This window comes from Globicephala melas, chromosome 7 (assembly GCF_963455315.2).
Source record: "Globicephala melas chromosome 7, mGloMel1.2, whole genome shotgun sequence".
Lineage (NCBI taxonomy): Eukaryota > Metazoa > Chordata > Mammalia > Artiodactyla > Delphinidae > Globicephala > Globicephala melas.
The window spans coordinates 85,917,121-87,070,553 of record NC_083320.1 but is presented as its reverse complement, the minus strand read 5'-3'; the positions used below and the strand labels follow the sequence as shown (position 1 = coordinate 87,070,553).

Sequence of the window (1,153,433 nt, the reverse complement as noted above, 5' to 3'; positions counted from 1 at the left end):
ATTAACCTTTTCAGAATTAGCAGAAAGATAACAGTGATGAAAATTGTGGGAAAGGGTACACATTTTCAAAAGAACAACTCTAAGGAGAGAAGTCTAAGAAGAAATCCTCAAATAATTTTTATACTTAAAAAGTCAAGTAAAAGAAAATAGTGGTCCCTATATACAATGAGGTTGCCAGATATGAGAAAAATATGAGGATATACTCAAAGAGAATGGAAGGTAAAGAAACAAGGATAGACACAGTTTCCACCAACAGGAGGAATTTAAAGAATACACAATAGAAGAGACATTAGTAGCCTAAAAAGATAGGATGAAAGTGGAAAGGCATAAATTACCTGCATTTTTCTTTACATAATCTCTATATTTTTTCATTTTATGTTTTCAGAAATCTGCTTCATAGCTCAACATACTTATTGGATTGAATAGTATGCTCAATATATCCACTTTTTCATACAAACACCTGGAGATGTTTTTTGTGGTAACTGGCAACTGTGAAGTTACCATCCATTACAAGAAGACAATATGGGAAAAAAGACTTGGAAGATTTAACTGCTCATTTGTATTATCAGGTAGACAAGTCCACAATCGTGGTTGTATTAAAACATGTATAAGAGAAAGTGGAAAATGAGTTTGATTTAATGTTTAGAAGATATTTTAAAGTGTTCCTACAACCATGCTTTCTTCATTGACTCTGAGAATTCATTAGAAGAGCAAGTAGCTGTATCTTGCTGGACACTTCTCAGTCTCTGCTGGTAAGAAATCATGAGTCTCAACTGTTGAGAAGCTTTATGTTTTCCTTGAAAAGAAACAGTTCCTTGAACAGATGGTTGACTGCAAGATTTTGCCACATTTCTCAAATATTCTTTGTAAACCACCAGCAGCCACATTTAATTTTGTCTACGAGGAAGGAGCAGTGAGTGGATGATGAATCAGGCATCATTAACTGTAATTTAAGAAAAATCAAATGCAACAATGTCTTGAATAGCAATAATAAGATATTAGAAAAGCTTCTTTTGAAAAGATTTTCCAAATGTGCAAAGGATTGTCAAGGAAGTATTAGAATATGACAATGAAGAATATTAAGGTGGGTGACAAAAACTGATATATATATATGTGAGTGTGGGGGGGGAGGGGGTAATTTGTATTTGGAACACACTAGGCACTCAATAATTACTTGCTGTTGCATAACTTTTCTACTCTTGCTGGTCACAGAAATTCAGATCCTGAATTTCTTCTGAGAGTCATCTATAGATCCCAAGACACCTTACCAGCAACTTTTTTTTCTTCCCTGTTTTTCCCACCTTTCTGGTAGACTCTAGAACCATGCTGTTTTCCTTTTCTGGTCTATTATTAATTCATTTTTTATAACTATGTTTTTTTCTCCTTGGCTTATAAAAAAGCTCAATTTTCCTTCATGATTTAATAAGCTTTTTCTTCTAGTTATCTGCTGCTACTTATTAAACAATATCACTCCCAAATTAGTGGTCTAAACAACAATCATATCATTTTGTTCTGGACTTCATAAGTCAGGAATTCAGACAGGGCATAGCAGGCAGACTTGTCTCTGCTCAAGTCTGTCTGGGACCTCAGCAAGGAAGTCCTGATACCTGAGGGTAACTGGAAACTCTGGAGGCTGGAATCGTTTGGGAGGCATTTTTGCTCACCTTACTGATACCCGTCATAACTCAAAGCCAGGGCTCAGCTGAAACTTTTGACTGGAATGCCTACTCTTATCACCTCCACATGGACTAGGGTTTCTCATAACATAGTGGATGGGACCTGAGAGTGACTGTCTAGAGAATGACAGTTCAAGAGATGCAGGAAAAGGCTGCATGACTTTTTAGGACCTAGCCTTAGGAGTCACAGGCTACAACTTCCACTGTCTTCCATAGGTTGTAGAAGTCACAACCTAGATTCAAAGGCGGAGACACAGATTGCATCTCCTAATGGGTGCATGTATCAAACTTTTTGTGATCTTTTTTTCTAACTTACCATTTTAAATTACCAAATTTTCTAGAGAAGTCATGAAAAATGTCATGGGAGGGTTTGTGAGTCAATAATGTTAGTAAAACAGCATTTGAAGAGGAGAAAACTAGGTGTGCAAGAGATGTACGTGAGCATTCCATGTTTGTGAATCTGTAAGTCAATTACTGTTGGATCATATTGTACAAAACATGTGCAAGCAGTAGATTTTAAAGGGCCATTTTTGCCATGTTAAGAAGTTGCTACAATATACATTAAGTAATAGCAATCACTGAAGAACATTAAGCATGGGAAAAACCTCCTCACTACATATTAGCCCTATTTCTCTTGCAAGACTCTGAAGAAGGAATTTATTATGGGATGAGAATACAGATAAAGTGACTAGCTAGAAAGCTACTGCAGCAGTTCAGAGGAACATGAAGACAGCCTGACCTTCTTTTAGAAAGGGGAGAATCAGAACAAGAGAAATTGAGGAAGTTGAATTAAGGCAGTTTAAAAATTGATTAATCGTTCAGATAAAGTTGGTCAAAGTGAAGGAACACTTTTCAGATCACTATCCGTGGGTGGTTGGTTGATGATTATTATGCTATTTAGCCAAAGTACTGATGATGGACAATTATTTTCATAATATATTAGCTTTAAAACATTTCTGAACTCATTATAGACATATCAGCCTCTTTCTGATAAGTCAGTAATACTGATCTACTCAACCACATGAGGCTTTCTTTATTTAACTGATTATGTAGAAACTGATGGCCATGCAGAGATTAGTTAATAATGACGAAGAGAAGTGATGGCTATAAAAGTACTTAAAATGATCCATAGGTAGTTTTTATATCCATCAATGCCAGCAAATGTCCAGTATCATTGAGGTCTTGAACTTAAACCTACTGAAAAGGTAATAAATAAAATAGTCTAACCTATGGTATCTATTAAGTTTTATTAGCTATTTTGTCAGGCTGGTCTGTGTGCAGGCATATTGAGAGGTGAGAAAATCATTTTTTGTTTCTGCATTTTTTTAGAAACCTGTTCTTGAATACGGCTGGAATAAGTGCAACTTTAAAAATGGAAAGGTTGAGGACTTGGATAGGAAAGGAGGGTAACATTTAGAATGATAAAGTGAAGCTGAAACATAAGGTTTACTTTAATGTCAAAGAATTGTGACAAATCGGAAGTCTATGTGTTGTTTTCACATATATTAATTAATTTTTACAGTAACAATGCTGAATTAAAGCATCCTTATATATAAACCAGTGCTTACAGCTCCTGTACCTATCAGTAATTTTTCCTTATGGGTGAAAGTAAAAGAACCTTTAATTCTTAAGGTAATACCTTGAAAAGGGGGCTTATCATGGAATGTTCAGGTAGTATTTTCATCACGTTGCCTCTAGCCAAGTGCAGCATGAGCTGCTGCTGCACACGTGAATGAACTGTATTGGCAGCAGGACCTCTAGCTGTTTGATGGTTTTATACAAAGCATGAAACTATTAAAAACATTTACTTAAAGTAACATTTTTTACTCTACTATTAGGTATGTCTACAAAGTCAGATTATGCCTAGAAGTGGGAAGCAATATCTGTTTTCTTAATAGTACAAGTGTTTTATATTCATTGTTTTAACTCTAGATTTTACTACTATTCAGTTATGGTGAGGCCGACAGATATGGAGACTGAAAAGATAGTTTTTTGCTCACAGTTTCCAAGAGGGGGAGGCATGCCACATGATGCAGGGGACATCTGGGGAAGCAAAAAGTTCAGTAAGGAGGCAGAGGGAGCAGGGGGTAGGAAGAAAGCATGGGCAAAGCTTTCTCTGTGGTTTCCCTAAGAAGGAATGGACAAAGCAGGGTAAGCAGGTTTAGGATTGGCTAGTTTGGATAATTTCAGTGGGTTCCAGGTTGCAGCAGCTCTCTAGCTGTCTGGTACCTGGCCATGGGTGATTAGAGGCAGGGAATAATGGCCCAGACTGTAAGAGCCCTGTGAGAGGCTGATACAAGAGGTGGATGGAATATGGGTTCTGGGTTGGTTGGTTTGTATATGAAAGGCGTACTTACAGGCAAGTCCTTTCCTGTCTCTAGGAACTGGCTAACCCTGGGAGAAGCAGTCTCTCTAGAGTCAGCAAGGCCCCAGATGTCAAAGTTTCAGAAATACCAAAAATAAAAAGCCATGATTAATATACTCATCAATGACAGAGCCTCCATCTTTATTCACCCCACAAAGAAAAAAACAAGAAAATTAAATCTGTTCTTACTTAAAACAAGCCTCAAATCACTGACAGCCTGAGACTCCTGGTCTGGTGCTATTCTTGTTGCTAAAGCTGAGAGAAACTAGACACTAGAAAATTCATAATTGTCTTTTGCTTGTGTTTTCCAAAGACTTTAAAACATGTCATGAATTCAAAAAACTATATTTAAGGTAAAGGAGTATTTCTTTTCCTGATTATCTAGTGGGCTAATAATATAAGCTAGTATTAAAATCATCTGGGAGAAAGGGAATTTAGAAGGAAATTCAGTTTGCCCATTTTGCCTTCAAACAAAGTAACATATAATCTATAAACAGAGGAAAATCCATTTAACTCTGAAGCATTATTATATTTTTATTGGGAAGACTATGTGAAGTTGTTTTTTTCTATCTTTGATGGTGTGTGTCCAAAAATACAGAAGGACCATCTATTGGTCGACAGGTTCAGGGTGAAACAGGCCATCTATAGGCTGAATGTTTGCAACCCCCCACAAATTCATATGTTGAAATCTAACCTCCATTGTGATGTTGCTTGGAGGTGTTGCTTTTGGAAAGCGATTAGGTCATAAGGGCAGAGTTCTCAGCAAGATCCTTCATCCCTTCTACCAGGTGAGGTTACAGCAAAAGGAAGAAAGTATGGTTAGGAAGGAGCTTTCATGAGACACTGAATCTGCCAGTGACTTGATCTTGGACTTCTCAGCCTTCAGAACTGTGAGAAATAAATGTTTATTGTTTCTAAATCACCCAATCTATGGTATTTCTTTTAGAAGCCTGAAAAGAATAAGACAAGGCCCTATATTCAATGTTCAGATTGGAATTTATAGGATCGTTCTATGTATTTTGAAAATGCCTTTGGGTTTTTTAATACAATTATCTTTAAAAATCTTCAAGATTAATTTTATTTGTATCTAACTAATAATTTTCTCTTTTTTTGTATTCCTGCCAAGAATGCAGTACTTCATTTCTTTTATTTTTTAAGCTCTATTATGGTATTTTTAATACCCAAAATACACAAAACTGTATACAATGTGATGAGTTTGTATATATGAATATACCTATGATACCAAAACCACAATCCATCACTTTCAGAAGTTTCCTTGTGTCCCTTCATTATTTTTTTTTCTGGTAAGAAAAATTAACATGAAATTTTCCCTCTTAACACATTTTGAAATGCACAATACTGTGTTGTTAATTATAAGCACTCTGTTCCACAATAGGCCATCTCCTGTAACTCTTGTCTGAACTAAATTTCACATCAAGAACATGGCTTTCGTCTTTAGATGAATCAAAATATCTATAAGCATCTGGCCACTCAACAAGTGTCTGCTGAATTTCAAATTATATTATTTTGTAGGCTTAGCTACTACAGGCATAAAATGATCAATGCTCATTACAAGATCTACAATTATCCCTGTAAACATAGAAGACCACTTTTAAATGCACATTTCAATTTGGTTGTCCCTGAGATAAGATTAGTAAGATATTGTCATAGGGTTTTCAGGTCACAAACATACATCTTAACAGTGCACATTACAGCCTAACACTGGAGCCAATTAATAAATTGGTTGAAATAGCAGTTTGATTAAAATCTCAGATGTGCTAATTCACTTTCCTAGTGCCCTTTAATTAAGGCTTTAAGAGAGTCTGCAATTACCTGAAAAGTTTTTTCTTTGTCTTAAATATTTGCGCTTCTTTCCTTAACTTTCAAAGCTCCTTCAACTCACCAAAGCACAAGAACAATCACTCTAAGAAATTAAGTTAAAGCATAAAGAAAAAACAGCTTTTCCTTTAATTGGGTGAACAAGTACTGTATGCCTTTAAAATGTTTGTGGAAATTTAAGTTGCAAATGGGTATTTTACTATAAGTTATGATATGTTTTCTGTTGTTTTTGCTATTGTTGTTGTAAAAAACATTAGTTTTGGTGAATGAAGCACCACTCTGTGGACTTTTTCTACGTAAACTATCTTGACCTTAATTGAATTTTAATATAGAATACTTAACACTCAAATTTATGTCTTCTGTGTTAAATTTTGATTTTATTAAAAAATACAACTTTATCTCAGCTCGTTTATAACTACTATATTTTGAGCTTTTTTTCCTGTATCAGGCACTGTTCAAAGTGCTTTACATAAACTTTGTCATTTATTACTCCAATAACTGAACTCAGTAGATGCAGTTGTTGTCCACATTTTGAAGATAAGAGAATTAAGAATTACTGCTTTGGGGTAACTGGTCAAAGTTACACACATGTAAACGGCAGAATTGCAACTGAGCCAGGTGTGTTTGACTCTGAAATTTGTGGTCTTAACTGCACTAAGCTTATCTCAGTTGTTTGAATTTATTGGCTTATTATTAACTATACCAACATTTGTGTAAAGTAAAAGGGCTCATGTTTAAAATCTCTGGTGTGTGATATGACAAATGTTTCTAACAAACTTCCAAATACGAATTTGTATGATTTGTAATGATTACTTATTTTAAATGGAAATATAGATAATATCTTGATATTGTTTTGTGGTGAATCATGCCTCCACTTTGAAAAACTTCACTTTGAAAAAAACCCCAAATCTCTCTTCAGAAACAAACAAATGAGCAAGTACACCACAGACCTCAGTCTCAGGCTTTTTTTCTGTAACTAAATATCTACGCATTGAAAACATTGCAGCAAAAAACCCACCCTGGATTTGACTGCCATCCAAAAACAACTCCCCTCCCACCTACCTTCAAAAGTGTTCTTTCAGAGAAGGACTGAGTCTGTTGCTAGTAAACATGTCTAAGATTGATTCAGAAAACCTGAAGAATGCTGTAAAAATATATGCTATGACACATACTGAAAAGTACCAAAGAAATGTAAAAAATGTAGTTTCCAGCTTAGTTTAGAAGTTGTGTAAACTACCAAAGATTCCAAGTTTGGGGAGCCACCACTTGAGAGCCATTCTAGCATATTCATTGATTCAGAATAGAAAATGTTTATCTCATAAAATATACAGACAGTAGAATTATAATTGATAACTGATTGAAAATTTTAAAAAATATGCTTGTGTATTTTGAAGTCACTTATATAATGTAGAAAATTAGGTTTAAAAATGCACTAATAGTTACTCTTGCATATACTCTTGAAGTAAACTCACTGCAACACTATTACTATAGGAAATAAAAAGAAGATGAAGAACAACTTAAAAATCACTTTGTATAAGAAAATATATTTAAAACTCACTTGTACCACAAATTTTTTCACATATGTTAATATGTTTTGAAATTGCAAAATTATATATCCCATAAAAATTGTAGGCCAATTCAAATCCCAGCAGCATTTGAGGGTCACGGGTTGGTGAAAAGAACTTTGAAAAATGATACCAATGCTCAATATGGAGAATAAATATTGACAATAACAAGAATCTTTCCAACAAATACTTAATAAGAAGTGGCTTGTCTGTCTAGGTATTCAACTCATACAATAATTTAAGCAATATGGAAATGTTACAAAGACTGAAAAATAAAACAGTGGAACAAAATATATATTTCAGAAAAGATCTAGTTTATATAAAAATTAAAATTTTTATAAATATCTGCAAAAAAAGAAATTACATGCCTCTTAGCTTAAGTTACTTAGGCCATATTTAAATAACCAGGAAAATAAATAAAATGATAATTCCTAATTTGATCTCTTAATACACAGATAGTAGATATTTGGATTACTATATTAAAAATATTTATAAGTGAAGCAATTAATTTTCAAAATATTTATTTTAGATTTATATGGTAATACCTGACCCTAACCAATGAAAATACCTATCATTTAAACATTTTCAAATGCTTTTCTAAAGAAGAAATAAAGTTTTCCAGAAAACCTTTTCTATGATGATTAAACTAGCTTATAAAATATTAGTAAAATCCTGGTGCTAGAGCCTCAGAGAATATACATTACCTGATAATTTTCCTATCTCTGTCGTCTCTCTCTATTTGCACACTTGTTCTCTTTCCATTTGTCCTACTATATCCCATTTTGATTGTGCAATTCATTGTGTTATATCATTTTACTTCTTTATAATTTCAGGGTCTTTAAGAAAAAATAGATGCTCTCTTCTCTTGAAGTGCTTTCCATGCAGCTGATCCATCAGCATATTTATATTAAATAATGAGAAAGTAATAAAAAGATGACATCATATATTTGAAACCACATTTTCATACTGAGGGGTGTAGAGTCAGTGTGATTAGAGAAGTGAATATTTAGGTAAGAAAGAATTCTTAGAAAATGTAAAATTTGGGGGAATTTGTAGACCATCTCTGTGGAGCCTTTAAAAGAATTTATAAATGCCCGTCATCTACCACGGGCATTTGTTAGAATGTACTGACTTTTTCACAGTCGGCTACGTGTTAACTAATATATTTTGATATACTTTTATAATCCTCAGCTCATTTGATGTAAAAATCAGGCATTTCTACACATTCTCTTATAATTAGGATATCTTGAACCTCCATAAATAGAATTATGTGTAAAAAACTTATAAAATAAAGAAATGCGTAATTTGGTAACACTGAATCTAGTAGTTGGAACTAAATTTCATTGATAGCAATTTTAAAGTAAGAACAGGTGATAAATTCAGAGACTCTCCTCTTCCTGATAAGTTTTATGAGTTTATAAATGCCAAATATCAAAAATGATATTTTACCAGGAATAGGGGCAGCACAAATACTAGTTGACTGAGCCAAGGAAACACATTCTTAGATTAAAAACTTTTATTGTGCTTTGTAAAGTCAGATCTGTGCAAAGGAAGAAACAGCCTGAATTATTGAAAATTATGAAAACTAGAATATTTGGTAGGTGGATAGGGAAGATTACAAGTTACAAAAACTTTAAAGAAGGAAGTTCAGAAACTTTGGGTACACTTTAAGAAAAAGAGCAATCATGAGCAACATGGAATGAGCACCTCGAATTGGCAGAAACAAAAAAACCCAAACTAGTGAGAAAAAAGATGATAAGGAACAAAGAGATGTTATTACCTTGTCAAGGTGCTGACTGAAGAAACTGTATATGTTTTGATTAATGTAATTAGGTTCCCCATCCCCCATAATAAAATCATTGGGCACATCACCTTTAGAAAAGTTAAACTGATGCTGCTCATCTTCTGTAAAATAGAGATATATCTAGAACTCAATATCCCATGTTTAGCTACCAGACATGCTAGAAGAATCTGGCTTCCACATGATCACATTTAAAATGAAAGACTATATACCAATTATTCTTCAGTGTGAATGCCAATTTCCCTATTTAGAAGGGAAACAGTACAAAAGTTTTCATATCTTCCCTAACTTCTCTTTCTATTGAGAACAGCAGTAGCAACTGCAATTAACATGTCTAGCCTGCCTTGATTCAGCCCTCACCATCCCTCATCTGGACTGTTGTAAGAGCTTGCTAACAAGATTCTCTGCCTTCTTGTGATCTAGACAGTACTCTTCTGCTGTGTAGTCCTTCTGAAACAGAAATCTGACCATGTCACTCTGATGAATAAAATCATTCATTGCACAAAGTAAAACTCCTGAGCACAACATCCAAAGCCTTTCACAATCTGTTCATTTAGCTCCTAGTACATTTGCACAATCTTGTTTTCATCTCCTCCATTTGCTTTGTGTTCTAGAAAAGCCAAAGTTCTTATCCGTTGCCAGGTGTCATGCCATTTCCACCACACTGAAAGGGCAATTACTGCTCATCCCAGCTCCTGGCAGGACTTCCCATTCTCCAGTTGTCCATCTGGGGAACACCAGCTTCTTGTGGTCAAGGACTTAGTTTAAATGTTAAAGACTCTCCTCTGCAGAGTCTTTGCTCACCTGTCCTAGCAAACTTTGGTGCATCCTCCTTAGGTTACCCCCATCTCAAATTTTATACTAGCAAGTATCAGTTCCTATAATTAGTTACATGACTGATTTAAATTAAATGTTAGTACCTGGAGGACAGAATAGTTCTTTTTACTGTATTTTATATGAATAGAGCCTAGTATATGGTAGGTTTATAAGAATTTTGTTGACTAGGTAAATAAATGAATAAGACAACATTTATGAAAATTCTGGTGACATCTTTTTCACATATTATGAAGCTGATTCAGACTTCAGAAAATTTTGTAACTTTAATTCTTTATGTAAATTTCAGCAACAGAATTTTTTTCTTCTGAAACAAAACTAGACAACTCTACTGCCCTGCAAATTATTTTAGCTATAGTTATAATTCTGTCTAGAATTAAATGACCACAGTTGTTTACCCATCAAGAAATAGTTGAGAAGCAGCCTTAAAAACTTTTCCAGTTAGCTAAAATTTGTTCACAAATTAAAGTTTCTACCCTTCACAGGTAGAGAACAGTTCTTCAGTACTTAGTTTTCACTTAGAATCCATTTGCTCTAAACACATACTTCTATCCATCTGTCCAGTGATTATTAAGCTGCTGATATTTAAATTTAGTGAGGGATAGCAATGTTAAAATTAATACTAACTTTGCTGTCTAGGAAATGATGGCTTAGACTATTAGGTATCTTTTCCATTTCATAATTAAACAGAAACAATAGTGGCTCTACCTTTCATCTCCTCTCCTCACAACAGGCTCTATAATCCTTCAAACGTACCCTTGTATAAAAAGATACTGAAGACCCACATTGTCATGACCTTTCCAGTTTTCAAGTCCTCAAATTTTAAAAGCCCCTTCTTAAAACGAAGCAGCTATAAACCAATGCAAAGCACTGATACTTTGACTTCTCCACTTGAAAATATAATTTATTTATTTATTTATTTTTACTATTTATAAAATGTGCTTCAGACAGCCCTAAGATTTACTTTATTCTTAATCCTTATCCCTCTCCTGGAGTGAGACTCAGAAAGGGTAGATTTTGCCTAAGATGTCTGTTGCAAATATTACCTGCTATTTTATGTAATATTTCAATAGGAATTTTTCCCTTTTTTTATTGCCTGTATTTTTTTCTATTTTTAACACTAGCTAGAAAACTCTTACGATAATCAAGTTTTAGTGCTTGTATTGTATACCCCTTTACATATTATCTGATTGATACAGGAAGAAAAGGAATTATCTCCTCCTCTCCTAGGTTACATTATGCTTCTATTAATTCATCCTAAGACTGAAATAGCCTTTTACTGGCAACCATAATTCTTATTGGTTCATACTTAATTTGCAGTAAAATAAGACACAGTTTTTAAAATGAATAATAATTGTTTTGAAATATAGAGACTTTGGTTAATCAAGGAAAGCATGCATTCTCTTCAGTATGCTCTGAAAGTATAACAAAGTAAGTGTTTCCTTTTCAAAATGCATTTCTTCAGCCACTGATTTATTCATTAGCCACTTTGGAGGCATCTATTCCATGTGTCTTGCAGAAGAATTTCTTTACAAAGTGGTTAGACAGCTAAGTCAGATAACTGAATAAAAACATTTACTTATTCAAGGGAAAGCTTTTATTTTGTTGTGTATTATCTAGATCATTCTCTATAAGCAAATAGAATTCTAGGTAATATTTAGTATTCTGAATAAGAATAGAGTTGCTTGTGTTTAACATGGTACACTCCATGTAAATTACTTCTCACAGTCTTTACATTATAGAGTCTTTACATTATAGAGAAAGGTAATAAAGAAGTTATGGTTAAGAGGAGAGGCAAAAGAGCAGTTCAGGGATGATAAGCTATTGAAAAAGGAATCCAGTAGCATTAGAGATACACATTAAAGATAATCTTACCAGACAAGAAGGCAAGGATTGCTTTCCTTCCTTTCTTCCTTCCCTCCTTCCTTCTTTAGAAGATAACAAACCTTCTGTTCAACTGTAAAAACATTAAAATCCACAAATAAGACTGTTTAAGTCTTCCTTTCTGATTCCCACCTTCCACCTTTCTCTCATTCTAATATTTATTAACCTGACCTAGTCTATCTGTTCCATCACTATTTATTCACCACAAACTTAACCTGGTTCTGCAGCAATGGCAAAAGTATGACCATATACCTATGAGCAGGAAGTATTGTAGATTAAATAAAAAGATTTTGAGATAGGTCTGAATTATTTGATTTATTAGCGCTACAATTTTAGACATGTGGCTTTACCACACACACGCACACACAAATATATATATATATATATATATATACATTTCTTAATCTATAAAATTGAGGGATAACACCAACTCATCAAGTTATTGTGACGTTTAAATAAGTGCTTAATATATAGTAGCCGTTTTAATTATTACTATTATTATCATTCTTAATATCCAGTGTAGGGAGGGCATTTATTTCGTTGTCTCCTTGGCTTTTTATGATGCCTATCTCGTCAATAAGCTTCACTATGTGCACATCTATTGATGTGTTGTCTCCCTTGCTCCCATACTTCTCAGGCTAGCATGGTTCTTCTCAGATCTGCCATTCCTGTCATTTTCATCACAACTTTTCTCTGGGAGGTGCCATGTTCTTACGTGTCCATGGCCACATGGTCACACTTAGTTTAACAATAGTAATCTGAATTATGTTTAGCAACTCATCTTAAACCATTGCAAATTACTTCGAATCTTTCAGCTTTTTTCTTTTTTGGTTTGGGTTTATGAATCTAGAAGAGTACCATACCTAGTGTGCCCAATAAGCATTTTATATTTGTTAAATATTTGTTAAATAAATGATTGAACATATTATTAAGTATAGCTTAAAAGAATATGAAATAAGTCTTAGGATCAGGCAATTGGCTGTGCCTTGTTACTTTTTATTCTTCTATACATTCTGTGAATTTGTGGTAGACTTCTTTAGCTAAAACAATTTTCTCCTTTATCACAGAAATGAGTGAATCACATATTACACTAAAATACAATACTTAGAATTTTACTTGTACTATATAAACTACATGGTAAACAGTAAAGAGCTCAGCTTTTTTCAAATTATAAATATTTGACTTACTTTCATATTAGGCAAGAATCATATGAATTGTATGGACAAGAGATTGAAGACACAAGGAAATACTGGGATAAAGATGAATTTCTAAATTTTTGTCTTGCAGTCTGTTTTACTCAAAATGTTGCCTTTTGTGTACTTAATTTACAAAAATAAGAAAGGGACCGAGGTCCATGAGGAATCTGAATAAGGTTGAGGTTTGACAGTCTTTTGATTATGACTTATTGGTGACTTTATTGTACGCAATTTGATCACTGTTTTCCAGTTCCCACAATCTGCATGGCCAGCTGTGCAAGGAATGCTGCTGAAGTAGGCTGTCTCTCTCCCACCTGCTGTTTTTATTTTTACTCACTAATTATGAAATTAGGTCTAGGAAAATGAAAAAAATTTAATATGCTACAGCTACAGTAAGTTTTTCATCATTACATGAGTGGTTGGTCATACAGTATAAGAGCACTGGGCAAGATTTCATATGACCATGGTTCTTATTCCTGTTTTATTACCAGTTAGCTGAGTAGCACTGGTCAAGTAACATGTAATTCCCCTACTCTGTGATTACATTACTTAAAAGGGCTAACTTGGTGCAGATTATGGATAAAGCAAAATATTAATACCAGATTTTAAGAAATTACTCTCATACAGGTCTTATGTTACAAAACTTGTTTTTTAAAAAACAATCTGCCTAAATTTGGTACAGGCATAAAGACAGACATATAAGCCAATGGAACAGAATAGAGAGCCTAGAAATAAATCCACACATATACAGTCAACTGATCAGTGACAAGGGAGCCAAGAATATACAATGGGGTAAAGACTGTCTCTTCAACAAATGGTCTTGAGAAAACTGGATATGAAAATGCAAAATAATGAAATTGGACCCATATTATACATGATACAAAAAAATAAATAAATCAACTCAAAATGAATAAAAAAGTAAACATAAGAACTGAAATTATAAAACTCCTAGAAGAAAACTAGGGAAAATCTTCATAACATGGTTCTTGGTAGTGATTTCTTGGATATGACATCAAAAGTACAAGGAACAAAAGCAAAAATAAACAAGTGAAACTACATCAAACTAAAAAACTCTGCACAGCAAAAGAAACAGTCCACAGTATGAAAATGCAACGTAGAGAGAGGGAGAAGATATCTGCAACCCATATATCTAATAAAGTTTTAATATCCAAAATATATAAAGTAATCCTAAACTCAGCAGCAAAAAACAAAAGTAAACAAAACAAAAAACAAAACAAAAAAACCCCAAAACAAACTAGATGAACAAATAAAAACAACAAATAACCATTAAAAATGAGCAAAGGGCTTGAATAGATATTTCTTCAAAGAAGACATACAAATGGCCAACAGGTATATGAAAAGATGCTCAACATCATTAATCATCAAGGAAATGCAAATTAAAATCACTGTGAGATATCACCTCACATCTGTTAGGATAACTATTCTCAAAAAAAATTAAAACAAAACAAAAAAAGTCTTGGTTAGGATAGAGAAAAATTGGAACCCTTGTACACTGCTGGTGGAAATGTAAAATTTTGCAGCAGCTGCTGTAGAAAATAATGTGAAGGTTCCTCAAAAAATTAAAAATAGAACTATCAGATGATCCAGCAATCCCTCTTCTGGGGATATATCCAAAGAAAATGAAAACAGAGTATCGAAGAGCTATCTGCATCCTCAAGTGCATTGCAGCATTCTTCACAATAGCCAAGATGTGGAAAAAATCTAAATGTCCATCAACAGATGAATAGATAAAGAAAATGTGGTACATATATATGATTGAATATATTTTTTAAACATCTTTATTGGGGTATAATTGGTGATTGAATATTATTTAGTCTTAAAAAAGAAGGAAATACTGACATACCTGACACCATGAATGAACTTTGAGAACATCATGCTAAGTCATACAAGCCAGTCACAGAAGAACAAATACTGTATGGTTCTACTTGTATGAGGTATTTTAAATAATCAAACTCATAGAAACAGAGAGTAGAATGGTGGTTGCCAGGGTCTGGAGGGGAGGGGAATGGGAAGATGCTATTCAATGGGTATAAAATTTGCAATATGCAAGATGAATAAGTTCTAGAAATTTGCTGTGTAACAATACTGTACTGTACACTTGAAAAGTTGTTAAATAAATAAATACTAGGGATGTAATGTACAATAGGATGACTATAATTGCCACTGTTCTATGATGTATATGAAAGTTGTTAAAAGAATCAATCTTGGGCTTCCCTGGTGGCGCAGTGGTTGAGAGTCCGCCTGCCGATGCAGAGGACACGGGTTTGTGCCCCGGTCCGGGAAGATCCCACATGCCGCGGAGCGGCTGGGCCCGTGAGCCATGGCCACTGAGCCTGCGCGTCCGGAGCCTGTGTTCCGCAACGGGAGAGGCCACAACAGTGGGAGGCCCGTGAACCGCAAAAAAAAAAAAAAGAATCAATCTTAAGTGTTCTCATTACAAGGAGAATTTTTTTTTCCTTTTTTCCCCCACTTTTATCTATATATCTATATAAGATAATGGTTATTAACTAAACTTACAGTGGTAATCATTTCACAAGAAATGCAAGTCAAATCTTTATGCTGTACACCTGAAACTCATACAGTGATATATGTCAATTACATCTCAATGAAAATGAATAAAAGAAAAAATATAAAAACATTCTTAAGAAGTAAATCTTGGGACTTCTCTGGTGGCACAGTGGTTAAGAATCTGCCTGCCAATGCGGGGAACACAGGTTTGATCTCTGGTCCAGAAAGATCCCACATGCCGCAAAACAACTAAGCCCATGTGCCACAACTACTGAGCCTGTGCTCTACGGCCTGCAAGCCACAACTCCTGAGCCCACGTGCCGCAACTACTGAAGTCCCCGCGCCTAGAGCCCGTGCTCCAAAACAAGAGAAGCCACCACAATGAGAAGCCCATGCACCGCAACGAAGAGTAGTCCCCACTCTCTGCAACTAGAGGAAGCCTGTGCGTAGCAACAAAGACCCAACGCAGCCAAAATAATAATAATGATAATAAATTTTTAAAAAAGAGGTAAATCTCAAGTTGTGTCCTTACAACTACTTAAAATAAGAAAATGGAGAGTAAACCTAATGACACTAGAAAGTGCTCAGGTTCAAAATTAAAATTCTGCCTATATAAACAACTAGATTAAGGTCACGTTAATTAATTTCATTAAAAAAATTTAAAGTGCTATCTCATATGCTAACAATTTACCACCACGCCTTCTCTAAGTTATTTTGAAGTCACAAAAGAAGTGAAAAACAGACTAGAGCTTATCAGAATTACACAACGTCTTCCTGTCCTAATTAACACCCCTCCCAAATACAACAGACGATAGAAAACATGGTGTACTCAGCCACTTGCCAATAGATTCAATTAGGACATGGTGTTCACAGCACAAATAGAGCAGTGACTGTCGGGGGACCAGATAGTGAAGGGCTTTGGGTGCACTAGTGAGAAATCAGAATTTATCTTGAAGGTAGTCTGGAATCATTAACTAGTTTTTAAAGTAGGGGGATAACAGAACTAGTTTACATTTCAGAACCACTGTTTCACTTGAAAAAACTAGAAAATATGTTGCAGAAAAGACAACAATAAAATTGGAAAATTAGATAGCAAGAAGTTCTTATTAACCCTTGCCTTATAAATCCAGGCAAGATGTGATGATGTTCTGAACTGAGACACTGAGATACCGGGATATGTAGAAAAATAAGGAAAAAAGAGAGAGTCATAGGAAACACAATGAACAAAACCTGATGATTTATCATTCTTAGGTTCGATTTCAGAATATTCCCTGTTCTCTCATTCTTCCTTTGAACTTTAGTTATTGATATACACTTAAAATCACCTTGATAATTATTATCATGTAAATTATTCCAAAATATAAATATTTTAAATTGATGCTTATTCTGTCAAAAAACTGAATTATTACTGACACAAAGAAATTTTGCACTAAGGTGCTATTACAGGAAATGTGTTCTTCACAAAGTAAAGACAAGATGGACTTCCCTGGTGCCCCCAGGGAAGAGCAGCCCCTGCTCGCCGCAACTAGAGAAAAGCCCGAGCACAGCAACGAAGACTCAACGCAGCCATAAATGAATAAATAAATTGAAAAAAAAAAAAGTAAAAACATGATATTAAACATTAGGATGCAAAAATGAAGAAGAACATGACTGACAAAAAATTGTGATGAGTAGTTCTGGCAAAATTTAATCAAAGCAAAACCAAAAGAGAGTTCTATGGTTATACTATGGTGATAATGAGTGGGATTTTTTAAAGCTGTAAATGGTGAATTCATATTTAGTATGTGACTAGGAACCATTGAAGGTCCTTGAAATATGTTGAAAGTGATGTTTTTGGAAGAACATTTTCAGTACTTGCAAATAAGGTTTGCCAAGTAAGAGTCGACTGTATATTAAAGACTTACCCAGTTTTACCATAAATTTTATTAGAAGATATAAGCTGTATATAAGAAATTGAAATTGAATTTATTTTCCAAAATGGAATTGTTTAAAATATTGCCTAGTGAATTAATCTCTGACTATCATTATCATAATAATATCTATGTTTTCCGGGCCAGGGAATGTAAATAGCTATGCTTCCTGCCTTTTGGAATCATTGGGCCTAAAACGGATGACGAAAACAATAAACATAACCAGAAAAGCAGCCAAATGAATCTCCACCATACAGAAATCCTGAGAGGCAATGCCTTGAAAGAAGATGTTGAAAGAAAATAAATTCAATAAGGAAGGGCTTTTAATTTTATATGTGACCCTATGCCAGAAATTAAATACATATAAGCAGAAATGAGACAAGAATTGGAAATGTTCTTTGGGTATTCCTTTCAACATTCCCAGTGTCTATAATGATATTCATTGTAGAGCACTTTCATATGTATCATCCCTCTTTTTAAATCCTTCAAGTGTATTAAAGTTATTTACATATTATACATATTTACAATCCAACTCCCATGAGCCAATCCAACAAAGTTTCTACAGAAATTGAATATCAATTACTTAAACCTGAAAAGTGGATGGCAAAAGTTTGTTTCTCTTTACTTTTTTTATCCTCCCATTCTGTTTTGCTAGTTATTTAATTAATTTATTTCTGGAAAGTTTGTCTCTAGGCATTTTATTGCATGTATATGCTACTCAGAGTGTTTATTCTCAAATTCTAATTAGCATATCCTTCTTTTGCCCCTTAAATATTTTCTTTGTAATGTAGTTTACTCTTCTATTCTGTTAAAGTAAATAGGCCCAAAGTCGTATACTCTACCATGTTCAGAGGTTGAATTGTTTTATCCCCTCTCCCACACAGTCCCTGCAATCTTTCTCTCAAGCTCATACATTTTCTTTAAACCCAAACTTTAGGAAGGGTTTAAGAAGCCATATACCATCTGCTGGTCTTAGTTGGATTTCCTTCCTCCTCTTAGATAGGTTTTAAAGTTCAACTTCTTAACATCATTCTTTTCTAACTGCCATCAATATACAAATTGTGTCCACTTCCTCCCTCCTTTTATCTTCTGCTTTCTCAAGACCTCTCTCAAACGTTGTGCTTCTTTGCATTCTAAACTTTCCCTTTGGTGGAATACTTTCTTCACCATAGAATTAACACGAGAAGAAAGAATTATGAACTTACCCTTTAGCCATTGTCATCTTCTTTTTAAATGTTGACACATGAAAGTTAATCAACTGCAACAGAAGCTTGTATTAAATCTGCCTAACACTGTACCTGCAGTGTCAGGCACATAGCCCTGGACCTGCAGTGTCAAGCATGTTAGCTAAAGCTTGCTTGAGTTTGCCTTGCCATTCTAGAAGGAAGAGTCTGCAGGACTCTGCATGGGGTGATACTCAACACCCACCACTAATATTCAAGACAATTAATACTTCCCTGCGTCTGAACTAGTAATACTCTGCTTTAAAAAGCTCAGCATGCTTTTTTCTTTTCCAAATTTACCTGGTTTCCCTTTCCTATCAACATGCATAAGGAGTATGTTTACTGCTCTATCTTGAACTTCAATAAATCATGTGACTTTTGGGTATCAAATTTCTGACCTTCCATTTTCTTCTGTTGACTCTCACTCAAACTTCTCTGGCATGATTGTTTATATATTTTAAATATTCTCCCCTTTCTTTTTCTCAATTAGAGAAATGTCAGCACAAAGTTATATCATGAATATAACCTGCTTATTACTTTCCCTTTTTCATCTTTGCACTGTACTACTTTCAAATGTGGAATCCATTTCCCTGAGAGGGTGTGTTCAATCCATAATCAGAGTGGAAGCTAAATGGGCTGCTTGACCTCACTCGCTCCACTTGTCACTTTCATTTCTCTCCCCACCTACCCATTCAGATGCAGGATGCCTGTTACACTGGCAAGTAGAGCATTTTAGCATCCAAGACATCATGCAGCACATCTTTGTATTTCCTTAAAGAGAACATAATTATTTGTTTGTCCAAATGTAATAAATAGTCATTCTATGTTCTCCTTTAGAAAAAATTGAGATTTCTCATCAATTGAACATCTACGTTTTTATTCTTGAAAATTGACTGCTTCTACTCTAAAAGTCCTTCAGTGGAACAGACTAACAGTATGGGCATATAATCAAGATTTAATGATGCTAAATGAAGCCTTCTGATTCCAAATCTTCCCTTTCTGGCCCCTTGAATTTTGACAATATTTCAAGCGTATATCCATCCAATAGGCTTCAGAAAAATCTTATCAGAGACTTTGATGTTTCCCAAATGGGCATCTGGAGCTGTAACACCTAGTACCAAGTGTCTTCACCTGCCATCAAAAGTTGCACATACAGCCAGCCTCAGCTCAAGCACAGTTCTGATGTTTTCACACCCGAGAGTACACTTCCCACTTTCAAGTTTTTCTCCTCCTAAATTTCTTTACATAGCAATATTAATGTAGCATTTCTAAAAACAATGTTCCAAGCCCTTTAGAATGTCTTGTGAGGTAGATCCTATTATTATTTTTACATCACAAATAAACCACATCACAAGAGAAGTATTTTAACTTGCCTATTGTAAGCATCCAGTGACAAAAGACATTTGAACACTGAGTTGTGAGCTTCTTGTTAAATCCTCTACTTTGTGTATGTAGCAAAAAGTCCTTAAATTTTAGTAAATACAAATAACCTCAAATCCCAGGAATCTGCATCAGAATGAGTTTGAATTTTATTTGCTGACAAAAAAGAGAATCTTTTCTTTCATTACAGAAATTTCATTACAGTATATTTTCATTATCAAATTGATATACTTAATCTTGTAATATTGTTTTAAGAGTTTGTTATTATTTTTTCTCTTTAGATATGTAGGATATATTTTTCTGTTTTCTTTCTTATTTGATAGCTATAAAAACAACTCTTTGTAATTCTACTGGAGATTACTTTAGCATTTTGAAATAAAAAATGAGCCTACACTTCTCTTATTATCACAGTGAAACTGATATGCTATATATTGATTCTTTTCAAAGAAGAAGGATTTAGCACACATTTATTTACCTTTTACCCATAATTATTTTCCATTTTTACTATAATGTCATATTTTTACTTCAGATTTACTTTATTTTTAAATCATGTATCTCTTTGTCCAAAAATTATTGTGACATTTGTGTTCAGTCTGTTTAACCATTAATTATCTTAACTCGACGTTCTATATGTTATATGGAAGAATCTCAAAAGCATTACATGGAACAAAGGTAGCTAGATACAAAAGAGTACATCCTTTATGATCCCATTTATATAAATGTTTAGAAAAATATAACTCACTCATAGCGAGAGAAAACAAAGAGGAATGAGGGAGCTTTTGGTGTGATGAAAATTTTCTAACTCTAGATGGTGATGGTGGTTACTGAAGTGAACACATTTTACCATATTTTTCTGACAATGTCAGGAAATTTGTTCATACAAATTTCAGGACAGGCTGCTCACTTTCTGTGGAACAAAGGTACATACCTGCATTTTAAGGGACTGATAGGCTGAATATATGTTAATCTTGTACAATTTTTCCTTGATTAACTTTCCTTACCTCTTTTGAAGTTTAATAGTTTAATAGCTCTTACCTATTCCTAGTTTTCAAGATTATTGCAATTTGGCATATTCTTTTACTCTCATAATACACTTTAAGAGAAAACTAACATTGCTAACTAGCTGTCGTCTGCACCTGAGTGTAGCCTTCTCTCAAACCCAAGGGGATTTTTTTGCATTCACAGGGACAAAGGCTCTCAATTCCATTGCTTCATTCATCTGGAATCTGGAGAAGAGCCAGGCGCTCATGCCTTACCTTCATCATTGCTTCCCCTCTGTGAAGTTTGCATAGCTCTGACTTTTCCGTCAAATATCGGTACATATTTCTCGTTACCTGAAAACTTGCTGTTTTTTTGTTTTTCACAATTTTGAGTTTTTCATCTGCCTCTACAGCTTCTCTATGGCTGAATAAATCTAATTGTTATCTTGTATTTTGCCTAAACAGAAAGGTTCTGGAGCCTTTTAAAATCAAACATAAAACTACAAACACCCCAATAGAAAAACTGGCAGAAGAGGCAAGTTACAATAAACATGAAAGGACATAACCTCATAAGTAATCAAAGGAATGCAAATTAAACAGTGAGATATCATATTTGCCTTTTGTCAGAAAAAAAAAAGTATTCATTGTTTTAAAGGCTACAGGGAAAAGAGGCTGCTGGTAGGAATATAAATTGTTTTCTGAAAGAGAATTTTGAATAGATATTTTTAAAACCTTAAATGTATATTATCTTCTGCTAGAAATTCTACATCTAGTAGCTTTTTCAGACAACAGCACAAATATGGAGGCACAAACACATTCATCACAATGCTTTTGAAATGATTGAAATCCCTATGTTTCCAATAATGAGAGTAACTGATGGTACATTATATAAACAATGTCCACCTAATGTTTGATGGCTAAGAAAAAAATGTTCATCTATAGAATATTCCACATTGGTGTCATGATTTTTGTTTTAAAATGTACATGTACAGGGACTTCCCTTGTGGTACAGTGGTTAAGAATCCGCCTGACAATTCAGGGGACACAAGTTCGAGCCCTGGTCGGGGAAGACCCCACGTGCCGTGGAGCAACTAACCCATGCACCACAACTACTGAATCTGCGCTCTACAGCCTGTGAGCCACAACTACGGAGACTGAGTGCCACAACTATTGAAGCTCGCACACCTAGAGCCTGTGCTCCAAAATAAAGAGAAGCCACTGCAATGAGAAGACTGTGCTCCTCAATGAAGAGCAGCCCCGGCTCTCCACAGCTAGATAAAGTCCGTGCACAGCAACAAAACCCAACACACCCACAATTTAAATAAATAAATAAATAATAAATAAATAAATGAAATGTATATGTATATATTGAAAACTATCAAAACAAATATATTGAAATCTGAATCACCAATATCTATGTTGTAAGATTAGGATAGTTTTTTTTCTTCCTTTCTTGTGGTTCGTTTTTTTGTACTTCCAAAATGTCTGAAAGCCATATATAACATTACTTTTGTATTCAGATTTCAGGCATATGATTAACTCTGTGTTCCATGGGCCCATGTCATACCTTCTAGTTTTCTGAAATCTGTTTGTATTTGGTCTCATTTGCATTCATCCATACAATATTCCTTAAGAGGAAAAAAATCTTCACATCACTTTTCCATTGGATTTCTAGCAACTCAATTATCTCCAAGATATGTTCAAACTACTAGTATAGTGCATAAGATCCTTCATATTCTAATAGTTCTAACTCTAATCTACCTATTGAATTTCATCTTCAGCTACTGCCTCAATCCTCATTCAGTCCATAGTTTGGTCTCAGCAAATACCCGTCATCACCTGTCTCAACCTTATGCTTTTGTGCATATGCTGGAACATTTTCTTTCAAACTGTTATGCGTGGCATACTACCCACCCTTCATATCCAGGTGAATTGCACATTCCTGTTGAAAACTTCCCTGACTGTGCCAGACCTTTCCTTTCTCTGGTCACCCACAGTATCTTGATCATACTTCTTTGAAAATCATTATTTGGGGTATTTTAACATGATCAATTAAAAGAGCTGTCACAGAGATAAGAATCAGAGAGTAGAGAAATATACCTCTATTTTCGAATTCCCAGAACCTAGCACTTAGAATCTAGAAACTTCATTACATCTCTGTCGAAGAGAAAAGGAGAAGGAAGGCCAAAGTTCATATAATGATGAGGAAACTGAAATGCACAGAAACAAAATTATTAATCACAAAGAGTTCTAATCCAAGATGGTGACATAGGAGGCTCCTGAACTTACCTCCTCCCACAGACATACCAATTCTACAGCTACAAATGGAGCAGTTCCCTCTGAAACATCCAGAAACGATATGAGCAAATGTGAATCAGGCCAATGAGAAAATATCCACATCAAAATAGATCTTGGCTAATCCTCAACTACTAGGAGTCACTAAAAACAAAGAAGGTGACTTGGAAACCCACAAAGATTTGAGAGACAATGAAGAGGTAAGACAGGGCTGAATGTTAAGTCTCATCTCTTACACAAGATCATGTTATCAAGACTCAGAGAGGTGACTGTTTTATCTAATGTATAGAAACCAACATAGAGAGTCAAAGAATACAAAGAAACAGAGAAATACGTTCCAAATAACGATAGAACACCAGAAACAAACATTAATGAAATAGAGATAAGTTATTTTCCTCATCAAGAATGCAAAATGTTTATGAAGTTATTCACCAAGGTCAGGATAATAACGCATGAAGGAAATGAGACTTTCAGCAAAGAGAAAATATATGAAAGTAGGAACAGGAGTCAAGATGGAAGCGTGGGAGATGCGGAGTTTGCATCTCCCCTCAACTAGGGCACCTGCCAGATGCTGGTGGGGGATCTTGACACCCAAGGAGATGGGAGGAGCCCCCGGGAAACTGGGTAGGATGTGGTAGGGAGTGAGGGGAGAGGAGAAGTGAAAGCCGGACAGGACTGGCGCCCCTGAGGGGTGGCTGGGAGGGGGGAGGGGTTCCCACGCCTGGAGAGAGCCTTGGGGTCTCAGAGGATTGGGGGAGCATGCCTAGAGTTTCCCCTGCCCAACTGGGTCCCGGGAAGCCTGCTGGTCTCCCAGGTGAGTCCTCCACCCTCTGAGGCCCCATCCCAGCCGCGTTGGTCCTAGGGGTGTAGGAGGGAGGGGGGGAAAGGGGAGAGGTGGGAAGGAGGAGCCCTCCAGGACCGGAGGCTGAGGGGAGGTGCAGCAGGCGTTTCCCCCACCCACTTGGGCCTCAGGAAGCCTGCTCGGCTCCCAGGCCAGGTCCCCCACCCTCCGAGGCCTCCTCCAGGCCTCATTGGTCCTAGGAGTGTAGGAGGGAGGCGGGGAGAGAAGACGAGAGTTGGATGGGGAGGGCCCTTCAGGATTGGAGGATCAGGGGAGGCACAGAGGGTATTTCCCCCACCCACTTGGGCCCCGGGTAGCCTGCCGGGATCCAGGGCCTGGTCCTCCGTTCTCTGGGGCCCCCCTCCAGCCTTGTGGCTCCTAGGGGCATGGGGGGAAAAGGAGGAGGGGGAAGAGGAGGAGAGGCGGAGGGTCGGGGGGTACCCTCCAGGACCAGAGGATCAGGGGTGGTGCACCAGGCATTTCCTCCACCCACACGGCCCCGGGAACCCTGTTGGGCTTCTGGGTCTGGTCTCCCGCCTTCTGGGGCCCCCTCTGGCTGCCTGGGTTCTAGGGGCATGGGGGATACGAAGAGAGGCCAACGGGGAGGGACCCTATGGGATTGGAGGATTGAGGGGAATGGGCCTAGCATTTCCCCCACCCACTCAGGCCCAGTGAGACTACTGGAGTCCCAGACCTGGTCCTCAGCCCTTCAAGGCCAGAGGCACTCCTGGGTACCTCTTGCTGTGTTGAGCCTAAGCCCCATCTCTCACCCCCCAGGGCCTTTACCAGTCCTGTGGGTCCTAAGCATAGGCCCTGCCCACCACCTAAACCCTGCTTTGACTAAGCCCCGCCCCCCACAGCCAAGGCCTTTTCTGGCTTTTTTTTTTTCCGTCCTCTTTTTTACTATTGTGGTTCTGTTTTACATTCCAGTTGTTGTTTCATATATATATGTATTTTAAAAAATTATATATATATTTAGTTTTCTTTTTAATTCTTTCTAACATATCTGTTAGCTTTCTAATATTATACTTTTTACTCTTTGCTCTTGTTCTGCTCCTTTTTTTCTTTCTTTTTTTTTTGCCACCTGCGCAGCTTGTGGGATCTAGGTTCACAAGCAGGGTGACTGGCCTGCGCTCCTGCAGTGGGAGCTCTGAGTCCAAACCACTGGACAAAGAGAGAACCTGAGACCCAGGGAATATTCATCAGAGTGAGGTCTCCTGGAGGTCCTCAACTTGGCACCAAGATCTAGCACTACCAACAGCCAATAAACTCCAGTGCTGGAAGCCTCAGGCCAAACAACCAGTAAGACAGTAACACAGTCCCACCCATCAAAAAAAAAAAAAATTAGATGACAAAAAGATATGTCACAGATGAAGGAGCAAGGTAAAAACCTACACAATGAAATAAATGAAGAGGAAATACGCAACTTACCTGAAAAAGAATCTGGAGTAATGACAGTAAAGACGATCCAGAATCTTGGAAATAGAAAGGAGGCACAGATCGAGAAAATACAAGAAATGTTTAATAAAGATCTAGAAGAACTAAAGAACAAATAAAGAGAGATGAAAAACACAATAACTGAAATGAAAAATACACTAGAAAGAATAAATAACAGAATAACTGAGGCAGAAGAACGAATAAGTGAGCTGGAAGACAGAATGGTGGAAACTGCTGAGGAGTAAAATAAAGAAAAAAGGCTGAAAAGAATTGACAATCACAGAGACCACTGGAACAATACTAAACACACCAACATTCGAATTATAGGGGTCCCAGAAGAAGAAGAGAAAAAGAAAGGGTCTGAGAAAATATTCGAAGGGATTATAGTGGAAAACTTCCATAATATGGGAAAGGAAATAGTCACCAAAGTCCAGGAAGCACAGAGAGTCCCATACAGGATAAACACTAGGAGAAACACACCAAGACACATATTAATCAAACTAACAAAAATTAAATTCAAAGAAAAAATATTAAAAGCAGCAAGGGAGGGGACTTCCCTAGTGGCAAAGAATCTGCCTTACAATATGGCGGACGTGGGTTCGATCCCTGGTCAGGTAACTGGGATCCCACAGGCCGTGGGGCAACTGGGCCCACGCGCCACAACTACTGAGCTCACGCACCTCAACTAGAGAGCCCGTGTGCTGCACACTACAGAGCCCATGCACTCTGGAACCTGTGTGGCACAACTATAGAGCCCATGCATCCTGCAGCCTACATGCCACAGAGAGAGAAAAAACCCACATGCTGCAACTAGAGAGAACACTGCACACCACAATGAAAGATCACACATGCCTCAAAGAAGATACCACATGCCGCAACTAAGACCCAATGCAGCCAAAAAAAAAAAAAAAAAAAGCAAGGGAAAAGCAAAAAATAACATATAAAATAATCCCTATAGGGTTATCAGCTGAATTTTCAGCAGAAACTCTGCAGGCCAAAAGGGAGTGGCAAGATATACATAAAGTGATGAAAGAGAAAAACTTACAACCAAGATTACTCTACCCAGCAAGGATCTCATTCAGATTCAACATTGAAATCAAAAGCTTTACAAACAAGCAAAAGCTAACAGAATTCAGCACCACCAAATGAGCTTTACAAAAAATGCTGAAGGAACTACTCTAGGGAGGAAACACGAGAGAAGAAAAAGTCCCACAAAAACAAACCTGAAACAATTAAGAAAATGGTGATAGGAACATACATATCGATAATCACCTTCAACGTAGATAGATTAAATGCTCCAACCAAAAGACACAGACTGGTTGAATGGATACAAAAACAAGACCTGTATATATGTTGTCTATAAGAGACCCACGTCAGACCTAAGGACACATAAAGACTCAAAGTGAAGGGATGGAAAAAGATATTCCATGCAGATGGAAAAAAGATATTCCATGCAAATGGAAATCAAAAGAAAGCTGGAGTAGCAATACTTGTATCAGATAAAATAGACTTTAAAATAAAGACTGTTACAAGAGATAAGGAAGGACACTATATAATGATCAAGGGATCAATCCAAGAAGAAGATATAACAATTATAAATATTTATGCACCCAACACAGAAGCACCTCAATACATAAGGAAAATGCTAACAACCATAAAAGGGGAAATTGACAGGAACACAATAATAGTAGGGGACTTTAACACCCCACTTACACCAATGGACAGATCATCCAAACAGAAAATAAAGAAGGAAACACAACCTTTAAATGACACAATAACCAAACAGATTTAATTGATATTTATAGAACATTACACCCGAAAGTGGAAGAATACACTTTCTCCTCAAGTGCACACAAACATTCTCCAGGATAGATCATATCTTGGGTCACAAATCAAGCCTCAGAAAATTTAAGAAAACTGAAATAATATGAAGCATTTTTTCTGACCATAGTGCTATTAGATGAGAAATCAATTACAGGAAAAAAACTGTAAAAAACACATACATGGAGGCTAAACAGTGTGCAACTAAATAACCAAGAGATCACTGAAGAAATCAAAGAAGAAACATAAAATATATAGAAACAAATGACAATGAACACAATGACCAAAAACCTATGGGACACAGCAAAAGCAGTTGTAAGAGGGAACTTTATGGCAATTCAATCTCACCTCAAGAAACAAGAAAAATCTCAAATAAACAATCTAACTTTACACCTAAAGCATCTAGAGAAAGAAGAACAAAGAAAACCCAAAGTCAGTAGAAGGAAAGAAATCATAAAGATCAGAGCAGAAATAAATGAAATAGAAATGAAGAAAACAATAGCAAAGATCAATAAAACTAAAAGTTGGTTCTTTGAGAAGATAAACAAAATTGATAAACCTTTAACCAGGCTCATCAAGAAAAAAAGGGAGAGGAAGTAAATCAATAAAATTAGAAATGAAAAAGGAGAAATCACAACTGACACTGCAGAAATACAAAGGATTATAAGAGACTACGACAAACAACTTCATGCCAATAAAATGGACAACCATGAAAAATGGACAAATTCTTGGAAACGTACAATTTTCCAAGACCGAACCAGGAAGAATTACAAAATATAAACAGACGTATCACATGTAATGGAATTGAAACTGTAATTTAAAATTTCCAACAAACAAAAGCCCAGGACCAGATGGCTTCACAGACAAATTCTATCAAACATTTAGAGAAGAGCTAACACTGATCCTTCTCAAACTCTTCCAAAAACTGCAGAGGGTAAAACATTTCCAAATTGTTCTATGAGGCCACCATCACCTTGATACCACAAACAGACAAATATATTATGAAAAAATAAAATTACAGACCAATATCACTGATGAACATAGATGTAAAAATCCTCAACAAAATACTAGCAAACAGAATCCAATAACACATTAAAAGGATCATATACCATGATCAAGTGGGATTTATCCCAGAAATGCAAGGATTCTTCAATATACACAAATCAATCGATGTGATACACCATATTAACAATTTAAGGAATAAAAACCATATGATCATCTCAAAAGATGCAGAAAAAGCTTTTGACAAAATTAAACGCCCATTTATGATAAAAACTCTTCAGAAAATGGGCATAGAGGGAACCTACCTCAACCTCATAAAGGACATATATGACAAACACATAGCAAGCATCATTTTCAGTGGTGGAAAACTGAAAGCATTTCCACTAAGATCAGGAACAAGAAAAGGATGCTCACTCTCGCCACTCTTATTCAACATAGTTTTGCAAGTTTTAGCCACGGCAATCAGAGAAGAAAAAGAAATAAAAGGAATACAAATTAGAAAAGAAGTAGGGGCTTCCCTGGTGACACAGTGGTTAAGAACATGCATACCAATGGGGGGGACACGGGTTCGAGACCTGGTCTGGGAAGATCCCACATGCCACAGAGCAACTAAGCCCATGCACCACAACAACAGAGTCCGCGCTCCAGAGCCAGCAAGCCACAACTACTGAGCCCATGCACCACAACTACTGAAGTCCACATGTCTAGAGCCCATGCTCCACAACAAGAGAAGCCACCTCAATGAGAAGCCTGTGCACTGCAATGAAGAGTAGCCCTGGTTCGCTGCAATTAGAGAAAGCCCGCATGCAGCAATGAAGACACAATACAGACAAAAATAAATAAATGAAATAAATAAATTTTTTAAAAAAGAAGTAAAACTGTCACTGTTTGCAGATGACATGATACTATACATAGAAAATCCTAAAGATGCCAACAGAAAACTACTAGAAATAATCAATGAATTTGGTAAGGTTGCAGGAAACAAAATTAATGCATGGAAATCTCTTGCATTCCTATACGCTAACAACGAAAACCCAGAAAGAGAAATTAAGGAAAAAATCCCATTTACCATCGCAACAAAAAGAATAAGATACCTAGGAATAAACCTACCTAAGAAGACAAAAGACCTGTATGCAGAAAACTATAAAATACTGATGAAAGAAATCAAACATGACATAAACATATGGAGAAATATACTATGATTTGGATTGGAAGAATCAATATTGTGAAAATCACTATAATACCCAAAGCAATCTACATATTCAAAGCCATCCCTATCAAACTACCCATGGCATTCTTCAAAGATTTAGAACAAAACATTTTAAAATTTGTATGGAAACACAAAAGACCCCGCATAGTGAGAAAGGAAAATGGAGCAGAAGGAATCAGCCTCCCTGACTCCACACTATACTACAAAGCTACAGTAATCAAGACAGTATGGTACTGGCACAAAAACAGAAATATAGATCAATGGTACTTGATACAAAGCCCAGAGATAAACCTACGCACATATGGCCACCTAATTTATGACAAAGGAGGCACAACATACAATGGAGAAAAGACAGCCTCTTCAATAAGTTGTGCTGGGAAAACTGGACAGCTACATGTAAAACAATGAAAGTAGAATACTACCTAACACCAAACAGAAAAATAAACTCAAAATGGATTATTGTAAGATGTAATAAAACTCTTAGAGGAAAACAGGAAAAACACTCTTTGACATAAACCACAGCAAGATATTTTTTGATCCACTTCCTAGAGTCATGGAAATAAAAACAAAAATAAACAAATGGGACCTAATGAAACTTAAAAACTTTTGCACAGCAAAGGAAGCCATAAACAAGACAAAAAGACAATCCTCATAATGGGAGAAAATATTTGCAAATGAAGCAATGGACAGAGGATTAATCTCCAAAATATACAAACAGCTCATGAAGCTCAATATCAGAAAAGAAAACAACCCAATTAAAAAATGGGTGGAAGACCTAAATAGACATTTCACCAAAGAAGACATGCAGATGGCCAAGAAGCACATGAAAAGGTGCTCAACATCACTAATTATTAGAGAAATGCAAATCAAAACTACAATGAGGTATCACCTCACACCAGTCAGAATGGACATCATCAAAAAAATCTACAAACAATAAATGCTGGAGAGGGTTTGGAGAAGAGCGAACCCTTTTGCACTGTTGGTGGGAATGTACATTGATACAGCCACTATGGAGACCAGTATGGAGGTTCCTTAGAAAACTAAAAATAGAACTATCATATGACCCAGCAATCCCACTACTGGGCATATACCCTGAGAAAACCATAATTCAAAAGGACCCATGTACCCCAATGTTCACTGCAGCACTCTTTACAAGAGCCAGGACATGGAAACAACCTAAATGTCCAATGATAGATGAATGAAAAAGAAGATGTGGTACATATATACAATGGAACATTAATCATAAAAAGGAATGAAATTAAGTTACTTGTAGTGAGGTAGATGGACCAAGAGTGTGTCATACAGAGTGAAGTAAGTCAGAAAGAGAAAAACAAATATTGTATATTAACACATATGTGGAATCTAGAAAAATGGTACAGATGAACCTATTTGTAGGGGAGGAACAGAGACATAGTTGTAGAGAACAGACATGTGGATATAGGGAGTGAAGGGCAGGGTGGGACAAACTGGGAGATTAGGTTTGATATAAATGCACTAAAGTGTGTAAAATAGATAGCTAGTGGGAACATGCTGAATAGCTAGTGGGAGCTCAGCTTGCTGCCCTGTGATGACCTAGATGGCTGGGATAGGGGGGTGGATGGGAGGTCCAAGAGGGAGGAGATGTAGGTATATGTATAGATGATTCACTTCTTTGTACAGAGGAAACTAACACAACATTGCAAAGCAATTATACTCCATTAAAAAAAAATGCTGAACAACTTCTGTTCCACTATGAACATAGATAATAGGTGCTTCCCCACACCCTCACCAACACTGGCTATGAGAATCTTTTTAACAATTCCTCAGATTAATAAGCAACAGTAGCAGGAACCAAGATGGCAGAGTAGAAGGACGTGCTCTAACTCCCTATTGTGAGAACACCAGAATCACAACTAGCTGCTGGACAATCATCGACAGGAAGACACTGGAACTCACCAAAAAAGATACCCCACATCCTAAGACAAAGGAGAAGCCACAATGAGACGGTAGGAGGGGTGCAATCACCGTAAAATCAAATCCCATAACCGCTGGGTGGGTGACTCACAGACTGGAGAACACTTATACCACAGAACTCCACCCACTGGAGTGAAGGTTCTGAGCCCCACATCAGGCTTCCCAATCTGGGGGTCTGGCAGCAGGAGGAGGAATTCCTAGAGAATCAGACTTTGAAGGCTAGTGGGATTTGATTGCAGGACTTTGACAGGACTGGGGGAAACAGAGACTCCACTCTTGAAGGGCAAAAACAAAGTAGTGTGTGCATCGGGACACAGGGGAAGGAGCAGTGACCCCAGAGGAGACTGAACCAGACCTATCTGCTAGTGTTGGAGGGTCTCCTGCAGAGGTTGGGGGTGGATGTGGCTCACCATGGGGACAAGGACACTGGCAGCAGAAGTTCTGGGAAGTATTCCTTGGCGTGAGACCTCCCAGAGACTGTCATTAGCCCCAACAAAGAGCCCAGGTAGACTCCAGTGTTGGGTTGCCTCAGACCAAACAACCAACAGGTAGGGAACCCAGCCCCACCCATCAGCAGCCAAGTGGATTAAAGTTTTACTGAGCTCTGCCCACTAGAGCAACAGTCAGCTCTACCCACCACCAGTCCCTCCCATCAGAAAACTTGCACAAGCCTCTTAGATAGCCTCATCCACCAGAGGGCAGACAGCAGAAGCAAGAACTACAATCTTGTAGCCAGTGGAACAAAAACCACATTCACAGAAAGATAGACAAGATGAAAAGGCAGAGGGCTATGTCCAGATGAAGGAACAAGATAAAACCACAGAAAAGAAACTAAATGAAGTGGAGATAGGCAACCTTCCAGAAAAAGAATTCAGAATAAGAGTAGTGAAGATGATCCAGAACCTCGGAAAAAGAATGGAGGCAAAGATCGAGAAGATGCAAGAAATGTCTAACAAAGACCTAGAAGAATTAAAGAACAAAGAAACAGAGATTAACAATACAATAACTGAAATGAAAACTACACTAGAAGGACTCAATAGCAGAATAACTGAGGCAGAAGAATGGATAAGTGACCTGGAAGACAGAATGGCGGAATTTACTGCTGAGGAACAGACTAAAGAAGAAAGAATGAAAAGAAATGAAGACAGCCTAAGAGAACTCTGGGACAAAATTAAACGCAGCAACATTTGCATTATAGGGGTCCCAGAAGTAGAAGAGAGACAGAAAGGACCCAAGAAAATATTTAAAGAGATTATAGTCGAAATCTTCCCTAACATGGGAAAGGAAATAGCCACCCAAGTCCAGGAAGCACAGAGAGTCCCATACAGGATAAACCCAAGGAGAAACATGCTGAGACACACAGTAATCAAATTGGCAAAAATTAAAGACAAAAAAAAATTATTGAAAGCAGCAAGGAAAGAACGATACAAGGGAACTCACATAAGATTAACAGCTGATTTCTCAGCAGAAACTCTACAAGCCAGAAGGGACTGGCATGATATACTTAAAGTGATGAAAGGGAAGAACCTACAACCAAGATTACGCTACCCGGCAAGGATCTCATTCAGATTCCATGGAGAAATCAAAAGTTTTACAGGCAAGCAAAAACTAAGAGAATTCATCACCACCAAACCAGCTCTACAACAAATGCTAAAGGAACTTCTCTAGTGGAAAACACAAGAGAAGGAAAAGAACCTACAAAAACAAACCCAAAACAATTAAGAAAATGGTCATAGGAACATACATATCGATAATTACCTTAACGTGAATGGATTAAATGCTCCAACTAAAAGACACAGCCTTGCTGAATGGATAAAAAAACAAGACCCATCTATATGCTGCCTACAAGAGACCCACTTCAGATCTAGGGACACATACAGACTGAAAGTGGGGGGATGGAAAAAGATATTCCATGCAAATGGAAATCACAAGAAAGCTGGAGTAGCAATACTCACGAGATAAAACTGAGTTTAAAATAAAGAATATTACAAGAGACAAGGAAGGACACTACATAATGATCTAGGGATCAATCCAAGAAGAAGATATAACAATTATAAATATATATGCACCCAACATAGGAGCACCTCAATACATAAGGGAACTGCTAACAGCTATGAAAGAGGAAATCAACAGTAACACAATAATAGTGGGGGACTTTAAACCTCACTTACACCAATGGACAGATCATCCAAAATGAAAATAAATATGGAAACAGAGCTTTAAAGACACAATAGACCAGATAGATTTAATTGATATTTATAGGACATTTCATCCAAAAACAGCAGATTACAATTTCTTCTCATGTGCGCATGGAATGTTCTCCAGGATACATCACATCTTGGGTCACAAATCAAGCCTCAGTAAATTTAAGAAAATTGAAATCATACCAAGCATCTTTTCTGACCACAACAATATGAGATTAGAAATGAATTACAGGGGAAAAAAACGTAAAAAACACAAACACATGGAGGCTAAACAATACGTTACTAAATAACTAAGAGATCACTGAAGAAATCAAAAGGAAATCAAAAAATACCTAGAGACAAATGACAAGGAAAACACGATGATCCAAAACCTATGGGATACAGCAAATCAGTTCTAAGAGGGAAGTTTATAGCTATACAAGTCTACCACAAGAAACAAGAAAAATCTGAAATAAACAATCTAAACTTACACCTGAAGGAACGAGAGAAAGAAGAACAAACAAAACCGAAAGTTAGCAGAAGGAAAGAAATCATAGAGATCAGGGCAGAAGTAAATGAAATAGAAACAAAGAAAACAATAGCAAAGATCAATAAAACTAAAAGCTGGTTATTTGAGAAGATAAACAAAATTGGTAAACCATTAGCCAGACTCATCAAGAAAAAGAGAGAGAGGACTCAAATCAATAAAATTAGAAATGAAAAAGGAGAAGTTACAACAGACACCACAGAAATATAAAGCATCCTAAGAGACTACTACAAGCAACTCTATGCCAATAAAATGGACAACCTGGAAGAAATGGAAAAATTCTTAGAAAGGTATAACCTTCCAAGACTGAACCAGGAAGAAACAGAAAATATTAAACAGACCAATCACAAGCAGTGAATTTGAGACTGTGATTTAAAATCTTCCAACAAACAAAAGCCCAGGACCAGATGGCTTCACAGGTGAATTCTAACAAACACTTAGGGAATAGCTAACACCCATCCTTCTCAAACTCTTCCAAAAAATTGCAGAGGAAGGAACACTCCCAAACTCATTCTATGAGGCCATCATCACTCTGATACCAAAACCAGACAAAGATACGACAAAAAATAAAATTACAGACCAATATCACTGATGAATATAGATTCAAAAATCCTAAACAAAATACTAGCAAACAGAATCCAACAACACATTAAAAGGATCATACACCATGATCAAGTGGGGTTTACCCCAGGGATGCAAGGATTCTTCAATATACGCAAATCAATCAATGTGATACACCATATTAACAAATTGAAGAATAAAAACCATATGATCATCTCAATAGATGCAGAAAAAGCTTTTGACAAAATTCAACACCCATTTATGATAAAAAACTCTCCAGAATGTGGGCATAGAGGGAACCTACCTCAACATAATAAAGGCCATATATGACAAACCCACAGCAAACATCATTCTCAATGGTGAAAAACTGAAAGCATTTCCCCTAAGATCAGGGACAAGAGAAGGATGTCCACTCTCACCACTATTATTCAACATAGTTTTGGAAGTCCTAGCCACGTCAATCAGAGAAGAAAAAGCAATAAAAAGAATAAAATTGGAAAAGAAGAAGTAAAACTGTCACTGTTTGCAGATGACATGATACTGTACATAGAGAATCCTAAAAATGCCACCAGAAAACTACTAGAGCTAATCAATGAATTTGGTAAAGTTGCAGGATACAAAATTAATGCACAGAAATCTCTTGCATTCCTATACACTAATGATGAAAAATCTGAAAGAGAAATTAAGGAAACACTTCCATTTATTATTGCAACAAAAAGAATAAAATACCTAGGAATAAACCTACCTAGGGAGACAAAAGACCTGTATGCAGAAAACTATAAGACACTGATGAAAGAAATTAAAGATGATACCAACAGATGGAGGGATATACCATGTTCTTGGATTAGAAGAATCAATATTGTGAAAATGACTGTACTACCCAAAGCAATCTACAGATTCAATGCAATCCCTATCAAATTACCAATGCCATTTTTTATGGAACTAGAACAAAAAAATCTTAAAATCTGTATGGAGACACAAAAGACCCTGAATAGCCAAAGCTGGCTTGAGGGAAAAAAATGGAGCAGGAGGAATCAGACTCCCTGATTTCAGACTATACTACAAAGCTACAGTAATGAACACAATGTGGTACTGGCACAAATACAGAAACATAGATCAATGGAACAAGATAGAAAGCCCAGAGATAAACCCACGCACCTATGGTCAACTAATCTATGACAAAGGAGGCAAGTATATACAATGGAGAAAAGACAGTCTCTTCAATAAGTAGTGCTGGGGAAACTGGACAGCCACATGTAAAAGAATGAAATTAGAACACTCTGTAACACCATACACAAAAATAAACTCAAAATGGATTTGAGACCTAAATGTAAGATCAGACACTATAAAACTCTTAGAGGAAAACATAGGAAGAACACTCTTTGATATAAGTCACAGCAAGGGCTTTTTTGTTCCACTTCCTAGAGTAATGGAAATAAAAACAAAAATAAACAAATGGGACTTCATAAAACTTCAAAGCTTTTGCGCAGCAAAGGAAACCATAAAGAAGACGAAAAGACAACCCTCAGAATGGAAGAAAATATTTGCAAATGCATCATGGACAAAGCATTAATCTCCAAAATATATAAACAGCTCATGCAGCTTAATATTAAGAAACAAACAATCCAATCCAAAAATGGGCAGAAGACCTAAATAGAGATTTCTCCAAAGAAGACATACAGATGGCCAAGAAGCACATGAAAAGCTGCTCAACATCACTAATTATTAGAGAAATGCAAATCAAAACTACAATGAGGTATCACCTCACACCAGTTAGAATGGGCATCATCTGAAAATCTACAAACAACAAATGCTGGAGAGGGTGTGGAGAAAAGGGAACCCTCTTGCACTGTTGGTGGGAATGTAAATTGATACAGCCACTATGGAGAAAAGTATGGAGGTTCCCTAAAAAACTATAAATAGAATTATCATATGATCTAGTAATCCCACTACTGGGCATATACCCAGAGAAAACCATAATTCAAAAAGACACATGCACCCCAATGTTCATTGCAGCACTATTTACAATAGCCAGGTCATGGAAGCAACCTAAATGCCCATCGACAGACGAATGGATAAAGAAGTTGGGGTACATATATACAATGGAATATTACTCAGCCATAAAAAGGAACGAAATTGGGTCATTTGTTGAGATGTGGATGGATCTAGAGGCTGTCATACAGAGTGAAATAAGTCAGAAAGAGAAAAACAAATATTGTATATTAATGCATGTGTGTGGAACCTAGAAAAAATGGTACAGATGAACCGGTTTGCAGGGCAGAAGTTGAGACACAGACATAGAGAACAAATGTATGGACACCAAGTGCGGAAAGCTACGGTGGGGTGGGGATGGTGGTGTGATGAATTGGGCGATTGGGACTGACATGTATACACTGATGTTCATAAAATTGATGACTAATAAGAACCTGCTGTATAAAAAAATAAATTAAATTAAAAAATTAAAAATATAAGCAAAATATAAGCAAAAATATAAGCAAAAATATAAGCAAAATATAAAAAAATAAGCAAAATATAAGCAAAAATATAAGCAAAATATAAGCCAAAAAAAGTAGTATATATGAAAATACCAAAATAAAACCAAAAAGTTGAAGAATATAATTACTTAACTAAAGAAAGTGCAATAGAGGGATTCAACAGCAGCTACATAAGTAGAAGAAAAGATCAGTAAATTGAAGACAGCATAGTGAAATCCATCCAGTAAGAGGAGCAAAAAGAATAAAAAGAGTGAAAATAGCTTATGGGACTTGCATTATAGTATTCTCAGAAGAAGGAGAGATAGAAAAGGAAAAAAACCTTATTTGAATAAATCATGGCTGAGCACTTCCCTAATCTATGAAAAGAAACAGATATTCAGATCTAGGAAGCCCTGAGAATTCAAAATAAGAACTCAAAGAGATCCATACCATGACATTATAATTAAATTAAGAGAAAAAAAATTGTTACACAAAAAAGGAACATCCATAACTATCAGCAGATTTTTCAGCAGAAGCTTTGCAGGCTTGAATGGAGACATAATATATTCAAAAAGCTGAAAGAAAAAAACAAAACTGACATCCAGGAATACTCTACTCAGCAAAATTGTCATTCAGAATTGAAGGAGAGATGAAGAGCTTTCCAGACAAGCAAAAGCTGATTGAATACATCACCACTAGACTGGCCTTACAAGATATGTTAAAGGGATTTCTTCAAGCTGCAACAAAAGGACTCTAGTTAGTAATAGAAAAATATATGAAAGTATAAATTTCACTGGTAAAGATTAATATACATGTAAGTTTAGAATATTCTAATGTTGTAATGATGACTTAAATTGCAGAAAGATCTGTTTTGATCCACCTCCTAGAGTAATGAAAATAAAAACAAAAATAAACAAATGGGACCTGATTAAACTTAAAAGCTTTTGCACAGCAAAGGAAACTGTAAACAAAATGAAAAGACAACCCACAGAATGTGAGAAAATATTTGCAAATGAAGCAACCATCGGGGATTAATTTCCAAAATATACAAATAGCTCATGCAGCTCAATATCAAAAAAACAAACAACCTAATCCAAAAATGGGCAGACCTAAATAGACTTTTCTCCAAAGAAGACATACAGATGGCCAACAAACACATGAAAAGATGCTCAATGTCACTATTAGAGAAATGTAAATCAAATCTACAATGAGGTATCACTTCACACTGGTCAGAATGGCCATCATCAAAAAATCTACAAACAATAAATGCTGGAAAGAATGTGTATAAAATGGAACTCACCTACACTGTTGGTGGGAATGTAAATTGGTACAACCATTATGAAGAACAATATGGAGGGTCCTTAAAAATCTAAAAATAGAACTACCATAAGATCCTACAATCTCACACTTGGGCATATATCCAGAGGAAACCATAATTCAAAAAGATACATACACCCCAATGTTCACTGCAGCACTATTTCCAATAGCTAAGACATGGAAGCAACCTAAATGTCCATTGACATAGGAGTGGATAAAGACGATGTGATACACATATACAATAGAATATTACTCAGCCATAAAAAAGAATGAAATAATGTCATTTGTAGAAATATGGATGGACCTTGAGATTGTCATACTGAGTGAAATAAGTCAGACAGAGAAAGATAAATACCATATGATATCATTTATATGTGGAATCTAAAAAAAATGGTACAAATGAACTTATTTACAAAACAGAAATAGAGTCACAGATGTAAAAAACAAACTTATGGTTACCGGGGGGGGGGGGGGGAAGGGGGGAGGGATAAAGTGGCAGATTGGGATTGATGTATACACACTACTATGTATAGAACAGATAACTAATAAGGACCTACTGTATAGCACAGGGAACTCTGCTCAATACTCTGTAATGACTAATATGGGAAAAGAATCTAAAAAAGGGTATATATATGTATATGCATAACTGATTCACTTTACTGTACACCTGAAAATAACACAACATTGTAAATCAACTATACTCCAATAAAAAATTTTTAATAAATAAATAATTATTAAAAAAAAAGAATTAATACAAAACTTTCTCAAACTCTTCCAAAAAACAGAAGTGGAAGGAACATTATCAAGCTCGCTTTACAAGACTGCATTATCCTGAGACCAAAACCTGATAAGAACACTAAAGGAAAAGAAAAATACAAGCCAATATTCCTGATGAACCTAGATGCAAAAGTCCTAAAAAAATACAAACAAAATGAGTTCAACAATAGATTAAGAGGATAATACACCACATCAAGTGAGATTTATTGCAGGGGTGCAAGGAAGGTTCAACATTCACAAATCAATGAAATACAGCACATTAACAAAATAAAGGATAAAAATCATATGATGCAGGAAAAGCTCTTGACAAAATTCATCCTGCTTGTGATAAAAACTCTCAACAACCTGGGTATAGAGAGAAGTTACCTCAATATTATAAAGACTATATATGACATGCCCATAGCCAACTTCATATTCAATGGTGAAAAGCTGAAAGCTTTACCTCTAAGGTCAGAAACAAGGCAAGGATGCCCACTCTTGCCAATTTTATTAAGTATATCACTGGAAATCCTATTCAGAACAATTAAGTAAGAAAAAGAAATAAAGGCATCCAATTGGAAAGGAAGAAATAAAACTATCTCTATTTGGAGATGACATGATACGATAAATATAAAGCCCTAAAAACTCCACCCCAAACTGTTAGAACTAATAAATGAATTATTAGCAAATTGCAGGAGACAAAATCAATATTAAAAAAATATGTTGTGTTTTTACACACTAATAGTGAAATACCAGAAAGAAAAATTTAAGAAATAAATCCCATTTATAATTGCATCACAAAGGTCAAAATACCTAGGAATAAATTTAACCAAGGAGGTGAAAGATCTGTACACTAAAACTATAAGACAAAAATTGAAGAAGGCACAAATGAACAAAAACATATTCTGTGTTCATGGATTGGAAGAATTAATATTGTTAATCTCCATAATACCCAAAGCAAACTACACATTCAATGCAATCCCTATCAAAATCTCAATGGTGTTTTTCACAGAAATAGTACAAATAATTCTAAAATTTGTATAGAACCACAAAAGACCTCAAGTAGTCAAAGCAATCTTGAGAAAGAAGACCAAAGCTGAAGGCATCAAACTTCCTGATTTCAAACTATATTACAATGCTACAGTAATCAAAACAGTATGATATTGACATAAACACAGACATATAGCCCAGTGGAACAGAATAGAGAGCCCAGAAATAAACCCATGTATGTATGGTCAGTTAATTTATGACAAAGGAGCCAAGAATATATAATGGGGAAATATAGTCTCTTCAATAAATGGTGTCCGGAAAATTGGACAGCCACATGCAAACAAATGAAACTAGACCAATATCTTACACCATGCACAAAAAATCAACTCAAAATCGATTAAATACTTGAAAATAAGACCTAAACCATAAAACTCCTAGAAAAAAAATTTTTTAAACGCTCCATGACATAGGTTTTTTTCAATGAGTTATTTGGATTTGACACCAAAAGCAAAGGCAACAAAAGCAAAAGTAAACAAGTGGGACTATAACAAACTGAAAACTTTTGTACAGCATAGGAAACCATTAACAAAATGATAAGGAAACCTACAGAATAGGAGAAAACATTTGCAAATCATGTATCTTATAAGGGATTAACATCCAAAATATATAAAAAGCTCACACAACTCAATAACAAAAAATATCTGATTTAAATATAGGCAGAAAATCTGGATAGACATTTTTCCAAAGAAAACATACAAATGGGGAACAAGTACGTGAATAGGTGTTCAATATTATTAATCATCAGGGAAATGCAAATTAAAACCACAATGAGCTATCACCTCACACTTGTCACAATGGCTATTATCAAAAAGACAAGAGACAGCAAGTGCTGGTGAGGATGTGAAGAAAAGCAAACACTTGTGCACTGTTAGTGGGAATGTAAATTGGTACAGCCACTGTGGAAAAAAGTATGGAGATTCCTAAAAAATTAAAAATAGAACTACCATATGATTCAGGAACCCCACTTCTGGGTATGTGTATAAAGCAAATAAAATCACCATCTTGAAGAGATATCTAAACCCCCATGTTCATTGCAGCATTATTTACAATAGCCAAGATATGGAAACAACCTAAGTGTCCATCTATGGACACATGGATTAAAAATTGTGATATATCTCTATCATGTATCTATATCTATAGATACATAATAGACTTTTATTCATCTATGAAAAGAAGGAAATCCTGCCATTTGTAACAATATAGATGAACCTCTAGGGCATTATGCTAGTGAAGTAAGCCATACAGAGAGACAAATACTGTATGATCACACTTATATGTAGAATCTGAACTCACAGAAAACAGATTGGTTGTTGTCAGAGTTGGGGGTGGAGGGTGGAAGAAATGCATGTAGTAGGTCAAAATGTACAAATTTCTAGTTATAAAATAAGTAAGTCTTGGAAATGTAATGCACAGCATGGTGATTATAGTTAACAATACTGTATCGTATATTTGAAAGTTGCTGAGAGAGTATAGATCTTAACAGTTTTCATCAAAAAAAAAAAAAAAAAAAAAAAAGCCCTAGTGAGGTTACGGGATGTTAACTGAACTTATTGTGCTTCATTTCAAAATATGTACATATATCAGATCATTATGTTGTACACCTTAAACTAATATAATCTTTATATCATATAATGTATATATTATGTTATATATTATATATATAATATATATATATTAGATCTCAGTAAAGCAGGAAAAATTATTAATCACATGTTAGAGCTAGTGATTAGTAGAATTTAATATTGTACTCTATGTTTCCTGATCAGTATTTTTCCTTTAAACCCATCTGTCTTTTAAAATGTGTTTCAATGGTATTACCTGTATTAGAAAATCAAATACAGTTCTGAATAAGATCTATAAACTCCAAAGCAAGAAGTCATCATTTTTAAAAACAAAAGTTTTTAAAACAGAAGTTATTAACTGCCTTTGAGCATAGTTGTTATCCATAATATCTTGTTGTTATCCATAATATCTTGTTGGACTATATTTGATTGATACTTATAAACATTGTATAGGAGAGAGCTCTGTTTTAATCTTTAAAGCTTAATGATTAAAATTTCTTTCTTCCATGTTCTGAATAAAGACCAGAAAAATTATGCCGCTTGGTTTTATTAAGGAAAATATTTCCTTCTGTGCCAGTGCAAAATATCCTATGACTTCTAGAAATGTACTCATGAAAGCAAAACGGATCAATTTGCCAAAAATTAAATGAAGCAACACGCAATCTAACCATCCAGGCAGAATGATATTTTGCCTACCTAAACGCCTCCTGACATTTTCATTGGTTAAGGAATTACTCCTCACTTCATGACACAAATTTGCTTAGTGCTTCAGTAAAAACAGCTGCTGAGTATCTTTCCTGAAGTGACTATTTGAAAATTACAAATAAAGAAGTATTTGAAAGTATTCTGTATGTCCATTTGTAAATTATTTGGGTGTTTTAGATGAAAAAGGTAGGCATTTTATAAACATTTTAAGGTTCTACATATTAGATGTACTATTTCTCATTCCCCCAATGTTCAAAAAAATTCAATGAAAACATGTACTTTGTAAGAAAAATCACTCAATTAATACATATATACGATCAGTTGGGAAAAAAAATATACAATCCCTTTCAGTAATCTTCAATTCCATCCATTCCTTTCCCCCAGAAATGAACACTGTTTTGGGTTTGATGAGATCCTTAAAGAACATTTTCATATATTGACTGAATATAAAATATATACCTATAGTGTATTTTTACTTAAATACTCACATGATACGTTCTGTGTCACAATTCGCTTTTCTTCTATTAACTTTCTTTTCAACTGTACACTGTATGAATGAATTGTAGGTTCTTTAATTATTCTTCTGTTGATAGAGATTTAGGACATTTACATACTGTTGTTTATATCTGACACGTTTTGAAGCCTCACACTGTGCCCTTATCCTAATTGGTTTAAACAAACTGACTAATTTACTTTTCACAAGAATTCAATATATCAATTCAACCAGGAAATCTGACCTTTTGATACTGCTATTTCAAACTTTGACTTTCAACTCTCAAAGGACCACCAAGAAAATCTGTAACCAAGCAATGGTAAGTTGATTAGATTGACTGTAGTAAGAGAGAATGTCAAGCTGACAGAGTTTAGGAATGTCCCAGAGAGGGGGATCAGGGTTTTAAGACCTGGGCAGGGTGATTTTTTAAAGAAAGTCTTATATGGTAAGGAACTGGGTGGGACTGGGCAGAATTCATATGTATCGTATACCTTTGGACTGATGGCAGAGAGAGATGAGGAAGCAAATTTTGTTAACAAATCTGTTATTATTGATAAGTAAGCTGTTATGGTTTCTTCTTAGTCTTATCTTCCTAGAACAAGTACCTAAGTTATTTTGCCAATTTTCAATATTGTTTAACAAAGGAACAGGAAGGTATGTTTAAGTTCTCACCAATACCACTACAGTAAATATAGTTTTGCATGACTCCATGTATGTGAATGATATTTTTCTAAGATAGATCCCTAGAAGTGGAAATTCTGGGGCTTTAGGTTTGCACATTCTTTTAAGAGATACTGCCAAATTGTGTTCCAAAAACCCTAATGTTAACTATTTTCAGCAAAGGCATATGGTACTCGATTTCCATACCCACACTAACACTATATCTGATCAAGCTATCAATTTTACCAACCTGATAAGAGAAAAATGCTGGTTTGCTCGACATTTTAATTACAATTTCCTTGATTTTTTTCCTGCATTTTCCTAGCAAAGTTGAGCAGCATATTTCTTATGCTGCTCATTTATTTGTTGTCTCCTGTGATATATTTGTTCATTTCCTTTGTCATTTTTTCCCTATTGATTTGTAGGACCATTATATAAAAATGCATTTCTTGCTCATGTATTTAAGAGATGGCTTCATCAGCTCTACTAAAGGCTGCTGTTAAGTTTAGGTCTATTCCACCTATACCAATTTTGGGCTTTGGTTGAGTGGCAGCAGTTACTTGGAACATTTACTTTTCATGGAAGAAATGGAAGCTTTCTCCAGAGAGGTGAGTGGAAATATGGGGTTTCTCTTAGGGGTTAATATACTTTAACTTCCATCCATATTATACTGTCCAAAACAAATCACATTGCCCAGCCCCAAATCAATAGGAGGGCTAAATTTACTCTTTTCATGGATGTAAGGGGAGAAGAGATTAAATAACTGTGAACAGAAATCTCATCTCCTCAATTCTAGGTAAAGCTCACTCTAGCTTGAACCCTCCCAGAAGAGAGTCATGATGCAGAATTTGGTGACTACCATTGCTATATATGTATTTGTACCTACTCAACAAATATAATGTATGTTCCACTAACCATAGTGTATATACTGTTGTATTTTAGATTTAGCCATGTTTATAAAAGTAATTACTAATAATCACATGAACAGATAATCTGGTAATTAGGAAAATATAAAGTAAAATAATAGGATATGGGGCTTCCCTGGTGGTGCAGTGGTTGAGAGTCCGCCTGCCGATGCAGGGGACATGGGTTCGTGCCCCGGTCTGGGAAGATCCCACATGCCGCGGAGTGGCTGGGCCCGTAAGCCATGGCCGCTGAGCCTGCGTGTCCGGAGCCTGTGCTCTGCAACAGGAGAGGCCCCAACAGTGAGAGGCCCGCCTACCACAAAAAAAATAAATAAATAAAAATAATAGGATATGACATTTTCATCTTTTATAAAAATAAGTACGTATGATAACACCAAGTGTTGGTGGGTAAGTATGAAATGAGAATTCTTATTGATGGTGAAAGTATATATAGAGTGATAGTGACTGGGTTTTGACTCATAAAGCTGAAGCTGCACATGTCCTACAATAAAGCAGCTTCCCTTATTTTTATGGAAGAGACTATATAAGAAGGGAATTTTCTATTCCTTTAAAGTTTTGGAAAACTCAGCCACATAACCTTTGGGGACTAATGTATGTTTTGGTACAAAATCTGAATCACATTTTCAATTTTCTTTCTATAGTTATTATGCTATCCAGATATTTTAAATTGATTCTTATCAATTTAGATAGTTTTTATTTTTCCAGTAAATAGCATTAATTTTATTTAGGGACTCTGTTGATATTTATAGTTCCTCTGTGGATCCCTCCTTGTTTTCCAGCACTGCTATGATGTATTGCTACTTTTTTAGATCTCTTAATTTCAAAGCTTGGTGTTGGGATGTGAGATAACCTGTCTGCCAAGTTATCAACCTGATTTCCTGTGTGCATTACAACAATGAGCCTGGTTAGACAGCATATTAAATATAGGCTCTCTCTGACATGCCATACCTTCAAAATTTCACATTAAGTATGCATACATTAAATTTCTGATAACTCAGAGGGCAAATACAAGAAAATTGTTTCCAAGAAAATGTAGTAACCTCCAATAAGCCTTGTTATAGCTATTGACCATGGTTATATCATAGACAATCTCTTTGATCTAGCATCTTAGCACAGAAAATCTCTTTGATTTGTCATCTTTTTAAAAATATTCTTTCAGTTAGTATTTGGCAAGAAATTGAAGAAGGTGGTGATGCCATCATTTCTTACTCAGTTTTCTCTCTAGTATATATTCTGTGTTTCATTGTTTTTAGTTTAATGAAAATTCTTCATGTTCACACAACTCAAGGAATGTGGTCACTTTTCCAAGTGAAATGGGATATAAAAATCCAATGTTACCTGGTCAATTCAGAAAATACTCTTAATTTTGAGATTCCTATTTGGACAAACTAAAGCTACCACATTCTGTATAACTAAAGCTTATTTGAAAATTGTCTTTACATACACTTTTTTTTAACATAGGTTTTAGTAAATGTTCTCATGGATTATTGCAATGTGCTATAGAGATTTTATAAATGGTCTATTTTATTCTATTTATATCATATTATCTGGAGCTTGGAGTGTCACTTTCTTTTTTCTAGAACAGATAATTTGAGTTTTATTTTATGACCTTGACCGGAGTTAGAAAGCTAAAGATATTATATGAGAAAGTTAGAAGGTTGAGCAATCCTAAATTAGAAATAACTGAGGTATTGAACAATTTATAGAGTTAGCTCTTCCAATGAGTTTGCTCTTGCCCACAAGATCTAGTAGAAATCTGCCTAATTAAAAAACTTTAAGTTGGAATTAGTGGCAAAACAATGATCACAACAAACCTGCAACACCCAAAACATACTCATTAACACTCAACAATTCATCCAAAAATCTTTCCAAATTCCTTAGTATTAAAATTTTACCAAAATATCTCTATATATAAATATGTATTAAGACTGCTGTAAATACCTTAGCCCAAAGTCATTTGGTGAGAAGGTAAGTAAAGAGTCAGAACTTTAATTTAGTGAAATATCTTTCAGAATACTCACTGAGTAGCCCTACCAATGCCAACCAACTGGCCCATAATAATGTAGCTTGCTGTCTAATACATTTCAAAAATGAGATACATATTTTAATGTAACCCCACATGTTCTTTTTTATAAATAGGCAAAAATCTCAGTTTCAAATTCACAGTTTGTATATATCAAAATTAAAAGGACATAAGTGAGATTTTAACATATCTGAACAAATTTGGAGGTTTCAAGCTGTAATCCTGTTTTAAAACTTCTTTGTATGAACAAAATTGCTATTGAAAATAATTGCATTTCTCAAATAGAAATATAATTCCAAACATTAAAAAAATTCAACACATTTCTCACTCATTATGTGTGCTTCAGGCATAGTGCTGTTCGTATTCTAATTAGTCATTATCATGTACTTTCTAATTATCTCAATTCTAAATCATTAAAAATTACAAGATCAAAGTTTTAAATGATAGCAGCAATGGATTAGTCACCAAGAGTAGTGAGAGAACTGAATTCAGTATAAGAAAAAATCTATTATTTTTAAATGTCATTTTTTACTTTATAGTACCTTGAAAATACCACTTCCAGTAATTTTAGAAGTAAATTGAAAGATCTAATTATTGAGAGGAAAGATCAACTGATTAACAAAATAATATTTCAAAAGGCTCTATTTCCTCTAATGACATAAAACTATAAAATGTTAATATATTTTTGCTGCCTAAACATCCTAGAACAATTTGCAATTTTCTAAATGAGCTAGGACTGGTAAATAACCTGAGAGGTTTTACAGAACAGACTTCAACAAAGTGCATCATCTCTTTCTTTGCCACAGAGGTGATCACAGGAGATCAAACTGAATTAAAAATTTATGTAAATATCAATTAAAAGACCAGAATGAATCCCATTTTAACAAGTAATCAAAGCAATCAAATCAATGACAGTGCTGTTAGGTAGCTGAGGAGGGTAACATTAAAAGTTCTTTAGATACATATAGTCTTGAAAGGTAACATAGCAGGTTCTTTTGAAGATTCACCATTTGAGAATGGAAAGTATATATTTAAGTTCATCTAAATAAATAGTTTTTTGAATAATTGCTGAAGGTCAATTTTAAATTCAGAGAATGCAAACTCAGAGAGGATTTATGTTAGAGCAGTGGAAACAGCTAATTTCCATGCTGATATAGACAAATGTGTATATTTTTGTAAGAAAAAGAATATACACAGTAATAATATGTGAGGCAATTTAAAACTGGGACAGACAAAAAGAAGTCATGGTTCACTGTGAAATTTTAACTGGATTAATAGGAAGCACTGGCACTTTAAAACAACAAACCAATATGTAGGAATAAAAGTTAACTCTCCATCACACTCAAATGGGTTTAAGGGATGTTTTGCCATCAAAAGCACTGGTGTTAAGAGCAAGGTTCAATTAATGAGAGGTTCCCAGCAAAAGACTGAGCTCTGCTGAAGATAATCAGGGAGGAGTCTTATTTACATAAACAACAGAGTCTTAAATTGTTATGAGGGCTGTTGGTGTTATTTTGTTGTACATGAGGTAGAGAATATAAAGGATGAGTTGGAGGGAAAAACAATTCTCAGAGAAAGAAACAAACAAAGAAACAAACAAAAAGATCCTGGAGGAAAAGAGGTGTGCCATATGAAGAAAAAAAAAAGGAGCATTGCAAAATAATTACACTTTATTCTTCAGGGTGCAGCCCCAGGCCAGAGAATTGGAAAACAAAATTAAGATTATAGATTTCCATGTATACAAGTATGAAATGTATTGATACCTAAGGGACTAGATCTCAGATCTAAAACATAAAAATGCTTTTTTTTTTTAAAAAAAAAAAGCACTATGTTACCCAAAGAAATATAATTGAGTTCGAAGTTGAGTTAAATGAGGAATTTTAGGAAATGGATAGGCCATATTTGGATGAGACCAGGAAGAAAAGAGAAATAATAATATTGTGGTAGTGTAGAGAAAGAAGGTGTTGGAGAAGGAAGGTATCGGTGCCTTCCATGGAGAAAGAAGGTATTGGTGAATTTTTTTCTAGTAGAATTTATAGACATAATTCAGTGGGAAAATGTAATAGTGGTGGTAATACAGAGATGTAAGGAATGTTTCACTTTTCTAAGTTCAAATTTCTATGAAGCCTTAATTTGCCTTGCTGATCCCTAAAACAATAGAGGAATGCTGAGGCAATGCTTTTTGAGACTTCTTCCATATCAACAAGGGGAAAGAGGTTCATAAATCTAAAGTAGTAAAAATTGTGGTAGGAAACGATCATACTGCTCCAAGTTATAATACTGAAAGACAGAAATAAAAGACATAGACACATGCAAACTAAAGACTGAGTTGTTTCCTCCTTCCTGACTGTCTAGTTATAAGAGCACAATTACACTGAGCTGTCATTATCTGTTGATATCCCATCTTCCCAGGTAGACTTCAAAACTTTCAAAATCAGCAGTAATTGTTACTCATCTCCATATCTTTAATGCATAACACAGTGTTTTTGTTTGGGAATTTAATACATTTAATCCTCATTATTCATGGATTTTGTATTTGCAAATTTGCCTACTGACTAAAATGCATTTATAACTCCAAAATCAATACTCATGCTACTTTCACAATAGTTTAAAGGCATGAATATGTACAGAGAGGTAAGAAATAGGAGTTCCTCAACACACACTTTCCCAGCTTAGGTGGAACAAGGAGAAGGTTGTTTTGGCTATTGTACCATAAACAAGTATATGTTTTGTGGGCTATTTAATGCCATTTTTGTTGGCTTTTTGTTGGTGATGTCTCTGTTTAAAATGGCCCCCAAGCAATGTTGAAGTACTGCCTGTGTTCTGAATTAAAAAAGGCTGTGATGTGCTTTACTGAGAGCACGTTTTACATAAACTTTGTTGAGGCATGTGTTATAGTGCTGTTGATAGTGAGTTCAATGTTAATGAATCAACAGTATGTATTAAATAAGGTGTCAAACAAAACACACATAAAATAAGGTTATGTGTGCAAAAATGCTGTGGCCAAGGCTTGCAGGAATCTAACCCTATATTTCTTCTAGGAACACTGATTCAGTATTTGTTAATTCAGTGTTTGCAGCAACTTTGTAGAACATAACTATAGTGAATAACGAGAATCAAATTTGTATGTTTGTTTTGAATGAGTTATTTAAAAGATGCATCTATTATTCATAACACTAGTTAGACTAGCTTTTTTATAAATGCAATTTTATATATTTTCAAAAAATACAGCTAATCTGCAAATTAAATGGATTCAGGTTTTTAGATATTTAACAGCTAAAATTCCCGGATTTAATTTATACATCTACCAGTCGCATTCCAAGTGACAGGCTGTAACTTTACGTTGTCGCTAACTTCTTGGAGTCTCTGCCCTCAACTAAAAATAATTGCCTCGGGAGCCTGATATGAGACCCAAAGAAGTAATGTGAAAGAAAATATTTTTCTAAACTCTAAAATGCTGAACATTTTTATCCTTTGATTATATCAGTTGTATCTATTGAAACAAATTAAACTTACTTAAATAATTATTACTAGTTTACACATTTTACTCACCTTTAAAAAACTGACTCCGCAACTGTAATGGCGGCGCGGCGAGCGCAGCGTTAGCCCGTGGTTCTCAGCCCGCGGCCGTTAGTGCACAGCTGTTAGTGCGTGGTCCTTAATGGTCCCCCTCCACCAGCGGTCAGCATCGCAGTGCGCCAGGCGGCGGTCACCCTGGGTCGCTGTGCTGTGTGACCTGTCGCCTGTTGGGGGGTGCGGAGCAGCCTGAGGGCCGGCTGGATCCTGGACGTCCTGCTCCCTCAGTGATGATGGCTGGCCGCAATTTGACCCAGAGGGCACTGCCAGCTGAGATCTGCCTCTTCAGTTGCACCTGGGCACTGGTGGGAGCACCCAAACTGGGTGCTGGATGAGTGCTCCTGGGCAAGGGTGACCGGCCTGCGCAAGGACCCCCTCTCAGCCAGGGCCTAAACCTCGGAGGGGGAAAGTCGATCCTTGGGACCCTGGACAAGTAAAATGAGGGGTAATGATGTCACTTTGCTCACAGGATTTGTTAAGTGTTATAAGTCGTGTAATTGTATAATACAAGCCGAATTGTATAATTCTCAAGGCTATTACCTTTAAGAGTATGACACCTTTAGGGCTTCCCTGGTGGCGCAGTGGTGGGGAATCTGCCTGCCAATGCAGGGGACACGGGTTTGAGCCTTGGTTTAGGAGGATCCCACATGCCGCGGAGCGGCTAGGCCCGGGAGCCTGCGGGTCTGGAGCCTGCGCGTCTGGAGCCTGCGCTCCGCAGCGGGAGAGGCCGCGACAGTGAGAGGTCCGCGCACCGCGCTGAAGAGTAGCCCCCGCTCCCGGCAACTGGAGAAAAGCCCTCGCACAGAAACGAAGACCCAACACAGGCAAAAATAAATAAATAGATTAATAAATTTATAAAAAAAGGAGTATTACTACACCTTTAGATAAAAAATTGCCTTTGTTTTTAAGGTTTACAGGAATATCGTGGCCTGTGACCTGACCTACATGGACAGCTGCAAGAACAAAGGGTCCCTCACCAAGAGCTTTGCAACAACTAACCACGCCCCTCTCTCACATTTTCTATAAACAGGCTTTGCTGAAAGCCTTCCAGGAGTTCAGGGTTTTTAAGGCATGAGTAAACCCTCTCCTGCGTGGCCCTGCAATAAACCTTTCTCTGCTCCAGACTCCAACGTTTCGACATTGTTTGGCCTTACTGTGCATTAGGCACACGGAACTGTGCTGGGTAACACAACTACTAGATATTTGAAGTCATCATATTTGGGGCTGTGAGACTGACGAATGTAAAAAGTACAAGTCTCCTATACTCAAAAGAGCTTGTTGTAGATGTAAAAATTTGGCATTCGTATTTTTAATAGCAACATAAGCAGTGTAGAATAAACATATAAAAAATCAATTTCTATTAGGACACTAAAAAGGGTGAAACCGAAAATAAAACTTCCCTCAAAGAGACAATGTAAGTGAATCACAGTTCCCTCATGTGGGAATAGGAGGAAAAGAAGTGAAAAAGTTTATGTTATTGGCATTTTATTTTCCTTGATTTAAATAAAATTATTTAAAATACATACAAAAAAAAGTTCCTAAGAAACATTCTTGTGCTGTAACAATTTTTACCTAAATATGAAGTACAATATGCTTGATGTCAAGTTTGTTCCAAGATATGACTTTGGAATTCATCTAATGAACTTTTTTTCTTGCAAAAAATATACGTTTTTCTAGACTTGTTATGTGCTTTAATTATGTTTGCTAGTTATGACATGATCTCTGTTTACACTAATTACTAACTGCTTGTAATTATACAAATCATGCCTATACACCCTAATTTACTTAAGATGATATGTAAACAAAAATTTATCTTTTTCCTGCCTGCAACAGGGGAAGATGAGGTGCTGAGATTTTTTTTAAATAAAGAGGATCAAAAACCACAGAGGCATCATCAGCCGTACAAGCAAGTTGGGGCAGAGGTGGGGGGAGTGAGGCAGGTATTCTTTATTTGTGCTGAGTGGCTCTCCTTGTCTCTAAAGCACTTTCTTATCCCTCAATCAGAAGTGTGAAACCCACAAAAGCCTGGGATCAGTTAAGAAGGAATTATCAGTACCTTAATGGATGATGTAGCAATCCCGCCCAGATACTATTTCTTTGTAACCAGACTCTATGTACCTATTAGATCCTTGCTTCTCTAACATAAGGTTTTGCATTTTGCTCAGCACATCTATAAATCAGCAGCTACTGGCTGTAGAAGGAGACGCCTGAAAAACCTAGTCCTCGTTCTATATGTTATTTGTCAGAAGAGAAGGGAAAGATTACATACTTTACTTTCAATATTCCACTGGATCGTCGTAACAATCTGATGAGATTATAGTTAGTTAGAAAAAGTAAGCCGATTCAATGAATAGTTTTCTAAATCTACACAGTTAATAAGTGGTAAAATCGCTGTTAGAACCCTGACTCTAATCTGTTCTATTTTATGTTATATCAATGGCAACTATAGAACCCGTTAGAATTCTCTTGAACCATAGACACACAGGCCTCGCACTCAGACACAGCCTGATTAACAAACAAGTATAAAAGAAAAGTTCCTTTTTTCCATGATGACAGCTGCTTAATTGATTGTTTGCTCCATTGTTTTTTTTCTTTTTTTTTCCCCTTTGTTCTGGATCATGTTTGCCTGAGCCTGTAATTCCCCTAGGGCTGTGGGTCCCTGGCTCTTAGTGCTCTGCTGTTCACTTCCCCATTGCTATTGATATCCCCATATCCTGGTTAGCACTGGACAGAGATCAGTTCTTCATTAGTCCTCTTGATAAAACCTCACCCTTGAGTTGGAGGCAAAACATTTAAATTTAAAACAAACTCCCAAATATTAAAATGGACTTTATCTAGAAGCCAAGCAGAATTCAACAGGTTGTTTGGTTTGGTGGTTGATGTCAAGAAGACAGAAGAGTGTTTTTAAAAGAATTGAGTTAGAAATTGAAGAGTGAATAGGAAGACATGGATAATTGTGGAATATGGGTTAAGTGACCCATGAGGAATTTTGAAAAAATCAGGTTCTCCTATAAAATCTCATTTTATATAGATCCCATACACATATTTTAAGAATCAATTCAAGTTTTCTTTCCCTCCAAAGCTTTTTGTGACTTTCCCAGTTTTAATTGCTATTCCTCCCAAATGTTTCCATGGTATCTTTACATCATAAATCACAGGAGTTATACAGTTAACATATTAAGAACTCTTCCTTTTAAATTTTGTATCCCCATCACAAAAGGTGTATTTTGTTTGTTTGCTTAGTAAAAATGTTCCTGGAACAAGAATACACTTAGTATGTTAACAGTCAATCTGGTTGCATATAGTTCCCATTTTAAGTGGTATAATGTATTTTAAACTTTGGTTTGTAACTTTTCACTTGTGAAGATATATGGTATGCATGGGTGTTACTGTGCTACCTGTATACAAATCGAGACTTAGTGAAGTGTGGCATTCTTGCAGCTATCAGTCAAGGCAATGCTAAATATAGCTTTTTGCATAAAGGTATGTCTGTTCTTTGTTTACAATGGTTATTGAACAGTGACTGTAAGATCATAATGGTGGTTTTCTTCTCATATTTGAAGCTTTATATTGACCTCTATAAAAATATAAGAAATATGTGATATTTTTCTGAGCATAGACGAAAGATGAAAATCCATTTCTAAAGGAAATAGACTTAATGATAAAAACATAAGCAGAAATAAGGGAGCAAAATAGCTGAATTTCTTGTTTTAAACTGCATGGATTCTATATGAGTGTAGGTCAAGCTCATTTTCAGGAATAGTTTTTTTTTTAATATTACTGAGTTTTAAGTCACAACTTAAGCATTATAGATATTTTTAAAAATGAAGTATTCAAGGAATTATCTGACATAGAAATGGAACTCAAAACAACATAGGAAGGTAATTTAATCTGCAGTTGTTAGCATAAAATAACACAAAACCTAAAGATAATAGTGTTTTTTTTCCTTACCATTAAGCCTCATGTTTATTTTAATTGTACCAAACATTTAAAAATGTGTACCCTCTTGGGCTTCCCTGGTAGCGCAGTGGTTGAGAGTCCGCCTGCCGATGCAGGGGACACAGGCTCGTGCCCCGGTCCGGGAAGATCCCACATGCCGCGGAGCGGCTAGGCCCGTGAGCCATGGCCGCTGAGCCTGCGCGTCCGGAGCCTGTGCTCCACAACGGGAGAGGCCACAACAGTGAGAGGCCCACGTACCGCAAAAAAACAAACAAACAAAAAGTGTACTCTCTTTTCTTTCATATAATAACTCTGTGGAATAGAAAAGTTTCGTATTGTTACCACCACTTTATGGAAGCCCAGAGCAAGCGTTTCAAGGTGATATAAACAGACATCACAAATACAACCTAATCACACGACCAAGAATTCTGAACCCTTTGAGGAAAACCAACAATATAAAAGAGACACAAAAGAATAGAAAAACTAACATCTGAGGAAACAGACCTAACAGGACAAACAGAGTAATACTTTAAATCATGATTATTGCCAAAGCTCTGTCAGCAGCAGTGATTGTACAAATTTAAACTGCTATCAACAAACAAAACTCTGAAAATCTATGCTTAACATCATAATTGACTATAGTAGTGAGCTAAATTTTTGAATAGGGAAAGATGCCCATGCATTCAAACAAACAAAAAGAAAGAAAGAAAGAAAGAAAATACCAAAGAGAGACTCAGCAGTCCTAAGATTTGTTTTTTAAAAATGTTACAGAAGATCTGAGGAGATAAAAGGAGGGGCTAAATGTTCTTTAAAAATGGGGAAAAAAATTTAAGTAGGACTGAAGAATAATGAGATTACTAAATTGAAAAGGCTTGCCATGTACTGAGTGGCAGGAATTTTAAACACACAGATACACAATTATATATCACTAGACACATCATTGTGGTAAAATTTCTGAACTCCCAAAATTAAAAAAAGAAATCACTTTAAGATGTAGACACACTACAAGAATTAAATGACATTGAAAACAGACTTGTTTTGGGCAGTATTTCCTGCAAGACTGTAAACATATTTCTTCATAATTTTGAAGAACTGATCTTGAACATAAAACCTTAATTTATCATTTAAGGGAGAGAATATGCAAGAACTCATATTTTATTTTTAAAAAAGTACCCAAACTGTAAGAATTATAAGAGAACATGCTCAAAAGAAACAATGCAAAAAAAAAAAATTCAACCCAAAGGAATAAATAAAGCACATTAAATATGAGTAAGTTTGATCTGCTTAAAAATATATACAATCCTATAACTCAAATCCCAGAGTAATTTATTAAATAGAAGATAATGGTTTGGGGGATGGAAAGGGATAGTGGAAAAAGAAGATTGATTTTTTTTCATTTTGCTTATTTTAGCTTTATTATGTAGATTAAAATATCTAAAGCTAATAATTAAAAAATATATATCTATATATCTATATCTATCTTACAAACCATTATAATACCAAGAATGAAACAAAGAGAACTGAAAAATTTGAACAAAGGCAGAAAAGGAGAGAATAATGAGAAAACATGGAAAACTGAAAAACAATATATATAGTAGAAGTAATTGCAAATATTTTATTAATGAAAATATGTCTAAAGTCATATTGAAAAGACAGAGACAGCCTCTTCAATAAGTGGTGCTGGGAAAACTGGACAGGTAGATGTAAAAGTACAAAATTAGAACACTCTCTAACACCATGCACAAAAGTAAACTCAAAATGGATTAAAGACCTAAATATAAGGCCAGACACTATCAAACTCTTAGAGGAAAACATAGGCAGAACACTCTATGACATACATCACAGCAAGATCCTTTTTGACCCACCTCCTAGAGAAATGGAAATAAATACAAAAATAAACAAATGGGACCTAATGAAACTTAAAAGCTTTTGCACAGCAAAGGAAACCATAAACAAGACCAAAAGACAACCCTCAGAATGGGAGAAAATATTTGCAAATGAAGCAACTGACAAAGGATTAATCTCCAAAATGTACAAGCAGCTCATGCAGCTCAATATCAAAAAACAAACAACCCAATCCAAAAATGGGCAGAAGGCCTAAATAGACATTTCTCCAAAGAAGATATACAGATTGCCAACAAACACATGAAAGAATGCTCAACATCATTAATCATTAGAGAAATGCAAATCAAAACTACGAGATATCATCTTATACCGGTCAGAATGGCCATCATCAAAAAATCTAGAAACAATAAATGCTGGAGAGGGTGTGGAGAAAAGGGAACACTCTTGCACTGTTGGTGGGAATGTAAATTGATACAGCCACTATGGAGAACAGTATGGAGATTCCTTAAAAAACTACAAATAGAACTACCATATGACCCAGCAATCCCACTACTGGGCATATACCCTGAGAAAACTAGAATTCAAAAAGAGTCATGTACCAAAATGTTCATTGCAGCTCTATTTACAATAGCCAGGACATGGAAGCAACCTAAGTGTCCAACAACAGATGAATGGATAAAGAAGATGTGGCACATATATACAATGGAATATTACTCAGCCATAAAAAGAAACGAAATTGAGTTATTTGTAGTGAGGTGGAAGGACCTAGAGTCTGTCATACAGAGTGAAGTAAGTCAGAAAAGAAAAACAAATACCGTATGCTAACACATATATATGGAATCTAAGAAAAAAAAAAAAGGTCATGAAGAACCTAGGGGCAAGATGGGAATAAAGGCGCAGACCTACTAGAGAATGGACTTGGAGATGTGGGGAGGGGGAAGGGTGGGCTGTGACGGGGTGAGGGAGTGGCATGGACATATGTACACTATCAGGCGTGGAATGGATAGCTGGTGGGAAGCAGCCGCGTGGCACGGGGAGATCAGCTCGGTGCTTTGTGACCACCTAGAGGGGTTGGATGGGAGGGTGGGAGGGAGGGAGACGCAGGAGGGAAGAGATGTGGGAGCATGTGTGTGTGTATGACTGATTCATGCTGTTATAAAGCAGAAAGTAACACACCTTTGTAAAGCAATTATACTCCAATAAAGATGTTAAAAAAGAAAAAGAAAAGATAGAGCCTCACAGATTCATAAAAAACAAAAATCTGTTTATAAGAATAACTAAAAGTTACAGAACTACTATCAATAAAGACATATAAATATTAGAAAAAACTTAAAGGGATATTAACTATGGAAATCTTAATGAGCCTTAATGTAATTACTGATGCAAAACATTAGAAGGGGAAAGCATTTATATTGATTAAGATATGAAAAGATTGTATTTGTTAGGCTAGGTATTATGCAACAAATGTTTATTTTTCACTCAAGTCACAATCTGATATTTAATGGTAGGTTTCCACATTGTAATTCAGTTATCCCTGATCTTTCCATTTTTGCTCCTTCCATCTTCACCATTTCCCTGAAGAGCCCTCTTCCTCCTCTACATTTTGATGAATGAAGAGAAAGAGCAAAAATAAAAGCATACCTATATACACATAGTTAAGTATGAGTATATATTGTGCATACACACATAAACACATATGTGTATATATAAACATAGCTTATATTACATTGTCTCAAAATGCAAAAACCACTATTATCTATGTTCTGTCACTACTGATATAATTGTTATTACAATCTTAAAGGTCAGTGAAAGCACCATAAAAACTGTTTATAGAATCCTATTCGAGTCAAAGTTACAACTCCAGTCAAGTGTTTTGTTGCTGTTGGGTGGATGGTTTTGCCTTAGAAAAAAAAAAAAAAGAAGTTTGAACAGCATGAAAAGAACCTGTTACAGTAGGTGAGATTTAGGTAAGTATTTCTAATTAAAAGTATTTATAGTCTTTAAAATAAATAGCTTAGTAAGTTGTCACATTTTCCCCCAATATTCTTAGAAATAAACAACACTAGTATTTTAGGCTTCATTTTACTGCATTTGTATTCAGGTTAGAGGGCTTGAATGGATGAAATTCTCTAGCATTCTGATTATTCAGACAAGTATTCTAGCTCATGGAGAAGGAAATGAGATGTTATTACCTCATATTTCACCTTTTCATTGCTGGCAGAAAAACCTAAGACATGCACTGAGCTTATCAAACACAACCCGCACTGTTTGTTTTTCTGTTTCCTCATTTATGAACTTTTTGAGGAAAAGACCAACTTTTTAATATCTTCGTACTTCAAGTGCCTAGCACAGTACCTGAACATAATGGATTTTGGAATTGTTTATTTGGGGAGCTTCATATAAGAAGATTAGACCAAGAACAGGGGACATTTTTTAAAAAGAAGAAAAATGGTCTCTTGACTTCACCTTTCCTCCTTACCACATTTATCCCTACTAGAACTCCTAGCCCTTGGCTCTTTAAATACATTGGTCCTATTTCATCTAACATTAGCTAAATCTTTATTTCAACAAGCAGGAATATCGGCGTCAATATCAACTGTGAAAGTGAGTCACTATGTATGTTAATTGCCAACGCAGAGGCCGAGGACTGCTAATTTTTAAAAAATGCATTTTTGAAAAAATTTCTTCCTGTTTTATTCCAAATCTGTGTGCAGATATTTCTTACTGTGATGCTGAACCTCCTGACAGAGATGGCATTTTCTTTCTAGTCAACAGCTAGCCTTCTCCTACATATGGTAAAATACTAAAGAATTTAAGTATTCACACTGATAATTCGTTAACCTGACCTTTAGCAAAATGTGGATTTCTGGAGTTTATCTGCCTCTCCATGCACAAGCTTCCCCATGATTTATATGTTCTGCAATGAATCCTACTTTCCAATCTTCTTGTCACCAATTTTATTCTCTGATCAGTCTTTTCTGTCGTTCTCTCTGGAGTCTCATTTCAGTCTGCCTCATAAAAAATATATTAGTTATCAACCTAAAAGACTCTCAGCTTCTGTTTCTGTGCCCATCTACATGCAGACTGCTCTAAAAGGCGTCACTGGCTCTGCTAGCTAGAGTTTACTGGGGTCCAAGATTATTATTCAAGGTAGCGTCTCTGGGCCCCAGTGATCCCCTGGCCTTGTGCTAATGGATTTTCTCCTAAAGATGCAAATAACGGCTGCCTGAATTCCTGTCTTAATTGCCTCAAAATGAGGCAATCTGGCATCCTTGCAGAGCCATAAATAATCCTCTGAAACTACTTGCAGAAATGCTCTATCAAGATGTTTTTTTGGGACTTGATGATAAAAAGTGTTCAGTGCCAAGTTGCCACCATAAACCAGATCACATCTGTAGAAGGGGGTTTGCTGAAGGAACCTTCTCCCGAGTCTACCCTTTTACTCTGGGTGTAAAAATCACCTTCATTTATTAATATTACTCTTGTAGTGATGTGAGGATTCAAACACTATCCAAAGAGCCAATGTAAAGTTAGGACTTTATGAAAATGAAAGTGGGGCTTCATTTCTGCTGCAGTCAGATCAACTGTGCTAATTTTTTTTTAAACCATACTGAGAAAACTACAATCTAACACTATTTAAACTTACTTTTCAAAACTGTCCAAGACCACACCACAAGCGCTTTGATGATTTATACTTGGAATTAGGGGAGTAAATAGGGTTAAATCAGAGTGATAAAGAGTTCCTGACTAAATATTCAATTTGACTACTACCTATTAAATATTATAAAATGTAGCTGACCCATTATAGAAAATTAAATGCAAGGAAAAAGGGTGTTAATGTTAACTAAGCCTAAATATTTGTAATTAACATTTACATTTATCATTATGTACTCAGATGTACAGTCTCTGAAACACAGTAGTAAGAACTCAATAAATATTTAACACATGAATTAATGAATATGACTTTTAATATCATCTTTAGTTCCCCTGATAGTTTCACAGGCATTCACCTAGACAGTAACTTGACATTCATCCAGAAACCAAATTTCTGCAATCTTAGCCACGTGGAATGGAATCAAGAACCCCAAATACTGCTTGTGAGACTATTATACGATTTTTGGTATTCAAAAATGGGTAACTCTGATATCACAAATTTCAAATATTAACCTGTTTAAGAAGAAAGTGTTTAAGATGAAAAAGATGCAAAACAGAACTTCTTAACATTATTGAGTGTGGGTAAACAGAGAAGCAAGTTTCAATAATGTAAAATATTCATTTTCACTGAAATTTTATATCATGTTAAACCTAGATATCTAAGTTATCTTTTTCATTCAAAAGACCATGATGAACAGGGAATCCTGGAGAAGAAGAAGAATGTGTCATTATTTGTCATTCTTAAAGTGTAGATGGTGACTGGATTATTTAGTGAGCCAGGCACAGTGAGGGCTCATCAGTGAAAACAGAAATTAGCTGATTAAACATTCTTTGATGAGTGAGAGAGAAGCACATTACAAAAATACAGAACTTCGGGGCTTCCCTGGTGGCGCAGTGGTTGAGAGTCCGCCTGCCGATGCAGGGGACACGGGTTCGTGCCCCGGTCTGGGAGGATCCCACATGCTGCGGAGCAGCTGGGCCCCTGAACCATGGCCACTGAGCCTGCGCATCCGGAGCCTGTGCTCCGCAACGGGAGAGGCCACAACAGTGAGAGGCCCGTGTACCGCAAAAAAAAAAAAAAAAAACAGAACTTCGAAAAATTCAGCTATCCTGTTTCAGCCCTGTTATTCCAGAAAACTTTATTCAAAGCATTTATGGAAGAAAGTTTCTTCCTTAGTTAATGATTTCTAGGGTAAAAATAACATTAGAATAACTTACCTTAGTAACTTAAATTCTTTCTTAATAATCTCTACTCTCAAAAAGCACTTCTTAATATCGAATCCAAAATTTTGCCAAGTGACAAGCTGATAAATTATCCGTGCAAATATTTAAATATTTACTAACTTATTTTTCAACTTTTTATTTATTTCATGGTTCTCTACTCAATGTGTACAAAGTTTTCTGGGGCACATTTTTTTTCTGCATTCTCTGTATCAATAAGAATTTCTGAACCTCTTCAAAATAGTATCTGAATACTACTTGTATCACTATACTATTAGTCTGCTGAATACAGAGACAAATCAAATGATAATTATTAATTTTCATTTAAGGTCTGAATGAAATAAAAGGATTTATGTCCATGCCTCAAACAACAGATAAACCAGATAAAATATTAGAAACAACATTGTTCAGATATCAGGCAACAGATAGCACAGGATGGTCTCTTCACCTGAGTGAAGAGAAACAGATGAAGTGAACCCTCTGATTGCCTCAGCTTCCTGCCTAGAGGCAGTTTCAGGGCTGTAGTGCAAGGAGAGAAAACTTACAAAGAACATGGTGGTCACTAACATGAGAAGACAGTTCAAAGTTTACGGAGGTCACAGTGGCTATAATTTGTGGCACAATAATGGAGAGAGGTTGTTGAACAGAGGGAAATGTGACAAGATCTGAACAGGAACCCCTCAATTCTCCGGCTGAGCACTAATCAATGTATGTTAAAAGAAATCACACAAGGTTGGGGGAAAACCTACCAGAAAAGAGGAGGCTGAAAAATTTCCAAAGCTCACACATGGCTGGGAATAATAGTTCAGACTACCACTAGCGAAAATGGAAAAATCTCCAAAAATAAGGCATCTGATAGAGGTCTCCGAAAATATCATCCCAGTAGTAAAGCTCAGTTAGGCCTAGATCAAAGACTGCTTTGCACCTGCCTAACAAAGCTTAAAAGCAAACCTCAAGAATATTAAACAAAGTGCAAGTAACTTAACTTTACTGCAAAAAATGTTCAACACAATTTAAATAAATGCAATTTATTACCAAGAATCCAAATAAGATTGATACTGTCCAGCATACAAATTTCCAGACAAGCTAGAAAAATGAAATAGGAAAATATGACCCATAACTAGGATAAGATTCAATCACTGCAAGCCAACTCAAAAATTATATGGGTGAAGTAATTTTTAAATTGTAAGTTCTAATTAAAATTTTATTGTTAAAACAGAGATCCAGAAAAAAAAAAAGTGTCCTATATAATAATGGGAAAAGAAGAGAAGAGAAAACACAAACCTGGTAAGAGAGATGAGCAATTAAAAAAAAAAAAGACACAAGTAGAAATTCTATAAAAAATAATAGCAATATTATTATATTGTAGTGTTTATAACATATGTAGAAGTAAAATAGACATCAATGCAGATAATGGGAGAAGGAAGACAGTAGTGGACTAAAATAAACATATCCATAATACCATTAAATGTTTTTATCAAACATAGTTTTTTAGAACTATAATGCCAGCTACATATGGAATTTTAAATTTTGTAGTAGCCACACTAAAATTTAAAAAAAAAGATGAATGATGATATTGAGCACCTTTTCAGTCTTCATCATTTTCTTGCAACTCAATATTCATATTGTTCAAGACGGGTTGCCTGAGAAACACTTTCTTATGGTGATTACTTTTATCCTATGCTTTTCTCAGCACCAAGATTCTCCTGGTGACAATAAGTTATGATGGACAGAGAGGAACACACAGATGGTAACACAGACAGAATACAACCCTCCCTTTCCCTCCACAACTCTAATTTTCATTTTTTAAATTAGTAAAGCTATTTATTTATTTTATTTATTTTTATACAGGTTTAGTAAAGCTATTTAATATCATCACTTCTGATGTTCTTTAAAATTCCAAAATAATAATGCAAATCCATACATAATTAATTATCCCAAAATAATCAAAAACAACAGCTAACAAAAAATTCTGCTCTGTGAAGTGAATATTGTTCTACTTTAAAAATCACTCACAATGTCTTAATATGTGTATAAAATGAACTTTGTTAAAGATGTGTAAGCAAAATAGGGAAAACATAAATCTTTCCATCTCAGAACATTTGTACAAGTGAGAGAGTGGCATGGACATATATACACTATCAAACAAAAATAGCTAGAGGGAAGCAGCTGCATAGCACAGGGAGATCAGCTCGGTGTGTTGTGACCACCTAGAGCGGTGGGATAAGGAGGGTCAGAGGGAGGGAGACGCAAGAGGGAAGAGATATGGGGACACATGTATATGTATAGCTGATTCACTTTGTTATAAAGCAGAAACTAACACACCATTGTAAAGCAATTATACTCCAATGAAGATGTTAAAAAAAAAAAAGAACTGTCCTGAGATCTCAGAACCATGCAATTCTCATCACTTTCTTTCTTTTTTGTAAAGACATGAAGGGAAGAGCAAAACCAAAATAATTCCAGACATATTCCAGTTGGGGTGTATGGGGTGGGGAGAGATGGAATTCATTCAACCACTCAATAGAATCCACCCTATCTTAAGGAACACTATGATGTTCTCTAAGGTGAGAAGTTTTATAAGCTTCAAATACCTTTAACTTCAAGTAGATGCTTATATATATTCAAGATGTGACTTCCTCGACAGTTATGAAAGTTTTTCCATAAAACATTTAGGATTCTGTCTGATGATATGCCTGCTAAATGTGACTCTTTCATAATACATAAAGGGCCTACTAATACCGTAGACCAGCCTTAACAAACTTTTCCTGTAAAGAGCCTGATAAAATAGTTTAAGCTTTGTAGGTCATACAGTCCCTGTCACAACCTCAGAAGTCCTTGCTTGGCACAATAGGTAGAAAAAGACCAGAAAAGGGACCATGCAAGCTGAAACGATGCAAAGAAATCTTAGTAATTAATGGGTAAAATTGAGATTGTTTTGCAACCTTTAAAGTTTTTGTCAAAACATTAAATAGTCAATTGTAAGTGTATAAGAAAATGAAAAAAATAGTAAAACTAATATTTATTTAGTACACTGTGACTTCAAACATTGAAATCATTGAGAAAATGTTCTACTTCTTCTTAAAAAACTTACCCTGGTTGTGATAGTGTACTGTAGTTTGGGAAGATGTTACCATTGGGTGAAGAGCACTGTGGATCTCTCTGCATTATTTCTTAACACTGCATTTGAATTTATAGTTATCTGAAAATTAAACAAAGATTGATAAAAAAAAACTTGGGAATAGTTTGAACAATGCTTGCTTTCTTCTTGTTATCGTATAACTAATTATATGGAATGGGCATCTTTTTTGTTTTGTTTTGTTTTTTTAAAGATTTAGGGACTTCCCTAGTGGTCCAGTGGTAAAGAATCCACCTTCCAGTTCAGGGGATGCAGGTTCGATCCCTGGTCAGGGAACTAAGATTCCACATGCTGTGGGGCAATGAAGCCCATGAGCCACAACTACTGAGCTTGCACACCTCAACTAGAGAGCCCACGTGCTCAGTAGTTGTGGCATGTGGACTTAGTTGCCCTACGGCATGTGGGATCTTAGTTCCCTGACCAGGGATCGAACCCGCATCCCCTGCATTGGAAGGCAGATTCTTTACCACTGGACCACCAGGGAAGTCCCAGAATGGGCATCTTTTCTGTGCCTTGGTGGACTGCCATGCTTCTTTCTAAGTTTGTATCAGCTTCCAACAATTCATCCTTTACTCTTTCAAAGTCATAAAATGTCTCCAAGAGTTTGCCTATTGTAAAGATTTTGCCAGCATCTGAGACATCTTCCAATCATCCATTTTTAAAAAATTTTTACTGGAGTATATTTGCTTTACATTTTTTAAACTATCACATGAATTCATCACCAGGAAACAGGGAAGCAGCACGACATACTTTTTGTCTCTGTGTGTACTGAACAGTTGATGCTGACTGGTTACTGGTTATGATATATGTTTGTTATTTACATATTGATGTGGGGACCAAAGAGCTAGCAGCAAAGTCTGTGATTTATGTAATTACAGTTAATGTACCGTGGTAACTAAAACTTGAATCATGTTCTTGAGAGATTTGTGTTATCTAACTAAATTGGTTTAGTTAAAATTTGTGCACATCAGAACCATGCAAAGCAAGAACCACCTATACTCAACCCTGCCACACAGTGTGAAAGCAGCTGAAGACAATATGTAAAAATATGGGCACCGCTGTGTTCCAGCAAAACTTTATTTACAAAAATAGAGAGCTGGCATGATTTGGCCTGAGGGCCATAGTTTGAGTCTGCTGAGTTATATGGCCCAAGCAGCAAGTCTTCTTGCACTGTTGTTATATTATAGAGTGGGCCTGCTACAACCCCCTTTCTTGCATAGCCCCTTATCCAAAGATGGCTTCTGTGTCACCAACTCAATGAGTAAAAGCAGTATTCCCAAGTGTGAAATATGCTGTCTTCATAATCTTAGAAGCCAAACAAGGGCCATGTTTCTTCCTCAGTGATGGGATGTACTAGCTACAATAACGTGTTCTTTTTTTTTTTAAACATCTTTATTGGAGTGTAATTGCTTAACAATGTTGTGTTATTTTCTGCTGTATAACAAAGTGAATCACCTATACAAATATATATATATATATATATATATACATATATATATATAGCCTCATATCCCCTCCTTCTTTCGCCTCCCTCCCACTCTCCATATCCCACCCCTCTAGGTAGTCACAGAGCACCGGGCTGATCTCCTTGTGCTATGCAGCTGCTTCCCACCAGCTGTTTTACATTTGGTAGTGTATATATGTCAATGCTACTCTCTCATTTCATCCGAGCTTACCCTTCCCCCCCCCCGTGTCCTCAAGGTACCACATCTTCTTTATCCATTCATCTATCAATGGACATTTAGGTTGTTTCCATGTATTGGCTATTGTGAATAGTGCTGCTATGAACATAGGGGTGCGTGTATCTTTTTGAATTATAGTTTTGTCTGGATATATGCCCAGGAGTGGGATTGCTGCATCATATAGTAATTCTATTTTTAGTTTTCTGAGACACCTCCATACTGTTCTCCATAGAGGCACCCACCAATAGTGTATGAGGGTTCTCTTTTCTCCACATCCTCTCCATCATTTGTTATTTGTAAGATATTTTAATGATGTCCATTTTCACCGATGTGAGGTGGTACCTCACTGAAGTTTTGAATTGCATTTCTCTAATAATTAGCGATATTGAACATCTTTTCATGTGCCTATTGGCCATCTGTATGTCTTCTTCGGAGAAATGTCTATTTAGGTCTTCTGCCCAGTTTCTGATTGGGTTTTTGTTGTTGTTGTTGTTGAGTTGTATGAGCTGTTTGTATACTTTAGAAATTAAGCCCTTGATGGTTGCATAATTTGCAAATATTTCCCCCCGTTCTGTAGGTTGTCTTTTCATTTTGTTTATTGTTTCCTTGCTGTGCAAAAGCTTATAAGTTTGATTAGGTCCCATTTAAAGACACAGACATACAGAATGGACTTGAGGACACAGGGAGGGGGAAGGGTAAGCTGGGACGAAGTAAGAGAGAAGCAATGACATATATACACTACCAAACATAAAATAGATAGCTAGTGGGAAGCAGCCGCATAGCACAGGGAGATCAGCTCGGTGCTTTGTGACCACCTAGAGAGGTGGGATAGGGAGGGTGGGAGGGAAACGCAAGAGGGAGGAGATATGGGGATATATGTATATCTGATTCACTTTGTTATACAGCAGAAACTAACACAACACTGTAAAGCAATTATACTCCAATAAAGATGTTAAAAAAATAAATAAACGTGGGTGCAGAGAGAGGAGGCAGCTGAGGGGTAGAGAACTCTGGAGAGCAACAACACACAGGCAGCAACACCAAGTAGGTGCTGGGTTCGGGGGTGGCCAAGAGTTGAGGACATAGTAGGAGTCAGCCATGACCTGGGGGGCTTCAAAGCAGTCTTTGTCCGATAGTACTGAGAAACCAAGGGGCTGAGCAGATTTAATAGAAGAAAATGCTAACTCTTGTCGGGATGCTCCATTCAAGACCAGGAGGCTGAAAGCTGACAAGTTCTTGCAGGTGACCTACGGTGCATCCAAATAAACTTCCCATTCGCTTGGCAATATGAAACAAGCCTCTGTGTCTCTGCTCCCAGGAAACAGGAGTTTCAAGAAGATAACTTCTTCACCAACAGTGAAATATCAGAAAGGGAATGTAAAAAACAATACCTTTTAAACTCACACACCCCAAAATAAAATATTTAGCAATAAATCTGACCAAGGAGGTGAAAGACTTATACACTGAGAACTATAAAACATTAATAAAGGAAATTGAAGAGGATTCAAAGAAATGGAAAGATATTCCATGCTCTTGGGTTGGAAGAATTAATAGTGTTAAAATGGCCATACTACCCAAAGCAATCTACAGATTTAATGTAAGCCCTACCAAATTACCATGACCTTTTTCACAGAACTAGAACAAATAATCCTAAAATTCAAGTGGAACCATAAAAGACCCTGAACTGCCAAAGCAATCCTTAAGAAAAAAGAACAAAGCAGGAGGCATAACCCTCCTAGACTTCAGACAATACTACAAAGCTACAGGAATCAAAATAGCGTGGTATCGGCACAAACACAGACATATAGATCAATGGAACAGAACAGACAGCCCAGAAATAAACCCACATAGCTATGGTCAATTAATCTTTGACAAAGGAGGCAAGAATATACAATGGGAAAAAGACAGTCTCTTCAGCAATTGGTGCTGGTAAATTTGGACAGCCGCATGTAAATCAATGAAGTTAGAACACACCCTCACACTACACACAAAAATAAACTCAAAATGGCTTAGAGACTTAAACATAAGACATGACACCATTAAACTCCTAGAAGAGATCATAGGCAAAATATTCTCTGACATAAATCGTACCAATGTTTTCTTAGGTCAGTCTCTCAAAGCAATAGAAATAAAAACAAAAATAACTTGTTCTTTCTTAATCATGGTTATATTTTGGCACACTCTAGTCCACTTCACTCATATGGGTAGCTCCTAAATCTTCAGAGGTTTTAAACTCCTACCTTCTTGACTACATGATGTTTGCCAAAGTTGCTAACATGCTACTTCTCACTCATCACGTCCAACTAACACAATGCCAAGCATGCAGTAATATTCTACAGAATACCTATCGAATTCTGGCCCCTTTGGACTATAGTATAATAGACATAAGGAGAGTTAACATACCCTAGGGCAAGATCATTAATATATACTCTTGTTCATTCCATGTGAATGTCAACTGCCTCTGACTCACCTTCCTGATAGGAATGAAAAAGAATATTTTTTTCAGATAATGACTACATATCATATACCTAAAGTTATGCTAATGTGTTCTAACCACTTAAACAACAGAAAAAGCAATTGGAGTTACCCTTTAGGTAAATTTCTGATAGCCCATTCTCAAATTTCAGGATCAATCTGGCTTTTATAGGGGCTACACTAGTAAATTAAATGAGAACATGAAAGAGACTATAACTCCTGCATTCTTTAAGACTCTAAGGGTGACACTGATCTCTGCCATTTCCCACCAGGACGTGACTCTAGGTTTTGATTTACTACTGTGACCAAGTTGTGAAAGGACAGTTCCAGGAACTTCCTTTGACCTTTCCATTATAACTCTTACCTCATAGAAATCAATGGGAGCGTATAGCAATTTTAATACATGGCTTCAAAATTCTGGGCTTCCCTGGTGGCGCAGTGGTTGAGAGTCCGCCTGCCAATGCAGGGTACATGGGTTCGTGCCCCGGTCCAGGAAGATCCCACGTGCCACGGAGCGGCTGGGCCCGTGAGCCATGGCCGCTGAGCCTGCGCGTCCAGAGCCTGTGCTCCGCATCAGGAGAGGCCACAACAGTGAGAGGTCCACGTACCGCAAAAAAAAAAAAAAAAAAAAAAAAATTCTTTCACCCTCTTCCCATTCTCTCACTTTTAAATCTCAGTAGTTTGTGACTAATTTGACCAAGAGAAGACAGTGGAAGTGATCTTATATGTCTTTAAGGGCTAGCTCAGAAAAAGACAGGCATTGTCTAACCTGCTCCCTATGGGATGCTTGCTCTGGTAGAAGCCATCTACCACGTAAGAAGTCCAAATACCCTGAGAATACCAGGCTAGGAAGTCAGAGTGCACTACTCTAGATGATAGCCTCAGCTGAGCTCTTAGCCAAGAGCTAGCATCACCTGCTATCCAGGCAAGTGAGCCAGCTTGGATATCTAATCCAGCTGAGCCTTTGGAAGACTGCAGCATCAACCAACAACTAACTGCACCAGCATAAGAAGTCCTAAGAAAGAACTGCCCAGCTGAGCTCTTCCTGAATTCCTGACCCATGAAACATGCGAAAAATAAAATGTTTACTTTAATCACTAAATTTTGGGATAATTTGTTACATGCAACAATAACATGCCAACTAACAAGGATGTACATTTTAATTATATTTTGGGGGACTTGGGAAATTACTAACAGGTGCATCTGTGGAACAAGTGGAACCAGAGTAAAATAAACCATGTTTATTTATTATCTATTATCTCACCACCATATACTCCCACGGTACGGTTACTGAGTAACCACGGAGCAAAAATGGGGGAATCATTACATCCTTATGATGTTACCGGGTGTTAGAGACCCAGCCTCGTATTCAGTTTGTGGGTTTGGGGTCTGTAAACCAATTCAAGTTGAACTACCATGGATACTGTTTATTTTGTTTCCTTTTATAAATCAAGCAACATCATTGTTGACTGCCCATATAGCTTATTCCCAGGATCATTGTGTTCTATTTTTAAAAAAAATATTTATTTATATGTTTATATTTTATTTGGCTGTGCTGGGTCTTAGCTGTGGCATGTGGGACCTTTAGTTGCGGCATGTGAACTCTTAGTTGCAGCATGTGAACTCTTAGTTGCGGCATGTGGGATCTAGTTCCCTGACCAGGGATCGAACCTGGGCCCCCTGCACTGGGGCATGGAGTATTAGCCACTGGACCACCAGGGAAGTCCCAGCATTGTGTTCTATTAAAAATCACTGTAGAGATGGTTGGTCTGGTCCCTGACTTCTACTCTGACTTTGAAATTATTGAAATATGTATTTCAATAATTTCACTCATCTTTCTCCTTACAACTAAACCCTGCCACCTGGTCTCTATTCATCTGGCATTCCATCACCTTCCTTTCAGTCAGATAACATCATATTTTAAAATCATTCCTAGCCTACAGAGTATAGCCATCACAGATATTTATACTGCTGGTGCACTCCTCACTCCCATATTTCTTAGCACTTTGCTAAGCGAATTGTACTCAGGGTTCCCATAAGGTTTTGCAGATTTATGTATTATACACACTCTAATTGCCTGTGTTGGTGAGCATTTTACCTTTTCCTGCTGTTTGCCAGGGAATCTCTTCATTTGTCTTTATTTAGTGAGGGCAAGCACTTTTTCCAAACTTTCACAGGCCAACCTGTAGTATATCAGCATCATCTCTCAATGTCCCTGAAAAAGTGTTAAATTCTATGTTACAGGGGTGTGTTCCCATATGAAGAAACTCTGTTTTAAATCAGTTTTGTAGGCTGCCCTTCTGGATTCAGCACCCTCAGATCCAACTTCACATATACTTTCCAGGTTCCTGACTGTAAGCTTGGCTAGGTCCTGCAGTTTCTTGGCACTTACATTTTGTCTCCTTTAGCAGAAACCTCCCCAGCCAATTTATCCTGTAATCTGACCCTAGTTAAAAGTCTTCTGGCAAGCAGCAGAAGTGGGAGTATAGCCTGAGGAAGGCATGTGTTGTCTTGCAAGCAAAGGTGTCTGCATCATCGTTATGCATAGATAAAATGCTAGTCTTGACAAAGAGGAGTGGAGCATTTCTGAATGCCCAAAGAGTTTGAGGTGATCTCCCGTGTCAAGGTTCTAGAAACCATTGACCCAGACATTAACATCCTTAATCTCAGCGTTCTACTCTTTCCTCATCAGAGCCCAGATCATAGCATGGTTGACTTGTTGGGATTCCTCTAGCTTTCTAATTCAATCCTGAGCCTGTTCTTCACCTTTTTCTGCTCTCTAGTATTAGAAAGTGAGTCTTTTTATATATTTCCAAGGAGGCACTGTGACTTTCATACATGGCCTTAAAACAATGATCAAGCACATCTACCATTGTCTTTTTTCAATACATTGATTCAACCCAGCAAGAGTCATCTAATCCCATACATTATAATATCTACTTCCTGTTTACTTTTTAAATGCCTGAGACATTGTATTGTCCAGTGGAAAGTAAACACATACTTTCCACTTGTTTACCACTGGTAAAAAGTTCAATAATTGCACTGCTATAGCATACCAGGGCTTATTAGTACTCCCCCGACTACCAGTAATAGGAGTCACGGTGCTGGCCAACCAGCAGGTACTCCAGTCCTAATATCCCATTTTACAGTTCACTCTTTAGGATCACTCTTGGTACCCATTGACTTAGGTCAGCATCCTCAGAAACAATATCGAAGACAGGACTTTGCATTCAGGAGCTGTACTAGGGAGGATATATTGGGACAACACCTGTAAGGAAGTGAAGGGGGCAGGACTGAAGAGAGAGAGAATTGGAATGTGATGCAGATGTGAAGAGGTCTCAACCAGCGCTGAGCCCATCTATGGAATGGGTTGGCCCTTCAGAATTGTCCCAGATTAAGTAATAGTTCCAGGCCCTCCAGACTGCATGCACCAATCACTGAATGCAAATTGACTGTAGCAATGTGCATGACCTTGGGAGAGTCAGCTTCCCCAGGCTGAAGGTAATTTCCAAAGTGATCGAATAAGGAACCATCTGCAGCCAATATTCATGACTACTGGATGAATGAATGTCTCCAGACTGAAAAAGTGATCCAAGAGGCATATGCAAAGAAGGCAATGCACATATTCACTGGGAATCTGTTTTCAGCAAGGAACTCTAGTTGCAAATGACTCTGTGTCAAAGAGCCCTTATGATGATTGTGGCAGGACAAAAGTATGTAACAATAGAATACAGAGAGCATGTGTAACTAAATTAGAGAGAGGCAGTGCCTGCAGCCGTTCCCAGTAAAAGTAAAGCAATCAACTAAGATTTTGAAGTTTGCTGTACAATGCAAAACTTTGTACTTAAAGGATGTTATTTTGAATAAATGCAAAGGTAAGAATCAAAAGTTGTCTTCAAGTAGTAATAAGGCTCCTACATGCCAGAATAGAACAGTGTGGAAATCAGAAGAGAAATAATACAATGGGCATTTCCAGAGAGAAAAGGTAACCTAACCAAAGCTTTACAGAAATGCAACCCTTATACTTCCTCCCTGATTAGAGCACTCATCACGTACTTTGTGGAACAGAAATCAGAACCTCACTGAAGGGTGTATCCAAAGGGACATAGTTACTATTCTCTTCCACTCCTAGAGTCTGGACAGATGTAATTATCAATTTATAGTCCATATTGAACAATCCTCAAGTTAATGAATGCCTTTGGAATGCTTAAATTTCTCAACCTTGGCCAGACCAACTCTGCCCGATTGCGGCAGTCAGTTTTCTATGATCCAGAATAGACAAAATCAGGTAGCCTCCGCATACAGCTCTAGTTTTCTAAGTGAGTCTTAGCCTTGACTCTGTCTAGATTGGCTACCTGTAAAAACCATTGCTGCAATGACAAGGATTTTGATATATTTAACTCTTAAAAAGATGAAAAAAGCAAGTTGGAATGAAATTGTTTAAAATAAACTACATTGAGAGAATCAGAAATACTTTAGTAATATATGTTTATAAAATACTTTTATTGGCAAGAATTTGGAGAGAGGGAACATCAGAATCTTTCTTTCTCTAGGTTATAAGCAACGCAAGGGCAGGATTTTACCGTATCATGTTCACTTTTATAGTCACGTTAATTAGCGAGTTTGACACTCATTGATATTTGTTCAGTGAAGTTAACACATGCCTCAGAAATATTTCAATATAATTGTCTTATGGGTCTCCAAAGCCTTGTGTCTCTGATATTCTTGATTCTAAAACTTGTTCTGCTTTGACATTTGGCTTTAGGCTTGTCATACCCCTCTCTTCCCTGTTTGTGACCTGACTTATACAGCTCTGGCCATTTAATGTCATTTCCTACCTCCTATTGCCTGAGACAGGTCTTCTTTCAGTGTTCTCCTTCTGTCCTAAGTTCAGCTAAGGCTTTTTACCATACAACATTGACCTTCAAATCTGTGTGGTGGAGCCCTTTTTCTTCTCTACTGATTGAAGGCAGAAGGAAAAATTTCTACCCTGTCAGCTCTTTGCTATCCTAATGGATTTCCATTGCTTATAACTTTGGCTGTCTAAATTTAAAGTCATGCTTTCAACTCTGAAATTCAAAAAGTGTAAGTGAATGTCCAGGGTCATTTAACTAGTATAGAGAGTTTATGAAGAAATATCAACTTTTGATAATATCGACGTGTAACAACTTCATTTATGCAAATACTATGTAGTGAGTCTCTTAATATTTTGAAATTGTCATTAAATTTATAGTCGTTTCTCAGTAATTAGAAGAGATTTGTTTTGTTTTCTTTTGCGCTACGTAGGCCTCTCACTGTTGTGGCCTCTCCCGTTGCGGAGCAACAGGCTCCGGACACGCAGGCTCAGCGGCCATGGCTTACGGGCCTAGCCGCTCCGCGGCATGTGGGATCCTCCCAGACCAGGGCACGAACCTGTGTCCCCTGCATCAGCAGGCGGACTCTCAACCACTGCACCACCAGGGAAGCCCAGAAGAGTTTTATTTCCATATTTAATATGCTGTTGCATTATTTTGAAAAATTTTCACATTAAACTAGTTTCAAACTTTCTGCCTCCCACTATGCCAGGTAAAATCTCTTGTGGCTTTAGTGCTTTGAAGGAGGAGCAGGGAGAGGGACGATATGACATTATCACTATTTACACACTCCCTTCCTCCCTTTTCTAGTGCTAGTTATTTGAGTTGGAAGGAGGAATAGAGAGGGAAAATGAGAGTGTTCCTTGACTTAACTGGGAGCGGTGGCAATCTGGTTGAGTTGATTATTGTTGTTTCCCTGGATAACTGAAACTGGCTACACTTATTTGCTATGTCGCAGTTACCTAAATATTGGCTCTCTTGGGAACCACACCTATCAGGTATTAAGAATCCCTTCCAAGGTGGTGTTCAATGGCCCAATTTCCTAATGTCAGAGACAAGGCTCTGGTTAGACCTGTTCCAAGACAACTCTTCCCCCACCAGCATCAGTCTATCCCAAAGTCTCTTCCTAATGAACTCCCTTCTTTCTCTTCAGCAGACATTGCCAAATGGCCAGGGACAAGCAGCCCCACTCAGCTCCCGCCTTCTTAGCTCTGCCATTTCTTTCTAATTCTCTCTGTCTGCCTGTGTAGTAAAGGAGCACAAAGGCAAGTGAGGGGTCTAAGCAGACAGCCATTGGAGAACAAAATTCTCTCTCCCTTTCTTTTGGAGACTTTTTTTAAACATCTTTATTGGAGTATAATTGTTTTACAATGTTGTGTTAGTTTCTGCTGTATAACAAAGTGAATCAGCTATACATATACATATATCCCCATATCTCCTCCCTCTTGCATCTCCCTCCCAAGCTCCCTATCCCACCTTCTAGGTGGTCACAATGCACCGAGCTGATCTCCCTGTGCTATGCGGCTGCTTCCCACTTGCTAGCTATTTTACCTTTGGTAGTGTATATATGTCCATGCCACTCTCTTACTTCGTCACAGCTTACCCTTCCCCCTCCCCATATCCTCAAGTCCATGCTCTAGTAGGTCTGTTTCTTTATTCCCGTCTTACCCCTAGGTTCTTCATGACCTTTTTTTTTTCTTAGATTCCATATATATGTGTTAGCGTACGGTATTTGTTTTTCTCTTTCTGACTTACTTCACTCTGTATGACAGACTCTAGGTCCACCCACCTCATTCTTAAAAAGCCATTCCCTTAGCTTTGGAAAGGGAAATAATCTTCTCCAATAACATTCACAGTATTCCCACGATCCCTCATGAGAGCTCACACTTGGGTCCTCTACTTGGGTCACACTTTGGGGAAGACAGGAAGAATCCTACTCAGCCTCACTTGACAATGAGAAGTAAAATCAGCATCATAAGTTTCTAATCCTTTGTCCCTTAAGGGAAGCATGGTGAAGATGACCCACCAGGCATGGGCCAGGAGGGATGGACATGTGCTAGAGCTGACAGATCTTTTTAAATAGATCAAAGTCAAGAGGATTGGCTGAGATCTAGAGAAGTCTGGTCAGATGGCAGTCAAAGCAAGAAAAGATAGTGGGAGATAACTAATATTAAAGTTAGGATCAGAGTAAGCTGATTCCTACGAAATGTCAGAAGGAAGTTCATCACCTAGGAAAACAATATTTTAAAATAAATAAAAACCCATAAATTTATGTTTTGAGTACATCTGGATGTTCATATATGAAATGTATTTCTTACGCCACTACAAATTAGGTCAGATAAAATCGGGGCACAAGTGACAAGTATACAATAAGAGCATAAATTAAGTGGAAACTTTCTGGCATGTCACTAACTAACTGGAATCTTCACATCCAAGCCTTTCTAAATCTTTCACAGATGGAGATGAAGGGTTCTGGGGATTCCTGTGTGAGGTTTGAACAGCAGGACTGGGTTTATACCACTTTCAGTTCTGTTTAGGTGCCACCTGAGCTGCAAACGTTTCCTACCATATGCAGTGGCATGGCTGCTGCACTGCTCTGGCCCAATGTCTAGGCACATTTTCTGCCACTGTGGATGTGAATATTTAGCATTTCCCTTACAACCGTCACTGCCAATGTAACTTTCTGTGTTTGGTCTTAAAAACATTAGATCTTTGTGCCCTTTCTCATATTCAGAAGCCTTAGCTATACAACACTTCAACTGCTATAGAGCTAAGGCCTCCCTCCTTCCAAACTTCTTTGTCCTGATCCAAAGGTGCAGGTGTGGGAGAAAGAACAGAATCTGTGGAGCAGTGACAGTGAGATTGTCTTCATGCCCATCATACTTTAGAACTTTTCCTTTCTAGTACACTGTCTGGAGAACTGGGAGTAACTTGATTATAAGGCAGATTAGGTGCATTAATCCTGGTGACTTAGTAATAGGGGATCTGCTTAGTTGCCATGGATCATCCTAAAACTGATCCCAAGTGATCTTGTCCTGCAAACCATACAGATAAATTAGATTCTGCAACCTGTGAGACTTTAGGTCTTCACTCTGAGATTTGTGTCTCACATATTTTCAGTTTCCTTAAACTACATACACACATGTGCACTTATACACACAATATAATAAATTTCAGAGGCCAAGTGCATACTCAGTAAGGAAGAAGTCTAAAAATAAAAGTGCTATAAGGCATTGAAAAAGAACAACTAGGCCAGCATATTTCAAACATACTTTTCCCTATAAAGCCTGCTGTCAAAATAATTTCCTACTGATGCTACAACTAAAAATCCTTTTTCCTATTGTTCTTCACTTTTTTGAAAGAGCTAAAAGCCAATTGTCTCTGTTCATTTATAAAGACAATTCTGTCCAATTAACACAAAACTGCTCTAATGAATTACTGTCAATGGGAAATTATTCTATCAAATGAATTAACATCATAGAAAATGGCTTCTAATCATTCGGTGTCATAGAAAGTATTCTTTCAAAGGTATCTTTTAAGATATATTTCTCTACATGTGCGTATACTGTTGATGTATTATGGAATATAGTTTCTGCATTTAGTTTATTTATGTCATTTACTGGGTGTGACTAGTAAACAATCTGAGACCATCATGTCTGATCAGGATGAAAGAACATGCAGATCAGTTTTGTGAATAAAAATGTCTATTGAAAAACAAATTGGGCAATGATGAAGGAAAGTAATCCTATTTATGTTTAAAGACAATTTTTACTTTTCTTTCCCTTCCATTTCCTGTTCTCTTCATGAAAAATTTAGTCTACACGCATGAGGTGTGGCTGAGGACAGTAAGCGTCCATGCCAGGGGCAGTGGCACCATGCTCAGAATGGAATGTTGGAATCAGTGTGGGTAGAAGGGTATTCCCAGGTAATGTGGCCCAGTGAAGGGGATGAAAACCACGCCTGCTGAGGAATGCCCACTGAAGGGGCAGTTTGATGTGGGGTGTCAGAACCAAAGCATGGTAAGGAGGGTATGCACATGGGATTACAGCTAGTTGTAGGATTTATTATATAAGAAGGGTGAGAAGGTCGTTCACGTGGTGCATAGAGAGTGGCCTGTGTGGGACGGTGGACTCCAGGAGGGATGGGAAGGGTATCCACTGGGAGAGTGGGAGTCTTCAGGCCTCAAGCAAAGTGAGGAAGGCATGTACAAGGCAGGGGGCTGCAAGGCGGTGTGACATGGGGTACTGGAGCCCACGGCAGGTAAGGAGGTGGCTAACCCAACGCAGTGTCAGTGTTTGAGTGGCCTAAGGGTGGCATTCCAGTGTGTGTAGAGGAGGAACTTGGCATAGAGTATCAGATCGTGAACAGTGTGAGGAAGATGTGTCTAGAAGGGTTATCTCTTCACTGGCTGTACGAGCCCAAGTGGCTTGAGGAGAGCATCTACATGAGATGACGGTCTAACAAGGGTGTTATGACTCTAGCCAGGTGAGAGTATCACCATCTGGGAGACCATTTCACCAGGAGGTAATGGCCCCTAAGTGGGCTGAGGAGGCTGGAGTGAGGAGAATTTCCACATTGTGGGCAATCCCACTCAGGGAATTGGAACAAAGGTGGGGAGAGAAGGGTATTCACATGTTGGAGGGAGCAGTGCAGCAAGGTATCAGAGCCCAAGTGCGACAAGAAAGTCATCTGTGCGTGAAGAGGATGGTAGCAGTATTGTAAGTGCAGTTACACTGAGGGAGATTGATCACATAAATAAATGTTAGGTAGGGATAATGGGAACTGGGTCTCTTACCATCAGAAAAGAAAATTACAATACAGAAAGGGAGGAAATTAGTGTTAATGCTATGGCATTATATTGAAACTAAAGATGTCTGTGTGAACTCCTGGTTTTCAATATAGAAAGAAACATAAAAATAAATAGAGGTGCAAATATGGGGTTATACATGTGTTTTCTAAATTTTCTATTGAGAAAGCCTGGAAGCAGGGACATCCCAATAGTAATAAGTACACCTTAAACCCAGACTTGGTTTCTTAATTCTAGTCTCCCCTAGAAGAGCTAGGACTCCTTGGAGAAAGGTCTGATCTAGAGGTAGAGCAGGAAGGGACATGCGACTAGAACATCATCTTGTACCAGAAAACAATAAAAGGCTCAAATGATGAAGGGGCATGCCAAAAGGATACTTGGAGGGTTTCCACTGGCCATATCTGGGACAACTGAGCCTCACAATAAATAATGATGTTAATGGATGACAGCCCACTAAATAAAACAGAAAGCCATGGTTCATAGTGATATACAAAAATAAATGAATAAATTGAATATTCGGATGGTGGAGAAGCATGGTAGACATCACTTTCATCAACTGATCAAAGTTAACATAGGACAAATTGAAATCTTGGGCAAACTAACAAGATGCAATAAGAAGAACACAATATTACTTCTGTGATATTCCTGAAATGTACAACCTGAATCTAATTGTGAGTAAACATCAGAGAAACTCAAGTTGAGGGACATTTTATGAACTATCTGGCCTGTATCTATGAAGATGCAGTGTTACAAAAGCCAAGGGAAGACTGAAAATGGTTTCATAATGAAGGGGACTAAAAGATTCAATGCACTACAGGATTCCAAACTGAATTTTTTTGCCACTAAGAACATTTCTCAAACAGTTGGTAAAATGTAGATGACAGTTTGAATTCAACTTTGTTGAGTAAATTGTTGTAATATGTCAATGTTAATTTCTCAATTTCAATGGTTGTATTGTGCTCTGTAGAAAAAATATTCTTGTTTTAGAAAACTACACACTAAAGTACTGAGGGGAGTGCTATGTGGCATCATGTAAAAAACTCTTTCAAATGAAAACAATTTACCTGTGCTATACTTGCAATTTTTCTATAACTTGGAGATTGTTTCAAATAATAAAGAATAAAAGTTAAAAAAAAATAAATGCAAGGCTTTACCAACATATACTGATTTAACTGAGAAAAGGAAATAGTAATTGGATATTCTTTCCACTCTGCATATGATAGTGTGATGGAAAGAAGGCTATACAATAGAAAAATTACTGAATTGTGGGCCAGATAGCTTCAAGAACTTCCTCCAATTTTTACTCACTATGTGAACCTGGACAAGTCTACTTCAGGTCTCAGTTTTCTTCAAGTAGCATGTGACATCAATGCTTACATTCTTTACATCAGTTCTTATATTTGAGCTAAGAGGCTCAAAGGGGTTGTCTGTGAAAACATTTTGTAGACTATAAGGTGGCATAGAAAACTCAGCATTAGGTACTAACATGGTCAAGCTGGGCTTAACCTGTGCTATTTGAGTCTACTGCAAAATTCCTGGTGTGTTTGTTCAAAATCAATCAATTCAATTCTGATTCGATTAGTTCTTCTATTGGTCTGACCTATATCACACTCTACAGCTGTGCCATATGGCTCAAAGCGGGTGTGTAAGAATCTACCGTACTCCTACCTCTGGTCAGCACACTGCACTGAGGTTTCCTAACTCTGACTGTCAGACATTTTTGCACACACTCAGCACAGCTGAGATGTATTTCTGCAAGTATTTGCTTCAAGATCGGTGAGCTAGCTAAAGTCAGAACATTTTTTTCTGGCAAATCCAGCTTAATTTTGAAATTAAGAACACTTATATTTGATGTTAATAAAAGTCAAGCAACACGGGCTTCCCTGGTGGCACAGTGGTTGAGAGTCCGCCTGCCGATGCGGGGGACACCGTTTTGTGCCCCGGTCCGGGAAGATCCCACATGCCGCGGAGCAGCTGGGCCCGTGAGCCACGGCCGCTGAGCCTGCGCGTCTGGAGCCTGTGCTCCGCAGCGGGAGAGGCCACAGCAGTGAGAGGCCCCCGTATCGGAAAAAAAAAAAAAAAAAAAAAGTCAAGCAACAAAATTTTTTCTCTTTATTTTGCAGTAAGCTTCTTTAGTAAATACAGAGTTTGGGTGTGTGTGGTTTTCGTTATCGTTGTTGTTTTTGCAGAGTACTATATTTAACCATTTAAAAGATTAGAATATTAAGACCCAGAGAGAGAACTGGTTACCTTAAGGAAATATCCTCTGATGTTTGCATAGACTATACAATTACGATCTTTCTGTGAACATTGACTCTGATGTGGAATTTCTATCTTGATGCTACAAGGAGGGTCTATCAAAGGATGTGGTAATTTCTTCCCCCCAAATAACAAATATACACTTTTAATGGGCTTTCATGGGAGAAACTATTTGCAAATGAAGCAACTGACAAAGGATTAATCTCCGAAATTTACAAGCAGCTCATGCAGCTCAATATCAAAAAAAACCAAACAACCCAATCCAAAAATGGGCAGAAGACCTAAATAGACATTTCTCCAAAGAAGATATACAGATTGCCAACAAACACATGAAAGGATGCTCAACATCACTAATCATTAGAGAAATGCAAATCAAAACTACAATGAGGTATCACCTCACACCAGTCAGAATGGCCATCATCAAAAAATCTACAAACAATAAATGCTGCAGAGGGTGTGGAGAAAAGGGAACACTCTTGCACTGTTGGTGGGAATGTTAACTGATAGAGCCCTACTATGGAGAACAGTATGGAGGTTCCTTAAAAAACTAAAAATAGAAATACCATACGACCCAGCAATCTCACTACTGGGCATACCCTGAGAAAACCATAATTCAAAAAGTCATGTACCACAATGTTCATTGCAGCTCTATTTACAATAGCCAGGACATGGAAGCAACCTAAGCGTCCATCGACAGATGAATGGATAAAGATGTGGCACGTATATACAATGGAATATTACTCAGCCATAAAAAGAAACGAAATTGAGTTATTTGTAGTGAGGTGGAAGGACCTAGAGTCTGTCATACAGAGTGAAGTAAGTCAGAAAAGAAAAACAAATACCGTATGCTAACACATATATATGGAATTTGGAAAAAAAAATAAGAATGGCTCTGAAGAACATAGGAGCAGGACAGGAATAAAGATGCAGGTGTAGAGAATGGACTTGAGGACATGGGGAGGCGGAAGGGTAAGCTGGGACGAAGTGAGAGAGTGGCATGGACATATATACACTACCAAATGTAAAATAGATAGCTAGTGGGAGGCAGTGACATAGCACAGGGAGATCAGCTTGGTGCTTTGTGATCACCTAGAGGGGTGGGATAAGGAGGGTGGGAGGGAGACACCAGAGGGAGGAGATATGGGGATATATATATATATATATATATATATATATATATATGTATAGCTGATTCACTTCGTTATAAAGCAGAAACTAACACATCATTGTAAAGCAATTATACTCAAATAGAGATGTTAAAAAAAAAGGGCTTTCAACTGATGTCTATTGGCACAATTTTTTTGTTGTTGTTAAACCATAGCTCTTAACCAGAACAAGTAAAAGCATCATTCTGAAACATATTGGGAATTGAGGGAAAAAGAAAACTTCAATTATAGTTTCTTTTTTTATTTAAAATTTTGAAATTTGGCTTATCATAGATTTTTGCATTAATTTTTATTTTGTAAAAAATAATGCATTAAGGCTTCAGGGAAGATGGCGGAAGAGTAAGACGCGGAGATCACCTTCCTCCCCACAGATACACCAGAAATACATCTACACGTGGAACAACTCCTACAGAGCACCTACTGAATGCTGGCAGAAGACCTCAGACCTCCCAAAAGGCAAGAAACCCCCCACGTACCTGGGTAGGGCAAAAGAATAAACAGAGACAAAAGGATAGGGACGGGACCTGCACCAGTGGGAGGGAGCTGTGAAGAAGGAAAGGTTTCCACACACTAGGAAGCCCCTTCGCGGGCGGAGACTGTGGGTGGCGGAGGGGGAAAGCTTCGGGGCCCCGGAGGAGAGCGCAGCCACAGGGGTGCAGAGGGCAAAGCGGAGAGATTCCCACACAGAGGATCGGTGCTGACCAGCACTCACTGGCCCAAGAGGCTTCTCTGCTCACCCGCCGGGGCGGGCAGGGCTGGGAGCTGAGGCTCAGGCTTCGGTCAGAGCTTCGGGAGAGGACTGGGGTTGGTGACGTGAACACAGCCTGCAGGGGGTTGGTGCGCCACGGCCGGCCGGGAGGGAGTTGGGGAAAAAGTCTGGAGCTGCAGAAGAGGCAAGAGACTTTTTCTTACCTCTTTGTTTCCTGGTGCCAGAGGAGAGGGGATTAAGAGCGCTGCTTAAAGGAGCTCCAGAGACGGGCGCGAGCTGTGGCTAAAAGCGCGGACCCCAGAGACGGGCACAAGACGCTAAGGCTGCTGCTGCCGCCACCAAGAAGCCTGTGTGTGAGCACAGGTCACTATCCACACCCCGGTTCCGGGGAGCCTGTGCAGTGCGCCACTGCCAGGGTCCCGGGATCCAGGGACAACACCCCCAGGAGAACGCATGGCGTGCCTCAGGCTGGTGCAACGCCACGCCGGCCTCTGCCGCCGCAGCCCCTCCCCCCGCACTCCGTGCTCCTCCCTCCCCCAGGCCTGAGTGAGCAAGAGCCCCCAAATCAGCGGCCCCTTTAACCCCGTCCTGTCTGAGCGAAGAAAAGACGCCCTCCGCGACCTACACGCAGAGGCGGGGCCAAATCCAAAGCTGAGCCCCAGGAGCTGTGAGAACAAAGAAGAGAAAGGGAAATCTCTCCCAGCAGCCTCAGAAGCAGCGGATTAAAGCTCCGCAATCAACTTGATGTACCCTGCATCTCTGGAATACATGAATAGACAAAGAATCATCCCAAATTAAGGAGGTGGACATTGAGAGCAAGATTTATGATTTTTTCCCCTTTTCCTCTTTTTGTGTGTATGTGTATGATTCTGTGTGAGACTTTGTCTGTATAGCTTTGCTTCCACCATTTGTCCTAGGGTTCTATCCGTCCATTTTTTTTTTCTTTTTTTAATTTTTTTTCTCTTAACAATTATTTTTTTATTTTAATAACTTTATTATATTTTATCTTACTTCATTTTATTTTACTTTATCTTTCTTTCTTTTTTCCTTCCTTCCCTCCTTCCTTCCTCCCTCCCTCCCTCCCTCCTTTCTTTTTCTTTCTTTCTTTTCTTTCTTTCTACTTCTACTAATTCTTTCTTTCTACTTTTTCTCCCTTTTATTCTGAGCTGTGTGGATGAAAGGCTCTTGGTGCTGCAGCCAGGAGTCAGTGCTGTGCCTCTGAGGTGGGAGAGCCAACTTCAGGACACTGGTCCACAAGAGACCTCCCAGCTCCACATAACATCAAACGGCGAAAATCTCCCAGAGATCTCCATCTCAACACCAGCACCCAGCTTCACTCAACGACCAGCAAGCTACAGTGCTGGACATCCTATGCCAAACAACTAGCAAGACAGGAACACAACCTCACCCATTAGCAGAGAGGCTGCCTAAAATCATAATAAGTCCACAGAAACCCCAAAACACACCACCAGACGTGGACCTGCCCACCAGAAAGACAAGATCCAGCCTCATCCACCACAACACAGGCACTAGTCCCCTCCACCAGGAAGCCTACAAAACCCACTGAACCAACCTTAGCCACTGGGGACAGACACCAAAAACAACGGGAACTACGAACCTGCAGCCTGCAAAAAGGAGACCCCAAACACAGTAAGATAAGCAAAATGAGAAGACAGAAAAACACACAGCAGATGAAGGAGCAAGATAAAAACCCACCAGACCTAACAAACGAAGAGGAAATAGGCAGTCTACCTGAAAAAGAATTCAGAATAATGATAGTAAAGATGACCCAAAATCTTGGAAATAGAATAGACAAAATGCAAGAAACATTTAACAAGGACCTAGAAGAACTAAAGATGAAACAAACAATGATGAACAACACAATAAATGAAATTAAAAAATACTCTAGATGGGATCAATAGCAGAATAACTGAGGCAGAAGAACGGATAAGTGACCTGGAAGATAAAATAGTGGAAATAACTACAGCAGAGCAGAATAAAGAAAAAAAGAATGAAAAGAATCGAGGACAGTCTCAGAGACCTCTGGGACAACATTAAATGCACAACATTCGAATTATAGGGGTTCCAGAAGAAGAAGAGAAAAAGAAAGGGACTGAGAAAATATTTGAAGAGATTATAGTTGAAAACTTCCCTAATGTGGGAAAGGAAATAGTTAATCAAGTCCAGGAAGCACAGAGAGTCCCATACAGGATAAATCCAAGGAGAAATATGCCAAGACACATATTAATCAAACTGTCAAAAATTAAAAACAAAGAAAACATATTAAAAGCAGCAAGGGAAAAACAACAAATAACACACAAGGGAATCCCCATAAGGTTAACAGCTGATCTTTCAGCAGAAACTCTGCAAGCCAGAAGGGACTGGCAGGACATATTTAAAGTGATGAAGGAGAAAAACCTGCAACCAAGATTACTCAACCCAGCAAGGATCTCATTCAGATTTGATGGAGAAATTAAAACCTTTACAGAAAAGCAAAAGTTGACAGAGTTCAGCACCACCAAACCAGCTTTACAACAACTGTTAAAGGAACTTCTCTAGGCAAGAAACACAAGAGAAGGAAAAAACCTACAATAACAAACCCAAAACAAGAAAATGGGAATAGGAACATACATATCAATAATTACCTTAAATGTAAATGGACTAAATGCTCCCACCAAAAGACACAGATTGGCTGAATGGATACAAAAACAAGACCCATATATTTGCTGTCTACAAGAGACCCACTTCAGACCTAAAGACACATACAGACTGAAAATAAGGGGATGGAAAAAGATATTCCATGCAAATGGAAACCAAAAGAAAGCTGGAGTAGCAATTCTCATATCAGACAAAATAGACTTTAAAATAAGGACTATTAAAAGAGACAAAGAAGGACACTACATAATGATCAAGGGATCGATCCAAGAAGAAGATATAACAATTGTAAATATTTATGCACCCAACATAGGAGCACCTCAATACATAAGGCAAATACTAACAGCCATAAAAGGGGAAATCGACAGTAACACATTCATAGTAGGGGACTTTAACACCCCACTTTCACCAATGGACAGATAATCCAAAATGAACATAAATAAGGACACACAGGCTTTAAATGATACATTAAACAAGATGGACTTAATTGATATTTATAGGACATTCCATCCAAAAACAACAGAATACACATTTTTCTCAAGTAATCATGGAACATTCTCCAGGATAGATCATATCTTGGGTCACAAATCAAGCCTTGGTAAATTTAAGAAAATTGAAATTGTATCAAGTATCTTTGCTGACCACAACACTATGAGACTAGATATCAATTACAGGAAAAGATCTGTAAAAAATACAAACACATGGAGGCTAAACAATACACTACTTAATAATGAAGAGATCACTGAAGAAATCAAAGAGGAAATTAAAAAAAACCTAGAAACAAATGACAATGCAGACACGACGACCCAAAGTTTGGTTTATAAATGGTCATTGAATGATAAATTTGGTAGGTGGTTATATTTTTTTTAGCAAAAATAAGCCTAATATTGCCATCTAATTTCATTGACTAAATTCTATGGCAGCTTCCATTTTGTCAGGAATAATAAGGATGCATTCCTCTTGGTCTCAAAATGTTTATATCAGCCAAAAGGTGAGAAAAAAGATATTCCAAGGAAGCTGGCCTTGTAAACCTTAATGGATTATTAATTAGTCTGTCAAGTTTAATTTTTGATTAAGAAAGAAAGGTAACACTTGAGCACATTTTAAGCAGCTCATTTTAAATTCTTCCATCACTGCCACTGAAGATCTGCAAGAAGAAGAGTTTTGACAAGTGATACCATTTTTTCACACCTCTCCATAGACATGATCATTGAGATGACTGTGGTGGACAGCACAATATATCCAGAAAGCATTAGGCAATGGGAGGCTCTCCTCCCCCCATCTTTGATATGCTTGAATCCATATTAAGAACTGCATACTGCATCTCACTTACCCTAAAACCTGTGCTGTCACTTGAAATATCTCAAAATATTTCCTTCTTCTGTTATGCCATCCAGAAAAGTTTTACAGAACAGCATGCTCTCATTCATAGTATTTTCCAAAGTATAACTTACAAATGCCAACAACTGAGCACAACCTGAAACATCTGTGGATTGGTCCATTTATGGGACAAAGTAATCACTTTCAACACTCTTTAAAACCAGCTGTTCACAGACATTAATTGCCATGTCACTTATACACTTTAGAACAGCACCACTTGACAACGGCACGTGTTAATTTGTTTACCACATCTGGTTCTTTTTCAGTGAATACTGTCTTTATGGCAGATGGTAATAGAAGAGTAGTTGCAATTATGCAGTTTAAAAGGGATCTGGGTTGTGATGGATACAGTACGCATTTAAGTAACTAAATTTTTATATTAAAACGCATATGTAAATTTCTTCAAATTTCTGGCTTACAAGTTCCATAATCTAGGTTTTGTTTTATTTTTAGAAATATACATGTTGATTCTACAATGACAAAATAGTTTTAAAGACTACCTTCACATGTCAGATCTTCAAAATATATACCATGCCTGTCTTGAAAGAGATGAGCATGTTGGTGTCTTCTCTTCCTGAAGTGATCCAAGAGAATCAAAGCTCACTCTTAGAGAGAGTGATTAAACATTACCAGTTTCCAGCACCCAGCACCCTTGGAACAGTATTAAAGGCTGTGGCTTCCATGAGATTGATTTAGGAACAGTGGAAGGACATTGTAGTCTGAGAGGGAAAAAGCCACTGGTTCTTTTTTGTTTCTTGCATGCTTCCTCTCCAGTTTGCTTACACACACACACACACACACACACACACACACACACCCCTACCATGAAGATCCAACCAACCTGAAAGAAAAGATTTGCAGAAGAATTCTATCATTTATTTAGTATCATGAAATCCCTCTGGAAATAATATAAATCTCCAGTGGCTTCTACCCCCGGTTCTACTTTGACTTTGCAAGCTATTCTACGTTCTTGATGCTTGGTTTTGGCAGTCTTTATCTCACTCTATATAGCAGATGATGAATTCTCAAAGTTTGTTTAATTCCTATTCTGATTCTACCCTTTAAATGCTAGTGCTTCTACCAACAATGGCAAAAGACAAAGGCTGACATAATATTTGCAAATTTATGATAAAGAACTAAGTTTTTTAGTATATCTTTTCTATCACCCACACAAAATGCTGTAACATTTGTCGTGTCAAAAAAAAAAAAAATCCCTTCCATGATCTAAGCTGCTGTCCTACCATTTCTCTACCTCTCTTTAGAGCTAATATGTAGTTGCCTATTTTGCAGTCTCCAGTTCTTTTCCTATAATTTCTCTTGTGCCCCTTTAATCACGGTTTCGCCCATAGCACTCTACCAGTCAGCTCTCATCAAAGTGGCCGATGACATTTATGTTGCTAAATCTAATGGTGGATTTTAAGTCCTTATTTAACAACACCTATAGATAACATTTGCAATAGTTATTCACTCTTTCTTCAAAGACTTATCTCACTTCGGTTCTAAGATACCACCTCCTATAGATTCTCCTCTTTCCTCATGACCCTCTTCATTTCCTTTTCAGGTTTGCCTTCTGCTCTAGGATTTCTCATCTCTGGTGTGTCTCACAGCTCGGCCCTCAGACTTCTCTACTTTTCTGTGGACTCTCACTTCCTAGATCATCTCATCATGGTTCATGTGATAGCATACTATCTATATGCTGAAGACTTTACAAGCTATATCTATGGTCAATAATTCTCAATTTCACATTCGTATATAAAACTGTCCATTGGAAATGTTCACCTGAAGTCTAATTGGCATCCCTAACTTAAATGGATGTTTCAATAAAGAGGGAAATTAAATGGTGTGACCAACAAGGGATTCATTTCCAAAATATACAGACAGCTCATACAACTCAATAACAAAAAAACCCAACAAACAGCCCAATCAAAAAATGGGCAGAAGATTTAAACATATTTCTCCAAAGAAGACATACAGATAGCCAACAGGCACATGAAAAATGCTCACCATCACTAAGTATTAGAGAAATCAAAACTACAATGAGGTATCACCTCACACCTGTCTGAATGGCCATCATCAAAGAGTCTACAAATAATAAATGCTGGAGAGGGTGGGGAGAAAAGGAAACCCTCCTACACCATTGGTGGGAATGTAAATGGGTGCAGCCACTAAGAAAAACAGTATGGAGGTTCCTTAAAAAAACTAAAAATAGAGTTACCATATGATTCATCAATCCCACTCCTGTGCATATGTCCAGAGAAAACTATAATTCGAAAAGATACACGCACCTCACTGTTCACAGCAGCATTATTTACAATAGCCAAAGCATGGAAGCAACCTAGATATCCATCAATGGAGGAATGGATAAAGAAGATGTGGTGTATATATATATATATATATATAATGGAATATTACTCAGCCACAAAAAAGAATGAAATAATGCCATTTGCAGCAACATGGATGGACTAGAGATTATTATACTAAGTGAAGTAAGTCAGAAAGAGAAAGACAAATACCATATAATATTGCTTATATGTGGAATCTAAAAAATGATACAAATGAACTTATTTACAGAAGAGAAACAGACTCACAGACATAGAAAACAAACTTGTGGTAACCAAAGAGGGGGAGGGGGGGATAAATTAGGAGTTTGGGATTAGCAGATACATACTGTATATAAAATAGATAAACAACAGGGTCCTACTGTATAGCACAGGGAACTATATTCAATATTTTATAATAAACTATAATGGAAAAGAATCTGAAAAAGAATACAGACACACACACACACATATATGTGTGTATATGTATATATATATATAATTGAATCACTTTGCTGTACACCAGAAACTGACACAACACTGTAAATCAACTATACTTCAATAAAAAATGAGGTAAATTATAAAACCCCAAAAGATGTATTAAATTGAACATAAAACCCCACAGTATCCTCAAACTTCTAGACAACACTGCAGCTTCTACAGTGCACCTCATTTCAGTAAATTTCAAGAATTTTTTTAATCTATTTGCTTTGGTCAAAAACCTTGCAGATACTCTTGTCTCCTCCCTTTATCAGCAGAAGTTGTTTTGAGAAGGATGGCAGATCCATATATTGAATATATCTTATATTATGAGGACAAAGTATAGTATCCTTCATGACAGGTGGGATCTAATATAATTAGTTTCCCATCAGCAGGCAGGCTGATCCCCACCACCCACCTACAGTATCAGGAGATGAAGGCATATTGAGGCTCAGGCTCAGCTGAAACCAAATGGGAGCCAGGGCTAACTGATGTAATCTGTCCACACTAGAATAGGGAGAACAGAATAGAGAAGAGATCAGATTGATTTGGGAAGCAAACAGAAGATATCCAACACAGCAGTCAAATAAAAATAAAAATAATAAACAAAATATGATCAACTTAACTCATAATTAAAGTACTGCTATTAAAAAACAATGGCAGGGGGCTTCCCTGGTGGCACAGCGGTTGAGAGTCCGCCTGCCGATGCAGGGGACACGGGTTCATGCCCTGGTCCGGGAAGATCCCACATGCCACGGAACGGCTGGGCCCGTGAGCCATGGCCGCTGAGCCTGCGCGTCCGGAGCCTGTGCTCCGCAACGGGAGAGGCCACAACAGTGAGAGGCCCGCGTACCGCAAAAAAAAAAAAACAATGGCAGGATATATTTCATTGATCAGATTGACAAAGTTTGTTTTAACAGAATTAAAAATAGACAGTACTGATAGCTAGAGGATGTGGTGAAAAAGGAACTCCCAAATGCTGCTGGTGAAAGCAAAAATTAGCATGCTTCTGGAAAGCAAATTCTTACCAAAATCAAAATGTATTGAACCAGATCCTACTTCAAGGAATCTAGGAATAAAATACTTAGAAAAAGCACAGAAATACTGTTCAATTTGTTTATTGCTTAACTGTGCAATAAACAAAATATGGAAACAATCTCCATGTCCATAAATATGGGATAAGAAATAAATGATAGGGCTTCCCTGGTGGCATAGTGGTTGAGAGTCCGCCTGCCGATGCGGGGGACACGGGCTCGTGCCCTGGTCCGGGAAGATCCCACATGCCGCGGAGCGGCTGGGCCCGTGAGCCATGGCTGCTGGTCCTGTGCGTCCAGAGTCTGTGCTCTGCAACGGAGGAGGCCACAACAGTGAGAGGCCTGCGTACCAAAAAAAAAAAAAAAAAGAAATAAATAAATGATAAAACAATGATGTTCAATGGGTTTGAGTCAGCTGTTTAAAGAAAGGATTTAAAAATCTATATGTACTAATACAGAATGAATGTTGTGATAAAATGGTAAAAGGAAGTTGCTGAACAATTTTTAGAGAATGCTTCCATGAGAGTTTTAAAAAGTATACATAAATTATCCAGATATTACTAGGAAATTTTATAAAATTCATCCATTACCCATTTCCAGTGACTGGGACAGTAAACACCCTCTCCACAATTTTTATTTCTGATACATTCTCCTCTATGTCTGCCCAGGAAGATGGATTTGGAGCACATATTCACATGCACATACCCCATGAAGTTTTTTTTTTTTTTCTTTTGGAACTTTACTAAAATTTGGGGGGAAGTAGAGGAGAAATCTAAGTCCAGGGTCCAAAAAGTTTCAGCCATCTCCCTTTTTTCCATCTAATTTTTATTATCGCTTCAGAGATAAAGACAAATTATTCCCCTTTTAATAAAGATTTTTCCTTATTTTGCACATTCTTCAGCTTTTTCAGTCCCTTAGGGGGTCTTACCTTCTACCTTAAGTTGTCTAGTAAAATTTTTTCCTAGACCAAAGAGCATAATCTACTTGGGAGCAATTCTGCTGAATACTATTTTCTCTATTTATTTATTTAACCTATATGTCCATATGTTCTGAAAATATGTATTCAGAGGTATTCACCAAATGGTTAACAGTGGCTCCCTATAGGACTAGTTGGGGTAGCCTATACTAGAACTTTTATTAATTTATTTTTCCAACAAACATATATCACTTCTTTTTTTTTTTTTTTTGCGGTACGCGGGCTTCTCACTGCTGTGGCCTCTCCCGTTGCGGAGCACAGGCTCCGGACGCGCAGGCTCAGCTGCCATGGCTCACGGGCCCAGCTGCTCCACGGCATGTGGGATCTTCCCGGACCGGGGCACGAACCCGTGTCCCCTGCATCGGCAGGCGGACTCTCAACAACTGCGCCACCAGGGAAGCCCCATGTATCACTTTTATAATTTAAAAAAATTTAAGTATTTGCGTGCCTCAGGATTTTATCCTAGTCCACATCTCCTTCTATTTGCTCTCCTTTACTCATCACATTCACTCCAAATGTTTTAATTACCCTGTGAGTAGCATGTTTACAAATCCACATTTCCATTTTGGATAGTTTTCAAGCCATGGATATCTGTATTTCCTATTGCAGATTCATTCTTTCCCAGACATATATGTACTACCTACCTACTACATGCCATGGTGAGTGATGTCCACACTGTTGCTAAAGCAAAATGACATGACTCCTGTGTTGACAGTTGACAATCTTTGGACAATCTTTGGAAGTGGTGTACAGTAAACAATTAAACAAATAAATGTATTATAACATGTTGTAAGAGGTGTCCTCCAGAAAAATAAATGCAATGCTGTCATAAAAAAAACTGGAGGTCTATATTAGACTGGGGGGCGAGAGAAGTGCTTTCTAAGGGGATGATGTTGAAGGAGAGGCCAGATGGAGAACTGTGAAGAGTAGCTTCCAGACAGAGGGACAGGAGGTGGGGAAGTCTGAGTTTCCAAAGTGCTTGCTGTGCTTTAGAAATGGAAAGACAGTTTTTGTGGTTTAGGCTTAAAAATTGAAAAAAAAATGTGGCATAACAATCTCAGAGACATGAGCACAGGAGTTTAGTAATGGCAATCTTAGACCATATGAAGATTTTGGACTATCTTAAAAGCAATGGGACGCCCTAAAGAGATTTAAGTAGGTTAAGGATGTGTTTTGGTTTATATATTTTTAAAATTTTCTTGTTATATCATTTATACTGTAAAATAGGTCAAAGAGTTCGGGAAGAAGCAGATTATTAAGAATCTGCAGGGTATTTAGATTTCCCTGTTACCATTATCCATTTGATATTCCAGAAATCTAGATATATCTTTGACTTCTCTGTTCCCTTCACTTGCTCTACCATTCTGTGATCAAGTTTGACAATTTTAGATTCTTAATATCTCTCATAGGTATAATTTCTTCTTCTCTACCTTTATTAATTTACTGCCCTACATTAGGCTTTCATAATCTTTTATCTGGGCTCCTATAAGACTATAGTCTTCCTACCACATTTCTATGGCTACTATCATGCATATCAACCCTGATCATGCAAACTGATGCCTTAGTTATCTTAATAAAATAAACATTTAAACATGATACTCCCCTACTTACATCATCACTGGGTGTCCACAATAAAATACATATATTTATTTATACAGGAAAGAATGCCATTTATTGAACACTCCTATGAACAAGCTTCATATATGAAAATTTTTATTGGAATATAGTTGACTTACAATGTTGTGTTAGTGTCAGATGTACAGCAAAGTGAATCACTTATACTTATACATATATCCACTTTGAAATTTTCATAACAGCCCTGTATGTTAGGTTTTGCCATTGTTCTCGCTTTACACATGAAGAAACTGAGGCCTGGGGTAAGTAAATGAGAGAGAAAGAGTGTTATTTGGCCCACTGCTGAGTAAATCTGCTCTCAGAAACTACTTGACTGATAAACTGCAAATCACCTTGAGATTATTTTTAGAGGAGCTCACCAGCTCAAATTTATAGGCAGAATGTATCTTATTAAGGAGCCTTTAAACTGTTTGATTCTTTGGAGTGAATTATCTTGCCAACAACTTGGCATGCTGTCATTGGGAACTTGAAAACCATTTTAGAAAGTTGTAGCAGTTTCGGATTGACTAGTAAAAGAATGCTTATGGTGGTTTATCACAGTGTTTTATATTGTTTCTTTTTTTCATTAAATATTTTTTTAATAAATTAATTTATTTTTGGCTGTGTTGGGTCTTCGTTGCTGCGTGCAGGCTTTCTCTAGTTGCACCGAGCTGGGGCTACTCTTCGTTGCAGTGCACAGGCTTCTCATTGCGGTGGCTTCTCTTGCTGTGGAGCTCAGGCTCTAGGCCCGGGCTCAGCAGCTGTGGCTCATGTGCTCTAGAGCACAGGCTCAATAGTTATGGCGCACGGGTTTGGTTGCTCCGCGGCATGTGGGATCTTCCCAGACCAGGGCTCAAATCCATGTCCTCTGCATTAGCAGGCGGATTCTTAACCACTGTGCCACCAGGGAAGCCCTATATTGTTTCTTCTATTGGCATTAACATTTTGGACGTGTGTGGGAAATTTTCCAAATTTTACCTTTTAATGATACATTTCCTCTTAATAAATAATTAAGTACACAATTTCAAATGACTGACCTTAAAGATAAGCAGAACTATATCCCATTTTTCAACATGGGAATAATCTATATAATAAGGAGTACAGATTTCTGTCAAGTTGTGAGTCATTAGAAATGATTGAAGCTCACTCTCTCTTCCAGCCTAGGACCTAAACCTGGTAAATTCAATATCTGTACCTAGTGTTCTCACTCCTTTCCCCACTATACCATTAGCCCTCTAGAATCAGCTTCATTTCCTGGAGAATGTCACCAGCCAGCCCAACCTATATTGGTCCCAGCAGGCCTTATAAAGCAAGCTTTAATAAAGGAAGATAACATACAGTGACAACTATAGAATTCCACAGAGAGCTGTTATCAAAGTCTGTTTTCAGAGTCTGTTTTCAAAACACACATCAGATTCCCTTCCCTTACTGCTTTCCTTCTCTCATAGATAAGAAGAGGAAGAACTGAAGGTGATTTGTAACTTGAGGGTGTGGGTTTTCTTTTTTAGCATGAGGATTTGTTTTCCATATAGCTGAAGTAACAATCTTTCTGAAGACTTTGGTTGTTCTGAGATTCCATCCAAGCCTGAGCACTGTTTATTAATATAATTAATATTAATAGATGTTAGGCACAAACATAGGCACTGAGCAAAATATTTTTTAAATCTCATGACTACACCTAGGATGAGAGCTTACTTTTCTGCAGTCAACATATAGAACCTGACTTAACCAGCTGCAGCATATTCTTTCTCTCTCTCCAGATAAATTAACGTTTTCAAAAAAAGAAAAACCATATGATATCATGCAAATATAAATGAGACCCTCTCAGAGATTTTCTTCAATTCATTAGATAATATGGTGTTGAGGGCTAAATTGTGTACCCTTAAACTGTTTTTTTGTTTTTTTTTTTTTTGCGGTACGCGGGCCTCTCACTGTTGTGGCCTGTCCCTTTGCGGAGCCCAGGCTCCGGACGCGCAGGCTCAGCGGCCATGGCTCACGGGCCCAGCCGCTCCGTGGCATGTGGGATCTTCCCGGACCGAGGCACGAATCCGTGTCCCCTGCATCGGCAGGCGGACTCTCAACCACTGCGCCACCAGGGAAGCCCCCCCCCGCCTTAAACTTTTATACAGTGAATTCCTAATGCCTCGTACCTGAGAATGTGACTGTATTTGGCGACAGGGTTTTTAAAGAGGCAATTTAAGTTAAAATAAGGTCATTAGGGTAGGTCCTAATCTGACTAGTTTCTTTATAAGAAGAGGAGATTAGGACTCAGGCAGACACAGAGGGAAGACCATGTTAAGACATACGAAGAAGATGGCCATCTATAAGCCAAGGAGGGCTCTCGAAGAAACTAACCCTGGCAACACCTTGATTTAAAAATTCTAGATTCCAGAACTGTAAGAAAATAAATTTCTGTTTAAATAACTCAGTCTGTGATTCTTTATGTCAGCCCTAGCAAATAATACATTTACATTAGAGCCCATATATATTATAGGCAATGGAGATTTGCATTGCTATTATTTTCCCATAAGTTAACCTCTAGCCCTAGAGAGTTGTGAAATAGTCTAGTTATATAAAATTAATAAAAAGTGCACACCTCCATGAAATCAGATATTCCTCCAAGGGTTCACTAGGTAAAACTTATCACTCCACTGAAAAGATGCCCAGTGATCTCTTTTGTCCATTCCAAGTATTGGGCTTTCTTTTCTTTTTCTTTTTTTTTTCTTTTTTGATATACCACAACCCCATACCTTGCACACATTTTCTATCTCATGTATGTAACCATTGACCAGATATATGTCATAATATGTTAACCAAGTATGCTTTCCATGCATTTAGTCTGGGATGAATCTCTTCTTCTGTTATCCTGGCTAGGATGCAGGTTTTCTTCCACTGACTAATATTCAGAAGCTTTGTCATGCCAGGATGCAACATATGATTATCAGATTTTCATAAAATTATACACAAGTATCAGATTTTCATAAAAATGATCAGGCTCATAACACCTCAATAAAGCGGATGAAGCCCCCATTTCCACACATACAAATCTGTTTTGAATTTATTATTATTTGAAAGAATCCGATTCAGATTTTTCTGTTGATTATTAATTCTTTAAGTAAGAATAAGTGCCTTGACAATTGGAGAGTAGGTGGTGAGGGAGTATTATTGGAGAAATATAGACAGGATTTAGAAAAGGGAGGTATGAATGAAGGTTCACCTGCTATACAGGATTAACAGACCACTCTGCTCTTAAGCCATATACTCCCTGGATTTATTCATTCATGACCTGATTTATTTTTAACATCACATGGTAATACGTTAGCGTTTTTTTTTTTCAAGACCCCTCTGATAATCAGCCTAAGGCTGAAATATCTGGCAACAAAACATTTGAAGAGATAATTCAACCTAGGTAAACTTTAATATATCTTTAGATTTTCTGCTTCCTCCTCTCTGAGTCTGATTTCAGCATTTTGGCCTAAGGTCTAATGTTAAGGACACATAAGAAATGCTAAATGCCATAATCCCTCTTTCCTAAAGGTTATGCTTATTTATTTTTCCTATTTTAAATCAAATTTTTTCAACAAATTGAAACATTATTTAAGTAACTCTACTGCCCAGCTTAAAAATCGAAAGGAACTGAAAAGTTGACTTGGCGCTGATCTGTGAATGACAGTAATGAGTGTGGGGGAGATGAAGAACATGAACTTTTCAGAGTGTCTAAAAAATGACATTGTTATTTAAAGTGCTTATCACTTAGTGATTTTTTTTAAAATACGATTTTTTGCTTCACCAAGAGAACATTAAGCTGTGCTTTTTATCACACTCTTTCTTCCAAAGCACTGGAATTATCGTCTTTCTTTAGTCCATGCCCAGCTGCTGCCCTAGTAAGCCCCATAAACTTGGCTTCACAGCTGTGCTGCCTGTTCCAGATTTTGGAGTCGGAATTTTCTTCTCAGTTGTTTCAGTGATTTTGGCCCAGATTTCAGGTGAACATTCTCCTAATGCTCAGTTGAAAAGCATCACTTTTTGTGAAAATCATATGCAAAGTGTTTTTTTTTTTAATTTTTTGTTTTGTTTTGTTTTCTGTTTTGGTGGTGCTTTTCTGAATATCATTGGAAGCATTTAAAACAACTTACCAACTTCTCAAAGAAAGCTCAGAGTATATGATAAGGTACTCAACATCACTAATCACCAGGGTAATGCAAATCAAAACCACAGTGAGATATCACCTCACAACTGTTAGGATGGCAATTATCAAAACAAAACAAAAAATCAAAAGATAAGTGTTGGTGAGGATGTGAAGAAATTAGAACCCCTGAACACTGTTGGTGAGAATGTAAGATTGTGCAGCCACTATGGAAAACAGTATGGAGATAAAAAATTAAAAGTTGAACTACCATACAATCCAGCAATCCTATATCTGGTTATTTATCCAAAAGAATTCAAACTAAGATCTCAAAGAGATATATGCACTCCCATGTTCATTGCACAATTATTCACAATAGCCAAGATATGGAAACAATCAAAATGTCCATTGACAGATGAATAAAGTGTGGTATATACAAACAATGAAGTAGTATTCAGCCTCAAAAAAGAAGGCAATCCTGCCACATACAACAACATGGATGAACCTGAAGGACGTTATGCTAAGTAAAATACGCCAGCCACAACATGACAAATACTGCATGATTCCAATTATATGAGGTATCTAAAATAATCAAACTCATGGAAACAGAAAGTAGAATGGTGGTTGCTGGGGACTGAGGGGAGGGAGAAATGAGGACTTGTTTTTCAATAGGCATAAAATTTCAGTTACGTAAGATGAATAAGTTCTAGGGATCTGTTGTATAACATAGTTCCTATAGTTAACACCACTCAACTGCATACTTAAAAATCTTGTTAAAAGTGTAGAAATTATATTAAGTGTTCTTACCACACACACATACAAACAATAGGTCATGAGGACACTTTTGGAGGTGATGTTTATGTTTATTACCTTGATTGAGGTGATGATTTCACAAGTGTGTACGTATATCCAAATTCATCAAATCGTATGCATTTTATATGTGCAGTTTTCGGTGTATCGATTATCCTTTGACAAGCTGTTTAAAAAAGGGGAAAAAAGCTCAGGAGATGTGAAGCTAAACAGCCTAATTTTCAGTGACCAAGTGAGCCTAGATATCTGAGTGTTTTAAAATAATTCTATTCCAGTCCCCAGTACCGGTCCACAGTCTGTTAGGAACCTGGCCACAAAGCAGTAGGTGAGTGGTGGGCAAGTGAGCGAAGCTTCATCTGCCACCCGCCATGGCTCCCCATCACTCGCATTGCCGCCTGAACCATCTCCCCACACCCTCCCCCTGCCCCCGTCCATGGAAAAATTGTCTTCAACGAAACTGGTCCCTGGTGCCAAAAAGGCTGGGGACTGCTGCTATAAGTGGTCTATTTAGTATGAGGTCAAATAATCTTATAAATATATCTCATAAACTAGGAAATTGATGTACAATATCAGCTTCTGATATAAATTCTCTGTATTACAGTTATGTTTGTACTGTTTTATCATTTACTAGATTGTTGAGTTCCTTGAGGGCAAAACTATGTCATTCATTTTTCTGACACTCAAATTAAGCTATTATTTGCTTGGTAAATGTAAATTTTAATCTGAACTGAGCACTGAAGTTCACTGGTCTTGTGCTGTCCTGAACCAAACTTGGGTATTAAAATAACAATTTAAAAGAAATTAAAAAAAAAAAGAATTATTAATAGTCACATCTTTAACCCCTTTCTCTGCCTTTTAATAAGGAAAAATATTTTGTTGCTTGGGACCCAAGATTTTATTTTCTTGATTGGGTTGTCCAGATTGAGTAAAGCCATAACTGAAAAGACCTGAAATGGGCTAGATTGATTTTCACTGGCAAGATCTTATCACAGACAGATAAAAGTTAATTACAGGAGCTGGAGTAGAGACTTTCTTGAAGAAAGTTAGCAAATTCTGTATTTTAAAGAGATTTTATCTGGATTTTAGAAAATTTAAAAATATAACAACAGCAAAACACCTGAATGGAATCCTTGTTTGGCATTTGTAAAGTTTAAGTCAAGAATTTCACTGCTTTTCATAATTTGCCTTTTCAAAAAATTTTGTGTTCCAATAAAATTTTATTTATAGAAACAGGAAATGGGTCAGATTTGGGCCCAGGACAATAGTTTGCCAACCTATATGGTCTAGAGGGAATCCAACACTCCTCAGAAAGTACTTGATGATCTATCAGGTTGCTTCTAATTCAAAAGTTCAGTGAATCTGTGCTGTTGTAGACTCAGCCAAAAGAAATATTGGGACAATGTGATGGACCTGAAGGGAATTATGCTAAGTGAGATAAGTCACACAGAAAGACAAATCCTACATGATATCACTAATGTGGAATCTTAAAAAGCTGAACAGTAGCAACAGAGAATATAAAGGTGTTTACCAGGTGCTGAGGGGGTGGGGGGAATTGGGAAGATTATATTAAAGGGTAAAAACTTGTAACTAGAAAATGAATAATTTTGAGGGTTTATTTTCAATACTGGTATTTCTTTTGCATGCTGTCTCATAAAGAAAACAAAGAAAATTCATGTTATGTGGTAATTCAACTTCTGTGGCAAGAACAGTGGTGATGGTGAGAGTGAGAAGGTAGTGGTTTTGCGGCCTTCAAATCATACCACATAGGTGACCATGTAAATCTAGTTCAACTCCCCCTAAAGGTCTTTTGATATATTTTAAACATTCTCAAGAAATAATTTGGTTCACAGATATTCATTGCAGGAATCAAATACTTGTACACTTTTCATTTACTATACAGATATTTTATATAAAGGTTACACTTTGTTAAATAGCAAATCTTACAATTTTGTGCATACTATAATTAAAAAAAAAACAATATATAGAGTGTGGTATCATAGAGAAATATTTGGTCTTTGTTCCCTATTCCTGGCATAGAGCTCCTAAAGCCTTTAGAATTTCTCGAGAAATGAGAGTGATAGGACTGTCCCTTGTTCTAATGAGGCACTCTTGATTAGCCCCTAGGTAGCTTTAGGATGGTGGCTGGTCACCAGAAAGAAGACCAAGCCTTGATTACAAGTTTGAAACTTTCATCCCCACCCCCAACAACCAGAAAGAAGAGAGAGGCTGGAGATTGAGTTAGTCACCAATGGTCAAGGATTTAATGCATTACACCTACGTAAGAAACCTCCATAAATACCCCTAAAGATGGGGTTCGGAGAGTTTCCGATTTGTCCAACATGTCAGGAGGATGGCACACCCCAGCTCCATAGTGACAGAAGCTCCTGTGATTGGGACTCTTTAAGACCCCTGCCCAGGATACCTCTTCATTTGGCTGTTCATTTGTAACTTTATAATAATCCAGTAAATGTAAGTAAAGGCTTCTTGAGTGAGTTCTGTGAGTCATGCTACCAAATCATTGAACCTGAGGAGGTAGTTATGGGAATCTCCAAATTATAGCCAGTCCATCAGAAGTATGGTGGATCAGGACTTTTGACTGGCATCTGAGGTGGGGGCAGTGTTGTGGGACTGAGCCCCTAAATGTGTGGAGTCTGACACTAACACCTGGTATTTCAGTCAGAACTGAATAGAATTATAGGACACTTAGTGAGTGTCAGCATTAATGTCAGATGTCAGGAGGAGAAAAATCTGAGACAGTCAAAAAATAAGAAAATTAAAACACTCACAACTCCTCTTATTCCCCGGGTAAGCAGTTAGGATACATTGATACATAGATACATACACATACACGTACTCTCTCTTCTTAAACACACATTTACACACACAAATAGTTTTATAATAAATTAAGACCATAGCATACAGATCTTTTCACTGTCAATACAAAGTTGTTAAAATATTTTCTTTAATGGAATAGGATGCCATTATATTGATACACATAATTTAATTCATACAGCTAATGTCAAGCATTACATTTCAAGATATGAGTAGTGATTTTTGTATCTTTTAAGTGTAACATCTTAGGACAAACTATACTAAGAAAACAATCTCATAAATTTATAGCAAAAGTCGGTAAGCTGTGACTGTCCATAACACTCTCTACCTCTTTTCCACCTAAAATGGGAATTGATGTACTGTAACTCAACCATACTTCAATTAAAAAATAAAGAAAAGAAAAGCTGAGGGAATTAAAGCTTCAACAGCCAAATATTTTAATTTTCTTTTTAAAATGGGAATTGAGATAATTTTTGTGAAATATATCTAATAATACTAAAACATATTTATTATCTAAAGTCTGGAGGTAATATGTCCCAAATTAAGTTTTAGGAATTATTTTATTTATTAAACCAAGCTTCGATGGAACAAAACTTTCAATTTATTTGAAAGAGAATACACAGGAACATTTTGGTTGTCTGAATCTTTGGATAAGCTGAGATATTCTGTTAATCAAGAGAGACAAAAGAAGCATAAATCATATTCCTCATATAAACTAAAATCAATAGAATTCTATCAGGCTGAATTAAGCAATATTGTATTATTAACTTCAAATATTATCCAGTGTGGTTAAATGATTTTATTTATATATATTTGAGTTTTTTCTTGAACATAAGAATCTATAGTCATGTAATTTTTAAGCATAGAGGGATCTTAGATATTAATCAAATAATATGTAGGTTGGAGTACAAATTCCTTTGGGGTAGATACTGAATTTTCTCCATCTTTACATCAATACAGTGACTTGCAAAAGTGTACCTAATTTTTAAACTCAATTTAACTGAAAATGAGGAAAGTGTGTTCCAAGAAGTTAAGTGATTTATCAAATGATTATTAGAGACTTAGATGTACCTAGACTTTAGAATTTATTTATTTTTTAATCCTAGACAATTAGTAGTACTATTATGCCAGACTTCCTCTCTCAACATATATATCTTTAATAATAGTAATATATTAGATATGGCAGCTCTTATCTAATGGAATTCTATAGTGGTACGTATTTAACTATATTTGGGGTTCCACACTGAAATGTCCAGGCAGGATAGGACAGGTAAAGTAAGTGAGAGAATATGGCCAGTGTTGAGTGCCTAAGTACATATTAGGTAAATGGAGTGAGTTGTGATAAATTGAATAAACTCAGGTCCTGTCTAAATACGGCTTCTTCTCCTCAGCTTTAGGAAATCTTAGAGGTTTATTACTTAGAGATGGGAAAGAAACTGCCTCTTGCTCAATACTCAAAACAGACACAAGACAGAGTTTTGCTGCCATTTAAGGAAAAAGTAAGGGATGCAGACAGACAAATCACCCCCTAGGGCCAGGACCCAAGGTCCTGTCTAAAACTGAGGCTGGGGGACTTCGCTGGTGATCCAGTGGTTAAGAATCCGCCTTCCAATGCAGGGGACGTGGGTTCGATCCCTGGTCAGGGACCTAAGATCCCACCTGCCGCAGGGCAACTGAGCCGATGCGCCTCAACTAGAGAGCACACCTGCCGCAAACTACAGAGCCCACACACTCTGGAGCCCATGTGCCACAGCTAGAGAGAAGCCCACGTGCCTCAACTAAGACCCGATGCAGCCAAAAAAAAACCCCCAAGCAAAACAAAATACTCAGATGTCAACAAAAAAATAAATAAATTAAATAAATTAAAAATAAAACTGAGGGTAGGCCAAGAAAGTAGGAAAGCCCTCCCTTATACACAGATGTTTATAGCAGCTTTATTCATAATTGTGACAGTAAAAAGATCAGTGGTTTCCAGGGGTTGTGTTGGGGTGGCAGTGGGGATGAACAGGCAGAGCACAGAGGATTTTTAGGGCAGTGAAAAGACTCTGTATGATATTATAATGATGGATACATGTTGTTATAAATGTGTCCAAATCCATACCACATATAATACCAAAAGTGAACAGTAATATAGCTATTACTTATGACTTTGGTTAATGATGTGCCAAAATAGGTCAGAGAAAGACAAATATCATACGATATTGCTTACATGTGGAATCTAAAAAACATGGTACAAATAATTTATTTGCAAAACAGAAATAGAATCACAGAAGTAGAAAACATACTTTACAGTTACCAAGGGGAAAAGGGGGGAAGGGATAAATTGGGAGATTGGGACTGATATATACACACTACTGTATATAAAATAGGTAACTAATAAGAACCTACTGTATAGCACAGGGAACTCTACTCAGTACTCTGTAATGACCTATATAAGAAAAGAATCTAAAAAAGAGTGCATATATGTATATGTATAACTGATTCACTTTCCTGTACATCAGAAAGTAACACAACATTGTAAATTAACTCTAGTCCAAAGTAACTTAATTTAAAAAAAGAAAAGAAAAACTATGGCAACATACAAAAAAAAAAAAAAGAAGAAGAAGAAAAGAAAAAGATCTCAAGCCAGTAATCTAGCTTTAAATCCAAAGTATGTGGAAGGAATAAAACAATAAAGACAGGGACAAAAAACAATGAGATTAAAAATGGGAAATCAGTAGAAAAAATCGGAAGCAAAAAACTGTTTCTTTGTAAAACAATCAATAAAATTGATAAGCCTCTAGACTGATTAGGAAAAAAGATTATTAATATTATCAATATCAGGGAAAAAAGAGGGAATGTCAGTACAGATTATACAGACGTTAAAACACAATAGGGGGCTTCCCTGGTGGCGCAGTGGTTGAGAGTCCACCTGCCGATGCAGGGGACACGGGTTTGTGCCCTGGTCCGGGAAGATCCCACGTGTCGCGGAGCAGCTGGGCCCGTGAGCCATGGCCGCTGAGCCTGCGCGTCCGGAGCCTGTGCTCCGCAACGGGAGAGGCCACAGCAGTGAGAGGCCCGCATACCGCAAAAAAAAAAAAAAAAAAAAAAAAAAAAACACAATAGGGAAATATGAAAAACTTTGTCAATAAATGTGATGACTTAGATGAAATATACAAACTACTAAAACTATCAAAACCACAGGAAAGTCACAAACTACCAAAACCACATGAGAAGAAATAGATAACCTTAATTACCCATATCCATTAAGTAAATAAATTGCATTTATCATTAAAAATCTTTTCCTCCAAAACAATAACAACAGTTCCATGTCAAATGGCTTCACTGATTAATTCAACACAAGTATCTTTACACTATATACTTATTAATCACAAAGGAAAAAATAAAAACTTTACAGTGGAGTAACCTGACTGACACTACTTTATCAAGTGATTAATTAAGAGTTAACATTACCAGTAATAGGACAAATCAATATCATGTGCATCTTGATGTGATGCACCAAGAACAAAATATCTCTTCAGTAGTATTCCTGCAAAAAATCCAGAGCAGAATTGAGCAGTATTCTACAGAAAACTGGCCTGTTCTCTACAATATTGTCAATGTCATGAATGACCAAGAAAAACTTAAGAGATCAACACCTCAATTCAACATGCCTAAAGTGAAATTTAATTTTTTCTCCCCAAACATGTTCTTCTATCAGATTTTCTTTTTCATTATAGATAGCGGCAATGCCCACAATCTCAAAGAAGATCAGAGTATGGCATTTTATTGACAGCCTTATTCATCAACACTCTAAGTTTCTGAATTACTAAATTCTGCCTGTTTTACCTCTGAAATATAACTCAAATTCACCCACTCCTTTTAAAACAATTTTATTGAGATATAACTCAATTCATGTATCACACAATTCATCCATTTAAAGTGTAAGATTCACTGTTTTCCAGTATTTTTACAGAGTTGTACGACCCATCATCACAATTTTAGAACACTTTGTCACTCCACCAAAAAACAGCATCCATTAGTAGTCATTCCTCACTCTCCTCTCAATCCTTCCTCTCTTGGGAAACCATGAATCTAATTGTTTCTATAGATTTACTCTTCTGGAGAGTTCATATAAATGGAATCATACAATATGTAGTCTTTCTTGTTTTGACTTGCATCTTTCATGTAACATGTTTTCGATGTTACATCATGTTGTCATACATATTAGTACTTCCTTTTATTTCCAAATAATATTCTCCTGTATAGATAGACCACATTTTGTTTATCCATTCATTTTGATTATTATACTTTTGGGCTATTATGAATGAAGCTGCTATAAATATTCATGTATACATGTTTACATGGATGTATGTTTTTATTTTTCTTGGGTATATACCAAGAATACATTTTCCTTTCTCTTGGGTATATACCTAGAATTGGAATTGCCGAGTCTTATGGTAACTCTACGCTTAATGTTTGAAGAACTGCCAAACTTTTTTCCAAAATGGCTGCAACATTCTACATGCCCACTAGCGATGATTCTAGGGTCTTTACATCTTTACCAACATTTGCCATTATCTGTCTCACTGATTATAACTATCCTAGTAGAAATGAAGCCATGTCTCATTGTGTTTGATTTGCACTTCTGCAGTGGCTAATGTGTTCACTGGTTATTTATATATCTTCTTCAAAGAAATGTTTACTCAAATAATTTTCTGATATTTTAACTTGGTTATCATTTATTATTGCATTTTAAATGTTCTTTATATATGCTTATCAAGTCCTTTATCAGATGTATAATTTGGAAATATTCACTCCCATTCTGTAGGTTATCTTTTTACTTTCTGGATGGTATCATTTGTCACCCATTCATTTTTTTCCCACAGTAAACATTTGAATTCAGGTCCTTACGATTTCTGGATCATTTCTGAATTGTTTTGTAGACTTCCAAATGGACACTTGTCTTCAATTTCTACCCTCTCCTATCAATTCACTGGGTAGTTGTCAGCTGTCCCCTAAAACCAATAATCAGACTGCCATCTCTTCTTCACAAACTATTTGTGGATTCTCTTTGTCCTTAGAATAAATCCCATCTCTTAAAAATGGCGTCAAGGGCTTCCCTGGTGGCACAGTGGTTGAGAGTCCGACTGCCGATGCAGGGACACGGGTTCGTGCCCCGGTCCGGGAAGATCCCACATGTTGTGGAGCGGCTGGGCCCGTGAGCCATGGCCGCTGAGCCTGTGCGTCCAGAGCCTGTGCTCCGCAATGGGAGAGGCCACAACAGTGAGAAGGCCACGTACCGCAAAAAAGAAAAAAAAAAAAAAAAAAAAATGGCGTCAAATTGTTTTAAATACTGGCTCCAACCTAGAATTTTGGCATTATTTCAGATATCAATGACCTCTACTCCCATGACATTTGAACTCCCATCACCCCAGCCCAATTTTTAGATTATTTAAATTACTTCTATATCCCCGTGCTTCTGCTCATGTCTGAAGCACCTTTCTCTCCTTCCATCTCCACCATCGAATCTGTATGTATCCTTTATGCCATACTTGGAAATCAACTTCTTTGGAAAGCCTTTTTCTATCACTATGTCTCCAGCACAAGCTTAGCATTTGTTTCATTCTCTTTTATGGAAATGGAATGGAAATGTATGAGTAAACATTATATAGTTATGATGCATCTTTTAGTAGTTGTTAAGCTACTTTCTTATGTAATAGGGCCATATACCATTATGTATGTTCCATGTCCAAAATGTATTGCATATATCAGGTGCATGTTTGTTTAATGAATAAATACGAAGATTAAAATTTTGTAAGAGATCACTTAGAATTTGTCACATTAAGAAATAATCATTTACTTTATGAAGAAGTCAATTGCAAAGTGTTTTTCATTTGTTAACTTGTTCGTTTTCACCTTGAAATACCCTAAGGAAAATTTCATTATATATTGGAACATAGTTTGTTTACAGTCTACTTTCAGGATATCTGTATCAGCATGATTGGTACCTCAATATTGTCACTTTTACAAAAGGACTTCTGTAATTCATGTTATCAGTGAACTTGATTACAGAAATCGGGTACTTTACTTTGTTTTATTTCTCTTTTCCTTCAGCAATTTGCACCAATGGGAAATGCCACATTTTTTATCTTGCTCATTTTTAGCCTTAGTTCCCTTATCAGTAAAATAATTCTATTAGATCAGATGATTTCCAATGTTCCATTTAAATCCTAATATGTGTCAGTGATGGGCATTTGCATAAGATCTCTGTAAGCAATCACAGATTTTGGATATTATTTTCCCCATTTACATTTGCCAACTGCATTTAAATTTCAGTTCTTCATTTAATGGAAATACTGTTAAATTGTTTCAGCTCTTCCAAGATAGTGGTGCCTTTCACTTTTGGAGACTTAACTTAGGATATGCATGAAATTTCCACAGTTGTAAAGCTGAGCCAGTGATCCATTCTTTGCCTCTAACTAGTTCTTGATAAGAATTTGTGAATTCAAATTCACAAATTTGTGAATAAGAATTTGTGGTCAATTCATACTTTTCCTTTCCCTTGAATTCCCAATATGATTTTCCATTTTCTGCCTTTACATGGAAAGTGACTGTTGATAAAAATGGGATTTGACTCTAGAACATTATTTTTATTTTCCCCTATACCTTTTCTCATTATATATTCCAATTTTCTCTCATATCTCATCTACACTCACATAATTAGTTCTAGTTGATTTGCTAGGCTAGAACATTTCCCTTCTATGTCTCAGGATTTTTGAAGAACCTTTCCTCTCTTCCTCCTATTCTTCTTCATCATTATTATTATCACCATTATATCAATAGTAATAATAAAATCAATAGCAATATATCATTATTGAGTGTTATTAGTCAATGCCCCTTATGTGTCAGGAATCATTCTAGGTGTTTTTGCAATGTTTACTGGCTAATTACTACAATGACATGATGAGGTATATATTATTAAATCCAATTTATGCATAAGAAAACTGAGAATCAGAAAGATTAAGTGACTTATCCAAGATTTTCTTGACAGGAAGTAGAAAAATCTGAATGTGACTTCAAACCACATTTTACAGTTTCATACTCCCACCGAACAGATCTGGTTAAAAAAAAAAAACAAACTCATGCATATTGAGGCTTTCCAGGTGAATATTTTCCTATAAGTCTACATGGGCTTTTAAGTCTGAGTCTAAAATCATGAAATTGGGATATAAGGAAAGAAACAATTTATTAAGCTTTATGGATCTAAATTTGAGTCTCAGTCCACGACAGCACTATCTAGCCTCATACTCCTCGCAATTCAGTGAATCTCTCTGGGTTCAGTGTTTTTTCTTCTTTCAAAGAGGAAAACATTGCTTACCTTGCATGGGTTTTGTAAAGACGATAGCTGTTACTGTTATTTCAGTATAAAATTTTAATCTAAGAAAGCACTAGAAGAAGCTAGAAAACAATGTGGACTTAAAAAAAAGTATATAGGTTTTAAAACAGATCAAATTTAATTACTTCCCCCCCAAAATAGTTCAACTACTCTTTTAAGTAATGATTTTTTTGAATTATTATATAATTTCAATACATGCTAAAAAGTCAATTAAGAGACTTCTAATCTGGACAAGATGGTATAAAATCCTTTTACCCTGCATCTCTCCTCTAAAGACAACTATATACCCCAGAAAGGGTACAAGACAAAAAGCAAACAACTATGAAAGATTGTAAGAAGAAGGTCAGCTGGTTTAGGACACCAGGACTGGAGAAACAAGCACAACTGTGGCAGTGTGTTTTGTTTTGTGACCCTCACCCGATAGAAGAAGGCTACCCAGATCCAGCATTTCCCAAATCCTAACCTAGCAACAGAAAGCAGGTCATTCTTCCCCAAAGAGAAGTCCCTCTGACAACATCAGGGGAGCCTGAAACCACCAGAAAGGGGGATCGTTTTGGGAGCACTGCCACAAACAAAAAGCCAGAGGATGCTCTCTCATTCCCCACCAGGCCTGACACTCCACTCATCCTCCAAAGAGATACCAAAATAGGCAGGCAGAGCCGGCAGAAGAGACAAGATAGGGCAAGTGGCCTGGTCCAGGAAGCCTCTTAGTCCCTACACGACTAAGTCTCTCCTACCCTGCCCAGAGTTACCAGAAGGTCAGGCAGAACCCACACAAGGAACAAAGTCAGAGCAAGCAGCCTGGTCCAGGCAGGCTTTTCATCTCAGTAGTATACAGATTGTCCCTCCCTGCCAAAAGACACTGGTTTAAGCAGGTGGGGCAAGGGACTCAGCTACAACAAGAAGCTCAGTCTGAGAAACACCTATGTCCCTGTAAGCAGAAGACTCTTCTCTCCCACCCAGAAACACCATGGAAGAAAGGCACTGGTAGGGGAATCTCATTACACCCTCACCCACTGAGAGATACCTGGCAGTCAGGCCTAGGGAAATCCCTTATACATCCTGAGGCAGCACCAGCAGGGAACAGTTGGAGCCACAATAACAACAGCTAAACCAGGCAGGTCAAGATAATACCAAAAGACCCTGATAATTAAACTGGCGTTGGTATTACAGCTACAAATGTAGGTCAAGACCTGCGTGCTAAATCTGACTGCTAAAAATTTTTTTAAAGTTAAATAGGACCCAGATTCTCCTAACATAATACAAAATGTCCAGGATACAAAACAAAAACAAAAACAAAAACAAAAAAACCATCATAGCAAGAACCAAGAAAAGACAACTTAAATTTTAAAAAAGCAATGAACTGATGCCAATATCAAAATGAATCATATGCTGGAAATAGATGACAAGACTTTTAAAGCTGCTGTCATAAAAATATTTTGATAAATAATTACAAAATCTCTTGAAACAAATTAAAAATATAGAAAATCTCAGCAAAGAAACATAAGTTATAAAAATGAACCAAACTAAAATTATAAAAATGAAAATTACCATAACAGGAAAAAAAAGGTCTTGGATGGGCTCAACTGTAGTGTAGAGATGACAGAAGAATGCATTGGTGAACAATATAATTGATGCAATCTGAAAAATAACGAGAAAATAGGCAGAAAACAACAACAACAACAAAAATGAGCAAAGACTCAATATTTGTATTATTCAAGTCCCAGAAGAAGAGAAGAAAGAAATTGGGACTAAAAGAGGATTTAAAAAAATAATGATTGAAAACTTCATAAATTTGGTAAAAGACAAACCCACAAAGAAGTTGAGCAAATTCCATACAAAGAAATCCATGTTAAGACACATCACAATTAAACTTTTGAAAACTAAAGAGAGAGAAAAAATTATATTGAAAGCAGCCAAAATAAATAACACCCTACCTAAAGGGACAGTTTGCATTGTAATGAATTTCTCATTTTAAACTGTGGAGGCCAGAGGCAAGGTCACACTATTTTCCAAGTGATGAAAGAAAAGAACAAAGGAAAAATCTTCAGCGTCTAGGACTAAAACAGAACTTTTAAACTTGACACAAAAAGTATAATCCATAATGGGGAAAATTGATATAGATATATTGAACCTCATCAAAATTAAAATATTTTGCTTGGTGAAATCTCATATAAAGAGAATAAAAAGACTACCTACAGTCTGGGAGAAAATATTTGAAAACCATATACCAGACAAAGGACTAGTGCCTCAGATATATAAATAACTCTCAAAACTGAACATTAAAAAAATTCCAATTAGAAAACTGGCTAAATATATGACCAGATATTTTACTCAAGAGGATATATAGATGGCAAATACGCATATGAAACGATGTTTAGCATCATTAGTCATTAAAGAAATGTAAATTAAAACTACAATGACATATCACTAAATTCTTATAAGAATGGCTAAAATTAAAAAAAAAAATAGTGACAACAACAAATGCTGATAAGGACGTAGAGAAACTGGACCATACATTGCTGACAGGAATGTAAAATGGTACAGAAACTCTGGAAAACAATTTGGTGGCAGTTTTTAGAAAACTAAATAACCAACTACCATACATGTCAGAAATCAGACTTCTGGGCTTTTATCCCATCAAAATAAAAATTATGTTCACACAAAGACCTGTACACAGTCGTTTTTGGCAGCTTTATTTTCAATAGTCAAAAAATTGGTTAAGCAAAGTGTGGTACATCTGTAACAGACTACTACTCAACAATAAAAAGGAATAAACTATCCATACACACAACTTGGAACAATCTTCAAAGAATTATGCTGAGTAAAAAAAACCCCAAACTTATATACTGTATGATTCCATTTATATAACATTTTCAAAATTACAACATTTAGAAGTGGAGGAGAGATTAATGGTTGCTAGGGATTAGAGATGGGCATGGGAGTGAACACAATAGAGGGTTTAGTCATAAAGGGAAACCTGAGGGATCCTTGTGGTATTGCAATTCTTTAATATCTTAACTGCAGTGGTAGATACATGAACCAATAAAGTGACAAAACTGTGTAGGAGTTAATGCACGTGCACACACACACACACACACACACACACACAAATGAAAGTAAGTAAAACAACGGGAGAACTATAAATAAAATTTTTGGATTCTGTCAGTGTCAATATCCTGTTTGGGATATTGTACTATAGTTTGCAAAGTCCTACTATGGGAAGAAATTGGGCAAAGTGTTCAAGGGTTCTCTCTGTATTCTTTCTCATCTCAATTTTTAAAAATGATTAAAACTACAAAATAGAAGTCCATTAGTCCAAAATTCTTATAGTGAAAAGCACTCAGGGTTGAAAATCATTGTTCACATAGTGCCGTGGAAACACAACTCCATTTATTGTCTTATATGAGCAATGATGCCGGGGCTCACCTACAGTGTTGTGTGTGTGTGTGTTTTTGGAGGGTCTTTTTGGAAAATTTTAAGATAGCCTCAGTATTTCTAAGCATTGAAAATTTTTCCTTCATTATGTTTATGATTCTGTCCTCTCTAATGTCAAAGCATTTAACTCAGAGAAGATTTACTGTATTAATATTATTGTTATTCTTGATATCCTTCTCTGAAATTTCCAACATTCGATCCTTTCTTATCTCATATATTTTCTCCCATACTTTTACCTCTATGTATTTTTATCTTTTATATTCAGGGAAATTTCTTCAAATTTATCTTTCAATCTTACTAAATTTTGGTTTTAGTTTCCAAGAAACCCTGCTTATTTTGTGATTACTTATTTTTCACTGTATGTTTTTTAATGGATGCAATACATTTTTTTACTCTCTCACTGAAGTTTTTTTTTATTGAAATATAGTTGATGTCTCTGAAGACTTTAATTAGAATTTTGGTTTTCTGTTTCTTAGCTCCATTTATTTATTTGTTTTTTCTGTTTCCTATCTTCTGGGTAAGGGTTTGGCACATGATCATTTTGTTGGAGAACCTTTAAGTGCAAGAATGGGAATGGGGGCACTAATGTCCATTATTTCTGCCTAAGTCATCCATAAAATGTTGTTTTATTTAAAACAATGAAGCGATCTTCAGTCACCCCATTTACATGGTAGAGCCCCGGATAGGCATGGGCAATCACCCCTGTGATTTCACATTTGACCCGACTTCTCACTCCTGCCTTCTGGAACCTGGTAGGCAGTTCAGCCAGCTCACTGGTTACAACACTTTTTGCTTGTCAACTAGACTGTGGCTTCTCATGTCATCAGTCAACACTGTTTCTACTGTTTTCTGTCTTCTAGAAATTTACTAACATTTCTCATTTTTTCATGGCCTCCATTTGATATTCTTTATTGTTGTGGTCTGTGCTATTTGTTTTGTTTTGCTATTATTTCAATGTACCAAGAGAAAAAAGAAATATGTATTTGTGTTGTCTGAAATTTTCAAACGTAAGTCACCATTAAAATATTCTCAACATAAAAATATAACTGTTGTACATTTTACTAGTAGTAATTTAAAAATCAATAAATATTTTTCTTTTCCTCCAGAAATATAATTGAAAACTAAAGCCATAATTATATTTGACAAGCTAACAAAGAATGAAATCATGGATTTCTTTCATCTTACAACTCATGCTGCACGTGACTTTAGCTACTAGCCTTTCACAATTAAAATAAGCCTTTGTAAAACAAGCCTTTCACAATTAAAACTAAGTAAATTCAGTGTCTTCCAAAGTATTTTGAAATTCTTATTATAGTTTTGTTTATCTATAGGGAAGGATTTCCCCATATTATTTGTTACTGAGTCAATGCTAGGCATAGAGTACTCAATCAATTAATATTTGTTATGATCCCAGGTATAATTTTAATGTCTAGTGACATGCAGCTTTGTGTTCTGTGAATCTTGGTTTTCTTTTTTTTTTTGCCAACTGTGAATCTCGGTTTTCTAACATCATCCTTCCCACCCCAAAATAATCAGTCTCTCTTCTAACCTTGTCATAAGTTTCACTGACAGTAAAGTCACTCATCTCAGTGGAGCAGAAATAAAAGCAGAATCATTGTTTGGAACTACTGAATCATTGTTTGGAACTACTGACACATTGTACATTTATTTTACTTAGTTCAAGAACCAAAACATCCAAGTCATCTTAACCATGCCAATAATAGTAAAATATCTTCTGAGTCCTTCAATCTCTTAACAGCTACAAAACTTCAATTATGCACCTATTTCTTCCTGCCTGACATCCTATTTCTCAGTGAGGCCATTTTGTGTAACTCTGTGCTCCTTATTAGAAGACTGGAACAAAGGCAATGATGAAAATAATCACCATGGAAAACACTTAAAACACAGGAAAAAAAGCAATCATGAATACTCTTAAGTTATCCACTTTCTGTGAAGATTTCTGTGAAGATAAAATAGTATTTATCATTTGGAGGCCACTGTTAAAGATTCAATTAATAGTGAAGGAAGAGAGGAACAGAAAGTTTGTGTTAAGCCAGCTTGACTTGGAATAAGTAAACATTGACCCTGTGGCTTTCTCTTGTTTATCTGTATAGCTGCAAAAAAAAGAGATAAGGTTCTCAGAATTTAAAAAAAGGCCTAAGTCAGAGCAGTAAACTAATGTAATTGTGTAGTTATAAAACAATCATGAAAGTTTAACTTTCTCACAGTCAGGCTTGGACCAGGCAATGGTTTACTTCCCATGGTATAAACAATAGAAACATAAAATTCAAATTTAATTTTTGTTTATCTTACCTGTAGACCTTGAAGATTGAAGGAGGAAGCACGGTAGGGTAGGGAAACTGTCTAGATTGTTCTAACATTTTTCAAAATTATTCTCCTTTATCAACTAGAACAACTGAATAAGCAATGGTTACTCTCCGTGTTACTCCCATTGTTCTATCTAGAAATATTCTTGCTCAGATAATAATTAGGGTTGAGCTCCTTGTTTTAGTACAAATGAAGTTTTACTCAAAGAGGCCAACTACTATAATAAACAATCCTAAAGTATCAGGGGCTGAACAAAAATGAACGTTTATTTCTGGCTAATATCACAGTCCAAATCAAGGACCTTTGCTCTAGTGTCATTCACTGGATCCATTTTCCTTCCTTCCTTCCTTCCTTCCTTCCTTCCTTCCTTCCTTCCTTCCTCCCACCCACCCTCTCTCCCTTCCTTCTTTCCTTTCCTTCTCAAATAGACCTTTGAAACTGGTCTGGGAAAGTAGCTGTTTTGATCACTGACAAATATTAAGCTTTATTTGCTTAATATTGCTATCTGATAATCAGGCTAGTCAAAATTCTGGCCCTGTAACAAAATGCCTATGCTTCTAAAAAATCTTTTTCTAGGCTGTATTTTCATTGTTCCTTATCTTAAAGAAGCCATGATCATGCACGATCATTAAGATATCCTGTTTTCTAAGATTAAGAGCTTTCCCACTTCACTAAAAAAAAAAAAAAAAGGGAGGGAGGGAAGGAGGGGAACCAGTCCTGAGCTGGCTTCGTGGGCTTGTGACCTTTGTGGTTGCAGAAGTTTCCTTACTCACAAGGGTACCATGTTTGGTTCTGATATCAGCAACCTGAAATACTTAAAAACTGTATTTTTAAAAATTATGTTTTGTAAGTTAAGTCTAAGGGACAGTGGAGCATGCGCATGAAGAGAAGTTTTATGGGCGTTAAGTGTGTCCACCTCCTTTCCCTGCAGTTCAAGGCTGTTCAAGCAGTGTTCACAGTGCTTGGTGAGCACAAAATTCCCATTAGCTTTTCTGATTTATTGGGCTCTGCACTTCTTAGGACTTCTGCATCCTTACTGGATCCTCTAATTCTTGCTAGCAAATGAAGAAGGAAGGACATGGTGGAGAATTGGGAATTTTTAAATTTAATTGTATTCAATTTAATTTAAATTAATTTAATTTTATTATTTTATTTAAGGGTCCATCTCTCAAAGTGGCATATATCACCTCTGTCACTGTCATGTGGCACTACGACTTGCTTTATCATGAGATTTAGTATAAAATATTTCTTTGATGACTTCTACCCAAAGCAGTTTAGCTTTTCAAAGTAATTGGTCCTAATTAAGAGTGTCACACCATGGAAATCATAGGCTCCAGTGATGGCTCTGGTGCTGCCTTCCCTTTATACATTCTCCCTAAAGTGTTTTCCTTCTCAATAGCATATTACTGCTATTTTTAAAGAATGTCTATTATATCACCCCGTCCTAAATCTCTTTTTTTACCTTTGTTGTGACTAATCTTACTTCTAAAAGGAACACAGTTATTTGAATTACATGAGAATTGAATTACTATAGTTGAATCAGGGTTAGGAGAAAAAAGGAACAAATATAAATGTAAGTGTATATGTACCAACTCAGAGTTAAATCTAGTATCCATAACATATTTTTCTCAAAATCATCTCTTTTCTTTATGTTAAAAGCAGTTGTTTTGAATTCTGTTATAATGTAGCCTGCCAATCCAATGCAGAGATTTTTCTTAAAGCGATTTCACTTGGTACCCCGCCAAAACAAAAAATCTACATTTTTCTCATTTTTTAATTAGTAGCAGCACAATTGTTTCTTAGATTTTGAGAGGCATGTTCAGAAAATACAGTGTGGTTCAATGAGAGAAAATCACATTTTTATTCTTCCTCAGACAACTTTGATTTAGTTCAACTATTTCTGAAAGAATGAAAGTTCTGCTTGAATGCCCAATGCTGATTTCCACCATGCTTCATTTTTTTGTTCCTTATTAATAGGAGAATCTGGAGAAAGGAAGAGGGTTCACATTTGAAAAAGGAAGGAGAAAATAGGAGAAGCAATTCTATTTTTATTTTCCCTCACCTCACCTGTGTGGGGAATAATGATGGGAACTCTGTAAGATAAACTCACCAAGCACAGTTTCTGGTAATGCTTAAAACATACCTGTAGGAGAAGGAAGAAAGAAATCCCTCAGGTGCAGGTGACTTTGATGTTTGTTTATCAAGAAATTTTAATAACATAAAACAACAAAAAAAAGAATTTTTATTTGTATTAGAATAAGTCAATTATGTACTTGAGTATTAGTCAACTTTCCCTAATTTATACAATGATAGTTAAGTAACCCTAACATCTTAGTAGCGTATATGACATTGTGTTTTATGTCTGTGGCTGTCATGTGCTTTGCCTCTACTCTACATGCCATCACCTTCCAGAACACAGGCTGAAGGAAGAGCCCCATTTGGGATGTGCTATTCTCATGGCAATGGTAAAAGAGCAACATAGTTGATGGGGACAGACAACAGCTCGTAAAGCTTCATTTAAGATAGGCTTGTACGACTTCTGGTTTTATTGGCTGAAATAAGTCACATGGTCACACTTGACATTGGAGAGAGGAAGTATATTTCACCTACAGGGAGGTAATGTAAGTCACATAGCAATGTGCCAAAGTATGTAAACCTCCAATACAAAAGAAGAGAGAAGAGCAAGTGATTTGAAATCATAATGCAATCTGCCATACATGTTGACACACTTTCTAGTAGGAAGAAAGCTATTATTTTTCTTTCTTAAAAAACTGAGCTCTTCAAATTACATCTTCTATGTTGTAAAAGTTATAGAAATCAGAGTAGAAACATTTTAATACTGTAATGTTTTGGGTAATTGCAAAGTTAAGGAGATAATATAAAAATTCAGAGGAAGCTAAAGGATTCATTAATACCATATTTCTTTTTTCTACTAAGAGAGGAAAACACTTTAATCAGAGAATACTAGTTTTTTACTTCAAGTATATTCTGTTTTTCTTTAGGAATCAACTACTATTTTATTGCATGTGGCTATGTGCCCGATTAGGCAACAATATTTCTCAGGTCCCCTTGAGGCCAAGATGGTCAATTAGACTTAAGTGAGAGTTGACGGATGGCACTTCTGAGAAAACTTCTTTGGAACAGAGAGTTAATGTGCACCGTTTTACCACCACTTTCTTCCATTTCCTTCTTCCTGTCTAGATCTTAAACCCAATGGTTGATGAGCTATAGTTATTTGCACGTTGGCCTTGAAGATGGAAGCTGAGTGCTGAGAATGTTGGAGCCAAACATTAAAGGTGTTTGCATCCTTGGTGGCAATATGCAGCCTTCCCATCAGTCCTGGACTGCTTAACTCTCTACTTCTTTTGTGAGACGGTGATATAAACTTCAATTTTGTTTGCATCACTATGATTTTCTATTTCTCTTACTAGCAGTTGGGCACAATTATTGTACAGTGCAACGCTTACATAGGAATATTAACTAAAAATTGAGGAAATCCCATTGCAACTTTTCTAACAGAGATCTGTGTGGATGTTTAGCTGGGAATATGATGATGCAGAATAAGATGCCAAAGAGAACAAAGCAAGATTATGATGCCCAAGACCAGGAAGAAGACTGAACAGTGCTAGTATTCAGCCAAATGAGTAAAGCCAAAGAAATGGTATTGTATCAAATAAGATTATGACTTCACAAAGCTTAAACATTTAGTTATAATAATAGATATGGATATATGTCTTTGAGTATATATTGATACACACACATTCACAAATTAAAAAATTGCATATTTTTGTGTATAGGTAGTGTCAAATCAAGTAGGCTCCTCAGTGATACTTAAACTGGGACACCATAGAACTATGAGCTCTTAGTTAAGTAGATTGATGTGTTCCCTCTTATAGGCCACTTGGCACCAATGCTGGCCACTTGCTTTGCTTCTATAGACTTCGCAACAACAGCTATTCCCACACAATGAAAACTTTTCAAATGTTTCTATTGGCAATTGGATTGTGGCTTGTGAACAACTAGTGCCCCAGTTGTCATTTTTTAAAATTTATCATTTCAACATTTTTTTCCTCTGTTAGTTCCTATTAGATGTAGGACCAGAAAAAAAAATAATAGAACTTATCACTCAATTCTGCAGAATCTCTTTTCCAAGTAACATGGATCCTTTCCAAACGGTGGGCTAAGTAGGCACACCTAAGTATTTCTTAATGCCTATGATGTGCTGTCTTTGTCTACACCCTGATTTTGTCCTCCCTCATTTATTCACTGTCACTTGAAGACAGCAAATCTAAGAGCTCTCTTGGCTCCTGAAAGTTTTAACTTTTGCAATCTGCCAGAGCAGGTATCTATAATTTAATACGGATTAAGAAAAAGAGTAAGAAAGAAATGTTCTCAAATGGTTATGTGAGGAAATATCATTCATACACAGGGATGATTTATAATCTAAAGCAGGTGCAATCAGCACACATTAACCAACAGGTCTACATAGGATGTAGACAACCAATTATACAATTTAAAAATATTTTTGATTAATTATTATTACAGTTAGAGAGGATTTGTGGTAAATTCCTGCTTTAGTTTCCAAAGTCAGAGAAAGACTTCAGGTTCCAGTGAGGAACTCAAAATATGTGGTTGAAGTAAAGAGAGTATCATTAGTGTATGTGGGTTGGAACATGAAGAAAGAGGAGGAGGAGAAAGAAGAGTGTGTGTAAAGTTGCATTTCAAGCAGAGAGGATGAACTGAACAAATGTTGGAGATAAGCAAGGGAAAGCTGGCTAAAGACCACAGAATAATAAAGCAGCTAGACATTATCAGCTGGCTAGTAGCCTACAGACTAGCATGTTTCAGCTACTTGAATATTTGCATCAGTTTCTATTGACTGGAATCAGAAATCCACACTTAGATATTTCTAAGTGAAAATGAACTAACACTACCTTAATGTCCTAATTATGTGGAGATGTTTAGGGAACACCTTGCTTTTGTAGTGCATTTTGCTGCTTTTATTCTAATAACTAAATATGTACTATTTTTGTATAATTGCCAAACAGTGGTAGATTAAAATTATTAAATAATTCTTCAAATGAATAGCTTGTCAATTAGTCAATAAAATGTTTTAACTCTTTTTTAATATAAAGGAGCTAATGCTTTCTTACCACTTATATTCCTTTTTCTCCTGGGAAAACAGAGTAATTATGATTTTTTTCTACTTCAGAATCTGTCTCTTAGAAGTGTATCAATTGCATTCAAGTTCTTACTGTTTAATGTGTCCATTTTAAGTTATTTTCTGTATTTACCTTGCTGATGCTACCTAGTACAGAATAGGTAGCTATCTTGTTGAAACAGAAATGTCCACACATTTCTAAAAATTTCTAAAAATGTAGACACATTTTTCCTTTCAGAAATGATTTCAAGCCTGATTAAGAAAGAAAAAGGTAAAGCCAGCAAAGCACTTGTCATTTTTCTGTAAGTACTGCACTTGTTTCTTTCAGGCATTTGGGAAAGAACTGAATATATATTATTTGATTTACTTTACTGTCTGTTGGAGTAAATTTGGTTTTGTGTATTTTAAACAGAGAGACTGAAATGACTTGATAAATAATATCCATCAAAACAACTTGGAAACCACTTAAGATGTTGGTCTTTATATGAAGTCAAGATAGCTTTTCCATCCAAGTTGCTTGAGTGCTTCTGTTAAAAGTATGTAGAAGGAAGGAGCAAAGCAAAAGCAAAGCAAAGAAGTAGAAAGGTTTAAGTTGGAAATATGACTTTAAATATTGTTAGTGCCTTTCAAAACAGATACCTCAACCAGTAAGTTTCTATTTGATAGTAACAGATGTCAACCTTTGGTCTGAAGTTAAAGCACTGTTGAAAAGCTCCATTGGCTAAATATGAAATTCCATTTGAAATAAACTTGTACATGTTATAATTGATTCAAACTGTTTGCTCAGAGGAGATGCTCAATTTATGTACATTGGATTTCTTTATTACCATTCAAAAGAGTAATTAGGACTGTTACTCTTATTATTCAGCTTTAGAATATCAGTGAATCAGCTTTGAAATATACCATGGCAAATCTTTAACAGCGAGCAACACTGATTAATAAGGAAGGAAAGGAATGGATATTGCCCCAGTAAAAGAAAAGGAAAATTTAGGAAGTTGGCAGAGAATTATCCAACTTGAAATTTGTTCAGGAAACAGCACCTGACACCCACATCCTCCTTTGGCAATATGTTCTCTGCTCTTTTATCAATAATGGCCACGAACAGCTGTAACGTTAGTTTTGTAGGTAAGTGATGAGAAGAGGATCGTTGAGACAGTGCACTGAATTCTACTCCCAAACTCCCTAATTATTTTTTTATGAAAATATCTCATTTCTCAACATTAGCCTATTTCGTGGAGGTCTGTGGGACTTAACTCATGTAATTGTTAAATTTTCTGCCCAGGCCCAGTAAATTAGACTGACTTGACTAATCCATACGTCTCAATAGTAATGATCATGTCTGATAAGAAGAACATGTATGATCAGGATTAGAGGGGACAAGGAAGTGAAAAGAAACTCAATCCTTTAGATTGAATCAGAGTAGAGCTTAAAGACAAACCACCACTGTCTCTACAATCATCATCACAGCCACATCTCCCTTCAGAACAATTCTATTTTCAGTAGTGGCAGTTTATCTCAGTGTGTTCTCTCGCCTAAATAAGCTCCCCTCCTGGGCACAGTAATTCTCTAAATTTCCATCTTAAATCTTCGCTGAACTTTTGACCATGAGCAGAATGCTAGATGGTACACTAGATGATGGCCACTAGATGATGACCACTCGAACACCAACTTGATGGACAGCATGCTTTTCTTTGCAAGAGTAAGTGTGGTTAATTTTTGCACACTGAGAAAATCACATTTTAAACGTCTTGTCTGTAGGCCATTTATAGATAATTTGAGAATAAGCACATTTCTCTAAGGCTGAAGACTTAAATAAATGTTAAGAGTGTACAGACAACTCACATAACTGATAGATACTGCCCTGTGCAAGTAGAAATAGTCTCTACCCTTGATTATATCCCTTTCCACCCTACCTCCACTTTACCTCTCTTAACAAACAAAATATATAACTTATGAAAAAAGGAGGAAGAGTCAGTGAAGAAGTAAAAAAAATAATGAAGTTATTCCAGTAGCTTACCCAAAATAGATACTTGTTATCTCTAGGTTGATATTATCAATGGACATTTTTAAGTCTTTGTCCTATTTGAACTCACAGTAGCATTAGGTAGTATTAATTGTTCTCTTTCTTTTGAAATTCTCTTTTCCCTTGGCTTTCATGAACAATATAGTCTTCTGCTGTACCACAACACCTATCTTTTCGACCCATTTATGTTAGTATTTACTAATTTCTCCTACTATTTTTAGATTTTAGATACTGGAAGTCCCCAAGATTTGGTCTTATTTCTCATTTTTCACTATACAATCTCTTCTTTGGCAATCACATTCACATCTGTGGTTTCATTTACTTTTAATCTCTTTATCCAGAGCTCACTTCTGAGTTATAGACTCTTATCATCCTCTTCCTACATGGCAATTGCATTTGGATGTTTCAAAGGCAACTCAATCTCATCATGTCCAAAATCAAGCTTAGTGTTTTCCTTAAATATCATGCCCTCTCCTAGCATTCTCTGTTTTCATGAATGGGACCACCATCCATCAAGTTAAGCAAACTAGAAATTCAAAGGTTTCAATTTGTCCTTCTTTACTTTCATACCAAATAAATTTCCATGTTCTTCATTTATATTTTCTAAATATCTCTCCATCCCAAACACCACCACTGTGGTTAAAGTCTACCTCACCTGGACTGTTACAACAGATTTCATCTCATTTTCCCCTTCCCATCTTGATCACTTTGAATTTGTTCTCACACTGGGGTCAGGGTGATAGATTTGAAATACTGGGTTGGCCAAAAAGTTCGTTCAGGTTCTTCCATAACATCTTATGGAAAAACCCGAACGAACTTTTTGGCCAACCCAATATAAAGATATTTGTGTTATTCCTGAGCTAAAAATCTTCCAAAGATTGCCCATTGTTCTTGAAATAAATATGCATTCAAGGTTCAACCCATGACTCTCTCTCTAAGTAATTTTATACCATTCTTCACCTTTCATTCTATATTTCATCTATATTGGCTTCTTTAAGTCTAAAAATTCCACTTTGATCTTCCTACTCATGCCATTGCACCAGATCCACCCTGGAAAAATACCACTTTAAGCAAGTTACTGCCTTCTCATTCATGGTCTCAGCCCCATCTTCTCTCCTTGAGGTGAGCCTCGTCAATCACACAGCCTAGAAATAGACACACTATAATGTCCATAACTCAGTTATTTCCCTTTTATCACAATTATTATAATTTTTAATGTGTCCCCAATTAGATGATGAGCTCCACAGAATAATATCCACATCTATTTGTATTCACTTCACTGATAATCCAGTGCCTGAAATATACATATTAGACACTCAAGAAGTGTTTTTAAATGTCTAAAGAAAAGACCTGGTTTTATTCTGTATATCATCAAGCTGAATTGCATCACTATACTTGCTCCATTTCACCTCTGTTCTCCCACTTTTCCATGTCATAACTGTAATAGCATCTTTCTTCCAATGTTGCCTCAGTACCATTTATGATCTATGAGGGAACACAACACAAGGTTAAGGATATGGTTTCTAAAGAAGTCTGCATGTTTCAAATGACTTGTCTACTTTCCTAGCTTTGAGATATTTGGTAAGCTACTTAATTGCTCTGTGTTTTAGTTCCCTCATCTGAAAAAATGGGGATTAATAATATTGATTTATGAGATTATGTGAGGAGTAAAAAAACTGCCTATTTAAAGCCCTTAATGCATGCACAATACATATCAGCAAATGTTCTCAATCAGATTTTTCATGTATTGAAAAATCTGAGGGAACATACAAGGTGATGCTGGTTATAGATGCTTTATTTTTGAGGGATCAGTCAGTGCAGAGAGTTCTGTAGTAGAAATTTGGAATCTGTCCAAAAACCTGATTTATAAAACTGACTTTTCTCAGTAATGGTGCATCTTTCATAAAATCTAAGGGGAATACAGGAAAAAGACACTATCCCAGATCTTCAGACACTTCTAAAGGGAAAAATGGCAAAATACTGGTCAGCAATTCGTCTTTGGCATAAATGCTTAAAGTCTAAGCAGATGTTTTTAGTTCTACCCTTGCCTTGGTATTGACTTACGGTAAAAACTGCTTAATCGGTTTCTATAAAGAACATAATTATTCCGGAGTTGATTTTTAAAGAGGATATTCATTTTGATAAGGATTATTACAGTTGCAGAATTTTCTACTTCAAGTCAATATGTTTCTGGAAATTATCACAAAGTTTAGAGATAACCAGAATAAAAAGCAATTTATATAACAGTTGAATTATAATAAAAGATGATAAGTATTTTACATTTTTATCTGGTAGTTCTGAAAATTATTTGCTCTTCACAATTATCTTGATTTTTTGGGTATATTTTGAATTGGTTATCATATTTAGTTTGCTCTTGCACAGCATTATACACTGCAAACTGAACATAGAGATATATAGGAAAATACTTAATTTTTTTGTTCTAAATTTAAATGGAACATAAATCTACTGCAGTCATCAGTTGATTATACAATCTTCCTTTATGTTTTATAGCAGAATTATAGCTGGAAGGCAGCTTTAAGTGTCTTTCCCAGAGGTAGAGATGATACGAAAAATAAAATAATATGTGAACACTCTGACTGACTCCATTCAGTAAATTTGTCTCATCCCAAATACACTTCTAGGCACCGAAAAGTTATAGTTTTAAACAAGGGTATATAGACAAGAATGAAAATAATCTCAAACTGGGGAAATATTTTGAATGAATGTTAAAATATTCCTGTTGATTTACATCTATGCATATATAATAATTCCTAATAAACTGTATGAATGGCCAAGTAACGTGAACACTCAACTTCATTTTTAAGTGTGTATGCAAATTTAAAAACTGATATAATTTTAATTGAGCATATTGAAAACATTTGAAAAGATTATATTATTCCGAGTAGAGGATGGTGTTGGTAAAAATGTACATCATACAACTACTAAGGAAGAATTGAAAGTATATATTCAAGCATTTCAAATGTGAGCATGTTCTGAGCCAAACTTTTCCATTCTTAGAAATTTATATCGGGTATTTTTGTTAGTAGGAAAAATTTGTATAAGAAGGCTTATTTATTTTATTAATAACATTTTTATTACATAACACTTTTAGATTTTGTTTGAAAAGTTACAAAGATAGGGTTCCCATATACCCTACTTCCAGGTCTACTATTAACATCTTCCTTGGCCTGGAACATTTGTTGCCATTAATGAACCAATACTGGTGCACTGTGATTAACTAAAGTCTATACTTTATTCAGATATCCTTATTTTTTACATAATGTCTCTCTTCTGTTCCAAAATTCCTTCCAAGTTACCACATTACATTTAGTCATCATGTCTCCTTAGGCTGTATCTCTTGGCTATGTGTTTCTCAGTCTTTCCTTATTTTTAATGGCTTTGGCAGTTTTGAGGTCCTGTGAAGGTATTTAGTAGAAAGATGTGAATTAAGATTTGTCTGATTTTTTTTTCATGATCAGACTAGAGTTATGTGTTTTTGAGAGGAAGACCACAGAGATAAAGTGCCATTTTCATTACAAGGGTATATGCTATCAGTGTAACTTATGACTATCAATGTTAAACGTGATCACCAAGATGAGGAACTGTCAGTCAGGTTTCTCTACTTTTCATACTGTACTTTTTGGAAGGAAGTCACCATGTGCAACTCACCTCCTCTAGGGCAGAGTACCTACATAAATTATTTGGAATCCTTCTGTATAAAAGATTTGTCTATTCTCTCCCATTCATTTATTTTTCTATAATTTACTTACATCAATATGGTCTCATGGAAGTTCTATTTTAATATTGTTTATAATGACACAATTTTGAAAGTACTTTAAATGTTCATCGTTAATTATTAGTTACAGTATGAAATTATATGCAATGAAGTAATATGTAGCATATCATATGTCAATATCAACATATATATTGACATGAAATATATCCATATCCAAAAATGGCAAGATACTTATTTTTAGTATAGTTGAATTTTTATCGAATTAATTAATTAAATGAAAGTGTGTGAATGAATATGTGTGTATATATTTTTAAAAGTCTGAGATAAGAGAAAACCATAGGTTGAAAGGGATTATATCTAGATGTCTGGATTATGAAAGTGCTTTTTAATTTTCTATGTTATATAGTTCCAAATATTTTTGTTTGGATATTTTTCATACTGAATACTAATTCATTGTTTTTTTGTCTTTAAATATGGAATTCTGTTTTTAAGTGTGCATGAATATCCACCTCTGACTGCGTAGTTTTATTTTCTCTTCGTATAATAGATAGTGACAAGCAATCAGCTCATTCCATATCTCTTTAAATGGATCTACGCACCCACGGAATAGAAAGAGCTACCATTTGTTACATGTAATGAGTGCTATGTCCTTTGCGTGCATCCTCTGACTTCATGATGTAAAAAGCTATAAGAGATGTATCATCATCACCATCTCCATTACTGAGAAGTTCCTGAGACTTCTAGAACTTGTGAAGAGTCCCACAGTTAGTAAAGAGGAGTCGTGTTTTAAACAAAGACATGTTTAAATCCAAAGTTCATTTTCTTAATCATTATGTGATACGTAGGAACTTGCTCCTGTAAGTGTTATACAAACTACCTTCCACTCACCAATTTAATACCACCTGCTTTCTCTTACTTCTATCCTCCCTGGATCTTTCTTCAATTTCTTGGCTTTAAGCCTTATGTCAAAATATTCTCCTTCAGTCTTCCCTTATTTGATAACTCATCCAAATGACTCATCATTGTTTTTTCCCTTAAATTTTATATGTATTTATGATGATGTACTGACTTTTGAATCCACAAACTTGTAGTTATGAATTGCACAATATCTCTAACAAGTTTGGGCAATACTAGGCCCATATCTTTATATGTCATGTTCATACAAGCAGTGTCTGTTGCATTGGTTAGCTGTATTTGTGATACATGTAGAGTTTTGCAATAGTTTTTAAGATTGATTCCATGGAAAGAGAAAATATCAGCCCCTGCTCTCAGAAAGACAAACATAGTTTTTAAAAAATGAGTTGCCCTTCAAGAAGAAATTCTGTTTTAATTAAAGGCTAATATGAGTTTGTCTGTGCATCTGAATATTTTAAAAAGTACATTAGAATCACAGACCTTGACACCTGGTACAGTTGGGGCAAGAGCAAAAGTATCAACTGGAGCTGCATTTTATAGTACTCTTTTATTTCAGTGCGTTTTTGCATTCATTTATTTTTCTATAATTTCATATCCTGAGGCCCTAGGAGATGTGTACCTCACTAATATTTAAGGATCCTATATTTACCTTATTTTTTTAAATATGTTTAAAATTTTAGTGTTCTTCAGTGGTTGTGATATAAGTTTTAGGTAATTACAGGAAGTGATAAAACATGGCTATTATAGGAGATAGTTAAATTTCAAAAATAAAAATGGCAATCAATTAATTAAAATCATAGCAAAATAGATATTTTTTAAAAAGATTTCTGCTCCTTTTGGCCCTCTTTTTTTACTTTCCCCATTACAATAATCCAATTTTATATAACTCACAAATTGTATAACACAAAACAATATTATATCTAATTTTGAGATATTTATTCATCTTCCTAGCTAAAGAGGTTATAAGAATCTTTTATTACTGAAAATGCTACCTATTATGGGTTTGCTAACATTTTTATTCTGAACCCCATTCTTCAGGCCGTCAATGTTTTAAGGAGAGTAGGGGTATCTTAGGGTAATCTTTTATATTATTGATTTATTATTTATAATAAATGCGGCTATCAATCAATCATATTCCTCTAATTATGCTTTTTGTGTAGACATTTTGATAGTTTTCAATACTTTGTGGAGAGGTTCTTTGAAAAGTGTTAAACTGTTGTGAACAATAAAGAGTAACAATTAGGCAAAGTTCCTATTGATCCCATTTAAAATTCAATCAGTTAAAGAAATTTAAATGTGTATTAAATTTGGTAATGGGATGTTTATAAATGATACTCAACTTAGTAAAGAAATTTAACAACACAAAAACAAATAACGCAAAACATGAAGTCCTTTAGGACAAATGCATAATGACACTGAAATTATAACAATTATCCCTTCAAATTGTGCCAAGAAAATGGCAGAATCCAACCTTCCACGTGGCAGCAAGAAGCAGGTTAGTTGCACATTTAACATTATATAGAAAGCATGTTAATAAGTTAGTTGCAAAATGGTATGAGTAGCACATCAGAAGGCATTTAGTCAATCACTGTCAAACAATAAACTACTGTTGTTCAGAACTAAGCTAAGAATGTTGACATTCATCTCATTTAATCCTCACGACAACCAAGGGAGGTAAACAGTGCTATCTTCACTTTACAAATGGAAAAAAAAAAAAACTATGTAAAAAATGGATAAAAGTATTAAGGAAATAGATGTAGGCAGATAACTTAAAGATAAAGACCCTCTTAGGCAAAGATTTCTAAACTAGTATAAAAGGCAGTATCTCTTTTTTTCAAATGTAGGAGACTTTATCATCAGAAATTTATATAGGTAAAAACCAGCAATTACTATTCAAGAGCAAGTCTTCCAAGAGGTAAAGATCACAAGCCTCTATGAAGTCTCCCGAAAAGTTATGTATTTCTACCTCCAGGCTAAGACTGTATGTGGTCACAAGATGTTTAAAAACAAATGAGTCACATCACTGAGTAAGAAGTTTCATTGATTACAAAATTTTTAATGCTCCAAAGCATGTCACTTTGGGCCCCTTCCTCAGCACCCACTGTCACATAATTGCTCTACTGAAGTTTTTCTGTGTGTGCTGTTACTTCAGGGAATGAAAACAAATGAAGTGGAAATGCACTGATGGCTCTGGTTAGTGAAGAGGTCAAATGAACTTCTGGCTCTGCACTTTGCAGCTACAGAAGGCAGTGGCTTCCACATCAAATAGTTCTGCTAAAGAGATCTACATCACAGGAAGTGAAAATACTTGACTCTTTGGGGATTCTAGGGCCAGAAGGAAATACAAATATTGTTTTCACCAATTATGTACAAATAACCTTACTGGTTTTAATAATCAGTCAGGAGAGTTAAGGAGGGAGTGATAGGTTTGGTGATGATAAGCATACCCTTTAAAAGTGTATATGATTTTTCTAAGAATTACCATGTTTAGGATTGCCATATTTAGCAAATAAAACTACAAGATACCCAGCTAAATTAGAATTGCAGATAAACAATGATTTTTTTTTTTTTTTTTTAGTATAAGTATGCCCAAAATATTGCATGGTATATACTGATATTTTTCAATTGTTTTTCATCTGAAATTCAAATCATCTGGGGATTCTATATTTTATTTGTCAACCCTACTAGAAAAAGTATCGACTAGAAGATATTTGGGAATATGGAAGATAAGACAGTCGTTCAACAACTTTTCAGAAAGAAGAATGGATATATCAAAATACAGGTCTAATACATTAGCCCATGGGTTAACATTTTTCTGGGCCAAAGCACATTACGCATGAAAGAAATGACAGTTCCCTGAACTAAGGATGAGGTAGCTGTTCTCTTCCCAGTTCTCTGGAGGTAAATGCAGTGCTTTCTATAAATTATGTTGCCTTACTTGCTGGAGATACAAAGACCCACATATCACATCCATTTCATCTCCTGGGTTTTATAACCTTTATTACTGAGAGCCATTGGCCTGATCTTTATTTGGTTTTGACTACAGACTTCATTTTGATCAGTGTTTTTATGTATGCATAAGCTTTGTTTTGAAGGACTTCTAAGACTTACAAACTAAATAGGATTCCTGATTTTCTCTGTGTAGCTGTGTCATTTACATTTTATAATGTTGACAGATAAGAAAATGAACAAAAAGGGCAAGTTTTCAAAAAATTCAATGAACCTAGTAGCTTTAGACATTTAAGTTAATAAGAATGGGGCTCAAAATGTCACCCCAGCTAGAAATGAAATGACAAGGGCTATTCAGCCTCATGCTTACAAACTTATACCTATTTTCTAAATTTAAGAGCAAGACCCCGCCTCTCACCTCCACGTTCTCATTGGTAAACTGGTATACAGTAGAGAAAGAATGTCAAAGCTCTGTACAGTCCATGGCATGTATGGGTTTCTCTGAAATACCTGCAATCACATGAGTTAGTGAGGCAGGACCCTAAGGTGGCTTGTTGCAACAATCTATATAGAGAACTCAAGTTTCATGCCTCAGAGACTGACAAAGCAATCCACCAATGGTCTGAAGAATGAGGTGCCGAACTGGAACTAAATTTCCCTGAATCCCTAGCAGCATGGATGAGTCAACTGTGTCCCCTCTAGTAAAGACCTCGGAAGATCTCTATCCTTGAGGGTTTTTTTTTTAACTGTATGATTCCATTTATGTAACATTTCAAAATGACAAAATTACAGAAATAAGAGGACACATGAATGGTTGCCAGGGGTTAGGATGGTGAGGGGGAGGAAAGTTATCCTTCAGTTTTTGATTTTCACAATTGAATCATCATCTGCCCTGTTTTGAAGAGGCACTTTTACTTATAAATGGTATTAACGCTTGGGTTTTGTGTTCAAAGCCACAAAAATACCCTGTCAATTTTCTTTCATTTATCATAGCCAAAGGTCGAAAATATTTTACCTTATGAATATTTTTGGCTTCCCCCCCAACCCATGGACCTCATATTTACATATGGATAGAGATAGATAGATAGATACACACACACACGCATATGTGTTTATATATATATATATATATATATAAAAACTCTGAACTATATATCCAAAATCTATTTTAAATCGACTTTAAATCCGGTAAAGAAAATCTCTGTCCCAAATTATCCCTGATTTGTGGTGATGTCACACTGCTACACTAATCATTTTCAAATGATTTTGCTAAAATTTCTAAAATGATGCAGACCCTAATCTCATTTTGGGAATACCCTCCCTCTTCAAGGATCCAGAACTCACAGGAGAAGAGTAAATTTGTCACATTTTTGTTTGCCTCATTTGGTCGTTGTTTGCCTAGTAAGCTGCAAGTTGCTAGCAAGACTGCAAGGCTTTCCCTGGGCACCGTAGGTGCTCAATGAATAATTAATCATCAAATGAAGCTGCATCAGTTACCAGGAGGTTAGCCACCAGGCATCAACTGCTATCCTATGCTGGTCTGAGAGGAAAATAACAGACTGACATGAAATCGGGTGACTCCTAATGAAATTAGGAGCTTCCTTTAAAGAAAACAGGTCTGCTGTTGGAAGCATTCAATAACAATAATAATAATAGGAGAAAAAACATAATATCAGCATTTTTTTCAACTTTTCTAAAACTGAGTTGATAAAACCCACATACTTGTCATTCATGAATGCATTTTCAGACTTTATCACTTTCTCAACTTCCTTGATGCTCTTTTGGCCGTTTTATCCTTTCTTCCCCAACTGTAGAACCTTACAGCGCTGTAGCAGTTTTGAGTTACTGGGTCTTCCTGAGACATTGATAATTTCCACCTAATATACTGAAGTGCTTTTGACTAGAAAAGGAAAATTGTGATGTGTCATCATCTTGTCTTTAAGCGATTTCATTTGCAAAATTCTCTTGGTGTACAACTTACTCTGATATTAAGTCCGACAACTTGAATACCACATTACAACCTGGAAAATCCTAAGATATTCTATATTACAGCAGGGAGATCAAATAAAGGATACACATTTTTGCTAGTCTGTGAATAGGTCTGGAAGGAGGGAGAGGGAGGCAAATATAGAGAAATAATATAAGTGAGAAATTGTGTTCCTTGAATAAAATTGACATATTGGGCTTACTGTTGAAACTTAAAACGGACTGGAGATAAGAAAAGGCCAGGCAAAGGAAGACTGAAATCAGATAAGTCTCTTTATCACATAACCAGAAAATGTGGAAAGACAGAGGTAGAGATATTATTAAAAGAATATCGAAGAGTTGTCTGAAACATTTTATTACCCCAAAACTTTTGATTCTTTTGAGTACTTGGGTAGTCAATTGTATGAGTCACATCATGTCACCTGATATTCAGTGTCACAATCAGGCAGATTTTAATTTCCATTCAGGAAAAAAGAAGAATAAAATCCATATGAGCCATTCAAAATTGTCTTCTCCTTTGATATATTTTTCTCCACCTCCCACTTGCAATACCCTCTCCCCATCTTTCTTCTTTTTCATGTTTACTTTTCTGAGGTGTCTTTTCTGTGGAAAGTCTGAAGGCAGGACCCTGGCTTTGGGATCCTTGACCTCTGAGTACGCTGCTCCACTCTCTGTAACTCCTGGATTTCAACTGAAATCTTTTTCATCTTCTACTCCTTTTGTTCACAGTCCAGGCTAATATGCAGAGAAATGCTTGAATATGAGATTTCTCGTTCAGTTTTTACATTAAACTCAAAACTTTGTAGAAGTCATTTGAAACTTGCTCTTCATTGTCCCCATGACCCACAGTATTAACCAAACCAAAGGCAGATGAGGAACTGGTGAGATAAGCAGAGATTTTTCCTTAGAAATAATTTGTAAGAGCATTTGTCTCTCTCTTCCTCTTACCAAATATCTATCTTTAGAGAGTCTTAGAATTCACACATTATTTTCTTTAAGTAAGTGATAACAATATTATTATAAATTTAGGGCATATTGATATCTTTAAGTATAAAATAAACATTATCTTACTGAAGCAAGGGTTTAGAAGAGATGACCCCAACTTCTCTTTCTTTTTTCTTTTTTTTTGATTACCTGCTTGCAAGCTAGATTTTAATCCAAAGGTAACAGGAGTGCATTGACAGTTTTTGTTTTTTGTTTTTTTTTTTTTGTGGTATGCGGGCCTCTCACTGTTGTGGCCTCTCCCGTTGCAGAGCGCTCCGGACGCGCAGGCTCAGCGGCTATGGCTCACGGGCCAAGCCGTTCCGCAGCATGTGGGATCTTCCCGGACCGGGGCACGAACCCGCGTCCCCTGAATTGGCAGGCGGACTCTCAACCACTGCGCCACCAGGGAAGCCCCTGTTATTTTTTTTTTTTTTTACAACTTTATCGAGATGAAATTGATATACAACCCACTGACCTATTTAAAATGTACAATTTGCTGAGTGTTTACATATGAATACACCCACGAAAGCATCACCACAATCAAGATAATGAATATTTCCATTATCCCTAAACTTTTCTCATGCTCCTTCTTAATCCATCTCCTTCCACCCCTGCCTCCCGGCAATCACCGATCAGCTTTCTGTCACTATAGGTGAGTTTGCATCTACTAGAGTTTTTGAGAGTCATCCATATTGCTGCAGGAATCAATAGTTTGTTGTTTATTTTTATCACAGGGTATTATTGTTTATCCTTTCACCTGTTTCTGGACATTTGGATTGATTCCAGTTTCTATTACAAATAAATTTCTGTGAACATTCATATGCAAACCTTTGGGTAGACATATACCTTCATGGGTGTGTAGTGGTTTCTTATTGTGGTTTTAAATGGAAACGCCCTGGTAACTAATGATGCGGAGCATCTTTTCATGTGCTCATTGGCCATTCTTCTGTTTTCTTTCATGACCAACTTCTCTCTTTTTTATGAGCTTTATTGAGGTTCAGTTTACTGTAACATTCACACATTTAAAGTATACAACGCAAGGATTTTTGGTATAGTCACAGTTGTGTGACCATCACCACAGTCAACCTTAGAATATTTTCATCAACCCCCAAATAAGTGAAATATTCTTCAGCTATAACATTCCAACCTTCCCCACCTCCAGCCCCACCACAAGGCAACCACTTATCTACTTTCTAACTATATTTGCCTATTCTGGACATTTCATGGAGATCGGATCCTATAATACATGGTCTTTTGTGACTGATTTCTTTCACTCAGCTGATGTTTTTATGGTTCATCCATGTTGAAGCACTCATCAGTCTTTCACTGTTTTTCATTTGTTAAACTGAGATAAAAATCCACATAACATAAAATTAACCATATTAAAGTGTTCAATTCAGTGTCCCTTAGTATATTCACAATGTTGTACAACCATCAATACTCTCTAATTCCAGAACATTTCCATCACTCTAAAAAGAAACTCCTTGCCCTTTAGCAGTCACTCCCCAATCCCCTCAACCCCCAGTTTCTGATAACCACTAGCCTGCTTTCTGTCTGCATGCATTTGCCTATTTTGGATATTTCATATAAATGGAACAAGCATATATGGATTTTTCTATCTCTCCCTTCTTTTACTCAGCCTAATGTTTTCCAGGTTCATGCATGTGGCAGCATGTACCAGTACTTCCCGTCTTTTTATAGCCAAATAATATTCCACTGTAGATAAATCACATTTGTTTATCCATTCAGCCAATAATGGACATTTGGGTAGTTTGCACTTTTTGGTTATTATGAATACTGCTGCTATGGACATTCATGTACAAGGTTTTGTTTGGACACCTTATTTTCAGCTTTACTGAAGTATAACTGACAAATAGAATTGTAAGATATTTAAAGTGCACATCATGATTATTTGATACACATACGAATTGCGAAAGGATTCCTCCTATCTAGTTAATTAATATATCCATCACTTCACATACTTATCTTTTTGTGTGTGTGAGAACATCTAAGTTTTAGTCTCTTAAATTACTGTTCAACAATTTCACAATACAGTGTTGACTATCAACTACAGTCATCATGTAATTCATTAGCTCCTCATACCTTGTTCATCTTATGTTTGAAAGTTTGTACCCCTTTACCAAATTCCCTCTATTTCTCCCACAAACTAGTCCCTGTGAACTGCTTTGCTACCCTCTGTTTCTGTGATTTTTAATATTTATTTAGATTCCACAAAAGTGAGACCATGGACTACTTGTCTTTCTCTGTCTGGCTTATTTATTTGGCATAATGCCCTCCAGGTCCACTGACACTATCTCAAACAAAATGATTTACTTTTCTCTCATGGTTGAATAATATTCCATTATATATATATATATATATGTTCATTCATCCATTGTTGAACAGTTAGGTTGCTTCTATTGTGAATAATGCCACAATGAATATGGGGGTGCAGGTATTTCTTCAATATCCTGATATCCTGTTTTCATTTCCTTTGGATATATACCCAGAAGTGGGGTTGCTAGATAATATGGTAGTTCTATTTTAAATTTTTTGAGAAACTGCCATACTGTTTTCCATAGTGGTTGCACCAATTTGCATCCCTACCAACAGTGCACAAGTGTTCCCTTTTCTCCAAATCCTTGCCAGCTCTGCTTATCAGCTGTCTATTTGATGACAGGCCTTCTAACAGGTGTGAGGTGATATCTCATTATGGTTTTGATTTGCATTATTAGTGATGTTGAGCATTTTTCATGAAGCTGTCGCCCATTTGTATGTCTTCTTTAGAAAAATGTCTATTCACTTCTTTTACTCATCTTTTAATTGGATTGATTTTTGGTTGCTATTGAGTTGTGTGAGTTCTTAATATATTTTGGATATTACCCACCTATCAGATAAATGATTTGCAAATATTTTCTCCCTTTCTGTAGGTTGTCTTTTCATTTTGTTGATGGTATATACTTTGCTGTACAGAAGTTTTTAGTTTGATGTAATACCACATGTTGATTTTTGCTTTTGTTGCCTTTGCTTTAGGTGTAAAAAGAAAAAAAAAAAATCATTGCCAACACCAAAGCCAAGGTGCTTATCCCCTATTTTTTTCTAGAAGTTTTATAGTTTCAGGTCTTAAATTTAAGTCGTTAATCCAGTTTGAGTTGAGTTTTCAGTATAGTGTAATAAAGGGGTACAGTTGCATTCTTTTGTACTTGTCTATCCAGCTTTCCCAACACCATTTATTTAAGGACTATCCTTTCCTCACTGTATATTCTCGCTTCCTTTGTTGTAAATTAATTGACAATATATGTGTATTTCTGAGGCCTTGATTCTGTTCCATTGATCTATGGGTCTGTATTTATGCAATATCATACTGTCTTGATTACTATAGTGTTGAAATTTAATTTAAAAATAGAGTGATGTCTCCAGCTTTGTTCTTCTTTCTTAGGATTGCTTTGGCTCTTTGGGGTCTTTTGTGGTTGCATACAAATTTTAGAATTGTTTTTTTTTTCTTTTTCTGTGAAAAATAGCTTTGGAATTTTTATAGAGATTACATTCAATCTGTAGATTGTTTTAGTTAATATGGACATTTTAACATTAATTCTTCCAACCTGTTAGCATGGAATATGCTCCCATTTGTTTGTGTCTCCTTCAATTTCTTTCCCCAATGTCTTATAGTTTTCAACGTACAGGTCTTTCACCTATTCGGTTACATTTATTGCTAAGCATTTTGTTTTTGATGCAATTGCAAATGGGGTTATTTTTTAATACTTCTTTCTGATAGTTCATTCTTACTGTGTATAAACAACTGATTTTTGTGTATTTATTTTGTATCCTATAACTTTAGCGAATTCATTTATTAATTGTTTTTGGTGGAGTTTTAGGGATATATATATATATATATATATATATATATATATATATATATATAACATTATGTCATCTGCAAATAGAGACAGTTTTACGTCTTTCTGATTTGGATGAATCTTATTTATATTTCTTGCCTAATTGCTCTATCTAGGACTTCTAATACTATGTTGATTAAAAGTGCTGAGAGTGGGTATCCTTGTCTTCTTCCTGATCTTAGAGGAAAAACGCTCAGTTTTTTACCACTGAATATGTTAGCTGTGGATTGAATGAATATGGGGGTGCAGGGATAAAAATATGGCTTTTATTAAATTGAGGTTAATTTCTTCTATACCCAGTTTGTTAAGAGTTTTTATCATAAATGGATGTTGAAATTTGTCAAATTAACTTTCTGCATCTATTGAGATTGATCAATGATTTTTTCCTTCACTTTGTAAATCTGATGACTGATTGATTTGCAGACTTTGAACTATCCTTGCATCCCTGGAATAAATCCCACTGGATCGTAGTAAATGATCCTTTTAATGTACTGTTGAATTCAGTCTGCTGATATTTTGTTGAGGATATTTGCATCTATGTTCATCAGGGATATTGACCTATAATATTCTTTCTTTGTAGCCTTCTTGGCTGATTTTAGTATCAGGGTAATGCTGGCCTCATAAAAGAAGTTTGGAAGTTTCCCTCCTCTTCCATTTTGGAAGAGTTTGAAAATAATTGGTATTAATTTTTCTTAAAATGTTTCATAGAATTCACCAGTGACTCCATCTTGTCTTGGCTTTTGTTTATTGAGACTTTTTTTGATTACTGTCTACATCTCTTTACTAGTAATCAGTCTGTTTGGATTTTATGTTTCTTCATTATTTAGTCCTGATAGGTTGCATGTTTCTAGGAATTTATCCATTTCTTCTACGTAGTCCAATTTGTGGGCATATAATTGTTCATAGTAGTCTCTTATGACCCTTTGTGTTTATGTGCTCTCAGTTGTAATATATCCTCTTTCATTTCTGACTTTATTTGAGTCCTTTCTCTTTTTTTCTTGGTAACTCTAGCAAAAGGTTGGTTTATTTTGTTCATCTTAAAAAATGCCTCCTAGTTTTACTGATCTTTTTATTGTCTATTTAATTTATATTTCATGTATTTCCACAATGACCTTTGTTATTTCCATCCTTCTACTAAATTGGGCATTATTATTATTTTTGCCTAGATCCTTGATGTATAGAGTTAGGTTGTTTATTTGAGCTCTTATTTTTTTTCTTAATGTTGGCATTTATCATGTAAATATACTTCTTAGATTTGTTTTTGCTGCATATCATAAATTTTATTTTATTTCCATTTTTATTTACTTCAAGTTTTTTTTTAGTTTCTCTTTTCATATTCTTTGACCTATTGGTTGTTTAGTAGCATGTCGCTTAATCTCCACATATTAATTCATATTGTGAATTTTCCAGTTTTCTGTGTTTTTTTTTTCCTCCAGTTTTCTTATAACTGATTTCTAGTTTCATATCATGGTGGTTAGAAAAGTTGCTTAAATTCCAATCTTCTTAAATTTATCAAGATTTGTTTTGTGGCTTAACATATGATCTATTCTGGAGAAAGTTTTATGTGCACTTTAGAAGAATAGGTATTCTGCTGCAGTTGGATGGAATGTTCTGTAAATAAATATCTGTTAAACCCATCTGATCTAACATATAGTTTAAAACCAATGTTTCCTTATTGATTTTCTGTTTCTACGATCTAACCATTGTTAACCACTTTGTCTCTATTATATAACAATTGAGGTATCAAAGTCTTCCTCACTATTATTGCATTCTTGTCAATTTCTCTCTTAACTCACAACTCTCACATTGTGCATTTTTTTCAGTCAACAGCCTGTTGTACAGTAAACTTTTTAAGGTTTAAAATTAGTTCATATCACTATTTAGAAAATTGGATTATTGAGTTTTGTCATCTCAATAAATTTAATTGTATGCATGTTAGCAGAGAAGTAACAAAAGTAAGGACGGAAAAGAAATAAAATCTTTATTGCTTTGGGAAACTGCTGCTAATGACTAATTTCATGTTTACAATTGCAAATCTCTGCAACACTCCACCAGACATGGACTGCATTGAAATAAGGATGCTCCACTGAAATAAGGATCAATTTTGAATTGTTTTCCGTGAAAGTCTGGTATTTAGCTCTGGAAATGAGTTTGGTGAGATCAAGGGCTAAGCCTAGGTGAACTGTTTCTGTTTAATGCCATGTCAGACACTCATGTTCAGAGTGCTGGCCACCTTCTTTCTCTTCTCTTTCTCTCTCTCTTTCATCTTTCCTGTTTCTGCTCTTTTTCTGTCTTTCTCTCACTCTGACTTTCTCTGCCTTTCAGTCTCTGTTTCAGCCCCTTACCTTCTTGTGTTTCCTCTTTCTATGTCTCATTCTCCCAGTCTCTTTGCTTCCTCTCTCTCTCCATCCCTCTATTTTTTGTCCTCCTCTTCTTGACTCCTGAATCCACAGAAGCCACACAAATTCCATAGCTGTAGCTCTGCCTCTACATTGTAACTTTCAATATTTTATTAGGAAACCAAACTGAGAGCTGCCTAACGATCCCAGGAGAAGATTCTCCCAATTTAACATAACCTCTAAACAACATCTGAGAGGCAATTTCATAGGACCACAGTGGAGTGGGTACTGCAAAGCCATCAGTGCAGGGGCAGTTTAAAGGTAACATGCATTTTGGTTCCTCCTCTTTGCTTTTAGCACAGCCATGGGGTCCTGCAGGCATTTGGTACTGCTGGCTTCTCACTTTCATTTTTATTAAAAAACTAACAAGGAGCATTAAGCAGCTCCCTGCTTAATTTCCCATAGAAAAGCAATAGTTTCAAGCAGCCCACTGCTGGAGGGATATTGAAATGCAAAATGCACAGCTGTGCCAGATGTATGCAGCAGAGAAAAAAGGGTTTCATAATATGACAGGTTAATACCATGGGTTTTTATTTCATTTGCCACTGAAACAGCTAATCAGAGAGAACTGGACTGGCAGAAGGAGAGGTGAAACTGGGTAGTTCTTAAGAGACAAAGGATATTGCTTGTCAACGTTCTATGGTTTTAATATTATGCTAGTGAAAAGCTGAAGAATCCACCAAAAGTTACCCCCCTGGAGAGACTTTCCCTGACCTGCCATCACTTATCTGAGCCATCTAGAAGTTCCTACACAGAGACCCCTAGTGAGCCATAGTTCCACCCAGCCACGTGCACAGGCCCTACCTCTCTCCCAACCCATGAAAACAAAATTATATTAAGGCAAAACTAGAACAGATCACACAAAGGAAATCTGTAAAGCTTTATATTAGTCTGAACACTTGACCTCTCTTTAGCTTTGGGTAAATGGACACATAGTAATGTGAATGATTACAGAAAAGAGAATGCCCTAAGCACAGATTTCATGAAATCCCTGTACAAGCCAAGCAACATGTCAGATGACCAGCTTAGCCTAGCCCAGCATTATAGGAAAACACTCTCTTAATTATATTTGTAACAGATGTAGCTCTTAAACCAATCCTACTTCCTTAGGCCAGGTTGCCATAATAACCCTTCCTTCTCTTTAGTTCATAATATGTACACCCTAGTGAAAAGCCATATAATGAATAATGATGCTTTCAGATAGGAAACCTGGCAAAACCTCTCAAAGATATTTGAGATCTTAGGTAAAGGTGCAATTATGATGTTCATACCAGTCAGGTCTTTTTTTTCCTCCTAAAGAGCAAGGCTTTGTCAAGAGACAGGTCAAAAAATAACTATCAATGTCAGAACAAATATTGACAAATATGCTCTGAACTGTCTCTTTTGGAATTTTTCCCTTCACTTTAAATGAATTTTTGCTTGGCCCCTGGCCACATTCTAACATCACTATTCAAATCCTAGCATTCAATTTCTGAAGTCCAGATCCACTGTTGCCTAGTTGTCTTTAGAATAGAACTATGAAGCTTTGACAGACGTATTCTAGTTTTCACACAGTAGAAGAAGGGTCAAAAGATTAAGGTGTGAAAGAGACCACAATCCATGTATCTGAAGAAAGCAAGGTACTAGAAGGATCCAAAGCAGTAGAAAGTTTGTCACAGAGTAAAGGAAGGAGACATCTTCCGTTCATTTGTTTACTTATAGCTCAGGGAACAATTTCCTTGCTTTCAAATTAAATCATTTTTACTCTGCTTCCCTAGACAAGCATCATGAAGGAATCATCTGAGGATCTGAATGATGTTTTCAACAATAAATTGAAGATGGCCACTTACCAATGACTACTTTCATACAGGTTCTTCCTCTGTTAGCTAAGGCAACGGAGGCTAGCTTTCCAAGATAGTAACAAAAATAAAATAAAGAAGAAGGAAAAGAAAGGTAAAAGGAAAATATATCAGTAGAAAAAACCATTAAAAGACTGATCTAAGGGGAAAGGCTATTATATTTCCAGAGGAGGGAGTAAATAGATCACTTGTAGCTTTGTTAAGGAGAAACATGATATATGAATGACTCTGAAGTGATGCTTCCATTTATTCTGTTGAAATGGAGGTATGTGTGTATCATGCAGCACCTGAACACTGAACCCAGAACACACATGGATATTTGCTGTCATTTGGTGAGTGTCTACTGCATGTCAGGTATCATATTAAGTGTTTTGTAAAAAAAAAAAAAAAAAAAAAATGAAATTCAAAGTCTTGTTCAATGTTTGAGATGACTTAGGTCAATAAGGATAGCTGGGGAATATTTGAATGTTAAGCCTTATATCTAAAATATGGTTACTGCAAAGTTACAGCTCTTCCTACTTCAATTTTCTTCTCTCCTAGTCCTTGCTATTGTCCCTTTGTTACTGACTGTTCCTCCATCCCTTCATTTGTAACAACACATAATCCACATGCTGTTGAAAGTCCTCAGTCCAACTCCAGACAGCACAGTTAAGTTTTTTTCCCCAGCTTTATTGGGGGTATAATTGATGAATAAAATTGAGAATTTATTTTAAGTTCGGAGTATAAAAAATAAAGGTTTACAAAGAAATGTATTCCCATGTCTCCTTTCATCTTCTACTTCCCCCTTTCTCCTTTTTGTCAATAAATGTTAACAGGCTGACGGTGCCGATTCACATGCCTAAAGTATTCATTTATTTCTGCTGAAGAGCTACAACAATGAATACTTCCAAAGCTCAGCTTGTGTCTTTAATTTAAATAATAAATGCTACGAAATAAATAAATCACATTCTGATTCATTTCAGGTTAAAATGGCTCCAGCAACACAGAGGCATATCTGGACACTCTCAAAGTTCCTCTCCATTTCTAAATACACTAAGACTGAAAATAGCTTTATCTCCTTGAACACAGGTAAAAGAATGTTCATGATTAAACCCTACAATTTATTTACTTTTAATTATGTTTGTCTCTGCAGATTGCCTTTTCCTTACCTTTTCAATGCCTGACTCTGAAGGCATCCTGTGTTTTACAGGCCAAAGTGTCTTTATAAACTTACGTCAAGTGGGTTTTAGTTGTTCTCCTGACGAGAACGTTTTCATCCAGAGAAAGCCAATAGGACAAGAGTAACTGAACTAGCAGCATTATAAATGATTCCAGTTTGACAAAGTCAAAATAGAGAGCTTCTGTCACTTTACAGTCTGTCTTTTAGTTTTATTTCTTCTGGCTTACCCTTATATATAAAAATGTAACATACAGGAAATAAGAGTCAGCATTTGGAAAAATCTAAATTGATTGGCTTATTCTCTAGAGAAAAAAATATTGCCCTGTATTGTTGGAAATGACACCAATAATGATAGGGGAGCATATAGTATGCATTTTGTTATAACAGAGAAGACTAAAGTAAACACTTTGAAAACTAAACAGAAGCAGAAAGCTTTATTATACTTTTCTTCCTAATATACTTTATTTTTTTTTGCTATATTCTCCCAAATCTAAATCTGAGCTCAAAAGTACAGTTTGGGGGCTTCCCTGGTGGCGCAGTGGTTGAGAGTCTGCCTGTCGATGCAGGGGACACGGGTTCGTGCCCCAGTCTGGGAAGATCCCACATGCCGCAGAGCGGCTGGGCCCATGAGCCATGGCCGCTGAGCCTGCACGTCCGGAGCCTGTGCTCCGCAACGGGAGACGCCACAACAGTGAGAGGCCTGCATACCGCAAAAAAAAAAAAAAAAAAGTACAGTTTGATTTTTGATACACCCATGCTTCATTTTGTCCACTGGACACTTTCTCCTGCTTGTACACTTTATTTTCTCCTTCCCCCTCTTTCCCTTTCTTTTCTTCTTCTTTTTTTTTTTTTTTTTTGTAATTCTTTCAAGGTTGAGAGTTTTTCTAAGGGTGAATATCTGGGTACTCAGGTATAAGTTGGAGAGCATGCCTTTTCGTACATCAGCCTTTGGAGATTTCAGGATTGAGGTTCAGGTCAGAACCTGGAATTAATTGGAAAAGACAAAAGAAGCTCTTTGGCAGATAAACAATACTTGGAACACCCTGGAATGCACAATTTGGCCAAGCATCAAAGAAGTTATCAGTAGACTTGATGGACAGCTGTTGCTCAGTTCACTGTGGAAAAGAATCAAAGTGTGTAGTTTCACTGGTGAAGCTTATAAAAGGCCAGACTTCTCAACCAGGAGCTGATTGTTGAGGACCAACAGAACAGAGAGCAAGCCAACATGGTCTGAGTAGTTACACAGCTCCACTTCCTTTACATCAGAAAGTGTGTCCACCTTGAGGACCCTGGGAAAGCATTTAAACTGACCATAGGTAGTTTGAAAGGAACTGTCTATGACCTCCACAAATAGCAACCCCCGTGTGCTTGTTTCTATTTATGTTTTTATAGTAGTTTGCTGTTGTTGCCTTCTCTTTTAGAAATGTAAGAATTCTTCTCCAGATAACGTCTTCATTTATAATGTCTAACATTTTTGCTTTTTTTCCACTATGAAAGTACTGTGCATTCCTCATAAAAACATAGTAAATACCAATGAAAAACACAAAAAGATAAAAGAAAATAGATACAATGGGCTAACACATGAACACAGCCACTGTTAAAAATATTAGTTGATGTTTTGGCTCACTCTTTGATATGTTTTGGATAATTCTTCCCCAAAACATTGAGCTCTTTAAGTATTAGTTTACTTCATCTCAGGTAGAGAGTTCCTTTTACTTGCATTTCAGAAAAAGGAGGGAGATGCACAAGGCAGGAATTTCTATAAACTATCCATAGCCTCCATTAACCCCCACATAATATAGAAAATAACTAAAGAGGAGCTATGGTGAGAGACAATGAAGGATTGCAGGTTTATTCAGCAGTGAAGAATAAGAGAATTAAAAGCAATGAAGATATATTGATTCAGAAGAAATATGGCTACCCATCCCACATTTCATGTTGCCTGCAGCTGTACTCAGCTTAGTTCACATGAAAGAGGTAGAAGCTAATAGTCATTTGTACCTCAAAAGCGTAAGTCTTTATAGTTCCAGAGGCATAAAACATCTCAATCACATATATGAAGAAGATGAGAAAGACGACTGCACTTCAATAGCTCTACAGAGTATTTGTGCAACATCTTCTGTCCCGGCAAACAAACAATAAAAGAGTTGCTGGTCCTAGGCTTTTGGGAGATTGGCAGGGAAGAGGGCACAGTTAAGACGGTATGAGGGATACATTCGAGCAACATATAATTATATTCATAAAATGTGTTCATTTGAGGCTTCAAAAATTTATTCATTGATACTTAGTGTACTCTGTTTAAATATGTCTACTTCTTTCTCCACATTCACAAGATCTCTGCTCACATGTTATCTCCTTAGAGAATTGTTTCTTGAAATTCACAGCTTGCCACCACTAGGTACCCATCTACTATCATGTCACTTGATTTTAATGTCTTCATAGCACTTATCATTTGAAATTATCTCATTCAATTGTTTACTTTTCTCTCACCTTTCCATAATAGATTATAAACCTAATGAGATCAAGGTAGTTGTCATTGATCATTGTATTACTAAATATAGAGCTTGAAATATTGCCTAGAACACAGTAGGTGTTTGATAAATACTTTTATAATATAACTTTAAATAAATTTAAAAAAGAAACAAATTTGGCACATGTCAGATCTATAGTTTCACTGATTATTTTGTCTTCTTTATCTCTGTACTGAAAGCCATGTGTTTCCTCACTGTGATAATGGATTTGACTTTTAGTTCTATTCATCTCTTTTCTGTTTAAATATTAAAGATATTTTATTATATGCATACAATTTAAGAATTGATATATCTTCTTTCTCTAACTTATGATGCTTCTTGCCCTAAAGTCTTTTTTTTTTTAAAATTTTATATAGGAATACTAGCTTTATTTTGTTTTGGGTTATGTGAATATCTTTTCCCAACTTTTTTCTTTCAGCATTTTTATTTCAGATATCTCTTGTAAGAAGTTTTATCTGTTATAGCATTTTTGTCATTTATTTGGAATTTTTAATCCATTACATTTAGTGTAATCAATGAAATATATGGTCTTAAGTCAACTGTCTCACTATATACTATTTGTCATACTTTCTCCATTTTCTTATCATCATTTTTGCTTTCTTCTGATTAATTATACATTCTTATTGTCTTATGTTTTTTCTATTAATGTGGTACTTTACATTCTCATTAGTTTTCATAGCTACATTATAAATTAAACATATTATTGATTTATTAATGGTTAATATAAATTAGTACATTTACCATTTATAGGATAATGCAATAACCTTCAATAGCAACCTTCAAAGTTGCTATTATTGTTGTGGTGTTTGCCAGTATTTTTAAAATAAGTGCAAATGGCTAATCTCTTGATTTGTTATTACTTGTTCCTGAATCTTTGCTTCTTTCTGGCTTTATTATCTTTCTCTTTAAAACATTTCTTTAATTCAAGCTTATGGCTGACAAATAGTATATTTTTTAGTGTCTTTGTTTTGCCATATTTTTTTAACATCTTTATTGGAGTATAATTGTTTTACAATGGTGTGTTAGTTTCTGCTTTATAACAAAGTGAAACAGCTATACATATACATCATATACATATATACCCATATCTCTTCCCTCTTGCGTCTCCCTCCCACCCACCCTATCCCACCCCTCTAGGTGGTCACAAAGCACCAAGCTGATCTCCCTGTGCTATGCAGCGTCTTCCCACTAGCTATCTATTTTATGTTTGGTAGTGTATATATGTCCATGCCACTCTCTCACTTCATCCCAGCTTACCCTTCCCCTCCCCGTGCCCTCAAGTCCATTCTCTACATCTGCGTCTTTATTCCTGTCCTGCCCCTAGGTTCTTCAGAACCTTTTTTTTTTTAGATTCCATATATATGTGTTAGCATACGGTATTTGTTTTTCTCTTTCTGACTTACTTCACTCTGTATGATAGACTCTGGGTCCATCCACCTCACTATATATAACTCACTTTCGTTTCTTTTTATGGCTGAGTAATATTCCACTGTATATATGTGCCACATCTTCTTTATTCATTCATCTGTCGATGGACACTTAGGTTGCTTCCATGTCCTGGCTATGGTAAACAGAGCTGCAATGAACATTGTGGTACATGGCTCTTTTTGAATTATGGTTTTCTCAGGGTATATGTCCAGTAGTGGGATTGCTGGGTTGTATGGTAGTTCTACTTTTAGTTTTTTAAGGAACCTCCATACTGTTCTCCATAGTGGCTCAATTTACATTCTCACCAACAGTGCAAGAGAGTTCTCTTTTCCCCACACCCTCTCCAGCATTTATTGTTTGTAGATTTTTTGATGATGGCCATTCTGACTGGTGTGAGGTGATATCTCATTGTAGTTTTGATTTGCATTTCTCTAATGATTAGTGATGTTGAGCACTCTTTCATGTGTTTGTTGGCAATCAGAATTCTAGCTTGGTAGTTGCTTTCTTTAGCACTTAAAAAATATTATTCAGTTTTCCTCTAGATTCCCTTGTTTCTGTTGAAAAATTAGTTCCCAGTTTTACTATAGTTTCAATGATAGTAGACAGTGTATGTGTTTATGTGCATGTTTTATTACCCATTCCAACTGTTTTTAGGGTTTTCTTGTTTCTTTGGTTTTTAGCAGCTTTATTATATGTCTAAATATGATCTTTTTACTTACCTTCCTTGGGGGTTGAATCATTTTTTGAATCTGATGATGTGTTTCACTATTTTGGGAAAATTCTGGGCCATTATATCTTCATATATTACTTCTAATTATTTCCATATTTTCCTCTTGGGTCTCCAATTATGCATATAATAGAACTTTCCTGTCTGTGATTCATAGTCTATATTTCTATTCTTTTCTTCTTTCCTTCAGTCTGGACAATTTCTTCTGAACTATTTTCCAGTTTACTAATTTTCTCTTCAACTGAATTTAATCCTCCTTAAAACTCATGCTTCCTTGATGATTTAATTCACATATAATAAATTTTAGTTCTAAATTTTCCATTTGGTTTTATTTTTATATTAAATTTCTACTTCTCTGCTGAAATTCTTCATCATGAATTCACTTTTTTAAACAAATTTCTCACAGTTATTTTAAAATATGTCTGCTAAAGTTAATATCTGCTTCTGTTATGTTCTTTTTCTTAACTTTTATTCAGTTCTTGTTTTTTGCAAAGTTAATTTTTTCTTATAGAATGCCAGACACTGTCCTTAATTTTTTAAAATTAAATTCATAGATAATCTGAGGCCCTAAATGCTGTTACCTTCCTTCAAAGATAATTTGCTTTTGCTGGTGGATCATGGGATGAGTTGATTCAAACTTGAGTTTCTATCTTTGTGATGGCTGGTTATTTTTAGTTTCTTACTCCCAGGGTCTGGGAACCTAGAAAATTACAAATCTGGACTGTAAGTGTGAGGTATTTACTGGGATAGCTCTTCCTTAGAAGACCTCAACTCTAATTCTCTTGGTTCCAAGAGACAGTTGAAAGCATAAATCAACCAAACAAAACTAACATTTTTTTCTGTATTTCTATTTGTTTTCAGTGGGACAGTCAGTTTGAATTGAGTTAGCCCATCATTTCTTAAACAGTTGTCTTACAAGAAATAAATTGTATAAGACTGAAACTAAAACTTTCTAAAAAAGAGCAAACATTAGCAATCTGGGTAATTTAGTTACCCAGAATGAAGCATACCTCTGTGTTTCAGAAGATCAAGTTCTTACTTCTTTCTGTGTGTGTATGGATTTGAAGAAAAATACACTCAATTCGTGTGAACTTAGTACATTACAAAATATTTTTCATAAGAAACTGTCTTATTACTTATAAAATTATGTGTGCCTATATGAAATGTGGAAAATATAATTAAGTACATTAGGTGCCTGCATTGTACCAGGACTTATTAGATTTTTCTGGGTTTTAACTTACCAATCAAGTACTGATTCTGCCTTTATCTTCAATAGGCAGCATTTATATCCTAAGCAGTCTACCCTTGTTTGCAGAATTCTGCTGATGGTGCTATTCAATGCATTAAGCATGTATAGTTTGTTAGAAGAAAAATCAATCCTGTCATCAAAGTATTACTGAGAATATATTTTTCTTAGTTGAAATGTACACAAGGGCATTTTGCAAAGGGGTTGCAAATGAGGTAGTTTGTCCATGGTAAAATTTGGGAAGTGGAATAGGGTGTGAGCAGGTAAACAGGCAAGAAGTATTTAGAAAACATCTGTCCCTAAACCATCTTATTATTTTAAAGTCCTCTTTCATGTTTATGTCTTCTTCCCACCTTTTCCTTTTCATACTATATGCAAAGACTAGGGGTTAAAATTATTCAAAAAGCACTTGTGTCAGACTTTCACAACACTCTTATATAGCTGGGAGATCAAAACAAAGACTTCATACACTTTTCAGATTCCAAATGTAGAGTAAAGCCTGGATAAAAAGGTTCTGTTTTTCTTTTTTTGGTTTCTTTTTTTTCCAACACCCACACAAAAATAATAATGGTGATGAAGCCATTGTTGAAACTTGTGTTCTGCATCTTTTAAATGAGCATTTTACTCAGAGGAAAGCAATGTGTTTCATTTTAACTAATTCATGACATAAAGTTTCCAGTTGAGTCATGGAAAGAGTGAAAGAGAGAAAGAGAAAAATGAGCCAGACAGTGAAACAGTGCTGAATGCACAGATAACAAGGAAATGGTTTCCTTGGCAACAACAGCACTTTGGAAGATTTCAGACAAAAGTACAACTGGATACAAAATATTTGATTAAAATTTATTGCAGGAGAAGGAAATTATGCAAATTTAAAGGTACCAGAACATGCACTGTAAATCTGAATATGATTGCTAAAAATTGATAACTATAATTTGTCCAACTGAGATTATTCTCTCTGTTTTGGTATAAAGTAGCATTTGGAAGGCCATGCCAATCTAGCAAAGAAAGGTTTAAAGTATCCAAAGGATACTTATGCTTGATTTGTGACCTAAGAATCAAAATGCATTGACAAAAGCAACAAAATACATATCTAAAATGGCAAATTCAGATCCTGTTGGGAGAGTCCTAATATCTCCTTTAAACCCTATTTCTTCAGAGAAGGATAATATTGTCTTATTCATTCTCAACCAACAAGAATAAGAATTATTATGAGTCATGTTCTGTACACTTGAAATTAATCTATATGTAGCATTTAGCTTTCAAAGCTAACATGGGACTATAGATAATCATGATGATAATCTATTATATACAATCTGGATAAACAGAGTCAACTGGTCACTCTGATGAAGATATTCTCCTACATATAAGGCTGACAACCTAGTAATCCACCTTCTTGAGCAACGTCCTGCATATTATATACCACAGGGAAACAGAGAATGGAGGGTTGTTGGATCTCTAAAATGTTGTCAATTCTGGGAGAAAAATTTCAAATTTCTTAGGCTAAAATGAATTATCACAACATTTAAAAACCCTGTTTCACATGCTTACTTGTGCACAAAATAATCTTTATTATCATAATATAGTTTTATAAAGATGATCCTCGTGTTCTAAGACACCTACAGGTAAGGAAACTGCACCACTCATTTCTCAGTTACTTCACCTTGCCTACTGGGGATAATCATAGGAAGTAGTGAATGATCTCTAATTCATTTTTATCTGTGATTACCACTTAAGTTTTCTGAGAACTCAGCATGCCTAAGATGTTAACTCTTTATACGAGGAACTTGAAAGTAAGGGAATTATTTTAGTTTTCTAATGTACAATGTACACTTAGAGATTTTTGCTGAAGAGATGTAGGAAAGCAGAAAGCATTTCTATTCACTAAGTTTGTCCTTAGCTACAGCTAATATTAAAGAATTTAAATTAAAAAAAATATATGCCTATACTTAATTTTTAATTTTGGCTATCCAGGAAAAAAATACACCAGGTCAAAATTTTAGCAAAAGGTCTGGTTCTGACTAAATTAAATGATTTATTCATACTTAATAATGATGGGTAATTTCTAATGAGTAGAAAGCCGGAAATAAAATTAAAATGTTCTACAGAACAGTATATGAGTATCCACATTTTTTTTCACTTACTTCTATTTCTGGTAAACTGTATTTAAAATACCACTGGTGAAAGGACAATGGAAAATCTAATTCCGTATATTTTATATTTGGCAAATAAAATGTCCTTCCCTTTGGCCCTGAACTTTCACCATTAATTTTTTGGTTTACACAAATTCCCACATTAAAAGACTACTATTTTAAGAGAGAAAAAGTCTATGCTTTTGTAGAATGCAAACCTTTTTTTAAAAAAAATTGATACAGTGCACAAATCATTATTACCAATGCTAACTGCCTTACCATTGAATATCTGTTGATTTTATGGAGATAATTACTAATGTGCATGCACATTTCCAGTAATTTTCAGCATGATGTCCTATTCATTTCATTAAAACTTTTTTTTTTTTTTTAAAAACCTCTTTCCTGAAGGCCTACTATGGCCTTAATATTTGAATGGATACTTAGAATCTGAAAAAATAAATCTAGAACAAGGACTTTGCTCTAAAAGCAATCATATACTCCCTAGAGGAAAAGTATATGAATGCCCAATTACTTCTACATATTCTATTCTGTCACATCTCTGGGACTAGGTATAAGTTAATAGTCTATCTAGCTATCAAGGTCTATTTGATATTCCACTAACTCTATACCTGCTCTGATTCCCCCAACTAGATATAGACTCTTGCACTACATTTTTCACCATAGGGTTATTCTTGAACTGAATATCAATTCTAAGATGTGCACTTTTTTCACATTTATCATGTAAGAGCAATCATAATTTTAAATGGTAATAACTAATATATAGCCCTTATTACATGCCAGATATTTTCTAATTGATTTACATATGTTAACTCCTTTTATCCGCACAACAGCCTTGTATGACAAACTTTCTTATTACACACGTTTTGCACATGAGGAAAGCTAAATGTAGAAAAGTTCAGTCTTTCCCGATAGCCCATCTCTAGGGGGTGGTGTATCCAAAAGGTTTGGTTCCAAAACTCTGTCCATAGCCATTATATTACACTGCTCATTCTAAAATGAGGATATTTCTGACCATGAGGTAATGAGTTTATTAGTTGGCTTATTAGTTTATTAGTTGCCTTATATCAATGACATATCATACAATCATTGGCTTATTAGCCATGTGGAAATATGGTATAATTTTTTTATAACTAGGTTTTACCAAGTTTACACTTCCCTACTGGAAAAAATTTTATTTGAGGATTATCTGAATTATTCTAGAATATCTTACAGAATCAAACACAGGGTCTTCTTAGGTTAGTGTTTAATGAATATTTACCATATAGTGTATAAGAAACAGTTTATGTGAACTATATACTAGCACATATATAAAGCGCCAAAAGGGAAGTTTAATAATACGTGAATTTTGAGAAGTGATAACGAATTAGGGCTGAAGAAAGTGATAACGAATTAGGGCTGATATTCTTTAGGGAAATGTTTAGAAGAAATCATACTGAACTGGACATTGGATAATTAATTTTTTTTTGAAGTATAGTTAACTTACAATGTTGTGTTAGTTTCAGCTGTACAGCAAAGTGAGGCAGTTATATATATATTTATTCTTCAGATTCTTTTCCATTATAGGTTATTATAAGATATTGAATATAGTATCCTGTGCTATACAGTAGGTCTTTGTTGTTTATCTATTTTATATATAGTAGTGTGTATCTGTTAATCCCAAACTCCTAATTTATCCCTCCCCTCCCCCCACTATCCCCTTTGGTAACCATAACTTTGTTTTCTACATCTCTGACTCTTTCTATTTGTAAGTAAAAGTTTACTTGTATCATATTTTTTTTAGATTCCACATATAAGTGATATCATATGGTATTTGTCTTCCTCTGTCTGACTTACTTCACTTAATATGATAATCTCTAGGTCCATCCATGTTGTTGCAAATAGCATTATTTCATTTTTTATGGCCATTGTGTGTATGTGTGTGTGTGTGTGTGTATATATATATATATATATATATATATATATACCACATCTTTTTTATCCATTCATCTGTTGATGGACATAGGTTGTTTTCATGTCTTGGCTATTGTAAATAGTGCTGCTATGACTATTGTGGTGCATGTATCTTTTTGAATTAGAGTTTTCTCCCAGGAGTGGAATTGCAGGGTCATATGGTAACTCTATTTTTAGTTTTTTAAGGAACCCCCATACTGTGCTCCATAGTGGTTGTACCAATTTATATCCCCAGCAATAGTGTAAGAGGGTTCCCTTTTCTCCACACCCTCTCCAGCATTTTTTATCTGTAGACTTTTTCATGATGGCCATTCTGACCAGTGTGACGTGATACTTCATTGTAGTTTTGACTTGCATTTCTCTAATAATTAGCGATATTTAGCATATTTTCATGTGCCTGTTTGCCATCTGTATGTCTTCTTTGAAGAAATGTCTATTGAGGTCTTCTTCCCTTTTTTTGATTGGGTTGTCTTTTTGATATTAGCTGTATGAGCTGTTTGTGTATTTTGGAAATTAATCCCTTGTCAGTAACATAATTTGCAAATATTTTCTCCCAGTCTAGGTTGTCTTTTCTTTTTGCTTATGTCTTCCTTTGCTGTGAAAAAAGCTTTTCAGTTTAATTAGGTCCCATTTGTTTATTTATTTATTTTTATTTCCATTACTCTTGGAGACAGATCCAAAAAAATATTGTTATGATTCATGTCAACGAGTATTCTGCCTATGCATTTCTCTAGGTGTTTTATAGTAAGTACCCAGTCTTACATTTAGGTCTTTAATCATTTTGAGTTTATTTTTGTATATGGTGTCAGAGAATGTTCTAATTTCATTCTTTTACATATAGTTGTTCAGTTTTCCCAGTACCACTTATCAAAGAGACTTTTCCCCATTGTATATTCTTGCCTTTTTTATTGTAGATTAATTGGCCATAAGTGCCTGGGTTTACTTCTGGTCTTTCTCTCTTGTTCCATTGATCTATATGCCTGTTTTTTTGCACCAGTACCATACTGTTTTGATTACTGTAGCTTTGTAGTTCATTTCTAGCCTCATAGCGTTGTGGTCAGAAAAGATGTTTGATATGATTTCAGTTTTCTTAAATTTACCGAGGCTTGCTTTGTGGCTCAGCATGTGATCTATCCTGGAGAATGTTCCACCTGAACTTGAAAAGAATGTACATTCTGCTGCTTTCAGATGGAATGCTCTATAAATATCAGTTAAGTCCATCTGATCTAATGTGTAGTGTCATTTTAGGCCTGTTTTTCCTTATTGATTATTTGTCTGGATGATCTGTCCATTGATGTAAGTGGGGTGTTAAAGTCCCCCACTATTATTGGGTTGCTGTCAATTTCTCCTTTTATGTCTGTTAACACTTGCCTTATATATTGAGGTGCTTCTATGTTGGGTGCATATATATTTACAATTGTTATATCTTCTTGGATTGATCTTTTGATCATTATATAGTGTTCTTCCTTGTCTCATATAACAGTCTTTTTTTTTTTAAGTCTATTTTGTCTGGCTTTCTTTTGATTTCCATTTGTGTGGAATACCTTCTTCCATCTGCTTACTTTCAATCTGTATGTGTCTCTAGATCTTAAGTGAGTCTCTTATAGGCAGAATATATATGGGTTTTGTTTTTGTATCCATTCAGCCAGTCTATGTCTTTTGGTTGGAGCATTTAGTTCATTTACATTAAGGTAATCATTGATATGTATGTTCCTACTGCCATTGTGTTAATTGTTTTGGAATTGTTTTTGTATGTTTTTCCCCCCTTTCTTCTTTTGTTTTCTTCTCTTGTGATTTGATGACTATCTTTAGTGCTATGTTTGGATTCCTTTTTTCTTTTTTGTGTGTATATCTATTATAGATGTTTGGCTTGTGGTTACCATGAGGGTTTTTGTATAGCAAACTATATATAATTTGTTTGGTTTGAATAAGCAATTAGGATAAAAGAAGGCATTTCCCAAAGGGAGATATGTGTATGAAAAGGCTCAAAGGCAGGACTACATATTCAGGATAAAGTAACATGACAACTTAAGTAAAGTAACAGGTTCCCATCATGGAGATAAACTAAAGTATTTAGGTGAGGGTGAAGCCAGAGGGGTCACTGAAAGCCAGTTAAAGAGTTGAGACTCTGATAAAGCAGACAGGAGAGACTGATACAGAGTGGGTTTAAGATGACTAATTGAGCAGCACTTTGAAGGATCAGTAAGTTACAGAGAGAAGTAAAATTAAATAAGTGGTGGGCTGATGGAAACCTGTGTGAAGATGGTGACTGTGATGGTGCAAAAGAAATGAAAGATTTAAAAAGTAATAATAAAAAATTAAAAAGCTGACTGGCCTTGATGATAAAGTGGATGTAAATGGAGAAAGAAGAACCAAGAGCCAAATATAGTCCAGTCAGGAAGCAAGAATGCAGAGTAATAAAAGGCTAGCAACTCCCTGGGTTCAAATCTGAATCATACTAACTGGTATATTTTTTAGTAATTTTCTCTACTTTCATTAGCCTCAGTGCTTCAATTCTAACAAAAATGATACTTATTTTATCTGGTGGTTATCAAGACTGAGATGATACATATGAATTCCTTAAAATGGTGTCTCGCAGGTAGGGAGAATTCAACAACTATTAATATATACCTTAATATTAATTTATTACTATATTAATAAGTTAATAAAATTATTATTATCATTCTGCTGATTTGAGCCTAGGTGACCCCCCAAAAAAATGACAGGTAAAGGGGTATCTAAATGAAAACTGGTTAAGGGGAAAGAAAATATTCTAAATATTTTTGTTAAATAATTATTAAAGATGTTGGAAACTAGGCCAGGAGTTAGGACTAAGGAATAATAAGGGATCTGTTCATAAACCTTTTAAGTTGAGCTTAAAGTGGTGCCTATTTATTTCTATAATGCCTCAGGAAGCAAAAGTTAAAAAAAAAATCTAAAATTCTATAAGACAAACTGGTTTCTGCATTTAGTATGTTATCTCAAATCTGGTTGGTTGTTGCTGAGACTAATAACTGATGATAATATAAAATCTGGAAAAAGAGTGTATGATCTTAGAAACCAAGGGCATTTCAGAATATTTACATCAGTAAAACACAGGAGACAAAAATTATAAGAAATATTCACTAGATTATAAACTCCATACAGGCTGAGACTATATCTTGTTCTATTCACAACTAGATACCCAACAAGTCTTGCATTCAACAAGCAGACTTTGAGTGAATAAAATATTTTTAGTTAATAAAAATTTAACTACGACTTATAAAGAGATTACTCATGTCTGCCATCTGTAAGAGGTGACACCAAGAATTGACTCTACATCTGTCTGATTCAAAAGCTTATTTTGTCTTCCATACATGTCAGTAACTGAGTCTAATGTTTGGTGAGATCCCAGTGCTTTTAATGGTGCACAGGAGAATATGATTAATTGATAAGGTTAATTTTCAGGTTTTATTCACTAACTAGAATGTGTTTTTGGGTTTTGAGAAGTAGTATCAAATTTTTTTATGAGAATTTAGTATTTCTATGGGCCTTAAATTATGCTATAGAAATGCTAATAGTATAGGTATTGAGATATATTTTGAAATCTGAATTCTCCAACTAGAGGAATTTTACCTATATCTGAACTATACTGTCCCCTAACCTCTTACTTTTATGTAATTAATTTTAAATATTTTTGGAAGATACAGGATACTGTTTGCCCTATATTAAATTCAGAGGTACTTCCTATTAGTTTTTAAGATAAATAAAACTGTCTGAAATTCAGTCCCAATGAAACCCTCTACTCAAGGGCTTCTTGAAAGTGACCCCATTTATAATATGCCCTTCTGGAAATCAAAGGCAACCTCTGAATGGCATAAAGCTTCAGAAATATTGTTAAAGGTTTCCTTGTCATTGTTAAATAAATATTGGTAGCCATCAGAATTTTCCAATGAATCTTTATACAATTAATATGAATAAAGTATAAGTAATTCAGTCCTAACTACACATTGGATTGAAGAATGTCTCAAAGATAGTATAGGTAAAATAAGTGGTTTTATTTATTTTTATATTTATTAGTTTTCCAAAACCAGTGTAAAAAAGTGGATTTGTATTAGTTTTCAGGATCAACAGTAATGTTATGGCTTCTCAGTTGGTTCCACAATTTCTTCCATGTCTAACCTGATGCTGAATAAACTACATGTTTTAAATACATCAATATATAAATCTCACTTTTCAAAAAAATGTTATACCTTTTATCTACAGTCTTTGGTATTAGCTTAATGACCCTTCTTTTTTTTTTTTTTTTTTTTTGGCGGTACGCGGGCCTCTCATTGTTGTGGCCTCTCCCGTTGTGGAGCACAGGCTCCGGATGCACAGGCTCAGCAGCCATGGCTCACGGGCCCAGCTGCTCCGCAGCATGTGGGATCTTCCCGGACGGGGGCAAGAACCCGTGTCCCCTGCATCAGTAGGTGGACTCTCAACCACTGTGTCACCAGGGAAGCCCGACCTTTCGTTTTATATAAGTTCATTTTCAGGATCATTCTACCGAGTAAAAGCCAAAATAGACATGACATGAAACCACCTTTTATGCTTTGACTATTAGCCAAGTGTTAAAGTTTAGTTTTGTTTTATTTGTTTTCTAAATTTTCCTTAATAACTCTGTTCTTTAAAGGAACACAGTGACAACTGACTGTGGACAGCACAATTCTTTTCTTAAAGGTATTCTTACTCATTGTTTCATTTCACATTATTTTATTGATAAATATACTAAGCATAAGGAACAACTTATCTTTGCAGTCTCATCAATTTAAAAGCTACATTTTATTTAATTAATAGGGAGAGTTTATGGGAAAAGCTTTTATCAATGGGCATTGGTTTAAGATATCTTGGCCTTTTGAGAGCTATGCAGTATAATAATTGGTCTAAGATCATGTTAGAGAGGCCAGGTCACTTTATATTCTCCCCCAACAAATAGAGAAGTCAGGTGAGGTTGTTTCCTGACACAGCTACTATTTCATTATTTTGGCTGATATTGCTGACCCCAAGAAGTTATTTCCTGTATTACGTGGACCCAGCATATACAGTCATTGAGAAGCACAGTATAAATATAGAAAACAAACTGGTCTATTCATATCAGGACCTCAATTTACCATTAATTTTCCACTCTTGATTACATGATAAATTATGTCTATCAAATCCATCATATTGTGATGTAAAAACAAGATAGGCAACTATGGTGTAGGGACCAGGGTAATTATTGTTCTGGGCTAGCGTTCTAGCCCAGGTTTTCACACAGTGAGCCTTTGGTTAAATAATTTTATGCAGTGATTCTCAATTTCCACTGCACACTGCAGTCACTGGAGAACCTTAAAACAAAACAAATCTGAATGCTGATGACTGGTCCCACTGCTAGAGTTTTATCCTTTTATGATTTTTTCAGGGTATTAAATAGTCCAGCTATAATCTTAATGCATTTGTTTTTGTTTTGCAAATAGATAGTAGCACATTTAATCTAAAATTGAAAAGTCAAGAATACTTATCTTAATCCATATAATTTTTAATAATAAAAACACACTTCCATTTTTAGGTGATTTTGAAGCCGTAGATATCATATATTTTCCTTATGAACATTTTTTCTCATTTTATTCTTTAATGAAGTCAATATTATCTAATCTAAAAAACAAATAGATAAAATCCAATCTTAAAGGTGATTCTTTTAGAGGATATAGATCCCTAATTCCTTAACCCTTTCATATAAAAATAAACTCCTAACTGAAGATATAAACACATTTTTCAAACATCACCCAAAAGTAAAAACAAAAAAGTTTTATTAGTTGTTTATTACATAATATACACCTTATTAATATCATTCTACTGAATTTCTTAGTCTTTAATATACAAGCTGCAATCAGGAGGAATTATCAATCTACAACCTCTTCCATTTGCAATCTAGTAGACAAGATATACCTTAATTGTCTTACATATATTATTACTGTGTTTGACAGCTGAAGAGAGGATGGTCTTGGACCCCATGGATCTTAAAAACTAACGATTTCCAGAAAATGAAATAAAAATCTTTGATTAATCAGGTGGTTACTTCAATTTTATAAACAAGGGGTCAAATCTAAAGATTTCTAGTCTCAGAAAATAGAAAAGATAGCAGAGGGAAACTGATGTATAAGGAATAGGAGAGAACAGCTCTCTAATTTAAATTCTCGTGCCTTTGAATCTCTGGCATGTAAAACTATGTATATCATCCTGACCTCATTATTTCTGTCTGTACTTTTTTCCCTCCCTATACCCAACTATAAGAATTTGCATAAAACATGCATCTCAATCTGCCTTTGATGATTCCAAGCTCTCTTAAATTCCTACTAAGTTTACATATAAATCAATAAAGTTGACCAAGGAAGACAGATCAAGGATCATATTTTCACAGTTTATGCCAAGGGAATTAAAGTTGAAAATCAAACATATAGGGTTGAATTAATGGGGCAGTCAGAAGCTGTGAAAATCTCCAATGTGGAAGAAGGAGCTGAATAGAGACATACATTCCATTTTCACCTCATGGAGACGTTTAAGACCCTCTGTAGAAGAAAATGTCTGCCTCTTTGCTACTTGTCCATAATTTTTGTCCTTTTTGTCTCCCAGGTTCATTGTGTCAGTTACTACCAGGTTCATTGTATCAGGCTTTTTTAAAAATTATATTTCATGCAATCATAATTTGAGACTGAGCAAGACCTCCAGAGTCTCAATCTTATTTCTCCTTCTTCTCCAGCAGGATTCTTTCCTCACAATCATAGGCTACAAAGAATGTTCAGAGTATTTCAGTGAAGTGACTCAAATATATCAGCATCAGATATTCTGTCTTCCCTTATTTCTATTGTCTTTAACAGAAAAATGTCATACTTTTTCTCTTCTTGAGAATCTACCTATGTTTTGATATTTATTTTGTGCCACATGAACTCACGGATTTATTCCTTGACTGCATTGGAATCCATTGTTTTATTATTTTATTATCTTTATTTCATCTTTTTGAATATATCTTTGCTTTCTACTTCATTTTTAATCAGTCTGCCTTTAGACTTTTCCTCCTTACATTGCCCACCAATAAAAATCTAGAAGGTTCTTTGTTTATTGCTATTTGAGGACCTAGAGATTACATTATTTTTTGTAATATAAAAGAATTTAATACAAAATATTAAATAATATAAAAGGATTTAAGCCGAAATTATCTATGTTATCTATTTCAAAATTCTATATCTTATATTTTGGTTGTGCTGTTTTCACTTCTTTTATCAGCTGAATTCAATTAGCACTTATTAACCCCTTAGTAATTGAAAACATTGTACTATAGGTTGAGAGCACAGAACAATTAACCCTCAGGAACTTTACAGTCATGGCCACAAATGTCAATATGCCGCAAGCATCCATCAATTTACTTTGATTTAAAATGGCTTTTGCTAGTTACTCAGATATACTAACGGTTAACAGTTCCCTTCGGTGAACTAAATGTGAATAGTTATTATCCTGTAAGCGTTGTTCCTGAGGTGAGAGAAAATGTGAGCTCTTATCACAGATACATTCACCACCCTTGCCCACAACCTTCTGAAGACCTGACCCCATGCATATTTGAAAGATATTTTACCATCCTTTCTAGTAGATAAGAACTTAAATTTAATTACAGTAAGTCCAAAATTATTGCTTATGGGAAAGGAGTCACATACTAAATCCAGGTTTATAGATAACCATAAAATTGAAAAAGTTGGTACTTATATCAAACTTAGAACTGACTTTTCATACCAAGTTATTGAGCAGTCCATTTAGATTAAGGGAAAAATCAAAACATTTCACTTATGGATTGCTATCACCTTTTGAAGCTTGATGGCTTATTTCTTGGCCTGTTTCTTCTTCAAAAGCTGTTATAGAATAGCTTTGTTATAAAATGTTTTAAATGTATAATTGGCCAATATAATAAAAATACTTAAATGCAATTCAGTTCTTTTTCAAATGTACCATTCCTAATCTAACAGGAGTAAATAACAGGAGTAAATAACATGAGTAAAATGTGGTCAGTCCAAATTTCTATTGTTTTCTATCATATTAATTGTGAACATTACAATAAAGATCTATTTTGTCCTTATTTATATTACTAAAACTTTGTTTTGAATGTACCTTGTTATTTCTGTGGCATGAATTTGTTCACTTTCCAATGGATAGTAATATTTTGATGGAAAAAAAGCAAATAAGCAAAACCTAATATACACAATAGTGAAATAAAATTCTGTAATAAAAATCATTTTCCAGAACAGAAAGTAGGAGAAATGTTGAATTTTCCATCAAATGGCTTATTTGTATTTTCTATCTGCCTTTCGAAAACTAAATCTTCTTTTTATTATTGTTTCTATCTTTCCTTCTATTGTCAGTTTCTTTCCTCTTCATCTCAATCATCTTCATAGCAAACACTAATTTCTCTAATCATGTGCCAGACACTGTTCCTAGTGCTTTCATGCATTTTCTAATTTATTATTCATACCTACACAACAAGGTAGGTATTTTTATTACCCCCCAACCATTGCACAGATTAGACAACTGAAATTTACAGTTTTTCTTCCCACATCTTTACTTCCTAGAAATCCTCGGGCATCTCAGATGAATTTTGCTGAAGCTTTTCTTAAACAAAACAATTTACTTAGGATTTTAAATGCAAAGTTGTTAATAAGATATAAACACAACTTATACATCGCTCTGTCCTTACTATTCACATATGAATTTGGTCCTCATCTGAAAAAATTTAAAAACTCAGTGTTTCAGCTCACTCAGAAAATGAGCAGACCAGACCCTCAACAGCATAAAAACTCATTGATGTTAATCAAATATATAAAAGTATCTCTGATACACCAAAATGTCAATGTATTAATTTGCAGTGAAAAATTCAATTTCCTGAGATACACTGATATTTGTACTGACCAGTGTAAAGATAAGGACCAATTAGTATCACTTAACAACACCAACTTCACTGTTCAGTCACCCTCTGAGTTTCATCCTAGGCACCCAGCTGCCCTCTTCCTGCTTCATATCTTATTAGCGTATTTCTTAAAATATCTCTATATCATCATCCCAATTTAGCTTTCATCCTGAAAGTAATTATTTATTTATTTATTTTCTCTCCTTTCTGAATCTCTTTTCCCATCAAGGTAAGACTTTGCTTCTATTTTTCTGTATTTGCTCTAACATCCCTTGTTTCTACTCTTAATGTTATCACTCTGCTAAAAAATGTCACTATATCCTGTCTAGAGTGAAACAATAGTCTCTGAATTGGAAAATCCAATAAATTCTCTCGATTACCAGAAGATTAATTTTCTTAAAGTATAGCTCAAATAATATCATTTTTCTTCACAGGCTACCCCATTGCCTACTGAATTAATGAATAAATATTTTTTAAACCCATAGTTAAAAAGTCAAGAACATTCTATACTTCACTAATCTTCTTCATATGTAGTTCAAGGCTCTCTAAATTAACTCTACACTTTATTAATTTACGCACTCAGTTCTTTTTCCTGGAATAATTTTCCTTCCCATTTCTTACCTACTAAAAATTTTATCAGTCTGTAAGGCCATTTAAAAGTCACCTCCTCCATGCAGTCTTCCAGAACTTCAGTAGATTGATATCATTTATCCCTCCTCAGAATTCTCAGAGGACTGCATTTTTACCTTTCTTACCACATAATTATTCTTTCTCATAATAGAGATACTATCACCTTATAGAGGTGATAATAGAGATACTTGTGTAATCACTTAGGTTTCTGGCATTCCACCAGATCTTAACTTCTAAAGATCAGGATTTTGGACAACTAGCTGCTGGACAATCATCGACAGGAAGAAACTGGAACTCACCAAAAAAGATACCCCACATCCAAAGACAAAGGAGAAGCCACAATGAGATGGTAGGAGGGGCGCAATCACAGTAAAATCAAATCCCATAACTGCTGGGTGGGTGACTCACGGACTGGAGAACACTTATACCGCAGAAGTCAACCCACTGGACTGAAGGTTCTGAGCCCCAAGGGGTCTGGCAACAGGAGGAGGAATTCCTAGAGAATTCCTAGAGAATTCCTAGAGAATCAGACTTTGAACTCTAGTGGGATCTGACTGCAGGACTTCGACAGGACTGGGGAAACAGAGACTCCATTCTTGGAGGGCACACACAAAGTACTGTGTGCATGGGTACCCAGGGGAAGGAGCAGTGACCGCAAGGGAGACTGAACCAGACCTACCTGCTAGTGCTGGAGGGTCTCCTGCAGAGGCAGGGGGTGGCTGTAGCTCACCCTGGGGATAAGGACACTGGCAGCAAAAGCTCTGTGAAGTAGTCCTTGGTGAGAGCCCTCACAGAGTCTACCATTAGCCCTACAAAAGAGCCAGGTAGGCTCCAGTGTTGGGTTGCCTCAGGCCAAACAAGAACAGGGGGGGAACCCAGCCTCACCCATCAGCAGTTAAGCAGATTAAAGTTTTACTGAGCTCTGCCCACCAGAGCAATAGTCAGCTCTAACCAACATCAGTCCCTCCCATCACAAAACTTACACAAGCCTCTTAGATAGCCACATCCATCAGAGGACAGACAGCAGAAGCAAGAAGAACTACAATCCTGCAGCCTGTGGAACAAAAACCACATTCACAGAAAGATAGAAAAGATGAAAAGGCAGAGGGCTATGTACCAGAACAGGATAAAACCCCAGAGAAACAACTAAATGAAGTGGAGATAGGCAAATTTCCAGAAAAAGAGTTCAGAATAATGATAGTGAAGATGATCCAGGACCTCGGAAAAAGAATGGAGGCAAAGATTGAGAAGATGCAAAATATGCTTAACAAAGACCTGGAAGAATTAAAGGACAAAAAACAGAGATGAACAATACAATAACTGAAATGAACACTACACTAGAAGGAATCAATAGCAGAATAACTGAGGCAGAAGAACGGATAAGTGACCTGGAAGACAGATGGGGAAGTTCACTGCTGCAGAACAGAATAAAGAAAAATGAATGAAAAGAAATGAAGACAGCCTAAGAGACCTCTGGGACAACATTAAACACAACAACATTTGCATGATAGGGGTCCCAGAAGAAGAAGAGAGAGAGAAAGGACCCAAGAAAATATTTGAAGAGATTATAGTCAAAAACTTCGCTAACATGGGAAAGGAAATAGCCACCCAAGTCCAAGAAGCGCAGAGAGTCCCATACAGGATAAACCCAAGGAGAAACACACCGAGACACACAGTAATCAAATTGGCAGAAATTAAAGCCAAAGAAAAATTATTGAAAGCAGCAAAGGAAAAATGACAAATAACATACAAGGGAACTCCCATAAGGTTAACAGCAGATTTCTCAGCAGAAACTCTACAAGCCAGAAGGGAGTGGCATGATATACTTAAAGTGACGAAAGGGAAGAACCTACAACCAAGATTACTCTACCCAGCAAGGATCTCATTCAGATTCCATGGAGAAATCAAAAGCTTTACAGACAAGCAAAAACTAAGAGAATTCATCACCACCAAACCAACCCTACAACAAACGCTAAAGGAACTTCTCTAAGTGGGAGACATAAGAGAAAAAAAGGACCTACAAAAAGAAACTCAAAACAATTAAGAAAATGGTCATAGGAACAAACATACCGATAATTACCTTAAATGTGAATGGATTAAATGCTCCAAGAAAAAGACACAGGCTTGCTGAATGATACAAAAACAAGACCCATCTATATGCTGCCTACAAGAGACCCACTTCAGATCTAGGGACACATACAGACTGAAAGTGAGGGGATGGAAAAAGACATTCCATGCAAATGGAAATCAAAAGAAAGCTGGAGTAGCAATACTCATATCAGATAAAACTGAATTTACAATAAAGAATATTACAGGAGACAAGGAAGCACACTACAAAATGATCAAGGGATCAATCCAAGCGGAAGATATAACAATTATAAATATATATGCACCCAACATAGGAGCACCTCAATACATAAGGCAACTGCTAACAGCTATGAAAGAGGAAATCGACAGTAACACAATAATAGTGGGGGACTTTAACACCTCACTTACACCAATGGACAGATCATCCAAAATGAAAATAAATAAGGAAGCAGAAGCTTTAAAGACACAACAGACCAGATAGATTTAATTCATATTTATAGGACATTCCATCCCAAAACAGCAGATTACACTTTCTTCTCAAGTGGGCATGGAACATTCACCAGGATAGATCACATCTTGGGTCACAAATCAAGACTCAGTAAATTTAAGAAAATTGAAATCATACCAAGCATCTTTTCTGACCACAACAATATGAGATTAGAAATGAATTACAGGGGAAAAAACGTAAAAAACACAAACACATGGAGGCTAAACAATACATTAGTAAATAACCAAGAGATCACTGAAGAAATCAAAGAGGAAATCAAAAAATACGTAGAGACAAATGACAATGAAAACACGATGATCCAAAACCTATGGGATGCAGCAAAAGCAGTTCTAAGAAGGAAATTTATAGCTATACAAGCCTACCTCAAGAAACAAGAAAAATCTCAAATAAAAAATCTAACCTTACACCTAAAGGAACTAGAGAAAGAAGAACAAACAAAACCAAAAGTTAGCAGAAGGAAAGAAATCATAGAGATCAGGGCAGAAGTAAATGAAATAGAAACAAACAAAACAATAGCAAAGATCAATAAAACTAAAAGCTGGTTATTTGAGAAGATAAACAAAACTGATAAACTATTAGCCAGACTCATCAAGAAAATAAGGGAGAGGACTCAAATCAATAAAATTAGAAATGAAAAAGGAGAAGTTACAACAGACACCACAGAAATACAAAGCATCCTAAGAGACTACTACAAGCAACTCTATGCCCATAAAATGGACAACCTGGAAGAAATGGACAAATTCCTAGAAAGGTATAAGCTTCCAAGACTGAACCAGGAAGAAATAGAAAATATGAACAGACCAATCACAAGTAATGAAATTGAAACTGTGATTAAAAATCTTCCAACAAACAAAAGTCCAGGACCAGATGGCTTCATAGGTGAATTCTATCAAACATTTAGGGAATAGCTAACACCCATCCGTCTCAAGCTCTTCCAAAAAATTGCAGAGGAAGGAATACTCCCAAACTCATTCTAGAGGCCACTATCACCCTGATACCAAACCCAGACAACGATACGACAAAAAAAGAAAATTACAGACCAATATCACTGATGAATATAGATGCAAAAATCCTCAACAAAATACTAGCAAACAGAATCCAACAACACATTAAAAGGATCATACACCATGATCAAGTGGGATTTACAACAGGGATGCAAGGATTCTTCAATATACGCAAATCAATAAATGTAATACACCATATTAACAAATTGAAGAATAAAAACCATATGATCATCTCAATAGATGCAGAAAAAGCTTTTGACAAAATTCAACACCCATTTATGATAAAAACTCTCCAGAAAGTGGGCACAGAGGGAACCTACCTCAACATAATAAAGGCCATATATGAAAAACCCACAGCATACGTCATTCTCAATGGTGAAAAACTGAAAGCATTTCCTCTAAGATCAGGAACAAGATAAGGATGTCCACTCTCACCACTATTATTCAACATAATTTTGGTAGTCCTACCAACATAGTTTTGGAAGTCCTAGCCACTAGGACTTCTTCTCTGATTGTCCTAGCAATCAGAGAAGAAAGAGAAATAAAAGGAATCCAATTACAAAAGAAGAAGTAAAACTGTCACTGTTTGCAGATGACAGGATACTATACATAGAGAATACTAAAAATGCCACCAGAAAACTACTAGAGCTAATCAATGAATTTGGTAAAGTTGCAGGATACAAAATTAATGCACAGAAATCTCTTGCATTCCTGTACTAATGATGAAATATCTGAAAGAGAAATTAAGGAAACACTCCCATTTACCACTGCAACAAAAAGAATAAAATACCTAGGAATAAACCTACCTAGGGAGACAAAAGACCTGTATGCAGAAAACTATAAGACACTGATGAAAGAAATTAGAGATGATACCAACAGATGGAGAGGTATACCATGTTCTTGGACTGGAAGAATCAATATCGTGAAAATGACTATACTACCCGAAGCAAACTGCAGATTCAATGCAATCCCTATTAAATTACTAAAGGCATTTTTTATGGAACTAGAACAAAAAATCTTAAAATTTGTATGGAAACACAAAAGATCCTGAATATCCAAAGCAGCCTTGAGGGAAAAAAACGGAGCTGGAGGAATCAGACTCCCTCACTTCAGACTATACTACAAAGCTACAGTAATCAAGACAACATGGTACTGGCACAAATACAGAAACATAGATCAATGGAACAAGATAGAAAGCCCAGAGATAAACCCACGCACCCATGGTCAACTAATCTATGACAAAGGAGGCAAGGATATACAATGGAGAAAAGACAGTCTCTTCAATAAGTGGTGCTGGGAAAACTGGACAGCTACATGTAAAAGAATGAAATTAGAACACTCCCTAATATCATACACAAAAATAAACTCAAAATGGATTAGAGACCAAAATGTAAGAACAGACACTATAAAACTCTTAGAGGAAAACACAGGAAGAACACTCTTTGACATAAATCACAACAGGATCTTTGTTGATCCACCTCCTAGAGTAATGGAAATAAAAACAGAAATAAACAAATGGGACCTAATGAAACTTAAAAGCTTTTGCACAGCAAAGGAAACCATAGAGAAGACGAAAAGACAACCCTCAGAATGGGAGAAAATATTTGCAAACGAATCAATGGACAAAGGATTAATCTCCAAAATATATAAACAGCTCATGCAGCTCAATATTAAAAAAACAAACAACCCAATCCAAAAATGGGCAGAAGACCTAAATAGACATTTCTCCAAGGAAGACATACAGATGGCCAAGAAGCACATGAAAAGCTGCTCAACATCACTAATTATTAGAGAAATGCAAATCAAAACTACAATGAGGTATCACCTCACACCAGTTAGAATGGGCATCAACAGAAAATGTAGAAAGAAGAAATGCTGGAGAGGGTGTGGAGAAAAGGGAACCCTCTTGCACTGTTGGTGGGAATGTAAATTGATACAGCCACTATGGAGAACAGTATGGAGGTTCCTTAAAACACTAAAAATAGAATTACCATATGATCCAGCAATCCAACTACTGGGCATATACCCTGAGAAAACCGTAATTCAGAAAGACACATGCACCCCAATGTTCATTGCAGCACTATTTACAATAGCCAGGTCACGGAAGCAACCTAAATGCCCATCGACAGACGAATGGATAAAGAAGTTGTGGTACATATATATGATGGAATATTACCCAGCCATAAAAAGGAATGAAATTGGGTCATTTGTTGAGATGTGGATAGATCTAGAGGCTGTCATACAGAGTGAAATAAGTCAGAAAGAGAAAAACAAATATCGTATATTAATGCATGTATGTGGAACCTAGAAAAATGGTACAGATGAACCAGTTTGCAGGGCAGAAATTGAGACACAGATGCAGAGAACAAACGTATGGACACCAAGGGGGGAAAGCCATGGGGGGGTGGGGATGGTGATGTGATGAACTGGGGGATTGGGATTGACATTATACACTGATGTGTATACAATTGATGACTAATAAGGACCTGCTCTATAAAAAAATAAATAAAATAAAGTACAAAAAAAAAATCAGGATTTTATTTTCTTTTTTCTTTTTTTTTTTGCAGTACATGGGCCTTTCACTGTTGTTGCCTCTCCCATTGCGGAGCACAGGCTCCGGACACGCAGGCTCAGTGGCCATGGCTCAGCGGCCTAGCCGCTCTGCGGCATGTGGGATCTTCCCAGACTGGGGCACGAACCCGAGTCCCCTGCATCGGCAGGCAGACTCTCAACCACTGCGCCACCAGGGAAGCCCTGTCTTATTCATTTTTGATTCCCTATCCCTATGTTATCTATTTACTAATCAAGTATTTAATGAAATCTTGTCCACTTAAATTAAATAGATCAAAATAGACCACTAAGAGCCCTTACTTTTAGTTTTATTTCATCTTGAAGTTTATGTCTCTGACATTTCCCCAGAAAGGTTTATACTCTTTGTTTCAGCATATTTACCCATTAAGTCAACAGTTTTATCTCATATATGAAAAGCTGAAAGGCAACAGTTCATGTCTAGACAATATTTTGTAGTCATCAGTAAGGTTTGAATCTAAGGTCTGTACTAGGTGGATGCTATTGAATATAAAGAAATGCAGTTTAAATGGAAAATTAGTCATTTACTTAATTTTATACAGTTGAAGAGTATTATCAGTAATGGTTACTCTCAGTTTACCCTTATAACACCTAAGGTCTTTCAGTGTTCAAATAATTTAAAAATTAAATTTAGTTACCCTTTCACTCAAGACACCATGAGACCTGTTGAATATTTTTTTTTGATGGGTTTATGTAGTGGATGTTCTTTGTAGTTCTCCAAGTAAATATTTGGGAAGAGAATATTGTTGAGGAGACCCACAGCACATGTGAGGAACTGAAATGTGCAAGCTCTGCACTGGGCATCTAAATGCTTACAGTTTATGCTCAGATACAGGGCAGTTTCACCAATGAGCTCAGGAAAGCAAAATGGGTATTTGGCATATTCCTTTCCAATCTGCTTCAGAGTATACTATTTATGGCATGGACAACCTTTGAATTTTTTGTTCAAGTGATACGATCTCACTGAACACAAACACAGGGATTTATAACATGCAGCTCAGTATAGAGTACCTTCTATTACAAGCACATATGGAGAAAAAGTCTTCTTAAAAATTTAATTTCTTTGCATTCTCTTAGCTTAAGATGTTTCTCTCCTTGAAGAATCTTGATTATCTGTGTTGAAAACCCTGTGGGATTCCTCCTATAATGATATTCCTTCTTAGGTTAAATATGTTTTCCCTCTATACCTACTAAAATAAAATTTAGGGCTTATATTATACTTTGCTCCTCCTTTTTGAAAAGACAGTTTAAGCAATAAACATATATCCAATTTTGCTGATTTTTTTCAGTTTGCTTTTTGATTTAATCAGATACAGAATTCATTGAAAGACTTTTTGTTTAAGTTTTAGGACTTCAAACTAAAATTTTAAAGTACTGAAGGTCAAGATAAGTTAGGAAATGGCAAAAGATCTCATGGTATACGGACACTTGCTTCCTTTTCTTGCTTCACTTGTGCTACAAGGTAAGCAGGGCTCACTTGTAGGAATTAAACTCAGAAGAACACAGATAGCACTATGAGATATATATATATATATAATTAATATATTATTAACATATACTATCATATATATGCATATGATATATATGATGTTATATAGTCCAGTGAAAAGGCATGGACTAGGAATCAGGAAACTGTCTCCACTCTTCTTTTTGGTATAACTAGTTGCATGAGTTAACTGACATCATTTCCTCCATGGTCAAATACATTGAAACATTTATTTGCTTCAAGTTTTTATGCTTTCAACTGAAATGTTGATTCTAAAAGCATTGTAAAAATAAGCCTATATACTGTGCAAATTCAGATGGAAGCAGCAATTTGAATTATAAAATAGAGGAGAAAAATTAAATAGTTGGGAGGGAGTAGGTAGATAGAAAATAGTTGAGAATATTATGATGGAGAAAGTCAAGGTAGTAAAACTTCTAGGCATTTTTCTTCAGAAATATGTTTGAGTGATTTTATAAAGTGATGTACCTACTTGTGATTGCCTTGCCAGTGCTGAGAAGAATTTTCAAGAACGTTCTCTAAACATTTTTCTGAGGCAAAATACACAACTTCTTGCTTTCTTGTAACATGCTTTTTGGCTTGTATGATCAAATATCATATTCAGGTAGTATTTTTATTTTGAATTTGAAAGTTACCATGTAGGGCTTCCCTGGTGGCGCAGTGGTTGAGAGTCCGCCTGCCGATGCAGGGGACACGGGTTCGTGCCCCAGTCTGGGAAGATCGTGCCCCAGTCCGGAAAGATTCCACATGCCGTGGAGCAGCTGGGCCCATGAGCCATGGCCGCTGAGCCTGCGCGTCCGGAGCCTGCGCTCCGCAACGGGAGAGGCCGCAGCAGTGAGAGGCCCGCGTACCGCAAAAAAAAAAAAAAAAAAGTTACCATGTAGTTGATGGGAGCTGAGATGAAGTCATCAAAAGCGGGATATTTCTGCTGAGTTCTAGATGCACTGCAATGGTGTGTGGAGTGACAGTATCACAGAGAACACTTGTGGTATTATAAAATATGAAAAATGATAAATACTTCATATAACATCCAAAAAATCATCTTGAAAAAAACGACTTGCTGAGTTGTATCTGTTCTGTGGTGCTTTACATCTTGTTGATGCTTCAAATGGATGACCTAGTCATCACCTTTGCATCCTTACATTGCTAAAGACTACTTTTTGATGCTTTCTCAGATATTGTGCTTACTTTTCAGCTTTAAATTTAGTTTTGAAAACACATGTTCCTAATTTATAGAATGTCAAAGGAGGCATTTAAATTCAAATTACTGTATTGGGATATTCAGAGTAAAACTATAATTATATTTTTTTACACTGTCTTTTGACATCTCAGAAAAACCCATGTCTCTGATTCAATCCACATACTGCAAGAATAAATAGTATGCCTTCTCAGTAATTTATCACTTTCTGTATGATGGAAAGCCTCATTTTCTAAAAGAAATACCAGACATGCGAAGGAAAGCACTTTGTACATTATTTTATCAAGAACAAAAAGAATGGTTTAATACTTCCTGTAATTCCACTTTCTCCCTCTGCATACGAAGTAACTTGCACAAGTTCAAGATTAACAGATCCTAATTGAAATGCTAAAAGACAAATACACAGTGTAATTATCGAGTTTAAAGTTTAACATCTTTGAAGATATTTCAATGTGAAAAAATCTGTTCAGAGACTCAACACATGTCATATTATAGAAGGAAATGAGCACTGATTTTTCTAGATATTTTCAGTGCCTAGCAAAATATGGTATTTTATCTTGACTTTGTAACCAAGCACCGTATTTTTTAACAGATGCTATTTCTCTTCTGATTACTGTATCCCACTATGAATTATCTCTCTTGGGAAGAGGAGAGGGGGAAGATTTTCATCAAAACATAAATCTATGCACCTAAAATACACTATGTTCTAAAGACAATAAAAAAATTATACACATACAGTAATCTACCTTTGCCAATTTGAAAAATCATCAAACCTTTAAAGCAGAAATACTGAGGCCTTGGGAGACACCATAGAACCATTAGAGATGTATATTTATACTTTAAAAGTTGGTATTATTCTACCTCAATAAAACCTTTCCATATATGCAAACAGTAATGACAGCAATGTAAATTGAATTATCTATAAAATATTATGTTTTTCTTACAGGATTGCTGAAAAGATGTTTTACACTACAATGCTGTTAGAAAGTGCTATCATGCTGCACATACCAAGGATTCTAATTAGACTTGTCAATCACTGATTGATTACTACCATAAGATGAAAGAGCAATTGCATCCCGGCAATTATATTATCTTAAGGGTACAAAATGCAATGTTCAACTTTCAGCTGTCAGCAAGATTTCACTGAATGAAGGCCTGTTTTATCACACGGGCTGTTCAAAAGCCCTTCTGAGAACCTAAATGGCACATTAAGCCCTGGAAATATTGCTACTCAAAAGAAAAAAAATGTAGTAGAGTGAAATTGACTAAGTTTTAATTGATGAATGAGAAATCACATGGCTCTGTAGCCTCACATTCTTTAATTTTAGGAAAATACGGTCCACAGTAACATGCAAAATTACCCTGTTTCCATATTTCATATACTTTCTTTCTCATCTGCCCCCACTTCTCTCTCTCTGTTGACTCCCTCTATGTACAAACACCTCCACTTCTATAAGTAGGTACATGTGTTTCATATATTGAACTTTGCTTTTTGGTTTATTAGACTTCAAAATATTCAGCAGATATTTATTTTTCTAAATGTATTCTAGGTAAATAAGTATTCTTTTTTTCCTAAGAATGAAATATTGTCAAGTCAATAATTATTTAATAATGACTTAAGATTAATTGTCAAATATTATTTTTCATTCCAAAATATACTAGTTTGGAAAGATTATAATCTTTTCAGTAGCACAACTTCAGGTGCCTCTTTCAAATTCCAAATTCAGGAGTATGGTATATCAAAAGGTTGTGATTTAGGAACTCTACAGCCATAATAGCTACTATAGTTTCAAATATTTGGGGGGAAAAAAAGTAAACTGTTAACTGATTTGGAACATAGAGGAGAGGATTTGAATTAGAGATTTATTTTAAATTTAAAATTTTCAGCCTTTCTAAAAAGGAATATTGGATGACATTCTAATTACTATTGCTATAAACAAACCATTCAAAACTTGGAGTGGCAAACACCACCATTTTATTTTGCTCAAGGATTCTGTAGGTCAGGAATTAGGATAGGACACACTGATGACAGCCTCTCTGCTTCATAGGGTTTGGGGCTTATCTGGGAAGATTTGAAAAGCAGGGGACTGGAATCATCTAGAGTTTTCTTCTCATGCCTTTCTGTATCAGAGATGAGATGATGCCAAGGACAGGCATAGCTGGACGTGTCAACTGGGGCACTTACATGAGGCCTTCCATGTGACTTGATATTCTCACCATGTATTGGCTGAGTTCTAAGAGAGAATGTCATGAGAGTGAGTATTCCAAGTGACTCAGGAAGAAGCTACATGGACTACTATACTAGCTTCAGTCACACAGGATCACTTCTCCTGGGCTCTACTAGTTGAAGCAAATGCAAACCTTACCCATTCTCTTGGCAAGAGGACACAGAACTACCTCTCATATGAGCAGAGTCAATTTCCTACTATTTTAAAAAAGGCACCAAAGTGTCATCTGGCCACAGTTATGTATATTTGTCATATCTGCACAATAGAAGGCTATCTTAAGACTCCTCAAATGTCTCAACCTTTATTTTTTTATCTTATTTTATTTTTTATTAGAGTTAATTTACAATGTTGTGTTATTTTCTGATATAGAGCAGTGATTCAATTATACACACACACACACATCCTTTTCCATATTTGTTTCCATTATGGTTTATTATAGGATATTGAATATAGTTCTCTGTGCTATACAGTAAGACCTTGTTTATCTATTTTATATACAGTAGTTTGCACCTGCTAATCCTCAACTCCTAATTTATCCCTCCCCATCCCCATTTCCCTTTGGTAAAGTTTGTTTTCTATGTCTGTGAGACTGTTTGTTTTGTAAATAGGTTCATTTATGTCATATTTTAGATTCCACATATAACTGATATCATATGGTATCTTTCTCTATCTGACTTACTTCACTTAGTATAATAATCTCTAGGTCCATCCATGATGCTTCAAATGGCATTATTTCATTCTTTTTATGGTTGAGTAGTATTCCATTGTGTGTATGTACCACATCTTCTTTACCCATTCATCTGTCAATGGACATCTAGGTTGCTTCAATGTTTTTGCTATTGTGAATAGTGCTGCTATGAACATTGGAATGCATGTATCTTTTTGAATTACAGTTTTGTCCAGATATATGCCCAGGAGTAGGATTGCTGGATCATATGGCAACTCTATTTTTAGTGTTTGTTTGTTTGATTTTTGTGGTGCGCGGGCCTCTCACTGTTGTGGCCTCTCCCGTTGCGGAGCACAGGCTCTGGACGCGCAGGCTCAGTGGCCATGGCTCACGGGCCCAGCCGCTCTGCGGCACGTGGGATCTTCCTGGACCGGGGCACGAACCCACGTCCCCTGCATCGGCAGGCGGACTCTCAACCACTGCGCCACCAGGGAAGCCCCCCTATTTTTAGTGTTTTGAGGAACCTCCATACTGTTTTCCATAGTGGCTGCACCAAGTTAACTTACATTCCCACCAACAGTGTAGAAGCGTTCCCTTTTCTCCACACCCTCTCCAGCATCAAATGTCTCAACTCTTTAAGGAATTATGTTCAAATTCAAAATCCAGGATACTGTTAACTAAATAAGGTCCAGATATGGATGAGGTTCCTCAGAGTGATCCCTCTAGTACAGTCCTTGAATATAGTTTCTATCAACCTGAAGACTTGTAAACTAAAGAGTCTCATTATCTTCCCCCACATACCCAAAGTACAATGATGGGATACTCCTGGATAACTGCAGTGGCACTCCTGCTCAAAAATGGATGTGGGACAGGGATAAGGAAAGTGACAGGAAGTACACAGCAGTCATTGGCTTACAGCATTTCTGAAATCCAGCCAGCATGAGCTGCCAGTTTCTAGATTAGAGTCCAGTCCTATTTTCTTTGCTCCTGGCTTTGGAATTCTCTGTGGCTGTTAGCTCCACCCTCCGGGGCCCTGTTTCTGTCCTCTGAGTCATCCTTCCTCTTCTGTAAGAGGTAGCCCATTTTTGCAGTTGAGCAGTTGTTTCAACCTGATCCCTGCTATTCCTGCTCAGAAAAGAGGAGTCACCATATTTCCAAGAATAATTGACCCTGATCAGCAGAAGGCAAAGCTGCTTTTACTCAATGAGAACACAGATATATATATATATATATATATATATATATATATGGAATGCAGATGATACACTTGGGCACCTCCTGGCATTTGTTTGTTCTATTGTAACCATAAGTGGGCAAATATAGCAGCCCGGATTTGAGAAGTGTACGACTACCAAGGATTCAGCCACTCAATAATGAAGGTTTGGTCACCTTGGTGACCAGCCAAGACCAGCCAAGGAAAAGCTGAGAGTGAGGGGAATTTAGAATGGATAATGGAGAAGGGAAGGAATGAGTACTGCTTATGGCTCCAAGATAAGCTACAGTAATGGGGGCTATAAAGTATCCCACTAACCTCCCCCTTCCAAGTTTACCCTCAGGAAAAAAGGTCTGTGGGAAACATGGAGGAGCTGCTCTTTGAACACGTGTAGACAAACATATCTGTTCAGTGCAAACAGTGAACTGTGGTGGCTAAATCCATGACTCAGATTTTCTGCTGCAGGAAATCTAATTGATAGATGACCCTAGCTGCTGCACTCTGAAGCTACCACCATTTTTGTATACACAGTCTTTTGTACAGTCTTGATTACCAGAAACTTTGATCTTGTTAAAATTTATCAGAACTGCACTATAGTCTAAGACTCTGCCTATCCAATTCTCCTTCCTTCTCTCTCTCTTCCACAGGTGTCATGACTGTAACATGGTCTACCAGCTCTCCCTCCCTCTTGGGCTCCCTCCTCTTTTTACCTCACAAGTATTTTCCCCTAAAAACCTATTACAATCTAATCCTGTCTTGACATCTGACTTTTGGAAGACCTGAACTAATGCACTGGGGATTGGTTGATTTGTTTTAAAGCCAGAAAGTCCTGGCTCTTATAGTTTCTTTAAGCTCTGCCTGAAAAATTAAATAAGTTCTTTTTTAGCTTATCTCTCTCTAGGCTCACCTTATGATGCATAAGAAAGCAACTGACACCTTAAACATGTTACCCAGTAATGTCCTTAGCCAGATCTATTCATTCATTAGGTACATAGTCTATTTTCCATGTTACTGCAGGTGCTAGCTGTGCTTAATTCTTCATCACTATGTAACAAGAAATCTATTCTCCTCCAGCTTCCAATAATAGCTTTATCACTTTCCTTTAAGCCTTCACAATAGCCTTCTGAAGACCCATTCAAGCATCCACCCATGACCCAGTCCTAAACCTAACAGCACATAAAGCTAAATACAATGTTTTAGATTTTCACTTTACGTTTTAGATTATTGTATCTTGTCTATTTTTTAATTTCACGTTTGTTTTATGACTTTGCCCTGCCTCAAAATACCAAATTCTATTCCAAGTACTACTGCTGCCTAGAAACCATTCTGAATTTGAGAGTATAAAACCACCATTGTACTGTATTCACACATTCATTTTTTTTTGACTTTTATTTATTTTTTAACATCTTTTTTTTTAACATCTTTATTGGAGTATAATTGCTTTACAATGGTGTGTTATTTTCTGCTTTATAACAAAGTGAATCAGCTATACATATACATATATCCCCATATCTCTTCCCTCTTGCGTCTCCCTCCCTCCCACCCTCCCTGTCCCAAACCCTAGGTGGTCACAAAGCACCGAGCTGATCTCCCTGTGCTATGCGGCTGCTTCCCACTAGCTATCGATTTCACATTTGGTAGTGTACACATGTCCATGCCACTCTCTCACTTTGTCCCAGCTTACCCCTTTCCCCTCCCCATGTCCTCAAGTCCATTCTCTAGTAGGTCTGGGTCTTTATTCCCATTCTGCCCCTAGGTTCTTCATAGAGTCTGTCATACAGAGTGAAGTAAGTCAGAAAGAGAAAAACAAATACTGTATGCTAACACATATATATGGAATCTAAAAAAAAAAAAAAACAACAAAAAACCACCACCATAAGAAATGGTCACACATTCACTTTTGTTCTACCTTCATGTTCACCATAGGTCCCAAACCCATCCAGTATCAAAAGAGAGAGTACATGGACCCTACTGCTCAACAGGAAAAGTGCCAACAAATTTGGAGCCATTTTTTAAAACTTCTACATATGATATTCATCAATTCATTACCATTTTGAAAATGTGTAAAATTTATGAGAGAAAATGTGTGAAGCTTAATAAGATTCTAACAGCCTGGGAAATTTTTTCAGAAGTCTTTAGGCCTATAGTATTCACTAACCCTGCCTATATTTAGGATTCTTCCTCCTATGACTTACTACTACTCTTTTCAGTACCAAAGAGCAATTGTCTTTAAAACTGGTTCTCTACTGTCCAGTGATAAATGTTTCTTCTCTGCTAAGGAACCTACTACTTTTCCCACAATCTGTTAAAGCAAATCCAAATTTCTACAACTTTCCTTATCTCTGCCTTGAATTTTAATTCTTATCTTTTCTTTAACATCAATTCTCTATTCCAAAAATTTTGTCCTCCCCATGTGTCATCATAATGTCTGAGTCCTCATCACCTTTCCATTTCCAATGAAATGGAATTTGTCTTTATTCTCCATCAATCCAAATCTTATGCTTTCTAAAACATATGGTTAAATACCTAACTTTTCCCAAAATAATCCACCATCTCATAGATCTTTTTCTTTGAATTTCTAAGTCTCCTAGGGCATCTCTCCGAATTTCTAAGTCTCCAAAATAAGAATGAGATGCACATTCCTATTTGTTTTGTGTTACTTAAATTCTACTTCTGGACTGATAAATTAATTCTATTGCTTTGAGAGTTTTTGTACATTTGTTTTTTTTTCTTCTTTTTCTCATTCATAATGTTGATCTTCTGATGTTTGTTGATTATTAGTTGTGTGCCTCAGTTTTGTGACAGAATTCTCACATTGTATTCTGGGCTGTCTGATCTCCCTTGAGGGCTGTGACATTCCATTTAGGTATTTTTTGCTGTTGTGGAAAATTTCAATTGGACGCACTATTTTTTTTTTTTCAAATATGTTACACAAATTCATTGTCTCTGAGAATTCCCCTTTGTTTTGGTCATGGCTGTATACTCATTAATTAGTTTTTACATTTTTTCCCTATACTTTGTAGACTTGAGATGTCAAGCAGTGATTTCAATGTGTGTTTGGTCTGCCACTTTGATAGTGGAATAATACACAGTACACTTTATGTTGTCTTTTACATAATTGACAGGTATCATATTTTCATCATTTTGGCTTACACAGTAGCTAAAAGAGTATCTTAAATGTGCTAAGTTTTCAATTAAAGTTTTTTGAATGACTTTAAATACTTTGGTTCTAATATAGGGTTGGAATTCTGACACTGTCTTGGGATTAAACTGGAGTGAAACCACAATATCCTCTAGAATGTAGACTGTGAGAAAATATGTGTAACAAGAGGTAAATTTGAGAATTAGGATTCACTTCGGAGAAAACTATAATTTTAGATTCTATCTAGGTTTATGTAGCCTTTCAGCTCAGACTGTGGTTTATTCCTTCATTCAGAAAAGATTTACAGAGTAAATAATGTTTTCAAGTATTGTGCTGGATACTAAGTTTGTAGAAATAAAGTGAAAAACTATCCAGCCATCAAGGAGTTTATATGTGTCAGGGCACTGAGGTATAGTGTATCTCTTGTTTTCAAGGAGGCAAGTATGGCTGGAACAGGAGTGATGGGAAAAGTATCAGATGATGCGGGCAAAGAAGTAATGAATGAAAAATTATGTAGAAAATCTTAGGCCATGGTAAAGATTTTGGTTTTTACTCTGAGCTATATGGAGGACTACCGGAAGGTTTTGGTAGGGGAGTGACATTATTTTACTTTTTTTTTTTTTAGCAGTATCACCCAGATTCCTATGTAGATGTCAGCCTGCTATGCAGATATCAGCCTGTAGGGGTAAGGGCAGAAGCCTAGAATCCAGTTAGGATATCATGTCATTACATAGGCAAGAAATGATGGTGACTTGGTTCATGAGTAATATTGATAAAGGTGATAAGAACTGGTCAGAGTCTGAGGTATACACTAAAATGCAAAGACTGAAGGAAAAATAGGTTTTGGGAGAAGATGAGTATGTATTTTTTAAATGTCCCAGGATAAATGCTAGTTTTATTAACTAAAACCATAAGGGTAAAAGGAGACTATTACAAAATTCTTTTACTTACTTTTACTACACCCTATAGCAGTCATTCTCAAACTTTTTGGTCCCAGGACACTTTTACCATCTTAGAAATTATTGAAGACCTTGGGTCTAACCAGGAGTCAGAAATCACAGAGTGATTTAAATAGGGGAAGTTTAATGTAAGTAATTATTATAAAGCTGATATTTTAGAGTAACTATAAAGGTGAGAAGATGATTCTGAAGTGTATCCAGGTACTGAGGGAGAGTTTCCAAAAAAGGACAAACTTGAAAGGGAAATGATGTCCCCAAGGTTGGGGCTCAGACATTTTGAAGGTCTGGTACAATCTACCAGATGGTAGAGAACTTTGCTGAGTTGCCTGAGCAGAGCTGGTCCAGACTCACCGGGCAAGTGGTAGAACCCTCTGAGGTGCCTGTGAGTACCACTGTGGGAACTGCTGAAAACTGGAGCTGAACAGGTTTCCCTCTTTATGAATCTTGGATGCTGTGCCTAGGTGGTGTGGGATAAAGGTTGGGTGGTCTGCTCAGCAGAAGTCAGCCTGATGGGACCTCTAGCATGTGCATTACATGATACAGGTCTGTCTTAAAACTGATCATTCAAATATTTCAAACAAACTACAAATAACCAAAGTAATAAAAGTCCTTTAGATTTTAGTCTTCAAAATGTTCTGAAGTAAGATATACACTGCCTCCACCTCAACACCCGATTTATATCAGTTGAAATGAATAGAGAAATGACATTTTCAATTCATATATTCATAGTTCATTAGGTTTAATAGTGTACAAACATTATATTTAGAACATCATGGGTAATACCTATACTCCCCTTCCTATGGGCAACCAAAATTTTGCGTTCAAATAATTCTAGTAAAAAATTTTAAATTTGAAATGTAGTTATGAATCCACTTACCTTCTCTTAGAAGATTTTGAAATCTCCTGTAATTTATCCATTCTATTTCAATGTAGTTCATTTCAAAGAACTTTTTACAAAATGGAATCCTTTTAGATTAAACTTTCCACAATTGCTACTTCCACAGTTTTAGCATATAACATAATTTTGCTTAACAAACAAAAAAAGGCTCTTGAACCTTCAACCCTGTCCTAATAGCTCAGTGAAAAGTTACCAGTAAGTCATTTCTACTCTTTTATATAAATTGGAAAGAAAGTAAAGACAGTGGATAGGTTTAGACTTTTCTAGGACAGTTGTTGGTTACCTTGGTGTGCTAGTGGATCTGCTTGACTTAAAGAACTGGGCTGGCCAAAAGGTTCATTCTTTTTTTTCTGTAAGATGGTTCTAGTAGTGCTTAGTTGTCTTTAACTTCATTTGAAACAATTTTGTTAGACTGCATTGTGACAGGTATCATATCAGTGTGCATTAAAAAATATCAAAATTGGTGAATTTTTGTTTAGCCATTTTAATACTGAAGATGGAAGAAAAAAAGCAACATTTTCAGCATATTATGCTTTATTATTTCAAGAAAGGGAAAAACGCAACTGATACATAAAAAAAGATTTGTGCAATGTATGGAGAAGGCTCTATGACTGATCGAACATGTCAGAAATGGTTTGCGAAGTTTCCTCCTGGAGATTTCTCGCTGGACGATGCGCCACGGTTGGGTAGACCAGTTGAAGTTGACAGCAATCAACTCAAGACGTTAATTGAGAACAGTCAACGTTAAGTCACGTGGGAGATAGCAACATACTCAAATTATCCAAATGAAGCATTGAAAATCATCTGCACCAGCTTGGTTATGTTCGTCACTTAGATGTTTGGGTTCCACATAAGTTAAGCGAAAAAAACCTTCTTGACCGTATTTCCGCATGTCTCTACTTAAACATACGTAAATGTTCCGTTTTTAAAACAAATTGTGATGGGTGATGAAAAGTGGATACTGTATAATAATGTGGAACAGAAGAGATTGTGGTGCAAGTGAAATGAACCACCACCAACCACACCAAAGGCCTGTCTTCATCCAAAGAAGGTGATGTTGTGTATATGGTGGGATTAGAAGGGAGTCCTCTATTATGAGCTCCTTCTGGAAAACGAAACAATTAATTCCAACAAGTACTGCTCCCAATTAGACCGACTGAAAGCAGCCCTCGATGAAAAGCGTCTGGAATTAGTCAACAGAAAACGCATAATCTTCCATCAGGATCATGCAAGACTGCATGTTTCTTTGATGACCAGGCAAAAACTGTTACAGCTGGGCTGGGAAGTTCTGATTCATCCGCTGTATTCACCAGACACTGCACCTTCAGACTGCCATTTATTTCAGTCTTTACAAAATTCTCTTAATGGAAAAAATTTCAATTCCCTGGAAGACTCTAAAAGGCACCTGGTACAGTTCTTTGCACAAAAAGGTAAAAAGTTTTGGGAAGATGGAATTATGAATTTGCCTGAAAAATGGCAGAAGGTAGTGGAACAAAGGGCGAATGCACTGTTCAATAAAGTTCTTGGTGAAAATGAAAAATGTGTCTTTTATTTTTACTTAAAAAACCGAAGGAACTTTTTGGCCAACCCAATATAAGGTAAGGGTATATGCTCTATAAAACTACCCAGCTTCTCTGCTCATATCTCTATTAATTTCATCCAGTATAATTATTTAATGATAACATAATTATTGAAGACTATTGATCCTCCAAAAGACTTAGTTCTCTTTCAGCAACTTATTCATATACATCTTCCTAATTTTGTAACTTATTTTAGTTTCTCAAGTGTACTTCAGTATATTTGCTGAATGGCTACATGGGCAAACTAAGTGTCAAGTGATGTGGTAAGAAGGCCATCATGCTGACATCTCAGAGAAGATTTAGTCAGTCCAGAGTAGGTTATGCTGTGGTAACAAACAACCCCGAGGTCTCTGTTTTAACAGAACAAAGATCTATTGCTCCCTCATACATAATCTATTATGGATTAGGGCTAATGTTCAGACAACTAGGGCCCCAGCAATTAAGACTGCACTGATCTTACAGCTCTACCACATCAACATGAGGTCTTGTCTGCTGTTGCCTTAGGGGAAGGAGAACTAGAAAGTTATATGCTTGCTTTTCTCAGTATTGGCTAGAAGTAACACACATCACTGCTACCCATAGTCCATAGGCCAGAACTCATCACATGGCCAAGAGGACCAGGAATGTGTGGTGCAGATGGAATGCAACTCTCAACTCCACCGTGTAAATCTGAAACTATCCACACTTTTGTAGTAACAGCACCAACAAGAAATTCTGCTAACATCCTAGGAAGAAGCAGGAATAGACAACATGAGACCATAATAGATGTAACTAGTTATTACTTGGTGAATTGGAACCTTTTTGATTTATTGATTTTCTAATTTTATACACTAGAAATAATTTGAGTTTTAGATTTGGAGAATCAAGAAATGTTAACAGACCACATATTAAATATATGTTAATCCTCTACTTGACCTCTCTTTCTTTTACCTTTCATTTACACTAAATTCACAGAACAAAAATTTTAAGAAAAAAATTTAAAAAGCATACCTTTGTATATTAAAAATATATACATTTTGTAGACAGGTTTAGTAAATTATGACTTTTAGATCTTCAATATAGCTTATGATTATAGGCCCCATTCCTACTCTGTATAGGTGAGAAAATCGAGGAAGCCCACAGAATTTAAATGACCACCATCACTCTTGAACTTAAGCACACAGCCAACTCTGTGCCTTCTGAATCCGAGCCCTGTGCTCATATCTTGCTCCTTTTATCTTATATTTTGAAAATATCTCTGTGTTGTGTTTATCTCACCCACTAGACAGAGATTTCCTTAAGGTCAAGAAACATGGCTGGATCTACATTGCAATGGATTACTTATTTGATACAGGTGATCTCACCAGGAATTCACTGACTTATATATACCAAAGATCAAGGGAGGCACCAGGGTGTATTCACTCTTATGTGTATACACTTATGGCATCAAGTCCAGTTTCAATATTTTGAGAGATATCTGATATTTATCACCATTTAAAATCCATACCACTATTATAAAACCCTAGATACGATAATTTTCCAGTATAAACCACTGATGACAAAAAGAAGAGAAATAGAAGAATGGGGGGGACCATGTTCTGCACATGATGATTGCATTACATTATTTAAAATTCAATAACCATATTGACAAATGAGTTACCTAGCTCAGAGAGGTAACTCTCCAAAGTTACTGTTAAAGCTGAGATTTGACCTCATAGCTTACCTGATTCTAAATGTTGTATGTTTCCTCAATCCCACAATGACCCTCTGACAATGAAACATTTAGTATTTTAGCAAATAAAAATATCAGCATGAAGGCGGAAGATGGCGGAAGAGTAAGACGCGGAGATCACCTTCCTCCCCACAGGTACACCAGAAATACATCTACACGTGGAACAACTCCTACAGAACACCTACTGAAGGCTGGCAGAAGACCTCAGACCTCTCAAAAGGCAAGAAACTCCCCACGTACCTGGCTAGGGCAAAAGAAAACAAGAAAAAACAGAGACAAAAGAATAGGGACGGCACCTGCACCAGTGGGAGGGAGCTGTGAAGGAGGAAAAGTTTCCACACACTAGGAAGCCCCTTCGCGGGTGGAGACTGCGGGAGGCGGAGGGGGGAGCTTTGAAGCCGCGGAGGAGTGCACAGCAACGGGTGCGGAGGGCAAAGCGGGGAGATTCCCGCACAGAGGATCGGTGCCGACCGGCACTCACCAGCCCGAGAGGCTTGTTTGCTCACCCGCCGGGGTGGGCGGGGCTGCGAGCTGAGGCTCTGAGGCTCGGGTTTCGGTTTCGGACGGAGCGCAGGGAGAGGACTGGGGTTGGCGGCTTGAACATAGCCTGAAGGGGTTAGTGCACCACAGCTAGCCGGGAGGGAGTCCGGGGAAAAGTCTGCACCTGCCGTAGAGGCAGGAGACTTTTCCTTCCCTCTTTGTTTCCTGGGGCGTGAGGAGAGGGGTTTAAGAACGCTGCTTAAAGGAACTCCAGAGACGGGCGCGAGCCGCGGCTAAAAGCGCGAACCCCAGAGACGGGCGCGAGCCGCGGCTGAAAGTGCGGAATCCAGAGACGGGCGCGAGCCGCGGCTGAAAGCGTGGAATCCAGAGACGGGCGCAAGCCGCGGCTGAAAGCGTGGAATCCAGAGATGGGCGCAAGCCGCGGCTAAAAGCGCGGACCCCAGAGGCGGGTGGGAGACGTTAAGGCTGCTGCTGCCGCCACCAAGGGGCCTGTGTGCGAGCACAGGTCACTCTCCACACCGCTCTTCCGCGGAGCCTGTGCAGCCCGCCACTGCCAGGTTCCCGGGATCCAGGGACAACTTCCCTGGGAGAACGCACAGCGCGCCTCAGGCTGGTGCAAAGTCACGCCGGCCTTTGCCACCGCAGGCCCGCCCCGCACTCCGTGCCCCTCCCTCCCCGCCGGCCTGAGTGCGCCAGAGCCCCCGAATCAGCGGCTCTTTTAACCCCATCCTGTCTGAGCAAAAAACAGACGCCCTCCAGCGACCTACACGCAGTGGCAGGGCCAAATCCAAAGCTGAGCCCTGGGAGCTGTGAGAACAAAGAAGAGAAAGGGAAATCTCTCCCAGCAGCCTCAGAAGCAGCTGATTAAAGCTCCACAATCAACTTGATATACCCTGCATCTGTGGAATACCTGAATAGACAACCAATCATCCCAAATTAAGGAAGTGGACTTTAGGAGCAAGATCTATGATTTTTTCCCTTTTCCTCTTTTTGCGAACGTGTATGTGTATGCTTCTGTGTGAGATCTTGTCTGTATAGTCTGGCTTCCACCATTTGTCCTAGGGTTCTATCCGACCATGTTTTATTTTAAATTTTTTTTCTTAATAATTAATTTTAATAACGTTATTATACTTTACCTTCGTTCCTTCTTTCATTCTTTCTTTCCTTCCTTCCTTCCCTCCTTTAGACAACGAATCATCCCAAATTGAGGAGGTGGTCTCTGACAGCAAGATTTATGATTTTTCCCCATTTACCTCTTTTAGTGAGGGTGTATGTGTATGCTTCTGTGTAAGATTTTGTCTGTATAGCTTTGCTTCCAACATTTGTCCTAAGGTTCTATCCGTCCCTTTTTTTTTTCTAAATAAGAATTTTTTAATTCAATAACTTTATTGTACTTTATTTTATTTTTACTGTATCTTCTTTCTTTCTGTCTTTTTTCCTTCTTTCCCCCCTTCCTTCCTTCCTCCCTCCCTCCCTCCCTCCTTTCTTTCCTTCTTGCCTTCTTTCCTTCTTTGCTTCTTTCTTTCTTCCTTCCTTCCTACCCTCCTTTCCTTCTTTCTTTCCTCATACTTCTACTAATTCCCTCTACTTTTTCTCCCTTTTATCCTGAGCCGTGTGGATGAAAAGCTCTTGGTGCTCCAGCCAGGAGGCAGGGCTCTGCCTCTGAGGTAGGAGAGCCAACTTCAGGACACTGATCAACAAGAGACCTCCCAGCTCCACATAATATCAAACGGCGAAAATCTCCCAGAGACCTCCATCTTAACACCAGCACCCAGCTTCACTCAACGACCAGCAAGCCACAGTGCTGGAAAACCTATGCCAAACAACTAGCAAAACAGGAACACAACCCCACCCATTAGCAGAGAGGCTGCCTAAAATCATAATAAGGCCACAGACACCCCAAAACACACCACCAGACATGAACCTGCCCACTAGAGAGACAAGATCCAGCCTCATCCACCACAACACAGGCACTAGTCCCCTCCACCAGGAAGCCTACACAACCCACTGAACCAACCTTAGCCACTGGAGACAGACATCAAAAACAGGAGGAACTACGAACCTGCAGCCTGCAAAAAGGAGACCCCAAACACAGTAAGATAAGAAAAATGAGAAGACAGAAAAACACACAGCAGATAAAGGAGCAAGATAAAAATGCACCAGACCTAACAAATGAAGAGGAAATAGGCAGTCTACCTGAAAAAGAATTCAGAATAATGATAGTAAGGTTGATCCGAAATCTTGGAGATAGAATGGACAATAGAATGGACAAAATGCAAGAATCAGTTAACAAGGACCTAGAAGAACTAAAGATGAAACAAGCAACGATGAACAACACAATAAATGAAATTAAAAGTACTCTAGATGGGATCAATAGCAGAATAACTGAGGCAGAAGAACGGATAAGTGACCTGGAAGATAAAATAGTGGAAATAACTACTGCAGAGCAGAATAAAGAAAAAAGAATGAAAAGAACTGAGGACAGTCTCAGAGACCTCTGGGACAACATTAAACGCACCAACATTCGAATTATAGGGGTACCAGAAGAAGAAGAGAAAAAGAAAGGGACTGAGAAAATATTTGAAGAGATTATAGTTGCAAACTTCCCTAATATGGGAAAGGAAATAGTTAATCAAGTCCAGGAAGCACAGAGAGTCCCATACAGGATAAATACAAGGAGAAATACGCCAAGACACATATTAATCAAACTGTCAAAAATTAAATACAAAGAAAGCATATTAAAAGCAGCAAGGGAAAAACAACAAATAACACATAAGGGAATCCCCATAAGGTTAACAGCTGATCTCTCAGCAGAAACCCTACAAGCCAGAAGGGAGTGGCAGGACATAGTGAAAGTGATGAAGGAGAAAAACCTGCAGCCAAGACTACTCTACCCAGCAAGGATCTCATTCAGCTTTGATGGAGAAATTAAAACCTTTACAGACAAGCAAAAGCTGAGAGAGTTCAGCACCACCAAACCAGCTTTACAACAAATGCTAAAGGATCTTCTCTAGCCAAGAAACACAAGAGAAGGAAAAGACCTATAATAACGAACCCAAAACAATTTAGAAAATGGGAATAGGAACATACATATCGATAATTACCTTAAATGTAAATGGACTAAATGCTCCCACCAAAAGACACAGATTAGCTGAATGGATACAAAAACAAGACCCTTATATATGCTGTCTACAAGAGACCCACTTCAGACCTAGAGACACATACAGACTGAAAGTAAGGGGATGGAAAAAGATATTCCATGCAAATGGAAACCAAAAGAAAGCTGGAGTAGCAATTCTCATATCAGACAAAATAGACTTTAAAATAAGGACTATTAAAAGAGACAAAGAAGGACACTACATAATGATCAAGGGATCGATCCAAGAAGAAGATATAACAATTGTAAATATTTATGCACCCAACATAGGAGCACCTCAATACATAAGGCAAATACTAACAGCCATAAAAGGGGAAATCGACAGTAACACATTCATAGTAGGGGACTTAAACACCCCACTTTCACCCATGGACAGATCATCCAGAATGAAAATAAATAAGGAAACACAAGCTTTAAATGATACATTAAACAAGATGGACTTAATTGATATTTATAGGACACTCCATCCAAAAACAACAGAATACACATTTTTCTCAAGTGCTCATGGAACATTCTCCAGGATAGATCATATCTTAGGTCACAAATCAAGCCTTGGTAAATTTAAGAAAATTGAAATTGTATCAAGTATCTTTTCTGACCACAACGCCATGAGACTAGATATCAATTACAGGAAAAGATCTGTAAAAACTACAAACACATGGAGGCTAAACAATACACTACTTAATAATGAAGTGATCACTGAAGAAATCAAAGAGGAAATCAAAAAATACCTAGAAACAAATGACAATGGAGACACAACGACCCAAAACCTGTGGGATGCAGCAAAAGCAGTTCTAAGGGGGAAGTTTATAGCAATACAAGCCCACCTTAAGAAGCAGGAAACATCTAGAATAAACAACCTAACCTTGCACCTCAAGCAATTAGAGAAAGAAGAACAAAAAAAAACCCAAAGCTAGCAGAAGGAAAGAAATCATAAAAATCAGATCAGAAATAAATGAAAAAGAAATGAAGGAAACGATAGCAAAGATCAATAAAACTAAAAGCTGGTTCTTTGAGAAGATAAACAGTATAGATAAACCACTAGCCAGACTCATCAAGAAAAAAAGGGAGAAGACTCAAATCAATAGAATTAGAAATGAAAAAGGAGAGGTAACAACTGACACTGCAGAAATAAAAGAGATCATGAGAGATTACTACAAGCAACGCTATGCCAATAAAATGGACAATCTGGAAGAAATGGACAAATTCTTAGAAATGCACAACCTGCCAAGACTGAATCAGGAAGAAATAGAAAATATGAACAGACCAATCACAAGCACTGAAATTGAAACTGTGATTAAAAATCTTCCAACAAAGAAAAAGCCCAGGACCAGATGGCTTCACAGGCGAATTCTATCAAACATTTAGAGAAGAGCTAACACCTATCCTTCTCAAACTCTTCCAAAATATAGCAGAGGGAGGAACACTCCCAAACTCCTTCTATGAGGCCACCATCACCTTGATACCAAAACCAGACAAGGATGTCACAAAGAAAGAAAACTACAGGCCAATATCACTGATGAACATAGATGCAAAAATCCTCAACAAAATACTAGCAAACAGAATCCAACAGCACATTAAAAGGATCATACACCATGATCAAGTGGGGTTTATTCCAGGAATGCAAGGATTCTTCAATATACGCAAATCTATCAATGTGATAAACCATATTAACAAATTGAAGGAGAAAAACCAGATGATCATCTCAATAGATGCAGAGAAAGCTTTTGACAAAATTCAACACCCATTTATGATAAAAACCCTGCAGAAAGTAGGCATAGAGGGAACTTTCCTCAACATAATAAAGGCCATATATGACAAGCCCACAGCAAACATCATCCTCAATGGTGAAAAACTGAAAGCATTTCCACTAAGATCAGGAACAAGACAAGGTTGCCCACTCTCACCACTCTTATTCAACATAGTTTTGGAATTTTTAGCCACAGCAATCAGAGAAGAAAAGGAAATAAAAGGAATCCAAATCGGAAAAGAAGAAGTAAAGCTGTCACTGTTTGCAGATGACAGGATACTATACATAGAGAACCCTAAAGATGCTACCAGAAAACTACTAGAGCTAATCAATGAATTTGGTAAAGTGGCAGGATACAAAATTAATGCACAGAAATCTCTGGCATTCCTATATACTAATGATGAAAAATCTGAAAGTGAAATCAAGAAAACACTCCCATTTACCATTGCAACAAAAAGATAAAATATCTAGGAATAAACCTACCTAAGGAGACAAAAGACCTGTATGCAGAAAATTATAAGACACTGATGAAAGAAATTAAAGATGATACAAATAGATGGAGAGATATACCATGTTCTTGGATTGGAAGAATCAACATTGTGAAAATGACTCTACTACCCAAAGCAATCTATAGATTCAATGCAATCCCTATCAAATTACCACTGGCATTTTTCACAGAACTAGAACAAAAAATTTTGCAATTTGTATGGAAACACAAAAGACCCCAAATAACCAAAGCAATCTTGAGAACGAAAGAAGGAACTGGAGGAATCAGGCTCCCTGACTTCAGACTATACTACAAAGCTACAGTTATCAAGACGGTATGGTACTGGCACAAAAACAGAAAGATAGATCAATGGAACAGGATAGAAAGCCCAGAGATAAACCCATGCACATATGGACACCTTATCTTTGATAAAGCTGGCAGTAATGTACAGTGGAGAAAGGACAGCCTCTTCAATAAGTGGTGCTGGGAAAACTGGACAGGTACATGTAAAAGTATGAGATTAGATCACTCCCTAACACCATACACAAAAATAAGCTCAAAATGGATTAAAGACCTAAATGTAAGGCCAGAAACTATCAAACTCTTAGAGGAAAACATAGGCAGAACACTCTATGACATAAATCACAGCAAGATCCTTTCTGACCCACCTCCTAGAGTAATGGAAATAAAAACAAAAATAAACAAATGGGACCTAATGAAACTTCAAAGTTTTGCACAGCAAAGGAAACCATAAACAAGACCAAAAGACAACCCTCAGAATGGGAGAAAACATTTGCAAATGAAGCAACCAACAAAGGATTAATCTCCAAAATTTACAAGCAGCTCATGCAGCTCAATAACAAGAAAACAAATAACCCAATCCAAAAATGGGTGGAAGACCTAAATAGACATTTCTCCAAAGAAGATATGCAGACTGCCAACAAACACATGAAAGAATGCTCAACATCATTAATCATTAGAGAAATGCAAATCAAAACTACAATGAGATATCATCTCACACCAGTCAGAATGGCCATCATCAAAAAATCTAGAAACAATAAATGCTGGAGAGGGTGTGGAGAAAAGGGAACACTCTTGCACTGCTGGTGGGAATGTGAATTGGTTCAGCCACTATGGAGAACAGTATGGAGGTTCCTTAAAAAACTACAAATAGAACTACCATATAACCCAGCAATCCCACTACTGGGCATATACCCTGAGAAAACCAAAATTCAAAAAGAGTCATGTACCAAAATGTTCATTGCAGCTCTATTTACAATAGCCCGGAGATGGAAACAACCTAAGTGCCCATCATCGGATGAATGGATAAAGAAGATGTGGCACATATATACAATGGAATATTACTCAGCCATAAAAAGAAACGAAATTGAGCTATTTGTAATGAGGTGGATAGACCTAGAGTCTGTCATACAGAGTGAAGTAAGTCAGAAAGAAAAAGACAAATACAGTATGCTAACACATATATATGGAATTTAAGAAAAAAAATGTCATGAAGAACCTAGGGGTAAAGCAGGAATAAAGACGCAGACCTCCTAGAGAATGGACTTGAGGTTATGGGGAGGGGGAAGGGTGAGCTGTGACAGGGCGAGAGAGAGTCATGGGCATATACACAGTAACAAACGTAGTAAGGTAGATAGCTAGTGGGAAGCAGCCGCATGGCACAGGGATATTGGCTCGGTGCTTTGTGACAGCCTGGAGGGGTGGGATAGGGAGGGTGGGAGGGAGGGAGACGCAAGAGGGAAGACATATGGGAACATATGTTTATGTATGACTGATTCACTTTGTTATAAAGCAGAAACTAACACACCATTGTAAAGCAATTATACCCCAATAAAGATGTTAAAAAAAAAAATTAAAAAAAATATATATATCAGCATGGAAAATTGCAGGTCCTACATCTCCTCCTTTCCTTTTTTCTTAACATACTCTTTACTTTCATATTGGGTAAGGTTTTCATCCACATATACCAGCAGTAAGCCCACCAGTTGATCTATTTTGTTAAATAAGGTAATAGTGCATAAGTATTACTGTTTAAGTATTTCCCGTAGAACAGGCTTCTGTATTTTTCTTCTTTGATTGGAAAAGGTCAGAGGGCATTGCTATCCTCTGGCTAGGTAAACATGTTTTGGGGATATCTTAAGTTTGTGAGAATGGTTGTATCTCTTACATGTGTATCAAAATATTCTAAAATGGAATATATTCAGGGATTGAAAGGGGAAGGGGCATACTCCTTTTTTTCTGTGATTTTTCCAGCCCTCCTTCTATTCCAAAAAATACTTTCTTGTAGAAATTATTTTACTGTTTTTTTCACTGGAGGTCAGAGACATATCTGACAGCAAAGAGAATCCAATATTTTTTAAAAGTTATTCATTCAGTAAATATATATTTATTGAATATTTATTGAAGTTTTCAATGCCAGATACTGTAGGCATTATGTACAACTGAAAGCATATTTACTGTTCTCTTTCAATTTACAGTCAAAAAAGATGGAGCAGACAGAGATAGGAGATGGGAAGAAGAAAGAGTAGTTATCTCCTCTCCATTGATTCAAACATAACAAGATGCACAATTTCAATGTTCTAATAGAATTTTCAATTCAAGGACATTAGGACAAAGAACACATTGAAAGTCTTTTAATGTAACAGAGTCTTGGCTCTTCTTCAGCTCTCCAAGTCTTGGATCATGCTCTGGGCCAGAGGAAGAAGCCAAGCACTCTTTCTATTCACCAACATAATTGGTGTCAAGTTTATATGTCAGTCTTTTACATTTGTTGTTCCATCTAAGCAGCATGTTTTTTCAGTAAACCCTGTTATTCATTTGGGGGGCTAGGGATGGGACAGAGACAAAAATATTTAAGTAGATCTTTGTGCTGAATGGGAAGTGGCTTTTTGGTATAAGCTTGATCTACATTGTAGGGGTTATTTATTTGATACAGGTGATCCCACCAGGAATTTACTACCTTATATAATCCAAAGGTCTAAGGAAGCACCAGGATGTGTACATATACACTGATATCATTAGGTCCAGGTTCAATATTTTTGAACCTGGGGTAATGAAGCAGCCAGAAGGTAGTTTAAATTAAGGAAGACATTTTCTGACTATTGTCTCTGGGTATAACTTGAACGGACTTCCCTGGGCAGTCAATTATTCCTGTGTGTATTTGAACATAAGTTGGAGTCTCACCCATCAGGGATGTTGTCAAGGTGTTCAAGCTTTACACAGATGATTGGACCATGTAACTTCTGATGAGTCCATCCTAAGATTTATAGGATCAGAAAATCCAGAAGTCATAGAACATTACAGATTAAGGAAATATTTCTTCACTATTATAGAAGAAACAGATTTTATTTTAAATTTGAAAAAAAAAGCACTGTCAATTTGTATGAACATATATACTTGGTTGAATTAAAAATCTCAAAGCACACAAAACACCAAACTGAATGTATTTATAATTAAAATATGCCCTCATACTTTGTGTTGATATTTTTAATTTGGATGTTTTAGAAATCTATTTCTGATTGGAAAACTTGATAGAAGAACTGCATTAAGAATTGTCATGGTTTTTTGACATTCCTGAAATAAAATCTGTGAAATCTGTTTCTTCTCCCCTGAAACTGAGTGGGTCTTTGTGACTGCCTTGACAAAAAGAATGTGGTGAAAGTGATGCTGTATGACTTCCAAGGATAGTTTAGAAAAGGCCATGCACATTCTGCTGTTTCTCTTGGGACAATGGCCTGGGGCCATTGAGCTGTCATGTATGGAGTCTCACTACCCTGAGCTGCCACATGAAGATAGATACCAGATTGAGAGAGACAGGCCTGCCCACAGGACCCAGCACCAGATGCTTGTAAAAAGCCTTCCCTATGTCCCAGCCCTACCCTGAGAAAGAGCTGGCCTAGCTGAGTCCTGTCAACCCCCTAACTCCACTGTTTCGGAGTAGTTTGTTACACAAAAACAAAATAGAACACACAGACATCTCACTATTATGCTCTCTTTATACAGTGCTTACCCATTAACTTGAAAAGGGGAAAATTCAATTATCACTACTTTTGACTTTCTCAGCTCTAAATATAATTTTCTATTAACTTACTGGAGAAAGTACATTTTTGGGACTATGTGAAACTGTAGTTAATGTATGAATTTAAATAAATAGACCTTTCCCTTTATTGTTAGCTTGTAATATGTGAGGTATTAACTGAAAACAAGAATATATATATATATATGTATATCTATCCATCTATCTATCATCTATCCAAATGTTAATCAAATTCATGTGTTAGGTAAAGAAAGTGTTTCGTTATGAATAGCACAAAGTAAACTTTGTAGTGCTGAGAAAAGTAAACGTCTTAGCTGGTCAGACCCTGGAGATAGATAACCATCCCAAGAAGCATTGAATGCTAAAAAAATGAATAGTGAATCAGTGCCAGAATTGTGTGTGGAAATGTAATCGATAAGTCAGGTTAGTGAAGAGAGCTTCTTCCCACCTGAAGCTATCCAAATGACACATCCTTTTCAATATGTCATAGGACTCACAAGAGTTTAAAGAATTAAAATTTCATTAAACTTTTCAAACTGTAGCTTGTTAATATACAGATGAAATCTAATTGTTACTATTTACTCATTTCATGTATAGGTAAATATACTATTTTAATCAGTATTATCTATTATCAATTGATTAAAATTTGATAAAAGTTAACATTTTAATTTTGTAGTTTGAATGTTACAATGACATCATTCCTAATAAAAACATTAAAATATCCTATGCAAAAGTAACAGTAAAAAGTGATTACTTTTATTGCATTGTTTTGTATATTCTAGGTTCAGAGTAAAATAGAAAAGAGGTAAAATACATATACTTTCTCATGTAATATTCAGCATCTTTCAAATATATTTGAAACAAAAAAGCATGAACTTTCAACAATACATGTTCTTTATATGTATAAAAAGAATTTTTATAGATATTTTAAAATAAACGTTATAAAAATGAGAAAATCTTGAAAAATACGACTTCATTTCTTTAAAAATTTCTTACCAAAAGTTAGTAGCTATGAACTTTAGTTTTCCTGTGAAAACCAATTTTAATGTATATCTTGTGCATGCTGTCGTATTGCATTAATGTTAATGTAATCCTGTTAATTGTCTATATTTTCCATTCAAAATTTTTAAATGATTGATGAGATTAGTTCTCATCAATATTTTCTCTGGGGCCTCATGATAATTCTGCTTTGCATAACAGCAAATTGAAATGAACGCTAATTTTTAAAAAATACTAAAAATTCCTAATTGAAAAATGGACATTAGTTTGTAAACCAAAATTTATGCTCAAGTTAATTCTTAGGTGTTGTCCTAAAACCTTTCTTTCATTCTTATAGGAATTAATGAAATCTGTTTTATTAGATGACCAGGAGATTATTTATAACAGCAAAACTTACAAGGTGATAAATATGAATAATGTCAAAGTTAAGACCACAACCAGTGTTAATTACCCATCCCCAAGTGATTATTAGAATTAAAAAAGGAAATAAAAACTGAAAGTTTCATTACACGACATTCTGATAGTATAAATTGTACAGTACAACAGTATAACAGTGCCTCCAAGTGGCATCTGCCAAAATTCCACATGAAAAATTAAAACACAAGATCTAAAAGTTAAGTTTTAATAACAACAGACCCTAAAGAAAGACTAACCCTCTTTTCTTTCTACATACTTACGCTCTACTCTTCCTATTTATGATTCTCTTTATTAGAAATCCCTGTGTCATTACTCTCCTTTAACCCCATTAATCCTCAGAATTATAGACTGTTTTTTAATACACTAATTATACTGTCTTGATATAGTGTTTTGATGGCTAATATGTAATTATTTCCATTAAATTTGTACAGTAAAATCTGGGTTTTTTTAAAATTATACTATGCCTCTTTTTTCAGTATTCTTAGAAATATCACCCATATTTACTAAATCTTAGAGGAGAAGAGGGACAAAAGACTTCTCTCCCATCCATAGAATCCTAGAGTTGTAGGATTATCTAATTCCTTCTCTCTACTCTACAATTAAACATAAGAGTTTAAGCAATTTACCCAAGGTCATCCCGTTTTGTGACTTAACTAACGGAATCTGTCTCCCCAGACTTGTAATTCAGGACTCTTTCAAATGTATTTGCTATGACACCACAAGTAGAGCTCTCACCCATGCCTTAAACAAATGCACATTTAGTACATGGTCTTCTTTTTTTAACTTAATTAATTAATTAATTAATTAATTTTTGGCTGCATTGGGTCTTCATTGTGGTACACAGGCTTCTTATTGCGGTGGCTTCTCTTGCTGTGAAGCTTAACTCTAGGTGCACGGGCTTCAGCAGTTGTGGCACATGGGCTCAGTAGTTGTGGCTCTTGAGCTCTAGAGGGCAGGCTCAGTAGTTGTGGTGCACGGGCTTAGTTGCTCTGTGGCATGTGGGATCTTCCTGGATCAGGGCTCAAACCCGTGTCCCCTGCATTGGCAGGCGGATTCTTAACCACTGCGCCACCAGGGAAGTCCCATGGTCTTTTTAAAACTCAAACAAACTCTAGAACACCAAATAAATTTTAGATGTTACCTAAAGCAAAAAAGTGCTCAAGAATTGACAAATAACTGATAGGTTCTAAATACACTTTCTAAAAAATTAATGAATGTGTAATGTCATGGAATTATCCCAGTTACATGCCACAGAAATGTTTAAATCAGTGCAGCAAAATAGATTCTAGAACCATAATAAATAGGGCAATTGAATTTATAACATAACTTAAAAATTAAAATTTGTTTGCTCTGGGGAGTTCCCTGGTGGTCCAGTGGTTAGGACTCCATGCTCCTACTGCAGGGGGCACGGGTTTGATCCTGGTCGGGAAACTAAGATCCCACATGCCATGTGGTGCAGCCAAAAAAAAAAGTTGTTTTTTTTTTGTTTGTTTGTTTGCTCTGAAAAGGTAGTCTTTATAGTGAAAGTTATTTTTAAACTGATTTTATTTGTAAATGCAACTATTTCCATTATTCCACCACTCTTTTAATATTTTTCTGAATATCATATTTTATTGCTTATTTTCCCTTCTTCTGTTCCATATAAATGATTGCAGTAGGGCATCTTTCTCTCTTTTCCCAGAGGTGTCATACCAATGCTATTCTTTACTAATTCTTATTCCTTTTCTACTACTTAATTGCTCCTTATGGCTCTTTCTCTTTTTCTCTTGCCACTTCATCTACAACTTTCTTGGAGTGAGTTAGCCAACATCGACAACAAGATTTAAAGTTCAATCTCTGAGGGGCTATAAGTAGATATACCTAGAGAATTAAATATAGAAAAAGTGCAAGTAGATTTTTAAATAGATACAGATATATATATATATATACACACATATATATATATAATATGAACTATATTGTTAAACTTTTACTGTAATGCTGTAATATTTATGGAACTATTTTGCTGTGAAATTGGAAGAAATTTGTTCTTATTTAATGTTTACTCTTACCTATCTCCAAACTTCCATTTAAAGATTGAGCTCACACTCTACTATCTATAGTTTCCATTAATTTCTTCAGCTATATCACATTTAAACAATTATATGTGTTTTAACTTTCTTACCAAGATTCCACCCGTTTAAGGTAGTTTCAAACTGTGCCTTTTTTTTTTTTTTTTTTTTTTAGTGGTGTTTTCACTATCTGCCAATCTGAGCTCATCTCAATTTCATTTGTACTCTATTTACTCCATCTGAGATCACTAATGAGGTTTCAAATAAGACCAGGCTGACATTCATCCCTATGGCACCCAGAGAACATGACACTGTTTACCTTCACTCTTTTTTTCAAGCCCATCAGCCAGATTTTAAACATTATGACAATGCTCAACGCAAAGCCTATTTAAATTAGCTTCTCTGAATTAAATCTGTGACTGAAATTTAATGAGACACATCAAAACTTGGTTATAATTAATACAAAAGTTCTTCTACATTACTATAGCTGTTAATCCTGCTTATTTCTCCCATGATTAACTATTCATATGTTTATTTTTCCCATAGTGAGTCCTTCAGATATTTTCCTTGATATTTGCTCTCATTTTGTTAGTGATAAAAGATACATGTCAACTTTCATGAATACTTCAGTACCTTTTAGTTTGGTAAAGATTATTTAACTTTTCATATTGCTTGCCAAATAAATCCAGATGGTATGAATATATCAGAACTAAACACATATAATTATAAAATCCAAGTTAATATTTTGCCACATTTTTGATGACTAACTCCCAGAATCAGAACAAGGGATAAACTGAAAATGAGTAAACCACACATTTTCTGGGCTTTATGCTAATTAAATATAGCAATAGATAGAATCATTTTTAAAAGACAAAAAAAAAAAGACAGATTAAACTGGGTTATAAGATATTTAATTAAATCTAATAAGAATAATTTGTTTATATTTATGGGCCACCTATCTTTCAACCAGATGGCAATATTTTATGTTACATGTAGGGAGAGATGTAAAATTACCTATATTTTTTATTCACTCTGAATGAGGATGATTAGGGAAAATAATGTTGAAATAAAGGTAATAAATAATATATATTTGAAAATTATGGTTATTAGAAACTACTAAACAACTACTATTTGGTGATTGTTCCACAAATGTCCTAAAATCTGTGCTTATATATTATCTCCTTAAATAAACTGAAAGATACTTAAAGACCAAAATATATGCTACTGAAAGTAATACAGCGTTTTTCACTAAATAAACATTATTTGTGTTTAAAAAACAAAAAGAAACAAGGCCAAAATTAAGTCAGTTGTGCTAAGTACCACATCATCCTACCAAGACTTAATTCCTCACTTAACTACAGTTTCAGCCTCTTCCAGAAATTTAACGTTTAACCAGTCAACACAGAATTACCTGGCCGGCAGAGGTAAGGTAATCTGCCTGACAGACCCAAGCCTTCCTCCAAAGGAAGGTTACTGCCCGAAATAATCTTTTATTTTGCTATGACTTCCTTGTCCCAGGCCCTTTCTGCCCCTAAAAACCTTTCCTTTTCTGCAGCTCCTGGGAGCCCCTTTCTATTTGCTAGATGCTGCCCAATTGGTGAATTGTTGAATAAAGACAATTAGATTTCAACTAGATTTTCAAATTTACTCAGCTGAATTTTGTTTTTTAACATTTGCAAGGTGACTGATGTTAATGAGCTGTATTCCCTATGACAGTGTGATCTCTGTATTAATCTGCTTAAAATTACTAGATTATGTTTGTCAATTACTGAATCAGAATCTCTAAAAATGGGGGAGGTTATAAACTCCCCAGATGAGTTGTGCACTCAACAATGTTTGAGGAACATTGTTCTGTAAGCAACATATGCAATAAATGAATGAATAAATGAATAGATGAAAGAATGAATCAAGAATATTTAGGTGCTGTCCAAAATACATGATGAAAAAACAGCAATAGCATTTCTATTAAACTAAGAGAGGAAAACTTCACAGAACATTTTTGAGTTGATTATCAGCATTAATAAAATTTGATGACCAGAGAATTACTCAACTTATCTGATTATTCTGTGTTGACTAAATATGACATATACTGTTGCTGCTTAATGACATAATCAAAATGTCAAATTATAAATGATATGCCTCAAATTAAAAAGACAGTGAAAGCTAAAAATGATCAAAAATGTATTTTATATTCATGCCAAAGATTTAGAGATATCTATATTGGTAAAATTGTTGTCAACTATCGATCTGGAAAAGTTAGTCAAAACACAGTTACAATGGATGTATCTAAATTATTTGGTTTATTGCCTCTGGATTCCAAAATTAATATTCAAGAACAGAAGTTACCCAATTTCTTCAATAGTCCCAATAAGTTAATGGAAAGAATAAATGTGTAAATATTTTAAAAATCTGTCATTATTTCAGTCAAGTATGTATATTTGAAGAAAGACAAATTTATGATTAAATTCTCATCATAGGATAGTTAGTGGAGTGACCCGAGCCAAGTTAAACGAATAATGAAAAGGGGGTGAGGTTGGGGGAATTCCTGTCATATAAAATGATTAGATGTGGGAATAACACAAGCTCTGAAACCTAGTAGAGGCTTTGTGAAGGTTTGTTATTATTTTAAAACTTTGTGACTTGGCAATCACGATGATAGGAACTTAAAGTTACTACAGTTAAAGAGCCTGGTAGCAGAGAGCAACTACGATTCTTCCCTAATGTAATTAAACACACTACTCTTTCTCTGTGTGGGCCAGATTCACAACTGGCCCACACAGAGTTCACAACTCTCATTCACAACTTCTCATTTGCTTCAAGAAAATTTTGTGATTCATGATTTTGTCTCAGCAGAAATGTTATACTGAGGAAGAAGCATATGTCAGGGAAACCTTTGTACATCCCATGAATTGCAGCCTCTGGAGTGAGTACTTGAACAAAAGAAAAGTGGCTTTGATTAGAGAGCCATGAGGAAAAAGGTCCATTTGCACTGATGCAGATAGCCTATCTAATGTTTTAATTAGTAGATGACCATAAATTTGTTGGTGGGTTGTTTTGACATATCTAAGAGTGCACTAAAACTAAATTACACAGCGTTGTTGTCAATCTTAAATATCTTTGTTAACATATAAATTGAATAAAAATAACTGATATTAAGAGATTGTAAATTACTTCTGCTCATGATGCCTCAAACATGGTTCATAGAAGTCAAATTAATGACATTTTATAGAAATTATTATTTCAACAATGTGCTAAGTACCTACAATATATAATCACACGATGATAGGCACTTTCAAATACTGAAAATACCAAGAACAGTCTTAACCATATCTTCAAGGACTGTACCATTTTATCCAAGTTTATATTAATACTTGCAAAAAATTAGAAGACAATATAAGAAAACATATACATACAAATACTATAGGAATTCCAAGGGTATAACTTGGGAAAGTTTCATAAGGGAATGAGACTTTTTAAAATTAGTTCTAAGTTTTTTTGTGAAAATGAGGGCCATGTAAAATATTTTTAAGTTTAATTCCTGAATTTGCAATTATATTCATATTTCTAGCATGATTTCAGCAATGTACAATTTGAAGAACCATTTGACTTTGAGGCTCTTAAATTAAGCATTACAATGCATAAGATTGTGAGTCAACAGATTTAATAAAGAAGAAATAATTATTCAAGTTCAGACCAAAAAAAAAAAAAAAAAAAGAGAGAGAAAAAAGTAAATTAACAAATTTAAGTGCAAGAACAGAAGGCAATGTAATAGAAGTGAAATCCATAATTCCAATACACAAGTAATAATACTTAATAACAAATTCCAATTACAGAAGAAATCAAACACTCTAAAGATATAAAGAAAAAAGGATGAATAAAATATAAATTTTAAATAGTAATAAAAAAGATTTTTAAAAGCAAATCTAAAAGACATGCTTTTCAGTATGAAGAGAAGTAAATATGTAGTAAGAGAACATCTCTGGCAATAAAATATTAAGGGAAGACTTCATTGTTGTTAATGTTATAATATATTCACAGATTAATTATCCAATAAAGATAAATAAAGCTATTTGTAACAAAAACTTTGTGACATGATTTTTTTTAATTTTAAGAGAATAACCCTATGTGTCTATGCAGAAAGAGCCATTTATGTTTGGTCAGCATATGTCCAAGACATAGTAAAATAATTTAGTTGCAAAAAAAAACCTATTTTGACATCACTAAATTTGGCAGAATTTGTTCTATTCACCCTTCATTTTCTTTTTAAGCTGTCATAACTTCTTCTCTGTTTAAAAAGCATTAAATAAATATAATGGATTCTTCACTGGAAAATGTAATGCCTATTTGTTACCTCCCTTTCAAAATATAAGGTTAAAATTCTTTTAGTGAGAAGATCTCAAAATAGAAAGGTCAGAGAAGAAATCCCTTTAAGATATATAGCATAACCAATGTTTTATAGTCCATAAAGTAAAAAATAAACAATGATGTTTGAAATTATCTGCTTTTATGATGGGATCAAAAAGCAAGAGATTTTAGACGGTATTAATTTAGTCATTAGGGAACTTGTATAATAACATATATATTGGTTGGTAGTAATCATGCTTGTGCTTTGCAAATAAAAACTGCCTCAAAATTCTGGTCAAGAAAGATTTAGAATCTTTCAGAGCAGAAGATGTAATTTCAATAGTTTTCAAGAGCTGTGACAATGGAGTTGCCACAGTTCAATTATTTATAGTCATTTTCAGGACTGGGAAACACAACAATATAATAAATTATTTTTTAGCAGACAATATCAACCATTTACATATACACAAAAGAGATGATTTTAGCAACAGTCCAGCTAATTGCCTGTCTTCTACAAATTAGCAACTAGGAAACTATTTTCACTCCTCATGACATCTATGTCTGTACAGTTTTCTGCTTCATTTCCCAGGTCATCTTGTTCTACCTCTCTCTAAATTGATTATCTCCTAAGCATACTAACCTCATATTAAAACATTTGAATAGCCTTACATATTTTAGTGCAAATTCAACACAACAAACATTTACTGAAAACATATTATCGTGAAGAAATATTTTGGATAATGTAGGATGGTCAAAGATTGACCAGAAAAGTTCTTTGCTTTCAAGGATATAGAAAGGGGAACATACATGTACGCCACAAAATTTAATTTGGTATTGACCATCAATGTGTTTTAATTTTGCATAACACAGAAGTAGCTATGGACCCTCAGAGGAGATTGTTTTGAATACACTGGGGGGAAAATGCATCAATGATGGTATCTATGGCATCTTAGATGGCACTTTACGAATGTGTAGAATTGGAGTTGGTTGATACAGAGAAGTCAGATGGGAGGTATGAATGAAAGAGGAAGAATTTTAGAACATAGTTTTTTAAAGGTGTGGAGACAGAAGATGGGATTTCTCTTTCAACGTAGAAAGGAGTCTGAATTATATTTTAAAGCAAGAAGTTCTACTAGCCATTGTGTACTGATCTGTCAGGCTTACAGGATTCAGTTACTTACTCCTTACTTTGAAATACTGCTGACATCCGTACTGCACTGCTTGGTGACTCTTTCATATATACAACTCTCATTCAGAAAGCTGATTTTCAAGTTGAGCAAATTAACTTAGGTTTCCTTTCATTATAAATATTTTTTACTTTAGCTAAGATTCAGAATTTTCTTTGGCTAGATTTGAATAAAGAGAAGATTGAAAACTTTGAGTCGATTTCATTTTAACTTAGCTTCAAAATACATCCATTTTTTTCCTTCCATTGAAACCTTTAAATTTTTTTTTTCTTTTAGCAAACAGCTTTCAGATTTACATAGGCTACCTAGATTAAATAATTTACATTTATCCAGGAAAAGTTGATGAAACTCTCATTCAAAAATTGAAGACACTTCACTTTTTAGAATCTGGTGTTTACCAAATCTTTAAAAAGTTCATCTGTAGGATTATAATGAAATTGCCTAAAATCACAAGACATTTGAATTCAAACTTTTCAATTCCTATTATATAAAATTTGTAATCCATAAATTTTTAATTTCACAGAGTTTAGCTGCATAATATTCAGCACCCCAAAAATATACTGGATAAAATTCTATTGTGCTCAGAAAAATGCAAAGAGTGAATGAATAGGAGGTTACATTGACAGTAAAGCCTCCCCTCTAAAAAGCAACTCTTTCATGGCCTATCTGCATCTGCAGGAATTACTTGGAACATGCAAGATGGACAATTTTGTTTATCATATACGGACACTTCCTTATATGTGTCTATTCCAGTCTCTAACTTCCGTGCAGAAAACTTAGTATTAACTGTACAACTAGCCAGCCTATGACTGTGAATAGATTATTTTATTTCTCTGACCCTCAGTTTTCTAATCTGTAAAGTGGGAGTCAATAACAAACATCACAGTCCATGCTTGAAAATATCAGCTCTCTCTCCAACCCACTCTACATTCTGCAATACCCATCAGAACAACAACTATGCATAGGCACTAAACACATATTTTCAAAAATAATATCCATATAATAAGGACATGCAGAACTTAGAAGAAAGGGTCCAAGAAGATATAATGAAAGAATGTCTATCTTTGAGATAATGAACAGCAAAGAGTAGTTCTCAAACTTTAATGTGAATGGGAACCATCTGAGAATATTGTTCTGACTCGGTAAGTCTCAGGGTCTTAAGAGTCTACATTTTTAACAAGCCATTGACAAAGATATGCCAGTGCTGCTGGTCGGCAGACCACACGCTGAGCAGAAAGTAATGAGAGGACGCTCAGAAAGCCCTCGGATCACCCAGTGAGTCGTGAAGACAGAGAAAAAAATTTAATATATGTGCCCAAGCAAATAGGTGACCCAGGATCTCACAAGGGCCTGCCGTGCTCCGTATGGCAATATTCATCACCAAAAGTTGTTACCAACATACAAACAGAGCCTTGATTCTAGACATGACCTTGCTGTTGATTCTGCAGCTAAAAAATTTCCATCTCTTTATAGGCAGTCTAGCTGAGTATCTGGAAAGATCCAGGTCCGAAGAAGAAATAGGGAATTGAAAACACTGAGAAGGAAGATAATTAAGAAATATGAACCACAAAAAGTGGATTTCTATTTTCTGGAGAAAATATGGTGCAAAAATAAAACTGGGAAAATAATCGCTTTGGTCATCTGAATATAACTTAAAAAGTAGTTGTTTCTTTGATCTCCAATATGGCTTTTTCTGTACTGCTCAGCTACATTTCTTTCAAAATTTTCCAAATATAGTTCATTTGTTTCAAATAATCTTTTTATTTTCCTTGATTTATAGTTACTATTCTCTTATAATATACCATGTGAGTACAAAGGCTTCAGTTTTCTTCTCCATGTAAATTCAGAAGTTCTTTTTTTTTTTTTTTTTTGCGGTACGCGGGCCTCTCACCGCTGCGGCCTCTCTCGACGCGGAGCACAGGCTCCGGACGCGCAGGGTCAGCGGCCATGGCTCACGGACCCAGCCGCTCTACGGCATGTGGGATCCTCCCGGACCGAGGCACGAACCCTCGTCCCCTGCATCGGCAGGTGGACTCCCAACCACTGCGCCACCAGGGAAGCCCTCAGAAGTTCTTATCTTAGTTCAACACTGAGTTAATGATAAAGACAGGATGATGGTAAATTCAGGGCTAAAAAGGTTAAAAGGTTTTTAATTCTCAATTTACTTCTCTCTCCACATTATAATAGCATTTCCTATTTACGGTGTTAAGGTGTAATGTAAAACTAAAGATTTGGAAGTAAAAAACCGGGTTCTAGTTTTGATTTAAGTAGCCTCGGAAAAGTAATTTAATTTTTCTGATCCTCAGTGACTTTATCTATGAAATGAGGATAACTGTAATATCAATTCAAAAAGATGGTTTGAAGATGATATGACAATGTTTGGTTAGCCATTAATTACTATACAGCCACCTCATAAGAGTTATAAAAATATGAATTATTATTAAGCAATTTTGCTGCTGTTATGCAAATAATCCATTGGGGATCATAAGTTACTGTTTTCTAATGCTATCCTAATAAATTTAATTATTCATATTTCAAAACTAACCTATCATTAATGAATTTCTATTCCAGATAAACAGTTTGCCCATAATTATTTTCTAAAACAAAAAGGTATATATTCATGACTAGTCAATAATTATAACCTTTTACGTCAAATACATTTTCTAAAAGGTTTAACATATTTTAAAAAACATGGCATCACCCCTTTTCTTCTTAGTTGCAAGGGTTCTACTGGCACACTGTTCTTGGGCAATCCTCTTCCTAAGGTTATGGTGCCTCAAACTATATTTTGTCTCAACAACCCACAGGCCTACAGTGAGGTTAACTGTTTTTGTCTGACACTTTAAAATATCAGCTTTTCTTCTTAAAGGATAGAAATGGATATGCTTTGACACATATAACATTTTAATTTTGGGATACCCATAGATTCAAAGTTCTGTTTCAAATAAATGATTTGGACAATTACATTCTATTTCCTAAACTTTAACAGCAATCCAGGTCAACAATCAAGCGATTCAATTCTGACATCTTTGAAGTATCTTGCCAATATCATATACAGGACAAAGTTTTTTCTCAGTGGGGGAAAAAAACACAACAATAACAGGATCCCAGGACCCTGTGAATGCAAGACTAAATAGAGAAGAGGCACTTATTTTCACTCTGTTTCATGGAAATGCAATGGAAAGAAGGAAAAAGTTGTGAAGAATCCTCCACTCAAGGAAATACAAAAGCTGAGATATTTCTAGCTTCAGTTTATTTCTAATTCAGTGAGACTGAAACCAACTTTCTCTACAGGAGCCTTACTGCTCCTCCTTCTGCCCAACCACCAAGAATGAAATGTTTTTTAAAATAACTCTTTAATTAAAAAGGATGATTTTAAATAAAATTTGCTAACCTATAATCATAAAGATAGTATTTCCAATAGACCATAATTAGAGTAATTTTTAAGATCTTATGGTGGGTTTCTCTAAAACAATAAAAGTAAAGGAAGGAAATTCAACAATTACTGTATATCTGTCATTTTCTTTCACACGAACCTACGAAGTAGTCATTTTCAACACAGAGCAAATGAAAAAATTGGGACCAGACAGGTTATAAAACTTGTCAGATATTAAACAGCCAGTAAGTTGAAGAAGCCTGGATTCTCCCAAAATCATGTTTTGAAGGTAAGGTCTCATTTCTTCTTATCCCCAGATATGTCATTATCTTTATGATGTCACAAAATCTTGATCTTTAATCTTTCTGGACTACAATATATGCCTCTATACAATAAGGTTGTGTAAGTAGAAGCTCTCATTCTGTTTTGTAACTCTATGATATCATGAGTCTGGCCATGGCATACATTAATAGAATAATTGGCCAAGAATATAGGGTCCTGCCATAATCTCTGAAGCTTGCCATAATAAAGAAAAGCCAAATATAATAACATCTCTATTATAATTCACTCAATAGTGTTGCTTTTGCCTGGAGAGTTAACATACCACCCTGAATGCCTTGTCTAATATCAGACAGTAAATGAGGCATTTGGGAGATGGAGATCAATGACATCCCTACATGCACATCAACTGCAGTATAATTAACTGAAACCTAAAACCAGGAAGTTCAAAAATTGAAATGCTCTCCAGTGCACTTTTATATCACTAATCATTGTTGTACATTAAAGTACAGGATGTACTTGTGATTGAGGATAGCAGCCTTGACAATTTAATGAAGAAAAGATAAAACACAGTAATCCTATAGAGAGCAAAGCTGGTCTCCTATTTATCAACAAATGCATTAGGAATCTTCCATCATGAAATTATACATCAATAATAGTATGAAATGAAAAGAAACAAGTGCCACATAGGTTCTTTGATATAACAAAGGTGTTGGAAATGTAAGCCCTTATACTCATGTAAAAAAAAAAAATCCTACTATTCTATGACCTAATTGTAGAGTGATATTAATAGGAATGGTTCTATAGTACTTAATCAAGCAAAAATTCCATTGAAATAAAGAATGTGTCTTAGAACTACAACATAAGTTCCAAGAGACTGTGTAAATAATATGCAACTTTTTTTAACTTATAAGGACACATAAATTAAAATAATAAGGCTGTTGAAATCACATAGTTCTGCAACATAGGAAGTAAAATAGCCTAACAAACAGAAAACAATCAAAACAAACAAAAATCCTATATATTTTAAATATAGCTTCTTCAATTAGACTTTTGGGAAAAAGACAGAGTGGAAAATTTTGGACTAAATTTCAGAGATTACAAGATAACTTTCAAAGAACATTCCAAAGATTCAACAGATCAGGAGAGAAGCTGGAGATTCCTTTAACTTCAAATTGTCTATGTTGTCATTCTTAAATAAAAAATAATTTATTATAAATCATTTTGCTTTGCTATATAAGTATTCAATTCCATGTTTGAAATCGTAGTCATGACAATGACCCATATGTAGAACTAGTTAGTAAAAATAATAAAAATATTAAGTTCAACTATAAGAAATTATAGAAAATGTAAGGTTTTAATTTTTTAAGAAAGACATTGTATTTCAGCATTAAAATGAGTAGTATCATTTTTCAAAGTAATTGTTCTGGTAAATTTTGCATCAACTCTTAGAAATGGAACAAATGTTCAAAAAATTTTGAACTTCTCCTTACAACTATAAACTCAGAACCACAGGGAGAAAAAAATGTCTGTTTTTCTTCATTTTGTTTTTAATAATTGCAATCACCATTCTGATACATTTCATTGAAAAAACTTGTACTCAACATTTGTAGAATTCTTGAGAGATCGTGTTTAATTTCACTGGAGATGCAATAGACAGAACAGCAGTGTAGTAAAAGCATCTTCCACTTTCTGGCTACATAATGCTGGGCAAGTTGTTTGAACTCTCAGAGACTCTATTCTTTTATCTTCTAGATGGAAATAAAATAACTACAGAAATAAAAGAGTTGTAAGGATTGTATAAATACATAGTTGGCAGTAATATTATGAGATCTGTAAAGATATATTAAATGATAGTAATCAATACTAAGGAAAAATATTTTTCCCATTTTATGGGTTGATAGAAGGAATATACTTCTTCACTGACTCTGTTCCTGTATTCACTCTTTTGAAAAGAGAAAGATTAACCAGTAGTTAAATTGGGGAAAACTAACTAGGCATGGCTGTCCTGGCACTACCTGCTTTTGTCCTCTTGCTAGCAGAGAGTGAATTCTCCCTGCTCCTCTGTGCTTTGAGATTTTAGGAGGGGTTTTTAGGAGGGCTGTTGTGCAGAGGGAGTTCTGCCTGGATCCAGCACCTCTGTACCTGGACTGGGAGAATCTGTATATTTCTGGAATTTATTTAAAAGACTGGTTTGGCTCATATATTATACCTCCTATAAATTAGACATTATCAGCTATAAGATGAAAATTTGGCATCCATATTTATAATTTAAAATACAAATCATCTTCCTCAAACACAGGTAGAACCTGTCAACATGGACATGGAAAAGAATATACCATAAACTCTGAGGGTAAATTGAAATAAAAATCACAAGGTGTATAAACGCAAGTTCCTGGAATTTGTTGCAGCATCTCTTAGTTACTATTGATAAGTTTAACACTTATATGTTGTATATGTCCTGGCAGGAATGTTACAAAATTAATTCAGAATTAAAGTGATCTTTCATTTTCCACATAGATCTAAATATTTATAGAGTCCTCTATTCAAAAAAATAAGAAAATACTGTCATGTGTTTTGAGTATTCTTGTAATTGTTACTTGTGTTCCAGAATAACAGAAATATAGTGTTTTCCATAAATGTGCATTTAAAGTTTAAAGCCATACAATTTAAATTTTCTAGAAGCCACTTTTTAAAAGTTAAAAGAAAAGATCAAATTAAATGTATTTAACCAAATATAGTCAAAATATTATCATTTAACATGTAATCAATATAAAAAATTTATGAGACTTTTTTACATATGAATTCATCTAAAGTCTAACATGTATTTTACATTCACCTCAATTTGGACTAATGACATTTCAAATGTTCAGTAGCCACATGTGTCTAGTGGATACTGCATTTAATAACAGTGCAGGTATAGACCATCAACAGAATACTACGTCAAAACATCACACACACACATACAAACTACATTAATGTATGTTAAAGTAAAACTTCATTAACCTTAACAAGTGAGGAATGGAAAATTCCAATTGAATATTTTTTTTTAAATATTTTATTTTTTTATTTATTTATTTTGGTGGTACGCGGGCCTCTCACTGTTGTGGCCTCTCCCGTTGCGGAGCACAGGCTCCGGACGCGCAGGCTCAGTGGCCATGGCTCAGGGGCCCAGCCGCTCCGCGGCATGTGGGATCTTCCCGGACTGGGGCACGAACCCGTGTCCCCTGCATCGGCAGGTGGACTCTCAACCACTGCGCCACCAGGGAAGCCCCCAATTAAATATTTTTGATTGTTTTATGTTTGGGGTAGTGTTTTGCTAATATGTATATCAGCCTTCTTTTTTTCTCGATTAGGTATCATTTAGCAAAAATAAAATTATATATATATTTAATTAATTTATTTATTTATGGCTGTGTTGGGTCTTCATTGCTGTGCATGGGCTTCCTCTAGTTGCAGCGAGAAGGGGTTACTCTTCGTTGCGGTGCGTGGGCTTCTCACTGCTGTGGCTTCTCTTGTTGCAGAGCACGGGCTCTAGGCGTGCAGGCTTCAGTAGTTGTGGCACACGGGCTCAGCAGTTGTGTCTCGCGGGCTCTAGAGTGCAGGCTCAGTGGTTGTGGCGCATAGGCTTAGTTGCTCCGCTGCATGTGGGATCTTCCCAGACCAGGGCTCGAACCCGTGTACCCTGCATTGGCAGGTGGATTCTTAACCACTGCGCCACCAGGGACGTCCCCAAAATTATATTTTTTAAGCAAGTGAGATGATGAACAAAGGTTTTTTGCATAGAAGCGAAAGAACAGATGCATGTGGACTGATTCATGTACCATGCAATCCTAGCCCATATAAATTAAATATGTATTTTTCCTAAAATTTTCTACAACTCAACTAGTCACTCACTGCCAGAGCACCTTAAAACAACTCACAGAGATTTAGCATAGTGGGGAATTGAGTGTTACGTTGTTTTTAATCAATATATTGAGGCTTATTATTGCATTGACTGATTCACTCGACTTTGTTCCACAAAATTTTTAATTTTCTTAAAGCAAACGTATGTAGAAAATAAAACTACAAACTTATCAGACTTAGGGATACTACAGATCAAATCGAGACTGGGAATCCTTAGAATATAGACGTCCTTGTCATAGTGTTCTACAATTACTCATGTAGAGTACGAAACTTCACTCTCCTTTTGGCAGCTTGTGCAAAATAGACACTTTCATCACTTACACAGTATTTGGCAAAGAAAAAATGTTCTGGTCTCTCAGGGTATACAAAATTTTCCTCCAAGTTAAATATGAAATTAAGCTTAAAAGTCAATTTCTGTGATATTTTCTTCCATTTTTTTAACCACTCTTATTCCTAAGCACCTCTTCCAAGAGAACTGAAAGGGCAGAGATGAACACCTACAAAAGCCTTCCCCTGCTTTGCCTAGGTCCAACCTGCTTTCATCACCCAGCCTTAAAATCAGAGAAAAACCCCAGCTTCAGTACTTCCTTAGTACACGCAAAAAAATTTCCGGAATCTCTAAGCATATATAAATAATCAGGCCATTTTCTAAATCAAACTTTTCTGTAGTTTTTACCACTGTGATCCAAATTCCCCCACAAAAAAGAAAAAAGAAAAAAAAACTCTTAAAACTAAGTTTAAGTGCTAAATTCTATCTTCTGGGAATAAATCTCAAAATAAATGTCAGAAGCGTGAAGAGTGATTTATATATGTTATGGTTGCAATTATGTTAAAAATAAAGGTATGCATATAAAAGTACTAAAAGAAGCCAAATGTTAATAATGGTTGTTTTGTGTGTTATGGAATATGGCTGTTGTTGTTTCTTTGTTTATTTTGGAGTTTGAAGTTTATTATGTAATAAGTGCTTAATACTTTTCAAAACATAAAATAACTTCATAAAATGAAATGAAACAGATGTGAATATATAGCATTAAATAAACAGAGAAAACAACGTTGAAACCTTTAAATGTACAAGGGCCTCCAAAGGATTAGGTAAATTTATAAACAATTGACTGAGTTTTATAAATACATTAGAGGTGAACAGTATAGTGAATCAGAAACTGTAAAAGCATACACACCACCAATACAGGCTGATGTTAAAATATAAAATCACAGTTTGAACATCTCCTAGAAATTATTTTGCTTCTCATTGCAAAGCTTTCAATATTAAGACTGTCATTGTTTGGGGTCAGAATACTTAATCCCTACTTCAAATAACCTTCCAAGCAGAACTTGTCTTGCTTATCCTCATTCTTTTGCTTCTAGGAAAATATTGTCTTTAAACTGTTGTATAATATTCTATTTTTCAGTGATTATAATTAAATTTTAAATGAACATGAGAACATGGCTCATGCTCAAAACTAATCACTCTATTATCTTGTAAGTGTAGTTGCTGAATAAAATTCTTAATATTTCTATATGCATTCATTTACTCAGATAGGCAGACAGTAAGGCGAAGTACTAATATTTTGCAGGGTTTTTTAATTTTATTTTTTATTTTTTTGTGATACGCGGGCCTCTCACTGTTGTGGCCTCTCCTGTTGTGGAGCACAGGCTCCAGACGCGCAGGCTCAGCGGCCATGGCTCACAGGCCCAGCCGCTCCGCGGCATGTGGGATCTTCCTGGACCGGGGCACGAATCCGTGTCCCCTGCATCGGCAGGCGGATTCTCAACCACTGCGCCACCAGGGAAGCCCTTTGCAGTTTTTTAAAATTTTAATATTGAAATGTTTTAAGCATATAGTCAGAAACAATATTGTGATAGATACCCATGTTCCCACCATCCAGATTTAACAACTGTTAACATTTTGCTGTAGTTGCTTCGAATCTTATTTTAAAGAAATAAAACATTTCATAAACAGTTAAAGCTTTCCACTCTACTGTATGCACCCATTTTCCTCTTTATCTAAAGGTAGTAAGTATCCTCAAATTGTAGTATATTTTTGCTGCATATGGTATCAAATGTCTACTATTTTGTATTCATAAATAATAAATAATATTGTTCAATATTTAAAATTTGCATACATGGCATCTATTCTTCTTAACTTATTTTACTGCACAGTAGGTTTTGAGTATTATTCCACTGGATCTAACTAATTTATTTTAATTGCTAGTTAATTTATTTATCCATTCTCATATTGATAAGCATTTAGAATTTTTTCCAAGATAAACAATACTGCAAAAGCATCATGCCATGAGCATCCTTATGTACATATAGAAGAGTTCCACTAAGGTAGACACATTTTTAAAAGAAATTCTGAATCATACAACATGACTGTCATCAATTTTACTAGATATAACTCAATAAAAATCCATAACAATTTTGTCAATACACTTTCCCTCCAGCCATGTATATCTTTTCATATCCTCATATCCTTGTTGAGATTTTGATCAGACTTGCAGTAAACTCATAAATTCATTTGGAGAGAATTAATATATTTCTATGATTTCTGTGTACCTTTATATATATAAAATCATATTTATACATACTAATTATGGAACATAGTACCTGTTGGGAGAGACAGTTCTTCTGAATTTGTGTTCCTCCTACAAATCTTGCTGAGGTGACTGCTCTCTAGCAGACTGGAACAGGACACATCTCAGTGTTGTTTATGTAGCTGGTAAGTTTGAGAAATGAGATAATCCTTCCACTCAACTGAAAAACAAAAACAAACAAAAACAGGCTTGCTTACTACTTGCTATGAAAGCAGTAGATTCCCCAAACTCACCTATAATCCAGCCCACTGCATGTGCAGGCATCAACATGGTCCCATCACATAACCCTGTAGTCTTGGGGGATCACAGACAAGAGGACTAAAGCAAATATGGCAATACGAATGCTGCTTCCTCAGTGGTGAGGACTAATGTTTCTTTTTTCTAGCTCAGAATCTATGAAACACTAACAGGTTAATTTCTCAGCTTTGAAGCATGGTAAAATTAAATCTCGGAGCTAACAGTGTATATTTTATTTATTGAAGGCTTTATTTGTAATCCATAATACAGATTTACAATTTTTGGTATAAAGGGCTTATGCATCTTCTGTCAGAAGAAAGGAAGGAAGCAAAGGAAGGAGGGACGGAGGGACGGAAGAAAAGTGTAACACTGCATTGGTTAAATAAAACACATTTTTCAATCAAATTTGGGATTACGGTCTGCTAAATTGCTACCACTGTGCTAAGCTGTCCAACCTATGTGTCACATGTGCTTTGTACAAGTATATATTACTCCCCACAGCCTATTTTACTGGTTATTTGGTTGTATTTGTTTGCCTTACTGTTCCTCAGGAGTAGATACTCTGTATTAATCTTGTCATAATTTATATGCTTGGTATTTGATGTGCATATGTTATCTTTCATTCACTCAAGATTATCATGTGCCCCCTTTAAATTGTGAAGTCTTCCAAAACACACAGATCATATATTTTCCTTCCTTTCTACCTCACCAGTTGGTATAATATAGAATGCTGTATGTGCACTCATAAAATAAATGCAACTGACAGAAGACTGATTATCCTAGTTGGAAGCATTTTTTAAGATGTTCACAGCAGTTACTCTCACTATTTAAGATAATTACAATCATAATAATCACTTTCATTTGTATAATGCTTTCTATTTTCCAAAAGCCTTTTCATATACATTATTTAATGTGAACTCATAATAAGCCTGGATCTACAATAATCAACAAAAATAGTATCCACTTGGCAAGATAAATTGATTTTATTTACTTATACAGATAAGATTAAAATAAGCTAACATTATGAAAAACTAAAAAAGCAAAGAACACATTTGCTTGTTATTTTATCTATGGTGAGCATTAATCCAAATCATTTATGTTGACTTTGATCAAGCTACATCTGTTTGTAAAAGTGCTTTGATCTGCTTTACAAAGCAAGTTGCCCCTGGGGTATTAATAGACTGAGAAGAGGGTAAATTATTTTTTCCTTTCATATTTTGAATTAGACAGCATTGCTTAGCCAAAATGTCTCAAGGCTGGGGATATTACCATTCTCAATTTAATTTATAAATGTGTTCATAAGTCTTTTTATCCTCCTTCCCAACCCATTTGTAATATTGCTTACTGCACTCCAGGTCTAAAATGTTTCTATGCTCAATCATGTTAAAGTGTAAAATTGTCTCTCAATTTGAAGATCACTAAGATGGACTGAGTTCTTTTTGTTCTAATGTTCAACAGAGATCCTCATTTCTCAATGTATGTTTCCCATGTGTCACATTACTATGTGGAAAGGAGGTCACAGAAAGAACAGTATTGACTTTTAAGGTCTAGTATTCAAAAATGCTGTTGCAGTGAAATAGCATGTTCTCCAAGCAATGATATCTAAAAGGTCATTGTAGGGACAACCACAACCACATAATAATGATGGCAAAAGTTCAAGAAATCTTTGAAGTGGTAGAAAAACTTTTCAACTGAATAATGTACTATTATAAAACCTGGAGAATATATTTATGTATGCATGGTAACCTTCAAATAGCCCAATCTGCTTAAAGATAATACAGTAATTGATACAACTATGATGACTATTAAGATTTTAATGTAGAGACTATGTTGACTATGTTTTCAGCAATATAAGTGAGGCTATTGAACAATACAGGCAGATCAATCATGAGGATCTGTCTAAATAGAAAGGTGTTGCAACCAGGGATAAACTTTGACATACACAATTTTAAATTACAGGTGAAAGAAATGTTTAAAGATATGAAGGAACAAGGGAAAAATGGGAAGGAAGGGAGGGAAGGAGGTAAAAGGAAGGAGTTGAAAACCCTAACTGGTATATATTTTATCAAAATACCAAAATACCAATCAAAGCAATATATGTTATCTAAAATATGTTTACTTTGGCGAAAAGTAAAATTTTCTAACTTTACTAGTTGTCTTCTACTTTTTTTAAACAAAAAATCAGCTTTATAGAGGTATAATTTACATACAATAAAATCTACCAGTTTAGTATATAATTCAATGAAATCATACATGTACATATTTGGGCATCCACCACCTTTACCAGGATGTAGAACACTTCCAGAAGGTTCTCCCGTGCTTCTTTGCAATCAATCATCCCTTGCCCATCTACAGATGACAACCAATCTGCTGCCTGTTGCAACAGTTTCGATTTTCAGGTTTTAGAAACCCACACCAGTGGAGCCACATGCCATATGAACATTTTTGGGTCTGCCTTCTTTTGCTCAGCATGGTAGTAATGAGTTTCAAGAGACAGTGCGTATCTATATTCTGTTCCTTTTACTGTAATCAGACACTAGATTGTTTATCATTCATGAGTTGATGAGCAGTGAGCTGTTCCAGTTCCTGCTGCTAAGAACTTTCTTTGAGTCTTTTTTGGGTATGGGTTACCCTTTCCCTTAGGTAAATAACGGGGAATGGAATGACTGCTTTGTATATTAACACTGTATTAAATTTATAACAAATCACCTAGTTATTCCAAAGTAGTTGTACAATTTTACATGGCCCCCATCAAAGTGTGAGAATGCCAGATCTGTATCCTTGCCAGTATTAGGTAATGCCCATCTTTATTTTTTATTAAGGTATATTTGATTTACAATATTATATTAGTTTCAGGTATACAACAAAGTGATTCAATTTTTTAAAGGTTATACTCTATTTATAGTTATTATAAAATATTGGCTATATTCCCTGTGCTGTACAATACATACAATAAATGTAGCTTGTTCCTTTTATACTTAGTAGTTTGTACCTCTTAGTGCACTACCCTTATCTTACCCCTCTCTGCTTTCCTCTCCCTTTTGGTAACCACTAGCTTGTTCTCTATACCTGTGACTCTGTATTTGCTTTGTTATATTCATTCATTTGTTTTATTTTTTAGATTCCCCATATAACTTATAACATCCATTCTCTTTCTGTCTTCCATTCCAGGTACAAGACAATTCATGGCTAGTGCTTTGGGTTGGAAGTTCTAGGATTTAGACTGCAGAGAAATACATGGTGTTAGCAAGTTCTTTTTACTGTAGATATAAAGATATGCTCTGCAATCAGCTTTATCAGTATTAAAGCTGACATGCTGAATTCTATTTGCCTCCTAGAAATTGCTACTTAAATAGTTCTAAATTCAGAACAGAAAAAAAAGAGTGTATTAGTGTTCTAAAACCATAGCAACTTGCTCTTTCTCTACGACCTTGAGAAATACACAGACTGGCACTTGGTAACCAAAATAACAAATAGACATCAAAGTTTAGGCGACAGTCAGCTCTACCACCACCAGTCCCTCCCATCAGGAAACCTACACAAGCCTCTTAGATAGCCTCATCCACCAGAGGGCAGACAGCAGAAGCAAGAAGAACTACAATCCTGCAGCCTGTGGAACAAAAACCACATTCACAGGAAAACAGACAAGATAAAAAGGCAGAGGGCTATGTACCACATGAAGGAACAAGATAAAACCACAGAAAAACAATTAAATGAGGGGAGATAGGCAACCTTCCAGAAAAAGAATTCAGAATAATGATAGTGAAGATGATCAAGGACCTCGGAAAAAGAATAGAGGCAAAGATCAAGAAGATGCAAGAAATGTTTAACAAAGGCCTAGAAGAATTAAAGGACAAACAAAAGAGATGAAAAATACGATAACTGAAATGAAAACTACACTAGAAGGAATCAATAGCAGAATAACTGAGGCAGAAGAACGGATAAGTGACCTGGAAGACAGAATGGGGGAGTTCACTGCTGCAGAACAGAATAAAGAAAAAAGAATGAAAAGAAATGAAGACAGCCTAAGAGATCTCTGGAAAAACATTAAACACACCAACATTCGCATTATAGGGGTCCCAGAAGGAGAAGAGAGAGAGAAAGGACCCGAGAAAATATTTGAAGAGATTATAGTCAAAAACTTCCCTAACATGGGAAAGGAAATAGCCACCCAAGCCCAGGAAGTGCAGTGAGTCCCATATAGGATAAACCCAAGGAGAAACACGCCAAGACACATAGTAATCACACTGGCAAAAATTAAAGACAAAGAAAAATTACTGAAAGCAGCAAGGGAAAAACGACAAATAACATACAAGGGAACTCCCATAAGGTTAACAGCTGATTTCTCAGCAGAAACTCTACAAGCCAGAAGGGAGTGGCATGATATACTTAAAGTGATGAAAGGGAAGAACCTACAACCAAGATACTCTACCCAGCAAGGATCTCATTCAGATTCCATGGAGAAATCAAAAGCTTTACAGACAAGCAAAAGCTAAGAGAATTCAGCACCACCAAACCAACTCTACAACAAATGTTAAAGGAACTTCTCTAAGTGGGAAACAGAAGAGAAGAAAGGACCTACAAAAAGAAACCCAAAACAATTAAGAAAATGGTCATAAGAACATACATATCGATAATTACCTTAAATGTGAATGGATTAAATGCTCCAACCAAAAGACACAGGCTTGCTGAATGGAACAAGACCCATATATATGCTGTCTACAAGAGACCCACTTCAGACCTAGGGACACATACAGACTGAAAGTGAGGGGATGGAAAAAGATATTCCATGCAAATGGAAATCAAAAGAAAGCTGGAGTAGCAATACTCATATCAGATAAAATAGACTTTAAAATAAAGAATGTTACAAGAGACAAGGATGGACACTACATAATGATCAAGGGATCAATCCAAGAAGAAGATATAACAATTATAAATATATATGCACCCAACATAGGAGCACCTCAATACATAAGGCAACTGCTAACAGCTATGAAAGAGGAAACTGACAGTAACACAATAATAGTGGGGGACTTCAACACCTCACTTACACCAGTTGACAGATCATCCAAAATGAAAATAAATAAGGAAACAGAAGCTTTAAATGACACAATAGACCAGATAGATTTAATTGATATTTTTAGGACATTCCATCCAAAAACAGCCGATTACACTTTCTTCTCAAGTGTGCACGGAACATTCTCCAGGATAGATCACATCTTGGGTCACAAATCAAGCCACAGAAAATTTAAGAAAATTGAAATCATATCAAGCATCTTTTCTGACCACAACGCTACGAGATTAGAAATGAATTAGAGGGGAAAAAAACGTAAAAAGCACAAACACATGGAGGCTAAACAATACGTTAGTAAATAACCAAGAGATCACTGAAGAAATCAAAGAGGAAATCAAAAAGTACCTAGAGACAAATGACAATGAACACACGATGATCCAAAACCTATGGGATGCAGCAAAAGCAGTTCTAAGAGGGAAGTTTATAGCTAAACAAGCCTACCTCAAGAAACAAAAAGAAACTCAAGTAAACAATCTAACCTTACTCCTAAAGGAACTAGAGAAAGAAGAACAAACAAAACCGAAAGTTAGCAGAAGGAAAGAAATCATAAAGATCAGAGCAGAAATAAATGAAACAGAAACAAGAAAAACAATAGCAAAGATCAATAAAACTAAACGCTGGTTCTTTGAGAAGATAAACAAAATTGATAAAGCATTAGCCAGACCCATCAAGAAAAAGAGGGAGAGGACTCAAATCAATAAAATTAGAAATGAAAAAGGAGAAGTTACAACAGACACTGCAGAAATACAAAGCATCCTAAGAGACTACTACAAGCAACTCTATGCCAATAAAATGGACAACCTGGAAGAAATGGACAAATTCTTAGAAAGGTATAACCTTCCAAGACTGAACCAGGAAGAAACAGAAAATATGAACGGACAAATCACAAGTAATGAAATTGAAACTGTGACTAAAAATCTTCCAACAAACAAAAGTCCAGGACCAGATGGCTTCACAGGTGAATTTTATCAAACATTTAAGGAATAGCTAACACCCATCCTTCTCAAACTCTTCCAAAAAATTGCAGAGGAAGGAACACTTCCAAACTCATTCTAGAGGCCACCATCACCCTGATACCAAATAAGTGATGCTGGGAAAACTGGACAGCTACATGTAAAAGAATGAAATTAGAACACTCCCTAACACCATATACAAAAATAAACTCAAAATGGATTAGAGACCAAAATGTAAGACTGGACACTATAAAACTCTTAGAGAAAAACATAGGAAGAACACTCTTTGACATAAATCACAGCAAGATCTGTTTTGATCCACCTCCTAGAGTAATGGAAATAAAAACAAAAATAAACAAATGGGACCTAATGAAACTTCAAAACTTTTGCATAGCAAAGGAAACCATAAACGAGACAAAAAGACAACCCTCAGAATGGGAGAAAATATTTGCAAACGAATCAATGGACAATGGATTAATCTACAAAATATATAAACAGCTCATGCAGCACAATATTAAAAAAACAAACACCCCAATCCAAAAATGGGCAGAAGACCTAAATAGACATTTCTCCAAAGAAGACATACAGATGGCCAAGAAGCTCAGGAAAAGCTGCTCAACATCACTAATTATTAGAGAAATGCAAATCAAAACTGAAATGAGGTATCACCTTACACCAGTTAGAATGGGCATCATCTGAAAATCTACAAACAACAAATGCTGGAGAGGGTGTGGAGAAAAGGGAACCCCCTTGCACTGTTGGTGGGAATGTAAATTGACACAGCCACTATGGAGAACAGTATGGAGCTTCCTTAAAAAACTATAAATAGAATTACCATATGATCTAGTAATCCCACTACTGGGCATATACCCAGAGAAAACCATAATTCAAAAAGACACATGCACCCCAATGTTCACTGCAGCACTATTTACAATAGCCAGGGCATGGAAGCAACGTAAATGCTCATCGACAGATGAATGGATAAAGAAGATGTGGTACATATATACAATGGAATATCACTCAGCCATGAAAAGGAACGAAATTGGGTCATTTGCAGAGACGTGGATGGATCTAGAGACAGTCATACAGAGTGAAGTAAGTCAGAAAGAGAAAAACAAATATTGTATATTAACGCACGTATGTGGAAACTAGAAAAGTGGTACAGATGAACCGGTTTGCAGGGCAGAAGTTGAGACACTGATGTAGAGAAGAAATGTCTGGACACCAAGGGGGGAAAGTGGCGGGGGGTGGTGGGGATAGTGGTGTGATGAATTGGGCAGTTGGGATTGACATGTATACACTGATGTATATATAATTGATGACTAATAAGAACCTGCTGTATAAAAAAATAAATAAAATAAAATTAAAACATTAAAAAAAATAACAAAACAAAACAAAAAACTAATACTAAACTTTCTTTGGGTTATTTGTATGGAAATATGTTAATATAAATGTTTCAGACATTACATGAAATTTCTAAAAATCTTATATATTCTGGTATAATGTTACAAGTCATAATTCTAGTTATTATTTTAAAAGGTATATCTCAGAAGTAACTAAATTTCCTTGTCAACTGTATTATTATGAACTTTCATCAAATCTTTCACCGTGGTCATTTTTAAGTCTTTTGTCATTTACAGACAGTTCTGGGCGTACTCTGATGCTTTTGCAAAAATGTTCCTGTACAAGGGTTTCATCTTCAAGGAATTCATGGAGAAGACTGACAAGTACTGGTTTCTGGTAACTCAGTATACTGCTGAACTGAATGAATAAGCATTTTCAGAACTCTAATGATAAACTGATGAATTCATAAAAGTGCTAACAAAAGATCAAGATGAAAAAAAATTAATTACATGGGACTGAGTGAACTGATGAGGATGATTATAATTTTTGTGACTTTGAATAAAAAAAAAACAAAAAACAAATTGTCTATGTTTTTCGAGAGAATTACTATCAGACCACATGAAAGAAAAGCATACATTTTTGTATGCATTTCTTTGAAGTGAAAGTATCTTTCCAAATTTCTATGAGTGAATTTCTTGCCTGACTCCACTAAACAAAGATGAAATTTAAAGGGTATTTAAATGTGTTGTATTTAAAACACTATTAAATACAGTTTGGCAAAAGTGATGGCTTAGTAAATGTCCTTCTCAATCCCTTTTGTTTAGAGAATTACTTATGAAACTAGTCATTAGGAAAAAAAAAAAGTTTACGGCAGGCATGTGGGTTGCTTTATTTAGGTTTTCACCTAAATTAGTTCAGTTAACACGGGATTGTCCACAGTGGGTTAATGCAGTTTATGGGCACTCAGAGTGGAGTTCACACACCCCATTATGAAGACCTGATATGGAGAATACAGTACTTGGTCTTCTTTGAGGAAGGAAATAGCTTAATGAAGTTATTGTACACTAAAACATGAATAAAGCAATTACATAGACCTGTTTTGGAAACCTCAGTTTCTATCAAACAGATTTGCTTAGGTATTCAAATGGTAACTGGATTGGTTTTAAACATATATATTGGAACAACTCTTAGGCCAGGAGTGATGTGAGAATAGTAAAAATACCAGAGGAAAGAAGATTAAGAAGAGATTTTTTTAAAAGAAAGGTCATAATCTTAAAGGACAAGGCTGAAATAAATAAGAAATACTAAAGATGTTCCTGGGTCTAAGTGCTCGTAAAGATGCGATAAAACAGGGGGTAGCTGTTTTAGTTATTACTATGAATGAAAAAAATGAATGGGGAGCAAAGTTATGAAACAGAAAGAAAAGGCAAGATCTCAACGAGGAGACTGAAATGACCAAGTACCAGACACAGAGCCAGTTTAACAACCAGTGTAGATTGGTCACCTACCAATTAGAACAGGACATTACTAATTAGAATGGATAATGGTCATCAAACAGTATATGTGAATATTCAGGTTTCTACTATCTATCTGTGTAGCACTAGGAATTACTATTAGAGACTTAGACTAGTGGTTCTTAAATTATATTCTCTTCAGCACCTTTTTGGGAACTAGTTGAAAATGGAAGTTCTCAGGCCCCACTTCTGATGAACTGAATTAGGAAACACTGAGGGTAGGACCCAGCAATCTGTATCTTAGCAAGTCCCCCTGGTGAATCCAATGCATGCTAAAGTTTGAAAATAATGCGTTTAGCCCAATCATCAACCCTAATCTGAAACACACAGTCAACACATAAATACCTGAATTAGATATTTATTATAGCCAAGTATTATAAAGCTAGAACTAATGTTCCAATAAAAAGGAAGAAACAGAGGAAGCAGATAACGGATAGGAAACCAACAGTGTTCCTGCCATATCTACTCTATCCTTTTAATCTTAAAAAAATTCTCTCTCTCTCTCTCTCCTCTTAACATACTATGATCTACATTGTATCATTCATTTAAAAATCCAGAAGAGTTGTAGACATTGGTCAGGTAAATTAAAGTATAAAATTGATGCTTCATTATAGTTAATTATATTTTATTTGCTTTAAAAAAAAACTTGTAGTGAAAACACTCATTATCATGGTTCTTTTTCTTGTGATTATTATGATAAGCTAGAACATGCTAGAGATAATTTCAAACAGAAGTGAGTTAATAAATTATCTAATTATATAAATTATCTAATTATACAAATAATTACTGAGCATCTATTACATTCCTGGCTCCATGGTGTATACTGATTATCTTGTATTTCTACTTAAACCAATTTAAAAGATGTTTTCACTGTATATTAGTAGGAGGGCAGTCTTATGGTGAGGGAGTCTCTTAGGTCCAAAATTATTTGATTCTTAGGTCTCAAGGCTTCTTCTTTGAAGAGAGTCATTGCCTCATCACTGATTTGTTATGGAATAAAACAACATTGATAGTCTAGGTATAGAATGATTCAATGTTGAACACATATACAGATAGCAAATAATATTTTACTAATCTATAATCCCTTCTGTGGTTTCTGTCCCCTTTTATGAACTCTGTGGAGGGAATCACTTATGACAAAATGCTTTATGGGTAAAAAAACATTTTCAGAAGTTCAGATTTGCACTTCACTGACACTTTCCCTACAGCGATAGGAGGATCACAGTTATTTTCTTTAAAAGAGATGTAAGTTAAAGAAAAAAGGCAAACTTTAAAGCTTTCAGGACATCAAATAGAATAATCAGATATTTTATAAAATATATATCTTGATATGTCAGCCAATATGTGTTTTCAACAGAAGAAAAAAGTTGTAAAAACCCTCAAACAACAATGATTTTTGTGCACATAAACATAAATGTTAGCTTTGGGCTTATTTTAATTCTACTGAAATATTTAAACTAGTTTTTTCATATTGCTTCTTATTTTCTAACCCTTCTGACAAATAGACTTTACACAAAAAGTGAGACATTTGCAAGCTGATGAATCATTATCAATTCATGAGGTATGAATATGCAGTGAAATTTTTCAAGTAAAAGATATTAATAACTTGCGATTTTGCAATGATTTATTATATTTCTTGCACCCAGCAGGTAACAGTGCTTTGAACATTTTAGATTCATTATATATTACAGAAACTTACCAGAATAAAACCAAAAATTCTGTATATTGGGTTAAAATATCATATTTACTTATACATTTCCCCCTCATGTAGTCTTATTCCCACAATCAATTTTTTTTAATAAATTTATTTATTTATTTTTGGCTGTGTTGGGTCTTCATTGCTGTGTGCAGGCTTTCTCTAGTTGCGGTGAGCGGGGGCTACTCTTTCATTGCAGTGCGCAGGCTTCTCATTGCAGTGGCTTCTCATGTTGTGGAGCACGGGCTCTAGGCGTGCGGGCTTCAGTAGTTGTGGCACGCGGGCTCAGCAGTTGTGGCTCACGGGCTCTAGAGCACAGGCTCAGTAGTGGTGGCGCACGGGCTTAGTTACTCTGCGGCATGTGGGATCTTCCCAGACCAGGGCTCGAACCCGTGTTCCCTGCATTGGCAGGCGGATTCTTAACCACTGCACCACCAGGGAAGCCCTCCACATTCAATTTTAAGAATTATGTTTTGATTCAATTTTATGTTTTTCTCTTAAATTTATCTAATATAAAAATGTAAGAGTCTTTCTGAATTTTTAGCTAGCATATGTGAATAATACACAATTATTCTGTTTGAAAAAATATAAGATATTAGACCTGTAGAGTTGTTAACAGTGGACTCTACACTATCCAACCAAATTTTAGAGACTACACTTGAGTGAAAACTTCGCTCCTAACTGTAGAGGCTAAATACATCAAGGCTGCTCACCAGATACAGCAACTCCGCTAAATCTGAGAGGATGCATTCTTATCTTATATAGTGCCGAAAAACGGGGGAAAAAAATCTGAGATTAAAGTTGTAAACTGATATTGATTGGAAGACACATCCTGATTTTGGAGACATTTCAATACGTAAATAAGTGGGTCTTAGACTGAAAAAATAAACTACATCATAGATGTTTTCCTTCCTCTTGGCATTATTTCCAGAAGTGAGAGAGGCTTATACAAATTAACAGTCCACAGCTACTAGAATGTGCACTATATCTTTTGACAACTTTTTATTAGAACAAATATCAAACTCTACAATTCAGATTTCTGAGTTTAATTCATTACTTTACTTTGGTTAAAACCAATACTAACTACTAAAAAGAGTGATCTTAATGTTCAGATCTGAAAATACCACAATAGTTTATCCACAATTGGAATCTGGGACTAAGACACAGGTCTAAATAAGGAAGAACTTGATTAATGCTTATCAATCGCTCTCCATTGCTTACAGAAGAAAGTGCAAACTTGCAGCGTGACCCACAGGCAGGCTGGAGCCAAGCCTCTACCTCCCCTATAGCATCTCACTTAGGTCTTCCCTTTTAACCCTATATCACCTCCGTACACAATGCAGTAAAGTTCAATGTCCTCAACCTGATTCCTACTTCTGTGGTTTCACAGATGCTCTTCCCATTGTAGACTCCAGGGAATATTCCTCCTCATCCTTCAAGCTCTTCTCAAAGTGGTTCTTCTTCTCTGAAGATTTTTCTAACCTACTTATTAAAAAGCTTGCATTTAGTCACCATTGTTTCTAGCACCTATTTTACAGGATTATAGTGTGTTAGTGTGCGTGTGTGTATGTGTGTATGTGTACATTTCTTAAGGAGAAGGATCATATCCTTTATCTCTGTTTCCGAAACAATCACAGTGCTATGCACATAACTGTCATTCAATAAAACTTTGTTGAATCAGTAATTATTTAATTAAATGGAATCTACGGAAACATTTATTCTTTGGTCAAACATATTAAAGTTCCTTATTAGAATTTTTTTTTTCATTGTCTTTATTGTGAAAATGATGAAACAAGAGCTTTCTTTTATTTCTATACAGGAAGGGACAATGGTGATCGTTTTCTATAGGAAGAGTGAGATCCTTGCTTAGGACTTCATTTTTGAAAGGAAAGTTACCATATTTTGTTCCTGAATTTTCTATTTTTATTTAGATAGTATATAGGGGATGGTAAAGAAATAATTTGATTTTAGCAGGATTTTTAAGAGAAGTAAGGGACAGAAAGCTCTAAGAAATGTCTTAACAAATATTCTTTCTTTAAGACCTCAATTAGAATAGCTTCCCAAGATTTCTGAGTGAATATGAATTAGAATTAGAATTTTATTTTCTCCCCCTTTTTTAATAGAAATGCAGATAACACAGGAAGTCAGGTAGGACCCTCCATTCAATACAAACTTCACCCATTCATACTTGCTATAACTACTAACAGATTTGGCTTGATTGCTTTCCAATGGTGATTATTTCTTTAACTAGCGCTCCTGACAAAATATACAACTTCAGCCACTGTATAAAAACCACCAATAATATATCCATACCAACTCTCTCCTTACACTCTTTTCTTCCCGTAGAAAAAAATAAGAAAATAAGACTTTGAAAATACTTCTACTTCCTCACATCCCTACAGAGAGAGGAAACTATGTGAAGTACTTTACTTCCTCTTCCACTCCATCCCCATTCAGCAGGTTTTGCTGTAATTGTTTAGTACTTTTACTTCCTTTACAGCAGTTTGTATCTTCTCCTTTAAGAAACTATAACTAGGACTGATTAAATATAATTAGTTACCACCCTTACCCACCACTCACTAGTAAATTGTTTCTCCTCTTCCTTGCACTGAGATCACTGATCTATTTGTTTGCTAGGAATTTTTGCTTGAATATTAAATATGAGGCTAATATAGTCTATGAAGTCTTATATATTCTCCAATATTTCATTGCCAAATGAAAGCTATCTTACCTGGGAAGAAGATCCTTGGATTTGTCTGTTTCTTTCAAGAATCAATACTATATTCTCTTGTAATATCTGGTGTCACTGATGAAAAATTATAGGTTTTTTTGTATATAACTTCAGCCTTCTGTATGGCAGACAAGAGGATTTTTCTTTAACCTTGAGAGGTCAGGATTTTTGCCAGGATATACCCAGGTCTGTGTTCCACCAATCCTGCCTGGAATTCATTGAACAATTTTAATTTGCAGACTCAAATGTTTCTTCACACCAGGGAAATTTTCTTCTTTATTTTTTATTACTGTCTCTCCTCCATCTTTTTTCTCCTTCTGAAACCTCTATTATCCATATGTTATGTCTTCTGTATCTATTCTTCTTGCTTCTTTTCTTCCACGTCATGATTTTTGTCTCTTTATATTTTTGCTCTGTTTTGAGACGTTCTTCTACTTGATTTCCTAGACTACTAATTCAAATCTCAACCAACAGTGATAATCTTTCCTTTTTATTCATTCTCTGAATTTTTGGTTGAAAGCATGCCCTTTTACTTCTAGTAAGTTATTATCTGTTCTGTGTTGACTTTTCAGTCATAGATAGGTAGATAAATAATACACAGATATAGATAGAAATATAAATATAGATATAAATGTATGACACTGGAAGCATAATGTGCATTTATTATCTGGATCTTGCCATAGTGCCGTATATGCTTTTAAAATATCCCTTTAATAGTTGCCTTGTAGTTTACTGTTTGGCTACATCAAATTTAACTACACATTTAGTAAACATTACTGAAATTTTGGGGTATTATAAGTGTTGTGGGGTTTTAAATATTGCTGTGGCATTCTTCCTAAGCATGCATATTTTAAAAGTCAATATACATATGTGTTAAGATTGATGGGTTGGGTGAGATTATGAGTGTTTTTTTTAATTTGCTTCATTGTCTACCTTATAAGAAATTTCTAAATTAAATGCATATTACTTTTACAATAGAAAAAAATGTATTTAAAAGTTAATTGAAAAACTTAAAGAAAACAAATCTGTTTACAGTGCAAATTTAACTATTTCAGTGTTTCCATATTTCTCAGCTCACTTTCTGACCATCCATTCCTTCCTCTTCTTTGATTACTTCAATTATAATTGTATTATTTGTATATAATTACATAATATCTTTAGAATAATGAAAATGTCTTCAAGGGAAGAAGTGTTTTATTCATTTACACTCATCTCACGGTTGAAACAAGCTGTTGAAAAATGCTGATAAACAAAATATGATAAATTAATAGATAAAAGGCATTTATTTAAGTTCCATTGCTAATATTGTGTTAAATTTCCGTGCAAACTTTTGTCACTGAACATAGATGAAATTCAATGCTTACACACTTCTTTTAGCTGAATGGACTAGGAAAATACATTCATATATTCATTCTTTTTTTTCCATTCCTCATTTATTCTTTCCTTCATCTAACGTTTATTTCATGTTTTGTTCCAGATCCTCAGCTTAGGGCTAAGTATTCTTCTCCGTTCTTTTAAAATGAGAAATGGCTTTCTTCCTCTCCCTTCTACACCTCACTTGCCTGGTTTAAAAGGCAATAATATTATTGATAGCTTCTGCATCCACATCCCATTCTTCTCATTTAATCCATCTTTCAGTTAGGAAATCTCCCACCTCTCTTGTTGAGATACCATTCTATCATCTATTGCATATGCTGATACAACTATTTTGTTTATCAAAGAAAGGATTCTTTAAACTGCTACATATGATGCCTGGTCTTTATTAAGTTAGGGGAAAAAAAAACAAACACAATCTTATTGTTTATTCATTCCTGCTTTCACCAAACCTCTAAAAAAAGATTGATGCTTTGGGGTAATATTAACTGTTAATGAAGTTAGCATGAAGTTTTGAAAAAAAATCTTTAGCATTAGAGTTAGAGATTCTATTCAATTTGGATGGACTGCACAGGTGTACAAAATGGAAAACAGCCTAATTCCTGCCATCAGTTGTGAGCTGCAATACTAGTCCTGTGTGCAGATGGGCTGTGAATAGCCTTAAGCATTATAACAGTAATGCCAACTAATGAGAAGCAAATGTTGCCATGAGATTATGAGTGAGCAAAACCGTACAGTGAGCAAAACCATATATTTTAATAATCAAAAGTGTTTTGCCATTTGCAAGAATATTGCTTTGCATTCTACTTTATATACAGACTTCTCCTGATTAAGAAACAATGAATCAGGCCTAGGGACAAAATTCTCCTCTAGGACTAGCAAGACATCAGTTTCAACTATTTGATTTTAGTACTCTCATGGATTCTTAAAATTGAAAGCAGAAAAGGTTTACATATGTAATATGAGACAACTAACTAGATAGGAATAAACTCTAATAAAGGCTGCTCTGTAAGAATACATTTTGGAATATCTGACTTTCTAGGATCGTTTAAAGGGAAACTATGTGTCATTTATCTTAGATGTATTTGAAAAGAACAAAAAAACCCCCAAAAAACCTCACACATAAAACACCAAAATAATTCTGTGAGAAAGACTATATTCTTACAATAGAATATCAACCATGCAGTTAACTTGAGGCAATTTCATGGAAATCTGCTAATTCTATGCAGTGTGATTATGTCTCACTAAGGAATAAGTGAAATTCTTAGCAAAACTATAGAATCATTTCTTTCTAATGACTCAGCTTAGATTATCTCCTTGATTAGCTCAACGTCTCATATTCTCCTAGAACCAGTGGGTTGTCTGTTGGAATGGTAGGTTGTACATTATATCAGTGCATTACACTAAGTGAAAATAATTTCCAGACTCTGGGTTTGCAGCCGTTCAGAATTCAGATTCTAAATAACTCCAGTTAGATATAATAACTCCAGTTAGATATAATAAAGTCCCTTGCTTTCTGTTCACTCTGCAGAATGTTAAACACCTTTAAAACTTTGGAACTGTCTCTTTGTGCATCATTTCAGTCCTCAGGTGTGTCTCTATGGGCAGGTACTGAATTACCTCTATGTTCCACTCATACCTGCAGAAGAGGAAAAGATCTGAAGCCCCTTGCTTTGTGATTCAGACTAAAAAGTTTTCCAAATTAAACAGAAGTTATTACAATATTAATATAAGCATAACTCTATTAAATTATCTTCCTTTAACTTTGAAATTTACTTCCCCCCCCGCCCCCCGCCCCCCACCCCCTATCTTGCATCCCTGGCTGCATGTCTGGGTTAAAGTTCTTTGGTTTGTAAGTAACAGAAAACTACTTAAGTTAGCTTTAAAAAAAAAAAAAAGTGTGATGAAACTAAAGCTGTAGCTCATGGACCTCAGGTGAAGGTCACCTTGGAGGGGAGAGAACTAAAAAGATATCAGAAATTAAGGCAATTCCTCTGCAGTCCCTCTGGTCCTTCTCATTCATTTTATCCCCCTCTTCCTCTCCTTCCTCCCTCACTGTTTAGGATCACAGAGTCTTTCAAATCTGATTCATTCTGAGTATCTTAAATTCCACTGTCTCTACCTGAAGTCTTTTCCTGCTCCTCTTTCATATGGGGAAAATGTTTACCCAGCACGTTTGTAATTTACAAGTTTCTGTTTAGAAAAGACCCCAAATTGACTAGTATCTTTGAATTCTTAATCCAAAATTTCTGTTCCATCCAGGTATCTAAACCAATTGCAGATAGCTACGTCCAGGAAAATGAAGTCACCCAGGACAGTCACAGCTGCCAGGACCCCCACTGGGAGTATGGCAGACAGTCTAAAAGATCTCTATTACACTATCTAAAAACAAATAAACAAAAAATTTTTTTTTCCACAATGTATCCAAAATAAACACTCCTAGGTCATGAAGAAAAAAAGAAGAAAAAGAAATAGCTTTTAGAACTACTATAGTCAAAAAGTATATCAATGCAAGTCATTTTTCACACATTGAATTTATACAAAGAAGATAGGTTTGTAGCTTCTTCAGAAAAATTCATAATTAAGCAGTCTAATGAAATAGAGGGCTAACATGTAAAGATTAAGGATCTCATTGCTCCCATAAAGAAATAGATGCAGAAACAGTGCAGGAAAAACAGACAATAGCTTCTTCCTTTTAAAAGTTCTTACAATCTATGCAGAGTGTGACACATTTGATATATGCAGAGAATCATATCAGTCAGTTTAAAGTCAAGTGTCAAGTAGCATGATATGAATTATTAGGGCTACTAGAAATCAGAGAAATCAGTTATTGATGGAGGTGGTAAGAGTGAAAAAAGTTTCATGGTGAAGACTAGACTTTATCTTGGCCTTTTGTTTAAGTGTAGGATTGGCAATACAAGAAGGGAGGAGGGGTGGGGATAAGGGTGGGAATGAGAATTGTTTGGAAAATGACTAAAAGATAGTGTCATTGTCAGAGAAAGTGTTGATAGAGCAAGGCTGTTGTCAGATATACTGATTACATAAGCAGATGTTTAACTTGTTTCCTCCCTAAAACGATCAGAAAAAAATACATTTTTCTTATCAGATTAATGTGACAACTAGTTTTTGACATCAAAGTGTCAAAACGTCATACATAAAATGTTACCAATATTATTTCAGTAATTACCGACAGAAGTCTGAGAATGGCTACATACTTTCACAATTTTCAGAATGGGAAAGTGATATATTAAAGTAATTAAAATAAATTTTGTTTGTTATTATAATTCCCAGAAAAACTGTAGATGAATTTACTTATCAAACACAGTAGGTAAGCACTTAGAAAAGAATGTAGTTCTCATGGAGCAAACCAAGTTAACCTCATGTTTAATAAGATTACTGGATAGAAAGACAAGAAAAGTACCATGATATAATACAACTTGATCACAGCATAATGTCCTTCAGATGAGTCTATTAGTCTTAGTTGTAAACAGAATCAAATTCTGGCTGATTAAGAAATAAAAGCAAAGACATACTATAAAGGTTATCCTAAAAATAGCTGATTAAAACGAAACCAATTTTTCCAAGAGGCTAAAGCATAAATCACAATTTGGGAGGAATGGAGAATCAGACTTGAAGATCTGGTGCCAGGCATCTAGCCCAAAGCTACAGCACAGATCTAGTCTTCCGAGGAAATCACTCTTGCCAGCAGTACCTATCTGAGACCACTGATCATGTGATAAAGTCCTCAGTATTTTAGTTTAGGAACTCAATATTGTCTAGTGGACATGAAAGAGTTCAGGCTTTCAATCAACCTCCTTTGTAGTTAAATAACCTTGGGAAGCACTGGTTTCCCTGTCTGTGTCACATGAATAAAAATAACTCAATTAACATGGTTGTTATATAAATATGTCAAACTGCTCTATGTAGTACCTGACACATAATAACTGACAAGGAGTAGCAGTATAGTTGTTAATTTACCCAACTTTGACCAGCAGAGGGGCTGGAAGACAATGACTTTAGCACTAATATGTATCCATAGTCCATAGAAAAGAGAATAGTGCTGTTACCCATTGCATTTGTTAGGTGATACAGAATACTGTGTTCAGTTCTGGGTGTTATTTTTTAGAAAAAAATTTTAAATCTGGAACTTTAATATTTGATATTTGGAGGAATATCATGTAGAAACAGAATACAACAATCTGTATAGTTCCATAGATGAAAGTGGGAACAAATGAGTTGGAATTACAGGGAGATGAAGTTCAGTTGAACATAAGAAAAAACTCCCTAATGATTATGGAAATAAGGCATTCTTTCATATTCAAAGAGGAATATAACGACTTTCTTTGAAGAACTGAGAACCACAGACATCTTCAAGCAAGAGTTAAATGAGCATTTTTGGATATATTATGGAAGTTCCTATATTTTATGGGATTTTAAAAGGCCCTAAGATCATTTCCCATGATGAGTGAATTGGTTTAAGATTATTCACCTACACCTGTGAAATATATTATACAAGTTAACTTTGAAAAAAATGAGATCAGTGCAGCAAATTACCAATACCCCATACAATATACTTACATTTTAAAAAGCACTTTGTAACACATCAAATACCCCTTCTCTTACTTAGAAATTTCTACTAATGCTTCAGGAAAAATAATGACAAAATAAAGTTACCCGAAAAATATTTTTGCTTAGGTGGCCAGTTTTGGAGTTTTTCTGTTAAGAGGAGTGAAAGACAAATGTTTACACAAAGACAATGATCAGTGATTCTTTCAAATGCTTCATAAAAACATGAAATGGTATCAGAAATTTAATGAAAATAATTGAGGCTTTCAAAAGTTTGGAACAATTTATAAAAGTTGATATTCATAGTAAATTTTACTATTTTCAAATAGCAGCATAGCTTAAGAAAAATAAATAAAGGAATTTTATTTCTTTTAAAAAAATTTTTTTCCTTATTTCTTTGATTTTAGTGATCTTTTAAAGTATGACTTTTTTTTCTGCCATATGAAAAATAATTCTGGTTTCAGAAAAGTGCTATAAAGACTGGTTTCTAATCAAATGCCAAGGCAAACTATGAGTAGTATAAAATTAGCATCCCACTGATTTTCAAACAAGGTCCCTTTCATGTGGAGAAAGCATACATGATGTTGTTTTAGTGTACAAGAAATAAACATGAAAGTATTATTCTACCAATCTAGTAATCCAGAGGATGTTACCGCTCTACCAAACAGAATCAAAGACTACAGAAGTCCAAGGAACAAGGAAGTTATGCAGTATAGGGGGAAAAAGCTTAATAAAGTATGGAGTTTGTCTTGAATTCTCTACTCAAAAACCCTGTGGGTTTGAATAATTTGCTTTTTTCTCCATTTTTTTTTCTCTGAAAACTGTAGATATATCTTCTGATTACATTATACCACTGTAAAGATGTTGGCATACTGTGAATCACTATGCAAGAATAAGAGTATTATTATTTTTTATTATAATTACAGAAATGAAGTCTCAGAGCTACATACTGGTTTAGTGGAGCAATTTTCTGAAACTGCTTTCCATGTAAGGAACTCAAATGTTCAGAATTTTAGACAAACGAAAAATTTAAAGTGAAAAAAAATTTACCAAACTTGCCAAGGTTAAATTCAAAACCTAGCATGAACACTTTTCTGATGTTATTTTAGTGCATCAAGTATATATTGAGAAAATGAAAAAATAAGCATAAGCATTAAAATAAGCATCTGGCCTTCATCGGAAATGTCACACTACTGTCATTTATCTCACCTCTTCTGATCAATAACTATCTATGGGAAATCATAAAAATAAACAGAAGAACAATTTCAATCTTACAACAGTCTTTATACGCATTGTTTCTAGCACATCAACAACGTTAAAGTACAGTACTATTGTGTTCATTTTGGGAAGGAGGAAACAGGGTCACAGTAGCTGCGACTTGCCTTAAGAGAATACAGTCAGTAAGGAAAAGAAATGAGTTTTATTTCAGGCCTCTGTTACTTTAAAATCTAGGTTTGCATTACTCCAAGTTTTTTTCAAGATTCTATTGTATGTCCGTATCTAGCATATGGATTCTCATCTCATGATTATATAAAAACTGGTATGGAAAAGATAATTTACTTCTCTGGTCCATTATGCTCCATGTCGTTCTATTCCTGAAGGCATCCTTGATCATATTCATCCTTGGACAGAGCTGCCTGTTTTTCACTTAGTCTTCTAATTGCCCATCAGAAAGTATAATAGAATGACTAATTCTTATTCTAAGACAACATCTACAGTTCCAAATGTTGAGACACAAAATGCTTTAGTTCCAAAGATATGTACTCAACATTAAAAATGTCTGTGGATGTGCCTGTCAAGACATAAGGAAAATAAATCTGAAAAGTAAAGGAAAATAATCATAGAACACAGTCACGAGAAGACAGACAGATATAAAGAGGATATAGACAGGCTGCCTAAGAGAAAGGCAGTCTTGGTATGTAGACAAAAAAACAGGTGGAGGAGAAAAAATAGGGGCATATAGCAGGAGAGTACTATTAAAGATTTGCTCTTGTGCTAAAAATGACAGCATAAATTGCCACTCTGCACTGGAGGACAATGATGATTATATGTAAGGATAACTGCTTTGGTGTATATTGTATTATATTCTCCAATCAGAAGAGGAAGTTCTTTCTGAACTTAAAATTGATTATTATTTCTAACATATAACAATTGAAATAGTTTTTGTACATGAGCTATACATCTATCTATTGATCAATCAGTCTATACCTATAACTGATAAGTTTAATTTGATCACAGAATCAAAACAATGTTTTAAATTATTAACTTTAAAAGTAAAAATATATATATATATTAGTTACAAAGGTCAGATGCGTGAGCAGGGTAACATTTTGTTTTGTTTTGTTTAAAAAATATGTATCTCTTTTCTATAATAAACAAATATCACTCAGCTCAAGTTAAGTCAGTTTTCTTTCAATCATCACATAAGTTACAAAGACAACCAGACGCATTTTTCTTTTCTATATTTGGTGTCATCAAGATGCTCCAATTGACTGAATATATTATGTTAGCACCACATCTTGTTGGCAAGAGCTTTATCTGACAACCTCTACATTCCTCACCCAACCGTCTGTTTTTCTTGGTCCTTAGTCATAAGGAAAAAAAACTCTAATTTTTTGCAACACCAATATCAAGCTAAACTAATAACTGATTCCCACTGACTTCAGAGAATACTCAGCACTTGGATTCTTACCCATGGGTGTGAAGAAAGATGTGAAAATGATTCAGAGAACTTTAAAAATGAAGTAGCATCATCTCTGGGAGCAGATACAGTTGCCTTCAGTTTTCTACACTCTGGATTACAGTAAACTGAGACCAAACAGTCTCAAGTACTGAAACACATTGCAAAATAAGGTATTTTTCAGAACAGATTAGATGTACAATGATGTCCTCTATTAAATATGTTTTCACATATCATGCAGTTGATTTGACAGTACACACACACTGCAAATCAAGTTTGCCCTTGTAAACCTATCAATTAAAATTATTACTGGCCTATATATCCATGATTTAATTACAATCAACACACTGGCCTTTATTCGCACCTAACAGCTTCTTTCTGCTAACTTTTTATAACATTTTCCTTCTCTAAAGATATCATCAATTTGCATATATTCAACATTTATGAGCACAAGCCATACAACAAAAAATAATAATTTCTCATATGGGATTTATAATTATTTTAGGTTCATTCAGTCACCAGCAAGTTAATTAAGACCTTCTATGTCCTCTAGCTGTGCTTAGGCTAAGATATAGTCTTGGTATGTAAGGAACTTCCACCTCCTTGAATAGGGATTACATAAGCCTGTATATTTTTCTCTTCAAACGAACTGTAAAGGCCTCAAACATTAGCAGTTGTTGTTTATTCTGTATCTCAATAGTTTGTTTAGAAACTCAGGCACAATCCCTATGCTGATAGTGAAAAGCATAAATGACCATGGGAATGGCTATATCTGGAAATACCTTCTTTCCGCCATGTTGTGCTCTTGCTGTGAGTTCTCTCCATATTTGAAGTCATTTGAGGATAGACACCAATTCCATTTATTTCCCTCCAGGATTCAGCACAGTGCTTGGCACAAGTAAGCCTCTAAATGGCTGCTCCTTAATCATCTATACTCTATATTAAATCAGTTTGTGATTCTGTCATATTTCTATGTGCATTACATTATTCTACATAGTAATAGCATTCCTTTTGTTGTTTTTGCTCTTGAGTAGAGGCATTTGATCAAAAGATCTACAATTACAAACAAATATTTATCTTCCTGACAAAAGAACATTACTATTCCATTCAGACAGCAGCCCTTATAACTGAGAGTTACAATAAAGTTCTGCAAAAATATTCCACATCAGTTCCAGTCAAGGCATTTGTGGATTTATCAGAAACACTTTCAAAATGGCTCCACTAGTATATGGGATAGTGACAATTGTTAGACTAAGCATTTATGGTTTTCTGCAGTCTCAACCACTTTAGAGAACTTAGTAATCATCCAAAGTTACTCCTTATGAATGATTGCAGCTTTCTTTCAGGCATTCAATGCAAGCCTCATTGATTCTCTTCATGATTTATTAAGCCAGGGCACTTTTTTGGTTAAGTGACAGAATTCAGATTTCACTGTAATATCTTTTGTAATGGTTTTTCAAAAGCTTTATGGAAGAATATGAAGATGTATATCGCCTAAATTAAGTGTGTACTTATTCAAACAAATGTGACGTGTTTTAAAACAATTTTAAAACTGCTCATAGCTGATGCTTGCATCAGAAATAGAATTATTTGACTTTAGAGTATGATTAAAACATTTGTACAAATGTATTGCCTATATGGTATGTGTTATTTTAACTAGGGCTTGGTTGGAAAGAGGATGGTCCTGTCAATAATGACCAAGACCTGGGAATCAGGTGGGTTAGAGTATTTGAGAAAGACCACAGAAGTTAGGCACTTGGACTTCAACAGGATACCATTTAAGGAGTTTGCTAGGCAACTAGCCTTAGAGGTGTCTGAAAGCCAGCAGTGAAGACTCTGCCATGAAGAAGAGGAACAAGAAAGGAAATATATCTCTGGAAGGATGGAGAAAAGGAGAACGAAGGATTTTGGCTCAGTAGAACTAGAATATTCCCTAAAGAACTAAGGAACAACCCAATTGTTTACTGATACAGCAGAGTAGCAATCATCAGAAATGTATAAAGTAAGCTCCTGGTCATAGCCAATGAAAAGCCCTGCTACTAGGCCTGGTGTATAACATCAATGTTAAGACCAAAATCCTGTCTGACTTGATCTTAAAGAAAATAAATAATAGCCCAGAGATTTCTTTTTAACCTACCCAAGGGTTTCAAATTCTGCGAAGAGCTCCATTTACACAGGAACTTAAATGACTCCAACATCAAGGGTCAGAGGGCTGCAGAAGCTGAAAGCCTGGCATAATCTGTAGTCACTGCCTTTACTGCTTCCATGAAGATTATGGAAACCTAAGGGCATTTAAAACAGAGGAGAAAGACTGTAGTGGCTGTCTAGAATTTTCTGTGTGAAAGTGTACAAAAGGAATACACCTTTACTTTGCTGATATGTTTTGCTTTTTTAGAAAAAAACAGTGGAATCAGGAATTTTTTGACCTTTCCAACAAGATAGAATGTTGGCTGGAGGAAAGATTTATATCTGAGGTAGAACAATGATGGAAAAGGTGGAAAATTTTGGCATTTTCTCTGTTCTTAAGTTATCAAGGGATTTAACTCACTGCCTAGAGAAAGGAGAGAAAGAGGGACAGAGAAGGAGAGAGAGAGACCCTTGTGGGCTTTTCCCTCTCCTTTAAATACACATCATTATTTATCTTGATTACTCTATCACGGTATGTCACTCTTTAATTTACTGTGACTTTTTTCTTTTAAAATGCCATTGTCTTTGGAATGGAGGAAAACATAAGAAAGCAGAAAATAATACTTTGAAAAGATCATCAATAGCTTTATTAGCAAAATTACTCCCCTTTTTTTCCTTCATTTTTCCACACCTCCATCAACAGTTTAAACCTGAAAAATCAATCCACAACTGCACACTGGTCCTTTTCCCCCTAGATATGAAGGAGTCAGTGTGTGGTATGAGCACATAATTCAGAAATAAGATTTCTGAATGAGATAACTGCTTCTATGAAAAGGTTAATGAAAGTAGGGCCTGCTGTGAGGAGAACATTATTTTATGAACAACAGACGTAGGGAGTCTTCATAATAAATTATAATTAGCCTTTTCATAATACATTTCACAGATACCATTGATTTAGATAACCACTTTCTTTGAGAAACTCGATATGCTTCACAACTCAAAATATCTAAAACATATAAACAAATCTGAATAAATCTGAACTGACCATTAGACCTAGGCTCTGCAAAAAACTGTATGTAGAATTAGTAGGGGCAGAACCAAAGACAGGGGACTTCTGAAATTTTTGTGAGTTTATAAACATTTTATAAGCTAATTAATTTGCTTGCCCTTCTTGCCAGCTCTCATGAGTTTTTTCTCTTCTCTCTTCTCTGTAGCCTCATTTTGGATGCAAAAAGATGAATCCAGGTCACTAAATAATTTACATCCTTCTGAACTCTGTGGGAAGAAACTCGATTCCTTGCTTAGGTTTCTGACGTCACTATACGATCCTTAAGCCAGTGTCTTAAATTGCCGGAGTCTATTTTATCATTTGTAAAAGTAGAAGCAACAAAACTATTTTACTGTTCTTATGGATGTCTCAGCAAACAACAGGAGTGTACACTAGGGCTTCCCTGGTGGCACAGTGGTTAAGAACCTGCCTGCCAACGCAGGGGACACGGATTCGAGCCCTGGTCCGGGAAGATCCCACATGCTGCAGAGCAACTAAGCCCGTGCACCACAACTACTGAGCCTCCGCTCTAGAGCCTGCGTGCCAGAACTACTGAAGCCCGCGCGCCTAGAGCCCGTGCTCCTAGAGCCCGTGCTCTGCAACAAGAGAAGCCACCACAATGAGAAGCCCGCTCACAGCAACATGCTGCAACTGGAGAAAAGCCCACATGCAGCTACCAAGACCCAACACAGCCAAAAATAAATAAATAAATTTATTTAAAAAAAAAAAAAAAAAGGAGTGTACACCATACAGTTAGATTAGATTAAAATTTTATTAAAATACAAGATATTGGGATTAATTCTGGCATTCTAAATCACTTACTTCTCTAATGCTAAGGCCACTTGAGTCTACTCTTGAAAATTATCAGAGCATTCTGAGGGTATGAATTGCCACTGCCAGCCTGGAAAAGGATATTAATTAAACCCTAAAAATGCATTCATTACTCATTCAATAAATATTTATTGAACACCTATTATTATGTACCAGGCATTGTATCAGTTGCTGTGTACAACAGTAGATGAAATAGACATAATCATTACCCTGATGGAGGTTACATCTAATGGTGAAGCAAACTATTTTACAAGAATTTTGCTTAAGTGACTCTTCTTGTAAGAAATAAGTTTTCCTATGAAAAGCCATTACATTTTAAATTTACACCTATTATAAACAATTTTATCATTCAATTATAAACAATTTTATCATTTTATCATTCAATTCTCTTCTTTGGATTAGATTTTTGATTCCTGGTATGTAGAAGAATAAAATAGGAGAAAGCACAATGTTAAAATATATATATATATATATATATATATATATATATATATACACACACACACAGACACATATACATCAACAATTTACTCTTTTTCTCTGCTTTCTTTAACTTATACTTGGAAAAAATTTCTCAGCTAACTTGTTTCTATACTCTACCAAGACAGATTAAGGGGAAAAAAGACATCAAGACTGATTTATAGCTTATCAAAATCACTCCACTAGTAGAGATTCATCAAGATCAACTGAGTAATGGTCAGACCAAGTTAGTGAAGTCAACATAGTGCTGACACAGCACATCTTAAACTCAAGAATGATAGCTTTGAACTGGTGGCTAAGAGAATGGATGCTACATTTGCCTCAGTAAAATCTCAGTTCACCAGAAGTTAAAAGAAAGAAGGCTATGTACATATTCATTTGTCTGATTGACAAAACACTAAACAGAAATTTTTTCTAGCAGGAATTTTTCCATCTTTCTTTCTTAGTAAATGTACAGATGATTGAACTTTTTGTGATTCAGGTTCTTGTGCTTCAAGTTCCTTAATTTGTCTATGAAGAGCCATTGAAGAAGCCATTTTACATTAAAGACAAAAATAATATTCAGAAGTATTTTATACCTTGTGAAAAATACGGTTGATAATTTTGAAATAAAAGATGTGAAAGGCAACATAATGTAGTAATTAAGCAGGTACTACAGAGCCAGACTTCCTGAGTTCAATCTAATTCCCTAAATCCTTAGGTGTGTAATATTGGACAACGCTTCAGTTTCTTTACCGACAAAATTAACATTATTGTGTTAACTACCTCATGAGGTTGTTACAGGAATTAAGTTAGTAAACACTTAGAAAGGACACTGCCTAGGACAATGTCTCCATCATATTTAGCATACATAAGTGTTTCTTAAAAAATAATATGCACAGAGACAAATAATTTTCTTATGTGACTCATAAATGGGTTTCTGAAGCTGCATGAAAACAAAACAAACAAAAAGCTTTAAAAATATTTTGAATAATAACAGTGTCATTAGGATAAATAAATGGCCCTTCCAAAGGTGACTAATTAGGAGAAAATATTAATTTGAATGTATAAGCAGAAACATGCTTTTTAAAAGCTATTTCATTTCTCTTGAATCACACCTTATATGATTGCCTAGATCTGTCTGCTAATCACATCAAAGATTTTTTTTTGTTGTTTACTTCATCTGGAACAAAAAGGAAGCGCTGAAGTCAGATGACAGAAGTGAGACCTAGTACATTAGACAAAATAAAAGATTCTTCTTTTTTCAAACTAATAAATTGTCATTAGCTTTGTAGGTAAAAATCAAAAATAAAAAAGATAAAGTACAATTATTAGGGATCAGAGCTGGAATTCATGAAAAATATACAAAAATATAGGAGGATTAGATTTACTTAGCTGTTGAGGGTATGTGTGTTAAAATTTCCCAGAGGGCTTTCCTTTTAAAAACAACATTTAAATCACAATTCATGTAAATTCAAAAATATTAGAACTTTTGGTGGCAACCCCAAAGAAAAAACATTTTAGAAGCTTAACGCTAACAATAAATTGTGAAAAACTGGCTAATTTAGAAATATTTTGTATTTAAATTTCTTGGAATCTATTTGCCCATGGCCAGAAAAGCAATGGGGAAAATGGAAATTTATTGAAATAATTGTGTTGTGGGGAGGACTTTTATTTTGTTTATTCACACAACGCCAACGCTAAGTAAACAATCAACTTTACTTTGCTTAATTTTAATTTTATTTGACATGTTAGTTTGTGGTTTTATCATTCTCAGAGCCAGATTTAATTGGTGAAGTTTTAAATGTAGAAATAATACATGCACTTTACCATATAAAAATATCAAGGCATGAAAACTATTCTAAAGGAAGAAACAATATAGAACTCAGGAAATGGAAACTGTAAGTGGATTTAATGGTTGTCAATTTGCCTAATGATCCACCCACCACCCTACAGATAAAAATCTCCTGACTACTAATCAAAGCTAACAATGATGACATCATACTCTATTGTTCTCTTCCCTCACTCCCTCTGCCCCAGTCACTCTTGCTTGCCTCATTGCTGTTTCTTGAATTCACCAAAAATCCTGCTGTTTTAGTCAGGGTTCTCCAGGAAAACAAACCATTATATATACTCTCAGATGTGTGTGTGTGTGTATACACACACACACACACACACACATATATACATATGTATTTACACATAAATATACATGGAGGTGGAGGAGAAAGAGAAAGAGAGATACTTTAAGGAACTGGCTCATACAGTTGTAGAGATGCAAGTCCAAAATCTTCAGGGTGGACCAGCAAGCAGATTGGAGCCCCAGGGAAGGGCGGCAGTTTAAGTCCAAAGGCAGTCTGCTGGCAGAATTTCTTCTTGCTGAAGGAGGTCACTCTTTGTTCTCTTAAGGCTTTCAACTGATTGGCTAAGGCCCATTCACATTATGGAGGGAATCTGCCCACTCATTTAAATGTTAATCTCATCCAAGAAAACAGATTCACAGATGTATCCAGAATAACATTTGAACAAATATCTGGGCACTATGACCTAGCTAAGTTGACACATACAATTAACCAACACATCTGTCATATCTCACTCAAGGCCTTTGCACCATCCCCTATAACAGGAATATTCCTTCCCCAGCCATCTATGCAATACCCTCCCTCCGTCCTCTTCTAGTCTTCTCTATCCCCATTATTTGCTCCACGGTACTTATAGCTACTTCACTAGTAATAGAGACACCTGTTTCTTGTTTCTTTGTATGTTGTTTTTTGTGCAGTGTCCCTCTTCCTCTACTAAAATGAAACCAGAGATACTGTCTGTTTTGTTCACTTCTGCGGACTCCCCACATATAAGCAGTCAAATAGTCATTTAAAAATAATAATGATAAACTAATGCATGGACCATATTATCTCAATCAACTCAGTTATTACAGGGAAACACATAATCTCTTCAACAAGTTGAACAGTTGTATTTCATATGAATGTTGAGGAATAAATCAGACAACTCTCTTCAATACACCACACTGTCACTCTGCCACTAGGTCCATAGTTTAAGCTATGCAAAGTGTCCCCCAAGGGGCACACTACTGGAAGATCTGTACTTTCCTGATAACTCTCTACTTTATCTCAAATACATCGTTATCAGAATTTATATATGTATATATATATATATATATATATATATATATATAACAACAAGTTACAGCTATTTAAAAATTACTGGATCCAGGAGCACAAACAACGTGGTTAAGAATTAACCTCACACTACAAAACTCAGCTCATGTTTTCATTTGGTCCTAAAACAGGTTTTGCTCTTGTGATGGCAAGATGTCTCTAGGCCTACATGCTCACAGCTCAAAGTCTGGTAGAAAAGAGGAAAAAATATCTTTTTTTAGTCCTACCAGAAAACACTTCAGGATTTGCTCTGATTGAAATGATATGGATTATATGTCCATCTGTGGCACAATCTCTGTTTCTTTGTGTAGGAGGCAATGCTCAACTGAGCCAGGCCTGCTTCACATTTCCACTACTGGGGCTGGGCACTGAGCCAGCTCTACCAAAGCAGCATCATCTTAGAATGAACAAGTGGATTTTTTAAAATAAACTTTTTATTTTAGAACACTTTTAGATTTACAGAAAAACTGCAAAGATAGTAAAGAGAGTTCCCATATACCCTGTACCCAGTTTCCCCTATTATTGCCATCTTATATTAGTTTGGTGATTTGTTACAGTTAATGAACTAATATTGATACATTATTATTAACTAGAGCCCATACTTTATTCAGATTCTTAAGTTTTATTTAATGTCCCTTGTTCATGCCAGGATCCCATTCAAGATACTGCATTATATTTAGTCATCATGTCTCCTTAGGTTACTCTTGACTGAGACAGTTTTTCAGATTTTTCTTGTTTTAAATTACCCTGACAGAGTACTGGTAGGCTATTTTGTAGAATATCTCTCAACTGGGGTTTATCTGATATTTTCTCATGATTAGAAGGGAGATATGAGTTATTGGGAGGAAGACCACAAGGTAAATTGCCGTTTCAATGCATCACATCAACAGTATATACTATCAATATAACATCACTATTGATGTTCTCCTTCATCACCTGGCTGAGGTACTGTTTGTCAGATTTCTCCACTGTAAAGTTGCTCTTTTCTCCCCCCAATTCCATTCTGTGTTCTTCAGAAGGAAGTCACTATATTCAATCCAGACTTAAGGAGTAGGTAGTTATGCTCTATCTCTTTGATGGCAGTATCTACATAAATTATTTGCTATTCTTCTGCATGAAATATTTGTTTATTCTCCCCCATTTGTTTATTTATTAAACCATTTATTTATATCATATAAATTCATGGATATTTATTTTATACTTTCGGTTATAATCCATTAGTAAATTATTTATTTTGTTGCTCAGATTGCTCCAGCTGTGGCCTTTGCGTGCTCTTTCAACTGACTCCTGTGTCCCTTTGTCATAACTCCAACATTGTGGGACTTATTTTTTTAGTATTTTCTTATCTTATGACACTACAAGATGTTCTAGAGGTGGAATTTTAAGGACAATACGGGAGGAATGATCAGAAGAATTACAAATGCATATATGCAAAAACAACTGAGCCCAACTACATGTATCAAATTCCTTATATAGTATTGTATCAAGAGAATTTCTGTGAGCTGAGCTCACATTCTGTTCTATGATGTATAATGTTTTGTTTTTATTTTTTCTACTAGAAAACTCTGAGATTTTGAGCTTACACATATCACTGTTACACAAAAATAATTTGTTTAAGAAACGTCTACATAATTAGGCATTGAGGGTAACATTCCAACTCAAATGCTAAGGTCTATATTGATTGGACTTCTTTTAGCTCACATATCCACATTCAGTATTTAACACAGAAGATGTTAAATAGAAGCTTGATTGTCTAAAGCAGTGGGAAAACAATTCTTTCTTATTCATCTCTAAGTTTTCATATAATTCAAAGCATTCATTTTCTAGAAAATATTTTATTTCATAACAGATCCAAAAATCATGGATTAGCATGGTTAGACAGTAAACCACTCATTTTTATTGCATCAATCCTGATAAAATAGTTTCAGTTCTGAATCCTGTTGTGTAAATGCTTATTATAACACACAAAGATAAGGCAGAAAAAGAAAAACTTACTGTGCTAAGACTATTTCTGTGAAAAATATGAACTTGGTCTTTATTATTCTCTAGAACCCAGTCTACTGTTGTGTTTCTCCACCCAGTCATGCTCTGATTCCTACAATGATTCAGGCTTTAATATGACTATTTATCCTACCTGCAATCCCTCAGTCTAAAGTCAGTTTCTCTCAAGAGCCTATATTTAGTCTCTTAGCCAAAGACTATTGTCTCTTAGAAAACTATCATCTACAAACAAAATGCTTTATGGCTTAGTGTTATTTGAATATATATTTTCTGTAGTAAAATTGTTATTGCTTGTTATAATTTCCTAGTGGTTTCAGAAAGGTCTTAACATTATTTATTACTTTGGAGCCAGTTGAAAGAGAAAAGAAGGTACGTCTCTGGATTCCTGGCCAGTGAGATTGTTTAGAAATCTATAAGCTTGTAGAAGGTTGTGAAGCTCTGTGCATGTAGTATTCTCAACTCCATGACTCTCCAAGATCATGTTTTCTCAGTATCAACAAGTACAGGCTTGTTACTGAGTCCAAGCTCGCTCTGCTCACCACACGACAGGCCAATGAATCAGAGACGAAGTGCTGAGGCAAGGAATACAACTTTATTTGCAAAGCCAGCAGATGTAGAAGATAGCAGACTATCGTCTCCGGTAAAATATCTTATTGGGGTTTGGATGCTGCTTTCTTTTATAGCACAGAGAGGGGGAGGAGATGAGGAAGTAAAGTAAAAAGGTCATAAATTTTGCAAGTATCCCCTGGAATGGCCAGCCTCAGTGAAGGGGATGTGTTAATTTCTCCTTTCTTGTAGCCATCCACAGATGGGCAGGGTCAGGCTGTCTCCCAGTGAGTTGAACAGAGACACTTTAGTTTTTAATATTCAGGCAGAGGGGCAGGGTTCCCTGAGGCAGGCCATTATGTATGATTATAATAACAAAAGCAACAAAAAGCAAAGGTTAAAGTCAAAGAAACAGATCGAACATGGAGTCCGATTTAGCTCTTCCCTGTTACAGGCTTATAGCCACATAAAAAAATTCACTCTGTGTCTTTCCTCTTTTCTATGTTTCTCTTTCTGAGTATCGTCACATAAATTCTTGGTTGAGGCCTTACAGCTCTCCATTTCCTCTGTGTGGTATCTGTTGACAATGTCCCCTGGATGACTGACCTTAGTGCTCTTATCATCTATAGCCAACAGGAAAGGGCAAAGCAGTTGAAAAAAAAGTGATCAAAGATTAGAGTGTGTGTGTGTGTGTGTGTGTAATTGATACTTTCAACATAACTATCAAAATATGGGATCAGAAAAAATTGTATTACTGTTTCACTTTAAAGTGGATCTAACAGCAATAATATTGGGGGTGGAGAGTGGGACGGTTACATTTCCTACACCTGTGAATAAAGAATCTGAACAGCCCATGATTTCTGCCATCACCTAAAAGTGTCCACAGACACGTAATATTACAAACACAATTTCAAATAAGTAATTTAAATTATAAAGCTCCATGTAACAATCAAATCTTCAAAATTTACTCCAGTGAATAGCTAGCTGTGGGGTGAGGGCAGTGGTCAGCAAACTCTTCATCCCTATTAGAAATATTCTCCCAAATTTTAGAGGCAACATAAAATACCACATAATATTAGAATGTACAAACCTGAAGGTTAGTAAACAATAGCTTTGATTTATAAAAAGTTAAAGCAAGTGATAAAATTTGAAACATCAATTAAATCATTTTATCATATCTCCCTCATCAAGCTTAAAACCCTTCAGCGACTCCTTAATGTCAAGAAAATTATGGTCAGTTTGCCTATTAAGTCATACAGGATATGGTATGATTTGTCTCTTGAATTCCTCCTTAGCTTCACTTCTCACCAAAACTTTCCTTGTATTCTCTTGCCTTGTACAACTGTTTGCACTTCTAAAAATTCACCATGTTATTTAAAAGCTGTCATTTTCTATCATGTTTACTTGGACTGTATCACTTCTAATAAAGCGATTAAAATCTCAACTTACTGCTGGATATTTAGAGGCCTGACTCTCCATCATGTTCTATTTTTTTTGTATATTATTGTAAGGCCAACTGGTCCGAGGCAGGGGAACACAATCAGATTCACAGGTTGCATCAGACCGAAATTCTCCAGACCACCCAGTTCCAGAAACTTCCCTGGAGACATTCCGGACCACCCAGTTCCAGGAACTGACCTGGGGACTTTGAACCCAGCCCAGCCTTCCTGTCTTTCCAGGGGTGGGACTAACCGTCCCCCAGGATACCCGAAAAGACCACCAAATAAGGAATACCCTGCGCCCTCCCAGATTCACCACACCCCTTTCCCTTCTTCCCCTATAAAATCTTGCCCAACCCTCACCTGAGCGCGACTTCTCTGGCCCCTTTCTCTCGGACCAGTGAACCTCGCCAGGGAGCGCTCCCTAATAAAGCTCACTTGAAGCTTTCCTGTTTCGTGGTGCCGTTTGTTAAGATCCAACCTTACAGTTATGTTTTATTCCTTGTTATATTCGAAGTGTCTAGCAAAGTGCATAGCACATATAGGCATATGAATATAGGACAGAGAATTACAATAAAATAAAATAACAAAGACACTATGGCACATGTAATAATATGCATACTTAGCTACTGATATAAATGGCGACAATTTATGTATACATATATATGTGTAATATATAGTGTATACAATACATATATAAAATAAATGTAGTAGGTTGAATAGTGTCCCCCCAAAATCTATACCCATTTGGAACCTCAGAATGTGATTATATTTGGAAATAGGGTCTTTGCAGATTGGATTATTTAAAATGAGGTTGTATTGCATTAGGATGGGCCCTAAATGCAATGTGTAGTGCCCTTATAATAGGACGGGAGATAGAGACACATTAGGAAGAAGGCCATGTGAAGAAGGGGGCAAATTCCTTATGAGCCATACATTCCAGATCCTCTTCCTAACAGCCACAATTCCTGAATCCAATGCCTAATCACACCCATTACTAATGCCTAGGGTAGAGATCCCTTATATTTCAATCAATTCCCTCTTGGGTGTGTCCATATGGAAAGTCTTTATATATATTTACATATATATATATATATATATAACTGAAACTAATACAACATTGTAAATCAACTTTATTTCAAAAAAATTAATAAAAATGTATATCAGCTGTAATTCTGTGAGATAGCCTACTATTCAAACATCTTTCTTTTTCCAAGGTTACTCATTCCTTTTCCTTCCTCCTGCAAATGGCCTAGTAGTAAAAACAATTGCATTACCTTTTAACCAGTAATACTGTGCTGTTCAACATGTGAAAGGCTGAAGGTAGCCAATGAAAGAAGTAGAAAATAACACAGGAGGAAGAAAAAGGCGACAGGGTTGGAAACTGAAGAGGACTGCTCTCTTTATCAACACTATATGACACAAACGACAAGAATAGATGTATTGAGGGTCTTGTTGGTGGTCAAATATCAAAGCTCAGAGCAAGTGAGCGTGGGGAGGCGTTTAAAGGAAGGCTCACTAATGGCAGAAGCGGACTTCAACTCTGCTAATGGGGAATTTGATATTTGGACCAACCCTTCTGCTTAGGAACTCTAAAATGGTAAGACAAAATATAAAGATGATCAGACAAACATTACATAGCTAATAAAGTAGTAAGGAATTAGACATCTGAAACTCAAGACAGGCAAAAATCACAGAAGTGAGCCCAACATTTAGGGCTGCTTACGGCTAATTTGCTGCTTTGTAAGAAACTGCAGAGGTTGGTCTTTATTATTATTAGTCCAAATCTTGGAGCTGCCACCTTTTCTTAGACAGTTTGCTTCCAATATACCCAAAAGACTACGGAAAACATAATGCTGAGCAGAGGTCTTTTCTATGAACTTAGATGTGGCAACAATTTAGCCTTAACTCTAAAAACTGTTTATGACCCCATGGAAGACGGAAACTTTTTTTTTTTTAATATATGAGGGTAGGAAAAACATCTGAAAATAAAATAAAAATTAATAACAGACTGTATTAAAATTTCCTGTCTCATTATTAACTCAATTTATAGAAAGGTTAAATTATACCCAGTGTCTCCAGTTACAGGAAAGTACAGGAATGTGAAATTTACTTCTATAAAACCACTCCTACCAAAATGTACTGAATAAATCAAGCAATACTGTACAGCACCTGCCTTTTTATATCCAAGCACAACAACAGCCTTATAACTCCTACCAAATAAATATTTATTGAGTAGAAAGAAACTGTGTGTTAATGTTTGTACTAATGATTTCATAAACTACCAAAAGATGGCATCAAAATCATCAATTGCGAAGTCCAAGGATCCTGGTCCTTTTCACAGAGCCACTAGAGGAACCCCAGTTGGAGCACTGTGATGACTTACTGACACTATTTTAAAAAAGAACATGGATTCATCAGGAATCCAATTTGTTGGAGGTTAATAACATTTAGCATTTGACTGCAGAGGTCTGTTAGCATAGAATTTAGAAAATGTATGGATAATTTAGACACTGATGAAAGGGAAGCTAAAGAATGCCAAATTCAGGTGTTGCTTTCTCAGTGAGCAATGTCTGTTAAGAAAAGACTATAAGGAGACTCTACTCTGAGTATAATTATTAGGTAAAGGATGAGGCCCTAGAAGTACCATACTTTCCAAAACTGAGAAATAGACTTGGCATGTTATTAACATTTTCACATTTTGAAATGGGATTTTTATTTATTTCCTGACATTCTGTTGAGACAAGGTTAGGTCTTCAATTTTCTCCCCTGTATTACAAACAAAAGAGTGCTCTTAAATGCAAAATAGGAGTTGAAACTGATAAGATTCAGGATTTGCATCTTTAACATGTTAAAAATTAGCTAGAGACATCAATAGTAATGAGGAAATCTGTAAAGAGAATCTATATCATTTTAAATTGTTTCTGAACAAAATGAACATTCGAAAGTAAAGAATTTATTTTAATATCAAGCTTGAAATCCACAAAAAAACTTAATTGCAATTATGCACTGATATTGAAAAAATAATACTAATGTTGTACTCTGTTATTAAAGCATATTGATGTTTACAAGTTAACACAGAAAGAGATACAGTTTGACACAGCAACTGATTTCAGTTATTATTCAACACACTGACCAAGCGCTACCAAAATTTTGCTAAGTAAATCTTATTGAATAGCTGTCTTAAAAATGTTTAAATCAATAAGAAAGAAAGTTTATTTGACTTGTAGTCAGATCTAATTCTACTTTCACTTTTTCTACAGGCTAAATAATTACAATTCACCACTGATGTTGTAGTTAGTGGGAAATTAAAGCATTCTTCAACTTTCTCCCCAAACTGAAAACAACATTTAGCTAAAATATATTTCATTGTTGACAGAGAAAACAGAATAGTGAGCAAATATTTTTTAAAGTTAAATGCTAATTTCAATCTGTTTTTCTTTTAATACCAAAATATATTTTAAGCCCTTAGTATTTTCTATGCAGAAGTACATTTTAATTTTTTTATTCTAAAAAGTAAGTGATTAGATGGCTTTTGAATCATTCAAGACACTATTTTTTTCAAATAAAAATCCATTATAATCAAAACAAAATCTTTGAAGAAGCTAATGTAATCTTTAAAATAATATTTACCTTCTATCCCATTTTCTTTCTTCAACAACTAATTTAATTGCATTGTTTTGCTTAACTACAATACCATTTTAGCTGGTATAAAGTTGAAAGAAAATGTGGGAGATTTCGAAGATCAAGTTCATCTACAAAAGCAACAATTTTAATTATCACAAGAAAATGTTTAGTGATGACTTAATTGGAGAAAGATCATGATCTTAAGGTAGTTTCTTCGTTGTAATCTTTATAAACTTTGACTGAGTTAACTGTTTGCCACGCAAATTAATTATCTAATTTCAGTGACAGGGTTAGATGAACGGATAGTTTACAAACAGCATTCTTTAGCACCAAGTTCTCTTGTCACTGTTAATTCCACTATACCACCTATCTTAACAAAGATCCAATTTAGTATGTGGGGTGGGAGAGTTAAAAACAACCTGAAAGATTAAACTGATCACTTATTCTTCGAGGTGAGCAAGGATGAGGAATGGTGTTATACTTTTAATCTTTCATACTCACATGTAGTTAGCAATTTCAGGAGCTTATCCAGTCCAATGCTGGGCAAGTTTTGACATGGGAACGACTGGAATTTGATGTCCTTTCACATTCTTATGCCATCTTTATTTTCTGTGGTTCATTCTTGTATCAAGTGTCTGAGACCTTCATTCTGCTCACTCATACCCAGAATTACCCATCATAACACCTAAGTAGCATTTCCTCTTAAAATAGAGCTATGCTTTTCCTGTGCTTTTTGAAAACTATCTACTTTACAATTATTCTTACAGAGGATAAAATTTGAGTCTCAGAGATATTAGATATCTTACCAGAGATCACCGTAGAGAGATACTTTTCATGGATTATAAGATCCTACACTCTATTTCTTATTGAAATAGATATATTCAGTAAGAGTATTTAAGGTAGTTTGAGTTTTATCAAAACCCAGAATTCAAAAATCTATTATAGCTAACAGTATGTAGTTCCATAATTGAAAAGGACCTGGACTTAACAATATGAGCTAAACAGAGAGAAGGAAGGAAAATAAACAGAGTTTTCTTTATTTACCTTGTTGCCCTTTCCTCTGTTACAGGGAAAGCTGAAAAGCAGATAATCAAAAGTGCTTTGTTTTTTCTAACATATCATTATATAAGATGCATAAAATGTATTTATCTTATTTATTGCCTGTCTCATACATTAAAATGTAAGCTTCATGAGGGTAGGGATTTTTGCCATTTTATGTTTTTAGCATCTTTAACTGTACCTGACACAAAGTAAATGCTAAATAAATCTTTGTTGAATGACGAATTCCTTGACTTTGAACTTCTAAGGGCCAACATCCTAGAGATTTAAAGGTGGTTTAAGGGATTTACAGTTTATGTGACCATGTGTTATTCTTTATTTTATTCTCTGTCTTTAGAATCTAATCCCTACATAAGCTGAGGCACCGTCATTTTGAATGAACGTTTTATATAAAATTTGTACATGTGCTCAAATTATACATTTATAGCATAACACACGGTAAGCATTCACAATACATAATCATTTGGCAGCATATGTGTGGAGTATAAAGGAAAAATACCAACAAACAGGAGCTACAGTCTAATAAATTAGAAATATCAAAAAAGAAAGACTAGTATTATATTTAAATTTTTTAAAACATTAACATCTAGACCCAATACTTTTGAATTCTAAATATTTTTGTGGCTTCACAAAGATTTTTAGTATTAGATGGATTCCATGAAGCCCAGAGGTATCTCATTATGGGCAATACTCTTAAAATCATATCCAAAATGTACAGATTTTCAAATAGAGATTGCTTATTTACATTTTGCCAGGGAACAAATCCATAGATTTTATCAAATTTCAAAAAAATAAAGTTAAGGACTATTGATGAATGAGATTTTTAAGTTTTTTTTTTTTAATGCATACTCAGTCATTTTCGTTTATTTGACAAACACATATATATGCTAGGAGAATATAAAAGGTACATGCTATGGGCTCCAGCTAGACTCTCAGGATACAACAGTAAGTAGAGGCTCCTTTAGTTAAAGTCTAGTGACTAACATCTGTAACTGTTAAAAATTATCCAGTTTTGGACCAAAAAGTCCTCATACTTTCTGATTTTACCTTACTAAAATTTAAATCAAATAATATTTCAATGAATTCAAAATTTATTACCAGAGAGATAAGAATCACTCTATTTCACATTTATGAAAATGTATTTAAAGAACATGAAATCATACATTTCTTGTTATGTGGTGTAGTATCATAAATTATTGACAGTCAGCTTTCCATTTACTTGTTAAAATATGCAGCATTTGGTTCTGATATTTTAAGTGTTTTACACATTTACAAAAATGAAAGTCAGCACTTTAGAGTTGTTATGATCCCAACCTTATCCTAATGCAAATGTATAAGTTTCTTTCTTGTAAATTAATAAGAAAAACACATTTTTAAAAAAGCTAATTTGAAGACTCTCTTATTCTCTTTAACTATTCCTAGTGCTTCTTTATACTTTCTTAAATTGTTCAGAAGTACTAGATCTCTTCATGTGGTACTTAATCTGTTAGGCTTCCTCTTCTGTTTACAGAATATTAGTCTTCTGACATAAGACAATATTACTCTTGTGGACACTTAAAATGTCATCACTGTTTTTCTGATGTATGAATAATCAGGTCAAAGATCTGTCTAAAGTCCTTGTGAGATAATTGCTGTTAGCTTCATTTTTTTCTCCTTTCCACATTTCTTAATTCCACACAACATGATGGGGATATGAGCAAATTGTGATTCCATTCCTTTTATTCCATTGTTTTTGGTAATCTCTCTATGTAGTTGGCATTTATGCCTCCTCTGGTAATAGTAAAAAACGAGGCTTTATTTTAATGGGGAGAGAGATCTTTTTTGGCTTTTTCCATGGACTCATGCAACTTTCTTTTTTTTTCATGATAGATAAACTAATATTCAAGTAAGTGCTGATTTAAGGCCACTTTTACCTATTGAAAAACACCATTATCTGTAGAACCCTGCATTGAATTTATCATCAAATTCCTACTGTTTTGTTCTCAGACTAAAGGATTTAATCAGCGGACCTCCAACTAAATGATTTCCATTAAATATGCACTTTGTTATTTTAGGTGCTGCCCGGAACCTACCTTTTCAGCACTGTTTATATTTTTCTGCACATTTACTCTCCTCCTGCACTACACATGCACTTTAGCATGTTTTAATTCCTTTAACTGGCTTAAAAAGTATTTTATACATCTTAACATTATATCCTGCAATAATGTTATAATTGCTACCAGCAATTTAAATTTATTCCCAGATTCAAACTTTTGCTTTTTTTTTCTTGTTTCATCTCCAAGATTCCACATGGAATTTTTTTTTTTTTTTTTTCTACCTGAGGTTCTTATATTTTCTACCTGAGGTTCTTATATTTGGGTTTGTCTGCTGGAGGCGAATTCTTACTCTTTGTATGCAAATGCATTTATGTTACCTTTATTCTTAAAAATATTATCTATGGTGGAAAATTAGGCTCAATAATTCTGCCCTTTAGCATCTTGAAGACACTTCATGCTTCTGTGGCCTCTAATGTTGTTCGGTAGTCAATCATTCCTTTGAGGTTTAATCTTTGGGTACTTTCAATACTTTTATGCTTTGTTTCCTTCATCAATTATGGGAAATTCTCAACCATTATCTCATGAAAAATTTCTCTGGGGCCCATTTTTGTTCTTTTTTTTTTTTTTTGCGGAACGCAGGCCTCTCCCGTTGCGGAGCACAGGCTCCGGACGCGCAGGTTCAGCGGCCATGGCTCACGGGCCCAGCCGCTCCATGGCATGTGGGATCTTCCCAGACCGGGGCACAAACACGTGTCCCCTGCATCGGCAGGCGGACTCCCAACCACTGCACCGCCAGGGAAGCCCTGCCCTTCTTTTATTTTCTAAAATTTTAGTTAAAAAGACATTAGACCTTTTTCACCGTATCCTCTCTTACCCCTTCATCTTTAATTCTGTATTTGTCTCTTCTTGTTCTTTCTAGCTGAGCTGTGTGTAACTGGCTATTAAAATCGTTATGTTGTCTACTTGGTTTTAGTCATACTTTTCAATTCCACAATTTTAGTTGATTTTTATTCATATATGCCATATTGCTTTTTATAGTTTCCAGTTCTTTACTCTAAATTTTAAATGTATTTAGGGACTTCCCTGGCAGTCCAGTGGTTATGCAAGAGGTGCTATTTCGATCCCTGGTCCCTGGTCGGGAAGTGAGATCCCACATTCCCACGTGCCACGTGGCACAGCCAAAAAAATCCCTGTATTTTTATTCTCCTGAACATGGTAAATCATTGTTTTACAATCTACATCTAATAATTCCCCTAACCAGACTTCCTCTCAACCAACTTCTGTTGAATATTGTTCTATTGATTTTAGCTTGTGCATTTTTATTCTGCTATTTGCGTTATTTATCTTAGATTGTTTCTTAGAACAATTAATTTCAGAAATAATTTGAGTCCTAAGATGTTTCTATACTCTTTTGAAGATGATTTTTGTTTCCTTCTGCCAAGCAGAAGTATGTGCTAGATGATCAAGACCAAAACTTAAGAACTGTTTGTGTTATCTACATGGCCTGCCAGAGTCTAGTCCATACCCCACCTCCTGAAGGCAGTTTCTTCAGGTTCCTGCTCTGAGCAAGGGATTTTCCACGAGGGTTTCTACTTTTAGTGATCACTTAAATTTAACTTTCATCTTTTGAACTCAGTGAGTCTCCTGACTGATAGGTTTTCTTTCAGATGTGTCCTGGGCATTGGCAGAAGTTCCCAGTACAAAGGTGGCAGTGTAGCCCTAGCAATCAGAGAAGGTCCCTGCTCCTGGAGGTCCAGGGCTCTGTCACCTGTTGTCTGCTGCCTCTCAGCTGTCTGGTATGATTGAAAATGCCCCTAATAAAGAAGTGGCTAATTCTCTCCCTTGTTATTTTATGAGGACCTCAGCATATGTACTGACATAATATGCTCAGCATACATAACAGCTTAGTGTATTAGTATATTTTTTAGGTCCAGCTTTTTAGGTGCCTTTGGCAGGAAGTGCTTTGAATCACCTAGGTGACCACTTATTGGAAATGGATTTCTCTCAAATGTTAGTTTTTCACAGACTTTATCCACAGTCACGTTATATTTGGGAGAAGTTAACATTTTGTAAATCTGTGTTGGAGATCTTAAAAATATTAGTAACTCCTGCCTTGATGATTTCACTCTGGCAGTGTATTTGAAGAAAAGAGACCAAAGGGAAAAAACACGAAAAACTATGGGAACACTTTATATAAAAAAATATTAATTATAACATTTTTTAAACTCCAATAAAAAAAGGAAAACAAATGACATATCAAATAAAATGGAAGAGATGTGCTATGATTTATCCATACAATGGATTAGTATTTAGTAATTAAAAATAATATTTTTCTATAAGCATGCTACCTAAAATCAGAATATAAAATTTCATAGACTATGTGATTTAAATTATATAAATAAAAGAAACAGGACTATAAATCAGAAACACATGGAGACAAATCACTAAAAATCTGTAGATTATTATTATGAATGCTGACTTATATATTTATTTATATTTTATATATTTTTCTAATTATAAAATAAAACCATACTAATTTTAAAATTAGAAAAATATTATTCTAATTGCACCTAAAAGTAAACATAGCAAAATATAATCAGTAATTTTATTTGGGTAGTGGGAATTTAAGTTTCCACCCTTCTTTCAATTTCTTTGTATTTCACAAATTCTCTAAGATTAGTATGCAGCCATTTTTTATGATCATAATAAAATACACTCTTTTTAAGCTAAATTTTAAAAAATCCACCTTTATTCCTGCCTGAAAATAATATTACATAGACTCTTGTTTATATATGTTACATAAAACTGTCCCTAAAAGTAAGGTTAAAATCATTCAATCATGTAAAGTTCTGCAAAGTATGTTCTAGGCAGCATGGCTACCTGTCAGTGTTTACAATAATAGTTCACAAAGATCATCATCAACATGAATTGGCAGGAATTTTTTTTTCAAATTCTTTTTTTTTTAAACAATTTGGCTTTTAAAAAAATGCACTGTTTAAATAAGGCCTGAATTAAAGGAGAATTTCATCTGGCATTAACTTTTCAGTCATGTCCTCAATGTAAAATATAGCTTAATAAGGGAAAGCAGTCTTTAAAGGCTTTATATTAGAAGTAAAATATCATATGCTATTAAAAAAGCAAACTTTCTAGAGTATATCTTTTGTGTAATAAAGACCATAACGTGAAAGGGTAATATAAAATAATTGCATAAATGTACAGCCTTCTGACCCATGTAATGTGTTCCTTTCTCTTTCAGCATTGAATGCTTTCTGCAAAGGATCCTTAAGTACTTTATCTCATTTTAAATGGTGAAAGAAAAAGGATTTCTAATTCTTCCCATTTTCGTCTTGGTGTCCAAATCTAATGTTCTCCTAATCAATCACCTCCCATTAATTCTAGCTTTGTTTCCTTAGTCACTCTTAGCAACACCCACAATTCTGTTTCTGATGCTGTGATAGCTGTTATGTAATATTCATCTAGCATAGTATTTATGAAGTATAATATTGTTCACAATAATCTTTAGTTTTAGAAATAAAACAAATTAAACAAAAATACATTATGCCCTTGAGTTGTTTCTTGCCTGCTCAATAGGTTAATTGTGACCTCAGCATAAGGAAAGAATAGCTAACTAGGTTGAAATTAGGTTACAAAGGTGGTCTGACTTGTTTAGAAAACAGAGTGTTGCTCTTTGCAAACTAATCCTGTAAAATTGTAATTTTTACTTTCTTCACAAATCAAGGACTTTCAAATACACATTTGGTTACTCCTGATATTTGGATAAGCGAATCAGGAAATGTTTTTATATTCCAAATTTGTCAAGATTTTTAATCTTGTTTTCCTCACCAAATTTGTTAACCAGATAGTCTTATGGCAAACTTAAATATGAAAGTTTTAAACTCAAATGCCTTTTTTTGGTGACTTAAGATACTTTATAAAATCAGTCTTTTTTTATATCCATTCATTCATTTGCACCTCACCTTGTCTGAAAGGTTTTAAGATATTAAGAGTGTGTGTGTGTGCATGTAATGAGATAAAATACTAATAAAATTAATGAGTGAGGAAAGTAGGACAAAGAGAAAATGACAAAATGAAAGGTAAGGTGAAACAAACATGAGATTAATACAGGAAAAGCTCACCAAGGGTTTTTACATATCTGTTGGCTGCAGAATACAAATTTGACCCCAAATTAATTAATGAATATGAAAGTCATTCGAGTAATTAGTATGAATTTAGAAATATGATAACATAATTCAGTAAGAAGAAACAAAGAGTTGTATAAGAGAAGTTTCACACTCCCTGATACTAAGGCCAGAGAGAAATTACTTCTGTGAATTCTCATGAAAAGGATGCTATATTATTCAAACAGTAATTTTTTTATAGTAAACAAATCAACTTATTCAGTGGTGCTGTTTCCTACCTAATAGGCTCATTCTGGGTGAACAGGAAAAGACCGTCATTCAACTCAGGAAAAACAGCTAGGTAAGGGGACATGAGATGAGGCCAAGTGTATAGTTCTCTTCGTCTATTTAAAGCTCCTTCAAAATTGTTTTCTATGAATAAAAATTCTCTTTACTGAGACTTTCATTTATATTAAACAACACTGATTCCAAGATTTTAACCCTTGACCAGTAGCTATGTTTCAAGTTAAGCAAAGAACCAAAAAGCAACATCAGTCAGTTGAGCTAGCATATGTGTGACCTCTTGGGGACGGAGCATCCTAGCAAGGAGCTACCAAAAGAGAAGGCAACTGTCCCCTCTTCCCAGAAATGAAGGAATACTCATGGGCTGGATGAAGTATCTCTTAGAAGTAGTTATAAGTATTGTCACAACAGATGCCACAACTTAGAGCTATGTAGGTGGTGCTCTGCATAATGTTCTCCTTATCAGTATGTCATCTAAAGGGTTACATCTATGGGGTTTGAGAGCACCTTTTTCTAATTCACATAAAGGCTCTCTAAAGCTTAGCTTTGGCCAGGTTAAGATGTATTAATAGATTAAGTACAAGCAGTCCCTGCTTTTGCATGATTCTGAATGCACAACTTTCAGTAACAATGATTTAGTTAAGTAACCCCAGTCCCCCAATGACACAGTTTAAATTTTGCTTATCATGGTATGAATTGTGAGGAATTACATACTGATACAAAGTTCACTACCAGCTCTTCAGTCCACAAATCACTAAGTAAATAACAGACCTGCATCACCATCAATGACCCAATTGTGTCACTTGTTTCAAAGTCTGTCAGTGATTGATTTCTGAGCATCTGTTAACAAGTCCACACACAGACATCAAGGTATGGAATTGTGTTGCCTTCTTGTCTCCCAGTGGTAAATCTATGTGACATTTTACAAAGATGGATAATTGAAAGACAAAGAGAGGTATGGTCAACAAAGATGAACGTGCAGGGGGAAAAAGGAGGAAGGCAAGGAAGAGGAAAAAGAAGAGAAGGAAGAAAAGGAGAAGGGGGAAAAAGAAAAGTGGTGATGCTAGAAGTGAAATTCAAATCAAATGTAAGTAGAGTTACAGTACAAATAGCTGAGTGTAGGAATGTTGACAATGGCACCATTCAAGAGACTCTAAACATGTGCCATAGTAAGTTAGTGAGGGTAAACTTGTTAACATAAATGAGTAAAGTAGTTGTGATGGAAAGGAAAGAGATGTCTCAGAGCAAGTGATGCCAGCAAAAACTTCACACTGAAGGAACTCTCAGAGATATTTCAAAACATTGAAAGCACAAAGGGTAAATGTTGGAACCTGCTCCAAGTGTTGAAAGGTGTAAGGAAATTCTCCAGAGCATAAGAAAAAAAATTCTCACTTCACATTTTAAATTATATCAAGAGAAGAAAAGGGAAATGCTATTCAAACTACTCTCTTGATAAGCTATTTTACAAATAAATAAAACACTTTAATTTTCAACATCTCCAATGTTTCAGTGCACTAAATAAATGTTTTACTAATTTTTCATATACATACCTCTATAACCAACAGAAAGAAAATTCTTAATGTTTTGACAACAAATTTTAAAAGTCACAGAACAATCATAATTTTCCTATTGATTATTAAAGTTGCTTTCATGTTTTTAGTTTGTATGATTATTTTTACAGTCCCACACTACTGTGCAAAGAGAGGACTTCTTGTACTAAACAATATGAGTAGGCAAATATGTAAGTAAGAGAGATTACAGTAGTGGTAAAACAAAAATAAATGCTATGTATGAAAAAGTCTTTTGATGTATTATAAGAAAGGAAGAAAACATAAAAGAAAATGTATTCATTTAATAATATTGATAACTTCTTCAAAACTGGCATAAGCAAAATTAAAAGACAACATATTAGAAATATATATTTATAATGTGTATGGAATAAAAAATAATTAAGATAAAGAGTTCAAACCAAAAAAATTAGCAAGTATCCCAAGAGATAATGGAATAGCTGGGAAGAAAATAAACTCTAGAGAAGATTTGGTTACAAGGAACTAAACTACACTTTAGCTTGCATGAAATAAAAGGAAATAAATGAAAAGCAAGAATTTCATTTAGTCTTCATAGGGATTGAAGCTTGGAGATAGAAAGTCAGGAATGGAAGCTGTTTTATTTTTCTCCTCATGGATTCTCTAACTTTCTCTCTGCTTTAAAGCCAGTCTAGATTTGCTCATGCAGCTTCTTCATAGCTGCAAAATGGCCACCTAAAGCAAAATCTCATCACCTTTTGGTTCAACAGCTACTGACTGTAGCTGACTTTATTTTCTGAGATTTGTTTGTCTAGTTCTCAATAAAGATTTGGTCTCAGGGCAGACTTCTTATCAGAAGATGATGCAATTTGTTGGCTATTTCCAGCAACTTTGGGCAGGTCAGATGCATTTACTGACATATGCAATTCACTTAATTAACAAAAGAAGAAATTAAAAAGTCTAATGAACATTTGAAGATATTTTAAATTGCAGTCAAATAATTGATCCATAAAATAGTGAAACATTATTTATAATAAAATATGAATAATCAAGAAAAAGCAGACAAGAAAGAAAATTGACACACCCATGAGCACTGCTTGAGAGATTACAAATTAGTACAATTGTTTTAGAGAGAAATTTGTCAGTGCACAACAAAAGCCTCAAAAATCTGGATTTCCAGTGATTTAATTTCACTTTTAGAAATTTATCTTCAAGAAATAATTATGGGGACTTCCCTGCTGGCACAGTGGTTAAGAACCTGCCTGCCAATGCAGGGGACATGGGTTCAACCCCTGGTCCAGGAAGATCCCACATGCTGTGGAGCAACTAAGCCCATGCTCCACAACTATTGAGGCTGCGCTCTAAAGCCCGTGAGCCACAACTACGGAGCCCGCACGCCTAGAGCCCGTGCTCTGCAACAAGAGAAGCCATGAAGCACATGCACCACAACAAAGAGTAGCCCCCGCTCGCCTCAACTAGAGAAAGCCCGCGTGCTGCAACAAAGACCCAATGCAGCCAAAAATAAAATAAATAAATTTTTAAAAAAGAAATAATTATGACTTCATAAAACAGTTTACGTACAGGGATGTTCATTTTTATATTATGTAAAATAGAGAATGAAATGAATAACTTCAATATTCAATAAGAAGAATGACTAGTTGGTCATGTTTTCAAATAATGAAATATTATTCACTCATTACAATTCATAGAAGTCCCCATATTCATTTTTGTAGACATCAATATTCACATGCAATAACATGGAGAAAAGTGTAGGTTCTGTACACTCTGAGAGAATATTTTAAAGTATTTGGAAGAATTTGATAAAAATCACTTAAAACAAAGAATAATTGTAGACCAGTGTTTCTCAAACTATATGTGGTAAAAGACCAGTGTTGTTGTTGTTATTATTCCTTCTAATCCTAATTCACTGGAGACTAATACGTTAAAAAAAAGCAATAATAAAATAAATCAATACAAAAATAAAATGATGACATTCAATATATATAAGTGTTTTTATTAGATTCAATAGACAAAATATGTCATTTTGTTATATATGTTTCTAAACACTTTCAGTTTCTATACTTATCACAGACTGGTAACCAATTTGCAGACCAACGAATTGTGAAACACAACTTCAATAGCACTGTAATCGATCTTCATTATACTGTCTCCTAAAGAGTGTTGGTTTTATTAACAGCAAAGCTTTTGATTCACTAAATGATATGCAGATTTATTATTAAAATTACTAATTATTTTAACTAACATATATGGAAAGCTTTCTATGCCTGTCACTGTTTTCTATACCCAAAAAAAAAAAAATTCAAACCTAAAAATAACCATGAAAGATAAGTAAAATTACTCCATTCATTTTAGAGACATACTGAAGAAATTTTCCCAGGGATACACAGCCAGTCAGTAGCAGACCTGGGATTTGAACTGGGGCAATGTGACTTTAAAGCCCGTGTTCTAATGCACTATGCTATAGCCTCTCATAGCACACTGCCTTGTGACCTGAAGCTGAACTGCTTAGAACCATGGAATAGAGGTTGAGCACTAAATCCAGACTCTGTAAAGATGGGGCTCTTCTGGTGACAGAAAAGAACTCACAGACATAATTTAAAAGGAGAATTAACAGAGTTTAATGCTAGATATGTTCCAGGAACTCCTTTGTCTATTCTAGGACATCTTTCGTAAATTTGGGTATTCCAATTCCCCCAAAATATTGAGTATAACTGGATATTTAACTAAAATATAAAACGGGCTGAGGTGTGTTTCAATGTCCTAGTTGTCACTACCCTCATCAATTGTGCCATAGATAACACACCAAAGTTAACTATGTTAAAAGGTTGCATTTTTTAGATTAGGAGCTTATTATTTTCTTTTATTTATTTCCTTTTTATTTGATTTTCTGGACCTCAGACGCAAAGTGTTGTATTAACCATATGCCTCAGTTAGTAACTCACATCGATCTAAGCAAAACTCCTCTTTTATTTTAATTTTGATTCTCTTTTGGCCCAGTTCCCTACTCTCATTTCTCTATCTACCAAAAAAAGGCACCCATTTTAATATGTTATAGATAGGTAGGTAGGTAAGCAGATTAGATAGATAGAGCTATAGTAGCAGCTGTTTTTTAAAAAAATTATCTTTTATTTGTATACATTCTTATAAAACATATTTTTGTACTATTTATTTTCTCTCAATACAACGTTTCTAAGATTTACCTACAGCGCTGGGGGCACATCTCCCTCATTTTCTCTGAGCGTACCACAGTGTGCCTTCAGTATGCATTTTTAAAAATTAATTTCTTTATTAATTTCTTTATTTTTGGCTGCATTGGGTCTTTGTTGCTGCGCGCAGGCTTTTCTCTAGTTGCAGAGAGCGGGGGCTGCTCCTCGTTGCGGCAGGCGGGCTTCTCATTGTGGTGGCCTCTCCCGTCGAGAAGCACAGATTCTAGGCGCGCGGGCCTTGGTAGTTGTGGCTCGCAGGCCCAGCGGTTGTGGCTCCCCGGCTCCAGAGCGTAGGCTCAGTAGCTGTGGAACACGGGCTTAGTTTCTCCGCAGCATGCAGGATCTTCCTGGAGCAGGGCTCGAACCTGTGTCTCCTGCATTGGCAGGCAGACTCCCAACCACTGTGCCACCAGGGAAGTCCCCCTCAGTATGCATTTTAGCTTCAAGGGCTCTTTTCTGGAAGCCCTGGGACAAAATAATTATAATCCACTCATCTAAAATAATTCAACATAACAAAAGGGATCTTGTTATGTAAAGTTAAGTAAACAAAGCTCTTTTTGTGGTTTTTAGCTTAACTATATGACATGCTAAAATAAAAACTGAAAGTTAAGGTTTTTTCGGTTCTGGTGAATTAAAATAACTTTTAAGTGGTTTTACTTTTTAGAACCCAGGTTTATAGGCCATTACTTTCCTATTTGCAAAGTTCTGGGAGCAAAAGGTCATTACATGTATAATTTTATGGATGTTCATGGCATTTCTAGAGTACTACTTTGAGAATTAAGCATCCTAGTTATGACCCAACTAAACCCCAAATATGCTTAGGATTCTGGATAAACAAGATGAAAAAAAAAAAAATAGATGCTTTAAATTCACCAAATTTTGACCATCAGGTCTGGCTGGAAAAAAAATCGGATGATTAAATCCACCCTGTACATGCGTAATATAGAAATGGAAGACCCATTAAATTAGTCAAAATTTAAAGCAATTTAAAAGAGATTCAGGACTTCCCTGGTGGGGCAGTGGTTAAGAATCCCCCTGGGGCTTCCCTGGTGGGGCAGTGGTTGAGAGTCCGCCTGCCGATGCAGGGGACACGGGTTCGTGCCCTGGTCCGGGAAGATCCCACATGCCGCGGCGCGGCTGGGCCCGTGAGCCATGGCGGCTGAGCCTGTGCTCTGCAATGGGAGAGGCCACAGCAGTGAGAGGCCCGCGTACCGCAAAAAAAAAAAAAAAAAAAAAAAGAATCCGCCTGCCAATGCAGGGTACATGGGTTCAAGCCCTGATCCGGGAAGATCCCCCATGCCACGGAGCAACTGCGTGCCACAACTACTGAAGCCCGCGCGCCACAATACTGAAGCCCAGACGCCTAGAGCTCGCGTTCCCCAACAAGAGAAGCCACCGCAATGATAAGCCCGCGCACCGCAATGAGGAGTAGCCCCCGCTCGCCGCAACTAGAGAAAGCCCGCGCACCGCAACAAAGACCTAACGCAGCCAAATATAAATTTAAAAATAAATTAATTAATAAAAAAATAAAAGGTATTCAAATTTCATTTGTATTTAGATGATTAGTGTTCAACATTCTTTTATGATTTTAATAATAATATCTCAAATAACATATGGCTAGGAATACATTTTTTGTTTCTTTTCTATTATAAAAAGAACTCTTTAATGACATTGAGAAACTGACCGTGGATAAATTAAAAATTAACAGTAGTGCCAGGATTAAATGTTATTGAGACCACTAGACCATGGGTTCCTAAGAGGATATTAGATACTTACCTTCGTTCACCCAGCATCTAGGATCCGGTGGGGTGCACTGCACACACAGTGAGGTTTGATAATTGGAAAGTAATTTAGCCTAGTTAGTAATATTGTCCATGGGACTTCCCAGATTTTAGGGAAGAGTAAAAAATGTACAGAACTTGAGGAAAGGAAGTAGGTAAGCTTTGGGGATGTAATGTTTAATGGCGGAGATAAACTAACATACAGTCAAAATAAGTCTTAGGAGGTGAAACTTAATTTAACATACACATGCACAGAGTGCTATATATGGTGCTTTAAGTTAAGAGTATAGTATTAAAGCTAGTACCAATTTAGAGGTGTGCAATTCATTACATATATGCTATCCCATCATGAATAAGATATAGCTATAATAAGCTTACAAGTGCTAATTTTGTATGTAAAGATGACACTCCAGACCTCACAATTTTCAGGTTTATTTTTTTTTCTACGAAGAGTGAGGTAATGTGAGCCTATCCACATACTTCTTTGTCTCTATTGTAAATTTATTTATTACGTTTTTCTGGTGAGATATAGTTGGAAAGAATTTTGAAACTAGTAGTTACATATAAGCATGTGAACACATGGGGATCAAACCCCATGAATTCATAACATTTGTTTCCTACTTTGGTGAAGTCTTTCCAGCTACTGACGTATGCTCAGAAATTAATTTTCTCATTCCACCAGTGTGTACTCTGTGCCTATCAGTTCCAGGCATTATGATCGGGGCCACAGAAAAAACATAGAGGTTGACTTTTATTACAGTACTTAAAATCTGAGAGAAAAAGCCAGTATATAAATATAATAAGATGAGAAAATATGAAATAAAGAGCAAAGGTAATTTAGGAAAGTGAGAGATCACATCTGGCTACACTGATAAAAGAGGATTTCTTGGAAGAGCTCATATTTAAGTCTGTATTGAGAGTTTTATGTCACGGAACATGTGTATAATAGAATATATTAATATCTCAGTCATCTCCATAAGAGAGAGAGGGTCCAAAGGTCTGCAGACTAGGAAATTTGAAGTATGTGGGTAGCAAGTTAACTTATGCAAATAAATCATCTTAATTGAGATTTCTCAACTAGGATTCCACAGCTGAACCACAGAACACAGAAAATGTCTAAGTGATTATTTTACTTGTCTCAATGAGTACCATTTGAATGCATAGGTGAAAAGATAATTCATAACCTTCAAAAATGCCTTAGTGGAATAGGACTTAATTCTCTCATGATGTTCCAGTTGAGAAAGACCTAGTGTCTGATATTTATGTTTATTGATGGATATATCTATATTTACCTATATATTCTATATCCATATCTATATATGTATTTATATATCTATATCCATCTATATACCTATATATTTGTATATAGCTATTCATCTATTCTTTTTTTCTTTCTAGAGAGAGAAGTTATCTATTAATAATGAGAAATATGACTACTAAATTTACCAGATACTGAGCAGCATTTTCAATCCCTGAAGGCGGACCTACATAGAAGACCAATTATCATTAGAAAGACTTTCCTTGGAGTATAAAATAATAGTACCATTGAGTCATAAGGACTTGATTTATTTCTCTCCTCAAAGAGATAGTCTCCATGTGAAGACTGGATGATTACTTGCGGCCCAGAGCACATTCCCTCTCCCCTGAGCCTTAAGCATGGTGCCACTGTTTGCTTCTCTCCCTCTTTTTACTCCTTTCCTGAAAACCTCTCTTCCAATTGAATCATTCTCTCTTTGATATCTCTCGTATATATTATGCTAAAAATGTGTTTGACTTAATAACTTTCGAAGTCATATGGCTTGCATGTTTTAAAGAAGGGGATGCTCTTCGCAGGAGCTTAAAATATTATAAAATCTCTAAGTGCATAGCACATTTTAGATGTGATCTCTGATGATATATTTCAAGCATTTCATACCTTTCCTACTTTGATCTTTCCCTTCATAACTGAACACACAGTTGACAGGATTAGGTCTAATGAGCATCCACTTGAGTCAAAATAGTCTCTACTGTCAACTTTCCTAATGAGTTTCAACTGTTACCTCAATTGTATCAAGGTTAGGAGACCTGAATTTCTCATCTTTAGAACTAGCACCTTCATTTTCTGTTTTTTTTTTACTCATTCAATATAATGAGTAAGAAAAAAATGCAATGCAATAAAACAGTGGTTTTAAATGTTCATAAGCAGAATGGTCCATTATTCAAATGACACGTAAAAGGAGAACGAGTATGCCTGAAGTGTAGTGAGTGTCAGGAGGCCCACTTGCTTGCTCCCTCCTTTCCTTCAGCCTTCGCTATTTCTAAGGTACATTTGTGGTGCCATGCCGCAAGGCTTTATAAACCACTGAAAAGACATGATAGATACAGATATTTAGATCAATAGATAAGTAGACATCCGGTCTGTAGTGTAGAACATTTGTTTCCTTTTGCTGCTGTTAACAAAATGCAACAAACTTAGAAGCTTAAACAATACAAATTTATTATTTTACTGTTCTGTAGGCTAGAAGTACAACACAAAACTCACTGAGCTAAAATCAAGGTGGTGGCAAGACTTCATTTCTTTCCAGAGGCTCTAGGGTTTTGAAAACCTTTCCTGGATCATTTGGGTCTTGGCACAATTCAATTCCTTGCAGCTGCAGGAGTAAGATCCCAATTTTCTTACTGACTGTCAGCTGAGAGCCGTTTCCAGCTTCTAGATGCCTTGGCTGATGGCCCCCTTTTTCCATCCTCAAAGGCATCAGCAGCGGTTCCACCTCTTTTATGCTTCAAATCTGTCCTTCTTTCCTCTTCATCTTTCTAACTCAGCCAGGATAGGTTCTCCACCTTTAAGGATTCGTGTGATGAGGTCGGGCCAACAATATAATACAGGATAATCTCCACATCTCAGGATAATCTCAAGGTCTGTACTCATGATCGTATCTTAAAGTAATGTCTGTCATATAACATCCACGGGTTCCAGGGATTAGAGTGTGGACAGCTTTGTAAGGGGAGAGGTCATTATTCCACTTATCACAAGCAGTGTTTGTGTAGTTATTTGCATTTTCTTCTAAAGAGGAAGTCTTGACCAACAGGCAAGGCTACTAAGAAATATTTTGAAAAGTTATTTTGTATTTAAATGACATTTAATCAGTTTTTAAGTCATGAATATCATTCTTAACTTCAAGGCTTTGCATACCACAGTTTGGTTAATTATACGTTGCTTTTCAGTTAATTTCTGGAGAAGAATCTCACATCTCTATTTCCAATATTTTAATTGAACATACGTGGGAGAAGCTCACAAAGAACCATTAACATAATAAAGGGGGTTTATTTTAGATTATGGGTTGTCAATCAATAATAATTTATGTTTATAATAATAATAATTTATGATTTCAATTTGCCAGCAATTTAGCTATAAAACACACACACACACACACACACACACAAAACATAGAGACTTATTGAAGTGGAAGAACTGACCCATAGCCAGGCTGACCACAGTTTTGAATACACTGAAGGACTAAATTTTGACATGCTTATTTGAATCTAATTGGAAATTCAGATCTCTATACAGCCATTTATCCTTGAGTTCTAAGTCATTGCATTTCATCTGTTATTTATGACCTCATTTAGATTTCAGAAAAAATCCAATACTTCACGACACATCTTAACTTATGCTTTACCTTTAAGATCTGGCTACTCTTTGAGCCAAGAGCACAATGCTTATTCATGTGCATGGGAGTTATGAACCACCACCAAAGGTCAATGAATGCAGTCATATAATGAAGATAGAGTTTTTGGTCCACCTTGGTGTCTGACTGGTGATTTGATTAGTGATAAAAATGATACTACTCTTTCTGATAGTTCCAAGGCAGAATCTTCCTGTGGGATCATGGTTTATGGCCAGCCACTTCCCAAAGCACCAAGAGTAGCAGAGGAAGGTGGGGATCCTTATAGCCATCCTGGTGTTGCTTTTGCTAGCTCTAGTCACTGGGGGCTGATGTGATTGCTAGCCAAGATAGAACTTCTATAAAACCCAGCAGCAAAATGCTACACATACCTAACGTGTTAATAAGAGAGAGAAAAACTTCAACTTTCTTTTCTCTCTCACTTGGGATTCTAAAGGGCAACTGGGCAGCTACCAGCAAAAAGTCCAGAGGCACAAACCTACCAACACAGAATTCAAAAGGTACATTTCACAAATGGTAGACACAAGATGTGTTTTCTTTGCATACTCTAGTGTCAGGCTATTTCTCAAATGCCAATTCCCATCACAACTGGCACCTTTGGCATTTATGAAATGGTTGGTGTTTTGCATTCAGCTAAGGAATTTGTGTTCAGGGAACAGACAGAACGCAAGTGTCCTGGTCAGCTAATGCCAATCACCGTTCCCCACTCCACAGGGATTTACTCAAAGAAGAATACAGCTTTCAGTCACCCTTTAGGGAAGTTTCTCTCTCATGCCAGAGTATGTCCAAGTAGATTCTTGACTGTGTTTCTAAATTCTTGACGAGCAATATGGGGAAAAAAAGAAGAGCACAATTCTGAAAATGGAAAATGTGTATAAATAGTAACTTTATATAACATTAAATCACAGAACTTACTGAATATAAAGCAATAACACTACATGTGTTTGGAAATACCGCAGTTCAAAGGCATTCTGTGCCTGATTTTAATGGATCTCACAAATACAATGAGTACATTAGTGAATGCATCATTATGTTCAAAGAGTTTGATCCATTTCCGAATAACAAGAATGGCAAACCACCTCCCAGTCCCAAAGGGTCAAATTCAGGGGCATGTTACAAAACCTTTTACAGATTCACCTCTTGACAAATGCATTTTAGGAATGATTAAATCAAAGTTTCACAATACAAAAAGGAAAAGAACAAGCTCCCTGGTAAACCTGCCACAGCTGAGGGAAGAATAGGCTATGGGATGATCTTAGAAACTACAACAATTTTAATGCGTTATGGAGTCTACCGTTAGCACAAGATGAGAATGAAGCAGTAATTATCAAAATCCAACCACCTATTATTTTCCATTCAATAGGCAAAAATATTTCTCATATTCTGATGTGAGAAAGCACAAGGATTTGTTTTTTAAAGATTAGGTTATGCTAGAGAATTATAAACAGCAGGCACTGTCAGCACTTAAGATTAGTGGACTTTTTTTCTTCAAGAAATGTAACTGAGCACTAGCTACACCACCATCAAGCAGGTACCTGGAGGTGAGTGTAGAAATATCAACCAACTTCATGAACAGTTGGAAGGTCTGAAATTACTATGCCCTTTGTATTTGCTAGCTGACATAATTGCTTACTTCAATGCACAGCTGTAGGAAAGAAATAAGACTCTTTTCACTTGTGCAAACTTACACTGACATATTTATGAAAGCCCAAACTATCCCATACTGAAAGTTTTGGAATACTCTTATATCTATGGAAAATCTATTTGGCTTGCAAAATTCATATGAGCCTCACATACAAATTCTGTATATTTTCATTGCTTCCATAACCTTTTCCTCTTCTCCCATTACATTATAGGTTAAGAGGACATAAGTATGTGCTGGCAGTAAATACTTTCAGCATAATATGTGTTAGCATTTCCTCACAAATAAATATTCCCCTGAAGAACCAAAGAGTAGAAAGGACAGGCAGAATGCATTATTACTTATGTAGCTTCACTGCGTCATTTTATTTAGGGCCCCAAGCTGATTCCCTTAGTGTAGCTATAATTTCTTTTGGTCTTACACAGTGTACATTGGGTTAATGAGGTCAACTTGATCTCTATATGGTACCCTAAACCCATGCCACCTCTTAATATAGCATAATTCTATGGTGACAAGAAGGAAATACAGAACAGATTTACATCAATCAAATTGAGATCTGGAAGCATTTTAGATTTTTACCTTTCCTCCTGCTCCATGTATATTTGATAATAAAAATTTATCTCAGGTTGTCTTCTTTTGCTGCATCTCCTACTGCCCCAGCTTTAATTCAGGCTATCCTTATTTCTAACCTGGATTATGGCAGTAATCCAGAAGATCCCTCTGCCTCCAGTCTGTCTCTGAATTTACTCTATCATCTACACTGATACCACTGTGTCTAAAGCACAGATTGGATTTTTTTTCTATCTTGTTTAAATCTTTCGACGGCCTGGCTAATTCACTGCATGTTCACAAAGACAGTATCGTCATTAATGGTATCAAATGTCCTTTGGGGAAGCAACATCTGAGCATCCAACAGGAAGGAGTCAAGCCACACACCCTGAGCTATGGGGATTTAGAACCCTCAAGAGAAAGAACTTGAAAATGGTCCACAGTAGGAGTCCAGATCTATACAGACATGTCTAATGAATAGGAAGACCATATAGTAATCTGATTTTAAGAAGTACCAACTGTGGCCCTGAGAAAAAAATCCCAAGGAAAAGAATGAATTTATAAAAGTGGACCATATCCAACAACAGGGACAAGATTTTGCTAACAACTACTGGCAATTTTTTGAGATGCATGCTGAAGCCAAACTTGAGTGCACTAAATTCAGCTGTGTGCCTCACCCTCAAAGCATCTATGCAGTCTATGAGGATGAGTGCCATGTAGTAAAACCCCATATAATTATGTCAATATGAATCTCAAAATATCTAAAGCTGGACATCTTCCTTTCTTACTTAAGCACTTAAAGAAAGAAGCTCTTTGTATACTGTAAGCCTGAGAGAATTATACAGTTGAGATGAGAAGAAGAGATGGGAAGGAAATCCGCAGATGGAAACTGAGAGAATACAGATATACGTGGTATTTTGAAGCCATATATGGGTTTCAAAGCATTCATAGATTCATTGAGAGATAGATGTATAGCATCATTGGCAGACACATTAAGTGCCCTGGGATCCAGAGATAAAGAAAGGTGAGACCAAAAGTCATAGATAGTCACTCTGGAAACATGTTTAAGTCACTCCTGGCCATTTCTGAAAATGTCTAAAGAGACATAATGAAAGGGATGAGATTCTGGTAGAAGTTTTTGAGTCAGCAATCCTATTTTACAACTTTCAGGGAGGGGGAAATTTCCCCCTCTACCCTTCTTGAGTTCTTGTGGCTTGACTAATAAAATTGACACAAGACAGATTAAAGAAACAAGCTTAATTGGTACCCACAGACGTCTCATAGAAATGAGACCTAACAAGTGATGAAAGGCGGCAGCTTTTATATATTTTAGAGAAATAAATTTGAGAGGAATTAATGGGGCAAAGAAACTGAAGTTTGGGTGCTTAAATAGTAAGAGAATTTAAGCAAAGTTAGAGCTTGAGTAGTAAATTAGTAAAGAAGTAACAAGGTTTGTTTGTACAAGTTTCTCAGCCCTGAATTCCTTATCTCTGGTAATGAGGATGTCTTTCTACCTCCCAGTACAGAGAAGGTACCTTTCACATGGGAGATTTATTTCCTGCTTTCAGGCAGACAGAGAGGAGTGTTCCTCTTGCATCTACTGTTTCTTAAGTAATTTTAATTCAAAATAATCAATATGCCATTAGGGCATATTTTGGAGCTTCCATGCCCACTCCGGGCACAACACTCTCTGGGAATCTCCACGTGTTCACCATCTTGGAAGTTCTCCCAACCCTGACCTTTTGGGGTTTTGATGGAAGCATGGTTGATTAAATCATCGGCATTTGGTGATTTTTTTTAAAATAAACATTTATGTACAGTTGTGTTTTTTTCTAAATGTATTTATTTGTTTATATTTTATTTTTGGCTGTGTTGGGTCTTCGTTGCTGCATGGGGCCTCTAGTTGCGGCGAGCAGGGGCTACTCTTTGTTGCGGTGTGCAGGCTCCTCAGTACGGTGGCTTCTCTTGTTGTGGAGCACAGGCTCTAGGACACAAGGGCTTCAGTAGTTGCAGCACACGGGGTCAACAGTTGTGGCTCTCAGGCTCCAGAATGCAGGCTCAGTAGTTGTGGTGCAAGGACTTAGTTGCTCCGCAGCATGTGGGATCTTCCCGGACCAGGGCTCAAACCCGTGTCCCCTGCATTGGCAGGCGGATTCTTAACCACTGTGCCACCAGGGAAATCTGGCATTTGGTGATTGATTCAACCTCCATCCCCTTTCCCCTCTCCAGAAGTCTGGGAGTGCGACTAAATTCTCCCCAATTTGCTTTCTTCACCTGGCTAAATAAATTAGTTTGGGCAGCCTTCTCTAATCTCAACTCTTCAAACCCCATCATGTGTTAGGTGCCCTTTTTGAGTCCAACAACTCTATAATTATAAATTACACTGCAATATAATTATTTCTGTACTTTTTTACCTCCTCCATTAAATAGTGAATTCTTAAATGACAAGGGTATTCTAAATATTACATGGTCGATAAAGTGTCTGATAAAGAGTAAATGCATAACAAAACTGTATTTAATAGATTAATTCCTTCACCCAATATTCTGTATTTTTCATGCAGGTCTATCCATCTATATAGAATGTGGCCCCCACCATCCAAATAATGTAAAAAGTGGAGTCCCATTCCCCCCGTTATATCGATTATCTGAAATTATCTGCTTTACACTTGCTTTTTACTCTACCTGTTTTTCTTTTTTTTTTTTGGTTTTTTTTTTTTTTTTTTTTTTTTTTTTGTGATACGCGGGCCTCTCACTGTTGTGGCCTCTCCCGTTGCGGAGCACAGGCTCCGGATGCGCAGGCTCAGCGGCCATGGCTCACGGGCCCAGCCACTCCGCGGCATGTGGGATCTTCCCGGACCGGGGCACGAACCCGTGTCCCCTGCATCGGCAGGCGGACTCTCAACCACTGCGCCACCAGGGAAGCCCTGTTTTTCTTTCTTAATCTTATTCTGTGCCTTTTGTTTTAAAATTCTGTTCTAGTGGTATCAGGAATATGTTAAGTAAAATTTTACATATTTTATATATATATTCTATAATATTTTGTAAAAATTAATAAATAAATCTTAACCTTAAAGGAGCTTAGAATCTACTAGGAGATGTAAGACACGTGCACCATAGAAATCTAACACATGATTGAAAGTGAGAAGTTCTATAACAGAGAAACATATAAAGTGGTATGACAGCTCAAAAGAAATTCCAGTAGGTTATCAATGAAGTTGTAGCAGACACTATTACTTGCTCACTTGGTGTTGGCAGGATTTGGCTCTTTGCTGGCTGGTGGACTGACAGTCTCAGTTCCTGGATGACTATTCCCTGCATGTCTCCCTCAGTCCCTTATTCTGTGACCCTCTGCCTATACCAGCTCAAAACATAGCAGCTAACTTCCATTAGAAGGAGCAATGGAGAGATGAAGAAAAGGCGAACAAGATGGAAACCATAGACTTTTGGTAAATCTAATATTGGAAGTGACATCCCATCATTTTCACTGTATTCTATTTGTTAGAAGAAAGACATTAGGTATGGCCTATATTCAAGGGGAGGGCATTTCACAAGTGAGTAAATACCAAGAGGCAGAGATCAATGGGGGTCATCTAGAGGCTGCCAATCACATATACACCTCATGAAACTTTCATTACAAATGACAAAACAACAAAAACAACAAAAAAAGTTAGCACAGACACTCCTTGAAGCAATTCAAATGTATGTTTCTTAGAAGACCCTCTGGAAGGAAAGACAAATACTTAAAAGGAATGGTGAGCAGGAAAATTGCAAATATGAGCAAATCTAAATGCACTGACACATATAAAACAATAATAGTAGTTTGATGACTAATATAGCATGTAATTAGAAAACGGGCAAACTTATTAAAAAAGAAAAACATCAATAGTATGTAGAAGAACAGAGGCAAGTGAAAACAGATGGTTCTAAGGTTCTTCTATTGTTTCAGAGCTTACTAAATCCAAGTATGCATATTATATTTTAAGGGTAACCACTAAAAATAGACATAGATTATGCTATTTCCAGACTAGTAGAATGAGTGTATGGGTATATGTTTGGGGGAAAAGGCAGTGGGAATATAAATAAAATTCAATCAGTACAAAAGAACACAGGAAATATGGATACTGGGAGGCATGGAAAAAGCAAGGTAAAAAGAAACCACAAAATAGTAGAAAGTAAAATGTTTGAAAATAATGAAATCACAAAATGGAAGATCTAACCAATGAACCAGAATACATAGATGATAGCAACTGGTATATGGGGCCCAAGGAAAGAGAAAATTAAAGATCTGCCATTTTTCACTAGAGTGATTAGAAAGTTGATTGTGATATAAACAAAATCAGGGAGTATAGGACAGGTTACTGTTCAGTGAAATAACATGACAAAGTCAATTTTGAAAATTTTATTTAGATTTCAGCAGCTTTTCCAGAATTTCTAAGTAACATGCCCTTATGGTTGGCAATCAGGATAGATGGAGTTACCAAAGCTGTGTTTTATAGCATTTTGCATAAGATTGGGAAAATATCACTTGTCTATATGAAAAAATATGTGTGTGAGTGTGCATGGGGAGGGGAACAGAATGGATCTAAAGTTCCTTCAGGAAGCCCTTTGCCCCTACCAGTTGAGTCTGAGTTGCCTATGAGACATCCAAATAGAGCTGTTCGTTCAAGTAGAGTATAGAGGCATGGATGTTTATTGTAATATCAGACAGACTGGATTAAATCACACCTTTTCCACTTACTAGCTATGTGATTTGGACAGTTACTTAGTGTTTGTAATCTTAGTTTCTTCAACTTCATAATGGTCACAAGAGCATCACTGTTGCAAGAATTCATTCAATTACATAAGATAATGAATATAAAATGTGTAGAACAGTGCCTGAAACCCAGTGTGTGATTATTGACAGCTTTATTTACAAGTCAATTTCTATTCCCTTTAATATCCATTATTTAAACATCTCATAAATAACATATCTTTTGTTCAAATCTTAGCATAAAATGAAATCACATCTTGAATTTCATTTTCCTTAAAACAAATCTACTAAAAGACTAACATGTCATATGGTTTCTACTGAAGTATCCCAACATGTGGGTCACATTTGTTAACATTTCTATTACAGTGTTGTCATTGAGTCGTACAATTCCTTGCCATCAATACCAAATTTCTCCTTGGAGTTCAGAAACATATTTTCAGATTTGATGGTAACAGATGAGCTTGCCATGAGATCAGCACTATAATAATTTACTGCAAATTCTTACCATTCATTTAAATAAATCATATAGAATACATAAAGCCAGAATATTTATACTATTCTTATCTTGTACATGAGGGAGTTTATAACATAAAAAACTTTAATTTGTATATAGATACATGTTCCTTCAGTGAAAATATAGGGAGAACATAGCCTGAGACAAAGTAAGTAATCTAATGTAAGAAAAGGAACCTAATTAAATTTAAATAAGGAAAAAAAAAGGAAAGGAAGGAGCTATTTCACAAGAATGCATTATTCTAGGAAGAATACTGGGTAGTCTCTGACATTCAATATCTATGACACCATGGAAAAATCACCAACACTAAGCCTCATGTATTTCTCTTTTTAAAATGTTTGGAAATAATTCTGAACTAGTAATGTATTAAAGAGACATCCTTACGTAATTATAGTACAATTATAAAACTCAGTGTGTTTTTCATCTCAAACATTTTTCTACAAACTTGATTTGGGTCATTTTTATATCTATCAGATTCCTATTTAACTTTTTAAACATATAAAATATGGTTAAAATACTTTTTAATGACCTTTGTTGCTGCTAATTCTAACATATATGTCAGTTATGGGTCAGATTTTTAAATTAACTTTTTACTTTGAAAGAATTTAAGATTCACAAGTTGCAAAAATAGTGCAGAGATTTCCCATGTCCTCTTCCCCTAACTTTCCCCAATGATAATATCTTACATAACCATAGTACATTGTCAACATAAGGAAATTGACATTGGGACAATATTATTAACTCAGTTACAGACCTTTACTGAAATTTCTCAAGTTTTGCATGTACTCTTGTGTGTGTGTGTGTGTGCGCGCGCATGCGCACACACATGTTGAGTGAGAAGTATGGTTATGTGAAAATTTGTCACATATATAGATTTGAGTACAAATACCACAATCAGGACACAGACCTTTCCATTAGACAAACACACACACACCCTCCTTACTATTACCATATTACTCCTTAATAACTATACCCTTCTTCCACCTCTAACCTCTGTTACTCTCTGATGTGTTTTCTTTGTCACTTCAAGGTTGTTACATAAATGAAATCATATAAGTCATAAGTCTTTGGGTTGGATACACACACACACACACACACACACACACACACACACAGTGATAGAAATAGTTTCTATATCTATCGATCATCTATATCTATATAAAACCTATTTTTTAAAAATCACTTAGCTGAAGAATGGCATTGCCTCTCCTAATAGATTTGGAAAATATCATTATATTACTGCCTATTTATTTTCTTATTTATTATTCTAGATGACTGTATATGCAGTGGCTATTTTTGTCTCTGTTTTGTACTAGGTGTTGGTTGGTTCGTTGGTTTTGAAGAAGATTGAGGTTTGAACTAAAGATAATTTGGTACCAGTCTCAAGAATTTCTCTTACTGGCCAAAGACAATCACTGAATTGCATTTCAATAAGATCTATCAACTCTGAAAGAGAAGACTGTATTATTTTCTGAAGTGACAGCAAAAAGCCAAAACAGTTTCTATCCAACAGGAAAAACCTGCTGCATATTATCAAATAATTGGCACAAGACTGGTAAATTCTTTCATAGATATTATTTATTATAATATTTTATAATTCACAAAATTTAAATAAAGTTAAACTATTATATTTGTAATAGTTTATATTTGTAGTAATCAAACCACTGTGAATACATTTGGGGGCATTAAGTAGTTAAAGTATTGCATTTGAAAGAGTGGTAATCAAACTGCTAAACTTTTTGAGACTTTTTTTACTTCTCATTAACTAGTAATAATTATAAGAAGAAGATCTGCAGCCAAGGTAGCAAGGAGCAGAAATGAATAGGGTAATCATAAGAAACTCTGCCCTATCTGACTGTTTACCACAACGCACTGTGTTCATTGTGCTCCTGTGGGCACCAGAATGTAAACATGCTCTGACCTTCTTTTCTTTACCTTGCTGGGAAAGGTAATTTTAATAGAATATTTAAATTCTCCAAAAGGAGTTTTCACAAATAGAGTTGTAACTTATGTTTCTATGACTATGGTCAGTCAAATAGTCTATAATTTCTGACATGTTTCTGGACATTCACTTTAAAGCAAAGTAAAACATAGACTTGATCTCAAGAGAGGAGAAACTATGAAAACATTATTTTTGTAGGGTTCCAAGTCTCTACTGAATCTATGTGTTAATAACATTTATGTGCTACAGGCATTGCTTTTAATGTTTGTACAGAAAATGTATGCAGATACTACTATTAATTCATTTTTAAATGTACAATACTGGTTTGTAAGTGAACCGATGATGTACTCAAATTGCTTCTATTATTACAGAATTATTTTCTAGCAAATTAGACATATAACTTTAAGTTCTTCTGGCACTATGGATTCTAATGTGTATACCATTCTGTATTTCTAAGGGTAAAACTTCCCAAAGTAAATCTCTTTGCTCAACTATATATGGCACAACAATACTGGGAAATAATAACATATTTGGTTTCCTTTCCATAGTTATTTTTCTTGCCATCTTGATCTCCTCTAATTAGCTTAGTGGCATCTTTTGCCTGGCAGGTGGGATTTGGGTAGTGGGAGTTACAAGTAAAAGCGAAGTAACTAGCTAGATTTCTTAAAGAGATTATTTTTAAAACTCATAGCTCATACTACAGTCTTAAACCAAGGCACCTTTGAACTTGAATAGCTGGACTGTTTGAAAGACATTTTAATGTTTTATCAAAGTTTTCTGTTTTTTTTAAAAAATCAAAGCATATAGTTTATATCATAAACAATAAGTGAAAAAAATAGATGATAGAAGGGTAACTTCTTGTTCCAAACTAGATAAAGATATATGGTTTGAAGTGAGAGAACTTTGAAAGAAAATTTAAAATTACATAACTAATTATCTAAGACCACAAAGGTCTTCAAACCCTTTCCCACTGGTCTTCACTCCCCAAGCTGTCTACTAGGGTTAGGAGTGAACAACAAGCAACCAATGGTTTAAAAGGAACCTAACTGCACAAAAATTGATGTCTCACTTTCTTATATTGGAGCTTATAAGGAGAGTTCCAAGAATGAATGTCATGGCATGAATTGGCAGAAAGAGACCTCAACTGCCTCTAAATTTTTCTTGCATTCAGAGAATCACAAGAGTTTTAATGTTCCTTCACTTTCATCCCAAGAGGAGCACAGAGACTGCTATAAGGGCTATATATTTGGGATGAAGAGGGAACAGAAAGTCCAAATTTTCACAGTGATAAAGGCCACAGAACCCAAAACTTGAATAAATCGAAGCCCATGACTGAAAATCAATGGGAATTACACACCACAGTAGAAGCCAGGAAGATGCTTGTTGACAGAAAGATGAGACATTTTCCCTCTATTTGAGAATAATGTTTGAGCCCTTGACTGATATTCCTTATTTATCTCTCCAGAGCTATTCATCTCTGCCCTGTTTTGGACCTAGAGGCTTACTTATATGGACTGCCTCACTTGGGCAGGTTCTGTTGCCATCTGGATCATGGTTTGGTTTGGACAATAAGAAGCATTGGAAAGAGATGAAAGAAGAGAAACAGGTCAAGATATTTACTTATATGCCCCACCTACTCTCTCCATACCTCACTCCACTCCATCTGTTTCCTGCCAAGACAAATTTTGGCAGTGGCTGCCTTCCTCTTTATAACCTGCGACTGTTTATTTTCAATGGGTTCCTTTGTTGCCTCTCCTGTTGCCTCTTTAGGTATAGGGGTAGTAACAATGTCCTCCTCTTTTGAATCCCTAAGTGACTCTCCATCCCTTATTGATATTTCTTAACCTTGCCTATACCTTTATAAATAATCTTGTCTTCATACTCTCTTCCTTTATTTCTTTGAGTGTTCCATTTGTCACCTGATCTTGAGTTTTACCTTCTAGCAAAAATAGAAGGAAAAGGTAGAGGTAGAAATTACTGAACTGATTAAATATTTAACCCAAAAACATTAGAAGCTATGAGTTTCCTTAGAACCAATAGATAATTTTTTCCATCAGTAGAGAAAATGCTATACAAAAACTAAGTAAAATTCTATTAGACACATAAAAAATTTCTGATTTTGTACACTTGAAATTGTGGTCTTTAAAATTCAACCAACTATATACAAAGACACTGTTCTTCAATTTTTTTCTGAAAGCAATTTCAAAAAATAAATTTCTATTCATTCCAAAAGATATCGTTTTTAAAGGAATTCTCTAGATTATTTTTAAAGTCTCATAATCGAAAACTAGTCTCAAATCAAATACTCGCAGGCTAATTTTCTTAACCTCTCTATAACTTACTTGTAAAATTGATATCAGAGTTTAACCATACATTTAAGGAGTCATTTTTAATCTAGAAGCATGACAGATGTAATTATTATTTTCAGCTTGAACAAGTTTACATTTATAAGCCATTAATTTACTAGGCTTTATTCAATTCTATGACTTACAGAGATTGAAAATTTAACCCTAATTGTCTTTAAACGCAATATCCTCCAGCTGTGTCCATTCTTTTAAAAGAGATCATGCATGTGTCTATGTGTTTATTTCTCTGTATGTAGCTGTGTTGGGCAAATCCCAAATAGGATAAACCCAAAGAAATCCATGACAAGATACATCATAATCTAACTTCTGAAAACTAAAAAACAAGAAAAAAATCTCAAAAGCAGCAGAGAGAAATAAGGCATTGCTTATATGAGAACAGCAATTCGAATGACAGAGGATTTCTCATCTGAAACCATAAAGGCCAGGAAAAAGTGGCACACCATGTTTCAAGTGCTGAACAAAAATAACCACAAATTCTACATCTGATGAAAATATCCTTCAGGACAAAGACATTCTAAGATGAAGGAAAACTGAGATAATTTGTCACTAGCAACTGTATCATTAAGAAATGATAAAGGAAATTCTATACACAGAAAGGAAATGATCACAGAAGAAGTTTTAGAACTTGAGGAAAAAAAAGAACATTGAAATGGGTGAAAAGAAGGGTAAATACAGTAGACTATCTTTTTTCTCATGAGTCTTAAGACATATTTGATGATTGAAGAACAAATTAGAACACCACGTGATGTGGTGCTCAGTGCATGCAGAAGAAATACCTAAGGCTGTTATATTTTAAAAGAAGAGAGGGTAGGGCTTCCCTGGTGGCACAGTGGTTGAGAGTCCGCCTGCCAATGCAGGGGATACGGGTTAGTGTCCTGTTCTGGGAAGATCCCACATGCCGCGGAGCGGCTGGGCCCGTGAGCCATGGTCACTGAGCTTGTGCGTCCGGAGCCTGTGCTCCGCAACGGGAGAGGCCACAACAGTGAGAGGCCCGCGTACCAAAAAAAAAAAAAAAAAAAAGTAGAGAGGGTAAAGGAATCTAAATGAAAGTAAAATTTCTACACTTCACTTGAAAGGTTAAAACATCAATACCAGCAGTTTCTAAGTTATATAAGTATACTATAACACTTTGAATGGCCACTGAGAAAACTATACACAGATTTTATATATATAATGTATATATATAAAACATATGTATATATTTTAAGCACGTTTTTAAAAATACATCAGGATGAGCCTTTTTTCTCTTTTAAGTGTTAAAATACACCAATCAAGTGTCGTAAGGGTAGAGGTATCTAAATGTTTCTTTCACAGACCATGGATACAGTGGCTGAGATGCCCTAATTAAGTAGCTGACCATGGGTTTAGGGTCATACTTGGCCTCCATAAGGCCAAATTCAAGATGGAAGGAGGTTCCCACCAGGGAGCACATTGGGTAACATGGAATCACAATTATGTTATTAAAATCAATTATGAAAATTCAGTAAATAAAAGACAGTCCGACAAAAAAACGTCAAAATGCCGAAGTCAGCAGAAAGTTCCAAGTCAAGCCAAATGAGACCAGAGTGAGAGGAGGTCTACCGGAGTTACAGAAATTAGGGAAGAAAAAGTTCGGTTCATGACTTGCTGCTATGGGCTGACAATTGTGTGATGTATTATGCTGAAGGTATCTGACTCATCTGAAGTACAGGGAACAGGAAGTACAATGTAGGGAACACATAATAGCAACTTGGTTTCTATATCTTCAAGCATCTTTTCCTATATCATCTCATTTAATCTGCTGTGTGACAAGATATTTTAGCCACACAAGCCTGTGTGACAAGATATTTTAGCCTCATTTTACAAAAGACATAATTGAGGCTTAGAGAATTTAACACCTTGGATAAAATTATTTAGCCAAATATGACTCAACCAAGATAGGCATCTGGTCTAACTTTTACAGATCTTTCTCATTAGAAGGATTCTAAGCTGGACTGAGCAAAGGATCTAGGTTGGTAAGAATGGAATAATCTCTCTACCACCTCCTCCAATATTATGTAGCATGGACTTGTTTAGTCCACAATTAAGAAACCTTTTTCTTACCTTTTATTTTTTAATTATAAGAGTGGAAAAATTCTTAAAATAAAGCAGGACTTGGTGACTGAGAGCATAAGGAGATTTTTTAAATGAAATAAATGCTAAAGGTTAAAAAAAAAGGATTATGCAATAGAACCAATTTTTGTTAAAATGTTAGTGTTTGTTGTTTGTCTTTATTACTTTTTTAAAAATAAATTTATGTTTTATTTATTTATTTTTGGCTGCGTTGGGTCTTTGTTGCTGCACGTGGGCTTTCTCTAGTTGTGGCGAGTGGGGGCTACTCTTCATTACGTTGCACGGGTTTCTCATTGCAGTGCCTTCTCTTGTTGCGGAATACGGGCTCTTAGGTGCACGGGCTTCAGTAGGGTTCAGCAGTTGTGGCTTGCGGGCTCTAGAGCGCAGGCTCAGTAGTTGTGGTGCACAGGCTTAATTGCTTCACTGCATGTGGGATCTTCCCGAACCAGGGCTCGAACATGTATCCCCTGAATTGGCAGACAGATTCTTAACCACTGCGCCACCAGGGAAGTCCCTGCCTTTATTACTTTTTAAATGATGAATCTTGTAAAAAAGTGATGCATGTCCACTATCCATATTTTTTCTGAGAAATCATTTTCCCCAGTGTTTAAGAATATAGGCTCAAAGTCAACTGACATGGATGAATCCATAATCTGCTACTTCTTAACTGTGCAACCTTGGGAATTATATTTAAGCTATCTAGAATTTAGTATCTTCATTTGTAAATTGGGGATAATCATTGGAGCGCTTGGAGATTAAATCAATGATACATATAAAATAGTCCGGTAACTTCTTGGCAAAGTATTTCTTGGAAAGAAATCAACTTTTTAAATGAATATCTGGCAAACAACATTTGTTTAAAAACATTGATAGAAGATAATATTGACAAGGTCATAGTCATGACCTCTCATTGGAAATTTACCTCTACTTCTATCTACTCTTTGAACCCTGAACAACAACAACAATTACAACAACAAAAAACTGCAAATAACTCATTATAGTCATTTGGGATCTGGGTGAAAGGGCATAGCAGGATCTAAGAAAATGCAGGCCTGCTTTGGAAAGAGTATTTCAAAGTCTATCCCCTACCCAACCTGAGTCAAGGCTATCATGTGAAACATAGAACTGCACATTGATAATGTGTATGTTTTCTAACCTTTAAAGAAAACCAATGTAGCAAGACATAAAAGAGTCTGAAAAAAATACAGTAGAAATATAATACTCAGTTTTAGAAAGATGAAGAAAAAGTCTTATTTGGAAGGAAATGATTGAAAAGACAAACAAGCTGCAGCTTTTCTTACAGCTAAAGACCATGGAATAAAAGATGAAAACTAAGCCTCTTAGGTGGAATGCTATGAATTCCAGCTCTGTATAGTGGAGGAGTTGATAGAAGACTAATTTCTCAAGAAGAAAATGCTTTAAAAATTAAGCACTCAAATCAATATATCATTCTGGTTTAAAAGAGAAGAAGTGACATCTGGGAAGTGCGTTTTATTTCTTAATCAAATGTAAATATAAAAACAAAGATCCTTGACAACTTTAAGAGATCAATGTTACCATGAGTAATTGCTATAATTTCATTTTTGTAAGGCACATAATTGATTAAAAAATTAACTCATTTCTGGTAGTCATTTATCAACAATATATTATTTTTATAAAGTATTCTAAAATGATAGAATCATATGTCATTGTAGAAAAATCCTATGCATTTCAAACAATTTACAAAGTATCAACTCCATAACAAGGGCCTAAATTTTTTAGAACTCATTTAAAAAATTAAAACTTCAGAATTAAGATTTCCACTTTATTACACAATATATGTCGGGTTAATTAATCATTCTTGTTGATTCTCCAATATTCAACTACTACTGAAGTGTGAATGGGTGAATCATATTCACTAATTCACGTCCTAGGGAAACTACTTTTGTCAAATAAGGTAATGTAATAAAAATTTTAAAAAGGTCTCCTCAAATTTGACTGCTACTTGGTCCTTTCCAAGACTTTTAGTGCAATATATTTTTCTTTTATTTAACATCAAGTTATTTCAAAATTGTGAGATGCATGTGATAATTCTTAAAGTCACTTGGATAAGTTTCTCCTTAACATTTTTCAATTTTTTTCTACTGGAAATCTTAGTATGTGCTCTCTTTCCTTGCATTAAATTTCATATATAAGAGAATGAATTTTCTATAAGAACTTCTGAAGCCAAATCTAAAATGAATTTTATCCTGAAGAACTGTCAGTTACTATTGTATTTGCTTAGAAACATAATGGCTATGTTTTAATGTTAGTGCTAAACAGAAGCATAAATAAAATTTAGACAACACTACTCTCTCTGTATCTCTTTTCATAGGACAGAGATTAATGTCATGCTCTGGATTTGATCTGGGATATTATTTTTCAATTTTAAGAAACCTTCAGTTGCATCTATAACCAGAGAAGCCCCAAGTTCTCTAGCTACTGAAATTACTATCTTCTTTAATGTCTAAATAAAATGACCCAAGATGGATCCTATGTGGTTGCAGAAATTAGAGTCCTGCTCTGAAAATTCAGAAAGATGGGCTAGGGGAGGGAAAGTGAACAGTTGCTTTCTTATACCTCTCACTGCCAACTTCTCTTTCCAATAATGCTTTGATCATCTCTCACAATGCTATATCAGCTTACTCCAGTTTTCGGTAAACACAAAACATGAAAAAAGTATGTCTCGTTCTCCAAGGCAGAGCAATGACAAGGCTAAAACCAAATTTATAAGTTAATAAAACTCTTTTTTTTTTTTAAAGGTTTGGGAGATGTGGTGGGAAGTTGGTGAGGGCAACCACAGTATGAAATAGAAACTAACCAAAAAGTAGATGGTACATAAAACGTAATGAACTCTGAACATATACAAACCACAGAGATGAACCTCAAGTGCCTTATATTAAGGAAAAGAAAGCCAGACTCGAACAGCATGATCCAATTTATATTATAGGCGAAGCTCTACAGGGACAGAGACTATAGGTACAGAAACAGATCAGTGGTTGCCAGGAGCAGAAGAAAGGAATAGACTACAAAGGGGCATGAAGAAAATTTACGGAGTGAAGGAACTGTCAAACACGGGTTGTGATGGTGTTTACCTAACCATATTCAATTATCAAAATTCATAGAAATATACATGTAAAAAGGAAAAATTTACTATATGTAAATTATACCTCATAAATTTCACTTCATAAAAATGGATGTTGTGCAATAATATTCTTCATATCCCTTATATAATCTTGAATGGATTTTCTTAGAAGCTCTCTTTCCACATGGCCCTCACCTCCTGATTTACTCTAAAAGCAGAAATTCTAGCTCCTCTTAATCCTGTTTCCCATTTGCAGGCTCCCCAAACTCCTGTTTTCCTAATCCCTCAAAAATAATTCACAAATCTCTTAAAACTGAATGAGTCAATTCACTAAGATAATAATTAGCAGGCAGAGAGATTTTTGCTACCTACTCATTGATTTAAACCAAATCATAAATTTTTCTTGACCATAATCAACATTTTTTTCTTTCCTATTTTCTTTCAACACAAATAGAAGAACCATCTCTCAAAGAGTGATTTGCTGTCCATCTTTGGCATCTCAATGGCCTGTGGTTACATGTAGAGTCGTCCTTCCACTTTCCCAGTTCCAGATGTACTTTTCAACAAAGACCCTGCTTCCAAGTAGCAGGGTTTTCCTTCCCTGCTCAGCAGTTACCAAAAAAGGAAAGGATTAAGTACTAGAAAATTCATCTCCTATTTGAAATTTCTTTTCAAATTGTAATTTTTGGTTACCTAATCTCTCTTCAGTCACCAGGCATATTAACTGTTCAAAGGATAAAAGAACATACTGTATTATCAATTTATTTGCTCACTTTCCTCATAGATTACTATTTAGACAATAATTATATTCAGAACTGATTCTATATTAAGAGAAGAAAAAATGGTGTTAATCCAAAAATGAAAAATTTAAAAACTGCTTTGCACAGCTGCCTTTATAAGTGTTATAGTAGTCTCAAGCTTATGGATACAAATGAGATCACACTAATATCCCCAGCCTCTCCCGCCCAATAAACCATAACTCAGCCAGTCCCCAGGAGTGTCATTCCTTTTGGGAGACAATTCTCCATGGTCTCTAATATTTCTGCATGCCTTTTGAGCAAAGGCATTGACAGCTGTGCTCCCAAATATCTTATCAAGGATGTTAGTACATAAAGGGCCTTGGAAGATAAAGATAGTGTCTCTCTCTAGGGCAGTACACAGATTTCTTTCCTTGGAAGATAAAAATAATGTCTCCCTCCAGGACAAAAAAAGTTGGGCAGATTGACTAATAGCCCCTTGAAAAGAGTAGGGTTTCTAAGCTAGGAGTACTCAGCTGTGATGCAAACCTACTGCCTAGACCTCATCATATGGGCCATCCTGCTTAACCCTGTGGGATTTAGGGTGTGAGCAGAATAGAAGTGATCATGAAGCTCATGACTGTTGTTCCATCAGTAATAAGGTCTTTTGTTTCTGACCCAGGAGTTTCATGTCTTCTGCCAGCACTCATGAAACTGTGGCAACCTAACTTATTAACTGACAAGCAATGTAAAAATCTCAGACCCTTCATGGTTCTTGACAACACCATATTCATGAATCAATCCAATTCACATCTATGTTCCTCTCAGTGGGCTGGTACCACCTGCAAGCTTCTGGGTTGGTGCCTACAGTGCTGCATCTAGATCACAGCCCTATAGATCTCACCAGAAAACTGCCCAAACCACCACCATGTTACTGCACCAGAACTGCTGGCAATAGCTACCCTCAAGAAGCTGCTCTTTTTGTTGTGCTTCCCTAGGGCATTCTCTTTTTGATTTTTGAAGACTGCTACACAAACCACTGACGTCATTACCAACAACTGCCCTATTCAGGCCTTTCTGAGATGTTCTATTGCAAAATGGTAGGGAGACAACTTCTCTTTCCCCGTTGTGGGCTCTTCTGTACATGCTTCACAGCAGGGTTGCTTGGCCCTATTACAGTTCCATTTGACTTTACAAATACATTGGCCTCTGTGTCCAGGATAAACACCCAGCGCTATCTGGTAGCTGGCTGAGGTGGGTTCAAGTAAAACCAACATAATGTAACCAGGATGATCTAGCCTCTCCAACTCTTAAATCCTATTGCTGAGTCAAGCCACATTTGATGCACACTCTCTTCTCTTATTAGCATATATTCTCTACAGAGAGCCTACAATAACTGCTAAATTAGAATAATTTGGATACTGTTATGAACTGAATCATGACTCCCCCCCATATTCATATTGAAACTCTAACCTTTACTGTGGTTGTATTTGGAGATGGGGCTTTTAATGAGGTAATTAAGGTTAAATCAAGTCATAAGGGTAGGACCATAATCCCATAGGACAGATGACCTTATAAGAAGAAGGGGCACAGAAATCTCTCTCTTTCCGCATGTATACAGAGGAAAGGCTGTATGAGGGCACTGAGAGTAGGCTTCTGTCTACAAACCAAGAAGAGGGCCCTCAAAAGACCAATTCTGATGGCACCTTTTTCTTGGAATTCTAGCCTCCAGAACTGTAAGAAAAAAAATTTCTTTTGTTTATACCATCCAGCTTGTGGTATTTTATCATGGCAACCTGAGCTGACTAACACAGAAACTCCTGTGTCATGGCTTCCCACCGCCTCCTCCACAGTTCTACTACCAGGGCAAACCTTGAGTTAAAATAATTACTCATCAAGTGACTCTGGTTTTGGGGAATGCTTCATGTCAAACCCTGGAATACTGTGGGCTTCTATTTGCCCCATGTGGGACATATAATGTTTACTGATTTTTATTCTCTTTTAATAAAGCCTTTTATGCCTTCAAGATGGAGACATTTGAGACAGTGAGCTGGGCTATTCAAGGCAAAGATTTCACAAGCTGCTAACAAGAGGCTGATATTAATATTATAAGAATCATGACACTTAGGATTCAGCTTTGACATACAGGTCAAAGACAGTCTGAAACAGTAGTTTAAATATTTGCAAAAAAAAAATCAATATGTCTTTCTATGAGTACACATGATCAGAGGAGCCCAGCACGCTCTTTTGCAAGAAATGGCATGAGCCACTGCCATGTTGCAAAACACCTGTGAGTTAACCGTATACTTCTCTTTCAAGGGCAGGCAGGCCTCATAAGAAGAATGGAGCAGCATGTTTATTGCTTGTTAGTCCTTTCTTTGGGGGCTAGAACTCACTCTCCCTGCTCCATCTCCTTGCAAAGAGGGGACATAAAGAAATATAATATCACCATTCTATTTTTATAACTAAAAATATTTTCCCCAAACCCACACTATTTCAAGTACTACAAAACCATATCAAATATTTGATCCCAATTAGGAAACATAAAATGCTATGATAGTAATCTTTATAATTATTATTCATTTTTATTCTGTCATATAATTTTTGTTTTTATATTTTACACCAAAATTGTATTATTTATACAGTCATAATATTTTATATATTTTTATAGAACTATGATATTAACAACACATATTTCATCTGGTTAGCTGTAAAATCATGGTCCAAAGTTCCCTAAGCAGAAATCTGTGTGACTCAATGGGCTATGTTATAACCTGTCACTAGGGCAAGAGGCTTGATGACCATTGCCTACAGACTAGCACTGACACATCCGAAGTTTAAGGATAACATTGGTGACAATTTCCCCAAATGTAAAAATGTCCTTAAATTTATTAGCTCCTCTTTAAGAACTAATTAGGATTAAACTTATAATCGTCTTTTAGTATGTTTTCCTAGCACTTTGTTCTGATGGTGAAAATTTTTTAAGCATTATATATTTCAGTGAATTGAGTCTTTACCCAACACTAAGCTTTGTCATTGAGAAAGAAAAACATTTTTGCAGTAAGTTATAAGAATGAAGCATAATGCATATGAGAAAATTTATGATTTCTTTTTCCTCAGTAAAGGCAGTCTATAGATACTAGGCTAAATGTGGAAATAAACTACAAAACTAATTTAGTATGTGGGTATTTAAAATCAGTTTATTTAACTGCAAAATATTGTAAAACGTAAGTGATTCAATATCCATAGGTGAGAAAACTGAGTTGTAGAGAAGTTAAATAACTTACCCAGTATATAAAACTAGGAGGTAACAAAGTTAAGATTTAAATCTAATGTTTGAATCTACATTTCAAGATTTTTACTACTATAATATCCTAAAACAAATCCATATGAGCAAAAATTCATAGTTTCTCAAAATGAAACTATGGTAAAACAATAAATAGAAAACTAGAGATAAAATGTGATGTCTAAGGGAAATAAAATATTTTAGATGCTTCAAATATGAAACATATAAGCATCCAGTTCCAGAAACTTTTGGCAGATACAAAATTAGAAACTGTATGACCTATTTAATGAATATAAGCATCGAGGTGCAATAGTTACATTGAATAACCCATGATCAGAAACTGTGTTGGTTATTTTTGCTATAAAGATAAATCTCCAGTAAAACGCCCAATAAGGTTACCATTTAAATGGTATGCTAATAATTACATTCTGTGTTCACATTTCATTGAATGCCATAATTTGTTTACTACACATTTCCCCTGTGGATAAAAGAAAATGCTTTTGTTCCTGTGAAAGTTCTTGATTATCATTTTTGAAACCTTGTTTAATAACCAGTTTGAATGGAACAACCCAAAACATTTTTATGGAGGGGGTTTCTGAAACAAAAAATATATTTTCTATTTATTATGCAGATATCTATCCTGGGAAACAAAGCATCTCCTAAGTAATACAATCAGCCAAAATCTTACAATTCTCAGGAAAAAAAAAAATGGCTGCCATGTGTAACTGTAAGGTATTCTTTCATATGTGGCTAGAATTCAGTACTACAATCTTTAACCTCTGAGGTAAATAACTAACTTTTATGTAAAATTGTATTTGTTTTAGTTTAACACGTTAAGTGTAGAGACCAGAATACATTTGTCTTTGGCAGATGTCAAGAGATTACACATTTTATATTTCATAACTGAGACATGCATATGTATTTTGTTCATCAGAAGAATGGAAAGATGCACAAACTCAACCTTTTATTTTATCTCTTAATATTCAAGATAAAGAAGATGACTTTGTACAGCTCCAGAAGAAATGCCTCAAAAGCAGAGAGGAACACCAGTTGCTTAGATAAGCATCGCCATTGGCATGTGCTAGTTTGGGATATTTTTGTTTTGTTTTCAAAACAAAATTTTTGTCAGTAATTTAACATTATTACAAAGAAGAGCTTGTGAACACTATGATCTATAAGTTTTTGATGTTTACTAGACTTTGATTTCCTTAACAACCCATTTCTTTCAACCTTCTTGTTAAGAAAGAAAGAAGAAGAGAGAGGAAGGAAGAAGGAAGGGAAGGAAGTAAATGATGGAGAAAGAAAGGAGAAAAAAAGGAGGAAAGAAACAACAAATAAAACAACAAAATAAAAAGACATTCTTCCCAAAAACCAATACTCTCTACCTTCAGCAATTTCTTCCCTACTTTCCCATTTAGTGTCATCATTTTCTTAAGCGGTTGCTAACAGAGTGAAGAACACGACTAAGAAAGGGTATGTTAGGCTTGGTTAGTTGTCCATGGTTCATAGAACATCACTGCCTTCTTTCAGTGTCAGAAGCAATTCTGGTTCAAATAAAAGTGTGGCCTCTCAGGGCTGTCAGCACTGACACTTACTCAGTCAAAGACACAGTATGCTTCCCTTTTACTTACTTTGAGTCTTGCTGAACTTACATGCATTGGGAACACACCAGAATTCTGTGTTCTCAGGGCATCACCTATCAATGGGGAGGCAAGGAATGGCAGTGAACATATTTCACGTATTTCCTCTACTATTGTGTATGTTCCATTCTCCTATGGGACTTCATTTACAAAACACAAGTTCAAAGATACAATTATGAAGAATTTCAAGATGGTGACAGCAGAACATTAAACTAAACATAGGTCCTTTTAAACCTGGGACCCTTTGAGACTACACAGGTTGCACATACAGGAAGCCAGCCCCGATTTCATAGGTAGATAAGTAGGTAGATAGATAGAGGGAGATCTTAGAGAAGGCTTCTTTAAAAGGTAAAAGAAACCTCAAGAGAATAAAAGTGATGAGAAGTGATCAAAATATGAATATTGATTTAAAAGAAAAAAGAAATCAGAAGAAATTGAAGGTCTGGGGCCTGAGAAACTAAAAAGATGGAGTTATTATTTAATCAAACAGGGACTACTCCAGGAGAAGGTGGTTTGAGAGATGGGAGATAACAGAAGTTCAATTTTGGATGAATTAAGTTTAAGTGCCTGCTATGCATCCAAGTGTAAAACTCAATTAGGCAGTTGGATATGTGAGTATGTGGAGTAGAGAAGATATCTGAGCTGGAGATTTAATTTGAGAGGAGTCAGCACAGTGGTGACATGATATTTAAAGCCATGAGTGGTGAGAAAAGCTGATGTAAGAAGTACAGATGGAGAAGAGAGAGGGTTAAAGACTCAGATTTGGCACACTCCAATATTTATATATCAGAGAAATGACATGTGACCTACAATGGAAACTTGAAAACTAGTTTTGGCAAATGACAATCTCTCCAAAGTTACTCATCTGTAAAATAAGGGTGCTAATACTTCTTAAGATTGCTAGGGAATGAAAGATAAAAAATAGTATCTTAACTGTCTAAAGTATCAACAACATTGCCTCCTTACTCCAACTACAGTGTCTCCCTCCTCTTGTTCATTTCCTATGCTCTCCCCATAGAACTCAATAAACAACCACAACAAAAAACCTAAATCTATTCATATATTCATTTGTATTACCACTGTTTGCTTTCCTAATACCTTCAATTACCGTTCAATTGTCCAGGACAGGAAACATGTCTTATTCATCTTTGTAACTCTACCATACTGCCTGGAACATACTGCCTGGAAATGAAAGACACTAATATTAAAAAAAAAAAAAAAAAAAAGAATGTATTCTCATCAAACAAGGTCATTCCATGGCCATAGAGAAGACTTTTACACTAATGATAACTTATATAATTGTCTCAAAGGACTAGATGCTGAATGTAGGAGAATATGGCATCTACTCTTGTTCAAAGTTGCAAAGATTTGAATTGTATATAGCTAAGTGAATATATATATATTCAATAAATATATATGGCGAAACTAAAAGTTAAAAATTGACCCTAATATTTCTTTCAAATGATCTTTGATTCAAGTACGTATCCTTTGATTAAGGGGAGATCAGAGGCCGATGACATCTAGGAATACTGGCCACCCTAGAGATAGGGCCAGGACACAACTGGGAGTAAAAAAGAAACCACTCTGAATATATAAACAACAGGGATTGAAATGCAAAGAACTGGCTAGACAAATAGTGAAAAAACAACAACAATCAGCAAACAGGAGATCAAAAGGGAATCCAGACACTCGCAACAAAAGGAACCCCTTACAGTCCCCACCATCAGACTGAAGGAACACAGGGAGGAGGTGGTTTTACTAGGGCCAAGGGACCAGCGTCATCTGGTAGAAGCCAAGGATTTGTTCATAGTAACTGGTCAGTACATTCTTTCTACATAAGACAGTGTTCCTCAAATTTTGTGTGCATAAAAGTTACATGGGCAGTTGCATAAAATGAAGACTCCTAGGAATCACCATCAAAGATTCTGATTCAGTAGAATCTGATTCAGTGGTATCAGGCCTAAGAATATGTATGTTTGACAAATATTATTGGTGATTTCAATGTAAGTGGTCCATGAGCCACATCTGTAAATGTACTGTTACGGAGACATTTCATGGAAGATCAAATTAGAACAAAACTGCTTGTTGAGAAAGAAATCAGTCCAATGTTGCATGGGGAGTGATGGGGTAGAGAATGTTTAGAATGGATTAATTTCATACTTCCTTTAAAGCCTGGTTCCTCCATTTCCTTTTCTTACACCCTGTGTTGATCACATTCCACTTATCTCAAATAAACCATTCGTACATAAAGGTATATATTAACTACACTAAATTTCAAGTGATAGAGACAGACACAGATCACCTCAGGATTTCGTATCAAGTGACTCAGGAGGGTAAGGAGCAAAGGAAACTATTTTAACAGCTGCACAACTGCTCCTGTAAAATTTAAAATTTAAATCATTATTTAGGACATCATGTCTAACATCAACCGTGGTGATCCAATTAAAGGTCTAGTGACCTAGTCTTTTTCATATTCTCAGATAGAGGGGTTTGCATCTCTATTTCCTTAGCCATTCTCATGACTCAACTGCTCTTATTACCTCCCTCTTTCCATGTCTGTTTTATCTTTTCTCCATGTCTGCATCTTCCTCAAATGATACATTCATTGCTAACTCTGATCTAAAGTTATCTATAGTTTCCAAGCTCCCCCAAAATGTTGCAATCAAGTAAATTAGGTAACATCCTTCATGGAGCCTATAATAAGTAGAGGTCTCAGATTTGTTTAGACTCTTCAGTAAGAATCACATTCCAGTCCTGCTTTTATTAAGATTGAACAGCCCCATGTTTCTTCATATAATATCAATGGACAGTCACTCTTGTAATTTCAGCAAATAACTAATTTTGTCAATTTCATTTTGATTTTTTTTTCAAATTCCCTCAGAATTATGGACACTCCACTGTTAAACCCATGTGTTAACCAACCATTCCCTACACACAATGAATTAGCTGCTACTCAAATGTTTCACATAAAGGTGTTCTCACTATGTAATCTGTCTGCCTTTTCTATCATTGCAGATCATTCATTATCTGAAGGATTTTCCTTATAAGTAGCAGCAACTGCTTCATTAAAGCTTTAATACATACAAGTGATGTCTGAAAGATTTATAGAATACATAGAATCTATTTTTTTCTCCAACAGAATAGCTACTCAAATATTTAAAAGCATCTACTGTGGCTCTCCTAAATCTTTTTATCTCCAGACTAAAATCCCCCACTTCCTTTCATCTTTCCTCATGTGTCAGAGTTTTCAGATTCCTCACTGTTCTGAACACTGTTCTGCCAATATTTCTTTTACATTGTGATGTATAGCGTTAGAGAAATTATTCCAAGTGTGAACTGCATAGTAGACGGAATGAATAGTTCTTATCTGGACATGAGACGTTGATAAACACAATGTAATACCATATCATGATAATATTTTCAGTGGTATGATCAGAGTGTTGATGCACGCTGAGCTTGTCATAATCAACAAAAACACAAGAATTTTCTATTCAAAGTTGCTATCGTATCAGTTTTTCCCAGTCTTTACCTACATCATTTATTGTTTTATTCTAACTAGTAAAGGTGGATACTGGCATTTGTTCCTTTTAAATTTAATAATATTGATTTAATTCTCTTATTTGTTTTTATAACAATGATTTGAAATGCTACAATCATTGAATCTTAGAACGGAAAAACAATTTAATTTTATCTGTATAATCAAAATAAAGCAAAATGGGGCTTCCCTGGTGGTGCAGTGGTTGAGAGTCCGCCTGCCTATGCAGGGGACACGGGTTCGTGCCCTGGTCCGGGAGGATCCCACATGCCGTGGTGCGGCTGAGCCTGTGCATCCAGAGCCTGTGCTCCGCAACGGGAGAGGCCACAACAGTGAGAGGCCCGCATACCACACACACAAAAAATAAAATTAAAAAAAAAATAAAAATTAAAGCAGAATGGACAAGATAATCTCTATAGTCCAGGGTTGACTGACCTTCCCTATACATCAATTCTGTGATTCCTTAATCCTATATTCTAGCCATGCATGTGCCATATGAATATTTGATAACTACAGTGAACCTAATTTGCTTCCCAGTTATTCAAAACTTGAAAAAAAATAATATTGCCTCTAATGTTTAGAGCATCTCTGAGGCAGACAGCTGAAATCATTATTCACGTTCTAAGAGTCACTGATGTCAAAGGTTTGCTTAAGAAATTAAAGGTAGTATAATACACAGCAAGAAACAGAACAGAACTAATCTAGACAGACAAAAAGTAGTCCTAGGAAGGGAGGAAAGGATTATAACAGCACATGAGGAACCTTTAGGATGACGGATATATTTATTATCTTGATTGTGGTTGTGGATTCACAGGTGTATTCTTATGTCAAATTTATCAAATTGAACTATATTAATATTTGCTGATTATTGTACACCAGTAATATTTTCAAAAGCAATTAAAATATATTACTGAGGGATCCAAAGGTCTTTGTTCATGTTAATTATATCTACCAATATTACTGAATAGGTGATTAAAATTGAGAAAGTTTAAAATATTTTTAGTTATTCATTTAAAAATTTTATAATAATTTCATTACATGCTAATATTTAAAATAAATAAACTATTTTCCAAAATAAAAAGTTAGTGAAAATAGGGATAATATTTTACATTTTTGCAAATCTCTTATTACATCTAACAATAGAAAGGAACTAGATTTCATACACTTTGACTTTCAATATATTGCTAAATGTTGTATCAATTGATGTGTCTCAAGAAGTTACAGCCTGACACAGATTCATAGCTGGACATGAGAGGAGCATTTTAATAGCCTTTTCAGATAATTCTGAATATTCTTTGATGCTGCACCAAAACTCAACAAGTGATCGCTTCTTAAAGGTGCACTGAAATGTGAAAATTCAAATTATATCAATAAACTTTTATATGCTCTGTTACTTTAAAATCCATTGGATTCATTGTACATTAAATAGATTTTACCCATGCATGAATGTGTGTCATGCACTGTAAATGTGAAAAAATACTGATTCTCTGAGACCTTCAGTTCTTTCCAAATTATGACCCATTTTATTTTACAATAGCAAAATGACAAATTCCAGTTCCATCTTGAGAACGGAGACTATTTCCTCTCTGTTTCACTATTGCTTTCTTGGTCCTGGAGGTGATATTCTGATTCAGTAAGGTAAAGTATGTAAGCAAATCTTTAACTTATGGTACGGTTATCTATCCTTTTATTGATAGAGACTGTTTCAATACAAAATGTACACTTATAACATCTTGCTATGGAATATGAGGCTTTCAACATCTGCTTCCTTATGTATATCTACAGCCTTTTTACCATCTTACTTACTACATTCAAAGATTCCTGACTTCAACTTGTTTGTGCACATTTCCTTGATTTTCCACATATGTAAGTATCTTATTCCTTTTGACCAGAGAACTCTAACTGTCTGAAAGGATGAGATTGTTAGCCATTATTTGAGATAAGCCTCTTTAACCACGCAGAATGAGGTAAGGGTTTATTTTATGTAGTGTATACCAGCTGATCCTACCACTTTCTTAGTCTTCCCATAAAGTTAAGGAAAGGCACTCCTTCCAGCAGGATGCAGGCAAGCACAGGGCTTGGCAAGCCGATAGTACCTTATGCAATAAGAAACAGGCATATCTTCCTCTCATTGGATACAACCTCCGAAAGGCACAGGGCTGAGAGGAAGAATTGGCTTGGATTTTAACCGCACAATTTGCAAAATATACAAAATTCTTTCTGGATGTCCTGATCCTTTCATAGCACTTTTCATTTGCACCCTACAAAGTCATGTCTCCAGATAAACTCTAAGCACCCTGAGTAAAGACTTTCTGCTTTATTTACATCCCCAAGATGCGGCACAACAACTGACACACTAGAAGCGCTCACCAAATGGGTACTGAATGAGTGAGCATTTGGTAAAACATGTCAAGATGGAAATCTACATACAAGAAGAAATGACACTCATCAGGAACTTCTTTTTGAAAGAAGTCTTTTTATGTCATGGTCTATACGTATTTTCCCTCCACTGCCAAATTCATCACACCATCAACCTTCATAGGATAGATTTGTGTGGAAAGATAATGCATTAAAATGAAACTATTCAAGGGAAAGCATTTTTTTCTTTTCAAAATGACCATGTAAAACATGAAAAAACAGATAAATAAATATATTTAAAATATTAATTTGGCTAGTGATGGAATGAGAGAAAAAGAGCAATTTTCAAATCTGCTCTGGATTAACAAGGTTCAGAGGAAGTGAGACACCATGAAAAGAACATAGACTGTCATCCTTGACAAGTGTGTTTACGAGTCCAGCCTCAGTTACTTTCTGACCACGTGAACTACAGCAGATTGCCTAACCAATCTGATCCCAGTTTGTCATTTGTAAAACAAATGTACATTTACCTCCATAGTAGGGTTGTAGCAGTGATTCAAAAAACAAATGATACATGTAAAATAACTAAAACCGTATTCAGCACATTATAGATACAAAATATTTGGTAGTTCTTCATAATTACTTATATTTTCCTCATACTATTAAAGGTAAAAACTCCATGGGAAGAGAAAATAAATTTTAGATATGAAATTCAAAAGCTGAAATTCTTGATTATGTTTATGTGTCATTTGTCTTGAACATTTCCTCAAATTACATTTTCATATCAGTGACAAACGCATGAAAAGGTGTACATTTTAAAAATACATCTAAATCAATATAGTGTTTAAAAATGCATATTATATTTTATTTGGTAGTGCATTTGCCTTCAAATGACCAAAAGCATAACAAATAGCAACTTGAAAAATTACAGTTTGTTTCATATAACATGAAGTTTTGAGAAGAGGCAGGCTAGAGCTGGTGAAGAAGCTCAATATGGAAAGAGGAACACAATACCTTTCTCTCTTTCTTCTCCACCCATAGCTTGCTTTGTGGCAATCATCAGTGAAAAGTGTGTTAGGAAGGTCTCTTGACTGAGACCAACTATAATGTATACTACAGCAAGTAATCAAACTACATTTACATGTTTTCATATAAATGTTTGAGACTAAATTTAAACACATTTACCAATATTCTATATTGTACTTCTTGCTCAACTTGCTTTTGTACTTTAACACTGAAAAATGTCAATTGCAAAAAAAAAAAAAAAAAATACCCATTATGTCAACAAATACGCAATTAGAATATCGTGGATTTAACAAGTATTGAAATGGATATCAGCTTTATTTTGGTAGATCTAGTCATTCAAAATTGATTTTAGTTTACATGAATTATTGTCATTTCAAACGGTTTACAGAACTTACAAAATATCTTAGATTTAAACACTAAATATTTTTAAAACAAATCACATAAATTTTTATTAACTGTTAACATGTGAGTAATATGTAGATAATCATCAATATTTTATAACAACACGATAGTCCTTAAAATAGTTGCAGATGAGAGTAGGGAATATATACAGTGAGAATAAATTAGGTTTACCGTAAAATCTGATGCCACTAGGGATGGAATAGATTTCTGACTAAATTTCTGAAAGAGTTATCAGTAGACCAGAGAGTTTTATAAGTGGGTGTACTTTTGTATTAACATCAAATCTTTTGACAACAATTTATAATATTTATAATTTGTTTACCATGTACTTACAAAAGTGATTTTTGATCATGTTGTTACCTGTCAAAAGCTAATATATTCTATGCATATTACAATAAAAGGAGACAGCCAGATTTGAAATACGACATAACTTTAAAAACTTTCAACAGTGTCATATCCTTTATTTAATCAGTCAGCCTTTTTTCTTCCTCTCTAATATTCCTAGTATTTTCCTCTTCATCACCCATTAATTTAATCCTTATTTAAGTAGGAGTCATTATGAAACTATCATAATAGCTTTACTTTCTTTGATTTTAGAAGAAAACCAAATATTTCAAATAGTTCAATTTACCCCATAATTTCTTAAAAGCATGTTACATTCACATTATTTCCCTTGTTATTTTTTTCTTTTTTCTTCTATGCTACATTTTGAGACTTTTTAAATCTTTCATTTGCTTTTATTAATTTATAAATTATTTATCCTGTTCCTGAGGATTTTTTGTATTCTGGGGGAAAAAGAAACATGAAATTGTATGTATAGAAAAGTAGTTTTAGAGGTAAAATTGTCATTATATGCAGATGATATGATACTATATATATAGAAAACCTTAAAGAAAATCCACACAAAAACTATCAGAACTGATATATGAACTCAGCAAGGTAGCAGGATACTAGATTAACATGCAGAAATTCGTTGCCTTTCTTTACACTAACAATGAAATATCAGAAAGGGAATATAAAAAAAACAATGCCTTTTAAAACTGCACCAAAAATAAAATAAAATACTTAGGAATAAACCTGATCAAGGAGGTAAAAGACTTATATGTTGAGAATTTTAAAACATTAATAAAGGACATTGAAAATGATTCAAAGAAATGGAAAGATAGCCCATGATCTTGGACTGGAAAAGTTAATACTGTTGAAATGGCCATACTACCCAAAGCAATCTACAGATTTAATGCAATTCCTATCAAATTACCCATGATATTTTTCACAGAACTAGAACATATAATCCTAAAATTTATATGGAACCATAAAATATCCAGAATTGCCAAAACAATCCTGAGGAAAAAGAACAAAAGAGGAGGCATAACCCTCCCAAACTTCAGACAATACTACAAAGCTACAGTAATCAAAACAGGGTGGTATTGGCACAAAAACAGACATATGGATCAATGAAACAGAATAGAGAGCCCCGAAATAAACCCACATACTTACAGTCAATTAATCTTCAACAAAGGAGGCAAGAATATACGATGGGGAAAAGATAGTCTGTTGAGCAAGTGGTGTAGGGAAAGTTGAACAGCTCATGTAAATCAATGAAGTTAGAACACACCTTCACACCACACATCAAAATAAACTCAAAACGGTTTAAGACCTAAATATAAGACATGACACCATAAAACTCCTAGAAGAGAACATAGGTAAATCATTCTCTGACATATTTCGTACCAATTTTCTTAGGTCAGTCTCCCAAGGCAATAGAAATAAAAGCAAAAATAAACAAATGGAACCTAATTAAACTTATAAGCTTTTGCACAGCAAAGGAAACTACAAACGAAATGAAAAGACAACCTACGTACTGGGAGAAAATATTTGTAAATGATGCAACCAACAACGGCTTAATTTCCAAAACATACAAACAGCTCATATAGCTCAATAACAAAAAAACAAACTAACCACTCAATCAAAAAACAGGCAAAAGACCTAAATAGACATTTCTCCAAAGAAGAGATACAGATGGTCAATAGGTACATGAAAAGATGCTCAACATCACTAAGTATCAGAGAAACGCAAATCAAAACTACAATGAGGTATCACCTCACACTTGTCAGAATGGCCATCATCAAAAAGTCTACAAATAATCAATACTGGAGAGGGTGTGGAGAAAAGGGAACCCTCTGCACTGTTGGTGGGAATATAAATAGGTGCAGCCACTATGGAAAACAGTATGGAGGTTTCCTCAAAAAACTGGAAATAGAGTTGCCATACGATCCACCAATCCCATTCCTGGGCCTATATCTGGACAAAACTACACTTTGAAAAGATACATGCACCCCTATATTCATTGCCGCACTATTCACAATAGCCCAGACATGGAAACAACCTAAATGTCCATCATCAGATGAATGGATAAAGAAGATGTTGTACATATGTACAAAGGAATACTGCTCAGCCATTAAAAAAAGAATGAAATAATGCCATTTGCAGCAACATGGATGGATCTACAGACTATCACACTAAGTGAAGTAAGTCAGAAAGAGAAAGATAAATACCATATGATATCCCTTATATATGGAATCTAAAATATGACACAAATAAACTTGTCTATGAAACAGAAACAGACTCACAGATATAGAGAACAGACGTGGTTGCCAAGGGATAGAGGGGTGGGGGAGGGATGGTTTGGGAGTTTGGGATTAATAGTGCAAACTATTATATATAGAGTGGATAAACAACAAGGTCCTACTGTATAACACAGGGAACTATATTCAATATCCTGTAATAAACGATAATGGAAAAGAATATGAAAAAGTATATAAATGTATATACATGAATAACTGAATCATTTGCTGTATAGCAGAAATTAACACAATATTGTAAATCAACTATAATAAAATACCATTTTTTTAAAGAAGTTGTTTTGTATAGATGCTAGGTGGTGGCATTGATGGGGGTCATGGAAGCTAAAGAGATGGTACAGAGAAGTAGAAGGACGTAAAAATACATTGGCTTATGAGGAAGTATCAAACCAGATAAGCTAATATGTAGAGATATAAGACTAAGTGATTTATATGTAATTTTTTTCAGCTTTATTGAGGTATAATTGACAAATAAGATATTTAAAGTGTACATGATGATGATTTGATATATGTCTACATTGTGAAAGGATTCTTCCCATTTAGTTAATTAAATATCCATCACTTCAAATATTTGTTTTATTTACGTGCTTTGTTCAGAATATTTAAGCTCTGCTCTCTTAGCAAATTTCAATTATACAGTACACAATACAAAATTGGTCAGTGATGAGAAAGAAGGAAATCCTGTTGTTTGTGACATGGATGGGCCTTGTGGTCATCATGTTAAGTTAAATAAGTCAAACAGAGAAAGACAATACTGCATGCTATGAATAGAGTAGGGTGGGGCCCAAGGACAGCCTCTTCATGCATAGGCATTAGGCAGAAGGCAAAGCCACCTCCTTGTTTTGCATTTAATGAGGGCATGACACATAGGGGAATCGCATTTAAAACAGAAACTTTGTAGCATCTTAACAAGAAACCCTGACCATGAGAATTGTGAAGCACGTGCAATAAAACTGCACAGGTTGCTGATGACCCGGTACCACCTTCCACATGTGGTGCCCCACTAGTAAGGGAAAATTTAAGGGAAACAGCTCTTAGAGCATATGTACGGTGGCTGTAGGAGAAAAAAGCTCAGGACCCGGAGCTGATGCAGCCTGGTGCAGTCCAGGTCACACCTCAACCTTCCCCTCAATGAATATTCCAACTGTAATCAAAAAGATCCCCACCCGGGCTTCCCTGGTGGCGCAGTGGTTGAGAGTTCGCCTGCCGATGCAGGGGACACGGGTTTGTGCCCCGGTCCGGGAAGATCCCACATGCCGCGGAGCGGCTGGGCCCGTGAGCCGTGGCCGCAGGGCCTGCGCGTCCGGAGCCTGTGCTCCGCAACAGGAGAGGCCACAGCGGTGAGAGGCCCGCGTACCGCAAAAAAAAAAAGACCCCCACCCATGCAAAAGGCTAAAAATAAGATAAAAGGGGGATCAAAAAACCCTCACTCTGACATGCCCGTACTCTTCTCCTCTGAGTGTGTAACTTTAGCTTCTGCCCTGAATAAACCACTTCGTTTGTACTCTTTGTTCCCCAGCCTCAGTCTTTATTTTTCCTTAGTGTTTTGTGTTCCTTGCTCAAATTTTTTTGAATGAGTTGAACAAGAGCCTCAACTTTTGATAAAGCTTTTCCAGTATCACTATCACTTATATAAGGAATCTAAAAAATATTTCAAACTCATATAATTTTTGAGAATAAAACCATACATGGTCATTCCAATGATGTCACCATTTTTTTTTAAACTATCATTCACATGGAAGGTGAAATTCTGAGACAGAGAAAATTAGAAATGAAATTTAATTATATTGAAGACTTCTTCAGGAAATCATTAACATATTACACTTCACAAATATGTAAGGCTTTACTAGTTATCATAAAAGAATATTTGTATGGCTTCCAATAAATATAACTCATTCAATTTATATGACTTCTGTTTTTTACTCCTCATATACAAGCCATTGAAAAATGAAGTGAAACATTATATATGCTTTTTTCAAAGCTTTTTCAAAGTTATAGCACATCACACTACATTTTTTTCTTCAAACTGTGCAATTTGAGTGAGCTTTTTAACCTCTGAAAAGTAATGGTCAGAAGTTTACTTGATTATTCAGAGCAAAATGTTTTTCCTAGTAATCGTTTCACTGAACGAATACACAATTAATTGTATCAAACTGAGACAGGTTCCAAACTCACAGACGGCAGAAAATATTAGCAAAAGAAGTCAGAAGAACAATTAATGAAATATTTTAAGAGATAAAATACTTTTTGAATGTCTTTAACAAAATTAATATTTTAAATAAATGTAACATTGTCATTATATCCATTATTTTGCTTTTTCTTTACCTTTTTAACAGCTTTATTGAGATAACTAATATATCAAAAAATATGACTCCTTCCAAGTGTACAAATAGTTTTTTGTATAGTCACAGTTGTGATCCTTTAGCACAACCTAATTTTAGAACATTTTCATTACCTGAAAAGAAAACTTGTACCCACCAGTTAGTAGCTTCCCATTCAACAACTCCTCCCAACCTCACTACCCCACAACACACATAGATAGCCCTACCTTCTGTCTCTATAGTTTTGTCTACTCTGGATATTTTAAATAAATGGAAATCATACAATTCCCCTGTATAGAACCATATAAACGAAAGCTAATGTTTTGAAGTTTCATCTGTATCATAGCATGTACCAGCACTTCATTTCTTCTAATAGCTGAATAATATTCCATTGTGTGGATACACCCCATCTTTTTTTTTTTTAACATCTTTATTGGAATATAATTGCTTTACATTGTTGTGTTAGTTGCTGCTGTATAACGAAGTGAATCAGCTATACGTATACGTATATCCCCATTATCCCCTCCCTCTTGTGTCTCCCTCCTACCCTCCCTATCCCACCCCTCTAGGTGGTCACACAGCACCAAGCTGATCTCCCCATGCGATGCAGCTGCTTCCCACTAGCTATCTATTTTACATTTGATAGTGTATATATGTTCATGCCACTCTCTCACTTCGTCTCAGCTTACCCTTCCCCCTCCCCATGTCCTCAAGTCCATTCTCTATGTCTGCATCTTTATTCCTGTCCTGGCCCTAGGTTCTTCAGAAATATTTTTTTTTTTACCACATCTTTTAAAATATATTCCTCAGTTGATGAACATGCAGCTTGCTTCTTGTTATTATGAATAATGCTGATATGGACATTTGTGTACAAGTTTTTTGTTTGAACACCTATTTTCAGTTCTCTTGGGTATATACCTAGGAGTGGAATTGCTGAGTCATATAGTAACTTTACATTTAACATCTCAATGAATAGCTAAACTGTTTTCCAAATTGGCTGTACCATTTTAAAATCCAACCAGCAATAGATGAGTATTCCAATTTCTCCACATCCTTTCCAACACTTGTCTTAATTAGCCATCTTAGTGGTTGTGAAGAGGTATCTCATCATAGTTTTGATTTTATTCTCCTAATGACTAATGGTGTTGAGCATCTTTCATTTGCTTATCTTTCATTTGTTTATATTCTTTGGAGAAATATCTACTCAATTATATTGCTTATTTTTAAAACTGGGACCTAGCACAGTATTACAAATAGTAGATGCTCAATAAATATATGTAGAATAAATGGGAATGGCTTTGCTATTTATAATTATTATGGCTAATTAATGGATGTTAAGTTACAAATATAATTCCTTTAAAAGTTTGATTAAACATCAGAATAAACATTTTGAATGATAGGACGCTTATTAATTTTGCAGCTCACGTTGTATATAAAAACAAGTCAATAAATAATGCCTCATAACATCCCAAATATGATGAAAAACTTAAATCCACAGAAGCTTAACAAACCATAAGCAGAGTAAAAAGAAATAAAATCACATCTAGGCAAATCATACTCAAACTGCTGACCAAAGATAAAGATAAAGTCTAAATCAGCAAGAATGATTAATCCAGATAAAATTAAGATGGGGAAAAAGAGAAAAACACACAGTAAGTTTATACATATAAACCCAAAATTTTCAGAATTGCATTGAATGTTAAGTGGTCCAAATACTCCAAAAACCGGGTATCAATCTGAATAGAAAACAAGCACAAAATATAACACTGTATGTCAAGTATACTTCAATGAAAAAACAAAATAAGCACACAAACCTAATTCTATGTTGCTTAAGAGAGATAAAGACACAAAGATTGAATATGAAAAAGTGTAAGTAGATATAACAGAAAACATTAGCCAAAAGTAAGCTGGTAGTTATATTAATATCATAGAAATTAGATTTTAAATCAAGAAGCATTACTAGAGAAAAAGAGAGATGCCATAACGAAAACAAATCAGGGGAAAATAGAACAGTTCTAAATCACTGCGTGTGTAATCACAAAGCCATAAAACAAGAGAAGAAAGAAAAAAATCCACAAGCATAGTAGCATAATTTATCAAGCTTCTCTGTCAATAATAGAACAAGACCAAAAATCTCTAAGTATATAGAACATTTAAAATCTATGATCAACAACTTGGTCTAATTTATATATATATGTATACATATATATGTAATATCCCCACAGTATCCTTAGATTTAAATGAAATCTCAAAGTCCCAGCAAGTTAAGATATAAACAAGTTGATTTGAAAATTCATATAGAATTAGGAAGAGCCATAAATAGCCAAAATAATCTTGAAAAAGAAAGAAACAAGATATTGGACTTATACCACCACAAATCAAAAAACATTATAAAGTTACAATAACTAAAAGAATGTAACAGGATCGGTAAATAGACCAATGGAATAGAATAGGGTCAAGAAAAACACCCACACGTACATACTTATAAAAGTATTACTGCAATTCACTTACAAAATGTGCACTTTCCAAAATACTGCTATATTATTAAAAAAAAAAAAAACCAGGGCTTCCCTGGTGGCGCAGTGGTTGAGAGTCCGCCTGCCATTGCAGGGGACATGGGTTCATGCCCCGGTCCAGGAAGATCCCACGTGCCGCGGAGTGGCTAGGCCCGTGAGCCATGGCTGCTGAGCCTGCGCGTCCAGAGCCTGTGCTCCACAACAGGAGAGGGCACAGCAGTGAGAGGCCCGCATACCGCAAAAAACCAAAAAAAACCCAGAAACTAAAAAACAGACAAAATACTCTAGATTATTGTTGATCTAACAGTGAAATTTTAAAATTAATAATAAACTGTGCTATGCAACACAGTAACCACTAGTCACGTGTGGCTATTTAACTTTGAATTAAAAATTCAGTTTATCAGTAGTAATAGCCACTTTTCAAGATATTGATATATACATGTGGTTAGTGACTGCTGTATTAACAGATTTAGAACATTTCCATCATCATGAAAATTTCTGCTGGTTAGCTTGGTTCTAGAAGAAAACAATGGAGACTACCTTTATGGCTTGGGATAGCAAAGATTTCTTAAATAGAAAAGAGAAATGCTAACTACAAAGGCAATTACAATGATAAATTAAAATGTCTTAAAATTAATAACTTTTGTTGATCAATAGATGTCGTTAAGAGAGTGAAAAGGCAACTCAGCAAGCATCAGAAGATATTTTAATTACATGTATCTGACAATTAAGTTGTATTTAAAGAGCATGTATTTTAAAGGATTCTTATAAATCAATAAGAAAAGGACAGTAAACCTAATAGAAAAATAAGGAAAAGACCTAATGGGCACTTCACAGAAAAGATACCAAATGTCCAACCAACAAAAAGTATGTTCAACATCATTAATCATCAGGGAAATTAAAAATTAGATCCATAGATCTACTACATGCACACACATATTCTCTCTCTCTCTCTGTCTCATACACACACACACACACACACACACACACAAACCGAAATAACTACAAATTGAAAGACTGACAGTATCAATCATTGAAGAGGACCTACAGTAATTATAACTCTAATAGTCGGCTAGTAGGAGATAAATTCATACAACCACTACAAAAAAACTAGCAGTATCTAATAAAACAGAATGTATATCTATTCTATGACCAAACAGTTCCATATGTACATATTTTTTTCAATAGAAATGTTTGCATGTGTGTTATGAAGGACATGTACTCAAATGTTCATGGCAGCATTATTCATAATAGCTCCTAACTTGAAACTGTTTAAATGTATGTTAATAGTAAAATAAACAAATACATTGTACTATATTCATATAATGAAATGTTAATTATTAATGAAAATTAATGAACCATGCTACATGTAAGTACACGGATAAATCTTACAAACTTACACTGAAGGAAATACATGAGAACAAAATGATACTATATAAATCTAGTTATATAAATTTTTAAAACAGGAAAAACTAATCTATGCTGTTAGAAGTCAGGGAAGGTAGTTTCCTTTCAACACTATAATGACTGGGAAGTAGCGCAAGGTGGCCTTCTTTAGTCTGGCCATATGGTTATGTCTTTTTTTTTTTTGGTGGTGGTGGTTAAATGAATTGGTAGCATTGTGGTATTTATTTATTTAGCTGTGTACTTAATGTTTGGGTAATTTTCTGTGTGTGTATTATACCACAATAAATTATTTGTAAAGCTACATCATGTAATTGGGTATTAGCTCCATGTAGAAAATATTTTGCTAAAGAAGTTTCACTTGAAGCAAATCTTCAGAGTAACACACAACTAATTTATAATGAACACCACCGAACTCCCTAACTACATAACCTGTAAGAAGCTAAGAAAGCTCTGTCGGTAGACGTTTGGAAGTATTATTTTAATGATAACTGGCAAAGTAAACGTTCCTACAGACCATGATGATTAGATGGATAGACAGAAAGACAGATAAAATATAGGTGGCTTACATGATATTAAATACATGACACTATAATGTATATATATAACATTATGATATATGTGGCATTATAGATATATATGGCATTATATATGTATAATACTAAATTTATTATAGTAGATATAACACATATATACATTAATACTAATGATTCTTAAGATCATCCAAGAGATTACTGAAAACCACTGAATGATTTTTTAAAAATCAATTTTGTTTTAATGAGCATTAAAGCACAAAGTTCAATTTCTAAACAAGCAAAACGTTTACAATGACCAGTAAGTCTCCCTTCTACATTTTCCTCCTAGATCCCTCCTGGGAAATAACTGCTATGAACACTTTCCTGTTTATCCTTCTACTCTTTCTATATACTTTCCCACACACACTATTCTACACTTTATTTCCCCCCAAATAAATAAATCTAGTGCATTTTTATACATACAGATCTGTTTCATTCATTTTAATGGCTATGTAAATTCTATCGTATTAATATACCACAATTCATTTAACTAGTTCTTTGCTGATAGATATTCAGCTTTCCCAAATCTCTTCTATCATTGATGTGCAATGTGTATTCTTACACATTCAACATTTTGCATGGGTGAATACAGCTATAAGATAAACTCCTAAAAGTGAAATTGCTCATTTAAGTGATATGTGGATTTTAAGTTTTGACTGATATTGCCACAAAGTTGCTCATTAAGGTGGAAGCAATTTACATTCTCATCAAGTACATATGATTTTAAGCATTTGTGTTTTAGAAAAATGATTCTGTGTGAAACTTGGAAGATGGACCATGGCAGAGAACAGTGATATGCGGGTTGCTAATTTGGAAGCTAATATAATAATAGTCTATGCAAGTATTCAGGCAAGGGCAATAAGAAGTGAGAGGGAACTAACGATTTCAAGAACTATTACAGTAGGAGAGTTGAGAGGATTGAGATAATGACACCTTTGAGTGCTCTATCCATAATGGCCTTATATATATCTTTTACTAAGTCATCCAAACTGAAGTCCCAATAATTCAAGAGACATCCAGTCCATTACCACCTCAACCTTTGACTTGTCAGCCTCTCAGTTTCTTTTGCCAAATTCTCACTTCATTAAAGTGCTACTAAAATGAATTACCTTTGTCAGATGTCTCCATTAAGCCATTAACATGGGCTCTTCTCTCTCAAAACCTTTGGTCTTAAAGGTTAGCAAACTGGAAGTTCAAGTATTTGGCCTTTATCATTAAAAGGTTAAGGAAAAGCTATTCTTAAATCTGCCTCCATGTTTAGCCTCTAAATTATATCCGGTCCAGCATTAACAACTATATTTCCCAGAGGAGAGTTGTCCTTGTCATTTACATGTGAGGAAACATTTGAATTTCTTTTAGAGAAACTAAAGTTTATCAGGAAATACAAGCAGGAACTCTTGACCATTTGCATAAATTCTTCACCATAGACAACCAGTTTCCAAAATCCTTTTTATATGCAAAAAATGGACTTTCTTCCTGATATGAGAAAATCATAATCCCTGTGTCACTCTTCCAAATGTCATCAGTCTATCAATTTGGAAGATGGTAACTAAAGCTAAAATTGTGAAGCAGTTTCTCCTATTGAAGAACAGTAAGACAAACACTGGTTTTTGTGAAAAATTTTACTTAACAGTTTTGCTTGGACCTGTATTCCACTTGAAAATCTCACTTTGGCATGAAAATCGCTGAATGGTCTTCCCCCATTCCCTCCCCAGGTGGTATAACTAGCTGATTGCAACGTAAGAACAAGTTGGGAGAAAGAAAAGGCAGTGATACCTAAAAAGGATTACTAAGGGCATAAATAGATCTTTTATTGGTAGAGATCTCTGTAGAGGATGGGCATGCCAGAAACTTTGATTCAGGCCTAGATGCAAACTTCATGCTAATATCTTTGAAATCTAAAGCTGGCATAAGCAAAGCTGAGAGCATGGTGGAACAAACAAATAAAAGCTAAACTAAACAAACCTGATCTTTTAAAGCAGTCAGGATGTTTTCTGCTTTCCAATTGTTAGAGACTTGTATTCTACTTTCATGGAGGCTGTTTTATTGTTCCAGGAAAACCATGCACTGAAAATGTGCTTTTTAATTTTGAAGATGTAAAGCAGAGATGTGACTCCAAGGGATGCAATTGCTCTGTCAGATAATACAAAGAGGTTGGCTATGATGCAAGTAGAGTTGAGTATCTGCAGATTGTGCTCCCCTTAGAGGAATTTTTTTTATTTCCAAGTATGGCTTTAGAATGTGCTGTCTCTGAAAATTATAGCAAGTCCTTGGGGGAAATTCTTGTGAAAACAATGCCCACAAGACATAAGCAATTAAGACCTCTTAAGACTTAAAGAAAGATGAGAAAGCCCAATTAACTTGAGCTAGAAGAGAAACTCTACATTGGAAATAAATTGGGCTTGGCTAAACATTGGACTATTGCATCAAACTGCTGATATCCCACATTATTATTATTTAAGACAAATAACTTGTCAGGTAAGGGGCTGATGCATGACTACTGTATTCCAAGAATATTGTTCTTTTGAAGACAATGGGCCAGACTGCACCTCTGTGGTTGCAGGTGGAATCTTCCTTAAAATAAGTAGAACTGCTCATGACAACCATCCCCGTGAAGAGGTCAAACTGGGGACAGGAAATGAATTCGGTAGGTCTCAGATTCGAAGAAAAGAAAGACATTGTCTGTCCTCCTGTGGGTAGTAGGATTGTGAAGCTCAAGAACACTCTTTTAAGCGTGTGGCAAGCAGAGGAATTAGGAGGGAAGAAAATTGGCCATTACCACACAGATACAGACAGGAAGCTAAACAGGAGCCATCCTGTTAGAAATGTCTTAACGGTAAGTTTAGTTTAGGTGGTACCTTTGAGCTGACCTGTCCAGTACCAATTATAAATTACACCCAGGGTTTTGTTTCTTTTCTATTATATTTTAATTTTCAGTGGGAGATTAGGGGAAAGTTCATGCCCATGCTTGAGAGACAGAGCAAGAGAGAAAAACACATTCAGAGACAACCTACTCATTTGTTCATTCTGTAAATGTTCCTCACACCTTCTCTATACCAGGCACTATTCTGTATGTGGGGAATAGATGGGTGAGCAAAACAGTCTTGATGAGTAAGACAATGTCTCTCATAAAGCTAATATTTTAATATGAAAAGATCAAAGAAACAGAATTAGCAATTTAAAAAGCAACAAAGAAAATAATGCGAAGAATATCAGATGCTTATTAGAATAATAAAAAAAATGTTAATAAATAATAAATTACTGCATGATGGGGATATCATTTAGATAGGCTGGTCAAGGACAGCCTCTCTTAGAAATGACTTTTAAACAGAGACCTGAAACGATGAGCAACCAGCCTCCTGAAGAGCTGGGTAAAACATATTCTGGGCAGAGGGACACCAAGTTCCACAGTCTTGAGGAAAAGCAGAGCAGTAATGTCCAACGGGTGGGCAGAGCAAGAATCATAGACCAGAACCAGATGTGGAGGTAAAATAAAAAATGAAAACCAGGAGTGCTCTCTAGAATATGTAAGTGTACTCTAAAACTTTTCTGATATTCTGCAGAAGAGGAATTCATTGAAAAATATATTTTTATTAATAAAATCAGACTTGCCATTATTGGAACGTAATTTTGAGGGAAAACATGAGCTAATTTGATACTCAGGGACTCATTGATACCCTGGCCATACCATTCACACTTGCATCTTTTAAAAAAATAAAAGAACTAACTTATTGTGAATAGATATTAATGTTTGAAGCTGATATATATATATAGGATATCTCTCTCTCTATAGAGAGAGAGATATATATATATAGATAGATATGTAGATATCCTTTTCTACTTCAAAAGTTGACCTCAACCTTCATAACAGGCCCTGATTTCTATTTGGGGATCTATGTTGTCCCAAACAACTCAACTATTCCCACAGTGCCAGGGGCAGAACACATGACCTAAGCTAAGGCAGTAAGTACCTTTTCACTACAGGGATTGGACTGGGGACAGGCACTTGCCCCAAGATGATCCAATCAAATTGAATCCCTAGAGTTTTTCAAGGATTTCTGAGGCTAAGATAAGATGAAGGAAGCATGCAGTCCTCTGAGCTGCTGGATACCATCTTCATATCATGAAGGGAGAAAGTCTTAGGATGACCCCAATAGCATTAAAGGCAAAGTGGAAAGCGAGAAAGAAACCTCATCCTTGAGAACATCACTGAGTCTCAAAATCAAGCATTACTGAGGACACTGCTCCATCAAATCTAGGTACGTAAGTCAGAAACTTCCTTTTACTATTTAAGCCAATTTTTGTCATGTTTACTTATTGTTACTCCCAACAACAAAAACAAAACACTGTACCCACAAATTTGCACATAAAATGGAGACTAGCTTGTAGTTCACTAGAGTGCAGTAACTGGAAATGTTTGTTAAATGTTGTGGAATTCTTATGAGAAACTGACAAAAATCGTCAGATCAGAAGTATACAGAGTTTAATATTACAGTACTTTAACAGCATCACATCTTTTATGCCACAATTAATGCTTAACTATTCTTATAGTACCAAAAGTGTATATTTGTGGAGTTTTGTTTTGTTATTTTTTTTCCCAAGAACCTTAGAAGTCCTTGTTAAGTAACTCATCAACCCTCCTCATAATCTCTCTCTAAGGTAGTCAGGTTATAAGCAGTATTATTCATATTTTACATAAGGCAAGAGCAATTTAAAATTCTCATAATCCCAGTTATCTTAAAAGATAAAACTATTTACCTTAAACCGAAGTAAATATAACTTGGCAGTGAGATATGTGGGTCCTGAGTTGCTTTAAAGTTTAATTCATAAGGCAACTAAATGCTTTGGATCTTTAGGTTTTTGGGGTTTTTTTTGTTTGTTTGTTTTAATTTGGAGCAGGAAAAGCTGGTAAGGAAGAAACCACCAATTTAACAAAATCTTTCTTATGTGGTAATGTATTTATATTTATGTATTCTAGTTACATTGTTTTGAAACAATAGTGTCATCATCTTAAGACTAAATTAATATCTCAGTTTATATGCAGAAAATGACAACTACTATGATGTCATCAAATAGAAAAAAGTTTTGAGACACTATTTTAATTATGATATTAATTATACTGAATAATAAATTTAATATTGATTAAGTTCATCCATCCTACCCTCAGTATGTCTTTGATTAATAATGCATATTTTGAAAGACCAATTGTCAGAATTAGAAACACAGTACGTGGCAAGAAATTATCTATGTTAACCAACTGAGACAATTCATTAATTAACAGACTGACAATCACTGCTTTGCTAATAGTAAGCAGATAATTATCATGATTTCCCACAGTAATCTGTGAGTTTTAGACTCATTTTATAACATTAAACATTGTTCATACTTTGGGATTACAGTTAGTAAACTAATTTGAGGCACATTATCATTATTGAATGAATATAACTTGCCTGCACAGACTGCCACAAAATCTGGTGCTATCAGTTAATGAGCTTAATTTTCAACTATTACATGATTGCTGCCCAAACAGTCAAGTGTTCTTTAAATATCTTTCTAACATAAATGAGAAACGGTGGATTTTCCATAGGCTATTTAAGAAACTAAATACATTTTTAATTTACTCTTCATAAAATCCCATTAAAATGAAGTAATCATGAATTTTTGTAAAAGTAAATTCTAACACAACGTTACTGGAAAATGAATCAACTTTAACTCTTAAATCCTTTCTAGATTAATATATGTTACTAGGAAATTCACTGTAGTGTGCACATCTGTCACTTTAAACTACTAATTGAAATGTCCTGGCCACAAAAACTCACCTTAGATTCTGCAGCGACATGACTCAAAAAGTTAAATACAAGTTCCAGAAAATTTTACTCCTGAAATTAATAAAGTCTCAGTAATTAGAAGTTTCTGTAATTCAGATAAAAATTATATTCAATTAAGAATGGTTTTAATAAAAAGTAAAAAATTGATATATCTGTTTTAAAAAAATTATAAGCTGGTTTTAAAATTGAAATTTTCCAATATACACCAGTTAAGGCGATGATTTACATAGTAGCTTTTCTGGCAAAAGAGATACGTTAAATGGTATAAAGATCTAATTTCAGAAATTAGGCAATGTAGAAAAATGAGCAAATATTGAAAAGAACAATATTTTCCTAATCTTGTTGACACTTGGTTAGTGAATTATCTAGAAACTACAATGCCTCTACATTTTAATTAATACCGTTAGTAGCATTCATCCTCAAGACAACAAAGGATTTTAAACTTGAACTTGTCAGTGCTGACAACACTCTGTAAGTAAACACACAAAGTAAATTGTTTAACATACAGTTCAATTGAAACATTCCTAAAGTTCATTTCATAAAGGAATTTTACTGTCATCTAGTTCCTGCCCCATATGTGATATGCAGGGGGGGCACACACACACGCACACAAATATAAATACAAACACAGCAATGTGATCTTCATGCTAGAGTTCCTCATCATGTTTTTTATCATGATGTATAGTGCTGAAATGAGATTCAGGTTTGGGTAAGGAACTAAGTAAATAGTTGAGTAAGGTAAGACTCAGGTATAGAGTGATTTCAAGATGAAGTGGGAGATGAGGCAGTTTCAATAAAATAATTAACAGTAAATTATGCTATTTAACAAAGTAAATTGATAAAAAAAATTTAAGCTCAAATAAAGTTACATATTTTAAACCCAGTCATCTCATTCTTGAGAATTGATTCTTAAAGAAAATACGTAAAATCCATAAGGAGTGGGAGATCAACTGTATAAATAAAGATGCTCCTTGTAGTGACAACATTTATAGTGGCAGATGTTGGAAACAATCTAAAATTCCAATAATATGCAAATAGCTTGCTTATTTTAGATACAACCACTTGATAATTTTTTTTTGCATCAATTTATTCATTTAGCAAGCATTTACTGAGTGCCTTTTCTGTTACAGGAAATGTCCTAAGTGTTGGAGATAGAGTGGCGAAAAGTTATTCATGGTTCCTGTCTTATTGGAATTAACTACAAATCAGTCATCATCAATTATGATACTCTTGAAGGCTGTACAAGTGCATGAAACAATGGCCATGAATTTTTCAACTACTGACTTAAAAAATCTATTTGCAAAGAAGTTGCAGGGCTTCCCTGGTGGCGCAGTGCTTGGGAATCCACCTGCCGATGAAGGGGACACGGGTTCGAGCCCTGGTCCGGGAGGATCCCACATGCCGTGGAGCAACTAGGCCCGTGTGCCACAACTGCTGAGCCTGTGCTCTGGAGCCCACGAGCCACAACTACTGAAGCCTGTGTGCCTGGGGCCTGTGCTCTGCAACGGGAGAGGCCACCGCAATAAGAAGCCTGCGTACCGCAACAGAGAGTGGCCCCCGCTCGCTGCAACTGGAGAGAGCCTGCACGCAGCAACAAGGACCCAACACAGCCACAAATAAATAAATAAAAAGAAGTTGCAAACGTGATGCAGAGCATTCTCATGCATCCTTCACCCAGCTGCCCCTAAAGATAAAATTTTACATAACCAAAGTACAATTGTCAAAGCCAGGAAACTGATTAAAATACCTAGGAATAAATTTAACCAAGGAGGTGAAAGACTTGCACACTGAAAACCATAAGACACTGAGGAAAGAAACTGTAGAACATACAAATAAGGCTATTATTAAAATGACAAGAAATAAGAAGAGTTTGGAAGGATATGAAGAAAAAGCAACCCTTGTGCACTGTTGGTGGGAATGTACATTGGTGCAGCCACTGTGGAAAACAGTATGGAGTTTCCTCAAAAAAGTTAAAAATAGAATTACCATATGATCCAGCAATTCCACTTCTGGGTATTTAACTGAAGAAAACACCAACTCAAAAATATATATGCATCCCTGTAATCATCACAGCATTGTTTACAATAGCCAAGATATGGAAACAACCTAAGTGTCCATCAGTGGATAAATGGATAAAGAAATTGTGGCATATATGCAATGGAATATTATTCTGCCATAAAAGTAATAATGAGATCTTGCTATTTGCAACAACATAGATGGACTTGAGGGCATTATGCTAAGTGAAACAAGTCAGACAGAGAAAGACAAATACCATATGATCTCTCTTACATGTGTAATATAAAAGAAAAAACAAAACAAAACAAAACAAGCTCATAGATACAGAGAACAGATGGGTGATTGTCAGAGGCAGATGGGGCAGGGGGCAAAATGGGTGAAAGGGGTCAAAAGGTACAAACTTCAGTTATAAAATAAATGTCATAGGGATATAATGTACAGCATGGTGAAGATAGTTAATGATAGTATATTATATATTTGAAAGTTGCTAAGAGAGTAGATTTTAAAAGTTCTCATTATAAGAAAAATAAATTTTTTACTATGTATGGTGATAGATGTTAACTAGACTTACTGTGGTGATCATTTTGCAATATATACAAATATCGAATCACTATGTAGAACATCTGGAACTAACACGATGTTATGTGACAATTATACCACAGTTTAAAAAAAATAGGAAAATGACATTGGCATGATATTATAAACTACACTACACACCTTATTTAGATTTCTCTAGGCTTTATAGTCATTCATTGTGTGGGTGTATAAATCTATACAATTTTATCACATGTATAGATCCATAATCAGGACACAGTAATATTCCCTCACTCCAAACAAAATTCCTCTCACTACACTTTGTCACATCTTCCCCACAACACTAACCCTTGACCACCACTGATCCGTTTCTCATCACTACAGTTTTATGATTTGCAGAATGAGCAGAATCATACAGTATGTGACCTTTTGAAATTGGCTTTTTTCATTCAGCACAATGCCCTCAAGATCTATCCAAGATGTTGCATGCTTTTTCTTATTGCTGAGTAGTATTCTCTTGCATAGGTGTATCACAATTTGTTTACACATTTACTCATAGAAGAATATTTAATAATAGATTTGTGATAATATTAAAGTGACATGAGTTATGTGTATGTATTTTAAAAGTATAAGAGTACATGTGTTCTCTTAAAGTCTCAGCTCCTAGGCAGATGACTAGACCCATGTGGAGATTAATAAATATTTATTGGTTGCATCAATTCCAGAAAAGAAATATGGAAAAATTATATCAATTTTTTGAAATGATATATATTAATGGTTGTTATAATTTGGTTTATAGAGGTCTATTTTGAAAAGAGCATGGGAGGTGGAACATAATTAAACTTACATCTCTCTCTCTTATTAGCTATAATACTTTGACATTCTATTAATAATTATCTCCACACTCTAGGTTATATTACCTCATTTAATCATCACAATAAAAAAGTTCATGAATTATTATTCTACTCATGTTCCAGATAAGAAAACTGAGGCTCAGCAAACAATGAAGAATGCATACAAATTAATTTTAAAAAGAGACAAATTCCCTGACAGAAAAATGAAGAAAGAACTTTAAAGTAATACCTAATAATTATTTTTAAATATTTAACTATCTTAGTTATCAAATACATACTTATTGAAAGATCAATATTATTTTTAACTACCAAATTACCAAGGAGTTTTTTAAAGGATAAATACCAAGAACTTGTATCTAACTACTTATGGGAGCAAAAGTTAGCACAAAGTTATACAGGGCAATTGACTGTAAATATTTTCACTAAGATTACTTAATGAATCCACTTCATGTATTTTATTAAAGAAATAATTATATGTATGTGTGTGCATACACATGTATATATGCATCCACAAACACACATATACACACATATACATATATATATATACTTGTTTACAAAGGTGTTTATGCTGATGACAAAAAAGTTACATGTAATTTATACATACAAGAAAAGTGATTACATAAAAAATGAATAGCAATATCTATAGAATTTATAGATTTTTTCATATAATTAGTGATCTCTCTAATTTTTATGTTTCCTAAAGTTTTACAGTATATTGCAATATTTATATATACTATGATTATATTTTAAAATAAAAAATATGTATGTAAAAATATATAATTTATTAAGCCACTTTCTATGTTTAAAAATCACATCTCACTTATGTCTCACATGACTTTCACAATAACCATTTAAGAATGTCATTATTGTTCCTATTTCGCTGACAGAAAACTGAGACCTAAATTGATGAAGAGATCTGCCAATATCTCACAGAATAGTGAATGTAAAATTTACTTCTAACAATAGTGTTTTCTTTCTAAAAGTGCAGTATTCTTTGTACTACATCTTGCTGACAGCATATGAAAAATTACAGTTCATTGGTAATAAAAACATTTCACCAAATTTATGAGCTTTAAAACTTACATTTGCATGAGTAGTAGTTTTAAGTACACAGGCCTAAAACGGTTACAGCAATTTTTACATCATTCAGTACTTGACAAATCTAAATGGTGACAAATACATTTCCTATCAAAAGAAAGATTTTCAAATAACTAAACATTGACGGGAACACTACCATTGAGATTTCCAATATTTGGTTGCTGTGAGAGACACTGAATTTCACTGTAATACAAGCATAGACCAGGGGTGCTATATTTAAAACTACATCGGCATTTCTATTAAAATTTAAGCTTTTCAAGGTTTATGACAAAGCCATAAAAATTCTATTTGATAGAAAGACAGAATTGAAAGCCTCTGTGGAGATTGTTTTCTTCCCTTTTCATATAAAACCAGCCTATTTGTTTTCTTCATGGAATCCAAACACTTTAGCAGAACATGAATCTTGGATAACTATTAAGCAGTTAAGGTATATCAGCACTCTACCAACCTGAGAAAATGTGAGCGGGCCATACTGTCTGAAGGCTTGCCTATTCCAAATTCTGTTCTTATAAACCTATAAAAATTTTTTTGGTAATACTAATGGACTTGAAACCCAGAATATTTTGAGTCATTGTGCCAACAGTTGATACTGAACAGAGAAATGATATGTTGGTTTTTCCATGTTGTTGAGAAAACCCTACGATTTCTATTTTATTTTTAGAAGGATGACACAATCCTGTCAGTTATCACTCAGAGGCATATGAATTTTAAAACTCTTTATAATTCTTTTTCTGTTATTCAATTAAATATACTTTTACTGAGCCCTAGAATTCTCTGCTTAGAATCATGTTATTACTGCAGGAGGTAAGGGGAATTACCAGAGATGGTTCTGTCCTTAAAGGGCTAACAAGTTCATTGGGGAGATAAGATAAACCTATGAAGCATCATGGTTCAAATACATAGTTGTAATCATTGTGAAACATTTACTAAGAACAGAAAAGAAAAATTTTGTGCTGTTGAATACAACTCAATTATTGCCTCACTTCTTAAGGACCTTACGACTGAAAACAATATGACACAACTATGTTCATAAGGAACATTAGGAAATTGGTAGAGTTATTTATCAAACTGAGTCTCAGTTTTCTTAACTATAAAGTGAGACTTCAGTGTTTTTTAAACTTAAAAGGGACTATTTCACCTCCTTTAGTGGGCATGAAATGAATTAAATGGGTCACAACCAGCATTCTTTATAAAATTAAGTAGTACAGAGTAGATGAAATAGAAAATATCAAAGTGCATCCCATAGTGTGGGTAAGTGTTGTTTCATGAAACTTCTTTTAACTTGCATGTGTGTGTCTGCATATGTAATCCATCATAACATATATTTCCTTTGGTGGGTCATAATATGTAAAGTTTAGATTAGATGGACTAGTATCATTCCATCTATTAAGGTCTATAGTTTTGTAAACTGTCTCAGATTTCATTAGGCTATAGAAACACTATATCACATTAAATATTAATCTCCATTGGCTTTAAATATTCATCAGTTTAAATAGAAATTTATCTCATAAAATCCCTGTTCTTCTGATCTGTTTTTGTAGAGAATATGAAAGTGGGTAGTATCTCATGTGTCATGACTTTTCTAGTATAATTTTTCTACCTTGACGTTCTTTTCTAGGCATTGGACACATCTGTCCTGAGACACATTGCCAGTCCTTGAAATATTTGCAAGTACTGTATTTCATGCAGAGTATCATGCTGACCTTGAAACACCAAGGATCATTCCTGGGATCTCATAGCACAGCTCATAAACTGAATTCTCTCAACTCTTTTTTTTTTTTTGGAATAAACAAAACAGAATTTATTGATTCACTCAACTCTTGAATCGGCTTTTTTTTTTTTTTTTTTTTTTTTTTTAACCAAAGCTCAGACCCTGTCCAACTGGCTGGTAGGGCAACAGATGCTATCATTTTCATACTTTGTCACTTCTCTTGCCTTGAGTACTCCTGAAAAATCCCTTAGTCTTCCTCTAGCCAAAAGAGAACAGTCCTTTGTGTAGATCATTTGTCTATTTGCTTTTTGCATTCCAAACTCCACCTTTCCTGGCTCTGCTATATAGTTCAGGAGTCTTGGAGCCAGAACATTTTATTTCCCAAAGCCCTTTTGACAGCTGAATTTTTGATGATTTCTTATCATTAGGAGGTCAAACAGGCAGTCAGAGAGTGGGAGGAAGAAAGAAGCTTCCAGCTTCTTGCTCCCACAATTCGGTAGTTGTTGAATATTGCTAGAGATGCAGCAAGCGGATATGATATTGGGCTTAAGCAACCTGAAAAAGGCAGTTACCTTTTCAGAGTCAGTCTTGGTTGAGCTGAACTTCTCTGGTGGATAAAGCAGCAACTACAATGGTTTCCAACAGCTTACCAGCAGCATAAGCTCATAGACTCCAGCACAAGGACTTCTGCAGCTTTTGATCTTTATATATCACATCTTTTTTTCTTTTTCTTTCTCTACATAACACTACCTTTTTTCCTTTTTACTCTTCATACCCTTCCAACACTTGCACAACCAATTCTCCAGATTAAATTTCCTTTAAATTACTAGAGTTGATCTGTATTTCCTAACTCAACCCTGACTGATACAGCCCTATATATGTTAAATCCTTCATTGCAGTTGGGAATGGGAGACGTACCACTGAACAACACTTCACAGAAGAATCTCAGTTACAGCTCTGGTTTAGTCTATGAACTAACCAAGGGGAACGTTTGCCTTGTGTTTATTAGTCATTTTAGTAACTCATTTTTTTGCCGAAAGTACTTGAAGTAGATCGGAGTATTTTTCAACAAAACTTCATTTCTCTCTAACCTCCTCATAGGGAGTATATTTCTCTGCTCCACAGAAGTTTTGTATGGCCATGTGATTTCTTCTGACCCACGGGATGTGACATGAGTAGCAGCAATAAAGTAATGAGCTTATTAGCCCTTATGGAGCAGCCACATATTTCTGCCAGTTCCCTTGGGGAACTTCTGACAGTTGCCAGAAGAAAATCACAACCACTTGGCTTCTGCCCCTCTAGCCTAGGAACTCAGCATAAACATGCATGGAACAGAACCAACCCAACACACATGTGGGACCTGCAGCATGAAACTGAGTGAGTTGCCAAACACAGTCCCATGAGCATGTCATTTGCCATTGAGATTTCTGCAATCGGTTGATTATGTGTACAAAGCTACTAATGCCATAGATTTGTACCATATTTTTTCCTATCTTGTTGATGTAATTGCTGACATAGATAATCTCTGCAATCAATATCTGTGTAACTCTGACCTGGCCATTCTGATCTGTTGTAACCTGCTACATAACATCTAGTTATTTCACTTAGAACCCTGAGAAAATGAAAATGTGATTAATATTTCAGGAACTGCATAACACTGAAAGCAATTAACAGGCATAGTCAACACTTTTAAGAAATAATATTTCTCAAAAAAAGATATTGTACCCTGCTTAAACTAAAATGTTATCCTTCATTCATTCATTCATTCATCACTGTTTCAGTTATGGGGAATACAGCAGCAAACCAAATGAAGTTCTCTGTTCTCATTCTAGAGGTGAAGACAGACTCCAAAATATAAACACATAAACACATAAATCTTTATACTGCCACTAGCTGTTTTAGGCAGGTTAATCAGAGAAGACCTCTGGTCTTCTGCCAGAGTTGCAGTAAACACTAGCAGAGCTTATGTTTATGTTATTGTACATATATAATAAATTAGTTTATAAGGTTAGTCCAAAAATATGAATGTTCTTCTGTTTCATTCAGCAATAATTTTGTTAAATGAGTTCCTAAGCCTTGCAGAATACCTGATGATTAAAAAAAGTTGGCCTTTGTTATAAAGTTACAAAGGGCATCTTTCAGAACCCAAAAGTAAAAACTGCAACCAGACAATCAAGTATTTAGAACTAAAAATTAGAAAATTTCTGAGCTGATTTTTCCATTCCTCTTTTTACTGATGCTATATTTTTTGTTTCTGCTTTGCTCTTTGCTTGCTGAATATCTGATTTATTCCTTTCTCTGCAAAATAACTTTCTCTAATTGCACATGACTCAACCTGGCCACTTCAGCCCCAAACTCACAGATTTTAAACAAAGATAACTGGTAACATTTCCCAATTCTAAATTCTAACTAAAGGGAATCTTATTATCCTTGCCCAAGCTTGGAACTTCTCTACATCAATGATTACCAGTGTGATCCCTGGACCAGTAACAGCAGCATCACCTGTGAATGTGTTAAAGACGCAAATTCTCAGACCCAGGCCCAGATTTATTAAATTAGAAGAAGCTCTGGGGTGAGGATTAGAAATCTGTGTCTTTACAAGCCTTTCATGTGATCTTGATGCATACTAAACTTTGAGGACCACTGTTCTATGCTGTTGTCTGTAGCACTGATGAAATTAGCTCTAGGTAGATTGCTTAGGTCATAAAATAAAACGTCTTCATTTTCACGACCCATTGCGTGGGGTGGGGAATGAGTGTTAAAGGAGAAATTTCTTTAAAATAGAAAAATAAAATATGGAATATAGAAGAAACGATTAACTTCCTTCATACATTTCCTAGGATCATTCTTATCTATTGTTCCATTTTTGGAAATTGATTATTCATAGGTTTCTCTCCACCTAAGAATTAGGCTGTTTCTATTAATAGAAGTTGCTTCTAGTAAATATAAAAATTTTGTTTCGGGTATTTAAGTAAGTCATAAGTTGGAACACACAAGAAACGTGCTTTTAATTTTTTTTCATATGGATGAAAAAGACACAGAAAATAACTTTATTTATATGGCTCCTCATAAAAAGTGTATTTGAATTTCTCCTATATTGACTTTGGGATTTTAAACTAGTATAAATATTCTTTTTAGGGCAGTTTGATGGCTAAATAACTCCATGGGAATCCTAACACAATACAGTTCATAAATACTGGATAAAGCTATTTGACATTCATGAAGTCTTTTCTCTGACATCCTTACATGCTATGTTAGTATTAAATTCATAAAGACAGCAATGAGATTTAAAAGCATGACTTGTTCAGAATTCAGAATATTTTCCAGTAGAAGTATGAATAGAGGTCTTGATATTTGAGTACATGACAGTAGAAGGAGAGGAGAAAATTCTGGTGACTTAATAACCACCATTTACCCTGACAAAGTAGAAATTAAAGAAAATCCTCACCACCATAATGCTGTCACAGGCACTGAACAAAGAAAACTACAAGACATACCCTTTTGTCCTTCAAGAGATTACTATCTGAGAACATTTATTTTGCTTTAAAGAAACAGACTTAAGTGACCCAAGGCAGAGCAGAAGTCATACATACAGTTCTCAGGCAGTTAATATGCTGATAAAACAGAAATGGGAGAGACAGGACTAATTTTATATTGATGGAAATGCAAGCATTCTAAGGGTAGGAAGAATTGATCTTTTCTCCTGTGTTAAATACTCATAAGGCACAAAATAACTTACTTGATTTCTGTTCAAAATCTTTTCACTGCAGTTCACTACCTTTGCTTCTGTTTTCTCTCTCAACTGTCAACTGCTAAATGAATCACAGGAAGTAAGACAAAAAAATATGTGTTCTGGGGGGGCTTCACTGGTGGTGCAGTGGCTGAGAGTCCGCCTGCCAATGCAGGGGACGCGGGTTCGTGCCCCGCTCCGTGAGCCATGGCCGCTGAGCCTGCGCGTCCGGAGCCTGTGCTCCACAACGGGAGAGGCCACAACAGTGAGAGGCCTGCGTACCGCAGCAAAAAAAAAAAAAAAAAAAAAAAAAAAATTTGTTCTGGGAATAATAGAGGTAAGTAAAACCGTACTGAGACCAGTTTCATGCAGAAGGCAACAGAGAGAGAAGAATGTTCTCATGGCAGAGACAGGGAGAAAAATAAAACAAGGCATGGACATTATCTTAATGATGGCATCAAGGTGCACAAAGAAAACAGTGAGAATTAAACGGTGCTTGAAAAACTGAAATGGAAAAAGAATGTGAAGACAGTGAGTTGTTTTCTTAAATACTATGTAATATTTAATACATACAAAAAACCACACACACATTAAAAAACCACCCCTGAGCCCGTCAATAATATAGTAACGGGAACATTTCACACCTGTGTGCTTCTACTTGGCTTTATCATTATTTTGATTTTTTTGTCATCACTTATTTCATTATAAAATGGATTTTATCACACATGCATGTGTCAAAAGAAAAGACTGATAAATATGACAGCAAAACTTATGCTTTGATAAAAAAGTAGGAAAAATAATCTTAAAAGATATACTGTAAGTGATGTAACTTATTACCTATATGAATAATTGATAAAATATGAGAATAAAAGTAAAATGAAAAATTAACAAAACATATGAATAAGCAGTATTTAAAAGCAGAAACTCAAATGACCTATACATATATGAAAATTGACTATCAGTAGTAATCATAGGCATTTAAATTTATAGAAGTCATGTATTACTTTATCATTCATCAGATCAGAAAATATGAAAAAATAATATTAATATGCTAACAATGCCTTGGCAGGTTGTGAGGAAATAGTGTTTTCTTTCATTCTTGATGGGAGAATAAAGCAGTAGAGCAAATTTGATGAAGAATTTGACAATATACGTTAACACTAAAAATGCACATATGCTGTTATTCAGCAATTCTCATATTAAGTACCTAAGATAGAAAAAGCAAATTCACATATGCAAATGGAGACATTCTAAGGTGCTTAATGAAGCCCTGCTTACCAAAATTAAAAACTAAAACAACCACAGTTTAAAAACAGTTAAATCTAGTTTGTTCTTTTGATGGAATAATATATAGCATCTATAAGGAATCAAGTACATGAGTTAGCATAGACAGACTGAAAACATATTTGAGTGAAAAAAAAGCAAGCTACAAAATATGTACACTATGGTATTATTTTTATAAAAATAAAAATCTGTATTAAATTTTTTATATACTTTCTATCCACGTATTTTGATATATAAACAGTATTTTTAGTTTCTACTAGAAAGATACATATTGCATTCTGACAAGGATGAGGAGAAAGGAGCATGGTGATCAGAAAGGACTTAAGCATTAAATGTAACACTCTTATTATTTTCTAAAACCAATGCAATAATACATTACTTGTGTTATTAATTTTTTAAAATAAATACAATATTAAATAAGATCAAGGTAATTTCCGGGAAGTGGAAGCTTGAATCACACACTCAATCTGAACTCTAAATGTCATATATATTGTATCTTCATGGAAATGGATGCCTCAGATAATCATAACATGGAACATACAAATAATTGTTATCCCTTTGAAGTGTATGTTCATCTAGCATCTTATAGTTTTGACATCTATCAAGGAAAGAATATGCTAAGCTTAACAAAATAAATTCATTTGTTCAGCAAGTACTGTATGCTTACCATGCAAAAGTCACTGTTCTGCATTGTGGGACTATAACTGAACAAAACTGGCCATGATTCTTGCCCTGTGGAGCTTATATTGTAGTGCAATATATAAAGATGTTAGGTAGGAGTAAATGATATGGAAAAAATAAAACAAAAAGGAGGACACAAAATTTGAGGAGGGAGTAGTTGGGAATGAAAGCTGGGCACAAGAATCATTAGATTGTTGTAAGTTATTCTGAAGATTTTGAATCTTACTCTGAGTTAGATGAGAAGAAGTTGGTGGGTTTTAAGCGGAGGAGATTTTATTAGGATCTCTTTGGGGGTTGTGCTGAGAATACACTAAAAAAGAGCAAGGTGGAAATAAGACTCTTCAATAAGTTACTACAGTAATCCAGGCAAGAGAACATGGTGGTTTGGACAAGTGTGATAACAAGGGGATGGTATGAAATGTTCTAATGTGTTTTTAATGTAGAGTCCACAGGATTTGCTGTAGGATGATTGTGAAGGTTTAGAGAAACACGGAAGTCAAAAATGAGTTCAAGGTTTTTGTTTTACGTTATAAGGATCCACTGACAACTGAAATGGATAACACTAAAGCAGGAAAAGATTTGGGTGTTTGATTGGGTGTTGAACATATTAAAACTGAGTTCAATATCCCTTAATATATGACTGCTCTAATTCTCACTGTAAATTAATAATAGAAATTCTGGTTAACATATCATTGTATTAAGTGTGATTTAAAAAATAACATAGTGCCGCTCTCAATGCACAGGTATGATCATGAATTTAAACTATAAAGAAGAGGAAATGACTGGATTTTTTGGAGAGTCTCAGCAGTCGGCCAGCCAGTCTGCCATGTGACATTTTCTAGGGACATCTAGGCTTCAGAATCTACCTGCTTTCAAACTTTAGACTATGGTGAAAGTAACATGTAACTGAGACTTGATAAACCTTATCTACCATCAACTTAGAAAAGGAAGGAGAACAAGGGTGTGGGCTCCATATCCCAAAGGTATTTATTCAGTAAGATGTACTGAGCAGGAAGGAACAAATAGCAAATGAGGAACTATGCTATGAACTTGGATTTGGCTGTGGTTGACTGCCTTTCACACACATCTTCCTGAGGGTTGAAGCACAAGGAAGCAGTCTTATCAAATTCAGTTGAATTTCCATATATCCTAGAACAATTCTTTATCTTCTTTGCTGCTTCAAAAGCTCTAGCACAGAAAAAGCTAAACAAAGCTTCTTTTGCCAACTAAGTTCATCCCATATTAAAATGTAGTTAAAACAGCTGCTACTGAGGATTTTGTTTACTAAAATTTTCAGATCTTTTAAAAAAAAAAAAAGGCAAAAAAAAAAAAAAAAGGAAGCTTGGGAAGAAGCAGATTTTACAGTAGATTTTTCTCCAGAGAATGCAAGGTATATTAGAATAAATTAGTAATTTTTATATTTTAGGAATGAGCATCAAGAAAGGTCTATGTTAATTTAACTTGTGGAACAACAACAAAATATGCTTACTATATTGCTCTGGTTCATAATCACAAGACACAGATTTTTTTTTTTTGCATTTTTGCTCTGCATTTAATCTTTACAATGGATGTATATTGAAATCAATAATGTTTCCAAACAGCAGTCAGCCAATTAGCAATTGTGGCATAATTGCCATTGCCTGTGTATGGGCAACCATCAAAATGCCAGATCAAAACTCACAGAAAGGATAGCAGTGGCCTGTAGAAAGGCCCAGGGATAATTCTGGAGTATTCTTTTAAACTCTTAGACACCATCAGTAAAGACATTGAATTAGATGGTACTTAGCAAAATTTCTGAAATGGTATTTAAAAGTAAGCTAGATCTTCATAACCTCAAAGTTGTCTTAGGGCCTATTACTAAAAGGTTTTAATTCTCTTGTGTAAGATTTTAAGAAATGCTGTATCACCAATGTTCTTGAGGATATTAATGACTGAATTAAAAAATTTCTAGAAAACTTTTGTCTGAATGTATAAAATTTTCAGGAACAACTCAACCAATTTACTCCGATTATACTTTGCTTATATGCATGTATAAGATTGATAAAAGATAAAACCCTATGTCTAATTAAGCCTAGAAGAATTCTTTCAATATAAAAGTATAGAATATGAATCTAAGTCACAATAAGCACTGAATTATAGTCTAATTGGAAGCATCTTTTTTAGAGGTAACAGTGCATCTTAGAAGCAATGGTAACTTAAAGTCAATGAAATACAGTATATGCTTTAAAGTGATGGCTTTTTATCAGAAGATCAAGTTATCTTTAGAAAATGTGATATCCCAGGAAAAGCACTGGGTGGTGATCAAGAGGTCTAGCTGTGACACTAATTTGCTGGGAGACATTAAGTAGCAATGAAATTTTGCTTTATTTTACTGGTCACTTATGCAAAAATGGAAACAATTCGTTAGGAAGTAAATTATCTGGCAGAAGTAATTGTGCAAATTCACTTAGTGTTCCAAACATTTTCATGGCTCCTTACATACAAAACAATAATCCACATGGCACATAATGTTACAGCAGTCCTTTTACCGAAGATATGACAGTGCATTTCAAAATAGCAACTTTAGAATTAAGTATCTATAAACGCTCAAATATAGCATCAACTCTTAAGTCAGTGAAGCTATCTCTTCAGGGACCAGAGATAATATGATCCTTTTGGAAAATCTACAGAAAAAAAATCTGTCCATTTGTTTCTGTGATGATAAGAAAAATAAAAATTATTAAAATCAAATAGAAATGTGAATCCTGCCATTTCCTTGTCTACCACACATGAAGTAGAATCCTAGACACTCTTTGTTACCTGCTTCTGCCTTACTGTAGTTATAGCATGTATTATATTTGCATTTTATATTATTTCTTTATTAATTATGGTCCTTCTCTCTCTCAAGAACATAATGAGAGCAAAAGATTGGTCAGGACCTTTGTCTCCTAGGGAGTGTCTGATATATAAGGCATTTTCAATAAAAAACTGTGTGTAATGGTTTGATAAATTAGGTATTTGGGAAAATCTTTAAGCAAAAATATTGCTTTAAGCACTATATAAATGCAATATGTTGTGAGAATGAGACAAAGGACAGCATGGACCTTACCCTATATTTTCAAAGGCACATATGTATAGGGTATATTTATTTGCTTGGGGGCAAGTCCACTTATCTGTGATGCCCAGCAGAGATGTTTTCAATCGAAAAGATAAGGCAAGGGTTAAGAAAATCAAACTTGATCTTTCTTCTATTCTCTGGCTTCTCTTGTTTTCCATTCCATTCTGACATAGTTTAAGAGAAATTTTAATGTCATATATTCTATGACATGGAACAATTTAGTGATGGCTTTAAGAAGAATTTTGAGAGTAATTTTTATATCATAGTTACTGAAACTTAAATTACTCTTTTCTTTTAAATTGCTATGGTTATGTATTTGTTATAAACTCTCAAAAAGAGCTTTTTACTGCTTTGTAGTTCTCTCTTGCTTAAATCTGGAATATATGTTTTAGCTATCAGTGAAATTACTAATCTATTTTCTAAACAATTTAATTTGAACAAGTTGCTGTTTCACCTTTTTCTTTAGATTTAGATCTTTGATCATCTATATATAAATAATTATTAATAATTTTATATATCTTTGTGTTTGTAGTACATGTTTGACCTTAAGCTAAACAATTTTGCAAAAAGCAGGTAATGAATAAATAATGTGTACATATGGACATTTAGAGAAAATTAATCTTTGAAGCTTTTTTTGTTTTTTCTTTTGTTTGCAATAAATGGTACTTCGCTTCTAGATATGTATCTAATCACAATTATATAATTGCTCAAATTTGTAAATTGTCAGACAACCATTTTTCATGTTTTCTCTCCTGATTATGCAAACTAATAAAGAGGGAACATTAAAGAAGGTCTCTGTCAGTTAATCTTCAGAATTTTTAAAATGTAACCTCATCTCCAGGTCTCAGATTACTTCCACTGAGGTAAACATTAATACACTAAGCATATTCTACAAGGATTTAACAAAAGTTGAATGCTCTCCTTCCTGTCTCTCATCAAAAGTCTAAACTATTCAGGCCATAAAAATAGTACTAACAACAACTAACATTGTTACGTCCTAACTACTTGTCACTAAGCACTAACACAACTGTGTATAACTAAAGCACGCAGTACTGTATACATATTCCTTCATTTAATCTGAAAACAACCCTATGAGGTAGATAATATCTTAGAGTCTAGGTAAAGCAGTATGAAGAGGTATATTGAAAAAAACCTACAGATTTCCTCCTGTGTGTTTCTCCTTTACTTTTTTTTCTTTCAGTTTTATTGAGATATAATTGACATACACTACTTTGCTTATACACAGAACACTATTACTGACACTTCTGGTCACCAAATGTGTGTGGTTTTTTTCCCCACACCAAAGCAATTCATGACACCAACTGGGTATCCTACAATTTAACTCAGTTCTGGAAATGGGTCAGACACCACAGGTTAAGAGCTCAGTCCCACAAGAATGTTCCCACGACACTTTAGATACCAACTGAAAGTAGTAGGTCCCCAGAATACCCACAACTTCTGTTGACTTGGCTACAAAACGGAGGTTTTCACAATTCCCTCCTCGGGTTCTATTAATTTGCTAGAGCAGCTCACAGAGCTCAGAGAAACACTTATTTACATTTACCAGTTTATTGAAGAATATGATAAAAGAATACAGATGAACAGCCAGATGAAGTAATACATAGGCTGGGAAGGTCCCAAGCCTGGGAGATTATGTCCCTGTGAAGTTGGGATGTGTCACCCTGCACATGAATGTGTTCATCAACCTGGAAGTTCCCAGAACCCCCTACTCTTGGAATTTTATGGAGGCTTCTTCACGTAAGCATAATCAACTATTAACTCCACTCCTTTCTTTGGAGGATGGGGGCAGAGCTGAAAGTACCAAGCATCTAATCATGTCTTTCTGGTGACTAATCCCCATCCAAGAACCAACCAGGAGCCCACTCAGAGTCGCCTCAATAGAACAAGATGTGTTCCTAGTGTTTTTATTACTTAAGAAATCACAAGGGTTTTAGGAACTCGGTGTCAAGAACTGGGAGCACAAACCCATATTCCATTACCTCATGAGAGGTAATGAGACTTACCTTAAAGAGTTTTCAACACAGGTCTTTCCAACTCTAGATCTCAGATCTTGACATCAGTGCTATAAGGAAATGCCATGAAATAATTAATTATCTTACAAAATACAACCTTGTCAATTACACAATTTTACTACAATGAAATATAGCTGGTTAAAACTACTACTATAGTTATTCCTAATAGTTCTATGTCTCAAACACCATACTTGAGAGGACTTAAACTGATGTATATTTGAGAAAATTCTAAGGTATACTAGTTAGTATGATGAGCAGATCTTTAATTTGAATAAGGAGACCTCCAATGTATCTTCTGTTATTCTTAAAAAAAAACACAAAAACCCACATTGTACCTTCAACACATTGTAATTTGGCTCAAAAATTTTACTACAGATGATTCCTTTGACCCATGTGTTTTTTAATTATTATTTACATGCTTTACAAATTGTCACATTATCTAGATATATTTCAATGTGAGTTCATTCAAAGTAAACTGCAGAACATACTCATATTCTTTTATAGATCATAACATTTGCCATGTTATAAATATTAATTTAATACTTTTAATTAAATAGGAATAATAAAAAAGGAATAATAACATAAGTATCAGAAAATAATTATTCAGAAAAAGTAGATATACGGTATATGGGCCTAAGAAATATCTACTTGTTAGCTCTGCAGTTGTCCTAAAATGAATTTGACATGTGGGGTAAACTGAATAACTGCCCTCAAAGATGTCCTTGTCTTAATCTCTGGAACCTGTAAATATGTTACCTTACATGATAAAAGGAACTCTGCAGACGTGATTAAGTTTAGGATCTTGTGATAGAGAGATTATGCTAAATTACCTGGGTGTGCCCAAAGTAATCACAAAAGTCCTGTAAGAGGGAGGCAGCAGGATCAAAGTCATGAAAAGGAGTTGTGAATATGGTAACTGAGGCTAGAGTGATGTACTTTGAAGACAGAGGAAGGGACCATGAGTCAAGGAAAGCAGGGAGCCTCTAGGAAAGGAAAATTAAAGGAAATGGATTCTCTTCTAAAGCCTCCAGAAGGTCCTGCCAACATCTTGATTTTAGACCTCTAGAACTATAAGAAAATAAATTCATGTTCTTTTAAGCTACTAAGTTTATAACAATTTGATAGAGCAGCATTTGAAAACTAATAAATTACGGTTGTTAAATAGAACTTCTCACACTTTTACCTCTGGCCAAGATTTACCAAAAGTTTGTTTTAAGCAAAAACAAGCAAACCAACATATTGAATACAAAAATAAAAACAAAACAAAACCCAAACTACCAAAAATAAAAAAAACTGTATGTGAAAAGTAGTTTTCAAAACAATGGATATCATGCAATGAATGTTAGTCATCCCTAACAGGCACGAAACAAATAAAAGCAGTCCAACAAGTTTTCTAGTTTAATGCTTTGAGAGAGAGACTCTTCAGGCCATGGCACAGGGAGGAGGAAACTAGGCGTAACCTGGAGAATGCACTGAGCTGAGGAGACAAGCAGAGTCTGAGGAGAACCTGGCAGCAAGATTCCACAGAACAGAGTCCCTGAAGAGAAGGGGCCGCTGAAGAGACCTAGAGCTCTGGGGATCTGCTAGTGAGGAAACCACCTGAGGCTGAAGGAATGCCAACCATAAGAATTAGAGTGAATGGGGCCTGGAACACAGACATGGCGTGAATCGTGTCTGACTCCTCCAGGCATCCTGTGTAAACTCCTAATTCACTTGACAGAGTGCTCAGAAAATGTTTACCTCAGTAGTGGGTTATAATTATCCATAAACTGAGCACTGTTCCAGGCACATATAACAAATTAAAAAAAACAAAACACCTGAAAGAACCAAACTTCTTTCCAAGTAACTTCTCTGAGTCCCCAAAGTTTAATATTTATATAAGTGCAACAAAATACGCACGAGGGGCTGCATGGCACATCCTGCAGGCGGTGGCGGGCAGGCGGCCGGGCGCAAGATGAGGAAATTTCGGTTCCTTAGGCAGAGCTTCCACCCGCCTCACGAAATGCTAAAGCAGGAGCTCTTCGCCTTCCCCAAGACCGAGGAGCGTGGCTTCCCCAATCAGCCCAGCCAGCACCCTGGCCTTCGACCCTGAGCTTCGCGTCATGGCCTGCAGCACCAGGTCTGGAGCCGTCAAGATCTATGGTGCCCCCTGGTGTGGAGTTCACGCGCCTGCACCGAGACATGGCCACCGACACCCAGATGCACCTCCAGCCCGGCCAGGGCCACCTCCTGACCCTGCTGGATGACAGCAACCTGCATCTTTGGGAGATCGTCCACCACAATGGCTGCGCCCACCGGGAGGGAGCCCTCAGCTTCCAGCTGCCTAGGCGCCTGGACTTTGACAGTGCCACTGGCCTGCTCAGCCTCTCGCATATCACAGTGGTCCATCTGGTGGCTTCTGGTGACAGGGCAGCCCTGGGCACTGAGGGTGGTAGCATCGTCTTCCTGGATGTTCCCACCGTGACGCTGCACGAGGAGGGCAGACCCTTGGTGCTGAAGAAGTTCCGTGAAGGTGAGGCCATCAGGCTTCCCAGCATCCTCTTTGCTGGGCAATCAGCTACCCGCTCACACCACCCCCGCACCCCGCTCCCGCCATGCTCCCTCTGGGGGGATATACTATACATATATATATAGTACGTACTATATATATATATATATAGAGAGAGAGAGAGAGAGTACATGCACATGCACATGCACATGTGGGCACCCACACACACAAGGGATAAATTTCAAAATGAATGGTATCTAATCAGATTGCCAGGCATGAAAGAAGTAGAAAAATAAAAACCCGCAATGAGAAGAGTAACTGTCAATTGAAACCAGATCAAAATTTACACTGATATTAGAAATATCAGAGAAGAATTTTAAAACCATTATAACTCTGCTGTATATGCTGAAAATGCTAAGTAAAGACCCGGAAAACATGTTTTAAAGACTCAAATCAAATTTCAAGAAATACAAACTACAATGCATATAATGAAAAATATACAACATGAGCTTAATGCAGATTAGAAATTACAAAAGAAAAGATAAGTGAACTTGAAAGATAGTCATAGAATTATCCAAATTATGTTATCTAATGGAATAATCCAAAGTGAAACACACAAAGAAAAAAAGGATTAAGAAAATGAAAAGAGCATAGGAGACCTGTGGAACAATTCAAATGATCTAATATGCATGTAACTGATATTTCTTAATGAGATGAGAGTGGGGAGACAAAATTTTTGAAGAAAAAGTTCTAAATTTGATTAAAACTATAAACCTACAATTCCAACAAACATAATGTATTGTAAATACAAGAAACTTGAAGAAAGCTACACCCATACAGAATATAATCAAATAGATCAAAACTAGACAAGGAAAAAACTTAAAAACAGCCAGAGGCAAATGATACATTACATACAGAGAAACAAAAATATTGATGGCGGCAGAGCTCTCATCAGACATAACACAAGGTGAGAAAACACTGCATCAATGTCTTTAAAATACTGAATTAAAAAGAAAATCAACCTGGAATTCTGTTCTGAGTAAAAATATATTTCATAAACAAGGTGAAATAAAGGTGCTTTCAGACATTCAAAGCTGAAATAATTCTTCACTAACAGACCTGTTCTATAAGAAATGGTTGGGACTTCCCTGATGGCTCAGTGGTTAAGAATCCACCTGCCAATGCAGGGGATAGGGGCACGAGCCCTGGTCCAGGAAGATCTCACATGCCGCGGAGCAACTAAACCCGTGTGCCACAGCTACTGAGCCTGCACTCTAAAGCCCGCGAGCCACAACTACTGAGCCCGTGTGCCACAACTACTGAAGCCTGTGCACCTGGAGCCCATGCTCCACAACAAGAGAAGCCACCATGATGAGAAGCCTGCGTACCTCAAAGAAGAGTGGCCCCTGCTCGCCACAACTAGAGAAAGCCCATGCAGCAAAGAAGACCCAACGCAGCCAAAAATAAATAATTTTTTTAAAAAAAGGATTACTATTGTTTAAAAAAAAAAAAAAAGAAATGGTAAAGGACATCCTCAAGCAGAAGAAAAATAATAACAGCTGGAACACTGAATCTATACAAAGGTAGGGGAAAAGAAATATAAATTACAACTAAATGGGTAAATATGATTTTTTCTTAATATTTAAATCTCAAAAAATCACCACAAACTTCCACATCTAGAAAGATGAAATAAATGTAAATTTTTCTATTCCTCCGTTAAATATAGTTATGCATTCTGTACATTATATATAAAACAAATATAAAAAGTTTCTGAAAGAGAGAAGGCAAAATAGCTAGAGAACTCAAGATTTAAGAAATGTGCTCAAAAAAAAAAAAAAATGAAGTTCTTAAGAAGTAAATCCAATAAAACATGTCCAGTTTTGTATGCTGAAAATCATAAAATGGTGATGAAAATAGTCAACAAAGATCTAAATAATTGGAGAGATATAGTGTGTTTATGGATTGGAGGACTCAACATAGCAAAAATATCAATTCTCCCCAAATTGATATATAAGTAATATATAATTTTTATCAAAATTCAAGAATTTGTAGAAATAGACTAAAACTATTATAAAATTTGCATAGGAAAAGGAAGAAACTTGAATAGCTTAAAAATGTTTTGAAAAAGAACGAAGTGGGAAGAATCAGTCTACCCAATTTCAGTTACTAGATAGCTACAGTAATCGAGACGATGTGATACTGCCAGATAGACAAACACAAATCATGGAATAGAACAGACAACCCAAAAACAGACCCAACAAATATGCCCAAACTGACATTTTTTTAAGGTGCAAAACTAATTCAATGGAGTAAAGATAGATTTTTCAACAAGTAGTGCTTGAAGAATTGGACATCCATAGATTAAAAAAAAAAAAAAAAAAAGAACACAACCAGTTTCACATCTCATAAAAATATTAACTCAAAATGGATTGTGGATTTAAATGTAAAACTATAAAATACTTAGGGGAACAAAAAAACTAAGGGAAAATTTTTGATATCTAGGGCTAGGCAAAATGTTCTTGGACTTGATGCCAAAAATACATTTTATAAAATAAAAATAGATAACTTATACCATATCAAAACTTAAAACTCTGGCTCTCCTAAATACCCTGATAAAAGAATGAAAATATATGCTGCAAAGTGGGAGAAAATATTTGCAAACCATTAGTCTGTCAAAGGACCAATACCTATAGTACATAAAGAACTTTCAAAACTCAACAGTAAAAAACAAATAATGCAATTAGAAAATGGGCAAAAAACATAAAGAGACATTTTATTGAAAAGAATATATAGCTGACAAATAAGCACTTGAAAAGATGTTAAACATCACTAAAGATTAGAGAAATGCAAATTAAAACCACAATGAGATATCATCTCACATCCATCAGAATATCTAAAATAAAAATAGTGTCAACATCAAATGCTGGTAAAGATACAGATGTGAAAGGGCCAGATGGGAAAGCCAGCCTCTCGCTCCTTCCAATTGCAAGTCTTTCAGCTGAAGCTGATCTCAGCCTGGGATGGTAGAAAAATCTTATGTTAAATAAACTCAAAATTTTGATTATTAAATAGAATTGGGCTATTTTCTAAACTGAGATGGTTTTAATTCAAAGTGCCCCACAAACTACTTATATTATACAGAAATGTATTGGAACTGAACAAAGTCTGAGACTGAAGATCTAGCCTCTATTGAATCTATATTGGGAAGAGTGGAAGACAGTTTCTTTATGATATATCATTAATTGTAACTTGTAAAATATTGTGATTCATGTAATAAGCAAGAGATTGCTGAGAAATCATTCAAAACAGTTAAAATACTTACTTTTGACAAAGAATTTCAGAAATAGGAACATGAATAAGGTCCAGTATTACACAATTAATGAATCCCATTTTTTTAAACAATCCCTGTAAAAGAGGTATCCAAATATTCTCTGGAACATGAAGTCACTGATGGTAGTGCTCCTGGTGATAATGGACCTGTTAATGCATTTTTGTATTTAACCAAGAACCATGTATTAGAATACCTTTAAATATTAAGAATATTTGTAATAGGAAATGTCATACCCTTTTGTAAGTATAATTGAAAGGACTTTATTCCTTTTCATCTGCAAATAAACACCACATCTCTATTGGCATCTTTATTAGTATTGCTTAAACTGATGTTTTCACAACTGCCCCTCGTGAGAACCCTGCACTGGGAGTCAGCAACTCTGGATTCTTTTTTCACCCTGTTGCTGGCTTAACACATTACTCTAGAAATACTACATAACCTCTCCCTCCTCTCTTTCCACATTTTTTAAAAGACATGTATTATAGCTACTCCAAATACGCCAGAAAATCATTTTCAATTGCCAAGCATGTATTTATGGTGTGGTTTCCCAATATCTGGAAGTATGCTTTACCTTGTGCTTAAAGGAAACTTATTGAAAGATTTAAAGTTGCCTAGAAACAAGCTGAAACTGAAGTTTAAAAAATGGGATTGGAAGGTGCTAGAATAACCAAGTATTCATATGGGGAAAAAACATTCCCTTCTATTTCACCCAATACATAAAAAAAAATATTTAATGGGCAAATTCATAGAGACAGAAAGTACAACTGTGTCTACCAGGAATTTAAGGGGAGAGGGGAATGGGGAGTTACTGTTTAATGGATACAGAGTTTCAGTTTGGGATGGTGAAAAAATTCTGGAGATGGATAGTAGTGATGGTCACTCAGCAGTTTGAATGTACATAATGTCAATAAGTTATACACTTAAAATGGTTAAAATCATCAATTTTATGTTATATATATTTTACCAAAAAATACAATTGAAAAGAGAAAAGGAATTGAGTCTTTGGAAAGCAGGGCGGCCCTCATAGCAACCTCTGGTCCTAACTAATGTGTGGCTTATCAAGCAGGATCGGATAAAACCACTGCCTCACTTAAAGGCTGGGGTTAAAAGACAATAAAATAATGCTTCAAGACTTTAAAGTATACATCAAACTGGTGGAATAAAAAATGCATAGCAAGTATATGTTACAAATGTGTGCTTAGAACTATTAAAAAAAGTGAAATAGCATAATTTCCATTAGACTGAGACATCAGACTCCCTTGAGATGCCATACATGGCGTCCTACGTGATATGTGCAGTTTAATGTATGTCAATTATACCTCAATAAAACTGTTAAGAATATTTTTCTTAATTCAAAGTGAATGATAGAAAGAAATTTAAAAGCTAAAAATATAAAACTTCTAGAATAAAAGAGAAAAATATCTTCATGATGTTAAGATAGACGAAGGTTTCTACAGAACACAAAGAGCCTTAACAATAAGAGAAAAAATTGGTAAATAAGACTTCAACAACAACAATATGTATGCTTATCAGAAGGAATAATTAAGAAAATAAAAACATAAACCACAGACCTGTATATTAATATCTGCAATGCCTATATGTGATAAAGAACTTGTATCTAGAATATATATGTATGCATATATATATATTTTTTTAATCCCTAAAACTCAATAATAAAAAGACAAACACAATACAAATGGGCAAACAACTTGACAGTCACTTCCCCAAGAACATACAACTGGCCAGTAAACACATAAAAGGTGTTCAATATTATTACTCATCATAGAAATGCAAGTAAAAACCACATCACTAGAATTGCTAAAATTAAAAAGAATCACAAAATCAATTGTTAGTAGTAGACATGTGGAGCCACTGGAACTCCCATATTTTGCTGGTGAAAGAGAAACTGGTACCATCACTTGGAAAGCCACTTGGCAGTTCACTATAAAGTTAAAACATACCTACCCTGTGATTGAGAAAATTCACCTCTAAATACTTTTCCGGAGGGAAATAAAAACTTCTGTCCCAAAAACCCTCGTATAAGAATGTTTATTACAGTTTTATTTATAATACTAAAAACCAGAAACAAATTAAAATGTGAATGAGTAAACAAATTGTAGATATTTATACAAGGGGATACTAGCTAGAAATATAAATAAAAGTACAATCAAGGCACACAACAGCATGGATGAATTCCACAGAAATCATTTTGGGCAAATGAAGCCAGGTATTTAAAATTCCATTTACATACAGCTGTTAAACAGGAAAAACTGGTAACAGAAATTAAATCAATTGTTGCCTTGTATTTCGGGAGAAACTGAATGTAAGAGATTGAATGTGAAGGTGCATGAGGAAATGTTCTGAGGTGATGGAAATGTTTTCGATTATAGTGTGGTCACATAGGAGTATATATTTGTCAAAACTCATTCCACTGAAAACTTAATACCTATGCATTTTATTCAAATTATACTTTGTGATGATTAATTTTATGTGTTAACTTGGAAGGTATTTGTGGATGAGATCAACAGTTAAATTGGCGGTTTGAGTAAAGCTCTCCATAATATGGGTAGGCCTCATTCAACCAGGTGAAGGCCTGAATAAAGCAAAAACGACTGGCCTCCCTAGCAAGAGGACTGCCTTCCTCCAGCTGACTACCTTTAGACTTCATCTGCACCGTTGGCTCTCTGGCCTGCCACCCTACCCTGCCAATTCTGGACTTGCTAGCCTCCATATTTGTGTGAGCTAATTTCTTATAGCAAATCTCTCTCTCTACCTCTCATATATACATATACACAAACACACAACCTATTTTTTCTCTGGCAAACAATGATTAATATGTACCTCAAATCCAGAAAATAGTATAAAGCAAATTCTCCAGAAACAATATGCTAATTCAAGGAAATCCTTCCAAGACAGTAGATTCCATTCCAAGCCAGATTCAGAGTCCACATCTCAGAGGTAGCCAAAAATACTGTTTATTTTTCTTTATGAATCTTGCATAATCCTACTACTGGGAAAATCAAGTTTGAGCTTTCATTCTATCAACTTTCTCCTTCCTGAAGGTTCTGAGTCACTATCCGCCATGTAATCTATTTCTTAGCAGCTATTTCAATTTGCCCCTACTCTAGGACCAGAGTCATTATGGCTATACTCCTACAACAGAATCTTACTGCTCTTCATGACCTTTCTGGGTCATGGCTGGAAGCACTTGGAATCAAACAAGGCCCCTCCAACCTGTCAGGGTCTGAATAAAGTGTCTGCCTTCCCTGCACTGTGTACCTGAAATTCCTGCTCACCTGTTTGGCTGTTAGCCACTGTTTTCTGCCAGGTTTCTTGAAATCTTGCTCTACACAGGCATAGCTGAAGAATCAGCCAACTACTTGAGAGAAAATTTGCATACAGATTATTGTAACCACTTTGCTGAAGTTCATCTCGCCAAGATGTTTCTCCCTCAAGTCCCATCCATTTTCTCAGTTCCAAGCTCACTTTTGTAAAATAGGCCATTTTCTGCCTTGGCTCTATTCCTAGGAACTGAAAGCCAAAAAATATCTTCAGACGAAACAGTCAAAATATTTGAGTAACATCATTTTCCTTCCTTTCTCTTAAAGACAGGCTGGAGCCCTATACCCAGCCTGTCTCAGTTGCTCTCCAGGGCTTTCCAAAAGTTGCTTTGTGTAGTTTGTCCATATTTAGTAATTATTTTCAGGGACATCACAGCTAGAACCAAGGTTAGCAGAGTGCATCTTTAAAAACATAAATTTTATCAAGTCACCCCCACTCTCCAACCTTAAAATCCTTCAATGGCTTCCAACTACACTTTGAACGAATTCAGATACTTAGCCTTGACCTAAAAGGACTGCATAATCTGACCCTGTCTATCTCTCCTGGTTCACCTAGAGCCACTGCTGCATTATGTTCAGAGTTAGCCACATGTCCCTTCTTGCAACTCTTGAAACATAACACTACCACATATAAAATAAACAACAAGGACATACTGTATAGCACAGGGAACTATGTCCAATATCTTGTAATAACCTATAATGGAAAAGAACTGAAAAAAATGAATGCAAACATAAGCATATATATATATATATATAATATATATAACCAAATCACTTTGCTGTACACCTGAAACTAACACAGTATTGTAAATCACCTATACTTCAATTAAAAACAAAAGACAGAACTAACATAACAAGCCTCTTGGTGGCTCAGGGGCCTTTATTTTGGCTACCCCCTCACCTCTGCTTGAAACACTCTTCTCTCTTTTATTAGCTTATTTCTTCTCATGATTGACGATGATTGACCCCAATGCAACTTTTTCAGAGAGGCCCTCCTTAATGACATTATGTAATCTCATACTCCCTTGTTATTCACTATTTCTGTACACTTTTTTTCACTTTAGTCTTTCAGTGTGCATCACAATATAAAAAATTACATAGCAAAATCATACCCAAAGAAATGGAGAAAGTGAAGAAGAAATAAGTAGGATTTAGCTAAGCAGAGAAAGAGAATACAATTACAACATCTGCAAAGTGACTTATATGCAGAGATTAGTAATAATATTCAAGTCCGAGGAAGGGAGATGATAAAAGGGAAGTGAATATGTAAGGCTTTTACTAAAAAGTCAAGTCACTTTTTGTATACTGTTGCAAGATTTGATTGACTTGTGAAATGAACAATTAACAACCATGAAATTATTTTATTTTTATCAATACTTAGGCCAAATTTGCTTTGTGTGTCCTCATCTCTTTCTATGCAAGTGAAAAAAATTAACATTAGTGGTGTCTTTTGTTCTCAACTCACTCATACAATTAATGGGATTTTTGTTTTCTACTAAAAACTGTCTTCAAAGTATTTTATGTATTCATCTTGCAGTAAGATTAGTAAATCTTTATTAAATCTGTTGCACATATTTTAAAAGTTCTTGACATTTATTATAATTTTTTTGCCATATCAAAGTTTGAATTTTTGCAGTTAAATCTGTCTTTTTCTTTATCACTCCTCTTGATGTGTCACACTTAGAAAGTACTTCCCTACCCTAAGATGCATTCAAGTTTTTAAGTCATCTTAAAATTTTATTGTTAGTATGTATTAAATACATTAGAATTTCTTTTGATTTATGTTGTAAATAGGGAATCTAAATTATCATTTCCTAAATGTCAATCATCACTATATACTATATGATAATATTTTCCCCATAGCTTTAAGATGTCAATAATAAAATACTTAATATTTACAATTATATGAATACGTGTGAATTCAGTACATACACACATACACCCCTGTATCTAGGTATTTTGCTCTGCTTAAGTGATACATCCATTAACCTTTATAATAGTGCTTCTTAATGACTATTTGTTAAATAAATAGAATTAAATTACATATTAGTCATTAAATTTTTACTTAATATTTATTTAGTAACCAAATTAAATATAGCATCTCAACTTTACATGTATATTTTAATATGTTCTAAAACAAAGCACTATTTTTTACTCTTGTTTTCAAAAGTTATTGAATATTTTACTTTGTTTATTCTTAAAGTAACAATATGAAATGATCATCTCAGACCACATTAGAAAAACATGTCACATTTGATGCAAAAAAGAGTCATCTAGAGACTGGTATAAATATACTGAGAGAAATGTTTTCTACAGAGCTGGGATAAAACTAGATTTCAAAGATTTGCTCAACCTTATTTTGATTCATCCAGTGCCTTACTGAGCACATAGAAACCTTTCAGTAAATATTTATTCATTGAAAAACATATTTGAAGGCGTTTCAAATGTGAGCTATTTGTCCAAGCTGTACAAATAAAATTACACAGATAAAAAAATTCCCCTTTATAATTTTATTAGACATGAGTTTTCAACCAGCTTGAATTAACAATTAATACATGTTTATTGGCTGCTTGTAGAAGTCTCAATTGTTTTTACGGTATATACAAAGAAGTAGAAGATGTAATGAGTCTCTTGTTTCAAATAGTTGGCAATAAAATGGGGAAACGTAATGTGTATTTAACCACTAGGACGAAATTAAGAATTTTTAGGGGAAGGAAGTTTGTAAGGTCTGGAATCGCATAGGTTCCCTTACAGAAGGCTAAAGAAGGATGGATGGCCTTTCACCTTAGATACATGACAATAGGCAGGGAAAATGTCAACACAGAAGAGATCCTCCCCTCTAGTACCAGGAATCTTGGTGTGAGAGCTTTGATGAACTATTCCCATGAAGCAAGTAGACTTCATGAGTCCTATGCCAATTATTTTAGATGGAATTCTTTTTGAAAATATACTTAACTGGAAAAAAGTAAAATATGATTTTTTTACTCTTTACACATAGTGTGCATTTTCCTTTCTTTTTTTTATTTTTTACTTTCATTTTTTAAATTCCATTTTCAGGCAAAAGGCTTGGGTTCTTGGCAGAGGGTATTAATGTAAGTATTCAGTTCTGTATTCTCCAGTTCCTAGTACTACACAGACATTTAGGTTATCTATTTTCTACATATTTATTTTTGTTAACTGCATATACAACAAACAAAGGAAATAAGGGAAAAAAGGATTAAATATATTTAAGCCCACTGTGTGTTGTGCCTGTAGACATGATGTTAGGAATCCACATGAAAATACAAAGATCAAGCCCTTCAACAGTTCTGATTTTTGGTGCATTGGGCCAAGACACATGCAAGAAAAAAGCAGAGCAGTTAATGAGCTAGTGAAAAAATTTATTAAGATTAGAACCTACATAATTAGATGATACTTGCTTATGTTTTTCTTAGTGTGTATGTATCATATATCCTTAAAATATCTGTAATATTTTGTTTGCTTGGAGAAATAAATTCAAAACAAAAAGCTTCACAACAGATATGTCAACGTAAGGATCACATTTCATATTTTATCCTGGAATGTTTATGAAATCTCTGCTCCATTAAGTCTTCACCCCAATAACCTTAGAAAGCCCATTGATATTAGAGTTTAGTTCTTGTTGGTTGATATTTATATCTTTCAGCAATAAATGCTTTTATTTTGAAATTGCTTATGAAAAGGTTAAACTAGTTCACCATATGCAGAAAATAAACACGTATTTTCCCTCGGATAAAATGCCAAGAATATGAAAATAAACAGGTGGATTTATGGATGTATACCAAAACATCACTAAAGCTTAGTTGATTCTGCTTACAAAGCCACCTTAATATTCAGTGGAGATCACTGCCAGATCCATTCGACAATAGTGATTGATGTAAATAAGTAAAGACAGAATCATTCCCCCAATTATATTGCGTCCTAGCTCAGCTGTTCAGGCTAGGCAGCCATGGTTCCAGATACTGAACTTTCTCTGTCACTCTCCCCTTTGTTAGTTCTCTTTTATCTTCAAACATTTTATAGAAAATAGCCCACTTTTGACCCTAGAGGGGTTTTTTGTTTGTTTGTTTGGTTTGGGGTTTGATTTTGGCCATACCACAGGGCATGCCGGATCTTAGTTCTCCAACCAGGGATCGAACCCATGTCGTCTCCAGTGGAAGTGTGGAGTCCCAACCACTGGACGGCCAGGGAAGTCCCAACACAAGAGTTTTAATATAAAAGTAAAAAGGTCTCTCTCTCTCTCACTCCTAGACCTAGGTCAAGATGGGAAGGGGCATAGGGAGACTCAAGTGTCCTCAGTAACTTTACTTTGGTTTTGATATGTAGTAATGACTAAAAATGGAGTAACCAAGGCATTTAGCTCCCAACTATCTCTTCTTATACTCAGGGTGAATTGATCAGCAAGGTTCATGCTCTGCAGGAAAGCCCTGTGAGCAAACAGATAACAATTTATGCTCCTGCAAATCCCTTCATAAACTGCACCCTTGCTGTTAGTGTTCTTCTTAGCAAAGAAGCTCCCGGGAGAATGGGAGATATAGAGTGTCCAATAAGTAAAACAAAGTCCTTTGGATTTCTCAACTTTTTGGAAAAATATTCTAATCCTAGTAGATAGTTCACAACACTTAGATTTTAATAGAAGTTTTTCCAGTTTTCTGTTCTAGTCTAACCTTGCCTATAAGCTGTTTCAAAGGGGCCCTCAATAAATAGGACTTCTACAACAAGTGTGATGGTTTTCATCAGTTAATGAGAATCAACTTGGATGTGTATATCAGTTACTGTCAACATTATGATGACTCTGAACCACAGTCAGAGTGGCAGTCTCTTGTTTAATGTTTTTTTCCTTCTCCGTTCAATGTGGTCATGACTCACATGTTAAGAATAGTACTACTTCATAGTGTAAAAAATTAATAAACAGAAGCCTCAATTAAACAGAGCTGCAAGATCAGAAAGGGGAATTCTCATGCCCTGTGACGGTAGCAGAGCCCGATGGTAGAAAAACTCCTCTTCTTTCCTGGCAAAGACTCAGTCAATAAAAAGCCATAGACTCTTTGTTTACTATAGAACTACCAACTTCCTTTTCCTCTTTATAAAAGCTTTCTCCTTCCCTTGTGGGGTGGGAACTTGCATGTGGCTGCCATTGTTGCAGACCCCAAATTGTAATTCTCTGCTGATTCCAAACAAACCTATCTTTGCTGGAGAAATACAGGGCAGTCTGCTTATTTCAGGTCAACAATAGTATTGGGAGAATTAAATGAATTGATACATTATAGCATTTAGAACAAAGTAAGCATTCAATGAGCATTAATAATTTGACCTTTTTGCTTCTTGCTGTGGCTGTTGTCTGTATAATTACCAGTACTGAATGCCAGCCTGCATGACTGCCTCACCCTCCCATTCCCTTTCCAGCCCCCATATCCTCTGGACCATTGCAGATATGAACCGGAAAGCAGATGGGAGTCAGGGCATGATGGAAGGGAAGGAACAGCCCTCCACTTTAACTTTTGACATAGGGACTTAAAATAGGTCCTCCCCTAAAACTCTCTCAGCAGGATTGTGACTAAATTGCAACTTTACAAAAGATTTAACTGAAAGTTCATGGTTAACAGAGGGGTACACAATCAGCAGTTATTTTCAAGTGCCAATCCATGTGGTTCATTTCAGAGCACTCTAGCCCAAGATTACCCACATGGATTTCCTAACAGTCTGGCACTCTAGATGACAACTTGCCTACAAGCAGTAAGGTCAGTTTAGTTTTCATTATCAAAAAGGCATTTAATAATTATGATACCCAGAGAAAAAATTCTCCCATTACCCCAAATGAAGACTTGTTTCTCAATTTTCTCATTTCTTCAGATTCTGGTTTATCCCAGAATCTGCTGTTTCTTCTGAATCATTTTCAACAAAAACTCTCATCTCTACAATATAACAATGCAGTTTAACGTAGTGTAATCCATTCTAAGTCTTCTAAAGAAAAGAAGCATTTCTACCATCTGTTTCCTCCAGCCTTCTCATCCAGGCAAATACAGCAACAAAGTCAACAGGGACAGAAACTCTCCCTCAGCCAAATGTACACAATTTTATATTGCAAAGTTGAATATTTAGCTTCTTCATCTAAATCATCTGCATTTCGGTAAAGGGACACGTCAGTTCTTCCCACAGAACAACAGTTGGGTACATTATGGGATGCCATGAACAATTACAGACGCACTCATTAATTTATTTCAAAAATTGCTTTAATTGCTAATGATATGCCTGGCACTGGAAAATAAAAACAATTAAGAAAAAAATTTTGAAACATGAGCCTGTCTTCTGAAGCTAAAAATCTAGTGTTAGAGAAATAATAAATAAGTTAAAAACCAAAATATTATTATAGAGTGCTGTAAGTTTCATGAAGGAAACAGGGATCTGTGCAAAACAATGGCAGATGGCATTAGTGATGATATGGCATCCTTTCAGTCACTGTGTGCCTTGTTCAGCAATAGTATGTTTTCTGGGTATGATCTTATTTTTGAAAATATCATTGTCTATGTTACGTCTAAAAAGTACAAAAGCTGGGTTAATAGTTGAAAATATTACAAAAAAGTGTTACAAAAAAGCGTTTCGCTATAGTGAAACTAAAAGTGGTAGCAATAAAAATAATTAAATATGTAAAGAAAATGGCAAATTTGGCATGTCAGGGATCAATCTTTTGAAAATAATATAGATTCTGAGGAAAAAGTAGCAAAGCATACATTATATGCAGAAGTCCATAACCAGCAAGAGTGGTCAGCTGTCTTCCCTCATCCCCCATCTGCTCTGTTATTCCAGAGTTTTAACAAGCATCCAATAATCCTATATATGTTTCTTATATACCAGGTTTATTGCTCATTTATTCCCATAAACTGTAAATTCCACAAGATCAGGGTTTTCTTGCGTGATGAATTTCAAGCACCGTGAATAGTACTTTATGCATAGCAGGGTTAAATAAATATTTGTTAAATCAAGAAATATGTAAGTAAATGAGTGTACAAATGAACCAACAAAGAATCTAATAATTTCAAAATGAATAATATTGGATGAATTCTAAAATTAACTTGCATTTTTGTCTTTTAAAGCTCTCTGAAGTAGACCCATTTAATCTTCCCTATTTTTCCTTTCTCCTATAGAAAGCTGGTATAATTTCTACATATGAGTAATTTTCATGACATTTTTTATTGAAGTATAGTTGAATTATAATGTTGTGTTAATTACTGCTGTACAGCAAAGTGACTCGGTTATGCATATATATACATTCTTTTTCATATTCTTTTCCATTATGGTTTATCACAGGATATTGAATATAGTTCCCTGTGCTATACAGTAGGACCTTGTTGTTTATCCATTCTATATATACCAGTTTGCATCTGCTAATCGCAAACTCCCAATCCAACCCTCTCCCTCACCCTTCTCTCTTGGCAACCACCAGTCTATTCTCTATGTCCCTGATTCTATTTCTGTTTCACAGATAGGTTCATTTCTGTCATATTTTAGAGTCCACATATTAAGTGATATCATGTGGTATTTGTCTTTCTCTTTCTGACTTACTTCACTTAGTATGATAATCTCTAGTTGCATCCATATTGCTGCAAATGGCATTTTATTTTTTATGGCTGAGTAGTATTTCTAATTTTGATTACTTATATGTTTTATTAAAATATAAGAAAATAATGTGAAAAACACTGGGGGAATAATTCATATGAGCAAATATAGGGATTTTAAAAATATTCTAATATGACGGTCAATATATTCATTCATTAGTTCAACAGATATGTTTTGAGCATCTGCTATGTGTCAGGGGTATAGCTTTGAAAAAGGAAGACAATATTACTGAACTCATGGAAACACATGCAAAGTAGTAAACACACTGAGTTATTTCAGACAGTGCTAAATGCAGTGAAAACTTAAAATGGAGAAGGGATGAGGATCTTGTTTTTGGTCAAGGTAATCAGGGAGAGTCTCCATCAGAGGTGACTTTTGAATTGAGACCAGAATGCAGAGACTGCACACCCTATGGGAACGTGGAAGAACAGAGTTTTCTAGGCAGAGAGAACAAGTATGTGAGATTAGAGGGAGGCAACATGAGCACAGGTACAGAAAGGAATGAAGTCCAGTACGGCTGGAGGCCACTGAGAAAAGAAGAATATGATGTGTGTTGAAGTCAGAAAGGTCTCAGGGACCTAAATCACTCTGGGCCTTGTTGACACGGACAGTGTTTGGCCTTTATTTCTTGTTCACTTGTACTTCGCTGGAAGGTTTCATCTTGCAAGTAACAAAATTTGATTTATTTCAGTTTTAAAAATATCCCTAGCTGTGTATAGAAAATGACCAGCACTGCTGGGGGAAAATATCTTCCTCATGTGTAACTTTCTTTTTCCTATGAAATCTCTCGGTAAGGAAAGATAGTATATTGAATTACTATTACAATTCTATGCGTCTTGCCTTTTATACTTTAAAAGTCACAGTTCTGAAATTTTATTCATGTGCACCACAAATACAATTTTTTTTAAATTGATCATTAATTTTTGTCTAAAAGGTGTCTACTTCTTTAGAACTAACTTAAGTTCTCCACAATGTGGGGGAAAAAAATTAATGACAGTTACTCCAGTCCAAGGATATTACTTTTGATAGAAGTATCCCTAAATCTTGGTTTACTTCAGTCCTTTTCAGTGAAATTGCACATTAACGTTGGCAGGTTGCAATGGGTAAAAATCATCAATATTCCACTTCTTATTCCTCCTAACAAACTAAAGCCTGATGGGCTAAAGTAAATTTAAAATCTAAACCACAATGTTGTATTAAATTCAGTTTTGGCAGTTAGTAGATATTTTTTATCCTACAACAACAGATGTGACTAAAAGAATTGATCTTGTTGACATCGCTACCCTTGTATGGATAGAAATCAATATTAACAATATAATTTACTATTGCATATTTTGGCAAGGAAATTTTAACCATTCATAAAGTCAGGCTGAGCTTGTTCTCCATTGCAGTGTCACAGCCCACTTCTGATAGAAAACATTTTTATCTGCAATTGGCTAAGTCATTTATCTTAGTGAGACATCACAGGCAGTAGATGGCATCAGCAAATAGATATAGGAAAACCGCCATCATTAATTATAATGAAGGCTGGAATTGGGGTCGCTGAGCTTCCAGTGACAGACTCACAAAGGAGGTAATACAACTTGTGATTCAAATACAATTAAGTGTAATATATTAATGTCTTTTTAGTCACCTCTTTAAGTGCAGGATTAACTCTAAGTCTTCATTATAATGACTAGTGTCCAACCAAATTTGGGAGTGTTTGATCTAGATTTAGTACTGTCTTTGCATTTGAGCTTCTTGACAAGATTCATGACAATCACCCATGTGTTATGGGTAACATTAGCCAGTATCTACAGACAAAAAATAAAGTGGAAGAATGAAACAATACTCCAGATAGTTTTTCCCACATTTTGATTGTCTGCATGATTACAATTTCAAGAGTAATTTGCAGAGAAACAACAAGTTTTCATTTTCTGAAAAGTTTTCTGTAAAGGTTATTTAACATACAGTTATGTAAGAGCATAATCATTTTGACAAATAGGACATACTTTCAGAACATAAAATGGAATAAATAAGATTATATGAAAAATGTGCAGTACATTTTGTCCCTGGCAAAAGGTATTCAAATCTGGCTGACCCTAATAACTATTAATCAATATTAATTTGGTTACTTATGCATTTAGCTATTGTGTTTTATATTTTCTGTCTTAAAATTTGCAGTTTTTAAATACATTTCTACCTTTGTTCTTCCATATTTATTGTAGTTTGTTTCTCTCTAGCCTCTGGTTCTTCTATTTGATGCCTTCTGTAGCATTTTTCTATGCTATTCCTTCCATTTATACTCATTCAACTCTTTAATATTTTGAGTGTATTTAACATTGAACTTTAATTTTGGTCTGACTGTCTACTTTTTCTTTAAAATTACTGCAGTATGTCTATTAAAGTTTATCAGAACTTTTATATACTGGTTCATCCATTTTTACCTTTCTTAAATTAGGGGAGAAAAACACCTTATACAGTAAAATTCACCACCCATTCAGAGAATTCCTTGATTACATAAATCAATGATAAAAAATGCACATACCTGTTACAAATGCTGTTTTTTAACTCGATTAAATTTAAAATATTTTGCTATATGTAAGGCTGGTTTTGTTAGAAATCCTAAGTTTACATTCAAAAAGACAAAATTTATAAATCACTCAGAGATGTGTATGGTTCTTAGAAACACTATTTACCTGTCACCTATCAGTATGCATATTTATAAGTTTGTGTGTGTGTGTGTGTGTGTGTGTGTGTGTGTTAAGTGATAGTGGATTTGGAGGAATCTGTTGGTTTGGCATGATCACGGGAAAGCCTGAAACACTGAGAAAAATAATGAAAAGTTGTACACGTATCTTTTGTTTCTATTTGTTCCCTCACTTTGCTATGGACTTATATAGACTAGTGTTGGGGTGGTAGCATAGCAGTTTCCTGTCTCAAGGTGGCTTCATACTATTAAAAGCAAAACAGCACACTCCCCTTGGTTCAAAGGAGACTACAGTAAATAATTACTCACATTGTGAAGGTGAGCTCTTTCCAGATACAACCCTTCTCCATCCAGACTGATGTTTCTAATCTTCCGTATCCATTAAGAGATGGATGGGATATGGGAGAAAAAAATAATCCCCGAGGAGGTTATTATGTGCATGCTGCTCCTGGGCCATGACTCATCTAGTGAGCCTCCTGTAGGAATATTCTTACATGAATATTATCTCATGGAATCCTCACAGCAGTTCTGTGAGGAAGGGAGACATGATATATTATTACAGATAAGGAACCTGAGACTCACAGAGGCTGCCTTTTGCAAAGGCTGCATACTAGAAAGGGGCAGTTTCTCACTAAGAATTCTGTGTGTTCTGACTTTAAAGTCCACATTCTGTCCACATCATGTAGCCCCTAAAGCAGATCTCAGCACAGCTGGCAATGCCTGCAAAGCACAATGAACTACTGGGTTCTGTTATTCTGCTCTCTAAGAATTTTTTGGCCCGGTTATACAGCACCAGTTCTTGCTTTGCAAGAAAAGAAAAAAAAAAAAGAAAGAAGAAAGGTAGAAAACAGTAAGAGTCAGTCTTGTGCCCATTACAGTAAATGGTAATGTATATAATTTTTCGATTAAAAAAATTTCAAAAGTTTCCATATATTCTCCAGTGGCCTGCCCCTGACAGCTTCGAATTCCACCAATCTTACTCTATTAATTCATGTTAGGCATTTTCTTCTCATGCTTCAAGTTGCAAATATCTCTGGAACAAGTGGGGCACTGAAATTAGTGTCACATATTTAATTTTCTTAAGTAATTGGAAAGGCAAGCAGTATGGGAGCACTGGAGAAACTGAAGTGGGAGAAAGAGGAGAATGAAGGAGGATACCTATAAAAAGCCCTCTCCATTTCACTATTTCTTTATATTTGATCTTGCTCATAAATGAAGTTGTATGAGTTAGAGACATAAATATCATCATAAATGTCTTTAAAAAGGCACTGATGACAGTTCCATACAGGCTTTCAAGGGAAACAGTGGTGTTTTGGGAGCTCTTTTTTAACATTCAAGTAAGAATCATGTACAACCACATCTCCTCATGGCAATTCTTTATTGCCCTAGTAAGTGGCAGGATTCTGATAGGGACAGTGCCCAACTGACTCAGAGTAACAAATATCATACTTTTGGCTCATATGCATGGCCCCTGATTTCTTGATGCCATCTTCAGAGAAATAAATCATCATAAAGTTGACTGAGTGTGTCCTATGTACATGTGCTTGACTGTATTTGATATAATTGACAACAATAAAAAGACATTAGAGAAGAGAGGCATCAGTGTTGTCAAGTGAGTGTCACCTGACCCACGACTTCCAAAGAATAGTCAGGATATGGATGGGCTGAGAGGAAAGAAGAAGCCATCCAACAAGAGTAGGGATAGATAGTACAGAAGTAGTGTAACCACATGACATCTGTGTCTGTGTCTGGAGGGGGCTGCATGTGGTGGAAGAAAAAGGAGAGGTATTTTGCAAAGTTAAAAGGTTAGTCTGATTAAAATAGTTCATGGTACTAACAGGAGATCATTTTAAAACTGTAGAATTCAGTGAAATTATTGAATACCATAATTTGGGTTTATTTTTATATCACATTTGACATCTCAGCACAGTAGCACTTATAGCACATGGAGAAAAAAATAATTATGTTTAAGTGAGCATTCTGTATAGGCTGTGGCTTTCGTACTTCTTCATCCTCTGTATACCAGAATATAACAGAAATATAGTATACCTAACAGAAAGTCAGTGTACAGCCAGACCAGGATGCTCCATCTATAGCAAAATTTTGAGGTGTTCTTGGAAGGATTGTATAAAGAGCAAGAAAGAATATGTAGAAAATAGGTGAACGCATATCTGTTATGAGAGTCAAGTATATGTTACTGTAAATACTTATATGCAATGAACTCTAACATCCACCCAGGGGTTTTTGTTTTAATGTTTAGTTGCTCATGTTAAAGAAATCATGTAAACAATTAGCCAGTTTTTCTGATGCTCTGTTTGGATTTACTGCCATCTCTCTCCTGCTTAAGGATTGTTGTTACTCATCAGATAAGCTGAGTTCTTAGTATTTTCTTGTTAATTCCTTCAATCACTTTTGAAGCTTTAGTTCTGCTTTTCTAACTTCAGTGACTTGTGTGTGTGGTCTTGCCCTTTGGGTAGCAGTGTTCTAAAATGAGAGAGAGAGGATTTTTTTTTTAACTTTTCCTGGAGGATCTTGTGACTAGAGTCAATCTAAAAAGAAAAAAAAGAAGTGTATATGCCACTTATACATGTTGAGCTCCTACCTTTGAATTATCCCAATCTTAGAAACTTGTTATACTTTAAACTCTGTCTTATAAGTAAATGGTCAGGGCAAAGTACTTAATCACTGTAGGGTAGCAGACTATGCCACCCCCAAAATATGCCACTTTAGCATAGGGGTTATTTTGAGCTGAAGTTAATTGAGAGGAATTAGATACAAAAAAGTTCTCTGCCCTCCTCCTATTTCTCTAAAAGTAGAACATAAATTTAGGAAGGTGTCTCTCCTCCCCTCTCCAACAGGAAGGACAAAAGTTAATCACTGAACATTAGTTTGTATCTCTGAATCCCATACCCCTAACTTGCACCTCCCCTTAATAGATAAGCAACGAGGATATATTGTACAGCACAGGGAATTAACCATTATCTTGTAATAATTTTTGATAGAGTATAATCTGTTAAAACTCTGAATCACTATGCTCTATACCTGAAATTAATATCATATTGTAAATCAACTGTACTTCAATTAAAAAAAAAGTTAATTACTGAAGAAAATTTTAGATCCTAACAGCCTGGAGACAGCATCAGAGGAATCTACATAATGAGATTTACTAATGAGGCTTTATCTACCATTAGTTTCTCATATGTTTACCTTTCCACATTTTCCTGCCCCTAGAGACTCAGGACCTTTCCACTTCTCTAAAAATGTATTATTTCTTTGTTAAGATGCTGTATAAGTCCAAGTTCTAACCAAATCTTTGAGTCACTCATCTACAGGTACTCCCATGTGCCATATGTATGATGTACATGTTAATAAACTTCTGTTTCGGTTTTCTCTTGTTGATTTGTTTTTGGCCTGTCTAATTTATAGGGCCCCAGCTGGAGAACCTAAGATGGGTAAAAGAGATTTTTCCTCCCTCACATCACTTAATTCCAAAATTCTGTGAGTTTCTCTGCAAATTTTTATGGCTATATAATTTCATTCCATGCCTAGGCATAATATTCAATATGAGAACCTTCAGTGCCAGCCGTACAGTGCTGGGCAAATCCTTTGCACACCCAGTCTCACCATATGGTATAGCTCTAAAGATAGATAAGAGCAATGAAACTAGCGAGCTCCTGGGCAGGGAGTGAAATGGGAATGACAGATAGCAGGACAAACAGAAGAAACAACCAATTTAATCAGTCAACATGGATATATGGTGTTCCTACTAGAGTCCATGCCTGGAATTAAAGGAAGAGATAACATGGGCCTTGCCTTACAAGATCTGATTCAGAGATCCCATATTCATTCAAATATTTATTCCAATGTTCCAAAATTCCAATATTTATTAAATAATTAAACTTGTAAGAGCCAATGGTGACATTAAAAATAGTTAAATATTAATGTTATATGGAACCATTAGGACTGAAGTGTTCAGGGAAAGATTTTTGGGGGGTAGGACTTTGTAGCAGGGTTTAAGATGAGGGAGTTTCAGAAACAAATATGTAAGTATCATAAGAAGTGGGAACAAATGAAGCAGAGAAAGTGAGGAAAGGCTAAAGGTGGAATATTCTGGAAATAGTGAGATTTCACTCAAGAGAAGCTTTCATAAAGACAGAGTCAGGAATAACAAGAAGACCAGCTCTTAAGCAGTTGGAAATGTCATGAATCACTCAGCATAGGCAAAAGGGCCACAATTCAAGGGACAAAGTGTAAAAGGTATTGAAAAAATGTTCAGCAATTAAAACAGCCTTAAAATCATGTTTCTTACTGATGGTCTGTTGACATTCTGCACATAAGAGGTGTCCAAATAATACCAGAGAATTATTGTCTAGGCAGAATGAAATATGTTGCTTTAAAAGTCAAATTGAGGCTTTTCGCCCCGGAATATGTTCTGACTTTGGAGATTTATAATGATCAATTTCTATCACTGGTAGAGAGCTATACACTGAATACTGAATTTAAGGTCTATCATTTGCTTGAGCTACATTATAATAGTTTAATTTTTAAAACAATACAGCTGAAATAGTTTTCATACAGGAACTAGATAATAGACTGTAATACAGATTAGAAGAAAGTACAGTACATTTCTTCAGGGTACAAAGCAGGTGCCTTCAATGTTTGTGTATTTTAAATGGAAATTGTTTTCTTTTAAGAGAAAGTATTATATAGAATATTGATACAAAGGGATTATATATTTTTGTTTTATCTTCCTGAGTTGTAAAACTAATTTTCTTCCTCTAATGAGAGTTCCGTGAAATATTCCATGAAGTCTGTAACAAATCTGGCCTATAAGGAAATGGATTTTTATAAACTATAGCTGGGATTTTTCTGTATCTCAATGCAATTTCTTTCTTTGTAACATTTTATGCAGGCTTATTATGATTTTATCTACAGAGGCATTTAGGTATGTTTTAAATGGTAAGGAAAAAAATCAAAATTTGAAATTGAAAAAAAGAATTCAAAGTGAGTTACCAGGACAAAGAGTTCTTGAATAATGAATTTTAGAAGTAAGATCAAATTCTTACTATATGGAGTGCACATCTGAACAATTTCCATTTGTGACCTAGTAATCAAGACTTCTCTATAACACTGCCTATGATTACCATCATTAAGAATGGTATGGATATTATATATAAAAAAACACTGGAGAGGCCCCCTTTGAAATTGATGGCCAATATAACTATAACTCAGAGGCATTTACACGAACAACTTTGTAATAAAGAATAAGCCCAACGGTGTAAGAACAAGTTGATTTCAATCACAGTTTTAAGTTAAAGCTTGTGGGGGCCACAGTGAGTGTCTGTAATTATAGGAATGTGCTGTAGGATGGTGTGGGGTTTTTTTCTGAAGCTATTCCTGAAGAAGATAAATGAGGCATGATGGTGGTACTTTTTCATTGGTTATGTTTTCAATAGATCTTTTGTAATGAATGTAAGGTGGCTTAGGAGAAGAAAAACTGATAAATCTGAAAATATAGATACTAGAATGATCTCTCTATGCAATGATGAGCAAAAGAAGTAGTTGAATTCATCAGTGTAACATATCCATTGAAAATGGACAGACCATGTATTGTTGTTGTTAGAAAAAGAGCTGGAGCTCCACAAACATCAAGTAAAAATGTAATAACCAAAAGAAATTCTGGAAAAATGATTCCTCAATAGATGTTCTGACCATCCAACCCTCTCAATTCCAATATCCTCAACTACTGCTCTTATATGAAGCACTACTGAATAGATTGTAAAAGTCTTAGGCTTTGTTGGGTATTGAGGCAATGAGGAAATAATTAAGCATACCACTATCTAAACTCTAAGTTCAGGATAGTTCTATTACTGTTCAAAACTGGTCTGAAGTGTAGAAGCAGTGGGCTCCTACCCCTCTGCACTGCATCAAATCCATTCTCCCAGTAAAAACATAGGCCTTTGCCCTTTTTGAGCTCAACACTGTCCTGATAAACTGACTACATGGGTGAGCCATACAAAATGCAACTTTTCCACAGATGATCAGTTCTAAAATACAGAAAACTCAGACGTGGTTGGAGCAAAACAGTAACTCAAGCTGAAGCTTCTCCACATGAAAGCTTGAGGCCAGAAAAACAGAACTCCTGCCTTCAAACCCAAACCCGAACTTGGATCTGGAAAGAAAGAGAAGCTATATGCAGAAAGTTTGTCTTCTTTTAGCCAGAAGGATGCCTGGAGACAGAGGGTAGACAGTCTCGGGATGAGAATTAAATTCTGAGGTTCTTAGAGAAAACTCAATCTGCAGAAATCCATAGATGTTGGTATTTGAACAAGTGTGTAGTGCTAAGAGCACTCAAGCCTTGGAAGAAATGCTGGAGCACCATACCACTGGACACACTTTAACCTAAATCTCATAAAATAGCAAAGTTTTCAGTGAAAGAGACTGTGAAGAATAAAGCGTTACTGATGGAGCCTCAACAGAGGGCAGATGGATTGAGGGTGGTACATCATCAATGCCCAGTTGTAAATACTGTAGAACCTCCCACCACTTGTATCCCTCATGATAGCTCAATAGCTTGATCTGAGTCATAAAGGCAAATAAAGCCAAGAGCAAATATATGCTTAAGGAAATTTAGCACATAACACAGAACACCCAACGAAAACAATCCAAACAAGTAGGTTCTTCCAGTGAATTTGAATCTGGAATTTGAATTTGAATCTCACCTTGAAATTGAATCTGGAGGAAACAGATGAAACTCTTAGAGAAATAAAAAGGAACACTGAGATTAATTCAATGATCATAATAAGGCTTTCAGGTATGGAAACATAATTTTTAAATTTAGAAAATATTAGAAATGCTGAAAAAGTAGATGGTGATTGTTAAAAATGAGGCAGTATCCTGAAATCTTGAAACGATAAAAATGCAAAGAGACTGACAAGGAACTTGTAAGACGTATCCAGGAAGTCTAACACCTGAAACATAGGAGTTAAAGAAAAAGGGAACAAAGAGGTTGGGGAGAGACAATTGCTAGAGAAATGATAGGGAAGAAATTTCCCATGCATATGCACATACGAGCATGCTCATGCGCACACCCACGAAGAAATTTTGGGGCCAAACTTCTGAATTCTAAAAATAGAAAAAAAATTCTAACAAGATTCCACACAAAAGAAACAAGTTGTTTTTTTGTATTTTTGTTTTTTATAAAGGAAAACCAATTAGACTGGTATTGAGCTTTTCCCTTATAATACCAAAGGAAGAAGTGTATGGAATAACATCTATAGGCTATTGAAAGAAAAGGATTGGAACCTAAGTATCTACACCCAGCTTAGAATCATTCACCTGCAAAAAAAAGAAACATATTTGTCGATAGGCAAATATTCAAAACCAGATTATTCTATATCCATCAAAGGAAATACTCGAGAATGGATTTAAAACCAAAAAACAAATAAGTGGAACAGTATCCTTATATATCATTATGGAGGATGATGGGCAAGAGAGTTCCTTCAAACAAGAAAAGTGAGTTTTGTTATCCCTGCCCTGTAGTATTTGTGTATGTTTTATATCAAGGGCCTATTGCTCTCATTTCACTGACGTTTCTTTATAATAGTTTTCCTCCACTGCTTTAAAGTGGGAATGGGTATCTGGGTTCATTTTTATTATTAGTCATGAATGCCAGAATAATGAGAAACCGTATTTATAAAGAACAAGAATATCCTAAGTTTCCTAACAACACGTATCCTAAAGTTCCTGTTTTTAGAGGGAAACTTTAATTTGGATGAAGTTTGGATTGTCTCTCTTTGGAAATAGGGTAACTGTGTTTCAGTTGCATACGGAATTGCTGAATTGGGTCCATGGGCACAGGTTTAGAATTATGTATCTGGGGGAAAAGATTGGGGTTGCCAGAAGCGAAATTGTAGTGGATTTCACTACAATATAGTAGGTATATAGTTTGGTCAGCTTACGTCAGGGAGCAGCTGAAGTCCTGCTCTATAATAATTCTCTATTCAACTGTGTTCAGCCTAGGGTTATTATAGCTATGGATTTTTGTGTGTCTATATTTTTATTACCAATATTTCAATTGATATTTCTTTTATATTCATATCTTCTTGTTTTGGTTTTCATGTTTTTTTAAATAATTGAAAACATACTTATTCCTATTATAATTGTATGCAGAGTGAGTTTATCATGAGTATTTAATCACTGAGTATGTCTTTCTTAGTACTATACTACTTAATATAATATGCAGACTTATATTGAAAAAGAGAATATCATGTGATTATTTACACTCTCTCTCCCCCACTTTAACTGCCTTATCAGAATCATGCCAGCCCACTCACCCCTCTCTCTTTTTCTAAGGCAGCAGTCATAGTTCTGTTAGCTCAACCTGTAATTGGCACTTTTGTTTCCTACAGCAGCCAAACATGTAGCCTTTCTTTTTTTCACCCAGATCCACAGCCTTGCAGGACCATAACTTCAGCCCTACTCACTGCTTTGGTTTTTTGTTTTGTTTTGTTTTTCTATTTCTTATCCACAGAAATATTTGCCTTTTTATTTATTTTTTGATCCCAGCTACAATTGTTTTGCTTTTCTCTTTTACTATAGTATCTACTAGTGTGGATTTGGGGGTCTATATTGCATGGAATATTCCCTTCTTCTCTCTCTCTCTCTCTCACGCACACACACACACACACACACGCATGCACACACACACACATTTTATTTTATTTCCTTTGACGCATTTCCTCCTCTGTAAAGTAAAACAGTAATAGTACTTATAACTCTTTTTTTCTTTCCTCTAAAGATTAAGGGAGATAATACAAATGAAACCCTAGTACAATACTTGACGCTTAGATAGGATTAAATATATACTAGTTATTTATTAATCTTGTTTCAAATTGAACTTACATTTTTGTGGGACTTAGATACACATATAAAATGAGATTTAAATTTAATTTTAGTCTAAATTGAAATTGAATAATTTGTTCTGTCCTATATGTACTCCCTCACCAAAGTCTCTGAGAATGTACAGTATGGTAATAAATGGAGGAGGATGTAGCTGGGAAATCAGCAGCCATAACTCTGCTCTTGAACTCACATTAGCCTGGCACTCCTGCCTGTGTGGGAAGCAGACCCTGCCCTTAAAGCTGACCTGCCTTTGTGCAGCAAGCATCTGACCTGCTAATGATGGAGGAACTCTCATCTTTTCATTTGGGCCAAATGTATCTATTGAATCCATATATTTATAGTCTCAAAATGCAACACTTTCATCACCATCACTCTTGCCTCTAGTGCACGATTTATCACACAACATGTCAAACCATTTTGAGGAAGGTATCAGGAAATACAAAGTCAAAGTTGTATCTGATTTCTTTACTGAAGAACAAACTTAGAAAGGAAAGAAAAAACAGCACTGCCAATGTCATGATAGAAAATGGAATCATTCTTAAATTCATGAGGCAAAATATGTTTTCCAAAATCTGTATTATAGATATTGGCAAACAGAGATAGGTAAGAAAAACAGTGGGGCAAGTAGAATGTTCTTATAAGTGCATGGAGTTTTCTCTTAGTAGAAACTTTTCCATTTAGTTACTAAACAAATTCTCTAAACATTGAAAATATTTTAGAACTTCTCAGGAAATGATCATTAAAGTAAATTGCTAGTGTTTGATAAATTCTCACTCCAGTGTCCATCCGTGGCTCCTTCAACCAATACCTCTGTTCTCGGCCAGATTCTTTACTAGCAAGGAGTTCTGGGAGCATTTTATATTCACTTGTCTATGTCAGGTTTGTCTAAGATGCTCAGCCTAGGTTGGTAAAAACATTCCATCTCTTTTAAAATTAGTTTCTGGAGTACTCTGTTAAGAAGATGAAAGACCGGACTTCCCTGCTGGTGCAGTGGTTAAGAATCCGCCTGCCAATTCAGGGGACACGGGTTCGATCCCTAGTCTGAGAAGACCCCACATGCCGTGGAGCAACTAACCTGTGCGTCACAACTACTGAGCCTGCGCTCTAGAGCCCGCGAGCCACAACTACTGAAGCCCACATGCCTAGAGCCCGTGCTCTGCAACAAAGAGAAGCCACTGCAATGAGAAGCCCGTGCACCGCAACGAAGAGTAGCCCCCGCTCGCCGCAACTAGAGAAAGCCTGTGCACAGTAATAAAAACCCAATGCAGCCAAAAATAAGTAAGTAAAATTAAAAAAAAAAAAAAAGAACATGAAAGACCACATCTAGGCACAGAGGAAAAGAGTACAGTGTGAGCTCCATTAACAGGGACTGCCACAGGCAAGGAAGAAAGGAGTAGCTTCAGGTAAGTATAGACACTTCTTTGGAATATTCTCTGACTTCCCCAAGCAGAAACATCATTGCTTCTTCCCAATTCCATGGGGATGTATTTTCAGGATACTTTGAATAATTAAATTCTAATTATGTTCTCTGGAGATTTAATAGATCAAATGTAGATATGAAATAACTACTATTCTTGGAAGTTTTTGGATCAGCTATTCACCTTTATTACATTAATCAATAAATTCAATTAATTAATCAAGTGGATTACCATGTACAAATCATGTATTTAAGGACTGTGCATATGCTAGGGCTATCTAAACTGAGTTAACCCTCTTATGTAATTCAACGAGCAATATATGTGTTTTCTTATGGTGTTTGGATTATTAAGAAGGTATCGTACACTGTTCTGTAAACTCTATGTTAATGGACCCAAGTTTCACAATCATAGTAAGAAGTGTTTTTTTTAATTCTGTAGTTATACTGTAATCAAGATGTAGAGCACAAGAAGCAATAGTAATAAACGCACTAGTCATATCTCATAAATCATGAATAGGACTCTTTTAATAAGCAAAGACCTTGGGTCAACTCAGGCTAAGAGGCAGAGCTGCAAAAAATAAGCTTTTCATAAAATCTCTTTAGCTGAAAATGTAAGCACAATCATTTTTGTGGTTAAACAAGGGAAAGGATTAATTCTAACTCTGTCGATATGTGTGTATATATTTCCCCAACCAAACTTAAAATTGCTCATAATAGAGGCAACTTCATTTTTGAAAGGGTTGGCTGTGAGGTTGTGATAATGAAGAAAGAAGCTCTGATAAAGCATATTTTTTCTAGTGCTTCCACAGCTAGTTTTAGTACGTTTTGGGTATTTTTATTAAGCTGATGGCTTCTCAAAGAATATGTGTGTTTTATTGGTGGGTCTTTCCTATATTTTAATTAAAATTGCATACCTCTTGGGCCTCCCTGGTGGCGCAGTGGTTGAGAGTCCACCTGCCGATGCAGGGGACACGGGTTCGTGTCCCGGTCTGGGAGGATCCCACATGCCGCGGAGTGGCTGGGCCCGTGAGCCATGGCCGCTGAGCCTGCGCATCCGGAGCCTGTGTTCCGCAACAGGAGAGGCCACAACAGTGAGAGGCCTGCGTACTGAAAAAAAAAAAAAAAAAAAATTGCATACCTCTACCATGTTTTATTTATAATTTTTATGACAATGATATATACATTAAAATAGTTTTTACAGAGCATTGACCAAAAATTGGTAGTATTTCAACATACTTTTCTATCTGAAGACTAAAAGTAGATCTCTGAATATCAGAAAAACCTTAAAAATTAACATTTTAAAAATAAATATAACTTTCACCTTTATCAACTTGATTTGTGCCTGCTTAAGACCTCATGTTCAATTCTGATAATGCTGGGTCTATGTGGTAAACAGGTCCTCAGACTTATGGTCCAGAGTTTTGTTTTTTTAGATTCATATTCCATTGCCATAATGCTTTTTCCTTTTGTTCTCGTCACTATTAATGATATTTTAATATATTTATCAGTTTAACTGGTTAATAATAGATCTTGGTGAATAAAAACAATGCAGAGGCAATCTAACTAATAAAATAATTTAACAACTTGAATTCAGGAAACATTTTATTATCTACTATGCAAAAGGAAGTACAGAAAGATAAAACTTCATGCTCAAGTAACAAGTACCCTAGAAAGGAAGAAAATTGTGCATACAGGTATATTAAGAACTCAGCCTATGCTAAGGGCTATTAACAGCAGTACAGAAAGTGCTACAGGTACAAAAATGAATGCATGTATTTTTATTAGCAACAGAGGGAAAAACTGTAGAATGAGACTGGAAAAGAAGAGACAAAGAAGAATGAGAAAAAAGATTAAACTGAGATTTGTACTCTAAAAGAACTGATAGGAACAAGAGCTTTCAATGTAGAGGCTGTCAGCAGAGAAACCAGCTTGAATTTGCCAATTAGCAAATCATTAGAACTGTACCAGAGAAGAGGTTCAGTAATACAGTAGAAGTGGAAGTAAGATTTAAGGGGAGTTTGCAGTTAAGGAGGCACTTTACAGGCATTTCTACTCCGTTCTTCTCTTTGAAGCCAAGAGAAAACTGAAAAGAAAACTTCTTAGAAAACGGAGAAGAAAACTCTCTCTTTACTAAAATGGGTAATGGCTATAATTGCAAATGACAAATTATGAAGAATAGCTGCTGAATACAATAAAGTCTCAGACCTAACATGTCTGGGTGCGAAGAGTGCATTCATATCTCACATGGTGAGCCCTGGAGTTCTTCCAAAGCAGGTGGCATGGTCCTATGGGAAACTGTAAAGAATATCTTATCCAGAAAAGTAATTCTGGAAAATAGGACAGGCTAGAGAACAATCTCTAAACTCCATTCCACTCTGAATATAGAAAAGAGACATAAGAGTGGAGGAAGTACACAGATCAGCCGCCATCATGAGAAACTGCAGTCATTATGGTAGTGGGAGGAAAGAGCAGGAGCAATTCACTTTACCCACAATGACAAGAGTTAGCTAAGTCATCTCACAACAGAAAAACCTGTGTCACCTGGGCCCAAATGCTAAGCCATGCTGATTTACTGCTGCAGCAACAACAAAAAAGAATTGGACCATACTGGGTAGATAAATCCCCTCACACCTCCTGGATACCTCAGTCATGCTTCTGACTTTAACTCTGTCAAAGCATAATCACTCAGTTAAATAAAATATCATACGAAGCATTATAAAACAGACAATAAACTCTGACTGGAATATAAAGAAAATCCTGAGCTAAGTGAAAACTTAAGTTCATTTTTGGAAGAGGGCAATCAAGAGAGAAAAGAACATTTCAACCAGAGGGAAATAACAACATAGGGAAAAACAGAAGTGGATGGAGAGTTTGGGCATCAAATTCTCATAGTGAGTTTAGCATGGCTGGATTATAGCATCCATGGGGAAGAAGGGCCCAAAATGAGGCTCCAAAGGTAGGCACAGTCCAAACCATAAAATACTTTCTATGTCATGTCAATAACTTCATCCTTCCTGGATACAATTTTAAAAGTCCTGTAAGTAGCATTTAACACATGACCTGAAAGATTAGTCTGTGAATGACATGGAATTTAGATTACAGGGGAAATATAGAGACAGGGAAGCAAGTTAAGAGACTGTCCAAAAGAAGTCAAAAGGAAGTCATAAAGTGATGACATGTTAGACTCGGACAAGCAGTGAGTGTAGAAAGGGGCGGAAGGAATGACTAAACAGTACTTGGGCAAATTGAGGACTCCATGCTTTCTGTGAAGTACCTATAGGATGATGATTCTGCGATCTCATAAAGAGTCACAGATAAAAGGAAATTAAGGACAATTCCTCTTGCACATCTTTTTCCTATTGATGATATTTTTGTTTTCTATTAGTTTTCTTTTATAAATTTAAATTTCAGATTGTCCTACTTGGCTACTAATTGCTGTTAGTAAAACATTAACCTCCTATTTCATCTGTACTGGATTAGGGCAGTGAGTCCAAAAGTCCACTCTTGTAGGCACAATAAAGTTACAGGAGCCTCTTGTGAGTGTAATAGTTACATGGAATTCCTTAGGAATAATTATAAAGAACAAGGAACAAAGATAACTGAAAAGTTAGAAGTCAGAGGATTTATAAACTGCCCTGTTGAAAGTAGGTCCTAAGTAAACTGCATAGGACATATAGCTAGTTACTGACTACTCTACAGCTACTTCCTGGCTTGGACACCACAACAAACATCCAGACCATAAATGCTCCTTGTCTCATAGAATAGCCTAGGGATGCTCTGATCCAACAGGGAAAGCTATGGAGATCTGACCCTGCATTCTGAAGGCTTCCTCAGAGGAAGGACCATGAGGGTGAATATTTTAAATGGATTCTCTAGAGCATATAATACTAAATCAACAGGTAAGGCGTAACTGGATTACTGAGCAGCAATTAGGGACCAGTCAAAGTGAGAGAGGGTAAATTTGTATGGGAGTAATAATCACCTTCTTATTTAATTACTTATTTGTCCATTATCATTTAACCAGGGTGGTGAATTTATATTATCAATTAAAAGGCCACATGTACGTTGAAAAATAAATAAACATACTGATCCCATAGAAAGATTATTGTACAGTAAATACAAGAGGAAATTAGAACTCAGTGATGTAAATGAAAAGTCTCACCAAAGGTAGTGCAAAAAGTTGATTTTAACCTCCCTAGCAGCCAAAGCAAAGAGTAGCACAATTCTTCATGGTTTTTCAAAAACTAAGACCTGAATGATATTTCTCCTATAATTTTTCAAAGCAAAATCATGTTTTGAGGTAAAATATATATAAAGTGAAATGCATGATTCTGCTGCTTTTACTCCTCTCAAGTCACACTGAAGCAGAAAGTCAAATTGGAGTTCTATAAGATCCAAATTCATTAAGAGCTAAAAGCAATAAGGTTCAACTGTGCAGCCTGAGGTAAAGTCTGAAGATCCTCAAAAGTCATCCAGTTGTCACGATTTCACCATGTTCCTTTAAATGCTAATGATACCTGAGGATATTCATCCTCAGAATGCCTTCCCTTGCTCCAAGGATATGTGTGGTGAGGGGGAGAATACACTTTTCATCACCTCTTTCCTGCATTCCTACTTGAACAAATTTATTTAATTTTGTAGACTATCTCAGTCCATTAAAGGTTGTCTCTTTACCAAATCATAATGTGTTGAACACCAACACTATTTTTTTATTTCCATCAAGAATAAGACACAAGGCTTTTGGCTGGAAATTTATGTAGAAAAAGGTTTACATTGCAGAACAGTAACATGAACAATCACTAAGGTTCTTTGTCTTTTTCTTATCTCCTTGTCCATCACAAACTCTTCCTGCTTGGGCCACCCAGATTAAATGGTTTTCTATATACCATAGAAAGATAACTTATTTTTTAATATTTTAATTTTATTGGAGTATAGTTGATTTACAATGTTGTGTTAGTTTCAGGTGTACAGCAAAGTGATCCAGTTATACATATACATATATTCATTCTTTTTTAGATTATTTTCTCATATAGGTTATCACAGGTAGAGTTCCCTGTGCTATACAGTAGGTCCCCATCGGTCATGTATATAATATATAGTAGTGTGCGTGTATTCATCCCAAGCTCCTGATTTATCCCTCCCACCATGTTTCCCCTTTGGAAACCATAAATTTGTTTTTGATATCTATAAGTCTGCTTCTGTTTTGTAAATAAGTTTGTTTGTATCGTTTTTAAATTAGATTCCACATATGAGTGATATCATATGATATTTGTCTTTCTCTGACTTTCTTCACTTAGTATGATAATCTCTAGGTCCATCCATGTTGCTGCAAATGGCATTATTTCATTCTTTTTATGGTTGAGTAATATTCCTTTGTATATGTGTATACCACAACTTCTTTATACATTTTTCTGTCAATGGACATTTAGTTGGCTTCCATGTCTTGGCTATTGTAAATAGTGCTGCAATGAACACTGGAGTGCATGTATCCTTTTGAATTATGGTTTTCTCTGGATATATGCCCAAGAGTGGGATTGCTGGATCATACGGTGGTTCTATTTTAAGTTTTTTAAGGAACCTCCATACTGTTCTCCATAGTGGCTGTACCAATTTACATTCCCACCAACACTGTAGGAGGGTTCCCTTTTCTCCACACCCTCTCTAGCTTTTATTGTTCATAGGAAAATAACTTATAAAATTAAAAGCAATTACAATTGTTAATAGTGAATATTTGAAATAAATGGGAAAGAATTAAAGAATTATGAAATAAAACCAATGAAATAAAATGAAAGAACAGAATACAAACAAACAAGTTGAGTAAAAATAAATAATAATAAACAATAAATAATAAAATAAATTAAAATGGCATAACAAGAAATAATAAAGGTCCATCTGTGTAAAGAAAATAATTTAAAATAACAGATTAAAATAAATAAAATAAAAATTGAAAATGTAAAAGTGAGTTATGAAATAAAGCAGGGAAAGAGATTTTAAAAAGTAAAAAAGAGTTAAAATTTTAAAAGAATCAATATTGGAGTAATAAGTAATAAGAAGGAAACACAAGGATCAGATTGGACAAAAGTGAAAAGTTAAGGCAAGAAATTTGATTGGAAAAATTAATATTAAAAATAAGTTGAGAAGGAAGTATTATATGGGAATTCTCTGTACTTTCTGCTCACTTTTGATGTGAATCTAAAGCTGCTCTAAAAAGCAAAGCTTATATAAGAAAATAAAAAAGAAAAACTAGATAAATAAGCTGAAGAAGAAAAAAAAACAGTTGAAAGCCATGTAACAAAGAACAAAATATGTTAAAACAATGCAGTGGAAAATAGCTATAATTTATTTTAAACGGAATTAATATATCATGAATAAAGATAAATGATTCTAATGAAAACAGTTAAGCAACATGATTCTTTATCAACACTTTTTTTTTTTTTTTAATGAAAACAGACTTTTGTACCTTAGACTCCTACGTTATCAAGTTTGGAATTGAGATTAGAAAAACTTCAGAAAATAAACAGGAAAGCTCATTTTTCCCCCAGTATTCTGGAATAGTTTGAATAATATGGGAATCTCCTATTCTTTTAAGATGAACTATAATTTAACAATAGTTGTACAAAAGTATTCAAACTTCATATTGCCTTCTGTATGACAGCTCTTTAAACTCATTTCTAACCTCTTCTGAAGGAATTGTTCTTTTCAAGTATTCCTCCAGTTCAGTCAATTTTGAAAATGTGTATCGTGTTAAAAAATAATCTCTTTTTTCCAGATTATAGAAATATTTCTATAAAGCAGGATACTATTCTCATATATAAATGCAAGTTAAATTTCAAGTTTAAAAAAAAAATTTCAAGTTTATGAATGTTATTTTCTACTTCTTACTAACTCTTCTCTAATACAATGTACTTTCCTTTTCTAAAGAAGAGCCCCTTAGAAGCATTTCCTGCTGGCCCTCAGGAACTTACTGTAACATTCTTTGGATTCTAACTAATAAAATCTCTCCCATGTTCAGTGTGGGATTTAGGAAATTGCTATATTTTGGTGGATGTGTACTATAAAAGCTGTGGGAAGTAAATGAGTAGGAACCAGCAAAGCTGGTGTTTAGATAATGGACACATGCACAATGAGAATTTTTACAGCATTTGTTAGTGGTGCTAGAAACCATTTTGCCAGAGAATCACAGGAAGAAAAGTCAAATGCTAGAGGAGGATCTTGAAGAGTCACCTATGAACATCCACCCTTCATTGCCTCTCTTGATAGTCACTTTTAATATTTTAAAAATGTTTTAAGGAGAAGTGAGTTATTAAAGTAAAAGGAGGGCACTTGTATTTGTACTTGTACTGTGAAAAAAATTCTAGTGTATAAAACTTTGCCTTTTAATGGAAATTTTGCACGAGTGACATCAGCATCATGGCAGAAGACACTTTCTTTGTCTCACCCCTTCAATCTACACACAAACTACAACCAAGGAAACATCCATAACTCAACAAAAGTGTTCTCTTAGCTTCATGGACTTGTATATCCAGTTCTTTCCTTAAGTTTGGAAATTTCTTAGCTATTATTTCTTTAAATAAACTCTCTACTCCCTTCTCCCTTTCTTCTTCTGGAATACCCATTATCTTTATACTGCCTTCTCTATTGGAGTCAGATAGTCCTCATAGAGTTTATTCATTTAAAAAACAAACAAAAAAACTTAGTTCTTGTTCCTCTTCTCCCCGAATCATTTCTAGCTTTCTGTCTTTGAGCTTAATAAATCTCTTCCTTATGGTCTGCTCTATTTCCAGTGCTCCACCTCATTTATTGAGTTTTTCAGCTCTAGAATTTCTGTTTGGTTCATTTTTAGAGTCTCAGTCTCTTTGGTAAAGTATTCCTTCTGATCATTAATTTTATTCCTGACCTCATTGAACTGCCTTTCTGAGTTTTCTTGTAGCTCATTGAGTTTCTTCATGACAGCTATTTTTAACTCTCTCTCAGTTAGATTCTGTGACTTTAAGTTTGTTTTCTGGAGAACTGTCAAGTCAATGAAAAAGAATTTTAAAGGAAGCCAGGAAAAAAAAAGGATAGTAAACTACAAAGGAACTCCCATCAGGCTATCAACAGATTCCTCAGTAGAAACTGCCATGATCAAGTGGGATTTATTCCAGGATGCATTGATGGTTCAACATCATAAATCAATAAACATAATTCAATACATTAACAACATGAAGGATAAAAATTACATGTTCATCTCAATACATGCAGAAAAACTATTTGACAAGACAAAAACTCTCAATAAAATGGGTATAGAAGAAATACACCTCATCATAAAAATAGCCATATATGATGAACTCACAGCTATCATACTCAATGGTAACAAACTGAAAGCTACCACTTAATATCAGGAACAAGACAAGGATGCCCACTCTCACCACTCTTATTCAATGTAATACTGGAAGTCCTAGACAGAGCAACTAGGCAAGGAAAAGAAATAAAACAACATTCAGACTGGAAGAGAAGAAGTAAAACTGGATGACATGATTTGTGGATGACATGATTATATATATTTGTGGATGACATGATTATATATAGAGAAAACTCTAAAGATACCACCAAAAAAATCTATTAGAAATAATAAACCAATACAGTAAGCTTGCAGAGCACAAAATCAATATAGAAAAATCTGTTGTGTTTTTGTACACTAACAACGAGCTAACAGAAAGAGAAATTAAGAAAACAATCTCATTTACAATCACAACAAAGAGAATAAAATACCTAGGAATAAATTTAACCAAACAGGTAAAAGACCTATATACTGAAAACTACAAGACATTGTTTAAAGAAATTGAAGAAGACATAAATAAATGGAAAGATATTTCATGCTCATGGATTGGAAAAATTAACATTGTTAAAGGTGTCCATATTACCTAAAGCAATCTACAGATTCAATGCAATCCCTATCATTATTCACAGAAATAGGACAAAAAACTCCTAAAATTTATATGGGACCACCAAAGACCCCAAAGAGCCAAAGCAATCCTGAGAAAAAAGAACAAAGCTGAAGATATCATACTCCTGATTTCAAACTATATTATAAAGCTATGTAATCAGAACAGCATGATATTGGCAGAAAAACAGACACATAGATCAATGGAACATAATTGAGAGCCCAGAAATAGAACCACACATATATGGACAATTAATTTATGACAAAGAAGCAAAGAACCATACAAGGGAGAAAGTATCGTCTCTTCAATAACTGGTGTAGGGAACACTGGACAGCCAGATGCACAAGAATGCAACTAGACCACTATCTCACACCATACACAAAAATCAAAATGGATTGAAATTGAATGTAAGACCCTACACCATAAAACTACTATTTAGACAGTATGGTCTTTGATGGCAGTCTTAGTAATGTCTTTCTGGATATGTCTCCTCAGGCAAGGAAAAAAACAAGAAAACAAAAATAAGTGGGATTACATCAAACTAAAAAGCTTCTGCACAGCAAAATCTACTGTCAATAAAATGAAAAGATAACCTACTGAATGGGGCATTTACAAGTCATACATCTGATAAGGGGTTATATCCAAATATATAAAAGATTCATTCAACTCAACAACAACTAAAAAACAAACAACCCAATTAAAAAATGGGTAGAGGACCTGAAGAGACATTTTTCCAAGGAAAACATACAGTTGGCCAATAGACACATGAAAAGTTGGTTAACATCACTAATTATTAGGGAAATGCAAATCAAACCCACAAATATCACCTTATGCCCATTAGAATGACTACGATCAAAAAGGCAAGAAATAACAAGTGTTGGAGAGAATGTGGAGAAATGGGAACCCTTGTGTAGTGCTGGTGGGAATGTAAACTGGTGCAGTCACTATGGAAAACAATATGGAGATTATAAAAAAAATTAAGAATAGAACTACCATACGATTCAGCTAATTCGCTTCCAGGTATTTATCTGAAGAAAACAAAAACACTAATTCAAAAAGATATATGCACCCCTATGTTCATCGCAGCATTGTTTACAATAGCCAAGATATGGAAACAACCTAAGTGCCCATTTATGGAATGAATGGGAAAGATGTGGTGTATATATATATATGTGTGTGTATATATACATATATATATATACACACACACACACACACACAAAGAAATACAACTCAGCCATAAAAAAAGTAATATTGCCATTTTCAACAACATGTGTGGATCTAAAAGGTATTATGCTAAGTGAAGTAAGTCAGATGGAGAAAGACAAATAACATATGATTTCACTCATATGTGGCATATAAAAAACAAAACCTCAGAAAACCTCTCCTTATCAAGAGGATAATAGCAGTAACATTATTTTGAGAAAGTCAGTTATTAAATAAACAAACAGTAAAAGCATAACTACTACTACAAAATGGTTTATTTGAAAGCAAGCCCTTGCTCTAGAGTGGGAGTTTTAAAATCCTTAATGGTCATTTTCTAATTCATTAAAGTTCCCTCTATTCAGATGTGATGACTCATTGAAATAGGGCCAGCAATATTAAAAGCATTTGCCTATTTCAAAACTGTTTTGAAACTCTTTGTAGCTCAGCTCTGATTCTTTTATCTGCTTACTATTTGAATACAGAGGAAAAAATAGATAATTTTGTTAATTCCAGTTCTTCATATACACAATCAGATATTTGGGCAAATCGATATGCAAACATATCTAATAGAGAATATTCAACTTCCCCTGCTAGAGCACAACATATAGATTGACTTGAATGCCTCTGAATTTAACACTGAGGGGGAAAATTTGATCTAGGAAAAAGTGCGTGGGTTATAGGAATTTTAGTCTACAAATGAATTCTTTTAATATTTAATTAATTAATTAATTTGGTTGTGCTGGGTCTTAGCTGCAGCAGCCAAGCTTCTTAATTGCCGCTCACCTGCTCCTTAGTTGAGGCTCTCTGGCTCCTTAGTTGTGGCATGCATGTAGGGTCTAGTTCCCTGACCAGGGATCGAGCCTGGGCCCCCTGCATTGGGAGCCTGGAGTCTTAATCACTGAGCCACCAGGGAAGTCCCTACAAATGAATTTTAAGTACCAACCGGCAAAATGTCATTTGCTTATAATAAACCCTTGTATTTTTTCTCAAAAAAAAAAAAAACTAAAAAAACTAAGATACTGCATATAGAGGATAGGAAAGCCCGTGCTCATTACTGGGGAATTTTTCTAATAACCAGAATATATATCTCATAGGAAAGACAGAACAGATTACCTATTTAGCCTAGTGATTTACTGTTATTTGCTTTCCCTGTTAGATGTGACGGAAAGGAGAAGAGGGAAGAGAGGAGGGGAAAAGAGTGGAGGAGAAGGAGAGGAGGGGCGCGAAGGGGTGAGGACAGGAGGGAGGTAATGGAGAAGAAGAAAGAAGAAAAGGGAGAGGGGCAAGAGAGAGAGAAAAGGCAGGGGAGGAGGATTAAGGAGAGTAGAGGAAGAGGGGGGAGGGGAGGGAGTAAGAAGGGGGAAGGATAAAAAGGGAAGGCAAGAGAAGAAGGCAGGGAAGGAGAGGAAAGGAGGGAGAAAAGGAAAGGGGAGGGGGAAGAACAGAGGAGAGAGAATTTGGGGAGGTGGTGTTCTGTTCTTGATATTGTTCCAATATTTTCCCCTACCCATGAAAGATTTGGCATTCCTTGGCTTCAGAATGAAATTGCTTGACAAGAACCCCCTGACCTGGGATTTGAGAGAACTTATGTTATGTTGGTTAACCCTAAGAGGAAGGGGAAAGAGTGTTGGCAGTGCAAAGTGATGAGGTTGGGAAAGGAGAGGCAGAAGGGAAGAGAGAGAAGGAAGCTACTAGGCTGGCCCCAGAGTATTTTGCTATGTGTAAAACGTCTGGGGTATTTCCAACATCCCCTTGGAAGAAGAAGGAAGGAACAACCTAATAATGACTCAGATTAAATTTCCCTGCACAGAAGTGAGAAGCGAGTTCCTACATGTTTTTATTTAATTAGAAAAAATAGATCTATGTGAAAGTTCCTATATACTGTAGGGGAGGAAAAATAATTTTCCCTCTACCCTTCTGAGTTCTTAGCTGAGATCCCTGTAATAAAAGACAGATTAACAAGAGAAAAAAAAAAAAAGTAAATTTATTAACATGAATACCTCATGTATACATAGGAAATATCCAGGAGAAAATGAATAACTCTCAGAGCTGGCTTAGAATTCAGGCTAAATTCCCATCTTAATAGGGAAGGGAAGAGGAATGTATGCCACTTCGTGGAGAATAAACGATTTTTAGGAAAGATCAATGGGCCCTTAGAAGAAAGGATGAGAGATAGAAATAGTTTGTGACAAGGTCTGTCTGTGTGTGGTGTGGACTTCTAGTCTCTTCTGTGATAAGACTCAATCTCCCCTGGTTAATGAAACTTCTGAGGAGGGCATTTATGAAAATTGGGTTCCTCTCGGATCTATCTTTAGGCAGATAAAGGGAGTTCAGAGACATCCTCTCCCTGCATTTGCTGTTTTTCAAGTGCCTACAGCTCATAATAGTCAATATGCCACAGTGGCATATTTTGTGGTGACATGTCCTGAACTACTACAGTTCTATTTGGGGGTGGCATATTATGCTACCCTTCAACACCCAAGTTTGAGACTGCAGCTTTTTATCAGTCCGTCCTCACTGCCCCCCGAGGTTCTCTTTTACTTCTACAGAACACTTTTAATAGTTGGACCTGAACTGGCCACCAACCAGCATCTTTGCCTTAGTCACATACTCGTTTTTACTTACTGAACATTTAGCATTAGAGCTTCTAGTTGGATCTGTAGCCTTGGATTCTTACAGAAACAGTTGCTACACTGAATTTAATTTGATTAATAATACTGTGAGCCCCGACTGAAGTCTACTACTTTATGCCACACACTGGTCCAGCCTTAGTGAATAAGCCTTGAAGAGTAAATATAAAATTCACTGTTTAAGAATCAGTTTTTGAGAACAGACTTTCCCTCATATCCCCAATCAGCAATTCTGATGGAAGGAAATGAATCATCTTCTGAAAAAAAACCAACCTAATTCAACAGATATTTTCTTAGCTCTATTCATGGGCAAACTCTGAAGAGGATAAAATCAAATTTTCCACCTTTCAGAGACATATCATGTTACAGGCCAGATGACATACATGGAAATTAAAAGACAACTCTGAATTGGTACATTTATCCTGGCAACATGTTTCCTCTTTCTGTTTCCAAAAAAGAAGAAATGGAAGCTCACTCTGTTCTTTCTTTTCCCGCCACAGCTGGCCTTGCAGTGGATCTTTCTTTCACCACTCCTGTCACGACTTATCTCACAATCCTTTATATTTTTAGGGGCTTATGTGAGTATTATAAAGATTTTATAATGGAAAACCATTATATCCCCAGGAACAAAGAATATTCTTAATACTTTTTAAAAAATGAATAAAGGTAACAGATTAAAAAAGACAGATATACAAAATATAAGAACTAGAATGACAGCTTAGACCTCCAAGCAAGTTCTTTAAAAGTGGCTATGTTAAACAATAGTTTTTAAGACAATACTTTTATGGCATGGTCTTTAACATTATCAAAAGACTTTAGAAGAAGTAGTGTGAAAGTAAGACACTTTATCTCTACTTCTATATGTACCTATATCTGTCTCCTGTAGATAAAGGAGTATAATTCTCCTACCAAAAATGACACAGACTTCACCCTCAGGCTCACTTCCTGGATATTAGAACTGGACAAATTGTCTAACACTCTTACAGCATAAGGAATAAGCAAAATAGAAAAAAACCCACAAAATTTGAGATACTCTGGATTCAAAGTTTTACTCTTCCAACTTAATAAAATTAAGACACTCTACTTACTCTATAGTATTATTGTAATGATAAGGTTCATGAGATGAAATACATTTTCTTTTCACTGTTCAATTACTTGTATGAAAGTGACTTCATGTCTTTTATCCCCATCTCTCATACACTGGAGGGTAATGCTTTTGGTCTGGTTAACTAAAAAAAAATAGGGACATGTTACTTATTAACTTATGTGTCTTGGTACACTGGCTCTCTAGGTACATTGTTTTATATCTCAGTAATCTTGATGGAAAGGTACTTTTATGTCTCCATCTGATAGATGACATATGAGACTCACCACAGGTGAGGTAAATTGTCAAGAGTTACAGCAAACATATGGTAGAGATGATTGAATCAAATAATGCTATACCTGGTATGGTGTGGGGCTCAACAAGGGGTAGATGTACAAGTGAGTTAATTATTCAGGCCCAGTCTCTATCTTTGGTCTTCATTCTGAAACATTTTGCTCTTCGTTTTTGATACCTAAAAGGATATTCACTAAAAGACCCAAGCTCAGGGTAAAGAGATAATGAAGGTAGAACAATAGATAGCCCACAGGCTTAAAGGAATAATTTCCATTTATGAAGTTTCCTAGGCTAGTTTCCACTTGATCTTCAAACTCTAACTCTTTCTTCCTTGTTTTGTTAACTGTTAATTTAGGACTTTCTAAAATCCACCTATTGGGCAATAAAGTATATTCTAGAATTGAGGGCCAATATTAAACTTTCGACTAAAATGTTAATTCATTAAATATCAAACTCTACCTTCAGACTAGAAACTTACAGTGCTTTTGACAGTGGGGTACTGCCTCAAACTCTAAGTTTTCCTTATCTCCTAGAGTTGGGAAATAACTTTTCTCCAGTCCTTAGTGTATTCCATAGCCCACAGCAAGGAAGGATTGCAAATTTGGGGATTTAGTTCCTGGACAAACTCATTGGTTCATTTCACAAAAAAATGAGGATAATCTATTTACTCTATAGGATTATTATAGGATATAGCTCACATTCTCAAAGGTCTTAGTTGGAGGACAAAGAAGTGTTTATCTAAGTGTAAAGGTCAGAGCCCCTTAGGGAGCTGCCCTAAGCAGAGCCCCTAGTGTTTGAAATAGAGAGCAGAAGCAGCATTTTGTTTAGATGTTTGTCAGTGATTGGAGATTTACAATCAGCATACACAGAGTGGGAAGAACTAAAGTTAGCTCACAGATTCCTCGGAGGGTGGAGTCTGAGCAGAGGTGCTTTCAATTTCTCACCCAGAAGTCTGGCCTATAAATTTGTAAGGAACTCTTGAGAGGTTTTTTTTTTTTGTTGAAGCAGAAACACTGGGAGCTGTGGACCCCATTGGAATCCTAGACGGTAAGCCCTGAGACACTGATATATATACTCTGTACACAAATATACATTCAGTGATTTTTCTAAAGGGATATTCTGCTAGAATTCTTGTCATAATGCTTTAGAGGTTTCTTCTGCCAGTTTCTTCTCTTTTTCTCCTCCAAATTATTTTCATAAAAACAGTGCAACACCCTAAAAGTGTTCTCACCTTTAAAACTGTGAGTTAAATGAAGAGATTTTTACCAATATAGTAAAAAAAGAATTGATGTCAATAGTATACTGCAATTCATCTACTAAAAGATAGTTATAGTTGAATAAGTTAATCTTGGTACTTGAGTTTAAATGGTAAGATTTGATCAAAATTCAAATTATTAAATAAGCTTTAGGTCTTTTGTTTTCTGGTAACTCTAGTTGTCTTTAGTGCTGTTAGTCATACTCAATTTTTGTTTAGAGAAGTGAAAATGTCTATTTCTTGAGTGAGGTTTCTTCCCCTTTCACTCTGTGAAATGTTTGCCTAAGAATGGAAAGTTGATACACATTTTTTCTATATAGCTAAAAGAGTTTCTTTTTTCTTTCCTGCTTTTACTTTGAGGACGGAGGGGTGTTTTTTAGGTAGTAATATTGGAGCAAATGCATTGAACTTATTAATGTGAAACTAAGCATATAATTCATATAAGCTTAGATATGAAGTATGCAGCTATGTCAGTGATGTCACTCATTCCTCAATGATATATTTAAAGAACACTGTTCTATGCACATATATTGAGTAATACTTTCTTTCTCAATGAAAAGCTACACACTTTCTTCATAATTTGCTTTACCAGGTTCTAATCTTTGGACTCAAGTGAATAATTTGCTCATTTCAGGCATGAAACCTGAAACTGTGTAAAGATTAACTACTGGGTATTCATTGTCATTTACTTAACTATTTAACCTTAGACCTGTGGGTAACTAGGAGATCCTGAATTCCATAATTCCATAAAAAAATCTTTATGATTATAAGAGTTTCAGCTTTAAAGTTTTAGCTGTCTAAATAAAATTGAAAACACAATTTACAAAATTTCAAAAGCTAAATTGACAGTAAAATGGCAATTTCCATCACAAGGTACTAATATGAAAATATATTATGAGACTATCTTTTATCTCTTTAGAAAGGAATTTACTTAAATAATTTTATTTGATCCTAACCATGATCTTCTGAAGTAGAATTTAAGATAGTTTCACATAACATTGCAGCAGAGAAATGTTAGGAGACTCGCCTAAGACCATATGTGTACATGTCCACTTTTAAAATAAAATTAACACTAAATACATGAAGTATAAAATTTGGACTTTTTTTTTTTTTTTTTTTGCGGTATGCGGCCCTCTCACTGCTGTGGCCTCTCCCGTTGCGGAGCACAGACTCCGGATGCACAGGCTCAGCGGGCATGGCTCACGGGCCCAGCCGCTCTGCGGCATGTGGGATCTTCCCGGACCGGGACACGAACTCGTGTCCCTTGCATCGGCAGGCGGACTCTCAACCACAGCGCCACCAGGGAAGCCCTACTTCTGTCGGAAGCTGTGCCTGTTGGCAGGGTGGCACCCAGTTTGCTCTTCTGGAAAGACTATTTCACCAGCAGGTATCTTACTGTCAGTGCAGGTGAGGTTTTGACACCTGGGCTACGACAGGCCCAGAAGTAGGACCAGCACTTTAACCTTTGCCTGGCTGGGACTGAAAGGATTAAAAAGAGTAATAGCCTGTGGTGCTTTGCAGACTGAGTACAGGGCTGAAAAAAGAAATAAAGGGAGAGAAAGGGAATGAACCAAAGAAACATCGAAAGGAAAATCAAGAAACAAGATTGAAAGAAAAAGAAGTGAGAGGTTCAAGTCTTGGGTCAGGAATTCTTTCTGCACATTCCACCCACATGCCCTGTCAAAGACAAGCACAATTTGACTCAGCTCCTCAGGCAAGTGCAGTCCCAAATTGTGAGCTCTATTATCCTTCTCTTTCATTTTTGTTTCTACTCTATTGATTCCAGAGTTTGGTCTCAAAATAGGGGAAAATTACTCTGATCCCTCAGAATTGTTACAGGGATTAAATAAGAAACAAATATAAAGAGGCTAATGAGTTAATACAAATATTTTTTTAAATGAAGTTGAATTTTATTGCTAATATGATGGTAGAAAATTAATTTGTGTATTGATTTAGATAACCCAGTCAGAGTTTAGAGTCAACCCTGATGAACTCTGAAAGTGCTGACTCTCCAAAGGAAGTCTCAAATACAAGGCAAGCTCTCTTGATTCTGAATCCCATTGAAAATGTTCCTTTAATTATTTCCTCTGTGGTTGGAATGAGGAGGGTATTCCTCTAGTAACAGTCATTAATCCTGTCAAATAATTCACCAAGCTATTTTGTGAATCTTATTCAATTGCCATTTCGGGCGGAACACTCTATCTGAAAGGCACTGCTCAGGAATGGGTTGACTACAAAGATAAATTAAACAAGATTCAGGCGCCCAGGTAGAATACAGTTCAATAGTAACTCAATCAAGCTACCAGAAGTAATGGGTTTATAGTAAAGACACACTTGATAGAAAAGCTCCAGGTTTTGATTCCCTCCAGACTGTGGGTCACCACACGGGCAAGAGGGTGTCAAGGCTAGATTGTGTCCTAGCCTCTTCTAATCACTTCAGTGTGGTTTTCCCCTCGTTCTCCTGATGTGTAGTTGATGCTCAGCCAGCCTTTAGGTTTTTTCAGAGGAAACTGCTTCATATGTAGTTGTAGACTCATTGTGTCTGTGCGGTCAAGTGAGTTCAGTATCTTCCTGCACTGCCATCTTAAACAGGAAGCCTCTCCTATTCTTGCTCAATTTCAAAAAACTAAAACTTTGGGAAATAAAATACAAATATAAAAACTAATTACAAAATAAATATAAATATAAAACTCCATTGTCATTTATCCCTTTCCAAAATTTAAGTTTTCTTTCCAAAAGGGTGGGAAGTGTTAGATGATGACTAAAGGAAGCAGGATGTGGTTTCAAGAAAGGGTCCTGCTTTGTTCAAAGATGCTCTGGGGGCTTCCCTTGTGGCACAGTGGTTGAGAGTCCACCTGCCGATGCAGGGGACACGGGTTCGTGCCCCGGTCCGGGAAGATCCCACATGCTGTGGAGCGGCTGGGCCCGTGAGCCATAGCCGCTGATCCTGCGTGTCTGGAGCCTGTGATCCGCAACAGGAGAGGCCACAACAGTGAGAGGCCTGCATACCGCAAAAAAAAAAAAAAAAAAAAAAAAAAAAGATGCTCTGTATGACTGTGAAAGAGAAGTTTCTCATTAGCAGCAGCAGGTAGATCTCTTTGGTCTTCATATGGCAAAAATTACTAACATTATTTAAGGTGTTTAAATACTTTTTCATCGATATTGTTTTTATTCACAATAAAGAATTTGTTAAGGTTCTATTGTATATATGTTCATATTTTTAAAACTATGATCCAAGAATCATTCGGGAGGGGAGAGTGGAGGTGGGCTAGGGAGAAGGAGGATAAGCTAGTTGGGGCACTGCTCTTCTATACTTTTCACAAAAGCATCTTTACTGTTACCTCCTAGTAAGACACCTAAAGGAAAAAGTGCTGACATTATATATGTTTGAACAACATTAATTTGGACCACTTCTCAGAAAATAAAAATGGAAAGAGCTAACACTGATTGAGAGCTTACTTTGTCTTGAGCACCATTACCTAATTCAGTCCTTTCAGCATCCCTAAGTCACTATTATTTTCATTATTATGTGCATGAGAAAAACTCAGGCATGGGGTTTAATGCTGATTGTTAATTATATTATTCGTGAGGTTGGGAAGATGAGAAGCTTAGTTAAAACAAAAGGTGTTTTACCTAAAAGCTAATTTTCTACCAAAAAAAATGATGGTGGCTAGATTATTTTTAATTTTTTTCAAATTAATTTTTAGAGGAGAACTTATAATGGAACCTTCACCTCTTGAGTTACCAGCTAACACAGTCCGACGCATCGCATCTGAACTTAGATGTCACCCAACAGATGAGAGGGTTGCCCTCCGCCTCGATGAGGAAGATAAGCTGAGGCACTTCAGGGAGTGTTTTTATATTCCCAAAATGCAGGATCTGCCTCCAAGTAAGAATACTGGAAAGGGTTTTACTTTTCTTAATTAATTTATTAACATATTTGCTACTGCATGTGTTCATCATAAATCTTTGAAAATCATTGTTCTGTTACATAATAGAGCCACTGCAATTGTGTCCACAAAACAGCAGGCTCCTGGTGGTATTAATTCAACCTGTCAGCCTACCTTAGTCTCAGATTCTATGTGTTTCCTCTCCTCTTCTGAAGAAAATACTTACAGGGTTCTTATACTGTCATCTAGTTCTCTGAACAATAGAATTACTGATTGAAAATTGCAGCAGATGCATTTACTTGTTCTCTTAAGCACTCAGAGCTCAAAACAATTCTTTTTCAATACAGTATTAGAATACCTCTTGTTTTGTGGCACCTAGTTCATGATAACATATTTGTCTAAGAGAGAATATTATTTTGGGACTTGGACATATTAGGAAGGATGTTACATAAGTAGCCATCTTTGTGTGTTGAGGCATGTAAGACTTACAAAAATAATTAAATAAATAAAATCGATGCCTAAGAAATGCATATTGCATTTCAAAAATTTAATACAGTAAACTGACTTTGTTCTTGTTTTGGAGGATGTTCTGTTTAAAAAAAACTAGGTAGCACAGGTAAAAAAAATGAAACAATTTTTCATATTGGCTTAGCTCCATTTTCCATCGATAAAAAAGTATACAAGTTGAATAGAATTGATCCACCAAAATGGGTTTCACATACTTAATAATTCAGTCTAATTTCCTTTTTTCTTCAGATTAACTGTGGCGGGTACAATTTTGGATAGTCATAATCCAAGAGCATTAGCTAATATGATTTTAAGATGAGATTGGGTCACATAACGGTCATATTTGGTTTATGTTTTATTATGTAACACAGGATGGCACTTTGTAAAATTATGGAAGTGTAAAATAAAAGGAAGCCTAGTATCCAATTTAAAGTTGCTTACTTTCTGCCCTGCAAACCGGTTCATCTGTACCATTTTTCTAGGTTCCACATATATGCGTTAATATACAATATCTGTTTTTCTCTTTCTGACTTGCTTCACTCTGTTTGACAGTCTCTAGATTCATCCACATCTCTACAAATGACCCAATTTTTCCCTTTTTATGGCTGAGTAATATTCCATTGCATATATGTACCACAACTTCTTTATCCATTCGTCTGTTGATGGGAATTTAGGTTGCTTCCATGACCTGGTTATTGTAAATAGCACAGCAATGAACATTGGGGTGCATGTGTCTTGTTGAATTATGGTTTTCTCTGGGTATATGACCAGTAGTGGGATTGCTGGGTCATATGGTAATTCTATTTTTAGTTTTGTTTGTTTTTTTTTACAGTACACGGGCCTCTCACTGCCGCGGCCTCTCCCGTTGCGGAGCACAGGCTCCGTACGCGCAGGTCCAGCAGCCATGGCTCACGGGCCCAGCCGCTCTGCGGCACATGGGATCCTCCCAGACTGGGGCACAAACCCGCGTCCCCTGCATCGGCAGGCGGACTCTCAACCACTGCGCCACCAGGGAAGCCCTATTTTTAGTTTTTTAAGGACCTCCATACTGTTCTCCATAGTGGCTGTATCAATTTACATTCCCACCAACAGTGCAAGAGGGTTCCCTTTTCTCCACACCCTCTCCAGCATTTGTTGTTTGTAGACTTTCTAATGATGCCCATTCTAACTGGTATGAGGTAATACCTCATTGTAGTTTTGATTTGCATTTCTCTAATAATTAGTGATGTTGAGCAGCTTTTCAAGTTCCTCTTGGACATCTGTATGTCCTCTTTGGAGAAATGTCTGTTTTGGTCTTCTGCCCATTTTTGGATTGGATTGTTTGTTTTCTTAATATTGAGCTGCATGAGCTGTTTATATATTTTGGAGATTAATCCTTTGTCCATTGATTCATTTGTAAATATTTTCTCCCATTCTGAGGGTTGTTTTTTCATCCTGTTTGTAGTTTCCTTTGCTTTGCAAAAGCTTTTAAGTTTCATCAGGTCCCATTTGTTTATTTTTGTTTTTATTTCCATTATTCTAGGAGGTAGACCAAAAAAGATCTTGCTGTGATTTATGTCAAAAAGTGTTCTTCCTATGTTTTCCACTAAGAGTTTTATAGTGTCCGGTCTTATATTTAGGTCTCTAATCCATTTTGACTTTATTTTTGTGTATGGTGTTAGGGAGTGTTCTAATTTCATTCTTTTACATGATGCTGTCCAGTTTTACCAGCACCACTTATTGAAGAGACTGTCTTTTCTCCATTGTACATCCTAGCCTCCTTTGTCATAGATTAGTTGACCATAGGGGCGTGGGTTTATCTCTGGGCTTTCTATCCTGTTCCATTGATCTATATTTCTGTCTTTCTGCCAGTACCATATTGTCTTGATTACTGTAGCTTTGTAGTATAGTCTGAAGTCAGGGAGTCTGATTCCTCCAGCTCCACTGTTTTCCCTCAAGACTGCTTTAGCTATTTGGGGTCTTTTGTGTCTCCATACAAATTTTACGATTTTTTTGTTCTAGTCCTGTAAAAAATGCTATTGGTAATTTGATAGGGATTGCACTGAATCTGTAGATTGTTTTGGGTAGTATGGTCATTTTAACAATATTGATTCTTCCAATCCAAGAACATGGTATATCTCTCCATCTGTTTGTATCATCTTTAATTTCCTTCATCAGTGTCTTATAGTTTTCTGCATACAGGTCTTTTGTCTCTCTAGGTAGGTTTATTCCTACATATTTTATTCTTTTTGTTGCAATGGTAAATGGGAGTGTTTCCTTAATTTCTCTATCAGATTTTTCATCATTAGTGTATAGGAATGCAAGAGATTTCTGTACATTAATTTTGTATCCTGCAACTTTACCAAATTCACTGATTAGCTCTAGTAGTTTTCTGGTGGCATTTTTAGGATTTTCTATGCATAGTATCATGTTATCTGCAAACTGACAGTTTTATTTCTTCTTTTCCAATTTGTATTCCTTTTATTTCTTTTTCTTCCCTGATTGCCATGGCTAGGACTTACAAAACTATGTTGAATAATAGTGGTAAGAGTGCACATCCTAGGCTCATTCCTGATCTTAGAGGAAATGCTTTCAGTTTTTCAGCATTGAGAATGATGTTTCCTGTGGGTTTGTTGTACATGGCCTTTATTATGTTGAGGTAGGTTCCCTCTATGCCCACTTTCTGGAGAGTTTTTATCATAAATCGGTGTTGAATTTTGTCAAAAGCGTTTTCTGCATCTATTGAGATGATCATATGGTTTTTATTCTTCAATTTGTTAATATGGTTTATCACATTGACTGATTTACGTATATTGAAGAATCCTTGCATCCCTGGGATAAATCCCACTTGATCATGGTGTATGATCCTTTTAATGTGTTGTTGGATTCTGTTTGCTAGTATTTTGTTTAGGATTTTTGCATCTATATTCATCAGTGATCTTGGTCTGCATTTTCCTTTTTTGTAGTATCTTTGTCTGGTTTTGGTATCAGGGTGTAGGTGGCCTCATAGAATGAGGTTGGGAGTGTTCCTTCCTCTGAAAATTTTTGGAAGAGTTTGAGAAGGATGGGTGTTAGCTTTTCTCTAAATGTTTGATAGAATTCACCTTTGAAGCCATCTGGTCCTGGACTTTTGTTTGTTGGAAGATTTTTAATCACAGTTTCAATTTCATTACTTGTGATTGGTCCATTCATATTTTCTGTTTCTTCCTGGTTCAGTCTTGGAAGGTTATACCTTTCTAAGAATTTGTCCATTTCTTCCAGGTTGTCCATTTTATTGGCATAGAGTTAGTTGTAGTAGTCTCTTAAAATGCTTTGTATTTCTGCAGTGTCAGTTGTGATTTCTCCTTTTTCAACTCTAATTTTATTGATTTGAGTCTTCTCCCTCTCTTTCTTGATGAGTCTGGCTACTAGTTTATAAATTTTGTTTATCTTCTCAAAGAACCAGCTTTTAGTTTTATTGATCTTTGCTATTGTTTTCTTTGTTTCTATTTCATTGATTTCTGCTCTGATCTTTATGATTTCTTTCCTTCTGCTAACTTTGGGTTTTGTCTGTTCTTTTTTCTCTAGTTCCTTTAGGTGTAATGTTAGATTGTTTATTTGAGATTTTTCTTGTTTCTTGAGGTAGGCTTGCATAGCTATAAACTTCCTTCTTAGAACTGCTTTTGCTGCATCCCATAGGTTTTGGATCATCGTGTTTTCATTGTCATTTGTCTCTACGTATTTTTTTGATTTCCTCTTTGATTTCTTCAGTGATCTCTTGGTTATTAAGTAACGTATTGTTGAGCCTCCATGTGTTTGTGCTTTTTACGTTTTTTTCCCCTCTAATTCATTTCTAATCTCATAGCGCTGTTGTCAGAAAAGATGCTTGGTATGATTTCAATTTTCTTAAATTTACTGTGGCTTGATTTGTGACCCAAGATGTGATCTATCCTGGAGAATGTTCTGTGTGCACTTGAAAAGAAAGTGTAATCTGTTGTTTTTGGATGGAATGTCCTATAAATATCAATTAAATCTATCTGGTCTATTGTGTCATTTAAAGCTTGTGTTTCCTTATTAATTTTCTGTCTGGATGATCTGTCCATTGCTGTAAGTGAGGTGTTGAAGTCCCCACTATTATTGTGTTACTGTCAATTTCCTGTTTTACAGATGTTAGCAGTTGCCTTATGTATTGAGGTGCTCCTATGTTGGGTGCATATATATTTATAATTGTTATATCTTCTTCTTGGATTGATCCCTTGACCATTATGTAGTGTCCTTCCTTGTCTCTTGTAACATTCTTTATTTTAAAGTCTATTTTATCTGATATGAGTATTGCTACTCCAGCTTTCTTTTGATTTCCATTTGCATGGAATATCTTTTTCCAACCCCTCACTTTCAGTCTGAATGTGTCCCTAGGTCTGAAGTGGGTCTCTTGTAGACAGCAATATATATGTGTCTTGTTTTTGTATCCATTCAGCAAGCCTGTGTCTTTTGGTTGGAACATTGAATCCATTCACTTTTAAGGTAGTTATCAATATGTATGTTCTTATTACCATTTTCTTAATTGTTTTGGGTTGCTTTTTGTAGGTCCTTTTCTTCTCTTGTGTTTCCCACTTAGAGAAGTTCCTTTAGCATTTGTTGTAGAGTTGGTTTGGTGGTGCTGAATTCTCTTAGCTTTTGCTTGTCTGTAAAGCTTTTGATTTCTTCATCGAATCTGAACGAGATCCTAATCTTGGTTGTAGGTTCTTCCCTTTCATCACTTTAAGTATATCATGCCACTCCCTTCTGGTTTGTAGAGTTTCTGCTGAGAAATCAGCTGTTAACCTTATGGGAGTACCCTTGTATGTTATTTGTCGGTTTTCCCTTGCTGCTTTCAATAATTTTTCTTTGTCTTTAATTTTTGCCAATTTGATTACTATGTGTCTTGACGTGTTTCTCCTTGGGTTTATCCTGTATGGGACTCTCTGCACTTCCTGGACTTGGGTGGCTATTTCCTTTCCCATGTAAGGGAAGTTTTCAACTATAATCTCTTCAAATAGTTTCTCGGTCCTTTCTCTCTCTCTTCTCCTTCTGGGACCCCTATAATGTGAATGCTGTTGTGCTTATTGTTGTTCCAGTGGTCTCTTAGGCCCTCTTCATTTCTTTTCATTCTTTTTTCTTTATTCTGTTCCACAGCAGTGAATTCCACCATTCTTTCTTCCAGGTCACTTATCCATTCTTCTGCCTCAGTTATTCTGCTATTGATTCCTTCTAGTGTAGTTTTCATTTCAGTTATTGTGTTGTTCATCTCTGTTTGTTTGTTCTTTAATTCTTCTAGGTCTTCGTTAAACATTTCTTGCATCTTCTCGATCTTTGCCTCCATTCTTTTTCCGAGGTCCTGGATCATCTTCACTCTCGTTATTCTGAATTCTTTTTCTTGAAGGTTGTTGCCTATCTCCACTTCATTTAGTTGTTTCTCTGGGTTTTTATCTTGTTCCTTCATCTGGTACATAGCCCTCTGCCTTTTCATCTTGTCTATCTTTCTGTGAATGTGGTTTTTGTTCCACAGGCTGCAGGATTGTAGTCCGTCTTGCTTCTGCTCTCTGCCCTCTGGTGGACGAGACTATCTAAGTGGCTTGTGCAAGTTTCTTGATGGGAGAGACTGATGCTGGGTAGAGCTGGCTGTTCCTTTGGTGGGCAGAGCTCAGTAAAACTTTAATCCACTTGTCTGCTGATGGGTGGGGCTGGGTTCCCTCCCTCTTGGTTGTTTGGCTTGAGGCGACCCAACACTGGAGCCTACCCAGGCTCTTTGGTGGGGGTAATGGAAGACTCTGGGGGGGCTCACGCCAAGGATTACTTCCCAGAACTTCTGCTGCCAGTGTCCTTGTCCTCACAGTGACACACAGCCACCCCCTGCCTCTGCAGGGGAGACTCCAACACTAGCAGGTAGGTCTAGTTCAGTCTCCTATGGCATCACTGCTCCTTCCCCTGGGTACTGATGAGCACACTACTTTGTGTGTGCCCTCCAAGAGTGGAGTCTCTGTTTCCCCCAGTCCTGTCAAAGTCCTGCAATCAAATCCCACTAGCCTTCAATGTCTGATTCTCTAGGAATTCCTCCTCCCGTTCCCAGGCCCCCAGATTGGGAAGCCTGACGTGGGGCTCAGAACGTTCACTCCAGTGGGTGGATGTCTGTGGTATAAGTGTTCTCCAGTTTGTGAGTCACCCACCCAGCAGTTAGGGGATTTGACTTTATCGTGATCGTGCCCCTCCTACCATCTCATTGTGGCTTCTCCTTTGTCTTTGGATGTGGGGTATCTTTTTTGGTGAGTTCCTGTGTCTTCCTGTCAATGATTGTTCAGCAGTTAGTTGTGATTCTGGTGTTCTTGTAAGAGGGAGTGAGAGCACGTCTTTCTACTCCACCATCTTGAACCAATCCCCATAATTTCTTCATTACATTTTTGATCCCCTTCTCTCTGTCTTCTAAAATCCCTATAATGTGAATACTGGCATGCTTAATGTTATCGTAGACATCTCTTAAATTGCTTTGTTTTTAAAAAATTTACTTTTCTATCTGCTGTTCCAACTGGGTGATTTCCATTATTGTATCTTTCAGATCACTTTTGCATTCTTCTGTATCACTTAGTCTGTTATTCATTCCTTCTAATGTGTTTATTTTAGCTACTGAATTATTTAGTTTTGATTGGGTCTTTTTTATATTTTCTAGTTCCTTGTTAAAATATTAGTGTTTAGATCAATTATTTTTTTCTAATTCAGTTAACATTTTTATTATCAATGTTTTGAATTCTTTGGTAAATTATTTATTTATGTTTTATTACTTTTTTCAATGGCTTCCTCTTGTTCTTTCAATTGTGGGTAGTTCTTCTGACTTTTCAGTTCACTTAACTTTGCCTCTATGAATTTACATGAAACAGTTACCTTCTGTGGTCTTGAAGGGATGTTCTTAGGTTGGAGCATCCCTGTGCAGACTGCGTGTGCCCAATGCTTTTGGTGGGAGAGCTGGATTTGATATGGATACTAGTCACATCTTCTTCCAGGGTGTGCTGGCAGCTATCTTATGATGTGAGTATCTCATGACTTGGTTAGGTGAAGGTCAGAAAGTTCTTCCTACACTAGCCATTTCTCAAATTCCTTCAGCTTAAAACATCCAATATGCCAAGGTGCCGTATTTTTTAAAATACTTTTTAAAAAATTAATTAGTTTATTTATTTTTGGCTGCTTTGGGTCTTTGTTGCTGTGTGCAGGCTTTCTCTAATTGCGGTGAGCAGGGGCTACTCTTCATTGCGGTGCACAGGCTTCTCATTGTGGTGGCTTCTCGTTTCAGAGCATGGGCTCTAGGTGCGAGGGCTTCAGTAATTGTGGCACACAGGCTCACTAGTTGTGGCTCGTGGGCTCTAGAGCACAAGCTCAGTAGTTGTGGCACACGGGCTTAATTACTCAGCGGCATGTGGGATCTTCCCGGACCAAGGTCCGTGTCCCCTGCATTGGCAGGAAGTTCTTAACCACTGTGCCACCAGAGAAGTCCAAGGTGCCACATTTTGAGGTAGCATGTCCTGAACCCCATGACTGCCAAGAGTACCAACTTTTAATAAGAAATTTTCTTATCATTCTTCAGAGAAGAGAAGCCTAGGCCCCCACAGCTTAAAGTCCTGTTTGTCTTGCATGTTGTAAAGATCTGATGGCATTAGGTTGGAGAGTGGTGTGTTATCTCTTCATTCTTGTGGATAATTACCAAAGCACTTTCTTGATACTCTATTCTACCTATTTACATAATGCCAACTGAATGCTCACATGGTGACATTTGATGTGCTTTGAGACAAAAAACGAACAAACAAAAAAACCCAAACCTCAACCAAGTAAAAGGAAAATAGTTTAGGATGGGGAACCACACTTTGGGGAGGCATGAGATGAGATAATTCAGTTTACAATTCCACTTTTTTTTCACACTGAACACATTTTAAAAATGACTTTCTAAGTAAAAGTAACCCAATACCTATTTATCTGTAAAAGCGTCACCAATGAAAGAACAAGACAAAAAAAAAAAAAAATGGGAGCAGAGATCTGGGTGATTGCCTCCTCTTCCTGGGTTGTTGATAAGGCTGACACACACAGAACATGTTTAGTCTTTAAACTACTTATTTGAATGCTTAGTTGAAATTTGAGCCATGGTACACCAATTAAAACCCCTGGATTCTAAAAAAAATCCTTCAGTATTTGTTCTCTAGATTGACAAAGAACTGTTAATTAATCAAATTTAAATGTGTGAACAGTATTTACACCTCTTTGATTGGGTCTGACTTAAGAAATGCCAATGAAAAAGTGACACAGGATCTATAAAAGTAGGTTGAATTAGATGGTATGCTTTTAAAAAGCCTGCAAAGATTTAAGTAATCTAAATAAAGACAAGTATACTACCAAATGATTCAAATTTCAGCAAGAAGCTTAATCTTTCTTCCCATAGAATTAAGATAAAACTTAGTAGAACACAATTATAAACTTGTGCATTTCTAGAAAATACTTGAAGCATATAGATTGGTTTGCTAATGAAATTGCATTTACTGCAATCAAGGAAAAATTATAAAACAAATCACTAAAGTTCTGATTTATTTGAATAAAAAGTAGATATAGAGAACAATCTTTGCCTACATATGTATTAATATTATATGCATACAAAGAACAAAAATCTATAAATTCAATATATCTACTTCAGATATATAAGTAATCATTTAGATTTTTTAAATTTGCCTGATCTACAACACCAGGATTATTACTTGTCTAAATTCTGGTAACCTTCTGCTATGACTAGATAGGCTGATATAATTTCTGTAAAAATTCTGGTTTTAACTCTTTTCTATTGGCTATTCATGATTGGGAGTAGCTGTTAATCTAGATTTCCTCGTGGAGCATAATAAATATGACAGACCTGAACAAAAGCATCTATCTGTTTAAACCGTATTTTAAAATATAAATGTAAAAGATTATTTTTCAGAGAACCTGATGTTATCCTTGGGAGGAATTTTAAGATATGTATCATCTTTCTTGGAGTTAATTACATTCATTGTTTGTAGTGGATTAACAATGCCAAATGGAAGAATGTTAATTAATTGAATAAGTATATTTTCCCTTTTCTTCTATTTCAGTTGATTTATCTTTAGTGAATAAGGATGAAGAAGCCATCTATTTCTTGGGAAATTCTCTTGGGCTTCAACCAAAAATGGTTAAAACATATCTGGAAGAAGAACTAGATAAGTGGGCCAAAATGTAAGTATTATTTCAAAAGCTATCATTCAACATCTCATATAAGAATTTTAAAAATCACGCCAGGTTGTCTCATATTTGGAAAGGTGTATAGTAGAATCTTAGAATTTTAGAGCAGAGGGAACCTGAGGGATTGTGTCATTCAACACTGGATGAAATAACTGAGGATCAGTAAATAAGGTATTATGACAAGTTAGTTGCAGAATCAATAGTAAAACTTTTGAAATATTTAAAAATTTAAGTTTCTCCCTTGAATTGACACACCTACATCGTATGCAATTATTTTATTTTCTAAATGATTAACAAAGCAGTTAATATTTAGGATTCAATTTAGTGTTTTCATGATTAGTTCTTGGCTAAACTCTACCACACTAATTTTTATAAATAAGAAAATAAAAATTGTTGAGGTGGGGAGAGGAGGTTGAGTGGAACAGAAGGTGCTTCCCTCCCCAAATTGAACATGATTATTGAGAAGATGCTCCATTTGGGCTTAGCTAACCATGCAGGAATCTTAAATTAGGATTCATCTTTTTCTCCTTCTTTTATGTTCTGCTTTTACTCTTCTGCTTATGAAAGTCTTCATACTCTCTGCTTACCTCAATGCTTACCCTCTTTAATATCAACCTTCTCAACCACTGATTAGCCCTCCCTGAATGTCTATTGCATTAATAATCAGTGCTCTACAATAGGCAGTTTAGAGGTGTCTACTTTCATTAGTTTCATATTCTTAGCTATATTGTAAATCCCTTAAGGAAAATAACCTAATCTTATGTACTTCTTATCCTTCCCCAGTGATTACTGATAAAGCTGGAACTGAAAATATTTTAAAATATTTTTAACTATTTAAACATTTTATATTTAAAATATTAAAAATAGTACAACTATTTTAAAAATTTTTTTGACTCTTAGAATCTGAAAAATAGATATGAAGGGGAAGCTAAACCTGAAGGACAGGAAAAAAAAAATTCAGGAAGGAAGATGAAACTAAACCAGATAAGAATTCTGAGCAAGATATTTGGTTCTTATAGAAACTCAGAATGTCTTTTCCAGCTTTCTATATTCTTCAGGTCAGTGGTCTTTTACATTGAGACCAAAACCTCTTCTATAAAGTTTAGTTTACACTGACTATGCCAATGATTACTACCATGGCTATTAGATAACATTGCAAAGTTTCTTAATTTAAGTGGTTAAGAATGTAAGTTCACAACTCAATGCAAGAATAATAGAGTTTTATATAGTTTATTAGGCATATTATAACTTTACCTGCATAACATTTATGCATAAATTGAAAAATAAATATCACCACATTTGGAAGCATTTTGCACTAGCAAGCTTTAGTATTTAAAAAATGAGGGTCATAGTTAATAAAAATGGTTAATATTCATTTTTGGCCTTAACGTAAAAGATAGCAAAGAATTAGATTGAATTTGAACTTTGGAGAGTGTCCTTGACTCTTGGATATTCATTCAGCAAGACTGTGCATTTTTATCCTTCAGGTATTTTAAAAAGATGCCACTCTTCTATCCTATTCATATTCTTATGATTATCCTACTTTATTAAAAGAATGGTTGATTATTCTCAAGACATGTATTCCAGTTATGTTCCAGGAAAGTGCCTCTCTGTCATAACGCCCTTCTATTGTTGTTACCTTTCAATTTTATATTTTACCTTGTGACAACAGAAAATTACATAATCTTAAACCCTTCTACCTATTTTTCATCAGACAGACGATTTAGCAAGGAGGTGCACTGTAATGCTTCAAGCAATGTAAAGTAAATTTTAAAAAGACTTCTTCTGAGAAAAAGATTAGGTAGCTAGTTTGTTTTATTTAGTCTTTTTGCTGTAAACTGTGGTGGCCCAGTCAACATCATAGCCCTGCCAGCTCAATGTCAGTGGTGTTTTAGGTGCATGATCGCAATCCTGTTTTCCCCTATCCCACCCTTGATCTTTCATCTCAAATGGGTTTGTTCATTACTTTTTGCTCCTAAATATTTAGCTTAAAATTCCACTCTGGCCTTTTCCAGCTAAGGTTGTGTTGGGAGGAAAACATTTCCTCTACCAACTTACATTCTAGTGGTTGCGCGCATGAGAATTAATTGACAACAGACAGATTAGCAGGAGAAAAGTTTATTTCACATGTGTGCAGAAGCACTCTACAAACAGTGATTCACTGATCAGCCAGAGTAAAGGTTTAAAACCAACTTAACAAAAGGGGCGAGTTTTAGGGCTTCAGTAGGAAAGTATGGAAGGTTCTGTTGGGCTTTTCCATCCTGATGATAATGGGCAGTATCTTTCCGGGCTGGAAGCCCCCCAAGAGGAAGATGGAGGAGAAGTAAATTTGTAACTCCTAGTGCTAAGCGTCATTTTTCTCTGACGGTGGGTCAATGGCAATGGCATTTTCAGGAGGCTTTCCTTAAGTCTAGATAATGTTTCTTTCTCAGGCTGCTGTTTGTCCACATGCTTTTAGTTTAAAGTAATCTTCATGCCACTCTGGTGGCCTGTTGGTTACTTCAATTCCCTTTCTGGCTATTGCTTTTGTTTTAAATCTCCCCTGCATATATTTGATTTGCCTCTAGATCCAGGGCCTCCCATTACTGTGGTGAGTTTTATCCGATTATCTGTTCCTCTTCATCTCCTCCAACCCCATTTCTGCCCTACTTCTTAGCTGATACCCAAGCCAGGCCAGTGCCTCCCCCTCTTCTAGATTACTGAGAGATTTTGAGAAGAACTGAGTCAAAGAGAGCTACACAGTCACTAAACACTCTAATGCACATTGAAATTAGTTGGAAAAAAAATAATATTAAAAATTTATAATCTTAAGAGTAACATAGAAATTTGAGTGCTCTAAGCAAGATATTATTCTGGGATATTGATGTCAAGTCTCTGGCCATGCATGACCTATAATGTAGGAAATGACATTTGGCTCATGGTTTTCATCTCTATGTCATCATCTTTTATGGCCTATTGTAGACATACTACCTACTTATCTACAAAATAAACCATCACTGGTCACAATGCCATCCAATCTTATAATTCATATGGCTACCATATTTGATTATTTATACTAAAGAAAAGTCAAGGATACAGGCACACTTAGAAATATTTTAGGACCCAAATGATTTCTTCTAAAACTTCAAGTTACTTAAGGCAAAACTATGAAAATAAAATACTTACCTCTGTGTTTTTTATAAATGATTATCATTATTTTCCAAAGTCATTTTCAACTGTATGTGATTTCTAAAGTAGGTTAATAACACTTTACTTTGGAGAATATATTATTTGTTTGGTGAAATGATAATATTTAGATAATTTTAATATTCTGAAATAGAAAACTTTTAGGGTAATTTCACTCTTTGATATATAATAATTAGTTATCAGCAAGAAGCTAACATAAACAATAAGAAGCAACAATATCATATGCTTGTTCATTGTGGGTCTGCTAGGATGGATAGGCAATAAACTTAAATAATTTTTGAGAACATTTAAAATTATATATTTTACCAATGGCCCAGATTATTTAAAGGAGAATAACATGGGTTAATATTCATAGAGGTAAAGTTCGGCTAGAAGGGAAAGATATGTCAGTCCTAAAGAGCACATTGTAAGTTGAGAAATGTATATTGTGTCCCTAAGATATAATCACTATATCTTAGGTCTTCTGGGTTGTCTTATCTGCTAGATAAATAAATTTCTTTCTTTTTCATAGGAGCAAAAACTTGCCACATTTGTGTTTTTATAGGCATTCTTCTAAGAACTGAGATATATTAGGTAGAATTATTTAAAGAGAAAAACAGCCCGCTGAATTACATAGTAGGAACAAAAGGCCTGGTTTGCAGACAGTGACTTAACTTACATGGCAATGTGTGTGCAGAAAAGGTACTGGTAAAGCACATGGGAGAGGTCTGCTCCTGCAGACCTGCAGTGGTTCAATTTATGGGTTTCTTTCTTTAAAAAAAAAAAAAAAGTGTATTGTAAGGGAGGAAAGACTGTCCCCCTACTCTCCTAGATCCATTAGCTGGGTCTATGAAATAAACATAACAGGCAGATTAACGAGAGAGAAGGCATAAAAGTACATTTTTAACATTACGTGCATGAGGGCATCACAGGAAAAAGAAAAAAGTGAATATCCAAAAAAGCAATGAGATTTGAGAGCTTAGGTACTGTCTTAATAGGGACAGAGGAGGGGTATATAGGCTACTCTGGGGAAAGTAAACGATTTTTAGGAAGGATGAATGGAACTTTAGAAGAATAGATGGGAAGTGTGATAGCTTGTGACAAAGTTTGTCTGGCTGTGGTGCTGACTTCTAGTTTCCTCTCTTGTGACAAGAGTAAATCTCCTCTGGATGATGAAACTCCTGAGGAGGGAATTTATGACAACTGAGTCCTTTTTGGAGGATCTGTCTTCAGGCAGATAAGGGGAGTTCAGAGATATCTTCCCCATGTATTTGCTGTTTTTCAAGTGCATTCCTTTTTATTAATTTATTTATTTAATTTATTTTTGGCTGTGTTGGGTCTTTGTTGCTGCGCGCGGGCTTTCTCTAGTTGCGGCGAGAGCGGGCTGCACTTTGTTGCGGTACGTGGGCTTCTCATGTGGTGGCTTCTCTTGTTGTGGAGCACGGGCTCTAGGCACGCAGTCTTCAGTAGCTGCAGCATCTGAGCTCAATAGTTGTGGCTTGTGGGCTCTAGAGCACAGGCTCAATAGTTGTGGCGCATGGGCTTAATTGCTCCACGGCATATGGGATCTTCCCAGACCAGGGCTTGAACCCATGTCCCCTGCATTGGCAGGCGGATTCTCAACCACTGCACCACTAGGGACCTCAAGTGCATTCTTTGTGCTTTGTGCAAAATAATCCTTATGCCAAAGAGGCCAGTTTTAGTGTGGCATATTCTGCCACCCTTCAGTATGAATAAGAAAATACATGGTATGACATGTGACAGAGCTTTTCCTGACATCTCTGTTGGCTAATCAACAATTGGATCACAGAAAAAAACTTGTGATATCATTAAGGAAGACTGTGAAGTCTTATTTATTCGCTTATTGGGGGGAGCTTTTAAAAGCAGGGCAACTTTTCATTTTGTAGGATGGTTAAAGCACAGTCATATTTCAAAGAGGATCCACATTTCTATTAACTTCCTAATTAGATTTTATATTCTGAAATTTAATTTTCTGAGCAAATACTGCTTTGTAGACTTCTCTGAGAACAGCCCACTCAGGCAATGATTGATGCTATGGTAGTGAGTGAATGCTTTCCTATGCTCTCTTTTCCTTTCCAGCACTTGTAAAAGAAGATTGCAGCTATACTGCAACTATTTTAAGCAGTTTTGAATGAGAACAACATAATCTTTCTCTTAACTTGAATATGTACGTTATGACTGCAGTGTGATCCACATCAGCTCTTTCTAATGACAGGCCACTTTACTTTGAGTTTATTTGGGTAACACTTTCTAAATACATTTCACTATCTCAGGCTAGGAGACTGACAAAATGAAGAAGCTGACTCTGCATGTGATATTTTAAAGGGAGGAAGATGACAAAAGCATTCCAAGAAGAAAGTATCCTTAAAGATTATTATCATGGTGCCTACCAGAGTGAGAAGTAGGTGGCATCATATTCTGAGATATAAATTCTCTGAGGCAGAACATAGACTTTTACTACCTAAATGTAATAAGATGTATTGTGCTATCAGCAAGGCCATGGAGCTCTATATGATTAAAATAAAAATGTATCCAAGTATCTGCCTTTAAATACTATTTAATGATAATGATTTTTGTCTTTAGTATTTATATTGGAAGTCAAGAGAGAGGCAAGCTGCAGGCTATCTAATAATAATATGAATAATATGCACTAACAGTTGCCCTTCTTTTCCTCCTTAGTTCTTATAGTCTGTTTATTCTCAAAGAAAGTCTTCTTCCTTCATCTCAGTTTATATGGTAATTGAAATATTAGCTTAAAAGTTGTGTTTTACACCTCATGCTGGTGAAGTGAGTTTTAACATTAGATTTTCATTAGGAAAGAAGACTCAGAAAAGGGGTACCATGTACCAATCTTTTTCACATGTTGCTTGTTTTTCATAGCTACCCTTCAAGTTATATATTGTAACCCATTTACTTTTATAAAAGTGGAAAATTAGGCCCTATAAACCTCTAATAAATGTAGCCTCGGGCCCAGTATTGCCCTGGACCTGTCTCATCCCAGGTGATGGAGCCAATTGCTAAATATTCAAGACTTTTGTTGATACCAAATTGGCCACGTGAATGGGGGTAGTCATACCGCAAAAAACAGCAAGGGCTAAAAAACAGGGCTCCTCCCTTCCAGTTCCCCACTGCTGTGTAGAGGAGAAAAAATATTTTCCTTTACCCTACTGAGTTTTTACCTGAGAGCTTGTAATAAAAAATTAACAAGAGAAGAACCAACGGAAGTGTATTAACATGAATACCTCATGTATACATAGGAAACACCCAGGGAAAAATGAGTAACTCCCAAAAGTGGCTTAGAATTCAAGCTTAAATCCCTTGTTAAAAGGGAAAGAGGAGGAGAGATGAAGGCCTCTTAGAGGAGAGTAAAGGATTTCTATGAAAGATGGTCCTTGAAGAATAGATAAGAGGTATAGTTTGTGACAAAGTTTATCTGGGGTGTCACTGAGTTCTAATCTCTTCTGTGCTAAGAATCAATTTTCCCTGGTTGATGAAACTCCTGAGGAGGGGATTTATGACAACTGAATTCCCTTTGAAGGATCTGTCTTTAGGCAGATAGGGAAGTTCAGAGAAAGCTTCTCCATACATTTTCTGTTTTTCAAGTGCCTACAGCTCAAGATGATCAATATACCACTATGCTACATTTTAGTGTGGTGTGTTCTGCTACCCTTCACCTCTGAGAGAAGGTTTACCAGCTCACCACTGCCAGCTTACTTAATTTCAGAGTATGTATTCATCACAATTAGCACTATACATAGAGCACATGCTCATTCTTTTCTTCCAAGTTTAAATAGTCTTTGGATTCCAAAAGAATTAAAAACAATCTAATTCAAAGCTTCCTAAGATATGTTTGTAACAGTACACAAAGTCACTCCCTTCTTAATCCTTTGTTTTAATTTCTTCTCCTATATTTTTTCAAATATTTTGCCTCCTCATTTGATAGAAACTACCAGAGAGTTGAAGTTCTCTTATGTATTTTGTGTTTTTTCCATTATGCCTACTGGCATATTTACTAGAATAATAAAATTGAGCTAGAACATGATAGATGAAATTGCTAGAAAATAGGTCAAGAAATAGTGTTGGCTTTGATTATTGCCAAGTTTTACTATCTACTTAAAATGTTACCATGAGTATGGTCACATTTTATACACTTCTATTTAATTTACAGATTGTAATTATATTTTAATGTTTAATTAATAATAATTTTAATCTCTAGCCTCAAAGAACAGTTAATATGTTTTAGTATAGGTACAACTATATGGTATGGTATACAAGTAAGGTATTCAAATAGTCTTGAAATTTTCAAAAGAAAAGAGAAAAAAATAACATCTTAGACTCCAAAATAGAGAAAAATAATGAAATATATGGGTAATCGCCCCTACGCTCCCCAACAGAAAGGAAATCAAAGAAATTTTTTTAAATGACAAGTTAAAAAGCAGAGTTCTCAAGTATTACTTTTGGTTTTCAAAAAAGCATGCTTTTTATTAAAACACTACAAAGACTCATTTAGAAATGTTCAGTTGCTAATGCTGATATCTGAAAACTCTCACACACACACTCACACAGATACACACAGACACACACATAAACTAAGATTGTTCATCTCCCTTTTCAATTTCAGGGGAGCCTATGGTCATGATGTAGGGAAACGTCCTTGGGTTATAGGAGATGAGACTATTTTGGGACTTATGACTGACATTGTAGGTAAGTATAAAATGAATTTTTTCCAGAAGAATCATAAAGATATGATCATTTAGTTATACACATAGGTTATACGGTAAAAATTTTATTGAAGAATGTCCTGATTTTCTATTTTAATCCATAACACTAAGGCGTAAGCATGCCTTTAATTAAGACTTATTGCTAATGTTATTTTTTATTATATATTCTAGGACTAGTATTTGCTCACCAATGAGAAACACACATATTTATAATTAAATAAGTTTCATAAAAATCAACTTAAAAGACTTTTATAAGGTTTTATTATATGGTAAAATAAACATTAACCTTAACATGCTAAAACACCAATACCTTTTGGTTCATTTCAACTTAATTCATGGTGATCTTTTAAAATTAGGCTGAGTGCTGTTGAAAATAATATAGTTGATGCTGTTTTTTGGTATATAGTGTATTCCTTAAAGTGAATTCTATCTACTCTTGGTAAAACTATTCAAGATAGTTTTAGATGGTAAATGTGTTAACATTTCAAAAAAAGTTATCTGTTTAATTGGGTTGATTGTTCAGCATTGCCTAAAATCTTATATGAAATTTAAGGTATTAAACAAACAAAAAATATAGCTCTGATGACCAGAGACGAGTGTGCTTCTGGGCCCCATAGTAAGTTTCCTACATAAAGCCTCTTCTTTAAGATCAGGAAATGTAACAAACTTCCCTAAAACATACAAATAAACATAGAGAACTAGGCAAAGTGAGGTGACAGAGGAATATGTTCCAAACAAATAACAACATGAAACTGAAGAACTAAGTGAAGTGTTGATAAGTAATCTACTCGATAAAAAAATCAAGGTAGTGATTATAAAAATGCTCAATGAATTAGGGAGAATGGATGAAAACAGTGAGGAGTTAAACAAAGAGTTAGAAAATATAAAGAAGAACCAAACAGACCTGAAGAATACAATAACTGAAATAAAAATACACTAGATGGAATCAACAGTAAATTAGATGATACAGAGGAACGTGTCAGTGAACTGGAAGACAGAGTAGTGTAAATCACTCCAGCTAAGCAGAGAAAAGAATAAGGAATTGAAAAATAAGGACAGTTTAAGAGACCCCTGGGACAATATCTAGTGTACTATCATTCACATTATAGGGGTCCCAGAAGGAGAAGACAGAAAGGGGCAGAGAAGTTATTTGAAGTGATAATAGCTGAAAACTTCCCTAACCTGGGAAAGGAAACAGACATCCAGGTCCAGAAATCACAGAGATAAGATCAAACCAAAGAGGTCCACACCAAGACACATTGTAATTAAAATGTCAAAAAATAAAGAGAAAGAGAAAATCTTAAAAGCAGCAAGGGAAAAGCAAGTAATTACATACAAGAGAACTCCCATAAAACAGTCAGCTGACTTTTCAGCAGGAACTCTGCAAGGCCAGAAGGGAGTGTCATCACATATTTAAAGTGGTGAAGAAAAAAAAAACCTATGAACAAGAATACTCTACCTGGCAAGACTATCATTCAAATTTGAAGGAGAGATGAAGAGTTTCACAAATAAGCAAAAGTTAGAAGAGTTCAGCACCACTAAATCTGCTTTACAAGAAATGTGAAAGAAAATTCTGTAAGTGGAAAAGAAAAGGCCACAACTAGAAATCTCTCTCTCTGTTTTAATGTTCTTACACAGTATTCATTTGCTCTGTAACAATTCACATTTTAAATAGTGCTTCCTGACAACATGCCAGCTGGCTCTTCTTGAATAGGGGCAATAAGGATAGCAATTCACATTCAAGGTGGTGATATTACCAGACCACACTAGAAGGGTAAGCAGAGATCCTGGGGAGGGGGGCGGTGTGTGTGTGGTGGGGAGGATGTTGTCTAGGGTAGAGGGTTTGTAAGGGAAGGAAAGAGGAGAGGTTGGGAGAAGGAACACCCTTGAATTTGCAGAAGTCATTACTCTATCTAAGTAGTGGTTGTATTGGCTTTGCTGGTAACCCCATGTAGGGAGAAGAGGAAGAAAGGAGCACTTCCTATCTTAGATGTTTGGTTGGGGGCTTGCCTGCGAGGAGAAGGAAGTTTAGGGACACATTTGACAAGAGACCAGCACCCACACCAATCAGGTGAAGCTTACTCAGTCTTCAGCCACCATTTACATCCTCTATACTGGCTGCAAGAGGGAGAGGAAACCTCAAGCTTTTGTACTATGTTTAACAAGAAGAAATTCAAACTTATTATAGTCAAAACAATCTAAGGCAGTTTGCAAACATACCACAAAGAATTTAGGGACATTGTTTTTCTAGCTTCTTCTTATGTATTTCTGGGAGTCACCCCAGCATAAATATAGTCTTCTGCCCCAATCAACCCCCACAAACCAGATCCTCAGTAAACAACTTTGCATTTTACTCCTGCCCAAAGTGGCTGGCTTCCCAGAAAGCCTCAACATGGTAGAGAACCAGGCCTAGATGGCCCAGCCCAGGTTGCAGGACTACTGCCCAAGTTTAGGTATTCAGTCAACTAAAAATTAGTCCTTAGAATTCTCTATTAGACTAAAATCTCACTGATAAGGCAAGGAGGACACAGTTCAATCCATAACATATTCCCTGTGAAAACAGAGTTAAATAAATGTTTATCCACCTCTACACTAACTTAGCTCCCAGTATCTAGGCAGGAGACTGGAAAAGTCTTCACTGCGATATTTGGGCAGCCTGAAGGTTCTGACATGGGTTTTCATAGCACGACAAACCCCACCACATGCACAGCGGGGAACACAGTGGGTGCTTAACACACCCCAAACTACCAGACTTTAAGGAAAACCTGTTTTTAGTTTATGAACTATATGAACGTGTAACCTGTTCCGTTCAGCAAGTTAAAAAAAAAAAAAAACAACACTCCATCGAAGAGTTGCAAGCAAAAGCAACAAGCTCGGTTTGCTGCTAGTTATTACTGAGTAATCATTACACTACACACATTTCTGTTTTATGTGGTTATATTATAGGATCAGAAGATTGGCTTCTAGTTTAAGATAACACATTAAGTACAAACTGAAAATGCTCCTTTCTATTCCAAAAACAGAGAAATGATAGAAAAAAAATTAGATTAACAAACATATAGCAACACTAAAAAAAATTAAATAGAAATCCCTACTGACCAGAAATATAGCAACTGCTGAGAAAGAAGCAGTTGAAAGCTGGAAGCACAATATCTGGGGGGGTAGTGCATGGAGCCAGGAGTGTGTAGGGCCTGAGTGCAGGACTCTCACAAGCCCCAGGGCGAATCTGCAGAGCCCTGGATGCTTGGGGCTCAAACTCAAGGCCAGAACCTTGTCAGCCAGGGTGGGTAAAGGTGAAAACATAGCATCTCCTGCCAAACCAGTCAGGATCTTGGGAGCACAGAGCATTTGATCAGACTGCCAGCATTATCCAGAGGAGTGTATATTCTCATGGAGGGAATTCCCACCTGAACAATCCTGGACTACATTTACGGGTGTATTAATTAGTTGTTTGACAATGCTTTCATTTATGTTCATTTTTTAGACGCCTATTATATTCATTCAAATGCCTAACATGTAAATTTAAAAAAAAACTGAAAAAAATCCTGCATTAATTTGACCTGAGCATGTATGTTTTCCTTAGATGTGGACTGTCTCTTTCTTTGCTAGATTTGCTTTCAGAACATAAATTACATGCTAATCCTATTATTTTGTGATTAGTATTTATTATCCTTTAAGAGGAGTTCAGATGTTTATATACAGGCCAGGGAAGTGGTAAGGCTATCATTTAGTGAGATTTATTTATGAAGCCCATAAAACCTGCAAAAAGATTTCCTTTGATCGTTTAAAAGTTTATAGCTCTATTGCAACTTATTAAATGTGCATGTGTTTTGTTGCCCAGCAAATACACATATGTCAGAATGATCAATGAAATTTAAACCAGCTCACCTCTCATGATGATTACTAAGGAAATTAAAAAACAACAACAACAACTAAATACTCAGATTTATTTAGATAAGTAAGAAGATTGAGCTTACTAAAAATGTTTAAAGAATATTTATCAGTTCTAGCTTTAGGGATTTTTGTGTGTCTTTGAAATACCATACAAAGCTGTAACGTATGGGACAAACTTCCTTATGTTTTCTGTGATTTTTGTCCTTGAATGTTGTATAAATTAAATTACATTTGATCTTAATTATACAGGATATAAAAATAACAATTATGTCTTGAAATGGGCAAAGTCACATTTGTACATATGAAACTCAATAAACAGTATATGTATTGTTTATTTTATATATATACAGTATATATATATTCTCAAAGTTTCAAGCCTTAATATGACAAATGAATTGTCATATTTTATTTGAAATATTGTCAGTGCATTAAACTAAATATTTAGTTTAATGATTAGTTTATTAAATGTTTATTTTGTTCTCTACAATTTATGTTGTATCAGGAGAAATATTTCTACATTTTTGTTGTTGACAGTATCTGCAAAAGTATATTATGAGCAGTATTTTAAAAGCTTGTTTTTCTTTTTAATTTCAGTAGCTATCATCTATCCCCAAATTTCTTTACTTTTAAAACTGTATATGTTAGTCCAAGAAACGGTTCTTAAGTTGAAAAATGAATGAGTTCACTTTGTTCGATTTAGTAGGAACTGATTCTTTTAGAAGGTATTGTGTGTCTGTTCATGTTTATTTTCTTTGCTGCAAATCCCATGCAGGTTCCCTTTTGCCTTGGTTGATAGTAAGTTCTGAGAAAATTTGGTAGAGTTCGAAGTAGCAAAAATATTTTGTTAAAAAAAAAAAAATTTAATAGCTCCTAATTTGTTTCTCATCCACATATATAGTACTCTGTTGCAATTTTTTAAAATCATTCTTTCTCACATGTAATACAAGAAACCTAAAATCCTCTTTGGAAGTAGATATTGTATAAATCACAAAATAAATGTTAAAATTATGTGGTAACTACAGAAGAGAGCAGCAGAAGTCAAATTGATTTTTGCTACTTGTGGGCTGTCTAAATGTGTCATGAACAGATAAGTTGTATATTTTGGACTATGACTGAATCTTCCAGGTTCTTAAAACCACAACCTGTATTTTGCCATAAAATTTCTCAAAAAGAAGTAACAGGAGTATAATAAAAATTATTATGTGTACAAATTGATAGAGTGGATAGAGAAGCGGAAGACACAGTGAGCAGCCCTGTATTTCTATGTCCACAGACATAGAAAAGAATTTCCATTTCAGATGAGAAGAAAAACCATTAATAAAACATTTTATATGGAGCTAACAATTCTGCAAAACATGGAATAACTTTCCCTTATAGTTAATGTCATATTATCAAGATGCTAGAAATAGAATTGCTGAAGAATATTATTAGTATTATTATTAAGCCTACTTCTCCCTGGGTACATAAACATCACAAAGGGCTAGATACATACATTTCGGCTTATAAGAATGTTGTAATGTGAACATAAATTTGCTTTATGAAACTTGTGGTTGACCCTCAGAGAAGCAATAATCCCTGGGAGCTCTCTCCAAAGTCATAAATCCTCAACCACACACTAGCCACCTCCAAGGCCATAGGAATTTGCTATTTGAAAAACAGAGTGGAAAGTTCTCGGACTTAGCCGAACTACAAACCTTACAACAAAATCCACAATTAACATTTGCATCTGCTTAATAAAATATACAGAACATGGTATGGCAGTTATGAGATCCATCATTAACCTTCTTATCAAACACTAAGCAGCCTGGAACCCTGCTGGCCTCACTTTGCAAAATATTTGAAATTAAATGAAGATTAGAAAGGTGCAGAGGGATGTTAGTAATGAACATGGGCTTCCTATATTTGACTTACAGGGAGTGGATAATGTAGACAACACTTCCAAATGTTACCTTGAACAAAGATTTTAATTAATATTTTTTTCTATAAGATTTTGTCTCCTACTTCCTATCTGTGAGAACTTAAGCGAGTTAGTTCATTTCTGTGCACATCAGTTTCCTCATTGATAAATATGGAAATCAAAGTAGATACCTTATCAAGTTACTGTGAAAATAATACAAGTTACATTAGAAGTGTTGGCGCATAATAAGGGCTCAATAAACGTTAGCATGCCAGGCATTGAGATAAGAAGGCAGTGCTTGTACATAACTTTCACCTTCTGGTAAACAAAAAGTTATGTTCAATAAATAAGCAAGCAAGAAAGCACTCTTCAAATGAGAACCCTGGCTCACACCCATCTCAGATGAAATAATTCAAATTTTTACATTTACTGCAGTGAGTTTTATATGATCTTCTAAAATAAAGACTCTTTCAAATCCTGATAAGTTTTCATGAAGTTTTTAAAAAAAACCTTGGCCTCTAGTAAATTTGCCCTCAATACTTGTGGTTCTTTCTTTTATTTTTATTGAATTTTAGTCAGATGAATGGATAAAGAAGATGTGGTGTATACATATATAATGGAATATTACTCAGCCATAAAGAAGAATGAAATAATGCCATTTGCAGGGGTGTGGATGGACCTAGAGCATATTATGCTTAGTGAAAGAAGCCATACAGAGAAAGACAAATACTGTATGATATCACCTATGTGGAATCTAAAAAATAATACAAAAGAAGGTATATGCAAAACAGAAGCAGAGTTATGGATGTAGGAAACAAACAAGTGGTTGCCAAAGGGAAGAGGGAAGAGGGAGGAGCCAAACAGGGGAGTTACAAACTACTATGTATAAAATAGATAAGCAACAAGGATATATTGTACAGCACAGGGAATTACAGCTCATACTTATAGTTATTGATGTTTCAACATTATTTCACAAAAAGTTCTTGGGAGAAAGAGAAGGTACAAAGAAAAGCAACTTGAAATAATTTCAGCTTGCTTAAAAAAAAATTTTTGTCTTATGGAATGCTGATAATATTGAAATATCTTAAAACAGCAAATGTTGATTTCAGAAATACATATTAGACCAAAAGAGATAGGTCAATTAGATATATTTCCTTTGGAAAATAGGCTAAAAATCAGTCTGACTGGTGGCCCTTTCATGTTAACAATGCTTGTTTCTTTAGTGCCTTTAGGTCATATTTGGAATAAACATTTCTGTTAATGTTCTGCAGCATTAATATTTGCACCATCCTTAGATATACATAGGTACGCACGTACATGTTAAGTACACCGAACCTCTCCTTGACAAAGTTCGTTAGCAGGTGAGGAGGGCATTTTGTGAAGAGCTTGATTGAATTTAAAGTGTGCCAAGGCGGGATAATTTTTGCGGGCAAATTATTCAAGTCAGTGAGGGATTATTTACAAAGAATTGATCCAATGTTAGCATGCCATTGAGAGTGAGGGGAGGAAAGGCCACGTGTATGTCTAGATTAATTCAGCCTAGCACTTGTGGTTCATCACATTCCATGCAAGAAAAATTTTAGGTGATCCAAAGTGAACACTATTATTTGAAGGACTAACATTCCTGAGGAATGAATAATTATTTTAATCAGAAGGTAATCACTAAGCAAAAATGGAATGCCTGACCTTGTATAGAAAGTCTCACTCCCTTCCTGCCTCTTCTATTTCTTTGTTTTCATTTTGTGATAAAATTTATGAACTTTCTCCTCTTTTGTTTTCTTCCCACCACATTCTTTAAAATGCTTTTCTTTCTACTAATTCTGCTTGCTCAGTATGTTTGGGGCGTGGCTCCCCCATGGATACCAAAATAGGAGGATGCTCAAGTCCCTAATATAAAGTGAGTCGTGCCATGAATAAAGTCCGTCCTCCATATCCGCAGGTTTCATATCCACAGATAAGGAGGGCCAAATGTATTATTTTTCCTTCCTTTTCTCCTTCCACGCTCCCTGCCAGAATATTTTTTATTAAAATGAATAGTGTTCAGAAAAGATGTGTGTAAAGAGCTAACAGGGAGTTAAGAGTTATATAAGATTAATATAATAGATAATGTTTTGTTTTAGAAATAACAGTAAAAATTCATACCATAATGCAAAGAAACGAATAAAATAAAGCTTGCAGCATTTCTTTCACCATATTTCTAAAAGACTTTTATACCGTAGGAGAAGACATATGCCCCTGTATACAAATTAAGCTTTCTAGTATGTTTGAGACATTTTATTTAGTGCTAGGAATGCAGAATGAGGTTGTCGTTATTGTCCCTTGACTTGAGACACTATTCACATTACAATGACCAGAGATACATCTCCTAACAGCCACCATTTATTTACCAACCTTGCATTCAAATGGGGAAATCCATCAATCAAATGCAACAAAAAGTTTTTCTTGACTAAATGAAGACACAGGCCTTTCCTTAAATGGCTATGTTGAAATATAAATTCCTAAGTTATACACTTATTTCCAGTGGCCTTCCCTCAAGTGAACTTAACCTAAAATCCATCTATTAATTAGATTAATTATTCTACTTACTGTCTATTCTTTTAGTAAAAATGGGACTCTATCAGAAGTATTTCATTGGATACAAAGTGCAAGACTTGTATGATGCATTTTCTCTAACACCTAGTACAGCCTTACAAACATTAAAGCTCACAGCCCATTTTTCTCAGTGATAGTAAAGAGAAATCATTCCTATTAAACAGGTCTAATTGCCTTTAAGAGACATCATAAGAACTAAAAATAGGGAAAGTATTATTATCTTTGTTATTGCGCTCTGAGTTCTTCAGTATTCAATGTATGCTTTGTCTCTGGGTCTGTTTCCAGTGGCAAAACCCTTGTTAACAGGAATTATATCAGATTATGATTGTGTAGTGGATATATTAATTTTGTGTGTTTTCTTCATCAGACAATACATATCTATATTAATTATCTTATATCAGTGTGTATAAATAAACCCCAGAGCTATTTAGCTCTTTGTACTTTGCTCCTAGCTCTTTTGTCTTATAAACTACAGTATTGTATATCTCACTGTAATAACAGTGAATTATGTTTAGCAACATTGCCTTCTTTTATTAAAGGTGCATTTTAATTTGATGTCACAAACAACCAGCTTTAAAAATGTGATGGGCTTTCATTTCTTTTTAGATTCCTTTTAGAGATACACTTACCACAAAAATGTCCTCTGTGGGAATTTGGCAACGTAGCTGATGATAGGATAAATCATTTTTAGTTTAGCAAATGCTTCACTATTATGTTATTATTATTTACTATGTCAAAAAGGAAATATAATTTTTAGCTAGCTATATGCATATGAGTCCAGCTATTGTTTGATAAAATGAGTCAAGTGGGAAAACTTCCATTTCTTTGTGATGACACATCAAATGTGTCCTTATCTCTAAAAACATTAAGGATGAAGGAGTGATAGTTTGTTTTTCCAGGTACTCTTAGAACTAATAGAACAATCTAAATTATGATATATTTATTTTGCAGGAGCCAATGAGAAAGAAATAGCCCTGATGAATGGTTTGACTGTTAATTTACATCTTCTATTGGTAAGTTTCCTATTCCACCAATGTTTAGTATACACTGTTTACAGAATCTGACATTTTTCAATCTTTAATCCATGAGCATTTGGAGGTTTACTTATTTAAAAATAAGTTTTGAGGTTGTTTTCATTTCTACCAGGAAATGCTGGACCATGACAGAATGGCTTCTTCGTAACCATGGGAGAGTTGACTCTTGCAAAGAGCTTTAGAATAATGAATAGCTCTTATATCAGAACATAAGGAATAAGAGTCACAGTGGGTAAAAAGCAAAACTGCTGCACACACACAAAACAATGATGTATGAATGGTAGCAAACAGTGAGCTTTTCAGAAAGACAGTTTTCCAATATGCTGGGCTTTAGTAGGGTGGGACTATGAATTAGTATGTCTTTGTAGGCTAATTTTGGGAGAGTAGATTAAAAAAGAATTAGAAAATAAAACTAAATTGGAGAAAAAGAACCTAGTACCTTAAATGAGTCACTGTGTTTAGGTGTTTCTTACATCCTAAGAACTTAATAATGTGTATGCCTTAGAATGTCAAATATATTATTGATTTGAAATATGGTACCTATAGTAATTGTTTGATGCTATGAAAAATTTGTATTTCATTTTTGTTTGTTTTTGTTTTTTGTTTTTGCGGTACGCGGGCCTCTCACTGCCGTGGCCTCTCCCGTTGCGGAGCACAGGCTCCGGACGCACAGGCTCAGCGTCCATGGCTCACGGGCCCAGCCGCTCCGCAGCATGTGGGATCTTCCCAGACCGGGGCACGAACCCGCGTCCCCTGCATCGGCAGGCGGACTCTCAACCACTGCGCCACCAGGGAAGCCCTGTATTTCATTTTTAAGTGAGATTTTGAAAACATGTCTACAAGACAAAGATGCACAATTAAGATATTGATATTTTATTTTGATAAAATATAGACATGATTATTAAATATGCCTGAAGGAAAGTACTTGCGGAGTATGTTAACTATGATGGTAAACAGCATAGTTTTCAGTTCAGACACCTCTGGTTTGGCTCCCAGCTAGGCTACTTAATACCTGTTTGACTTTGGACAAGGGTTTTGGCATCTCTAAATCTTAATTTTTTCCTCTGTAAAAATGAGGATAATACCTACCTCGTACATATGAAACAAGATAATATGTGAAAATTGCTTTAGCACCCTGGCCAGTGGTCAACATCTAATTATCAGTAGTAATCATCCTCATTGTTATTATTGTCAGTCAGTATTGCTTCTCCAGGAACTGTGTGGAGAAATGAAAAGGCCCCACTGAACACATGAGCTACTTCTCTCTGGTGTCTCTAGAAATGCCAAATGTTTCATTAGGGCAAAGGTACTTCTAGTTGAACCTAAAATTAGATTTCATAAAATCATAAAACTGTAGAAATCTTATGTACTAGAAACCAAATCTGCAGTGCTAGATAAACCAATATAAATAAAATATACACAGAACATGATATTTGTCTCATAATAGAGAAATTGCCATTAAACGCATTGGGAAGTTAATTTTTCAATTAACATTTAAGTAAAGTTTGAGAATGTGTTTTTATCTGATTCACATTTTCTCCCAAATTTGCTTTCCTATTGATAAATATAATGAGCAAGTATCTTCTTCCATTTTAGAATTTACTGGAAACAAGGCTAATCAGAGAAGGTACCTTTGACAGACATCTAGCTGTGTAATTAATTAATGCCTTTAAAATGCTGGAGATTATAAAATTAAAGTGTGGTATATATAAAATGAAGAAATGTCTAAGTTGTGCATTAACGCATTTCTCAATAAATCCATTTCATTGCAGTTATCGTTTTTCAAGCCTACACCCAAACGGTATAAAATTCTCCTAGAAGCTAAAGCCTTCCCTTCAGATCATGTAAGGATTCTTCAAATTATATTTATATTCTTTCTGCTCTTCCTAAAGGAGCATATCATTTGCCTGACTTGAATGTTTATTCACTAGTCTTTTCCAAGTAACCTTATAATAAAAAAGATCTGTCAAATGCTTTTGATTTATGCATTTTTTATAGATTGTAGCTTTATTTCTTTGGTTCAAGTAAAACGTGTTAAAGGAAGAAAGAATTGAATGGGAACATTGATTTATTAGTCTTTTTAAAGACATTGAGCAAACCGCTGGTCTAAATCAAGTGCAGTTATAAATGTTTTATTAATTCTTGTTGCTGTTTTATTTTATGAAATTAAATCAATACATATACCAGTACTTAACCTTTTAGGTACATAAAATAGGAATATAAACATTTATTTGTCCATTTGTTTTCATAGCACACTAACATAATTATTGATGCTTTATAATTAAAAAAATGTATTAAGGACTAAAAGAATTTTTTGTGGTTCAAGAAAAAAAATCATGCTACTTTTTCAGGAATCACAGTTGGTAAGAAATATGATTGTTCCAGACACAGACAGACACAGATTAAAGTATACTGCAGTTTCAGTGCTGTATTTCAGTTTTAGTGTTGGAGAAACTTGATTTCTGTCTTTTCTAAGTATTCTAGCCTACACCTTGTAATTTTAAGGCACTTAATTAATGCAAATTAATAACCATGATCTTACTAAAAAAGGATCAAACCTCTATTTTGAAAAACTTCAGGGTTTCAAAATTTCTTGTTCCCATTTATATCTTGGGCTCTCAATGAAGGGAACTTCTTGATGCCCTTTTCTTTTACTAGCTTACTCTTTCTAGGACAAGCCACTTCTGTACTCTCTGTTGGAGCCTAGCAAATCCCCACCTGCTCACTTTGGTTATTTTGTAAATTCTGTTTTGACTTGCATTAGATGATTTAATATCTTATTCTAAAAATCTTTTGTACTCCTAAAGTCTACATGACCCCTACATTTCCATCCATTTCTAATATTTTGTGTTTCAAAGAATGTTCAGACTGTTGCATGTAAATTATGTTAAGCAATTCTTCTCTGATATATTCTGTTTAGTCACTTTTAACCTTGACCTTGAATTTAATATAATAATATGCTTTTATTGGTATTTTATTATTTTTTTCTGAGTTATTTCAATATACTTCTGTACACTGGACTTGATTTAATAAATCATCTTTCTTTTCCAGTATGCTATTGAGTCACAGCTTCAACTTCATGGACTTAACATTGAGAAAAGTATGCGGCTTATAAAACCAAGAGAGGTATATGAGAAAGATAAATAAATATTAATCATTCTTCTATTTAGTATTGATTTTTTTTCTTCATTTTCTTCAAAAGTTTATTATCTTCATTACTTTAATGGAAGTTTCAAGAAAGTATAAAAGGCCTATACTCTGTTACTGTTAGGTCATTTTGCTTAAAATAGAGAATTAACTCAGAAGTGTATTTATTTTAATTTTTCAAGGGCTATTACAAGCAAACTATTTTCCTATTAATACCACTGGAGTCTGCCATTTTCTTCAATGGGATGGGAGGAGATGACAAATTGCATACATCATTTTCAATTTTAAATGCCATTGCCTGTGGGTGCCATTGAAATCATGTTAAAAATTAGTGATACTTGTTGAAATTGAATGATGCCTATCTTTTATGCCCCTCTTAATCTAAGGATCAAATATTTTCCTCTGAGCTTGGCCTGGGGAATAGAAAGGGATGTGGTGTAGCAGAAAAAAACTAGGCTTAGAACTTCGCTATTACTCCCCAGGGAAATCCCAGACCCACCAACATACTGGGTATGTGACTTTCTGATAGTTACTTTATATCTGAGATTCCTTTATATTTAAACAGACAACAAAGGAAATACCTAGTCAGGCTTGACCATATGTTCAAGGTCTAAAATACTGTGCACTTTACATTAGTAAAGATATAAGGCTAAGTTGTACAGGTTTTGACCTATAAACCCTGCATCTTGTGTAATTTTGGCACCAAGAGATCCACACAGAATAAATTTTAGGTTTCACATATGTACGATGCTCCCAGGCTGTTAAACCAGTGTTTGAACATTTATTTCTTTCCACCCAGAACTAATTTGAGAAATTAAAGGTCTACTCTATTCACTTGTATTTGCCAACATGCAATAAATTAATGGAATAGAAAGTTCTCACAGCTTTGGAACAACATCTGTTTCATATGTTGTATATAAATTGCTTATTTCCAGCAAAAATGAGCATAGCCACTAATATATCACAAGTTTTTACTTTAAAAGTGACAAGTGGGGACTTCCCTGGTGGTCCAGTGGTTCAGAATCTGCTTTCCAATGCAAGGGACACGGGCTCGCTCCCTGGTCAGGGAACTAGGATCCCATATGATGCAGGGCAACTAAGCCCGCCCGCCACTAACTAGAGAGAAGCCCGCGCTCCATAACGATAGATCCTTCATGCCACAACGAGGATCCCGCGTGCCGCAACCAGGACCCGATGCAGCCAAATAAATAAATAAATAAATAAAATGAAATAGGGAACAAACTTACAGTTACCAATGGGGAAAGGCGGGGGAACAGGGCGGAGGGGAGGGATAAATTAGGAGTTTGGGGTTAACACACACACTACTGTATATAAGGTAGATAACCAACAAGACCTGCTGTATAGCACAGGGAAATATAATCAATATTTAAAAAATAAAAAAGTAATAAAAGTGACAAGTGTTGTAGAGCTGTATGAGTTAATCATAATTTGGGGACCACTCTTTAGCATTACTGGATTAGGGCACATCAACAGGAGAGAGAACCATATCTATCATTGAAAAATATATTTCTTATTTGCTTAATACTGATTCTTTAAAGAAATAAAGTATTAGTAGATATAACACTTTCCTTACTTTTTTTTGAAATTATGGTGGACAAATTGTATTAGCTTCCTCTAAGGGAAAAAAAGAGTTTGGGGTTATGATATTATTAATTTTACTCTGAATTTTTTCTTAGAATCACTGAAATCCTTCTCTTTATGTATAAAGTATGCATCACTTAGTAATTCAAAGATTTCATTGTCAATCCTATTTTTATAGATTATCATTTTGTAAACAAGTCTCAGACTATTAGCAGAAATTAGAGTATTATTATATTTGTGATACATATTATATATGCCTAATATGGGATACAGTAACTGGCAAATAGTAAGTTACCAAAAATTAAAAATAATTGAAGGAAAATTCATTAATGCCTTAATGAGTTTTCCCCACATATTAATGTAGTTAATGATGCTTTGACTTCATAATCATGTCAGATTTAGCACTGTAGAAAATACATGAAGACTTCATAAATAGATGAGAATTATCAGGATACAAATAGACTATATGTATCTAGGTGAGTTATTTTTACTCAAGTTGTTTATAAGACCAAATCTAAATTCATTCACAATTTTCAGAAAGTCACTGATCACTAGTCTTAGGTGGGGAGTTGTAGGGGAAAAGTAACTTTGATAATATTGAGTTTTATTGATATTTTCTTCATGTTTGGATCTTGATCTTTAGATTGGTGTGGAGGAGATTTTACTCTTAAACTAATAGAAAATATTGGTTAAGTTACACTCAGATGAATGATGTATACGTGCCTCTTTTTTCTGGAAAAAAGTATTAGATTGATAAGTAAAATACTAATTTCCAAGAAATTTGCCTTGACATTTAAATTTTATGGACATCCTGTACTTTCTGGTATTTTATTTGATGGGAATAAGAAGGAAACAATCTATAAGTATGTAAATAGTAAAGATTAAGTGAAAAACTGAAGACTAAAATCAAGCAGTAGGGTTTTGCAAAGATACTTTATAAACCTCTTTTTTACTATTTTATTATCATTTCTTAATAACAAAAAGATATTCAAATACATGCTCTTGCCTGATTTTTGAAGATTATTAATTTGAAAAAAAATATCTTTGATTTTTCTTATGGTAGGAAAGATCTCAAGGTGAATTTTAGATTGGGAAATGTAAAGGGACAAATTTGTTATTGTGGATATAATGTAACTTGTGCCTAACGTGACTTTAGGGGGAAGAAACACTGAGATTAGAGGATATCCTTGAAGTAATTGAGAATGAAGGTGACTCTATTGCAGTGATCCTGTTCAGTGGTCTGCATTTTTATACTGGCCAGCTCTTTAATATGCCTGCCATCACAAAAGCCGGACAAGCAAAGGTATGTACGTCATTTCCTCCTTTGCCCCTTGTCCAGAACATCACTCTATAGGAGTATTCAACTGTATTTCTAGTAAAATACCTTTGTTTGTGACTGTGTAAAATTATTTAAAGAGTTTAAAAAAAGAGTAAGATATATATCATATATATGATATATGACATATATATGATATATGACATACAAATAATATATTAAATATATCTGAAAAAATATATATATTTTGCTTTAGGCATCTCTATTTAAACCTCTTTTTGTCACTTCTGTGGTCTTACCTCCTTATTAGCATCTGCTCTCCCAATGTCTACCTCTAATCAGCAGTATAGGTGAGCTTCCTGTAAGTGATGTCATTGGTACAGAGCTGCTCAGTCAGCAGGAAGCAGACAATACTTAGGATAGTAACTATATACTAGGACTGTTAGAAGCTCAACTCTGGTGCTTTGTCATATTATAACTCATTCTATATATAATTCATGCTCATTAACACTATGTACCTGAAAAAGGGGAGATGGAGAATAAAAGTTTATCAGTAGATGGAGTTTTACCCAGTTTACTTTAGGAAGCCATTATACTGCCTATAACGAGCAATTTTCCCTCAATACTACTGAATGACACTTACATAGTTTACTATTGTGAAAGAGTAGCTCTTTATATATAAGTGCTTGTAAGAAAGTGTTTTTAGTATTTGTTTGCCTGAAAAAAAAAAAATCAGAGGAACATTAAACAGTTACAATTTGTATTTAAAATCTTTAAATAACAGTTCTATTTGATTCAGCAATCAAATCATGTATTTAAAAAGGTAACAACTGAATTATACTCTGAACATTAATAAGTTATGCGATTAATATATGTGTGATATCTAGTTAATGTACTCAGTTATTGAAGCTAATGAATGGAACTAATGAAAAAAAATTTAGCACCGTTATCAGCAGTCTCTAGGAGTTTCCAACCAAGACTTCCAACTGGTTTGATGGATAACTGTGAAAGTGGTGCATTATGAAAGATATAAAGATAATGTCTTCTTAATTTAGATATTAAATGTTAAGCACCAAAATAAAGGGAGGCCAATAAAATACCATATTTTTAAATGTTATGCAAGTAATCAGAAGTCCCTGATTGCCTTAGTATACACGCATGTCTCATTAAACTTCATAGAAATGAGGCAGGATGGTAAAGAAGAAAGATCATGGGTTTTGGAATCACTCAGTCTGAAATTCATATTTTGGCTAGGTCATTTAATTCTTACATGATCTCAAGCAAGCTAGTTACTTGACTTTTCTGAATTTCTGTTTTCAAAACTGTTAATTTGGGATAACAGGACCCACTTCATAAATGCAGTGTTGATTATGAAGAGTATAAAATATCTCTTGGATTGTACACATTCTACAGTTAAATGGTGGTTCCCTCCCTCCTTCCACTGTCCTCAACAAATATGAAGTTATAGAAAGTGGCTTAAATATAAATTTTCTTTCATTTCCCATTAAAAGCAAAATAAACTTGTTTAGTAGATGTTATATGTAATTCTTATTCTTAACTACCTTGCTTACTAAAACCATTCTCTCAGTATTTTGCACGCTTTCTTTTATGTAAAAAATATGGTAAGTGCCTACCAGGTAAAACTCTCATTGAGTTTTCAGTCAAAGAAAGGTAGGTAGGAATGAGCAGTTCTATATAAATGTAACTGCACAGGAGTGATGGATACTATGTGAGTGAAATGGCGATCTAGCAGACTTCAATTTATCCATTATCAAAATTATTTTAACAGACATTTATACTCTTGCTAGACAATCCCCTCCATTGTCAATGGAGATTTAGAAAAATTCTTTATAATGTAGACTTGCATAGCTCTCTTGGGTGGTCTATGAAGATAAAGCTGAAGAGAGAGACAAGGAGAAAATTAAAGGTGTCAATCAAGAAAGAGTTGGGAAATTCGAGGGGAAAAAAAGCCATAAAAGAGCCACTGTTAGGAACGGCTAAGTGACATAAAAAAGACGAAAGTTTCCAGAAGTATGGTTGGAACCAAAAATGATGGATTAATAAAAGTCAACAAGAGTAGATTCTGAAGTAGAAACTTCATATGAAAGGGAAGTGGGGATAGGAATTTTGAAAAATATATTATTAAATAAATACATGTACACCAAAAAAAGCAGAAATCATAAGTGGCTTGATAAATTATTTTGAACCCTTATAGCCATCACCCACATCAAGAAACTTCTAGAACATTTATAACACTCAGAATCCTCCTTCCCCCAAATACTGCCTATTACCTCCTCTCCTGACTTCTAACCATATATAAATATATATGGATAAAATATATACATATATAAAATATATATAAGCTTTGCCCATCTTTGAACTGTATATGAATGGATTAACATATATTCTTTTGTGTCTTGCTTATTTGCTATTATATTTGTGGGGTTCATCCATATTGTATGTAGCAGTTTTGCCTGTTTTTCTTTCCACTTCACTATATTATTATAGTGTATGAAATAGATCACAATTTATTTTTTTCCATTCTAATCAGAATAGATATTTGAGTTTCATTTCCATTTGAGGGCCATTACAATAAATTCTACTGTGAACATTCTTATAAATTTCTTTGGGTATGCCTTCATACCCATTTCTATTAAATACATACCTAGAATTAGAATCCTTGGAACATAAAGTATGTATATGTTAAATCCTAATCAACAATGCCAACTTTCCAAAGGTTTGTATCAATTTGTCATATACTCCCACTAGCATGTATCAGTTTCTGTTGCTCTTCATTCTCACCAATAGCAAATCTGATTAGTTTGTAATAATAATTCATTAAAGTTTTAATGTGCACTTCTCTGACTATTGATGAGGTTGAGGATCTTTCAAATGTGTACTAGCTGTCTCAGAATCTTCTTTTATGAAATGCTTATTCAAGTATCTTTCCCAATTTTGTATTTGGTTATCTGACTTTTTGTTGTAAGTGGTATAGAAATCGACTCTGATGGAAAGAGAAAATATAAGATTTCTAGTGATCATCTAAAGGGAAAAATAAATAAATTAATAAAAGAACAGTTGGTGGGACGGCTCTGACTCACATAATGAATTTAGAGAATGCTGAGACTTTTTTTAACTGAGGAGAAGCCCTGGGATGGTGACAAGTGTGAGAGGCCAAGGAAAATTAAGCATAAGATCAGGCTAGAGAGCCATATTATAAGGGAAGGCCAGCATGTGAAAAGAGACATCAGTTTGAAGACACACTTTTCATATTTTGTCTTAAGAAGCCATCTACTTAATTTTATATTATTGGCCAACCTACCATCTTGGAGCTCTGCCTTACTTCTATATTTATATATTTTTCATATACTATTACTTATTTCTACTAATAATTTATTTTTGTCTACATTCACTGAATGCTCCCCATTGTCCTTTGAATTACTAACCCTAAAGATTTTTAACCACTGCCACGACTCAGCTCTCACTGTCAAGTAAAAGCTACAGGCTACTCACACACTTGAAAATTGTTATTTATGAGCATCTGCCTATTACACATGGAAGTCCTATATGCACCTTGAGATCAGTATATTCCAGACTTGTCTCCCTCCAGAATATCCCTACTGTTTGTTTCATGCCACCATCGTTATAGACCTTTAGACTCAACTCTGACATTTTCCTGTTCTTTACCTTTTCAACCAATCACTTCTTAATTCTACCCTCAGGGTTAGTCTTTCCTTTAATATTCCTGAATCACTTATGAAGGTGTTCAGCTGCAAGAAACAAAATCCCAGAGAAAAATTAGCCAAAGATTAGGGATTTATTTTTCTCACCACAGAAGACTTGAGGCAGGAGGCTGCTAGGATGCACTCAGCAACTGAGTAGTGTTTGTGTGACATCTCCAGGGCTTTCTTATATTTTCTTCAGTCTTTTCATGTCATGGTCACAGGGAGAGTTGTCCCAAATCCAGATATCACAATTCTATTTACAGCAGAGAGAAAGACGAAGGGAGAAGTAGCAGTACAGCTTTACCTGTCCCTTTCATCCAAAGTGCAAAGTCTTTCCCAGAAAAACTTAGCAGTTTCCTGTTTATGATTCATTGCCTTCTGAAGTAGTAGTTTCAAAGAAGCATGAGTAAAGGAGTTTTTAGCTTTTATGGCCCTATATTAAAGAGAGGCTGAGAAGAGGGGTTGGGGTTAATTTACCGACAGTACTTCTTGCATTTCCCAATTACACCCCCGTGGAGCATCATTGTTTCTAATCTGTTTCCCTCTTTCCTCTTCTAGCCCTCTTTAATTTTTTTCCTTTTTTTTTCCCTTTGTTCCTTCCTCCCTCCCTCCCTCCCTCCCTTCTTTTTTTCTTTCTTCTATTTTCTTCTTTGCCTCATTTCACAAAATATTTGAAAAAAATTCATGGAAAGTTGATTAGGCTCCATAATGAAATATAAAGAGAGCAAAATAAAGAGAAAATCTATATCATCTGGTGAAATGAATAGACTCCCCACAAATTATAATTTCTCAAGTTGAATTATGATAAGAAATAGGTAATTAGAAATTACTGTCAATGGAAACTCTTGGTGTATAAAGTAGACTAAGTCTTGGTAACAATTAAATAGAGCCATAAATGGCTTCACTGTGATAGATGTTTTGGTGTTGCTCATGCAGCAGTCAGGGATCAGCTTTCTCCAGTGCAATGATTCAGGTTACCAGTGGTTCAGGGTTGTATCCTATGGCTTTCATACCCTAGAGCTTCTGTCACTATTCAGCCAAAGAAATGGGATAAAGGGATTTAAAGGGGAATACTAACATCTTAAAAACATTAGCTTAACAATGAAAAAATTTATTTCCACTTATATTCCCTCGACTAACACATGGTCATTTTTGGGAAATTAAGTATATTTGTGTGCTTAAGAGGAACAGTTATTAGCCTTGCCACACCTGGAATTCAGGCGTTTTTGGTTGCTGATGGAGTAGGATACTTATTCTGAAATGCAGTATAGCATTTGCATTAATGAAATGTTTAGATAGTAGAGACAGAGACACACCTGGCCTTGAACCCACATCTTTCCATTAGTTTCTAGAATAGTGTAAATGGCTTAATTCATTTACCAATATGACTTCATTTCTCCACTTAACAAATGGGGAAGGTAATAGTGCCTACTTCATTGATTTGTTCTACTGAGAAACAAGGAACTATCCCTAAAACACTTAGTACTTAGTGCATTGTAAGTAATCAGTAAATGTTATCAATATATAAAAATATCACATTGGCATATCCAACCTACAAAAAAATAATGAATCCTTAGAAAGTGAAATATTAAGAACTTTAAACTAAAGACTCTCATTAGACACTCCTACTCTAGATTATAAAAGAAAACAATAATCTAAGCAGTATGGTTAGGACTCAATAGACTGGACTGAAAACTTTAAAGACTGGGTAATGGACTGATAAAAATTTTAATAATCTTATCCCTAAAAAAACTCAGTGCCAACTGCTTGCTTTCTACCTTCCCTCTCCAGTGCCACATAAAATGGCCTACAGCACTCTGGAATTCATGGTACCTGGCAGACAGTGGTGCCAAATAAATATTTTTGAGTGAATGAATGATTGATTCTCTTATTTATCACATGTTTTATACTATCTTACTCTACCTTATATGGATGCTGGCATGTTAGTTTTCTTTTAGCCTACTGAAAATTGAAATGCAAATGACAGCCAAAAAGAAGACTGAATTTTGCAAACCTGTGCTTTGCTTTATTAGCTTCTACCTTGTTATGGGTCACTCTCTACTGGGTATGAGTACAAACATCTCTTAGACCTAACTATAAGTTGCCTAAATTATTAATAAATAATAATCACAATTACAGCCCAAACAATTTTAAAAACAAAATGAATTAATTCTGGATCTAGAACATTAGACGAAAGCAGAAATATGAATAAAGACATCATTATAAAAAAGAAAGACATTTTAGCTTTAATATCATTTAATAAAAACTGAGGTATCTAAATAACACTCATATATAAATGGTCACCTCACTGATCCACCCATTTACCTTCAGGGAAAGTTTAAATTATTGTTAAAAATGTCTTCAGACTTTTGTAGGAGACAAATGATTGATCAAGCCTCAAAATTCAACATTATCTTGGCTGAGCTGCTTCCAGTACTGAAGATTGGGAGTCAAGTCTCATGGACTATTACAACAGAATAATATCAGTAATACTTGCATGAGATATCAGGATTTGAGCAATCAATCAGTTAGGAAAAATCAGTACCTGATGCTTTTGTATATAACTATAATATAAACTGGCATGTTGTATGAAATTTTTATGCATAATAAATTAACCTTTTCCAAAAAGGTTTAACATTGAGATGTTCAATATTAAGTAATCTTTACTAGAAATCATACTGATACGGCCATTCTTTCATTAAAGTCACTGCCAGTTCACCAAATAGGATCTTATCATTAGCGCATAAAAAGAATCTTATCTCTATATTCTCTATAGCAGAGCGATATGCATTTTAATTTTTTATACATTCTTTCTATCAGTAAATATTTGAGTAGTAAATTATAATAACGGAATTCTAAATAAGAATGCCTAATTTAGCCTGGAGTGTCAGCCTGACCTTCTTAGGGAAGATGAGACAAGAGCCAATTCTAACATTATGAGTAGGAGTTAACTAGGTAAAATCCCCTCCAGGGTGTGGACAGTATGGTGGGGCCATTCTAGATAGTGTTAAAAAATGACAGAATTACAAGGAAGCAAATATTTCAGTATAATTTGATTGTAGAAAAGATTGTATAATTTGATAGTTAGAAAAGATATGACAAGAAATGAGTTTATAAAACAGACAGAGGCTGAGTAAAGAAGGGCCCACTAAGCCATATTATACATCTTGAGCTTCTCTTTAGTGCCACAGGTAGCCACTAAAAGCTTTTAGACAATGGAAGAACTAGGTTTTGTTTTAATTTTAAAAAGATTTTCCCTGCCTACAGGAATGGGTAGGAATTAGATGAGTAGGCAAAAGTAAAGAGTCAGTTGCAGTCTCTATGCAAGAATTTTAAAACTCGCTATCATGATACAGTTCAAAAGATAGGGGTACCAGAGAGCAGATCCATTTCATACTACATGAAATATTTTTCTGATCTCCTAAGAGATTGTTCTTATTTAATCTTATCATCCTATTGTTATTAAAGACAGATTTTGTATAACCATCAGAAATGAAGGATCTATACTGAGCTCTTGCTATCCCACCCAGATTTAGTTCTAGCCACAGAATCCAAGGATTAAATATATATATATATATGTATATATATATATATATATAGAGAGAGAGAGAGAGAGAGAGAGAGAGAGAGAGAGAGAACACAGACAGATTGAAACAGAGACAAAGAGACAGAGAGAGAGAAGAGAAAAATGACCTAAAGTTTAGATGGAATGTCCCATTAACTATACATCATTTACTCTGGGAATAGTGAAGGATTATTCTGTTTAGAAATATAAAGTAAACTATCCTGGTTATCCAAGCAGAAGCCTGGAGTCTCTAAGTCAAAATATGTTGGTAAGGATCAGTGCCCAAGAATCTAAAAATTTTGAGCTGTCTCTAAGAAGTTTTCATCAGATGTTTTAATTTAAGCTTTTCATTAAATGGACCATGTGAGAAAGACTGAGTAGTTCTCAACAGAAGAGAAATTTGCACTCAAGATGTTTTAGAATTACAGATTTGAGAAAAGCAAGACTCTCAGTTGTCAATCAGGATTGTTGCTTTGGCAACCACTCTCATCAAAGCCATGGTGGACAATTATTTCTCCAGATCTAGCCTCATCTAAACCCAGGGTCCCCCAAGTGAAATATTATATTTATGGGTTTTTTTAGATGATATACATTTTATAAAATACTTAAGTTGTCTTAGACCCAGGCTAAAACCCATATTTTTCATGCCACTTGACCAACAAAAGGCTGATTTAAGTCTTTGTTAAGCTGAAAAATGAAAGTGTTACAACATGAAATGTACACACCTGTTTTAATTTATTCACTAATCACCATAAGAATGGAAAGGAAAAAGTGTGTCTCATGGCAATCAAGGTAGGTGGAATTTCAGAAGACCCCAGAAAAAAAAATCCCCAATAAAATGTGAGAGATTTCTCTTAATGTCCTTCTTCATGATCCCCTTCTTTAAGAAATGTTTTATTAAATTAATTAATTTATTTTTGGCTGCGTTGGGTCTTCGTTGCTGTGTGCAGGCTTTCTCTAGTTGCGGCGAGTGGGGGCTACTCTTCATTGTGGTGCACGGGCTTCTTACTGCGGCGGCTTCTCTTGTTGTGGAGCACGGGCTCTAGGTACACGGGCTTCAGTAGTTGTGGCTCGTGGGCTGTAGAGCGCAGGCTCAGTAGCCGTGGCGCACGGGCTTAGTTGCTCCGCGGCATGTGGGATCTTCCCAGACCAGGGCTCAAATCCGTGTCCCCTGCATTGACAGGCGGATTCTTAACCACTGTGCCACCAGGGACTTCCCCCCTTCTTTAATCAGTTAAATTGTTTATGCAAACAAGATTAGGGATATCAAAGTTTAGTTCAGTTGAAGAGACAATGTTCACTTTCCTAGCAAATTAAGTAAGGTGGTAAACAAAGAAGATAACTATCACATTGTCTATAAAAAGTAGCTTTAAGGGAAGAAATTTAAGAGTGACATCTTCAGAAACTATCCCATAAGCTTCTTTGCAAGATTATCAAGTTCAGTATGTAAGTAAAACTTAATAATATAAGCAAATTTGGTTGAGAAATTGACCATTTAGATTGGCATAGTAATCACTAGTAAAATATCTTATGGAAGAGTGTACTTTCATTTCCCATCTAAATGGGGCTCTCTTTGATATACAGTACCATTCTCATGTGATGGATAAATTAAATAGTTGCTTTAACGCCACTTTATAACAAGACAGGTAGATAAAAGTAGATATGTAAAGGTTAAAAGTCACCACCCATGCAAAAAGTAACTGCCCATTGTTGGGAAGGTTGTGATTAGGCCCATGTATCCCCTATTTGATCCCTTGCTTCATTTCTTTCCCAAATTATGACCATCATTCTTCTACCATTTGTAGAATAGAGTCAAAACCACTTCAGGGCTTCCCTGGTGGCGCAGTAGTTGAGAGTCCGCCTGCCGATGCAGGGGAAACGGGTTCGTGCTCCGGTCCGGGAAGATCCCACATGCCGCAGAGCGGCTGGGCCCGTGAGCCATGGCCACTGAGCCTGCGCGTCCGGAGCCTGTGCTCCGCAACGGGAGAGGCCACATCAGTGAGAGGCCCGCGTACCGCAAAAAAGAAACAAAAAACACTTCAGTCTTTTATGATTATGCATATACCTAAGTTATCAGTATCGTATTTTCCTCTGCTCTCCTTCACATACTAATAGTTAAACTAAACCAAATGTGTTGAATGTTTTCTGTCCGGATGTCATACTTTCAGTCTCCAGGCCTTTTTTCTTAGCTTTCCCTCTTCCTAGAATTCCCACATATGAAGATTCTGTTCCTCCAGCTTAGCTCAACCACTACCTGCTTCACAGGTTATGATCTGTACTAGAGAATTGCTTTGTTTAACCCTCTTTGTATATGCAAACATCATACATTAAACATTTTTTTAATCACATGCCAATAATGACAGATCAAGAGATTTCATATAAAAACTCCTAGTTTCAAATTACAGGTTTGGCAACACTAGACCATCTTTCTTGTACGATAACAAGTGGCAAGCCTGAATCATAGCTCTGCCCATTGGATGGGACTTCGGTTCTTCAACACAACTGCCATGTCTACCTACTGACCTCAGCACTGAAGCAGAATGACAGCTGGTGTATATATTTCTGCTTACATTGCAGCATTCTTACCAAAAACGGTAAAGTGGAGTATTTCTTATAGGCCCAACTCATATATTTCTTGACTAACTCCTGTAGAAACATGAGGGGGTGATCCTTCACCTTCATCATAAAATTTTTCTTGCTCCTCTGTGTCAGGCTAAATCTGTCTTCCTGCTGTATTTCCATAGCATGACAGAAAATGTATTATTGGTCCTCTTTTGCAGTATCTTGTAATTATTTCTATGCCTATCTTAACTATGAAATTTAGGAAGCTTTTGTCAATAGTGTGTTCAATGACTGATTGAGGGTGGACCCTACAAACTTCACAGGCTTATACTAGTGCTTTACACATACATAGTCATTTATCATTAAGTGCATACCTGTTTGGCCAGTGAATGGATAAATGTGTGTTATCAGCAAGAATGGATTAGGCTGATTTTATGGATCACACATTGCATAAAAGACATAACTATGCTCCCATTTAATTAGAATCAGAAAATTCTGAAGAATTACTTATAATGGTCAATTGCTCTAAAAATCAAAATACTTGTAAAATTTGAGTTCTTTTTCAAACTCCATTTCTACTCTTTGACACACTTAGGGCATGCAGACTGCTCCATTAAGTTATTAAATATTAAATGAACTAAATTAAGCTTGAAAAATTACCTTGAGCTATTTTTCCCATCTTGAGTATCTGAAATAAATCAAACAAACTATATTTTGTGTGAGATCCTTGCCAGCTGGAGAAAGACTCCAGAAGAGAACAGTGTTACTTGATTTGTTTTATTTTTCTTCTTTGGTTTTGTACTTACTTCTGACCATAAACAGAGGAGACAATTGCTGTTTTTTCCTGGTAAAAGAAACAGCTGAAATTTACTCTTGAAAGCACACTCTATTAGATAGTAAGACATTTCTACCTGTAAATTACACAACACTTTAGGGTCTCAAGGTTTTTTTTTTTTTTTTTTTTTTTTGCTTTTCCTCTCTCTCAAATCCTTTACTCTTTCTCCCCATGTAGCTCTTAGCTCTTAGCTCTGTCTCAAACCTTCTTAACTGATACCTCCCTCCTTAAATTTCATTAGCAAAATGCTCCTAACACTCCCCACTTTCTACTTCTCATCTCTGGATTTGCCAGTCCCATCAATATTTACTTTTAAAAAGCCAGGCTAAAAGGATGAATCTAGTTTCTGCAATAGTGCTTTGTACAAATGTGAATAATACTAGGTGCTGATGATGACCTACTGTGCTTCAGGCACTTGGCATGTAGTATTTACAATATTCTCAGCTACCCTAATAGGGAGCTTTTCCCATGGCTCAGTTGAGGAAACTGAGTCCAAGAGAAGTTAAGCAGTTGCTCAAGCTGACTTAGCCAGCCAGTAAAGGTTAGACTTGGAGTCTGGCGCCGATACCATACCTCTCTTTCCACTATATTTTCTCCTTTTATATTTGTAAACTGATTGTGTAAGGGCAAAGAGGTCTCAACATTTGGAAAGTCAAAGAAAATACATATAGCCCTCTTTCTTGGTTATTTTTCTCCATGGGAGCCTGAAACCTTTGTCTTCATGGTTGATATAACTGTCTCTTCAGTTTAGAGAATATTGAAAACCACAATTTTTACTTTGCCCCTAGATGTCAAGTATAAGGAACAGAATTATTGCTGAATAAGATTCTATTCAGTGCCAGCATTCAATAGTGGCCCAACTCGGAACCTCTAACCCACTCTTCCCAACCGCTCTTTTTCAGAGATGCCCCAAGACACTGGTGGGTCTCCTTCTGATGGTTCTCTTAGGTAGTTCTATTGGCAATAGCTCCCACCAATGATTGCCCCATTGTCATTCCTGTTAGCAGCTCTTCAGGGCCTTTAGATGTATTTGCAGGTGCCCTCCCTCTAATTAAGAGCTTACAAACTCCTATATGACTGGGAAGCTAATCTACATGACAATAGGGAGAATTTCAACAGGAAGTCCACTGAACCTTCTAATGGTAGCTGAGTTGCAGAGTATTCTCAAGAAATTTCATTGTTTCACAGGTATATTGACCCCTCACTTAATATCAGTTTCCAGGATTTAAGAGGGGGAGAGAGAGAGAGACAGAGAGAGCGAGGGAGACAGAGAGAGAATAGATTAAGAAAAACCCCACTGTGTCTGCCTTTAAAGAATCATATGGGACATAGAGACATATATATAGAAAACTGCTTTAGACTGTATTAATGCTCGACAAGGGTAAAAACAAATCCATGAAAATGTCTTAGAAAATCAATCCAGTCTAATACCACAAAAAACAGAGTTATATATGCTCCAATTCATTTTACCTTACGATTGGGTCAAAACCACATATTGCAAATTCAAGAGGAAGTCAGATAGTGTGGGGAAAATTTCCCACTCAAGTTCGGAAGCTATCATTTTCCTCCAGGCATCTGTTCACAGAACTAGGGGACATAGCTATTAGGACATAGCTAGTATTCCAGACTCTGGTTGCCAGTGTTCCCCATGGGCTACGTGGCCTGCTGTGTAAGTTCCACAGCTAAAACACTTCTGGAATTTAAACAAAGGGCACCTTGAGTTATACATTAATTTCAAAAAAAACATTCAGGTTCCATTTCCTGTGACATAAACAGAGCCCAGAAAGGCCTCCAAAAATTCACTAGGTTGGCCATCTTCAGCACCTGAGTAGAGTTCTACCACCCCATTCAGGACTCCAAGGTTTCCATCCAAAGACAAGCTCCTTAGTTTTCCTGTATCCATCATCTTCTTCCCAAATTTCCACCCTGTCACTTTACTTTTCCAACAGGATACTTCCTTCATATTTTCTTTTGGGTAACTATAAGTTACTATACTTTCTGAAAATATGGAAGTATGGCTTGATATAAGTGGGTAATAAAATCCTAATACTGTATTAGTCTAATTTGCACAGGTTGACAAATAAATGAATATTTCAGAATTGATTCTACTTTCACTTTTTAGCTTACCCTTGAATCCAAACCAGAGTTTTTAAGTCACTGAGTGAAAGCATTCATTCTGATTTCATTTTGATTTCAAGTTAAAGGTACTCGTTTTTAATTTAATTAATTCCCTGATATCTATGCACAACCTTTGTCATGAAAGACTCTTTCTTGATTCAAAACTCTCTCTTATTCGATATCTTATCTTTTTCCAAATTAAGCTCTCTGGAAACCGAGAAGTATAGTCATGGCTCCCCAAATCCCTAGCAATAGCCCACATGAGAGGCACAGAACAATGTTCACTTTACACGGCTTGTTGTCTCTGCTGTATATACATTTTGGCATAAATACCATCAATCAATAGCTCTAAGACAATGGGGGAGCTTTCTTACTCAAATTATCATGTAGACTAAGGGTTATTTGTGATACCATCCTTCTCTGTACACTTGCATTTTAAAATAATATTTTGATAGAAGATACATTTGAAATTATTAGACCTTAACCTTGGAGTAATTCATCATATGTCTCGGGTAGAATCTTGTCTACCCTCCCAATTTTTCCTCTTTCTGTTCGTGTTTGCTGCTGAACTTAATATGAACATTTAGAATTATCAAGTCACTAGCTTCCTGGATGGAATACTGTGTGTATTTTTTTTTCTCCTGCAGTACATATGCTGATTACTTATGTTTTTCTGGTATCATATATTATCTATAAGAGCCTCAGGACTAAAATAACTTTGAGTAGCATTCAGGTTCTGCCTTACAGAAAATTTTAAGTTTTGGTTCTGATTGCCAAGCTACTTGATTTCTAAAATATTCCCTGCAGTTCCACTTGGAAGATTGTGTTTTGTCCCTTTTAACTTGTGAAAGTTCATTCTCATTTTGTATTGCTTTATGTTTTAATAGTGAGGAACAGTTACTCCCATAAAACTATTGATATAAATAAGTGAAGGCTTAACATAGTATTTCAAAAAACAGTAGACAGCTGTATTAAATAATTTGGGGAAGGAAACTGTAATACAAATTACATATTGACGTTAAGTGCAGAGTAAACACAGTATTAAGAAATAATGCATAGTTCCTGCTTATAACCAGAGTTGGATGAAAAGAAAAAAAAAAAAGTGAGAAGGATATTTGAAGACCACAATAAATTTTAGGATGAAAGGAAAGACTTTCACAATAAAAATTCACTCTGAAATGATATACTATGTTTACAGAGATGGTAGAGAGATCTCTTACAGAGATCTTTACTAGATATTACTTTTTTTTCTTTTAACTTAGCATCTGTGGATTTTTTTGAATCATAGCACTTGAATGAATTTTACAAATTTTAGTGCTTCAAGACTATGGCAAGAAACCCTACCACCTTTCATGTGCTTCTTGTTCATTTTCACCCTCCCCAATACAAGTCAACAACACCTCCCTAACTGTGAGCTTCCTTGGGAAATCCCAGAATCAAAGCTAACTAGCCAACCTGTTGTTATTAATCCATCATTTTTCCATATCATCTATGTAGAGTTGAACAACCACACACACATACACACACACTCCTATCATTTTTAAAAATTTTTGTTCACTGTCCTCAAATTTTCCCATCAGTTTTTCTATTTAAGGTAATATTGTTCAAATTTATAGCAATGTACTTCTTCAGTTGTTTCCTGTGACTTTAGATCAAAACAGGAGTGATATTTAGAATACATAAAGATCTCTTTAGTATGGTGTGGAAACTGTAGTTCCCATAAACAGCCACGAGAGAAGTCACACTCCTATTACTAGTATCCAATTACTAGCCTTGAAGGGACTTGTAGGTCCCTGTAATTTACCCACCATGATGCTAATGCCACTGCCAAGGGCATCCACTGAAGTCTGGACATGCACCCAGCTGGTATGTATGAATGACCACAGGCTGTGTGACAGGCATCTCTTGCAGGTACCTCCTAAGTAACCTGGGCGCTTACTCAACTGGCTCAAAGACAAAGGCTACTTACCTATCTTAAGTATTTTATTATTTTAACAATTATTTGAACACACAAATGCATACAAGCTGACTTTCAGTTCTGTGTATAGCTACAAATATATAATTAACCCTTTTCCCACCAAATTTGCTACTTATTGATGGTCTTCATAATTTATAGGATTTTATTTTTTTGGTGAAGAAAGAACAAACTAATAATATCTGTCTAAAGCCAATCTGTTATAGAATAAATCAATAAAGTTATCAGGACTTTTATGCTACAAGGGATAAAATTAAACTGTACTATTCCATATTTCATTTTAATTAATAAACAAATAATAAACTAAATTTGAGAGACAGTGATCTAGCTCTTTACCTGGAAATCTCAGCACAGACCCTGTGTATTATTCCACTGGTTAGAAAAATTTTTAGTATTGTGCTAGTAAAGATGGCAAAGACAAAAAGTCATGATATTCCTTGTTTTATTGAAAGGGATTTTAAATATATTTTAAACTACTTTTGACTGTCCAAGAAACTTCATTTTAAAATATGCCAAGCCTGAATAAATGGTTTATGCAATAAAATTGAAACAGAAATAAAGGATATCAAATAATATTTTAACATTTAGCTTCAGTTTACAGAATATTTATTGACAATTGTATGACTTTGTTTTTTTACTTACTTATTCAACAATTGAATTATTTGAGTTCATATTATATAAAAATAGAAGACAGTTTAAGATTGGAAAATTGCTACAAGAGATTTATGCAACCAGGGCTGTAAGATGAGAGAAGCAAGAGGGTTTGGCAAAGGTATCTTCCTATGGAAGTTATCTTGTGATCAAAATTTGAGCTACCCAGGCAAATGAGGAGGGAAAGAATACCCCAGAGACAGAGAACAGTTTATGCGAATAAATGAAAGTACATGTAGGGCACCCGGGACAGGAACGCTGGAAAGAACCAGATCATAAAGGTCTTTAAAAGCCATACCAAGGAAAATGAGTTACATTCTCAAGTTAATGGGGAGATCTTTGAAGGGACACAGGAAGTCTTATAACCAAATGTATGATTTAGAAAGTTCATTGGAAGAAGGCAGGCTGGAAGTAGTCCGAATGGTTAGAAGACTACTGCCATAGTTTGGGGACTGACTGTAAAGCCAGGTGACACGGTGGCTGAACATCGCTGCTGTCCTTGTATCAATGAGAGTCTGAGCAATTGTGGGTAATTTTAATAAAAATCTGTTGAAAAATATTTGATTTCTATTTTTAAAATTACATAAAGTATGCACTCAAGAGTGAGGTCTGTTTTCACACATTCATATTGTTTTACCTACTCTTATTCGTAAAATAATGAAAATGTTAACTGTATGGCTATACAGAGGTTTTGGAGAACTATTAGTTTTTTCTTTATTTTTTAAGATGCTGCCATCTAGTGAAACTTTTGTAAAATTGCTTTGTGATGATCTCATGCAAGTTTGTATCTTACGGTCATTTCCTAAAAACAGTCACATTTTAATAATTTATGTTCTCTGCCACCCATGGGGAAAGAATTGTACATGCATTAAAACATACTGTAGGAGCCACAAGTGATGATTTTACATCGTGCCACAGATGTGACCACAGAGCTTTTAATAACAGGATACTGTAGGTGAAGTTTCATGGTTTCTTCATTGTGCCATTCTTTATAAATAATTGATAATAAAAGTGTTGCCTTTTTATTCCTTGAGTTTTCTAAGAAAAGCTGTGTTGTAAAAACTTGTCTAAGAGAAGTTAAGTTGTAAAAATTTCTTCATAAAAAAAGCACTTTAATTGGATGTGTTGGTGAGAAAAAAGAGAATTTTAAATTCAGAACTTTTTTCCCCCAAATTTAATTTCAATATTAAAAGTGTATCTTAAAATACAAACTAATTGCACATATGTATGTCTCTGTATATATATCTATTGAACCTAGTCTGCAAACCTCAGTTTTGATGACCTCTAAATCTTGATGGAGATTAACTGTATTTCTTTTCTATTGCTTCAAAAATTTGTGTTAGCATGAAGCATCTGTCATATTTTTATGACATGTATTGCTCATTTTTTGTGTTTTAGAAACAAAATACCTGTAAGAACTTTTTCTTTTATGATGTTCTAGTTCTGGCCACATTACAGTAAGGTTTCTAATTAACTGACTCCCCAATATATTGAGTTTCTCTATGGAAACCAATGCTATAGGGCAGGGGTCAGCAAATCTTTTCTGTAATGGGCAAAATAGCAAATGTTTCAGACTTTTTCGTTCATATGGTCTCTGTTGCAGTGATTCATTTGTGCTTGCAAAAGAAGCCATAGACAATATCTAAACAAATGAGACTGTTGTGCTCAAATACAACTTTATTCATTAAGAACCAGGTCATGAAAAAAAAAGAAGAAAAAAAAAAAAGAACAGGTCATGGTTTGCATCCCTCTGTTCTGGGGAAAGTACCTGTAATAGCAGTTTGGGGTTATTTATTCTTAAGAGGTGTTAGAACAATCTAAAATTGGTACCTCTGCAATTATTTACTTCAAAAACTTCAATCCATAGATGTGTTTCTTCGAAGTTGCAGGAAGTCTACAAGTTTTAAGAATGTAATTATTATGTTTGCTCTTAGTAAGCTAACAACAGAAGAACTCAGAGGTAAGACATGTTTGCAAAGCGAACTATCACCCCCATTTAACTATCAGCTTTTTAAAAAAATTCATGTAATTAATTGAGACAGAATAGAGTCAGACAGTAAGAGACTGTTAGGGTCTCAAGTCAATGTACAGGGAGAACACAGTATAGAGTCAAAAACAGCATCATTTTTATGGGTCACCTTTGTGTCAACTGATCTAGACAGGACTTAGTTGCAGGGATCCTGCTAATCTCAGCTGAGGTCACTCATGCATCTCTGGCCAACTAAGAGAATGTGGGAGAGTAGAATCCAGGCTGAGCCCAGGGGAGGATGACTCTGATCCACAATTTTTTCATCTTCCATCTGGGCCAGTAGGTTGGCCGAAGCAAGTCCTTCTCATATAGGTGGCAGAGGGCAAGAGAGAGCAAGCCTCATCACTCAAGTGATTAGGACATTCTCTTTGTATTATATGTGCTGATGTCCCTTTGCTCAAAACAAGTCACCTGACTGATCCCAGTGGCAGAGAATTGCACCCTGTTCTCAGTGAAGGAACTGAAAAGTTACGTGGCAAGGGACATGGATACAGGAGGGGACGTAGAATCGGAACCACTAAGGCAATTTACTACAGCATGCATAGACTTGATCAAATTAAATGACATGATGTGGGGTTAAGTGATAAACTGAAAATTTTATTAACTCCTTCAGGTTAACAGGATATACTAAAGCAGCAGTTCTCAAACTTTTTAGTAGTGCAAACCTTTTATATTCTTAAAAATCACTGATCACCTCAAAGAGGTTTTAATATTGTTTATATCTATCTATATTTACTGTATTTCTAATTAAAACAGAATTTTAAAATACATTTACTTATTTATTTTAGGACAAAAGTGGCAAACCCATTACATATTGACATAAATAATATATTGTTAGGGAAGCAAAACTGTAGTTTCTAAAAGAAACAATAAAAGGAATGTTTTATATTTGGCAGATATTTTATATAGATAGAGATCTTTACTGTTTGGCTTCATAGCAGGCAACTGGTTTTATATATCTTCTGCATTCAATCTCTTGATTTATTTTTTTCCTTTGTGAACCACAGGAATGAAATTGGACCTTGTACAGATATATATTTAGAAAAAGCAAAAGTAGTTTAATAGCTTTTTCAGTTAATTGTGAATAATCTTTGATACTACACCAGAATTTGACAAGTGAGAACTTCTTGGGAGTTGTGGTATGAAATGTGAAACCAAACCACTGATCTTTCTACGCTTTGTTACATTAAAATCCATTGGCTGATTTTTCATTTTGAATAGATCTTTTATCCATGCATGATATGTAACAATAAGCGTTGGTCATTTGGAAAATATTGGTTCATTATTATGCATATTTTACAAATATTGGTATTTACATATTTCAGTATATGTTCTTTTAAAAATTATATATTACTTCTAAACTCATCAGAAATATCTTTAAATACTGGGAAATGGTCATATTCATAAAAGTGGATACAAGTTTTCCAAAATTCTACTTTATCTTGGTAACTACTTTTTTTCCTTGGCAACAAATCCTGTGAGTTATTTTCCTTAAATTGACAGACTCATTTAATTTTCCAAAATATGTCTGTCAAATACCTAAGTATGACCTACTATTGTTTGTATATAAGTTGCTCTTTCATGCAAAAACGGTTTTCCAGTAAGCTAAAGTGGCTAATTCAGCTTGCAACTCAAATAATTGCATAAGTGCATTACTTTGAGACAACTATCCTACTTCAGGATATGGTCAAATGTCTTATGCATAATTCCCACATTAAATCTTAAAAACAGGAAAATTAAGATATTGAGATTTAATATAAATGTATTAGTTTTATACTTTTATCAAGGAGATATAGAAGTGAAATTAACTTTTTTATGCTGTAACTGAATGGCTTTGACACACAATGACAGTACAAACTTCCACTACCTTGATTTGTGCTGAGGTGCCAGCAATTTCACCCATCATTGCTTTTGCATTATCATTGCAAATGTCAACACAGTGAAGAAGGCAAAGAATGTCTTCTTCATGGTATGAAAATTGTTTTGACCTGAAAGGGTCTTGGGAATGCCCAGGACTTTGTGACTCATACTTTGTGGGTCACTGTACCAAAGGATGAACTATATTTATGGTACAGCAGTGTGTCAAAGATTTTCTTAAGTATACTGTCTTTACTATTTCAAATCATTAAGTGAATTCAAAGTTTATTATGTTCTTCCACAGGGTTGTTTGGTTGGCTTTGATCTGGCACATGCAGTTGGAAATGTTGAACTCCACTTACATGAGTGGGGAGTTGATTTTGCCTGCTGGTGCTCCTACAAGGTATCAACAAACTAGTTAATATATTTTTATTCTTTTATTCCATATTGACGTTAATCTAAATGTAAAACTGGATCAGTGGCCAATTTTAAGTATTTGAATTACTTACCTCCATTTCTTTCATTACTGTATTTTCTGACTCTAGTTAACTGTAGAGCACATGATAGAATAGTATAGGTTATTAAATTTTGCTATTTCCATCCTCTATAGAATACTATTCCTTCAATTCCCTGGCTGCTCTGTAAAAGTCAGGAGGTTCTGGAAAAAAAGCCCCACACTTAGAACTTAATTCAAATTGATCTGAGTTTTTTGTTGATATGTTGTGAAATTTCTACATAAGTAAAGATAATTCTTATGGAATCAACTTTGTACTGACATTTGAAGACAAGTTAATTGACAGGGAGCATGGATATAAAACCAATTTTATTTAAATTTAAGTGTTTTAAAAATATAATCTTTTATTATTATTTAAATAGTTTGTGACAAAATAATTGAAATGAATGAGCTCTGAAATGAGATAAATGTCACTGGAACTATTATCTACTAGTTGGGGCAAAATTTGGCTAAAAAAGTAATAGCTATTTATTCTCGATTAATAATGCTATGTTTCATTTTTTTTCTTTAAACAAGGTAACTCTAAATTCTGTTTTTTATAAAAGTTCAAATAGTCACACATTCTGATCTTGTCAAAAGTTGGTTTCATAACAAAAAAGTCAAATTATTACATTGTTTACTTTTGTCATACATATTTAGGTAAACCCATACAGTTTAATTTATTCTCAATCCGGTATTTTTTTTTTTAATCCAGTATTTAAATGCAGGAGCAGGAGGTCTTGCTGGTGCCTTTGTCCATGAAAAGCATGCCTATACAATTAAACCTGCGTGAGTACTATCTTTAGATTCTTCTTTGGTGATGAATAAATGAACTTGCATTAATAATATGCTAAATTTACATGAGCTCTTTAAGATGCTATCCAATAAGAATCTGGACTGATTATAATTATTTTACTACTCTATGGACAATGATATGCTTTATCGGAAATAAATGGTTTCCAAAGAGTTCTCTTGGTTGAACAAGAAATTTAATCACAAAAGAGAAGCTTCAAGGCTAAAAATGAGTCCCTGTAATCATGCAGAGCAGATGGTTTAATGCGAAGAGACTACTTAACTTTTTTTCAAAAATTAGACTTTAGAAAATTTCAGGTTTCTCACATTGATGAATAAATCAAAGGCAACTAGAGCTGTGCCTAATAGAGCTTCAAAGTGGTATGTGATTATTAAAATTACATCTACCTTTAAAGCTGGAAACTTATAAAATGGTCTTGTAAGGAGTATCTTCTGTCCTAAAAAATTTTATAATCCATGAAAACTGAAGAAGCTGAACACTGAACAACAGACTGACTACATAAAAAGAAATACTTTTCAATTTTTATATAGCACTCCATTTTTTTAGAGCAAGTATAAATGCAAATGTGATACACCAACAAATTTACACATTTTTATTTGACTGGAGAACTCTTAAGTGTTTCTATTTTTCTAATCTGGTATGGAGATAAAGAAATAATATCCTGTAAAAAAAATCCTTTCAAAGTTGTATCAGAGTGTAGGTGATGAGGAGACTGTCTAGACTCCTAATAGGTAATATAATGACATTTGATTAGTTTTCTGAATCTTCTCAGTCACTGGTTGAGTGGTATAATCGTTATAAGAATTGAAAGTGAATTAGTAATAAAGCTTGGAGCACCTCACATTTTTGAGATTCTGTGCATATAAATCTTACAAATTTAAGATGATTTTCTATAGCTCATTTAATTATGTCTAAAATTTCCACAAGATTTTAAAGTTTTAAAATTAAATAGAGCATTTTTAGGCAAGTATTTTGTTAGGCAGACATCTTCCTTGAGTATATTGTCAGTACATTAGATTTCTCCCCTTGTCCCAAATTCTCTGAAAAGAATATAAAGCGTATATTATATTATAGGAATACGATACATATTTTAAAAGGTCTCTTTTTCATTTTTAGCAAACCACATTGATAACACTTTACCTAGCATAAGTGTTTTCCATATAGACAGTATATAAGGTATTGCTTGCTTTGTGTGAAGACTCACTACCTTGAGCATCTCCAACTCTCCACTTATTTATTGCAATAGAGGAATCAGCAAAGGGAAGCGAGGGTAAGTAATCTACACAAATTCTAGAGAATGCAAGTGTTAGCAGTTTAACTGATTTTACAGCATCTCTATTGAACTTCAGATTTCTTTCACCATTATTTGCCTTTCATGGATGAGGAACTGGAGAGGGTGGAGGGGTTGTAGTGTGTTCGCATGTGCCTCATCTTGTAGAATCCCAACATCCTCTAGACCCAGTAAGCAATTGTTAAGTCTATGCTCCCAGGAGAAAGACCATGCAGACAGACCAGATTTACATTCCAGCTTGATCACTCACTTGCTGGTCCATAACCTGAAGAATGTCCTTGACTTCATAGTGTTCTAGCCTCTATATAAAGATAACATCAGCATTCACCTCATAGGCAATTACTGTGAGATTAAAATGGGATGATGCATGGAAAGCACTTAGCATAGCCACTGAAGCATGACAGGTGATCCATACATGTAGGCTAAGTATTTTGTTGCCTCAATGTGAAGCTGCATGTTAACTTGTAGAATTTTGCCTAGTAGAGACCATTTCTCTCAAGCAGGAAACATAGCCTTAAAGATTACAGCTTGTGACCTTTGGGACATTAAACCGTTTTGTACCTATTGCCAAGCTCAGACTGACCCTGTAAGTCTCTATTCCTTGAATTCTCTCTCGTACTGGCCTCACCATCTTAATTGGCTCCCTTGCTAATTAATGAGTTGATTGAGATCTTTATATGTGTTCATTTTATATTGGTATGAGAGCCATGCTTTTAACTTTTTTGAAAATTATACGTTATTAACTATTGTTGCATTTTAACTATCTGGCTTTGGAGACTGACGACTCAATTCAGTCTGACTCATGTAGCCCTTCTTACAGGAAAGCCTGTTTGTTGTTTCTTCGTTTGTCTGTTGTTAAAGCTTCTTTTTATGTGATATCAGAGGGACTAATTCCGATGGTAACAACTTCTACCCTATAGTGGAACGTAACTGCTGTTGATGTTGTAAACTTTGTCAAGTAAACTTTGTCGCTTAAAAAAGGGTGACATCTAGTGGCTAAACACATTATTTCATATAAAGAGTACATATAACTTTTCCTGGTCCATTCATCCTTTTATCAAGTATTTTTTAAGTATATATATTTAAATCATTTTTTATTTTATATCATTTGACCCCATATTTATAGTGCAATGATTGTGTAGTCAAAGCCTTCGATAAAGAGGCAGGACAGGACGAAGGTGGAAGTTAGTGAGGGGCATTCTAGGTGCATGGTTCAACATAACGCATACATGTCTATCAAGGCTGAGAAGAAGGGCATTATGGGAGTGGCTGGCGGTTGGCCTACCTGCTATAGTGAGTGGATCCCGGAACATGTAATCCTGCATTCTAAAAGTTTAATATTCATTATATAATTTCAAAGTATCTTTTATATGATGTTCCCATTAGCAACTGGTAAATTATATCTGTACCAAGAAACTTCACTTCCTTCTTTTGTTTAAATAGGCATTTTGGCCATTGTTCAAACCTGATGATGACCTAAGACTTTTTCCAAGAACCTTTGCCAATAAAAAGAATGAGTAGAGGCCAGAGTCAGTCCACTGCATTAAGCATTGTAACTCAAGCTATCATTCTCAACTAGAATTTGACCTTTTCCTAGTTTATCATCACTTTTTCTCATTCCAGTGTCATATTCTAAACCTTGTCTGTAGCTAAGAATTATACAAAGTTAGAACTGGTTGTGAGTAAATGTTATCTGTGTCTTCTTCCTTCAGGGCTGACTTCAATTTAGTCTACACAGTTAATTATTGCTCTGAAATATGAAGGAAAATATTTTAATTATAAGAATTTGACAATCAGAAATGTATCACTTTAAAAAATATACTTCAAAATCTTGAATTTTTCTTTTTAACTTTATAAGTGTTGACCTTTCTGATAGACTTCAGATCAATATTTAACCTTTTAGTTTTAGGGGATTCAAGCATATCTGAGGACCGTAAAAAGATTCTTCTGTGAGAACCTATAGACTGCAATTCAAGACACCACCACCCACCTCTTCTTTTTTTTTAGAGAGACTCTAGCATGAAAACAGGAGTGGATTATGTGAGCTATTAAGATTCCTTCCATGGCTTACTTTTTTACCCTGTCCAATGAAATAACACATACAAGAAAACTGCTGTTCCTCACTTTCCATGCTGGCATAAAAAACCTCCAAATGGTCTCATATATCTCTTGAAATGCTAGTTTCTCCTACAATTTTTTTTTTTAAGTTTTCTGAGTGGCCAAGAATGGGGCCAACTGATAATTTTTTTTAAATGCCGGAATTTCAAATCATGCCAACACATTTCCATAAACAGCTAGAAGTATTTGATTGAAGACTTTAAGTAGAGATAACATTTTCAAAGCTTTATTGAGAACTTGAGTCATCTCCTTTATTATAATAAGTCATTTGCAGGTTAAAAAGAACCAATAGAAGAGGCTGGCTGACATCAGTGCATGGTTAAGGCATATTTTAGAACTCAGAAATGTAGGTTATTATTATTATTAGGGAACTTAAAAAAAGAGGAACAATAAAAGAAAACAACATTGTTTCCTATAAAACAGTATAGGGAAGTCTAAGAAAGGATAATAATAAGCATCAAGAAAATTTAGAAAAAAAGACTTAAAAAATTATAAGCAGGTACCATGCGTGACCCAACTGTACAATTAATGTTATATGGAGAGAGCATCTAATGCACATTTGTTCTAGGGAGCGCTGACTTGAAATATTTGATTCTACATACTTCTCCAGGCGATACTGGAGAATACCATAGCCCAAAACTCATCTATAATTTAAACCTTGTTTTGGTTTCTGTGATTCTTTCTGACTTACTACTTATCACATCCTTGTCTACTACCTGCATAAGGTCTTGTTGTTAAACGCTGAGAGAACAAGGAAGTGTAGGTGTGTGAATTCACAAGACTCCAAATGCTTTCAAATGGAACAGGCCAGTATCAATAGATTTCTCAGTGAGAGTTTTCACAGAATTCCTAGTTGATCTATGACCTAGACCTCCCAGGGCATCTGTTCTACCCATTTAGCATGTTTCTGGAGTTAGATGTTCAGTATGAATTAACATGGATGACTTCTCAGCCACAACTTCCTGCCCTATCAGACAGCCATATTAAATGTACTTGGCCATCCCCTTTGTCCTTAATGTGTACCTCCCACAGCCCTAATCTTCTAGTGTACTACTTTCCCTTGCTTCTGCTCCAATGTATGTGATTATTCTTCTATATTTTATAAGGTTTTCTCTTTCACTTTTTCATTGATTCTCTCAATGCCTCAACCATTGGTCCTCTTGCCCAGGAGTTTCTCATCCACAGTCATTATGTCAACAACAGACATTTGTAGAAGACACCAATTTGCATTTCCAGCTTTACCACTTGCTTACTTTCTAGCCCTTACTTTCATCTGATTGCAAATTGCAAGAGTTCCTGATTACCAAAGCATTATTCCAGTCCCCAAGATATATGACAATGTAGGGAAGCAAAAACTGTCATAGTAGGAAATTTTCACTAATGAACTACCCATTTATAAAATTAGCCTTTTCTAAACACCCTTTCCCAATTAGTATTAGCATTTATCTCTATGTTATCATAAAAAAGTTTAGACTCTTGCTGATTATAGAATGTTATAAGCATAACACAATAAAAACTTAACGCAAATGAATTGTAAAGTAACATTTTGCAAGAGATTCAGGATTTCATGATGCAAGTGATACTGAAGAACTGCTGAATCACAAAATCATGGACAATGAGAATATGTCAGAGTCAGAACCATTAACAGATGAAGTAGACGAAATTAGACACGGTACTTCAAAAGCAAATGACTAGAATATCAGGGATTAAAAGGAAATGATGAATGCTTCAAAAATTTTGTGGAAATGATCATCTTTATGCTCATGCTAAAAAAGTTAAATGTAATACAAAAAAGATTGTAGTTTGCTATCACATTTGTTAAAATACACACAAAAACCCCACAATTTATTATTCTTTTTAATAATTAGCATATTATAATTTTAATGTAAGTTTTGTCAAATTATATTTATTTTACAATTTAAAATTTTATTTTCAAGAGCATCTCAATCAAATCTTTTATTCTTTTTTCCTCCATTATTTACTTCAAAAAGTATGGTTTACTGTTTTAAAATAGATGTATTTTAAATGGCCTTTTCCCAGTATTCCATTTGTAATCAAATAATGAGGACTTCCAATATATTCATACATCTTTCCAATCTTAGGAATTAAACATGATGAACCTTCCATTTTATCCTACTCCAAAACGAGTATCCTTTCTAAGGTGCTCACTGCTTTACCAAGTAAAGAGAATGTTCCTGAGTCAATTGAGGAGGCATGAGCAAATATAAACAACATAGATTTTTGTACAAGAAACTTTAATAGATAGAAATAAATATAGGATATTTCATATGATTTTTAAATCATACAATCTATTTGGAGAGATGCCATTTCAATAGCTGAATAAACAATTTAAATAACAGGTAACACAGGGATAGAATATGTGCCACAAGGCAATTTCTTAATAATTGCTGGGTGAATTTTCAGATATTGCCATAGAACAGTGAAGGAATAGATAACTTTAACTCAGAGCTGCTTTGGAAAAGCTTGAAGAAGTTGGTTCACCACCAACTTACAGATACAATTCCTCTGCAAAATGGAATGCTATGTTAACTGAGTAAATTTTCTCTCTGTTACTTTGAAAGTTGAAATTGTTGCCTATGAGGGAGATTTCACTTGATTAGTTTCATAAATTTAAGGAAGTATAAAGAAGAGTTACTTAAATGACATTTCTTTAAGGGATATGTCAGGTGATCTTTATCTTTTTATACTCTTTAGTAGAATTTTTATGGAATCTGAGTTATTGACTTAACATTTAAAAGTCTGCCGATTTTCATAAAATTGCTCTTTATCTCTATTCTACAATATTTTAGAAATTATAAACAGTGGTAAAATCAAGTATGCTTCATACACTTAGTTCCAGAGCCATGCTCACGAGTGGGTTACACCTATTGCAAATCCTAGTCCCCAAAGCCTCATTGTAAGGGATCCAAAAGAAGACAATTTGATTGAAGAAAACTCATTTATGGATTCATGGCATATAACCTATACCTGTCTTCATTCACAAACCATTTTAGATCAATAACTCTAAAAGGATCCCTCATCTTCTTGGCTTGACACTTTTTTACTGTGCATAATCATCTAGACAATTTTCCTGTGTGAATTTAAGCTGGGATCATAAAAATAACGTTTATGCACTGAGGCATGATCACAGTTAAAAATAATTTCAGTAAATAATCTGATTTTCTCAATTTAAGAGATAAAGGAATCCTGGCTCTTAAAAGAAAACCAAAATAGTAATCATCAGTATAAAAAGATACATTAAAGCCATTGTTGCTCGCAAATCACTATTCTCAGATAATGATGACATAAAGATTAATTTGAGAAAACTGAAGTCCTTTGAAACCTCAAAATTTATTTTCTCTTTGAAAATTGCAGACTTGTGTCCCTGGAGATATACGAGGTCAGTGAACCTTTTAAACACAAAAAGTAAAACTTGTCAAAGAACTTCTGCTCTTGTTTTAATTACTTCAAGTTTTGTCCCTAAAGTAACCTTCAGAATCTGCAAGGGTTTTTAATATAAACTATGGAGAGCTACTGCTAAACTTTTATTTGTTCTTGTTGAGAAAACACATGTATCCATCTGACTTTTTATGACTGTCAAAACAGCCACGGTGCAATGATACTGTTGTGCGGGGCAGCTTGGGAAACTGCTCATCACACACAGACCCACTGGGTCCTGGTGCTTCCAAGACTGAGCTGTGCCAACTTCACAGGTCACAGGAATACTTGGAATGCATTACTCAGAAGAGAGGTCTGAATTCCTATGATCCATTTTCTCTTTGGTCACTTGTTTTTAACTCTACCCCAGAGGAGAGGGTTTGATTGAGTGGGAGTTATCATTTTCTCTAGGATGGAGGTTTGTCCCCATCATGGTAACGTCCTGTAGAGATAGCTTGCCTTCATTCTCTTATAAATCCTTGCTCCAATCAGATGTGGTCAGAGTCTCAGAAGATTTGGCACAGGCATGGAAACCTAGGCAGAAAATGCCCATTTGATTCTTTTTTTTTTTTTTAAAGGGGGCCTGTGATCCTTGTGAGAATTCATCTTAGTATGTCCAATGTGATTGTTTGAAAAATTGACTAAATTAATTCTAAATGTTTAAGTACAAGGACATTGTCCTTTGAATTTTCCTTTACTTTCATAATCCACAACGCCCAAGAAAATATTTTTAAAATTTTGTTGTTGGATATATGGCTCTTTCTTTACTCTCAGCATAACAGACAAACCATCTTCTAGCATATGGAAGCATTTCTACTTTGCAAGGTATTCTGAAGTGGGTATGATTTGCAAAATACTGTCAAATTAAATATGCATTTCCATATGCTTCTACAAAGACCAAATATATCCATGAAAACCAGCTATATACAACTTCAAAAGTCCTTCATGAGTATTTTAATCAACATTGCAAATAGTTCTTTCTAAAGTCCTAAATTCAGACATCTTCTTGATGTGTTTTGTGCTTTTAGCATCAATGTTACCACAGATTATAAACCAATATTTTATAGTAATAATACATTTCAATGAATCATATGCAGAAATTTTTTCTTAATGAAGCTTTCACACCAAGAAAATATTGATTTAGCTCTTGTAAGGACAGCATATTATTCTGAATCTTCAGGAAACAATTTTCATTAACCAAAACTTACAATAACAGGAAGTACTTTCTTATAACTATGCTTATCATACTGTTAGCTCACTGAACATATTTTAACAAGCCTCCTTTTGAGTAAGATTTGAAGATGTAATTGAATATGTAACAGAACCAAGTAAAGCACTCTATCTTAATGATATTTACATTATGATTGGGCAAATGAGTGGAGGAAAAGGAATTGAACCCCCATACATCCACAACTCCTTTCCAAAGCAGTGTTAAATCAGCTGACTTAGAACAGAGCAGAGCAATTGTGAATAGATGAATTTTTTTAGAAAATAGGAACTGATAAAGATCTTTACTAAGAGTGAGTTGGTAATATTTTACCTGTCTAATGTCATGGCCATATTGAGCCTTATAATGGTCATGCTTAGGGACTAGTTGCTGACATCAAGGGATGAATGCACAATTCACGGGCTGAAACATCCTGTTTTGTCAAGATTTTTGTTGTCACTAGCACCTTTGAATCTGCTTCTATCACTTAGCCGTAAGTTTACTTTTCCTTCAAATATGCTGTTCCCCAACTGCCTGGATTTAGGTTTTCCTTGCTCCTTCTCTCATTTTTAGTTGAGCTTTTGTTTTTTTGCCTTTTGTTATAGTTTATATCTGTTTTCTCTGATCCTTATTCCTATGCTGTAGCTCCACCTTTCCTATATGTGCCTGAACTACTGTTATTTTTGAATTTCAATATCTACTTGAACTTTAGCAATTGTGTTCCTGTTTCCCAAGCCTTTCTTCTCACTCTGCATGGTAGTTTAGCAATATTAATGCCTCATTGTGAGAAATGGCCTAAAGACTTTCTGGGATACTTATGTATGCACGCAACCTGCCCATATTCCACCCAACTGATATTACTTCCCTGAAGGCAGTGTTTTAGTATGCTCAAAGTCACCCTTGTTTGCATTTGGTCATCCTATTGGATGGCTTGCTTAGAAAAGACTGTCAGTGGAGGCTTGAAGAAACACCTTGGCTGATTATAGATGAATAGAGCTTGGACTAACCAAAAAGAAAGAGGAAAAAAGTATACAATTGTTCATGAAAAGAAGTTAATATTGTCACTGAACATTGTGGAAGAATTTTGACTTATAATCTTTTAAGGCACAGCTGCATAATGTCCTTGTACCACATTTACATTCATTAAAGAAATATTTATGGAGCATCTACTATATTCCAGGCATTTTTTTTAAGTGTCTGGGATATATGGACAAATAAAGCAAAGATTCCTCCCCTTATAGAGCTTACATTCCAGTAAAGAAAGATAGATTATACACATAATAAAGAGCAAATTGTATGATATGTTTGAAGTTGATAAGTCCTATAGACAATTGGAAAAACAGGACATTAAAAGGAGGTATAAGAATACTCTGTGGGGCTTCTCTGGTGGCACAGTCATTAAGAATCTGCCTGCCAATGCAGGGGACACGGGTTTTTGCCTTGGTCCGGGAAGATCCCACATGCCGCACAGCAACTGAGTCCATGAGCCATAACTACTGAGCCTGCGCTCTAGAGCCCGCAAGCCACAACTACTGAGCCCACGTGCCACAACTACTGAAGCCCGCATGCCTAGAGCCCGTGCTCCACAACAGGAGAGGCCACCGCGAAGAGAAGTCCGTGTACCACAACAAAGAGTAGCCCCCGCTCAATGCAACTAGAGAAAGCCCATGCACGGAAATGAAGACCCAACGCAGACAAAAGAAAAAAAGAAAAAGAATACTCTGTGGAATCCTTGGCATTGCACAGTATTAAAAAGGCATTCAGGAAAGCTCACCATTGGGAAAACATAATATGGATGAAGAGGTGAATGAGGTGGAGACTGGACCAAATAATTATTTGGTGAAGAGGGCTCCAGGCAGTGGGAGTATTTTATCAAAAGCTCAAAGACAAGAGTGTGTTGAGAAAGCCAGCATGGCTGGAATAGAATGAATAAGCTTGAGATGAGTGAGACAAAGTGGTCCAGAAAATGCAGGCCCTTATAAGGCAATGTAAAGACTTGGGATACATTGCCCATTTTGCTGAAAAGTGACATGACAGCAAACTTAAAATGATAATTCTGGTGGCTTTCTTGGGAATAGGTTGTAGGAGGGTAAGGGAGACCTTACTTTGGGAGACTTTGGGAGACCTGCTGGGGAGCCATTAAGGAATGCAGACAAGAGGTGACAACAATTCAAAGCAGGGGAGCAGCAAAGGAGGTGATGAGAAGTTGTAGGCTTCTAGATTTATTACAAAAGATAGGTGGCAGCACTCTGAAGGAGGTCAGAAACAGAAATGTGGATGTCAGTTAAGTGATGTTTGCAATCACACAGAAGTGAGCCACTCACTATCTAAAATATAGTAATGGCAAGAGGGATAAAGAAAGCAGGACAGAGTTAAAAGTTATTAGGAAATTAGAGGACATAGAGAAAAGTTTGGCTAGAGGGACAAGAATGAGGGGAGAATCAGACTGATGTCTGTCCAAATGATACTAAAATACTCAAATGTCATACAGTTATTTCAACTATCAACTAAAAAAATATTTCTTGAGCATCTACTACAGGCAAAGCAGTATGCAAACCCTGGGGATACAGACAAGAATAAGCCTGTTTTCTTGGGATTTATCATTCTGTGTGACAGGGAAAAGGAAGAGAGACGTTGGAGAAAGTCTCCTAACTCTTAGTCAGACTGAAAGGGAACAGGCAGTGGTGGGGTGTTCCAGGCAGGATCATCGAGGTCCTTGTGTTTCAAGTTAAGGAGTTTTGATTTTTATCTTAAAAACAAAGGGGTGCCATTGACTGCTCATATGGAACAAGACTGCAAATTCAAGTCTCATCACCTCTCCAGGTATTGGTTTGATTATGGGAAAAATAAATAGTTAGGCCGGGGCATCTTTAAGATTCCCTTCCAGTTTTCAAACTCTCTGATTCTTCAGTAATAAACATGAAGCTTTCGAATAAGGTAAACTGCTGATAGGGATAACTCAGAAATTAAAACCAATTTAATGGAAATCTGTGCATCATCGGTTATATTGAGTTTGATGACCCTCTTCCCTTCTGTTTTTTTGTAATAGGTGGATACAGTAATGCCCAGTAAGTTCAGACAAATTTATAACAAACTTTACTGTAACTTTCTCATCTTTTTCATTTTCTCAAGTATGAAAGAGTACCATGTTCACATTTCCTAAGCTCAGCTACCAAATTTTTTATTATGAAAATTAAGACTATATAAAAGCTATTTGAATGAATAAATTTCTCATTACATCCTCAATAAAACAACCTTTGTGGAACTTTTGATTCTGTGAAACCTGATTATTTGATGAGGATTTTAAGTAATATACTTTCACTTGAGGTTCGGTTATAGAGGACATTAGGATATGAGATAACAGGCAAACTTATTCACAATTGCTATTACAGATTTTGTTTAAAAATAAACAATTATGCTGTACCCCAAATGTTCCTTTTTTTTTGTAATGCTATAACAGTTTTGTTGATTCAACACATTTTCTGAAACCATGAAAGCAGTAAGACAATTGTATTTAGTTCTAAGTTGTGCCCGAGAGAGAGAGAGAGAGAGAGAGAGAGAGAGAGAGAGAGAGAGAAATAAGAGAAGAGGGGTGGGGAGGGGAGGGAAGAAGAAAGGAAAGAGGAAGAAGGAAAAGAAGAGGAAAAGGAAAAGAAAAAAAAAAGAAACTTACTCCCAGTCAGGTTTATATTCCTAAGCACAGACTTAAATTATTAAATGTGTGGTGATAAATTGCCAAATTAAAGGACATCATGAAAGCAGTTTTTAATGCAAATGTACTTCCTTAGAAAAGATTGTGATCTATTTCTTTATATGTGGGATTTTGCTCCAATGAATAATTGCACTTTTAACATAAGCTAAGAAAACCGGGATAAGTTGTTTTGTTTAGTTTTGGTGAGGTATGGGGTGAGGAGAGGTAAGGGGTTTGCAGAATAAGTTAAATTAATTCAGTGCATGAAATATTTAGGGATTCATACTGGAGATTCTGCCATTAAAGTCTTGCTAAGGAGATCAAGGAGCATTTTGATATTTCATTTCATAACTCTTAGCATCCAAAATCATATTGATTGGATCCCTAGTGGCTTCCTCTTACTGAACCTGAATATCATGGCTCAAAGATGCCTTTATTGTAAGTGATGCTTTCCATTTGATAATACTTATTTGAAACTCCTTTTAGGAAATTTATGATGTTCAAGAACAAAAAGCATATTAAAATCTTTACTTTTTATTATTTATTGGATCTCTCCCAACACCTTCTCTCAAAATTCTGTTAACATCCTCATTTTAAGTAAATTTACTCACTGCTTGATTTTTAATTTTTGATGGCAAAAGATTCAAATTTCTATCCTAGTATGATGAGATTGCATCTTGATTGTTATTGTTCATATTCAATTTGTAGATATGATTTATGAGCTTGTGATAATAGCTACTTATAAGCTAATTTAATGGTTTTTAATTTTACTGCATTAGCTTTAGAATATTTGTCTTTAGAATTCATGCCACGATTTCATTTATATTACATTTCTTTTGTATTTTGATTTTCCCTTTCCTGCATTCCAAGTGGTGGAGTCTTAAAATGAATTTAATTTTCCCCTAGGTTCTTAGAAATGTATTTTGAGTTTGAATAAATATTCTTTGAAATAATCATTTCTTTATTTTACTTTAAACAGCCCCCATTCCATCTGTCAAGACTTCAAGGTGTAATATATGATCGATACACATACTCAGATTCATTAAATTAGATACCTAGGTCCATGCATTTTGAAGAAAAGAAACTGACTACAGTGATTATGAAAGGACAGAGTCAAAAAACTTTTTTTTTGAGGAAGGAAAAACATTGTGTATAAAAAAATGTGGCTGTCATCTAGCCTGGCATTTTGCCAGGTCAGAACCTTAAGCGTAGTATTTAAGTAATCTAAGGAATATTGGGGTTTTTTTAGACTCCTTGATGAATTAAAAAAAAAAAAAAAAAGACTGCCCAGGCGATTTTGCATGTGTTTGTGAATATACTTGGTCATGATGGTCTATACCTGTATTTGGGCTTCAAGGACTAATAACTGTATTATCTTCAACTAATTTTTTTTTTTTAATTAATTTTTTTGGCCACCAACGTGAGGCATGTGGGATCTTAGTTCCCCGACCAGGGATGGAACACACGCCCCTGACAGTCGAAGCAGAGTCTTAACCGCTGGACTGCCAGAGAATTCCCCTATCTTTGACTATTTATCCAGCATCTTGGAACCTCAATTTTCTCATCTGTTTAATGAGGATGATAATAATATCTACATCACAGGATTCTTTTGTAGATTGATTGTTTAGAACAATGTTTGATTCATAATGAAATCTCAATTAACATTTGTTTTTGTTGCTCTCAAAATTAATAAAACAACTACAAGAACCTAAATCAGGACGAACCCACAAAATCAAATCAAATTCTTTTGAGTATTTTTACAAGATCTTTGCTTGATGTTTGAGGAGTCAGTCACCTGGTTTCATGTTGTTCACTTTCCAGCATTGGAAAATAATATGGGGAAAAGACTTTATCTTTTTAACATACTATTTTAATAAACAGAATTCTTTTTCCTTTTCTTATTTAAATTAACAATGATTTTTAAAATTTTAACCTAGTTATGGTAAAAGTTATATTAGTATGGGCTCTTATATTAACATATATCATTGATGTTATTTATCATGAAAATATTCAGGATAACCTGAAAAATGTCAGGAGTTAAAGAAGAGATTCTAAGATCCTTTTACTTTACAAGGAATTATGGGTAAAAATAAATTTTAATAAGATAAAAATGTCATTCTCTTGTTGTAACACCCCATTTAAATTATTACTTTTTATCAAGTGAAAGTATAGAGCAATTAATTTTAGAAAGTTGTAATTATTTCCACAAGAAATAATATTTAGAATTTCATTAAGATTATAGACACCACAAATGATTAAAAGAATATGGTAATTATTAATCTTTTATATCAGAATAAAGACATAGAGGAAGAAAAGCATCACATGAAAATCAGTGACAGTTTGGGACAATTAACCACTACTGGCTTCAGGAATTTGAAGCACATACAACATGGAATAGCTCCTCTATCCTCTTTTTTCATAACTGTAAGAGTATTTGTACTATGATTTGTTGAGTTGTTTTGATGAAAATTTTCAAGTAATTGCTTTGGTAACAGAGTTCAGTGATGTCACTGTCACATCTAGATATCAGACTTTACTGCCATATATATTATCCTCCTGCTCTGGAGCACTCTCACCCAATTTACTACTACTTGTTAGGGAATTATGGTATAAATAGCCTCTATTGAAGAGCCGTGTTTTCTTTCTTCTGTTTCTCCTACTCTACTTTTCTTCTCTTAATGAGTTCAATATTCACGTTGATGAAACTGAAACTTCTTACCTTTTGAGTCTCTAATTTCATTTCTTTCAGGGTTTCAATCCACTCAATGTCTCACTCCTAACAGAATCTGTCAGCAACTCTGTCTTCCTTAGCTCTTGTTTAACATCAGACATTTAGGTTTGAGTCCATTTTCCCTCTCTCAATTCTTTCTACTTTGCTATGTCACCTGAATCCATTCTTCTTGAGGAAGAGACACAGGTCCCACCCACAATTCTTAATTGTGAGCCACATAAAGGCATGAACACCAGGAGTCAGAGATGGGGGGCTACCCACCCACCCTTTGTTGAATTAATATTTGTTTAATTAGTTTCTACCCCGAGTCACACCCACACCCAATAGACTTTAAGCTCTTTGTGGGCAGGAACCATTTCTAGTACAGCTCACTGTACTATTTCTATCTCTTGCTTCTATCAAGGTGTCTCAACTATTTTTGAAGAATTATAGAGTGAAATGTAGGAAAACTCTAATAAGCTTGATAAAAGAAAGGTAATTTAATTAGTCACATAAATGATAGAAATAGAGTCCCTTATAACAAGCATCAACTTTACTCTAACTTCACACTAATTTCCATTAAACTATTTTATTTTACCTGAGTCTACTTTTAGCATCTGCTCTTCTACTCAGCTTCCAGGGACTGACCATCTCAGCTTCTATTTGCTTATTGGTTTGTTAAGATACTTGCTTTGAACCCCCTCCTTCAACTTCCTTCTGATGATGTTTTATCAACCACAGCTTCTCACTGTGGGTCAGTGTTTCTGCTCACTTACTGGGCAGGATGTGGGCTTAACTAGCTACATTCCTTTAGATGATCACTCAAACTCTGTAAGCCTTACTTTTCTCAAATATAAAATGATGGAAACAATACCAACCTCAGAATGTTGTTGCAAAGATTAATAAGTAAGATGACATGAAACGATCTTGCCCATTTTCCAGCAAACATATCTTTGTTTCTGCCCTTTTTTTCCCTTAGCAGTTCAATATGCAAAAGCTTTGCCCAACCATGCCTTTTGAATAGGATTTCCTGTTGGCATAAGAACAAGCAATTTGATTTGATAGATAACTCCGAAATGTTCTATAGGATTATATAATTCCCATCCAGAAGTGACATAGATGTGGTGGCTAGGGGTGATGGATGGCAAACAATTAGAATCTCCAATGCGGCTGGCCCAGAGGTTAGTCTCCCAGTATCTTTTGTACTAAGCCATTGGATAGAAAAATATAATCTCTTTAGTGAATAAATTCAAAAGAAGCATATTATCATCAAATAATGAGGCAACTCAGAAAAAATTACAATATCATATTTGTACTTTTTCAGATAAAAAGTTAAAGTACTTTTATGGACTCAGTAAATAAAGCATAAAAAATGATGCCTTGACCTCAGTTATAGACTCAGGTCCAAGTACTTTTTCCCCTAAAGAAGAAAACTTTTTCCCTCCGTGTATTTACTTGTTCCTTTTATATTTGGGCTATGAACGTGCCATCAGTACTTTTAAGCATGAACTATAATTTCCTCCTATGATACCGCGTTCATATCTAGGTCTTTGATGGTATCTTTGGATACCATGTATCTAGGTCTTTGATGTTTCTGTCAGATATGCCCAGCAATCATAAATCATACTCCTGAATTTTTAATAGCACTCCACAAACAGAAATGATAAATACCTAGTCTTTTTAATGAATACACAAAAATGAAGGAAAAGTTGCTAAATAAGAAAAAAAGTATTGAAGTACTCTCCCAATTTTTATTTTAAACCTGTTGAAAAAAGATGGAAAAAAAAATTCCCAGTTTTCCATTACCCTGTCTCATAGCCACTGTATTTGCCTCAGATTTTTAAAAAAGAAAATGCCAAGAGGAAAATTTTGAATCCGTTTCCAAAGAAAGCATTACATGCAAAAGGGCTCATACATTATGTTTTTGATTTGTAACTACAGAAGAAATCATTCTCTTTAACAAACTGTAGTATTTTTCTTCTCTTTCAAAAGATAGAAATAACATAAAAAAATAGTAAATGCCTCTGTACTAAATGATAGTGAATGAATCTAATTCATTCAGGCTAGAACTCCTTTCTTTATTCCTCTTTTTTTATGCAAACATAATCTTAGCCTCAATAGAAAAGGTGATACTGAGTTCCCCTCAGTACCCAGCACAGTTTTATGCCTGCTGAAAGAATGGGTTTTCAATAAATATACACCATGATAAATATAAGCACCTCAAATAAACAATTACATTGTACACTGATTTGTTTTCCCACTCAATTTAACTCATCCATATAGCTCAGTTATGTGTTCAGATTAACTAAAGGAAGGTTCTGATTCTGGATATTTAATACAAAAACATATGAGAACTTTGATAAACATACTTTTCATTTTATAATTGATTTCAGTTGTCATCAGAAATTTAATAATTTTTTAGTAAGTTACATATGTAAATGTCACCAGACCATAAACTTAGGTGGACAAATAATTTTATTTTCTTTATTTTCATCTATCAACTCATTTGATTCAGGAAATTCAGTCTTATAACTTTGAGGTATACTTAGTGACTTTTCTCAGTGAATTCAGAATTTAAGCTCTGTCAGTTCAGAGTTCTTTTCTTGTCCTTCTCTCCTTAGGATGGCATCTAAGGTTGCACGATGGGTGACGTACAGAGTGCCCAGACATAGATAAAGGAGAGGCATCTTGTCTATAGCCATCTCCTGGAATCCATTAAAATGTACCTGGCACTCCCTTGGTCATCTGCTCCCATTACTGCTACATCCTCCAAGATGTCTGTGGAGCTACCATGACCCTATGCCCTTTATCTCAAGCTCCAATGGGGATGCTGACTTTCTCAGTCACTTCGATTTCCTTCTCTGGGGAAACAGGAATTTCAGGATACTCTCTTGGTCTCTTGGGTTAGTATGATCCTAGATTATAAATGGAGGTGCTATCACAGGCCCTTCTGCTAACCTTTTTTGTATGAAGATTATGGTACCAACCTGGCATAGAGGGATTCTTACAAACCCTTTGGATTGCCACGTAGGACTGAGGGAACATGGCTCAGGAATTTCCTATCATTAGATCCTCCCAAACATATCTGGAATTCCCACTGACCTCTCAAGCATCCCAACTCCCATCCCCTAGAACTTAACTGGGGGTAGGGAGTGCAGCCCAGCTCTGTATTAGGAATATGAATCCAGTCTTTCTATTTTCCTTTCTGAAGCTTCCCATTCCTCAGCACTCACAAAGGTCATTTGATTCATGGGTTAGATTTATTATTCTCTTTTCTTTTTGCTGCTTACAGCATAAACTTTATGCTAGGCTATTATATGAGACACTTGATAATTAGAATTCCAAAATGTCTATCTACTGCAAGTCAAAAGCCTTGGCTTTTAAAGACTACTGACTCTGCTATAAGTTTCAATAGCTTGTTTTGAACTCAAAGCTAAAAGGAGTATACATCTTTTGGTGCTCTCCACTTAACAAATGACCCTGAAGTAATAAAATTTATTGATTCATTGTGGAGAAGAAAGTTTTAGAAAATTATTTGCAAATGATGAGAAAATTTTTAATTAATACCTTCAAAGTTTTTTTTTACCACCCCAAACATTTTTTCCCAAACAATATTATGTCAGTAGTTGTCCCTGAAGCCATAGATTTTTCAAGTCAAGAGAAACTGGCAATCAATATGTGACTAAAAATATCATACATAGCAGGAGCAGAACCCAAACTGGATCATCAGTTTTCTAATAAGTTTTAGAGCTTTATTCTGGAAAAATCATTTGAAAACAATTCTGAAGTTGAATATTAAGTCTACACCTAGAAATTTAGTAAACTCAATAAAAACATCAGCAGAATTCATTTAAAGTCAAACAGTATAACACACACAAAAATATAAAAGTTGAAAAGGGAGGTGGTGTGAAATTTGCCCTCATAATCTTCATATGTGCTGGGCCTTTGAATATGCTATTTGACTATCTGGAACACTTTTTCCTTCCTCTTTTGCTGAAATATACTCATTCTTCTGCTTAGCTTCCTTGTCAAAGCCTCCCCTGACCATCACCACACTAGTCAGTTGCCCGAACTCATGCTTCTCCTAACAATCTTTTACCATTTGTCACATATCCACATTACAAACACTCTTCTACAAACACTAGGAGACAAGTCCCTGATCTCATGAGCTTACATTCTAGTTGGGGGAGAAAAATGAAGATAAGCAAGATAATTATCAAGTTCATAAAAGATACTACATGTTCTATTGTATATCTTTATTTTTTGGTTTCTTATCTCTTGCAATCATTCCCTTTCAGGACCCAGAACTCATTCTCATTCACTTTTGATATAATGACTATGTGATATTTTATAATATAAATTTAGCATAATTTATAAAACTAGTCTTTTATTGAAGGAAGTTTAGGTTATTTTCAATCTTGGACTATTACTAAAAGGGAGGCAATGGCTACACTTATACATAATTCACTTCATACTTGTACAAGTTCTACTGGAGAAAAAACTCCCAGAATTGAATTTGCCAGGTAAAAGAATACATGTATTTGTAAATTTTATAGCTGTTACTCATTTGTTTTCTAGAGGGGTGCATCAATAATACATATTCCCACAATAATACATGAGCATTACTTATAAAACATGTTAATACTAAAAGAGTCCTTAATAAAACTTTGGAATTTTTTTCTAATCTAAGAGGACAGCAAATGTATCTCAATGTAGCTTTCATTTGTATTTTTCTTATCATTAGTTAAGTGGAGAGTTTTTTGGGGTTTTTTTTTGCTGTACGCGGGCCTCTCACTGTTGTAGCCTCTCCCGTTGTGGAGCACAGGTTCCGGATGCGCAGGCTCAGCGGTCATGGCTCACAGGCCCAGCCGCTCTGCAGCATGTGGGATCTTCCCGGACCGGGGCACGAACCCGCGTCCCCTGCATCGGCAGGCGGACTCTCAACCACTGTGCCACCAGGGAAGCCCTATCTCTAGATATTTTTATACTACAAAGATTAACCTCTTGTGACATAAGTTGCAAATATCACTTGATAGAACTTTCTCTTATGACTCATTGGTCTATGGAGATGATTCTATAACTTTCTCTTCAGTTTTATTAATATGATGAATGGTATATTAATTGATTTGGTAACACAGTTCCACATTGTTTTCATTTTGAATTTTTATAATATAGTAATATTTTGTCATAGCTGTTATGTCATAGCTGTTATGTCGTAGCTGTTATGTCAATGTCATAGCTGTTATTTTTTAGGGATTTTTTAATATTATTTGTTTTTCCATATGGCATTAGAATCAGCTTGCAAGTACCAAATGAAAATAAAATCTGTTTGTATATTTTACTGGGGTTGTATAAATTTATACATCAATTTGAGGAGAACTGACTTTTCCTTTTTTAATAAATTTCTTTATTTGTTTATTTTTGGCTGTGTTGGGTCTTCTTTGCTGCGCACAAGGCTTTCTCTAGTTGGGGGGCGATGGGGGGCTACTCTCTTGCGGTGCATGGGCTTCTCATTGCAGTGGCTTATCTTGTTGTGGAGCACGGGTTCTAGGCACACAGGCTTCAGTGGTTGTGGCTCACAGGCTCAATAGTTGTAGCACATGGGCTTAGTTGCTCCGCAGCACGTGGGATCTTCCTGGACCAGGGCTCAAACCCATGTCCCTTGCATTGGCAGGCAGATTCTTAATGAATGCACCACCAGGGAAGTCCTATTGTTTTTCCTGATGTTGAAAATTATTCAAGTCTTTTTGCTCTTGTTGTTCAGATTCAGAAGTATTTAAACTTTTTTATGTAGGTCTGGAATATTTCTTATTATTATATCAGCTTGTTGAAATTGTAAACTTCAGATATTTAGTTCTCATATTAATTTTGTACCAGATTACCAGACTAAATTATCTTTTTGTTCATACCAGCTACAAAATTGTATAATTTGAAAGTAGTGACAATTTACTACCTCTTTTTTCAATTATTATAACTGTAAAATCTTAGTACTAATGAAAGTAACTTTGGTGTTTCTCCATTTCGTCTAAGTTTGACTTGGATGTGAATAAAGAAAAAATTAAAAATTTTAACATTTTGGCCATAATTACATATAAATGCATGCAATATATTTTATCCTAAAATTGGAAACATAGTTTAAATATTGTTATCTCCATTTTATTCTTTTTGAATATACATTCTTTCAAATATGATTTTTATAATGGCTACATAATATTCCATCATATAAAAGTTGTATAATTTATTTTATTGTTTCTCTGTTACAAGATATTGGGGTTGCTGTGACACTGTAAATAGTACTGTGTTCACTGTCCTAGCACACACATCTTAGCGTACTACAAATAGTGTAATCCGAACAGTCCTTTGGATAAACTGGAACAAGTAAAAGTACTGGGACAGAAAACTATACAATATTTAATTTATATTTTCAAACTGTACTCCATAAAGGCTTTATTACTTATATATTCATTATTAGACAAAGAGCTTATTTCCTTTTTACTAAATCCTTGATACAAATAGACATAAATTTTAAATGACTTTGCCAATTTGATATGTGAAGCATGGTCTGATCTTCTTGTTTTTTCATATTTTTAATTATTACTGAGATTGAGGGGTTTTTCCCCCCCAGAATTCATGGGGCATATGCATTTCTCCTTTTATAAATGCCTTGTCCATTCTTCGTGGCTGTGTGGTTTTGGGGGCACTGCCCTTTCTCTGATGAAAAAACTCTTGGTGAAAACTCTTTTAAATGTGGCAAACAGCTTCCTTCTCCCCATCATTGGTTTTTCTTTTGGTTTTTCATTTGTTTTTTCTTTGTAATACAGAATTTGAAATGTGTCTGAATATATAGATATGTTCCTTTATATTTTCTTTGGTTTTCATAGTTAGAAAATTTACTCTTAAGAATCATATAAATATAGGAACATATGTTCTTCATCTCTGCATTTTTTGGAATGTTACAATTATCACTTATTAAATTGTTGTATGATCTGAGGACTGTTTTTTATATTTTCTGCCATGTTCCATTTGTCTCCCTGATGCTTCTTTTAATAGTATTGTGCTCATTCATTTAACGAATTTCGTAATATGCTGTATAATAAAGAGCATATTCACCTTTATACTCTTCTATTTCAAAATTTATTATTTTCACTCATATATTCTATATAAACTTAACAACATTTTGCCAAATCCAAAAACAACATACTTGGAATTTTTAATTTTGGCAGTATTAAAACTAGCAATTTATTTAGGAAGAATTGATTATCAGGAATATTGTATTTCTCTTTCTCAAATTTTATATTTTTCTTTAGATATTTTGTATATTTTTTATCTAATAAGCATACACACATACATATGATTTTTCCTATATATACTGTATTTTATATCTGGCTAATTAACATTCTTATTAAAATCTGAAAGTAACAATTTCTTTAGAAAATTATTTAAAATTTTTCAAAAATTATATAGGTTATTTTTATGCCATTTCTCCTTAGAGAGCTTACTGCAAGAAAAATACATTATTGTATTAATCACATTTTTTTGGAGCTTTCTTTTCACCTTTGTTTTAAAATCTAAAATAACCAACATTTTTGCTCATTTTATTTAATTTTAAATAAGAACAAGGTCATTAAGTACAGGTCTCCAGATGATTTAACTTTGCAAAGGTAATACAACTAATAAGAATAAATTGATTTTATACTCAATCTCAAGAAGGTTATAAATATTAATTCCCTTATGATATCATATAGTATTTATATGCTTAAGTATCTGATGACTCGTATCACAAATGATTTTAAAATGCAGGCCCTAGAGTCCTATATTAATTGTGACTATTTTTATAGACCAAAATATCAAATGTTATTATTTATGTTTCAGGTTAGTGGGATGGTTTGGCCATGAATTAAGCACCAGATTTAAGATGGATAACAGTAAGTGTATTCAATTTTACTTCACAAGTCACTTTGTCTTAACTTTATTTCAATTTTCGTCTGTCTTTGTATGATATGTAATATACATGCCTCATGGAGAGTGCACTTTGAAAATGCCACTGAGAATTCTTAAAATAAGGAATGACATTTCTTCAGTGTAAGACTAAGTGTTCATAGATTTTAGCATGATTTTGAGCCTATCCTTTTGTAGGGAAATAAGTAGAAGTGAAATCTAAAGTACGCAGATCTCATCAATATGGAGTACCTAAAACATCAGGCAGGGAAAACAGGAAGGAATTGTTGGCTTGGAGTCAGACCCAGAGAGACTTAGGTATCAAACCCACTTTGCTGCTTAATAGTTTTGTGATGTTGCACATAATTATCATTTTGGATTTTGGGGGTTTTTTCCTCACATATCTAATGTGAATAATAATAACTATTTCAGGGTTTCGTTTGAGGGCAGGACACATTCTAAGCTATAAACCAAGTAGCATACTATTTAATACATGTTCATTTTTATCCCTCTATTTTCCCAAATATTCCTTCTTTTGTGTCTTTCATCACATACCAAATAGTAACCCCAATGGGTAGAAATGAAAGTACACCATGAACAGGGAGTTATCAAATTGCACTATTTCTTTTTCCTGAGTGACTTTATTCTTCCATCACATGGGATACAGAGAACTTCCTAAATGTGAGAATTAAACTTAAATTTGATCCTTCAGACTGCTTCCAACCCTGAGATAGGATTTTAAATATATTCACATTTGCACCAACCAAGATGCAAAGAATAAAGATGGGCTCTTCAGTCATATCAGGAAAGCTGTGTTTTATCTTGGCTGCTGAAATAATGAACTGTTATTATGCCAGTTATTTAAATTGTTTGTAGTGGGTTTTCTTATCTGTAAATGAGGGAGCTGGATTAGATCAGGGGTGGACAAAAATTTTCTGTGAAGGGTCAGATTGGAGATATGCTAAGTTTTTGGGGCTATGCTGTTTCTGTGGTAAATACATAACTCTGCCATTGTGGTGCTAAAGCAGCCACAAAAATACATAAATGAATGAATGTGGCTACGTTCCAATAAAACTTTATTTACAAAAACAAGTGGTGGGCCAGATTTGACCCACTGGATATAGTTTGACTAGCCTTAATTAGATGCATCTCTAAAGACCCAGAAAATTCTCTCACTCTTAGTATTAGTTTTTAACTTTATCTCTAACTAGCAGTTTTAACTCTTGGATTTAACTTGCAACTATTCAATCTAATTAATTATAATTAGGATAATGTCTGATATTAATTTACCTTTTTAATATATCATATTTAGGCAGATCATTTTTTTTAAAGCCTTTTTTTTTTCTTCTTTCCCAAGAGAAGTTACTTGACCTAGTAATCCTAATGTTAAAAGTCACCTTCCTAGGTCATTTCATTTATATTTCTGCCTTTGGGTGACATTACAATTACAAATCATTCGAATATTGATAACTTCCCCTTGCTGACCTGGTTTCATAATAGAAAGGCAAAGCATGGAGCAGAACAAGGAATGCTGGCTGGGGATGAGAGGGCAGAGGATGGGGTGCCGAAAATCTTCTAGATGACATTATGTTTGTCTTGTGTCTAAGGGCTCTAATTTTTGGTAGGCTGCTATGAAGGTGGGGGCAGAGGAGATGGAAGTTGTAGGTGAAGGAGAAATATGCCGGTATTTTAGGTCCATGGCGTTTCTCTTAAATATCTCAGAAATCTCAGGAAGAAAAGTTTTTAAGTCTTATATGTTTCCTCTCTACTTTACTGTCATAAAAAAATCCATAAAGGATACCTTTTTAGGCACATTCTATAAAAATGACACGATATTAATTTTTCAGAACTGCAGTTAATCCCTGGGGTCAATGGATTCCGAATTTCAAATCCTCCCATTCTATTGGTCTGTTCCTTACATGCTAGTTTAGAGGTAAGTGATCTATGCTTCAGCCTTCCCACATCTTTACCTTTCTCTTTACCTGAGACATGTTGTTTATCTGCTAATCAGCTAGATTAATATGCAATGTGCATAAACAATGGAGGAAGGGCAGGGTTCTCCATTAGGACAGTGACTGTGTGCTAATGTCACTTTTTATTTATATATTCAGCCCCCAACCCAAGGCTTGGCACACTTAATAAATGTTCAATGAAACTTACATGGGGTGACATATTTTTAGTTCCACTTAGAATTTGTGTGAACCTGAACAAGTTATTTAATCTTCTACTGGTCTCTCTCTATACAAAACAAACATGCAATATTTAAGTCTTGATTAATTCACTCATTCAAACACTTACTTATTAAGAAATTATTGTGTGCTGGACGATGTTGTGATTACTGGGGACTCTGTTTCTTCTAGTTCTGTGAGTCAATGAACTGACAAACTGCCATGTGACAAAACTATAGGAAGACTTCAGGGGGTTGGGGAGAGTATGAATACTCAGAGTAAACCAAAGATGAGTAAGGTTGTCCCATGAGGTAGGGCGGATTTTCTTTTTCCTCACTGGGGTTTCTATAACATTATATCCATGTTTAATTTCTACTATTATTGGCTCAATATTTTTCTTTAAGTCCATTCATGCTTCTACTTAAAATTAGTCTCACCCTAAATAATAGGGTACTTACCTATATCTATTCATTTTTACGCACATATAATGCATATATATGTCTCCTAACTAATTATTTGGATATTGGATATTCATTAATTTCAGATTAAGACTAAATTTATCTAAGTAAATATATATTGTTAATAATTATATCTATATAATAATAGTATTAATACATATATTAAGGCAATATATTTTATATACATACATTTAAGTAAAATATATTTTAAGTAAATACACATATGTTTCCAATAGAGATTTTAAATATATAGATATTCAAATAAAATTTTGATTTTCTGTTTTTTTTTAAATTGAAAGCCTCCTAAAATCATCTAGGTTTAGGAAATTCTACTGTGGCGTATTCTGGCATGAGTGACCGGATAAAGACTTCCAAAATCTCTTCCAAACTTAAAATTCTAGAATTATGTGAACATTCACAGCAGCTTCTCATTTTGGCCACTGGACAGCAGCGTCAAGTTCCGCTGTTTTTATACAGCTTCACCACTAGATAGTAGTAATCAACTCATTTCATTTCATCCCAATTTAAAGAGCACATACTCGGTATGACCACTAGATGGAGCTTGTGCTGTTTTCACTTTTGGGCAGGTGTTTTTTTTTTTTTTTTTTTTTTTTAAGTTGAAATAGACCCAGTAACAAGATTTCACAGGCAGTGATACATATTTTAAAAAATCTTTTTAAGGGGGGTGATGAAATCTACTCGGCAAATCAAATAATGATATTTGATTTGCTTTCAAAATATCCAACCTGAGGAACACTTCCGTTAAACATTTTTATTTTATTTTATTCTATTCTATTTTATTTTATTTTTTTGGCTGCATTGGGTGTTTGCTGCTGCGAACCGACTTTTCTCTAGTTGCGGCGAGCCAGGGCTACTCTTTGATGCAGCACGCGGGCTTCTCATTGCGGTGGCTTCCCTGGTTGCGGAGCACAGGCCCTAGGCATGCAGGCTTCAGTAGTCGCAGCATGCGGGCTCAGTTGTTGCAGTGCATGGGTTCAGTAGTTGTGGCGCAAGGGCTCAGTAGTTGTGGCTTGTGGGCTCTAGAGCGCAGGCTCAGTAGTTGTGGCACACAGGCTTAGCTGCTCTGCAGCATGTGGGATCTTCCCGGACCAGGGATCGAACCCGTTTCCCTTGCATTGGCGGGCGGATTCTTAACCACTGAGCACCAGGGATGTCCCCCGTTAAACATTTTAAAAGAAGATAACGTTTTGCTTATTTTGAAAGTTTATATCAGGGAGAAGATGAATTATAGTAAGAAAAAACAAGGCACCAAGGAATACCTTAGGAAAAACTAGTACTTAAAGTTTCCTCTGATTTTATCTTTGCAAATGACTTCCTAGCCGTATCTAGAAAATGTCTTTTAGACACTATCACTTTGGTATTCTCTGCAGTGGACTGACTGTTCTTCAGTATTCACCTCTTCTGCCACAGGAAGTCTTATTCCTATTTTCCCTACCAATAGTTTTCTTCCACACTGTATTATAGTCACCTAGACATGGTTTCTATTCTCAGCTGGAATCTGAAGACTGATTTATCTTCTCCTTTAATATCTAAACTTAAACCTGAGAAAAAGACTCTAAATGCCACAGAAGAGGTATGTACACTGCTCTGGAGCTTCTTATCACTTAAGTGTTTCTCTGCATCCTCTTGGAGATATCTTATTAAATCATTCACTGTCGAGGCTATGTTCTAACCAAAATTATCTTTAAGTAATCAAACCTTGTGTTAAAGAAGGTGTTTTCGAAATTCTTGCTTCCTATTATAAATTACAAAATTCTGAAATTACAAAATAATACGTTTCATTGTTTCCCATTCTCTACTTAACTGTTAAAACACTGTACCTTCTAGATGTTTCTGAGTTTGCCATGTGTCAGTGAATTAACCTATGCAGTACTTACCTAATTTATTTAAAAGTTACACATATAGGAGACACGTAGCTGAAGTTTGAGTAAATGAAAGAAATAAATACATGAATCAAGCTACCTTTCTTTGTTATCTCTACTTCCCTTTCAAAAAATATTCTTACACAGTCAAATGCCAACCGAAGAAGAGATTCTATACTTAAGAATCAATGTACATGGATATGATTTCGGATTTGCAATACACAGAATTTTTAAAAAAGATTAATTATAGCTTTGTTCACAATTAATGTGTATTTGATTGATTGATGGATACCATGAAAAATAGCACCTTATAATTAGTTTCAAACTGTTTCTTCATAGTGCTGCCTATTTAATCTTTTGTACAATAATTTAAAAAATATTGTGGATCAAGAGAAAGAGCAATAAGGTAGGAAGCAGGAGGCAAATACTCTATCCCTCACTGGGACACTAAGTGTGACCTTCAACAAGTGACAACTACTCTTGAATTCATTTGCCTCAATTTTTTAATGAAGATGTTTGGACCAGATTTGGACTTTGGAGGTCACCTCAACCTTCTAATTACTAACTTGAAATTAAACAATACTTATATTGTATTTTGAAGGGTCATATAGACAATTTTAGACTTTTTCAGTACATAAATATATAATTAAATAGCTTAAATATATAAAATTAGAGCATTCAATTAAAACACAGGGCAAGTCAGAAGAAATGTACTCTGTCTTTCCTCAGAGTTATTAGGGAGCCAATTTTAAGAATTGAAAACATCATGCTATACTTATTTTTCCTATTTAAACATAACTAACTTTTCTAGCTTTGCATTTATTTTAGTTAGCAAGAAAACTCACCCAAATAATGGAAACTCTGCCAAGAATTCTGTTATAAGCTGAATATTTTCAAACTACACTTTTCATTTTTCCTAATTTAAAAAAAAATTATTCCACAGCACTGAAAGCATGAAAATAATGAGAAGCAAAAAAAAAAAAAAAAAAGGACATTTATTCTACTTCACTGTTAACTCCTATTATCCCCTCTTGATATTTTTATCTGAGGCCTCAGTAGAGACTTTTACACTCTGAGAAGAATTTACGACCGCCTCAGAATGCAGCTTCTCTTGTTGTGGTTGTAATGTGGAAATTAGTTTTACATTTAAAAGTTATTTTATTATTAACAAAGAGTCATGATATGTTAAAATTGACACATTTGTCATGAAAAAAAATTGGTTGCTTGTTATCAAATCTGCAAGAGCAAAAAACTTCATTAAAAAAAACCCCCTATAAACTTAATATTCCCCAAAGTCTTACTAACCTATGAATACAAATGAAATACCATTAAAAGTACTACTTTACACATTGTCCCCATCTGCATCTTATGGGTCCCAAAGCAGATCCAGAAAGTGTACTAGAATTATTTAAATAATTAAAATATCCTCAAATTATTATTAATCTCCAAAGAGAAGCTTGTAAAGATTCCTGTCACATTTTTTTTTTTTTAATTCCAAACCTGACAGCCAAACCACTGGTGGGCTACACCTTACCTGTCCCTGCTCCTGCCCTCTGTACAAATGTTGATTCTTGGATCAGGCTCTCTTGATCCAAAACTTGGAGGTGTTCCCTTGAGTCTTTATTGTGCCAAATCTATGGACATTTTTTTTACACAGGAAATGAAGAGATGCCTCTTACCAAAGTCCATGTAACTGGCCTAAAGTAGCATTTTTTTGCACTGAATATGTCAGATGCCTTTTCACATGGACCTCAAAGACCTCAGCTTCTATTTGCAGCTGAACTCTTCCCAGGCTGCAGACACAGTCCATGAGGTCTGGTTGGGAAGAGAGGCAGATAGGTTTCTATCCTCTGATTTTCCTCTCTTCCTTCAAGACATTACCTTACGTACAACTCCCATCCTCTCCTTCAGCCACATCCATAGCTTCCATGCAATAGGTCAAGAAAATCTATGCCTGAATGGTTGAGTTCTAGTAGAATGCCTGCCCACACATGCCGTGTGTATATAGAGAAAAAACTATTTTCATAGACTTCATAAAGTATAGATATCACCAAATGACCCCATGTTTGCTCAGTGGCATAACATGATACAGAATAGGGACATTAAGTGGCTTGCCAGTGCATCATTCTCTGTTTGCAGTTATTTCAGTTCTTATATGTAGAATATATTTTTAAACTCTATTTGACCTTAAGAGATAAGCTAGAAAAGCATGTCTGTCTGACCCCTAATGTTCCAATACCAGTTATTTTGTGCCCTTTTGTCACTCATCTTAATATAAGACACCTCACGCAGCAACTGGCAGTATTTTCACACCAGTGTTAGAGTTTAGCAGGGGAGAAAATGATGAAAGAAGAAAAAAAGAAAGACCAAATGCTTCAGTAATAATACATGCATTATCTAACATTATTTGCTTTTCTGACCAAACTTAGCCATCACTATTTAACTACTTCTTTTCTTGCTGTTAAACTGAAGGAGATTTAGGAATTGGTAAAATGAATATAAATAATATTGGTAACATTGCCTTCCACATAAGCGTTTAGCTCTTATTGCACCGTTTTGTGGATTAAACAAACTTTATATGGGAATAGAAAAAAATCTTGATTATGATTGTATAAAATGTTTGGAGAAAAATTTTTGACATTTATAACAGTTAAATGCATTTATTAAGGTATGTTTTACTTGTACTAATTATATGAAGCTAATTTAAAATAACTCTGAAGGAACATTATGTTCACTTATATTTTTGTGCTTTTGCAAGTATTGTTTAAATGACATTTGTACAGTTTTTCTGTCATGGACACTTTGTGTTTAATTTTTAATGGCAAAGCACTTAAAAGAGGACATGTTTTCACAAAAAGATTATCTAAAATGGATGTTTTATTGGAAAGGTCAAAAGTGGGCATTTCCCTTGTTTTATGTGTGATTTACAGTTAAATTTTGCTTCTTTATAAATCAACAAGAAACCGTGAACCTGATTGCTTCTCATTCTGCAGATCTTTAGGCAAGCAACTATGAAAGCACTGAGGAGGAAATCTATTTTGCTAACTGGTTATCTGGAATACATGATCAAGCATCACTTCAGCCAGGATAAAGCAGAAACCAAGAAAACAGTTGTGAACATAATTACTCCATCCCGTATAGAGGATCGCGGCTGCCAGCTAACCCTAACATTTTCTATTCCAATTAAATATATTTTCCAAGAACTAGAAAAAAGAGGAGTGGTTGTACGTATATCTCTTGCTTTGCTACCAGGTTTTTCTCTATGGGTTGCATGTTGAGGACAAAATTTGGATTTTTTTGTTTATTCATTTTTCCATGTTATTTCACATCAGTCAGTGAGGATAAGTTAAATGCCAACTAAGTATTCAGCACTGTGCTAACTGAAGGGCACAGAGATCTGTCATTTCTGAAAAAAGGGAAGAAACCACAAATTTTGGTTGCAGGAAAGAGTTTTATGTAATTTATCCATTATTTTCATTATAGTTTGGGCAGAAAAAAATTTAGTGAAAACCCTAATATATTATATATTTATTGAATAAGTGGAATTAAAGAACATACAATATAGTAGAGGGAGAAAAAGGAAATCAGTCTTACTTAGTTGTTTGATTGAACTAAATTATTTTCAACATTTTCACTTCAGTCAAGAAAGATATGTAGACACATCTTAAGAGTGTTAATGTTGTATGGAATTTTTTTTTAACTGTTGGGCCTAAGTAGCCCTCTTAGTCTCTTGAAGAGAACTAATAAGTATTTAATGAGTAATTTCAGGAAAAATGGTGATAACATATCTATTTCCAGATTTAGAAACTGCTGCACTCAGTCTTCCAAACCTTTAGGAGAGGTATCCCCAGAGTCTGAAGACACAAATCAGAATATCAGCATTTCAAATCACACTCTACCATTTACAAGCCATGTGCTCCTGGGGAAGTTAGTAAACAACTACTGACTTCAGATCCTTCATCTGTATTTTTGCTGCAAAAATACTTACCTCAAAAGTTGTTATGGAATAAAATGTGCCAGCACACATAAACCATTTATTATATTGTCTAGCCCATAGGGCGTGTTTCTTAAAGATAGTCATAGTGATCTTCAGACTATGCTGAATTATCTGAGCCCAATTCATGAGATTAGGGATTACTGAATTTAATGGAAATATAACTAAAACTATCCAGATCTCAGTGAGGTTCTCAATCATTGAAATGTGTGCAAGGGTTCCAGTCTCTCCAGGGTCTCTCCACAGATAAACTGTATACTCGATCCATTGGTTGCTTAAAAAGGATCATTGCTGACTGGACTTCAGGAAAGTACTTAGGATATTCATGTACCAACCCATTAATATTTTAATTATTATTAAGAGGGGAGTTTCAAATAACATAGAAACACTATGCTTTATTTAAAGTGAAAAAAATTGCTTATATATTAAGTTTTAGGGAAATCAGTATGAATGTTTTATTTAAGTTTCTCTTGAATGTGGATTTCCATTATATGAATGATGCCAACATTATTGTGGTTTTACTTTTTGTTTCCTCTACAGTGTGACAAACGGGATCCAAATGGGATTCGAGTGGCTCCAGTTCCTCTCTACAATTCTTTCCATGATGTTTATAAATTTATCAATCTGTTCATTTCTGCACTTGACTCTGCAGAAACAAAAATAGCCGAGTTTTCCATAGCAACTTAAGCAAATAATATGGAAAGCCTGTGGTTATTTTATTACTATTATTCAAGTTTTAATTATTTCAAAACTGATTACACATAACTGGCAATGAATTGTATACTTTACAGAAAAACAAGACAATTTTTTAAGGGTCTGTGGCCTTGAGATATCTGCATGGCTGTCCAATTTCTTGGTGTTTGGTGGATCAAAGTCTTTACTGGTGCAAGTATTATGTACACAGTCTTGATTAGCTGTCATATTTCATTGTTAATGAAATGTGTTTTGTTGGTTTAATTTATAATTTGACTGACAACTTCACAATGTACGTGGAAATTTTTGTGTCAATTTTAGAAATATTACTTTAATTTTAATTTACCAAAGAGTTTCTTATAGGCACTGTAGTTGAACAGTCTGATATATGTATGCTTTTTACAATGTTCCATCTAACTCCAATCTGAGGAACAGAAAATGCATTTTCTAGGGCAGTGGCTTTCAAATATTTTGGTCACAATCCACACTAAGGAATACATTTAATATCAGAGTTTAATTTGTGTACAAGCCTTATTTCATTGATTCTAATACACAATTTTTTTAATCGTATGTTAACATCTGGTAAAGAAGAAATGTCTTTCAGTTTTCATTCCACAGCTTCTTACAATTGCCATTGGCCATTCTTTCATGTTATCTTCCCTGACATTACCATGATTTTCATAGTGAGTAGATATCATCCTAGATCTGGTTTTAAAAATGGTATATATAGCAACAACAAAAGTTGCATAAATTATTTGCTTGTGCTTTCATATTTATTATTTTATCTCATTACAACTAATGGTGGTTGAAGCTCATTAAATTGATTTCTTTACTCACTCTAGGGTCCTAATCCATTTTTCAAGGATGTCCCCTTATTTAATGTTATCATAATCTCTTGGTTTTGTTTAATGGGAATTTCTCCTGATAAAAGACTTCAGATGCTACTATGTTTCTAAAATAATGAAATAAATCACTCTAAGATACTTGTGATTGAGGATTAAGGTTAGGAAATAAGTGCTTCATCACTCAACCTCTATCCCAAATCTATGGACCTTTGTTAATCACTATGAAAACACAACAGTTACATTCAGCCCTGTAAAATTCCCCTAGTTCTCAGCTGTTGATGCCATAACCACTATTCATGAATTGGCAAAATACTCTACATTTGTATACATAAGCAGCAAGAAAGAGTGACTATGACGGTATTAGCTTAGCCAACCACTTTGAGTGGTAGAGTTAAATAAAAAGTTGCAGAGCTCTGACACCAACACCAGCAACTACTGATATTTATTGAGTACTTCCCATGTACCATGTATTGTGCTATTCTATTTACATGTTATCTCACTTAATTGAGTGGTTGCATAATTGCTTTAGAAAACTTTCCCACCTCCACTTTTGGCAAAACTCATCTTTCATAGATGGAAAAATTCTCAAAACCTTAAAATCTGACCATACATGACTTCATCTAGAAGAAATTGTTTTTGAACATCACAGTGGTAAACAAAAAAGACATAATTTCAGCTCTCAGGGAACAGGTAGCTTAGTGGGGAAACAGAGAGTAAACCTATAAACATCCAAGTAAATATATATTTACAAACTGTAAGTTCTTCTATTAAAGATAAACGGTGATACTATGAGAGAAAAATCTTAAGGGTATTAACTAGATAGTTGAGTAAGGAAAGGTATATGAAGGTGCCTATCAGTTAAAGTTCTAAAATATTTGATGTTAATCACATTAAAATTACATCAAATTATGTAAATAAACCATTCAAAGCATCATCAGCACTCTGTCCTCATCACCCAGGTGAAGAAAGAGCATTAAAAACTCGCTTTCTCACAGACTCTGGGAGGGCTCATGCCAAGGAGTACTTGCCAGAACTTCTGCTGCCAGTGTCCTTGTCCCACCGTGAGCCACAGCCACCCCCCGCCTTTACAGGAGACCCTCCAATACTAGCAGATTCACAGAAAGGTAGACAGGATGAAAAGGCAGAGGGCTATGTACCAGATGAAGGAACAAGATAAAATGCCAGAAAAACAACTAAATGAAGTGGAGATAGGCAACCTTCCAGAAAAAGAATTCAGAATAAGGATAGTGAAGATGACCCAGGACCTCAGAAAAAGAATAGAGGCAAAGATCGAGAAAATGCAAGAAATGTTTAACAAAGACCTAGAAGAATTAAAGAACAAACAAACAGAGATGAACAATACAATAACTGAAATGAAAACTACACTAGAAGGAATCAATAGCAGAATAACTGAGGCAGAAGAACGGATAAGTGACCTTGAAGACAGAATGGTGGAATTCACTGCTGCGGAACACAATAAAGAAAAAAGGATGAAAAGAAATGAAGAGGGCCTAAGAGACCACTGGGACAACATTGAACGAAACAACATTCACATCATAGGGGTCCCAGAAGAAGAGAGAGAGAAAGGACCTGAGAAAATATTTGAAGAGATTATAGTCAAAAACTTCCCTAACATGGGAAAGGAAATAGCCACACAGGTCCAGGAAAGGCAGAGTCCCATACAGGATAAATCCAAAGAGAAACACGCCGAGACACATAGTAAATCAAACTGGCAAAAATTAAAGACAAAGAAAAATTATTGAAAGCAGCAAGGGAAAAACGACAAATAACATACAAGGGAACTCCGATAAGGTTAACAGCTGATTTCTCAGCAGAAACTCTACAAGCCAGAAGGGAGAGGCATGATATACTGAGAGTGATGAAAGGGAAGAACCTACAACCAAGATTACTCTACCCAGCAAGGATCTCATTCAGAATCAATGGAGAAATCAAAACCTTTACAGACAAGCAAAAGCTAAGAGAATTCAGCACCACCAAACCAGCTCTACAACAAACGCTAAAGGAACTTCTCTAAGTGGGAAACACAAGAGAAGAAAAGGACCTACAAAAACAAACCCAAAACAATTAAGAAAATGGTAATAGGAACATACTTATCAATAATCACCTTAAATGTGAATGGATTAAATGCTCCTACTAAATGACACAGGCTCCTTGAATGGATATGAAAAAAAGACACATATATATGCTGTCTACAAGAGACCCACTTCAGACCTAGGGACACATACACACTGAAAGTGAGGGGATGGAAAAAGATATTCCATGCAAATGGAAATCAAAAGAAAGCTGGAGTAGCAATACTCATATCAGATAAAATAGATTTTAAAATAAAGAATGTTACAAGAGACAAGGAAGGACACTACATAATGATCAAGGGATCAATCCAAGAAGAAGATATAACAATTATAAATATATATGCACCCAACATAGGAGCACCTCAATACGTAAGGCAACTGCTAACAGCTATAAAAGAGGAAATCAACAGTAACACAATAATAGTGGGGGACTTTAACACCTCACTTACACCAATGGACAGATCATCCAGACAGAAAATTAATAAGGAAACACAAGCTTTAAATGACACAATAGACCTGATAGATTTAATTGATATTTATAGGACATTCCATCCAAAAACAGCAGATTACACTTTCTTCTCAAGTGTGCATGGAACATTCTCCAGGATAGATCACATCTTGGGTCACAAACCAAGCCACAGTAAATTTAAGAAAATTGAAATCATACCAAGCATCTTTTCTGACCACAACACTGTGAGATTAGAAATGAATTACAGGGAAAAAAAACATATAAAAAACAAACACATGGAGGTTAAATAACACGTAACTAAATAACCAAGAGATCACTGAAGAAATCAAAGAGGAAATCAAAAAATACCTAGAGACAAATGACAATGAAAACACGATGATCCAAAACCTATGGGATGTAGCAAAGGCAGTTCTAAGAGGGAAGTTTATAGCTATATAAGCCTACCTCAAGAAACAACTCAAACAATCTAAGCTTACACCTAACAGAACTAGAGAAAGAAGAACAAACAAAACCCAAAGTTAGCAGAAGGAAAGAAATCATAAAAATCAGAGCAGAAATAAATGAAATAGAAACAAACAAAACAATAGCAAAGATCAATAAAACTAAAAGCTGGTTCTTTGAGAAGATAAACAAAATTGGTAAACCATTAGCCAGATTCATCAAGAAAAAGAAGGAGAGGACTCAAGTCAGTAAAATTAGAAATGAAAAAGGAGAAGTTACAACAGACACCGCAGAAATACAAAGCATTCTAAGAGACTACTACAAGCAACTCTATGCCAATAAAATGGACAACCTGAAAGAAATGGACAAATTCTTAGAAAGGTATAACCTTCCAAGACTGAACCAGGAAGAAACAGAAAATATGAACAGACCAATCACAAGTAATGAAATTGAAACTGTGATTAAAAATCTTCCAACAAATAAAAGTCCAGAACCAGATGGCTTCACAGGTGAATTCTATCAAACATTTAGAGAAAAGCTAACACCCATCCTTCTCAAACTCTTCCAGAACATTTCAGAGGAAGGAACACTCCCAAACTCATTCTATGAGGCCACCATCACCATGCTAACAAAACCAGACAAAGATACTACAAAGAAAGAAAATTACAGACCAATATCACTAATGAATATAGATGCAAAAATCCTAAACAAAATACTAGCAAACAGAATCCAACAACATATTAAAAGGACCATACACCATGATCAAGTGGGATTTATCCCAGGGATGCAAGGATTCTTCAATATAGGTAAATCAGTCAATGTGATAAACCATATTAACAAATTGAAGAATAAAAACCATATGATCATCTCAATAGATGCAGAAAAAGCTTTTGACAAAATTCAACACCCATTTATGATAAAAATTCTCCAGAAAGGGGGCATAGAGGGAAACTACCTCAACATAATAAAGGCCATATATGACACACCCACAGCAAACATCATTCTCAATGGTGAAAAACTGAAAGCATTTCCTCTAAGATCAGGAACAAGACAAGGATGTCCACACTCACCACTGTTACTCAACATAGTTTTGGAAATCCCAGCCATGGCAATCAGAGAAGAAAAAGAAATAAAAGGAATATAAATTGGAAAAGAAGAAGTAAAACTGTCACTGTTTGCAGATGACATGATACTATATATAGAGAATCCTAAAGATGCCACCAGAAAACTACTAGAGTTAATTAATGAATTTGGTAAAGTTGCAGGATACAAAATTAATGCACAGAAATCTCTTGCATTCCTACACACTAATGATGAAATATCTGAAAGAGAAATAAAGGAAACACTCCCATTTACCATTGTAACAAAAAGAATAAAATACCTAGGAATAAATCTACCTAGGGAGACAAAAGACCTGTATGCAGAAAACTATAAGACACTGATGAAAGAAAATAAAGATGAAACCAACAGATGGAGAGATATACCATGTTCTTGGATTGGAAGAATCAATACTGTGAAAATGACTATACTACCCAAAGCAATCTACAGATTCAATGCAATCCCTATCAAATTATCAATGGCATTTTTTATGGAACTAGAACAAAATATCTTAAAATTTGTATGGAGACCCAAAAGACCCTGAATAGCCAAAGCAGTCTTGAGGGAAAAAAACGGAGTGGGAGGAATCAGACTCCCTGACTGCAGACTATACTACAGTAATCAAGACAATATGGTACTGGCACAAAAACAGAAACATAGAGCAATGGAACAAGATAGAAAGCCCCAAGATAAAACCACACACCTATGGTTAACTAATCTATGACAAAGGAGGCAAGGATATACAATGGAGAAAAGACAGTCTCTTCAATAAGTGGTGCTGGGAAAACTGGACAGCTACATGTAAAAGAATGAAATTAGAACACTCCCTAACACCATACAAAAAATAAACTCAAAATGGATTAGAGACCTAAATATAAGATCAGACAGTATAAAACTCTTAGAGGAAAACATAGGAAAAACACTTTGACATAAATCACAGCAAGATCATTTTTGATCCACCTCCTAGAGTAATGGAAATAAAAACAAAAAAATGGGACCTAATGAAACTTAAAACCTTTTGCACAGAAAAGGAAACCATAAAAAAGACCAAAAGACAACCCTCAGAATGGGAGAAAATATTTGCAAACGAATCAACAGACAAAGGATTCATCTCCAAAATTTATAAACAGCTCATGCAACTCAATATTAAAAAGACAAACAACCCAGTTCAAAAATGGGCAGAAGACCTAAATAGACATTTCTCCAAAGAAGACATACAGATGGCCAAGAAGCACATGAAAAGCTGCTCAACATCACTAATTATTAGAGAAATGCAAATCAAAACTACAATGAGGTATCACCTCACACCAGTTAGAATGGCATCATCAGAATATCTACAAACAACAAATGCTGTAGAGGGTGTGGAGAAAAGGGAACCCTCTTGCACTGTTGGTGGGAATGTAAATTGATACAGCCACTATGGAGAACAGTGTGGAGGTTCCTTAATAAACTAAAAATAGAATTACTATATGATCCAGCAATCCCACTACTGGGCATACACCCAGAGAAAACCATAATTCAAAAAGACACATGTACCCCAATTTTCATTGCAGCACTATTTACAATAGCCAGGTAATGGAAACAACCTAAATGCCCATCGCCAGATGAATGGATACAGAAGATGTGGTACATATATACAATGGAATATTACTCAGCCATAAAAAGGAACGAAATTGGGTCATTTGCAGAGATGTGGATGGATCTAGAGACTGTCATACAGAATGAAGCAAGTCAGAAAGAGAAAAACAGATATCGTATATTAACGCATATATGTGAAACCTAGAAAAATGGTACAGATGGACCAGTTTGCAGGGCAGAAATTGAGACACTGATGTAGAGAAGAAACATATGGACACCAAGGGGGGGAAGCGGCAGGGGGGTGGTGGTGGTGGTGTGATGAATTGGGCGATTGGGATTGACATGTATACACTTATGTGTATAAAATTGATGACTAATAAGGACCTGCTGTATAAAAAAATAAGTAAAATAAAAATTAAAAAAAAAAAGAAACTTGCTTTCTCCTACTTGCACCCCCTCCTCCCCCAAACCCAGAGATAATCATCGAACTAAATTTTGTGTTAAGCATTCCCTTACTTTCTTTAAAATTTTATAACTATGCATGTACCCATAAAAATATATTAGCTAAATTTGCCTGTGTGTGAACTTTATATAAATGTAATCATACTGTATATATTCTTCTACTTCTTTTGCTCAGCATCCTGCTTTTTGAGATTCATTCATGTGTTACACATAGCTTTCCATTCACTTTCATTGCTGCTCAGTATTCTATTGTATAATTAGAATTATAATTCATTCTACTACTGATGAAGATGTGAGTTGTTCCAAATATTTGTAATATTGCAACAATGCTGCTATTAACATTCTTAGTGCACACATTCAAAACTTTGTCCAGGACCTATAACTGTGGAAGTGCTTGGTCATAGGCCACAGACATGGTCGACTTCACTATGTACTGTCAAACTTTTCTAAAGTGGTTGTACCAGTTTCCACGCCAAACCAGTAGGACATGAGGGTTCCCTTGCTCCTTATCCTTGTCAGTAGTATACATATAAAAATAGACAAGGTGGGGCTTCCCTGGTGGCGCAGTGGTTGAGAGTCCGCCTGCCGATGCAGGGGACACGGGTTCGTGCCCCGGTCCGGGAGTATCCCACATGCCGCGGAGCGGCTGGGCCCGTGAGCCATGGCCACTGAGCCTGCGCGTCTGGAGCCTGTGCTCCGCAACGGGAGAGGCCACAGCAGTGAGAGGGCCCGCGTACCACAAAAAAAAAAAAATAGCCAAGGTGATTATTAAAATAACAGACTAAATGTTTAACTTCCACACAAGAAGAAAGGGAAAAAAGAATGAAGACACACACAACACACACACACACACACACATACACACACACACACACAAACACATCAGTTTATGCTTCGGACACCATCCTTAATTTGTGGATTAAGCCAAAACTAGATTTTTACTTGAATTTTATACTTGATCATCCTCTTTTCCTTTCTATCCTCTCCTTCACAGGCTTTTTGTATAATTCCTTCAGTAAAACATATTTATCCAAATTCCTGTCTCAAGTTCCTAGGGAACCAAATCTAAGACACCATTTCCTTACTAGTCTTAATAATCATAAGTATTTTATATTCTATATCTAATATATAATGGATTTACAGTTCTGTTTCTGTTGCTTTTCACATATAATGCTAGTTTCCTTGTATATATTGTAATTCTTAACTTTAAAGTGCTCGTTCTTTGAGAACTGGGTTAAAGTGTGTTATTTGAAAGGTATTCACATTTGCTTCTGCCAGTTGCTGAGGATCACTTCTGAGTTGTTTTCAGGTTTTTCAAATCACATGAACAGCATGTAACTAGATATATTAATCCATGTGAGGACCAATTAATAGTTACAAATCTTCACAAGTTATTAATTTTTCTTGCTGATCCTTTATATAGCCTTTGGTTGTCAACATTATGCCAGGCTCTCCTATCAGCTTACTTACCTTGGCCAATCCTAGGCTTGTCTCATGTCCTATTTAGTTATCAACACTGAAGCTCAGTGACTCTGGGATTCAGCAGAAACTCTGAGGATGAAAGCCATGCCTTGATCCTAAGCTTACTTTGATCTTTTCTTACTTCCCAGTTTCCTGTTTTTATTTCATTTTGGGGTTCTGAGAATTTCTCACTTCTGTGCCATCTCATTTTAAAAGGCTTTTTTGTTGTCGTTTTTCTTTTTTTTTTTTTGTTTCTGGTATCTAATCCCCTACAACATGCTAAACTGTCAAGAAATGGATTATGACTGAAAACAAAACAAAACAAAATATATATATATATACTTCCTGTTTTCTTAAGTAGAATGTGTGAAAAATGAATTGCACTTTCTCAATAACTCACGCACATCTATATAAATGTCAATTCTTTTATAGCGATGCCCTTGGGTGCTATTGTAATACATAGGTCTGTTTGTGTAACATGAAATTATTATACAAAGCTTACTGGAGAAAAAGCTGGATGTGAAGTCAATAACTTATTTTCAAATTAAAGAAATAAACTTTTTCTACAGCTATTTTCTGCGCAATAACTTTCTACTTATTCTTGAGTTCAAAACTATACGGGTTTACATTCAAATTTTTTTATGTCTTTGTTTCACAAGTTGAAGTTGCTAGAGCATTGGTTTTTAAGTAAATGGATTTTGGCATAATCTTAAGAAAGAAACTTGCAAACACCTTGAAAGCACACCATGAAGCACAACATGGTAATCACTGGATTAGGGCACCCTATTACTGAGATGATGGATTTGATGCTTGTGTGGGCCATTAGCATCTGCACTATGTGTTTGAGAAAGGTACAGGATATGTACCCAGCCCTCTAGTAGTAGTATTTTTAATCTCGGCAAGATGTACTCTCAAAGAACAAAATGATAAAGAGGATCATTATAATGGATTTAAACATTTCTGATGTGGTTTTGGCTTATTGCAATTATTCTTTTTATTAATGATCTAGTGTTCCGATTTTTGACTCTTTAAAGTGGCTCCTGAGTCCTTTTGACATTACCTCAGCTATTTTTTGATAGCTTTATTGCTTTTGGTCTGACAAGATGTAGGCTTACTTTGTATATTTCCTACCTCAAACTTGATATCACTCATTTCTTTAAGAATATTCAATTTCTTTTGGAGAAAAGTGGCATTTAGAAACTATAATCTTAACAGTACAAGTGCTCATTATAATTAGGTTGATAATTATATCCATGATTTTCAGTAAAAGCATTAGGAAATATATATTTTTATGAGAAATTATATCTTTATTTCATATTCATTCAATTTAATTTAGGATAACAGAGTATTTATTTAACTTAATCTATTTTATATCTCTTGTGCTGAAAATCTTTGTTCTAATAATATTATCATGTATAATATACACTATCATATATATGCATATATATTATATATATAGTTTCAGAATTAGTAATACTAAAGCTATCATAAACAATATGATGAAAACAGTTTAAGATCTTTTGGAAACTTCTTTTTGTCCTTAGAATACATCTGACTAGGAATAGTAAGTCAGATTACTGTGTTTTAAAGGCACTTGTAATAACTCTTCTCTGTATGGTTCCATCACCAATTGTATACATATTTAGGTTCAGTACTTTAGAATTATCTTTTCAATCTTTATAAACTTCATTTTAAATATAAAATTTATTTCAGAATTGTGTCATATAATTGGACAATTTCAACTTCAAATCTGCAAGCCAGGTATACTCAGAAAACTCTAGATTCTGTCCCTATTCCCTTCACCCTATTTCCTCCCAGTATTTATACATTTTTTTTTCATGCTTTGGTTTATCCTTTCTTTTACTTTACATATAGATATAAATATAGGTAAATATATATATAAATATATATCTCCTTCCTTATATAATATATAATAAATATAGTAGCATGTTACAAATGCTTCCACTTTGGAAAAGCATTCCTTTATAGAAAATTATAGTTAATACTTAAGGAATAATAGAATTAGAAAATAATTCATTTTCAATTCTTATTAGAATAATTGGTTCAGGCAAAGATCAAACATTATAGGAAAAGTTGATGAGAAAGTACATAGTGGGGGCATTGGATTGTTACCACCTAAACTCACTGATCATCACTAATACCAGTAAAAATGGAGCAACCTGTAACTATGTGCCTGTGATGCAGGCTATTTACTAAGGATATAATAAACCTGAATCCAATAAAACTTTAGGGCTATTTTCCAGTTTATAACAACATGAAGAATGGAGGAACAAGCTAAATGACCCCACAGACCCCACAGAGAAGCAAATATGAGCCATTCTACATGGCAACTGGCTGGGTTTCTTCAACAAGTCAATAGCATGAATAAGATAGGGAAGAGGTGAGGGAGAAGGAACTATTCTGGATTATGAGACTGAAGAGACGGCAAGCAAATGCAATGTGTAGACTTAGTTTGGATCTTGATTCAAAGACCAACTATAAAAATATATTGCTGAGAGAACTGAGGACATCTGAATGAGAAAAGAATTTTTATTCAATTTGTTAGCTGTGATAGCTACTGTGGATGTAAGAAGATGTTAGTATATCTAGGTATATATACCAAGTACATAGGAATAAAATGATGAAGTCTGGAATTTGCTTTAAAATTCCTTTGTTCCCTCCCTCTCCCCCCCCCCAAAAAATAGAAAGAGTTTCTTATTGTATCATGTATATAATATTTCCCACCACATATTCTTATGATGGAAACAATCCCTTCTGCCTCCACGTGTCAAAGAGTTGTTTCCATAATTTCCTTATGATGGATTTTGAAAGGAACAATATATCACACACTTATTTGCATATTTGTCTTTTCTTCCTACTTTAATATCCTCAATCAAATGAGAATAGTGTTTTAAAGCATGACTTCCCATGAAAAACAAAGAAACTAACTAACATTGGATTCCTGGGCCTCAGTTGCAATTTCAATCACATATACTCATAATATTATTTTAGGTGAAAAGAACTGCATTTGGGTGCCAATATTTACTAAACAGAGGTCTTAATTTACTCTTTCCCAGTATGTGGGAGCTTCATTTCATGCAGCTCTCCTTGCACTCTATTGTGCTAAAACAGCAAGCTTGTCAAGAATGGAGACATTGCAATGATATATGCAGAGTCTATGGGAGACATTTTCTCTATGGGTTAAAGTAAGTAGTTGGATCAAAGTCAGGACGTAGATGCTACAGCTGGTCTGGGAAAAAACGGCAATTAAGAGGAAAAAAAAGAACAGAAAGAGAGAATCACAGACAGTCTTTTTTTAGGTGGCAACAACAGAACCAGACTGTTTGAAACTGGTAACTGACTCCAAATGTCACATTTTTCACTGAATTCTAAGTAATATTGCTATTTCATAACTGTTATTTGGTTGTATTGATGGCCATATTAACTTACTTTGTAACAAACTTGTTACATATATTTTTACATACTATATTTGTTATCTTTCTCTTTCTTATGTATCTTTCTCTCAACAATACTTAGGAGGATTGAAGAAAAGCATATTAAAGCTTACAGAACACTTCCTTTGAATGACTTTCAATCCAGCCAGACCTGGTACGTTTATTGTGATCAACTCATGCACTTCTGTGCAGTTCAATATCCAGTACCTGTGTGATTACCTATCCATCAGAAAATTTCATCTTCCTTAAATATTTCAATGTGTATTTGTGTCAGAAACATAAGAATAAAATAAGACTAAAAGAAAACTAAATGTTTTAAATTAATTTCTCTGGGAAAGTTGACAATCATTTTAGGGGAGCAAATTTACTGTATAGTAATCTATACTTCCAGGTAATATTAGTCATCTGTCTCACAAAAAATGATAGTAAATGAATAAATGTGGCATAAACATAGAAATACCCCTAAAATGACAAGAGTCAAGAGTGCATGGAAGATGTCAATACACTTTCAAAACTGGAAAGTAAACTGACTTAGCAGGACAAAGAAAACTGAAATATAACTGCCAACATGAGAGGGGAAGCTATCAAAGAGTATTAATCTAATTCAGGTCAAAGCCATTGAAATGTTTAGGAATTGGAGGTACCTGTTATTTCTGAAGATCAGGATACACAGTGGGATGGGAAATAAATGGTTGAAAGTCTATATAATTCACAGCTGGACCACAGATTCTTTCCTCAGCCTGTGCAACTGGAATGTTACACCTTCCCCACAACCACAAAGACAAGAGTTCACTTTCTAGAAAGGATGAACTTGTGTAGTTCTAGACGTGGGGCCATGAGGACAGCTGAGGAGATAGATGAGCCATTTGACTAAATGATGAATGATTTAGCAAAATTTTGCATTTTAAGTGGTGAAAGCCCTTACTCCTTTCCCCTAACTTGTCTCCCAAGAAATTATGCATGTGCCTAGGGCCATGTCCACCTACCCTCCAGCCCACCCCAGGAATATGATTATAGAGTTCTCTCTGGGAAAACTGTCTAGTCCAATTGATACGAACTACAAATCTTTACATGGGTCTCATTGTGGTATAGTGTCACCCACCAATCAAAAAGTTCTACCCCTGCACAAAATACTCACACTTGATTTTTACAGTTCCAAGTTTAAAATGAATAGACATGGAGTATCACCATACGTTGAACAATAACATTTAAAGTGCAGGATATAATCCAAAAGAACAAACAGGAAATAAGTAATACAATGAAAAAGGAAGAAAAAGAGGAGAAAAAGGAAAAAAAAAAGCTACAGCTAAAAGTCTTCCAAGAGAAAAGAAAAATCTTGGAACAAGAATACTATACAATTAAACAGGGTTCAGAGAACAAGAAAAAGTTCTTGAAAATGAAAACAAATATGATATCAGAAATGATTCAAAGGAAAATTTGGAATATAAAATTGAAGAACTGTCTCAAAAGGAGAACAAATAGATTAGATAATTAGAAGGCTAATTCTAGAGGTCAACACCCATCTAACAGTGGCTGCAAAATAAAAGAGCAGAGAAAATATTGGGTTGGCCAAAAAGTTCGTTTGGGTTTTTCCATGTTACATTTTGGCCAACCCAATAGAAAAATTATCAAAAAAGAAAACTCCTCCCAAGAACTTTTCCCAAAACAAAGATGTGCTTTCAGAAGAAAGAGGCTTAGTAAGTACTAAACATGATCAACTTGTTTTGTTTTTTAAAATATAAATCACATTATGGGAAAAAATGTAAGACACTGGGGATATAAAGAAGATTCTAAAAACTTTTATAGAAATAATTGTTACATTAAAATCAGCAACTATAATGATGCAGAAATTCTTACTACAAAATCTGAAAGACAGAGAACAATGGAGGATACTTTTGTTATTCAGATGGGAAATTATCTCCATTTAAGACTTTGACTGCAAGTCAAACTATCAATTAAATGTGAAGATAAAGATGTTTTCAGGTGAGCAAGGTTTTAGAATGTTCACTTTCCATGTACTACTTCTCAGAAGCTACTGGAAAAGACTGAGGCAATAGGATTCCCAAAGAGGGCATGAAGAGAGGTCTCATGCCGACAGCCCTAGAGCAGAACCACTCCAGACTGGAATAAATCCTCAGAGGGCTGCAGGAGGTGGATATTTACTTCCTCTCTCTGTCCTTCCACCACACACACAAACTGATGAAATACCTAATGCCTCATATTTTTCATTATTCTGATAAGAGTTTTAAATTCTGTCAGAGCTAATTTGAGAATTCAAATTAGTAAACAGACAACAATACTGAGCAAATGTAAAAGAAGGCAATTATTAACTCTAAAACATAAGATTGTACAATAAAAGAAACATTATTAGAGTAAAACGTGCGGTGTAGAAGACATACCCTCTATTTCTCAGTTTAATATTACAAAAATGCTATGTTCTCAATATATTTTAACATATGTCCTGATTCTTTCATATGCACACAACACCAGCTGTAAATAATATTTATGTGGTTATAAACATGCAAACAATGACTATTGAGGCAATCTAAATAATAATTTCACTATATGTGGAGGATAGGGGAAGAGAATATGTATTTGTTTGTATGTATGTGTCTGTGGGCCATGGGGGAGAGGGAGATCTATGACAACTAAATCCTCAATTTTCACAGTAGGAAAAAATAATGTTGCGAATTTGAAGATGAAGAAATAGCTATAAATTCATATTATTTAAAAATTTGGGGCTAAATATAGATAGAAATAGCTAAAATAGTTGAGAGCTGTCGCCTTTTGGTTAGCAGGAATTAAAGGTAGGTGTTGGGTGGGTCAGAGGACTACTGTTTTGGGCGTAAAAGTTGAAACATGCAGAGAAGTATGCTGTATAAGAGTTACGTTCACAGACTCTGAAACCAAGATACAGGGCTCAAATACTGGGTCTACCACCTACTAGTTATATGATCTTGTGACATAGATGCTCAGTGCCTCCATTTCCCTTTTGTAAAATTAAATAATAATGGCGTTACCTCACAGGGTTGTCTTACAGATTAAGTAGTTTAATAAACAAAATCATTTAAATAGTATGTGGCACACATTACTAGTGCTGGCAGTTCTAGGTAACTCTTAAGTATTTACATGAGTTACTTTGGTTAAAAAAAAAATTAAAAAGAAAACACAACACATTGTGCAATACATAGAAATTAGTCAAGAAATAAGAATCATTATATTTAAAAACTAAAAATTGATGAATTGCCATCAATGGAATAAAGCTATCTTAAACTACTAAAGTATGTTTCTTACTGTTTAATATCTAAACAAGAGCATTTCATTAATTATGCTTCGTATGAAAGATTAATTTGTGTCTATTGTAACTATCAGTATATGAACATATTGCATAAGATATGAATTGAAATTGGCTTCTAAAAATCAGAAGCTCATTCACTGAAAGAAATGAAGACAGTAAAATTGATAATAACATTCATTGGACTTCCCTGGTGATGCAGTGGTTAAGAATCTGCCTGCCAATGCAGGGGACATGGGTTTGATCCCTGGTCAGGGAAGATCCCACATGTCACGGAGCAACTAAGCCCCCAAGCCGCAACTACTGAGCCCACACACCACAACTACTGAGCCCATGTGCCGCAACTACTGAAGCCTGTGCACCTAGAGCCTGTGCTCTTCAACAAGAGAAGCCCTCACTCCCTGCAACTAGAGAAAGCCCGTGAGTAGCAACGAAGACCCAATGCAGCCAAAAAATAAAATAAAGTAAATAAAATAAAATAAAAACTTGTCAGAAGACTAATTAATACTTATGCGAATATTTCTTCTTTTTGGCCGAACACTGGTCCTATATCTGCTTTGATATTTTCACATAATATCAGGTATGCCCTCTATGCTTCAACTTAATATTCAGAAAATCCTAAATTCTCAATATATCTTAAGATATGTCGCTACTCTTTCATATACACTTAGTGAGTCCAAAATTTCAACAAAACTGATACTGATTTTTCTTTTTCTCCCCAGTAGAGATTAAGGACATATTTTTTTTTTCCCAAAAACGAACTGTGTTTAAAAAGATGCTATTAAGTGGGGAAACAACAGGTAATGTGTTGAGTGCGGTGGTTTTATTAATTGTAACATATAGTAAACCATGTTTTTGTTTTTATTTATAGTTTCAACATGTGATGTAAATTAGAATACCTCCAGATATTCTTTTGGCAAACACAAAAGCTGTTTATCCCATAGATGATATAGACAATAATGTCTATATCATAATAATGTCTTCTCATAATTTGGAAGAAAGCTGTAACTTAAGAAGTTCCGATGACATTCAAACAGTTTGTGTGTAACTAAACTAAGGCTGTTAGTGAATGGCAGCTTTAAAACATTTTAAACATGTGGACAAAAAATTGAATTTTTATTATTGTAAACGAAAAAGGAAGGTTTCTGGAGAAGCTAGACAACATACTGTAATCCAAGCTTGAGCAAGTTGAGGAGGTATGGTGTCGTATAAATAGAAACCTACTCTTCCCTTTATGTGTTTAACATACATAGTCTGAAAAAGAGGAGAGATATGGAATGATAATGTACAATATCATACATCTGAGCACAGGAATAGAAATGTTTTTATTCTGAATATCAGAAACTCAAGGAAGAATCACAGTGAGACATATTTATCTCTGCAAATCTAGGTACATCCTGAAAATTTTGAATAATATACATTTTATGAAAAAGATTAAATTGAGTGAGTTTGTATATAAGTGTATGCGAAGACTGAAAGAGAGAAGTGACTGAAGGACAAAACTTAATCCAGTCATTGCTATCAAACATATGACAACATTTAATGACATTTCTACTATGGCAAGTTTGAGTACAGGAAAACTGTATGATAAAAAAAATCTTTATAGCCTTCTGTTCATTCAACTCATAGTGTATTTAGTTAGTTATAGCTTAGGGAATACTTTAAAATCATATTCATAGTTTTATTACATAGAGAAAATGAAGAAATAGAAGAATAATATAGGAAAAAAGAAAGGAAGATGGATTAAAAGGACTGAGAAAGTAAACTGCTTCTTTTCTTTTGAAACATTTGTCATAAAGAAAGTTGAATTCATTTTACTTAGAATTTTTAGGAATTTAGTAGAGAACCATTTCTTAATATAGAATCCTGCATACTGTAGGTATTTTTATCATATCCACTATATATTGAAAACCTAAGCTGTGTAACCTATGTTAATGCAAAAATATGTACAAAATGGCTAAAATTTAAAAAATAGAGATAATATCAACTTTTGGAGAGGCTGCAGAGAAACTTAATCACCTGTACATTGCTGGTTAAGATGTAAAATGATATATCTACTTCTGCAAAATAGTTTAGCAGTTTCTTCTAAAACTGAAAATGTGCTTACAATACAACCCAGGAATGGTACTTTGGGAAATTTATACCAGAGAAATTAAAACCTATGTTACTGCAAAGACATGTACAAAAATATTTATAACAACTTTATTTATAGTAGAGAAAAACTGAAAACAACTCAAATGTCTTTCAATGGATGAATGGTTAAACAAACTGTGGTATATCCATACCTTGGAATACTGCTCTTTTACCTTTCTCTCTTTAGTTAATTTCAATTCACTTTCACCAATCAATAGAGACTTTATTTTGCCTGGAAGATTCTCCTTCTAGGCCAAGTTGAGTATCTTCTACAATACAGTCATTCACTTGGGAATGATAACACAGAGCTTAAATACTGAATGAATGAATGAGTGAATCACAGTAGGACAAATGATCAATCTCTGAGATATGGAGACTATCTGAAAAAATGAGAATTCCATTAGTGAAAATAAACTCTTGTCCAACCAAGAATTACTTTTGTTTCTTTCTTATTCATTTCGGTTGAGTTCTTAGAAGTTAAAAACTTCCAGTTATTTTAGGTTTACCTATGATAATAGGTTTCATTATTTAGTCTAATAGGTATCTAATGGATATCATGATAAATAATAGTTCAATAAATGCTAGAGTTAATTGTTCTCTTAACGTATGCCAGATTTTTGTCTTAACACTTTATATTTAATCCCTATCCCAACCCTATGAGATAAATACTATTATTTTGTTCATATTCTAGATAAAGCAGGAAAGGATAAGTATTGTGTCAAGATCAAACAACTAGAAAGTGGTAGAGTTGGGACCCAAATCTGGCAGTCTGTATCTAGGGCTCACGTACTTAACCAACATGCAATATTTCCTCTCTTGAAGCACACTGATAATTTGGTTAATTTTAATTGCTCACAGCTTTCTCACCTTTCGTAACATGCATGGTAAACTCATAAAATACTAACTTTGTAAGCCCATTTCCTTAGATGTAAACCAAGATAAAATAACTACTTACTCCATTCACTTCTCAAAAAAATAAACAAGGAAGCATTCTGTAAACTTTGAAGTTCTATCATAAGGCTTTTGTCACAGGCAGTGATATCCACTGGTTTCTTTTCTGTATTAAAGTCATCTTGTCATGTCCCTGCCTTATACCTTTTCAACTGTCATCTTTTTATTTCTTAATGTAGTCCTAATTATATTAAGTTTCCAGACTTCACCTCCCTAAAAAGGTGCACTTCAATCAAAGACAATATGATTTGGACTGATTCACATACTCATCCTTCAGAGGTACAGGCATACCTTGTTAAATTGTGCTTTGCTTTATTGTGCTTTGCAAATATTGCAATTTTTTACAAATTGAAGTTTCGTGGCAACCCTGCATCGAGCAAGTCTATCAATGCCATTTTCCCAACAGTTTTTGCTCACTTTGTGTCTGATTACATGTTGTTAATCCTCACAATCTTTTGGACCTTTTCATTGTTATCATATTTATTATGGTGATCTGTGATCGGTGATCCTCGATGTTACTACTATGATTCACTGAAGGTTCAGATGATGGTTAGCATATTTTAGCAATAAAATATTTTAAAATTAAAATATGTACTTTTTTAAAGACATAATGCTATTGCACACTGAATAGGCTACACTATAGTGTAAACATAACTTTTATATACACTGGGAAACCAAAAAATTCATGTGACTCACTTTATTGCAACACTTACTTTATTGCACTGGTCTGGAACTGAATCCACAATATCTTCAAGGTATGCCTCTGTTAACTGAGCCCTGACTACAGACATTTTCTCATGCTAGGTTCAGAGATTAGAAAAAGGGCAATCATCCCAGCCAAGGGAGCTCAGAGTCTGGGGAGATAGCTACCATAATGTAGACATACTCCAGATAGTAAAGGAGTAGAGTTCTGGTAAGGGTTGTAAAGGAAAAGGACAGAGTGTACAATGGAAGACTGACCAAGGGAAAATTTTCACCTATAGGTTGGTCAGGGAAGGCTTCCATTGAGGAAGTGATTAAAATGAAACCTGGAAGATGAGAAACAGGGAACGCAGGGTGGAGAAAGAGTATTCTAAACAAAGTCCGTGAGGTTAGAAAGGACTTCATGTAGAAACGAGCTTCAGTCTTTTGAGAAACATATTTAATAGGCAAGATTTCCTACTTAAAAGTCCAAAAACTTTTTCTAAGTTTTTAAAGATTTTTTCCAGTTTTCTTATTATATAGTTTGATGAAACAACAATGAAAAAACACATTAATTTGTGAATGTATTTTTAAAAATGAGTTTGAGTGTTCCTGTGGCTAACCCAGTGACTATAAAATAACCTACAGGGCAACATCAATCTGAGGTGAGTAGTAATTATTTTGAACCAAAACATCTATTGGATCTTTGAATGTTCCTTTTATTTAATCAGTTCTCACCCCAAAGGCAGAGAAGTGTTTCTCTATTTTGTCCTACACTGACAATTCAACTACAAGTCATATACCAGGGTCAGCAAACTATGGTCCATGGGCCAAATCCCATCCAACATCTCTTTTTGTTCAGTGTGTGAGCTAAGAATGGTTTTTATATTTCCAAGTGGATAAAAAAATTTTAAAGAATAATATTTCAAAACATATGATAATTACATAAAATTCAAATTTCATTGCCAACTATTTTTTTTTGAGTGGGGGAGAACTCAGTCATGCACATTTGTTCATGTATTATCTATGGCTTCTAAGGTCAGAGTTGTGTAGTTGGGACAGAGACCTTATCCACAAAACCATTTAGACCATCCTCCACAAATATTTACTCACTGGTCCTTTAAAGAAAAAGTTTACTGACCTCTGCATTAAAACATTAGTTTGTTGAGGTGTTATTGGTAACACATTCATGCCACTAATCGTCAGTTCAGTTGTGTGCCCATGGCTTTATCGTAGGCTTTAAACGTATATGAGCTGCTTTTTCTACCTTTAATTTTCTGAACAGTATCTCGTTAACAAACTAGACAATCAAATGATTTTATTTTGAAAAACTATATGATTTTTTGTTTAATCTTAATTTTTGGTAGCTTTCTAAATTCTATTTTAGGATATGGAAATTTTTTCTGACATTATAATACATAAAGTTAACATTAGGTGTCAGTATTTTACATATTATTTAGTAAGTGTGTGTATATGAAAAAGTATTGGATTATTACAGACAGCATTTTCACTGGAAAACTTCAACTTTGTTATAATGCTTGCTCTATTGTTTTTGGGTTTTTTTGGTTTCTGTATTATGGAAATATTCTTTATGATATCTACTAAGAAATCTCTTTAAAATGTGGCCCATCTACACCAGTCCATTTGCCAGCTGAATATAACTGTACCCTCAATTGAAGCCACAAAGAATAGAAGCTCTACCAAATTCTGGACCAAAACATTCATGAGGTGTATTAATTTTAGCCTCTAAATTTTGAGGTGATTTGTTAAACACCAAGAGATAATTAGAACAATTGGGACAATCCTCAATGTTGTAGACAACAGATGTGGTAGAGTGAAAGAGTAAGAATTTAAACATTATTACTCAATCGAGCAAAAAAAATATAACACTCTTAGCCCCCACTCCCAAAAAGTCTATTGCTCGAAAGCCCTATGAAGCAACTGGGAGTAGGTTTGGGAGGGGACTCAAGCCTGCTATTTAAGGGTATTAACTTATTTTATGGCAAAACCTGATCTGGTCCAAACTCATTTGATCAGCATTTACATAAGACTATATATTGCTTTTATTTATTACACTTAATGTGAATATTCATATATTTGGTTACAGTTATATTAATGCCCTTAAGTGATACTGTCCTAGACCCCACTGGAAGTATTATGTATTATATGATGTATATATTATATTACTTTATAAACTCAGAAAAATTCTAAATTCTAAATCATAAGTGGACCCAAACGTTTCAAATAAAGTTTTGAGAGCCTGTATTATGTGGCAGTTGAACATGCCATTTTTAGGAGTCATAGTATTGGGTTCAATTTTCAACTCTGTATGCAATCATGGGAAAGTTACTTGGTCTCTCTGCACCTTAATTTCCCCACAATCAAATGCAGATGTGTTCACAAAACATATCTTCAGGAAAGCTTAACCAAATATTATTTATAAAGATAGAAAAACAGAGTCAACTTAAATGAAGAACTATAAGGGACTAATTTAATTAGGCCATCGTTAAAAATTCTGTTTTAGAATTTTTAAATATTTTAAAATGCAGTACATTCAACACTGTAAATAGATATTGAAATAGTGAAAACATTATTGCTATTCCACAAAAGTAAAAACCAGAAATAGATATTAATATGATTAAATCTAAGCCAGAAAGAGCTAAACAGAAGTGCATTTACTGTACCAAGTTTTATGAAAGTGAAGAGGAAGGAGAGTTTTAATCCCACCTAAGGGGAATAAATGAAGACTTCCTCTCTTTTATAGTAGCTTGAAATTCTCCAAAAGTCCCAACGTCATGGATTATCATTAATGGAAGGAGCAAGTAAGTCAGGGAGGAAACAGTGTCATGTAAGTACAGTGGCGCTGCATATACAAGGGTTCACTTTCAAAAACTCAACTAAATTATGCTCAATCAAAAAAGATTAAACATAAAAAACAGTCTAAATTGTTTGGGTGACTGATACAGCACTACAGAATGAGCTGAGGACCCAGATAGAATGTGACAAGGTTGACAGCAATTCCTCCTCACTTTCTAGATGCCTCTCAGGACATAAGCATGACCTACACCAGATGTGATTCTAGTGTTGAAGACTAGATGAAATCTATTTTTAATAAATATTTCCAAGTATTTATTTTTCCAAAACATAAGCCATAAACTTTATCTAGAAATCAACCAAAGCATCTCATTTTCCAATAATGGAGGAAAAACTATTGACACTGGACTTACTTAAAGAATATATGTCTCCAAGATGTTGCCTTCTTTGAAGATCTGCAGTTTGCTTAGGGGTCACTTACATCCATCCTACATACCCACATCTTACAGATGTAGAAACTCAGGACCAGCACAGTCAAGCACTAGAACCCTGAAGTTTTCACTCTATGCATGTTACTTTTTCCTCCTTTTTCTATACTATTTCTGTGAGGATTCCACAATTCGCAGTTGCTACACAACCCTCTCCGTGGGGATAACAAATGGGGCTTGCTGATGATTCTGTTTGCTGCTTAAGTGTCCCCATAAACCTGCTTCTCTACTGTTGCAAAACAGAATAGCACCTCAGAGGATTCTGTAGCTTCAGTTACTACACACATTTCAAATATGGGAGATTCAGCATGGACAGCAAGATCTATCCATTGATTTGTAGGCAGTGCATGAGCAACCCTTTCCATACACGAACCTCCATCTCAGCCAGGAAGGGGTGTACCACCAGCAGGAGTCCTTGTTTTTTCTCTCCCATACCTGTTTCCACTGCTCTCACACTAACTTGGAGGAGAAGTAAACAATAATTCTAACATTTTGCCATTGAAAATACTAGATACTAACTTAGTCCCACCTCCTGAAACCTATGGAGAAGGGGAGACATTCTCTGAGTACCAGTACCCCCTTGTACCTTAGTTCTCCAGGTCAAAACCCCTCAACCCTTAGGAAAACACTGGGCAGTTTTTTCTTGTAGCCCACCAAGTTTTGAATGAATGTAAAGAGAGGAAGTTAGGGGAAACAGAGTAATCACACTCTACCCACCAACTTTCATCTAATCTATAATAAATTATTAATCTAATTAATATTAGATGTTCAAAAAACAATGCCTTCTCCCATAACCATGACCTGACATTCTCACAGGAGTAACTTGTCTAATTTATCCCAAATAGTACTTCCTTCTCAATAGATACATACTTTCTAGATTTCATAATTAACAAAACTAAAAGTAACTTTTAAAAAGGGTCATCTGTATGGTAATAAGATAGTGGCCCAGTTTCATTCTTTCAAATGTGGCTGTCCAATTTTCCCAATACCGTTTATTGAAGAGACTCTTTTTCCATTGTATATCCTTGGCTCCTTTGTTGTAAATTAATTGATACATATGCATGGGTTTATGTCTGGGATCTCTATTCTGATCCACTAATTGATGTGTCTGTTTTTATGCCAATACCATTCTGATTACCATAGCTTTGTAATATAGTTTAAAATCAGGGAGCATGATGCTCACAGCTTTGTTCTTCTTTCTCAAGATTACTTTAGTTATCTGAGATCTTTTGTGGTTCCATACAAATTTTAGGATTGTTTGTTCTATTTCTGTGAAAAATGCCATTGTAATTTTGATAGGGATTAGGTTGAATCCATATATTGCTTTGAGTAGTATGGACATTTGAACAACATTAGTTCTTCCAAATATGAGCACAAAATATCTTTCCATTTACTTGTGTCTTCTTAAATTTCTTTCATATATTTCTTTCTTAAATTTATTATATTTTGTAGTTTTCAATATACAGGTCTTCCACATCCTTGGCTAAATTATTCCTAGGTATTTTATTTGTTTTGATGCAATTGCAAATGGGATTTTTTTTAAGCTTCTCTTTCTGACAGTTCATTATTAGTGTATAGAAAAGCAACAGATTTTTGTGTATTAATTTTGCATCCTGCACAGTCCCTTTGTCATGTAAGGCACCGTATTTATAGTTCATGGGGATTAGGGCATGATCTTTAAGGGTTATTATATTGCTCACCACCATTGGTTTCTGAGCATTTCTCTTTCTCTCCTACTTTGGCTTTGCTCCCATGTAGAATCCCTGAAGCCTTTTTACCCTAAAATGCTTTGCCTCCATCTTCTACAACCTTTCAGTAACCAAAGGCAGATATTTCCTTGGATGGTAGCCTTCTAGAGCATTCCTCTATGTTCTCTTTGAAGTTGTTAGTTGCAGGAAGCAAACTCAGATGGAGATTTATGTGCAGGAGTTTTACTGGAAATGCTCTTGGGATGAACATGTGTATGTGGGGATGGGCTTGGGGGACAGCGAAGGAAGCAGGACTGTGCTGATGGGAGAAAATGAACTTTAATACAGTTACAACAAAGTTCTCAACCAATCCCACAGGGAGTCTGGACCAAGATGACCCTTGAGAATTGCCCTCCAATTGAGGTCCCTTGTATGGGGCTCCAACATCATTGTCATAGATGCAAGAAACTAGGGCATGGAGAAGTGAAGGAGGGGCAGGCATGACCTCAGGCTAGGCACAGAAATTCACCGAGAGAGGTCTGTCCCCAACAATCCCAGTAATAATTGTTTTGAGGAATGAGTGTTTTGCAGCTAAAGAGTAAGAAATCTGCCTTGAAGTACGAGAACAAAGATGACACTTGGGTCAGGAAAATAAGATCAAAGATTTGGGATCAAATGGAGGTGGGATAGTCTAGTATTTCCTATACCAATCACTTCTACTTCTTGTAGCTTGTATGCACAGGTGTATGGGAGGTGTGGGGTTCAGCTATCAGGAAAAGAAAAGGGGTAATGATCTCATTCCTGCCACCTGCCACATTGATCCCCACTCTCCCTGAATGGTTCCTGATCTTTTATCTTTAAACTAATAAGCCTAGGTACATGTTTATATATGTGTATTTTGTGATAAGCCATCAAAACTTCACATTTAATGTAGAAATGTTATCAAATATAAATGAACCATTTTTATGTGTGTACATATTCATATATATGTATTTACACATATGTGTGAGTATATACATATATATACACAGGTATACACACACATGGAAACACACATATATTCAGAAATCTGTGTAAACAGCTAACCTTGCTTGATAAGTGTGTATGTTTTTTTTGGCGTGTGGAGTGTCCTTGAAGGTGGTTTTGGAGTAACTAAAAGTCAAATCTGAAGTTGCTTTTGTTTAAAAAAAAGAAAAAAAACCCCACTTCTTTTGTAACTACTAGAATCAGCTCACAAAGTTTATTTTTTATCTGTGTCCATAAAATTTAATAAATTTAATAATTTAAAAGATTTATAAAGGGAAAATTGTCCCTAACATGGTCTGGGACAGAGTTTTTAATTCACAACCTTCTTCTGGGAAGAAATTAGCATTCTTGATAAACTGCTAAAGCAATTTTCAGATAAACTTTTGATGGTATTAAGACCTCTTCTGGGAAGCCAGTTGTCATCCCACTCAGCCGAATGATAGTCAAAGAGTTCAATAATCTTTCACCAGACATCTTTTTCTCCCTTTTTGTGTATGACACCTTACCATTCTTTCATATATGTTTGTGTGTGTGTATGTGCGTGTGCGCGTGTGCACGTGTATGTGTGTGTATGAAGAGAGAAAACTTAAAGTTGTCCAATTTAGAATTTGTAATAATTTAAAAATAAAATTTGATTAGCACACATAACTAAATTTTCTGGGGAAAAAAGTTTCAAACAGGAAGTATTTCATTAATATTTGGTCCCATTTAGAAATGTAAGAGCCCCTAAACATTTTAAACTACAGTTGTGAATTTAATACTTGATTTCATTTTTTAAATATTTACATTTAAATACCTTTAAATATTTACATTGTCCAAAAAAAATTTTAAGTACTTACATAATTCTGTAAAATTTACTAAATTAAATTTCAAAATAGAATAAACCTGTGCCAACAGGCATTCTAATACTGTATATGAACTTACTGAGATCTTAAGTTAAGATCTCAAGTTGAAATTGATTTCACAATTGCATATTTTAAACTGGAGTCAAAAGTCTGACCCATTCTAATATACTAAATTCTCCACAACATTTCAGATATTTAAAATACCAAATGTGCACAATTTACTTAACAAAGATGGCTAAATAATAATAATATCATAGATGTGATTTTCTAAAACATTTTAATACTAATTTTAAACCTTCTCAAGTTTAAAAAAATGCTGCACATCATGAAACAATTATGTCACCCAACCCATTTTTGGTGGTTACCTTCCCATGAAATTTTTGGAATTGCTTTCATTTTCCTGGTTCTTAGAGACCAGAATATATTGACCAAAAAGCAATGGATCCTTATCTGGGATTCTGATGGATTTCCCATGAATATAAAGAGGATCCAACAGTCTTCCTAACTTAAAACGTGTAGACATTTGGACCATTTTCTTAGACTTAAGTCTCATCATTACCAAATTTTCAAATGAAACAAGGTCTGTAATCCACACCAAGGAATTAAATTTGACTTTGCATTTCTTTCTATGGAAACGTGTCTCCATTCAAGGTCTAAAGACCCATGAGCTTGAAGGATTTCACATTATCTTAGTACTCTATAACCTTAGGAGATATGAAAATTATATCAAACTAATTCCATATGTCTCTCCTGGCTGTGTGTTATTATTCAACCGTAATTTCCAAGGTCATTCTGTGAATGCTATCCTTTCCCCTAAGCTCTTCAACTTCTTGCTTCCCTTCTCTGAGAACAATTTCATCAAACCTTATTTTCCTCACTACAAAATAAGAATAATAATATACAACTCACAAGTTTTGCGAACACTAAATTAGATAATATATGCAAAATTTCTTTGTAATAAAATCAGTGTTGCTGTGAAAATTTTTTTTTTTTTTTTAACCACAACTACTAATACCTCGTATTGAGTTTTCACTATAGGGCAGATTCCCACAAGAGGGATTTAACATTATCTATTTAAACCTCTAAACAATGCTAGGTGATGACTAATAGTAATCTCCACTTCAGAACCAGGGCTTCAAGACCACAAGTCATTTCTTAGTTATATAACATATTGCTAAATTATGCCCATAGCTATGTTGCTAATGTTTGTGGAACTAGAATTTAAAGCCAGATATGATGGACTACAAGGGTGGTTTTTTTAACCTCTATTCTAAATACTCTAGGCAACCAAGAAAGAGGTGATCAGTGTAAAGTGTACGATCCAGATCTTGTTACACAGATGGTCCACTATTTCTTTCACCATCCTTTTTTTATCTCCACCAATGACCTTTTATTTCTGTTTTACTATTTCATCTTTGCAGAGTTTATATTACCAAGTATACAATAAGCTATTCCAAGCACCGTTTGGAGTTCCTTGGTGAATGCCAAATCACTCCTCATATATGGAAGGTGCTACAAAAATAGTTGTTGAATGAATGGGGCAAAGCGTTGAAGAAAAAAAAAGGAACACATTTGTTATTTAGTATAATACTTAGAAGAGATATTTTCTTGGCGGGGAGAAGAAAATGAACCCTTTAGAAATGTATACTTTTTAGTTCTTCTATGCACTAGGCATTAGTTCTCTAATACACTAGAAATAAAGTAACACATATTTTATTTCATTCAAGCTTTTCAATAACGTGCCAAGATTTGTTGCACTACCGCTATCTATGACTATTGTTGTGGAGACACTAAAGAAGTTAAGGAACTTGTCAAAGGATAAAGATCAAGTGTTAGGACCAGACTTTGGAGCCTAGTGGGTCTGATTTCAGTAATGAAAGGAAAGAGCCTTTCTTTTGATCATAAAGTGAGTACTGAAAGCTGCTTATTGTTGAAATTATTTCCTATCAAAAAGCTGAGCATTCTTAGTAGAACCTTTTAAACAAATGTCCTGTATTCTTCAACTAAATTGATTTAAAGGTAATACTCCTCATATTGGGCCAGTCATTTAAGAAAATGTAAACAAATGCCAAATTGATCTCCATGTCCTCCCACCCCACTTATTAAAATATTTTTAGTGAAGTGTAGTTGATTAACAATGTTGTGCCAATCTCTGCTGTACAGCAAAGTGACTCAGTTATACACATATAGACATTCATTTTTAAATATTCTTTTCCATGATGGTTTATCCCAGGAGACTGGATATAGTTCCCTGTGCTGTACAGTAGGACCTTGTTGTTTATCCATAGTAAATGTAATAGTTTGCATCTACTAACCCCAAACTCCTAGTCCATCCCTCTCCCTCCTTTCCTCCCCTTTGGCAACCACAAGTCTGTTCTCTGTGTCTGTGAGTCTGTTTCTGTTTTGTAGATAAGTTCATTTGTGCCATATTTTAGATTCCACATATAAGTGATATCATATGATATTTGTCTTTCTCTGTCTGACTTACTTCACTTAGTATGATAATCTCTGGTTGCATCCATGTTGTCGAAAATGGTATTATTTCATTCTTTTTTGTGGTTGATTAGTAGTTCATTGTGTATATGTACCATATCTTCTTTATCCATTCCTCTGTCAATGGACATTTAGGTTTCCACCCCACTTTTTTATACACCCCTTACCCTCCAAACACCTAAGGGCTTTTTATCACCCAGTGCATCCTCACAACTTTCCTGTGCTACCTCTCCTATCCTTACACAAGTCTACAGTGAAACTCTGACATCTCGTTCTCAACATGGTTGAAATTAAGTTTACTCTCTTTCCAACTGCCCCAAATAAACCTTGTCTCTGCTCTTTCTCTTTTGTCCTCTATGTCATATAATAGCATTACCAGCTATGCATTTGACTGTTCCTGAAGCCTCAAGTTCCCACATCTAATCAATCACCAAATTTTACTGATACTATCTCCTACTACCTCTAGAATTCTTTTTTCATTTTATTCCACTTCCATTGTCAGAATCATAGTTTAGTAGATATCTTTTTTTTTGCCTTGGATTCATGAAAATGAACCTCTTATATATTTCCCCATCTTGAGGCATATCCTACCTTTTTGAGTTCTCTACACTATAGACAAAAATATAACCGGCAGATAGGTTCTATTTAGATCCCTTTTTAAAACGTCACTATTTCCAGGAATTTGGGGACAGAATACATATCTGGTTCTGAAACCCTTTCAGGCCTCATATTTCTTTTTTTTTTTTTTTTTTTTGCAGTATGCGGGCCTCTCACTGTTGTGGGCTCTCCCGTTGCGGAGCACAGGCTCCGGACGCGCAGGCCCAGCGGCCATGGCTCACGGGCCCAGCCGCTCCGCGGCATGTGGGATCTTCCCGGACGGGGGCACGAACCCGTGTCCCCTACATCGGCAGGCGGACTCTCAACCACTGCGCTACCAGGGAAGCCCATGGCCTCATATTTCATCATTCATTTGTTCCTCCAAACTGCTCTTCCAGAATTAACTGTGCTTTCTCTTGATTTGTGCTATCTGCCATTCTCTGCTTAGAAGACATTCCTTATGCCTTGTCCCCTGATTACATTCTACTCTTCCTTCAAGTCTCGGCTGAGTCTTACTTAACTTGCTAGTGAAATTGTTGCCGATGGGTATCATCCTTACATCCCATTGCAGGGAAACATGAGCTATCTAAATAGTCTCATAGCAAAATTAAGTTCTTCTTTATCTGTGTTTCCATTGCAGTTTTGTACTTCCCTGTTTTCATCCCTATCTATTGTATTGGTCCTCATGTACTAAGTATTGGACAGAGATCTGGAACATAGTAGGCATTCACAGAACCCTTGTTCACTTGAAATATTAGATATACTCATAATATTTATTAATTTAATGTAGGAAACTTCATATAACTTAGCCGCAAATTTTTAATGGGTTCTTCCTATATTAGAAATTATATATGTAAAGCAAAAATAAGAAAATAAATCATGCTAAAAGTAGAATGTTGTACTTACATAAGATGAATGTGGAAATGTTTTAAATAGAAGTGTGCTAAATTAATGGAAGAATATTTACTAAAACATATTTATAACATTCTGATATGACATAATGCTATACATTTTAGTTTTCTTCTATTTTGAGCTCTTTTTAGAACACAGCTGAGCATTTTATTGGATGACTCTTTGGGTCAATTTTATTAATTTAACTAATTAAGTGGTACTGAAATTTAGATTAAAGAGGAAATATTAAAGTTAATGATAACAGAGACAGAGTTATAAAACAATGAAGTCTGTACAAGTGAGGGAACATAAAATGCTCAGTCAGATTAAAAAAATAAAAAGTTCAATTTTTTGATATTGTGGCATGTGTCTTTCACTGAATTTAACATCTTTTCTAAGAAAACAAAAGTCACATAAGTTCACTGAATTTGTATTGACTGGTTGGGATACATTTGATAAAAAACATACATATTCTGCAAGACTTCTGGTGGGTAACATAGGTTTAGGTACTGTTTTGACCAGTTAAGTAATAAGAGGGGTTTTGTTTTTTTGTTTTTGGGGTTTTTTGCTTTTGTTTTGTTTTTATCATGCACCAAATTTTCACTCAATATTGGTGACACATTTTACTTACATGCCCCACAATCTGCACAAATGACTCAGTTATAGATCAGTAATTCATGTTTTTTTATTCTTCAATTTTATTACCTAAACTTACTCTTCTAAGCATCGTTTTATGTTTCTAGTTAAATATAAGTGAAAATTGATTGGAGTATTTCTCAATGGAATTTTATCTTTATTTCATCATAATTGCTTCATATTTGAATAATGACAGATGAACTGCCTCATTCAATTGCAGCTTTAAGTCTTTGAAGTCACAATAACAGCATACGATTTAAATCCTCAAGCCATTATTATATCAGAAAAGACATTGTTGAAAATGAAAACTTATGATGCTATAATTTGATGGGAAAAAAGACTCTAATAGTTAAAACATATTATTTCCTGGACAATTTCTAACCTAAGACATTATGACACAAGAGTGAACTAGACAGTTACACGGTGGTACCACCTTCCTAAATTACTTCTAGAGCAATATTTTATAATTATTGAGCAAAAATTCACATAGCAAGTAAACGACACTAAAATTATTTTGCTTTAGGATGAAACATTATCTCAGTGGCATTTATAATTCTATTCAGCAACAATTCAGTATTTCACCAATAGAGAGTTCATCAGATCTTTTTCTTTTTTTCTCTGACATTTACATCAAGAGTTGAGTACTTGTTAATACTCCAAGGTATGCATTTCAAAGTTCTCTTTGGCTTTGTATTCAGTTTTAAGTAAAGAATCAAATACTATGCAAAGGCTAAAAGTAAAAAAAAAAAGAGATCCTGCACTTAAAATTTTATTAAATATGGCTAATATGTTTTGCAGCGGCTGATTTATACATGCAACACTTTCATTTTTTGACTAAGACACTATATTTCTACCAATGCATCAAAAGATTTTCAGGACCTCAGTAAGCAAAGTAAATAGAATAAAACTTATGTAACACATACTTAACATAATTCAGAGTACATAAAATTACACACATAAGAGGGAATATTTGTAAATGATTACAGTGAATAACATGAACATGAAAATGGCTCCCATTTGAAATTATAGAAAGACCCCTTTTTACTGGGGATTTTCTTCAGCCATTTATCAAAGCAAGTTGATACTCCTAGTAAGTCAATACCTTTCTTTAAGAATGAAATTACATAGAATAAAATTAATTATGTGTTATAAAAATTATATTTTGTACTAACACTAAATTTTGTGAAGTTACAAAACCCAGTAAATATCAACTTCTTGTCCAATAGCAAGAACATCATTAGATATTTCTTCTATAAAAGATCATAGAATACTATGAATGAAGCACCTCAGAGTCAAGCAAAACCCTGCTATTTCTCTAATTGCATAGATGTTTTCCGTGCTAGCAGAATCTGTTTAAATTCTAAAACTCTGCTTGTTTACATTTTAATACTGTTTAACTACTGGGATGTCCTATATCATTTGAGCTCTAGGGGAAAAGTGAGATTGAATGTTCTATCTATGCACCCAAATTCTCCTTATGTTGCAGACTATTAAATAGATCACCAAGGACTTTTGGATCTTGACGATGAGTCTACAATTTAAGAAAGATATTTTATAGCACACCATGACAAAACCTATATGCATAAAATCTTCACTGACTACTAGTTATTTTCAGAAAATACTTTTACAGTTCATTTCATCCTTTCCCTTCCTGTCCCTCTTCAATAGTTTTAGATTCCTGCCTGCCTTGAGGAGAGCTTATTTTGGTACATTATCTTTGAATTGAGTTTGATCTAGCTTCTTCAAATTGATCAATTAATTCTAATCAGCTATCTCGATTTACTGTGATTCAAATCTCCATGTGCCAACTTATCTGAGTTTCTTTCTTTAAAAAAGATCAGGCATTTAGGAGTAAATGTTGGCAGCAAATGTTGGGGTCTAGAGATGGCAAGAGGGAAGATGAAGAATTGTATGGAAACATACGGAAGCTCATTTGCCTCTCTGTGCCTTAATGCACACTAGAATCTGGTTTCACAGATCTAGGAAAATGTTATAAAGGAAACTATTCCCGGGACTTCCCTGGTGGCGCAGTGGTTAAGAATCTGCCTGCCAATGCAGGGGACATGGGTTCGAGCCCTGTTCCGAGAAGATCCCACATGTCGCAGAGCAACTAAGCCCGTGTGCCACAACTACTGAGCCTGCACTCTAGAGCCCGCGAGCCACAACTACTGAGCCTGCGTGCCACAACTAATGAATCCTACGTGCCTAGAGCCCGTGCTCCGCAAAAAGAGAAACCCCCTCTCTCTGTGACTGGAGGAAGCCTGAGTGCAGCAACAAAGACCCAAAGCAGCCATAAATAAATAAATACATTTATTTTTTAAAAAAAAAACAAAAAAACTATCCCCACAGCATATTCACAACTTACTTTCTGAACCCAAGTCAGATTCTGGACACTTTATCTCCTGTCTTTCAACACTGGTGCATATGCCTTTATATTTCTAAAACCCTTCACTGAAAAACCTCCTTGACCACAGCGCTCCAGAACTAAAATAATACTCCTTTTCCCCACTCCCTCCTAGATCTGCAGAACCCAGGGCAGGATGACAAATAGCAACTAAATATTTCAAAGTTGCAAAATATATTGTTAATAAGCTGTGAAATAAAACCAAGTTCTATATTTCTACCTTGACATATATTCCCTTATAATGTCCTGGAAAACCAGATTTGAAGTTAGAATTCTTGTGCTCCTTAGCGTTCCCCCTGAAATGAGGGTGCAAGGAAGCCAACCCCCTGCCGTTAGTCATCAGTTTGAGCCCTGTTCTCCCTTTCCACCCTGGGCTCCAGTCTGAAGCTGAAGGAACTTTACTCCCATGCATGTGTGGCTTCATCTAAACCCTCCCCCAAAACAGCTCTTCCTTAGCTAAGCCTGAGGGTTAGCGGTGCACACAACTGGCCGTGTGGCCTATTCTTGGATAAATGGAAGCAGGGAAGAGGCTTTCATAAGGTCTGGAAGCAGGCTCAGAGCTCTTTGGGCAGGAAATTCCCCAATTTTTGATATCTGTAGATATCTAGGGGTTCAGAGACACTGATTCAAACTGGGTACATGCCTCTGGTCTTATGGATTTCCTCACTCGTGGGGAGGAACTGCTGGAAGAGAACCAGAGTAGGGGCCTCTGAAATGTGGATCTCATCTCAAGGCAGGAGCTCTCTCGTCTCAGCCACATGTTAGAGAAGAAGCAAACTAAGGTCATTCATATTATTATGAGAATGGTCAATGATACTAATCTTTAAGTAAGGCTGAAATGGCCCCCTAATTCTGAAACCAATGAGGTCACCAACTTTGAATTTTAAAGATCCATTTGCAATGTGGTTGTTTGAAACTTGGAGTTCTGTTGTCAGATGGGTCAGCCAAAGCCTACTTAGATTACAATATAGTTAAATGCTATTGAAAAAAATGAGAGATAACACTATATCTTGCAACACTGGTCAATTAAATTACATAGAAAAACATAAAACAAAGGAAAATAAACCCCGAAGTCTTTGTTTCCTATAATTCTTCATACAATTTGAAATCTCTCAGTAGTAACTTTTTATCGTATCTGTAGTTGCCAATATCCTGGAACCATTTATATCAGAGTCTCCTAAACTCAACTAACATTGAGATTCAAGGAGAGAACTTAAAGAGCACAGTGTTGGCCTTACATTGTTCTGTCAGTTTGAACCTGGAGCACTGCCTTTGGTTATGGCTGGCATCCAACCAGTACGGATGTAAGGCTATATCTGGTATTTATGGCAATAATCATCTAGTCAGTGTCTATGCCTTACTACTGTTTAAATATTTTATATATTATCCTTGTTTTTTGGATCTGTTCCTTGTCTTTGGGGCAAATTAAGTAAATAAGTTACCTGAAATGTAATCTCAAACAAGTTGTATGTCAGAAATTAAGAAATGTATTTTAAACACAGTAAAACCTTGCAATAAATCAGAATCAGATATAATAAGAATGCTATTGGCCCTCCATTATTCAACGTTTCATTAGAAAGTGAGCTTTTTTTTCATCTTTTAAGGAGAGTAGGCAGAGAGCACACAGAGGCAGCCCTGACTCAGGAGACAAGATGTATTCTACATTTCCAGTAATTTTTCTGCCCAAATCTTACCAGATTTGTCTGACTGAATTAAAGCAGCCTCCAACTAACTATAGAACCATGTGACTGTGAGATTTCTCAATTTACTGTCTCCATACAAAAGTCCCAGGCAGCCAAAAAACTCAGAATGGTCCTCAGCTATATTTAAAGTAAACAGGTGCCACAAGGTGGCACCAAACCATGGATGAAACCAATACCAATCAGCTGGCTGGATGACAGGCTAGCCCCTGTCATTTAATTAACCTCATAATAATACAATCCTAGGTTTTACATGATTTATTATTCCTTGGATTTTTTTTATTATTGTTTGGATCCCATTTATCTTGACTTAAAGGGATTTTACTCTACAGGTAAATAAAACAAAGAGAGGAGATAGAGACATCAATCTGTAAAGACAAACAGGAAAGTCTTCCATAATAAGAGTTGCGAGAGACATAGGAACTTTGAGTTTGGATAGCAGAATGTCTACCAACTGTGAAGGATGCCTATGTGCAATTCTACAAACTGGAGAAGGACTCATTACATCTTCCCACATCGGCAGCATTTTCTTACTGTGTGACATTGTCCTGTATCAGCCAGTATCCCAAGAAGTATTTCCCTGAATTAAGTGGCATAATAAAAGTAGCTACTATCTATTCACCGGAATGTTTGTCAGTACAGTTTGTATAACAAACCTTTGATGGCTCCCCTCTTATTTAAGAATACAGGATGAGCAAACTGGACCCTGGCCTTCCTTTGATTCCTTGATATGTGTATGTGTGTGTCTACACACACATACACACACACACACACACACACATACACACTCTAGCTAGACCCACAGAACTATTTTTCATTAATTTTGTAGTATATACTTGTTTATAGCTGAAGATAGAGTATCTTGTTAGATTTTGTATCTTGCTAAATTTTGTGACCTGTATAGTAAAAAATAAAAGCAATCATATTAATCATTTAAAACACACCTTAGCTAAAACTCTGATTTTAAAGACTAGAAACAATTATTTATACAATGACCATTTTCCCTTTCTTCCTAATAAACAGAACACTAATTTTCTTTTAGGCTATCATGTGTCCAGCTAAAAGATTACATTTATAAACTTTTTTTTTTTTTTTCCAGCCAGTAGTGGCCAAAAAGCTATAAGCAAAATTGTCAGTGGAACATTCGGGAGAGTGCTTTCTTGCTCATGGAACTCAGACATGAAGGCAGGAGCTAATAAGACAGCCATCTTAAGACTATAAGGGCAAAGCTAAAAGTGTCACACGTTTCTAGACCTTGACCATCCGAAGCCACTGAATCAGGGCTAGCAACTGCCTATTTCTAGATTTCTCATTATGTGAGAAATTAACTGTTCTGTGTCAAAGCCACTGCCATCTTTTTTTAATATGTAACTGAATCTAATCCCAACTGATATAGCGGGTAAATAGCAATCATCTTCTACCTGTCTTGAACATACAGGTGCTCTAAAACTCAACGTGAAGCCCATACTCAATAATAATAATAAAGGTTTATTGAAATGTATCAAACTAACATTCTGCATAGCTTTTACTATTTATAAACTGAGTTTACAAGCACTATCTTATTTGACCATTGTAAAACTTAAAGTAATTCAGTCATTATTTATTAGGCATTTACCATATGACAGGCACTGAACCAGGTGCTGGAGGTACATATTGTAAGCAACACAAAACCTTATTTGAACAAATAGAGCTCATATTTTTGAAGAAGGTAAAATGAATAAATAGAAAAAAATTTTAAATTCAGTACAATAAAAAAGAAATAGGGGCCCAAGATAAAAATATGGAACAGAATGGGGTGCTTCATAGATAGGTCAACAGAGAGATGGCATTTTAAGCTGACATCTGTAGAAACTGGCTATGGGAACAATGGGAGGTGGGCATGAGGAGTGGGTGCAGAGCCTCTCAGGCAGAACAGGCAGATAGAATGAAGGTCATCAAAAAGAAAGAACTTGGCACATTCAAGGAACTGGAAGATTAGTGGGGATAGAGTAATGCACAAAAGAGAAGTGCCTAACATGTCATAAATTCTTAAGAAATAGTTGTTGAAAACTACAGTGAAGTAATTCTATGAATACATTAATTGTAACTAGGACTGAACTAAAATATAAAAAAACAACATGCTAAAATAGCTCAATTTTTAAACCTGAATCTGTAACTTATGGTTTACCAACAATACTCTCCTTATTATAAACTAAAACATAATAAATAGATAACAGTAGAAGAGCTCATTGATAACACTGATATATTCTTAAACTTGCAATGTTTTTTCGTAGTTCAATTAACTTTTCGAGTATTCTTAATATTAATTCATTTATTAGAGTGTCCATAAAACTTATTAGAATCAATAAATGAGATTGAAAGGCATTAGAGTAATGGAAGTAATCAAGTTAATTTTCAACATTTTCTTCACTTTGCACTATGCTCTATGTATGGTCATGCCCCATCAGATACTAAAAAGGTTTTAGTAAAGTTTGGTGAAGAGGGTAGGGGAACTTTCTTGAGAAATAAAGATGTCAACTGCCTTCATTCTGAAAGTATCTACTTCTATTTGATCAGGACATATAGAGAGTAAAATTTCTAAATACTTGATATTTGAGGTTAAAATGAACAAAATCTTTCATCTAAAACAGAGTTACTCCTTATATGTCATTTTGGTGATTACTTTAACTTACAGGTTTTAGATTATCCTAATATTTTTAATTTACCCAAGATATACATGAACTTGAAAACATAGTCACAACTACATCTTTACTTTGCCCAGTTTTTACAACTGTATGTTTATAACCAAATTTTAATGAGAAGGTTGTTAATTCTTCATCTTCTGAGTATTACTGAGCTATAGTTTATTTCATAATATCTGCAGATTTTTTTTTTTTTTTTTTTTTTGGCGGTACGCGGGCCTCTCACTGCTGTGGCCTCTCCCGTTGCGGAGCACAGGCTCCGGACGCGTAGGCTCAGCGGCCATGGCTCACGGGCCTAGCCACTCCACGGCATGTGGGATCTTCCCGGACCGGGGCCCGAACCCGCGTACCCTGCATCGGCAGGCGGACTCTCAACCACTGCGCCACCAGGGAAGCCCCTATTTTTGAATGTATAAGAAAGTTATTATAGCTCAAGCATGATAATGAGTATTACTATATTGAATGAATCTGAGTATGCTGAGATAAAATTGCATGTCCTAGGATTTTTTTTTAGTGAAGATTTTCTGTACCCCATGTCTAGAAACTATGATTAAGTAAGTCATTGGATAAACATTGAAATATTTATTTTAAAAAATTCTAATCATTATGGTGCAGAAGTTTTGACCAGCTTTGGGGGAAAATAAACAAGCAAGCAAGCATGCCCTCAATCTTCTAGTTAGCCAGTAAAGGTTTTCCAAAGAGTTAACCAGAGGAAGAAGACAGTATTGTTTCCCAAGAGCAATAGTACAGGTTTTGTCCATTGTGTTGACAAATAAATATATATTTTTATTTTAAATAACTGAGTATATCCTGAGAGTGAAAATGTAACCTAGCTGAAGAGTCATTTTAGGATTGCTTTTTAAACTGGAAACTTTTCCCCCCTAGCTGTCTGCGGAAATAAATTATTTCTCCTAATTTCCTGATTTAGTTATAGTCATAGTGTACATAAAAACAGATTTGATTTTCTTGGAATCAAACATAAAATGAAAGCCAAGGCCTTATCACTGAAACAAGACAGCAGTTTTGCAGAGCTGTGTACATCCTTTGAACTCAGATGACATTGTCTCAGAGGAAAAGATGTTTGATGAGTTTTTTATACTTTAAAGCTCTTTCTAAGGAAAATGAGCTGGGGATCTCTTTTGGTAGAATTGAAGGGGGTGGATCATTTTGTCTTCAAAAGATGAGGGAAAAAGTGTCATTTTCTATTTCCCTTAAGTATCATTCTTTCAAATGCTTGTGTGACAAGAGGTTCAACAGGCTTAGATTTGGGGTTTTAGTTTTCCAGAAATGCATGTAGGACTTAAATGGCCCTGCACATCAAAAGGAAGAGAGAGAGAGAAAAAAAAAAATCCCCTAGAAAAAAGAAAATAGTGCAGAAAACTCTTGAAAAATATAGTTCATAAAACTGCTACAATCTATGCAATATCCTACAATTTAAAGGGAAATTAACAGCTGAAACTCAAAACTGAATTAAGTAACATTTTGTACATCTAATTCAAGCTGTCAAATGATAAACCAAGTGAGAAATGGTGTTTAGAGATAGAAACTTATAAAAGCGTTGGTTCATTTAACAAATATATATCATGAGCCAAGTTCTGTGCTAGGTGCTATTTTCATATACAGAGGATGAGGTTAGGTTGAGTAAACAAAGAATAATGAGAAATAAGGTGATATAGAGTGGAATGAGGGATGAAAGTATGAAATGAATGGAGACTGAAATGATAAACAGTGCAAGGAAGAAAAGCCAAAACTGGAAATATTGATGTGTTGAGAATTGTGAAGGGTCTGAGATTTTGTACTACCTACAAGCTCACAAATCAGTCTGCTGCAGTTTCATAGATGGTAAAAGACAGAAGATTCCTGGGTCAAAGACAAAGAACTTTTACTCACTGCACAGCAAGCAGCCTGTGCTTCATGTCCACATCAGTTTCCCTTGCTCTGCAGATCCCCTGAAGACAATATGCAGAGAGGCTCAGATGGATAAAGTACACACAGTGGGTTTGCATCACAGCTAAGGGAACTTAAAATTTGAAACTCTGAGTAATATAAAGGCAAACCTACTAGTGAACCTTTGCCCCAAAGTGAGATATAATCTTCATTATCCTGAGCAATGAACAAAACTCCGCTACTCCAGAGGAAGATATTACACCTTCCAAATCTGTGTGCTATACAAAATTCTTGAACAGAGCCATTAGTGCCTCTAGTTTATAGATGGCCAGAAACACAAGAGATCCATAGAAAATTGTCTCCCAAGAGGATGCAGAAAGTACAGGAGTTTCAACTAGCATTCTGTAACATTGGGCCATCATTGTGCCATATGATCTTTTAAAACTCTGCTCAGCTGAGTCAGTCCTGAACAAAGCAACCGTAAATATCTTGCTCATTTATAACACATACAGATGTATACGGCCCATGACGAACTTATAAAGACATAGTTTTCAGCTATTTTTACCATACATGTTTTAAAAGTGATTTTAAAGGATCCTAATTAAATATTGTTATTTATTCTTATTTTTTTATTATTTGTATTTATTTATTTATGTATTTGGCTGTGTTGGGTCTTCAGTGCTGTGCACGGGCTTTCTCTAGTTGCAGTGAGCGGGGGCTACTCTTCATTACGGCATGCGGGCTTCTCTTGTCTCAGAGCATGGGCTCTAGGCACATAGGCTCAGTAGTTGTGGCGCATGGGCTTAGTTGCTCCGTGGCATGTGGGATCTTCCTGGACCAGGGACTGAACCTGTGTCCCCTGCATTAACAGGCAGATTCTTAACCACTGCACTACCAGGGATGTCCTGTTGTCACTGCTTTTAGAGTAAAATCTATCGTTGTGGTATTTGCCAAGTCTAGCAGCTTTAAGCTGTTTTGTTGTTGTTGTTGTTTTTTTTGCGGTACGTGGGCCTCTCACTGTTGTGGCCTCTCCTGTTGCAGAGCACAGGCTCCGGATGCGCAGGCTCAGTGGCCATGGCTCACGGGCCCAGCCGCTCCGCGGCACGTGGGACCTTCCTGGACCGGGGCACGAACCCGTGTCCCCTGCATCGGCAGGCGGACTCTCAACCACTGCGCCACCAGGGGAGCCCTAAGCTGTTTTTTTATAATTTTCTCCGTGTCCTAATCACGCTCATTTCTGGCCATGAACAAAAACAAGGCACTTCAGCCTCATTATTGTGTTCTTTCACAGAGGCAATAACAGTACATTTGAATCTAACAAGACAGAAATGCTTTTATTGTGTTTCAGCATGGATCACAGTAGTGCTTTATTGTAATCTAAAATCTTGAAATAGTAACCTAAACTCTGTCTCTGACAATTTATGTAACCTGGAGAGAGAGGTGACCAAGATGGCCAAGTGGGGAGAAACTGAACTCACTTCCTCCTGTTGACACACCAAAATTACAACTACTTACAGAGCAACTATCTATTAGAATGACCTGAAGGTTAGCAGAAAGAATTTTCCACAACTAAAGACATAAAGAAAGAACCACAGCAAGATGAGTATAAGGGGCAAAGATGTAGTATAGTCAGGACCCACACCCCTGGTTGGCAACCCACAAACAAAAGAAATATCACAATCATACAGGTCCTCCCCAAGGATTGAGGGGTCTGAGTCCCATATTGGATTACCCAGCCCAAAGGTGCTGCACCAGGAAGATGAGCCTCCAGAACATCTGGCTTTGAAAACCAGTGAGGCTATGTTCAGGAGAGCTGGAGGACTATATAGAACATAGACTCCATTCTTAAAGGGTGTATGAAAATCTCATAAGATCTGAGTCCCAGTGCATGGACAGCAGTTAGAAAGGGGTCTCCACCTGATGATCTCAGAGAGCCTCCTGGAGAGGCAGGAGGCAACTGGGACAACCTGTAAGGACAGAGACACTGGTAGCAGCCTTTTTTAGGAGATCATTCTACCATAATAACACCAGCACTGATAAGTGCCATTTTGGAATCCTCCCTCTAGCCTATTACACTGCCTGGGATACAGCCGTACCTTGCAGTAGGCTGGCACTAGGCCTGTGTCCCCCCACTGGCCACACAGACAGCCCTGCAGGGACCAGCTCCCATCCTCCAGTGGGCCAGCACCAGTCCTGCAACCTCCCTGGACCACACAGACAGCTGGCTGGTACTAGCCCCGAGCCACCCCAGGCTATGCAGTCAATTGCAAGGGAAACCTAGTCCACCTTCCAGCAGCCCAGAGCCACCACACAAGGCATGGCCTCACAGCCAACTGGACTGGGGGCCAGCCCACCTACTAGTATGCCCACAGTAGTCGACCCCGCCATAGCAAGAGCACATGCAGCCCACACAGGGCATAGCCCTAGAACATAGAGCTCTGGCAATCAGAGGGGTGTGTGCTGCTGAGCCCCATGATCTAGAAGACAAAGTAGTGGAAATCACCTAATCTGTGCAGAAAAAAGAAAAAAAAAAGAATTTTAAAATATGAGGATAATTTAAAAGACCACTGGACAACATCAAGCTTACTAACATTTGTATTGTAAGGGCCCCAGAAGGAGAAGAGGGAAAGAAAGGAGCAGAGAACTTATTTGAAGAAATAATAGATTAACACCTTCTTAAGCTGCAGAAAGAAACAGACATCCAAATCCAGGAAGCACAGCATCCCAAACAAGATGAACCCAAAGAGATCCACACAAAAACACTTTATAACTAAAATGTCAAAAATTAAAGATAAAGAGAAAACTTTAAAAGCAGAAAGAGAAAAGCAAAGAAGCTATATACAAAGGAACTCCCATAAGACTACCAGCTGACTTTTTAGCAGAAATCTTGCAGGCCAGAAGGGAGTGGTACAATATTTAAAGTGATAAAAGTAAAAAAAAAAAAAACAACCCTATAACCAATAATACTCCACCCAGCAAGGCTATCATCCAGATCTGAAGAAGAGATAAAGAGTTTCACAGACAAGCAAAAGTAAAAAGAGTTCAGCACTAGAAAACTGACTTTAGAAAAAATGTTTAGAAGACATACATGTAGGATCTGAAAACATACGCAGTCTGCTTTTTGACATCAGTGCTAGCAATATATATAATATATATATATATATATTTTTAAATCTGTTTCTTCAGGCAAGGGAAGCAAAAGCAAAAGCAAACAAACTGGGACTACTAAATCAAATTGAAAAGCTTCTGCACAGCAAAGGAAAGATCAACAAAATGAAAAGGCAACCTACTGAATGGCAGAAATATTTGCAAATGATATATCTGATAAAGAGTTAATAAGGCCAACAGACACAGGAAAAGAAGCTCAACATCACAAATCATCAGGGAAATGCAAATCAATACCACAGTGAGATACCATCTCATGCCTGTCAAAAGGGCTATCATCAAAAAGACAACACTACCAAACGTAAGGTAGATAGCTAGTGGGAAGCAGCCGCATAGCACAGGGAGATCAGCTCGGTGCTGTGTGACCGCCTGGAGGGGTGGGATAGGGAGGGTGGGAGGGAGGGTGACGCAAGCGGGAAGAGATATGGGAACATATGTATATATATAACTGATTCATTTTGTTGTGAAGCTGAAACTAACATACCATTGTAAAGCAATTATGCTCCAATAAAGATGTTTAAAAAAAAAAAAAAGACAACAAATACAAGTGTTGGTGAGGATGTGGAGATTGCACTTACCCTGTTGGTGGGATTGTAAATTGGTTTAGTCATTATGGAAAGCTGAGTGGAGTTTCTTCAAAAAAAAAAAAAAAAAAAAAAAGGCCTACCACATGATTCAGAAATTTCACTTCAGGTTATCTATCTGAAGAAAATGAAAACAATAATTAGGAAAGAGATGCGGCCCTATGTTCATTGCAGCATTATTTACAATAGCCAAGATATGGAAGCAACCTAAGTAGTCATCAATAGATGAATGGATAAAGAAGTGGTATACATACACAACAGAATATTACTCAGCCATAAAGAAAAATGAAACCTTGCCATTTGTGACAACATGATGGATCTAAAGCATATAATGTTAAGTGAAGTAAGTCAAACTGAGAAAGATAAATACTGTATGTTATCACATATGCGGAATCTAAAAAAACTAAACAAACAAGCAAAATGAAATGAAAACAGATTTATAGATGCAGAGAACAAAGGGGTGGCTACCAAAGGTGAGGGTATAGGGGTTTGAAAGAGATGAAGGGGATTAAGAGGTACAAACCTCCAGTTATAAAATAAATAAGCTATGGGAATGTAATATACAGCATAAAGAATATGGTCAATAATACTGTAATAACTTTGTATGGGGACAGATGTTTTCTAGATTTATTGTGACAATCATTTCATAATGTATGCAAATGTCAAATCATTATGTAGTACACCTTTAACATAATAGTGTATGTCTACTATATTTCAATTTTTTAAAAAAACAATAATTTGAGAAGATAGATGCAGCCCATGTTCATTGCAGGATAGCTTCAATCATATGTGATATATTATTTAATAACCAATTCTGAAAACTTTAGGCCCAAGTTATAGCAATTGCCAATTTCTGTGGTAAATACCTCTATTATGGCCAATTTCAAATTACCAACGTGATGTCACTGAACACAGGGTTGAGAAGATAGGTCATATTTGAATCTTGTAAGGTGGCTTAAGCCTGCTCCAGCACACTAGTGGATAGCTCCATCTATCACTTATACTTTCCATTTGTAATGTAGCTCACTGGAAAATTGGAAGGCTACCATTCAATTTGTAGTTGGCAAAATAAAATTTATACTCAGGTATGATAAGGGACAAGTCATCACAGAGAGATTAGAGTTCTCTCCTACTTGTGAATATGGAATTTATACATTACCTTATTTACCAAAATAGAGAACACAGCTTCATCAGCCAATAGCTTTCTCCATCTGCACACATGCTCATCTTGATAACTCACCAGCATGTTTCTTCAAAATTCAGCTCTGAAAAATCTCAGCTCATGCAAGTCATACCTGAACCTACCTCTCATCACAATCCACCATCCTCTATTCTGCATTTCCATTACATCCTCAAGTCTTTTTGTCAAGTCAAGGAAATTCTCAGGCTTTACCTCATTATATTTTGCTCTCCCCTATTTTCCGTATTCCCTTCCTCTGGTACTCCTTTGAGATGCATTCTGTCCTTATACCTTTTATTTATTCTTTCATATTTTACATCTTTTCAGTACACTTGCCACATGCTAGGATTTTCTTCAAGTCTATCTTCAAGTTTACTATTTTTTTTTGCACCTGTCATTTATTTTAATATGCCTTTTGAGTTTTTAATCTTACTTTTTTTGTCTTAGTACCAAATTTTTCTTGAGAAACAGAGAGTGGAAAACTACAGTTTTTGGCTGAGAGTTCAAGATAATTGGTATTTATTACAACACAATTGGCATAAAGTGATAAAGTGGAATTGTCAGACATTTTACATCTGCATTATTTTTAGAAATTAAAAGAAAAAGCTTACCACCTACAATGCTATCAAAGTTTCAGTATTTGCCATCTATCCATTAGAAAGTAGATATATATTTTAAGGTTATTTCAGTTTTAAAGATGTGAAATACAAGTTGCTGATATATTCCATGAGATACAATTTTTTTCCATATGCAGTTTTTACACAGAAGTCATTTTTAGTTTCTTGTTCAATTCTACAGAAAGGAAATAAAGAAAAACAATAAAAATTATAATCTCACTAATTCACAGAATTGCTTATTTTTCAGCTAGAAAAAACGAAGTACATTCTATCTATGATGATGTAAATGATCCTTCTATTATATTTTAAGACTGACAAATTTATTTGAAGTAAATTATTTTTAGGTTATATTGTTTCTTAACTCAAGAATATTGCTTGGTCAAATCTACTTTCCAAGAGTTACATCTGAAAAATAATTATGTAAATGATTCAATCCTTGATTTATAATGATACATATTTATCAAGGAAAATCATATAATGGTGGAATATTTCAGTTTGAAGGCATCATAATATAGAACTTCCATTCTCATTCATGATGCAATATGGGTATACTCACTATGACTATAACAGGGTCATCTTTCTACTGCTAGAAAAATTCTCTGGTAATCAAGAACATATTATGATTGTCCTTAATATGTATTTTTTAAAATTTATATTTGGTTCTTATGAAAACATGTCAGTCATTTTTTAATGGAGCTCTATTTTTTCTGGTGGAATCTATTTCATTTCTAATCTTTGTATTCAACTGAAATATACTCATTTCATAGATTTTTTTCAGATTGCCTATAATCTCAAATTCTGAGGAATCTCGTTTTTTGTGATGACTTTTGCAAATGGTTGATGACTTTTTGATATGCAGTGTCATTTTCATTGTGAAAGCACCTTACATGGATAGATGTGCATGTACTCTGGCTTGAGGAAGTATTTGCTACATAATAGTTTTGCATTTGCTCCTTCCATAGGCCACCTGGTTTCACTGGTCTAAAGGCAATTTTACATGAATTGTAGACTTAGAGTTTCCAGTATCTGAAAAGATATTATGCATCTGGATCCTCAACATGAGTCAGTTTTTAATTTCTCACAAAAGACTTTTCTTTGTTAAACCAAGGACCCAGTATTAACAGGCTTTCTAGTTTTTATCTACTTTAGTTCCTCTTTTATGGTGGTGATAGCCATTCTAGGGTCTTATCTTTAAGGCAGGAATCAGTTCTAACTGCTGGCTTTGTGCAAGCGCAGCGCCATCTTTTCATTTCCTTGGTGACCATGAAAATCTCTGACCCTAGGGACTACCTGCCTCCTCAACCTGCCATAGCAGCAGTCTGCAAGCTTACTCCTTTAGCTTCAGATTTCCTTTTTAATCCTGTCTTTCAGTGAGTTTCACTTGCTTTTCTGGGATGCTTAGCTATGTGTTTAATATTTTGTTAATCCATATTTTTTCTTGCATTTTTAAGCGTTTGCAGTGATATGGCAGATCCATATTAGCTCAATAGGCAATGTTGCTAGAATAGGAAGTCTCTCCATTTTGCACATACTCTTACGGCATGAGCTTCATGTTTTGAAACTAGCTTGTTTCCTTTCCTCTTTCTCTCACTGGAGTAATATACTCTGGGGCTTTCAAATAGGGCTGGAGGCCAGGACTTGGGACCTGGCTATGTACAGATACCCAGAATCTTAAGGCTCCAAAAGTACATTCCTGATCCAGGAGCCTTGAGACAGCTCCTTCTGGCTACTTAAGTCAATAAAAGGAAGATAGACCTTACCCCTGTTACAATATCCAAACATGTAACACGAAAAGAATGAGCCAAGATGTGATGACAGTGCCTTGATAGAGGTTAAGGGGATGGAAGGGAGGTGAAGAATTTTGTCTCTAAAGTCTCACTTCTTAGCAAAATGACTTTTGCACAATGTGTATAAAAACTATTGTTCTTATTTGGCATTCAGTGCCCTACAAAATCTTGCCCTCACTGCTTGCTTTCTAGGCACACATGTCTCATTGCTATTCTTCAAATTGCCAATCCTGCTCTAACTTGGCATTTACTCTTTCTTCTGCTTGGACCACTGTTCTCCATATATACCAGGTTCCTCCTTGACTATTTTCATGTCTTGTGCCAAAAGTCACGTCAGAAATGTCACTCCTGAAAACCCTATATCTAACCACCTTCATCTAGATGCTCTCCTTTTTCTCCTGTTTCTATGAATTACCTATGACTTGATGCCAAGGCCAATTTCTCCCTTTTCACTTACTCAGGGTCATTGTTTCAGGGAGCATCCTTTTTATGTTATATCAACAAATTTTCCCTTTCTACTACATCATTTCAAAATCAGCATAGAATCAAGCTATTATTATTCTCTGATCTGAAAAACAAAACAAAACATTTTGTCACCTGCCTCTCCCTCAAGGCACTGCATATCTAACACATATCTAACTTCCTTTTAGATTATGATTTCTTGGAAGAGTTGTGTATACTTGCTATTTGCTGATATTGCTTTACTTTCTCCATAGCTCTTACTACGCTTGAACATTATTAATTAATGTGATTTTATTCTTATTTATTGTCTCTGTTACCTCCACCAAATGACATTAAAAAATCTCCAAGAAATTGCATCCTTGGAGCTTGGTGTTGTGTCTAGAATAAAGTAAATACCCCAAATATATTTGCTGAATAAGTGAGTGATTGAGTGCACACATTTTTTTCCTACAACAGTATAACACTTGGTTGTAAGAAATGTCACATTTTTTTCTCTTTTTATAAATAATCTAAGTCAGGTCTTATTCTCACCTACTTTCTTTAGTTAGAATTAAATTTCCATCATGCTTGGCCCACCCTCCTCCATTCTACATCCAACTTTCAGCTCTTGAAACTATACGGGATTCCCCACTGCTTCCACAGTCCTCAGGGAAGCTCCTCCGGTCATTATGAATGTCACTGAAAGACGTCTTGTCTAAGTTCAGGGGCATAACGTGAAACAGGTGGTTCCGATGCTCCTGGCAAAATGTGGCGTATGGAGATGTGTCCACACTCCACCCCAGAAATCTCACAATGTTGGACTGTTTCACATTTTATTCTTCTTAAAAACTCTAACTCTTCACCCCATTTTCACCCATTCTAATTCTCATTCCCATCTTTCTCCTTAACTGACAGAATTGTTGTAATCAGAAGAGAACTTCCACTGACCTCAAATACTGTACCCAGCTGCAAATTTGTGCCTTGCCTATGTGCTCTGGCTTCATTTCTGGTACAATGAAAGAACTGCCCATGCTTTCAGCCAAGGCTTAGGCCATAAAGGTACTTGTGCCTGAGATTCTATTCCCACTCCTCTGCTTCAGGACTGCATCCCATAACACTTTCCTTTCTATCTGGTATAATCAGTTTTTCCTTCTATAGGATCATCTTCACTTCTTCTACTTCTATTCTTTCCTGTAGAGTAAAACTCCAAAAAGATATCTGTATTTGCTGTCTTCAATCTATTAAAATAAGATTTTCTCACTCATATGCTACTAAAACTTTTATCATGGTCACAACGACCTGTATGTTGCCATATCTAAAGGTAATTTTGCCCCTTTCATTTTACCTGAGTTTTCAGTGGCATTTGACAATTTATGAATCTCTCATCCCTGAAAAATATTTTCACTTGGTTTCCAGGACATCAAATTCATCTGTTCTTTCCTCCTTCCTTCCAGACTACCCTTTTTAACATCTCCTTTGTGAATTTTTCCTCTCTCCCAACTTAAATTAAGCATAGATCCTTTCCTTGAAACTTTTCTCTTTTCTATATACACTCTGTATCTATATTATCCAGTCTCATAGTATTAAATGCCATTTTTATGCTGATGAGTTCCAAATTTATATCTAACCTGGACTCCCTTCTTGACCTCCAGACCTTCATATCTAACTGCAAAATAGTCAACTCCACTGAGATGACAAATAAGCATCTCAAAGTTATCATGTACTACAAACCAACATGCCCCAATGTACCAGCTCTTCTGAAGTCTTTTTTGTCTCGGTTAATAGCAACTCCATTCTTCAGCTGTTCAGGTTGCTCAAAAGGAAATGGTTGTTGGATCCATTTTCAGAACACATACAGAATTTGATCATTTCTCCCTTACACTTGCTACCATCACTTTGGTCCAAGTCCCAATCATCTCTGCCATGGATTATTGCAGTAGCTTACTAATTGGTGTCCTGGGTTCTATTCCCATTCTTTTGGTCAATCCTTCATACAACAGACAGAATGCTCTTGTAAAATTGTGAGTCAAATTATTTTAATGTTTCCCCTTCTCACTCAGATTTTTCAAAAAGAGCAGGAGAGTCCACGTGGTCTAGGCCTTATTACTTCTCTGATACTATACCCTATACTCCTCTCTCTCACTCATCTATAGTCACACTGACCCCCATACAGCTTTTCAATGATCCCAGACACAATCTTCATCCAGAGTTCCTGCACTTCTATTTCCTGTCCATGGAATACCCACCTCCCACCTCTAAATCCACATGGCTAGATCCCTCACTTTCTTTAAATATTTACTTTCCTTGGTAAGACCTCTCTTCTCATCTGACCTCAAGTCTTATACCTTCTGAACATTTTATGTGCCACTTCACTGCTTTTGTATTTCTTTCCTTATCAATAAATTATTTTAATTTATCTTTTTTCTAACTAATATTCAGTATATCTAAAGCTTGCTATATTGCCTGGTACACAGTAAGTGTTCAAGAGATGAACAGACGTTGCCTCCAGATTAAAGTGTTTGCCAATAAGGGGCAGCTTCTTGGGAGTGGAGCAAGCTCTCCTCCAGTAAGGGAAACCCATCTCTCTCTCTCATTCCTATCACAGGAAATTGAAATCTTTCCCAATCTAAGTCAAGCCTTTCTTCTCTTTTCTACTCTCCTTTAGTGTCTAACTCATAACATCTGCTCAGAGGGCCTATAAACTTCTGTTTTTGTTTTCCCTAATCATACACAAACACACAGACACAATACTAGTTAATATTACCTGAGACACAAGAACCAAGACCTAAATCAGTTAACTAGTTGTGATAAAGGAGGGAAAACAAGGCTTTGTGAGGGATTTATCTGAACCTATATTTATAACAGAATTGGGTTGCTGGAACATAGTGCATGAATATATTTTATTTTGCTATATTTTTTTTTGCCAGATTGCTTGTCAGAATGGCTTCAGTTTATAGTTCCACCATCAATATATGACAGTTCCTCTCTATAAATTCTCATCCAGATTTTTGCCATTTCAATAGGAGCTAATTTAACTTGTTTTTACAGTGACTACTGGGGAGGTGTACATCTCTTTACTTACTGATGGATACTAGTTCAGTCCTTTTCATGAATTGTTTATTCAAATTACTTTCTTATTTCCCACTTAAGTTTCCTACTGACTTACACAAATCTTTTGTGAATCTATGTATGTTCTACTAGTCTGTTATTTTTCTGTAACTTTGTTTTATAATTAACAGAATTCTTTAATTATTGTATAGTTAAGTCCATATATTTTTGCTCTTGTTAAGTCCATATATTTTTGTTCTTTTCCTTTTAATTTAGGGATACTATTTATGAAAGTTGCATTTTGCAAAAATATATTTCTTTATATTTTGTATCAGCAAAAGGATTTACTTTTCAAATGTAGATTTACTCCATCTAGGGTCCATCTTTGCTTGTGGTCTAATGTAGGGGCCCAACTCTATTTTCTTTGATTTAGTGAGTGTGTCTTGCCAGAATCATCTACTAATCAATCTGTTCCTTTTTGTTTACCGTATGATGCCATCTTTGTCATATATCAAGTTCTCAAATAAATATGGTCTGCTATTGGACCAGTACTCTAATGTTTTTTTAATACTGTGGCCTGGACTATGTTAATATCTGACTAGTAAGTCATCAGTCTTTGCTGTTCTGTTTCAAAATAAACTTAGGTACTTTGGGACATTTGTTCTTCTATGGAAATTCCTGGAATAGCCTGTTGTGTTCCTTAAAAATTCATCTGCAATATATTGAGATTTTATTGAATCTATTTGTTGATTGACTTGGACAAACTGACACATTTTCACTGTTACTTTTCTTATCTATGCACATAGTGTATTTCCATTTATCAATTCTTTTAATCTCTTCAATATAAATTTAAACGTAGAGAACTTTGGGGAGATTTGATTTTAGTATGAGTCTAATGCTAAGTCTATCATTCCTGTCAGTGAAGAAGCAAAAAGAAACACCAGGGGTGAAACTTGTCCTCGGCATTACTTACTTTGAGTTATGCTGAATAGAACATGGTTAGGAGATAGCATAGTGATTTAGAACAATCACTGTGGGATCAGGGCCCTTGGCTGGACTCCTGGCTCTACTCCTTACTAAAATGGGCAATTATATAATCTCAGTTTCCTCAAAAGAAAGAAAAAAAGAAAGTATAATAACATTGGTTAGCTCATAAGGTTGTTGGAAGGATTAAACGAAAGAAAAAATGTAAAGGGATTGGTACAATTCTTGGCTTATAGCAAGTATTCAATAAATATTAGATACATATTGAGTGGCAAGTGTCAAAGCCTAAGCTAGATCCTTAATCGTAATCATGGTAAATACATTTCCTCTAGCCACCAAACCCAGGTATATCACTGCCTGAGTTGCTCCCCTCCCATCTTGTACAAAGAAAATGTGCTTTGTCTTTATTTAATGTCTACTTGTTCATGATCAAAAATAAACACTGAAAATTTATACCTTCAAGTAGGTGTTTGTGTTTATTTATTTCCCATAAGGGTACATTGGTGTTTTATATTTTTTCTATTCCAATATCTGTTATCAGTACCTATGTAAAAGGAAAAGCCTATTTCCCTTGTTCTAGATTTATGAGCCTGACTTGGACTTACAAAGGCTTAAATCGAGTAGGATGTACTAAATTTATCTGATGTTTCTTGGGAGGCATCATCATTTCCTAGCTCATGCTCATGTATAAGTCTGCAATTCTTCATTATTTACAACATATTTAAATCTATTTACTTACTTTTGTTGGAGGAGGTAATTGGGAGAATGTGACCTCCAGTTGAGCTGCAAACTGGACCCAGGCAATCGGAGGCTCCTCACCTCCTACCCTGACCCTGGAATGTATGTTCTGCCCACCATTCCCACAGCAGGAGCCATTTTCAAGGACGCAGCCTTGAGGGAGCAACGTGTTATTGAGATGGTCTGGACTGTATGCATGACTGAACCCAGTTAAGTCCTCTATCTAAACTTAAGATTCTGGTGGGCAGGCGCAAAGATTTACTTGTCTTGCGGCCACCCAAGACAATCTTTGTAGGTAAGTTCCTTTGCTTATTAAACCTGCCACCTACCAATCTGGAGTGGTCTGCCTCTTTCTTTGGTCTCTTCTTGCCCTCATCATATGGGGGCCAGTTTCAGATTTCACTGGGGGAGCTGCTGAGTGTACCAACCAACAATTTTATTCTGGTAGATGGATATTTTTTATATGTATGTTTCCATTATATAGATAAATAACCTTAATTTCAGAGAACCTAAGCGACTTGGCCAAGGTTAAATAAACAGTAGTGTCAGAACTGAAGCCTGAAATCTGGTTTCCTCACTTTCATTATCATGTCCTTTCTATTTTCTCTTCAATGTTAAGGAGGAACATTGAGTACAAACCTTCAGGGCTCTAAAAACTTAAAAAGGTGTATGCTGGAATGACAATTGACAGTGAGTTCTAGGGTGAATCTGAAATATGATTTTAGAAAGAAGAGTCCTAGAGAAATTAGATTAATTTGCAGGGACATGCCATGCATATCTTGGGCCATATACACCACATATATTTTTAAAGTTTTTCTTTATGCGTGCCAAAACATTCCACACCACTGAGAACTACTACATAGATTTCTAGTCTGATGGGTTTGTATGACAAGAGATTGTGATTTAACTTTCTCACATATTTGGAAGGGAAGATTTTCCTTTTGTGAATCTCCTGCAGTCTCACAAAACCAGCCAGGCTTGCACGCCCAGGAGCTCACTTCTTGGAGCCCATAGCTCAGTAGAGAGGCACACCCTACGGCTATTTTGAGTCCCCACCCCACCCCAAACGTGTCTTGGACGGGTGGAAGTTTGACACAGAAGGGCACAGCGCAGCATGACAAAAATGACACCCCTTGGAGCCTTTATTTTCCTTCTTAAGTCAGGCCACACAGAGAATCATTTAGCCACAGCAAAAGCTCTTCAGCACATATCAGAACTCCTTAGGCAACTGCGAGAGAGGACACACAAGTGTGAGAGCCACCTAGAGCAAATGTCACAGTATGTGCTGGATGAGCACATTCCATTCCCCCACGTGGCAGCAGGGCCCTGGGCTGTGTTCTCTGAAGTTCTAATGCAAGCTGTCCAAAGCCTCATGAACTTAGTAATGGAGCACCTCTTTGTGGGGCCCTCTGTGAGTTAAAAGCACCAGCTCTGTGAATGGAGATGGTCTCTTGGCTTCCCAAGCCAATAAGCAAAGCCTCCTGAAGGCATATGGACATGCTCTAGCTGACTGAGGAGAGCAGGCTTTAGGCTTAAAGCCCTTGCTAGAAGGCAGAGAAAGAGGAAGTGTCCCCGGTGCTTAGCAGGCTGCCCCTCTCCCTGCTAAATTTTTAACCATACATTTTGCCCCATTAAATCAGAATTGATGAAACCTTTACAAATGTGCAGTGTCTGAAAACTGAAAATCACACTGAAAAATAACAATCTCGTTGACTATAGAAGGCAAGTTTTTCAAATCGAGTAATGATGTGATGTGTGTGGTTAACTGTATCTACGCAGGAAGTGGTTTATTTAAAAGTTTTTGTGCTCACTCCACACCCACCCCACCCCACCCCACCCCGCCTTTTTTTTTCCTCCAGTACTGAAATTAAGCAGCATCCAACCTAGGCCTACTTTTACGACATGTGACTTGACTTTACTGTTTTCCGTTTTTGCTAAAAGAGTCATTAACAGAAGTTGATGGCAGTTTCAGTAACAAGTCAGCACTGAGGAAAGGTAAGTGAGCTCATACAGAACGTGCAATTTAACCTTGAAAATATTTGACAGAGTATCCTATGCTTCAGTGGGAATGTATAAACGTTTCCTACAAAATTGTGATGTTTTCATTTGTGATTGAAACATCAGTTTGTTTCCTTTGGTGTAGAGAAGAATATTGTTTTTAAATTTGCAACAGTTAAATTCTAAAGTACTTTAAAAGATCGTATACTAAGATTTTATATGAAAATATTAAAAACAGAATAAGGTATAGTTTTAGTTTGAAAGTGCTTTTAAAAATTGGGACTTTGTATCTTTAACTGACTGCTTTATAAAAATATGCACTCTTCATGATCCAGATAATAAAGAGAAAAAGGCATTTTGTAACAATTAGAAATAACATCTGAATTGCATGCAGTGTGAAAGATACCCACTGTAAAGTGTTGTAGTAAAGTTAGCATTAGAAACCCTTAAAAGGTGTAGTTTATTAAATTTACAGCTTATTAAATAGCTATTAAAAAGCAGGAAATTTTCAAAATGCCAAAGAAATTTCTCTATCATGACATCTGATTTTTTTCCTAAATTTTATTTAAGATATAGTGTGAAATGAGGGCAAGTTTCTATTTCATAAGCAAAACTGACGTTTAAAGGAGAAGTCACAGATGACTTCACAGGGGGTTACTTCTGGGAAAAGAGGCAAATTAGAAATATACTTCTGTTATTTAGGTAATTATATAATTTTCCTTCTTTGAGATTTCTAAAACAATAACCTCAGAAATTAAAAGGATTTGTTAATCATTAACTGACAAGAACTTTTCTTGTATAGTGACTTCTTGCTTTTATAGAATGTCTTTGTGTGCTGTAACATATGTACAAAAAATATAAAAGTATCGCTCATCTCAGAGACAAATACCTAAAATAAATCTGACTGTAGATTTTTCAAGGAATTTTAATAAAAGCTCCAGATACGATCCACCCTTCCATAATATTATTTTTATTGTGCTGTTGGATGGGGGACATGAGGGCCCCACAACACCTATTTTTTTGTATTATTAAAAAATGGTTACAGGATTGATAAGTGGCAACAATTTTCTTTTCTTTTATTGTCTTCTATTGAAACACTCATATAAATGTTTTTTGATGTGGTCAATTTGGTAGGAAATTATTAGTTATACTAGTACACTCCATTTTAAGACCTCTTCAATTGTCAATACTGAAGCTAGCTACTTGTTGACTATGCAAATGATCATGAAAAAACAGAGATTAGGACTTGATGTTCAATACATTTTTTATTGTTAGAGTGTAAGAGAACCTTGGTAATATGTATTTGCTTTGATATTCTGATTAGCTTTTCAATTTGCTGCATTTTCTCACAATGGAAAGCATTATTTAAATCTGTCTTCAATACTGTGGTTCTGAACCTCTGCATCTACAGAAGCTTAATAATTCAGATAGTTTTGGTTGATATGTTATTACTTTATTTCATTTTATTATAAAAGAACATCACATGAATAAACATATGTAGTACTTACATATTAGCAAGAATGAATATCCACATAAGCCTTTGGTACTGAAAAAAGTCCACTACAGTTTTTTAAATAATTTAATATTTTTATAAGCCAAATCTTTGTAAAATGATTGTTTCCTGCAGAAACTGTTAAATTAAAAGACAAATATTTTATGGAGTATGTATAAAATTAAGAAGTAATTAAACATACTTAATATGGATTTATAAAGAGAAATAAGTAGAGATGATATTCATGTAACCTAAGATGCTCTCAGAATTGTTTGTAAAAACTACTAATGCATTATCTCTGGGATGTAAAGACCAAATCTTAAGAGGGTAAATTACAAATGAGTTATTATAGGTAGGTTACTATATCTTTATGTATTTTAAGCGAATAAGAAACAAATTTTGATGAAATAAAAACAATGCAGAGAATCTCATTTGGAAAGTCTTTAAAAAAAAAAATAGGGGGCTTCCCTGGTGACGCAGTGGTTGAGAGTCCGCCTGCCGATGCAGGGGACACGGGTTCGTTCCCCTGGTCCGGGAAGATCCCACATGCCGCGGAGCGGCTGGGCCCGTGAGCCATGGCTGCTGAGCCTGCGCATCCAGAGCCTGTGCTCCGCAACGGGAGAGGCCACAACAGTGAGAGGCCCGCGTACCGCAAAAAAAAAAAAAAAAATGCTTTTCCACTTGGGGCCAGGATTCAGCAAAATTCAGAAAGGAGACATTCCCCCCCTTGATATTCCTTCTCTTGTTATTTTTAAGTGTTCTGTCCCAGAGTGGGCTACTCTGTCCCCGACTTAAGGTCTGCCAGCCTTGGTCCTAGAGAAATACACCCTACACTTTTCCTTCCATCACACTCCCATTGTTCTTAAAATGTACTCATCCTATTTTCCAGAAGTTAGGGCATCTGATAAAAATAATCCATGCTCACAAGAGAGGGCTCCAGAGCTTTGTTTCTTGTAACCTGTAATTCAGGCCTCCCTTCCTCCTCCCAGTAGAATTTTAATAACTTCTCTCAGCAGACAGGATCCAAGGGAACGGCTAACTGTTGAGGACCTCAGTCTCAAGTGAGGAGACTGATGCCATTACAAACAGTTTGGGGAAAATATTTTGGGGGAGAAAGAGTGTTTTGTTAACGATTCGTCTTGTCTATGGCATTTAAACAAAATTTCTGAGTATGTTTTATGTGAAGGGTCCATCACAGAGATGTGTCCATTTCTCTAAGATATTCCTTAAGAAATATACATCTTTCTTGTAGTGGATGAAAATTAACTGCACATCTTCAGACTATTTTGGTATTCCCATACACTTAGAAACTATCTAACATAATCAAAAGTTTTACATATGTATTTTAAAAATCATTTAATATCCTGAATTTAGCACTTTGGGTACCATATTTTTTGTACTGCAAGATAAATGTTATATAACTAAACTATAAAATATACTTATAAGTATTCTAAATTTTAGCTTACGGTAGACAAAACTCCTTTGCTTGCAAATGACAGAAAATAAGCTAAAGTTAGCCTAGGCAATAGAGAGAGGCACTGATTTGTATAACTGAAAATCCAAGGAAAGAAAAGTCAGGCTGGATCCAGCAGCTCACACAGATTTACCAAGATCATTTTCTTCATCCCTTAGCTCTTTTTTTTCACTCCACTATAAACAGTCTCTGGTAGAAGCTCACACTAAGTTGACCAGAAGGCTTCAGGTTTACCTCTGACCCTTTCAGCAAACTTTGTACAAAAGAATGCCTTTCCCCCATCACCACAGCAAAGGTACCTCAGATTGAGATCTGATTGGACTGAAGTGGGTCACGTAACCATACTGAACCAATCACTGCCTCACCCTGCGTGACCAGGCCTAAGGTCACTGGCCCACTCTTGCATTGATGAGCCACCTGCCCCTGCAACACCTGGACTCTCCGCTGAAAAGAGGGGTCCCTACACTGAGGAACTAAAATTCTTCCCCCAGAAGAAGAGCAACTTTATGTCTTAGAGGTAATACAGCCATAGAAAACTACCACACGGCCACATCGGGTCACATTTAAAACCAGTACTTAAATTTTCCAACCTCTGTAATCAGACAGAAAGACGGCGTCAGTTTAAGCATAGGTCTGAATGAAGCAAGTGTTTCAATTAAACTGAATTTTAAAGTATTTTTCAACAGCTACTCCATGTACAAACCCCTGCCCCACAATACTTGTCTTCTAAAAGCTTATAATCCAGTAAAAGTACAAGATTAATAATTATAATGCCAACAACTTTTTATCAAGTACCATAAAAAGATATAAGAAATATTCTACTAGGATTCAGAATTTCATCAAACATTTTTGTCTTCCTGTTATATGGCGGGCAATAAACTAGAGAATTTTGCAGGTGTTATATCATTTATCATATCCAGTCAGAGAAATCAGGGCAGTTTTGGAAGAAATATTTGTACAGTAGTTCCCCCTTCTCCAGGGTTTTGCTTTCCGCGGTTTCAGTTACCTGCAGTCAACCACCGTCCGAAAATGTTGAAGGGAAAATTCCAGAAATAATCCATGAGATTTAAATGACTCACCTTTCTGAGGTAGTGTGAGGAAGTCTCGCTGCCGTGCTCCGGGCCGGCATCTTCGCGTCCAGCGTTTCCCCCGTGAGGCACTGAGCTGCCTTCCCGCTTATCAGATCGTCGCTCTCGCGAGTTTGAGGTTTGAGGTATCGCGGTGCTGGTGTTTGCGTCCCCTTTAATTCGCTTAATAGTGGCTCCAACGCGCGAGTAGTGCTTCCGGCCAATCGGACATGCCAAGGCATATCCTTGCAGTGCTTCCTCTAAGCGATAGGGTGCCAGAAAAAAAATTCGTAGTCCGAGGTTGCCCAGATGTACTGTACGGACGAACCTGAGTTTTCCATCCGTGAAATTGTGAAGAAGGAAAAATAAATCTCTGTCCGTTTTGTTGTGGCACCTCGAACTGCAAAAGTTATGGCTGCAGTGTGTGGTAAGTGCTTAATTAAGATGAAAACGGCATTGAATTTGTACAATAAGATATTGTGTGTGTGTGAGAGACAACATTCACATAACTTTTATTTTTTTAATTTTTTATTGCTGTACGCGGGCCTTTCACTGTTGTGGCCTCTCCCGTTGCGGAGCACAGGCTCCGGACGCGCAGGCTCAGCAGCCATGGCTCACGGGCCCAGCCACTCCGCGGCATGTGGGATCTTCCCTGACCGGGGCACGGATCCGTGTCCCTTGCATCGGCAGGCGGACTCTTAACCACTGCGCCACCAGGGAAGACCCACATAACTTTTATTACGGTATATTGTTATAATTGTTGTATTTCTTTATTAGTTGTTAATCTTTTACTGTGCCTAATTTATAAATTAAACTTTACCATAGGTATGTATGTATAGGGAAAAACATAGTCTATATAGGAGTCGGTGCTATCTGCGGTTTCAAGATCCATCGTGGCATTTGGAATGTGTCCCCGTAGATAAGGAGTGGGGGGTGGACTACTGTGATAGTATCCAGAGAAAGCTAGAACTGGGGAGTTGAGAAACATTCCAAAAGACAGGAAGGGAATGTGTCAGGGGACAAAAATGGAGTATCAGAGAATTTCCCAGGCGGAGTGAGTTGTCTCCTGTTGTTAGCTGTAAGTATACTAGCAGGAGGTCAGGGCAGATGGTTTGAGATTCTAATAGGGTGAACCTGCTGAGCAGATCATGACTAAGGGCTGTAAGTACCAACAGGGTTGTTGAGCAGGGGAAATCCATCGCAGGATGGCCACGTTTTGCATCTGGGTGGGCTATCTAGCATCAGGATTTATTTACTTCTTGTATATATGTCACTATTGGTGACATACTCTTTAGGGTGATTTGGAGAAATGGTGGTCGTCTATGAAGGGAGGTATTCCTTTAAGACAAGTCACTGGCGCACCTCCCCAGGTGCCTCGAGGTTCTTATATAGGCTGTGGTTATAATGATTTTTTTTCATATTGCAGAGCTTTGTTGTGTTGTTTTTAATTTGAGAATAAGTGATACAGTGAAATGGTTTGAAAACAAACAAAACCTAAATAAAAATATTTTAGTGAAAGTCTTTCTAACATTCCTATTTCTATATACCTCTGTTTACTCCCACCTTAACCCAGCAGGCAACCACTTTTCAGTTTTTTTTTTTAAATCCTTCATTGTTTCTTTATGCAAAAGCATGTATGTATATACGCACGTGTGTGTATATATTTCTTTATTATATTAAAGGGAGTTCACTATATACACCTCTGCACTTTTTTTTCTTTCAGTAATATCTTAGAGATATTTTAATTATAAAAATAAGAAACTGTCTAATTCTCTCTCTCTCTCTCTTTGTTTATAGTTGTACAGTGTTCCACTGTGTGGATATAGCATACTTAATCTAACCAGTCTAAAAGAGTCATGGGTGTTTTCAATTTTTTGCTAATACAAAGAATGTTTTAATATAATTGTGTACATTTGAAAATATATCTATGGAATGAAATCCCAGAAATTTCATTTATTAAAACTATTTATTTATAAGCCAAGAGATAAAATAATTTTGATAGTTATTGCCAAACTATCCTTCACGTTAGTTGTAACTTTTTGAATTTCCATCAGCACTTAACGAGAGGGCTGGTGGAAGCTCCATAGCTTTTCTAACAGATTGTGTTACCAAACATTTCAGATTTTGCCAGTCTGTAGAAAAATGTATCCTGATATAGTTTTATGTAATATTTCTGTTATTATGATTGAGGTTGGGCTTGTTTTTAAAAGAGTAAAGGTCTATTTGTTTTTCCTAATAACAGAATGTATCCTTTCTCAACTGCATAATTAAGGACCAAAAGCATTAGTTAAGTTCAAGCCTAGAATGAGATGTTAAAGGAAATAAGGAATCGGGGCTAGCATATGTAAAATACTCTTTTAATAAAACTTGAAATAAGCAGTAGCTAAAAGAGGATGAAACATGAACACTGAAGTGAAGGAAAAGAGAAAAGGAATGAAAAATAAAAATAAAAAAAAAAGAAAATCTATCCAGACATCCAACAATGTCTCAGAGGATACGAGGACAGATGGGTGTAATCACTAGCTCAAGTAGATAAATTAACCTGAAACAGAAGGAAGAGCACTTTAATGAGTGTGCATGTAGATGAACTGGATACAGATAAGATGAAGTGAGGAGAGGAAGGTGAGGAATATTTGCTTCATGAATTCTATCTTCTTTGAAATGGTAGGAAAGTCCATTTGATAAGAGGTAGTATTTAGAGGATGCCAAAGAATATGCAGACTATCTTATTTTAAAAATTGGCCTCGTCAAAAACATATAGTACAACTGTGAATTTTAAAGTTGATTTTTCACTTTCAATGGGCATCAGCCCTATTCAATTCCATAAATCCCATATTTATTATTCCATAAATAATTTTGAGCTCTAACTAAGTACACTGTGTTATGCTAAGAATTATTGGGGCTACAGAGACTCAGTGTGCTAACTAGCCAGTGAAACCATCTTAGGTAGCTTAGTGCACAAATACAAGAATTTAAATATAAATTTATAAGTATAAATGCAAGGCCTTAGAAATATTAGAGAACATGCTATGTCAGAGTCTCAGTGGTTTCATTTTACCAAATCCAATGGCTATTTATGCATCTTCATATTATCCATATCTGAGTTGCATGTTCAGTTTTATGCAACTGAACATTCCTTCTCTCTTGAAACTCCCTCTTCACTAAACTTCTATATTTCATTCTCCCAGTTTTTCTCCAAACTATTTCAGTGCTCCTTCTCTGTCTCTTTGCTAACTCTTCCTCATTATCCAGCCCTCTAAATGTTAAAATGTCCTGTACTCAATCTTCAGATTTCTACTTTTCTGGTCCTAGCTATCGTCTTCTTGGTTTATTCCTAGGTGCTATTATTTAGTGCCATGATTTTAAATACTATCTATATTCTTTTTTTAAAAAAATTTTTCATTTATTTTTGTCTGTGCTGGGTCTTCGTTGTGGTGCGCGGGCTTCTCATTTCGGTGGCTTCTCTTGTTGTGGAGCACGGGTTCTAGGCGTGCGGGCTTCAGTAGCTGTGGCTCACAGGCTCTAGAGCACAGGCTCAGTAGTTGTGGAGCATGGGCTTAGTTGCTCCGCGGCATGTGGGATCTCCCCGGACCAGGGATCAAACCCGTGTCCCCTGCATTGGCAGGTGGATTCTTAACCACTATCTATATTCTATTTAGACCTCAAGACCAAAACTTTTTGTTTTTTAACACTAAAACTGTAAATGCAGTTGCCTACCTATCATCTCCAGTTGAATGTTTCAAGAGACATCAAAATGAGTATGTTCAAAACTAAGCTCTTATTTACTCCCCACTTACCCACCCCCACCTGCTTCTCTCCTATTTTCATTTATCTCATTTAATGGCACCATCATTCATATCTCTGTTCAAGATAATAAATTAAGAATTACCCCCAATTCCACTCCTTCTCTCATACTCCCTACCCCAAACCACATCCAATTAATCAGCAATAAGCAGAGCCTGCAAAATTGACTTACCTCCCATAATCCTGTTTACTTTTCTAAATGTTGGCTCTTGAAAAGTTATATCTTTTTTTTATACTAATGACTCTTTTTATTTTTTGTTTCTTGGTATAATGAATTTTCCTCAAAAAACCTGCTAAATGAATACACTACAATATATGACATTTAGATGACATCACAATTTTAGATAAACCATGCTTACTAATTCACTTTCTAGTTTCAAGTTAGAGAAGAATCATACAAAATATATGGAGCAATGTTGATTTGAAAATTTTTGAATGAACTCAAGAAGGTTGAAGAAGTAGCAACTTGTAGAACATTCCAGTTGGTTTGTTGGCCCTAAATTTTTTTTTTTGCTGTAATTTATCATTAAGTATGCTCTGACAGCAAGAAAACTGTAACTTTCATAAACATTGAAAATATTGGTGACGTAAAAGATACAGAAAAATAGGAAATATAATAAATATACTTTTTATATTTTATGTACTTTTTTTTCAAATTGTTGTTACTACTTACATAAACCCATTTTTAAAATCTATTCATGCATTTTTATATTTATAAATGTTGATTGGGTATCTTGAGCTTTTATTTAACTGATTTTATCTTAGCAAGAATGAATTAGACATTAAGCAAGGGGTAAATGTGTATCAGAATATCGCAAATTTAATCACTTTTTACCACCTCTACTGCTGTTACTGCAGAGTCCTCTAACTCATCTCCCTGATTCTAATTTTTACATGATAGTCATTCTCCAAAGAGTAGCCAGAGTGACTTTCTTAAGACTTAAATCATACAATTCTCCAACTAAAACATTCCAAATGATTTTCTATTATACTTTAAATTAATTCAGTCTTTTTCCATGATTTGTCAGACCCTCTATGTAATTACTCTGCTTTTGTTTGCTTAAATAGCATTTTGGATATGAGGAATCATTATTACATTTTTTAGTGGCTATCTTTACCCTGAACTGAATGGCCCATGAAAGTACTGACCTTGTTTGCCTTTTTACTACTGAATACCTAGAACCTAGAACAATGGTAGACATATAATAAACACTCAATAAATATTTGATTAGTGAAAGAACAAATAATATAAAAGCTGACTGGGGGCTGTAGAGTCAGGGAAGGCTTCTGGAGATTTGTGACTTCTCTTGGATCTAAAAAATAAGGTAAGTTTAGGGGAAGAGAAGCTAGAAACGTATTTCAAACAAATGACACTTTATAGGTTCATTCTGAGCAACCTGGCAGTGATGAAAGGTTGGAATGGAATGCTGGATCCGTTATATACTGGGGCACTTTTTTGAAACTCAAAACAAATAAGCATCTGAAAACGTATTGCATAAATTGGTAGAGAACACCAGCTACTTCTAAGCATTTAAATTTTAAGCTGTTCTTCTAAAACTAGGGTATTAAAATTGAATAATTTTGTTTACTTTAGATTCATTTCCTAAACACTTAGTGAACTTTTTGTTTTAGTCTCTGCTGATGTAATGACAAGCTTAGAGTCAAAACGAGATTTCTTTTTAAAATAGAATGCTCAGGAAATTAAGTGCTGAGTCGGGGGAAATTTTTTTTTTAATTTATCTTTCCACTTCAGTTAATTTCATATTAGAATTTTAAGGGATAGAAACTGAGCAATGAAGTCCATATTCATCTTATTTGGGAAATCAAGTAGTCTTAGCCTCTATTTATACCTTGATGGTTCTCCTAAAGGAAGTAGAATGTAGGAGGAAAAATGAGTGTTGATTACCCCAGTGGTGCCTCCAGCACTGTGGTAGATACCATGGTGTTACCCCAAGCAAACAATATCCCCTTCTTGTCTAGATGCTTACAGTAGCATGAGACATTCATTAATATAAATTATTAGAGTGGCATTATTAATAATAATCATCAGAGCTATGATTTATTCAATGTGTATTATGTATCAAGTGTTTTGCATACCTAATAGTATTTGAATCCCACAAAAATCATGTAAGAGAGTTAGTATCTCCATTTTAAAGATAAGGAAGCTTAGGTTGAGTGGGTAAGTGCCCAAATTTATAATGCTGTTTGGTTGGTGGGTTATGATTTGTAGGCAGATTTGGGTAATGCAAAATCTGTGTTATTTTCACTATGCCATGCTATAATTTCTAATCCTGTTAGGTGTCAGCAGTTAAGTGATACTGGACTTCATTCATGAGGCCCTGTAGTCTGAAAGGGTCTAGAAGGATCCTGCTTTGTTTGATATCTAAAACTATGCCATCTGTGGAAATCCTGTTGCTTTTTCACTATATACATATATCCTTATGTAGAGATGTTATAAAATATGTGAGGAAGAAAACATTTTTGCCTTAGTTTTTGTCATACTGTAGGTACTTTTTCTATTTCACTTCTTCTGTCTTCTCTGGACCCTGTGTCTCCTTTCTGCCCCTAGATTCCCGATTCCTTCTTAGAGTCATGCTGTCCATTATGGTAGAAACTAGCTACAGATGGTTATTTAGCACTTGAAATGTGGCTAGTTTAAACTGAGTGTAAAATAAACACCAGTTTTTGAAAACAGTACAAATAAAAAAGTTATAAAATATCTCCTTAATATTTTTACATTGATTATATGCTAAAATTTTGACATAGTGGGATAAATAACATACATTATTAAAATACATTATTTTAATATAATCACTTATTTCATTTTACTCATCTAGTATGGCTACCAGAAAATTTTAAATTATTTGTGTGGCAAATTATTTCTAGTGGATGGCACAGCTTTAGGCCATCTCCTCTTCTCACAAGACTACTTTGACATTCTTATCCACTCTTATATTTTAAATTTAATCAATATGGTCCTTAATTTTTTATCTTTGGATTTGGTCTCTCTCCCAATATTGTTCCTTCTTCCAATTGTCACTTGATAACCTATTCCGTGATGTCCCATCAGAAGTTCAAACTGAATATGTCTCATGTTAAACCTATAATCTCCCCACAGAATCCCCATTCTCTTTCCAACTTCAGTTAAGCTATCTCTGTTCTTCAAATCACTTAAGTAAGTGAGCTTGGTATCTCCAAGGACTCCTGTCCATACATCCAATCAACTGTCATTGTTAGGGGCATCCATTTCCTTCTTTCTGTGTTCACTTATTGTCATAGTTACTCATTTAGATATCCATTAAGTCTTGTCTAGACTATGGCAAAGGGGTCTTATTTACTTTCATACTCATTTCTCTTACCTCTTTAGTTTGCATATTTAATATTTATTTTATGTCTTCATGGTGATGGTTGGGTTCAAGTTAATTAATACAAGTAAGAATTTTTATGACCTAGTTATATTCTATTTAGAGTTTTAAAAGTGATTTTGCATAATTATTTTATGTGGTTATTCTAGCAAGCTAGTGGTAAAAGCAGAAGATTTAGTAGAAGACAAGGAAGCTTGGAGAAATAGAAGTGTTTGAGGACATGCTGAGAACATATTTCTCCCAAATTCTGGTCTAGAAGTTTTTTATTTCTTGTGGAGATAGTGAAGATTTTTTTTTTTAATTTGGAGTATAGTTGCTTTACAATGTTGTATTAGTTTCTGCTGTACAGCAAAGTGAATCAATTATACGTATACATATATCCACTCTTTTTTAGATTTCCTTCCCATTTAGGTCACCACAGATCACTGAGTAGAGTTCCCTGTGCTATACAGTATGTTCTCATTAGTTGTGTATTATACGTAGTAGTGTATATATTTCAATCCCAATCTCCCAATTTGTCCCACCCCTCCCTTTCTCCTTTGGAAACCATAAGTTTGTTCTCTACATCTGTGACTTATTTCTCCTTTGCAAATAAGTTCATCTGTACCATTTTTCTAGATTCCACATATAAGCAATATTATACGATATTTGTTTTTTCTCCTCCTGACTTACTTCACTCTATATGACAGTCTCTAAGTCATCCATGTCTCTGTAAATGTCACAATTTCGTTCCTTTTTATGGCTGAGTAATATTCCATTGTGTATATGTACCACATCTCCTTTATCCATTCGTCTTTGATGGACATTCAGGTTGCTTCCATGTCCTGGCTATTGTAAATAGTGCTGCAGTGAACATCAAAATGGGTGCATGCATCCTTCTGAATTATGGTTTTCTCTGGATATATGCCCAGGAGTGGGATTGCTGGGTCATATGGTAGCTCTATTTTTAGTTTTTTAAGGACCCTCCATACTGTTCTCCATAGTGGCTGTAGCAATTTATCCCCACCAACAGTGTAGAAGGGTTCCCTTTTCTCCACACCCTCTCCAGTATTTATTGTTTGTAGATTTTTTGATGGCCATTCTGACCCATGTGAGAAATAGTAAAGATATTAAGAGCACTGCCTGGGAAGTCAGAAAAAACAAAGTTCAATCTTGGGCTTCACCACTTGCTAGGTATTGTATATGTTATATTGTACAAGTTACTTAATCTCTCTGAGCCCAAGTTTCCTTATCTATAAAATGAGGAGTTTCCTCACAAGATAAAAAAAGAATGTATATAAAGAACTTTGCCTAGTTTGTGTCTCACAATATTGTTTTAGAAGGGTTAAATGTAGCGTGAATAGTAGTTATAGTAGTAATTGTTTTATCAGGTTGTCTTGAATCAAATGATGACCATTCTCCCCTTCATTATGATATAAAAATCATGCCAGGATAATTTTGATTTATTTCAATTCTAAGTATTATGATAGGATTTGGAACTCATCAAAAGCAATTTCTTGCTATTAGTTTCATTTCCTCAATACAGCTGTGTGGAGGAGAAGGAAGAAGACTCACTCTTTTCTTGTTTGTTTACCAATTTTTGGTTGATATGGAAATTTTCCTCTGAGCAGCTCAAGATGTGTCCTAACCAAAAATACCCTTTAATTTTGAAGAATTCATATTCATCACACAGAGCAGTTTAAAAAGTGAAAGGCAGCCATTGACTCTTGGACTTAAAATTAAAATGAAGCAAAGAAGAACTACAGAAACCAGGAGAGAGAAAAAAAAAGTAGAATTCTTTTCACCCACTTTTATATTATACCTAATTTTTGCCTACGGTTATAAAGTATTAATGCAGATTGTTCATGAGGCATGGGGGTCCTAGCAAAATGATTCTGAGGAAAAAAATAAGATGTTGGGATGTCCAAAGTGCTTATCCAGTTAGCAAAGTCTTTTTCTGTTTTTATTCTGTTTTGTTCTCCCCCTGAGGAAACCTGCTCAGGATTCCATGTATGGAGGTTGACTGAATACACCAATCTCGGTCCTAATCCTGAAAGCACTTGGTATTAGGATATCCATTAAATGACAGCAAGGTGTGGCAGTAGGAAGTGACTGACAGAATGCTAGGGAGATAAGTGGCTGTGGTGCTGTCCCTGGAGAATTAGCTGCATCCTACAGGCCAGAGGGCTTTAGGTTAGAAGTCTGGCTCTAAGAAAGTGGATTAACAAGTGGGCCATAGTTTCAGGGTGGGAAATCAGCTTGAAAGGAAAACCAGAGACTAGTCAGTATGGCAGATGGTTAGGGAGTATGTCTTGAGTCAGGGATGGGAGCAAGTTGAGATGCAGTGGATGTTCTGACTTCCCCTAACCATCATGCACTGTATCCCAGGTCCATTTGGCAGCTTTTGATGTGGAGAAGTAGGAAAGAAGCATGAGAATCCAGTAACACTTGGGACTGAGAATCAGGACCATTCTAATATGGTGGCAAACCTGAACTTGTTGGAAATGCTCATAGTACTGGCAGAATTAGAGGCAGAGGATTTCAGACATGCACCAAATATCCGTAATGTTCTTGGTACGATGCAGAGCAACAACACTGAAAAAATACAGCATCTGACTTTAAGGATCCTACAATTTGGCAGAAGGGACACTCAACTCAAATAGATAACAGAGAACAAAAGAAGTCAGGATATGATTATCTGCCAAAATATAATAGGAACAGTAAAGGAGGTCAGAGCAGAGAGGGGGAAATGGGAACTTGCTTAGCAATAGCAAAGAGCACAGCACAATATCCTACTCTTGGTAATGTCAGATCATGTTGAAAAAATTGTACAAATAAATGAAATAATGTTAATCTCCAGTGAACCTCTTGCTAAAGCAGAAGTACAAATTCAGTCTCAGGTTGTTCTCCATTTTCAATCCTACCAGCTTGGATTTTAAAATAATAAGATATTGAAAATGATATTAATTTAATATGCAGCAGAAACTCTGCTCAACCCTCAAATCAGAGGAGCAAAACTCCTAGAGGTGATTGACATCTGGGGTCACAGTCACGGATATTCCCAGATCAGTCAAGTTTTCTATGCAAATCAAGGGGGAAGGGAGAGAAAGTCTGAATCAGAGAGAACTTGTCCTATTTACAAGATGTTGAAGCTGCCCACCTCCACCTGACAGTTACCATGCATACCTTGAGCAGTTTTTCACATCTCATCATTTTTCGAGAGAAGACACACAGATATACATTTTTTTTAAAAAGTAAAAATTCTCATGTTTCAATTGGAAACTGATTCAAAACACTCCAAAACATTGTTCAGGCCCAACAACATATGTCTGTGGGTTGAATTTGGTTGGCAGTCTGCCGGTTTTCCACCTCTTCTTGAATTTATAGCTGTTCCGAAGAAAACAGGAGCAGGGTGTAATGATTAGAGAGAACTAGAATCCTCCAACTAACTTCTGTACACACAATAAATCGTAATAAGTGTTTAGAGACTGACTAGCACATTGCTTTATGAAAAACCTCCATTTATCTGCAACTTTTTCATTTAGGTCCTTGTTTTGTTTGTCTGCCTTTCACGACTAGGCTCAGTTTCCTTACTTGGAAGAACAAACTCTTCTGCTACCAACCCTCTTCAAAGCATTTTTTTAAACATTAAGATATGTCTCCAAAAGGTTAACTTTTCTAAATAATAGCAAGTATAGTAATCCTTAGTTTCCCTGATTTTCACAAAATCACAAGATATTGGATTCCGACCGGAACATCTACACTTTTAAAGGATGAATTATTGTAGGGGAAATAAAAGAGAGTTTAGTATGTCTTAAATGGTGATAATAATAGTAACAACAATTTAAACATATGTGCACACATGCATACACACACATACATGTGTGAAATTCACAGTGCATAGAATGAGGAAATGTAGCCCAAGTGTGGTTGTATAACCCATTTTATCATATGTGTTATCTATTAATAGATGATTATAAGTTCCAGAAGTGGTCATGACAATGGATATAAATGATGTGGGAGGACAGACAGAAAAAGAATTACTGTTCAATAATTTTTTAATTAAAAAGGTAATCCTGATAGACATTTAAAAACTCTAACATTTATGAATTCCTTTTTTACTTCAATGTGTCCAAGACAAAATCCTATAGTTTGCTTTATGAGGAGCCTAAATTAAGATAGAAATTTAGCTACATTACTTCTAATTACAGTAACACTCAATTAACTGGAACCTAGTTCGATAATGCATATAACCATCTCTACCTCCTACCTCCTGGGGAGAGGCCTCTGAACTCTACTTTGAGGAGAGAGAAGCAAAACAGGACTTATTTAAGTGGGAAAATATCCCCCAAACAAACCCTGGGTTGAGGTTCCTAATAATACAGCTGAAGCTCTTTAAGAGACTATAGCATCATAAGAGCCTTTAGTTAACCAGTCTAGAAAGGACACAATTTAAGATGTATAATATACAGAACATATTGAAGTATCTTCAAAGACTAGGATTGGAAAAACTCAGTCAAAAACTTTTAATTTAAATAATGTGGACTGCTAAATATTTTTTTTGCTATTTTGACATTCTTGGCTTCATGAAAGAAAGCCTCACTTCCACAAAATTTCAGATTAAATTTGAAAACAACAATATTTTGTGGAATCTGTTTTGTTCTCACACTAAACACCCTTTGATATTTAACAAGCAAGAGAACAGTTTTCCAAGTGTTCAAATTGACATTGTTTTACTCACACTTACTATGTTCATGATATAAACATTAAAAAAACAAACAAACCAAAAAAAACAACTTGCTGAAAGTTCTGCAATAGACCTAGATCGTTTGTGGTATGATACTACTGGGTTTTTCATTTATGTAAAATAATTCATTTTGCAGCAATAGTTAGGACTGGATGTATGTTCTGGATAGCTAAACATCATATTTTAATTAATCTCAAATAGGATACTCATAGTATTACTTTCACGTACCTATGTGTCTGTGTGTCAATTTTTATACTACCTACTTAGCTACCTGCTCACTTCTCTCCTCACTGTTCTCAACTGCGATCCACACCACTCCCCCAAACCACCAACATATTCCAAAGTGAGATTTACTTCCAGAAAACTTAATTAGAGCAAAAATATTAACAAATATGAACCTAGTATCAATGGGCTTTAAAAATAAGACACTGTAGTAATTGGTAACATTTTTAGGACAATGCAGATATGAAATAAAAAATAACTTTATATAATTCTATAGACTTGTTTCTCATCAAAGTTCAGTGTGCATTTGAATCACCAAGGGTGATGGCCAAACATGTCCTTTCTCAGGCTCCTCCTCAGTCTTGCTGAATGGAAATATCTTGGGAAGGTGCAGTTAAATCTGCATGTTTATGAAGCTGCTCACACTGACCCTTGAGAATCATTGCTCTATAGCTGTCTTCTTCCTCACTTCTAGAGATACCTTTTCATTTTCAACTGAAGTTGAGTTATTTGTGACCCTAACTCCCAGGAGAAATCTTAGCTTAATGCAGGTGATTTTTAACTAATTCCAGTGAAATGGAGTTCTGTGAGTTCAATAATAAATTATAACAAGTGATTATGGCTTTTAGTCTGCACTTGTGATACACAAATCAAGTGTGTTGCCCCCTTATTTACAAGTCCCAGTGCCTCAGCGAGTCCTTCCTCATTAGGCATTTGTTATGTCCCTGACCACAACTTCCTCTATTGGAAACCTGGTCATTCATTGCCTCATTCTCTTGCTAGGATGAAAGTCCTACCTCTCTACTGAGAGTCTCCCATGTGGGTAACTGAGCTAGCTCTGAACAAATACCCAGTGTTGAGAACTCTGACAGTAACAAACCTCCTGGTTGATAACAATCTGCAAATCTGAACTTCTGAGTATCGCTCCTCTCAGAATGGTTGTTTCTTCCCACCTGTTAGATAAATCTTTCTATTCAACTTGGATACCCAGTTGCCAGTATTTACCAAGACTGTAACCAGATATTTATGTAATTATTAGACAAAACCGCACCTACTGTCAATATTTGTGGATAGGAAAGCTCTCCAGTATCTGTTCACTCCAGATGGAGGGCCAGATCCTGGTCCTTTTTCACCCAGATAAATCACGAGAGATGACAAGTCCTTCTAATTAAAAAAAATACACACACACACACACATATATGAATTCTTTATATAGAAAGAACGTTTTCCTGCCTCACACCAAACACAATTATTTCCAGAAGGATCACAGTTCTAGAAAAAAGTTTAGGGACTTCCCTGATGGCGCAGTGGTTAAGAATCTGCCTGCCAATGCAGGGGACATGGGTTCGAGCCCTGGTCTGGGAAGATCCCACATGCCACGGAGTAACTAAGCCCGTGTACCACAACTACTGAGCCTGCTTTCTAGAGCCCGCGAGCCACATTGAGCCCACATGCTGCACCTACTGAATCCTGCGCACCTAGAGCCCGTGCTCCGCAACAAGAGAAGCCACCGCAATGAGAAGCCTGCGCACTGCAGCGAAGAGTAGCCCCCGCTTGCCACAACTAGAGAAAGCCCACGCACAGCAACAAAGACCCAATGCAGCCAAAAATAAATATAAAACAAATAAATCTTTTTTAAAAAAGTTTAAATAACAAAACTCTTTAGAGGAAAATATATGAATAGTCTTTGTAGCTTTGGATTAGGCAAGAATTTCTTAAGAGGACAAAAAAAGCACTAATTGTAAAAGGAGATAAATGATAAATTGGATATATTAAAGCTAAGAACCTCTACTAATGAACATATTACAGTAAGAGAGTAAAAAGCAACTTACAAATGAAAAAAAGGATCATTATTGCAACATATATATTAAAAGGAAACTTGTATCCAGAATATAAAAACAACTCCTACAAATCAGTAAGAAAAGCACAAACACCCTAATAGAAGAATTAGCAAAAGTTTTGCACAGGTGCTTCCAAAGAATATCACACAGCAATCAGCTACACAAATGAAAATTTGAGTAAAATAAGCCCAGCAATTAAAAAGTATATACTCTAAGTTTCCTTTTATATAAAGATCAAAAGTAGGCAAAAGTAAGAAGATAGAATGTTGATTATCCTTGGTGGGGTGAGGAGGGTAGTGACCGGAAGGGAGCTTCAGAGGGCTTCTGGAGTGCTGATGATGTTGAGTTTCTTGATTTGGGTGTGGTTACAGGAGCGTGCATTCAGTTTGTGACAATTCATTGAACTTATATGCAAACACAATCGTATACATACACATAAACACAAAAACTATTTAAAATGTATTTTATGCATATATAATTGAGCAAGAGAGAAACCAATTTTTAAATGCAATTTAAAAGATATGCTGAAATGTTTTATCTTAATGGTGCTGTCGTCGTCACAACAGTGGACTATATTACTGTCCCATTCTCAGACAGGTCCCTTTGGCACTGAAATACAATTCAGTCAATTCAGAGTTTGAAGACATGAGCATTAGGGAAAGACTAATTGGATACAATAACAAATTTGCTAAATAAAACAAATGTCATCCACATTTTCCTACTGTCAATTACTGACTCCCGTTAATTACTGTCAAACACTACGCAATATGCAGCTTCCTCATATTTTAACTTGGGCAGCCCAAGATGGAGATGGAGGGAACCTGGTGTATTGCAATCAATGTGTGATTAGATTTAATCTGCTTGGTAAAAGGGCTTTGCAACTGAGTCATGTACTTTAGGAAATAAATACTATAGAACATGAAATTGGAGGAAACAAGCAATCGCAAGTTGAAATGTATATTTGTGCACTTGATACTCTTCCAACAAAGATCAGAGAATGAGCCCTGTCCCAGAGGGTGAGACTGCTTGTTTTGCCAGTGTTTTTTAATTCTGTGGCTGCCGAACAACTTCTTCTACAGCTGATGTTTTCTCCTTAAGTGACATTTCATCATCCAGTGCCCTAAGATAGTCACCCTGTTTTCCCTTAATTGATACTTGTATGCAAGAGGCGGAAAATGGCTCAGCATTTCTTGCTATATTAGTTCAAAACTGACAGAGGAAACAGAGAAGAGATTGCACTACTTATGCCCCTTATGGTTTTCCTGTGTATCTAAGGAGATTGCCATTTTATAAAATTTCTTATGCTGCCTGAACATAATTACAATAATGCAGGCATTTTGTTCCTATTTGCTTTTCTATTTTTTACTGCTTACCTGATCACCAGAGGGAAATTCAGAAGCAGTTTCACTAATCTTAACTTTATTTTCTTTTATGCCCTTAATAAGATGTAATTGTACCCTTAGACCTCCCTTCCGTAAATGCTTCATTTTGTCATTCTGGTGAAGCCTTTACCTTTCTCTTCATTTGATTGGTAACAGGAAGCATTAAACATGTACCTGAAAGTTCAAAGTGAGGTTCCTGAAGTTTTTCCCCCAAGTCATGGGGTGCTCTTTTCATAAGATTAGTGTTTACAAATAGATGCTGTGATATTTATTCTAATTTAAAGTTAATTAAGAAGCATCCCATGAGAATGCTCCTGTTCATTGTGCAGCCTCAGTGGCTGGAGATCCATTCTGGGTCCTTTCCACCAAGTCTTTTGGAATGGGATTATGCCTTAAACAAAGGCATCAACATTTCCAGGGATCTATAAGAGCCCCTTTTTTTTTTTAAGATTTTATTTTAGAATTTATTTATTTTTTTATTTTTTGGCTGTGTTGGGTCTTTCTTGCTGCATGTGGGCTTTCTCTAGTTGCGGTGAGCAGGGGCTACTCTTCGTGTAGTGCGCGGGCTTCTCATTACGGTGGCTTGTTGAGGAGCGCAGGCTCTAGGCACGCGGGCTTCAGTAGTTGCAGCATGTGGGCTCAGTAGTTGCAGCACACGGGCCGTAGAGCACAGGCTCAGTAGTTGTTGCTCATGGGCTCTAGAGTGCAGGCTCAGTAGTTGTGGAGCACGGGCTTAGTTGCTCCACGGCATGTGGGATCTCCCCGGACCAGGGATCAAACCCATGTCCCCTGCACTGGCAGGCAGATTCTCAACCACTGTGCCACCCAAGAGCCCACTTTTTTTAATAGAGCTGCAAGTTTCTCCTAATCCGGCCCTAATCAACTATCTCTCCCTAGGTTTCCCAACTAGCCACCCCCACTCTGTCATTTGTTGTGGATGTTCACTTTGCTTTTCCTGAAATCTTGTGATCTCAGCTTGCACTGCCCTTGATATCCCTTCTCTGCCTTTTGGATCCTATTTATCATACAACATCAAGTTCAATGTCACCTTCACCTGGAAATTGCCCTCAGTCCCATTCTCCATTGCACTCTTATCAGACTTCATTGTAAGCAAGCATGCTTATGTCTAACTCTACCCCAGAATTCTTAACAATTTTTGTAGAAACTGGGGGACCTAGCAAGTCAGTTTCTCAGGGTAGAGGCTCAATAATTATTTGAAATATAAAACCAGTTGCTTTGCTCCCAGTAGGTTGGAGACTAATGGGCTAAGGTGCTCAGGGGATGAGAGGTAGCAACAAGATACCAAGGTGGCCTACCACACAGTTTTGGTCAGTACTTATTCTACTTAAAACATATTTTATATTTTACTTGTCATTTTTACCATTTAGGATACCCATATGCAATGACAATAACTGTATTACAATTTGTCCATGCAGATGATCTGCCAGACTTTGTCAGTAAATGCAGTCTATCACCCAGATTTCCTGATATATGTTAACTAAATGCAAAGCCTTATTATCACATTTCCTATATATAATACCTGCCAAAGTCAAAGACAGTGTTACCCAATGGGGTGGCTATGGTCACATTCCTTTACTGTGATCATCCTTTCTCATTATATTTGACATTTTTGAAACTGAATTTTATTGTACTCTCTCTGCTTCTGAAAGTGGTCTGGGAAATTAGACTTAATAGAGATGTAGAAGCCACAGGGAAAAAAGAAGAGGAGAGTGAACCGGGAAGAAAGTGAAATTAAAATGTTATTTTGGTAAATGGATGCTCTGGTGGAGACGGCAAACAATTGCAATGCAAGTTAATTACTGACCTGTCAGGCAAGTGTAGCACAGAGGTTGTGCCACACGTTACTGGAGCTACCACTGCCACAAGTCATTTCCACAGGGGAACAAACAGACCGTGCTCTACCACAGATGAGTAGAAGACCTTTCCAGGGGACAGAAATGAGTTTCTGATATCATATTCATCTGTGGAGTTTCCACACACTCTTACTAGACCTGGAGAAGCAACTCATCTTACACATTCCGGAAAGGGAATGGGGTCATATTGCCACAGAGGGTTCGTGTGTGTTAAGGCAGAGAGGACCTTGGTGGTGACCAGACAGCTCACTGCCACACAGTGAAAACCCAGGCTAAGACCCATGGAACGGGAAAACACTGGGGCACACTCAGTGCTTATCTCTGAGACAGTTCTCCTCACAAAGTCTTTAGTGAGAATCCATGTCAGGCAAGAGAGTCCTTCTATTCAGAGAAAAAAATGTTAAGCACCTGAAGAAAGCTGAAAATCCAGGGAGATGTTCTCTATTGTTAGAACACAGAGCCCTGCTAAGTTGCAAGGTGGTCAAAAATGCAGTCATTTTTTAAAAATAAGAAATAAAGAAAAAGGTTATCTGAAATGGAAATATGGTATTGTTCATATTTTTGGAAATTTTGTATGATTTTCCAAGTATACTTTAATGTTGTCCTCAAAAGGTATGAAAAGCATTGCTTCTTTGCAGCCTCTAACTTATGAAATATCCATCGTTCATTGGCCCTTAGAACCACTGGGCAGAGCAAGTTATACATATTCTTTTTAAAATAAGAACTAAATTAGGTCAAAGACATTCCTACTGATAATGCTTTCCTAAGCTATGTACTCTGGCATTACCTAGGTTCTATATTTGTTTTCCATTTCTATATTCTGCAAATATTTATTCAGTCTTTATTGTTTTGTCAGAAAGCACGGGGACATTTATAAATGATTAAATAGAAAGACTTACATGATCTATACTTAATATGGATGCACTTTGATCATTTTATCTACCTGATCTCTGTCAGATTTCCTTTGGAATTCTTGTTACCTTGTTTTTCCAGACACAGTTGCCACTTGACTTGGCGGTCTATGACTAAAGCAAGGATGTTTGGAGATGCAGGACTTGAGCTCTGTCCTGGGACTACTTTGAACAGGTTGTGGCACCTTGGGGAAGAGTCTGTATCCTTGAACTTCAATTTTCTCTGCTCTGTAGCGTGTAGATAATATCATAGTGCCTATTCAGTTTCTACTAACTCAAATAATTCTTAATATATTTTTATTTTAATGTTGCTGGTGGGAAAAAGATGTCAAAAATACACTTTCTACCTCAAAAGGGCAAGCTGCTGAGCCTTAGTGTAATTAACAGAGTGCAACAAATAATTGACAGAGCAGCTTTGAAATTTATGATTAGATGAAATATCACATTCATTCCTATTTGGGTATTTGCAGTGTGAGTGGGAGAATCAGGCCCAGAATATCACTGAGCCAAGTCTGTTGAGCAGAGCCAAAGTTTGTGTGGCTCTTATGAAGTGCATTCTCATCACTGTTTCCTGTTTTTAAAACAGTATTGAAAGTGGAACTAGTGTAACATCACAAGCTATTCTTGCTGTTCTCTTGGTACATACAAAATCAGGAAGTCTACAGAAATTGTGAAGCCAGTCTTAAGTGATTTACATTTCAACTTCTAACTCAGGGATATTTATTTGGAGAGTTTTGTAAAAATCAAATGGATATTTTAAACACATGCAAAATGAACGAATGTGTTGTCATTAGTCATTCACCATGCTTCTATGTGCCTCCTGTAAGAATATAAATGCATACGTCATCAATGTTTTTTCTAATAGAATTTGGTAACAATGATGATGATGATTAGATGATATGTTATGAAAGAACAAGAGAAATACGGAATAAGCATGTAGATCACATGAAACTTAATATGACTTATAGTTAACAAAACGTTTCATGTTACGAAGTTGCATAGAAATAAGCATACAAAAGTATTATTGATTTTACAAGTCCTCTACCAAATCTAGAAAGTTAAGGGTCAATGAGAAATGAAAATACAGGTGGAACAACAGAATATGATTTCAAAACCCTGTGTATATTTTTGGAATAATAACTCAGAAAGACTCACAGATTAGAGCTCTTCATTGCCTTTCTGAGTATATTCTGAAATTGATACTTATGTTCCTGGAATTATATTCACTCCCTGATGCTGGGAGCAAGTTATGATGGACCCTGGGGTTTGAGGGTTTCTCTCTTTTTTTAAAAAATATTTATTTATTTATTTAGCTGCCCGGGTCTTAGTTGCGGCATGGGAGATCTTTTAGTTGCAGCATGCAGGATCTTTAGTTGAGGAGTACAAACTCTTAGTTGCGGCATGTGGGATCCAGTTCCCTGACCAGGGATCGAACCCAGGCCCCCTGCGTTGGGCGCGCAGAAACCCTTGAGGGTTTCTTTTGACTCAGGGTTGGGAAGACTTTATATTGGAGTTTATTCCCCTAGAACCTTCTTTCATAAAGACTCAAAAACTAGAGCACCCTGGCAGGGCCATCACGTCCCACAACTCCAAGAGGCACCCTTTACTAGAATGCAATGCTAATATCCTATCCCTAGTCACAAATGCTACCTGCCTCTACTTTTACTTAAGATCACACACAAAGTAGAGTAATCAAAGGTTTTCTACTGTAAGATATTTTCCTACATAGCCGGAGGAGTTTCCAGTATGTGATTCAGGTAAATAATTCCCTGAGAGTTCATGGGAAGTCTGACTAATCATTTATGACAGTGTGTTAATTAGTTTAATCATTCCTCTCCCATATATACCTCTAAGTGATTCACTGAGCAGATGGATGTAAGTAAAAAGATGTAAGTAAGGAAGAATGGATGATGGAATTTCAGATATGTTGACCCTGTAGATGAGATGGGGCCTAAGTAGGTGCTGCAGTGGGGGGCTTTGGCAGCCAAAACGTGAAAAGGATCATAGTGTGCACTGTAGAGGAAAACATGAGTATTAGGATGCAGGTGAGGAGAAAATGGGAAAGTTGGAGTGTAAAGAGAATGAACTGTAAGTGGGGTCCAAATGCAACTTGCAAAATTGGCCTAAAACAGCCTTATCCACCAGCTATGAGAGGTTTCTAACAGGATGAATAAGAATAAATCATCTCTGAACCCACAAGTACGGCAGTTAGAAGTTTCACAGCCACCAACACAGCTGTCATTTCTGGCCATTAGATTTCCTTCCTCCTCTGTCCTCCCTCCTTCCTCAGTTCCTGCTTGGGGTGAGGGGGTCCTGCTTCCTTCTGTTTTGCATTCAACTCATCCATACAAGACATTTGTGTATTATGCCAAGAAAAGCCCTCTTCCCAAATTCTCTCCCTCAGAGTGTCTAGAATACCAGCCTCTTACAGCACTGGTGGGCTTAGAAGGGATTAGGCTCTCTGTTAACCCTTCAGCCCGATAAGAGGATAGAAAGATGATCAAACTCACCCACACTGAGGCTAAATGCCATTTTCTTCATGAAACCCAATGCTTACCTTTTCCTTGAATTTCCTTGGTACTATAGTTTTTCTTCATGACATATTTCAGTATCTACTCTATAATATCACAGTTATTTGCATACCTCTGCACTCCTGAGCCCTTTGCCCGAAATGCCCAACCTGCCCTGACTTAGCTCCAGCGTCAGCTGATCTTTTGTGGACTTTCTCTCTCCACACCTCCCAGTTCTACTGTGGTCTGATGTCATTGCTTCTCTCCCCACCTGGCACCACTCTATTCTCTTTTAATTATTGATTTGTTTCTTTATCACACTCACCAAACTACTGTAAAACAGTTGGTTGAAACAAACAAACAAAAACCAAAAACACAAGAAAGAGTTATCGCCAGCCTCTAATGTAGTGCCTTGCCACTCAGGAAAGTCTCAGTAAACGTTAAACAGATAATTTATTTTCTGTGGGTAGAAAGAGGTTTGTGTCATTTTCTGTATTCTTCTCAGAGCAACGTGGTGCTCTGCAAAATCAGAAACCACCAAATATTTGCAAACATGAGAATAACTATGAATAGTATCAAGTGAATGCCATTGATAGAACAAAATACAAAAAAAGCTAAATAAAGAGAAAAAATTGAGTGCAATAAATAGAGTATCAATAAAAAGTGAAGATGAGGTCAGTTGGGAAAAGAAGTGATGGCTAGAGGAGTGAGAAAAGAGAAATAACATTAACATTGGTAGGGGGAGAGATCAGCTTAAAAGAAAGATCTGAAGGAGGAAGATTTTGAAATTCTTTTCTGTAGACTGTCCTCGAGAAAACAGATGGGAAAGCCAGATAAGAGGCTTTTAAAATTAATCCAGCCTTTTGACAGTAACCCATCACCAGGCAAATTATGGGTTAATTGTCAAATCAATACAAGAATGCAAACGTTGATTTGACGCTGAAATTTGTTCAGAGTTTGAGAAACAACATGCCGTATAAACGGCACCTGGTGGGGCTATGTAAATACAGTGGCTTTATGCTCTTGGTCAGAAGAGAGTGGCGTTAGCCCGAGTATTTCTCTTACCAGTATTACAAACACACCACCTTAGAGTTTTTAATCTAATGAATAATTTGGAAGATCAAGCCTTCAATGTACTCCAAGGAGAACCCAAATTTTTTAGAAAAGATTTATATGTTTAATCATAGATCCCCTCAACCCTCACTCAAATCCTTGGGCATCAGATCATACCAAAGCATTTACATTGTTGCTAAAACTACCTAAAACTACTGAGCTCTGTAAATCTGCAGTAATACCTCTTGAGCTCCCAGACTTTTACACAACAGTATCAGAAGTGAAAAGGAGCCTACAGATCATAGCAATCCTTTTAGTTGCCCATGCCCCCTCACTATCAATTTTTTCCAGTGATGAAACAGAGGTCCACGGACTTGTTCAAGGTCACAAAGGTGGCCATTAGAAACAGTGCTGCACTAGAAGTCATCATAGGCTCTTTTTATGCAACCAGTCTGATTATAATGAATCCAAGACCTCCATTACAATCACGGTACCTAGATTCTCATTCTTTCATTCATCCTTACTTCATCCACTGAAATATACTCTGAAAAAAACTCATGCTTTTATTAGTAGCATCTTTATAAATATAAAAAATCCAGAGATTTGCTTTAGTTTGAAATAATGTCTCTTGGCTAAGAAAAATTGAAGGCCTCAATAATAAATAATACACAGAATAAAACCAAAAATGTTTATCCTGTACTGGGGTACGTGGAGAAATAACTATTTATATCATCTGCATGTGATTGCATTTACTTTTTTTTTTTTTTTGCGGTACGCGGGCCTCTCACTGTTGTGGCCTCTCCCGTTGTGGAGCACAGGCTCCAGACGCGCAGGCTCAGCGGCCATGGCTCACGGACCCAGCCGCTCCGCGGCATGTGGGATCTTCCCAGACCGGGGCACGAACCCGTGTCCCCTGCATCGGCAGGTGGACTCTCAACCACTGGGCCATCAGGGAAGCCCGATTGCATTTACTTTTCAAAACACATTTATATATAAAAAACCCTATCTTATTCTAGTTAGATATAGAGGTAAGATCCCTTATGCATACATTAGTGGTCAGATTTGATACATTTTAAAGTCCTTCTTATTAATGTAGCTGTCATCATATTGCTGTGGAATAGTGGGGATAATATTTCTTCTTTTATTCAAATTTTTATTTCAAATGTTGTCAAAAGAGCTCTTATTCTCAATTAGATAAGTTTTTAAAATATATCACTCATGTATGATTATGAAAATGAATATATTCAAAATAAATTAAAATAAAATAAGTAGCAAAATAAATTGGTTAAGGAATTCTTAATAAAACTGTCCTGTAAAAAGCTTTGTTAGATATAACTGAAGTACAATAAAGTGCAAGTGTTTAAAGTGTACAATTTGATCATTTTTAATATATGTATACTGCTATTAAACCATCACCACAATCAAGATAACAAACATATCCATCACCCCCAAAAGCTTCCTTGTATCCAGAGTCCACACTGTCCCTAGGCAATCACTAATCTGTTTTCTCTCATTTTATGTTAGTTTGCATTTTCAAAAATATTATGTAAGTGAAATCGTAAGTACTCAATGAGTACTTTTTTGGTGGGGGGCTTGATTTCTTTTACTCTGCACAATGAATTTACAATTCATCCATGTGGTTGCATGCGTTAGTAATCCATTCATTTTTATTGTTGAGCAATATTTCATTGTGTAGATAAACTAGAATTTGTCTATCTATTTATCTGTTGATGGACATCTGGGTCGGCAGTGGGGGGGGGCGGATAAAATAAATACTCCTTCACTTCTTGCTGCCCACTGTCCATAAGAAAATTGTTAGTCACTCTGATCCTCATTTTTCTCCACTATAAAAATATGAGTTTAATGTCAATATCATAGAAACTTTGTAAGGATTAAACCAGCTCATTGCCTGGCACATAGTAAATACTCAATAAATATTAACTTCTTTTCTCACTCAATATCACTCAATTGCCTAACTGGTTTCAATTATGAGGAAACACTTTTCCTCCCGTTAAAATGCTTTTATTCTTTTCTAATCCTTTTAGTGTCCACTCAACTTGAACATTACCGTGATTCTAGCCCCGTTGTCTGTCCAATCAGGTAGAGGTACCAAAACAGTTGGCTCCTTAAAATATAATCCTTCTTTTGGATTATATTGGCTTCTATAACTGACTGGTGACATTTTTTTCTAATGTTCTACCCACGTGCCTAGGCTAGCTATGAAATGTCTATATGGGTGAGACATAGAGAGGACACTCAGGCTAGAAGAGGGTCTGTTTCTAGAAGCTTTGAAGCTATATTTGCATTGCAAATATCCTATTTAAAAAGAGTAGATGTATTCATTTGAGGAACTCGTGGGGAGGAGCAACTGAAAAGGATTATGGATTTGGGAAGCAACTAAAAGCCCTCCTGGTCCACCCACCCAATTTATTTCCTTTGTTTTCTTTTTCTGAATTATTGTTTTCTCACAGCCGCTCCTTTAAAATTTGCCCACACTGGATTTTCCTACCTGAATCAGACTCCTTCCATTAAAATAAATATAAATAAATAAATAGTGTCGATGTGCTGATTTTCTGTTTCTTCATAGTCTTCATAAATATTATATCCAACTAAGCTACTAAATCTAGTTCAGTTGGCAGATGGCAGTGGACAAAGGAATTTTAATTTTTCCCTGTGGATATTGCAAGTGGGGGTGGTGACTGGGACTCTGCACCATGCTAATGAGGCCAAGCCAACATATTTGATAGTCAATGGGACCAGCTTGCTTTCCTCCAATTTTACACACTTAAATTTGACCTTATTCACAGGGGTTTTTTGTTCACCAAAAAAGGCTGCTGGTGGTAATGTCTGGAGGTGGGTTGGGATGGGGTGGGTGATAGATCAAAGACATTGTGAATGAAAAGAGCATATACCCGGAAGATGCTTAGTTGGCAATATCATTTCTATATAAGGGAGACCATATCATATTGCCATTAGGAGTTCCTTAATCGAATTAAGAAACTACACAGAATTTGAGTGTGCTATCTATGAACTGAAATCCTCTGGCACGTATACAGTACCGTCGGAATACAGAGGTCCAATTGATAAAAGCACTACAAAGTAACTACCTTCTTCTTCACCAAAGAGGCGGAGACTATTTCATTTTTGTACTTTAATGATATATAAGGATATGCACTCCACCAGGAGTTTTTCATGGAAAAGCATATACTTAGAATAATATAATGCTTTTATATTTCATCAGGATAACATTGTAATATGCAGAAGTCTACAAATTCTGATACCTCTGTGGAAACACTGAATCCCACCCGCCAAGGCACTGGAGCTGTGCAAATGAGAATCAAAAATGCCAATAGCCACCACAGCAGGCTGAGCCAAAGTAAATCCATGATCCTCACCGATGTTGGGAAGGTCACTGAACCTGTAAGTCAAATACCACAAGTTCCCTGATATATAGAATTTTGTAAAAGAAGGGGGGGAAAAAAAGCTAATTAGCCTTGTTTTATTTGTTTTCCTAATGTGCATGAGAAAACTGTTTTTGTAATGCATTTTATCTTGCCTACTTATAGTCGTAATTATATCCCCAGTTGCAAGAGAAGAGCTGGGCTTAATCCAGAGTGATAAAGTGGATTTGGAGCTAGACTGAAGAGCACCTTTGACTCATTTTAAGGGCCTCCACTATCATGCTTCAGTGTCATAAAAATAATGAGGTTATGCTAGCATGTGGTGTTTGTACTTCCAAATACAGTACATCACTTTGAAAAGCCAGAGGCTAAAATTAGCTAAGAATAAACTGAGAAAAAAATCTTTTAAAAAAGTGAAAATCTCTTCCTTAAAATCTCCCAACAATATATGATATTGGAAATTACAATCTGATTTGGAATGAGCTTGAACAGTTGAAATGGTGTGGAGATTTAAGGTTTGGAGAGGAAGCCATTTTGTCTCCATAATGTGTCATTAGGAAGATTTGAAATAAAATAGTTACAGATGAACTCTATTGCCAGTTGTGTCCCTGCCCCTGCACGCATCCTGAGCCACTAAACACACTGATTGCAATGAGTCTCCTCTGGTTAATTTTCTTCCATAATGGTGGTAACTTGCAGCTGAGGCCATAGGATGTTACAAAATTATTTATGCAATGTTAGCCACTCTTTTGGACCCCGGATCTATTTTGTTTCTCACAGTGAGAGCAAGAGCAAGAAATAGGTTAGCTGGGGACAGGCTGTGAGTCCCAGTCACCCTGCAGTAACATGTGAGCTATTAATTGAGTGTTCTGTTAATATCATAGGGGCCTATGAAATATTCAGCTCCCTAACTGAGTTATTAAATGAGATCAACTTGCTGAGTAGCATGTTACCGATTATATTTATTCGCTGTTTTTCACTCGAATTTCAAGTGCAAAATTAACCCACAACGATCTCAGGAGCCTGAGAAATGTATGGTTTTAATCATCCTTTCTTCAGGTATTATAGACAAATTTAGCATGAGGAAGCCAGTGATTATATTTTGAAAGTGAGAAACATATCCCTAGTTAAGGTACTGAGAGATGCATTTTTTTTTCTTTATTTTCTCATTTAAAAGTATTATCTGCTGGGAGGCACAACACGGCCAGCCTGACTTGGCGTTGAAACCTGCTAAAACGTTCCTCAACCATGAACTTGAGACAATGGTTAGAGTAAATTATTGGAATCTCTATAATGTATTATCAGTAAGAACTGTACCTTTGGAAAAGTTTAAAAGTTAAGTATATTTAATGATGCCTAACATATTTTATTGGCTGTGTTTAACAAAAGGCACTATGCCGCAGTTGTTTTTGACAAGCATGAAAACATCACAGCATGAGACTGCAAAAGGAATTATGGAGAGAAATTACAAGTGATCCATCTCTCAATGAATTATCCACCTCAATAGCCCGCAGAACTCAGCTACCAATTAACACCTACTTTATTACATGTTGGGATGTACTTAATAACTTTCATGTGTTTATGCACTATTACCTTGACTGATGCCTCTTGTACAATTAGGCATAATTGGCATATCAATATGCAAAAGTTAAAAGGATTAACCCTCTTAAAACTAATGAGCATTTCTGTATCCAGCTGCTAAATGAGACAAAATTAGCATTTTTCACTTTTGGGCAGGATTTTATCACGCAGTTTCTCATTGTTGATATTACCTTGTTACATAACTTTAGTTTGGGCGGTTATATGCTGGACTGCTGGAGAATCAGAGTTTTCCAAAGTTAAATTAGCTATAATTATCCCAGCTTTTGTTTCCGCATTCTTAGACTCGGCAATATGTATTCCTCGATAAGGAACAAAAATAAAAGTTACTTTTGGTTATGTGTGCTCGGTGCATAATTATATAAAAGGGGTATTTTAGTGAGGATATGTCATTTCACCGAGAAAACTTGGCTCAGAGATACTGTATTGAAAGCTTGCCATGGCACTAATTTTCTTTCTGTCTCAGTTCTTTTCATCTCTTTTTTTCCATGCACAATTTTCTGACTAGATACTGACAGAATGTAAAGTATTTTGGCATATTTATTCAAACAAGCCTGTTAAAGATATCTGCTCAAGCTAAACTAAGAACTTGATTTTTCAGAAGTTGGAGGTTGGGGTAAGGTCAAAGGGGGAGATTTTGAACTTAGGAGAAGTGGGAGGAAATGCACACTAAAAATGTGTGCACAAGTTCACATGTGGTATGGCTTGCTGTAACAGAGATACATTTAATCTGTACAGAAAAAAATTGAGTACTTAGAGACTATATATGTATTATGCATCCTATTTAATATATATGGCATATATATACTACTTGTCACTTGCATATCAATTCTACAAATCTAATATGGACTTATCAGAGTATATAATAACACAAAAATCTGGTATTACACATTTCCATGATTTCACTTATTCCAAAAACATGATACAAATATTCTAGGGTCAAATCAATTGTATAATTTTGTCATTAATTCATAAAGTCCTCTTAAAATTTTGCTTAATTAAAAATACGTTAATATGACTGTGAACTCAGAACACAATATAAAATTCTCCTATACATGAATAAGAGCCTGTATTCTTGGTATCTTAAATCGAGGAGTATTTTGAAATGCCAATATAAACATTTATTCTACCCTAAGCTGTGCAAACACAGGTGAATTTACTTGTTGAATTAAAAGTTTTGATTGCCTAAGTGCTGCAGGGAAGCATTCCAGTAAAACAGGTATCAATACTCCATTAGTATTTTATTGGTGGCATGCATCATTTTCTTTAAACACCAAACAATCATTTTTATGTGGTTCATAAGATCAATGCCTTTTCAAAATTCAGAGGCCACTTTGCTTTCTAAGAAATGTTGGAGAGGTGGGAAATTTGGACATCTAATGACATGGTTAGTAAGAAAATTGCGTATCTGTGAGAGCCATCTGGAGACCTTCATTTGGTGGGGAGGGAGCGCTCTTTGGTCTCAGTGATTTGTTGTCTCACCCGGAGCATTGGAGTGAGACCTCTTAAAGGTGGACTGCTGATTTACCTGAATGTGCTAAACACAGAAGCAGAAGGCTTAGTGAACGTAAATGGGGGCAAGTAAAGTGTGCCTCTTTAAGGGCTAAAAAGGCTAATGTGCAATCCAGCAAATAGCTAATGCAAAAGGTTTAATGTGGCTTTGATGTTATTTATAAGAGGGATGCCCAGCCTACTAGACAGTTTGAAAATAGGTATTAATGAAGAGTTTAAATAGCCCAAGTCAGGAAACTGCAGACATAGGATTTGCAGGCAGGAGTAGTTCCGGCATTTAATACTGGTGTCTTAAGCAGCAACATGTATGAATATTCACCATTTCCATCTTGTAAACCCTGCAGAAGTGCCTCACTCCATTCATAGCCATCATGGACAGGGAAATATTTCTTTTAATTAGTGTTCAGATAAAGACTTAGGTCAAGCCATTCCTAAACATTAACATACAAGACTCCTTGTGCTTCTCTTAACATACAGCGTTCCTTCATTTTTCTTTTTAATATATTATAAGGAAAAAGAGGAAACAATTTTCCTTTGTTTCTTACTTCTGTGATTTTAGGATACTTGCCAAAGTTGTGGCTAGCTAAAAAGGCAGACATAAAAATTGCTACTAAAAATATAAGCCTTCTGTTTAGCAGAGATTTTGAGAAATATTATGAGGCTGTAGGACTTGTCCATGTTTACTTCAAATCAAGCTTATAGATAGGTTTGAGGCTTTGTTTGTATAAATTGTCCTGAAGTGGATCCTGATATTTAATTAAAATGACACTAAATCACATTGAATTGATAAGACTTGGCATCTCAAACAAAGGTAATTGCCCGTATTGGTTTTATATAAAAATAGCGCTGCTTGGAAAATGTGCAGCCAACACAGACTGTCAACTCCATTTATAGATCAATATGTGAAAACCATTGATCAGGCAGGCATGTATAACAGTAACACTTTGCATTTATTTGTTGTTTTTATACCACATTAAGGCTTACAGGATTATAGGCTTCCTAAATATTTTGACTTCCTCATAAATATATGATCTGTTGAATGTTAATTAAATGAGAGTCTGCAGCCATCTCTAAAATTGTTTTTAGTTTGATGATTTCCTTTTATTGCTGTGGATCGTATGATCTGAAAATGGATTAGTTTCCTTCTGCATAAAGATTATTAAAGCCTTAATGTGTCCTATTTAGTGTAAGATGTGGCTGCCTTTTTGCTTTGAAAAATATAGATACAGACAATTATTTTTCTCTTAGCGAGTGGCTGATCTCTTTTTATTAACTGGGCATTCTCAGAGCTCAGGGTGGAATTATTTCCTGACATAGTTTGCACACTCTGTAGATAACGGGTCTTCTTGATTTTTCCTGATAGAATTTGTTTTCTTTCTTTTCTTTTTATCTAGCTCTGTAGTACAGGCATCTGATCAAACATTATGTAGAAAATAAACTCATCACCTCAATTAAATTCTAGACACACACATATAATTTGAATTCTATTTTTCTGATTCAAGAACAAGCCTTATGAACTGTTCTTATACACTGCATTCTACAGTTAAATCTTTCTTATCTCATCAGTGTAAGGACAGTGTTTTGTTCCTAATCTTTATTGGACTATTGTGGATGACATTTGTAAGCCATTTTGGTTTATAAGGAAAAGCTGGAGGACAGTGGAGTCAGACTCTCCATAGATCCAAACCTCAGATATGACTACTAAATAATGTGTCTTCCACTGCAATTTTCTCTGCCACTGAGAGGTCAATTTTGTTGAGAAATCTTTTTATATCCTCTATATACATTAGGAGTACTGCTTTCAAGACAATACTTGGTTTTATATATGATATTAAAACAATAATAAAAGAAACAAGATTTCAGAAATAGAAAAAAAAAGAAAAAAGAAATCATGAAATTCAAGGGTTAGCTAAGGTAACCAGTCTGCTGTAAAGCAGAAGAAAATGTTTATTTAGCTAGATTTTTGACTTTTAAATAAAATGCCCTGGGGTGGGAGGGAGGAAAGAAGAATAAAAGAACACTAGAGATTTCTTTCCTTGTCCTTGCAGTCCCATGTCATCTCATGCTGTGAAAATCTTTAACTCTGTTTACCAAGCACAAATTGGACTTGCCAAATGTTCAGGAAGTTTTCATTGACAGTGTAGAGTCTGTACTTCAAAGAATGAGCTGGGGCTCTTGAGTTCACGTTTGTGGTTGCATCGTTTCCATTTTAACTTGAGCATAGCTAAATTTGTTTATAATCTCCTACTGATTGAACATGGCGCTGAATGTACATGAGGTACATTTTTTTTTTACTTTAGTCCTCTGATTACTAATTTGAATCCAAAACTCTAACCTTGTTAGCATCTGGACTTATTTCCATAATAACAACCCCTTCAGAACCTACAAAGTAATGAATAATTGACAACAAATGAAATGTTTTGATAGTTGTCGGCACAAAGCATGTTTAATGTTTTGTGTTGCTTCCTAGCTAATTATGTAGATGACACATTTGTCAGACCTTGACTGCCATTAGAAACGTGTTTCCAGAGGGGAGAAAAACAGGCTATTCATAGAGTAATTAACTAGAATGCTCAATGACCTGTGAGAGATTCAAATCGCTGCCAGTTCAGACATTGTTTTGTTACAGAAGCAGAGGGGTAATTAAAATTCCAAATTACAGTCCTATGATGGAGCATTTGTTTGTTGACAGTATACTCTTACTCTAGTTTGTTAATTCTTTTTAAAATTGCTTCTAATCCATTTTATAGCTTTAGGAGTTCCGTCTTTGAATTTACTGACAACTAATATTATGGTAAATTGTACTTCAAAGGAGTACTGCCTTCCTCACAGTTTCAAGGGAGCACAAGGTGGGTGGGATAAAAATAGCTCCTTCCCTAAACTGACATATCAGGTGCTGTCAGTGGGAATGCCACTAAAGTGTAACGTCTTGTTAAATACTGTGTTTCCTTTTCTGTATTAGGGGAAAATGTCCTGGCAGAAAATACAGAGATTAAAAAGGAAAGCAACCATGAACATCTAAAAAGGAGGAAAAAAACTCATCTCCCAACAAGAAATGATTGATTAAGGTGTTCTGTTAAACAAGGAGGAAGGGAGAGGAGTTAGGGCTGAGGATGATTTGGGGAATGTGTTGAGTTCAATGCAGAAGATGCAGCAGTCTGTAGGAAGGCTCTCATGGATCAGTCAAAAAAGGGCGTTTTTGCAGCAGTACCTTCCATATCAGGTCAATAACTGTAGGATAATGGGTATCATGCATGAATTTTTTCAAGGCATTATTGGCATAGTTTACAAATCTGGAAGGCCAACATAGTCTAAAAAATTCAGCTCAAGAGAAATATGTATTCAGGTTGCTGAAAGTGAGAACATAGTTTTATTAAAAAGATCTGACAGAAGTCACACGGTATTTGATGCAGGCGAGCTGACAGAGGCATCCAGTGAGCGTTGATTATCCCGAAGTCACTGTCAGCTAGGATTGATTTTCACTTTCTCCGTTTATGTAACAGTTCCTGTAATACAGCTGACCCCGAATCATGTTACCTTGTCATTTCTCTGCATGGATCAAGAAGAGATGAGCTGAAAATAGCTAGACACTGACCTTGAACTTGCCAGAAAAGTGAGAAGTGACAGTGGGGTTTTTCTGTAGTAGTGTACAAAGATTAAGGCGAACTGTTCCTCTGTTGAGTTCACTGTAGCAGCACAAGGGGGCAGAGCAGTACTAGAGATTACAGGTAAAATAGATTCTGCACCAGCATGTAAAGGCTCTGAAATACCGAGTTGAGCCAGAGGTCTCATTTTTACGTCTTAGTGTAGACATAAAGGAGAATTACTGATGAATCAAAATCTTGGGTCCCCTGATGTTCATAATCAGTAATCTAAAAGTGTACATTCTAATTAAAAAGAGGTTACCTAATACTCTGTGTGGCAGCAGCTATGCTTTTCCACTAAGTTATTTGCAGCATCTCTTATTTAATTCATATAATACTCTTCACCCTTAAAATAAGTTAGTCACTTAGAACCATAGTCACTATTATTGTGAGGGTTTTATGGCAAATTCCTAAGGTAATATGTGTCATTTAAGGTACAATTGTATCAGAAGCTGGGAACAGTCTTTTTATACTATTAAGTATCAAAACCCCCAAATTAAAATTGGGCAGTGTTATATGTTGATGTACATGCACAGAAAGGTAAAATGCAAGCTGGTAAATAATATTTGCCATTTGATTTACGTTTTTCTATACCTTGTACATTTTCCCACCTTAATACTTGCCTCAGTTTTCAAACATTTCCTTTAATAGATCATCACTATAACCTTGATTAATCTAAAACACAGTATATTGAACATTGTCCTTTGATTGCTAGCACTTAGTTAAGCTAAGTCATTGTTTTAATGCTGCAGAATGTTTCTTATAAATGACACTCCAGGAACTTGCCAAGTGAAGCAGAAAACTGAAGCAGGTTGAGAAACAAGAAGAAACACTGACTTGATTATCCCCTAGGCTGTAAGTGCCTTATGAAATGGCAAAATAGCATCTTTGCATGCGTGATGGCACAATAACATTGCAAACCTCTACAGAAACAAGATCCTTTCTTGCATCTAGTGGATTCTTTCTGTGTGTGTGTGTGTGTAAATAAACACACGTATCTATTATACATATATAAAAATACAGTATATATATATATACACACAAATGCATATATACATCTTTCACTTCAGAGTGAGAGAGATATGTATATAATATTTATATATTTGAGATTATTTTTATATTCTATAAAAAATAGCCACCTACATATAGTTACGAGCTGAAATATCAAGATTGCTTCAATACTCTTCTTCCTATAGATTTAATTCAGGACAGACAATGTTAAGATCTGAGAAATAAGTCGAATTCCAGTATGTTTCAAGGATGGAATAAGTAGGAGATCATTTGGTTCCCAGAAATGAGGTTGAAAATATTCAGAATAACTATGTCATCACAGAAATCTATGGTACCTAGTTTTTGGCCTCACATGGAAGAGGATAGCTTGTGCTGTTGGAGCATAAGTCCCCCAGTGTAGGTTGTGATATGTGTGTGTGTGTGTGTGTGTGTGTGTGTAGGAGGGATGGGGATAGGGTGAATTTATAGTTACAAAATTGGTGTGTCTAAAGCTGGTGTCTTTGAAGGCAATCCTGAGGGACAGTTGCTTTCCTTTAGAGTCACACATCTACTTTGCATTCCTGCTCCTCAGGCTGTGCAGAAGACCTCTTGTGTGCCCTCTCCCAGGTGGTAGGAAACCCATCCCTAAATGGTTGATTAGCTTCTGCTTCTGAGGTCAAGGCAGACATAAAGGTGTTGGCTGCTAAAACACATCCCCAGAGTTGTCATTCCCCCTCCTTTCAGTGTGTAAGGCTTTTAATAAGGGACTTTAGTCCCTCATATGTTCAGATTCAGTTTATTGTTACCATCTGTTTAATTACCCTCTCAGGTTCGTGTTGGGAAGCATGAAACTATTTTATTCAGCCTTTGAATCTCTGTGTTCCTAAAGAGATGTGGGTAAAGTACATGTCAGTTTTCAAAGAGCATATTAAAAACTGATAAGCAGAACCATCTCTAAACAATACCATGTAACAAAAAGGCATTTTTTTATACGTTAATGCATGTTGCAAGTAATTAGCAAATGTACAGCGATGTGGCACTTTCTCCCAGAAATGATGCCATCTTCTTTATGCGCAAACTCACATGCTTCTCCGTTTAGGTGATGGATTTTTGATTCCCATTCACTTCCAATGCACTGGCAGTATGTTTATTGAGGAAGAGATACGGGATTTGAGTTGTAACAGAATGTATGGTTGTCATATGTCAAGCAAGTTTAAGGATATGCTAAAATGAGAGATAAATCATATGCTCCAAAAATGAGGATAGACTCTTTGGGGAAGGTGAGAAACCCAGAGGAAGTTCAGTTACTTTATTCTTTGTCCTCTTCCTCCTCTACCTCATTTTTATTATTTCATTCCATTCTTTTTTTTTTTTTTTTCCTGGAGAGGCACCAGCATGTTGTTTCTGGTGGCCACTGTAGTCACCATGATATGATGCGTTTTTCCACATGTAAATTCCTTTGATAAAATTAAACTGGCTGACACAGACCTCTCACTCATTTATATCCAAATTATTTTATATACCAGCATTTGAGTGACATAAAACATAACATAAAGTGAAACAAAGCCAAATTCTGGTGTTTAAGTATCAAAATGTTGTAGAGGTCTGGCTTTGAAAACCAGAAGGAAATAAATCAGGTGATTATACTTACTAAATAAAAAAGAAAATGACAGATGTTTACTAATGTTTCATATTTACTTATCCCTGAGGAGGTGATTTCAATAAGTGATTTTTTTCCTGAGATTCCAAGATATCCGATTAATAATGTGTTTGAAAATGTCCAGAAGTGGTAGTCTTGTTTTTATGTGAGTGCCCTTCCACAATACGATAAACACAAATGACCATGGTACTGTTGTTTTTTTTTTTAATCCCTTCATGAAGAAACCAGTGCTGTTCTTGCCTCATAATCTTATATTATTTCTATGGAGGAGGAGGAATAGTGATGACACTAACTTTCCTCCGCTACTTTTGGACACCTGACCTGCTTTCTTTCCCACAGGGTAAAAGGAAGCTGTAGTCTTCGTATTCCCAATGAGAAGGGACATGTGTCTCCTTGCATTGAATTGTCTTAGATCATATCATGTAGCACAAAGTGACCCAACATAGGAAGACAGGAAAACAAAGTGACAGTTTTGTTTGCTCAAATATAAACACCAACATCAAAACATGGGGGCAAATCCTAGAGTCCCACTGCCAGATCACAGGAATTAAATAGCAAGAGCTGATATTCTGTACTTAGATAAAATGAGTAGTCTATAATCAAGGAGTAGTCTATAATCAGCAGGGAAAGGATAATGAATAAATAAGCTTAGCTCAGGTTAGACAAAGTGAGTGTAACTACTACTCTTAAAATCCATGAGAAAGTTAATCTGGCTGATACTTGATAATATATCACCCACTGTGGTCTTACCTATTGATCATAGCCTGACAGTGGGTAACATTTCATGGCAACTTCCTCTTTTACCATGAATTATTGACAGTATTAATGCCAATAACACATGATCAAATAGACAGGAAAGAAGTTTACATTCCTGGATGTGCTATCTTTAACCTCCATGCTTTTAATATCATCGTTTAAGAAAAAAGAAAAAGAAAAGAAAGAGAGAAAGAAAGACATTTTCTTTCTTGTCTTGAAATTACCAATGAATAAGATTTTGCTGTCACACAGATTATTAATTTGATATCTTTATAATTCTCATCTACAACACATTTTGGATAATAAAGCCCTAAATATAAGGGAACATTATAATTGTTATTTTTATCCTGGCATCCTCAGTCTTATGTAACAAAAATCCTAGAGAATGTTACTCTAATAGTGTATCCTGAGGTCCCTGCATTAATAATTTCCAGCTCACGGAGTTGTCATCCTCCCAACCCATTAAGAGTCCCCAGACTGAAAAGTGGGTGAGCAGGTCAACTACTTTCATCCATTCATTCATTAGTCCATTCTTTTATTCATTTGGAAGACATTTACTAGCACCTACTGTATGTCAGAGACTGCGTTGAAACCTGGGTACGCAAAACAGAAAGGTTCTCTGTCCTCTTGGAGTTTACATTCTGGTGAGGTAGAATCATTATCATGGGATCGCCCAGGCTCAGCCTGTTTGCTTCCTAGATGTCATCACGGTCACCACCAGCTCCTTCTTATTCTCAGTACTGGTACTAGCATCATATACCTTACATTTTGTCAGAAACATTATACACAGTGTTTAAAATTGACCTGTGAAATAAGAGACCTTCACTGTCTCTTCCTGTAGACGCATTTCTGTGGGTTGTAAATCTCAAACAAGACTTTTTTTAAAATTTGAAATTGTGGAACTCCCACCTGATTTTAGCCTACTTTAAACTCTCTGTAGCACACTTTAGCAGACCTATTTCCTATGTCTTTTTTCCTTTGGCAAACACAAGTTATTAGAGTACTTTTTTTTGGTAATAAATCAAGGTGCAAGTATTCTCAACTGGTTAAATTTATAATGCCATTTTTATTCATTACCCATTCTTATTCCCTCTTCCTTAGTCTTCAAAAACTTATCATAAATGTTTAACTGGAGTAGTTGAAATAATAATTTTTATGAATACAAATTAAAATGTTAGTATGTATACTTGACATCTAGGGCTGTTTATGGTTTCAACAGGAAAATTGAATACAGACCCAATTTAGACTTCCACAGAGCATTCAGAATTTTCACCAAGTTCTTGACTTTTAAACATTTTTTTATTATGATCTTTGCTGATTATCTGGCTGAATGTTGTCCTCCAAGTACCCATGATTTGTGAAATTTTGGGGGGTTGATCATGGAAGGAATGATTTAATTTACACACCCACCTAAGTAGTCCCTATCATTAGTGTTATCCTCATCTATTTAAGAGGAGCATGCTATCATAGTCCTTAAGACACATTGCCGACTATGACACTAATACGCTCCTACACAGAAGCAAAGATCAGAGAGCATAGGCTCAGTTGGCAGTATGAACTATTTTCAGGTTTATTCTATTCAGGAAAAAAAAGAAAGGAAAAAAATGTTTTGAAGGATAATTTCTTCAAATTGCATAGACAAACTAGGGTCAAAATACAGTAATATCCAGGTTTTGAAATAAGCCAATCAGTTGACCAGTTTAAAGACTTAGCTCTACCTAAAGCAAGGCGATTCTTAGGTATTTCCAAATAGAGGCCTATCTCCCTTTATTGCGCTTCATTTTATTTCACTTCGCAGATATTGCGCTTTTTTTTTTTTTTTTTTTTTTTAACAAATTGAAAGTTTGTGGCAACATTGAGTTCAGCAAATTGGTGCAGTTTTACCAAGAGCATTCGCTCATTTCGTGTCTCTCTGTCACCTTTTGGTAATTCTCATGATATTTCAGAATTTTTCATTATAATTATATTTGTTATGGTGATCTTTGATCAGTGATCTTTGATGTTACTATCGTAATTATTTTGGCATTTTTTAGAAATAAAGTATTTTTTAATTAAGTTATGTACTTCTTTAGACATAATGCTATTGCACACATAATAGACTACAGTATAGTGTAAACATAACTTTTATATGCACTGGAAACCAAAACATTTGTGTGACTAGCTTTATTGTGATATTAGCTTTTTTGCAGTGGTCTGGAACCGTACCTGCAATGTCTCCAAAGTATACCTGCACTTGATCATGCACAAAATAGTTTCTATCGAGACTTCATAGTTTCTTATTTCTCTAATGTGTGCGTAATTGGACAGCAGTCTTGCTATGAGAATGGACAAGGAAACCCAGACTAGATCCTGGATGCATTAAAGAGAACTGTTTTACACCTTTTGACTGTCAATCTGAGCTTCTCTCCACTCATGTTGACCTTTACAATTCTGAGATCCCCACCTGCTGCCTGACTGCTTAGCTGAAACCAATCTTGAAAGATCTGTGCTTTCCAAGATCACAAACATGTACCTAGAACTCTGATAGCTTCCTTTTACCTATGCTTCAAGGATTTGTTTAGGGACAATATTGATTTCATATATACTAGTGACAAGAGGCTAATAGTCTAAAGCAGAGGTCACAAACAAGTGGATGACCCAATTTTGCCCATAGGTATTTTTTATTTGGGATGGTGTTTTTAAAATTTTGACTTTGAAAGCCTTTAGTTGGAGTAGCAGTGTCTTCATCAACTTATGCTACCTGCTTGGCCCTGAAGATATTTCAGCTTGTAATCTTAGAGTTATTTCAGTGACTGACTATTTAGAATTGAGAACATAATGTGGCAAGTCAGAAGATGACAACTGTTAGTTATCAATTTGAGAATTTAGAAGATGACAATTGTTAGTCATACATTTGGAAATGTAGTCTCTACCACATTTCACTGAGAGTGTGAAAACATTCTGTTATATAGCTAAATATGAATTTTCTTATTCAGATTTTTTTACTTGGGATTAATTTCAATTTTAGACTCTTACATTATTATAAATTAACAAACAACTTGCTACCTTTTAGACAACACTAAAAGATAACTGTGATTATCTATGCAGATAGTGTTTTCTTGTCACTAAGTTATAAATATTCTGTTTATTCTGATTTATCTATGATTTAACTTTTGTGGGTTTTGTTAAATATTTCTGAAAGCTTGATGATAAGCTGCCTTGTATTTAAGTGAAGCAGTGCACTTCTAAATATTATAAAAAAGAATCACACCAGGCCCTTAGAAATGAGAAATGATACTATCTGACAGTTCACAATATTATACAAAATTTAAATCAATTCAGATTTGACTAGTCATCTTATCTTTTACTTTATCTTATCTTTTACATCGTATCATTTACTTTACATTTTTACTAATTAAAGTTAATTTGAAGACTATTAAACTTCGTTAGAATTTTTATATCTTTTTCAATTGACATGTAACATCCCATAAAAAATGAAACACACAAAAAAATGAACTCCACAAACAGTCTCAACACAGCTCCTTATAGCCAAAATTTCTTTTTCTGGAGCATTGGCTTTACCAAGTCAGAAGCTGTGTGCCTTTGTGGAGAGAAGATAGGGTCATATAAGGAAGAGAAAAGCTCCTTTAAAACAAAGATCAAAGGGCTGTCAGAGATCTCTAGACTTGCATCTTGCATGCTGAATCCAACCTAAAGATGTGGTTTGCCTGGTCCAGTTTCCTTCTTGTTTTTTAATTGAGCTGACATTTTAACATTGTGACCTTTCACAAGAATTTGTATATGTGACACATCTCAAAATATCAGAAATTCTGGCATCAAAGGGCTGGCTCCCCAAAGAGCAGGCAATAACCAGCTAAAGGTAAATAGATGTTGCCCTGTCTAGATGGGGCAAGTGACCTCTAGTTCACAGCATTCAAACCAGTTCCCCTTCACTGGATCCTGTTACTTACCTGACATTTGAGTTGGCAATGTCAGCTTTAGCATATCTATTCCAACCTTCTTTAAATGCCCACTAAGTTTCAAAAAGAAGCTGTGTTATCATTCAAGTAACTGCAAAACTCATGTTTCCATTAAATGTAACTTTTCTCAGTTGCCTCTTCTAGGTGGGAATAAGGTTTGGAAATAGGAAGAAAGAGTTCATTTATGTACTGTGGTGGTTATTTACATAAATGAAACTTTGGAAAACTTGATCCTCTGCTGATTCCCAGAGACACTAATTAGTGCCCCTGTGGCATACAAATCTCCAATGACAAATCAAAGATTCAATCATGGGGAGATGTGGCAAGTCTCTGTCCCTGAAGTGGTCCCTCCAGGTTCAGTCAGAACTGTCAGGGCAAGTGTCATACAGAGGTTGTAATGTTCTCGTTTGTTTAGTTATGAGTTTGGTACATGTTCAGTATTTTGACCAGTAACATTTGACTCTAGCCAGGATTAGAATTATTTTAGGCAGTGTAAATCAAGTGTAAATCATCCCCTCAAGCACATCTGCATGATGGTTACCTTCAAAGTGCTTTGCCACTTCATGGAAGCAAATAGGAGTGTGGTGATTATAAACATGAGCTAGTGCTGAGCAGACCTGGGAGAAAACCCTGGCTCTGTCACTTACTTACTATGTTACTTTGGGCAAATTTCTTATATATATATATATATATATATATATATATATATATATATATATGTATATATATATATATGTATATATATATTTTTATTTATTTATTTTATTTATTTATCTTCTCCATTTTTTTGGCTGCGTCGGGTCTAAGTTGAGGCACACGGGATCTTCATTGAGGCATGTGGGATCTTTCATTGTGGCACGGGCTTCTCTCTGATTGTGGCGTGCAGGTTTTCTCTCTCTAGTTGTGGCACATGGGCTACAGGTTGCATGGGCTCAGCAGTTGTGGCATGCGGGCTTAGTTGCCCTGTGGCATGTGGGATTTTAGTTCCCCGACCAGGGATCGAACCCGTGTCCCCTGCATTGGAAGGCAGATTCTTTACCACTGGACCACCAGGGAAGTCCCCTGGGCAGATTTCTTGATGGTTTGGGGGCTTCCTATCCACAATTTTAAATGAATATAAAAATATCAGTTACCTATAGACTGATGAGAATTTAAGAAGATAATGTATATAAAGTGCTAAGTATGATACCTGGGTACATAAGAAGTATTCAAAAATTGTAGAAAATCACTGTTATAATCATGCCACTCATTTGAATAAGGTTCTACAGACCTGGCTCTGTAGCTTTGAACTTCCCTGTGGGCCCCTCTGCCATTTGACCAACACCTTTCAGCAAAGTTGTTCCAGTACTTACCTGTATTCTGAAACATTTTGATTCAACTACCTTGAACTCTTACTCAACCTATTCTTGATTTCTTTAAGCTTTTAATTCTTAGACAAATATTTTCTGATATCTGATACTGTTTTTACAATGCGTTAACGCCTGCCAGCTTCCATCCTCAGCTAAGACCAGAGTTAGCTCTTAAGTTACAGTAATACAAATGTTTGCCATTTGGGGGCTTCCACTATGTACATGGCACTGTGCTAAGTGCTGTAACAAAGAAGACTTGATTAAAGCCTCACACCAAAAAATAAGTGATGGAACTGAGACTTGACTCCAAGGATGACTGATACCAAAGCCCAAACTCTGGCTATTCTGAGCCACAGTCAGTATTATAGCTCCTAAGCCCTGAAACCCTGCCCTGCTATAGACTCCATGGTGACACTGTGCTATGTTCAACCTGGCCCACAGAAACAGTGGGAAGCAGTTATACATTCTCTTTTTATGCCAATTAAAATTCTATTCAACTTTAAAGAATGAATTAAAGCTCAATCTCCTACACAACAGTTTCTCAACTGGCTTTTCCCTCATCTGAACTCCAATAGCAATTATTCATTTGATGAATTACATAACTTTTTATTATGCACAGCTTCAGTGTATTTCTCTATGTTTTAATTTGAAAATTTATTACCCTTATTTATTATTGTTCAACTTTTTGTATTTTCCTATTATATATCTCCTACTAATGTGAAAACTCCTAAAAGTCAGATATCATGCCAAACCTCAACTGAACCTGACTGAAAGTGAGCATTTAGTATTTTTTAAAAATTTAAAGTACTTATAAGAAGTTTAAAATAGTATATGGCTAGTAGCATCTAACGATATCTCTTCTATTTTCTGAATAAAACATCCCTGTAACAAAAATGTATAATTTTTATCTGTACAACAAGAGTAAGAAAAAATTAGAATCTAGGGATATCTCATACTATAAAAATAAAGAAGCTGAATTGAGAGCAGGAAAACCCCAACAGTCCATCTATGTTTCTAATCATGGACAGTGAATTCATCATTCCATCCACTGAGTCTGAAATAGGTAGCTTATCTCTTTGACTGCCTGCCTTGTAATTCAGAAATGATGGCATGTGTGCCAACCACAAACTAGGCAAGAACCCCTGTACTGAGCAGGTGTTGTTTTATGAAACAACCAGAATTCTGTTGCTCTTTATCCTTTCCCCACCTTTTTATGTCCACTCAGAGATTAAAACTCCCAGAAAACACCATTGTAGAGATAGTAGGGGACTGACTGGCAATGGGATAAGGCGTCATTGGAATTATAGTAACCACAAGTATATTGCTAAAGGTAGAGCTAGAATTACCATGAGCACCAGTAGAAGGGTGGGCTGGGATTTAATTTTATATATACATATATATGTAAAATTATATTTAATTATGTATATATACATAATTATACACTACATATAATAATACATTATTAGTATATGGTATATAATTATATATAATTAGTATTTAATTATATACAAATATAATTAAATAATATATATAATTAGTCCAATACATCAGAGAACAAGGCAGGGAAAGCTAAAGATGTTCCCACCTGTATCTAGCAGCACTATACTAGGCAGTCTTGTTGACTAAAACTGTGATGGAGAGTGGTGGTTACCAAACTGCTCTCAAGCTGTATCTAACTCCAAGAAAGGAATTCAGCCACCCATCTGGATGATGAATTCAGTCCAGAAATAGTCACATGACCTTCATAGCCATTACAGATTGCATTTGGTCCCATGGGACAGAAAAATGGACATATTGGCTTAAATAACTAATGGGCTTATTTTTGTGTGTAACAACAATGCAGAGGTAGTAACTACCAGGCAGTTGTAGTGCTTGGCTAAGAAAAATGTCAAAGACTCAGGTTTCTTCCAGTCACCCTCTTTAGAATGCAGTTTATTTCCTATTGCTGATCTTCTCGTGGCCAGCAGATGGCTGCTTTACCTTTAGCATTTCAAGTGCATTCCAAGCAGGAAAGAAGACTAGCTAAGGGCAAAAGACCTGTGCAAGCTGAACCTACTGTCTTTTAAATAGCTTCCACAGAAGGTCCATTCAATGATTCTACTTATATCTTGTTCAAAACTGTATTACATTTTCACATTTACCTTCAAGGAAGACTGTGTTATGTAATTTTTGATCAGGAGCCTTCCCTGCTGCAAACAAAATAATATCAGATAGAGATAAGGCTAATAAAAGATCAGAGTTAAAGGACAGAGTGGATTAAGAGTGAGGTGGGGGCTTCCCTGGTGGCGCAGTGGTTGAGAGTCCGCCTGCCGATGCAGGGGACACGGGTTCGTGCCCCGGTCCGGGAAGATCCCACATGCCGCGGAGCGGCTGGGCCCGTGAGCCATGGCCGCTGGGCCTGCGCGTCCGGAGCGGAGAGGCCACAACAGTGATAGGCCCACGTACCGCAAAAAAAAAAAAAAAAAGAGTGAGGTGGGAGTGGGAACATTCCTTAGATCATGCAGGGCTTTGTAGTCTACTAAAATGAGTTTAGATTTTATTGTTTGATGCACAGAGGACACTGAAATATTTTAAGCAGATGAGTCTCCCTGCTTGGTGGAGAATAGGTTAAGAGAGGAAGAAAGAAAATGGGAGTGCTGTTGAGTTCAAACTATTCTTGACCCAATAAATCATGGTAACTTATATTAGATTGGTTGAGTGGAGATAGATGGAAGAAAACAATTAACATTTTAAGCATAGAATTGAAAAGACTTGCAGACAACTGAATGTAGGTGGAAAGGAAGTGGGGAGGTTTCCAGGTATTTAGATAGAGAAAGTGGATTGATAATAGTGCCAATCACTGGGATGGGAAGAACAGAGAATGGACAGATTTGACAATGTGAGTTGTCAAGTGGTCAGATTTGGTTACGGATAGTTTGAGATTTCCAATGACAAATCAAAGTCAAAGTGTCGAGGTGACAATGAATTATGTGGGTTTGGAGCTCAGAGAGTAGGCATGACCAGGAGATATAATTTTGATGCCAAGAACCAGCAGATGATATTTAATGCCACATATATAACCAAGAGTCCATCGGAATAAAGCGTAGACACAAAAGAGGGTTTAAACCTGCAGCGTAAGCCTGCAAAGAAGGTGAAGGAGTGGCCAGAAAAGTGGGCGTGAACCAAGAGATGTCCATGAGTTTCAAGAAATAAATGGTGCCTGAGAATATTCAAATAAAAAAAATATATATTTCACTTAAGTACCTGTAGATTCAGTTTCTTTGAGTGAAAAATTACTTCATATGAATTGGAAATGAGGCAAAACTAGTGACTCTAAGTGTTGGTATTATGATCTAAAGATACAATTAAAAACAGAGATGTTGTTTGTTTCATGTATAAGTATTTTAGACATCGTTTGTAGTCATATATGAATATGCATGCATATATAAGTACTATTTATCTATATACATTTGAATGTATGCTCTGATAAAATCTAAGCAATATTAGGTATCTTTATATGTTTCAAATATTATTTTTCTTTTCCTGGTAGAGGAAAACTCAAAATTTATTTTGCACTTTTAACTTTCCCATAAAAGAATATTATCTTGGTCCTTCCAGCATCACAAGGAATAGGAAAAAGTCAAAATGTCTGGAAAATAACTGGTTTCAACATGTAAAACAAATGTTCAAAGATAGAATCAAAGGGCAAACATCAAGGTAAAGATAAAGAAATAAACTACACAGAGATAATAAAGATAATCCACAAAACTAAAAAAAACCCCTGCAACTCTAATTTTATCTTGAGTAAATTGAATGGATATTTTTGAGCTTTGTTTTTCATTTACAGTTTGCCCTAGGATAAAATGATAAGCTCTATTAATCAGAAAAGGTTAATGGCATATTATTTCTCTGGTAGATTGATAACAGTTTCTGGACCAAGTTGTTTGTAACTTCTGTCCAAGTAGACTATTGTACCCTAGCAGCAAATCATATGAAAATGTCAACCATGTGTTTGATTTTACCCACTTACAGAAAAAAATCCCTCAAGGAACATTATAAGATAATAGAATGTGTAAAATTAATCGTTTTTCAAGTGGTCTTTTCCAATTTTATTCTCCTTGGTTGAATTCCCTTCCCAATTTGGCCCTCAGATATGCATTTTCTCATTGGAAGATGTGTTTGTGGCAAGGGTACTAGAGCCCACTTTGAGTCAACTTACATTTATCAAACAATTCCCTCTCACCCAAAAATTCCCAGAGTAGTCACTACTAGCAATTCTCCTTTATTTGTACTCTCCGTTTGTACCTGGTGGATTCTATATTATATTAATTCGTAAAACCAGCTCTGCCAGACTCCCTGTGGTTACAGTTATTAAGGCTGGAACTGAAATGATATCTCTCATATTGATCTTCAACCAGAAGTTCTTGTCCCGAAGCTTTTGTTTCCCATTAAGACGCTAATGATCACCTCCACCAAATGAGCAGCTTAATAGTCACAAAAAGCTGAATGAAAAGACTTTGATCACCACCTTTGAGAGCTCTATATTTCAATATCTCTCCTGTCCATAACTGGCAAACACTAACAGAGCTTTCAATTAAAAAACAAACAAACAAAATGCTTTAAAGAAACTTTTTTTTTTTAACAAAAATCATCTCCTTTTTTTGTTTGTTTTTGCCAAGTAGTTTTAGCTCTACAGGCTCTGTTTGCTTTCCAGGTCATACAAAGACTGTTTGCCTATGGATTATTTTTAATATTCTAATTTTTAACAATGTTTCATTTTCTTTCTGTAAGAACTGAGATGTTATAAATCCAGTTAAAACGATAGAAATTAGGAAGCACTTTAGAGTGTCTATTTGATTTATTTATTAAGAGAATTGGTACAGATTAGTCAGTGTAGTCTCCCCCATATCTGGAGGGACAGAGGAACTACTTGATGGTTCTTTCATATTCACATCTCCTGGAAAAAGTAGAATAATGACTCTGTAATGAAGCTCTTATACAAACATAGTGTATCCTGAAAAAATATTAATGATATTTTTGTAATTGATCAAATGGAAAAAAATCTCTTTAGGTATTAATTAGACATATTAACGTTATTCACTCCACTGCTAAAAAATAACAACACTATGGAGAGTTTTCATATCCAAGTTTTAAATCAATCTCATATTGTAGACTTTTAATTTTCCCTAGGAACCTGCAGATGCATAATTTAAAAATGTACACTCTGTAGTGGTGGACTTATGCATACATAGAAAGAAAACTAGAGAGGGTTAAAAAACATCAAGCCTGAAATTTTATGGGTCATTAGCTCTTCAGTGCATCTCATGGGCTCCTAAACCAATGAACCGAGAGCCTTGGGAAGCCTAGCCTGACCCCAGTGGAAGAAATGAGGAAGAACACAAGTATTAACAGTGCTCAATGCTATTAAAATATTCACAGAAGACTAATTTGAAAGTGTATTAACCACATAGTAAGTTAAGGCCCATCACAAATCAAAAGTTAAGTTTTGGGACAGGAAACAATTGTTGAAAGTAATTGGCTGATACTGGGAGGAAAGACTGGAGGAGAGAAGGCTGGGATGGAAAATGACCTGATAGCCTTTTAAGACCTGTGGATGGCAGAGGTCCCTGTGATAATGATCTGCTTCCCTTGGTATTTCTTCCTTTAGGAGACACATGCCTGAAATGTGGAAGCTCTGATGTCTCCATGGATATGGAGCAGGCTTGTGCATGGACAGAAGGAAAAAAATTATCCCCACCATTTTTATTGTCAACCACAGATCTTGGGGTGAATAATGATTTCTAAAGTCATCTTCAGAAGCCACTATAATTCTTTTATTCCTCAGCCTTCTTTTTTTTTTTAATATCTTTATTGGGGTATAGTTGCTTTACAATGGTATGTTAGTTTCTGCTTTATAACAAAGTGAATCAGTTATACATATACATATGTTCCCATATCTCTTCCCTCTTGCGTCTCCCTCAGCCTTCTTCCTTGAACTTAGAAATTAGTACAATATTTTCAGGGAGGCCTCTCTAACTACTGCAAACCTCCAGTATCTCCAGAGCTATGAAAAATGGTCATCTTGAAAACCCAACCTAATAGCAGATGTAGTTTCAATAAAAGAAGAAAAAGTCAAATTCAAGTCATAGAATCATATCTGTTTGAATAATAATAATATGTATACAATACCTTAATGAAATTATTATTTTATAATACATTAAAGATAAAATACATGTTACTATCTAGAGGGAACTTTTTTTATTGTTGGCAAATTTCAAGGGAATCACTACATTGTCAAGCTTGAGCACAGCTGAGTTCCTATATTTTGAAAGGTTCTTCTATATTACCAACCGATCATGCGAGAAAGTGAGATGACCTCACTCCTTAACCAAAATACTTCAGAATGCTTTTGTCACACAATTATAAAGATTCACAAAAATTATTTTATATTGATGGAAAATAAGCGAACAATGATGTAGGAAACTTTACTATTATTCATCTATACAATAATACATTTTCTCAAAGTTTTATTTGCAACTTTCAAAAACAATTATGGAAATTACTCAGTAAGAAAATAAATCTACTGCTTTGTTAATTTATCTGTTTCACATCATTCAAGAGTAGAGTGGAATAGATATTTATATGAAGAAGCCAAGCAATTAATAAATTATTATATATCCAAAACGACCGTGGGCTTTGGGCAGCTGGTTAAAATTATTAGATAATAGCTGAGGAAATCACAATATTAAATAGTGAAAAACAACTAACAAATCGGAGAATCTATGTAAAAATCATCTTGTACTGGTCAATTCTTTTGTTTCCAAATGTAGAAACCCAATTTAAATTAGTTTAACTAGAAAAAAATGTATTGGTTTTCATAGCATGTATTAGTTATCTATCATTGCGTTATTTACCATCCCCAAATGTTTATGTAACTTATAAATCTTCAATATGGGCAGGACTCACTAGGGACTGCTCATTGCATTGGCTGGGGCAGCTCAACTCAGGCCTGGAGGACTTACTTCCAAGATGGCTCACTCACATGGCTGGAAAATCAATGCTACTGTCTCCTAGAAGCCCAACTAGAGCTGAGGACTGGGGGGTAAGGGGACTCTATTTCCTACCACATGGGCCTTCCATGGCCTGTTTCAGCTTCTGCATGGCACATGACTAGTTTCTAAGTGTTAGTGTCTCAAGAGGACCAGATGGAAGTTGTATGACCTTTTATGTACTGATTTTAGAAGTCATTATAGTGTCACTTTTGTGGTAGTAACAGACCCCCTAATTTAAGAGAAACCAATATACAGATTCTTAATGGAAGGAGTGTCAATGTAATGTTGTAAGAAGAACATGTGGCATGGCAGATCTTGTGGACACCTTGGAAAACAAAATCTGCCACATAATCAAAATTTAGAAAGATTCTGTCCTCTACCTCTGCCCCTTGCCCCTCTAAATACTAGCTTCTTTTCCCCCTGTGACAGATAATCTTTTCTCAAGAAAGTGGGTAAGATGAGAGCTAGCAGTCCACATGCATAGGGAGGTCTCTTGCAGAAGAAAAAGTCCTTCCCCATCAGTTTGAGCAAGAAGAATCCCAGGCAAAGACTTGGCTTTGTTTTGGTTATGGAGCCATTTTTAGACCAATGACTGGTCACCTTGGATGGGAACTTAAAAGACAAGAACTGAAAGGCAAGCTTATAATTTGGACAGTACCCACCAGGATGATTTCATTGGATTAGGAAAGACTGTCCCCACTCTCACCAAAGAGGGAGTGCATTCAAGACAGATAACATAAAGAATATTCACTATAAGATTTGATAACAGGAAGAGACTTTGCATTTTTCTACCTTTTACTTTCAATTGTATATTCATTTGCTCATTCATTCATATATATGTGCATGTAGATCTGACAAGCAGTGTTCTACATCAGTGATTGTCAAAGGGTGATCTAGAGATTCCTGTGGGTTCCTTGCCTTTCAGGGGATCCCAGAGGTCACATCCATTTTCATAATAATTCTAAAATATTATTTATATTTACAAAAAATATAAATGAATTCCTCTCTCTCACTGCATTTTTCTTTGTTTTGGAAAACAGTTATTTTCATAAATATATGGGATTTATGTTAATAAGCAAAGGATTTATTATTCCTATGTATAAATTGATTACTACATAAATATTTTTAAAAATTACTCAGTTTAAGATCCTAATGTGATAAATATTGTTAGATATGTCCCACATTGACAAAGTCTTTAAAGAACTTAAAATTTTTTAAGAGTGTAAAGTCCTCTGAAAAATGTTTGAGAACCTCTATCTAAGTCGAGAATCTGGCATCCAAGAAAGCAGACTAAGCCTCTGCTCCAGAGCATGGTAGAGATACTAACCCACTTTGAGTAGGATTCCAAGATTTATCATGCTGCAATGTACCTGTCTATCTAATTGTCAGTCTCCTCCCTAAGACTAAAAGTTCTTAGGGGGTAAGGATTTTGTATTGTTTTCAGAAAAGAAATATAAAAAATGATAGCTATTGTTTTTACAAAGAGAACTACAAATCAGCCCTCAGTTTTATGCATTTATGACCCCCATTAAGGGATGAAATCTCTCTTTCATACTGATTTACTCTAAAGGTGGCAAAAAAATGAAATTGAGAAGTTACCAATTAGTTTGAAAGTTCTCATTAAAATTTTCAATTTATCACAAACAGATATTGCCTAAATATTGTCTAAAGTGACTAATAAGTGTTCATGATGACTGGACTGTAGAATTCATTACACTCAGAAAAATAGCATTATGTCAAGCACATTTTAGTAATTTGGAATCGTTATACACCTAAAAACAAAATGTTTTGGCTGTTATTTTTCTCTGACATTGTGTTGAGTTTTGTTGTTGTTGGGGGTATATTATATATCCTTCATAAATCTTAAGCTTTATTTTCTGAGATGAGATGCAGAATGTAACATAGAAACACAATTTAGAATTGCTTGAGCCCTTGGAGATCATTGGCTCCAATCTCCTCATTTCACAGATAGGTTAAGTCATTGAGCAGCTAACTAGCTTAAGTTGTGGCCAGCTGGTCTACGGCCAAGAAATTCCCCTGAAATTTCCACCAAATATCATTTGTTGGATTAAAAGTGTGGGCAGACAAACTAGGTTCAGATCCTGGTTTAACAACTCACTAACTGGGGGACATTTTACATGTTCCATAACCTCTTTGTGTCTCAGTTTCCTCACTAAAAATTGCAATGATAACAGTAATTTCTCCCAAAGAATTGTTTTGAGAATGAAATGATGACCTAATACACATAAAGCACAAAGCAACTGTCACATGTGAAACTCCAATAACCGTTACCTTCTCTTACTTGCAAGCCATTGCTCTCTGTTATTGTCATGGTTTATGATCACAAAAAATTTACGTGAGAGTTCTTTGGATTGCTAGAAGATTTAATAACGGTAACAATAACATGATTTAAATCTTGGAAGGACTCTTAGGCTGGTGTGCAGAACTTCTAACTTCTGGTATCAGTCCTGTACAGACTCTGGGTATCATTTTTCACAAGTTTAAAACTGGATATTTGGAGTAGATGATGTTATATTAGGTTCCAAATTTTGTATGGGTATATTAAAATGGGTTTGGACACTGGGCAAAGTAGATTTGACAGCCTTAAATTAGCTGGAAATTCACTGAGTCTGAGCAGACCAAGTTGAGCAGAAGCAACCCCCAAAACAGCATCAGTGCTTTAAACACATAGTCTCACTTAATCTCTATACCTACAAGGTAGGTGTTAGTAATATGGTAACTAACACACTTACAGAGCAAACATATGGCCCTAAAGAAGGATGCAAATCCCAGGGTGTAAATGGCACTGTCATTCAGGTGTTTTTCCTGCCTTTTTAGCAATTTGAGGTTTATCTTCACTTATAGCCAACTAAGTAGGTGCATTGGATTCATCAGCTTTAGTTTAATCTCACTGGTATAAGGAGTAGTCCCTTTATTTGGTTGGCATTACAAGTCACTTTTCTGGATATTCCAGGATTATCTTCATACCCTTTCATCTTTAACATTTTTATGGGCAAGCCAAGTCTAGACATCCATTTAGGACCTAGAACAGGATAGATCTCTTTTCCTGGCTTTTGTTCTTTCATTTTGGAAAATGCTTTCCAGTTATTCAGCACTGCCTTCATTCACAACCTGAGATTACTAGTTTATTTCTTTGACGATGGTTTTGAAGTCACCAGACACTAAAACCAAAATCCTAGAAGTAGGGTCTTAGGCTCACTTGGAATAGGAAATGCTCTTCTGCTACCACACTAGGATACATTCTGTTATGTAGGGTACTCAGGGAAATTATCACCTTTCTCTATTTCAGTGATTACAAAATGTGGCTGATCATAAGAATCACTGGCAGAGCTTTTTAAAAATACAGATTCCTGAACTTAACCTAGATCTTAGGAATTAGAATCCAGCTTGTACTATTCACTGGGTCCCAAACTTTTCAGTCTCCAAAGTTAAACAAACAAACAAAAACTAAGAGTACTCTCTATTGGCCAGCCTCTGCTTTGAAACTGAGCCTATGAAACCAATAGCACTACACTACAAAGTCAGCTAGCATTTAGAAGCCAGAAATGTTCACCCTCTACTCTGCATGTAAGGTTCCAGTTCCCTCTACGTTTTAGAAAATCTAGACATATTTCATCTATGTCTTAGATAATCTATATTTTTTATTCTTTCTCTACCAAACCTTTCCCTAAGGAGCGTGTGTGTGTGTGTGTGTGTGTGTGTGTGTGTGTGTGTGTTTTAGAGAGACAGAGAGGAACTTAGAGAAAGACAAGAGAATATTGAGTTAGTGCAGAGCCAACATAGCATTATCTATACGGCTTCATAAACCTTGTAGGGGCTTCTCTTCTCTCTTGCTGCCATTCACCAGAAAAACTCAACCTCTACTAGGGTGGGAATTAATACATTAGTAAGGACTGTCTCCGGTAAGGCAAATGTTTGATGCTGAAAGAAACTCAGAGATATTTTAGGCAATCATGTTTACCAGCTGGTTCAAGTGCTTGGCAGGAACAAGGTCACAAAGAATTTAAATGACATTATATTCTGTAATAAGGGATCTGCCTATATGTTGCAGGGCCCCCACTAGGCAGCAGGGATACTAAGCATATAATCTAGTCCCAGGAAATAGTATGAGCAGGATCTCAGGGGAGGCAGCCCTTCAGCAACCAACCATGGTTCAGGACAGGCCCTCTCTCTCACTGGAGAAGATCAGGGTACCAAAGGCTAGCTGTCAAGGATGGGAGATCAGTCTTATAGCTGAAGTCAATACTAGAGGCAGGCAAAGAAGATATGGAAGGGCCACCGGAGTTCTCAAATTTGGACCTAACATTCAGGCTTGACTGGCATTAGAAATTTAGGGTGGTTGTTCACCAACGTGGAGTCTTGAGAGGCTCACTGACTATTCATCTTCTTAAGGTAGTGGGTCAGAGAAGGCTGACATATTCTTGCTCCTGTTAGGACTGGTTCTGGAGCTATGCTAAGCCCCTTAGAAGAGCTAGTCTTCAGAATCTAGGACAAAGCAAAGGTAGGAGAAGGTCAGTAGGACTGTTGGGTGTTGTCAAATATTGTAATTTATTCATAACCAGTGATTAATTATTATCAGCTTCAAGGGGTCTATGTTATTGGAATTTTAGAGATTTAAATTCTCTTTCAAATTTAAGGCATGTTTCTTCTGTGTAAAGGAAACAATGATCAATGAGGAAAATGGAAATGACTTCAGGGGACACCATCAAAGACTACCATTTTTCTTTGTACTGATATAAACATATCTTTGAAAAAATAATCAAGTATATTAAAGTATCAAAAATAGGATCAGATAAGAAACAGGAGCACACAAAGGGGAAATAAAAGTATATAGCAACTGAAAGAGTCACACAGTTCCAATATGAGTATGAGAATAGGACCCTAGGTAAAACACTCTGTAGATTTCTCTGTATTGGATTGTCTTTTTCTAAAGCTAAAGATAAAATGCTGTCAGGTTATAAGTTTGTTTACTGTAAGCAAAATTGACCAAAAGAAATAGACACTGTCCTTAAATTGAAGTTTAAAGTTGGAACCACATAAAAAGGTAATCTTTATAAATCATCAAGTTGGCACAGCAGGATAAAAGACAGGCATGTAATATTAGGCAAGCCAAAAGTTTCTCCTTTGTGATTGCCCTTGCTCTTCAGAGCTCTTTCCTTTTCTTTGACTAGTAGCCCATGGCAGTCTAAGGAGGTCAGCATTCCAGCAGCCCAAGTCTCGTGAAGAAAGGACAGAAACATGTAACCTGAAATGACACAGCCGCTGATGCAGCTTGTTGCTCAGTTAGCTTATATTTTGAAGTATATCATGTGAGCTGAATTGCAAAGAATAGCATTCGACAGGGTGAAGGATTCCATATACTAAAGAGAAGGCAAGATTCCTGGGGAGGCAAAAGTCTGAAGGACAAGTGCCTTTAGCACCAGCTGAAAGTCTATCTGTATAAATGTGACCTCAAAAAATTGGACAGCGCTGATAGCAAACTGGACAAACTTACTTAGTTTTGTTGCTTACTTAGGAATACTCTTTGATGACTTTGATTTGACTAAAGCAGAACTACTTTCTTTATTCATATTTCCATCTATATTTGGGATGGCATGTTCCAATGGAAAGACAGCTGCAGATTCTATTTCATGTGGCCTCAAGGAAACATTGTGGATAGGTGTAGGATCTGATCTAATATCTAGCAACTTAATATCTCTGAACCTCAGTTTAGAAATCAGTGATACCAATTTAAGAGGCTGATTTTTGTAGATCAAATGACATTTGGGATGTAAGTAAAAAATAAATATTATTTATTATCATAGTAATCCTACCTGGTCTATGCTCATAGAATTAACCCAAGAAATACCCATTTGAACTGTAGCCTAATTTCCTTATCTTCCAAAAAGATGTAATAATTTCCTGTATATTGTACAATACCATTTTTTAATAAAATGGACTAATTATATGAAATAATTTTGAGAAATAAAGTGAAATATTTTTGTTGATATTTTAATATTCAACTTAACAACATTCATTCCATGCCTGCCATATACCAAGTACTGTGCCGATCTTTGGGATTACTAGCGTGAACTGCATATAGTCACTACCTTAAAATAAAAATATGTTTATTCTCTTTTTAATTTATCCTACTGAAACTTTCTTTACCCCATTGCTTTTAACTACTAACACAGATTTAAGCTCATATACTTTGAACATTTTCTATATTTTTCCTGACTTTAAACTTTTGTGTCTCTCATTGATTTTTTTTTTTTTTTCCCGGTACACGAGCCTCACTGTTGCGGCCTCTCCCATTGCGGAGCACAGGCTCCGGACGCGCAGGCTCAGCAGCTATGGCTCACGGGCCCAGCCGCTCCGCGGCATGTGGGATCCTCCCAGACCGGGGCACGAACCCATGTCCCCTGCATCGGCAGGCGGACTCTCAACCACTGCGCTACCAGGGAAGCCCTCTCATTGATTTTTAATCTAGGATCAGGGTAGGAGCAGGTTTTTTCAAATTGCAGTCTTCTCTAAGATTCTGTAATATGAGACTCTGCAATGTCTGCTAGGAGTGCTCCCCAATGCCTATAATCACTGCAATAGTAAGAGTTGCTACTTACAAGTGTGTTTCCTTCAGGTACGTTGGAGGTCCAAAAAGAGTTGAGATCCTTTCTCTAGAAATGTCTTTGTTTTTTGGTTAGGATGAATTTTACCTTCTTCACCAGGCACTGTCGATTCCCATATTAATTGCTATTGTAGGAAATCTATCCTTTGTCAGTATCATCGGAAGGGCTTCATAAATCATATGAAAGTGATTTCTCCTAAGCAGAAATTTTGTTATGTTTCATAAAATGAAAAGAAAAAGTATTCTATCTTAAGTTTACAAGAAAAGTATGAAATATATATTTTAAATAATTCCAACCCCAAATTCATTAGCTTTACCAAACCTTCTGACCCCCAATCTTATTCCTTTTCTTCTTTAAATGAGACCCCAAATTAACTTCCTGTAGCTGTGTGCAATGTCCTGTTCTCTGTGAAAAACCCCACCAAACTCTTGTAAAGGCTATTTAATAAATACACTTTACATTCCTTCAGGAAACTTTGCCATTAAGCTACTGTCGAACTTGTGGCCAAAATTTCAAAAATAATCATCAGCTCTTTCTTTTTTATTGCTGCTGATTTGGGTGTGTCTTTCACTGTGACTGGATGAGGAAAATCAAATCAGCAGTAAAGCCACAAATAACCAGGGAAATTTGAGCATATGAAATAGGAACAAAAACATTTTTCTTTGTTTATGATTAAAAGTTAACAATCTTTATTTAAATTATTTCTACTTACAAAGAGCAAGAATTTGACATTTGCACTATGAAAACATTTATTTTGAAAAGTTAATAAGTTAAAGTTTTCTGTTTTAAAATTTAGGTGTATATAGTTTTCATTTTAAGAGTTTATATGACAAAATTCATTTATTATAAAAATTTCCTTTTAGTATATGACCTAAAACATTGTTTCCTAGGTTTGTTTTGCACCTGTTTTCTATACCATGGTTTAAGGTTCTTCTCCCTCATTTTTGAACTGCCACTGATTTCAAATCCCTGTCCCCAAACCAATATAATGACCATTCTATGTCCCTTTATCTTCAAAACATTCCCACTTGGTCCTGTACTTTATTAGCCTTCACATTTCCCTTAAAATATCTCCTAAATGAACCACAGAGGATTCTCCCCTAAATGCTCAGGACCACAGTTTGGGAACAATTACTCCATGTGACTGATTTCTCCCCAAACAAACACTTTGATCAGTTAAAAATTATGGCCCTTGCCGAGAGCACTAATGAGCTGACTTGTGCCTTGTGGTGGGTACACAATGGAGGAGAAAAAATGGGCTCAGAATTAGACTCCCTCTTTATTTATCCAAGGGGAGCATTAGTGAGAGAGTTATTTTTAAAAAATTAATACAATTTTGGCAGCTTCCCTTGATTTGAAAATGAAAAGGTTTTAAGTAGGTGACTAGTGAAGAGGCTTTCTTTTTTCTTTGTAGATGTCTGTAAAAAACAGAAACTTGAAAATCTTTCTATGGGCATCACAGAACCAGGGATCTAATGGCACCTTACCCGCTAATAAAAAGCAAGGGGTTATTTCCCAGCCTCTCCCACTTAATGTCCAGAAAGATAAACATCTGGTTAAATAATAGCATGCATGCTTTTTGGGGATATGGCGCTAAATACAAATGTAACCATTTCACTCCTTGGCTATTTGTTTTGTGAAGGCTCATTTGTCTGTGTGAAATGCTTTCACTGGAGAAGAGAAAGTGAGGCCAGGGAGAATAGGAGAGGGGGCACTTCCCCTTGTCTTCTCCTTTGACCCTGCCTCTCCCTGCCCTTAGAACGTACATTTAGGGAGTGAGTCTTCAACTGGGAACTCTAGGAAGATGAAAGGGCTAAGGAAGCCACTATTTTAGGAGGACTCTCTTAGGGTTCAGAATTCAGGAGTTCTTTTGATAATAATAGCTAACGTGTATACAGCACTTATTACATACCAGGTGCTCTCATATGTACTTTGAAAGTATTAATCTGTTTAATCATCCCATAACTCTGTTGGTGTAAGCTGTTATATTCTCTATTTTGTAGATGAGGAAACTGAGATACTGAGAGGTTAAATAACTTGCCCCAAATCATGCAGATTAGTGGTGAATGCAGGGCTTGAATCCACTAGTTGCTCTGTGGGTGTGATTTTGTTAAGTTATTCCAGTTGTTCTCTGCTGACTCAGACTTAAAATTCTTTTTGTATTAAACTCTGATAGGCAATTGGAACTTTTTCATGATAGAGATTGATTACCAAGACTCCTGGTGTGAGAATTGCCTGCTCTCTTTCTCTCTCTTTCAAGACTATTTAGAAAAAATTTTAATTTTTTTATGATAAGTTACACTTAACTCGTAGTCAGTTTTATTATTTTTTTATCAAAGTTATACATGAAGTTAAGACATTAGTCTAGAAAGCTTTTAATTAAACATAGCATTCCTCTGGCTTCTCCATCTGTCTACTCATCAATCTCACTTGCTAGCGGCTACCACCTTCAACAGCTTTAGTTTTTTGGTATTGTTGTTTCTTATTTCCATTAACCTTCATGTTTTTCAACACTATGTGCCATCGGACTTTTCCTGATTTATCTATTTTAGGCATTATATATTAACTTTCTGTTATGATACTTTAATATTAGCACTCTTAACTCACACCTTCCCTTCCCTCATTCTTTTCATTATAGTTCTGTCACAATTTTTGTTTCAATCACTAGTTGACATTATTGTGATTTTCTAAATATTTCCAGTTGAGCCAAGAATTATTATATAATTATCATTCCTTTTGTATTCAACCTTTTTTCATGGACTTAATAATTGCCTTAGTTTAATTTACTTATATTTTGTCATATCTATAGCTAATTTACCCATAGATGCCAGCAAATCTCTCAAACTCCTACCAATCTTTTCCTCAAACACAGAAACATTAAATATTGTCTATCCGCATTTAAAATTTTGTTTTCTTTCTATTGATTTCCATCACCTTACTTCAATTTGGACTGAAGACTGTTGGCCTGACACACATCGGTGAACATGGGCTCCTCTTTGCCATATTTTTTTATGTCTCCAGGCCTTATTTACAGTGCCTTCTTATCCTTGGTCAAATCCTTCATTTTGCTAATTTTCCTCAGGAGTTTCCCAATACGAATGTAGTGGAGACAAATGCTTTGAGTCCTTTTATATCTGGAGATGTCTTTATTCAATTCTGTCTTTTGATTGATAGTTTAACAAGCTACATAATTCTAGGTTGACAGTATTTTCTCCTTAAATTGTGGAAGTATTTTTCTAGCCTCCAGTCAGTTTTAGAAAAGCCTAACACCATTCTGATTCCCATCCTTTTGTATGTGATCTTTCTCTCTCTCTATTTCCAGTGTTCTATAATTGCATGACCTACCTATTAATTTATTACGCCAGACACTTGATAGTCTCTTTCAACCAGAAGGCTCATATTATAAACTTCTGGGATATTTGCTTGTACTTTATTTTAAAATTTCTTCACATGCATTTAAAAATTAATTTTTGTCCTTTGGGGTTTTCCTATAAGGCAGATGTTGAACTTCTCAGATTATTTTTTTTATTTATTCTTTTTAATAATCCAGCTCTTTTTCTATTTCCTGACATATTTATTATTCTTATCCTCCAAGAATTATGTTGAATTAATATATTTATTTACATTTTTAATTTACAAATGCCTCTCTTTATTATTATTGTTCCTGTTTTTATGAATCCTATATATTTTCTTATCTCTTGATAATATTAACAATAGTTGTTTTTTAAATTTTCTTTTTTGTGTATAATTTCTGCTTATTTTGGGTTCTTTTTTAGATTTGCTTGTTTTGATATTCCTCTTCCATTTTGGGACTTTCCCCAAAGACTTTAACTTCATTAAAGCAGAGGTTATTTTACTCATCACTTTGAACATGTTGTACGTATTTGACGCTCAATAAATAAATATATAATATAGTGATTATAATTTATTATACATATAATGTAGTAATTATACTCATATATAAGTGTTATATAATATATGACCTATAAGTATAATATATAAATATTATATAGTATTATATATCATATATTAATTAATTTCTTTTAACTCATTCCTGCATGCTCATATTTTAAAAAGAGGCACTAAAATGCCTCTTTTGGAGTTGGCATGTTGGGCTTGTTGACTGCCAGGCTTTTTTGTAGAACATGTTGATGCAAGCTTTTCATTGAGGATATCTGAGTTTCCGTATCTGAAGGACTTTAGAACCATTCATCCTTCTAGAGTAGACTCCTTAAGTCTTCTGGGAGAAGGGATACATTTTTTGCCCCTGGCATTTCTGGGAGAAAAGTTGAGAATGGGTGCTGAGGGTTCCATTGCTTGGTACATAGGATTTAATCCCCTAGTTCACAGTACTGCACTCCTCTCTTCCCTTTGCAATGCCGGGTGATCCTAAGTCAAGACTCTGGAAACTGCCTGATTTAATGTCTGTCTCATCATGTCTGGGAGTGGTCTCCTGGCTATGAGTAAATGAGTGCAATGAATGACTGAGCCTGGGAGTCCAGCTTTTCCGATAATGGCTGTTGCAGGCAGTTTTGACCTTATCTCTTATCGTACCTTGTGCTTCCAAGTGATGAGCCTCTTGAACATTCTGTGGGGAGGGAGAGACTTATTAACTTTTTTGTCATTAATATCCTCATCTTCCACTGCTGCAAACACTGAGATTGTAGATTTTTCATTTTACGAAGTAATATACAATGCTTTCATAACTTTTTATCTTCCAAAAGTTCTTTGAGATGTATTATCCACTTTTGCGCACATTTTCATTCTCTATGAATATGTTTTTATCCTTTTACCCTGATTTTAGTACACAGGGGGGATTAAGGTATATGTTCAATCCACAAGTTTCAACTAAAGTCCACTTTGGCAACTTTACCTCAGCTGGTATAATATCTAGAACAGATAGATAGTCATTTTCCAATTCCAGGATATGCCAAATACAAATCTGTAGCACTATTTTTGAGTGAATACTATAGTAAAGTATATGCACCATTAGTTTATTTGTCTTCCTGATTTCCAAAACATTGCTATCATTATTTCATTTAGATAATGTTCAAGATGATTATAAAAATTTCTTATTTGAAATATGATGAAACTAGAATAGGCACTTAGGTGTAAGAAAATAGTTCAGTACAAGTTGATAAACACTAGTCTATATTTTGATCTACAAACAGTGTGATATGATGGACAGGCAACAAGCATTTGTTGAATATTCACTTTTTTTTTTTTTTTTTGCGGTACACGGGCCTCTCACTGTTGTGGCCTCTTCCGTTGCGGAGCACAGGCTCCGGACGTGCAGGCTCAGCGGCCATGGCTCACGGGTCCACCCACTCCGTGGCATGTGGGATCTTCCCAGACCGGGGCACGAACCCGTGTCCCCTGCATCGGCAGGCGGACTCTCAACCACTGTGCCACTAGGGAAGCCCTGAATATTCACTTTGAGAGGCAGTAGATTCAGCATTTAAAAGCTTTGGAGTCAGCATACATGCGGTTTTGAATTGAATGAATCTGGGTTAACCAACAGCCTCTGACACTCGCTAACTTTCAGTCTTATTTCACTTGCCTTAGATTTATCATCTATGCAATGAGGGCAGTAATCATAACTACTTCATGGATAGTACACATTATTAAAGTTGTTAAACACCACTGGCTATAGAATCAAATTACTTGTGTTTGAATCCTGCCTCTGTTACTTAATAGTTGATCTCAGTCAAGCTCAACTTCTTTCAAAACTGAGTTTAGGTGACTAGATTTTGGTCTTTGAGCTGGTGAGATAATGAGATTTAGATTTGTATGATGCGATTTTGGTCTTTGAGTGGATGCTATAATAAAACAAGACTCTTTGGAATTGTGGGAGAGGATGATGTATTTTGCTTGTGGGAGGGACATGATTTGTTGAGGGCCAGAGGTGGGATTGTGGTAGGCAAAATTCTAAAACCCCAGGATACCCACCTCCTTCTGTGCATATCCAGTATAACTCCACTTCTTGAGTATTTAAAGATTTTTCTATTAAAATGCTTTCAGAGTATCCTAGAAGAAATAGTTGGAGTTTCTTAAAGAAATAAATCATTTTAAAAGAGTTTTTAAAAGCATCAAACACTTTAAAAGAACATTGACTGAATGTTAATTATCCATGCACTAAAATATATTTACTCATTTACTAGAAGGACTGTTGAAAGAAGAATTATATAATTGGTATAGTAGAGATTATACTAATGAGTACTTACCATGTGGTTGAAGCTGTATATGTTTTAATTTACTTATTTCTAATGGAATCCTATGAGGAATGACAACTATACCTTGCATATTTCACAACTGAGGAAATAGAGGCACCAAGAGGTAAAACAATTTTCCCAGTGGGTAAGTGATAATAGAAAATAGAACTGTTCAAAATAATAATCTACATAATTGTGTAATGCTACTTAAAACCATTATTACAGAAATATATCTACCTAAATCTATATCCATATCTATACCTATCTATATCTATTTATCTTCTCAGATTTTTCCTCTGGAAGAGGAGTGTAAGCCCCAAGCATTGGGTATACTACATAGATCAGGGAACTATAATATTATCCAACTAGTGTCAGTTATTTCAACTGTAGACTAATGGAGGGATCATTTTGAAAGTTCAACCTTTATTTCAGTAAGGATAGATGGCAAATCTCCTATGAGAAATTATGGAACTTCGTCTGGAAATGACTACTGACTTAGTCCACATTTTGGAAAGAATGATGAATTTGTTTATAACAGGGTATCACAGGGCAAGGCATTATAAGCTTTTGAAGGTCTTGGTAAATTCAATGAAAAATAGGTCACATGTATAAGATGATACAATATGAAGTTTGAAGTGACCAATTCCATAATATGTATTTCTCACTATACTAAGTTCAGTTGATTTAAAGATGAGTAAAACATGGTCCTTACCCTCAAAAGTCTCTAGACAGGACATCTGCTTTTTTTCACTTTCAAAAAGTTAGTAGTATGTAACTCTTACTGTAAAATACTCAAGGTGTGGTAAGTCATGAGGAAAATTATTTATTCTGGGAGCTCGCTCTGACAGTTGTAGAATAAAAATCAGATTGAAGAGTTTTGGATGACTATACCCATTCTTTGTCTGTTTTCACCAGCAGCTCCCAAATAATTCCAAATTCAGTTTCTCATAAATACTTTTTCAAACTATTCGAACTTACCTCTTCTTTGACTAGTTTTCATTTAAGTATACATCTAAGGCATGGTGCTAACTTGAAGGTCAATAAGGAAAACAGGATGAGGGATCTGTCTTTTATGAAAATGTGCTGCTTTTGAGAACTTTTTTTTTTGATAGGAAAAAATGGCAGATTTTCTCTTGTAAACCGTATGTTCTTGCATTTCTGATATCTGGAATCAGTAGCTTGCCAGAAACGTTCCCAATCAAAATTCAGACTAACCCATGAAGGTGTCCAAAGAAGTCTGTTCTGATTACTAAAGATGTTGAACTAGTCCTGACTTCAAACAGTAGATATTTCCACACTTTAGTGGTATATGACAGCTCTATTCATTCCACAATGTCAGATTCTTTGGTTTTGGCCATTGGGTATTTACGCATTTCTGGCTAGGGAAGCAGAGAAACCTAATTTGATTCTCAAGCCAAAAGTTTTTAGGCCCTGTTCCTTTGGAACTTGGACTGGAGGATTTTGGCACTGTATAAAGACGAGGACAGAGCAAGTAGTCACACATAACTAACTGACTCAACAGAACATATTCAGGGAGAAAGATCATGCCTACACATTGGATAACCATTCTCCAAGGCAGACTGACAACACCCTGAATTCAATCACCCTTAAATAAACACACAAGGAAAGCAAAGCTTTAACATACCTTCCGGCACTGCTTTCCAAAGCAGCCTGATTGGTTTGAGTGCCATAGGCCAGGCTGCAGATGCAACCATTACTGTTGTTCTTACTTATGTCTGTCTGCTAACAAGCATTCATATGCTTTGGATCATTAAAGTCACAACCTCCTATGCCAATCTATTCCTCTCTACGGATTTCCTGTAGATTGGAAAGAGAGATGCTATTTTCTGTTTCTTTTTTCTCTCTATTAGGACCTCCAGTAAGGGTTATTTCTGAGGTCTGAATATTGTAGCTTGTACCCTTGCCCCCATTGAGCATATAAATTGTGTTCCCATTAAGCTTGTTCTTTTTGCCTGATTTATTTCGTTTTCTGTTGTACGTGCCTTTTCAATGCAAGGCAAGTGATTTGTGCTGGAGCTGCGACAGACAAAAAGTGTTGTAACTTAAGCTATTTCCTGGTGCCATTGCTATCTGTGAGAGATCTGCTGTACTTACACCCTTGCTAAATTTCTTCTGACAGACTCCAGGTGGTCGGGATTTTCACAATCCATCCCATTTCTGAATTAGAACTTGTCATTTGGGGCTCTGTGGATTCTTCCTTATCATCTTACTGTTGGTAGCAGGTTGAGTGTATTTGTATATCTACCTGTAAAAGGCCACATGTGTCCACAGGTATAAGCAGAGGTAGAGAAACATAAGTGTCTCTTTCAGAGAAGGCACAGAAGACAGATACTGGAGAGAGAGAGAGAAAGAAAAAAATTGTCACTTGTAGTATTATGCAGGCTGCCCATCTAAACCCATCATTGCCTGGCACCTACACACTAAGGGCAAGGATCCAGCCAACTTGTGAGTGGGCACCATGCCATTTGAGCAGATGGGCATGGAAGTCGGCAGCCAGTAGACCATGTATGTGCATCAGCAGTGGGTGTTGAGGGCACGATTCCCAGAGGAGAATGTCCTAACAGCTGTCTGGCCTGAGCCAACATACTTACGACCAAGGAAAAGTGCCATCCTTCAATCCTGCTGAGTTGGATTAACCTTCAGAGCTAATCTGCGGTTTTGTCAGTAGAAGGTGAGTTTGGGGTCTATGAAAACCTCAAAAAATAACTGAAGAAAGGAAACTGGAAAGATACGATTATTAGACATTCACTAAAGGTGCCAACAACATTTGTATGCATGTTTTAAATATTTGACCAAAAGTCCATTAATTCTTGAAAGAACGTCATAGTTATTAAAAGCTTTGCCTCCCACAATGCTTTTAGAAGTGACCTTTCGACACAGGGAGAGCATTTTCAGTGAGTTACATAGTACATTTCCATCTTTGCACTAAGAAAAAATGTGCAAGGAAAGGTGTCAAAAGACTATAGAAATCTGACTGTGGGTAAATGTCTTTGTCAAACTTTACATATCATAGATCAAACTTGATATATCGTGGATTACAGCTTTCCAAAGAAGAGCATTTCTTCTTTACTGATTGAACATATACCTGAAAAAGTAAGAAGTAAATTTGATATTTCAACTTAAGCCCTTCTGGACAATGAAAGAGCCTGAAATATGAGACTGAAAATAGAGCCTGTTTCTAATCTGTTGAGTATTTCCAGACAGTTAAACATCATGAAATTAGATATAGTTTGTTTCTGCCCAACATAGCCAAATGGTGATTTGACAATGATTTGTTTCATTTAGCTAAAAATAGGTAGACCATTTTAATAATTTAGACCTTCAATAACTGTTTATTTGTTTTCTGTTTTCCTTTGTTTTGAGGTTTTTTGAGATAGTTTTCTTGGTATTGTTTTCTACTGCTTTGAATCTTTTTATTTAAAAAATAACATATGACTTGCCATTGTGGAGAAAATATCCGTTTGGCCCAAGTGTTCTAGATACCCATCTATATTTTCTTAATCTATCTAAACTCTTTCCTTTTGTTTACAGAGTAAAATATCTCTGTATGGAGAGTAAAAGAGATGAATAAGTTATTTTATCTGCTAATGGTAGTAACTTTAGCTCTGGCTCTAATGAATTATCTAATGTGTTAGATCTAATACCATTAGTAGTATTATGAGTGAAATAAGATGTTTCTGTGTCTATTTGGCCCTTATTTTCTCATATCAATTTGGAAATTCATGGCTAAATATATATGAACCTATAAAGAAAAAAAGTAAGCTAAAAATTAAGACAATACATAAATGCACTTCACATGAAGAAAATGTAAAAAATTGTATTACCAAGATATCTCTGTGTTTCTTGCTTCTGGTAGTTTTTATCTTACAAGTGCATTTGAAGGCTAAAATTGTGGAGCGTCCAAGTTCCGTATGAATGATACCTCTCAGTCTGAGAAGATTCTTGGAGAGAAACATTTTACTGAAAGTATGCAAAAAAAAAAAAATGAGAAAACTAAAACAGTATTTAGCAATAAACAAGGAAGTGTGTGCTGTATACAGTTCATTTTTATTTAAAAAGGAAAGTAAGAGGCAGTTTGATTTTCTTCTTGGAGGAACACACATGTTTGTGACTAAATAAAGGAGGGAAAATATAAAGGAGTTAGAATCATTCCAGCAAGCACTTACCTTTGGCTATCTGGGATAAGAATATGTGGTTGAAGCTGAATTTCACTCAGCTAGACTTATCCCAGGATTGAAAGGCTGGTGAGAGCTTCAGGTGACCCAGATGCTGACTAAAGAATACTCAAGAAACTTAAAAAAAAAAAAAAAAAAAAGCTGATAAACTTTAGTATACCCATCAAAAGGTTTCTGAATCTTTCATTTTCTGCAGGGGATAAAAGAGATGAGAGTGTCAGATTTCTGACTGACAATGTACAACCAAAAAAGGTTTATGGAAAAAAATTTTAAAAAAGACATTTGCTTATGCCCAATATGGTAATTGAATGATATTGTGGGCAGATGGAGGAAGAGAATACAAATGTTAAACAGTATACTGTGGTACATTAATAAGGAGTATAACAAGATTTGGGTTTTCCATGGTTTATGTCATTACCTCTCATTAGGACTAGGAAGGATACATTTAGTTAGTGGTAGAATAATTATGAGGCATGCGTAAATTTTATATGTGCCTACAAATATGTAAAGTTAGAACATTAAATGCATGATAAGGTAATGTCCTTATATGTTGTTATCTTCCTTTTTTTTTCAAAATCAGTTACCTACCACATACACATGATTGAAAAAATAGAGCCATCACTTAGGTTGATGTTTATTATTTCTAAACAACTAAATTGTTGTGAGTTTAAGAAATACCGGCCACCTCTCCACATTCCAAAAAAAAAAAGCTTCACTAACTTTCCTTAATTTCTGATTGTAGTAGCTTTAAGAAAAAGAACTTGCAAAACAAATGAAGATTTGAACATAAGACTTGGGATACACCAAAAACAAACAAGCAAACAAACAAAAACTCTTGAGAAACTGAAGATAAAAACTAAACTTAACCAAAAATTTATTTCTGTTTTTCATCCAAGTATCCAGGGAGGTTGCTAACGGGAGGTATGCCTCAGAAAATGTACATGTCTGTGAAAATGTTGGAACTAATGCTTTTATTCAAGTGATTTTATTTCAGTTCTAAGCCACAAGATATAAACTTTCATCAAAAATGGTAATCTATTTAAAATCAGAGCTATGTGGAATGTTTCATGTTTATGTATAACTCTCATAGTAGATGCTCCTAAACAAGGAAAATAATATGCTCAAATTCTGTTATTTTTACAGTTTGTAATATATCAAGTACTAGACCCACCCATCAGTTTCATATTTTTTAAATAGTTAAAAGAAAAAAAGAATGGAAGAAAAAATAGAGACACTTTGAAAAAGGGACTTTTAATTCCTTTTTTTGGAGGAAAAGGTATCTGAAAAACTTAATTATGATGCTTATTCTAATAAGAACAAAAAGGAATTTAAAGGAAAATATGCATTACACATCTTGAATACTTCATTTTCCACTTTGCTTTGCACAATTAGAAAGCTAGAGTACCTGGGGAGGGCAGAGGATTGGAAACAGGGAGCATAGTGTGCAGTGATAAAGGAGAAAACTCATAGATTTGATCTAAAAAAGTTGCAGTGATATATAATATTAACCTAATTTTGAGTTCAAAAAAATCCAAGTCAAAAGATATTTGTATTTCTATTTTTTCAATGGTAGCTACAGATGATTTCTATTTACTGGAAAAATAAATCAGTAGGAAGATGGCATCACTGAAAAAAAGGTAAGGTCTGACATTTTTTTTTTTTCTCCTCAAAGGAAGGGTTGCCATCAACTCATGTATTTATTATGAAAGCTCAGTTGCTTAAGATGCAGAATACTGTGAGAGAAAAAACAGTTTAAGGCATAACCATGTTACCTCAAAAGAAACTGTTAAGTAACATTCTTAATAAATAGGCTGGAGAAGTGTGGAATTGTTAAGGCCTCTTTCTGCTAAAATGCTGGAAGTAAATTGACAGGTAGCAATTCATAAAATTCTCAGATGGGAATTGTAAAATGATTTTGAAACCAATATTTCATAATTTAAGAGTAAAAGAACTAGCAAAAAAAAATCAGGCTATAAACACTTAAATATGTGGTGGGTATACATACATGTTCACTTATGTTTAGAGGGAAGATCTGTATACTATTTCAGATTATTTGGAGACGTAAAAAGAAATCATACATACATATAAATCATATTTTCAGGCTTCCTCAGAAGAAATACTTCTGTACTTCACAGAGAAAATAATGTATTAAAATTTTTATATCAAGCTACTGCTAATATTTTGACTGTTATTTTACGTTTTCAAATTCAATGATTAATTAACAGTTCCTGCAAAAGTGAAAAGGATCTAAGATTAAACAATGGAGCCCAACCTTGCCAGCATTCTGAAACTTATCCAGAAGCAATTTGCAGAACAAGATGTAGGTTTTTTGATGTCAGGTACATTTAAAAGTTCTGATATCAAGAACTTCATCCAAAATGAAGGATTATCCAAAATGAAGTATGTGCTGTCTTTGCAATACTAGTATTAGAGATATTTTATAATGTCAACAAACAGGTTCATTTTAAGCACCTACTATTGGAAATTACTGGCATATGAGTGTAACTAAACATGAAATGTTTACTGGCTAAAATGAATGGTTCATAAAAAATCTATGGAAAAGAATATAAAAAAGGATGTATATATATATGTGTATATATATATACACATATATATACAAGAAAAACTGAATCACTTTGCTGTACAGCAGAAATAAATACAACATTGTAAATCAACTGCACTTCAAAAAAAAACCAAACTGTTGTCTTAAGTGGGACTGTTTCTCAGGAGAATGTCCCATAAAAATTTGCAAAGTTATCAGATACTGCCAATAAGCTATTGATAAATAATTATATAAGCTGTAAGATTTTCTCTGTTTATACTGTGGCTTAGGAGAATCATTTTTTCCCTTCAAACTTAACCTCATGAGACTGTGATTGACCTCAAATTTTCTTTACAATTATTATTTCAATTAAGTATGTCACAGAAGCACAGCTCTTTTGAAACATCCTAAGTTTTTCAGATATCCATGCAAGACAATTGAGCAACTTTGGATCCAGAATTTCCTAAATAAGTCTCAGTCAGCATAATCTGATTTGGCATAACATATTTCTGTACCTAATGCTTAACTGAGAAAGACATTAAAGCAAAAGACAGGTGATGAAAGTTTTCTTTTCTTCCATATCTTCATAACTTGATTGAACATGATAGATGAGCTAGCTTATTGATTTAGGAATGATCAGCAATATTACTTCCCCAAAGGAATAGTAAGATGATTCATAACAGATTTGAAATCTGATTTCTAACTTCCTGCATCAATGTGTACAAATTTGTAAGCTTGGCTCTCTTCAAATTTCTACCTTAGGAATATCCACTTATGCGCACAGGAGATCTCTGTAGTTCCCCAAGAATTTAGTGACTGTCTTTATACATATACATTTATATTTCTGGAAAAACAGTAAAGTGCAATAGCTGAGGGCTTAGATCCATGTTAAAACATCACTCGTGCTTTCACTAGCTATGGATTTTCAAAGTTACTTTAAAGGTGTGTGTCTGTGTTTCTACCTTTATGAAATATATGTCATTGATCTCTTAATGTTTGGGTGATAATTAAATAGTTTAGTACATGCAAAACACTTAGAACAGTGCCTGGCTACTAATAGGCACTCAGTAAATGTTAGCAGGCAGTATTATTGTTGTATCATTTCTCAAGTTGAATTCTTGTTTATACCATGGAACCAATGGTTTCCTTCAAGGGTGGTATGCGCTTAGTAACTGGTCATTTCTAATTCCATTTCTTCCCATTAAAATTTGTTTCCCAAACTTCAGTCATTCACTTATTGTGTTTGTTCTTTTTTCCCCCACATTTCATATACTTAAATAACTTTATATTAATGGAAAATGTATTCATATCACTAATAAATGGCTCTGATGTGATAAATTTTTCTACTAAACCTTAAAATTATGTAAATAATAATTAAAATTGAAACATCAGCTAAAATCATCTCTTGTACCCCTGGCAGTATGTATACAACACATTTTGAAGCATTGCCTTATAAGAAAGCTTTCTATAGGTGACTAGAAGGGAGTATTTAGAGGCTTGTGGACCACTATGCCCATTAAAATCCAGTAGTGGTAGGACAAAAGATGGCATGGACTTGGCCATAGAAGAAATGGTAAAACTGACACAAGTGAATGCCCAGGTGCCTATTCATTGGTATCGTATCGTGGAGACATTTACATACTACTGCTTTCTCTAACATTTAAAGCTTGAGGTACTTTACATGCCAAAAGAATGACTTTTACGCCAAGACTATAAATCCAGCAAGAAAATGGAACAAGAAAACTCCCTCTATCCCAGAATTGTCCGACCTTTGTAAGCTGAATATGACATGTATACTAAATTTTCACTGAAGATTATAAATCTTAGTATAATGAGTAATAGTTGAGAGTAGTAAATTCTAAATGCATAGCAATATAAAACAAATTCTAGTTCCTTAAGAGGCTTAAATACCAAATATATGTGTATTCTCCCCCTGCTGAGAAGCTGAAATATCAATGAATAACAGGTATGAAGTTTTGGTTGCTAGGATTTCTCTAATGAACTGTTATTCTGTTCACAGTTTTCTTATGCAAAAGACCTTTCATTTAAACATTGATTGAGTGTCAACTATGGTTATCTTAATTAGGGTAATGTTAACACCTATAAAATTCTCTAAAATACATGATGGCTCCACAAAATACAAATTTATTTCTCGCTATATACAAGTTCGAAGCAGTTTTTCTACCTGAATTCTCTGTCCTCGCTGCAACTTTTCTCTAAGCATAAAATTATTCCAAAATAAAAAGTTTACTAAATAAAACAAAGTGAATTTTCCTGGCCTGTGCTTGGCTTTTCTTGACATGGTGATTCAGGGCCCCCAACTTGCATCTTTATCCTCCCATAAGGCCTCGGTTAATGTTTACTCCCAGCCAGTATACTAGGAAAGAGAACATTGCGGGGGGAGCACTCACTGGTTAATAGCCTTGGAGGGGGAGTGGTTCTCATGATTTCTGCTCATTTGCCTTTGGTCTGAACTAGTCACGTGGCCACTCTTAACTGTAAGGCAGGCTGAGAGTGCAGTCTGGAGATGTGCTCAGGAAAGAGAGCACAGAATTTGGTGAGTGACCACCAGGCTCTTCCTCCCTCCCATATATCAATTTGCACCTGTATTCCAACACTTAGAAATACACCCATACACCTCCTCAAAGGAGACAACCAAAAGTCCCATCCAGTTACTGCCTCAAGCTCCAGTTCCAGAATCTCTGGTGATAAGTAGCTTTCTTCATCAGGCCCAAATTTTCTCCAGGGTGTTAAGAATTTAGAACTTGAAAAATAAGCTCTCTGTCCTGCCCTCCCCATCATATCCAATAGAAAATGGTGGGGCAAGAACTTAATACCTGGAAATAAACAAACAAACAAAAATCGTCTCGTTTGTAAAGGAAAGAATGGTAAATGACCAACAGTCTCTGGACCAAAGTGATGATTGTAATCCTGCTGGGCAGGTCCTCTGAGACCCTGCCCTGGCAGTAGAGACAGTTTCTGGCTCTTCTTTCTGGGAGAATTTCCCATATCCATTGTTCTCCAGGTTTCTGGCTCTGCTTTCTGGAGTCTGTTCCTTCCCCATTATCCTTCTTGGGCCACATCTGAAGTGGGAATTGAAGAAAATGGCTTCCTTGAAGGTTGTACTGCCTTCATAATTCAGTTTTTGTGGAGCAAATATGGGATTCAGGGACTGAATAGAATCACAGGGTTTTTAGGCCAGGTTTTTGGTTTCTTTGGGAATACAGTTCCCTCAAAATCTTAGTAGACATTGATCTAATCCCCTCAGTCTGTTGCATGTGCTGGTAAGCAGAGTCAAAGACATCCAGAGTTCTTTTCTAGACATGGTACTTGAGCCTGCTTTATTTAAAGATTCCTTGCACTCATGTCTTTCTCTCTCTTTGTCTCTCTCAGTCTCTGCCTTCTGTCTCTTCCTTTTTCTTCCTAGTGCTTTGTCCCAACCCTTTCCACTCTCTCCTTCATTCAAAGTACTGGAAAATTCCTGTTTAGTGAAATAGTACTCTTAATGAGAGCTTCTACTTAAATTTTCAAGATAATGATTTTTAATTATAAATTCCTCACTTTTTTTTAAATTATAGAATCTGTCTACGATGCTTCTTCAGGAGAAAGAACAATAAGGCATTTAAAACAGATTTGTTCCAAAAGCACTTATTGTGTGATTATTATATATTTATATATATCTAGATAATAGTAGAAGACAGGGAAATTAATAGCACATTAACTTCGAAAAAGCTGAGTTCATAACATAGCATAAACACAAAGTGTTTCAATATTAAATATTTTGTTCCAGTTATTACTACAGCATTGCAGATCACACTGAAACACAGAGGTGTAAAGCAATGATTTTTTTATGCTTATAGAATCTGGTCAAAAATTCAGATAAGGCACAACAGGAACGGCTTATTTCTCCTACAGTGTTTGAGGTCTCTGCTGGGAAGACTTGAAAGCTGGGGGTGGTTCAATGGCAGGAAGAAGGAAGCATCATATCTTTATACTCATGTGAATGGTGGTTGATACTGGCTGTCTGCTGGAACCTCAGCTAGTCTGTCATCTAGAAGACTTACGAGGTCTCTCCCTGTGGGGTCTCTGTATGGGATGATTTGGTGACTTTTTTTTTTTACAATCCATAGCATATTTATTACTCAATAGCCAGTGCCACATCATAACATCACCCAGAGCCCTCACCTTCCCTCCCCACCTGTCCCCAAGGGTACACCCGTAATGGAAAAAATGAAAGTAAACTCAGATCTCTGCTTTTCCTCTGGAAAAAAGGGATCTTGGCCCCGGAAGCCCCTTTCCACAGGTCTCAGCAGGCAAGGGAGTGGACACCTCCTGTGCCCAGAGAGCGGGGCTCCAAGCTCCAACAACAGAGAGAACATGCAGGCAGGAGCAGAGCCCTGTGTCTGTGGAAGAAGATGAGCTGGGAGTATTCCAAGAGAACAAGGGGGTAGTGCATGATATTTTTATGCTCTAATATTTGGAGTCCATATAGTATTACTTCTGCCATATGTTTTAGTTAAAGCAGGTATAAAGGTCTGCCCAAGTTTGAAATGAAAGAACATAGACCTCACCATTTGATAGGAGGGGTGTCAAGGTCACACAGTAAGAAGACCACATGCAATATGAGATATTGTTGCAGCCAGCCGTCTTTGAGTACACATCTTACTCAAATTAATGTCCCAAACATTTACTTCCCATTTAAATGTACTTTATTCACCTTTTTGAATGAATCTGAATATGGTTATTTTCATGTGCACTTTTACTAAATTACTCTCTTTTAAATCATTTAAAGTTTTTTTTTTTTTTTAAGAAAAATAATATAATAGTATCAAATGTCACTATTTTTTCAGGTATCCCGGCACAGAAGGAATCATTCACAGCATGTCTTGAAAGATGTCATTCCTCCACTGGAACAACTGGTAAGTGATTATTTCACTTCAATACTGTATTATTTATCTACTGCTACAAAATAAATTACCTCAGAACTCAGCAACTTGGAACAGCACATATTATTATCTCATGTTTCTGTGGGTAAGGAATCTGGGCATAACCTAGCAGGGTCCTGTGGCTCAGAGCCTTCCAAAAGTTTGCACTCAAGGTTTAAGCCAAAATTGGGGTCACATCTGAAGGCTTGACTGGGGAAAGATCTGTTTTCAAGCTCAGGTACATGGTTGCTGGCAGGATTTAGTTCCTTCAGGGCTTTTGGCCAGAGGCTACTCTTACTTCCTTGCCACTTGGGCTTTTCCAGCATGGTGGCTTGCTCCTTCAAAGCATGCAAACTGAGAAGACGAGAGTCTGGCTTATTCTGCTCCTGCCAAAATGACCTCCTTGCTTTTTCCACAGGGCCGTTTCTCCTCTTCTTTCCTCTGCCTGATACAAAATACTTCATTTGGCGCCCAGAAATTTTTAGGGCTCATTCGTTCCTTTTCTTCGCATCTCTGTTCAAATATCACCTTTTAAGATAGCTCTTCTCTAGTGTTCCCTAAACACAAATGAGCAAATTTAAAAACCCACCAGTTCTGTCCACACTTCTTTTCTCTTACCCTAATTTAATTTTCTCCATAGAACTTACCACCATGTGGTATACTCTGCAGTTTCTTTTTATTTGTTTGTCATCTCCTTAGAAAGTTCTGTGAAAGCAGGGTTATTGTCTCCTATGTTTAAACTATTCCCATGATTATAACAATTGCTAGAACATAGTAAAATCTCAGTAAATGTGTGTTAAATGAGTGCACAAATGAAATAGTTAATGACTTTTTTTTTAATTTCCAAGCTCATAGTACACAGATCTATACTTGTGTACTTTCTCTTCATTATCTCATCATATATCTTGAAGTGCTGCTTAGTCATTTGTTCTTAGCGCATCTTGGTGTCATCCTTAAAATGAAATATCCCAAGTTGAACACACCATCACCATCTTCCCAAATTGATTCCTATTTCCATTGAACCCCATCTCTATTTTTTTAATAGCTGTTAAAAACAAAAAAGTTAGCTCTTTTTAATAGAGAAGACTTGTTTTAAAATTTTATTTATTTATTTAAATTTTTATTTTGTATTGGAGTATAGTTAACAATGTGTTAGTTTCAGGTGTACAGCAAAGTGATTCAGTTATACATATACATGTATCTATTCTTTTTCAAATTATTTTCCCATTTAGGTTATTACAGAATATTGAGCAGAGTTCCCTGTGCTATACAGTAGGTCCTTGTTGGTTATCTATTTTAAATATAGTAGTGTGTACATGTCAGTCCCAAACTCCCAATCTATCCCATTTCTATTAGTAGCAAATGTTTATCTAGGCTGAGAACACATTTTCTTTGGATCCTTTATTTTCTCTGTGACCCTTCACATGTCAACATTTTCTGAGGTGGTTTCTCCACAGTGGATGTGGTGGCCTCATTTTTTTCTCCATGTGTACAGGCACACCCTTTCTGAGGCCTTCAAATGCTTCTGGTCTCACCCCACTGTATCCCACCATGCCTCTCCCACTGATCCTGTGCTACTGTACAACCTTCCACACCAACCTTCTTTAAACAGTACCTTCATTATTTCATTCTCCTTGTCAGAACTTTCAACAGCTTCCTATTTTCTATAGCACCAAGTCTATAGACTTCTCTCACGGCTCTGATTTACCTTATTTATTATCTACTGCCAAATACACAACCTCAAGCCAGCAATAGTAACATGATTAAGACATGGTTCTCACCCTGAAGGAATTTGGATTTTCTGTAACAATTATAGTTCCTTCATCTCAACACTCTTTTGTGTTGTTCTCTCTTATTTCATGGGTAATAGACTTGTTCCATGGCTAGACTATAAATGCTTTGAAGTTAGGGGTCATGACTTGTATTTTCTTTATTATATCATACTTCCCCTTACATTGCTTCTGGGACTAGTGTTTGTTCAGAAAAGACATGTTTGTCAATTGATTTAATGATAAGATATTAAAGATTTATTAAAACAATATTGTTGATTTTGGAGATTAATAAATATATGACTGCTATTCATAGTGAAAGACATTTTAAAATTTAGTTAGATATAACAATATCTTGTTTTCAAAATTAATCACTTAGGTTTCAACTTAGAGATCATTTTCCCTGGAAAGTATTTCTTTGCTTCCTCAACTTTGCATCAGGTAGCCCTTCTTTATTCTGCCTTCCTATAGCAGCTTGGCCTTGCCTCTGTCTCTAAATTGCCTCTATCTCTAATCACACTAAAATTGCCTGTTTCCTTTTACTTGTCTCTTACTGCACTATAAGTATTTGAGGGGAGAGCTATGCTTCACTTACTGTTTTATTATTAAAACTTCATAGAAGGCCTGGCATAGTATCGCTGTACAGTGAATAGAAAGTAATTGTGTTTCTTTTCTATAAATTTGCCTTACAGAACATATAAAGTGCTCTTTTATAAATATAGCACGTGCAAATGTTTCTCTGAAGTGTTTGATGAAACATGGCAAAAGTTAGACTGAAAATGAAGCTATATGAACGTGTGTGTACATAATATAAATATATATGCAATTATATATAATTTTACATGTACAAATATATATGGATTATATTTGAAAAATGCCTTAAAGTGTCTCAAAATTTTTATATGAAATATATATTAATTATGAATTTTAAAAATTAAAATTATGGTCATTACTTAAATTTAATCAATAACTAATGGTATATTTGTGCTATGCCTATACATCAAGCATAGGCTAATATTAAAAAAATTAGAATATTCAGAAATAGTTTTGTCAGTTTAATAACTTCCTACCTTTAAGGTTATTTGTTGGTTTGCTGGCCTATAGTTATGTGTTTTGACTCTGCAGCCTCAATTCTCAATAAATGAAACTCATTTTACATATCTCAAATTATGGATAGTTTAACTAAAAGAAAATATATCTAAGTGCTCAATACTCTATTCTAGGTCAGATAACCTTGTAAAAGTGACATTGGGAAGTACTGCTGATAGAAGGAAAAAAAGACAGTAATTTGTTGACCTCTTCAGTTTGCAGTCTCTCTGAATCTCTTTCTCTGCATCTCTCTCTCTCTGTTACTCTCTGTCTACATAAGCACACTCTCTCTCTCTCTCTCTCTCTCTCTCTCTCTCTCTCAACTCTACTGGAACTACCAACCAATTTACTTCCTATTCCTGAGTTGGGTTTCCCTGGACCCTCTCTTTGAGTACTTGTTTATCTTGCTCTATCTCGTGAACAGAGGTTATGTTCAACTTTTATTCATCAATCTCTACTTGAATTAAATTGCTTATTTAATGTTACTTTAAAGACAAATGATTATCTTTCCCCCACACGTCTTACTTATGAATTACTTCATTATGGTAGACGATGCCGAAATAACCACCAATTCCCTCAAACAACAAATTCTGATTAATATTTTTTTAAAATTTCATTTACTTATTAATTTATTTTTGGCTGCGTTGGGTCTTCGTTGCTGCGTGCGGGCTTTCACTAGTTGCAGCGAGCGGGGGCTACTCTTCGTTGCAGTGCACGGGCTTCTCATTGCGGTGGCTTCTCTTGTTGCAGAGCACAGGCTCTAGGAGCGCAGGCTTCAGTAGTTGTGGCACGCAGGCTCAGTAGTTGTGGCCCCCAGGCTTAGTTGCTCCGCGGCATGTGGGATCTTCCTGGACCAGGGCTCGAACCCATGTTCCCTGCATTGGCAGTTGGATTCTTAACCACTGCACCACCAGGGAAGTGCCTCTGATTAATTTTTAATTATCCGTTACTGTTTACATCAAGACTTGAATTATTTTCCAGAACCTATAAAGCTGTCTTTATATTTGACTAATATAACTGTATAATTATTTTTAACCTAGATTCACATATTTTTTTCCACAAATCTGACGTGTTCCTTCCTTCATCTCTACATCTCTTTTTCTTTCCCTCATGCCTGCCTCAGTGTTGCTTCTGGAATCATCCATAGGTTCTTGCAGCAGTTTCCCTTGCCAGTACCTACCAGGATCAACTACCATATATAAAATGATATACACCAAAACACTGGAGAAAATAGTAAAATCCTTTAAGTTGATGTTATTACTCATTATTTTTACTATATGGATCTTTGAGCTTATTTATATCCCACATTTTCTGCTATAAATCCCATTTCCTTTATCTCCTATATTTAGAACTTCCTTGAACAGTATCCAGCAATCATGGGAGGCTTTGGCTTTAAGCACAACTGACAAAATTATCCTATTCGATGCACTCACTCCCTTTGGAGAAAAGTAATTCATTTTATGACAGTGGAGTCTGCCATGGTGGATGCTCCCATAGATGCTATCATCCTTTGGTAACCATGCTTTACCTCTCAACTTCCCCTTTAATAAAGTAGGTTGTGATCAACACGGTTAAACAGAAACATAATACATTTCTTTTGAATACTGACAAAAATATATTCCTATCTGGAGTCTGAAATCTTAGGGCAGAAACTACCCAGTTCACTGACAGCTGAAGTCATTTATGCCACTTGGTGTGCAAATCCATATGCTATCAATGCATGAGACTATATTATTTTCTGAGAAGCCGTGTTGTTGCTTAACCATTTCTGTAATGCAGCAAAGATTTTAAACATGAAATGTCAAATATACTAATATGTGTTTGTTTCCTGATCTTGTATATTTCATATTATAACTCTTCGTGAGACCTAATTATTTTCCGGGCATTTTCCCTTTTCCCCCTAAAGAAATGTTCAAGAAAAATAACCCTGTTTATAGCATGTTAAATCTTTATCATCTTTATGTTTATCAAAAGAGTATAAGACATGTCTACGGATAACCCTGCAGGAGTCAAAAGCCTGTGGCAGGTTTTAGAGAATCATCTGCTACCCCCTGAGCTAGAAGGATTTGGAGGCCAGAGCTCAGGAAGTTGCCATGGCTTGGGGGCAAAGCAGGCTTTTGCAGATAAACCTTAAGTCACAGATTCTACCTTTTGGAGCCAGATATCATTTTGTGGATTAATTAATACTTGTGAGGGCTTTAAGGATGAAAGACATTGTGAGCATACAGTGTTTTCTTATTTTAAAACAAAGGACGGCCCCTTTGGGCGAATAATTCTATTGATAAGGCTGTGCTTTCCTCAAATTGCAAAAAATTTTCAAAAGCTCTTCAGTCTTTCAAAATTCTACTTTGTTAAGATAGAATTAGGTTTTCTGAAAAAAACTTTTTCCCAGATCTTCAAGCTGGCAGTATGTTAATAATGTTACATAATTTAATAACAGTAATACAAACCATCTCCAAGTTTTCATTGCTTTATGTACCCTTCCTTTACTCAAACAGCAGGAGTGTGTTTTTTATTTGAAAAAGAATTTTATTGGAGTATAGTTTTTACAGTGTTTTGTAGGAGTGCGTTAATTGCAATGTTTGTTGAGGCCATCCCTGTGCTGGGCACTGGGCTGGGTTTAGGGTATGCAATGATATGCTAAATAGTCATGTCCTTTTTTGGAGGGCCTGTCAGTCTAAGGGTGAAGAAAAGTATTAAACGAGTAAAGAAAGGCATAATTCTCTGAATGCAAATTACACAACATGCTATGACAGCAGACAAACAAGTTTCTATGAAAGAGGGAGAGCCTACCTTGGATTAAGTAGTCATAAGATCACTCTTTGAAAGGGCCATTTAAATTGAGATTTGTAGAGTGACTAGAGTTTGTCAAGCAAATTACTGGAAGAATGATGCAAACTGAAGGAACATCAAGTGCAAAGGTCTGGAAGTCAGAACAAAGTGGTTACATTGAAAAAACTGCAAGAATGCCACACTGGCTAGAACAGGGAAATAAGTCTGGAAGTGTGGGCAGAGTGAGGCAGTGCTCAGATGTTGATGGGCCTTGAGGTGATGATAAGGAGTTCAGAAGCCATTAAAACACAGAAACAGGTTACCATGACTTCTCCCATCCAGGCCTACATTTGAAATTCATTTAACTGTAGAGTAGAGAAGAAGAACAAACACAACAACAAAAAAGGTTGTTAACATTGAGCAATCCTTTCTTCCCTACTGCCTTGACCAGAATTAGGTTATAACAAAACAATTGAATGAGGCTAATTAGTTGCCCAGGCAGTGACCAGGAAGGCGATTCTCACTGAATTCCAATGACGGGCAAAGAAAGAACAACATATTTAGATCAAGGAAACAAAGAAATAGAAGTCAGGGAAGAAGAGAGAAATAAAGGAGGAGAAAGGAGATGTGATACATAGGAAAAGCCTCCAGAAGACTGAAATTCTTAAGATAAAAAGAGGTTCCCTCATCAGCCTGTTTCCCAATTAGAACCTGGATATTTTGGTGGTGACCAAATGAAACACACTGGTTACAAGATGAAAGGCTCAGGAAAAGGCTATGGGGGTTCTTAAACATCAAAATGTAGCTTATTCAAGATGATATTTTGATGAGTTAAGGGTAAATAAATCAGAGACATGTGGGTAAAATTGCTCTTGAAATACACAGGGGTTTAAAATGATGGGGAAATTCACTTGGCAAAACATTATATGTACTTTGCCAAACCCAACATTTGAAAAACAGTTTAAGACATTCAGCAGAACCCCAAAGCACAACATATTCTCTTATCCTGAGAGTAAGAGAGGGAGAATACCCGTGAAAGCATTGTGCAACATACACACTGCAGGGTATAAATAATTTACAATGAGCAAACCATGCCTAACTTTGAGACCTGAAGTCAAGACCAGCTTCTCCAGAACTTTTTTGAGAATGCTGTATTACTCCTTTATAGGCATCACTCATGTATGACACAGCATCGTTTTTCTTTGCTTTTCTTCTTTCCTCCTTTTTGTGTAATTATCGTATCCAACTTGAGAATTTTGGTTTACCACTTTTTTAAAGTATGCACACAGTAAATTATGTATCTACATTAGGCAGAAATATTATATTTCACCCCTCTAAATGCATCATAGTTCATTCTCCAGCTATATGTAAGATAGTCCTATAATTAAGCATTTACATTTTTTATGTACTTAGTACTTTATATGATGTACAGATAAGCTGCATTTTGAAGGTGATTTTTTTTCCTTGTTTTTGTTTCTGTTCTACTGCAAGTCCACACACATGGTCAGCAGATCTGATATAGCAAGAAAGCTAGAGCCAGTACAGAAATAATTGGAAACGGAGAAGAAAAATGTAAGCAATGAGTCCCAAACAGGGAAGTGGGGCAAGAGAAGGAAAGCCAATGGAGTTATGTAGGATGACTAAGTTCTAGAGATCAACTGTACAGCATGGTGATTATATTGGTTAATAAGACTGTTGTACACTGGAAATTTGCTACAAGAGTAGATTCACATGCTCTCACCACAAAAAAAAGACTTAAATTTTGGGGCTTCCCAGGTGGCGCAGTGGTTAAGAATCTGCCTGCCAATGCAGGGAACACGGGTTTGAGCCCTGGTCCGGGAAGATCCCACAGGCCGTGGAGCAACTAAGCCCATGCACCACAATTACTGAGGCTGCGCTCTAGAGCCCGCGAGCCACAACTATTGAGCCTGCGTGCCACAACTACTGAAGCCTGTGCCTAGAGCCCATGCTCCACAACAAGAGAGGCCACCACAATGAGAAGCCCGCGCACCACAGCAAAGAGTAGCCCCAGCTCGGCGCAACTAGAGAAAGCCTGCACGCAGCAATGAAGACCCAACGCAGCCAAAAATAAATAAATTTATTAAATAAATAAAAAGATAACTATATGAGGAAATGTATATATTAAGTAGCTTGACTATAGTAATCATTTCACTATGTATATGTAGGTGAAAACATCATATTGTACACCATAAATATATACAATTTTTATTTTAAAAATAGAAACTTAAAAAATAATTTTTAAAAAGCCAATGGAAAGAAGACACAGAAATTTCTATTTCTGTGGGTGGTGGAAGAGTTAAGAAGAGATTTAAGAAGGAAGAGAAGCCCCATTTGGGGGTAAAATGATGTAACCAGATATGTCTCCTTCTGTGCTTTGTAATAGAAATTATCAAAGCAAACAGATTATCAGCAAAGTATTGCGATCTATTAAAAGTTCAGAAAAAAATATAGCAAGTGCCTAATTATTAAATAGGAAAATAATTAAATGCAAAATAATAGTAGCGCATGTTTGTAGTTATACAGAATTGATACAAAATTCTCCTAGGAGGCCAGTCAGTCATACAGAAACTTTCACAGGGTGGTGCTACTTCGGAGGGCTCTCTCCAGTTCAGGTCTGGGGCCTGTCTCAGTTTTGTGGATCTTGAAAAATTACATGTAACAATGTTATCAGTGTTTACAGAGATGATGATCCCTAGGATTACCTCACAGTAACCAAATTTGTAAGAGTCAGCTGTATAAATTATAATTCTGATTTATTAATTTATAATGGTGAATATACTGATGCTATTTGTCACCCACATTCTGACTATTTGTGAGAGGACCGAGGAAGCTAAATTAGGAGCCAGAGGATTGCCAGTGAACACAGGAATCAGAACAAAGGAGAAAAGAGTAACCACTTACATACATCAGCAGCCCAAAGGGTCTGTCGTTCTGGTATTAAAAGCCAATACCCTCTCATGAAAATCTGGTGAAAGTTTTAGATTCAGTTTATTTCCATTTATAAACATGTATTTTGACAGAATTCTTTTGGTGGACTGGTGTAGATGAAAACCTATTGTTTTCAATTCAAGTCTTTTATCAGAGAACTACTTGAAGCCTTCATATAAAAAAAAAATTACAGTGTCTGTACTTAACGGTTACAGGCTGGTCCTTCTGCCGTGACTGTTAGCATTAATCAAAGGTTGTCATCTGCTCTCTTGCCTTGCCTCTCGCTTCCAACTTAGGTTGATAAACAGGTGCTATCTGGATATCCCACTGCCATTCATTCTTTTCATCTGTATCTCAGCACAGTTGTGTCTGCCGAGTGCTTCCTCAATGCTAGCAGACTGGCTGGCATCCAATCTGGACAAATTGCTGATCTTTCCTGCCACTTAACATTAAATAGGGCTTCTAAGGAATATTGGACAAATAGCTCAAGAAGCCAGATTCAGCATCTAAAGATTGGTTGGCAATTCTTAAGTATACTTTGTTTAGGGAGTGCTGCTACTTTAAAGAACTTCAAGTTGGCCTGGAACTTGGTGTATAGTATCCTAAACATAGGCCTAAAGCTATACAGAGTTTTGTAAATTACTAGCGGCAAGACCATCTAGGTCCTAGATGACCAGTATACTCAACTGTAATTTATAGATTACTGTCCCTTCAAACCATGTGATTAACATAAAAGAGGAATAAGTAATTAGAATAATTACTATGGTACCATATATAAACCCACATACAAAATACATAGCAATCTTCTGCTTACCCTAATACTTCTTTCTGCTCCTATGAGCCTCCTGGAATAACTGATTCCTAGTGCCTGGAACATGGTGAGGTATTTCAAAGTATGACGACAAGGAATAATAAAGTAATTAAATGTACCTCATGGAAACTTTGATTCCCAGCATGGGACTTAAAATAATGCAGTGCTTTCAGTGTAGGAAGCCTGATTGGAGTTTTCTATTCCAGGGCAAAAGTTGGCCTTAGTCTCTGAGATAACTGGAGGGGAGTATGGTATCCAGTCCCCCCAAAAGAGGAACAGGAGTATCTTGAAATGTTAACTCACAAGGATATAAGCCTCAGTAAGATTAAGGTTGTCCTGTTAGTCTTTGCAGTCCCATTGTGAGCAGAGCAGCTGGTATTTAGGGGAAGAGGATGTTACTATTTAAAAATGTGTTGAAAGAATGAATGGTTGTGCAGCAAGTATGAAAGAAACAATGGAGAGAAGTGAACACCTGATCACAAAAGTGGGAATAGTGCATGATGGTTGCACATGTATATAATTACATGTAGAAATGTGTATGCCGATACATAGATAAGTAAAAATATGCACTGTAGAAATAAATATAATAGGTAAAAGTACACAGTAGAAGGATTATTAGCTTCTTCAAATGACCAGGAAGGCAACTTGGACTTTGAAAGATAATATAAAAGCAGATACCTAACCTGCTATTTACCTCTTCCTCTTTCCTTTTTCTGGACCTCTGTGTGGACATGCCTGGAAACTCTGTTGTGTTTACCAAAGGCCGTGAAAATTGGTTCAGCCTGTTTGATGGCAATGATGTCCATTTATAGAATCCTAACATGAGAAATCCAGCCCCTGGCCTGAATCTCAGGTATCCTGAAAAGATCCAGCATATAGAGAAACTTTACTTATACATTCAAGGAGAGAGAATTTTAAGGTATATAATTCAAGCCAGCTTATGTTGATTTCCCTTGCAAGAGTGTTAGGTTTCTACTTTCACATTTCCCTTCTCTTTTTAAAGAAATGGTCATCAATAATATATCTCTGGGCACTAAATATCCACCTAGTGGTCTTTTAGTGAATATTTTTATGGGGAAAAAGGCAATATTCTTAGCTGAGAAAGTATGCATCAGTTTTTATCATGGGTTGAGAGATTTTGTAGCTGTTTGGTAGATAGATTCAGGCTTTTGGTAACTTATTTTATTTTCATCATAAGAAAACTTAAATAAAATGGTAAATTTTATCTATGGTTACACAACAAAATTTCTCAATATACATTCCTAAAAGGGACCTCCTCTGTGATGCTAATTGCTCTTAACAACATTTTTCTTCCAAACATTTGTAGAAACTAGTGATGCCCAGATTTAAATACTAAATGTATTATATGGATTTTAGGGGGTAGACAAATAAGACTTCCTGGAAGTAAGAAGAGGAGACGGCATACATTAGGACAAAAGGTGGGAAAAGCAAATGAATAGACATATCTAAGTACAGAAGAGGCATCACTGAACATCATGATTCTAAAAGTTATCTAAGAGAGCTTGCTCAGATTCTTCTAGGCTTGTGGAGAACATGCTGAAAGAAAAGAAATTCTCTGGAAATGTAGCTATGTGAAAAATACTATGCTATGATTATCATAAGTCATCATTATCTTCATCATTATTTATTAAGAGATGTCTTCATCCAATGTATTTTTTAATTTCTGTTTTAAAATTTATTTTATTTTATTTTCTACATCTTTATTGGAGTATAATTGCTTTACAATGATGTGTTAGTTTCTGCTTTATAACAAAGTGAATCAGTTATACATATGTTCCCATATCTCTTCCCTCTTGTGTCTCCCTCCCTCTCACCCTCCCTATCCCACCCCTCTAGGTGGTCACAAAGCACTGAGCTGATCTCCCTGTGCTATGCAGCTGCTTCCCACTAGCTATTTCACGTTTGGTAGTGTATATATGTCCATGCCACTCTCTCGCTTTGTCACAGCTTACCCTTCCCCCTCCCCATATCCTCAAGTCCATTCTCTAGCAGGTCTGTGTCTTTATTCCTGTCTTACCCCTAGGTTCTTCATGACATTTTTTTTTCTTAAATTCCATATATATGTGTTAGCATACGGTATTTGTCTTTCTCTTTCTGACTTGCTTCACTCTGTATGACACACTGTAGGTCTATCCACCTCATTACAAATAGCTCAATTTCGTTTCTTTTAAGGCTGAGTAATATTCCTTTCTATATATGTGCCACACCTTCTTTATCCATTCATCCGATGATGGACACTTAGGTTGTTTCCATCTCCTGGCTATTGTAAATAGAGCTGCAATGAACATTTTGGTACATGACTCTTTTTTGTGTGTGTGTGTGTGGTATGCGGGCCTCTCACTGCTGTGGCCTCCCCCGTTGCGGAGCACAGGCTCCGGACGCACAGGCCCAGCGGCCATGGCCCACGGGCCCAGCCGCTCTGTGACATGCGGGATCCTCCCAGACAGGGGCACGAACCCACGTCCCCTGCATCGGCAGGCGGACTCCCAACCACTGCACCAACAGGGAAGCCCCACATGACTGTTTTTGAATTATGGTTTTCTCAGGGTATATGCCCAGTAGTGGGATTGCTGGGGTATATGGTAGTTCTATTTGTAGTTTTTTAAGGAACCTCCATACTGTTCTCCATAGTGGCTGTACCAATTCACATTCCCACCAGCAGTACAAGAGTGTTCGCTTTTCTCCACACCCTCTCCAGCATTTATTGTTCCTAGATTTTTTGATGAGGACCATTCTGACTGGTGTGAGATGATATCTGATTGTAGTTTTGATTTGCATTTCTCTAATGATTAATGATGTTGAGCATTCTTTCATGTGTTTGTTGGCATTCTGTATATCTTCTTTGGAGAAATGTCTATTTAGGTCTTCTGCCCATTTTTGGATTGGGTTGTTTGTTTTTTAGTTATTGAGCTGCATGAGCTGCTTGTAAATTTTGGAAATTACTCCTTTGTGAGATGCTTCATTTGCAAATATTTTCTCCCATTCTGAGGGTTGTCTTTTGGTCTTGTTTATGGTTTCCTTTGCTGTGCAAAAGCTTTGAGGTTTCATTAGGTCCCATTTGTTTATTTTTGTTTTTATTTCCATTTCTCTAGGAGGTGGGTCAATAAGGATCTTGTGTGATTTATGTCATAGAGTGTTCCACCTATGTTTTCCTCTAAGAGTTTGATAGTTTCTGGCCTTACATTTAGGTCTTTATTCCATTTTGAGCTTATTTTTGTGTATGGTGTTAGGGAGTGTTCTAATCTCATACTTTTACATGTACCTGTCCAGTTTTCCCAGCACCACTTGTTGAAGAGGCTGTCCTTTCTCCACTGTACATTCCTGCCTCCTTTATGAAAGATAAGATGACCATATGTGCATGGGTTTATCTCTGGACTTTCTATCCTGTTCCATTGATCTATCTGTTTTTGTGCCAGTACCATACTGTCTTGATTACTGTAGCTTTGTAGTATAGTCTGAAGTCAGGGAGCCTGATTCCTCCAGCTCCATTTTTCGTTCTCAAGATTGCTTTAGCTATTTAGGGTCTTTTGTATTTCCATACAAATTGTGAAATTTTTTGTTCTAGTTCTGTGAAAAATGCCAGTGGTAGTTTGATAGGGATTGCACTGAATCTGTAGATTGCTTTGGGTAGTACAGTCATTTTCACAATGTTGATTCTTCCAATCCAAGAACATGGTATATCTCTCCATCTATTTGTATCATGTTTAATTTCTCTCATCAGTATCTTATAATTTTCTGCATACAGGTCTTTTGTCTCCTTAGGTAGATTTATTCCTAGATATTTTATTCTTTTTGTTGCAATGGTAAATGGGAGTGTTTTCTTGATTTCACTTTCAGATTTTTCATCATTAGTGTATAGGAATGCCAGAGATTTCTGTGTATTAATTTTGTATCCTGCTACTTTACCAAATTCATTGATTACCTCTAGTAGTTTTTTGGTAGCATCTTTAGGTTTCTCTACATATAGTATCATGTCATCTGCAAACAGTGACAGGTTTACGTCTTTTCCGATTTGGATTCCTTTTATTTCCTTTTCTTCTCTGATTGCTGTGGCTAAAGCTTCCAAAACTATGTTGAATAAGAGTGGTGAGAGTGGGCAACCTTGTCTTGTTCCTGATCTTAGTGGAAATGCTTTCAATTTTTCATCATTGAGGACGATGTTGGCTGTGGGTTTGTCATATATGGCCTTTATTATGTTGAGGAAAGTTCCCTCTATGCCTACTTTCTGCAGGGTTTTTATCATAAACGGTGTTGAATTTTGTCAAAAGCTTTCTCTGCATCTATTGAGATGATCATATGGTTTTTCTCCTTCAATTTGTTAATACGGTGTATCATGTTGATTGATTTGCATACATTGAAGAATCCTTGCATTCCTGGAATAAACCCCACTTGATCATGGTGTATGATCCTTTTAATGTGCTGTTGGATTCTGTTTGCTAGTATTTCGTTGAGGATTTTTGCATCTATGTTCATCAGTGATATTGGCCTGTAGTTTTCTTTCTTTGTGACATCCTTGTCTGGTTTTGGTATCAGGGTGATGGTGGCCTCGTAGAATGAGTTTGGGAGTGTTCCTCCCTCTGCTATATTTTGGAAGAGTTTGAGAAGGATAGGTGTTAGCTCTTCTCTAAATGTTTGATAGAATTCGCCTGGGAAGCCATCTGGTCCTGGGCTTTTGTTTGTTGGAAGATTTTCAATCACAGTTTCAATTTCAGTGCTTATGATTGGTCTGTTCATATTTTCTATTCTTCCTGGTTCAGTCTTGGAAGGTTGTGCATTTCTAAGAATTTGTCCATTTCTTCCAGGTTGTCCATTTTATTGGCATAGAGTTGCTTGTAATAACCTCTCATGATCTTTTGTATTTCATCAGTGTCAGTTGTTACTTCTCCTTCTTCATTTCTATTTGTATTGATTTGAGTCTTCTCCCTTTTTTTCTTGATGAGTCTGGCTAATGGTTTATCAATTTTGTTTATCTTCTCAGAGAACCAGCTTTTAGTTTTATTGTTCTTTGCTATCATTTCCTTCATTTCTTTTTCATTTATTTCTGATCTGATTTTTATGATTTCTTTCCTTCTGCTAACTTTGGGGGTTTTTTGTTCTTCTTTCTCTAATTGCTTTAGGTGCAAGGTTAGGTTGTTTATTCGAGATCTTTCCTGTTTCTTAAGGTAGGATTGTATTCCTATAAACTTCCCTCCTATAACTGCTTTTGCTGCATCCCATAGGTTTTGGGTCATCATGTCTCCATTGTCATTTGTTTTTGGTATTTTTTGATTTCCTCTTTGATTTCTTCAGTGATCACTTCGTTATTAAGTAGTGTATTGTTTAGCCTCCATGTGTTTGTATTTTTTACAGATCTTTTCCTGTAATTGACATCTAGTCTCATAGCATTATGGTCGGAAAAGATACTTGATACAACTTCAGTTTTCTTAAATTTACCAAGGCTTGAGTTGTGACCCAAGATATGATCTATCCTGGAGAATGTTCCATGAGCACTTGAGAAAAATGTGTATTCTGTTGATTTTGGATGGAGTGTTCTATAAATATCAATTAAGTCCATCTTGTTTAATGTATCATTTAAAGCTTGTGTTTCCTTATTTATTTTCATTTTGGATGATGTGTGCATTGGTGAAAGTGGGGTGTTAAAGTCCCCTACTATGAATGTGTTACTGTTGATTTCCCCTTTTATGGCTGTTAGTATTTGCCTTATGTATTGAGGTGCTCCTGTGTTGGGTGCATAAATATTTACAGTTGCTATGTCTTCTTCTTGGATCAATCCCTTGATCATTATGTAGTGTCCTTCTTTATCTCTTCTAATAGTCTTTATTTTAAAGTCTGTTTTGTCTGACATGAGAATTGCTACTCCAGGTTTCTTTTGGTTTCCATTTGCATGGAATATCTTTTTCCATCCCCTTACTTTCAGTCTGTATGTGTCTCTAGGTCTGAAGTGGGTCTCTTGTACACAGCATATATATGGGTCTTGTTTTTGTATCCATTCAGCCAGTCTGTGTCTTTTGCTGGGAGCATTTAATCCATTTACATTTAAGATAATTATCGATATGTATGTTCCTATTCCCATTTTCTTAAATGTTTTGGGTTTGTTATTGTAGGTCTTTTCCTTCTCTTGTGTTTCTTGCTTAGAGAAGTTCCTTTAGCATTTGTTGTAAAGCTGGTTTGGTGGTGCTGAACTCTCAGCTTTTGCTTGTCTGTAAAGGTTTTACTTTCTCCATCAAATCTGAATGAGATCCTTGCTGGGTAATCTTGGTTGCAGGTTTTTCTCCTTCATCACTTTAAATATGTCCTGCCAGTCCCTTCTGGCTTGCAGAGTTTCTGCTGAAAGCTCAGCTGTTAACCTTATGGGGATTCCCTTGTGTGTTATTTGTTGTTTTTCCCTTGCTGCTTTTAATATGTTTTCTTTGTATTTAATTTTTGACAGTTTGATTAATATGTGTCTTGGCGTGTTTCTCCATGGATTTATCCTGTATGGGACTGTCTGTGCTTCCTGGACTTGATTAACTATTTCCTTTCCCACATTAGGGAAGTTTTCAACTATAATCTCTTCAAATATTTTCTCAGTCCCTTTCTTTTTCTCTTCTTCTTCTGGAACCCCTATAATTCGAATGTTGGTGCGTTTAATGTTGTCTCAGAGGTCTCTGAGACTGTCCTCAGTTCTTTTCATTCTTTTTTCTTTAATCTGCTCTGCAGTAGTTATTTGCACTATTTTATCTTCCAGGTCACTTATCTGTTCTTCTGCCTCAGTTATTCTGCTATTGATCCCATCTAGAGTATTTTTAATTTCATTTATTGTGTTGTTCATCATTGCTTGTTTCATCTTTAGTTGTTCTAGGTCCTTGTTAAATGTTTCTTGCATTTTCTATATTCTATTTCCAAGATTTTGGATCATCTTTACTATCAATATTCTGAATTCTTTTTCAGGTAGACTGCCTATTTCCTCTTCATTTGTTAGGTCTGGTGGGTTTTTATCTTGCTCCTTCATCTGCTGTGTGTTTTTCTGTCTTCTCATTTTGCTTATCTTACTGTGTTTGGGGTCTCCTTTTTGCGGGCTGCAGGTTCATAGTTCCCGTTGTTTTTGGTGTCTGTCCCCAGTGGCTAAAGTTGGTTCAGTGGGTTGTGTAGGCTTCCTGGTGGAGGGGACTGCTGCCTGTGTTCTGGTGGGTGAGGCTGGATCTTGTCTTTCTGATGGGCAGGTCCACGTCTGGTGGTGTGTTTTGGGGTTTCTGTGGACTTCTTATGATTTTAGGCAGCCTCTCTGCCAATGGGTGGGGTTGTGTTCCTGTCTTGCTAGTTGTTTGGCATAGGGTGTCCAGCACTGTAGCTTGCTGGTGGTTGAGTGAAACTGGGTGCTGGTGTTGAGATGGAGATCTCTGGGAGATTTTCGCCGTTTGATATTATGTGTAGCTGGGAGGTCTCTTGTGGACCAGTGTCCTGAAGTTGGCTCTCCCACCTCAGAGGCACAGCACTGACTCCTGGCTGTAGCACCAAGAGCCTTTCATCCACACGGCTCAGAATAAAAGGGAGAAAAAGTAGAAAGAAAGAAAAAAAAAAAAAAGAAAATAGGAAGGAAGGAAAGAAAGAAAGAAAGAAGATAAAATAAAGTAAGATAAAATAAAGTTATTAAAATAAAAAATAATTATTAAGAAAAAAAATTTTTTAAGAAAAAAAAAAGGACAGACGGCTAGAACCCTAGCACAAATGGTGAAAGCAAAGCTATACGGACAAAATCTCACACAGAAGCATACACATACACATGCACAAAAAGAGGAAAAGGGGAAAAAATCATAAATCTTGCTCTCAAAGTCCACCTCCTCAACTTGGGATGATTCGTTGTCTATTCAGGTATTCCACAGATGCAGGGTACATCAAGTTGACTGTGGAGCTTTAATCCGCTGCTTCTGAGGCTGCTGGGAAAGATTTCCCTTTCTCTTCTTTGTTCGCACAGCTCCCGGGGCTCAGCTTTGGATTTGGCCCTGCCTCTGTGTGTAGGTCGCTGGAGGGCGTCTGTTCTTCGCTCAGACAGAACGGGGTTAAAGGAGCAGCTGATTCGCGGGCTCTGGCTCACTCAGGCCCAGGGGAGGGAGGGCTATGGATGCGGGGCGAGCCCACGGCGGCAGAGGCCGGCGGGGCGTTGCACCAGCCTGAGGCGCGCCGTGCGTTCTCCCGGGGAAGTTGTCCCTGGATCCCGGGACCCTGGCAGTGGCGGGCTGCACGGACTCCTGGGAGGGGAGGTGTGGAGAGTGACCTGTGCTTGCACACAGGGTTCTTGGTGGCGGCAGCAGCAGCCTTAGAGTCTCATGCCTGTCTCTGGGGTCAACGCTGTTAGCCGCGACTCGCGCCCATCTCTGGAGCTCCTTTAAGCAGTGCTCTTAATCCCCTCTCCTCGGGCACCAGGAAACAAAGAGGGAAGAAAAAGTCTCTTGCCTCTTCGGCAGCTCCAGACTTTTCCCCGGACTCCCTCCCGGCTAGCTGTGGTGCACTAACCCCTTTCAGACTGTGTTCACGCCGCCAACCCCATTCCTGTCCCTGCGCTCTGGTCGAAGCCGAGTCTCAGCTCCCAGCCCCACCCGCTCCGGCAGGTGAGCAGATAAGCCTCTCGGGCTGGTGAGTGCAGGTCGGCACCGATCCTCTGTGCAGGAATCTCTCCTCTTTGCTCTCTGCACCCCTGTGGCTGCGCTCTCCTCCGCGGCTCCGAAGCTTCCCCCCTCCACCACCCGCAGTCTCCGCCCGCGAAGGGGCTTCCTAGTGTGTGGAAACTTTTCCTCCTTTACAGCTCCCTCCCACTGGTGCAGGTCCCGTCCCTATTCTTTTGTCTCTCTTTATTCTTTTTTCTTTTGCCCTACCCAGGTATGTGGGGAGTTTCTTGCCTTTTGGGAGGTCTGAGGTCTTCTGCCAGCATTCAGTAGGTGTTCTGTAGGAGTTGTTCCACGTGTAGATGTATTTCTGGTGTATCTGTGGGGGGGAAGGTGATCTCTGCGTTTTACTCTTCCGCCATCCTCCTGATTCCTCCATCCAGTGTATTTTGAAAGCTAAGTATTGTGCTGTGTATTAGGAATATAATAATAAACAAATCAGAAAAGATCTCACCTATATCAGAGTGAGTCTTGTAAATAGCCAATTCTTTAACTGATGAAATTTTAGTGGTTTGGAACAACTCACACCCAAATATCTCTTCCTTTAACCTGTCATAATGCAGACAGATTATTTTTGCTTGTCCAGTTTCCTATGAAAATTTAAATAAACATTTAAATAGCCATTCATTCATCCACTCATTTGTTCAAAGAATATTTATTATTGTGATCATTGGTGCCAGCAAGTACTCTCTGTGCTGGGAACACAGGTGTGAAAGGAAGCGTCACAGCACAGGTGCAGGTACAACCAAATAAGCCCTGTGATAGTGGTAATGGCAAAATGAAAATGAAGATTCAGGACAGGGCATCTAAAAAGAGATTGCAGAGGAAACATGGAAGAACTCTCCAACAATAGAGAGAAATATTACATTTTAAAGTAGATTTAATATATCTGGGAATTGATGAGATGACGATATGGTGGAAGTGAAATATTACAGTCAGGAGGAAGGCATGTAGGGTGGCACTGAGGGAGTGTGGTCCTTTGATATTAGGTAGGTGACTCCTTAAAGCTTTCAGCATATAGCATGGGGGTGCGGGTGAAGGTTGTTGGCAATTTACCAAGATCGAAAAGATGGAACACAGGTAAGATCTAGGGATGGGAGGGGTGCAGGACTGACAGGGGAAGGTAGAAATAGGGCACTAAGAAATTAAAACATCTATTATAGACTTTGCTGGGAGTCACCACATCACAATTTGCATTGTGTATTTATTTACCCTAGAACTCCACAAAAACCTCTGTGGAATGATAAGGAATGGTTGAATCTCCTTTAAGGAATGTGCAGCTGTATTAGCAATGAAAGCCAATAAATACAAATAGGAAAGGAAGCAAACCCACATCATGGAGGAAGATAATGAGATAATGCTGCTACAGCATCTCTTGGCAACTAACTGAATGAAATGCGTGGAATGTCAGTGTTTTAAATGCCCTTCCAGTTTAACCGGCCCAGTTACCTGCTGCTGTTGACTTTTTCTCACTCACTGGCATCAGCAGGTACATGAGGAAGTGGAAATGAGGAGTGAAAAGGAAGAACTTTTCCAAGGATGATTGGTAAAATTAAGGAAGGCATTAAATTTGTTTTTGTTTTACCATTTTTAATCAATTTTGTAAGCAAGTGACTTCAATGCCCAGAAGGAAAAGTAAGTAAAGGTGTATCACTATCTAACAAATCATTCACATTACTCTTTGTTATCTTTCTTTTGGATATTTAACAGCTTGTAATGACTGATCTTGAAGGCACTTCCCATAATCTATATATGCATTGTTGATGAAGTTCTATGACTGGAAACTTCCATCACTGCAATGACTGTTGGAAAGCACAGGTTCATTCAAACTAATAATGCATAGGAGTTTGTCACAGTTTCAATATATGTATTCTTCTTGCAGATGGTTGAAAAAGAAGGTTATCTTCAAAAAGCTAAAATTGCAGATGGAGGAAAGAAACTAAGGTAATAAAAATTTTTTTAATTCACTTTTATATAACTATGCCAGTTCCCCATCTCCTCAATTGTGTCACTGCTATTGTTTGGAAAGGTAGGCCCTATGGTACATGACTAGAATATTCCTTTCTGCTATCACTAAGATCAACAGTATTTTTAATATAATTATAGTTTTCTAACAAAGCACTACATTTTATTTTGTTGCACAGAATATATAAATGAAGTGCTTCATGACCTTCTAAGACTTGAAATCTTAAAAAATATGTGAAGAAATAAGATAATGGGTCTTGATTTCTGGGATTAATAGATTAGGGGATGAAAGGACTCATTTTGCAGTATATAAAAATCTCCCTACAGTACATTGGGATCATAATTTTTTGAAGGATGGAGGATTTGAAATACATTTGTTGCTCAAATAAAAATCATTTGAGAAAAAATAAAAGGAAAATAATCTGTCAGATAAAAAGTTGGAAGTTGCTGCACTTGGAGATGAGGTCAACACAGAGTAGGTGAGAGAAATTAGAAAATGTAATAAGGATTCCCTAGGCAACAACAAGAAAAAACTTGGAGAAAAAAATAAGGTTGATAGGAGGGTAGACAAACACACTACATGTTTTTTATGTATGGGATATTTAGAAATAATCATCTCCATTTTAGAATTTTCCCTATTTCTCATGTAGGTCTTATAATATACTTAGCTTTGTGCTAGGTTATATGCAAGCTGCAAAGGTATGTAGAAAGTGCTTACAGTGGGAGAAAAGGCATTTATTCATGACTATATTGTTAACAGTTAAAATCATACAGGATAAATTCACTAATTAGCTATACAATGGGACACTTATTAATTGTATAATACAATTCATTACTAGAATGGAACTCTGGCCAACACTAGAGAATGAAGTATGCTATTGTTTGTTTGCTATAGTGGAGTAAGTATATATTTATTTAAAAGAAGTAAAATTGGGGAAAACTATCATCCATAATTCCACTGCTTAAAGTAACTATTTCAATTTTAAAGAACAAACTCTATTTTCTGCCCGTATTATGTTTTATTCTCAGATAGCAAACAGGGCCTTGAACCCTCTCCTAGACTGTTCCTCTGCAGTAACCCTGCAGCCACCCTCCTTTGAAGGGTGCAGGAGGGAGATGCACAGGAGACAAGATCAAATGCAATGCTGCTTTCAAAGACTCATCTAGTCCTGGCCCCAGTGGAGAACCTGACTTAATGTGTTGGGTTCTGAAAGGACCCAGGAGGGATTCTTTGATTAACCCAATCTAGTGCCAACTTTCCCCTAGACTTTTCTCCCAGTTATATCAGCTCGTGAAAGGTGCAATGATAAATCTTCCCAAGATAAGTCAAAACCCTTTCTTACCTTACCAGCGATGTGGACAAAAAATCCATAGAGGGACAGAAGAGGACTTGTCTAAGTTGTCACTTCACCTTTCACTGGGACTTGGCAGGAAAGAGGAGTGATAGCTTTGGTCAGTCTTAGCCTCCAGACTCATGCAAGCAAGAGGAGGAGATGCTAAAAGGAACTCCAAGGAAACAAGATGATGCGCCACCACAGTGATCTTTTACAATGTCCTTGCCCATAAGCTATCCATAAACCATCCCTGTAAAATGTTTTCCTAGAAAGTGGTGTCAAGAAAAAGTAGAGGAGCACAACCAGGCCTTTTCCCTAACAGACTCACATTTTTAGGTAATTTCAACCAGTGTGTATACCATTTTGTATTTGTTGTTACTTTAATCAGCTTACAAACCATTTCTGTGTTCTAGTTTAAATTCATATAAACATTATTTTATACTATGTTTTATTGTTATTTCAACCAGCTTACATGCAATTATGCATTCTTTCAGCTTTTTCATTTAAAGTTATATAAATTTTAGTTTTCCTTTTTTGTTTTTGCTTTTATCTTTGCTTTTAACCTCAGGTGTACAAATTGAGTTGATTTTCCTCTTCAGTGTGTGGCCTTGTATTATCATCATTCTGGGCAAGACCCCTAGTTGGTTTTATTTTATTCTTCATCTCCATTCCTCACTTCAATCCTCTGTAGAATGTATGTTCATCAGATCCTCTCTCCATACATTTATTTGGCTGTATGTGTGGCATTCTAGAAAACAGTGTGTAAGTGAATGTGTTCTAAATTGCATAAGCCTTTGGTTATAAGCCTCATTCTGGTCCGTACTGCTTTCATTCAATGTTAGTCAGTGTTAGGATATCTTATCTATATCTATATATTTAAAACAAGTCAATTTCTTCCAACTGCTGCCCATTTTGCCGTTGTGAACACACATCAAAGTTTACTTACTCAGTCTTCCAGGAGTGGATACCTAAATTGTCCCTAACTCCTTCCATCCCAAACAACATTGCAACAAACCACACCGATATGTCTCCTTACAGACCTGTGAGGAATTCTCTCTGGGGCATACCCCCAGGAGTAAAGGATTGCTTGGTGGTAAGGTACACACGGTTATAAATGATTTGGGTGCTACATGCCAAACTTTCTCCAGAATGAATGCATCGGTTCACACTCTCTCCACAATGCAGAAGGGATCGCCTCGCTCCATGATCTCATCAGCGTGCAGCATTATCAAACTTTCAGTTTTGCAAGTTGATGGCTATAGGACATTACTTTAATGTTGCATTTATTTTTATTCTTCTGACTTGTGTTTCAGTTAAGCATCATGTCACCTATTTAGAGTCAGTCAGGCTCTGCATTCCAAGAATCGCCTGTGCATAAACTCTGACTATCTTCTACTGAGTTTCTCCCTTTTTTTTTTTTGAGAGAACTCCTAATGTACACCAGGTTGTAATACATTGTCAACTTTAGGCTTGGCAGATATCTCCTCCAAGTCTCTCACTATCTATTTACCTTGCTGATGAAAGTCCTTAGTGACCAGATATCTTTAAATTTGATCCATATTGTTCCATAATTTCATTCTTTATTGTTTGTGGGATTTGCTTTCTTTTTCGAATTTTTAAAAAAATTTTAATTGAAGTATGGTTGATTTATGATATCATGCAAGTTTCAGGTTTACAGCACAACGATTCAGTTCTCTATATATACATATATATATATATATATATTCTTGTTCAGATTCTTTTCCCTTATAGGTTATTACATAATATTGAGTATAGTTTCCTGTGCTATACAGTAGGTTCTTGTTGGTTATCTATTTTATACACAGTAGTGTATAAAATCCCAGCCTCATAATTCATCCCTCACATCCATCCCCCTTTCCCCTTTGGTAACCATAAGTTTGTTTTCTGTATCTGTGAGTCTCTTTCTGTTTTGGAAATAAGTTCATTTGTGTCTTTTTCTTTTCTTTTCTTTTCTTTTTTTAGATTCCATATATAAGCGATATCACATGATATTTGTCTTTCTCTGTCTGGCTTACTTCACTTGGTATGACAATCTCTCAGTCCACCCATTTGCAACAGCAGCAAATGGCATTATTTCATTCATTTTGATGGCTGAGTAATATTCCACTGTGTGTGTGTGTGTGTGTGTGTATGTATATATGTATGTATGTATATATGTATATGTAGGGGTGTGTGTGTGTATAGATATACATATATATGTATATATATACACCACATGTTCTTTATACATTCATCTGTTGATGGACATTTAGGTTGCTTTCTTGTCTTGGCTTTTGTAAATAGTGCTGCAGTGAACATTGGGGTGCATGTATCTTTTCAAATTATGGTTTTCTCTGGGTATATGACCAGGGGTGAGATTTCAGGATCATATGGTAGCTCTATTTTTAGTTGTTTTAAGGATTGCTTTAGTTTTTATTATAAACACATTACAGATTGAAAATTGTAGTATATATAGTCAGCATGTTTAATAACATATAATACACCACAATGTTGATGGGACTGTAATACACCAAGCCATTTCTACGTTCCTCTTTTATTAGATTTTTAAGTTGATTCTAGTTTTATACTAAAATAGTTATAAATGCAGTAAACCTACTATTGCTTGTCAATTTTTCTTTTATATCTTCTTAAGAGAATTTCTAAGCCTAGATGACTTAATTAAATCACAAGACCATTTTTAAATGACTGTTATGTATTGACATACTGCTTGCCCAAGGAGTCTGTATGTTTTTTGTAACTAATAACAAAATGGTCAGTTTAATCATAACTTTGAAAAATTGTGTAGTTTTTATATCATTGGAAATTGAGTAACTATTAAATAGTATACCATAGTTGCTATAATTTGTATTTCTTATGTAAAATTTCTTTCCATAGCCTTTTCCCCATTTATCAGGGAACTTTATATCTTTTTATAAATTATAATCAGTTACTGCAATAGTAACAGATGCTTATTCTGTCAAGTACTTGGATAATTGCTTTACTAGTAATTCTGAAATAATACTCTAAAATAGGCTATGTTACCGCTTTCAATCTTACAAGTGGAGAAACTTGGTCACTTGTATCAACCTCTCCTTCTCTCAATCTTATTGCATGTATAGTTGGTATCAGATTTTTAGCCCTGTCCTCTGTTTAAAGTAGGTTGGATTTTTCCCTCTTGCTAGAAGATGTTTGAGGCCAGGAAGCAAAAATTGTTCGTTTATTTCATACCATCAACAGTACAAAGGGGCTTCCCTGGTGGCACAATGGTTGAGAGTCTGCCTGCCGATGCAGGGGACACAGGTTCGTGCCCCGGTCCGGGAAGATCCCACATGCCGCGGAGCGGCTGGGCCCGTGAGCCATGGCTGCTGAGCCTGCGCGTCTGGAGCCTGTGCTCCGCGACGGGAGAGGCCACAACAGTGAGAGGCCCGTGTACCGCCAAAAAATAAAAAAAACAGTACAAAGGGCTTCAATTGTCACTTAATACTATTTTATTAATCTCAAAGTTTTCTACTCATAAATACATGACAGGTCATCCACATTATATCTTGTGTTCTTATTTTTCTTTCTTTCCCTCCTCCTGTTCCTTTTTCTTTAGCTTCCTTTCCTCTTCCATATATTTTTTCTTTCTAAGACAAGTTTGAGCTATCTCTGAATACAAGAGTGGGTGGAAGGAAGGAGAACTCCTTGGCTGTATCTTACATTTGTAAAGGGCCATAAATTTAACTTTATTTTGAAATGAAGTTCTAGATATCTCCCCAGACAGACAGACGGGGTTGAAAGCCGAAGACATTCAGCATTCAACTTTAGTTTTTCTTTGTGAACATTGAAAGTATGCTTTTTCTGATAAAGTTTAGAAATTCCTGCATTTTGGTACATCTATCCCCAAAAGCTAAGTAGCCCAGGTTTCTCTGAAGCTCTCGGAGACCTTAACAAAGAGCTGTTTTCAATTCTTTAATTGAAAACAACTTTAATTTATAAAAGCCCCCGACAGCATGTAAGCTATTTCTGTACCCTTATCTCTCCCTCTATACCTTTCAAGCCTGCCCCTTCGTCATCTCATTTGTGGCTCTGTACATCTTATCATGGCTTTTCACTCTGCTCTGCTTTTCAGAGGGACCTGGGAAGAAGTACTTGAGGGTGAAAATATGGACAGAGAGGTATTTGGGAAGAAATCGAGTAAAGGTAGTGCAGCGTTATGTCTACTAGTGTGTATTTTCATCCTAGAGCCCATGGCTGTTAGACCTTAGTTTTTATTTGTTTTTTCTTCTTTTTAAACAATTGTTTCTCAGAATAGACTCTGTAGAACATGATACCAAAGTACCCTCCTAATGTAAACTTTTTTTTTTTTTAGCATTTTCTGCTCAAGATCCCAATAACTTCTTCCAGGCTTCATCTGTCTTTCTCTCTTTTTAATGTTCCATAATGAGGACTGGAGGGAAGGTTTGGAGAGTATGGAATACTGAAGTTAATTTGTAAAAGGTTGCTTGAGTTTCATGATTTCCAACACATGCTCTGTTATAATTTCCAACTTCTAGTAACCCTTTGAATATATAAAGCTTTTACATTTCTTGCAATAGTGGCAGAGATGTATGTATTTATACATCAGTGTCTCTTTGACCCTTTTTTTAAAGCAGAGGCAAATTACAAGAAGCTTAAGAGAGAAGCAATAAGTTCTTCACCTACCAGTTTGAGAACTAGTCAGAACACTTAAAAAGTGTCCAAGTGATTTTTCAGTAAATCAGTCAAGGACACTAGAGTAAATTACATTCACCCCCACCAGAGGTACAGAATCAAGTCAAATCCAGTGTGCCCAAGTCAGATAACAGAGGCAGGTGGCCCAGAGTGAGTCTGAAATTTACAAAGTAACCTCACATATATTTTCCTCTGACTTTTTCGTTTGCCACCGTGTCATTACCAAAGGAGGCATAGGAGAGGTGAATGTAAGTTATAAGGCTTTGATGTTAGAGCAGATGAATACGTTAAACCTGAGTTCAAGCTAACAGATTCTTATGACGATAACGAATATCTTAAGGGCCATTTTCCATCCAGCGTTCTTCAGATAAGCTGTTACCAAGCTGCTGTTATTATGTGCTGCCATCCGGTGTCCGTTTTGTAGAATGCAGAGTTTTTGGTCAAGCTGATGCCTGTGTTGAGTTTTCTTTGGTTTTGGGGTTGTTTTGTTTTGTTTTGTTTTTACTTTCTACCTTTACAACTCAGGATTTGTTTTAGGGAAGCTCTCTGAAGTGTCTCACTTGGAGAAATTGTCCCACCAATTGCATTAATTGTAACTAATTGTCCTTATTAGAATTTAGTTCTTCCTCCTTCCTAATTACATTAAGGATCTTTTTCCCCCTTAGATGTGATGTCTTGTGACAAAAAAAATTAAAATAAATAGCCTGCATTTATTGTCCCAGGATCTATTTCCTGTACTGAATCACTAGTGTCAATATCAATCCCTTACCTAATTGTTACTTGTAAATTCATGCGGAGACTCTCTCACCTATTCCTGGGACCTCTGACTTACTGAAGTTGGACATTTCCTGACCTATGTATCTTGTTTAGCCCTCAAGTCTATCCAACAGCTTGGTGTTTATCTCTCTGTGTGGAAAAATAAAAAAGAACTCCCCCAAAGTTAAGATGATGAAGTGTTGATGCATTAATTGGCTCCCATCAATGGATGAAGTTACTTGCTGGCCATCTTGGGACGGTAGAGTTGAAAGGGCTTCCAGGTCAGCATTGCAGAACAGCCCAGGTCAGGCTAAGAAGTGCCCTTGTTCCAAGGAGAAAGATGTTCAAGTAACTCTTTGACAGCAGTTGGGTGTCTTCCTCTCTCAGAGTCTATCATGAGGCTCTGCATAGACGTGCCCAATATGACTAAGGGAGAATTGCATGCCACCTGCTCTAGAGACAACTGATACAGCAGAATGAGCATGGCCTTCTAAGTCCAGAAGACTTGGTCTGAATCCCATATTTATGACTTTGATGCCCTTGGGTAGGATGCAGCCTCAATTTTTTTATCTGAATGTGGAGGATTTGTTTCTGTGTTTACTGCCTGTCTCCTCTGAGTTAGACATAAATGCCTTGAGGTCTCTGCTATTTGCCTTTATATATTCAGTCCTTGGAATTGTATCTGTCCTGTGGTAGATGCTCAGTAGATACTTGTGACTGTCTTGGGGATTAAATTACTTGACACAAAATGCCAGGTGCCATACCTAGCACAGAGTGAGAACCAATGCATGCATAATAGCTTATCTTATTGAAACACATCTGAGAAGTCAGGAAGCCCTCTAGAGAAAGCTCAGGTATTGCCACTAGAATTATAAATTAGAAGAAGATATACTAAACCAGGAATGTTAGATACTTTTAAAACAGTGCTATGAAAGACTTATCAAAACACTTGGGAACTAAGGAATAAATAAGGGAAATGCAAGAGGTAGGTGCTTTTGTAGTCCTTGTTAGTAAATAACAACAAACAGGGCAGGAGTAATCTAGATGTGTAACCCTCCTGAAATTTGAGAACCCATATATTCTTTTACTCAAAAACCTTTGATAAGCACTCACTAAATGTCAGATATTGTGCCGAGGAGTGGAAAAGCTCTAGGAGGTCATGGTGTTCCCCTCTTTGGGGGTACTAGGAAAGTAGAGGGACTTTCTTTCCATTCTGAAAATCGCTTCATCCTCAAAAGGGCTATTTTTAAAGTCCTACCTAAGCCCTCTAAACTTGAAGGAGTTACTCGCTCTCTGAGTTGAATCTCAATACACCGAAAAACTGTCACCTATAAGGATTTGGTTGCATGCAGAAAGCATTAAAGGTACAAGTCAAGGCAAAACCTTGCCAGTTGATCCTATTCATACTCCCTCCAGAGCTGACAGTGCCATCAAAAGGCTTGCTGTGTTAGAGTAACTGGTGAGAAAGCTTTTCTGCTGATATCCTGAGAATTACAAGCAGCACAATGGGCCAAACACATCAAATGGGGAATGGACTTGAAAGATACTGTGAAGAAAATAGCCAAGTCTCTAGACTACTTCATTCAGAGAGGAAGGTTCTGACCTAAGTCATAGGTTAAAAGATATTCCCATTAGGTGAATTCTTAGCCGCTCCTAGACTAGAGGCTTTTGAAACACTTTCTGGTTTTAGACTCCCTACTGAGTGCAGGTGAGTCTACTCATCACAAACCAGAATAATCCCCTAGCAGGAAAGAGAAAGAGGTGGTGTCATAGTTAGAAGCACATCCCTGCTTCCGGCTTCTTATGAGGAATTGAAAGACTCATCATGTGACTTCTTTAAATCAGCTCAATTCCCAAGAGAAAAATAGAGCTTGAGAGTGGTGGGCCTTTGACCAATCCTTCTAATTAACATTAGGTAAAACAGTTAATTTGACAATCCAGATGGCTTATACCTTGTCACAGGCTCTGCACTCTAGCTTTTATAATTTGAGACTTAGGACCCAAACTATGGTGAAATCTGACATTGACAATCTCCTTAACCAAGAAAATAGTATATTGCTGGTTTGGTTCCAGAACACCTCAATAAAGAGAATAAGGCAACAAAGAGAGTCACATGATTTTTTTTGGTTTCCCCTTGCATATAAATTTATGTTTACACTCTACCGTAGTCTATGAAATGTGCGATAACATTATGTCTAACAAAACAATGTACATACCTTAATTCAAAAATACTGTATTGCTAAAACATGCTAACCATCATCTGAGCCTTCAGTGAGTCATAATCTTTTTGCTGGTGGAGCGTCTTGCCTTGATGTTGATGACTGCCGACTGCTCAGGGTGGTGAATACTACAGGTTGGGGTGGCTGGGCAGTTTTTGAAAATAAGAAAATAATAAAGTTTACTACATCAATTGACTCTTTCTTTCACAAACGATTTCTCTGTAGCGTGCAGTGCTGTTTGAAAGCAATTTACTCACAGTAGAACTTCTTTCAAATTGGAGTCAGTCCTCTCAAACCCTGCCCCTGCTCTATCAACTAAATTTATGTAATATTCGAAATCCTTTGGTATCATTTCAACAGTCTTCACAGCAACTTCACCAGGAATAGATTCCATCAGAAGAAACCACTTTCTTTGCTCATCCATAAGAAGCAATTCTTCATTCTTTAAAGTTTTATCATGAGATTGTGGTAATTTAGTCACATCCTCAGGCTCCACTTCTAATTCTAGCCCTCTTGCTATCTCCATCACTTCTGCAGTCACTTCCTCCACTGATGCATTGAACCCCTCAAAGTCATTCATGAGGGTTGGAATCAACTAATTCAGACTCCCGTTAATGTTGATATTTTGACCTCTTCCCATGAATCAGGAATGTTCTTAATGGCATCAAAAATATTGAATACTTTCCAAAAGGTTTTCAATTTACTTTTCCCATATCCATCAGAGGAATCATGACCTATAGCAGCTATAATGTATTTCTTACATGATAGAACTCCTTGATCCATGGGCTGCAGAATGGATGTTACGTTAGTAGGCATAAAAACAACATTAATTTTATTGTATATCTTCATCAGAGCTCTTGAGTAACCAGGTAATTTGTCAACGAACACTAATATTTTGAAAGGAATCTTTTTTTCTGAGCAGCAGGTCTCAAAAGTGGACTTAAAGTATTCAATAAACCATGTTGCCAAGAGATGTGCTTTCACCCAGGCTTTGTCATCCCATTTATAGAGCACAGGCAGAGTAGATTTAGCGTAATTCTTAAGGATCCTAGGACTTTCAGAATGGAAAAGGAGCTTTGGCTTCAACTTAAAGTCACCAGCTGCATTAACCCCTAACAAGACAGTCTGTCTGTGCTTTGAGGCTTTTGAAGTTGGGCATTGACTTCTCTTCTCTAGCTATGCAAGTCCTAGATGGCATCTTCTTCCAATAGAAGACTATTTTGTCTACATGGAAAATCTCTTGTTTAGTTGTAGTCACCTTCATTAATTATCTTAGCTAGAGCTTGTGGACAACTTGCTGCAGCTTCTACATCAGCATTTGCTGCTTCACCTTGTACTTTGATGTTACTGAGACAGCTTCTTTCCTTAAACCTCATGAACCAACCTCTGCTTGCTTCAGACTTTTCCTCTGCAGCTTCCTCATGTCTCTCAGCCTTCACAGAATTGAAGAGCGTTAAAATCTTGCTCTGGATTAGGCTTTGGCTTAAGGGAATGTTGCGTCTGGTTTGATTTCTATCCAAACCACTAAAACTTTCTCCATATCAGCATTAAGACTGTTTTGCTTTTCTATCATTCATGTGTTCACTGGAGTAGCACTTTTAATTTCCTTCGAGAACTTTTCCTTTGCATTCACTTGGCTAACTGCTTGGCACAAGAGGCGTAGCTGTCAGCCTGTTTTGGTTTTTGACCTGCCTTCCTCGCTAAACTTAATCATGACTAGCTTTCAATTTAAAGTGAGAGAGATGCAACTCTTCCTTTCACTTGAACACCTAGAGGCCATTGCCTAATTTCAATATTGCTCTGTCTCAGGGAATAGGGAGGCCTGAGGAGAGGAAGAGAGATGGGGAAAGGCCAGTCGGTGGAGCAGTCAGAACACACATAACACTTATGGATTAAGTTAGCTGTCTTATATGGGCATGGTTCACGGCACCCCAAAACAATTACAATAGTGACATCAAGATCACTGATCACAGATCACCATAACAAATATAATAATAATGTAAAAGTTTTAAATACTGCGAGAATTACCAATATGTGACACCGAGACATGAAGTGAACAAACACTGTTGGAAAAATTGCGCCAGTAGACTTGAAGGCAAGGTTCAGTTTGTAAAAAAACACAATATCTGTGAAGCACAATAAAATGTATGCCTATATGCCTATACTCTTTAATCTTTAAAAAAAACCCCACAACATAAATTAGTGAACAGATTTTAGGCTTCAGAATCGGAGAAACTGAGTTTGACTCTAAGTGTATGGGCTTAAGTAAGTTACCTAAACACTCTGAACTTTGTTTTCCATATTAGTAAATGGACAGATTAGTACCTTCATCTTTTTTGCAAAGCTAAATCTCCAGTAGACAAGCAAACTTATACTAGGTACTCAAAATAATTTATGCTAATTATTATTTTAAAAGAGATCATGAAAAACTGAATTAAAAATGGAGCCTCTAAAACATTGAAAAACAGCATTCTATTTTTCTTTTTGAAATGAAATTATCTTAAATTGGAAAAATCTTCACTTGTATTCATAAAGACATTGTTTGTAGTTTATAAGATCAAAAAGAAATTTACTGTATGTAAAGTGCCAGAACAATTCATATTACTAAGGTTCCAATACCTGCAGTTCTTACCCTATTCAGCTTGTTCATCAGATTCACCTAAGAGGGAACATTTCACAGCAGTTCAAAGTTCTAACTGTGAACCATGAGGTAATCGAATTTCATGCAACTTCAGTTCTAACCAGTTCCAGTTCCAAGTTTAAGAAAGGGAAGAGTAATGCCAACACATTCTATAAACGATCAACATCTGAAAAAGATCAAATCAGAACCATTTACTCAGGGCTTGCTATAGACAGGAAGCAAATAAGGTATAGAGTATCTCTTGCCAGGAGATGAAAAATATAGTGGGAAATACAACAGGCAGGTTAAATATAGGTTCCCTCATGCCTGGGGGTGTCCCATTCTCCTTGGTTACATATGGTCAAAGTAAGGGGTGGAGATAAAAAAGATGCCCAGTCTAGAACAGCAGTCCCACCAATGTTTACTCTATCTTGGGCCATCTAATATTATGACCTGCATAAGAAGAAGGCTACAGGTGTTGCAATTCATCTTGCTGCCACTGTTACCTAAAACGAGAAATGGGAACTAAGGCAAGGGAAGAAAAAGGTCTATGTGGTTTTCATTTTTCCTCCATCTTTTTCATCATTTGATTGAAAAAGTGACTATTTGAAGACAAGTGGGTCCAAGAACATAGTGTTCATATTTGCATGGTGGAAAATACACATTGTGTTTGTTTTGTTTCTGTTTATCCAGTTTTTTTTCTTTTTAACACAGTGATGTATCATTAGGAAAGCTTCAGGCATGTAAGAGCAGCCTAATCTTGTAAATATTAACTTTACTGAATCACAGCTGTCCTTTAAATCAAGCCCCTAGAGACTATGAGGCAAGTGGAACTAAATTACACAAAGATCTTAAATGGTCATTTAAAATGTATCTTTGTGTAGTTTTCTATGGATCAGAGTAGTCTTTTTGTAAACTTTTTAAAAAAATCACTTTTGTAAAATGAATTCAGCTATTCTGAACTGAGTGTTAAACCAAAGCAAACTGCAGCAATATGATGTAATAGAAACTTATGTATACTAATCTCCTTAATCTTTTACCATCTAAAACATTTGTCTTTCTTTATGACACAAATATATACACATCTGCGTATTGAAGTAATACATGTTCAATGAAAAGGAAAATCAAAAGCTATGGTTTCACTCTCTGATTTAACTATTGTTATATCCAGCTTTTTATTTTTTACCCCCATGCCTAAGTTTAATCATTGACTCAGCAAATACGTATTTATTGCCTGCTCTGTCCAAGGCACTGTTGCTTGTCACTGGGGGTATCTCTGTAAGGATGAAATGTTTTCTGTCGATTTGGAGCTTTTTATTTAATGGGGGAGAGAGAGAAGTGAAATTTACAAAAAAAATTTTTTTAATTTATCCTAAGTTCTATGTGAGGAAATCATGGAAGACATATTTGAGGACATAATATTTGAACTTCGATGAATGGGAATTGATAATCAGAAGGGGCTGGGATGGGTGAGGACAATCATAGGTAAATAGCACAGCATGGTCTTATGAACTACATATTATATTATGGTCTGCATTAAAATCTTCCCACATCAGGATTCTGCTAAGCACAGGGTTCATTAGTCCATTGTATAACTCCATTATATGCAATTTACATAACCTATCTCAATTTTTGATATTTTAGACGCAGAATTAAGAAATGGTGCACTTCCTTCTTATGTACAGAGCCTTAACTTATGAGATGATTTCTTTAGGATAAATTTAACTTCATAGTAATGGGCTTGTTCAATCAAAAGATATACACATTTTAAAATATTTTTAAAAAACATATTGCCAAATTCACTCCTGAAAAGTTGTTTCCACTCCCACCAAAACTGTATGGGAGAATCCATTTCTCCATACTCTCAGTAAACCTCTGTATTATTCCTTCTAATTCTTGCCAGTTGGATTGGCAAAAAAGTAAAAAGCATTTGACTCCCTTTATTTGCATTGAGTTTCAACATTGAAAAATATTGTGAACTAGGCAGGCAAATTAGCTGATTAGTTTTGCAGACTCTGATGTATACTAAACCAATGAAGAGATATAACGATGAAGGACAAGGTTCTGATTTCTATTTTTACTTTGCTGTTTTTGGTTTGCTGCAGAAACATAGACTTTTTATGGAGTGGAAGACATGGATACACGAGGTTGGATTTTTGATAGCTGAAAAAGATTTGGGGAAGATCTACAAATGATGAAACTTTTACTATAAATGCCATGATATATAAAAATTACAGAATATTTTTATTATTTTTTTAATCTAAATTCCATACCACCTGTAGATTTTAATAAAGAAAAGATTTTTAGGAATTCTGGTTAAAAATAAAAATAGTCTGTACTTATTCCAAATGTTGCTCATACAATACCTGTGAATGATTTCTTCAAGTGATAGTACTTTTTTGCTTTTTTCTCTCCTAAGGAAAAACTGGTCTACTTCCTGGATTGTTCTTTCTAGTCGAAAAATTGAATTTTACAAAGAATCCAAGCAGCAGGCTCTGTCTAATATGGTGGGTAGTTCTCTGTTTCTACTATTATGTTTACAGAAATATCATTGAATTAAAAGTTTGGTTTCAACAGAAATCACACTAAAGCCTCCAAGCTATCAACATCTGAAAGCAGATGGAGGAAAATGACTCAATAAACTTTTAATTAGATGAAGGGAAAATAGAACTTAGTGTTTGTTTTATTAAGTGGTGCATTTGGAGAATAATCACAAAATGAGATGAATGGCAAGCAGCTCTCTAGTAATGGGAAGGTAACACTTTAAATTAAGGTGCCATTTATAAATGCTTTATTCTTATTTATGAAATGATCACTAAATGCAGCTACTTGCTCAAATAATGTAGTATAAAGTATGTTATAAAATGCATTAGTAATAAATACTTAACGGATGAGACTATGGAAAGCTGTTTTAAAGAATATTATAAGGCATAAATCGTATTAAACCATGTATGTGCATCTTTAATACATGAATTTAAGTTGTTATCTAGCATGCTATAAAGTGCTTCACACATTAATAAATAATAATAAACTGTTTATAAATGACACCTTAATATAGGGTGTTACCAATGAGGAAACACTCTAAGTTAACAGTGATTTTTTATCTTAGTCTAACTGTGACATTCACTGCATCCAGCTAACCTTTCTGAACAGTTCTATGACTCCATCTAATGGAACTAATACAATTTCTGTATCCAATAGTTATTACAAAGTGAAATTTGTAGGGCTTCTTGATTTGTACCTGGAGGAGGGCCTCATATATGCCCACAGAGATTTGACAATGATAGTCGGAGCAATTCTGAGCTAGTTACTGGGGCAATTCAAGCTCAAAACCTTGCTGCCCGAACACCAGAGCTGCCACATGATGTTGGAGACAGTGGGCAAGCAGCATATCTGACAGCCTCCTGCGTAGGAAGGACTCTGGGCAGGAACCAACCTGCCATACCCCAACGGCCTGATGGGCAGCAGGGAAAAGGGGTCTCCTGGCAGGAATTAACCACAATGAACTAATTTGTATTTGGCAGGTAATAAAACGATGGAAGATTCTTTGCTTTCCAGCCACTAGTCGTGTTTGCTATGTAATCCTCTTTAAATAGGAAATAGAAAATCATTTGCTAGGAGATTTTTTTTTTTTTTAAAGGAGAAGATTTTAGTAAGAACAAAAGGTAGCATTTGGCTTGCTCCTGATAATTGCAATAGCCTTTATCCCCAAGTAGCTTGCTGATTTTGGAGTCTCGGTGCAGTCCAATCTGTAAACTAATTATGAATAAATTAAAAATATATCTCAGTCCTTTGTATTTTTAATTTAAACTGCCTCAGAAATTTGTTTTAGGGTTTTGTTTTGTTTTTATTTTTTGGCTACAGTAATGTTGAGATAATCTTTTTAAGAAAAATAAGGTATCCCTAAAGGCTAGGTACAAAACAACTCCCATCCACCCACGGGTCCTTTGTCTTCCCTTTGAATGAATTCTAAAGGGGAAATCAGGAAGGGAGGAAAGTCACTTGCCTTGCTGAATTTGGCTGCTGAGAAGATGATCTTCATCCTGCTGGGTGAGAAGAATTCCATTGGAGCAGAGTTTATGTGAATGTGCTGGGATAATGGGAGAGATTAGATTCCAAGTTAAAGCATTTGGTTTATTTTTATTTTATTATTTTAGTCTCCTCATACCAGGAGATAGTTATCAGGTGCTTAATTTCGTACAGGTGGAAGAAACTCCCCCTTACTGTAGGCAAACTTTGCAAGTCAGCTCACTAATTGCATGCCTCTAGTTCAAGCTTCAGAACTGTTGTAAATTGACGATAGATTTTACTTTTAGAGGAAATTTGTTAACCCCTTTTTTTTTTTTTTTTTTTGGCAGTCCCTATTTATTACTTCTAGTCCCATTTTCAGTGCTCTTATGGTTTCTCCCAGACACTCATTGTCTTCAAAGCAAATTCTGGGCAGGAACTAACTGTGTTTTGTGGTAGTAGGGGAAAGAATTGCAGATTCCTGTTTGTACTGCATGGATTGTCTTGCTAGTCAAGTTCTTGGATTCATTTCTAACAAGATATTAAAGGCCTGGTGGGATAGCCCACATTTACCAATTCCAGTCTCAGAGAAATGATATGATGATTACCAGGCCTTGATGAAAGATACTGTGGTTTTATTTTGAAAGAGATTTATGCTCAAGTTTCTGAATTTCTCTTGTGCCCCCTTACACATGTCCTGGTATTACTGTTCATTGTACTTCTGGGAAAGTCTGTCCTTTTCTCCAAGGGGGTCTGTAGAAGCTGCCTAAGTGAGTGCAAAATGTGGCTTAAAAGAGTAAATGGCATTTTAATCTGTACAGGAATGATCTTTGAATGTTAATGCAGTGGTGAGACAAAGCAGCAGAGTAGCTAGGAGAAGGACTTTGAAGTTCAACCATAGGGAGCTTTATTCTAGTTTTGCCACTTAGGAGCTGACAAACTTATTCAACTGCTTTGAGCTTCAGAATCCTCATCTGTAAAGTAGAGATAGTAATATTTGCCAAGAGAATTAGTAAGGAATAAAATTAGTTAATAAAATAAAAATATGCATAGTAGCCATAAAATAATTATTATATTCTAATATACTCCATTAAAATATAAATATACTGTATTCTATAGTACATAATATAGGGTATAGTATAATTATAACTTATCATTATACTATCTTAGTTTTGCACTTGAATTGATTCACACGTGCGTAGAAGAAAAGGTATATTAATTCAAGGAATACCAACGTGTACTGTCTCCAAAAAAAGAAATATGTATCCATAGGCAGCATAAAATATTGTGTCTGAGCACTGAATAATTCTGAAAATGAAGCCATTTCTCCATTTGGGGTTCTAGATGTAATATCCTGCTTATCCATATATATTTTCCTGGGACCCTCATCTTCCTTCATTGTCTCTTAACCTTACTGCTTTCACATTTAATACAGAATGTCACACAGTGTTGTGCCTGATCCCACATTCCATGTTTGACTATATTTCTTTCTCACTGAAATTCTGTCAGTTCATAACCAAGTCACATTTTTATCAAAAGCAGCCTCCCCCTGAAAAGAAACACAGTCACTTTGCTGGTGTGTGTAAATCAGAGATTCATAGGCTCTGGGTCCTCAGTGACCTATTCAAGGAAAAGGAGGACTGACCTATTCTGTTTTTCTTTTTTAATGACATTAAAGAGTAAAGTACTGCCTACTACTACTGTCACTTTCTAACAGAAAGGACATTGTATAATACCCCAATCCTAAATCTAGGTGGGATAAAACCTCAAAATTAAAGACAGTCTTTACCAAGAGAGGAAACCATCTCCCTCCTATGTCTACATACATTGTCTCTGTTTTGTTCACTTCACCTCAGACCAGAGAAAGTTTGGTCCAGACTGGCTGGCCCTCCTGTGAAAAGGAGCATTGGAAAACCACTGGTGTCCTTAGTTCCGGATTTTCTGGATTATAAAGGAAAGGACAGTGTTCTTATTCTGTATTCTGATTTGTAACTCACTTTAAAATTTTAAAATATTGTCACTGGAAAATAATGCAGAAACCATTTTTAGTAAAATGTATAAAACATGTATGTATATTTTAACAGTTATAATCAAACTTCTACATAACCACCACCCAGGGCAAGATGCACACCCTGCCAGCCCTCCAGAAGCCCCACCCCTGCCTATTGTCTGTATGTCATCACAGCCTCTTCCCTTGCCACAGACTTAGATGGCATTTTAGTCATTATTTTATCACCCTTTATTATTTTCCCACCTATATCTGTAGCCCTTAAAAATATAGTATACTTTGTCTGCTTTTGAATTTATAAAATGGAATCACAGCATGTGTTTCTTTTGTTTCTTGCTTCTTTCTCTAAATATCAATATGTCCTGCTTTTTCCTTCCTTTCATTTTGTTTTAATCATTTCATATTTTTCTTTACTGTTTTAGGAGTGATACACTTGGTGTTCTGTTAGTGACTTGCCTAGAATTATAACTTATTGAAGACTAAAGCTATTCAAATATTACTTTAGAATAGTTTTAATTCACTTATCACCTTCCCAATGTATATGCTATTTCTGTCTGTATTTTAATTCTTTTTTAACAGCACTAGACATTATTTATTCTCTTTTATAGAATCAATATTGATTTTTATTTGCCCAATATTTGCCATGTTCCTTGTTATTTATATATTCCTGTATCTTAGACCTTCCCTCTAGGATTATTTTTTCTTCTATTTGAAGTATATTCTGAGAAATTCCTGTAGTAAGGGTCTTGTCGTGACAATCTGTCTCAGCATCTGCTTGTTTCAAATGTCTCTATTTCTCCATCATTTTGGAAATATATATTCTCTCTGGATATAGAATTTTGAGTTGGCAGTAATACTCTTTTGGCACATCAAAGATATCATTCCACTGTTTTCTGTCATCCATTATTGTTATCAAGAAGTTACCTGTTAATCTAACCACTGTTCTTTGGTCCCTCATAATATTTTCTCATTACCTTTGTGTTTCCACTGTTTCACTGTGATGCATCCAGGTGTCAATATCTTTTTATTTTCCCTGCCTGGATTGTTGGGCCTCTTGAAATTGATTATAACTGTCATTAATGTATTTTACAAATTTCCAAGCTATTATCTTCTCAGATGTAGCTTCTTTTACATTTTCTCTCTTATTTTCTTCTAAGCCCCTAGTTAAACCTATGTTAAATTTTCTCACTCTATCCTCCACATGTTTTATATTCTTCTTTCTTTCTGTCTTTCTGAACTGCATTCCAAATAACTTATCTTGATTTATCTTCTAATTTAACTCAGTCTCCCTTTGTGATAAACATTATTTTTATTTCAATTATTATAATTTTTATTTCTAGAAGTTTGTTTCTTTTTTAAATTTACTATGTCATTTGTTGTAGGTTTTTTTCCTGAATGTTAAAGACTCTCTTTTATTTTGTGAAAATTAGAAGGCATAGTTTTTTTATATTCTGTGTCTTGTGATTCTAGCATCTGAAGTCTACATCAGGCTGTTTCTACTGGTTCTCACTCATGTTGCTTTGTTTCCTTGTGTGTCTGCTTATCTTTGACTGTGTGCTAATCATTGTTATTGAACTATCATGGGAGGTTCTCTGAGGCCTGGAATAAATGTGTCCTACTCCAGAGTGTTTTGTATTTTTCTAAATTGTCTGGGGGCACTTCCAGTGATTGATTAGATCAATTTAACAGTTTAAAATTTTTGAGTTATGTGTACATAAAAGGAGGGCTACAGCTGTGCTACACTTTATCAGGGACAGAATTATTGTTCACTCCTTCTTCTCTTAACATTGTTCATCTACAAAGGCGGTCTTCTTTATAATCCCTTGGGATTGGAGAAAGGGAACAAGTTGAATATTGGTTCTCCTTTATCCTTTTATAATGCCCTCAGGAAAGATGCAGTTATTTTGATTTGATATTCTGCTTTTCTCTGTGGGTTCAGATTCTCACCTCCAAAAAATATTTACCCTGGATGTTCCCACTATCTTTTCAGCCTTTCAATTCTTTTAAGGTTAATTTTAAAAAGAAATACTTTATCCAGCATTTTTCATTGTTTGCAGTGGGAGAGTTGATCCAAATAGCATAGTTTCTCATTACAATCTACCTCACTTTCATTTAAATATGCATTTGGTTAATCAAGTTAGTGCTATTTATATAAGCCTTGGTGGGAAAAGACTTCATAGGAATATGTATTGAAATCCTACAATGAACAGCTTGCTCGTTAGGGCTACATATAAGGCATAGAGATATAATCAAGATATAGTCTTTGCTTTATAGCATCTCTGCCAAAAAATAGGATGAGATGAAATAAGAAACATAGGAGAGTGTTTTTTTTGTTTTGTTTTGTTTTTTAACATTTAAAGGAGGGACAGCTCACATCTGTGAAAGATTTGAATTAGGCCTTGAAGGATGGTTATAATTTCAATATGTGGAGATTTGTGGGCAGGGAAAATTCCAGTGGAGTAAAAAAATATGAACAATGGCATGAAACTGAAAATGGGCAAGGTCTGTGTGCTAAAAAGAGAAATGAATTTTTTAGTTCGGTTGGAAAATAGGATAAAAGAAAAGGATTGAGAAGAATGCCATGGGCTGAGATTTGCTACCAGGGGCAACTCTTTAATAAGGTGTGTCAGTAATTCTCCAGACATCTTCACCCTAGAATAATCTCTCCTGGCTCTTCTTTTAACAACTACATTCTGAACAGCAGTATGACCCAGGTGTTGCTTGTCTTAAAAAGACCAGTACTATCACAGGAAAAAGGCAAGAGAGGAGATGATTCTTCTAACTGCAACTCATTTAGTCCAAGAGCAAAAACTTTTGCCTCAAAAGCAGCTACAGTATTATTTGATTCATCTAGTGGCAGAGAAGTCCTAAAGAAACAAGAGTTGTCAGTTTGAATTATCCTCTGAGGCCTTGAATCATACCCCTTGCATTTTTCAGGTACACTTACCTATTTCAGTACCAGCATAGTATTTCAATTGGCTCCAGCAATTCACTTGCAACTTTTCTCCTGTGTATGGGCTATACTTTGTGATTTTAGAGCATCTGCTTGTTATGGAGTAGACCCTGGACTATAGCTATGGGATGTGGCAAATATGCACTCCTGGTTAAAAAAAACAAAATTGATGGATTGCCTCATGGGGAAGAAGCTGTGTAATTTAGAGAACCCATTCATTTATTGATTTATGAACTATTAACAGGTGTCACACAATGTGTTGTTAAACCTTAGAGATATCCAGATGAATAATATATGATCCCTGCTGTCAAGGTGCTTATAGTCCGGTAGGGGAAACAGAATCATATGTAGGTTTATTATAATAGAACATGACTAACATGATAAAGGTATATAAGAAAACATGCTGGGGAACCATAGGTTTAGCTACAGGTAGCTCTTTCCCAAGGAAATTGTTGTTGCAAGTAATGGTCAGCTTATGTATTTCTCCATTAGTTCATTCTGGAAATATCACTTAGGGTCCTTGATATTAAGCCACTGTGCTAGGTATTAGGAAAGACACAAAAATGAAGCAAACTCAGATCTTTCACTTGAGGGTCTAGAAACAAATAGAAAGCATGCCCATAAGTCAAGTAATTGTAGTGAAAAAGTAGACATTGATAGTTACTCCAAAATGGCATGAACAGAGACATGGGTTAGTTTCATGGTAACTAAGAGGAGAGAGATATGGCTCCCAGCTGGAAAGGATTCTAAATATATCCATTAGAGGAAGTGACATTTGAGGAAGTTTTTGAAGGCTGAATAGGATTTCATTGCAGAAATGGGGGGGGGTGGGGGAATACACTTTACATGGAAAGAAGGGAGTAAGCAATGATAAAATGTGGGAAATTAATTCCTTAATTTGTTTATTTTCCAGATATTATCAATCGCTTGCCTTGCTCCATATACTGTGCTAGTCATTGCTCTTAAAAATGTTTCTTGGTGGTTCCCTGAGTCCTAGGGTGTATATGCCCCAGTCCAGACTATTTTGTGTTTCTTCTGTAAGTTGTCTGGATGCACTGCCAGTGAGGGATTGCCTCAAAAAAAGTTGAGGAACATTGTTATAGGACAGCAAGCACTCTAACTTGGTTAGAAAGTCAGTGTGGAATCAGCTCATGAAAGACCTTGAACAGGATTGTGGGAGGAGATGATTTCTTTCTGTAGGCATTGTGGAGCCCTTTATAGTTTATACTGCATATGCTCAAATTAAGAGAGATTCAGAGTTTTCAGAGACAGTTTGGGGAGTTAAGATATATTTTTCCTACAGTTAAAAAAATGAAGGTAGGACTTGTTAAATTATCTGAAAAACCTATTCTAAAAATATATGGAAATAGATGAGAGTAATAACGCCTGTGCTCTTATTGACAAAGATAATAGCAAAACGGCTAAGTCTGTCATCATTATGGCCCCATGCATTTAGTAAATCACAGGGCATCTTCTTACTCAGAATGTATATTAATATTCTCCTATGACCTGATCTTTTAGCAGCATGGTCATTGCTAAAGAAGTCCTAGTGCAAAGAAAGCAAGCAGGGTAATTCTTCTAGGAAGAACTAAAAAATATGCAGTGCCCAAAACATGGGTGTATCAGCACATTAGTGAGCACCAGTAGCAACCTGGAGGTGTTTTCATGTGATTCCAGAATATATGTTCAGTGTGGTACCCCACTGAGATAAATGCATCATGCAAAGTCTATTTCTGATTAGGAAATTTCTTGTCTCCACAGCCACTAAAAATCAGACCAAGTGGACCTTACTTCCTTTTATATTTATCTCATGGTACTCAGAAAACTTAGTGTCACTTTTGACATAAATTCAGAAGTATTATAAACATCTTAGGGACTATTTCTCCCCTCAAACTGTATAGTTCTAAAGCCAGAATGTTTGATATGGAGGCTACATGTTGATTGTGTATGTAACTGGGATTTTTGGGGCTACTTTTATGTTTTTTACTTTACGTTGTACTAATACTTCTAATCAGAGGCAAACACTGGCAAATTTTACTTCTAGTGACAGAAAACTCTTCCAAGGCATTTAATAAACTATTAAGTTTTTTAGACCACTCATTCAGCCATAACCTTGAAAGCAAAAAGAGTAATATAAAAGACTTCATTAAAATAATTTGTTTACTTTTTCTTAATATTGTTTACTTCCAGTGCAAATAATGAGCACAAGCATTAATTAAATAATGCAGTATATTTAATGTTCATTCACTGTAGCATGACTTTAATAAAAAAATGGACTTATTTATGGGAGTAAAATGATGCAATTTAGCAAAAAAAGATGAAAATAGTTTCAATCAGCAAGCTATTCATGAATTATTGAGTAATCTGTATAAAATGAATGTGGAATGATTTTATCTTTGTAAAGTGAGTGTTCAAAAAGATCATAAAAATGGAGGTGCTCAAAAAGATCGTAAAAATGGAGGTGCAAACAATAGATCTACCAACCTTAGCCTAACGAAGGCATTTTAAATTCTCACAATAATAGTGCTCTGGTGAAGTCAGCATGGTTAACATTAGGGCAGGTTGCACTATCATACGGTCTCAACATACATTTAAAAATTAAAAGAAAAAACAGTCCAAAACCTGGAGGATGACAGGTGGAGATCAAAGAAATAAAGGAAAAATGAATTCTAGTGTTTTATTAACACAAACTTTGTAAGGAAAAAAATGAAATCAAGTGATCGATATTAACATAAATGAAGCCATGTTCTCTGGTTATAATTTTCTCAAGATTTGGCCATTAACCACAATAAATTCTGTATCGTACATAATTTTTAATAACCACAAAAATCTATGAAATTGATAGGATGCCTTATAAATGGGTAATAGCTTACTGTCCAATAAACCTCACCTTAGGCTCTTTCAGAAAAGTATTTTAATTATGAAGCTTGACTCTCTGTGGTTTATCATTTTGGTCAATGTAATACATCTGATTTAGAGCTTACATTTCTCTAAGATAAAACGGACTTTTACTCCACGGTGCATTTTTAAATTTACTGAATATATGTATTTATTCTTCCTTTAAAAGTCACTACTAAATTGAAATGCTCTGGGAAGCAGTATACCGTATTAGGTAGAAATAGGGGCTTCTAAGTCACACAACCTGGGTTAGGAATCCCAGGTTCACATTTTATTTGTTGCTACAATTCTTTGATGTATCAGCGGCAGTATGGGGTTAATAAGAGTACCTACCTCATAGAGCTATTGTGAGATTGTGTGAGAAAATTGATGTAGCAAGCCTGACACACAGCAAAGATAATAAATATTAGTTATATTTATTATTGTATTATTGGTATTATTATTGCATGAAGCAATTGAGTATAGTGGTTAAGAGAACAGACTTTGGAATCAGAATTGGATTCAAATGCACAAACTCACTTAATGACAGTATACTTCAAAATCCTTGTCTTAGTTTTCTTAACAATAATATCAAGATTTTTCAGGTAAAGAAACACTACCTGCTGTCCAAATACAATTCAAAATGTCTTCAGAACCTCATTTCTTACTCATACCATAGGCCAAAACAGATATTCCTGGTCAGCTTTCTGCTACATTGTGCTTCTCCCATCTTTTGGTTCTGTCATCCCCTAGTGGCAGATGAAGGAAACGTTAAGAAAGCATAGGAAAATCTGCATGCTCTTTAAAAGCTGTGAGCCCAGAGGTGTCTCACATTGCTCTTGTTCACATTCCAGTGATGAGAATGGGTAATGTGGCCACAGGTTGGTGTAAAGGGGGATAGAAAAAAATGGAGCCTTTGGCTGGTGAGCTATTGGGATGGCCAAAAAGTTCTTTTAGGTTTTCCTGTAACATCTTATGGAAAAACCAGAATGAACTTTTTGGCCAACCCAATACTTTCCAATGACAACTCTAGACTCCTGAAGAGAGAGCCCTGCACACACTTCAGTGGAGAGCTATGCCTCCCTGACACAGGAGAGTAACATCAATTGTCTCAGTCCGGATTCCCTAGAAAACAAAGCCCAAATTAAGCATCCATGCTTTATTTGGGAGACATGAGCCCAGGACACAGAGAGTGAAGTAAAAAGGAAGTGAGGCAGATGATGCAAAATAGAAGAGAGGATGTGTTATCATGCTGGCTACTACTCTACAGTGAGCCTCAGAGACACAGAGAACCACTGGGCAGGTGCACCACTTGACTTGCAAAAAAGCTGCAAATAAACTGGAGAAAGCATGAAGCAGTCTGTAGGAGGAAGGGATGGAGGTAGGAGAAGGAATATATTGACCTGTTTCTTCCCATTTCTTGCTTCCTTTTGGTTAAAATTTATCACCCGGAGTATTTTCTCCCTGTATTATGTGGATCCTGGGCACACCCTTAGATGGCTATGCAGAAGGTCAGATCCTACACCCTGTAAAATAGTATTTTATCTAAATCTGGATGTGGTAGGGATCTAAAAGCCAGTCTGAACCTTGGCAACCAGGAGGGCCTTGCATTCCAAGAAGGTGTCTGGTCATCCACAGGAAGTGGGACCATATGGGCCCAAGCATCACTGGTCATCTACAGGGACAACTGAGGCAGACTGAAAGAATGAGGGTCTAAGGAGGGAATCTGAGGAGGTGCCTGAGGCATCAAAAATGTGCCCAAATTGATCACATTGCAGAATTAAATAGTTTTTACATAGTGTAAATTTAAGGCAATATAAGCATGCAACAAACGTAGATTAAATAGAAGCTATTATATTTATTCTAGCAAGATTTTGATTCAGGAATAAATGCAATAAATTCTTAAAAAGGGGAGAATACTTTCTCCTCAACAAACAAACAAACACATAACATTCTAGTGCCCCAAATCACTAACAAGGCTTTGCTTTTCTGAAAATCTGGTTTGATTTGGTCTTGTAATATACTGAGAAATTTCACTGGAGAAACAATTTCAGTTATTATTAACACCATTTATATTCATATACATAAAACCCACATCTTAACAATCAAAGTATCCTCTTCTATGTTGACAGCGGCCATACTTTAGACATTAATAAGATCAGGTATCCATTCAGCACTCTTTCCTAAATCATTTTGCCCAAATGAGAATTTATAAGTGAGTTTTATCCTCCTCCATGACTGATTTTCCAGAATCAAAACCAGTTATGTGATAAAACTTAATTCCTCTAAACATATTTTGTGTTTCATGTTTCAGACTGATAAGGACAATCTGAGTCTATATTCTGGAATAGCAATTAATCCAAAATAAAAAATGGTAGCTAATAAACTGTTTCATAAAATCTGAGCCTTGACTTTTTTTCAACCACATCTAGTAATAAGGGTATGAGAATGAGTGGCCCAGTGATTTGTTGCCCACACACATGGCCAATCTTCATCATGGAAAATGCCATCAAGCAAAAGAGCATCTGGCCTTTGATATTTTCTTAATATACATTAAAAGCCCCCAAATATCCCATAAAGAAAAATGGGAAACTTAATCCCAAAGGTTTAATCTAAGTCAGAGAAAAATATATTATGGAGAGACAACCCTGTCAGCTATTATTGAGAAATGGTAAAGATGGACTAAGAGAATAATAAAAATCAGAAGTGGACAAGACCTAAGATCAATTTTTAATGACTTCACATTTCTCCAACAAAGAGGCTTTTATGTTTTGTCCAGAAGCAGTAACTTTTAAATAATTCTATTTAAATATTTAAAAATCATTTATATTTTAAGTTTACCCAGAATAGATATATGTCTACTCTTAGGCTTAAGTTTATATTTAGTCAATTTTTAAAAGTACATTTTTATAATGATGTACAATGTGATACATTGGCATCATGTAGTTCAGCAGACTTTTTCATGTGTTTTATAGCTGTAGAATCAGAAATACGTTTTCTATTAAAGGATTCTTTAATTTCAGATGGAATAAAATCTTGACTGTCTTCCAAGTAAATTCTACAACTTTTCTGAACTACTTATTCCAATATTTAACAACACTTAAACACTGATAATTTTCCCTTCTAATAAAGCCTAGTCCCTAAAGTTGTTCTTCAAGCCTAGGTCTTTCTGCTTTAACTTTGTAAAAATAAACAGTTGATTAGGATCATTTTTATATAGTCCTTCATTTACTTATCTTAGTTTTCTTTTCTTGAGGCTAATATTTTTATTTGCTTGACTTTTACCAAAATCACTTTAGCTTTTTCTGGCATACTTTTAAATTCACCCCAAATCTCTATTATTTGCTTCAATTTTGCCATAAGATCAGTTCCTATTAAAGGTCAGTATAAATGGGAATGTAGTGATTTTTATGTCCTAAATATTTCTCATTTTGTAAACTATAATTCTGAGCTGTATTCTTAATTTTATTAATTCATTTGAATGAATCTGGAAATCTTCTGTTGCAATTTTCCATCCAGTTCATAAATTCATTCAAAGGTTAACAAACTTGTGTTGAGTGCTTACTTTGGGCCACTTTGCTAAATTTGGGGAAAATGAAGACCGATAAGACAAACCCAGCTTGTTCTCTGATTGTATAGCTGGGGGAAAGAAACACATCAAAAAGTAGTTGCAATGTGTGAATAACAAAACAAATTGTAAAAAAAAAAAAAAAAATGTTTTTCAGAGTAGGGGAAATGGTAAGAAGGAAAGAGTGACTGTGCCTGCAGAGGTGAAGGAGAGCCTCGTGGAAATTATTTTGGAGTTACATCATGAAAATTAGCAGGATTGGGGCAGATGGCAGGCAAAGAGAGTGGATGAAGAGAGAAATAACTGTGTTCCAGATGAAAAGGGTACATGCATACTCACTTCCCCAAAATATAGAGTTGTGAAAGCATGTAGCATTTTGGAAACTGCCTGGAATTCAGCATTGCTGATGTATAGAAAAAAGGAGGGATGAATGGAACTGAGAAGGTGGTTGGGGGATGATGAAAAGAAGCCTGTATACTCTACTAAGGGATTTGTACATTATCTTGTGGATAACAAGTTTTCTAGGAGAAATATTGTGAGATTTGTATTTTAGGAAAAAAATTCAAAATGTGGAGAATGAATTGAAATGGTTTTTACTGAGTTCAGAGGAAATGGGAAGGAGAGAAATTCAGATGAGAGAAAATAAGAACTTAAAAGAGTTTGTGATCTCGTTCTGGAATTTGGGCTTTGTACCTTTTGGTTGTGGCTATTGATGGAAAGAGGAGAACTAAGAAAGTGAAGAGAGTGAAGGAGATAAATGATTAGCCAAGACAAGCAATAGAAAAAAGGGGACAAGTCTGAGAAGAAGACAGTGATTTCAAGGAGATGTCTGTGCTATATCCTAATGATAGTTAGAAAATAGAGTTTGGACACATAAGAGGGAGCTGGGGACCAGAGGAATCATGGGGAGTTAACATAAATAAGTGATGGATCAGGCCACAGGCAAAATCAAAACTCACAGGAATCATGTAAACTATGAGAAATAATGAAAGCCTAGAACCATAAACCAGGAATTACTAACATTTAAGAAGTTAAGAAGTTGGTTGAGGAAGAGAAGTCAGTGAGGGAAAAAAAAAAAAAAAAAACAGAGAAGGAAAAGTATAAAAGGTGAAAGAATTTGGAGAGAAAATGTCTCCTTAGCTGAAGGACAGAGGGTTTAAGAAGGGCCAGCAGAATCTCATAGTACTACAGAGTTCAACCAGAATGTGGATGGGAGAGAAAGCATCAGACTGTTCCTGTTGACCTTAATGGTTAAGACGAATTAGATTAACCAAGGAAGGGGATAAAAGACTGCAGTGGGTTGAGGAGAGAATAGAACAGGAGCAGAGAATGTGACTGCAGGAAACTGAAGAATCCTGGTAATCATGAAAGGAAATAGGTGAGATTGAGAAAACGTGAAGTTGTGGCATTGGTGCTTGCTTTCTTCTATTTTTTATTTTTTTATAATCACTTCAGTGTGATTATAGTCTAAAGGATATAATCTACTTTAGGGAAAACAAGGAATGAGATTGGATAGAATTAGGAACTATAGAGGAAAAACCTTGGGCTGAAGAAGGAGCATCTCTTACTCTGAGGCAAAACAAGACATGCCTTGTGAGTTCATGCAGTATATGGCACTGATAGGCCAGGTAATTTTGATGCTCATAGATGACACTGTCGTGCCCAGACATGGGAGTTCATTGGACAGGTGGACCAGAGTCACAGACCCAGGTCCAGAATTTTGGGAAACAGATGCAAAAGTGGGAAATGATGACACTTACAAGGAAGAAATAGAAAGTGTTAATTCTTACTTTGGGACCTGAAAAAGGCATTATGTGACCTAGCAGGAGGAAAGGATAGGTATGGAGGGGAGGCAGTGTATTGTGTTGTGATAAGGACTTGGGACTTGGAGTCAGATAAAAATGAATTCGTATCTCAGCTGAGGTCCTTATTAAGTGCATGAGCTTATGTAAGGCACTTAACCACTCCCTGCTTGAGTTTTCTTCACATGTCAGTTAAAGGCAATGGTATTAACTTCACAAATTTGTTGTAAGGAATAAATGAGAAGTTGATATAAAGCTTTCAGAGGGCAAGACATATAGAAATTTATTAAAGTTTCTGTTTGTTCATTTGCATTACACAGACTAACTATGAAAGAGGGAAGAATGGCGAATGTTCTAGCACCACAGCTCTATGATCTCTCTGAATTATGAGTAAGCCGTTTGGTGGGCTTGAAAAAGGTAAAGCTTTGGGAGAGAGGTACCATGAGGAAGAGTAGAAACTGACTAGGAGCACATAAAAACTTTGCAAAGTATTCATGACATTGGTCTTGGTAATGATTTCATGGATACGTTGTGTCCTTATCACAGTAACAATAGTATTGCTAAGTAGAGTCAAAAGCCCAGCTGAAGTAGGTGGCCATTATTTGTAATGTTACTACATTGAGTAGTCAAGTTATTTCTCTAGAATTGAGGAATATGAGGAAGATTGTAGAAGAAGAAGAAGTGGATGAGAGAGTGGAGTGGATCATCGAATGAGGGAGGGAGAGAGAGAAAGAGAGAGAGAGAGAGAGAGGCTGAATTGACTGCAGAATCAGAGGCACAGGTCTGGACATGAAAGGAAGTGAAATCAAGGACTTGAGAGGCTGGGGCAACACACAAAGGTGTGCAGATTTCAATAACCTCGAAAATCAAACATAACAAGGTGGGAGTAAGGCAGATTCAGAAAATGGGATTTGTTAGGCAGAAAGCACAATGAAGATTGCTAATGTGGAGAGGAGGTAAAGCAGTGAGCTCATGAAGAATGTAAGAGATGGGTCAAAGTCACATGAATGAGCACTAGGAGGTGACAAAGTGTAATGGGCCGTGTTCGGACTGAGATAAACCCAAGCCAGGTGCCAAAGCCATCGGATTTAGCATATGACGCTGATGAGGACAGCTAGAAGCTGGCAGAACTAGATGGTAAGCACACTGGCAAAGCTTAGATTGCTTTTTACCCATAAGTCTCCTCTAGCTCTCTCTCTTTCTATAGAGAGAGTCTATAGATAATTATACAGAGTCTGAGGCTAGGATACGATTCTTAAAGGAAGAGTCAAGATATAGGCCAACACAGTAGCTAACACACTCACACTTAGTATATATACAGTAAGTGTTTATTGCATGATTCTGTGAAATCCTATGTTAAGTCCACATATGAGTCCATTAAACTGTTTAGATTTTGCCAAATCACAAAGCAAAGACTGCTTAACCATTAGACCAGATACAAATCTTGCTTGTTATAAAGTTAGGAATTTTAAGATGCCCAAACCTTCCTTCCAAAGCACAAATGCTAGTTGCATTTTGGTATTTTCCTTCATGCACAAATTTAGCAAATATTCATTGAACAACAACTATGTACCAGCACTGTTCCATACATTGGAAAAATAGTGGAGGAAAAGGCAAACAAGGTCCCAGCTCAGGGAGTTAAATTCCAGTGGGAGAAAAACAGTCAGCATATAAAACTATATATATATATATAAAAATTTCAGTTAGGAGGAAGGCTGTGGTGAAATTAAATAGGTAGAGAGTAATCAGGAGTCCTGGAATGCCATGATTTTATATAAGACAGTCAGAGAGAAGACCTCTGACAAGGTGACATTCAGCTGAGACATGATGGAGAAGAAGGAGTCAGCCATGTGAAGATTGGGAGGTATTCCAGGTAAACAGGTGGTGTAAAGGCCCAATGGGAAGATCAAGTTCAACAGAGAAGGACAGAAACAAGATCAATATGTCTGTACTAGTCTAGTAAGAAAAGCATATCTTTTCCCAAAATGTTTCATGTTTTAAGCATGAATATGATCATAGTGTATATTCAATTTTTAAGGACTACATAGTGGTTAAAAACAGACTCTGGAGGGGCACTGCTAGCATTTAAATCCTGGCACCTCCTTTTCTACCTATGTTACCTTGGGAAAGCTCACCTAACCATTCTGGCATATTCTCTTACCTGTAACATGGTAATAATAATAATACCTACTGGGCTTCCGTGGTAGCGCAGTGGTTAAGAATCCACCTGCCAGTGCAGGGGACGTGGGTTTGAGCCCTGGTCCAGGAAGATCCCACATGCAGCGGGGCAACTAAGCCCGTGCGCCACAACTACTGAGCCTGCGCTCTAAAGCCTGTGAGCCACAATTACTGAGCCCACATGCCACAACTACTGAAGCCCATGCCCCTAGAGCCTGTGCTCCGCAACAAGAGAAGCCACTGCCATGAGAAGCCCACACACCGCAACAAAGAATAGCCCCTGCTCACCACAACTAGAGAAAGCCCACACACAGCAACAAAGACCCAGCGCAGCCAAAAATAAATAAATAAATTTATTTAAAAAAATAATAATACCTACTTCATACAGGTATTATAAGAATTAAAAGAATTGATAGCCATAAAACACATAAGAAGTGTTTGGCCCATAAAAAGTGCTTCTTATATAAAATCATATTCCATCTTTTTTTCCTGACTGCATTACGTGGGAGAGATAATCTTTTTTGTTATATATGTTTATTGGTTCTGAGTGTCCCATAATTCAATTAACTGTAGAAGCAGGTTTTTCTTAATTTTTCTATGTCATAAATCACTCAACAATGAACATTATTATTGTGCCTTGAGATTTTCCACAGCCGTGATGACCTGGGTGGCAGATTATGGGAAAACAGTAAAAATATTTCAGTATCTGAAGCATCCATAAGAGCCATGCTCATCTTGATAAGTTTTTCCTGAGATTACTACCAAATAACCAAGGAAAGCTATGCTATCAATTGCCATCTTGCCAGCCGAATTTATCCTGAAGGAAAGTTATGCTTGGCCTGTATAATGTTTCCAAAAAAATTTTTATTGAGTTGCCAAAAATCAAAAAATCTCACAATTTACTATTAAAAAAACCCATATTTCTGGCTTCTTCTGAAAAATAATTTATTTCTTTTAAACCGATAGAACATAGTGGCTCTGAGGCAACAGTTGTGGACAGATTTCTTATAAAATTTTTGCCATTTTTCCATAATTTTATGCTTTAACCTAAAGTTCATACTGTTAACATTGTCTAAATATATTATAAGCTTTTTACACTAAAATTTTAAAGTATTCTATTGAAAATGGCTTGAGGAAACTGAATTTCTCTATAGGAAAACCTAGAGTAGCTCAGAACATATGAAAATAGTTGGAGTCTTTGAAATGTGGCTTAACTTTCTTTAAAAATAGTAAAAAAATCTCCCAAGCAGGTAAGTTTTTGTTTAATGTTTGGAGTTTTGCAAATTTAAAGTTATGTAAGTGTGATTCACTTGAACTAAATAAAAATATGAAGAGGCAAATACAGAGGATATTCCTATTAACTGATTATTATGAATTACTGAAGTAAAAACAGCTTTTCACTAACATACACATTGTATTGTGTGAAAGGAGGCACACACCATAATCTATTTGATCTAAATTAAATTTACTAAATACAAATACACATTATACTTATGTGTATAGACTTAAAGTCTGAAAAATGAATTTCTAAAAGGCATACAGTTGGCACTTAATATTTATTAAATTTGTTTTTTCTTTTTTTCAGCTCTATTGAGATATAATTGACAATTAATAATGTGTAAGTTTAAGGCATGAAATGTGGTGATTTGATATACAGATATACTGTGAAATGATTACCACACTAAGGTTAGTTAGTAACATTCATCACCTCACATAGTTACCTTTTTGTGTGGTTCTAACATTTAAGATCTACTCTCTTAGCAATTTTCAAGTATACAGTAAAGTGTTAACTATAGTCACCATGCTGTATATTCGATCCCCAGAACTTATTCATCTTAAAACTGAAAGTCTGTACCCTTTGACAAATATCTTCCAATTACCCCAGTGCCTGGTAACCTGCCTGTTTCTATGAATTATACTTTAGATTCCACATAAAAGTGAAATCATGCAGAATTTGTCTCCTGTCTAACTTACGTGTGTGTGTATATATATATATATATATATATATATATACACACACACATAATATAAAACATTATATTATATAAAACATTTTGTTTATCCATTCATCCATTGATGGATTGATGGACAGAGGTCATTTCCATGTTTTGGCTATTGTACATAATGCTGCAATGAACATGACAGTGAGGATATCTATTTGAAACTGGAAAAAAGATAAGAAAGTCTTTATACCATAAATATATAGCTGCTAAGTCAATAAAGCTTTATTTTTTCTGACATGCATCTCCAGTGTTGTGTGCTTTTTATTCTTATTGCATTTTCGTTTGCAGAAAACTGGGCACAAACCAGAAAGTGTGGATTTGTGTGGGGCATATATCGAATGGGCCAAAGAAAAATCAAGCAGAAAGAATGTCTTTCAGGTAAGAATGCTACATAGATTCAAATTATTCCTATTCCTTCTAAATCTGAGCTCTCTTGGGTAACCAAAACAAGACTACCTTGTTACGATGTTTTCATGTGCATGAACTAGTTGTGTAGAGGTCATTGTGAAAAACCTGGCTTCTCTTCCTTGTTGAATTTTGGTTGTTTTGTTGTTTTTCCCTGGTGACTGCTTGCTATCTAAACACAAAATATATGTTGTGTGGTGATTAATTATATACCCGAAAGTCATTGAATTTTGCAGTGTGTTTGATAGCTGTTTGTGGTTCAAACCTAGAATGCTTGGCTTAAATAGATTTAATGTAGGACTTTCAGATGTAAACAAAGTAAGATTTGCTAATTATGATAAACTATTTGCATTCACTGCCATTCCTGCTTTCCAGTCATAAATTATATTTACCAGTGTAACTTGGGGGATGGAGAGAGCTGAACAGTTATAAAAATTGGATTTTTCATATTGTATAATTTAATTTTTTGGAAAAAAATAACTGTGATTAATAATTTCAATCATGTTCCTTTGAATGGAAAGCACCAGATGAAATCCTTGAAAGAAAGGAAATGGGAAAACTTAATATTTCACATATGATGTTACTGAAATCCCTTTGGCAATTAATAACTTCAGATTATGGAAGTTGATCTTTTTCTATATTTACATGACATTTAATTTACTTTTATATCTCCAAAGTAACCAATAACTTTATAGTATATTTTAGAATTTATATCATTTAGTAGGAACTAGATTATCATAATTATTGTATCAAATGTCTTCTGAGACCATTTTAGCCCTTGAAGAAAAGTCAATTCTGTTCTTAAATGTATCACTAAAATTAATGTATTCAGTCTTATAGAAGTATAGGTAGGTGACATTTCTTATCTGAACTCTCACTGGGACGAAAAAACTGATTTTCAGTTTGTTTTTGCATTTTCCAAATGCTCAATGAGTTCTAGCCAAATAATTTGGACTTATGTTAATTAAAAAAACAAAACAAAACAACATGAAAAAACACTTTTAACATATTATGGAATAACTTATTTTTCTGATTATAGTTGAATTCTATTTAGGTATTCATTTTTATATGGTAGAGGTTTTTTTGTTTTTCTTTTTCTTTTTAACCAAAAATGAGGAAGAAAGAAAGAAAGGAAGGAAAGAAGAAAACCAAAAAAAAGAAATAAAGAAAACTAAACATACTTGCCAAGAAATCAAAGGACTAAAGCCCAAAGTGATTAGAAGGTGAACTTACAGAATCAAGAAGTAAAATTAAATTTTTTTTTAAAGTGAGGAATTGTAGATCAGTGATATACTCTGTCTCCCAATCTCTTGCTTTTTTTTTTTTTTTTTTATTCTGCTATAAATAAGAAAAATTAGGGGCTATAATCCTAGCCTCTGTGACAACCTAGATAATCAGTATGGCTAGTTCTGAACAGTGTAGGGTGAGCTAAGTGGTTTAGTTTTATTATGTATTGTGAGTTTAGCAACCTAATCATCAATGTTATAAAATAAAGACATTATAAAAAACAAAACAAAACAAAAATAAAGACATTAAAATTTGACACTGACATAATTCTTGAATAGTAGAAACCCTCGGAGTTGAACTAAGGAAGACTTTTTCAGTTCCTTCTGTTAACCTTATGAAGAGTTAAGTTAGATCACAAATGAGGATGATAATCAAATATATATGATGTGTACAGGGCTGCGAATATGGAAGAAAATATTTAAGTATAATTTTACATAGCTGTGAATATAATATTCATAGATGTATATTTAAACCAATACATTGATAATATGTTATCATCCTAACCTTTTCGGGGTGTGACTGCCTCTGTTATAATATTTTACTCATTTTTCTTATTTCTTAATGTAGGTACTTCCAAAGATATTAAAACTATTCTCACTTTTGGTAGCTTTTTGGAGGTGAAAATCTTGCCAGTTAGCTTTGTTTGTAAGATACCTGAGCAGTTCATGGGACTTCAGTTTTCTTACATCCAGTTTATCTTTTTTTGTCTTGTACCCTTTAGTTTAGAGAAACAAGAGGTGATGATAAGGATGTTGCAAATAATAAAACTAAAGAAAGATTCAGGTTTAATTTCCTGCTTCATTCTTTTTGGGGTGAATCATGTGGTTTTCTTGTCATGCTGAAATCTTTTCATCATCTAAACATATGAGCTTAGGTAAAATTGACTAATACGTATCCATAGTGAAAGTAAGCGTTTCAAGAGGAACAATATAGATAGCTTTTATAGTTCTGTTAACAAAAAAGCATCGGGAAGGATTTGTCAGAGAGCTAGCTCTAGATGGCTTGCATCGATATTTGATTAGGTACATTAGCTGCAATAACTCTCAAATGATCAGAATAAACATGATTATATCTCAAAAACATGGTATTAAGGTATTGTTGGGTATCTGAGTGTGTGTGTTCAAGGGTTTCATTACCTACAGGATAATGAAGTATTTCTTCCTCAGTGAAAAAGACCATCACAGTTTTAGCCGATATGCTACATCAGAAATAGCTTTAGAATACCAAGTTTGAATTAGGCATGGTGTTCAATCTCAGTCTATGAATTATAGATTACAGATAGCAAACGACTATTGAGATTTTTGTTTCAAGAAAAATCAAGGAAAAGCAAAATTAGAAATAATTTAAAATTTGAAATCTGTCTTTAAAAAGTTGATGGATTAGCAGTTATATACCACGTAATTACAATGTCTCTAGAGAAGTTGAACTTAAAATGAAGAGGAAAACAAACAAACATGTGCCTGAGATATGCTTGAAAGACTCAGAAGCAAACACTTATGACACAAAAAAATGGAAGGATTTCATTTGTTTCCTTTGTATATGTCATTTGGACATTTGAGTTCATTTTCTTTTTGCATTAAAAGTCAAATTTTCTTTATAGTCAAAGTCTTACTAAACTCTTGATGGAGAGTCAATCTTATTTGATTGGTACATAGTAACATAACTGTGCCAGCATTAATTAATTAGGTTTTGTATTCAGCTATTCTCAGTAATTCAGAATGATGCTCACTGGCTGAGTTCAAGAACATCTACCTATTTTAGAGCAGTTTTTGACATAAGTAGCTTTAATAATAAATCATATATTAAAGATATTTAGCAACTTCTATAATATATATATGTAAAGTAGACATAGACAAGTCATAATATGTGTTTAAAGTATAAATGTACATACATGTATGCATATATGATGTATGTGTCAACGTATATACCCACATGTAATAGCTTGACGTTAAGAAATAGAATGGTCCTTTCCACACACATACGCTACCAACACTGAAAGACATATTGTATTTATTATAAAGGTCATACACACTCTAAGTTAAACTAGTAAATGTTCATTGCTGCTAACTTTTGTTCAATTCTGCATTTAGCATAATTGTCAAGGACCATCACAAGTTTGATGTAGCTTGAGAAAGCATTTAGCAACCGAGTAAATTGTAATGAAATGTGGTACGAGTTTTCTTAGTTAAGAGCAACCCTAGGTCTTCATCAGGGAAAGAGTGAATAGAAAGATTTATGTACAAATCACATGTTTTAAGCATTTCTGCTAAGTGCTAGTTTGCTCTTTGGTGTTTAGCCTGAAATTTAAAGCACTGAGGATTAAAAGGATTACAACATAATCTTAAATAATCCTAAATGTCATTTACAGAGAGATACTTGTAATAACTAAATAAAACCATGTGAAAGGATGGCAGTATTGTCAGGCAGCATCTGTAACATAAGCAGTGCTTCTGTCACCTTCTCTTTCCTCATGGATATGTCAGGCATTTACAAAGCTTTTCAATAGAAGTCCAGTTGAGAAAATGGTTGTAAAATAATTTATAACAATCAGTAATTTTTAAACATCTACTATCTTTTTGTTTCAAAGTTGAAGGAAAGGTTTCACTCAGGTTTCCTTCCTTCCTTTGAACATAAGGCTCTCTGAGCTAAACATTTTTGAAAGTCTGGGGAAAAGGAGTTCATGATATGGCTATCAAATAAATAGATGACACACCTCTAAAACATTCCCAGCCTCCAAGAAGCTGCCCTCTTATTAAATATATGATGGTCCCAAGCACTGTAATTAATTCCATGCCTTTTAATTTAGCACTAAAATATTCTTTACTCCTGTCATGTAAATTAGTTTTGCCTCCTCAAAGAATATACGAAGATAGAGACTATATTCCATACTGCATTTTTAAACCAGAAGACTGGAAACCTTTTAACCAATTCAGTGGTTACTGCTAAGGCTAAAATTGCATTGTTTCAGTTAAAAAAAAAAAAAAGAAAAGAAATTCATTGTCATAAAAAAATTTTAAGAAATTGTGTCCACAATATAGGCTCTATATTCCAAGATGATTTCTGGAGTGTCATCTCTAGTCACTTTTTAAAATGGGGGTTAAGAATAAGAAAAATACTATCTGTTTTCTTGGTCATTTTCATTACAACAGTAGTTGATTACTCATTTGAAATAATTAAACCTTTTCTCAGAGCCAGACGGTGACTAGGCCTCAGTTTTTCTGAGTTTCCTTTCAAATAAAATTTTCAAAAAATTTCACCCGTGAACATGCAGCAGGCTCATCTACAGATTACGTGATTTAAATAAGATAATTCTACTATTAATGAATTATGGTTGATTAGAACTGTATCAATTGCCTGCCTTAAAGGCAGAAAAAAATTAAATGACTCAAGAAGATGAAAGTCAATTTTTTTTCCTCTCACCACCAATTTATAACCTCAACAAAAACCATGGCCAAATTTCTTGGATTTGAGATTCTTTTTTTTTTTTTTTTTTTTGCATTACACGGGCTCATTTTTAACGTATAAAAATATCTCAAGGAAGCCAATTCTGTCCCTAAAAGTAAATCTCGGAATAGATTTATCATTAGTTGTATTTCTTTTCTGACTTTGGATGGAGTCTTCTGACTATAATGTATATTAAACATATTCATGTAATATTTTCCATGGATATGCTTTACATTTAAACATAATTTGATAGCTCTTCCTGATCTGAATATGTCTTAGCTTAAAATCTTTAAGTACTACTTAAGTTTATTAATGCGAAGATAATTTAATAACATCTTGGAAAATGTCATTTTAAGCCAAAAGGAAAACTACTGGTATTTTGCTTTTATCCATTTCCTTCTGTTAAAAGTGATGGTTTAAAATAAATCTGAGCTTTTATCAATTTTCTCTTTCATTTTTCAATGCTTGTAGTTAGACTAAATGCAAAAGGATGATTCTTCACATTCATATATGCATTAGATTTCGAGTAAAGCTGGTTTCACTTTGGAGAATTACTCACAGTATCTTAAAAGGCATGGCATTAAAAATAAACCAGAATAAGAGCAGCATTAATGTCTAATACAGTTGGTTTTTTAGTTTTTTCTTGTCCCCAATCATTTTATCTACTTATTAGATATTCATCCATCATTCAGAAGGTTCAGTGGAGAGAGCACAAGAGTCTGGGGACGTGTGTTCCAGTTTTGGCGATGTCAGTTGTAACTTTATGTAGAACCCAGGGTAGGATCCCTCCTCCAGCTTACAGTTTTTCACAGCAAAGAAATAAGAGAGAAGCCTTTAACTCACCTGCCTCCCATCTGTGTTAAGGTTAAAGTGAAACAGCCCTGTATTTGAAAGCAACTCCAAAGGACTGATTTTTAACATAAATAAGATGGGGTTGTATTCATCTTCTAACCACATCATCTCACAGTACTTTGAGAACAATTCCAGATGTGGATTTTGGAAGAAAATGGGTAGGAGAGGTATGCCTCTGTGAAATGCAATTCAGGGTCTCTGTACTCTCTGTACTACCTTATGAACTTAACCAAGAGACTAAGATTAAATATACCATTGAAAATCTGTTCATTCATTGTCTAAGGATATGTGTCCTCAAACATTACTGAAATTATTTTTAATATCCTAGTCTATAAGTAAATAGTATAATTAATGTAATATCTAATCAATACAGGTTATTTAATTAATGTCATATCCCAGTAAACACTTTAAGAAAAGCATTTTGCCCTGAAAGCCTCTACCAAGCTATTGAGAACATCTTGCAAAAGGGAACTTAGAGACAAGTGCAGCTACTATGCCCCCAAATGAGAGACAACAGTAACTCTTTTTATTCCCCTCCTTAGATATCAGGACAACAGTTTTTTTCTGATTGAAGGGGAAGGGATATTATTTTGATGATTTTGGCTTCATTTTTACCAGTGGGATTTCACAGAAGAATTTTGATGAATGGAATGATATAATTTTTTATAATTGGGGATTTGATTTAGGAATATTAACATTAAGGGTGTATATAAGACTTACTGCAAAGGAGAGAGCCTGGAGACAGGAAATAAAATTGATTGCAGAAATCTAAGGTGAGACCCAAAGAGCATGTTAGCCTGACTGATGAAAAGAGAAACAGAAACAAGTCCTTGGATGGCAAGTACACCCCTCAAATGAAGAACATGCCTGTTTGTTCAGACCATGTTACTTGGAAACCACTGTCTTTTTTCTGGTTCAACTTTTGAGAAGTAATAAAGATCTCTGTAAAAAAACAGGTATAATCTCAAGTATAGAATTAAGATACTGATACCTTGGGTGTATTATCAAATAAAACAATAGAAAGCTTATGTTGCCTGGTGATTCCATGAAGCATGGTAGTCTGTGAGGATATGGTCTCATTTGCACAGCTTCTTTATTATACTAACTACCAAAGGACACAATGCTACCTCACTGTCTTCTACCTTACTGTCTTCATTTGTTTTTAAACTATCATCAAAGCAGAATGCTACTGGATGACAGTAAAGATTGACAATAGCCATACTAGTACCTTTTAGTCCCAAATTAGCCAAGAGAACCAAGATTTTAAGGTTCCAAAATAAAATAAAATTAATCAAAATTAAAAATATAAAGAAAAAAAAGAGAAAATGTCAACTTGTCTTCTTTTACTTCTAATATTTTAGCAGAAGAATGGATGTGTGTTACCTAATGGGCTTATGTCACTGGTTAGCTCACTTCACATCGCCTTCTGGAATAGCTGCCTCCGTGTGTGCTCAAAGATAAGAGTTGTCCATTTGGAATAAATTCTGGATTTTAGTTTGACACCAGGCTAAATGCAACATGCCATTCTTCATTTATTGACATCATGATGTAAATCCTCTCCTCTTATGGAACACACTCTGTTTCTTGATGTTTTGGTAGAACTGGTGTGTTGGTCACTGAGCCGTACATGGGCTAACAGTGCATTTCCCCAGAGTGAGGCTAGCTGAGTTATGTGGGATCAAACCTGGGCCTTCATAACACCCACCTGAGCAAAAGCCACCACTGCCAATGGGGGATTTCATGGCATCAAAGTAGAATCATCAAGTGTTATGGTTTTGTAATTTTTGTAATTTGTAATTTTGTAATTTTCCTCTTGTAAAGTACAAAAGATATTACACTGATGCTAGCAAGACAACATTCAAACCAATTTATTCCTTTTTCATATCTGTTTCAAAATTCTTATTTTATATTTTAAAGGAGAACAACTGTGTTTATTTCATGATGAATATGATTTCTTTTAATAGTAAACAGGCTTTTTCTAGAAAAAGGAACGATTTAATCCCTAAAGCTGGTAAATAATAGATGGGGCCAATAAATGGTATGACATTTTATAGCTTGTCCATGAGGGTGACACAGGGTGAAATAAAATTGAGTGGTTTTGGATAATATAGGATCACTGGCAGAGATATAGTTGATGCCATTCAGTTTTTAGAAACATAAGGTAATGAGGCTGGACCTGAAAGCAAGAGAAAAAAATATATATTCACAGCATTTATATGCCACAAGTCACTGAGCAGGGAAAAATCTGGGCAGTGGTGAGCAAAACTCTCAAACCTCAAAGCAGTGTTTAAAGCAGTATAAGAAAACAACAAAGCAAGCATCCATAACAAAGGTATGAAATGTACACAAGAAAAAAAATAAGTTTAAAATTAAAGGGAAATGCCAGCATTCATACAGAACTGGAGAGGCCACTTATAGAATCTATGCAGCCTCTCAATATATGAGTTAAATATGTTACTAAAATTTAGTAGAAAATAAATATTCAAGAGCAAGGCTGTAAACACTGCAGGACAGTTAAGGATTCTCGGTATTTGAAAAGGAGAGGAGGCTGTTTTTTTATCTTGACAGAATGTTGAGAAATGATCTAAGAGAAACGATGAAATGAAATGCCTGATGGTGGGGAAAGATCAGGAAGGAAGCTGTTTAAACTCTTTTCAGATAACAGATCAGTATGAGGTGATTTGACCAAGGGAGGCACATTCACTTGGAGGCTTTAGATGAATTTCTTTTTAGTAGAGAGCTATTAGATCCTTGGCCTTCATCCCACCACTTTGCCTAACATTTTATTTCCAGCACTGGGAGAAATTCTAAGTCTGACTTCCTTGGTGAACATGTGCAAACCAAAAAAAATTTACAGTGGAGAAGTTAACAAATGCTGCAAACAGCCCAAAAAGGGAAAGAAACATTGATATTGAGGATTCCCTTTCTGAGTAATATAGACCTTGATAGTTTTTAGGGATTTTTTTTAAAACTTGAATTTAAACAGTGCTTCATTTTTCAAAATTCTCACACCCATGATCAAGTAGAGGAGAAGCTTCTGATATTTGAGCTCTGTGATAGATTTGAAATCAATTCGTGGGAAGGGAGGTTATGAACACACTCTTTTGATGTGTAGGATGACTGATGAGGGTGGCAGGAAATTATGTGAAACCCTTCTCTTTTGACAGCTACACTGGAACATTTACAACCGCAGATGTTATTTGTCCATCAGAAAGGAAAATATTTGTTTCAAGCCACAGGCATTTTCTACCACGATATCAAAATGAAATTCAACAACAATTTAATGTTTAATGTGTAAGAAAATAAATATTTTCGGGGGGCCCAAATTCTAGAAAGCAAATAGATCCCACAAAATATAACTAGTGACATGAAAAAAATAGCTGGCCTCATTACGAACAAATCTGTCCTTTTGCTAAAGTAAGGATTGTTCTATTATTAACATAGGAAATCTTAGATGGACTGCACATAATGCCGCATTATTCATAAAAGCATTGCTGCCATCTGGTGGCTAGTTGGCATTTCAACACTGACTTTGCTGATTTGATTTGGCTGGGTGCTCTGGAGAGGTATTCAAAGGAGGTCTCTATTTATGTTGTTAAGCTTAAACCTGAAATCCCATGGCCCTAGATGTTATTCATCTGATGGCAGTCCTTTCTGTCTGTCCTGTCATAGAATGGAGGATTCAGGGGAGGCAATGACACACTTGTGTAATTTTTGTCCTGAACATGAAAGTATATTTTCCATGACTTATCTAAGGAAGTTATTCTTGGCTGTTATTGACTGATGAATTTTATCAACACTCATTTCTGTTAGAAAATAAATATGTAGTCAAATATTAGGAAGATTTATTGAATCTAAAGATATACTATATTGCTTAAATAAGAATATATGTGAGATGTTGTAATCCCTCTTTTGGATCTAAGCATGAATTTTTTTTAAGTTACCACTTACTGAGCTTGATTTTGGAAATAACATAATTTACAGCGTCAAAAGAGAGAAATGTGTAGGGCTTCATAAAATTCAAGATTTCTTCCCAGTCATTCAATTGTTATATTGAAGAAATCTGATTAATTGCTAATGACTCAGAGACTTACGAAGTCATCTTTCTTCATGGATTTACAAGTTAAATGACAAATATTCAGCTCATGCTGCACTTTTTATCAAAAATATAATAGTTAAAATGTAATTTAAGAAATTTTGATCGTTCTTAAGCATCAGTGAATTAACACATTCTTAATCAGAAGCAGTAGGGTTATCTTGGCAACTTCAGTGTATGTTTTGTTTCTAATAACTGTAGAATGTCTCATTGTATGTAATGAAAATCCTGATCCTTAAAGTGTATACTTATATAGATCACAAGTCTTTAAAGATTATAGGAGATAATGAGTTAAAATTACCCCAGGAGGAAAGTTGAAGTTCAGTCCTGAATTCTCAAGGATGATATTTAATAGTTAATACTCAGTTTCTACCAGCTATTTGCCTACATCTTTAAACCACCTTATAATTTAGTAAAAGTCAGATAACAAAAGGCCATTGCACTAACTTGGGAGAATCATAATATCAAATGCATATTATCTTTGCAAAAAAATTTGTAAATGCCTGTTTTTAAAGTAAGACTGTGGGTTTTATTTTTAAATATTTGGTTAAGATTTTCACTCTGTGAATGCATACTTGATAATACCCTCGATAAGTACCTACTTTTGCCACTTAAAATGTTTTCTCCCTCAAAATATTTAATTTGACTCATGGAAGAACATTGCTGGTTTTCCCTGGGAAGATCGCTTAATCCCCTACCCCTACCCCTACCCCTGTCTCTATTTAGGAAGAGGATATGAAAAACAACAATAAAACCTTAGAAAGAAAGTAAAATCTATAATGATTATGCCCCAGTCTCTTTCACCTATAAGTATAAAATTTCAAGTAAATTATTTTCCTATTCAACTTGGATACAACCCTATAGTGGCTTCTAATGGCTCCGTAATAGAGATGGTAGCTATGGTCAGGACGCTCCAGGCTGTAGTCATAAGTTGCTAATGTTTGTTTCAATAACATTTGCTTTCTGGCAGCTTTTACAGCTACTTAACACTAAATTCCCATTTAGCCAGGAGAATCATTCACATACTATAATGAATGATGTCACCTTAAATCCTTTAGTATGTAATTGCTGGATGTTACATTTTATAGCAGGGCATTTAATGGTGTATTTGTTTATGCTAAATTTTATGACAGTGACAGCTGTATCTCAGTGGAGGAATGATCCATTCCTTTCATAGGAAGCTAGGTTTGAATTCTCTTTAAGCAAAGAGATTTGCCATATATGCCCTCTGCTTTAGGCAGGGTTCCCCCTCAAACCAAAGTTAGAGACTAGGAATTTTGTAGCAAGTAGTTTATTTGCGAGGTGTCCCAGAAAGCAAGAATTCAGAACTAGAAAGAGTGAAACAGAGGAGGAAAAGGCACTACAAGGAACGTTATTGAGTGGGTCAAAGTGGCTAGGATGCTTGTCAGAATTTTCACCCAAGGATTAACAGAATGAAGCATTTGTTCATCAGCTTCTCATCCCTTTGGTTTAGGGTCACCTCGGATGGGATAATATCTTTAAATCTTCTTGACTTTTAGGCTGCACATGTGTGTGTATGTGTGTGTCTGTGTGTGCACCAAGAAGGCTCTTTCAGGTGTCATCCTCCTTAGACTAGAGAATATCAGTGACAGAAAGTGAAAGATAACTGGTGCATGCTTGAGGCAAGATGAAGTCAGGACAAAGGAATGTGAAGCCCTCACAGAAATGTTTACACCAGCTACAGCTAGAGTCACAGGTAAAGCCAAGAGGATATGAGGCAGGACACAAGAAGTATGTGATGCAATTCACTCCTTGCTATACTCAAATTGACTTGGACCTCATGTTAACCTTAATCCATTTCTGAATATTCCAAGATGGTGGCTGGCCTCAGTTTCTTCAAAAGAGGTAGTAAAAAAGTTGTGGTGGTATAAGTTACACTCCTTTACTGCCACTGTGTCTGAGGTCATATTTGCTATTCATCATCTACTTCTTGTACCACTCATTCTAGATTATCCTCACCCTCAGTCAGGACTGCAACTAGTCTGTTGTGTTTGCCTTATGAGGTGAATCAAACTTTCATACCTGACGGATTTGAGCCCTTAATTTTTTGACAGTGCCAGCCTCTGTTTGCTGCAGTTGACAGTTCACTGCTCTCACCAGGCACAGAAACACCAAGACACATGTCAGTGAATTCCCCGAGTTCCTGAATCATTTCTCCAACTCCCATTGTACAGAAGCAACTTCACCTTCTCATTATAATAGGGCCAGTTATCCTCATGATTATAGCAGCTATTTTATTTGTCTGTTGGTCCACTGCTTGAGTATCCATAGTTACATAGCAGTGATTATAGCTTTAAGTTCAGTGATTCCATTACTAATCCTTGCCAGAAGCAAACTTCTCCCCCATCCCAAGAACAAGAATTTTTAATCTAGCAGAGCCAAAGCTGCAAAAGTCAAAAGCATCAATGCTGCAAATGGGTTACTACAGGAGCTACTCCTGCTTCTACCTCTTGGTCCTTAGACTCATATAATCTAGCTGTTGGGGACACTGTAACACATATCAGATAATGATTCAGTATATATATTGCATCTTGCAATACAACACCCTAACCAAACAGGGTCTAATCCCTAAGCTATCACCTTAACTGAGACTTTAAGAAGTCATTCCATTATTCTATTAGGTTGATTGCTACCAAATAATATGTTATTTAGTAAGAACAGTGGATCCCGGGATCCACTTTCAAAGGAAGGGCTCTGATACAGTGAATTTGCTATCAGGCACCTGGTTAGTCTCTTTTAAGGACTCAGTTGTGCTTCTGCTGCTGGAAGACTGAGCAATCAGCAGTGGTAGGAGTTATATCATCCTTAGTTAGAGGGAGCCATGGTTTGGCATCTGTGCATAGTTTCCATCTTTGCTACTAGGGCCACTCCATTCATGAGTGTATTATACAAGTTCCAAGTGGCTAAAGACAAAGGTTAGAGGACTTCAACTGATTAAGTCATCTGGTGTACTTACTCTCTGGTAGACATTAACACATGAAGATGAAACACAATGATTTGCATGTCCTGTGCCCACTCCCATGAGTCCACTGACTCCTTTATCTCCAGCCTTCCAGACTGTTTCCTTCCACGCCTCTGACCAGCAAGCAGAGTCATTCTCCACTTTCCAGAAATCAGTCTATATGCTTACCTCAGGCTGCCCTGCTCTCTACAGAGTGAACAAGTCAAGTTTATTTCTTATATTTCTCCCCATGGGAATATTTCTCCTCACCACTTTCCTGCAGGCTCACCCCAGAGTCGGCCTATGGTGCAGCTGCAGTTCATATTTTTGGTGTTCACCAACATACTGAGCTGACCCATTCATGAATCAGGCTTGAGTTTTTTCATCCTTCATCAGTTGGCTTTTAGGAACTTCCATGAGGCCATAGGTGCAAGCTCAGGGAGAAGCACTACTCCAATAGTGACAGATATAATGGGGCTTTGAGCCATGTGTTCATGTAACTTACTTAGGCCCTCTGGACCTGCTTGGGCCAAATTCTAAATATAGCATTTCCATCCATGGATTCTTGTCCAATATTATTATTCAATGGATTTGACAATGCCTGGCTCATCATGGGAAGCTGAAGTCACATAGTCACTTGACGTCTTGTGATCAGGTGCTCAGTCTGTTCTAAACCAGTAATAGGCCAGGAGCTATGTTTTAGGTGGTGAGGATTTCTTTACTGAAGGAAGCAAAGCCTTCCTCCACAACCCTGGGGGTCTTCATTGTGAGGCTCTTTTTATAAACTGTCACAAACTCCACAGCAGCATTATACTGTAATTCCTCATTGAATTTTCTGAGTCATATGACTCAAGAGTCAAAGAGCTTACACCATAGCCTGAGCTTGCTGCAGGCATTGCTAAGTTACGGATAGCCAGGCTGATGTGTGAATGACGTCCAGAAATACTCCTGCTGGCTAGTGTACTGACTCACCTGTCATGGAGGTCCAGGACTTGTGATGATATCACTGTTCAAGAATATCTAAGAGCAACCCAGATTCTTGATTGTAAACAAATACAAGATTATTGTTTTAAACCACTAAATTTGGGGCTAGTTTGTTACAGAGCAACAGCTAATTGATACAAGTAATATGCCTACAAAGAAAATTCAATGGCATGATTTTTAGAAGAAAAAAATAACATATTTGAGAGTAAAATCCAACCAGTATAAAAGGCCTTTGTAAAGGTTGTGGAAACCCAGTTCATGGTGTCAGCTTCTAATAATTAACTACCAAGCACTAGTTCCTTACAGGATTGTAGAGAAAATGCAGGTAGTAGCATTTCATCTCATCATGTGTCTTTTCTATTACTCAGTTTGTTTATAGAAATAGCCGCCTAACAAAGTTAACTTCCAGGAAAGATGCCAGGTTACACAGAACCATACCAGAGCCTCAGAATCACTTTGGGCTTTCACCCAAAGTTTTTGCAACATTAGGTGGAGGCAACATAATTTGGCTTGAAAAGTTACAAGAGAAAAAATCACAGCAAATGCTCATGGAACAGTATGTTCAGAGTCTTCAAGATAGTATCTTTCTTGGCCTCTTAAAAATCAGAGACTATTGTATATTTATGCTATTTTTTTAAATGGTCTGGATCAACAGGACCCAGGGTTGTCACAGGTCATTGTTAGGCCAGCAACTATAGAGGTTCTAACCCAAAATTTGAGCCGTAAGACATAAGACCAGATAGAGCTACAGTTGGAAAATCTAAATATAGCTGAAAAGTTTTGGCACTTCAAGAGTTTCTGGGAGAAAGAAAAGAAATTTGATTTCTGTGCTGCTGATGGAAAAGCTTGCAAATGACCTAAGAAAATTATATTTGTCATATTTTCATTGCAAATGGTATTTTTTATTTGTTCCTAAAAGTTGAAAATGACCTTCATGTTAAAAACCATTAGTTAAGAAAAAGCATGAAGTCCATGTTGCTTTGTATTTTGGAGTTAAATATTCTAGCAATTCCTTTAATTTTGAAAAATATACACATAGAGAATGCTATTATTTGTCCTCAGAATTTTCACAGGATATTTCAGGTCAGAAGGTATTTATTTGTGCAAGGTTAACATGTGATTCCCAGAACTACCTTCATCGATATAATTTTTAGTTTCTTTTTTCTTCCTAAAATATGTAAATAAGAAGGTTTAATTCATTTATTTCTTTCTGTTTTTTTTTACATAATTAAACCCAAAGATAAGCATGGTATATTCTATGTTAAAGCTGCATGATACTAAGAATACTCTGCTTTGGATTAAAAATTTATTTGAATTCCTTAATTAAATTAAATTTTCAATTTTCAAGAGTTTATTATTTCTAAATCTGTGTTAGGTTAACTTCAGGAACAAAAACTGATGAAAAACAGGGAATAAAGTTATTCAGTTACATCAAAGTCTAGGTTTTAAATAATTTTTTGGTAGTTATTTTAGAAATTGTGTGTTCAGTTACTACTTTTTCACAGTACTGAGTAGAACTCCAGAATCTTGGAAAAAGTCAGTTTTCAAAAATGTCTAATTTATGTTTAAGAAATTGAATAACACTCAACTATTTCCCATTTATTCCTATTACATCCGTTGTTTCACAGTTTATTTTAAATAATTTTTCCACTCCATATAAAATGCCATTTTGATAACACATGTTACTTTATCTTCTAAAGTCAAACAAAATTATTTTTTTTCAGTGTAACGCAAATCAAATCACGGTGCAAATTTCAGTAACTGGAGAAAGTAGCTGAGCTATTTTTCAAATGCAAGCTCTAGGAAAGTTAACTAATACTTGGGTTATGTAGAGTACTTATTTGCTCTTGGTGACTAAGTAGCAATTCTACTGATTTTGCCGGAACTCCAAACAGGGTGAACTAAAGGTAGTCAGGAGTTGTCATTGTAAGTAATTAGATTGCTTTTACCAAAGACATGATTTATATATGATATTATTTACCAACGAAATGATGTATGTCTGTGATTACTAATTCATATTTATTATTTTCACTTAGCATATGAATCTGCTAAATTTACTTATTAAAGGTGAAATATTTCTGAATTTTCTACTTTGATGAGTCCAATCTGACTCAGGGGCAGAGAGATGTAAGAGGGATCACTTCTTAAGTTACTTTGTGTAGGATTTCCATTGTATCAACAAAATCCTTACACTTACTTTTCTCCCATAAACTTTGCTTAGTATTCACTCATGTTTCCAAATAAATAAAAGATCTATAATGACTTAATGAAGTAAACATTAACAGAATGATACAAAGGACCAAATGGCATCAGGGTTTTGATTTACCATACTTCAATTTATGGTCCCTGTATCATCCAGGATAGACTTTAGGAACAGATTTCTGTTGCTCAGCTCAGTACTGTCTTCATTCTGGGTCACAGGTTGAAGGAATAGCCTCTGTCTGGAACAGATATGACAAGCTACATGCTAGCCTTTAAGCTCCTGTCTGAAAGTGGCATATGTCAGGTCTGTCTTCATTTCATGGGACCAAGGAAGTCACACAGCCAGGAGACTACACACTATAATCCTCCCATGTGCAGGGCCACTGCAGGGAGATGCACTGTTATAAATGGTAACTAATAATAGAGTCTACCACAATCCCTACACAACTACATATTCAACTCACTTGACATAACCTGCCCGATCTAAAGGGTTGTTGTTGTTCTTTAAATGGAGTAACATTTCATCAAGCCATTCTAGAGATAAAAAAACATTTAACATAATTGATTGCATACTTGTAATTGATGGTGACATAGTGACTTATTTAAAAGAACCATTCAGCTTCTTTGATAAAGACTGTTGAGTATGAAACTAGAGTTCAGGTTATTCAACAACACATGACAACCTGCATACTAATTCATATCTATTTTAAATTAGTTCAAAAGTGTTGAGAATATAGAAAATGTGCATCAATAATTATTTAAGTCCAAGTCAGATGCATGAATTATAGGAGCTAAAGGTCAAAGAATTCAGAGTGAAATAAATACTTTATGAGGGTGTCAAAAATGAGGTGAGGGTCGGAAAGTTCATTCAGTAATTGAACCATGTTAATAGGCTTACACCTTTTTTCAATGGTAAATGAATATAAGTCTCATATTATCAAATAAGGCTGTCTTCTGGTCATAGATATTTATATACCATCTTTAAAGATATTGAATACATACATACTGTGCCTGATTTTGTTGGTCTCTCAGGAAATGCTTTGCTGAAAAAATAAACTGTAGAGCACTTTTGTTGTTGAAATAACAGTTTTCTGGAATACAAATATTTGGCATAAGAAACCATGATTCTTTTCTATCGAGTTTTATGAATTTTATCCTTCTGAGGTGTATTCTAGAGAGATAATATTAGATGGGATGGAAGACGAAATGAGGGTGCTCAGTGTAAATTGTTCAATAGCAAAGGAACACATTTTGCTTCATAAGCCTCATTTTTTTGCGGTATGTGGGCCTCTCACTGTTGTGGCCTCTCCCGTTGCGCAGCACAGGCTCCGGACGTGCACGCTCAATGGCCATGGCTCACGGGCCCAGCCGCTCCGTGGCATGTGGGATCTTCCTGGACCGGGGCACGAACCCATGTCCCCTGCATAGGCAGGCGGACTCTCAACCATTGCGCTACCAGGGAAGCCCCAAGCCTCATTTTTAATACTATAGATTTGTTACAACAAGTAAAAACTGCTTTAATTTTAGCGAAAGTACCAGTGTCAGTGAAAAATGATTGCAATTCAACTTTATGTATGTAGCTATCATGGCAAAGTAATTTTACAGAGTGTAGGTTTTTGTTTTGTTTTGTTTTTGCTTGGAAGTCATTGGTTTTAAGTCCTGTGTTTTGAATGTACAGCGTATTGGTATAACACAAACAAAAAGGCCCTCAAACAAAAGTCCCAGTAAACCAAGTTGCAATTAGCTTCGACTCCTGGGAAATATTCTAGCATATGTTGCTGGCACTTGAAAAATTTACACCTTATGAGGAAAGGCAAGAAAATTCTGTCAAACAATTAAACTGATTGGAATTTCCAAGAATGTGAAAAAACAAAATGAGTCCTGTGTTAGAAAAGAATGGGAAATAGTTGTGTATACGGCTGTAAACAGAAAGAGTAAAAGATTTTTGTGCCTTGTGTAAATCAGTATTTTTTTTCTTTATAACACATGTAATGCAAGTCAGGTAAAAACTTTTAGTACTGGTTTATTCTTTAAAAAACTACACATTCTAGACTTGAAAATGTGTTTAATTAAATAACCTCTAGAATAGCAATAGAGTGGCACATTTGGTATTAATATTTTTGGATAAATTAGATGCTTATTAAATCTTTGGATAAGTATACATTTGACAACTAAGTTGGTAAAGATAAAATATGGGTATGTTACCATCAAATAATATAGAATATACCAAGAAGAGAGCAGATAATTCAGATTAAGAGTAAAACAGAAGTTGGCATTTAAAAGATTAAACTAAGATAATATTAATTGAAAGAAAATTATCCAACGAAATGAAAAGGGAAGACCCTGCTGTATGTTGCCCTTCCTAAGTAAATATACTTCAAAGAGTTGTAAGAAAAAAAATTAGAATACCTTAGGTTTTCAAGGAAATAAAATAAGCTTTCTGATTTAGAAGGCTATGTTTGGTAGATTTCTTTAAGAAAGAGAAAATACTATGGTTTACCCGTTTCCTATTCTAAATATTCCTGTGCCAACATGGGTTTATTATATTCACATGCTTTCATCTATATAGAAATTATAGGAGGTGATGGATAAGTTTATGACATTGATTGGTATGATGGTTTCAATGTTTTATACTTATCTCCAAACACATCAAGTTGTATTTATTAAACACCTATATCTTTTTATGTCTCAAAAAGATGAAAATGAATGAATCATAACTACTTTAAAAGGATCTGTACTTAGTGAATATATAATATCCCATGCAGTTGATAAATGCAGTATTATTATTTTAAAAAAGAAATGATAAGTTAATTAAAGTAATGCTTCTCCAGTCTCATAGCACAGGGAGATCAGCTTGGTGCTTTGTGACCAGCTAGAAGGGTGGGATGGGGGGGTGGGAGGGAGGGAGGGAGACGCAAGAGGGAAGAGATATGGGGCTATATGTATATGTATAACTGATTCACTTTGTTATAAAGCAGAAACTAACACACCATTGTAAAGCACTTATACTCCAATAAAAACGTTAAAAAAATAAAAAATAAAAAAAATAATGCTTCTCAAGCTTTTCTATTAATAAATCCTAAAGAGGGAATAAAAACTCTGAAAGCTAGGGAGGGGTCAGAGATAAAGATACAGACTTAGGGAACTTCAGGATTTAGATGGTGTCTAGCACATGAGGTTGCTAAACATGAGGTTTAGCACATACAGCTACTTGCCATTAAAGCTATGATTTTCATCACATATAAAAGAAGTGAGTCTCATACAGGTCGTGATCCTTACAATCAACTTGCTCATCCAATTCTTAAATTTCACTGTCACAGTGATTTTTGTTCCAATTTTTAAGAGTGTTCCTTTACAGCTGATGGTTGAGACTCTGAACCTTTGAATTAATATATGATTAATGAGTCATTTTTTATTAATAAGGTAAAATAATGAATTTTCATTTACCTAGTCAAATTTTGATCATTTTCTATGAAGATAAATAACAAAATAACCCAGAAGTTAAAAACTTTGACTTAGTTAAGTATATACCTTCCAGTTGAAAAAAGTATTCCAGGTCACTTCCTATGAATTATAAATTTGGTTAAAAACTTTTTAAAAAGCCAAGCTATTTTTAAACTATTTATCATTTTTACTACTCTGTTGATCATACTGAAAATAAATCATGAGCAAAATTATTCAAAACAAAATTATTCTCATTGAATGATATAGTGGCTGCAGGTGTGTTCAGAGTGTGTGCTAGCAGCCCTGCAGGGCTGCCTGTTATATCAATGTGTGTACAAGTCCCATTAGGTGCAAGTATCAGTACCTTTTAAAAAAAACTGTCGGGCTTCCCTGGTGGTGCAGTGGTTGAGAGTCCACCTGCCGATGCAGGGGACACGGGTTCATGCCCCAGTTCGGGAAGATTCCCCGTGCCGCGGAGCAGCTAGGCCCGTGAGCCATGGCCTCTGGGCCTGCGCGTCCGGAGCCTGTGCCCCGCAACGAGAGACGCCACAACAGTGAGAGGCCCGCGTACCACACAAAAAAAGCAAAAAACAAAACACTGTCCACAAAGAGACGCAGATGTTATGTCAATAATTTAGAAATATGTCTGTAGTAAAATATTAATCATCTTACATATTCTTCACCACCTACAAACCTTTATTTGATTTTCATTTTGCTCAAGATGTTACTAACTCAGAAGTTTTCACCTTTGTGTAGACATTTCTGGTTTGCTTAGGATGTGATTTCCTTTACATTTATGCGTTAAAATACAATCCTTACCCACACTGAGATCAGCACCTTTTCATTTGTATTGCCCATTTCTGAAAGGATTTCAGTATTTTTTAACATTTAGCTAGTGGTGATATTTAATTTGTTCATAATTTATTTTGGTGTGTAGTGTAACATGACTGAAGTACTCAAACATTCAATAACATTTTGTGAATAATGTATCATTCTCTATGGTTTTATGATGCTTATATTTTTATTATGTATTATCTTCTCTTTTTAATAAGTGCATTTCAGATATCAATTTAATTTCTTTGACATTGCACCCAATATTACTGTCATCACTATTGTAACCATATAATTTATTCTAATTACTGGAAGATCAAATCTCCTGGTCAGCTTTTTCTTTTTTTAAACTATCTTTATATTGCTCTATTATCTACAGGCTGTTAGTATAATATGAAAACAATCTAATTTTGTTCTTTGCAAGTAACCTGGTTTACCTGCCTGTTTATATCTTTATTCTAGAAATTTTTTTAAAAAAATCTTATTTATTTTTCTACTAATTTACTAGTCACATTCAATATTTTAATGCATATTCAAGCTTAAGGTTATTTTTTAAAAAGTTCATGTCAGTGATGATCACTTCAAGTTGTTTCTTTTCATCTTCAGTACATCTAACTTTCTGTAAAATTGCACCTCCCTATCTGTTTTTCATATGTATCATGTTTATCTCAAAATTTCTCCCTCTTGGTCTCTTTCCTCTGTATTAGAAATGGCAGAATTTTCCCTCTCCATTGTTGATACTTGGTTTTTGTTTGGTTTTGTGTTGTTTTTTTGCCGTGTAAATTCAGCTCTTTTCTGCCTCTAATAAATATTTCTGCCTCTAATAAATATTTTAATAAATAATTCTGATCTAATGCACAAAGTTGCCCTGCCTTGTTTTCTTACCTTTTCCAGCCATATGCACATCTCACTCTATGTAAGCCTTTAAAAGAATCAAATCTTCTTTTTCTGGCCATATACATTCCAAGTTTTCTTTTGTTGCAACACAGGTATGTTCCTACAGGTTCTGGTTTCTATAATAAATCTTTTTTCCCCCCACAGATTTTTCTCTGTATCTTTTTTTTTCATAAGTTAATGGTCATCTTTTTTTTAATTCATTTTATTGAAGTATACCTGATTTACAGTGCTGTGTTAATTTCTACTGTACAGCAAAATGATTCAGTTATACATATATATATATGTATACCTTCTTTTTCATCATGGGTTATCACAGGATATTGAATATAGTTCCCTATGCTATACAGTAGGACCTTGTAGTTTACCTTTTCCGTATATAATAGTTTGCATCTGCTAGTCCCAAACTCCCACTCCACCCCTCCCCCACACCCCTCCTCCCCCTTGGCAACCACAAGTCTGTCCTCTATGTCTGTGAGTCTGTTTCTGTTTGGTAGATAATTTCATTTGTGTCATATTTTAGATTCCACATATAAGTGATATCATATGATATTTGTCTTTCTCTGTCTGACTGACTTCACTTAGTATGCAAATCTTGAGGCCCATCCATGTTGCTGCAAATGGCATTATTTCATTCTTTTTATGACTGAGTAATATTCTATTATATATATATACCACATCTTCTTTATCCATTCATCTGTAAATGGACATTTAGTTTGTTCCCATGTCTTAGCTGTTGTGAATAGTGCTGCTATGAACATTGGGGTGCATGTGTCTTTTTGAATTATAGTTTTTTTCGGATATATGCCCAGGAATGGGATTGCTGGATCATATGGCAACTCTATTTTTAGTTTTTTAAGGAACCACCATGCTGTTTTCCGTAGTGGCTGCACCAATTTACATTCCCACCAACAGTGTAGGAGGGTTAACAGGCATCTTTTCATTCAACATTATTTACAAAAATAGACAGCCGGTCAGCAGGCTGTAGTTTTCTGACCCTTGTCTCTTGTTCAAGAGACACTCTCTGAAAAACACAAACCAGTCAAAAAATAGGCAAGATCTGAACAGGCACTATGTAGAAGATAATGTGCCATTAGCCAGTAAGTATACAAACAGCTCAATCTCTCAAGTCACCAGTGAGTTTGTGATCAAACTCCCTCCCTGACAGCCCAGGAGGCCTTCAGGTACTTCTCCTAACAGGGCAGGAGGCCGCCATGCAAATAACATCAGTGATGAGAGAATTTTGGGGCAGCTCTCCCCACCCAGAACGAGGGGGCCTTCCCTGTCTAATCTTCACTTACATTGAGAGTATTCAGGACCCTCCTTGGAGCCCTCAGATACACGTAAAAACTGTATATCCTGCTGTTTAGGAAGTAAGGGAGGCAAGACCGCATCTGGTGAAATCACTGATACGATGCAGAAAAAATTTCCAGACCATCCTTCCTGAAGGTTAAATTCTTTCTTCATGAGAGGAGGACTGGACAATGGGATCGCAGAGCAGAGGCAGAGATTTCCAAAGTCCTTTCTGCTTGGTCAGCTGTAATATGCTTCCTCTGAACATTGCTGATCTCAAACATTTTATTTATTTTTTTAAATAGATCTTTATTGGAGTATAATTGCTTCACAATACTGTGCTAGCTTCAGTTGTACACCAAAGTGAATCAGCCATATGCATACACATGTCCCCATATCCCCTCCTCTTGAGCCTCCCTCCCACCCTCCCTCTAGGTGGACACAAAGCACCGAGCTGATCTCCCTGTGCTATGCTGCTGCTTCCCACCAGCCAACTATTTTACATTCAGTATTGTATGTATATCAATGTTACTCTCACTTCGCCCCAGCTTCCCCCTCCTACCCCATGTCCTCAAGTCCATTCTCTTTGTTTATGCATTTATTCCTGCCCTGCCACTAGGTTCATCAGTACCATTTTTTTTTTTTTTAGATTCCATATATATGTGATAGAATACGGTATTTGTTTTTCTCCTGACTTACTTCACTCTGTATGACAGACTCTAGGCCCATCCACCTCACTACAAATAACTCAATTTCGTTTCTCATTGTATATATGGGCCACATCTTCTTTATCCATTCATCTGTCGATGGACATTTAGGTTGGTTCCATGTCCTGGCTATTGTAAATAGAGCTGCAATGAACATTTTGGTACATGTCTCTTTTTGAATTATGGTTTTCTCAGGGTATATGCCCAGTACTGGGATTGCTGGGTCATATGGTAGTTCTATTTTTAGTTTTTTAAGGAACCACCATACTGTTTTCCATAGTGGCTGTATCAATTTACATTCCCACCAAAAGTGCAGGAGGGTTCCCTTTTCACCACACCCTTTCCAGCATTTATTGTTTCTAGATTTTTTGATAAAAGCCATTCTGACCCGCGTGAGGTGATACCTCATTGTAGTATTGATTTGCATTTCTCTAATAATTAGTGATGTTGAGCATCTTTTCATGTGCCTCTTGGCCATCTGTATGTCTTCCTTGGTCAAATGTCTATTTAGGTCTTCTACCCATTTTTTAATTGGACTGTTTGTTTTTTCGATATTGAGCTCCATGAGTTGTTTGTATATTTTGGAGATTAATCCTTTGTCTGTTGTTTCATTTGCAAATATTTTCTCCCATTCTGAGGGTTGTCGTTTTGTCTTGTTTATGGTTTCCTTTGCTGTGCAAAAGCTTTTAATTAAGTCCCATTTGTTTATTTTTGTATTTATTTCCATTACTCTAGGAGGGGGCGTCAAAAAGATCTTGCTGGGTTTATGTCAAAGAGTGTTTTTCCTGTGTTTTCCTCTAAGAGTTTTATAGTGTCCAGTCTTACACTTAGGTCTTTAATCCATTTGGAGTTTATTTTTGTGTATGGTGTTAGGCAGTGTTCTAATTTCATTCTTTTACATGTAGCTGTCCAGTTTTCCCAGCACCACTTATTGAAGAGGCTATCTTTTCTCCATTGTATGTTCTTGCCTCCTTTGTCCTAAATTAGGTGACCATATGTGCATGGGTTTATCTCTGGGTAGTCTATCCTGTACCATTGATCTATATTTCCATTTTTGTGCCAGTACTATACTGTCTTGATTACTGTAGCTTTGTGGTATAGTTTGAAGTCAGGGAGCCTGATTCCTCCAACTTTTCTTTCTCAAGATTGCTTTGGTTATTCGAGGCCTTTTGTATTTCCATACAGATTGTGAAATTTTTTGTTCTAGTTGTGTGAAAAATGCCACTGGCAGTTTGATAGGGATTGCATTGAATTTGTAGATTGCTTTGGGTAGTATAGTCATTTTCACAATATTGATACTTCCAATCCAAGAACATGGTATATTTCTCCATCTGTTTATGTCATCGTTGATTTCTTTCATCTGTGTTTTATAGTCTTCTGAATACAATTCTTTCACCTCCTTACACAGGTTTATTCCTAGGTATTTTATTCTTTTTGTTGTGATGGTAAATGGGAGTGTTTCCTTAATTTCTCTTTCTGATTTTTCATTGTTGCTGTATAGGAATGCCAGAGATTTCTGTGCATTAATTTTGTATCCTGCAACCTTACTAAATTCACTGATTAGTTCTAGTAGTTTTCTGGTGGCATCTTTAGTATTTTCTATATATAGAATATGTCATCCACAAACAGTGACAGTTTTACTGCTTCTTTTCCAATTTGTATTCCTTTTATTTCTTTTTCTTCTCTGATTGCCATGGCTAGGACTTGCAAAACTATGTTGAATAAGAGTGGCAAGAGTGGACATCCCTTGTCTTGTTCCTGATCTTAGTGGAAATGCTTTCAGTTTTTCACCATTGAGTATGATGCTTGCTGTGGGTTTGTCTCATATGGCCTTTATTATGTTGAGGTAGGTTCCCTCTATGCTCATTTTCTGGAGAGTGGGTGTTGAATTTTGTCAAAAGCTTTTTCTGCATCTATTGAGATGATCATATGGTTTTTATTCCTTAATTTGTTAATGTGGGGTATCACATTGATTGATTTGCATATGTTGAAGAATCCTTGCATCCCTGGGATAAATCCCACTTGATCATGGTGTATGATCCTTTTAATATGTTGTTGGATTCTGTTTGTGAGTATTTCGTTCAGGATTTTTGCATCTATGTTCATCAGTGATATTGGTCTATAATTTTCTTTTTTTGTGATATCTTTTTCTGGTTTTGGTATCAGGGTGATGGTGGCTTTGTAGAATGAATTTGGAAGTGTTTCTCCCTCTGCAAATGTTTGGAACAGTTTGAAAAGGATTGGTGTTAGCTCTTCTCTAAATGTTTGATAGAATTCACCTGTGAAGCCATCTGGTCCTGGACTTTTATTTGTTGGAAGATTTTTAATTACAGTTTCAACTTCATTACTTGTGATAGGTCTGTTTATATTTTCTAATTCTTCCTGGCTCAGTCTTGGAAAATTGTACCTTTCCAAGAATTTTCCCATTTCTTCATGGCTGTCCATTTTATAAGCGTATAGTTGTTTGTAGTAGTCTCTTATAATCCTTTGTATTTCTGCAGTGTCAATTATGATTTCTCCTTTTTTATTTCTAATTTTATTGATTTGTATCCTCTGCCTTTTTTTCTTGATGAGTCTGGCTAAGGGTTTATCAATTTTGGTTATCTTCTCAAAGAACCAGCTTTTAGTTTTATTGATCTTTGCTATTGTTTTCTTCGTTTCCTTTCCTTCTTTGTCTCTTGTCTTTATTTTAAAGTCTACTTTACCAGATACCAGTATTGCTACTCCAGCTTTCTTTTGATTTCCATTTGCATGAAATATCTTTTTCCATCCCTTCATCTTCAGTCTGTATGTGTACCTAGGTCTGAAGTGGGTCTCTTGTAGACAGCATATATATGGGTCTTGTTTTTGTATCCATTCAACCAGTCTGTGTCTTTTGGTTGGGGCATTTAATCCATTTACATTCAAGGTTATTATCGATATGTATGTTCCTATTACCATTTTCTTAATTGTTTTGGGTTTGTTTTTGTGGGTCTTTTTCTTCTCTTGTGTTTCCCGCCTAGAGAAGTTTTTTTAGCATTTGTTGTAAAGCTGGATTGGTGGTGCTGAATTCTCTGAGCTTTTGCTTGTCTGAAAAGCTTTTGATTTCTCCATTGAATCTGAATGAGATCCTTGCTGGGTAGAGTAGTCTTGGTTGTAGGTTTTTCTCTTTCATCACTTTAAGTATATCCTGCCACTCCCTTCTGGCCTGCAGAGTTTCTGCTGAAAACTCAGCTGATAACCTTATGGGGATTCCTTTATATGTTATTTTTTGTTTTTCCCTTGCTGCTTTTAATACTTTTTCTATGAATTTAATTTTTGTTAGTTTGATTAATATGTGTCTTGGTGTGTTTTACCTAGGGTTTATCCTGTATGGGACTCTCTGTGCTTCCTGGACTTTGGTGACTATTTCCTTTCCCGTGTTAGGGAAGTTTTTGACTATAATCTCTTCAAATACTTTCTCAGACCCTTTCTTTTTTTCTTCTTCTTCTGAGCCCCTATAATTTGGATGTTGGTGCATTTAGTGTTATCCCAGAGGTCTCTGAGATTGTCTTCAATTCTTTTCTTTTTTTTTTTTTATTCTGCTCCTCAGCAGTTATTTCCACCATTCTGTCTTCCAGCTCACTTATTCTGCCTCAGTTTTTCTGCCTCAGTTATTCTGTTATTGATTCCTTCTAGTGTATTTTTAATTTCAGTTATTGTTTTGTTAATCTCTGTTTGTTTGTTCTTTAGTTCTTCTAGATCTTTGTTAAACATTTCTTGTATTTTCTCAATCCATGCCAGCATTCTATTTATGAGATTCTGAGTCATCTTTACTATCATTACACTGAATTCTTTTTTAGGTAGATTGCCTATTTCCTCTTCATTTATTTTGTCTTGTAGGTTTTTACCTTGCTCCATCACCTGTGACATATTTTTTTGCCATCTCATTTTTTTTTTTTTTTTTAAATGAGTGGGGCTGTGTTCCTGTCTTATTGGTTGTTTGGCCTGAGGCTTCCAACAAGGGAGTTTGTAGGCTGTTGGGTAGAGCTGGGTCTTGGTGCTGAGATGAGGCCCTCCATGAGATCTCACTCCAATGAATAGTCCCTGGGGTCTGAGGTTCTCTGTTAGTCCAGTGGTTCCGACAGAGCTCCCACCGCAGGAGCTTCGGCCCGACCCCTGGCTCATGAGCCAAGATCCCGCAAGCTGCATGAGGTGGCAGAAAAAAAAAAAAAAAAAAAAAGAGAGAGGACAATAACAAAGTAAAAAATAAAATTAGACTAGGAAACGAACAGATATGTTAGAAAGAATATAAGAATATAGATGAATCAACAACCAGAAGATACAACAGTACCACAGTAGTAAAAAAGAGGAGGGAAAAGAGAAAAAGAAAAGAAAGAAAAAGGAAAAAAAGAAAAAAAAAATGGGAAAAGGCCTTGGCTGTGGAGGGCGGGGCCTAAGCAAGGGCAAGGGTTGGGTGGTGGGCAGGGCCTATGCTCAGGACCCACAGGGCTCGAAAAGGGCCTGGGGGCTTTGGGGGGTGGGGCTTAGGCTCAAAGAACAGGAAGGGCCTAGGTTTGCCCCCACCTCTGGTCTCAGAGGCAGGGGACCTCACCTGGGAGCCAAGCAGGCTTCCTGGGCTCGAGTGGGCGGGGCAAACACTCTCCATTCTTCTCCCGCTCCTCCCGGAGGGCCACTCTCACCTGCCTCTCCTGATCTCCCGGGCCTCCCGCCCTTGCCCCCAAGAACCCATGTGGCCTGGAGGGGGTTTTGGAGGAGGGGTACTGGCCTGGGAGCTCAGCAGGCTCCCCGGGCTGGGTGGGCCAGGCGATCGTCCTCTGCTCCTCTCCTGCTCCTCCCATAGGCCCCTCTCGCCTGCCTCTCCTGATCTCCCCAGGCTTAGGGGTGCCGATCCTGTCTGGCTTCCACTTCTCCTCCCCCCTCTGTCCCGCCATGTCCTACTGGTTCACTTGGGGGTTCCTCCCATCTCCTTGGGCGTCAGGGTCTCCCCTTTGTATTTTTTAAGCATTGCACTCTTCTTCTAGGTTGTAGACTCTTTTTACAGAACCCAAGTTTTCATACATTTTTCTTATAGTTTTTTACAACTTCAGCTCCACTTGAGTGCTGACAGACTCTCTCTTGCCTTAAAGTTGAGGAAACTTAGATATGTCAAACATTCTTTTCTATTATATGTTCTGCTAATTATAAGGAGATGGATGTATTCATGAGAATTTCAAAAATGTTTTTAGTTCTTCTTTTACTCGAACGTGTGCATGCATCTGTAATTCTCTGGAAGAATGAACCATTTCTTGGGTTCCTTTTAATCAGCAATTACTGTTAATTTTGCTCATCAAGTAAAATTTCTCCTCTTCTTGTGCTGGACCCATTGCCTCCTTACAAACTGATGGTGTCAGGAGGAGGCAATGGGGTGGGAACAGGATGTGAATGGTTCTGGTCGCCTCAGCAAACGGCTCTCTTCCAGCAGACACAAGGCTGTGGTCACGAGTCTGCATGGGCAGTGCATGCCAAACCATATTAGGAAAAAAGAGTTAATAGATTTTTTTAATAACCATCCTTTTTTTTCTTTCTGTATTATTCAGCTTAAAAAGTATAGCAATGCATTCACTGCTAATCTCAATCCAGATGATCTGTAAAGTATTCAGGGAATATTATTACCAATCTGTGAGATCACTAGTTTATATTCTCAATTTCCAATACTGCTAGAACTCACTGGTATTTTCATGAATGTTTCAGTAGAAAAGTATTAATCATATATGTATTTAACCACCGGATCAGTCCAGATTCTGCCTTTTAATAGGCTGCACTTTTAAAATTTAAATTCGACCATATTAAATGGAATTTTTTTTCTTGTTTTTGGCAATGTGATTTTAAAGTTTGACAGTGTTGTTGATGTCGTTTTTATTTCACGTATTCAAGTACTTTCTCTACATTTTTAGCTGTGTATTACTTCATTGTTTTGTGTGTCTTTTTAATTGGATATTTTTAAGTTAAAGATTTGGTTAGAGAAATGATTTACATTGCTTTGTCTACATAATCACTCTATTTCTACTTGTCAAGCTGTGTTATTTTCTTAAATTTCCACTTAAAATATTATGACACTGATATCTTTGTCTTTAAGTTATTGATATCCAGAAATGAAGGTAATTAGGTTTGGATACCTTTGTTCAGTAAAACAAATGATAAAATAGGTAAAAATAAGACAATACATCCTAATAGAATCTAATACGTATTTCTGAATAATTTGATGATGATATTCGGTAGTAATTACTAATAACTGCTTTATTTTATAGTATGTTTGCCATAACTCCTGTTCTTAATAATAACATATTAAAAAGCCACTTTTTAATTAGATGAAATATATTACAAATAAAAAATCATGACCCATATTCTTAAGCAGCATGTTGTATGACATTTTTCAAAAGATTAAATATTTTAAAATGTAGGTTAGTATTTTATTTGTGTAATTTTTTAAGATTTTATAAATTTCTCCTAATCTTAGTTACTTTTAAAATTACTATTTAATTTATTTTAACTGCTAGTCATTTTCCAAATACTTCACTTCCATATTTTATTCTTATAAAATTTCATCATTAGTAATTTCCTCTCATTTATTGCTAATTTATTTCCTGGTAATTCCAAGGAGCCTAGAACAAAGTCTGGATCATAGTCAGAGTACAAATGTTTTTAAAGAATAAATATATTTTGTACTTTTTTCTAGACAACCCTTATAATACATGTTACTGAGAAACAACCCTTATAATACATGTTACTGAGAAACAACCTTTAACACAAATGAGCTTTCTGGAAAAGTAAAGTTTTTTTTTTTTTTTCTATTCACTAGCTATTTTATTATGGTCACTCTTCAACCTTTAATTTTAGATTTTAAGTAAAATGTCTGTGCATCTTCTGTTACTTTATGTCAGTTGGATAGACACTTAACATCATTAAGTACTCTGTTGTTTGAAAATAAATAAATTCTGTAACACACAACTTTGCAACCTAGATGAAAAGTTGCCAAGGTACCTCTCTACCCCTTGTTATCTGTAACTACGTAAGTTATCTAACTCCTGTCTGGCTTCAAAGTCCACAATGTTAGGCATATAAAGCTGTTTTTAATAACTAGTTTGTTCCCATAGAGAAGAAAAAAGTCCAAAATACAACATTAATTTTCACTGTTGCATTAGAACTAGCTTTTCTCTGGTCTTATCTGTACTTCATTAAGTCACATTATGTGGTATAATGTTGCAAGTTTGAAAATGCAGAAACAGTTCAAGAAATTGATTCTATTTGTTCTTTCTGTTCAATAGACCTTTGATCTGAAATGTTCAATGGTGCCTGGCTGTTCCACGCAAGCCTCTTTTAAACCATTGTTCGCATTGTAATAGCCTTGTTATCAGGTTGTATGAATTAATTCCATCACATTAGCAGGAGGAAGTTATACTCGCACAGCACAGTCTAATAACTGTTTCATGTTACTGGCCAATTGACTGGGTAACAAGACGACATACCACGTTTATAATTCAGTTGTTTTGCAAGGTGGTCCTAATTTCAGAATTTCAAAATGACAATAATAATTTTTTATTTCCCCAGGACACCTTGCCTAACTGACTTTGGGAACCTAACAATGTATAACTGAAAAATGTCACAGTGAAGCGGGTCACCGCTCTCAGTAAAATTCCTGAATCAAGAGAAAACACAGAACCCCCCCCCAAAAAAAAGCCCTTTGGCACAATGAAACAACCACCCACAAAAAAAGAACAAAAGCAGACATCACCCACACACTAAAAGGCTGAAGGTCTGGGGGCAGACAGGCAAACTAGGAGAAATATCAGAGTTCTTCAGGCAGCTACTGTCCAACTTTGGGCTGACTTCAACTGCTAGAGAAAGGGGAGGAGATCCCAGGGACACCCCCTGCCCACGCCCCTCCAGGCTGACTTCACCATCACTGAACTATTGATGATATAATCAGCAAGGGAATGGAATAACATATAATGTTGATGTTTCCATCACAAAGGGTTGACCCTGGTGATGGTGAGATGCAGTTAGACAATTAATTTGAAAACAGTAATTTCGAAACTGTTCAAATCTACATATTAACAAAATAATTACTGGACAAGTAGATTTCATTTCTCTGCTTGATTAGGTTTGTGTATGTGAAAACAGGCCCATTTATTTATTTATTTACTTTCCTACTTACTTCAGAAGATCCAGTGAGCACATTTCCCTAAGCTTCCATCTCTTCAAGTTATCAACCCCAGAGAGGTGACCAAGTCAGTTCCCCGATTCATTTGTGTAAGGCACCTTCCAAGTCTACACTTCTCTGATGCACAATTTCTTGGACACAGCAGTCCTCTAACAAACCAAATTGCTTGTGCCCGTACTCTTTTGGTGATAATGCATGACTTCTTTAAATGATTGATAGGCTCTTTAACATCATTGTGTATTTGCTGAACCATTTCCCTTCCTGGTATGCCATTACATTGCCTCTCTTCCAGCCCAGCTCTTGCACATCCTTTACAATAAGTTCTTCCATGAATTCTTCCAAGTCTCATAGCTAGAATAGACTTTGCCCACTTCTAAACTTTTAAAGTAAGGATGTCGTTATATGAGTTGATGTGATAATTAAATGAGATAACTTAGGCAGAATGGTTCCCACAGAAAAAGCAAAATAAACATCAGCTATATTTATGAATACCATTTACTTAGCCAACTATTACTAATTTTATTATTACCCTTTACCAAGTACTCTAGTGACGGCTCAGCACTCTGTTGAATACTCCACATGTATCTTTCTACTTCTCACAGCCAACTCACCAAGTCTATAGTTTGCTTTGTTTCCAGTTTAAAAATGAGAAAAAGGATTTACAGAAGGGTTCGTTAACTTGCCTTATTTTGTGCAGCTCTTATGGCAAAGGTGAGGTTTAAACCACAGGCAGGTTGTCTCTTATCCCTATGCCGCTAACACTGAATCTTGCCTCTGAATGACAGTGTTGCTGTCTTTGTGCATATTATTATTGGTAATCTTTTTGTTAGACACTTTGCTTACTACTTGGCATTTATGCATGTTTTCATATGTCTATGCATTCTCTCTAATTACATTTTACATCTTTGGAAAGCAGGGGCCACAGCTACCCTCCCTCCCTCCCTCCCTCCCTTTCTTCCTTCCTTCCTTCCTTCTTTTTTAAATTTCTTTCCATGTCTGATGTAGTATCTTGCATAGTGATGCTCAAAGTTGTTTATTCTTTTCTTGTTATAATTTGGTATTTTACTAAAACATTGGCTCAGAATTAGGCACACCATCAAAACAAGCAAAAACTCGCAAAGTTGTAGAAATCCCGTCACTGGAAGCTTAACCACACCATCTTTTCATTCTTCTACTCACTCGGATGCCTTGTATTTCTGAGTGTTCTTCGTAGTTTTTTGGCTTATTTGTGTTGTTTTTATTGTTATTGTGGCTTGTACTTTGATACTGGGGTTTATTGAAATACTGCCTTAGACCCTTCTGAACTTCCAGTGTGCCCAGGGAACCTAAGAGTGGAAATGAATTCATTCTTAGCCGTTTGCTTTTCAAATAATAAGAAATGAAGTAGTTTATTTTTCATTTGTTGCACACTCCTCAGTAAGAAAAAAATGAACAGTTTCATTACGTATCATTTGCTGCTTGTTTGTTCAGTGTAACTGGCAGACATAGCTTGTTTACTTTTTGAAAAATGAATATGAGGTAGATAGATTCAGGAAGTCACACCAGGATTCAGAATGTACCTCCTATGCCTGAGAATTATGTATGCTCTTACCACATGGATAGACCGTCTGTCTGGGTATTTGGACAGATAGAGCTTTTAAATCTTAAGCTACTAGCCATCTTTGGGCAACTTTCAAGCAGCAAGACAATAAGACAAATCCATAGGCTTTGTTTATTAAATTCATAGGCAAACCTTGAAATCAGCTCTATAGACCTACATGGTGCTTTGTGGACATAGCATTTATTTTTATCAACTAGATAATCATTGGACTATTCTTCTGTAGATCCAGGGTAAAATGGGCCATAATTTCTTCAAACTCTCTGCCTCTGCGTCCCAGTTTTTCTATTCCGTTATCACCAGCTTCTGTAGGTGTAGCTTCTGCCCGTTCTTTCCCTGTGGTTTATTTAGGGGAAAGTCCATAGAACATTTCTTTCTAATCTGTGAGGAAATTTGTGAGTATGCATCTCAGGGATCTCTCAAACGTTGGGCTCATTATCTCAGTATTTTTACACTGGTGGATAGCAGCAGGTCTGAGATGCCATGAGAAGTAATGACATAGAAATAATTCTGAAAACAATGCCTTCCAGGTTGTATTAGTGACAACTCATCTGTGTAGAAAACCTGACATTTCTATCCTAAATGATACCGAAATTTTAACTCATGTAGAAAGAGAGTGCCAAGATAAAACGGTACCAGGGGTGGCTAATTCAGTAGCTCAATGACATTATCAAAGGCATAGAGTCATTCCTTCTTCTTGTCCTGTCATCCCCTTGGTCTCCTTGTCTCACTCATGGCCACATGTTTGCTGTTGCTGGTCCAGATAGCCCACAAAGACCTGATGTGTATAACATGCAAGAGAAATGGGAACAAGAGTTGATTGACAAGGGAGGGCGGCTGACAGACCCCCCCATGCTGGGGTTCTACCAGCAAAGAAGAAAATGACTTTTGCATAGGTAACAGTGCCTGCTAAATTAGTCTCCTGTTTTTGACTCTCTTTGGACTTTTTCTATTGTCCTTCATGTTTCCTACCCTGAGGGTCTAATTACCTGGTCCAAATGCAGATTTCCTTCCAATCCCGAAGGTGGAGTTCCACAGCCCCTCAGATAGTTCTATTCTGATACTTAAGATGAACATTTAACTGTTTCAATAATACTAAATTGACTAGTACAGCAATTTAAAAATATAAGAAATCTTCTTATTTATAGTTTAATAAAAATAACCTCTAGCCTCTTGGCCCAGAAGCCACTGCTAAATTTACAATTACATTTTGAGGTATTTTCTTCTTTGTACCAATCAATGCTGAAGACTTTTTTGGCCAGACTACACGTAGGATGGATTAAAAAAAGGAAGATTTAATATACATTGTAGATGCTCTTTTTACTCAAATAGCAGGGAATTTAGAACCCACTTATTTAAGTGCAAATGCCACCTCCTACCTAAGTCACTTAATCAGGAGACTTTAATTTCTACAATGGCTAAATTCAGATAATAATACCTGCCCCCTATCTACCTCTCTGGGAAGCTGGGCGGATTAATTAGATAAAGTATTTAAAGCTCCTCAGAAGTGTCATATGTAAAAGATGTTATTATTTCTAGGGAAGAATGAAGCAGTGTCTCTTTTATGGACAGTCCATGCTTCTAGAATTTTCCCCTCTTATTCATTCAGCTGAAGTGCCAATTTGGTGGATTTTAATTCACCACGTGAGACCCTTCTCATTCTCAAGTAGCTGCGCTTAAAGAAAAGATTTTCAAGTATTGCTTTCGATGATAGGAACCGTGTGTGATTCCTGAGTTTCTCTGAATATTTCATAGCATGGCCTTGCAAATTGGTATACATGCTAGAATCTGTTTGCATTTGTAAAAACAAGCAATGACTACATTGAAGACTGTGACCTGGGCCCTTTTTGAGGTCACACTCAATCCTGGTTTCTTCCATGAAGCGTCAGCCTATGATAGCAATCCTTACTGCTGTCCTTCCCTGAGAGCTTTTATGGCCAGAAGAGCCTTCACTGCTCAGTATAGAGCTGGTTCTCAAACATAGGACATCTGACTTCAAACTGAGACGTGTTTTGAATACACCAAGTTATTCAGAGGTTATTCGGCTTTGTACAGAAGGAAAGAAATCTCATCCACCCATTTACATAGAAATGGGCCGAGTCAGATCATTTTGGACATAGAGAGAAGACAGATTGAGAGCATAATCTTTATTTATTCCCAGAGGCACTTTGTGAAATAGTTTACTTTTAAATATCTTTTTTAAGCAGTAAGTTTTCCTATTTAGGTCACAGATCCCTACCATTTTCTTCTAGAATCCTCAGTTTTAGTTATACATTTAAATTTCTCCACTCTTTTCACCTCTAACTGCATTTTATGGAGGTTTAGCTATGCTTGACCTTGAAGGTATTTTAGTGGACATTGAGCACCTTTGTTAACTCTTAAGTTGATGGTTTGCTAGTTGAGAAATTCGTTTAGCAAGTCCTCATGTGTTCTAATGACTGCAGCTGTGGTTTGCTGTTAAAAAAATCTGTGTTCTGTTTGGGGATGTGGAAGCTCATTATCGATGCAGCCGGGCCTGTTTCCCCACAGCAGGTTTTGAAGCAAGTGAGCAACTGTGTCTACTACTGAGCTTGGGAAGTGACTTGCTGGGGACATCAGTGTTAGCTTTCCCCCAAGCACTTTAGGACAGCTTTTGACAACCTTATATCACTCTTCCTAGAAATAAATTCAACCTATCATTCTTCACAAATCAAAACAGATAACTTCCTTCAAAGCAAAAGTGTACCCATAGAACTTTATCTGAATCTTGATTTCATATGTATGGGCTCTTAAAAAAAAAGTCTTATTTTCCTCATACTTCTAGTTCTAAAGGAAAAGGATAGAAATGAGCATTGGATTTTACTCAGTAACTACATAATTCCAAACTTGCTTAGGCAGCCAACCTTCCTTGCCTGGCAGTTCAGTATGAGAAGCAGCAATAGAGGACATGGTGAGATTCTATCAATAGGGGAAAAGGCTATGCTCTTTTACTTTTCCAGAAGCGTAGAGTAGAAAAGAAGATCAAGGGTTAGGTCATGTCTAGGTCCACTTACCACATGGAGAAACAATCGAGGGTACAAGAGAAAAAGAAACAAGAGAGAAAAAAAAGAGGGGAGGGTGCTCTTAAGACTTGGTAACACCATCCATTGATCCAGGTCATGTATTGGGTGCTGACCCTTCTGATCATAAACTCCTCGCCCTCTTGGTAGAAGCTGGAAATGAGAATGGGTGGAGATAGACCTGGCATGGGAGAAGGCAGACATGTTTCTTTCCCAATGTTGCTAACATGACTGGCCCTAGCAATGTCAACGTTATTCATCCCCAAAGAATTGTATGTCTATAGTGTCTTCTTTTGAAGCATTCACAGCCAAGAGGGATGCCAAGACTAACCTAAAAAGCTAAGTTTTAAGGATTTGATTAAGGGTTTGTTGAGCGGTTTTGAGAAGGAAGAATCGTGGTTTTGATATTCAAATATGTCCTTAATAACTTGCCCCATCAAAAGGTAGATATTGGCCAACTATTTATAAGAAGGAACCCACACTTCAGTTTTGATACAAAGAAATGGCAGGTATAAAAAGAGCACCCTCATTATTTGCTTAAAGATAGACTATTAGTAAGATATACTTGCAGTGAAAAGGTAGTAGACAGGAATTCCCTGGTAGTCCAGTGGTTAGGACTTGGCACTTTCACTGCTGGGGCCTGGGTTCAAAAGCTGTGTGGCATGGCCAAAAAAAAAAATGTAGTAGAGTTACCGTATGTTGTACTTACTATACACTAGACTCTAAGGAGTTTATTTAATTTTACTGATTTAATCCTTACAATATCTGTGAAACAATTGTTATACCCATTTTACAGATCAAGAAAAGTAAGGCTCAGAGAGTTTAGATCACTTGCCAGAGGTCATATAATTAACAAGTAGTAAAAGCCAGGTGTAGAACTAGGGTGCTTCTGCTATAGGGTTCTTGATGTTGACTACTCTGCTAATATATATAGTGAAGAAAATTTTAAATGTAGAAAACATTAACTACTAATTACAGATATTCAAAATACATCAAATATACACATAGGAAGAATAGTAATCATGAGACATCATTAGCCTATGTTAATATAAAAGATCTAGAGCTGAAATAGAGTCTCTTATATGGAAAGTCTTAAGCAGTGAGTCAAAATCAAGAAGATTAGACTATAACATAGCAGGAGGACAATAATTGTTAGGATTTTTTGCAATTAAGAACATTTGCTTAAAAATAGAGACATGTTTCATGAGGTTCTTTTTTTTTATTATTATTTATTTGGCTGCGCCAGGTCATAGTTGAGGCACGTGGGATATTTGTTGCCTCGTGCGGGATCTTTTTTAGTTGCAGCATTCGGGATCTTAGTTGCGGCATGTGGGATCTAGTTCCCTGACCAGGGATCAAACCTGGGCGCCTTGCATTGGGAGCGCAGAGTCTTAACCACTGAATTACCAGGGAAGTCCCTCATGAGGTTCTGAGACAGTTCATGTAGGAAGCAGAGCCAAATAGAAGTGAAACTAAAAGAAGAGAGAGCCCTGCAAATTGTGACTCTCCCATAGAAAACATGAGCCAACTGGAAATGGGCCTGAAAACCCATTTCTTGAACATTGTAGTGAAGCTGCAGGTTCCCTTCATGATGACCAACTATGAATGATGGTGTTTTATTATGATAATAAAATGGCCAGTAGTGCATCATGGACTAATGCATTTTATGAAAGTGTACCTGTGCTTCAAGCACAATTTTCATTAGCAGTTTATTAATGGACTCCAAAATATTCTAGTTTCTATTTTTAAAAATCCTACTATTAAGATAAAGAAAAGAGAAAAACCTCTTACTTTATTCCTTTTTTTAATGCTTTCGGTAGCTGAACCTTGTGAAAGTGTTACCTAGCCAAAAATATTTTCAAAGTTGTTTATGAATCCAGTATTCATAAGCATATGTAATCCTTTGCTCTCAGACTAAATGAAATTGTGATAGATGGAATCCAATAAGGTTACCATCTACTACATAAAAGACTTCTTTATTTTAGTAATTCTTAGTTTTAGCAACTTTTCTTAAAGTCATCTCTTCAGTATCATGTTTCCAGTCCACTTGTAAATAAAACTTTGAATTCACAAGTTACATTATTTACTATGTAAATTTTTATTTCTCAAGGAAAAGTATATAGATTTGCAGTATGTCCTCCTACCGACACACCTTTATTGCTTTAATAATAATGATTTTCATAATGATAAACTAATAATAGAAATACCATTTATAATGCATGCATCAGCTTGTCATTATTCAACATTGTTATCAGGTAAATACTAATTCTCTCACTTTACATGCGAGAAAACTGGGATTCAGAGAGGCTATGTAACCTACCAGATTTCACATAACTAATAAATGACAGAACCAAAATCTGGACCCAGATTTGTCTGTCTTCAAAGCCTGTGCTCTTTCTACCCTGGCCCGCTGCTTAGAAGTTTGGTCCTTTCCTGGTTCCTCCTCCTCCTTTACTTTACCTGTCATTCAGTGCTGCCTCCTGCTGATCTCCCCTGGTATTACACCATAGCCTGCCCTTCAATACAATCCAGTGAAAACAATCAGTTCTTGTTGGGAGCAGATCATTTAGGAGTATTGATTCTAAATTTGTCATTGTTTTCCGTGAAAGCTAAGCATAGAGTATAAATTGCCACTCACCACATAAAGTTGATGACTTTCTATGCCCAAATGATTGGACAATTTGTGATTTCACCCCTAGGAGTTATTTTGCTAACATTTTTCAAGGCAAAATGTTCAATCCCTGTCTAAAATGATCAAATTTTGCCCTGCAGCAAACTTGTAAATTTTTGCAAGGACTTGTGAAACTTCACAAGGCAAGAGATCAATAATTTCACACCGTTCTGTTCTCACTGCTTTCCTCAATGTACAGTATTTAGTTTGAAACCGCCAAGATGAGAAAGTAGAAATTTAAGGGACAAGTAAGAAACTCCTTCCCTATCTTGTATAAATATAACTGCTATATTTATAATAAAGATGATCAATCTGTAGCCCAAAATTTAAAGAAAGGCAAAAACTTCAATTCAGATACAGGCATATCTCATTTTATTGCCCTTTGCTTTATTGCGATTCACAGACTTGGTGTTTTTTACAAATAGAAAGTTTGTGACTACCCTGTATCAAGCAACTCTTATCAGCACCTTTTATTTTTCCAACAGCATTTGCTCTCCTCTCACAATATTTCAAACTTTTTCATTATTATTATATTTGTTACGGTGATCTGTGATCAGTGATCTTTGACATTACTACTGCAAAAAATTACTACTCACTGAAGGCTCAGATCATAATTAACATTTTTTAACAATAATGTATTTTTAAATTAAGGTATATACATTGCTTTTAGACATAAGGCTATTGCACATTTAATAGACTATAGTATAGTGTAAACATAACTTTCATATGCACTGGGAAACCGAAATATTTGTGTGACTCCCTTTATTGTGATATTCACTTAATTGCAGTGCTTTTGGAACCAAACCCGCAATATCTCCAAGTTATGTCCATATTTTTAAAAATGCATTTTACCCAAAAAATTGCAAAATTACATGTTTCTACTCTTGTAATATCCTATTATATATATTCACATAAAAATATTTTTGGTTTTCTGCCTATTGTGTCCAGCACTCTCAGCCTATGTTGCAAATCAGGGTTTCAGCAAAGGTCCTGCTTGAGCTTTGTGCTGTTGTTATGCCGAGGCACCACGACGTTTTGTTCCTCCCTGGAACAATATTAAACCTTTCATTATTCACCATTAATTTTATGCATACCTATCTCTTTCCATGTTGAAAAACACCAATAAATTCAAGCCAGGAAAAAGGTAGATTTTGTCACCCTCTTCAAAACTTCCGTGTATCTATCCAGATCCTTTTTCTCTGCCTGCATGATAATTGTGAATATTTCCCTAAGTTCAGCTCTTTCTCGTTCATTCTTCTTGCTGTCTAATTTCTCCTTCAAAGAACTCATCCATTTTCATGGCTTCAGCTCTGCCTTTACTCATATGATTCCAAAATCTCTATGGCCAATCTTTTCCTCTTGTGTCGGCACTAGCCATTTATTTCCAAATGTTCACTGGACATTTTCTACTTTGATGATTCACCCCTTCTTCCAAATAAATATGCATTCCACCCCCAAACAACCTTCTCCTTATTTCCTTTTTATTTTTGAGAATAGAAACATGTTTCCAATCACCCACACTTGAAACTTTGGACCAGGGCTCAAAAATGGCAAAACTTACATACGTACAAGGGACAGGAGTTCATTTACAGCAGTATAGTAGGGCCAGTGATGCTGGTTGAACTGGGAGCCCTGCCCCTTGTAACTCAGCGCCACCTAATGGTCACCATAGAGAAGGACAGGCCCAGTTTTTTCAGTCCTATTTTTCAAAGGAAAACATAAATGTAGATTTTGTTGTGAAATCTATCAAATATATTTAAATGCTGGCAACTATTAAACAAGATTAAACCCTTTGGAAGCACTGGAAATATGTATATGAGCATGTCTATCCCAAGGGCTGCCTATCTGTGACCATTTTACAGGCACTGAGCTAAAAGGCAATTAGAAAAAATATATAAATAAGTGAAAGATAACAAGTAGATAAATACTCTTGGTTATGGTAATGGTATAGAGCAAACAGAGCCAGTCCAACAGAGTGGAGGCCCAAGACCTTGGGCCACTTAGCACAGTGTTCCAGAAAAATGGGCTTAATTAATTTAACCAGTGAGATAACTGACATTGAGCTAAAACCCATAAACCTGAAATAAAAAATCATACATTCTAAATCAGTGAGAAAATAATACAAGAAGCCAGGAACTACACAAGGTGATCCTGATTCTCCAAAAATAAGCCACAGGTTATATTTCTTTCCTTCAAGGTTCTCCTAAGCATGAAAAACAAATTTCTAGCCTAAGACTGGTAGATTTCAGTGAACATGCATCCCACGTCTCTAATTCTTACTTTGTTCTTTTAATCTTTTAGAGATAATGTACATTTTGTTCTATCATAACAAAGTTATTGTAATAAACTTTTGAAAATAAATATTATAGACTTATCAAATTAGACTTTTGGAGACTGACTCAAAGATATATACTATACTGACAATATGCAGTATGCAATGACATAATGCAGTCTTTGACAGGATCTCTTAAGACATCAAAAAGACCATGTGCAGGCCTGTGAGCCATGGCCGCTGAGCCTGCACGTCCGGAGCCTGTGCTCCACAACGGGACAGGCCACAACAGTGAGAGGCCCGCGTACCGCCAAAAAAAAAAAAAAAAAAAAAAAAAAGTGCAGATGAAACTAAGTACATATAAATTCAACTAATAGTTCCTTACAAAAATTAAAAATTTGATTTAATACCTCTACATTTGGGGCTTTTACTTGTAAACCCAATACTGACTGAGAAAATTAAAGAACTGTGGAAACTTAATTAATTCAATATTTTTTCAATATAGTGTAAAGGGTATTTTTTAAACATAAAAGAAATGAAAAGTATAAGCATACAAAACACCTGGTTAAGATTATACACTTAAACGCTCAAACTACCAGTGCAAAATTCATGTTAAGTATAAATTAGCTGAGTGACTGAATAAATAATACCAAACTTCTATTTTGTGTGTGTGTCCTTTGGAAATAGACTTTTAGCTTCAAATAACTTTTTTACCCAGATCAGGTGGCAAATTGGTTTGATAAGAAAGAGTGAGAATGGAAAATACATTATATGAAATACTGTGGTATAGGGGCTTTCGAATCTTTTCTGAGTTGTCGTTGATCTGTATGCATTTACTTTTTAAATTAGAAAACATCTAATATTTTGTGAGAAGGTACTTAATTTTTTAAATTGAGAAAATAAATTACCAAGTTAATATAGCATCAGTTTATTGTACTTCAAATTTCCAAAGCACAAGCATTTCAGAACACTGAAAGGCTATATTTAGAGTGAAATCTACATATTCCATACAGATGGAATAAGTCTATGAATATGTGTTGGTATCATTCTTGCCAGTCCTAATAAAACTCTATCTTTAGTGTGTTTGAACAAGACTTAAGTTATACATAAAAACTGAAACATCAAACCATTATATACCCTTTAAGTGTAGATAAAATAATTTTACATCCATACAATATTTTTAAATGTTGACTTTAGCAAAATCTTAAAAATCCCCTAAAATTTGAAATGAAAATTCATGATGCACAAAATTATGAAAGAAAAAACTGTCTTCTCTAAATATTCCATAACTTTTTTGAACAAAATCTCAGTGTTATGATTTAATCTTTCTCATTTACATTTGCCAAGTGTATCTGAGTTTACAAAGTGTTTTCACGTAGAATACAACATTTAACCTGCAGAGTGGCCTTTGTGAAAAGAGGGGTTATTATAATTTTAATGATGAGATAAGAGTCTCATAGAAGTGAATGACCATCCTCATCATCACACCTCTAGAAAAAATGGCAGAACTAAAGAGTAAAGCCCCGGTTTTCTGAATCCCAACCCAGAGCTCTCTTTCTAATAGACCATGATCTGCTCTGACAACTTCTGATCAGATTTCTGTTTTCCTCCATTCATTTTACACCATGTAATATATGAGGGCAATGTAAGTGTAACCATTTAAAACTTTTGAATTTCTCTTTTTTAATTGGGCCCTTGTTGTATTGCCAGCTTTGTCTGAGCATAACCGGAATGTGAAATCATGTTCATATTTGTGTGTGTATGCACGTGAGTACACACATACATATGTATACATGTAATGAATTCCTATAGAAGTAAATTTACTGCTTCCTTTTATTTTCTCTGACAGAAAGATTGCTATAGTTCTGAGAAAAGAATGTGGGGAAGAGGGGAATCTCAATAGCTGTGTAGGAATCAAACACTTTAGTAAAATGGAAATAGGCAGGAAGACATTAGTTTATTGCAATGATTGTTCTTTTTAATATATAGTCAGGTGTGTAGAGCCCATTCTGCACTGTAAATGCATAATTCTTAGGAGTCTGAAGTTCTAGAAGTGGAATGGCATGACCATGACCAGAATTTTTGAGAATGAAACACTACAGTGAACAAATGTATAATTCTGTTACCTAAACTGGCATAAACCTACTACATATTAATGTAATTGCCTGGCCATATATTTTATATAGCTTACTTTTATCTAATGTCAATATAAAATTTGTCCAAAAATATAAATTATATTAGTCGTTAGGAGGGAAGTCTGATTTTGACTTCAATGGAAAATGCGCTTAAAAAGATATTGGAAGAGGTCAGTCTTAATCTAATTATCTGGCCGTGTGCTTACTTATGACAAGTGCTTTCTTTCTTTCTCAAAATCCACCCTGTCTTCTGCCTGGCTTCACTGTAGCCTTAAAATCGCACTTTAGGACATCAGCTTGTCACCCTGAAAGGAACTGATATCCCCGATGTGTCATTGAAAGTTTACTTCCAGAACAAAGAGGAAAATAGGATGGGCTCTCATGGGCTAGTTTAAAGAATCATCTGAGACTTTTGCTCTGTGTGCCTCTTCAGGGAAGGCTAACCCCCCAATTTAGCTCACTTCTTGGAGTCTGCCTTCTGTGCCGAGGGAAGGATGCTTAGTGTGTCATTTCTGCAAATTGACTTTCTGAGTTTTCAAACTTTGGGAGACTGTATCAAAGTCATGATTTGAAAGATTATCTCCTCAAACCTCTGGCACTCCCTAATGGTTCTATAACACATTCACCCTTGCACACAGTGCTCTCTGCATTGATGAGGGACACAAAGAACCAAGCCCAGTGTGAACCCACGTGGGAAAAAGTGCCACATGATTCAATAGTACATGAATCTGCCTCAGATGGTAATAAAAGGTGTCATGCGAGGCCACAGGCCATAGGGAGAGCGCCAACCATGTGTATGCACATTCAGTTAAGTCTTGTGCACATCCTGTTTCTCTTAACTGCAGACCAACCGTTTCTCCTTTGGAGTCACGTACACAGTATGCAGAATGGTTATGCAGGAGAAATCCATGGCAACAGCACATACAAAGCTTGTTGATTTATTTGGAAAAATAAGTTTACCTAATTTTTTTTTTATTTTTAACCTTTTAAAAGGATATATTTCTTTAGATTTACTTGATTCAAACTTGGAAAAAAAGAACAGTGCTGTACAGTTTTTTTAGCCATAGCTTATCTTGGCCTTTATGAATAGCTAAAGGCTATTCACTCTTCCCTTTAGAAAATTTGGAGGTATTTTTCTGTGCTGTGTACATTTTCATCCACAAGAATATTTTCTTCTCATTCTCCTAGATACCTTGGGACAATTATTTTTTTTCTGCAGATACCTTAAAGAACTATTTAAGACCCTATCCATTCCATCTACTCTTAGCCTCACCTGAAGGGCAAAATCCCTAAGACCTTGACACAAATACTGATAAATACATGGAATTATTAAAGGTGCAATCTCAGCAGAAAAGGATTGCTGCTGCCTTTATTCTCAGGGGAATACATATTTCACCCAGTAGCAAGACACCCAACCGCGGCTACGATCAGAAATCTCTGAAATGCCTTTAAGCTAATCATCTTTGAACATAAGTCTTTGTTGTTCAATCAGGGACCTTCTAGATGCAAGGCAAAGAAACGTTGCTTCATTTTTTTTTCTTTTCTTCACCTTGCACAAAACAGCATCAAGCCTGTCACTATACCAGTAAGGTGCAGTGATCTGTCAACATTCACTCCTGATGAAGACAGTGAGAGAAATCCGGAGCTCCAGAGAGTTCAGGAGAGAACCAAACAGAGTGTTTGCAAAAGAGCATTTTTATATGTTTTCCTGTGACAGCACTAGTTTAACAGAAAATAGTTGGAGTGTGCCAAAAAAGGGGGAAAAAAATGAAAGACAGTAGTAGTAAGTTAGGCTAGCATGACATGATGGATCTGGGCTATGACAAACCGAATTGGAAAAAAGCTTCCCTGGGGACCAACTATACCAGGTTTGCTGAATTGTATTTCTTGATTTCTTACTGTGCAACAGTGCTTTTTACTGTTAGATTGACTAGGCTTCAGAATATTTTTAAAATTGTACAAATCAAAATCCATGTAGCTTAAAAATGAAGGATGTAAAAGGTTTAGGAGTTTGATGTATTGAAAGGCATTCTGTATTCCCTCATGTGAGTGTTAAATATACACTTTGTCTGTTTGATGAATTTTAAATCTTTGTGGAAGGCAGTACACTTGATAACCGTTTACAGGGCTGAAAACCCTGGTTGGAAAGAAGGATACAGGCTGCAGAGATTCAAAGCTTCTTCCCTCTTATCCCACCCAGATGTGCCCAGGAATTACAACACGCAGCCTCTGTAGGTTCTCATTTGTTCTGAGTTGTTTATATAAAGGACAAGTAAAGAAACCTTAAATCTGGGGTCCTCTTAACAAAAGTATGATGCCTTGTTCTTATCACGTATCCTTTCAATTCATACATAGTGACTTTCACACACCCTAAGGTGAGGTCGAAAGAAAAATAAGAAGAGGGAGAAGAATTATTTCACAGCTGATAAATTTGTCAAATCTTCATATACTGCATGACATCACATGCAGTCTGATCCTTTAAATAGCCACACCTAAAAAGCTTTGAATGAATATACCTAAATGAATGGACTATATTAGCTACTCAGACAACTTTAGGTACTTGAGCTACAGAGGCATAAACAATTTGGGTCCTGTTTTCAAGGAGTTTGCAACTGATTTGAATAATTCATGAAATGGTCAAGAGTGCAAAGTGATAATGTACCAAGTGACACTGAAGCTCAAAGAAGATAGCAAACTATCTATTGGGCTCAGGCAAAACAACTCCATAATTTTCCCCATCAGCTGTTCACATCGAGGAGAAGGTGTTGAGAAAGTGGTTGGTGAAAGTGAGTTTTGGTTGAGGATTAGAATATATAGACAGAAGATCTAAGCACTGAGTAAATGAGAGCTAAATGATAAGACGTAGGTTCAGAAAATATTCAAGTTGGAACCACATACTGAAATGCTTATGACTGGTAAAGACATAAAATGGTATGGTTTAAGTGCTGAGGAAAATGTGACAATTATACACTGGAGTTTGCTTGTCCTATCTGAAAAACAAAAACAAAAACAGCTGCTTTTCAGCTGTAGATCATTGATGCATGCAAAAATATGAAACAAAATTGCCAAATCTTCTGCATTTTTACATGAATCTCTTGATTTTAAATATTAGCAACTTATTTTTTTAAACTTACACATTATATGGATCAAATAAAATGTACCTGAGACTTGTGTTTCAGCCCATATACTTTCAGTTTGTAACCTCTATTCATATAAAGACTCAACTTGAATTGTGCATACATGATGTAGCAAGTCTTTGAGTTTGAGAGTGTGATGGGTGAACTAATTATGACTCAAATAGTTTTAGGAGTAGATATCTGGAGTGGGTAGGACTGAAGAAATAAAAGGGATTTGGAAGTCAGGCAAACAAAGAGATTATTGGCGAGATGATTAAAGTAGCTGGGATGGTAGCAGGTGACAAGGTAGAGAAGAATAGCATCGGCCAGGTGTTGACATCAAGGAATATGAAAGATTTGTCAGAGAGAAGGAAGCACACAAGGTGTTATAAAGTTGCCAATGATATTAACAGTGAGGGAGAAGCATTACTGTTCTGTGGCCTGACATTGAGCAGGTCACAACGAATGCCCGAAGTCTAAGCAAAAAAAGGTGAGAATTACTAACAAGAGCAACAAAGAAAGCCTTAGTGAATTTGACTTGGTTTGATAATTTCTATCAAAAATATATCCAATCAGTTGGTTAACTGAATTCAATTTATTTGCAAAAATATACTAAAGAATACATTTTCTAAGATATTGGATTAAATATTTTGGAAGGGATACTGGGGGCAACAGTGAATATAAAGATGTATAAGACACTCTGCCTGTCCTCAGGGTGTTTAAATCTATATGGAAAGCAGCAGATACACACACACACACACACACACACACACACACACACACCCCTATGTGTTTTACTTTGTTTTGTTAGTGCTAAGTGCTATGACAGAAAGGCAAAGCATTCTTGTATAGTAGTTCAAACTCAAATGATTGTTTCTGAAGGATTGTTTGAATTGATGTTTTCTGATATCTATATATAGATATCATGTGTCAGAGCTCTCCAGAGAACCAGTGATATGTGTGTGTGTGTGTGTATACATATCAGATACATATACACATATATATGGAGATTTATTATGAAGAATTAGTTTCACATAATTATGAAGACTGAGAAATCCCTTGTTCTGCCATCTACAACTTGGAGACCCAGGAAAGCCTGTGGTGTATTTTAGTTCAAGTCCAAAGACCTGAGAACCAGGGAGCCAATAAATCCCAGTCCCAGAGAAGATGAGATGTCCCACCCCAATCAGTAAGGCTGGAAAATAGGGAACAATTCTCCTTCCTCTGTCTTTTGTTCTACTCATGCCCTCAACAGATGAGATGATGCCCACTCACACTGGGGAGGACAATCTACTTTAGAGTCCACCCATTCCAGTGCTAACCTCATTTGGAAGCACTCTCACAGGTACACTGAGAAATAATGTTTAATCTGGGCACCTTTTACCGGTCAAGTTGACACAGAAAATTAAACATCACACCATGTAACAGTGTTTTTGCCTGTTCTGAAGAACTACAATGCATTATTATCTGGTGGGTTCTCTTCTGAAAATCCCAATAGCAAGCCAGAGTGGGTGCTCTGGGAGGGGTCTTCTTTTCTTGCCTCTTTTGTTAAGACCTGACTCAGGTTAGCACTCAGCAGATGTACAGTTTTAACTAGGATGAATTGATTTGAATTCCAGTTGACTCAGTTTGAACCTTTGCCCTCCATATCTACCCGTTTTATTATTGCCCTGCTTGGGTCAAAGCCCACCTCCCTTCTCTCCATCAAGGTTGGAGCTGAGACTATCACTAAAAAGCATATTCTATGTAAAGGTCTCCAATATCCTTAAGAGTTGTACTTGGATACTGGGAAAAATCAACTAGAAATTCATTTAGATAGATAGACACGGCATGTTCTAAAATTTCAGAATAAAAATACTTTAGAAACTGGAAAGTTTCAAAATACTTTTAGAAAGCTGTGGCTGCTTCTCAAAGAAATGTCCATTTCTCAGTGGTGCTATTTGACAGTCGTAACCAAGTGCCCCCAAATTAATAACAATGAGTACAAATAACATTTGGCTTTTCTATCCTATAAGCACATCCTATTCTTATTTTGAAATTCAGTTGCTTGGGCTTTGCAATGCTTTACCAATTTCATCAGACATTTGGGGCAACTTTAGCTTCCAGCCCATAACTTAGAATATTGTAAAAGGAGAAAGTTAAGATAAATCTAATAGTTTCCATATAAGTATTTTTGCTGTCTTTAAAGTTAAATTAGTTACTTTTTAATGTACTTTTTCAATTTATAATGCAGGAAGATGCCAATATTACTCAATTATTTTGATCCATTTCCATCTTAAACTATGGAAATAATTGTTATGCCACCCCTACTATTCATTTACTCTTAGATTGGTATCCTCTTTGGTTTGGTTTTATTTATGTGTAAATATGCAGAGTTCAAAACTTGTTAGTCGCAACACTAATAATGTTATTTATATACTTCACCTTGTCCATTTAAAATGGATTGTTCTATTTATAGAGTAACAGCCTGTAAAATTGAATTTAAAAATTTAATAGAAAAGACAGTCCTTTTAAAAATTATGATAGAAAGATGGGTAATTTTTGTTCATAAATTACTCACAGAGCAACTTTTTAAAAAATCTTGTTTTTAGTTCCAAAACTTTAAAATAGTCTTATTGATTTTTAAAAGTAATTATTTATGTAAATAATTCATAGCAGAGTTTTCAGTATTTGAAATATAAATTCTTATAATAGGAATTTTACAAGACCATTAATTTTAGCAGGGCTGGGAAACACAACTATAATTTAGGAGCTATTGTTGATTGTTTCTAGAAATAGATATTGACCCCATTAGTTTTAAGTGATAACATTACTAAGCCAAGTATTAATCCAACAATACCAGAATTACTGATTTTAATCAGCATTTTTATTCAAAACCTTCCTTTAGCACTTAAATTTCACTTAGCTTATCATACATAAATATAAGTGTAAAATTTCAATAAATTATCTTAGAATTCTCATTTTTAAAGTTATTACAAAATTAATGCCTGCAGAAGCTCCAGTGCCTAAAGTCTTTTGTTTGTTACAGTCACTTTAGTATGCATTTTGTCTCTGGTGGAAAAGATGCCACCCTCTCAGACATTGTTTCATTAATCAAGAGGGTATCCTCGGGGTCCAGAGAAGCCTCATGGCGCAATAATCAATCCCTGAGTCATGTAGTTGTTATGAAATTCTCTCAAGGAGAGGAAGTCATCATCATCAACAATAGCAACAACAAGAATAGCAGCTAACATTTACTGGGTCCTCACTATGTGCCTCACTATGTGCCAGGTATGGTTCCTTGACATGTATCAACATATTTAGTCCTCACAACCAATGAAATGGTTTGGAAAATGATTTTGTGAAGTTTGTTAACTGCATTTACAACTGTTAAATATTTTCACATACAGCATGTATGTCTCCATTTGTATTCTTGTTTTGAGACCCATAGATGCTAGGGCAGGGGGTGCTTAATGAAGTCTACTCACAAACAAATCTGCTGTCACCAACAAGAGTATAATTTGTGTTCATTTTGGAGAGGTTAGATTAACACTAATTTTGGAGTTCAAAACCACCTCAGTCCATCAGAGATGTCAGGCTTTGTTGACGATGCATAGTTCCACAAGCACCTGATGAAAGAGACAAAGTATCTCAGAGATGGGTCTTAAGGCTGGGTGTCTGGGAGGTAACTAAAAGTATATATGTGTTGCAAATATTAAGTGGTAAAAGAATAATGTGACGATGGGCTGTTCATATTCAAATCTGAATTTAGCTATTGTTTGGCAACAAATGCTTAACCACCGCCCCAAGAAGAGCCCAAAGAAAAACCTTCCCTTTTTTGCTTATTCAGTTTTTTAATTCTACACTTAAAAGTAGAGACAACAGCAAAATCAATGATATTTTGGGGGTTACTATATAAAACCATTTAAGTTCATTTGATGAACATTCATTAAAGCTCTGGGAACTTAACTCAATGGTAAACTGGTCTTGCTCAACTATTTACTTAAAACTCCTTTGGTGTTTGTCTTGATGATAAACGATTGTCTCCATCTAAACCTTCTCTTCCCTTATACCTGAATCTTAATAAGCACCTTTAAAGATCCTAAGACAGTCTTTGCTGTAACTATTGCATATTTTGGAACCCAGAACATTTAAACGTATGGATGAGTTGAGAAGCACTTGTGAACTATTCAGTATTTTGCAATTTTAACACAAATTTCTCAGAATAAAAGCACTAAGTTAGCAGGATAATATTACCAGATGTATTTACTTGGTGCTTCTGAGACTTCGGTATTTTATGGGTTAATAATTAACTTTTGGTAGATGGATGGGCTTCTTTCCAATTTACTGATGGACAACGGTGTTAGTTAGGATAACTGCTACCTGCTGTAACAAACAAACTCCACCCTAGATAATTGATCAAATAGAATAGAATGTTACTTTTCACTCTTACAAAGTCCAGCATGGGCATTGCTGATTGCAGGCAGCTTTCCTGTGGACAGTCAATCAGGGACCCCCAGAGTCTTCCCAGAGGATGGACCCAGCATCTTTAACATGTAGCTTCTAAGGTCTCTGGGTACATCTGCATCAAGCCAGTGAAGGAAGCATGAAGAAGAGGAGGGGCACAATTGGTCTGGAAGTGACACACATCACTTCTGCTTATGTTTTATTGGCAAGAATGTGATTCACCATTTAAAAGCAAGGGGAGAGGGCTGGGAAGTATAGAATCTAAGGGACAGCACTTCTGAGCGATAAATGTGTACTGTGGAAGGGAAACCACACATATTTGGTATGGTTATCATCATCTGCTGAAGGCAATCCAGAAATATCAGTGATTACCCCCAAAGAACCCTGGGCTGGTGCACTGACCAGTGACTGAAGAGTCAACTCCCCTAACATCCAGCCTAAGGCTCTAGGTACTACGTCGCTGGTTTCCAGCCAGTGGGACTCTACATTCAAACAAGTGGCCTCTACTTAGAAACCAGAGGGAAATTTAATCGAATACTAAGCTAATGAGAAGGAATTTAATCATAACAAAATAATAGCCCACATTTATTAGCATTCACTATGTTTTGGGCATTGTTCTAAGCACTTTACATATGTTAGTTTAATTAATACTCCAGATGACGCTAAAGGCAATTATTCTTATTTGGCCCAGTTTACAGTTGGGAGACTGAGGCACAGGGAAGGGAGTAAATTCCCCAAAGCTATATGGTAAACATCAATTAGAATCTAAATTCAAATCTAGACAATCTAATTCTATTAGACTATCTTATCTCCCATGAAAGATAGAAAAATACCATTTGAAAAGAAAGGGGAAAATGGGGAAGAACAGTTTCTTCCTGAAAGAAACTTCCTCTAATTAGACTTTGCTTAGGTTACACCTTATAATTTTGTACAATTCACTCCCAGCCTGCAGACTTCTGTCCTTTTCTCCACAGGATGTTTTCTACCTTGTGCATGTCATGTGGGTTCAGCAAAGGACTGAATTTTAAAATGACCTCTAACCTCAAGGAATTTGGATTCTGTTGAGGAGGAAAGAGATTCTAAAATAATAGAAAAGGAGAGTCAATATTAAAGGACAAATAAAAGGCAGGCAATAGGATTTCCAGGAAGGGTGGGAATTTTCAAGAAAGAGTTTATGAAGGATGAAGATTTTAACTGGTCCTTAATAAATGGGCAGAATTTCATGAATAGAAAAGTACAGAAGACTTCAAAGGAGAAGGATGATGGGAACAAAGATTTGGGTGGATAAAGGCAGTATTTGTAGCAGCATGGCTGTAATAGAAAGCAATTTTGGGAATTAGTGAGAGTTATATCTTTAACCACTTTTACTTTAGAACTTATTTTTGCATATATTTTTAATTCAATGTAACCATCTGGTAAGACCTGGCACTCGATGATTTGTTGCAGTAGTAGTGTTTATCTAAGGAGCTACGTATGTAGGCACAGGAAAATGAATACTGGGTTCTGGGAACAAAGACTGGGGAGGGATTTCCAAACAAATGCCACCTTCTACTCATTTCAACAAGTGTGAGAGTTAAGGAATGTGCTTCACTGCCATTACATTTCTGGGTCCCCAGAGCTTCTTACAGAGAACCTAACCAAGACCTTGGGGTATTCAGCCTGTCCTGCTTCTAAGTACTTTTAGAGTAACTGACCATTCTTATGTACCTATGTCACTTCTCAACTCTGCTTTCTCATGCAGCGAACACTTCATTCCTCCTTCAAATCAAGGGATGAGCCCCTGGAGGACACTAAGCGAGTTCTGAATTCTCTGAGGAGCCACCTCTGACTATGACTGTTCTTCTTTGTCAATCACAGAGCACTTCCAGTGCCATCATTGCTGTTTTCAGTATTATGTTGTTGCTGTAGGCAACATGAAACTGACAAGGGATGGCACGGAGAAGAGCTGAAAGGGCACTTCTGTTTTTTTGATGCATCTGACACCTGTAGTTACAAGAAAGAAAACAGCTTTCTTAAGCATATTGCTGGGTGACGTAGAAGGTGAAAGATGATTTAGAAATAGCTTTTCAATGCAACAGCACAATAGAATCTAAACTGCTTCTGTGTACTTCCATCCTGAGAGTATCTTCCTAAGTAGAAGCAGTATGGTCAGGTAGTTTCCTAGGAGTTTCTGGATAGAGTTAGGCTTCAGTGAAGACCCAGTCTAACCCTTAGAATTTAAATATGTACTAGTAAAACTGTCTTACCAGTACATACTTTTATATATCAGGCTCATTATGATGAGTGCAAGAAGCATGGTGAGAAAAGCTTATCATCAGTCTTACTCACAAGCACTGGAGGAGAAAGAAAGAGAAAATCCTCCTTGTAACCTTTTGCATGTCTCCTAAACCATGGCAAGAAAGAAAAACTATGATTGTTGAAATAGAGGTTTACATCCCAGGCTAGGACAAATATTCAGCATAGAGCCTCAACATTTCATATATATGCATTTAAGTAATAATAATAAATACAAAAAAAGTCCACAACACATAGGACTATAATTGAGGACTAATTAGGTGCCAATTTCTAGACCATATGTTTTGCAATGCAGTATCTCATCTAATTTTAGTGACAAAGGTACTATGCACAATTGTTATCTCCCCTTTACAAATGAGAAAATTAAGGCATAGAGAAATTAAGTAACTATCCAAAGTTGGGCAACTAATGACACAGGACTTTTTATTCTTCCCCACAGGAGCCCTGCATTTTAGATAGATTTCTCTTTGCATTGTCTCACATAGAAGCATCTTATTTCTACCTTTTACTCTACCACTCCTGTACATTCTTATATAGCTTTGTAGATTACCATTTTTATTCTTAAATTATTGCACTGTGTTCACAGGTATAATTATCTCCAATTGGAGGGGAGTCTCCCATATTCCCTGGCAGATATCTGGTTATTAATTGCTTAAAAATAGATAACTAGGGCTTCCCTGGTGACGCAGTGGTTGAGAGTCCGCCTGCCAATGCAGGGGACACGGGTTCGTGCCCCGGTCCGGGAAGATCCCACATGCCGCAGAGCGGCTGGGCCCGTGAGCCATGGCCGCTGAGCCCGTGCGTCCGGAGCCTTTGCTCCGCAATGGGAGAGGCCACAACACTGAGAGGCCCTCGTACCGCAAAAAAAACAAAAAAACAAACAAACAAAAAAGATAACTGGAGTTGATTTGTTCTCTGTCACTTCTGTCTATAGATCGTACCATCCACATGTATATTATTATACAGATATTGGTACTTCAGTCTCAGCTATGAATTTCCATGTGGAAGGATTAGTAAAAAGGTAATATTAGGATTCCACCTCAAATGGATGTAATCCCTAGTTAGCATCTTAAAATACTGAAACTCCTTATTATCCCCTTAGCACACCATGGTATTGACAGAACTTTGTTTTACCTTATCATTATAACATCATCTCTGAGAATTTCCACTTGTATCATTACAAGATGATTATGACAGCTTCACTAAGCCTCATTCATGTGAATGGAAAATTAGTGCCATGAAGAAAATTTCTAATAATTATTTTCCAAGACATATTGGTACTTTTCAAACTTAAACTCATTAAACTGATTTGAATCTCATTTCAGCAAATCCATACCAAGTGTTATTAAGTTATTCTCATACTACTTTTAGGTAAAGATTTAATCAGGAAATATGTTACTAAAATCCATATGCATAACCTTAATATCATCACATATGTGGCAATGGTATATGTGGATCTCAATACTTCCAAAGTAAGTCTCAAAATAATTATATAGTAAATTAAATTATCAAAATAATCAACAAGTAAATAGTACCCCAGATACTGTGCTAGTTGTTCTACATTCATTATCTTATTTAACATGCACAACCTCCCCATGAGAATTTTGTCCACATTTTACAGATGTGGTAATTGAATGCCAAAGATGTTAAGAGACTTGTTCAGAGTCACATATACAGTGTGTGGCAAGAACCATTTGGGGATATGCTTCAAGATTCTAAAGTTCTTACTCTTTTAACTTTCACATGTTAATTCACATTTCTAGTACTGGGTCCTCCTTCCATTGTTTTTTTAACATAAGAAAAAGAAAGAAAGCAGCTAATGATGAGTCTTATATAATAAAAAAGAAGTTCTGAGTTTTCATAAGTTCTAGTTCAAGATCTAAAAATTAATAATTTAGGAATAATTAGATTTATTTTCTCAACTTACTCATTATAAGAAATATTTGAACAAATACATATGCAGTAACTAAAATCAATATGCAAAATGCTTTATGCAAGTCTACATAGAGAGGCACAGAGAGAGTAAAATCTCACCGCTCTGAAAAATTTGGAGGGGTAGCTATATGTTCCCAGGGAGAAATCAATCTAGAAAGTCTTCTTTTTCTCCATCCTATACAATAAAAGCCTATAGAAACCCTTGCAAAGGCAGCAGCAAAGTACTTTCTATCATACACAGTTTTATTTAATAGCATTTGATAAGTTAAATATCTTAGATTATAAAGGGAAAATGATTGAATTCTGTGTAGACAAATCAGAAAGCTTATTCTTAAGGGAACAGATGTTGAGCACTTTGGGGCAGAAAATCTGGGAACTTTCTACAGGAGTGTTATTAACTCAGTACTTATGTTAGAATAAGCCAGACCTGCTTGTGCCAGTGTGGCACTTGGAAGCCCATCATTCAGTTTGGTCAATAGATTAAGCACATTGAAAGATTTAAATCAAGTAGAATGGGATCAGATGTGGCCATACGGAGGCAAAATTAATAGGTAACACTCTATCCTATGTAACCATAAGTTTTTCACACATAGTAACACTCAATAAATTGGATATACTTCATTTTATATATGGGTTCAAATTATGTCTAAGTATTCACTTTGTTACCTGTATAATATTCTCAATGTATAAGTTGGTGTCTCCCTAACTGGTATAACAAATAGACCCAACATGTGTAATGACTCAACCAAAACAGACAATCTGATGATGAACTAGAACATAATTACAAACATTCTGAGGTGGGGGTTCTTGAACAGGCAGCTCTCCCCCATCTCCCGTTGGATAGGCAGTGATTCGGGGACCCTAGCCCCTTGCATCTTGTGGCTCTGCTTGCTCATGAGCCTCATTATTGTTGTCCAGAAGGAGAGAGTATAGTTAGGGCACAGCAGCTGCTTAAAAGCCTTGTCCCAGAAACTGGACACATCTTATCCTCTTATAGTCCGATGACTAGCACCAATACATGGTCATAACAACTGCAGAGGAGGCTGGGAGATGGAGTACAGTTGTGTACAAGTTGGAAAAGGAGAACACAGCTTTCTCAACTGCATTGTATATTAAATTATTACAGGATCTATATCTAACAGGGAAGTACCAAACCAACAAGTGTAGCAACTGCATCATTGTATTGATAGAGTTACTATGTTGATAAACACTTTAAAATATGTACTGAGAGTCTTCTAACACTTGTGATAATGAGTCAAGCCTCAACATGAACTCTAAGACAACGCCTTTGTTTTTTTACTGTCATTTTTGTTTTCCCCAATTACTTATTTTTGGCTAAATTCTAAATGGGTGAATTTGATGAGGTAAATTTATTTGTTTGTTTGTTTATTAGATCTTAGATCCTCAAAGGAGAGCTGTTAAATGTTTCCAAAATAATAGGTTCTGAAGATAAAATAACAAAGTCCATTTATCAGCTTTGTCAATTTATCATTTTCCTAAAGATGACAAGAGCACTAATTAAAAAAAAAAAAAAAGCAACAGTCAATACGTGATGAACACTATCTCCACAGGTAACTATGATGACTTTATAATGGATAAGATATACATATCAACGCTGTTATCTCCTTATAGTATCTTCATTCTTAGAGTTTGACATGGGATATTTTTAAATGCAAAATTGTTTGATAATGAAATTGCTTAATGCTAATTCAGCACCACTTGTGGGTTGAAAATAGTTACAATATTACAATAAATGTGTGAGTTGTTTATGTATACACATATGTGGATATGTATACAAATGGAGATACATAAATAGATAAGTTGATAAATATGAAGTATGAAGTATGATAAGTATGAAGTTCCTATTTCATACATAGATAGATAGATAGACAGAGTGTTCTTTAAAGGTTTTAAATAGTGAATATGGTCCCACTTGGTTTATCCAATCAAGTAGTGACCAAGGTGATTATATATGAAAAATTAGGAGGTTGAGTTTCTAAAATCCAGCCATGTTTACTTTTAGACTCAGTTACTTACTGTAAGCATGACCTTGAGTGAATTTTAATCTCACTAATCTTAGTTTCTTCACCTGCTAAATAGACCTAATAACCTCTCCTACATAGGCATGTTGAAATTGTCACCAGAGATAATGAATGCCAAGTGCTTATACTGTGCATCGTTTGTGTTCCACATCCATTAGTCTCATCCTCATTCCTTTTTAGTGATTCTACATTTAAAATATCACCACCACTGCAATCAGTACCACCACCTTTGCTCTCACAAGACATTGCTAAAGAGGACCTTTAATGCAACTGACAATCAGATTTTACTTTTATCCCCGCAAGTTAAAATCTTGTTAAACTTTCACATTAAAAAAACCATAGCAAGGTATAAATAATACTTCTTGCTCTGACTAAAAATAATTCTGACACTTTATATTCTTTTTGAAAATTTCAGTCCAATGTGGTGTGAAATTCTGGGCTGAAAATCTGCATTTCTGGTGAAAATACTTATTTAACTTAGTGGCACAGATAATACGGAAGATGGGAAGAAATTCTGTTTTATGACAAAAGTTCCTTTGGAGAAGAAGGAGATCAGGCATTCTCCAGTACACAGATGACTCTAAAATTTCCCAGGTAGTGAAATACCAACTCTTTCCCAGGTGATAGCTGAATTAGCATGTTATAAAAGCATATGTATTCCTATCATTTTAACTCAGGAGGAATAGTTCTGCCCTTTCACATAAATGACCCTTTTATCAAAGAGAAAATTCTCAACTGAATAAATCATAAGCTTGACCACAAATAAACTCCTGTGGTTTTGTAATCTAACCCTTATTTTGTAATTTGTGAGGCTAAACAAAATGGTTTATATCCTTGAGGAGAAACATAATAAAACTGCTCCTTTCTAAATAAGTATAACATCACAAGGTAAATATGTACATTCACAGGATGGTAAAGTCACTTTCTTATTTCTGGCTTATCCATTTAACCTTTTAAAGCAGATTGAACTAAAAGTGTGGTCAGTCTTACAGCAATGCTCACTGAGTTTTATGGATACTTCAGAATCATTATTTAAGTCTTGCTTTAAGCTGTATGAAGTTGCTATTTTTGTAGGTCAAAGATGGTCAAATCTTGATCCTTCTACATCTTTTAAAATGGTATTTCCAAAATCAAAATTGAGTATAATGGTGATGAAATTGTAAAATCCAAATAGTTTAGACATATCAAACTTGAGACACAACCAATATATTTTTTTTAATGGTGTTTCAATTGTCAATGAACATTTAGGCAAAAACAGATCTTTAATGTGAAACTGGTAGTAGAATATCAGTGTTTTAGGGAAAACTGGCCCTTCTATACAAATGGAATTTGAGCAACTGTTGTAAACAAATTAAGGGTAATTTAAAATATATAAATATCATTCAGTGCCAAAACTATGTCAATCAAATAAATTCTAGTTGATACTATATTCTTTAAGATATTTTCTAAATAAGTGTATAGTGTATCTTATAATTAATTTATTTCATTATAAAAACAGTTTGTGGAATAGTCTTAGATTAAATTTTTAACCAAGTTTTTTTTTCAACTTGAAAAAATATTTTTTGCAAACACCTGTTCCCCATCTCTACATTAAGAACAATTGGAACAATCTCAGTAACATTATTGGGCATACTGTGAATTTCTTATATAAGGATGTGCCACTTTTATTCAAATTAAAATGCTACATTAAGGTAAGAAAATGCCTTGATATACTGACCAAAAATGTGAGAAAGACAGAGAAAATCTTTCTAAGATTTATGGGCAAAGATTGAAGAGAATGGTGCTTACTGCAGTTCTCAGATTGGTAGAGATAGAGAGGGGCAAGTCCCTGTATGGAGGAGAGAAAACTACAGAAGTATTCAGATCATGGGGTTATTGGTTAGATCTGTGTTTAATTCTTGGCCCTGCCATTTACTAGCCATTTGATGATTGGCACATTATTTAACCTATATGTATCATCAAGTATATCATCTGATAAATAGGGCTGATAATAATACATAATTACTTATCTCAGGGTGGTTATGGGGATCAGAATAGATAATGCATGTGAATTGTCTTGGACAGTGTCTAGCACCTAGGAAATACTAAAACATATTAGTCCTCCTTAGTATTATTTAGGAGAGGGCTTTTAGGGCAAGTGTGACTGATCTGGAGACAAGGAGAAGTGTGCTTGGGTAAAACAAACTCTAGGTCCTGATTCCAGGCCTCCTTGTAATTCACCCACATCTTAGGAGGAGCTTTTATTTTCCTGAGTGGGAGTAAGCCCTGAATAGTCTTTTTCTTCCCACTCTCTCCACCTGTTTTGCTAATATCTCACCAACCTGCTGATCCCTCCTTTAGTTGTCTCTTGCTATTTAGCAAAGTACCACAAACTTGGCAGCTTAAAAAACACACAGTTATTATCAGAGTTTCCATAGGTCAGGATCCTCAGCACAGCCTAGCTGGGTCCTCAGGTATTCATAAGGCTACTTGAGATATCTTTTTGCGGTGTCCATTGGGGCTGCAATGTCACCTGAGGCTACACTGGCAGAATTCAGTTCCTTGTGGTTGTAGACTAAGTTCCTAGGTAACTCATAACATTGCTGTTTGCTTCTTCAAGAGCAGTAGGAGAATATCTTTACTGCTTCCAGTCTTTTTTTTTCAGGGGAAGGGCTGATCATCTTATAAAGGGTAGATTTGATTAGGTCAAGCCCACCCAGTATAATCAGCCTTTGATTAACTCAAATTCAATGGATTTGTGGCCTTAAATACATCTGCAAAATCCTTTCACCTTTGCCATCTAACAAAACCTAACCACAGGAGTGGTATCCCATCACATTCATAGGTCCTGCCCACATTTAAGAGTGGATTATACTGGGCGTTCATACCAGGGGGCTGGAATCTTGGGAACCATATTCGAGTTTTGCCTATCCTACCTCTAAACTATTTTAAATAAATAAAAGGCCTTTCATTTTGTGATTGTGGATGAGATTTAAATGCTAAGGCTCAAGGAAGGTAGCAATATAATATGATCAAGATGCAATTGAAGTATAGTCGTCAACACATTCTGATCAGAATCTCCTGTTTGATGTTACAAACTGTATGAAGAGGAAAAGGATCCTGGAAGCATCTGAAGGATATTGTCAGTCTGTAAGGAGAGAAAGAAAAACTTTGCCTCTCATCCAAAGACAAATTTTCAGTACTTACTACAAATGTGTTTTGAGTCTATCCAGTTTACCTTCCAATGACTTGGGGCAGAGAGAGCGAGCATGGTGGGGTCCTGATTAGGCAGCTAGTGAACAGTCAGATTTACATCACATAATTATAAATATTTTCTTGTTTTTCATGATATAGTAATTCTTATAGTATAATTAGTTCAGATTAAATGAAGCATCACTACATTTATTTATGGTTTCTTTTATTTGTTGAAATGCCTTAATCAGTTTTAGTCTTTCACAAGCATGAAAGTAGCTACACAGTTTTATAATGTTCTTGATGAAAACAGTGTAAGTCAACACCTTTCCTCAAACAAGTACACTTAAGTAACCTTTAAGAAATGACAATCAATTAAAATATACACACTACTATATATAAAATAGATAACCAACCAAGGACCTACTGTATAGCACTGGGAACTATACTCAATATCTTGTAAAAACCTATTATGAAAGACAATGTAAAAAAATAATATATATATATATACATGTATAACTGAATCACTTTACTGTATACCTGAAACTAAAACAACATTGTAAATCAACTATTTCAATAAAAATTAAAAAATAAAAGAATAAATGAAAAAATCTTCCCCTTAAAAAGAGACAATATGTAAACTTTGGACCATGAATAAGACTTTTTTATACTATTTTAAAATCTTCAGATGATACGATACACTATACTGTTAGGTCTGTGGTATAGCTGTGGGATAAGGGAGACTTGAGTAAGAAACAGAATGGGGATGAAGTAAATTATCACTAAGTAGATTCAATAAAAAGTCATACCAGAAATTGAATTAAATCATACCTAAACTTCTACCTTAGAAATTTATTTCACACTCTATTAAAATTTTTCCATTTTTTTAATGCATTAAGTGGACTGACATACAAGTGAAAATAAGCAAGGACTTTGCAGTCAGATCTACAGTGGGATTCTAGTTCTGCCACTAGCTCACTGGATAGTATTAGGCAAGTTACTGACCCGCTCCAAGCTTCCAGTTCTTCACGTGTAAAACAAGAATAATTGTATCCAGTTTGCAGGATTGAGTTAATGGTAGAAAAAAGAACACAAAAAAGTACACAACAGAGTGCCCAGCAATAGAAGAGCTATGGTTAAGTATTACAATTACAAGTCTTTATACTGCCGTTGACAGGCGAGGTTGTTTTACTTAACAATATGCTAGAAATGGCATTCCTGGAAACCTTTCATGAAATTCTAGGGAATGCAATAGATTCAAAATCATTGAGTAAATCATAGGAGAAAGTGCATGTTAATTATTCAGTTTTAAAACCATTTATAATATTATTATTCTTTGACACTATTTAAGTAAACTTCCAGCTTCCCTGGTGGCGCAGTGGTTGAGAGTCCGCCTGCTGATGCAGGGGACACGGATTCGTGCCCTGGTCCGGGAAGATGCCACATGCCGCGGAGCGGCTGGGCCCGTGAGCCATGGCCGCTGATCCTGTGTGTCTGGAGCCTGTGCTCCGCAACGGGAGAGGCCACAACAGTGAGAGGCCCACGTACCGCAAAAAAAAAAAAAAAAAACCGTTAAGTAAATTTTCTAGGAAAACAGAGAGTGTATCTACTTAATTAAATAATTTATTCATACTTCCTAACATCTTAAAAAAAAAAAGAAACTAAATCAGGGTAATGGAAAAGATAAAGAAACAGAGAACATACAAACTAGTATTTTTGCTGCTAGTGAAATTCATTTCTGGCTCTGACCTTCCTGGTGGCCAGGGCAAAAAAGAAGAAAATGATACTTTTTAAGAAGTAAAAACTTTTGCTGGTCTTTAATTCTGAAAATATTTTCTCATACTATTCTTTAAATATGTTACAGCATTACCAAAAGAATTTTTATTTTTGTAGTTTCAATTAAAGGTCCTTAGTAGAAAATTAAAATATAATATTAAATATGACTCAAGGAAGATTTGCTTAGCTAATGAGATCTAATAAAAGTATCCCTGTGGAATCAACCTTATTCCTTCATGTTCTATCTATATATCTTAAAATGTAATAGCAAATAGCCTATTCAAAGCAGTCAAAGCAAGTTGGAATTTTAGCCAATATATGGGAAAACACCTGCATAATGCAAATCAGCATTGTACAGTTACCATTCCCAGTTGTTAACTGCTGAGAGCACAGGTTTCAGTGTACAAAAGATTGTTCTGGAATCTCAGAGTTAAGAAAACTCAATTCAAACCCAGCCAGGCCAAGGTAAGTATAGGCAAGTCAATTTACTTACTAGGACAATTATTCACCAAACCTTAAGTGAAGGAATTGGACTAGACAAGTGCCAGCTTGTTCTAGAACTATGCCCACAACAAGGCCTGACACAGAGTATGACAAATTAAAGTTAAGAATGAATCCTGTTCCTCTATTACAGCAATGATCTGACTTTACCAGTCTGGTGGCTAACAAGGGTTAATTGATGTAAGTACTTGGTATTTCTCAATTAAAAGAGGGCAGATGTTAGCAACAAAAACTACAGGTATATCTCAAGGTTTCTCAAACTAGGTACAATAATATTTTGGACTGGATACTTCTTTGTTGTGGGAGGTTGTCCTGTTCACTGTAGGATATTTAGCAGCATCCCTGGCTTCTGCGCACGAGGTATAAGTAGCCCTGTTCCTCAAGTCATGGCAACTAAACTGTCTGGAGACATTTAGACCTCATTTGAGAAAAATTGGCATATATGAACAGGTGTATGCATGTGTGTGTGCGTGTGTGCAGATAGATAGTGTTGTCTGTCAGATATTTACTTTTAATGTACCTTGAATATATGAGATCAATCATTTTCAATTATTAATTTTATGTACTCCAATGACATAATAAATAATTAACACAATTAGCCCAATGATCTCTTCTTATTTTGAATATAGTATGACTGGAGTCTAAAAGAATCAAGTGTTTTCCAAAATTAAAGCTAATGTACTTCATTCCATTGCTTATGGTTCTTGATGAAATCATGCAAACACAAGCAGTCTGATGTTATTTTTTTGTTTACAGTATTACTGTGTTGTTTTGGTTAACAGAATGAAAAACAGCACTGTAATACTACAAGTAAAAATGTTTTATTCTTAGTTTGTTTCATCAATAAAAGCTGACATTTTTGCAAGAAAGATGTTATACTATTGAAATTAACTCTTAGTCAATTGTAAATAATTGTATTATATCGGTATGTTATCATGAAGATTAGAAATCATTTCCTACAGAATCATGTTTTTGCTTCCTCAGCACTGTTTCAATTGAAAGGAATTTGAATGAAGTGCATCTCATTACTAACATAAAGTAGATGGAGCTTGAATAATTTTTATATTTATTTTCCATGGATGGCTATTACATTTCTTATCCTATCTATCCAAATTTTATAAAATAAATTGTTTTAATCCATTCTTTGGAGAGGAGCAATGAATTTATTTTTGCAAAAGCTCTGCATCTGAATATATTGTAATATGCATAAAGCTTTGTTAACACAGTTATTTATATAAAAAGTGTAGCTGCCTTACCTTTTATTTAATTTACATATTTTATTTACTTTCTGACAGATTCTTCTCCTTGCATTTTTATTTACATACCAAAAATGTCTTTTCAGATAAGTCAACTAAAACTTTAATGTACTGTATAATTTAAAACTCCATAAAATGTTTTATGTATTGTATAGTTTCATATGAATTTTTAACTTGATAGTATAGAATTTTGGAAATATTTCATCAATTCCTCTACAACACCACCATATTTCTTAAATAGGATGGGAAATAGAGTATTGTCTTTTGTCTGAGATCATGTTTAGAAAGAATTATAAAACTTATGCTAAGTCTGTGTGCTTCAAATAGGAAAGAAATCACCAGATAGTTTAAAGGAGTGTAATTTTTTCTTAAAATATTATTATGAATCTCATATAATATGGGCATCTCACATCCTTAAAGAATTTGGTTCTTTTGTTCTAAGCTATACAAAAGGTCATTATTTTTACATTTAAATGTTGGAAACAATACATTTCCCTTATGTGTTTCATCAGCTGAAACAGTGAAGTAATAATGCCAGTGTGTCAAATCAAAGTCCAGTTTCAGAAATATAAACTTAACCCTCACCCTCCCTTCTTCATATTTATCTTTTGTAAGCGTGGTTTGTGTTTGCATAACCCACCATTCATGTTCTTGTGAGCTCATGATATAAATAATTTGAAAAATTTCATTCAGTTCCCCAAATTATTCTAGTCATTATGGATGATTCATGAGAGGATTAATCTCTTGGATGTGACATAAAACTAGAGAGGAAAGACACTACCTATCATATCATTTGCAGTTAAGAACATGCTGCATATCTTTAAGCTTTACTTAAAGTGCTTATAGTAATTGGGTGTGCATGCCTTCACTCGGTTAAAACCCAAACAGCAATATGGGAGAGTGTGGTTTGTTTTTTAAATGTGCAAGGAAGGAAAATTAGTGAAATGTTTAAGTCACAAAACTGCCTCATTCAGGACCCAATTCAGCAGCATGGAAAAAGTAACTCAAGTTAACTGTACTCTTAGCATATGTCTAAGCTCAGAAATTTCAATTCACTTCAGGTTCCTTTCTTTTCCCAAGGATCTGCTGGCAAAGAAAAGAGATCCAAAGATGGTAAACAGGTTCAATAGTTCAGTAGCTCTAAGCTCTCTCAAGGTTTTCAGAATAAAAATATGTCCAGTTAAAGAACAAGTTCCTCGTATTTTGGAACGGGGATACCCATACAAATTGTTTTCTATTTTATTATGGGCCTTTCCTCTTTTCCCGCTACTGCTACCACCAGCACACACAAATACACACATGCATATGGAGTTAAAGGTATAATGTATTTTGATTTCATCCATGCAAGGAAAATTTGGGGGAAGGAGTGAAACTAAGCTAACGAAGAATAGATTTAGGTATTATACAGAGATTGTGGTTTAGTGACCTAAATTGCACCATAATCTTTTAAAGGATTACAGTATTTAGGGAGAAAAAATGATCTCTCTTTCTATAATGGCATCTCTGTGTAAGAGGATATTATAGGATATGAGCTGTGTGGTAGCAGCAGATATTTTCTCTATATCTTTCAGCAATTCAAAGTAGTTCTCAGATACATCTGAGAAGTAGCACTGAAGAATTAGTCTTCATTTATAATCAAACATTCTTGAATAACATTTTCTTCCAATTTTTGTTTTAAAGGTCTAACATTTGATCGTATGTTTTCTTTAGTTAACTTTCTATATTATATGGCAATCTCTGCAGTTATTTTTTTCAAAGATAAAAAAGAAAAAAAGCGTGCTCAAAATGTAGAAGTTATTTTTGCAGTAACGTATGTCATGATTTTTAAACATTCAGGCCTTTAAACTTTTTTTATAGTGTATGTTCTTGCCAATCCCAGCACAGTTCTACAAAGTAAAATATTTGGCAGTGAATTCATATTAACAGATGGAACAAGAAATTAACACGTTTTTGCTTCGCTAATTCACAGTTCTTTTAATACGCTAATTCTAAATCACCTGTTCTGACTTTGACAGGCTACAGACACCTGTTTGGGGTAATATTCCACAGCTAATTATTACATGAGAAATTCAGTTTCCAACAAAAGGGTTTCTGTGTGAAATTGTCATAGTTAAAAAATTAGTAATACCCAATATATACAAATATATTTCTGATGTCTTAAATACAGTTAATCTACTACTTATCTTTAACTAAAGGATGGTGTATGAAAACTAGAGACTGTCCTCTTAGTGTTTGAATTCTGTCTATCACACTTTACACCATGGTTGCACTGATCAAGTCAGGATGTTCTTCCTAGTAGCAGTGATTTACTGTAATACTGTATTTTAAATGGCAGGAAAAGAGTATAGAATTTTCAAGTGGCTGGAAAAATTCCTAACTGTATGTTAAAAATGACTCAGGAGAGTTAAAAAAATACTGACAAATGAAAGAGAAAAAAAGAAAAACTTAGCCTGGGTGGTATAGTGTATGGAAGACAGACAATAAATAAATAGGAAGTTCACTGAATTACAGTTTGAAGTATGACTGACTCACATGAAGCACCCAGAGGACCATTGACTGTTTGTCAAAGAAAAGCAAGGTAACGATGCCAGGAATTTTATGGATATAAAGTCAAGTGCCTCCCACCTCTTGTATCTCAACCTCTTAATGGACAAACTACTTCTATTTTCCACTAAACCTTGATTTTCTTTATTTCTCATACTGTTCTTCATTGTTCCAACAGGGTCATTTCCCTTCTCTCACCTCAGATGATATCCTTTCACAGTAACTCTTTTCATTTCAATTTCCTACAAAACCCTGCTACAGGGGAATGTGGAGGCAAAGAATGTGTATGTGTGGCAGGGTAGGTTGGTGGAACAAGAAGCAAAAATCAGAAACGTAAGGTTTTTTTGATGTTTGTAACATAACGACAGATGCTGAGGTAGAGTCTATCTTTAGGTTTGCCAAAGGTTCCATTTTGTGTGTCTGTTTTTTGATTCTCTCTAATTGCTGTTCAGCTTTGTATATGGCTTTGCTAATGTGTCTTCCTTAGCCACATTTGGGAAATGGAGAACTTGTTTCTTTAATTAACCTTTATATCCTAGTGCCGTGAGAGCAGGGTTCACCAAGCAGGCGCTCTTGGAACTTTTAAGATTCATGTGGTTATACTCTGATTTTGAAAAGGTATTGTATAAAGCATATTTTTTAAATGTAATTTTATTTTGCAAGACTCCAGGTGGATGAGGAGAAAGCTCGCTTTTTACATTTAGCCTCCTTATAATTTTGTTGTTTTTCTCCCAATTGCTACTCTAGAAAGCACATGGTCTTTCTCTAAAATCATGCTTTATGACATTGCTATTTGCAGAAATTTAACTGGCAGCCCACCCCAGGAAGATAAAATCCTGTTTCATCCAAGTTTGGTTCCCCTCCTACACCCACACCTGAAACCGTATTTCTGCCAGAGCCTACATTCTGCTAAGGAGGAAACCAATCTTTTATAATACTTTAACATACGTGAATTTTATTTTATTTTTAATTAACAAATTACATTTCTCATCCAAAAAATGCTAGATGACATTTTAAGCTAGAAAAGAGTTTCCAAATAACTCACCTTTACAATTAACTCTTATCAGAACTAGACAGTTATTTCACTGCACATAGCATAAGCAAATGGCTGTGACGTACCTTTGAAGTGGAAAGGCCTCCATCACTACTCAAGCTCTTGGCAAAGTTCAGAAGCACATTATCCTACAGGGAGTTGGTCAGGTCTCAAAGTTTGGAAGAGAGTTACTGGTACAGAATTGGAATAAAATCAGTTTTTTTTTCAGCTAATAAGATGCCTCAAGAATAAACCAAACTTCCTGGTCTTTAAGAGAGGGGAACAAAGATTCTCAGAAGCTTCTCTATAAATCTCTTAAGTTTCCCTGAAAACAGTTACAGAAATACATTGCTACCTCTAAAACAACTTGAATGAATTAGATCTAGATTTTAATGCAAAATATTCAACATTGGGGCTTCCCTGGTGGCACAGTGGTTGAGAGTCCGCCTGCCGATGCAGGGGACACGGGTTCGTGCCCCGGTCCGGGAAGATCCCACATGCTGCGGAGCAGCTGGGCCCGTGAGCCATTGCTGCTGAGCCTGCGCGTCTGGAGCCTGTGCTCCGCAACAGGAGAGGCCACAACACTGAGAGGCCCGCGTACCGCAAAAAAAAAAAAAAAAATTCTACATTTAACATTTAAAGGATAATGACCTTGAAAAATGTGTTTGAGATTTAGATTCAATGTGAAATTCTTAAGAAAATTGTTCAAGGTGATGAATGACATTGCAATGCAGTTCCATTCATCTGCCCTTAGTTAAAACACTTTGAGAAGTCAATTAATATGAAAAACTGATATCTCTGATATGTCCTACTTTAACATACATGTGCAATGGGTAAAATAACTATGTCATTTTGCCATGGACTAATACATATGTATATAATTTTATTTGTATGCATGTATATATGTGTATACACACACATACACACATGTACATACACCTACATTTTAGGGAGCTTGTTTAATCCTTCAGAGAGGATTGCAGATTAGAACAGATTAAAGAGTTATTGCAGCAACAATTATATTTCACTTAATCACTTTTCTAAGCAAGTAAAAGTTCAACATATCAGATACTTAAAGGGAAAACTTTAAGTAACTAACAGATGCCATTAATTTATAGTCACCATTTATGTCCTTATACATATTTTAAATAGTTGCTTATACACACACACACACACACACACACACAACATATCTCAAGGTATTATATTTACTATCTTATTTATAGAATATATTTTAGAAAGAGGTAAACTTCATTTAAAATTTAATTATATTAATGTAATTCATCCTAAGTCATTCTATTATATCATCTATCTTAGAAGCATGATATTATTATTATAACAATAGCTTGTCATTTACTGAGCAGCTAATGAGCACCAAATACTCTCCATAAATTATTGCTAATCCTAGGCTTATTGTTCCATTTCACAGAATAGGTAGCTGGAATCTAAAGAGGTTAATAACTTCTCCTCTAGTCTCAGAGCAGTGGCCAAAATAAAATCCCAGCCTGGAACTCTGTAATTGCAAACCCATTTTTTTTCTCACCACTTGATACTGGTATCAACATTTGAGTAGCTAGATATGTAGAGTTCAGGTTTAGCAGCAACTGTCATCAAAAACCAAACAGGTACACACACTGTGATAGAGTCAAATGAACTGTCTAAATAAGAACTTAAAACTAATCTGCATAAAATACCCAAATGAGCAAATCACTTTGCCTTAGTAATCTGCAGGGATGTTTATTTATTCCTGGAAATATTGAAGTCTACCAGATCATGATGTCAACTATCTTATATTTTAAAAATTCCGTTTCCATGCTGTTTACAAACTATTCACTGACATTGCCTGTGCCTTCAAGGAGTATACAGTTTAGTAAATTACAAAGTTCATAACTTGATTCTTTTAGCTTTACAATGCTGCTTTATATCTCTGTAAAATAATATATTTTTATCAGCAAATTTTCTTTAGATGTGTTGTCACTTTAAAGGGTTTTCTTTTAATTTTTATTCTAAAATATATTTGGCAAATGTATTATACTGGCCTGTTTAATTATGACCCATGAATAGATCATAATATTCCTGTGTCAAAGACCACATAAGTCTTATTTTCTAGCCTTTATCACAGTCATAGGTATTATAGTGAAAGTTTAATAACTCAGTGTTAAATGATTAAATGGATGGATGGATGGAAAATGTATTCATGTAAATTCTGGCAGATAATTGTATGGCAGTGAAAGTGAGGAGAAAAAGAATACACACATAGAAACACACATAGTTGTAATCCAGATGAGAAAAACTGAAGAGCTGAATGACTTCATTTAGCAAACCTTTATTGACTATCAGGCACTGAGTTAAACATGAAGATATGATGTTGATGGAAATTAATAGTAGCTAGCCACATGGAGTTTGCTTGCCAATGGGAAAGGTACAAAAATACTTTAATAAGTGAACATAGTCAATAAGATAATTGCTTAATCTGATTATTGCTATAAAGGTAAAATGTGCATGATGACACAAACTCACTCGGGATCTCTTTAGAAAGCAGAGACAGGGAAAACTCAGAGGAAGACTTTGGAGTTCGGATTAAGCAATGTGAAAGAGGAGGAAAAGAGCAGTCTCCTGAGAGTAGGTGGAAAATTTCTGATTGTTAGCAATGAGGACCAAGAGAAGGGAGTCATGCGTCCTTTAACAGAGTCAGTAGCTGCTCATCATGACACACTCTTTGTCTTCCTTACTTAAATATACATGTGGCTCTGAAACACAGCTAAACATAAGAATTTCTGGGGTAATTTTTAAAAATCTAGATACCAGGACACTTACTGTATTGTCAAGTGGTAGGACACACTTTCTGTATATTATAAAAGCTTCCCAGGTGCTTCTGTACAGGATAGAAAACAACAGCAGCAACACTATGCTCATCTTGTGGTTTCTACTAACTACAAACCACAGTTACATTATAATACTGACAAACATTATAGAAATAAACACCAAAAAGGACCACTGAAATCTATTCTGTTCAGTACTTGTAACCCAGAAAATGACCACAGTCATGTTATACATACCTGCATCACCTTAATCCCCTAAGAAATAAATATATATTAAACATTTATTTGTATGTATCAAGTAATTTTCAACTCAAATTGACCCAAATAGGGTATGATTTAATGAAAATTCTAACCATTAGCCTTTCTTCCTAATTTAGTTAGTAAATCAATTAACCAATAAATCCATTCAACAATCATCTAATAAATGTGGTCCTCAAACAGGCAGCATTGGGGTGTTCCAGAACTTGTTACAAATGCAGAATTCCAGGCCACCCCAGACCTAATCAATCAGAGTCTATATTCTGACAAGTTTCTCAGGTGATTTGAATGCACAATAAAATTTGGGAGCTTCTTGAACACTAGTTGTATGCCCAATCCCAAAATATGTGCTAAAGTACACAGAGGCAATACAAGTTTACCAGGAGTTAACTTTTTCCAGCAGAATCTAACTAGTTGAAACTGGGAAGAAAATACCAGTTTTTGGCAACGTTGATTTGAATATGCATTTGAGTCAAATTCCTAAGTAAGTTACTGACCCTGATCCATGACATGAGATTCTCTGATCAGTTCTGTTTCTAAATATGTAAACTCGCTGTACGTATAATACAATCAGTCCATCAACCTTCAATATACAGTCCAAATTCCACCATTATTTTCAGTCTAGATTATAGTAAATCACTTCCCAATTGTGTCCCTGCTTCCTATATTCCTATTATAGTGTATTTTCCAATAAGTTGTTAAACTCGGTGACTTTTTAAAGACCTTGGGTTTATTGTTCTCCTCCCAAATTGATCTTACATAATTACAGCGTATGTACTTCCCATGTCTGCTCATATGGTAACACCTCAAATAAAATTTTCCTGAACACTTCAGTTAAACTAGACTCCTCATCTCTCTCTTTCTCTCAGTCTCTCTCTGTCTCTGTCTCTGGCTTTGTCTCTCTCTCTCTCTCCCCCAACCCTGACTCTATCTTACATTTTTCTTTATTGTCCTTATAACTCTCTGTAAGCACATTATATCATATTATTATATCATATTATCAACTAGTGTCTTCACACCAAAGTACAAGATCCAGAAGGCAGGGACTTTGTCTTTCTCTTCCACCAGTGCCTGGAAGAGTACCATATAAATAACAGAGGCTGAAGAAATAATTCTTGAGTGAAATTAGCATTCGAGGATGTCCACAGTGTGTGAGGCTATATAATTATCAGAAATACTTATTGAGCACCTAATATCTGTCACTATGGTAGACTCTAGAGAATGGCATGCAAAAATATATGCCTTCTGAAGACATAATGCAACTGAGTAATAAATGAATGAAAATAGGGAGGCCTGTAGTACACAAAATAAGTGTTTCATGAGTTAAAAGGTGAGTTCAGTGGTGGAATGTGGAAGAAAGAAGACCATTTTGATAAGTAGGTAATATGGTGATGGCATTTTCAGAAGCATAAATGGCAAGCTTTAGAGTTAAGATATGTATGGAACATTATTCATGAAACTGTGAAAGTACCTGTGGAACCCACAGTTAGTTACAAAGATAACCAGTGACCAGCTAATGGTGGCTTTATCTCTGAAAGTAAGGAATTTGTACTTTATTCTGTAGACAGGTTTTTTGAGAAAATAGTCATGTGTTCAGAATGATGGTTTGGGAATATTCATGCAACGGCAGTGTGCAGGATGAACTGGATTGGGAAGAGGCTGCACAGAGATACGGTTGGCTAAGAGATTCCCAATTGTACATGGAAAGTAGCCTAGGTTAAGAGGTGACATTGGTAATACAATGTATTAAATGAGCTAATAATACATAAATGTTAGAAGAGCACATAGCAAGGAAAAATACTATATGAGCAATTGCTATCATCTTGTTCATCACTATTATGGCACATAAAAACACCAAAGAACTTTCGCACAATAGGAGCTATGAGGGTACTAATATAAGCTGTGTAGAAAAAAATTCTTCCAGAGATAAGGATATTATCATTTTCTAGTGATTTAAGACTCAAATCATTGGGCTACATTTTAGTGCATCAGTTCTTACCATTACAAATCTTCAAAAAGGAATTTATTCTCATCTTCTCAGAAAAAAACCATAGCCTTGCTTCTTTCAAATAGTCAACACAAGAGACAAGAGTTTTTCCTCGATTCCAAAGTGCCTTTTATTTGTTTGCCAAATGGGAAACCCCTCATACACACAAATCTTTTGTATTTCATTGTTTCCACTTTCTAAACAACAGTTTTCTTAACCAAAAATGAGAATATTAAAATTGACCTGAAAGATTGTGATGAGGGTGTAAATGACAAAGTATAAGTTAAGACTCAGTCTTCATGCCGGAGTGGGACCTTAATATAAATATCTGTTGTCCTTTCTTTCCCACCAGAATCAAGTAGAGTGCCTTGACAATGTTAATGCTCAATAATTGCTTATCAAATCATTGAGTGTTGCTTAATTTGCACTTACTAAGCACTTCACTTTTAAATCATTGACCAATACACTTTCAAATGTTCATATTCAGAAAACCTGCATAGAAATATCTTTTAGTGTTGAACCTCAGCTGTAAACTTGACTTTTCTCTCAGTCTCTTCTAATCCACAGCTTTCTCTTTCTTTATATGTGTATGGTTACCTGTTCTCCCCACAGTATGTATCCTAATACTATATCTCATATCCTGGCCCAATATTTGTTTATTTGCCATGATATATTTTTGAGACTTTTAGATTGATTTCTCTTATTTCCATTTTTGTCCCTTTCACTCCCTTCTTGTGTTTCCCAGTGTATTTTTTTAATCAGGTCCCATTTTGTTTTAAAATTATATTTTAAAAATATATTTATAAAAATATAAATTCCTGTCCCCCTATTCTGTGTATCCTAAACCATTACTCTCTTCTATATATACTTCTTTCCTCCCTCTTTTATGAAACTTTTTCCCAGTCTGGAAACTTATTTCCATCTCTTTGCACATTTTGTCTGTTGCCCAAGGTATTGTATTCCTAATTGGATTAGAAAACTCATCCTTATAGGACCTTTTATGTGTTCTGTGCACTCACGGTTTTCTGTAAACAAAAATAATAAATAACAGGTGGGTAGCTAAATATATAACCCACTGGGAATCAAGTATTTCAAAGAGGAAGGAAAAGGCTATGTCAGAAACACTTTACATAGGTTATACTGAGTTCAGTAGAAAAGTAAATGGTGTTCAGCTGTCACTTATAATAGACTAAATCCTGCTATTGATTAGCCAATAAAAAGTAAACATTTTAAACTTATCTCAGTTTTTTTTTCAGAAATGTATTGTAATAAATGTTATTATAAATGTGTGTTTCTATAGCACCAAACATGAAATCTCTCTTCTGTCTCATCTTTACCCCTTCTTAGTAGATAGAGAGACAGATGGACCCAGTGAAGGATAATTAAAACTGTGTGGGCAATAACCAAAACTTAGATGTTTCTAATATAAAATACAAAACCTGGTTAGGATTCTTTAACTTTAGCAATTCCCTCTTCCCATATACTACCTCCTACCAGAAAAAAGGAGGGGCCAGGATGCTGGTGGACTGGAGCTGGCTGCAGAGCTGACCATGTACAGCTCTTCCCAGCTCTGCATTCTGAGATACCACTTTGTTAGCTTGAAATGGGCAGTGGGAGTATTCCCACTAGGAAAATCAGTGAATGCTACAAATAAAGACTTTTCCCCAGAGCCTTCGATATACATTTTTTTTTGACCCCGCCACTCCACTTGTGGGATCTTAGTTCCCCGACCAGAGATTGAACCCATGCCCTCAGCAGTGAAAGCGTGGAGTCCTAACCACTGGAATGCCAGGGAATCCCCTATGATAAACATATACTAGCACAGCACTGGGGAAGGGTCTGAAAATCTGTGGCAAAGATATGCTGGAAGTCACTTGACTTCCAGCATAGAATGTAATCCCTGAGAGGGAGCAATAGGAAGTAAGGAAGACCGTAGAATCTGACTGGGCTGAGCAGAAGCAGGGGATTCAGAGATGAATCAACAAGATGCTATTCTGGGAGAAAATATCAGAGCAAAGAGTTAAAGGGGAGACTAGGCAAGGAAAACTGGGGACTATCTCTGAGCAAAAAAAAAAAGAGTTGTGCATACTTTGTATTGGACAGTTGCAGTCTTTTGGGGGGATGGGGAGTTGGGCACTAAAGTGAATGGAATGAGACTTTAAACAGAAAGGGATTTCTGGAGTCATAATACAACAGAGGAAGCAAACTCCTAACAAGCAACAGATTTACCTGGTGAGAGGAGCTTGCTGTATGTGGGTGCAGCACCAGCTCCCATATAAGACCTTTGCACGGGGCTCAATAGCCTCCACTCCCTGTAGGAGGAAGCCACAGCCAGAAACTTGGATGACAATGGATAGCCTGGGTTGCTGGATGCCTCACTTGGCTCTGGGGGGCCCATTACCATTTTCCTGGAGAAGGACAAAGTCTCAGAAGGAAGATCTTGTGTACTTAGATAAGAGGGAAAAAAACCTCGAAGCATCCAAACCAGGATGCTCAGGTTTATGCAAAATGTATAAACGCATGTTTAGTTTAAGTGCCTCAGTCCAACGTTAATTCATGGGAAGTATAGATAGGGCCCTTTAGGTTGCAAGTGACAAAAACTCAACTCAAACTTGTGTAAGCAAAGAAGGAATGGACTGCTTTGTCCCTCTCCTCTTTTGTTGTCTGTGGGTTTTTATTTCTAAACAGGTTTTCTCTTATAGAGGGTTCACACTGATGTGCACCTCAGCACACAGGCAATTAGCATAGGAGAGATTGCATATTTCCCCTAACTTCTGGCATAAAAGTCCTGAGAAGACTTCTCAGTGGCCTGGCTGTGTCATGATGTGCCTTTCCCTGAACCACTAACTATAGGCAGAGAAATGAAATTTTCTGCTGACCTGGGCTCGGTGCCCATATATGGAAAAGGGCTCGGATCCCATGGGCTGAGAGGGGGAAGGGTATTTTCCCCAAAGGAAGAGGTGTAGATTGGACATAGAGAGACATGCACTATAGTTGTCTTCTTATTAGGGTTACAGTGAACTTACCGGTATCTTCTAAAAGTGGGTAGAAGCTTAATCACTCTATTTAGGACATTGTTTCTTTTCTAGCTAAGATTTATATGCTCATTTTCAATTCCCCTAAACTCTACACCTTCTAAAATTTCATTCTCCTGCATGTGTGCACTGCACTTTATTTCTACCGGGTTATTGGTCTAATCCCAAAAGGCTGCTCAACCCTCTGTGCCATGCCCCCCCTCCTTTTGGCTTCCAGATCTGTACCAGGGTTGGGCTCTCTCTGATGGTTGGTCTCCTATGCAATTTTTTTTTTTTTCTGTCAGACTGAGTGAGGCACTTAGGAGAGGCTATGTTGCTTCAGCCAAGAAAATCCATTGTTCAAGTGACAAGGGACTGCTTTATTAGCAGAGAGAAGCTAATAAATTAACTACCTAAGGTATTATTTTTATTCATAAATTTGAAAATTTGATCAATCAAAGATGAGGTTATGTGCTCTGTAACTCTGCATAGCCCACTCTTGTAACTTGTAAAATGAATAGTGCAGAATTGATGGAATAGTGATTATTTAATCTAAAAATGCAGTTATGAACTTCCTACTAAATACAACACAATACAATAATATGATAGTAATATTATTACCATTATTGAATAATAGTAAATAATCACAAAAGTAAATATTTTCATTTAGAATTTTGAAGATCAAAAACGTTTTGCAACTTTTCCATTTTAAACTTCAGTTACCTAATGGGAAAAACGGAAGGTCAGTATTACTATGGACAGAATAACCCAAGGCCTAAACTAATTATTGCTGTCACTGAATTTTTTGTTTACTTTCTGTCTGTGCTTCCCAATGCTTGTATGTGGTACTGGAATAGAGGAGAAGGAGGAATTCATTTGTGAAATGTTTGTTCTGATAACTGGAAGAATGGCTAAGGAGAAGGTTTTATGTCATTATAAGTAAACAACATATTTCCATTTGCAATTATATGAATTTAATTCCTTATCTTTTAATGTTTATACCTGTAGTTATTAGTCAACTTAATCTCTCTTAGACTAATGGAAATCAGTTGACTTTGGAAATAATATTTGCTGCCATAAGAGTAAAGGATGGTACCCACCTGCTCTTCCCCTGACTGTGCCTCCTAGTTTGCCTGGGACTCTCCTGGTTGATGCTTGTTTTTTCAGTATATTTTTAATTGTGCCTCCTTGCATGCTATAAAAGTATTTTAGTTCAAAGAATGTAGATAGGCTAAGTTTATGTTACACATGAGAATTATTTTTGCTTTGAAATGACAGGCTGTTCACCAGAAACATTGGAATTGGTTAATGAAGGGGTCATAAAAACAGCTTTCTTCAGAAATCTTTAACATTGATGAAGTTAGATATGTGCATCACCCTGAGACAGCTAAGGAAGAGTCTATGAATGTAGGAATTGACGAGTATTTGATGATGGCTCTTGCTCAGCATGCAAACCTGCAAACATCTTAGAAAGGAATGAAATGTCCATGAGTGTGAGAAAATCTATATTAAGATTGGAAATCAGTCTTACCTCAGAAATGAGTCACTGTTTTCATTCTGTTTTATTATAAGTTTTATAGTTTAAAAAATTCAGGATCGGCAGATGATGGATCATAGATCAATAAATTTCAAGTCTTAGGATTTCCTTAAAAGGTTTTATAATTTCCTTTGGAAAGACTGTATGAAGAGAGATAAGCATGGAGGAGAGGCCAAGGCCATGTGCTATGTCAGCACATGCACCTGGGTTTCAAATCTCAGCTCTACCGCTTATTAGTTTGGTCTGTGGTTCTTTGCTTTTAAATTGCATTATTAACACCATGTATGCAAAAACACACCCACACATAAAATTACACGGAGAACACAGATTAGCATTTGATCACTGCTTTCCTTAGTTATAACATCTACTAACGCTAATATTTGTCTATCTTGTATTTTGTTTTCCTAGCATATTTTTTTTCTTTCTTCGAATTATAACACAATCTGCATGGACTGGAAAAATAGTCTGTGGCTTTCTTTCAGTGTTTACATACTTAATTCCGGAGGTGAATTACCTGCTAAAATGATTTATGTTTGTCCTTGATGGACTGCCACCAATGTAGAAAGTCTGAGGTACTCTTCATGGCAGAAATACTACTTTGTAACCTAATACTTAACCTAATACTTATTTGTTTTGCTTTTTAATGAGGAAATGCAGGGAGAGTAAAACTGTTAGTTCAGGTTTAAACATTCACTTGTGCTTTCTCTTCTGTACTGTACAAGCTTAGCTGAGAAAAATCTATACATTTTGGTTTCGAAACGATAATCTTACATTCAGTATGTATGCTGGTCCGTTGTGTAAAAATGAATTTTTAAGCAATTTAGCATTTCATCAAAGTAACAGGGCACTTGATTTTCATTCATCCATATGAAAACAATTAGAAAAAAATGCCACTTATCTTAAATAGTATTTGTCAGATTTTCTTCATCAAACTTGGTAAATACAGATCTCTTGACATTTTGATGAATTTTCATCACTCTGTGGTAAACCTAAGTGACTAGGCTGTGGCCCGTGAACAGCTTTTGTTTCTGTGTGACATTAAAATGTATTTTTTTTCAAAACATGATTATAATGAATATTCAAAATTAGATTCATTCTCCAGCATGTGCACAATAGGTTAGAAGTCGTGGCTGAAGAACACTTACTAGTCAATCTCAAGGCTTTATTATTTCTTATGAATCTCATCTTTTCACATTGTTCAGAGATATGACTATCAAAGAGGAAAGCCAGCTAAATATATACCAGTTTCAGTTTACCTAGACAACTTTGAAAATTCATTTCACATGTAGTTAAGTGAAAAGTTGGTGTATCTCCCTAGCTGTATATTGTCTCGACTCAAAATTTCTTGGACCGTATGTTCAAGACAGCTTGAAACAGACATTATAAATGAAGAATAATCAGTTACCATAGTTCAGAGCATTTTCTTCAAATACTCTTCAATTTCTGGTTCCAGCAGAATTTTATTTACTCAAATATAAATCTTTTTTTTTTAATACTCTAGAGCCTCATCCTCAACAAAACACCTCATTTTAGTACAATTGTTTTTATATCCTGTCACAGGGTGATGATGATAAATGGAAAATGATTAAATATATTGTGTGTCAGATTTCTTCTTTCACAATTCAATAAATATTCCCAGAGTCCTCCCATGTCACCTTACTTACATGATTATGAAGTAGAAGATATGTTTGAAATCCATGGTTGAAATCTAGTTTTTTATTTTGGTTGTTCTTCTTTACCAAAAATATAAAATATGAATTAAAACTTTGGATGCTTACAAGCCAAATTAATCACTTAGAGACATTAAATCCTTTATTTGGAGACCTTGAGCTGTGTATACTTACGTAAGAAAAAATCACTTTGAGTTTCTAATTCAGTGGGAGGCATAGTTGTAATACAGTGCTTTCTTTCATTTTAGACACACTTTTAATATTTAAATCACTGGTTTCCAAATACAGTGCACTTATTCAATAAAATTTATTACATCTACTATTACTTAAACATCAAAAACAATCACTAACAAGAACGGTGACAAATGAAAAAGAAAACAAAAGCAAATTCCTTTCCTAAATATCACCCATACTGACCTTCATGTTCCTGAAATTTCCACCTTTTTTTTTTTTTTACTTTCATGGTATTAAATTATAAAAGTTCTCAGTCAAAAAGCTAATTTTATTATTTATTTGTTTATTTCTAACTTCCTTGTTTCAGAATGGTCTTGAAGTTGCTTATACATTTATTATATCAAATACAGTAAGGCAATAAATCAGAGATATTTAACTAATGAGAGAAAATCACTGGGGAACTTATGACATGAGTGGCCTACATTTTTTTGGCACTTTACAATTTTTAAAGTCCTCTTCTCTTTTAATATTTTTTGTTTCTATATTCTTTCTGTGATCCTATGAGTAAGCAATCCAGATATTTGATTTTCTCTTCTCTAACACCTATGAAGTAAGCATTTTTACTTCCATTTTTATAAGTGAGGGAACTGGAAGTTCAGAGAGTTCAAATACCTTACCCAAAGCCACACAGCTATGCATTGACAGACTAGAATTCAAACTCTTATCTGCCTGGCTTTACACTACACTGTTAAGAAAGAATGTTAAACAGCTGTATAAACTGAACCTCTCTTCTCTGTCTGTTCACCCAGACCTTTCTTATCTTTTAGAATCCAGCCTAAATCTCTTCTTTAGTGGGGCTTTCTCCAACAGTTAGAGCTCATTTCAAATGAGCTCTAATCAATTTCCTGAGTTATTGTCCATGCCATTCATTTTGACTTTTAATCATAGATTATTTTCCAGTATTATTCATGAGTGTATGCATTCCTGACTTATCTCCCCTATAGTATTTAAATGAAAGCAACTTATCAATGTGTTTTGTACAATTATTTGCTCTAAGTTTGCCCATGATTGCTGAATAATACAAACTTGTCCTCACCAATGTTTAAGCAGTAGCTTTACCATGCTCAGTAAGGTATGATAGGCAGATTCAAAGAGGGCCCCATGATCTTTGCCACTGATATTACACCCATGTTAGGTTACATTATAGGGCAAAGATGATGATGTCACTACCTCGATTTGGTTATGTTTTATGGTAATGGTGAACAGATTGTGCAGATATAATTAAGGTCTTGAAGCAGTTGACTTTAAATTAATCAAAAGGAGATTATCCTGGGTGGACCTCATTTAATGAGGTGAGCCCTCTAAAAGAGGTTTTACATGTCAGTGATAATCTCCAACTAGCCTTGCAGAAGCACACAGCCATGCGGTGAATTGTGTATGGAGAGGAGCCGTCTCTAGGAGCTAGGGGCCTTAGCCCAACAGCCATAAGAAAGTGAATTCTGCCAAGCACAACATGAGCTTGAAAGAGGACTCCTTAGCCTCGGAAGAGAGAGCAACCCCATCTGACACCTAGATTAGAACCTGTGCAGTCCTGAAGAGACGACTCAGCCAGCTTGTGTCTGAACTCCTGACCCATGGGAACTGTGAAATAAGAAATGTATATTGTTTTGAACTGCTAAGTTGGTGCCAGTTTGTTAGACTGTCATAGAAAATAAACACATTTTTACTAAAATAAGTACTAATACTAATACATAAAGTAATGTCTAGTATACTATAAAACTTGTCAATTATATATGTTATGTATATCCACATATATATCTTACACTGATTATTTATTTACACATGCACACAACACATGCCTAATTTAGCAGCAGCATCTCTATCTTAAAGTTTTAATGACAGAACTTTCACCAAAGTTGTGGAACCACTCTACAAAATTATGAAAGAACATATTTTAAAGGAAACTGCTTGGTGTTTAAGAATGATTCCAGGAGGAAAAAAAAGAAAGTTGACATTAAACTTTGAAGTTGAGTGTCTATTTGTCCACAGTAAAAGAGAAGAGTTTAAGTAAACTTTGGCCTACAAGATCTATAAAGTATAAATAATGTAATACAATGTTAATATTTCAATGCCCCTGCCTAAGAGATTTTTATAGATATATTTTTCTACTATGCTACCATTTCCCATCAAATTTTAGCATATAAATAAATTTGCATAATAGAAATAAACTCTCAAGTAGCACTGTATAAGACAAATATATGACATATCCATGGTCATATGTGTGTTAAATTTATGAGTATTTCATAAGTAGCCATGTATGATTCCTAAGTCTCTATCACTTTAGTTGAATAAAGTTTCTTTTTCAGGATCTTGGTGATATTGTATGAGGGCAAATAAACCTAGTGATTCAGGCCTTCAGAGTTTTGAAGTAGCATATGCACAATATTGCTACACTGTTTATACAATTTCAACATATTACTCAAATAGAATTATGATTTTTTTCTAATTTCAGTTTGTCCTCAAGGTTTCATTTCTCCATCAGTGATATATTGGAAAACTCCTAGGCAATAAATAAACACAGGATGAGTTGTAATTTTCTATTTCTAAAGTAATATGTTTGGTAACTGTCAATGTCCCCACATCAGTTTGGATGTCCATAGAGAAAGTATTTATTTTGCACATTAAAGATAAGTAGCCTAAGTTGTATACATACTCTTCTAAGTTTTTTTATGAGGATGTTCAAGTAACTATTGCTAATCTATGTCACTTTCTCCCTAAAAATATCATTTCTTTGGTTTGAGTTGAATTTGATGTCCTCATTCTGTCCTTAATTAGATATGGATCTTTGAGTTTATCATTTATTCATTTATTTCTGCTCAATAAGGACAGAAATTATATCTGCAGGAGAGGCTGCTAGGAGGATCAGATGTATATGAAGTTTTGCTAACTATGAACCCAGTCATAAACCAGAATCGTTTGTCTTTTACATGATTCCAGTACATAACAAACATATTTTTCCCCTGAGAATTACATGTTAGCAATATAGTTTTTCATTATGTTCTATTTTTTTTTTAATGCAGAAGGCTTTTAAAAAATATTTTATTTATTTATTTATTTATTTGGCTGTGCCGGGTCTTAGTTGCAGTACGCGGGATCTCCATTATGGCAAGCGGGATCTACTTCCCTGGCCAGGGATAGAACCCGGGACCCCTGCATTGGGATCGTGGAGTCTTAACCACTGGACCTTCAGGGAAGTCCCCATTGTGTTCTATTTTTGTGACTATTGTGCACTGATTACCTTTAAGATCCCTTTGTAAAAGCTCCTCCCCTCCCGCCCCACCCCCCTCTTCTTCCCAACCTTCCTCTTTTGTAAAAGGAACCATACCTTCTTGAGGCCATTAGGGTACCATGGGCCTAGTTATCTCTTTTCTGGAACTTAACTATAAATATCTCTTTGCGTGTCTCCTCTGCTAGACTATCCTCAGAACAGGAACAGTGTCTTGTGCGTTATTTGTTTTGTCAAAATCCAGCAGAGTACATAATGCATAGTAATCACTCAATAAAATGGTTTTGATTTTTCCTTTAATAAAATAATATATGAAAAAATGAGGAAATAGTGAAAGTCTAAGCAAGGATTACATAGACTAGTCTCCCTTCAGTCATCAAGCTAAACTTTCTGAGAGGAATACTGTTGATACTAAAACAACAACAACAAATACCCTTAAGAAGTACATGAGGAAAGAGCTTGAAATGTGTAGCCACTTTAGAAAGGCTAAGACCATCTTTTGGTGTAAAAAGGGAGATGACTGGGTATCTTGAGAGGAAGATCCCCAGTAGAGGTAGAGGAAGGGTTAATATCATTTCTTAAATCTAACCTCAAGTTTAAATTGTGATTCTAATGTTAATCATTATAAGACATAAGCTTCACATCTCATAAATTCAGTCAGCCTGTTTCCATTATCGAGAGCCATGTTAAATAAAGAACAGTTTCACAAAGCATACATTTCTAGAAAGTCCTTTCTGTACTTTCTCCAAATTATGTTTCTTGTCGTACAAGCTACCTTTCATGAGCTGTCTGCCACGAAGCCCTAAGAATAATAATGCAGATGTTTGAGTCAATAAATGGTCCACTTCTCTTTCAGACAACCTAGTGTATAAATAGAAAATACCCCTCCCCTTCCTTTATATATGCCATGCGTAGATCACAATATCAATTCAAACAAAGAAATGGATGTTCTAGGAACTGGGCGTACAAATACATTATTTCTTCTCTTTGAAATGAGTGAAGGAAAGGGAACTAATAATAATGTGACATTGTTGTCTACTCACTAACGACAGCCTGGAATAAATAAAAAAGTCTTCCTTTGGTTGTCCTGATGGTGAGATATAACTGCCTTTCATAATGCTAGAGGTACAAATGTCCTCATATTTTAAAAATGTTTGATAAGATCCTTATCTGTCATATATTTCAGTTGAGGCATTTTATGCTTTGTATTGTATCTAATAGGCCTATTCACAAATGAAGAGTATATGAGGGAAAAGATGAACATCACTTCATAACAAGACATTGCGATAAACTCTCCTAAATTATGAAAGCTTCCAAATGCATATGGCCTTTTTATTCATGGCTTTTTCTATTCACATATCAAAGTGCTTCAAGTGGCTTTGATGACATACTTATGAATTCATAAAAGTGTTTTTCATAATGTGCTCACCTTTGGTGCTGAGAGGTTATGCAGATTGCTTTTATTTGCTTGGCTGGAAAAGAGGAGCTAAGAGTGTGTTGCAGATACATCACACTTTAGAACAATTTCTTACATTGTCCTTAGCTACTTTTCACAAACTTGCTGGAACTCTCTACCCAAACTTCAGGCAATGATAAGAATAAATGTCAAATATTATTAGTTCTGGAGTATAACTACTAATTTTGGTTTCGACTGCACAGTACATAGAAAAACCTTGGAACATTTCCAGTTATCTTCACGATCATGTAGTCCTTAAAACCCTGAACAGACATTTAAAATGAAAAAAAGAAAAAAGTACACCATCGTATTGAGGCGGCAGATGCAAGTTAGCATTATCAGAAGATGAATACTTGCAGCCTTCACTGGCAACCTGATCAGATATATTCTGTATAATTAAATAAGGGAGCTGTTTAAAAAATAAAATTATAGCATCTTGGGGAATGCTTTGTAAATAATGGAGTAAGCAGCAGAGGGGACAGCAAAAAAAGTCCAAATGTGATTAGCAGTTGCTCTTCATGAGAAATTTTCTCCACCTCTAATTTGACTTTTCTGAAAAGCTTTAATGAACACTTTCCTCAGTGATACCGTTTGTTGTTTTAAATATCATCATGTAATCTTTGCGGTGTTATTACTGTATGAAGATGACACACTGACGAACTTTGTAAAATACCAAGTGGCTCTTGGCAGGACGTGTCTATACTAACTCATTTCAGCCCGTCGTGTCCCTGTTACCGAGCTCTTTTGCACAAATGTTAAGGTTATCACAATTCCAGAAAGAAACTGGACTTTATGAAGGCTTGCTTTCTGAAGAAAAGGACTTGGAAGAAAGCAGGAAATATTAGTACATCGAGCAAAGTGAAAGACAAGGTAGTTTAACTTGTTAGTTTGTTTACTGATCTCAAAAGTAAATATACTGCAGCTGAAAGTGTTCCATTTTTATCCGCCTGCTGCAGTAATGGTTGTGTTACTTCAGGGCTTCTACTTCAATAATCGATCAGGGTTTGTATAGCACCGGCTAAGAGCAAAAATAAGAGTGTTGCTTTGAACAAACTGCGGCAATGTTATAGCATTAGGCACAGAAACAAGATTCGGGGAATATAGAAGAAACAGGAAAAAGATGGATACGTTGGGTGGTAAATACTGCTTCGGGCTAGAAAGTAATGAGAATTTTTCCGTAGAGAGTTTTGACCTGCTATTCAAAAATTGTTTCTTGTCTTAATAAATCCTAAAAGTGTAATTTACTTGCAAAAGGGAAAGAACAAAGGCACCAAAATTCTTTTGATAACAACACTTGTTAAGGTTGATAAGTTGGGTTTCAAATGTGTGAAGAAAAATGTGTGACAGTTTGTTTTAAGGTGACAACCTAAGTGTTCAGATACTTGCATCTTTTGCTACTTATCAAGCAGTAGCCAAGTTGTAGCTTCCACTTGTACATTTGCAGCATAGACCATACCGAAGTAATATCAGTTGAATTCATGGAGAAAATATACTCGTATTTGTTGGTAAATTGACAACCAGAGATCTCTATAATTTTTCTTAAGGTGGTAAGAAAGGTGGTAAGACTTTTTTCTTTGGTTTTAATTTGTTTTGCATTACAAATAAGGAAACACCAGTCCTTTCAGAAAATAATTTTTTTCTGAACATAGAGTTTTCCAAAGATGATAGTTACATATTTTCTGCTTTTTCTGAGTTGAATCTTACATGACTCACAGGGGTCTCAACTGTTAGATGCCAACTACTGCATACATACGTGTCCATTCAGCAAAAATTTGTGTTTGTCTTATAAGCTATTTATGAATTTTTAGTTTAGCCTTCTTTTTTTTAAATAATTTTCTTTGTTTTTTTGGGGGGGCTGCGTTGGGTCTTCATTGCTGCGCATGGGCTTTCTCTAGTTGCGGCGAGCAGGGTCTACTCTTCACTGAGGTGTGAGGGCTTCTCATTGCAGTGGCTTCTCTTGTTGCAGAGCACAGGCTCTAGGCATGTGGGTTTCAGTAGTTGTGGTACGTGGGCTCAGTAGTTGTGGTGCACAGGCTTAGTTGCTCCACGGCATGTGGGATCTTCCCGGACCAGGGCTTGAACCCGTGTCCCCTGCATTGGTAGGTGGATTCTTAACCACTGCGCCACCAGGGAAGTCCCTAGTTTAGGCTTCTTGATTGTGTGTGTGTGTGTATATGTCTGTGTGTGCACACACACGAAAATCAACTTGAAGATTAGGAAGCATGAGGTGGTAAATTCTAAGTTTAACTTACGATTCATGCTATTAAAATAACTACTGTAACCTGCTGCTCTGGTGTGGTAATAGTGATAAGATGTAAAGCAAGATTACCAAATTTTAATAACAGTGTAGGAAAGACACTATGATGTTAATAATAATGTGATTTATTCCATTATGAAACACATTGCCAAGGAGTGATTATTTATTTTATGCCTAATTACCATGGAGGAAAAAAATTAAACAGTTATATATTTCATACCAAAGAATAAGCAAAAAAGGATCTAAAATTATTTGTTCTCAATTATATAGACCCTTCCTGGTAAAAATGATGTACCAAATAATTGCTTCAGTTCTCTACTTTGCATGTACATGTACCACTGTAATTAAAAGGCATGTACTGGGTTGAGAATGTGAAGATCAAGTTTAGCTTTTTCCACACTGAGTACCTAAAATGTCCGTAGAGCTCCACAAGCAAATGAGTTTGGATATGCTGAGCTAAATAAAGATAAATAGGCTTTTTTTACTGAAGAATTTCTCAGGGCTTTAAGGATTCTAGTGTACACTACAAACCTCCATGCAGGGCCAGGAATGCAGTGTTCCCAAGCAGATCTCATGATGAACATTTTTGTTCAGAACCTCAAGGGACTGGTGAGTCTTGGAACATACTTTGAGAAATACTGATCTTGACCTATACCAGCACCAACCCTGATTCGCTGTGCAGTGAGAAAATCACTTTCTTTGTTCTTCAACTTTCTAAATTAAAAAAAGTCCACAGAATTCTCTGTATATTTCACAAGAATTGAAAACCCTCTTGATAATTGTTGTCATAATAAAATATTATTTAAAATAAAAATGACAAAATGGTTAGATGCCGAATCAGAGCAGTTGACTGGACTCTCTAACCAGCTAAACGGTATATGTGGGCAATAGGCACCGTGCATGCATGATTTTGTTTGGGATTCAGCTAATTTCTCTGTGGTACACAGTTTGGGGAATCTCACAGTGAGTTGATACCATAAATATTAAAGGTTTAAATGCCAAGGAACTGTTCAAAATGATTGGAACGTTTCTTCTACTCATTCAGGGTACATTTAGTATGTCAAGCAGTAACCTAGGAAGTAGGAACAGAGCTGAGAAATGCAGAATCTGTATTTAAGGAGATACCTAGGCAGGGAAGACAGACCCGAAAGTAAACAAGAACCATACTTGTTATCAAACAATGTGTTAAGGCCTATGGTGAGGTGGAAACCATAGAGTCCTATGGGTGCATGTGGTAGGGGTTTGGGTAAATTATCCAGACTGGGAAAAGCAAATGGTAATATTTGAGCTAGTTCATGAAGCAATTGAACAAATTATTCAGGCAGAGAAAATACATTCCAAAAAGACAGGATGGCAAGTACACAGGCATAGGAAAAATTATGATATGTTTCATGATTCATATATAAAGCTCAAGGGGAGGGGAGGGAAGCAGGAATGGTAAGTGAAAATAATGATAGAGTTTTTAAATGTTATGCCATAGACTTGGATGTTTTCCTCTGGGTATTAGAGGAACCACTAAAGGACCTACGTTTATGAGGGGAAAGATAGATGATAGAGACAGCCACGAATAGATGATGATATCTGTGTTTTCTGACATGTATGAATGTGTGAGAGCATGACTTAGATTGGGAATAGAGTTTGGAGAGTTGAAAATTATGTAACCTAACAAAGTTTACCCAGGACAGCTTGCCCTTGTTATGATATTTAAAAATAAAATAATTGATCATTATATGATTGTATCCTATATCACTGATTTTCAAATTATTTCTATCCTCTCAATCCTTCACTCATGCATTGTGCAATAAAGAAAATGCAGTAAAAAAAATACCAAGAGAGGATGGCTTTGTTTGGTTGGTGGGGACATGGGTATAGGAGGCCCCAGGGAACAACCCAAGTAGGCCCCTGGGAATTTAGAATAAAACCGTGGAACACAGTGAGGCAGAGTTTTAAAAGTACTCTTTTTTTTAATAAAATTTTATTCATTTTTTGGCTGCGTTGGGTCTTTGTTGCTGCAGGCAGGCTTTCTCTAGTTGTGGCAAGTGGGGGCTACTCTTCGTCGCGGTGCTCATGCTTCTCATTGTGGTGGCTTCTCTTGTTGTGGAGCACAGGCTCTAGGCACATAAGCTTCAGTAGTTGTGGCGTGCTGGCTCAGTAGTTGTGACTCACGGGCTCGAAAGCTCAGGTTCACTAGTTGTGGCACATGGCCTTAGTTGCTCTGTGGCATGTGAGATCTTCCCAGACCAGGGATCAAACCCGTGTCCCCTGCATTGGCAGGCAGATTTGTAACCACTGTGACACCAGGGAAGTCCCCAAAGTATTCTTCTAAGTATTAGAAAATAACATGTGTGACATTCTAACAGCTTATTTTGTATTTAAAGAAGACTTTTTGCTTTCTCTTTCAAATTCTTTTAAAATTTTGATTTTCTTTCTTCATTGCACAATATTTATTAAGAACTTAATACTGGCCCTAGGCTGGATGCTGGAAAAATGGTGGTGAACCTAGAAAACATCCCTACGACCGAGACAAGTAAATCATTCCCTAAGTATCTATGAAGCTGCCACTCTGCAAAATGTTATGGGAGAGACCTCCAGAGCACCATTCAGGACTGTGCAAGTGTTGATCTGGTGAGCAAGGCCAGAGGAGGCTCCCTGATGGGCTGAAGGTGGAGCTCCGTGGAGTAGGAGAGGCTGGAAGTGAACCTCAGGCTGAGCTATGTGTGTGCAGAAGTGCTGTGAAACAGTGAGCATGGCACATTTGTGAGGCTGTCTGCAGGCCAGTCTGGCTATGGGGGCGGGAGGAGGTGTTGGGAGTGAAGGGGGGACAGGATAGGAAGCTGGGGAGGTGAGAGGAAGGCGTCAGACTTCGGAAGGTTTTGTAGGCTGAGTTAAAGATTTGATATTTATCCATAGAGCAATGGGAAGGCATTAAATAAATCAAAGCAATGTAGCAAAATGTTTCTCGAGGCTGCGTGTGGCATTGCTTCTGTAGGCTCTAGGTGGCGAATATGTCAAATTTTGCATTACATTAAGGATTCGGGGATTTTGCCTTAGTAGGTTTCTGACTGCCATTGACCTAAGAGTCAGGGATTTTTAGGAATGTAACCTAATGTAAATAACCTCTTCTGGAGTTCTCTCTTAGGCTTTCGTACTTGAGGATCACAGGATTTATTTTCAAAATAACTCCAGGTCAACTAAATTTAGCAATGACTGGCAAAATATCAAAAATTTAAAAGAAGAATGGAAGGTGTTCTGCTTATAAGATAGCAAAATTCTACCCAAACACTCGAAGGTAGAATGCCACTGACCTATGATAATTAACTTGAAGAGGAAAACACAGCGTTAAATTAATTGCTCAGCTGGAAATTATTTAGTAATTCTCTGAGTTTTAAGTCCCAAGGGTTTACTTCTTGATATAATATTGTTAGACAACTTAAAATCATCTTAAAACGTACATTTTGGGGCTTCCCTGGTGGCGCAGTGGTTGAGAGTCCGCCTGCCTATGCAGGGGACACGGGTTCGTGCCCCGGTCCGGGAAGATCCCACATGCTGCGGAGCGGCTGGGCCCGTGAGCCATGGCCGCTGAGCCTGCGTGTCCAGAGCCTGTGCTCCACAATGGGAGAGGCCACAACAGTGAAAGGCCCGCGTACCGCAAAAAAAAAAAAAAGTACATTTTGGAAGGCATTTCTTTCCTTCACTTTTAGTGTGCAAGTGTTCATTTATGTGTCTAATAATAATAAACATTTCTTGACGGCTCCATATCTTGAGTGTAAACACTAAATCTGAGCATTTTAAATGATATATCTCATTGTACCCTCACAATTACCTACATAAAGTAGGGGCATTTTTACTCTTATTTCAGACAGGAAACAGGCTTTAGAAGGGATAGCTACCCAAGGATGTACCAGCTGGTAAGTGGTTGAGTGGAGGTTTGAACCCAGGAAGTCCAATAGAGAACCCATTGATTAATTGCTGCAGTGTCCTGCCTCAGAACTCAATAAAAATAAACAGAGTTGTACATTTCGTAGTATTCAATAAATTTCTGACATGTGGAGAAAAGTACTCTCAGTTAATGGTTAATGTGGATGGGATTCAGTGGCCCTTTGTATTTTAAGGAAGATAATTGACAAGGAGAAAAACAACATAAATCAGTGATTAGGATTTATTAATGCAAGACTCTGACATTGAAATACTGTCAACAAAAGGCATCCATAATCTCTCCAACCAGTAGAATCGGGACCTGTATTTGGTTACTTGACAGGAAGTAGGAGGTGAAAAGAAGACTGTAGAATTATCTAGTGACAGACTGGTAAGTAATGGGAGTAGAGAGAGCTTCGGAGTAACGATTTTATATATTCCATTTCAGTGGCTTCTTGCTAACCTACTTGACTCCTTTGAGGCAAATAAACCAAATGAAAACCTCACTTTAGGGCGTGACTGTGACTCAGGTTTCCATCAAGGAAAAGAAAGTACACAAAGCTGTGCAGGAACATCATGAAGTCAGGCTGCCGAGTTCAAATTCTGCTTCAGGACTCACTTGCTGAGTGACCCTTTAGAACCTGTTCAACCTCTCTAAATCTCAGTTGGTTCATCTATAAAATTAGAATAATAGTACTTCCCTCACTGCACTGGTGATGAAAACCCTAGATTTACGGATCTTCAAAGTCTGTATTCCTTTCCCTGTGTCGTGCTAGATGATAGAAAACAAGACAGATCATAACAGGGAATGAATATGAGGTGTGTGCTCTGGGTTGGGGTGAGCTATCCATTTTTTCATAAATATTGACTGATTGAATGGACATTATATGCCCGACTAGCTTCTATTGGATATGCACCAGTGTCATGCAGACTTCTAATTCCTAAAGTAGGAGAGGGCTGTTGCTGTTGTCACTGTTGTTGCTGAGTAGGAGTGTAGTGTGAAGTAAAGAGATGACTGAGCTAGGACTAGTGACCTCAGGTGCAGGCCCAGCCTTCCCAGGTGGGTGCCCTTGATCAAGTCTCTTTACTCGTGGGCCCTTCATCTCTAAAGGAAAGAACTGGGTGAAATATTGGACCAGATATGGCTCACAAATTTATGGTTGGATTCACAAAATTTTTAATAGTCAGATACAGGAGTTAAGCAAAGAGATGTAATGGGATAGCAACGATGAATTACGTAAAGAGTAGGCGATACTGCTTATTGGTGACATCAAGCAAACCTACCAGGTGTCAGAGGGCTGTGACTGGGAAGACAGAGTGGATTATGTTCCTGAGAATCGTGAATTCCCAGAAAGAAACCTCGAATTATTCCATTAGGCAACAGGGCCACCAAAGAAAGGCAGTTCCAGAGTATATCAGTCATGTCATCAAACCGGAAACTCAGATCTGGAAGCTTTCTATTTAAATTATCTTAGATTCCTTCTTGCTTTTCTTTGGTATCTATGGTCTATCTACTAAGGCTCTTTCGCTAAAATTCTCAAGTTATACTTATACGTATGATCACATAAAATACCGTAATATACTTTAAAACGTAACTGGCAATAGTATTCAGCAGCATCATTGTAATTTGAATTTGGATCGTTTTAGCTACCTTGTGTCTCACTGTATGAAACTCTCTATGTAGAGAGTATTTTGGTTTTCTCACACACCACTTTCATAGGGTCCATCAATCAACAGGGATTTTCTTTCAGTTGAATCATTTTTCCTTTCTGAGTTCTAAATGCCTCAGTGTCACATACCCAAAGTTAGTTCTTTCCTTCTCTTTGAAAACTACAATCAGTATGTTTAAAACACACGGCTCTCAAATACAGAAACAATACACGTGTAGCAGAGACAAAAAAGTATGAGCATTCAATACCTTGCATCCAAAAAAGAAGAGCATTTTTTTATTGGGGCAGATACCTACCAGGTTGGGCTTTCTACACTTGTAATTTGCTGATTGGAATAAGGGTGAAGCTGCAGAACGAAAGAGAACCAAGACAGATTGGAAACCATTCAGGGTGAAAGTGACCAAGGATAAACCAGGCAAAGGAAGAGGAGAGAGGCTTAAAAAAAAAGAAGGGTGGGCAAATGCTGAGTTTTAAGTGAGAGTTTTGAGAAGTTTTGTTGGAGAGAGTTGGTTGATTTTGAGGTATACTCCACTGTGTGAGATATTGGACTAGAACTGGGAAAAGATTTTTAAGATTTTTGTGTCTTCCTAATGTATATTCTATATGTTGTCTACTGAGAATTAAAATGTTTTCCCCCAAATTTTTACTAGTGGACATGTTTCTCTTTTTATAAGTTGAAAAGAAATCAATATTTTTATGGGGAAAGGAGCATACTGGGATGGAGCAGTACGCAGCAGCATTGTTCACGTTGATTATAAACCACATATCTGGTAATCTCTAAGGTGGAGAACTCATGGTAGCAGAGGTTCCCAGGATGTTTACTCTCATTTTTCTGATGAAAGTCCATGCTGGTGGGAATGATTTGCTACTCAGACCATAAAAGTCTAGTTCAAGTGGCCATAGTTGAGAGTGGGAAGCATAATGAAGAAGAGAATTATTGAAAAAATATTTTCCTTTTCCTGTTTTCTTGACATTTGACTTGACAGTGATAAAAAAATGGTAAAAGAAAAACTACAAATATAAAAAGCATAGACACCGATCTAATAAGAAATACTGAAATTTTTAAACAATGTGAATTAACACATTGTTAAGACAGCTTTATGTTTTCACACTTCGAGGGACATCTATTCTTTCATTGGACTTAATTCTGTCCATTGACAATTTGTTTTCCATAATATGTAGGAAAAACCTCTCTTCTCTGTGAACACTTGCGGGTCCTGCCTTTGCAGTTCTGTCATTTTGTCCTTTATTGTATTAATTTACCTCTCTGGCTTCCCTTTTTCTGGGGAATTCATTAGAGGAGGAACTAAGTCATATTTTTCTTTCATCATCATTATCTTAGAAAAACCCCTGTACAGTAGCTACTTATTAAATGCCTGAAGAATAATTTTTGAATACAGTATTACATTTGAATTGAGATCTTTACATTATTCTCTGCTGTTACAAAAATATAAGGAAATATTTCATCTGCATGACAATTTTACAGATAAAACTAACAGACTCTTCAGAAGTCTCTCGCAAGGGCAGCCAATACATGAGACTCTAGTATAAATAACTCTCATAAACACGCTGACTAATACATTTTGGGATATTATTTTGAAATAATATATAATCAATCTGTTTAGTTCCACCCTCAGATCCCTCATGTTCTCCTGTTTTCCTTCTTTGTTGTGTCCATGCTTGGTCTGAAGCAACAAGTGCATGTGTTGCACTTGTTGGAACACAAGGAATGGAGCATAAAATCCCTCTACATCAGATTCTGTCTCACGAGAGTCATTCTATTTTCCCTTGCATGTAAGCTTCTAAAATTTCTCACTCTGCGTATACTCTGTGTTAATGCTAAATAATGACATATAGAATGTCTCTCCCAGATTTCCAACCAAAAGGATAATAATTATTGTTTCTCCCTTCCGCTTATTTACTAAATTCAGTGTATACAAATTGCCCTGACTAGTGTAACAAGAAGCAGTATTAAATTTACACAAAATTTAGAATTTAACAAAATCATGGTTCTTCTTAATTCTTGACCATCCTACTTCTTAAGTGTCTTAAAATGTAAGTTGCTTCCAGTTTGGTGACATGAAAAATTACATTGTTTTGAACTTTAGGAAATAGTTTTAATCATTAAAATAAATACAAATCCTATTTTATATTTGACCTATCCAAAACCTTTCACACTGTGCATGTATTATGGCATAATTGGAGACAGCTCTGAATTTATGTTTCCAAATGCCACAGGACTTACTGTGAGCTATATGTTCATTTAAGAGCAGAATTTTAGCCATTGTACATAACGACATCATAGACGATTGTGATGATTTGGATATTTGTGAAAATTGCAAGCTATATCCCACATATCAATAGATGCTTTCTGGGCTTTTCATCAAAATCATGGGTATTGCTAGTGTTTTGTGGGAAAAAATGTGCTCACATATGGCAAGTTTGTATGTCCAAGAAATGCAGGACAGGACAGACTTCAGAAGGAAATAATACTCAGTTAGCAGTATAATATTTCATAAGGAAAAGAAATGCCTGGAACTGGAAAGATGATTTATTTTTCATGCTATTAATAAAGCCTTAATAGAGGGATTTTTAATATGAATATGCCATGATCATTCTCTCCTGTATGGCAATAGAGTAATATGCCTACTTAGAGGGTATTCTTCCAGACACATGATGATTCTTCAGTGTTATTGTGTAAGTAATTGCATTTTAAAGGCTATAAGCCTCACAGGGTCTATGTCTCGCACTAAAGTTCCAAGAGGCAGAAATAAATCATAGCATTCCACCCATCGCTCTGACAACCTTTAAGTTTGCATAGAATTATTTCTTCCTAAGTCCCAGACTCCATGTATTCACTTACTCCTGTGTGCCAAAAACTATGCTGAGTTCTAGATGAGGCAAAAAGGTGGAAAAGCCTCAGAAGAATAAGTTTGAAAACTGTTGGGTAAGATGCATTGTAAATAAATGATTGCTAAGTATCTTTACTCAAGATCTCTTGATGGTGGGTCCTTCCCTGGCCACAGCTATCAACATTAATCACCCCCTCTAATACCACACATCTTCTTTCCTTTAATCTTAGAACTCAACACTATCAACCAAAAAAGTATGTAATATAATATGATATAATACATGATATAAAAATTGTCTCACTTTTTTCTGTGATTGACTTGAAAGTAAATTCTGTGAGATTAGAAATTTTATCTGTTTTGTTCAGTGATATGTCCTCAGTACCGAGTACATAATGGAAGCTTGATAAGTTGTTGCTGAGTGAATGAAGATGGTAGTATGATTGGTAGCATAGCATACTTCTTTCTACAGTGATATGGAAGCACAAATGGGAAGCCTGCATACAGAGAAAAAATTTTATATAGGGACAAATGATATTTCATCTGGGTTTTGATGGATGAGAAGGAGTTCACCTTGCAGGCAAGGAACTGTGCAGAGAGGCTAATTCAGGAAGATTGAACAGTACCTATGAAGCATGGAGATGTGTGTTGACAAAGAGCTGTCAATTCTGGGATAGAGTATAAGTCAACAAGTGTTGAGGGGAATTTAGCAGGAACTAGCATGATCAGGAAAGGTCAGAGAAGAAGATTGGTGAAAGAGGATCAGAAAACAGAGATTGGACAATTAAGAATCTTACATACCAGGGTCAGAAGTTTGAATTTCATTCTAAGGCCATGAGTAATCTTTGAAGGATTTTCTGCAGAGATAGATCAGATTTGTCCTTGAAAGATCATTCTGGTGGCAGTGTGCTGAATGGATAGGTACTCAATATTTGTTGAGTTAATGAAGGATTTCTCAACATTACTATAGACCTTACAATTTGGTAATTCTTCAAACTTCACTATATATATTGACAGATTGAGAGGATAAATATCTTGGAATGATGGAGCAGTTCTATTGAGGAAGACAAGATTGCACCCAATTTTTCAGAATGTTAAAAATGGAGAACTTTCCCTAAGCCTCTCACTGGTTTCATAACTAATCCTGTCATTACACTAATCTTGGTTACTCCTATTAATGATCTCTTTTCTCTGAAAATCTTCAACTGTCTTAAACAGAAGCTTTCTACTTTAGAGATAAAATCAACTTTTTGACTTTTTCCTGTCTGCCAAAATTGATTTGCTACAAATCAAGTTTAGTTATGTACTTCTTATTCATTATGGAAAGTAGTTAATGCAAATTTAAAAATCAACGCTCCCTACCACAGATAAAAACAAACTTACGTAAAAAACAGATTGCCAGGCAGGCTTTGAGAAGTCTCTGATGTACACACATTCAGAACGATTACTCATTCCGAATTCCTTTCAATAACATACCTCTCACTCTCTCACCTACCCCAGTACTGTGGGAATTGGATCTTAAATGAAAAATCATTTTTTTTCAGATGGTTGTTTGAAAGTAGTTAGCATCTTTAACCTTGCCTGGAAAAGTAGATACCAAAGTAGATACCTAGAAAAGTAATATGGGTAATTTGGTATTCCTTCTTTCAAAGCCTAATATGGTTGATAACTTTATCAAAAACTGAAATTACAGGTCGTCTCACAATTGCTATTTGTATCTAAAATGTCAACAAGTTTTTTAGGTTGTATATATTGGCTTAATTAAAGAAGTCTTTTTAGCTAAGCTTTCAATTCTGAAATTATTTGAAAAGTTTAGGTATAGTTAATATTAAGGAAGTGCTAAGCTAATTTTTCTTAAATAAAATCTCTCTGTCTGGACTGTATAAAACAGAATTAGCACCATATGAAAGTATTCATTTGTCATTAATGAAATGGTATTTTGTCTAAAACTTGACGTAAAGTGATTACAAATTTATACTAGGCCAGTAAGTTCTGACTGTCCTAAGGAAAAGTTGAGAATATCATGCAGACCATGGCTCGTGAAGGACATTGAGTGAGTCACATTTATCCATTCATCTTACACATGTGTTACTGAGTGTCTTATAGGTGTCAGGCAGATAGGAATGAAGATCCATAAGACCCCTTCTATGAAGGAGCTCACACTTCAGTAAAAAGGGGGGAGAGAGATAATGAACAAATAAAGAAGTAAATGAAAAGAAATATCAAGTAGTTGTAAGGCTTTGATGAAAATAAAACTAAGGAAGAAGGCTGCAAGGCTATTCTGCCATGCAGGGCTATTAAGTGATCAGAAAAGTCTTGTCTTTAAGTAGATCCCTGATTTTCTCAGAAAGCCTGTCTTACTTCAGCCATGTGTAATTCGACAACAGCCATGAATCACCCCAGCAGCTCAGTGCTCTGGGTTAATCATTTACCATACTCTTTACCCTACCGTGATGACATCTGAAAGTTACCTGGCTTTATTAGCAAATACATTTATTTTCAATCTGATTTTCTATTAATGGATTTAAACTACCTCAAAAAATGCAAATTATGCTTTCAATAGTTAAAATTATCTTATGGGCTTGGAGCATATAAAATCCGAGAGAAGAACTACAATTAGCCTAAGCCAGTATCAGTTCAAGCTTCCCCCACATGATTTTACTAATACCCTTCAAATTCTGACTTCTACCATTCCAGCCATATGTCTCTTTAAGCAGATCCACTCTGTGGTGCCAAAGTGTGTCAAGGACAGTGCTAGGTTACCAAAAACATTTTTTTATGTGCAACTTTTTATAATATTCTAAAGCACTCTTCCACCTGAACCCCACCCCACCCCTAAAATGTAATTTTAATAACACACATGAAAATGTCATGCTGATAATAAACCCAGAGATATATGACAGGGAATCTGTCTGCATTTTTTTTAACGCCTTTTGGCACTAACATAATGGCGTAAGCACATGGACTCACACACATTGCCTAATGTCTTTTCTTTCTTTCTTTTTTGCAGGTTTTGGGTACAAAAGTAGTGCAAAAATTTATAGTGATGTTATTCAGTGCATAAATGTCAATTTAAGAAAGAGCTAGGAGGGTAGGAATATAAATTTGTGTTTGAGAGATGTACTAAGAGAGTAGAACTGTATGTGTATGGGATGTGGCTTTTTAGTTTCTGATCGCAGTTTTATAATCATATTATCCTATGTTGCTGCTGGGGAAAGCAACAAACAGTGGCTTCTGCCAATCTCGGTGAACAGAGATCTCTGGAAATTGCACCTGTTCATTATTATGTGAGAAAGCCTTCTGTGGGCAGAGAGGAGGAATTCAGTTTTATTCTCAGACTGTTGCCTAATTCTTATAGCTTGTGCATATTTTTTGAGTGGTGATTGTACAATCTGCTACACATTTTGGGATAAAAACATTATTGAAATTGAGCATACTAACTTTAACCAAGCTGCATTTTTTGTGAATCGGGTTGTAAAGTTGATTGCCACAATACAGCCATGTCCTGTAAAAATTAGCATACATACACACACTCACTAAGCCCCCCACACACATGCACACATTGACGCACACACATACTCTCTCACAAACACACCAGGGAGGACATAATTTAACACTTGGAAGCTCATTACTCTTCTAAAATAAAGAGTTAATTTTTTTTCCCCTACTGCTCTTCCCATCTTTGAAACACCATGAGTCACGGTGTTTCCCATTTAACAAACACCACAGACTCTTTATTGTCTGTGAGCCTTCCGTGTACTGCAGTAAATCTGAATTGGATATGTTATGTCCCAATTGACAGTAGTGATTAAGCCAAAATAAGTGCATTCTCCTTTAAATGTTAGCTGCATCATCAAGTAACATCCTCTACATTATGCTATACTCAAACAAGTCAGTCTGCACAGACCAACATGTTGATGGATATACAGCAGATCAAAAAGAGGAGAGTCATTTTGAAGTGCTCGCTATCTGTCTGAGATGATAGGCTTCTGCATTTGTACCTCTTTGCAAAAGAGACCACATTATTTTGTCAGTTTGTTTCAATTTGAGAGGTGTTGAAATTGGTATTCATTTTTTGATATAACCCTTAAATTGTACAATTTACGAAAACTGACTGAAAGAGATAAATTAAATGGGTAGAAATATTTTCAAATCAAAGACCAACTGACATATATAAAAATGATGTATGTTTCCTACATGGTCCACAGGGAGAGTTCTGTAGGCTTGCTGTGATCTCTACAATTTGCTTCAGGGCAAACTAGATTCTGGGATATTCTGTTATCCCTTTGGTCTGTTTATCATGGAAACTGATGTACAAATTGAGAGTTCTTTTTGGTCTCTTTCTTTGTATATGGTTGGAACTGGTAAGAATTCACTTATCTCATGTCCTCACCTTCGGTAAAGTGCTACAGAAGAGTTCAGTGACCAGTAATCAATTATTATTGAGAAGCAATCAATTGCTAATTTCCATAATTATGCACATCTAAACACTATGAACAAGAAAGAGAAACAAAGCTGCACTCCAAGCATTGCCTTGTTAGCAGTATTTTGTTAACACAGGCTCTAAAAAAAGCTGCCGCAGCTGGTACCACAAATGTGTTTCCAGTATTCAGGCCATCAACGTGATTCGTCGCTAAATGTATAGAATCAGCTTCTTGCTAAAAACTACAATTACAGGTGATATACAGATTGAAATCACAGGGCTGGTTTGTCGAAGAAAATTGTCCTAATGATGGGTTTTCGGATGGGGAATGCAGCTCTTTTCTTTCTCTGTGATGGGTTGTGAAGGCAGCTGCACCTGCCTCTATGCTGTATTCTGCCGCACTTAATGATATCTGATGATATCATTAGGCAAAGTGTTCATAAACAGATGTTGAGCCTGTGCCTAAATGCTGTCAGATGAGCGGTTGCTGGCCTGAAACAGTATTATTTATATAGAACATTTACGTTTGTTATGTTAATAACCCCACTATTAGCTCTCTGGATGTTACGTTAGGAATGTAAATGTAGTTAATATGAATAACAACCTCTTTACTCTTTGTGCTGCAGTTGAGTATAACTTTTAGGCTTTGGGAGAGAAACAAAGATACCCCCACCAAGTCCTTTTGACTTCTTTTTTTGGGGGCACCATTCGAAATTTTGATCAAAAGATAAATGGTAAGAATTCGTAGGACAGATGTTAAATATTAGGATTTGATTTTCCTAACAGTTAATAATTTCAGGAGATTCTGATATCTATGGGTGTTCTTCTGTGAGCCCAATCCATGACCTTAATGTACGTAGAGTGGTCATCGTGGACACCAAATTGACAAGTATCCATTTCAACTGGAAAGTCCCAAACAAACTGTTGGATATGGACCCATTTTGTTCCAGCTCTTTTTCTGACGCTACCACATTCCATGCAACACATTGGGACACCAAAGTCATGTGTCATAATATTTTTTTTCACATTTGTGTTAATGATTTAGGCTTTACCTTGATGTCATAGTTGCAGTGCCTAAAAATGTCACATGACAATTATTGTCTCTCTGTGTATTTAAGCCAAAACTGAATTTTATACCTCATAGTTAATTCATGCAGAGTAAGTTATGTAAATTCTGACAGTCATCAAATGTGCAATATTTTTCTGAAATACTATTCTACTGTGATAGCCACATTATTTTTTGAAAGTACCTTTGTCATTTTTTATGACATTTTAACTCTTCCAGGAGTTTTCAATACTGAAAAATTGTACTCGTCTGTTTTTAAGATCAGAAAAACTGTTATTTGGAATGTTTAATGAAGAAAAGAACAAATAGTGTTAAACAGGTTTAACATAGAACCATAATTAGAGGTTAGAGTGATTTTTGACATGTCATTCTCATCTCAATTATGAAATCATTCATATTACTAAAACTGATAAAGATGTCCTTATATGTTTGTTTCAGACTATAGGTGTGAACAATGTACTAGAGATATGTGTTTACATATGTAACTTCTTTCATTTCATCTTATTTCTAAGGATAATCTGAATTATCTGTGATTTTAAGTAATCGTAATGGAATCTGAAGGATGGCATTTTTTTCTATGCTTCTCCTACCTGTCATTTCAATTCTGATCTTCTGGGAAATGCAAGAAACTCCAGATTTTTTTGATATGGAGATTTACTAACATCTTCCAAATAAGGCAATGGGAAAAAGTAAATCAAATCAGAGGATATACTGTTCCATACAGATTGCTTCCTGACTATGATGTTTACATGGATAGTGTTTTTAATTGTAACTTCTCCTAAAATTGGAACACTTAAAACATCATTTCTTAAAACGTAGCTTCAGGTAGTAAAACTCTCAAAACTTTGCTTGTAAGGGAAATTTGGGTACTGGAAGGAATGAACTAACTCTCAACATACGCTGAACAACACATGCAAATATAAAATGTCAGAGGACTCTGAGGACCTGTTGAGTTATTTAGACTTTTCAGCATGTCCAGTATGCCTTTTATAAGGGGAAATCGAAAGAAGGGAGTGGGGAGCTTCAACTACCATGGCTTTGTACTTTGGTTTGCTTGATACTGCCTGAAGTTGTTCAGAAGAAACTTGAGGATTGCCTTTGTATTTGCTCATCCAGTCAACACTTTGGAAAGCTAACCCATGAAAATATTCATTCTGAACTCTTCAGAAATTTAGATCGATTTGAGTGAGAGGATAAAGGAACTGCTGAAAGCATCAACTATTGTCGAAACAAGATCAATTCATCAAAGTCTATTTAAGAGGTATGGAAGTCCACCACCCTCTCCAAGAAGTCTTCATTTCCTGTCTTCTCTTCAGTAGCAGTAATTCTGACCAGTTCCTTAGGATGAATGCATGTGTGTGGCATATATTAATTTCTCTTCATTCTTAAAGATGGAAATGATGCAGTCATCTGGCTTGTAATTTTCCAAAATGTTTTAGTTTGTTAGGTTGAAATGAGGTGATGGTCACTTTGAAGATGAAAATATCTGCTGAGGCCAATTGGTGCATTCTACTTTTTAAAACATTTCTGCTTACCTAAAGAACTAGATTTTTTATATAAATCTCTTGATGAATAATAAATATTATTTTATTGGTCTGATGACATAATTATCCTAATGTGCAAAGATAGTTGCTTTTCTATGTCTTTCTTTCTATGTCCTGTGTCTTATAAAAGAACTCCAGAGTTCAAGAGTAAGGCAATGAGTACATCAGGAATCAAGCAATGTGTATTCTAGTGTTGGCTTAACAAATGCATAGCAAGTGTATGATTGCATACAAATGTTTAGCAAATGCATTACCTTTCTAGGCCTCAATTTATCTGCTGTAATATATTTATGGCTTCTTATTCTTCTGCTTCTTGGAAAGATTCCTGTATACATGATAAAATATTAAGATTTGTAGAACTATAATGTATGAGTCCAATTTTAACTGAAACTTAAAAAACCTAGTGGCAGTATTGTTTTATTAAAATATGGCCAAAATATTGCCTTTTGAGGAAATACATTAAAATAAATACTTACTAGAGAAAATCTCCTTGTGATGACAGCAATAATAATCTTGTCATTAGTTTTGTTAGCTTTTTGTTATGATTTTTGTAAATTTTTCTTTAGATCCCCAAAATGGAGAGGAGATATGCAAAAATATTTTTTACCGACATGAATAATACATATTTATTTATTGTCAGAATATTCCCCCTTTAGTGAACCCCACTTAAAATGAATCTGTTCATATTTATAATTAGCTTAATTTTCAACATATTTTTATAAAACATATCCTGATTCACTGATATGGCATTTTATGTCTCCTGTGTGTGTTCTCACTGGAACAACTAGGGACTTTTATCAGTTGCCTGAGTTTCAGCATCTGTAATATTTAGGACATCTCATATAGAATTTCTTTAATGAATATAAAAAAAAAGTTTGCCTTTTAAAAGTAAAGCTATATCTTCAGAGATGGGTCATAACTGGTTTTATATCAAAGACAAGTTAGAATCACTTAGGAGATAGTAATCAATATTTTATTTTATCATTTCTTTTTTTAATTTATGAAATTATATTTTTTGTTATTAGATGGACCTCAAGGAGCAAATAGGAAATATAAAACATTTAGTTACTTGTCCCTGCTCTTTTTATGTATCTTACTGGGCTTTCTTAAAATATTCATTATGTGATAGTATGTGCGTAGAGCCTATTTGAAAGTATGTGGCTTATATTGTGCCCAGAAGGTCATCAGGGTCTCTGTGAGAGGAAATTTGGAGACATCAGGTTACTCATGCCATAGTTATTAAAGTTAACAGTTTAAGAACAGATTAAGTATGCAGAGACTGCTTTTGCTAGTAAAAGGTAAGAAGTATGTGTGTTGATGTGAATTCTTACTTGTTTCTTAGCATTTATAAAAACTATTGGTCTATTCCTGCAGTTTGGTGTTGGTGCCTCAGTATACAGTGGCCATAAGCAATCAATTAATAAGAAAAATATTTTAAAGGATCATTATGATACGTTTCTGATAAGACATATCCTTCCACTGGGTGCTTTAATATCATCAGGGAATTGTCCAACAAATAACTGGTACCTCAGAGCTGCTTTTCACCTTGAAAGGAGGGGAAAGAAGAGAGGGGGGAAAAGGTAGAAGGAGAAAGCAAGACTACTGAATTTCTGGATATAACACTATGTAACCAAATTCTTCCTTTATTAAGCAAAATGCTTAAATTGACAAAATATGTTTGCCATGATGAACAGAACTTGCTTCAGGTGGTCAGAATAAACAGTTACTTGGGTCCATTTCTTCTGCAAGAAAAGGTTTTGTAACCTGGGAAGATACGTGATGTGATGACTATGATGGTGGCCCAGATTTGAGCACTTGTCGTTACTTTTGATTAAGAAACAGACTTGTGGTGGGAAGGTTAGTGTCAGAAGATTCCCCATTTTTTCAGTCTTGTGTCTGAATCAATAAGATTGAACTAATTGCTAATTGGCGTTTAGAAAATGAACTACTTTGGTACCTTGGAGCTTTGCTGTAATATGGCATGGAATTAGGACTATGATATTTTTATCTTAGATAACAGAGAATGGTATTTATTCCTAGAAGTAACATAGAGTCTCATTATAATATTTTTATCTATAATATGGCCAAATATATGGACAATCAGAAATTCATTATTTATAGCATACATTTATTCAAAAGATGTGGGTTTCCTAGAATTCATTACCTTAAACAGAACTGTTAGGTCCTGACATCACTCATCAAGAATTAAGACAAAGCTTCACCCTAAATAACCCTGTTTGTCCCCACCTTCCAACCATCATTACAACAATTCTTTGTGTTTTTGATTCATGTTGTGTTGTAGAATTTCAAATTTTTTTCTCCATTGCCTTTGGCATAGAATATCCTAACATATTTAGTGATTTTAATGTTCTTTTGGTATATTTTCCAAAGAAATTTATAGTTTGGGAAACATTTATACAGAAAGCTTTCTTTATGAACTACCACCAACTTCTCAAGAAGTTACTGCTAGAAAATTACATTTTTAGGATTCATTTAATATACCTTTAATAGACTTGCCTTTTCTTACCTTCTAGAGTCATTGAAATAAAATAATGATTTTTAAAATGTGATTATCTTCAAAGTACTTAAGTATTTGGGGTTAATTTCAATCATCTATGATTAGCTTTTTTTTTTTTTTTTTCGGTACGTGGGCCTCTCACTGTTGTGGCCTCTCCCGTTGCGGAGCACAGGCTCCGGACACGCAGGCTCAGCGGCCATGGCTCACAGGCCCAGCCTCTCCGCGGCATGTGGGATCTTCCCGGACCGGGGCACGAACCCGTGTCCCCTACGTCGGCAGGCGGACTGTCAACCACTGCACCACCAGGGAAGCCTGGATTATTTTTTTTTGAGTAGCGTTTTCTAAAATGTGGCTCATGGTCTTCCTGATACTCTCTAGAAAAATCCATAGCCAAATAAGTCTGAGAAAATTTGGGCACACCATCACCCTCATAGAGAATCATAATACATGTTAACGTTAAAAAAGAATAAAAGAGGTCCTGCATAAAAATATTTATTTGCCTAACTCAGCATTTTAAAAATTTATATAATTATGGAATCCCTCTTTCTCTTTGTATATACTGCAGACTTGCTGTTCAACCCAATTCCCTTCAAAAAACATTGTTTCAATAACCATTTCTCATGAAAGGGGTAGGTAGATCACTTACTTATAAATAATCTGAATCATCTTGAAAATTCTAATTTTTTCCACATTCTCTGAACCTGCTAATTGAATATCTAAAACATGTTAACCAGTTGGTTATAAACCTTTCTTAAGGATTGGACAATCTCTGAAAGTTTCATTACCTCAATATTAACATCAAAACCATTATGTTCAAATTTTACTTTAATAAATACTGTGAATTTTCAAGTTTAGTATTTCTCGTACTATTAAAATGACACATAACATTGAATCAGAACAAAACTTTATGAAATAATTTAAAGAAACATTGTTTTTAAAAAAAGGAATAGCTATGCTCATGCATTTTAAAAAATTAGAAGGTGAATGAACAAGAAATGATTGACATTAAGGCAAGGCCAAGATGAAGTTGGACCCTTAAGAGAAACTTGTTGAGATCCAGAGAGTTTCACTGCTTTTTCAGCAAACTTGGAAAGTGCAACAGTGTATTGGTACACCATCAGATAAACATCCTACTGGTCTCCACACCCTGGATTTAGGCTAAATTTATGGTGTAAAGGTGGTTTTCCATTTATAAAAATCTTTCTATTTTTTGAGAATCTCAGAGTGGTTACTCATTCAGTTATATAAATGAATAACCTGAGTAGGAATTCTATGACATGGGAGAGATATACAGAAATACTGCCCATGAGTCTTCAATTTAAACCAATGATCAAAAGCTTCTTTCCATTTCCAAGGATCTAAAGTTATAAAATGGGTGCAACCTAATTTCGTTATTTCCTTTTATTTGTTGATTGATTACAAAACTAAGGAAATAAAACTTAGAAACTGCTTCAAAAAGCACTGAACTTACTCTGAAGTATCTTAGTAATTGATTCTTGTTGCTAAATAAATATTTCCTTGGAATGTCAGTCATTCTTTTTCTTTTTTTTAATTGTAAAATGCGCTTTAAAAAATTGTTAGAGATCCTGTTTTGTTTAAATTAGGAAGCTAAAAAACAAGGTAAATTTGGACAGAGCACAAATTTGAATCTGTAGCAGAAGAAACACATGTATTCCCAAGGTAAATGTCCCAAGGTAAATGATGGAAATGGACAGATATCAAAAGAAAAATATTGAGTCTGTTTATGATTGACTAGTGAGGATTTTGTTTTGTTTTCCTAAAGATGAAGATTTTAGTTAGTGGCTCCTAGAAGTTGGGGCTGAGGTTGCATGTGAAAGTAAAGCAGAGAGACTTAGAAAACAAATTGATGACCCCCTTTTTCAGCAGGCAGGCTATTTCGATCATACGGAAAGAATAATGCACTTCAGAACCAATGTATCTGGAAAGGAAGAGCATTCTACTGTGTCACTTAAATGTATTATAGAGATTAGAACAATATTAATCCCCCTAGTATACTTAAAATGATATTAAGTGCCCAAATAGCAAAAGTTCAAATACCTGGAGGTAGTGTGAACTTTGAGCTCAATTCAAGAATGTCAATAACCAAATCATCATTGAAGTCTGGAGCCCCAAAGACGTAATGATGGAGCAAGCATTTAAGGCTCTAAAATGATATTCTTCACAGTGTGATTTCATCTGCTTTGTTATTATTTTTCTTAAAATAAGAACCCTCCATTTGCATTGGCTTCTGTAAAATATAAACTACTTCCTGATGAATGAATTCCTAATGGGAATGAAAATTATCCCACATTCATAGATTAAAACAAGAAATTCCTATCATCTCCAAGTGTCTTCACACTTACATTAAAAAAAATGGTGAGCTGTGAGGTTCAGTACAGGAGGCAGAGTTTGGAAACTGCAGCTCCTCCTTCCAAAGAACTGTGCTTACCTCAGAGTAAAAACGTAGGAATCTGTGACACAATGATAGTGGCAGCATTTGTGTAAGCAAGTGTCTCATTGAAAGCAAAGAAGCATGTTGCTTGAAAGGATCCCTTAGAACCTTGAAATAGAAGTATGGCTGCCTAAGAACACACTCATACACAGAGTAGTATTTCAGCTCTGCTGGCTTAGCTAGCGAACAAAATGTGGTTCAAATGGCTTAACAATCCTAGAAACGGAAGGCACCAGTTTAATGAGGTCTCTTCGGCTTGAAATTAAAGTAGGAGTTTTACAGAGAACAGTATTCAATAACAAAATATTAAATGATAAACACAGATTGCTTAAAATCAGACGGGCCATTTTAAGAAAAGCATTTTAGCTCATCATGATATGTAGCACCTTATTTAAATTAGGAGGTGTTAATTCGTAGCTTGAATAATATATTAATATAATATGTAAAGTGAATGGCATTGTTAATCACAGTCGCGCCTGGAACGACTTTGCTTCTGTGCACTGAATGTTAATTTTGCAAAACATTAATTTCAAAGATTTTGCAGCAGTGCTTTTGTAATTAAATATTAATGTCACATGTTATTGCAGTAGCATGTTTATGAAAGCCGGCAACACTTCAAGTCAACTCATTTGTTTTTATATTTATTCTTGTACATCTGCAATCCCTTCCATTTCACAATTTCAAAGTGAAGGCCATTTTGAATAGTCAATATGTGAACATTTTTCATTGTAAGCGTTTTTTAACATCCAACAGGGTAAATATTTAATGTTGTGTTTTTAGCTGGTATAATTTTTCAGAAAATTGGCTATAACTTTTAACAACTCAAAGGTACCTAAACTGTCTCCAGTTTTGGCGTAAGTGATCTGAAAATAAAGTAGCAATAAATGTGATGAAGCTGTGTAAAAATATTTAGGAATTAGAAGGCTTTATATGAAAGTTTGAAATTAGAACTGCAATTCTGTACATGGGATATCTCAGCGGTTACTTATTTTCATGTATTTTCATTATGACACTGTATTATCTCAAGAAAATTTAAAGGATGGAACTGACTTTCAATTAAGTTTGCTCAAGTTGCATAATGAGACAAAGAATAGAAAAATATCAGTTGGCAATGATATGTATCACCCTTAATATGTGTTTTGAAGTTATACATTTCCTTTAAAAGAGAACCATTTTGTTTTATGCTCACCAGTTTACTCCAAGTATACACAATATATATTTCATTATATTGGTTTACCCATGACTATTTTGGCTAAATTGCTGCATCTAGTGATCTTGCCCATGATACTTCCAATCTGCTAATTACATTTAGCCTAAAAATTAAGTCACTTCCATTTTTGAATCTTGACAAGAAGTAACATTAAAGGGATTATAATTTAAAGCTATTATTTTAGCCATCTAGTAAAGTCATCTTTTAGAATCAAATCCCTTAGATAAATGTTTTTGAATTATGGAATGAGTTCCCCATACTACAAAGAAAAAAACAAAAAACAAAAACAAAAAAAAAAACAACCAGGAAAAATCAAGATACATTATGTTTGGTTATGCGCACATTTAACAGTTAAAAATTATATCTGCACCTGATGTTGCATGTTAACAGCTAATGCCATTTGACAGTGATGAAATTAAAGGATGAAGAAGAGATACAAACTACATTTTACAAGCATCATGGGTCTCCAACAATGCCATTTAAATATTATTTGTCACTATTTAAAATGAACCTTTCCCCTTTAAGCTATGCCATTACGCTCATTTGTCCTGTCACTGCTGACAGGCTATATGACTCACACACAAAAATGGTCATTAGGTACTGCATCTTCATCTTATTTAAAAAAAAAAAAAAGAAAGAAAGAAAGAAAGAAAGCATTCTGATGCCTCTAAAAGCCTGTAATTATTTTCATCCAAAGAGATAGTGTTGCTCGGAAGGTAATTTAATAACCTTTTGCATGTACCTGGGGAATGCCTCTCCAGGGGACCAAGGTGCCGACATGCCATTCAGTCGTCAAAACATGACCTTTAATGGTTGCTTGGAGAGAAGTTAGCATGGAATGTTGTACACAGTGCAATGCTAATTCTGCTTTCTAATATATGCAAAATTTAGTTCTTGAGCAATGATCTTTGTAAGATGAATTAACACAGGTACTGCTCCAGGAAACAAAAGAAATTGCCACGTGAAAGCCTCCTTCCACCCATGATCTTTTATACTTCAGTTTGAAGTAGCTAACAACTTGCACAATCTGTATAAAAAATAGTGTGAAACACTCCAGAAGTCGTTTGCTTCTTTTCCCCCTTTAAGTTTGTTGATGAATTCTATTCTATATACTATGGAAATGTAAAACAGGATTAAAGGGATTTCTTTGATAAGTTTATTTCCCAAAATAAGGCACCGGCCCCAACTCTGTGAAAAAGAAAAAGAAAGGCTTACCTTTAATATACCCTCTCTTTTATAACACCATCTATGTGGCTCACTGAAATTACTAATGCAGTTACTGAGTTAATTAAAAAAAGAAATCCTTCATGGATTTTCCTGTTAAAATATGATATTTTGAACACTTGCATATACAATAAGATGCACAGGCTGTTTTCTGTGACAACCAGGTTCAGAAACTCCTTATTTTGGTAGTCTGATATTAGATCCCGCCTTAGTTAGAAATGCTTGGATTTCAACTCCTACCCCTGACACGCCATCCGTCAATTTATTAGCACGCTGGTGCAGTAAGCCACTGAACAGGCTATATCAATTCGTTTAGTTTTTTTCTTTAAAATGTCTGTAATCCTCAGCTCTGCTCTCTCAACCGATCAGCATTAAAGATTTATGTTGCACTTTTTTTCATTGCCACACCTGAATATGGATTACTTAAATGGGCTGTAAATAATTCATATCTGGGAATAAGTTTCCATTACTGACCAATGTTGTAATTTAATATACTGTATTATGGGTTATACAATTTTAGATTGTTTTCTGTGTGCATTCAGCAGTCAGGCAGACAACAGTTTAAGTTAAAAGGGTGAGATGTTTGTTCAGCTTATTTTCATGTTCACTCTGTGTGCTCAAATCAGCAACAAGGCTAAAGGAAGCAGAAGGCTACTTTCAATTGCATGTTTTTTCTGCTATTTATGAAAATCTTTTAAGAAGACAAAAAAACACTTGACCTGAAACAAAATACAAAAATGTGTAATAGCATATTATTGATAAAACTCAAGAAAGAAATAAAATGTGTTAACGTAGGTGGCTAGAAATCTCTTAATTCTTGAGAATTGAAAAATAATCTTGATTCTTGAGCACAAAGGTTAACTTCCCTGTTCAATGCTTGATTATTCTATGCATAAAATGCCCATGATAAAATTATAATTTATTTGACAGTTAAGTTTGAATGAGGCTACTGGATCAAATACGCAAAGTGTTAAAGTATAAGCTATCTTTAAAACATAAGCAAGTGTTTACTCTTAAAAGAGCTTTAAACAATTTAAGATTAAGTTGAGTATAGTAAAAATTAATAATAGATTAATACATGAAAATCTGTGAAGACACATAAGATAATGATTTAAAAAGGAATAATTTAAAAAGATGAATTAAAAAGTCGAATCAGAAAAGAAGGCCAGCATAAACTAGGGAAAAACATGCTGTGAATAAAGTCTGTTAGATCTTGAAATAGGAGAACTGCTAAATAATGCATAGTTTTATTTTTCTATAATTTGCATAAACCTTAAGAGAGTATTTATTTGTGTAAAACTTGATATATCGAGTAAGGAGAATGAAAAAATGGCATTCATTTTGTTTTCATTTTGGTATTTAGGAAAAATATTCTGTTACATATGGACTACTTAGACCTAATCATCTGACTGAATGTGATGTGTGTCTTGAGCCAGGTTGGAAAGGGGCTGGCTGGAGAACAGTGCCCTGGTCTTGCTGCAGGCGATGCAGGTTGGCCCGTACTCTGCTGGGGAGCAGATGGTGAGCCAATGCTTGTAGTCACACTTACCTTCCTTGCTAAATCCATAATCCCTCACTGGACACGGAGCCAAGGCAGGCTTTGGAGGCAGAAAGGAGGTTACAATCTGGACTTGGGTAGTGACTGCCAGAACTGAGAAAACAGCTCAGAAATTTCAAATGCTTAACAAGTTATCTGTCTTGTCCCTAAGCCAGTGCAGCATTTTTAAAAGTAATTAAGACATGATTGAAAATGTGTATGCCATCTAAATACAAAAATCTTTAAAAATCATCAAAACCAATAATGAAAAGCCACATTTAATATGACATTATGCAAAAATACATTTAAAATGAATTATATTTTTGAGATTGAGAGGAAATATACATAGTAAAAAAAAAAACAGGAAAGAGGAAAGCATTTTTTTATAGGAAAAAGCATTTTTTTCTTTACAAACCTGGACCTTATAGAAGAAAAATATTTCATACATGCCTATAAATATGCGGCATGTATGAAATATTTACCTTCTATAAGGAAATGCATAGCTATGCAACATCTATATCTATACTAACATATGCTCTTCTCTATAAGTTATTCTTTCAGAATATTAAATGATTATAGTTAATTTTTTCTATATATAATGATACTTATTCATGTAAATATATGTTTTTATATGTGTGAATGGAGTTCATCATCAACACAGACATTAGAACTTAGAAAGACAAAATAAAAATATTGAGTGGGTAGCCAAATTCTAATCATTTATAATAAAAGGGATAGTAAGTGCCATCTGTTAAATGTAAAAAAAAAAATGATAAAATGCATACATATCTAGTAAATTGAAACCATAGCATAGTTCATATGAAACAAAATATATATGAGATATCAACATATTTTAAGATATCAACATATTTTATTAGGGTGGGATTGACTTAAACATGTACTACTTATATAATAATTATGTAAGAATAAGCAAAATCTGATTATTTTTGGTGTAATACCACCAATATATATTTTTAACATCTTTATTGGGGTATAATTGCTTTACAATGGTGTGTTAGTTTGTGCTTTATAACGAAGTGAATCATTTATACATATACATATGTTCCCATATCTCTTCCCTCTTGCGTCTCCCTCCCTCCCACCCTCCCTATCCCACCCCTCTAGGTGGTCACAAAGCACCGAGCTGATCTCCCTGTGCTATGCGGCTGCTTCCCACTAGCTATCTATTTTACATTTGGTAGTGTATATATGTCCATGCCACTCTCTCACTTTGTCACAGCTTACCCTTACCCCTCCCCAAATCCTCAAGTCCATTCTCTAGTAGGTCTGTGTCTTTATTCCCGTCTTACCCCTAGGTTCTTCATGACTTTTTTTTTTCTTAGATTCCAGATATATGTGTTAGCATGCAGTATTTGTTTTTCTCTTTCTGACCTACTTCACTCTGTATGACAGACTTTAGGTTCATCCACCTCACTACAAATATCTCAATTTCATTTCTTTTTATGGTTGAGTAATATTCCATTGTATATATGTGCCCCATATTCTTTATCCATTTATCCGATGATGGACACTTAGGTTGCCGCCATGTCCTGGCTATTGTAAATAGAGCTGCAATGAACATTTTGGTACATGACTCTTTTTGAATTATGGTTTTCTCAGGGTATATGCACAGTAGTGGGATTGCTGGGTCATATGGTAGTTCTATTTTTAGTTTTTTAAGGAACCTCCATACTGTTTCCATAGTGGCTGTATCAATTTATATTCCCACCAGCAGTGCAAGAGGGTTCCCTTTTCTCCACACCCTCTCCAGTATTTATTGTTTGCAGATTTTCTGATGATGGCCATTCTGACAGGTGTGAGGTGATACCTCAATGTAGTTTTGATTTGCATTTCTCTAATGACTAGTGATGTTGAGCATTCTTTCATGTGTTTGTTGTCAATCTGTATATCTTCTTTGGAGAAATGTCTATTTAGGTCTTCTGCCCATTTTTGGATTGGGTTGTTTTTTTGTTATTGAGCTGCGTGAGCTGCTTGTAAATCTTGGAGATTAATCCTTTGTCAGTTGCTTCATTTGCAAATATTTTCTCCCATTCTGAGAGTTGTCTTTTTGTCTTGTTTATGGTTTCCTTTGGTGTGCAAAAGCTTTGGAGTTTCATTAGGTCCCATTTGTTTATTTTTGTTTTTATTTCCATTACTCTAGGAGGTGGGTCAAAAAGGATCTTGCTGTGATTTATGTCATAGAGTGTTCTGCCTATGTTTTCCTCTAAGAGTTTGATAGTGTCTGGCCTTACATTTAGGTCTTTAATCCATTTTGAGTTTATTTTTGGGTATGGTGTTAGGGAGTGTTCTAATTTCCTTCTTTTACATGTAGCTGTCCAGTTTTCCCAGCACCACTTATTGAAGAGGCTGTCTTTTCTCCACTGTATATTCTTGCCTCACCACCAATATTTTTTTTAAATATGTAGTCTACTTAGTGGGTGTAACAAAATTCCTCAGTTTTCTCCACTGGATTTTCATTGGCTCTCATTCTCTTAGGCAGTACTTCTCCTTGCAAATCATTCTTATGCATACTTGCATTGAAGTTCATTCATTTGAGCAAATTTCTTATAGCTTTATTAGTCCATTGTATTACCTACATTTCCCATTGGTAGCTGATAAAATGCTACAAATACTTTACTCATATATGAATAACTTGAGCTCTCCACTTTGGGACCATCATCAACTCCTTTCATTAATTTCTTTTGCTCCCCTTTTCATTGCCTCTCTTTTGGAAAGTGTTTAGCATTCTTATCTATACTTAGTAAATGTCTTAATTCTTCTCTTTGTGACTCTTCTTCAGAATTCATTTCTTGACAATGCCCTCCATCCCTCAATACGTCCTTTCCTAATAATGCTGTTTTCTTCAAAAAAATGGATATACAACAGTAAACAAAGAAAAATGTAGAAGCACCTTTCTTTGTCTCACCTTAGAATTTAAGAAATTTGCCTTGATATGTAATATGTGCAGGTCAGTATTTACAAAAGGAGGTGTAAGAGCAAAAATATTCAATAGTAATAACTTTTATAAATATTATATGCAGTCTTTATCCCCATAAAAATATGCATGTTATTTTTAACTTTTATCTTAGTCTACATTGGAAAACTAAATTCCAAAATATAATGATATTTATGACAAACAAATTTTTCATGATTTTGATAGAAAAGTTTTACTATAAAATGGCATCATAGAATAGTTCACTTCACCCTCAAACCTAAAATGAAGACATATCTTATGATATTTACATTCACCTATTTTTTTTTGGAGGGAGGGATAATTTCATAGACTTTCAAACAGGCCTGAAGAGATGGATTTAATATGATTTCTGCTATCAGATAAGAACAGAAAGAAACAAAACATTAAAGTTCGCTTTCAACAATACAAGTTTTCTATAAAATCACATTTCTGTTAATATCAAAGATTAATCTAGAACATTGTAGACAACAACAGTTTAAAAACTAGCAAAACAACAAAAGATGTAAGATAATTTACTAAGAGGTAAAGGCAATGCAAAGAAGTAGAAGACATAGTCTCTCCCTTCAAGAGTTTTAAACAAAGATATTGGACTTGAAAACAGGAGACCTGGGTTTGCATTACAGCTCTGCCACTTGCGCACTACAGAAATATAAGAAGTACCTACATTTCTGGATCTCAGTTTCCTCATCCATACAATTATAGCATTTGCCTAATGATTTCTAGCATGTTGATTACCTACAAAACATTTTATGACTATGTGAAGCTGGAGAGACAAACTGAAGAGGTAAATAAGGAAGAGCTAAGTACCAGTGATAACACAGTAAAGATGATGTCTCTGGGAAGGAAATACATGATTAATGACCAAGTAAGTGGTTCAGGCTATGCTTTAAGCCAGCTAACAGGATAAGTATTTATATGGGTTCCTAATGTTTTATATTTAAAATTTTTCATTGCATAATTTTTGATATATAATTTGAAACACATTTTGGCCAAATTAAATTGAGATGTTAACAATGGAAAATGTTTCAAATATAGACCTCCAAGCAAAATTTTGTAACATGCTCCATGTCTCAGGACAATGCCACGAGAAATTCCATTGCCATGTACCATGCATGAGTCCCACATTTTTGGGAACTCTAAGGTCCCAGAATTGCAGAGAGAGGAGCTATATCCATAGACACCAAGGAGAAAATGAGTAGCAAAAGTGAGCTACCCAAGCAAAAAATGTACTGCAGATTGAATTAGAAATCCAATTTATCAAAATCCAGAGGCGGCTTCTAAACTCTAGCTGAATCTTCAGCATTTTGATATGTCACCTGTTAAACTGCAGAGAGACATATGCCAATTCTTATGTGGCGTACAAAGCCTCCAAATAACTATTATATTATCCATCATCATTATCACAAACATTATTATGAGAGACCTGTTTATTTCCTTAAAAGGGAATAGTACTCTTATGGAAAATGACCAGTTATAGAATTGGAAATGGCTACGTTGTAAGAATTTGCACCTCTTGGATGAAGCATAAAGCACACATCTTGATTTTAATGGTCATGGAAGATTCTGTGTTGACATCTGTCTGGAATTATTTACCAGTTCTTGCTGACCAAATTCCAAATTAAGGGGCTCCATTTACTGGCTCAAACTTACCCTCTATCTTAATTATGAATAGTGTCCACCTTTACTATTTATGATCTATTATAAGATATGTGAACTTTGATGGACTTAGGTAAGATTTTTTTTTTTAAATTCTACTTCCTCTTCTTTTGTTCAGGTACTCATCTTTTCTTGACAGAATTTCTACCACAAGTCCCTAAACAATATTCACAGCAGCCTTCTTTACTCACTTTAAGCCATACTCCTGGGGCTGGCTGCCAGAGAAATCATTCTAAAATTCAAATTGGTTTCCTAGTTATCCACTTTTTATAATTCCTCCATGACTCCCCATAACCTTTAGAAAAAAAACGTTCAAAATCTTTACTATAACTTTCAAAGCTCTCCACGATCTGGCCCCTGCTTATCTTGTTAGCCTCAGGTCTCATGCTGCATCTAAGCTCTGTGGATCCTGGAAACATACCTACAGGTATCAGACTCTGCACTCCCTCCTTTTGTTGGCTTTTCAGAAACTATTCTGTTTACCATGAATGCTCTATATGTAGCCACATCTCCTAATTTTTCTTCCATCAAACTCATACCTTCCCTGTAGATGACCTGTCCTCCAAAAGACCATTCCTAATTGCTCTCCTCAAAATCTTGGTGGACATGTCCTTCTTTTGTGCTCTCATAATACCCCAAACTATCACAATTATACACTGAGGGAAGTTGTCTGTTTCTCTGCTTACCCAATTAAGTTCAGTATTCCTCTTTGTACTTCCAAGGCCTAGGCTATTGTGTGGCAAAAAGCAGTATTTGTCACAGTTGACCTCTCTGTCCTTGAAATATCTTCTCTTAGTTTATTTGGCATCATACTCTCAAGGGACAACCTTTTGTCTTAGTTTTCTGCCCTCCTCCTCACCATTTCTTACTTGTGCAGTGACTCAGGATGCAGTCTTTGATCCCTTTAATATCTGCAATTGTCTAGTTGGTTTTATTCAGGTCATGGTTTGAAATTATTCTCTCCATGCCACATGCACTCAAATCTCTACATCTAGCCTTGACCACAGCTCTCCAGACTTGTACATCCAGCTGCCTCCTTGATGTCTCCATTTGGATGTTTAATGTGTATCCTAAACCATCCAAACAAAACAAGAATACTTGTTTTCTTCATCAAAATCTGTTCTCTCTTGGAATATCCCATCGTTATAAACAAACCACTCCAACCACTTAGTTGTTCATGGTAAAAATCTAGGATTCATTCTTGTTTCCTATTTAAACCCAACCCAGTGAAATCATCATTATGACCTCTTGGCCCTACATCAAAGCAACCTGAATACATCTGCCTTTTTGTATCTCCATTAAACCACCTTGGTCAAAGTCACCGTCATCATTCTCTGAATACTGTAATAATCTTTTAGTTGGTTATGTCAACCATGTCAATGAAATTATGTCAATGAAATCACACCATGTATCTGTTCAAAGCTTTATAATAATGTTCATTCTATTTAGAATAAAATGTTGATATCTCATTTTGGCTTAATGCACCTGCACGGTTCAACCCCTTCCAAATGCACTGGTCCTATCTCATCACATACCCCTCTTTCTACTTTTGCTTCAGCCATACTGTTCTTCTTTTACTTTCTTGGACATGTTAACTCAGTTTTGCCCTATAGGTTATGCCCCTGTTGTTTCCTCTATCTAGAAGATTCTTGCTCTTTATTTTCATATAGTTTTCTTCTCTGTCATTCAAATTTCACGTACTTGCCAAGGCTTTTTCTAACTGCCATTTCTAAAAGTAGCCACTTAGTCATTTGCTATCACATTGCACTATTTTAACACTCTGCAAAACACCTATCATTACTGTATGTTTCTGTTTGTTAATCAATATTTTGTATATCTTCTTTAAACTCATCAAAATTCTAACTTCATCAGAGCATAGAACTTGCCTATCTTCTTCATTGCAGTGTCTCCAGCACCTAGAACTGGGTATCAAACAGTAGAAACTTAATGAATACATGTTAGACAAATGAATAGCAATCCCAAAGAAAATCCAGTTTGAATGAGTGAAGCTTAGAACATCATGAATTTGAGGGTTGCTACTAATATATGAGGAATAGAAGTTACCGTGTTTTGTTTCAAATTTTAAAGAGACTGGTGGTATCAGTGAGCACGCATTAAAAAAATAGATTGCTAGCATAATTAAGGACCTTACAAAGTATCTGTTGTCCTCCTAAGAAGTGCTGATGAAGCCAAATCTTCTGTTCCAACTACTTTTTTCCAGAGAAAAAAAGCCAGAGAATTAGAAGTCAGAGAGGAAACAATAGCATAAATGACAAAAAATTCAGCTGTCCATTACATACACTAACAGACTTCTGAATAATGTTCTCTCTAATCTCAGAAATCCTAATGAGCAGTTCCTAGTGAACATGAGCCTATGATAAGATTACTTGGTTTATTTTAGACACAGATCCACCTTAAACTTCATGTTTTCCTTCCTTGAACTTTCACTTGGAAATTATTTTATTCTCCCACAGAAGAGGTTTAGGTCAAAACCTTGCCATTTCACCATTTATTTAGTCAGGAAATATTTATTAAGAACTTTTTATGAAACTCGAAGTATAATAAAAGATGTAAAACATGAGTATAATGTTTATCATATGGGCAGAGCAATCGTATAGAGGGTGTTATAAGTACCAAATAAATGCTAAGAAACTTCAGAAGAGGGAGGAATTATGCCCTAATGATGGATCAGTAAGTATCATGTATTGTAATATCAAGAAAGCTGGGATTTGAAGTATGCCCAGAAATTTACCGTGCGCATAGAGCAGCAGAAGAAGAAGTAGGAGGGGGAGGAGGAGGAGGGGGGAAAGGGTGAAAGAAAGTAAGGAAGGAAGAGAGGGAGAAAGGAAGGGAAGAGAAGGAGAAAGGAAGGAATAGAGGGAGAAGGCATTTCGAGAAGAAAGAGCAATTTGAGCAAGGTATAAAAAAGGATTATCATGGGGTATGTGCAGTATGTTAAATTAGTAGTTTCATTCCAATGAGGCACTGCGGGGCAAGGAGGGGAGTAGGAAGTAAGGATAGGAAGGTATTCTTTGGGCCTTCTATCACTCTTATTCTTTCTGTATATACGAGCAAGAAATTGATAGAGCCTGGATTATGAAGATAAACTTTCCTTGAATGTATCTTGGCTCCTCATTTAAGACTTCAAGGATCTTGGGTGATTTTTGCAAACACCTCTAGTTCTAAGTTGCCTTATATATAAAGTGGGAATAACCATGCTCACCTTTTAAAGAATTAATCCGTGGAGTCACAATCACAACTATTTTTTTGCTTAAATAGACAAATGTTCTAAGGATCGATGACAGAATCTGTAAAACATCAGGAACACACTAGGCACTTAATAGCTGTTAGCTCCCTTACCACATCCTTGTGTGGATTTCCTGATTCCTTCTGGAAAATTCTTTATTCCACATTTCCATGGGTTTTTCTTTTACCCATCTTTCAATATTCTGAAATATTTTTTGAATGACCAATTGAATGAAAGGCTGATTGTCACAAATCTGTCTTTCTTTTAAATTCCCTAGGCATTTTATCTGAGCCTCTTTTATGGTGGGTTTCACTCTCTACCTTGATTACAGCAGCACAAATTTTGCCCTTATTTTGTGTTAAGTTCCAATTCTTATTGTGTATCCTCACAGCATCTAATGCAGTATTTTTCAAGCAATAGATCCTGTATATATACATGTTGAATCAGTTTTTCTGAATAGTTCTTTTCTTATGTAAAACTACTGAAAAATCATTTAGATTGTGGAAAATCTATACAATTATGTCTAGAACTTTACCTAATAAAGTATATATTTTGCTAAGTCAACTAGATAGTACAGTAAAAAGATATGAATGTTCTTAATTTCTAGTTAACAAATTTATATCATTCAAACTACCTGAAATCTATTGCCTTTTTATAACTATTAGAGAATATACATGAAAAATTTCATACATATATAAAAATTGGATCTCAGAAATTTCATATACATATGAAATTTAGATCTCAGTTCAGTTTCTATTACACCCACATAATAGAAATCAAGATCACAAATCCATTATAACAATAATTTTCATATCTAATAAATGTTTCAAAAGAAAAATAATCTCTACCTTAAGGTCCAAGTTATAGTGTTGATAATAAAACATCAAAAATTATGCATTTCAGGATCATGTTATTTTTTTCCTTGTGAATTTTCTTTAGCAAATATGATTAATGGTTATTAGAATAATGCTATAAAAGTGAAATCTTTATATTTTAGTTTATCATTTGAAGATTTTTCAAATAGGCTTATAGAAATTCAAACTTAAAACAAATTTTAAATCTTTATTAAAAAACACCAACTGAAAAAATTCTTGTCAGATAATTATTTATTCTTTCTGAAAATTAAAATAAAATACATAAAGCATGACCAAGATATTTCTCTGTCTTCAGCAACTTCTTTTAACTCTATCTGCAGTCCTAGTGTTTACTGGATTTCTCTTAAAGATATTTTTTAAAGTGTTATTTATGTTCTTCACATAATAGGCAAGTTCATGGTACTTGTAATCAACTCCAAAAATGCTTATTGTAACCAAGATGCAGTATTAATATTGTTTAGTTATACCTTTTGTTTTCAAATAGAATGAAACGTTGAAGAAAAAAAAAACCCGCTTCAATTGATTAGACATTCCATAGCAATCTTAATTTCCTTTAACATTTCTTTTCTATCTCATGGGAAATGTATGTCTGTGTTTGCCACGTTAGCCTCTCCACTATTCGTGGACACTGAGGCAGAAAAAAAAATTAATTTTGTTTTATCAGCTCCTCTACCTTTGCTGTCAATAAGTTATCTCTTCTATCTCTTCCAGGGTCTGACCTCTTGCCCTTCCTACAGTTGAAAAATGTCATTGTATTTATCTTTATCATCGTCACAATTTTACTTCTATTTGCCACCTTTCCTTTCTTATCATGTTGTACTCCCTTCACTTCATTTTATAATCTTCCACATAATGTTTTGAATCTCATGCAACTTACCCTGCATATTCCTCTTCTTTATTCCTGATTATTTTTGCATTTTCTTGTTCATACTAATTGGTTCTATTTTTATTTCCAGTATATTTATTGCTAAATGGCATTCATTGCCTTTGGGCATATATTAATTTTATCTTTCAGGACGTTCCATTTGCTCCCTATGTCTTTTCTTTATATATTTCTTCTTGCAGCCTCCATTTCACTTTACTTTTCTTGTATGTGTTGGTGTATTATTTTTATTGTTGCTTTTTTAATATGCCTTCATATCTCTAATTCATGCTTCATATTATTAGGAAGGTTTATAAAATAAAACACTATGTTTTTCACAAACAGCAATAATTTGGATCATCTTAAAATAGTTTTGGGTTCACTGTACTGCAATTTGTCAGCCACGTTTTTTACAGCCATATTATAGGATTTAACTAAATAAATAATTAGAAGCTAATTTTGCAAATTAAAAGGAATATATATGTGTGTGTATATATATATATATATATATATATATATATATATATACTGACCTGAGGTCAGAGAAGGGGAGTTTATTGAAAGGTGAACAAAACAATGTAAAAGTTATGATTTATTTAAAGAGAGATATGTTTAGACCTTTTGAGGTATTTCACTGATAAAGTTACATATGTATATATATAATATATAATTAATCTTCATACTTCTCTATGCTTTTATGCACATAATAAGGTAATACGGTAACATTTAAATCCAGATATACCTTCTCTAGGAAGACCCTTGAAAAGCAGAATATCTAATGAGGCAAGTAAAAATGTACCAAATAAATTACAGCACCATGTGATAAATATTGTAAGATTAAATAGAATTATACTTGGCCTGTGATGGAAGCAAAGCGATACAAAGAGTGTCTTAGAAGACTCCCTGGAGTAAATGATGTCTCAGCTGAGTATCAAAGAATCACACATGCCTTGCCACCTGGAGATGAGGGGAAGGGAGTCTTTAGAGAACATATTCCACGCTGTAACTGAAAAGTGAGCTTCAGTAGAAAGAATGGCAGGAAATGAAGTGAAAACTAAGCATATGTTTACTAAAAATTTTTGGAATTTTCCTGTAGTTCAGTGGGAGGCATTGGACATTTTAAGCAGAGAAGAGGCATGATCGGATTTGATTTTAGAGTGAAAATTCTAGTACAGATGAAGAAACTGTGGGCTTGGAGGCACCAAGACCACTTTGGATAGTAAAATAATAACATTGATGAAAGAGAATGAGGCCCCAAAGTAAAGCAGAAACTGAAAGGAATAGTCAGAAAATATATGAGTCAGTTAAAGGGTTCAGTCAAGAGAACATGGGAACACCTGGGCACAGGTGCAGGCAAAAGTAAGGGAGACAACATTTTTCTGTAGAATTGAGGACCATCCACCTAATTTAAATTAGAAAAATAAAGCTTTGAACTGTCTGTCCATTAAGTCCAATTTCATCCAGACCGATTCTCCAATTTCCATTGACTATTTAGTTCACTGCTACCTCTTGACAGTAGTTAATGAATTACGATTAACAATTGATTGAATTAAAATATGGTCAACCAGGAAAATAAAAATAGCTAAATATTGGATTAATACTTTATTGCATAAATGGTGACACAACCAGACTTCCTAACACTCAGCAAGGGAGACCCCCCCAAAAAACAATAAAAAGCATTGCACATACATTCATGCAAAATGAACACTGATACTAGTAAATTCTAAAAATGGCAGAATTTGGTTCTAAATCAAATGCAATTTCCACATTTGCATACTATGTTAGAAAGCATCTTATAACTATGTTCATAGTATATTGTTCAGTTCATTTCCATAATCTAATTCAGTGATACTTATGCTCTTCAAATAGTATTCACTGATCATATTTTATCTCTTCTTTTTCCTAAACTGTGGTTCTGTGAACTATAGACCACATCAGAGTAAGATTGTAAATATCATAAATATTATGCCAATTTCCTTAAAATGGCAAATTATGTAAAATTTATTTTCTGCTTTTTCTTAGAAGAACCAAAAGCAGATAGACCTTTGAGCTTAAAAGTGGATTTTAATATCTTTTCAATACATAGCATAAATTTTAAAAATCCTTTAATTTGTTAAAAAATATTCATTTTGACAAGATAATCATGTAATATAGACCTATTGATTTTAAACAGACTTCAGTTTGGTCAACTTTCTCATCCAAACTTGCAAAATTTCCAATATAATTGCTAGTTGAATTTGTAGTAAGTAAGGCAGGTATTTGTTCCAAAGATATAATCCACTATTTATTCATGCTGTGTTAATTTATTATCAGTAAAATGATGATTGTGATATACTGAGACCATATTAGGAGCAAAGTACTCTACCAGGCACTTCACAAAGTATGTGTGATATACTATGTAATATTTCTATGTAATACAACAGTCTTTCAGAGAACACACGCTTATTATTATTGTCATTTGTATTATTGTTACATTTTATTTCTTTATTTCCCAGAAATTGAATGTAAGGGAGGTTATGTAATTTGCCCAATATTTATCTGCTTGTAATGTAAATCCTGGATTGGAGTCCACATCAGTCTTTTTCTAAAGTCCATGCTTATTTCCTCTGGATTATCCTGTCATAATGTGACATTAGCACTCTCATTTGCGAAGCAGTAATAGATAACTAGGGAGTGGGCTTTAAACAAAACATTTCTTATTTGGTGCAAAAGAACTACATTATTTTATGCACCAAAAAGATGAACTATATGAACCCCAAGAAATAATAACACAAGTGTCGAACAACAAATAGGACTTGTGCAAAGATATCAATTTCCCCCAGTTATGTTTAACCTATGTTTTTTCTTTAATATCGAATCTTAAAAAAGAGAATTTCATAAATTAATTATGTAAGACTCAAATATTTATACCTTGTTTTTTTACTTCTTCAGCCCACTTCAAAAAGCCTGTTGTATCAAAAGCCATACTGACTAATTGTAAATACTTGCAGCTGTTTTAATTATTTGACTTAGCTCTGATGTCTTATGGAATATCCTAAGAAATTTAGTGTGGCATACAGTTATTTATGAAGAAATCACATAATTAGCAGACAGCATCTTATATGTCATTTCTAAGATTATTTGATTATATTTACTTAGCCATAGTTGGAATTCTTAACTCTGACAAGTATCTGCAAACTGGGCCTTGAGTCTGTTCTAGTTATGTCCACATTTCATAGTTACCCACAGTGACTTCAGATTTCTTTCCCCAGTGATTTATTCTTTTATCTTCTATGGCATCATGTAAACCCATGTGAAAAGTTTAAAGTTTAGCTTTTTCATGTTTCAAAAGATTATGCAAGTTAAGAAGGCTTGTCTCCTTAATCGTTACTTTTTTCCTCCTTTGAATGTCTTGTCCCAAAGTGCCTATCAGGATATTTGCATAATGTACCTAATTTGGGAGAACAGGTCGTTGCTGGGGACGGGAGAGTGGTTTTCATTTGTTGTCTGGTGGTTGTAGAGATGGTGGTGGTGTTTGGCACTATAGAAACCCGTGCTAGGTCTGCTTTTGACAAAGAATGCTTTTGGATGTAGAAAGTCATTCAGATATCATAGATCCGATAGATTCTGAAAGATGTGTCACAGTAAGGATCATTTGGTGAGGATCTCTTCTCCAACAGTGAAGAAAGAGTTCTGCATATTATTCAGTGATCTCTAGAGTATCTGTGTGAGATTCCAAGCTTGCATATTCTCTTTCCCTCTCTGTCTCTGTTTCTTCGCACACACACACACAGACACAGACACACACACACACACACAAATACAAGAGAAATTGCTACATTCAGAATAGATACAGATTCTGTTTGGTTTGGTTTGGTTTGGTTTGTAGCAATTCAGGCACTGAGCCAAGTATTATATTCTTCTTTGGTTTTGGTTTTATCAAGCTAGCTTAAAACCAGTACAAGGATCAGTGTAGTCTCAATCTTTTGGAATCCTGACTGTTAGGTCTATGAAAGGTAGGGCTTCAAATCACTGTTTTGAGAAATTTCTCCTTGATGGAAACATTTTATTATCCTGATGATCCACTCTTAAGCAATCATTTATCTGTGCTACCAGTGCTGAAGACATCAATGAAAGCTTTCAATTTGTGTATCCCATTACTATGAATGTGTTCAGAAATGACTTAATGGTTTATTCTTTAACTCAAACAGTTTATTTTATTTCTTTGATTTTCATAAAAATGTCATCAATCTCTCAAAAATAAAAACCAAGTATTCTGTTTCACTAATACCACCACAGCTTTTAGCTAACTCACATATGTGTATGTGTGTATAAATTCAAACTTCAAAAACTATTTGTAGATAAATTAAGATGAAAGAAAGAAATAATGAAGACACCACATTACCTTGGGTTTTTGGGTAAATTCTTATATAAACTTCAGGTTATACATTCCAAATGGACTTGGAAATTTTTTAATTGTTGTAAAAGTTAGAAGGTTGTTTCTTTACTATTTTTGTTACATAATTTTATTAAGAATTTGATGAGTGATAGGAATACTTGCCTCAGAAAAAATTGCACATGAGCAGTTTCAAAGTACGGAATTTTTGAAGATCATTCATGGGGTTCCTTAGAGTCTTTGATTCCAGTGTTATATCAGTCAACATTTATTAAACTCCTACCATATTAAACAATTTTTAAGAGACTCCAAAATGTGTGATGCACAAAAACAAATGACATGTTCTCAGGATTAAATAAAGGCTATGCTATTGAGGAAGATTCACACATGAGAGAACGATTATATTAAATAGATAAGATAGGACTGATAGATAAAAATAGCACATACACGGTATTTGCTGTATGCCAGACAATTTTATTATTCCTTTTATATATTTACTCATCTCATTAGACAATTTTATTATTCCTTTTATATATTTACTCATCTCATCCTCAGGACCTTATTAGTTAGGTACTGCTATTTTATCTGCTTTATAGATGAGGAAATTGAGGCACAGAATGGTGATGAAACTTGCCTAAGATAATACAAGTACTGAGAGGGCAAACCAGGATTCAAAACCAGGTAGTGTGTTTCAAGAATCCATGCTCTTAGCCATTACGTTTGCCGTCTCTCATAAAAATATAACAGAATTATTAGAGCGACGTGGGATGACAAGATGAAAGAGCAATCAATTTTGTTGATAGTCTAGGAAAAGTCTCAGAGAAGCACATCAAATTTGAGTTGAGCATTGAAGGAGTAGAAGATATATAGCAGGTAGTTTTGGGTGATTTCTCCTTAACTAAAAATATGATTCACCATGCTTAGTTTCATATTAACAAAGTTCTTTGTTTTCTAATGAAAAAGTAAAACATAATAATAATTGAGTTACTCATGAACAAGATATCCCAGATAGATGAAACATTCTTTGGACCTAGCAAAGCTGCAAATCCATTTTACTAAGGTTAAACTGTTATTAGAATCATGGTTAGCTCTTAAAAATAGGTGCATAACAACAAATCCCAAATGTTGTATATCTATGAGGTAAAATTATCCTGTTAATCACATCTAGCTGGATTTGTAATTTTGTTACTTCTCAAACAATTGGCAAAGGGCACTGCAAATTAAGTTGTTGAAAGCCATTATAATGGATGAAATAAAAGCCAGTGGGTAAGAAAGAACATATTTCCTAAAAGGGAACATATTACTTATTTCTTACTTTTAAAAAATAGGATATAAAAATATTGTAAGTGGATTATGGGATGTTGTTACTGGAATGTGCCTCTTTCACGTAGCGCCACTATTTGCCATCATTAGTATATCCCTACTGTTGCCAACCTCCCACCCCACTTCTTCCCCACTGTGCTCCACCCTGCTTGACTCTCTACAATGATGATTCGTTCTTTGATTCGTCTTCGGGCTGCAATGGTAGCTTTCACATGCCCCAACTGGAGAGTCTGCCCTGTGGCCACAATGGCTACTCATTGAAAGAGTTGTTTTCACGAAGCAGACTAATGACTTCTTTAGGACAAGTACAATGCTTTTTCCATTTGCATAATCTGAGAATTTAACACTGTTAATAACGTGTGCCAAAACAATTGATCAATAAAAGGAAGAGAAAAATGAATAGACGAAGGCCGTCACAGCTTCACTACAAGAAAGAATCACTAGAGGGATCTAAATTTGTAAAATAAAGCAATGAACAAACAACAGGTTGGACAGAAAGGAAACTGGGCTAGATGTTTTGATTAGGATGTGGACGTTAAAATGTATTCTAAGTTAATTTTCTGATAAGACAGGTAGTGATATATGACATAATTTATATTTTTTTAAAAACCAAATGCTTTTTTAGCTTAAAGGCAAACATTCAGAATGGTTACACTAAAATGTATGTTACTACTAATAATTGTATTATTAACACGATGCTAGAATCAGAACTCTCTACCGACTGGTCTTTGGAAATGTCATTGGCCTCTCTCCCTCTCTTCACCTCCCATCCTGCCATTTCTCCCTAGGGCCCTACTAAGTATAAGTTTCCCAAATTCTTTTTTGTGACTTTTAGTGGTCTGAAAGTAAGTAATCTGATTGGTGATGAAAATTCAGAACAACATAGCCCAAATACCCTGGGAATCAGAGTTCTGCCAAGCACTTATGAACTAAGAAAAATATACTCTCTTGCACATGTGGAATGTTGTGGAGGAAACCCTGCAGCTCACTGGGTGTTAGAACAACAGTGCAAGAGTGTCCAGTGGTGACACGCATAAAGACATGACCTCCCTGGGAGCTCCAGTGATTTAGAAATGAAATCTTAGACTGCTCTGTGAAAGTTGAAGATGCTGTTTTTTTAGCAAAGCATGGAAATTGTATAGGTTTAAGGTAAAGACAGCAAACTCACCGATAACACTGCCATGGTTAAGTGTTCCTACTGAAAACTTCTATCAACACTCGGGCTCTAAAGAGTTCATTCTGGAAGCCAAGAACAGTGAAATGCCAACTAAGAACCCAACTTCTCCAAACATTCATTAAATGGATTTTATTTTTCTTGTTGATGGTTGCTTGGATCGAGGAGTGCTTTAGCAAAGAGCAAACCCTGCTCTAAAGAAAATGTGTTGACAAATAACAACAGAACAAGTTCACATTTTTAAATGCATTATACAAAGAGAAAAACAAACACATATCTACTATGGCCTACAGTGCGTATGCATTCATTCTCATCTCTAATATCTTCAACCTCTACATTTTCCATTCGGTACAGTGAGAACTGATTTTTAGAATCGTGACTGGGTACAGTAAGTTTCTTACCATTACAGATACATTCCATTGTGCAACCCTTCAGAATGCTAAAAGTAGAGAGAAGAACTAAAACATTTTAAAGATAAATTTAAATTATAAGACAGAAAGTAGAGGACTTTTCATTAACAGTGAGCTAATCAGGAAAATCAATTAACCAAAATTCCTCATTGCCAGAACACTCCATATAAATTTGTACATTTCGATTTTTACTTAACTTGGATTGTTTGTAGCCTGTCGATGATGTTTCCTGAAGTGTTCAAGTCTATCAATCATCACTGATAGAATTCACTCATTGACACCTACTCTGTCTGGCAGGGGTGAGGTATGTGTGGGGAACAGAACTTCTAAAATCATGATCCTGACCATGAGGAGGGCTTTCTAGGCTATGGGCTAAGGGGATTTATTTTGATTAACTTCAGGTGTCTCTATGGTAAGCCTTAGAAAACATAGAATAAAATTCAGGACTTAATATGTGGCATGGAGGCTGACACTAAGCATTAGAAAATCTGATCTTCACTAGATTGCTTTTAAAGCGTATTCCATAGGATATCTATCACTAATATTGTAATATTTTAACATTCTAATTTAATTTAATAAAAATTAGAACTTCCCATTTTCTTCTAGCTACAACTTTCTCACTTTATAATTCTTTTTGAGCTTATAAAAAAGATAAAACTGATCTAAGTGCCAATTGAATATTTTGAAATGTTGAATATTTAATTTGATCAAACATACTTGCCCACTCTTCACAAGCATTCTTTCTTTGCTTTTTAGATTACACATATATGCATAAAGGTCAGATTGTCAACCCCCAATACTGTGTTTTATATTGTTGGTAGTGGTAAATATTTTCTTGTAATCTCTTTTAAATACTTTGCTCTGGAAGTAATAAACTGAAGAATATCAATCCATTTGCCTGGAATTAAAATGAAGCTATACTCTCTTATTGAGGAAGTACAAGCTTTGGATTCTGTTTACAAATGGCATATATGGACTACTTTCCCCAACATCTAATAAAATTTTCAAAGACAGAATAATTTTAATAAACCATGTCTCAAAACATTTGGGTAAAATTATAATCCTATAAAGAGTAAATACATTTTTTAATGTATAGTCAATATTTACCTAATGAAGTTATATATAGTACAATAGAATTTTAATGTAGGAAGAAATGTCAGTGATCATTTATTCTAGTTTCTTGTTCCAATTAACATATTTTTTAAAAAAAACTCCTTCTAGAATATTGAGGAACAAAGGATTTTTAGCACATTTTCAGTAATTTTATTTTCATGATTAAGAAAAATATTATTTCATAATGTGATTACTTTAGAAAAATTGGAGAAAAAATACAAATAACTATTTCCAAAGTATTTTAAATATATTATTATATAAATATATTATTTATTTATATTTATATTATTTATTTATATTTATTTATATATATTAAATAATAAATATATTATTTATTTAAATATATTATTATATTATTATTAATATATTATTATTATATAGTATTATTAAATATATTACAAAATAGAGTTATGTATTTCCTTTCTACATTTATTTTTCTTTACGTATATATTTTTATTTTATAAATTGGGATCCTATAGATAATTTTGTTTTCTGATTTTCTTTTATTAAATTTAGAGTGGGAAACTTCCAAGTCACTAAATATTTTTTGAAAAGTAATTTAATAGCTACATAGTTTTATGATAATTAATATTACTAATGCCATGTTAAAGAGGTTTAAATTGGAATTTTTTCTATTAAGGTTAAAGCAATAAATTAGAAAGGTGTTAGTAGTAAAAAAAAAAATATTATAGAACATATGAATTTGCTTTAGAACTTTTCCATTCATGATTTTAGGACACTGACATTTCAGTCTTCTGAGAGAAGATTTTCTTGAAGACTGCTTCTTTGAATGATGCTCATAAATAGCCTTTTTAATACATAGTCTAAATCTCTCCCTGGTACCTTTCCCTTTACAACAAACATACCAAAATACTATCTTCAGTTAAACATTAATAATTAATTTAATATACTTAATATGTCATAATACTTAATAAGTAGATAATTCTAGCTTTAGAAATAGCCTTTGGAGAGAAATGCAGAAAGGAAAACAAAAAAACAAACATTATGCTTACTGAGATTTATTAAAGTGTTGAAGTTTACCCTGAAATTTGGATTTGTATGTGTGGCTTTGGGGTTTCAACTCAGCAAAGCAGGTGATCTGATAATAGTAACTAACATAATTAGCGTATGTGAAAATGAGATCATAAAGCACAATTTCTAAGATCTTTTAGAAATAACTTGTGAGTGATTGGAAGTTCAAAGCCATTCTTGAGCCTGGAGATACTAAACAGTTTATTAAACAGATATTAAAGTATTTCTAAAATTTTAAGAAATTAAGATATTTTTCTATAAGTCTGGTCTGGTATTAAGGCTGATATTATCCATGTTACCTCTTGGCGTATTGAGGTCAATTCTCAGTTATCTATCCAACATGACACAGTGAATCAAACTCATTATCCTTCCTATTCTGAACTCCTTCATTGATAACAGGGATAGTTTATAAAAGAGCCATAGCCACCCTTAGCACCTTAGAGAAAAGGATATAATCAAAATCAGTGAAAACCTCAGATACTCAAAAGTATCATTTTAGCTAGCTTTTTCAACATCTTCCTATACACCATCCTCTAGCAGTTCTGCTAAAACATTGATTGATGTGTTTTATCTTCTTCATTCTCCATTGCCACCCTCTAGCAGAGATTCTAGGGAGGGAAGAAATGCCCTAGAGACAGGTTCTTTGAGGGAAATGGAAAAGTCAAGGACTTGAATTATATCCACAGACTGGATAATCAATCTCGGAAGTATTGAAAGTTGACTGTACAGGAGAAGTACACTAGGTAAACTATAAAGGGTAACTGTTTGTAATTTGGAGAATTAAAAATATTGAAGAGAATAGGCACACTATTTGGTGGTACATGTAATGAACCTTGGAACCATGAAGTTGTTGATTTATTTATTTATTTTTAATGAAATGGAGATTCAAAAATTACCAAGTTAGGGTACCTTCAATGAATGGTCTCGGAAGTTTAAATTTCCAAATATGTGTAGATTAAAAGCAAAGAAGATTGTGTTATATGCATACAGGTCTTCTAGGTACATACTAAAGGATAAATTGAAGCGAGGGTTGAGAACTCAGTCTGTGCACAACGCCACAAGTAAATTATCCTCCAAGCATACAGCTTGCCTGTTGGTGCTGATCATTGCTACAGTTGAATTCATAGTGAAATGATCCACACTGACCATTAAAAAAGCCATTTCCAGACATTGCAGTTTCAATGCGGCAGTTTACAAAATTATCTTTTTAGCTTCCTCAAAACCCATCTGAATTTCCTAGTTTGAATCTTCATTGCTTTTGTCTTCTGCAAAGACAATATTGTCATCTTTAGAGAGGGGTGAGCAACCAAAAATTGTTATGAAAATTCTATTGAAAATCAAGTTTAAATGACAAGACTTGCCTCTTTGTAATAAATACATGCACTTCAAAATGCTTTAGTAGGAAAAAAGAATGGCCTTTTTAATTTTTTTTCTCAAAGAAGTGAAGATACAATACAGATAGATTTTAAAGAGGGTTCGTATTCCACATCCATTAAACAGATATTTATTGTGCCAGGAACTGGATGCTCATTTGCAATTCTCAAAATATGTAGTGGAATAGAACAAGAAGAACAAAATTGCCCACTTTATAAATAAAATACCTACTTTATGCACATTACACTAGGCACTTTGCAAAGAAAAGGGTAAAGGAAGGAATGAGGATAAATACATCAGACCTCTGGTTATAGCCTTTGAGCAGATCTAATCTAATTGGAGACTTGAATATGCATGTGAGCATAGGCAAAACAGATTAAGTAGATTAATAAGGAGTACTAATATATTATAATGATATGTTAGTACTCTGCTTCTTATTAGTCTCCTACTTAATCTACTCTGTTTAAAGTAACAATGTAGTATAGTGGAAAGAATGTTACTTTGTGTTCCATTCCTGGCTCTATTGCAAACATTTGGGCTGACTATGGGCCAATCACTTAAAAACAAGAATAATACTTACCATTGATTTGATTGCTTGGGTGCTTAACATACATTGTTTCATTCAGTCCTCATATCTACCCTATGATGTCTGTATCACTCTCACAATACAAGTGACTATAAGTCTAGTTTGTCAGAAATAGCCCTGCTTTATCCCCACTGTCCCAGCATACTTATCATCAGTGTCCCCCTTTCCCCTTCAAGAGTGTCCCTGTTTGGATGATATATTAAATTGCCCCCATGTAATGAGAAATTTGATAGTCACAATCGAACAAGTAGTGGAGCCAGATTTGATCCAAGGCTGTTGATAGCCAAAGCCCATATACATAACTCTCTGTGTTCCCTCTGGTTAAATAGTTCCACTCGTTCTTTGTGTATAAATAAAATTAAGCCATTAAAGTAAATGATCTCCAGGATTCCTTCCATCGCCAAACTCTAAAATGCTAACTACAAAGAGACAAAATATGTGGGCTCATTATACTGGGATTCAGACTTTACACCAGGGTTAGCAAACAGAATTGAGAAACAGTGAAGGAAAGAAGGGGAAAGAGAATGGAAGATTTAACACATTGCCTGGTTCATAATGTAAGTGTAGTTCTGAATGATTAAAAAGCTAGCCTCTCTTACTAATTGTGCATGGCAAACAGATGACCCTTGACATAAATTAGGGGGAGCTGTATCTTTTCATATCTTTCTATTAAGAGCATGGAATGATGTGTTATCTTGGTCCTTGTATTTTTAAAGTACTTGCATTATTGTTTTAGGTAGTTCTTTCACTTACTTAAGTCCAATTCTAGTTTATAATATTATGAGATCTTCATTGAAATTCTTTATTTCACAGAATACGATATTGCCTACAAAGAATTGTTTGGCATTCTCCCCAGATAATTATATTTTCCTGGGAAAAGTTGATGCATTCCTGACAGCTTTGACTTCTCATATTCCCTTCTTTATTCTCATCTTATTGGATGCTTGCCATCAATACTAAATTGTCTTAATCCCAATTTTTCCACCTATTGCTGCTTTTGCAGTTGGCACTGATTCTTATGCCCCTTGAAAGGTACTTGTGTGGCAAAAGATTGAAAAAAAATTGGCAGTTGCTGTCAGGGTTAATGTAGAAAAATAAATCTCTTATATTGCCAGTTTGGATTTACTTTTCATTTTTAATGGCCCCAACAGATGTTGGAGGAATCCTCTACTTCCTGCACTCTTCCATTTTTACAGCTGGTACTGCTTGACTGGTTCTTGACTTTGGGGGAGCAGTTCCTGGGTGTTTACACAGTGATTTACAGACACCCTCTCACTACAGACTCTGACCGACCTCTAGCTTTCTTTCACCATTTTCCCTGAAACTGACTGATATCACCATTACTCAGTTTCTCACCAGGTTTCCCCATCTCAGTGTTTCCTAGCAATTGCTTCTTTCCCCATTGTGCCACATTTTGAAATGTTTGGACTGTTAGGTAAAAGGCATAAAGAGGAAAAAGTACAAAGAAGAGGAGACTTTTCAACTTAGCAAATGAGGCATTCCATCTTTTTTGGTACCCTCTTTGGTATCTTTTCCTCATTTTTTACAAAAGTGCTTCTGACAATTTGCATTTGGGTAGTTCACTCCTTTAGGACTTTCCCCTTTCCTTTCCTTTTCTTTTTCTATAATTTTCTTTTCTGAAATATTAGCCTCAGTGGCACTAGTTTCACCAACTGTATTCATTTGCTAGGGCTGCCGTTACAACGTACCACAAACTGATGGATTAAAACAACAGCAACTGAATGTCTCACAGTTCTGGAGGCTAGAAGTCTGAAATCATGGTGTCATCAGGACCATGGTCACTGTGAAACCTGAAGGAATCCTTCTTTGCCTCTGGTGGATTGCTAGCAATCTTTGACATTTCTTGACTCGTAGTGGCATAACTCTAATCTCTGCCTTCATTGTCACCTGACATTCTCCCTGTGTTTCTTTACATAGTCTTCCCTCTATGTGTTTGTCTCTGTGTCTAAATTTCTCCTTTTTATAAGGACACCAGTCATATTGGATCAGGACCCACCCTCATGACCTCATTTTAACTTGATTATCTCTGTAAAGACCCTATTTTCAAATAAGGTCATGTTCTGAGGTACTGGGGTTACGACGTCAACATATCTTATTGGGGGGACCTGATTCAACTCACAACACCAACTAAGAACAGAATTCTCCCCCACGCTTGCTTCCAAAGGAAATGTTGACAGCTTTTAGCAATTGGTAGGACCCTGCAAGGCTGAAAGTGCCGTTCAGGGCTACTCTCTTGTCTATGACTTCTTTGCACTGTTCCCTTGCTCTTTTGGTTTGAGGGTTTCTATGGAAAAGGCAGAATCAGATACAAAACACTGATGAAAAAGCATTGCATAACCTTTCCATTCTTTTAATAATCTTTATAAGTAGCCCTTTTATGTAGTATATAAAGTTTGTTTGGTAATCATCCTGACTTGAGAAAAGAAAAGCTAAGCTACACAGCATCGTGGGAAAGAAAATTATCAAGTATCAGTAACACCAGCCATGGTTTTATTTTCCTTCACAAATTTTATTACTTAGATATGTATCAAGATTGCTGAGGATTCCAAAGAAGCTTATCAACCCACAGTTTTAATGCCTTGTTCCAGTAATCAATGAAACCATTTTAAATACTTTTGAATTATGCTAGGGAGAGAAAAAGGAGAGAACACATTTAAAATATATAAAGCCATTTCAAACCCAAACTACTGGAGTATTTGCCTAAAAATCCTTCGAAGTTTTCTTCTGATGATAAATAATTTGTGACTGTCATTGTGGCCTCTATTAACTTTTTAATTTTCTTCTGGAAAATTGAAGAAAATAAAATATTTTACTCAAGCAGGTATCTTGGCTCATTTAAATAACAGTAATGTGGCAATGCTTTTCTTTGAATGTATCTTTAATTAAAATTATGGATAGCTATCAATGAATAAAGTATTCTTGAGGTTAGTAATAAAATTAAAATATTAATGTCAAAAAAGAATTATATTTGCAAATCCCCTATTGCTAATAATACAGCTATAACCCTATAGCAGAACCAAACCTGCTCTCTTGGAAGTGCTTTTTAAAAAGTAATTATGACAAACATGGAAAGTATAGAAAATAATTTGTCACATATTACATATTCAGCCAAATTCTTGCAGTTCTCAAGCAATTCTCCACTGTGTTCATTTGATTAAAAAAAAAAAGTTGATTCAGGAAACTGTAGAGAAAAAAAAATAGTTAAGCCAGTTGTTCAGACAAAACCAGTAATTATGTGTCTAAATTATTTTGCCTCCTAATTCATTTGCTTTGACATCACACAGACCTAGTCTTATTCACATATGGTAGCTGGTACAAGACCACCGGGGTATTATGCAGTGAGTTACTAAACAAGTTACACTGAGCAAATCTGATGAAATCAGGATTCTAGGGGCAGGACTTATGAGACCGTGTCTTGGAGTGAATGATGAAATTTTTACAGCAGCATTAAAGAAAGGGAAAGGTATTGATTGGAGAGGAAACTAAAATTGACAGCCACCTGCATGCTCTTCTGGGGCCACCCTGTAAAGTCCTTGTCATCCTCATGAGGCAGAGAAAAGTCATCATTAGGCTTCCTGGGGTAATTCAACCTTGCAGATGACTATGCTTTCACTTGGAAATAGTTTCACAGTATGTAAGTGAAAAATACAAATTTTATTTTAGAATTTTATTTTAAAATTTTCAGAACATTTAAACACACGGGTTTTGATTTATTTTTTCTGTTCGTTGATTTTTCATGGAGTTGATGGAGATAAAAAGATCAGCTTGGCAGCTTGCTGGCATGGAGCTGGAGTGTTTAGGGTTTGTTTTGCCTCTTTGCAAGATTGGTCCACAAGAACTTTAAAAGGAGAAAAAGACGATGCAAATTAAGTACGTTAGAAACGTATGTCCCATCTGTTTTTATTTCATTTTTAGAATAAGGTTTTCATACCTTCTTTTATTTTTATATTCTATGATACCACACTATAATGTTGGCCACCTCAGAGACAAACTAAATTAGCTATCCTGACCATATGGAAAGGAAAAGCTTTACCAGCTAAAGAAACAAATTTAACTCAGGCAAAAAGGCCTATGTGTTTTAGAGTTTTAAAAAAAATACTGTTAAGTGCATAGTAGGGGAATGTAACCCACCTGCATAAGTAAAATTTGAAAAAAAGTTTGGATATTCCAAAATAGCTTTCTCTTTTCCTGGCGTCATTCAGGAATCACCCATATTTGAAGCATATTTCTGTTTATTTGTATCTGGATTTATTTGTAAGTAAACGTAATCAAAGGCATGAAGGCCCCTTGAAAGGCCATCCACTCCTTCTTTCTGCCTCCAAGTTTAATTAAATCTAACCTGCCTAAGTATACCTTATCCCACTATGAAGAAAAGCTTCAAAACTCTCCAGAGAACAAAACTTTTCCCCTACTGTCTATTCTTTGGAAAATTGAAGAAGGCGTGCCTTTATAGAAAAAGAGATTTTATTTCATTCTACAAATGCCCATAGTGTAAAACATTTGATAGAAGCCCTAGGCTACCATTTTATTTACCTGGAGAGAAGCTTCTCATAAATTCACTATGTTAAATTGATGGCTGCTTCAGAAATCTCTCAATTTTAGGTTTTTATATAGACCACAGTGAAGGAATGGAACTCACAGAGGTCAAGCATGTGTTTTCTAACCACACAGAGCAGAAGAGTGTCAGCCTGATCCAGGAAGACTTCATATTGACATGTGCAGTTATTTACAGTGATTGAGAACATCAGGTTTTATGCACAACCCATGAAGACAAGATAAATAGATTGGTAGAGAAGCTTCGTCTAAAAGAGGGTCAACTGAAGTGTTTGCTGTCACCTGACTGTAACTCTCGGCACGACCAAGCTAGGGCCACTCGACTTCTAGAGAACTGAAGTTAAAATTCACTTTATTTCATAAAAATAATAGCTAAACTTATAAGTGAAGGCATATGTTTTGAGAGTTTTTCTGTAGACATTGGAATGGCTTTTTTTCTGGACATTCCTACCAGCAGGCATTTCACCAAATGCACACTGATTACTAAAATTACCTGAATGTATTCAAGATGTGTCTCAGTATTTTTTCAGTACTAAAGAGGGTGGAATTACAGTAATAGTTCCCTTTCTCAAATCATGGGGCAGTCAGTGTAACCATTAGCTAGCCTGCAAGATAACTTTCCAACTCAGACACTAAACTAGTACAAGATTTCTGAAGTGCCCTGTAGTTGTCCTAAAGTTATTAATTTGCACCAGACGAAATGGACTAATCAAGCAAAAGTAATTTTGGTTTAGAAAATGTGAAGTCTACATATTGATCTAGCTATTTTGGGTTTTCCAATTAATACTTGTATTAATGTTGGTATCAGAAGAGACAGATAAGCAACAGAAAAAGAGCCATCTCAGGCCCAGCATTGGTCTTTGACAGTGGAACATAGTGTTAATGCTCTGAGCTACATAAATAAATACTTCCTCTCTTTTGTTTCCTGGGACTTATTAATGTTCATACTCAACTAGTATTGTCTAGTTTATGGCAAAGCATAAAAAAAATAAATGGTTTCCTTGAAACATCCATGATGTAATTCACATTATCAATGAAGAGAGGAAATTCAGATGAATTCTGCTTGAGGTATATTACAACCTGAAACCACTCAGCCCCCAACATAGTGTTGATAGTTCATCTGAGTATTGTCATGTGGGATATTACTAAGCAGACAAAAAATGGCCATGGGTTTTTCCAAAGAAGAGGATTGTTAAAAATCTATATAGGCTGAATGTGTTAGGTGTATCACTCTGATCTAGAAAAATGACTTATGGGGCTTCCCTGGTGGCGCAGTGGTTGAGAGCCCGCCTGCCGATGCAGGGAACATGGGTTCGTGCCCCGGTCTGAGAAGATCCCACATGCCGCGGAGCGGCTGGGCCCGTGAGCCATGGCCGCTGAGCCTGCGCGTCCAGAGCCTGTGCTCCGCAACGGGAGAGGCCACAACAGTGAGAGGCCTGCGTACCGGAAAAGAAAAAAAAAAATGACTTATGTATCAAAAAAGTTTTTCTTTGTTTTAACTTAGAGCTTGTTTTGCAGTTAAGGAATGAAGTTTTTGCAAAGCCCACTGAAAGGAAAAAAAAAAGAGAAAGTACAACTTTTCCTGGATTAAAAGGAGGGGGAAAAAAATCAATGCTTACTGAAGACAATTGTTCAAGAAGTTCTCTTATAAATACACAGTAAAACTGGTCTTCAGGTAACATGAAAGGAAAATATGTGGAAGGAATAGACAGGATCCTTTGTATATTTATTTTTTTCCATGTGTCCAAAAAAGACTATCAGAAAAAAATTCTGGAAAGATGTTTTGTGTAGGCATTTATTTTTGTTCAAAATGGCCAAGTTGGCTTTTAATTTTGCATAGAGAGTATCTGTTTCAGAGCACAAGTCCATACAAAACAGCCTATTTTGCCGTATAATGTTTCATTGAAAATAGTTTAAAAACGTTAATCAATAGGAAAAAACATGATGAAAAGGAGTAACATAGGAACTATACATTTTTTAATAGTGGAATTTTGCCAGTTTAACTAAGGGAATTTAGGAATATCAATTAATGTTGAATGAATGTGATTTTTACGTAAATGTTCTTCACACACACTAACAGTGGGCAACAGTTTTGAGCAATTAAACAGAATTCAAGAGTCCCAACTCTGGGTTTTCTTTCCCATTTTTCACTAGATCTTATTTTTGGTGAGTGAATACTTAAAAGAGACTAATGATTACATGGCAATAATATTGATAATGTAATATTACCTTACATTATTGATAATTATACCAATTACTGACACCCACTATGAGCCAGGTCTTATTCTCTGCTCTTTATACATTTATTAATCCACAGAATTCATAAAATAACTTGACATTTTATTATCATTGACATTTTACAGATGAAGACGCTGACACACAGAACTTGCCTGAGCTCATAAAGCTGGTACACTGCTAATCACCATGTGTGAACCATGCACTGTGCTGGGCCATGGGGATAAAAAAGAATAAAATGCAGTACTGAATCTTTCCAAAATAGGGGAAACAAACAAACAAACAAAAAACCCTACTAATTCTTATTATAAAAAGTGGGAAAAAATTGTTGAGTTCTTAACTGCCACGCCATTCCCTTGCATCTACCCTTACCATGGGGTGTGAGAATATACATACACAAATACACACACAATGATAAATACATATTCGTAAGGTATTTTAAACAGTCTCACTTAAGTGCCTCAATGATTAGCTAACATTTTTCGTATTCTTTCTGAAATGTACTGATGTCAACACCATGCTAAATGCTCACAGGTAATATTCCACTTTTGGTATGCCTGTACTATTTTGTGCCTAACAGTTGAGTAGGGTGCTTTTGGAGAATACTTTTCATTTTTTTCCACAACGATTTACATCAGTTTTATGTATAGAAATACATAACTTAATTCAATATTATGTGAACTGATGACATAAAAATGTTCAAAGAAAGGAAGCTATTGTTTGTATGAAACCAAAGATGAATGTTTGGAAAGACTTGATAAGTGAATTGTTAAAAGAAATTGTTCCAAATCAGGTATAGACAAGACAACTGCAAAAAGTTGACAAAAATTCCGGAAAGATTCTGAACTTAGCTTATTTTGCATGTATCACTGAATTTGCGCTCTACATCAAAGAAACAAAAAATTGACATTCTATGTGTATTACAGACAGGTTTATGGAAGAGAGCATGAAACCCAAACTTTGACACTCAAATGAGGAAAAACTTTGACCCTATCTAAAATATATATTTGTTTTAAATTTAATTAATTGGTTTAGGTAGGTATAGTATATAATTCTATAATAGTTCCTCACTTAACTTTTTAAATTACTCATTAAGTATTGGGCCAGATTGCTTCAGATAAGAATATTTCTATGATTACTAGATCTAAATTCTTTACTTTTTCTGTTAATTTGTAATTTAATGTATGTTATATTCAATGTAGAGTAAGAACAATCAGATTTTTCACAAAAGCCTCTGCCATTTAGAGAACTTTTTTAAAGGTTTAATTTGATTATGTTATAATGAAATTAAGGCATCTGTATGGATACTATTAAACCTCTAGTTTATTTTATGACATGCCAAATGAAGAATTTACCTTTCTAAAAAAAAATTTGGTAAACTAGTAGTTTAGAGGGCTTCAGCCTAGGTAGTCCTATAAAAGTATCTAAGTAGACTGAGATATTTTCCCTTATGCCTCACTAGTTTCAGTTTTTAAAAAGAACATCTTGAAATATGTATTTTCCTGCTTTTTTAAAAAACTAAGGCATTACTTATTTTTGCAAACTGTGTTCAGTATGTTTTTGAAACACAAACAAGATTTTGTATCTGGTGCATTTACTAATAAGCCCAGGTCTGCACCAGATGGGCAGGTGAAAATGTAATTATGAGGTGTGTGGAGATAGTTCCATTTCTAGGATACATGACTCTCCAGATTATTTGTGCGTCTGTTATGTTTATCAATTCACTTTACGATTATCCTTAGGTGTGCTTAAAGAGGCAGTCTTACACCACGAAAGGTCTCTAGAAGAGGAAACGTTCCTTCTTTTAACACAATTACAATAAATGATTCTCCTTGTTTCATAACAATCAAATAAATAGAAAGATGTCAGCATTTTCCCCTGGCAGGTTTAGAAGTTTGTTGCTGAAATATTGGATAGTGCACGTGGAACATGACTAAAGTGAGCTTGCTCTTTAGTAGATAGATGCAAATTGAGTCATAGGGTATACTTTGCTGCATCATGGCTTTGGGAATAACACATAGGGCAGACAAAGCCAAACCCCATCCAGGTGGTTGAACTCCCCACATATTCATTTGGACTGAAACTTTCAAATGTCAGGTGCCTGGAGAGCTCATTTAATGAAAGGGTTATCTCTGCCAACCAGTCAGTAGTTGATTTTTTTTTCACCAGAAGTTGTGAAATATTATTTATGTATGTAGAAGACAGGTGCTTCCTGCTGTTGTTGTTTACTTGTGGGTTTGGGCAAATTTTGTCTTTTCCAAAAAGCAAGTTTTCCATAAAAGCAACTTTGCAACAGCCTTGCTCCTTTTGTTTGGTACCCCAGGCAAAGAGCTTTTCATGGCACTGAAATCATTCTCATTTAAAAATGGGAGCTCAGATGAACCAGTTCTTTATTGAAAATACAAAAAAAAAAAAAAAAAAAAAAGGCAGTAAGGTATCCTTGGTTAACTTTTTAGTTATTTAAAAGTAGCTTGTTGAAGATTGAATATTTCTATGTTTCACTAGAGCCTTTAAATATAAAAGAGATATGAGACTATATCTGACACCATCAGGCATATTATATTAAAATTTATGAACAACTTCATCAAAAACCACTTTCCCTCTCCTGCATAGAGACAGATTTGTTCTGACATAAACGTTACATGGCTGGTTGCAGCCTCAGATTAATGCGAAGACCCTGGCGATTCCTTTTAGACGTTATTTTATGAAATAATACCTGTCAGCTGCTGCCTGATCCTAGAAAAGGGGGCAGGTTTTCCAGGTCATCTTGCCATCTGTCAGCTAAAGCTCATCTGTCCCTCCACATTACCACCTGATCTGTGCTAACAGGCCTCACAGGGAGGCCTGCTTCATTGGCCCAGTGGGAACCTGGGAAAGAGACTGTGTGAGGACATCACCTGTGATGCTGAGATTTAATTATCGCTGAAGTGATGAAGATGTGCAGGCAGATTGCAATGCTTTTGAATAAATTCATGGAGCGGGATGTGCTGTGCCCCTCTCCCTGCTTCCCCCTCCCTTCACTTCCCCCACTTTACCCCCGACCCTCAGCCTGGTGTGCTCACCGGTTCCAGCAGAAGCTTTCAGATTCACCCTTAGATATTTGCAAGTACACCCTTGAAACACACACACACACTCTAGCACAGGCACATGGGCACAAACACGCAAACACAACTAAATATGACCGCTGAAGTATCAACCTGAAATGAAAGAACAAACCATGTAGTTGGGAGAAAATTTGCCTCAGCTTTTTACAGCAAACCTGATTATTTTCTGCCAAAGTTCCTTGTTATCAAATTTTAAAGCTGTATTGATTGTTGCTGACTTGAAAATCAGATTTCATTGTGGTGCCGGGCTTTTACCTACGGTTTTACTCAGTCTGTGGTAACACCAGCACAGTTACCTGGGGTCTCCTGTGGAGACTTAATGTGAGGGTTCACAGTGGAGGGGGGAGTGTGGTAGAATACAAAGGGTAAAGAAGGCCATACAAAGCCCCCCGACACCCTGGGACGGTGGACTCCCTCATGATTTCTGAATCAATACCCTGCACAAAAGTTATTACAGGTCCAGGCCTTTTTGCCTTCAAAGCTGCTTAGGCCATATGTGGCATTAATTCCCTCCTGTACAAAAATGTAGTTGATAATCACCTGGCTGAGGAAAGGATTTAGGGCTAGAACAGAAGATTTCCTCACAGATTACGGAATAAAACCTAGTTTCTTGGGATAAATCGGGATAATTGTAGTGAAATACGTTACCCCCGTGGATTCATGCCCATGTGATACCTTTGTTAGACATCACCAAAGAGAAACATTTATGCCATTATGTGCGGTAAGATCTGATTTCCACCCTGTTCTAAGACATGCTATGCTGCACAATACACATTTATTTTCTTGGTTTGGGGAGCCTGCCTTCAGTCCAGAGGCCAGTTATTAAGCAAGCACTTAACTCAATTGACTCCTAATTATAAAGTTACAAAAGAAAATGATATGCTACTACTAGGCCTCTTTCTTGTCACCTTGTGAGCACAGTCATGGCCCTGAACTGCACTTGACCACATGGCTGTCAGAGGCCACAGAATTTCCTTCCCAACATACACCTCTCCCTGAGAAGGAAGATTTGGAACAGCCAAAGAAGACCCAAGGGTTTTTTTCCCGCACAACAGCAGACTGAAATTGTATATTATCCTTTTCTTTTTTAAGGGAAATCGTGAGCAAACATTGCCTTAATTCACATTTCAAAAATAATTACTACAGATTCAAGACATTTATCATGTTGTCATTGGAACCTGGGAAAGGTTATTCTCGTGGTACTTCAGGTCACAAACAGGAACGTATTATTAGAAACTAACACACAGGCTATCCAAGAGATTCCTGGGGGAAAAATAGAGGTCCATTGGCTTCAAAAAAAGGTGGCAGGAATGAATTAGGTAACAGGGGCCCAGAGAAACTTACCAGGCTCTGAGTGGGTCAGTTTCCAAAGTAACTCCTATCCGTTACATTATGTAGCTCTAGTGAGAACATGCTGGGAAAGTACCAAGAGTCACTATTATGTTTTTCCAAATACTACTTTTATTCTCTGAAATGGTATGGCTTTTTATGAAGCTGCCATTTTCCAATAACTCCAAAGAAAATGTAAACATGAATAAACATATAATATAAATATAGAAATTTTAAAACAGAAATATTATTCTCCCAAGTCTTTTGACAGTTGGCCCACATCTTTAACCTTTTCCTATTTTCAAAAATATATTGAAATCATGTTTTCTGGAAGAATTATTTTATATTTTGTCCACAGATGTAGTATTGATCAATTTAAAAACGTTAAACATTCTATTCAGTGTTAAATTCCGCCTAGATTATGTGAACATGCATTTAGAAATGCGACTTCAAGTAATGAGTATATCCCCACAATATGTACCCTTTAGCGCACAGTAACACTGGCACATACACTCCACTTATAAAAGACAAATGAGATTGGGTTTGGATCGCTTTGGATGAGTGTGGTTGTTTCAGCAACTTGAAGTGATGCTATGAAATCAGCAAGTGAGGTAGATGGATGAGGTTTGAAAGAAGCATAAATAGAAAATAACGAACATGCTGAGAGGTTTTTGTTGTTTTGGCTTTTGGGGCATTTAGGAAAAATTCTGTACAACATATATGGCTCCTTGATATGATTTTGACCTCTGGATGTCTGATTAGCTTTCAACAAAAGTCATTGTCATTTGAGTATTGTTCAGTAATCAGTAAGAAAATGTCATATTCTTAAGCTAACTCAATGTAGATGCATATCCCAAGATAAAAATTTTGACAAAAAAATGTTCTTAAAGGCCCATAGTCAAGCTTAAAATTATAGGGAATTTGTCAATATATTCATCATATATGTATGAAAATATATAAGATGAATAAGAAAAAAAATGATTTTTCTCCACATACATCTTAGCTTTTTTCTCCTTTTTTTACAAAACAAATTACAATGTGTACTTACTTCCAGGAAGATTATTTTAAATATCTTTCATTGTAAAGGTCTCTGTTTCTGTTTTCAGTTTTGGATTTGTTAATTAAAAAACCGATTGAACCTAGATATCCCAAAAGATCTAGACAGCCAAAGTTAGCCTTCTTTATGCTTTGCCTAGATTATAAGATTTAGAATTATGTAAATTTTATAATGTAGGAACTGATATTTTCGATGTGGCAATATGTGCACCAAGAGCTAGGACTTGTATCACCAATAGTAATTTATCTATTAGGCAGACATCATTATTAATATTACTAAGAATAATGCATCCTATCCATAACTTATCTTCGAAAAAGACACTTCAGATAATTTATGAGAAAACTGGCATTATTACTTAATTGGTACTTAAGAAATGCAAAGTGAAATTAGGGGGTAGACCATTAAAAGAGGTGTCTTTCACAGGACTGTTTTTCCAGTTGAAATGTAATTGAAACAGAAAGAAATACTTAAATTGTTGTTACTGTAAAGCCAGTCTGTCTCTAGGGAAGGCAATCCATTGAATATGTCCATGGAACAAGCATTACTTCTCAGTACCCTTTGTCAGCATTGGCCTTCTTATGTGCCAGAGGACGGGACACTCCAGGATCACGTCCAGCTTGCTTCTGTGGTTTAGGACACAGCAAAAATTTACAAGAATTTTTCTAAAAACTCCACCCTTTTCTAAAATAAGGGTTTAATTGTTGATGAATATGCACAGTGATCACTAAATAAGCACACAGAACATACTATGACAACTTAATTAGAGCTTTTCAAATAGACTTCTTTGCTCATCCAATATGACAAACACTTAACAACTTCCCTACAACTTTAAGCTACAACCTCATTATCATTCTGTATAAACTAATAGACTCTTAGGCATCAACATAGCCATAAATATACTAGTTTGTGAAGAATATGGAAATGTCCAGGGTGACTCAAGAGCTAGTGACGGCCAAGACTAGAACACAAGTGATTCTCTTCCTTGTTGGCAAGTTAGAAAAAATAATTAAAACTGTAAAACACAAATCCTACACTAAACTTGTGAGCACATGGAAATGTAATGAAAACCATGGTCAGAATGCCTGCTCACAGTGCAAGGGTGCTTCTCCAGGGGCCCAGACTAAACATTATAGATATGTTACACACTCTGTGCAACTTTAGCTTCACTTTTAATAGTGAGAGTGATAAATGGAATGTCTTCCAATCTCCCATATCCCAACTGATAACCTTTGATGACTGGTGCTGTCTTCTACCTACTGAAAACAGTAGAAATGAAAATATGAAAGAAAACTCCCAGAAAATGGCATGTTTCAGGAGTAAGCACCTTTTCATCTTAGTTAAGGACTTCTGAAGTACAAAGAATCATCCAATATACTTCAATAGAACTATTGTTTACCACTTTGAAATGATTGTTATTATACTTAGAACTAAAGAGATGAGTAAAGTCTCAGAACATGGTAAAATATATTTTCTAACAAAAAGAAATGAGGCAACTTAATGATCAGCAGAAGTTTTTCCTTGCTACACATAGGCAGAACACTCTATGACATAAATCACAGCAAGATCCTTTCTGACCCACCTCCTAGAGTAATGGAAATAAAAACAAAAATAAACAAATGGGAACTAATGAAACTTCAAAGCTTTTGCACAGCAAAGGAAACCATAAACAAGACCAAAAGACAACCCTCAGAATGGGAGAAAATATTTGCAAATGAAGCAACTGACAAAGGATTAATCTCCAAACTTTACAAGCAGCTCATGCAGCTCAATAACAAAAAAACAAACAACCCAATCCAAAAATGGGCAGAAGACCTAAATAGACATTTCTCCAAAGAAGATATACAGACTGCCAACAAACACATGAAAGAATGCTCAACATCATTAATAATCAGAGAAATGCAAATCAAAACTACAATAAGATATCATCTCACACCAGTCAGAATGGCCATCATCAAAAAATCTAGAAACAATAAATGCTGGAGAGGGTGTGAAGAAAAGGGAACACTCTTGCACTGCTGGTGAGAATGTGAATTGGTTCAGCCACTATGGAGAACAGTATGGAGGTTCCTTAAAAAACTACAAATAGAACTACCATATGCCCCAGCAATCCCACTACTGGGCATATACCCTGAGAAAACCATAATTCCAAAAGAGTCATGTACCAAAATGTTCATTGCAGCTCTATTTACAATAGCCTGGAGATGGAAACAACCTAAGTGCCCATCATCGGATGAATGGATAAAGAAGATGTGGCACATATATACAATGGAATATTACTCAGCCATAAAAAGAAACGAAATTGAGCTATTTGTAATGAGGTGGATAGACCTAGAGTCTGTCATACAGAGTGAAGTAAGTCAGAAAGAAAAAGACAAATACCGTATGCTAACACATATATATGGAATTTAAGAAGAAAAAAAATATCATGAAGAACCTAGGGGTAAGACAGGAATAAAGACACAGACCTACTGGAGAACGGACTTGAGGATATGGGAAGGGGGAAGGGTGAACTGTGACAGGGCGAGAGGGAGTCATGGACATATACACACTAACAAACGTAAGGTAGATAGCTAGTGGGAAGCAGCCGCATGGCACAGGGATATCGGCTCGGTGCTTTGTGACAGCCTGGAGGGGTGGGATAGGGAGGGAGGGAGACGCAAGAGGGAAGAGATATGGGAACATATGTATATGTATAACTGATTCACTTTGTTATAAAGCAGAAACTAACACACCATTGTAAAGCAATTATAACCCAATAAAGATGTTAAAAAAAAAAAAGATTATAAGACTCCATTCTGTATTGTATCTTCAAGGAAAAATTAGTGTGAAAATGGTCAAAAATTACCATTCATGGAGGATAGGGCAAAGAAGGAAGGGAGGAATTGAGGGTAAGAGAGAAAGATTATTATACCTTGCCCGAAAGACACTGTATATCTGGATCACCTACCACCACAGTGTAACAATAAAAACCACACATGAATAGTAAAAGCTCAAAGCACCTGGAGTATATAATGTGAAGAATACAATAATTTTTAAAGTGCCTAGTTGTTAACATTAAATGAGCTTGAAATTTATTGAGGAACAGTCATTATTGTACAAGAATATCAAAGAGAGATTAAATCAGACTACAGAAAGGAAAGGCCAATAAAGAGATGGCATTTCAGCTGGACCTTCAAGAATTTAGTAAATATTCAATAGGCAAGGAGTTTAAGGGGATTGCAAGTGAGAATGAGGGACCACTCAGTCAATAATTTTTGAGCCACTCTTTCAATCTAACATTGACCTAGAACAAAGAATTCACTAGTGAACAAAACATAGTCTATATCCTCATGATGTTTATAGTCTAAATGGAAAGATATAAAGCAAATATTTAAATATTCACACACATGCAGAGTGCAGTTCAAGAAAAGTACAAAGTACAACAAGAGCACACCAGTAGTTATCTCCAGAAGATCTCCTTCCTATATAAAAAGTAAAAGACATTATTAGTGTTAAAGACTATTTTTAGCTGTATCTAGTCTAACATGTCAAGAAAGACTCTTCTGGGGAAGAGATCTTTAAATTAGGAGCAGGAGAATGAGTGAGCATACACAGGTGAAAAGAGAGGCTAAGAGAATTACACACACAAGGAGCATCTTGTTCAAAGATGCTATGATAAGAGAGAGCATGGCATGTTTGAAGAACCAAAACGTTCTGGAAAGAATGCAATGAGAAAGATAGAGCATGGAAAGGCATAAAGCCATGGGGTAGGCAGAAACAGGTAATGCAAGTCCCTTTTTTTTTTTTTTTTTTTTTTTGGCAGTTTTTTGTAGTGATTTTATTACTTTTGTTCAGTCTTGCTAGTTTTTAGTCTCTTGTATAAATATCACAAAATTGATAGTGAGTTATTTTCTTTTCCAAATGATGTCACTTCTCAAAGAGTATGGAAATTCTTCTAAGGACAGTAAATTAATGCCAGTGTTTTGAACTATGTCAATATATAGAAGCACATGCTTTCAAATGACACCAAGAGACTGGGGGGAAAGGGGTCTAGTGTTCCAGTACTCCAGTGACTTGTTAGAGACTCCTATTCCTGCATTTATAAAACTCATTTATAAAACTTGTATGCAAGTTTAGCATACAACTATGCTAAACATGTTTCACTTTTATCTGAGAGCAATGAGATGCCACTGGTAGTTTTAGGAAGCAGAAACAAGGTAAGTTTGTCCTGGAGTACAAGGCACATAGTGGGGCATGGAGGAGGATGAGTGCTAATCAGAATCTGAACCAGAACACAGAAATTCCAGGGAAAGCTAGCACTTCGTTCCTATTGTATTCATTGATGGTGTAAAACTATTTGTCTTCATCACTTCTCCAGAGATGCTGTCAGCTTCTGTGTACATTTTACTCCCCTAAAATTTCATCGTAAATCAAAGATGCTTTACTGAAGGTCTCATTCAAAAGGAGGTGAAATAATGCTGCATATTAATATTCTGATTTGCTGAGTCTGTTTTATTCAGCTGTGTTTAAGGGCAACAGAAATAACCCAAACATTTATATTGTCATTGCCACTGTGCTTCCATAAAATTCTTCCATTTTAACAGATTAAAAAACATTATCAGAAATATCACCAGATGTTCATGAACCAAATCATAGGATCTTCTCTGTGCCATGACTGCATTTTCAGTAATATACCAAGGAATGTAGACTGATGGCTAACGTGCATCAGGAACACAGCATCACCGGCTATGGGTTTTCACAAGCAGTGAGGCCCCCATTCAAGTGGTCCCTAGTGACTAGAGTAACATATAATTTAATGATGCTATGACAGACCATGTAAAGGATCTGATTCAATCAAAGGAGCCTATTGTTTCTTAGAGTGAGCTCCATGTAAATATTCTAAAGAAAAAGTGATTCAAATTATTTTCTTTTTAATCAAAGATGGTGTTTTCAGCTTTCTGAATGATTTCATGAGCCTTTCCTAAGGAAATAAAAATATCCTAGAGCACAACCCATCTGTTGAGATTAGTTGTCACTCTGCTAGATGTACATCAAAGCCTAAATGGTTACAGCACATTCAGTCAAGAAGATGAAGCATTCCAATACCCAATATCCCAAGAACACCCTGAACTGCAGTACCAATTGTGATTATAGTAGTTTCTCTCTTGGATATAGTTCTTTGAAGTTTGTAATGAATATTTATATGAATTATCTCATGATTTCTCACATTTAACAATAGACACAGGGAGATGTAGTATGACTTCATGACATACCCAAAGTTAGAGATGGAGGAGGTGGGAGAATTACTGAAATATTCTTGACATTTCCTTAGATTGAGTTCTTGTCATCCATGTTATTTTCTCACTTTCCAATGCTGCAAAGAGTAAAAAGCCAAGGAAACTACTTTTTGCTAGCTCAAGTACAACCTGTAGATGGAGGAAAGTAGATACAGTCTCTTGGCAAGAGACTATGGCTAGGGGTCAAAGACAAAAGCCCTAAACATAGTAGGGACAATTATTCCATCACAGTGAATGAAGTATATTCACTGATTTATCAGTACATTACTGATTTATGCAGAAAATAATAATAACTAATGATAAATAAGAATGATGATAAATATGAACAATAACAATAAATAAGAGTGATGTATATTTTCAACTTTAGTTTTATATAATGAATGTGTGAATAGTGTTTAGGTTTCTGGTCATTTTTCATGGGTGGTACATTTTTAATATAGTTTTTAATTTCTTACTAAAAATTGCTGAATTCCACAGATTCTCAACAGAAGATAAAGTTGGCATACTAGAGATACTTCTATGAAAGTAACTAATATCTTAAATATATAGGAATCATAACTTTACTGATAATTAGCTAAAAATAAAGAAAAAATACAGTATAATCCTAGAACATTTTACTCATGGACTTTTCATTTTTTGCTTATTTTTTTTTCATGGATAGTAAGTTGTAACAAAATTAAGAATGCTACAAATTCTAACACTTTAAGTAAAATTGAGGTCTACAATGCATTATACCTGGTGTGGTGCTGGATGCCACTATGGTCATGAATTTCCACTAATTTGAAATTTCCCTAACATGTAAGTCTATCTCACCATGCTTCATCTTCATTTGGAATGTTTAGAGTATTCCTCTGAAATTATTTGGAAAGTGTACAGATAGATTCATACCTTCAATAAATTGATTATAAAAATCTCAAAAAAGAAAAAAAAAGGAAAGCAATAAATTATTTTTCTGAGTAGCTCAATGAAAGTTAAAAGCTGAGTGTAGACTATCATCATCAACTCCTTTCAACCTTGAAATGTCTGCTTTCTGCCTTGAGTGGTAATTTCTCAAATAATCTGCCTTTAAAAAGGTTCAAATTGTATGGGAAGTCCCACATGTATGAGTCATCTTTATTACATCCTTCCATATTGGAGACATAAGAGCAAGAATAAGATTTCATACTTCTCAGCCTGAGCAGTTAGACTCCAGCAAGAGATGCTGGTTAGGTTGATACTGTTTTATAATTTACACAAAGCTAATGTTCCCTTCAGTGATGGGTTAAAAGTCATTCACCAAAACTCTAAGAGAAGTGGACTTTCCTGGAATTTTACTGCCTTTACCGTTGCTTAGACTAAGCAGCCTAGCTGGGGTTTAGGAAGCTTTCAGTTCTGAGCTTTTGTAGTTGCTAACTCGGCTTGTCGTAAATGCATCCAACCTGCAGCGTTGTTGATTTTCTCCAGAAAATACTGAGGCACACTCGGTTTATAGGCACAGATGACTGGGTTAAGGGCTTCCTCCAAGCATAATGCCATATATGATTGAATGTAAACGACCAACTCTGATCATCACCCACACAGTGGAATGGAAATAGAGTTGCTGAATGATCCTGAATTTTCTGGTTCATAAACAAATAGAAAATAACAAGCCTAATATATTGAGTTTTATGTGCAGTTTGGCCACGAGACAAACTTTTTTCCCCTTGCAATGTTTAATGAGAAGCATCCCTCTCGTTGCTCTTCCAATTTAGATTTAAACTTCCCTATCTCAGATAATCAATTGCTTATAATACATGGAAAAATCCTTAATTTTTTTGAAATGGTTTCTGGCATCTAATTACACAGAATTTTTGACCTGGCTAGACAGATAATGTTAACACAGCTTCAGTACTAAACAAGTCTGAACATGTGTGCTCTTGACTTTTATTAAACTCCTACTGAAGAAACAGATTAATTGGAGGCTGATTCACTGGTGAACAGGCGTTAAAGACAGAAGGACCTTCTCACATTTTGTTCTGTTATCCAGGCTTATGCCATCTCAGGTTGGCAAGGAGATCCCAACTGTAGTGTTTTGAAATATAACTGAAAGAAATTGTAGAATACCAGGTGCAAAAAAAAATAAATAAAAATGCAAACCACTTATAAAATGTTGATCTGATTTCTTCCTTTTTCTCTTGTCAAATGGCCACCTGACACTTTATGGACTCAGGTACTGCCCAGACAGCATTTCATATAAGAATATTATGTGGAAATTGATCATGGAGGCTAGCAGCTATCATAATTATTCCTTACACCATTATTACTTTTTTCTTCCTTTTAGAAAAATTTTTTGGAAGAACATGGGTACAAGCTGTGAGGAAACCATTTCAGATAGCCTCAAAGAACATTGAGGTGAAAGAAACTGCCCTTCTTGGCAGCTTTGCTTCTATGTATAAAAGCTGGAATTTTATCCCCTGATGTTTCCTTTGCTGTTTAATGGTTTATATCCTGTAAGATAAGGCATAAATAAATAAATAAATAAAGACACTAGGAACTAAGTTGCTGGTGAACTGGAGAAAGGCCCTGTAATGTATTTGCAGATGGTATTATAGTTTACAGGGCTTTCCCATGTATTATCTCATTCATAATATCTCTGTGAAATACGTGTCACCAGATTTTTACAGCTGGGAAAATCGCCTCTTAAAAAAGTTAAGAGACTTCCTAAAGTAACTCATGGAGTAAGTTGGGCAATAATGACTCCAGCCCAAACCTTTTGACCCCAGGTCTGCTTGGGGCTTTCTTAGGAATGTGCCCCCTGGAAAGTCCCTGAATACTTCTGGGTCTAAATCTTTTCCTCTGTCAAAAAAGGACATTGGTGGAAAGATGATCTTTAAGTCTCCTTCCAGTTTCAAAATGTGATCTTGAGATTTGATTATAAAACTCTAGAATCATAGAAATAAGCAACAAATTTCAAGAAATAGTCAACACATATCTGGTACAACTTGACTCTAGGAAGGTGTGATCTGTGCAGACCCTCAAGGTCACCTGGAGCACACCCTCAGGTCTAGTTCACACCACCTGGAGGTTCTGTTAACTGTTTCTTTTTGACAAAGTTCCATTAGCATCATCAGTTTCCTCTGTGTAAATACTTCTGTGCAAGCCAGGAACATAAATGTGGGGATGAGTGTAAGGGTTTCAGTGTTAGATGTTTAAAGTCCCAACTGTTAGAAATTAAACATTACTATGGAAATTTGGAAAGATTACATTTCATCACATTTCAGGGAGTTTAAGTTTCAGCAAAAGGAAAGAAGTAGTCAATTGGTTGAAAGTGAAGGATGCGAAGTTAAGATAGTGGCTCTCCATAAGGAGCTTGCACCTCACATTCTATTTGTAAATACATTTTTATTTACATTTATTTCACGGAGGCCAAAGCAATGATTAGTTATTTACTTGTTTGTTTATCTATACCCTGTGTCCTTTCCACCAAAGTTTTGAGACAGCCCATAACACTACTTTTAAATATTTGATTAAATGCCCTAAAACTCCTGAATATTAGCTATCACATTAAAAAATTCAAGTGCCATGCACATCATTATATTAATTCACTTCAAGCTAAGGTGGACATCCATGCAATTGAAATGAAACCACAGTAGATACAGGAATAATAAAATACAAAGTGAAGCACTTACTTTCAGTGAATATTTAAAAAATATTATGATGGACTACACTTTTTATTTTTAATGTATGGACTGATTGTTCAGCTCTTATTTAGGCTCTGTCCTGGATAACAAATAGTTAACATGAAATACAGTAGAACTGTGGGACGTTTTCTAGTCTCAATTACTAATAGAGGAGTGTAGTAGAATTTTCTATGTGTGTTGTGCAACAGCTGATTGGAGACTTTCTGATTTTTTACTACATTTCAATTTCAATGTAGAATGAAAGTCCAAGAACTGAGTGAACTTTTTCATATCTAAACATGCAAGCCTGGTAAAACCATTCCGCTTGCTAAAATATGTTATAAATATCGAGATTAGTTTCTTCTAAAATTACCAGTGCCAGGTGCATTCCATTTCTTATGTCATATAATATTCTGTTACCAGTGTTCACAGTTTAAAAGAAGGTTTAAAGAATGTGTAGACAAAAGAAAAATGAGTAAAGACATTTAAATGTGACAACTGTATCTACACAACCTACATGGTAAGTGCTGAAGAGTAGGATTATTTTTTTAGTGTTGTCTTTGTTTTGCTTAGGTGGAATAACATGATGGGGATATGTATGTACAGTTCTGAATTAGCTATTGTCTCCATCATAAATAAGTATAACAGTTTGAATATATAAATCAGTTGCAAAACCAATGTTACTATATTTTGTTTGTTGTACTTCCCATGCATAAAATCTCAGCACTCAAGATGTCCCCATAAAATCCTTCACTAAACCTTTGTTTTAAAGTATTTGAAAGGACATCATTCCATGTGGGAATATTACGTACAGCCACTGATTCAACAGTAACTGAGAACTTATGTACAAAACATTCTTTACATATTGACAAATATTTCTAAAAAATGAATTGGTATTTTTTGTTGTTGAGTGTTTCATGAATGACCTTTACCTCTGTAGACATATGCAGTTTTCAGTTTTTTGGGTGAGACTTTCAAAATATTTTTTTAGAGTGTTCAATGTTAGCAGTGACATTTTTACAGTGATTTCAGAGCCTTGTAGTTTAGAATATTCTATTTGCTTTATTTCTAATTACTTATACCACCCTCGTTTTAAATACTGTGCAGATGTAATTGACAGTGATGATACACAATATGTATTAAATGAGCTTTTCTCTATCAGTGATGTGTGTCATGCAAGATTCCATTGCAATATTTACAGTTAAACTAAACTTTTTAGAAGGAGCAAAATTGCATTTGTTTTGCAGATTTGCTCATCATTAAATGTGAAACATTTCACATTTGTCTTTTTGAGTAATTGGCTTTTTAAAATGATAAGGTGCTCTGAACACTTGTTATGTGGATAGGTCTGACGTTGTATCCCAGAAATCCATATGCCATACAGACAGAACAGAAGAAAGATATTCACAAGCATGTCACAGATTGGACTAAAGCAAGCCAAAAACCCAAGTGCCATGGCATTAACAATAGCACCAGATTTACTGTCACGATCACAATCTGTGCTGCATCACAGACAGAAGGAGAACTTTTGATAGGTAACACCTCAGTGTTTTTTTTTGTTTTTTTGGCAAATTATCATTTATCATTATATTTTTGCCTGCTGTATAATATTATTATAACGATATAAAAAATACAGGATAAGTTTACTAGTCCCCAACCAAAAGACAAACTTATTTGCCAGGCTAGGTAGGATTAGAGGCAGGGCAGGAGGAAGAAGGGAGAGAGAAAGAGGCAGATATTCTGTTGTTTTATTACAGACAAAACTGAAGTTGGAAAAATAGAAAACAGCTAAGGTACTAGTGAGAATTTTAGCTTCTTCAAATTCGCTTATTAATGACAGGGAAAACAAAAGAATTACTCCTCTTGAGAACTTGAAAACTCTGATGTTTCCAAAATATGTGGTTCCCCAGGATAAAAACTCACAGCTAATTTTATTTTCCAAATTGAAAGGGGGTTGGGTGGGGATATTTTGAGATGTGAAATTGTCCAATCCTTTCTGTTCTGTGCATATTTCCCCATGATGCAGATATGAAGCGACCACAATTCACAGGATGCCCCAATAGGTACTAAAAAAATGATTTACAAAATCACAGCTTGCAGCACAATCTCATATTGGGCTGATTGAAGGAAAAACTGTAGAAACACTGCACAGAGCTTCCTAGCATCAAATAGAGACACATCGGTCAATTGCTTTTCTTAATTGAGGGACACTTTGGGACCTCACTGAAAAGAATGTTTCCACCTTTTAGCTGTCTACTTGGCTAGAAGACATTCTGGAGAACGGCCTCAATGAGAGTTTTGTTTTCTCACAGAAGAATGTATCCTAAAGTTATCTAGTTTTGTTAATATAATTAAAAATATTAAAGCTAGCTTCTCAAAGATATAAAAGGAATCTTAAGGAAAACTTGAAAGGATTAATTAGCAAAATGCTAAGCTATTCACGTATAGCTATGTAGACACAAAAGGATATTAATCTGTAAATTAATTTGAAATTGAGTTGGCTGAAATTGAGAAATGTCTTTAAAGTATATACGATTTATGTTAAAGTAAATAAACATGTTTCCATCCTTTTCAAGCCATGATTTTCACAAAAATTAGAATAAATTTTTGTATTTCTTAGCCTTGAGACCAGTGAGCATTTGGTTTCTAGTCTTGTGTCAGTTTGGAGACCTGGGCACAGTATTTTCTCTCAACATTCCACTTGCCAATGTCAGTCTTCCTTAAAGCCTTGAGGATTATTTACTGTTGTCCATATCCAGTTCACATGCCTCACTTTCGTGGGACTTAATATATGTCTTCTAATTTTCAAACTCTGTCAACTCAATTTTTACCTTATTAATCGTTACCCCAGAGATAGACTAAGTATTGTGAGGGTTACAAAGAAGCACAAAATAGTTACTACTTTCAAAAAAGATATGTTGTTACTAGGGAGGAAACAAGAAGAAAACCACCCAAGATAAAATACAACAAACTGCTTAAATTGCTTCTAAAAATGTATAATACATAATAGTGGTGAAGTTATGCTCAGAAATCAAAGAAATCTATGAATGAGATACCTAGAGAGACCAGAGAAGGAAAACTTCAGTTTTACGAGCTATTAGGGGAAGAGACAGAGAAAGAGATGCAATTTTTATCAAGATTTATAAAACAAATTGTTCTACAAATCACTCATTTGCTTTTATTGTTGCATTTCTACTATAAGTATATAAAGACAATATGAATGAGACAAACTTTTCTCCAGAGACATAGAACAACTATTCATACAAGGTATATGAGAGCAACACAGGAAACATCCTGAGAGTGATACTGGTATATGAAGGTTGTAAGAAAAGGAAAAGAGAGTGGGAGCCTTATTACTCAAAGCTTATTCAGGTGACAGTATATTGAATATTTTCCAATTTAAGTAGAGAATTCTTGTAATGTTAATTCTTTAAGGTTTTGGAGTTGGTGAGATATATGATATAAAGAGGGTATTGAAAGGAAGGGGTCCAGAGGTGGCATGTCAGGAGCAAATAGAGTGTGGAATAGACTGACAATTCTGAACATTCAAGGATGAAGGAGACATTATAAATGATCGTCTACTGGGGACAAAGGAGATGCAAGAAATAAAAGTAATACAGTTGTAGAACAAGAATTGATGAAGTGGATGATGGTGTGCAGTGGTAGAATTGTGAACATCTGGAAGGTAAAACATTTTAAGAAAAAAATTTTTATTGAAGAAGCAAAATTTGATAGAGGCCCTATGACATATGTAGAATGAGTGAATGTGTTAACAAAAAGATATGGAAATCAAATTATAGACTAAAAATTTTGATGGTGTCACTTAAGTTAATCCCATAGAAAAATTTATATTATTTTCAGGAACATGTTTGTCTCCTAAAGCATGGTATACTTGTAATTTTCAAAAAAGTATCTGCTACTGCATATATGGTTTCCATTAGTTTTGCATTAGTTTATTAATATTTCATTTAAATTATCTTTGTTCAGTATAAATAAGATGTAAACTCTAAAGTCATGATTTATGTATTCAAAAGTCAGCAAACACGTATGAGTTCCTACCATGTGGGCACAAGCTAGGGATAGTTCTTAGCCTCTAGCACAAAGCAACCAAATAAGATGTTACCCTTTGGGCAACAAGGTTAATGAAAATTGGTGAAATGAATTAAATTTATAAAATTTGAAAAGATAAATTAGGGGACTCATGGTTATGCTCTTAAAATAAATTAAAAATTTATTACTACTTGGGTTGTGTTAAGAACTTATGCCTTATGTTCTCACATCTTAAGTTTTTAGTTCTTTAGTTCTCTCAAGTTCTTAAGAGACCAGTTCTGTCTCTTAGAGACCACACGAAGTTTCTCTAAGGTTACCTGAGATGAAACTCATGTTACAAAATGTACAACTTCTACTTCAAAACAATGCATAGTTTAGATTTTTCTCTCATTGCAATGACTACAAAGTATGAAGATAATTTCTGGGAAGCCAAGGTAAATTTTAGAAAAACAAATATTTCTAGTTAAATAATTTGATATACAAACATGTCCTTTCAATGAATTTTATAACAATTTAATGTGTGATGGGAGAACACATTTTAGGAAGTGTGTTTAGTGAGTTTGATGGTATAAGGTAGACTTCCCTATAACAAAACAAATAAATGAGTGCCCATGAGCAAGTTCTCTTTGATTTTTGTTTGTTTTGCGTTGTGGTCTTCATCAAATTTTGTTTATCATTTTGTGTTTTTTATTTCTGCCATTATGGGAATTAGTTACTCTTGCAATTATCCTTATAAATGTAATACTTGCTTCATTAACTTAAACAGCATTGACCCCCGTTATGAAAAATGAGAAATGTGTGCACTTATACTTCTTCCCACTTTGTCATAGTCAATAGATTTTTAGTTATATTTTTATATTTTCCGGTTTACAATATTTATATTTTTCTGTCATCCTAATTTTCAGAGAGTTTTAGCTTAATTAAGGATTGTATCTCATTTTGTACAGCAACTTCCTCAAAAATATTTTTTTAGCTTTTGATATTTGGTTGCTTTTGTTTGTTTGGAACCAAATATATTATGAAACTCATATTGCCCAAGGAAGTCTTCTGGTGCCTTTGTATGTGAACATAAACTTGACTGGGTACAAAGTACTTGATTAACACTTTGATTTTACCAAGACCTTTAGGCTTTCTCCACTATTTTCTGTATATAAACATTGATATGGAGAAGTCTGAAGCAATCCTGTTTTTGCTCTAATAAGTGACTTCATGTTTCTGAAGGTCTATAGGACTTTTTTCTTTATCCATAAAGTCTGATAATTTAGCAAAGATATCTCTTAGTATTTAAATTCTATAGCAAAATTCTCTAGAACACACTCATCTTATCCACATAAATTCAGATTTCTCTATATGTTACTGAGATTTTTGTTTGTCACATATTTGGATATTTTGTTTTATTAAAATGTTCTTTTTTGGGGTTCACCAATGATGAGGATATGACATCTCCTATGTTGTGTTCTCATATTTAGTCTTCTACAAATGAATGTACCTCAGTTAATAAATTTTCTGATTATTTAGTATTTTTATCATATCCTCACAGGTTTTATAATATAAGGTTCATATTTAAAGTTTTGTTATTCTAGTTTTAATGTCCTTTTTAATCCAAATATTTTCAGGAGAGTATTTTCTATTTGCTTATATGTTATTACGGAGAGTATTTTCTATTTGTTTATATGTTATTACTTTCAAGGAAAGATATTCTTTTCAGCTATTCTGTTTGCTTTTAATTTCTAATTATATGACATCATGGTTTAGAGGTATGGCTATTAAAGTTTAAAAATAGAGCTACCATATGGTTCAGCAGTCCCACTTCTGTGTATATTTATGAAAGTAATGAAATCACTATTTGCAGAGATATCTGCACTCACATGTTCATTGCAGCATTATTCATAATAGGCAAGACAGGGAAACTAACTCTCCATCAGTGGATGAATGGTTAAAGAAAATGTGATATATCTATATAGATATAATGGAATATTATTCAGCCAGAAAAATATTCATGTCATTTGTGACAACGTTTATGAACCTTGAGGGAATTTTGGTAAATGAAATAAGTAAGACAGAGAAAGAGAAATACAGTACAATCTTACTCATATGCACAATCTAAAAAAGTCAAACTTGTAGGCTCAGAGAGTAGACTGGTGGTTTCCAGAGCTCAGGGGTAGGGGAAATAGATGTTAGTCAAAGGGTGCAAACTTTTAGTTAGATGATAAATAAGCTCTGGGGATGTAATGTACAGCATGGTGACTATAGTTAACAGTACTGTACTGATACTGGAAAAAGTTGTTGAAATAGTAAATCTTAAATATTCTCACCAGACACAAAAAATGATAACTATGTGGAATGATGGATATGTTAACTCACCTTGTGGTAATCATTTCCCCATATATATATATATATATATATATATATATACATCAAAACATCATGTTATACACCGTAAACTTACACAACGTTATTTGTCAATTCTGCTCAATGTTATGTGGCAGCCTGGATAGGAGGGGAGTCTGGAGGAGAATGGATGCATGTATATGTATGGCTCAGTCGCTTTGCTGTGCACCTGAAACTATCACAACATTGTTAATCAGCTATAGTCCAATATAAGATAGAAAGTTAAAGAAAAATTTCAATAAAGCTAGGTGAAAAAAAAATCTGGAAAAGAGGCCAGGAGTACACATTTTAAAAAAAAGAAAGAAAGAAAAGAAAGTGCCACATGTGCCACACACATTTTGGTAATATTAATATGAACTTGCATTCTTATTTCCAACCTCATTGTTCCCTTAGTTTTGTATCTTTTAAATAGTCTATTGATATATTTCTGTTTTAAAAACTCAAACTAATAACCTCCATTCATTAATAGGAAAAGATAACCCATTCATATTTTTTCAGGTTAGTAAGATATTTGATATTTCTGTGATTTTTATGTTATTATTTTTGGTGTTGGCTTTTGAGGGTTTGTTCGTTTTACCTGCAGGTAATTTCTTTTTCTTCAATTCGTTTTATCTCTAGGAAATTAAATTACTCTTTTTTGTTTATTTTTATCCATTTGGTGGAGTCAAGACCCTTAACATGCTTTTTCTCTCCCTACTGGAAAAGAACAAAAACCAAAAAAACAAAACCCTGGTATATTCTTCATATAGATATTGGGTTTTGTTGCTTTGATGAAAATATGCCAGGAAAGCAGAATTAATGCTTGTATTCAGTCTACCATCTTTATTAAATCTCTCAAATATTCTCTCCAATAACTTTGATCTCATCGTTCTTTTTTCATTCGTGTGTTTTCCTTCAGTATATCATTATACCTGTTCTACTTTTTTCTACTTTACTGTGGTTTAATTTCTCTAATAATTCTCACTGTAACACTCAATTCTTTTTATAAACCCTAAAAATTCTTACTTTATATTTTTGCTTACTCATCTTTTCTTTGACCATGTATGTTTATTCTTGTGTTATTCTTTCAATAGGTGCACGGTCCCATATCTTTTCCCTGAAGGTGTAGAATATTATGTGTGACATTTTCTCCTATTTCCTGGAATAGTTTTTCTTCTCTTGTGGGTTTTTACTATGACTTCTGTTTATTTTTTATCTTTTTCCCCCCACTGTTTTCTGAGGAGGTGAGAACAAGAGTTGCAGTGTCTGTGCACTAGTTCCATATGGCATGCTCTCTGCTTATTAATCTTCTTAGTATGGAAATTATTGCATTTAAACCCAAAGTATTTAATCTGAAGAAAGCTGCACACTTCTTCCTGGGCAATCTCTCTCTTTCTCTTTCTCTTTCATTTTTAATCCACATGCTGACTTTTTGCACTTCCTTCTTTCTGTGTTCCTATTTCTTCCTTATGGAGAACTCTGGACAAGACTGGTAAAGTCTCTTCCAGCTTTAGGCTACATGTATCAGTTTGTGGCTATTTTTGAGAACGTATTACTATGTTTTAAGAATTATTTAATTCCATCTAAAAGATGAGATTGGGTAAAGGATTGTCCAATACCTAATTTACTAGAACACTTCTCCCCTCAATTATGCTAATAGTCCTCAAATCTTTTTTGCCAAAGATAATTTTGAATACAGTAAAAACTCTGCAGACAATACATAGGCTTTTTAAATACATCAATATAACGTGTGTATTTAAGTGTCTCCATTGTGTAGATTGCTGGAAAGAAAAAGAAATGGCCTCTTTAAATACAAACGGTATTTGCACTATTTGAATAGAATTTGTATACAGGTATAAAAAAATCATATGTTAATTTTTATACGTTTGAAAACAGAAGACTTGATTACTGTAATAATGAAATAATGTTTCAGCCCTACAGAAAAAACATTTTTCATGCTGTTTGGGGAGGAAGAGTGGTGGCTTGAATCAATCATCGTTGTGAGATTTTTGTTTTAGTTGGGACTGGATAAAGGAGGAAGATACGTTTTTTCCTTTAAATCTTGGTTTGAAATATGTATTACATAAATATAAGATATTCTGATAATGACATTGTTTGATTATGAGGATTTGATACAAAAGACACTTGTCTCTGACACTTTCATTTTTTCAGAATAAAATATTACTTGCTTATAAAAACCATTCAGGTGCCACCAACTTCTAGAAATTGCTTACTGTAAAGCGACTTCAGCTTCAGAGAATAGCTAACCTATGTAAAGCATGTTCTTTGAAGGTACAAGTCTAACACGTTGACACATATATCACACCCCCACACCTACCAATAGAAAAACAACAACAACAACAACCTCATTAAATTTAATGAGGCAAATGGTGCTACTTTTGATGGGACACTAATGAGAGAATCTTTTTTTCTTAACCAAATAGAGTCTTATTAATTTATGTCAGAAACAGAAGTGGAGACACAGTCATATTAGAAGTGTTAATTCCACAAGGGAATATCTCCAGTGGTCCTTTAACTGGGCTTAACCACTTATTTAATCAAACTTACTGAGCTTCATTTTAATGTTCCATGATTTAAGATCATTGCTGGATCACAGTATGTTTCTCAAAGACAAGAAATATATTTGTTCACCTGTATATCCCCTATTACAGAGAATGGTACTTCAGACATTACAAAGGCACCCGTTCTTCTTTTCTAGATCAAGAAATTCACTTTATTTTACTTTTATGGTTTTCACATGTAGAAAATAAATGAAACTGAGATACTGATTTTTTCAAATCCAACCAAAAATCATCCTGAAACTACTATTGCTATGCATATTTTTAGAAAGTAGTGTATAAAGTCTGAAAATCCATAGAATTTTAATTTAAATGCATTATAGAAACTTGCCATTTAAATTAAAAGTCATGGTGAATTCTCTTAAAATGGAATATTCTTTGTAACATGAAAATTTTCTACTTTATTATTTGTTTTGGTAAGTCTGAAGACACATTTGCTATTTCATCAATTACAGAATGGACACATGCACATAGACAAAAATTCATCTTTGGGACTAATGTAAAAATGTATTCATTGATCAATAGCAGTCTACATGATTGTCTATTATAATATGTCCTCTTCTATGTCAGCATTTTCTAATGTTCTGAATAGGTTACTAGTATTCTATCCTGGAGAGGGAAAACATGTGAAATGTGTGATTGAAGATTCAAAGAAGATTCAGTCTTCTTTGTGCCTAGTTATGGTGTGTGTGTGTGTATATATATATATGCCAAACATTAGGGTGGGTACTGCTCTACAGCAGTTAACAAACAGAAAAATATTCCACTCTCGTGGAGTTAGCATTCTAGTTTGATGAGGCTAGAAATAGGCAAAACATTAAGATAAAACAAAATATATAGTATATTGATGTTGCTATGGCAACTAGAAAATTAAGGCAGAAAGAATAATTTAGAAATTTAAATAGCATGGCCAGAGAATGCCATAGTAAAGTGATTATGTGAGTCAAGTCTGAAGGAAGTAAGGGTTAATTAAGGTTAGGGTTAGGTTCTGTTGATGACTGATTTATATGATCATGATAACTTCAGTCACAGTGATAATGAAAATGAGAATCTAGTAGGAAAGGCTATATTAATTGAAAACCTTTTAAAATGTATATTTTAAAGACCATGGCATAATTCGTATTTTAAGAACCACAGCCTTTAATTCTGTATTTATTAAAATTAACAGATAAGTATCTAGGACAATTATTAACTAGCTGTGTGAAGATGATAAATTAATCAATTTATTTTCTACCAAAAACAAACCAAAAAAACCACCAAGACTTCACATCACTGTATATGGACATTGTCTCCCTATTATAGTTATCACATTGATTACTTTATCTGTTTATCTCCTATTATCCTATGAATTTATTGAATATAAAGATACAGATTTATTGAATATATTGAACTTACTGAATTCATCTTTTCTTTGCACAAAGGCAGAGCAATGCATGGCACTCACTCATTATAATTGTTGAATACATTGATTGATCAAACAAATATTTATTGAGATACTATTTTAAAAACTGGAGATACACTGGTGACTAAGAAGAAAAATTTTCTGGAATCATGGAGTTTACATGTTAGTAAAAAGTAGTCAATAATCGAGTAAGTAAAAATATATAGTATGCCAATTAAAATATATCATGAGAAAAATAAAGTGGGAAAAGGGGATAGAGGGTGATAGAGAGTAGTAATAGGGTGTACTGTTTTGGGAAGGGTGATTAAGGAAGACTTCTGTGAGGTAGTGATATCGTAGCAGAACCAGGAGTGAAGGGCAGCATCTGAATAAAGAGCATTCTGGGAAGAGGGAATGAAAAGTCCAAAGGCTCAGTAGCAACAGCTAGAAAGCTAATGCAGCTGAATCAGAGTAGGAGGTGAAATGTGGGAGGAGAGAGGGTCAACACGATAGATGATGCTCAGATCACATAAACCTAGGAGACTGTGACAGAGTTTCAGCTTCAGTCATTAGGGTATTTTAAGCAGAGAAGTGATATGATCCTATTAGCAGTTTTTTGTTAATTACTCTGTCAGCTGTGTAATGAAATTGAGTGTAGAGGGTTAAGACCGGAAGCAAGGAGGCCACTTAGGAGGCTCTTGTCATATAGATAAGAGGTAGCTCCTGTTTTGGTCTAGAGTGACCAGAGGTGATTAGAGATGAAATAGAAATGGGTTAAATATGATAGTACAAAGGGAAATTCTTTGAAAACAACTTGTTGGACTTTTCAACACATGGTTTTAAGTAACTGTAATGATATTAAAAAGTGGCAGTATTTGAATTTTATCACTGACATGTTTGGTAAAAATTCCAGATACTGAAACAAAATATTAACTGGAATTTACTTCAAGGAATGGCTAATGTGGATGAATACTATCTTTTCATAAGTCTTTTACGGGCTTATGGGAATTCATTTTACCTAATAATATTAACTGGTGATTTATTACTGCTCCTTTAAATTCACATTGCCTTTTTTTCTGGGTGCTTCTGAGAATTTTCTCTTTCTCTTTAGATTGCAGCTGTATAATTATGATATAGTAAGGGTGATTTTCTTTACATTTATCCTGCTCAGGGTTTGTAGTGATTCTTGGATCTGTGGCTTGATGTATTTAAGCAGCTTTGGAAAATTCTCAGTCATTAGCTTTATTTATGTGTTCGTTTATTTATTTAAGTATAGTTTACTTGCAATAGTATATTAGTCTCAGGTGTACAACATAGTAATTCAATATTTGTATAGGTTATACTCCATTTAAAGTTATTATAACATATTGGCTATATTCCCTATGCTGTATAATATATCCTTGTATCTTATTTATTTTATACATAGTATTTTATACCCCTTTATCTCTTACTCCTATATTGCCCCTCTCCCTTCCCTCTTCCCAGTGGTAACCACTACTTGGTTCTCCATAACTGTGGGTCTGTTTCTGTTTTGTTTTATTCATTTGTTTGTTTTATCTTTTATATTCCACATATGTGATAACATACAGTATTTGTCCTTCTCTGTCTGACTTATTTCACTAAGCATAATACCCTCCAGGTCCATCCATGTTGTTGCAAATGGCAAAATTTTATTCTTTTTGACTCATTGTCTTTAAATATAGCTTCTTCCTATTCAATTTCTCCTCTCTTTTTGGATTCCAAGTATATATCTGTAGGACCTTATGTCTTTTTTTTATGACCTTTTCGGTATTTTCCATTATTTTGCTTTCTGTGCTTCAGTGTGCATATTTTATTCTGACTTAATATCAGTTCATTTTTCTCTGTATATTTTATCTGCTGGTAATCTATCTTAATTTCTTATTTTTATATCTTAATATATCTTAATTATGTTTTCAGTTCTAAAATTCATATCATTCTATTGATCATTTCCAGGTCTCTGCTAAGACTTTTAGTTTGTAAATTATTTTTGAATATATTATATAATGTCATAGAACTGGATTATCTAAATTTATTGTAGGTCTATTTTCATCACTTTTTCTATTTGTTGTAAATCATTTATCTATAGCAAACCTGTTTTTTAAATCAGGCGCAGGACATTGTTTTGAAAAATTGTAGAGATAATTTAAGCATCTAGATGATGCCATTTTCTTTCACAGGGAACTTATTTTTTATTTATGGCAGGAGCTTTAGGCTAGGAGATCACCTTAATCCAAGCAGGGATTAAATTAACTCAATATTGGCTTTCTACATTTGTGAAGGCTAGTAGATTCCAAGTTCATTTTAATGCTTAAGGCACAATCCTTCAGGGTCCCAATTGAAAGCCTCAGGTCCTTTCCATCCTGGTAGAACTTAAACTCTACTTTTGTTTCTCAAGCTCTGTGAGACTACCATAAACTCTGATGAGCTTCTCAACCTATCACCCATAGCTTTAATTGGAGAATGTCTGAGGGGAAGAAGCAAGACCAAATTCTGAGCTCACTTCTCTGGGCTTCTATTCTTTTCAAGATCTTAGTTTATAAGTTTTCTGTGCCTTGTTGGCTCTTCTGTGTCTTCAAAGAGAAGTGTTATTTGTGTGTGTGTGTCTGGTTCTCTGGTAAATGTTGATCTGAAGCCAGTCAGCCTTTGTCTGAAACTTGTTTAATGAAAAAAAAATAATGGTAGAATACAAAGCCGTTTTTTTAGGGGAATATTTATTATCCTAATGCATATATTTAGAAATAAAAATAAAAGTAAATAATAAAACAAAATTTAAAAAGATTAAAGTTATAAAAAATCAAAATAACCCCAAAGAAAATGTAATTTAGAACTTAATTAAGATTAAAAACAAAAAGTAATGCTGGAATAAACCATGAATAAAACATACTTTATCAATAAAACTAAAAGCTGATCCCTTAAAAAGACACAACAATAAATTTGAACAATAAAAGACAATTATAAGCAAAAAAGAGAAAAGACATTATGTTAGAAATAAGAAAATGACTACAAATGAGAAGTGATTTACAAGAAAATTTCCATAAAACTTGGTTAATACTCTGAAAACCTGGATAAAATGGATTATTTTTTAGGAAAATTTAAACCTACAAGCTTAACTCAAGAAACGGAAAAGCTGAATAGAAAAATTATCCTAGAAAAATTTTTAGAAGTAATAAAATATCTACATCTGAAAAGGCATCAAGAACAAACACTTTTTATAGATGCATTTCACCAGAACTTCACAGATCAAGCAATCCCCATGTTACATAAACTTTTTCACATAGAAATATGGAAAGCTTCCCAATTTATGAGACTCGCATAACGTGAAAATAAAATCAAACAGGCAGAGCTCCAAAAAAGAAACTAACTGAAGGACAATCATAATGATGAATAAGGTGCTAAGACCTCTAAATATAATATCTATATATAATATTAGCAAACAAATCTTAGTAACCAAATGAAATACTTATCCCAAGAGTGGATATCTCCAACATGAGGAATTCTGTTTTTGTACATTCTTACTGTAACTTACTAAAAAGAAAAAACTATATAATATCTCCGATATTAAAAAAATCCTTTTGATAAAATTCAGTACCTGCCTAAAAAAATGGTGTGCCAGCAATAGAAATAAATTTCTTTGGCAAAAAAAAAAAAAGACTGACATATATGAACATATAAAATTAAAACCTCTGTGGGAATAAAGATACTATGAGTAAAGTAAAAAAATAATATGACAGATAAAAAATATTTTTGCAAGGACAAATATAGAGAGAACACCTCTAAATGAATAAGAAATAAAGAAACATGCCAACAGATAGCTGAGAAGAAAAATTGTAAAAAAAAAAAAAAGCAATTAATTAAAATTTTTTAATAAGCTTATGGAAAAAAATGTTTAACTTCACCGAGCATCAGAGAATTGCAGCCTTCAATGGGATACCATTTTCACTTATCAGATTGATAAATATTTAAAAGATTGATAATGTTTAGTTTTGAAAGAATGTTGGGAAAAGCATTCTCATTCACTGTTGATGTAATTGCAATTTTAGAGAAGAAATGGGCAGAATTTATTAAAATTAAATGTGTAGGGCTTCCCTGGTGGCGCAGTGGTTGAGAGTCCGCCTGCCGATGCAGGGGACGCGGGTTCGTGCCCCGGTCCGGGAGGATCCCACGTGCCGCGGAGCAGCTGGGCCCATGAGCTGTGGCTGCTGGGCCTGTGCGTCCGGAGCCTGTGCTCCGCAACGGGAGAGGCCACAACAGTGATAGGCCCGCGTACCGCAAAAAAAAAAAAAAAAAAAAAAATTACATGTCTATTACTTTTGATCCTGCTCTTCCACTTTTAAGAATCTATCAAACTTTTGCACGTACATAATTGGTATATGTACAAGGGGTTGGTTGTAACCTTGGCTTTTTGTAATAGAGAATAATTTTATTAAATATCCCTTTATAGGAAGGTATTAAATAAATTCAGGTACACTGGGAAAGGTGTATGGGAAAACTAGGCAGTGGTTAGAAAGAATGGTATGCTAATGTGGGAATCACTCTTTATCTGTTCGTATCAGGAAAAGAAATGGCAGGAATGGCTAGAGTGAGAGAAGAATTTGGCTCAAAAGGGAACATTTCAATGTTGTTTAGGGGAGTAGCAAAGCAGACTGAGAAGGAGTCAAAGAATTAGAAGAAAGCCAGGAAAAGAGATTATTCATGATAGAGGGTTAACTTGCTTATAGCTTCTGAGATATCAAATATGAGGGAGATAAAAAAAAATATGAGGGAGATAATTGTAATGGGGTCAAAAATCACTTTCTATAAAGCAAATATTCTTTAAAAGAGTATTCACTCAATAATTTAATTCTTAATTCATTTTGATCCAGGTCCCCCATTTCCTTGGGAGGGTTGTGGGTTGTTAATTAAAACAAAACAACAAAAACAAAAGTACTTACACTTGACCATTTCAGTCAACTTAGTCTTCTGAGATATAACGTCTTCCTTAGTCTGCCCTCCCAGGTCTCCTTCCCAAGATGGTATCTGGGTAAAATGAGAAGCTTACTGGCCTCACGGCAAATGGCAAATAAGAGAATGGTCTCTAGATTCATTGTTTTTCATATATTCATTCGATAAATACTTACTGAGTATCTATTATGTGCCAAGCTTTATTTGAGATCCTGGGGACACTGCAGTGAATAAAGAGGCAAAAATCCCTGCCCTCATGGAGTTTACTTCCTAAGGAGAGGCCTTTCCGGTCTCCACTTTGTGGTTGGTCTAGTCTGTGCCCTGCTGTTCTCTGTCCTCTGCTCTTCCATTACACCTGCCTGGTTTTTGTTCTTAACTGTTTATTTGCTTTGTTTTGTGGCTGGCGTTAAGCTGCCCCACCCCCAAATTTTGTGATTTTTACTGTTTGCTTCAACTCTGAGATCGCTTCTTTCTTCAGCCTCTTTGTCCTGGCCTCAGGATGGAGATTTTAGCACATCTGTGTCTGCCTTCAGGGGCACAGGGACACAAGGGGTCTCCTCAAAGCTGTGTATAAACTGTGAGGATGAGGTGTTGCTCCTGGGCCTGGTCACGAACACTGCTCCTGCCCTGCAGCCTTGCCTGACACTTCTCCCCCAAGCCCCAGCCACCACACACTTGAAACCTAGCCCCAGACAAGGGTTTTCCCTCCACATATCTTCCCCGCTCTAACCCATCTATAGACAGGGGTCCAAACCCACTCATTCCCTTCTCAGGAGCCCCAAAGTCAAATTCACCCTAATTGTGATTCTGCAAAGTCTCCATAGTTGAGGCGTTCCTTTTATTGTTTGCTTGTTTGAAACTGCTGTTGTGGTGACACTGCCTTTGAAAAATTTAGGATAAGTGGTAGTGGAAGAGTGTGGTACCTGAGTAAGCAAAAGAAATAGAGACTGGGACTCCAGAGTCTTCAGTCAGGTGTCTTTATAACTTCTTATACAGGAATTGATTCCTGCAGCCCACAGGGTTATGATCATTAATTCTGTCATATTCTTCAGTTGCAGTTTAGAAATTATCAGTCCACAATCCTCCTACAGGGGACACACGGTTTTGAGGGCATTAGCTCACTGTGGCCCCCTTTGCCTGGCAAAGCAATAAAGCTATTCTCTTCTACTTCACACCTCCCTCCCCCCGCCAAAAAAATCCTCATACATGTGGATTGTGGAGGTACTCCACACATGTTTATGCATATATGTAAATAGATATGCAAAGTTTCCCCTTTTTCCTCCCCATTTATTTGAAGTGAACTTGTCCTCTTTCACAAAATAGGCTAGGAACATTTAGGGGAGGGGAGATAGGGTAGTGGTTGCAAAGATATCTTGTTCTTTACTTGTTTGTACATATCATGGGTAATTGTATTAATAGTTAAGACTCTTTGCCAGGCACTTTGTCATGGGATTTTCATGGATTACACTTAATTGTCCTATGTCCACAGTCCTATGAGGTAGCTCCTCTTTTTATCCCCATTTTAAAGGTGAGACTGAAGCACAGTGTGGTGAAGTGACATGAGCAGGACTCAAGCCTGTGTGAGGCAAGCCTAGATCTGCCCAGAGTGGTATCTGTAAAGCTCACGTGTTTGAACTTGAGCTATACTGTCTCACGCTATCTTTCATGTCCCGCACATTTGTACTCGAAATTATAGGCTCTCATTTTGTTAGATATTATGAAGATGTGAAAGAAATTAAAGCCATACTCCAAGTTTTTGAAAATGGAATATGATATATCCAAATGATGAAATATTACACAATTACCAAAAGGTTGCATCTGAAGAATTTACAGTAACTTGGGAAATCGATTTTTGGAAAATGGTAAAGATGTGGGTCTAAAATTAGATGAATGTTTTTGCAGCTGCTGATGTGGAGGGGTTTTAACTGCCTTGATCAAGAAAAGGAAACTCAGACCAATAGAAATAGTACATTTTGGGTATCAGTAGTTCTATTTTTTATTATCATAAAATGAGCATGTCTTTGGATTAGATTACTCTAGTAGCACCTGTTAGCTTAGAGTCATTTATAGGGACAATGCCCTGTAGGAAATGCTTACACAAGCCAGATGATAAGAACAAGGAAATGAATGTTCTGGGCTTCTTGGGGTCATTACCACAAAGATCGCTGACCTTGTGCTAAACACTGCTGTAGAAAAAGCACTCCCCATCTATTTATTCTGAGCCTCTTCTTTCTTTGGAGTCATAGTTATGTTTGCCCTCAAGTTTCTCTCTATTCTTCTATCAAAATTCTTTTCAAGTACCGAGAACTGAGTGTGTTTATATGAGTAAAACAAAAAATCTGTTAAGAGATACAAACAAAATCTTAAGATAGACATACTTTGTTTCTGAGGAGGAAGTCTTACCATTTGCAAATTTTTCATTTTGCAAATTAATATACAACCCTATCAAAATCCCAATGGGAGATTCTGGGAGAAGAAAAAAATTTTTTTAATTTGTTTAAAAGGTTTAGAGTCAAGATGGTTCCAAGAAAATCATAAAAGGAATAACAGAGGGGAAACATGCCATGTGAAGTACAGGAAAAAATCTAAAATAAGAATAATTAGAGGTTGAAATAGCATGAATCCAGAGAGAAGTCACACAACTGTGTAGACAGCCCACAAAAAGACCATGGCATCTATACAATAACAGGAGAATCGCAAACCAATAGGGAGAGGAAAGATTAATCAATAAATGGTGCTAGATAACACATTATTTGGAATAAAGTTTTAATAATGATTCTCATATACCCATAAAACAAATCTAAGAGGAATTAAGTATACACAAGTTTAACAAAATCATAAAAAATAGTGGAAAATATATGAGTCAAAAATCTGACATCTGGATGAGTAAGGGATTTCTAAGAATTAAAATATTAATTAGAAAAATCACCAAGGAACAATATACAACTTTTATAATGTAAAATTAAAACTTACACTTTTATATATAAATAAATTAATTAGAAGTACCATTCAAAATAAATTAGGGAGAGTATTTGTAGCCATTATGGCCAAGCTTTAACAAACTTTAATTCAAGTTCTCTTTCAAATAAATCTTAAAAGTCCTATAATTGAAAAATGTAAAAGGATACTAGCAACAAATTTTTAATAAATGACTACTGATAAGAGAAATGCAAGCTTAACAAAAAATATATTTTTGTATTTACAAAATTTGCTAACCATACAATAATAAGATAAAGTATGAATTGAAATGGTCCCACTTCTAAATTTTAGTGAGATAATACAACTTAGAATAATGTTTCTAGAAAGTAATTAGGAATGTATTTCAGCAGCCTTCCAAAATTATATTATTTGATGTAGCAAATCTCTCTCTAGGAGTCTCTTCTAAGAAAAACAAACCAGAAATTTGAAAAAAAAAGCATGTTTATGCAACATGGCCTCATTTGTCATGACAAAAAATGGAAACAACTAAATTATGGAAAAACAGGAAAACTTAAATATATTATGATAAATCTCTATGACAGAATGCTATGAAGTCATTAAACCGATGCTCTCAAAGAATGTCATAGAAAAACCCTTATAATATAATGTTTAAAAATTAAGATATAATACTGTATATTTAATTCAACCTATTATATATACATATTTTTGTATATATATGCATTAAAAAATCTGAAAAGAAATACATTAAGTATTAAGAGGGCTGTCTTTGAGTAGTGTGATTAGAGGTGGGTTTTAATTTTCATTTTACTTATTTCTGATTTTGCTTGTTTTTAAAGTGTTTATATGCTATATTTATAATCAGAAATCATTTGTTTTAATATATTTTCTCAGGAAAAGTAATATACTGATATCTGAACAATTATATAAAAAGATAATCTCTCCATTTAATTGTTTAAAAAGCTTCATCTAAAGTAATAACCTGATCATTAATATTCCAATCCTGATACAGCAGGTTTAGGGAATTTGTCATCCAAAGAGGCTTCTTCTTAACACTCCTGGAATCACACTACATGGCAATTGACAATACTGCCAATATAAGTTTTAAGGTCAGGTCAGCATATGGATACTGAAGTCTCATGTATGGGAAATGCAGTTCATCAACTTATAAGGAGATTGCCAAACTTTCTAAAATGTAGTGGCAGTTTTAAAATATAGTCATGATAATGAATTACATAGAAGAAAGTTTGCTCAGTTTTTGAGCTTGAGAATTTTGGAAAAGAATGTCATGGGGAGAGAATGGAACACAGAAAAAGGAAAAGTGTGGTCTCAGAGCAGCAATCACTTGGAGTTACAGTCTTGTTAGAGATGGCGTAGAACAATCAGTATACCTGGGGGAAGATTTACTGGCTATCTGAGATATACCAGCTCCATTTTGTCAGCCTTCTGCTGTTGTATTGTCTGGCTTACATTACAAGAACACTCGGAGCCTAAGTCTCTGGTAATTTTGGTGCATAAAGGATGAGTACGTTTCACTACCTTTAGTCATCATAGTGGCAAGTGTTCTCTGAAAACCTTGATGTAGTCCGAGCGCTGCCGAAATTTACCATAAAGTCTTTGGAGTTTGCTTTCGAATCTTACCATCGTGGGCCCTTTGAGAGCACTGACTTTCTGTGATTTTCCTCAAGATAGCATATCAGGTATCTGCCTGACATCATAGGAGCATAAGGGCATCTGTTGATGGCAAGGAGAAGACCATGGAGTCATATTATCTGATAATGTTTATTCCACATCTGTGATTTGTGTCCTACAAGGCTCTTGGGGCTTAAACCACATGTGCTGTATTTGCATTAATGGGAACTTGAGAAGGAGAGTCCATAACACTATTAAAATGTTTAGCTTTCACTCTCCCATCACACAGACACATGCTAATAACTACTCCCAGACCTTGTATCATGGTGCTGCAGGATGAATGTGGAGTGCGCTCATTGTTTCGATACAAGGGCCTTAAAAACAAATAGCTACCATATCTGCCTCTGATAGCTTGCCAGGCTTTTAACTTCTTTGGTTTTTCCCTCTTCAGATCATGGTGAGGTATCGCAAATGTATTCCAAACAGCGCATTACCGTCAAGTCTTTGTTTCTTCTTTTATGAAGAAACTAGTGCTTTAAGGTATATTTAGAAAAGACAGGGTTTAAGCCAAATTCCAAAGAGCCACATCCTAATTCTACTTTCAAAAGGCAGGAAATGATTTATCAGAGCAGAATCCCCCCTGCAGGGTTATTGATCAACCAGGCCTAATTGTCAAAAATGTGACAAATATTCTGGAGTCTTTCTGTAGGGTTAAATATCCAACTGTTAAATTATATTTGGAAACATTTTGAAGCACCTTATAAACCAGAAGAAAGAGAGAGAAAGCCAAGAAGCAGGACTTGAAGACTGGATTCTTCATTACTCCCTAAGCCAGTGTTTTTCAAATAGCATTCAAGACCCTTTAGTGGATCACGAAATCAATTTAGTGAGTTGGGACTATATTTTTTAATGAAATCAATTAAAGAAAGAATAGGGCAGAATAAAAATATCAGACTACATTACATATAGTAAGGGTAACTATTATTTTATGAAACTTCTGTTTCAATTATATAAGCTGTGCATATATTCACATATACACAAACATATGTACACAGTATATATATTGAATATTATATATAGAAAATGGATGGCTAGATAGATAGGTAGGATTGTGTGTGTGCATCTAAGAAAGAGAAAAAGAGAGAGAGTGAGTGAAGGAAGAGGTACCAGTTGCCAATGTAAAATATATATCACTATACCTCCTGGGCAGTGGCTTCTTTTAACTTTGGAATAAATTCTCCCCCTCAATGCCTCCCTCATCAGCTTTCAGATAAATTCACAAGCTACTTATAAATGTAAATCTCAAACATTTTTAGAAAACTTTGTGGATGAAACTCAGTAAGATGTAGATCTAATGCCATGAGCCATTCATCAAGAGTAGCAAATTACAAGCCAGACAGATAGTGGTTCCAATGATGGGAAAGTGTTCTTAATGTCCCACTCCTCAGGATCCTAGAAAATGATAAATCTCACAATAGTTCATAGTGAGCCACAAAAATTGAGGGAGGAACTCACTGTATTGATGATACTTACTTATAATATCATTCAGGGATAGGGACTATTTCTTAGGTTTAAGAGTAATCTGGTTGATGGCAATAGAACCATCTTGATGAAGCCAGCAAAAAACTATAGTTGAGACAGGTGCTAGGGAAAAGTTTGAGATGATAATATTGGAAGGAAGTGTGTCTGCTGGACATACTACAGAACCAATAACTAAGATAACAGAATACAGTCCAAGCTGTTAGAGTCAGAGTGTGAGTTCCAACTTGAAATAAAAAGAATATTTAAAAGGCCAGTTGAATAATCAATGAATACCCGGAAATGGCTCATTTTGGGGTACTCATATGACCATCTGCCTTGAATGCAAGTAAGGATTATTGTTTGATTACACGTTTAGTAATTTAGGTGGATGAGACAGATGGAAGGTGGAGTTAAGGAAGGGGGTGGGCAGTGAGGATCAAGGAGATGCTCAGCAGAGCCCCAGTTCCTGAAAGGGATACTAGCAAAAAGCACTCCTGCCACCTGAGAGGATCTGGTGCACAATGTAAGCCATCAGAATACGGAATCAGAAGCCAAGAAACAAGATAAGGGTAAAGCTACAGAACTGAGTTTCAGCAAAGACAGGATATTGAGAACTGGGTACATTCTAAACTATCAGGGTCTGAGATCATGTCAAGCCACCTAGGAGTGAGCTCAAGGTCTGAATTCAATGCCAAGCATCCCAAAAGCCTAGCGTCTAAAATCACAGGCAGAGAAACAGACTACTTGAGCTCTTTGGAAAGGAGGGACAAAAGACTGAAAACCAACAAGAGCCTTGGAAAGTCCAGGAGACCATGGAAGAGGCACTGTACACCTTTCAGAAGAGCTACATTGTCACAAACGTAGAAGGCAGTGCCATGCTAATAGGGAAGTTGCAATACAGATCCAGCTTTAAGATGCCCCCACTCCTCTGACACTATGGTATGGCTCTACTGATATATCTGCTCAGGAATCTAGTGCTGTTTTCCTCTTGCCTAACATATCAAATCAAACTTACGTTTTCTAAATTTTAAGTCCTTTTGTTATCTGAATATCACAACTCTACAGTAGTAACCTAACTCAACTGAGCCATCATTCATTCCATAACCCTTCTGAGGGCCCATGGTGCTCAGCTGTGTGCTTGGGACACATGGTCTTTGTCATCAGTGAGTTTAAAGTGTAGCAAGGGTGGAACAAGAAATTAGATACTTACAGTAGTGAGATGAACTCAATGGTGGAGTAAATACAGGCTACTGAAGGGACACTTCCGTTTTGACCTCCATAGGTTAGAAGAGCCTTTCCTAAATAGGTGATGTCTGAGTAGTTTCCTGAATAAAGAGGAGGAGTTTGCAAAAATCCAAGAGACAATCAATGACTCAGTCAATCAAATAATAACAACCACAATAGTTTCAAGGACTTACTATGTGACAGATACTATGCTAAATTATTTTCCTGAATTATATTTCATATACCCTGCACACTGGTCCTATGAGGTAAGTATTATTATTTTCCTCAGCTTATAGGTGAGGATATGGAAACACAAAGATTCTACTATAAGTAACTTGCTCAAAGTTATGCAGTTAACATATAGAGGACTTGAAGAGAAAGGTTAGAGACAGAAAGAGAAATCATGAAGTGCTTGGTAATCCATATTAAAGAATTTGGGTTTTATCTTGAGGACAATATGGATCCAGTCAGTGACTATTAAATGACAGGTGACCAACATGGGTTTGGATGGATCATCTGTCTATAGTCTGGAGTGGCAGGCGCCAACACAGAGTAACTTCCAAACCATGTGTGGAACTCGGTAAACAAAGAGATTCCTAATCCCTACTCCAAGGATCTGATCCTTAGGTCCCTGTGAGCATGAGAATCGATACTTCTTATAAAGACCTTGAAGGACAATTCTGATATCAGCCAAATTAGGAATTCGCTAATGAGTAGATGTAGAGATTGGATTGTAGCAACACAAATCAGCAGTAGGGAGATCAGACAGGGAATAACAGTGGCTTGAATTAAAATAGATATCAAGAAAGATGTCTGAAATAGAGATAGTAATTAAGGATTCATTAGTTTATAATTCTGATTTAAACAAATAACAAAGTGGGTAATGTCATTCAGGAGTATGTCCCTAATTGAGAAGAATCATGGCTTATGAGAGAATGCTGATAAAACACCTCCATTTAAAGGGTGAGTGAAGGGAGAATAGCCCACAAAGAGGACTTAGAAATAGACTCTTAATGTCCTCTAGAGATGCCAACTTCTATCCTGCCTCTAAGCCATTATACATTCTGCTCCTGTCACCTGTGTTATTCTCTTCCCCCTCCTTTTCTTTTACTAAATCTCATCTGTCCTTGTAAGGACCTTCTCCAACATTCTTCCCTGAAATGCAAGTTTACCCTTAGAGAAACTTTGGTTTGTTCCTTAAAAGTTAGTACGTATGTCCCATCTTGGATCATGATTAATTATTGCTTTCTAGTTGTTTTTCCGTGTCACCCTAGATTTTAAGCTTGTTAAGAGCAAGGGTCACTGTTAACTTTTTTTTGGAATACCTCATCATTCCTAGAATTGAATGCTAATAGGTGTTCACTAGGCATCTAATGATCAGTGGTTGCTGAATGGCTCTCCAGTGTTGTATGTGATGAATAGTGATCTATATGTCCCAATATACACAAAGTACATGGACCTGTTGTCCTGGTGCAATTACTAGTAGTGCTTCTTTTGCCTTCAAAATTGTCACAGTTTAGGCAATAAATTATATGGTCACTCTACTGATAATGCAATCTATATTTTTTTTAAAATCTAGCATTTTAAAATGGTGCTATTTCTAACACAAATATAGTTTTGTTTTGGAAATTAAGGAGTGTTAAAGTTTTTCTGCACACATGTAGCATAAGTAATATGTCATTCCAGATGTCAGATGTCCCCATTACTGGCCTGTTTTTCAGTTGACAGATGTCATTGTCTATTATAAAGTCATGAGTGGTTTATTTTTTAAAAAGTGACATCAAATGATATATCTACTATTGTATTATATACACATTATGCCACTAAATTATAGTTTTAGAAATGTCAGATACTTCTACATGTTTGTTTAAAGAGAACCCTTTTGAATAAACAGTGATTTTCTCCCAAAAGCAGAATTATCACTTTTGCTCATTTTCAGGGAAAGTTTCATCATTTTCAACTTATTTAAACCTATAATTCATGGGGAAAGAGAAATTTCTTCTCATTCATGAACTTCCTAATTACACATATACTTAGTCTGTTATCCTTAGTGAATAATGATGCTGTTTTATAAAGGCCAAAATCTAGATTGTCAAGCTCTTGGTTAAATACAATTTCAAAATTTTCAGAAACCAAAAGTAAGGTTTTGCTATAGTATTAACTTTACTTCTTGGATTAGGAAGTTTCGATTCCAGACAATAAAAATTCACTAGTTGATCCCCAAATCCTCACTGAGTATTTGTCATTCTGCCCAGACCATGTAGTGTGACATCAGAGAAGGAAATAGATACCCTTCGTTCTTGTGATCTACACATTCTCCCAGAGTAATTCTCAGTTCCCTCATTTCCCAGGTTGAAGTGGCATTAATTCTGTGAGAACAGTTCATCTGTGCCTGGGTAATCGGTGTTTACTAGAACAGCACAGAGGCGCTCTGTTTATGTCTGACAAAGTAGTTATAAATCACATTTCTTCAGATCATAAATACACATTTATCTTTAGAATATATCACCAACTGAGTCATTTTGATGTAAATATTGCACCTCTTAAATATAATGATGATAATCGAGGCTGTGAATCTACAGATTTGTGCAAGTGCTCCCTTTTTGATAACTGAAAATATTTAAATCGCAGAAGTTTTAACATCCTATGAGAAGTGGCAGACAGAGTGGGACCTACCAAAGTTGCAACTATTTTCTCTGAGTTATGAATAAGGCAGTCTCACTGGCTTCTGCAAGGAAATCACAGTACGTTTTCTAAGTTGGTAGGCTTTTGTTGTGCTGGGAGCAGCGGCCCGGAAATGACTGACTCAGAGGGAGTCCTCAGCTCCTTCCCTTCTTTTAGTTCTGGCATCACATAGAAAGGGCTCTATGGCAAAGCGTTATAAACAAAACAAAGTGAGCAATAGTCTGCAAATTTTCTCATTCAGTCAAAAGACCTGTGGGAACCATCCAGCTTTCTCAGACTGGTAAAGAGTCCATCTTTAGAGAGGTCCCCAAGATGATGGAGAATCAACATTGTGATGGCATTGCCATCTCTCTCTTGTTGGCATCCTTGTCTGGAAACTGTCTCAGTTGGCTGTAATTTTACTTGAAGATTAAAGCACAGATTTTTATATGTATCTTCTGTTCTCTGAATGTAAAAAATATAAAATACACCTACATTCATTTCTCACTGGCAGTTTTGTAATTCAGCAGATTTCTGTTTTTCATTGAAACCTGGAGTTGAATTATCTTGAGCCGGAAAGCATTCAAGGTGCTGTTTTTTGCTCAGCTGTATTTTTCTATAAGCACCTAATTGTTTCAAAAAGTGATGTACAGTATGCAAAAACCTGAATCTACTGCAAAATAAGTCTGTACAGCACTCACGTTAACAGGTGTTCTCATTAATGTAAGTAGACATGGAACAATTCTTGAATGTTTTATAAATACTCATAATCATGGCCAAATATGTTACAATAGCATAAAGATACATACTTCAACATCTTTCATCCTTGTTGTGCAATGTCAGCACTTATTAACAGAAGACATGTGTGAGTAATAAACTAGGGGCAACAATACCTATTTCTACTTAAGGCACTGTATCTTAAATTAACTAATACTTCTAAATAAAAAGTTTGCTTGTTTATTAATGTTGATAATGCTTTACTGAACATAATGGCTGCAACATTGATGGACCAGCAATGAGCACTTTTGCATCACTGAGGTTCTCTAAAGGCTTGACCCATTAACCTTAGGATTAACTCTCGAAAATCTTCAACTGTATCCAGTTTTGAGTATTGTCAACGCTCAATTAGAAAGATCCACACATAGGGCGAGATTCTTGGATGATCTAGTATAGATTACCCCTGCAAAACACATGCTTTGGAATATAATCAAGAACATTCTATTCTAGCAATATGCATTGAAATACAGACCCACTTTTGGTGCTTCCTGAGTCCCTCCACGTTTAGTCCTATTGTCTGACGTCTAGGGCTTATTGACTGATGGGAAAACATAGTTTCAGATTGTTGTTCCCAGTCTTCAAAATGGATTGCCTACTCTACTCTGATAAAAAGTGTTATCAGGGCGCTTCCCTGGTGGCGCAGTGGTTGAGAGTCCGCCTGCCGATGCAGGGGACACGGCTTCGTGCCCTGGTCCGGGAAGATCCCACGTGCCGCGGAGCGGCTGGGCCCGTGAGCCATGGCCGCTGAGCCTGCGCGTCCGGAGCCCGTGCTCCGTGACCGGAGGGGCCACAGCAGTGAGAGGCCCGCGTACCGCCAAAAAAAACAAGTGTTATTAGTAGATATCCAAATAAACTACTTACGTTGCCTGACAGTACACAATGGTATTTTAACTTTCAAAATTCTATTACAATGGAGGATGAGTTAAATACTGTATGCTATGGCATATCAAACAATAGGATGTAATGCATTCAGTGAAACGTATAAGGTAGATATAGCTCACCTATATATTACTTACTTGGTGCCCCTTAGGTGTGGGTTGTGCAGCCATATACTGGATAGACAATTGCCCTTGGCTTCAGAGTAATTATAGTGTAGTGGGGGGAATAAAGAAATCAATAGGGAACTGCAATGGAGAGCAGTATGTCCTATGATGAAATAGAAGCAGGATATCACAGAAGCACTTAGGAGGAACATCTATTTCAGAGAACGCTTTCCTGAAAAGCTGACATCTAAATTGATTTGAATAATATCATAGAGGAAGGCACAAGGTTCTGCACAAGGGAAACAACCTACTCTGAGGGAAGAAATAAGAATTAGTATGGGACAGCTGGACAAAAAAAAAAAGAAAAAAATCAATATGGCTGGATTGTAGAGGTGCAGAGGAAAATGTGGAACAGGGGGGCTGCAGAGCAGGTAGATGGCAGAGCACACAGGGTCTGGCAGCCTGAATTAAAGGTTTTATTTGCACTGCAGTGTACAGCTGTGGGGAATCTCAGAATGATATCAAGCAGAGGAATGGGATGATCAGATCCAAATTTCAGAAAGATCACTATGGCTACAATATGGAGCATGGATTGGAAGGGAAAACATAGATGAGATGGTGGGGAGACAAAAAGATATTGTCATTAAATCCATGTGGAAGATGATGGTAGTATACATAGTTAAATACATTAAAATTCCATAACAGTATACATGACTTTTCATTAAAATTATAAACACATATAATGTTTATCCATGAATCAAAAAAATTGAACGATAGCAATTTGGTGTACCTTGGGAAAAGGGAAATTTTGTGTTTGTTATACTTTTATATTTGGTAAGAAACTTTAAATTGGGCATTTCTTAAGTAAACACAGAAATAGTGACAACCATTCCAATTTGAAAATAGTGGGAACAGCAGATTCCCAAATGTCATGTGACTAAATGAGTAATTTTGCACAGTGAACATAGCTCAAGCTAGAAGCCGATCTGTGGTTGGCAGGGATTGAGTGGTGGGTACCAGCGAACACGAGCCCTGGGATGATGAGTTTACCTAGAGGCAGTTGCTCTCCCCAAGTTTAAAAATTAACATTAACAGCAATAAAACTCTAAGCTGATATCTTTATACACCAACTGCTTCGATTAGTCACTTTTTCAGTTGTTTTTCATATGAGCACCACAGGCAAAAGTTTTGGTGTAGCTGACTGCAAACGTGTAGAAACTGCTAAACTATCTACTAATTACTTGGATAGTATTCTTTGATGAATATTGAGAAGACTGTTTCTCAGTAGTTAAAGTATTTTACTACAGGTAAAAGAATGAACACGAGTTTTGTTTTTCTTTTTTCTTTGTTTGAGTTTGGGTATTTCATTCATAAACAGAAAGGTAGAGTGGGCAAGTGATTCAGGGTGTGAATGTTCACTACGGGACCAGTTTTATTACGCAGAACAAATCTGTGTTGTAGGAATGCAGGGACCAAATTATTTGAGTGTCAAAGGTACAGCTCAATTTCAGTTAAAAAACACTGTTTCTTGAAAGTTTGACCTTAAACCTTGGATTTCAGAACACACTTAAAATCTGTCGTGTATATTGCCCAACATTTGTTTACTTTCCATTAAATAAGAAATTGCTTACATGAGCAGGTTATTTTGATATGATGACACCACTGAGGGTTCCAGTAAATGTACATGCAAATCAATCAACCCCAAACACATTGAAAACATATCCAATAAACCTCTCGAAACTAATGAACTCACGTTTGTTAACACAAAGGGAGTTGTGGATACACAGGATCCTTTGGTGCCCAGGCTCATTTAGTAGCGTGTGGATTTTAGAACATTTCTCAGAGTCAGAAGAAACAGGGTAATTATAACATAAGGTTCAACATCTTTAGATATGTAGAACATTTTCCGTTGCTTAAAACAAATATTCCCTAAGAAAGTATAAAACATTTTTCTGACTTGCAAAGTTTTTGCAGTCTATCATTTAAATTACTTAAATAAAGGGAGCTTTACTGGTCCCCAAAGCTGAGAATATAACACCCTCCATGCATATTAGCTTGATCTTCTTGACAGACCAGAAAAGTGTTTGTGTGTGCCAATTAAAACGAAAATGGATCCCTAGTGGCTTGTTCCTCACCCGACTTCTGAAGACTGCTATCATTGTTTGCTAGGATAAGGCTGCTATCCAAAGTAAACAAACTTTTCAAAACTTTCATGACAGATGGGGGTTACAAATGCATTTTAATAAGAGAGTTGCCAAAGCAACTTTTTTTTTCTAATCAGCATATATTTACTTAACATCTAGCAACATTGGGAACACAAGGCAGATACTTTCTCACAAAATGTTTTAACAAGTAACATTTTTGGAAAGACAAATTGAAGACCTTTTACTTCTAACTGATATTTTACCCTCAGTTTTATGTTAACTTTGCTCGACATGTTAAGAAAAATGTTAGGAGTTACACAAACCAGATTGTAATTTGAGACAGACATGCAGCTTGATAATGTAATTTCTTTGGTGGTCATAAACACCTTTGAGACCAAGTAATTTAACTATTAGTATAACCATGACAACGTCCATATCAAATGTGGAGTGTGATGCAAGATGAAAAAAAAATGTTAATCTGAGGGGTTTTTTCAAAGCATTATTGCTTCAATTTTAGGTCTTGACATCTCACTATGATGTGGCCAAGATATATATTTCTTATGCTATTAGAATTAAATAAAGATACAACCAAAATTAATAGAAAAATTATTTTCACTTCAAATGAATTTGCTATACTTTGACATAACTTTTTATATCTACTTAATTTAATTTAAACATAATGGTTTCATCAAGAAGTCCAAAGTGTCTCCAAATATAGTAGCAATTAAATTCCATTCCTCTTAAATGGGTAATCTGCTTACTTGTAGAATCACTGTAGACACACGATTTAACATTTTTCAAGGCTCTTTGGATATCTGGCATATTTTATTACACATTTCCTATATACAGTTTCAACTTTATTAAGATGGAATATACCCTCCTTAGGCTCATCATCAAAGTTTGATCCTAAGCAAAATGTGAAAGATACTTAGTTCAAACATAGGATTGTTTTAGTTCTTTCTAGAATCTCAAAGAGTTTTTTGGGTGCTCCAATTCTGTTTTAGATATATTTTTTTTTTTCGTAGCAGGATAGTAGCTGTTTTTGAGGGAAAAAAAAAAGAAAGAAAGAAAACATCTGAGAAACAATATTGGTTGATCTTTGAAAATTGTGCTATCTTTAGCATAACAGTAAAGAAACAAGCAACTTTTGTCTAAGATCTATATTCCAAATTTCACAACTGAAACCAAATCATCATGGTCCTTTTCCCATATGCAGAGTCCTTGACTGGTATACAACTGTTTGCTAAGAACTAGTGAACTAGAAATCAAGATCTTTGTAATCTCTTAATTCTGTCATTTAAAGTGATGCCAATTTGATAGAATGGCATTCTCATTTTCCTCATTTGCTTCATTTTCTTCATTTGCAAAATTACTTTATGATAGTGGAAGAAAGCTGCATTTGAAGAATGTTTAATATGTGCTTTGAGATCATTAAAGCTGTTATCACTTTGCATACCAAGTGGTAGTATTCATATCCTTAATATACTAAAGTTCTGATAAAGTCAACCTTTAAAGAATAACATATCATGACCAATAGTTTATATATAATTCCATGATACAAATGTGTCTGCAGTAATTACTCCCTCCTCTGAAATCTTGGCATGAGCATTGTCTGTGCCACTCACATTGGGACTTAGTATAAGCCATTTTCTATTGTTATTTATCCTTATACTCATATGTCCTGTTTATCCAAACAGATTGTGAGCTCTTGAGGGTGAGAGTTGTGTATTCTTAGCTTCTAACAATGCGCCTTGCACTTAATAGATGTTTAATCAGTCCTTATTGATGATTAGGGAGATGTTCGGTGAGAAATACATCTTCTCATTCTCCTGAACTAAAATTATGTGTGGGGTTTATTCTGCAGTAGGTAAGTTGTTACTATCAAAGAGGGGAACACGTGTCACTTGTTAACTCTAGCACCTTTGATAGTCTCCCAACATTCATTTGAGGTCAACTGGAATGGAAGTAGCCGACAATATTTAACCATCAAATATGTTTTACTGATGAGGCATCTATAACGTAAAGTTGTTCATTGATCATTATCACATACATTTGGTTATTATTTATAAAAGACTGAAAAATAACTAAAGTAATATGTCTATAATGTTTCCTCTATGGAGCTATGAATAGTTTTAATTTGTTTTTTCATTATCTTTAGTTTTTCTAAATTCTCCACAGTAAATTTAATGTCTTAAAATCAGGAAAAAAAAAAGTGATGTTCTGAAAATTTTTTGTTTCTATTCTGGTAAACCAAAGTATGGAAAATGTTAATAATATAAATACCATCCTACATATTAATTTCTCATTTAAGTGAACATCCAACAGGGGAAAGACTAACCGCCAGAATGCATTTTGACAAGAGCAGTACTTAATTGACAATATTGAAAAGGGCAATACTTAAACATAAACCCTACTCATTAAAAGTCCTTTAAGCAGCTTTAAATTAGCATAACTATACTCCATTTGTTAATTAAAGGTTAGAAAACAAATTTCTTCTCTCCTTGTCTCTAATCAGTGAAGTTTGGAGTTGGGATGTACCTGCTTTCATCTTCAGAGGAGCCCTAACAAGGACACAGACTAAGTTATGTCCCTAGCCCAGGGAAACTATTGCAGAATTAACACCAGAGTCTTGAGGAATGTGTCTGTTCTGCGTGTTGCCCAGTGGATATGCTTATATAATTTCTTAGGCATACACTTATTACCAGCAAGAATTCAGGTGGTCATTATTTAGCGAGAAAAAGTTTCAGGCAAATTTCCTGACAGGTATTTAAATACATCTATTCTTGACAACACCAGAAAATTTCATTGAGACGGCTTTGGTGCCAGGATATATCCCTTCAAAATACAACTTAGTGGAGATAAGGGATTTCAAGAGGCATTTGTCTAAAGTAGGCTTTGAAGCAAAGTGTAGACCAACAGCTCTTGCCTAAACCCATCTTTTCTGTAAGTTCTTCCTTCATCTACCGTATTCCAGCATCTGTCAGTTAGACAAAGCACGATACAGAAAGAATACATTAGCCTGGCTTAATATCAAATCTTTTATGTCTGTTATCAGTTCTATATCACTCTATAGTGTCATCAGGAGATAATCAAACATTTAGTCAAAGCTAACATTTACTGATATCTTTTTTTTTAAGAGTGTTGAAAATTTGATTGTTCAAAGTGCAAGTATGATTCAGCAAACCATTTATCAGAAAACCTAAAGAGGTAATGTTAAAAAAGTGGATTGAGAAACCTGAATTAAATGTGTTTTACCAGCCAAAGACTTTGAAACTGCTTTCCTGTGAGTGATTGGAATGGAGCAGAACAGTCAATTACTGACTGTAATTAAGAAGTGGATGCATTTAAACTGTAGAGAGCAGTAGCAGACTTCTCCAGACTGCCTAGTAACTTGAAAGATTAGTGGGAAGACCAAGAAAAGGATGTAAACTGTATCTTTCTGATAGTATGTTTTGAATGAATTGCATTCACATAGTTCTCTGATCCAGCTTCTCAAAATGAATTCATAAATCACTGGTTATGTACAATTAATGCAGTAATATATTTGGACAAAGAAACTTTTAAAGTACATTTTGCTCTTGGTTGTGTTAGGAGTAAAGATCCCCTTTGCATTGCGTAGCATGCACCAAAACTGCAAATGCACTGCTGAAGTACTTACATTTTATCACTGTGAATTTACTAGACTGAAAACTGAACCATACTGGCTCTTTCCTAAACCCTCAGAATATGTTTGTTTCTGGTACTTCGAAAATGTTCCTTTTTATAATTTTAATAATGGTTTATTTATAATGACAGAGAAATAGGTTGTACACTGCCTTTGGGCTAATTGATTTTTCTTTGTGTATGTTAACAAATCGTAACATTATATAATACATTCTTAATCAAAATATTTACCTTCAGATTAGGATGAAGGTAGAGGTCAAGGACATTACTAGTTTTCTTGCGTTAGTTAGAAGTGACCTTATATTTTTAGATGACTATTTCTGTGGCAGCACTTTATAAAGTAAATATTTGGAACTTTATGTAAGTAAAGACCATTGTAAGTGTGTTCAGATAATTAAGCAAACATCAGCTTAACTGTCTTTTACTAGATACATAAAACAGAGGACTATTTGGAGGCTATTTTGAGCCATCCCGACTCTTGCACGCAATTTTACTTAGAAAAAAAGAGTGATAGGGCTTCCCTGGTGGCACAGTGGTTGAGAGTCCGCCTGCCAATGCAGGGGACACGGGTTCGTACCCCGGTCCGGGAAGATCCCACATGCCACGGAGCGGCTGGACCCGTGAGCCATGGCCGCTGAGCCTGCGCGTCTGGAGCCTGTGCTCCGCAATGGGAGAGGCCACAACAGTGAGAGGCCCACGTACCGAAAAAAAAAAAAAAAAAAAAAAGAGTGATGGGCCCTGGTAATCTGTCAAACGCTAGTGTGGATAATTAAATTCCTCTTATTTTCTAATCTTTCACTTCTCATAATTTGAATGTACTTTGAATAGTTCCTTTTCTTACAATTGTAAAAAGTTGGAATCCAACTCACTCAAGAATGGTTGCATTGCAGCACTGAGTAATGTTGCATCTCTAAATAGTTTTTTCTAAAAATCAATGCAAATGAATATATATGTATGTGTGTAATCAAAGATTGCTTTAAAACTCCAGGATTATTGTCATTAAATGTTGCCATAAGAATCACTGAAACCTTCAGAGTGAGCTATTTGGGGTAATAATTGTCACTTTAATGATAGAATTACAGAGACATTTTGTAGCATGATTTGTGATTTTCTGAACTTGTGCCATGTTTCAGCATTTACCTCCTATTTAGAGGAAGTAAGGCTGAGAAGAGGTGACTAGCTCCTGACTGAGTATTTTGAAATGTCAGTCCTCTAAACTTCTGAAGCTTTGCTTGATGTGTGACAGTAGTTGGGAAATGTTCATCTTCCTGTTGAAACAAAAAGTCAACAATACAAAGGGAAAATCTTCACAGTTCAGATTGATAGCTTAATACGAAGAGCGTGTCCACACCCACTCTAATCAAATTCTTGTCTAAGTAGTCCTTTATGTGTGAAATCAAGAGCATTGCTCTGTTTTCTATAGGGCCACATTCTTCTCTCACAATTCCAGGGAGAAAAAGATTCCCTGCAATGAAAAACGTATAGTTGCATGCTAAATATTGCCAACTACTTAACAGCCCTAAGAGTCTGGAACAGGAATGTTCATTTGATAAGTACTCTCCATGAGAGGTTCAAATATGTAAATGAACTTTTATTCTAATGTACTCCCTTTGTGGGGAAATTGGTCCTTTATTGCTTTCCTATAGGTCTTTATGATAGGAAAGTAGAAGTAGCCAAATGTTATTCGTTAGAATGACCTTTCAGAAAAGTCTGCATTAGTCTCTTTGGTAAATAATCTGTTTTAGTGCCCTCCATAAAATGAAAACAAATATAGAGATACTATTTGATTTGAAAGAGACAAACAGGAAAGAGCCAAAAGTGCAGAATGTATTCTGACACACCCGAGTGCATTTTTCTGAGGTTCTGACTTAAGTGGATACTGTCTGCATTATTCTGAACTTCCTGGCTTCCTTTCTCCATGAGTTGGAGTAATTCAGCTTTAGGCCTACTCTGAGTTAATTTTTCTATTATTAAAACAATAATATATTTGTTATGACATGAAAAAATCGTTTATAGAGAGCAGTTCAAAATGATCCTAGTCTCCCAGTTTCCAGAAAGACAATTACTGGAATACAAGAAAATATCTGAGTGTATTAAAGTGTGTTTTTTAAAAAAGTATATATTTTTTAATGTAAGAGATCTATTTTATTTTATATGGTTTGCTTACCTCTCAACTTTTTTTTTTTTAGATCACAACAGTATCAGGAACTGAGTTCCTTCTGCAGTCAGATATTGACTTCATCATATTGGATTGGTTCAACGCTATCAAAAATGCAATTGACAGATTGGTATGTATTTGTTTTGGCTGTTACCTTTATTAATTAGAATGTAGTCATTTAAATCTATTGCTTAGGCATAAGCACACATGCATTTAAGTAGATCCTATGAATTGAGAGTTAGTAAGTTATTTTAAGTTTAAATAGTCCACGAAAACCATTTTCAGTAGAGAGGATTTGTGGAACTAAATGTCATTTGATTTCTCTCTTTCAAAAACACAGTGCATTCATTTTTTTCCTGAAATAACACAGACGTTCATTCACTGAAGTCTGTGAAAAGCACACAAGAACTTAATAACTACTGAATTTTCACATTTTCAGTTTATGCAATCTATAATACATATTCTTGAAAATAAATATCAATGTATTTAAGCCCATACTCACTGTTATAATACCAGTAAACAATAACCCTTTGTATTGATTTTCATTGTTCTTCCAGCTAAGCTAGATTGTTCTTCTCATGAAAATTATGTATCTAGAACTTCATGAAATTACCCTAAATTCACACATTTAGAGTATGTTCTTAAAAGAGTCAAATTATTTAAAACTACTCATTTTATACTGTTTCTCGACCAAACATCTTATTTTAGGACACTAATATGTGCAAAATCTTGAGAAGAAAATATTCTTGAGCGTTTTTAATAATGTATACAAAAACTACAACATTTTTGTGTAATTTTACTGTGATTTAATCACACACTTCCATTATATAACTTTGGGATCAAAACTTTAAAAAATAAAATAACAAGTTGACTTTTCCCCATCATCAATATAGTTCCCTTATCCAGGCACACATGAGTACTCACGCACACACACACACACACACAGATTGCTGTTGTCATTAAGAGTGGACTCTGGAGTCAAACTTCCTGCATTTGAAAGTTTGAATCCAGGTTCTATCATTTACTAGCTGTGTGGCCTTAGGCAAATTACTTATCTCTTTTGGCTTCAGTCTCCTTGTCTGGAAAATAAGGATAATAATAATAATACCTACCTCATAGGATTACTGTGATGATTGAGTTAATGCACGGAGTGCTTGGGGTATGCACAGCATTTAGTAAGTTTTATATATATATATGTATATGTGTGTGTGTGTGTGTGTGTGTGTGTGTGTGTGTGTGTATATATATATCATTATTAAATTTGAAAATTGAGCTTAGCTTAGGGGCCCTATTCCAAAATAATTATCTTATTTCAAACTTCTCTTTAACAGCAAAATAGATCACAGAACTATTCAGTGCATTTTTTCTTCCTTGTAAAATTATCCCATCTAATTGTCATTTCCAGCCAAAGGATCCAAGTAGTCCTTCAAGAAACCTGGAATTATTTAAGATTCAGAGATCCTCCAGTACTGAACTACTAAGTCACTATGATAGTGATATAAAAGAACAGAAACCAGAGAACAGGAAATCTTTAAGTAAGTATTTTCTTTTGACTTGCTCATTTTAACTCTGTTTAAATGCAGTGCTTATGAAATATAAATGCATTGAAATGAGATTTGAGCCAAACTCATACTACTCATGGAAGATTCGTAGCCATTTTCTGGCCAGGGATTCATGCACTGGAGGGCAGTCTGGGCGCTTTGCATGCGTCATTGTTGGTAATGCCTTTTGAAAAAATAATTGTTCCAAGGTCATGGTCTCTGCTTACAGCAAACCTCTGAATCTCTGAGCAATAACCATGGCGTTCAGATTGGTGATTGATTTTGAGAGTGGGAAATGTCAAGTGTCTCCAAACCTTGGTAAGCTGACTATTTGATTTCCATACGTTAAAAGATATATGAGTGACCAGCATAGTTGGCTCAACATAAACCAACAGACTATGCAACTTTCTACACTTTTAGACCACCAGAAAGATTTAGAAATGTGGAATGTGGATTAGATGTCCTCCAAGGTCACATCTATTTCTAATATTCTGAAAGAAATGAATTTGAAATGAAAAGGACCAGTCTGTCCACTTATATAGTGACCTTGAGCATATCTCTTAACCTTCTTCACTCTGATTATTCCTCAATAAAGGAAGTTATGAAAAAGTGTCGTGCATATCTCACAGAGTTGACATGAGTCTCAGCTTCCTAAAAGAACAAGTAGATATCTCTGGAATTAGAGAAAAACAATTTCCCAAAGTCTTGTAAATTATAATACCTTTCTTGCATCATCTGTCTACCTACACTGAATCTTCTGAATCACCATTTTTTCTGCAATTTCCCTCTGACCGAAGATCAGTGTAGTTATATCCTAGCTTTTTGAACTTAAGGAGAACTCAGTAAGTAGAGAAAGGCTGATTATGGAATATCTCCTTATCTACATATGTATATGAGTAAATATGCTAGATGACCATATGTGTAGATACACATATTTGTGTGCATTAGAGAGTATTATACATATTTATACATAAATGTACATGTACATTCACCCACATGACAAGAAAGAGGGAAACTATTTATATGTGATACTATATCTTCCAAATCTAAATTATTAGGAACCCAAATCTAGAAACAGCATGACAGCTTTGAGTAAGAGCACCCTTTCAAAACTGTCATTATTCAAAGAACCATACCATAGTTTCAACAACTGTTAGGTACATTATTTAGGTAGCAGTTGTGTTAACTTAGAGCTTAAAATTATCAATGTTAGTGTCTTGGACTGTATGGTGCTTTCCAAATTATTTGTGGAAGATAAACAATGCCATTTTTAAAAGTTTTCCATATGATGGTACAGTTTGAAGTTATCTCATTTGAAGATTTCTCTTGAATTCCTGGTCATTGTCCCTCTTGACTTCATATGGGATCAGACATAAGATTTTAGAATTAGAATTCAACTGTGAGTACATAATTAATGTTAACTACATAAACATTTGTAGTGGATATAAAAGGATGCATGAGGCAATGAGCAGTAGCTCTGGAATCTCAGATATAATTGCTGGTTTGGAGGAGACCTTGGCACATTTCTGAAGCCTAAAGCTCAGGAGAAAATAAAGGTTTATAAAAGTGTATGTGAGAAACATTGAGGTAAATGGATTTTGTATTCAGCAATAGTCACTTGAAATGTTTTCAGACCATACTGGGGAAAAAAATTCCTACAGGTAGAATACCAGCCGCTTCTCTTTAGAATTTATTTTTAACTGGGAGAGACAGTTATTTGTCTATTTTGGGCTTAAATTCGATCCTGTCTAAAGACAAGGAAAGAGACATATAATTCATTCTATTCATTTCAAAATGTATTTAACTGTATAATGACCTCATATTCACCTTTTTCTTTGCAGTTAAAAAGTAATGATAGCTAGCAAATACTGAGTACTTACTGTTCAGGCATTGTTCTAAGTGCTTGTCTTATATTGATTTACTTAATCCTTCTACTAACCCAATGACATAGGTACCATTATTAACCCTATTTTATAGATGAGGAAACTGAGGCACAGAAAATTAAAGCAACTTGTACAAAAAACAAGTTATGGAGACAAGTTTCAAACCCAAGCAAACCGATATTAGAGTCTGTGCTTTTAACCATCACACTATAGTGAAATGAACAAATAAAAGGTAAACTTAGTTTATATCAACCTTGGCCTTGGGTGGAAATATTACATTAAAGATGAGATCCATATAAATCAATAAACTTAAATAGGGACCCAAAAACATATTAGCAAAAGAATTAAAACCAGATGTTGCCTTTGGACTTTGATTTCACTGTTAAACTAAAAGGGTCGTTTAATCTTTACTGCTAGCCCTAATTTTAGAAAGTGCTTCGTTACTGTATTTTGGTGGATATTTATAGTTGTAAGCCTTTTTTAGGACTAGTATATTTTTTGCAACGTAGGATACAGTTAATATCCATCTAATACTTTGAATGAAGTTCATTAGGTATTTACATATTCATTTTCATTTGAAAGGCATAATGATTGACCCACCCACACAATATCAAATTAGCTATGCATTTAAAATAGTGATTGGCATATTTTATATTTGATGCTTTTTAAAATATTTTTTCAAGTAGGAAATACGCTCTGTGAAACCCCTCTGATCTCAGTCCCAGATTTGAGCACCCAAACTTAGGTTTTTAAAGCATGAATTCGGTTTTATGTCACCCTCTTGAGATTAAATAATTATGTGGAGTTAGAGAGTCACAGTGTCTCCTTCCTTATTAGCAGTCTAAGAACAAACTTTATTGTCAGTTTGCTGCCTTTGGCTTCCTGTGCCCTTGATGTTCCCACGAGTTTTGTCGCCAAGATTGTAGACAGATAAAGCCAGAATTACTTTTTTTAAAGGCATGTGAACATCATTAGCAGCTAACAGGTGGTCATTTCATTGTCCAGTTTCTCTGTATAACATAGGAAAAAAAATATGTACTTTCAGTGAGTGAATCAGAAAGTTAAGTGCTTAAATATACTTTCCTTTTTAAAATATGATTCTAACCTGCCAACACTATTAAGTACTAATCAGATATTTTAAGATATCAGTTGAGTCTAACAGACAAGAAGCCAGAAAATTCGATGTAAGGGCCAAATCACTGTGGGAAATTCAGGACACCAGCATGGGATGAGAGTGGGAGAGCAGCTCTCCAGGGAGGGCTGTTATGGAAAGTGGAGAGTCAGTCAAAGAAAATGCTAACATATTTTTCCGAGGAAAGAGAAGCGTCTTCCACTGATGGCAAAGAGGAAAAGCTCAAATATAAATCCAAGAAACCTTGGAGAGCTTTCTGAACTTTTCTGAGCTTTACTTTCTAGGTCTATAAAAATGGATCTAATACTGTCCTTGCAGGATCAAGTGAGAATGTGAAATTAGATATGTAAATACTTAGCTCACAGCAGGCACTCAATAAGTAGGAGCTCTTATTATTGCCCTCTATGTCCCCAAGCAGATGGCAGCAAACTAGGGCATGAGCCAAGGGTGGTGTCTGATAGAAGACTGGAGCAAGGCATATATACTTGACATCTTCTCTCTGAGTGTAGAGGAAATAGGGGAAAGGAGCCAGAACTGGATATGGGAGTTATGGCTGCAAGAATCTGAATATGAGCAGCTGGTCTTTTCCCTGGCGACTTCCTAGGTGAAAATGGCAGCCAGGGCATTCTTGGGAGCAGCACACCAGGAACTAGCACAAGGGAGCCAAGAAATACTCTTGATTCATTTATGCCCAGAAGAGCAGTTCATTAAGAAACTCCAGTTGATGGAAAGGATTCAGCATCTAGCCATTTCACCATTGCTTTAGCCATACCTCTAGTTTATTCCCTCATTCATGTATTTATTATTTTTCATTAATAGATATATCTGAAGCCACACCACTAAAATTCCTGGCTCCACACATCTGTACTTTAAACTTTTAAAAATTATTTTTGTATTTAGATTATGCTGTAGGAGTAGTATATCTCATGCTAATCAATTGCTAAGCTGTAAATCCATGTATGGAAATCTTGAATAAGTTTATACAAAATTGATACTTAGCATTATAAATAAGCACCCCCAAATGAACATAAGTTAGAAGAATAAAATCAAAAGTAATAGAACCGAAAGGAAATGGGTTTCCTATTAACTGTCTTTTGATGAAAGCATCATAAAAACCAAATGTATTCTGGGTGAAATCCTAAAAGTATTTTAGATATGGATTTCCTAATTCCACAGCTCCTTAGTGATGTATGTAACAAGAACGTATGTACAAGGCTACAGGAATAAAGATAAGAATGGAAAAATTGGATTGAGATATTTATACAGTGCAGAAAATGAAAATGCTTGTGAAACTTTAGTGTTATTTTTGTTTAAAAATTTGCCTGCAAAGTAATAATGGTCATGCCAAGTGAAAACAAGTGTGATAGAGAAGACAGTTAATTTTTGTGCTAATCTAAATAATTATAATACTGGCCATCCACAACTGTATGTAGACTAACTTCTCAAAATCCAATTGTAAACTGGTGGCTTAGACCTCAACACACTTTCGTAAGGAAACCATGTACTAGCCACAAAAGCACACTTGAATCTTATGCAATCATTTTGAATGTTGTTTCTAGGGAACAGTTCATTCTGAGTTTGTTGCACCTCTGTCCTAGGAGCTCTGCCTTCCCAGTAGCATTGCTTTCCATCTGGTTTCCCTTTTTCTCCTCCCCCCACCCTTACACCAACTCCACCAGTGCAATCAGGATTCTCAGAATGGCTTTGGCCAGGAGATTCCTGGACCCTGAAAATCCCCAGTGATGGCAAGGAGGGAATGCAAGGCCTCCAAGCCAGAAGAAATAGTCAGAAAAGGAGAGAATGAAGGACTGGAGAGGAAGTTTTTGCAGCATGGGTGGGGAAGTGAGTCCTCAGCAAGGTCAGATGTTCTTTGTAAGACATGTATGTAATGAGAGATTAGTCTGGCATTGTCCCAAATGTTAACATTTGTTGAATCTAGGTGGTATCTATAGGAGTGATCATGATGCTGTTGTTTTCTGTATGTTTGAAAGTTTCACAATCAAAAACTGGAGTATATACACACATATACACACACACACACAATAAGGCATTACTCATGTTCACAATTCAATAAAAGAATATATACATTTTCTAATTGTAATTTGAAAATTTTAAGAGAAAAGTCAAATTTTCTGAGTATGAGTTACATTAAGACCTCTTTAAATGTAAAACATTGATAAATCACTGTTTTCCTACTTTTTCTCCAAAAGCCAATATATTTTTTCTTGTGACTATTGTGACCTTCTGGTAACTATATAATTAACAAAATTTATTAAAATGTTCATTATTATCCTAAATGGAAAAGTCATACTAGTTTCCTGGATGAATATGTAATTAGCAATTGTTCAAAACATATTGTGAGGCCTGTTCTGGAGAGTCATATAAATACATATGTTAAAGTTTCTTCTTATTAAGAATTTTGTATAAAACAGCCTAATCTTGCCAATGCATGAAAATAGTAAGATGAATAAGCCATCTGCCAAGAAAATGAAAACAATATTAAAATTGCACAAAGAAATTATATCTAGCTCTGAAGAAACAGAAAAGCTCTTACCTGGACACACACGAAAAAAATCATAATAGTTATGTAGAATATTATGGGTGAACGTGTTGTCAGAAAGATCCAGATTCAGATAAGGTGGTCAATTATCTGATTCTTTTTTTTCCCACTAAAATCAATATTGGTACCCTGGCACCAGTTTCATTCAATATCCACCTGAGAAAAATAAACTATTGAACTGAAGTGTGAAAATAAAAATAAATTTGTTTTACTATAGTTATGTTGACTTAAAAAAAAACGCACAATGTGAGAGTTTTATTTGGGACAAAATGAGGACTGCAGCCCGGGAGACAGCATCCCAGATAGCTCTGAGAAACTGCTTCACAGAGGCAGGCAGGGGGCAAGGTCAGTACATATGTGATTTTGGTGAAGGGGAATACATGCAATCAAGCACATATTTTTTACAGACAGTTTCTGCTAGTCCCGTGCAGGTTACTGCTAGTCACAAGGAGCAGAGGTCACCATGAAGGATTTTAGCACTTTTCCAGATATGAAGAGATACAAGAATTGGGGTCATAAAATTGGCTTCTGAAAATATCTAACTATCTGAAGACCTGTTCTGCCAGTGTTTCTCAGAGCACAGAGTGCCTCATTTCTGCTCTCCACCTGAACTCCTTTCAGGGGGTGTTGAAAGTCAGCAGCTGCAGCAACACATGATTTAATCCTTGTAGAGGTAGATGGCAAGTGCCAATAGAAAATGCCAGTTCGTAGCTGACATTTAAGACACAATATCTAAGGAACGGTGAGTGTCAGCTCTCTTCTTGATTGTTTCCCACAGGTTAAGGGAGTTCTTTATTTCAAAATATTCCAGTTTGGTGAAGAAAAAAATGAAAAGTTTTAAAAGAAAATTTACATTGCCAAAGCTGGAAGAGTTAAACATTATGAGAAAAACAAACAAACAAACAGTAAAGATTAAATGCACACTTGATAATCAGACATCTGAATTACTTTGTCAAAACAGTATTATTTAATTAAAAAAAACAAAAAAACAAAAACCAGTATTATTCACGAAGGTTCCAGGGCTTCACTGAGGCACTGTGTGACCACAGCAATTGTTCTGACATGTGTTTCCAAGACAGTTAGCAGCAATTCAAGTTTCCTGGGACCCATAGATTACAGTCTCTTCAAAACATTCAGTTCTCCGTGAATCATTGGATAAGAGGACTTAGTTATAAGCTGAGCAAAGGATGTTCTGATTAATCTCTTCCTTCCCATCTAAGGGGTTGATCTCGCTCTCTGACCTTTCAGTGTCCATTGTCATGTATCTTGTAGCATCAGCTACTCTGAAAGTCTATCTAACCCTATCAGCACTCAAGCACTAGATCACCGCATCTCCTCTTGACCCTGGCAGTAACTCCCTGACCATATTTCCCCTCAGATGAACTGCATTTAATCAATTTCTGATTTCATTAGGTCAAATGGCATCTTTCTTTCAATAATAGGCCAGATCCAGAGGGCTGTTTGCTGTAACTCTCCAGCAATACTTCCTTAGCATGAATACACTACTGTGATTGTAAACAATAGAAAAAAATGTCCTTTGATCTCCTCTGAAAGTTTCTCCTCTCTTTATTCCATGACCCTAGAATGGGCATATATTAATATTTTCTTGTAAAGTTAGGTATATGATATTTGTTTACTGGTGTCATATCAAGTTTAAAGTATCTTAGCTAAACATGATATTTAAAGCATTCTTACAGTGAATCCTTGTGCAGAAAAAAGCATTCTTTTGAATGCAAATGATCAACTCTTTCTGTGTACAGAATTTATTTGGTATACTCCTTTTTGTTTCTGGAGTGCGGGAATAATGCTATTTTTCTTCAAAATCCTAAAAAAAAACAATTTGATTTTTAATGCATTTATTTGAGTGTCCCAAATAGGCCCAAAAGTATGCTTAGGGAAAACATTTAACTGTAAACATGTATAATCGATGAGATTTTCTTGGAAAATAAGTTTCTTTCTCATTACTCATAGTAAAGCCCACATCCCTGTAAGGAAAATCAGGTATTGCTTTCCTCCCAAAGTATGAGTTGTATCCAAAAGTACCAGCTCTTTCCATCGAAATGCAATAAAATGTGATCTATAACATTAGGACTCTTAGCTTCCTTCAAGAAATGGCTTATGAATGTCTGGAGAATGGTAAATCAGTCTGCCAATTCATCTTTCTCTGATTATTTAAATAGAACCTAAATACTCCTGCTACCCAATTTCAGTAATGTAAATATACCCTTTTTGTATACAAAATCAATTGGCCTAAAAAAATAGAGGTAAAAAAGGAGATGTGATGGCTAAATACAAAATGTAGGACTGGGATAGTGCCGTCAGAGATGGTGACCTCCAAACTGAAGTCAAAGGTTAAGAACAATTTCTAATTAAATTACTGCATTTGGAATGGCTCAAGTCCAAGTTCCTCAATAGAAAGCTATCACTGAGTCCCCTTCTCCAGTTTTTTTCCCACCTCTCTCTGACCCATGATTTATGTTCCAGGAAAATGACAGTTATAATCCCTGATGCACGCTACTCTGTGCTGATGTTTATATTTAAATCAGTGTCTTCTCTTTGCTAAATTAACATCCTGTTCAACTCAGCTCAAGCCACACCTCCTCCAAAAAGCTTTCCCAAACCTCTGTGGTGAGTTAGGAGATCCTTAGTACTCAGTGCATATCTCTACCATTGCAGTGGCCAAAGTGTGTGTTACAACAAGCTAATTATCCATGTCTGTTTGTCTGTCCACTAGACTGCCAGACTCTAAAGAGAACTCTAGTTTACCTTTATCTGCAACTATCAGAGTGGCTTGATGATATTTGAGAGTACTCAAAATTTGCAGTGTTAAATTAGTGAATGAATGGATGAGGATATTCAAATGGCCATTATCAATGTACTTCTCATTCTGTGCTAAAAATGAAGATAAAATTGCTGAAACATTTTTAGGAACAATAATGGATTATTTCTTCATCCTGACTACTTGTGCTGGTTTGGTATTTTAAGGTCACTATTTGTATGTCTCTCTTAGTTTTCTCTTAGAACTGTAAATCTTAAAGCAATGGTATATTTTTGCAGGTCTCATGTACTGTACCTAGCAAAGTCATGTATAAGTAAGTGTTTTATCATTCAATGAGGATAAAAATGACTAAGATTTTGGGGAGAGAAAAGAGAAAAGCCTAATCCCTTTGCTTAAAGTTACTGTCCTCTCAGTATCTTTCTATCATGCATTCTAGCCTTCTATTTTTTTTTAATAGATCTTTATTGGAGTATAATTGCTTCACAATACCGTGTTAGTTTCTGTTACTCAACAAAGCAAATCAACCATATGCATGCATATGTCCCCATATCCCCTCCCTCCTGAGCCTCCCTTCCATCCTCCCTATCCCATCCCTCTAGGTGGTCACAAAGCACGGAGCTGATCTCCCTGTGCTATGCTGCTGCTTCCCACCAGCCAACTATTTTACATTCTGTAGTGTATATATGCCGATGCTACTCGCACTTCTCCCCAGCTTCGCCCTCCCACCCCATGTCATCAAATCCATTCTCTATGTCTACGTCTTTATTCCTGCCCTGCAACTAGGTTCATCAGAACGTTGTTTTTTTCCCCAGATTCCATATATATGTGTTAGCATACGGTATTTGTTTTTCTCTTTCTGACTTACTTCACTCTGTGTGACAGACTCTAGGTCCATCCACCTCACTACTAATAACTCAATTTTGTTTCTTTTTATGGCTGAGTAATATTCCATTGTATATATGTGCCACATCTCCTTCATCCATTCATCTGTTGATGGACATCTAGGTTGGCACTATTTACAATAACCTTCTATTTTATTTGAGAGAATCACTCTGGTTCATAATTATTCTTGATGCTGTTCTGTGGGCTCTGACTTAGAATTTTCAAGGCTGTATTATTGGAGGCGAGAAAGAAGAAGACACTCTATAATGTACAAAAAAGATAGTAGTTTTGATCATTTTTAGAAGACTCTGAGAATAGTTTTCTTTAAGGTCAGCATATTTATAAAAATCCAGTAATTTTATAAAAATCCACACAAAAGTTAGAAAAGTGTTGTATGCACCTTCTTCAAAAGGTTGTATGGGATTGTGTCAGAAATTTGTGTCTAACAATCGGGTATTTTAAGTACAATTCTTACCGCCAAGATAAGCTAACTATAAGATTTGGACAAGTTTCTTAAGTTTCTAGAAACTGACTTTTCAGATAAATACAGTGGATAATTTTTATATAAATATAAAGCATATATACAATATTATATGATCTAAGGAGATAATAATATATTAGATCTAAGGATAGTGTATATACTAGATCTAAAATATATCTAAGAACTATGTAGATTTATATTACAGTATAAATATTAGATAATGATTTCTAAATGGGTGTACTCTGAGTAAAATAATCATGACATTTGTCTACTATAAGTTCATCAAATTTCCTCTTTAGAAATATAGCAGGAATGCACTTTGCCACTGATTTGAACAGTTGGCGAAATCAGATCAAACAAATGCATAATTTATCAAAGGCTTAATTTTTTAATATCTTCATTATTCTATTGACTCCGAGCATTATGTACACTTTTATCTCTGTTTTATTAAGGGATTCCGAGTGTTATGGGGAATAAACCCTTGGTTTTCCATTCCTGAGTGTGAACCTGATGTTATGGCAATCTCTAGAGATTAAATGTCATGAAGTGTCAGTTGCCTTTTCATTCTTGCATAAAAGAGCAAAATGATGCAATGGTAGAGTTTTGACAGAAAGTTATGTAATTTCACTTAAAAACAAGGAAAGATATTGTTTAATTTTAATGTTTTATATATGTGTGTGTGTATATATATATATGTATATATATATTAGAACCAAGCCAAATGTCGTAACACATCTGGTGATAAAGAGATAGCTTTTCTTTTTTTTTTTTTTTTTTTTTGCGATAGCTTTTTTTGACTAAAGTAAAACTATCAAACCCACATGAATACAGAGCCACTTATACAGAGTAAAGTGAGAGATGCTTAAGATCTGGTCTCACCAAAGCACACTCTATTGACAGACTGGTAAGCATTCCAGGATGCCTCCTAGGCCCACTCTATCTGAATGAAGGGGGTTGTTATGTGGGAGGGGCAACCCTAGCTGACCAAGGTTTCTGTCATCTGCTGAAGCCAGGATCTCCCTGTTCCATTAGCTTGCAAGTGCCTGAGGGTATAAATCATGACCTTCTGATGATTACTCCTCGTCATCCCCGCTACCTAAGGGCGGAGTCCGAAATATATTGGTGTTCAATATTAAATGTCTGACTGAGTGAGTAAATAAATGACAGAGTGAGTGAGCTGAAAAAAAAGAAAACAATTTTGAATTTTATGTATGAGAAATGAAGGGAAAGGTTGAAATGTGAGGCACTGACCTCTTGATGGGTGTTTTAGTTTGGATTCCTTCAGAAACAGTCCCTGAGACAAAGATTTGAGTGTAGGTAATATTTTTGGGAAGTCATCCCTGGAAATACAGGTAGGAGATGGGGGTGTGGAGAGAACCAGGGAAAGGAAGGCAACAAAGGAAAATATAAGTTACCTGGAGTTTAATACTGCTATGAAATGCTGGGAGTTTTTCAGATTGAGAAGACAGGAATGGCAGAGAAGAAAATGGGTACGTATTAAGATAGGAAAGAAAGAACTATTAGAGCATAACATGTTTGGAGAACACCCTAGACTGGCAAGGCAAGCCTGTAATACACAAAACATTAGGGCAACAACTGGAGATCAGATTGGAAATGAGCAGGAAACATTGGCAAAGAGTCTTGCACAGAATGCTAAGAAATTTTGATTTATACTATAAGTAATGGGTGCCTAGTGACACACTTTTATGCAGGCAGGCAGGAGACATTTACAGATCTGATATTCAGAGTGATAATTTTGGCAGAAATGTGGAGAATGGCAAAGAGACAGGTAGCACAAAAAAAGTGAAAACTCAGATGTAAGTAGATACATCAGGAAACTATTACAGTGGACCAAGTAACGTAATACAGTCTGAAACTAGGTAATTAGAGTGGAGAAGGGAGAAAATTCCAGAGATTTCTGAGGGGATATTGACAGGTTTTCTTGATATGTATTGGGAAGATTCTTGGCAGTTCCCAAATACCCATTGCTTCTGTGGTTAGGCTAAAAGAAACATCAGGATGCCTAGGAGTTCAACAGAACTGGCATCCTATGTCTCGTTCTTTTAGGATCTTGCTAGATTCTTGTACTTAAAATATGGTCTGTGGATCAGCAGCAACAATATCACTTGGGAGCTTATCAGGAAATACAGAATCCGGAGCCCCATCCCAACCCTACTAAATGGAATCTCTGTTTTAACAGGTGATTTATATGCATATTAAATTTTGAGAAGGACGCTCCCATATGACAAAAATAATTTCTATAAGTACTTTTTTGGAAGTCTTGAGCCAGAGAGTGGCCTTTGAGACTTTGACAAGACCTACTTATGTAGAAGAGCTATCTGGTCTGCCTTTATGTAAAATAACCCTACACGTGGTTATTATCACGTTGGCCATGCCATGGCACTGATTTTGGATGGTGAGTACTTATTTCATCTCACCAACCCCTTTCAACCCCTAATTGCAGACTAACTGAGACAGAACCGACTTACACTTTCCTTACAGCTTTTGCCTGTGCAAACACCCAAGTCATGAACTCTAAATTATCCATGTCAAAAAGTCAACAGCTCTAGCCAAACAACAACCACAATAATGAAAATTTAGCCAAGAATAAACTACCCTCACCAAGACAAACAGCCAAGAAACCAAAGCTCCAAACAATTCCTTGGAAGTGATTCACGAATTCCCTGGATGTGCTCACGTGCAAAGTCCATCTGAAAGGCTATTTACCTCTTATTTTCCATTTGGCTCTTATGGGAGCACACAGTCTCATACATAGCCTTCTTTTTGTTATTTTTCTTCTCCAAATGCAAGAATTATAGTATTTTATGGCTTAAATGTCTTTTATTTTAATGTTGTTCTTGGGTACCTGAATTCATTTCTCATTGGCCTTTCAGGTTATATGTCATAATTCTGAATGAGTCACGATATAGCTGCTTTACTTATAGAGTAAGTTTATCTGTTGTGCCTGCCAAAACAATCAAGGCCTACCAGCTTGCATGTTAGTGAAGTAGTTTAGAAAAATTGCCAAAAAAAAAGTAGGCTCACAATTTAGTGATCAAAAAGTAAAGGATAGATTCCAAATAAAGTCTGATTACTCCTTCTGGTAGTATGAAATTTCATTCACCAGGAAGAGGTAATAATAACTATGTCGGAAATAAAGCATCATTTTCTCAGATCCACCTTTATTTATTCTAGGAAATGCAAACTGAGCTGGGCAAATGATAATCTTTTCTAAGTAAGAATCTTTCTTACAAATTTGCCCCTAAACGCCCAGTCTTTTAAAAACTTGTTGGATAGTAATGAGACAGATTGAAAGAGTATCCTCAAAATTTTAGTAGTGCCTGGATACACTTCACTTAGTTTTATTACTCCAGGACGGCTTACGTAAGAATAATTAATCTTCTTTATTTTTCCTCGTCAGTACCTAGGTTTGTTATTGAGGTTCCATGCCTTATTTTTAAATTGGACATAACTGATTTCACTGAAGGTTTTGACTGAGAACCCATACAATTTTTGCTTAACTCATTTTTATTGAACAAAATCTTGAATTTTAGTCAAGAAGCATTAGATATTAATCACATGCAAGTGGAATCATTAAAATTTCCTTTACCTTCCAGAATAGCAATAGCAGGTCATTACAGAATCATAAGAAGTGAGCTCACTTAATACTCTTAACAATTACATAAAAGCAGTCATTTTCATAAGTCTTAGAAGAAGCTTTTAACTATTACTTGAAGAGCATATTGGAATATTAGAATGTATTATGTTGTGTTATTATAGATGTGACTTGTGAATTGAAAACAAGTGTTCTCTCACTCAAGACTCTTAGAAGTTATCCTTTTCAGCTTGAATAGTTTTGTTTAACACAGTTTGTGATTATATTTTTTACATGGCAAGTAGAGATCTTTTTGCTGAAATATTCCAGTATCGTTTCTTAATTATTACAATCTTAACTTTAGAGAAAATTAGAGGAGAAACGCAATATTTTCTACTGCAGTTAAGTACAACAATTGGTGATACTTAATTTAAGGTGAGTCAGTTTAGAGGAAAAACTAAAACAAATCCCTCCTCTAAATTATTATCGCCTTTCTCCTTCCTTTTCTTGTAACCACTTCTCGTCTTTGACTTTGAAACCCAACATTTTAAACTCGGTTCCTATTTCAGTGGGCTAATCCCCTTTCATAAATCATGCTCAAGAGCTGAAATAATTTGCACATCATTTAAAGAGTATTTGCTTTGAAATATTCACCTCAAGCCCTTTGTATATCCTTTCTCTCTAAAGATTTGTAGTATTTGTTTTGTTCTCTGAGGTATAAAAGACCTGGATAAACTTTATTCCTGTTGTTTCAAGATTAGTTAACGAAAATGCATATTAATTCAGCAGGAACTGGAACAAACCTCAGTAAAGATGATCATACATATGCCTCTTGGGAATAGCAAAGTACAAAATGTCAGTCTTCAAATCTCCTCGGACTTGCTCAGAAGAGCATTGAGGGATTTAAATTTCCAGAATATGTCTACAAATGTATTTTCTTTGTTGTGGAGAACAGGAGCTATACTGATTATTTTTCCCCAGAAAATTGATTCTAATTTGTATTTAAACAAAAATTAAGCTATTTACAAAGTAGCTCTTCCAGAATACAGAGAAAAACTGCCACAGAAAAGGTAAATTTAACATCAACAAATTATAGTCCTGACATGCCACTAAATTTTTAATTTCTTTTGTTTCAGGCATCAAATCCCAAAATAAAATTTAACAGAACACACCTTTTTTTCTAAAAACAAGTGGAATTGAAAGGACGTCATAAAATCAGAATTAAACATATTTAGGTAAAGTTCAAGGATACATTTAAACATATAAACTCAAATTTTCCAATTTGCTAGTAAACTCAGAAAAAAAACGACCATTTCTCCAAATAATATATCTGTTTTGTATGTTAAGATGTACCCTGTTCTTTTCTTAAACTGAAAATGACCATAACCTTTGGCACTTAAGTGCTTATCCGGAAATGACTAAGTGGATTCAGGGGTAATAAATCACTCATATGGATCCAGCCACCCACAGTCTTGTTCCACTTCTCTCCTTTACAAGTGTAGTAATAGACATTTCCATAGTCCTCAGGGTGCCAAACTTTGCACCATTAGGAAAATCTGCAAGTAGCTTGATTTATCTTCCTCACTCAGTTAGCTAAGGCTCAACTAAGTAAAAACCTGCAGGAATGAACTTGAGTTGTTAAACTTTTTTAATAGGGAGATGCAACAATTAGAACTTTCCTCCTTTGCCACTTCAATTTACTTTGGATGTGAAGCCCCTTGTGAAAAATATTCAGATGAGATCTCAAATTATAGGTGCATGGCTGGATGATGCTGACTCTGAGTTTTCATTATACACAGAGGATTGTCTGCTGTTTGCAATTAATCCAGACACAATTCTCTTGGTACTTTGGGAGGAATGTGGAAGAAATAGCCATTTTATAAGTTGTAAACTCCTGAATTACCCTAAATTAGAGACACTATTAATCAGACACTTAGATATAGATAGGATCTGCTTATTGTGTAGGCTCGTCTTCCCCTGATGGAGAAATCAATTAAATATTTAGGATGTGGAATACCTTCCAGGTTGGATAACACATTTCATTTAAATTATGGCCCTCCAATTCGAAGCATTAAAGGGGATCTTAACGGATGGAAGCACATTACTGTCTCTTGGATTGGACGCATTAACACTTTAAAAATGAATGTGCTTCCCCGGATTTCCTATTTGTTCCACCAGCTGCCTGTCGATGTGCCAGATAAACAGTTTAAGGATAAGTATGTAAAAGATGTATGTGCAACATTCTGTGTGCTGAGGTGCACCCTTGTAGGAGAAGTCCCCAGCTGTGACCCCTTTGGATGGTTTTTCTCAATGCCTAGCAATCTAAAATGAGAGGGCTCATATGACCATGAGAGAGTAGGAGGGAAAACCTAAAAAGATATGCAGTTAGTCCTCTCACAGAGGTTCTGTGGATTTCTAATCTTGTATCATTTCTTCCTATCTTAATAAATAACTAAGTGACTATCACAAGAAAACATTGGGACAATATGGTAGAATTTTAAATAAACATAAGATTTCCCATTATAAAAATATTTGGTAGGAAAATCATCATTAGATGATCACTCAAGGACCATCCCTATGCCAAATTTATGAACAGTACTGTAAGAATGGAGCTTTCATGTCCCCCATGCTACAGAAGTATGGTATAGAAATAGCTATTGTTTGGGAGTGCTTACCAGGCTGTAGGCCCCGTTTTAAGCAGTGTACATGTTCTCTCTCATTTAATTCTGTCAGTAAACCTATGAGGTACAATGGTATTACCATCATCCCCATTTTACCTAGTGGGTAAGTGAGGCACTGAAATGTTAGTCAATATGCCCAAGGTTACACAGCTGAAAAATGGCAGAGTTAGAATTCAAAACCAAGCATTCTGAATCCACAGCCTGGAGCCATAACCATTGTTCCGTGAGGATCCTGGGTTTGGGAATGAGGCTGAAGGTTTCTGCTGCTTACTAGCTCTATAAACTTGTAAAACTCACTTATATTCTGTTTTACAGTCTTGATAATGTCAATAACGATGGTACCTATGTTGTTTGGAAGCATAAATTAGATTATGTATGTGGTGTTTGTAGCAGTGCTTGGCATAAAGAAAGAACTCAATAAATGTTAATACTAACATTGGTAAGCATATTTAATTTTCATCCATAGTATTTTGAAGAGTCTTCCTAATTTGGTTCAGGAAAGGTTACCTTAGAGATAGATGATTGAAGTCTCCTAGATTAACATATTTTCAAAATTTCTTTGAGATTTATAGGGAAAAAAATAGCATATGGAATGACTTACAGAAAACTGAACTGTAGTCAGTCTGAACTTAGTCAGACATTGTCCTCTTTTGTTTCCATTTATAAAAGTCTTGATTCAGAATTAACATAGATATATTAGCTTACTTAGTGAAAACAAATTTACTCAATCATAAAAGAGATGATGAAGATAGGAGTCAATTTCTTTGTTTCTAGAGACAGACTCCTCTTGCCAAATCTGATAGAACACATGCTTCAGTGCATTTGCCTTACTTCAGAAGACAGCAGAAAACTCAGCTAACTGGTATAATTATATAACTTGGATGGTCCTACTGAGGGGGTTAAGCTTTGGCAATATAATACGGAATTACAAAGTGCAGTGAAGTTGCAGGACTTTAACTGAAATTACTTATCAGCATTTTGACTGGGAATAAACAGAAAAGGAACAAATTGATCCTTGCAGAGTTGGGTGGAAAGAGTGTTCCAGAAGCCTTCCTTTGTAATCACGGTCATTGAGAGGCCCTGAGGCCTCTTATTTGTTAGTAATTGATACCTAGACTTCAGGCTCAAATAGTAAAGAAACTGCTATTTTAAGGGCTTGTCAAGAAAGTCAGGAATTAGAGTTCTTTTTTCCTACCCAGTCTTTCACTAGTCTTTCACTATTGGACCAAGGTCATCGTAAGTCAGGGGTGAATCATATACAGATAATTTTACCCTTTCAATATCTTAGGAAAAATATTGGGATAAAATCAGAATCTGATATTTAAAACCACCAGAGATGTGCTTTATTTGTCTGGAAAACAGCCTAACCAGCAACCATTCTATATTTGTTTATTTGCTTGTTCATTTGGCGGTTCTAACAGCGGAGTAAAGCTCTTCATTGAATCTTAAATTCTGCTTTTCTTCCACTGAATAGATAGAAAGGAAATGACTTTAGATGGAATGGTAATAAAGGAAAGGGACCCAGGCCCAACCAGATAGATCAGCCAATCAACTCTGAAAACCAGTGAAGAAACAAGTTACACAGAGCAATATTCCTCTCAATGTATTTGTTACATTCCAATTATAGAGGGACTTTCTTAATGTCCCTGTATTATAATATGTTCATAATATAAATGGATTAACTCAGATCAGAGAGATCTGTATCTGGGGACTGAGGGAAGACAAATAAGCTCTAAAAAGCTAGAACTGATATTTGAGGTCTAAGCAAAGTTGACAAGAACCCTTAAAAGCTAGAGTAGTGGGAACAAGCACTCAGTTCACACATTCGTGTCACAGGTGCATTTGAGAAGTTGCTTGCACTGTTTGAAGCACTGATATGAAAGAGGTGCCAGATGCTCTCAATTCTACATTGACAAAGAGTGTTTATGGTCACATTTTAAGTAGGTATTTACTATTCTCTATCAAAATGATTTAATGATGAATTTACACATGAAATATTGTTAGACTATACCTTTTTTGATTTTCTCAACAAAATGAATACAATAATGACTGGTTAAATATGCTTTTGGCAAAGTACTTTGCTTAAGTTTACATTTATATCTCACACTGAACTTCTCAGAAATTTTGCATCCACATTAAGACCAAGCTCCTATCTATGGAGTGTTAAGTAGCACCATGAGCCATGGTCCACCAAGAGTTCATAAGGGAAGAATTTGATAAGTCAAAATGCTACAAGCTTGAGTCCTAGTGTCATTGTTCCTCCTCAGTCTTCTAGAGGCTGGAATTGTTTCCCATCTGGCCCTAGGAATGAGAATCTGTCACTTTACAGTAATAGAAACAGTGTTAAATGACCTAGAGCCCAGCTGTTAGGAAGCAAGTGCTACTTTAAGTGCAGATTAGGCTAGGAGCTCACCTGGTTGTCCAGCTGCAGTGCAGTGACGAAAAGCATTGATGCTAGACCCAGATGGCCTGGGTGTAGGTCCTGGCCCTGCCAGGACCATCTGTGTGACTTGGGTAACATTTCCTCATGGATTTGTAGTGAGGACTAAATCACTTAGTCCCTGAAAGTGCTTAGAACATTGCCCAGAATAGAGTAAGTGCCCTTGAAATGTCAGTTATCCATATTAGGGACTCCTATTAGACCAAATAAACCTAACAATTTATATAACTTGAATAACTTTAAAAACAAACGGTAAAAATATAAACCACAGAGTGGAAGATTAATTGGAGGTTGTAGAAAATTTTAGAATAATTATAAATAAAATAATAATTTTGCATTTTCCATTGTCTTATGTATTAAGATTAAATACATTAGGTAATGATATGAAGTAAACAAAGATATAAAGTGATATGGATAACTTTATTTCCAAAAAGTTAAAGGATTCTCCTGTTACAAGGGAAATAATTTTTGTCAATATTTACATATTAATATCAGTATTAATAAAAAATATAAACAGATGTGCCACGTTTTGCTCTAATCACATAGCATGTGTTTTCTCATTTTTCATCTTTAAAACACCGTATATAATGAGAACAATTTTATATTCATTTATAGAGGAGAAAACACAAATATTTTAGTTTTGGAGCCCAGATTTTAACTTAAGCACACATTGTATCTTTTAAGCTTTGCACAATTTTGTTATTTTCTCTTACCTTTCTTTAAGTTTTACTTGCAAATATGTATAAATAATTATATTGTTAAATGATTTTTGTACGTGTGTTTTGAAGGATAAAGAGATCTTTATACAGATATAAATGCATGTGTGCATATATACAGTATATAAAAATAAAATTTAAGGGCCATATTGACAGATGGAAAAAGCATAAATGTCAAGGAAGGTTGATTTAGAAATTAATATATAATAACAAAAATTAAACTCCAGCATTTATTGATTTAACAGATGATGAGTTAAAAAGTAAAAACAAAAGCTTAAAATGTAGTTTGATTTTTAAAATTAGTGAAATTACTCTATGAACTTGTTCAGATGTTTGTTATTTTCTAATTATATTTAAAATAACTCTAACCTTTAAGTTTCCAAATAACTTATGTCATTTATTTAATTGTTTCTGTTTAGAAATTTGCATATGTAAAAATATTTAGTATGAAAATATCATATTTAATTCTAGATAAATGTCCATAAGATTATACTGGAGGTAAAAACATTTTTCACATATTTGTATTGTTGATTACTAAATACATATTAAACTTTGTACCTGAAGTACAAACTCAACACATTATTTTAAAATATCCCACATAATATTTATTATTATCAATCATATACTAGAGCCACAAAGAAATTTTTTTTTAAATCCTGAATGTAGAGATTACAAAGAAACATGACATGAATAAGATATAATAAAATATAAGAAAAATCGAAATTGATAACAAGATATTAAGCAAAATGCCCCAAGTCACTTGTTAGCTAACATAACATTTCCTTCAGTTGCTTTTGCCCTAAGGAAGAGCCCAATAAATATCAAATGTAATAGTATGCAACCAAAATATTATTCTGAGGCAAATGCATAGCATGAAATGTTTTTAGCATTACAAAGAAAGTTAAACAATTCTGTAGTTAACTCAAGAAACATTTTTTTAATAACTAAATATAACTAAAGAAATTTGAAGGTGAAAGTGGTAAAGTGAAGAAAACCAGTCAATTATAAAACAAAAATTCCTTTTTTTTTTTTTTTTTTTGCGGTACGCAGGCCTCTCACTGTTGTGGCCTCTCCCATTGTGGAGCACAGGCTCCAGATGCACAGGCTCAGCGGCCATGGCTCACGGGCCCAGCCACTCTGTGGCATGCGGGATCTTCCCGGACCGGGTCACGAACCTTTGTCCCCTGCATCGGCAGGCGGATTCTCAACCACTGCACCACCAGGGAAGCCCAAAAATTACTTTTAAACTAAGAGATAGTCCTTTGAAAATAATCTTATTAAGAATAAAATAAAAATAACTGAAGACTCTAAAAGAATATAAAGCACAATTAAAACTTAAAATGTGAAGCAGATACAGAAGTTAAATTTCAAGACAATAGTATATAAAATTGTATTCTCATCAATGGAAAACCAGTGAAATATGTTATTTTAGAAAAATTAACCAAAAGAAATAAGGAGAAAATAGAATATTCTAAAATATCTCTTCAAAATCTGCCTCAAAACTGTTACAGGTCTAAAAATTTACTGATGTCAGTTTTCTAAAGAGCAGATCATTTTCATGGCATTCTAAAGCACACAAATAATCAATGAGAAAAATCTTAAAGTACCCATATAATCAAGGAACTGCAAAATTAAGCAATAGAGAGCATACATCACCACTGCAGCCATAGCTGTCATGAACAGTGGGGGTCGTCTGCACAGAAATGAAGGCTAAATATGACCAGAGTTCCAACCTGATTTTCCACGAAGTTTCTCAGAGGAGTCAGCTCTGGAGACCTGCACACAGATTCTTGTAGCACTACCAGCAGTGTGTTCAGAAGACACTATAGGGAAAGGATTTTCCTGTTGAAGGGCTGGTAATCATAGGCCATGGGAAAGAAAGTTGGAAAGTCTCTAGTGCTCTTAACTGTTGAAAATGGACTCCTCAGATCTGGAAGATAGGAACTCTAGATTTTGTCAGTTAAGATCATCAAGATAGACATCTGTTTGATGAATAGTTTAAGAGGAAAGAAAAATTTTTCCCTCCTTCCTAATGATTTTCTCTCCTTTGGGAATGAACCATCACTCATTGCTTTGAAGTCAAGACTCAATTGCTTTGGCATCTCACAGCAACTAAATGTGGCAACACAGAACAATTTTTTTGGAATGATGGTTGCAATACTTGATCTGTGATCAGCTTGAGATGTAAATAATGATAAACTAGTCAGGATAGTCAAGGCCATGTGACCTCTTAAGTCTGGCTGTTAGGTACACCATACTTTTGTTTTTGTTTTTATGGAAGCATTTGGCTAGATCTTTTTTAGCCTCAGAGAACTAGTGCTCTGAAAATCATCCTAGCAACATAGTTTCAATGTTTGGAGGCATAGTTTTATATTTTTATATACTGAGTTAACTTTTTTTTGACTTAATTTTTAAGATTGCTAGTAGCTTGGGTTAGTCAAGAGGAGAGAGGTTTTAACAGCCTACTTCCTACCTTAAAAAGGGGTGTCAGATTGAGACTTGAAGACTTCAAGAAAGGTCATGGTGAACACCATCTCAGAGCTACAATGATGTACAAGAAGAAGGATGATTTGAGTGGCCATAGAGGAAGATCCAAGTTGCAAAGATTTGCTTTTGCCAGCATCCAATCCAAGTCAAAGGGTCAAGGCATCTGCATATTATTAAAATGCTAGAATGATGCATCTGGTTAAATGAGGAAGAGAAGAATGCTTTATTTCCCTTGTTTCTCCATGCTTCCCTGTAACATTTTGAATCATAAAGATGGAATAAATCATAGTATTTCGTATCCATCATTTAAAAACAAAAATAAAATTAAACAGAAAGAAACATATTACATTTTTATAAATTTCATCAACTATTATACTTCCTTGTACATAAACAGGTAGATATAAAAGCATATGTGTGTGTGTGCAGGTGTATATACAAATATTCCACCTGTATTGTACATAAGCTTTCTGTGAAGCAATTTGGAATTGAGCACGGAGAACCTTGAAAATAGTTGTAGTCTCCAAACTTAATTTCAGTTCTAGAAATCTGTTCAAAGAAAATAATAACAATATGAAACTCCAAATTAAAATGCTTTTGAGTGTAGTGAAAATTTTGAAATAATCTAATTGCCAACAGTGGGCATTTGTTAAATAAGTCATTGTGCATTTATATGGTGGTGTTATGCAACTATAAAAATTTGTTTTCAAAGAACAATTGCAGAATGAATGTGCATGGTATAATGTGAAGTGGGGGTAAGAAAAAACAAGCCACAGAACTTGTTTGATAAGGAGAATGAAAGCAGGGGCCTGATCTACTTGTTCAGAGATGTATCTCTAAACCAAGTAATGGCTCATTAAATACTGTTAAGTATGTGAATGAATATATGATATAAAAGAAAAATACACCAAAATAGCAACAGCAACAGTGGTTGCTGTTTTTCTAAGTAATAAATTTGTCATTGGTTTCTTTTATTGTTGTGTTCTCTGTTCTTTCTGTATCTTCTAAGTTTTTCACAATAAATGCATATTTGCTTTCAAAATCAGAAAAAATATAAAATAGGGCATTATTGTAAAAGATGGACATTATGTACAGGAAATACACCTCACAAAGTGTCTGCTGGACTGTACTTATGAGTATTTGGCTCTTCTCAGGTCAAGTTCAAAACTCTTGCGTCTACTCACACCAATTTTCTCCCCCAGATTTCATCTACTGCCCCTACATGTGTGTGTGTGTATATATACATATATATATGTATATATACACACATACATGTATACATATATATAAAACAATACATACTAGTTTTATTAATTTCACTTTATCCTCTGCATATGTGAAAGCACAAATGACACGTCTGGAAAAATACATATCCAGAGACTAAAAACGTAATTTCTCATCAAAGAGCTGGAATGCAAAGGTTTAGAAGACAAACTACTTGAATAATGACAACTTAGAATCTTTATTTTATACTAACCAAACCTCAGATATGAAGCACAAATTGTGGTTTATTGCTTGATATCGTAATTGCATTAAGGTTATTATTCTCTTTACTATCATTTTTTTTTCCTCTGAGTTGGATTTAAGACAAGAAATGATACAGTTTTCTAGGAAGATTCTACCTAAACTTTGATCCTTTTTAACTAACATATATGTGTGATTCCTCCTCTCCTTAAAAGAAGAAAATGAGAGAAGGAGGAGAAAGCTGAAGTATTGCCATTTAGAGGAAACTTAAGAAAGGAACCAAGAGCACAGATGGCCTCAACTGAATCTCTGTATTGTGCCATGATTCAGGGAAAGGGCCCTATCCTGTTGGGTTGAACAGCTGGCAGCTCCCTGAGTACTTCTGCCACCCTGTCAGAGGGGAACAGACACACAGAACATAGGTAACATACCTGAATTTAGCCCCAGGATAGAGGCCCCTTTTGTCAGAAAAAATTTTAATTTGAAGTGAGACCATAGCTTTTTCTTCAGGCTTTAAAATGTTTAGTGAGTCTAGAAGACACAAGCCCATCTTTAAATTAAAATCCTTGAACATTTTCTTCAGATTTGACTTGTGCTATTAAACTATCCTTTCACTTTTGGCACATCTGTGGGGCAGTGAATTTATGATTCGAGATCTTCATTCCTCTGAACTTGGAGGAAATCCCAGGGAGATGCATCATTTCTTCATTTGGGCTAAATGTTATAAGAAAAATGTAAGGACTAAATGACTAGTTTTACTATAATTAGAGAAAATAACTTCCCCCATCATTAAAAGAAAGCAAACTAAAATAATGGAATATATCTATATATGTAAGAGCATTAGTAAATTCATCAGGAAACTTTTTTTTTTTTTTTTTTGCGGTACGCGGGCCTCTCACTGCTGTGGCCTCCCCCGTTGCGTAGCACAGGCTCCGGACGCGCAGGCTCAGCGGCCATGGCTCACGGGCCCAGCCGCTCCGCGACGTGTGGGATCTTCCCGGACCAGGGCACGAACCCGTGTCCCCTGCATTGGCAGGCAGACTGTCAACCACTGCGCCACCAGGGAAGCCCAGGAAACTTCTTTTAACTGTCAGAAAACCCACTCTTTTTCAGTATCCATTTTCATCAGTATGACTTATAGTACCTTTGCCTATAAACAAAAATTTAGTAATTGTAAAAATGAAGGTACCAGTTAATTCTGCTTCTGAAATTGTCCGTAAATATGAATCCCCTTTGGGGTGTCTTCTTCAGCATAGATCACTGAACAAATAGGCATTAATCCTAGTTCCAACAGGCCTGAAGTTTACCATTAAAAATGGACTGTTCAGTAGGTCCACATGATATGTAAAAACGGTTGCTGTAAAGTGTATTTGACTCACCATCTGCATTGTGCCAGGGGTTTTTGTTTTCTTTACTTGGATTTTTTTTTTTATTAATTTGTTTTGTGGTAGAAGTTTGCCTTTCTAAAAATGACAGATTAAAGTTTAACTCTGGAAAAAAACTAAAAGGCTGAAAGGAAGAAATCATGCCTAATCATTAAACCTTCTACAAAGACATGATAGGAAAATACAAAGCCCCACTGAAGGTTAGATATATTTCACATTTCCAGAAGACACAGAGAACAGAGTTCCGTCCATTCATCCATCCATACATGCATCCATTCCATATATGAGACACTGTCCTATGCACTGGAGATATAATTTTGAACACAATAGATTAGTTAATATTCTCCAAAAATGTCCCACACATAAGAGAATGCTGGCCCTAATATCAGGGCCAAGTGCTTTGAGAATTGAGAGGTAACTCAAGACTACACCTAATCAACCTTCTACTTTTACAAAAGACAAAAGTTAGTCCAAAAGCCACTGTGTAAGTTAGGGTTCAACCAGAGACGCAGAACCACTACTAATAGGAAGGATGGACAGAGGGGAAGAGAGAGAGGAGGGAAGTTGGGTGGAAGGCAGGGAGGGGAAGGGGGAGGGGAAGGGAGGGGAGAGGAGATGAGAGGGATAGATAGATAACAAGGAACAGACTTACACAGATATGGGGCCAGCTAAGTCTGCAGGCCATAGGGAAGGCAGTCAGAAAGGGAAGACCACAACCAGGCTGGAAGTCCATAGGCAGGGGCTGAAGCTACTTGTCCATGGACAGTAAGAAAAGGGAGATTAGGCAAAAACTGAAACTCCCTGGGCAGGAGTTACTTGGAGTCTATGACACCAGGGAAGACTTAAGCCCTCTTTTAAAGAGCTCAGCTGATTAGAGTTTAAGAAATGTATTTAAATAACATCTTTAATTTATCGAACTGATGTTAGGACAATCAAGAAACAATTATAATTTCTTTAATTGTATTTATTTTAATGGTAATTAGTAAGTTGGATATAATTTGATACATATAAGGAATAGACCAAAATTACAATAATTTTAAAGAAAATAAAGGTCTACCCTCGAATAAACAGAACGAATTGCATTGGTGATTGAGGACATACAACAACATAACCTAAGATGAATTTCTATTAATATGGCAAACATATTATGGCAAACATAAAAAGCAAGAATAAGTAAATAAATAACCCTCTGTATATTCATGTAAATTTGGAAAGCCGTGCTTAGTCTTGCCAGAAAAGTTATTTATATTTCTAAATGTAAGTAACAGAAACTTCTTTGACAATTTCTATTCAAGACAACTTCTGTTACAGTGGAAATGATGTAATCAAGGCTAGTTTGGCTTCTTGTTGATGATCAAGACATCTCAAGAAGTTTGTGCTGGAGGGTGATTGCATTTCTAGAGATTTTTATTATAGACTACACCCTCATAATGTTTCTTAGTTCTTAGTTTTTTCCCTTTATCTTATGTAATTATGAAATAAAAATCCTACTGATTTTCTTTGGATTACCACATCAACTTAAAGCCTTCTATTTGATAATTTTCCTTTATCTTATAAGAAAATCCTTTTCATGTTCTATAAAGCAGTGATGTCATTTTCACAGTCAAGTATTAGAACAAGTTTTACTTTTTTAGACTTTTTAAAGCCTGTTTAAAAAAATAGTTCCTTAGCTTAATGAAGGTGTTTTAGATTTAAAATGTTGAGATGGACAGATTTTTCTCCCATCATTCCCTCAAAATGGCTCTGCTATCCCTCCCACTGCTATTTTCTTTCCCTCTTTCTTATTTCTTCCCCACTTAACCTCCTCCTGTTTTTGTTCTTCTGTGGCTGGCCTTCCGTTAACATTTAAAAATATACTTTAATGAGCATTAACCAAAAGATTTAAGATGAACAAAGGAGGGGGCAAAGAAAGCAGGAGAGGGAGGAGGAGGAAGAAGAGATGAACAGTGGGCGTTACTATCAGTCTTAAACTAATTTCTGCAGCTGGCTCTCATGTCCAGAGCTGGTCCAAAATTCTACAGTATTTACTGAGGTGTCCAAATCAGAGAAAAGGAAGGATCTTGGTAATAAGAAGTCTACAGTCCTTGAATCATGGATTATTGCCATAATATTTACCTTTAAATGTAATGAATATGGGCTATTAAGAGTACAGGGAATCTAGTCACTGATGGTCTTTATTTTATTGATATCTGCATTTTTAGGGTATGACTTACACAGGTATTTATTTTAAAATCTTCGTTTACATTTTTTTTTACATTTTTATTTAAGCAGAAAGCTAATGCTTTATGTTTTCCAGTTTAAAAGTCTAGATGCTGATATATTACATATAAAAAAGCATAAAATGTTTGAAAATATAGTTACCTTTTTGACATTAATCAACTGAGAAAAAGTATAAATATGTTTTTCTTTACATCACTACTTTTTGACAGCTCCCCACATAAAAATTAACTAAAGGCCACCTTTTGTTGTATTAGCAACAGTGATATTTTAAATTAGCTTCACTACCTCCATTTGTGCTTAGGTATGACACTTTCCACAAGCCCCAGTTCACATCAGCTTTGTAGTTCCTTCTTTGGAAGACAGAAAAATCCCTCACCTGCCTTTGATACTTCGTGTCTCTCTTTAGGGTCTGTTTAACAGAAACCCCATTTTTGTCAGTCAACAAACCAGTTCCTTGAGCAGTGATGACCTAATATGAAAACTGAATATTTAGTTTGTTTTTGTCACACTGGGTCTGGGTCGGGGGGAGGGTCGGGGTCTCGGCAAATATCCCCAGGATGATAAAGTTATTTCAGAATAGAAATTTTATTTTGATCAGCTATTGTATTTTCAGTCTATCATGGTTCTCTACATCCATATAGGATAAAGTATGTGGGCCAAATAATAAAGGGCGGTTTGGAAACAGTTGGCTTTTATGGGCACAATCTTATTCTTTCCATATCCATTTTTTTTAATTATGAAAATGAAGCCAGTTTTTTTTTTTCAAAACAATGCAACTTCTCAACACTCTTGGAAAAGACAGCTTGGGTTGAATCTTTTTTTTTCAATTTCAGCTTATGAGGAAAAAGAGTCGGTTGTTTAAATTGAGCATATATGTTTGTCCAGACATTCACTGTGTTTGACTATTAGTGGAAAAGAGTATTTCATGTGATAGGCTTTGTCTCCTGGTTTAGTTCTTCAAGTTCCTGACTCCTATACTCATAAATCAAGCATATTTAGGCACAAAACAGGTAATTGAGGGGAGCCATTCGCTTGGTAATTCCATCCTCTCTTTTGTGCACACACTTGCAAATGTAAATGATTTGCATCTGTGCAGACACCCTTGAGGGGCTTGTCTATCCTCACATCATTTTTAGATATCCAAGAAGTTTCTTTGTGAAACTCTCATTCTGTGTTGCCAGATGGTTGATACAACCCTACAACACCATATTTTGAGCAAAGAGGACCAGTTTAGCAGGTAGATGAAACAACACCCATTACAATTATTGTCACATCTCCCGATTTGATAATGGCAAAATGTACTTCTCATCACATGTTCATTCCAAACACAAAAATGAGTAAAAAAAATTGATATGGTTTTCCTTTTACGTTAAGAATTGGGCACAGCTGCTGCCTTACAAACGTTAAAAGCAAAAATAAAAGATAATAACATCTTTAATTTCTCATGTTTCTCAGCATCTCTTAGAAAAACAGCTTCGTGATACATGGCTCAGTGGCCTGAAAATACCTACTCTTGCTACACTTTTAAGTGTTTTCCTTCATGTTATAATTCGAGAGAGGGAAGATTTCTAGCAAACATAAAGACTTGGGGATCTAAGGAAGAGAATCTGAAAACTTGAAATAATGCCTTGTCATGCTGTTCGCTTATTCCGGGACATTTTTGCAGTCTTTTGTTTGATCACTACTGTATACCATTCATTTACCTTGTTTGAAAAAAAAGGGTTAAACTAGTAGCTATATGCGTGGCAAATATTAAGTAAAGATGAACATTTTAAATATTTGTCATACTTTCAATTATTTGTTCTTTTGAGTAAAATTAAAATGCACTGATCAGATAAGTAATTGTAGTTGGATTTGGAGTATATAATCTTCAGGGAATTATATACACAATAAATCAATGCATTAATATAACAAAGTAAGCATTTTTTACTAGATTAAAAAAACTTAAAATAAAGCCAGGTGTCCAAAACTGTTGTTTCTCTCCATCAAAAGGATTGCTTAGAAATTTCCTTGAGACCACCTTCAGATCACAACATAGGCATAATACATAATTCAAGTTATTAACTTTTTCCATTTAGGCTTACAGATCTTCGAGACACAAGTATTTTAAAAGAAGAACAAGATTTTCATGGAAAAGTATGAATTATACAGTAGTTTTATTGAGTCTTTATTGCTAATACACATGGGGTTCAGAACCATAATGACGATATTGGGCACTTAAGTCATTAGGCTGTCATATTACAGCAAAATTATTTGTACTATATAATCATTGTTTCCTTTTTTATATTACACATATCTAAACTTAGTTCATCTATCTTTGCCATTACAGTACTACTTTGTTGTTGTAAATACCTATTTTTTAAGGATGATTTGAGTATGTTCATTGTAGTTCAAGTTCATGTTTATTAGACCTCTGCATCCTTAAAGCTGGGAAACATGATCGAGGGAAGTTTTCAATCTGCCTCATGGTGTCTTGTTTGATTATGTATTGCTTCACAGCGTCAATTGCTATATAGTTTATATTTTAAGTACTTGTACACACTAAAAATTACAAGCGGAATGGGAGGAGCCAGTTTCTTTTTTTTTCTAGCAAGATTTCCATCATACTCATATTTAAGACACACTCTTGTTTTTAAAATTAAAGTGAAGTTCTGTTTGTATTCTCCTTTTTTAGCGGGGTGACTTTAAAGATGAACACATTTAAATGCTCTCCAGTGATCATTTGCAGTAAGAGCAAAATCATTTGTGGGGAAAGGTAAAGCTGAAGCTCAAAGCGTCAGCTGAAAATCAGGTGGAGGTGGCTTTGGTTTTGAGAACTGGTTCGAGGGTTTCATAAACCCTTTAGAAATGAATATTGATTATTATTATTCAACTAATCAAACAGCTTTCTCAGAATTTGCTTTGCTTGAAATCAGTGCCATGATGGATTGTTCGTTTTATTATTAAATCCTAGGGGTTATGGCACAATATAGCCCACACTGTTTGTTGCCTTGTGAGTGTGTGTGTGTGTGTGTGTGTGTGTGTGATGTAAAAGTTGAGAGATATACACACTTCTCAGTTTGAATAATTTTTGGCCGAGATTATGTGAATTGATTCCCTTACAGGGAAATGATATAAAAGTAAAATCAGTAGAGTCTATTCAAATCATTGTACAGTCAAGTCAACTAAATATATGGCACTTAAGAGCAAAACCAAAACTCAAATTGAACAAAACCAATTTATTCTGTAGCTAAGCATATACTATGTCTGAGTGTGTGTGTCTCCAACTTTTCTCACCAGACCAAAACCATTATTTGGATAATGTCCTACAAAGCAGACAGTGCCCATCCAGTCTTTCTTATATTAAAATAGATCATCTGAAACTGACCCTTTGTGATAATTTAAAATGTTTACCTTGCCATGAATTTTCAAAACTAAAATCCATTTAACATGAGAGAGGTCAAATAAGGACTACCACTCTGAACTGTTGTAACTGTCCTGAGCACAGGGAGTACATCTTATAAAGTTAAAACACCCAGCACCCCTGAGAACCTAGAGTTAACCCATTCAGTCCTCCCAGATATATTTTAAGGTTTGGGTATAAATTCAGTTATGGTGGAGAGATGACTAGCACATGTGAAGTTTCAACAGAACAGCACTTGAAAGTAGGTATACTAAAATTCAGAAGCCTAATTATCAGTATTACAGTTAAAAGAACAGAGTGTGTCTTGCTTGATCTGCTCTGCCAGCTTGAGATACAAGTAAAATCACCTTACTTTTTTCCTAACTGTTGTCCTTTTTGATGAATCACTCTGGCTCCCCCATGCAATTGTCTTACTTAGACACTAACAGAAAGCTAGATGGTGAAAGAACTGGAATCACAAATTAATTCAGAAATAGTCTCTGGTTTTGGTGGCTCTGATTCCAGACACATGACTTTGCAGCTTTCTTTTCTGACATACAGTTGCCCACTGCTGTGGTAAGGCCCACCTTCAGACATGACACCTAGAAGCTTGCTTTAGACCTGCACTGTCCAGTACAGATGCCACTAGCCACAGGTGTTTATTGGACATTTAAAATGGGGCTAGTCTGAATTGAGACGTGCTGGCTGTAGGTGTGACGTACACACCAGATTTCAAAGACTTAGTACAAGAAAAAGAATATAAAATATCTCACTAATAATGTCTATTTTGATTACATGGAGAAATGGCAATACTTTGGATAGATTAGGTTAAATAAAATACACAAATTATTAAAATTAGTGTCTGCTTTTTCTTTTTTAATGTGACTACTAGCATATTTATAATTACATATGTGAAGAATGCTGGTCTAGGAGGTCTGCAATCTCAGCCACATGAGAGACCAGAATCAGCCCCTTGAGGAAACTCAGCCTCTCTCTTTCTCTCTCTCTCTCTCTCTCTCTCTCTCTCTCTCTGTCTGCTTAATTGATACAGAGAATTGTGTTTATATCATCCTCATCATCCTTGTCATCCTTATTATCATTAGCCATGCAACTCTCTAGCTTTACAATTTTCTTCTTTATCTCTCATTCACCTTCCTCCCAATAAATACCATATAGAATAATTTTAATATATCCTTGAATGTATGTGTCCTTAAAAGATATTTAATGTTTTTAATATGAATTCTATTTTTCTTATTTAAATAAGATAATAAGGATAGCAACATAATTTTTCACTCATATCTGTGAATAGGTAAATAAGGAAAGAATACCACAACTCTTTCTAGATGTTCAAGGTTTGAAGAAAAGGGCCTGAGGGCCGGGATCTGTTTCTTTTCTCAGACCTGTTGTGGATATAAACTCAGACTGTCATTCAATGATAATAACCAATCATAATTTCCTTTCTTCATAAAACATTAGGTGAAGGTTTACTTTCTAAGAACATAGGGTTTTATTCATGTGTTAAAAATGTTGAATAAAAGAAATTAGAACTTTCAGTTTTCTAGAAAAAAAATCAGAGTAGTATTCTATTCAGTCAACAAATATATACTAAGCACTTATCATTCACTCAGCACTGTTCTGGGTACTGGGATTAGAGTCTCTTAAAAAATCAGTAAAATAAAATACAATGAAACATAGGCAAAAATCCTGCTCTCCTGGAGCTAACATTCTATTGGGGGAAAAATAGATGTTAAAAGGAAGTAAAATATATATTAGTGAGACAGTGAAGTTTAAAAACTTAAATAAACAAACAAACAAATAAACCAAGGAAGGGAGATAGCACCTAAGTGGGGAAGGCTTGCAATTTTAAATAGAGAGGGAAAACCTATGAGAGGTGATGTTTAGGGGAAGATCTGAAAGAAGTAAGGAAAGTAGCTATGCAAATATCCAAAAAAAGTTCTGGGTCAGAGGAAGCAGCATGTGCAAAGACCCTGAGGTGGGATGTGCTCAGGAGAGAAAATGAAGGTCAATGTATCTAAAGTAAAAGTAGTGACTGACAAGTAACTATAAGCGATCAACTCCATCTGGGGGTATGGAAGCTTACCAGAAAGACACTAATTCTGAGAAGTTTTCTTTTACTCTACTGGTCAGAGCTGATCTTGCTTGAAAATTGTGAATATGACCCCTATGAAGTACAACAGCAAAGAGTCTTCTGACTACTAACCCATTCCCTCACTCCCCACCGCACAAACAATTCAGCTCCTCAGATCTTCAGATTCTCCCCCAAACTGATTCCATCCACTATTAATCAAGTGTTAAGGGTCTTTAAAATTTTTTTAATATATAAAATATGTTTTAGCTATCCTTATTAAATTACTTATCTGTGTACTGTAAGGCTACATCAGATGTACTTCTGACACAATTCTGATAAGAAGTACCATTATATAAGACAGTGCTGCTACCATATTTATCAAAGAAAAATTTCTGCCATTTCTATTTGGGTAGACGCAAGATTTCAGTCTTAAAGAATAAATAAAATACTTTATTATTTTTTTAATTATTATTATTAGCAGAAGTTGTTGTGGTAACTCACATCATGCATTCATGTGGGAGGGTTTATACCGCCAGGACACTTATTGCCATCAAAGCTGCAATAAATAAACATTCATGCAGGTGGAGAATTTCGTATACAGTGTGTTAAAAGTGTGAGAAGGTATACTCTTTCTCAACCAGCAATTCCTAGGGCTCTTCCTATGCCATATAGACATATCTCTTTACTGACAGCTAATATTAATATAAGCTTAACTTAATTTTTATACACTTACTCCAAATTTCTTAAATTATCCATATCTACTTTCTGTTTAGACACATCAGTGTTGTAATTTTTAATTGTTAGCTCCCAAAGGTCCAAGGACCATCTCTGTTTAATTCACTTTACAGAGTCTAGTGCAAGCTGTAATTTATGGTAATGATGGTGAGAATGATGAAGATGTGGAAGAAAATGGAGGAAAAGCATAAACATAGTAATATATTTGTGTTCATACAAAGCCCTGTGATATTTTACATCATAACATTTAATCCTTACAACATTGCATTGGAGCTTTTGTATCCCTATTATACAGATAAGGAAATTGAGATTCAGGGAAGCCAAGTCACACACTTCCTAAGTGGTGGATCTGGGAGTCAAGATCAGCTCTCTTAGCCCAAATGCCTATGTGCTTTCCACCATACATCTTGCTCAGAGAGTATTCAATTATTAAACATTTTTTTAACTGACTACTGACTCTGTGTCAGCCTTGATTAGTGTATAGGGAACACCCTTAAATTCCAAAGTGCTATGTGAAGATCTGCCTTAGCCCACCCTCATCTTTGACTTCCACATGTATTCCAACAGCAGTTTATTTCATGTGGGCACAAAACTGGCAAAAGAAGTATTTTTGCCAAACTATTATGTGACCAAGAGCACATAATTCTTGGTTGGCCATTCCCTCACAGTGGAGCAATTAAGTTCAATTTTCCTTTGCAAGGCCCCACCTTTGACTCACGACTCTGTTCTCCTCTGCTTTCTTGAGCCATTACATAAGCCAACACCTGTTTTTGTTGTCAGGCGTGTTTTCAGACTGAAGTCCACAGGTGTTTTTTTCCTTTTTTTGTGTGTGCCACAGAGTGAAAAATAGCTAAACTTGCTTTCAGTGGTTAATTTAAGGGAATATTTCCTGATAGAAATTTCCTAACTGAACTGCTTGACACAAATGGGGAGGGAGTCAGGTCCTGCTAGAATATTTCCCTTTTACTCTTGGTTGTGCTTTGACAGTTTGAAGGATTAAGGGATAACAATGACAGTAGTTATTGTTATTATCAAGTCTGACCGCGTCTTTCTCACCATTCACTGTGTCCCTGTTGGAATAGATGCTGATGACCACATCTGCTGTGTTATTTAAAGTAGATCTTTAAGTCAAAATAAGGATGTGTGTGCGTTGCCTCATTTTGAGTTTGCTTAATGTTTCCAACCATGTTTTAGAAGTAAATGCCAAATGCTTTTTTGCTAAGTGCATTTTCCTTTTGATTTTAAACCTATGTGTATTTTAGAGGTCATTTAATCTGCGCACTTCCAGTTTCTCTGGTCTTAAATCATCGCTGTATTATTTTTTATACAAGAGATACTTAATGTCTCAAGAAGCTTTCAGAGACCTTTAAAACCCAAAGACATTTTTTTTCCCCAAGACCAGAATTTCTATTTTGTCGAAAATAAACAAGCTTGAAGAAAATCAAGATCTCAGCCTATTCAATAGTCCAAAAGTTCGAATTTCAGAGGGGTTGGAACTTGGTGAAATGCATGTTCCCATTCCTAGCTCAATCCTCTTTATTCCCTCTTAGCTTAGGCTGAAACACATGGAGGGGATATCCAGCAGAGGACTCTCCTCAGTGACATCTGTGTCTGGAGGAGTGTCCTGGCAATTTGCAACAGGATCTTCTCCCCACAGGGAATGAGAAGGGTCAGAACCCTAAATAATAATAATCTATTACAGATTTCAGGTTACCAAAAGTTAAAGAAAAGTATAATAGCAAACACAGCATTGCTACATGTCAAAAGCAAGGCTACTGTAATTTCCCCCCTTGGGGCATGTATTTTTCATATTCGTATGCATAATTATGCATATGAATTTAAATATATTTCCAGGGCTTCCCTGGTGGCACAGTGGTTAAGAATCCACCTGCCAGTGCAGGGGACACGGGTTAGAGCCCTGGTCCGGGAAGATCCCACATGCCGCAGAGCAACTAAGCTCGCGTGCCATAACTATTGAGCCTGCGCTCTAGAGCCCGCGAGCCACAACTACTGAGCCTGTGTGCCACAACTACTGAGCCTGTGTGCCACAAATACTGGAGCCTGCATGCCTAGAGCCTGTGCTCTGCAACAAGAGAAGCCACCGCAGTGAGAAGCCCGCGCACCTCAACGAAGAGTAGCCCTCGCTCACTGCAACTAGAGAAAGCCCATGCGCAGCAACGAAGACCCAATGCAGCCAAAATTAAATAAAATAAAAAAATTTATAAAAAATATATATATATATATCCATATTCTATTCAAAACTCTTTTTCCAAATATGTACAATAAAATGAAATTAATTGATGGCAATGACTGCATTAAGATTCAAATCTAAAATACCTGATCACTGAAAGATTTGGGCTAGTAGTGGGTGCCTAGAGCAACAGACCTGGCTCCTGTAGAACATTCTTCTGGATTTAGGACAGTTTTTCCAATAAAGTTAAATCTGGGATTAGTGAGACATAAAAAATGTGCTGACAGAAACCCAGAGATGGTGCTTGAGACTTTGGAGAGAATCTTTACCCTGCTTCTTACTCTGTGGCCTAAGGCAAGTGACTTAAACAATTTGAGTGTCTTTTTCCTCATCTCAGAAGTAAGGGGCATTTGGGCTTCCCTGGTGGCGCAGTGGTTAAGAATCCTTCTGCCAATGCAGGGGACATGGGTTCGAACCCTGGTCCGGGAAGATCCCACATGCTGCAGGACAACTAAGCCCATCCGCCACAACTACTGAACCTGCGCTCTAGAGGCCGCAAGCCACAACTACTGAGCCCACGTGCCACAACTACTGAAGCCTGTGCACGTAGAGCCCATGCTCTGTAACAAGAGAAGCCACTGCAGTGAGAAGCCCGCGCACCACAACGAGGAGTAGCCCCTGCTCGCCGCAACTAGAGAAAAGCCCATGCGCAGCAACGAAGACCCAACGCAGCCAAAAATAAATAAATAAATAAATAATTTTTTAAAAAAAGTAAGGAGCATTTATTTTATGTTCCCTCAAGTTCATTCCAGATTTAATATTTCATGTTTCCGTGACTCCAACATGAACTGCCCCCAAGAATGGGGTTATCTGATGGTCAAAAACAAGGAAAAGCTTGGCAACTTGATTACAATTAACTCATCTAGGAAAAGAAATAAAATATTCGGGATAATAATTGGATTTTGGCAGAAAGTAAATCTCCTATCACTATTTTTTAATGGAAAGAAGAGATAATCTGAAGGTGTGACTGGAAAGCAGAAAGCAGTTTCATTTGTCACAGACCTGGGGACCATCGTCTCCATAAAGGACCCCACATAGACTCCAAATAGACAACAAATAAAACAGCGTATATCCTGACCACTTCAAGTGTCACAATGATATGGGTCTTTCTGGGTCTTTTCCTAGTTTTTTCTCCTTCTTTAGCAATGTATGTTATGAATTATGATTATTGCAATGGAGCCAAGTATTCACCGGCTCCAGCTAGATCTTTGTTTAGCAAGCATAAACTCACTGCCAGCTGCAAATTGCAGCTGTCTGTCAGCATTTGTGAGGACAAACCGCTCCACTATCCCGGATCACTTAGCTGTAGACTGCATACTGTGTCCTCAGTTCTGCTCAGCCCACCCTTTGCATTTTCAATACCCTTCCTGTGGGGGAGGGTCTCAGTGGTTTACAAGCACATTTTGGAGCAAATAGCTTGAAGCTTACATCAAAACGATGCCTCTACTAGAGGGTCCTATCCCAGCAAAACTATTTTGTGAGAGACTAACTGACTCTGGCCTGACGTTCCCTGATCTCCGATGTCCTGAAAAAGGCACAGGAGGCTGCCATGCTGACAACCAGCCGTTCTTCAGGACAGAGTGACCCCTGCAGAGAGTGCCAAGAGAATGGGCCCAAGGCCAGGAGCCTGTCTCAGAGCTAGGGAATGTGAGGGTTGAGAAGGCCGTGGCCAAGGGGCCAAGCCAGAGGAAGGACATGGTCCAGGGGGCTCAGTGAGGCCATTCTGCTGGGCCATAGCATGGACGAGCAGGAAGCAAGGCTCAATGGGACCCTTTTCTTGGGAGAAATCCTAGTCTCGAATGTTCAAGTAAACTTGGAACTCTGTCACTTAAGGAGCGGATTTGCACAATGATACATTTTGCTTGTGTAGCATTTGCCAGCATTCTAAGCAAATTTTTTCCTTTAAATTTCCAGGCATGCTTAGACTGGGGAAGAAGCTGACAGCACCACAGCAGATTTAATTAAAGTATTTGTAGACTTAACCAAGTCTTCCCTGTTTTATCATCAGAGTAACTCGTGAGTTCTAAGGATCACTTTTTTAGAGGGTTGACAATTTTAGGAATATTCTGAGAATTATCCCAAGATCGAGGAATACCCTGCTTTCCCCAGGCATTTGCATACAGTAAACTCTGAGCTTTGTAGAGGGTGAAAACTAAGACTGAAGGTTCTTTAGGCCCTGGAATGCTCCTCGTACACTGCAGGAAGCGTGAGATATGATCAGTCAGTACTTGGGGAAGGTATGCTTTTAGATTTTGTTTAATAATATTTTCAAATAAAAAAATAAATCTGGAATTCTTCCCACTCATGAGGGTATTATGAGAACTGTTCTTTGTTATGTAAGAGTGTTGTTTCAGTAAGAAATGTGCCCTCTTGGGAAGAAAGGCACAATGCAAATTCAAATTAGTAATGAAACTGTACAATGTGTAGCATATGGCCAAAGTTGGCCTGAGTCACTCATGGGAGAAAACATTCTAAGACTTGGGAAAAGTCACATCCCTGGTGTGTGTGTGTGTGTGTGTGTAGAGCTGTGTATGTTTGTGGACAGGGGAGCAATGACCCAACATAAACTCTTTCCCACAACTGAAACATACACACAATACTTAAAATAGTTTCATTCAGGGGTAGAAACCGTGAGAGTCACAGGATCATTAAACAATAGCAAAGCTCTGTTAGTCCATGATCTTTCCATATTCAAGAGGATTGTAAAATAAAAACAAGGCTCTGCAAGAGATTGACATTTTCCAAAGGGATAGCAACTTACAGTACAAGAGCATTTGGATTGCTAAGTGCCTTCCCTTCTCTCTTTGCTGCAGTTTGCTGCTTTGTTCATTGTGAAACCTTTTTGCTGGATGTGTTACATGCGATGAGCTTTGGTGTTAAAATAAACAGAGGAAGGCTGCAATAATGTATTTCAGTTAGGAAGAAGCACTTGAAAGAAATTGGTTTTGCTATACACATGATGTGAGCCAATCAATAGTGGTTTAGTCTGACAAGCACTGTCAATATCCATTGTCACAGTTCAGAAAGTCTTTAATGGATAGTTCTTCAAAACCCAATGATTTCAAAGCATGTTCAAAGTCTTGAAATACACTCTACCTGGCAGAAATTAATCACAGATAAACTCTTGGGGTTGTATACAAGTTTTTTTTTTAACTGAGAGCCAAACAGCCGTCAATTAAAATGTGTATGTATTAATATATATTAATCATATAAATTAATATAAACTTAATGTATGCAACAGCTAAAGGCATAATCTAATAATACCAGATACATAATAAATGACCAAGTAAATGCTGATAAAATGAGAGGCACTGGGATGGAAGGTGAAGAGTGCACTTTTCATACCACCTGATCTGTTTACTTACTGATTATTACAACCATGATTGTGATACGGGGTAACTCTCATAACCTCACAGTTCATAACAATTGTTAGTTTTTATTGCATGCTTACTATACCCTAGATATTGTGCTGGTGTTTTGCATATATCGGGGTATTTACCTGCTATAACAATCCTTGGTAGGGATATTGTCAGTGCCATTTAACAGATGAGAAAATAGAGGCAAAAAGAACTTATACTGCTTAAATAAGATCTTACCACTGTCAAGTATCAGAGTTGAAATTCAAAATCCAAAACTGGTAGCATTCAAAAGAGAGAAAAAATGCATGAGAGAGAACGGAACACACATTTTTGAAAAGGAACAGCATTAGCTGTTAGAAGGAGGCCACATATTAGTGGTTCTTATCTGCCTTCCCCTTAAATGCTGACCCTGAACTTACTCCTATGAAGCAACTAGGAATAATACAAGTAGACTCTGTGGTTGGATATAGAGAAGAATGAGATTCCTGGTTGGGCTGAGAGAAGAACTAAGGAGTCTGTAGACATGAATGTATGTGCTTTGAATGTATTGTGAATGTATTGTGGGCTAAGGGTGCATCATCTGTTTTTGAAAAAAGATTGTATGATGACAGGAATCAAGAGCAAGGACTAAGAAATTGAGAGAACCGGCTAGGTCACTAGGCATTTTGGCTTAAAAGGAAGCCCCAATAGCTCTATTTCTATATTCGTTCTTATCTTGCTACATTCAGCCACCTGGAGCATGGTGAGAGATCCTTGTATTCACCTTCTGCCCAGTAGCTGAAGAGCTCAATTTGTGTTTATGATGGTTATGGCTCTGTGCAGCCCAGAAGCCATCTTCAGCTGTTCTGACTGACAATCCAGAGAGTATTCAGCTGTCAACACTGTGGCTGTCCTGTGATTCACTAATCTCGCCTAAAGCAACTCATTTTCCCTTTTAGGTCGACAGTGACACACAGCATCTAGAGTAATTTTGTCAGCAGTTCACCTGAAGCAGATGATTTAAGACCTTAGGTCGGAAGTAGTTGACCACAGTGGGAGGCTACTGCCATCTCTCCATGTCCTTAGAACTTTGACAGCATTGCCAAACAGATAGAGAGGCAGGCAGTGGGGCAGGTTAGGCATGCCCAGGGGCTCCAAATCAAACAGCCCTGCATTTGATTTCTGGCTCGGCCACTATTGGCTACTTGGCTTAAGCTCTCTGAACCTCAGATTCCTAATCTGCAGAGTAGACAGCAATAAGAGAACCTACCACATTGAATAATCATGAGATATGACGTTCTTAGTAGAGTTCCTTGTCACACTGGTAGTACTCTACAAACATTAGTCATTATTAATAATACATGTGATTTTAAGATGATCAGATTGACTAGTCAAAATGGAAATTGAGACTGCTTTAAAAGAATCAATACTATATAGATTATTATATGTAATTATGTAGATGATTATATATATATAATTATAATTAGATTGCGAGAAAAGTTAAATATATATATTTATTTAACTTTTCTCACAATCTAAATAAACAATTTATTCCACCACTTCCTCTTAAATATTGATTTTTTTGACTATATATTTTCCTGTCCTGTTTCAAATTTTATGTTTGAAAAATTAAGGATACACTGTAAAATATTCTTGATCACACATAGGGCCAAGAGTTTAGAGATTAAAGAAAAAGCTTCAGAGTTGTTATATATTTCTCCCCCCTATGCCTGCTGAGAATACAGTATCTGTACACACATTTTCACAAAGGTACAAATACATACACGTGCACAAAATACATAGTGATAGCTCTATTTATGTCTGTATGGAGAGAAGATTTTAATACCACCCACCCAATGCAAATACTGCTAAGCATGAGTCAGTATGTAAAGTAAGCATGGAAATTGGCTGGTGCTCTAAAATATGAATATTATTTCTTTCTCCAACTTGACTTTTTTTTTCCATAGAAATCTAAGTGTTAATTTCCTAGAATTTTGTCATGCTTCTACCTCTATGGGGGGAATTGCCATGCCTACAATCCTATTGTTTTGTTTTTTCTTTATTTTGTTCTCTGTTTGTGGACTGATGTTCACATTCATCTGTAAGGCTCTTCTCATTTGATTTGGCCATGGCCTGTTTTCTATCACTAGGAGAGAACCCATCCCTGTATTTAATATGCAGCCTTTCCTCATGGAAAACATGTTTCTACTTCATGGTGCCCTTTGTCTGGATTGGTGCCGTATGTTATTTTTTTCTTTCTTTCTTTTTTTTCCTTAGTAATTTTACTTTCAAAATCAGTTACTGCCTTAGCTCAGTAACCCCTTACTCTATTAGCAAATTTATCAAAGTTTTGAAATAGCTCTCAAGTGGCAAAGTTTTACCAACACTACATTAAGTTGTAAGAAGCCAAGATAAAATATCTAGTCAATAGAAGATGTCTGGATGATCTGAATCTTTACATCTTATACTGTATCTGTATCTGATTCTGTTTCAGGAAGAAATATCATCATATGTCTCTACATACACCATAGGTTTTTGCTATTTAGGTGTATTCTCTTTTTTTCTTCTTTCCTTTTTTTGTGAATATGTAGTATTTCCATAACCTTTGATGCCAAAATCTTTTGCAACTCTGGCTTATAGAAAGAAACCAGATAGACTAACAATTGAAAGAAAATTATATTTGTGATGAAATTACTCAATATTTGCAGTACAGTTTTGAAGTTGTCATCATCATCATCATAACCATCCTGAAGGTTATTCTTTAAGTAACTCAGTGCTATGCTAAACACTGTAAAAAGAGTTTAAATATAATACCCTGACTCACATTATAGAAATGCATTATCAACACAGACACATCTAAGATATATCATGAGCAAAATTAAAATATTAGGTCAATACATGAAAAGACACTAAAGAATTTATACATTACTGGAAAAAGCAGTTAATGGCATTTCCATATGGCTGAGTTACAGGGGCCATGACAGTAAACTGCCAGCTCTTTATTGACACTGAAAATGTAAAAATGTGAGTAGATTTGTCTACTTAAACTAGATGATTTAGCCTAAAAGTAAACATATTTCATTGCATGAATTCTCACTCCTCTTTAAATGAGTAGATAGCATAACTATGAATCATTGGCAAGAGAACGTTTTCATACCCTTCTGTTTCCAACTGATTATTTATTTTATATTTCTACGATGTCTAAGTGGGAATTAAGTGGTTAAAATAAAGCACTGCTGTTAAAACGCCCTGCATTCCCTCTTCCAATTATTTCCAGATTTAATCATGATTTGTGTTTCAAGTAAGTCACTTAAAGTTTCAATAACTTAGCTCCTCAGGGGATTGAAATTATGACTTCTGTTTACACTGAGCATGTGAAAAAAAAGAGAGATTAAATGACCAACAGTACATTTCAGTACATTAAGTCCAGACTTACCCTTTCTGCCCACTCTGACATGGAGTTATGTGCAAAGTTTTTGAGCTCTAAAACCACACTCTGGAGAGAGCAAAGCAGTATTTATTACAGCCTAATGAATTAGGGCAAGCAGATATGCCCTGTAAAGGAATCAGGCAGGAGACTGGCAAGAAATTTAATAAACTTTATTTCTCTACTTCGGGTAAGGTGCTCTTGTTTTAGTAATTTAGAAAGTGGTACAACAGGGTAATTCCAAATACAAGAAGGTCATATTGGAAAATATGAAAGGAGACAATCAGCACTTTGTTATGTAATCCGTGTGATGGTTTGAGAAGTGTTTTCGAATCTCTGGGGATGAAGAGCCTGATATAACCCTATTTTGTCATTTCTTTCTGGATTTCCCTCTCCAAACACTGCAGTGCGGTAAGATGAGTGCACTAAACAACTGCCACCAGTTTTGCTCTGAACATCCTACCAGACTCTGTGTTGGGAGCTCTTAGCTGCTAATACAACTATCTATCTACACCTGATGTTGATCCCTATGTAAAACCCCATCAAAAAAGTGACAACAAGTAGCCTAGAAATTTGTTTGTAATAGCATTTCTGAAGGGTAATGACTCTGCTTTCCTTTAGCAACATTTCTGAAATGTTAGCTCTCCCAGCATTTCCAAATTTAAAAAAAATAATAATATTAACAACATGTAATTGTAACATGGGAATACCGCGAGAACAGCAGTTTGGCAGGAAAAGGGGATATTTCAAAATAAGGTCCATAGCAAGAAAAATTCTGGCAGATGCACAGTTCTGGATCATATTATCCAAACCGTTGGATTCTGGAAGATTTGAAGGTTTTTCTTTTGTGGTTCCCATCCCTTAATAGAATGGTAGTGGATATTCATCATCTAAATTGTGTTGCTTCCTCCTCCCATTACTAAAGTTGGGAAATAAATATACAAAGGGCATCCTTTACAATAAGCATTCCTACCTCTAGAGGTGGTTTTAACACCATAATGGCTGCGTCAGGTATAAAACTTGTGTTGGGCTAATGCCTTATTCTCATATGTAATGATATTTATTGAAGATCATCTTGAAAAGCCCAGGATCCTAACTCTTGTCTGGTGTGAGCAGCTTTAACACCAATTAAATCTCTCCACTGGTTAAGAATGGTGCTTAAAGCTAATGCCTTTGGCCTATGAGTGTGGAGACTTAAACTGCATATTGTTATTCAAAATTCTTACGCTTTGAAAAATAGTCTATTTGTTTGGGCTTGAAAGAAAAGATCACCCATCAGTGGAAAAGAAAAAGAGAAAGCATAAAGGAAATAAAAGTAAATTCTAGAATACCTGGAAAGCTAATCCAATTCAAGTTAACTTTTCGTGGAGGTGAAAATATGTAGAATTAAGAGTGATTCCTCTGTAAATCAGATTAAATGCTTTGGAATTTAAACCCCTATCTCTTCAGTCTCTTTTCATTTTTGAATAAAAAGTTTAAATGGGAACGGAAAAAAACTGCTCATTGGCTTAACATAAATCTTTAAATTGCAGTAAGCTTCACTCTCAAAAAGTAGTTGAATCTCTGAGGAAAGAGAAAAGACTGAATTCTATTTTTCATAAATGATGGATTATTGTACCACACTGTGTATTTTCCAGTAAAGTGTCCTTTTATTTGCACTGTGTGATTACAAGTTTCTAAAAGTATGTGTGGGGTCACTTGGGTGCTGTGGGAAAGTGGAAGGAACACTGTTCTGTTAAAATCAGTAGTGAAATCAGAAGCAAACTATGTCCTGATTACCATAGGCATGTGTTTAAATTTTGCTTTCCTTAATTGGTTATGTTGTATTTACTTAAAATGAACAATTTGGCAAGTTTTTCTCCCTTGACAACAGAAAAGCGTAAACTGTTTTATAAGTTTGGCTGTTAAAATCAGATTTGTAAACCACAATATTCAAAGAGTTTTATTGCTGTTTACAGGGGTCCAGTGATGGACTTTGCTTTATAACCATGTGCTTTTTACATTTTTAGTTTGTATTTACAGCGCTTTCAAGTTATTTGGTTAATAAAAATTATGCCATATATTATAGTCATCTATTGACTTTAACTTCTGCGGATCTCTTCTTAGAACAAAGTGAGCAGAATGAATGATGGCAAAGGCCTGGCAATTTGACTTGTCATCTGAGGACGATTATTTATGGCATCAGGAAATGGAAGTTGACACTCTAGTCTGTCTCCAGGAAAGTCATCATTAGAGGCAACTTCGGATAGTTTGGCTATGTTAAAAACTGTGTAATCATATTCAAGACTCTGCTAGTTTCTCAGAATGTATGAGAAAGAAACAAGCTAAAATATTTTAAAATACACTTTCATTTTTCTTGAAAAACCAGTGTACCCTACATACATTTCTCACATGTGGAGGCAGAAGTTGGTATTGAAAACAATATATATATATACACACTATATAATTACTTCCATAATCTCACATTTATACCACATGTATGTGTTTTAATTTAAAAAGTACTTTTTAATCATATCATATTTACTAGTCCCTAACTGGCCAAAAAAATACCTCTTTTGGCCCTTAATTTCTTGACATTCTGTCATGGAAAATGACAAGATTTTGAGGTGAGACTAGACATAGAAAATGGTAACCTGTGAAAATTTAGATTGATTATTCCATATCATTTCAAAGGCAGACAGACTTGAGACCAGAATTACTGAGGTAGATTTCTCCTGAAGGATAAGTGTTCCTTTAGCTCCCAGTACTAGAACCCAGAGCCACGGGGCTTTGATACAGCTATCAATTGGAGCAGATTATATATGACTGGACCCAGATGAAAGTTGATAGGATAGCATATAAGCACAGTATATTAAGACACTCAGAATGACTCATCCAGTCATACAGTTTTGAATCAGTTAATGCCTGACATTCATGGTCCTGTAAAAGCAACTATGGCTTGCGTGGGTTTTCAAGGCACTTGCTATTTCTCCAAAATGACCTGAGGTCTGTTCCTCCTCTAAGAACCCTTAGTCTCTTATACTTCAGACTCCTTATCATGATGTATTATTACTACATAGACCGTATGCATTTCTAGCCACAACAGTTAAATCCAGCACTGCCATGTATTCAGTAGGTGGTCAATGTGTGTGTGTGTGTGTGTGTCTGTGTGTCTGTGTGCGTGTATCACCTAGCAGCACTGTCCAAAAATATCTGAGCTATGTGTGTAATTTAAAATCTTCTCATAGCCACATTTTTTAAAGTAACAAGTTTTAATAATATATTAATTTTAACAATATATTTTTTAACAAAAATATCCAAAACATTATTATTTCAACCTACGGCACAAGCTGCATTTCAAGTATTCCATAGCCCTGAGTGACTAGTGGCTACCGTATTGGACAACACAGGTCTAAAGCAGTGCTCCTCAAACCATTTTATGTTCAAATGCACAAAAAAAATGATAATATTTGCATAGCCCACTGGAACAAATAAATAAGACTTCTCATAGCCAACAACAATTTCCCATGGGCTCAGGTTGCCTTGGTCCTGCTCAATTACACAGAGTGCTGAGGGCATCCGTAAATCTCACTCTATATAACCATCCTGTCAGGTATAATAGTTGGGACGCTCTGGTCTACAGCAGTGCTTCCCAACCTTTTCAAGTGATAGACCCATTGACCACACTCACATGAGAGTGGTTGTACTTGTATAAACAGCTCATTTAATTAACAGATAGCAGATAGATAAACAATAGATAGATGATAGATCAGATATGTATGTTTTACATATATATTTTTATATACATGCTACTTATAGAGAGATATATTATTAAAATAATAGGGTTTTTTTTTTTTTTTTTGCTTTTCACTGTTGCTTTACATTTTGTCAGCGTGGGAGTAGCCCTTCCACCACCAATAAACAAGAACTGAAGCAGGTCCTATAACTTGTCCCTTCAGTTTAAGGGAATGATTCTCAGCAGGGAGCACTTTTCCCCCCTCTCACCCCAGAAGACAGTTAGCAATGTCTGGAGACATTTTTGATTGTCACACCTGAGGAGAGTGTGCTACTGACATATTGTGGGTAGAGGCCAGGGAGGCTTCTCAACATCCTTATCCTGTACAGAGCAACTCCCTGCAAAAAAGAATTTTTGGGCCTAGAATATCAATAGTACTAAGATTGAGAACCTTACTTTGAGGTAATAGAAGATATTATGGTCTTATAAGTAGCAAGTACTGTCTCAACTCAGTATTTAATAGTGTATAACCCCATGTGATAATCAAAATTTTGAACTTAATTTAAAATTAAAACTCCACTCTACACTTAGCTAGGAGGGGGGCAGGATGTCTTCCTCTTCTTTTCCTTAGCCTAACACTTCACTCCAACTCCCCATTTTGCTAACGCAAGTTTATAACTACTTTGTGGTCAAAGCTAGAGGAAGGAGGTTGCAAAAATGTCCTTATTTGACCAGTTATAAGAAAGCTTCTCACACTCTAGGCCTGGCAGAATTTTTAAAGCATACACTCTCCCTTAGGCACTTTTGCGGGTTCCTTGGAGACCCCACTGGGAAAATTTGACTTCAGATCCTCTAATTCAGGCAATTTATTTTCTTCCAGCTGCAGCTCCCTCCTAAGTCTCTCTCTTTTCTCTTCTGAGTTCCTCAGGAGAGGATAGAATGACTCAAGTGAAGCTCCCCTACAGCTGTAACTTAGTAAAGTGTTTTGCACCCAATAGCTACTTAAAAAATTTTAGTTGATTAAAACCATTCTACTTGAAATGACTACGTGAGCTCCTGATATTTCTGTTTTCCTTCCCCCTCCATTCTTTCACCAATACTCCAATACATCAGAATACCAGATAAAAATCCGAGACTGGTCCCATATCCAAACTGGACCTTGGACAAGTTACTTAGCTTGACTCTCTGACTTAGCTTCTTCATCTCTAAAATGGATGAATTAGTTTATATACTTCAAAAGGTCATTTGAGATTTGATTCAACAAATATTGACTAAACACTTACTAATTCTAAACAGTGTTTGAGGTATTAGGGACACATTAGTGAACAACATTTGTAAAAGTAGATGAAAATCCCTGCCTACGTGTAGCTTACATTGCAGTAGAATTAGGTTAAATCACGTTAGGTGCTTAGGAGAATATCAAGCATAAATTACGGTGTCAGTACATTTTAGTCATATTATTATTAACCCAACTGAATGATTGGCTTATTCTAAAATATGATTTGAGAGGAAAAGAACTTTTATGTTCCTCCTTAAGTGCCCCAAATCCTCACATGACGTCAGTAATTAGATTAAGACAGTGAAGGGCCCACTTACGATCTGTATCTCAGGTCATACAGATAATAAATTCCTATCATTTCAGGAATTATTAATGATAAGAATCATTGTTAACAAGTTAGTTAATAAAGTCATTAATAATAAGATAACTTGAATGTATTTAGACTCCATGCTTAATGAAGGTACAGACCTTAAGTGTTACGTTCATCATTGAATTCACAGCGTTTAGCATGGGATGTGATAATCAGTAGACATTCAGCAAATATTTGCTTAGGAAATGAATTTGATGCACACCTAACTTTGAAGATAACAGTGAGGCTAGGAAACTGAGGATGGGGGACTGATGAAGACATGGCAAAAGTTTGAGGCAATATGTGTTACAGAATTTCACCTAGAGGTAATTTCACACACATCAGAAGAGTAAGAAATACCTGCTTTCTGAAAAAGAAATCACTTTGGGTTAACTTGATAAAGAAAATTGATGAAATTATTTGGGCAAGCAGGATCTTTGAAAATGCCTACATTTCCTACAGGCAGTATATAATCACAATTAATTGAAATTAACCAGAGCTTTTTTTTTTTTTTTTTGCGGTATGCGGGCCTCTCACTGCTGTGGCCTCTCCCATTGCGCAGCACAGGCTCCGGAGGCGCAGACTCAGCGGCCATGGCTCACGGGCCCAGCCGCTTCGCGGCATGTGGGATCTTCCCGGACCGGGGCACGAACCCGTGTCCCCTGCATTGGCAGGCGGACTCTCAACCACTGCGCCACCAGGGAAGCCCAACCAGAGCTTTTTTATCTCTAAGTTAGATTAACTTTTCTACAATATTGTGTATGGATACAGTTAGGTGGAATTATACAGATAAAGATTATTGTGGTAAATATGAGGAAATGAATGTGAGATAAATTGTGAAAATATGGAGCTAACCACATTCTCATTACACATGCATGTTGCAACAGAGCTAATATTTTCATATGGACAAATTTTTACTCCTATGCCCTGTCTAAACAGAAGGGCCTGAGCTATTAATTCAGGTAGCTGTCCCATAACTACTGTTTTCTATTCATATTTGCATAAAGTAATAATCATAAAGGAAAAATTTACTGAAAGCCTCTTTTTTTTAAATCTCCAGTGTTCAGACTGCATCATAGTGCTTCTGATACAAGCGACAAAAACCGAGTTAAGAGCAGATTAAAGAAGTTTATTACCCGAAGACCTTCCCTGAAAACTCTGCAAGAAAAAGGACTTATTAAAGGTATAGAACATTTTATACTTTTACTGTAACAGTGAAAAATAAATGTGCCTCTGTGTCCATAGTTATTCAGCTCTAAAGGAGTATTAAGATATTTTAGTCTTTTTAGGTTGCTTATTAAATGTTCTGCTCTGTAACAGAGGAAAAAATAGTTGTCCAGAAAACTAATCCTGAGAAAATAAAGGTTGTTTCAGAGGATCATTGAAAAAAAACACCTAGTGTTGCCCTCAGAGGATCTGGGCTCTGGACCAGCAGCCGAGAAGAAATATCCTAGTGGCCCATCAGAATGATCCCATGTCCCCACATGGCTGGACAATCCTAGTTATACCTGTCGTCCCAGAATACTTAGTAACAGCAGCCCTTTTCATTCTCAGATGAGTCTTGATTTGTACTGTAAGTTGTCTGATCATGTAGTCATAGTCTGAAGTAAGTGCGAGGAAGAAAGTGCTAGGAGGAAAGTCCAAGATAAACTAGTGTCATGAAAACTTACAGATTTGAGAGCTGGAGAACCTAGAACTCAATCTAAACTGAAATAAGCAGGTACTTTTGCAAATATATCTAAAGTATATAAAATATCCTAGACCAGCTCAGCCACCAGAATAAAAAAACACTCTGGCAATAGACTGTAATTGGAATTCAGACCTTGGTTCTACCACTCACTAATATGGACATTGAACAAGTTATGATCTCTGAGCCTCAGATACCTCTTCTGTTAAATGGGTATACTTATACCCACCACTGAGAGGACCACTAAAACAAATAAATGAGATAATCCATTTAAAGGATTTAACAGAGTTTCTGGAACATAATTATTCAAGAAATGTCCTCTGCTATTATTAATGCCATTATTATTCATTACTGTCGTTATGACCGGTAGTGTACCAGATAGATGAAAGGATGGATGGACAGATAAAACCAGTGATGTAGATTTCTATCACTGGAAATCATCACTTAGATCACACAGGCAAATATATTATTTTCCTAAGAAGAAAACATGCATCAAGTCCATTATTCTCTCTGGTTTTCAAATTTTCTAACTGATGCATATATTTTGAAAGTTAAATTACAAGAAAGAATTTGAAAAGAATTGGGGCTAAAATAAAGTCCTAAAATAAACTTTGAGAACAAAGTTGAAAGACTGATCCTTATAGAAATCAAAAAGTGATTTAATATGCAATTATTTCTCAGGAACAGGACAAAGCAGATAATATTTTCAGCACTACTTAGAATGAGAATGATTTCAATAGTTTAGACTGTTTGACCTATCAATTTCAGTCCATTTTAAAAGAGGTGAACATATCACAAAAATCATCTAGCGTTCTGAACCAATTGTGAAAGGTGAACTTTTATGCAGCATGAACATACCTATCACTAATAGAATGGAAAATTCTTAGAATGTAAGCATTTGCAAGTAGAACTAGAACGTGCTTTAAATCAGTCTTAGCTCAGACTTTTACTGTCTGAAGTGTCCTTTTCAGTGGACAGCATTTGGTCCTCTACAGATCCAACTTCATATAGTAATACAGTAGTACCTTCAATTCTGCCTTTGAATTTATCCCCTAGATTAAAAGTTTCTTAGAAAGGATTCATGTTACCTGCCATCCTGACAAAATATAAAACCAGATAAGTAGCCCAAACAATCCCAATGTGACATAAAGTCCAAATTTTTCATGACTGTGGCAAAATAAAAGGGTTTTAATTCAGTGGCACAGTCTGGCCCCAGTCAAAATGCTAAAGAATTAATAACCATAGTGCTCTAGAATTGGTCTCAGAGAGCGGCAGAGAAACCGGATGCCTGATGCAGTTTTCATACTGATGTAATGGAACCACCGAACACACTCCAATGATACATTTCCTATCTTAGAGCTCCATTACATTTTCACCATAGCTGACCAATGAGTCAGTATTCATTAGTAGGACTATGGAAAATCTATGTGAAATTCCAATTTGATAAGCTTCCATTGTTGTCTTCAGTGGAATTTTCTTCCAAATACAGTTCAAGTTATGCAAATATAGTCACTTCTTGGGCTTGTTTCAGTTTTAACTGTGAATTTTTTGTAAGGCTTCTTCTGAGACTTTTTTTTTTAACCAAGTAGAAAGGATTAAACCAATTTTTAAAAAACGCAGGCCTAGTCAAATTTAGTACTTTAAGTCCATTTTCTTAGCATATCTAAGGCAAAGACTTAGAAAAAACCAATGAAATCAGTGTTTCTGATTGGTTATGAAAACTCACATAACATAAATTAATGATTAACAGTTAAATATTTAATTTCTCCAAGTAAAATGACTTAACTCTTTCAAGAGAAGAATTATTTAGAAAGAGGGATAATGCCTTTAAATTTATTCTGCAGTGCATTTGACCAAAGAATATATATCAAATTCTTTAAACTGTCTAATTTTCCACATGTGGAATAAAGGCCTCCATTACCAAGGTTTGGGAAAGCTTTGGTAGTTTGCGTCTTGCAAGTGTGCTTCCTGATACCTGGGGGGCGGGGGTGGGGCTTGACAAGGCCACAGACACTTTTCAAAGTGTTTACTCTTTTATGTAGTGTTCCCAACAGACTGAGAGGCCTGAGTTTTGAATTCAGCCAGCCTTTATTGAGCCCTCACTGTGGGGCAGGAAAGGCTGTGTTTTATGGACTTTAAATGCCCAGCAGAACTATATTCACAAAGTACTTTATGTGAAAAGAAAACTGTCCCAGTATCACACAGTCTAAGCTCAGTCACAAAGCCTTTCTTCAAAACCTGTTTTTAGGACTCACGGAGACCCAGCCAATATGTGATTTCTTTGGCCAGGTTTTAGATCTGGAAACAGTCTCTTGATGGGGCTGCATTTTCTGATTTCTTTAATATGACTAATGAGAAGGGTACATTGTGATGCCAAAAAGGGGCCATCAGATAATTCTGAATGATCACCCAGTGGAAGGAAATCGTAATAGCTCAGGTGGGCGTTGCAATCATTGTGCCATTGCAGGGGTAGCTTCTGAAAAGCTTTCAATTTCTCCAAGTGCTTTCACATTTGCCAAGGGAATGGCAAGAGCTTTTTAAAAGTATGAGTTTATTACATTGAGCCTCTCATAGAAAACAAAACTCCAATCAGTATAATATGTAAATTATAGGGAAGAGGGTACATTTTAGGGTGGTAGGTGTGCTTATACATGTCCTCTACTTGCTTTTGGAACTGAGATTATAGCTCTTTAGCGTCAACCAAACTACCTTATGTAATCTTTCAAATGGCAGCATTGACATCCAAGAACAGAAAACACTTGGCAGTGCAATTTTTAGAAAAGATAACAATTGGTTGGTTTTTTAGGAGCAACTAGTGTTTCCTTATATCAAAATGATAGAGTTAGAAAGTACTGTATATTTAGAAAGTGGTTTCTTTCATCTTTGTATGGACAAAACCATACTGGATGATATTAGCAGAAATTGAGAGTAACGCTGCACTACTTGTATTTTTTACTCAGTATATTGTAGAGGAAACAACCAGTCTGAGGATGAAATAGTATGCCTCCAGGATTTATGATGAAAAGCAGTGTTTTCCTGCCTTACCCCAGTTTTCCTTCTTGCAGGGCACCGTTTGGAATGGTTTCTGTTCGCAGCCCTTCTGGTGGCTGCCTCCCTATCTTACGTTATTGTTATTTGGGGTATAGATTTTTGTCAATATCTTGCTTATCTGTAATGTTTTAATATCTTTATTTATAAAGCTTAGACATTACCTCAGATTTATTTTACAATGAATCTGACTTAATTAAACTAGACTTCATCTACCTGGCCCTCTCTTCCCCAAATACTCAAATATAGCCGGTCTTGCTGTTACTGTTGGCTTCCTCTGAAACATCCAACATACTTGAACCTCTATTTATTGTTCTGTTAACCATAGAAAATTGAGACTTAATGCATCCATTGGCAAGATGAGAAGCATAGTGTCCTTTGCCCTTTCATCTCCTCTGCCTTTGCTATTGAGTCTTCTATGTTTTGAAATTTTATATTATTTCACTGGTTTCTGTAATTATGACTTATTTATAGGTTGACTCTAAAAGCAGAAAACCAAAAAAACAGCTTTCGTATGATTATGATTAGGTAAGGCTGCTTACTGCAGCACCAAGTACTAGACCTCCTTCCCTTTTCTTACAATATCATGACCCTGTGACTCTCAAAGAGAAATGCACCTTGATCCTGGTGAAAAAGATTCTCCTTTCTTTTACATTTGAAGGTTATATTAGTAAGTTTATGTTGTTTCACAACCACAATCAAGTCTTCTATTTCCCACCCCCCACCCCGCCCCCCGCATATTTTGAATCTAAATGTGAAAAAAACAGTCAGTTAGTCATGAGCATTTAGTTCATATTTATCATGTAAATATTATGGAATTTTTCCCCAGGTAATTTGCCAGATTGGATTAACTTATCCATGGGTCCAGTGCTATGCCGTTTCGGCCACACATATTATAATGTTCTTATTTCTAAAGCTTATGCTTCATCATTTGCTTATAATCATGCTATTGTTTAGTTTGATATATTTTTGGATTGTGAATTTCTTGTACAGATGTTTTTTTTTCCCCCCAGAGTTTTATTTTTTATTGCTTTCTGAGCCTGTACATCCTCAAAGGCTTTAATCCTCTCAATTAAACATTCTATATACTTTAGTCTGTGACTCCCTGGTTTTTACCCCAGGATGTTTTCTAAAGTCCTTCCACCATCCTACTTCATTTGTATTGGTTGCTTTCCAGACTTCACATTTATCACCCTGTGATTTCCTTTCACTGATCTTCTGAGTTGTATTCACTGTCTTCTGAATCACATGCCTTTTCTTTCTTGCTTTAATTTCTTCTATTTCTATGTAACTCCAGTGACTCATTTAGGAAACATGAGAACTTGACTGCCTAAAAATATGTTCAGGATGCAGGCACACTTAATCAATAGTTTAGTTGGGCATAAAATCCCATTGCCTCTAGAATACAGAGTTGCAGCTTCCATTCTTACTCTTGTTACTTTGAATTTTTTTTCTTTCAGAATCATTGAGGGTTTTTTTGTTTTTTGTTTTTTGGGCTTTGTTTGTCTTTGAGATTCTGTAATCGAGATAATGTATATTGGCAGAATTTTTAAAATTTATTCTGCTTGGCACTCAAATTGAGGAACAGTGACTCTTCGGCTCTGGAATTTTTTCTCTTTATTATTATGTTAATAAGTTTCTCCCATCAGTTTTCTCTGTTTCCTCTTTTGTGATCTTTATGATGTGAGTGTTAGATCATCAGGATTGATTTTTCTCATGTTCTGAAAGAATTCTCAGTTTGATCCCCCCTTTTTTTTTTTAAATTTTCATTTATTTATTTATTTATTTTTGGCTGCGTTGGGTCTTCATTGCTGCACACAGGCTTTCTCTAGTTGCGGTGAACGAGGACTCCTCTTTGTTGCAATGCGTGGGCTTCTCAGTGCGGTGGCTTCTCTTGTTGCGGAGCATGGGCTCTAGGTGCGTGGGCTTCAGTAGTTGTGGCACATGGGCTCAGTAGTTGTGGCTCACGGGCTCTAGAGCACAGGCTCAGTGGTTGTGGCACACAGGCTTAGTTGCTCCGTGGCATGTGGGGTCTTCCCGGACCAGGGCTCGAACCTGTGTCCCCTGCATTGGCAGGAGGATTCTTAACCTTTGTGCCACCAGGGAAGCACCCCCCTCCACCTTTATATTAATTTATTTTTACTTAAGCAATTATATTTTCAATTTTCTAGATGTCTTTCTTATTCTCTGTTCTTTCTTGCATACCTCACTCTCTCACATACTGTGAGGGCAAAAATTTTGTTTGACCATGCTACTCCCATTCCCAATAGTGAGGATGGCACTTAGCACTCAATAAACATTAATTAATTGAATAAGTGAGAAAACAGAAAATAGATTATACATATATATATATATATATATATATATATATATAGAGTGTGTGTGTGTGTGTGGTACGCGGGACCCTCACTGTTGTGGCCTCTCCCGTTGCACAGCACAGGCTCCGAATGCGCAGGCTCAGCAGCCATGGCTCACGGGCCCAGCCGCTCCGCGGCATGTGGGATCTTCCCGGACCGGGGCACAAACCCGCATCCCCTGCATCAGCAGGTGGACTCTCAACCACTGCGCCACCAGGGAAGCCCAATAGATTATATTTTTTTCTAACTTACCTAAGGATATAAATTAAAATTTGTTGTTTTGTACTTTTAGGTTTTTTTATTTTAAAATTTTCTCTACTTTGAATCATCGATTTCATCTGGTTCCTTTCGTTCATATATTTTTCTCATTCTATTTCCATCACATTAGTGACTTGACTCAAATATCTGGTGGGCCGTGGTTGTCCATTCTTATTACAGAATGAGGCTCCAACAAGATAAGCTGGAACTCTGCATACATGGGTAGAGGTAGCTTGTCAATGAAATGTTTTTGCTGGACTATAGGGACTACCACATCAGTCTCAAATATCAAATATTTCCATTGGATACAGTATGTCTTATATACTCTGGATAAACTGAATCAGTCTTTATAGAATTTTTTGTGGTGATAGAAAATTTTCAACTCTATTTTACAATTAAGAAAACTGAATTTATTTGAAAGTAGAGCAGCTTTAGAATGTGACTAATCTAAGCTTAAAGGTTGATCCTGTCATTTACCAGCTGTATAATTTAATATTTGGTTATCGACTTCTTGATATACAAAATTTACATCATAAAACTTAAATGAAATGATATATGTAAAGAATCTCACACAGTGCCCATTAACCATTAGATAACCATTATCTTAACCATTCAGCAACTCCCTCCCTCCCTTCCTTCCTTCTGTCTTTGCTTCCTTGTTTTCATCTTTCTTTCTTTCCTTTCTTTCCTGCTTCTTTCTTTTCTTAATTATGTTTATGGAGGAAATCATGGCCAAGATGACCCTAGGAAACCATTCTCCCAAGTATTCTTTTAGTGTATGAGAAATCAGTACAAACAAGTGTCAAGGAAAGGCAGCAGTAACTCATTTACTTTAAGGAAAGTATAAAGATCATTCGCAGTTGGCTCATGTTTATCTTTTTTGGTAATTTTTATCATGGTGCTCTTTATACACAAATGGGCATGAGCTCATTTTCTTTCCTATCTACACCCATTTACATGGTGTCATCTAATTGCTAGAATGTTTAATAATTACCCACACAACTAATTATTTAAGGTTTTTGTCATATGAGAAAATAATGTCTTTTAAATCACAGTACTTTTGTAAAAGATGTCAATTATATTGAGAAGTAAAGAAAGCTTTGCTATCCAAGTTTCAGATACAAGTTGTCAGCCCTAAAGGTTCAACAGTTATGTTTATGAATAGCAAAATCGTTAAGAGGAAAGTATTTTTAAAATAATTTGTTAGAACTAATGTATGACAAAGTAACCTACCTGTCACATCATTAATTTAAGCAAAAAATATATGCGCAACACTGCAATATACCTTTGAGTAGAGGTATGCTCCAACTTGCCACTTTATCAGTGTTAGTCTAAGAATAATTATATTTGAATTTATATACTGGGGCATGGGTCTATCATTGCTGGGGCCTGAAATACTCTCACAACTTCCACAATATGCATTAATGTGCTTAAAAATATCTTGTAAATCTTCTTTTCTTTAAACTTCTTTATGGTTCATAATTGAACTGTGATCCTTACGTGTGAGCTGTGTCATGATTTAATATTAGCCAAAATTAATAGCCAACCTTAAGCTGCTTTATCTTGGCCTATAAGCTTCCTGGTTCCTCTGCATTTAGAGTTCCCAGGCAATTTCTGTTATTTAAAGGCTCTTGGGAGCTAATGTGTTGGTAACAGAGTACCACATAGATAGCTTTTGTTCAATAATAAAATACAGGTCACCATGAAAGGTGACAAATGTTGAGAAAAAAGTGCACCTGGGTAGCAGGTTAAGCCCATGTCTTTTAAAAGCTTGTTATCCAAGGAGGAAATGATCCTGATATTATGAGATATTAAAATCAAAATAACTTTAGAACAACAGGAGAAAAATGAGGTCCAGAAATGGGAGTGAATTAGGTAAGCAGGAAAAGAATGAGCCAGAATAATAAATTGGTTTCCCTGAGGTTCAAGAACTTATTTTCTTATGGAGGGAGACCTTTTCACACAGGATTAGTTAGAATATATTATTTGAGATGGTGACTTATATATACTTGATTTTTAGTACATACAAAATGGTTTTACCAGTAATTTCCTGGTATAACCTACTATATTTTATATACTATATATATTTTGTATATCTGCAAATAATATTTTCTATTATTGTTATTTTTTCTTCCTTTAAATTATATTACTTTCCCTTTGAGTAAAGTTCTCAAGATCTTTGTCTTTTTTTAAGTAAAAGAAAGTTCCAGATAATAGACTTTAGCCTTAAAGCTGACTAGATTCCTGGTAACAGGCATGCTAAATGCTGAGAATATAAAATGAATAAGACCCAGTTGATTTGAAACCGGCATATTGGTATTTTGTTGTTAGCCAATTGCCTCTAAAACCCATGTTAATTCTTGCCCTGGCAGTAGATGCTGGTTTTATTCATTCCATGGACTATCTATCATTAAAAGATTGTCCAGAGTTTTGGCATGCCCTACAGGATTAGTCTAATCCTAGTGCCAGTTCAAAATACTGTCTTTAAGCCTTCCAGGTAAAGGACTGACAAGTTTCCTTAAAATAAGAAGAAATCAGCATGAGTGCCAGTAAGGAAACAGTAACAGGTAGAGACAGGTTTTGTTTCATCATAAACCATGTTTCAAGCATGCTCTAACTCAAATTGTGTGTGTGTGTGTGTGTGTGTGTGTGTGTGTGTGTGTGTAGACTGTATAAAGGCTAGGAAACCTCCCCTCCCCATCCCTGACATTGCACCAGCCCAAGTTTATATGCTCTCTGAAGCATATCCTCAACTAGTTGCAGATGACCAAAAGTCAGGCCAACGTGATATTTCCTTCCTGTGCCAGGAGGCTGCTGCACTGCCCTCTGGAGAGGTGGTCTATGACCCGTTCAATCCTCTAATCACATCCTAAATCTTTCCTCCATGAAACCACCTGAAGAGAAGAAAAAGATGCAGGGCTCTCCTCAGTGTTCACAAGAATCCCCTTTTTAAAGGTTAGCATTTATTATTGATACCCTGCTGTTTTCCAGCAGGTGTTCTCGTACCACATAGTTCCCTCATGACTCCTAAACCCAGCTCACAGACAGTGGAAGATTCTTCAGCTTAATTCTTGTTAGCTTTTCAGGGCCTCGGTAGACTATACGAACTGTATCCAAAGCCAGTGCTGGCGCTTCACTTTCTCCTTTGTCGTTTTTATAATTCTACTGCTTATACAAAGTACTAGCCGTTGATTTCTTTTTGTGGTGAGGTGGATAATTGAGGGAGCAGAAAGCAGAATTTCTTCCTGACCTGCAGACTGATAATTTGAACAAATGTGTGAATAAACGCTTCATTTGTAGTGAGATGAATTGAATTTTTCATAGTGCTTGGGAAAGGAGGTATTCATGCTATGATTGGGATCTGAGAGTCCACATTACATGTATGTTGAATGTGTTTCTAAAGATGGTACATATCAGAGCTCTCCCAACCTGCATCTCCTCATCAGGGTCCACGTTCAGCAGACGTGTGGGCTGCTACAAGTACAGGAAATATTAATATCAACAATTCATTTTGACATATCCTAAGATTAAGAGAGTGTTCTTTTATAATATTTCCTTTAGCATCACTGACAGTCTGGCCTACAAATCTTTCCCCGCAAATTCATTTCTATTATAAATCAGCAATGTTCCACAAATTCCCAACATAAAGAAAAAAAGAACTGTATCATTTTATTTGGGGGAGGGGCAAATTTTGTTCAGTATAAAAATATCTCTTTTGACTTGTTACCCTATCTGATTATAGACATTGAAATTTGACCAGCCTCTGTAAAATTTAGTCATCAAAAAAATAACTCTGTGTGGCAAAAGTGCTATTCCAGCATATTCTATTTTCCTCTGTGGGAAAGAGGCAAGAGGCCGTATCAGAATTTGGATATTCATAATTGGATATTCACACTCCAATTCATAATTGGAGTGTCAGTATTAGTCAAATTGCAATAAGGAGAGGTATATCTCCCAACTTCCCTTTGAAATTGACTATGTAGCTCTAAGTGTGTTTTATCAAAGCATTTTCTGGGGCAACAGATCTGAAAACATAAACTTTATGTAGCATTGTTCCTCCTTAGATATTTCTCTTTAATATGTCCTTTCTTTTTGAAGATAAAATAAAAGTACATAAAAGAGTTCTGGGAATAGGCAGCTATATGTCATAAACACCCTTCACTCCCCCTCACGCAAGGCCCCCAGAGCTCCTGAAATTTGGAAATAATTTGATTGAAGTGATGACTGCCTTGATCTTGTTTGAATACTCCTCCTTCTTCATTGTCTTTTCTCTATGGGAGGCAGCAATCCTGTCATGGAGTCATTCCTGGGAGAGAAAGAGGTATTTCAAGCAACCATATTTTCCAAACACAAAATTGAGACACATGGCCTGACAGTGACATAATATTTGAAGTGGAGACTGTGCTCAAAGATCCAGAACATATGGTTGAAAGAGTTTTCTTATAAAAAGCAACTATTAAGACACTCTCTAGATTCTTATTCACAAAAGGCACATTCCTCCATCCCTTTTATTCTTGTGTAAAAATATTACCCAAACATGGGAAGACTGACCAGTTTTCCCTCAAACACGTTGCCTTGGCAGTGCAAGAAGCACCCTGTTGACTAGAAAGTTAACTGCACAGCCATCAAGGAAGCAATGCAAACCAGACTGCCAAACATATTATGAATATATTGCTCTTCTTAAAAATACTAGTTGGTTTTTCATACTGGAGTATTGACTAACTGTCTGTGTTTGATGAATGGTTTACCAGCCTGATGTCGACTTATGGTTAGAGCTTAACTTGTTAGTTCTGCTTTTGCAGCCAATTCAGAATAACTACAGATGCCTTGAGATATTAAAATTGACTGCTCAAATGGACTCAGTATGGGAGTTTCATTGGTTTTAAATTGATAACAGCTGAAAGAGTGAGTGATTAAAGTGTACATGGGCATAGGACACAGCTCTTTCACAGGAACTCTTGTGAACAAACTCCCTTAGTGTGGGAATTTTTCTGTCTTTTTATATCATAGTTATGTCTAAGCAATCTTGGGTTAAATTTTAAAATTGCACAGGAATATTCAGAAGCTTACAGAAGAAATAATTCCTGAGAAACTGAGATAAATTTTGATGAAGTGGGTTTCTAGTCTGTAGGGAACATTTAAAGTTAAGCAGCATTCCATAAGGTGGTAATCGTGTCTATTTCCCAGGCATTGGAGTTAGATAAGCTGTACAGGAAGCATAAACTGTCATAATAGAAGGGTTGAAATGTTGTGTACATCTCTTTCTTCAACTCGCAAAAACCGAAGCACCAAAGTGCTTCATCACAGATAAGTCCAACAAAACCTCTTCTTTGCTGTCTTATTCTCCTGGGAACAGTTATTATTATTTTCACTATTTAAAAAGATGATCTGAACACTTTCTTCTCACACAGGAAAAAAAAAAAAGACACAAAAGAGAAATAAGAAAACTTTCCTCCCCCTCCTCAAATCAACAACACTCATATAATAAAAAAAATTTTATGAAAATGTATTTTCACAATTTATAGTAGCTTAGGGAAAAAGCCTAGTAAAGAAAAGAATACAGAGAAATTTAAAGAAGTTTATAAGAAAGGAATATCTGTTTATACACGTCTTCGTCAACTTAGATTTTTCCGAGAGTTCAGTGCCTTTACTATCAAATATTGTAACCTAACTCCATTCTATTTTCAATTGTCTCTAGTATTTTTTACCTTTGATAGTCTGTTAAAAAATATTCAAAGCACTTTGTATTGCTAACTGATAGAGAACATCAATCTATAATAATAAAGTTGGGGTTTGTTGAAGGAATATAAAGCCAAATATCATGTACCCATTTCACCTATACATTTTAAAAAGAGAAACTAAAACATTGTGCCCAGCTAGCATACCCTAAATATGTAGCAATGTCAAGTGTTAATTAAAATTAGGGGACTAAGAAATTTAGATATATTTGACAATAATGTCAGTGGATACTGATACATATGTTCAGACATGTAAGATAATCAAATTATAAAGGAGACTATAATTTTAAAGCAAAATAAGTCGTATATATTTGGCCAATATTTATAAGAAAATTTTTTATATATTCACTGCTGAAGTTTTGCCCCAAATTATAACCTAAAGTTGCCTAACTCCATGCCTTCCTGAGATGCATGCAGGTGCATTCAATGCAGATGCATTGAATCATGCTTTGTGTTGTGATGGATAACTTGTGCAGATAGTCATCTAAGAGGCTGTTACAAGGTTTGACATTTTCATAAGATTTAATTCCCTTAGAAATGTAAGAGCAAAGGAGAGAAATTTTCATTCTCTTTCAGCAGTTGTTGAGCTCCAATTTTTTAATGATTTTCTTATCTACCCATATTAGACAGGACGGGGATTTTAGAGGAGATGTCATCCAAGTAAACACATGTGAGGGTCATTAACTTGAATATATCACTCCTAACTTATCCCTTTGAACTTGGAACTCAAACTCATAGAAGGAAACGAAATGATGCAGGCGGAAGAGGACTGGCCTCAGTTAACCTCACAACGGTGGAATCTATGATGCACTAGAGGCTGAGAAGTAAGAAAGCAGATGGTCTGAAAATAATGTCTTGAGGATATCTTTGTATCTTGATATTCCAAATAATCTAAATTTCAGAAAAGCCATTATTCACCCAGACTCCCTCATCATTTGAACCACTTCATACATTCCTTCTCTGAACAGTGAGATACTGTATTTACATCTTTTTTGACTCTACATTTCAAATGCACTGGAGCCCTGAGCATGTTACAATTTTTCCATCTTAAAAAGAGTAATTAGCATAGGAGAACATTCAATATTATGTAAAGAATTTGACAGGACCTCACTTAATGTTTTTTAGAAACAATTAACATGTCAAAAGAAGAATTGAGAGCCCTTTTTGGTTATAAATCTGTTTACATAATTACCAGTTGAAGAAGTCAAACATTTTAGGGGGAAAAAAAGCAAGGTTAGATCCTCTCTTCATCAAAGGCAGTATTCCCAATGATGTCAGATGTCTCAAATTCTCTAGCATAAGGTTTTTTTATTCATGTACACACTTGTATGCATACCTCTTTAATCAGAAAGATCACATGTTTATAGTATGAATGAATAATATTGAAGAAAAGTAATATTGGCTAGAAATAAGCTGTCCATCACACAGGAGGAGAGACAATTACATCTGTGTGTGAGGTTATGTTCAACTCAAGATGCCACAGTAGTATGGAGAAAGTATTTCAAGGGTGGCTATGCAGTGTAGGAATATAAGCTTTCCAAATGTGACCATACGGTGCCACATACCAGGGCACTACATTAGTAGATATACGCCTGTCCCATGCTGCATCGCGGAGGACAGAATGGGAAGCAGAAACCCTGGCCAGGGAACTGTGACCTCAGAGGGGACTGATCGGTAGGAGGTAGATAGTGGGGGAAACAAAGACCACAACCCTGGTCCAGGACCAGAAAGAAGGTAGAGAATAAATAGCACATTGGAGAAAGTTAAGGAGATGGGACATCTAATCTGAGGAATTCTGGAGAAGGCAGTAAGTACTTTTGCGTAAAGTTCTAGTGGAAAATACTTCCATGTGCTAATCCAAAGCCATTTGTTCCTACAATCAGTTATTATAGTATGAGCACTACCAAAAGCCCAGAGGAGGCTTCTGTCTCCCAGATGCAGTTCTCTGATTCTGAGAAGCTGCCATGGATATGTGTATTGAGCTTCAGTTTCGCCTACTGAGCTAAATGGCAGACACTCAACTGAGATCTGCTAGAAGGAGTCTGTGCTAATCCATTTGCCACACTATCTGGAGGCTAGGAGTGGTTGAGGCAGCCTCTGCTGGACAAGGGTCCCAGGCTGTTGGCTCCATTATCACCAGCCTAGAATCCTAGACTCCAAGAATATCTACCAAGAAACGCAGCAATGCCATACATTCTTGGGAAAAAGAGATACTTGAATACAAAACTGTACTTAGTTTTGTGTGATATTTAAGTACATAAAGAACACTTGAAATAATGAAATATATGAAAGACTATTTTCCCTATTGGGTCTGGAGACATGTGGTGTGAAGTGATGAGATAGTAGTGACAAACTCTCCCTGTGCTATTTGAAAGAGCTCTATGTATTCTCCTTTACTCAGGGAAACAATGTATTGCAGTCATTAAGCCCTAAAGATGGCTGAATTTTGAAGTAGATTTGAAGTCTAGTCTTGGCTCTGCTACTTATTTTTTGTGAATTAGGGCAAGGTAATGAAATTTTCTGTCTTAACACTTTCCAGATAATGCCTTTTAGGAATGTTGATACCGTGTAAAAAACAATCAGCGTAGCAAGTAATAACTATCCCTTCTTATACTCCTAATTCTACTCTTATTATCGCATTACATATTGCAAGTGCACCTTGTCCTGAATGCAGAGTAGGTATTCTGAAAATTGCAAACCAGATAAAATATGGTGAGATTTTTGTGACATTGCATTAAAAAAGCCAACATGTTGAGCATTCTGTGTGCCTCACACTGTGCTTGTAGCATTGCATGCGGTATCCAATGATGAGAATAAAGAACTATGCTTGGGCTTCCCTGGTGGCGCAGTGGTTGAGAGTCCGCCTGCCGATGCAGGGGACGCGGGTTCGTGCCCCAGTCTGGGAGGATCCCACATGCCGCGGAGCGGCTGGGCCTGTGAGCCATGGCCGCTGGGCCTGCGCGTCCGGAGCCTGTGCTCCGCAACAGGAGAGGCCACAACAGTGAGAGGCCCGCATACTGCAAAAAAAAAAAAAAAAAGAACTGTGCTTACATTTCTTTATGCTTTGATGGTTTTTCATATTGCCTACTCATACATATTCTGTAAATCACTGTGTTCTAAGAGGATACAAAGTTACATAAATCAGAATCCCCCAAGAAGTGAGTGAGGGGGAAAAACGTACAACAAATATGGCATAATATGTCAAATGCTTCCAGGGACATTCAGGTTGTAGATTTGGGAAAATGACAAGTGGAAAAAGTGTGGGTAAGATTAATATTTATTTTATTCTATTGTCTTTAAGCTGAGTCTTGACTTAGAGCATTTGGATATGTGAGGAAATGGGTAAGCCATCCAAGGTGCCCAATTGTAGGAAAGCATGGGGAATGGTGGCGTCGATGAAACGTAGAGGGTTCGATGAGAGGTCGTTGTGGCAGGTGTCTTGCATAGTGCCAGGCTAAGGAGCTTGTACTTTATTTTATAAGCAATTTTATTATTCACTCAGTACCCATTATATATTTTTATTTATTTGATGAACATTTATTGAAGACCCAGACCCACCATGTGGTAAGTGATGGGCTGGATACTGGGCCCATGAAGATGTATAATGTGAGATTCCTTCCTTCAAAATTAGACACTGCCTAGGAAGAAGTATTCTATATCAAAAAAAAAAAAAAAAAAAAAACCTTCATGTCCATACCCTGCCAACTTGGCTCCATTTTAAAAGACCAGTGGAAATATATATTGTTGTCCCTTACTATCCACAAAAGATTGGTGCCAGGACCCCAGCAGATACAAAGTTTGAGGATGCTCAAGTCCAGTATATAAAATGCCATAGTACAGTCGTTCCTCTGTATTTGCCAGTTCTGCATCCCTGCATATGTGGAGGGCTGATTGTATTAGAAAGCTATATTATGGAATTAATTTTACTTAATTCCTGTATAACCTCAATGGGCCATGCCCCAGCAGCCTGTGAATATGAGGGAAGTAACACCGACATTAAGGCACAGTTATCACAAGTCATGGCTCCCACCTGTACAATCATAACAATTCAGCCTGTCTCTGTTTCCAAGCTCTCCCTAGCTATTTCTGGGAGCACCTGGAATGTATCACATCTGAGGAGAACTGCCCTTCTCATGTTCTTCTCCTTTGATTCTTCTTCTTTGATACCCCATTGCCTACAAACTGGCCAAGGAAGGCACCTCACCAGGCCACAGGCAGCCAGCATCTTCCAGTCGATGCCTGCTTCACTGCCTAGGTACTGTCCAGGAGTTTCCAAACCTACAAAAACTTCTGGGTGCCATACAGTGCTTTGATTCCTCTGGTTCCACTGCATTTCTGGGTTCACTCTGTCTCCAGAGCAAACAGGAAGAATGCTCTTCTCCCCAGCCACCTGCATATTTCACTTGGTATTTTAGGTCCTGAAGTAATAGCGCTTAGGCATTGAATCTCACAAAGTGAGAAAACAGCTTCTTTCCATACTGTCTGAGGCCCTTTCCTCAACAGAACTCAGATCTACTCCCTGGGACTCAACTGGGTTACATGAACCATTTTGCCATCTCTCAGAATTCCCATTGACCTCCACAGGCTCAAAATTCCTCTGAAGTCACTGTGTTTTCACCAACGAATATCAATACCTGCAATTAGACATCTGGGTGGTGACCATGATTCTGCCAATTCAGTAGGCAGACCCAACTGAGGTACTCCATTTTATCTTGAAGTGTGCCCATCCCCCCATGGGAGGCCCTGTTAGCTGGGAAAGTTATATAAATAAAGAGTATGAAATAAACTGATATTGCATCTTCATGTGCAGTATGCAAAGTGCATCTCCCAGGGAGATATCTATTTACTCATTTCTGTGGACAGCTTCGGGACAGGATAAGGTGTTTTAGAAACGTTACTGCATAGTTGCTTTCTGCAGTAAGGGCCGAAAAAGAAATACACACCATGTTTGACTGGAAACCCTAAAGAGACAAAATGTTTTCGGAAGTGTGTGCATCATGGACTACTAAATTTGGGCTCATAACCCCTTCTCTCCAATTATATTCCTGGAAATGTTTTTCAGTCTCTTTGCATAAAATAATCCGTGGACCACAGGGAACAGGCAAACCTGCGCAGAGTATGTACCACACCTCCATGGAGCTAGCCAACACTTCCAGAGAACCACACGATTCCCCAGCTCTTAATATGGTTTATTAGAAAATCCTTTACCTGCCTCAAAGCACTTTTCTTCAAAGCAGCTTTTAAGCTGAAGCTGAGGACCAAAGAATGCCTTTAACAGAATCCTGAAATAGCTTTTAACCCGAGGCTGAGAAGAGAAAGTGCTTTTAACCTAAAGTGCTTTCCTCTTAGGTGCTTCAGCATGTACCTAGCACTCAGCATTAGTTGCTGTGAGAACACCCTTAAGACCCAAATGAAAGAGACTCCATTATAGATATTCAAACCCGTTATATTAATATATTACACGTAATATTTGAAATCATTAAGCAGTTTTACTCCAACTAAATTTGAATCTTTTCTTATTGAACTATGCATTCATGCAAATAAATTGAAGTCTTACCACCTGGGATTCTAACAAATCTATGCTGATATCTGGAAAAGTACATTGTTCTTTCCTAGATTTTACTTAAATCCAGAGTGACTCAAAATTTCCACACCTTCTCCACCCTAGAAGAAACTTTCAACTTTTATCGATCACTGAATGACATTTCCAACTTTAGTCCATATTTGTTTGAGCTAAAAAGGTAATTTTATTAAATCATTTAGAATTAATTCAATCAACTATCTGAATAAATTTTATGTATCAAGTTTTCTTCTTAGTCTCATCACTCAAACAGAAATAAAAGTACTGATTTCACAGTAATTTTAACTGCAGTGAAGTTCCTACTAAGTAAAGTAAGTAGACAACCCAACCTATAAAAGTTTTAACTTCAGAATAATTGCAGTAAGTTGTGTGCTTGAGCAGTTGAATTCCATGGACAGTTTTCTATTTTAAAAACATAAAATGTACACAAATAAGGTTAAGGTAGCAAAGTTTGACATCTTTGAATTTTATTCCCTTTTCCTTTTGTAGACCCCTGTGTAATTCTAATAAAATGAGGACAGGCAAAGGAAAACCAGAAAGTATTGTCAACCCAAAATATAAATAATCAGTCTTTGCTAAGCAAAATTTGGCCATGTCAGTCATCCAAAATGCACTAATGCAAACTAAACTGAAATATATTTCTTTCATACTCAAGTGACCGTGGCACAATCTTTACATAAAAGTCACTTTCTTTTATACATTCCCTTATTCATTTATTCATTCATTCATTCACTCATTCATATATATTTCACTTGGCATCCAGAAGGGAGTGTAATAGGATGCAATAGAAGTACATCTATTTCTATATGAAAGAGGAAGAAATTACATTGATCTTGTTCTACTGTGTAAAGCTTCCTTCACCTTGAATATTCTTCTCCAGCTTACTCTATATTGTAAACTTCTATTCATTTTTAGTCCTCCATCTCAAAGTTACCAACTCCATAAATCCATCCCTGTCTTCCTCATTCTGAATTAGTCCTCTCTTTTCTTTATCCCCAAACTGTAATTTCAGTGGTTGAATATTTTAATACCTTCCAAGGAGACTGTGAACTATCTCTGGTAGATAGAGATCACCTTACTTCGCTCTGCTTTGTTATTGCCTAAAAGAGGGTAGGAAAGAAAGGAAGCAGGACATGAAATCTTTCAGTGGTTTTAGAATTGCTATTTATTTACAATTTCTCATCCTTCTTGTGGAAAGTCTTCTGCCCATGGGTGCTCCTTCGGTAGAGCCTGCTCCTCCCACCAGCCTCACAGTGTTGGGCTACTCCTATGTTAAGTCTTTGGACTTCTCTTTTCTTTTCCTTCTCCTTCAGACTACTGAGCACTATTGCTGAAATATTCCAGCCCTGTGGCTTCAGATTCCATCTGCAAGCTTTCCAAACTTAGTACTTCAGCTTCAAACTCCAGACCCTTGAAACTCTAGTCTTGCATGTTCAAACATCTATTTGACATCTCCTAGGATGTTTGGTAGACATCTCACATTTACCTAGAGCAACCCTTGCCTTCGGAATGGCTTCCATGTGTTCTCGACCTCAGGAAATACCTCTGTTCTTTGCCAGCCGGGGTCACCCTCCATGCTATTCTGTCTCTTCTACTCTCATCAACAAATCCCACCTTAAAAATATATTCTATATTCAACCACTCTCAGTTACTTCCACTGTTACCACCCTACCCAAGCACTATCATCTCTCCCTGGACTATCTCACCAGCCCCCTAACTGGCCTCTCTGCTTCTTTTCCTGACGCCCTTACATATAACCTCCACATGGCAACTAGAAAGATCATTTAAAAACATAAATCACTTTAAGTCACTTTCCTGCTCAATAATTTCCAATTACTTAGAATAAAATCATACTTAAAATAATATCTATTGCCCTTCCTGTGACCTATAGGGTCCTACCTGCTTTGTCCCCCAGGCTACCTTATCAGTTTCATCCTCAGCCATACTTCCTGTTTATCATTTCACTCCAGCCACACCGGCCTTCTTGCTGCTTCTCCAGGGTATGCAACTTACTCCCATTTGCTACTCCTCTGATGAGATGCTCTGCCTGTGTATTGGTATGGCTCATGCCTTCACTTCTTTGGGTCTCTGCTCAATGCCACTGTCTAGCAAATGTCTGCCCTGACAACACCTCTCTCTTTCTATCTCCCTGCCATGCTTTATTTTCTCACAGCACCTATCACCATCTGACATTGCATTCCATGTTAATGTCTTTATGTGTTTGTTTCCTCCATTTACATACAGGCTGTGTAAAGACAGAGAGTGTTCTGTTCATTATTCCATCCTCCGAAGGCACTGAAAAATATTCAGGGATGGATAGATTGAATGGATGAATACAAAAATGCAGTAACATTCACTTGGTCAAACCATTCTCTTTAGTATTGTGATTCTGTACACACACATATAAGGGGAGGGTGTGTGTGTGTATGTGTGTAATTCATGTGTTGTGCTGCTCTGGGTAAGCAGAGGTAAGGAGAAGTATAGGGCAAAGTGTTGCCTAGGGGAGACAAATACAGAAAAATTTTATTCTCCTTGTTACATTTGGGTTAATAAACTCTTCATTTAAGATACAAATTCCTTCCTGATTAGTGGACCCACCAATGTGTCCGTTGCATTAACTGGACCAAAATTGAGTTGAGATCTATTTTTAATGAGTTTAGGAGCTTAAAGCAAGGGTCCAAAAGGTACTTCATAGAAGCATTGTTTGGGGTTGAGGGTGAAATTGTGAAAGGTGGCGATGGCTGGAAGCCTGAAAAGGGAAGAAGGAGAAAACATGGAAAGGACTGGGGAAGAACTCACCATACCGTCTGGATGGCAGCTAGCCTGTCTCTGACACTCATCTTTGGGCCGATCTTGTCAGAGGATGCCACCCCTGCAGCCAACTGTCTAATGTCTATTGGAAGCTGCAGACCCCAGCCTACCCTTGTTTGAGAAGATCTTCTCTCTAGAGCCTAAGCCAGTTTCCTCCAGGCCAGCCTTTCCGGAGTAGACATTATCATTTTCCACCAGCGACTTTAAAGTCTGTTAGTAGATGAGATCCAAAAATATGAATAAACATGTGGTGGGGAACTATACACAGAAGTGTATATACTTTAAATTCCTATTTATTTAGATTCCAAACTACCTAAAAGTTAAAATAATTAAGCTTTTCCCTGTACTTGCCTCTTATGAGAAAAGAAATCACAAGTAAACAAGGCAATGAGAGAGATTTACTTTCAGTGTATATTAGAGACTCAACGGAGTATCAGCCCAATTTTTGATATCTATGTAACAAAAAGCAGTAGCTGATATTTTTAATCAAAGCCCTGAGACATCATAAGACAATGCGGTACCTTCCGAAGCACTTAAGATAGATTAAGTTCAGTGCTAGTGTTTTAGCATTAAATGTATTTTTCCGCATCTTAATTCAAAGACATAAGCCATCAGTAAACTATAGTTCTTAACTTAAATCACCTATTTCTCCAAAACTATTCAGTAAAGTTGTGGGAAAGTTATATGATGGGGGCTCATATAGTGGGTATTTTAAAGGTGAGGAAGAGAAAAATGTAAGAATGGAAGTGGAGAAAATATAAGGATAGAAATACGATTCCCTCATAAGCAATCTGAAAGTTTTGGTCTGGAAACCTACTCCCAAAACAAAAAGCAAATGTCACTTACAGTTTAAAATCAAAAGATGAAATCAGTGAAATTGCTGAAATTACCTGTGTTGAGAATATTATTTTAGCCCTCCACTCTCCACTGCCCTGCCCTCATAGCAACCTATTGGGAAATGATCTGCCCATGTGTGTGGCAGTCCAGAGGGAGAAAATTTCCAAGTGAATGCTACCTACTATGGAAGCTACATGGGCTGTATTTTTTCTCATTTCAACCCATTTTTTAGACAAAATCTCAACCCGTTGGACATTGTCTATTGGAACTTCAGATCTCGAGTAACTGATGAACAGAAGTCGCTAGGACAGTACTGGTGGTGGAGGTGACAATGCGTATAGCATCCTGACCCAGCTCTCAAAGTTACAAGGCAGTTGCTCTATTTCCTTTTTCTTATTTCGTGGATCTCCCGAGAACCTTGGATTAAACATCTCCAAGACTGGTCCCTCGCCTCCAGTATTTTCTTTGAGGAATTAATAAATTACTTTAATTTTTTGTTTGTTTTTATTTTATTTTGGAGTATAGTTGCTTAACAATGTTGTGTTAGTTTCGGGTGTACAGCAAAGTGATTCAGTTATAAATTACTTTTAGTTCTCAGTAAATTCTTTGAGTTTCCTCCTACCCCTATCCTTCACCATCATTTGAATAAATTTTTCTTTGCTTAAGATAGCCACAGTGGATTTTTTTCTATTGTAGCCAAAATCCTTGATGAATATGCCTCATTACCAAAATAATTATCCAATATGTGTGTGTGTGTGTGCGAACAGTTCAGTTTTTTGTTGTTGTTTTCTCTTCCCCTCTTTATTTCTTCATGTATGTAGTTCTAGGTGCTTTGTTTTTTTCTTTAAAATTCACTAGAGTGGCCGCAATGGGCCTCTGTCCTGAAAGCAGAATAACATCATTTTGAAAAGCATGTGGAGACTGTCTCCCTGCATAAATGATGATAACACCGTCACATTATTTGAACATTTAACTGCCTCTATTGAGTAGTTTTCCTCATAGTTTTGATTCATTTGGAATCTAACTGACAAAGATCCCATTACTGGGTGTTCTTTTCATTTTTTGTCAAAAAATACATAGCAGAGATGAGGGAGAATGAAGCTAATTTGTGATCTGGGAGGCTTAACCTGGTTATGCTGATGAACTAACTAAATCGGTCAAAAGTTTGAGAGCTTAAAGATTAAAAACCACCATTCCCTAGTTAAACTCTAATTCATTATGTAAACAACGTGATTTGTAAGTGCAGTCATGTGGAAGGTCTATTTGTTTTTCTCACCAAAAGATGCTTTCAAAGAAAAATTACAGAAAATGGATTTTCTCCAACCAATGTGTTGCCTGCCACCCCTGGTACAAGCGCTGAAGCAGGAGAACAAAGATGTAATGATCACACCAGCCAAGGCCATAGGCATGTGCAGAGCATTCTGAAAATATTGGCACCCCTAGCAAGAGGTGTTTTCTAAATACAAAAAGTTGTTAAGAGAGGAATAAAGGATTACCAGTGAGCCCACAGATGGGACTATAGATGGGGAGCCGGGAGCTCAGGGTTCTGGGACTGCTCCCTTTTTTGGAATACCATAAGGAGGGGAAAAGCAGAAACAATCCTTAATGTTGTGCCAGCCTAGCAAGCATGGAAGTTTAGGGGGCAAAAGCTAGGTCATCAATGCTTGCCAAGAAAACAAAACACCTTCTCTCTCCCTCCCCCTTTCTTTACACGGTTTTAAGAAAGAAGGTTCTGTGGTTCAAAGACATTCCTATAATTTAATGGTCTTCCTTGGTGTATCAAACTCTGGACTGTATCAGAGTTACAGATGGGTGGCAATCTTACAGCAGCCCCTAAATTGGACAATGATGTCTAAGCTAAATCTCTATGATTTACTTCCTTTGGATATAGCACTTTTGACTTTGCAAAGTCGTTTCATGTATAACACCATCTCCTCCACGTTATATAATTCACCATGTAATGTTGAAGGCTAATGTTGTAGTCAAGTTGGTTTTTAGTTATAATTGATAGAAACTTATTCAAATTGCAAACGTAGGAATGGAATTTATTGGACTACTTAACTGAAAAGTCCAAGGGACAAGGATAGCTTCAGGCATGACTGGACCTCTGGGCACAAAATGCTATCGAATCTATCTCCTCCATCCCTCAGCTGTTTTCCACTCTGTTGGCTTCATTCTCCAGTATGTTTTCCCAGAAGCTGGCAATATAACTTCTAGAAGCTTAGACTCATATCCTCATAGTTTACCAAATCCTATAGAAAGAGGGCTCCTCTTTCCCAGCAGCACTAAAAAAAGGAAGCCTCAGGATTTGCTTGCCCAGATCCAGCTGGGTCATGTGTTCATGTCTGAACCGATTACTGTGGCCGGGGGAGGAAATGCATGTTCATCCCTGGAGCTGGAGCTGGTGAGGTCAGCACTACTCAAAACAAATGGCAGCAGAATGAGAAAGTATCATCCCCAAAGGAAAACCAGGGTGCTCTTACCGGAGGATAGAAGAATAGTTCCAGGGCCAGCAAAACCAACAGACATACAACATACTCTTCCTAACCAGCATCATCTGTAACAGGGGGTCTCATTTAGTTATTTTCCCAAGGCTAGTCCTTTCTATTGTGATTGTAAGCCCTCTTAGAAACCTTGTGGACAATGCTATCCACGTACTAGCCAAATTTGTCTAGTTGCATTAAACTGAAATTCCCTCTAACTTCTAATGCACCCCATGGCAACCATATATGGTGCCTAGGCATCAGGAAGTGAGAAGTTGAGGTGTGTCTGTTTCATTCACCTCTCTGTCTGCATATTAGCTTCAGTAACACTCATTCACTGCACATCACCATCTCCCCAAATGGCTGCTTTTGCCCTGCAGTGTCTAAATCTAGACGGCCTTTCAATTCAAATCCCTGGAGCAGGTAGTATCTCTGATACCACCTCAGTCTGTAGTGTCCCAATTCTAAAACTTTTGCAGGACAAATTGCACTGACCCAGCTTGGGCCACATGACAACCTTTGATTCAATCAGGTTTACCTGAAAGGCTAGGTCCTTCTACTACAGAGCCATACCTTCTTGGGTAAGTATAGCCACTTTAAAGACAGGATATAAGTGAGATGGAATTTTTTGACCTTTCTGGTAACTAGTGAAAGCAAACGTCTCCCTTCTATCTAATGAAGTTCAACATATCTAAGCTCTTTTTTCACCAGGGCGTTACTGGCAATCAGGGAGGGATTGTTTTCTCTCCCAGTGAGGGATTGCCTGCACTTACCTGGACCACCCAGTAAGTGGCAGTAGCACACCTCCCCCACCCCAGGCATTATAGCAACCAAAAACAGCCAAGAGGGCGTCTCACCCCCTCTAGAGCATTCTGGCAATCAGAAACACTCTGCAATTGAAATTCTCTCCTATCCACCCCAAATGAAAATCTTTCCCCAAGTCCCGTCTTTCCTTATAATTAGTGAATTCCCACCACTAAACTTCTAAAAAAGGGGGTCTATTTGCTACCTCTACTTCTTACCTTCTCTTCAAATCTTTACCACAAACATCTGCTTCTCAGTTTCATTCTATGAAAGCCATTTTCCTTATGATCAGCAATAGTCTCTGAATTTCACCTGGATATCCCATCAGTGTTTTGCTGGGTCTGAAATGCTATCCTAACTTCTAAACGTCAATCTCTCTTTTCTTCTCCAAACCCTCAGGTTTCAGCATCTTAGTCTCCTTCAACCAAGCAAAAAACCTGAAAGTCCTCTTTGCCTGGTGGGTTGGCTCACCTCCCGCATCCAGTTTACAAATCCCACTGAATCATCCCATCTCTTCGTTGTCTTAGTTCAGGTCCTTATCTTTTTTTTTTTTCCCCAGAGCCTGATGTTTTGTAACTATGAACAAACGACTCAATATCTTTGTGCCTCATTTTTCTCTCCTATAAGATCAGGATGGTAATAGTATCTACCACCAAAGTGTTAAGGATTGTTATAAAGATTAAATAAGTTAAAATATATAATGTACTTTGACCCTTGCCTGGCTAAATATATCTTCGCTATTGAAGATAGCTTTTATTATTGAGCGTCCTTGCAATAGCACTAATCACATCATATTATAACTGGTTTTGAGAGCTGTTCTTCCCCCTACACTGTGGGAGATCATGCTTCATGGATCATTGCATCTTTAGGATGGAGCACACTGTCTGGACAACAGTGGGCATGTAATAGATAGCTATGGATGAATGTCAATCTTTGCATTCTTTACAATGCCCTGCATATGGTAGGTGCTTATGAAATATTTGCTGAATTGAATTAAATAGAATTGAATTGATCTGGAGAGAATACATAATAAGAAATGCCATAATATAACATAAAACATAATGAGTTTAAATTTTAAGGTGAGAGAAATTTCCTTTGAGACTCCTTCTTAGGATTGACTCTAAACAAATGCATATTTCCACGTTCTAACCAAATTTAGATTTTTTTCTCTATTTATTTGCTCCCCAGTTTTGGTTTCCATGTCCTGTCAACTCTGTTTTCATTCTCACAGCATAGCTTAGATCACCAAAAATCCAGACTCCTATTATCATCTTTATCAGTAAGCTATTGATGCCTAACAAACAAACATAGAATCTCAGTGGCAAACTGCAAAAAGCACTTATTTTTCATGTGTCTGTGGGTCAGTCTACGGCAGGCTTGAATGGACAGCTCTGCTTTAAGTTGTAGGTCTGACTGGACTTGTCTCCTCACTGAGGGTTGACCTCAGTTCTGTGCTATATGTATTTACTCTGGAGCCCAGACTGAAGGCGCAGCAGCTACCCAGGGAAACTCTTGTCTTGGCAATAGTGAAGAAGCAAGGAGATGAGTAGAAATCTGTAATGTGTCTGAAGGCCTCAGTCTTGAATTGACACATCATTTCTACACATGCTACGTTATCCAAAGCAAGTCATATGGCCAAGCCCTATAGCAGTGAAATGAGGAAAATGTTGCCCACTCTAGTGAGTTTTACTACACAGGCAGATGGCAGAGGTAGTGAATGTATGAATCTAACTTAGAGAAGATGAGATGAATTCTCAATGATGATTAAATTTACCACAAGCCTATCCTGATTCTGGTCTTCCCAAGCAATCACATTAGCCTCTTAACAAATCTCTTTGTGTTCAGTCTTCCCCACTATCTGTGCCCCCCATTTTTTTATGAACCTTTTGGTTACAGGTGATAGAATACCCAGTTAAAAATTATTTATATTATATTTAATTATTATTATACTTATATTCATATAATAGGAAGTCTAGAGAATGTGTTTTAGGATAGGTTTAAAAGTTCAACAATATTGTTGAGGTCTCAGGTTTTTGTACCTTCTTTTTTAATCATGTTTAGCTTTTGTTTGCAAGCTTCTTGCCTCGTGGTGACAAGATTGCAGCAGTAGCTCCAGGCATTGCATGATTGCACAGTGATGTTCAAAGCAGGAAGGAAGAAAGAAAGAATGTCTTCATATACCCCTCTCCGTTTATCAGGGAAAAAAATCTTCTCTTGTAGATTCCCAAGTCACGTTCCCTTACATTTTACCAACCAGAACTATCTAATTTAAACTAACTAAAGCTACAGGGGAAACAGAAGTCAATGGAGAACACTTTCAGGTTCTGTCTTATGAGTGGACTTTAAAAACAAGAAAGAAGGGGCTTCCCTGGTGGCGCAGTGGTTGAGAGTCCGCCTGCCGATGCAGGGGACACAGGTTTGAGCCCTGGTCTGGGAAGATCCCACATGCTGCGGAGCAACTACGCCCGTGAGCCACAACTGCTGAGCCTGCGCGTCCGGAGCCCGTGCTCTGCAACAAGAGAGGCCACGATAGTGAGAGACCCACGCACCGCGATGAAGAGTGACCCCCGCTTGCCACAACTAGAGAAAGCCCTCGCACAGAAACGAAGACCCAACACAGCAAAAAAAAATTAATTAATTAATAAACTCCTACCCCCAACATCTTCTAAAAAAAAAAAAAAAAAAAAAACAAGAAAGAAGTTGGGAGGGGAATAGCATGTGTATAAGAAATCGATGGTATCTGCACACTCTCAAATAATTACCTGCCTGACTTAATATTTAAGACTCTTCATAACATAATCTTCATCTCCTTTTAAAGCTTAATACATCAAGATTTTTCTAAATAAGAAAGAGTGAATGTTTTTCTCAGCACACCACATCCTTCTCATCACTCTTCTCATCATTGATGTGTTTGTTTGCCTCTCCTCCATCTTCTTCAAATGCCCTTTTTGTCCTTTTTCTTACCTCTCCAATCTAAATCTTACTTATCCTCGAGGATTCATTTCTTCTTTGGTAAGTCTTCCATGTGCACTCAAGGCTGTTCAGGTTGCCCTGCCACATGTATCTGTGCTTCCCCAGGTATAATATTTTTCACGTTATGTTCTTACCTGTTTACTTATATGATGCCCGCACTAGTCAAGAAACTTTTAGAGTATAGGAATTGAGTCTTGGTAATTGTGTTACCAGTGCCATTCCTAGTTCCTGATGCAGAGCAGGCACTCAGAATTTTTTTTTTTTTTTTTTTTTTTTTTGGCAAATAACTGAGTGAATGAAACAGTAAATACACTAGAATGCCTTCATCTTCATCTTCCTGTATCTACCTATCAGAAGAAAAAAAATTAAACAAACAAAAGAAACTTCTCTCCAGATTTTAACACCACTCCATTCAGGAATCTATCTTTTTGGAATGATCTCCATCTCATAAACTTCCCTCCACTCTGCCCCCACCAAACACTGCATCTGCACTACATGACACAAAAAACTCGATGCTATAGAACATCCTCCTTAGCACTGAGTACCTTTTATGATACCTGTTATAGTCTATTTTTTATATTATTTGAATATTTCTTTCAGCCCTACAGTATTATGACCTCTTGATATCTTTTTCACAACCTAATATGCCTACTTCATCACTACAAGTATAGAAGATAATAAATATTTGTGAAATTCATTTGAATTATGATTACTATTAAAGGATTTTCTACTCTATAACAGTTCCCCCTGACTGTAACCTCTGGCCAAATTAAATGATCAAATATGAAGTTTTGGATTATTTTTCTTAAGTAATATTTTATTTCATCCTTTCTTATAGTGGTGACTCACTGTTTTTGAACAAATCTTTGTTACTTGACCAGCTATTCAAAGGAAATACCTATGATTATTTCCCACTTCTCTACACTATGTTACTGTGTTTTGAGCTTATCTTCTTTCTCTCTCTTGCAAAAAATGCACATTTCCATATTGAAGTACATTATTATTGGTGTTTTAGCCTTAATTCTTTCCCTCTCTGCTAAGTTCTCAATTCAGGCCATCACCTTTTCTGAGAAATGGATGAAAATCGTGACTTTCTTGAAGTCTCACCACAGTCCATGTTGACTACCCCTTTGTAATAATGCATCGTTTAGCATTCTGTTATGCTGCATTTTATATTTTTCTCCCCACTTCTGCTAAAAATATGTTTTAAATGCATTGAAGACCTCCACTGATGATTAAGATGCTGTCTTAGAGTCAATAATTCAATAAATATTTATTGAACTTCTAATGTATGCCAAACGTTGTCGAGTTACTGGGGATCCAGTAATAAAGGAAATAGGAATAGTCCTTACTCTCCTGGGTTTTGCATTCTAAGCAAGGGAAGCAACTAACCAGTAAACATATCAATCTAATATGTCAGGTGGAGAAAAGTGCTCCAAGAAAAGTAAGGTGGGGCGGCATGGAGAGTTCTATTGGCAGTGGTTGCCAGGTTTTATTTAAAGGTGGATAGGAAAGGCTACAATAAGAAGGTGACATTTGATCAGAGAGCTAGGACAATAGAGCTCCATGCAGAGGAAATAATAAGTGCAATGTCCCTGCGGCAGAGCATGAATCAGCAATGTCGACAGAGTGGTGGCAGGCAAGTGATGAGCGGGAAAGAGTAGAGAGGAAGCAAATGAAATCAGTTAATTGGTGGAAGGTCAAGTCGTTTACTGCCTTGGAAGTGATGTTAGGGAATTGGATTTCATTCTGTGGTAGAGGGGAAGCCCTTGAACCTACTAAATATTTGTTTCATTATCAGTAATCAACATCTCTGCTGTTTAAAAAGGTTCTGGAAATGGATGGTGGTGATGGTCGCACACCAATGCACATGTACTTAATGCCACTAAACTGTACACATAAAAGTGGTTAAAATGGACACTTTTATGTTACATATATTTTAACACAGTTTTAAAAAATCTTTGCGTGGATGCCGTGGACCCAGATTTGTGCTAGGCACTGGTGACCGTAAGAACATATAAGCAATGCAGCACTCAGAATCTGCTTGGAGAAAATACATTCCATATATTATAAGTGTAAATACACAGTGCAAGGTAGCATAAATCATGTTCCAAATGAGAGGGCTAGGCTAGAATTTCACAAAGTGTGTTCTGGGAAACATTAGTCTGGAGAGATGCCCTTTGAAATAAAAGGATCTTACTCAGATAAGTTTGGGAAATAATGCATCCTCCAGTCCCGCCTGGAGATTCCCAGTGCACACTGGCATAACACAGGCTCTAAAAATAAGTACACATGAAAGAAACCTGTTTAACTTTGTTTAACCCAATGTGGCTAAACCATTTTTGATTACAGGCTTTTTCCCCAAAATCGCCTATTAACATCCTGAAGAACTGGTATTCCAAAGAACCTATGTTACAGGAGACATAAAGCTGAGATAGGAAGGATAGAGTTTATGGAGAAAGAGCCATCTGAGCTGAGCCCTAAAAGAAAGGGGATACTTAGATTAGAGAAGAGGAAGGGCATTCAAGGCAGGAGAGATGTGAAGAAATTCACTTCCAAGTAAGTCTCCGGGAACTTCCTTTCTTCGAATATCATTGAGCCACAGGGTGAATCTTCTGCATATACTAACAACATCATAATTTTGATAACCATTGACAAATTTGTTCTCAAACACTAAGACACCAATTCGCTAAGATTAATTATTTTATAGACGTTGTCTTAATTCCTTGTCATTATTTTATAGACAACAAAGTTAAGCCCAGAGAGACTATAAATTACTCAGTCATCCCTGCCTAATCGATGGCAGAGTGTTAGTTTTCTTTCTCTGGGGCCGGAGTCCTGTTCCATAGAGAAGGGAGTTATGGTCTTTGTATGTCTGCAATAGACACTTTGGAATTAAAGCAAAAAATCGATTCCTATGCAAGATGCAGATTTCATCATTCAGTGGATATGGAAACAGAATCAAATTAAAGAACAACGCAAGCTTGGATTTTAATGAAGCTCATCTTTGTTTCTTTTGCAGATCAAATTTTTGGCTCTCATCTGCACACAGTGTGTGAACGTGAAAATTCCACAGTTCCGCGGTTTGTAAAGCAGTGCATTGAAGCTGTCGAAAAAAGAGGTGGGTAACTGAATATACAGCAATTTCCCCCAATACTGTACCCTCTACACAACCAGTGCTCAAGTTAACAGCACTGACAAGCTATGAAATTAAAATTTGACTTTTGTTAATCAGTTAAGAGGATCAAGTTTCTTATTAACTTCAGTTTGTTTTCACAGTAGGGACATCAATAATTCCCACTAATGTTCTTTTTTTAATATTTTTTTCTGTCTGACATGTTGTTGATTCAATTGCAAACTTCTTGTTTTCTCGCCAGTGATAAAACATTCATAAAATATCAGCACTCACAGTGTTAGAACCCTCCTAACATTCATGCTGGTAGATTTTGTGCCAGAACATATTTTGGTAAGCCCCCAACATTACCCAAGTGAAGCAAACAGCGTTTCTACTTGCACATGGTGATATTCCATCTTCCACGTGTATCTGTTCAGCACAGAATATGCCTAACTGGTTTTCCTGGAACAATTAACAGACACACCTCCAGTGTTCAGATGACCTTTGATTCCTATATTTCAACATTCTGTTTTCCATTTGAAATTATTTCATCTTACTGAGGGGAACAAAACAAAACCCATTTGACTCATCATTTCTATGCTAGTCTATCTGTGGGGTGTTTTTCCTTCAGACTATGACTTTATTCATTCAAGGTCATTTTCCCTGAAAGATACGTACAGTAGGTTCAGAGTCCCAAAAAATATATTGTATAGAAATGTGAAGCTTCATCACCATCTGTTACAAGTTTACAACATATTCCCAGGATCTAAGGGAATATATATCATGTAAAAGACAGAGGTGTTTCCAGAAAAAGAAGTGGTGAATCTATTCCCCTTTTCAGCTCCCAGTCTCTTAAAACAATAGAACCAAGGGAAGAAATCTTTACCAAGTTATCTGCTAGGGAAAAGCCATTTTAATTCTCTCGATGTTACCTGGCTTTATTATAGAAACATAATAAAAATGGTCTGCAATTTCCAGCTCCTGGAAATTCATACTTTGATTATACTGTAAGGACAGCCTTGGGATCCTATTATTCCCATGTCAGTAGGGAATGAGAGAATAACAAGAAGGGGACGAGTGGGTAGAGAAAGTGGATAAAGTGAGCAGCTTTGGGGAAAAGCATATCAACACATCAGAGAGAAGAGCTGAGGGTTCAAAGAGAGAGGAGAAAACAGTAAAAGCAGAATGAACACAAGGAGAGGTATCTGTGAGGAATGGAATCAATTGGAGTTTAGAGAGAATTGTCTTTTTATTGTATGTTGCAATCTCATTTAATTTTGTAAGTACATATTTTAGGAATAAATATTATTTAATAAGTACTTAAAGCCAAATGGATCACTGAAAATGTTATAATGCCATTATTGCTAATAGTTAAATTATCATCATTTTCAGGAAATCTTCATTCTCTTATAAATACTCAGCACTGATGGTGTGAGCACTGTTATATTAGCAAAAATCCAAATAGGACTTTGGGGGAAGCTGTACATAATAAGATGTGTGCCCATAAAAAAAAGGGTTCTATAACTCTCTATTTATGTACATACCCCAGGCAAAATGAGAACTCTGCTAGATACAGCCTTGTGGCATGCAAACACCATGGTATTGCAGAATAGAAAATGCCCATAAATAGAAACTGTATGTTTTGTTCATGGTATTTTGTTGGTGATTTTTAATAAAATAAGACAATGTATTTTCTGACAGGGGCAATCATATTTGGCATTATATTTCATTGTCCCAATGTTTACTCTTAAAATGAATTGGTAGATTCAGCACTGAACAGGCACTAATCACATATGATTATTAAAATAATTCCTAAGTGTTTTAATGAAACTCAAAGACTGCAATTCCATAAAGCAACTGATAATTCAAAGCATTTTGGCAATGTCAGCCTGAAGGAACTGTATGGAAATGTTCAACAAAAACTCAGAGACACAAGGTAAACCTCTCACATCACTGCACGATTTACAAGTGTGTGCTTTTGATTATATTTTTCTATGATCATTTGTTGGATTAATATTCTTACATTGATATGCCAATTCTGTTTACTCAAAGTGTTGTTTTTACTAAATTTTGGCATAAAGCACCTCAGGACAGAAATAATTTATGTGAATCTAAGTCCAATGTTTATGCAGGCTTCTGATGACATTTTATGCTGGGGTTGTTGTTAGGAAGTAGCATATAAAGGTGCCAAGTCTCTCAGCACGGCTGGACTCTGCATATCTAGAGCCCTCCTTCTAATGGCCAGATCCTCTTCCAGCCAAGATACTTAACTGCAGAGTCATGGGAAATGCTTATGGACCAGTTATGGGAAAGGCACTTTTAATGAAAACTGTGTGTTTACTCTCACAGTCTTAGGAAAATGGTCTCAATCCTCACTACAGCAGCACATCAGCTGTTATAAAAAATATTTGTTTCCTTTCTCTCTCTTTTTCTTGAGGTTATTTCCCCCACCTTAAAAAAATCATTTACAAACTGTAGCTGGATTTTTTTAATGCTTCTTACATGCTTGATTTCAAATGAAACAACATCAGGAGGGCATTTCTCACCATTTATCCATTCATTCCTCCATTCATTCATTCAGTTAGTTACTTGCACTTGGCAGAGCCAGTTTGCCCATGCTCCTCTAGTCTCCACAGGGAAATCCTACCCAGCCCTTGGCACAAGATACATTCTCTATTCATCACTGGTACAGTGGTATTAGTTACATTTTAAATTTTGCATCTCTTGGACCTACCTAGAAAGAAATCTCTTAGTGAGCCGAATGTAAACCAATTTAGCGAATCACTTGTTTAGTATGTTTCCTTATCTTGATTTGGATTTCCTTTATTCCTCTAAACCACCAGAGCATTCTCCTTCTTACCAACTATTATAACTAGATTAAAGTTATTTCTGTGGTTTCTGACATTGTCTGCTCAGCCTAGAAAACATACAGAAAACTTGGAGGGCAAACTGTAAAGGAGTGTGTTAGTCTTTAAAGCTTTTCCAAGTGGTTCATTCTCCCTTGCCTTGCCTTTACAGTTTTAGATTTTATATATATATATGTGAAATCATAAGTAGCCAATGAAAAATTCAACTTATGTTTCTTCTTCCAGAGCAGTTTCTGCAAAAATATTGAATTATTGTTCAGCTAATGCTCAATACATATGGTAAACTGACTAAAAGCAGGAGATCATCTGATACTTTTTTGAGGTCTGGGGGGACAAGCCTGGAGAGGATAACATTGTGACACACTGGTGGTGTGTAGATCCAAAGAGGGAGAAGTCCAGTCTTCAGTGCTTTATAAAATACTTTCTGTAGTTTATGATGACCTCAAAGGTGTCTAGAAATTGCTTACTTAAAAATAGGGTCACCTGTGTCACTTAGAGACAAGGACCTAGGAGACATGAACTAAACAAAGTACTAAACTGGTATAATTAGTACTGAGACCTTAATCCATAGTTTTTTATATGAAAACTATGTAACTGACTGGCTACTCTTTGTGAAGACCAGTTACTGATATTTGGAAAGAACGGCACACAGTGTGTGCGGCATTGTAAACACTCACTGAAGTAACAGACACTAGTTTTTATTGCATTTAGGCAGTAAGTAACTATTCAGTACCTACTCTGTGTCAGTCTCCATACTACCAGCTGAGAATATAGAGCAGATATACATTAAACAAACTGTGATAAGTGCTGTGAAAGAAAAGAATAGATATTGTGCTAGGAGAAAGAACAACCACTACAGTAATAATAAAAAAACAATAGGAGAAGTTTGTCAGCTTAAAAATGGCATAATAGGGGATGGGGGAAATGGAAAGATCTTGGTCAAAGGGCATAAAGTTGCAGTTATGCAGGATGAATAAGTCTAGAGACCTACTATACGAGCATGATGACCAGAGTTAACAATACTGTGATGAATACTGAAAATAAGCTAAGAGAGTAGTTTTCAGGTGCTCTCGTCACAGACAAAAATTGGTAGTTATGTGAGGAGATGATATGTTAATTAGTTGGTCATTTTGCTGTGTCTATGTATATCAAATCATCATGTTGTACACCTTAAATATATATAATTTGGGGGCTTCCCTGGTGGCACAGTGGTTGAGAGTCCACCTGCAGATGCAGGGGACACGGGTTCATGTCCTGGTCTGGGAAGATCCCACATGCCGCAGAGCAGCTGGGCCCGTGAGCCATGGCCGCTGAGCCTGCGCATCCGGAGCCTGTGCTCCGCAACGGGAGAGGCCACAGCAGTGAGAGGCCCGCGTACCGCAAAAAAATAAAACCAAAACAACGAATATATATAATTTTTATTTAGAATATATTTCTAAATGACATTATAAACCCTGAATAATAAAACACATACTCTTCTGGTTTTAGCCTCCTGATAAGACCAGAAGTTTAATTACAGCCTATTTCCCAGGTTATTTTCTTGACACATTGTGACAGCACAATACAAGGAGTCACTTGGTGTGAGATACCCAAAAGAACATGCCATAAATGATGAACCTGTCCTTTTTCTACACAACAATACCATACATTGCCAAAGACTTCCTTTATATAATAATGGAGTTAACTAAATGAATGAACACATTTCTACACTAAATGTATTTTTATGCATTGAATATATTTTTGTTTGTAAAGGAATAGGGCTGGTTTTAAAACAATTTTTAAATTACATTTGGATTGGCATTCATCCTTTGGAATATGGTTTAACAATTCATTCTTCCTCCATGATTCCCAGTTCTGATTTTTATGCCCCTGAACTATTTAACAACATTAAAATGATACCTAGAGATCTGTTGCAAACAATGTGTACACACTTAACACCACTTAACTGTACACTTAAAAATGGTTAAAATGATAAATTTTATATTATGTGGTTTTCTTTACCACAGTTAAAAATCAGTGATACCAGGTCTTCCAAATTTGATGATTCCAGCTATAAGCTACTTTGCAGAATGCCTCAGCAGATGCTAACTGACAATTTTGCTCTTTCTTTTTTCTGGAACACAAAATACTATGACAAGAATGATACACAAAATTACATATTTGACTTGGTGCCTAAAAGCCACCCTGGGATCCATAACCTTGCTTAAAGATTTAAGAAAGACCTTTAGTCTACTTCTGAGAAGGTCCTTAGCCTCAAAAACTTTATCTCTCTACTTGACTTCTTAGCAGCTGTTATATTTTTTTACTGTCGTTTGTTTGACAGGATCCAGTTATAGGTTCCGATGTCTGTTTAAAGAAATAAGGAGGCTGTTGGCTTTAAAATTCCTTCATTGCTTGTGTGATCAGCATTTTCCCAGGCTTTTCTACATAGTTTGCCAAGCAAAGGGACTGACCTTTTGTAGCAAACACTTTTTCATTTCAAAATGCTCACTTTGATTTTTGTCCCATTTTATGCTCATTCCAAACTGTTTACAACCCACTAAAAATGACTGTGAATTATATGTTTGTGTAATGGATTCCTTTTGTGGTCAGAGTGGAATGTTTACTTTGAACAATTAGTTATCTTTGGGTAGATTATAGCAACTTGGAAAAAGAATGGCTAAGATTATTATTATACCTTAACTGTTTCTTTTTGGTAATTCAGCTGCAGTTAACGTGAAGTTTGAGAGAAAGACACATTAAGAATCCCATGCCATTATAAATGAAATCTATTTCTCTAATTGTGTCAGTATTTATTTAGACGTATGTATTAATATCATAAGAAGGTAAGGTTGTACACCTACACAGGAGTATACTTACCGAGTCATAAAAATTCAGAACAAGGACGATACGTAAATTCATGGATATTTACTATTATATATAGTGCATGCCTTGCTTAACATGTACTTGCAAATTAAGTAAGGCATGCCCATGTACGTACTTATTATAAAAAGAACAGGCAACATTCAGTGCACCAGTCTGCCTCTTGAGATACTACCAAGTGTTCACTTGCAAAAATAAAACTACATGGTCTATTCCCATTGCCTGATGATCTAGACCCCTGAAGGGCAGATCATAATGCCTTCCCTAGACAAGCTCTGCTCCCAGTTCTGCTAATTTTGTCCTGTTCATTCTTTCCCACTTTGGGATAATCTATTATAGTTGGATCCAGGCACGCACCAAAGGCTGATACTTCCATGAAGAATGTGTAATTTGTACTGTTTAGTTTGTGACGAGATTCTTGAAAACTTGTATGATTCTATCTTGTTCCAGAGGGACTTCTGCTTGCTAGTTTTAAAAGCAGTGAGTAAAAAAAAAAAAAAAAAAAAGTAACAAAAACAAAACAAACTGATAAAAATGACATGTTCAAAAAATAAAATCAAGAGTTCAAGATAAGCAGTATTCCTTTTTCCCCAGAGAATATTTGTGGACTGAACAAAAATGTTTCTAAGAGCACTGACCTATGTCTTCCTTTTTTTTTAAGTGCTTGCTTTTTATGCCTAAAGTTAGGCATCCACATGCGTTTACAATAGCAATGATCCTCCAAGAAACTCCGTGAAAGTTTACAGCAAATTTTCCTTAGTTTTTAATTCTGAGTTAAAATCAAGTCCAGTTTAGCGTTTTTGGTGTTTTATGTTTTGTTTTAACGCAACCAATGACAGCCACCTTCCTGACAGCAGTAGTCTTGTGGGTCCAAGTTGGAATTGGCTCTTTGGGGTAGTCATGCTGGGGCCTCTGTGTCTGTAAGAAAGCCACATTCAGGGCTAGAGGGGAAGACAAAAATCAAAAAAGAGTAAACAGGAAACAGCCAGCGAGAGTATAAAAGAGAAACTGGGAAAAGACAACCAAAAGAAATCAGAGATGACAAGGTGGAGAGAGAGAAAAAAGCTGTGTTTTGCAATTAAGAAAACAAATATGGATAAAAAGACTTGCTTGTGAGGTCTGTAATGAAGAGAAGACAGACTATTGCACCAGTTACCATCTCTGCCATAGTTACCTAATGCCTACTTCCCTGTTCCAGAGAAACGTACTGCTGTTCCAGAAAATGCTTGTCAGTTAAATCTTGCCATGAATGTTCACAAATTCTGAATGTTCACAAATTCTGTGTATAGACGTGGCTACGAATTAGTTCACTGTACTTGTTAGTGACATTTAAGGGAGTTTATCTACATTGAGCAATACACAACAGTCTTATTATCAAAAAAAGAGAGCTTAAGACTAACAGAAGTTAACAGAGAAATGAATGTGCAGTTCAATAACCAGAAAGGCTATCTAACGTATCCAGCAATGTGGCCCTGGTCAAATCAGTCAGCGGATATTCCCACACTTTTGAGTCCAGAATGCATACGAATAAATAATGTCTCTTCCTAGATAAAGCCTGAGTCTAATTTCCAACCTCTGCCCCCACTCCCATCCCCTTTCTAAAGTTTAGGTTCTTAACATATTTTTCCTTTGGAGTCAGTTGGAAGGAAACACAGCCAAAATTAATACCCTAGGAAATTAGCCTTTTGTTGTGGATGGAGGATTTAAATAATGCAACACCTCAACATGTCAAGATGCAGTACTCTAAATTATCCTTTAGTGGTGTCATTTATATGATGGGAGTTCTGGGTCTGGGAGTTTTGTCCATTATAAACCCCAATATTCAGAAGTTAATAGTTCAACCATAAAAATAATCTTGGCTGAAAGTTGGCAGGATGTTTAAGCCTGAAAGCAAGTGTTTACAAATGTTGAAGGAAAAAACTCACATGCTTTTGGAAAGCTTTCAGTTTTTTAAAAAATGGGAGTAATAGTGATAATAATACCACTAATAATAAGGCAGTTAGAGATTTTCAGATATTTGTTGCCTTGGGATTCAAAAATGGATTTGTAGTTTTTAAATATTTTTTTTATTCTTGTTGCATAATGTGAACCAATTGATGAAAAAGTAAATTATCAACACTTTCACAAGAGTGTCACTTTATTTTTTGAATTAATCTATTCTTTATTGGTTGAACAAAAATATATACGTTATATTTTGATAGGCATTTCCCTAGAGCTTAAAAATGTATGATAATTGAGAAGCCTTAAGTTAATTCAGGAAGCTATGAACAAGACCAAAATTTTATACTCTTTTGTGGGTTTCCTAATGAATAACATTCCCTTTCTAAATGCCTAGAAAAAAATTGCCTTTTCCAAAGAATTTTCACACTTTCAGATGAAGTGTGTCCAACTTAAGCATTAATCATTAATCTGTATATACCGTAAAAGAGACATACAGATTCCAGGAGAAATAGTTGCATTGGTCTGCATAATTGAATGTGGCATATTTTCCTCTACAGGATGTTTTAAAGTAATTTACTCATCTCCTTAATAGATTCGTGTCTTAGAGATTCTTTTGAACTCTATGAGAGGTTATCTTATAGTCTAATGGGCTGTTGAGTTAGAAATGTTTTTCCTGTGTTTAAATAATCTTTTCTATGCTAGTTTTATTCCTTTTGCCAAATTCTATACTCTTCAAGCCACTTCTATTTTCAGTTCAGAAACAAACAAACAAACAAACAAACAAACCAAGGGCAGGATGCTTTGAAAAGAAAAACTGACCATGCAAAACCAAAATAAGTCTGAAATGATACTGCTGGAAGAGTTCTTGAGGTTTTAGTAGACCATAGACCCAAAATGTAAAGTCGTACTCTTTTTAAGAAAATAAGAATGCCCTGAGATGTAGGGTGAAAGCACCACTTATAGAAAGAAAGTATTTAAGACATCACCTTCAGTACATTGTGTGCTCCTTTCTATAGGGAGCATGGATTTATTTTTAACTCTTCACACAGTGCCTTGCACATGATGAATTCTCAATAAATGATGAAAGAATGGTTAAATTGCATTCAACATTGTTTAAATCTTGATTGGAAAGTTGTACTCCATTGCTACACCTGCAAATGGTTGAAACTAAAAAGATGAATGACCAGCAGTTGTTGGTTGAAGGCAGCTACAAGATGTGCAGAGAATAATGTAGCTTGCAAATCTTTCTTTTAAACATTTAAACCATTTCTGATGATATTATATTATATTCTAAATGACATCATTCTTTCCCATTGATACTCAGCTATGCTAAACATTCGAAGTTATGTTTACTTTAAGATTTTATGCTCATCAATTTTTGGAAAGCACGTTTAAGTTCCGCAGCTAATAGAACATCCATTCTCATTTCATCAGAGGAAGTCATATCCCATTAGGCATTATTTCAACACCAATAGCCTGCTGTTTTTCATTTAGTAATTGAATGGCAACTATGACTTGTAAGTGACATGTCTGAGAATGGTCAGGCATAGGCTCAGGTCCCATAACCACACAGAAAGTTGAGCACCACATCTTTTCCTGTAATTCAGACTTGGAATACCATGCTGGTGCTCCTCTGTGTTAGTTTACTTCCCTGTGAATATCTCACCTTCCTGATTTAGTGTTTCTTTTCTATGTAAATATCAGGAAATTCTTAGTTTGAAGATAGATTTTGAGTTTACAGATTCTGTCAAAGAATTTGAAATAAGAAAGATATGGTCAACGACACAGACCTATCAGTTTGAAACTAATGAACAGAGGATACCAATCCTCTACATTCTGACATGGTTTTGCTACTGGATATTGATTGCATTTTCTCCAAAATTTACTTCACAGCAGAAAAAAGTTAAACTCTGCTGACACTATCAAAAGCTCTATAAAGACTTAGAATACACCAGTGTCATTAAAAGAGGACTATTACCTTTCTTGTTTTAAACATAATGCTCTTCAAGTTATGTTTTGCACTTTTGACAGTTTGGGCTAATAACTTAACTCTTGAGTATCCCTACAGAGTGGTGAGACACCCAACAGCACTGTAATCACTGTGGTAAGTTTTCTTTACTTTTGTCTTAAAGGTGAGCAGTTGGCATGTATGTGAAATTGCATAGCATAGTATTGGAGCCTATGTGTCTGGCCTAGAGTTTGACAGCATAAAAACACGCATTTCCTCTGGATTTAATTCTTGACTGACATTTCGTGCTACTCATTCTCTCAGTGTGATCTCAATGCCCCTAAAGCTTCAATGATTCCTTCAATGACTTTAAAGTTCCTAAACGGGCATGACTCCTCAAGCTACTTTTTTTTTTTTTTTAATAAATTTATTTATTTATTTTTGGCTGTGTTGGGTCTTCGTTTCTGTGTGAGGACTTTCACTAGTTGTGGGAAGCGGGGGCCACTCTTCATCACGGTGCGCGGGCCTCTCACTATCGCGGCCTCTCTTGTTGTGGAGCACAGGCTCAGTAGTTGTGGCTCATGGGCCCAGTTGCTCCGCGGCATGTGGGATCCTCCCAGACCAGGGCTCGAACCCGTGTCCCCTGCATTAGCAGGCAGATTCTCAACCACTGCGCCACCAGGGAAGCCCATACTATCTCTTGAAGCTGATTCTTCCTCTCACCTCCCATGGCCTTAATTGTGCTCCCATAATTTCTTTTGAGATAAACCCTCTAATTGATATCACTGCCTTTGTTCTTATTTCTTCCCAGGCCATTCCTCTCCATGCTGCCAAAATTATCCCTCTTAAATATAAATAGGATTATATTATCCCTTCTGAGAGCCTTCCCATCAGGATAAACAAAATACCATACTAGTTATTACCATAAAAAGGAGAAGCATATGACCTCTGTCTACTCTCCAGCTTTATAACCTCATAAACGGCTTCCTATGCTCCAACTACATGAAGTTTTCCAAAGGCTGATATTCCTTCCATGAACTGTTTTTTCTCCTTAAAGACCCTTTCCATACCCATTTACCTGCCAAATTCCGATTGATCCTCTTGGGCATAGCACCAGAGTCACCCTCAACAATGAATGTTCTCTGACTCATACCCTCAACCACCTCTCTGTGGTCTCTTGAACATTAGTAGCCACCCCTCTCCACAGTGTTCCAGTAAGAGCTTTGCTTCCCCAACATAGCCTTTATTGCATGCAACCATAACGGCTGGTTTCATAGCCCTTTCCCCACCTAGAATGTGAGTCCTGGAGTCTAGAGACGGTCTGGTTCATCCCTGCCTCCTCACTGCTCAGCACACTAGAGCTGGCATATGTAGGGGTTCCAGTCAAGATGGACGATTAAATGGATGAATAGATGGATATTATCCAAGATTTCTTTTCACTCATCCACCCAAGCATCCATCTTTAGAGAATCAAATTCTATGCTGAGTGGCTGCTTCCCACCAGCTATCTATTTTACGTTCGGTAGTGTATATATGTCCATGCCACTGTCTCACTTCATCCCAGGGATATCAGCTCAGTGCTTTGTGACCACCTAGAGGGGGTGGGATAGGGAGGGTGGGAGGGAGGGAGACACAAGAGGGAGGGGATATGGGGATATATGTATACATATAGCTGATTCACTTTGTTATACAGCAGAAACTAACACACCATTGTAAAGCAATTATACTCCAATAAAGATATTAAAAAAAAATTCTATGCTGAAGATTCATTGAACTGCTAGAAGAGATAGTGATTAAATGTCTCTTAAAACACAATGTAAAGTTACATTATCTGGAAAGGTAAAGAAGCTGCCTTAAAAGAGTTGTTTTGTTTTGTTTGGCGTTTGCATCATGGTATGATATGTGTATATATATCCACCTCAGTCTATATCCATGTTTATATCTATATGACATACCATATTAGCAATAATCTCTAATAGGATAAGACAGAACAAAAATAGAGCAATGACCCTGGTGTTCAGGACAGGTTTCAGACAAAACTGACTTGCTTATCCTTAAGAGGCAGAAACCAGTCTCTCAACAAACAGTGTTAAATTGCTTCATAAACCTGAGAGATTCAACTAACTAAAGAGAAATTTAATGCTTTTGAGACCTACCAGTGTCATAAGAGTAGAACTATCATGTTCCTGGTTCAAAAAATTGTTTTTTATATATAAACCTCCAGGCATTGTGCCTACTTCCCCGTAAGTTTGTGTATAATTTTTCCCATTATCACCCCCTAGGTCTCTTTCACCATCACCACTTTCCAGGCATCTACCATCCACTGAATAGCCATGTTTCTGATTATCTTTTCCCAGATGTATTAGCTTGCATTATTTAAGGCTGAATCTCATTTTATTATTTCCTGCTCGTATTTCTAAACTCCTGAAGTCCATTTGTATGATTCTTTTGTCTTCACAGATGTCCACAGTTCCTCCCAATTTAGTATCATCAGCAAATTTAATTAATGCTCTGTTTACCTTTCCTTCTAATGAAACCAGTCCCTTGTTTCATTTCATCATACAAAGTAAAAATGTATTGGCAATAAAACAGTCTGAAGAAATGTTACCTCACTGTAGGAGGGGAAGTTAAAGATACAGCAAAGAACCATGTGGTGAGGAGTGGACAGGGCAGCAGGGCGGTGAGCTAGTTTGCTGTTGCCCTAAAGGAAAACCTTCACAGCAGCTACACTTTGGCAGATTGCCTGGGTTGGTGCTGGGTGGGCGGGGTGTGTGTGTGCGTGCGCACGTGCGCGTGTTCTGGAATGTAGCTCTATTACCCCAACTGAGGACTTTTTATGAAAGATATTTATTGATATCTGAAAAGCACGTTTAAAAGTATAAATACAAATATAAATGTAAGCTAGTAACATTTACTCCATAGTGTAGCCACAAACCTAGATGTGAATATATGCATCTGGGTATACACAGGCTCGCAATTATTTTCAGCAGGATTTTTCTAACATTCACCACTGTCTAAGTTTTTATCTTAGTCCTTAACTTGACAAAAGCTTTAAACCCAAATTACCCATTGGGTTTAAATCAAATCTCTTATAACTAGTAGACTTATAAAATAAAGCCAGAGAACTTTTTCAGTTGTATCCCACAGGCAAATGTCAGTAAAAATATTTTAACCTCTAGAATTAATAGGCTGAAAAATTGAACTTGATCGGAGAAAGAAGCCTTACTTGTTAACTTTAAGGTAGGCAAGTTTACACGCAAAGAATTACACCATTAGTCTTTGAAGTTGTGTTCATACAGATATGGTATGATTTATGTAAGGAAAGCAAAGGTGACATTTATTAAGCACCCACTATGTGCGACACATAATGCTAGTGCTTTCCAACATGAGTCAGTACTATACATTTAAAGCTTATATTAATTACTACCTGATACTCCAAATTGTATTCCTAATTCCAGTAAATCTCTTAAACATTTGCCATGTTGTATATGAAAAGTCAGTCTTCAGAATGTGGGTGAATTAGTTTAAATCCATTGACTCCACAGGAAAAAAATCTTTCAAATTTATGCTTTGATTAGGACAGACAGATGGTAGACCAGCATCTCTATTGTTATATACAGAAGATAATGCACGTTTGCAATGTTGAAATTAAGGCTGATACATACTTTACATATAGCGCAAGGTCACCAAAGATGTCATCACCGAGGCACGGTGTTAACAAAATAGTGACTGGGAATATGGTTAAGCAGTTACAGCCTTGTATTGTTTTTGCAGTGAGAAAAATCTGATGCATGATGCATTCTTATGACAGAATTTTCTCAGATGCCAAGACTTTACAGGCATAACTTCCATAAGCTTTAATGGGAGTTTCCTGCCAGCACCTGTTATGGTGAAGAGTTCTTACTTTTCACACACAATCCAAGACTGGCTTGGAATACTGACTTGGAAAAACTAATATAGTGAAACCTTCTTGTAATGTTTCCTCACATATAATGTTCATCATTTAATCCTTGGTCTGATATATGTATGAGCATGTTTTCCATACAAATTCTTTTCCCACAAGAAAGACTTCTTTTCACAAGCTGTTTATGAATACGAGCAGATAAAACAATTATTCTTAGCAGGTAAACTAAGGGAAAAGTTATTAAGCTAGAAATTGAATTAATGGTAGAAAGCAACTCTTCTTAACTGAAAATAGTTCTAGAACTAGATTGTAGATTCCTGAGGAACCAACAGAAACAATTAGAGTACCGCGTGCAAAAAGCAATACCAGTGGCTCTAAAAGAAGATCACATGTTAAAATAATATAGTTTGGTCATATTTTCTCATATATTTAAAGACTAAAGTGTAGGGACTTTTAATATTTAAAGGGATATTGCATATTTAATCCCATGGATAAATTAGCGAGATAGAGTTTTGTGTAGAGGAGAAAGAGTTTAAAGAATTCTTTTCCATATTTTGAAATTAACTGCCACAAATTCCCATTACCAAAACTGAAACAAAAATAAACAAAAAGGTTATAGCCCTTCTGTTTAACTAAAATTGTTGGAGATTGCACAGAAATGCTATTCTATGAACAACCTCTCTTTTGAAGGTATTTGAAATCTCTTCTTATTTACTATTTCTAACACACCTAGCATATAAGAGGGAAAACAGACCTTCATACTCAAAGTCCTGAATCATTTATTGTCATTTTCTTGTTTGACAGCATGCTGGGCGGGGGAAATGCTTTTCACTTGTCAAACATTGTCAAATATTAAATTTTTAGCTCATATTTATAGCAAGATTTTATAATTAATATTGGTAGGTAACAGAGTTAAAGTTGAAAGGAGTCTGAACCCCTGAAACCTTAAGAAGACAATTACAAACCTGTTAGTGAAATTTCTTATGGGGCAAAACATGAGTTCTGAAGAAGGATAACTCCAGGATGATGATGATGTATTTTGGGTACTCATTTACCCCCTTCCTTCTTTCTCTTTGCTGGATGGCTGCATTACTCCATACTGTTCCCTTCAGCACTGTGTCTGACCTCTAGTACCCTTCTCCTGGCCAACCTGCCTCAAGAATATCATTTATACTTCAGCCTGAAGTTCAGACACCCTTATGACTGAATATTACCTTGAGTACAGTTGTTCTAAAAGGCATCAATAAACTGGCATCAAATGGCTTTGTCTCTTATTAGAGTATATTCAAGCACCAGAGAAGGGGTTTTGTTTTGTTTGACAAGGCAAAGAAGGGAAAAGGGAATCATATTGACACCTCTAAGAGCAGGCTATGTTCCCAAGCTTAGTACCTTCCTCCTCTCTAGGGCTTTTGCTTGTAGTACACTTTGCTCTAAACTTTGGCAAAATAAGGTCATTATTTTGTTTTTATATTCTAACCAATGGGTTGGTAGAAATGCATTTGTTTCTGTTTATAGAGTCTTTGTTAAGGTTTGTTTGAAAACTTGAGAGTCGGTTGGGAATCTAGGACCTCGTGAGTCCGCCATTGTTCAGTGCCATGTGATCTCCAGTTGAGACTGAAGAGTTTTAGGCTAAGTTACTGAGAGACTTAAGGACACAAGAGAGGAGAGGTGTCTGATGGAGCTAGTCATCTATACACAGACAGCTCCATATGCAGTGCAGGTGCAGAAGAATGATGCAGTGAGAGAAGAATGATGCCAGACTGTGTTTTCTGCAGGCCCTACCCAGAGGAGACAGGCTTGTGTACGTCATTATTCCAAGGAGATACAGAGGTCTCATAATTCCAAGAAAGAACAGTGTGTCTCTTAACAACATTTCAATCTGTAGAGCAAAGCCCTATATGGATTTATATAAGCTCAGTTTTTCTTTTTTTTTTTTGCGGTAGGCGGGCCTCTCACTGCCGTGGCCTCTCCCGTTGCAGAGCACAGGCTCCGGACACGCAGGCTCAGCGGCCACGGCTCACGGGCCCCGCCGCTCCGTGGCATGCGGGATCCTCCCGGACCGGGACACGAACCCGTGTCCCCTGCATCGGCAGGCGGACTCTCAACCACTGCACCACCAGGGAAGCCCCTAAGCTCAGTTTTTGAACTTCAGTTTAGAGCATTACACTCACCTAAAAGAAAAAGCGTGGTATAAGTTGTCCCAGAAGAAAGATAGATCATTTATTACACTTCCCATATATTGGGAAATTATCATGATAATAAAAATAAATCATATTTAAGAATAAATTGTATTTAGTCAAACTGAAAAACGTGCCTCTCCTCCCCACAAATCTTTAAATACAGTAAGAACACTCCATTTTCCTATGTCCAGTGTATCTGAGAATATAAGGGTGAGCATTTGGATAATAGCAACTACCCATTTGCATTAGCTTGAACCCAACATGTTACATCCACTTCCTTTTCTTTTCTTCTCCCATTATTTATTATACTTGACACTTATCCTTCATCTCTTCCTGTTCCACATCCTCCACAAGTGAACTCTTGCTCTATTTGCCTTCCTTTTAGCTAAAGTCTGCTCTCAAGACAAGATCTAATAGATTGATCCACACTGAAGTGTACATGATTAGTGAAGTTTTATGTGAAATCCCTCCATGGGATTTAAAGACAAAGGAATAAAACTCTAATTACAGAATTTTGAACATAAGCAATACTATGTAAAAGAAATATTTTAAGATGAAATTATCTTCCCAAAAATTCTAAAAGAAATTGTAAATATAGCCTCTATAATTAATGTTAGGGCTAACCTTGGGGACCAATGAAATAAAATCTAGGTCATCAAATTGATAGTCTTTTATTTCTGTCTTCTGTAGCCCTGAAAGTCAGCTATAGTAACTGATGATGGATTTTCTAATATTATTTTCAAAGTTCAAGATTGGCCAGACCTTGGTGGAATTAGGAAAATTAAGATACTCTTTACTTAAATTTAAGACAATGGAAAATATGAAATGCATTTGTAACTTGGTTTCTTACCACTTCGAAAAATCACACATGTGGAAGAGACACTCGGTAAATAGTGTGTTAATGAACATCAACATATGTAACACATCTTTGCTTAATATACCTTCTTTCCATGACAACAGGTCAGAAAGAAGTGATAGATGCTAAATATCTAATGATAGATGTTAAATATGTGTGTGTATGTATACACACACAAATATTTCAGTAAGACTTTTGATGTAGACCCAAGTGACAAAATCATTCAGAAGCAAGAAATCTGGTTTGTATTACACTAGTGCTAATGAGTTTAAAAAGAGAACAATTGGTACTGGAATGCCTTTTTTTAAGGCAACAAGTCATGTTTTGAGCAACTAGAGTCTGTGCAATTGTTTGCTAGATAGTTCACAGTCCTCAAGTAGTCAAAAATGAAGCTGAGCAGATAGGTCTCTCTTACACCACTAAAGGAAGTCTTCCCCTAATCTTTCTGCTTGTAATATGATAATAGAAGTTTAAAAAGCCGACCTCAGTGATAGCTCTGAGCATTTATCTATATATTCCATTTTGTAGAAGTCTTAAAATCAATGGTTTAAATTGTCTGGGTATACTTAGAGCTTCTAATTAGGGGAAATGATTGTCTTTTTATCTCTCTTCCAGTGACTTATATTTATATCTCCAAACCTGGGTGTGATTTGTCCAGTAACTTGTGAAATACTTAAATTTTGAGATTTTTACTGTGTCACCTAAAGATTTGGAATCTGATATCATGGGTCTTAAGCATCTTTCAGCTAAATTAGAGGTATAAAATAGAACATTCAAGGACATGGTAGATTTAGGATAATCTCCCAATCTTTTTCAAATGAGCCCTTCGGAACACACACCCATATCATAAGAAAGAAATGTAATCTATGACATAATACTTTGGTAATAAAATAAATATCATAATTATCATTTGTTTGCTAAAGTTTCATATATATTATATGCCTACATATTTTACATGAAACATCTATATACACACATATGAAACTTAACAGTTTTAGGATATAATGTGAAATTGAATATATACCATGATGGTGTTTCCTTCTAAAGTTGACTACAGAGCTTATATACCAACCTGAGTGTATTGCTTGGATGTGTCATATATGTAAAAGTATTAGAGATTACAGGTGCCATTGTCACTGATGCATGACTAATGCATGTCACTAATGCACTGTTGCTTCAGAAGATGCTGGTGCTATGGCTCCATTACATCTGGACTGTGTACTCTTTGTTCTTTGCTGTATTCCAAGTGCCTAGCACACTTTTGCTACATAGTAAGTGCTTAATCAATATTCGTTAAATTGCATAGACAGTTGGAGTTTACCAGCTCAAGGTCTTTCCATCTAGAATGTATTGAAATTTTTCTGTCCTTCCATTTAACCACAATCTAGCACAGGTCCATCTGCCAAATAGGGAGGATTATGCACTAGCCCCATGTTTCTGTTTAGCAGGAGTATTAACAGTACCTACTCAGTAGTTTATCCTGTATTCTCAAAAAGAAAACAATAATCTTATGTTTCTTGAGAAAAGGAAGTCCAGTCTTTTTAGTCTCATCCATTGTCATGGTTAGAAGCATATTCTTTGACTAGGAAAGAGTCTAATGACACAGAATTTCTCAGAAGTTTGGGAGAGCATTAAGAAGTTGAGAAGAACCATCTTGTCTGTGATGTAAACAGGACTTGTGGGTATTGATAGGATTAAACAGGTTTGTAGACTGTTTTGCCTTTGTGGATGGAATTCAGCTTCCCTGACCCACTCTAGAAGCAGCAGCCAGAATGGGCTCTCTCTCTCACCTGAATGCTTAGCAGAGTCAAGCCATCAAAACCCTCCAGGAAGTGGCTAGCCAAAGGGTCTGAATTAGAGGCACCTCCCCAAAGAAGATCAAAAGTTATGCTCCACCAACACAGAGACACTGAGAAATGGTTGAATGTGTTCTAAATTAAACTGCCCTGGTGGTGAGCAGAGATCTGCCAAAATCTTTCAATTAATCACTTTTACCTCAGGGCAGAGTTAGGCCTAAGAGTATTTCAATAGGTTTTTATTGGAACAGAGTTATTTCAGATATTAAACTATGTTGCACAAAGTAAAAATAATGTTATTTTTAAGTTGCTACTCTTGTTAAATAAAAGTTGGCAAGCATTCTTGGGGTCTGTATTGTGTCTGTGTATTTGTATGTGTGTGGCTTTTTCCTGTGCCATAAGCCTCATTGATTTATACAAGTGAACAGCAATGAATTAGGTGGTAAATATATTCATATAATCATTTTCATTAATAATATGTTGCACATAATAGAAGAAAAGTTTTAAGTATATAATTCTTTGCAACACAATTGAGATATTTTTTCCTACGTCTTCAGCAATAAGTTAATTAGAATCACCTGCATTTCCTTGGATGGACACCAAATGGATTGCAAACAAAAACAGATTAAAATAGCTGCTGGAGCTCATGGCATACAGATGACAAGATTCACAAAAAGGACAACAAGGCACTGAAAATGTTCACTTTTCAAACAATTTTAGAGGAAATTTAGCTCTTGCAACCTCTCTGTAAAAGCTGCTTATAAGTGTTTTGCTGAAAGGCTAGAATGGCTTTGTTTCTGATCCCTTGATGAGTGAGAGAAATGTTTAAGAAAGATCACTTTACAGAGAGATTCAGGCTGAAATGTGATGACTGTGATTCAAGCCAAGCCAAAAATTACAGTTCAGAATGAAAGGGGAGGGGACGTGGTTTGGGAATCCATTTTCCCACATTCCTGAATCTCAATCATCCCAGCCAATGTTTTAAAAAAAAGTCCAATGGAAAACAATGAGGTCACTTTGTTTAGATGTTTAAAAAAATAGAGGTGGAGGGACTGAAAAGAATGAGAGTAAATTTATAAATTTTAGATCAATATCGATTTCAAGTATGATGGGATCAAAGTCTAGACTTCATATAACTATAATGACTTCATCACACAAGAGGCAATTTTTAAGTGTTTTCTTCTTGTTTGTGTTGGTAAGCCTTTTATTGCATATCTTTAACTTATAAGAGAGTTTGTTGCTAGAATTTTAAAAAGAAAAAAAGTATACATGGGCATAGTCTACAGATTACTCTCCCCTAGGCCTCAAGCTTTCCTTAGGAATGGCATCGTCGGGCAACTAGTTTTCTATCCATAAACCTGCTGTGGCCATCCACTCCTGTCTGGACCTCAGGTTATGCTGGCATGTTTACCTGCAAACTACCAGATGATAATGGCCAACCAAATTAGACTGTTTATTCATATGACTCCTATTTATTCTAGAGAAACACTGAGCAAGTCACAATACCAAAAGAATGATTTATTTACATCAGCATGATCACAGCATAACATAACAATAGAACTCAAACCTACAAGAAACTCAGAGAACGATAGGAGATGAGCTAAATACAACCTCCAACTTCAATGTCTTCCAGACACATGTGATTTTCCTTCAAGACAAGTGCTCTCACTTAATGATACTTAGAATCATTCACCAGTATTTGTCTTCAAGACTAACATTTAAAAGAAAGAAACATGTAAGAGAATTTATTAAAGACTATTTCTAGGTACTTTGTTTTCCACTTTCCAGAAATCATTTCAGGTGGTTATCTTTAGTCTTATCAAATCAAAGAGGTTAGGATTCCTAGTCAAATTTCACAAGCATACTCAAGCTCTCTCTGAGGTTCTTCTTACTTTGAGTTTATTTCCAATATTATTCAAGTCTTAAGATTGGTATAATTCTGTAAATTATGTTTATTTCTACCATCCTTCAGGCTCATACTCATAGGCCTCAAATTCTCAGCTAAGTTTAAACAATTACTTTCTAGCAATGTAACTCTTTACAAGAATATTTAGTAATAGTGAAAAGTAAGATAGCCAGCTCTTCCCCCCCATACACAATCCCTAAGTGCTAGTGTTGTAGATCTTTTCAAGGCATAAGTGGTACAGTACAGCCCAGTAGAAATGGATCAGTAACACCATTAACACTCAGGATATTTTGTCCTTTTCCTCTTCCAATTTTAAATTTGTCTTCCCAGGCTGCTTAAGATGTTAGGACTGCACAGAAAAGTGAATATGACTTGATAAATAGGTAGGTAGGTAGGTAGGTAGGTAGGTAGATAGATAGATAGATAAAGAATTTTTTGCTAGGACCCTTAACAATTTTATTTCCTAGTGTAATAGCTTAAACAGATGGGGAGGTTGGGTGGGAAATATTTGATAATGATCCTAACCACTCAAGTGTTCAATGAAAAGTCCTTGAAGAGGAAATCAACATCCTTCCTTCTGAGCCAAGATTCTTCATTTTTGGTATCATTTTGTCCTTAGTCTCATATATTGTTTCATTTACTTTGCAATTTCAATTTTAGGATATTTAATTTAAGTCTGGAATTTGCTCCTATCTACAGAGTAGGCTACATAAACAATATATAATAATGGTTCATTTATTAGCATCACAGTTTCTAAGCAGTTTTCTCGTGGGGGGGTGGGGGGAAATACCCTTCTCTTGGTGACCTATTTAAAGTCTAACATTTTTAATTTATCAACAAATGCTTGGTTCTTCCATGTGTTAAGAAAACAAAATTCTTCTTTTCCATATGAATATACTATAAAATATCTGGTAGATGAAAAACTTACTTCATTCAGAAATGAGTAACCTAAAATGCTAACAAAATCAAACAAACAAAATGTAAAGGAAAATTGAAGAAAAGTATTTTGTTATGATATTAAAAAGAAAAACTTATTGCAACAATTGTCTCCATGAAACAAGAATTTATTGCAGAGAATAAGGAAGTAGGAAAAGGAAGGTAGGAAAAACATCAAAATAAGATAAAAATTTAAAAAGAAAGGGCTCATGAAACAAATGGAAGAGAAAAATAAAACAATCTCAGTAATAAAGGGAACACTGGAAAAAGGATTAATGACAATAGGAACTTCTGAAGACAAAGAAAAGGACAGGAGCGAGGCAAAAAAATGAGGGGTATACTGATCCTGGACCCTGTATGAACAAATTCTGCCAACATTAGATTTGGATTCACATAATAAGTGTTTTAAATATTCATAATTTATCTCACATGGATCATTTATATCCTATAGGTTATTACTGAAAAGAAAGTTATTATATAGCAGTATCTTTACAATCCAGTGAAACTTTTGTTTTCAGCATTAAAAAGTCTCTCTTTATGAAAAACAACTCAGGCCCCCGCCATTAAGTTGGCAGACTGAAAAAACATGTCTGATTCTCCTTCCTCAAAAATATCCCAATTAAATAATAGAAAAGATATGTTGGAAAAGAAAAAAAAAAAAAAGTGGTGCTGCAAACAGAAAAGGTACCATCAGCAGACCAGAAATAGAAATTCCAGGAAGACAGAAAGCAGATGGGATCAAACAAGTAAAGATATTAGAGCAAAAGAAACACCATTCTCAGACACCATAATTAGGCACAGTTCTTCCCAGGGATGTCCTAGAGATTATCCAAGCTTAGAGTTAACAAATAAAAAGAGCAAAAATTGGCAGGAGGACAGTAAGTAAAGTAATGCACCAAATACTGGATCTAACGTGTGGGAGAGCTGGGCCCCTCTCCATTTACCTTGCAGCAAGGAAGTCCTCGCATGAGAATAGGTTCTGCAAGGACAAATAAGAGGATGCTGGCATCTAAGAAGGAAAGCAGTGGAGAATGAAGTATCTCAGGTCTTCTACAGCAGGCATAGAATTAGAGAACTTTGCCGAGAAGCAAAATAGTTAAAGTATTCCATATCCCAAAATCAGTCCTCCTTACTTCAGTCCTCCTTACTGAAGACCTCTAGCCTACTATCTACTCACCACCCATTGATACTGCAGGAACCCCTCACTGAGCCTAACAATTTAAGATTGAAGCCTGTTGAGGGTAAAAAGATGTGTATAAATACAGAAATACCCATGACCATCATTTATTCTAGTTAATTTTGTCTTTCATCATAGGAGTATTCTGATATTTGAACATCCATCTTAAAGAAATTCTAGATGGAGAGAAAAGGGACAGTAGAGGGAAGGGTATATAAAGCAAATAATATAAGAAAATGTTTAGATACATCTGAGTGAAATTTTACTTATACAAGTGTAAAGAGAAAATCTTTTTTTAAAAAATCATGAACGAAAAATTGATTTACCTACAAAACATTAAGAATCAACTTGATATCTTTAGTTGCTAGAAGATAGTGGAACATTACTTTTCAAAGTTAGAAAAGTAAAAAATAATAAAACTCAAATACTTAAATCAACAAATATGAAGCAAAATAAAAGTCTTTTTAAAAATTTTTTTATTGAAGTATAGTTGATTTACAATGTTGTGTTAATTTCTTCTGTACAGCAAAGTGACTCAGTTATACATATATACATATAGAGATCTATATTCTTTTTCATATTCTTTTCCATTATGGTTTGTCGCAGAATACTGAATATAAATCCCTGTGCTATACGGTATGACATTGTTTTTTATCTAAAACAGTCATTGAGATGGAAGAAGTAAGAAAATTTACCAACCACATACTTTTGTGAAAAAAAAAAACACTAAAAAAAATAAATCCAAGAAAGAATAACAGTGGAATACAAGAGAGGAGCAGTAGTTGACTCTGACCTAGAGCTGCGCCGTCCAAGATGGTGGTCATAAGCCACATGTGGTTGAGTTATTTAAAATAAGATAAAATAAAAATTCAGTTGTTCAGTTGCGTTAACCACATTTCAAGTGTTCAGCAGCCAGCCTCATGTGGCCGGTGACAGTTGGTCTGGAGAGTTAATATATAGAACATTTCCACCATTACAGAAAGTTCTATTGGGCAGCACTTAATTTGAGGAAATGAAGGAACCTATAATAGAAGATGACACATGAGACCTTGACTTTGGGGAGATCTTTGTGAAACAAAATTTTAATGTGGAACCCAATCACATTCATTTTTTTAATAGTGACTTATATTAACCCATAGATAAGTCAAAAATATTTATAAAGAATAAAATGTTCTAAACTTTGAGAAAATAAGAAATAATAACATAAAGAATAAAGTTGGAAGTTATGAGGGAGAAGAGAAAGGGAAGGAAGAGTAAATGCACTAAGTTCCTTATTTTTTTTTTATACACAGAGGTAGTTTGATATATTAAGATATAGAAATAGACAAATGTAACTAATAATAACAAACCGTACATAGATAAGTGGTAGGAGCTATGGACTCTTTGTTTTTTATGATAGGGAGTGAATAAATACCAAAGTTAATAAATTAATAAACAGAAATGTGATACATTAACATAAAATGAGTAACAATAAAAGAACTAAAACAGAACTGTTAACAATGACTGTATTTGGACAGCAGGATGAGGTAGATACTTACTTTTCATTGTATAATCTTGTGTGGTTTAAATTTTCATTTTTAACAAGGAAGTATATTGCCTCTATAGTAAAAAAAAAAAATCCATTTAAAATGGCTATTATAAAGTCATAAGGTTTTCCTATAGAATAAAATCCTTGTTTGACAATCAGAATTGTGTCAACTATTTTCTAAGGTAGTTGTTCTTGAAGGATGACTATCTCACAAGGAATTAGTAATAATTAAATAGAGCCAGCAAAAGATACAGGATAAATACAAGCCATTGAGACAGAGTAAAAATTAAATTTAGAAAGAGTTTCCATTTATATCCTGTACTCTCAGTCACTGAACTTCAAGTGTGTGATCAGATAAGTTAGCAATATAAAGTTGGAAACACTTCACTTTAAAGGAGGAGGAAATGTGTGCCATTTGAAATGATCCAAAACCTCTCACATTGAGCTCTGAAACCAAGCAGGACCTTTAGAAGGATAGAGAAAGAAACGTGCAGCACTCTTTGGGGGCAGTCTGGGCATTCCTGCGCTCACTTGTTCTTGCCAGAGGGAGAAGCCAGAAGACCAAAGCAATGCGAGAATGACTCTACTTGCGGTAGCTCTGGCCTCCTAGGAATTAGGAAGTGCCATAAATCTCAGGAGAGAGACTGTGTAAAATTCCCAGCCCATATTTCAGACTCCAGAGGTTCAGATGCATTTTGTTATATTCCAGAAAAACAAGCAGGCTTTTTGGGCACACTTCTCAACCAGGCTCAAACTCCACATCTTCGTGATTTGTCTATAATTTGAGCTACCAAGAATGCTACCTAATCCACAGTTTGCAGCTATTTTTAACAGACTCAACTGCATTGTTGAAAACTACCCATATTTTGGCAGATAAGTCAGTCAACTCTGGAAACAGTGCTGGTCTCTTAGATTTCTTTTTGGAAAGTGTCTAAGATTTATGGTGGGAATTACACATGACAGCTGCATTCTTTCCACTGGGTTTAGACCACCATTTGGTCTAATAACTCCTAATTGTGTGTCTATCCTAGTCTAAGCTTCTTCAGGGAAAAAAAAAAAAAAAAAAGAGGGGGGGGAAGACTTTTGAAAATCCCCTACAGCAGTACCCAGTGATTTCTGTCAACAGTAAACACTGTTTTGAAACTTAAGAAGGTCAGCTGATGAGGAACAAATAAAAGACATTTCGGTGAATGTGAATTTCTTTAGAGAATTTTTCATTAACATTACATTAATGCTGGTCTGATAAAAATAAATGTAAAATGTTTTAGTTTCATTGTGTTCCCAAAGTATTTTTAGCATAACAGGCAAAATTCCTGTCAGCATTTTCAGTCATGGTATTTTCTTAAAAGAAGTACCTCTTCAGTGATTTTTCTCCAAACTTCACCAAAGCACAACATGGATACCTTGAAGACATTGCTCATTTAAAAATCATAAGAGGTCTAATTATATTTCCAAAATAAGTAGTTTCCAATCCAGCAAGGATAATGTGGTCATGAAAAGGATGTCCAAATCCACCAATTTACATTGGTTTGGCTTGGCATGACTTTCAAAGTTCTTGGAGCAAAAAGAGGATGGCACGTGAATCATTCTAATTTGGGTTCGATTCCCAGGACTTAGGGTTTGCCATTCTGTGGGCCATTCGGGGGGAGAGCTAATCAACTATAAGACTGTACCTATGTAATTTATAACTGCTAAAATTCACTGATGTGTTCCAGATTATTTTGCAAAATGTAATACCCTCCTTTTTAATATATACTTTGTCATTTTCACTCTATTTATGTAATTTAAAAAGTATGATAGCAGGGGAGCATGAGCCATTCAAAGCAGGAGCCAGTAATGTCAGAGATTGTTATCCTTCATAAGATATATGGTGTTGATATCTCTATATCTAAAGGGCTTGGAAGTTCTGTCAAGTTAGATTCAAATTGCATCTAATGTGTTTTGCTTTACTCCTTCTTTCTGGTTTCTAACGTAAGCCACAAAGCAGTTTCTCTACTGTGACTTAGTTCTGCAACCACAGTGGTCACACTGGTCTGAGTTACCCTCCCTGTCTCCATTCCCAACCCTCCCTTCTTTTATTCCAGAAGAAAATTAGGTTATTAATTTAGGATGAGGCTGCTTTGTTTGAACAGTATAGTGCTTTCCAATTGCTCATACCTAATATAACCAACCCATACTGCTCTTTCAAATGTTTTTGATTACTGAACTTAAAAAAAAAAAACCTTGTACTGAAATTTATGAAAGATCAAAGGGATACTTCCTATGTTGTAACTTTAAATTTCTGTAAGAGAAAAAGTTTTCAGATAGTAGGGAATTTCATTAATTGAAATTCAGTTTACAACTCTAGACAACACATGCATTTCAATAACATGTAAAATAATATTAGAAAAGGAACAGTTCTAGCTTCAAAATAAAAATGCACTTGATTTATACCTATAAAGAGAGATGCTTATTAAAATGAGGCTTAAGTAAGGTCCTTATTTGTAATAAAAATTTGTTGGGATTCAAATAATTTTATTTACTGTTGACCTTTGATAAAGGTCCAACTAATTAGCAAAACAAAAATTAATTTAAAAAGAAATATATGGTAAATTTTCTCATTTTTTATTGTAATAGTTGTTGACATTTCATTTTTAATCATTACTTTAAATAGGGCTAATTTGACCAATTCTTTGCAAAAAACATATATTAAGGGCTTCCCTGGTGGCGCAGTGGTTGAGAGTCTGCCTGCCGATGCAGGGGACACGGGTTCGTGCCACGGTCCGGGAGGGTCCCACGTGCCGCAGAGCGGCTGGGCCCGTGAGCCATGGCCGCTGAGCCTGCGCGTCCGGAGCCTGTGCTCCACGGCGGGAGAGGCCACAGTAGTGAGAGGCCCGCGTACCGCAAAAAAAAAAAAAAAAAACCAAACAAACAAAAAAACATATATTAAGATTTCTTGTTTGAGAAAAATGTAGACCTGCATACTGCATCAATGTTTCTATTTTCCAAAGTATTATTTTTCTCATGTTCCTTCAGAGCAACTGATAACTGGTGGAACATCATGAACGCTTTCATTTGGTAAAACTTTGTTTGACTTTGTGATGGCAAGGAAGATGACCTTATTCACCATTTGTGGTTCTGAATGACCTTTGACTATTTCCAAACCAAAATCTATCACCAAAGGCCCCAACTTGCATCAATAAACATTTTTCTATAGACAATATGGAGTCACTGGAGGTCATTTTAGAGAAGAATTTCAAAATGTTTTCCCTAAGGACTACATGTTTAGAAAAAGTACAGATACCCACAAGAGGGAGAACTTTGAAAGGGACACACTTTAATGCATAAGTTTTAAAATTTTAAAAATCTATCACATTTTTTAAATATATAGGTTAAAGCTAAGTACCAAACACTAGCTAAATGACAAAGCAAAAAAAGAAAATAGTTGATAAATTATTACGTTTCTGAGCACATGTGCATAAACTGAAGACCAGCATGATCTAATACTGAAACTAAAAATCAAACGTTAGGAAAGTTTTAATTAAGATGATTGTCACATTTAAGTTGTCGAGAGCACATTGTACTTAAAAATGAATCAAAGGAGTGCCCTTTGATTAATGGAGCTATTTTGTGCATCAGAAAACAAAAAAAAAAAGAATGCATTTGATTTTTATAAATGTATGTGTCTTAGACATTTTCACCACAGACTAATAGGTGTCCAGCCTCATCTCAATTCCTCACAAATTCACAGATTCATAGTTCTCAGGAAGGAACAGAGGCTCACTAATTTATTATTAGACTATTCTAGAACTACAAAACTCACAAATTAATACATTTGTTAATAGCTATTCCATTTTATTGACATTATATGTAAGTTATTACATGGAAGAGTATAGTGAGGATGAGTACGTGGGAAACAGAGGGCTTTTTTTTTTTTTTTTTTGGCCGTGCTGCACGGCTTTTGGTCTTAGTTCCCCAATTAGGGATCGAACCAGGGACCTGGACAGTGAGAGCGTGGAGTCCTAACCACAGTGAAAATGCTCTGTATATGCTGTAATAATGGATACAAGTCATTATACATTTGTCCAAACCAATAGGATGTACAACACCAAGACTGAACCCTAATGTAAACTATGGACTTTAGCTGTATCAATGTTGTTTTCATCAGTTTTAACAAATGTATCTCTCTGATGGGGGATGTTGATAATGGGAGAGGCTATGCATGTGCAGGGGCAAGGGGTATGTGGGAAACCTCTGTACCTTCCCTTCAATCTTGATATAAACTTAAAATTGCTCTAAAAAATAATGTCTTAAAACTGAATGAATAATGGCTTTGATTTATGCCATTAATATCAGTATTACACATTAAGTCATTCTGTCCTAACCTACTGATGATATATTTTGCACAGCAGCAGAAATGTTCCTACTATAAAGTATTGATACTTAAAAACAGAGATGGTAAAGCAATAAAGGAGCTCATTTCATGTCAGTAAAGAGCTTTACAAAAATTTTATTCTGTTAGATTATGACAATAATTTCTGTCAATTTATCTAGTACTATCTATTGTGAATTACAATGTTTAATGATGATACTATACCACCTCCCTAGAGAAACTGTGGAGATACTGACCTCTACATTGACTGGTAATCTCATCCAGGCCTCTTTGAGGGTCTAGACACATCAAGGAATATGCAATCCTGACATTAAAATTATGTTATCAACATTTCTTATCAACAATAATAGTGTTTGAATAAATGTTTCTCTTTTATTTTCCTGTTTCTTCATCTTTTTGATAACTGGGTCATGGAAATAACCTGATGATATAAATAAATGTGTGGAAAACAAGTGGTTGATTATCCAAACCAACTGCCAGGATAAGTTATTTTGAATTATAGATAACTAGTTTTAAAATAATCTGGAACTAATGTCACCATCTCGTCAAAGATTTCTTTTTATTTTTCCCTCCATAATGGAGCACCCCATTACCTACAATACACTAGAGATTTTCAAAGTAGTTATACATCCGTAGTAGAATTTTCATTCTGTAGTTTCATATAATCAGACCAATATATGTTATGCTATAGTAATTGCAGGAAAAGAGAATGAAACAATGGAAATGGATTGGAATCCCTAGGAATAGAATAAAACAGAATAGAATAAGAATAGGAAAGAGGGAAGAAAGGGAGACAGAAGAGAAGTGAGAAGGGAGTAAAGGAGAGGGAGGGAAGGAAGGAAGGAAGGGAGGGAGGGAGGGAGAGAGGGAGGGAGATTTTAAGGAAAGAAGACTTCACAAGCACTTTGGGTTATTTATCTTTCCAACAAGGGGCAATAATACATATATACATGAAGGTTCTTCTCCCTACTCCACCCCAAGTTTGATTCCTGTCTTTTTCAGGGGAATGAATCTTAACTATACTGTGAAATCCCATGCTACCTACTGCTGTTTTATGGTTCAACTACACTCAAGTTTGTTGATGATTAACTGTTACTGAACTTAATGATTATTTTGCTTGTATTAAAATATTGAAGATTGCTTGGTGTAGGACATAGAAATTTGTTTTCTCTGTGAGGAAGAGAGAGTTGGTGGTGATTTACTACCTTCCCATAATTATTATTACTATTTTCTTTTGCCATCTCAGTTTTTATATGAGTGAATATAAAACATGCCCTTTTGTTTTCAGGTCTAGATGTTGATGGAATATATCGAGTTAGTGGCAATCTAGCAACAATACAGAAGTTAAGATTTATTGTCAACCAAGGTAAGTGATTTCTTCAGTTCAGACCTTTTTACAAGTAGTTTCATCTCCAACAATATTTCACACTCTCTGCGTATGTATTATGAATATATACCGATAAAGGCTTTGAAGGGAGAAAGAGAAATTTGAAGAAATTAAACAATTATTACCAGAGAAGTAAAAGATAGCCAGTTTACTTGGAGGTAAATAGAATAAAGAGAGAGACTAACTATTATGTTGTGTGAAATAAATAACAAGTGAAATATGACAAACTAAAAATGAAGAAGAGAATAATAAAAGGAAAAAATAAACTAGCTTTGAAAAATGTTACTGGTATATAATACACAATATATGCTGATAAATGAATAAATAAATGAATGGTGGAAAATGTAAGAGTCAAGATCACAGATGTTAGAAAAATATATAATAGATAAGTAAAAGAATTAAAAATTAGGAAATACAAATATCATCAAAGGATTACAAACTAAAACAACTATGAAGTACTACTACAAGCCTATTAAAATGGCTAAAATTTAAAACACTGACAACACCAAATGCTGACAAGGATGTGGAGCAACAGGAACTCTCATTCATACTGGTAGAAATGGAAAATAGTACAGCTAGTTCGGAAAATAGCTTAGCAGTTTCTTATGAAAATAACCATATTCTTACCTTATTACCCAGCAGTTGTGCTCCTTGGTATTTACACAAATGAGTTCAAAACTTATGTCCACACAAAAAACTGCACACAGTATTTCCAGCAGCTTTATTCGTAATTGGTAAAATTTGAAAGCAACCAAGATATCCTTCAATAGGTGACTGGACAAACAAACCATAAAATATCCATAAAATGGAATATTATTCAATGATAAAATGAAATGAGCTGTCAAGTGATGAAACGGCTTCAAGGAAACTTAAATGCATATTGCTATGTGAAAGAAGCCAGTCTGAAAATGCTATATACTCTGTTGTCTCAGCTATATGACATTTTTGAAAAAGCAAAACTATGGAGATAGTAGAAAGATCAGTGATAGCAAAGGATTTGAGGGGAGAGGGGGAAGAATAAGCACAGGGGATTTTTAGGGCCATGAACTATTCTGTTTGATACTGTAATAGTGGATACATGCCATTATATATGTCATTATACATTTGTCAAAATCTATATAATATACAACACTAAGAGTGAACCTTAATGTGAACTATGGACTTTAGTTAATAAAAATGTATAAATATTGGCTCATCAATTGTAAAAAATGTACTACACTAATGCAAGATGTTACTAATAGGGGAAATTTGGGGGGAGTGGTCAGTCATAAGAGGGAGTATGTCGGAACTCTGTATTTTCTATTTTTCTGTAAACCTAAAACTTCTCTAAAAAAGACAGTGAATTTTTAAAATAAAAATTAGGAAATGTTGAAAGAAAAACAGACTAAAACATCTTGAGATGGTGTTACAGACAGCTCACAGGTTTAGAATTAGACACATGGAGTAAAACCCAGACACTCTCTCCTTGTGTCCTTGGCATCTTATTTAACTCCCTTATGCTCTGTTTCTTATCAGTAAGAACAGGATGGAAGTGCCTTGGAAATATTTTTGAGAATGAAATGAGATAGTGTGTAGTATTCCCTTAGTAACATAACAGACTCATGGTAGTTGTTCAGTACATCTAAGTTTCCCTTTCACTTAAAAAGTCAATGATAAAAAAAAAAAAAGTCAATGATGTCTCATTACCTTCAGGAGAATTTACACAAAGTCTACATAATCTGGCTTCCCAGCTACTTCTAGCTGACTGCAGGTCCTCTGAATTTCCTTCATGATACATTCCTAACTGTACTTCCTTATTTACATACTGTTGTATTTCTTAATGCTTTTGCATAGTCTCTTCCATCTACTTTCAATATTCTCCTATATTTTCCTTCCCATCCCACATACAAAAGCTTCCTGCCTGGTTAGATTTCTCCTTATTCTTAAAAGCCCAGATTATAAATAGTTTTCTCCAGGGAGCCTGCAACATCCCTCAGTCAGATTCCTTCTCTGTGTGCCCATTACGCTGGGTAGTTAAATTTGCATTCGTACCGGCACATCTAACTTCTAAAATTCCATCTATTATAAGACCCAGAGATTTAATGCCATCTTTTAAAGAGAATTTTATCAAATGTATTCAGTGATTATATTTCACAAACATTAAAATTTGAAAGTCTTGGAATAAAAAAAGAGGATATTGGTTGAAATATGTGTCTCCTCCATAAATGTCTATACACCTAAAAAGGTAGGATTTAAATTAGCCTTATATCTTCCCTCACTCACCACCAGTAGCTCTGGAGCCTCCATACAGGGAGCTCTTAATATCTGTTGTATAGTGTGTGTGTGTGTGTGTGTGTGTGTGTGTGTGTGTTGCAAATAGTAGAAGTATTAATACAGAGAATCATTAACCGCTCCAGCAGTTCAGCTTGGGTTGAACCATACTTTTAAGTGTTAACTGCAGTGCTTTTGGCCAGTGGCCACACGATTCTTATTTCTGAACATCTCTATAACCTAGAATCTGTTTGCTCACTAATGTGCACCGTTGTCTTTCAGAATTACTGTCCCTCCTGGGCAAAAAACAGAACTGAACATTACCTTATGTATTCATATTGGCCATTGGCCTGAACCAAAGTACCCCACTGTGGATAAAAATTGGATAAAATACCCCAGCTTTTTATAACCATTCCTGTTTATAACCAGCTAAAATCATTCTTGTAATATATTTCATACTGAAACCATATCCTGATTGGGATTCTAGACAGGTGGGCAACACATTTCTTCTACAAAGAAGAAATCTCAAAACAGAAGCCATGCTAGAAACAAACACTAGTTGCATTTCCTGCCTTTAAAAACAATTATGCTCAGCAGTCTGAAAAGGCAAAAAAAAAAATCTACAGTGAGAATATGAAATCTGTCCATCTCATCTTCTGCAATCCAAACTTCAGCATCCTCTGGGGCTGTGTAACTGCTCATGTTTCCATGAGAGTTGACAATGTAAAGCTGGACAGAGGCCTGAGTTGGTATCTGGTAGCACAGAATTGTCAGTAAACTGTCTCCCTGGTTTATACCACTGTCAGAATGCAACACACTCAACACAAATTATGCTATATTAGAACCTTTGATACTAGTATTTTGTCCAAGCTGTGTTGTGGAGTTGTTTTGAATTAGATGATAAAAGATATGCGTATACCATCCTCTCTCAAATTTTGCTAATCAGATTATCCTGTGAATGAAATTTTCAGGAGTGGACCTGTAGCATTTGTTCTAACACCATACCTTCCCCTCCATCTGCATGCTGGTTACTGACAGCGGAGCTGATATGGGAGAGAATCAGTGCTGGATACAAAGAGACTGAGTGTGTAGATTGTGGTCCCTCCTCTGTGTGTGTATGTGTGTGTGTGAGTGTGTGCGATGAAGTGGCAGTGCAGTGATAATTCCTTGAAAAGCATAAAGGAATATGTGAATGCAATGCATTGTATTCAGAGATGGAACATACCTGGTTTTGGCATACCCTCTTTGTATCAACACCTCTTATCTCCTCCATGTTCACGTTTCACAATGTTTCCTTTTCAGAAGGTTCTAAACGTACAGTTTTTAAAATGAACAAGCCCTACCCACCATTGGACTAGACAAATGAAAACGATTTGGGGGATTTTCAAGAACAGTTTAATTGCAATTTATGTATTTCACTAACTTTCTTGAATGCTATAATCATCAGCAATTCTAAATACACCAGTTGAATGATTCAATTTGTTTTGGTTTTCTGTTTGACTCACTAAATCAGTAGGAATTGGATACCCTTATTATACTTCCAGATCAGATGGCATGCAAATTAAATTCAAAGTGATCACTTTTGAAAAGTATTTCCTAATTATAACTAGTAATGAAGATGATAATAATTATTATTATTGTAAAAGTAGCTAACATATTTTCATAATTTATTATGTGCCAGGCACTGTACCAAGCGCTTTACTTATATCATTTAATTTAATCCTTTCTGCTATCCCATAGAATGTGTTCTATTACTGCTCCCATTTTAAAGTTGAGGAAACTGAGGCTCAGAAATGTTAAATAATGTCCTAAGGTCATAAAGCAATAAGTGAAAGAGGTAGGACTAGATCCCAGGTCTCTCTGTCTTAGAGCCTATGCTAAAAACCACTGCCTGATTTGACATTTCCTATTCACTGATTGTTGATTACCTCCTTAGAAAGGTGGAGCTCAGTCTTTTCATGCTGTACCCAGTTGTTAGTGACTTTCTTTCTGTTTTCTGTAAGTGACAAGTACTGTCATAGGAGTTTGGCTAAAACTTTTCAAGAAAGAGAAATGCCTGGGAAAACACCAAATGCCGTAGTTAGGAAGAAGCCAGGCACTGCCATTCTCTGTAGGGCTTCATGTATCTATGCTTGGACCGAGAAACTACTTTAACACAATATTCTGTTGCAACCTTCAGGAAAGGCATTGAAGACTCTAGATTTACTGGGCTGTTGATGCATTACTGAGCGGTGCTCTGCCTTGTTTGTTGTATTTGGTGACAGCTTTCAGTGACATTTTGCTGATGCAGCTCTTCCATTCTATGAGGGCATCCCCAAAGAAAACTAGTCTGTGACCTTAGATGTCAACTTGTCATCAGCCTGTGAGACTGCGTCGATTCTTTGGGATGATCTGTGACGTGATGGTTTTCTTGTGTGGGGTACTTTACAGAGGACAAACTTTAGCCCTGAGGATGCTGCATAACTGTCTTGAGAACTTTTTGACAGTGGGTCTTAGAAGTCCCACCAGTCTGAATTCCCCCTCCTTCTGACATCAAAATTCTGACTTGAGCTGCCCATCTAGCTTCTTGTTCAAACTCCAAATTCAGTTCAGACTCTCTTTGGTATTACAAAGAGAACATCTAAATGTTCTCTTTCACCCTTTAAAAAAGGGACAAGGAAGACTGGCATCCTTTTTGGAAGATATTAACTGTGAAGCTTCCCAAGCCCATAAGCCAATGGGAGGACTCTGAGGCAGTAAAGGAAGAACTGACTGGGAATTTTCCAAACTGGTGTTTCTTAGCACACAATAACAAATATTCCCTCTAAGCATTTCTCTGAACTGGAGGAAGTTACTTCTTACCAGGATTTTAGACATGTTTTCCATATATAGAAAAATAATTTAAAGGAACATTCTTAGGGACACCCTCCTTCACTTTTTCACACCCGGAGGAACAAAATATATAAATGCCATAAATCTACATGGCCAAGAATCTTAATTGGGTGTGTGGGTGTGTGTACGTGTGTGTTCATACGATTGTGTGTGTGTTATTTTAAAATGGAAGAGGATTTTTTCCCATTAATTTACAGTCTTGTACTTTGCATACCTTTATTCATCCAGATCTTATTGACATAATGATCCAAATTAAGTATTGGCTTAAAGAGATGAACTTGCTTATTTTGAACATGCTAAGAATAAGCTCCATTGAAAATAAACCATTAGAGAAACAATTTTGTGTTGCCAACTATATCTAAACTACTTTTTTATAGATTTGTACCACAAAGCAAAGAAAGCAAAGCATTAACTTCAGTAGCTATCCCAGTGCTTTTCATATTATTTGCAGCATTAAAAATTGAATAAATGAAGAGGAAAGCGAGAAAGAATGTGCACAATTGGCAGTTTCACCATGAAATAAGCAATTGTATGAAACAGAAAAAGATCTAGAAAAAGATTTCAAAACTTCTAGTTCTGTTCTCATAAAATAGACCTTGCATCAAGTCCGTTCATTTTTCTATTAAGTGAGTTTATATTGCCCTCTTATTATTTTTAAAACGAGGTATTTCCTTAAGCTTACTTCCCTCTCACTGCCAACCACAGCAACAACAAAACAAACTGTGTTATTTGCTTTATCCGATTCCACGGGGCAGTTTTTGGAAAGTTGAATCATTGATATTGCACCTTTCTGGCTTCCATGTGACAAGATTATCTTTTAACAGTGATTTATTTTTCCCATTAAGCTGAAAAGATCACTTGATCATAAAAGGGCCAGACTCTAACATCGTTCAGGGCTTTGGAAACTTTCTTAGACCTCATTTTTTTAGCTACGTTGAGTCAGAGAGCTCAAAGACTTGTATTGCTTTCTAGCTGCTTAAGAAAATGTATTTGTCATTAGTAAATAATGGTAAACACAGAGGTCAAAACAATAAGCTCTTCACGTACATATATATTTATATAGTTTTTAGTTTCATGTAATATTCAAATAACAACTTTCTGAATATAGTCTCTAAAGTAAACAAATTCTGGCTACTTATGTTAAAGCAAATTATACCATCCATTTATTGTGGACTATATTTTATAATTCATTACATCCCAAGCAATAAGGAACTGACTTAACTGTGTGGTGAAACAATCAAAGACAGAGACCATCTAGTGGGGAAAGAGCACTGGATAAGCATCGATGAAACTGCCTCCTTATCTTGATTCTGAGCTATTCGTTAGTCTAATGGAAACTATTTTAACCCCTTTGAATCACAGACTCTTCATTTCCAAAATGGGAATAATAATGAAAATGTTAGGACTTTAAGAATTCTGAATCAGCCAAGCGATCATCAGTATTAACTTTAATTAAGATGACAAGTGGTTACATGAAATCAGATCAATGTTACTTAGTTGTGTTAATGATAGCATGATACTAAATATTAATAATCAAATATGGCTTTTAGCTTCCACATGATTGAGTTTTCTCTGATTATAATAAGATTATTTTTCTTTGGAGACTCCCTGCTATCCAATGATTTGTCTCATTCCTAGCCAAATTCATAGGAAATCTGGGTTGGCTTTATCTTATCCATAGGCTTTTGGGAGATTCCAGATTCCAAAAGACTAGCCTCATGTTCATTGGAGAGGAGGAGAAAAGTCTACTGAAATTTTAGGGCCTAGTTTAGTTGTGGCTTTTCCATTGGGTCAAGAAATTGAGTCCAGAAGCTAAATCTGTCACAGTTGTGCCACTGCCAATCTTCAAGGAAAACCCTAAGGATATTTATAAAAATCCATCATCATCATCAATCATTATCATCACCATAAGAATTAATGTGTAGTCATTAAAAATTAGTGGAAAAATACACCAAGCTTACTTCTGCTCTAACCAAGCTTTAAAGCACTGGTTCCCAAACCTGACTATATTTCAGAATTTTATTGGTTATCTACTGCCGCCTAACAATATTACCACCAACTTAGCTGCTTAAGCAACACACATTTATTATCTCCCAGTTTTTGTGGGTCAGAAGTCTGGACATACATAAAAAGAAACGAAATTGAGTTATTTGTAGTGAGGTGGATGGACCTAGAGTCTGTCATACAGAGTGAAGTAACTCAGAAAGAGAAAGACAAATACCGTATGCTAACACATATATATGGAATCTAAGAAGAAAAAAAGTCATGAAGAACCTAGGGGTAAGACGGGAATAAAGACACAGACCTACTAGAGAATGGATTTGAGGATATGGGGAATGGGAAGGGTAAGCTGTGACAAAGCGAGAGAGAGGCATGGACCTATATACCCTACCAAATGTAAAATAGATAGCTAGTGGAAAGCAGCCGCATAGCACAGGGAGATCAGCTCGGTGCTTTGTGACCACAAAGGGTGGGATAGGTAGGGTAGGAGGGAAGGAGACGCAAGAGGGAAGAGATGTGGGAACATATGTATATGTATAACTGATTCACTTTGTTATAAAGCAGAAACTAACACACCATTGTAAAGCAATTATACTCCAATAAAGATGTTAAAAAAAAAAAAAAAGTCTGGGCATGGATTAGCTGAATTCTCCATAAGGCTACAATCAAGGTGTCAGCCAGGGGTGGGTCCTATCTGGAGGCTCAACTGGGGACTGGTCTGCTTCCAAGCTCCCATGATTGTAGGCAGGATTTAATTCCTTGTGAGTTGTTGGACTTAACGTCTCAACATTACTGGCTGTTGGCCAAAGTCCTTGTGGACATTTCCATAGGCCATTTCACAACATGGCAGCTTTCTTCATCAAAACAGCAAGGAATATAGGCCAGTAGCTAAAGCAAAGTTATAATCTTTTGTAAGATATCATGAAGGTTATAACTCAGCACCTTTGGGGCATGCTGATGGTTAGAAGCAAGTCACAGTTTGTATCCATGCCCTAGAGGAGGGGATTACAGAAGGCATGAATACAAGGAAGAGGAGAGAATCAGGGATCACTTTAAAGTCTGTCTGCCATGAGAATCAAGTAGTGGAACTTTTTAAAAATAAAGATTTTTGGAGCTCAGTCATAAAAACTCTGATGTAAAAACCTGAGGTTAGAGCTATAAGTATGCATTTTTAAAGAAAAACTTTACAGGTGACTCAAGTGCGTAGCCAGGTTTGGGAACTCCTGCACAGTATCCAGCTACTTTTATTCTGGCTATTTAGAGGAGATGTGACCTACAAGCCATAAGATATGTGAAGTTTATGTTTGAGGAAAACAAGAATAGACTATGAACCCTTTTTTGTTAACCAATTTTCTAGTGATGAGAAGTTTTCTTTTTGACTATTGATTGGTATAATAATGTTAACTAACTTTTATGAACTCTGAGTCATGATTTGGAATATAACTAAGAAATGAATGTCATGAATATAACACGTATATTATTCATATGATTAAAATTGCTGACATTTTTCACAGCTGCAATCCTTTTCCAATATTATAGATTTTGGAATAAATGAAAAAGAAAGTTGTTTTACCGAAGGATTTGCTAACAAAACTAAAGAGTAAATAATATTTTAAAATGTAACAGAATAACACTGATGCTGATGATAGCTAGCATTTAATTGAGAATCTGCTACGTGACAGGTATGCAAAGTTAGAGTTATCTCAAACCCTCGTAAAAGTTTGCAAGGTAGATAAACTTTATTATCCACATTATTCACACATGAAAATCATGGTTCAGAAAGTTTAAGTAACTTTCCTAAGGTTACAAAGTTATTATGTTTTGAAGCCAGACAGTGAACCCATTTTAAACTTACTCCAAAGAATATATTGCTCGTTGCTGGATTCAATTTACTGTAGGGGAGGGAACAGCTCTCTCATTTTCTTCTTTTTAACATCAAAGAACCAAAAACCACTTCTTCTCATTATAATACTATACATTCTTGGTGTCCAGTCTGTGGGACCCTTTTATAAAAGGAAACTTCATTTTAAAATGTCCTTTCAATAAATAACCCCTAACTGCCTGTGACTTCATGAAGGGTAGTAAGTTGGATTCATTTTTGTATCCCCAATACAACAAAGTGCCCACTACTGTTTATGGGTTAAAGTTTTGTTGCAACAAAATAAGAGAATGATGAACTTCTTAAACAAATCAACTCTCTATCAAATGGTCTCATTGGTACATTGTGTTAGGTTCTACTTCTTGGATGTCTCAGTAAAGAAAACTCAAGCTGTATCTCACATTTATTTTCTCCCAGACTCCTATAAATTAACACAATTTTAGACTGTGTAAAAAAATAGTGGGACAGAAATAAAGAGTGAAAAATCCTGTATTCCCATTCTCTGCCTCAGTAAGACAGAGCTTGAGGAGAGATGGTTTACCTTGTGTCACTGGCAATTGGGCAAGTCAGGCACGACACAGGAAGTAGTGGTGTAACTTCACTTGCCATCTTGGCTCTCCAGAATGTTGGAAATGACTAAGTAGAGAGAAAATAGGAAGTGAGTAAATAGCAATGAAATTAATTATATTGCTCTTGTTAAGTCCATGCCTTGAATTTTGAAAGTATGCTTTGGTGTTTGTTTTCACCCAGGAGGTCCCTGTTGCCAATAATTGTGGCTTCAGTGACTCACATATACTTATATGGCACCTGTTCTTCAAGGTGCTCCATGTAGTTTAGAAGGAGTTCCTAACAAAAGTGTGCTATAGGAAAAAAGGTATTCTTATTACTTCAAAGCTGCTTCTAGAAAGAAAAAGGAACAGGTGTAGGGAAAGGAAGGAATTTTGGGGGGTCTCCATAAACTCCCTGAAGAGAAGCATCCAAAATTTACAAAGGTAGGGGCTGAAGCAACGATCAGATGAAAATCTGAATGACTTAGAGTCATGCAGAACTCAAAACCCATCCTCTCTATGCCCTCACATTCATGGCCCACCAGAGATGGAGTGGCAGATATCCCTGTCAGCTCTCCTTTTCTCTGAGGGTCCTGGCACATCCGGATTGATAAGGGACTGAGAGGTGAGCTCCATAAAATAAGATTTTGGCTTTTACATCATTCATTCATTGACAGACACTTAAAAAGTTCTTACTATTGCCAGGCAACATGCAGGATGCTGGAAATAGCAGTGAATACAACAAATGACATTCTCATTGACACAGAGCCTCTATTTCCATGGATATTCCAATCCAGTGGCCAAGAAGATTGGTGGTCTATTCAATGTAAATTAGTAAGAAAATTCTAGGATCTGCAGGCCCCACAGATTCTTTTTCCTTCCTGCCTCTCTGATCTCACCACGTACCTCTCTGTCATCTCATTATTTTCCAACCACCCTGGCTCCCTTCCTTCCTCCCTTCCTTCCTTCCTTCCTCCCTTCCTTCCCTCCTTCCTTCCTTTCTTCCTTCCTCAGACACATCAAGCTCATTTCCTTCCCAGGGCTTTGGCTTTCGCTCCTGTGTACCTGAAATGTGCTTCCTCCAGACGCCCACAGGACTCACTCTTCTCAACATTTGAATCATCTTCTCAGCAAGGCCTTCCATGACTAACACCTCTGAAACATGCCTCCACCATGCCCACCCAGTCACTCTCCACCCCAATATTTGTTTTGTTTTCTTCAGAACACATACTATCTGAAACTGCCTTGCTTCTTTATTTGTTGCTTCAGTGGCTGCCTTTCTCCTCTACACTGTAGCCTCTATACAAGCAAGCTCTTGCCTATTTTGGTCTCTTAAGTATCCCCAGTTCTTACTGTACCTGGCACATAATAGCCTTCAAATAAGTATTTGTTGAATATTAAATGAATTCCATAAGGAAATTAATGAATAATGTGGACCACAGCGATGGTTAGACCCTAATCAAAGGTAACCTTAGCTTTTAGGGCCAGAATACAATATAGCCTCAAGAAAAAAAAATCTTCAGAATTTGAGAGTCACAAACTTCTCCCCACCTCCCATCTCCACCTGTGGTCATAATCTGACTGTCCAACATGGACCACGTAAGAAAGACTTGGCAAAAAAAAAAGAAGAAAAAATAAGAGACACCTATCAAGATGGAAGACCATAGCCAGCTCTAACATCCTGGCCTAATAGGCCAAGAAAGGCTGCCTAAACAATTGGTGATTCCCAATCCAGGTGGTAAGACCACACTCAGGACTGTCATCTGCTTATGTAAATGTCCACAGTGTGTCAGTAATATTGCTTATCCACAAGGCTGTGCCAGCCCCACGTCAGTCTGCCAAAAGCCACCTCTCAAATTGCAAGGCTCAAATTGCAAGGGACTTTCCTGGTCTTACCATGCCCGCCCCCCACAGAAGTATTATAAAATGAAAAGTATATGAGAAGAATCAGGAAAGGAGGAAAATTAGTTTAAGGAATAAAATAAGGCTTTAATTTGCCTAAGGACAACTTGAAATGGAGATTTATTCATTCAGAAATATCTGTTGAAAACCTATGAGTCAGAATCTCTTCTGGGTACTGAGGAGAGCCCAGGGGAATCAGGATCTGGTGGAGTGTACATTTTGGTGTCAAGAGACAGATAATAATCAACTACACAAGATGCTTACAGGTCAAGTCAAGAGTCAAGATGGTGACATAATAGAGGATAACCAAGGAGATGAGGGTGATGGTCCTCATTTTGGATGATTTGGGAAGATCTCTTTGAGGAGGTACCATCTGAGTAGAAACTTGCCCTGATAGGAAGGAGACAGGAACACAAAGATGTGGGGGGAGAGGAGAGCAGGCAGAGGAAAACTGGTCCCAGGGAATGAGGGCTTGTATGACATCAGGACACAGAAGTTAGAGAGGTGGGCAAAGCCAGCCCAGGGAGGCCCTTGCAAATCAAGATAAGAAGTTTTGCCTTTCATTCTAAGTTCAATGGAAAGTCACTGGGGTAGAGGGAGGTGGGAGATAATCAGAAAATGATCTGACATTATTTATTTTTAAATCATTCTGGCTGCTATGAGTATTTATTTTTAAGTCATTCTGGCTGCTATGAGAAGAATAGATTGTAGAAGACAAGAGTAGAAACAGGGGAACAGTTAGGAGGTTATTACAGTAGGTCAGTCAAGATATAATAATGGTGACTGGTTTACATGAGGTAAATTCCATGTTCTACTGTACTTTGTCTCATTTTCTATGTGTCTTTTGAACAATTTCTTTTAGGCCATTAGGTGCAAAGAGAACACTGATGTCCAGGAGGTAGAAAACTTAGATCAGTTTCCGTATCACCTCTTATTAACTGTCCTCTTGCTCAAGTTACTTAGCCTTCACAGGCCAATTTTCTTATCTTTAAAGCAAGACCTTCTGTTCACTTGAGATGAGTTAATCACATGAAATAATGAACCAGTTATACCGGAAAATGCTACCCCATACCTCGTTTTGTTTTGCTTCACTTTATTGCGCTTCATAGACACAGCCTTTTTCACAAATTGAAGGTTTGTGGCAACCCTGAGCAAGTTTATCCATGCCATTCTTCCAACAGCATTTGCTCACCTTGTGCCTCTGTGTCACATTTTGGTAATTCTCACAGTATTTCAAACTTTTTCATTATGATGATTGTTATGGTGATCTGTGATCAATTATCTTTGACGTTACTATTGTAATTGTTTTGGGGTGCTGTGAACCACGCCCAGGTAAGACAGTGAACTTAATCCATAAATGTTGTGTGTGTTCTGTCTGGTCCACCAACCAGTTATTCCGTTGTCTCTCTCCTTCTTCATAGGTTTCCCTATTCCCTAAGACACAACAAAACTGAAATCAGGCCAATTAATAACCCTACAATGGCCTTTAAGTGTTCAAGTAAACACTTAAATCAAAAGCTAGAAATGATTAAGCTTAGTGAGGAAGGTATATCAAAAGCTGTGATAGGTAGAAAGCTAGGCCTCTTTCACCAGTTAGCCAAGTTATGAATCAAAGCAAAAATATTTTTTAAAAAATGAGAAGTGCTACTCCAGTGAACTCACAAATGATAAGAAAGTGAAACAGTCTTATTGCTAATACAGAGAAAGTTTTAGTGGTCTGGATAGAAAGATCAAACCAGCCACAACATTCCTTTAAGCCAAAGCCTAATCCAGAGCAAGGCCCTAACGCTCTTCAATTCTGTGAAGGCTGAGAGAGATGAGGAAGCTGCAGAGGAAAAGTCTGAAGCAAGCAGAGGTTGGTTCATGAGGTTTAAGGAAAGAAGCTGTCTCAGTAACATCAAAGTACAAGGTGAAGCAGCAAATGCTGATGTAGAAGCTGCAGCAAGCTGTCCAGAAGATCTAGCTAAGATAATTAATGAAGGTGGCTGCACTAAACAACAAATTTTCAATGCAGATGAAACAGCCTTATATTGGAAGAAGACACCATATAGGACTTTCATAGTTAGAGAGGTCAGTGCTGGCTTCAAAGCTTCAAAGGACAGGCTGACTCTCTTATAAGAAGAGGCTAATGTTCTAGTGACTTTAAGTTGAAGCCAGTGCTCATTTACTATTCTGAAAATCCTAGGGCCCTTAAGAATTATGCTGAATCCACTCTTCCTGTGCTCTGTAAATGGAACAACAAAGCCTGGGTGACAGCACATCTGTTGACAACATGGTTTACTGAATATTTTAAGCCCACTGTTGAGACCTACTGCTCAGAAAAAAAGATTTCTTTCAAAATATTACTGTTCATTCACAATGCACCTAGTCACCCAAGAGCTCTGATGGAGATGGACAATGAGATTAATGTTTTCATGCCGGCTAACAGCACCCATTCTGCAGCCCTTGCAGCAAGGAGTAATTTTGACTTTCAAGTCTTATTATTTCAGAAATATATTTCATAAAGCTATATAGATAGTGACTCATCTGATGGATTTGGGCCAAGTAAATTGAAAACCTTCTGGAAAGGATTCACCATTCTAGATGCCACTAGGAACATTAGTGATTCATGGGAAGAAGCTGAAATATCAACATCAATAGAAGTTTGGAAGAAGTTGATTCCAACCTTCATGAATGACTTGGAGGGGCTCAAGACTTCAGTGGAGGAAGTGACTGCAGATGTGGTGGAGAGAGCAAGAGAACTAAAAGTGGAGCCTAAGTCTGTGAGCCTCTTTCTGTTTTGTAAATAAGTTAATTTGTATCATTTTTTTTTAGATTCCACATATAAGCGATATATGATATTTCTCTTTCTCTGTCTGACTGACTTTGCTCAGTATGACAGTCTCTAGGTCCATCCATGTTGCTGCAAATGGCATTATTTTCTTCTTTTTAACGGCTGAGTAATATTCCATTGCATATATGTACCACATCTTCTTTATCCATTCCTCTGTCAATGCAGACTTAGAGAACGAACTTATGGTTACCAGGGGGAAAGGGTGGTGGGGGCAGGGATAATTAGGGAGTTCAGGATTAACATGTACACGCTGCTGTATTTAAAGTAGATGACCGGGCTTCCCTGGTGGCGCAGTGGTTGAGAGTCTGCCTGCTGATGCAGGGGACATGGGTTCGTGCCACGGTCCGGGAAGATCCCACATGCCGCGGAATGGCTGGGCCCGTGAGCCATGGCTGCTGAGCCTGCGCGTCCGGAGCCTGTACTCCGCAACGGGAGAGGCCATAACAGTGAGAGGCCCACGTACCACAAAAAAAAAAAAAAAAAAAAAAAATGCAGATCTGTACAACAAAAAGAACAAACTTCAGTGTATGTAAACTGAATTAATAAGCAAAGCATTATTGGAAAAAAAAAAGTGGAGCCTAAGATGTGACTGAATTGCTACAATCTCATGATAAAACTTGAATGGGTGAGGAGTTGCTTTTTATGGATGAGCAAAGAAATTGGTTTCTTGAGATGGAATTTACTCCTGGTGAACATGCAGTGAAGATTGTTGAAATTGAAAAAAAAAAAAGGATTTAGAATATTACATAAACTTAGTTGATAAAGCAGTGGGAGGGTTTGAGAGGATGGACTCCAATTTTGAAAGAAGTTCTACTGTGGGTAAAATGCTATCAAACAGCACTGCACGCTACAGAGAACCAGTTCGTAAAAGGAAAAGTATCAATGTGGCAAACTTCATTGTCATATTTTAAGAGGTTGCCCCCAGCCACCCCAGCCTTGAGCAGCCACCACCCAGATCAGTCAGCACCCATCCACATCAAGGCAAGACCCTCCACCAACAGAAAAGATTATGACTCACTGAAAGCTCAGTTGATGGTTAGCATCTTTTAGCAATAAATTATTTGTGATTAAGGTATGTACATTGTTTTTGTGGACATAATGCTACTGCACACTTAACAGACTACAGTATAGTGTAAATATGACTTTTATATTCACTGGAAGGCCAAAAAAGCTGTGTGACTCACTTTATTGTGGTATTCGCTTTACTGCTGTGGTCTGCAACAGAACCCACAATATCTTCGATGTATGCCTGTAGAAATGAAAGTTATATCGAAATGTGTCCCTGACAACTATCCTGATGGAGACATCTATTTTAATAGGATATAGGATGAAGTATATGTTTTTTAAAAGGAAAGAATACTTGAGAAAGGGCTAATCTCATGTCCTCCTTGGATTATTTAAATGTCACTCAAATTTTCCCTGGATCACCCCAATGCACAAAAATTGTTGCTCCTTTTAAATCCTATATTTGCAGTTTCAACTACTCGATTCACAAAAATCTCATATTGTGTATATTGTCATATATTATTAGCAAACATCATGTGCCTATCTTATCTTCTCAACACACCGAACACTTCTTAAGAGCAGAGCTCATATCTTTTAAGTCCGTCGGTCCTACTTCACTTTGAAGGATATCTCACACCTGATAGAATCTCTATACATTTTAATTAATATATTGATCAGATCCAGAGTTGGGGCATTTCATGGAAAAAGAAAAAGCCTTTTGCACATGCTAGAGATCACTCTCGACATGGACTGTGTCATTGCATATTGCTGAACTCTGTTCAAGAAACAATGGCAAGAAAAGCATAAAATGTTTGAAAAGTCACTAGGTGCTGGTGACTTTTATTGTCTTCTTTTTTCTAAACTGTGTACTAACTTCCTACAATTAATACATGTTTCTTTTGAAATAACAAAAGAAATATATGTTTTGTTTTAAAGAATTGGGTAAATCCACTTCAGGAGAATGATGTTCATTCCTTAGAACATGCCAAGGTAATGTCAGTACTTGAGTTCTCTAAAGCATTTTTCAATGCTGTCTCACTAGATCTTTATAAAAGAGCTCTTCACTTTATAGATGAATGAAAGTCCCTATGAGTTTAAATGAATTGCTAAAAGTTGCATTTGTTTCATTCAACTGATATTTTGAGAAGGCACTATGTGTCTCCTGGTAATCTAGAGATGAACTGGATTTAAAGCCCAGCTATGGTCTTCTAATGCCTGGCCCCCATCTTGGAGACTCTAAGGCCAGCAGGGTGTCCGATAGTCTGCTTAACATAATGTCCATGAGATTCTGAGAAGGTCATTGGAATAATTTTGTTTAAATAGCAGTTTTTCTTGCTGTTTCACTATCTCATCTTTTACAGTTCTCCAAATTGTCTTTTTGTGGTCTCCCCACTCCCGGCTACGTTTTTCCCCAGTGAGTGGCCTGTTCTCCTTTCTACTTAATTCATTCCTTTAATGTTCTGACAACCATAAGGGATTCACTGTCCTTTCTCTGCTCGAGATGTTGGAATTCAGTGTCCCGTCAGCCACAGGGACTGGAGTATGTATGTGTATTATTGTTTGTTTGGTCCCAATGGAAGGAACAGCAGATCTATCTTTCTGAGCAAGAGGCACACAATCACTGGTTTTGCTGACTGGTAAACTCGCCTCCTTAAGACAAATCTCACGATTCCTATAAATCTCAACAGGAATTAGCTTCTTCTTCCACTATGTTCCCTTAGCATTCTGTACCTGTGGTTTAACACTGGTTTTAGTCTATTTTGTATCGTATCTCTCTCCCTTTCCCAACTGTTAGATGCTGGGAAGTGAAATGAGCTTCACACTTACTTCTGGATTTCCCATTATGCCCATGATGTGCCAAGCACATTATAGGCCCTCAGTAAAGTTGTACCTGCCAGAACCTATAATTTCTGCTTGCCAAATACTCAGCCAAGAGAAGTGTATGCCTTGGCATCAGCATTACACTTCTACCCTCGGAGAGTTATCTGACTTGAAACTGGGGTCAACCATCAATCAAAGCATAGAGGGACGAAGTGGCTGCAGAGCCTTCAAGTCATTCTACCTTCACCTCTGACACCTCCAAAGCCTACTTTCTCCACACTCATACTCACAGCACCCAACCATCTTCTCAATTCCATCTCTCCCTCTCCCTTTTCCCTTACCCTCTGCTGAACTTTATCAGCCCCATTCCCAAGAGTGTTCAGACCTTCCAAGGTGACAATCTGTTAATCTGAATACACTAGCTCAGGCTCTGTACTACATAACAGCGTAATATAGGGGCCTCCTATAACCAGGCCAATAGTGAGGATATCAGGTTTCTACGTAAGGTATTTTCAAAACAGAATGTTGACTCACCTCAAATCACACCACTTAGACAACTTTATAGCCAACTATGCCTGGAATTTTCTTTTTATGACTCAAGAAAATGTTGTATCTCTCATATGTTTATTCTTACTTCTGAATTAATATAGCACTCCTGAATCCTAAATCCAGGTGTAATTTCTGAGATCATTGTTCTCAATACTAATCTAGTTACCTAGAAATTTCTTCTAATCAAAAAATTTAAAATGTACAAAATACAGTTGAAACAAAAAAGACCATATAAAGAGCCATCTGAAGCACTTTAAAAGTTAAGTATTCCAGCTAGATAAATTCAGATCTCCAAATTACAAAAATGAAAATTCAAAAAATTTAGATATCTTTATATCTGTTTCTTCATTTATACCACCTTGTGTGTTTATAGAAGGAATAATATTCAGGAACTTTTCATTTCACTGGGATAAGAAAAGAAAATGCTAACCACAATGCAGCCTCATGACTCAAAGGTCTGTAACTGGTATTAATGAACTTTTAAAATGCTAATTTTAATTAATGCTTACCCCTCTAAGAAAGACGCCTTAGAGCAAAACCTCTCATTTCTTATCTGCTGAAAGCAATGTGTTTGCATCCTTACAAAATAAAATGGTTGAAATAGGGTTTTTGAATGGTTTAAAGTTTCAAGGACTTCTCTTGTTCACAGTTATTCCTCTAGAGAAAAGAAATTTATAAAATCACATCCCTTAATGGTCTCTCTGCTTGAAAATGGAAATATTCCCAAATATGTTCCACTGTAGGAAAATCAAAAATAACATGTAAACTACAAATATGTTAGTCAATTGAGAATATTTATTAACTAAATAATTTAATAATAAAGAAAATGCCTACTTGATTAATTGTTACAGAGTAAAAATTACAATAAAACTGTCTTGATCAGTGCTTTGCAGAAGCGCCATTACTGTCTGTGCAGTTGTTTAACAAGGATTTAATTGGAAAGATAAGTGAATGCACATTTAAAAGTATTGTTAATTTGCTTTATAATCACCCCATCCTTCACAGTATTGACAGCACAAGGCACAAACCCCTTTCTGTTTTACAAGTATTATTTTCCATATGTGCACAATAAATTCTGAAGCAGTAATTGGAAAGTTTATGGGTTCCAACATACCTAGTATAGTGTATTTAGAGGTGCACTCTTCCTTTATAAGAGGTAACCCAGTTCTAGTTGTTGGATACAGTGACAAATCTGACTTATGTATTTCCCCCATTCACTGCAGAAGATAATCATATTTTGTCCACTTATAGAAAAATTGCATCTTCTATATTTTATGTTTGATAAAATCAGGATTGAGAGGAGGAAAAAATTGTCTGAATTATCTTTGTTCTGTGACCATTTATATTATTTTCTTGAAAATGTGCATAAACAGTAGAGGATGGTTTCTAGACTGTATGGATGGCTATAGCAAAACATGTTTTTCTGAAAATAGTTGCTCCTGAGTCTGTTAAAGGAGACAAGAAAAGGGGCAAAGAACTTCTTCTAATACACTATCTCTATTTCTATACCATGACTGCTAGCACACAGACACTTCCTCATCCTCACACACACTTTAGAGTTTGGAATCATCCAGTCAAAACTCCAATCAGTATGGCTTTCAAAACCATGTGAGTGTAGGACTTCCCTGGTGGAGCAGTGTTTAAGAATCCACCTGCCAATGCAGGGGACACGGGTTCAAGCCCTGGTCCGGGAAGATCCCACATGCCGGGAAGCAACTAAGCCCGTGCGCCACAACTACTGAGACTGCATTCTAGAGCCCTCAAGCCACAACTCCTGAGCCCACATGCCACAACTACTGAAGCCCTCGTACCTAGAGCCCGTGCTCTGCAACAAGAGAAGCCACCGCAATGAGAAGCCTGTGCACCGCAACGAAGAGTCGCCCCCGCTCGCCGCAACTAAAGAAAGCCCATGTGCAGCAACGAAGACCCAAAACAGCTAAAAATAAATAAATAAATTTATTAAAAAAGAAAAAAACATGTGAGTGTACTACCTCAGATTTCTCGGAGTGGGAACCTTGCTGACCAAGTCTCCATTGACTAAAGCCCAGAGACCTTTACTGTTGAGTCTAAAGCTGCTTTAGAAGCAGGTAGTGTAGATGTTTTTCCTGTGGACAGCAAATACTTCAACTATACAAGCTTAGAAATTCTTTCGAGGAAAATTTTTGTTAGAATCTTTTTCAGTATAAAACCCTTTGCCCTCTTGATAAAACATGTGACCTCATATTTGTCATGGGAAAAATTATTTTTATCTTTAGTTTGGCTGTGCCTCTAAACCTCTAAACCTCTCACGTTTACAGTAGCTTTTTATGCTTACAGAGTAAGATAGATACATATTGAGTTTCACATGTCTAGAGATTTGCCAATAAATGCTAATAACCAACCATTAATAACAACTCACCAATCACGTGACTCCTTTTTCATTTCTTTCTACATATATGTGTGAAAAAGAAATAAAAGTAATCTTTAAAGTATGCATATAGGTGTGCCTGTGTGTTCTCTCTCTCTCTCCATATGTATAAGTATAATTTCTCTAGTAAAATTCTTCCATGCTGAGTTTCACTCTCCCTATTTATGTATGCACTTGTATGTTGTGAAAACCATACACAGGCACACATATGTACACACTTTATTTTTATTTATTTTTAAAATTTCTCCTTAGAGGCATGGATTTTAAAATCGTTCGCCTCAGGAGAAAGTGTCTTTGGGACCAAGACCTTTACATGCCCCATTTCAACTTGTCGGAGCTGAGGTTGGTGCGATAACGAAATGTCCAGCTGTCCTTTAATTAACTGAAATGAGGAAAATGTAATGTTCTGATGAGAGAACCAGGATCATGTGCGGGATAATGGGAAGACTATATGTTTCTGTGCCTTCCTGCATATGACGGAGCCATGGGGTGCAGGAAAGCGATGAGGCCTTTTTATGCTCCAGTAGGGGGAGCTTTCTTTTCCCTACTGTACAGACAGCATGGTGCATGTGTTTAAATACGCCATCCTAAAATGCAGACTTTTCATTTTCATTTTGCAAGTGGGAAATTTCACTATGTGATGGGCACATTACTCTTCGTAGCGACACATTTTGTGCAAACTCATTTGGGAAAGAATAGGAAATTTAGAATACTGCCTTCATATTTCTTCTGGAAATGTTAGCCTGAATCCATTATTTCCAAACCTGATGAGGATTACAGTTCATTTGTATTTCACAGCAACCCATATTGTATTCTGTTTTGTGAAGTAAATAAGAGATGATACCATTCTAATGGTGCCTGTATTTTGTTTTCCATATGAATAGTCCTATTCTGGGGGCAAGAGGGAAGGAAAAGAAAGCAGGGACTGGAGTACTTGATTTAGCCTTCTCTAGATGGAATATGTTATTTTGACAAAGAAGTGCCCTGAATTATTTTATAAATAATCTAAACTGGAGGAGGTGGAATATAAACTCACTTAGGTCACTGAGTACATCCATATTCAAATGACAGTATAAAAAGCACTGTTTGGTAACACCCAAATCTATATCTCTTATTTAACAAGTTTAAAATACTCATGGACTAACCTGATTTGACAGCAGTGTAGGTGGATGCTTTGTGCCAATGAAGAAATTCTTTATATACAAAATAATTTCCCACCACTATTTCACTGTGCCTGAAATGCCACAATTAGAAAATCAATTCATCAGCTAGGGCAGGAAAGGCAAATAATTTTACCTCTTATACTAAACACAGTTGATTATTAGTGGCTGATTAGATGGTTGTGTTAAGAAGGATACTGAAGCATTGTCCTAAAGAGAATGAGTTCTGTGATCCATTAGTGATGTGTGGCATTGGCATTATTTTTTAAAAAGAGCCTCAGTATGCTTGCCACGTGTTTTCTGTTTCTGGGTTACGGTATTGCATTAATAAAAATTGATTATTAGAATTCAAATATCATATGAGGTTTACACATTAAGGAAATCTAATGAACACAAATCTGTTTATCAGGCAGGATAGCATATATCTTAGGATACCTCCAACAGAATACAACAAAAAGTAGGAGATTTTGGAAGAGTCAGAAGAGAGGAGGAGTATATGATAGAGAATGAAGAACTCAGAAGTCCTAGAAGCTTAAGAGCACAAAAAAGCCTTGACTCTAACAATGAGTTAGATGAAAAAGCCACATTTTACTTAACAATTTTACTAAGACTAGCCCTGTTTTACCCAGTAACTAAATCCCCCGTTTGGTATAAGGTATGACTAGACTAGTTTGGTTGACTCTTGTTCATTATGCAAACCATATATTGAGTTGACTCCCACTGAAATGACAGGAAGTCCAAAATAATCTTCCCGACAGGAAATGTCCCATCCCACTTCATGACTTCAGCTGATGACCACAGACACTGTCTTTCTGTCTATAAAGCTGTCGTTTAACTGTGGATGGAACAGACCCCCTAACTGAGAAATAAAAGCAAGTCACAAATACAGAAAAACTAGGGACTTCCCTGGCGGTCCAGGGGTTAAGACTTCACCTTCCAGTGCAGGGGATGCAGGTTCGATCCGTGGTTGGGGAGCCAAGATCCCACATGCCTCTCGGTCAAAAAACCAAAACATAAAACAGAAGCAATATTGTAACAAATACAATAAAGACTTTAAAAATGGTCCACATCAAAAAGATCTTTAAAAAAAATACAGAAAAACTAAAATGATGTATCTAACCACAGTCTTCCCACTTTACTTTCACTTTGTTTGGGCTCAGGTTGGTGAGATTTATTTTCGTTAAGTCACATTTTTTGACAGACCCTTAAAAAATTGATGAAACTGCCATCTGCATTCAAGATCTCAATGTTCAATTTAAGTTGTCTGTTGAGTTTAAACATACTATCAGCCCATTCCTTATATCAGCTAAAATACAGTCCCCTTCACTGGGGATAACGATGAAATGTTGATTTTTTTCATTTATTGACATGTTCGGTCTCTCACTATGCAGCAGCTGAAAAACTCAGCACCATTAAAGAAAACAAAGGAATAAATAAAACTTACAGGTGAATCACTTAGGATTCTTTTGATTTCAAGGCATAGAAAACCAATCCCAATTGACTTAAAATAAATATTTTTTTTTCATGTAACTAGAAAAGTCAGAAAATAATCCAGATTCAAGCATGACTAAAATTGGTCACTTAAACAGCTTCATCGGGACCTAGTCTCTCTGGATCCCTCAGCTCTGCTTAGGCTTCACATGGTGGCAAAAGTGGCTGCAATTATCTCTGGGTCAACAAGGTCCCTGCTTCTCGTTCATCGGGAATCTCTTTCCTAAACAGACTTGAGTACTAATGACCAAAATTGGCTCCTTAACAAATATTCCTGAGTCAACCACTGTGGCTAAGAAAATCAGATGGGCAGATTGGCTTAGACAAACATCACATGGTCCATACTTGGAGGTAGGGGTAGAGTCCCATCCAGATCACATGAACTGGGATGAAGGAGAAGTATGTTCCCCCAAGGAAACTTGGTACACTAGGTCCAGAAGTAAGATGCTCTCTACAATGAGTAGGTGAACTTTTACTGTTAAGACCATGAATGTCATACCATGGAGATTGGTGTGTGCAAGAGATATCAGGCATCACTAAAGCAATGTTCTTATCTTCAAACAGGCTTCAAACATGCTTAAAACTCTTCAGATAAATCCATTTCATAGGGTTTGGGAGCTTTTTTAAACATGCAGTAATTGCTTTGGGAGATGATGTACACAAACTTTGCTGTAATTGATAGGTTCAGGAAAGGGGTAATTGCATCCCAGTTAAATTGGTTAGCTTGCTCCAGCACAAGCATGGGCCCTAACATGTTCCCAGCATTTAATTAATCTATAATCTTTGAAATGTTTTAGGAGCAAAACTTACACGATTTCAAAGTATTTTAGGCTACCAACATTGAAAAAAAAAAAAAAACCACTTGATCGTATACAAGCATGGACCAAGATATGCAAAATTACAACATAGAGTATTAAAAAGGAGAGACTTAACCTTGGACAGGCAAAGGTGAACGTTGGGAGAGTCAGAATAATGATGTAGAACTATGTACCCCAGAAACAGGTTAAGTTGTGATAACAAATACAGTTCTTCAAAGGATCTGAAAGAGTAGTATTGTGATCTTTGGTGACTCCAGGATATTTAGAAATCCTTAATGACTCTCTAGGCATAAGGGAAGGTGATTTTTTGGTTGATGCTTTTGTCGTTGTTAGTGGCATCTGTGCATACGAAGACGCCTTCATACAAGAAGAGAAAACGGTTTTTTGTTGTATCACGGACCCATGATAAAGCATTCAAATATAATGCAAATAATTGCAAACTGATGTATCCAGCAGTAAAAAATTGAATAAATAATTTAGCTTTTACACATGGGCAACTCTTGCTAAAAAACTACAAATCAGAATCCTTCTATTTGATTCTATTTTATTTTGTTAATAGATGAACTAATATGATAGGCATTTAATTGTATAATGTATTATTAGCCATTTTATTTGGCATACCATTAACTTTAAATAGTATTAGTATTCAACATTTCATAATACACACTACAAAATTCTTATTTTTTCCAGCCAAAGAGAAAATGTGCTTTGATAGTAAATATCTTTAAAGTGGGTTTTAAGATCCCCAGTATGCAAAACCTGTTCCTTTTATATTGTTTGATCAAAAATACTGAAAATGCCACAGCATAGTAAGGCAAATGCTGTAAGATGACAATGATGCCCAAACTGTATTATTATTTTGTAATCAAATACAATGTATTGTATAATTAGACATAATTGTATAATTTGAATATTTAAAAGAGCATTTAAAATGTGATAGGAGGCGTCTAAGTACATGGTCTTCTCGGGGGTAGTGAAATCAGAAGGTGTAAAGTTGCCATTCATAGTTGCTATTGAATGGGCAACTAATTCAAACACAAGTTTGCTAGAAGAGGACTTGTAGCTGATTCACATCATGGGCACTATCTTGACAAATCTGAATCTGTTTGAATTTGACCTACCATGGTTTTCTCCCCTTGAGGAAACACTGTTAGTGTTTAGTTAGCTGAGTTAGGGCACAATACTTCTAGTCTCCACGTGGGTCAGTTTGATCCTTTCTTTATATTCCGTGGGTATACATTGTGCCCTTAATTCAGATCCGTGTTCTCGGAAATGTGTGCCCATGATCATGAGGGGAGCTGGACCAGAAAGAATAAGTGGAGCAACACAGATCCATCCCCATTTCCAGAAAAACTGCTCAAAGGATATGCCTCACATGGAGGAAATTAGCTAGATATTTTGTCAAGAGAGGCCAGTGTTTTAAGGCAACTTTTAAAATAGACGAAGAAGCTTGATTTTTTGGTTAATAAATATTTTGGAAGGGCACACTTTTAAGTGAGCAACAATTCTGAGCTTTACCCAGCTCTCCCCACACAGAGCTCCTCCCTCTATTACCAGCACTGGAACAACATTTGTTTGTTTTATTAAGGAAGAACGCTGGGAAATGAGGAAAGCCTTTTTATTTACAATCTTGCCTAAATTTTCCAGTGATCTGGAGACACAGCCAATAGAAGACTAGGTTGATGGTATATTCTAAAGTTAGAGGAAAAACTCAAACAATATTTTCTGTTTCATATTTATTTAGTAGTGACTCAATTAGGGGGCCAAAGATAGGTAAAAGTAATTGTCTCAACTGAGAGTATTCAATATGTCAGTTATTTCAGAGATTTGTGCTATCGCAATTAAATAGGAAATGAAAAGACAAAATTTAACTGAGGATTTCCTGTATCTGTTAGTACAAAAGCCAGATACATTTCTTCAGAGTTCACCACGTTCTCCAGAAGCTGACCACATGCTATTATTTTCAACCCATGCCCAGTATGAATCTTATGCTCCTGCAAGCGAATGTAATTATTACAGGCAGAAAATGGTATGTTTATTTACATTTCTGTGGCTTGATGGTAGCAACAGATCCCATGTTCTGGGTATTTTATTTTCCTGATATTCCCTTGCTTAGACCATGTTTCAAAACCCAGGTCAAGTTCCAAATTCCTTTGATGAATTCATCTATTTCTGTACTCTTCCTCCTATTATATGGTTTTTTAAAAAGTTAATACAATAATTAATGCCTTAAAGTAAATTGCTCTATTTTCTAGGGTATTTTTCATTACATAAGTACCTAGTACTAAAAATATCTAGATCCTCAGGGGTAGATTCATATCATATTCTATATTTTTTACCCTCAAAGTGCCCATAATGGATGCTTAATAGTGATGGTGAGAATGATAACTAATGTTTATTGAGCACTTACTATGTGCCAGGTACTGTGTGTGCTAAGTGTTTGATTGGCATTTTCTTACTGATCATCACAATAATCCTATGTACCAGGTACTAGTATCATTCCAATCTTCAGACTAAGGTATAGTGCGATAAGGAATTTGACTAAGGACATGAGGCTGGTAACCAGAGTGAAACACAAATATGCTTAAACGGAATCCATGTTTTCAAGGTTAGTTGTTTGATTAGCTCCACAAAAAGCAAAAAGATGCAGGAGCCAAGCAACATCTATCCCGATATACTGTAACATTTGTTAAACAAGCTGCAATTTTCTATAGCTTCACTTTATGAAGAGCTGGGCTAATGGTATCAAACCAGCAACTTGCTATGTCTGCTAGTGCATAACTATGAACCACTGCACACACTTAATCCTTCCCAGAATACACTTCCACTCCACAGCCCCACAAATTCCTGCAAATTCCTTGTTCATCCTTCAAAATCAAGCTGAAATCGTCAAAACCATCACATCTCTGAAACTGTCCTTAAATCCCTCAGGCCCAGATAACCCCTCCCTTTCTCCTCTTGTCTTTCTCCATTTTATACATGCTTTTTTCATAGCATTATTTTCTCACTTTGAAGAGCCTGAATTCCATAAGGTCAAGTATTGCGTCTCACCTTTGCCTTTACTACCTGGCATAAGGACTGCTGCAGAAGTGATATAAATAAATAAGTCTTAACTGAGTTATTGCAAAAAAGAAAAAAAGTGCAGTTTATTTGTGCATGATATTAGCTGCTCCAATTCCAGAAATGGCACATTCTGAGCTCCCCTGGCAGCTTCCCCAACTTCAGATTCTCAGAATCTATGGAAGAGCAAAATCTTATCTTCAAAGACAGTTTCTTAAAACCTTCCAAGGATTAGAGCTTCTCTCACAATCACTTCATTGGTGGGAAGGGGATTAGAAGGGGTGGGAACGGGACCAGTTTTTTCTCTGAAAGACATGAGATGAGATGAGTTGAGATGAGATTAGATTACTCATCTAAAGACTCTGGAAAGTGATAACAGCCATTTAGCATTCCTTCATTTCAAGTATTTATGATGCAGTTGCGTTCTTGCTTCTGCATGCTGAGCAGTCTTATTTGAGTCTAATATTGGACGTGATATAAAGACTTGCACATCTTTTACCTTAATAAGGCTTTTTATTTCAAACCCCATATCTTGCATCTATGTGTTTGACAGCTGGTGTCCTGCAAGGCAATGGCCAGTAAGAGGCATGATTGCGCTAAATTGGAAGCATGAGGCACAAGAGTGTGTTTTTATTAGGGGGGCAGGGAAGGAAATTTGAGGGTAGTGGGTTAGAAGAAATCATCCACAGATGCCGATCTCTGTCCTTTAGTGGATGGGATTTTTGAATTGTGGTAATTCCTGTTTCTGTGACAGTTCATCAAAAATTGAGAGCACCCCATTTGAAAATTACCCATGGTTTCACTTCCAAACTAGATGCAGACTCTGTGCCTTTGATTATTAGAATTATTCAACTCACTCTGTAGGGCAATGAGGAGGGGCATGGGTAAATACTAAGCCAACTGATATTCTGTAAGAGATTCATTTCAGAAGCACAAGGCAGCAGAGCAAACTCCATTACTTTTTAACAAGCGTTATCTAAACACACAGCAGCAACCGATGAGTGAGCCAAAGTGACAATTTGGAAATTAATCTGTTTCCTCCAGAAATGTCTATGTGGGTGAAGGGCCAGTCATACTGAAAGATGAGGAGACAAACTTTTCTCTGCTTTTATTAAGCATTTTTAGATGAATTGTGGAAGGCAACTCAGCAGATGTCTACAGGTTTCTCTCTACTCTGCAAAACTTCTTTAAAAATAATATAAAAAACATCTCTAACCAAAGAGTGAGGAGGAGATAGTACTTCAGAAACTTTTCACGGGTAACACCAAACTGATTGTTCCTTTAGCAAAAGCAAAACTTCAAAAGCTGGTTTCCTTTCATTCCACCAAACACTGACTGAGGTCAAGTCCCAACGTTCTCTTCAGGAATAGGAGAGAACTCAGACGGAAGGTGTGTGGAAGGGAAGAGGAGATGAATGTACGTTAGTCATATCCACTGTAAGGAAATAGTTTCTTCACTGGTCTCATGTAGAGCTCTGCTACACTCCTGATGCGCTGAAAGGCACATGAGCGCCATTGTGAAGAGACAGGACTTAAATTGTAAGAGGGATTTCAAGAGAAGAGGGCTGTTGATTCACATAGGAGCATGTCAAAGATTATTTAAGTGGCCAGTAATATAAACATCATGTTACTAACACTGAACAGTTTATCACATAAATATAATTGTCTTCTTTTAGAAGAATAATAAAAGCTGAATCCATATGTTTCATATTATTTAAAATTGTTTCTGCAAGATGTATTAGTCCCACAGAAGAAGCAATTCTTCCACCAGAGGAGGACAACAGCAGTTTTATTATTTTACATTGTCATTTGTTTAATTTGTTTGTTCCCAGTAGTAGTTTCACAGATTTTTATGAACTGTTACTTTTATAGAAAGTCAAGTTACTCAGGATGGATGTTGCTTGCATTCATTAAAAAAAAAAAAAAAAATAGAGTCAGAAAGGTAGATGGCATGGATTTACTTAACCGAATCTGTTTAAAACAATGTTTCTGAATTCTTAGACAAATCGAAAATTAATGTAGGGAGTTAGGTTCTGTTAGGGATATTTCTAATATTTTGTCTGAGTTTATTTAAACATGGAGATCAAGTTAAAGCTCAGACTGGAAGACCTCTTGTGAGCAAAGATAAACTAGCAATTCTTATGTTTAGAAATAATTCTGAATAAAAGCGAGTTCTCCAAGGATTTTTTTTTTTGTACAATTACTGCAAAATACTAACTTTATTTACTTATAGTTAAATATCTACTACTAATTTTTAGGCATTTTATTGGTTGAGAAAACTAGTTTCTCCTGTCATTTCTCACAGTTTCAACTAAATCTTATTTTTTATCTAAACTGAGATGTTTCTAGGTAAATTTGAAAGTTTAAAACTGAAACATTATATTTTGTATTCTCCATTAACTAATAGATTAAATAAATGCACTATGAGAAAATATCACCCAAAAGTTACCATTCTTATTTTTTGGAACTGCTAAAGATGCCTTCTATTGAAGTCAGATATTTGGAAAGAAGTGTCGTGAAGGTAAACGTCCAAAAGAATTTGAACAAAATTATTTCAACAGTATAGACACAAGGCAGGCCAGAGAATCAGCAGTACATTCAAAGTCTTCCAGATATCAAAGTACGTGAACATTCACCATCTATTTGCAACACCCTGGTAAACTAAAACTCTAGAAGAGAATAGCAATATTATTGCAACATAATCTGGATAATCAGAGCATTAAAAAAATCTGACAATATAGACACATAGCATGTATCTACTGAAGCTAATTGAAGTCAAGCTATAATTCAGCAAAGCAGTCTTTATGAATGAAAATAATTTATCATACATCTTTTATTCTCAGTTGCAAGATTTTAAATCTAAATACCTGAAAAATTCTGAAAATGAAATATGACCAATATCAGAACAACTGGACGTGAAATCTGTAATTCTAAATAGTCCCAAATAATTGGTATTTGGCTTTGGAATATCTTGCAAATATCTTTATATTTGTATTTTACTTTTTGCTATGAAAACAATTTTATATTTCCTAAGCATATTGATAAAGGCACAGAGAGATGGATCAGGAACATTCTGGGTGTTAAGAAAGCATCCTGAGATTTAAAACATCCTTTCTAAATTTAGACAAATGCAAGATAAATCCTACAAAAGGTTCATAGTTCCCTAGACTAAAATTAAAAGAATGTAGAGATTTGTGTAACCCTGTACCTTTTCTTTATAATCATATGTTGACTGAATAAAGAATGATAAAAAACTCTTCAGCCCTGATCTTATGCAGGTATATTGCTGTTTGTTAAAAGAATATTTTAAAACTTTTTATATTAAAATATTAACTGTTACAAAAATTCAAACAGCACAAAAATAGAAAAAGAAAAAATTGTCACCTAGTCATTCCATAAATAAACACATAATTAAATACACATATGTATAAACATGTTAATATTCAGTGAATAACATTCAAGATGGCGCTTGATATAGTGATGTACACAGAGATGAATAATAAGATAGATAAAAATACGACTCTCCCACAGCGGTTATTCCTTAGTAAAATGTTTTACATTTAGTTTTACTTGAATTTTAAGAAGAAAAAGAAGTTTAAATGAGCTTGAAAGAATGCCTAAACTTCAAATAAATGTTTACTTGACCCAAGAACAATTAACTCCTAAAAGATGACTTAACCTTAAGGAAAATGTTAAGACTTTGAAGTTAAAAGAATTACTTCCATTTTAGACTAAATCTTTTGTTATTTAGAAGATTTGGAAGGTATTCTTCCTTCCAGATGGTCTTCCAATTTATTTAGGATTTTCTTATTGAAAAGTTAACATTCACATTTGTAATCATCATTCCCAATGCTGTTTAGACTTAGTTCTATGCTGCAAAGGAAAAAATGCTCACACCTAGTCATTTTACCAAGTTTTCTCCATTCTCAATGCCTTCATTTAAACTTTCTGTTTATTGTGTTTTGTCATCCAGTTCCATTTCCAAGAAAGGAGCATGAGTAGGTTACTCTCAAGTTTCTGAATGAAGTTCTCTGAATTTTGCAAACCTTTTCATCAGGCATTGAGTATTGCTGTGAAGTATTCTGAGACCAACCTTTTTTTTTCCTCTCTTAATATGAATTACCTGTGCTGTCTGGAAAACCATATGGCTTTTTATTTATCCTTAAATTTCAGTAGCCCTACTAGGATATGTTAGATTAATCATGCTGTATCAATTTTTCCTGGGACTAGGTAAGCAAATTTAAGTCTTTCTCTATTTCCAAAAACTTTTCTTCTGTTACATCTTTGTTTTTTTCTGTTCCATTTGCTCTTTGATCTTCAAGAGCACTAGTTTTGTCTTTGTATTATTATCACCTTTACTCATATAGATAAAATTATTCATAGGCATATTTTATGTCTTTAATCTTTTCCTTTTCATTTTGTATAATTTCTTCTAGTCTGTATGTCATCCTCTGTTTTCAATTATATATATTCAATTTTTCTTCTACTTTGACACTCGTAGGTTTTTTTTTTTATTCCACTTATTTCCTGAGCTTGATAAACTTGCTTTTCCTCCCTTTGAATACATATAGCTCTTTTTAAAAATTCCTCCTGATACATTTTGTGTAAATAATTTCTTTGCAACCATAGAATAACTATTTGTCTGAACTCTCCTGGTTTCTTGAATAATTCCTTTTATGATTTATATCCCTCTGCTTTTTTTATTCTTGTCTAATCAATGATTCCTTGGTGCTTCTGTAATCCCTACTTAATTTTTCTGATTACTACTAATCCTTGAATTGGCTCATTTAATACCTCTCTCTCTCTCTCTCTCTCTCTCTCTCTCTCTCTCTTTCTCTCAGTAACATAGCTCTGTGTGTGGAACCTGGAAATTTCTGTCTCCTCACCCTCCTTCATGCAGCTTCCTCCTTGGAACTCTTCCTAAGCTATGTGACTGGGGAATAAACAGTAAAATGGTTTTGCTTCCATGCCACCTTCCTTGACTTTCTGTGTCATAAATTTCTAGCATATTTCCCTACTCACAGGCTGCACCCATTCCATTCCCATGGCCTGATATTCTATCAGATCATCAGATACCATGCTCAAAACTATGACCCTTTTAAGGAAACCCCTTTCCTCTTCCATTTCTGAAGTTTGTGTTGGCTCTTAGTTTCTCTCCTCACTGTGGCACAGACTCCACAGTATTTCACAGTACACATGACTGTGTATGGTTTGAAGCTGTGGCTATTTTTGTTTTATTGAAGATTGAGGGGTTTTGCTGTTGTTGTGGTTCCCTATTTTTTCAGTCTTTATTGCTTTTGGTATGTTTTCAAAGCCCTCAATCCAGATGCTTTTTAAAGGAAATAATCTAAGACCCAAGTTCCTCTGGACTTTTGAAGTTTGTCTCATTGTGTTTTGATCTTTATTCACATATTCCTGAAAAAATCTCTTCCTTTCTAATGAATTAATTTAAACAAATCAAATATACTACTCCTTCCCAAATCCCTCTTGTTTTAGTTGATTTTATCCTTCCCAAAATGAAGGATAAAGACCTTCCTTTCTTTCATCTTTCCTCTTTCATAACAATTTCTGTAGTGCCAGCCCTCCCTCTAAATTGAATGGAGACGTGGACACCACTGGCATGATAATAATTTTGCACTATGGTCAAACATATCATTTGACCTGCAAAGCACACCAATAATTTGTCACTTCCTTAAACTGATATAAATATTTATTAAACATTTCTTAAAGACAAATTCAAGTATTGGGGGTTGGAAGAGCAGAAAAAAAAATCTACTGTTGCTAGCCTCTCAATTTACAGACCCCATTCAGCACAACAAAAGCCTTTCTCTTAACTGGGCTCAACTTCTTTAGAAGACAGTTTAACAGTATTTTGGTTTTACTCAAGCATAACCTAGGATTTTTGCTCCTCTCCTTCTCCAACAGTTTATCAAAGAACTGTATGCAATTCTCCTACCAAGAGAAGTTCTAGTAATATAAATTTGCCCTGCTCATTACATTTTAAGTGACCTTTTAAAATCCTTTTGGATAAGTTCTCTGGAGCACCAATGGTACTCTCCGGGCAGCTCCTGTGTCTGGCTTTCTACCCTTTATCACATTCTTGAACAGTGATCTCAATTGCTCTAAGTAATCATGTTTTCAAGTTATTTACCTTCTAAGTAAATTGGAGAAAAATCAAGGTTTTCATTAAAAAAAAGGAGAAAAAGGAGAAGTCCCGCTCCCGTGGCATCCCAGTTTGCTTTTATGGGCAGAAGAGAAAAGTATGGATACCTAAAATTAGATTGTGTCCATCCTGGGCATACCCATCAGAAATTCTCCCACAAAAAAATATCACCTGTACTATGTTGAACAATAAATGATTCTGGAATCTGTTATTTTCTGCCCAGTTTAATACATTTCCTTTCTGGCTTGGACATGTTCCCAATGCTCTATAGTAAATTTACATTCATGTTTGGCCTCCCCAACCATCTGCCTTCTTCTATGGCCTTTTTTACCTACTTCCTGGGTCAAGACTTGAAAAAGGCCTTAAAGGTCCCTTTTGCTTTTTCCTCCACTGTATTTCACCTATTGAACTAGGCTGGAGAAAGTTCAACTTCAGGCCTTCTTCTCTACACACTCCTTCCTTAGAGAACTTGCATATTTCAGCTGTCACTTGCAATCAAGTTATTCTCAAGCCTTTATTTCTATACCTTAATTCCAACCTTTCAGCATACTATTAAAAGTGTGATTTTCATTACCTGAAAATATATCTCTACTTAAGCGGTCACTAATCACTGGAATGATATAGAAACTTAATCTCTGTTCTGAGGAATCCACTTCTCTGTGTACACTCTACTGCCTACAGCAGTTGACTGCTCTTACTATCCTAGGATGACAAGTTTGAGTCAAAAATTTCCAGCATTTGCTTTTTGACCATCTCAACTACTACAGCTTTAACAGCATTTCTTGAACACTTTTATTTACCACCATGGCATGGTGTGCTTTACAAATATTACCTCACTTAATAAACGTAGACTACAAAGAGGTAGACATCACTGTCTCAGTGGTGCTGACACGGAAACTGAAGCTTAGTGAGGTTAATTTGCCTAAGGGCACACAGCTAGTAGGTGACAGAGCCAACATTCAAACCTGGGATTGATTGAATCTAACGTCAATGTGCTTTTAGTCAAGATGCAGTGTTGTCTTAAATTCTGCCTCTCTCTAGGTCTAGGATAGGCTTCATGAGTCTGCAGTCACTCTCCTTTAACAAACATGAATTGAATGGCTGTTATGTCCCAGGCACAATGCAACAGAGTATAAAAATGAATAGGATGTGGCCCTGGCTCAGAGGACTTTTGGGGCTAGTGAGAAACAGTGAGACTAAAGCTTGGTGTAGGGGTGGGCATCTTTCATGAGTTGATGAGTATTATAGTTGCAATTTCAAATAGTTAGCTCTTAGTAGTTAATACATATACATTTTCTTTCCCTTGATTCACTCTCTGTTGCAGATGATAGTCTCATTTGGGGAACTTCACTGAAAAAATGGAAAGCAAAGCCAAGTGCCAATTGGGAAAGAGGATCCTCTCGACAGAACAGAAGTTTGTAGGAAATGATTAGTAGCAAAAATAATAAAGCAATTGTGAACAGTGAGATGGACAAGTTCTCATTTTGTAATTTATGTTCTACTCAGGAGCAATTTGTTCTCAAAAATTAGGCCTCCAATTCAGGGCTTCTCCTGATGATGACCCGTGTGAGTTTGGGATATCACGTATTCAGGAGCCTGAAAAAGATTCTTCTGGTAAATTTCCAAAAGTACCCATTTGGTGTACCATGTCCACCTTACTGTTCACAACTGCTTGGTTAATTATTTTTGTTGCCTCTCCTTTCCTACCAACTTCCGTTCTGTCCAAAGGATCCTCTTCCCCAATCCACTTGGCTTTGCTTTCCATTTTTCGGTAAAGTTTCCAAAACACATTCATTAAATCCTAAAATTAGATTGTGATAATCAGCATATTTCATTTCTAAGCACAAAATAATATGTGCTTTAAAATGTGAGTTCTGGAATCACATTGCCCTGGGAGAAATTCAAGCCTTGCTTTGTAAAACTGGCACAGCCTTGAATAGGTTGAAACATCTCAGGACTCTGCTTCTTCAATTATAACACAAAATTAATCATCCTTCCTACCTTATGAAGTTCCAACATAAAATGCAAATGAGGTAAATGGTTATTATTATTTTATTATTCTGCAAGTATTGCTGGGATAAAATTTCTCGTAACTCTATTTTGAGAAGGATTTTTGTTTGAAGAAACTTTCTTTTACTACTTTAGTTTGCCCCAATAAAGCAGCATAGCCCATTTCTCTGTTTCAAATATTATTTATTATATTCAATATTTCCTGGATGAAATGCTCTTTCTGAATGATTGGTAGTCAGACAACATTCAGCACCTCCTTCCTTCAATTTTTCTAATGTCAATCCTAGTATATCTAGTGGAGTATATGAAAAGATTTGTTTATAAAAAATTCATTTTTTAAATTATACTCTGAGATAATTAGATGAACTATCTTTATTTTTCCAGATATTTATTACTTTGTGTGTGTTTAACTTCACAACTCAGTAAGAAATTACAGTATCATTTTGGAAAATCTCCAGTCAAACTCTGATCTTTGCCTATGATGTATCTGGTTTTATTTAACTGAAATGGGGGAATTGAATACTTTTAGATTTTCCTGCTATTCTTCGTTGACTATTTGACTTTCGTTGTGTCATTTTGTAAGAAACCTTGACAAGTTAAATTTATCCACACAGAAACCTGTAGTTAGGAGACCTGTGAGACGACTATAATTTCCTTCCCATTAGTTTCAATGAATTCCATGCACGTGAAAGAAAACATGGAGAGTGGAGTCTGGAGCCCTGTATTTCCCGTTGTGCAGGTATATTGAGGAGAGAGATATAGTCCAGGTCTCCTTACGTTGTTCCTCTGCTGCACATTACCCTTAATCCTCCTTTGAGCAAATACAGACTAAAGCAGCAATGCCAAGAACTGGAGACTTAACTCTTTAAACACGATAGGCCTATGGACAAGGAGCTTACTCTTTGCACAAAATCTGTGAAATGGTTAATATATAAATGTGAGTGTCTGTTGTAGCCAGTGTGAACCAGAAGAATTGAGCTGTAGCCAGCATTTATTTAAGCATCATTTTTGCCATCTGGATTCTTTTGTGAGGAAAGAAACATTTGAGGGGAATTGCCTTTGGTCACAAAAGTGATTTGACTTTCCTCCCTATTTATATGTTAATCATCCCTAAGCTTCCATTGTTCAAAGTTCCATAAAGAGGCATTTTTTCATACTGCTTTGACACTTTAGGTAGCTTAGAGATCTTGAATAGGATGTGGGAAGGTATATCAAACATTCTGTGGACAAAGCACATTGGCCTATGTATGTAAAAATCAACTGAACAATTTAACCCAGGTGAAAAAGCATGCAACCAGTCACTCAGAGAGGGCCAATTAGCCTGTACTCATTGGTTCTTTTCGAAATCACATGCCATATGATATGGCAAATCATTTGGAGATGAATGATCAGATTCAAAATCTTATTGGCCACATAGTATCAACTGTTTTAGGTACCGATTCAGTCCATTCTTCAGTATTAAAACAGAAGACAAAAATATTACTATAGCCCAGAAATCATAATTTCTAGCCCCCTTTGACCTATGGCAAAGTAGAAAAATTCAAAGACAATAGTGAACATCTATCACACAAATGTTTCGAAGATTAGAACTTGAGAAGACTGGCATTCATATCTGGGAATTATACATTTTATACTTATGTTAGAGGAAAGGTTTTTAAATTAGTATGGTTTATTTTATTACTGTGTTTGTAAGATTCAGAATCAGTGGTTATTTTATGATTATTGTAAGATCAGGGAATTTTTATCTCATGTGAGAGCTCTTTAAAAATAATTAATAAAATCTCTTATCTGAATAAGGGGTTTAAGTCGTGCAATGGGCAATGAGGCAAAGTTTGTGGGTTTCCCCAGCCATAGAATCTGTTATTTTAAAGTATATTAATATAAAAATATTTACAGAAGTACTAACTCCTGTAACATATAAAAGAAATACCCACAAGTAAAGCTCTTTTAGACCAGCAATAAATAGATCAACAAATACAAAATATTATAATTCATACAAAATATTTTTGTGCTATTCACATAACACACTAAAAGAATGATTGGAATGGAAATGAAAATTATCAGTATATAACTCTAAATATTCACTCCTAGTCTTAATTGGAAATTGATACCTTATTTAACTCTTGAGCAGGAATGTGTGATGTTTAAAAATTAAGAGAAAATTATAAAGTCCAAAGGTAAATGTTAAAATACATGTATGTGTGTGCATGTGTGTGCATGGGTGGAGGTATTAATCTTACCATTAAAAGGAGAAAAAAAAAGAGCCTTTAAAGTTTCCATTATCCGTTATGTCAGGTAGCAAATATCTTCTCAGTGTAACTCCAGACATTAAATCTGTCGAGAGGAATGCTGTAAAATAAATGTCTGGGATACCTTCATAAACAAAAATCTTATTTCCATAATTCATACAGCTGGCTGGCATTTATTGGCACGTCAGGTGCAATGGGGACATTTCAGGAACATTAACATGTACAGCATCATTTGTCAACAAAGCAACAATGTAAGCAAATCGTTCAGAACTCATATAGATTTACAGCTTTCTCTGCCAACTGCTAATTACGGTGTGCTCTGCCTATTTGGTATGGTCTTTTTATTGGAAAATGACAAAGGGGTTATAGTATCCCAGTTTGGAATATAGATGTGGCTTTTAGTAATAATATGAGTGTAATATGACCACGTAGCTTGGAGTTGTGATCCAGTTTTGCTGGTCTTATAATTGATCAGCTTTGATTGATGAAGGACAAAGAGAAATTCACAGGCTATTTCATTTCTGATATAAGTAACCTCTAAAACAAAGGGAAAATGGGGGAAAAATTATCAAAGACCATGTCATAGCAGTTCTTAATGTTTTCCCCTATGGAACATGACACATAATATTTACCTCTCAAAGAAAAGCTGATGTGTTGATTGCTGATGGAGCAAATGTTACAGGAGCCTGTACATTTCAGAATACTAGGTTGTGCTTTGAACAATCAGGAAGCCCTTCCACAAATATGTTTAAATAATGTTAAGGTTATGACATAAGGTGACAAACGTCAGCAGCATCAAAGTTAACATCTATAATCACCCCCTTCTTAAGTTGTTCAGCTTTAGGAAAAGACACAATTGTGCAAGCAAATGATGGAGTGTCAACTCTACCTTCAAATTCCCCGGATTGTGTCAAGATATATTATAATCCATAAAATGAATAGTGGCGCTGCATTCATGCCCATGATGTAAATCCATATTGAGAGATATAAATGCCTCCTATTCAACCAAAATATAAAAAGTTAAATTGGTAAATACTTACTCAAACATTATTTAGATTTATCCCATCCCGAACCTTATTAAAACCCATTAAATTCCAGAGTGAACAGATTTGACATTCAGCAAATCAATTGCTGTCAGAGCAGCTGACTTGACCAGATATTAAAATATTTTAAGCTTTGTTGGCACCGTATCTTCAGAGAAGAAATGTAGTGAGGCATTCCAAGAGCTGGTAATGTAAGGCCAGCAATGGTTGACTGTATTCAATGTACATTATACTAAATGAGCATCGTCTCATAGTCTCGTAAATAAATATTTTAACTTCAAAAATAGTTTATAGATAAATGGAGTCCCTCTATTTTACATAATCCTCCAGTGGAATCCCTTAGAGTCTTCCCTTACACATTTGTCACTATTTATTTTGATTGTTGGTTTATTTCTCCTTCACTAGAGTAGAATACCTAAAAACAGAAAATATATTGTGTTCATTTTTGCACCCCCAATCCTTAGCACTGCCTGGAACACAGGAGGTACCAAATTAAAGCTAGTCAAGTGAATGAAAGAAGGTATACATGCATGAATATCGAGGCAGCCCTTGGTAAATAAGATTCTGAGGAAGCAGAAATTTGCTTCAACATTTGTCCACGAGTCCTTTTCTTCAGGATACCTTCTAAATCCCCTAAGAAGCATATTTCCTGTATACTCTTCTCTTTTTTTTTCTCGTCTAAAACCTACTTTCAGAAAAGTATCTGAAACCCACAAATATTAAGATATGAAGTATAAAGAATCTTCAAAACTATTGTCTTTTTTCAGGAGAATTTATATTCTAACCAAGATTCAGCTCTTAAACTAAGATTGATTGTTAACTTGAGGATTTTAGGCATTCCTTTTATGTGAAGAAGAATTTTTAAGGTGAGGGTAACATTTTGGTTTCCCTTAATAGATAGACGATCTCAAATTTTTCCCAAACCACTCCTGTTTTGTGCCAAGGGAGGAGGTGGTATTGACTCTGCACTTCAGGATTACGGAGCACACAGATTATACCAGGAATTAAAACACAGGCCCTAGAATAGAAATGTGGTTTTGCTAAGGAAAAATTCCATGGTCTAATTCTCATTAAAATGAAATTTTTCGGTTGAGTCAATATGAAGAGAAACATCTAGATTGCTACATCTGGGTAGAGCCCTTTCAACCTGTATTGCCATTTCCTGTGTGAAGCAAAATTTTCTACTGAAATTAGAAACAAGCAAGAGCTTTTATTTTTTACTGTTCAAAAAATGTTAAAACTTTCAATTCATGTCATAACAACCCCAGAGAAATGGGGTCGATGGAATCAGATCATTTGGAAGAGAAGCACAATAATTACTTGAATAAAAGTCACCATTTGTGAATCTACCCAACTTGCCCAAAATAAAATGATTACTTCTGAAAGTAAATTACATATAAACTAACATTTATCTTAACCCTTATCCCAATTGTTATCCTTATTTTTATTTAGAATCATTAAGCCAGTTCTTTAGAATATTCTGTATCATTACTTCCAAATAATTTAGGTTGCACTAATCAATGATTCACATATACTTGAGATAGAATAGGTTGGTGTTTACCTGTTTATTACGCAAAATATCTTCAAAGAAAATACTTGCAAAATTCCAGGGACATTTTTAAACATTCTTAATTACTTTTAGAAGTATCTGTTTTTCTTCACCAACGTGGTATTCTAACTATAAAACCTTCATCACTAATCATTAACTCAGATCCTCTAAGCAATTCCACCAAGAATCATTTATTATCCTCAGTAATATATAACAATGCTATTTTAAATGATATCAAAGTTGACCATAATTTTATTTCTCACTAATTTAAACATGCTTCTCCTTTTCTTTTCCACTTCCTAACCCTCCCTTCAACCACCACCTTTGCTCCACAGTAATACATGTCTATAGGCATATTGAAAATATAACCATATAAATAAGAAGTTTTGAGAATTTGCAATTCAGGAAACATGGTAGAACCCCGGACTTATTATCACTTGTTAGTTGATTTGCTTAAATACAAAATATGATAATAAAGAGATAAACATATAAAATTGATACACTTTTGTAAGAGCTATGGAAAAATTATTATTTATGGTTTATATTACATATAATATATAAGCCTACAGATCTTAATTCAGATGCAGATGCAGGTAGAAAATCTACCTTTAATCCATTTTATATGGAAATGCCCTCATGGGGCCTTTCTAGAAGAAAGCAGGAGGCCACTCATGAGAACGACTCAGTCCAGCTCTCCCTCAACATGTTAAGTCAGCAGCTTAATAGGGGGCATTTAATCAGCTTAATAATTCCCTCTTATTGTTCCTTCCCAAATCTAATTTAAGGGAGAGAGAGCCTTTAATCTCAAATGGTAAATACTTAACTTAAAAAATGGTACAGAAAGATAGAAAAGATAGTTTGATACATGGCATTTTCTTACATGAAAAAATAACATTCAAACTAATAATGTGTGTCTATATATTTTTAAGATCCATAGCAAAATAGAAACATTCTCAAGCAAGGAAATTTGAGAGTTTAACACCAACAGACTCTCCTGAAAAGATATTATAAGGATGTATTTCAGGAAGAAATTAAATTATTCCAGAAGAAATGTCTGAACTGTTAGAAGAAAAGATTAGTGAAGAAGCTAAACTTATGGGTAAATCTAAAGAAACTGTGTAAAACAATGAGAAATTTGTGGAGCGTAAATCTAGACACAGATAAAATCTTGGTCAAAAACAGTATATAAGTGGGTAAGGGAGTAAACAAAGTTAAAAAAAACTTCCAAGGTCTTCAAAAATTATGAAGGGATGTAAAGACTTAAGATTGTATTAAATGAAATACACGTGTTAAAATTTCTAGGCCACTGTGTTGTCACATGGTCACCATTAGCTGGAAGGTGCCACAGGGAAAGAGGTTAGGAGCGGGGTTGGATCAGCCAGCCAATAAGATGTCTCTTTTATCACACCCTGCTTGTCCTCCACGGCAGTGAGCATTCCACTCTTTAAAAAGAAGTTTTATTTTATTTTATTTTTGCTGAGGATAGAAAGTGTGCAACCAGAAGATAGAAATCCTAAGAAATATACTGGATAGAAGGAGAGTAGAGATACATTTCTCAGGGTTGAAAAGTAAACTTAAGAGTCTTAAAGACAAGGAGGTCTATGCATTTGCTTAAAAACCAAACATCAACAGCAAACAGGAATACAAGTGATGTATTCTGGAAGGAATGTTAGCTATTGAGAAAATTATTTATTTGTCTATTCACAGAATGCCACACATCTAGATGCTTCCACTTGGAAGAACAGCAACAGATCATTTTAATAAACATGGACATTTGAATAGTGTTTTTGCTGTCCATAGATGAGAGCCTAAGTAATTTTCCTACCAGCAGAGAACAATGTACTTTGAGAAACATATATGTGCACCTGTAAGTTCCTGTTAATGCACAGTTCTTTCAAAAATAAATTTGAGGATGAGCCATTTGAATGTTTCATAGTTAGGAGGGAAAAAATGACTTTTGTAGTAACAAAAATATAGTGAAAAAACTGTCAATTATAAACAAATAATAAAGATAAAGAAATGAAGACATCACTACCAAAACCAGAAAAATAAGCCTCAAAGACCAGAAAGCACTTTCCGTCCAAAATTAAATGTCCAGTATTTTCATACAGTTTGCATTCATCATGTATTTCCAGTTTAACCTATTTAAGCCCCTTCCCATTGCTACTGATGTTCATGGATCGCTTTCTGTCTGTCTCTCTCTCTTTCAGTTTTACTATTTCTTACCATGTATATCTGCCTCAATGAGTTTTAAAGGCTAAACTGTTTGCTTAGAATTCAGGTGTTTTTCTTAGCAGATTATTTCAAGCTGAAGCTGGTCCTTTCACATACTGTTGAATTCCAAATGTCCCCCTAAAACATAACCATGAAAGTAATTTCTTTCCTAGCCTCATCAACACTTCAGATAGTTAATAGCTGCAGGCACATGTTATAAAAGAAGTTGCTGAAGAAGGGAACGTGAAGCGAATTTGGCATAGAGTCATGGATGGTACTAAACACATGGATGAAGTTATTTACTTAAGATTTTTCTTGTCGGCCTGATTTGGCTATATTTTCAAAATTGACACATACTAGGCTGTAGACTTCTATTTTCACTAGCTGAGAAACAGAATGATTGCAGACTTTTGCATGTTATGCATTTTTAAATATCACCAAGTTAAACTTAGATTTTGATTCTGTGCCCAGGACCAAGTGGAAAAATCTCCATCTTCAATAGTTCCTATTATCTTTTAGTCACAGGGCCACATACTGTATTTCTTCTATGAGTAAAACTCCCACTTGGAATTCCAAGCATTGCATAACCAGCGGAGTGTTCATATTATATGTAACTCAGTTGACTTTCATATCTGAAACAGACATTTTATCTGCATGATATTCTTTTTAGCAGTTAAAACTCTTAAAATCATGGTTCAGAATGGAGCCAACATTTAATTCATCCAATAAATATTTATTAAACACCTACTTCTACTACTAGTATCACAACCATGACTACCACTTTACATAGTTCTTTACTGCTTTAAATTGCTTTTACAAACCTCATCTCATTTAACTACCATGTGAAATTGTCCACTATATTGAAGGAGCTTAGAGTCCCATAAAGCAAATTAAATCAGTTGCCAGAAAAAACAAACTTTAAAGTCGTTGTCTATCGTGAGCTAAATGGTACTGGCTAATGTAGTATTTTAGATGGTTTTGGGGAACTGACAAGTGATCTTAGGTAAACAGTTCATCTTCACAAATGTACATTTATTTTTTATTGTATTCTTTTTTATTCCAATATAATACTTTTTTGAGAACTAAGGAACTTCACATAAAAATATAATTTAAAAAAATGCCACCTATATGAATGACATTTCTTGAAGAATGTCATATTTAAAATATGACCTATGTTTAAAATGTTACCTGCCTGTGTTATGAGCTAAATTTGGCCCATGGGCCTTAGTTTGCCAAACCCTGTACTAAAGCAGTAGTTCTAAAAGTTTGGCTGGGGCTTCCCTGGTGGCGCAGTGGTTGAGTGTCCGCCTGCCGATGCAGGGGACACGGGTTCGTGCCCTGGTCCGGGAGGATCCCACATGCCGCGGAGCGGCTGGGCCCGTGAGCCATGGCCGCTGAGCCTGCGCGTCCGGAGCCTGTGCTCCACAACGGGAGAGGCCACAAGTGAGAGGCCCGTTTACCGCAAAAAAAAAGTTAAAAATAAATAAATAAATAAATAAAAAATAAAAGTTTGGCAGGAGAACATCGATTGCTATAGAAGTCCCAGACTGGTCTTCAAGGCTTGAATAATACAACTGCTGTGTTTGAAGGAACCTCAGCAACTTACCTGATTGACTCTCCAAACATGATTCAATTTCTCTTTATGTCTTTAACATGTATTTTACAATGTGGAGATCTGTAAATTTGTTTGGATTTCATGAGTTTATAATATTTTGCTCACAACCTGTACTGTTGTCTCTTCAAAAATCTTTACTGTCCTTAATCAAAGAAGGTTTCTTGCCAGGGGAAATTAGAAGTAGATATGATAAGAAGTAAAAGGCAAAGAGTAAGTTTAAAATATTAATTTTTTTTTCTCTGATACAGCAAGCATTCATAAACCTTAAAAATTAGCATTAGCCAGTAATCAAGCAAATGTTGTTAATTTCAAACACAAGAGGGAGGAGGTTGCCTAACCACAGGGCTTGACCATTTAAAACCTGAGCTCTATCATTTCTCTGGTAAAATGAGTTGGAGACTCTCAGTTTTCCCTTGGTAACTATTTGTCTTTCATATCTCAATCATGAGAACATAAGTGAGCATTTTTACTTCATCTGGTGTTGAAAATTTTGTATGATGCAGGATTTAGTTTTCCATCCTAATTCTTAAAAGTCTTATTTCAAACCACATTGTATTAAGTGTGTTTCACTTAAAATAAGAAAACTATTATATAGCTTAGCTTGGATTATTTTTTCCTAAATCCACCCAATTGTTTGTGACTTTCTTTGGGAATGACTTGCTAATCTTACCCCAGTCCCATTTGTGAGCCGTCACTTTACAATGAACATTGACTACTGGACACTTATCCTTTCCAAGATATATTTTTCAGGGTTTTTTTCCTATATAACATAAAACAGTAAAGCATTCATTAATCATTATTAAATCCATTCTTCTTTTTCTCTTTATTGAATTTAAAAGGCAAATCAGCTAGTCTTTTTTTTCTTTTTGGCATGCATCAGCAAAAGTATGTTATTATGAGGTATTCTAAAATAATATATCTTCATAAAACAATATAGGTGGAGGTTTAAAGAGAAATAAGGAAAGAAATTGGAACCATCTGGAAACCAAAGTAGAGAAAAGTTTTTGCTAATGGTTGTCATGTACACATTACAAAAATAACATTGTATGGCTTTCTGAGTGGATGGGCAAACACAGAGCTATCAAAAAGTTTAGAAAGAAGACAGTTCTGGAGTGTAGCAATTGAACAAATAAAATTATTCATAAGACCTCTACTTAGAAGGAGAGTGGAGATTCACACTTCTTGGGTCAGTAGGGAATTAAACATATCTCAGAGATGATTTGCTCGATCATGAGAATGGAAATCCAACTGTGTTCAAAGGAAGATGGAGGGGATCAGATATTTCTTTTTTGGCAGAGGTGAATGGGGAGAGCACCTTTTACTGATTTGCTCCTAAATCAGCGTGATGAATTGGAAAAGAGTAGATTTCATGAAAGAAAAAAAAAAAGTATGAATACATGCCTTAGAGATAAGAGGGGAAATGGGAAAAAAAGAACGGAATGAAGGGAGGAAGAAAAGAGGGAGGATAGGAAAACTCTCCAGAAACAAGCTGAACTCCCTCACGTGTCCATGTTACATACAAGAAGCAATGTTATTGAAATCTCATTTCAAAAGATATTATTTAAGTATTAATACATAAATTATAAATCAATTTTAGGAGGGTTATCCATCCAGTATAAACATTTTTCAGGCTTTTCTTCTTTTTGTCATTTCATCACTAAGTAACCACGCAGGCAGGGAGTATGTCTTTAAAGGAGATTAGTGAAGGTGGTCTGATCAATTATTTTTAAGCCAAACCAAATAGGCATGCTCTAATTTTGCGTATTTCAGCATAATGTTGACCAGCATGATAGAATACTTATTTAAGCAGGTATATCAATCTCAGAGATCTATATGTATAGTTACCTTGAAGTCAATTGAAAACAGAATATTCCTTATTAATTTTGCCTGCTCAGCTGCTGTATGTAGTCAATGGGACTCTTAAGGTTGTATATAGAATGAATCAACTGCTTGCTGGCCCTGGGCCTCCTTGAGTCATGTGAAGTAGGTTTCTGATTCCTTTATGTTCAGGCACAGCCAGGGAGACAAGAGTGCTACTGTCTTCTGCTGGTGTACAGAGTTACCTCAGGCTATGCAGGAAAAATGCTCTTTTCTTATTTTTAGACCTGAATCAGTCTCTGCCACAAAATATATTCTTGTGAATACAGATAGTACTTTGTTGTCGTGTTCATGGGAAGGCGCTGGACTAACCTGTTTGGACGCAGCTGCAGGCCACCTGTAGAGAAAGTCAAATTAGGGAGAGACCCCACTGTTCTTTGCATTAATGCTTTTTGTATTGTTGTTTGACTTTTCCCCCCTCTGTCTATGTATCTTTTTCAACTAGGGAGATCAGGAGCACATTTTAAGGCCTTCTGTCCCTTTAAGGCATCTAGTGATTGAAAGGACTCTAAGATTTGAAAGGCTGTAAAAACTCCCCAGTTACCAATGAATGATGGCAATACAAAGAATTTTAAAGCTGTTGAAGTTGAAGTAGTCTTCTTACAGATTTAGTCTGTTTGGTGAACTTCCAGCTCTTGCAAAGTACTGTTCAAATATTCCCACCTATCTGTGCTGCTTCTCCTTGTGAGGATTTCTCATGCTCTCGGTGGAAAAGCAGTCATCGATATTAGCAGTTAACTTTACTGTAGATAAGGAGAAAAAAGAAAGAAATTCTCAAAGAAAAAGGATAAACTCCTCTTCTTCCTTTCCTCATCTACCAATCTGAAGCTTTAAAAAAGAAGCCCGTAAATGAAATATCTACATTAGCCACAAATATTAAAGGAGGGAAATGCACAAATAAAACTTGTTTCTGGAAAGCTTGATTTTGGCTGAAAATCAAAAACTATTTCCTGACAATGAGATCCATTAGACTACAAAATAATTTCTCAAAGTAGTGGTTGCATTGCTTATAAGATTTAAAATTTAAGGTTAAACTGAAGACAGCAAGTTCAAATGCAGAGTTTTATTCTGGCGGTTGGAAGGACCAGTTCTTCGGAGCCTAGTTGTTTCTCTTGTTTTTGTTTGTTTGATTGAAAATTCAGATCCAAATATAGGATTGGAATTTTCCACACCCTCTGTTATGAATCCTTGCAAGCAGTTTTGGGAAACTGGGATGGAATCTCACATAGAGACCTGGTTTTGTCTGTGTTTCTACATTGTTCTTCAAACATCCGAAGCAGAAGAGTCATCACAGTTATCATTTAGAGAATTCTCTCTGCTCGACTTCCCAATATTTTTCGAATTTAAACATCATACAGTTACAAAAACTTTCGGTCATCAGCATTTTGCCCATTTTGGGCATTTTGCCTGTTTGTATAAACAAAATGCCCCTTCAGAGAAAGTATTGTATGTAGGTAGCTACTGAGATATTCCCTAATTCCTCTAGGTAAAGCTTTAGTATTTTAGTCCTGATGACCAGGATTTGATACATGCAAGTTATACTCCTACTAAAACTAAATAATATAGAACAGAATTTGCTGCAACTAAATAGTGACATTCAGACAACTTTAAATCTCAAATACATGTTCTGTGCTTTTCCCTAAATGTCCTACTCTCTTGAGCATCTCTATTCTGGTGAAGAAAAGATTGGAGTAGTAATGCCTTATATAGCATAATATTTTGCAGTTTCATAGGTTGCATCTGCATATACTTCCTTTAATAGATCCTCACAACAACCCAACAATTGATGCTAAGAGATTAAGGGACAGAGCAGAGACTTGAAGTAAGGAGTTCTGACTCTCAGCTCCTTCCTGCTTTGCTCCATGGCTGAACTCTCACATGAAAAGCGTTTTCCATTTGGTGTTCTCTTTCACTGGGACTAGCACATAATTAGCACTTTGAACTATATATCCAGGTAAAGACATAGTCCTAAGGGAACAATGTAAAAAGTACCTACCTGCACAGAAGCAAGGCACTCGAAGAAGTGTGAGACATAGCACCTCATGTCAAGGTGCTTGAAACCCACGGTTGAAAATAGGACAGGTCCCAGGAAAAAAGCATAAATGATCCCCAAGTAACAGTTATGCCAACATATACTACTATGAAGCAGATTCAGGGCACTTAATGTAAAGACACTTTCCTCTTCCAGGATAAAGAGATGAAATTAATTGACCACAGGGAGCTAATTGAGACCTACCTTAAAACCATTCATCTGTGACTTTCAAACTACCTGTGTTTTGAATTTGAAATGGTTTTACTATTTTTATCCCTGAATGCTTTCTTCATAGTTCCACCTAGATATGGTTTAACTATTAAAATGGAAAGCTGATTTAAATAGCAGCAACGGTGCTATAATGGTGCAGCAAAAAGAGTGTTTGACTCAAAGACTTGGTTCAAATCCTGGTTCTCCTGTTTACAGTGTTTGTGTAGTTATTTCACTGAACCTTCTTTTACTGCCCTCTAAAATGCAGAGAATGCCAATAATAACTTTTTCCCGGATTGTTGTATTTAATGAGATGCTGAATGTGAGTGTGTTTTATCTGTGATGCATGGTACCAACATAATCTGTTATTTTGCTTCAATTAGTTTAATAGCTTAGTAAAAATAATTTCTTAAATTATTCAGATAACTACCCCTTTAACACCCCAATTTGATCTCTGTGTGTGCTCAGTCCATGTCAGGGTAATTAGCAGTGAAATAGAAAAGACATTTGTAATTTATAACAGTCCTTGGACTCCTGTGTATGGACAGCCTCTATTTTTTTGTCAGCTTGTTTATGAGACATTCATATCCAAACTTAAAGCCTACTCTGTAAAGAAGTTTCAATGCCAGAAATCCCATATGGTTTTGATGTAAGTAAAAGGTGTACATTTCCCTCAGGGTCAAGTCTAAAAATTGGACCACTGCAGGCTCTGACCACATGTGTAAGAATCCACAGGACCTGTGATCTCACCTGCTACAATCATATGCCATTATTTACTCCACTTGCCTCTTTTGAATAGGTATGATCCTAGCCAAACACAGTGGATGAGAAGGTTAAATAATACTAGGAAAATCATTACAGATGAAAATGCTACATTATATGAGTTTTGACATAATGCAACAGAATTACAACTTTATACATAATTCAAATCCATCAACGTGGAGGAGTCCTTGAAATTACTTTTTTCTCCCAAATGAAATGTCCTTTTTAGTTTTGATTTTTGCAAAATTTGGAAAATGGTTATTTTACACATCATAAACAATTACTACAGATACCTTTCAATCACACTGCTCTGACTTGGGAGGAGAATTAGCACTAAAATTCTCCAGTGTTTCAAAATTCTACCCTGTGGGTCAGAGTTTAAGGCCACTCAAAGAGAGACTAGAGAGTCTTAGCAGAGACCTCCAGATCTCACCTCTTTCATTGGAACTTTTCATAATACTTGTGTCTGAACTCTCAATATTTGCCAGAGAGACTTTACTTCCTAGAGCAAATATCCTGGTATTTTAGAACCCAGAGATGTCTCATAATTTTGCAAACATCTATGCATTATCAAAAGCCCTGTGAATTACTAGTCATTTAAATATAAGTTATCTATTTTTTTCTGATTGCTTTTTCATTTCAATTGCTTCCATTTCCTGTCCTGACCTTAATGTTTCAGAGAAAGGAAGGAATCCCACAAGAGAGTGATCTTTCGTTTGTGAACTGCAAAGCTTCCTAGACCCTAATTTGGCAGTGCGTTTACTGCAAAGCCTTGGAATGCTGTTTTGCAGTTTCAAAAGTGATCATACTCAGCTTCCCAGAATTTTTTATGCCTGGAGGATGCCACCAGAACAAGGGCATCCTTGTTAACAGTTTTAATCTCTCAAAAACAAGATAGAATTCGGATATAAATCATCATTTCAGCTCACAAAGCTATGTTTTCCACCCCACTAAAGGATTTCATTTACATCTAAAATGGTTAATACTGATCTCCACTAGAACTCCTAAGTGGAGGAATGCAGCTGCCATGTGCTTAGTGACTTTGGGGTTAGTGAAGAATGACATCACCAAATTTAAGCATATTATCATGCTGACATAGAGGCACCTTGTTTTCTCTTCTGTGGATAGAGCAAGGATTGTGTTCTGAGTCTTGTTTTTTTCCTCCCAAAGAATACCTTTCCACCCCACTTCTTAGCAGCTGCAATATGAAGGGTTGAAAATGTCACTTCAACTAATGATGAATGATGCTTGACCTCTGGACGGGTTACTCTGAATTTTATGCAATGCTAAATTAACATGAAAGATCCCAACTCAAAGGACTTTGGCTGTTACGAATTGCTTGGAGGATAGATTTGTGTAAAGCAGTCAGTAGCTTCAGGGTTTTTTGTAGTTGTGTCCTTGGTGGTGGTAGAGGGGTGGCGGGTGCTCTATAAGCAAGGTAAAAGACAGAGTTTGCTAGCACTTTAATGTGTTTTTTTCTCCTGTGAGATTAATATCTTTTCATACTGGAAATATTGTCAGTAAGCAGAAACAGTGGTGAAAAAAACATTCTCAAAAGGGCAACTGGCCCACATGTCTTTGTTGTTTTTATTTGGATATAATTAATTATGTAAAGCAATAGTTAGTAGAAGATTAACAATTAGTAGATTCTGTCAAGTAGTCACAGGGAAATTACTAACTAATTGAACGACTGGTTCTCTGTTGTGTCAGAAAGCAGCGCTGAGTGTCATTCTTTTTATCTTTTTGCTTTGTTGTTTTCACAGATCCCCTTGTTCTAAGATGTATGTTTCACAGCAGAGTAATAAACAAATAACCCTGGTTGTAATTTCATAACATGCAAAAGGGTTTGAAATAAAAACACCTGTTTTAATTAGCATTATGATTTGTTCACTTAAAAAAAGTGATAATCCTGATGCAGTTAGCTGACATTCTTAAGCTTTGAATTTCCATCTGTATCTTATATCATGATGTTTCAGGATTGTCATGAGTTAATTATGTTAACTTGGGAAGCATTGCTTGCATTTAGAATGAAAAACTTCAGCTTGAATAGACAGAAAAGCAGATGCTATCTTTCTTGTCAATTGCTTTGTTGTGGGCTGGCTTGCAACTTTTCATGTATTTCTGGATGTAAAGGGAAGTGTAAATCTCTATTTATTTTAAGTTTAACATAAACTACACAATTTCAGTATTCTGTTCTGGCTGTACGTGTCTTGTGTTTCTTTAAATGTGTAGCTTTCCTGCCGCCAAATCCAAAAATCCACGGTCAAATTCTCTCTCCTTTAATTCTTAATTTGTTTTGTTGTGCCTAGCCATTATGAAGATTAGAGCATAATAAAATTTAAGAATAGGACAACTCTACATGGCTCTCTCCTTTTCTTCAGTTAATTTTTCTACCACCTTTTTTGCTTTTGTACATCAGCCTTTTAAATGGTGCAAAACTACACGCAGCATCTGGGCACAACAAGCCATGTTAAGAATGGAGTAGACACTCTAAGTAGGAATTTCCATGCTTTTGTGAGCTTAATGTTCCTTTAACATAGAGAGCAGCTGTGTTTATGTCAATAATTACACATTGAAATAAGTGCATGTACATGTGAGTCTTTATGGGATTAAGGACGTTAGGGATGGCCTTACACAAAAGATTTTTGTCCCTCCCATCTCCACCCAGAAAGTTTCTACAGTATTAAAAACCAAGTTACACTGTTTTGAGATTCTGAAATATGTCTCTGGGCAATTGGCTCCAAGGTGTCAACGAACAGACTATTGGATTGATATGATTGTAATTTTCTGTTTGCCTCCCTACCCCACATTGGTTCTGCATTCTTCACTACCTTGCTCCGTAACCAGGATCTGACCTATATGCACTATATCACCAAGGTCCCCTTACCAAAAGGCTTCCAACTAGATTGAACCAATAGGAGGCATCTGCAGGAGAGCAGAGGGCAGGAGGAGACAGTGCAAGAATGCAGTGATTGTTAATGCCTAATCCCCAAATTAGCGTCATAGGCAATAAGTGCTCAGCTTTCAAAGTGAAGTGAGATCAGGAAAAGTGGCTCGCTCTAGGCAGGATTTCTGGAGATGTGAAGGCTTCCTTTGGGCTTTAAAGAATTGGTAGGTTGGGGTAGAAGGAGGGAGTGGCTATGATGGCTTAGGTCAAGAATGAGCAAGAACCAAAGTATGGAGGTTTTAAAGTACAGCTCTTGTTTGGGAATAGTGAGTACACCAGTTTAACAGGAACAGATGGCAGGGGTCTGAGTGAAGTGGAAAGTTAAGATTAAATGGCAGGTTGTGTCACATAGCAGAGGCCTTGAATGGATGGAATAAGAAATCGTAGTCTTTAAAGTACATTACAAAGGTGTGTTCAGTATATAAATACAACCTGTAAATGATACGTATTGTGGAGGCTTATTCAAGTGCCTTATCACACATTTAAATTAACTTATGGCTGTTCTATCACTTAAAAATAGCTCTGTTCATTAAAGGAAATGTAACCTAGATTTTCAGAAAATTAAAACATAATGTTCCTAAAATCATGTTATACCTTTAACCAGGAGTCACCATTTAGCACTGTCTTCCTAAATATTTTGGACTAAGGGGGAGAGTTATAAATCTAACAGGTTATCTGTACTTGACCGAACAAGATTCCAATTTGACTTCAAACTATCAACTTGTTGTTTGCATAGACATGGCCACTGAACCTGGGAAACACCTATCAGTACGTGTGTTTCATTTCTCTCAACTTTATATGTGTTTTGCCCCATAAACTTTACAACATAGTAATTGTTATTAATCAGTAACACATCAGAGAGCACTGGGTTTGCAGTGATCGGTATTCTTCAGGACAGATGACCTGAATCACAAAGTGTGACTTGTTCCGTGGTCTTAAGACTGCCGCCGCCCCTCTAGAGACCATGGAATTTACCTTGTCAAGCAAGCTGATTTGTGTAGATGCTGATTTGGGGAGATTAACTATTAACACAAGAATCCATGTTGTTGGTTGGAGCTTATAGTCTGGAGCTGTTTGCATATAAACTCATGCAAAAATAATTATATTCTTACTTCCAGAACATATACTTAAATGGTTTCTTGCTCTTCTTGCTCTGTTTCTACATGACCATTTTCCTCCCTTATTATTTTAGGTAGTCTTGCAAAAAAATAGTTTGCAAGTCAGGAAACAACGTTAAAAGCTTAGCTGTGACACTAACTTCCTGTATGAACTTGAACAAGTTAATTTCTCTGGTCCTTACATCTTAACATGTTAAGTGAGGATAGTACTACATTCCTTGATTGCTGTGGAAGTTAAGATCATGTGTGTAAAGTGCCTATCATAGTGACTGGCACATGAAAGGTGCTCGGTTAACGGCTTTTGTTGTCATTACTGTAGTAATCATTGTTATTCAACTTTTACTTCTATGCTGATAATTCTCAAATTGACCTAGTCAATCTTTATCCCCTTTGCTAAGCTTCATATTCAAATATCCCAATGTCTATTGGACATTGCCACCTGAAAACGTCAATAGCATACCCAAACCAAACTCATACTCCCTAGCATCTTCTTGTTGAGAACAAATGGAGTGAACAAAAAATCCTAGGGCTTCCCTGGTGGCTCAGTGCTTGAGAGTCCGCCAGCCGATGCAGGGGACACGGGTTCGTGCCCTGGTCCGGGAAGATCCCACATGCCGCGGAGTGGCTAGGCCCGTGAGCCATGGCCGCTGAGCCTGCGCATCCAGAGCCTGTGCTCCGCAACGGGAGAGGCCACAACAGTGAGAGGCTCGCGTACCGCAAAAAAAAAAAAAAAAAAATTCCTAGCCACTCTTTCTCAGGTGTCTAATACAAGACAACTATGTCAACACATCAACATCCTTCTAGCTAGAAACAATAGTTTCACTTGATTCTCTTTTCCTTTTACCACCACTACTTTCATTACATTTTAAGGCCTCACATACTCAGCCTCTTTGCGTTTCTACAAAAACCACTTAGTTTCGACCTTCATGGTGCCTTGAACTACAGCAGTAGCTTCCTAAATAATTTGCGTATTCCCACCTTTTCATTTCTCAAATACTGTGTCCATTAAATACAGTCTGAATGGTATTATCTCCCCACTCAAACTTTTGATGGTTCTCTCTTGTCTAAAGAAGAACATTTAATCTCTCAGCATGGAAGTGAAGGCAGTCGACTTCCAAGCTAAGTTCCCACCACATTTCATAACCCACCTTTGCACTAGCCATAAAGAGGCTGCTTGACAATAATCAAACTTTTATCCATTTCGTATCTGTTTGCTAGAAACCGTGGCTCTCGGCCTTTAGCATGCATGCATCAGAATCACTGGGAGGACTTGTTAAATCACAGGTGGCCAGCTGCACCCCAGAGATTCTGATTCAGTAGGTCCGATATGGTTTGTTAATTTTCACTTCTAACAATGTCCTGTGTGATGCCAGTATGGCTAGTCCTGAGGCCACATTTGTATGACCTAGAACATCCTTCCTTACCCATCTCAGGCCATCAGAATCCTATGAATCCCTTACTGCCATTGCCTTAGAGAAATTTCATCTGTCACTCTAGTCAGAATGAACCAGTTCATACTCTGTGCTAGCAGAGGGACTAAGGGTTCTGAAGGCTTGGAGCCAGACTGACTGGACTCTAGCTAAATACCTGAGTGAACTTGGACAAATTACTTAATCTCTGGACCCATCTCCTTATCAGTAAAACTGAACAAATAATAGCACCTATAGCATGTGTTAATGTGAAGGTAAAATAACTTAATACACGTGAAGCACTTAGAATAGTGCCTGAGAAGGGCTCAAAGATATTATGTTTAGTAGTTCATACCTTTAATCTAACACTCCACTTAGCCATGTAATGACGTTTGGGGTTTGCAGACCAAAGTCCTTTATTAGATGTTAAGTTCCCTGAAAACAAAGACCACATCTCCATGAATCCCCAGAAACATAGCCCCAGGCTTAGCACTTTACAGAAATCAAGTACAAAACTTTTTTAATTAAATTGAAATTCAGAAAAGATTGCAAAGGGATCTTAAGTAAGTAAAAATCTTCTAAACAATAAATAAACCATCCATTTCTTTTTCCCTCATTATAAAGATGAATAAAGATGAGGTCAATTATTAATAATACATTGAAAGTAGGTTTGCCTTTTCCTTTGAATTTTCTAAAGTCTATAATTAAAACGGCTTCAAATTGAAAGATTGTAAAGAAGGAATTAATCTGATTGGTAAGTAAAAAGCAAATCCCATGATTGATGATAGGTATGACCTGTTAGCAATAGTTACACTTTTATACTTTCTTTTCTTACAATCAGCGTGTGGAGACCAGCATAATCCAATTAATTGTAATTCCCTTTTGTAGAGTCGGTAAAGCAGCACGTGATACTGAAACACCATTGAAGTCTTATCTCTGGTCATATAATCCAAACGGATTGTCACTTTCCAACCACCAGCAGATCTTTATAAACTTCAGGAAAATAGAATATTTTGACTTCCTCAAACTTATGATAAATGTGATACACAATAATTGTCTCTGAACTTTAATCCTTTGTACATGCCTAACCATCAGTTCTCTAGACGTCTTTCTCCACTGTGCAGTGGTTTCATGAATACACCTGAGTTTTTCTCTCTTATTTCCTGACTTCCTTTAAAATATTGGTTTTCCACAGTAAATATGCAGTATTTTAACACAACAGAGCCTCTCAGCTGAGCTCCTTGCTCCTGGTACCTCTTGGACACACCACCTCTCGTCCATATACTCACTCTGATCCATCCTGCTCACTCCTGCCAATGCACAGGAACAATTATAACAATATGCTGAATTAAAAGTTACGTGAATGTGGTCTCTCTCACATGCACAAAATATCTTATTGTACAAATTTAATGCCTTTTCCATCTTAACTAAGCACTTACCAAGCACCATGGCCGTAAGTTCGGCAGTTTGAGGTACAACAGTAAGACTAGCATGAATTTATTTTTTCCTTTTTCACAATTTCATGAATAGAAGGTCCATTCTTACCACAGACCGTAGTAACTTCAGCATACAACTCTTTTTCTTTCCTTATTAAGTCTAGAACTTTTACCTTTTCACTTAGAGGAAGCACTTTATGGCTTCTCTTTGGCATATCCGAATTGCCAACATCACCACTCTTGTGCTTTGGGGCCAGTATTAAGTAAAATAAGGGTGACTTGAAGACAAGCACTGTGATACCGTGACAGTCAATCTGATAATCGAGATGGCTACTAGGTGACTAACGGAGGCTACGCTAGACAAAGGGAAGATTCAGGTCCCGGGGGGACCAAGCAGCACTGGGTGAGGTTTCATCAAGCTACTCAGAATGACTGGTAACTTAAAATTTATGAACTATTTATCTCTAAAACTTATCACTTGGTATTTTCAGACTGTGGTTGACTGCAGATAGCTGTGGAAAGCGGGAACCAAAGATGAAAGGAGACTGCTGTAGTTAAATTATTTAGGGTGTGCCCCAGGAGTCATGGGATTACCAGGCTAGGATGAGTAACATAGTTAACAGGATCTGACATGAAGCAGAATGCAGGCCAGGGTTAAGATTAGCAGCATAGACATGGGTGACATCAGGAACCAGAGGCAGAGACCCAGGAGTTAGAGCCACAGATTTGTTTCTTGTTAGATTGGAAGAGAGGAAAAGCAAGGAGAAGAGCACCTGGCCGAAGAAGGCTGTATCTTTCCATTTACATCACTCCTCCATTTACAGCTTCCTCCACTGACTTTCTTGTGTGAGAACATGTGTGGTGAAGTTAGCCTAAGTACATCTCTGCTCTACAGAGGGATGAGGCTCATATGGGCCAGAACTGCCTAGGCTGCTTGAAAATGTGTTTACTACTAACAGGTCACCTGAGACCATAGCAAATGATGTCTTCCTATTTTTCTACAAGAGGAACTGTAGATAACTCTCAGACTTGGAAGTTTATATAGTTGTCATCATCATCATCATCTTTATTTAAAAGGTACTTATTAAGCAACTAATTGAGCATGTCTGTGTACTAATGAAGCAAATATAAATTAAAGGGGGCAAAAAAATTTAAATAAAGAAATAAAATTAAAAAAATAAAATCAAAGGGGGTAGCTCCTTCCCTAGAGACAGCACAATCCTAGTAGTAATGTTAGAGAACTTAAGAACTGTCAGACTTTAAGAGATTATATACCATTTTTTAGATATATTTTGATCCTCATTTATAACTGCCTTCCCACCCATACCTCTTGCACTTAGCACACCTGACATCTTATAGGTGTTTTATTTTTTAATGAGTGAATATATTAATTTATTTGATTGATGGGTTTGTTTCACTTTACACTATAAATGTATTGCTGAAATTGACATAATTGATGGAATTCCATTCATTCATTTCATTTTCAGCATGCTCAGTCCTTTTTCTTTTATTTGACTTTGTTCCTATTTAGATTTTTATTTCATCAGAAGACAGTCATTGTTATTGGGTTTCTTTTTTGTTTGTAGTTACAGTTGACCCTTGAGCAATTCAAGGAGTAGGTGCGGCAGACCCTCCATGCCATTGAAAATTGGAGTATAATTTATAATCCACCCTCCATATATGCAGTTCCTCTGTAACTGCGGTTCTGCATCCGCTGATTCAACCAACCATGGGTCGTGTAGCACTGTAGTATTTACTACTGAAAAAAATTTGTGTATAAGTAAACCCTTGCAGTTCAAACCCAGGTTGTTTAAGGATCAACTGTATTATTGTTATATATTTATTAAACATCAATTGTGTTAAATATTCAGACTTTTCTTTATCAGAAGTTACATCTCTCACAAGTCTCTCTTATGTTTAACAAAGACTTTATATATATTTTTAGTCTGTATCTTTCCTCATTTTACTCTTTGTTATGTATTTTTTCAACTATACAGTCAAAGGCACAATTTATTCATGGGTATCTGAGAAGAGTTACAGGCAGTAATGAATATATATTCCCAATCAACCATAGTTTCTCAAATATTGTGATGGTAACATAAATTGGTTCACTGGCCATGAGGATAACTTGGCAAGGTCTATCAATAGTTTACAATATACACACAACTTTTCACCTAGAAATTCCAGGTCTAGGAATTTGTTCTACTCACACAGATACATACTTAGATATAAATGATCTAAGTGCAAGATTATTCACATTAGCACTATGAAAAATATTTGACATTTGGAAACTGGTCAGTTATTGTACATCCATTAAAGTAAATATGCAGCTGTAAAAAAGAAAGAGAATACTCTCTGTGTCCCAATTTTGAGTAATCTCTATGATATATAGTCAAGTGAAAAGAATCAAATGCAGAACAGTGCATAGATATCACTGTTAGTGTTTTCGGGTTTTTTTAACGTCTTATTGGAGTATAATTGCTTTACCATGGTGTGTCAGTTTCTGCTGTATAACAAAGTGAATCAGCTATATGTATACATATCCCCATATCCCCTCCCTCTTGCGTCTCCCTCACACCCTCCCTATCCCACCCCTCTAGGTGGTCCCAAAGCACGGAGCTGATCTCCCTGTGCTATGCGGCTGCTTCCCACTAGCTATCTATTTTACATTTGGTAATGTATATAAGTCCATGCCACTCTCTCACTTTGTCCCAGCTTACCCACTGTTAGTGTTTTTTTTTTAAAGTGGTAGTTGAGGATAATGTTGCTTGAGTATAGAAAACATCTTTGAAAGGGTACGTGGGAAATTGACAATATAGGTTTTCTGTAGAGGTGTAAACTAGGTAGCTAAGGATAGACTAGAAAGAGACTTTTGCAGTATACTCATGTATGTTGAACTTCCTGTAAATATATTATTTCAAAATAAAATAAATAAAAGTGTTCAAAAAACAATAAGCACACACTTCATATTAAACAATTGTAGGTTTTTGAGTATCATCTTATTAGGTATTTTGACAATTTTTATCAACTAGTTTTTATAGCTACTTTGCAATAAAAACAACCCTCATTGTGAATTATTTGTATGAATTATGATTCTTCAAAGTCATGGTAGAAAGGAACACAAGAGTAATTTTGTGCTTCATAATTGGAGGCCTCTGGTGCAGACAGGCAGACTCTCTTTTGAGGTGGGAAAAAAAATCTCTAAAACTTTTCATTCACAAAGAAAAAACCAAAAACAGTTATTGATAATAGGTAGGTCCATTAAAGAATCTATGTCACTCTTCTGGGCTTGGAATATTGTATAGATGCAGAATTAAGAAGATAGTGTTATCGTGTGGTTTCACAAAGAAAGTTTTGCATAGATCTCTAGCTATCCTAACTTAATGCAAGTAGTTGTAAAATTTATAAATCTTCCACTCTTATTGTATGTACCTTTGCAGAGTTCTGGCTATTCTTGTGATATGAAGTAGAAAATTTACTCAACTACTACCATGGATCAATTAATAAAGATAACTTATATGAAAAAATATTATCCTCAATAACTGCTAGAAATCATCTCTTCGTTTTGGTTGTCTTTAATTGACAACTAATTTTTGTCCTATCCAGGTGTAAAATGGTTTCAAGAAATAAGAGTGGCACTGTCTTACTCTATCCATTTTGTTTCTATTTTATTGATTTTTGTTATCCTTTTATTTCTGTTTTTCTGACAGAATATTTCCAGACAAGAGACTTCTAAATTAGTAAAAAGCCCAGTCTTTTTCCTGCTAAATAATACCATTGCTAACCCCATGTACACCAACAGTGTAGTAAAAGGAATAGTTGAAGCAAGAAAGTATATTAAATTCTGGAAATATTTTCCAAAGTCTGGCTGACAAAGAAGGTAATGTCCAAATAAATTTTCTAATAATGTTATAACAAACCTGTGCTAGAACTTTTACGTATATTACTTCACTGAATTCTCACACAAAATTAGGAGGGAGAGATGACGGTTCTCATTAGACAAGTGAGGAAACAATACATTAAGTAACTCTGTATATGTGCATATACCTACAATAGACATGTTATCTGTATATGGGTATTTATAGGACTTAGTTATGTTTATTTCCTAGATATCATTATGAGATATGTTTTGATCTGACCTTCCGCTTGGTATTTACAAATGTAATATAACTTGGAGAGAACAAATAGCAATAGTGTTGAAACTTAGAGCCGATAACAAAGAAAACTTTCAAAAATGACTCTGTTGAAATTTAATCCTACGGATTCTCTACCCTTTGGAGTATGTAATGTATGAAATCATCCATGGAATTCAAGTAAATTCGGAATCTGTTTGGAGAAGACAGTCAAATAAAACGAACCATTGTGTATAGTGTCTGCAGAGCACAAAAAGCCTTTGACTGCATGGAATTAAGAGCAGTGTTGGAAGCTCTGAGTAAGAAAGTAATTAAAGAAATATATATTGGTATCATGAAATGCATCCTTTTTAATATTTATGATCCTAACAAATAAAGTCAATTCATTTTTGTCATTGTTGTTGTTGTTAGAGTCTGAACAGGGCTACCTCTCCTCAGATGCCTAGACAAAAAAACCTAGAAGCCTGGAGAGAAGCATAATGTCAGTAACATCATTTTATAAGATGGCATTATACATGGAGTTATGATGATGGGGAGATGTTTTATGTTATGCCGTTATAAATTAAAAATGCACAAAGCAATGACACATTTGTTATACTTTCCATCTGTGATGCTTGCTTCACAAATTTCAGTTGTACCTATTTATTATGTTATTATTTACATTCTGATGAAATCTGAGGAAAAATAAAAATAAGATGTACTCATTCCTGACTCAGTTCCTGTATTGGATATAGTAGAAGGCTGCTTCACCACCTTCAAAGAGAGTAACGAAAGATATTTCATATTAGCCTGTGACATTATTTGCATGCCTTGGGCTTCTTAAGTGATTTCCAAAGAAATATGCACAGCATGAAGTCCATAGAAAGCAAGCTAACATGGCATGCCAAAATATCCCAGTGGATTTAAGAAATAAAAGCTTCTATGAATAAGGTTTTAGTATCTTAGAGAATTTCTGCTTATTTTCTTGGTTCCTCCCTCTTTCCTACTGCAAGGGGGCCACACAAAACTGGATTTGGTAGACCAGGTGGCAAAAGTGCCCATTCTCTGCATAGGTCAAACCATCTCCTCTTACAGTAAAGTAACCATTTTCAAATGTAAGCATCCTAATAGCTTCCTGGAGATTACTGTGATACATTGTAAGGAATACATCTCTTTGGTTTTGGAATATGAAGTTTCATATTTAAAACCACTGTCCTCCTTCTTTGATAGATACCATGGCCATAGAGAGTTGATTTGGCTTGTGTTGAGTTTTCCTGAGAACTTTTTAAATGTTCCCTAGAGTGAGTAAGAAAATAGCAATCATGATTTTATTCTTTGTCTGGGAGCCATGCTAGAGAGTATCCTGCATGTTTATAGATCAAGTAATTAGAAATAGTTAGGTTGATCTTGAATAGGCAAGCAATTATTCAACTTATTCCACCTTCAAACTCTTTCTCAGAATCTAGATAATTATTTTTATTTAATTTGAATTACCTAAACAGCTCTTTCTGTTGTCTATAATATTTCATAAGTGTGGCATAGCCCATGTGTTGAGAAAATGTCTAGATATGATCTAGGATCATGACATCTTTCTCTGCACAGAATCTTTGGACATCGTATTCGTTTTCTAGGGCTGCCATAACAAAGTGTCACAGACTAGGGGGGATGGGGGTGTGGAGGATTAAACAACAGAAATGTATTTCCTTTCTATTCCAGAGGCTAGAAGACCAGGATCAAGGTGTTGGCAAGGTTGCTTTCTTCTGAGGCCCCCCTCCTTAGCTTATGGATGCGTGTCTTCTTCCTATGTCTTCACATGGTCTTCGTTCTGTGCATGTCTGTGTCCCAATCTCCTCTTCTTATAAAGACACCAGTCATACTGGAATAAGGCCATCCATATCATCTCATTTTACCTTAATTACCTCTTTAAAGGCTCTATCTCCAAATACAGTGACATGGTGGGGTACAGGGGGTTGAGACTACAAATCATTCACAGGGGTGGGGGACACAATTCAGCCCATAAGAAACATAAAGCACATTTGGGGGGTGAATTTGTCCCTGCTTTTCATTAAGGTCAAAAGAGTATTATTCTAGGGGACAGAAATAAGATGTAAAATGTCTAGAACCTAACTTATTTTCACCTGAGTAGTATTTCTGAGCACCTGGTAAAGCCCTCTCCTTTGAGGAATATAAAGCAGCCTCAACAGCTGTAGCTTTGAAAGGCACAAAATACAGTTCCTGGTATGTAGTCTCCATTCAATCTATATTTGCTTAATAAAAACTAAGTGAACAAACAGATTAACTGGTCAACCAGCCTAGTTTTCAAAGATATTGTCCTCACTGAAGTCTCATGTTGTACCCAAGGTGTTATAGGAGGGGCTTTAGCGAGTGCAGCGTGGAAAGAGGATGGTTTTGGCACGGGGTTTATATCACCGTGTTTGAGAATTTGGAACCTCTCTAATCCACTAGAAATCAGATTGAACTGTCACTTTAAGGAGCCAACACAACAGGAAAGGTCGAGCTAGTCAAATGATTCAACCAACTTCCTTTTGATCCACTCCTTTAAATGCTAAACTCAAAATCAGCTATATCCTTATAGATAAACAGTATGTTTTATCCACTTTTATATCTACCAGTTTGATTTTCTGGACAAACATATTATTATTTTTCAGATCAATAGTCTCTCTGGCATCTCTTTCATTCATGATGTGACTTTCATGTACCCAGCAGGGCTTTCAGATAAGGTTTCTAAGTGGTCATCTGCACTGGAAGCAGATACCACATCCTTTTATGAGAGTTTCATGATGTAATAGGTTCTTGTCACTATATTAATGAAATCAGAGCTATTTTCTCCATATCCTGTGAAAGTTGGGCTGTCTTTTCCTCTTTATTTTTTTATTGCAACAGTAAAAGAAAAGTTAGTAAAGGGCTTTAAAAACTACAAGGTAAAAATGTACTTGTTTTTCAATACACAAAGAAGTGCCTCTTTATTCTTATATAACTATTCTATTCTGCATAGTCCAAGTTTATCTTCAGCTGCATTTCAACCAATACTAGGTTAACACAGTGAGTTTAGTTAAAGTCGGTCTTGATATTGCAACTTCTGGTTACACCAGTCTATAGAGCAATACATAATACAAGAGGAAAGTGGTGATTAAGCTATTAGTGATATTTAAATGTGCCTTTTTCCATGGAAATTACCATGACCTACTGTGGCTATCAAAAGGTCCATCCTTCAGTTCTCCTTTTTAAAAAAGATTATTCCTAATAGCTATTGTCAAAATTTTTAAATTTTAAATATAATAGTTTTTAGCTGGATATAGGTAAGTTTTTATTTAAAAAATAAAATACACAAAAGTCCCTTCAAGGAAGGACATTTCAAGATGCACTTGAATGCTTGGATACAATATTTAAATATATTTTTTGTGATATCATAAAAGTCACATAGTGACTTTGGATTCTGGAGGTTAACCTATCTTCAATTCTGTTTAAATGCTTTAAGCAAAAAGCCATGACCAAAATGAATTTACGGTAGCCTAAGTAGAGGGCCAGGAGAAACCAGCACAGATTATCAGCATGATAATTGTGAGATATCTTGATTCAACCAGACTTCTTACCAGTATTGAACTCCAGCATGTAAAGTTTTTGTTGAGTTCATATGACAGATTACATCACACTGAGGTAAATCCTCTAAAACAACCAGAATGGTTTATGATGTTTGCTCAGTATTTCCATTGCTTTAATCCCTAATGTATTTTGCCTATTTGGGCTTTATTCACTTTCCTTATCATAGTGGTGTCTTGGAGATATATATATATATATATATATATATATATATATATATTTACTCTCCAAATGTTTTTCAGACACATTTTCTCATTTGATACCAACAACTATCCTTCTGAATATCTTCATTTCACAAATAAATAAATAGATATACAATGAATTAGTGGTAAATCCAGACCTGGTGTTTTGTATAATCTCTTTCTCACCCTATCATATTTCCTCTTCACTCCATCACCACATAACAATTTGCTACATCTTCTGTCCCATTCCTAATGCAGTTTCTTTTTATTGCCAATTCGCTTTATATCTGTTTATATAAGAATCTGTTCCTTCTATAAATCAGTAATTATGAAAGATCAGAGTAAGTTTACAGGTAAAAGCATAGCCTCAAGTAAGATATTTAGGGATAAAATATAAAAATCACTATCTTTGAAGTAATAGTCAATCTACTACCACTGGCAATTGCTATTTATTTGCCTTTATCCTTTCAGCTTCTTCCAGCCAAGATTAGTCTGACCATAGTGGTTTTGAGGGGAGGCTTACATCCTGGGTTTATTACTTGTCATCCATGGAAAAGTTATTTAATCTACCCATGCCTCATTTTTCCTATCTGTAAAATACGTGATGATAACAATAGCATGTACCTCATTGTCTTACTGAAAAAAAATTATATTAGATAATAAATGGAAAGTGCATAGCATAGTCCCTAGTATGGTGTAAGCACTGAATAACTGTTGGTTATTCTTCCTGTTGCAAAGCTTCCTGAAATATAGTCATATGAATTTTGAATTTTGTTCTGTAAAAGGTTTTTATTCTGTCAATAATAATTACCAACTCTTAGGTTCATATTAAAGTAATCTCAGTATTCACATATCTAGTTTTCTATTTCTCTGCCCACCTAAGGTAAACTTCATAAATCGATATTTATTGAGTAACTTTTATAGACTCTTACAGGCTCCACTGTTGTGGTTCTCACCTGGGGATAACTTTTCACTGCCAGGAGATATTTGGCAATATCTGGAGATATTTTTCATCAGCAACCCTGGGAAGTGCTACTGGCATCCAGTGGGCTGAGGCCGGGGATGCTACTAAATATCCTAGAATGCACAGGACAGACCCTATAACAAAGCATTACTCAGCCCCAAATGTCAACAGTGCTTCACTATTGAGAAATCCTGCTCTATTGAAAAGAGGGGAAGCGGAAGACATCATCACTGCCAACAGATTAGTTAGAAAATGCCTATCAGGTAATACAAATGTGTTCATAATGATACCTGTTAACGTGGAGACAGGTATCACTTCATCTTCATTTCATCTTCAGAACTGATTGGATTCATGAGAAGGTGTGCAAATATGGACACAACTGCATGTTTAAATAAGTCACAGTGGCCTTGAAAAATATGCCTTAAAGGCCTCTGGTTTACAAGGAATCTTAACCTTGGCTGTTCACAAAAAATCTTAATATAAAAATTAGGTATTATACACAAAAAGACTCTTTCCAACCACTTGCCATATTATTTATTGAAGCTACTTGTTGAGGGGCTACAAATTATCTTTTTAAAGTGAAGACTACATAGTAGGAATGCTAGTTTAAGTAACACAAGTTGATATGCTATATGGTATTTTGAGTGGATATAATCAAATGGTATTTATTGACTGGTAAATTATCTTTTATGTATATTAAAATATTTCATTTTCACAGTCAATTGAATTAACTGATGTTTACTGGCATCTGCCTTTGGTTAAGCAATTATTTGTTCTTAGTGTTTTCTTGCTCAAGATAAAATCATTCTCTTTTTTTACCTGCTGAACACTTTCATTTGGCGATCTTAAACCTATGCACCAAAACGACAATTTGTATTGGACTTTTGTGATAAATTTTTGGTGGAGATAGTTGTGTGTGTGAACATGTGTGTGTGTTGTGTGTGTGTATGTGTTTATTTAGGTTTCCACTTAAAGTTCAGTGCCAAAGCTACCGTACTTATACATTTTCTAAATGTGCTTTAAGCAATAAGTTGTACAACATTTTTAGAACATGTGTTAAGCTATTTCTCTAAGAATGAAGCTCTTAACAAAACATAAGCACTCTGCATGAGATCTTAGCAGCAAAGTGCTTAAAAGATAAAGTAAGAATTGGTACCATGGGAAGAACACCAGCTGTAGAACGCACAGGTCCATTATGAGAAGTATGGTAGTGGGTAGGGAGAAAATGATTTAATCAGGAGTAAAACCAATTTTATTATAAGGGCACGCAGGGGGTGTGGCACCATAGTGAGAGGGACATTTCAAAATATCTGACAGATTTCAACAACGTGAAAAACCCGTTCTTTAAAGTGACAGTAAACCCCATCAGGTCTCCCTTTTTGATGCTATTGTTAACAGTTGACTGTTTAAAGCTGGCCTGCTAAGATGCTGTCGTCCTATTTCAATAGTGTGTAGCCAAATAAAAGACTAATTGTTGAAATACAATCAATCAAAAATGATTGCAGGGCAGAAAGAAGGTCTCCTCTGCTGATTTTGTTGTGGATCAAATTATTGTGTTATGACCGAGGTAGGAATGAAGGCTGAAAGGGGAGAAGAAAATAGCCCGTCTGAAATAAACAGATTCACCTTCATTGCTTCTCTTTGCAAACAGCCAATTGAGCAGGAACATAACTTACTAGCCCTGGGAGTAATAGTCCATTTAGAAAAAAAAGTCTGATAAAGATTTCGGCTAATATTTTTAAAAGGACATGAAGACTATTAGCAGAACTGCCCATGCAGAGATCCCCTATAGTGACAATTCTCAGCTTTTCTTACATTTTTGGTGTCAATTCTCCTCTGCATTCATAAAACTGACACAAGCAAGCATCTGAATGTGAGCTTCGGACGTCGGTAAGGAAACACAATTCTAGTTGACCAAATACCTATTAAGTTCTTGCCAGGATACTCTGCTTTCCCATTAACCCCCAGGTTGTCCAGAATGATTAGCTTTAGTTTTCATTAAGCCCAGAATCCAAAATCTCTTCTGTGTTGTACGTTCAGAAAGACAAACGCTGTGGATCAGCAGCAATGTTTTTATGCCTGCTTCCTTTTAGTTGTATGCAAAGATGTCACTTTCAGACCCTATTACATCCACTTTTTGGGTGAGAATGATTCCAGACTTTCATACTGAAGACGAAAAGGAAGGAGATAATTGCCCAGCGTCTCTTTATTTCTTCTAAGAACTTTATTGTGGCCTTTATTTTCTTTAATATTTAAATGTCTCAACTCACTCAAGCTTCCCAAGCAAACATTTCCGTTATTTCTAAGAGGAGTTGGTAAGCACTTGTGGGTTGTCTTTAGTGTGTTATCATTTTTGACAGCTTTGCATAGCCTACGTAGGCCAACAGGGGTCTGTCTAATATTGTTGCTGGGCACATTTTCCTTGCTGAGATGAAAACTAAAAAAAGATATTTTTGAAGCAGTAAGAAGGAATTAATATCCTTTCTCACTCACTATTCTATTCCTTGCTGACTTTATATTCAGTGAAAAAAGGAAAAAAGTGTTACCCATTATTCCCTTGTACATAGCAAGACTAACACATGTAAAGCAATAACTCATTTTCTATTGCCATGTTTAGCATATGTCTCCTGTTGGCTCAGCAAGGCCTTTAGGCCGGTCCCTTGAGCCGGCCATCATTGGCAACTCTTAGCCCCTCGGCCTCAAAACCAAATAGCTTTGAATCATGTTGAGCTGTGATGCTAATTTTCATACTGATGCATTATGGGAATAAATGTATCTGACATACTGTGTCAATGGCACTGTCTCTTTGTGTCTCTTGTTTTTTGTTAGCTGCACTCCTACAGATGGTATTCCATTGAAAATGTTCCCGTCCTACGGAAAAAAGGAAAAAAAAAAAAAACCATGCACAGCACCAAACCTCTAGGTGCAGAAGGCTGTTAAGGGTTGCTGATGATAGTAGGCAAACATTAACATAATAATTAGTGTCTTGTAATTGTTTCATTAAAACCAGTTGTTCCATTTCTCCTCGTGTTTTCCCAGAAGAGAAGCTGAATTTGGACGACAGCCAGTGGGAGGACATCCACGTTGTCACTGGAGCACTGAAGATGTTTTTCCGGGAGCTGCCTGAGCCGCTCTTCCCTTACAGCTTCTTTGAGCGGTTTGTGGAGGCGATCAGTAAGTACCTTACAGACAGGAGCGGTTGGTGCAATAACCTGGCAGTGTGGAATTACTATTAAGTAAATAATAAGAATGGTGATAATAGCAATCATGGTGATGATAATATCCCCAATGCTCCACAGCTTTCATTTTAGTTTTGGTGTTTTTGATGGCTTATTCTTATTTCTGCAATATTATCTAAGTGTTTTGAAAAATTAAGAAAAAAAGAAGAAGGCATCCTGTTTAGGGTGACCAGTTTTCAACTAAGCCTTCTCAAATGAAAATGGCTTCTCATGCAATCTGCTTTACAGGGGCCACCTTCCGCCTCCCTAGCCCCTACCTTTATACTTTCAGAATCACAGTGAGTTTAACTGAGTTCAAGGAGATTTTGAAAAAGAACCGGAGTGAATTAACTATTACATTTCATTAAAGAGGTGTTAAATCATCAGCTGAGGCATCACCTTCTCAAGGCTTGCTCACCCTACACCCACCAACACTAGTAAAGAGTTGGCTACAATTTGCTTACAAACAGTGTGAATATTAAATTAAGTAATGGAAAGTTTCTTCTGTTAAGCTGGTGGCCTTATGGGAGGTTGAGTTGTATCACTTACTAGCCAACAGTCATTGTATACTCCCTGAAACTTCCTTTCTATTATTTTCTCATTCATAACACACGCACACGCGCGTGCGCACACACATGTAAAAACAAATGAATGAATGAATGAAAATCTTTCCAAATGCAAGGACACTTCCGCTATTGATTCTCGGAGCAGCAACGATTAGTACATCTCTAAATTTAACATCTTAGGGTGTACTTACTATGATTGTGACAGCTTGGAAAAAGTTTCCTGGCAAGCAGGCTGATTCAAGGAGGAAAAAGAAAGAAGAAAGAAAGGTAAAATTAAAAAGCTTGCAAGCCTGGCAGGAGCTTAATTAAAGTCCAAATGAGAATAATCTCCAAGAAAAAAAAGTGCTCTACTTAGGAGGTCTGATCTTGGATGTCTGTGTGTACAGTGTTCCCATTAGGGGGAGTGGGATATGGGGAGCCTGTTGGAAACAGCCCCTCAATATGCCCTTTTATTCTGTTTTTCATTTCACAAAAGTCTTCACGCTTGTTTAAAGCTCTGGCAAAATGATATCAAGAGGAATAAAGCAGAGCTTATTCTCCCAAGGTCTTTCTCTTGCTGCCTGCTCACAATTTCAGATGTTGTTGTTGTTGAATAGAGTAGCAGTGCTTTAAATATGGGTTTTGAAGTGAGGCTGGAGCTCATATCCCCTGTCAGAGTTTTTATTTCATGAGCCCTCTGCTTCTCAAGAAGAACAGTATTTTATAGTTCCCAGGCTCTCGTCACTTCTTTTTAAAAGGAGGAATAAAGAAAAAATAAACAAGCATGAATTTCCCTAACAGTTTATTCTGATATTCCATCTTGGAACGCTCAAGCACGGAAGATCACTCATAATGCGAAGACAGTGTTCTGGTAAGACACTGGGGGCTTTTGCATTTGGGTACATATTTCTGATTATGTATATTTAGAGAATTCATACAAATTTCACATCGTGGTCGCCATACTTTTAAGTGAGAATTGTCTTATTTGGAAATATACTTGTGCATGTGCTGATTTGAGGGCTATGATGTAGGATACCCATCGTTTAAGCTTCCTTTAGTTAACCTGATTCTGAAGATATTAGGCAAGCCATTCCCTTAGTCTAAGAGATGTGGGAAGCAGGCCCTCAAACCCATGAGAGGTTGTGTCCTTTGAATTTCCATAAAGAGGAGGACCATCTCTGGTCTATCCTAGACTTGACTCCAAACTGGACAGAATTTCAGAATTATTGGCATGGTTAGAACTTAACAAAGCAGAATTGAGGTAGGCAGCATGCTGTTGTGACTGATGGCTATTGAGAGGATTTTTTCCAACACCTATCAAATAGGCTATGGAGAAAATGAATGAGAGAGTGCTTTAGAAAGTCCTTTAGAGATGTAAGATACTGAACAAATGCTAACAGTGTTTCTCCAGATGAGCTTTGTTTGAGAAAGTAATCTAGAAGCAAAGAGACGGGAGTTTTTCCTTCATTGCTCAAGGCAAGGAGAATCACCCTCAGCAGGCTTGCCTTACCTAACTCATGTAGTACGTAGTATTTTTAATATGTCAAATGGAGGGACTAACCAAGAGGCTGATATGGCTGAGAAATATGATGTTGGAAAGGGACATATGTTTGCTAATCCATGCATTTTTGACATAACCTTGACATTAGTTCTTGAATTCTCAACTCAGCTTGAGGTTGTAGTTCATGTTTAAATATCCTTAAGCAATGGCAGAATGGCCACATAGTTCTTTGGAAATGGCAAAACCACACCAGAGGAGGCACTTTTACTCCACGGTGCACTAACTGAGTAAAAAAGTTTTTCCAAAATATAAGGACATCCATATCCAGTCCCAGAGAAGTGCTGGGCTTTATCATAGCTCTCGCTGCCTCTTGTAAAATCTATACCATGAGAAGCTCAACAGACCTGCCCATGAATTCTTCGCTCTTTATGAAAAGGAACCAGCCAGGTGAGGTCTGTCTGCAGGGGAGATGTCCATATAGGCTGGCTCTAGGCTTCTTTGACCATCTTCATCCATCACTTCTTTGCTCTGTACCTGTGGAAGGTTGACCCTAGCCAGCTGTATCGCAGAGGTGCTCTTGAGGGCTGGCTTCCTGCTGCTACAGTCAGTGGAAGTCTCTGGTGATAGATGGCAGAGGGGAGGGGGAAGGAAAAGACCAACCAGTTTTTTTAGTTTATCCTCCACCCCCTACCCCTTGCCCACCCATCTGCCTCAGATAGCTTCTCTACCTGAGGATCCATGATGTCCTCCATGTCTTCAGCCCATTCTGGTTCCATCTTCCATCTGGTGATGTGGACCCTCCTCCCTTTGTCCCTCCAGCCTGGTAGTGGCTTCCTGCAGTGGCTGGTTTCTTGGTGACTTCAGGCTTCCTTATTTGGCTCTCAGCTTCTTCATCACATGGGTAACCAGTTCCCTGCATCAAAATCATTCCCTCTGTTGGTGTAAATGCTTGAAGTGATGTCTGGTCTCTGGTTAGCCACTAGCAAAACTCCATGCCAGTCACTGTCATGGTTCATGTAGCTATAACGTTATTTTCCTTTACTGTCTCACTACCCCCAAGCCCAGTTTGTGAAGGCTTAAGATTTCTATTTGGCCCCAAATTGAGAGATCTTCTGTTACCCTTTCATGACAGAGTGAAAAGGTGAATAGACCAAAAGGAATTTTACATCCAACTGGAATGCTTTGCTTCTGAAGAAGAAATGTTTTTTCGTGTACAAGCAATTAATGATCATTTGTGCTATTTGAAATACTGTTAATTTTTATTATATGTTTGAAAGTCATCATTACATATTCCAAGAAGAGTGAACAGAAGGCATTTACTTTTTTAAGTAGTTTCTTTTTGGACCAAAAACAAGCATTAATATGATAAGAACCAACAATTGCCATAGTGATTTCCTGTCTGATAACACCCATTGGGGTAACAAAAACACTAACGATTGTTTCATATTTCAGAATCCAAGTACTGCAGCTATTGATCTGAAATTCTATACTTGAGGTCAATGCAACTGGGTCACCTGCAGGTTATTTCATGGGGATTTAACCCACTGACTGCAAGGACTTAATTCCCTGGAAATGACTTGTGTTGAAGGGATTATTAATACTGTAAATGTGAACTCAGTACAAAAGCATGACTTTAGAGTTTTATGATAGGTGATGCAATCTTGTGGCTAAAAGCCTGCAGGGGGTCTGGACATTGCCAGTACATCTAAATCCTATGAAATGTACGAAGTTTTTCCTCTATTCCCATCTCTTTTGTTCTGGTACCGCTACCGATCCAAAGAAAAGAGACAACAAACAGTGTCTTTTCTATTTTACTATCTGCATTTTTCCAAAATTCCTGGGAAAGGGAAAGAGAGGAGGAAAACTTGTTGACACTTTTTATAATTATCTAATTTATTTCTGAAAATAACACAGGAGACACAGAAGAAATGGAAAAATCATGTGGAAAGTAATTTCTAGCTCATAAAGTTACTATGAGAATAATACAACATAACATTTCCTTTATATTAGGTGCTCAATAAATGATTTGAAAGAAATTCATTTTTCAGAGGAAAAAAGTAAGTCACAAAATATTTCCCAAGTTCATATGGCTCAGAAGATTAGGTTTAGCATTAAGCTGCAGACTCTAAAACGTAAATACTTTCCATCATCCTACGTTGCATTTCTGGGACTGTTTATCTAAAAGAAATCTTGCTGGAAGAATAACTAACAACTAAACTAGCTGTTGCCAGATATCTGTCTGTTACATCATCCTATATAAAACCTATATATCCCATATCATTCTATATAAGATCGTGTCATTTCAGTCTTTTTTTTTAACCAAGGTTAGAATGAAATGATCAGAAATTTTAGTATTGGAGTTCTAGGTTAGAAATAAGTTAAAACTTTCCAAGAGTGAGCTATGTTTCAGTATTTACTATTAGATATTAAAAGCATCAGTGCTTTAAATATTGCCCTCTTTGAGTACATTTTAACCCTCCACTGTATTATTTTTGTAACCAATTTTTCACCTATCCCCTTTTGAAATTCATTTAGATATATACAATGTTACTTTCCTATTTCATATGAGTACCTGTTTCAAGCTTAAGTGTTATTAATGTTCCTTTATACAGTTATTCACTTTTATCAAATTACAACATGCACCAAACCAGATTCTACAGAGGAGTTTATGATGGAAAGTGATGGATTGGGCCCTATCACTTCACATCCCCAGGCCTATTCATGAGAGGAAACCTCCTTCAACTATTTCAGTTTTCATCTCTTGTAGTTGTTACTTTCATAACTCTGGATAATATCTCTACTTCTTGACTTATCTACTATAGATAATACCTAATATGAAATATTAACTTATTCTACTTCACTTCCTCCAGCATTTGATAGTCATATTATTATATGTAGATGTTGAATAATACACATAAACCTCTGTTTCTTGTTTCATTGAGCATTCTACAGTAACTCCTAACTTTCCTTTGTAAGGTAAATATATTTTCCTTTCTACTCTTTCCTTTACCTCTCTTCCTTTCTTTCACAATCTCTGGTTATTAACTCCTTTAAATTTTAATAGTTTGACCAATTAGAAAACTAATAAACAGCGTTGATATTTGCATTATTATGAGTTTGTAAGTCTTGTTCATTACCTGTCCAAGAGGTTTCACAAAGATTCCTTCTTTAGAATTCACTGTCACAATCCCTACACTTGTCAAAGAGTATTCCTCACCAGGTCCAATAGAATCTATTTTATTACACTCCAAAAATTGCTTAAACTCTTGGCCACATTTGGTTCCCTTTATAGTTGGATCGTGCTTTTCTTGTGCAGATTTTTTATTTATTTTTTTCCTGGCGTCTGTAATTGCTTTTCTTTTTCTTCGCTTTTTTTCTTTTATAATGTCCTTACTCATTTCTGACACTATTGCGCAGAGTCCCGATTTACCAGGATGGCTTCTTTCTAGAGGCTTCTGCCATTCTAATTCATATTGGAGTGGTGCTTCCAGGGCTGCTTCAGGGTGTTCAGATTTCTTTGTGTTTTCTGAATTAGAGGCACTGTGTCCTATAGGACATGTGTATTAGTTTCCTATTGCTGCCGTAACAAATTACCTTGAACTCAGTGGCCTAAAATAACAGTGATTTATTACCACATATTTCTATAGGACAGAAGTCTGAAGCTTAGTCTCACTGAGCTAAAATCAGAGTGCCGGAAGGACGATACTCTGGAGGCTCTGCAGGAGAATCCACTTCCTTGCTTTTTCTAGCTTCTAGAGGTTGCCTGCATGCCTTAGCCAGTGGTCCCCTTCCACCTCCTTCACAGGCAGCAGTCACATGACATCACATCACTCTGACCTCTTCTGTAGTCAGTCTCCCTCTGACTTTCTCCTCAGTCCATTTTCCAGTTTTGAGGACCTTTGTGATTACATTGGGCAGCCCCTGGATCATCCAGGATACTTCCCCATCTCAAGGTCCTTAATTTAATCATATCTACAAAATCTCTTCTGCCATGTAAAGTAACATATTCACAGGCTCTAGGAAGTAAAGTATGGACATCTTTATGGAGCCTTTTTTTTTTTTTTTTGCCTACACCTTCTCTACACCCATGTCACAGATGTGCTTCATCCATCAATTTTCATCTTCCTGTCTCAAATCTAAAGAATCATCAGAGTTGAGATAACAGTGAAACCATAGGTTGATTAGTAGATGAGCGGAAAATAAAGAGAAATGACCTTGTGAATTTCCTTACAAGATGTTTTATCTATTATTTGTGCAGGATAGGCTTAGAGATTTGTGTCAGGCCTGGGCCAAAGCTCATTTATTCAAGGACTGTCTGATAATTTCACCTTGGTCACCTTCACCTCAGCTCTGTGCTGCTCTTGCTAGAGCATGATTTAGGGTTTGTTGATTTGTTGTATTCTAAATTTCCAAAGTTGCCTTTTGTGTATAAAAATAATTACTTTTCCTTCCACCCCTGAGCAGGACCCCATCATGGGAATGCAATCAATGCTAACTTCAAGATCAAAACAACCTTATGGGTCCAATAGCAGTCCCCTTATCCTTGTTTTCAGTTACTCTTAAATAATATTATATATATAATGTTTATTATATATCATGTTTATTATGCATCATATTGTTATATATCGTGTTTATTTAATATATGTGCATATACATATATATATATATGTATTTATGTATATAACACTTGGAGATTAGGCAAGCCAGCAACAAACTGAGACAGTAAAGATGCTTCATACAAGTCTTCAATTTAAAGGTTGTAGTCACACACTCATTTGAAGACAATATTTATGCCTAGTTTTGCTACACACTGATCAGTTAAGCAGTAAAACAAATTGTGAGAAATGGTATCCATAAGGTTGACTAAGCATCTTTAAAATCAAGGCACCGAAGGTAGAGCATACCCCATGCCTAGTCCTTAAATATAACTCATCCTACTATACATCTGTCAGTCACACCATCCTCGTATAAAAATGATCTAGGGCTTCCCTGGTGGTGTAGTGGTTGAGAGTCCACCTGCCGATGCAGGGGACACGGGTTCGTGCCCCGGTCCGGGAAAATCCCACATGCCGCGGAGCGGCTGGGCCCGTGAGCCATGGCCACTGAGCCTGCGCGTCTGGAGCCTGTGCTCCGCAACGGGAGAGGCCACAACAGTGAGAGGCCCACATACCGCAAAAAAAAAAAATCTAAATTAAAGACATTGCCCTATGTCAGAAAGTATCTATTGCATGTCTTAATGGTTTTTTTCTATGGCCATCATGCCATTTTACCTTTAAACTATACTTTCAATAAGTAATTGGGAAAATAAACTAGTCAAGTATATTTGCAAATATTTTCTTTACTCTTGACTTTATCTTGCCCTTTGGTCAAACTATTTCTGATGCATCATCAACTCCATGATGACACTCTGGGAGAAAAGAAACAGAGCTTGCAAGGCACTTGACTACGAATAGTTGCTAAACATGAAAGCATGATAGTGACAAATTACCTTAAGACCAGAGAAAGGAAAAAACAGGGTTTAAAGGTCACCACAGAGAAAGCAGAGCTATAAAAATAATGTAGTACAAAAATATTCTCTACAGCACCATTTCAAGGAAATTTGAAATTAAAATAAAGGTAGATTTTACAAATACTCCCCTTTAACTACAGTTTCCACTTCAAGCTCACAGACTTGGCGGGGTTTTTGTTGTGGTTGCTTTTTAATCAGTGTGTTTGTGTGTGTGTGTGTGTGTGTGTGTGTGTGTGTGTGTGTGTGTGTTTTAGCAAACTAGAAATTTTATGGCTGATGCCTAGCTTGTCTCTTAACTCATTCTAATTATATTCATAATTAAATTGTAAAAAAAAATAGTTGACTAGAGCCAAATGGCTTGCACAGGTGTCTTTTTGTAGGAATGGTTTAGTGCTAGATAATAAACAACTGGACCTCCATCTACTTAATTTGGCTTAATGAAAAGTCCTTTATAAGTAAAACTAGAAGGTGATTCAGAACTAAAATTGGACCTCGACGCTGAAATTAATTGAGTGGTAACACATCAGCTCCATTAGAAAATGTGGTGCTTGTCTTTTTGCTTTTCCTTAAAACTTTCTTGCACTTCTTTCTTCCATAGCCTTATGAGGTCAGTTTTCAAAGCAATAAACTTCAAGCTGAGCGATGAGCCAGTCAGCCTTCCTGAGCATCCCTGCTCCCGCTGAAGAGAGGTGCTTTTAAAAAATATATAGCAAAATGCAGAATTTCTCCTCAGTACCTCAGTGGAAAACAGTTATCGCGACCCTGTCCTCTAATGTAGATTTAGATCACTGGTTTTCATGGGCTGTTATCAGGGTCACAGCATCAATAGATCCTAATGAAAAATGAGGGTTTGTGGCCTTTGAGATGCCAGTCTCATTTCACATTCTCAGGTTAACACCAGTACTGCTTTGTGATCACCACAGAGAGACGTTCCAAAAAGTTTTCTGCCGACCCACTCCCAACTCTGATTCTGGCCACATTTCTGGGAGAATGACCTCTCCTACTTCCCCAGTAGGTTTCTTTTCTCTCACCCAGTCCAGCGTGGTTCTAATTATAAAGATAAGCTAATGATGCAACTGGCTTGCCGTTTCCTTTTGAGGAAAAGCCAAATTCTTTGTGAGGTCTTCAAAGCCCTTCGTGTCTGGTTACCTGAAAGTTCTCTTGCCTGGACCATGTCCTTCAAGCCCGCTGATCTCCTGGCCTTTCCTTGAATACCCCAGGTATATGGAGGGTCTTTGTCTGCTCAACCCCTCTGCTACAGGCATGTCCCCATGTTGCCACTCACATGTTCACTTTTCAGTGAGGCCTACCTCATCAGAGAAGCTAACATTTCTACCTGTGGGGCACACCACCACCCCCATTCAAATCCTGAGTCTACTATTTACTACCTTTAAGACCTTGAGCAAGTCCTCAACCTCTCTTCACCTCAATTTCTACAACTAGAAAAAGGATGTAAAAGTAGTATCTTCCCCATGGGGGCTGTAGGGAGTTTAATGCAATGCTAATTATGACAAGGCACTTATTTACGGGTTTCTGGCACGTGACATTCAGTGAAGATCAGCTAGTAATATCAAATCAGTGTACAATCAGCCTATCCTTCGGGCCACGCTCTCAAATGACCTTCCTGTCCATTCCCACAATCTTTCCACTCCTCCGATAACGTGTCTCAAGTGACACATATGATCATCTTTATTCTGCTTTAATATTTGTTTCCAGAATTCCAGACAGCACCAAATACGTTTAAGATAATAATCCAGGATATTCTCTTGCTTTGAGATCCAGCAAATCCCACTTTTCTTTATCTCATGACATCTCTCCTTTGTTCTGTCAGCAGTTCCCAGCCCAACTCCACCTGATTATTCCAAAGCCTGTTACTTCATTATAGAACATACATCTTAATCATAACTCAGAGGCTAACCATCTTCTCCAACCTGACGCTGCCTTACTTCTAATGGATATTAGTAAATGTGACATTGATAGTGACACCAGAAAAGACAACTTCAAAGTAATGCCTTCTCCCAGTTGGGAAATTAGCTTCCTTGCTGATGGTGTTCCTGTGTTTTCTCTTGTGAAGGTTATAGGCTCATTGGCAGGAGAGGAGTTTAGGGTGTGGAAGGAGGAGGCTAGACACCAGGCTGTGCACATATTCGTAACACTGTAGATCTTTCTCACAGAAAAAAACATTCAAAGAGTTGTCAACTAAACCGTATTCTACAAGAAGTCATTCCTCCTCATGCACACACATAGACACAGGGACACACACTCACACACATTCTCCAAAGCGGAAATGTTTCATTTTTTTTCTTTGCAGCTCTCACAACTCGTGACATTCTAGCTTTAAAAGGTAGACTTATTTTGGAGGATTCCCTGGCGGTCCAGTGGCTAGGACTCCACGATTTCACTGCCGAGAGCCCAGTTCAATCCCTGGTCGGGGAAATAAGATCCCACAAGCCACGCGGTACGGCCAAAAAGAAAAAACTTTTACAATTATCTCAAGAGAACTTTCCTATTAGTCTCCCTGAGCTATTTTTGAACCTTGATATGGGGTGAGAACTGATCCCTTACCCTGTTTCCTCTTGCCTGCTTACAGGCAGGCACATGCTCTCATCGGCTCAGGCACCTGTCCTTACTCTAATTCTCCACCTCTCAGTTGATAACAGTTTTCTTCTAATAGCTTCTAGGGCTATCACGGGCGCCTTGAAATGCAGCATGTCTTCATTGGCTCACTCTTTATTGTTTTGGAGAGTTAAACTTTAGAAGTGATGTCTGCCAGAGTACTATACATCTCCTGGGGGAATTCTGCTCATGTTGGAACAGCACAATATACTTGCTGAGAATTGCCATGTGGTTTGGAGATTGGAGCCTTTCCCTAAGGATCGACTCACACATTTTCTACCTACACTTTGGGAAACAGAAACATGGAAAATGGATACCCTTTTATAGAAAGCAAGTAGCAGTGCTGGTTTTGTAAGTTAAAGTAATATGCTTGAAAAAACAAAAGCAAACACATATTTTTTAAAAAATCCATGCACGATAGAAAAAAGTTGCACTGGATAATTATGAGTTTCCTCCTTTCATTGACTTATTTATAGTTTTCTATTTAAATGTGCAGTCCCTTTTATTTCATGCAACACCTTCACTTTTCAGAAAATTGAAACTCTAAAAGGGTAAATGTCTAAGGCCCTGAGTCCATGATTACTGTCTAACCAATCAGCTCTTGGCCCCTTTCTCTTTTACTTTTCACTTGGAGCGCCCAGTAGGTGAAAGGTTGACTCTTTCAGATCTCAAGTCCATTCGTCTGCCAAGTAACGGATGGGTAGACCCAATATTGTCATCTGTCATGCTAGTTTGCAGCTGATACTGTCCTTCCAATACATGAAATCAATGATCTTTTGAGCTTCTCCTCCAGGTCCCTAACTCTAAGCACTCTAAGCACCATGGTAAGATTGTTCTTTGACACCTTTTGTGTATTATTCTCTGAATATCTAATTGGCACCTAAGAAGGAACTATTACATCATTGAAATATTTTTTTGAAATTTCTACTCCTTTGTGCTTTGTTATAAAAATGTTTTAGGAAAAAATCATCCTGAGCAATATTAGACACAGAAAGACCTCTGAAACCCCTGTCTATGATGCTAGGATCTGTAATGCTCAGGGCTTCTGAGAGCTGGACCCCTAAATGAATATGTCTTAGCCAAGCAGAAGACCCAGAGTTCTCCACAAAGGGGAAAGACAGACCAACTAGAACATAACTAGAAGAATCACATTGGTCAATGTCAGAATCCAAACACCATCTTTCTCTAACAGTTCCTTAATATTTGAAAAGACCTAAAACATAAGCTCCAACCTCTGTGTAGTATTCTCCTTTCTTTCTCTGTTCTTTCAATCATTCTCAAGAATTAAGATCACACTCTTCCAAGTGTGCCCCTCTAAAGTTTGGAAATTATCTTAGTCAGCTTGGGCTGCCATAACAAAATGCCATTGACTGGGTGACTTAAACAACAGAAATGTATTTCTCACAGTTCTGAATGCTGGAAGTCTGAGATCAGTGGGCCAGCATGGTTGGGTTCCAGTAAAGCTCACTCCCTGGTTTGCAGATGGCCACCTTCTCACTGTATCCTTGTGTGGTGGAGAGAGAGCAAGTTTGGTCTCTTCCTCTTCTTAGAAGGATGCTAATCCCATCATGAGGCCCCACCCTCATGACCTCACCAGCATCTAATGACCTCCCCCAAAGGCCCCACCTTCAAATACCATCACGTTGGAAGTTAGGGTTTCAACATAAGAATTTGGGGTACCACAAAAAAAAAATTAGGACTTCCCTGGTGGCGCAGTGGTTGAGAGTCCGCCTGCCGATTCAGGGGACACGGGTTCGTGCCCCTGTCCGGGAAGATACCGCGTGCCGTGGAGCGGCTAGGCCCGTGAGCCATGGCTGCTGAGCCTGCACGTCTGGAGCCTGTGCTCCACAACAGGAGAGGCCACAACAGTGAGAAGCCCGCGTACCACAAAAAAAAAAAAAGTATTTGGGGGACTGGGGGAACAAAAATTTTCAGGCAATAACAGAAATCAAACTTGAATGAATACTTTAGTTGTACAACTTAACCAGTGTAGGATGAAGTTTCTTCCCTTATTCTGGCAATATCTTTCTATTACTGCCACACACGATTTAATTAGCTCTTTATTAATATTAGTTAATTATATTATGGGGGTCTAAAATTGAATTTAAAGTTCCAGGTGTCACTTTTACCCATTTCTCTCTCGTATTAATTTTGTGTGTTTTTTAACCTACGTGCAGAAGTATGCATGCAACCCATTGTGCTTTTTCCCTCATGATCCCAGGCTGTCAAAAGAATAACACTGGCAGTGGAGTTTTGCTTTAAGTTTTAAGTTTTGCATAGTCACAAGACTAATCTCACCTGAGTCACGTAACAATTGGAACTGGGACCAAAATCCAAGTTTTTAACCATAAATCCTTCAGTCTCATCACTCACTCTTCCTCTCAGCGTTATGACATTTGCAAATCTGAACAATGTGTATTCCATACCCACATCCAGGTCCTTGAGTGCATGTCAAGACCGTATAGCATAGACTGGAAGGCCATTTGGAACAATGGGGCAACGAGGGAGAACAATTTTATAACATTTTGGGAAGAATTTCAAATACTGTGCCATTAAGAAGAATTGTAGAGAGGGGCATTAAAAATTTACAAAGTGTAATTCTTTAGACATTTGGACAGTTTTAAGAATTAATTTGAATTATAAATATTGTAAACTAAACTGGTCATATAATTACAGTTTCAATTTATGGTTTACTTACCATATTTTCACTTGGATAAAGTCAAATACAATATGTACAGTTTGCCGTTTAAATTAGTATTTAAAACACTCCTTTGTGATAGATATTATTATTCCCATTATTTCAATTTAGAAAACTGAGGCTCTTGGACATTAAATAGCATGCCTAAGGCTACCAGCTGGAAAGTTGCAGAACTGAGATTTGAACCCCTATCTGGTAGACTCCAAAGCTGTTGTTCTTAACCAGGAAACTAACAGTCTTGCCTAATTTGGACAAAGTGATAGCAAGAGTCTACTTAGAAATGAGATAATTAGTAGAGTTAGATGTGGCTCAGATGAAGACTCTGTTGTCAAGAATTATAATGAAAGGAAGCTAAGTAGAACATGAATAAATTGCTATGTTCATACACATGGTCTCAAAACCTCATTGTTTACTTAAGAAAGGCTTCTGTCCTGGCTATTCAACTTAAAACAAATTCAACAAAATTTTTTATTGCTTTCTGTATCCAAGGCAACATTACAGGTACTCATTCTCATGCCTAGGTCACTGGAAAAACTTTTAAAAATAAAGTTAAGCACCAGTGAAATTCAAACACTCCTAGCAGATGGAGAAGAAAATGCTTAAAGTGTAGAAACAAGGCACTATGTCCTTATTACATTTTCTAGCAAGTGAATTAAGAAATAGCATAAAATTTCTTACAACTTTCATCATATGTGTTATTTAATTGAAAAGTAGAACTACAACAAAGCATTGCTTTGCCTCTCATGTCATGTGCTAGAATATATTTTCATGGAGTCTATAAAATAGATTCACTATTTCAACCCATCATACTCATAACAGAAAAAGCCCAACCAGAGTTAAAATACTGATACTATGTCCACTCACATGCAATGATCGTCCACTTTTTTTTTTTTTTTTTTTTGCAGTTCGTTGGCCTCTCACTGTTGTGGCCTCTCCCATTGCAGAGCATAGGCTCAGCGAGCCCGCTCCGCAGCATGTGGGATCCTCCCTAACCGGGCACGAACCCATGTCCCCTGCATCGGCAGGAAGACTCTCAACCACTGCGCCACCAGGGAAGCCCCAGATCGTCCACTTTTTAAAAAACATTTAACATCTTTGTTGAAACAGAGCAAACACACAGAAAAATACACCGATCTTGAGAGTGCTGTTAACTGGGAATTATTTTTTATAAAATTGGTTTTCCAGGCTTATATGTTTGTGACTCTTTTCTCTGATGATTAATCATAAATTATCTCTGTTGAATTTTTAAGTATGAAACTGAGTCTAAGCTGTCTCATGTCTAGGTATAGAACTGTATAATATTGTTTTCCATCTCTTAATCTGACCTAAGGATCTCTGGGGTAGGAGCCATGTTTTAGTATCTTTGTAGCTGCAGCTACTAGGTGAATGCAAAAACATAACATGCTTTGTGTTGGTTGTTTCATGTAATTCCTCCTTTAACAATCCATTGTAATTAGCAGCAATGGACTGCTGAGGTGGGGGAGTGGGAAGGACTGGTGGTGAGTTAGATGAGTAAGAAGAGAGGAGGAAACTGTGCTTAATATAGCCCATTTTACTGAGAGCAGATTTAAGAATTAACTGCTTACATCTCTCCAGATGTTCTTATCTGTCTTTAAAGCTCTGTTTTACAGCTACCTTCAGAGGAATATGCTGACTCTAGTCTTCATATTTTCTGTATGTCAAAATGGTATTACTATATAATTTACAAAGACTTCATCTTGTTGGTTTAAAAATTTATGAGAGAAGAAAGGGGATGTTAAATGAGCAAATAAAGTATTTTGATAAGGCTAGTGAACTTTTGCAGTATTCAAAGGGTTACCTGAACTCCTGCTAATACAACTTGCCAGTCTTAAATGCAGGGCAATGGTGGAGAAAACAGTGAAACTGTACTATAAAAATAAATTACTGTCATGAATATTAAGCAACAAGAATATAATAAACATGACTGTTTGCATGATTCTGATTTATTGGTACTGATATGTGTATAAATTACGACACTAAGTGTTTATTCTAGTTGTTTCAGAATATGGGCCAAACAAAACTGGGTGGACACTTCCCACAGACCTTTCCATCTGCCACCAAATTCCTATTTTACTGCTCCTGTTGCTGAGTTTCTTATGTCGGTGGCATCAGGACCAAATGTGAGCAGCCGTTCCTTTTAGTTTACTTTGCAGACTGAGTAGATAGCCTTTCCAGGATCTGGTGTTACAACTACTACCATCATGAAGTTTCTGCTCTCTTGCAATAGAAAAACCCCAGCTGCAGAGCATCCCGAGGGCCATTCCTACTTGCTCTGTTAAACAGTGCTCACTTTTGACACGGGAGGGTTCATTACTATATTCATGAACTTCTTGGCACCGGATTTGGGATTTCCCAATGCTAAGCTGTACTGTGTTTTACAAACTTGCTTAACAGTGGATGTTCTGGATTACTTGTTCTGAGAGGTTAAAAGCAGAGAGAGAGAGCAAAAACCACCCTGTGTATCCATGTAAAATCTGGTGGTACCTCAACTGCCGTAAGATAACTACATGAATAGCACAAAGTTGGTCTTGCTGATATTCACAAGTCGATGTTATTAAGATTTGTCATCAGTTTTAATTGACACTCTTTGGAACCAGATATTTGTTAAACAGATGGCCAGAATAAGGTATCGCACAAGAAAATAACATTCTCCTGCCTCGGGTTTTTAGCTTTACTTCAGGAGATTAATTATTTTGGAGACCTCTTTTCTCTAACATTGGTGGCAACCTGCAAGGAAGATAGCCAAAAATTTAATAACCTTAACAGAAGATGCAGTTTCCACGTAGTGGAGTATGCTGTACAGGTATAAGTTGATGATACCCGTAAAGAACTGCTGATCATATAAACACTTGGCTGCAGATGAAATGCCAGCTAAGGTTCATGATGAGGCAAGAATTGTTAGCTACTTAGAACTGGAAGTCTTGCAACATTCTTGAGGGCATTTTAACTACATATACACCAAAAGGTTTAAAAATCTGCATACCTATGTATTGACTACTACCTGTCTAGAAACTTACCTTAGAAAATTTTTATAGATATGCACAAGTATGTGTACAAAGTTGCTCATAGAAATGTTATTTATGATCGTGAACAATGTAAAAGTAACATATTTGTCCAGATTTGGGGAAAGTTAAATTATGGCACATTCATATAATGAAATATTATACATTTGTTAAATTATGTTATAGAAAGCATTACTCACAAGGTAAAATGCCAGTAAATATTAAAAGAGAGCATAAGGGTGTACAGGTATTAACCTATTTTAAAATATGTATGTAATTATTTATAAGTAGAGAAAGGACAAAGTATTTATTTCAAATATTAACAGGGGTTGTCTCTGATTGACTATATAGCCTTCATTTTTTTTTTTTTTTTGCTTTTTTATGTTCTTCAAGTTTCTTCAATAAGTACATCTGTAATAATGAAAAAAAAAAAAACCTAAAACTAAAAAGTATAAAAAGAGGGCGAGTTGACGGTATTGTGAGAGATCCCAGAAGCAGTTACTCTAGAGGATCCCAAAAGTGGTTTTGACCCAAATCACCTTCATAGAAACAGATTCCTGGACCCATTCTGCTAGGTTTTGATTCAGTGTGCCTGAGATGAGGTTGAGAAATTTTTACTAAAAAACAGTGAGCAAATTCTCAGGTGATTCTGATGTGCAGTCAGATTTGGGAACCATTGATTTCTGTCCTTTCTCCTTGATGAAGCCGAAAAGGAGAACGTGTACAGACTATGTTCCTTCTGTACATAGTCTGTTGGCATCACAGCGTCTTACCCCAAAACAAGGTGTGCAATCCTTGAGTGGGATACTGCAGAAGTAAGAGGTAAATTCTCTAAACTAGAGAAGAATATGCGACCCTGTATGATCTAGCGGCACAACAAGGGATAAAGACAATGAACACTCTACAGAAGAGAGAGAGAAAAGTACAGTGGTTGCAATAACTTCACTGTGGAGTCATTCAGTGTATGTGGAGTTTGAAAAATCAGTCAGGGAAAGAACATGAGTACTGGCTCCAGCCCTGAGATGAATGTGTTATGCTGGGGAGAGTGAAGAATCTGAATAAAAAGCAGTAAAGATTGTGGAGATAACAGCAGAAGGTAAGGAGTGGAGATACAGTTAAGCCAGTGTTATAAATTCCATGAAGGTTGCAGCCCACAACTGTAGTATTTGATCCTGTAACCTCCCACCTAACACCATACCTTCCACAGAAAAGCTACTCAGTAAATATTTGGTCAATAAATTAACTAATTAATTGCACAGAATTCAATACTACAGAAGGGTTTTCATTTTGATCCACAGCAGAGAAAACCCCATTAAACATTTTTGAGGAAAGTAGTGAAAAACTAAAAAATATTTTTTAGAGAAATTATTTAGTGGTAATTGACAAGATGTATTTAAGAGGAGAGACAGGAGACATAAAACCCTATTGTGTTATCCACCTGGCATTGTACCTGGCTACCAGTCGAGTATGACCTTGGACAAGTAACCTAACCACTCATGGACTCAGTTTTTTCTCTCTGAAGTAATGAAAGTATACCATGTCAAAATTCTGAAATTAAGATACATAGATATGCAAGAGGTTCATGATCCACTGCCCAAAGCGTTGGCCGGGTTTCTGTATATGTTCACCTGTGTATTTTCTGGGACAAGGTTCTCAGAAGATATGTGACCTTGCAAAAATTTATAGAATATGTGCTACTCAGAACATGGTCTGAAGACTGGTAGCATCAGAATCACCTGGAATCCTGTTAGATATAAAAATTCTGGGGCCTGATTCCAGACTTTCTGAATGACAATCTCTGGGAAAGGAGCCCAGGAATTCCTTTTTCACCAGCTCCCCAGGTTATTCATCTGCATGCAAAAGTTTAAGAAGCATCTAGTAGCTAGATGAGTTCTAAGCTTCTCACCAACTTGAAAATCTTTGACTGTTTTGTAAAAAAAAGGAAAAGAAGAAAGTATAGATAAGAAAGATGAACAACAAAAAAGAAAATTTGCAAAGACTTAATGGCAACTTGGATAGACAGTCATGGTCAGATTTTAAACCTGCATGACCAAGAGAACAGAACTGTATTTGACAGAAATAGAGAAGCTATGATGACTGTTTTGCATGCAGTAGAAGACCGGACCAAACACAACTCATCTATGAACTGATTTTTCTTCGTGGCATTGTTCTTATAGACTTCAGAGCAAGACAGTTCAGTGTAACTTTGTGCTGCAAGAAATTATTCCAGGATAACCCAACTGAATACAGCTGTTGGAACGAACACCTAATAGCTGATCAGAAGTTGAGATTGCTCAGAATGAAATGTTTGGCAAAATCCAAGATACCATCATATATACTGATGCGTGTGTGTGTGTGTGTGTGTGTGTGTGTGTGTAGCAAAAAAATATTAAAGCCTAAAATTGGGATTTCCACATGTGAAAAAAGTAATACGATTTGATGAATATGTATAATGTAAAATTACTGTTTCAGAGGTGAGATTGTTTTAAATTTTTAAACAGAGCATTGAAAAATGACCAAAAAATGGTTAACAGGACAAGCAAATTTAAACCTTGACTAATTTTGACAAAAGCTCTACAAACCAAAAGATATCCTTAAAGTAAATGAAACCAACTCCTTTGATTCAAGAAAGAGAAAAGATATGCAGATTGAAAAGAACTTTTAACTCTGTCTGCACTATCATTAAGTGTACTTAGATTTGTACCATATAATTATTATGATTGTGGCAATTAATCAATCAACTGATTAACATGTAAGGTCAGCAGGATCCAGTGATCTTATCTTGAAGCTTGAATTAATTAATTACAGTTTCTTCAACATTATTATTTTCTATTTGTGTGCCCAGTTTGTGCAGGTTGCCCCTGTTGACAAAATGTGGTTTAGTCTCTCTGTCACAGCAGGTATGAGCACTCACTGAGGTACTTTTGCTGATATAAAGTCAGAATTATAAGGAAACAGAAATATATTCAATACTTTCTGAAGTAATTGCTTTGTTATTTTTCAACATTTAATGTGTTATATACATTACAGAAATTAACAACATTCTTGTGAATGTTTTTTAACATAAGATCACAGAACTTCTGTCTGTCAGAATAAGAGAACTTCAATTAAACTATTGTAGGTCATATAATAATTCTATTATTCAGATAATTTAGTGTATATTGCAAGAAGTGCCCAAACCTGCACCTTGCAAACACATGCTTTTTATAAAAATATTTTTTAAAGTTTTTCAAATATATCACCTCTTTTGCTAATTTTTTGTCAAATGTTTAAAGTTGCATGAGGAAACTGAAGCTAAAACCATGAAGTGGTTTGTCCAGAATCTCCCAGTTCACTAAGAGCAGTACTGGAATAGAACAACTTTTTCTCCAAGTACGTATTGAATGACTTTTTTTTTTTTTTTTTTTTTTTTTTTGCGGTACGTGGGCCTCTCACTGTTGTGGCCTCTCCCGTTGTGGAGCACAGGCTCCGGACGCGCAGGCTCAGCGGCCATGGCTCACAGGCCCAGCCACTACGCGTCACATGGGATCTTCCCGGACCGGGGCACGAACCCGTGTCCCCTGCATCGGCAGGCAGACTCTCAACCACTGCGCCACAGGGAAGCCCTGAATGACTTATTATGGACACGATATATTGAAAGTTAGAGACAGTAAGATGAACAGAACATGCTACCACTTTCATGGAATTCACAGTCCAGCAGGTGAAACAGGCATGTGATGAGATATTTACAAGGGCAGCCCCACAGTGAAGAAATGAAAGGCCTTGAGCACATGAAGGGTCTCTCTTCCACTGCTTATGGTGTTTCAAGATGACATCCTTGATGACGATGCTCCAAAAGGAAGAAGATAGAACACAAAAGAAGTAAATATGTTGCGATATGAGACCTGTTGCATATGTTAAAGCTGGCTTCTTTTTTTTCTTTTTACTAGAAGCCACTTATTAGCAGGGCCTGTCTCAGTTGGAGGCTCTGCCTTTTTGCTTACAGACTGTCTGACGCCTTTATAAAGTGGGCCACTACATTGTTGATTACTGCACACCAGGGTGGTCTGTGAACCGTTGTTTTCTGCCGTCCACAGTGAGGCAACATCTTCTGAAGTTCTGGTCTCATATGTCCTTGGAGAATGGTTTGTGTTTCCTAAGAAGCTTAAGTCTGGATGATTTACATGTAACATTTTAAACTCCTGTTGTGTAATGCCTGGAGTGAGATTTATATAGGCTGAAACCAGTTTTTCAGGTCTGTGCATGACATGTAGTTACGTATTGTATCACCTACCCCCGCTTATCCATGTGGCTGGAGAAGATGTTCATGGGATGCACAGTAACGAGGATCTGAAAATTCTGTATTCTACTGCAAAATAACATCACGCACGTAGATGCTCTGGCTTCTTACGATGATCTCATAGTCAAATGATTAAGTGTTTTGTCAACCCAAATTAGATGTGTTTAATTCTGACTTGAAAAGAAAAAAGAGAGAGGCAACTGGGATAAGTTAAGACATGAAATGGTCAGAGTTTGCTTCTGCCTGATTGGAGTTCATTTTCTCCCATTTACTTTTTTGCTCTCTTCCAAGTGAACAGCATATTTCCTGGATGTGAGAGTTTGTCAAATGACATAAAAAAAAGTTCTGAAAACAATTTCAATCTGTGAATGAAAAATTAACATTTATACTCACTCTCATAAGCATTAAAAGAAAATAACACACGAAAATCCATAGAAATGTGATTGTCAAGCTACACTGACTCAAACCAAGAGACCCAGAATGTAGTACGTCTACTATGCTACATGTGGTGGGTGTGTGGGTGTGGGTATGAGTGTGTATGTGAGATGTATCATTGCCACAGTGTAAAAGAGTTGAATTAGCTTCCACTTGACTAGATGAGAGCTCTTAGTTCTTATTTTGAAAGCAATCAATTGAGCATGGTTAATTAGGATATCACCAAGTAGTTAAGAAAAAAAAAGGCAAGCCACTTACTAGAAAGTATATTTTAAATCTGCTTACATTACAGTGCTGATCAAAGGATTATGAAAAGAATTCACCAAAACTGTGGTTGTTAGGTGCTTTCTGCACAAACACATTTTTCTTTAATTACAGCAAATTATTATAGTTATTTTATGTGGTAATACAGTGCTGCCTTTATGGGAATCATTGAGTTATAAACAAAGAACACATTCCAGTCCTTCGAGCAATAATTGTAAAAGGACAAGCCAAAAAGATTTCATTTGGGAAAAAATTATCTTTAATTCTGCTTTTATTCTGTCCATCAGTGCTCTTTTAACTCAACTTACAAATATACATAATTTTTATGAAATGTTAAATTACAGTAAAAATTCAAAATGACTAGCAATATTAACTAGCTATCTAAGGTTTATGCTGTACCATTCTATTCAAGGTATGCCTTTCACGTGAAAGTATTTCAGTGTCCTAAGTAAATTAACTCTTTCATTAATATGGAAAATGAGAATGGACTCCATGTTTTCATACACATGCCCTCTTCATTTTGTTCTGATGGTGTATAACACTCTTTTCAAAATAGTTCCAGAAATCTAACAGCCAGAGAGGGCTGAGTATTAATACTCGGAACGTCAAGCCACTCAGAGGATTGTTACTCTACCACCACCCAGATTGTTCCCCACAAATACTAATAAGATCAATGCAAGTCTTCTTAACCTTGGGTAAGGTTGAACATTTACATGATTTGAGACTTGAAAACAAAAGTACAAAGGCAAAATCCACATGTTCTTCGAATGCTTGAATGGCTTCTCATTACCCAGGTCCTAGATTTGAGCAGTAGCCCTCTTTCATGCATTAACTTGAGAGTTATGGTGAGCACAGTATCCTATTATTTGTGTGCTTGAATGCAGGAGAATACAAATGTTAAAATTTTACATGTATGCCTTAATTGTTTGAATACAGTATTGGGCAAGTGTTAAGTATTAGCAGCCTACAGGGAACTCAGACTTTAACATATTTTTTCTGCCTTCAAGAGGCTCTAACATTTTCAAGAGAAATGTGTGAGGTGTTTTTATGTCTAGGATAAGTCATTTGTCCTCCTTTTCATGTCTGAACCTAAGAGAGTAGGACTGGATTACACTCAGAACCACATGTTGAAGTTGGACATGGGGAGTCCTTGCCTATTCGTGTCAACTGAGTCTTCGAGATATTTTGGGTTTTCCCCTCCCTTCTCCCCTTTTATAATAAAAATACTTCAATTCCCCTGCAAATAAGTGAGAATCCAGGTAAGAATCTAGATGATCAGAAATAATAGCTGTAAATATTTAAATGAAAATAGTTGCCTGATATCCAAAAGTTAGGGCGGAGATTCCCACCCCTGGCTTATTTCCTATGACTTCCACCCAACCACAGGTTTCCAAAAGAAAACCCCTCGCTCATAAAGACGCATTGTTAGCACATGTCTACGTCTTTATTGGTTTTCTTTTCTTTTTTTAAATTTGTTTGCCATTCTGGGAGTGAATAGTAGGGTAGTCTTTACAATTCAGCTATGTAAAAGAGGGCCATATATGTATTTATATCATGAGACGCATGAGGAAAACCTGATTCAGCCCACTGGACTCACTGTAATACCAACCCCATAGTGAAAACCACACATTTAGTTCTACACCAAGTGACTTATAGGCAAGTCAAGGAATTTCTCTGACCTTACTTAATCACCTCTAATCAATGTACTCACTGTGCTTTAGCATACTCAAGGTCAGAGAATGCAAAGTATTTCCTAATAATTGCTGCCATTTCTTTTTCAAATCGTGTATAAAAGCAACACCTCACTTCAGCAGCAAGCTTAACTGTCTTCTGTCTCATTCATCATTATCATCATCACCATCAACATCGTCATCATCTATGTAACCAGTTAAGTAACCAGCATGTGGATCTATCCTCTAATCAGTATTTGTTGAAGAAGCAAGAGGCTGAAATTCAGATCTCTTGTTCATTTCAAAACAGTTGTCAAATTCTTCCTTGGACTGGAAAAGAAAACTTTGGAGAAATTGACATCTCAGTCACTGGTTAAGAAGTAAATATGGAAGCACAAAATGGCATTTTTAAACAAAACTGCTATCCTGACCATAACTGAATTTTCACATTGTCAGCACTTCCATTATAAACATTTTTTTTAGTTGGGAGTTTATAACGCAAATGTAAAGATTTGCTATGGGCTAGATCTCAACCCAAGAGCAAATGTTTATACCAATTTTGAAAACAATCAGCTTGCCCATTTGTAGTTATGCATGTGTTCATCTGTTATTGCTTGTCCAATGCTCTCCAACTTCTGGGAGAAAAAGCAGACATCTGGAGAGAAGAAACAATGTTTGCTCTCCAGCAGATGTAGTCTGTTTTCCACAATCATTGAATAAAGAAGGTGTTGAATAAATCTGTGCCCTTTAATACAGGGGAATGAAAATGACAGCATTCTGCCTGCATATCAATACTGTTGAAGTACATAACTGGGTAGTCTAAGAATTGATCACTTTGGATCACTAGAACTCAGGGTTATACCCATTTTACAGATGGAAGGAACTGGGATACAACCATGAATCACAGCAGTGAAAGGACCTCTCTTATAAAGTACATCATACTTCAGGGATTGCCAGAGTTAAATGAAAAATAATCATTTTGGTAAAAAGTATTCTTTACTAAGAATAATTAATATTTTCCAAAAGGTTGTAAGTGAACTTCCAGTTTCATATTGTTCGAGTTTTTTTTCTTTGCTTTTAAATTCATTCAGTAACCTAAATGTTCAATTAGCACCTTGCAAAAAAAAAAAACAAAAGATCAGAAACTCATATCTGGAACAACTCCGAAAATGTTCCCTAGCTCTGTGTCCTGATAAGCTGGGAGATCAAGGCTGGGTCTACAGTTTATTTTTTTCAAAATAATATGATAAAATTTCAGTGGGTCTTTTTGTCACCTACATTGAATGGCACCATGAATAACAAAGGGCAAGTATGGTTTACTAAGAAAAGACTGGGTTCACAAGTGATTACATTCTCCTAGTTTGGCTCAAATTAGCTCCACCACATCAAGCAAGTAATTTGTCCTCTCAAACTTGATATTGGAGGTTATTGAACGAAGGGATCTCTAACCATCTCATCCTACTCTAAAGTTCCATGGCTATAGTGCTATACCTTACAAATTACCTTCCTCAAAAGTTTGCAGTTTCTTGGTGAATCAAGTCAAGTCTCTTGTCTGATTCTTCTGTAGTCTTGTAAACCCCACCCAGTAAGTAGTCTCTATGTCAAGGGCCCAGCCAAGTGAAAGAATCAGGAAAGCACCTTTGTCTTGTTCTGGGGCAGGTAAAATCAAAGATCCTTATGCATAGCAAATCCTTATTGCCAATATAATTTATCCGGTATTGGTGGGGATTTCTGTAGTACTGGGGACAAAATAAGATTCTTGACTTAATCTGTCATATATTTGGTGGCACTTAATATACCTCTCTATTAGGTAACTTTTGAGAGATAATCAATTATTATTTTATTATCAAACCCCTTAAAATAAAATCTTATCTTCAAGATTAACTTCAGCGTATGATTGCATAGCACCCATCACATGGCTCATTTTCCCCCAAAATCAACACATTCTCATATGTTGTCCGTTTTTTTCTGTGCTAGAAATACATTCCCATGGTGACCTGGAGGACTCTTGGAGGGAAATCCTATATAGCGATGTACTGGTAGATTTTTAGTACATAAAACCGTCAATTACTTACGCCTGCATCGGCAGAAAAGAAGTCAAATACAATGGGTTTACTGCAATGCACATGTCCTGGTCTTACCCAGAGTGAAGACCAGGGTACATGTAAGTCTGGGTGCTGTTGTTTGTATGTTTCTTTTTTGATAAAAGCTATAGTAGTAAAAAGTAAACATGCTCAGTATTGGAGCAATTCATGTGGATTTTCTCCAGCTGTATTAAGGTATAATTTGGGGCACAACTTTAGTATACAATTTGATAAGTTAGACACAATTTGAGGTATGTATACACCATGAAATCATCAGCACAGTCAAAATAATGAGCTCATCCTTCGCCTCAAAAACTTGCCCCATGTTCTTTTGTAATTCCCTCCCTCCACCCCTGGTGCCCCCTTCCCATAACAAATGATTTGCTTTCCATCACCATAGATTAGTTTGATTTTCTAAAGTACTATATAAGTAGAATTATACAATATATACTTGTCTGGTGCAGTTCATGTAGAACAATTATTTTAAAATTCATTGAGGTTGTGCATATTGGGATTTATTCTTTTATTGCTAAGTAGTAGTCTACTGTTTAGGTGTATCACAATTTGCTTAGCAAAGTTCCTGTTGGTGGACATTTGGATTGTCAAATTTTTGGTTATTACAAATAAAGCAGCTATGAGCATTTGTGTATAAGTCCTCATATACTTTCATTTCTCTTATGTAAATACCTAGGAGTAGAATGACTAGGTCATGCGGTAGATGTATATTTAACTTTAAAATTAATTGTCAAACTGTATTTCAAAGTAGCTGTACCATTTTTCATTCTCACCAGCAGTAAGAGCTGCGTTTCTCCACATCCTCATCAACACATGGGATGGTCAGTCTCTTAAATTTTAGCGATTCGAACAGGTTTTGTAGAGGTGTCGCATTGTGGTTGTTATTTGCATTTCTTTAATGGCCAATAATGTTGGGCATCTTTTCATGTCATTATTTGCCATCTCTATGTCTTCTTTGGTGAGTGTCTGTTCAAATTTTTGTTCATTTTTGATCAGGTTGTCTGTTTCCGGATGAGTTTTCAGAGCTATTTACATATTCAAGATATGAACCGTTTCTTAAATGTATGCTTTGCAGATATATTCTCCTAGTTTGTGTCTTTTCATTTTCCCAGCAGTGTATATTAAAAACCAGAAGCTCTTAATTTTAATGAAGTTTAATTTATAAATTTGTTATTTTATGGATCATGCTTTTGGTGTCATATCTAAGAAATCTTCGCATTACCCCACGTCACAAAGACTTTCTCCTGTGTTACCTTCTGGAAGTTTTATAGTTTTAGATTTTATGTTAAATCTATGATCCAGTTTGAGTTCATTTCTGTATAAGTTTGAGAGGTATGGATCGAAGTCCACTCCTTTTGCCTATGGATATCCAATTTTTCCAGCACCCTTTGTTGAAAATACTACCCTTTTTTTCACTCAGTTGCCTTTGCACCTTTGTTGAAAGTCTGTTGTCCATTTAATTGTAGTTCTATTTGGGGACTATCCATTTTGATTCATTGATTTATTTTAACTCAGTGCCAGTGCCACAAGTTATTACCATAAATTTAAAATAAGTCTTAAGATCAGGTATTATTTTTCCTTCAACTTCACCCTTTATCAAACTTGTTTTTGCTATTTTAGGTCAGGGATTGGCAAAGTTTTTTTTTTTCTCTGAAGGGACAGATAGTAAATAGTTTAAAGTTTATAGCTATATAGTCTCATACAGTACTCAATTCTGCCACTGTAATACAAAAACAGCCATAGGCAATATTTAAACAAATAATATAGCTATCTTCCAATAAAACCTTATTTACAAAAGCAAGTCATAGTTTGCTAACCCTTGTTGTAGGTCCTTCACATTTTCTCATGAATTTTAGAATCATCTTGTCAATTTATAAAAAGAAAAAAAAAAGATTTGCTGAGATTTTGGTTGGCTTTGAATTGAACCTATAGGTGAATTTGAGAAGAATTGACATTTCAACAATATAGTGTCTCCCAACCAATGGACAAATTATATCTAATCATTTATTTATATCTTAATTTTTCTCAGCAGTGTTTCACGATTTTCATTATACGTATCTTGCACATCTTTTGTCAGATTTATCCTTAAATATTTAATATTTTTCATTGCTATTATATATTTCTTATTTCAATTTCTAGTTGTTCTTCACCTCTATATAGAAATACGGTTATATTATGTTTTGTTCTTATATCCTGCAACATTGTGATACTAATTCATTGGTTCTGGTAGTTTTTTGGTACATCATTAAATTTTCTACATAGATGATTATGTCATCTTCAAATTAAAGCAATATTACTTTTTCATTTCCTATTTGGATGCATTTTCTTTCTTTTCCTTGTCTCATTGCACTAGCTAAAACCTCTAGTACCATGTTAGATAGAAATGATGAGAGAAGACATCTTTGTCTTATTGTTGCCTTTAGATGGAAAGTATTCAATTACATTGATAGATTTTTCAAATGCTAAACCAAACTTGCATTCATGGAACAAGTCCCACTTGGTCATGATCTATTATCTTTTCTATACATTGTTGATTTCCATTTCTTAAAATTTTGTTTAGAATTTTACATCTATGTTCATGAAGGATATTCATCTTCAAAGGGTTTTTTTTTCCCCTTGTAATATATTTGCATGGTTTTGTTATTTGCTGTCAACAGTGCTGGCCCTAACAAAATGAAGAACTGTTTCTTTCTCTTCAATGTTGTGAGAAAGAGTTAACTAAAAATTCAACTTCTCTACTAGATACATGAATATTCAGGTTATTTATTTCTTCTTGTGTGAGTGCTGGTAGATTTTGTCTTTAGGAAATTTCTTCATTTCATCTCATTTGTTGAGTGTATTGGCATAATGTTTTCTTATTGTTCTTTTATTATCGATAGAATATATAGTGATCTTCCTCATCCCTGACCTTAGTAACTAGCGTCTTCTATGTTTTTTTCAAGATCATTCTAAGGGACAAGGAAAAGATGCCTCAAAGAGGAGAATACAATTTTTTTAGGAAACAGATTAGATCTTTAAAAACATGAAATAAAAAAGGTGAGAAATAAGAGTTCCTCAGATAGTACTAGTTGCCCCTCAGTCTGGGTTAGCATCCCCTACCCCCAGTACTTTCCCTCAGTCATAGCACTTTCATTAATTTTATTTATACATCAATAGTTTGAGGTGATTAGTTGTTTGTCTGTTTCGTTTACTTCCATAGCACCAAAACACGACACAGTACCTGCCACCTGGTAGGTGCTTAAAAATGATTATTTTAATGTGTTATAAATGAATTAACATAATCATTTACCAGATTCTGAACGCTTTTCTGTGACTTACTCTGGAGGTAGATTTAACCTGAGGGCAAACAAAGTCCCCTTAATATTTTCAATAAGTGCATGACCTACTGAGATTTGCATTGCAACATGTGTACTTATGGGATGGATGGTGGCAAACAAAAGAAGACTGGAGATAGGGAGCTGGTTAAGAAGACATTGGTTACATAAGGAGTGTTTGGGGAATCAAACTAACAGAATTTGTTTGACCACTTATAGTAGAGAATGAGTGAAAATGAAGTGTAAGGAATGGGAGGATAAAGGAAACAGAACAGCTTCGCAAAATTATAGCTTGAGCAATTGATTGGATTTATGGTGCCACTAAGTAAATTTAAAAATAATGGAGTAGGGGAAACCTTTCTGTTCCAAAAAGACAGGTACCCAGTTTGTTACCTGTATAAATCAGCATTATAATTCTTTGTCCCTGCAGTCATTTCAAGTGAGGTTGCCAAAGCTTACTTAACAAGGAGATAAGAAAAGCATAATACATTACAGTTCCCTAATAATGTTTCATTATCAGTATAGCACTGATTCAGCCTAGTAGGTACAATGGATTCACATAAGTGAATTCCCCAATAAGTGAAACACCCCTTGTGTTTTCACCCCAGTTTTCTCATTGAGGTTGCCCCAGCTTGACAAGTGAAGCAGAAAAAATGTTTGAGAACGAAAGAAAGCAATTCAGCATTCAGTATGGCTATTTTCTGGATTTATTTCTACTAGAGACTATCCTTTGGTTTTCTTCGAGGACCAAAGACCATTAGCTTCTGTGCAATATGTGGTTTTCATTCACAGCAGGTCTCATTTAAGCATGTTCTAATTCTAAACTGATTAAGTGCAACTTGATTTCTGGATGGCATTTGTTTATAAGTTGTAATAGTTTTCTTAGTTATTGGGCAGAATCCACAACGATGCTTACCTTGCATACAAGATGATATCTTTGTCTGTAGAAGTCATCTCTGACCACACTACCCACAGGTCTAGAGTAAAAAGACACCACAAATGGCTGAAAGTGTCAACATAAATAACTATCGATAAATATTATGGCATGTAGCAAAGCACTTGGCTTGCATCTTGCTAACCTATCAGAGATAACTGTATGGCTATTACTGTCACAAGGGATGCTCCCAGTTTAGCTACATACAGTATTTATCAAGTGCCCATCACCATGGTATCTAAACACTTGGGCAATCTAATTAGGCTAGTCCAATTACTTGTGTAGAAGTAGAGGAGGTACATTCCTTATATCCCACTCCACTGGAACCAATTTGATTGCGTTTTTAAAAGCAAGAAAAGCCTTCAGTGAGAATAGATTTCTAGGCCTCTTGTTCCAAGATTAAAAGACTGTCTGGGTAAAGAAATGACTGTTTCCTGTCCCTGAAGGTGATAATGTTCAGAATCAAGCAACTCTCCAGTGATAGAAAACACCACAGCCCAGAGATCTTGATTGAGAACATTCTACTCCCTTTTCTTTTGAACTTCACTCTGGGGGCAGGTAACTGAAAAGTGCTTTCTAAAAGCAGTTCACCTTAAGGTGAATTATGTCCAGGGACCTCCTTGGTGAGAAAGCTGTGTTCTTTCCTGGCCTAGCAAGGCAGAGTCCTTCTGCTCCTCTCTAGGAGATTGAACTAGGTCAGACCTGAATTTAACCTTGGTAACGAAGGCCTCCCCCTCGGACTTTTATTACTAACAGACACAGAGAACTTAGGATATAAGTTCTGGTGTGTGTGTGTGTGTGTGTGTGTGTGTGTGTGTGTGTGTGTGTGTGTGTATGAGTATGTTTTTAACAAGGCACATATACATGGTGGCATCTGTCTGAGTTCTGAACCCAGTTCCCAGTCTCTCCCTGTGTGTGTGTTGGGGGCAGGGGCATATTATCCATTAGTATAATCACTAAGAAACATTTTTATAATTTAAAGCTAATCAAAGATTTTAGAAAGCTATTTCTGTGCACTGAGGCAAACTGTGAATACCATGCTTATACAGAAAAGTAGTAGCTTGCCAGTACAGACCTCAGGATAAAGAGCAGTTGTCCTTTTGTACTACCAAGACTTTTATTATTTTTCATAACTTAGTAACAAATAAGTCAACATGGCCTGTAATGTTTCAAAGTATAACTTAAAATTTCATAGAACTAACATTTACCTTGAAAATGGGTAGACAATTATTTTACTCTTTAGTGGTTCCATCTATATCATGCATATTATTAGTGCTTGTTGCTCAGTTCAGTTTTTAAACAGTCTTATTTTCTCCTTGTCACCTCTTAACACTATAGAGTCTTTTCATGTGTCTCATTGATTTGTTCTTATTGTTGTGGCTTTGGAGCCTTCTTTTAAGTTGATATTCCGTCTGTGCCTCAACCCTCCTGATCCTGTTCTTCGAGTCTGGCACTTCTCTTTTATATCCATTCTTGGTTGCAAGACTTTTCTTCTCTCTTTCAATATATATTTTTTTAAAAATTACCTTAGTTCATGGAAAATATTCCTGTACAGCTACATCAGTTCCCTTAGCTACCTACTCATTTTCTTTCTTATCATAACCATTTGCCATTGTATTTTCAGAATTTCATTTTTTAGTGTTCTATTTCTCTTGAGCCATCTTCCTATAAAAAAATTCTCACTAAGGGTTCTTAAGCAATGTTTTTTCTCCGGCCCTTAAAATGATGGTTGCAATTATTGAGTATCTACTTCATGACAGGAATTTTACGTGCATTATCTCATGTACTGTCTACCACTATACTGTCTTATAAGATAGGTTCATTGTCTTCATTGTACCAGTATGAAGATTGGAGTTCAGAGAAGACAAGCATAGGCAGTAATGGAAAGAGCAGGGTAGAATTTCAGGTATATTTGGCTCAAAAGCCTATACTCCTAACTATTACATTCATACTGGAATACTCATCTGAGGAGCCAGAATTTAACCTTACTATGTTATTTATTCCTATAAATTACTAAGTTAGTTAGCCATTCCTATGTCACTATCAAATACTGTGTCAGTTGGATTGTGTTTGACTACAGTTGACAGAAAGTCAGCTCAAAAGGATTTAAGCAGTGGCTCATGTAATGAGAAAGGGTTACATGAGATAGGGGGAATTACAGGATTTATTGATACAGGGATTCAAAGATGGACATCATGACCCAAGGCCATTCTACCATTGCTCTGCCATCCACAAGGCTGGTTTCATCCTAATGCTGATTTGCCCTCGTTGTATAGGATGACCTCCAAGAGCAACACAAACCATGTCCTTCCTCTGTTACATATGGTGAGAGGTAGAAGAGCCCATTTCCCAGAAATCTGAAGCAAACATCTCCTTTCACCTAATTAATTTGAATCATATCACACACCTATTTCTTAAAATAGCCCAGAAAAGTACATTGGCTTCGATTAAGCAAGGCTGAATCCAGGATCAGGGACTGGGGTCTGCTAAGGATTAGTCAGACAACAGATCCCTGAACAAGATGAAAGTTCCATTTAGAAGAAAGAGAGGAGAATAGATGTAGGATAGGCAGTCAACGGTATCTCCACTCCAGCTCACTGACTGTCCAACACTCACATGCTCCCTTCTGCTCCAGCCTTTACCTCTGAAACCTTCACAACTACTTGAAACTGCTCACTCCTCCCCAAAGCCTCATCCAGCTACTGTAGCTGGTTCCAAGAATCAAGGTTTGTGCTCAGTTTTCTTTATCAGGTATGATGTGACTTCTCTAAATAAATGACATCCGTCTGCCACCAAAGCACTTACTATTCAAGAGTAGAGGAAAAAGAGATAACTACCACTAAGATTTCTATTTGTAAAAGTGAACAATGGAAAGCATACGATAGTGCTTTGTCCAAGGGATATATGAGATTCTGCCGAGAAGAAAAGTGTGAGCTCCGTGCCCTGGCTGTGGAATGATTTTCTGGATCAGCTAGTCTGGCAGCTCCTGATTCTACTTTCTGGAAAATTCTCACTTACCCATTGTCTCCATAGTCACAGTGGAGAAAGGTACAGTGAAGGATAGCCTTTAGCAGCATCCTTGTCCTCAGGGTCCCAGGGAAATTTTAAGGAGTTGTCTGTCCTTCTAGGCAAACATGGATTTCTCTGGTAACAGAATCCCTTTTAAAAATTGAGAATACTTTGGGTTTATTTGTTTCTAGTCAATTATATCAGCTTTCAATAATTTTAGAAATCTTTTGTGATCATATTCTGGAAATTTTAGCCTCTTAGCAACAAGCTTCTGTCTTCTGCCCATTTCTCTGGCACTCTGTTTAGTTGATGCTATCTTCATCTTAGAACATTCTTCAAGATAAACTGAAGCAATAGATGGATATTCTTCTTATGGAAGGACACTAGAAATAGCCAACATAGACGAACATCCTGAATTTCAAATTTCTCTGACCAATTTTCCTAACAGGGTAGTGTGGATACACACATGGTCTGTGTTCCAAAATACAACAGATCTGAGTCTAACAAGATGTTTTACTGCTATGTGACAAAAATCATTGCAAACTTCATAGCCTGGAATGATGGAGTCCTCAATGCTCTCACTAACCCCTACATTCAAACTTTCCTCTATGTAAAATCTATTCACGCATACTTGCTTCTATCTATTTTCAGAAAGTACATCTATTTCTCACTCTTCCTCCACATTTGGTTTAATTTTTCAACTTTTGACTGTCTTTTCCACTCTGTAATCCCAGGAATTCTAGGAGAACCAATGGGGACACCAATTGCATTTATAAAAGTCAACTTTGCTTATTACTCTCAACCAGATTTTCAAGTTCTGTATTTCTGGGCAACATTTCTCGAAACAGAAAAGAGATCTGTGCCCTGAGAGGCTAAAGCAGGGTTAGTGGCTTAACATAGCCAAGGAGTGAAGGGTGAAAAAAAGAGGATTTTGTTAAAAAACAAAACAAAACATAAGAACAAGAATCAATCCTAAAATGCACAGCTTATGAATTATTAATGAAAGATATCAGGAAATTACTCATTTAGAGATAGGCCTGCATAAATATCAATGAACTGTACATATGATGTGTCTCCACAGGGGTTATCTTTATTTGAGTATAAGTATGTTAAATTACAGAAGTTGGTGCTAAATTGTCACAGAAAGAAAAAGATTGGACCTATCATATGTGTTTCCTTGAGAGAAATCTTCTCCTAACTCCTGACCTTTTACCTAGGAGTAGTAGCAACAAAGTGAGTTTGTTATGGCCAGGATATAACATAAGGATATGTCCTCATTTATCTCATTCCACATTGTATTAGTTTTGTGGTGCTGCTGTAAAAATTACCACAAACCTAATGACACTACCCTACCCTTCTCTAGCTTAAAAGTCTGACATGGGTCTCACTGGATTAAAATCAAGGTGTTGGCAGGACTGTGTTTTTTTTCTGAAGACTCTAAGGAAGAATTCATTTTCTTGCCTTTTCCAGCTTGTAAAGACCACCCACATTCCACAGGTCATGGCCTCCTTCCTCCATCATCAGCAACAGCAACAAACAGAAACACTGTATCTCTCTGAACATTCTTCCATACCAGGAGAAATCTCCCTCTGACCATTACCAGGAAATCTCTGCTTTTAAATAACCATATGATTAGATTGGGCTCAACCAGATAATCCAGGATAATCTCCTCATCTCAAGGTCCTTAATTTAATCACATCTGCAAAGTCCCTTTTGCTATGAAGATAACATATTCCTCGGTACCAGAGATGAGGACCTGGGCATCTTTGGGGGTCTGTTATTCTGCCTACCACACATGTTAAGCAGGATATAACATTGCTTAAATGATAAATAGTTGAAATCTTGCATTGTCCTTGCCAAAATAATGAAGCAACAAATGTTTAATGAATGTCAACTATGAATAAAGAGAGAAGTAGGAGGAGATAAGGAGGGATACAAGGCTGAAAAAAAGAAAGACCCCATAAGCGTATGCAAAAAATCCATACCTTTAAGAAGTATATGTTCTTACTATGAAAATAAAATTATCGGTGATAACTACCTTGAAAATAAGTGCTCAACAGAAGTGTGTTGATTTAATCTTCCAGAAAATGCAATCTATAATTTAGTATAAATCATGATAAAGATTCAGAAAAGAAAATTATATTGATGAGGAATAAGGAAAAAGTTTTGAAGTGTGTTTTGTAGGTTTCATAATGTTAGACTGGAGAATAGTTAACACTGTTGTTAAACCTATATGCAGTCTAAGTTTCAAAGCCCATAGGATGGAAAATACTGTGAAGATACTCATCTGAAGCTTGACAGTATGTTGATGTAACACTCCCATCTCCTCCTAAAAGGCTTCTTCACTGTCTTGATTCTATTTTCTTTTTATTTTCAATCATGGTATTGTTTTTAGCATACAGAGCAAAATTTGGCAACAGCTTTGAGTTCTGAATGACTAATGAATTGTTCATCTGTGTGAAGGATCTCCCTGGTGCAAGCTCTGTGTGAGTCTCTATTCCTCCCTATTCAAAGATGACATGGTTGATTGTGGCGATATCACCCATGTATGCAGACCCAGCTGAAAAGACAAATGAGAGACCAGCATTCCTTTCTAAAACCCCATGCCCTTAAACTATGTCCTTTGTTTGCAGGCACAATTTGCTGTTTGACAAGCCTGTACTCTGACTCTTCCTTTTTTGTGCAGTCTACATGACAGTCTCACTCTGAATAAGTCACCCTGTTCCTTTTTCTGCAGTTGATCTGTCAGTTATTTTTTTCTTAGAGAAGCCCAGAGTTCTGATGTACTTGTGGCTCAAGTCACCTTTATTCCAATCCTTTGATGAGTAATTCCAACTTTTTATTTGAAGTTGAATACATACACAATCCTGTAAAGTCAATACAGGCCACAGAGAGCTACAGAATCATTCAAGTTCACAACACAAAACTTATCCCACTAGCACTTCCCAAAGAGGAGAAATAAGAGAATGATTTAATTCATATGGGTATAAATTTACTTGTAAATATATTCTTCTCTCCTGTATGAAAGAATCAGAATTTTAATTGTTTTTGAGTATTGGAATTGGTAGCTAAGTGGAAAGTTTCCATTCTGTTAGGCCGCAGATCCCTGAGTTTAGACCTTACAATTTTAATGTAACTAACTTACCATAATTTATTATGTGCCAAGTACTGATCTAAGCACATTAAAGGTCTCAATTTCAGCTTTTAGAGCAATCCTAGGCAATATGTACTATTATTATCTCTATTCTGAAGAAAAGAAAAATTGAAGTTTAGAAAAATTGAGATATAGAAAAATTATCTTAGTTTACTCAGCCATCCAGTAGAGGGACTGACATTCAAACCTAGGCAGTATGGTGCCAAAGCTAGCTTCCTTAGTCAGTATATTGCCTCTCCCATGTCTCTTATCTTGGAGCATAGTTGACCATAAATCTGTTACCTACCCAAGGACTGAGCCCAGTGAGAAAAGCCCAGATTTAGAGCTAATGCCCAGAACAGTGCCTGGAATGCAGCGGGTTGAATGAATGAATGAACAAACAAACTAAATCTACCATGTCATGGGTCAAACATTTGAAGGGCAAACACAAGTGTAGGTACCATATGGAAATCCAAAAAGATAATGACAGCAACAGTTGTGATTTGTTGAGCACTAGCTATATACACAAACTGTGCTAAAGGCTTTCTATAATCTATGTAGCTTAAACACCATGATCAGGCACCTATTACTCTCCCCATTTTACAAATAGGGCAACTAAGACCTAGAAGTTTATGTGGCTTGTCCACGGTCAGACTGCTAGTAATTTATAGACCCCAAGATTTAAATCCAGGTCTCTCTGGTTCCGTGATCCAAAGACTTAACCTCTTGTGTACTCACAGGCTTTAGTCCAGTAGGACTTTATCAGGAGACATATATCATATGAAGCTATAATGGTGAATCTAAGATCAGGTTATATTTTATAACCTAGACAAAGAACTGTCTTAGCAAACTGTGAAGGTGTGAGAATGCAGGACAGATTCCAGACTTGAAAGCGGGAAGTGGAGCTTGAAAATGGAGATTTGCCTCTAGGTATGTGTGCATGGTGCTCTGTTTATACTTGAGTAGAAATATTTCTACCTAAAAAAGGTAGGGAGAGGACCATAGGGCTCCAGTTATTAGAGGGATCCAGGATATACCTGATCTCATCACCAACACAAAGATTCAAGCAAAGAGGGACCAAGTGGAAGTCCAGTGTTTCACACTGAATTTAACTTTAGGCTGAGACAAGCAGCAGAGGTGACATGGTGTACAGGTCCCCAATGTAGGGCACGTAGACTGGAGTTTCTTAAGATCTACTGCTTAAGATCAGGGCAGACCTTGGACACTAGGGAGGAACTGGGCTCACAGGTGGCAGTTAAGTGTTCCATGGATGGACAGAAGAGACTTGGAAATTCTAGGAGTCAGTCTCCACCTAAAAAAGCTCTTGCTGCTTCTCGAAGTTCTTAGAGCAAACCCCATCTCTGCCCCTAACCTCATCCCAGCTTTTTTAAATTTATAACATCTACTTTTTTCTCTCCCCTATACAACCTCACCTTTTTCTGTATTTGTAGTGCTGTTGTTATTTCTTCTTGGTGTCAACATATTTTCTGTGCCACACATGTCATACTTTCTATCATACATTGGAGTATGATAGAAAGGGTTTGACGATTGTAAGACTGATGCCTCAGACTCAGTTTGCTTTCCTTTTGTCATACCACCTTACCAGACCAGCAAAAGGCAGTGCAAAGGACACATAAAACCAAGGATACACATGTGGACACTTCTGCTTGCCTCTGCCAGTTCCATACAATGGCAAATCCTAAATTTTATGCTTTCAACAGCCTGCACACAGTGAGGGATCCAATGGGTCACTGGAGACCAGAACCCTCTGCAAACATCCTGCCCTATGCATTGTTCTGCTGGTGGTGGTGACCACGCCGCCATTCCAGTCCACCCTACAACCATGGTTCTGTTTATGCCAAAGTTATTTCTACCAAATTCCCCATTGTCTCTTATGCTAATATCAGGTCCCCTTCAGACAGCAGGACTGGGTCGGACCTATTAACGAAATCTAGAGAAACTGAATTTTATATATTGAATTCATCACCAACACAAAAATTCCTGTTTAGTGCATACTTTTAATTGTTTTGTGTATTTTAAATTGTTTTGCATATTGTAGGTTTCTAAAGATGAATACTTTATCCCTATTTAATCAGCAGGTAAACTGACCTGACTCGCTAAACAGCATGAGGTAACTGGGTTAAAACATCAGGCCCAGGTCAAAGGAAACCACTAACCGAAATTATTGGAAAAGAATTATTGGGAATACTCATTCTACAACTATATTATCTCCATTCTACAACTATATTTTCTCTGAGAACAGTGTGCTAATGGCACGCCTACTGAGAAAATGATGTGTCAGAAAGCTAAATAACATAGTCTATGTTATTGGTTGAACAGTAATTGAACATTACTATGAACAATGTTCATGCAGTATAATGCAATGAAGAAGCAGCTTTAGGTTTTGTTTTGAATGGTTCTTTTGTAAAACTATCATTTTGGTTCAGTGGTTCAAAAGTTAGGGTCCATTAACCAGTTTCCTTCTATCAGTGGGAGATTTGCTTCTAGGTGTGCGTGTGTGGTGCTCTGAGTAGTTCTACTTTAGTAGCGCCCTGAAAGAGTAGTTCCTTGGAATCTTTCATTTGCAATGGCTTTTTTCGACATATTAGAGCAGTTGGCTACAATGCATCATTTCTGATTTAGGAAATAATTTTGCCTTTAATATCAAAAGTGAAAGATTATTGATTTGACCGAAGAACTTCATCTTACAGATACCTTAAATAAGATTATGTTCCAAGGGGTTCTAGCAAAATTTTGGGGTGATTAAACAATTGACAAATTTATAGGTGTCCAGTTAAAGCAATGATGGCCAAAAGCGACATGCAGTTTAATTTAGTAATGATCTATAGTCTACATGGGTCTATATATTTTTACTCTATAGTTATGCCTTCAGTTTGTTTTGCTGGGGGGTAGTTCCATGAAATCAGGTGGTCTGTCATTTATCCACATCTTTATATAATTTTTAAAGACAATTATACAGCATATTAACTGCCTTATAACACTTTATTTGGAATGCTTTTATTTTTTTATGTATTTACTTAAATGTAATGTAGAATACTCATGTAAGTAGAGTTGTAACAGTTGTTTAATACGTATTCAGGCCTACTGTCACCTCTTACACCATCAGCTGAAGAGAAAAGAATTATCATTATTGATCTATTCAAGTCTCCAAGTCTCCACATCTATTCAAGTCTATTATGCCACAGACAAATAGTGTGTACTTGGTGCTAAAAAAAGCCTGTTATTAATAATTTTTATTAATATAGCAGTAATTGTAACCTAGACCATCCCATGCCTAATCTAATAAAAAGAATATTTTTCCTAAATGGGAGATAAATAGCATTACTTAGAACGTATCAGTAGATTTTCATTTCAGGAGAGGTATAAGTAATTGATAGAGTAATTTGACTCTGGTAGAACTAAAAAGTTGAGATACAGTATTTGGCAGACTTACCTGACCTTAACATCAGTGTAAACCAATATTCTCAGGTCAGAAATCAAAGTGGAGCAGAAAAATGCATATATGTAACAGACAAAACTCAGAAATCGGCTCATTGTTTAAATATGAGGAACTACCACTATGAATGTCTATAAAGAGCCCAAAGATGAGACAAGTCTCCCATATACAAATATTAGAAGACTCAAATGATTTTTAAGTTAGTTAATGGACCTCACTACAGACATTACATGATAGATTGAGTGTTGGTTGATTGCAAAATTTAGCAAAACTGTGCACTTGCATTAAATTGATTCAATTTAATAAAAAGGATAAAGAACCTCAACTCAGCCCTGCTGATTCATGTACAAATCATGAAGAAAATGCTGGGCCAAGAATGCAGAATAATATTTCTATAATACGGGGCCTTTACTCACTTTCCATGGTAACTTTTAATGGTCCAGTCTGAGAATTAGTTAAGCTAAATGAATATCTACATTATTTGCTTTGCCTAAAGTAGAAATATCCAAGGGCAATGGTAAAACACTTATTTAGGGTTAGTTTAAACTCTAATTTGAATAAATAAGCAGATAAAAAAATTAAAGAGATAATTTTGCATTCCTACTCTTTTGACTGCTACTGAAAAGTTGAGTTTAAAAATGCATATATCGGAAAGGCAGTGTTTGCTTCTCTCCATATTGGAATAACTGCTAATAGACTTTCTCTCCTACTTTAGACAACTATACAATTTGACAAAATATAAGAGGCATTAAGATATTGAAAAAATAAAAGAAGGGAATCATATGGAATGAGCCTCATGATTGCTCTAGCTTTCTATCTGGATACACTTTGATATTGCAGCATAGGGAAATGGAGACCAGAACGGATGGTAGTATTGTTGAGTTAAAGAGGTAGATGCCAAAGTTCAGGAGTGCTAAATTGGCTAGAATTCATGGAGGATGGTATGAGAAAAGAAGGGGCTTTGCAAACGGGGCTTCCAGAAATCTGCATGGCAATTCTGTATATGTGTGTGCCTGAGAGCTGTGTTACACATGCAGAAGGCTTCCATGAGGCCAAGCAGAGATACCCTGTTTCAGGGTTGACAATTGAAGCAAGATATCTTACAGTACTGAGGTCTTACAGTACTGAGAGACATTGGGGTTTCAGTTTAGTCAGAGTAGAGAAATCTCTCTGAGCAATTTTGACATTTAGGTACGACCTCAGAAAGGCTGTAGCTATATCTAACAAGACCTGTAATTGAGTTCAAAAGTGAAATAAACCAACCCTAACAGAGAAATAGCCAAGTCTCACAAGATCAAAAGGATCTGACAGAAGCTTAACAATCCTTCATTAAAAACTTCTCCTCTTTAAAGAAAAGCGACTAATACAGATTCCATACAACATGTCATCTGCAAGGACACAATGAAGATTGCTAGCAATGTAACAAAACAGAAGATATGGCCCACAATCAAGAAAAACGCAGACAACAGAAATAGACCTTAAGATGACCAGGTTAATGAAGTTAGCAGACAAGAATTTTGAAACAGCTACTATAAATGTGTCCAGAGACTGAAAGGAAAAGATGACCATATTGAGTAAACAGAAGGGGGACCTCAGCATAGAAATGTAGAAAAAAGGACAGAAGGAAGGAGGGAGGGAGAGCGAGAAAAAGGAAGAGAAAGAATGAAAACCTAATAAATGTTTTAAAACTGAAAAGTAAAATATCCAAAGTGAACAAATTTACTTTGAAATGAATGGGCCTAGCAATAGACAGGTATTTATATTATAAAGTGTCAGTGAACTTGAAGACAGATCAATAGATATTATACAGCAAGAAGAACAGAGAAAAAGAAAGTATAAAAAAGAAACAGAATTTCAGTGACCTATGGAACAAAATCAAACAGTGTAACATACATATAATTGGACATACAGTGGGAGAGTAGAAAAAGAATGAGCACAAAAATATATATATTCAGAGAAAAAAAGTGATCGATATTTTCCAAATTTTATGAAAAACTTCAACTTACGAATCTAGCAAGCTCAGAAAACCTTAAGCAGAAAATATACAACACAAAACAAAAATAAAATCCCTAAACCACATATTTGAACTTAAAATGAAAGACAGAAATAAAAAACTTAAAACTTTATGGAGAAAAAGAATATAATTCATCCATATATAAAAACTGTAAATTATGCCTGACTTCTCATCAAAAACAAAAAGCATTGTTAAAGTGCTGGAAAAAAGTCAACTCAGTGTCTTGCCACTTCTATTCAAAGTTGTACTGGATTTTCTAGCCAATGCAATCCTAAGGTAATCCATAAAAACATTACTGGAAGTAATAAGCAAATTTATAAACATCACAGATCAGAATCAATAAAGAAAATGCAATTATATATCTGTATACTAGCAGCAAACAATGAGAAATAGAAATTTTAAAAATGTAAATTAAAACTTGCATTAAAAATGGCTTTGAATACTTAGCAATAAATGTATCAAGTCATATAACCCTAACAAATCAAGGACTACAAAACATTGCTGAGAGAAAATTTAAAAGACCTAAATAATGGATTAGAAGATTCAATATTGGTAAGATGTCATCTCTACTCAAATTCATCCATAGTCAACACAGTCAACTTTCCAACAAGTGTTTCTATAGACATTACACGTTGATTATACAGTTAATAACAAAATGAAAACAGCATGGAACAGTTGAAACAATTGTGAAAAGAAGAAAAAAATCAATGGGGAAAGAAGAGTCTTTTCAACAAATAACACTAGAACAATTGAATAAGGAAATGGGGAAAAAAAGGAAAAACTTTGGTCCCTATCTCACAACATACACAAAAGTTAATTTGAGTTGGACCATAGACTTAAAAGTAACATTTAAGTCTACATAGCTTCTAGAAGAAACTATTGTAGAACACAATATTGAAGGACACATTTAAGGCCTAGGAAGTAGGCAAAGATTTTTTAGACAATATATAGAGAGCATGGGGCTTCCCTGGTGGCGCAGTGGTTGAGAGTCCGCTTGCCAATGCAAGGGACACAGGTTCGTGCCCCGGTCCAGGAAGATCCCACATGCCGCGGAGCGGCTGGGCCCGTGAGCCATGGCCGCTGAGCCTGCGCGTCCGGAGCCTGTGCTCCACAACGGGAGAGGCCACAACAGTGAGAGGCCCGCATACAGCAAAAAAACAAAAACAAAAAAACAATATATAGAGAGCAATAACCTTAAAAGAAAACATTTTTATTGGATTTTACAAAAGTTATCATTAAGAACAAAAGATAAGCCATAGATTGGGAAAAAAAGTTTATAATACATACATCTGACAAAAATATATGTATATATGTATACACATATATATATTATAAAATCAATAAGACAACATGCAATCCTATTTTTAAAAATGGACAGAAGACTTGAACAGACCTTCACCAAAGACATACAGATGGTCAACGAACACATGAAAAGTTTCTTGACATTAATAATCATCAGGGAAGTGCAAATCAAAACCACAGAATACAACTTTACACCCGTCAGAATGGCTAAAATTAAAAGGACTTATAACACTAAATATTGGTGAAAATAGTGAGCAACTAGAGCCCTTGTACGTTGCTGGTGAGAGTGTAAAATGGTACAATCATTTTGAAAAAATGTTAGGCGGTTCTTAAAAATCAAACTTATTCCTACCTATGATCCAAAAATTGTACCCCTAGTTATATACCCAAAAACTGTAAAAACATTTGTCAACAAAAAGACTTGTACAAAAATCCACAAACTTTGTTCATCATAGCCAAAACATAAAAATGACTCATTTGTTCATCAAAGGGAGGATTTGTGAACAAATCACATAACAGAATACTATTAAGCATTAAAAAACAATGAACTATGGATACACACAATAACATGATGAATCTTAAAACTTGTCTTGAGGAAAAGAATTCACACACACAAGAGTATGTACCTACATGATTGCATTTATATGAAGTTCAAAAACAAGCAAAATTAATCTATTATGATGAACTCAGAACAATGGTTGCATGTGAGAAAGATGGAGACTGACTGGAAAGATGTCTGAGGGAAGTTTTGGAAATGAAAAAGATGTGCTATACATGTTCTAACTCAATTGGGGTGTTCGTTACTTGAGTGCATGCATTTGTCAAAACTAATCAACACTTAAGATGTGTGCATTCCCCTATTTGAATTTTAACTCAGTTTTACTTGAACTGAAAACTGAAAGGAAAGTATTTCAATAATTGAAAGATCATTTTGGTTTGTTTCTATTACGTTATTCTGTTTTGATTCTACATGGTTCCTGTAGACACCTCATTCATTGTTTCATTAATTCTTCATGGTTCCAATTATTCTAATATTGACTCAGAGCCTCTGAAAATGGTGAAAACCCAGAGTACCAATTAGTTACGCTTAAAGTGAAGAGAAGAAATAGAAGATTTAGACCTGATTGGTCTTGGGGATTTCCATTTTGTGAACACCAAGTTTTGGAACACATGGTTGGTGAACTTGGTAACTAAATCATGAGTTTGAACACCAGAATCAGTGAGTAAACCAGGGAATGTATATTGCTATATTTATCTTTAGACACTAGAGTAGGGAATGAACAAAGCTCCTGGTTACTGGAACCTACTTTCATGCAACCTTTCTGGATTATCCCAGATAAATATGATATTTTTCTTCTTCAAATCCACATAGAAATTCATACCTCTTTAGTATGCCTTGTATTTTAATTGTGTCCATGTTATATCACCCCTCTTAGTTGGTGTGCTCTTAAGGCTAAAAACTGTTTATTATCTCATAGCACCTAGAACATTGTTTAATTTAGATCGAGTGCTTGGTAAGGTTTGAAGTATTTGATGGATTGGATTTGATTGGACTGAATGGAATAACCTTTGTAGGTAATGGAGCTACAGATCAGGCAATATTAACAGGGATTTGAGGAGCTGGATTCATTTGTGCCTTCTTATAACAAAGTTATTGAGTACTTACCATGAGTAAGATAATGAGATGAGAAATTAAAAAATCAAAGAAAAATAAGGCATAGTTCTTGTATGCAAAGTTCTATCAGGTTGTCAGGGGAAAAAAACAATGTGTATAACTAAAACACAATAAAAAGTGGAAAGTCATGTGAAAAAACAGAGGAAGAGATACATTCTTATGAAAATGCAAAGAGGAAGAATATGTTTGCCTGTATTTTCCCTCTCCCATTAGAGAGGCTTGCTCTCTTTTAGAACAAATTTTACTCATGTTTAGCATATGCATGTTGGGAAAGCCGAAAGAAATACTAGTAAGAAGTTTTAGGAATTCTCTTTCAACAAAGAGTCAAGAAGATAACTTTTTGTATGAAGAATAATCAGTATTTCTTCCAGAAATCAAGTGTGAACGAATGGGAGGTGATTCCCAAATTTATTTATTCTTTTCCTAACAATGAGAGCCTAGTCTGTGAGGAGCTCTGGTTTCTAATTGTATCTTTGCCCATAACTGGATGGGTGACTTGTTCATTGGCTTACTCTCCTGTATCATAACCTTTACATCCATAAAATTAGAGAATAGGACAGAAGGTTTCAAAGTCTGCTCCAACTCGAAAAATGTCATGACTATATTCTGTGCCTCTGTGATTCTCATTATCTTTAATAAAATTTTTTATGTGATTTTGGTGAAAGAGGTTGCCCAGTTTCCCAAACTTTGTAATCCACATGCTATTTTCATGGATAGTATTTTCAGTAAATCAATGTTAAATATTTTTCTTAAAATTAAATGACATTTTTATTTAAATAGATTTAGCTTTATTCCCAAGTAATAATATCCCTGGAAGCATACATTCTAAGTGTTCCTTATGCTTTCATACACATGAAAATAAATACATAATCATTAAATTTGTCTCTTATACAACCAATAATATGCATATTCTACTTTAAGAAACACTGTTTTACTGTATTAAAAAAGACTTATCCAGTGTCTTTGCCAGTTGACCGTCAATCATAAATGTTAGCAGAATAGGTCAACCTATATGCACTAGTATCTATAAAGACTAAAAAAATATATGTTGCACTCAATCAGAATCTTCTAAATCCTGAATTCAACTCTTAAGTGAGTATGTGCATTACCTGGAAAACCATTTGCAAAAATAGATTTTTAAAGTTCAGAGTAAATTGGAGAAAAGGCTACATTACATTTGAACCTTAATAAATACTTAATAACCCATAAGACAAATAGCCATGAATTACTAGAATGATTTCAAGCACAGTGCTTCTGCATAGAGCCAACCTGCTCTCTTATTTTTCTCATCATAAAACAGGAGTTATAATATTGCGAAGTTTGTTAGCTCTGTTGATTTGTGTATTTTATAAAATAAGACATTTGAATAATATGGAACCAGAACCATAGGAAAATCCATTTCTTTCTCTTCTTTCTCTTCTCTATCTAGTCTCCCCTGCCCAAGGCAGCTTTAAAATGTCTCTCTCATAGAGTGGGAAAAACAAGAAGATTCCTCTAACTCTGTCCTTTTTTATGGAGGTTATTTATTTCTCGAATGAGGGTGTGTGTGTGTGTGTGTGTGTGTGTGTGTGTGTGTGTGTGTGTGTGTGTACAAGCTTAGGTCCTCAGGTGGAACCGTGGTTCCTGTGCTTTCGTCCTCGAAGCTGTTTTTCTGGAAGGGAATGGAGGCAGCTGTGTTTACAGCTCAAGTCTTGGCATACATTTACCAGAATCTATTATTCATATCATTCAGTATCAGGGAGAGATCTCAGGCCACCTGTCTATCTGACAAATTCACCCTTTTGTGAGCTTTCTGTTCATAGCAAATTATGTTCACATTGATGAATTGAGTTTTTATGAGCATTGCTAACTAACATTCTCACAGAAGGCCAGGGGCAAGAGCCTGCAAGTGTTTCTGGTCCACAAGTAAATGATAAAAAAAAAAGAACGAAAGAAAAAAAAATAGTAGTGTTTAAAGACAATTTGCCATGGAGGGATAGTTAAATCATTTGGCAATGGCGTAATATTTATAATTCCAAGACTTTCCATAAATTATTGCAAATACTCTGCTTATAACAAACAAAAACATGGAAAAAATCCACACATTATTTTTCTCTGTGGCACAGAATATTCTTTAAAAACTGTTTTACATTTTGACAGGTAACCACTGACCAGGGCAAAACACGGAGTACTTGAAGTATGCCCAGCATTAATAAATCGAGCAATTTTATACTATAATGTGGAAAACTTGCAGCAATTATAGCTTAAATTCCAGCTTCATATTTCCATAGATACAAAATGGATTTTTTTAATCTCTAGAAACCCTATACTGGTTATGAAGCTACGCCATGTGGCCTGAGTTAAATAAATGAGAGCAATCTTTCACAAAAGACTAACAGAAATCCTTCTAAATGGTGGGTGGGGAAATATCCACTGTTCATGATAGAAATGAAGATTTCCTTCAGTTTACATATAGAATTGGTTCTTCTCACATGCTTCTGAGAGAAGTTCCTTGCATTTATTCTGACTCCTAGTCTGCATTTCATTTAGAGCAACTGAAAAAGAGGAGAGGATTTCACGAGAAAGACACATTCTAGTTTTACTATACCCACGTTTCAAAGCTCTAATTCAGAATCTACTTAAAATGATAAACCTGCTTAGGTGGCAGATCCACTAGTCAATATGTTTTTTGTTTTTTTTTTTTTAAAAAGGAACAAAGCAGAAATTTTACAGGGTAGTGAGGAATATCATCAATAAAAATCCATGTTCTCCTGGTCTCAGTTCACTCCGGAACTGTGACCCTGTCATTCCAAAAGTCAGATTATTACCTTCGATAAAGTACACTCTTATTCTCTTGTCTTATTGCAAGTCAGTGGAAAATTCTAAAGCTCTTCAAAATGTAGCCTGCCAAAATGTGTCAGACACATCACCTTTCAATGCAAAGAAAGACACCATAGCACAAAGAACACTTGGCATTATCCCTGGAAAATGCACACCTTTCGGAGGAGCAAATGGGAAGGGTGATCTGTTCAACACCATATGTGAGGGAGCTGAACCAGTCTCATTTCTCCTTCCAAATGTTACAAGCTGCTACCTCATTGTGGTGTGTGTGACTCTGGAATGAAATTGGTGACAGCCAAGTGTCTACCTGGTCCCAATGTCAGTTGGCCTGTTGACCACTCGAGCGTACTGCTCAATATGATACTATGCTTTAGTGGCCTCTGAGAGAGAGAATGCCTAGGGCTTTATATTAATTTAGTAGCATATGTGAAACTTTTACAAACTTCCCAGTGGCTGCCACTGCCCTCAGATTTATGGGTAAAATGAGGAGACTGGGTTTGCCATCCTTATAGTATAGAGAGATGCAGAGACAGGCAATTTTTAAAGATTTTTTTTTGATCTTTCCTTCTGGTCTAAATATATTACAGATAGACGCTTATGTCATTAAAAACAAATTGGAGAGAATCATCGCAACAAAATGCTGCAATCACAGGTGTGATGGCAATTTTCTGTGGTAAGCATGGTGACCATTCATCTCAGATTCTCTATAATAGTTCAGTTTTCAAATGGTCCATCCTTTTCTCCAACCATGTGTTCCTGTTTTACTTCAGGAAAGATGGTAAATGCAGCTTTAAGGCAATAGGACTATTTTACCTGCAAGAGTTTTTCACTGTAAGATTGTGGAAATGAACATAGGAGGAAGAGATTGAGGGTTTTCATTGCTGAGTAACCAACTTGAGATAACGGGTACATTCTCCGGTGGTGAAGGCATAGCAGGCAGCATTCTGCAGCTCGGTGCCATGTTCGTAGTGTCAGGCAGCTGAAGGACCACCATTTTGCTCCCTGGAACAGCTACTGCATTTCAAGCATTGCTAGAAGGCTGAACGTTGGCTGCAGCTGGCAGAGCATTGTTCTTTTTTTAACCCATGTGATAGGTATCTTCAACAGTGTCAAACAAATTTGTAGAGCTGGTGATTAGTTGCCCAAAGAGCATAATGTATGCATTATTAATTAAAGAAGGTAAGTTTGGCTAATTGTCATTTCTATACAGTAGCAGTGCACTAAGATACATTTTAACAATCTATAAATAATTGATAATTTTTTTTCTTTCATCTTCCTTCCTAGTTTGCATAAAACTAATGACTTGGTAAATGTTACTCACTTCAAAATATTCCACCGCTTCTATGAAAATTAAACTAACACTGTAACCTTAGCAAATAAGGAGATTTTTTCCCTTTTATTGCAGGTTAAAAAAAAGATAGGAAATATAATGCTTGTAACAAAAATGGGATTCTGTGAAATCCAAATGAGAATCATAAATAATATAAAATCAGCACTGAGTGTGAATTTAATAAATAGAATTGACTTTTAAAATGTGAAGATTCATATATATGTGATCGTATGTATATTCCATCGGCCCCAAAGTATTGCTTGTTCAGCTTTCAAGAGCCTATGACCCAAAGATTTGCTCCAGGATATCTTCTCCGTCTGGCATCAGCCGGTGTTTCAATACTTACTAATAACTACATGAATATAATCCTTTAAATCTGGTTGGCAGAAGAAGCAAAATTTTTCTCAAATGAAGTGTTTAAGTCTAGTTTCTGTATGCTTTGTTAATTTGATTATAACACCTAGCTGGGTCCTTGTAACAAGAGATTTACTGCAGTAAAAGTACCTACTGTCCTTTTTTTTTTTCTTTTGACGAGTTCTCTGTTATTTTTACAAATCCACAATCCGTCAGTCTTGTATAATAGCACAAGATCTTACTCTCTAATTTTCACCACAACTGAATACATTCCCGAAGTTATTGATGGCCCCATAATTTTACGTTTATTTTGTTTGGAATACATTGTGGTTAAAAAAAGATTTTTTAAGAAGACCCACAAACTAAAGTATTGCCCAAGTGACATATTGTTATTTTAAGCCTTCGCCGAATCTTACATATGCTTCATTATGATAAAAAACAGGTTGTAAGGACTGATTCTGTGACCTGTTTTTCTCATTTTAACCCTACTGATATGTCACCCATGGCAACCTTAAACTGATTTTAATAGAGTCGATCCTATTATTCATTTAAATTGAGGTGCAAGAGCACTTAGACCAGGGAAATTTGCATTCAGCAAATGGGGATTTGATGAGTAAAAATGATAAGATATATGTTGTATAACATGGCCTATTTTGCTAGCAAATAAACAGCTCTTGAAATTGATAAACTTCAGAATATTTTATCCTCAAATGTTTATACATAAATGATTAAAATGCATTAGCAATTCTGCTTTTAAAAAAAAACATATTGGGAAAACAACACAGTTGTGTTGCTTAAATTTGTAATTAACAAATTTATTACTAATTCTGTTCAGTTCTTTAATATGCTGCATTCCTGAAGAAGAACATTAATACACAATGGCATAAAGAAGCTAATTTTAAGACTTTGGAGAAATGAATGTCTTTTAATGCTGTGTGTTTCTCTTATCTACATGCCACATTATTGTAATAAGTACATTCAGGAATAATTTCTTTTCAAATATTTTTACAAATCTTGCTCTTATTTGCATGCAAGTAAGTTGTCAGCTTAAATCTTTGAAATGCAAAATATATCTCATTTCTATATTTCATCAAGGAGCCTTTCATGTTTAATAAATTACAACTTAGATCCTCCAAGACTTTGTTTTTCATTAACTAAAAGCAAAAGGATACATTTAAAATCTTAATCACAACCTGCAAGGGTATTTGCATGTTGCTGATATTTGTCTTGATGGGACTTTTTTTAATATTTGCAAACTAATCAGGATAGCAAGGTTATACCAATAATTTCTGAAGACAAAAAACTTTCTGCATTATTTTCTTTATTACATCCAAGCAGAAAACTTAAATAAAAACTTTCAGTGCCTTAGCCCCAACAATCTGTATATTTTTTTGTACATACTCCTCCTCTCTTAAAGATTTTAAGTGGAGAAAATGGCCACATCACAGGAGCACTATGGAAAAATGTGTAGAAGAATGTCACATCTGGGTTCGGCCTAGTCTTTTATTCGTGCTCGATCAGCATGTATTGGACAGAATCGTTAACAACACAAAACAAGCAAAAGGTAAATCACCCACTACCGCCACCCTGATGACCACCTGGTGATACTACAGAGAGATGTGGACCCAGGAGAAATCAAAGGAGAGCTGCACTCTTTTCATTTAACCCCAGCTTAGACAGGAGATGAGGTTGTTTCTGCTTTTTGTGGTTGTGGTTGTTATTTTTATTTTCTCCAAACATCCGAGCTGATCTTGCAGAAAGTCTTCTGGACTCTGAAATAGGATGGATCATCTCATCTCAGCAGAGGCAAAAAAAAAAAAAAAAAATCGGGACAGTTAGCATGATATCCTTATTGCGGGGGTCCCATGGGCCACAGCAATACAATGTCACAGAAGAGGCAAACTTCTGCTGAACTTGCTGCCCTGGGACCTTCGGTTAATCTTTTGCTCGAGAATGGAACATCAAAAAACCCTGAGCAGTTTTAAAAATATGCAGCTAATGTCATGCAGTTAAACTGATGTAGCATGCATGTTGTTTTGCAAGCTAACAGGTTAAATATGGCTTTCCTTTAAGATTCCCATCAAATTTCGTTTTTATAGAGAAATCTCTGAAAGCAGAAGGGGTTGAGGGGGGGTGAGGTAAAAAGAAATAAATCATTGTAGTCTCAGGAACAGTAATCCTTGTTGAGGATTTTGGCTGATTGATATAAATAACATCGTCCCCGCCATCTGTCCGAAGAGGGACCTTTCCAGTCAGTGTTAAGCTGCAACGGCAGAATAATTAATGAATGGTGTCCTTTGTGCTGGTAATAAAGACAAGACAAATTATGTTATAATCCAACTGCTGCTCATTTGTCACAGCCAAATAAAATGTCAAATAAAAGTGAGGGGGGCACTGTGTTTGTTTAATGGACTGCAAGCTACCTGTTTCTATTGTTGACAGACAACTAGAGTGTAAGTTCTGAATGTTGCAGGAGAGAAAAACCTCCAAATGGAATTCGCATTTCCTCGGGAGCGGGGGTGGGAATGTAGGGAGACCACGGCGGAGGACTGGCAGATAAACATTGAAGTAAGTTTTAATTAGAGAGCCATAATACCACCCGCTTCTCTGAGTAAGTTGGTTGCGATTACAGTGCAAAAGCGCTGCCTGGAAAGTCCAAGCTATTTGCAAATCTCTAAGATTGGTAGGGCTCTCATCTTGCATTTTCAGGATAGACACATTCATCCAGTTGCTAGGAAAGCCAAATAATGAAAACATAGCTGGGATTTAGCAAGTTCCACTGGGAATTACCTATGATAGAGGGCAGAGCTGCACTTCCTCAGAACATGCTCCTGCTGTAAAAATTCACAAACCTGGCATTCATACAGGCATCTGTCGCTTGCTCTAATGCCAGTTCATAGTATACATACAAACATCTGCTTCCGTGCACAAAGGGATACAGAGCGCTTGACAGGTCTGTGTTAGCAGGGTTCGCAATGCCAGTTCTTTATGCAAAAACCCTAATGCTTCCCGTCAAGCCATTAGAAGTGATACAATCAGCCCAGGCCCCATTAAGCCATCAGTGTCCACCTGTGATAAAGATGGCCATTTGTTTTCTTAAAGCCCACTTAATGTCTGCTTAACTCAATTTGTCAGGAAATGTAGAACAATTTCCTCACAGCCTGAAATTTGGTAGTGGTTCAAAGTCAAAAGGCCAGGTCTAGTCCTATTCAAATGATATAATAAACAGTCTTCAAATCGAAATCTCCCTTGAGGAGCTGATGTTTACTTAAAAAAAAAAAATTATGTTAGCTAGAAAAGAATAACATTTGCATCCTTTATTGTTGTTTTTTTTTTAATTTTTAAAGTCCTGGAAGATGTCTCCCAGTGAAAAGGGCCATTGCTTGATTATATGAGAAAATAACTCTATTCTCTTTTTTAAATTCAGCCTGAAATTGGTTTTAGAAAGAACAGAAGAACCTTTGCAAAGCACCAGTCCCTTACTATAGCAATCACTTCCAACCTCTTTAAGGAATCCCACTGTAATATGCCCAAGTATACTTTTTAGTCTAATTCTGTTTACAACATTCTCCATATCGCTTATATTTCTAGCTATTTGTTGGAGGCTGATATTGTCTTTTTGTATACCTTAAGAGAGAGAATTAATAGATTCTTTTTGAAAAATGTTTTATTTTGAAAATGATATTAATCAAATCTAGGGGCTGACTTTGCCACCATCCCAATTTACTTTTAAACACATGGCCAATTACATATGCTTAAATATATCTGGCCATCTGGAGGACAGAAAGGAATCAGAAGACATTTCTAAGAGTAACCAACAGGGGGCTCTCTTAAATATCCCAGATATACTGACTTCCTACCATCCCAAATTAGTTGTCCATTCAAATCTAACCCCAATTTTGAAAAGAATTTAAATCAAAAATTTAATTTTTGATTGTCTAACAACTTCTGCATTCAGAATATTTAACTTTTGGTTCCTTGTGTTTCTGCTTGGTAAAACTAGGAGCTAACTACTGATGCCAACTCTGAAGAATAATTTCTCAGCTCACTATGCATGCAAGGTGAACTGAAGAACCAAGTCAGTTATCTGGATAATTTAATCAACATGTATTAATTGGGCATCTAACATGTACAGAAAAATTGAGACAAAAGTAAAATTTAAGGATTTAAATTACCTGGATATGACCTCATTTCTCAACTTTTCGCTCCTAGTAGAGAAAGCTTTAACGAATGTAGTTTCCAAAAGAGAAGAGAAATTGATATGACTTAAACGGATAGGTAGGAATAAAATGTGTGTTTCGATGTAAGCTCTATAGCAGTCTTTTTTTTTTTTTCACTTAGAAATACCACCATTAAGTCTCATCCTTGAACTAGTGTTGTGTTGATAGGTTTTATTTCCCACGCTTCAGAAGTTCAGTCCAATAGGTGATGTAACTCCCTAAGAAAAGATTTGATTGAGGAAGAATCAGAAATCAGAATGTGGAACTAGAATATATTTACATATATTGCACTGCATCACCCTGGGTCTTTCTTCAAGTTGCAAATATATAATCCTGTGGCATTTTACATTTTCTGTACTCTCCCTGCAAGTACCCTATACCCAATATTTTCATCCATGAAAAGAAAGTATCAAATTCCAACCTTGCTTTCTTGATTCTAGAATTTAGTCACTAAATAAAAGATTAACTGCAACAGAAAAACCTAGAGGAAAGTGCAGTATATTATTTTCCTAGAAATGGTTTGATCTGTGAAAATAGTATATTTTTCTATGGCTTAGAACAACTAAAGGTTCTGTACCAAACACAGAGAATTATTTTTCTTATCAAGATAGCACATACTCATTATAGAAAATATGTAAAATGCATTTAAAATGGGGAAGAAAGTGATCTATAATCCTGTTATTCAAAGATAACTTATCATGGTTAATATTTTGGTATATTTTTCTGCAGTCTTTTTAATTAGCTGTTTAGCAAAGCTATAATTATATGGTATCTAAGCAGTTGTACAATTTAAAGTTGTCTCTTTTAACAGATTACAAAAATAATAAATATTTATTGAAGCTAACTTGAACAGAAAAGTAAAAAGAAAAAAATTAAAATTACTCTGAATTTCATCCTTGTATTTTGTAGATATTTCCTTTTGACCTGTTTGTTCTGCATTTTTTCCCCTGGACTTTTTAAAACATATGCAACATAGGATAATTTGTATATAATACTTATCATTGCTTAATTGTTCAGTCTTTATCACTTTAATTGTCCTCCGATTCAGTTTTTTCAGTACAGTTATTATAGATATAAAGGATGTTTACTAAAGATTCAGTTTTTTCAATACAGTTATTACTGTTTACTAAAGATTCAGGAGTAAACATTCTGCTATTCTCTGAAGCTTTGATTTTTGCGAAGGGAAAACTTTAGTAACTCTCCAGGGCAACGTTCTAATAATGGTGTTTGCTAACAAATGCCAGAACTGAATAGCATCAGTCACTGTTTTAAATGGTCATTAGAGCTTTCACCTGAACTATGAAGGGTGGAGCCCAAGAAAATCATTTCCTGGTACTGAGAATGAAATGGAAGCCAGAGAGAAATAATTCAATGGAGCCTTCTGAGTTTGAGGTCCAAATAAGTATAAAAAGATACTTAGTTTCATTTATAGTGTCTCTCTTCTTGAGTTCTAAATTTTGATTCATTAGTCAGTAGGGCTTACATAATAAACCTTCAAGTAAACTTTTCAAGAAAGCAGAGCTATTATAAATCTTTGCATAGATGAGCATGTCTTTCTGTTATCCTAACATGAAAAAGATGATTGAAGTGTGCACACAGTTTTAAGACCACAGTTTTCCCTCTGAACAACAGATACTGCTTTTACTTCAGAATTTAGTGAGATAAGTCTTAGGAAAGCCTGCATGACTACTTAACTTAGTTTTATTTTTGTTCTAATAATTGTATGATAGTGCTTGATCTTCATCATTACAAAGTTTTGCCAAACTATATGAAAATAATATATCTACCCAATGATGTTTTTTTAGAACCTAGCTGTCATTTGTAAAGAGAGAATTTTTTTCACTCACAGACAGACATTTTCTTTAATTTTGTCTTTGATTATTGAATATTTTTCAAATGTTCTGGTTTCTTCCTCAAGTACACTTACAAGTTGTAGATAATCTCTCAGTTCTCTGACTTCCAGCATGTCTCCTTCCTATCATTTTTTCTTTCCACATTCTGGGGAAGCTTCTCTAGTTTGTCATCCATATCACTGACCTAATTTTTCTACAATGACAGTTTGGCCTTTAATGTAAAATTTAATTTTGTTTTGCATTTTTAGATTTCACACTGTCTTTCCTCACCATCTATCTCCTTATCATCTCATCCTGGTATGTTTTCATCTTATCCAGTTCTCTCCCTATGGCTTGCTGATCCTTTTGATTAGACTCCTTGATATACAAAATTCTGTTGAAAATACTAAGTAGTTTCCTAATTGTCTCATGGTCGTTGTGAGAGTTCTGCATTTCGGAGCCTTGTTCTCTTACCTGAAATGAGTTTTTTCATAGGTCATGCATTGTTGGAAATTTCGTTATGTTTACTCATCTCAAAAGGTGGAAATGCGTGCAACATTCTGTGCACATTGCATTTTGCCTTTCACCCTCTGCTTTAGTTTTAGCCTAATCTTTGTCCTGGAGTACCATCCAGTTGACAAATTGATAATCACAGCTCTTATATTTATTCTTTTCTAGCACACTTACTGACTTGTGGCCCTACTATCCTGATGATATTTCTCCCACCATGTTTCTTAACTCACTGGCATTCTAAAAGATGAACGACATACAACATTAGAATTCCAAGAATGTGTTCCTAATAGAATTTTGCCAGTCTCCACCTCCCTCCTACGTTTTACATATGGGACTCCAATTCCTATGGTGATATGCGCCATCATCTGCCTTCCACTCTCAATTATTATTATTATTGTTATTATTGTTATTATTATTCTGCCTTCCATTCTCAATCTCCTTGGTTATTTTGTGGAAATTGCTATCTCTAAATTGTTGCAGGCAAAAGAGAAGTCTTCATCTATAGTTAGAAGGGCAGAGGACAGGTGAGGAAGGGAAGAAGGAAACTATACTATTCACAGTACTCAACACTATCAGCCGAGGAAAGGGAGTTTTTGGTTGGCACAGACCTTGAGTCTTTGATTCTGAAATCAGACAGCTGAAGAAAGAAAGAGAAGGATGTTTCTATCTGCTCTGAGAAAGACAGGCTCTCTGGTTCAATAGTTCAATAGCACAAGTGGTCCCACTCGTGCTGGCACTTTCCAGTTAAATTCCATCTGTCTTGAAGGAAATTACTATAAACTTTTTGTCACCACGTTGCCTGTGAGTCCCTGTTTAAGAATTCTAGTCTTTTTTCTTTGTCTTCATGCATATTTAGTGACAAGTTCCAAGAGGTGGTTAGGTGTTGCCAATCACATGCCATTTTTAAACCAAAAGTCAAGATTTGCATCAAGGACATCACATTGAAAGTCTGCATTCAAATTCTCCCTTGGAGTGTGACCTCTGTCTATGACTTCTTCTTTACATTTGCATCTTTACCTGGAAATGGTAACAGACCTGAGAGGAGGATGTTTATTTTTAGTCTTGCCATTTGCAAGGAAGGCCCTTTGAGCTTCTAAGAATATGCTCAGTATCACAAAATGTAAATCAATCATTTATCGTAATGATCGATTTCAAAATATTATTTTTCCATTTGGGGGATTTTTTTTCATTGTCTAAACCACACCTTGGTTCTTTATAAAAAGAATTTTGGACTTTACACCATAGGAAAAAAAAAAGTTTCTATTGGCTTGAATTGCGGGTAAGGAGGTGTGCAAATGGCCTCAAGTCATACATTTGCAGAGGAAATATCATCCAGATGCTCAGGTCAGCCTTTTCTTTCCAGACAGCTAAGAACCATAGCAAAACTGAGTCTACAGTCTTTAACAAAAGAATTCCACAATCACTTACCTTTGAAACGGACATTAATTAAAAGAAACGTATCCCTTGTGATCAGAGTTTAACTACTATTAATCAGAGTTCACCACACAATTAACACTTTGAACTGATTAGCAAATGGAAATCATAGCAAGACATTTTGAGGTTAAAATAGTGAATGGACATATTCTCTTACCCAACTCACTGTCCCTCATCTTTTAAAAGAAAAAAAAAAAATTAAGCACTCCAGTCATAACGAACTGGGCAGATTTTGTTTTCAGTGAGGTGTTTGCCATTACATATTGCACATAATGTATGGCACTGTTAGGAGGAAAAAATTGGAGTCAAAGTGGCTGGAAAGTTAGGTCTGCTCTGTAGCACTGTGAGATTGTTGACATCTGCCGAGGTTGGAGCGCTCAGTAAGCAGGAAATGGGGTGTCACTCTGAGTGGTAGTTTACCATTATCCTGGCATCCTAATGAAGTGTCTGCAGTGCACAGAGCTTCTGGATGGCATCTTAACGCACGGCTAAGCAAAAGCACTTCTCTCCCTGTCACTGTCATCCATCTGCCTGCACCCTACTGTAGCCAATGGGATGGAACCATGCTACAATGTGCTATAAGCCATTTAGAGTTGCACATTGCATAATCAGTCCCATCAAATATGTTAAAAATGGCTATTATTGGTTATTTTCTTCAAACTCTGGCACCTGGAGTTTGATACATTAAAGTTAAACTTTTCCAAGTGCTGTTTATGCTATTAATTCCGCATTCCCCTTCCCCCCACTATCTAAATGGGAATGAGTTGCATCCTCATTGTCTTAAGTCCTGTTAATGGACTGAAAGAGTTGTATGAATATTCATTAAAAACTTCACTGTACATCACACTTGGTGAATTTGTCAATTTACGATGGAATGGAATGGTCATTTTCTTCAAGATAACCATTTTTAAGAAAAGGACAAAGAATAAATCAACTCAGATCACAGATCGGTTGTTTTCATCTTTGAGCACATTATTTAGTTTGCAGTGATAGTTTGAGGTCTTTTGATAGATTTCTTTAAAGACACAGTGCATTTCACCAAGTACACTTGCAGTTTAAGCTAGCATTGTCGATGTCGGCGCTTTAACATTACCTCCGATGAAATGCATACGCAGTAGAGAAGAGGATATCTGTTATGAGGTGATATAAGTAGAGCAAGGCGTGTGTGTTATCCTCCCGGAACGTCTAAATAGATCATGTGTGATCCTCCGGCCGTGGCTGCGTAGCAGCTGGATTGTGGTGGCGAGAATTGGCGTGGTAAGATGGCCACCAAGTTGAGAAGGCTCTTTCTGTCACAGGCAGGGGCAACAGGAATCTGCTAAATTCGGGGGGTAGGGTGGGGTTAGATAAACAAGAGGGCATAACATAATTCGGTTGCATCAGGAATTTTTTTCACAGACATTAAAACTATGGTAAACATAACAGCGGGGAGGCTTGTACTGCAGCACAGTGGGAAGCTCAACGCGTCTGCCCGCACCGTGCCTGGTTCAACCACTGCTAGAAGTCTCCGAATTTCATTAGCACTCAACAATTCACCCAGTTCCCCAGAAAAGGAGAAAAAACCCAGGCACCAAAGCCCCTCACTAATTATTGTAAATGCTCCCAGGTTACAGTTTTGGGGGGACAATAATGGCAGAATGATGTTAAGCTAGAACGGAAGAGTCATTCTGAAATAAGAAAGAATAAAAGGGCTCGCTTGTTTGTTTATTTGTCTGTTTGTTTGAAATCAGTGCAGTCTTTCATTCGATGGGTAAGACAGTGTGTTAGAATGTTAGACCACCTCTTTACAATGAAATTTTAGATGACCTAACCAAAGTGTGTACAGCTCTTTCTGAGCAGTGAAAGTACAGGTTGGTTTCACAAATGACATCTTCCACTCCACCCCCTGCCCCCAAATTTATGCAAGTTCGTCTCACAAATCTCTGAAACAGAAATTGTATCCTTTGGAGGAAATTTGTAATAATACAAAAATTAATGTGGAATCAAATGTAGGAAGACTGGCAAACTACTGTAGATTATTGCAAAATACTGCATGTCAAATTCAAGTTTTTATCTCCCCCTCGAAGAATGGAATTCTTTGAGAAAAATATTGGCTTTTTCAAAGGGAGAGAGGTCTGCTATTAATGCCCGTAAACATTTAAAATGGCACAACTTTTTAATGGAATGATAGGTGTTTATTTTTGCTAAATCCAGGCTTGGGAATCTGGTTTCTTCATTCATATCCCCCCAGCTGCTGTCAGCATTACAGCACATCAGCTTTCCTTCATGTGCGGATATTTCTCCAGAACTCATTTGCAAAAAAGTCGAAGCAATATTCAACACCACATCCAAACCTCTTTTAAACACACAAAGAGATAGGAAAACACATCAGAACTAGACCATTGAGAAAATCCTCCTTTCAAATTTACTGTCTGCTTCACGTGCTAGTATAAAGTATCCCGCAAAGTCCTGTTTGTGATCCATTTGAAACAATCTTGATTTGCTTAAATTGTCACATTCTTCTTGCACATTTCTTCCTAACTGCAAAGATGGCAAAGAATTCTCCTCCCTCTTCATTACAAAAGTGCAGAATTTCTGGTTTGTTTATTCCTAATGGAACACTTGAGAAAGAAGAAGATATATAAATATCTCCTTCAGAAGATTAGTTGTCTCAATCTTTTTAAAAGAGAGTATTTGTTCATTTCTTCCCCATGGTAAACAATTTGGGCTTTTCATTGTAATTTTCCATGGTCAAATCAATGCATTTCACTTTACTGTCCTGGTCCCATGGTTCAAAAACATCGTACTTTTTAATATCCTTATTTCTTCTATATATATTAATGTATGTCGTTTAGGACCTAGATAGTTAGGGATAGAACCTAAGCTCCTTTTTAAACAAATTTGTTGGCAGAACCTTCGACTTCATTGTAACTTACTGGAACAGAATCTGGAAAAACTCACAATCGAACAAAGTAAACTACATCGTACTCCTTATGAGAACACATTTCCAAGCAAAGGATTTCAGGCAACAAATGGCATACGTGTTTTGAGTATTACAAATCAAGCATCAGAAATTTCATCTAATCTACTGGTAAATATTCTATTGACAAGGTCAAGAAGAGAGAAAACTCCGGCCCCCAAGATGGAAGAGAGAATAAGCATTAAAAAAAGTGGACAGTTTATCAACTTCAATTTCTAAAGGACTGTGCAGTCCCTTTATAGGATGTAGAGGAAAGTCCCCTAACTCTACTGAAAGTATGTCCATATGTGTGTGATTCTTCAAAGATTATGTTAAGGATGTTAATGAAAAAGGTGGCTAATAATTTCAAGAAACCATAAAGAAAGAGAGAGAGGGAGAGGAAAGCAAGCTGTGGCAAAAAACCTGGGCTCAGCAACTTTCTGGGGGAAACGGTGAAATGTGACTATGTGATTTATAATGAGAAAAGGTATCTACAACATACAATTTTCTACCTAGCTGCAAATAATAATTCATAGTGATGTCCCTTCCAGATAAAAGACCTTTGCTATGTAGGACCCATGTGGTAAAATGATCATGATAAATGTCAGACCGGTGCAGGTAACGGCTTTACAAACCATTAAGATTAGCTGGCTCTTTTTTCCGATGATAACGGTAACCATGCTGTGACTCTATGTGGTAATAATATCTCAGTCCTGATAAATGCCAGAGCCAGGCAGAGGTGTTTATCATTCCCAGTTCAGAAATGCTGACTAAAGTTACCACATGTTGCCTGTTTTTCTTCTTTTACAATACTCGCACAATTAAAAAAAAAAAAAAGCTGAATCATACAATTATTTTATTCCCCATTTCTTAAAGGAGTTTGATGCTTGTGCTGTTAACTCTCCCCTGCTCTCAATGTCACTGTGCAGCCATGTCGAATGAACTGGCTGGAGAAACAGTTCACCTCATACTAACCACTGTCTCCTCTTGAGAGGTGTTTTGTTCCAAATGAATAGTTATGGATAAAGTTGAATATGCTTCTTCAAAAAATATTTTTAACCCAAAAGACAGGGAAAAATATTTCTTCGTTCACATTTTTCTTAATTGTGTGACAGATCCTAGTTGTTTTCAAGTGTGATTTTTTTTAATCCCCTATAAATTTAATTTGTCTACCAGTGGAAAGAGGTAGACACATTAAAACTTTAAATCTGGAAAAGTATTTGTAGGATTGCCACCCTCATGAAAATGTACAAAGATAATGCTTAATGTAAATAGCTACTTGAGTATTTGAAAAGAATTACTGGTTTATGGTTAGAAAGATGTCAAATGTCTCAAAACGATAAGCCTGTTTTTTTTTAAAGGCTTATAAAACCAGATATGCACGGATAAATATAGTTTAAAGAAAATTCTCAAAGGAGAACTAAATAAACTAGTGAGCTTTATTTTCTCAGCACACACTCTCACCTGAGGATGAATTAGTATCATTTGTAAGTTACAGAAATGTGCTTGGCCACCATGACACTTGCAAAATTACTTTGAAAACAAGAAATTTTAGCGAGGATACTACGATCATGCTTTTCCTGTGAAGATTGCTGCCACTACCTTACTCTTTGATTCAGACAAAGAGCGGCATTGCTGCAAAACTGAGGAAATTTGTTTTAAGAGACAGTTCCAGGTTGGTGAATTTTAGAAAATGTTATCATCCCCAAATTGATTGCACCAAAGCAATAATACAGGTTATTAAAAGTTACTTAGAGCCTAAAACTTGAATACATTTTCCAAACTTGCCCTCAGTGTGAGGTCAATACACCAGAAGTCCCTCGGATAACATAGATAAAGTTACATGAAAAAGAAAAGGTGATTAAATTACTTTCTTGAATGTATTTGGGGATATACAAAGAAGTTAAGAATAATGATTCGAAGACCTTCAGAAATCGATTAGAAAAAATTTTACATTTGTGACTTGGTATTAATTGCATTTCTCAATTATTTTGAATTTTTTGGTATAAGGAACTAACACCCAAGAAGCATTTTGAGTTTAACAATTATCTTAGAGGATTCCTTCAGTCAAAAGAAAGATACAAACTCCACTGATAACTATATAATGATATGTCTTAAGTTTAAACATCTCTGGGACACATTTTGTATCTTATCTGCCCCTCTAGGCTGTAAAATGACAGTAGATAGGGATCAACTTTGTGTTTGCCACACGCTGCACGTTGGTCTTAATAAACATTTTTTTCTTCAACCGTGTGTACATATATATGTTTAATACTCTAAAAATTATTTGACAAAAAGGTATTTTTTTCTTTTCAATAATTTTCTAGTTGGTATTGCCAGAGACTAGGAGTAGAGGTGAAAAGAAACAGAAGTCAGCCTTAACAAAACTAAGTTTGCCCCTAACAGCATGCTGTAGATGGCCTAGCTCCACCTGCACAAGGACCAGAAATGGCCTCTGGAAATGATGCAAAACTGGCCAGGATGCTGCAACTTTCCTCACAGGTTGAGGAATCCATGGACTTATGTCAATCAGTTGGCCAGAGAATTTTTTTTACTGACATTTATTAGCTATGGAGAGTTATTTTTAAAATTCTTCCTAAAAGGGAAAAATTGTTCCAAAATCAGACAGCACATTAATATCTCCTGGAAGCAGAAACAAAGAATACAACAGAAATCTGGTGTACCAGTGAGGGGACTAGATCTAATATGCAGGTGATCCCTACTAGAGAAAGTAGATTCAGTTCCGGCTGCATCTTTCCTGCCCTGTGTTCTCAAGTTGAACTGCCTTGACATAGATTATCAGTACCTAAAATCAAACTTACCAGGTAACTGCAGACATTAAGAATGTGTCTTCCTTTTAACTAAAAATAAAAAACGGCTCTTCAGTTTGGATGGGGCGAGGGGAGCAGACTCTTGAAAAATTGCCAATTGCCAACTCCAGATTAGCCTGAAGTCCATTGTTCTTCCTTTTTATGATGCAATGGCACATCTATTTATAATACACTATGTCTACTTATGAGTTAGAACCAAACACTCTTTCATAATGGACAGCATTCTAAGTATTTATGGCTTCATATGATTTGGGAAATGGCCTTGAACTATGAACAATCATGTGTCAGGGCAGATAGGATGATTCAAAAGAAAGGTTTTAATGGGAAGGGTACTTACATTCAATAAGCACTTATAATATGTGCATTTATGTACATTGAAACATTTAATTCAACAAATGGGTTGTGCGTGTGCGCGTTTAAATAAGGAACTGGAAGCATCGAAATTCAAGCAACTTGTCCCAAATCATAACTGCAGAGCAAGAATTCTAACTTAGTTCTTTCAGACTCCTTCATGATATACCACTTCTCTTAATTTATAACAGGGATTTAAAGCCTCTATTTGTATCCATTTGTAAGTCTTGAATTTGCTCCCCTCCCCCCCAGTGTTCCTCCCTGAATTCAACATAAATTATTTAAAGAAAGTTATCAAGCGATTGTTGTCATGCCTTGGATGATTCCTCAACACCCAATTCAAATTTTATAATTAAAAATCATGTCCTCAAAGATTTGCATCCAGTTGTATGGTACACTAAAAAAATAAAATGTTCTCTGAAGATAATCATTCCTCCTGTAAGCCAGGACAGTCTCTAACTGGATTCTGAAATGGTGATGATACAAAGAATAGAAAGTGAATAGAAACTAAACTGCTTTCTTCCAAATATAGCCCTGACGTATAAGTGACTACCATTTTTTTCATACAGGATGCACTATACATTCCAGAGTAACTTTCAGAAGCAGAACAGCTGTGATATTGCTGACCTCCTCAAAACAAAGGGGTACAGTTGTCCTTTAAGAATTACAGACAAATAGAAAGAATAGTACTACTGATACATTGGTTACTGGGAGAATCTGGTCTTTTCTTCCCCTGGGTGAACCTACATAACAAAGCAGAATTAATTTTGAAATATGATTTAACATGTGACTATAAATAAGTTAAGAATAATAAATGCATAGATGATAAGGCCGGAAAAGTGTCCAGGGGTCACCAGGTCCAGGGTTTTGCACTGCACAGAACTCTTTCCATCGTTGTATAACTTTCTCTTATCTCTGCAAAAAAAGGCATTCGGTTGTAAATGTCCTTGTTTTAGTAGCAACATTTCATGCAGATAAATGCAAATGCATCATAAACCATATTTTTAAAAATGTGTCCTCAAAACCATGAATCAGAGGAAAACTGTAAAGCCACATCCTTACCATAACATTAAAGGCTATTTCACATCATGTAGGAGCTGTTACTTCTCTAACTGGCCTGGAGTTGTTTTTGAAGAAGCTCATTTACAAAAGAGTTTAAGGTAGTTTGAGAATATGGGGCCAGGTGAGTGAGGAATAGGCATTAGTAAAAAACAGTTGACTATCTCAATATGTACATGTACACTGTGCATATTTTTACATAGACATTTTTGCTACTATTGGGTAGCAAGAATGAAGCACTACAGAAAGATTTTGTATGCAATGTGGGTTCACAGCTCAGAGATTGGAGAGGCTATTGGGATCTGGGTGGGAACTAAAATGGACGTATTAGAGAACACAGAGTAGATACAAAAATAAATTATAAGGGAATGAAGGTAGGAGCAAATGTGAGTGAAAAAGGAAAGAATCATGGAGGTTTTTTTTAATTACTGGCAAGATTTTGTATAAGTCTCTTAGTATACAGTTTACCTAAGAGGTTCTCTAATTCTCCATGTAGAAAAGGTTCTTTTCCCCCCTTTTAGACATAATGTAAAAGAGTCAGAGATATCTCAAAGTCTTCTCGGAACTCTCAATACTTCACAAGAATGAGAAACCATATGCTGAAGGAGAAATATTAATAGAAAATGCTGTCTTTCAGATGCTCACTGAATCAGTTGAAGACAGTTGACGCATCTGTAGTAAACTGTGTCTGAATCTTAGCTCATTAACCACTGCTGTATTATGTATGCTGATTCCAACTCCTAATATGACACATCAATAAACCAGATCAGAAAAGGTGTCATTTTGATTTTAATGTATCCAATTGTATTTTTAGATGTTCCTCTACTTAGAAGTGTTTGTGTTATTTCCTGATTTTACAAGCTATGGAAGAGTGGGTATGGTATTGATTTGAAGGGGAAACCACTGCTTTCCTATAACCTTTTCAAAGATTTTGTTCTGATTGTGTTGTAAGAACAATAGATTGCTCCTCCTTGATAATATTTCAGCCCTCTCTAAGCCATTGTCCAGTACCCCCTCCACTACTTAAGTGTAACCCAGCCACAAATATGTATATACCACCATTCATTCCAGTTCCTCAATTATGTGTGAAAGCAGAGGAAGAGAGAAAAATGTTTCTATAAAGTATTCTTCGTGTAGGATGTTTCTTACAAGCAGATATGGGAACCACCATGTACTTTTATAAGAATTCTTGCATGGAACTGAGCTGCTCATCAGTCAGATCATCGGTCTCTCTGCCCACCACAAGTTATTTAGTGTGCTGTAAAATGTCAGGCTACCATAGCAAGTGTATCGTCACCCACTGGCACCAACTCAGTTCAAGTATTAGAAACTACATTTTGAACGCTCACTGCAACCAGGTAGTATGCTCATTGCTGAAGATAAAAGGTGAACCATACCCAGCATGGGCCTCAAAAAAGGTGGCGGGGGGGCGGGGGTGAACACTTACGGAGTACCTACTTTTTACTAGTCATCGTTAGGTTCATTACATACTATCTTGTTCAATCCATAAAACTGGCCTCAGACATTTTTCAAAGAAAATAAGAAACTTGTCCAAGACCACACAGCTAATAAAAAGCTGTTACAGAATTCAAACCAAGGTCTGTCTGTTCCAATCTGTGTTCATGTCTTTCCTTTGTTCACTAATTCTTTCTTTACTCATTTAACCCACTATATACCAGTATAAGAGCTGCCTCAGTTTATGGGAAAATTCTCAGTTTAATAGGAAAAATTGAACGGCATTCAAGCCATGAAAATATCGTGCAGAATGTTATCTACATAGAATGTCCTAAATGCAATGGAACATAGAACAGGGACTTTGTCTAGGGAAGGTCATAATTCTTTTACCTAGTGGTTAAACAGACAAACTAAAGTTTTAATTCCTGCCCAGGCACCATGGCAGTGACCTTGCACATTCAAGTATTTCCAGTTAAGCAACGCCAGCCTTTCTTAAACCTACCCAGACTGGGGCATATTTCCCTAAAACCGAGGTTTGCTGGATATAGCCATTTAAACCACTCTCCATTTATTGTCTGTCAGGCTTAGATTATGGCTACTACTCCTATAGTCCTCAATGTCAACAGATCCCTTTTTTGGAGACTCTGACATTGACCTAATCATAACCATGGCCAGAGACTTCAGTGAAATTAGAAAGGTGTCCTCTCCTTCCTTTCCCTCCTCTCCCTCACCTCTCCTAATTTCATCTTAATTGCTTGAATCAAGTAGTTCAGCAGATCCTTAGGTAAATTAAACTACTAGCATCATGCCAAACTATGCAGAATATACCCATCTCATAAATATATAAATGTATGTATATGTACCTGTTTATGTATATGATCATTGGTGTGTTGCATTAGCTTCAGATGGCTAGATACAAGGTATCCAAGTATCCCTAAGTGCTCTGTCCTGAATGTACTGTACCAATTTCACTGTCATCTTTATTGACTTTGTTTTCCTTCTTTTTCTGAGTTTCTCATATCCTATAGGCTCCAACTGGTCCTGTGAAGCATCACATTGTCTTACCACCATTAAGCTACAAGGTGGCTTTCTACCCTTTGGCAGAAAGATTAGATCTGCTGTCTGCTGTGATGTTGCAACTGGCTTTTCTGTTTTTCTCTCTCTTTTTCTCTCCCCTTTGTCTCTTTCATTTGCAGTTGTCCAATCCATATTATTCCGGAACTCTTCTAAGAGTAAGTGCAGTTTTGAAAGCTCAGACTGTGGGAGGCATTATTTATAGACCTCTGTGGTTTCAGGAAGAAGAAGAAACGCTTCCAAGCAGAGTTCTACTAGGAAGACTGCCCCCACCCTACTTTAGCCAAATACTATCTTCTGCAGGATATTTTCCTGTAATTCCTTATAAAAAGTTTCTTTTGCAAAAGTATATTTAAAAAAAGGAAAACAAAACACCCTGCCAGTTTCTACACTAACTCTTTCTTGCCCCACTGTATAAAGTTTATATACCTAATAACAGGTGATTATGAACTGGGCTTTTGGAAGCACACTGTATTAGGAAGTACGTTTGGTTTAGAGACCCACCTTCAAAGGCTTCAGTACACAAGGACTTATTATGTTAAAGAAACTCAGAGACCAACAGTGCAGGACTGGTCTGACTGCTCCACAGATTCAGGGAAGCTCTTTATTCTGTGTGTCCCACTCTGCATAGCCTCAGTTCTCAAGGTCATCTCATGGTACAACCATGCCATCTACATTCTGAGGAGCAGAAAGGCCAAAGGACCACAAAGATAAATTAGCCTCCTGCACACAGCCTCCCCGGAAGTCCCACATAACACTTTGCCTTCTCATTGGCTGGACTCTGTCATACGGTCATTCCAGCTGCCAAGCAAGAAAGCTAAGATGAAGGATGTGGCCATCCCTTCAACAGCGGGATTGTCTAGCTAAAGAAGAAGAGAATGGATATTGCGTGGGTGGGTGCCTTACATATTATTCTCTTATCTATCATCTTTTCCAGCAGTGGCCTCTTTAGAATCATCAGGAGCTCTGTGCTAGAAGTTAAAGTATAGAAAGGAAAGGCACCTGAGTCAGTGTATCTAAGGAGTTTAAGTTTGAGAAGTAATTATAATTCTGGGCCCTGGTTAAAACTATGGTAAGATAAATTCTCTAGTGTACTAAGTAACTCAGTTCTTCTTATGCCACCCATGCCCAGAAAGGCGAAAAGAAACAAAATGAAGGAAAACAACCAATATGGTATGTAGTTTTGAACAACTTCCTATTTTTTTAAAATGTATATGACCAAAAAATTAAAAATCAATAAAAAATACAAATTAAAAAATAAAACAAAATGTATATGAATAAGTATTATGCTTTCAAATTTATTTGCACTTTTTTGTTTTACAGCAAAAGCAAAATGTATTAGGGAGAAAAGATAGCATAGAACTAATTTTAAAAATTCTTTACTTCTCCACAAAATCAAGCAAAATAATAGAATGTTGGTAATTGAATGAGAATATATGTCCTTGTGTGTTTGTTTTATATTGTTGCTGTAACAAATTGTCACAAACTCAGTGGCTTCAAACCATAAGAATTTATTATCTTACGTTCCTGAAGGCCAGAAGTGTGAAGTCAGTTTCACTGGGCAAAAATCAAGGTGCTGGCAGGCCTGTGTCCCTTCTGGAGGCTCTCTTCCCTCAGCTTTTCTGGTTTTTAGAGGCTCTCTTTACTCCTTGGCCCATGGTCCTTTATCACATAGCCAAATCTCCCTTTCGTTTTCATTGTCATATCCCCTCTCTCTCCGACTCTGACCCTCCTGCTTCCCTCTTAGCCACCGTGATTACATTGGGCCTCCCAGATAATCCAGAATAATCTCCCCATCTCAGAATCCCTAATTTAATCACATTTGCAAAGTCCCTTTTTCCATGGAAGGTAACATTCACAGGTTCCAGAGATGAGGACAGAGACATCTTTGGAAGGCCATTATTTACCCTGCCACAACTTGTAAAATAGTAAAGCATTTATGAAAACGGATGTAATACCTGATCTTAATAAGAAGATCGTGTCAGAGCCACACTGTTGCTGCTTTCATTTTCCCATGATCTAATTCAGAGTCAAAGTAAAGAAACTTCATGATCCTGATTTCAAGTATAACTATTCCCTTTGGCTGCTAATTAGAACTTTTAAGTTGCTCAGACTTAGTCCAGAATTCTCCTAAGAAAATTCCCTCATGCACCTAAGAAATATCATTCTTTTCTAACCGTCCTTTTTAATTTCTTTTTTTTTTTTTTCCAGAAAAGCAAGACAATAACACAAGAATTGAAACTATAAAGTCTCTTGTACAAAAACTCCCTCCACCAAATCGTGACACCATGAAAGTCCTCTTTGGACACCTAACTAAGTAAGTTGCAAAGTTTCTGGTTGTTCTGTCACAGTCTCATTTCCTAAATGAGCAATATTTAATTTCAAATCTCTAATACAAGAGTTTCCGAATGCATCGATCTCAGATTTCCCTCTCCAGCTGATCTACGTCTTCCTGCAGAAGCTGGGGAATGTACTAGAGGTAGGAAGGGGAACCTACAAAAGGAACTTTTAAAATACTTTCTTTTTTCTGGCTTTTCAACAAGTAGATGTTTGCTGATTGATTGTCAGAACTGTAGCCAGAGCCCTGGGATGGGCTGGGTTTACTTTGTTATTTAGTATAATGGCAAGAGCCTGAAATGATTCAGACATGAGTTCAAAACCTAGCCTCACCACGTACCAAGAGTGATGACCACAAATAAGTTACTTAAACTCTCTGATATCCAATTCCTTCGTCTGTAAGACATTGATTCACATTGATAAGGTGCCATCCATGTAAACAGCTAAAAGAAGAGTATTTCTGGAAGAAAAAAAGACAGTGTAAAGACCCAGAGGCCACACAGAGCTTGATGTATTTGCAAAGCAGAAAGCAGGCCAGGCGGGCTAGAGCCTAATGGACAAGGGGCATGGTGGTGGAGTTGAGGTCATAGATGTTGGACCAGTGTAAGATCACATAGGTTCTCGTGGGCCACAGTGAGAGAGTGGAACTCCATTCTAAATACAGTGAAGAGCCATAAAGAGTGCTAAATTGAGGGATATACAAGATCACCCTGGCTGACAGGTGGAGAATGATTTGCAAAAGTGAAAGCAGGGAAACCTATACGGAGGAGACCATAGTAGTCCAGGCAAGAAGTAATGGTGACTTCAGTGGAGGCCTTAAAGAGGTATTTTGATGATGGATCAGATTGTATTTGCTGATGGTTGGGGTGCAGTGGGGAAGGGAAAGGAGAAATTAAGTGTGCCTGTTAGGGTTTGGGTTTGGGCAAGTGGAGAAATGGTAGTGCGGCACGGATGGGTAAAACTGGAGGAGGAACGGGCTGAATAGGAAGAGCCGACTGGAGAACTTCATTCTGGACATGTTAAGTTTGAAATGACTGTTCCTCATTTGCCTTCTGTTAACACCTTCTTCAGATAATGCAAAGTGCAATACAAGTGATGAGGTTGTAGCTTTCACCATATGCATATAGTAATGTTGAAGCCTGACAGAGTTTCAAATAGATTGGGCTGTTTTGCTTTTGTGAGATTAAATCTCTTTAATCACCCATGCCTTAGGTTGAGTCATTCCTACAGCTTATTCAACTCATCCACTACATGATTTTTAATTGTAAATGTAATGTGCAGAATTGCACACACACAAAATTTAAGCAACTGTCGTGCATGTAAGTCAAATTTGCCTACTAGTCACTCTTAGCCTGCTGAGCAGAAGCAACTAACATTTTTGTATCTACCCTTCCAGACCTGTTCCTAAGGACATACATACCTCTGTGTGGTTGTTTATTGCATTAGAGTATATCATTCTGCACATATTGTTCTTCTACTGTTTTGCAACTCACGGACAGCTTTCCATTTCATGGCATAGTACTCCATGGTATGGATGGTCCATAATTCACTTCACCGGGCACTGCGTTAGGGAACATGTTTCAATCTAATTCATCATATTTGCTTCTTACTTATTTTACTCCCACAGAGCAACCTATGTCAAAGTTCAGAACATCCCTTATTGTTAGAATGCCCCTTTTTGTCACCTCCACATTACTGGCTTCAGTGGGAAACCCAGTGTGGTTAAGTGAAAGGATCTTGGGCTTCAAAAAAATAAAGAGAGAAAGCTAGAGTCAAATTCTTGTTCTATACTTTATACTCCCTTCATGATCTCAAGCACATAAAATCAGATTAAATAATATCAACCGTATCTTGTGGTTATGAGAATTAAATGAGATAATGCATATAAAAAGCCTGGCACAAGGTAAGCATTCCTCAAATGTTAATTCTTTTCCCTTAGGATCCAGACCCACCATGAAAGGGGTTTCAAGTTACAAGTAAATACTGGAGTGCTTATCTCAGTAACTTTAACTGGACAAAGTCGTAAAACAAATGGAAAAGTGTACTCTTTAATGCTGTGCAATACCTAGTCTCAGAGATCTAGAGAAATATCCATTACTCAGTCTCAATTATTCCTTTTTTTTTTTCCAACTGAAAGAACAGCTATAAAATGAAGAAACTGAGAATCAGCTAAATCCTACTTTGAAAAAAACACACACAGATGAGAATCTATCCAATTAAAAACCTTCAAAGGATGAGAATCTTCCACCTTCATGCCAACAATCCCAGTATTAACAATTAGTGCCTGATCATGTTTCTTATATCTAAATTAATTTCCTAATTTTGTTAGAACTTTCAGTTGAGATGGAAATAGATGTTTTTAACTAAGATTTAAGATCAGATGATTATGTCACCTTCACAGCATTCACATGATAAGATTTTTCATTACAGATGGAGAAAAAAGTGTTATTTGCTAGCCACCCGCCTTTCTTGAGTGGTGTGACCATATTCCACCCTGCAATGATTTATAAACGGGGTTTAATTATGCAGAAGTGTGTGCACATGATTATATCTTGTTAAGCATTTCTTGTTAAGTTTTTGATAAACAGCCAATCGTGGCATGTCATCAAAGCTTGAGAAGGCTAAATAAGAAGATTGTTTAACGAGAATTTAAATGTATTCATCTTTGAAAGAATCATTAGAATGTTTTCCTTAGTCTTGATGCATTTGGTAGTTCTTCAGAAAATCTACCATCAACACTTGTATGTAGTGTTTATTCCAAATTGCTGCAAATATATATATTTTTTGAAGTTTGTTTAGTGAGGGTCAGGGAATGTAATGAAGTGCCAAAAATTCCACTTGACCTGCGTTGTACTCTGTAGCCAACAGAATAGAAGTCCATTTTTGCAAAGCTCTGAGTTAAACATTCCCTTGAAAGCAGAGCAACTACCAGCTGAGAAAGCTTAATACAGCACAGTTGGGCTAGAAGGTGGATGCAAGTGCTGTCCACAAAAGCCAGAATTTTTAAAGGATTGTGATTATATTAAGCATAAGATTACACAATAGCTGCACAGACCGAATAGTCTCAGAGTCCAGAGTCCTCATTCTCGATCAAACTCAAGGTGAAGTATGTGCTTCTGCTGTGATAGATTGAGACCAGGAATTCAGAATACACTATCATCTCAAAATGCCATCAGCCAGAAACCTTTATTAATAGGCACTTTCACCAATTGACATTACAGTGATAAGCACTGGAAGGTCCTGTGACAGCTCTGAATCATCATATAAATGGCAAGTTCTATCTCTGTTAAAATATAAGTGTCGAATGCATGTTCCTTCAGCCTGCTTCTTTGGAAAGGCAGGCAGGCAAAGTGAAGATGAAGTTAATGGGAAGGAAGACCTAGAAAGATAAGGGTTGCTTGCTGATGGGTAGTGGTTGGACGTTGAGAGCCAGGCAAAGAGGTTATATAAGAAATAGAGGACCATTGAGACTTTATCTGCTGGACATTTGCATGATGTGCTCTGTGTTTATGAAAGAGTATTCTGACAATAGAGTGCAGGGTGAACGAGATAGAAGGAGAAAAAAAACCTAAGAGGCCACATGGGAGTTGTAGTTGGTTTGGAGTGATGAACATAAAATGGAAAGCAATGGTCCAAATACTGAGACTTTTCAAAGGAAAATTCCATACAATTTTTATTTCTCTCATTTCTTTATCCCCCTTATCCAGTCAGCCATGGGAATAAGTCTGCGGTTTCAGTGCTGAGTAATTGTAAAAATAGTTCCTCTGGTAGCAAGTTAAAAAGCAAAAGGAGACAGTGTTTAGAAGGGTGCACTTTTTTCTCTGTTTTGAAATGCAGACAGGGGAAAGAGGAAGATTAAGATGAGGGTATAGAAGACTAATGAAATAAAGTAAACCCCATTTTGTCAGGTGTGAATTGAATCAAGCCCTCTAGATCTGCCGGTGGGGATGTTCCAACCAGCATGGTATGAAGCCACATATGTAATATAGCTCAAGAATGAAAACCTTTCCAATCTTCATGCCTCTTGAGCCAATCATCTTAATTGCTAGGACCCTATCCTAAGTAATGCTGGGGGATGAGGCCACTTTATGCAGATAAAATTTTACTATTTTCACTGGTAGAAACTTGGAAACAACCTAAGTGTTCAGTGATAGGGGAAGGTTATATAGAACATGGTACATCATATGAGCTTCATAAAATGTGGTTCACAGCTAATTGTTTTCTTAATTAGGGAAATGCTTGTATTAAGTTAAATAAAGTCAGGGATACAATATTTTATATATTTAAGGAGAGTATAAATATGTGGGAAAGTTGTGCATCTAGAAAAGACTGTAAAGCTATTTGCTGAGATGTTAATATTTCTTAGAGTTGTTGAACAATGAAAGTTTTTTTTTTAATTTATTTATTTATTTATGGCTGTGTTGGGTCTTCGTTTCTGTGCGAGGGCTTTCTCTAGTTGTGGCAAGCGGGGGCCACTCTTCATCGCGGTGCGCGGGCCTCTCACTACCGCTGCCTCTCTTGTTCTCTGCGGAGCACAGGCTCCAGACGCGCAGGCTCAGTAATTGTGGCTCACGGGCCCAGTTGCTCCGCGGCATGTGGGATCTTCCCGGACCAAGGCTCGAACCCATGTCCCCTGCATTGGTAGGCAGATTCTCAACCACTGCGCCACCAGGGAAGCCCGAAAGTTTTTTTTTTCTTTGTGTGTTTCTTTTTCTCTCCTAACAATGGGATAGAAAGAGATATTGAGGTTAAGAGAACCGGTAAAGAGAACAGACTTTGGAGTTAAGCAGAAATGAATGTGAGCCTTGGCCCTGCCACTTACTGGGCATGTAACTTAGAACTGACCTAACTCTAAGCTTCCTTCTTCTCATCTGCAAAACAGGGATCATAATAGGACCTATTTCTGTGGTGAGGAGTAAAGGAATAATCCTTTTAAAGAGTCCAGCACAATACCTAGCACATAGTTGGTTCTAGTTAAGCATCAGACATCAACATGTCTTATTTTTATAGGGAGAGAAATGTAAAATTATTTCTAATGAAATAAATATAGGAAGAATTGCAGAGGCTGGGTTGCCAAATTTCCTGGCTTCCAGAAAATTCTTTACCCCACCACAGAATCTTTTGCCAAAACCTGAGTTGCTATACTGGCCTGACTCAGCCAGTTTCCCCTAGTCCCAGTGAGGCTGTTTTCACATGTTCGACAAACCACGTGACGCCTCCATGTGTTGCCCAGTCCCTGTGTGAATTCCCCTGCCCAATTCTGTACTGTCGCCAGCTCTCCATCAACCTGATCTGAATCTTGTCCCGTGTTCTCAAATCCAACTATTTTCACCTTCGGAGTTGTAGCTTGCTGATAAGAAAGTCTGGTCCGCTTGACTTCTAGGCAGGCGTGGGAACGCTGGAGAAGGACACAGGTCCTCCTCTGCTTCCTGCCCAGAGCCTCCCATCACAGCAGTTTCCTAGGGACGGTTCTCTTCTTGTTGTCTGACTTATCAGAATGGTTCTCACAGTGAGAATTTCCTACCAGGCAGAACAGCACACTGGCCACGTGGAAGCCTGGTAAGTGAGCTAATTTGGAGCTGGTAGGGCCTTACCCTATGCCTCAAATCCCCAGTGTAAACACTCCTAGAATTTTATCAGCTACATATCCACCTAGAATGGACACTGACCTTTTCAAGTTCTAGAATTCCTGTTGCCGTTCCTATAAGTAAGCTGTCCTAGCTATTGCTGAAGTCTTTTCTCACATTTTTATTTCCGGGATAAAAGTAATACATGAGAATTACAGAAAACTTAGAAGATAAATACAAAAATATTTTTCCCCCAGCTAAATTGAACTTGTTATCCAGATTTACTTTGTGGCATGCGTTTTGGAAGCCAAAACAATCTCAAATGTTTGATGGTGGGTGGGGGGAGGATATAAAAGAGCATTCAATTCCCACATAGGTATATATTGTCCAGAGAAAGTCAAAATGTCTTAGAGATGGGTGGCTTTTAGAGGTGACATAAAATAATGTCGTTCGTTGATTTTCAAAAATAGCCTTGGAAGAATATATTTGCTGCAGATTTTAGATGCAAATAAACATTCTTATAGGAGACTTGCACTTTGTAAAATAGGCTGAAAGGAGAGCACTGACGCTAAGAAAATCGTCCAGCTGTTCATAGAATTCCAAGGTGAATAGACAAGTCTCATGGAAGCATGCCAGTTGAATGCCTCATTGAAAGGCGAAACTGTTGAGCTGTGGCTATTTTGTGAGAGTAAACCGATATTTAAAGCTTCTCTGTGGTCTTCATGGATGTTAAATAAATACTCTACAAAAGCATGTCAGAGGCAACTCAAATGATGATGACTTAGAAATATAGGGGTTGTATGAGGAAACAATGGTGAGGAAATAATTCATCCGCTCTGTCTTTAAAATGGCATTGGGAGCGTTTCTGATATTTTGTGGGGAGGGGGGTGAGACATGGCCAGAGAGGGACTGGAAAGCCCATGAGCCCGCACCCTTCTCTCTGGTCAAGAGCAATGGCTGGTGAGGCTCTGCCTCCCGTCAGGCCTCTGAAGGCTCAGCTCTGGGGTGCTTTGGAGCAGGCTGTGTTTTTCTGTGCTGCCTTCTGGCATTCCACCCTTTTTCTGTACACTTTGGTCTCTCACCCAGCCACAATACCTGATATCCAATGACTTGCAGGCCATGGGTGTTTTTACTGGAAAATAAAGAACCTTAGCAAATTGTTATTTTCCCTTTTTCTCTTTCTTTTTTTTTTTTTTTTTTTCCCTGAGAAACAGGGGCTGCAAGTTGTTTGAAACAAGCCAGAAGCCTAATAGCTCCTTTGCTTGTGTATTTGAAATGGCACCCTAATCACTTTGAAGAGCTAATGTACTTCCTATGGGCCTGAAATTTCTCAACTGGACTCCCGTGGCAGAATTTGGCCTGTAGTTAAGAAAATTAATTACTCTGATAGTGAGGATGAAGCAATAGTTCCCAACTCCCTGTAGTAATCATTAAAATGTCATCTACTTAGGAGACATCTTGGCATGGGATTTATAAGGTTTGTGAGCTGGGGACTAAGTTCAATGATCCTTCCAGTGGTGGATCCTTGTTCTAGAGGAAGGCTTTGGGAGATAAGGTTTTTAAGATGGGAGTGAAATTACTTTAGATCTTTTGATTTAACATTTGAATGTTAACAGTTAACCACTGAATAATAAAAAACAAAACAAAACTTAAAATGGCTACTGACCATTTATCACTGTCTTCTCTATTGTTGGCGGTGGCTCACCTTATGGGGGTATTTCCCTCATAAGAGGTAAATTTTTTAATTTGCCTCACCCTTCTCCACTGTGAATCTTGGCCTTTCACCTAATGGAAAGAACCAAGGATTTGGAATCAGAAGACATAGGCTCAAGTCCCAACCTCAGCCCTTAGAAACTGTACAACATTAGGAAAAGCTTTAATGTCTCTAACCCTCCCTTTTGCTTATATGTGAAATGGGTCAAATAAATTCACACTTGAGAAAATATTTGTTAACTGTGAAGTCCTATCCACCCATTCCTTTAGGAAGTCTTAAATGAGTGCCTACTGTACTCCAGGCACTGGACCAGATCAGAGGTTGGCAACCTATGGCCATGGGCCACATCCAGCCTGCTGCCTACTTTTATCAACAAAGTTTTATTGGGAAACACACACGCACACCTATATGTTTATGTATTGCCAATGGCTGCTTTCATGCTACAGTGGCAAGAATTAAATAGCTGTAACAAGTTGCACAAAAATATTTATTATCCAGCCCTTTACAGAAACAGTTTACTGACCTTTCACCCAGATACCAGAGACATAAAAAAGATTCCTACCCTCCCTTATCCTATAGTTTCCCAGGGTAGATAAATTAATAAACAATTATAATAAATGTGGTGAGATATCACAAGACAGTATGAGAGCACCAAGCAGGAGCTGAAATTTAGCCTAGAGAAACCAAAGAATGCCTCCCAGAGGAGAAGACATGGCTATCTTTAAGGAGGTCAGTTTGGCAGACAAAGGCCTGCTACAGGCAGAGGGAAGACTGTGTATAAAGAGGCAGGAAGAAGGAGAACCACAGTGTGGTAAAGACATGCTGACTCCTCTGGAATGATGAATTAGGAAACATGAAAGAGGTGATAGGACATAAGCCCAGAATGTAGTAAACTAGAGCTAAATTGTGATGAACATCATATGCTTTGCTTAAGGAGTTTGAAATTCATTCTGTGGATGTTAGGTAAATCACTGAAAGGTCTGAAGCAGGCAGATGAGGTGATGTGATTTGTGTTTATAAGGAGGGCAACGCTAGAGGTAGTGGAACCAGTTAAGAGGCTGGTATAATGTCTAAGTCAGAGATCCCATAGTAAGGGAGTGTGGGGTGGGGGAAAGGAATGGATACAAGAGGCATGGAGAAGGTCGATTCAATAGAACACGCTCACTGAGTGCATGTAAGAGGTTAAGAGGAAGGAAGGTTCCAAGATGGCACCCAGGTTTTGAACTAGCTGAATGGTGATACCCTTAACTCAAACAGAGCAAAAGGAGAAAATTGGAGACATAAAAGAAGTTGAAATTTTCTGGACATGATGTGATTTGGTCATTGCTCATATTCCATTAGAGAATAAGAAACATATGTTGGGAATGCAGGAAAGTTGATTGGAATCTAGGTATGAATTTGGGAGTCATCAGTTTAAAGATGGCCTTGGGGTGAGGGAAGGTGTGAACCTAGAAGAGAGTTGAGGGCTTCCCTGGTGGCACAGTGGTTGAGAGTCTGCCTGCCGATGCAGGGGACGCAGGTTCGTGCCCCGGTCCGGGAAGACACCACATGCCGCGGAGCAGCTAGGCCCGTGAGCCATGGCCGCTGAGCCTGCGCGTCCGGAGCCTGTGCTCCGCAACGGGAGGGGCCACAACAGTGAGAGGCCCGCGTACCGCAAAAAAAAAAAAAAAGAAGAGAGTTGAGGACAGACTCCTGAGGGTGTCCCCATTGAAGAAGTGGCCAGAGGAAGGGATACTGGGAAAGGGGTCTGAGACTAGCATGCCTGGTAATAGAAAACATGGTGAGACCAGAGGTATTATATTTTGTGGTTAAAACTATTGCTTCCACAAGACCTAGAAAATTCTTATGGTAATGGGACATTGGGCAGAATTTCTAGTGATGTGATCTCCTATTCTAACATTCATCCTTTGGCTTCTGAAAAGCCATAGGAATGAATATATAGTAATCCAGAAGAAAGAAAATTTGTTCTTTAGTATAGTCAGGTCCTGGAAACATTGATAAAGTTGGAAATTATGACCTGGTCCCTTCTACCGTTAGTGCTTGGGCTCCAGGAGGGCAGGAATTTGTATCATTTTGATTCTTGCTATATCCCCAGAGCCTAATACAGTGTTCCACACGTTATAGATACTCAATGGTCTTTGCTGAACAAATGGAATCACATGAACTCATTGAAGAGAAGATGAACATCTAATAGCCATTGGTGGTTCCAATTAAGATCAACTTCTTAAGCTTGTAATCTTGGAAACTTGATATACTTCAGACTAGCACTAGGGAATATTCCATTTTGAGGTTATTGTTAAGTAAATTGTTTTTCTCAAGTTTCTCTCTCCTCACCTGATATTTATCTTTTCATCGTGATGAAGAGAAGAGCAGTTTTAATTGTAAAAGAGGCAATATTATCACTAAGACTGCAAGTTAGGAAGCCTGGAGTATAATGATGAATGGGAGCTAAGGGAAGCTGACCTTGCTGAGTGAGTCTTGGTCAGGGAATCTGTGACCACAGACCAGTGTTGGAGCCCTTTAGATCAATTAGTGCAGCCCAGGGTGGGATTGCCATTTCTTCTGATTTCTTGATCATCTTGGATTTGTAAGAGATCTTGGAATTTCAAAACTTAGTTCTATACCTTCTGTGAGTACTCTTACTACTAAATTAAAGAATCTCTATCACTCCTGTCTCCTATCATATCAGCCAATCTCCCTGTCCATCTTTTGTTCCAGATCCAATATTGACTTCCTACTACCTTGAATTATTTAGCATCAGGTCAAGGAAAAAAATTATGATTACAAAAACTTGACCTGTGCTATTAAGTGTATAAAGAGGGCTTCCCTGGTGGCGCAGTGGTTGCGAGTCCGCCTGCCGATGCAGGGGACACGGGTTCGTGCCCCGGTCCAGGAAGATCCCGCATCCTGCGGAGCGGCTGGGCCCATGAGCCATGGCCGCTGAGCCTGCGCGTCCGGAGCCTGTGCTCTGCAATGGGAGAGGCCACAACAGTGAGAGGCAAAAAAAAAAAAAAGTGTATAAAGTAATTTGGTTCTCCTGTTTTATGGAGCAGAGACACATAACTTCAAAGTGGAAGGGGGAAAAAAATCAACCAGACCTCAGGTCACCTGATTTCCAGTCCACTAGACCACACTCTGCTTCCTTGCCAACACCAATACTCGATTGTTTCCAGGGAAGAAAGAGGGAGAATGAGAGGCCAACTGTGATAGAGGCACAGGCCCATCACTTGAATAACTTTTTAAATTGAACATCAGCTATAATCCCAATCTTTTAAATAAAATAACCTAATTAGTATAGTGACATATTTAAATAAGGGGTTTCTTGGTGTCTGTCCTTCTATCTCTGTCTCTCTCTCTCTCTCTCCCTCTAACAGCTTGCTTTCTACCTAAAAAGCACTGAGAAAAGTTTTATTTTGGGGGGTCCTTTTTAAAACCAAGTTCCATGACCATATTTATTAATGCTTGTGTGTGTGTGTGTGTGTGTGTGTGTGTAGAAAAAACACATTTTTTTAAAAGGCAGTGATGGTGCTGTCTTTTTCCACCTTCTTTCTCCTCCTTAAATGGAAAGCATTGAACCCAGATGCCCAACCACGGAAGATATTCTTCCAGAAGCAGCATCTGGCTTCCTGGCAAGCCCTTCAGGCGAGTTGTTTGGGGAGCTTTGCAGTTGTCTCTTGGTCTGTCACGTGTATCAGATACCGTGGCCCCTCTGGCTGGCATGTCCAGACAGCTGCCAATTCCTTTCGGTTCACCTTTAATTCTGAGAACTAGTTCCCTTATTTTCATTTCTTGTTGGACTTATTTTTCTCCCCACTGCCCATAAGAATTCCAGGACAAGGCTAATTTCTCACTGCTGTCTGCCTGTCAACTTCCTCTCCAGGCCTCTGTCTTTTGAACCCGAGTGAAATCCTCCGTCATTTAGCCCTACATTAAAATAGGTGACTTTTAATAGTGTTTCTTAGCCACTCCTTGTCAGCCTAGCTCCTTGTAATCTGCGGGGTTGTTCCCTGAAAAGAAAACAAAACATTCCATCAGAGTAATTTATTCTGGTCTGTACACGAGATATGAAAGTATTCCTGGCATTTGTGTATTATTTAGTTAAATCAAATTGGCTCCCTGCATCCTTGTCACACCATGAACAAAAGAGCATCTCAGGACTGGAAAAGAGGAGGCCACACGGCAGCATTTACAAATAGCTCCTGCTTCAGGACACCAAAATTTTTAAAGTAGCTTTCTTTTTTTTTCTCTTTTATCTGTTAATGTAAATAAATTGTTCTACTTGTGAAGGATTCTGTGGGGTTTTTTACGGATAATTGTTAAGAACACAGAATCCGATGGTAGCCCACGCACGAGGAAGCCGTGACAAGGTGCTGACAGGTCCGGCTGCAGCACCCAAAACGCAGAGGAGAAAGAAGAAATTAGAGCTGCAGGGTGACATCCAGGAATAGTTCGCATGGGGTAGCTGCACATTTCCACGTTGCTGGGGGGTTTTGCCTCATGCAGGAAAAAGTGCAGATTGTATATGAGATTTCAGATCCCAAGACTGTATTGGCTGTGCTGAGAAAAGACTGGGCTTTAGTAATGGACAGAAGGAAATCTCAACCATAAGTAATAATTAGTCTGTGGCCAGTGGCAGACTCAACCCACAGTTGACTCTGAAGAGGTCCGCAGCTAAAACCACAGGCTTACCTGGAATGAGAGCCTCTGGGGGACAAGGAAATGAATTTAGGGGCTGTTTGGATCAGGACATTGGGAAAATCTTTGAAATCATCTACAAAACAGTAGAGCTTGAATTGAAGATTAGGCTTTTTAAAGTTTTTTTAATCTCTGCCTCAGTGACATTTTCTGGTCTATAATTTTTCCTCAGGTTAATGTGTACAAAGGAAGTTGGAAATACATTCAGAACTTAGAAGCTTTATACTAAATATTGCCCTTTGTACAGAGATTACTTTTCCTCACTTCTAGTAATTTCTTCTCCTCTGTGTCATACATTCTTTTGTCAGACTCTTTTCGCTGACATTTTCCCCTTTCTATTTTCTGCCTTTTCTCCCAATATCACCCTCCTCCTCAAATTCTTCCTCCTGCCCCTCACTCTGAGAACTCTTTTCACCTTCAAAGCATTGCCAAATACGTCATCCATCTCCCCATTTATTCTTTATACAAATAACAGATCAAGTGCCTCTCACGTGATAGACGCTGAGCTGGAAATAAGGATAATTTTACCAGGAAAACAATCAGTTCCTAGCATCTGGGAACTGCATTCAGTTATGTTATCAATCTCTCTGCCCTTATCTGGGAATGTTCACTTCCCTTAGTCTGACTTTCACTCCCAACTTTGTGGTTCTAGCCCTGCCCCTCCTCTCCTCGCAGGGGTATGCAAACCAGCCTATCTGTTATAGGCGTTCGGTGAGTCCATTGATGAGATTCAGGAAGCCCCTGATCTTCTTTTCTTTCCCACTTTCTGAGAGACAAGTAGAACACTTCGGGGCAGGGCCATAGCGAGGAGTAGGCAAGACATGGGCGCTGGCACCCGGAGAGCTAAAAGCATTTTCTTTCCTACCCTCCGTGAACTCCCAGTCAACATATACCTCTTAATAAATATTTTTCCCTTTGTCAGTGAGTTCACTCATTCATTCATTCATGAATTCATTTAGCGCGTAGTGTTTGGGCTATGAAAAGGTAAAAGAAATTACTCCTGCCCTAAAGGAATTTTTATCTAATTGATTTGTGTCTCTGAGCTTAGACATCAAAACAGGATAAATGTCCTCACATAGTGAAAAGACATGCAGAGTGTGATACTTTACACATGCAAAGTGTGATACTTTACCTAAATCTGGGTTCTTTTTCCCATTTGAACACTTTTTGAGCAGTCATTTTACATCCCAGAAAAATTCCACCCTCAAATGCATCTCCTCTTTGATTAGAGCACAACTCTGTCCCCTCCCTGCTCACCCACCTTTTTTCCACTTCCTTTCATTTCCGGCTGCCATTCCAGAGCTGCAAGTGCTCCCTTGGTACTGACCTTTGATTCATCAGAAAGGGACTCCGTTCACTCTCCCGGGGCCACATTTCCTGTTTAGGGTCAAACATCCCCCACAGAGATAGTGAGGTATTTTATGGCTGGTTTACATGTCCAGCTGTATTTTTCTAACTAGTGGGAAAAGAGAAATAAAATGCACGCCCCATTCTCTTTGACCTCACTCTCCATTCATATCACACTGAGAATAACCAATTCCTAGGGTGCCAGGCTCTTAAAGTAATTCATACTTCCCTGGCAATCACAGGCATTTACCTTTCATCTTGGCAGAGGAAGGCCTGTTTTATCCACCCCTCATCACATTCTTGCCTTTCTGTGCTTGAGTTTCCCCTCCAACACCCTACAATAGGCTAGGTAAGCTAAGAAGCAGTTGGCTACATAGAGAAAGTAAAGAAAGGTTCACTGTCACATTCTAGTAATTTCTGATCCCAAAGCACTTTTATCCAAGAAATGGTGATATAGAAGAAAACAGGCATGAGGTTGTGTGGGCTGGTGGCCGCGGAGATAGCGGGACTGGAGAGGGAGATAGCCAGAGAGAGACGTTTTGTTCGTCACGAATGCAGTCACCTGAAAAAAACCAGCTAATTAGCAGTCTGTAGCCACACAACACAGCAGTTTAGTACAAGAAGTGAACAATACTTTACTTAATTGAAACTAGAGAGCAGACTTAGGTAGGCTGAATGCAATTATGCAGATTGGAAGTCAGCCAGGATACACTGAGGTTAACAACCCCTTCTCTCACAAAAAGCACCACGGGAACATCAGTGACCACAAATGGTAAAAGCTGTCATCCTGGGGCCCATCCAAAACGCCTCACCTCTCACAACCTAGGCTCCATCAGAAGGGCTTAATGGTATCAACTAACTGGCTGGAAGAAAGAGTGCCCTCTATCTGTGCAGGTGTGCCTGTGCCTCGTGCTGTGTGACTAGTTCAGCCTTCTCAGGAAACAAGCTTTGAAGAGGTAGAGTGGAGGGGGATTTAAATGGTGGAGGACATCCAGGGGGGTCCAGTGGTGGACGATGGGAACTGTGAGAGCTCCACCACCTGCTAGTCTTGTCGTCAACACGATGGCTGCCTAACCGTTGCAGAAAGTTCTAGCTCAGGATTTCTCAAACTTTAAGGTGCTTATCAATTAAATCACCTAGAGATCCTGTTAAAAATGTAGATTCTGATTCAAGAGGTCTGGAATGGGGTCTGAGATTTTGCATCGAGAACAAGCTCCCAGGTGCTGCTGTCCGGGAACCAAACTTTTAGAAGTCATTTCTTGCAGGGAAGAGGGCAGAGGCTGGACAAAGAGAAAGAGGACTTTAAAATGAGACTTAGCACCCAGAATAATCAGGCTCACTTTCATTTGTCCTAGGAACTAAAGGAAGCAGAAACTTGGAGAGTTCAAAATAGTAACGAATCCAATCCACTCGTAAAACTCACTCCTAAAATGGCTTCTGCCATTAGAGGATGGGGAGAGGCACAGAATTTGGCCCCTGAACATGTTTCATGAATGAGATGCCCACTCTGAACAGTGTAGCATTTTCCACTCACTGGTTGGTGCTGTAGCAGAGACACACCAGCCAGCAGTGGTCTAAGATGACCTCCCGAGAACGAAAACTGTCTGTCTTTCAAGGTGAGTCAAGAGAAGACACGATGGCAGAATGCAGACCCTCAAAGCTTGACCAATGGACAGTGAAGGGAGTAATAATCTTCCTGCAGAGCCCTGTAAAATAAAATCAGCGTTGCTGAAAAACATCAAAGAATGGGCCATTTTAAGCTTATATTATGCAAACTTAGTTTATTGCCGTGTGCTGTGGAGGCTTCCATGCTAAAGTCTGCATGTACTGTTAAAGACTTAATTGTTGGGTGGATTATTGATTATATTCTTTAGTTATTTCCCAAGTGCTTTTTATACTAATATCTACATATTTTGTGACTTCTTAATGATAGAATTCACTTTAGATGTATGGAAACACACACACACAAAAACACACACATGCTTAAAAGCAAGACCCAATTAATCCCTGGTGAAATCAGTATGGGTTCCTACATTTAGACATGCTGTAAACACGCTTTAAACTAGATAAGGCTGGAGTTTAGATATACATTTATCCTAATATGTAGCTCATCAGTATAGCTACAAAAATCTTATTACTTGCCATCATTCAGAATATATCATTTGAAATGTTCAGCTATCTAAAGCCAGCACAGTAAAGCATACACACACACACACACACACACACACACACACACACACACACACACAAGAAACAGAAGAATATAAGTATCAATCAGTGAATCAGCAGTAGCTATGGAGTGCCCACTTTGTGTTCCATACCACACTGGGGAGGGTTAGGAAGATAAAAGAAGTATAAAGTTCTGCCATTACAGAGATACTTATCTAAAAGGGAACAAAACACTTAGGAAAAAGAGTAGAGAATAATTAACTGTTAAACAGCATGTATGGGAAGAAGTAGAGTAAAATAGTTAAGTCTGCAATGAAAAGTGGACCTGAAGTTAGGCTTTGAAACACAAGTAGGATTTGGCACTTTTCCACTTGAGAAAAGCCAAAGGAAGCCAGGATGTGACAGGGAGCAAAGGAGGAGGAGGGACCTGAGTGCAGGGAGAGACCAGGTCATGGGTAGGGCCTGGCAGGAAAGTCGGAATCTGAAGTCTTAGATAATAGGGGCCCAAGGCAGGTTATTGAGCAGTTGAAGAATAGAAGTTTTGCTTTGGTTTCTGTTTTAAGTATCTCAGTTCATTGAAGGATCAAATGTGAAATGGATTTGGGGAGGGAGGCTTGGAGTCAGGCTAAGGAGCAGTTTAGTCCTGTGCTGGCTGAGGAGCTCAGTGGGAAGAGGGGAATTTCTAGAGAAGCTTTGCAGTGAGTCAATAGTATTTGCTGATAGGTTTGATATGATGGATAAATGACTGCAAAGAGTTTGAGACAGTGCCAGGATGTCCAATTTGTAAACAAAGAAGAGTGGAGATGTCACTTATAGAAACTGGGTTATTGATGGACTTTAAGAACCAAGGATGTGACAGGCACTGTTCTAGGAGCTTAGGATCATCAGTAAACTTTACAGAAGTCACGTTTGCCCTCACAGAGTTTACATAATAAACATAACACACATAATATAAATAAACAAATAAACATAATAAGCAAGGAAATGCTATGGCATATTAGAAGATAATGGCTGCTAAGGAACTAGTAAAAATGGGGCAGAGTGAGGAGGGTCAAGGGTGCTGCCAGGGTCCTGAGTCCGGTGGTTTGCAGTCATTGGGGAAGAACTCATTACAAAGGGGATATTTGAGAAAAGACTTGAGGGAGGGGAGGGAGTTAGTGAGGCGGATTTGCCTGGAGTCAAAGCATTCCAGAGATGTGTAGAGAACATCCAGCATCTTGGTGTCTTCAAGCTACAGCAAAGCAAGGAGGCCAGTGTGGCTTGAGCAGAGGGAGGGTGGGGAGAGGAGTCACCTAGTTGACAAGGCCACATCACACAGGGCCTTCCGAGACCATTATAAGGACCTGGTCTAGACACTGTCAAATTCTTAGAGGAAAACAGAGGCAGAACACTCGATGACATAAATCACAGCAAGATCCTTTATGACCCACCTCCTAGAGAAATGGAAATAAAAACAGAAATAAACAAATGGGACCTAATGAAACTTACAAGCTTTTGCACAGCAAAGAAAACCATAAACAAGACAAAAAGACAACCCTCAGAATGGGAGAAAATATTTGCAGACAAAGCAACTGACAAAGGATTAATCTCCAAAATATACAAACAGCTCATGCAGCTCAATATCAAAAAACAAACAGCCCAATCCAAAAATGGGCAGAAGACCTAAATAGACATTTCTCCAAAGAAGATATACAGATTGCCAACAAACACATGAAAGAATGCTCAACATCGTTAATCATTAGAGAAATGCAAATCACGACTACAATGAGGTATCATCTCACTCTGGTCAGAATGGCCATCATCAATAAATCTAGAAACAATAAATGCTGGAGAGGGTGTGGAGAAGAGGGAGCCCTCTTGCACTGTTGGTGGGAATGTAACTTGATACAGCCACTATGGAGAACAGTATGGAGGTTCCTTAAAAAACCAAAAATAGAACTACCATATGACCCAGCAATCCCACTACTGGGCATATACCCTGAGAAAACCATAATTCAAAAAGAGTCATGTACTACAATGTTCACTGCAGCACTATTTACAATAGCCAGGACATGGAAGCAAGCTAAGTGTCCATCGACAGATGAATGGATAAAGATGTGGCACATATATACAATAAAATATTACTCAGCCATAAAAAGAAATGAAATTGAGTTATTTGTAGTGAGGTGGATGGACCTAGAGTCTGACATACAGAGTGAAGTAAGTCAGAAAGAGAAAAACAAATACCACATGCTAACACATATATATGGAATGTAAAAAAAAAATGGTTCTGAAGAACCTAGGGGCAGGACAGGAATAAAGACCCAGACGTACAGAATGGACTTAAGGACATGGAGAGAGGGAAGGGTAAGCTGGGACGAAGTGAGAGAGTGGCATGGACATATATACACTACCAAATGTAAAATAGATAGCTATTGGGAAGAAGCCGCATGACACAGGGAGATCAGCTTGGTGCTTTGTGACCACCTAGAGGGGTGGGATAGGGAGAGTGGGAGGGAGGGAGACGCAAGAGGGAGAAGATATGGGGACATATGTATACATACAGCTGATTCACTTTGTTATACAGCAGAAACTAACAGAACATTGTAAAGCAATTATACTCCAATAAAGATGTTAAAAATAAAAAAATTAAGGACCTGGTCTTCGCTCTTAGTTAAAAGAAAGGGGGAGCCAGTTGTAGATTTTGGAGCAGGACTGACATGAACTGATTTCAGTTTTAAAAGAATCACTGAGAATACATTCTAGGAGAACAAGAAAACCAGCTGGAAAACTAACTTATCCAGTTACCAATCTAATTAGAAAGAGTTATTTGTGGGTGGAAAGTTCTTCATGCATTTGCCTCTGATAGGTTGAAGGAATCTAAAGAACTGGATTCCAGCCCCCTGCTTGGGTATAAGTTTCCCAAATAACTTTAGGCCTGTTGCTTCACTTCTCAGCTGCTGCTTTATTGTCTTTAGCATGGGAATAATGCTTAACTTTATCTACCTTGTAGTGTGTGTTTGTGTGTGTGTTTGTGCACACCCCGAATCGAAGGAGATAAAGGAAGTAAAAGCCAAGACTACACACTGTTATTAGAGATTGACGCAATTGGAAATTCAAGCAGAGTCCAGTCCAGACACCTGATCTTGTGCTGAATCCAAGTGAGAGTGGAGATAGCACTGGATTCAGAGTCAGAAAACCTGAGTTTGGATCCTGAGTCACTGACTCCTTACCCCTGTCACCTTGGATAAAACAGCTTCCTCAGTTTCCTCTTCTGTGTTAGAGGAGATTAGGATACTGATACCTCAGAGGACTTAATCCAGAGTTACAGGTGAATAAAATTCCTGTTATATACTGTAAAGCACCAAAGAGATGAAGCCCCCCAAAGCTCCTATTGCAACTGTAGACAGCTCTACTCAGCCTGTTAAAAAATCTTAATTAATCCTTCCATATAGGTAGTTGTTAATTTTAACTCCTTGAGGGCAGAAATCGTTTCTTCCTTTAGTGCCCCATGTCACCAGCACAGGGTAGAGCAACAGGGGGAACTTAGCAAGTCATTTTAGCAAGTGGGTAAGTAAAGGTATGATATTAAAGGAGGAAATGTAGATTTGGGAATCAGGTTTTTTTAGAGTAAATATTCCAAACCATGAGAGTGGATACATTCACCGAGAGAGTTCAGAGCCTGAAGAGGCAGGATAGAGCTAAACACCAAATTGGGGACTAGCACAGTAAATTCACTAACCAGCAAAGGGAAACACCGTAGAAAGTAAACAGATCATTCGGAATCATCAGCATGATAAAAATCTGAAGAGCATCATCAACTAGTATAACTTATTATAAATACCTTCCACTCAGAAAGGATCCAAACAAATTTCAATTAGCTGTCATTTCACCAGTCTGAAATCCCTAATGACCACCCACTTATCTATAACCACACTCCAGCACAGAGACAACTGAAGTTCCTTCGCGATTCAAAAGTTCCGTGTGAATTATCGAAGGACGATAATGCAGTGTCCATTGTAATTTTAATACTAATTGTGTTGTTTGAGTCCTGCTAATCCACATATGACAATATAATGTAAGTGTTTTTTACCAGAGCATTTGCTTAATCAGAGCCTTACACTCCCCAGACCTTCTAAGTAAAGGAACTTTACTGGGAAAGAAGGAAAGTGGCACATAAAACCATTTTCCTAGTCTGTTTGTTAAGTACATACTTAGCAAGCCATCTTGCAACATACCTAGCCAATAATTTACATCTCCTCTCTAGAGCCCTCTTCTTTGTGTCTTCTTAACTGACATTTTGGAATTCACCTGAAAACACCAACGATTTGCCAAGACAAAACTTGGCCTGTGGAGAAGACACCATATTCAACACCAATCTGGAGAAAACAGCATACTCAGTTCCTGTATTCACGATGATCGTAATATTTATTTTAATCATTATCACAATTTGAGGATTATAACTTGGTCCTAAGAAAACTGGCCTCCAAGCAGTGAAGAGTTAAGACCAGAAAGTTCACCCCCTGGGCCCTTTGCTCAATCTCCTTATTTCAATCCCTCCTTCCCTGTGATACCACAAAATGAATAATGCCTTAGACATAGTTTTTGCAATGCTAATATTTGAACAGTAAAAGATACCTTAAGACCTTCATCAAGATTTTTTAAGGCCTCGTTTAATGTCAGTGTCAAGGTTCTGTGAGGAATAATTAATATAACAAAACAAGGTCTTTGTGCCCATCGATTGCCAGGGGATTTATGCAGGTAACTCATTAATGCTGCAGGGGTTTCTGCATGTAAATCCCGAAGCCTTGATGGGGAAATGAGACCCAATGATTTTCCCCCTATAAAAAACACAAACAATGACAAGTATAAAAGCAGATAACCTGAATATCTATACAAACAGCTATATGGCTTGTAAAAGTTTTCCATTTACATCCTGTCACCTCTTCTTTTCACATGTATAAAAGATGGGACAATTATTTCAACAAACCGACCCATATAAATCAATGCAGTTTTGCTGTGGGAAGACTGGGTGTTTAAGGCATTTAATATTTCAGCATCACCAGATTATCACCAGGATCCATTTCACTTTGCGGTCAAGTGCATGATTAGCGCTGTGACAGGATATTGGCCATTTTTGTAGGAAGATCTGCAAATCCTAGTAAACAAATACCAGTTGGAAAAATTAAGAACAAGTCTGTGGACTGGAATGCACCCTACTTGTAATGGGAACAAAAAGCTGGCAATCAAATCTAAAGAAAAAAGCTAAATCACAGCAGAATGACCTACTTTAAGGCATTTGCCAAAGAGGCAGTGTTTTTAGACAGCTCCTCTGAAGTAGCGTCTTTCTGTCTATGCCATCTGCAGATTTATTACTGCCTGAGAAAAACAACCAAAAAAAAAAAGCTCTATTTGAATGATACTAGGAGGCTGGTCTATAGGAAAGATTCCAGTATTGTGGGCACCACACCCACACCTACTGATGTGGTCCAAGGTTTTGCTTTAGAGGCACCTAATTAAGAAACCCTGACTCATTTACATGGAGACGTTTGATCTAAATTACACTCCAAACCGCACCAAATTGGGAGCATCTGTGAATGTGAAATGTTTGTTCCCTGTGACGGCTAGAACAGGGCCAGCTCTGGACGGCACATGTTCAAGTGACGAAAAATATTTCACATGTAACGTACTTCTGAGACCCACTTTTCCACTAATAATTCATAGTGATGCTAACCAGTATCTGTACTTCCACAATTATTTCAGGCTGTGAAAAATTATGTCACTTTTTTTTTCTACAGCTAGAAAGAGGTAGAAGACCACCTACTTCGCTTGTTGTCATTGATAAAAGGCCTTAAGTGCAGCCAATAGCAGACAGGCAAAGCTGTATGGTGTAGGGGCTGGTCATTACATATATCTCTTAACTGGGGGGTCCAGAAATGCAGAGCAGCAATATAAAAGGATAAATCTCAAGGATGACCCCCTCTCATCACTGGCTTAACTTCTCTAGTTTTCCACTTGGCTTGCTGGTTCTCAATAAAGGTTTGCTTCTCAACTCCTCTGAGGCTGTGTTTGTGTCCAGAAGACACAGCCCACCAAAGTGAGAATACTGATAGATTAAAGGTCACATTATATGCAATTAAAGGGCATTCAGATACAGTCCGTGTCATTTCCATCCTGTAAAATGTCTAAGAAAGTTTAAAAGAATTTTTTAAAATGTTCTGCCATTGGATGCTAAGAACAGTACTTAGCACATAATACTCACGAAAGAGTGCTGTATATCAAACACAATCAACAGTGTTTCATAGACGCAGTCAGCCCTGCACTCTGGCACCTGGTGAGCACTTTCCCTTATTAGGCTGTGTATCACCTATGTTTCAACTGGAGTCCAAGGAATAAGAAAGAAACTTAAAAAAAAATTCCAGATTCTTTTGTCTAAGAAGATACTAATACATTGATCTGACATACCGTTTTTTTGCAGTAGCTAGAATGAGATTTGAATATATTGATAGTTTCAGCAGCAGAACCCAGGGAGCCCAGTTAATAACTTATGCATGGATATATAGATATACTTCAGACAGAGGTAAGGTTTTCAGCTCTCATGTTGGTAATACTTAGAGGGATCGAATGAAAGGGGCTGTTCCCCCAGAGTCTTTGTTGTGGGCATGCATTGTGACAGTATGGAGCCAGAGTTCTTCTGGTTGTCTACACAGCCTGGATTCAATAAACTGTTATATATGCATATTATGACAATGTGGTCAAGGAAACCAGATTTTTTTACTCTACCTTCGAGTGCCTATAGAGCCTAAATCTGGTGTTTATTTTTCTTGTCCCCCTTCAATATGTTAACATATTCATAATTTAATACAGGTTATGTTCATTTTATAATTAAAGTTATGGACTTAGTTGAGAAAGCACTCAGACTATACTGTATGGAAAATATTTATCTTTTTCTATATCTGTCTGGTTCAGTGTGAATCCTAAATGTAGATAATCCCAGACTATCTTAGTTTGCTAGGGCTGCCATAACAAAATACCACAGACTAGGCTGCTTAAACAACAGAAATTTCTTTTCTCACAATTCTGGATGCTGGAAGTCTGAGGTCAAGGTGTCAGCAGGTTTGCCTTCTTCTGAGGCCTCTCTCCTTGGATTGCAGATGGCTATCTTCTGATTGTGCCCTTACATGGTCTTTCCTCTGTGTGTATGCATCCCTGGCGTCTCTCTGTCCCAGTTTCTTCTACTTATAAAGACATCAGTCATATTGGATGAAGGCCCATCCCAACAGTCTCAGTTCAACTTAATTACCAAAAGCCCTATCTCCAAATTCAGTCACATTATTAGGTACTGGGAGTTAGGGCTTCCACATATGAATTGGGGTGTATGGGGGGGGCAGAGGGGAGAGGACATAATTCAGCCCATAACGTAGTCCAAGACAATATCCATGCTGCTGACATGCCCCTTGCCAAATGTGTGTTTACTTGAGACCAAAACTAAAACTAAAGTTAATATTTTAAAATCTATGGTATGGGCTTCCCTGGTGGCACAGTGTTAAGAATCCGCCTGCCAATGTAGGGGACACGGGTTCGAGCCCTGGTCCGGGAAGATCCCACATACCGCGGAGCAACTAAGCCCACGAGTCACAACTACTGTAGCCCTCGTGCCACAACTACTGAAGCCCACGCGCCTAGGGCCTGTGCTCTGCAACAAGAGAAGCCACCGCAATGAGAAGCCCGCGTACCGCAACGAAGAGTAGCCCCCGCTCACCACTAGAGAAAACCCGCACACAGCAACGAAGACCCAACACAGCCAAAAATAAATATAAATATATTAAAAATAATAATAATAAATTAATTAAATCTGTGGTACTTTTCCAGTATGATTCTCATTCACTTCTTGCATCAGTAAGAAACAAGGATGACTTTCTAAGGTTTAGGAGAACGAGCAGCAGCGTGACTCTTCTTATACCTTCTTGCTAGACTGGAAGGAAGCAGTTACCGAGTACAGTAAGTGTTACCACAGTGCCTGCCTGAGCTCCACCCCGCCTTCAGGGACCCCTGGTCTGGAGGCATAAGTGCCTCCGCCTCCATTACTTCCACCCTCCATTAGGAAAAGATAATGCAAGAGATATCACTTTCACAATAAAACATTGCACTTACACCACACCTTTCAACTCAGCATTTCCAAATGCTTTAAAAATCATTATTATTTTTATTATTTATTTGTGGAATCCCAGCAGTCTACTCGGCACTGGGAAGTGCAGTCAAAGCCACAGAGCTATGGTCTCAGTTACACAGCCTTAAACTGACGCTCAAGTTTCCCCCTTGATGTGCCAGTAAAAAATCTGAAGGTGGGTGTTTGTATGTGTGTGCATATTTAGGAAAAAAAGAGAGAGAGAAAGGAAACTCATCTGCTACCCTGCCACTTATATAGCTGAAGAAATTTAGAAACGAGCCGTTCCATAGCATTGCTCTAATAAACTAAGAACCACACCAAGAAAAAAGCAAGAAAGCAAGCACATAGTTTTGGACCTAAAATTCAGAAAATGGAAATGAATTGCCCTAATCAAGGACAACTACAATAACACTTTTAAAGGGTTATTAAGCGATGCAGGAAATAGAAATCAATCATGCTCTGCATATTGTTCACTGGTCATTATTTCCTAGGTCAAATCTGCTTGACATTCAATTTAATACAGTCTTTCATCAAGTTAAAAGGCCCTGGAGAAACTTTCACTGGCCACCCACATTTTCCAACAGGGCTGTTGCCTGATCCACCTCATTTTTGTTTTCTGACTTTTTATTGTTATTGCATAGTCTGCCTTCTCCTACTGAAACAACTCTTCTGCTTTACGTGCCTTCCAAGATGGTGAATATATGCTGTCCATTCCTGTAATGCTAGAACCTGGTCCAGTGGCTGGCACATAGTAGGTGCTCAATAAATGTTTGTGAGATAAATGAACAACACATTTTCATAGCACTCCGCAAAGCAGTCTAAAAGTGTGTTTGGCACATCCTGTTTCATCAATAAAGTTATAAGCTAAGACAGATCACAGCAAAGAAGAGATAGTCCAGATGCAGAGTAAAAAATCTAATGAAATAAGGATTTAGATTGCTTTAAATCAGAGTGACCAAATGCATTTGTAGAAAGTATATGTTGAAAGTTATCTTGACTAGTCTTGAATTTAGCCAGCAAAGGTTTTCTGAAATAAGTATGAGTTCAGGAATTTTTGTTCTAATGGGAGGGAGAAGTCATAAACTGAGAAGTGTTCTAGAATGTGGGGTGGGGCCTCTGAGGAAGCCTGAAGGTAAAAATAGAGGTCAGTAATTGGATTTAAAATATCAGAAGAGGCAAGAGTCAGGGAGGTAGAGGAACGTCAGATTACTATCTATTCTAATGGAAGGCTTTCCAAGAAGATAAACACCCCCAGGTATAGAGAACTTCTTTACGGAGGTTGTTGTACCATAAGAATGTCATTAGTAACACAATTGGGGATACACTAAGGTAGGAATTCAGACAATAAGGGCTGCCACAATGTAGCCAAAGTGAGGAGAATGTTTCTTGGGTCCTCTGTGCTTGGTGGCAGCCACCACCCTCAGCAGTCCTGCATTATCCCCAGGCAGAGAGCTTAGAAAGGGCCTAAACACACACTGCAATCATATGTCTTTCTCAGTCTACATGGGGAGTGAATCACAAAAGGGCATTTCCTGTGCTTAGAGAAAAGTATGCAATATTTGTCTTTCACCATCTCAAATCAGTAATGCAGACAGACTATATACACTTCTGTATTGGGCTATTTTGAGGCTTAAGTATCCCCAGCCCCTCAGAGGAAAGATGCTGCAAAGCAGAGGAAAATATGGGGCATCTTCCAAAAGTGAGCGAATTAAGCCCCTGGAAGGTGGCTGGCCTCATCTCGAAACCCACCAAAGAATAGTAGCACAGCTAGAAACAAGTTCAAAAGTGCTTGACGACCCTAAATTAAAACAACAGCAAAGTTCAAATTGTGGCTTGGCTCAAGCTGCTTTATTATATTTTGTATTTAGATTTCACACGTTTATATTCCAAAGTGTGATGTCTCTTTAAAAATGTAACTGTTGAGTTTAAAATCAAGAAGTAGTAATGTGGCTTCACAGAGAGACACGTATGGAAGGTTTTTGTTTTGGGGGGTGGGGAAAGGAGTTGATTTTGTCTTTAGTTCTGTGGAATTTCAGGCCAGTCAACACCTAGGCCACTCCTTGAAAAAAAAAAAAGAGGAAGAAGAAGACCTTTTCAAAAATTTAAATGACTCAGCATGCAGAGGACTTCTTGCAGACATCTGGAAGTTTAAACAGAGGCGTCCAAAAGGCAAGTCGAGGTACAGCAGCAATAGCAAGCATCTGACCTTTATTCTCATTTTCAAGAGTGAAATGGCTTATAGGTTTTTGAGGTGTCAGTGCCAGAAGGGAAGCTGGCCAAGGCTCTCATTGCAAAGATGAGCAAACCTGTGCTTTCCCAGGTCATCTAGCCGGTTTGCAGGTCCTATAACCCAGGCTGACTTTAGTGGTAAAAGGAAAATGGAAATAAGCTATGTTGAAGGCACTTGACCTCCAACTGGCTAATTACTCTAGATGGTTCTTAAAGTTAAAGTTCTTAGATTTTCAATTTCTGATGAAGGTAATTTCATCACAGAGGTCCCTTTTCTATAAAATTGTCAGTACTTTCTCACTGTCTTAGCTCTACCTGGAATTCTAACCATTACTTCCGTGAACGAATGTGTCACTTCATCAGATGAATGAATTTTCTCGTCAGCTCCACCCATACCTCCCGCATCCCCCTCTGCAAGGCTTGGCCCACATTCTTCTGCTCCTTCCCAGACTCCTCTCTATGCTCTCTGCTCATCCCAGATGCTACCACTTCTTTGAAGCATCTGGCTCAGTGTCCAGCTATATTCAGATTTGCTCGATCACAGATCTGACCCCATCTGAGGAGATCTTTCCCTACTCAACTCATAGCCCTTCTTAGGCATAGCCGTGAAGGGGAGCTTGACACATACATACAGCATAGTGAATGTAGAGCAGAAGTTATTCTTATTCTTTTCTGGTTCTTGAGAATACCTAGCATGAAGAGACATAGTTTACTGAGCATCAACCACGTGTCCCATACTCTCCTGAATATTTAGAAATACATCCTCTCAATTCAGCAACCATGTAAAGGAGGTATTACTGTCCATTTATGGAGCCAAAAATCTAGCATCCAGAGGAACCACGTGTTTTTCGTAGACCACCCAACTAAAAAGTAGTGGGGTCAGTATTTGAATGCAAGTTTTTCTGAATCCAAAGCTAACTTCTATGCAAAACTGCTTCCCTTCTCAGAGTAACCCACACATAAAAGTCACTAAATATTTGTATGAATGGACAAGCTAATATGGGAACTGTTCCCTGCTCCAATCTGACTTGGAAAAAAAAAAGAAGAAATTCAGAATCTTTGGTGCCTCTGAACAGACATGGTCACATAGACAGCACAAGGAAAGCAGAAATGTTCTCAGAAGTTAACAGTTAAGTTGGTCACTGGCAGACTACCTGGAAGTGATATGACTCACAGGGAATGACAAGCCTCGAGTCAAACTTGGCAAGCATTTGTAACTTTACAGCATGCACCTTAAATATTCTACTAACCCCTTATTTTCCCTTTGCTCTTATTTTCTCACTCATTTTATTTTATTTATTTATTTATTAATTTTGTGTGTGTGTGTGTGTGGTACGCAGGCCTCTCACTGTTGTGGCCTCTTCCGTTGCGGAGCACAGGCTCCGGGCGCGCAGGCTCAGTGGCCATGGCTCACGGGCCCAGCCGCTCCGCGGCATGTGAGATCTTCCCGGACCGGGGCACAAACCCGTGTCCCCTGCATCGGCAGGCGGACTCTCAACCACTGCGCCACCAGGGAAGCCCCTCTCACTCATTTTAAACGTATTTTAACCTTTTATATGTAATGTATTTTTACACAGTAAAATACATTTATAAGGTGGAAGTATAAATCAATTTAATACATAATGAAAATGAAATTAATTAACAAAATAAAATTGGTGCTCCAATTTACAGAACAAGTTCAGAAATGTTCACTGCCTAGAAGTGGGTGGCTCAGGCCTCACGTGTTACTTCATTAAAGCATAGGACTATAATTGTGACCTTGTGTTTTAGGGAAGATTTGAAATGTGTGGCGTTCTAGAAGGTATTTAAAGATGCAGCTTATCCGTATTAAAATCAGAAAAGTTTAAAGGCCAACGGAAGAGATATGGGATTTTCATAGATCTTTTTTTTAATCCCACTAAACAGTACAAAGATCTCTGAGTTTGAAAATGATTTTATCCTCAAATACCATAACGTTTGCAAACTGATATTTTAAAACACAGAGGGGAAGGTTGACTAAGACTGAAAGTTATGGTTTTCTCGAAGTTTTTAACTAAATGAATATCAAGACAATAAAGAGAAGCTTATTTGATTGCAAATTCTGAGGCTACCAGATGGTATTTCTCTCTGTTGCCATCCAACTCTTAGTTGTGTTTTCTAATGATAAGGGAGGCTGGGAACCACTGATCTACTCCAGTCATATCACATGAGTATCTCAATTCTCAGAAAGAAATCCCCTGTCCAGATTTTTCCAGTTGTTTTTAAAGAGCAGTGATGTTGAGGCGACTCTCATGGGAACCAACTTAGTTCCGTGAATGAACCATGGAAAGGAACTCAGTTGGGGAAAAGGAGTCCGTATTTCTTACCAAATTGTCATTGCCATCTGCTCTGTCAGTGGATGTCATTGTCTACTACAAATTCTCAAGGACCTCCAAAGAATCAGAGTCAAGCCCTTCCTAGGAGTGTTGAAAGGAAGGGTATCTGGTTGGTTTTAACTGCAGGCATGTGTGACCAAGTAAAGCAGATTCCTGAAGAGTCTCCTTCCAGATGTATGTATGACATTTGTGCTTTATTCAAGCTCCTTTTGGACAGTGAAGACCCTTCAAAAGTAACATAATCTGTGTGGATCGAGGATTTGTTACTCAAGAACCCAGATATCGCTTCCCAGTTACATCAATGAACTATACCTTCAGTTACTGATTTCAACTATAAGATGGAAAAATCAAAACTGACCCAACTTAATTTTTCAAAAAATATTGTGGCAAATTTAACAAACCTATTTCCCAATTCATGTATTATATGACAAGCTACCATAAACTTTCAATCAGAAATTGTCTCTAGATGTATTCAGAGACTAGAATTAATTTCCTTTTTTTTTTTCATTTGTTCAGTCCATGGAATAATGAAGTAAGAATGTTCTTTCCTCTCTGTTAAAGCATGTTGACTCCTATCTATTAAGATAGAGGGTCAATGTTTGAAGAGGAGTTGGGAGAGTATGTATGATGGTCTTAGATTGAATTTCCAAACGTCTTTTAAGTCTTTAACATGCATCATAGAAGTCCAAACTATAAAAAACCCTGGTGTAAATTTATTTCTACAAAAATTGAATATAAACTAACAAAGCCAGCAACTTCAAATAAATGTTCACTCTAAATTTACTTTGCTTTTATGTTGGCCTACCCTCATTCATGTTAACATCTCATTCATGAGTTTTATCTTTTTGTGAAGTGTCCAGCCTAACTAGTCTAGGATGTGAGGGCAGCGCTTACCTTAGTTTAGATGTGCGTGAACAATGACTTCCCCTTCAAACAATCACAGTCGTTTTCTCATCAGAGATGGCCGGGAGCAGCAGCAAAGGGTGAAGGAGATCCATCATGAAATGTCCAGCGTCGATGTGTTCTCTCAATTTACTTCCTGACCTTCAGCGTGCAGCCACACTCCTGACCCTCATGAGATGGAGCCTAAGGGGGAAATCGCACTGAGTACCGATTCCTATGTCCTGTTGTTCTGTGGTCTCAATTAAGTGCTAATTAATTACCACTGGCATCTTTGGCATTGCTTGTCAAATTGCATTTAGGAATATCTTTCCTGTGTTTAAATATCAGTAGTCCAAAATCCAAAGCTAAAAATCCCATGTGTTACTATACCTTTTTTTCTTCCTTTTCAAAACTGTGTTTTAAAACTCAACAAATATATCTATAACCACTGAAGGTAGCTTTCAGATACAACAAACAGGAATTGGTATTGTCAATTTTGATTAATAGTACTTCATTAATAAACATCCTGCTCTTCAGTCTCCACCTGCACTTGCTGATGTTGCCTGGAATCAATTAACTCATATAATTTGATTTATTTTACAAAGACATTTTGGGATGTGCTGTGCTGATGATAAGGTCCTATTTTAGTAGTTCTTGATTACAAGTTAGATTGTACCCGAATGGATTTCTGTTTCTGCATGGTTGTGTATACACAAGTGTGTGTTTTGCAAGTGAGCTGGAAGAAAATGCTGCTTGAAGAAGTTTTGAATTAAAGAATTCATTTGAAAACATGGTGGGGGTATTCCCCCTGCATATTCTGACTTGTTCTGAAGACTTCCAAGAAATTCAGATCTTGCAATGTTATGTATGAAGCCATTTTACTTAGCAGATTAGCTAGTCTTCTTTTAAATCAAAGAACAAAAGAGTGTTACTAAGCACCAAAGTTAAAACACTAGCTAGAGCTAAGATATTAGAGCCAGATATTAGATTCAGCTTTGTGTTTAATTTTTTTTCTTTGCTTTGTTTTAAGTGTAATTTCTTTTTCTCCTCTAAACGTTTGCAAGCCATGGTTTCTGGATCAATCCATTTGATCCCAATTATGCACTCTGAAAACATTTCTTAGGCTTCTATAAATTCTTAAGACATGCTAAAGTTCGGTGCAAGTGACAAAGGCCAACTCAAACTGTTTAGGTATAAAAGAGAATTTATTGGATTACTTAACTTAAAGTTCCAGGATTAGATATGACTTTGGGCATGACTAGATCCAAGTGCCAAAGTATCTTGCCGGGAATTTTGCCTCTTTCCATCTCTAATCTCTGCTCATCTTTGGGTTAGCTTCGTTTTCGCTTAAAATCTTTCCTCCTGGCAGCAAGATGGCAGCAGCAGTATTGTATCGTATCAGCCTAGCATCCTCAGGGGCAAGTATGTTTCTCTTTTGCCGTGGGAATAGAAAATTCCCAGGAACAATTCTCCTTGGCCTGGCTTCGATCCCATATTTATTCCGTATTTGCTCCTGATCCATTCACTGTGGCAGAGGAATGAATGGTTCTCATTAGTTGGACTTGGGACATAAGCCCAACCCTGGAGGCAGGGACTGGGTCAACTCCACTCACACCACAGAGACTGGGAGTGGGCGAGAGGTTTCCCCCAAAAGGAAGAAAAAAGATGCATGGAAGACAAAAAAAAATAATCCACTTGTCCACAACAGTAAATTGTAACTACAACCTCTTATTTCCCCAACACAACTATCCTATATCTGAATATAATAGTATTTCAATCAATGAGAGACGTACACGGAGGCTAAGTCACATTAAGCAGCACTGTTGTCTACGAATAAGAAATGTTGCCTGTCTTTCTTCCGTGCTCTCTGGCAAAGTGACATCAAGGCCTAGCAAGCAAAACTGAAGTAATACCCATCCATGCATGCATTCCTTCATCCATGTAACACTAGTGAGTCCCTACAGTGAGATAGGACCTGAACTAGGCACTGAGGCTACAAAAATAAATAAGGCAGCTCCTTAAAGAGCCTCTATGTGGAAGTAGTATAGTGTAGTCACAAGAGATAAGGTTTTGAAGTTACATAGAGCTGAGTTTCAATCCCAGCTCTTTTACTTATTAGTTGCGTACGTGTAGACAAAGTTCCCATTCCTTCTGTGTTTTAGCTTCCGTATCTAAAAATCGGTGTATTGTAAGAATTAAATGGGTAATATTTATAATTTGCTCAACAAAAGGCCAAGCACATAAGGTCATTGTTCAATAATTAATAGTCATTACTGTGTTTATCAAATGAGATAATGCAAACAAACCATTGTACACAGTACCTGGCACATAGTAAGTGCTCAGGAAATGGTAATTGGCAGCTGTTATCATATGAAATAGAACTTGGGACTAAATCCAAAAGGAAACAAAATTTAAAAACGAAGAAATATCTATTACGATAGATTTGGAAAAAGCCTTGAGAATTCATCCAGACCTACCCCATCTTCAGAGAAAATCCTTTAGTCAGTTTAGATTTAGTAGAATTTATCTTCTCTTCAAAAGAAGTGTTCCCCAAAGCAACTGTCTTCCTTTTTGCTCTCATATTTCATCAGTTTACATAATATTTAATTAAATTATGTAATTACAATAATAAGTACAAATGGTATAAACTTGTTTGGGACTCTCTCCTGGGACTTTCCTCTAGTGGGAACAGATGTGCACAGTTGAGAGTCATTAACTAGCTGTGAACATTCAGTGTGTTGTGGGCATTGGTCAGTATATTTTACAGAGGAAATAGAGAGCTGGTTAAGTAGAAGTGAGCCACCGGAACCTCTGCAGTACTGTAGCGGTCTTCTGCGTGCTCTTATCTTCTTCAATGCCACTGATTCTTGAAAATGTGTCCCATATTAACTTGTATTTTTTAAACTTCTATAGGTGACATGATCAGAACTTTATAACCAGAACCTTAAGCCTGCCTTCTGGTCAGTTTTCCTATTCTATAGTCACAACTATGTACCGGGCAAAAATGTAACGTGAATAGAAAATGGTAGAACATGAAGGATTAGTACTTGGTGCTGCCCTAAATCCATTTCTAACTCTAATCTTAAATAATAGGTTATATATTCATTTCTTAGAAGGAAAAAATAGAAAGTTATCTCACACATTGAAATGACACTAACAACTGGGTAGAATCTAAAAGAAGATTAGAAGTTGCTTCCCATATATGCCTGTCCTAATGCATGAAATTAAGAGACTGTTCTTCCCATTCTCCATGGTGATCTCATGATGATTTTTGAAATCTATTTGTCTACTGTCTTGAAAACCTCAAAATCAGAGTGCCACAAAAATTGGAAGCATGGACAACATATATACTTTAATAAGATTGTTGGTTTGAGGGAGATTAATGACTCTGTGTTAAATTTTAAGTAATAGTCATTAAAGGCTAAAAGCTAATGAAGTTCTTATTTGTAACCAGGTACTTTTGCTGAGAAGAGCATTAGAAGTAGTTCAATCCATGCCTCAAGAAGTTAAAATTTTATGATCAGAGTAGAAAATAAGCTATCATTACTGCTAAGTCTCAACCAATGGGAGGGTGCTGAGCAAAACAAGGGGCGGGCCCTGGGATGGGTGCTGGAGTGGCCCAGCCCGGGGCAAATAATTACAATATTAATAAATATCAATAGCAGACATTTAAAAAGAGAAAGAAAATAAGCTGTCATATAGAATTGGTCAAATTCAGAAGACACGTGCCTTTCGCTGGTGGTCTGTGAGGTAATTTAGAGTCCTAAACATTAAAGGCCTCTTCCACTCCTCAACTGTATTTTAGACGATTTAGATTTTTCTCTAGTAATCACCGGCCACCCAGCAGACACTGACCTTGTATAGAATGGTTCACTATTAAAGATGACTTGAAACCAGGTCAGTTCCTTAGATCTGAACTTCCAGGTCTCTGTTCGAATATCATGGAGATCAACTAATTTCACTACTTATGTGAACTATGTCATATGTAGTCATTATAATTTTGAACATTGTGGTATAAATAACAATTTAAAATTTCATAATTACTTTTGGTGAGAAAAAGAGTTCTGAGCCAAGGCACCTTTTTTAGTTTTTCTTAATGTATTAATTGAAATAGTTACACAATCCAAATCACGTGCTCTGTTCTGTGAAGACCTTATATTAACAGGCATTGCAAAGGTTGGAATGTCCTTCTTCAAACCAAGTTTAAATGCTGAGAAAGGCACTCTGGTTGGTCCCATTTCTTGATTCAAGCCTCTACCCTTGGTCCAAACAGCCATAAAAAAACATGGCCAGGTCTACTCACTGGGAGGAAAAGGAATATTCTGATGAGTGCTTATTGAGAACATTGAATGGGGAGTACTGGAAAAAGACACTGGAACAGGTTATGAAGGGGCTAATATATCCTAATAAGGAGCTGGGATTTTACCTAATGGGTAACAGAAGGCCACTGCTGGTTTTCAAGTCAAGAACATTGATCCACATAATGAGACTAAAAGAGCCCAGGTTCATGCAGACTCTATCTTGGAAGGCTCTGTAAACCGTGTTTGGGGAGAGGCAATAATAGTGGTTCAGGTATACTTAGGAGAGCAGAAAAAGACAACAACCTTAGCAGAAGAAGCTGGCAAATATTAGGTGATAGAGTCCAGTCTCCCAGCAACCCCTCTAGTGTTCAGAGCCGGGTTCTGGTCCTTGAGGGGGGGAATTGAAAGGCAGAACCAAGTATCAAAACCGCAAATGGAAGGGTCACTTGGGGAAACAGGGCACATAGGGCTCAGTCCTGCTGCATCCTGAAATCTGTGAACTAGCAGGATGCATAGGCCCTTTAGAAGAAACTTGGGTACAGCTGAGGCAGGCAAGACATGGCACCAGGAATCCCAAGGAAATACCCTTTGTCAGTCTGCATCATCATTCCTACTCAAATTAAAATAACGTGTTCAAACTTACAATCCTTATGAAATTAGAAACCTGGTGTCTCTCAGGTTATCAGAAAGGATTTATGTTTCATCTGGTTGTTTCTGGCTTGATTTCCTGCTTTGGCTGAAACCACAACCCATGCATTGCCTCATCACTTGCCAGTGTTCCCTTATCTTAACAATTCCTCTGCCTTGCTTTCCAAAAGCTCACTCCAGGACATAGCACTTAGTAGACATTTACTGAAAATTCTTGGAGGATGGAAAGATTACATCACACCCAGCCTAGCAGATAATTGAAAATTTAACCTTCAGTAATAGGCATTCCTATTACTACCTTGGTCATTCTCCCTACACCCTCCACTAGGAAATTTTTGTGGGTTGTCTCTTCCATTTGGCCTCCAACTTTCCACCATGTGTAATTCTGCCCCAACACCCTTCTTTCATATTCTTTCTTTTTACACACAACCTTCATAAGTCCATTTCATTTTTTATACAGAGAATTTGTTTATCTCTTTTTCTGGCTGTGTTCTAAGGATTATCTTTCCAGAATGGTCCATCAAAATGTTTTGCTTGGGCTTCCCTGGTGGCGCAGTGGTTGAGAGTCCGCCTGCCGATGCAGGGGACACGGGTTCGTGCCCCGGTCCGGGAAGATCCCACATGCCATGGAGCGGCTGGGCCCGTGAGCCATGGCCGCTGAGCCTGCGGGTCCGGAGCCTGTGCTCCGCAACGGGAGAGGACACAACAGTGAGAGGCCCGCGTACCGCAAAAAAAAAAAAAAAAAAAAAAATGTTTTGCTAAGAAAGAAAGAAAAACTGATTTTTTTCCCTTAAGAGGAATTCTGCTACCAGCTATTAAATAAGACTTTTTCCCCAGTATACTTGAATCTGTAAGTTGAGCATAATTGTACCTCCTTTTTACCTAAGAATGGATTAATATATCTAAACTGACCTGCAGATAGTCTACTGGGATACCCTGTATTATGCTGGCCCTTCTGGCTATCACTGTCTGACAGCATATTAGAAACAACAGTCACGTCAGACCCTACCTCTTGCCTTTCCTCTTGACAATTTATAGATCTGATGCTATTTAGACAGGTGTAGAAGTAATCTCACCAGTGAGGCAATTCCCTTGGGCCATTATACATGCAAGATATTGCGATTCAAAAACGCTATTGGAGGATTTCACTGAGAGCTCCAGTAAAGAAATTCCTGAAACTGCAGTGCTGAAACTAGTAAAAGGGCTCTGCTGCAAGAAGCACTCTTCTCACCAAGCTGTTGATACCATTTGAGAAATTTACATCTTGAGACAGTATCGGATGGCGGTGATAACAAGCTCCGTGTCAATGATCCTGCAGGTCTGTCAATTGATCTCATCCCAGGTAAAGCAAAAGCAGTGACTGTCTTATTGAAAAATAAATGCAGACCCCCAAACTGTCAGAAGCACAGCATGAGCTACTGAGTGCCTAAAAGAGAGTGAAATTCTATCAGAAAACCATGAACGTAGGGTCTGTTCAGTTTCCATTTCAAGGACCATATTTATGTGCTTGGGAGTTGATTTAAACTGCCTCTTGTTTTTCAAATACTCAAACCATCCTACCCATTTTGGGGGGGAAATACTGAAGTTGTGGATAATTGAGAGAAAAAGTCAAAACAGGCAAGGATCTAGCAGCTATATTCAATGTACTGTATTGCTGTGGAACTGCTTCAACACCCTGTCCCTCTACCCTCCCCCGTGTTTGTCCCACCACAAATACCTGAACCCAACGACGACAAAAACGTGAAAGACCAAGACGACTCACCCTTGCTGAGTAGCAGTGGTCCCTTGGCAACCATGGCGAAAACATCACCTTAGCAGGTGACAGACACTTGGGCCTTGGCTAGGGCATTAGTGAACAATATTAATAAAGACTAATTAGATAGTTTTTGTTGAAATGTCTCCAAAGTGATGAGCAAAATAAAGCCAACCTAAAGAAAATATTTTAAAACCTCCCAACGAGCATGCTCAGAAAGAGCATTTTAACTTCTTTTAGTTTTAAAATGCTCAACCATTTTCTTCAAAAACTTGGCTTGATCTTCCTGATTCAGTGATAACTGAAGTCATGCCAACTTTGATGTTTTTAGCTTCAGCTGTTTTAGAGCTACATGTGATTTCCCCTCCCCAAAAGGTTGGAGTGAATTTTTTTCTGAGTGAAGAAGAAAGCATATGTTTTAACCCTCATGTGCCTTTTTTGAAAAGGATGAATTAACATCCTATAATATTTTACCTTTGGGCTTAAAATACAGAGTGTGGTTTGAAAGTCAAGGAGACATTTTTCAGAAATCAACGTGGAGACTCCAGCTTTCAGGATTAAGTCTGTGGATTTTGTCTGTTTTACCAAATACGTTTGGTGACTTGCGTGTCTGCTGCTATTGTTTTAAAATGGCAGCAGAGACAAGGCAGTTTGGAGACTTGAGCATGACGGACCACACACAAACCTAACTTCAGGACATCAAAAGAACATGAAAACTAATATGCAGAAACACTGGAGCATCTTGAATACATTTTTTTTCTAACCAGATAAATGACAGAATGGGAAATAAAAATGAATTTAGAAAGCTTTAATCCACCTGACAGTCTAATTTTCCCTTCTAATTATAGAAATAGGAAGGAAGGAATAAATAATGAGAAGTTAGAGGCTGAGTGGTATCAAATATAACTAATCCCATTGAAGAAGAAGGAACATAGAAGAGAGGGTGGTCAGGGTTGCTTCTGAGAGCCATGTCTACATTCTTTTCTATTTTCAACCATGCCAAGGCTTCCCTCAGATTTCTCTTGGGATCAGTTCATCATTGGATTTCCTTAGGACACACCAGAGATGGTAAGGAAAAGAAATCAGGGTAATTATGGCTGATACAATGATTAGCTAGAAAGTTAGACAACAGTCCTGGTAATGCAGGACAGATATGTCAAACGGCTCCTATAGTTGATGCAAAACTTAAGTGAGAAGTGGCTTTGGACTTAGGGTAGAACATTCCCCAGGTCACTATAGGTGGAAACATTGGATGATATTTGTGCTTCCAGATCAGACCTAGGTCATTTTTGCAGATGATGTTGCAATGCCAAGTCTAGTAGTATCAGGTTAAATTTCACTAAGTCACAACTCCCACTATACTCTGGTATGTACCCAAAACTCTGGGTGAACAACAAAAGGAAAGAACTGGTAAAGAAATGACAAATGTCTCACTCTCTTACAATGTCAGAAAAACTACGGGCAGAAAAATTGAAACCAGAATGAAAGAAAGGTTTAAAAGGAAATTGAGTCTGTGTTTACAAAAGGATTCCAATTCTGGGTGAACTGTCCAACTCAACCAGTTGCTTTGGAGAAACATGATTAAAGTGATGACTGAGGTGTTTTGTGTCCTAGCCTCAGTTTCCTTTAGTCCCCTCTGAGTCCTGTAACAGCCAATCAGAAGGAACCTGGCCCGGAGGCTTGTCAGTGATAATAATTGAAAACATCTGTCCATGTAGCAAGTGTGGGAAGCCAAAGCAGTTCCCTGACAGAGGGAGTTCTCAGACAGCAAAGCCATAACCACGACTGCGTTCATATTCTCCTTCACAAGCTTTTCTCACTGCCAGCTGTCTTTATTCTCCTGCCAGGAAAGCAAGGGGCCTGGGGCTCTTACCCGGGCTGGGGTTAAGTGAGCTGGGACTGGGGCAAGGGGGGGGAAAGGCTCGCTCAAAGCTCTGGGTACAGAGATGAGGGCTATCTGATTGGGAACTAAAGAGACCCAGGACTGGGGGGAAAGAATAGCAAACAGAGGAACCAGTGAGGTATGAGAAGGACAGAGGGATAACAATGTAAGAAGAGTTCATATTCTGCACTCAGAGGACCTGGCTTTAAATCTTAGCACAACCGTTTCTGTGTGACACAGGACAACCTCCATGAGCCTCAAGTTTTTCATCTTTAATATGGGGATAATAATAGTACCTATCTCATAAAGCTGTTGTCAGGAAAAAAGTAAGATGATGCATTTGAGTGGCACAAGGCAAGGACTGAACAAACATTAGCTCCTTTATCAGAGAGAGGATGGCTTGCCAGACAGCACTTGAGGTTTAGAAAAATAGGGGCAGAGACTTCGACTGGAGGGCCTGATACCTTGGTCATGAGTAGCGCTGTTCCTGACCATGTCTATCTGTCTTAGACTGACACACTGACTGTCTTAGACAGTTGCCATTTCGTTGCTGCAAATATGGCTCATCCCCTGGCTGTAGCCTTTTAAAAACTACTTTGCCAACTTGTGTTGCTTAGCTTTTTGTGATCTCAGTACTGACTCTTTCTGGTAGCTTCTCTCTGCCCCTAGAGCCATGGTCTGGGCTGCACCAGCTTCTGTCTGATCTAGCTGGCTTCATCTCACTCCTAATGTACCAATGCCTCATTCCCTCTGTCCCAGCGGCTGGCCAGATCTTTCAGCTTGGTGTTGAACATATCAAGGGAATATCTGGTCAGAGGAATGCCAGTAAAACATTACTTCAGCCAATTGAAGAGAAAATTCCAAATTGTAGGTTAGAGAAAATTTAAAGCAAGGAAAGTTGGAGCAAGGAAAAGAAAGAAAATAAAGTTCTTAATAGGAAGACTTAGATGTTTTCCCTGCCTGCAGGAAAAGAAAAAAAAAAAAAAAGCTTTCATTGAGAATATAATAAACCAATAGATTCGGAAAGAAAATATAAACAAAAGATCTTAAAGGGCCACATTAAAAAATGCCCAATTAACCAGGTCATTTCATTGCTTCAGATACTCTGTACATAAATTAACCACCTCTGGAAACTTCATTAGCAGCCACATCACCACAATTGTATGTACAACTAACTCACAGTTATTTGATGTATGATATTCCCCTGGAAGCTAGAAGGAATAAATCCAGCTTGCAAAGAAGCCGAACTTACTTTTAGGGTGGGGCTTAGGTCCTGAGAAAATCTTGCTTAACACATGGGTGGCAAGAAATAATACAAAAGGAGAAACTTGGGGAGGCCAACTTTGTATCATTAGTTAAGAACAGTTATGTATTGTATATGCATCCAACATAAACACTTGGCTGAGGATGTTATTCCACTGACAGTGTTTGCCTTTCCTTATGGTCATCAGCTGGTGACTACTGCTACTTGGCTGCGAAGCACTTCATCCATAAAGAAAAGCACCATAAGTAATAATGAGTGTGAGTTTGTGTTCGTTGCAAAGCAAGAATTCAGCTTCAACAAGAGTTTTTTTTATCCAATTGAAATGAATCAAACTGTTTAACCTAACTGGGCTTCTATAAATCAGGAGTGTTGTCATATTAGTAATCCTCCCAGATAAGGCATGGCAATGAGGCGCCATGCAAGAGTACAAACGTATAAACACAAAATGAATAGATTCCACTGACCCTCTTCTATTCCACAGCGTTGTACGTCTTCCCTCTATTATCACTATTCAATAAAATTACCACTTAACCACTGACATTAGTAGATCTTTTTAACCATAGAGAGACTGTATTTTTCCTTTCTATGACTTTCTCTTCAGTATTCATATACAACCAGAGAAAGCTCTGATCTTGTGATGATTATGAGTTAATAAAATATAGGGGTGGGGTGGGTAATGTACATCCATTGGGAACTGGGTTTTTTGAAATACATATTATAAATATTGAGTAATTTCTTTTAAAAAATGAAGCAGGTATATGTTCTAATTTGAAAGGACTACCAATTTATATCTTTTGTATATATTTCCTTAAATCTCTTTCAGAGAGTTATCCTTAAAATTTAACTCATATATATCTAAATTCACTCTTCGTCTACTTTGACACCTCTATGCAGCTACAATTTTCCCTTTTTTTTCTATACTTACTTAAGGGCAACTTGGTTCAAATGCCCCCAACAGCTTGCCTCTCAAGTTTCCAGATTCTTTCTCATCCAGGAAGGCTTTGTAATTCTTCTATAGATGTATCTGATTTCCTTTCAAAATTACTTTTGCCCTGAATGGCACATTCCTGGCACATACACCACCATTCTCCATCCAAATCCCATGTAGACATTATTGATTGGTCACATCACTCTTTCAACTTCAGGGTCCTTCCCCACGGAGCAGACAGCCACCATCAGCCAGGTAAAGCAAACCTGTGTGTCATCTCTGCCAGAGAAGGTCTGTTGGTCCATTGCCACTATTCTTTTATAGGTGTTATGAAAACAAAAATGCAGACTACAGACACACCCTTATGCTTCCAAGAGAACAGGAGGCTCGTGTCTGTTTCCTTAAAAATTCCCAGTGTCTGCCTTTTTGTTTCATTCTTTATTTTAATAAATAAATGTATGCCTTATAGCAAAAATATACATACATACCCTTTATATGTCTATTATATTTAAAGCGTGTACACATATACCTAAGATATTATTACAACCCCTTAAATTTTAGGGTTTCCTTATTTTGCAGTGGAGTACTATGCTTTCCATGTGTTTCCGAGCGTGTCAACTTTCCTTACAAATCATGTCAAATTTGAGGAAGAAAAGAGTTTAAGCTTTTTTTAAGCGTTAAATTGTTCAACAAGGACATTAGAACTCTTCCAGCCCAACTGTCTGATTTTCCAAAAGAGGGAACTGAGGCTGAGGAAGGCTAAGTGAATCCCCAAAGTCCTACATGCAATAAAAAGTGGAGCCAGGGGAGGAAACCAGACTTTCTGTTTCTTTGTACACATTGATCTTCTACATCAATTAAAATTGTGTGCATTTACGAGACAAAGGCTTCCTCACTGAATCGCCTTTTTCTCCAGGTTCCTATGCTGTGTTGGGTCAGTAAGCCTCAGGGATGTCTACACAATTCTCTAGGTCAGTGAGATGGATTCTTTCTCATTTGGATGATGTAGACATTTCTGTGAAGAAGCAAGACTGCTCAACACAAACCTCATAACTCCTGCATTCTATTTTTGACACCTTAACCTAAAGTAATTTCACACTACCTCATAAAACCTTTGAAAACGGAGCATCCACAGATGATATTTTGCACTTACTGAATTCTCTTTTCCAAAAAAAAATACCTCTAAATGTTACATAAGATTGCTGTATTTCCAAATTCAATTCTCCAGTCATCCTCTGTAATTTTTTTTTTCAAAAGAAGTAAAAAGAGAAGACAGGGGAAAGGAGAAAGGGAGAGGATTGACATGGAAAAGGGCTCAAGGGTTTCACTGATGATCTTGACTTCCCTCCTGGACTTAAGAAAGAGAAGCTAACAAGAGTGGCTGTGGGTTTCCCTGGTGGAACAGTGGTTAAGAATTCGCCTGCCAAGGCATGGGACACGGGTTCGAGCCCTGGTCCGGGAAGATCCCACATGCCGCAGAGCCACTAAGCCCGTGTGCCACAACTACTGAGCCCGCGCTCTAGAGCCTGTGAGCCACAACTACTGAGCCTGCGTGCTGCAACTACTGAAGCCCGTGCGCCCTAGAGCCCGTGCTCCGCAACAAGAGAAGCCACTGCAAGAAGCCCGCGCACCTCAGCGAAGAGTAGCCCCCGCTCACCGTAACTAGAGAAAGCCCGCGCACAGCAACGAAGACCTAACGCAGCAAAAAATAAATTAATTAATTTAAAAAAAAAAAAGGAGTAGCTGTGGACAGCTTTGCTCTGACTGTAGATAGAAAAGTATAAGGGAGTACCTCATTTTTGTTCAGTTCAGCTCACTTTCTGCTTGAGCAAAACACATCTGGGTGAGGAAAAATTTAACCTGCCAGTGACCTATAAAGCAAAATCAATTTGTAATAACAGGAAGGTATAGAATACCCAAATTTCCTACTGCAATGAAAACAGGAGTAAAGTAGAAGGTAACACATCACCTAAACTCAAAGATTCTGCAATCTAATTGAGGGAGATAAAACATATGTGCATGAAATACCTTAGAGATAAAAATAAACCGTCAACAATAATGTAATACAATCTGAATGTTTAAATGCCAAGAAAGCAAATAACGAAGTGATCAGAATACAATTCTTAAAGGCTTCCTCGTAGAAACAAACTTAAATATGGTTTTGGATACGGTGACTGACATACAGTGCAAAGCCATTCAAATGTGTGTGCCCGTAAGGATAGACAAACAGGGAAATGGACCTCTGGACCATGAATTAATGCAATCTGCTTTCGTTATCTTTTTTTTTTTTTAACTTTTTTTTAATTAATAGATTTTTCAGAACCGATTTAGGTTTACAGAAAACTGAGCAGAAATTACACAGTTTTCATATGCTATCTAGCCCCACACACCCCCAAACACACATGCAGAATCTCCTCTATTATTAACATCTTGCATTAGTGTGGGACATCTGTTACAATTGATGAGCCAACATCAATACATTATTATTAACTAAAGTCCATAGTTTACATTAAGGTTCACTCTTGCTGTATATTATATTGATTTTGACAAATATATAATAACATATATCCACCATTATAGTATCATGCAGAATAGATCTACTGCCCTAAAAATCCTCTGTGCTCTGCCCAGTCATTCCTCCCTCTCCCCTAACTCCTGGAAACCACTCATCTTTCATTATCTCCAGAGTTTTGCCTTTTCCAGAATGTCAGATACTTGAAATCATACAGGCTTTTCAGATTGGCCTCTTTCACTTAGCAACATACATTTAAAATTCGTCCAAATTTTTTTTTTTTTTTTTTTTTTGCGGTACACGGGCCTCTCACTGTTGTGGCCTCTCCCGCTGCAGAGCACAGGCTCCAGACACGCAGGCTTGGCGGCCATGGCTCACGGGCCCAGCCACTCTGCAGCATGTGGGATCTTCCCGGACCGGGGCACGAACCCGTGTCCCCTGCATCGGCAGGCAGACTCTCAACCACTGCGCCACCAGGGAAACCCCGTCCACATTTTTTCATGGTTTGATAGCTCATTCCTTTTTATCATCAAATAATATTCCATTATTCCATCCCATAGTTTGTTTATCCATTCACCCACTGAAGGACATTCATAAACTTTTGAATTTAAAAACAAAGTTTTTTCAACTTAAGTTTTTTAACCAATGCATTACTTAGGTAGGAAATACAGTTCTCAGAACACATATTCTTTTCACCTTGAGACTTCTTTGTCTAGGGGAGTATGTTGTCATTTTCTATAACATGATAGTAGGTCATCATTTCTCTCCTTATACTTGTGAGTCATGGACCACCTCACACTTTTGCTTTCATTCTTTGGTAATGTGCAAGCAAAGCATTTAAAAATATATAACCAAAAGATGAGAGTTACAAAATTAAGTTCTGAATTTTTAAATTGAACATGGTTATTATCAAACATCTATTGGGGTTTATGTCTTTTCCTTTCCTCTAGAACTACAAGGATGTTTTGTCTTCACAGGAAATCAGACTATAAATCTAAATTTGAAATTATGCCTTTTTCTCTCTTCTTTAGTCACAGTGTTAATTATATCCAAAGAAACAATTTTATGACTTTTTCAAAAGTGACATCCCAGGCTGTTGTTGATTCTCTAAATGGAGCCAAAATGTCACCTGGCATACCTGTGTCTTCCTTTTTGACACCAAATAACATTGATAACCAAATTATTCTAGCAATAATAATTTGAAAAGCCTCCCCCACCTGCCATTTGAAGGAAATTTTCAATGAAAGCCATTTATTTGGCTCCATAATTATGTATACATTGTTGATTTTAAGACAGCACACAGGAGGCTTTGCCAGAAAAATTTTAAAGTTTAAGTAGAAAAAATAATCACAATATCTTTCTGTCATTTGCTGCTTGTATTTGTTTCCTTAAAATGCACAGCTAAATGCTCTCTACACACAGATATCACTTGGTAGGCGGGGTGTATCTTATTACTGGGTTATTTTCCAGTACATTTGGCGTAGTTAAGGTAAAGTGTATTAACTTTCTCTCAAAATAAAGTTGAAAACGGAGTTGTAGCGGTTGTGAATGCTTCAGCCATTGTCAGGAAGTTAAGAACTGACAGGAGGTCCAAATAATCAACTCTGCCTGGTGCATATACCGTAGTTTTCCCCTGGGATATCCGGTCTAATCCTACAATGTATCTGACTGGCATGAATGTAGAATTACTTTCAATAAAGATTTTATTTCAAGCTTGGATGATTTCCCCCAAAACATCTTGTCACTAAGGCAAAGTATATCATAGAATATCTGATTTTTTTTTTCCTCCAAGTCAGCTTTTGTGGGTGAAAAATACACATTTCAACTCAAGTACTCAACTCAGGTCAATTCGCTGTAAAAATCACATTTTAACATATCTAGACTGATTAAAGGTTTGCCGCGTTAAAGAAATCGGGGAGCTGTCAAGGAGAACTTACCCTAAAGTCTGCAAATGTAAAGAATAAGTAACACATTTGCTCATCTACAATTTTCACCCCCCCTGCAGTAAACTCCATGCAAAGAGCTAGCGGGACAGATGCCTCCACAAGCTAACACCGAGCTTCTAGAATATTTGTCGTTTTGCAAGTAAGGAATATTTAAAGGTCACACCTTCCAATAAGTATAAGATTGGTTCCAGGCTATAGGAGAAATATGAATGGCCTGGTCATGATCATACTAAAAATAATCTTCATTTCTCTATTTATCCTTCTCTCTGTCTTTATCCTGTTCTCTTCCTTCCTGATGCCAGATTAAGTCAGCATGTCAGGATAGGGGAACCGTCAGTAGCAGTACACTACTCTATTTTGAATTCACTGCAGTGTTTCACTTGGTGCTTGCTTACATTATTTCAGCCTTGGTGTCACTTTATTTAATTTATGCTTGGTTCATATACACTTAAAAATAGCTTAGGTTACCTATAGTCTCACCCCTTACTCACTAAAAGCACACAAATCACATGGTTTAGTTCTGGTGGGATAGAAGTAATTTTTTAATATATAATAATTATAGCACATTTTACAATGTTTTAAATTCAAAATCCCTCTTATCTCTATTATTATACCTTATGACTAACATATAATATTATGATAAAATGTATGTGCAAGAATGAAAACTCAGCATGGATAACAGCAGATGAAACTTGAGAGAGACACAAAAAGGTCTAGATTTGAGTCATAACAGGTGATTACAGAGGTGTGTGCTGAACAATAGACTCATGAGTTAGCCTGACGTCCATATGTACAAGGACAGATGCAGAAACTGGCACAATTTATTTCTCCACCACACTACAGATTATAAATTCATGTGTGTAAAAGCAAAACAAATAGTTTCTATCTTTAAGCCAAGTATTATAAACATTTTGAAGGGGTTTGTATTTCTGCAGATACATCAAGCATTTTACCTAAAATAGAATTTGATGGTCAGATTTTAGATGGCCAAGAAAAATGGTGTCACTATCTTTAACTTCAACCATCCATAGTATAAACCAGTTAAAAATTACATTTTATTCTAAACTCCTCTCACCAGTTTTGTTCAAACTGGGTACATGTTAGAATCTCATTGTCAGATAATACATGGGAAGGAAAGGCACCCTGCACACTTACAGGCCCTTAACTAGCTCTCAAGAAATATTATCTCTGTTCATCTCTGCCTTCGTGTTCTCATCATCTCGGAGTAGGTATGAAACTCAGGTGTGCCAGAAATGTAAATATTGTGCCACAATTGAAACTAATTTCCCCTGTGAGCCCTAATCGAAATGATTTAAATTTAGTCAGTTCAGAGTGTCTTCTAGACACTTCTAGACATTTTCCTGGATCCTTTCTAGTTCTGGAGGGCTACATATGGCCTCAGCATTTGGTGGGGGGCAGGGAGAGCATCCGTTTATACAGTATTTCAATAAGTATTTACTGAGCACCTAGTACTATGTGCCAAACACTAATCTGGGTCTAGGAATACAGCACTAAACAAAAACAGATAAAGTCCTGGTCCTTAAGATGTTTACATTCTACTAGAGAAAGGTAGTAAAGCAGATAAGCAGGGTAGTAAGGGTCTGGCTTTTGTCACCTGTCCTGGCGTGTCTCCATTTCCTTCTGGTTTTCTGTCATCATCCCCAACTTCCAATTCCAGGTCTTGGTTTCAGTCACTGGTCAGACAGACACTGTGGAGTTATCTTATGCCACCCTTGCGTAGATACACCATGCAGTAATTTGTCTTTATTCCTGATACAGTGAACATGAGGAAGTCTGGAATTTTTTTATAACCCTAGGTTTTCCCCAAGGAGGGGAATATGGGTCTATCTGATCTCAGAATCCTCAAACCTTCCAACAGCCCGCATCCCCAGGGAAGGGGGATAAGAAGGACTCAGGATTGGGCCACATTCATGGGACCTCACCAAAGTCTCAGCTCTCTTTTTAACTCTCTTTCTACCTATCCAGAGAAATCTTTCTCTTGTCTGGCAGCAGGGCAGCCTGGCTCTTGATCTACCTTCCAATCTATTGGTTAAGCCATCGCTGCAACTCTGAGTCCAGGGCACTTAGGCCGAGTCCTTTTCAATTCAAATGCCCTAGCTTACAAAAATCCAAAGCACTTTCTCTGCTTTTCGGTTGCACCATCCCTCCACTGAAGACAAAACGCTGCTGATTGAATCTTGGAGAAAAGAAAGAGGCATTAGGAAGGGTGGGGAAGAAACCTCAGTTATTATATACTATCCCACCTCATCTCTAACGATAGTTTGACTTTCCCAGAATGTTCATTCTTTCGTCATTAATCTGGAAGCCCAAACCAAACCACACTTTAAATGTCATTCACTTTGCCATTCAATACGGGAATCTGGAACATCTCTGAATGCCTCCTGATGGGGAACTCATGTTCTTTTTAAGTGCAGAATGTTTAATAACCTTGATAGATAGTCCCCCTATTTTTCTAGTATACACTTGGAAAAATCTATACCAAATATTAATAATAGTAATAGCTAAGTGATGGACTTATCAGGGATTTTTAGTTTCTATTTTGACTCATCTACATTTTTTAAATTTTCTATAATAACTGTGAATCTTTTGAGGGAGTCTAGTCTATTTTCATAACTCTAATTCGTCGTATGGAGGTGAAATTTGTCTCTGGGCCAATTCCAGGAACTGGATTTACTAGAGGAAAATAGACTTTTTCTTCCATATCATGGCTTTTTGCTTTCAGTCATCGTGGCTTCCCTAATTGTTCTTTTTTCCAAACCAAAACACCATCAGTCCCTGCCCTGTGTCACTGAGGAGCCTGTCACTCTGCTTCACACATTCACCCTGGAGCCTCTATTTGTGCAGCCTCTAGAGTCAAGTCACTGTGAGAAACATCTAAAGCTTGTTTTTCCTCAGAAAGTAAAATTAAGTGTGGACGAATGAATGCTGACACCCAAACTACAAGTGATTCTCTTTCAGCTATTCTGGGACCTTTTAAATAAGGAAACAATTTTCTAGAAAACTGCTGAAGATTTGATAGATGCCCTTAGCGAAATAGCTGTTCTCTTCACCTATGTGAAAAGAAATTAAAAAAAAAAAAAAAAGAGGTTGATGAATCCTGACTTTGCATATTGATAGTATTCCTTTTAGTTTTATCTAACATCACAAGGCAAATATTTAAGTTCTGTATTTTCCACTAATGTCTTATAATTAGGTGCCTTATTCTGCTTGGCCTAATTAATGCTGATCCATGCACACCCCCAATGTTCTATATAAAATGTTACTAGCTCATACTAGTGTTTTAACTGCCTTATTGGACAAATTCCAAGTAAAGAATAATAAACAGTCTTATATTTTTTTTTTCTTTTCTAAAAATACTCCCAACATGTAATACATTTCCTAACCTTTCTCCCCTAAATCCAGGGCAGTGTCTTCCCAGGATGGTGATATTATCCATGGTTATTGGTAGATCAACAGAGCTCAGGGAGTAAAAATTAAGACTTCTTTTACTGCGGACAAGGTCAAATCTGAATGGCTAAAACCATTTTAAAGCTTAAGAGAAAACAGCTAAGGGAAACAATAGCTGAAACTCTCAACCAATCTCACAAATAGTGCGTTTCTTTTCACAGTGAGAAGTGAATGCTCTCAGAAGTTTAAAACACTGTGTGATTCTGGAGAAAAAGACAATATGTATTCATTTGGTTTTTCTTCCACCTGAACATCCTTCTCATCCCTATAAATATATCCTTGGATGTGAGTTAGGTGATTAAAAAATCAAAATATGTCACCCAAGACTTGTGCCAACTTTCTGACTCACTTCTCTTCCACGTCTGCCTCAGGCCTCAGGCCTCAACATTAAGAAACCCCTTGATTTCAAACCCCAAATTCTTGAATCTTAGTTATTTGTGGAAAGAATATCTATCTCCCAGAGTAATAAAGATCTGCATCTTCATCTAGGTGCTACTGCCGCTTAACTACATGGTGTTGATCAAATTATTCAGTCTTTCTCAGGCTCCTTTTGTCCATCTGAACATTTTCCTTCCCATCTGAAAAAGAAAGAAAATGGGAAGATTCCTAATGTTTATTAAAGTTATCATGATTTAAACAGCAAAGTACTAGCTAAGAATACACACAGAAATCATCCACAGAGTAAAAATACCAGGTGTGTGTGTCTGTGAGTTGTAGGAAGGTAGCATCACAAATCAATGGAGAATGGAAATTTATTCAAGAAATGTGGTTGGGGGAATCAGCTAGCTTTTGAAGAAAAAGAAGATTGAGATTACCATCACATTTCAAACAGTAAAATATACTGAGATGAATTAGAGGATATGAAATGAAATCATTTTTTAAAGTTAGGAAAAAATATTAATGACATTTATCTGATTTATTTAAATGGATGAATTTTATAATAACAAAAACAATGATAGAAATTCCAAAAGAAAGAGTGCTAGATGTGACCACACAAAATTTAAATAAACAAAATTAAGGAAAAAAAGAATTGGGAGAATATAAGTACAACAAAAGTAATGAAGTATTATGCATCTTAATACATAAAAAACTCACAAATCTATATGTACAAGGATGTTCATTGTAGCATTGTCTGTAACAGCAAAAAATTAGAAGCAACCTAAAAGTCCATCAGCAGGGGAATGGTTAAATAAATTATTTCCATATTATGAAATGTAACAACATTTTTTTTAAAGGGTGAGGTATTTTTATATGTACTGACTTGGAAAGATTCCCATGATATATAGTTAAGGGGGAATAAAGCAAATTGTACCATATTATGTACTTTTTTAAAAAGAAAAAAAAATATATATATATAGATAGGTAGATGGATAGATAGAAAAGCATCCAGAAGGAACACCCATCTGTTAATTAGAGTTATCATGAAGGAGTTTGACTAGAAAACCAGAGTATTTTACCTTTTTATTCTACATACTCCTGATTAGCACACTGTTAAAGACTATGTGTTAGTTTTGTTATACAAAATAAGTAAGTGGATTAAGTAACAAATAAAATGATATGCTCTCAATAGGAAAAAGGCAGGTGATATGAACAATTGTTCACAGAAGAAAAAATCCACATGGCTGTTCTTTTCTTAACTTCTTCCCCATTACCTAACTTAAAAGAATCCTAAATTCAAACGACAATCATTTTTCACCTATCAAGTTAGCAATTATTTTAAAAAGAATAAAACCAAGTGATAATAATGCTAACAGGACTATGGGTTGTCATGTTACGTATCCCACGTTATCATATTTTAAGAAAAGAGAACCAATATCTTAATCTAGCACAAGTTCTCAAAGTGTGGTCCCGGGACCAGTTGTATCATCTCTAGGAACTTGTGACAAATGCATATCCTCAAGTCCTTCTCCAGAGGTGCTGAACCAAAAATCTGAAGGTGAAGTTCAGCAAACTTGTGTTTCATATGGTTTCCAAATTACTCTCATGCATGGTAAAGTTTCAGAACCATCGATCTAATTGTTACATTTCTACTATTTTACCCTGAGGCAGGGTTTCTCAACAGCAACACTATTGACATTTTGGGCTGGATAAATTCTTTGTTTGGGGGACTGTCCTGTGCATTGTAGAATGTTTAGCAGCATCCTTTGCCTGTACCCACTAGATACCATAGCAACTCAACTCCCCCACCCCGCCCAGTCATGACAATCAGAAATGTCTCCAGACATTGCAAATGCCTAATAGGGGGAGTGGGAGTGGGTAGTTGCCCCATTTGGAAACCACTGCCTAAAGAAATACTCCAAAATGTGGAGAAAGACTACAAAAAGATTTTTTAATACATCAATTTCACTTATACTAAGAAATCATAGGGTACAGCCCATTCTGTCCCATATAAGATAATGAGTAAAAAATATATACTACTTATATAAAACATGGGAATTGCTCATGATAGAAGTGAAAAACGGTGAATACAAAATTATATAGAAAGTATTTTCTTGAATATGTATGTAAATAAATTACTTATACATTTATATTAAATGCTGGCAGTGTTATTCTCTTGCTCAAAACCCAAGGTTGAATTCCCATCACTGTTAGAATTAAGTCCTAAATCCTTACCAAGTCCCATGAGTCCGCCCACAGCATCTCCTACCTTCTCTGCCTCACTCTCCCCTTCTCTATTCCTAGAACCACCCAGCCCAACTTCACCACTGGGGCTTTCTACCTACTTTTCCCTGCCTGGCGTTTTCCTTCCCTTGGTGTGTGCACATAAGCTGCTCTCTGCCCCAGCGTCCCTTCCTTAGAAAGAACTTCGAGCACCTTGTCTGCCACATGTGCACTTTCCACCTCTCTACACAGTGGAATAATCTAGGGGCTGTATTATCTACAGCCAGCCAGGCTCCACTCATTCTTGGTAAAGAAGAATCTCTGGGGATGGATTCTAGGCCAGGAGAAACTTTTAAAAGGCTCCCAGCGTCAGTGGAAGAACCACCACTTCTCTTAGTTTTTCTTGAAGTACCTCAGTGCCTGAAATCACACCGTATACTGATTAGTGTATTGTTCGTTGTCTGGTTCCCCCACTAGATTGTATGCTGCATATGGGCAGGGATTTTGTTTTACTCACTGCACCATCCTCAACATCCAGAACAGCATCAGGCACCTAGCAGGTGTTGAGTAATAGCAGGTCTACTGAGTAACAGATTTTTATGAATGAATAATGGGTACCTTGAGTTACTGTTCACAGTTGCTGGTGTGGTTTTTTCTTTACTAAATTTTCAAATTCTAATAGAATGTATTACTTTATAATCATAACAAAGAAATTAAAGCTGATTTTTAAGTCTACCTTTGAAAATTGTGATATATTTGAAGCACAGTGATTAATACATAAAAGATATTCAACAAATAGTGACTACTGTTAGTGTTCCTTTTGATATTATCTACTATGTAAGGGCTTTGGCTATGATATCCCATTTTATCCATGGTTGTTATCACCTTATAGAATACATATTCCAACCAGAAATAAGCCATTTTGAAGTCTATGGGCTAGTCACTTTTTTTTATTTTATCACTCCTCCTATCTTACTCTTCTGAATATTGCTTTAAAGATACATTAGACTCTCCCTGTAATGGCCAATCAATGTAAATATGAAACAAGTGAATAATTGAAAATGTTTCAGTCTTTTGCAATGAAATCAATGCAAAGAGCGTACTCAATAAATGCAAAGAATAAGGCCATGTTACCTGTGAATGTGCGACTGCCATATAAAGTACCTTTTCCATGATGTGCTTTGAAAGAATTACATACACGTAGCTTTAAAGATAATTTAAAAGCAAAAATGTCAGAATATAGCAGTAATTCCTTTTTAGGAGGATAGTTTTTTGCTTACTTTGGAAAACAATAATATGATATTTAAGTATAAAATTGAAGACTTTACAATTAGTTTAAATCAATTAATTTATAAATTTGCATATAAAAAATGACTGAATCACCAGTGAATCACTGCCTTGAAATACATTAGTATTAAATGCAAAAACATTTCTGAATGCTCTTCTGCTTTTGCAATATTTGAAAAATTTTCTAACATACAGCCATGACTTTAAGGGAGAAGGTAGAATTCCTGCTAAGTCCCCAATCTTTAAAAAAAAATAAAAAGGCCAGTGTAGACAGCAGTATAGTTTGTGCAAATTGAGAGTAGGCAAGCATATGGTTAGCATGGAACCCCCCCCCCAAAGTAGTTATAGCACATAGGAAACATAAGTTGAGCACATTGAAAATTTATTCTATATTTAACAGCCTCTCTTCACTGAAATGGTCAAAGTCACAATTAACATTTCACATACAGTGGATGAGCTGTATTTTGCAAGTGTGACCTGATGGCAAAAGTACGTTTACCACCGCACTTTCCCCATTCAAGTTAAACCATCCTAAAGTTATGTCTGTTGGAAAATCACAGCAATCCAGAGATAGGGAAGGGAATATTTTTAGTACACCTCCAATAACCTGAGGCTTGTTCTGCAGGCAATTATGTGGCTTTCGACTTGCTTTGCAAGTCACTATGGTAACAGCAAAGCACAAACTTAAAAGGAAGTTTGCATCCGTATATCTGTTTGGAGCTGGACTATTATTAAATGCTTTGGTCTTCTTAATTCAGCATTAATTTTTAGTTTTATAGTAAATCTCTCTTTCATTTTGAATCATTTGGCTGTGATTTTAAGCAACTAAGAAATTCCTTTGAGTTAGCAATTCAGCTCACTTTTGGAAAAACTTACCCAGCATAAGGCTCTGAGGATTTTTTTCTGCCTGGGGTCCAGCATCTATAGCTCTGGATTATAGATTGTTTCTAAAATAATCTAAAATTGATGGATCATTGCTCCGTCCATTTGGGTCCAACAAAAAGTAGCTCTGGTATTTCTTTTCCTTCTTATGCTGTAAACTGTATATCACCTTTTTGATCTCTTGCCAGAAAAATGAATTCTTACCCACTTCAAGATTTTATAAACTTGAATTTACTTAGCGGTATAAGAGTTTCTTTTAAAATGAACACATATCAAGTGCTATTTTGTGAAGAAATTCATAAAATCATAATTATTTTTGTCAGGCTATTTTAAACTAAGCAGTGTTAATAAATAGCCTTTTTCAAAAGAGTTGCAGTTTGGGGTATTTTTCCTATTAGTCAAGCATTCACAGGCACTAAACTTTGAGCTCTTCTTGTGGCTGCAAATCACGTATCTTTGCTATAAGGATTTCTTGGGAGTAATCTAATGGTGAGTAAACAAACATGTAGAAGAATTTCCAAATATTGATCTAAGATCTAAATGTTTTTGCACCTTCTTACCATCCATCAATTTACTGTATGGTAATCTCTCAACCATGTCTCTGCTCTCACCTTTCTCATTCAGATGTGGTCTTTTGCCTTTTGGCCTTTGTTTTGTCCTAAAAAGGGAGCTTCTTTCATTTCTTTGCTGAAAACAGGTTAAATTGTAGCTCAAAATTTACAACACTGTCATGGAGTTTAAGGCCAGATGAAATCTAAGCCCTACCAGAGGGGTGGAACTTGCCAGAAATGACCACAATCTGACCTCTTTAAATTAGCTGCTATGGAGTTCTGAAGCCTGGGTGGCATAGGAGGGTAAAATCCATAATGTTTCAGACTTAGTAGATCCTTAGCAAAGCACACTAGAAGTAACATTTCTTAATGTATGCTGTTTATTGTCTCTCAAGAAAGAGGATCCACAACGTGCAAGTAAGTTAGGGAGCACAAGAGTTACACAAAGATGAACAGGGTTAGTTTTCTGCAGGACTTGTCAGAGCCTTTATTATGCTATTGTGCATTGTAAATTTCCAAGAAGGAAAAATGGCATATAATTTTCTCCAAAACTTTTCTTATTCCAGATTGCTATTTTTGTGAAGTATGTCACAGAGATGGTGTTTTGCAGAACTCACTTTAGTGAAAGCTGTCTTGGAAGTACTGCCAAACCCATAGTAAAAATGTATTTGGTTTCTGAATCAGATCCTCCCCTCCAATAATACAACTCAACTGCATTTTAAACTACTGGAAGTACAACTTACTGTTTTTGAGAGTTTTCCATCTTACATACTAGATTGCATTTTTTTCCATGCAGGGCTTTTATTTCTTTCGATAGCCTCTATTTCTCCTCTACATATGTTTTACTAGTTGAAGCCTTCAGAAATAATGACACTTGCAATGCCCAGATAGTCCCCATAGTGAGAGTGGAAATTATGACACCCATTGATCTGAGGTAAAAAACTGAGATTTGAATAATTTCGTAGGATTGTATTCTAGCTGTATTTTGACATTGTGGTTGACTACTTATGTGGTCCTAAATCAACCACTTAACTATTTAAGAGTCTGTTGAGGTACAGCGTAAGTAAGTTCACATTTGAATAGTGAAGTCTATAACAGCATGAATACATCCATAACAGCATGAATACATTTTCCAGACATCCCCAGTTTGGGAGCCTTCTTTGCTAGAAATATCTATCACCACTCTTTACTATAAAGGGGTTTAATCTAATGTGAATGTTGATGTGAGAATATTTTTGTCTATCTACATGAATCATATAGTTCGGTAGTTGGTGACTTCCACCCCAAAATAGTCTTCACCCTCAGCATTTTCTAACCTAAAGATTGATTGATTTCTCAATATACCAACTACTGGTTGGTTGATATTCAGAACATAAATTGCCAATGAAATACATACACACACACACACACACACACACACAAGCACACGTTTTGTAACAGAGAATAGGCAAGAAAGCATGCATTCTGTATAATACATATCCACATTTTCTTAACATTCTTTCTTAACTACATTTGATTTTTCTAAAAGTTATTGCAAGTAACTTAATTTTCCCAACTTGGAAAAAATTCCAAGCTGCTAAGAAAATTTAACCTGCAGTAATGCAAATATAACAAGAATACAACACTAAGTGTTATTTGGTAAAATCTACATGTAACAAGATTACTTGAAAGCACCCATTAGTTAAAACTGGTTTTATTAAAGTCACATGGAGAGTGTGAAGAGAAATGGACACAAATAACACAGGTTGAGATGGCATGAATGTTCCACATTTACACACGCAGAAGAGCTCAAAGTGAACACTTGTCCATGGGAAATTTAGGAAACCGATGACTTGGCAGAAATCCATTACAGGAGTCCTCTCCCATGATCCACTGGCCAAGAGCGAATCCTTTCCCAGAGGGGGCTCTGACAGCCCGCTGTAGCCTCCTACTCTTCACTCCATTGAAACTCAGCCTTGCTTTCCTCTAGATTTGGTCCTGCTCTGGATTCTCAGATCAGAACTTTTGCTGAGCAGGAAAAATATAAAGAACACTGGGAAAATTAAAAAATAATCTAGTCCCATTTCAGCCTTCTTTTTCTCCTCTCACAGCTCGAGTCCCACCAGCTATATCTTTCCTGTATGCCCTGGAGACCCCTCCAGTCACGCCAGTTCCTCCAGATAGCCTAGACCTCTTCCAGCTTCTACCCCCATAATCTCCAATAATGACAGCCACAACTGTCCCTTCCAATAATCAGCTTTTGGACGTCCCTTGATTTCTAGCCTCACCTTGAGTTTGACACAATTCTGGTTCCCAGCTATACCCCAAATCTCATTGTTCCTGCTATTGACTGAAATTATAGCCATTATTAACTAGGAAACTATATCTCCCATCATCAATCTGTCTTGAGGTCACCCCTTTCTCCTTTCAGTCTCCCTGGACTCCAGGTCCTAATGTTCTTCTTCTCCCCTGTTGGCCCTATATCAGCCATTCACCTTCATACTTAAATAGGCTTTTGCTTTTTTTTTTTTTTTTTTTTTTTTTTTTTGGCGGTACGCGGGCCTCTCACTGTTGTGGCCTCTCCCGTTGCGGAACACAAGCTCCGGACGCGCAGGCCCAGCGGCCATGGCTCACGGGCCCAGCAGCTCCGCGGCATGTGGGATCTTCCCAGACCGGGGCACGAACCCGCGTTCCCTGCATCGGCAGGCGGACTCTCAACCACTGCGCCACCAGGGAAGCCCTAGACTTTTGCTTTTAATTTTACCTTCTTCATGCCCCATGCCTTCTGAGCCCTGTTCTCTGATAGATAATTCTTATCAGCCTAGACCTTTGCTACCTATGGGTAATGTTTTTAAAGCAACTTTTACCTAATAGTTAATTAATTGATCACTTATGTTATCTCTCTCCATATTTGTTTAACAAAATTTTAAATTATTATTGTGGCATAGTCAATGAATGAGTTAGCATCCCAAAAAGGTATTACTTTAAATCCAAAAGAGAAAAACTGTCTTCCTTCACAATGGATCATACAAGTGATTTTTATATTCAAGAGGTCTGGGAGAGGCTCAAGAGAGACTTTAAGCCAAGGTGAATAGGTGTATTAAAGAGAAGCAAAGCCCCACTCCATTTGTGCCTACTCCAGGTTAGGAGAGTGTTTTAAAATCATTCTACAGACTTTTGGTAAATGTAGTAGCAAAGTGGCACAGTTTCTTACATTCCAAAGGAAACTCTAAACTTGAAGTCTCTGATAACTCACTGATACTTTAAATGTGAGAATCCCTTCCAGAAACGTAGTATTGCCAACATTACGCACAGGTACAAATGCTTTCCATTTGAAGGAGAAGAAAAGTGAAAATGGGAGGCAGAATATCTTGAATATTCAGTCCAAGTTTAAGAGTAATTTTCCCCACAATAAATCCATTGTAACCAGGCTGTCAATCACAATGCTACTGTGAGGAATAAAACTCCAGACCCCCTTATGGAAGGACCAATAACCATGTGGAAGATGGTAGAGTGACATGAAAGCCCAGTTATTAAGCATAGGAGCCATAACACACCCCAGGGCAATGATGTTTCCACGGGAGCTGCAACCCACCTGCCTGGGTCTGAGCCTCAGCTCTGTGTGATATCAGGCACTTTGCCGCTCTTGGCCTCAGTCTTCTCGTTTGTCAAAAGGGCTTAAATAATAGATACTACCTCATGGGATTGTTATGAAGTTAAATGAGACCCCAAAATTGCTTAGAATAAAATCAACTATATTTCAATTTAAAAATCAAATTAAATAAAAAATAAATAATAGGGACTTCCCTGGCGGTCCAGTGGTTAGGACTCTGCACTTCCACTATGGAATAGGAGTGCGGGTTTGATCCCTGGTCAGGGAACTAAGATCCCGCATGCCTCTGCGGCCAATAAATAAATAAAATTGCTTAGAATAATACTTGATTTTGCTTGATTACTACTGATATTGATCAGGTCAATGACATCTTGTGGGGAGTCACAAACTGAAGGCTTTGGCCCTTCTCAGTCTCTTTCAGGAGAGAGAAGGCATGGGCTCTTGGTCACCGAAATGGTATGTCAGAGATCTGGGTTTGTGGAGAGATGGAAAGAGAGCAAGTCTTCCTTCCTCCTGCCTCCTCTGAGTGGGAACTAGGTAGGCCCAAACAGACCAAACACAGAGTCCGCTAGAGCTCAACCAGTGCCCCAGTGGGCTCTGAGACTGGATGCCCCACTGCCTTGCAGTAAAGTATTCTTTTGCCCCACTTTATTCTCTGAGCTTATATTTCCCTTGGGTCGGTGTTCTGCAGGAATGCAGAGTACAGTATTTCTTAGCACCCTGTCCTTCCATGTGCTCTCCCTATTTCCCTAACGTCACTAAAACCTAATTTTAATATAAAACCAAGGGGGTTCTAATGGTGAGAATAAGCATTATTTTTTTTAATTTTAAAGTCTCAATTGATAGGAGGGGGCTTTATTTTCTTTTTAAGAGTCCCGTGTTGAAGCAGGCAAGACATTACCAGTAATAAAACCACATCCTAATGTTTCATTGGTATTCCAGCTCTCCACAGTCCTCACATAAGCAAACATTTCTTTGATTCCAGTGGGACTCTTCTCCTGTGCAAATGCTACAGTCTTCTGCATTTTATTGAGATGTGAGCTAAATTGAGTAAAATGGGTGAAGACACTTAGAATTTTGTTATACACCTAAATGTCCCAGAACCTACCCTCTCTACAAAACATATTGCAATTAGCATTTGTCAGGAATACTTTACTCATGCTAATCACTAAAAACTTAATTATTTTTTTGGTCTTTCCATCATGAATTATGTATCTATTGTTCTATTTTTTGTGTGTTTGGCTTCTTATATATTCTGTGCATGTTTCCTCCATTGACTATAACCACTTCACAGGTTGAATCTTGTTAACTCTCCACAGTAATTTTTCTCATTTTTGCTAATTTATTCATTCATTCATTCCACAAACATTTATTAAGCACCCACAATGGCCAGGTATTATGGGGATAGAATCCTCCCCCCAAAAGTCATAGGTTCTATTTCCATATAGTAAAGTACACAGAGTAGAAGATTAAATAATGCTGTGGTCTAGTAGTATTTCTGGAACCTGAATTTTTTTTTTTTTTTTTGCTTGTGTTGCATTCTGTGTTTTGCCAAAGCCAATCACTGCCCTTATTCTCCTTCTTTAAGTTGAAATTTAACAAAGAAAAAGGATTCAAGAGCACAGAACTTTATAGTTCAAAAGTAGCCACAATTTTATTCAAACTCCAATGGGTCTTTTTTTTCTCTCTGTCTCCATAGGATAGTGGCCGAGGCATCCAAGAACCTCATGTCCACACAAAGCCTAGGGATTGTATTTGGACCCACCCTTCTGCGAGCTGAAAACGAGACAGGGAACATGGCGGTGCACATGGTGTACCAGAACCAGATCGCCGAGCTCATGCTGAGCGAGTACAGTAAGATCTTTGGCTCGGAGGAAGACTGACAGACAAGACGAGTTACTGAGTATGTTCACATCTGTCTCGAGGCCTCATATTTTTACGTTTCTGTAAACATATTTCTGAAATATTTTTTTCCATTCAAGAGACAGATGCCTCATTTTGTAAAAACTTAATGATGATTTTGTGTTTAAGTTCCAAACATTTGAATAAAATAGTTGACAGTATTTGCCTATATGTGTTCTACATTAACCCCTTCAGTGTTGTGCATTCCAGCACTTCTAGGCCTACATTATGCATATGCTCCATGCTATAGAATATTGTTCAGAGGACAGCATATATCCAAAAATAGCCTTAATTCGACTCCCGGGCATCGGATGTGTGGTTGTGTATTTGCAGACATGTGAGTGAGTGTGAGTGTGAGTGTGATTGAGAGTGTGGGTATGTGTCCACACAGGTGAGCCTCTTCACTACCCTGGCTGCCTCAGGCCTCTGCCCATATGCCCACGGGTACACGAGTAGAACCAAAAGACGGGAGAAGGCAGAAATGAATACTTTTTAAATAGAACAAAGGAAATCAGGATCTCAACCAAAATAGACATATTTCCTCTTTCAAGAACCTTTTCGTTAAGCGTAAATCTAGTCCAGCTATCCTTGGCGCTAGATGCTGAAATTTACAAATACATGTTGAATGGCATTTTTTCTGAAGAAAAATGGCAGTTCAAAACATTTGCCATTGGATATGTTTTGTTTTGTTTTGTTTTTGCGGTACGCGGGGGCCTCTCACTGTTGTGGCCTCTCCCATTGCAGAGCACAAGCTCCAGATGCGCTGGCTCAGCGGCCATGGCTCACGGTCCCAGCCGCTCCACGGCATGTGGGATCCTCCCGGACCAGGGCACGAACCCGTGTCCCCTGCATCGGCAGGCGGACTCTCAACCACTGCGCCACAAGGGAAGCCCTGGATATGTTTTTTTACATATACTATTTGCAGTCCCATAAACATACTGTCTTATAAATTTGAAGCAAAATTAGTGCCCTGCAATTTTGATCTTTATATTATACAGGAATTGCATGACTGTTCATTTTTAATGTTAACATCCATTTTGAATCTTCATCAGACTGTATATCTTCCTTTTCCCTGGCTATGTCATTTTATGTAGAATTTTTATTATGCTTCTGAGGATGCTTTATTGGTGAATTACATTAAATCCATCTAGAAAGAACTTTTTTAAAAAAGGCTTTTTTTCCATATGCCCTAAGGATTACTTGACTGGACTTGGATTGCTTTATCCATTTGATGGTTAATTTCAGTTGTCATGGATAAACAAAAGGGTAACTGTCTAGAATATATCAAACATTGTTTTATTTTGAAAACTGTGTTCTAGCTGAACACATCTCATAGCCGGTTTTGTGAAATTATTCTGCTGATATAAATGTAGACTTATGTTTGACAGCTTTTTAATCAAATTCAAATGGAATAAATAAAGCTAATCCAGTGCGATAAAGAGTAAGTCTAGTTATCGATTTGTTCATAAAATGAAAAATAAAGCATGTAAATAAAACACGTGAAGCACGGATCCAAGAGCAAACACTTAGAGCAGTAAGGAGCTCAGAGGCCTGGGCTGTCTGCGTGGGTGGGGTATACAGTGGAGGGAGAGCGGCTGCTCGAGAGACAGCCAGATGTGCACAGCTCCAGCATCCACGGAGCTGCCTGAGGAAGGAGAGGTTTCCCTTACCCCTGTTGAATGTCTTCATTTTGGCAATGGCGCCAGTAAGTTGGCTGATGGCCAAGAACACAAGCGACCACAATAAATGCTGAAGTGTGGTTTCATGGAGTGGGACATACACAAATACCACAAAGCCAAGGAAAGTCACATGAGGCAGAACCCCATGATCTAAAGTTGCTGGTAGCAATGAGCTAACAGACTTGCAGCTTTAAGCTCTTCTTTTATTCAAAGTTGTGCTTGTGCTTTTCAGAAAAACATGGAGACATGAAACAAGAGTTTCTGGCATTCACGTCCTCCTCATTTCCGTGACATTTCATATTCTTAATTAGGTCTTCTCCAAGGCTTTCATTGCTTCTTAGTAGTCCGAGTGTTAAACTCTTATCCCTTCCCGTGTCCATCTTTAAAGTAATTCTGGGGGCAACAGCCAGAGAGAAGAAGCGCTAGCAGCCACAGAGACGTGGCACTACCTTCTCTGAGCAGGGACTCACAGCCCCTTGCCTCTGCTGCCTTCCAGATTTATGATCTTCAAAAGCAGCAGCTTCTTGATTTCCATTCTGATGGGATTTAGCCTTATTCAAACCCCAGCTGTGTCCTGTCCCTGCCCACTAAGGGCATTTAATCAAAGACTGTGTTTCCTCTCTGGAAGAAGACCGTTCCAAGGTGCTGAGCCAAAGCGCCCATCACAGGATCTGACTTATACACACTAAAGGCATAAAAAAGTTTATGCCGAAAGGTCATTAGCTTCCATAACATCTCAGGGACAGCGATGATGCTCGTTATCCACTGTTCCAAGTTTAAAAGCCAAGATTGTAGGTATACTAGGTTGCCTCGCTGAGGGGTTAGATTTTATAAAACTGATCAACATTCTCCATCAAGAAGACATTTAAAGACAACGAGCATTTCTTAATCCCCTTATCTGATCCAGGTGCAAGTCTAGACTCTGCTGATCGAATACAAAGTAAGGCAAATATTACTACACTAGGCAGTTTCACAGTCTGGTAAGGAAAACAATCACCTAAGGATTAGTTACAGTTCAATACCAGATCAGGCGCTCAGCCCTCCTAGTGACCATGTGGCCCCAGAGTTTAGCACCTCGACACAGAGATGCTCAAAAAGTATTTTTTCCAGTTTTATTCATAAGAAAGTATCTTTGAATGGGTGAATGAGCAGAAGCTGGTACAGAGGTGTTAAAGTTCAGTGGTTGACAAAGAACCAAAAAACAGGTTGTGCCTGGGAGAGTCAGGTGAAGCGTCACTAGGAAGGTAACCCTTTCAATCTGGCCTTGACCCATGAGTAAAACTAACCAAAGAAAAATGTAGAAGACACACTAGGGAGCAGGAATGGCATGAACAGAGTCGTGAAAGACCTAACCCCTCCAAGGAAAAGTAAGAAGCTCATGTGAAGCACACGCCTGGCAATTTTGGAGAATAGAGTTGGAGTCAGATACAGGACGTGATAAAATATTTAGATTTTATCCTGCAGGCAAAAGAGATCCAATGGAGGTTGTAAAATGAGAAACTTTGTTTCTTAGAAAGAGAATCTCTATAAATTCACCAGTGGGCAGAAGAAAACAAGGTACTTGGAGGACACTGGCATTTTCTCGTGTGTGGCCTTATATGTGTGTGTGTACAGCTTTTAACGTTTTCTAGGAGTGCAAGAGATAATCTTGTAGTCTTAGAAGCATTTATATATTATGATGAATAAATATTTTAAAGAAATCATAACCTTAACATAATGGAAGTCCAAAGCAGTCTGCCTGGAAAATCAGGCTAGTTAGCATGTCCAATTGCAGCACGGCTTTTCCTCCCAGGACACGGGAGCTTGTCCCTCTTTCCTACTCACAGAGCTTCTTGGAGATGGTATTTATTCCATCTTATATGTTGCAGGTCTGACTTTACTTAGCGTGTGCCATATGACAGGATCACCATGCCACAGCTAGTAACTGAAAGCCATGTGATAGTTCTCTCTCTCCAATTAGAAAACAAAGGATCCAATTAAGAGAAATTAGAAAAGCTGTTAAAAGGGAACAATCACTTGCCACTGGTGCTGTCCTTACAGTTTAACACAGCTAGAAATTGACCTGTACTTCTCTGTTCCACATTTATTTTTTGTGAATTATAAGTTTAATCATGCTGTCAATTCCTAATTAAAAGGTCCCGCGAAGATTTTCTGCCCAAAGGACTGTCACTAAGAGTTCTGGGTCAAATTGCTCTGTTGTCAAAAATGAGAAATAAAACCAAAACAATATCAACTCTCTCCTGGGAAACTCAAATCTTAATATGAAAAAAAATAATAAACCAACAAAAAAGAAAAGACTTTCTTCAAACATAATAGTCACATATTATTTCCTCAATTAAAAATGTTTCATCTCATCTTTAGAAAATAGGTGGATCTTTTTCTTTTTCTTCAAACCAAGGGTTGCAAACTAAAATGGGTCTCAGTTTTTCAGTTTATGAAATAGAATCATACTTGCCTTATCTCACCTCTTAAGGCTGTCTAATGGAATCACGTGAAGGAAATTAAAACAGGTAATACACTGTGAAAATAGAAGTTGTCCCATCTACCTCTGTCTGGAGGTAAATGATAGATTTCCAGCTTATTGACTAACAATTAACTTTATGATCTTCTGAAGATGATGAGAAGGCAAGTTGGAACCAGACTCCGAAAGGCCTCGAATGTCATACCAAGAGGTTTTTTTTTTTTGCGGTATGTGGCCTCTCACTGTTGTGGCCTCTCCCGTTTGCGGAGTGCAGGCTCCGGACGCGCAGGCTCAGTGGCCATGGCTCACGGGACCAGCAGCTCTGCGGCATGTGGGATCTTCCCGGACTGGGGCACGAACCCGTGTCCCCTTCATCGGCAGGCGGACCCTCAACCACTGCGCCACCAGGGAAGCCCAAGAGGTTTTATATTAAGTCCATAGTCAATTTTGAGACCCTGAAGGTTGTTTAGCAGCGAAGTGACTTTAGCAAAGCTGTGAAGATTCTCCTGGCAACTTTATGAATTACCGTTTGAGGCAGGGAGAAATTATAGGCACCACTGCCAGACAGAAGATCATTGCCATCATACTATTAACACAGATCTGAATTCAGACAGTGGCAGAAGATTCAGAAACCAATACTGAGGAGCATCGTCCTCCTGCATTTCTGAGCGTCACCCGCCACCTCTGAATTACGACTGCTCCGTGCAAAGCAGCATTTGTTGTTACACAGGACTCCTCTAGCAGGCCCCTTTCCAGCTGAATTTTTCTGGGTTGGGGCAGAGCAGATTCTGGTATTCTGACAATGAGTCGACATTTGACAGTAACATCTTAAGATATTTGGACCAAGTCATACCCAAGTCAGAGGAGCACGCCTGCTGCCGCCTTCTTCCACAGCATGCTTCCCAGGTGATCATCAGGTCATTTCTATCTCACCTGCTCTGATGTCTCCCCCTTCTCTCGGGGCAGTGTGCCTTCTCTGGCCACTCAGAGGACCACCAAGAAAAATTTGTCCTGGAATGACTAATTTTTGATTAGCGAACATTTCTTGAGTGCTTGTTAAGAGCCAGGAACTGCACTTCACACACACTGCTGCACTTAATCTTCCTAAGTCTGTGGAGGAAGGTACTACTATTATCCTTGATTTATACTTGAGGAAACTGAGGGGAAAAAACAATGAAGTTACCCGAGTTCACATAGTTTGTAAGTGTCAGGTTAGTGTTTGAAACTAAATAATATGGCTCCAGAGGCCCCTGCCTTAACCACTAGACCATATATGCTCGCTCAATTAGAAAAGAAAAACGTTGAAGAAATGTAAGCAGATGAACACCTAAATATTTATACCCCAGATGTGAGTAACTCCTCCCTCCCCTGTTAAAACACCTGATGAGAGTTTCACTTTCACACTAATTTTCATGAAAGAACAAGAGGGATATTATGTATTTCCCCAAAGAAATACAGAGTACCTTTGTTGTTATGAGTAGATGACTAACTCTCATTCATGTTATCGCTATTATAATTTGAATATTCACGTACCATTTCATTTTTCTACGTTGTACCGACCATGTCACTACATTATGGAGAGGACGGCATGGAAGCCTCCTTTCCCACATCTTTAAAAGTGCTTGTTTGGGTGGCTTCTACTCTATGTTACATCATATTATCCTGTGTTGGATTGTATTTGTCAATGTCCTGTTATCATTCATCATATCATACCGCTTAATATTGTAGTGAAATTAAATCTGGCCCTTTAGGGGTCCTGTGCAAGATGAAAAAAAATGGGTCCCCAGCAGTCTTCCTCGTAGATATAATTGAAAAAGAGGCAGGCATCAAAACACGCTGTGTCTCATGCTGCTGGAGAGTGATCCTGAATCACCCAAATGATGAGAATACCACGAACATCTTGTACAAAAAGAGGACAATTATCTGTAGCAGTGTTGTCAAAATGAAAACATCTAGCTGTCTCGGTGAGAGACCTGGCAGAAGGATACACACGCACATGCAGGCGTGCGTGTGCGCACGCGCATGCACACACACACACACACACACACACACACACATCCCTTGTAGACTCATCCAGCTGCTTTTTGCTATCTCATGCTTGAAGTGAAGCATGCAGGGTCCACGAAATTCTTAAGCAAGCAGCTGGATTCTATAGAACGCTCCTCATTCAATTAGGAGAGTGCTAGGAAAGCAGTGAGGGAGAGAGGTAACACTAAGCCCAGAGTTGGTACTCAGTATATGCTTGTTGGATGAGCGAACCAAGACAGACACTCAGAACATAAGCAACATTAAATACGACTCTGATCCACCATGGGGTTTCTTATCAGCTAGTCATCACAAGTTCTATGTAGTCTCAACTCACTGGTATCTGTACTGACTCCTAGTCCCGCCTGCAAAGGATCATCAAACAGATAGGCCTGGGGCTTCCCTGGTGGCGCAGTGGTTGAGAGTCCGCCTGCCGATGCAGGGGACACGGGTTCGTGCCCCGGTCCGGGAAGATCCCACATGCTGCGGAGCAGCTAGGTCCGTGAGCTATGGCCGCTGAGCCTGTGCGTCCGGAGCCTGTGCTCCACAACGGGAGAGGCCACAACAGTGAGAGGCCTGCATACCGCAAAAAACCAACAAACAAACAGATAGGCCTTCAACTGCCTCTTTTGAAGTCTAAGTGCACGAGAAATACTTCTCTCCAGTAGCTCAGTGGCGGAGAGTCGGATAAATGCTATAGAGCATAGACTTTTGGACCAATTTACGAAAATCTCAAAAGCCAAGAAATTCGGCAAATACAAAGCATCGGCCTGAAAGATCCACACTTTCCCCGGCACCATTTAAGCTGACACAGTTACTTGAGACACGCACACTCACATTTTAAGAGCAGGACTTGCGCTAACCATTCTCAGATCACTAGCAAAATGTGTTCTGAGTCCACGTTGTGCAGCATGCTTGAAGATGTGTAGATTTTTCCACATCATTTGGTGACCTTTTGCACGGTTTAATTTCTGCCCTTTATTGCTAGACCCTACCCTTTTTTTCCCTCACAAATATTCCACCAATGGGATTCCCTTCAGTAGTTTAACCCTGGGCTCAGATTCCTCTCCTTCAGCATTTATTTGCGCTGCTGCTGCACTGCTTTGCCGTGACGTGTCCCTCGGTCAAATTCAAGCCTCCCCGATTGAAAGGAAGAGGACAGAGGTGTTCGGCTGCTGAAGAGAGAAACAGAGTCAGGGGACCAGGGGCCAGCCTATGAGGGTCTGAAGGGAAGCCTTAGAACTCCAGCGAGAGGTCAACGGGGAAGGCTCCAGGGAACGATGGTCCAGCTCCGGATGCCTGTTCCTAACGTCTCCTCCCAAATCCAGGTGAAAGGCAGCTTTTAAGTAGGAGGGGGTGAAGAATACAATTGAAACCAAAATTGGTTTGAGCTCACCATTTTTCTAGCTATCAGTTCTAAGGTCACAGTCACTAAAACTGGAAACTTAAAAATGACTTCAAAAAGGCAAACGCTAACTAGATTTCACACTGGATTTCATTTTACTTGGCATTACAGAAAGAATGCAGGTATTAAATAGACTGTTTCCTGTATACAATAAGGTTAATTAGTAGTGAGGGATGGAAAATCAGTGTAGACATAACTCTTTTCGACAGGTATCAAAAATAATCCCCTGATCCCTATAGACCCCAGCTGCATTGAAAGAGGAGCAATATAAAAGATTCTTTAAGCACAAAATTTTCAAACATTCTCCAGGTGTCCGCAGCACCAGTGCAATAGGCCCTGAGCCCCTGGGCAGGCTGCTCTGCGCGCCCTTCCGTTGCTGGAACTTAAAGGCGCAGCTACTCACGCTGAATTTTGAGGCGCAGCATAAAGGCTGTCCATAGAAAGCGGCTGGGATCGCAGGCGGAGACAGGAGAACAAAAAGAAGAATATATTGCGGCCTGAATGGGACTTCCCTAAGCTCCTTATCAATAAGGTTAATAAGGGTCTATGCAATTTACTGATCACTAAGATGGAACAAGCCTCCTGGCGCTCCAAAGCTCCGCGTTGGCGCTGGCTTTTAATGCTTTTCACAGCCAATCACATAAAAGCCCCTTTGCCCCGCACCCCAGAGAATAAACTCCGGTTCACCATCCTGGCCTCCATAAAATCGCTGGTCCGTTATTACACTCTACCTGCCCTAGTTAAACAGATGAACAGTTATTTCCTAGAATTTGATCTATGAGGTTCTTTGTAATTGAAGCTGTAGTACTCAGATGTTTCTTTAACCAAAAAATGTATTTCTGAAAAACGCGTTTCTTTTTTCTCTGCTTTAATTTTGTTATCCTCAAGCGTATGTATGATATAAAAAAAAATTCCAAACTTCTATCTTCTCTATAAAATACATGTCATATCAAAAAGGTGACAGGAGGGGGAAAAGTAATTAGTGAGTTCACAGAGTTCAGTAGAAAAGTTAAAATGGAGTAACACATTACTTTTTATGTTAAGATTTCACAAGACAAATCTTGCCTGTGTTTTAATTGCATGTGACCCTGGCAGTCCTACTCTGAAATGAAGTGCTGTAAAATTAAAGATGACAGACGCTCAAAACAAGTCTTGTGATCTTGATTAGACTACAAAGACCACACTCTCTCTCTGCTGCAACTCAGATATCATGGACTGTTTTATTTGGGGAATTACTTCATTAATGCCTTCTTTGACTAGACATGTTTATTATTAAAAAAATATATACTGAATATGGTGATATCTTGCATAACTAAATAATTCCCCAAAAGCAAGCTATAAGTGAAGAGTGTTTAAATAACCCTAAGACCTAATTTTTATAGACACTTACACATGAATATATATATATGTGGATGTAGATGTATATGTTATATATCCATCTTTGCTACATATATTACCTATTCTAACCTAGGATTCTCTATTATAGCTTGAGAAGCAGAGCAGTTAATCTGTCATATCTCCTTATGTGTTCCCAGGCCAACAGAATGTGCAGAACTATACATTATCCTATAAAAACTATTTCTGAGAAACACTGTTGGAATTTTAAACTTTCCAAGCGTCACCTAAGTGGAGGACCGGATTTGACTCACACCTAATATTTCAAAATTATCGCCAAGTCACTCTACCTAAATGACGTCGTAAGACATAGAATAGATGCTTTTACACCCCACTTCTTCCTAATTCAACAAAAGCAAGAAATCTGGGACCAAGTGCTCATGGTATTAGACTCTGTCACCTCTGCATGTTCCTGCAGGCCAGCTAGAGGCCCTGCATTAGTCTCAGGTCCTCTGAGTCAGGGCTTCATCCTTAACATGAGGAGGCCAGTTTAAAATTCATCTCTAGGACCGCCTACCCTCTAAATTTCTATGATTCTCTTATATTGTCCCATTTCGAGAACGCTATTTTAAATTCATATATTTCATCTTTGGAAACAAAAGATTTATGCTGGTTATATGGATGTTACTATCAACACGGGTATATAGATTCAACCTAGAATCAAAAATTGGAACATCAGTTTTCTAGAGTTCACTTATTTATTGCATATCTGTGATTCCAGGAAAGTCTCTATACATATTCTGTCTCCATTTCTTTAAATTTAAAATACATATAGCAATTTCTCTCCTACCTAACATCAGGGCTACTGTGAGAATAAAATATGAGAATGTATATAAAAACTCCTTGAAAAATATATGAGGTAAGGCTTCCTAATCAGTAGTATTTTTAGTACAATTATTCGATCAGTGGTCTTCAGTGTACACAAAAGGCTTTTTCACTTACAAACCGAATAGTCCTTTAACCTATAAGACTGTGTCTTCAAGCGGCCTACATACTTGCCTTTAAAATGAAATCTGTATCCCTGTAGAGTTTCTCCACACTAAGGTCAAAAATCCTCAGGTGTGGGATGTGTTGTGTCTCTCATATGAGAGATTTAATTCACCAGAAGAAGGAGGGTTATGAACATGTGAAAACATTTATTAGAATCTAGTTGATGGGCTTTCCTGGTGGCACAGTGTTTGGGAGTCCGCCTGCCAATGCAGGGGACACGGGTACGTGCCCCGGTCCGGGAAGATCCCACATGCCGCGGAGCGGCTGGGCCCGTGAGCCATGGCCGCTGAGCCTGTGCGTCCGGAGCCTGTGCTCTGCAATGGGACAGGCCACAACAGTGAGAGGCCCACGTACCGCAAAAAAAAAAAGAATCTAGATGAGCATAGTGTTGAGAAGTTGTATTCTGCTAAGAAAACTGGAGTTATACACCCTGTCTCTGCATCTGCCTCTGCCTCTGTGTTTCTTTCTCTGCTTCTCTTTGTCTTCCTATCTCTGTGCTTCTCCTCTGTCTCTCTGTCTCTCTTTATTCCCACTCCCCACTCTCACACCCAGAGCAGGAATCTTAACCTAAAATTCATGGTTCCCTCAACCCCCTGGGCTTTGACAGATACATGAACTCTCAGAACTTTCAGACTAGATTGTTTGTGCATTTCCCTCGACTTAAAGTCTGGAGTTTTCATTAGATTCTCAGTGAAGTCTGTGATTAGGGTTTACTGTTCTAGATTCACTTCCCAGCATAACAGTGCTACTACCTTTTATCTGAAACTAAGAATGGGTCACTTCAGTCAAATCCTAAGGTCTACCAGGCCCCAAGGGGTCTTCATGGCTTTCTGTCTGGTTGCCTGACGGGACGGGCTGGTCCAAGGAGTGAAATATAGATCCGACAAAATCAATTAGTGCACATCGAAAAATGATGCTGCATTCCTTAGAGGACCTCCCACTTACAATTGATGAAAATAGTAAATAGGGGCACCCATGAAATTGATACTTTGCCTGTTATTCAAAGGAAGATATTTAGTATTTTAAGAATAAATCCAGTAGTAACACAAACAGTCCATTCTCACAATGCCCACTTTTAAACTGTGCCAGAAACATGTCCGATGCCTGCATGGTACTTCTACACCATTAGCTGCCACAAATCAAAGGAAATGTCATTGCTTTTAATAGGATTACATAGAACCCAGTCACAAGCAGGAAGACTAGCTTTAGTCTGAGTGGCCAGTAATTTGGATGTTTAACTAGATGATTAGCTGCCAAATTGACAGGTCATCCACACTGAACTAGCCACTATTCCATGAATTTTCATGACTAGGATCACAATGGTTCATTTGCATGTGTGAAATTCTGCTGTGAAGCTGGCTTTTGAACTGGCTAGCTCAGCCAAAGATGTGTTTCCCAGTGCCATGCATTAGTGCCCTAGAAATACCATCACATGAGGGTAGCATAGATCTTCCCAAATCCTGCTATTAAAACACAGTCTACAGCTAGAACAGCAAATCAACAAAAATGGCAACAACTGGGATGTCAAGAATACAGGGGAAAATTTGAACGTTAGAAAACGAAGATTAGTACCAAAAATGAGCATTGGATGAGGAGAGAAAAGTTTAAAGTCTTTAAGTTGTACTAACAGTTTTGGGTTTGCCCAGGACTATTACTAAGAGTAACTTCCTACCCAGTGAGCATTCAGTGAATATTGAGGTATCATTGTTATGATCATTAACAAACATCGGTTTACCACCAATTTTGTATAATACGGTGGGACAGACCCGAGGGCAACAACACAAGCCCCATGAGACAAAGTATTCCCCTTAAGGGACTTATGATCCAGTTATAGGTGAAAAGACATGAGGCCAAAAAATAAAACTTATAACAGCTCACATTTATTATTGACTTACCACATGCCAGTTATCTTGCAACAGGACTGTGATATAGCAGTGATTTCATGAATATTTCAAAGATGAGGAAATATAAACTTAGAAAGGTTTACATCATTGCCCAAGGGAAAAGAGCTAGGAAGTGGTTTTAAACCAGGTATGTCTACCTTTAGAGAAATATTCTTAGTTCCTCCATATTAAAAAGAGAAGAAGTCTAAAATATACTTACTGCAACATATAATAGAAAAACCATGTAAATATCTACTAATATAAAATTGAATAACTAAGCAAGGGAACATTTATATGATGAGGTGTTATGAAGACATTTAAAATCTATGTGTACGAACACTACTGACAAGAGAAATTTTGTTAAGAGGAAAAACAAGTTATGAAATCATAGGTACAGTGTGATGCCACTGTTGTTATATATCCTGTAATGTATATGTACACACACAACAGACTATTAGCAGTGCTTATCTTTGGGTTGTGAGATTATCAGTAATTAATTTTCTCCCATTGTGCCTGGCACATCCCCAAGTTTTTGCTTTGAGCATTTGTTACTTTCATAATCAGAAAAAGAGCAAATACAATTTTAGATATACATAAGTGGTAATCTGAGACTGTATATGATCATTGATACAGACAATAAGAGCTGAGAAATTTCAAATGATATCATATTAAACAAGAGCCTGAAGAAATCAAGGAGGCTCCAAGATGGCAATGGCTCTTGAAGGAGGGCAGGTCGAGAAAAGAGGAAGGCATCAAGGCGAGGTTGTAACATGAGCAAAGGCCCAGAGGCAGAAATTGCGAAGATGCATTGGAGAATAAGACATGTTTGGCTACAATGGAGAGTTCTAACAGGGGAGGGTTCAGAGCAGCAATTGACTTTACATCTTTTATGGACCATGTTTTAAAAGGCGGAACTAAGTAAAACTTGGATGCCCTTATGTGACAACATTTCTAGGACACAAAAGCATAGAGCACCAGACGTGTCCCTTGGCTTAGAAACCCCGTTCGCAAGCCAGCTTCACAGTGGAATTTCACACATGAGAAGATAGGTAAGGGCCAAATTTTGGAAGCCCTGAAACGCCAAGCAAGCAAGTTGGACTTTATCCTGAAGGCAGTGGGGAACCTCTGAAGTTTGAAGTAGGAGGATAATGAGAGCAAAAACATTTTAGTAAAATTAATCTGACAGCACAGGGTAAGTGGATTGGAAGGGAAACAGTTACATGTCTCTTGTCATATGCTTCTTCATGCTGATTTTTTTTCTGTGAAGATCTTTCTCAGTTAGGATTATAAACTCCTTGAGAAGAAAAGCCATGTCTTATATTTCTTTGTATCTCTGGCATTCCCGGGCGACAGAGGAGGCATTAAACCGTGGGTCAAGGTGCCAGCTTTGGCTTCAGAGAGTCCTCGGTGGGATTCCCAGCTCCTTAAAGGAGTAACCTGACCTCTCTTGCCTCAGGGTGCTCACCTGTAAAATGGGAACAGTAACACACACTCCATAGGACTGTGGTGAGGATTAAGCGAGATGATGAAATTGTGTGTACAAAGCCCTTGATTGGAAGTGTGTACACCTTGATAACTCTTGTTCTAGCAATCACGATTATGCCTAAAAATATTATCAAGTTTGTGGATGAAGATAATGATGTTGATGTTTGATTGTGACTCTCTAACTTAGACACTGAGTGGAAGAGTGTGTGCCAAATATAAGTGAGAAGGCAATTATTCCATGGGTGAGGTTGGGCACTGGAAAGTTTCGAAGGGCAAAGACTGAGCCATGGAAACTACGACATACAGAAGCCAGCAGGATCGGTGTTTGTAAGCCAAAATAAGTCTGGAGCAAGTTATAAAAGAGGTAGTTGGCTGGCATAGGCTCACTGTAATAACAAGTGATATCTGTGAGAAGCATGGGCCTCCCAGGAGAATGAACAATGATGTCTGGCAGCAGCTTGTCCAAAGAAACCTTCCCAGTTCTGCTAACCAATATCATCACAATGTAACCTTCCTTCACAGTGTCCCCTCCTTGTAGTTAGATGAGGCAGATACCTCCATGGCTGAGATGAAAAGGCCCTGAGCTCTTAGAGAGATAACAGATTCTAGGCCTTGGACCGGAAATGCACAAGATGACTCGAGCTTCTGGTCCGGCCCAAAGACAAGAAAGCCACCAAACACTAGTGGGATCCTGTCAAAAGGGCACAAAAGCCAATTTGAAGAGATTCCCACTGGCCTAAGATGGGATAACTTAAGCACCAGAATGTATAATAATTGCAACGGATTGAAAGATACCAAATTTATTTTTTAATCAAATAATAATACCAATAAAAGAAACAAAAATTCACAGTTCACCGAAAAAGGAGTACCTAGAAAATAGAACAGTACTCTGAAAAGTGATGTGTAAAGGAAACAAATCAAGTATTTATTCTGACTCTCTTCTATCAGTAGTATTTCAGGATAGCCAAGTAGTTGATGAGGAAAAAAAAAATTTTACAGAAGAATTGTAACTAAGAATGCAGAAGGAATTTTACACATAATTCCAAAGTAGATAGAATAGTGTATTAAACTCCAAGTAGTCATTGCCTAGATTTAACAAGTACTAACATTTTTCTAATCTTATCTCATCTATCTGCCATTTTTTTCCCTTGAGTATTTTAAAGCAAATCCCAGACATCATCTAATTTCAACTGCAAATTTTTTAAAAGAGAGATACCTGAAAAGCTACCGTTACACAGTTACAGCATCCAGAAATTATGCTGAAGGTAAAATAAAACTATATCAGATAGAAGTGGCTTTTCATTAATTATCTCACCTAACCATCAATCAACTCACAGAACATTTAAGAAGTATAAAAGATAAATCAGTTTGTGAACAAGATTGGGTGACGGATTACTGTGACTGACCATTGCTCTCAAATGGACTTGATACCTAGAGAAGCAAAAGAAACCACCAGAAATTATTCCAGTGGAGAAGAGTAAACAGGCCCTAGTGCATTTTAATTTATTTGACAATAGAGAAGAGCTTTATTTACCTTTCTAAGTAAATCTGAGGCTTGATAACATTCCTGCTATTCCCACCATGAGGTGACCCTTAAGTATATCCATGAAGAAATAAAAAAAGAGAGGCCACAAAGGAGACATGTGTAATCTCAGAAATTTTCCATCCTATGATCTAATCTCTCCTTCCCATTTAGGTGATTTATTTAAAACTTCTACAAGTGAATCCACTCCCCCAGGTGAGCACAAAGTGACTTATAGAACTGCCCTCTATATCCACGAAATTGATTTTTTTGTTAGCTTTTAAATTCTTCAAAATCCTGAGGAAGGCTTTGAAAAAGCCTGTGGTGTTACAGTTCCTGTTGGTATCATTATTCTGGCTGATATACATCTGTTTTAAAGCCCACAAGCTGACATTCTGATGAATCAAACAAAATGACATCTCAGCAGTAAATGAGAGAAAACATACACCTATCTATGTTCATGTAAAGTGTTATTTTCCATTGATTTAAGTTGATAGTTTCCATGTCTCAATTTTTAAAAATTTTCTCTTTCCTGTATTTTCAGTATCATGGCTACAACTTAAAAAAGAAATCAAACCTTTCTTGCCCACTCTTATTTACATCTAAACTATGTTCTTTATCTGCCTTCATTACAAAAACCTCTATTCCCAATCAGCAGTGAAAAACAAAATACTATCTACATACTTCCATTAAAAAAAGCATGGTCACACATTTCTCAGTGTCCTGATGGGATCCAGCATGATGGTCTGAATACCAGAATTATAACACACAAAGAGAGAGAAAAAGCAGCAACATACTTGCTTTGGGACACGTAGACAGATCATTTCCCTAAAATATTTCCCCCTTTTTTTTTTATGGCATGATGCCTGAAATTCACAGAGTCATCATGGGGGTGGGAGGCAAATGAGACAGGCCTTTTAAGTCAGGGAGTGTGGGATCGACATGTACACACTGCTATATTTAAAATGGATAACCAGCAAGGACCTACTGTACAACACAGGGAACTTTGCTCAATATCATGTAACAATCTAACGGGGAAAAGAATTTGAACAAGAAGAGATACATGTATACGTATAACTGAATCACTTTGCTGTACACCTGAAACTAACACAACAGTGTTGATCAACTATACTCCAATATAAAATAAAAAGTTTAAAAAATAAAATAAAGGAAATATGAAAATAGAAGAAAAAAATGAAAATGTACCACTTGTTACAGCTAAGATATTGGCCCTTGTACATTAATGAATACAGTCACCCCAATTTGTCTTTCTCACCAGGAAGCAATAAGGCTGACTCGTCTTTTTTTTTTTTTGCGGTATGCGGGCCTCTCACTGTTGTGGCCTCTCCCGTTGCGGAGCACAGGCTCCGGACGCGCAGGCTCAGCGGCCATGGCTCACGGGCCCAGCGGCTCCGCGGCATGTGGGATCTTCCCGGACCGGGGCATGAACCCGCGTCCCCTGCATCGGCAGGCGGACTCTCAACCACTGCGCCACCAGGGAAGCCCGGCTGACTCGTCTTTAAGGGAGTGTTGGTAAGTGGGAGCTACTGGGAATAGTACCTAGGATGGGTA

General features: G+C 36.1%; 2 protein-coding genes across 3 annotated transcripts; both read left to right on the top strand.

Annotated features, from left to right (window-relative positions):
- The first annotated feature begins 373,063 nt into the window (after positions 1–373,063).
- Positions 373,064–463,371, top strand: KYNU (kynureninase). Its single transcript, XM_030883037.2, has 14 exons — positions 373,064–373,140; positions 377,056–377,237; positions 386,841–386,961; positions 394,775–394,857; positions 404,209–404,270; positions 406,064–406,135; positions 407,343–407,417; positions 410,197–410,343; positions 429,938–430,036; positions 430,842–430,915; positions 453,268–453,320; positions 455,181–455,266; positions 460,836–461,066; positions 462,377–463,371. The coding sequence occupies exons 2-14, from the start codon at positions 377,069–377,071 to the stop codon at positions 462,521–462,523; spliced, it is 1,419 nt and encodes a 472-aa protein (XP_030738897.1). The 5' UTR covers positions 373,064–373,140; positions 377,056–377,068; the 3' UTR covers positions 462,524–463,371.
- A 52,701-nt stretch (positions 463,372–516,072) lies between these two features.
- ARHGAP15 (Rho GTPase activating protein 15) lies at positions 516,073–1,138,444 on the top strand. Of its 2 annotated transcripts, none has more exons than XM_030883033.2 (14): positions 516,073–516,180; positions 545,146–545,324; positions 592,232–592,300; positions 612,242–612,303; positions 626,365–626,452; positions 645,631–645,720; positions 832,914–833,012; positions 834,288–834,417; positions 882,751–882,873; positions 913,290–913,388; positions 942,944–943,021; positions 1,010,190–1,010,324; positions 1,078,268–1,078,373; positions 1,136,814–1,138,444. In XM_030883033.2, exons 2-14 carry the CDS (start codon positions 545,160–545,162, stop codon positions 1,136,995–1,136,997), a joined length of 1,428 nt encoding a protein of 475 aa, XP_030738893.1. In that variant the 5' UTR covers positions 516,073–516,180; positions 545,146–545,159; the 3' UTR covers positions 1,136,998–1,138,444. The 2 variants fall into 2 exon arrangements, with proteins under 2 accessions (XP_030738893.1, XP_069901961.1); XM_070045860.1 differs by lacking the exon at positions 1,136,814–1,138,444 and adding an exon at positions 1,107,576–1,107,701.
- The last annotated feature ends 14,989 nt before the right edge of the window (positions 1,138,445–1,153,433 follow it).

Coding starts and splice junctions, on each gene's coding strand:
- KYNU (XM_030883037.2), top strand. CDS start 377,069: ATGGAACCTTCACCTCTTGAGTTACCAGCTAACACAGTCCGACGCATC. Junction 407,418..410,196: donor GGCTTATAAAACCAAGAGAG/GTATATGAGAAA, acceptor ACGTGACTTTAG/GGGGAAGAAACACTGAGATT. Junction 430,037..430,841: donor CCTGCTGGTGCTCCTACAAG/GTATCAACAAAC, acceptor TTTTTAATCCAG/TATTTAAATGCAGGAGCAGG.
- ARHGAP15 (XM_030883033.2), top strand. CDS start 545,160: ATGCAGAAGTCTACAAATTCTGATACCTCTGTGGAAACACTGAATCCC. Junction 545,325..592,231: donor TTGGGAAGGTCACTGAACCT/GTAAGTCAAATA, acceptor CTATTTTTTCAG/GTATCCCGGCACAGAAGGAA. Junction 833,013..834,287: donor AAAATGCAATTGACAGATTG/GTATGTATTTGT, acceptor TGTCATTTCCAG/CCAAAGGATCCAAGTAGTCC.